The following is a 911,262-nucleotide window of genomic DNA, read 5'->3' on the forward strand; positions in this document are numbered from 1 at the left end:
TGGTGTACACATCCGAGGGAATTTCCTGGTCTGCAGGTTGAAAAGACTGTGGAAAAAAGCATAGTATCTGGGCTGGAATGCACCATCTCTTGTGGCACAGTCCCTGAAGGCTTCCCTTGGCTAGGGGCGGGAGTTCCCTGACCCCTTGTGCTTCCGGGGTGTGGCAACACCTCACCCTGCTTTGGCTCCCTCTCCATTGGCTGTACCCAAAGTCTAACCAGTCCGAGATGAGCTGGATACCTCAGTTGGAATGCAGAAATCCCTTGCCTTCTGCATTGATCTTCTGGGAGCTGGAGAATGGAGCTTTTCCTATTCGACCATCTTGCCAGCCACAATAATTTCATTTTTTATGGCTGCATAATATTCCAGGGTGTATATGTACCACATTTTCTTTATCTAATCTACCATTGAAGGATACACAGGTTAACTCCATGCCCTTGCTATTGTGAATAGTGCTGTGATGAACATATGAGTGCATGTGTCTTTTTGGTAGAATGATTTATTTTCTTTTGTATATATACATGGTAAAGGGATTGCTGGGGTGAATGGTAGTTCTGTTTTAAGTCCTTTGAGAAATCTCCAAACTGCTTTCCACAGTGGCTGAACTAATTTAAGTTCCAACAAACAGTGTAAAAGCATCCTCTTTTTTTCTGCAGCCTCACTAACATCTTTCGTTCTTAGACTTTTTAATAATAGCCATTCTGATTGGAATGAGATGGTATCTTATTGTGGTTTTGATATGCATTTCCCTGATGAGCAGTGATGTTGAGCATTTTCTTCATATGTTTGTTGACTGCTTGTATGTGTTTTTTGAGAGGTGTGTGTTTATTTCTTTTCCTTACTTTTTAATGGGGTTATTTTTCTTTATCTTGTGTATTTAACTTTCTTATAGATTATGGATATTTGACCTTTGACAAGTGCATGGTTTGTGAGTATTGTATCCCATTTTGTAGGTTGTCTGTTTACTCTGTTGGTAGTCTGTTTGGCTATGCAGAAGCTCTTTGGTTTATTATGTCCCATTGGTCAATTTTTGGTTTTGCTACAATTGCTTTGGAGAGCTTGGTTATGAGCTTTCCTAAGGCTGATATCCAGAATGGTGTTTCCTAGTTTTTTTTTTTCCCCCTAGGATTCTTATAGTTTGATGCATTACATTTAAACCTTTAATCAAGTTTGAGTTAATTTTTGTATATGGTAAAAAGTAGGGTCCCAGTTTCATTATTCTGCATATGGCTACCCAGCTATCCCAGCATCATTTATTGAGTGCATTGTTCTTTCTCCATTAATTATTTTTGTTGACTTTGTCAAAGATCAGAAGGATATAGATGTGAAGTTTTATTATGTGTTCTCTATTCTGTTCATTGGTCTATGTGACAGTGCCATGATGTTTTGCTTACTGTGTAATTGTAGTATAATTTGAAGTTGGGTAATATGATGCCCCCTGTTTTTTTCTTTTTGCTTAGGATCACTTTGGCTATATGGGCTCTTGTTTGGTGCCATATGAATTTTAAAATAGTTATTTTCTAGTTCTGTGAAAAATGACATTGGTAGTTTGATAGAAATAGCATTAAACATATAGACTGCTTTGGGCAATATGACCATTATAATAATATTGAATCTTCCAATCCATGAGCATGGAATATTTTCCATTTGTGATATCTATCATTTCATTCAGCAGTATTTTGCAGTTCTCCTTGTAAAGATCTTTCACCTCCTCAGTTAAATATATTCCTAGGTATTTTATTTTATTTTATTTTTGGTTGCTATTATAAATAGAATTGATTCTTGATTTGGTTCTCAGCTGAAATGTTTTTGGTGTATAGAAATGCTATTGAATTTTGTATATTGATCGTGTATCCTGAAACTTTAGTGAAGTCATTTATCAAGTCTAGGAGTTTTTTGGAGGAGTCTTTAGGGTTTTCTAGGTGTAAGATATCACCAGTGAACAGAGATAATTTGATTTCTTCTTTTCCTATTTGGATGCCTTTTATTTTTTTCTTTTTCCTGATTGCTCTGGCTAGAACTTCAATACTACGTTGAATAGGAGTGGTGACAGTGAACATCCTTGTCCTGTTCCAGTTCTCAAGAATAATGCTTCTAGCTTTTGCCAATTCAGTATGATGTTGGCTGTGGTTTTGTTGTAGATTGCTCTTATTATTTTGACATGTGTTCCTTCAATTCCTAATTTGTTGAGAGTTTTTATAATGAGGTGATGTTAGATTTTATCAAAATCTTTTTCTGCATTTATTGAGATGATCATATGGTTTTTGTCTTAAATTCTGTTTCTGTGGGGAATCACATTTATTGATTTGCATATGTTGAACCAATCTTGCATTCCAAGAATGAAGCCTCCTTGATTGAGATGAATTAACTTTTTAAAGTGTTGCTGAATTTGGTTTGCTTGTATTTTGTTAGAGATGTTTGCATCTATTTTCATTATCCCTATATTGGGCTGTAGTTTTGTTTTCTCATTGTGTCTTTGCAAGGTTTGGGTCTCAGGTTGTGCTGGCTTAATGGAATGAGTTAGAGAGGGTCCATCCTCCTTGATTTTTTTTTTTTTTTTTTTTTTGAGACGGAGTCTCGCTCTGTCGCCCAGGCTGGAGTGCAGTGGCACGATCTCGGCTCGCTGCAAGCTCTGCTTCTCGGGTTCACGCCATTCTCCTGCCTCAGCCTCCTAAGCAGCTGGTACTACAGGCACCCGCCACCGTGCCCGGCTAATTTTTTTTGTATTTTTAATAGAGACGGGGTTTCACTGTGGTCTCGATCTCCTGACCTTGTGATCCGCCCGCCTCGGCCTCCCAAAGTGCTGGGATTACAGGCGTGAGCCACCGCGCCCGGCGATTTTTTTTTTTTTTTAAGAATAGTTTCAGTAGGATTTGTACAAGCTGTTCCTTGTATATCTGGTAGAATTAAGCTGTGAATATATCTGGTGCAGGACTTCTTTTTTTGGTTGGTAGATTTTTTTATTACTGATTCAATTTTAGAATTCAATATTGGCCTTTTTGGTGTTTCAGTCTCTTTCTCAGTCAATCTTGGGAGGTTGTGTGTTTTCAGGAATTTATCTGTTTACTCTAGGTTTTCTAGTTTTTGTGTATAGAGGTATTCATAGTAATCTCAGGGTCTTTTGTATTCCTATGAGATTGGTTGTAATGTCACTTTTGTCACTTCTGATTGTGCTTAATTTGGCTCGTCTCTCTTTTTTTCTTTGTTAATCTAGCTAGTGGTCTATTGATCTCCTTTATTCTTTCAAACAACCCACTTTTGGTTTTGTTGATTTTTTTGAATGGAATTTTGTATCTTAATTTCATTCAGTTTTGCTCTGATTTTAGTTATTTCCTTTCTTCTGCTAATATTAGAGTTTGTTCTCATTTTTCTAGCTCCTCTAGGTATGATGTTAGATCATTAATTTGAGATCTTTCCATGAGGTAGGCTTTGGGATATAAACTTTCCTCTTTCTTCCTGTGAGTTTTTAATATATTAAAATAAAAAAAAACTTTCCTCCTAACACTGCTTTTACTGCATACTTTTGGTATGTTATGTCTCTGTTTTCATTTATTTCAAAGAATTTTTTGATTTGTTTCTTAATTTCATTGCTTACCCAAAAGTCATCCAGGAGCAAGTTGTAATTGCGTGGAATTCAGAAGTCTTCTTGCTATTGATTTCTATTTTATTACACTGTGGTCCAAGAATATGGTTGGTATGATTTATATTTTTTTGAATTTATTGAGAGTTGCTTTTTGGCTGAACATGTGGTTGATCTTATAGTATGTTCCATGTGCAAATATGAAGAATGTATATTCTGTGGTTCATGGGTGGAGTGTTCTTTAGATGTCTATTAGGTCCAATTGGTCAAGAGTCAAATTTAAGTCCAGAATTTCTTTTTTAGTTTTCTTCCTTGAAAATTGTGGTTTTGAAGTCCCCCACTATTATGTGTACCTGTCTACATCTTTTTATAAACCTGTAAGTACTTTTTAGATGAATCTGTGTGCTCCAATAGTGGGTACGTATATATTTAGGAAAGGAAAATCTTATTTAATTGTACCCTTTATCGCTATGTAATGCCTTTAAAAAGAAGATATTAAAGAACTTAATAAATATGGCTAAAAACAAGACAGAGAACCAAGGATCATAAATAATGCATATATAATTTACCAAATAAAAATAATGTGGCCAAAGTCATCACAAATGAAGCCAAAAGACAAATAATGGGCCAAAGAGCAATAATAGAAATCATAAATCAAGGGTTATATTCCCAATATAAATTGATTCCCATAAATTGTAGCATGGTCAAGTGCTCTTCTGCACTATACAGTTAGTATATGCAAGTGCTTGGAAGGTTTTTGAGTTTCTGTTTAATTAGCTCAACTTGGTGGGTCTCGACCTGGACACATAAAGTAGACTAACTTCCTGTCTAGAAAAAATACCAGTCAGGCTGGTATATTTTTCACAAAAAATGAACAATTTGAATCCATATTTCTGCCATCTACAGAGTGTGTTTTAAACCTCCACTAACATCACAGACTATATACTATAAAAACACAGTTAGGAAAAGCAATCGTGTGCTGACTACAGTGCTGTCTTGCATAAAGTTCTCCTAAGCCATTTGATATTTAAGAAATAATTCTTTACACGTATTTATGGTCATCAGGGACTAGTATTTCTAGGCCATCATATCTTATCCTAATACTCATCCTAGTATCCTTCTGTATTTTGCTCTGTCTTCATTGAGAAGGTTTATAATAGAATCTTGCATTTGAGTAACATTTTCATGCCATTTACAAAACTGTAATTAATTAAATGACAAAATTTTACAATGTTAGTCAGATTTTCTATTATAGTCAGGAGATGCATTAATTCCTATTGAAATTTATTCCCAGCAATAGGGTGTTTTTGCTGATTTGTTCTTCTTTTTAAAAAATTATTCTTTCCAGAAAATTTAAAATCAAACATAGACTTTTAACCCAGCAATTAACTTCTTTCAGAAATCTTATAACAGCGAATCTCACCTTTTTTCAGTTGTTCATGATCTAATATGATTTGGATATGTGTCCCCACCAAATCTCATGTCAAATTGTAATCCCCAGTGTTGGAGGTGGGGCCTGGTGGGAGGTGATTGGATCATGGAGGCAAGTTCTTATGAGTGGATTAGCAGTATCCCCCCAGTGCTCTCCTCGTGATAGTAAGCGTGTGAGTTATAATGAGATCTCATTGTTTTTAAGTGCGTAGTACCTCCTCCCTCTTCTTCCTGCTCTGGCCATGTGAAGTGCTCAATCCCCCTTTGCCTTCCACTATGATTGTAAGTTTCCTGAGGCCTCCCTAGAAGTGAAGCTCATGCTTCCATGCTTTCTGTACAGCCTGCAGAATTGTGAGCCAATTAAATCTTTTTTCTTTACAAATGACCCAGTCTCAGGTATTTCTTTATAGCAGTGTGAGAATGAACTCATACATGGTTTTAGTTTGTATTTTGTATTGCTATAACAGAATACCACAGACTGGGTCATTTATAAAGAAAAAACAGTTATTTCCCACAGTTCCAGAGGCTGGGGAGTCCAAGATCAAGGGAATGCATGTGATAAGGGCTTTCTTGCTACATCATCCCATGGTAGAATGATCAAAAGAGCATGTATGTGCTATGTGTGCACTCATGTGCATATGTTCAGGCAAGACAGAGAAAGGTGGGGTGAGGGAAAGGGGGGGGGGGAGGAAGGGGAAAGAAAGATGGGGAGGGAGAGAAGAGGGCCAAACTCATATTTTTAGTAATATCCACTCCTTAGATAACTCACCCAGTTTTGAAGTAACAACATTAACCCATTTATGAGGGCAAAGCCCTCATGACCTCATTACCTCTTACAGGTCTCACCTCTCAACACTGTTGCATTGGTGATTGAGTTTCCAACACATGAGCTTTGGGAGACACATTAAAATCATAACAAGTCATTCTTTGTTGAATTTTTAAAGACAGGAATACTTTCACAAAGTTTTAAATTTCTAAAGTCATGCAAATCATTTTGGAAGCAGAATATACAAATCCATCACTTTATATGCAATGAAACTGAAGTTCAGAAATACTAATTAGCTGGTCCAATCTCATGCTGATTTATAGTTAAACCAAGGATAGAGACACGGTCTCTTGACCGGTATAGAACTTATCCCACTTTACTTTCTTTATTGCCAAATATTTGTGAGATATTAATTCTTTAAAATTAGGCAGATTGCAGATTCTAAGGTTTGACCACAAATCCCAGGCTCCAAGTGGGTCTTTGGAATTAATCTTTTTTTTTTTGGGGGGGGGGGGGGACAGAGTCTTGCTCTGTTGCCCAGGCTGGAGTGTAGTGGCATGATCTAGGCTCACTGCAGTCTCCGCCTCCTGGTTCAAGCATTTCTCCTGCCTCAGCTTCCTGAGTAGCTGGGACTACAGGCATGTGCCACCATGCCCGGCTAATTTTTTGCATTTTTAGTAGAGATGGGGTTTCACCATGTTGGCCAGGATTGTCTTGATCTCCTGACCTCATGATTTGCCCACCTCGGCCTCCCAAAGTGCTGAGATTACAGGCGTGAGCCACCATGCCCAGCCCCAAATTAATTCATTTTTAAAGGCGGTTCTTCATAGTGGTTTTGGACATGAATATATTAGAAGAAAGTAGAAATATATGTAAACACCTAATTACATTTTTACTAAATAATAATCTGATTCTGTATACGTGTGACTTTGAAAAACCTAAATGTGATATATGCTTATAAATTACACAGTATTTCTTCCAAGATAGCTCATCAATCCTACTTTGTAAATATTGCTAACCAGGAAAAATACAAGTTGATATGGAACCAGATATATGAATTTCAGCTATTTTCTTTGTGGTCTCTTCAACTTCATGTCTCATTTGACTTGCAGCCTAAGAATTTGTGAATGTGTTGGTGTTCTCCAGATTTTTGTAACAGTGGATTTGAACAACCAATTTCGTATGGAATTGAAGCTATAATTTCTTTTTCAATGTTACAACATACCATGTTATCTATCCCCTGATATCTGGTTTACGAGTCTCCCAAGGGCTCTTTGCAGGTATATGCAGCATCACAGTATTTGCCAAGTAAAAATAGTATTTCAGTTCCAAAGCTTGCACGAAAGGAAGCCCTGTGTATCTGTGACTGCCAAACTGGCTCAGCAATTTCTTCCTGATACTTTCTACTGCAGATGAAGAATATGAACAGGTGAACTGTTACCTTTCCCTAGAGTCAAAAGGGCTTTCCCACTGAAGTCCATTGCCAGTCATGCCAAATTGAACATTCTTGAAAAAACAGAGGCCAAAATCGTGGGGGCATCGTTTTCCTCATATTGATCTCATTGAAGTTAATGGAAATGATATGCAGAATTGGGTGACAATGGTGGTGGCAAAGCACTGTTAGGTTTGTAGTATATCACTATCACCACCATGACCAAATGCTTCCTAGAGCCTCCCACACGTCTGGATGGCACCAAGGTAGTTGTAATAGGTTTATAGTGCTTAGTTTCAAACTGTTTTTCAGGGTTACAATGACAATACGTCATGAGTTTGTGGCAAGGGGAGCGGGTACCCCTCCACACCAACTCCCCTACGAAAGCAGCATAGGTGGTTGCTTTTTGGCTACAAGACAAGTATGAAATGTGATAATAAAGTCCTGCCTTTTTATTTGCTCACTATTCCAAAAGGTAGAATCTATCTCTGCTTCTGTTCAATATTTCAAAATTTAGAACATTTATATGTGAAGATATGTAGTTAATACATCTGGAAAAATAGTTAACCACTAAAAATCACTAGAGATAGGAATTGACAGGCAAAATTGCAGAATTAGGCAAAGATCAGTAAGAAAAAAAAAAAAGTAATCCTGACTCTAGGTAGGCAGGTCGTATTTGGAAAGTCTCAGAGCAATATTAGGCAGGTTTACGTAGGTCAAGGCAATGACTGTCCAAATAAGACAATGCTATCCTCATCACGAGCACTGATTCTGTGACATAGATACTCCAAGTATTATCGTCGAAAGGGAAGCCAGAACGATAGCCAAGAGATAGAGTTAGATGAAAGGTGGCAGTCTACGTAAGACTTAGGAAAGTCAAGAGGGTTTTCAGAAGACCTGAATCAGCCGGTGTATCAGACACAAGAGAAGCTTAGTCATAAAACATTACCCTCTGGGTAATGTTTTTTGAGATAGAGTCTTGCTCTGTTCCCCAGGCAGGAGTACAGTGGTATGATCTCGGCTCACTGCAACCTCTGCCTCCCGGGTTAAAGTATTCTTTTGCCTCAGCCTCTCGAGTAGCTGGGATTACAGGTGCGCACCACCACACTCGGCTAATTTTTGTATTTTTAGTAGAGATGGGTTTTCACTATATCAGCTGGGCTGGTCTCGAACTCCTGACCTTACGATCCACCCCCCTCAGCCTCCCAAAGTGCTGGGATTACAGGCATGAGCCACTGCACCCAGCCCTAAGAAACGTCTTTCACTCTTCTAGCGAGATTGTTCATGAATCTAAGTCTAGATTTCTAGGGAAGGAGACTTAAGCAGTTACTATAACGCTACACCTTGTTCCTTCACAACACTTTGAAAGAAGTTCAGTTTATCACATGGAGATACCAGATTCTCTATAAACTTTATTAGGTGATCTCTCTTTATCATTCATTATGAAAAATTTCAAATAAAAACAGTGCAGAGAACATTATAAAGAACTAATCACCCAATTTCAAAAATTACCAACATACAACCAATTTTGTTCCAACAATATTCCTTATACTTCCTTCCCACTACAGATACTGAAGCAAATCTCAGATGGCATATTATTTCATCTGTTAAAATTCAGATAGTCCTTTTTGTGAAAAATAAGGACTATTTTTAACATCATTATACCTCTCACATTAACAATTATTTCTTAATGTCACCAACTATCCACTTAGTATCTAAATTTCTCGATCATCTCATAAATGTCTGTTTACAGTTATCATTAAAAATAATTAATTAACATATTAAATGTATTTACAGGGTACAAGTGCAAGTTCTTTACATGGGTATATTGTGTAGTGGTGAAGTCTGGGCCTTTACTGTACCCAGCACTTAAATAGTGAACATTGCATCCGATAGGTACTTTTTCAATCCTTACCCGCTTCCTACCCTCATACCTTTTGTGGTCTCCAGTGTCTTTAATTCCACTTTGTACGCCCGTTGTTTAGCTGCTACTTATAAGTGAGAACACGCAGTATTTCACTTTCTGTTTCTAAGTTAATTCACAGAGAATAGTGGCCTCTAGTTCCATCAATTGGTATCATTTTAAATCAGGTCCCAAACAAGATCCACATTGCTTGGTGTGCTTTTTTTTTTTTTTTTTTTTTTTTAAATACACTTGAAGAGCACATTACAACTTTTTACTAACAGTTCTTCCTTCTTGTTTATTTTTTCCCTTGCCATTTACTTGTTGAAGAAAACAGGTCACTTGTTTTTAGAATTTCCCACATCCTGATTTTAGCTGCTTGCATTCCTGGAGGTGTCATTTAGCATGTTTCTCTCATCCTCCGGATTTTCTGTAAAGGAGTAGTTAGAGCTAGAGGTTTGATCAGATTCTCATTTGCTTTTGGTAAGAACATTTCATTAGTGTTGCTCTGTACTTCTTATTGAATCACATCAGAAGGCTCATAATGTCTGGTTGTTCTTTTTGTGATGTTAAGATTGATCACTGGGTTCAGATGATGTCAGCTGATCCATCCATCACAACTTTCCCATCAGTCCTTCAGTTAATGACTTTAGTAGACATTAATGATTATCTAGATGGATTATTTCATTAGGGTTGTGAAAGGGTTATCATTTAATTCTATCATACCATTTGTATTTCTTAGCTAGAATTTATCCATAAAGAAGAACTGTCTTTTCTGGACTATTTAGATAATCTGGGAAGCAGTTTGTAGAGACAATGTAAGGTAACGATTTAATGTTTTTCACTTTCACCTCTTTGTCATTTTGAGGCAATTATTAAGCCCTTACTCTAATGTGTCACAAGAAGGCATACACAAACCAGTGGAAAAATCAGAGCTCTAGATGCAAAACTAAGGGACCTAATCTTGCCATTGCATGGTATGTAGCAGCAAGCTTGTACGTGTGACATATCTGACACATGCAATTCTCTGGTGTAAAGAAACATCTTTAATGATATGTCTTATTTCTATAAAAATTTAATTCTCTAATTCATATAATTTCTGACATTGTCAGAAACTGTATCTGCTGCCTTTAATCATACATACATACTTTCTTAGTTCTATAAATATATTTGTAATCCCACTTGCTGTTCATTATTTTTACTGTAAGCTTCCATTATTCATTATAGAAAAAATTCATTGAATATCTGGCTCCATTTTATGTAGACTCACTATTGTGTGTCCTTTATCTTGCTTTCCACCTTAACCAATCTAGTAAAACTGATTTTTTTAAGTCAACCACTTATTTCTGGCAAAAAACCTATATATTTACCTACTATTTTTTTTCACTTTGATTCTGCTTATTAGTTATGAAAATTTAGGCAACTCATCTTACTCCTCTATCCTTAGTTCCTTCATTACTAAAATTGGGATCAAGAAACCCTTCTCCAGGGACATTCTGAAGACTAACAAAGGTAAACTAGGTGAAATCAAGAGTCATGGAGCCATTCTTACATTCATTTATCCTGTTCAGTAGTCACTGAGCTCTTTTTGGTGGTAGCTTCTAAGCTAAGTCCCAAGAATATGTAAAGTGAAACAGACATGGGCTTTGCTTTCAGAATGCTTCAGTCTGATGGTGAGTATCCACATTAAAATTATAATTGCACCTAATCCATAGGTGTTCCACAAATGATCGCTGCATTTGACTTCAGCAATTTGACTGTTCTATTGTTGATTTATTTCTTATTTCTACCCACTTATTAGAAATTAATGTTTAGTTCTGGCTCACTAATGTTTTCACTATATAGGTGTCATGGTTTTCTTTACTGGGTTTGAAAGAACATATGACGCTGAGTTTCACTGTAGAACTTCCTAAGTATAAGTATTTAAGTAAAAAATGCTGAGAAGCAGATAATTTTCATTTTGTTCATTCACTCATCCATTTATCAACTGTTCAATGCAACTAGAATAAGCAAGATGATTTCAGAGAAGATAGCAATGCTCAGATCAACTTGTTTTATAAGGCAACAAAGATAAGTTAATCAGAATTAGACAATGCCTCTTGTGTGTTTGACTAGCTATTATTGCCTGCAAATTGCATCAAATATTTTAAAGATTTGAGATGAAAGATTTGGATCAATATGTCTGATTTAATAAAACCACTTATAACCCGAGACAGATTGACCATACTTAAAAGAAGTAGGTCTAGACCTGTGAGATAAAGAAATGACTAGGGAATGTCATCTACCAGAACTGAACTCATATGTGCTTGTCTTTGGCTTTATAAGGAAAGTTGTGTACCTTTTATCTCATTTTCCCACCCTCACCCATATTTCTTAACTGCCAAACACATCTTTGGCTACTTGTTTTGTGCATTTGATACCATATTCTTTGTGTTGACTCTGAGTTAGTCTACAACCTATAGTCTAAAATAGCTAAGTGTGTGTGTGTGTGTGTGTGTGTGTGTGTTTTATGACAGCCATTGAGATGATTCAGAAATCTAACTTCTGTTCAGGTGTGTAAGTTGGATTGGTGTCATATTTTTAATTCCTAGCTTTATTACTTTTTTGCTGGTGATTAAAGGAGAATATATCAGCTCGTTGATATTTTGCCTCTCTTACTCTTTTTTAATAGTTTGATCACAACTTATTTTCTCTGAATTGTTTCTAACTTTCCCATAACATTTCTCTTAACTTTTAGTTCCCAAGAGTGAAGGTATGGTTGAACATATTCTTTTTCTAAATTATTTTTCCACTCTTCTGTAAGAGGATTATACTTCCTGACTCCATTGATACCAGATTTGGTCAAATGACTTGCTAGGTCGATGAAATGTGAGTGGAAGTAACTTGGACTACTTTCTGATAGAAGCTTTAAGAACCATCATGTAGTTCTTTCATTATTCTCCTTCCTCTGCCATGTGATCAAAATAAAGGCTGCTGCTTCAGTTTGGGTACCAGGATGAAAAAGACTTTCAGTGTGAATTAGTGTGAATTGAGGATGACACATGCATTAATGAGAAATAATAAATAAAAATAGAAGGCTCAGATTTGGGGGTCATTTGTTATAGCAATGTATTAGTTGACTAATACAAAGGAACATGCTAGTTTCATTACTATTAAGCAGCAGTGGGGCTGTGTATGATGGCTCACACCTGTAATCCCAGCACTTTGGCAAGCCAAAGCAGGAGGATTGCTTGAGGCCAGTTCAAGATCAACCTGGGCAACATCGTAAGATCCCATCTCTAAAAAAATTTTTAAAAATTAGCCAGGCAACCAGCCTGTAGTCCCAGCTACTTGAGGGGCTGAGGTGCGAAGATTGCCAGAGCCCAGGAGGTCAACGCTTCAGTGAGCCATCATCATGCCACTGCATTTCAGCCTGGTTGACAAAACGAGACTCTGTCTCAAAGAAAAAAGAAAAAAAAGGCGATGGGATGGACTGTTAGCATAAGAAAGAGAAAAGAGCATGTATTTTGGAATGAGATAGATCTGGGTTTGATCAAGCTTTAAATTCCACTAGTTGTGAATACTTTGGCTAGTTATTAAACTATCTATACCTCACTTTTTTCATCTGTGAAATAGGGGATAAGCCTACAATGAACTTACTAAGCTTGCTGTGAAGATTAAATGAGATCATTGCATTAATGTAATTCTTATTGTTGTAACCAACAGTCAAATGCAAAACTATATAATTGAAAATTTATGGAAGTTTACTTCTTACCTAAACTACAAAACAGATGCTCTTAATTGTCAGGTACATTTATTCCAAACAGTGAGTCAGAGACCCAAGCCTCTTCTTTCCGTCTTGTGGCTCTGCTGTCTGCAGTATGTGGCTTCCAAGGTTGCCTGTGGGATATATTCATTCCAGTCATCCGGAAGGGCAAAGGAACATGAAAGATGCTGAAAGGGAGGTTTATCATGGGTGAGGCATAGAAGTGGTACACATTACTTTGCTCACAGTACTGGATTCTGATTAGAATCCAGTTACATGGTCATACTCGAGTCAATGTTGGCTGAAAACATAGCCTAGGTATGTGCTTAATAAGAAGAGGAAATGGTTGGTGAACAGTTAGTAGTCTCTGCCATAGTGATATTTATAAAGGGCATAGACTACTAACTAGAACCTGGCAGATACTTAATAAATATTCTTTTCTGTTTGTGTCTCTAAGTTCCTTCAAACCTTATGTAAATATCAAAAGTGTTTATTTGCTGGGATCAGACAAATGACATTTAAAATGGAATATATACATTTTGAAGCCATAAAAAAGTATATCTTTTAGCTCAGGGGTCTTCCTTGATATTCACATAGCACTTGCTTAGTGCAAAGGTCTTGGCTCATTGGTAATCAAAACTAGAGCTCCTAGAGGCATTCAATGAATGTTTGTTGAATGCCTACCTGAATAAATATACCTCTCTCTATTTTAATAAAATACCACGACTGAGCCGGGGGAACTAAACTGGCTTCCTAGAGACTATTGCCTTGCTATCTAAGAATCGGTATTTAACTTTTACTTACTATGGGAAATGGTTGTATTTATAACCCAAACTTAAATTAAAATTTTAACTAAGTGTAAGCTAAAATTTTCCAGTTAATTTCATTGTTATTGAGTAATTTCTTTGGATTTATACTTTGATGAGGCTGGATACATGTGAAAACTATTGATAATTTCTGCTTGTTGAAATCAGGATTGTGAGAGTTCCTGAAAATTTATAAAGATAAGTCTGAATCTTAGTTTTTCTTATTCTCTTAGGCAACTCACACTACACATATGGGCCTCGACTATTTAATCAATAAAACAAGATGAGGATAAAGGCTAGGTTATATACTCATAGTGAATTTTAAATGGGATAAAGTATGTAAAACAATGAATACATTTTCTGGCATGTAGTAAATACTCAGTAAATTGTAATTTTTCTATTAATGTTAATAGCAATGATGATAGTAATAGCATCATAATGCTAATAATGGAAAAATGATAAACTATTACCAGGGAAGGGCATATTTTTCTCAGAGGCACAGTGTAGATGTGCAATAGGATAGTTAACCATCTTTGCCTCCCTAGAAAAACACAGAACGAGGTTGGAATATGCTTCCCGTCATGACAAGGGCAAGGTTTTGTTCTCACCTGAGTGTTTTGACACCGCATAATTTGATAGTAAACATTATGTCACATGTTTGGCGTGTACGCCTTCATATTTTTGAAAAGCCACTAGAGGGTGCTATTTTGCTAGAAAAATACAAGTACTTCCTTACAGTAGCATTTTCAGTCTGCAGCCGCGACGTCTGATGTTAGGGACTAGAACTGAGATCTCTGCTGTGAGTATCCGGATACAATTTATTCATGTTTTTTGCTTATGTAGGAAGTAAATAGGAATAGCTTAGGTAAGCTACAAAAGTTGATTCAAATAAAATCCTAGTCCTTTATTTCAGTAAAGGTTCATACCCATTCTATTAGGAAAAAATTGTCAATATTTCTTACTAAACAAAATTGTGAGTGTATATGACTTTCTTATGAGAGGTAAGCTGGCTTTAACATGTGTGCTGTTTTTTTTTGCTAGACTTCTGTTGTTTTAAGTTTGGTATAAGGATTTTATTCTGTCTTTGGCAGTTTTTAGTTATAAGGGTTAGTGAAAACGAAGATCATTTTGTATGATTTTGCCCTCTGAAAAATAATGTTTCAGTGATTCAAAGGTCACAAATATATTCAGGTGGCTGAGGTGCAGATAAACTAAGCATGTGCCCTTCCTTTTTGTTACTCTGAGTGTAAAGTGAATGTTATGTTGGTGAGGTTGTATTAAGTGTCAACCTTAATTATGAATAACAGCCTTTAGTCTATAGCTCATATTGAATGGCAAGTGCATCTTTGTGGAGACAATTATCTAAGGAGGAAACATAGTCAGCATGGGTTGAGTCAAAATATTTCTGCAAATTAACCCTTGTCTTTTCAGCCGATCATGAGGTAATTAGATGGAAGAAGATTGTCAGTAGTTGAGTGAGAAGAAGAAATATATGGGAGACAAAAAGAATCCTAGTTGTGTAATAGATGTGAATTATACAAAACCTGGATGTTCTCATTTTTGATCCCTGATAAAAGAGTTAGCTTCCTGAGAGATTTTTGTCCTACTATATATTACTTCAAAATATAAGAGTTGAGGAAAGGGGTTTCTGATTTGTCTTGCCTTAGTGAAAGGAACACTAAAAAGTTTCAGACAAAATTATCTGAAAGAGTCTAGCTCCTCAAGTCTTTTGAGTTCCCCATAGCCTAGGTAACTAATCAACAGTCTGGGTTGTACTTGATGATTAAACAAGAATTTGGTCATTGGGGTGGTGCATGGGGTGTGTGTGGGTGTGTGTCTGTGTGTGTATTTCACACACGTATGTCTAATTACAACTTGAAGAAGTCATGTTAGAGAGGATCTTTTTATTCTCTGTCTTAGCCTACTTTAATTTTCAGTATTAATTCAGCATTTATAGCTTGTTTGTGTGATTATCTTTAGGAGCAGTTTTGTAAGTTAGGTAGTTATTGGTGGTGGGAGAAGGGGAGGGGTCAGTATATTCTGATTATTTTTCACTGTTGGTATGTTTTTCAATTCCATACTTTAAATCTTGTACAGATAATTTGAGACTAGCAACATTTAAGTGGCTCTAAAACACACACAAAATTTCCATCTATCTTTTTTCATTAATGTAGATCATGTCTTTTTATTTAACTCCACTTTGGGATATAAATAAAATTAAATGGGGTTATATCTTTGTCCATGTTGGGGAATACCTTTCCTGGCACAGGACAGTTGGCTAAATAGTCCATATAGTATATTAGAAGGGGAATTGTCAAGTCTGGACTGAATTTTTACTGAGAAAATACCTCTATTTAGTTTGCCGGCTGTATAAAACATAGATTACAGAAAATAATATTGAATTGGAAGGTGAGGGGCAGTTAGTATTCTGGTTCTGATCTGTTCCTAAGTTGTTGGCTAATGGCTTTATCTTGGGTAAACCATAGATATGGTTTATCCAAGCTTTAGCTTTTTATTTGTTTTTATTTTATAGGAAAGAATAGTGTCTCTTTTGTTCATATCAGAGGATTTTTGAGTGACATACAAAAAAAAAATTCCCTAAATTATAAAGACCAACAGAACTGTTGCCATGGTCTGTGTCAATGTGGTCATGAAAAGGGACTTTATAAGATTAATTAAATACTATTGGGGAAATACCCCACACCAGCACTCTGACTTCTAATTCTACACATTGCTGCCTTACAAATGACCATACTGCATGTTTCAGCCTGACAAGAGATGCTGAATGTGTGATGATGGGGGAGAAAGGAAGAGGTAGCTCATCTTCCAATGTTGTGTACAGATTGTCACTGCCAACACCCTACAGCTGTGCTTTTGCTTTTGATTTCTTCATACCTTTTATATGACTCAATTCCTGCTTTAAGGCACATTGTATTCTAGGCTTCTTAAGCTCAGATGCTCAAATAATTCCATGGGGTCCACTTTATAAACTTAAAACAACAGTGGATGTGAAATTGGAAATACTGAACTAGGAACTGTTCTTTTTGGCTCATATTTTCTCATTTGATAACTTGAGGGAAGCAATGTTTTTCAGTAGCTCCTTTTGGTATAGCTCCATGGCTCTCAAACCTTGGATCTCGGCTTTCTTTTATTACCTCGCTGGACTGAATATTGTTAGGAAGTTCTCTCCTTTTGTCTTGTACACCCTTAAACAAGCCTAATCAATGACAGCCTTGGTTTCCCTATCTAAGCTTATCTCTCTCTCTCTCTCTTTTTCTCTCACACACACACACCACACACACATGCACAGACTCCAACATTATCTGTGCGTATGAGGCAAGATAGATGGAGATTAGAGAGATCAAAATATCCCTTTACTCCTTATGACTGATAAAAAACCAATATTGGAGAATGTGCCTTATGGATGTGGCAATAATGGGCATCCTAATAACAAACTGCAGGCTCAGCCAGAGTAAATTTGGAATCTCCTGGGTGAGAGTCTGCCCCTGCTATAGCTAAAGGCTAGGTGGAAAATGTATACACTCTTAGCGCAGCTGGTTCCCTCAGAAATGTGGAGGGAAAAGGGCTGAGCTATGCCTGCTTAATTCCTCTCCCAAACTCATCAATTAAGTAACTGACTCCACTTTTCTAGGATGAGAAACCTTGGGAAAACCCCATTACAGAACACTGAGAATAAACAAAGAACTATCCCTACCCCCAGCCCCTAAAATATTCTCCAGGTGCTTGTTTTCTTATATTATGGAGCCTAATCATCAGGTCTGTGGAAAGCAGATTGTTGCTATTATCTTAAAGGGAAAATCCGCAGTCTATTAACACCTTCACTCTACCGTCATGAGGCTATTGTCCTACCACTGATACCTGACTTTTGGTGGCTCTGTCTGGGACCACTGGTGATAGAGACAACATTTTCTCTTGGAAATATCCAAAAAGGTCAGTCTATACTAGAGCTGAAACTTCTCTCTCCTTTCTCTTCTCAACCCAAATGATATCCAGCTACATTGTCCAAGCTTATTAGACATTTTGCAATGATATTAAATGACTACATGAAGCCATCGCAATAATAGCATGCCAGAACTAGATGTCCTAAACTGTTATATAAATCTCTTCTCATTATTAAATTCTTCAACAGAAATAAAAGAGCAAAATTAAACTCTTAAATTGTATAGTTCAAATGAATAAAAAAACCAGACATAAATTTATTTCACTTTTGTCATTTCAAAAAAATTAGTGAATAAAACATCGCTTTCACTTTCTTATTCTGATCAGTGTCAGCAGAGAATTCTTGGTGGCTGGGGAGGATGAGTTTCCTTCAGCAGCTGCAGCTTGGATTATTTCTCACAGAATGGGTGTAGTTCTTTCACAGCTTCAGAAGTTGCATGAATTCAATGCCAAATTTCTGATGTGCCTCATTATTTTGAAGGGGGTTTACAAGATTATTATGACACTGGCCTCGCTCACATCAGATTGAGAAAAACAACGAATCTCTAGCTTCTGGAACAGTTTTCCCAGGGAAACTGGGGTATTTAGTGTTGCCAAAGATTATAAAAGATTTAATGAGATCTGGGAATAGGATAGACAGTCTTGATTTTGGTTAAATCAGGATGCCACTCTATGCCAGTTTTTTAGACTTAATGATTGGAGAACTTGCATTCAACTGCCAAATTCTCTGGCACTAGAGAATTACCAGATCTTGAAGAAAAATCCATCTATGCAAATGGTCTCTGCTACAAAAGGATATTTGAGACATGCTGGGTAAGCTTAGGAATTCGCAAGAGCTTCTACATTCTTATTTAGCCATGTGTTTCAGGCATCTCGATGGTGGTGTGGTGTGGATTCTGTCTAGTAACATGTTATCCACTTTCTCCTCTGCCATGATGGTGGATCCGCTGGTCTTGTTATAAAATTGGTTAGCCCTCGGAACGCTTCCTCCTACTCATAACCAGTCCAGCTGGAGAGGCACCCTCAGTACATTTTTGAACTCAAAGTGTTTTTGATAATTTTTGAAATTTGAAGCCTCAGGGAGGTTTAGTGAGAATGGGTATCTCCATGTGTTCTTCAACACAGTTGGTCTGGCACAAAATATGTAAAGGTAGGACCTCACACACTTGTGCTCTGAAGCACTCATAGAACTTAGATGCCTGTGCACTTTGAAGACAATGCCTACATAGGTGGTTTAGAAATATAGAAACATCAACAAAAACTGCTTCACCTCTTGTCACACACAGTGGGCAGTTCAAGGTCATGATGTAGCAGCCAGCTTCCACAAGTCTTTGTGGCCCATGTGGCTTTATTTAAAGCCTGGGAAGCCTTGCTTGTGGAAAAACAGCTTCTCCCTGTATAAAAATAGCCACACACTGGTGAACAAGCCACCATAAGCTACAGCTTCCCGACAAATTCAAAATCCTCTAGTGACCCATCCTTTTAAAGCTCCAGGTTTAAAGCTGCTGCTTAGGCTGCACTGATTATATGCACAACACACAGCTGTGAAAACCAGTTATATGGTGCAATATAAGCCCTTGCAAACCACCAAGGTCAACAATAGACACGGCTTGATCTCTTCCAGTCCCTCAAGATTCAATTTTATTTTTATTACCCAAATTGCAATCCATATCTACCTTTTAAATGTTCCTGACTCAAGACATCATATTCTAAACACTGTCTTGAATTCAACTTTCCAATTGTAGGTAAAGGCAGAGGCAGAGTCTGCCCTCTAAAACATGAGGCTTGGGATAACACAGCTGAAAGTCTGTTCTCTGTAGTTAGCTGGATCACAAGGGTGGGCAGCAGAAGGAGCTGGGATACTTGTTTCCAGTTCTTTTCTGAAATTCACCTGTCAGGTAACTCACTCCATCTTTGTGCACAAGATGTTGGACGTATTTAGGACAAACCCCTCTTTGCAGAAAGCAGAAGAGTGAAGTTCTAGTCCCCCTCAGCACGACTTGATTTGATTTTTCCCCTGTGGTCTCCTTTGACAGACTGCCTTGAAACCAGTGTTTCTTTCCAGAATAAAAACCAAACAAACACAAAGGACTTGTGTGTTCTAAGTAATTGAGAAGCTCACCAGTTGAATGGTTCGACTGATGCTTCATCAATTTTAATTCTGCTGCAGAGGGTTTCCCCAGGTGCTTTACATATGTTAGCTGTAACTGATCTCTTCAAGCACTCAATGTAACACTTTTCTGGAAATGCTGGGTTAAGTCTTGCTTTCCAAAAGTAAGCTGGAAAGATTTCAAATAACATGGATGGAGAAAAAATTGAATAAACAGGAAAATGATTCACAGTGTGCATTGATACAGGGAGATGTAATTACATTAAATTAAATGAGGTAATAGTTGTGAAAGCACTTGGCAAACTTGTAAAATGCCATATGAAGGTAAAGTTTTAGCTGTTACATTCTGCACAAATGGATTGCAATTTGAAGTCCACAGCTCCTATTATAAGGATTTTGGTAGGAAGGTTAAAACCTGGTTCTACTCTTTCTTAAAGAAGGAGAAGCCTTGAAATGGTAAATGATCTTTCTAAGACTTATGATCTATAGTCACCAACATAAGGAATGTCTAAGTGGGACCAGAAGTCAGTATGTTTCTCTTAATGATCAGTGTCAGAAGTTCGTGAGTTCTTAGATTAATGTGAAATGCAAGCCACCAGGGCATAAGACACTGACAAAGTTGAAAACTGGACCATAAAAAAATGTTAACCACATCAACTCAGAATATAAAAAGAAGAGGTATGTATATTTTGGAACTAAAGAAGAGTTAATAATTTATTCTTATACTATGAAAAATGAAAAATAGAATTTTTGCCTATACTTTGAAAAAATTATTTGATCAATAATAGCTTCTCAGAAATGATAAAATAATATTATTTTATTTTATCTTTTCTGAGATGGAGTCTCGCTGTGTTGCCCAGGCTGGAGTGCAATGGCATGATCTCTGCTCACTGCAACCTCTGCCTCCTGGGCTCAAGCAATTCTCCTGCCTCAGCCTCCTGAACAGCTTGGATTACAGGCACCCACCACCACGCCTGGCAAATTTTTGTACTTTTAGTAGAGATGGGGTTTCACCATGTTGGCCAGGCTGGTCTCGAACTCCTGGCCTCAGGTGATCTGCTCATCTCGGCCTCCCACAGTGCTGGATTATAGGCATGAGCCACCATGCCCAGCCTAAAATAATATTAAAAAGCCCCACTCTGTCTCTGTCCTTCTATATATATTTAGTGTACATAAATATTATTCTGAGTATTAATCAACAACTTTTTTTTTCCCATTTGGTTTAAATGGTTAGTTAAGGGATGCATTTTCTTAAGTCTTAATGAAATACCCCCATAAGTAAAATGAAAATTTTCCCTTGGGACTTACAGTATACAGTAAGTTTGACTATAGTGCAGAATTTGAAATTATTCCAACACAATTGATATATTAAGGGGCATTTTAAGCATGACATAAATTTTGCCTTTGCTTTGGCACAATTTTGTTTGTGAGAGACTGCAGTTAACTGTAGCCAGTTGAACCCAGCTGCAAAGGAATTTAGAAAACACACACATGCACACATCTCACATATTAACATCTACCCCTTACCTCATTTCACTACATGTATTATGAGCCATGCCCACCCACATCTGGTGTTAGAACTTGCAGATCCACTTCAGATAACCTTCCTTCTGCCATTTCATAATAACACATAAGCTGCAACCCTTCTTCAAACTTCAGGTCTTTTTCAAGGTAAAGCACCATATTTATTGTAGTATTTGTGTATTTCATAACCATTTCATGTGTATAAAACTGGGATGCCATTTTATTAGTTTTCTATTTTTTTAATGTGTAACTGATGTTTCTGATTTTAACCCCATTTTCTCACGAACCATGTTTTTTTTGTGCAACTTGGCATAGCATGGTAATTTTAAGGAATGCAGATACTGTATTACAGCGGAACTGACTGGATTTTAAATTCAGATTTCCCTTTTTATTTATATTTTGAAGCAACAAGTAAATACAATTCTCTATTTTCCATTTCCATTCCCCCATCATTTTTGAATAGCACTGTTAGCTTACCTGCAAGATCCTTACAAGGTGCCTCCTGGCCAGTTTCTGTTGACAGAAAGCCTCTCTGGATTTGCATGAACTGTGAGTGATTTCTTGAAGATCTGTACTTTTGAGGCTGAGTACAAACCTGCAGGAGTCCTTCTTTAGGCTCCGAGACATTAATTGATGGCACTCATGCATCCTTGTTTTCACATGTTCTGAACAGGAGAGGAAGTTAAGCAGTCAGACACTTTCATACATGATATTTAATAAATATGTATATAAGATATACTTAAGAAAAATTTTCCTGAGGATTTATTTTTATAAAACATTTTTATTTGTGCATCTGTCTCAGGCCAGGTGAGTAATATCACATATAGGGTAATAGGCCTTTTACTCTGATCTTTATTGCTGAATTTGTCTTTAGAAACCCCTTATCATATTTATTATGTGCCCTATCCTATGCTCAGCCATAGTGCATAAAACATAAGTTGTACAACAAAATGCTCAATGATGTGAGAGAAATATACTTTCTCATGAAAGCTGAGAAAGGATATTAATGTTTATTAACTTCCTCCTGTGTGCTAGGAAGTTGGTTACCTTGTTCATTGATAACATATTCAGTCTGTTCATTCAATCTTCACACTGTCCCTTATTTTTATTTTGCTCATTTTAACAGATGAAGAAACTGAAGCTGATAGAATGTCATTATCTACCCCAATTTCAAGTGGTAGAACATGTGTCAATTTGGGTTATTGGATAAGTAAATACAAAGATGGGATTAGATTTGCAAGATATTTGTCAGGGGAATGGCTGTGAAAGATAAAGGAGAAGGAAGAAGGAGGGTCCTTGTACCACATTAGGGATCTGACACTTGGGAAAAGAGGAAGAAGGAAGGAGCAGTTGTCAGGAAGAGCCTCAGATTGAAGGCAGTTCTGACAAATCTCCACCAGGCTGGTGTTTTGGGAATCCCCAAGCTTGTTAGAGGAATCCTGCACTGTGTAGAAATGGTCTAATTCTGATACCCCTCCCATGCCCAGTCATTGGTTGGGAGCAGCACAATGAAAGCATAGACGATGTGAGCTCCAAGGTGGATCCAAAAGTGTGGACAGCAGTAGGCTGCCAATCAGCTGTGATCTTGTGAGCAGACCCTCTTAAAGGGAGATGTGAGTAGTGCACCATTACGGCTACTGCAGTTATAATTCAATCCAAGATCTCTCTAAGTCCAAGTTCTTCTCTACATGGGTAATGTACAGGGTTGGTGTGAGGGATGGTTTTCCACTAATCAAAATAAATCCCTTGATTACCTCTAAATAGCATAACCTAAGTAAAATTTGTGGATTTGCTATGCAGGCACCAGCTTGCTTCATCTAAATTCCTTCTAAAGAGAAATTTTGTAGCTGCCATTTGAGAGCAAAGACAGAGAAGCAATTTTCTAAAGCAATGGTCCTTAACACAGTAGAGTCATGGTGAGGAGCTAGTTAAAATGTCATATGGCAAGTCTGTACCTTGGATCAATGGAATAAAAATCTCTGTGGGGAGAACCTAGGCATCAGTACTTTTTAAACGTTCACAGGTGATTTCAATACACATCCCAAGTTGAGAGTTGCTGTTGTAAAGGATATTTGTCTGAAATGAAAGTGGAGATATCTTTGAACATTATTCTATGTGTCCAGTATCTCCATCAGTCCCACTCATGCTCACCCCAGAAAGTTACTTAATTAGCTGAGGTGTGTTGCCAGAAGTCACCTTAAAGAAAACTTTAACATGTTATCTTTAAGATGTGGAAATCCTACAAGGTTTTTTAAAACCCGATTTATATTTCCATTCACATTTGTGTTTTCAGTGCACCTTAACTTGAATACATCTTCATGTTTTTTTAATAAAACAAAAAATAATGGTATACATTTTCACAAGGAAGGAGTCCATTTTCTGCGTACAGTCAGCAATGTGGCTTTTAGAAGTGTCCAGAAACACAGGGAATTCTGGATTTAGAGATAGAGAGACACCCTTCTATCTTCATGTGGGAAGAAACATTGCCACATGTTTCTAAAAATGAAAGGAAAATGGTTAAGAAGAGAGAGTATGGACTGAACTATGTCGAGATTGTGTTTTGTTTATAATCACATTTTCACTTTAATATTTATAAAAGTAAGACATATTTATTGTAAATCTTTGGGAAAAGAGACAATGGAGGCAGATGAAAATGATATATTTATTGTTAATATTAGTTATTTATTCAGAAATTCAAACTGGTCAATTTATTTGCCTTCAGTGTGCCTTAAATGTGTTAGATTAAGATGGATTTAGCAAAGAATATCCGTTGGTACTTGATGTCCATTGTAGTATTAATTTTTCTCTGTTATCAAGAAACAACAGCAACAAAAACATTTTAAGATATCTACTCACTTGCAGTGGTGGACCGAGAATGGAGGTCGAATGATGGAAACTACCAGAAAAAGGAAATAAAAGATTGCATGGTCTGCAGAATAAAAACAATAAAACAAACTGAAAATTGATTTAAAAATTATCGCCATGCACTATCTGTAAATGAAGTCAATGATAAAATATTCCTCCCTGAAAAAAAAATGTTTTACTGGTCTAAATTCTAAACTTCAAATGATCACATTTTAAACCTCTCCTTTAATAACAATTATATTCTGCATTATATTCTGCTTACAATATTCCCATTTATACTGTTGGCCTCTGATATACATGAAATCATCTATACATCTTGCTTTCCAAGTTTGTTTGTAAAGATTTGGCATCCTTCTAACTTGCTTAAGGCATGATTTGTTTCTAACCCCTCTGAAAACACACATCCCTGAATTTAAACAATAGATTTAAAAAAATAGTGGCACAGCAAGTATAAAGATAACAACTTGAACTTGAGTGATTTCAGTCTTGTCATTCTATCTGAAGATTGGGAGTTTTTGTGTTTACAGCATAAACGTGAAACAGTGCAGAATGTGAGGTGTAATATTTTTGTAAGTGCAAATTTTACTTCTTACATGAAATATTTTATTGAATTTAAATAATATTTTTTAAATTAAAATTTTATTTTATATTTGTTAATTCCTTTAAAACTAAAAACTAATCAAGTACATAAAACACTGCATCAATATGACTTAAGAGGTTTAGATGTTTCACTTTTATTAAAATTCACATTTAGAGGACCTTGGCATAATTATGTAATACATACAATTTAATTGAAAAAAAATTACTGTCTTTGTATCTTTTCTGGCTATTACTTGTCCCATTTCATGATTTTTACTGAAAATAATTTTGTTGTATAAAGTAGGAGATTGTTGAAAACAATCTGATCTCTGTGCCAAATACTCCAGGTGTGCTACTTCTCAACCGCTTTAGCAAAGAGCTTGGAGTCATTGTAATGGGCCCTGACAGCATGGCTGTATTTCCCTTTTTTCCCTTTCCTCCCTCTTCCTTTGCTTGCTTTTTGCATCCAGTCTCCAAGGGCAGGAAATGTCTCCTAGAAAGCGCGAAGAAATTAGTAAGATTGAATTGTCTAATGCGAAAAGGAAGTATGCATATTCTACTGAGAAGTGTAGTTTTATTTGGGTTGTCAAAAGGGGATTGGTCAGATTACATGGTCACTATATGTTATGAATTATGTTCAGCAGAAATGTTTAAACATTTAATAGTGCTTTCATTGGTCAGCAAAGCGGGCACTTCCTTTTTGAAGATGCACAGTGGAAGGTGAAAGAGAAAATTAGGTGTCTATAGATTTAGGGTATTAAAACATAGAAGTGCAAGAAGTATTAGTTTGGAGGAGGCATTTCACACCTGTACTCCTGCTTTCAAAGAGAATGACATCAAAGCACTCTCAGAGAGATATGAAGGCAGAACATATAAATGAAAAGAACTGGTGTTCTGAGTTCTCATTTCGTTTCTGTACTAAACAATTGCATGAATAGGGCAAAGCACTGACCATCTAGATAAAAAGGAGGGACTGGGTAATAGGGTCTATACAAGCTACCTTTTAAACTGCTTTTAATGGTATCCAAAAGATTTATTGAGTTAGAAATGCATTATTAAAAAATATCCATTTTCCCTTTGTGCTTTTGTCAACAAGAAATAATTCCTGAAATCATATTGATTTTTCACTTAAATAAACTAAAAGAGAATATAATCAAGTAAAACATATGATTTTAGGACCTATGACACATTCAAAATAGAAATAATTAGTATGGTTAAAATGATCAGTATTATAATAATCTCACGTTTTAATTTATTGAATTTTATTAAGCTACTTTTCAAACATACAAAAAGTTAAAAAGACTTTTAACATCATTTTCTCAGTAATTTATAGAACATGTACAGAAAAAAAATCAGAAAAAATATGGAAGACTAAAACAGCATCATCAACAATTGACCTAATTGACATGTATAGAATGTCAGGGCCATTAAGGGCAAAATACACATTTGTCTAAAGAACTTTCACCAATACAGACCATATGTTGGGCCATAAAACAAGTCCTGATACTTTTCTTTTTTTCTTCTTTTTTTAACTTTTAAGTTCAGGTGTACAAGGTCAGGTTTGTTACATAGGTAAACATGTGTCATGGGGGTTTGCTGTACTGATTATTTCATCACCCAGGTGTTAAACCTAGTACCCATTAGTTTTCCTGATCCTCTCCCTCCTCCCATCCTCCACTCTCATTAGGCCCCAGTTTCTGTTGTTTCCCTCTATGTGCCCATGTGTTCCCGTCATTAACCTCACAATTACAAGTTAGAATATATAGTATTTCCTTTTCTGTTCCTGCATTAGTTTGCTAAGAATAATGGCTTCCAATTCCATCTATGTCCCTGCAAAAGAAATGAGCTTCTTCTTTTTTATGGCTGCATAGCATTCCATGCTGTATGTGTACCACATTTTCTTTATCCAGTCTTCTATTGATGGGTATTTAGGTTGATTCCATGTCTTTACTATTGTGAATAGTGCTGCAGTGAACATGTATGTGCATGGGTCTTGATAATAGAATGATTTATATTCCTTTGGGTATATACCCAGGAATGGGATTGCTGGGTCGAATAGCATTTCTGTCTTTTGGTCTTGGAGGAATTGCCACACTGTCTTCCACAATAATTGAACTAATTTACACTCCCATTAACAGTGTATAAGTGTTCCATTTTCTCCAAAATCTCACCAGTATCTGTTATTTTCTGAAGGTCAAAAAGAGTATTACAACTGGGTATGATGGTAAACCCATATAGTCTCCAATACTCGTGAGGCTTAGATGGGAGGATCCCTTGAGCCCAGAAATTCAAGGTTGAAGTAAGCCATAATGGCACCTGTGGCTGGCCACTGCACTCCCGTCTGGGCGACATAGCAAGATCCTGCCTTAAACAAAATAGAAGAATTTAACAAATGCCCATGTACCCAACACTCAGTGCTATGTAATTATATATTTGTTTGTCATTTTTGGCTCAGTACTTTTTTTTTTAATACTTCAAGTTGTGGGGTACATGTGTACAACGTGCAGGTTTGTTACATAGGTATACATGTGCCATGTTGGTTTGCTACACTCATCAACTTGTAATTTACATTAGGTATTTCTCCTAACCCTATCCCTCCCCTAGTCCCCCACCCCTAGACAGGCCCCAGTATGTGATGTTCCCCTCCCTGTGTCCATGTGTTCTCATTGTTCAACTCCCACGTATGAGTGAGAACATGTGGTGTTTGGTTTTCTCTTCTTGTTTTACTTTGCTGAGAATGATGGTTTCCAGTTTCATCCATGTCCCTGCAAAGGAAATGAACTCATCCTTTTTTATGGCTGCACAGCATTCCATGGTGTATATGTGCCACATTTTCTTTATCTAGTCTCTCACTGATGGGCATTTGGGTTGGTTTCAAGACTTTGCTGTTGTGAACAGTGCTGCGATAAACGTACATGTGCATGTGTCTTTATAGTAGAGTGATTTATAATCCTTTGGGTATATACCCAGTAATGGGATTGCTGGGTCAAACGGTATTTCTGGTTCTAGATCCTTGAGGGATTACCACCTGTCTTCCACAATGGTTGAACTATTTACACTCCCAACAACAGTGTAAAAGCGTTCCTATTTTTCCACATCCTCTCCAGCATCTGTTGTTTCTTGACTTTTTAATGACCACCATTCTAACTGGCGTGAGATGGTATCTCATTGTGGTTTTGATTTGCATTTCTCTAATGACCAGTGATGATGAGCATTTTTTCATAAGTTTGTTGGCTGCATAAATTTCTTCTTTTGGTAAGTGTCTGTTTATATCCTTCACCCATTTTTTGATGGGGTTATTTGTTTTTTTTCTTGTAAATTTAAGTTCTTTGTGGGTATTAGCCCTTTGTCAGATGGGTAGATTGCAAAAATTTTCTCCCATTCTGTAGGTTGCCTGTTCAATCTGATGATAATTTCTTTTTGCTGTGCAGAAGCTCTCTAGTTTAATGAGATCCCATTTGTCAATTTTGGCTTTTGTTGCTATTGCTTTTGGTGTTTTAGTCATGAAGTCTTTGCCAATGCCTATGTCCTGAATGGTGTTGCCTAGGTTTTCCTCTAGGGTTTTTATGGTTTTAGGTCTTACGTTTAAGTCCTTAATCTACCTTGAGTTAATTTTTGTATGAGGTGTAAGGAAGGGATCCAGTTTCAGCTTTCTGTATATGCCTAGCCAGTTTTCCCAACACCATTTATTAAATAAGAATCCTTTCCCCATTGCTTGTTTTTGTCAGGTTTGTCAAAGACCACATGGCTGTAGATGTGTGGTGTTATTTCTGAGGCCTCTGTTCTGTTCCATTGGTCTATATATATGTTTTGGTACCAGTACCATGCTGTTTTGGTTAATGTACCTTGTAGTATAGTTTGAAGTCAGGTAGTGTGATGCCTCCATCTTTGTTCTTTTTGCTGAGGTTTATCTTGGCTATGCAGGCTCTTTTGGTTCCATATGAAGTTTAAAGTAGTTTTTTTCAATTCTGTGAAGAAAGTCAGTGGTGGCTTGATGGGGATAGCATTGAATGTATAAATTACTTTGGGCAGTATGACCATTTTAATGATACTGATTCTTCCTATCTATGAGCATGGAATGTTCTTCCATTTGTTTGTGTCCCCTTTTATTTCATTGAGCAGTAGTTTGTAGTTCTCCTGAAGAGGTCCTTTACATCCCTTGTAAGTTGAATTCCTAGGTATTTTATTCTCTTTGTAGCAATTGTGAATGGGGGTTCACTCATGATTTGGCTCTCTGTTTGTCAGTTCTTGGTGAATAGGAATGCTTGTGATTTTTGCACACTGATTTTGTATCCTGAGACTTTGCTGAAGTTGCTTACCAGCTTAAGGAGATTTTGGTCTGAGACAATGGAGTTTTCTAAATATACAATAATGTCATCTGCAAACAGACAATTTGACTTCCTCTTTTCCTGACTGAATACCTTTTATTTCTTTCTCTTGCCTGATTGCCCTGTCCAGAACTTCCAATACTATGTTGAAAAGGAGTGGAGAGAGAGGGCATCCTTGTCTTGTGCCAGTTTTCAAAGGGAATGCTTCCAGTTTTTGCCCATTTAGTATGATATTAGCTGCAGGTTTGTCATAAATAGCTCTTATTATTTTGAGATCTATTTCATCAATATCTAGTTTATTGAGAGTTTTTAGCATGAAGGGCTGATTAATTGTGTTGAAGGCCTTTTCTGCATCTATTGGGATAATCAATAAATGTGGTTTTTCTCATTGGTTCTTTTTATGTGATGGACTATGTTTATTGACTTGCATATGTTGAACCAGCCTTGCATCCCAGGGATGAAACTGGCTTTATCATGGTGGATAAGTTTTTTTTGTGCTGCTGAATTTGGTTTGGCAGTATTTTCTTGAGGATTTTTGCATAGATGTTCATCCAGGATATTGACCTAAAATTCTCTCTCTCTCTCTCTTTTTTTTTTTTTTGTTTCTGCCAGGGTTTGGTATCAGGATGATGCTGGCCTCTGGGTTAAAGTAGAGTCCCTCTTTTTCTATTGATTGGAATAGTTTCAGAAGGAATGGTACCAGCTCCTCTTTGTACCTCTGGTAGAATTTGCCTGTGAATCCATCTGGTCCTGGGCTTTCTTTTTTTGGTTGACAGATTATTGATTACTACCTCAATTTCAGAACCTGTTATTGGTCTATTCAGAGATTTGATTTCGTCCTGCTTTAGTCTTGGTAGAGTGGACGTGTCAAGGAATTTATCATTTCTTCTACATTTTCTAGTTTATTTGTGTAGAGGTGTTTGTAGTATTCTTTGATGGTAGTTTGTATTTCTATGGGATCAGTGGTGATATCCCCTTTATCATTTTTATTGTATCTATTTGATTCTTCTCTCTTTTCTTCTGTTAGTCTGGCTAGTGGTCTATCTATTTTGTTGACCTTTTCAAAAAACCAGCTTCTGGATTCATTGATTTTTTGAAAGGTTTTTTGTGTCTCTACCTTCTTCAGTTCTGCTCTGATCTTAATTGTTTCTTGCCTTCTTCCAGCTTTTGAATGTGTTTGCTCTTGCTTCTCTAGTTCTTTTAATTGTGATGTTAGGGTGTCGATTTTAGATCTTTCCTGCTTTCTCTAGTGGGCATTTAGTGCTACAAATTTCCCTCTACACACTGCTTTAAATGTGTCCCAGAGATTCTGGTACATTGTGTCTTTGTTCTCATTGATTTCAAAGAACATCTTTATTTCTGTCTTCCTTTCGTATGTACCCAGTAGTCATTCAGGAGCAGGTTGTTCAGTTTCCATGTAGTTGTGTGGTTTTGAGTGAGTTTCTTAATCCAGAGTTCTAATTTGATTGCACTGTGGTCTGAGAGACAGTTTGTTATAATTTCTGTTCTTTTCCATTTGCAGAGGAGTGTTTTACTTCCAATTATGTGGTCAATTTTAGAATAAGTGTGATGTGGTGCTGAGAAGAATGTATATTCTGTTGATTTGGGGTGGAGAGTTCTGTAGATGTCTATTATTAGGTCCACTTGCTCCGGAGATGAATTTAAGTCCTGTATATCCTTGTTAATTTTCTGTCTCATTGATCTAATATTGATGGTGTGGTGTTAAAGTCTCCCACTACTATTGTGTAGGAGTCAAAGTCTCTTCGTAGGTCTCTTAGAACTTGCTTTATGAATCTGAGTGCTCCGTATTAGGTTCAAATATATTTAGGATAGTTAGCTCTTCTTGTTGTGTTGATCCCTTTACCATTATGTAATGCCCTTCTTTGTCTCTTTTGACCTTTGTTGGTTTAAAGTCTGTTTTATCAGAGACTAGGACTGCAACCCCTGCTTTTTTTGACTTTCCATTTGCTTCGTAAATCTTCCTCCATCCCTTTATTTTGAGCATATGTGTCTGCACATGAGATGGGTCTCCTGAATACAGCACACCAATGGGTCTTGACTCTTTATCAGATTTGCTAGTCTGTGTATTTTAATTGTGGTATTTTGCCCATTTACATTTAAGGTTAATATTGTTATGTGTGAATTTGATCCTGTCATTATGATACTAGCTGGTTATTTTGCCCGTTAGTTGATGCAGTTTCTTCATAATGTCAATAGTCTTTACAATTTGGCAGGTGGAATCTAGAAAGGCAGTTGGCCTTGCTGAGCTGTGGTGGGCTCTGCCCAGTTTGAACTTCCCAGTGGCTCTGTTTACACTGTGATCATAAAACTGCCTACTCAAGCCTCAGCAATGACAGATGCCCCTCCCCCCACTAAGCTTTAGCATCCCAGGTCAATCTCAGACTGCCGCGCAAGCAGCGAGCATTTCAAGCCAATGGATCTTAGCTTGCTGGGTTCCGTGGGTGTGGGACCCACTGAGCCAAGCACCAGAGGGAATCTCCTGGTCTGCCAGTTGTGAAGACTGGGAGAAAAGTGCAGTATCTGGGCAGGAGTGTACCGTTCCTCCTGGTACAGTCTCTCACAGCTTCCCTTGGCTAGGAAAGGGAAATCCCCTGATACCTTGCACTTCCTTGGTGAGGTGATGCCCTGCCCTGCTTCAGCTCACCCTCCATGGGCTGCACCCACCGTCCAACCAGTCCCAATGAGATGAACCAGGTACCTCAGTTGGAAATGCAGAAATCACCCACCTTCTGCGTTGATCTCGCTGGGAGCTGCAGATTGGAGCTGTTCCTGTTCGGCCTCAGTACTTTTGTTGAAATAAATAATAGTGGTCACTGTTGAATCCTTGCTTACTTCTTCCTCATCCTGTTTCCTTCTTCCTTTCTCTTTCTTTCCTTAGGTGTAAATACCATCTTGCATTGCATTTTATGATTCTCATTTTCACGTATGTTGGAGGCCACTGATTTTGGAGCCTAGCCAAGTAGACTATGGCTTTAGCTGTGCTTAGTACTTTGCATTTTGTCTTCATAGAAATAATATCAGACTCCTTTGGGAAGCCAACAACTTCACACATGTGCAAATGCATAGTGCTCACTGTGTCCTCCCTCACTTCCTGCCTCTAGGCTTCTTGTTGAAGACAGGGAGGTAATTCTGTGGTCTCAAGCAGGCGCAATCCAAAGTGTGTGAGAGGAGTGGGTAGTGGAAGAGGAAAAGACGTGTGTGGTAAAGCTTCAACCAATGGGAGATGGGAACCTGCAAAATTTTTTTTTCTTTCCTCCATGGATAGAGAAGTCATTCAGATAGCTTCTCAGATAACAGTCTTATGATCAATCAGTCATACTTAATACCATGTAGTCCTTCTTCTTCTCTGTTTCATTACTCTTTTCCCTTATTTGTATTCCATTAGTATGCCTCATAGAATAAGATAATAGCCTTAATCATAAATGGGAGGCCAGATTAAAACAGAGATGTTAATCTTGTTCCAGCTCTGTCCTTTTGGCTTTATCTTTCTACCTTTTATCAATCATTGCTATGTGTTTGGAGCAGAGGGTGGTATAGCTTACTTTTCCATCTTGACTAGGAGTCATTGATTCCATCTTTGCAACTATTTTATTGCTGAAAGCATCAACATTACTTTTGTATTCACCAAGAAATCTTTAGCATCAGTTATTTATATATTTCATATTACTTGTAAAACAATACAAACTCTTATCAGAAAGCCTGATATAGAAGAGGAATATGATGAATATTAGTTTCTTTGCTGTACTTTTTTAAAAAATGTAGTTCCTAAAGTCTCAGTACTTGAATAAACTTTTCTAAGCTTTGTGCTTATTTACGTCACTATAGATAACTCATATTGGATACCTGCCCCCAACCTCCAGCCCTTTATCTGTTTTTCTTCCAAGATGTGAATGTGAGGGCACGAATTGTATCTTATTTATTTTTGCAAATAGGACAGTGCTAGGCTCAGTTGACTCCCAGTTAATGAATGTGGAATATATTTAACATTTGGTGTGTAGATAGATAAACAGGCTTAAATGTTTTAGATATTTATAAGCAATTCTCTTGGTTTCTTCTCTGAATGTAGAACACTCTGAGTCCATGGTTAGCAGTTCACTGTTGTGATGGAATGTGTGATTCCTGCTGTTAAGTGTGGCTGTTCAAGCAATTGTACTCACCTATGTGATAGTTTGTCTGGAAAACGGAAAGCTCCATAAATAGCATACTTCCAGTAATTCAAGATGTAATTTATAATAAGGACTCTCTAATATCATGAGAAAAGTGTCTCATTAGCAATAAAAGCTATTAATGCCACTCTTGTTCATGAAGGATTGCAACAGCATCCCTCATTAGACTAGAAAGGGCAAGAGTGATGCAATCAATGCTGCGGATTAAGAGTTGTTGAATGTTCACACGGATGTTGGGGGTGAGAAAAAAAGCTTCAATCCAAAATGACTCCAAGGTTTGGAGTTTGGATAGTATGAGAAGATGATTATGTCATTTTATGAGACAGGGAAATAGGAGAAAGGAAGGATGTGTAAGAGAAGTAGATGAGATTTGTTTTTACTGACTTTAATATAAAGATTACTTATTCATTCTGGAAATAATTCATTCAATTTATATTGAACACCTATTATTACTAGACATTGAGGTAAGCTGTAAGCACACAAATGGCATTCTCCATCAGACATTCTTTTAAAGAACTCACATCATCAAATTTTCAGGCAACTCAAATGCAAGTGAAATCATGATTGTATTAGACAAAATAATATAAATTAAAAATGTGCATTGAAAAAGCAATAATAATACAAAATTAAATGAATGAAACGTAACGAAAATAAATATGTGTAAAAAAAAGCTTGATGTCTGTTGATAGTATGCCATGACTGCCTCTCTCCACAACACATCAAATATGTTCTTAAGCAATAGTAATACAAACATACAATGAAACAGGAAATGTAGAATACGTTTGTCAAATAAATAAATGCATAAATGATAACCCATTGAAAACTTTTCATATCACATCTAGTCTATTGTGGTCAACTTCAGGTGCTATGTTTTTAGCACTAAGTCAACCATAGCGTCATTCTATGTTATGTGAAGAAGCATTAGAGGACTTAGTCACATTTAGGAGAAGAGTCACTTTGAAGTATTTAGCCTCACTGCCCATTGGCAATGTCAAAACTGAGGCCGTTTTAGCAGAAATACTATGGAGGAAGATTTGTCACAATACAAGATATAATAGTTCAATAACCAAAGTTATCCTGTGTGAATGAGATCTGTTCACACAAAGGCTGGATGAAAGGAAGTAGCAGAAAGAGCTCCTGTTAAAAGGCAGTGGACTTTATCACTTGCATAAGTTTTGCAGCTATTAATATTCTAGTAGCCAATCATTACTTCACTCTAAATCTAAAGAGAAAAAAAGGAACAAACGGTTCAATATTTTTTACCAACTTAAAGACTGAATAGGAGAAAGGAGATCCATAAAATGACTTTGTGCTTCAATGCTCTAGGTTTCTTTTTAATCAGTTGTGTTGCAGGGTGACATTCTCATAGAAGAGGAAAATAAAGAATATATTAATTTACAAGACTAGCTGAAGAAAAGGTTATTATGGTTGCATACAGATAAAAAGGTCACATTTAAAGAATCTTCTATCCTAGGATATTTAAAAAGCAGAATTCCCTTAGTAAGAGTCTGTTAGGAAAGTACATTTTAACTGTTTGTAGTTCAGCTGGACTTGAAAAACTAAATAAATATTAGTGGGTGTCACTGATTTTTGCAAATGTTCACAATCAGTCATTCATTTATTCATCAAAGACCAGGAAATAAGGAATAAAAACAAAGTATTTTTTATGAAATAAATTGTAGTAGGAGAGACAGTAAGTAGACAGATGATTCAAATGCAATGTGATAAGTGACACATTTGAAGCAGTGGTAGCCCTAAGTAAGAATGATCTATTCTGCATGCGTGGGTTTTAGGATTTATATGATTGCTCTTGAAGAATGAGATTCAGATGAAGCAGGGAGAGAAGGATATTTAAGTATAAGGGAGCAGTATGTGTAAATGGACAAAGATACAATATACTAAAATCTAAGTGTTATCAGAGCTCTGTATGTAATTCAATATAACAACAACATCACCCAACAGTTATTTCCTGTTTATTTATGATGTCCAAGGAACCTTCTAAGCATGTTGTATGTATTAACTAATCTAATCTTCGCAGCAATCTGGAGCAGTCTGGTTCCAAAGTCTTTACCTTTAACTTTCATGTTACATACTTTCTTGAAGAGATGGCTTCATGTACATGCTAATTATCCTTATCTGATCACTGTACAATGTATGTATTGAAATATCCCTATAGACTCCATAAATTTGTACAATTATTATGTATCGATTAAAAAATATTTTTTTTAAAAAAAAATATGCTTGCAAGAATTAAGAAAAAAGAAATGACTTGAGAGGTTTTGCAGAATGGGAGATTAAATACCTTTAAACTGAGCAAAAGTGGAACCCTGGGGTGTACCTGAATATTTACATCCTGCTGCTGGAAAGGAAAGTTGTTATAAATACTTTCAAAAGCAGTTTGCTATTACCTTGTGAAACTGAAGAGCTTAAACCTTGGTTTAGACACAGCTGTATTCCGGGATCTAATCCCCAGAGAAGGTCTTGCACATGTGCTCCAGGAGACAAGTAGAAGGGCAGCATGTTTGTAATAGCACACACAAAAAGCAAAAATGTTAATCACGGAAGATCAACAGTAACAGTGGAATAGGTAAAAACGTTATACTATATGTGCATAATGGAACACTAAAACAGCAAAAACGAATGAGCTACAGTGATTACATAGGTCTCAGGAAGGTTACACTGAGCAAAAAAAGTAAACTGCAGAATACCTAAAGAACATATGTAAAGAATATGCTAAAATTAGACAACATATTGCTTAGAGATACAAACATGTGACAAATGATAAAAATAATGGAATATGCTTCTTAAAAATTTCTAATTGTGTTTCTTCTGGAGGGAGGACAGGGGAATGAAATATGGTAGGAATGTATAGGTAGATGTCATAGTAATGTTTGATTCACTGTGTTATTTGTATGTTTTTTTGTGTCTACTCATAAATTACCACATTTCATGAATTTTTAAGACAGTATTTTATTTTTAATATTTCTGAAATTGAGATGCATCTTACTAAATAGATAATTATACTATAAAGCATAATAATGTTTTTCTTCCTTGTTTACAGAAAGTAATGCAGTGCCTCATAATCAAGGGCTTCTCAGTTCAGTAAAATACAGTAAGGAAAACTAGTTTACAAAAGAATACTCTTGGAGTAATTCTGATAATGCCCTTGAAATTATGTAGAGAATATATAGAGAAATGGTGGGATATGAGATCAGTGTGGTGGATGGGGCCAGCTCACTGAGGAGGTTGTATGCCACTGCTGAGGTTATGCATCCTATAAGAAATAGGAAGCTATTGAAGAGTTTTATGTAAGAAAATAACATGATAGATTTATATGACTTTATGAAGAAAAATAATACAATATATTTCTATGACTTTTTAGAACTTACTTATGATATTGTTCTGAATTATTTTCATTCAATGCTTTCATTTTTATTTCTAAGCAATAAATATCATTTTTTAAAAAACAACAGTCAACTTGAGTGACAATGAATGCAATATTGGTTTTTAAAATAATATGAATCCCACATTGGACTCTTATGTCATCTAACAGAAAACAGGCACTCCCAGGACTTTGGGAGGCTGAGGCAGGTGGATCACATGAAGTCAGGAGTTTGAGACCAGCCTGACCAACATGGTGAAACCCCGTCTCTACTAAAAATGCAAAAGCTGGTTGGGTGTGGTTGTGGGCACCTGTAATCCCAGCTACTCAGGAGGCTGAGGCAGGAGAATTGCTTGAACCTGGGAGGTGAATGTTGCAGTGAGCCACAATCACACTACTGCACTCTAGCCTGGGTGACAGAGTGAAACTCCATCTCAAAATAAATAAATAAATAAAAATAAGGAAAGAAAAGAAAAAGAAAAATAAAACAGGCACCCCCACTACACTCTGAGATGGTTAGAGGAGGCCTTGTGAAGAAGCTTTACCATCACTCATTGGTAATGAGGCCACCTCCACCACAGTGTCAGGATAGACCATGTGGGGAGCTAAAACTCCCACCATATCCAGCAGCAATAAGGAGCCCTCCCTCCCCTAACCCTTGGTGTCAATGAAAGTCCAGTCGGCAATCTAGGCTTCTACTTTCACCTGCCAGTGACAAGGCAGTGCCCCTCCCACCTGATTGGTGTCATAGAAAGCTAGTTGAAAAATAAGGGGTTAAATAAAATCCAGAAGTTCATAATGTAGTATAAAAATATTCAAGTTTCAATTAAAAAGTATGCATGACACTAAGAACCAAGAAAATTTCAAACTGAATGAAATAAGGTAGCCAATATATACTACCACTGAGATGACAGAGATATTAGAATTATCTGATAGAGTTACTATGATAATATTTCAACAAGCAAATACAAACACATACAGGACAAATTTTCAAAAAGTCAACAGTAAACCTCAGCAAAGAAATAGACGATATAAAGAATGAAATGAAAATTTTTGAATGAAAAATACAACTAAAATAAAAAGTTCAGGGGCTGGGTGCGGTGGCTCAAGCCTGTAATCCCAGTACTTTGGGAGGCCGAGACGGGCGGATCACGAGGTCAGGAGATCGAGACCATCCTGGCTAACACAGTGAAACCCCGTCTCTACTAAAAATACAAGAAAATTAGCCGGGCGAGGTAGCGGGCGCCTGTAGTCCCAGCTACTCGGGAGGCTGAGGCAGGAGAATGGCGTGAACCCGTGGGGGCGGAGCTTGCAGTGAGCCGAGATCGTGCCACTGCACTCCAGCCTGGGGCACAGAGCAAGACTCCGTCTCAAAAAAAAAAAGAAAGTTCAACATCAGAGTGGAAGGAACAGAGGAAAGAATCAATGAACCGGAAGACAGAACAACAGAAATTACCTAATCTGAACAATAGAGAGAAGATAGGCAAAAACCAACCAACCAACTCAACAAACAAAAACCAAAGCTTCAGGGATCTGTGGTACTCTAACAACAGTGTTACCATGCATGTTTTCAGAGTCCTAGGGGGAGGGGTAGAAAGAAAGTGAGAGAGTACTTGAAGAAGTAATGGCTGAAACTTCCCAAATTTGGCAAAAGACATCAACCTACACATTCAAGAAGCTGAATCAATCTCAAATAGGATAAAGTCAAAGAAATCCACTTCAAAACACATCATAATTAAACTTCTGAAAACTTAAGACAAAGAAAAATCTTGAACATAGCCCAAGTAAAATTATATCTTAACTACAGGGAAGAAAAGAATTCAAATAACAGTGGATTTCTCATCATAAACCATGGAGGCCAAAGGGAAGTAACACATTTTTCCAATGGTGAAAGAAAGGAAATTTCAACCCAGACTCTTATACCCAGAAAAAAAAGAATCCTTTGGAATGAGGGGGAACTCAGGACATTCTTCAGTGGAAAAAAAACCTAAGAGAATTAATCACCAGCTGACCTACCCCAAAACAATGGCTTAAAGAAGTCTTTTAAACAAATAATAAAAAAAGAATCATGGAAGATCAGAAAAGAATAAAGAAAAGAATATAGTAAAAATTGAAAAGTACAATAAGAGCCTTTCCTTTTCCTCTCGAGTTTTTAAAGTTATTTATTTTTTGAAATGGGGCCTCACAATGGTGGCCAGGATGGAGCACAGTAGGAGGTTCATAGCTTCCTGCAGCCTCAACTCCTGGACTCAATTGATCCTTCTGCCTCAGTCTTCCAAGTAGCTGGGACTACAAGTGTATCACTATACCCAGCAAAGGGTTTTCTGAATTATGTTTTATGTTTGAAACAAAATTTATAATTGTCTGATGTAATTCTAAATGTATGTAGAGGAAATACTTAAATAATTAAACACGATAAATAAAGAGATGTAAGCAAAGAGAGACAGTTTTGAAGAGATGCAAGCAAAGAGAGACAGTTTACTTGAAGTGGTAATATAACACCAGTAGACTGTGATAGATTGTGCATAAGTAATGTGACACCTAGAGTGGCCACTAAAAAAGCTGTACAAAAAGATATATACATGAATACTATGGATAAATCAAAATAGAATTCTAAAATAATGTTCAAATAGCCAACAGGACACTAGGAAAAATATAACAGAAATGGAAAGCAGAATAGTCAACAAAAAATAAAATAATAGACTTAATGTCTAATATACCAATAATCATTTTAAAGGTAAATGATCTAAATATACCAATTAAAGAGTAGAGATTAGTAGAATAAATTAAAAACATGACTATGCTATATGCTTTCAACAAAAACTCACTTTAATGATATAGAGAGGTTGAAAGTAAAATGATGGAAAAAAGTATATCATGAAAACAATCAAAGGAAAGAAAGAGTGGCTACATTAATATTAGTTAAAGAAAACTTCAGAGCAAAAAAATTAGCAAAACCAGAGAGTGACACCATGTTATGATAAAAGGGTTAATCCACCAAAAGACATAGCAATCCCAAATGTAAACGTACCAAAACAACAGAACGGAAAAAAACAAAACTAGGTGGAGCAAAAACTGACAGAACTGAAAAGAGAAATAGAAAATTTTATTATCATAATTGGCAACTTCAAGATCCCTCTCTCAGTAATTGATAGAGATATCTATACAGAAAATCATAGTTCAACGCCATTAACTAATTCAACACCATTAACTAATAGGATCTCATCGATATTCATAAAGCATTGAATTCAACTATAGTAGAATATATACATTATTTTCAAGTGCCCACAGAACATATACCAAGATAGACCATATCCTGGGTTATAAAACAAACTTTAACTAAATTTAAAATAATTGAAGCCACGTAGAATGTGTTACCTAACCTCAATGAAACAAACTATAAATCAATCACAGAAAGATAATAGAAAAGTTTCCAAACACTTGAAAACTTAACAACACACTTCTTAATAATCTATGGGTCAAAGAGGAATCTCAAGGAAATTTAAAAATACATTAAACTAAATGGAAAGGTAAATATAACATATCAAAATTTATGCGACACAGCTAAAGCAGTGCTGAAAGGGAAATGGATATAGAAGTGGGAAAAGTCTCAAAGCAGTAGTTTAAAGTTTTATCTCAAGAATCTAGATAAAGAAGAGAGAAATAAGCCCAAAGAAAGCAGAAGAAAAAAAAAATGAAATAGAAATCCTTAAAATTAAAACCAGAAAACTAGTAGGAAAATCAATTAAAATAAGAGCTAATTCAATAAAATAGATAAATATCTGGGAAGACTGACAAAAAGAGAAAGGCAACACATGTTAGCAATGTCAGGAATGGACAGGAGAGGGAAATCCAGGTTTTGATTGTTCCTTATAATGAAGTCAGGGACGTAAGAGAATATCAAGGCACTGTAGCTCACAGTGTGGGCACTTAGATATATGGGGCTCTGAAGACACAGACAGATTGGCCAAAGCTAAGGAAGTGTGACAAGGATAACTTGAATTCGAGGGCAAACTTCAAAGTCCTTAGGTGAACAGCAATGCTATGGAGTGATTTATTATTTGTAAGAATATAGCTCATTTCCATGAACTTGATTTACATTGCACACAGAGAAGACTTCTAGCTTCTCAAGAACTTAGAAGTCTTGTTGGTGTGTAATGGATATTTAAGGTCATTTACTTTGTCTTGATTGTCAAAATATTTTGGCATCTATATAACTACTTTCACATTATCTGTTTTTAGACCTCCACTGTGAAAACTCTGGGCATATGGATTAATTATGCCATTTTATTTTTTGTATTTCTGATGCTTTGACATCTGAGACCTTGCTGACCCTAAAGAGACTGCCCCTCCCAGGACCAGAAAATTCCTGGAAACGATAAACAGCTTGCCTAGGAGTGTGTTTTTCATATGTAAACCAATCCACAGCCCATACTTCAATCACTACCTTTACTAAGCTCTCACACTCTGGAACACTATCCATGTGCATGGCCTAATTACTTCAAGGCTAGGTACCCAGACAACTAGAGATAGCACTTATGCCCCAGAGCCCGCTGAAATTGTTCAAACTAGGCAATAGTAAGCCCACTTAACCTGCATTGTCTGTTTCTTATTGTGGAAAACACAATGGAATCTCCTTGCCTGTTTTTTCCTTGCTCCTCTCCGCCTCCTCACTGACCCTGGTGCTTCCCCATATGGCTCCTTCCCTCCTCTGGGAACTGTGAGTAACAAACTATATTTTCAATGGCAATTCTTTCCTGGTCTGCTGGCCTCATCATACCTAAATAATGAAAAAACCCTATATTGTAAAATAATATCCCAACAGGATATTGCAGAGTGGGACATACGTATGCTATGGGTCTTGGGACTTGCTTTTATGATGGATGTTGTATTTACTTCTTTGCATATATAATTCTGTTCAATCAAAGATAGGCAGAATGTTTAGCAAGTGTTAGCTGTGCTGGTCTTCTCAGAGCTGAACTAGAAAGCCTTTATTTATGGCTTTTATGACATTTAATGGTGACTGCATAAAAATCACTCACATTATGAAGTTTAACAGTAACATTTTTCAATGCCTTATCTTATTTAAACCACACAATGCTATTGTAATTCTTATTTTATAGCTGAGGAAATTGAAGCCCGGGGAGCTTGTGAATTGCTCAAGTTCACGGCTTCCAAGTTTCAGAAATGTGACTATTCCTAAATCAGTGCTTTCTATAGTCTAAATTATATTGTTGTATTCATAATAGGAGTAATGATTGTCAATAAGAAATAGTGCAAAAGAAGCCTATGGAGGCCTAAAATTCAGAATAAATTTCAGAAACATAATATCATGGCCTCAGTTTTAAGATTCATTTATCTAATTTACCTAAGGTTCTTTTTGTTTGACTACTTTGCCCTCTTTCTTTTGCTATTTACCCAAAAGATCCATATTGTTTTTAATTCAGCTTTTTATTTTGATATAATTAAAGATTCACCTGAATTCTTAAGAAATAATACAGAGAGTCCACGTACCCTTTGTGCAGTTTCCCCCAATGGTAACATCTTGCAAAAGTATAGTACATTATTGCAAATGTGATATGGACAATAATGCAGTTAAGATACAGAACATTTTCTTTTTAAAAAAATTATATTGCACTTTTATTCATTATTGCCAAAAATGGGAAGAAACATAGGTAACTAATAATGAGTGAACAAACAAGCTGTGAAACATCCACATATTAGAATATTATTCAGGAATAGAAATAAATGAGCTGTCAAGCAATGAAAATACATGGAGAAACTTTAAATGCATATTGCTATGTGTAAAAAGCCAGTGAAAAGATTAATGGTTGTCCAGGGCTGGAGGAGAGGGGAGGCATAAATAGGTGGATCACAGCGGGAGATACAGGACATTTTCACTACCACAGGATCCCTCATGTTGCCTTTTTATATCCATACCCACATCCTTCTAGCCCCTACTGTCTCCTTAACCACTAGCAACTACTAATCTGTTTTCCATTATTTCTGTAACATATATTTTTTGCCATTTCAAGAATGTTATATAAATGAAAACGTGTAGCATACAACCTTTTGGAATTTTTTCCCACTCAGCGTAATTCTCTGGAGATTCATTCAGGCTGCTGTGCTCACTGGTAGTTTGTTTCTTTTTATTGCTGAGCAGTATCCCATAGTACGAATGTACCACAGTTTGTTTAAAAATTCACTCACTAAAGGACATATGAGTTGTCTGGTGTTTGGTTATCACAAAGTTGCTAAAGACATTCATATACATGTTTTGTGTAAACATAAACTTTAATTTTTTCTAGAATAAATGCCCAGGAGTGCAATTGATGGGTTGTATTTTTGTTGCTTGTTTGTATAACAGGCTGCCAAACTGTTTTCTAGAGTGGCTGTATCATTTTACATGTCCACCAGCAACATACAGGTGATTCAATTTCTCCATATTCCACCAGCGTTTGATATTGTTACTGGCATTTATCCTAATTCTTTTGAGAGACATATAGTGATATTTACTGTAATTTTAATCTGCATTTTCTTAATGGCTAGTGATGTTGGATGTCTTTTCATGTTCTTGCTGGCCATTGGTATATCCTCTAAATTAAAATGTTTTGTCAGGTCTTTTGTCTATTTTCTAGATTTTTGTTTCTGTTGAGTTTTGTGAGTTTTTTAAAGCATATTGTAGATACTAGTCTTTTATCAAATATGTGGCTTGCAATTTTTTCCCCAGTCTATAACTTGTCTCTTCTTCGTCTTCACATAGGCTGTCATAGAACAAAAGTTTTTAATTTTGATGAAGACTAATTTATCAATTTTCCCTTTTATGGATCGTGCTTTCGGTGTTTAAAACTCTGCCTGGCTGAGATTCAAAGAGTTTGTCCTATGCTTTTTCTAGAAGTTTTATATTTTATATTTCAGTTCATGATGCATCTTGAGAGAATTTTTGTATGAAGTGTGAGACTTGGGTAAAGTTTTATTTGTTTTCTTTTGTCTAGAGACATCCAAATGCTGTAGAACCACTTGTTAAAATGGCAGTCTGTCCTCCATTGAATTGTCTTTGTACCATTATCATAAATCAACCGGGCATCTACTTCTGGGTCTCTGTTTGTTGACCCTCAGACCTCTTCCAATTGTTTCTTATGTTCACAACTCTGTAATTAAATTAATATCTTACAGATAGTCATGGCTATAAAGATAAATATAAACTATTATAAATGAAAATATCTACATTTGGAAAAAATAGGTAATTTATTTCTTATGCATTGTTTAATGCTCCTCTTGCCAAGTCCCAGGTAAAATGCCTTTCAGGGTCAGGGAGATCCTGCAAATCCTTGTATAATACAGAACACCACTTCTGTAATAAACTCTGAATGTTAATCGTGTGGCTGTTAGACTCTTTCTAGAGCGGCCTCTGATGGGTTGGAACAGTTAATCCTCATGAGCTGTAAATCAGGTGACCTCTAAGGAAAAGGAGAGGAGATAGTAGAGATATTTCACTTCCCATCTAAAATTAGGAGGCCTGAAATTTCCCTGGCAAACTCAACACACATCTTCAGTGGGGGTGCTATCTGAAGTATGTTCAGTGGAGGTGAAAAAATAATATTCTATTTGTAAGGGCATTCTGGAGACCCACTTTCAACTTAGAACTTCTTTCTCTCATTCCCAAAGAATGACTCTTGTCTTCCTACAATTAAAAAACAGTTAATATTTTTTGAGCAAGTTTTGTTGAAATCACCTCTTTTCAAATGTTTTTCTTCAGAGGGGCCAAGCCATTTCATAAACAGGCAAAACAGAAAACATGTTTGGGCTGGATTGACAAATGATATTATAAAAATTCCCATAGGAGTAATTTTAATCTTTGAGATCTACCAATTAAATTACCTACACCTTTTATCCAAAGACTTCATGCCCTGACTTTTAATGTTTGCTAGTGCATTAGAGAACATAACCAGAGATTTCTTGGCTGTTTTCTCTTGGGGTAAATGCTGCACAGAATGACAGGATCATGTGGATTAACTCTGTCTCTCTCTTTCCCTCTCTTGTGCTCTCTCGATAGATAGACACACAGATAGATGGTGCTGTCATTTGTGCCTAAGTTCCTTTCACTTGTCAACCTTACAAGAAGAAAAATATGACTGCTGCCTTATTTCAGGAGAAAGAAATCTAACAATGTAACCTGTTTTATGTCTTTTAATAAAAAGCAATACATTTGGGTTGCAAAGGAGACCTTCAAAAATAACATAACGTTACCCTTCGTATTTTATCAGTAATTCATTATCTCATTCTTTCTTTGTAAGCTTAGAAGCTTTAACTTCTTGGTCTTGTTCATCTTAGATATTAGTGTTCTTGCTTTAGCTATTGCAGTTTGAGAGGGTGACTCAGCCACAGGTTCTCTTAGAGCTGACAGACACTAATAACTAAATCAAATGGTATTGACTTTATGTCCTCAGTGTGCATAATTAAGATCACTCCTCTTACTTGCTGGTGTTGCAAATACAGAGCATTGGCTAAAGGTGAGTCCAACTGAGGATGCATGAATAAGTGCACAGCTTTGTCAGCACTGCCAGAAAAAAAGAAACAACTGAAGGTACATATTTTTGTTGTTGTTGTTACAGTTTTTCAGCTTTTATTTTAGGTACAGCGGGTACTTGTGCAGGTTTGTTACATGGGCATATTACATCCAGGTAGTGAGCATAATATCCACTAGGTAGTTTTCAACCCAGGACCCCTCTCTCTTTCCCTTCACAATGTCTATTGTTTCCATGTTTCTGTCTATATATGCTCAATGTTTAGCTACCACTTGCAAGTAAAAACATGTAGTATGGTAATTGGTTTCCTGTTCCTTCATTAATTCTTTTAGATTATGGCCTCCAGCCGCATTCATGTTGCTGCAAAGGATATGAATTCATTCTTTTTTGTAGCTATGTATTATTCCATAGGGTATATGTACCACACTTTGTCCAATCCACCATCGCTGGGCATCTGGGTTGATTCCATGTCTTTGCTATTGTGAATAGCATGGCAATGACCATATGAGTGCATGTGTCTTTTTGGTATTATAATCTATTTTCCTTTGGATGTATACCCAGTAATGGGATTGCTGGGTCTGCTGGGTCAAATGGTAGCTCCATTTTCAATTCTTTGAAAAATCCCCAAACTGCTTTCCACAGTGACTGAACTAGTTTACATTCCCACCAATAGTGTATAAGCATTTGAAGATGCATATTTAATAGCCATATGGGTTGGTAGTGTCACTTATCTCATTAAAAAAATATTTTCTTCTGTGTTCTCCAAATCAATGTTTAGTTTTTTTCTCAGTTACATAGTACAGAAAGATAAATGTGCCATTGGATAGTGTGAGTATATATAGTACTAAATTAACATTTGAGGGTATAAGGATATTTCTAATAAAAGCAAGTGAAAAACCATTAATTCTTAATGATGGAGTTATTTCAGTTTTGAATTTCTTATATTTACAAGGCTAATTTTTTTGTTCAGTTTGGATTTGACTGAAGGGTGTTTGAGTTTTTAAGAATTCAACATGAGTAAGTCAATATAATGATTTATTTGACTCTTACATAGCAGTCTTTAATAAAAAACAAACAAACCCCACAAACTTTTATTGAGTGCCTGCTTGGAGTTAAAAACAGAACCGTGCTTATTGGTGTTGGGGGGACAAGGTTGTGTGTTACAGCAGCCCTCCCCTGATAGCTAAATGCAGGAAATGCAAAATTGGGGGGGGGGGGTTGGTTTTGTCTATGGCTTCTCTCTTCCAGTGTTACTGCTCAGTTATCTGGATGCTAGGTCACTTGGCATGCCTAAACTCTAGGTTGCATCAATCCCTGCACCTGGCATTATCAAAAGTTATCTGTTGCATGGTCTCTCACCAGGGTGTTTTTCCCCATTATCCAAACTGGTAGCCAGCTATTCTGATCAAAAGAGATGTGTACAAAAGTCTCCCTATCCTTCTCCTGTATGTGTGTGTGTGTGTATATATGATATACACATATATATGTGTGTGTATATATGATATACACATATATGTGTGTGTGTATATATATCCTGTATATCTCATATATATGTATTTTTAAAGTCACCTTTGGAGAGCAAAACATAAACCCAAGGGAGTCATGACAGCCTAGGAATTTCAAGTGTTATGAAAGCAGTAAGTATAGATTAGTGATCCTATATGGCTTTCCTGACATCATACTGTGTGCATATCTACCTGCATTTTCCTAAGGTTCAGTCTACATATGGCAAATGAACATATTGGTGCCACTTGATGGTCATTGCAAAAATTAAGTTCGCAAACTTGAAATTAAAAAATAACAAGTGTTAAATCTATTACATATAAATATGTAAGTGGTAAATCTGTTATGTAAAAAATAACAAGTGTTTATTACATATTTATTTCATTCTTCTTTTTGGCAGTTCTAATATAAGTGAGATAAATCATAGTACAAGTAGAAATGCATGTATGATAAATTATGCTTTATAATTAGACCCTTGTTTTGTGTAATATTCATTAGTACACTGGCAATTTTTATTTTAATTATTTAAAAATTTAGAATAATTCAGTGATTATTGCTACATGTTCCTGACTTTTGAACACCTATTCATTTATTAACTTAGATTTCTTGAATCCTTTTTGTGTTACAGGCTCTAAGTTAATATAAGGGGCATGGAGATTTTTATGAAGAGAAAAACAAACGGATCATTTAGGACTTACAAGTGGTTAACTAGTCATTATACGAATCATACTCTATTTATTAGTGAAATGAAAGAAGAGAAAAATAAAGCACACACACAAGCACTAACAGAACAAACATTAGCAAAAATTTAACCTAGAGTATATCAGCTATCCAAACTCCAAATCACAATGGATCCTTGGGCAGATGCCCACCTTTGCTGTGCTGCTGCTTCATTTACACTATCACCTTATGCATCTTTAATAAAAAGGTTTCCTCATAGAGCTCACCCCATTGATCACCAGCCCTGCAAGGCAGATGGCAAAATTGCATTTAACCACACTCTGGAAGGTGCCCCACCCTGATATTTTTTGGTATCAAGTCAGTGGTTTCATGTTATTACTAAGACAGCATGGTGTGCCTCTTAACTCCAACAAGGTGTTAGCCCAGTTTTAATTATGTTCCCCATTTAGAAAGTAGATTTTGATGTTTTATCCTGCAATATTGCGAAGGATTTCAACTTAATGAATGCTTGTAACTGCAATACCTTCCTTGTTTTCTGTGTAATGTTGTATATGATGTGTCTCCAAGGAGTCCAAGTGTTTAAATGAGTCATGTTTGCTTTCTTTTCTGATTAACATTAAAATTAAAGACTGAAAATATGAATGTCCAGACAAATACATTATCCAATTTAGAATAAAATTAGGCTAAGAAATATAAAAACTATTACTAATCTACCACCTTTTCACCATTATCCTGTAGTTACCAATAGCTCTTTTTTTTTTCTAAAACTTGTTTTTTTTGTTCTGATAATGCTATTCCAGTGATTCTTTACTTATGGTCATAGACACGAACAAAGCTATGTTCCAGAGCAAATTGTTTCAGTTCCTCTCACCATCAATAAACAGTATTAAGTTATCTATAGTCATTTTAAAGTTGACCTGTGTGTTATTGGTTACTGCATAGCATTGGTCATAAATAGGTTCCCCTTGGACTATAAGCTGTTTTATTTTGTCAACTCAGTGTTTTTGTTTTTATTTTTTATTAAATGTGTGTGCTTTCAAGTGAACATGCACTTTTCAGTTTTGCTAAAAACTCCAACAATCACTTTTTACATGTAGCTTATTCACTTTTATTTTTATTTTATTATTTCAATAGTTTTTGGGGAACAGGCAGTGTTTGATTACATGGATAAGTTCTTTAGTGAATTCTGAGATTTTGGTGCACCCATCACCTGAACAGTGTACACTGTACTCAATGTGTAGTCTTTTCTCCTTCACTTCCCCTCACCCCCCGAGCCCCCAGAGTCCATTATATCATTCTCACGTCTTTGTGTCCTCATAGCTTAACTCCCACTTATAAGCAAGACAATAACAATGTTTGGTTTTCCATTCCTCAGTTACTTCACTTAGATAATGGTTTCCAACTCCATCCAGGTTGCTGCGAATGCCATTATCTCATTCCCTTTTATGTGTAGCCTGTTCATTTTAAATGCCTATACCTGGCTGGCATTCATCACATTGGCTAAGTGCTTATAAGAAAAAGGATAAACAGTAAAAATTAAAGAGTCAGAAAAGGTAAACATTATTTTTTAATATAGCTTATGGGATGAATTCACAGTAAAAACAACTGAGAGGAATAAGAAGTGGTCCCCTATTCTTTGTGAAAAGTTCTGGGCCTTCGCAATTGATAGTAGGAACATTGATTAACAAAACTGTAAATATTTGAATATGAGGCTAGAGGATCAGCATCAAGGTTGAAAGATGGTAAGGTTATTGTATATTCAGACAGCTAGGAGTCTTTTGGAGGAGTTAAAAGCCAAGCATGGTGAATATGAGATTGATGAGATTATTACTTTAAATTACAGCTAGTTCCATAGGTTCAAGGCCTGTTTGAATCTGCACAACATCAAAGTGAAGACAGAGGCTGCAAGTGCTGATAATGTAATTTCTTAGAAGAAGGGTAGTTCACTCAATGAAGATGAAATTAACCTATTTTTGGGAAAGTATGTCACAAGAATGTACATAATAATGTGGCAAATAGTATGCAAGGTGTTAAAGCTTTGAAGGACAAAGTCAAACTTCCACTGGATAAGGATTGTAAATTTAAGCCTCTTTTATGTCAAACAGCTTTTCACCTTCAGATTATTTCACAGTTTGCAGAGTTTATATGTAGGTGGATAGAAGAATTGAAAATGTATCCATTGCCCTAGCTCTGGTGATATTATAAATCATGGCAAAAATAATCATTTATTACTTCAATCCTAACAATACTGCAGTTACATTTTTGATGTGTGTTAAAAATATATTTTCATTAAAAATTGTGGTTAAATATACATACATAAAATTACCATCTTTTTTTTTTTTTTTTTTTTTTTTTTTTTTTTTTTTGAGACGGAGTCTCGCTCTGTCGCCCAGGCTGGAGTGCAGTGGCGTGATCTCGGCTCACTGCAAGCTCCGCCTCCTGGGTTCACGCCATTCTCCTGCCTCAGCCTCCCGAGTAGCTGGGACTACAGGCGCCCACAACCGTGCCCGGCTAATTTTTTTTTGTATTTTTAGTAGAGACGGGGTTTCACCGTGGTCTTGATCTCCTGACCTTGTGATCCGCCTGCCTCGGCCTCCCAAAGTGCTGGGATTACAGGCGTGAGCCACCGCGCCCGGCCAAAATTACCATCTTAACCATGTGAAAGCATATGGCTCTGTAGCATTCAGTACATTCATGTTATTGTGCAACCATTATCCCCATTCATCTTCAGAACTTTTTCATCTTCCCCAACTGAAACTACCTCTATGCACTAAGTTCCTATTGCTTCTTTCCCTAGCCCCTGGCAACCACCATTCTACTTTCCATCTCTATAAATTTGACTACTTTAGGTGCCTCATATGAGTAGAATAATATAATATTTGTTCTTTTATGAATGGCTTATTTCACTTAGCATGATGTTTTCAAAGTTCTTCCATGTTGTAGCATGAGTCAGAATTTCCTTCATTTTTAACTTGAATAATATTTCATTATATGTATATCCCATATTTTACTTATCCATTCATCTGTTGATGGTTGATGGATAGTTGGTTTGTTTCCACTTTTTGGCTATTATAAATACATAATGCTGCCATGAACATGGGTATACAAGTATCTGTTCAAGTCCCTGCTTTAATTCTTTTGAGTATATTCTCAGATGTGGAATTGCAGGGTCATGTGGTAATTCCATTTTTAATTCATTGAGGAGCAACCATATCATTGTCCATAGTTGCTGCACCATTAACATTGCTACCAGCAATACACAAGGGTTCCAATTTCTGCACATCCTCCCCAAGTTATTGTCTTCTTTTTGATAATAGCTATTCTAATTAATGTGAAGTGAGATCTCATTATGTTTTTGACATACATTTCCTTAATGATTAATGATGTTGAACATATTTTCATGTGTTTATTGGCCCTTTGTATATCTTCTTTGGATAAATGTCTGTTCAAGTCTTTTGCCCATTTTAAAATCAGGTTGTTTTTTTATTGTTGAGTTGGAGTTCTTTATATATATTCTGGATGTTGATCCCTTATCAGATATATAATTTGCAAATATTTTTCTACCATTTGGTGGACTGTCATTTCACTCTATTGATGGTGTCCCTTGATGCACAAAAGGTTTTAATTTTGATGAAGTTTATTCATTTATTGTTTCACTTGTTGCCTATGCTTTTGGTGTCTCTTAGGAAATCATTGCCAAACACAATGATGTGAAGATTTTTCTCTGATTTTTCTTCTACTAGTTTTATAGTTTTCATTCTTACATTTAGTTTTTAATTTGTTTTGAGTTAATTTTGTAAATGGTTGAAGGAAAAGGTCCAGCTTCATTTTTTTGCGTATGGATATCCATTTCCAACATCATTTGCTGAATGTTTTTCAATTTTAAAGAAAAATTATCATGTATAGTATGCTTTTTGGTCTATAACTAATGCTTGCTTATATTTGATAATTTAAGTTTAATGTTAAAAAGATTAGCACATACGCTCCAGCAATATCTGGATAAACACACACACACAAAATAAACATAAAATCACAAGAGTTGAGTTTGCATGAGATATCACTTGGCTTCTTGGGGAAAAATATAGCAAATAAGACATTACTGGACATATAGCCATCATCAAATTTTAGAGAAAGACTTTCCTAACATTTTAAGGAGTTGAGAAACCTCTTGAAGTCAGAGAAAAGCAAAGATAAGTGTCCTGTTTTAGCATTATACTTTAATTTCTACTGTGTATTTTTGAGATTGTAATAATAAAAAATTGTTTAATCAATCACAATGTTTTCAAAATAAAATGGTTGTAGGCCACAGATTTCTAGAATTTAATACCATAACTCTATTTACCAACAACTCTGATGCACATATTTTATGATTAGATATATCATTTGTTTGAAATAAATATATGATAATTTTACCTTTGACAGTTTTTCTTTAATAACTTTACATGTACTTTTAGATACTTTTAATTAAAATTTTATGACAATGTAACTTATCAACAAATGTTGATAGATTGGATATTCTATAAATATATGAATATAAACTTCTTTCAGTAAGGAATCTCAGATGACATCTAAGGGTTAGCTTATAATATTTTTCATAATATATAAATCATTGTACATTTTTCCCTATCTTTCTTTTCTTGCCTCATAGCTTCTATTTCTATCTTTTACAGATTGTTATGTTTAGCTTTGGGGTATACATTCCTCCATTGCTTTGGCTGACTCCCTCAAAAAGCTTTATTTTCTTTTGTGGTTTGTAGTCTTTGTGAGTTAGTCTTCAGGAGAAGCTGTTTTTCTTTGCAGTCAAAGAATATTCTGCACCATGGATGTCTACCCTTAATTGTTTTGATTTTTGTCTCTGCGGAAGCCTCAACTGCATTATAAAATTTACCTTGCATCTTATCTCACTAGATGCTTAAAATTTAATTTCTTCAAGAAGACTTCATCATCTCCTCTATTCTTGGCTTGTAGATGACCAACTTCTCTTGGTATCTTCAAATGGCCTTCCCTCGGTGTCTGTCTGCATTCTAATTTCCTCTTCTTCTAAGAACACCAATCACGCTGGAATAGGGTCTACCCTAATGACTTCATTTTAACTAAACCACCTCTTTCAAGACCCTATCTCCAAACACAGTCACATTCTGAGTTATGGGGCATTAGCACTTCTGCATACAAATTTTGGGAGGACACAATTCAGCCCATAATGGGTACCAACCAGTTATTCAAGCCAGAACTCTGGGCATTGTGTTTTACTTTACTTTACTTAATTTACTCTCTCATTTCAAGTAGTCACCATTGACTCTACTTCCTAAGTATCTCAAATTTATCCATTTCTGTGAATCTTCACTGCTACTTTTCAACTTCGGCCATCATCATTTTTACCTCTAGATAATAGTAATAACCTTACTGGTTTATTTCTCTCCAGTATTGCACTCCTTTACTTTTTCTTCCACATGACAGAGTAATTTTTAAAAATATAATTCTTATGATTATGTCTTTATCTATCCCTGCTGAAAACCACTCAAAAGTCTAAAATCCTTTTCATTGTTTAGGAAGCTTTGATCTAAATGGCATCTGCTTTTCTCTTCAGTCCCATTTTTTTGTTTTATGCTTTTTGCCAAGACCAGCTCAGTTGGGGAGACCCTAACCCAGCTGTGCTAGAGGAATTAAACACACACACACACAGAAATATAAAGGTGTGAAGTGGGAAATCAGGGATCTCACAGCCTTCATAGCTGAGAGCCCTGAACAGAGATTTACCCATATATTTATTAACAGCAAACCAGTCATTAGCATTGTTTCTATAGATATTAAATTAACCAAAAGTATCCCTTATGGGAAAGGAAGGGATGGGCCAAATTAAATGAATAGGTTGGGCTAGTTAACTGCAGCAGGAACACGCCCTTAAGACATAAATCACTCATGCTATTGTCTGTGTCTTAAGAATGCCTTTAAGCAGTTTTCTGCCCTGTGGGGGCCAGGTGTTCCTTGCCCTCATTCCCTTAAACCCACAACCTTCCAGCTTGGGTGTTAGGGCCATTATGAACATGTCACAGTGCTGTAGAGATTTTGTTTATGGCCAGTCTTGGGGCCAGTTTATGGCCAGATTTTAGGGGGCTTGCACCCAACATGTCTCCCTTCTTTGATTTTCAAAGAGATAAAAGCAAGGGCAGCTTTGTCATTTCTTGCAGGAGTAGGGATCCGCATCTGCAGACTATACAAAGACAAACAATATAGATTAAAAGCACAATCATCATTGAAATTACAGAGCTTCCAAGTGTTTTATCCATTTTAATGGGTTACTACCTGCTAATTTGTCTGCAGCTCCTTTAAGCTCTCCAGTTCCTGGCAGTAAGGTCAGATGTGCCTGAGATGCTTTAAATATTTGTTCTTTCAATTTTGCTATATCCAAAAACAAGTTTGCAGAGTGTTCTTCTAGATGCTTTTTATTCTTTCCCAAATTTTGATCTTTTTAAGAGCATTTAATAGTTTCCACAAATCCTTATGGTTAGCTCCTAGAGCAGGCCATATCATTTGAGGGTGAGGTGCCTCTATACTGCCATGGTTCCAGATAATAGGAACTTTTGCTGTACTTCTTATCATTTCTACCATCTGACCATTTTGTTCAGATCGTCTGAACATAGTGTGATCATGGCACGCAGACTGAGAGGTGCAATTCAAGCTACATATCCCCTTAGGTGACCAATAATAATGATTCCATAGGAATCGTGCAGCACCTCTGCCTGTTCTGCAAAGCAATCTTCCTAAACAAGTACGTTCATTTTTTCTAACTGGGTCCAATCCTGTTTACAAATAGGTTTTTAAGGGCAGTATGCCACAATTATAGAAGCAGATTTATTACGGTAAATACTTGAGATCAGAAAGCATGTGTAACTATGTCATAGAGTGATTGCATCCAGGCAATATTACCAGCCCTTATTGAAGGAATACTCATGGCAGTGGTGATAATAGCTATCATAGCTACCATTAAATTATCATCGTGACTGGTTATCTCGCTTTCCTCAGGTTTTCTTCCGCCATATGTGACAGCTTCTTGATTTGTCCCCAGGTGGGTGGCTGTGTTTGATGGGTGTTGCTCGTGACAGTTGGGGTCCTCCTCAGCATCAGTCTCAACATGGCTGCAACTGAGGGATCCTCTGGATCCTCTCGGAGTCTCTTCCTCAGCATCTGGCTCACAATAAGGTTTTAGGTGTCTTGATGGTATCCAAATCAGCTGTTGATTTTGGCCTGGAGAAACACAAGCATAACCTCTACCCCAAGTTATTATTTTACCTATTTCCCAACTTTTTGTTATTTGTTATCTCCACCAAATCAGTTGTTCTGTTTCTGTCTTTGCAGCTGGTTTCTGTAGATGCTATTCAGCTGCTGATAACATCTGGCCTTTGGGCAGGCTCAAAAAGTTTAAAGTCAATAATGCTAGGTTCTGTTGCATCCGTGGGGTTCCATCATTTTCTCGCTTTCTGTTTTTGCAACTGCTGTTTTAGGGTGAGATTCATTCTTTCCACTATGGCTTGTCCTTGAGAATTGTATGGGATACCAGTAATGTGTTTAATATTTCACATAGACAAAAATGTAGCTAGAGTTTGGCTAGTATAGCCTGGAGCATTATCTGTTTTAATAGAAGCTGGAATGCTCATCACCACGAAACACTGCAAAAGGTGATGTTTAACACAGGCAGAAGACTCTTCTGTTTGGCATGTAGCCCAGACAATGTGAGAAAAGGTGTCCACACATACATGTACATAAGCTAGTCTCCCAAACGAGGGAACATGTGTGACATCCATTTGCCAAATAGAGTTAGGTTCCAGTCCTCGAGGATTAACTCCTCCTGTAAAAGATGAGGAATGTACCATTTGGCAAGTTGGGCATCGCTGGATAATAGCTTTCAGTTCTTTCCAGGTAATGCTGTATCTGCGTTTGAGACCAGAGGCATTAACATGGGTCAACTTGTGTAAGTGTCTAGCATTAGATATTGCAGTAGCAACTAGGCGATCAGCTATTTGAGTCCCTTCAGTCAAAGGTCCTGGAAGAGGTGTATGAGCCCTAATGTGAGTGATGTTAAAAGGGTGCATTTTATTCCTAACTGCTGTTTGCAATTGGGTATATAAAGTCATCAGTTGTTCATCTGTATGAAATCGTAACTGAGCATTTTCAATTAACTGTGTGGAATGAACCACATATGAAGAATCAGAAATCACACTAACAGGCATATTAAAAGCAGCAAATACCTCAATTACAGTTGCAAGCTCTGCTTTTTGAGCTGAAGTATAGGGCGTCTGAAAAACTTTACTTTTTGAACCAGAATAAGAAGCTTTACTGTTACTAGACCTATCTGTAAAAACATTGTCAGCACCTTCAATTGGTTTAAATTTAGTTATTTTAGGGAGAATCCAATTAGTTAATTTCAAAAACTGAAACAGCTTCATTTCAGGAAAGCGGTTATAAAGAATACCCACAAAGTCAGCTAAATGGGCTTGCCATGTAAGACTATTTATAAAAGCTTGCTGTATTTGTGCCTTTGTGAGAGGGACAATAATTTTTCCAGGATCATATCCATGTAAGTTAACAATCCGAGTTCTCCCAGTCCCTCTCATAGTAGTGATTTGATCTAAATAAGGAGTTAGAGTCTGTGAATTAGTACGTGAAAGAAAAAGCCACTGTACTAAGTCCTGTTCTTGGACAACACCACCAGTAGGTGAATGCTGAGTTGAAAACATTAGCAAATCTAGAGTCTTCTCTGGATCTATTCTATTTATCTGAGCTTTGTGGATTTGCTTCTCGATCAGTTGTAACTCTGCCTCTGCCTCCTTTGTTAATTGCTGAGGGCTAGTGAGACTAGGATTTCCTCTAAGGATAGAAAACAGATTACTCATGGCATAGGTAGGAATGCCTAGAGCAGGTCATATCCAATTAATATCCCCTAGTAATTTTTGAAAAATCATTTAATGTTTTTAATTTATCCCTACATATGGTTACTTTCTGTGGCACAGTGGTAGTGTCATTTACTAAGGTCCCCAAGCAAGAGTAAGGAGTAGTAGTCTGAATTTTGTCAGGAGCTATAGTTAAACCAGCATGAGAAATCGAATCTTGCAAGTGATCATAATATTGGAGTAATATTTCTCAAGTTGGGGCAGCACAAAGTATATCATCCATATAATGAATAATGTAACACTGTGAAAATTTTTTACGAGTACGTTCCATTGCTTGCACCACATAAGTCTGGCAAATTGTTGGGCTGTTTGACATGCCCTGTGGCAACACTTTCCAATGATAATGCTTAGCAGGCTGCAGGTTGTTTACTGCAGGAATTGTAAATGCAAACGATTCACAGTCTTGCTCAGCTAAAGGGGTAGTAAAGAAACAGTCTTTTAAATCTATGACCATTAAAGGCCAATTTTTTGGAATTCTAGCATGAGGAGGCAATCCTGGCTGTAATGCTCCCATAGGTTATATAACTGAATTGATGCCTCTTAAGTCAGTTAACATTCTCCGTTTACCTGATTTTTCCTTAATTACAAAAACTGGAGAATTCCAAGTGGAAAATGTTGGAACTATGTGCCCATTTTCTAATTGTAGCAACATTTTCTAATTAGAGCAAGTAATTTCTCTAAAGCCTCTAGTTTCTCTTTACTTAGTGGCCATTGTTCATCCAAATTGGCTTATCTGTTAACCATTTTAAAGGTATAGGTTCTGGAGGCTTAACAATGGTTCCATCAAAAATTGTTTTCTAATCTTTGGCAGGAACTTTGTTTTTCCACTTGTTCAGGAAATAGAACTTGTTGTAATAAATCTCTTCCCCATAAATTTATAGGTACAGAAGTTATAACCAGTTGAATAGTCCCAGGTTGTCTGTCGGGCCCCTCACAATGCAAAATATAACTACTTTGATATACTTCAGTGGCTTTACCAACTCCAACCACATTAAATTGAGCAGGTTGAACTGGCCACATGGATGGCCAGTGCTGTAGAGAAATGATTGAAATGTCTGCTCCTGTATCTACCAAACCTTTAAATTTCTTTCCCTGAATAGTTATTTCACAGGTAGGACATTTATCAGTAATTTGATTTACCCAATAAGCCGCTTTGCCTTGTTTATTTGTGCTTCCCAATCCTCCTGTTCGTTTAATTTCACTTTTTCCCATTCCCACATACAGCACAATCAGGAGCTGAGCTATGCGCTCTCCTGGCTCTGCTTTCCAGGGAACAGAAGTAGATATAACAATTTGCATTTCCCCATTGTAATCTGAATCAATGAGCCCTGTATGTATTTGTACGCCTTTTAAACTTACACTAGACCCTCCTGAAAGTAATCCTATTGTCCCTGCTGGCAAGGGTCCACAGACTCCTGTTGGGAACTTTTGCGGGGTTCCCTGGGCAGAAGGCTCACAGCTTTTTTGCAGCATAAAGCTACTGCGGCACTACCGGCTGTGGTAGAGGACAGACATTGTATGGGGGTGAGGGAATGGCCTGAGCTGGAACTGCCCTGGTTTAGGACGGGGCCCAGGACGGGACCCTCATGGCGTTTCCTGAAATCGGGTTCCCTTCTTTATTAAACTTAGAGTGACACTGGCTAGTCCAGTGTTTTCCTTTTTTACATTTTGGACATATTTCAGGGTCAACAGTTTTCTTTTTTCCCCTATCTGGTGGCCTGACTCACTGATTTTTTCTACATTCATTTTTAGTATGACCATGCTTTCCACAGTTAAAACAAGCTACAGGAACTGGAGTATTTCCTTTATCCACTCTCAGTCCTGTCTTTGCCTATGCTAACAAAGTAGCTTTATGCAGATTATCTCCTGTTATGCCCAGACTGTTTATTCCCCGAAGAAGACCACCAGAGTCCAGAGTCAAAGCTAAGCAGCAAGGATCTTTATTACAGGTTCGAACCTGGAACTCTCCCTCGCTCGTGAAACGAGACGGGCAGGAGAGCTCCCCCACTCAGCTCCGAACAATGTTATATAGTCTAAGAAAAGTGGGCATAGAGTTATTATACAAATCAGATATATGATTGGCTAGTGTTTGAACAAGGCGATTTGGCTAACTATGATTGGTTCCTGCCATTTCTGATATTTTGGTTCAAACTTTGAGGCGGGAGAGCAGGTTTATGGCAGCAAGAGTTTATCTTACTTAAACATGTCTTGTGACCTTGCCTCAGAACTTACAAAATCTCTGGTATGTGCAAAACAAAATCTCTGGTACGTGCAGAAAACCAGGTACTCACAGAACTTACGAAATCTCTGGTATGTGCAAAGATTAGAGAGCAGAACAAGGGTGTAGCGGGTGGGGGGCGGGTACACATCTATCTTTGTGTCCTTTCATTTCTCCCTTCTCATAAGTAACTGGATGTCCAATCTTGGATTTCCAGAGTCTTATAATATAGCCTCACTTTCTGGGTGCAGGAGAGGCTGGTGATGGCTACGGAGGACCATTAGTTGGATGGTATCAAACCTTTCTCTGACAAATTGTAAAATTTTATTTACCACACAGGGGCCTATAGTGAATAGAAGTAGTAAAGACATTAGGGGGCCTAAAAGGGGTGCCAGAAGGGAAAACATTGAAGAGCTCCACCAATTGTTAGCGGCTGTAGTGAATTGTTGCTTTTTCATTTCTAAGCTTAGTTCGTGTAGGCGTTGGACTCTTTCCTCAACTAACCCTGACTCATTTATATAGAAACAGCATTCTTCTTTGAGGAACATACAGGTACCTCTTTTCTCAGCCGTGAGTAAGTCTAAGGCTCTGCGGTTTTGAAGGGTGACCTGTGCTAGGGAGGTGAGCTGCCGCTGAAGGGAGGCTAGGGAATAGGCGGAGTCTTCCATAGCAACAGAGAATTGTTGTAACAGCTTGTCGTTTTCTATCATGGAGTGTTGTAGGGCCCCACCTGCTAACCCCGCTGCGACGACAGAGGTGGTTAAGGATATTCCGGCAATTAGTGGTAGAAAAACTGCTCGTCTATGTCGCGCAGTTTTAGTTGGGGTGGTCCCTGCCCAGCCTATGAACTCTGCCGGGGTTAGCAGTGTCAGTCGGGGAACTAGGGTAACAGGGATACACAACTGTCCGTCAGAGATGCTTTTGGACAGAGTTTTTAACAGAGTCATATTACACCAGAAGAACACACCAGGGGGAGCATATATGGGACTATTAGGGTATGTAGCCGATTGGTTACAGAGGCTGTTGCTAAATGCCGAATAACAATAGGGGTATTTCTCTTGGTATGGGTCACGGTACAGGGCTACATCGGGTATTGTGACTATCAATGAGTTAAAACCTGTATAGTTTGTGGGAGGGGAGGATAGAGGAACAGCCATTAATGGTGGTCTTCCTAGGGTTGCACACATAAAGCAAGAGGACAGGTCGCCTAAACCAGTGAGGTTGGCGAATGCTAGCCCTTCCCGTAATAGAGTTAGCCAGGAGAAGGGCTGCAAGTCTTGTGATAGCTTGGTTTCTTGCCTGTGGATTTGTGTGTGGATTAAGGGTTGAATCTGGACTAGACTTCTCCACAGATATAAATGGCTACTGGGCCAGGTACTAGTTGATGAGTAATATACTCCCCCATGTTGTGGGGTTGTCCACCGAGAGTCCCATGGGTCTCTAATTATCCAAGTGTAAGTGACGGGAGACTCAGTTTTGTAAAAATACCACCCTTGTCGTTCTCTCCAGTATCGGACAGAGTGCGTCTTACAGTAGCTATATGGGCAACCTGCACTCTGGTGCCACCAATAATTTTTACGATTATATTCAGTTTGATCATATTCAAAACAGATCATGGGTATTGCTGGTTGGGCAATCTGGAACCTAGTGAAATTGAGGTAAACTATAGTATTACACCCTGAGGGGGGGCAGTCTGCGCTAGCTAGCAGTTTACCCGCTTGGGGGGTTTCCCTGGGGTGAGTTTTGTTCTCATAGAGCCAGAACCTCCAGACATAGGGATTAGACGGCGCAGCAGTGAGGAGAGTCAGATGCATAAGGCATAAAAGCATAGGTAAGCTAGACATGGTTACGGCTATGGGGATGACGGAGCAGGGTTAGCTTTAAGGGATTGTTCTTAGCTTTGTCTACAGTCCATGTAACCGGTGCTCCAGACGGCTCGAGAAGGTCGGATGTTGGGTCCACTGGTTTGACATGTGTGTAGTGGATCCACGAAGTGATGCCTTCTACTTTGAGAGCGGTGGGAGTAGTCAGGAGTACTTGCAGTGGTCCTTTCCACCTGGGTTGAAGAGTTTCTTGCCGGTGGCGCTTGACTAGGACCCAGTCTCCCGGCTGGAACGGATGAGGCATCGGCGGAGGTCCTGCCTCGTACAGTTCTCGTAGTCTGGGCCAAATTTCCTGGTGAATTTTCTGTAAGGCTTGTAAGGAGAACAGGAGCTCAGAGACATTTTCAGTTTCAGGTTTGAGTAAGTCATCTTTTAGACTGGGGACCAGGGGTGGGGGTCTGCCATACATGATTTCATATGGTGTGAGGCCTAGTCTGTAAGGGGTATTTCGGGCCCGGAACAGAGCGTAGGGGAGAAGTACTACCCAATTAGCGCCAGTCTCCATGGTCAATTTAGTTAAGGTCTCCTTCAGAGTCCGATTCATCCTTTCTACCTGTCCTGAGCTTTGGGGCCTATAAGCACAATGTAATTTCCAATTTGCCCCCAGAATGGAAGCCAAATCCTGACTTACCTTAGCAACGAAGGCTGGTCCATTGTCTGACCCTATTTGGATGGGAAAGCCATACCTGGGGAGGATTTCTTCCAAAATTTTCTTTGCTACAACCTGAGCAGTTTCTCTCTTAGTTGGGAACGCTTCTGTCCATCCTGAAAAAGTATCTACAAAGACAAGTAAGTACTGATACCCATATTTTCCAGGCTTTATCTCAGTAAAGTCTATTTCCCAATAGATACCAGGCCTAGTTCCTCTACACCTAATTCCTGCGGTGGTCTGGGTTTGGGGGCAAGCGTTGTTTAGTTGGCAGGCTTTGCAATTTGTTGTGACATCGCTGGCCAGTTCAGCTATGCGCCTGATTCTAAACGGCGTGCCTGATTAAGTCCATCATTCGCCGGGCACCCAGGTGGGTTGTCCGGTGGATGTGTTCCAACACCTGCCGTCCTAATTTTTCTGGTAGGATGGTTTGGTCATTTATATCAGTCCACCACCCATTTTTAACCTGTTTTAGGGGAAGCGTGTTCATCCATTCGCGATCCTGTTCGGTATAGTCGGGAAAACATGGCAAATTTCGCGGGCCAGTATCGGGGAGCTGGAGCGCGAGGAGCTGACTGGGAGCTTTTGCTATGCTCCTTGCGGTTTGGTCGGCTAAGAAGTTGCCTCGAGCAATTGGCGTAGTTGGTTTCTGATGCCCAGGGCAATGTACGATAGCCAATTTCTTTGGTTTCCACAAAGCAGTTAATAGAGCTAGGATCTCTTGCTTGTTTTTTATTTCTTTGCCTTCGGCTGTTAATAGTCCCCTTTCTCTGTAGATGGCCCCACGTATGTGCGCAGTAGCGAAAGCATAGCGGCTATCCGTGTATACTGTTAGTTTTTTCTCTGCCCCTAGGGTGAGGGCCTGTGTAAGGGCTATCAGTTCGGCTCTTTGGGCCGATGTCCCTGGAGGCAAGGGTTCCGCCCAGATTACCTCAGTCTCTGACGTTACAGCCGCTCCTGCATACTGCTGGCCTTGGTGGACATAGCTGCTGCCATCAGTGAACCAGGTGAGTTCTGTGTCGGGGAGCGGACGATCTTGCAGGTCCTCCCGCACCCCATGAACCTGAGCCAGTATCTCAGTGCACTCATGGGACGGGGCGTCCAAGTCTGGATTTGGCAGCAGTGAAGCAGGGTTTAAAGAGGTTGGGGGCAGAAAAGTTATTCTGAGGGGGTTTAACAGCAGTCCTTGATAGTGGGTGAGCCGGGCGTTACTCATCCATCGGTCTGGCGGCTGCCAGAGGACGCCTTCAATGGCATGCGGGGTTATAACGCGCAACTTTTGCCCCATGATAAGTTTATCAGCGTCTTGGACCATTAGGGCGGTCGCCGCGATTATCCGGAGGCAGGGTGGCCAGCCAGCAGCCACTGAATCTAATTTTTTTGACAAATAGGCAACTGGCCTCTGCCAGGGGCCTAGGTACTGTGTTAACACGGCTTTTGCAACACCCTTACTTTCATCCACGTATAAGTGGAAGGGCTTGGAGACATCAGGGAGCCCCAGCGCGGGAGCTGATAACAAGGCAGTTTTGATTTGCTGAAAGGCCAGCTCAGCCTCTTCCGTCCAATTGAAGGGCTGCCGTTCCTTTGTTGCCTGGTATAGGGGCTTGGCTAACTCAGCAAATCCGGGTATCCATAACCTACAGAACCCTGCCGACCCCAGGAATTCTCTCACTTGCCGTGTTGACTGGGGTCTAGGGATGCGTAGGACTGTTTCCTTTCGGGCTTTGGTTAGCCAGCGTTGCCCCCCTTTTAATAGGTACCCCAGATAAGTTACCTCCGACTTGCAGATCTGAGCCTTTGTTGCTGAGGCTCGGTAGCCTAGCTCCCCCAGAGTCTTCAGGAGGTCCTCAGTCCCTTGAACACAAGTTTCCGGGGACCTGGCCGCTATTAAGAGATCATCAACATATTGCAAAAGAGTTATTTCAGGGTGTTGCCCCTGGTACTCACCCAGATCTTCATGAAGGGCTTCATCGAACAGGGTTGGCGAGTTCTTGAACCCTTGTGGCAGTCTGGTCCATGTTAGCTGACCGTTGATGCCCCTCTCAGGATCCGTCCATTGAAATGCAAAGAGTTCTTGACTTTTGGGAGCCAGAGGAAGGCTGAAGAAAGCGTCTTTTAGATCAAGAACGGTATACCACTGTTTTTTGGGATGTAAGGCACTCAGAAGGGTGTATGGATTGGGCACAGTGGGATGTATGTCCATGACCCTTTTATTAACTTCTCTTAAATCCTGTACTGGCCTGTAGTCCGTACTGTTGGGTTTACGAACAGGTAACAGTGGAGTATTCCAGGATGAGTGGCAAGCCCGTAGGACTCCCTGGTCTAGGAGTCGGCGGATATGGGGCATAATTCCTTCTCTTGCCTCCAGGGGCATAGGATATTGCCGAACCTGAACCGGGTCCGTCCCTGGCTTAACTTCCACAAATATGGCAGGTCGATGTTTAGCTAGCCCCAAGCCCCCAGTTTCTGCCCATGCTTCAGGGAAACGCTGGAGCCAAGAGTCAATTCCCTGATCGGGGGGCTTTTGCTCTTGATGGAGTCGGTACTCATCTTCTAAGGTGACAGTCAGGATAGATATTGGCCTGTTTTGGGAATCAGTTATCTTGGGCCCTTCTGGCTCAAAGTGGATTTGGGTCCCCATCTTTGTTAGCAAGTCCCTCCCTAGTAGAGGGCAGGGGCTCTCTGGGATGACTAGGAAGGAATGGGAGACTTTTCCCGTTCCTAAGTCTACAGTCCTCTGGGTTGTCCAGGGGTATTTTTTGATGCCTGTGGCACCATGCACCCAGGATGTTTTCTTAGACATTTTTCCAATTGGTTTGGTTAGGACTGAGCGTTCCACCCCAGTATCGACCAAGAAGCGAACTGGGGACCCCTCCACTTGCAAAGTTGCCCTGGGTTCGGGGAGGGGGTCCGAACCCCGTCCTCCCTAGTCAGAGTCCTGGGTAACGAGTATGGAGGTAGGGTTAGCTGGTCTCCGTTTCTTTGGGCAGTCTTTAATCCAGTGGCCACGTTCCTTGCAATAAGCACACTGATCTTTTTCTAATCCTTGCCTAGGGCCTTGCTTTTTCTGCTTTCTGTTTTGGCCATTTCCTGCCTGGGGGAAAGCTGCTACTAAGACTTTGGTCATTTCTTTGGTTGCCTTGAACTGTTTTTCTTCTGGAGTATCCCTATTATTATAAACTCGCTGGGCCATCTGAAGGAGGTCCTGAATCTGCTTTCCCTCTAAACCTTCTAATTTCTGGAGTTTTCTTTTAATATCTGGTGTTGCCTGGTTTACAAAGGACATTACTACCGCTGCCTGATTTTCTGGTGCTTCCGGGTCCATAGGGGTAAACTGTCTGAAGGCTTCCATTAATCTCTCTAAATACACAGGGGGGCTTTCTGTCTTACCTTGTAACACAGAATATACTTTAGCCAAATTGGTGGGCTTGCGAGCTACAGCCCGGAGACCCGCCATTAGAGTCTGGCGATAAATGAGCAGTCGTCCCCTACCTTCTGCCGTGTTGTAGTCCCATCTGGGCCGGGTCAAAGGGAAAGCCGCATTAATGAGGTCAGGATTTGCAGTTGGCTGGCCGTCATCTCCTGGAACCAGTTTTCTGGCCTCAACTTGGATTCTTTCCCGCTCCTCCGTTGTGAACAGGATTCGGAGGAGCTGTTGACAGTCATCCCAGGTCGGCTGGTGAGTAAACATGACACTGTCTAACAACGAGGTTAGATCTTTGGGATTATCTGAGAACCGAGCATTTTGGGACTTCCAATTGTATAAATCACTGGTGGAAAAAGGCCAATACATGAGACGGGAGAGCCCGGTATCATCGAGCGATCCTATTTCTCTGAGAGGCAGGGCTACAGTGGAGTCAGGGAGTCGGGAAGCTTGGTCCCGCTGTACGCGGCCTCGTGTTCGGCCGGCCGGCCCCCCCAGGTTACTTTTGCTCTCGGCTGCTTCCGCTTCTCGGTTTCCCTCTACGGAAGCACCACTCTGGGGGACTGGGTCCTGCGGGATAAGGTGCGGATATGGTGGGGGAAATGTGGGTTCTAATGTTAGGGGGTCCTGGCTGTCCGGCAGCACAGGGGCCGAGGGAGCAGATGGAGTCTTTTGTCTTGTAGGTCGCGTTACTAGGACTTTGCAGGGCTCAGGGATGAATGGAGTTATCCAGGGTGCTGGGTTTTCCACAAGATCCTGCCACACTAGAATATAAGGAATTTGATCAGGATGTCCTGACTGCCCTGGCAGGAAAATCTTAGTTTTTACCTTAGTAATAATAGAGAGACAGAAAGTTTCTTCGGAGGGCCACCCTACGCTGAAAGAGGGCCACTCCGAACGGCAGAAAGTAACTAGCTTTCCCTTCTTTAGTTCTACGCTTAAGTTACACCCCCGAGCCTTCACAACCTTAAAATTGGTAACAAGGAGTGAGAGCGGCGTGCTCTGGTTGTTGCCCATCTTTGGACTGCTCCTACAAAGAGAAGGTGGGACGAAAATGAGTGTGAAGCAGAGGGGAGTATCCGACAGGTCCAGTCCTGGAAGGGGAAGAAAAGGTTTTATGTTTCGTTTTGGGCTTACACTTAACACTTAACAATAATGGACAGACAGTAATAACGATGAGCATTCGCGAGCGCGTGTCGGACTTCCGACCTGAGTCAGACGGGGCAACCAAGGATGGAGGCCCCCAGATGGGCACTGGGGAACGTCTCCCACCAGTCCCGAGTGGCTGTCTTCTAGCGCGTCCGCCAAGACCGTGCCACTTACAGAACAGACCAATACAGATTACAGATTATGGATTTTGCGAAATTTCAGGGAGACAGACAGAGACAAAGACAGAGACAGTGACAAAGCCGGCTTACCTACAGATTAAGATCCGTTGACTTGGGGGTCTGGTGGGCTTGGGGGAAATCCCGGACGAGCCCCCATTTGTTATGCCCAGACTGTTTATTCCCCGAAGAAGACCGCCAGAGTCCAGAGTCAAAGCTAAGCAGCAAGGATCTTTATTACAGGTTCGAACCTGGAACTCTCCCTCGCTCGTGAAACGAGATGGGCAGGAGAGCTCCCCCACTCAGCTCCGAACAATGTTATATAGTCTAAGAAAAGTGGGCATAGAGTTATTATACAAATCAGATATATGATTGGCTAGTGTTTGAACAAGGCGATTTGGCTAACTATGATTGGTTCCTGCCATTTCTGATATTTTGGTTCAAACTTTGAGGTGGGAGAGTAGGTTTATGGCAGCAAGAGTTTATCTTACTTAAACATGTCTGTGACCTTGCCTCAGAACTTACAAAATCTCTGGTATGTGCAAAACAAAATCTCTGGTACGTGCAGAAAACCAGGTACTCACAGAACTTACGAAATCTCTGGTATGTGCAAAGATTAGAGAGCAGAACAAGGGTGTAGCGGGTGGGGGGCGGGTACACATCTATCTTTGTGTCCTTTCACTCCAATACCATCACAGGCCTTGATATAATCAACTAAATGTGCTTTCCGTCTGATAGGTCGCAGAGCAGCCTGGCAATTGGGATTGGCATTGTTGAAAGCTAATAACTGCAACGCTATATCCTGAGCAGCCGAATCTGCAATCATCTTTTTAAGAGACTCCTGTAGCCAAGCTATAAAATCAACATATGGTTCTCTGGGTCCCTGTTTTATAGCACTAAAGGAAGGGTATTGTTCCCCACCTGAAGTGATTTTTTCCCAAGTTCTAATGCACACTCTTCTAAGCTGTTCTATGGCATCATCCTGCATGACCAGTTGTGCATCTAAACCAGCCCAGCTGCCAACCCCCAAAAGTTGGTCTACAGTTATATTAATTTGAGGTTGGCCCTGGGCATTGCAGGCAGCCTGAATGGAAGCTTCATCTGCCCACCAAGTTTTAAATTGTAAGAACTGAGTAGGAGTTAGACAAGCTCAAGTAAGAGTGTCCCAGTCAGTAGGAATCATCCAGCTGGAAACAGTAATATTCTTTAACTGTCCCATTACAAAAGGAGAACCTGGTCCATACTGACTTATTGCTTATTTTAATTCTTTGAGTAATTTAAAAGGAAAAGGCTTAAAAGTAGCTATAATATTTCCCTCTTGATCTGGGGGGTGTATTCTAACAGGGAACTGCCAAGCCTCTAAATCACCCTCTAGTCTAGCTTGCTGAATTCCTGCCTGAATAGAACTAAGAGCCATTGCTCAAGGCGCTGCTCGAACAGTCACTGGGGCAACTACTTTTCACACAGTGTCTTCTGGAAGAGAAAGATCTCGGGAGTGATTTTCTTCAAACTAATAATGAGGGGGTGTAGAAGTGTAGGGATGAACCTCTCCTTCCTATGCCACTTTAGCTTTAGCTGGCAAATAAATGTACTCTGTAACCTCTTCAGTTACTTCGTTATACTCTTGTTCCTCCTCGTCATTAGTGTGAAAACGTTCCAAGGAGGAACGAACCAGACCCCATGCCTATCCCATTGTTACCCTGATGTTCTGAGCTCCCCTTCTTACTCACCACAGCGATTGCTTTAAGAGTACTTGGGTGTCCTCCAGCTAGTTTTCCATTCCAATCATCACTCTGGTGACCCTTTGACCTGGATTTGAGCCCCCATGAATGGACACCACTTACTGAGACCAGCTTGGTCGCGGAGACCCTAACCCAGCAGCGATAGAGGAATTAAGGACACACTCACAGAAATATAGAGATGTGAAGTGGGAAATCAGGGATCTTACAGCCTTCAGAGCTGAGAGCCCCAAACAGAGATTTACTCACATATTTATTAACAGCAAACCAGTCATTAGCATTGTTTCTATAGATATTAAATTAACTAAAAGTATCCCTTATGAGAAAGGAAGGGATGGGCCAAATTAAATGAATAGGTTGGGCTAGTTAACTGCAGCAGGAACATGCCCTTAAGACATAAATCGTTCATGCTATTGTCTGTGTCTTAAGAATGCCTTTAAGCAGTTTTCTGCCCTGTGGGGGCCAGGTGTTCCTTGCCCTCAATCCCTTAAACCCACAACCTTCCAGCTTGGGTGTTAGGGCCATTATGAACATGTCACAGTGCTGTAGAGATTTTGTTTATGGCCAGTCTTGGGGCCAGTTTATGGCCAGATTTTGGGGGGCTTGCTCCCAACAGCTTTTATTAAACCATTTTCAGTTCTCTGTTCAGTGCATATTTTCTTTCTCTAGCCTCTGGCCATTTGCATCTTGTTCTTTATATTTGAATTGTTCTTCTCCCTCCCTTTCTCCTTATTGATGATAATTCCTTATTCTTTAGGTTTTGGCATAAAAGTTATTTCTACCAGTAAAAATTCCATCATTCTTTAAGTTAGTGGCCCCTTCAAGTTTCCCACCACCATGTCAAATTATGTGCCAAATTACAATTGCCTGTTTATTGGTGGCATAACCCTCGATTCTGTAAGCTCCATTAAAGGAACGATTATTTGTATATAGTTTACAGTTGTGTCACTAGTACCTAACTCATAGTAGGCTTAACAAATGTTGACACTTGGCATATTCCATATCGTTATTTCAAAATAGCAGATCAAATGGTACCTTGTTTTCCTAACCATGCTGTTTAACAGTTCATCCTTGCTTTCCCTTCCTTGCTTTACTTTTTACAGAAGTATCACTATCACCACATATACATATATGTATTTTTAAATTTACTAATTGATTGCTTGATTATCTCTCTGCCCCTCTCTAAATGTAGAGATTATACTCTAGACTAGGCATAGATTAGAACTGAAGGATCTACTTATATTTTTGCATGTCTGATAATTGGAATAATTTTACACAAACTAGCTTCAGCTTTATAGGTTGGTGTCTTTCATAGGACATTTCATATCACTATACCATCTCTAACCCTACACTTTAGTGTCATAATGCTAAGTGAAGTGGCATGATGAGTGATGGTAGCGTTTGTGGATACCATTCCTGCAATGGGATAGCCAGCAATAACTCACTCATACGTAGACATGGCTGTGAAGCTTATACATATATCCCATGAAAACTAAACAAAATTTACCTCTGAATTTTTTTCTTAACCTTATTCTCTTAAACAGTCCATGACCACTCCAGTGTCACCTGACATCACAGGAAATATGATGGGTAAGTTATAATAGAAAGAGAAAGTCTCCTTAACTAATTGTGGTTACAAATTTTTACTTTTTCAAATTTTACAAAACTTATAACCACATGAATACATTGCTGGGGGTCTTAGAAGGGTGTGTTAAAGTGAGGATTTTTGAAGCTTAGTTTCATTCATTTTAAGGTACATCTCTGGCTGAAGGCAAAGCTTCCCTAGCTAATGTGGGGATGTGGGTGAGATTGGGGTCTGGGGCCAGGCCTAGAGAAATTGACTAATTTTTATATTCTCATTCCTGGGAAAACCCTAAGAAACATCTGAGCTATCTGTGAGCACATATGAAAACAACTACCCAATATCATCTTACTTTAGAGTATCCTTTCTTTTGATATATAACTTAAGAACTAAATTTGCAATAAGGAGCATTCACTTTTCAAATATGGAGAGGAAGCACAATTCCTTTTTGTAGAAAAGCTCTTTCATGTTTTTAAGACTAGTTCTGTCATTTATTATGAAAAGAATAATTCAAACCTCTGACTTGCAAAATCATATCCAAACAAAGCAGTAAAGACTTTTTTTGTTATTATTATTATACTTTGTGTTCTAGGGTACATGTGTACAATGTGCAGGTTTGTTACATATGTATACATGTGTCATGTTGGTGTGCTGCACCCATTAACTTGTCATTTACATTAGGTATATCTCCTAATGCTATCCCTCTCCCCTCCCCCACCTCACAACAGTCCCCGGTGCGTTCCCCTTCCTGTGTCCAAGTGTTCTCATTGTTCATTTCCCACCTATGAGTGAGAACATGTGGTGTTTGGTTTTCTGTTCTTGCAATAGTTTGCTGAGAATGATGGTTTCCAGCAGCATCCATGTCCCTACAAAGGACACAAACTCATCTTTTTTTTTTATGGCTGCATAGTATTCCATGGTGTATATGTGCCACATTTTCTTAATCCAGTCTGTCATTGATGGACATTTGGGTTGGTTCCAAGTCTTTGCTATTGTGAATAGTGCCGCCATAAGCATACTTGTGCATGTGCCTTTATAGCAGCATGATTTATAATCCTTTCGGTATATCCCCAGTAATGGGATGGCTGGGTCAAATCGTATTTCTAGTTCTAGATCCTTGAGGAACCACACTGTCTTCCACAATGGTTGAACTAGTTTACAGTCCCACTAACAGTGTAAAAGTGTTCATATTTCTCCACATCCTCTCTAGCATCTGTTGTTTCCTGACTTTTTAATTGCCATTCTAACTGGTGTGAGATGGTATCTCATTGTGGTTTTGATTTGCATTTCCCTGATGGCTAGTGATGATGAGCATTTTTTCATGTGTCTGTTGGCTACATAAATGTCTTCTTCTGAGAAGTGTCTGTTCATATGCTTTACCCACTTTTTGATGGGGTTGTTTGTTTTTTTCTTGTAAATTTGTTTGAGTCCTTTGTAGGTTCTGGATATTAGCCCTTTGTCAGATGAGTAGATTGCAAAAATGTTCTCCCATTCTGTAGGTTGCCTGTTCACTCTGATGGTATTTTCTTTTGCTGTGAGGAAGCTTTTTAGTTTAATTAGATCCCATTTGTCAATTTTGGCTTTTGTTGCCATTGCTTTTGGTGTTTTAGACAAGAAGTCCTTGCCCATGCCTATTTCCTGAATGGTATTGCCTAGGTTTTCTTCTACGGTTTTTATAGTTTTAGGTCTAACATTTAAGTCTCTAATCCATCTTGAATTAATTTTTGTATAAAGAGTAAGGAAGGGATCCAATTTCAGCTTTCTACTTATGGCTAGCCAGTTTTCCCAGCACCATTTATTAAACAGGGAATGCTTTCCCCATTTCTTGTTTTTGTCAGGTTTTTCAAAGATCAGATGGTTGTAGATGCGTGGTATTACCTCTGAGGGCTCTGTTCTGTTCCATTGGTCTATATCTCTGTTTTGGTACCAATACCATGCTGTTTTGGTTACTGTAGCTTTGTAGTATAGTTTGAAGTCAGGTAGCATGATGCCTCCAGCTTTGTTCTTTTGACTTAGGATTGTCTTGGCAATGAGGGGTCTTTTTTGGTTCCATATGAACTTTAAAGTAATTTTTCCAATTCTGTGAAGAAAGTAATTGGTAGCTTAATGGGGATGGCATTGAATCTATAAATTACCTTGGACAGTATGGCCATTTTCATGATATGGATTCTTCCTATCCATGAGCATGGAATGATCTTCCATTTGGTTGTGTCCTCTTTTATTTCACTGAGCAGTGGTTTGTGGTTCTCCTTGAAGAAGTCCTTCATATCCCTTGTAAGTTGGATTCCTAGGTATTTTATTCTCTTTGAACCTATTGTGAATGGGAGTTCATTTATGATTTGGCTCTCTGTCTGTTTTTGGTGTATAAGAATGATTGTGATTTTTGCACATCAATTTTGTATCCAGAGACTTTGCTGAAGTTGCTTATCAGCTTGACAAAATTTTGGGCTGAGACAATGGGGTTTTCTAAATATACAATCATGACATCTGCAAACAGAGACAATTTAACTTCTTATTTTCCTAATTGAATAGCCTTTATTTTTTTCTCTTGCCTGATTGCCCTGGCCAGAACTTCCAACACTATGTTGAATAGGAGTGGTGAGAGAGGGCATCCCTGTCTTGTGCCAGTTTTCAAGGGGAATGCTTCAAAATTTTGTCCATTCAGTATGATATTGGCTGTGGGTTTGTCATAAATAGCTCTTATTATTTTGACATATGTTCCATCAGTACCAAATTTGTTGAGAATTTTTAGCATGAAGGGCTGTTGAATTTTGTCAAAGGCCTTTTCTGCATCTATTGAGATAATCATGTGGTTTTTGTCTTTGATTCTGTTTATATGCTGGATTATATTTATTGATTTGCATATGCTGAACTTGCCTTGCACTCCAGGGATGAAGCCCACTTGATCAAGGTGGATAAGCTTTTTGATATGCTGCTGGATTCAGTTTGCCAGTATTTTATTGAAGATTATTGCATCAATGTTCATCAGGGATATTGGTCTAAAATTCTCTTTTTTTGTTGTATCTCTGCCAGACTTTGGTATCAGGATGATGTTGGCCTCGTAAAATGAGTTAGGGAGATTCCCTCTTTTTCTGTTGGTTGGAATAGTTTCAGAAGGAATGGTACCAGCTCCTCCTTGTACCTCTGGTAGAATTCATCTGTAAATCCATCTGGTCCTGGACTTTTTTGGTTGGTAGGCTGTTAATTATTGCCTCAATTTCAGATCCTGCTATTGGTCTATTCAGGGATTCAACTTCTTCCTGGTTTAGTCTTAGGAGAGTGCATGTGTCCAGGAAATTATCCATTTCTTCTAGATTTTCTAGTTTATTTGCATAGAGGTGTTTATAGTATTCTCTGATGGCAGTTTGTATTTCTGTGGGGTCAGTGGTGATATCCCCTTTATCATTTTTTTATTGTGTCTGTTTGATTCTTCTCTCTTTTCTTCTTTATTAGTCTTGCTAGCGGGTAAAGATCCTCTTTTGAAAGGGAAATGATTAATCCAGTACAGAGTACAGCTGTGAAGGCAGTGAGTGGTAGGTGAGTCAAGCCATGATTACAGGTGTATTACCCCTGGCTGCTGAGCCATCAAACCAAAGATTAGGTTGCACAATATAAATGGCTGCCCATATGAACACAAATTTGGTCATCGGTGCATGAAAACTTCCAGTTGTATCCAAGAAATATTATCCAAGAAGGGATGATTTCATGACTCTCCATGCATGCTGTAGGCTCCTTAGCATGGAAGCTCTTTTCAGACTCAGTGTTATGCAGCCTTTTGCTATAACCTCATAGGCATGCAGAGAAAGGATTTAGAATGCAGCCATCATTCAAGAATGAAGGTACTTTTGTAACCAGACTGTGGCAGGTGGTATGTAGTTTAATCCATGGAATGGAAGTCCCCACTTTTCTTTCCCCTAAATGGAATCTATAGTCTAATATTTGTCAAGGTTCATATAGATAATGACAAAACACAAATACATGGTTAATTTATAGACCGAAAAACGGTGAACGTTCTCCTTAGTACCAGGATATAGGAAACCCAATAATGTAATTCCAAGAACTTAGCAATTTAGATGGTCTTCTGAGGATTAAACTAGCTAATCTAAACACAATAGATATAATCATCTGTAAGAGCAAATATGTGGCCAAGAGTAAGAGAACAACTAAAACACCAATAAAGGTGAACTGAACACAGTAATTTGCAGAAGAAGAGACTGCAATGGGATTGCAATTGAGAGGAAGAAACCTCCAATGTTTTCATGTTCAGTATGGAGGAAGGCTGTAGGGAGAACATGAGACAGTGATGAATCTCAAATACACAAATGTAGGATAGTCAAAAGAGCCAATGGTGATAGTGCCCACCTTTCACCTTTGGATTTTAAACCATCTCAAATTAAGTTTTGTGTGTAGTGTGAGATTGGGCTGTGGTTCTCTATTCTGAAAGTTGCTACTATAAATCTTCCAAATATGTACTTTAAAAAAAAATTTTGGTTCGTCTATGTTCTGTGCATTCTTACTCACATTTTTAGAATCAACTTGTCAATTTTATGAACAAATCATTCTAGGGATTTTGACTGTAATTATCTTGAAACTGTATTTGTGGAAATTAACATTAAAAAATTTTGAGTTTCCTATTGCATGAACATAGTATATTTCCCCATTTCTTTAGGTCTTCTTTAATTCCTTTGTGTAGCTTCAATACAGAGGTGTTATACACTTTTAAAAATTAAATGTGTCCCTAAGTAGTTCATGTTTTGAGATGCTATTGTAAATAAGATTTTCAAAGATAACATTTTTATTTTTCAATTGTTCATTGCTAATTTGTGGAAATGCAATTAAGTTTCATTTATTGACTTTTTTGTCCTAGATTCTTAATAACTGATCTGTTAGTTTTAATACCTGTTTTTTGTTTTGTTTTTGTTTTTTGTTTTTGCAGATTCATTAGTAGTGTCTCAGTAAATGGTTATGCTGTCTTTGCATAAAGAAAGTTTTAATTTCTTTTTTTCAAGGCTGTATGCCTTTTTTTCTTCCCTATTCTTTATTGTGTTGATTTTTCTTCCCTATTCTTTATGCAATACAATGTTGAATGAGGAGAAAGTGAGTATCTTTACCTTGTTACTGATCTTAGGGTGAAGGCAATCAATCTTTTGTCATTAAAAATGATGTTGAGTTGTTTTTTGGTAGATGCCCTTTTTCAAGTGAGGGAGTTTCCTGCTTCTCCTAGTTTCCTAACAGTTTTTACTATGAAGAATTGTTGGATTTCTCAAATGCTCTTTCTGCATCTATTAGGTGACCATATGTGTTTTCTCATATATTGTGTTCATGTGATGAATTAAATTGATTGGACCTGGGGTCTGTCATTTGTGTGTGTGTGTGGGGGGGTGTGTGTTTGAATACAAATTTACAAATTCAATTACTTTAAAAATAAGGTTTTATTTCAGTCTTTTATTTCTATTTTTCTTAGTTTTTATAATTTGTGTCTTTCAAGGAATTTGTGTATTTTGCTTAAGTCATTAAATTTATTTGTATCCTCTCTGTTCCTGATCATTCTAGCTAGAACTTTATCAATTTTATTAGTCTTTGTAAATTCTATTTTATTGATTTTCTGTATTGTTTGATTATTGCCTATTTATTCAACTTGTACTCTAATCTTTATATTTCCATACTTCTACTTATTTTAAATTTCTTTTTCTAGCTTTTTAAGGTGAATTCTTATAATATTATTTTGAGATTCTTCTTCTTACTAAGATCTAAAGACTACTTTATCTGTATCTCATACATATTTATAATATATGTTTTATTATTTAGCTCAAAACATTGAAAAATTTAGTTTTTCTTGACCTATTAATTATTAAGAAGTAGGTTGCTAATTTTTCAATATTTGTATATTTTCTATATATCTGTATATTTTCCAATTTAGTTTCATTTTCAATAGAAAATATTAGTTGTATAATTTTATTTTACTTTTGTTGTTCAATTAACTATGTTTTATTTTTTTAAAAAATTATTTTTAATTTTCGTGGGTACATAGTAGGTGTCTACATTCAGAGGGTACATGAAATGTTTTGATACAGGCATGCAATGTAAAATAATCACATCATGGTAAATGGAGTATCCTTTGCCTTGAGCATTCATCCTTTGTGTTACAAACAATCCAATTACATTCTTTTAGTTATTTTTAAATGTACAATTAATTTACTAGTGACTGTAGTCACCTTGTTTTGCTACCAAATAGTAGGCCTTATTCATTCTCTTTTTTTGAACTTTTAACCATCCCCACCTCTTCCCCAGCCTCCTACTACCCTTCACAGCTGCTTGTAACCATCATTTTACTCTTAATGTCCATGAGTTCAATTGTTTCAGTTTTAGATCTCACAAATAAATGAGAACATGCAATGTTTATCTTTATGCCCCTCACTTATTTCACTTAATATAATGATCTCCAGTTCCATCCATGTTGTTGAAAATAACAATCTCCTTCATTTTGATAGTTGTATAGTACTCAATTGTATGTAAGAACCACATTTTCTCTACCCATTCATCTGTTGTTGGACATTTAGATTGCTTCCAACTCTTGACTATTGTGAACAGTGCTGCAACAAACATGGAAGTGCAGATGTCTCTTCAATAGACTGATTTTCTTTCTTTGGGGGTTATACCCAGCAGTGGGATTGCTGGATTGTATGCTGGTTCTATTTTTAGATTTTTGGGGAAACTTCAAACTGTTCTCCATAGTGGGTATGCTAATGTTCATTGTCACCAGTGCACGAGGGTTTCTTCTTCTCCACATGCTCACCAGCGTTTATTATTGCCTGTCTTTTGGATATAGCCCATTTTAACTGAGGTGAGATGATATCTCATTGTAGTTTTGATTTGTATTTATCTGACGACCAATGATGTTGAGCACCGTTTCATATACCTGTTTCCCATTTGTGTGTCTTCTTTTGAGAAATGTCTATTCAAATCTTTTGCCCATTTTTAAACTGGAAGAATAGAATTTTTTCCTATAAAGTTGTTTGAGCTTCTTATATATTCTGGTTATTAATCCTTTGTCAGGTGGGTATTTTGCAAGTATTTTCTTCCATTCAGTGGGTTGTCTCTTCACTTTGTTGATTGTATTCTTTGCTGTATAGAAGCTTTTTAACGTGATGTGATCCCATTTGTCCATTTTCATTTTAGTTGTCTATGCTTATGGGGTATTGCTCAAGAAATTTTTGTCCAGACTAATGTCCTGGAGATTTTCCCCAATGTTTTTGTTAAGTAGTCTAATAGTTTGTGGTCTTAGGTTTAAGTCTTTAGTCTATTTTGATGTGATTTTTGTACATGGCAAGAGATGGGGCCTAGTTTCATTCTTCTGCATGTGGATATCCAGTTTTCTCATTACCAGTTACTGAAGAGACTCTCTTTTTCCCAGTGGATGTGCTTGGCACCTTTGTAAAAAATGAGTTGAGGTAGCTGTGTGGGTTTGTTTCTCAGATTTCTAATCTGTTCCATTGGTCTATGTGTCTGTTTTTGTGCCAGTAAAGGTACTGCTTTGTTTACTATAGTTCTGTAGTATAATTTGAAGTCAGGTAATGTGATTCCTCCAGTTTTGTTATTTTTGCTTAGGATAGCTTTGGCTATTCTGGGTCTTTTGTGGTTCCAAATGAATTTCAGGATTTTTTTTTCCGAATTCTATGAAGAATGTCGATGGTATTTTTACAGGGATTGAATTGAATCTGTATATTGCTTAGAGGAATATGGATATTTTAACAATATTATTATTTTCAGTCCATGAACATGGAAGATTTTACTAGCTTTTTGTGTCCTCTTCAATTTCTTTCATCAGTGTTTTATGGTTATAATTATAGAGCTTTTTCACTTCTTTTATTAATAATAGGCATTTAACTTTATTTGAGGCTAGTATTAATCCATTTTCTCATTGCTATAAAGAAGTACCTGAGACTGGGTAACTTATGAAGAAAAAATATTTAATTGACTCACAGTTTTGCATGGCTGGGGGGCCTCAGGAAACTTACAATCATGGCAGAAGGGGAAGAGAAAGCAAGACACATCTTACATGATGGCAGGAGGGGTGGGAACTACCATACGCTTTTAAACCATCAGATCTCATGAGAACTCACTCTATACCACCAGATCAGCCTGAAGGAAACTGCCTCCCATAATACAATCACCTCCCACCAGGTCCCTCCCTTGACATATGGAGATTAAAATTTGAGAGAGATTTGGGTGGGAACACATAGTTAAACCATATCAAGGCTTTTATAAATTGGATTTTTTTTTAATTTCTTTTTTCAGAATGTTCACTGTTGGCACGTAGAAATGCTGCTGATATTTGCAGGTTGATTTTTTATCCTGCAAGTTTACAGAATTTGTTTATCAGTTCTAATATTTTTTCGTGGAATCTTTGTTTTTCAAATATAATATTATATCTTCTGCAAACAAGGATAATTTGACTTCTTTCATTCCAAATCGTATGTCCTTTAATTATTTTCTCTTGTGTGATAGCTCTAGCTAGGGCTTCCAGTACTATGTTGAAAAACAGTGGTTAAAGTTGGCATCCTTGTCATATTCCAGATGATTAAAGTGTGCAGCCTTGTGATGTTCCAGATCTTAGGGGAAAGACTTTCAGGTTTTCCCCATTTGGTATACTAGCTGTTAGTCTGTCATATATGGCTTTCATTATATTGAGCTTTATTCCTTCTAGCCAGTCTTTTGAGGTTTTTTTTTTTTTTTTTTTTTTTTTTAATCATGATGGGCTGTTGAATTTTATCAAATGCTTTTTCAGCATCAATTTAAATGATCACATGATTTTTAGTCTTCATTCCGTTGATATGTATTACACTGATTGATATGCCTATGTTGAACCATCCTTGCATCTCTGGGATAAATCCCACTTGGTCATGGTAAATAATCTTACTAATGTATTATTAAATTTGGTTTGCTAGTATTTTGTTGAGGATTTTTGCATCAATATTCATCAGAGATATTGGGTTTTTTTAATGTATCTTTGTCTAGTTTGGGTATCAGGGTAATACTAGCCTCATGGAATGAGTTTAGAAGAAATCCCTTCTTCTTTGTTTTTTTGGAATAGTTTGAGTAGGCTTGGCATTAGTTCTTCAGATGCTTGGTAGACTTCAGCAGTGAAGCCATTGGGTCACAGGTTTTCCATTGCTGGGAAACTTTTTATTATGGCTTTGATCTTGCTACTTGTTATTGGTCTGTTCAGGTTTTAGATTTCTTCCTGGTTCAATTTTAGTAGGTTGTTTGAGTCTATGCATTTGTCCATTTCTTCTAGATTTTCCGAATTATTGGTGTATACTTGTTCATGGTAGCCACTAATGTTCTTTTGAATATCTGGAGTATCGGTTATAATATCTTTTCTTTCATTTCTGATTTTATTTGAATCTCTTCTCTTTATTTCTTACTGTAGCTAAAGGATTGTCAATTTTATCGTTTCCAAAAGAACCCATTTTTTATTTCAATGGTATTTTGTATTGTTTTCTTCTTTTCAATTTCATTTATTCCTGCTCTGATCTTTATTGTTTCTTTTCCAATTTTGGGTTTGGTTTGCTTTTGCTTTTTTGGTTCTTTAAGAGGCATCATTAGATTATTTGAAGTTTTTTCTTTTTGTAGTTGTAGGTGCTTATAGTTATAAACTGCTCTCTCACTACTGCTTTTGCTGTATCCCCTAGATTTGGTATGTTGTGTTTCCATTATCATTTGCTTCAAGGAAGTTTTCAATTTCCATCCCAGTTTCTTTATCAGCCAAATGGTCATTCGGGAACATCATGTTTAATTTCCATGTATTCGTATAATTTCCAAAATTCCTCTTGTTACTAATTTCTACTTTTATTCCATTGTGGTCAGAGAAAATACTTCATATTATTTCAATTTTTAAAAATCTCTTAAGGTATGTTTTGTGACCTGACATATGGTTTGTCCTGAGATTGAGGCATCTTTTGAGGGGAATGTGTATTCTGTAGCTGATGGTTGAAATATTCTGTAAATATCTATTAGATCCATCTTGTCTACAGGACAGATTAAATGTGTTGTTTCTTTGTTGGTTTTCTGTCTGAAAAATTTATCCAATGCTGAAAGTTGGGGGTGTTGAAGTCTCCAGCTATTATTGTACTGGAACCTATCTCTCTCCTTTAACTCTAATATTTGCCCTATATATCTGTGTGCTCCAGAGTTGGGTGCATACATAATTAAAATAGTTATATGCACTTGCTGAATTGACTTGTTTATCATTATATAGTGACTTTCTTTGTCTCTTTTTTTTCTTTATTTTTATTATTATTTTTTTATACTTTAAGTTCTAGGGTACATGGCACAATGTGCAGGTTTCTTACATAGGCATACATGTGCCATGTTGGTTTGCTGCACATATTAACTCATCATTTACACTGGATATTTCTCCTAATGCTATCCCTCCCCCAACCTCCAACCCCATGACAGACCCCAGTGTGTGACGTTCTCTGCCCTGTGTCCAAGTGTTCTCATTGTTCAATTTCCACCTATGAGTGAGAACATACAGTGTGTGGTTTTCTGTCCTTGTGACAGTTTGCTCAGAATGATGGTTTCCAGCTTCATCCATGTCCCTGCAAAGGACATGAACTCATCCTTTTTTGTGGCTGCATAGTATTCCATGGTGGATATGTGCCACATTTTCTTAATCCAGTCTATCACTGATGGACATTTGGGTTAGTTCCAAGTCTTTGCTATTGGGGGTTAGTGCTGCAATAAACATACATGTGAATGTGTCTTTATAGTAGAATGATTTATAATCATTTGGGTATAAACCCAGTAATGGGATGGCTGGGTCAAATGGTATTTCTAGTTCTAGATTCTTGAGGAATTGCCACACTGTCTTCCACAATGGTTGAACTAATTTACACTCCCACCAACAGTGTAAAAGTGTTCCTATTTCTCCACATCCTCTGCAGCATCTGTTGTTTCCTGACTTTTTAATGATTGTTATTCTAACTGGCATGAGATGGTATCTCATTGTGGTTTTGATTTGCATTTCTCTGATGACCAGTAATGATGAGCATTTTTTCATAAGTTTGTTGGCTGCATAAATATTTTCTTTTGATAAATGTCTGTTTATATCCTTCACCCATTTTTTGATGGGGTTATTTGTTTTTTCTTGTAAATTTGTTTAAGTTCTTTGTAGATTCTGGATGTTAGCCCTTTGTCAGATAGGTAGATTGCAAAAATTTTCTCCCATTCTGTAGGTTGCCTGTTCACTCTGATGGTAGTTTCTTTTGCTGTACAGAAGCTCTTTAGTTTAATTAGATCCCATTTGTCTATTTTAGCTTTTGTTGCTATTGCTTTTGGTGTTTTAGTCATGAAGTCTTTGCCAATGCCTATGTCCTGGATGGTGTTGCCTAGGTTTTCTTCTAGGGTTTTTATGATGTCAGGTCTAACATTTAAGTCTTTAATCCATCTTGAATTTGTTTTTGTATAAGATGTTAGGGGCCAGGTGTGGTGGCTCACGCCTGTAATCGCAGCACTTTGGGAGGCTGAGACAGGCGGATCACAAGGTCAGGAGATTGAGACCATCCTGGCTAACATGGTGAAACTCCATCTCTACTAAAAATACAAAAAAATTAGCTGGGCAAGGTAGCCGGCGCCTGTAGTCCCAGCTACTTGGGAGGCTGAGGCAGGAGAATGGCGTGAACCCAGGAGGCGGAGCTTGCAGTGAGCTGAGATCGCGCCACTGCACTCCAGCCTGGGTGACAGAGCAAAGACTCCATCTCAAAAAAAAAAAAAAAAAAAAAAAAAAAAAGATGTAAGGAAGGGATCCAGTTTCAGTTTTCTACATATGGCTAGCCAGTTTACCCAGCACCATTTATTAGATAGGGAATCCTTTCCCCATTTCTTGTTTTTGTCAGGTTTGTCAAAGATCAGATGGCGGTAGATATGTGGTGTTATTTCTGAGGTTTCTATTCTTTTCCATTGGTCTATATATCTGTTTGGTACCAGTACCATGCTGTTTTGGTTACTGTAGTCTTGTAGTATAGTTTGAAGTCAGGTAGTGTGATGCGTCCAGCTTTGTTCTTTTTGCTTAGGATAGTCTTGGCAATACAGGCTCTTTTTTCATTTCATATGAACTTTAAAGTAGTTTTTTCCAATTCTGTGAAGAAAGATATTGGTAGCTTAGTGGGGATGGCATTGAATCTATAAATTACCTTGGGCAGTATGGCCATTTTCACGATATTGATTCTTTCTATCCATAAGCATGGAATGTTCTTCCATTTATTTGTGTCCTCTTTTATTTCATTGAGCAGTGGTTTGTATTTCTCCTTGAAGAGGTCCTTTGCATCCCTTGTAAATCAGATTCCTAGGTATTTTATCCTCTTTGTAGTAATTGTGAATGGGAGTTCACTCATGATTTGGCTCTCTATTTGTCTGTTATTGGTATATAGGAATGACTGTGATTTTTGCACCTTGATTTTGTATCCTGAGACTTTGCTGAAGTTGCTTATCAGCTTAAGGAGATTTTGGGCTGAGATGATGGGGTTTTCTAAATATACAATCATGTCATTTGCCAACAGGGGCAATTTGACTCCCTCTTTTCCTAACTGATTATCCTTTATTTCTTTCTCTTGCCTGATTGCCCTGGCCAGATCTTCCAACACTATGTTGAATAGGAGTGGTGAGAGAGGGCATCTTTGCCTTGTGCTGGTTTTCAAAGGGAATGCTTCCAGTTTTTGCTCATTCAATATGATATTGGCTGTGGGTTTGTCATAAATAGCTCTTATTACTTTGAGATACATTCCATCTATACCGAGCTTATTGAGAGTTTTTAGCATGAAGGGCTGTTGAGTTTTGTCAAAGGCCTTTTCTGCATCTATTGAGATATTCATGTGGTTTTTGTCTTTGGTTCTGTTTATGTGATCTATTACATTTATTCATTTGCATATGTTGCACCAGTTTTGCATCCCAGGGATGAAGCCAACTTGATCATGGTGGATAAGCTTTTTGATGTGCTGCTGGATTTGGTTTGCCAGTATTTTATTGAGGATTTTTGCATCAATGTTCATCAGGAGTATTGGTCTAAAATTCTCAATTCTCTGTTTGCTTTGTGTTTGCCAGGCTTTGGTATCAGGATGATGCTAGCCTCATAAAATGAGTTAGGGTGGAGTCCCTCTTTTTCTGTTGATTGGAATAGTTCCAGAAGGAATAATGGCTACTCCTGTTTGTACCTCTGGTAGAATTTGGCTGTGATTCCATCTGCTCCTGGACTTTTTTCGGTTCGTAGACTATTAATTATTGCCTCAGTTTCAGAGCCGTTATTGGTCTATTCAGATATTCCACTTCTTTCTGGTTTAGTCTTGGGAGGCTGTATGTGCCCAGGAACTCATCCATTTTTTCTAGATTTTCTAGTTTATTTGTGTAGAAGTGTTTATAGTATTCTCTGATGGTAGTATTTCTGTGGGATCGATGGTGATATCCCCTTTATTTTTTATTGCATCCATTTGATTCTTCTCTCTTTTCTTCTTTATTTGTTTTGCTAGCAATCTACCAATTTTGTTTATCTTTTCAAGAATCCAGCTCCTGGATTCATCAAATTTTTTTTTAATGGTTTTTGTGTCTCCATCACCTTCAGTTCTGCTCTGATCTTAATTATTTATTGCCTTCTGCTAGCTTTTGAATTTGTTTGCTCTTGCTTCTCTAGTTCTTTTAATTGTGATGTTAGGGTGTTGATTTTAGATCTTTCCTACTTTCTCTTGTGGGCATTTAGTGCTATAAATTTCTCTCTACATACTGCTTTAAATGTGTCCCAGAGATTCTGGTATGTTATATCTGTGTTCTCACTGGTTTCAAAAAACATCTTTGTTTCTGTCTTCATTTCATTTTTTACCTAGTAGTCATTCAGGAGCAGTTTGTTCATGTAGTTTCAAGTAGTTGTGTGGTTTCAATCCTCATTCCAGAGTTCTAATTTGATTGCACTGTGGTCTGATAGACAGTTTTTTGTGATTTCTCTTCTTTTGCATTTGCTGAGGAGTACTTTACTTTCAAGTATGTTGTCAGTTTTGGAATAAGTGTGATGTGGTGCTGAGAACAATGTATTTTCTGTTGATTTGGGGTAGAAAGTTCTGTACATGTTGATTAGTTCTGCTTGGTGCAGAGCTGAGTTCAAGTACTGGATATTCTTGTTAACTTTCTGTCTCATTGATCTGTCTAATATTGGTAATGGGGTTTTAAAATCTCCCACTATTGTTGTGTGGGAGTCTAAGTCTCTTTGTGGTCTCTAAGGACTTGCCTTATGCATCTCGGTGCTCCTGTCTTTGATGCATATATGTTTAAGATAGTTAGCTCTTCTTGTTGAATTGATCCCTTACCATTATGTAATGGCCTTCTTGGTCTCTTTTGATCTTTGTTGGTTTACAGTCTGTTTTATCAGAGACTACAATTGCAACCCCTGCTTCTTTTTGCTTTCCATTTGCTTGGTAGATATTCCTCCATCCCTTTATTTAGAGCCTATGTGTGTCTTTGTACATAAGATTGGTCTCCTGAGTACATACAGCACACTGATGGGTCTTGACTCTATCCAATTTTCTAGTCTGTGTCTTTTAATTGTGGCATTTTGCCCATTTACATTTAAGGTTAGCATTGTTATGTGTGATTTTGATCCTGTCATTATGATGTTAGCTGATTATTTTTCCCATTAGTTGATGCAGTTTCTTCATAGCATCAATGGGCTTTACAATTTGGCATGTTTTTGCAGTGGCTGGTAGTGGTTGTTTTTTTCCAAGTTTACTGCTTCCTTCAGGAGCTCTTGTAAGGAAGGCCTGGTGGTGACAAAATCTCTCAGCATTTCCTTGTCTTTAAAGGATTTTATTTCTCCTTTACTTATGAAGCTTAGTTGGGCTGGATATGAAATTCTAGGTTGAAAATTCTTTTCTTCAAAAATGTTGAATATTGGCCCCCACTCTCTTCTGGCTTGTAGAGTTTCTGCTGAGAGATCTGCTGTTAGTCTGATGGGTTTCCCTTTGTGGGTAACTTGACATTTCTCTCTCACTGCCGTTTACATTTTTTCCTTCATTTCAACCTTGGTGAATCTGACATTTGTGTGTCTTGGGGTTGCTCTTCTCAAGGAGCATCTTTGTGGTGTTCTCTGTATTTCCTGAATTTGAGTGTTGGCTTCCTTGCTAGATTGGGGATGTTCTTCTGGATTATATCCTGAAGGGTGTTTTCCAACTTGGTTTCATTCTTCCCATCACTTTCAGATACACCAGTCAAATGTAGATTTGGTCTTTTCACATAGTCCCATATTTCTTGCATGCTTTGTTCATTACTTTTTACTCTTTTTTGTTTAAACTTCTCTTCTCACTATATTTCATTAATTTAACCTTCATATTTCATTAATTTGATCTTCAATCCCTGATACCATTTCTTCCACTTGATCGAATTGGCTACTGAAGCTTGTGCAGGCACCATGTAGTTCTCGTGCCATGGTTCTCAGCTCCATTGGGTCACTTAAGGTCTTCTCTACACTGTTTATTCTAGTTAATCTTTCATCTATTGTTTTTCAAGATTTTTAGCTTCCTTGCAATGGGTTCATTCATCTTCCTTTAGCTCAGAGTAGTTTGTTATTACCGACCTTCTGAAGCCTACTTCTGTCAACTCATCAAAGTCATTCTCCATTCAGTTTTGTTCTGTTGCTGGCAACAGCTGTGATCCTTTTGTGGATAAGAGGCACTCTGGTTTTTAGAATTTTCAGCTTTTCTGCTCTGGTTTCTCCCTTTCTTTGTGGTTTTATCCACCTTTGGTCTTTGATGTTGGTGACCTACAGATGGGGTTTTGGTGTGGATGTCCTTTTTGTTGATGCTATTCCTTTCTGTTTGTTAGTTTTCATTCTAACAGTCAGGTTCCTCAGGTCTGTTGGAGTTTGCTGGAGGTCCACTTCAGACCCTGTTTGCCTGGGTATCACCATCAGAGGCCCCAGAACGCACATATTGCAAAACAGCAAATATTGCTGCCTGATCTTTCCTCTGGAAGCTTTGTCCCAGAGGGCACCCACTTGTATGAAGTGTCAGTTGGCCCCTACTGGGAGGTGTCTACCCGTTAGGCTATGTGGGGATCAGGGACCCACTTCAGGAGGCAGTCTATCTGTTCTCAGAGCTCAAACACCATGCTGGGAGAACCACTGCTCTCTTCAGAGCTGTCAGACAGGGACATTTAAGTCTGCAGAAGTTTTCTGCTGCCTTTTTTTTTAGCTATGCCCTACCCCCAGTGGTGGTGCCTATAGAGGCAGCAAGCCTTGTGGTGCTGAGGTGGGCTCCAGTCAGTTCCAGCTTTCTGGCCGCTTTGTTTACCTACTCAAGCCTCAGCAATGGCATACACCTTTCCCCCTGCCAGGCTGCTGCAGCACTGATCGATCTCAGACTGCTGTACTAGCAGTGAGCAAGTCTCCGTGGGCGTGGGACCTCCCAAGCCAGGAGCAGGATATAATCTCCTGGTGTGCCATTTGCTAAGACTGTTGGAAAAGCGCAGTATTTTGAGCAGGAGTGTCCCATTTTCCCAGGTATGATCTGTCATGGCTTCCATTGGCTAGGAAATGGAAATCTCCTGAACCCTTTGTTTCCCAGGTGAGGCAATGCCTCACCCTGCTTTGGTTCACCCTCTGTGGGCTGCACCCACTGTTCAACCAGTCCCAATGAGATGAACTGGGTACCTCAGTTGGAAATGCAGAAATCACCCATCTTCTGTGTCAATCATGCTGGGAGCTGCAGATCAGAGCTGTTCCTATTTGGACATCTTGGAGTTGCCACACCCTTTGTCTCTTCTCAAAGCTTTTGTCTTGAAACCTATTTTGCCTGGTGTCAGTATAGCTACTACTACTCTCTTTTCGTTTCCATTGGCATGGAATATCATTTTCCATCCCTTTATATTCAGTCTCTCTGCCTCTTTATAGGTGAAGTATGTTTCTTGTAGGCAAGAGATCATTGGGTCTAGTTTTTCAATCCATTCAGCCACTCTATATCTTTTAATTAGGAATTTATTCTATTCAATGTTATTATCGACAAGTAAGGACTTACTCCTGCCATTTTCTTATTTGTTTTCTGGTCGTTTTGTGGTTCCTTCCTTCCTTCCTTCCTTCCTTCCTTCCTTCCTTCCTTCCTTCCTTCCTTCCTTCCTTCCATCCTCCCTCCCTCCCTCCCTCCCTCCCTCCCTCCCCCGCTCCTTTCTTTCCTCTCCTTTTCTGTCTGCCTGTCTTTCCTACCTGTCTTCCTTTAGAAAAGGTGAATTTCTCTCATGACATGATTTAGTTTCTTCCTCTTTATTTTTTGTGTATCCATTTTGTTTTTTGTTTTGAGGTGACCATGAGGCTTGCAAATATGGTCATACAACTCATTATTTTTACCTGACAACAACTTAACACTCCACAAACAAGCAAGAAAGCAAAAAGAAAACTAATAAAAACTCTATGCCTTAACTTCATCCCTCCACTTTGTAACTTTTTGTTTTTTATATTTATATCTTATTTTACTGTATATGTTTTGAAAAGTTGTTGTAGTTATGTTTAATTGGTTCATCATTTAGGATTCTACTTAGGATAAGAGTAGGTTACAGCTTACAAAATTTTGTATTATTCCATGTACTTACTATTACCAAAAAGGTTTGTACTTTCAAGTGATTGCTTATGGCTCACTAACATCCTATTCTTTGTGATTGAAGTACTTCCTTTAGCATTTCTTGTAAGATAGGTCTGGTGTTGATGACATCCTTCAGCTTTTGTTTGTCTGAAAAAGTCTTTATTTCTCTTTACCGTGTGAAGGATATTTTCACAGGATATGCTATTCTATGGTAAAAGTTATTTTCTTCTGGCACTTTAAGTATGTCATGTCACTGTCTCCTGGTCTGTAAGGTTGCCACTGAAATGTCTGCTGCCAAACATACTGAAGCTCCATTGTATGTTATTTGTTTCTCTTGCTGCTTTTAGGATCCATTCTTTATCCTTGAATTTTGGGCATTTGATTATTAAATGCCTTGAGATAGTCTTCTTTGGGTTAAATCTGCTTGGTGTTCTATAACTTTATTGTATTTGGATATTGATATCTTTTCCTAGGTTTAGGAAGTTCTCTGATATTATCCCTTTGAATAAACTTTCTAACTCTGTCTCTTTCTCTACTTCCTCTTTAAAGTCAATAACTCTTAGGTTTGTCCTTTTGAGGCTATTTTCTAGAGTCTGTGGGTGTGCTTTATTGTTTATTATTATTTTTTCTTTTGTCTCTGCTATGTATTTTCAAGTAGCCTGTCTTCAAGCTCACAGATTCTTTCTTCTGCTTGATCAATTCTGCTATTAAGAGTCTCTGATGCATTGTTCAGTATGCCAATTACATTTTTTAGATCCAGAATTTTTGCATGATTCTTTTTAATTGTTTCAGTCTCTTTATTAAATTTATCTGGAAGAATTCTGAACTCCTTCTCTTTGTCATCTTGAATTTCTTTGAGTTTCTTCAACACAGCTATTTTGAATTAACTGTCTGAAAGGTCACATGTCTTTGTTTCTCCAGAATTAGAGAATCCTGGTGGCTTACTTAGTTCATTTGGTGATGCCATGTTTTCCTAGATGGTGTTGATGCTAGTAGATGTTCTTTGGTGTCTGGGAATTGAAAACTTATGTAGTTATTGTAGTCTTCACTATCTGGACTTGTTTGTGCCCAACTTGCTTGGAAAGGCTTTAAAGATATTTGAAAGGACTTGGGTGTTAGATCTAAGCTGTATCTGTTGTAAGGGGCACTCAAAGCCCAGCAATGCTGTGGTTCTTGCATACTCATAAAGGTACTGTTTTGATGATCTTTGACAAGATCCTGGAGAATTCTCTAGATTGCCAGGCAGGGACTCTTGTTCTCTTCCCTTAGTTTCTACCAGACAAATGGAATCTCTCTCTATTCTGAGCCACCTAAATCTGAGGGTGAAGTGATGTAAGCACCTTTGTGGCTACCACACTGTGACTGCCCTGGGTCAGACCTGAAGCCAGCACAGCACTGGATCTCATCCAATTCCTGCTGTAACAACTCCCTGGCTACTGCCTATGTTTACTGAAGGTCTAAGGGCTCTGTAATCAGCAGTTGACAAAACCAGTTAGGTCTCCATTCTTCTCTTCAAGGTAGTGAGTTCCTCTGGGCCCAGTTGGTTCTAGAGGTGCTGTCCAGGAGTTGGGGACTAGGGTCAAAACTTTAGAATTCCACCTCGTATTATATTGTACTGTGGCTGAGGTGGCAATGAAACCACAAAACAGTTCTTTCTCCTCTTCCCTCCCCTTTCCAAAGGCAGAGAAGCCACACCCTGTATCCACCCACCACCACAGGCCATAGGGAGTTCTGCCAGTCTACTGCCAATGCTCACTTAATGCTCACAGATTCTTAAGTCAGCTTGTGGTACATGTTGACTGGCCTGGAGCTCACCCTTCAGGACCGTGGACACCCCTCTCAGGCCCTGGGCAGGTCCAGAGATGCTGTCCAAGAGTCAAGTCCTTGAATCAGGGATCCCAAGAGCCCACTTGGTGCTCTACCTCTCTGTGGCTCTACTGCTTCCTAAGGTACAAGACAAAGTTCCCTTTATTTTTTCTCTGCTTTTCTCAAGCAGAAGGAGTGTTGTTCCATAGCCACTATAGCTATTAATGTGCTGAATCTCACTAGCAAGTCTTGAGGCTCACCCAAGGCCCTCAACATAGTACTTGGGTATCACTGCTGGTTATTCAGGGCCCAAGGGCTCTTCACTTAGCAGGTGGTGAATACTGTCAGGATTGGATCCTTCCCTCAAGACAGTGTGTCCCTTATGACTGAGGGTGTGTCTAGAAATGTAACGTGGAATCTAGGGTCTGGAATGGAGGCCTAATGATTCTGACCAGTGCCCCATCCTGCTGCTGCAAAACTGGTATCCAAGATGTGAGACACATCTTGAGTCCTCCCCTATTCTTCCCTCTGGGAAGAAGTGGAAGGAAGGAGCCTCTTTTGGACCTGCAAGCTCTGCAGCTTGGGGTTAGGGGAGGGGTGATTGGTGTTTTGGTAGGTTGAGTGCCTCCTCTGCCTTCCCAGTCCACTGTTTCTGGGCCCGGTTCAGCATTAGGACTCACCTAAGTATTGCAGTCCTTATGGCATAGACTGCTTTTCACATCTACTTAGAGCACCAGAACACTGTAGCCTGTGGTGTTGTGGTTTGTAGGAAGTCAAGTTTGTACTGCTGGGATCAGTGAGTCCCCTTTGGCTAGGGCTGGTTTAAATGCTCTCTCCATTGGCAGGTATCTACTAAATTTGGTCTAGTTTTCCTTTCTGTTTTAGTAGGACAGCAGTGAGTTCAATGCCTCACATTTGCTGTGCTCTTCCTCCCCCAGCACCCAGAGATACTCTTTGCACCATGTGGCAGTGGCCAGGAGTGGCAGAGAAGTGGTGTTGATGATTCAAGACTGTTTTTTTCTGTTTCTTCACTGCCTCTTTCAGTGGTATGTAGTTAAATCCAGGTACTATGAGGGCTCACCTAATTTTTGTTTTTTTATGAAATTGTTTTCTCTGTGTAGATAGTTGTTTAATTGGTGTCCTTGTAGGTGGATGATCAGTTCAGCTTTCTATTCTGCCATCTTGCTGTGCCTCCTTCCTGTTCAATTATATTTGTATAATTTTAAACCTTGGAAATCAATTACTGGGAGAATAGTGTTAAAAATTGTAAATTTGGATTTATTTATTTCTCCCCTTAAGTCTATCAATTTTGTGTGTGTTTGTGTGTGTTTAAGCTGAAACTCTATTTTTGTGTATTTTAAAACTCTTTTTATAGTGACAATATTTAGGATCACTATGTTTTCTTAATTGATGCTGTTGTCATTATAAATGTTCTTATAACTGGTAATATTTCTTAGAATCACTGTGTTTTCTTAATTGATGATGTTGTCATTATAAATATTCTTATAATGTCATATTTCTTATATTAAAATCTACTTTAGCTGACATTAATGTAGCTTATGATTATTATGTGCATTTAAAAAAAAATTTAAGAGACATAGTTTCATTTTATCACTCAAATTCTCAGGTAGGAGTATAGTAGTGTGATCATAGCTCACTGTAACCCAGAACTCCTGCACTCATGTGATCCTCCCACCTCAGCCTCTCAAGTAGCTCAGACTACAGATGTACACCACCACACCTACCTAATTAAAAAAAAATTATACAGATGGGGTCTCGCTATATTGCCAAGGCTGGTCTCAAACTCCTGGCCTCAAGTGTTCTTCCTGCTTTGGCCTTCCAAAGCTCTGGGATTATAAGCATAAGCCACTATATCCATCTGATACCATTATTTTTTTTTAAATTAATTAATTTTTAAATTTTAGACAGAGCCTTTCTCTGTCACTCAGGCTGGAGTGCAATGGTGCGATCTCTGCTCACTGCAACCTCTGCCTCCCAGGCTGAAGCAATTCTCCTGCCTTGACCTCCCAAGTAACTGGGACTACAGGCGCATGCCACCACAGCCAGCTAATTTTTGCATTTTTAGTAGAGAGGTTGTTTCACCGTGTTAACCAGGATGGTCTTGATCTCCTGACCTCATGATCCACCTGCCTCAGCCTCCCAGAGTGCTGGGATTACAGGCAGGAGCCACTGTTCAGGGCCATTACTTTTTAATTCCTATATTTTTATATGTAAAAATCATCTCTTATAAACAGCATGTAGTTGTATTTTTGTTTTTCAGTCTGATATTTAAGTTAGTTGTTTTGCCATTTTTATTTGATGTAATTATTGTTACGGTTGGGTTTAAGTCCATTACCTTAATATATCTTTTCCATTTGTTCCATCTGTTCTTTGCTTATTTTTCCATTTTTAAGGACTTTTTTGACTAATAAAGTAGGTTTATTATTCCATTTTATGTTCTTTTAAAAAGTCTTTACTTCTTTGTTGTTTATTATTTGGTTGCTTTAGGGATTACAATATCTATTTTTAAGTTGTTACAATTTTATACTTCTTTATGTGAAATGTACTAAAACTTCAATGATAAATTTCCATTTACCCCTTTCATCTTTTGTGGTTGTTCCCATGCATTTTCCTTCTATAAACCTCTTAATGTATTATTATTTTGACTTAAACTGTAATTACTTGTCTTTTAGAGAAAACACAAAGTCTGCAATAAGTCATTCACATCTATCCTCAATTTTCACTTACAGTGATCTTCATTCCCTTGTGTACTTGTTTTCATCTGGTGTCAATTTTTTTTTCAACCTAAAGAACTTCAATATATTTTCAAGTGAAGTTCTACTGGTGATTAATTAATTTAGATTTTTTTCTGACAATGTCTATTTTATCTTCATTTGTGAAGGATGCTTTTGTGGAATACAAACTTCCAAGTTGACTTATCTTCTTTCAGCATGTCGAAGCTGTCATTTAATTGTTTTCTGACTTGCATTTCTTCTGATAAGAAGTCATCAATAATTCTTATTGTTGCTCTTATGTATGTAATGTCCATTTTTTCCTCTGGTTGCTTTTAACAGTTTTGTCTTTTCCATGGTTTTCAGAAACTGACTCTGGTGTGGTTAGGTATGGTTTCCTCTGTATTTATCTTTCTTGATATTTTTTATGTTTCTACTTATATTTTTAGTAGATTTGGAAAATGTTTACCATTGTATTATTACTATGTTGTTTTGTCCTATTTCCTTTTTCTGAGACTAAAATTGCCTGTATATCAATTTACTTGATGTTTTCCCACAGATTGCTGAGTCTCTGTTTAATTTTTAATTTTTTTTTATTTTTGTATTTCCCACTTCTTTGCATCTAGAATGTTAACTGAGCTCAAAGTACCTTGCTAGGTACTCTCTTGCAGGCTTCACAGAGTTTCTTCCCACCTATTCATATATTAAAACACAATTGAAGACTCTACAGGACTATGCCTTTGCCTGTATCTCCTTCTCCCAGCTGCAACCTACTCTTAACTGTTTCTTTTCAAATATTATTTTATTTAATATTATTTAATTTTGTTTTGAGGATAAGGAAGAGATGGAATAAGGAGTATCAGAAGAATTTTATATATACATGAAGAAACAAAGGAGTCATTAAATACCTAGGACTCTTCAGGAAACATTGAAGTAAAAAATAATGATATTTGACTCTGTTTTTGATAATAACTTTTTGTTATATAAACTTAATTCTTACAAAAAAAAGTGAAATTTGCTAATAATACTGAAATTCACTCAGCATATGCTGCTATAGCTATAGTGGTTGTTAACTTTGAAAACTTCAATACATGATAGTACATAGCTGCTGTTTCCAAGCCCTCTGAGTCCTATTTTTCCTCAAGGCTGGCTCAGCCTTTCACCCTAGGGCTCTCTACACCTACCAATAATCTAACAATTTAAGGGTTAAGATTTGGCTTAGTAGAGGAACTAGTGGGACCTATTCCAGTAAAAATTCCTATTTCACAATAGAGTTGGTTTCTTATGCCATACTTAAGCAATAGTAACATGACAAAATTTTATTTTATTAGTGGTTAAATATTTCTAATATCATCCCTACTTATATGCATATTGTGATTAAACTTCTTAGGTTGTCTCAGTTTGTTTTCTGTTGCTATAACTGAGTGTGAAAGACAGGGTAATTTATAAAGAATAAGAGTTTATATAGCTCATCGCTCAGGAGGCTAGGAAGTCCAAGAATATGACACTGGTATCTTGTGAGGGCCTTCTTACTGTGTCATAACATGGCAGTGGACATCACATGGCAAGAGGGAAGTGGTGTGCATGTCTAATTAGGTCTCTCTTCTTATAAAACTATCAGTCCCATTATAGAGGCCTCAACCTAGTGACATTCTTTAATCCTAGTTATTTCCCAAATACCCCACCTCCAAATACCATCAACATACAAATTTTGGGATTAAGTTTCCAATGCATGAAATTTGAAGGACACATTCAAACTATAGCATAACTTCACAGGATGGTGTTAAACTCACTTCCTTACAGTTGATGCAATTTGATGAATGCATACAATAACTTTAATGCAGATATTTGTTAAGGAATATTGCCTTGATTTTACTCCTACTTAATGCTTTTTCAAGTTCAGAATAGCCATCATCTTAGCTTCAAGTTTACCTAAGTGATATGCAATCCATATATTTTTCATTTTCGACACTAGAGTTTTCCCCTGAATTAAGCCAAATAGTTAAAGGTGTGTATTTTAGAGTGAATTGTCTTATCTCCTTCTTGAATTGCCTTTATTAAATTGGAGTTGGTAGTATATGATTAGCCTTCACTGAAAGATATTTTAAGAAATAACATTCCAAATATAATTGCTATGGTGATAGGTTTCTCATTAAAATTCAGGGGAAAATTCATCCCAGAACTTAGGAGTGGTAGATAGTTTTGCTTCTTGACAGTTATTGATTTGTTTTCATGTAATGGAAACTGGGTATTGAATAACTTACTGTGTTTTTCATACTGGACTGATCATTAATATTATAGCCAAATTTGTTTCTCACTTTTAAGATATCTTCATTCTATGTTTGTTACTTTCTAATTATTAAATCTCATATAATATATTTTTATAAACTTCTCTGATCATGTCTTGATACAAATGAGGTGCTCAATAATCATTTATACAATTTGAGTGCAAATATGTAAGTAAAATATATTAGTGGAATACAATAAGATTTTCATTAAACACTTTAGGTTCATGAAGCTGTAACGTAACAGCTAGATTGCAAGAATGGGAGACTTCTATACCTCTGTGAAGTTTCTTTGTTAACAGAGGCCTATATATTGCATGCTGTTGATTCAAAGATGCACATTTACCCCCACATTATATCATGAAAAATATAGATACATTTTGCAATTGACAGTGTCTTACATTAAAGGGAATATAGTGTTTATATGTGTTTGTGGATGGTAAGAAAAAAGGGAGAGGTTGCCTTCATTTTCTCTTTATAAAGTAAGTGAAGCCTTGCCTTTTTTTAATTATGTATCTCTATCATCATCCCTCTTCATTCATCCTCTTTTTGTTTGGCAAGCCTTAAGTACTTTTCAATTTTTATTTTTATTTTTATTTTACTTTAAGTTCTGGGATATATGTGCAGAATGTGCAGGTTTGTTACATAGGTATACATCTGCCATTGTGGTTTGCTACACCTATCAGCCCATCATCTACGTTTTAAGCCCAAATGCATTATGTATTTGTTCTAATGCTCTCCCTCCCCTTGCTCCCTACCCCCTGACAGACCCCAGTGTGTGATGCTTCCCTCCCTGTGTCCGTGTGTTCTCATTGTTCAACTCCCACTTATGAGTGAGAACATGTGGTGTTTGGTTTTCTGTTCTCATCTTACTTTGCTGAAAATGATGGTTTCCAGCTTCATCCATGTCCCTGAAAAGCACATCAGCTCATTCTTTTTTTATGGTTGCATAGTATTCCATGTTATATATGCACCACATTTTCTTTATCCAGTCTATCATTGATGGGCATTTGGGTTGGTGCCAAGTCTTTGCTATTGTGAATAGTGCTGCAATAAACTTGCGTGTGCATGTGTCTTTATAGTAGAATGATTTCTAATCCTTTGGGTATCTACCCAGTAATGAGATTGCTGGGTCAAATGGTATTTCTGGTTCTAGATCCTTGAGGAATTGCCACACTGTCTTTTGATTGACTTTTTAATGATCACCATTCTAACTGATATAAGATGATACCTCATTGTGGTTTTGATTTACATTTTTCTAATAAACAGTGAAGAGCTTTTCTTCATATGTTTGTACGTAAATGTTTTCTTTTGAAAAGTGTCTGTTCATATTCCTTGCCCACTTTTTGATGGGGTTGTTTGGTTTTTTCTTGAAAATTTGTTTAAGTTCCTTATAGATTCTGCATATTAGCCCTTTGTCAGATGGATAGACTACAAAAATTTTCTCCCATTCTGTAGGTTGCCTGTTCACTCTGATGATAGTTCCTTTTGCCGTGGAGAAGCTCTTTAGTTTAATTAGATCCATTTGTCAATTTTGGCTTTTGTTGCAATTGCTTTTGGTGTTTTAGTCATGAAGTCTTTGCCAATGCCTATGTCCTGAGTGGTATTGCCTAGGTTTTTATGTTTGTGGTTTTTTTTGTGGTTTTTTTTTTTTTTTTTTTTTTTTTTTTTTTTTTTTTTTTTATGGTTCTAGGGTTTTTATGGTTCCAGGTTTTAAATTTATGTCTTTAATCCAACTTGAGTTAATTTCTGTATAAAGTGTAAGAAAGGTGTCCAGTTTCTTTTTTCTGCACATGGCTAGCTAGTTTTCCCAACGTCATTTATTAAATAGGAAATCCTTTCCCCATTATTTGTTTTTGTCAGGTTTGTTAAAAATCAGATGGTTGTAGATGTGTGGTGTTATTTCTGAGGCCTCTATTCTGTTCCACTGGTCTATACATCTGTTTTGGTACCAGTACCGTACCATTTTGGTTACTGTAGGCTTGTAGTGTAGTTTGAAGTCAGGTAGCCTGGTGCCTCCAACTTTGTTCTTTTTGGTTAGAATGGTCTTGGCTATACAGGCTCTTTTTTGGTGCCATATAAAATTTAAATTAGTTTTTTTTAGTTCCTTGAAGAAAGTCAATGGTAGCTTAACAGGACTAGCATTGAATCTATAAATCATTGATTTTGTATCCTGAGACTTTGTCCAAGTTGCTTATAAGCTTAAAGAGTTTTTGGGCTGGGATGATGGGGTTTTCTAAATATACAATCATGTCATCTGTAAACAGAGACAATTTGACTTCCTCTCTTCCTATTTGAATACCTTTTATTTCTTTTGCCAGTTTTCAAAGGGAATGCTTTGAGCTTTTTCTCATTCAATGTGATATTGGCTATGGGTTTGTCATAAATAACTTATGATTTTGAGATATCTTCCAACAATACTGAGTGTTTTGAGAATTTTTAGCATGAAGGGGTGTTCAAATTTTTGGGGGGACTTTTCTGCATCTATTGAGATAATCATGTGGTTTTGGTCTTTGGTTCTGTTTACATTAGTTTAAAGTCTACTTTGTTGGAAACTAGGATTGAAACCCCTGCTTTTTCCACTTCCCATTTTCTTGTTAAATATTCCTTCATCCCTTTATTTTGAGCCTATGTGTGTCTTTGCACGTGAGATGGTCTCCTGAATACAGCACATTGATGGATCTTGACTCTTTATCCAATTTGCCACTCTGTGTCTTTTAATTGGGGCATTTAGTCCATTTGCATATAAGGTTAATATTATGTATAAATTTGATCATGTCATCATGATGCTAGCTGGCTATTTTGCATATTAATTGATGCAGTTTCTTCATAGTGTCATTGGTCTTTATATTTTGATGTAATTTTGCAGTGGCTGGTACCAGTTTTTTCATTCCATATTTAGTGCTTTCAGGAGCTCTTGTAGGGCAGGCCTGGTGGTAACAAAATCCCTCAGCATTTGCTTGTCTGGAAATGATCTTATTTCTTCTTCACTTATGAAGCTTAGTTTGGCTGGATATGAAATTCTGGGTTGAAAATCCTTTTCATTAAGACTTTTGAATATTGGTCCCCACTCTCTTCTGGCTTGTAGGGTTTCGGCAGAGAGATCTGCTGTTAGTCCCTCAAGCTTCCCTTTGTAGTTAGCCTGCATTTTCTCTCTGTCAGCCCTTAACATTTTTTCCATTGTTGCAACGTTGGAGAATCTGAAGATTATGTGTCTTGGGGTTGCTCTTCTCAAGGAGTATCTTTGTGGTGTTCTCTGTATTTCCTGAATTTGAATGTTGGCCTGTATTGCTAGGTTGGCTAAATTCTCCAGATAATATCCTGAAATGTGTTTTCTTTTTTTTTTTTTTTATTTTTTTATTATTTATTTATTTATTTATTTATTTAATTTATTTATTATTATTATACTTTAAGTTGTAGGGTACATGTGCATAACATGCAGGTTTGTTACATATGTATACTTGTGCCATGTTGGTGTGCTGCACCCATCAACTCGTCATTTTCTAAATTGGGTCCATTCTCTCCATCACTTTCAGGTATTCTAATCAATCATGGGTTTGGTTTTTTCACATAGTCTCACATTTCTTGGAGGCTGTGTTCATTCCTTTTCATTCTTTTTTTCTCTCTTGTCTTCATGCCTGATTTCATTAAGTTGATCTTCAGTCTCTGATATTCTTTCTTCTGCTTGGTTGATTTGGCTATTGATACTGGTGTATGCTTCATGAAGTTCTTATGCTGTGTTTCTCAGCTCCATCAAGTCATTTATGTTCTTCTCTAAACTGGTTATTCTAGTTAGTTCTTGTAACGTTCCATCAATGTTCTTATCTTCCTTGAATTGAGTTAGAACATGTTCCTTTAGCTCAGAGGAGTTTGTTATTACCCATGTGCTGAAGCCTACTTCTGACAATTTGTCAAACTCATTCTCCATCCAGTTTTGTGTCCTTTCTGGAGAGGAGTTGCGATTATTTGGAAGATAAGATGCATTCTGGTTTTTGGAATTTTCAGCATTTTTGCACTGTTTTTTCCTCATCTTAGTGGATTTATCTGCCTTTGATCTTTGAGGCTGCTGGCCTCTGGATGAGGTTTTTGTGTGGGGGTCCTTTTTGTTGATGTCGATGTTATTGCTTTCAGTTTGTTAGTTGTTCTTCTAACAGTCATATCCCTCTTCTGCAGGTCTGCTGCAGTTTGCTGGTGGTCCATTCCAGACCCTATTTGCCAGGGTATCACCAGTGGAGGCTGCAGAACAGCAAAGATCACTGCCTGTTCCTTCCTCCGGAAGCTTTGTCTCAGAGGGGCACCAGCCTGATGCCTGCCAGAGCTCTCCTTTATGAGGTGTCTGTCAACCCCTGCTGGAAGGTGTCTCCCGGTCAGGAGGCATAGGGGTCAGGGACCCACTTGAGGAGGCAGTCTGTCCCTTAGCAGAGCTTGAGTGCTGTGCTGGGAGAATCCTCTTTTGAGGATCTGCTGCTCTCTTCAGAGCTGGCAGGCAGGAACGTTTAAGTCTGCTGAAGCTGCTCCCACAGTTTCCCCTTCCCCCAGGTGGTCTGTCCCAGCAAGATGAGAGTTTTATCCATAAGCTCTTGACTGGACTGCTGCCTTTCTTTCAGAGATATCCTGCTGAGTGAGGAGGAATCTAGAGAGGCAGTCTGGGCACAGCCGCTTTGCTGTGCTGTGGTACATTCCACCCAGTCTGAATTTCCTGGCCTCCTTAGCACTGTCAGGGGAAATTAGCCTACTCAAGCCTCACTAATGACAGGCAACCCTTCCCCCACCAAACTTGATCATCCCAGGTCGACCTCAGACTGCTGTGCTGGCAGCAAGAATTTCAAGCCAATGGTTCTTAGCTTGCTGAGCTCCATGGGAGTGGGACTCAATGAGCAAGACTACTTCATTCCCTGGCTTCAGCCTCCTTTCCAGGTGAGTGAATGGTTGTCTCACTGGGGTTCTAGGTACCACTGGAATATGAAAAAAAACAAACAAAACAAACAAACAAACAAAAACAAAAACTACTGCTTCTAGCTTGGGGTCTGCCCAAACAACTGCCCAGTTTTGTGCTTGAAACCCAGGGCCCTGGTGGAGTCAGCACATGAGGGAATCTCCTGATCTGGGGATTGCAAAAACTGTAGGAAAAGTGTAGTATCTGGGCTGGATAGCACAGTCCCTCTTGGCTTCCCTTGGTTGCGGGGACAGAGATCCCCAGCTCCTTGCACTTCCCAGGTCAGGCGATGCCCACGCTGCTTCTGCTCACCCTCTGTGGGCTGTACCCACTGCCTAACCAGTCCCAATGAGATGAACTGGGTACCACAGTTGGAAATGCAGAAATACCCCACCTTCTGCATTGGTCTCGCTGGGAGCTGCAGACCACACTGTTCCTATTCAGCCATCTTGCCAGATCTCTGTGCTTTTCAATTTTGAGTGCAGGTATCACCTACTCCAGGAGCTCTTCCTCAGCTCAGCTTGGGGTATTTTTTTTTTTTTTAATTTTTTGAAAATGAAAACCTACTTTTAAAAAAATACTTTAACTTCTGGGATACATGTGCAGCAATGTGCAGGTTTGTTACACAGGTATACATGTGCCATGGTAGTTTGCTGCACTCATCAACCCATCATCTACATTAGTTATTTCTCCTTACGCTATCCTTTCCCTAGCCCTCAACCCCCCAACAGGCCCTGGTGTGTCATGTTCCCCTCCCTGTGTCCACATGTTCTCATTATTCAACTCACAGTTATAAGTGAGAACATGTGGTGTTTGGTTTTCTGTTCTCATGCTAGTTTGCTGAAAATGGTTTCAGCTTCATCTGTGTCCCTGCAAAGGATGTGACCTCATCCTTTTTTTATGGCTGCATTGTATTCCGTGATATATATGTGCCACACTTTCTTTATCTAGTCCATAATTGATGGGCATTTGGGTTGCTTCTGAGTCTTTGCCATTGTGAATAGTGCTGCAATAAACATACATGTGTCTGTGTCTTTATAGTAGAATGATTTATAATCCCTTGGGTATATACTCAGTAATGGGAATCCTGGGTAAAATGGTATTTCTAGTTCTAGACCCTTGAGGAATCACCAGACTGTCTTCCACAATGGTTGAACTAATTTACACCACCACCTACAGTGTAAAATCATTCCTATTTCTCCACATCCTCTCCAGCATCTGTTGTTTCCTGACTTTTTGATGATCTATTCTACCTGGTGTGAGGTGGTATCTCATTCTAACTGGTGTGAGACGGTATGTCATTTTTAATGCTTTTAAGCATCCACTGATTCCCTCGTTGCACTTACAAAACTATTTTGTAATTATTTGAGTGTTAGAAAAGCAGTATAGCAGAATGAATAAGTACTTAGCTTCTGTAGGTAGATACCTTTGATTTAATTTTACTATTTCCAACTATTAAGCAAGTTTGTATCACAGTTTGTTCACCTGCAAAGTGGGGTTATCATGGTAATCTATCTCATGGGATTATTGCAAAAATTGAGTTAACACATTCAAAAAGTGTTTGGAATGCTGTTTCTTTCCCTCCTCTCCTTTTTATCCTTCTTTATTTCTCCTTGTTATTCTTTTTCTGCTGCTTCTTTTTCTCTGGTTATTATTTTGTCTTTCACACTGGAATGTAAGGGCTGGAAATGAGAAGTAAGTTTAGTGTAAGTCTTTTGTTCTCTTTCCCTGGAACCTAAAAGTGTGATTGATTCAAGGATGTCTTTATAAGTTCATGTATAAATGAACTTCTGTATTAGGTATGAATTTTGGGTGACATACCACTCATGCAATGACATGTGTGTTCATATTTTGCATAGTGTGAAACTGAAAACTATGTTTGTGAAAATGCCTTATGAAATTGAACTAATGTAATTACCAGTACATCTTTTCAGATGATGAAAAAAATTTTAATGAAAATGATTCAGTTATTTAATAAATATTAATTGGATGCCAGCTCCATGTCACATATCCCAGATACTTGGAAATGCAAAGATATAAAGCAACTTGACCTAAATAAACTAATCATTTGGTGTAAAGAAGTGCTATAATGATTCTACACCTAGAAAATTCTAAGTCTCTTCCCCAAAAGTCCTAGATTTGATAACTTCATAAAAGTATCAGTATACAAAATCAATGTACAAAGATATATGGCATTTCTGCACACCAACAGTGTCCAAGCTGAGAGTCAAATCAATAATGCAAGCCCATGCATAATAGCCATGAAAAGATTAAAGAATAAAATACCTAGGGACATGGCTAACCAGAGAGATGAAAGATCTCTACAATGAGAATAACAAAATGCTGCTGAAAGAAATCAGAAATGACACAACCAAATGGAAAAACACTCTATGCTCCAGGATAGGATGAATCAATATTGTTAAAATGGTTGTACTGCCCAAAGCAATTTATAGATTCAATATTGTTCCTATGAAACTACCAATGACATTTTTTCCACAGTTAGAAAAAATTATTTTAAAATTCATGTGGAACCACAAAAGAACTAAAATAACCAAGGCAATCCTAAGCAGAAAGAGCAAAGCAAGAAGCATCACATTGACTTCAAACTGTACTACAAGGCTACAGTAACCAAAACAGCATGGTAGTGGTACAAAAAAAAGACACATAGAACAGTAGAAAAGAAGAGAAATGCCAGAAATAATGTCACACACCTATCACCACCTGATCTTCAGCAAAGTCAACAAAAACAAGCAGTATTTTTGGGAAAGTATGCCCTATTAGAAACGTTTTCCTGGGATGACTGGCTAACCATATGCAAAATATTAAAACTGGACCCCTTCCTTACACCATATACAAAAATTAACTCAAGATGGATGAAAGACTTAAACATAAAAGCCAAAACTATAAAAACCCTGGAAGACAACCTAGACAATACCATCCTGGATATAGGCATGGGAAACTATTTCATGACAAGGATGCCAGAAACAATTGGAACAAAAGCATAAATTGATGAGTGGGATAAAATTAAACTAAGGAGCTTATGCATATCAAAAGAAGCTATCACTAGAGTAAACAGACAACCTACAGAATGGGAAAAAGAATTTGCAAGCTATGCATCTGACAAAGCTCTAGTATCTAGAATCTAAAAGGAAATTAAACAAATTTACAAACAAGAAACCACCCATAAAAAAGTGGGCAAAGGACATGAACAGTTTTCTATAGAACATATTCATGTGGCCAATAAGTGTTTGACAAAAAGCTTAATTTCACTGACCATTAGAGAAATGCTAATCAAAACCAAATGAAATGCCAACTCATACCAGTCAAAATAGATATTATTTTAATTTAATTTTATAGTTCTGGGATACATGTGCAAGATGTGCAGGTTTATTACATAGGTAAATGTGTGCCATGGTGGTTTGCTGCACTGCCAACCCATCATGCTGGTATTAAACCCAGCATGCATTAGCTATTTATTCTGATTCTCTCCCTCCCTCCACCCTCCATGACAAGCCCCAGTGTTTGTTGTTCCCATTCCTGTGTCCATGTGTTCTCATTGTTCAGCTCCCCCTTATAAATGAGAACATGCAGTATATGGTTTTCTTTTCCTGTGTTAGTTTGCTGAAGATAATGGCTTCCCGCTCCATCCAAGACCCTGCAAAGGAAACAATTTCATTTCTTTTTATGACTGCATAGTATTCCATGTTGTATATGTACAACATTTTCTTTATCCTGTCTATCATTGATGGGTATTTGGGTTGATTCCATGTCTCTGCTGATGTGAATGGTGCTGCAATGAACATATGCATGCATGTATCTTTAAAACAGAATGATTTATTTTCCTTTGGGTATATACCCCGTAATGGGATTGCTGGCTTAAATGGTATTTCTGGTCCGAGGTTCTTGAGGAATTGCCACACTGTCTTCCATAATGGTTGAACTAATTTACATTCCCACCAATAGTGTAAAAGCATTCTTATTTCTCCATAGCCTCACCAGCATCTGTTGTTTCTTGACTTTTTAATAATTGCTATTCTGACTGGCATGAGATACTATCTCATTGTGGTCTTGATTTGCATTTCTCTAATGATCAGCGATGTTGAGCTTTTTTTCATATGTTTATTGGTCACATAAGTGTCTTCTTTTGAGGAGTATCTGTTCATGTTCTTTGCCCACTTTTTGATAGGTTTGTTTGTCTTCTTGCAAATTTGTTTAAGTTCTTTGTAGATTCTGGATATTAGACCTTTGTCAGATGGATAGATTATAAAATTTTTCTCTCATTCTGTATGTTGTCTGTTCACTCTGATGTTAGTTTTCTTTTCTGTGCAGAAGCTCTTTAGTTTAATTAAATTACGTGTAAATTTTTGCTTTTCTTGCAATTGATTTTGACATTTTAATCATGAAAATTTTGCCTCTGCCTATGTCCTGAATGGTATTGCCTAGATTTTCTTCTAGAGTTTTTATAGTTTTAGATTTTACATTTAAGTTTTTTATAGAACCCCAGCAAGATACTTCATGAGAAGATCAATCCCAAGGCATATAATCATCAGACTCCTCAAGGTCAAAATGAAGGAAAAAATGTTAAGGGCAGCCAGAGAGAAAGGCCAGGTCACCTAAAAAGGGAAGCCCATCAGAATAACAGCAGACCTCTCAGCAGAAGCTTTACAAGGCAGAGAGATTGGGGACCAATCCTCAGCATTCTTAACAATTTTCCAGCCCAGAATCTCATATCCAGCCACACTAAATTTCATAAGTGAAGGAGAAATAAAATCCTTTTCAGACAAGAAAATGCTGAGGGAATTTGTTACCACCAGGCCTGCCTTGCAAGAGCTCCTGAAGGAAGCACTAAATATGGAAAGGAAAAACCATTAAAAGCCACTAAAAACACACACTGAAGTCCACAGACCAATGACACTATGAGACAACTACATCAACAAGTCTGCAAAATAACCAGCTAGCATCATGATGACAGGATCAAATTCACACATAACAGTATTAACCTTAAATGTAAATGGGCTAAATTCCCCAATTAAAAGACACACAATTACAAGCTAGATAAAAAGAAAAGACCCATTGAGGTACTATATTCAAGAGATCCATCTATGTGTGTCACATGCAAAGACACACATAGGCTCAAAATAAAGAGATGGAGGAAAATTTATCAAGCAATTGGAAAGCAGAAAAAAGTGGTAGTTTCAATCCTACTTTCTGACAAAACAGAATTTAAACCAACAAAGATAAAAAAAGACAAAGAAGGGTATTGTATAGTGGTAAAGGGTTGAATTCAACAAAAAGGGCTAACTATCCTAAATATATGTGCACCCAGTACAGGAGCATCCAGATTTATAAAACAAGTTTTTAGAAATCTACAAAGAAACTTAAACTTCAGCTCAATAATAGTGGGGCACTTTAACACCCCACTGTCAACATTAGACAGATCATCAAGAGAGAAAATTAACAAAGATATGCAGAACTTGAACTTGGCTCTGGATCAAGTGGACCTGATAGATATCTACAGGACTCTCCACCCCCAAACAATAGCATATACATTCTTTTCAGCACTGCATGGCACTTACTGTAAAATTGATCACATTATTGGAAGTAAAACACTTCTCAGCAAATGCAGAAGAACTGAAATCATAACAGTCTCTCAGACCACCACACAATCGAATTAGAACTCAAGACTAAGAAAGAAACTCACTCAAAACCACACAACTACATGAAAATTGAACAACCTGCCCTGAATGACTCCTTTGTAAGTACTGAAATTCAACGAGAAATCAAGAAGTTCTTTGAAACCAATAAGAACAAAGAGAAAATGTACCAGAATCTCTGGAACACAGCTAAAGCCGTGTTAAGAAGGAAATGTATAGCACTAAATGCCCATATCAAAAAGCTAGAAAGATATCAAATTGAGATCCTAACATCAAAACTAAAAGAACTAGAGGGCCAAGGGCAAACAAACCCCAAAACTATCAGAAGACAAGAAATAATGAAGATCAGAATGGAATGATGGAGATAGAAACACAAAGACCCTTCAAAAAATCAATGAATTGAGAAGCTGTTTTTTAAAAATATATTAATAAAACACATAAATCACTAGCTAGACTAATATAGAGGAAAAGAGAGAAGAATCAAATAGACACAATAAAAAATGATAAAGGGGATATCACCACCGATCCCACAGAAATACAAACTACCATCAGAGAATACTATAAACACTTCTATGCAAATAAACTAGAAACACCAGAAGAAAATGGATAAATCCCTGAACACAGAAGGGCTTTTATGAAAAGTAAAAAGATAATAGATGTTGGCTAGGTTGTGGAGAAAAGGAAATACTTATACCCTGTTAATGGGAGTGAAAATTAGTTCAACCATTGTGGAAAGCAGTATGTGATTCCTCAAAGAGTTAAAAACAGAAGTATCATTCAACCCAGCAATTCCATTACTGGGTACATACTCAGAGGAATCTAGATTGTTCTAAAATAAAGCCACATGCCTTGTAGAATTCTGCCGTGAATCTATCTGGTCCTGGACTTCTTTGTGTTGATAATTTTAAAATTACCATTTCAGTCTTGCTGCTTGTTCTTGGTTTGTTGAGCATGTCTAATAATTCCTGATTTATCTAAGAGGGTTATATATTTCCAGGAATTTGTCCATCTCTTCTAGGTTTTCTAGTTTATGTGCATAAAGGTGTTCATAGAAGCATTGAAAGATCTTTTGTATTTCTATGGTGTCAGTTGGTAATATCTCCCATTTCGTTTCTTATTGAGCTTATTTGAATTTTCTCTCTTGTTTTCTTCATTAACCTTGCTAGTGGTCTATCAATTTGATTTATCTTTTCAAAGAACCAGTTTTTGTTTCATTTATATTTTGTATTTTTGTTTCAATTTCATTTAGTTCTGCTCTTATCTTGGTTATTTCCTTTCTTCTGCTGGGTTTTGCTTTGTTTTCTTCTTGTTTCTCTAGTTCCTTGAGGTGTGATCTTAGATTGTCTGTTTGTGCTCTTTCAGCCTCTTTTTTTCCTTTTTTTTTTTTTGAGATGAAGTTTCACTCTCATTGCCCGGGCTGGAGTGCAATGGCATGATCTTGGCTCACTGCAACATTTTCCTCCACAGTTCAAGCAATTCTCCTGCCTCAGCCTCTCAAGTAGCTGGGATTACAGGCATGCACCACCATGCCCAGCTAATTTTGTAGTTTTAGTAGAGACTGGGTTTCACCATGTTGGTCTGGCTTGTCTCAAACTCCTGACCTCTGGTGAACTGCCTGCCTTGGCCTCCCAAAGTGCTGGGTGACAGGCATGAACCACCACACCTGGCCTCAGACTTTTTGATATAAGTGTTTAGGGCTATAAACTTTCCTCTTAACACCATATTTACTGTATCCCAAAAGTTTTGATAGGTTGTGTCACTATTGTCATTCAGTCTGAAACATTTTTTAATTTCCATCTTGATTTCGTTTTTGACCTAATAATCATTCAGGAACAAGTTATTTAATTTCCATATATTTGCATGGTTTGAAGGTTCCTTTTGGAGTTAATTTCCAGTTTTATTCCACTGTGGTCTGAGAGAGTGCTTGATAGAATTTCAATTTTCTTAAATTCATTGAGTCTCCTTTTGTGGCCTGTGGTATGGTCTATCTTGGAGAAAGTTCCATGCACTGATCTGTGGTTGTTGGGTAGAATGTCCTGTAAATATCTGTTAAGCCTGTTTGTTCCAGGGTATAGTTTAAATCCATTGTTTATTTGTTGACTTTGTATCTGGATGACCTGTCTATTGCTGCCAGTGGTGTATTGAAGTTCCCCACTATTATCGTGTTGCTGTCTAGCTCATTTCTTAGGTCTATTAGTAATTGTTTTATAAATTTTGGACTTACAGTGTTAACTGCATATATGTTTAGTATTGTGATATTCTCCTGTTGGACAAGGCCCTTTATCATAATATTGTGTCCCTCTTTGTCTTTTTTAACTGCTGTTGCTTTAAAGTTTGTTTTGTCTGAGATAAAAATAGCTACTCCTACTCATTTGATGTCCATTCGCATTGAATGTCTTTTTCCATTCCTTTACCTTAAGTTTATGTGAGTCCTCCTGTGTTAAGTGAGTCTCTTGAAGGCAGTAGATGGTTGACGAATTCTTATCCATTCTACAATTCTGTATATTTCAAGTGGAGCATTTAGGCCATTTACATTAAACGTTAGTATTTAGATGTGTGTTACCATTCCATTCATTGCCCTATTTGTTGCCTGTATACCTTGTCTTTTTTAAAACATTGTATTTTTGTGTTATAGGTTCTGTGAGATTTATGCTTTAAAAGTGTTCTGTTTTGATGTGTTTTTAGGATTTGTTTCAAGATTTAGAGCTCTTTTTAGTAATTCTTGTAGTGCTGGCTTGGCAGTGGTGAATTCTGTCAGCATTTGTCTGAAAAAGACTGTATCTTTTCTTCATTTTGCTGATAAACTATTCTTGGCTGATAATTGCTTTGTTTAAGGAAGTTGAAGATAGGGCCCCAATTCCTTCTAGCTTGTAGGGTTTCTGTTGAGAAATCTGCTGCTGTTGGCATGGATGTGGTGAACAGGGATCCCTTCTACACTGCTATTGGGAATGTAAACTAGTACAACCACTATGGAAAACAGTGTGGAGATTTCTTAAAGAACTAAAAGTAGAACTGCCATTTGACCCACCAATCCCACTACTGGGTATTTACCCAGAGGAAAATAAGTCATTATACAAAAAACATACTTGTACACGCATGTTTATAGCAGCACAATTCACAATCGCAAAAACGTGGAACCAACCCAATTGCCCATCAATCAACAAGTGGATAAAGAAACATACACACACACACACACACACACACACACACACACACACACATATATATACATGTAATTGAATACTACTTAGCCATGAAAAGGAATGAAATAACAGCATTTGCAGTGACCTGGGATGATATTGGAGACTATTATTCTAAGTGAAGTAACTCAGGAATGAAAAACCAAACATCGTATGTTCTCATTTGTAAGTGGGAGCTAAGGTATGAAGACGCAAAGACAAAAGAATGACACAATGGACTTTAGGGACTCAGGTGGAAAGGGTGGGAAGGGTGTGAGGGATGAAAGACTACAAACTGGGTGCAGTGTATATTGCTTGGAGGGTGGGTGCACCAAAATCTCAGAAATCACCACCAAAGAACTTACTCATGTAACCAAACACCACCGGATCCTCAATAACTTATGGAAATAAAAAAAATAAAAAAGAAATAAAGACACACATGTATGTTCATCACAGCACTATTCATAATAGCAAATACATGAAATCAACCTAAATGCCCATCAATGGTAGACTGGATAAAGAAAATGTGGTACATATACACCATGAAATACTATACAGCCATACAAAAGAATGAGATCATGTTCTTTGCAGCAACATAGATGGATCTGGATGCCATTATCCTAAGCAAACTGACACAAGAACAGAAAAACAAATACACAGAAATACACATTCTCATTTGTAATTAGGAGCTAAACATTGAGTACATATGGACACAAAGGAGGGAACAGCAGAACTGGGGCCTACTTGGGAGTGAAGAATTAGTGGAGTATGAGGATTTAAAAACTACCTATAGTATATACTTTGTTTATTTCTTGGGTGACAAGATAATCTGTACACCAAACGCCCGTGACAATGTGCCTATAACAAACCTGCACATGTACTCCTGCACCTAAAATAAAGACAGAAAAAAAAGTCATACCATATATATTTTTTATACTGGACATTTGATTTGGTAGAAAATTTCCCTTAAATTTAGTAATTTGTGATAGTGTGTAAAGAAATAATAAGGTTTATTGTTCCATAATTTTATTTTAGTTCTTGGTTTTCTTACTTTCCACTTATTTTTCTATCATTATACCTGAGTATGTTACTTTCTTTCAAAAAATTGTTTAAATAACCCATTTTCTTGCTTATTCTGATACACTAAAAAAAATGGAATTGAGTTTCTTTCTTTAGCTTGTCTGAACACCATACATGCTGTTGGACGATTCTTTGAAAAGTCTCTTACATTGCTTGCTTTCTTTTACTAAGCTATTTTTATCGTACTTAGAACCACTAAAAGGTGATACACTGAAATTTGGGCCCTTAGTCTACAGTGTTTCCCCAGGTAGCTTTTTTTTACACAATTTTCCAGTATATGAAAGTAGTTTATTAAAACAAACCCAGTTTTCCTGGGTTTATGTGGTGCTGGTAAAACAGCAGTAGCTATGATTCTTTTTTTTTCTAAAGAAAGTAAACCTGTTACTTTTGTGATAGAAAATGTTTTCTTCAGAGATATTCTTATACAGTTTTCTTATTTTCCTTTCATGATAATTTTATTTTTAATATTTAATTATTCCCCATGCTTTAATGCCTACTCTCAAGTTTTAGATGACGTGATTGTGATTTCTCCTATAATATACATCTCAATAGATAATGCCTCCAAAATGTCATGAGTGCTATGTAATTGGCCGGGCGCGGTGGCTCACGCCTGTAATCCCAGCACTTTGGGAGGCCGAGGCGGGCGGATCACAAGGTCAGGAGATCGAGACCATGGTGAAACCCCGTCTCTACTAAAAATACAAAAAATTAGCCAGGCGCGGTTGTGGGCGCCTGTAGTCCCAGCTACTCAGGAGGCTGAGGCAGGAGAATGGCGTGAACCCGGGAGGCGGAGCTTGCAGTGAGCCGAGATTGCGCCACTGCACTCCAGCCTGGGTGACAGAGCGAGACTCCGTCTCAAAAAAAAAAAAAAAAAAAAAAAAAAAAAAAAAAAAAATCTATAATCCTAGGGCAAGATTCTGCTTCTGGACATAGTTATCAAAGCTATTATCCTTTATAGTCTTGCCAGTTTTGCTACTTTCCGTTTATTTATCCATCTGGCATTATACTCCAAAACCTTTACTATTTGTGAATCTTTGGCAATATTCACACCCAATTGTTATGACTCACTAGAAATATTTGCCAGACTTCTCAGCATTTGAAAGAGATTTTCATATGTTATTTCATTTTAACCAGAACAGTTGGCACAAATGCTTCTTTTTACTGAAATTTTGAAAATAGATGCCAGATTAGAAGTGATTGTTTAAATCATTTACACATGCACCCTTTTGTTCTAAACACTCAGATTGTGACATCTTTCATGGCTGCTTTTAAAAGTATGGATGTGAAACTTAGACAATGTGAATTTTCTGGATGAGGCATTAGAATTAATCAAAAGTTATTCCAGTTTTGTAAAAAGATTGCAAATGTTCACTCTTTTTAGGTAAATTATATTTGTTAGTATACCTTAGACAATATTTCATAGCTTTAAACATTATTTTTCTCATTTGTAATTATTTGTATCTGAGATTTTTTCTTTAGTGCTATTAGTAATTATTTTTAGTTCATTGTCATCTATCCTCTTAATACATTTTTAAGTGTACAATGCATTTTTGTTGACTAATGGTACAATGTTCTACAGCAGGTCTCTAGAGCATATTCAAGCTACTTAGCTGAAACTTTGTGCCTGTTGATTAGTTATCAATTTCCCACTATCCTAGCTCCTGACAGGTACCATTTCACTCTGATTCTATGATTTGACTATTTTAAATATCTAATGTCAGTAGAATCATGCAGCATTTTTTTCTGTGTCTGGATTATTTCCCTTAGCATAATGTCCTAAAGTTCATTCATTTGATGCATATTGCAGAATTTCCTTCTTTTTCTTAAGGCTGAATAGTATTCCATTGTTTGTATGTACCACATTTTCTTTATCCATTCATATGTTGATGGACATTTGTTTCCATATCTTAGTTATTGTGAATACTTCTCCAACAAACATGCGAGTGCTAATATGTTATTGGAATACTGATTTGAATAATTTTGCATGAATATCCAGTTATGGAATCATTCAATCTTGTGGAAATCCCATTGTTAATATTTTGAGGAACTTCCACACTGTTTTCCACAATGGTTGCACCATTTTATATTCCCAACAAAAATATGCAAGAGTGGCAATTTCTCCATATCCTCATAGATGTCTTTTGTTTGGTTGTTTTTATAATAGCCATCATGACACGTTTGATGTTGGAGGTAGAAAGATTGAGGGTTGTGATCAAAGCAGTATATCTCTGGAGGCTATATGAGTAAGCAGCAATCTGTTTGTTATAAATGCAGAATGTTGGCAGACTGAAACTGCGTCTGCCACCCAGAAGGAATGCTGAGCGCAGTCTTACCCCAGGCACACGTGTTTACCCAATAAAAATGAAGGGCTGAAGAAGCTCAGGGAAGTGGCTACCTTTGCTCACTAGCACCAGGGACCTCTTTTCTTGTTCCCCAGTTCCCCTTCCTTTAAAATAGTTTCTTTTGTTTTTTGTTATCATTTCTACCTTTGTCCCTTCATTCAGTCTCGTAACGACAGTCTCAAGTAGTGACAGTAGTAATTGATGCAGTGCTGGCCTCAAGTAGTAATTGTGGCAGTCAGCCACAAGTGGCACCCAACGTGGGGTATACAGAGACATCAGGGACAAACAGAGACCTGAAGAGACCTGAAGGGACCTTAAGGGAGCTGAGGAGGCCTGGAGGGACAAATAGAGATAAGTAGGGATAAATATAAATAGAGAGAAATAGAGACAAATAGAGACAGGTAGGGAAAGACAGGGACTTGCAGGAAACTTGTAGGCACTATCAGGGACCATAGGGACAGAAAGGGATAGATAAAGATTAGCAGAGACTAACAAAGACTAGCAAAGGCTAGCAGAAACTTGCAGGAACTTGCAGGGACAGATGGGGTCTTATCGGGACTTGAACAAGGAAGTTCTGCTGGAACAACAACCAAAAAAACCTAAAGCCAGAAAAAACTAAAACCAACCAGGCAAATGAGAAACCCTGTTGCAAGTCTGCTGGCAGCAATATAAGGTCAGTGCTCTAAGAAGGTACTGGTCAGTGCTCTAGAAGTGTAAAGAATGGAAAGTTTTAGAATCAGGGCAACATGAGGAAGAATTTGGCTATTTCTTTTCTCTTTTTTATTTGGAGTTTGGTACATACTATCTTTTTGTTATTATTTCAGAGTTTGAGAGAATTTTTTTCCCCACCTATGGAACCTATTGAAAGTGGTGAATAGGAGACGGAGGTTGAAAAATTGCTTGTGCCATCTTCTTTTGTCCCTACAGAAAGACTAATTTTAGCTTTGGCTTTCATGGATTGTAAACGTGCACTGGCACCTGTGAGATGTGCAGAGGACTTGGGAGATTTTCTCAGAGCTGTGGAGGGCTCCACCCAATTCAAGCTTCCTGAGAGCTTTGTTTATCTACTTAAGCCTCAGCAATGGTGGGCACCCCTCCCCTAGCCTCTCTGCCACCTTGCAGTTAGATCTCAGACTGCAGTGCTAGCAATGAGGGAGGCTCCATGGGTGTGGGACCCTCTGGGCCAGGTGTGGGATGTAATCTCCTGTGGTGCCGTTTGCTAAGACCCTTGGTAAAACGCAGTATTAGGGTGGGAGTTACCCAATTTTCCAGGTGTTGTGTGTCTCAATTTCCTTTGGCTAGGAAAAGGAATTCTCTTCCCCCTTGCACTTCCCAGGTGAGGCAATGCCTCACCCTGCTTCAGCTCTCACTGGTCAGGCTGCACCCACAGACCAACACCAACAGTCCAACATGCCCCAGTGAGATGAACCGGTACCTCAGTTGAAAATGCAGAAATCACCCATCTTCTGTGTCACTCATGCTGGGAGCTGGAGGTTGGAGCTGTTCCTATTCGGCCATCTTGGGTGGACCCCTGTTTTTCAATTTTTTACATTATTTATTTCTGCTTAAACAGTTTTTAAATTTTCTTCCTTCTGCTAACTTTTGGCTTAGCTTTTCTTTTTTCTACATCCCTGAAGAGGGTATTTAGGCAGTTTACTTGAGATATTTCCTGTTTTTAAAATGTAAATATTTATTATAATAAACTTCCATCAGTACTTTCTATGGCCTGAATGTTTGTGTCCCTCAAAGTTTATGCATTGAAACCTAATTTCTAGTGTGATGGTATTAGGAAGTAGGACATTTGGAAGATGATTAGATCATGAAAGTGAAGACCTCATGAATGGGATTAGTGTTCTTATAAAGGCTGAAGAAATCAAAATTCTTTCCTTCCTTAACATAAAGCCATAAGAAGATGGTGCCATCTAAGTAGTTTAATAGTTTGAGGTCTCAGACTTAAGTTTTAAATCTACATTGATTTGATTTTTGTGTATGGAAAAAGACAGGGGTCTAGCTTCATTCTTCTGCATATGGATATCCAGTTTTCCCAACACTGGTTACTAGAGAGACTCTCTTCATAGATGCTTTGCATCTTTGTCAAAAATGAGTTCACTGTAAGTGTGTGGATTTGTTTTTGGGTTCTCTAACCTGTTCAATTGGTCTATGTATCTGTTTTTATGCTAATACCATGCTGTTGTGTTTACTATAGTTCTGCAGTATAATTTAAAGTCAGGTAATGTGATTTCTCCAGTTTTGTTCTTTTTGCTTAAGACAGCTTTTGCCATTCTGGGTTTTTCATGGTTCCACAGAAAGCTTAGGATTGTTTCTTCTATTTCTGTGAAGAATGTCATTGGTATTTTGATAGTGAGTGCAGTGCATCTGTAGATTGCTTCAGATAGTGATATAGTTTTGATGTTTGTCTCTGCCTAAATCGTATGCTAAATTATAATTCTCAATGTTAGAGATAAGGCCAAGTAGGAGGTGTTTGGATTATGGAGCCAGATCCCTCATGGCTTGGTGTTGTCCTCCTGACAGTGAGTTCTCTTGAGATCTGGTTGTTGTATAGTGTGGCGCCTCCCTCCCCACTCTCTCTCTTGCTCCTTCTTTCTCTATGTGAAGTTCTTGCTCCTGTTTTATCTTGTGCCATGTGTAAAATCTCCCAGAGGCTTCCTTAGAAGCTGAGCAAATGTTGACATCATGCTTCATGTACAGCCTACAGAACTGTGAGCCAATTAAACCTCTTTCCTTTATAAATTACCCAGTCTCAGAAATTTATTCATAGCAATGCAAGAATGTCCTAATAAAGAAAATAGGTACCAAGGGGTAGGACATTGCTATAAAGATACCTGAAAATGTGGAAGCAACTTTGGAATTGGGTCATGAGCACAGATAGGAAGAATTTGGAGGGCCTAGAAGACAGGGAAATGAGGGAAAGTTCGGAATTTCTTAGAGACTGGTTAAATGGTTGTGATCAACATGCTGATTGTGATATGGACAGTGAAGGCCAGACTGTTAAGGTCTCAGATGCAAGTGAAGAACTTATTGGAAACTGGAGCAAAGATTACTTGTGTTATGCCTCACCAAAGAACTTGGCTGCATTCTGTTTATGCCCTAGGGATCCATGAAAATTTGAGCTTGAGAGTGATGACTTATGGTATTTGGTGGAAGAAATTTTAAAGCAGCAAAGAATTCAAGATGTGGCCTGGTTACTTCTAATATTCTGGGCTCAGATGTAGAAGCAAATAAATTACTAAAAGTTGGAATATACAAGGGAGGCAGAACATAAAAGTTCAGAAAATTTGCAACCTGGCCATGTTTCAAAGACAGAAAAAGATTTTTCAGGAGAGAAATTCAAGCAGGCTGAGGAGGAACAACTAGCTAGAGATGTTTGCATAATTAAAAGGAAACCAAGTGCTAATATCCAAGACAATGGGGAAAGGGTCTCAAAAGCATTTCAGAGGCTTCCACAGCAGCCCCTACCACCACAGGCCCAGAGGAGTAGGAGAAAAGAATGGTTTTCTAGGTCAGGACCAGGGCCACACTGCTCTGTGTAGTCTTGGGACACTGCTCCCTGTATCCCACATGCCACAATTTCAGCTGTGGCTCCAAGGGTTCTAGTTACACTTAGACTGCCACTCTAGAGGGCCAAAGCCATACATCATGGCAGTTTCCACGTGATGTTAAGCCTGCAGGTGCACAGAGTGCAAGAGTGGTGGAGGATTGGTAACTTGTGACTAGATTTCAGAGGATGTACGGAAAAGCCTGGGTGTTCAGGCAAAAGCCTACTGCTTGGACGGAGCCCTCAAAAATAACCTCTATTAAGGGAGTGCAGAGGAGAAATGTGAGGTTGGAGCCCCTGCAAAGAATCTTCACTGGGACACTGTGTAGTGGAGTTGTGAGAAGGGGGCCACCATCATCCAGACCCCAGAATGGTAGGTTCACCACCAGATTGTACCCTCAGTGTGGAAAACCTGCAGGCACTCAACAAACTGTGAGAGCATATATTGGGGCTGAACCCTCCAAAGCCACTGAGGCAACACTGCCCAAGGTCTTGGGAGCCCATTTCTTGCATTAGTGTGCCCTGGATATGGGATATGTAGTCAAAGGAGATTATTCTGGAGCTTTAAATTTTAAAGACAGCCCTGCTGAGTTTTGAACTTGGATAAATCCTTTGGGCTAACTTCTCCATTTTGGAATGAGAATGCTTATAACCCCATTGCATCTTAGAATAAATAACTTGTTTTGACTTTACAGGATCACAGATAGGAGACATGTCTCAGATGAGTGTTTAGACTTGGACCTGGGACTTTTGAGTTAATGCTGGAATGATTTAAGACTTTAGGTGACAGTTGGGAAAGTATAATTGTATTTTGCAATGTGAGAAGAACATAAGATTGGTGGGTTAGCAGGGACAGAGTGATGTAACTTAGATATATGTTCCTGACCAAATCTCATGTTGAATTATAATACCCAATGCTGGAGGTGGAGCCTGGTAGGAGGTGTTTTGTTCATGAGGGTGGATCCCTCATGGCTTGGTGCTGTCCTTGTGATAGTGAGTTCTCTTGGAACCTGGTTGTTTGAAAGTGTGGTACCTCCCCCTCTCTTGCTCCTGATTTTGCCACCTGAAATGCCTGCTCCTGCTTCACCTTCTGCCATAAGTAGAAGTTCCCTGAGGCTCCCCAGAAGCCAAGTAATGTCAGTGCTATGTTTCCTCTAAAGCCTGCATAACCATGAGCCAATTAAAACTCTTTTCCTTATAAATCACCCCATCTCAAAGATTTATACCAATACAAGAATGACATCATGCAGGTAGTATGGACATTTTAACAATATGGTTATTGAATCCATGAACATGAAATATCTTTCCATATTTTTTGTGTTTTCTTAAACTTCTTTCATTAGTGTTTTATAATCTTAATTATAGAGATCTTTTACTTCTGTAATTAATTCCTAGGTATTTAATTTTATTTGTGACTTTCGTAAATGAAATTACTTTTAAAATTTCTTTTTCAGAAGTTCACTGTTGGAATATAGAAATGTTACCGATTTTTGTATGTTGATTTTGTATACTGCAAGTTTACTGAATTTTTTTTCAGTGCTAATACTTTTTTAATTGAATCTTTAGGTTTATTCAAATAGAAGATCATATCATCTTCAAACAAAAATAATTTCACTTTTCCAGTTTTGAATCCCTTTGTTTCTTTCTCTTTTCTAATTGCTCTAGCTTAGACTTCCAATACTATGTTGAGTAACAGTGATGAACACGGGCATCCTTGTGTTCTAGATCTTAGGGGAAAGGCTTTCAGTTTTTCCCCATTCTGTATAATATTAGTTATGAATCTATCATACATGGCTTTCATTATGTTGAGGTATGTTCCTCCTATACTCAATTTGTTGAGGGCTTTTATCTTTATAGGATATTGAACTTTATCAAATGCTTTTTCAGCATCAATTGAAATGACTCTATGGTTTTTGTCCTTAATTCTGTTGATATGATGTATTACATTGATTGATTTGTATATATTGAAACATTATTGCATCCCAGGGATAAATTCCTCTTGGTCATGATGAATGATCTCAATTTATTATTAAATTAAATTTGCTAGTATTTTGTTATTTTTGCTTCAATATTTATTACAGATATTAGCCTGTAATTTTTTTTCCATGTATCTTTATTTGGTTTTGGTATCAGGGTAATACTGGTCTTATAGAATGAGTTTGGAAGTATTTTCTTCTCTATTTTTTTGAAATAATTTGAGTAGTATTGGTATTAGTTCTTTAAATCTTTAGTAGAATTTAGCAGTGAAACCATCAGGTACCAGGCTTTTCTTCACTGGGGGATTTTTAATTTATTAATATTATGACTTTGATATTGTTACTTATTGTTGGCCTGTTCAGGTTCTGGATTTCTTCATGGCTCCATCTTGGTAAATTGTATGTGTTTAGGAATTTATCCATTTCCTTTATATTTTCTGATTTATTGACAAATAGTTTCTTATGGAAACCATTAATAATCCTTTGAATTTCTGCAGTATTTGTTATAATGTTTTCTTTTTCATCTCTGATTTTACTTATTTGAATCTTCTCCCTTTTTTTCTTTATTACTCTGGCTAAAGGCTTGTCAATTTTATTTATGTTTTCAAAAAGTCAATTTTTTTCATTAATCTTTTGTATTGTATTATGTGTTTCAATTTCATGTATTTCTGCCCTGATCTTTATTATTTGTTTCTTCTATTCATTTTGAATTTGGTTTGCTCTTGCTTTTTTGGTACTTTAAGATGCATCATTAGGTTGTTCATTTGAAGTTTTAATTTTTTTTGATGTAGGCCTTATAGCTATATACTTCCCTCTTAGTGCTGCTTTCACTGTATCCCATAGCTTTTGGTATGTTGTGTTGCTATTATCATTTGTTTCAATAAATTTTTCTTTTTTTTTTTTTCTTAGTTTCTTCCTTGGCTCACTGGTCATTCTGAACTGTATTGTTTAATTTACACTTATTTCTGTACTTCCAAAATTCCTCATGTTACTGATTTCTAGTTCTAGTCCATTGTGGTCAGATAAGATGGTTCATATTATTTTATTTTTGGGGAATGTTTTTAAGACTCGATATGTGACCTATCATACATTCATATACTCTTGCGAATGATCCATGTGCTGAGGAGAAGAATACATATTCTGCAGCCATTAGATGAAGTGTTCTGTAAATATCTGTTGGGACCAAATGTTTCATAGTGCAGATTAATCTGACATTTATTTGCTGATTTTATGTATGAGATATCTGTCCAGTGATGAAAGTGGGGTATTGAAGTTTCCAGCTATTATTCTCTCTCTATCTCTCTCTTTGGCTCTAATAATATTTGCTTTATATATCTGCATGCCCTAGTGTTGGGTGCATATATATTTAAAATTGTTATGTCCTTGTACTAAACTGACTCCTTTATCATTATATAGTGACCTTGTTTTTGTCTCAGTTTTTGTCTTGAAATCTACTTTGTCTGGTAGAAGTATAGCTATTCCTGCTCTTTTATGGTTTTCATTGGAATACAATATCTTCAGCCATTTCTTTATATTCAGTCTATGTGTGTCTTTATTGGTGAAGTATATTTCTTATGGCAAACATATCATTGGGTCTTTTTTTTAATATCCAATCACTCTATGTCTTTTGATTGGTGATTAGATAACTTAGTCCATTTATGTTCAGTGTTATTGATAAGTAGGGACTTACTCTTGCTGTTTTTCTTGTTTTCTGGTTATTTTGTGGTCTTCTTTTTTTTCCTTTCTGTCCTCCTTTTGGTGAAGGTAATTTTCTCTGGTAGTGTGATTTAATTCTTGCATTTCATTTTTTTTGTGTGTATCCATTGTATGTTTTTTTGATTTGAGGTTACCATAAGGCTTGTAAATACTATCTTATAACCCATTGTTTTAAACTGATGACAACTGAACAGTTTTTGCATAAACAAAGAAACAAAGAATCATGCAAAAAGAAAATAATAACTCTACACTTTATTTGCTAATCTTTTAGCTTTTTCTCTTTATATCTTATTGTACTGTCTATGCCTTCAGTTGTAGTTATTACTTTTGATTCATCATTATTTAGTCTTTCTACTTAACATGAATTGTTCACACAACATGATTACACTACCATAATATTTGTTTTTCTGTGTGCTTACTTTTACCAGTGAATTTTGTACCTTTACATAATTTCTTCTTGCTCATTAACATCCCTTTCTTTCAGATTGAGTAACTCCTTTTAGCATTTCTTGTAGCACAGGTCTGGTTCTATAAGAACTAAGTCTAGACTTGTCCTGTTGATAAAATCTTTCAACTTTTATTTTTCTGAAAAGGTTTTCATTTCTTCTTCATGCTTGAAGAAATTTTTGCTTGGCTATACTATTCTAGGGTAGGGTTTCTTTTTCCCAGCGCTTCATATATGTCATGTCAGTCTCCCTGGCCTGTAAGTTTTCCACTGAAATGTGTGCTGCCCGTTGTATTGAAGCTTTCCATTGTATGTGGTTTCTTTTCTTATACTGTTTTTATAATCATTTCTTTATCCTTGACATTTGGGAGTTTGATTATTAAATGTCTTGAGGTAGTCTTCTTTGGGTTAAATCTGCTTGGAGTTCTATACTTTTCTTGTATTTGGACTTTGATATCTTTATCTAGGTTTGGGAAGTTCTTTGATATTATCTCTTTAAACTTTCTACCTCTGTCTCTTTCTCTGCCTCCTCTTTAAGGCTAACAACTCTTAGATTTACCCTTTTGAGGTTGTTTTGTGGATTCTGTAGGTGTGCTTCGTTTTTAAAATTTTTTCTTTTTTCTCCTCTGATTGTGTATTTTCAAATAGCATGTCTTCAAGCTCAATAATTCTTGCTTTTGCTTGATCAGTTCTACTAGTAAGAGACCCTGACACATTCTTTAATATGTTAATTGCATTTTTCAACTCTAGAATTTGTTTGATTCCTTTTAATTACATCAATCTCTTTGTTAAATTTATCTGATGGGATTCCAAATTTCTTCTCTGTGTTATCTTGAATTTTTTTTGGTTTCCTTAACAAAATTATTTTGAATTATCTGTCTGAAAGGTCACCTATTTCTATCTTTCCAGGATTTTTCCCTGGTAATTTATTATTCAATGAGGTCATGTTTTCCTGGATAACACTGATGCTTGTAGATGTTCATCCATGTCCAGGCATTGAAGAGTTAGTTACTTACTGTAGTCTTTGTAGTCTGGACTTGTTTGTACCTGTCCTTCCTGACAAGGCTTTCAATTTGTTTGAAGGGACTTCAGTCCCAAGCTTAATACAGCTGTGGTTTTTTTAGACTTATAGAGATAATGCCATGGTGGTCTTGAATAAGATCCAGAAGGATTCTCGAAATTATCAGGCAGAGACTCTTGTTCTTTTCCCTTACTTTCTCCCACATGAATAGAATCTCTCTGTGCTGAGCCACCAGGAACTGGTGATGGTGATGCAGGCATCCCTGGGGCCACCATCACTGGGATTGTGCTGGATCAGACCTGAAGTCAGCATAGCACTGGCTGTCACCCAAGACCCAATGTAACCACTACCATGTATGTTTACTCAATGCCCTAGGCCTGTATGATCAACTAGTAGCTAAGCCATCCAGATTTCTGATCTTTCCTTCAGGAAGATTAGTTCTTCTAGGTCCTGGGAGGATCCAGAGATACAAACAGGATGTATACAGGGTATACACAGAGAAACAAACAGGAGTCTCTCACCATAGCCACTGTAGCTGGGAATATGCTGGGTTACACCTGAAGTCAGCAAGTTTCAGAGTTCAAGGTACACAGCATACTCCCTGGGTATGCTGATTATTAAGGGTCCATTGCTGGTTATTCAAGGCCCAAGGTCTCTTTAGTAGGCAGATGATGAATTATGCCAGGATTGGGTCCTGCCTTTCAAGACAGTGGGTTCCCTTTTGGTGCAGGGTGTCTATAAACATCATCCATGAGCTGGAGCCTGGAACTGGGGTCTCACAATTCTGCATGGTGCCCTATCATATGGTGGTGGAGCTGGTATCCAAGACACAAGACACTGTCCTCTTGACTCTTGCTTTCCTCTCCTTAAGCAGAAGGAAGAAATCACATTCATTGTTGCAAGCTGCATGGCCTGGCCCTCCTCTGGCTGTGAGACCAGCTAAGCATGAGGAATTGCAGTCCTTTCATCCTAGACTGCCTTTGAAATTTACTCAGATCCTGAGAGCGCTTCGATTCAGGATCTAAGTAAGGATGCTGATACTTTCTGAGAAACTCAAGTTCTGACTGCTGGAATGGATGATTACCCTCTGGCTAGATCTGGTCCAAATGTTCCTTCCAAGAGTGCATGCTGGGTGAGCCCAGCACAGCTTTGCTCTACAGCGTGACAAGGGAGCACTGAGTTAAAATGTTAACTCCCCTGGTCACTGCACTCTCCCTTTCCCAAGTGCTTAGACTCTTTGCATTGCATGGCTGCTGCTGAGGAATGGCAGAGGGGTGCCTCTGGCAATTTAAGAATATCTCCTACCCTCTTCAATGCCCCTTTCAGCAATATGAAGTTAAAACCAGGTACTGTGATTGCTCACCTCATTTGGGGTTCTTGTGACTATGTTTTTCGGTGTGCAGATACTTGTTAAAATTTGGTGTTCCTGTTGGGTGGGTGAAAGGTTTAGGCTTTTCCTCTAACACCCTGCTCTGCCCTCTCAACTTTTATTTTACATTCAGAGGGAATATTGGCAGGTTTGTTACATGGGTATATTGTGTGCTGCTGAAATTCAGGGTACAGATCTCTTCACAAAGGTAGTGAGGATAGAGCCCAATAGGTAGTTTTTCAACCCACAACCCTCTCCTTACTCCACACTTTTACAGTTACACATTGTTTATTGTTCCCATATCTACGTACATGTGTGCTTCATATTTAGCTCCCATTTATAAGTAAGAACATGTGGTATTTGGTTTCCTGTTCTGATGCTAATACGCTTAGGATAAAGGACTACAGCTGCAAAATACATTATTTCATCCTTTTTTATGACTGCATAGTATTTCCATATGCATATGCAACACATTTTGTTTTTTAAAATCACTGTTGATGGGCACCTGGGTTGATTTCATGTCTTTGGTTATTGTAAATAATGCTATGATGAACATGCAAGTGATGAGTCTTTTTTGGTAGAGTGATTTATTTCCTTTTGTGTATGTACCCAGTACTGAGATTGCTGGTTCTAATGGTAGATCTGTTTCATGTTTTAGGAGAAATCTCCAAGTTGTTTTCCAAGTGGCTGAAGTAATTTACATTGCCACTAATGGTACATGTGTTCCTTTTTCCCTGCAGCCTCACCAGCTCTGTTATATTTTGACTCTTTAATAGTAGCCAATCTGACTAGTGTGGGATGGCATGTCATTGTGGTTTTGATTTGCCTTTCTCTAATAATTAGTGATGTTGAGCTTTTCTCATGTTTATTGCTCACTTATATGTTTTCATTTTAGAGGTAAAGTCTTTTCACATACTTCATCCATTTTTAATGGGATTACTTTTTTTTTTTTTGGTAGATTTAAGATCTTTATTGAGTTTAAATATGAGACCTTTCTCAGATGTATAGTTTGTGAACATTTTCTCCCATTCTGTAAGTTATCTGTTTATTCTGTTGATAGTTTCTTTTGTTAGGCAGAAACTTTTTAGTTTAATTAGGTCCCACATATCAGTTTTCATTTTTGTTGCAATCGCTTTCGAGGAATTGGTCAGTCATAAATTCTTTCCCAAGTCCAATGTCTAGAATGGTGTTTGCTAGGTTTCTTTTAGGATTCATATAGTTTGACATCTTTCATTTAAATCTTTAACTCATCTTGAGTTAATTTTTATGTACAGTAAAAGGCAGAGTCCAGTTTCATTCTGCATATAGCTGTCCAGTTATCCCAACAGCATTTATTAAATACTGAGTCCTTTTCTCATTGTATTTTGTTGACTTTCTTGAAGATCAAATGGCTGGAGATGTACAGCTTTTTTTCTAAGTTCTCTGTCTTGTTCCGCTAGTCTATGTGCCTGCTTTTTCTTTTCTTTTAACTTTTTTACCCATAACTTGCTGTTTTGATTACTGTAGGCTTATAGCATAGTTTGAAGTTGGGCAATGTGATGCTGCCAGCTATATTCTTTTTGCTTATGATTGCTTTGGCTATTTGAGCTCTTTTTTGTTCCCTATGAACTTTTTTTCTAGTTTTTCTTTTTTCTAGTTTTTCAAATCCTGTGAAGAGTGACATTGTAGTTTGACAGGCATTTATATATGAATTTCTTTTGGCAGTAAGACCATTTAAATAATATTGATTCTTCCAATCCATGAGCATATAGTGTTTGTTATTTGTTTGTGTCTCCTCTGATATCCTTCATCAACAGTTTTTCTCTTAGAGATTTTTCACCTCCTTGTTGAGATATATTCCTACGTATTTCATTTTACTTGTGGCAATTATAAATGGGATTATTTTCTTGATTTACTCTCAGTCTATACATTATTGATATATATAAATTATACTGACTTTTGTACATTGATTTTGTATCCTGAAACTTTGCTATAGTCATTTATCAGTTCTAGGAGCCTTTCACAGAGTCTTTTGAGCCTTTCACAGAATCATACCATGAGCAAAGATAAATAAATTTACTTCTTTTCCTACTTGAATGCCTTTTATTTTCCTCTTTCTTGATTGTTTTGGCTAGGACTTCCAGTACTATGTTGAATAGGAGAGGTGAGAGAGGGCATCCTTGTCTTGTTCCATTTCTCAAGGCGAATGCTTCCAGTTTTTGTCTTTTCAGTCTGATGTTGGCTGTGGATTTGTCGTAGATGTCCTGTTATTATTTTGAGGCATGCTACTTTGGTGTCTAGTTTGTTAAGAGTTTTTTTACATAAAGGAATGATGGATTTTATCGAATGCTTTTTCTGTACCTGTTGGAATCATATGCATTTTGCTTTTAATTCCATTTAGGTGGTGAATCACATTTACTGATTTGCACATGTTGAACCAGGCCTGCAACCCAGGAATACAACATACTTGATTGTGGTGAATTAATTTTATTAATATATTGCTTGATTTGATTTGCTAGTATTTTATTGAGGATTTTCACATCCATGTTCTTCAGGGATATTGATCTAAAGCTTTCTTTTTGCATTCTTTCTCATTCAGGTTTTGTTATCAAGCTGATATTGGCTTCATAGAATGGGTTAGGAAGAAGCCCATTCTCTTTAGTATTTTGTAATAGTTTCAGTGGGATTGATATCAGATTTTCTTTGTACATCTGGTAGAATTTGGCTATGAATCCACACAGTCTAGGGGTTTTCTTTTTGATTGTTAGGCTTTTTATTACTGACTCAATTTCAGAACTCCATATTTGTCTATTCAGAGTTTCAATCTCTTCCTGATCCGATCTTGGGAGATCATGTGTTTCAAGGAATTTATCAATTTTCTCTAGATTTTCTAATTTGTGCACATAGCTCTTCATAGCAGTGTCTGAGAATCTTTTTTTTTTCCCCTATAGGATCAGCTGTAATGCCCTCTTTGTCATTTCTGCTCTTCTTTTTTCTTTGTTAATCTAGCTAGCACTCTACCAATCTTGTTCATTCTTCTGGAAAAAAAAAAAAAAAAAAAAAAAAAAACAACCTCGATTTCATTGATCTTTTGTATGGATTTTTGCATCTCAATTTCACTCAGTTTTTCTCCAATTTCACTGCTTTTTTTCTTCTGCTGGCATTGTGGTAGTTTATTTTTGTTTTTCTACTTCCTTTAGGTGGTAAGTTAGATCATTAATTCGATACCTTTATAATTTCTTAATGAAGGTGTTTCTGTAATCTCAAGTGAGATTGGATAAGCTTTTGTGGACTATGTCATCAAATGTATTTTTCAAGTTGCTTATTCTCTCTTGTCACTCAGAATGCCAATGAGTCATAGATTTAGTCTCTTAACATAATCCCATATTTGTTGGAGCTTTTGTTTATTTTTTAAAATTATTTTTTCTTAATTTTTGTTTGATTGAGTTGATTGAAAGACCTGGTCTTCAAGCTCTGAGATTCTATTCTTAGCTTGGTCTATTCTACAGTTAATACTTCAGATTGTGTTATGGAATTGTTATAATGGATTTTTCAACAGTAGGAGTTTAGTTTGCTTCCTTCTCAACATGGCTATTTGATCTTTCAACTCTTGGATCGTGTTACTGGATTCCTTGGATTTTGTTTCAACTTTCTCTTGTATCTTAATGAACTTCTTTGTCATTAAGGTTATGATCTCTGTCGTTTCAGACTGGTTGGGAACCTGTATTAGTCCATTTTTATGCTGCTGATAAAGACATACCTGAGACTGGGTAATTTATAAAGAAAAAGATGTTTAATGGATTCACAGTTACACGTGACTGGGGAGGCCTCACAATCATGATGGAAGGCAAGAAGCACATCTCACATGGTGGCAGACAAAAGAGAATGAGTACAAGGGCAACTGTTTTTCTTCATAAAACCATCAGATCTCATGAAGCTTATTCAGTACCATGAGAACAGTATGGGGGAAACCACCCCCATGATTAAATTATCTCCCACCTGGTCCCTCCCACAACATGTGGGAATTATGGGAGCTACAATTCAAGATGAGATTTGGGTAGGGACACAACCAAACCATACCAGAACCGTTGCTGAGAGCTAGTGGTATTGCTTGGAGCAGGGGACAGTCTGGATTTTTGAATTGCCAGAGATCTTGTGCTGATTCTTTCTCATCTGGGAGGGTTGGTGTTGGTGTTCTTTAACTGTGGTATAAGTTAAAGGAACACCAACTTCACTATAGTGATATCAGTTGGATTTTTAAAAATGTTTTTAGAGGGCCAAGGCTCTGTGCAGGAGTTTTATTTGTAGCTGAATTCTTGCCCTTGGTTTCATAGGGCGATATATTAGCATAATTTGGTGTTGCAATTTGGGCTGTGATCTAATAGATGATGCTAAAGAGTAACTGCTGGAAGATAGACTTGCTTAGCCATGTGATTCCTATGTATTTCCTCATTTTTGCAGCCATATTCTGTGGTGTTGGGGGAGGAGAGGTGACCCTCTCACCAGGTCTACTCCTGGGCCTTGGGGAACCCCCTCCAATCATTGGCACTGTACTTGCTTTTGTTTTATTAGGTGTTTCAGGCCATGGGGCTTACTTTTGTAGAGGCCATACAGGGAGACAGTTCACACCATTTCTGGACTGGCCCTGCAGAAAGAGGCATGTCCTACTCCTGTGCCAGCTCACAGAACTACGTGTCTCATCCCTCTCAGTGTTCTGAGGGTGTTGGCTCCCCCCACCCCAATTAAATGCCAACCACAAATTTTAGCTTGGCACTCCCAAGCTGCACAGTGCAGCCTGGGGTGCTGGGAATGTCCTGTGGCTTCATCCCCTGGACACTGAGGGTTGGGTTTAGGTGCACTGGAAAATCTGAAGTGCTCACAGGACAACATAAATGTACTTTGTGGAGCAAAACACCTAGCTTGGACAGCAGTGACTGTGTTGGGACCACACTCTTCTGGGGTAACCAGGCATGGGCCCTGGGAGAATCTGATAGGCAGGAGGGCAAGCAGAACAGATGTGGCCCAGTCCCAAAGGGAAGCTGGCTCTACTTCCAACTGGCCCAGCAGTCACCTGGGGCTACAGCTTCTCAGAGGGAGATAAGGAGTCCTGGGAAGTGAGTGGCTATGGCCAAGCTCTGCTGGAGATGCCCCACACATGAAAGCCCCAAGTTCTGTGCTGGCTGAAGCCCTGTCTCTGTCTGTCTGGACAGGTTTGTCTGTCAGGTCAAATGTCCATGAGGGACCTGGAGTCTCCTGTAGCTAGGATCCCAGAGGTCCATGGTGAAAGTGGGAAGTCCCACAGTCCCTTTACTCACCCCTTCCTCAAGAGCTGTTTGAGGCTGGGAACTAAACCTAGCATTTGGGTACTCTACACAGTTCCCTCACTCTTCAATCTCAGTGTATGTATCACATCTGCATCCACTCTTGATATTTTCTCTGAAGATCTGTTCAAATTATGTTGGTTTACTTGAAATTTTGGTCTTTTTCAGTGGAAGTGCCACTTCCTTAGCTGCATGTAGTTACCCATCTCCATTAGATTCCCCAGGTATTTTCTAATTTTCTTTTAATTACTTTTAGACTCAGTGCTTTTTCAACAGTGTGTTGTTTTCTCAGTTTCCACATTGTATTGTCCATTCTTGCATTGCTATAAAAAATACCTGAAACTGGATAACTTATAAAGAAAAGAGGTTTAACTGGCTGACACTTCCACAGGCTGTACAGGAAGCATGGCTGGGGGGGCCTCAGGAAACTTTCAATCATGGCAGAAGATGAATGGGAAGCAGGCACTTCTTCCATGGCTGGATCAGGAGAAAGAGTGAATGGGGAGTGCTACACACTTTTAAACAACCAGATATAATGAGAACTCACTATCATGACAACAGCAAGGGGGAAATCTTTCCCCAAGATCCAATCACCTCTCACCAGGCCCCTCCTCCAACACTACAGATTACAATTTAACATTAGATTTGGGCAGGACACAAATCCAAACCATATCATTCCATCTCTGGCCCCTCTTAAATCTCATGTCCCTCTCACATTGTAAATATAATCATCCTTTCTCAATAGTCTCCCAAATCTTATCTAATTTCAGCATTACCTCTAGGGTCCACAGTGCAAAGTCTCATCTGAGACAATGCAAGTCCCTTACACTTATGAGACTATAAAATTTTTTAAAAGTTAGCTACTTCCAAGATACAACGAGAGTACAGGCATTTGGAAAACACATCCATTCCAAAAGGGAGAAATCAGCCAAAAGAAAGGGACTTCAAGCCCTGTGCAAGTCCAAAACCCAGCAGGGCAGTCATTCAGTCTTAAAGCTCCAAAGTAATCTCCTTTGACTCCATGTCGCACATTGAGGCCACACTAATGCAAGGGGTGGGCTCCCAAGGCCTTGGGAAACTCCACTCCTGTGGTTCTGCAAGGTTCAGCTTCCATGGCTGCTCTCACAGGCTGGCTTTGAGTGTCTGAATCTTTTCTAGGTGGATGGTGCAAGTTATTGGTGGATCTACCATTCTGGGATTTAGAGGATGGTGGCCCTCTTTTTACAGCTGCACTAGGCTGGGACCCAGTGGGACTCTGTGTGGAGCTATACCCCACATTTCCCCTGCACACTGCCCTAGTGGAGGTTCTCCATGAGGGCTCCTCCCTCCTCCAGACTTCTTCCTGGACATCCAGGTGTTTCCATACATCCTCTGAAACCTATGCAGAGCTCCCAAGCCTCAAATCTTGCCCTTTATGCACCTGTGGAGATTTAAAATCATTTGGAGGCTGCCAAGGCTTATAGCATGGACCCTCTGGAGCAGCGGCCTAAGATTTGGGCCTGTTTTAGCCATGGGTGGAGCTGGAGTGGCTGGAACTCTGGCAGCAGTGTCCTGAGGTTGCAAAAGGTAGCAGGGCCCTGGGCCTAGCCCACAAATTCATTCTTTCCTACTAGGCTTCTGAGCCTGTGATGGATGGCGCTGCTGGAAAAGTCTCTGAAATGTCTTTGATGCATTTTCCCTATTGTTTTTTATATTAACATTTGGCTTCTCTTTAGTTAGGCAAATTTCTTCAACAGGTTTGAATTCTTCCCCTGAAAATGGATTTTTCTTTTCTGTCACATGGCCAGGATTCAAATTTTCCAAACTTTTATGCCCTGCTTCCATTTTAAATATAAGTTTCAGTTTTAGACCTTTTTTTTGGGGGGGGGGTTCATGAATATGAGAAGATGAGATTTGGGTGGGTACACAGCCAAATATATCCCACATATTTTGTGAATTCTCCAGTTTTCTTTTTGCCGTTGGTTTCTACTTTGACTATTTTGGTCAATAAACATATTGAAATAATTTCTTTCATCTTAAATCTGTTAAATATTTGTTTTGTGACCTAATGTGTGATCTATTCTGGAGAAAGTTCTGTATGTGCTGAAAAAGAATGTGTATTCTGCTGTTGTTGAATAGATTGTTCTGTATATCTATTAGGTTAGTCTATCAGTGATTTTGAAGTCATCTGTTTCCTTTTGGATCTTCAATGAGAAATCAAAAGTGGGTTATCAAGGACTTCTACTGTTATGTATTGCTGTCAGTTCCTTTTTTCTGGTATGTCCATATTTGCTTTATATATTTAGATGCTTCTATGTTGAGTGATTGTATATTTATAATTATTATATCTCTCTGATAGATTGACTTTTTGATCTTTGTATAATGACTTGTCTATGATGAGTTTGACTTAAAACCAATATTGTTTGATATAAGTATACCTATCCATGTTCTCTTTTAGTTACTATTTGCATGGAATATCTTTTCCTATGCCTTCACTTTCAAACTATGTGTGTCTTTAAATCTATAGTGAATTTTCTATAGATAGCATATAGTTGGGTCTTTATTTTTTTTATCCATTCAGGCACTCTATATGTTTTAATTGGAAAATTTAATCCATTTACATTTAAGGTACAGCAGTCTCTACTTATCTGCAGCTTAACATTCCGTGGTATCAGTTATCTGATATAGAGAACAATAAAATATTTTGAGAGAGAGAGATCTCATTAGTATAACTTTTATCACAGTATTTTAATAATTGTTCTATTTTATTGTTAATCTGTTACTGTGCCTAATTTATAAATTAAACTTCATCATAGGTATATATGCATAAAAATGTATTATGTTAAGGATTTTGTACTATTCATGGCTTCAGGCATCTACTGGGGGTCTTGGAACATATTTTCCATTGATAAAGTGATACTACTTTTATTATTAATGAAGCAGCATTTATTATTACAATGTTGTTGTTTTCTTTTAGTTTTGTATTTATTTTGTCTTTTTCTCCCACACTGTGCTTCTTTTTGTTTTATTGATGATTTGTATTGATATACTTTGATTTCTTTCTCTTTTTCTTTTGTGTAACTTCTGTGGTTTTTGTTCTATGTGGTTACTCTCTGATATTATTTTGTACTGCTGTAGCAAAATACCACAGACTGGGTAATTTATAATTAAGAGAAGTTAGTTTCTCACAGTTCTGGAGGCTGAAAAGTCCAGGATAAAGACACTGACATTTATGTCTGGTGAGGGCCTTTTTGCTGAGTCCTCATGTGGTGGAAGGTGGACAGATGAGAAAGGATGAATGTTGTGTTCTCACATGGCAGAAGAGTAAAAGAGAATTGATACGTTTTGATATTTGCACCTGTCCAGATTTCATGTTGAATTGTAATCTCCAATGCTGGAGGTAGCACCTGGTGGGAAGTGTTTGGGTCATAGGGGTGGATCACTCGTGGTTTGGTGCAGTCTTTGTGACAGTGAGTGAGTTCTCATGAGATCTGGTCATTTAAAAGTGTGTGTACCTACCACCGCCCGTAATCCCTTTCCCTCTCTCACTCCTATTCTTGCCATGAGATGTGCAAGCTCCCGTTTCAGCCTCCACTGTGAGTAAAAGTTCCCTGAGGCCTCCCCAGAACCTGAGTAATGTTGATGCTATGCTTCCTGTACAGCCTGCGGAACCATGAACCAATTAACCCCCTTTTCTTTATAAATTACATAGTCTTGGGTATTTCTTTACAGCAATGCAAGAACAGCCTGATACAAGAGTAAATTCACTCTTGCAAGCCCCTTTTATAATGGCATTACTCCATTCATGACAGTGGAGCACTCATGACCTAAACACCTCTCAAAAGGTGCCAGCTTTCAACACCACCAGACTGAAGATTAAGTTTCTAACACACGAATTTGGGGGACACAACCAGACCATAGTGGGAAACTAAGGAGTAATGACGTAAAATGTAAAAGTCTATTTTAAGCTTCTAACAACTTAAATTCTATCATATCCAAAGACTACACTTTACCTTTTCTTCCCCAACTTTGTTAGTTTCTTGAATTTACACACCCTATGCATATTGTTTGTCTTTTAATATATATTTTAGTTATAGCTATTTTTCACTTTTGTCTTTTAACATAATCCCATGGTGTCCTTTCCTTTTCAACTAAAAATCTCTCATTAGCATTTCTTTTAGGGCAGGTCTTGTGGTGATGATTCCATCAGGTTTTGTTTGACAGGGAAGGTTGTTATCTCTCCTGCATCTTTGAAACTCAGTTTTGCCAGATATAGTATTTTTAAAATAGAAAACCATATATATGTATATATATATGTTCTATATAGATTTTAGGGTACAATTTTTTTTGTTATATGGATGAATTGCATGATGGTGGAGTCTGATATTTAAATGCACTCATCACCCAGGTTGTATACATTATACCCAAAATGTAGTTTTATATCTCTCCCCTCAATCCCACACCTCTCTTTCTGAGTTACCAACGTCCATTATACCACTCTGTATGCCTTTGAATTCTCATAGCATAGCTCTCACTTATAAATGAGAACTTATGGTATTTAGTGTTCCATTCCTGAGTTACTTTACTTAGAATAATGGACCCCAGCTCCATCCAAGTTGCTGCAAAAATCATTATTTCCTTCTCTTTTTTTTCTGGCTGGATAGTATTCCATAGTGTATAAAATACCACATTTTCTTTATGTATTCATTAGTTAATGGGCACTTAGGCTGGTTCCACATCTTGACAACTGTGAATTGTGCTACAATAAACATATGCATGCTGGTAGCTTTTTGATACAATAACTATTTATTTCTTTAAGTAGATAACCAGTAGTGGGATTGCTGGATTGAATGGCATATCTACTTTTAGCTTTTTAAGAAATTTCCATACTGTTTTCCATAGAAGTTGTACTAATTTACATTCCGACTGGCAGTGTGTCAGGGTTTCCTTTTTCCACAACCACACAAGCATCTATTGTTTTTTGACTCTTTATTAATAATAAAGGCCACCGTGACTGGGGTAAGTTGGCATCTCACTGTAGTTATAATTTGGCATTTCCGTGATGATTAGTGATGTTGAGCATTTTGTCATATATTTGTTGGTCATCTGTATATCTTCTTTTGAGAAGTGTACATTCATATCGTTTGCCCACTTTTTGATGGGATTATTTATTGGCTTCTTTTGTTGATTTGTTTTTGTAGATTCTGGATATTAGTCCATTGTTAGATGCATCATTCCCAAATATTTTCTCCTATTTTGTGGGCTATTTACTTTGCTGATTATTTCTTTTGCCGTGCAGAAGGTTTTTAGTTTAATTATGTCTCATTAATTTGTTTTGTTGCTGTTGCAGTTACTTTTGGTATCTTAGTTATAAATTCTTTGCCTTGGGCAATGTCCAATAGTTTTTCTCAGGTTTCTTGTAGAATCTTTATGATGTCAGTTTTAAATTTAAGTCTTTGATCCATCTTGAGTTTATTTTTGCATACGGTTAGAGACAGGGATCCAGTTTCATTCTTCTACAAATGGCTATACAGTTTTCCCAGAATGATTTATTAAATAGGGTGTCCTTTCCCCAATTTATGTTTTTGTATGCTTAGTCGAAGATCATTTGACTATATTTGGCTTTATTTCTGGGTTCTTTATTCTGTTCCATTTGTATACACATCACTTTTATACCAGTACCATGCTTTTGTAGTTACTATTGCCTTGTAGTATATAATTATATAATTTGAAATTGGGCAATGTGATGTCTCCAAATTTGTTCTTTTTGATTAGGATTGTTTTGGCTATGCAGACTATATTCTTCATTTATATGAATTTTAGGATTTGTTTTCTAATTCTGTGAAAAATGATGTTATTTAGGATTTTTTTTTTCTAATTCTGTAAAAAATGATGTGAAACAGGAGCTTGCACATCTCATGGCAAGAACAGGAGTGAGAGAGAGAAAGGGGTCGCGGGTGGTGGTCGGTACACACACTTTTAAATGACCAGATCTCATGAGAACTCACTCACTGTCACAAAGACTGCACCAAACCATGAGTGATCCACCCCTATAACCCAAACACTTCCCACCAGGCCATACCTCCAGCATTGGAGATTAGGTTCTTTTTGATTAGGATTGTTTTGGCTATTTGGACTATTTTCTTCATTTTATATGAATTTTAGGATCTTTTTTTCTAATTCTGTGAAAAATGATGTTATTTTGATAGGAATTGCATTGAATCTGTAGATTGCTTTGAGAAGTATCATCATTTTCACAATATTGATTTTTCCAATCCTTGAATATGGGATGTATTTCCATAGTTTGTGTCACCTATGATTTCTTCCAGCAGTGTTTTGTAGTTCTGCTTGTGGATATCTTTCACCTCCTTAAGTATGTTCCTAAGTGTTTTATCTTTTTTGCAGCTATTGCAAAACATTGAGTTCTTTATTTTATTCTCAGCTTGGTCATTGTTGGTGTGTAGCACTGCTACTGACTTGTGTACATTAATTTTGTAACCCGAGAATTTACTGAATTAACTTATCATATCTAGGAGCCTTTTGGAGAAATCTTTAGGTTATTCTAAATATATGATAATATCTTCAGCAGAGAAAGTTTGACTTTCTCTTTTCCAATTTGTATGCACCTTATTTCTTTCTCTTGCCTGATTGCTCTGGCACTTTCAGTGCTATGTTGAATAGCAGTGGTGAAAGTGGGCATCCTCGTCTTATTCCAGTTATTAGGGGGAATGCTTTCCAACTTTTTCCCATTCAGTATGATGTTGGCTGTAGGTTTGTCATATATGGCTTTTATTATTTTGAGGTACATTCTTTGTATGCCTAGTTTGTTGAGAGTTTTTATCTCAAAGGGATGCTGGATTTTATCAAATGCTTTTCTGCATCTATTGAGATGATCATATGGGTTTTGTTTTTAATTCTGTTTATGTGGTGAATCACATTTATTGACTTGCCTTTGTTGAACCATCCCTGCGTAACTGGGATGAAACCCACTTGATCATGGTGAATTATCTTTTTGATGTGCTGCTGGATTTGGTTAGCTAGTATTTTGTTGAGAATTTTTGCATCTATGTTCTTCAGGGATATTGGTCTGTAGTTTGTTGTTGTTGTTGTTTGTTTGTTTGTTTTTCCTTATATCCTTTCATGGATTTGGTATCAGGGTAATACTGGCTTCATAGAACGAGATAGGGTGGATTCTTTGTCTTTTCAAATAGTTTCAGTAGGATTGGTAACAATTCTTCTTTGAAGCCCTCGTAGAATTTAACTGTGAATCTCTCTGGCCCTGGACTTTTTTGTGCTGGCAATGTTTAAATTATTGATTCAATCTCGCTGCTTGTTATTGGTCTGTTCAGAATTTTTATTTCTTCCTGATTCAAGCTAGGAGGCTGTATGTTTCCAGGAACTTATCCATTTCCCCTAGATTTTCTAGTTTGTATGCATAGAGGTGTTCATAGTAGTATCTAATGATCTTTTGCCTTTCTGTGGTTAGATTTGATTTTTAGAACAGGCTTTGGTTCATGGCAAAATTAAACAAAATGTACAAAGATTTATCATGTACCCCCTGCTCCCAAACATACATAACTTCCCCCCATTATTAACATATCCCCCCTAAAAGGTACATTTGTTATGATTTGAATCTACATTGACTCACATTATCACCTAAAGTTCACAGTTAAGGGTTCACTCATGGTGTTGTACATCCTATACTGAATAATGTGTTCTGGTTGATAGTTTTCTTTTTCCCTAGCACTTTGAATATCATTTCACTCCCTTCTAGCCTGCAAGGTTTCTGCTAAAAATGTTTTGAGGGTCTTATAGGGTTCTCTTGCATGTGACAAATCACTTTTTTCTTGCTGTTCTCAAAATTATCTTTTGACTTTTGTCAACTTGATTATAATTTGTCTCTGTGTGGATTTCTTTGGGTATATATTATTTATTGCCTTTTAGGCTTATTGGACCTGATATTTATTTTCTTCCCTAGATTTGGAAAGTTTTTACTTTTTTTTTTTTTTTTTTTTGACAGAGTCTCACTGTGTTGCCATTCTGGAGTGCAGTGGCACAATCTCGGCTCACTGCAACCTCTGCCTCCTGGGTTCAAGTGATTCTCCTGCCTCAGACTCCTGAGTAGCTGGGACTACAGGCACATGCCACCACACCTGGCTAATTTTTGTATTTTTGCTAGAGACGGGGTTTCACCATGTTGGCCAGGATGGTCTCGATCTCTTGACCATGTGATCCACCCACCTTTGCCTCCCAAAGTGCTGGGATTAGCCATTTTTTAAATGGGCATTCAGGTCTTCTCTCTCTCTTCTCCTTCTGACTTCCATAATGCATATATTGGTCAGCATCTTCTAAAAGGAATTATGTACATGAAATTTGTTTCCTGAAAATTAGTTCTATTGATTAAAAATAGCTAAGAAGATATTTACATAAAAGATGAATATATAGAAGGAAGATCTGTGACTAATAAATTTTTTTCAGATGTAAGAATACCTATACATGATTACCTTTTATTGTTTTTCTGGGGGAATGGTGAGCAAAGCATTATTACTCTAATTATATAAAGGGAACTTATAATTTAACAAGGAGTAGTCTTTTAGTAGTATAAAAATGAGAAATATATTAACAAGGAATTCGTGCACACATGTACACACAAACACAAAAAAAATACAATTTGAAAACAGAGGTAAAAAATGTTTAATCTCAATAGTAATCAAATAAACCCCAAATAAACAATAAAATATAATTGTGTATCAAAAAGTTGGCAAAGATTTAAAATAATATGAAGCTTTGCCATGGTTTTAGAAAATGGATATTTTTATACATTGTTAGTGGAACAGTGATTATATTATTTCGTGGACTCAATTTGGCATTATGCCTTAAAAGCCTTAATATATTTCTAACACCCTATAAACCTGAAATTTATTTATAGAAGTTTATTTTACTCGACCAGAAAAACTCACATATATGTGTATATATGTACATATACATGTTAATCACATATTGTCATTAACAGTGTACATTCAAAATAATATAAATATCTATCAATAAGATATAAAATATATTTATTATGTTACCAACTAACTGCTTCTTCCTTGGCTTTTCCTATTTAAGTTTGGGGGGATTTGCTCAGGTAAAAATGTGAAGTTATTCTTACTCCTTCTCCTTTTCTTGTCCTCCACATGTGGAAAATTCCAAGTCTATATCTTGATATCCCAGGCTGAGATCCTTTCTTTAGTAATGTACTTTAGGGAGACATTGTAGTTTAGTAAAAGAACTCTAAATTTTGTATTATCTGACTTCACTGATTACTAGCTCTCAGTAATTGAGCAATCTACTTGACTACTTTAGACCTCCCTTTTTAAATGTGTAAAATGGAGATGTTACGTATATCCTACCCACTTTGCAGAGTTGCTTTCTGGCTGAAACAAGGTAATGAACAGGAAAGTGCTTTCTATTTTTCTGTACATGTGTCTTCACTTACTCTTGCTTCTGACTACACTCACTGAAAGCCAGAGCAGGAAGCCATGTGTTGGGGGAAGTCAGGGACCCCGAATGGAAGGACCGGCTGAAGCCATGGCAGAAGAACATAAACTGTGAAGATTTCATGGACATTTATTAGTTCCCCAAATTAATACTTTTATAATTTCTTACGCCTGTCTTTACTGCAATCTCGGAACATAAATTGTGAATATTTCATGGACACTTATCACTTCCCCAGTCAATACTCTTGTGATTTCCTATGCCTGTCTTTACTTTAATCTCTTAATCCTGTCATCTTCATAAGCTGAGGAGGATGCATGCCACCTCAGGACCCTGTGATGATTGCATCAACTGCACAAATTGTAGAGGATGTGTGTTTGAACAATATGAAATCTGGACACCTTGAAAAAAGAACAGGATAACAGCATTGTTCAGGGAAAAAGGGAGATAACCTTACACTCTGACTGCCGGTGAGTCAGGCAGAACAGATCCATATTTCTCTTCTTTCAAAAGCAAATAGGAGAAATATTGCTGAATTCTTTTTCTCAGCAAGGAACATCACTGAGAAAGAGAATGCACCCCTGAGGGTAGGCCTCTAAAATGGCTGCTTCGGGGGTGGCTGTCTTTTACGGTCAAAGACAAAGGGATGAAATAAGCCCCAGTCTCCTGTAGCATTCCCAGGCTTATTAGGATGAGGAAATTCCCACCTAATAAATTTTGATCAGACTGGTTGTCTGCTTTCAAACCCTGCCTCCTGATAAGATGTTATCAATGACAACGTGTGCCTGAAACTTCATTAGCAACTTTAATTTTACTCCATCCTGTGGTCCTGTGATCTCGTCCTGCCTCCATTTGCTGTGTGATATTTTATTACCTTGTGAAGCATATTTTATTACCTTGTGATCTCTGTGACCCACACCCTATTTGTACACTCACTCCCCTTTTGAGAATTGCTAATAAAAACTTGCTGGTTTTATGGCTCAAGGAGCATCACAGAACCTGCCGACATGTGATGTGTCTCCTGGACACACAGCTTTAAAATTTCTCTCTTTTGTACTCTTTCCCTTTATTTCTCAGACCAGCTGATGCTTAGGGAAATAGAAAAGAACCTATGTTGAATATCAGAGGTGAATTTCCCCTGATAGCCATGAGCAGTACTGGGTGGTCTGTGCCACCATGAATTGCCTTGAGCCTTCTGTATTCTGTCAGGAATTGAGATTCACTTCCATGGTGGAGGAATTTTACAAGGGAAAGGGAGAAAAGATAAAATATAGAGAATAAACAAAGGACATAATGCATAACCTTATTTAAAATGCTAAAATGTCTAAAGTCATTAAAGGGGTTAATAGCATCAGAAAAGTTAAAATAAGGAACATATATGACTGCATGTGTGTGCACAAATGGTGAGAGTCAGACATTGGCTCAGAGAGAAGAAATACAGAGCAGAGAGGCTGGATATAAATAACTTCATTTCAGATGCTCAACTATTATACTATAAAGAGTTCTCTTTTCAGGATTGCAGAATTTTCCAAATACTAAGTTTGTATTTTGGGTGATAGCCTTATTCCTTGAAAGTAGCATCAGAGAAACTTTTCTATAAGGAATAAAAACAAGAAAGAAGAAGCTGTATTTAATACACTTATTGACTTTCTGAAATAGTTAAAATAATACTCAGATTGTTTTCATTGCTTGTATTTACTTCATGTTGTAATATTTGAATTTGAACACATTTTGAGCCATCAGCTAAGACCTGCTCTTTAATGGCAATTGCAAGACATGTGGCCCTCTTTCTTTCTATTGGTGTATGCTATCTAGATAAAGTTTCCTTTGAGAAGTTTGGGAGTTTTTTTTTTTTTTTTTTTTATGTTAACAGAATCTTCATTATCTTGTGAAACATTACATGCTATCATTAACTATCTACATTTTTCAAATTCGAAAGATATGGTCCAATGTGGTCAAGTGAATGAGTTAAGTAAATTTATGTAGCAAGAAAATCAATATATGAAAAAATTAAACTTCAGATGTATTGAATATACTGTGGTATTTGTCCAACTGGGTTTCCCTTAAGTCCATATTCCCATTTCACTAAGCTCAGCTAAAATGGAAGCTAGAAGTAAAAACACAATGTTGTTGTATAAATGTAGTTGTCACCCTGGCCTAACAAGTTTGATTAGCTCCATTAACAGGAATGCTCTGCAGGGTTCTTTAAATCAAAAACATAAAAAACCTGGATTTTCAACAAACTCTTAGTCCTAGCTGAGCCTGATAGCCAATTTGGAAATTGATTGTCGCAAGTAATTGGATTTACTCAGGCTACTATATCAGTGTCATATCTGAACTCTGCTTCTTTCTCTTCAGCTATGTGTAACAGACTTCCACTGCCTACTTCATTCTGTCTCAGTGGAATAATCTGAGTTTCCATTGACAGAACCATTTGGCAATGTGAAGTCATTAAAAGGCACTGAAAATAGCTAGTGGGATTCCTTTTTATTTTTGTTATTAGCTGTATTAATGAAAAGTTCACAAAGAAAAGAGGGAATAAAATATTTCTGCTCATAGTTAGTGCCATATTCTGATTCTGATATTGCTTATATTCTTTAAAAGTCAATGCTTTATGGGTTAATGCTCTTATTATAAAAGTCAAAAAGAACCAGATTGAATTAGTAGAAGCAGCATTGTCTATGTGTCCTTCTGAGGAAAATAGATTCCTGAGATTTTACAGGTCATAATCTCAGATTTATAAGTGATTTTTAAGAATCACCTTATCATAAAACTTCTCTTTGATTTATAAAGTAATGCGATCCTTTCAAAGATTCAATTAGAGATATTTTCTTGGTCTTTCAGCATTTAGATTTCTCATCACATTACTGGCAGTAAGAATAATAATAGAGGTTCCATAGGATTTCTGAATGGACAAAATTAAATGAATACATGTGAATCACCTCAATATTTTAAAAAAGTTTGCCCATTTATCACTGTCCCTTTTCCCCTGACATTGAACCAGTTCCCCATTGATAACAAAGCATCTTTTATACCATAAATCTATGTTAATTTAAATTCTCAAAGCAGTCTTTATTGAACAGTGCTGTCAAAGACTTCTGAATAGTCCAAATAAATTCTATAGATTCTCCTATTTTATGAATAATGCTTATTTATTTATTAATTCACTTGTTTGTTTCTCTCTCTCTTCTTCCTTCCTTCTTTCATTCCTTCCAAGAATAATGGCAGATTAGTTAGACATGAGTATCCATTCTAAAAGCTTTATATGTCTTCCAAGTTCAATTGTTCCTGCTTTAAGTATTCATATTCACTAATATACTTCTTTATGATAGACACCATCAAATTGCCAGATAGGAGGACTTGTCTTATTTTAAGAAAACAGTTAGGCAAAATACAGTGAACTTGGCCCTATGCTATTCATGCTGAATGTAATAATCCAGAGGAGAGAAATAGAGTTGCTTATTGCTTTCCCTCAGTATTTTGTGTATTCTGAATATATCTGCTATTAAAACACAGATCTTTACTAATTTCTACCAGCTTGCTAAGTACCACAATCTCATCATGAGTCTGTGTGGCAGCAGTTTTATGAAGGTTCTTTGGCTTCTGTGACTTAGCTGATGATGTTTCCTTACCATTAATGTCCTTATTCTTTCTCTCTTTCTATTGACCTCCTTCCTGATTTTAGAGGTGCAAGACAAATCTCTGCTCCTCCCAAGAACATTTCTGCCCACACAAGACTCAGGGAGTCTGCCTTTCCTCTGAATCCGTCTGGCACTCACTATAACTATGCCCCTTCTTTACCAAGTGTCATTTACAGCCTTGCACTGTTCATGTCCTTCTCACAGTTTGAATTCATCATCTTCCATGCCAAATCATCCTTTGTCAAGGTTCCTATTATGGTGAGTGTCTTCATCATCTAAACAGGTGTTCAATCACAAATAGGGTCATTATCTGTGACTCTCCCTTCATACTTACCAACTACCTCCTTAACATGCAAATATGAAGTCCTGTACCATCTTAATATCTCTTTCTTCTACCTCTTCATGGCATATTCAACTCCTGAGCTTAGGGGATGATCATCTTCTTCCTGGATTACTGCTAGCTTTCTACAACTGGTCAGACTTGAAAATTGCTCACACTTAATCCATTCTCCCTCATGCAGTCAGAATGCATGCTAAAATGCAAATGTAACCTTTTCATGTTCCTGCTCAAAACTTTTCAATAGTTCTGAAATGCTTTTAAAATGAGGCAAAATTTTCCAGCAAGGCATACAAAATCCTTTATGATCTAGCCACTACTTAGCTATTCAGCTTTGTATATGGGAACTCTCCAGTTTATACCTTAAGCTCCTGGCACACTGAGCTGAACATACATATTGCCCATGTTAGTGAATGTACAATGGAAATTTTCTTGTTGTCTTAGAATTTCTGCTAAAGTTTGAAGGTGGTGATCAGTACTTACAACTTCTAAAGATAGCTGATAAACATTTCTAAAGACATTTCTAATAGCAAAATGGGTTTGTAACTATCATTTTCCATAATCCACCTCCAGCCTAGACAACAGAAAATTAGAAATTAAAAAAAAAAAAACAAAAAAAAACCGGTTGATTGGAAATTAGGAGAATTGCTAGTGGTAAACGATGCTATGGCATTTCCCCTCTCTCTGTGGAAATCAGAGGGACCACATCCTCTTCCCCAAGTCATGTGAGGAGTCATCAGGAGTATTCATCATAGAGATCAGAGGTGTCTAAAAGAGGGAAACCCCAAATCTTAAAACCTTGCTGGTTGTTCAGTGTACTATGGAGTTGCTGGCTTGGGCTCTGGAATGTACTGAAGCAGAGAATTGGATTCCTAGGGAAAAGATCCTTTGGGGACTAGAAACATAAGTGAACACAGAGCCTGGCAATTTTTATCCCCCATTGAATTTGAATGGCAGTAGGCTGATGGAAGTACTAATAAGAAGGCAACAAGGCAATAGTGGATAGAAGCAGCATTGTTAGGGCAAGGTTGTGAGAATTTCCTATGGGCCAAGTGGATGGTGTGGAGGAGGGAACTAACTCCCGCAGAGGTGAGGGGGATCCAGTTGTATTCTCTCTATGAGAGTGTACATTCAGGGACAGGAGCTTGATGGGGTTTGCCAAATATTGGAGGCAGAGGAGGGAATTGTCTTCTTGAAACAAATACACTGCAGACATCTCTGGAGCAATCAGGGAGGTCTCTAAAGAATTCCCTAGTATTTCATGAAACAACAAGCATTTGAACATTCTCCATAAAGAGCATGCTGTCCAGCTGGAGTCAGCCAAGAGAGAACCACAAACATACTGGACAAATAAGACCTCTGTCCCCTGTCTTCTGAATCCTCTTCTCTTTATTCCCTACCTTGGGGAAGCTTGGAAGGATGGGGAAAAGATAGAATAGGAGAAATGAGAAAACCAACCAAGCTCCCTACCTACTGCAGGTCTGGGAGTCATGAGCTGGGGAGAAGAGGGAGATTGCAAATGAGGTGTGATTAATTCAGTTCTTCAATGAACTTTTATTGAGCATTTCTTTTACACCTGAAACAGTTTGAGACCAGATTAGACTAAATTTTGATTAGACTAAAATTTTGATTTGTGTGGCCTGTAATTTTTAATATCTGAAATTGGAACTATTTTTATAGCTGAAAATGACTGAAAAGTGATGGGTTTTGCCCATTATGGCAATAAGGGGCTAGGGGCAGAGAAGATCCAGAGAAGCATGTTAAACTCTGTGATGGGAGAAAAATAATGTTGCCTGTGTATATCCCATCAAATGCCACTCATTCAACAAGCCAGTTATACTCTAAATGTACCTTGTCCTCTCTAGTCTTCCTGCTTTATACATGACTTTCCCTGCCTGGGTATTCCACACACTATCTGTACCTAGAGTTTCTTGGTGAGCTCAATAAATTTTTACCATGCGTCATTACATGGGAGCATTTCCTTACTCTCATATGACTGATCAGTTCCTTTCCTATGAATTCTAAGGCCCTTCCTTTTCAAAATACTGTTTATTTCCTTCTAAATTGTAGGTTCCTTGAGTGCAGAAAATTCCTCTTATAAACCTTTCTGTCTGTAGTGTCTAGTATATATCCATGCATCATGGATACCCAGCACATAATTAAATGTAAGTAAGCAGATTAAGGGATGAGACCATGCTTTACACTTTGCATTGTTTTCTGTGGTGACTGAGTAACGTGTCATACTTAGGAATAAGTCTGTAAATGTCAGTGTTGTAGATCTAACCACTAGTTAGTGGTCCAGCTTTATATATTTATATAAACAGTGCTGCTGATGTGTGTTTTAGCTCCCTATAGGCACCAGATAGCTCACTATAGGCACCAGATACTTGATCATATAAGACAGAGTCCCAGTCCCTATAACTACTGGTGAGTTTCTTTATCTCTAAACTTTATGAAGATGACAAAAGGATTTTTTGAGAATGAGGGAACTTATACTCTGGAATAAAAACTATATGATTTTCTATAAACATATTTTATGTCTAAATGTACGAGGGCTTTGAATCCTATACTTAGATATTTCTCAATAACAACAGTATATACCCAAGTTAACAGTTTCCTTACTGGTCTGTCCTCTTCCTTGATTTGTGCTGATGTTCACTTGTGTGCCTTCTGGGAATTACTGTCCTGCAGATTCTATACCGTAGGACAGTGATGCCAGAAGTTATTATATCACTTAGGAATAGGTATAGCCAAATATTACAGAAAACTTAAAATCATAGTTACTTAAATATAAAAACTGATGTTTATTTTTTTTCTATTGCAAAAGAAATCCAGAGACAGAATAGTGCAAAGTGAATTTGGTAGCTCCATAGTCATCAGGGAGTCGGGCTTTTTCTCAGATTTAGCTTCTGCATCCCAGCATATGCTGCCATCTTCAAGGTCACCTCATAGTCTTAGGAGGTTATTGATCTTCCAGCTATCATGTCCAAGTCACAGACCACAGGAAGAAAAAAGGAAGGACAACAGTGACTTATAAAGAGGTATATAGCTTCAATCAGCCTTCCCAAGAGTCCCACCAAGTGTTTCTGCTTACATTTCATTGGCCACAATTTACCCACTTAGCAACTGTCTGCTCTAACAGAGGCTAGGAAATGCTGTCTTTTAGTTATAATTGGAGCTTATTGTTTACAAAAATGAAGATCAGTGGCAACTAGAGAATATAATCTCTGCCATGGCTGCGTTCTTGTACTATTTATCACTTTGTCTCTTATTTTACTCCATATTTCCCTTCAACACAAAATCTTTACATATTCATTTTTCACAAAATGCCACACTTCACTCCAATCTGCTCTGAAAATCCTGGCTGCCTGCTGTGTTTGTTCACAAATAAATCACTTTTGTATGTTTGCATGGCCTTGCTGCTCTCCATCTAACTTAAATGCTCAGTCCTGCATCTGCACTCTCACAGCCAGGAGCGTTCTCCCTGGAGGGCTGAGACCATGGGCAGGATTTTATTTTGTTCCTTCCAGTTAAAGTAGTCACTTTTGGGGGGTCAGAATATAAGCTGAAAATCAGGTCTGGCTTTGTGGCATTTTGATACTTCCTGGCCAAATGATGGGTGGGTAGAGGGTCTCACTTGTGCTCCGAGGTGTTACGCAGCTGGTACTCATTGGTATCAAGTGCTCTCCCTTGCTGCTTCTGTTTCCTAGGTGGGCCACCTTCTTCTTTGCTGATCTCTTCCTGGGACTTCCAGACACAGAGCCCTCAGTAGGAGCTGCTGCTTCCAAGAAGGTACATTGAGAAAGGCAAGTGCTTCATGTTCTACATGAATATCATATAATGCTCTATGAGGCTTTATGCAAAGATTTGGGTAACTATGGAATTACAGTGTAGATGGTGGAAGACGTAAATTATATGAAAAACAGTACTTTTCCATGGTCAAGAGAGAACCATTTGAGATGCTCCGTCTTTCAGAGGGTGTCCTTCTTTGTTGCTCCTGCACATTGGGTTCTTTCTATGTGATAGCTACTTTTATTCTGTAGCCATAGGAACTCGTTTTACATGAAAAACTATTTCCATCCTGATTCTGCCAGTAGTTTAGTTCTCCAGGTTTGCATTACTAGAAGGATAACACTCAAGAGAGTTAGTTCATAGTCACTTATGATATTCCAATTTCCAAAGAAGGATCTAGAGTAGATATTCCACATTTCTCTTATTTTTCCTATAGGTTATTGGAGTACAGATGGTATTTGGGTACATGAGTAAGTTCTTTAGTGGTGGTTTCTGAGATTTTGGTGCACCCTCACTTAAGCAGTGTACACTATACCTAGTGTATAGTATTTTAATCCTCACCCCACTCCCACCCTTCTCCCCAAGTCCCCAAAGTCCACTGCATCATTCTTATGCCTTTGCATCCTCATAGCTTAACTCCCATATATCAGTGACAACATATGTTTGGTTTTCCATTCCTGAGTTACTTCACTTAGAATAATAGTCTGCAGTCTCATTCAGGTTGCTTCAAATGCCGTTAATTCAGTCCTCCCTATGGCTGAGTAGTATTCCATTGTATACATATGTACCCCAGTTTCTTTATCCACTTGTTGATTAATGGCGTTTGGGTTGGTTCCATGATTTTGCAGTTGTGAATTATGCTGTTATAAACGTGCGTGTGAAAGTATCTTTTTTGTATAATGACTTCTTTTCCTCTGGGTAGATATCTAGTAGTGGGATGGCTGGCTCAAATGGTAGTTCTAATTTAGTTATTTGAAAACTGTTTTCCATAGTAGCTTTACTAGTTTACATTCCCATCAGCTGTGTAAAAATGTTCCCTGATCACTTCATCCATGCCAACATCTGTTTTTTGATTATTTGATTATGGCCATTCTTGCAGGAGTAAGGTGGTATTGCATTGTGGTTTTGATTTGCATTTCCCTGATCATTAGTGATGCAGAACATTTTTCATAAGTTTGTTGGCCATTTGTATATCTTTTTTGGAAAATTGTCTATTCATGTCCTTAGCCCGCTTTTTGATGGGACTGTTTGTTTTTTTCTTACTAATTTGTTTGAGTACATTGTAGATTCTAGATACTAGTCCTTTGTCAGATGTATAGATTGCGAACATCTTTTCTCACTCTGTGGGTTGTCTGTTTACTGTTCCTTTTGCCATATAAAAGCTCTTTGGTTTAATTAAGTTCAGCTATTTAGCTTGTTTTTATTACATTTGCGTTTGGGTTCTTGATCATGAAATCCTTGCCTAAGCCAATGTCTAGAAGGGTTTTTCCAATGCTATCTTCTAGAATTTTTATAGTTTCAGGTTTTAGATTTAAGTCCTTCATCCATTTTGAGTTGATTTTTGCATAAGGTGAGAGATGAGGATACAGTTTTATTCTCCTACGTATGGATAGCCAATTATCCCAGCATCATTTATTGAAAGGGGTGTCCTTTCCCCACTTTGTTTTTGTTTGCCTTCTCCAATGTCAGTTGGCTGTATTTGGGTTTATTTCTGGGTTCTCTATTCTGTCCTATTCATCTGTGTGCCTATTTTTATACCAGCACCATGCTGTTTTGGTGACTATGGCCTTATATTATAGTTTGAACTCAGGTAGTGTGATGCCTCTAGATATTTTCTCTTTGCTTAGTCTTGCTTTGGCTATGCCATGTATTTTTTGGTTCCATATGAATTTTATCTTTTTTTTTTCTAATTCTGTGAAGAATAATGGTGGTATTTTGATGGGGATTGCATTGAAATTGTAGATTGCTTTTGGCAGTATGGTCATTTTCATAGTATTTGTTGTACCCATCCATGGGCATGGGATGTTTTTCCATTTATTTGTGTCACCTAGATTTTATTTCAGCAGTAGTTTGTAGTTTTCCTTGTAGAGGTCTTTCACCTCATTGGTTAGGTATGTTCCTAAGTGTGTGTGTGTATGTGTGTATATGTGTGTGTGTGTGTTTTATGCTATTGTAAAAGGGGTTGATTTTTTATTTGATTCTCTGCTTGTTTGCTGTTGGTGTATAGAAGACCTACTGATTTCTATACATTAATCTTGTGTCAGGAAACTTTGCTGAATTCTGTTATCAGTTCTAGGAGCTTTCTAGAGGAGTCTTGAAGATTTTTGAGGTAAACAATCATATCGCCAGTAAACAGTGACAGTTTGTTCTTTGAAACCTATGAGAACAAAGATATATTGTACCAGAATCTTTGGGACACAGCTAAAGTAATGTTTAAAGGAAAATTTACAGCACTAAATGCTCACAGGAAAAAGCAGGAGATATCTAAAATGGACACCCTAACATCAAAATTAAAAGAACTAGAGAAACAAGAGCAAAAAAATTCAAAAGCTAGCAGAAGACAAGAAATAACTAAGATTAGAGGACAACTGAAGAAGACAGAGACACAAAAAACCCTTCAAAAAAAATCAATGAATCGGGAACTGGTTTTTTGAAAATATTAACAAAATAGATAGATCACTAGCCAGACTAATGAAGAAGAAAAGAGAGAAGAATCATATAGACACAATAAAAATGATAAAGGGATATCCCCACTGATCCCACAGAAATACAAACTACCATCAGAAAATACTATAAACACCTCTACACAAATACACTAGAAACTCTAGAAGAAATGGATAAATTTCTAGACACATACACCCTCCCAAGACTAAAAAAGGAAGAAGTCGAATCCTTGAATAGACTAATAACAAGTTCTGAAATTGAGGCAGTAATTAATAGCCTACAAACCAAAAAAAAGCCCAGGATCAGAGAGATTCAGTCAAATTCTACCAGAGGTACAAAGAGGAGCTGGTACCATTTCTTCTGAAACTATTCCAAACAATAGAAAAAGAGGAACTCCTCCCTAACTCATTTTATGAGGCCAGCATCATTCTGATACCAAAACCTGGCAGAGACACAACATAAAAAGAAAATTTCAGGCCAATATCCCTAATGAACATCGATGCAAAAATCCTCAACAAAATACTGGCAAACCGACTCCAGTGGCACATCATAAAGCTTATCCACCACGATCAAGTTGCCTTCATACCTGGGATGCAAGGCTAGTTCAACATGCACAAATCAATAAACATAATCCATCACGTAAACAGAACCAATGACAAAAACCAATGATTATCTCCAAATAGATACAGAAAAGCCCTTCAATAAAATTCAACACCCCTTCATGCTAAAAACTCTCAATAGACTAGGTATTGATGCAACGTATCTCAAAATAAGAAGAGCTATTTATGACGAACCCACAGCCAGTATCATACTGAATGGGCAAAAGCTGGAAGTGTTCCCTTTGAAAACTGGCACAAGACAAGGATGTCCTCTCTCACCACTCCTATTCAACATAGTATTGACTTCCTCTTTATCAATTTGGATGCCTTTTTTTCTTTCTCTTGTCTGATTACTCTGGCTAGGATTTCCAGTACTATGTTGAAGAGGAGTGATGATAGTAGGTTTCCTTTTCTTGTTCTAGTCCTCAGAGGGAATGCTTTCAACTTTTCCCCTTTCGGTATTTTGTTGGCTGTGGGTTTATCATAGATGGCTTTTATTACATTGAGGTATGTCCCTTGTATGCCGATTTTGCTGAGAGTTTTAAACATAAAGCAACAGTAGATTTTGTCAAATGCTTTTTCTGCATCTATTGAGATGATCATGAGATTTTTGTTTTTAATTCTCTTTATATGGTGTATCATGTTTATTGACTTGCATATGTTAAACCATCCCTGCATCCCTGGTGTGAAACTTGCTTGATCTTGGTGGATTATCTTTTGATATGCTGTTGGATTCAGTTAGCTATTATTTTGTTAGGGATTTTAGTGTCTGTGTTCATCAGGGATATTGGTCTGTAGTTTCCTTTTTTGGTAATGTCCTTTCCGGTTTTGGTATTAGGTTGATGCTGGCTTCATAGAATGAATTAAGAGGGTTCCCTCTTTATCTTGTGGAATAGTGTCAAAAGAATTGGTACCAATCTTTTTTGAATATCTGGTAGAATTCTGCTGTGAATCCATCTGGTCCTGGACTTTTTTTGGTTGGTAATTTTATTAACATTTCAGTCTCCCTGCTTGTTATTGGTCTGCTCAAGGTATCTAATTTTTCCTGATTTAAGCTAGGGCGGTTGTATTTTTCCAGGAATTTATCCATCTCTTTTAGGATTCCTAGTTTATGTGCATAAAGATTTTCACAGTAGCCTTGAATGATCTTTTTTATTTCAGTGATGTCAGTTGTAGTATCTTACGTTTCATGTCATAATGAGGTTATTTGGAATTTCTCTCTTCTTGGTTAATTTTGCTAATGGTGACTCATGCCTGTAATCCCAGCAGTTTGGAAGGACAGGGCAGGTAGATCATGAGGTCAGGAGATCTAGACCATTCTGGCCAACATGGTGAAACTCCATCTCTACTAAAAACACAAAAATTAGCTGGGCATGTGTGCTACTCAGGAGTCTGAGGCAGGAGATTGCTTGAACCCGGGAGGCAGAGACTGCAGTGAGCCGAGATCGCATCACTGCACTCCAGACTGGGTGACAGAGTGAGACTCTGTATCAAAAAAAAAAAAAAAAAAAAAAAAAGTGTATTCTACGGTTGTTGGATGAAATGTGCTGTGTACATCTGCTAAGTCATACACTGTTGGTAGGAATGTAAATTAGAACAACAGTCTGTATATGGAAACTGAAGCTGTTGGTGCCAATAGAAAACAAGACCTTTGGGAAATCTTGACATTTATGAGATGTGTGGAAGATAAACTCATGTAAGTCATTGAAAACAAATGGTCTTTAGCACATATTTTTGTCGTTCACACTATCTTTGAACACTTATTGCATAAATGGCAAGCTCTTAATGGTTTATTTCAATTTTTAAATTGTGGTAAAATACACATGACATGAAATTTACCATCCTAGCCACTTTTAGCTGTACGGTTTAGTGGTATTAAATACATTCATAATGTTTTGCAACCATCACCATCATCCATCTCCATAATTCTCCCTTCTTTTTGTCTTGTCAAACTGAAACCCTATGCCCATTAAGCAAAAAGTTCCTGTTTCACCTCCCCTGAAGCCCCTGGCAAGCACCATTTTACTTTTTGTTTCTCTGATTTTGTTTCTCTGATTAGGTACTATTGTAAGTACCTAAAATAAGTGGAGACATATAGTATTTGTCTTTTTGTGATTGGCTTATTTAGCATAATATCCTCAAGTTTCATCCATGTTGTAGCATATTGTAGAATTTTCTTTCTTTTAAAAGCTGAATAATATTCCATTGTGTGTGTGTGTGTGTGTGTGTGTGTCCATCTATATATCATATTTTGCTTATCCATCATCTGTTAATGGACACTTTGGGGTTGCTTTTACATTTTAGGTATTGTGAATACTGCTATGAACATGGGCAAGACTCTGCTTTTAATTCTTTAGGATGTATACATAAAAGTGGAATTGCTGTATCATATGGTAATTCTGTTTTTAATTTTTTGAGGGACCATCATATTGTTTTCTATGCTATTTTCCCATGGTTGTACCATTTTACACACAATGATTCCAGTTTCTTCACATCCTTGCCAACACTTGTTATTTTCTATCTTTTTGATAGTAGTCATTCTAATGGGAATGAGGTGATTACCTCATTGTGGTTTTGATTTGCATCTCCTAAACGATTAGTAATGTTGAACACCTTTTCAAGTACTTATTGGCCATTCATGTATCTTCTTTGAATAAATGACTATTTAACTCCTTTGTTTATTTATAAATTGTTTGTTTTTATGTTGAGTATTAGGAGTTCTTTATATACTCTGGAGACCAACTGTTTGTCGGCTATGATTTGCAAGTATTTTCTCTCATTCTGTGGGTTATCTTTTTACTTTTTTGATAATAAACTTTGATGCACAAGTTTAAAACATTTTGAATGAAGTTTAATTTATCTAGTTTTGTTTGTTTTGTTGCCTGTGTCCTTTTTGTTACATCTAAGAAATATTTGCTAAATCCAGAGTTGTGAAGCTTTTGCCCTATGTTTTTTCCCTAAGAGTTTTATTGTTTTAAGTCTTGCATTTAGGTGTTTAATCCATTTGGGGTTAATTTTTGTGCAAGGTATTTGGTAAGAGTTCAACTTATACTCTTCCATATTAAAAAAGTATACTTCAAATCTCGCTATTTAACACTTGTTCTTCAATAGACAAGACAAGCTATCTTCTTGATAAAGCAAAAATATGAATTTATGTGTTTAGCTCAAATAGCCCACTCTCTCTGCCTTTCACCAGCTCCTTTTACTTTACAAATCTATCCTCAGCTGTCAGCCAAACCTCTGTTACTTGGCTTGTAAATCCCTCTTATGATTATTCTTTATGTCCTTAAAGATGTGCGATCTGCTTGCAATTTTTACTTTCTTATAAGTGGGAAATTTTTATAATCTTTACAAATGGAGTCATATTGGGCATAATCTAGATCCCTTCCAAATATTGTGTAGATCTAGCTATCTAGTTTGTTTTATGTTTTTTGGTTGTTGTCGCTCACATTTATAAATAAGTTTGTAAAAATTTCTAGTCATTTCTCTTAGCAAAATGACAAGAAGGAATCATTAGCTATATACAGCTAAAATAGATTGTCTTAATAGGAAATATCCAAGAAAGGAGCCAATTAAAGTAATAATCATGTCTTTGGACAAGACAATTGAGAGAAGATATACAGGAGGTGGAAATGGTTCAGTGCCAGAAAAAGCTCAAGGCTAGTAAGCGGAAAGTGGCACTTACTTTTGCTCCTAAATTTAATTCCATTGGATACTCCTGTGCAGAATTGTCCAGTAAACTGTCAGCCACGAACTTCATGCCTTCTCTCTCGCCGTGTTTTGTTTGCTTTTTTAAATGATTAGCAGATGGAATGTTCAATTCACTGTAGAGCTAATATTACAGAAAACAATTGTCCAAAAAGTAGAGGACTCCCTTGAGCCCTAATAAGAAAGAAAAGATAAATAGCCAGGCTGCACACACATCCCAAGTTCTTTGGAATTGTGTTTATTAACAGAAACTGAAATATACAGAAGCAGTACCAAGAGTGTGTACCTCTGTTCCTCTTACATTTTAGGGCAACACATAGAGATCTGGCAACACCGGACATCCACTTCCATTAGAGGGAGCCTGGCTGTGTGGTTAGAAAGTTGCCAGCTTGGGGAAAATCAGATCCTGTGCTGGCTTAATCAAGGGCACAGTAAAGGATCAGTAGGTAGATCTTTGGCCCTGGTCCTGTTTTGCCACCTCAGCACCAGGTTAGGAGAGCGCCAGTCATTCCATAGGCCTGGTCAGGGGTGGCAACTCTGTGCATTGATGATTCATTGGTCTGATCCACCACCTCAGCATTCTATTGGGATGGATTGTCTTTAGCACTCAGTTCCAGTTATTTCTTTGTTGCTCTACAATTTTCTCTCTGAGCAGCCGACCTGTAAAATCAGGCTATGTATATCAATCAGCAACTTTTTTGGAGGGACAAATTAACTCTTCTCTTTATGACTCCTCTTACAATTTCTGTAAGTACTCAAGCAATTGTACAGCAGGGACTGAGAGAAAAGAATTCATGGAACATTGCAGTCCCTTCCTTGGGGTACGGAGGGTCATAGTAGGACTGCTTTACAACACAAGAGAGACTTGATTTTCAAGTAAATTTCATGCTGGTTTAAAGGATGCTTCTTTAATAAAGTGTTTGCATTTTTCACTTTGTAGCAGTAGCTCTTCAAGAGCCCCAGCTCTTAGTAAACCCATTTGCCTAGCACGTTAAAGTTTACATAGCTAAAATTAACAGGTGCTTACTAAGCTCTAGGCACACAACGGGGGCACTGCCATTGTGTTTTTGTTACAGATAAGAAATGAAGTCTCTGAAAAATTAGCTTAATCAAGGTAACGTTGCTAATAAAGTGGTTGAACTGCAATTCAAGGCCTGGTAGATATACCTGGACCTCAAGCTTGCTAAAACCATAGATTGTGAAAATACAAAGCCTCGCACCTAGAATTATGCTCATTTTCAGGAGACTTACATTGCAATGGCTTTTTAGCTCCTTCTGAATTCTTATAATATGTTATCGTATGTTGACCCAGATATGAAATTCACGTCTCTTTAATTTTACTCCAAATCATCCATAGAAAGCATGGATTTATTGAGGGCTGCACAGCAGAGTCTGAGGAGAAGTTTACGATACTGTGACACAGATGACTTAATTCTCAAAATAGGTGCTACCCATTTGAAAATATCCACCGTTTGCTTTGCCACTGATAACTTCTACCCATCTCAGCCTTTCTTGCCTTATTGGCCTCTCCTTTCTTCTCTTCCTTTCTCTCCTTTCTGTAACTCCCTTTAAGGAGCAGGGAAGCAAGCAAGAAAAACAACAAAACAACTTACCTTCTTTTTTATATTTTTTAAACCGAGCAACTTTTCTTTCTCTGAAGCTTTAGTGTCAGTCAAAGCCAAGACCCTCAATAGCTCACCTTGTATCTCAAGTACTTATGAGTGTATTCACCCACTTCCTTTCTTCCTCAAAAAGCAGTCACACGATGAGATGAATTCAAACATTCTTATGTCCATGATCAGTAGATGGAATACTCAATTAACCATAGAGTTTGAGAACTCATGCCCTACACCAAACCTCTCCTCTGCATGGACAGTGACCTTGTTCTGTCCCATCTAAAAGCCTTTCAGGATGGAAAATTCAGGAGGGAAATGAGGAAGAAACTGGGAAAGAGAAGAGAAGGGGAATGTATATAGAAGGGGTCTGTTTTTTATTCTTCATGTTTTGGGGGCTTGCTTTGCATGTGAACTTCTGAAATGCAAATTAAAGGTTTATTTTTTCTTAAAAATACCTGTCTTCTTTCACTACCTGTTAAACTCCTTCTCTCCACTTGTTTTTCTTTTACCTTAATTCAGATAATGACCTCAAAAACACAAAGAACAAAAATATTTGTGAAAGGAGGGGATTTGGGGATAGGAGAGCAGGAAATCTTTCCTTTAACCATCCTGTATGCTACAACTGATAGGACTATAAAATAAAAGTTTTCTTACATCTTTTTTGAGAGTAGAGGAGAATGAGTTGAAATGTCTAGTGCTCATATGTTGCCAATCTTTCTCTAAAGAAAAATAATTGTTTTAAGTACTAGAAAAAAAGGGTTCAGATTATTCTGTAAATCAAGGGCATTGTTTTGTAGGGCTGTACAGTCCCTTTCTTACTACTCATTAACTATTGTGGACCATGATCTGAGACTGTTAATGTCTGCAGATAAATTTGGTGTTATTGTAAGTTTATCCATGTTCACTTCTCACATTCAATTTATTTGTCAGTTTAGAAATGGGCTAATTTTGGTTTGATTTGGGCCCATTTCCTTTACAATGTGTTATTGTTGATACGCTAAAAATCTTTTTGAATGCCCTGTATCAGCAAATTCTGTTATTAAACCTAATTAGGTAATGAAGAATTTGTAATTCATCAAATACGTTAAGTAATCATTACAATACAGAAAACACAGATAACTGATTATCCCAGAAATATAGTTTTTGAAAACTAAATTTCAACTTAGTTTCTTTTTTTTTCCTCCTCCCCCCACCCTGCTCTCCCCCCACCCACCAAGATGGAGTTTTGCTCTGTCACCAGGCTGGAGTGCAGTGGCATGATCTCAGCTCACTGCAACCTCCAACTCCCGGGTTCAAGTGATTCTCCTGCCTCAGCCTCCTGAGTAACTGGGACTACAGGCACGCACCACTACATCCAGCTAATTTTTGTATATTTAGTAGAAATGGGGTTTCACCATGTTGGCAGAATGGTCTCGATCTCTTGACCTCATGATCCGCCTGCCTCGGCCTCCCAAAGTGCTGGGCTTATAGGTGTGAGCCACTGTGCCCCGCCCTTAGTTTCCATAATAACAAATTGAGTGCTTACTATTATATCTACTATAGATCCTTAAGAGATAGTAAAATGTATCAACATTTCCCTTGCCCACAAGTCACTTATAGTGATGAGGGAAGCACAGAGTTTATCTCACCTGCATGCACACTCTTGCACAAAGATACTCTTACAGCATTGAGTCGTAAGACTTGAATGGTTTTGAGGGGAGATGATTTTGATCTGGGAAGATGAGTAGGGCTTGTTAGCAGAGATAACAAAATAGGTATAGTGGGTAGAGTGGTACAGTATAGAGGTGAGCAATTGAGGAGTATGCTTCAAAAATGGCTAGTAGTCAAGTATGGCTGGAGTATAATTATGCCAGGCTGGTAGAGGGAGATAGGCAGGAAAGGTAAACCAAGGCCTAATTGCAAGGTAATGAGGCTTTGAATACAATGCTAAATAGCTGGCACTTTATTCGGAAAGCCAATTTTTCACTGAATGCTGCTATTTGGTAGACCTTGACAATTTTCTCCAAAACATTATGGACAAACAAGTTTGGGAAATGTTGCATATTTCCTCCTCCCAGGCATTCATAGGACACAGTGGTACATTAAAGGGTAAAAAAGTCCTGCGGTAAAGACCCATTTTGTCATGTTTAACATGGTGTTTCTCAAATGTACTTAACCACAGAATCTTTGCTTCCAGAACTTTTATCAACATGTCAAGGGAAACTTGTGCTTCATAGAACATAGTGTGGGAAAAACTTCAGCCATTGCTGTAGGCAATGGATTAAAATAAAAAACATTTAAGTGAGTCAGTGGCATGATCAGATCTATACTTTAGGAAAGAAAAATATGTAAACTTTCTTTGATTCAGATTATTAATATATTTTGAGATGTTATAGCACATCGGAACCATCAAGAACAAAATTTTGTTTTGGATATATGCAGAAGTATGGATCACTAAATATTTCTGATTAATAGTATGAAGGATCATAGAATCAGTATCCCAATAAATGGGACTTCTCTGGAGGAGCTCACCCTATTCATGAGAAAATTAAATGCCTACCTATCACTGCCAAGTTGGTTTCTTTTTTAAGCTGACAATCAAATTTTCTGACATACTCATTAACCATAGACAACGGCACAACAGAATTTGCTTAAAGAAATGCAAACAGATCTCATTGTCCTTAAGAGAGAAGGTAACACAGAATAAAGAGGACATTCTGGCAGTTTTAAACAGATTTTCTTTTTCTGTACAGGACGATGTCTTTTTCTAGTGAATTGTACTGAAGTTTCTTTTTTGCATAAATCTTACTTTTGTAGTATATATTGTTTAGTTCTGGTCAAGATGGGGACATTCCTTAAAGTCTCATTTGAAACACATACAAATCTTGTTTTTTTGTTGTTTGGTTTAGAATGACTTCTATAAAATGTCGGATCAGGATATTATGATATCTAGTATTCTAATAATTACTACTTTAAAAATAAGGGCACTTCTATTGAGTAGCCCTCTATTTCAGTAAGTATTAAGAATTGTACATGATATTGGTAAAAAATGATGAACTAAAATTTAGCAATTACATATAGCAAGATCCTGAAATAACATGGTTATAACGTAATCATTTCCTAATTTCCAGTACTTACATTTTGAGGGATCCATTGTGCCTTTTTACATGTTCTTTTGAGAAGGCTCTTTCCTTTATTCTTCCCATGGCTGGCTTTTTCCCCTTCCTCAAATATTTAAGAGCAGATAATCCACTTTGCTTGGGTGAGAATACTCACGAGCTGAATCCTCAAGGATAAGTAGGAATGTATCAAGGGTCAAAGGCGGGAAGGAGCAAAATGTCCTATGCTCAGAATGTCTTGTGTGTAGACAGGTGAGTTAAATATTAAATCAAGGAGGTAGGCAAGCATCAATCAGGGAGGATTTTGTATGTGATTCTATAGTGTTGGGAACAATAGGCTGCGGAAAGTGATTTGAATTTTACAAAGATTACTCTGATAGCAGTATGGAAGATTGCCGATGGGGGAGGGTGGGGTGAGACTAAAAGCAGGGGAAATTGTTAGTATGTTACACTAATGTTATGAACAAGAGATTATAGGAAACTACAGCATAACAATAAAAGTGGAGAAAGTGGGATGGGGTGGCAGACAATATATATACAAATAATTTCACTCAGATAAATTTACAGGATGAATATGGGTATTAGTGGGAGAGAGTGGTAGACCAAAGAGATTATTTTCTAGTGTTATTGCTGATGTTATTTGTATTTTTGATATTATTCAAGAATGTAGTGACTGACTAGTCTATGATGCCATCACTCAAAGGAAGAAATGCAGAATGACTGAATTTTAGGGGAAGAATTTTCAACAGAGAGATGTAGTAAAACAATTTGAGCTTGAGGTGCTGTGAAAAATTGAGCAAGTGATGCTCAAAACATAGTCTTCCAATGCCTAGGGTCTCCAAAATCCTTTCAAGGGGTTTGTGAGGCCAAAAGCATATTTATAATAATAAGGCATTATTGTCTTTTAACTGTGTTTATATTTGCACTAACAGTGGAAAAGCCATGGTGAGTAAAATTGCTCATGCCATAGCATGAATAAGGTCATAGCATGAATAAGGTGGCAAATGATGTGACTAGTTATTATTGTAGTCTTTACTGCTGTGCACTTACAGTTTAAAAATGCCCAGTTTCACTAAGCATGTATTTGATGAAGCAATAAAAATCATGAATTTCATTAAATTTTCACCCTTTAATGCATATCTTTTCATATTCCATTCGGTGATATAGGAAGTATGAGCACTGAGTTACGTATTTGTCTGGAGGAGAATCCCTTGTGTTTGAGTTACAAGCTTAATTGGCTACTTTTTTTTCATAGAGTATCATTTTTACATGAAAACTATTGTTATTCAGAATTGGGCTTTCGGCAGTTATATTGTTGAAAACCAATGAAGTGAGCTGACACATTGAGGAAACAAATATTTTCTGCTAATTGTAAAATTTCAGTTTTCAAGCATAAATTAGAATTTTTAAAAGCTTATATCTACCACCATGAGCTTGATGGCTTTTCAGTAATTGGAGGCTTTTCTGATGAGATTGGTGGTAATATTAAAAATATAGTTAGAATTATCATATCATAAAATGTGTTAACATTTAGAAGATCTGTATAACAAAGTGAACCTATATTTTTAAATGATCGATCTATAAATTTACAAAATCAGATAAGATAGACCAATGGATTTTCAATTCACTGGTTATTTCATTAGCTCTGTCAAGTCTACTTATGACCTATCAGTGGAATTCTTTATCTCTGATATTGTGTTTAAAATATTCCAACATTTCCATTTGATTTTTTTCTTAGTTTCCATATTTCTGATAAATTTTATGTATTTATGCATGCTTTTTACCTTTTTATTTGATCCTTTAGCATATTGATTGCAGTTACTTTATAGTCCTTGTCTGATAGTTGCAATATCTGGGACATCAGACTTTGGGCTTCTTGTTTTACCTCTTTAAAATTATAGTAAAATATGCATTATGAAATCCACATTCTTAACACATTTTTATAGTATGCAGTACAGTATTAATTAAAAGTACAATGTTGGACAGCAAATCTCTAGAACTTTTTATCTTGCATGACTAAAACTTCATACCCATTGAACAGCAACTTCCATTTTTCCCTCCCCTAGACACTTGCAAACACCATTCTACTCTCAGTTTCTATGAATTTAACTTCTTCAGATAACTCATAAGTGGAGTTATGCAGTATTTGTCCTTCTGACACTGTCTTATCCCACTTCTCATAATTTCCCCAAGGTTTACCCATGTCGTAACATATAATGAGATTTTCTTCTTTTCATGGGCAAACAAAATTGTATCTATATGCCACATTTTCTTTATCCTTTAACATCATTGGACATTTAGGATGGTTCTACTTCTTGGCTACTGTGAATAATGCTGCAATAAACATAGGAGTGCACAAGTTCAAGTTCCTGATTTCAATTCTTTTGGATAAATACTCAGAAGTGGCATTGCTGGATCATGTGGTAAATCTATTTTGAATTTTGAGAAACCTCCATACTGTTTTTCATGGTGGCTCTACCATTTTGTTTGCACTAAGAATGCACAGGGGTTCCAATTTCTTAACATCCTCACGAACTCTTGTCATTTTTCATTTTTTTTATATTGGCCATTCTAACATAGATGATATCTCATTGTGGTGATTTGCATTTCCCTGGCGATTAGTGATGTTGATCACTTTTTAATGTACCTGTAGGCCATTTAAATGTCTTTTTCTGAGAAATGTCTATTCCTTTGTCTATTTTAAAAATCAAGTTACATTTTTTTTGCTGTTAAGTTGTAAAAAATTCTTTATATAATGTGGATATTAATCCCTTATCAGATATATGGTTTGCAAATATTTTCTTCCAATCCATAGGTTACCTTTTCACTCTGTTGATTATTTCTTTTGCTATGTAAAAGCTTTTCAGTTTGGTGTGATCCACTTGTCAAGTGATTTTGTATGTGCTTTTGGTATATATCTAAGATGTCATTGCCAAGAGCAATGTCATAAAGCATTTTCTGTTTTTATTCTTGGAGTTTGCCAGTTTTGAGTCTTATGTTTAAATCTTTAATCCATTTTGACCTGATTTTTTAATGTATGGTGTAAGGTGAGGGTCCAATTTCATTCTTTTGGATATCCAGTTTTTCCAACACCATTTTTTGAAGATACCATTCTATCCCTATTGTGTATTCTTTCCATCTTTGTTGTAGATGAATTGACTGCACATAGCTGGCTTTGTTTCTGACCTCTTTATTTTGTTTTATTGGCCTGTATATCTGACTTTATGCCAGTATGATACCATACTGTTTTGATTACTATAGTTTTACAATATGTTTTAAAATCAGTGTGTAATGCCTCTGATTTTGATCTTTTTCTCTAAAATGGTTTTGGCTTATAGGGGTTCTTTGTGTTTCAAAATAAAATTTAAGTTTGTTTTGCTATTTCTGTAAAAAATGCCATTGGGATTTTGATAGTGATTGCATTGAATATGTGGATTGCTTTGGATAGTGCAGACATTTTAACAATATGTCTTCAAATTCATAAGCACTAGATATATTTCCATGTACTTGCACCTTAATTTTTTTCTTTTAAAAAATATTTTATTGAAACATAAAATTTTACATATTTATAGAGTACATGAAAGTATTTTTGACAGGCATACAGTGTGTATTTATCAACTTAGGGTACTTAGGATCAAATTTTCATTGTTTACTGTCTGTTTTGTAGCTATTTTGGTTTTTCTCTCTTGGTATCTTCCTTTGTATTTCCTTGATTTTTTTCATGCTTTGGTTCCTTTCTTATTTTCTTTGTGTTTATCATGGGACTTACATGAAACATACATACTTTGACAGTGTTTTTCTTTCTTTCTTTCTTTCTTTGAAATGAAGTCTCGCTCTGTTGCCAGGCTGGAGTGCAGTGGCATGATCTCGGCTCACTGCAACTTCCACCTCTCTGGTTCAAATGATTCTCCTGCCTCACCCTCCTGAATAGCTGGGAGTACAGGTGTGCGTCACCACGCCTAGCTAATTTTTGTATTTTTAGTAGAGATGGGGTTTCACCATGTTGGCCAGGATGGTCTTGATTTCTTGACCTTGTGATCCATCCGGCCTCACAAAGTGCTGGGATTACAGGCGTGAGCCACCGCACCCTGCTGACAGTATTTTTCTTTCAGAACTTTGAAAATATCATTTCACTCCTTGCCTGCAAGGTTTCTGCAGAGAAATCTGCTGATAGTCTTACAAAGCTTCCCTTGTTCACGTTGAGTTGCTTTTATGTTGTTGCTTTCACAATTCTTTTTCTCTTTAACTTTTGACCAGTTGATTATAATATGTCTCAGTGTGGACTTCTTTAGGTCCATCTTATTTGGGATTCATTGGGCTTCTTGAACATGGATGTCCATTTCTTTCCCAGAGTTGGGGAATTTGGGGTCATTATTTATTTAAATAAACTTTCTGCCCTTTTTTCTTACACTCTCATAATGCATATAGTAGTCTGTTTGGCTCTCTCATGAGTCTCTTAGCTTTTCTTTACAAATTTAAATTATTTTTTTCTCTTTACTCCTCTGACTGGATAATTTCAAGTGACGTGTCTTTGAATTTGCTATATCTTCTGCTTGGTCAAGTCTACTGTTGAACTAACTCCTTTAGCAAATTTTCAGTTTACTTATTGCATTCTTCAGCTCTAAAATTTCTGTTTTGTTCTTTTTACATTTTCTATCTCTTTGTTGAAATTCTCATTTTACTCATGCATTTTTTTTTCTGAGCTCATTGAGCATCTTTATGACAGTTATTTCTAGTGTTTTGTCAGGTAGTTCTTATTTCTTATTATGTTTCTTCAGGGTCAGTTTCTGGAGATTTATTTTCTTCTTTTGGGACATTTTCCCTGTGTGTTTTTTCCCCTATAACTTTGTAATGGTAATTATGCATATGAAAACAAGAGCCACCTTTCCCAGACTTTATGGACTTGTTTCATATAGGAAAAGAACTTTACCAATTACCCTGGCAAGAGATTCTGAGGCCTCTCAAACGTTTTCTATGTAGATGTCCTCCCTGGACTTGTGTGGAGATTCCTAATTGGAAAATTTTTCCAGTTCCTTTTTTGTAAAGTTCAGAATCACTTTTTTCCTTTGGCATTTGTCTGTTGTACCATGGTTCCTCTGAGGTAGCAGTGTGCTGCCTAGTTCTTTTCTGCTTTCAATGACACTGAGCATCTAGACAATGTCAGGTCCTATCCTTGTCTCAAGACAGCTGTGACAGAAACCAGTTCCTCAGTCAGCCCTCTGAAAAACTGCAATGTTGGATGCATGTTCTACCTTACTTTTTCTCCTCGAGAGAGAGACCACTGACATTTATTGGCCTCCTCCTTTGGAGTAACAGCAAAGCACCCATCTCTCTTTTGTTCTCAGAGGCCTTCTGCATTTGGAGCAGGTTCCCCAACCTTTTTTGGCACCAGGGACTAGTTTCATAGAAGATAATTTTTTCCACAGATTGAAGAGGGAATGGTGGGCCGTGCCACCTAGATACCTCACATGCGCAGTTCACAATAGGGTTCATGCTTCTCTGAGAATCTAATGCTGTGGCTGATCTGACAGGAGATGGAGCTCAGGCAGTAACGCTCAGTTGCCCACTGCTCACCTGCTGCTGGGCAACCGGATTCCTAATAGGCCACGGACCAGTAGCAGTCCATGGCCAGTCCATGGCCTGGGAGTTTAGAGTATTCTGGGTCCTCTTATTGCTCCATGACAGGTGAGACAGAAGCCAGTCTCTTGGGCAGTCCTCCAGAGAAGTCAGAATGTTGTATTCACAGTCCAGCTTTCTCTTTCTGTCTCCAGGGAGAAGATGAGAAATGAGAATTTCCTCCCAATAATGTGGTGCTGTGGGGCGGGGAGGTTCTACGTTGTCAGGATGTCACACATTTTCCTGCTGGTTTTGATGTGGCTACTAAATAGTTTCATACACCTGCAATGCAGGAGCCTTTAAACTTCTGGATTCCTCACAAAAGAATTGGTCGTGTATGGTTGCTGAACCAGTGTCTTCAAGGGAAAAAGAAGGGTCTGGGGCTTTCTATTCACCACCTTGCTGATGCAACTTCATGTCTCTTTTTTTCCCCTTGTGTTTTGGTGTCTTAATATTATTTTTTATTAAATGTTTGGCGTTATGTATAGAACAGTAGAGACTGAAATAAGTAGTATAGACAGAGATAAATAAATGACATGTGCCTGGAAATATGCATGTCATTTTGACCCAAGACTCTCAACATAAGGGTTGAATCAATTTATTTAGGAGTCGAGCTGGATTAGTGTTTGTCATTACCATTGTTATCTTCATAGCACCACAGGCTTTGAATTTCTGTAGTACCAGGTTGCTTTTCTTTTCAGCTTAGTGTGGAAGCTAGGGTGCTAATGGATTTTTCTCAGTATTTGTGCTTCACCTTCAGTTTTTAGACATCCCTGCGTATCTGTACCACAGGAGGTTTCTCTCCATGCTCTTACTGGTTACACAATAGTAGACTTGTGGTGGTTATGATGAAGTTTCTGTTTTCCTAGTTCAGCTTCAGTCTTATAGAGGGTTTGCATACCTGAATCTTAGAGGTAGAGCTTTCTCAGCATTTGTGCCCCTCCTGTCTGTGACAACTAGCCACAGTCTTGGATCTGTGGTTCATATTGGCTAGGAGATTCCTCCCTGGACTCCAGCAGTGGCAGACCTCCACCTGGTATCCATATAGATTCCTGGAACCAGGAGGATTTCTGCCCTTCACCAGCAGAAAGGGCTTTTCTTTTTACTTTTCATCCAGATGCAATGAGTTGTTAACTGTGCTCTGGAGCTTACATGATTGCTGCCCTATCTCCAGCTTAAGGCTTTAAAAAGCTTAGAAAAGAAGGGTCCAAGGACACAAGAAGGAACTTACATTTTCTCCCAGCAACGTCTGACCATACCCTACAGTCTTGCATCATTGAGGCTGATTGTTTTTCATCCCCTGCCTTGCTTCATGTTTTCTTGTAAGCACCCAGAGGAAAAGTCCAAGGAAGAGGGCTTACAAGTGAGGGCAAAGTTCCCAGGTGTTTCATACTGACATGCTAAACCACACTTAACTTTTAATAATTAAATAGTTGATTTCTTCCAATCCGTGTGTTTAGTGGCCACCTCTTCTTCCCATCCTGTGCCACAGATAAGACACTTTGTGTATTCTGCCTCGGACGGACTAGTCTTTACTTGGAATTCAGCTTACTTGGCTGTCTTGTGAGACTAGCTATCTAATAGAATCAAAAAAGTTACCATTTGTAGTTTATCTGACCTTTTCTCATTATTAAGTTGAGAGTAACTTTCTCTCAAGTTTTCTACATTCTGAGATGAATAAATTTTAATGTAACAGATTGTGAAATGTTATTGATATGATTTCAGATGTCACATTGCAGTTTACCTTTATAAATTTACCCTCGTTTAATTTTGATATAGTATTGAAGAATATTAATTATATGAAATGGCTGTTCAAATACTTCTCCCTTTTCCAACCACTTATCTGTGTGAGGTTGAATTTTCTAAACGTATTTCAATCAAAACAACATATTACAACAAATTGAATTAAGAAGATATGGTAATCCATTTGTCTTCTATTAAGAAAATTTGCAAAAAAATAAAGCAATACAATTCTTCTCACTGTTTTTATTCTGGAAAATACAGTTTTAAAAAATAAAAACATGTTATTTATGCTAGTATACAATAGATTCATTATTATTTTTGAATGATTTAATCTTGCTAAATATAATAAAATTAATATTTTAAGATAATTTTTTTAAAAAATTCTTCATTTTAATTCTCTATTATGAGAAATATGTACAGATACAATGCACATAAACAACAGCTCTTTGGGATTCTCAGTAATTCTTAAGAGTAAAAATAATTCCTGGGATGAAAATATTTAAGAACTACTGAGATAGATATGAGGCAGAGATATTGCTTAGAAGTCAATAACATGTGATTTGTAGAGAAGACTGTGGATATGGATAATATCCAGAGAAAGGTTATAGAATGAAAACAAAAGAGAACCAAAACTAGGCCCTTGAAAACTCCAATACTATGGCAGAGTGGAGAAAGAGAAACAAAGAATACCAGGAAGAATAATCAGGAGAATACAGTGTCATAGTGGTAAAAGGAGTAAAGTGGGAGAAGAAAGGGATGGATTAATTGTGTCTGTAAATGCCTTAGTGAGGGAAATATCCTTTGGATCCCCATTGTGACATATTTAGGGGATGGTGATGTCATAGGTAATAACTCCTTCCAACATCCTTTAAGCTATTGAATTCCTTCCCTTACACTAAACAATGAAGTTCTCACATCTTAGCTTCGTTTAATGTAGACCAGTGTTGAATCTATGTTTAGATGAACTAAGTGACCTGTAAGAAAACACTTTTTAGCCAATTGAATTAACACATTGAATCTAGATTTTTTATTCAGAGTACCCAGATCAATATATCTGTGTTCCCCAAACTCTGACATTTTAATGCACTAGATCCCAGGCAGTAAGACTTCATATTTTAAACATGCATGCCATGAGCTGGTTTTGTTTTTTTTTTTTCCACTGGCAATGAGATGATTTCTGTCTTTTAATCTAATTAGTTTACAGAATCAATTCCAGATCCTGTCTTTTGAGGCTTTGTTTTCCTAATATTAAATGCAAAAGCTATTCTCCCTAGCCCATGTTTGAAAGATTTTAGTATGTGTTAGTTTTAGGATAAGGAACTTGAGGCTGATACAGCTGTTGGAAGAGCTGGAGGAGCAAAGTCTGGGGAAGCTGCCACTGACAATCTTAGCATGAAGCATGGAAGTGAGTACTTCTCAAGATCTTACCAGGGACCTGCTCACAGCATCTGACTGAACCTGCCCCTGGAGAAGAACGACTTGTCCTTTCTTAAGTCTCAGTGAATGACAGATCTAATGGGGAACATGGAGGGAAGGGTGTTCTGGGAAATGCGGTTTCTAGCTTTCCCTCTGAAATGCAGAGAAAATTTTAGAAAAGAGTGGTGGTAATGTTGAGTTGGCCATAAATAGTTCAGCGCAGGGCCTGAAATACTGAGTCACAATGGGAGACCTAGTAAGGTTGGGAGCCTGAGAAGATGCACTGGGGTCAATAGTTAAGAGATTGAAAGCAAGCAAAAATACTTGGGGAATATTAGAGCCTAAAGGCATGGCTACACATTAAGGTTCAAGCCAAGCAGAAGGTAAAACAAGTAATTATTGGCCAGGCAGGCCCTCCATGATATATTCTAGAGCTATCTTTCCATTGTTAGCTTCCTGATCTACCCCAAACACTGTGTTCAGATTTTCTTTTGTTCTTCCTAATGAGAAGCTTGTGTTTCCTGTGTTCTCTTCTGCCTGGGATGCTTTCCTTCCTCTTGTCGCATGGTAACCTCCATCTTACTGTTCTTAGATCTTAGCTCAGAAGACTTCTCCTCAGAGAGATATTCGTATACTACTGTATCTGAAGTGTTTCTATACCCAATCACAGTGCCTCAATTATTTCCTCCAGAGTTTTTAGCATGATGTATAAAGCCTTCTTTGCACTATTTGTTTAAATGAGTTTCTAATTAAACCTAAAACAAAAAAAAACCTTTAAGAAAGAAATTCATTAGGGTCATTTTTTGTTAGCAGGCCATTAGGAAAGCTATTTTAGTCCTGTGACTTTTCACTATCCAGCAAATCACGATATCTGGTGGCTGTTGTTCTCCTTATTAAACACAGATATCCATATAGATAAGCATAATCTTCCCTTTAACCAGACTTTTCCTTTCCTTCATTCATCCCTTATTGTGTTCTTAGTATTGAGCTTCAGTTAATTGCCATAATGTCTGCTATACTCAGGCATTATGGCAATGACTATGTGGTCAAAGTTCTTAAATTGCTAATTTGATTATTTGCTCGTCTCACAAATATTTACATATATCTACTAACTCTCTAAATTTTCCAGCACCCAGGTATCAATGGTATTGGATTGGCATGGCAATAAGATAATAGCTGCCATCTTCCTTTTATACCTCTGCCTATTAGACAACATTGGTAAGATTATAGCTATGATATAATACTTCATTTTATTTACATCCCATTTTATGAAAACAGGCACAAATAAAAACAAAGGAAACTCTTAACCTTTAAATAGAAATCATTTCCTATTTATCATTATATATTATACTGCTTAGGTTGGTGGGAATTTGGTTTACAACATTGTTAATGATGAAGGCAGAACTTTCATCTATGTTATAGTCCAGGAGTATAATGAGCTTTTATTATATGTATTTACTTTTAGAGACATTCAGTACATGATAAAGCTGATTCATGGAATACAAATTCTTCTTTTATAGAGACTAAATTCCTTTTTTTCCTTATTAGGTGGCGCTCTATAGATTATTTGCAGAATTGTGGTGTGTGTGTGTTTATGTGTATGTTTATGTTTATGTGCATGCACGCAGTATGATTTGAAAATCTCAATCTTGTTAGCTACCAACTCTCCTTTATTTTATTTTGCTTACCATCTCCATTTCTTCATCTAATCAGTCACCAAGCTCTACACATTCTGCTTTGCTAAGTCTCCCAGACAAATATTTCACATTTGCACCTCTAAAGTATTAACTCAAGCCTTCCCTAATGATGTATTTCTTGGATGATTGCAGTAGGTTTCAAACTTTCTTCCTTAATTTGTTTCTTTTCTTGGATTTGTGTCTGAACTCACTCCTTACCAGATGGGTAACCTGGGGTGAGTTACATAGTCTCTCTGAGATTGAGTTTGCACTTTGCAAAATGGGCACAATCATATGAGTTATTTATACTTGTTGTGAAGATTAAATTAGTTAATGTATGTAAACACTTAGCATATATTAACAGCATGGGGGAACCACCCCCATGATCCAATCACCTCCCAACAGGTCCCTCCCTTAAGACATGGAGTTTACAATTTGAAATGAGATTTGCGTGGGGACACAGAGCCAAACCGTATCAACGGTGTTTTATTTTAAAATATTAACTAATACCTAAGTATCACTAGACATTGAAGAAATAGAAACCATACAACAGGAAATGACCAAGATAAAGAAAAATAGAAAGCTGAAACCAGGAAGAAGAACAAGTAACACAGGGAGCCGAGTTCTCAAAAAGTAGAAGAGGAAGAAAATGTTCCCTATAAAATGATCACTTCATCTCTTTCCACTTTCTCAAAGTGACCCTGCTGGAGTCAATAAAACTCCTCATTGCTCCTCAAATATGCTCTATGTTTACCTGTTACCATTTCCCCTTCTGCTTGTGAAATCCAACTCAGGCTTTAAGGTCCAGCTCAAATGCCCCCTAAACTTACAGCATTCACTGATGCTATTAATTGGAAGTAAATTTTCCCATCTCTGCACACTCCCAGAGGCATTCCTTGTCTTTGCCCTAGCCTATCCTTATCTTCGCTATTTCAAATGTCCCCTAAGTCATCAGCATACTCTCTTCTCCCAGAAAATTAGATGGTAACAGAGGGGTGCATTTAGAGCCTTCATCTTGAGATCCAGCAGACTGAATAAATAGATACCTTCTTTGGTTTAAGAGTAAAGAGGCTATACACTTCTAAGACATCATTCTTGCCTCACCTACCATACCAGACGTAGCAGCCAGTCAGCCTGTTGTCTAAAGATTTTTCTTTCCATGTTCAGTTTCACACAATACTTCACCTTTGTATCAAATAGTCTTTCAGCAGCTACTTAGGTTGCTTTCCATTCTCAGTCCTTAAACGATGCTGTATTTCTTCTTTGTTCCTGTTACTCCTATTTTGACCGAAATATGGGGTTGGTAATTAATTACCTATAGTAATGGTACCTTCTATTGCACTTTTTTGACTTTATAACAGAATTTCCATCTAAGAAAATAATGTGCTTAACGCTGAGCATATAGGTGAATCTTTAATACTGTTAGTGCCTTTTTCTTGCCTTTGAGCTGTGTAATTTTGTCCCAAGAGCTTACCTTTCTTCTGATTTCATGAATTCCTCTTTATTAGGACTAGCCTTTTTCTGTCTCTAGGTCTCATTCACTCCCATTATTCCCACCCACCCAGGAAATCTACACCAAACTTTGATAATAACAAATCTTCATACATAGCCTTTTTCATGTACCTGATATTCACCACATGCAGTCCCTATTTATGGGTAGGAATGACTTTTATTTTATAACTTCTATTTATTATAAACTTTTTGAGGATAGGAACAGTATATTAATCACCTTCACACCCTCCATGCCTTCCCTAGTGCTTTGCAAATAATAGGTGTTAAATAAATGTCTAAAGAATGAGTAGAATTGATTAGGATTATGGCTTGGATTTGAAGATATTCACTTTGTACAATATGGAATTGTGTAATATGTTGCTATTCTTTCCTTTGCTTTTTTCCCAGTTAAACACTTGGTTTTGAGCAACAGCTTTTCAATATAGATACACAGACTTTCAGAGCTGAGAGAGATTTCTCTGTGCCTCATCTTTCAAGCACCGGATAGAAAAAAAATCTGTGCCTGGAATGGTCAATTCATTTCTGCACCTTACATGCTCAGACTGAGGCAGGTGGTGACAAGCTGCCCTGGAAAGTTCACTGGGGCTATAAGACATTACGTAAGGAAAATATCAGGCAAGTTAAAGTCCTCTTCAAAGCCCGCAGACCCATGCCTAATGCAGATATTGCTTGTCCTTGCTGCTCCTCTAGTCAAGCTGTATGTGCTCAGTTTGGTAACACTGAGTACTTCTCTGAAGGGGCTGACATTGTCAATTTATCAGTTTTCAGAATAAAAATGTTTGAAGTTTATGCTGATTTTGCCTAGTTTTTCATCTCAGTCGTGCTATCTGTACCAACAATAATAAAAACTAGTAAAGTGACTTACTGTTTTCATGCTGGCAAGGAAACAATTTTTTGATACTGCTTTCAGCTTAAAACAAAATTATGGACTAGTGTGCATGCGTTTTTCTCTTAATTTGGTTTTGTATTTTTTTTTTCTAAAGATCTTTTACTTTCTGTGTGTGTGTGTTTGTGTGTGTGTGTGTGTGTGTGTGTGTGTGTGTGTATGTGTGTGAAATCTTTACCTTTCTAAAGATTTTTGAGGATTTAGGGTTTGTAAGTATTTTGAATAGTTCCGTAACATACAAGTTAAGAATTGCATTCTTGGCCAGAAGCAGTGGCTCATACCTGTAATCCAAGCACTTTAGGAGGCTAAGGCATGTGGATCACCTGAGGTCAGGAGTTTGAGACTACCCTGGCCAATATGGTGAAACGCCGTCTCTACTAAAAATACAAAAAATTAGCCAGGCATGGTGGGGGGTGCCTGTGTTCCTAGCTACTTGGGAGACTGAGGCAGGAGAATTTCTTGAACCCAGTGGGCAGAGGTTGCGATTGCAGTTGCAGTGAGCCGTGATCATGCTATTACACTCCAGCCTGGGTGACAAAGTGACATTCCATCTCAAAAAATAAAAATAAAAAAAAAAGAATTGCATTCTTGACAGATATGAATTAGTAGGAAACTAGGTCATGTTTCTTTGAATTTATAATTAAAATCCTTTGTGTACTTGTATGTGCATGTACCAGTTTAAATCTGTGGGCCCTGTGTATATACCCAAGGAAAGGGGAACCTGTAAAAGAGAAAGAATAGGCATATTTGGAATCATAACAATGTAAATATTTAAGTGAATAGAAGGCTTTTAAACCAAAGTGTTACATTATATCATATATTTTAGTTTAACATAGTACGAGCTTGAGAGGAAAAGACAGAGGTTATATAAAAAAAAGACTGCTCTCCAAAGAGATTGAGTGATCTGCCTGGGCACAGCCAGAGCTCTAAGTATTGAAATTGCTGTCACAAGAGTAAAATATTTTCTATTTTCACCTTTTAGGGGAATCCTAGTCAATATGTCTGCTCCCAAATCTTAAAACCTAGTATGAATTATCTAGCTGACATGTCAGCTTACAAAGTAGTGAGTGCAGTTAACTTTCATTAGGTGAGAGTGATGTTTGGGAAAAATAAATTTGCAGGAAAGCAGAAGAGACCTATGTTATCTACATATATTAATCAATATGGTTGTATTAGTCTGTTTTCACACTACTATAAAAACTACCTGAGACTGGGTAATTTATAAAGAAAAGGTCTAGGTAGAGCACGGTGGCTCACACCTGTAATCCCAGCACTTTGGGAGGCAAGGAGGGCGGATCACAAGGTCAGGAGTTTGAGACCAGTAGTTCGAGACCAGTCTGGTCAATATGGTGAAACCCTGTCTCTACTAAAAATACAAAAATTAGCCAGGCGTGGTGGTGGGCGCCTGTAGTCCCAGCTACTCAGGAGGCTGAGGCAGGAGAATTGCTTGAACCCGGGAGGTGGAGGTTGCAGTGAGCTGAGATCACACCACTGCACTCCAGCCTGGGAGACAAAGTGAGACTCTGTCTCTGCCCGCACCCCTCCAAAAAAAAAAAAAAAAGATTTAATTGGCTCACAGTTCTGTATGGCTGAAGAGGCCTCAAGAAGCTTACAATCATGGTGGAAGGTGAAGGGAAAGCAAGGCATGTCTTACTTGGCAGCAGGAGAGAGCGAGCAAGCAAGGGGGAAATGCCACACTTTAAAACCATCAGCTCTCAATGAGAACTCACTATCATGAGAACAGCATGGGGGAAACCACCCCCCATGATCCAATTACCTCCCACCAGGTCCCTCCCTCAACACATGGAGATTACAATTTGAGATGACATTTGTGTGGGGACAGAGCCAAAACATATCAATGGTGTTTTATTTTAAAATATGAACCATACCTAGGTATCGCTAGATATTTAAGAAATACAACACAAAGGGCAATGACCAAGATAAGGAAAAGTAGAAAGCTGAAACCAGGAAGAAGCACAAATAACACAGGGAGTTGAAAACCAACCAACCAAAGACAAAGCTACTTCTTGAATTATAATTTATATCTTTAGAGATGTTTGTGATGCTGACATACCGATAAAGCCAAAACAATTTTATAAAAAAGGATTAGAGACTAACAAAAATAGTGACTATGAAAAATCAATAGAAATTTTCGAAAATAAAATCAAGGTATTTTTCAGGAGATAAAGAAAAGATAGAAAATATAATAACAGGTTCCAGAGACAATAAGTATTAATCTGGGAAGTTTAACATGAATCTAAAAAGAGGAAACAGTAGAAGAGAAGAAATAAGAAATACAAGAATATTTGTTAAATTTGAGGAAAGACACATCTTTTCAGATCGAAAGTGTCTACCGAGGTCAATAAGATTGAATATATTTTAAAAACACAGATATATTTCTGTGACATTTCTCAACAAGAAGGATAAATAAAAATTAAAACTTCCAGGCATAAAAGCAAGTATGTACTAAAAATAATAACCAGATTAACATCAGATCTTTTTTATCAATGATATAATATGCTGAAAGTTCTGATGGATTGATTTTGCTTCTAAAATTCAATACAGAGCCAAAAATCAAAGATAAGAGGATAATAAAAATGTTCCATGATGTAACAAATTCAGAAATTCTTTCTACTTTTAACTTTTCCTCAGGTACGGGCAGGAAGAAATTCAGTGTTATTCCAGGAGCAGGAAAAAAAAAAAAAAAAGAATTCTAAGAAAAGGGAAGAGTATGTAGGTAGTACCAGGAAACAAAGGAATTACTCTAGTATAATAAAAAGAAATCTCAGGATGACAGATGTATAGGCAATTTTAGAGTACAATCAGTCCAATTTAGAACAGGAAATCAGAAGCTTCCTTTAAGAATACCTTTCAAGGCTATGCATAGGGGCTCATGCCTGTAATCCCAGCACTCTAGGAGGCCAAGGAGGGCAGATTGGTTGAGTCCAGGAGTTCGATATCAGCCTAGGTAACATAGCAAAACTCCATCTCTACTAAAAATACAGAAAATTAGCTGGGCATGGTGGCATGAACCTGTAGTCCCATCTACTCAGGAGGCTGAGGTGGGAGGATGGCTTGAGCCTGGGAACTAGAGGCTGCAGTGAGCCAAGATGGCAACACTGCACTCCAGCCTGAGCTACCAGAATGAGACCCAGTCTCCAAAACAAACAAACAAACAAACAAACAAACCAAACCACCTTTCAGAAACTAGAATATAATATGCCCAATAGATAATGTGATTACAAAACTGGAAGTTCTTAATAATATAGTGACTTTCTTACAGGTGAAGAGTAAATAGAAATTCTATTTAAAGAAACAAATATATAAGAAACTCATGGCCAAAATACATAACAAATAAAAATTGTGGATGATTTGGGCACTTCAAGAAGTAAAAAGAAAAAGAATCCATTTAATCTTGATGCGTATAATGTCCTAATAGCAGTAGGGGCTTAGTGAATGTTATCTTTTCTATAGGTCTATCCAATTAATTAGTTTTATAATTAAGAGTAATTATATAATTATAATGATGTAAATGCTGTTTCTTGGTTTCAAATTTTACAAGTGAAGCACTGAAATTTTAATTATACTTCCAGAATAAGATGTAAATGTTGTAAACCTTGACCATGTAATTGATGATATAGCTGATGTGTCAGGAGGTACAGAGAAAGGATTATTGTAGTGGTGCATAGTAGGATGTTAACAAAAAGTAGCTAATATTGAAAGAGCAAGAAAAAATTGAAGTATGCAACTTTATAGGGTTAATTACTCAAAGAACTAAAAGTTAAAAATGTAATCAATATACCTAAGTAGTGAGAGGAAAGGGAGGAACACAGGAGCTATATATGGGAATTGATTCTTTCTTAGTAGGGTCAATAGTTATCGTTACTGGTACATAGAAAAAGTAAATGGATAAAGTTGATAAACTAAGTGCGACGGTTAATTTTTTGTGTTGACTTGACTAGGCCATGCGATGTCCAAATACTTGGTCAAACATTATTCTGGGTGTTTCTGTGAGGGTGTCACTGGATGACATTAACATGTACATCTGTAGGCTGAGGAAAGCGGGTTGCTCTCCCTAATGTATCTAGGCATTATCCAATCAGTTAAAAGTCTAAATAGAACAAAAAGATTCACACTCCTCTGAGTAAAAGAGAATTCCTTCTACCCGATTGCTTTTGATTGGGACATTATCTTTTTTCTGCTTTGGACTCACTGAAACACTGGATAGTACTGGGTTTCGAGGGTACTGGCCTTAGACTGGAACTACACCATCAGCACTTCTGGGGCCCCAGCTTGCCAACTCTGCACATCTTGGGACTTGTCCGCCTTCATAATTGTATGAGCCAGTTCCCTGCAATAAATCTCTTTATATATATAGCCGATTGGCTCTTTCTCTGGGGAAGCCTGCTCAATACACCAAAGAATTTAGTTATAAACATATCCTTTAGAATTATGGTGATATCCGCAGAAGATGTAAAAACCAACATAACTTCTAAAGAATGAGACTCAGAGAAAAGGATTTGGGTGAAAAGACTTGATTTTTGTGCTATTATATTTCGTTATAAATATGTATTAGATTATAAAAATATTAAAATACAAACCTAAAGAAATATCTTTTAAATTATGAATTATATTTTATTCCTAGCTTTCTTGAAATGTTTTCTTTCAAAGTCTTAAAAAATATATCACATATATTGTGAAAGTGATAAAAACTTACAATTCAAAGTAGTAAACTTCAATTTATAAGGCATGTCATAATTAGATCTTATAACAAGCCTGGACAAGTAAGCATCTTTAAAGGTGTTAATTGTTCATTTATCACACCAAATTGACTATTCTGTAGTTGGAGACTGAGTTTGATTAAGTTACTTATGTTATTAAATTACATGGTATGAAAGTGCTATAAAGCAATGGCTATGTAGGGCTGGAAGTTGCAAGATAGTTGAACCTAAGGCAATATGCTTTCAGACTTTTTGCTGTGTCATGAACTGCTATGAGTCATATTTAGCACAGTACTATAACAGATTTGAATAAAAGGCTCAGTATAAAACTATCTGGAAAAATATGAGTTAGCAATATATGAGTAAGCATCAGACTAGGTGCATGAATGGAAACTGAAAACCCATAAAAATGAGCAGTGGACTGTTGACATACATATTTCTGATGTGATACGTCTGTGATCAAGTCCAGAATGATTGTGTTTGACCTCCCAGAGATCATGGAAAAGCTGGGAGAACTAAATTCCTTGTGAATCTAGAAGTCTTTGAGCAATGGATTGCTGTTACTACCTGCCTCAAGCTATAATATCTAGTGGACAGACACAGTTATACAAATTGCAAATAATGTGGGGACTTCTCACTCACTTTAGGCACTCATGAACCACACAATGGATTTCAGTAAAAACAAACCAATGAACGAAACCTCAGGGGAATCTCAGTGCCATTTCAGCCTTAGGAAATTGAATTTATAAGCCATATATATGATTAGATCCTGTAACAAGCCTGAGCAAGAAAATTCCTCTGAAACAGTTAACTGTTCATCCTTCCAAAGTAAATGGACTATTCTGCAGTTGGAGACTGGTTTTGAATAAGTTGCTTCTCCTATTAAATCACATTGAATGCAAGTGCTATAAAGTGATGTTTATATGGGACTGGGAAAGGTGTGAAAATTGCTATAACAGTGAGAGAATACCTGTTAGAAATGTCCCACATAGACCTTAGTACTTGCTGTTTAGGAACATGCCAAGTTACACATGAAAGATATTTTTTATGACCTTACCTTATATGCTGGACTCTGCCTGCCCTAAGCTTGCATCATCTCACCTTCCATCTCTCATGCATATAATCCATTTAGGACAAAGCAGACACCATCCAGTTTTCTTGCATCCAGCCACCATTCTATTAGCCATAATCCCAGAGAGTCAAGTGTTAGCAAACCCCAGGTGAGTTCAAAAACATTTTCCAGATGTTATTAAATCCCTTATAGCAAAAGACCATAAGATTTAGGGTAAAAAGACTATTACATGATAAACAGTTTAATTCAACAAGATTTAACTATCCTATATATACATGCATCCAACATTGTAGTACACAGATTCATAAAACAAATACTTCTAGACCTACAAACAAACTTAGACAGCCAGACTAGATAATAACAGTGGGAGTCTTCAACATCCCATTGACAGGGTGAGACAGATTATTGAGAAAGAAAACTGACAAATTCTGAACTTAAATTCAACATATTGGAACTAATAGACATATACAGAATACTCCATCAACCACAGAATATACATTCTTATCTGCACATGGAACATACTCTAAGATCAACCACATGCTTGGCCACAAAGTAATCTCAATAAGTTTAAAAATTGAAATCATACCAATCACATGCTTGGACCACAGTAGAACAAAAATAGAAATCAATGCAAAGAAGATCTCTCAAATCAATACAAGTACATGGAAATTAAACAACTTGCTTCTGAATGACTTTTGAGTAAACAATGAAATTAAGGCAGAAATAAAAAATCTTTGAAATAAATGAAAAAAGGAACACAACATACCAAAATCTCTAGAATGCAGCAAAAAGAGTGTTAGAAGGAAAATTTATATTGCTAAATGCCTATTTCAAAAAGTTAGAAAGATCTTAAATTAATGATCTAACACCACACATAAGAACAAACAAATTCCAAAGCTAGCAGAAGAAAATAAGTAACTAAAATCACAGCAGAGCTGAAAGAAATTGAGACCCGAAAATCCATACAAAGAATTAATGAAACCAAATTTTGTTCTTGGAAAGGATGAACAAGATTGATGGACCACTAGCTAGATTAACAAGGAAAAAAAGAAGATCCAAATAAACACAACTAGAAACAAGAAAAGTGACACTACAACTGATCCCACAGAAATAAAATAGATCCTCAGAGACTATAACGAATACCACTGTGCACATAAACTAGAAAATCTAGAGGAAATAGATAAATTCCTAGAAACACACAACCTTTCAAGATTGAATCAGGAAGAAATTGAGACCCTGAACAGACTAATATTGAGTTCCTAAATTGAATCAGTTATAAAAAACCTACCAACCAAAAAAAGTCCTGGATCAGATGCATTCAAAGCCAAATTCTACCAGACATACAAAGAAGAGCTAGTACTGATTCTACTGAAACAATGCCAAAAAATTGAGGAGGAAGGACTCCTCCTTAACTCACTCTACAAATCAAGCATCACTCTGATACTAAAACCTGGTTAAGACACAAAAAAAGAAAACTGCAGGCCCATGGGAAAAAAAAATGCAGGCCAATATTCCTGATCAATATAGACACAAACATTCTCAACAAAATACTAGCAAAGTGAATCCAGCAATGCTTCAAAAGTTAATTCACCATTATCATGATTATCAAATAGGCTTCATTCCTGAAATGCAAGTTTGGCTCCTCATGTACAAATCAGTAATTGTGATTCACCACATAAGCAGAATTCAATAAAAAAACACAATAATCTCAATAGATGTGGATAAAGCTTTTGGTAAAATCCCACATCTCTTCATGATAAAAACCTCAATAAACTAGGAGTAGAAGAAATATGTTTCCAAATAATAACCATCTATGACAAACCCACAGCCACCATTATAGTGAACGGGCAAAACCTGGAAGTGTTCCCATTTAAAAAGGGAACAAAACAAGGATGCCTACTCTCACCACTTCTGTTTAACATAGTACTGAAAGTTCTAGCCAGAGCAAGGCAAGAAAAAGAAATAAAAAGACATCCAAATAGGAAAAGAATTCAAACTCTCATCACTGATGGTGTAATTATGTCCCTAGAAAACCTAAGATTCCACCAAATGGCTCCTAACACTGATAAATGACTTCAGTAAAGTTTCAGGACACAAAACCAATGTACAAAATTCAGTATAATTTCTATATACCAATAATGTTCAAACTGAGGGCCAAATCAAGAATGCAATCCCATTTACAATAGCTGCAAAAAAAAAAATCTAGGATTACATCTAACCAAGGAAGGGAAAGATCTTTGCAAACAGAACTACAAAACACTGCAGAAAGAAATCAAAGATGACACAAACAAATGGAAAAGCATTCCATGCTCATGGAGTGGAGGAATCAATATTATTAAAATGGCCATACTATCTAAAACCATTTATAGATTCAATGCCATTCCTATCAAACTACCAACATAATTTTTCACAGAATTAGAAAAATATATTCTAAAATTTGTGTGGGACCAATAGAGTCCAAATAGCCAAAGCAATCCTAAGCAAAAAGAACAAAGCTGGAGGCATTACATTTTTCAACTTCAAACTATACTATAAGAATATAGTAACCAAAACAGCATGGTATTGGTACAAAAACAGATACATAGACCAATGGGACAGAATAGAGAACCCAGAAATAAAGCCACACACCCACAGCAATCTAATCATCAACAAAACTGACAATAATCAAGGAGAAAGGACTCCCTTTTCAATAAATCGTGCTGGAAAAACTGGTTAGCCATATGCAAAAGGAGGAAATTGGACCTCTACCTTTCATCATATACAAAATTAACATGAATTAAAGATTTAAATATAAGGCTTCAAACTTACAGGAATGCTAGAAGAAAACCTAGGAAAAACGTTCTGGACATCAACCTTGGGTAAGAATTTATGACAAATTCCTCAAAAGCAATTGCAACAGAAACAGAAATTGACAAGTAGAACCTAACTAAACTAAGGAACTTCTGCACAGCAAAAGGAGCTATCATCAGTGTAAACAGACAATCTATCAAATGGGGCAAAATATTCACAAACTATGCATCCAAAAGAGGTCTAATACCAAGAATCTATAAGAAACCCAAACAATTCAACAAGCAATAAACAAACAACTTCATTTGAAAATGGGCAAAAGACATGAACAGACATGTCTCAAAAGAAGATATACAAGTGGCCAACAATATAAAAACATGCTTAACTTCATTAATCATCAGAGGGATGCAAATCAAAAGACACAATGAGATACCACTCATACCAGTCAAAATGGCCAAAATGGCTATTACTAAAAAATAAATAAATAAATAAAAAAGATACTGATGAGGCTGCAGAGAAAATGAATATTTACACTGTTGGTGGGAATGTAAATGAGTTCAGCCACTGTAGAAAACAATTTGGAGATTTCTCAAATAAATCAGAAGTACCATTTGTCCCAGCAATTCCATTTCTGGGTACATGTCCAAAGAAAATAAATTGTTCTTTCCAAGGGACAAATGCACTTGTATGTGCATCACAGCACTGTTCATGATAACAAAGACACGGAATTAACCTAGGTGTCTATCAATAGTGGATTGGATAAAGGAAAATGGTACATATACACTATGGAATAGTATGTAGCCATGAAAAAGAATGAAATACTGTCCTTTGCAGCAACATAGTTACAGTTGAATGCCATTATCTTAAGCAAATTAATGCCGGAACAGAAAAGTAAATACTGCATGTTCTCACTGATAAGTGAAAGCTAAGCTTTGGGTACTGCTGGTCATAAAGATGGCCACAATAGACACCAGGGACTACTAGAGGCAGAGGGGAAGGAGGGGGCCAAGAATTGGAAAAACTATTGGATACTATGCCCCCTACCTGGGCGGAAGTTAATTCATGAGATTTAAGGAAAGAAGCCATCACTATAGCATAAAAGTGCAAGGTGAGTGAGCAAGTGTTGCTGTAGAAGCTGCAGCAAATTCTCTAGAGGATTGATTTAAGATAATTGGTGAAGGTGGCTACACCAAACAGATTTTCAATATAGACAAAACAACCTTTCGTTGGAAGAAGATGCCTTCTAGTACTTTTATTGATAGACAGGAAAAGTCAACACCTGCCTTCAAAGTTTCAAAGGAGAGGCTGAATCTCTCATTAGGGGTTAATGCACCCAGTAAATTTAAGTTGCAAACCAATGCTCATTTATCATTTTGAATTCTCATGCCCTTAAGAATTATGCCAAATTTACTCTGCCCATGCTCTATATATGAAACAAAAAAGCCTAAATTATAGCATTTCTGTTTATAGCATGGTTTACTGAATATTTTAAGCCCACTGTTGAGACCTGCTCAGAAAAAATTTCTTTCTAAATATTACTGCTCATTGACAATTCACCTGGTCACTCAAAACCTCCCATGAAGATGTACAGGAGATAAATTTCTTTTTCATGCATGCTAACACAACATACATTCTTTATTCCATGGATCTAAGAGTAATTTTGACTTTCAAGTCTTAATTTTTAATATGTACCTTTTGTAATGTCATAGCTGCCATAGATAGTGATTCCTCTGATTGATGTGGGCAAAGTAAATTAAAAGCCTTCTGGAAAGGGTTCCTATTTTAGATACCACTAAGAACATCCATGATTAATAGGAAGAGGTCAAAGTGTCATTAACAGAAGATTGGTTGATTTCAACCTTCATGGATGACTTTGATGGGCTTCAAAACTTCAGTGGAAGAAGTAACAACAGATATGGCAAAAAGACCAAGTGAATTAGAATCAGAACTAGAATTAGAAGTGCAGCCTGAAGATGTGACTCAATTGTTACAATCTCATGATAAAACTTGAACAGATGAGAAGTTACTTTTTATAAATAAGCAAAGAAGTGGTTTTTGATGGAATAGACTCCTAATGAAGATGTTGTCAATATTGCTGAAATAACAAATAATTTAGAATATTTTATAAAATCATGTCATTAACATTGTTGAAATAATAAGAATTTAGAATATTTTATAAATTTAGTCAATAAAGCAGTGGCAGGATTTGAGGGGACTGACTTTAGATTTGAAGGAAGGTCTATAGTGGGTAAAATGCTTTCAAACAGCATCGCATGCTACAGAGAAATCTGCTGTGAAAGAGTCAGTTGATGTGACAAACTTCACTGTTGTCTCATTTTAAGAAATTGCCATAGACACCCCAACTTTCGACAATCATCACCCTGATCAATCAGTATCCATCAACATGAGGCAATACCCTACACCAGCAAAAGGATTGTGACTTGCTGAAGGATCAGGTGATTGCTAGCATTTTTAATCAATAAAGTATTTTTAATTAAGGTATGGACATTGTTTTAGACATAATGCTATTGCACAGTGAATAGACTATAGTATAGTGTAAATATAGCTTTTATTGCACTGGGAAACCAAAAAACTTGTGACTCACTTTACAGTGATATTTGCTTTATCGTGATGGTCTGGAACTGAACCTGCAATATCTATAATCTATGCCTGCATCACTATTTTTTCCATATGGCTTTCACATGTTAGAAAAAACAGAATATTTAAGAAATGAGAGTCAGTAGTGTGAAAGTTTTATAAGTGGATCTGTTTGAGAAACCAAGGTATATATTTTTTTTTTTTTGATACTACAGTAGTTCTCCAGCAGACCCCCCAGCCACCTCCTCTTTTATTAACGATGTCTTCTCATCTAGGCTGAAGACATCTGTGACTCTCATGCTAACTCTAGGTGCCCAACTTCTCTGATACACTCTGAATTTTTCTCTTACCCACCAAATAAGTCTCTTTTCCTTTCTTCATCTTTTTAACCTTCTTTACTGGCATGCCATAGCCTGTCTTACTTTATTCATGGCAAGGGTACCCAGGCCTGAAATAAAAAATATTTCATTGACATCAGCTAATTATGTAATTCGTAGTAATTGTGCAATTCCTGGCAATCTATTAGTACCTACCTCTAAAACAGTGATTCCCAAACTTGAGTCCTGGAGTTACATGTAACCACAAAAGTAGCATTGTTCATTAAATAGCTATCTGTAATTCAGAGTCTTCCTCCGAAAGAGCACACTTTTCTATTATAAGATTGTACAGACTAACTAAGGCATAATTTGGTTTTGGCTGCAGATATGTTAATTTTTGGGGTAACAGAAATTATCTCAGATAATTTATGGTGGATCAGAAACTTCCACTGTATGTATTTTGGGGATATAAATTTATTACATATTAACATTTAATCAATTATGTTTTTGCATAATATAATTAGGAGAATGCATTAATTATTACATGGTACAATTTGGTTTGGTACACACTATGTTTTAAAACATGGAGTTTGATATGAAGGGAATAGTAAAAAGTAAAAATGTAGTTAAATATTAAATAACAGTTTTCAAATATTGTAGAGACTGAAACGGAGCATACTGACAGATCTGTGGGATCTCTCAGCCTTATTTTAACCAAAGTAACTCCAAATGTGTCACTTTTACATGCAAAGGGAATGCATAGTGTTTGGAAACATAGAAATATATTTTTTTTACATATTTCTGATATTCTTGGGGACATTGTATTCATCTATGTTTCCAGACTTTGTCAACACCTGTGGTATAATGCTTCTGCATAAGCATTGACTAAACAGAGTACAATCTTCCCTTGGTATTCATTGGGGATGGTTCCAGGAACCCCCTAGAATACCAAAATCCACAGATGCTCAAGTCTCTTACAAAACATAGGGTAACATAGGGTAGTATTTGCATATAAGCTATATACATCGTCCTGTGTACTTAAAAATCTCTAGATTACTTATACTACCTAATACAATGTAAGTGCTATGTTAAAAAGTTGTTGGTTTGTATTGTTTTTTAATTTATATTTTTAATTGTTGTATTTTTTGTTTTTTTCCTGAATATATTTTAGAATGTGTGCTTGGTTGAGTTCACATATGTGCAACCTGCAGATAGGGAGGGCCGACTGTACTTAGAAGTTATAAAACATTGGAAACCACTTATTTGTCTTTGGCTCCCAGAAGCAAGATCGGTGTCTTTGGGTGTGGGCTTTACTCCTACATGTTCTTTACCTAAATGCTCATGGGCAGATGGTCTTGTGATGTCTCAATATCACTATGGTCAATTCCAGTTCAAAACTATAAGTGGATTTAAAGAAAAAGTGAAATGGTAAAAGTGATTTATTATTTTGAAGAAAAGCTGTCTTTTCACAGAAGCCTGCTTTAGACAAAACAGAATCAGAGTTCATCAGATATTGATTGAGGAAACTAATCCCACTTGTTGAGAGCCAAACAATTACAGAGAGAATGTTCTGCCTCCACTTTATTCTAGAATAGGAGCTGAAATGTGAAAATGTAAAATAATTCCTTCTCTTCAAGGAACTTCTTGTATCTTTGTACAGTCTTGATGCCCTTGCTAAGATACTTCTATTTTTCTTCTTTTTCATTAACTAAGGGAGATGGCCTATTAATGTAAAACAAATATTTTGAAAAAATAATCACATTTCTTTATATAATATAAACACTGGAGAAACAATGTCACAGCTGAGTCTCCTTATATACCTGTTTTCTTTAATCAGGGCTCTTTGAAACAGTGGCTGTTTAATTAAACTTAACTCTAAGCTTATTTTAAAAATAGGAAATACTGCTTAAAAAGGAAGTACTAATGAAAACAAAAAGCCTCAAAATAACTGAACTGTAATTCCAAAGTACATAATCATTAACTATATATCACCTAGCAATATTTAAAAGTATTCTTTATTTCCTGTGTGAAAATAAAAATGTTGGTAGTCTTACATTTTTGTTTGTAAACTTTTTATTTTATTGATTTTGTATTTACAGAGAAGTTGCAAAGACAGTTCAGAGAGTTCCATATACCCTTCTCCCAGTTGCCTCTGATGTTAATATATTACATAACTATGCTTCATTTGTCAAGATTAAGAGGTTAATATCATTATATAAATATTACTATGAACTAAACTGCAGTATTTCTTTGGATCACCACAATTTTACCACTAATGTCCTTTTTATTTTCCAGAATCTATCCAAAGATACTACACTGCAGTTAGTAGCTATGTTGCCTTAGTCTCCTCTTGTCTGTGACAGTTTTGTAATATTGTTTTTCATGACATTGACAGTTTTGCAGAATATTCAAGTGACCCTTGTTATCTTTGTTTTATGTAAACAAAGCTCATTGTAATTTATGATTCCTGGCTCATAACTCCCTTGGCCCTTTTTACAGCATTTTGTTATGATGTTGGGGTCCTTAGAGCTCAGAAACAGACCTTAGAAAACAGAATTTCTCTGACCATCTCCTGCCTTCTTCTCACAGGCTCCTTTTTCTTCCCAAGGAAGGACTCTAATGTTTCCCCATCTTTCCAAAAAGAAATTCTCTGACCTCTTTTGTCTGGTCATTATATAGTCATAAGACCGCCATTTCAGAAAGGGTCCTGCCGCATATTCTAAAGGGAGAAATGCTGCACAGAGAAGCCAAGAAAAATCTGAACAGATGGACCTTGCTGGGTTTGAATCATACTCCTTTGTGCAATAACATTTCTACACTGCTGTCAATCATACCTATCCAATGAAGCCTTCATAAAAGGCCCAAGAGGGTTCAGAGAGCTTATGGATAGGTGAACATGTGGAGTTATTGGAGAGTGGTGAGTCCAGAGAGGGCATGGAAGTGCCATGCTCCTTCCCCCATGCCTCACCCTATGCATGATTTCATTTGTTTCCTTTGTAATATCCTTTATAATAAACCAGTAAATGTATTTCTCTGAGTGCTGTGAGCTGCTCTAGCAAGTTCTGTGAGTTCTCCAAGGAGGAGATCATAGGAATCCTGATTTACAGCCTGTCAGTCAGAAGCACAGGCAAAATAACCTTGAGGTTACAATTGGCACCAGAAGTATGGGAGCAGTCTTAGAGATTGGACCTTCAACTTATGGAATTTGATGCTACATCCAGGTCGAGATGAATGAAAGGACACCCAGGTGGTGTCAGCCACAGAATTGCTTGCTTGGTGTGTGGGGTCATTTAGTCACAGAGGTCTTCTGTGTTGATCGTCATAGTGTGAGAGTAGAGGTAAAATTTCCCTCCCTTACTCAGAGCACAGTATCTAACTGAATAGTTAAGATTCTGTAATGTTCTCTAGATGATGTTCTAAACTACAGATGTCAATTAATTCAGGCAAAAAGATTTCACACCCAAACAAAAGCAACTTAGTGGAGGATCTAAAGTGAGTATAAGGTGACCCATGAAATGCTGGGATACAAGTCAGAAGTTTTGTGTTTCATTGCTAAAAAGAAATGAGTTAATCTTGAGTATTCCTTGAGATACACTAAAATTTATCTCTTGTTACAAGAAAACTTGTCACCAGTTAACTAATTTAGAGATAAGAAGTGATGGGGAAGCACGTAGATCTTTAAGAATCTCTAATGAAATTTATGTATAATATTTTGTTGGTCTACAAGAATTTTATTTATCAGATATACAAATACTTTTTTGGTGTTTTTAATTTTCAAGCACTTCTTTCTCCTTTTGTAGACATAAGTTCCTTTGTACTAACTAAGATCAATGTAGTTTTGTTTTGGGGTTTTGTTTGTTTGGCTTTTTTTTTTTGATGTAAAAATACCAACAGTTGTGGCCATTATTTTATTCCCAGCTATGCACATTTTTAAAATTCTAAGAATGCTTATTTTCACAACTGTACAAAGAGTGGGAGACTGTCTTATGCTTAAGGTTATAAACCAAAGGAAATGTAATTCATAGAGAAAAAAAGCAGTCTCCTGAAACAAATAAAAATGATTTGACAATTGTTAAATTCCAGCCCCCCAAAATAGTAAATAAAAAAAAACTGTAGAATGCTGTCAAAAGGAAATTGAAGAGATAAATTCCTGTTACTAATCAAAGGTAGTTGCTAATCAGTTTGAAATCATTCAGATATCTGCTGAGGCCTTAGGTGACTCCAGACAGCATAGCATTAAGGGAACATGTGGTAATATTCATGCATAGAACTGGTGTGTTTTTATGAATGGCTTCAACAAACTCTTTTGTGCATGGCCTATAGTTGGCATATTATATTTCAATACAGACTTTAACATTTTTCTTTTTATTTCCTCAGTTAAAATGTCATTTGTTCACCAGAAATTGCTAAACTTCGCTTGTCAGGATAGGCCAGTCATCATGGACCACAAATGACATGCCAGACCGGAGCTTTAGCCAGTGACTCTTTCTTTCAAGAGGAAGTATTTAATAAAACATTGAGGATACCTAAGGTTTTAAGACTATCACTCTTTCATAAATTATAGTATCCAAAAGTATGACATTTTTTATGAAATCGAGCAGCGAGCAATTAGTTTCCTTCCCCATCCCCACGCAGTGAGAGATGGACAACAGTATAATAAACATGAAAACCAGCCATTGATTAAGACACACTGTATTGATGATAACGTGGCATTTTCCCTTGGCAAAGGCACTATCGATTTCCTTAATGGTATCAAGGATTGGGTAAAATAAATATCTGGGTCAAAGTCAGTCAATAGGTCATAATTTGTTCACATGCAATCCAGAGCAAGATTCAATTCAATTTACCATTAATCAGGAAACAAGAGTGTAATGATGTTGCATATACTAAAGATGAGTAAACTCATGTTTCATTTTTTCTTAATAATTGTCCTACAATGGGTAAATATACTTTATATTTTCATAAAAAGATTAATAAAAAGAAACTTAGGAAATCGTGTCTTCAAATACAGTTATTTCAATGCCTTCAAGTCATTTTGTTTTCAATTCATTGAGTGCACATGTTCAATAACTTTGATTTTCTCCTTGTTCAAGTTTACTATTAAGGAGGGTTATTCACTCTTCTCTATGCATTCTTCATCCATTTTTTAGGTCAGGTTTTTATATTTACCCAGTGAATATCCATTTAAAAATTTTAACTTAATACCCACTATTATATCCTGAGATTTGGAGAGATGTAGATAGAGCAGGATTTAGTACTACTTAATCTACTCACTGAAGTTGGACAAGCACTGGGGTAGTTGATAACCTACAAAGATCACTGACTAGGAGATCAATTTGGCAAGATATGGGAATGTCCAAGGTTTTCAGGCATTTCTGGTTACAATCCAATTGGCAGCAAGGGAATTACATGAAGTAGTGTATTGTAACAACAGGATCCAGTTCAATCACAGAGAATTTTGTGGAAAGGGAGCTATGCTTACACTGAAGATGAGCTTAGTAGATGGTTATTTCTGGAATGTCTTTACCTGGATGTACCAGCCCCAGTAAGGGCAATTGATTCTATAATTGATTCTGTAAGGGGGAATCACGTGATCCACATGGGAAGAGAAAAATGGGTGTGAAGGCTAGGAACCACTTCGAGTTTGGCTGCTATTGAGGAACATCAAGAATTTCTTCAATTCAGTTATTTGTATATCATAGACAGCTTCCATGTTATTATATACAAAGAATAAATAATAATGTTTTTCTATTTCGCAACTCATCATCCAGTGTTATTTAAGAAGAACCAAAGCCTCCTTTCTTGTTTCTTTTTGAACAGTTTTCATCTCAGTGCCAGCAAATTCTGTGTGGTATTTTTGCATATGCTCACTTCTTTTCATGTATCCCCCTCATAAATGAATTTTCTGGGCTTATTTTTACTATAAAGGCAGACTCAGCTTTCTCAATACACAGTGAGAGTAAAGTACTCTATTCTATGCAGCTGACCCTTATTCCAAATATTTCATAATCACTGTATAACAGTTACTTCAATTAATTCTCACATCATTCTGATGGCTATTATAATAAAGTATGTGTGCAAGTTATTTAAATATTAATAAAGAAAACCACAGTATCAAAAGAGAAGTTTCCAATTAATTTATTTTAATGCATGTCAGCTTTTCTGGATTTTTCTCTTTTTATCACATTACATGGGAAGAATAATAGGAAAAGGCAGTTTCTCAAAAATGAAGTAGTCAAACTGGCACAATAATATTCAAAATTATCTAGAGTAATAGTGAGAGCAAATAGCTTCTACTGGTTGTAATTTACAAATTCCAATGCTTTAATGTTAACAGCCATAAACTGTATATGGGATGAAGCCTTGTGAGGCCTTGAGGTTTGGAAAACATGTCATTCTTGCATTAATGTTCCCACTGACACTCTTAATGCTAAATTTAACTTCTTAATGTATTAATGTATTTTCCTATTATACAATTTCCTATTTAAAAATTTGTGTGGTTTATTCTCTGTGTGTGTGTGTGCTTAAAGCTAATATAATTTGGATAAATCACCCCAAAATAAAATTTACCTGCCTAGTCTTCAGAATGAGTAATGTCAGGGATTTATTGACGTAGCTGCAGCCAAGGGGCCAAGATAGAAGGGTTTGTGAGGAAAGACATGAAATCTAGTGTTGGTGAATTTTAGCTGACCATATTCTTTACTGAAGGCTGTTCTCCAGGTTGCTTTCTAAGGCAAGGGCTGACTATCCACGTACTCCTTACTTTCACAGCTGCTCTGGTACACTCTGTCTCTTGTCATTTTTCTTCTTTTAAGTCTGATTACACAGTGATAATGTTTAATATAATAATATCATTACTTAATGATAATAGTCTGCTACCCATGCCTTTCTTTCTCTTTCTACAAAAGTACACCAAAGATGATTTTTTTTACTTCTAATAAATTTTGGGAAACAAAGAATAAAAAATAGTTTAGATTGGAAGTTTTACATGTTTCATAAACTTTAAAATTTCTATAGATTATGATATTGTTTTTTCTGATTTGGTATTCATTAGAGTTAGGGTTTGTGCCTTCTACTTACACTCTTTTCAGGGAATAGCTTAGTAACTGCCCACATTCTTTCTGATTTTGCCTTAATTGGAGGCAATATCTTTGCTAGACCAAAAAATCTTTCTTCTGTCAGCCACACCTCAAACAAGGTGATAATACAATCAAGCTTTAAGGGCCAAATAAATTGGTGTTATTTTTACTTAAGTGAATGGTTTTCATTTCTGAGGCCTTGTGAAGTGATGAGTCTACTTAACTCATTGAAATATTCCTGTGGGAAATTGGTAGTATAATGACTGTGGTGAATCGCTCTTCTCTGTATCCATGCACCTTGGCATTGTGACCCTGCTGCCCCTCTACTCAAGAGGTAAGATTTACTTCTACACCTGTTGTAACTGGGGAGGCCTTGTGACTTGCTTTTACTAATAGAATGTGGTAGAAATGACATAGTTTAAATACTTAGAACTTAAGAGGTCTTGTGGCACCTATTCTTAACTTATTGGAGCCTTGAAACCACCATTCTGTGAGAAACCCAGCCAAGTCTATTGGAGGATGAGAAGCCAAATAGAAGAGAACTAGTTGATAGTGCGCACCAACTGCCAGACATGTTTAAGTTGAGCCGTCAGATGACTGTAGGTACATGAGTGATCCCAAGTAAGACTGAAAAAATTGCTCAAATTGACAACTTATAGCGCTGTGAGAATTAATATATCATTATTTTAAACTACTAAGTTTTGGAGTGTTTTTTACATAGCAGTAGATAACCGAAACAATGCCAAAGTAAAGAACTGTCAAGAGGAATGGCCCTCACCTGCAGAAAGCCCAAGACTGAGATGTAATGAAATTACTACTCCATAATTGTAAAATTTGTCTCATGTTTCCTTAAAAATTTATATAAAAGTCAGGAAACAACAGATGCTGGAGAAGATGTGGAGAAATAGGAATGCTTTTAAACTGTTGGTGGGAGCATAAATTAGTTCAACCATTATGGAAGACAGTGTGGCGATTCCTCAATGATCTAGAACCAGAAATACCATTTGACCCAGCAACTCCATTACTGAGTATATACCCAAAGGATTATAAAGCATTCTACTCTAAAGACACATTCACATGTATATTTATTGCAGCAGTGTTCACAATAGCAAAGACTTGGAACCAACCCAAATGCCCATCAATGATACTGGATAAAGAAAATCCAGCACATATACACCACGGAATACTACGCATCCATAAAAAAGGAAGAGTTCATGTCCTTTGCAGGGACATGGATGAACCTGGAAACCATCATTCTCAGCAAGCTAACACAGGAACAGAAAACCGAACATGAGAACACATGGACACAGGGAGTAAAACATCACACACCAGGGCCTGTCAGGGGGTGGGGGCCGGGGAGGGATAGCAGTAGGAAAAATACCTAATGTAGGTGACGGGTTGATGGGTACAGCAAACCACCATGGCACACGTATGTAACAAACCTGCACATTCTTCACATGTATCCCAGAAATTAAAGTATAATTAAAAAATTAAAAAATTAAAAAACAAAAAAATTGTGTGTGTATATATATGTATACATATATATACATATGTATACAATTGTGTGTATACATATGTATACATATATATACATATATATACACACACACATATATATATACATATTTTTTTTCTGAGATGGAGTCTCGCTGTGTCACCCAGGCTAGGGTGCAGTAGCGTGATCTCTGCTCACTGCAAGCTCTGCCTCCTGGCTTCACATCATTCTGCCTCAGCCTCTGGAGTAGCTGGGACTAGAGGCACCCGCCACCATGCTTGGCTAATTTTTTGCATTTTTTAGTAGAGACAGGGTTTCACCATGTTAGCCAGGATGGTCTTGATCTCCTGATCTCGTGACCTGCCCGCCTTGGCCTCCCAAACTGCTAGGATTACAGGCATGAGCCACCACTCCCAGCCATAAAAAATTGTATAATTTTTATATGCATATGTTATTCCATCAGGTATTTATTTTTATAATCCAAATATATTTGCTATTTTGTATTCTGCTGAATGCTATTTCTATGTTTGTTTTGATCAGAAATACATTTTCTTACCATTAAATGCTCAAGCAAGATGTGTTTTATTTATCCTGTGGAAGCACAACCTCTGGCATATCACTCTGTACCCCAACTTGAATAGTAGTTTTTCTAACACATAGTTATTGAAATGTAAAGTGTTGAAAAATAAGGCAGTTTTAATTGTCCATCCCTTGTAGTTTTGCCTGAATGCTGTTTCTTTCATCATTTGTCATGAGCTCTTCTGCAGTTTCTCCTCTGTATCCTTGAAGAAGAATAAAAGTCATAGTTATCTGATTATAAGCAGTATTCATAAGAGACCCAAGTGAGAGCCTCTGGACTTGGTTTTGGTCAGTTCTCTACAGACCTAAGGTTTTGTTTTTTGTTGAGAAAAATGTGATCTGTTCATTTTTTTGTTGTTGTTGCTAGAAAAAAATTAGTGGTTGCCTGGCAACCAGTTGCCCATCAGCTTCCTAAAGCAGGAGAAGTTGCTAGGTAAATCATTTTACTTTTTTTTTTTTTTTTTTTTTTCCCAGAAAAGACTGTACTTAACAGATTCTAGTGTCTGAAAAATTATCCTGGAAGCATCAGAAAGACAAAGAAAATAAGGAAATGACCTGATGTAACATTAAGTCAGTTTTGCTATAGTTCTGCTATTAAAATATGGGAATACTTCCATGTATTTCCATACATAGCTATTGGAAAATAGTCACTTCTTTGATCCAGATAGGTGTTTTCTGTCCCCAGCTATCTTATTTTCTCCCCTTGCCTCACCCATACCCTCTACATACAAAAGGCTAAAATCTGGAATTGCAGGTCTCTCCTCTAAGACTCTGCTTCAGCAATTCTGATTGTTAAACATCTTTAGTCTGACCCCTGGAAATGACTATGACTTATAGCTCGATTTAGTTTTCATCAAAGTAATTGGGAGAATGGATAAAACAAAGTATAAAATAATAAAAAGGGCATGAGAGTATGAATAAAAGGGCTTGTTGTGTTATAACTTTATGACTCACTAGCTCAGGGACATTGATCTTGTCCATCATGTCCACATCTGGATCATGAAGGAATTGAATTGTATAATCTCTAGAGCCATGGTCAGTGCTAAGTTTTAAAATAATTTTAGGTAATGATTTCCATCTTTCAAGTTAAATTACATCTTAACTTAGAAAACATATACTATTTAGATAACATATAACTTAAAATGCAATGCCCATAGGTGATAGAAAAGACAACAAAATAAGCAGAAGGACCCTGCTAGCAAAGGCTAACTATAAACCTTTGAGATAAAATGGCAAAACTGGGCAGTAAGATAGAAATGAGAGTGTTACTTGTTGTAGATTGTTTAAATATTTTAGGCATGCAACTCTCAGGTGATTTTATAATTGGATTTATTAAGAACTTATAAAATTATAAACTTTATCAATAAGAGTTTAATCTGGGACTAGCATAGTAAATGGCTCTCTTCCAGAAGAGTAGCATATTGTATTCAATGGTTTTCACATCCTGATGAGCTTTAGAAACAAAAGAGTGTATCTTGCTCACTATAAATGTTTCTGTTTACATAAAGTAATAATTTACATAAGTCTCAATTTACATAAAGTAATAATGCTTAAATAAAGTTATATTTAAAAAGACAGGCTGGACATTAGCAAAAATGATAAACTAGGAAGCTCTATGTTTCCCCCATGGAAGCGTCAAGAAATACCCAGAAATTGGTTGATTCAATCTTAGAGGAGCTTGAGAAAATAGTCAAAAGTTCATAGCAACCAAATATATGTCCAGTGAAGAAAAAGCTGCCTTCAAAGTAGAATGAGATTTTGTGGAGTTTTTATTTTCACTTGCTCCATCTTCTCCTCAGTCCAGTGTGGTCTTGGTCTGAAGGAGGCAGCAGCCCAGCTCCCAGTTTTCTGCCTAGAATTGGAGGGAGCAGAGAAGATCTTATCTGCAACCTTTTCATCTTCCTGGGGACTTCCTGAAAGACTGGTGACTCTCTTCTTAACTCAGATCTCAATGGAGAAAAGCAGCAGCAATACTTGTTAAACTGCAGAAATACTACAGACTTACCAATGCCTGGGATAAGAGATTATAGGTGGAGATCATCCAGAACCCTGAGAAGAATCTAGGGTGAAGTTCTTTGGGAAATCAAGACAGTCAAAAGCAGCCATAGTGTGGGAAGTTGAGAAACTATATGTGACCCAAGATAAGAATGCATGGTCAGAAAAGACCTGAGAAAAATTTAGTCTTTCACCTGAGACTGATACCTAAGCTCAGAGCAAGACTAGCTGATAAATGAAGGACTTCCCTGGTATAGAGGCAGTCTGCCAAATCAGAGAAAGGTGGCTGTTTTTTCAAATGCCCTATTTTAAAAAACCATAAGGCATAAGGAAAAACAGAAAAACAGCCCACTCCAAGGAGCAAAATAAATAGGCAGAAACTGTCCCTAAGGAAGATATTGGACTTACTAGACAAAGACTTTAAAACATGTATCTTAAATATGCTCAAAGATGTAAAGGAAAACATGGACAAAAAAAATAGAAAATTCTGAAGCTGAAAAATAGAGCTTTATTTAAAAATTCACTAGAGGAATTCAACAGCAGATTTGAGCAGGGGAAAAAGAATCAGTGAACTTGAAAACAGCAATTGAAATCATCGAGTCTGAAAATGAATTTTTTTAAAATGGAAAACAGTGAATGGAGCTTGGACACCATCAAAACTGACTAATGTATCTATTGTAGGAGTCACAGAATTAGAAGAGAGAAAGGAAAGAGATATTATTTGAAAAGATAATGGATGAAAACTTCCCAAATATTACAAAAACATGGATGTACAAATTTAAGAAGCTCAAAGCACTCCAAATAAGATAAATCCCAAAGGACCCAAACTGAAACACCTTATAATCAAACTATCAAAAGTCAAATATTTCAATTCTTTTATGATGAATCACTTTTATTGATTTGCATACTTGTATCCCAGGAATAAAGCCTACTTGGTTGTGATGAATTCACTCTTTGATGTGCTGCTGGTTTTGGTTTGCTAGTATTTTGTTGAGAATTTTTGCATGTATGTTCATCAGGTAGATGGGCCTGTAGTTTTCTGTTTTCATTGTGTCTTTGCCAGATTTTAGTATCCGAGTGATGCTGGCTTCATGGAATGAGATAGGGAGGAGTCCTTCCTCCTTGATTTTTTGGAAGAGTTTCAGTAGAAGGGGTACCAGCTCTTCTTTGTACGTCAGGTAGAATCTGGCTGTGAATTCGTCTAGTCCAGGGCTTTTATTTGTTGCCTGGTTATTTTTATTACTGACTCAATTTCAGAACTCATTATTGGTCTGCTCAGGATCTCAGTTTCTTTCTGATTCAATCTTGGAAGCTATAAAGTCATTTGGTCATCTCAATAGATGCAGAAAAATCTTTTCATAAAATCCAGTATCCTTTCATGGTAAAAATCCTCAACAAACTAGGCACTGAAGAAATATATCTCAAAATAATAACAGTCATCTATAACAAACGCATAGCCAGAATTATACTGAATAGGCAAAAGCTGGAAGCATTCACTTTGAGAATTAAAACAAGACAAAGTTGCCCACTTTCACCACTACTTTTCAAAACAGTACTGGAAGCCCTAGCCAAAGCAATCGGGCATTCAAACAGGAAAAGATATAAGAGGCATTCAAATAGGAAAAGAAGAAGTAAAACTGTCTTCATTGATGATATGATTCTATACTTAGAAAACCTTAAAGCCTCCATTAAAAAGGTTCCTAGAATTGATAAATGACTTAAGGAAAGTTTCAGGACACAAAAGTAATGTATAAAAATAGTAGCATTTCTATACACCAATAGCATTCAATCCGAGAGCCAAATAAAGAGAGCAGTCCCATTTACAATAGCCACAAAAATAAAATACCTAGAAATACGTTTAACCAAGGAAGTGCAAGATCTCTACAAAGAGAAAACAAAACACTGCTATCAGAAATTATAGATGACACAAACAAATGGAATTCCATGCTTATGAAACAGAGGAATCAGTATTGATAAAATGGCCATACTGCCTAAAACCATCTACAGATTCAATGCTATTTCTATTAAACCACCAAAATCATTTTTCACGGAATTAGAAAATTATATTCTAAAATTCATATGGAACCAAATCAGAGCCTGAATAGCAAAAGCAATCCTAAACATAAAGAACAAAGCTGGAAGCATTATATTGCCCAACTTTGCACTATACTACAAGGCCACAGTAACCAAAGCAGCATAGTACTGGTACAAAAACAGACACATAGAACAATGGAACAGAAAGGAGAACCCAGAAATTAAATTCCACACCTACAACCAACTGATCTTTGACAAACTCAACCAATAAAGCAATGAAGAGAGACTCTCTATTTAATAAATGGTGCTGGGATAACCAGCTTAGCCATATGCAAAAGTTAACTCAGAATGGATTTAAGGTTTAAATGTAAGACTTCAAAATATAAGAATTCTGGAAGAAAACCTAGGAAACACCATTCTGGACATCAGCCTTGAAACAAATTTATTATGAATTCTTCCAAAGCAATTGCAACAAAAACAAAAATTGACAAGTGAGACCAAATTAAGCTGAGGAGCTTCTGCACAGCAAAAGAAACTGTCAACAGAGTAAACAGACAGCCTACAGAATTGGAGAAAATATTCACAAGCTATGCATTTGACACAGGTGTACTATCCAGAATCTATAAGGAACATACATAACTCAACAGCAAAAATAACTCCATTAAAAATGGGCAAATGACATGCATACTTCTCAAAGGAAGAAATACAAGTAGCCAAAAAAAAAAAAAAAAAAAAAAAAAAACGAGAAAATGTTCATTATCACTAATAAAAAATGCAAATCAAAACCACAATGAGACATTATCTCACACCAGTCAGAATGGCTATTATTAAAATGTTAAGAAAAAGATATTGGTGAGGCTGCAGAGAAAAAGGAATATTTATACACTGCTGGTGGGAATGTAAATTAGTTCAGCCACTGTGGAATGTAGTTTGGAGATTTCTCAAATAACTAAAAATAGAACTACCATTTCACCCAGCAATCCCATTACTGGGTATATACCCAAAGGAAAATAAATCATTCTACCAAAGAGAAACATACACTCATATGTTCAGTGCAGCACTATTCATAACAGCAAAGACACAGAATCAACCTAGGTGCCTATCAATGGTGAATTAGATAAAGAAAATGTAGTACATACACACCATGTAATACTATGAGCCATAAAAAAGAATAAAATAATGTCCTTTGCAGCAAAATGGGTTCAGCCAGAGACCACTATCCTAAGTGAATTAATGCAGAAATAGAAAACTAAATACTCTATATAGCTACTTATAATGGGAAGCTAAGCAATGGTTACACATGGACATAAAGAGGGGAAAATAGATACTGGGGACCACTAGGAAAGCAGGAAGGGAAGGCGAAAAGAGCTGATAAACTACATATTGGGTACTACCTGGATGATGGGATTAGTCATATCCCAAAGCTCCATATCACATAATATTCATATGTAAGAAATATGTGCATCTATGCCTTGAATTTAAAATAATAGTGGCAATTTTTAAAAAGTCAAAGATTAAGAGAAAATTTTGAAAGTAGCAAGAGAGAAGTGTCATCAATTTTAAGGAATGCTCCATAAATTACAGTTTGAGCCTCCAAAATTCTTAGTTCAAAGTCTGAAATGCTCCCAAATCAGAAACTTTTTATTGCCATTTTGCTCAAAGGAAATGCTAATTGGAGCAATTTGGATTTGGGATTTTAAAATTTTGGATACTTAACCAGGAAGTGTAATGCAAATATTCCAAAATAAAACATCAAAAATCTGAAACACTTCTCGTTTTAAACATTTTAGATAAGGGATATTCAACTTGCATCCATGAATTTCTCAGCAGAAACGTCGCAAACCAGTAGGGTGCATTGTATATTTAAAATGCTAAAAGAATAACTACCTATCAACTGAGAATTCTGTATCTGGCAAAAATGACCTTCAGAAATGAAGAAGAAATTAAGACATCCCAAGATCAAAGCTGAGGGAAATCATTGCCACTAGAGATACAAGAAACACTAAAGAGTCCTTCAGATTGGTGGAATTTATTTTATTTTATTTTGTATGTATATAAAATTAACTATTACACATATTTAACTGATTTATTTATTTAACTGATTCAATACTCTTTCTTATTATTGGTCTGTTCAGATTTTCTACTTCTTCATGATTCAGTCTTGATAGGTTGTATGTATCTAGGAATTCACCAATTTCTGCTAGGTTAACCAATTGCTTGGCATGTAATTTTCCATAATAACCTCTTGTGATCCTTTGTATTTTTGTGATATCAATTACAATGTCTCCTATTTCATTTCCAATTTTATTTATTTGAGTCTATTCTCTTTTTTCCAGTTAATTTAGCTAAAGGTTTATCTATTTTGTTTATCTTTTTAAAAAACCAACTTAGTCTCACTGAGAGAGTCTTTCAGGTTGAAATTAAAGGATGTTATTAACTTGAAACCATACAAAGATATAAAGATCTCTAGTTAGGATGAATACACAGACCATATAAAAAACAGTTTTATTGTAATTTTGATTTATAATTCTACTTTTCATTTTCTACAGAATTCAAAAGACAAATGCATAAAAATAATTTTAAATCTGTTACTGTGCATCCAATACGTAAAGAAGTAATTTATGATATCAGTAATCTGGAGTGATGGCAACAGAGCTGTATAGGGGTAGAGTTTTTGTATGCCATTGAAGTTAAATTAGTATCAATTCAAATCATATTGTTTTAACTTTAGGGTGTTGTAGGTAGTGTGCTTGGTAATCACAAAGAAAATATATATAATATATACATAAAAGGCAATGAGTGAAGAATAAAAACTTGTCATGATTCCATGTATATGAGAAATCTAGAATAGTCAAATTTATCAAGACAGAAGGTAGAACAGTGGTGATCAGAGCCTGGGAGGAAAAGGCAACAGAATATTATTGTTTAATAGGTTCAGAGTTTCAATTTGGGATGACAAAGTTCTGGAGATGGATCGTGGTGAATGTAGCACAGCAATGTGAATGTACTTTAGCGCCACTGAATTGTGCACTCAAAATGGTTAAGATAGTAAATTTTATGTTATTTAAATTTTACCACAACTTAAATAACAAAAACAGGCAAAAGACATGTAATTATGAAGAATATAAATTAAGAGCCATTATTTCTAGGACATATATCATAAATGCCACTGAGTTGAATATTTTGCATATATATGACTCATTTACTCAATTCGGTAACTTCATCAAAGTAAACAGATAAGCAAATCAACGCTCAGAAAGTAAAATATTTTGCCTAAAAAAGAATACAAGGCAGTGAAAAAGACAGAATTTAAATTTTCATTGGTCTGAGTAAAAACTCATTTCCTCTAATTTCATAGAAAAGAGAAAGAAATTAAAGGGAGTATTCAGGAAAGTTATAATAAAATATGAAGTTAATATTTATTGGAATATGTATAGAAACAAAGTAACATCCTGTCATTAGAAATTCTGTGTTTTTATATGGAATAATTATTATGAAATATTCTAGTTTGTTTTCAAAAGTAAGAAAAATTATTTTAAAAATTGACTTTAGTGAAGACAACTCTAATTCACTATTTGATTTTTAGGGAATTAATCTCCTTTTTACTCTGGCAGAAGATCTTAGATATTCACCCAAATACATGTTCTCTTCTTCCTGAGTTCACAGCTAGAGGATACTTTCCAGCCTCTTTGTGATTATGAGTTGTCATGTAACTGAGTTCTGGCTACTGGATTGTGAAAAGTAATATGTATTCACCTGGCTTTTAAAATCATTCCACCAATACCCTCCATCTCTTTTCCATTCTGTTGTCAAAAATAAAGATGACATCCTATGTGACCTTGGAAGCTGCCAAGATGGTGGAGCTGTGTCACAATACGTTCTTAAAACGATGAAGAATAAGAATGTCCTATTTTCTTGTTCACTTATCTAATATTGTTCATGATCAAGAAATACACTTCTATTGTATTCGAGTCAGTATAAATGCGTGGTCTTTTCTGAATAGGAGTTAGCCTACTCTAACTTATAAAGTTATTATAATACCAGTAATAATTACTAGCTTGCTACCCATTATTAGGTTATATTCTGTCTTCTACTTATAATCAGTTAGAATGTGAAGGGTTGGGACATCAGCAAGATGGCAGAATAGGCACTTCCAGCATTCATCCCGCTTTGGAAACATCAGCTTGAATAACTATCTATGCCTGAAAATACCTTCACAAAAGCTAAGAAATTTAAGTGAGAGATTAAAGTACCTGAGTGGAGCACAGAAATAAGAAAAGACACTTTACAGAGCATGGAAGGAACGATTTCACCTTAGCCACATTACCCTTTCCCCACACCTGTGCAGCACAGCAGGGAGAGAAAACCCCTTTGTATGGGATAAGGAGAGTGAAACGAGTACCCAGCTTTGCCATTGACCCAAGCACCAGGTCAGTCTTAGTGATCCCTCACACCAGATCAGCCTCCATGGCCCCAAGCTCCACATTATCACCTGTGTACTCAGGTTCTGACCTTGCCTCAGACCCAGGCTAGACTTGCCGTAGTGCTAGGCTGACTCCCATGGATTTAAGCTATAGGTAACAACAAAGTTGAAAAACACTGTAAACCAGATGGATCTAAAAGACATACACAGAACATTCCATCCAACAGCAGAATACACATTCTTCTCAAGCAACATGGAACATTCTTCAGGATCAATCACATGTAACATCACAAAACAAGTCTTAATACTTTAAAGAAGATCAAAATCATATAAAGTATCTGTTTCAGCCACAATCGGGTGAAACTAAAAATCAGTAACAGCAAGCAACCACAACCAAACTGAAAAACAAACAGTAACCCAAAACACCCCACAGACACACTGAAAATAAGCACCACAATCTGAAAAAGCATTGAGTTACAAAGGAGATCAAAATGGAATTTGAAAAGTATCTAGAGACAAATGAAAATGAAAACACAACATACCAAAAGTTAGGAGATGCAGCAAAAGCAGCACAAAGCAGGACATTTATAGTGATAAATCCCTACATTACAAAAGAAGATCTCAAACAACTTAATGTTATACCTCAAGGAACTAGAAAAAGTACAAAAGCCCAAAGCTAGCAGAAGGAAGGACATAATAAATGTCAGAGCAGGAATAAATGAAAAAGACACAAAGCAATAGAAAAAATCAACAAAATTATGAGTCAGTACTTGAAAAGATAAAATAAACAAACCCGTAACTACACTAAGTAAAAAAAGAGAAAATTCTCAAGTAAATAAAATCAGAAATAAAAGGGGAGACCTTACAACAGATGCCTCAGAAATAAAAAAGGATCATAAGGGACTATTAATCTTTCTAATAGTGTTGGGAAAACTGGGTATTTGCCTGCAAAAACTTAAAATTGGAACCTTATACACAAAAACAAACTTAAATGGATTAAAGACTTGAATATAAGACATGAAACTGTAAAACTTCTAGAAGAAAAAATAGAGAACATCTCCCTGATATTGGCCTTGGCAATAATTTTTTGAATGTTGCACCTAAAGGCCAGGCAACAAAAGTAAAAACAAACAAGCGAGACTACACCAAAGTAAAAAGCTTTAGCACAGCAAAGGAAACAATGAACAAAATGAAAAGACAACCTATAGATTAACAGAAAATATTTGCCAACCATATGTCTACATTATAAATATTCAAATATATAAGGAACTCATAGCTCAATAACACAAAACAAATAACCTAATTAAAAATATAAAGACACATGCACATGCATGCTTATTGCAACACTGTTTACAATAGCAAAGACTTGGAACCAGCCCGAATGCCCATCACTAATAGACTGGATAAAGAAAATGTGGCACATATACACCATGGAATAGTATGCAGCCATGAAAAGGATGAGCTCATGTCCTTTGCAGGGACATGGGTTAAGCTGGAAACCATCATTCTTAGCAAACTAACACAGAAATAGAAAACCAAACACTGCATGTTCTCACTCATAAGTGGGAGTTGAACAATGAGAACACATGGACACAGGGAGGGGAACATCACACACAGGGGCCTGTCAGGGGGTGGGAGTCTAGGGGAGGGATAGCGGTAGGAGAAATACCGAATGCAGATGACGGGTTGATGGGTGCAGCAAACCACCATGGCACATGTATACCTATGTAACAAACCTGCATGTTCTGCACGTGTATCCCAGAACTTAAAGTATAATTTTAAAAATAGGCAAAACACCTGAGTAGACTTTTTTTTTTTTCCAAGGAAGACACATAAGTGATCAACAGGTAATATAAAAAGGTTCTCAACAGTCATTAGGAAGATGCAAATCAAAACCACAATAAGATATCATATTATACCTGTTAGGATGGCTGTTATCAAAAAGAGGTAAGAAGTGTTGATGAGAGTGTGAGAAAAGGGAACCTTTGCTCTCTGTTGGTGGGAATGTGAATTGGTACAACCAGAAAATGTCATGGATATTTCTTTAAAAATTAAGAATAGAACTACTATATGACCCAGCAAATCTTCTGCCGGGTATACACCCAAAGGGAATGATATCAGAACCTTGTAGAGATATCTACACTCCCATAGTCATTGCAGCATTATTTACAGTAATGAAGATGTGGAAACAACCTAAGAATCTATGATGGATTAATGAGCAAAGAATTGTGATCTCTCTCTCTCTCTTTCTCTCTCTCTCTCTCTCTCTCTCTCTGCTACAGATACACACACACACACAGAAATATTTAGACTTAAAAAAGGAGATATTGTTATTTATAACAACATAGATAAACCTGGAAGACATTATGCTAAGTGAAATAAGGCAGAAACAGAGAGAAATATGCCATGTGATCTCACTTATATGTGGACTATATATTTCAAACCTGTAGAAACAGAGAGTAGATCAGTGGTTACCAGAAATGGGTAGGGGAGGAAATGGGAAGTGGGTAAAAGAGTACTGAAGTTATGTAGGAAATGTTAAGTCCAGAGATCTAACATCCAGTATGAGGACTATAATAATATGATATTATACAGTTGACCCTTGGACAACCCAGGTTTGAACTGTGCAGGTCCACTTATACATGGACTTTTTTCAAGCAAACACAGATTGAAAATTCAATTATTTGTGGGATGTGAAACATGCATACACCAAGGGGAAACTGTATAACGAAAATTTGCTAAGAGAGTAGATTTTATGTGCTTATATCACACAAAAAGAATGGGTAACTATGGAAGGTAATTGATGGTTTAGCTTGCTTAACTATAGTAATCATTTAACTGTGTAATATGTGTACCAAAATAGCATGTTGTACACCATATATATATTTTAATGTTAGAAAACAAACTAACCACAATGAGCTATTACCTCATACTTGTTAGGCTGGTTACTATCAGAGATAAAAGTTAAGTGTTGGCAAGGATGTAGAGAAAAGGGAACCTTTGTATACTGTTGATGGGAATGTAAATTGGCACAGCTATTATAGAAAACAGTATAGAAATTCATGAAAAATTAGAACTAGAACTACCATATGATCTAGCAATTCCACTTTTGAGTATTCAGTAACATGTCACATAACAATGAGACTATGTTCTGAGAAACGTGTCATTGGTGATTTTGTCATCATGTGAACATAATAAAGTGAACTCACACAAATCTAGGTGGTATAGCTTACTACACATCTAGGCTATATGGTATAGCCTACTGCTTCTAGGCTGCAAACCCACAAAGCATGTACTTAATACTATAGGCAATAGTAACACATTGGTTAGCATTTGTGTATCTAAGCACACCTAAACATAGATACAATAAAAATATGGTATAAAAGATTTTTTAAAAATGGGGGCTGGGGACAGTGGCTCATACTTGTAGTACCAGTGCTTTGGGAGTCCAAGCTGGGAAAATCCTGAGGCAAGGAGTTCGAGACAACCTGGGCAATGGCAAGGTCCCAGCTCTACAAAACAAAACAAAAAATAAACAGAAAACCAAAACATAGCCAGGTGTGGTGGCACAGACCTGTAAGTCCCAGCTACTTGGGAGGCTGAGGTAGGTGAGTCACTTGAGCCCAGAAGTTTGAAGCCACAGTGAGCTATACTCATGCCACTGGCATTGCACTCCGGCCTGGGTGACAACGACTCTGTCTCTAAAATACATGAGAATACCTGAACTACAACTGTATGCCTTAATATGGATGGCTCTCACAGACATAATGTTAAGTAAGAGAAGCGAGACCCAAAACAATAGATACAGGTATCATATGTATGATTCCATATGTATGAAACACAAAAAGACACAAACAAATTCATGTTGTTAGAAGTCAGGAAGAGTGGCTTAGGGGTTAGGATAGTGACTGGCAGACTTCTGGATGCTGGTAGCACTCTGTTGATCCTGGTTACACATGTGTTCATTTTGTGAAAATTCACAGAGCTGGCACTTAAGCACATTTTTCTGTCTGTATACTAAACTTCAATAAAAATTTAAAAAGTTTAAAAATAAAAAATGTACACTTGTATAGGGCACTTACCATGAATGGAGTTTTCAGGACTGGAAGTTGCTGAGGGTGAGTCAGTGAGTGATGGTTCAATGTGAAGGCCTAGGACATTACTATATATTACTATAGACTATATAAACACTGTACACTTAAGTTACACTAAATTTATAACAAAATATTCTCCTTCAATAATAAATCAACCTTAGCTTAATGTAACTTTATCACTTTATAAACTTTTAAGTTCATTTAAAACTTCTTGACTTTCATAACAACACTTAGCTTAAAACACAAACACATTGTACTGTTGTACAAAAATATTCTTTATATCCTTATTCTATAAACATTTTTAATTTTTTGTTTACATTTTTTCTTTTTAAACTTTTGTCAAAAACTAGGAGACAAGTTCACACACTATCCCAGGCCTACACGGTGTCAGGATCATCAATATCACTGCCTTTCACCTCCACGTTTTGTCCCAGTGGAAGGTCTTCAGGGACAATAACTCACATGAGCTTTGTCTCCTATAAAACAATGCCTTCTTCTTCAATATGTCCTGAAGGACCTGCCTGAGGCTGCTGCACAGGTAACTAAAAAAAAATAAGTGGGGGTATACTGTAAAATAGCAATAAAAAGTATAGTAAAGAAATAAACCAATAGTTTAGCCATTTATTATCAAGACTTATGTACCATACATAATTGTATGTGCTATATTTTATATGACTGTCAGTGCAGTATGCTGTTTACACCAGTATCACCATAAACATGTGAGTAATGCATTGCACTGTAACATGACAATGGCTATGACATTAGGTGATAGGAATTTTTTACTCCATTATATTATAGGACCACTGTCATATATGTTGTGCATCACTGATTGAAACATCCTGTTGTGGTGCATGACTATATAACCAAAGGAAATGAAATCAGTATTTCCAACAGATATTTGCTCTCAAATGTTCATGCAGCGTTATTCACAATAGCCAAGACACAGAAACAACCCAAAGGTTGATCGATAGATGAATAGGTAGAGAAACTGTGACACACACACACACAGTGGAATACTATTTGGCCTTAAGAAAGGGAAAAATCCAGTCGTTAATGACAACATGACTAAACACAGAGGACATTATGCTAATTGAAATATTCTAGACAGAGGAAGACAAATACTGCATGATCTTATTTATATATAGGATCTAAAAACTTCGAATCCACAGATGCAGAGAGTAGAATGGTGTTTGCCAGGGACTAGGGTACAGAAAAAATTGGGAAATATGTCAATTTTACAATGAACACATTTGTCAAAACATCACATTGTACACCTTAAATATTGCTATGGTCTGAATGTTTGTGTCCCTTCCAAAATTCATGTGTTGAAACCGAGTCACCAATGTAATGTTATTCAGAGGTGTGTCTTTGGAAGCTGATTAGGAGTTAGTTTCCTTGTAAAAGATGTTTCAAAGGGCTGGTTTGCCCTCCCACTGCATGAAGACACATCTAGAAGGTGCTATGCATGAATCAGAAAATGGGTCCTCACCAGACACAGTCCTCTGGTGTCTTGATCTTGGGTTTCTTAGCCTCCAGAGCTGTGAAAATAGATTTCTGTTGTTTGTAGGCCACCCAGTCTATGGTACTTTGTTATAGCAGCCCAAACATACATATAAAGTTTTTGTCAGTTATACCTTAATAAAGCTGGCAAATAAAAGAACATCCTTCATTGGAATCTAAACATTAAAAATTAAATCTTTGATTAAAAAAAGAATAACAAGGTTTGGATATGATTGTCAGTGGAGACAATAAAATTACGTTTTTTTTTTTTTTTGTATGAAGGTGATATAAAGGAAGATGAAAATGATAAAGGTAAACAAAAGACTAATATATAAAAGTCCATGAGATTGAATTTTTATTTATCTCGAATGTAACCACTAGTAGGTCAACTGTGTTTTATTTAACTATTTATCTAGTTCTTAACACCATTCTTTGGATTCAGTGGTCTTTAATAAATGTTTGAATGACTGAATGACAGAATAAACGAAAGAACCAGTTAACTTTTCATGGGACCTTGAACCAAGGGTTTAATCTAGTGTTACCACAGGTTCTTTGTTTTAAAAGTTACCGAAACACCTCAAAATGGTGGTGATTATAGTGAGAAAATATTATTCAAGTCCCTTTTTGAAAGCATTTTGTATACAGCTAAAAACCTTCTAAAGAAACACATTTAGAAATAGTAAATTGTATGTAATTATATTCATACTTTTAAATTATAATGTTATGTCCATCTGTCATCCTAATTCTGTATAAATATTTGATCTTGTCTTACACTATCTTTTTTATAAGCTTGAATATTTCTTGTTGAAGAGATTAATGTGTTTTTCTTTACGATGACTTTAATATCTTTGTCTATCTAATAATTTGTAGTTGAATAGTTTAGATTATGTGTATCAATATACTTTGCATAAAAATTACAAATCAAGGTTGGTAAACAGTGAAACATCTAGTTTTACACAATGTTTATGGATAATAAAGTGAAACTGATTTACTTGTGTATGTTAAGTTCAGAAAGCATCTATCAAAATGTCATACTAGTTGTATTTCTGAATAGATATTTGGTTTTTTAGCGTTACTCAATTCTCTCATTGAAAGTTTTCACTGGATGCTGACAGATGCCTCATTTGCTGATCTATCACAAAGCAAAGAACGCTAGGATTATGAGATGATGAATTTCCTCCATTGTTTCATTGCTTTTCACTGAAAATAAATATTAGAAGTAAAAACCTATTACTTTGTGAAATTTTAAGAGTTATACCCTTTTAAAGAAATTATTATCTAAGGCAATAATGTGTGTATATATATGTGTGTGTATATATACATATATGTGTGTATATATGTGTGTGTATATATACATATATATGGCACAATGTGATGTTTCAACACATGTAAACTTGTGGAATAATTAAATCAAGTGAATTTGTATAACCGTCACCTCAAACATTTATCATTTTTTATGGAAAGAATATTTAAAATCTTCTTTTTGCTATTTTGAAGTATAGCAAAATTTATTATTATTATTAACTATAGTCATGTGCAATTAAACAACAGAACTTATTCCTCCTATCTGACTGAAACTTGGCTATTGACCAACATCTCTTCTTTCTCTGTCCACCTCTCCACCTTCAGCCTCTGATAACCACCATCCTACTTTCTACTTCTGAGTTTGATGTTTTTAGATTCCACATTTAAGTGAGATCATATGGTATTTTTCTGTTTGTGCCTCGTTTATTTCATTTAACGTAATGTCCTCTAGGTTCATCCTTGTAGCCACAAATGACAGAATTTCTTGTTTGATGGAGGATGAATAGTATTGCATTGTAAATGTACACATTTTTAGAGTCCATTCATCCACCGATTAACACTTGGATTGTTTCTATATCTTGGCTATTGTGAATAATGTTGCAATGAACATGGGAGTGCAGATATCTCTTTAACATACTGAAATTAGTTCCTTTCAGTGTATACCCAGTAGTGAGGTTTCTGGATCATATAATAGCTCTATTTTTAGTTTTTTGAGGCAACTCCATACTTTTTTCCAAAATGGCTATACTAATTCACAATACCACCAACAGTGTGTGTTCCCTTTTCTCTACATCCTTGCCAACACTTGTTATCTTTCTTCTTTTTCATAAGAGTGTAACAGGTGTAAGATAGTATCTCACTGTGGTCGGTCTTTTTATTTTTGATACCTTTGTGTCTTTATATTTACAGTGGTTTTGTATTTTTCATCACAGTAGTTTTCATCTCTAGAAGTTTGATTGAGTGGATTTTTATATCTTCCATGTCCCCAATTAATAAGTCAGTTCTTTCTCTAGTTTCTTGAACATATGGAATGCAGTTATAACAATCGTTTTGTTGTTCTCATCTACTGATCCTATCATGTTTGTAATTTTTAGGTCAATTTCAACTGACTTTTTTGAGAATTATGGATGAAATTTACTACTGTACATGCTTGTTAATTTTTTATTGGATACCATACATTGCAAATTTTACCTTTTTGGGTGCTGGATATATCTGTATTTATAAAAGTATCATTGAGGTTTACTGTGGAACACAGTTTTGGTTACTTGCAAACAGTTTGGTTCTTTTGAGTCTTACTCTTAAGCTTTCTTAGGTAGACTTAGAGCCATACTTATTCTAGGATTAATGTTCCCTAGCCTTAGGTAGATTCCTCATGTTCATGCTCCAATCAATACTTAGCTGATGATGTGAGGGGCACTCTCCTCAGACCTTAGTATCCCCCGTCTTTTGGCAGCTCTGTCCTCTCTTCTCCTCTCTGTGACCACTAACTGCCTTGGTCTGCCTGGATTCCTACCATTATCTTACCTGTAAGTCTCCCTGGTGTAAGTTCTCCCTCCCTGAATCATAGCCTATGAAACTCTCTTTAGGCACTAACCTGGGGCAATTGTAGGGCTCACTTTGTTCCCTGTCTCTTAGGAATCATTGTTTTTCACATATGTATCTAGAACTACCATATCATATACTTTGTCTATTTAAAGCTTTTTCAGAAAGGATGGTAAATCCATTCTCTGCTAATCTATTTCTTTTCCTAGAAAAGGAAGTTTCTTCTGATATTAGCAAAAATACTAGAATCATGTAATTTTGAGTAAAACATGTTGAAGAGGCCAAATATTTTAAAAGAGCTCAAATTTGGAGAGAGAAAACCCAAGGATTGGGGATCTGGGCTTTGTTGTCCCTGAAACCTTTGGCAAATATGCTCATGGGACAATGAGAGCATAAAAAAGAGGTATCTCATTCAACCTAATTAGAAACTGACCTTTCAAAGTGACCTTAATGAAACATAAATCTGTTCATGCTATTTCTCTGTTTAAACCTCTTAAATGTCTCCCCATTATAAGTAAACATAGACATGAGAGCGTGGAGAACGAGGAGGGATTCTTATTTATAATACGTGACTGAGAACAGGCTGGTTATACGTGTGGTAGTCACTGTGGAAGGGCTTGGAGGATGATAGGAAATAAGCAGGAGATATTTGTGAGCGATATATCATAGGACTTGTCTAAAATTCCCAAATCACAAATACTTACAAAGTAATTAATTCAAAGATGGCTATATGAAAACAAAATAGCTACGTTTGAGAGCTCAGCAGTCAGAAGATCTGCCACAGTTTCAAACAAATTAAATTTGTGATTTATACAAATTACAAATCAGTGTATGGTAGACCTTCAGGGTAACTCTCCAATAGCTCAGAATAAGACAGTAAATTTACAAATGTCTCTATTCTATTATTTATTTAACAGAAAGATGAGTGTTAAGATCAAGTTCTAGAAGGATGACTAGGCTAACTTCTGAACAACTCTTACCTGAGATCATTGGACCCTTCCAATCACTTGAACTTCATGAGACTGATTATGAACTTACTTTTAAATTAGAAAAGTTTAAGCAGTAGACTATTTTTTTAATTGATGCATAATATTTGTACGTATTAATGGGGTACATGTGAGTATTTGCTACATGCATAGAATGTGTAATGATCAAGTCAGGGTATTTAGGATATTCATCACGTTGAGCACTGATCATTTCTTTGTGTTGGGAACAATTCCAATACTCTCCTCTAGCTATTTTGAAATGTAAAATATACTGTTGTTAGCTATAGTCATTCCACTCCACTATCAAACATGAGAACTTATTTCTTCTAATTGTATGTTTGTTCCCATTTACCTACCTCTTTATCATCCTTCTTCCCCCAACACTTTCCAGCCTCCAGTAATTGTCATTCTACTCTCTCTCAGCATGAAAACAAAACAAGTTTTGAGCTCCCACTTATGAGTAAGAACACAGAATTTGTGTCTTTCTTTGCCTGGCTTATTTCACTTACCACAACTTGAATTTCATCCATGTTGCTACAAATTACAATATTTTATTCATTTTTATTGCCTAATAGTATTCCATTGTGTATATATGCCACATTTTCTTTATCCATTCATCCACTGATGGACACTTAGGTTGATTCCATATCTTGGCTATTGTGAATAGCACTAATAAGCATGGATGTGAAGGACTCCCTTTCCCATACTGATTTCCTTTCCTTTGGATAAACAGCCAGTAGTGGGATTACTGGATATTATGGTAATCCTATTTTTAGTTTTTTGAGAAATGCCATGCTGTTTTTAATAATGGCTGGACTAATTTACATTCCCACCAACAGGGTTCTCTTTTTTGCACAGTTTTGCCAGCATGCTATTTTCTGTCTTTTTGATAATAGCCATTCTAACTGGGGTAAGATTCTATCTCTTGTGGTTTTGACTGCTGGGGTGATCAGTGGGGCTGGGATCCCCAAATAGGGGGCAGGAATTGGGGGACACAATTTGGGCTCTGGTGGGGGCCTGATACCATGCAGTAAGAGTCTGTCTTCAGGACCCTACGATGTTGTGCAAGGGTGCAGGCTGTGGTGAGGGGGCTGAGGCAATACCTAGGCTCCTGGGTGGGGGTGGCTAAAGGAGAGAACCTGTCCTCAGGGTACATGCAACTGTGTGCTTGCTCTGCTGCTAAGGACGGCATAGGGTTGCTGTCAGTGATAGCAGCCCGAGGCAGGTGGCTCTCAGACTCTGCAAAAAGCATGCTTTATCTCCCGTTGTCTCAGAGACAGCCTGGAAGGTGTGCAGCACTGCCTATTCTCTTGCATGTTGGACTGTGGGCTGGAGTGGGAATCCGACTGTACTGCTGGGTGCTACTGGCATCATTGAAGCCTTCCATGTGTATACAGGAGGACTTCAGTGGGGTCTCCAGGGACGTGGATATGAAGGGGCTGTGGACCCCAAGGCATTATGAAGTCTTGAAAGGGCCAGGCTTTCAAAATGGCATCATACTGCAGCTGCTTGGGTCTTTGGGGTGGGGAGTGGAACTCAATGTGAACTCTCTCTCAAGAATAATGCCTTCACTCGGATTCTGGGCAGCTGTCTATACTAGTCTTAGGGTGCATAATGATCCAGGGGCTCTCCTGTGACTGGGGTTGCAGGAATTTGTGATGGGAATGTGGACTGCTGGGGATCCCTCTTAACACTTTCTCCACATTGAGGGCCTCTCTGGGCTCCCAGACAATCCTAATCAGGCTGAGTGCCTCTCTTTCTTCTTTTTCAGTTCCGTAAGTGTTTCCTGTCACTTCTCTGCTGAATACCAGTGTTCTCTCCTAGAGGCTTTGTTCTAAGTGTGATTATTTACTAGCTCTTTGGTTCTTGTTTGTGTAGGAGATGTGTGCCCCGTGCCTTTAGTCAGCCATCTGGAAGCCTCCTCCCAAAGGACTATTAATGGTTATAGATTATTTGCTTCTTGCAGAACATTGCACCAGGTGCTATAGGGCATTACAAAGAAGACAGAACCGTGGTCTTTTTTCAGCATTCTTTTCTATGGTCATGACTCGTAGACAGAATTTAGTGAAAAGGTTAATTTTTCACCATATGCCTAACCTTTTTTATAAAAAATTTATTTGCAGCATATTCTTTGACTCAGGCCAATGTAAACAAATAATTTTTATAGTGCTTTAGGCTATTAATATGAAAACATATTTGGCATTTAGAGTAATATTAGATTCTATGGTAAAGTTTGTCTCTATAAGGTGACAAATAGTGAATACTTGCATGTTGAAAATAAATATGCAAAGTTGACATGACAAACATGCTCAGAATATGCATTTTAAAATGTGATGAGGCAACTGCAGGATCGGTTTGTTCATCTTATTGTTGAAAAGCAAATTGACATTTCATGGGTATGATTTGTAGGTCAAAGGGAATCTACCAATATTGGGAGTTGGGAACGTCCCATATAAACGTATCTTTTTTTGAGACTAAAATTTGTTACTAAGTGCAAATGGTGATTTCTCAGAGATGTGGGAAAATGTCAAACTTTACTAACATGATTCTTCATCTAATAAACACAATGTCTATGCCTCTGAGATGTTAAAACCCTTATACTGATTTAGTGTTTAATGAAGGCTGATGCTCTGAGTCTAAAATGCCTCTAGAATATAAAATATAATAAGCATATAAAGCCCAAGTTACCGAATATAAAAAACACTTAGTCAAAGTGGGTCTGTGTTTTAATATAGGAACTTTTCATATTTAAGGAAAGAACATTGTTTTAAATTAGGAATGCCAATTGATGTATTTTTTGAATTCTTTTGGAGAATATTCTTGTGCTTTTTACCACGTGTCCAATTCTCTTCTCTTGTGGTTTACATTTCAATAGCCTCTTCATTCTTAATCTGGCAGCTGCTAGGTTCCTGTTAATGAGTTCATTTGGATGCATATTCCTTTTTTAGTTAACATACTCCAAGCTTTACTCTCTGTGAAGTAAATCTTCTAATTTTGCTAACCTATATTGGTTGTTGGTGGTTGCTGATACCACTTCTTAAAATATGCCAACTGACAATTTTGGATTAATAAAAATTGATTTGCATGTGGGGACTTTTTCAGTCATTGTTCTAGCAGCTCATATTTACAATTTTAAGATGGTGAGGGAATAATCTGTTGGGTTTCAGAAAAACTGTGCTTCATTGTAAGGCTTCCTTGTTAATATCAACAAGGCAGATTTTCAAATAGTTCATTAGCATCTCATCCAGAAGGCAGTTCTTTATTTAGGCAGCACCCTGCAAATGTCTGCTTAAATAGCTCTTTCCTTGCATCCAGGCTTAGCTAACTCCTACTCACGAAAGGACTCAGTTCAGGTACTATCTTGACCCTAGAGATTTCCTCACACTTATTCTCAGGGGCTCCTATACCACTCTCTAGTGTCTTCCTCTATACAACATGTTACCCTCTACTGTAATTATCTGTCTGACAGTTTTAACCTCTAGGAAGTGGATTCTCTGTGGACAATGTTATGTCTTTCTAGTCTAGGGTCCCTAAAACTTGGTACTGGTACAAATAAATAAATAAAAGTTTGTTGAATGAAGAATGACATGATTCTATAATTTTATAAGATTGTTAATATGCTTATTTCTTTTCAATATCTATAAATTGTATTTTGATTATTGAGTGTGTTTTAGCAGAGTTCATTGCCAGAAAACCTTTATAAAATGTTTTTTCTGGCTTCTGGTTAATCAATTATGGTCTTTATTTCACTACAATATGAAAATCTCTGAATGTTCAGAGTGCTACTTCTCAGCATTAATTCTGTAAAATTATTTCTGTAAGGTTTCAGTGTGTTCAAATCATCTTGAATGGTTTTCTGGGTCATAGAAGCTTTATCAAATAGAAATGATAACTTATAACTTAAGAGGTGCATTTTTAAACATAAAATTACATTATATAGATAGTATGGAACAGCTATTCCAAGTTATTGAATGCAAAACTCTAGATCTCATAATGGCCCATTAAATCAAACTAATTTGGTAAACCTGAACATTAGCAGAAAGGGAAGTGTCAATGCCTTCATTTCTAAAACTACTGGCTAAGATAAGTGCTGCTTATAACTCTGAAGGGCAAGGTAAGAACAGTAGTTGGTTACCTACTGTCTACCAGCACCTCACATATATCATTTTATTTAAACCTTACAATAAGTCCATTTTTATGAACTACTGTCTCAATTTTATGGGTGAAAAAATTAAGCATCATAGATATTATATTTCTTGTTCAATGTTACAGACTTAATCAGTAATAAAGACTGGATTTGAAATCAGATATGTCAGAATAATTGGTAATAGATTTGGTATAATAATGGCTCTCAGGACTTTAGCCATTGACCATTTTAATTTGTATGCTAAGGGTCTTTTTGATGACCGTGTAGATAAAGTTAATATATTGCTATTAAAGAGAGTTTACAGATACCATAAAGATTATAACTTTGTTACATATAAAATTTGATGTGTACAGGTTTGTAAAGAATAATTTAGACATATATCTTTCACGTTCTTTCCCTTTCTTTTTTAAAAACAAGATGACTAACTTAAACACAGGTACTGCTTTTCCTGTGGTGCTTGCACTAGGGTAAACTAAGAGTCTAATTAAGTAGTTTCTTTTTTTTTCTCCACTAGAATTTATCAGGAGATATACAAAAATGTTTATACCATTCTTCCTTTGGTATAGCTAAATAATTGAAAGTAAGAGGTATCTAATCTGATAATGGATGTCTGCTGACATTTTGGAGGCTTTTAAAAAGAGGATGAAAAGTTACTAAATTACTAAATGACAAAGGAAAGTATCTTTCAATGACAGTCCTGAAGATTGCTAACAGTGCACATTTTGTTTCATTACGGAAAGCAGTTAACATTAACGCTGTATACGATAAATATTTTAAAAAGATGCCAAGTGAATGTAAATTAGCCACAACTATATAAAAATAAATATATTTCTCAAGTTACAGATGAAAAAACCAATATATTGGATCAACCCATGTTTCTACAATCTATTATGGCCTGTGGACAATGGGGGTTTGGGGGGTAGAGGATTGTCACAGGGTTGTCAGCCACCATTCTGCAATGATCATTGCAAGTAATGCACCAGTTTATTATGTCAAATAGAATAGGTGGACACAGTAGCATATATATATATATCTGTGTATGTATATGTGTGTGTGTATATATATCTGTGTGTGCATGTGTGTATCACTATATATGTCTATATAATTACTATATATTTGTCTATATATAGATTATATATTGCTATACACCTATATATAGACATAGATAGTGATGTCTATCTATCTACATATAATTATTTTGATCTGAAGAGAGGAGCCCTACTAGCAGATTCATTCCTGAAGATTGACCTGGGACAAGCATTTCAGTGATAGAGTTGTGCTGCATCTTAAAATTTTTATTTAGTTTTCTCATAAAAATGTAACTTCTGCACATGACAACAACTTCCAAGAATATACAAAAAAAAATGCCAAAAAATAAATCTTTCTTTCCTCTTCATTCCTCACCTCTTAGTTCTATTCCTTAAAAGTAACACCATTACAATTTTTAGTCTCCTCCTGTTACGTATTTATTTTAAACTGGGGAATTTCCTGAATGCTCTGTAATGTATATTTCCCTGTGGAACACATTAAGTGCATTTTCTTTTTCTATCCTACACCTTTGGAATATATTTGGAATAAAAATTAAAGTTGCCAAGCAATTCTGTCATCACATGCTTAATATGATGTGTAAATTATTGGCATCTTTGCCCTCTGTGGCCCCGGCTGCTGAGAACTCCCATAATAGCAGCAGGATGAATGACAGGCCAGAACCAGTAGCTTGTGTTTAATTTTTAGTGAGCTAATATGAGAAAAATGAATAAATCTTTGTACTTAATGAAGACCCGGTATGCTTAACCGAGCATTATTTTACCTGTCTAACTGCCAGGTGATTCAAAAAGTAAATTTTACATATTTGTGTGTCTCCTTATATTGTTGTCATATATGTAAAATGATTAAGGGTCTCTCTCTTGTAAATGTAGAAAAATTCTCGTACTTAGGTTCCCTATGAAACATAAGTCTGTCTCTACCCTGCCTTTCTTTCTTTCTTTCTTTCTTTTTTTTTTTGAGACGGAGTCTCGCTCCGTCGCCCAGGCTGGAGCGCAGTGGCCGGATCTCAGCTAACTGCAAGCTCCGCCTCCTGTCTACCCTGCCTTTCTAAGCCATCATGATCAGGTTGTATATTTTAACAAGAATGGTGTTTGACCTGCTATAAATTCTTATTTTTAAAAATAGCTTTATTGCGGTACAATTGACATGTCATAAACTACACATATGTAAAGTGCATCATTTGTTACATGTTGGCGTAGGTATACACTGGGATACCATCAACACAATCAATATAATGAACATATGTGTTACCCACCAAAGGTTTCTTCATGCCCCTTTGTCATGCCTGCCTCCTCCCCTGCCCGGCTTGTACCCAACCACTAATCTGTTTTCCTTCACTGTAAATTAGTTGGCATTTTCTGAAATTTTATGTAAGTGGAATCATATAGAGTGTACTCTTTTCTCTTCCGGCGTCTTTCACTCGGCATAGTTATTCTGAGATTCATTCACGTTGTTGCATGTATCGGTAGTTCATATCTTTTTATTGCTGAGTAGTAGTCCAATATTTAAATGCACTAAAATTTGCTTATTCATTCACTTGTTTAGGGATATTTGAGTCAGCTCCAGTTTGGGGCTCATACAAATAAAGCTTTTTTGAAAATTTTGTGTTCAAGTCTTTGTATGGATGTCAGCTTTTATTTTTTGGGGGGAGTAAATACCAAGGAAAAGGAAGGGTGAGTCATATGGTAGATGTGTATTTAATTTTTTAAGAGATTGCAAAACTGTTTCCCAAAGTGATTGTAACATTTTACATTCCCACCAACAGGGTATGAGGATTCTAGTTGCATTTCGTCTTGCTAACCTTTGATATGTCCAATGTTTTTAATTTTAATTATTGTAAAAGGTGTGTGGTGGTACTTTATTTTATTTTTTTCATTTTTATTCATTGTCATAATTTTCAATAGTTTTTGGGGGTACAGGTGGCTTTTGGTTACATGGATATGTTCTTTAGTGGTTATTTTCTGCGATTTTAGTGCACCTGTCACCCGAACGGTGAACACTGTACCCAATACGTAGTCTTTTGTCTCTCGCTCCCTCCCAGCCTTTCCCCCATAGTCCCCAACATCCATTATTATCTTTCTTATGCATGTGTGTGCTCAAAGTTTAGCTCCCACTTACACATGAGAACGTATGATATTTGGTTTTCCATTTCTGAATTACTTCACTTAGAATAATGGCCTGTAGCTCCATTTATGTTGCTGCAAAAGACATTATTTCATCCCTTTTTATGGCTGAGTAGTATTCTATGTTGTATATATACCACATTTTCTTTATCCACTCACTGGTCAATGGGCACTTAGGTTAGTTCCATCTTTTTGCAGTTGCTCATTGTGGTGCTATAAACATATGTGTGCATGTATCTATTTCCTCATAATGACTTATTTTCCTTTTGGGAGATACCCAGTGGTGGGATTACTGGATCACACGGTAGTTCTACTTTTAATTCTTTAAGGAATCTCCATACTGTTTTCCTTAGTGGTTGTACTAACTTATATTCCCACCAGCAGTGTCAAAGCATTCCATTCCCTTTTCACAACATCCATGCCAACATCTGTTGTTTTCTTGACTTTTTCATTATGGCCATTCTTTCAGGAGTAAGGTGGTATCTCATTACGGTTTTAATTTGCATTTCCCGGATGATGAGTTGAACATTTTTTGTATGTTTGATGGCTGTTTGCATATCTTCTTTTGAGAAATCTCTATTGAAGTCATTTTCTCACTTTTTTTTAAATTTATTTTTTATTATTATTATACTTTAAGTTCTAGGGTACATGTGCATAACGTGCAGGTTTGTTACATATGTATACTTGTGCCATGTTGCTGTGCTGCACCCATCAACTCGTCAGCACCCATCAACTCGTCATTTACATCAGGTATAACTCCCAGTGCAATCCCTCCCCCCTCCCCCCTCCCCATGATAGGCCCCGGTGTGTGATGTTCCCCTTCCCGAGTCCAAGTGATCTCGTTCAGTTCCCACCTATGAGTGAGAACATGCGGTGTTTGGTTTTCTGTTCTTGTGATAGTTTGCTAAGAATGATGGTTTCCAGCTGCATCCATGTCCCTACAAAGGACACAAACTCATCCTTTTTTATGGCTGCATAGTATTCCATGGTGTATATGTGCCACATTTTCTTAATCCAGTCTGTCACTGATGGACATTTGGGTTGATTCCAAGTCTTTGCTATTGTGAATAGTGCCGCAATAAACATACGTGTGCATGTGTCTTTATAGCAGCATGATTTATAATCCTTTGGGTATATACCCAGTAATGGGATGGCTGGGTCATATGGTACATCTAGTTCTAGATCCTTGAGGAATCGCCATACTGTTTTCCATAATGGTTGAACTAGTTTACAATCCCACCAACAGTGTAAAAGTGTTCCTATTTCTCCACATCCTCTCCAGCACCTGTTGTTTCCTGACTTTTTAATGATTGCTATTCTAACTGGTGTGAGATGGTATCTCATTGTGGTTTTGATTTGCATTTCTCTGATGGCCAGTGATGATGAGCATTTTTTCATGTGTCTGTTGGCAGTATGAATGTCTTCTTTTGAGAAATGTCTGTTCATATCCTTTGCCCATTTTTTGATGGGGTTGTTTGTTTTTTTCTTGTAAATTTGTTTGAGTTCTTTGTAGGTTCTGGATATTAGCCCTTTTACCATAAAAACCCTAGAGGAAAACCTAGGTAGTACCATTCAGGACATAGGCATGGGCAAAGACTTCATATCTAAAACACCAAAAGTAATGGCAGCAAAAGCCAAAATTGACAAATGGGATCTAATTAAACTAAAGAGCTTCTGCACAGCAAAAGAAACTACCATCAGAGTGAACAGGCAACCTAGAGAATGGGAGAAAATTTTTGCAATCTACTCATTTTCCCACTTTTGATGGGATTATTTGTTTTTTTCTTGCTGATGAGTTCCTTGTAGATGCTGCATTCTAACCCTTTGTCTGATGCATAGAAAGTGAATATTTTCTCTCACTCTGTGGGTTGTCTGCTTACACTACCGATTATTTTATTTGCTGTGAAAATGCTTTTTAGTTAAATTAGGTCCTGTTTATTTATTTTTCTTTTTGTGAATATGGTTGTGGGGTCTTAGCCATGAATTATTTGCCTAAGCCAATATCCAGAAGAGCCTTTCTGATGTTATCATGTAGGATTTGTATGGTTTCATGTCTTAGGTATAAGTCTTTGATTCATCTTGAGTTGATTTTTGCATGAGATGAGAGATGAAGATCCAGTTTTATTATTCTACATGTGGCTTTCCAGTTATCCCAGAACCATTTATTGAATAGGGTGTTTTTCCCCACTTTATGTTTTTGTATGCTTTGTCAAATATCTGTTGGCTATAAGTATTTAGCATTAATTCTGAGTTCTATATTCTATTCCATTTATCCATATGCCTATTTTTATACCAGTAGCAAGCTGTTTTGGTAACTATAGCCTTGGAGTATAATTTGAAGTCAGATAGAGTGATGTCTCCATATCTGTTGTTTTTGCTTAGCATTATTTTGGCTATGCAAGCTCTTTTTAGTTTCCATATGAGTTTTAGGATTGTTTTTTCTAGTTCTGTGAAGAATGATGGTGGCATTTTGATGGAAATTGCATTGAATTTTTAGATCGCATTTGGCAGAATGGTCATTTTCACATATTGATTCTTTCTAAGCATGGGCATGAGATGTGTTGTTTGTGTCCTCTGTGATTTCTTTCAGCAGTCCTTGTAGAGATTTTTCATCTCATTGGGTAAATGCATTCCTAAGTTTTTTGTTTGTTTGTTTTGGTTTTTTTGTTGTTGTTGTTTTTTGCAGCTGTTGTAAAAGGGATTGAATTATTTATTGATTCTCAATTTGGTTGTTGTTGGTGTATAGCAGTGCTATTAATTTGTGAACATTGATTTTTGCATCCTGAAACTAATGAATTAGTTTATCAAATCTAGGCGCTTTTTTGATGACTCTTTAGGGTTTTCTAGGTATATAATCATATCATTTATGAACAGTGACAGTTTGACTCCCTCTTTTCCAGTTTGGATGTGCTTTATTTCTTTCTCTTGTCTGATTTCTCTGATTAAGGCTTCCAGTACTACATTGAATACAAGTGGTGAAAGTGGGCATCCTTGTCATGTTCTAGTTCTCATGAGTAATGCTTTCAATTTTCCCCCATTTGGCATGATGTTGGCTGTGGGTTAGTCATATATAGCTATTATTACTTTGAAGTAAGTCCATTCTATGCTTATTTTGTTGAGGGTTTTACATCATAAAGAGATCCTGCATTTTATCAAATGCTTTTTATGTGTCTATTGAGATGATCTTATGGTTGGTTTTAATTCTGTTTATGTGATGTATCACATTTATTGACTTGCATATATTAAACTATCTCTTCATCCCTGGGATGAAACCTGTTTGATCACAATGTATTATCTTTTTAGTTTGCTGTTGAATTTGGTTAGCTAATATTTTCTTAGGATTTTTGCATTTATGTTCATCAGGGATATTGATCTGCAGTTTTCTTTTTCTGTTATGTCCATTCTTTGTTTTGGTATTGGGGTAATATTGGCTTCATATAATGATTTAGGGAGGATTTCCTCTTTCTCAATCTTTTGGAATAATTTCAGTAGGATTGGTATCAATTCCTCTTCTTCTTCTTCTTCTTCTTTTTTTTTTTTTTTTTTTTTTTTTGATACAGAATTTCACTCTTGTTGTCCAGGCTGGAGTGCAATGGCACCATCTCGGTTCACTGCAACCTCCGCCTCCTGGGTTCAAGCGATTCTCTTGCTTCAGCCTCCCAAGTAGCTGGGATTACAGGCATGCACCACCACACCCAGCTAATTTTTTGTATTTTTAGTAGAGACAGGGTTTCTCCATGTTGGTCAGGCTGGTCTCGAACTCCCAACCTCAGGTGATTGGCCTGCCTTGGCCTCCCAAAGTGCTGAGATTACAGGCATGAACCACCATACCCAGCCAGTACCAATTATTCTTTGAATGTCTGATAGAATTCAGCTGTGAATCCATATGATTGGCAATTTTGCTGACAAGTTTTAAATATGGATTTGATCTCACTGCTTGTCATTGGTCTGTTCAGAGTTTCTATTTCTTTCTAATTTAATCTAGGAGGATTGTATATTTCCAGGAACTTATCCATGTCCTCTACATTTTCTAGTTTGTGCATGTAGAGATATTCATAGTAGCTTTGAATGATCTTTAGTATCTCTGTGGTGTCAGTTGTAATGTCTCAAGTGTCATTTCTAATTGAGCTTATATTGATCTACTTTTCTTGGCTAATCTCATTAATCATCTATCAATTTTGTTTATTCTTTCAAAGAACCAACTTTTTGTTTCATTTATCTTTTGTATATATGTATCAATTTCAGTTAGTTTTGCTCTGATCTTTGTTATTTCTTTTCTTCTGCTGGGTTTAGATTTGGTTTGTTCTTGTTTTTCTAGTTCATTGAGGTGAAATTAGATAGTCAATCTGTGAGTTTTCAGATTTTTCGATGTAGACATTTAACACTATTAACTCTCCTCTTAGCACTGCTTTTGCTGTAGTCCAGAGATTTTAATAAGTTGTGTCACTGTTATTCATTCCAAAGAATTTTCTAATTTCCATCTTGGTTTCATTGTTAACTCAAATATATAAGAGGAGATTATTTAATTTCCATGTATTTGTATAGTTTTAAGGATTTCTTTTGGAGTTGATTTCTGGTTTTATTCCACTGTCCGGGAAGATACTTGATAGGATTTTGACTTTCTTAAATTTATTGAGACTTGTTTTGTGGCCTATTATATAAACTATCTTGCAGAATGTTTCATGTACTGATGAGAAGAATGTATATTCTATTGTTGTTGGGTAAAACATTCTGTAAATACCTGTTAATCCCATTTGTTCTAAGGTATAGTTTAAGTCCGTTGTTTCCTTGTTGATATTCTGTCGTGATGATCTGTCTAGTGCTATCAGTGGAGTATTGAAGAACCCCACTATTATTGTGTTGCCATCTATCACATTTCTCAGGTTTAGTAGTAATTGTTTAATAAACCTTGGATCTCCAGTGTTAGTTGCATATAAACTTAGGATAGACTAGTCTTTTTGTCATAATACAATGTCCTTCTTTGTCTTTTTTTACTATGGTTGCTTTAAAGTCTCTTTTGTTTAATATAAGAATAGCTATTCCTGCTTGCTTTTGATTTTCATTTGCATGGAGTATCTTTTTTCACCCCTTTATCTTGAGTTTATTTCAGTCCTTAGTGTTAAGTGTGTCTCCTGAAGACAGCAGATATTGGTTGGTGGTTTTTATTCATTCTGCCATTTTGCATCTTTTAAGTGAAGCTTTTAGGTCATTTACATTCTACATTAATGTTGAAATGTGAGGTACCATTCTAGTTATCTTAATAGTTGTTACTTAGATACTCTGATGTTATTTTCATTGTAATATTGTTTTAAAGGACCTGTGAGATTTATGCTTTAAGGAGCTTCTATTTTGGTGTATTTTACTAGATTTGGAGCTTTTGTTTCAAGATTTTAGAACTCCTTTTAGCATTTCTTATAGTGCTGGTTTGATAGTGGCAAATTCCCTCAGCATTTGTTTGTCCGAAAAAGAATTTATCTTTCCTTCATTTATAAAACTTAGTTTTGCTGGATACAAAATTCTTGCCTGATAATTATTTTATCTGAGGAGGCTAAAGATAGGACCCAAATTCCTTCTTGTCTGTAATGTTTCTGCTGAGAAATCTGCTATTAGTCTGATAGGTTTTCCTATATAGGTTATCTGATGCTTTTGTCTTACATCTCTTAAAATTTTTTCCTTCATGTTGACTTTGGATAGCCTGATGACCATCTGCCTTAGTGATTATCTTTTTGCATTGAATTTCCCAGGCATTCTTTGAACTTGTATTTGGATATGTAGATCTCTAGCAAGGCCAGGGAAGTTTTCTTCAATTATTTCCACAAATATGTTTTCCAAACTTTTAGACGACTCTTCTCCCTCAGGAACACCAATTACTCTTAGGTTTGACCGTCTTACATAATCTTATATTTCTTGGAGACTCTGTTCATTTCTTTTGATTCTCTCTTTCTTTATCTTTGTCTCATTTGGTTAATTCAAAAGCCTTGTGTTTGACTTCCAAAATTCTTTCTTCTACTTATTCTAGTTTATTGCTGAAACTTTCTGTTGCATTTTGTATTTCCCTAAGTGTGTCTTTTATTTCCAAAAGATCTGATTGGTTTTTCTCTATGATATCTCTCCAGAAAATTTTTCATTCATACTCTGGATTGCTTTTTAAATTTCTTTATGTTGGTGTATTAGTCCATTTTCATGCTGCTGATAAAGACATATGTGAGATGGGGAGAAAAATATGTTTAATGGACTCACAGTTGCACGTGGCTGGGGAAGCCTCACAATAATAGTGAAAGGTATTTCTTACATGGAGGTGGTAAGAAAGAATGAGACAGAAACAAAAGCAGATCAGATCTTGTGAGACTTATTGACTACCATGAGAACAGTATGGGGGAAACCGTCCCCATGATTTAATTATCTCTCACTGAGTCCCACCCACAACACATGGGAATTATGGGAGTACAATTCAAGAGAAGATTTGGGTGTGGACACAGCCAAACCATATTATTCTGCCCCTGCCCCCATCCCCACAAATATCATGTCCTCACATTTCAAAACAAATCATGCCTCTCAACAGTCCCCCAAAGTCTTAATTCATTTCAGCATTCACTCAAAAGTCCACAGTCCACAGTCTCATCTGAGACAAGGCAAGTCCCTTCTGCCTATGAGCCTGTAAAATCAAAAGCAAGTTAGTTACTTCCTAGATACAATGGAGGTACAGGCATTGGATAAATATACCCATTCCAAATGGGAGAAATTGGCCAAAACAGAGTGAAAGGCCCCATGCAAGTCCAAAATCCAGCAAGGCAGTCAAATCTTAAAGCTCCAAAATGATCTCCTTTGGCGGCATGTCTCACATCCAGGTCATGCTGATGCAAATGGTAGGCTCCCACGGCCTTGGGCAGATCGTCCCTGTGACTTTGCAGAGTATACCCCCCTCCTGGCTTTCATGGATGGCATTGTCTGCAGCTTTTCCAGGTGCACATTGCAAGGTGTCAGTGGATCTACCATTCTGGGGTCTGGAGAACAGTGACCTTCTTCTCACAACTCCACTCAGCAGTGGCCCAGTAACGACTCTCTGTGGAGGCTCCAACACCACATTTCCCTTCTGCACTACCCTAGCAGAGGTTCTCCTTAAGGATCACACCCCTGCAGCAAAATTCTACCTGGGCATTCAGGCATTTCCATACATCCTCTGAAATCTAGGTGGAGGTTCCCAAACCTCAATTCTTGACTTCCATGCACCCAAAGGCTCAGCACCACATGGAAGCTGGGCCTTGCACCTTCTGAAACTACAGCCTGAGCTATACCTTGGCTCCTTTTAGCCATGGATAGAGCAGCTGGGAAGCAGGGCACCAAGTCCTTAGGCTGCTCACAGAATGGGGACCCTGGGCCTGGCCCACAAAATAATATTTTCCTCCTAGGCCTCTGGGCCTGTGATGGGAGGGGCTGCTGCAAAGGTCTCTGACATACCCTGGAGACATTTTCCCCATTGGCTTGGCAATTAGCATTTGGCTTGTGACTTATGCAAATTTCTGCAGGTGGCTTAAATTTCTCTTCAGAAAAAGTAGGCTTTTCTTTTCTATTGCATCATTGGGCTGAAAATTTTCTGAACTTTTGTGTTCTATTTCCCTTTTAAAACTGAATGCTTTTAACAACACCGAAGTCACCTCTTGAATGCCTTGTTGCTTAGAAATTTCTTCCACCAGATACCTTAAATCATCTTTCTCACAGTCAAAGTTCCACAAATCTCTAGGGCAGGGACAAAATGCTGCCAGTCTCTTTGCTAAAACATAGCAAAAGTCACCTTTGCTACAGTTCCCAACAAGTTTCTCATCTTCATCTGAGACCACCTTAGCCTGGACCTTATTTTTCATTTCACTATCAGCATTTTTGTCAAAGCCATTCAACAATTCTCTAGGAAGTTCCAAACTTTCTCACATTTTCCTTTCTTCTTCTGAGTCCTCCAAACTGTTCCAACCTCCACATATTACCCAGTTCCACAGTGGTGTCCACATTTTTGAGTATCTTTACAGCAGTGACTCACTCTACTAGTACCAATTTACTGTATTAGTCCATTTTCACACTGCTGATAAAGACATATTTGAGACTGGATAATTTATAAAAAGTAAAGAAAAGAGGTTTAATGGACTTACAGTCCCATGTGGCTGGGGAGGCCTCAGAATCATGGAAGAAGATAAAGCATGTCTTACATGGTGGTGGGCAAGAGAGAATTAGAGACCCAAGCAAAAGGGGAAACCTCTTTTAAAACCAGCAGGTCTCATGAGACTTATTCGGTTCCGGGAGAAAAGTATGGGGGAACTGCCCCTGTGATTCAATTATGTCCTACTGGTTTCCTTCCAAAACACATAGGAATTATGGGAGCTACAATTCAAGATGAGATTTGGGTGGGGACACAGTGAAACCGTATCATTCTGCAAAGCCCAATTCATTGTTTATCTTATTGGATGCGTTTTTCATCCTAGACATGATAGCTTTCGTCATTACAAGTTTGATTTGCATGTTTTTTATATGTCTTATGTAGTTAGATTTTATGAATGAGAAAACTAAGGCACACAGAGGACATGAAACTTGCCTAATATTTCAGAGCTATTAAGAAGTGAATGCCAGAATACAAATCTAGGTAACCCAGCCCCAGAGATTGCACTTTTAATTACTACTTGTCCCCTTCTCTTTAAGGCCATGTTATTATTTCATACTATTCTTTTCCAAAACATTTAGAACAATGCTTGACACATAAAAAGGTTATAACAATTGTTAATTACAGAATTGAATGCTGGCAAGCTGCGAAACTTTATCAAAATTGAAAATTCAATTCAGATGACAATTCTTTTTAAAATTTCCCTGATCTTTCCACAATTTGTCTTAAAAATTCTCCTAATCTCTTATCAGTAACACAAGGTAAAGTTCCTTCCTATGCATTTTTATCCATCTTTTTCTTAATTCTATAACAGCATTACAAAATTGTACAGCTGTATGTGTCTTTGAATGTTGAATTCAAATTAAATTGGATGATGGCTCAAATAGTCAATAAAGTTTTAGGGCACAGACGACCTGGTACATGGTCAAAGGATGAGGTGTTTCTGGTTGCCAACAAAGAAAAAACTCACTAGATGCCACCTGAAAGGACACATAACATGATTTTTAACCATAGGCAATGTGCCATGGATAGAAACTGGGCAATCTTCAAGGGCTACATTAGCACCCATGAGACTAGCAGAGTTGTTGTGTGTAGTGACAAACCTCAGGGAGTGGCGTTCATATTGTAATTTATTTGAATAGTAACTTCCCAGAATTGTGGAGTCCACAGCCCTCACAATGATAGGCAGCTACCCAGTGAGTCTATCAGACGTATTGTAGAATAGGGTGATCTAAATTGAACCTGAGCTGGAGGCAAGGTGGCTGGAGGCAAGGAGGTTGATACGACTCCTCCCAGCAGAACCCCTGGAGATCTGGTTACCCCATGTTAAGCTCTACATATCTTTCATCCCTGCCAACCCCAACTGCTTCCTCCCTTCCTGTTCAGTCAAGTTTCCCTCTTTGAAACCTAGGGAATTTATATTCTGTCTTGAAGGCAGGAAATTTAACTCTAACTCATTGGATTTCTTTTCCCTGAGTTTCCTCACAGGCTAGGCTTTTGAAAGCATTTACATACTCTACAGCAATAAATCTTCCTTGAAGCTTGTATGTTACAAGATCATATTATTACACAAATGGAGGGGAGAGTTAGAAACACTAGAAAAGGAAGAAAACATCCATTACTATTTCAAATACATTAGTCTCCCAACTAGACTATGAGCTCCTTAATGGTAAAGAACGTGTTTTTATAAACAGAAGAAATGCATTTGAATACGATTCAGATTTGCTCAAGCTAAATTGTCAATTCTTTGTAGTTCTCATTTACGCTACCACCCCAGAGGAAATTGTGTTTTACTATTGTATTCTGCACAATTTTATCCTGAAAATGTGTTGTGTGCTTGACAGATAATTCACATCTGTGTTCCAGAGATTGTTTATTGTTGTTTATTTTATAAGATTACTATTTGTCTCCCTAATTTTAGGAACTGTTGTATTGATTTTCTCCTTTAACCCTGATTATAGCTTATAGCTATACTGAGTCCCACCAGAATTCATAGCTCTGAATTCTGAGAAGTGGGTAAAAGAGCCTTGCTCTTTACTATTAAATTGTCACACTTTTCTTGTGATAAAATTATCTGTTGCATATTTTCAGAGGTGTCTAGACAATTATATTTAAAATTCTACTGGAGAAGATTTAATGAAAATATTTATTTTACATTGTATGCTTGAATTTAGTTTGTATCTGAAATATAATTGAATGCAAATAATGTGTAAATTAAAATATGTAAAATTATAATTAGCAGCCATCATCTGCTGGCAATAGACACAAAGCAACACTTTAAAAAAATCTCATTTGAGCTTAGTATTTTCAGTAATTAGAACTGTGGATTCACATTCTAGAGTTTCAGTTGTATTACTTCATTTTGTGATTTGAGAGAACATTTCAATTCTGTTTTTTCTCTTTAAAATGAGAGAATTGGGTCAGCTGTAGGGGGTTGCTACTTTTCATAAATGTAAATTAAAGAAAAATTATTTGGCTAAAAAATAAAACAAATTTTATTAATTGTGTATTTTATCAGGAAATGAAATATTTGTGAGTATATGTAAGATTTCTTTTATTTCTCTTTTAATAAAGAGTTTCCTTTTTAAATTTAATTTCAGAGTATATAATAAAGTATTATCATAATGAAATTTTGAGACTGAATAAAATTAGTTTCTGAAATTGGTACATTTTGCCTCCCTACTAGTCTTCTAAACCACTTAATTGAAAATGTGGTTTAGGGCCTCTTAATGTATTCCTTAAAACAAGATTTTTTCCACTGCAAATGGAAAAAAATAAACAAAGTTTTAAATCTAAAAATATTATTCCCCAGGCCCATTGTGTTGGAATGTATGATTTTCATCAGCTACTTTTCTCTTGGGAGTAGCCTTAGAAATGGTTTCTATTTTATTTAGAAAACAGCTTTCACACACACTGCCACCTGCTGATCTTTTTCTCTTGTATCTCACAGTAAGCCAATCATTTTTCACATTCTTGCCCAGCAATTTTAATCAATTTCTTATTCTCTAACAGCTAGACCTAATGAGCAGAGCAGCAAAACTATTGATCAACAAATGTTTTCTAAGGACTGGACATCAGTCAATAGAATTTGGCCCTCTCCAGGCCTCCTTCCTGATATTAAATTGTGAGTCGGAAAGACCAAATGTGGTCTGTGAATTCCAGAATGTACATCTACACTTTACTATCTCTAGGATTCCTTTGAGCTTGAAAACATCTTTTTTTCTCCATGGGATGTCAAAAGCAGAGTTTTTGCTGTTATTGTTTAGTTTTTAGATGTAGGTCATTTATTTCCACTAGAATCTTCTGAAGCCCATTCATGGGGATCATCTGACCCTGAAATTTACTGTTACTGAATACCATGTTGTTGATTCTGAAAAATTTGGTGGAATTTTTGAGAAAGTTGAGATATGATATTTTGGAGTATCTAGAAGTCTGTTGACTGTTTTGATAGTCCTGACTAGTCCTAGAAATAGTATATCAAGCAAGTATCCCCATTGTAATTAAATTTGGAGACCGAAGTTGAGCTAGAACTATACAGACTATAGTCTATATAGAACTATATAGACTAGCTTCCTTAGAAGTTAGTCCTCGGTTTATAGAAGGTATAAACTTCAGAGAACTCATATAGAAAAATACAACAAAAATAAACATGTATACTCTTTATACCATAAGTGTCATAACTGTAATAAAACTGCAAGCCAAAATTTTCTAATAGCAATTTTCTAATAATTTCTAATTATTAATACAAACAATAATAGTATCTGTATAACAGTGGACAGTCTTATACAGATTTAGCAATATTTAGAAATACTGATGCAGGATTTTTTCTCCTTAGTTCAGCTAGGTCCAAGTTCTTATCTCATGACCAGGAATAATCAGTCATGTGAAGCACAGAAAGTGGGTGGAGTAGGATTTATTAAGCAAATGGAAAACTCTCAGCAAAGAGAGAGGTCCTGAAAAGCAGTTTGCTGGTTGCCCCCTTCACAGTTCAATAGCCAGGCTTAAGGCATGAATTCCTGGTGAGTCCACCAACCTTTCCAGTGCACATGTGCCCCTTAGACTGAGTCACTCTATATTGATTTATTCCCCTTACTGCGCATGTGTTAAGGAATAGAATTTTCCACTGTGGGCACATGCAGGCAAGCCCCCTGTGCAAGTTCTCTTATCTGCACAAAACATCTGGTGTAAGCACTTATAGCTGGGTCAGATATTCTCCAGGGACCCTTCCCTTACTGTCTGCCTTAAAGCAAGCTGGCTAATCCCTTTAATTCCCCCCTCAGAAGTAGAGACCCCAACTGCTGTTGGGGAAAGTGGACAATGACCACTCTTAACTCCTTCCTGCTGACAGTGGGCACTGTTTTAGGAATGCAGCTATGCTTACCACCAACACCAGGGCACTGTTTTAGGAAAGTAGCAGTTAGGGCTCCTCCTGAGGTCGGTTTCAGTGTCTCCAGAAGGATGGCATGTCTATGTATGTTCCCATTTGCATCACCATTTGAAGTTTAAGTGAGAAGAAACAATTTGGCTTATTAGAAGACATATGTCAAAACAAAACAAGGGGATAAGAACAGCTCAAAAATCCCAAGACTGTGAACACACCCAGATAACTGGTGGCTATAGTTATGCCTGTTAACATTTGGGTGCATGGGTTTTGACTTTGGTTAGCCCCCTTGGCCTTCTTTTCCCAAACAAAGAAACCTCTGGGTTATGGGCCCACACTCACTCTCATTACCTCGCAGGATTTGCAGGATAATTGGTCAGTATTAAAATATTGATCCAGATTTTCACATTACCCAACCCTTTTGTTTCTTCCGAGTTGCAGCCAGAGGTTGCTGGTTGATTCACAGGAATAAGCAGGGATAGTCTAAAATGTAGGCAAAAAATTAAAAACAACTAATGAGATTATAATTGAATAAGTATGTGATATGTTTTGAAACATAATTTTCCCCTCTCCAGTCATCTTTTTTGTCAAATACAAATCATGATGGGACTGAGTCATTTGCAAAATAAGCTTTAGTCTTATATTGGCCTGATTATTTTCATAAAGTGAGGCAAAGATAATTATTGTTTTACATAAGCTTTTAAATTGGCATTGATAGAAATCTGTTCCACAAGAAATCCCAGATAAGACATTTTGAATCTGAGCCCAGCCACAGGTTTGTATCTTCAAATACCCATGAGTTTGATAAATTCCTCTTTTCTTGAGGTCCCAAAAACAAGGGGCTCCTGGGCCTGTTAGAAAGTGACATTCTTTACTCACCACAGGTTAGGAACCCCGTACAGGAACTCTGTAGACACGGTATGAGGCCAATTTTATCAAGGGACTTTTATTGGCTCTGCATGTCAAGCTTGATTCCTTGAAGGGAGGCACATTCTTCCAGTGAAAGCCTTGCTAAAACAATGAGTTTCTCCAACTGTGTCTTGTTGCAAAAGAAAATGGATTCTTATTGCACTGATACAAATAATTGTATTGACATAAGCTAAGAATACTCACAAATAATTTCCAAATTCTGGAGAAGCCAGGCAGAGAGAAACAAATATGCTCCAAATCTTGTTCACAGTATATGACTTAAGTATTAGACTATAAATAACTTAAAATAAATTTCCTTAACTTTGAAAGAAAAAGGATCAGCAACATTTTGAGGAAAAAGTTAAAAAGATTACTTCAGTTTTCTATTAGTTCAGACCATTCCATTAACTCTTGTTCTGCTTGATATTCATGAACATTTCAGCTCTTCATGATTCCTGTACATTGCCCTCTATTCCAATGTCATGATCTTCAAAAATATCAGAAACCTGCATTTAAGAGTACCTGTCAAAGTCCATAGCTGATTATAAATCATCTTCTGAAAAAGATCAAAGGAAGACAATTATCTGTGAATGACAGAATATTCAGGGTAGTCACAGCCAAAAACATGATTATTTCTGTGGTTTACAATAACTTAACATAACCTTAATTATAATTGGTAGTGTATACTGAGACATTAGAGTTTTAGAAATTCCATATAATTTTAGAGATTAAACATTATTTTGACAATCTCATGTAAATAAACATGTCAGATAATCCTGTTTATCTCTCTTTTGGACACTCCAGGGACCCTCTGTAGCATCCAAAAGCCAGGGATCAGAAAAGACAATTTTTGAAGCTGAAGTTTGATTTGGGGAAGCCTATTAAACAGGTTAAAAATTCTAAACACTTGATATTATGAAATAGAATTCCAGATTACTAAAAGCTATTTATTTGGCCAAAATGATGACTCGAAAACTTTAAAATAAGGTAAAAACCTTTACTAATTAAGAGAGAAGGCTTAGCTTTCCAAACAATCTGTCTTTAACATTACATGAAACTCCTGTTCAAGAGAGAGAAAATCCAATTTCAACCTTGGATTAGTCTACTATTAAGGTCAACCGCATTTTTTTTTTTTTTTTTTTTTTTTTTTCAGGAAAGCTGAGGCAGGAGAATCACTTGAACCTGGGAGGTGGAGGTTGCAGTAAGCCAAGATCGTGCCTGCAACTCCAGCCCAGGCAACATAACAAGACTGTCTCAAACAAAAAATTTTAAATGAAACTTTATGGATAATTCTATCCAATTATAACCAGTTTGACCATGAAGTGAGATTCTTAGAAACATTATATAACCCTTTATAAATTTCTGTTAAAGAGCAGATCAGTATCTTAAAAAACACCTTGCTGCACTTATATTTCAATGCTGAGTTTACAGAAAAACTAATACCCTTTTGAATTTAGTTATTATGTTCACACACAGTTTCTTTTGCAAGATTAAGTTTTGCAAACCTTCCACCACTTGTTTAAGTCTTTGGCTTTATCTTATTTAATTTAAAAGAATCTTTTAACCCTCTAAGCTAGGCAAAAATCCACATTTACATGTCCTCTTGTAATCTTTTACCAAAATACAGATTTTACTTTCCTTACACACTTTGCATGTAAATCTATTTTCAGTAGTCTCAATTACATGTTATAATGGCAACCCTTAGCAATTTTTAATTTTAGTGTAAAACCTGGTAAGTTATTTTAATTATGCACTAGATTCAGGTAAGGTCCAACTCTTTCCAGCATATTTAAGGGTGTGGTTAATTCTATATGTCCCCAGACCTTACCAAATTGTAAAGCAGGCAGGTCAAATAGTTCTCAAAAGCCAAAGAAGCAGTTTATAACCTTGAAACATTTAGCAAACCTAGTATGTGACCCACATAATTTAGACGACATATTTACATTGTGAAAATATTTGTATTTTCCCAATTATCTTTAAAACTGTTTTTATTTTTCAAAGATCAAAGTCACGTGAACTAAAAGGCTTTACAGCTTTTATTTTTCCTTCAAAAATATTTGATCTAAGTACTTTTTTTAGGCCAATAAATTAGAGATCCTTTAAAAATAACCATCACATGTATAACATATATGATTACACAGGCAGACATAAGAAGATCCAATAGTTGTAAGATTATTTATTTGCCAATCTCCTAATTGGATTATTAGCTTCAGGGTGGGGCCCTTCAAGAAGCAGGGTTGGGTAAGCAGGCCGTTTCCAGGGCCCTACAAACAAACATAGTTGGAAGACAAAAGCAGATTTTGAGAGGGATCTATCCAATTTTAATTCCTGGGGTTCCATCAAGGAAACAAATTTTTTCCCGAAGTGGGGTCTGTGGCACCTTCTCTGTTCCAAGGAGTCCCAGGCTATCAGATGTTATCTTAAGGCCTCTCATGCACGTATTAAGAGTGGCAAGACAAAATGAAGAAAAGTAATTCTGTTGACTGGGGAAAAAAAAAAAAAAAAACCTTTTCCAGAAAAACAAGATCCAAGAAGAGAACAATATAAAGACCTTTTAAATATATGTATAGCTTAGACACCAAGTTTTAATTAGGTTGAGTGCTGTTTAAGAAAATCCTTTCAAATTCATTGTTATTCAACCTTAGCCATGCCACATGGCCAATATTTCTGGCTTTTGAGCTTTATCAAAAGTAACCTCACAGGTGAAACCAACAAGTCTCAGCTAAGTCTATGACTTAACAGCAAGTGTACAAGGTACTTTCAAAGAGGTGGTAAGCAGCTTTTCCAAAATCCAGAATCTTTAAAGGTAGTTCAGAGGAAGGAAGATTTAAGAAAGGAAGCTATAAGTTGTTCATGCAGGGGAAGAGAATCAGCAAATGACAAAAGTAACACAGATATTAACCAAAAAGTACTCATTCTGTAAGCCAGAATTGAACCCAGGTCACCATTGTAAAATGGTAGAGACCAAAACAAAGTACTGCCATGTTGTTACAGGTTATGCTCCCAAAGATGTAAAACAAGATGGAGACCTGCAGCAAAGTTTGTTACTGACCAGTTTGCTGGGCTGGCTTGAATAGAGGGCTTATTAGTTTCTAGGGATACATTCTATCCTAAGGTACTCCTCTTTCTGATAGAAAGATAGAGAAAGACAAATTCTTAGCACAAGTATAATAGATTCACCACAGCTTAAGACTAGCCTCATAAATCCTTTATTTCATTAATTAAAATTTTACAAAGGATATAAACAGTGATTATATTATTCATTCAACTGATTTGCACAGGGAGAGGGAGACCAGAAGTCTGACTGGTAAGAACTTTTACACTTTTGCTGGCATGTCAGGCTTCTGCATTCCCTTCCCCTGAGTTCAATTTTAAGCCAAGTAGTTTAAGGTTTAAAGAAATTAACTTTTCCCAATATGGGTATGCAACTGAGGAGGAGTGTCCTGTGGTGCAGAGACACAATTAATCATCTGCAGAAGGAAAACGAGGAGAAAAAAGGTGTTTTATCCAAAGGAGTCCAAGGGGTTCATGAGGTATTTGAGAAAAATACAAACTGAAGGTGATTGGTTACCCATCTAGAAAGAGGGGAACATGGAATCCCTAGTTCCTTTATCTTCCTAGCAAATACCCAGAGTATGTGAGGGAGAGAACAAGAGGCGTCCCCCTTCTTTCTTCCATTTTATATCCCCAAGTCCTGGTGAACACAGTAGGGTGCTTCCCATGGATGCCAACACAGCTTTCACCCATGTTAACAGTGAGGCCTAAGGGATTGGAATTATCCATATTTGCCCATGCAGTGCCTCTTCCCTGCTGTCAGTAACCTTTGAGTTCCTAGATCTTGTCTATGCCATGGATGCAAGTATAACCTTCATCCACGAAATGGGAGGACCTCACCAGTAGGAATTAGTCATGCTCACCTGCTTTGTGCCCCCATCTTCTGTTATTGCCTGCCTCTGCATCCCTTAGATCCAGTTTTCCCTCCTACAGTTTCAACCCAAAGCCTGGAATTGAGTTTGGGACAAAAGGGTGCCTTAGGGGGTAGACAAATTAATTTAGATTATGTCACAGATGGCTTTCACCAAATTTGCAGCCAGCAGCCCATGGGGTCACTCCTCCATTGCTTTCCTATAATAAGCAGAGTGTTAAAGTAGGAAAAACAAAACAAAACAAAACAAAACAAAAATCTCTCTCATAGAAAAGCTCCCTGTATTCACAGGGCTATGTGCTAACTCCTGGTATAGTGGAGAAAAGAGGAAAACAAAACAAAACAAAACAAAACAGAAAAACAGCTTAAGTGTGGGGAAGATGCCTGGGGGGAAAAAGCCTCTTGCTTTATGCAAATGGGATCCTCCAACAGGTAGAGAAACTCTTAATTGTTTTATTCTCTTCTTGGCTCGGCCAGGGAAGGAAAGCCTCTGTGGGCACATGGTGGGAGGGGATGGTGAGCAGGAAAAACTGGCCAGCTGGCTGCATGGAGCCTTTGGCCCCCAAGACAACCCTGGGGATGAGTAGTGGCTGTGTCTCATTCCTGCCCCATGTGGTCATTGGATGCAGCATATGCATGTGGCAGAGATGGCCATGCACCCCACCTGGGGGGTGGGGAGCCACTGCTCACCTGTCTGTCCTGCATGCATACCCATGGATGTTGGGGTGTGGGTGGGGGATGCCTTTAGGAACAGACGGAAATCACATTTTTCTGAATTGCATATCTGGTGACTGGGCCAAATGCTCATTCTACCTAGTAATATCTCTGCAGTTTGCAGCAACACTTTTAACATTATGAAAGAAGAGATAGGGCCGTTTTCAACCATGAAGAAAGGGAGGAAAAATTCATAGAAAAGTCTGAGGGCCTTGGCCAGCTTCAGAAAAAAGGTTGAGGATGAAAAGGCTCAGGGACGAAAGTGAAAGGTTTGGGGTCTGTATTTACTCACCCTCCAGGTATCTCCATATGGGCCACCAAAATAATGCAGGATTTCTACTCCTTAGTTAAGCTAGGTCCAAGTTCTTATCTCATGACCAGAAAGAATTAGGCATGCAGACCCCAGAGAATGGGTGGAGTAGAATTTATTAAGTGAAAGGAAAACTCAGCAAAGGGAGGGGAACTGAAAAGCAGGTTACCAGTTGTCCCCTTTATAATTCAATACCCAGGCTTACGGTGTGAGTTCCTGGTGGCTCCACCCCATCCTTCAAGTGTGCACATGGGTCCTTAGACTGAGCTACTCCATATGGATACATTTCTCTTCCTGCGCACGTGTTAAGGAACTGAATTTTCCACTTGGGGCATGTTTAGTCAAGCCCTTTGTGCAAGTTCTCTTATCTGCATAAAACACCTGGTATAAGTACTTTTGAGGTGGGTTGAAAGTTCTCCAGGGGCCCTTCCTTTACTGTTTGCCTAAAGCACGCTGGCTAACTCCTTTCAATACTGTTATTAATGCTGAATTCAATGTATTATTAACTGACTGGGTGCTATAAGCTAAAAATTATTTATTGGTAGTAAATGAAGTTCACATTGACATAATATATCATAATCTTACCTCTGCTTGAGGCTGATGTGGTAGAGTCATGCCATGTATTCCTCAAATCTCATTTCATTTCTTTCTTGGGCACATAGACAAATTGTATTTCTTAGCATTCCTTGCATTGGGAAGCATGAGCATATGATTGAGTTCTGACCAATGGAATGCAGGCAAAAATAAAATATGCCACCTACAGGCCTGAAACTTAAAAAGCTCTCTTGCCAGTTTTTATACTCTTCTTTCCCCATTCCCATAGCTCTTGAAGGGAGATTCAGTGGAAGACTTCAAGGCCACAGGGAATGGTGACCTTGGGAAAAAACCAAAAAACCAAAAAAACAAAAAAAAAAACTGTTTCCCTGAGTAACTGCATGGAGTAGAGCCCTGTCACACACCCCCAGTCCTCTGGCAAGCTGCTTATGAAGTGAATAAAAAATTAATCTGCATTTTATTAAGCCAAGAAGATTTTAGAACTGTTATTTATAGTAGTTAGGTTACCTTCAGTAATACAGTTTGTTCATAAATTTATCATTCTTCCTAAATATTATGCCTACCATTCAGAGATCAACTGTGGGCTTTGAATTCTAGGCTTAGCAAAAAAATGACAATTTGGTTTTACCTTATTAGCCAATTATAGGATTTATTGTAGAAGGCTGAAGGGTTAACCTTAGCAGATTTTTGCCAGGCTATCTTTAATTTCAGAGGGTAAAGGAGATCAAATCCATTAGTGTCCTTTATCAGGGACAAAGGAAAGAAAAATAGTGTTGTAACTGTCACATATTGGCAATCCCTGGATGGGACAATTAAACCTCTTGAAGGCATTGATAAGACAGAACTGTGAGATAAGGCAGAACTGTGAGATAAGGCAGAACTGTGAGATAAGCCCTAGGATGCGGTCAAAGTTACTTTTCTTACAGTAATAATACAATTTACTATCACAACTGTATAATTACAAAGTAAATTCTAAATTTTAAGATCCAGAACTTGTTTTTGTTGAATGAATAAATGAATAAATAGAGATTCCCAGTGTTTGCCTGCTAAGAAAACCTTCTTTTAAAATTAGTAGTTTCCCTGGTGATCTAGTGGTTACGATTCAGTGCTCTCTCATAAAATAAGTAGTAAAGAAAGATTACAAATTTACACATGGGTGTCAGCTTCATGATTATTTTTTGTGCTATCCATTGTTAGATTTTGAGCTCCATGAGGACAGAAATCTTTGTCTGTTTTGGTCCCACCCGTATTCCCAGCACCTAGAAGAATGCCTGATACGTTGGAGGGACTTAATTAAATATTTGTTGATCAACAAATACAGTTTAAATTCACTTTATTCTGACTTTGATTTGTTTCTGGAAGCAAAGATCTTTCTATGGTGTGTTTATAGTTGACAGTACTTCCACGCTCAATACCACAGGTTTTGTAGGTAGGTTGTTTGTTTAATCAGCTAATTTATTCATATCAGAGAAAGATATCATTCTTAATGTGGAATGAACCCTAGAATCAAATTATACAGACCACCATTTGTGCTTCTTTATCTCTGAAGCATTTAGTTCTGTAAGCAAAAAAAAAAAAGACAATTTTGTATAATGGCATTACACAAAAGCATCACTGACCCTTCCTGGAAACATTTGCTTCTGAATTAAATAAATGATGTATACATAAATATAAACATACACACTATTAGTAAAGGATGTGGTTGTCCTTTGCTGTTATTCCATAGTTTTAAAAAAATTCTAAGCAGACATAAATCATGAAATTTTTTTCACACTGAAGAAAGCTCAATGCTAAAATCATCTGCAGGCCTGGCTTGATGGGTATGTACAATTGCCCTAGCCTTGGTTCATGTTCTTAAAAAATCTCAATAATTTTTGTTCAATGGACCTCATGTTTTCAGTTTGCACTGCACTTGCAAATTAGGTAGCCGGTGCTGATCCTGTAGCACCTTCTAAAATAAACCTTACAGATAAGCAGGGCATTTCCTGTCACAGAACAGTTGCCCAATAACAAAAACAGATTTTTGAGTGAATAAATTGATAAATAAGAATGTTTTAATAGCATATCATAAAAACACAAACACTTGTATCTAACACTCAAGCAGAAGAGGCTCTTATTCAAATTAAGAAGTGGAGGCAGAAAGAGTGAGGGGTGAGAAAAGGGCACTCAAAAGTTCTTTTCTTTCCAAATCCTTAACAGCACAAAGTTGACCATAAGTTCATTGCCTATGAAGCCAAGTAAAAGAAAATAAACTCTTACTTGTAAAAGCAAATCAATATCTTTTAACTTTTGCTATTGTTAATGAATAGCTGCAATATACTCAAACACATTCAAGAGTTTATAAGACATTCCATTGAAAATCATTTTCTCTTATCAAATTTAGACAGGTTCTTTTAATTTGAATGAACACTACTTCTCTTGTGTAAAAAGTATATTATAAATTGTAATACTGTTATTTGAGGCTTTTATAGAATCTTATTTTCTGTGAAGCTTAACATTGGAAAAATATCATCTTCTTAACCTGCCTGATATTTGGCAACATATTGGCAGAAAATAAACTTGAAACTCAGGAAGGCTGGCATTAGATCAATAACAGGAATGAAAAGAAATCTCAGTCCAACCTCAGAAATTTAGATCTACCACGTAGATGTGTTGTTTTCAGCACAATATCATACTTGTTTTGTGCAAATTATAGTCATACAAAATAAGCTAAAAGTTGGCATATCATCATCAAACAGCTTTTGCACAGCTACTGAGAATAGCACCGATTGAAGTGTCATAGATTTGCTTAGCTTGGGATGTAATCTATTTGATGTCTATCCAGCCATGTTGAGAGACTAATAGTTCTGCAATTGCCTGCCTTTACCTCTGCATTCCTGACCATCTGCTGAGAGGAGTCAGGTAATGGATTTGGTCACATTTCAGGTCTATTATTTCTGCCTGGAATAGAAGTATTTTCTACAAAAGCAATAATGTCTGCATGTGTTTAGACATTAAGGTTAGATTTCATATTTAACTTCTTAGCAATTTGACTAAGGCCAAGAATCTGATGACTTTTCATACTAAAAGTATCTGATTACTGTGGGTAGATGCTAATTTATGAATTGTATTTTCACTAGAGAGATATCATTTCTTTTGGAAGAAATAAATGATCTCTTCAATCTCTGACTTGATGACTAATCTAATAGAAAGTTCCCAGTCCACTCTGCTACTGCCTTGATATTCTACTCTCAGAAAGTGACACTTTCAGATTAAGTTGAAATATTGGCTTGATGGCTGACAATTGCTACTAATTTCCATTTTAATGGAAAAAATTAACTAAAATAAGATATTCAATTTTGAAACTATATTTCCTTGGAAAAGGTTTGTCTCACTTGTTACAAATTAGAAGTTATTTGGCTGTCTGCTGTGCCTATACATTTTCTCTCTGAATGTTTTAAACAAAATTAATGAAATAAGAATGCTAAGTTTCTGATTTGTAATATACTTTAACAGAGTAATTAAACATAGATTTTTAATATGAGGTTTTTACTATTGTAAGAAATAAAAAAATCTCTTACACATCCAATTATCTTAAAATATTAATACACTTTTAATGTTTTATTTTTAAAAATACCTATATGTAGTTTTCCTCTTATTTCTTATTTATTATGCTATAGATTAATATTAAATATTACTTCAAATATGGAAGAGCAGTAAAAATAACTTTATTCTTACTTGAGTCTATTTTTATTGCTCTATAAATATATTTATTAATGGCATTTTTCTCTTCAGCAATTATAGAAGAATGTAACTTTTATCATGAACCCTGTATCAGAAACATAACAGAAAACAAATAGGACTTAGAATCCGAAAAGAAGGGCAATATGATGTTATATGAGATTCTGGAGAACTCCTACATTGAACTGAATATTCAGGCGCTCATCATGTAATGATGCAATAACATGTCCTTCATGGGAACAAAGGGTAGTAAAAATAATATAGGACAATTATTCTTAAGCAAGGTCACCCAACATAACTCTTCCTTTCCCCATAATCTGCTTGCAAATATATGCTAAAGGATAACAAATAATAAGTAAAACCTTCTATGAAACTCCTTTTTTTAAGGAATCACACTAGTTTACTCTTTTGATAAGCATATTTCTCTAATTTATTTAGGGAGACATTATGTCCTTTGTCTGCAAAAACAATTAAAAAGAAACATATAATGTTCTAATTGGATTTTACTACAATAATAAATATAATTCATGGCCAGGCATGGTGATTGAGGCCTGTAATCCCAGCACTTTGGGAGGCTGAGGCAGGCAGATCACAAGGTCAGGAGATCAAGACCATTCTGGCCAACATGGTGAAACCCCATCTCTACTAAAAATACAAAAATTAGCTGGGAGTGGTGGCACTTGCCTGTAATCCCAGCTACTCAGGCGGCTGAGGAGGGAGAATCTCTTGAACCTGGGAGGCAGAGGTTGCAGTGAGCCAATATCCTACTACGGCACTCCAGCCTGGGGACAGAGCCAGACTCTGTTTCTCTCTCTCTCTCTCTCTCTATGTAATATGTACATATATGTAATATGTATATACACGTATATATGTAATATGTATATATACACACATATTTTCATTAAATTCATTTTCACCGAAGCCCTAAAATTGCAGACCAGGGAAAAATCTAAAGACTAGATGTGTTCTTTTGTTTCCAAGAAGGAACTCTGGATTAAAAATTCCCCGGAGTAGCTCAGTTATAGTCAGGAAATCCCTTTCTTCTCATCCTGTCCTCAACCACCATGCTAGAAACATTAGCTTCAGGGTCCAGAGCCACTTGCTTCACTGAATATTTAAACATTTGGGCCAAAAGTTTTAAAAAGTGTGTATAATAACCAAATATTGCTTGAACTTTACACTTCATAGGAAATCAGCATATGTGACCACTTCACAAGTTCTATTTCTTGATTTACCTAAAATTTTTATTTTATGGCCGGTTACGGTGGCTCACGCCTGTAATCCCAGCACTTTGGGAAGCCAAGGCAGGTGGATCACGGGGTCAGGAGATCGAGACCATCCTGGCTAACAAGGTGAAACCTGTTTCTACTAAAAATACAAAAAATTACCCGGGCGTGGTGGTGGGCGCCTGTAGTCCCAGCTACTCGGAAGGCAGAGGCAGGAGAATGGCGTGAACCCAGGAGGGGGAGCTCGCAGTGAGCCAAGATCGCACCACTGCACTCCAGCCTGGGCGACAGAGTAAGACTCCGTCTCAAAAAAAAAATATATATATATATATATAAAATGTGTATATATATATATAATTAATTTGCAAAATAAAATATGGAATCTTCCCTTCCCTTTGTACCTAGGAGGAGATGACATGGAGGTTGAGGATATGGGGTGGTGAGAGACGTTGAGGAACCTGTGGAGGCAAGGGCCCAGAGGAGGAAGTTGTGTAGAGATGGAGAGCTGTCATAACTCAGTGATACAACCCATACTACAGCACTCAGCAATGCAGTCTTTGACCAAATGTAATTCCCTCCATAAAATGTGAGATTTTACTGGGGTTTTTGGAGGAGGCATTCAGAGCACAGCACCCTTCTTTTCCACCTGGATTCTTATAAAGTAGTTGGGAGATAAATAAAAAGTGGCAAATGGGGGGAAAATATTTTTTTTGTTTGTTTTCTACTAATAGGGGCCACACTGAGCATGTGGTTTTAGGTTTGGTAGCCAAATAAATTTGGTAATTCTGAAGCCCAGAATGGATTCGATTCCTTGGCCCAGTGAAAGAAGGACGGGACCATGGCAAACAAAGACCCAGAGGAGGGGTAGAAGTCATGGAGCTCAGGAGCAGCTTGCTCCCCAGATCAAGAAGAAATGATGCTCGCCATACATATTCTAGTTTATTCTCCCCAAATTTACTAATCACATCTCTACCTCTCACGGGACTATGTAAAGGGTGGAGAGAGGCTAGGCCTATGCTGAAGAATGATTCTTCCTCATGTCCACTCCAAGTGGGAAAACATTATTCCCCTCTAAAATTGATTTACAGGAAGCAGGAGCCAGGTCATAATGAACTTTCTATAATGTAGCAGAATTTAGATTGTAAAGGAAAGGCAATGGGTACTCATTAAATAATTTTTTTAAGAATAGAGGTAGGAGAAACAGATTTAACTTTCAGAAAATTTATTCTGGAATGGTATGCTGTAGAGGATCAGTGGGAATGGGACTTGGGGAAGAGAACAGAGAATTAAAAACAAGAGGGTCATTTAGAAGATTCCCCTCATCTTAGCTAGGATTGTGAGAATACCAATTAAGATAATTGCTAAAGGATTAAGAAAAGTATTCTGATTTGGGCATGTGCAGTGTAACTATAGGATCGTGGCAATCATCAAAAATCAACTCACACAATTCACGGATTTTCTGTAACCTGTGCACTGAGTCTTTTGCTGTAAATATAGATTGATATTAAAGTGTGACTATTACTAGGGTAGCTTCAGTTTCCTGAATAGAAATAGATAAAGATAAAAAATTATGCAGTGTGCTTCAGAGTATTGTATAAATTAGTAACAGAAAGGGACATAATAAAACACACTGATGTTGGAAATATTTTAATCCTTGACAGTTACAGAGGATTGACACTTGAGTTGCCTGTGTTGTCACATCTTCCATCTGATGTGATTCTTAGGGTGACCTTTTTGAGTATAGACCCCATAGTTTAATTAATGCTTGTGATCACGACACCTGTCAGCAGACATTGATGAGACCCTCATAATGGACACACTAAATACATGCAAATTATTTCTTATTTGCAGAAAAAGCATTTCAAATGTCATATCTATCATTAAAACAGGTAGTTAGAGATTAAGACAAGATAGTCAGGTCCATTACTATTTATTTCCTAATACACAACTATAATTTTCATAAAAACAATCTATGTAAAAACTACAAAATACAGAAAAGAATGAAAACATAGAGAAGAAAATATAAAGAATTAAAAAAAAAAACATGCTTACATTTCACAACAAAGGAATTACCAAAATTTGATAACATTTCAAACATCGTTCTATTCTTGTGTACAGATAGGTTTTAAAGGTATTTTTTTGAAAAATAAAGGCATTAGAATATACACTCAATTTATAAGCATTAAATTTAGTTTTAATCCCATTTAACAGAAGTAAAATTCTCTGAAATTTAAAGTAATTGCTGAATTACCTGAAGCAAAAGACTTCAGATAAATGTTTTTCTAAAACAAGAGAAAGTGCTTACATTTTAATATGTCTCCCTAAAGCTAAATAAATGCATGAAGCTTAGAGCACTCTTTATTTATTTGTTCATTTACATTTAAATACGGGTTTCTACATTAGACTGTGCTATAAATGTGAATGAATTAATTGGCAGGTTCACAGTTTTGTCTACTTCCTTGCTTGGGATTATATGTATCCTGCCTTTTCTGCCAATCCCTTCTAATTTTTTAAATCCTTGTAGTTTTGCAACTTTTTCTAAATATATCTTAAAATTGTTCATTTTTTGTCAAATTTGTGTATCAAATATTCCAGGGATCTATTCTAACTTTGATAATTGTCTACTTTTTTATTGTTTGTACATGGTGATCAATTTCAATCTTTCAGTTCCATGTTTTTTCCATATTTTTTCTTCTATATTTTTGAATTTTTCCCCATTCCATTTGTTTTGCTGTCTGCACTATGAACATCAATTATATATGAGATAACTCTTTTGCATATCTATCATTTTCTCAATAATTATTTTGTGTGACATTTTTATGCCTAGTTTTTTTTTTGTCCATAGTTTCTTCTATTTCTTTCTGAGCTCTTTCAGCTTGATATTTCATTTTAAAAGATATATTATGCTGTTTGAATTATTATTCATAATAATAGTGAATGATTTGTCTAAACTCTTCATTTCTGTATGAGTTTTTTTTCCTCTCTCTCACAGTCATTTTTGAAGTCTTATGCTTAAGCCCTACAATGATTCCTTTCTGTTTCTTTCTCATTTTTGATGAGACCAGTTATCTGCTGCAAAATAATGAAAAGACGTGTGGAGGAAGCGGGTACTGAAGGGACTCATGCATTTAGACATGAGACTTTTGTGTTGTTCTTTTGACTAAAAAGAAGAATTTGGGAGCAGATTGCTACTGCAGGCTCCAGGAGACAGCTGAAAAACTGTGAGTGCCTAAAGTGTGAAAGGGAGGTCATCTACCCCTAAAGACACACCCTCATCTACCCCTGAACACACACCCTCACAAGATCCAGATCTCAGGAGATGGATTTGACTTTACTTGGACCTGAGATAAATTTAGAGAGCCGGGCAAAATATAGAGGTAGAGGAAGCAGCGAGAAGGACCTTGTGGGTACTCTAGACCTCCAGGGAAGCCATTTCTTACTTTATCTCACAGGAGTCCTTGGGGAGGGCTGCCAATGGAATTGGGAAAAGAATAAATGCAAAGTTTCCTGGACAGAACCTGGGGGAGGAGGTGAACCGGGAGTGTAGACATGAGCACAAAAGCCATGGCAGGCAGAGAGGTACAAAACCTGAAAGTACTGCTTGCCTTCTCAATGAGGAGGCTTGTAGCCTGGGGCAAGTTCTCAGCCCTGCTCACCTGCTGCCTGGAAATAAACTTGGTGCTGTTGGGGGCACACGCTGGGGTGAGACCGGCCTTTTGGGCTGCATGGGAGCTGGGTGAGGCCTGTAACTGCCAGCTTTCCCTCCACAGATTCTTAGTGGTTCTTGCTATATTGTACCACCTTTCCAGCAGCCCACTCTCACCTTTTCATTCCAGAAAGAAAAGGAAAATGTAGGATTGAGTATCTACTAATAGTGTGATAAAAAGGAAAAGTGGGATTTAGTGAGTATCTAGTCTGGGGTGGCAGATGTTCTGGGACATTTGCAAGCCACATGCAAAGATATTTTTCAGAGACATTCAGGCACTGGATCCATTTTCTATGCCAGTTAGCATTGCTAGTTCTGAGGTAGGTTCATGATGCAGGGGAATCTGATATACTTAAACAATTCCTTAAATAGAAGCATATAGATTATTCATGTTCATAATGAGATGTAAGCTTAAGTAGAAAAGAGCAGGCAAGTAGCAAGAATTCAGCATCTCTCCCAATCTTAGCAAGATCCTAACTGTACAGGAATGAAATAAGTATATAGAATCCAGGACAAGAGAAAAACTTTGTTTAAAATACTCTGCCTATTTCTGCTCTAGAAAGAGAGAGAGAGAAAAACGTGTGTATGTGTGGTGGGTGTGCGTGCATGCGTGTTGGTCTCTCCTTGTCGATTCATAACCCAACCTGCTTCACTGCACATAACACCTATTTAGCTATAAACTGACTGATGTTTTTGTTGGCAAGTCTCCATGTTTTGTGTCCATTCTGCAAAACTTATAGGAAATATGATTTTACCATGTGTGGATTAACATATAGGTATTCAGAATGCAGGTAGATTCTTATTTCCGGAAGAAAACTTGACTATATTATCCAATTAATTATGACATGAATTCAATCAATTCATTAATTCAACATGTGCAGAATTCCTTACCTCCACTTTATCCTGAGGGCTAGGATGAAGTAAAGCAAACACTGGAATAGCTGAGTTCAGATTTCTGTCACCTGACAGGGTATGACAAGAGCTACATGACTAAATTACCCTGTGTCTAAATCCCATATACACTGTGCAATTTAAACAGAAAATAGCCAACAGAACAAAATAACCATATTCACAGATGATAAGAAAATGTAATGTCTGCAACACAAAGTCTCTAGTACATGTAGTCATTTTAACTACTATACTCATGAGAAATAGCATATTGTATTTTGGGTTTAAAACAGAGCTTGTGAAAAGGGTACGTGTTACATTTATTTAAATCTGTGGCAGTAGAGTAAAGTACTCTTGGTTTTGTGGTTACTTTTATAAGCATTTCTATAAAATGACCCTTTCTGAATTTTTAACATAACAGGGATTGAAAGGGTGTGATACAAGGTAATAATGGAGAGGGAAAACTCTGTATGGAACAAAATCTGCTGTAAGGGGAACTTGCTGAATCAAAAGAGATGAAAGGTAATTATGAACAGAAAGGAACTAGAGTTAGATTACATTGTTAAGCTATGCACCAGATACTGAACTCAGTGCCTTCTAAGTTATTTCATTTAACCCTACAAAATGCTGTAATTTGGGTATTATTATCCACATTTTCACAGAAGAGGAAATGGATTCAAAGAGTAGAGGTCACTTGTCCAAGTTCACACAGTAAGTGGCAGACAAGTTTTGAACTCATATTTTTACAATAGTATGCTTTTTACAATGTATTTTTACAAGTATGCTTTTTACAATGCATACTTGACTTAGTCTAACATATTGGGAATTTGAGGGCCATTCCTGCTATCCGTGAATTTCCTTTTATCCTCTCCATTGCTTCAAATTGTTTCATGATGCATCTAAAGAACCACACCCTTGATGAACATTTCTTTGATGTTCCCAGGCTCCAGTTCCCTGTTCCTTTTATGAATTCCTGCAGCAATCATTTACTCCATCACTTACACATCCTACATCATATGGTACCTGATTGACTAGTCAACATTTATACATGATTTATCTTCTTGATAAAATTATGCACCTGAGAGCAGAAACCATATCTTAAAAATCTTTGGGTTCCTCATTGTATAGGAGGGCAAAATCAATTTCTTCTTACCTACCAACTTGATTGCTGCCCAGCTTGCCATTTTGACAAACTAGTAAAGCCTGTTTCTTGTCTGAGTGAAAAACAACCCTTTGAGTGGTTAGCCATGGTACTGTGAGTGCCAACGTGGGATGAGAAGAACATAGGACAGAGGAGCAGCAGAAAATAAGAGCACTCTCACATGCATTGACTGAGTTATGCATGCATGTATTGCCATAGTATTTCAAACAGTACTTGGTATATTTTAGGTTTATATCTTTAATGAAACTAATGCAGATAAAGATAAATAATTTGTCTAAAGTTTACAATAAAATCATAAGCCATTAATTGATTTCTTTTGATTCAGATTAAACATGCAGAGGACATTAAGCTTTTTTCATTTTGTCCCAACAAACTCCTGTCCTCAAATAATCTCTGTGTTTTCCTCTCTAGTGGGTAACGGGAAAAATTAATTAGCTGTCTAGTCCAGATTAAAGCTTAGTCCAATCTATATAGGGTTCATTTTCTCTTGATAAAAATGTTCAGTGTCTCTAACATTTTCCTGTTCCCTCTAACTTCTTTAAGGAGTTTGCATGAATAGAGAAGTGCAGAGTGTGTGGCACAGATTTCCTTGTGGGCGTGGCTATCCTCATGCCATTGGTGGAAATAACTTCATGCTAATCCTCAGATATGTGCAACCTGTTGTCCACTATTCTACAAAACAATGGCTTTTGTGGACCTGCTCACTGTAAGCTCTACTGACCTCCTTTGCTGCAGTTTAGAGCCAGTGATTCATGATTCAGGCTTTTGGTTCTAGAGGCACTCATAGGAAGTATCAGCCATCTCTTTGCTACCAGTTCAGCCTGCTTTCAGCTCTTGCTGGCTACAGACTCCTGAGACTGAGTCCTCTTCCACCTGGCCCCTCATTGACATGCCTGCTTCCACATGTGCTGTTGGGATCCGCTTGCCCTTTGCAATGTCTCCTGACTTTTAGCTCAGAAAATGTAAATTTCAAGGTATTCGTCTGAGCAGTGGTCCCCTACCAACGTTAATGTGGGTAGTCTTCTCCCAAAGACCCAAACAAATACTACATGCAGAGCCCTATCCTTAGCAACCCCCCTAAATTCATGCCTCAGCAAGTTTAACCCTGACCAAAGCCCCAAAAGGAAATGGGAACACAGGTATCTACATATTCTGGTATTTTTTTCTCTCTCTACGCTTCTTCATGCAAATCCTAGGGCTAGCCTTTTGGGGGAGAAGGCCTGTCTTAGAAGGGGTCTCTTCTTTACACTGTTGGGGAAAACTATATACAGAGTCCTTAAAAACTAGCTTTACTATGCTAAGGAAGGGAATAAGGGAATATCAACAGCCCTCTTTCAGGGCTATGGTAAGATCTGTAAGACTAATGTATGACACAATTTTCTTTTCATGTCAGATGCTGAATATTAACTGTGTCTTTCTCTTTGTATTCTATACTGTGAGCTCCTAATATAGTCACAGGCAATGTTTACTTTTTGGGAACTAGTGCAAATGTCTTATACTCAAAAAGGCAAAAGGGAAAAGCACAGTAATAGTTTTCAAACTGTATACCTATTATACATCAATGCCAGGAATATACAAAATTATTTGTGATTGGTATACTCTGTTGATTAGAGGCCAAAGTCAACAGTCTGATACCCTAAGGGGCCAGTTTGTTTCAGTAATTTGTGTTTACAGGCTAAACTCTAACTTCAAGCAATTGTTCTATAATTGCTTGTTATAGTTATAAAAGGAAATAGACAAAATGATATGGGTGAGTAATACAAATTTTCATCATGATTCAAAATCATGATTCTGTAATACATGCCCTCATGGTGTTCATCATCAGTGTTATCTTTGTAATATTTGATGGAACCAAATTAAATGCTGAAATTCTGAGCCAATAAAATAAAATGGCAATATTCATTTTTTATGGCATACTGGCCTTAGTTATCCTCTCCATTGCTAACTTAAGCCTACTGCTAAAATTATATAAAATTTTGCTGCATATATTCAAATAAATTAGGAGTTTTTTTTCTGGTTTTAATTCATGTACTATTTTTGAGGATGGAAAAAAACTGTGGTTAAATAAGCCCAATTAGATTTTTTTAATGAGCCAAAAGTACTTTCACCACTTTGTAAATAATATTTGAATTGTTAGAAAAACAAATAGGTAGCTCTTAAGGGATCCTAGTCATGTTCCTAAGTCTTGTCATTCGATCAACATGGTTTCGGATTCAGTGACTATCCAATTGATGAATGAATGTTTATTTATGGCTTCTTTCAAATAAGATGGCACATGTTGCCCCTCAATTAGAAAAAACACCCAGTGCTTTATTCATTCATGCAGTGTTTTATTCACTCTATCCAAAGAGTGCAGGATCAGACACTGTGCCTAACTCAATTGGTTTTAAACAACAACAAAAAGTAGGGCACTACCTCTGACTATAATAAAGAACTTGCCCTCTCACAGTAAAAAAAAAAAAAAAAAAAAAAAGAAAACAAAAAACCCAGAGGGACAAAATATATTTTAAAATTATGATCAGATATTAGACAACAGGTGACACAGGACACTGATCCATACAGAAAGGGAAACAAGTAAAGTGGTTCCTACAATCTTCCCAACTTTCTACTCAAGGCGCTATGCAGGCCATGGTGCAGGGAGGGGACCCAAAACAGAGCATGAATGTCTTGCTGAGTTAAGAAAACAAAGATCTGAGTGCAGTGAAGCTAGGTGGCTGGGTTGAAGGGCAAAGTTCTAGAAAAAAAAAAAAAAAAAGCATTTGAGAGAAAAAGGTATAGGAATACACATAGGGGCCTTCTTCACTCTTTTGCTTAATGCAAATTCACAATATATAGGGTAGAACTCCACAAGCCTGGGCAAATCAACTGGGAGCTGAAATCTGAACAAGAGTTCGCATGGGGCTAGGAGACATTTGAGTTTTGAGTAGCCAAAAAGCAGAGTCTTCACTGGACACCCGAGCATTCAGCTGAAACTCCAGAAGGGATGTGCCATAAGAGTAGATCTTAACTAGGCATACATTAAAGGCTACTCTAAATCCCAAAGCCAGAATTAATACAGTAATAAAATCTTCACTATTTGGATAACGGTACAATAGAAGTCCAATTCCCACCAGTATGCAATATACCCAAGTAACATGTACATGTACCCCCTGAATCCAAAATAAAATAAAAAGAATTAATAAATAGCAATACCCAAACCAGACAATATAAAGATGAAAATTTCAGATTATGTCTTATAATCATAGATTATTTTAAAAATATATGCAATTTTTAAAATATATGCAAATAAAACTGTAATAATAAAAAGAATAAAATCATGACTAAGAGGTTAATTCCAGAAATGTAAAGTTAGGTTAGCATTGGTAAATCAATTGTTGTAATTCAATATATTAGCATGAAAAAAATATACATTGTAAAACAGGCAAACATGAATGACCAATAAGCGTCCGAAAATATGATCAATATGATTTACTATCAGAGAAATGCAAATTAAAAGCCCAATAAATTATCACTATATATTAGAAAGACAAGCATTAAAAATATTGATAACTGCAAATATCACGAAGACTATAGAACAACTGGAAGCCTCACAAATTGCTGAAAGTATAAAATGGTACAACTTCTTTAGAAAACAATTCATAGTTTCTCAAAAAAAAATTAAACACTTACCAGAACCAGATGATTTAGCAATTTCACTTCTATATTTTCACCCAGGAAAAATGAAACCATGTGTGTACACAGAAGTATACATGCACATACACAGTGGCTTTATTTAAAAGACAAAATTTGAAATAACCCAAGTACCCAAAAGTAGGTAAATGGGTAAACGAATTCTAGTATATCCGTAAAGTGAAATACTAGCTAACACTAAATAGGGACAAACTATTGTCATATGACATAGATGAATCTCAGAAACATTATGCTGAGTGAAAAAGCTACACAGGAAAAAGTATGAATTCTATGATTCCATTGAAAAGGAATTCTATAAAAATTTAATCCAATGTATAGTGATTATTTCTTAGTGGTTGCCGAGAGCCGAAGATAGGAGTGTGATTGAAAAGAAACATGAAAGAATGCTTTAGGGTGATACAAATGTTCTCTAAATTGATTTTCGTGGTGGTTACACAAATACATACATTTTAAACTGACCCAACTATGAACTTAAAATGAGTGCATTTTATTGTGCATGTAATTATGCCTTGAAAAATTTGATAAAAAAGGAGGAAAAAAAGGAATTCACTAATTACCTTTCCTGTTGCATTTTTCTAACTCATATTCTACATCCAAATCATGAGACAGTTACTCAACCTTCAATATGACACCCTGATAGTCTATAATTAATGGATGTCTACACATGGCACTATTATCCCAAAAAGGTAGTTTCTTTAAATCTTTGCTCTATAAACTCTAGCTATTCAGGTGACATCTTCTAAAAGGGTCACCATCTTCCAGATTGCTTTGGAACTGCTTTAAAATGATGACATAGGGATCATCAAATGAAAGAGGCAGATCAGAAAAGATCTAAGACTTAGCTATGTGCTCTGTTGCACAGCAATGGAGAAAAAATTACTTAGGATACAATCAAGGACAGTGATTTGCCATAAGTAAAATTCAGAAAAATGGAGACAGAATGAAAACATAACAAGTCTAATTCCCTACTCTTGAAATCAACGAAAACATAACTGCATCTTGGCAAAGAAGTCTGTGGGATTCATATTGATCATGGATTGCTAGAACCAAATGATGCAAGCAGAAGTCTCAGGTTTTTAGTACAACAGTCAGTAGGAAGGAGATGAATCATCATGTTTCTTGGGTTACAATTTTAAAAGATTTGACAAAGGTAGATAAATAGTACTTTCTCTTTTAAGAGGGGAATAAAACCCAAATGTTTTAAAGTTTAAAAAAGTAGATCATTTCCTTTGAATGTATCTGAACTTTTTCACTCAATATTAGTCTTTAAGTCAGAAAACTAGCAAAATCATTTTTCTTAGTATTGAGAAGAGGAAAAAAGTAAGTATTTGAAAAAATGGGTAAAAATCAACTCAAGTGATCTTTTTAAAAGGCAGTCTACAAAAATACCCTATAATTCTTTCTGGCAATTTAAATATGAAAAATACAAACATGGGTACCTTTAATGGCTGAGATACATTATAGGGAAAATACCAATTAATTCTCTACATCTAGAGTTTTTTTCCTAAAACATAAATTCTTATGTGATAAAAAACAAACAAACAAAACTTCTGTGGCATTCCCACTGCCTAAAGACGTTTCAAATTCCTTGGTATAGCAAAACATGTCCATTTGTACTCTTACCCCGTCCTACCTTACCAGACACAATTTCCATTACACCCCTAGACTCTCCTGCCCTAAAATCTAAACCAATCTTTATTTCACAAATAGACAGTACTTTTTGTTTCCCCTATTGTTTGTACATATCCTTCCCTCTGTTCTTGACAAATGTCACTCTGTCAGGCCCAGCCCAACTGCGTCTCCGCTGTAACACCTGGATTTGGTCATCTGTGTTTTCACAAGACCTAGTATATATAGCTCGTTTACAGTATGTATCTCAACACACTTTTTTTTTTTTTTTTGAGGTGGAGTTTTGCTGTGTCACCCAGGCTGGAATGCAGTGGTGCGATCTCAGCTCACTGCAACCTCTGCCTCCCAAGTTCAAGCAATTCTCCTGCCTCAGCCTCCTGAGTTGCTGGGATTACAGGTGCATGCCAAGACGGACAGCTAGTTTTTGTATTTTTGGTAAAGACAGGGTTTTGCCGTGTTGGTCAGGCTGGTCTTGAACTTGCCTTGGCCTCCCAAAGTGCTGGGATTAGGCATGAGCCACCATGCCCGGCACACAACACACTATTAATTTTGTATGCCAGTCTCCTTGATTGCACTAGAAGATATTTTTTTCCAGGGCCAGAGCTATATTCTATTAATTCTTGTTAGCTTGTTTCTTAGTTATTACATTTCCCATTCCTTGTAGGATCATTGTGAATAGTAGAAACACAATAAATGTCTACTGAATTGGTCTTCAGATTGTATTTGCTTTGTTTTGCGTGTTGGTAAAAATCTTTTGGTTTTGTTTCTTTTTCTTTTTTCTTTCTGATATCACTTATTCTTCTTGAGAGTAGGGTTATAATAAAATATGCTTGATTCCTGGTGGAGTTATTTAGAGCTTCTGAGGAGAAAAAAAATTCTTTATTTGCGAAGTAGTAATAGAGAAGGTTAGATCATTACTGCTGTTGGAAAACTTCTCAAAGTACATGAACTTCTGAGAGACGGTCAATACAATTTAACACATATTATGTAAAAAATGCTAAGTGCACAAGGTATCCAATAGCTTTTCATTATGCTTCAGACTTGCTATACCAACTTCCCCCCGGATTCTATCTATATCTTTTTGAAAGATTATATTGATATTTTTATTGTTGATCAAAATAATTATAAATTCCAAAACTCTGAAGTGGAAATCACTACTCTAGAAATTCAAGACAGGATTTTATTTCAGAACTTCTTAAATCTACTTTTCACACTGTTATTGGATTGATTAGGATTCATTTTCTGAGATTAGTTCTCTATAAACCAAATAAGTCAATTTAGTTACTTAATTTAGCCATATAATCAGTTAAAAAATAATCAAATTAGATATTATCACTGTAAAATATCCTTGTCCCCAAACATACTCACTAGACATTAAATTATTCTTTAAGTTTCAAGTACATAATTGATGCCTCTAGGCCAAACTGAAAGCATCAGCACAGTACATGAAATCCTTCTGTGTCAGTTTCTTCCTACCAGTAATGATGAGACCTGGAGAGGAACTTTGTCCCAGAGGATGTAACTTAGTGATAAAGAGCAAAGTTGTAATACAAAAGTCACACCTGGCAATTTATATCCACAGCTAGAGAAAAAGTCTTTCCAACAGCACATGGAAGCCGCAGGTCATCACACTCAAGGCTGAGATTCTCGTGATTCTCTTTTATTTTAACAAATGCCTATATGGTACTAAATATGGGAAATACTCCAAGTGATTTACAAATATTAATTCATCTACTTCTCATACCAAAACCTGAGAGAGAGAGAGAGATTATTATTAGTTTTATTTTATTGATGGATGCAAGGCTAAGTTAGTTGCCCAAAGATTTGCAGCTAGTAAGTGACTGAACTAGGATTGGAATGAGAGCAGTCTAGCTCCATGGTCCTTGGTCCTAGTCTCTTTTCAACACTACCGTCCCATGGTTCCCAGAATTCTGGGAGCAAGTTTGAGGTATCTTGAGGACTTTTTCCACACTTCCCATGCGTGAGAAGAATTCAGTACCACTAAGACTGTATATCCAAGAGTTGGTGAGGAAGTCCCACTGTTGATGCTGCGAGGTTGCTAAATCATCATGCAAGTATCTCTATTTAAGTTAGAGCACATATTCGGCCCTACTCATTTCTGGTATATAAGAGTAACTTGTAAGATTACAGTGATAATTACAATCCCATGAAATTGACTCAAATACAATTGACTCTTTAAATTCCATTTCTAAGAATGTAGATGTGTCTTTTCTTAGTAAATTCTTAATCATTTTAAATTCACAGGTGTTTGAGCTATCACTGACCTCTATTTCTGACTTCAAATGACCTTTTACCTATTGAATATTAACACATACATTATTTAAAAACGATCTCTGTGCCTTACATGTATTATTTAATTTCCAAGAGTAGTTAGGAGATAAAATGTTCCTTAACTGCCACCTGTCCTAAAAATCAGCATGGGTTGCAGCCTTAAGCAGTTCACACATGTCTGAAATATGTAAATAGGTTTAATACAATAGAAGTGAAGCTCTGAGTGGATGAGAGAGGACTTGAGCTCTGTTTAATGGGGCTGGTCTTCACAAATGTAATCAGGAGTTTTTGTCTGAGTCTGGAAACTGAACTGTCCATATCTATAGGGAGACTTGTGAAGACACATGCCTTGCAACTTGTCTCTAACTTGGGTATTCAGACATTTCTAAAAATAGGTAAGCTCAATTTAGGTGATAATTTGCTGCTGTTAGTCTTTAAATTCCAAAAAAGGACTTCAGTGATCCAGTAAGTCTCTCAGATCTGGGGTGGGGGATTTAGGGTTTGGGTTCTGGGGGTCATCAGAAAGCGCAGGGCCTTCAGGAGAAAGCTTATTCCTGACTCCTGTAACTTCACCTTGTCTCAGAAATCGGTGGAAACACATGCGTATCCGTCCATTTTCACACTGCTGTAACAAAATACCTGAGACTGGGTAAGTTATAAAGATAAGAGGTTTAATTGACCTTAGCTCCACACGCTATACAGCAGGGGTCCCCAACCACTGGGTTGTGGACCAGTACTGGTCCATGACCTGTTAGGAACCAGGGCACACAGCAGGAGGAGAGTTGTGGCAGATGAGGGAGCATTACCACCTGAGCTCTGCCTCCTCTTAGATCAGTGGTGGCATTAGATTCTCATAGAAGCGTGAACCCTATCATGAAAGGCACATGCTAGAGATCTAGGTTGTGCACTCTTTATGACACCATCCCTCCCACCTCCCCGCCACCTTCCTGGCATCCATCAAAAACATTTCCTCCAGGAAACTAGTCTCTGGTGCCTAAAAGGTTGGGGACTGCTGCTGTATAGGAAGCATGGCTGGGGAGGTCTCAGGAAACTTACAATCATGACAGAAGGCAAAGGAGAAATACGCACACCTTCACATGGCCTGAGACAGAGGAATACAGAGAGAGGGGAGTTGCTACACACTTTTAAACAACTAGATCTTGCCATAACTCACTCACTCACTATCATGAGAACAGCACCAAAGGGGAAATCTGCCCTCATGATCCAATCACCTCCCCTCAGGCCCCACCATTAACATTACGGATTACAATTTGACATGAGATTTGGGTGGGGACACAGATCCAAACCATGTCAACATGTAAATACATCTATGTTCTCTCAATTATTAAGAAGGGCTAAAAAGGAAGATTTGACTGAGGCCTAAAAATTATTTCCAACAATAATTATCTAAAATGGTATTACTTGTTGCCATGGCTCAGATATGGTTTATTTGGCCCCACCAAGTCTCAGGTTGAAATTTGATGCCCAGTGTTGGAGGTGGGCCTAATGGGAAGTTTTCGTGGAGATGGATCCATCATTAGTGGTTTGGTGCCATCCTCACAGTAAGGAATGAGTTCCTCCTCTATTAGTACATGCAAGAGTTCCTCCGAGACCTGGTTGTTAAAGAGAGTGTGGCACTTTACCCTGATCTCTCTTACTTCCACTCTCACCATGTGATCTTTGCACACACCAGCTCCCCTTCTTGCCTTCCACCATGAGTGGAAGCAGCCTGAGTTCTTCACCAGAAGCAGATGCTGATGCCATACTTCTTGTACAGCCTGTAGAACCATAAGCCAAATAAACCACTTTTCTTTATAAATTACCCAGACTTAGGTATTCCTTTACAGAAACATAAAAATGAACAAAGAGAATTGTCTAATAGCGTGAAGTGCTAAAAATGCATATAAATATAAATATACATGACAAATTGTATTGATGTGTGTGCATGGTATTAGAGTAAGCATTTTGGAAAAAAATGCGAATGGGAAACATTATATACTCTTAGGGAAAATGATGGTTATTCTCAAATAGAGGAAATACTATTATTGAGAGAAGAATTAGACCTAAGAGTGGAAATTAAGGAGAAATAAATCTCGTCGCTGTAAAGAACCTTCTAAAATATTGAACATAATTCCCTTATCTATACTTTTTCTCTGAGAAGTTTTCATCATTTCTATAACAGTTTTTCTTTTTATGATACATCTAATTAACCTTCTTGTTATTTCCTAATGCTTGAACATCCTGGAAACTAACTTGGCAATAAAAAAAAGATGTTTCAATTTCTATAGTTAATACAAATGTATTGTAAATATGTAAGAACTGTTTCTGGTTAAAACAAATGTCTGATTAATTTTTTGGTGGTTTGTAAAATGGGTGTTCACTGAATTATTTAATTATTCTTTTTCTGAGAAAGTATAAAACAGCATATATCACAGGTGTTTAATAGGTTTTCATGATAAATAATGAAATAATGATGCCCTTCATTTCTTGTCTGCTACCATCAATGTAGGATTTTTATAAAATAAACAAAAACTATTCCTGCAATTGGTCCACTGAGAAAAGAAGCAAGAACGTCATATCTGTCAACAGCTAACTTTTCTTACCATTTTAGTATAATTGTGATACAATACACAAAATACACAAAAATGCATTATTACAGAAAACTAAACAGAAGTGGAAGTATTACCAAATTAGAGAAAACTTTTTAAAATAGCAAACAACATTCTTGATCTTCTCTCCAGCCCACTTGGGATACAGAAATCTCTTCTATGACATAGAAAAATGGGAAAACATCAGTGTGAAACACTGATTCGTGTTTTTCTTTTGTTTCTTAAGATGAAGTCTTGCTCTGTCACACAGGCTGGAATGCAGTGGTGCAATCATGGCTCACCGCAACCTCAACCTCCTAGGTCCAAGTGATCCTTCTGCCTCAGCCTCCCAAATACCTGGGACTACAGGCACGCACCACCAGGATCACGCCAGGCATTTTTTTTTTTTAAGAGACAAGATCTTGCTGTGTTGCCTGGCATGGTGTCGAACTCTTGGGGTTAAGTGATCTCCCCAACCGGGCCTTCCAAAGTGTTGAGATTACAGGGGTAAATTTTTTTTTTTTTTTTTTTTTTTAGGTGGAATTGTGTGGTTCTCTCCAAGTTAATATGTAAAAAGGACCATGAAGAAGACACACTGACAGTTCATGCATCTCAGTATGAGCCCCCAGGCCCTTGAGACTTGATCCAATCAAGCTCAGTGGGCACATTCTCTGTGACCCGAAAGATTAAGAACAGCCTTCAAGCATACCTGTCCTCACCTCATTTCTGTCCACACAAGATGCATTAGTGAGCATCAAAATTTTGTTTGCCATCAAACTTCCTATAGACTCTGAAAAGAATACCCCATTTGAAAGAGCAATATGTCAGGCTGCCATGCCGTGGTGCAGTTACTTGCATGTAATGAAACAGAGAACTTGATTATTTCAGTGGCATACTATTCACTGCTGCTCTTACCATGTTAACCATGAGTAAGTAGTTAGGTGAGGCACATGTAACAGCATTTAGGCCAATATTCCCTACATTTATTGAACATAAGCCATTTTTGACTCTCAGCACATGCTTTAACACAACTACTGTTCCATGAACAAAATTTTGACAAACTGTTTAGTCATTAAAGAAACACACACTTAAATCCACATATCTGCACACTCACATGCACACATACACACACACACACCCCTCTCCAAATAGTATGAATAAACTACCTGATATGTGGGAGTCTAATGACATTTTAGGGACACATAAATCTTTCAAATAACAAATGCTAAATCATAAGGACAAGTGAGAACATTAGAATAAATATATGTCAAGTCCGCATAATAAATATTTGTCAGAATGGTATAAAATATTTATACTCCTTGAACTAGTAAGAGATCTTTCTTAAGAAAAAAAAAAGTAAAATTCTAGCAAATATTTATGCCCCCCAACTTTTTATTGCAGTGTTATTTATAATACGAAAGTAGAGGCAACATAAATATCCAACAATAAAGAAATCAAATAAATTATGCTATATCCATTTATTCACATTGTAACTCAATGATTTAAAATTATGTTTTCTATGAACATATAATATGTAAAGATGTTTATGATATAATGTTTAGCAAAGAAAAAAAAAGCCAACAGAATCAAGAATTGCACAGGCAGAATAATCTCTTATACACATAGAAAAACGCTAAAAAGGCCAGGCATGGTTGCTCACACCTGTAATCCCAGCACTTTGGTAGGCCGAGACAGGTGGATGACCTGAGGTCAGGAGTTCAAGATCATCCTGTCCAACATGTTGAAACCCCGTCTCTACTAAAAATACAAAAATTAGCCAGGTATAGTGGTGGGTGCCTGTAATCCCAGCTACTCAGGTGGCTGAGATAGGAGAATCACTTGAATCCGGGAGGCGGAGGTTGCAGTGAGCAGAGATTGCATCATTGCACTCCAGCCTGGGTGACAAAAGCAAGACTACAACTCAAAAAAAAAAAAAAAAAAAAAGAAAAAAGCTGAAAAGAAATATACCAAAATGTTGAAGTGTTTCTGAGAGTGAAATAATGGATGAATGTTATTTTCTTCCTTATATACTCTGGTATTTACAAAATTTTCCCTAACCCTAACACTATATTGCTGGCAAGTGTATTAACACATATTGCTTTTATTAGGAGGAAACAAATGCAAATTTATCTTCCTTACAAAGCTGTCAGTAACAGTTTCCTGGAGAAGTCACTCTAGGCTTTTTATCCCATAACATACTACTTTTCTAATGACACTTTTCCAAAATTTAGTTGATAATTGTGGAAATGTAACAAAAGGAAGTTAAACAGAGGAACGTGACATCCCAAAGCACTTTTCTTTTCAAAGGCATTTTGATTGTCATGGCAACTCTATGGCACTGGACCATTCAGGAGGAGGAACTTTCACTCTAGAGCAGTGAAAGGCAAACAGGTCTTTCCCTCTTAGGATCTCTGGCTTCCTCTCACCCCCTTCAATATGTCAATCAAGTTCAGACAAACTTGATAAAACTGAAGCTAAGGCAGGCCATTATTAGTTTGTCTTCCCAGCCTGGGAAAGTTAGCCTCTCTGACAATTAAGAGCAATGTGGGTTGCTAGGCACTGAAGGTATCAGATGTGTGACTGCATTAACTCCAAGTTACATGTAGCTAGAAATCAAACTCTGGAATGCAGGAGGACTCATTGGAAGTGAAATCACTTTTCGCTCTGACTCTATGCAACAATTTGGATAAATATGCATTTATACATATTAGAACAATTTGGAAATATTTTGAGACATCCTCCAACTGCCGCTATTTCTTCTATCCAACCTTGCCATGAACTGTAATACTATTGTGTGATTGTGTGCATATGTTGAAATTAAGAGTTAAGAGCAACTTATGCTGGTTTACCAATTCCAAAAAAAAGTTTATTTAAACAACTATTTTAGGGTCTACTATGTGGACAACACTGCATAGAAGCAAGGAGACAGTAAAAAGACATATGAACCATGGTTCACATTCACACGGTGGGATAGATAACCAAATTTTTCTTTTTATTATTATTATTGTTATTTATTCAATAGGTTTTTGGAGAACTATTGGTGGTGTTTGGTTACATGAGTAAGTTCTTTACTGATGATTTCTGAGATTTTGGTACACCCATCACTCAAGCAGTGTACACTGTACCAGATGTGTAGTCTTTTAACCCTCACTCCCTGCCGCCACCATTTCTCCCCAGTCCCCAAATTCCTTTGTGTCATTCTCATGCCTTTGTGTCCTCATAGTTTAGCCCCCACTTATGAGTGAGGACATACAATGTTTGATTTTCTATTCCTGAGTTATTTCAGTTAGAATGATGGTTTTCAAATTTGTCTAGCATGCTGTGATTGCCATTATTTCCTTCCTTTTTATGGCTGAGTAGTACTCTATGATACGCATATACCACATTATCTTCATCCATTCATGAATTGGTAGGCATTTGAGCTGGTTCCATATTTTTGCAATTGCAAATTGTGCTGCTATAAACATACATGTGAAAGTATCTTTTTTGTATAATTCTTTTCCTTTGGGTAGATACCTAGTAGTGGAATTGCTGGATCAAATTGTAGATCATTTTTAGTTTTTTAAGGAATCTCCACACTGTTTTCCATAGTGGTACTAGTTTTCATTCCTGCCAGCAGTGTAAAAGTGTTCCCTTTTCACCGCATCCATGCCAACATCTATTATTTTTTGATTCCTTGATTATGGCCACTCTTGGAGGAGGAAGGTGGTATCACATTGTGGTTTTCATTTGCATTTCCCTGATCATTAGTGATGTTGAGCATTTTTTCATGTGTTTGTTGGCCATTTGTATATCTTCTTTTGAGAAATGTCTATTTATGTCCTTAGCTCACTTTTTTATGGCATGATTTGTTTTTTTTGTTTTTTTTTTCTTTTTTTTTTTTCTTGCTGATTTGTTTGAGTTGCTTGTAGATTCTGGATGTTAGTCCTTTGTCAGATGTATCGATTGCAAAGATTTTCTCCCACTCTGTGGGTTGTCTATTTACTCTGCTGATTATTTCTTTTGCTGTGCAGAAGATTTTTCATTTAATTAAGTTCTGTCGATTTACCTTTGTTTCTGTTGTGCGTGTTTGTGGGTTCTTGGTCATGAAGTCTTTGCCTAAGCCAATCTCTAGAAGGTTTTTTCCAATGTTATCTTCTAGAATTGTTATGGTTTCAGGCCTTAGATTTAAGTCCTTGATCCATCTTGAGTTGATTTTTGTATAAGGTGAGAGATGAGGATCCAGTTACCTTCTCCTACATGTGGGTTGCCAGTTATCCCAGCACTATTTGTTGAATAGGGTGTCCTTTCCCTACTTTACGTTTTGGTTTGCTTTGTTGAAGATCAGTTGGCTGTAAGTATTTGGCTTTATTTCTGTGTTCTCTATTCTGTTTCATCGGTCTATGTGCCAATTTTTATGCCAACACCATGCTGTTTTGGTGACTGTGGTCTTATAGTGTAACTTGAAGTTGGGTAATGTGATGCCTCCAGATTAATTATTTTTGCTTAGCATTGCTTTGGCTATGTGAGCTGTTTTTTGGTTCCACATGAACTTTAGGATTGCTTTTTTCTCCTTCTGTGAATAATGATAGTGGTATTTTTATGGGAATTGCAGTGAATTTGTAGATTGCTTTTGGCAGTATGGTCATTTTCACAATGCTGATCCTACTCATCCATGAGCATGGGATTTGTTTCCATTTGTTTGTGTCATCTATGATTTCTTTCAGCAGTGTTTTCTAATTTTCCTTGTAGAGGTCCTTCACCTCCTTGGTTAGGTATATTTTCAAGTTTTCTGTGTGGTTTTTTTTTTTTTTTTTTTTTTTTGCAGCTATTGAAAAAGGGGTTGAGTTCTTGATTTGATTCTCAACTTGGTCGCTGTTAATGTATAGCAGAGCAACTAATTTGTGTACATTAATTTTGTATCCTGAAACTTTGCTGAATTCATGTATAAATTCTAGGAACTTTTTGATGAGTTTCAAGGGTTTTCTAGGTATACAATCATATCATCAGCAAACAGTGACAGTTTGACTTCCTTTTTGTCAATCTGGAGGCCATTTTTTCTCATCTGATTGCTCTGGGTAGGACTTCCAGTTCTATGTTGAATAGATATGATGAGAGTGGACATCCTTGTCTTGTCCCATTTCTCAGGGGGAATGCTTTCAACTTTCACCATTCCATATAATGTTGGCTGTGGGTTTGTCATAAATGACTCAATTACCTTCAGGTATGTCCCTTCTATGCCAATTTTGCTGAGGGTTTTAATCATAAAGTGTTGCTGGATTTTGTCAAATGCTTTTTCTGCATCTATTGAGATGATCATATGATTTTTGTTTTTAATTCTTTTTTATGTGGTGTGTCAAATTCATTGACTTGCCTATGTTAAACCATCCCTATAACTCTGGTATGAAACCTACTCAATCATGGTGGATTATCTTTTTGATATGTTGTTGGATTCGGTTAACTAGTATTTTGTTAAGAAATTTTGAATACATGCTTATCAGGGATATTAGTCTGTAGTTTTCTTTTTTGGTTATTTCCTTTCCTGGTTTTAATATTAGGTTGATATGGGCTTCATAGAATGATTTAGGGAGGACTCTCTCTTTCTCTATCTTGTGGAATAGTGTCAATAGGATTGGTACCAAATCGTCTTTGAATGTCTGATAGAATTCAGCTGTGAATCCATCTGGTCCTGGCTGAGCTTTTTGTTGTTGTTGTTGTTGTTGTTGTTGTTTGTTTTTGCCTGTCAATGTTTTCTTTTTTTCTTTCTTTTTCTTTTTCTTTTTTTTTCTTTTCTTTTCTTTTTTTTTTTTTTTTTTTTTTTTTTGTGTGTGTGTGTGTGTGTGTGTGTGTGTGTGCAGCTGCAAGATAGAGTGAAAACAGAGTTCCAATAAAATGGGAGGGGATCCAAAGGGGGTTGCTGTTTCCAGCTTGAATGCCTGGGTTTATATCCCAGTCATTGTCCCTCCCCCTGTGCTCTCAGATGATAGATGATTGGCTATTTCTTTACCTCCTGTTTTTGCCTAATTAGAATTTTAGTGAGCTCTCTTTACTACCTAATTGGTCGGGTGTGAGCAAAGTTGCAAGCCCTGTGTTTAAAGGAGGATGCAGTGACCTGCCCAGCTAGGCTTAGGGATTCTTAGTTGGCCTAGGAAACCCAGCCAGTCCTGTCTCTCAGTCCCCGCCTCTCAATAGGAAAACCCAAGTGCTGCTGGGAAGGTTGGCCGACGACTGCTCTAACTGCTTCCTGCTGAATTGGGATGTAGTAGGGGTTGTGCAGTTGCGATTTCCTCAGGAGGGGTGCCTTCAATGTCATCAACATTGGAGCATGGACTAGCATGCCAGTCCAGGGGTCCACAGTAGATCTTAGTCATGGACTGCATGGACTGCATTTGAAGAACGGTTTGTACGTTTACAGCTTCAATTCTGGAAGAGACAAACTCAACAAGGAGGTTAAAGATACAGGGATTGAAATGTATGGCCTGCAGTGCAGGGGATTATTTCTTTAGCACACTTCACAGGCTCTATCTGTTTGATAGTTTTGAAAAGGACTGGTCCAATAAATAATAATTTGGTCATCTGATGGGTGCTATCAATGCCTAATTGAAAGGTTTGGTAAAAGGTTTTAAGTAATTTCCATTGGTTAGCTGCAGGCAAAAGTATTTTTCCTTCTTTGGTGGCTAGCCATCCTGAGGGAAGGAAACTATGTCTTCATGAGGTTCCCCATTCTATTTCTCCTGCTGAGCACTGAGCTTGGTTTCCTGGAGGGGATTACCCCATACTAGGGGTCCTTCTATAAGCATTTCTAATGGATGGTCCTGCCTTGCAGCTCTTTTGGCTTCAATATCCGCTTGGCAGTTCTCTTCTCTTTCCCTTTCATTTCCTTTCTGTTGACCCTGGCAGTATAAGACTGCCACATCTTTAGGTTTCTGTACAGCCAATAATAATCTCCTAATGGCTTCCTGATGTTTGATACGTGTTCCCTTAGAAGTTAGGAATTCCCTTTCTCTCCATATTGCTGCGTGGGCATGGAGGACGAGGTAAGCATACTTAGAGTCTATATATATATTTACCCTTTTTCCTTCTCCTACTTCTAGTGCCCGAGTGAAGGCTATTAGTTCTGTCAGCTGAGCACTAGTTCCTGGAGTGAGGGGAAAACTTTCAAGTATTCCATTATCACTGACCACTGCATAGTCCACTTTTCGAAGTCCTTTTTCTACAAAGGAACTTCCATCAGTATACAAGTCAGGATCAGTCAAGGAAACCTCTAGAAGGTCCCCTTGAGTGGAGTAGGTTTGAGCAATCACCTGTTGACAGTTATGTTCTATCTTTTCTTTGCTGTCTGGAAGAAATGTGGCTGAGTTAAGAGTTGCACAAGTGCACGGTCACAGCACTGGCTCTTCAAGTAATAGAGACTGATATTTAAGCAAATGATTGTCTGAGAACCACAAGTTTCCTTTAGCAGTGAGCATGCCGTTTACATCACGAGATGTCCACACAGTAAGATCTCTTCCCTGTATTATTTTAACTGCTTCAGATACTAAGACTGCTACTGCTGCCACTATCCATAAACAATGAGGCCAGCCGTTTGCCACTACATCAGTTTCCTTATGCAGGTATACCACAGGTTGCAAACTGGTCCCTCAGACCTGTGTAAGTACTCCTAGAGCTATTCCTGTTTTTTCTGTGACATATAAAGAAAAGTCTTGCCCCACTGGCAAGCTTAACACTGGGGCTTGAGTGAGGGCCTTCTTTAGGGCCTGGAAAGCCGCTTCTGCTTCAAATGTACATCTTACTAAATTGGCATTGGCTTTCTGAGTTTCCTTAATTAGTGTATATAATGGCCTGACTATTTTGCCATACCTGGGAATCCATATTTGGCAGAAGCCTGCTATGCCAAGGAAAACCCTTCATTGTTCTAGGGTTTCTAAGTTTTGCTCTGGGCCTAAGGCGGACTTTTGAAGTTTTTTTCTAATGTCTGCAGCTGACTGATAAACTTATCCTTTAAGATTAGCTGGCCTTCAATAGAGTCAGGTGACAGAGAGGTATGTCTCCTCAGTGCCTCCCTTAGTCTCTCCAGAAAGGCAGTAGGATTTTCTTCTTTTCCTTTTGTTATAGTGGACATCATTTAGTAATTTATAGGTTTCTTCCTAGTTTTCCTTAGTCCTTCTAGCATGTATGTTGTAAATGCCTGGGGCACCAATCTCCATTATTCTGATTCTTCATCCCAGTGAGGGTCTACACTGGGAACTGCCTGCTGGCCTGTGGGGAATTATTCTCTTTACTTTATTGTCATCCTATCATTGACCTGACTGAGATACGAGAGATCGCCAAACTCTCGGGCTGCAGTTATGGTGGCACTTCTCTCATTTGGGGTTAGTGTCTGATCTAGCAGTAACACTATATCTCTCCATGTCAGATCAAAGGATTATCTTAACCCTTGTAAAGCATCAATATAGCCATCAGGCTTATCTGAGAATTTACCTAGGTCTATTTTAATTTGCTTCAAGTCTGACAGGGAAAAAGGTACATACACTCTGACTGGGCTGAATTCTCCAGAATACATCTTAGGGGCATTTTTGCCTTGGGGGGAATGTTTCCCATCTCTTTGGAGGTCCCTTCATGGTCGCCAAAATGTTATCAGGGGGTCCTTGTTCTTAGAGCTCCCAAGAGGGTGGTGGGCTGCTTCTAAGGTGGTGGCAAGCCTCTTGTTCTCTGACCTGGGGTTCTTGGCCTCACAGATTCCAAGCAATGGAATCTTGGGCTATGCGGTGAGTGTTATAGCTCTATTCAGCTTGATTAGGATGAACCCTGGGCACTTAGCCTGTGCAGGAAGAATGGCAAGCCTCTAGCCCAATTGGGAGCGGCAATGGGCACTGCCTCGCTGGATCAGAAGTGCAGCAGATACCCTGTGGGATCCAGAGGTGTGGAAGTCAGCGGCGTGTCTGCGATGGTGGCAAACAGCAGTGGTAGACAGCAAGCGAAAGCTCAGTTCAAGTCATAACAAACACGGACCAGAAAAGTGTGCAGTTGCAAGATTTAATAGAGAGAAAACAGAGCTCCCATAAAATGGGAGGGGACCCAAAGGGGGTTGCCCTTTGCTGGCAATTTTTTCAATTACCATTTCAATATCATTGTGTGTTGTTGGTCTGTTAGGAGTTTCTATTTCTTCCTGATTTAATCTGGGAAGTTTGTATATTTCCAGGAATTTATCCATCTCCTCTAGGCTTTCTAGTTTATGCATGTAAGGGTATTCATAGTAGCTTTGAATAATCTTTTGTATTTCTGTGGTATCAGTTGTCGCATCTCCCATTTCTTTTCCAATTGAGCTTATTTGGATCTCTCTTCTTGTCTCACTAATGTTCTATCAATTTTATTTATCTTTTCAAACAACCAGATTTTCATTTCATTTATTATTTGTATTTTTGTTGTTGTTTCAATTTCATTTAGTTCTGCTTTGATCTTGGTTATTTCCTTTCTTTTGCTGGGTTAGGGTTTGGTTAGGGTTCTCATTTCTCTAGTTCCTTGAGGTGCGACCTTAGATTTTCTATTTGTGCTCTTTCGGGATTTTTGACATAGGCATTTAAGGCTATAAATTTTCCTCTTAGCATCACCTTTGCTGTATCCCAGAGGTTTTGACAGGCTGTGTCACTATTATCATTCAGTTCAAATAATTTTTAAATTTCCATCTTGATGTCACTCTTGGCTCAATGATTATTCAGGAGCAGCATATTTAATTTCCACATATTTGCATGGTCTTCAGGTTTCCTTTTGGAGTTGATTTCAGATTTTATTCCACTGTGGTCTGAAAGAATACTTGATATAATTTTGATTTATTTAAATTTATCAAGACTTATTTTGTGACCTATTGTATGGTCTGTCTTGGAAAATGTTGCATGTGCTGAAGAATAGAATGTATATTCTGCAGTTGTTGGGTAGAATGTTCTATAAATATCTGATAAGTCCATTTGTTCTAGGGTATAGTTTAAGTCTATTGTTTCTTTGTTGACTTTGTCTTGACCTGTCTAGTGCTGTCAGTGGCATATTAAAGTCCCCCACTATTACTGTGTTGCATCTATCTCATTCCTTAGGTCTAGTAGTAATTGTTTCATTAATTTGGGACCTCCAGTGATAGGTAGCTATATCTTTAGAATTGTGATATTTTCCTGTTGGAATAGTCTTTTTATCATTATATAATATTTCTTTTTGTCTTTTTTAACCACTGTTAAAGTTTGTTTTGTCTAAAATAGGAATAGCCACTCCTGCTTGCTTTTGGTGTCCATTTTCATGGAATATCTTTTTTCACCCCTTTACCTTAGGTTTATCTGAGTTCTTATGTGTTAGGTGAATCTCTTGAGGACAGCAGATGTTTGGTGAATTATTATCCATTCTGCCATTCTGCATCTTTTAAATTGAGTATTTAGGCCATTTAATAATTCAATATTAGTATTGAGTTGTGGGGTGCAATTCTATTCATTGTGCTGTTTGTTGCCTGAATACCTTGTTTTTGTTTTCATTGTGTTATTTTTTTATAGGTCCTGTGAGATTTACACTTTAAGAAGGTTCTGTTTTGTGTATTTTGAAGATTTGTTTCCAGATTTAGAGCTCCTTTTAGTGGTCCCTGCAGTGCTGTCTTGGTAGTGGCAAATTCAGCATTTGTTTGTTTGAAAAAGTATTTGTTTGTTCCTTCACTTGTGAGGCTTAGTTTCACTGAATACAAAATTCTTAGCTGATAATTATTTTCTTTAAGGAGGATAATGATAGGACCCCAATCCCTTCTAACCTGTAGGGTTTCTGCTGATAAATCTGCTGTTAATCTGATAGGTTTCCCTCTTTATAGGTTACCTGATGCTTTTGCCTCACAGCTCTTAAGAGTCTGTCCTTCATCTTGATTTTGATAACCTAATGACTATGTGCCTAGGCAATGATCTTTCCACAATGAGTTTTTCAGGTGTTCTTTGAGCTGCTTTTATTTGGATATCTAGATCTCCAGCAAGGCCATGGACGTCTTCCTCGATTATTCCCTCAAATATGTTTTCGAAATTTTTAGATTTATCTTCTTCCCCAGGAACATCAATTGTTCTTAGGTTGGTTGTTTAAAATAACCCCAAACTTCTTGGAGACTTTGTTCATTTTTTAAAATTATTTTTTCTTTGTCTTTGTTGGAGCGGGGTAATTTGAAAGCCTTGTCTTTGAGCTCTAAAGTTCTTTCTTCTACTTGTTTGATTCTGTTCTGAGAATTTCCAGTGTATTTTGCATTTATCTAAGTGTGTCCTTCAACACAATTTCCAGAAGTTGTGTTTGTTTTTTTTATTTATGCTATCTATTTCTCTGGAGATTTTTCCATCCATAACCTGTAACATTTTTAAATTTCTTTAAGTTGGTATTCACCTTTCTCTGGTGCCTCCGTAAGTAGCTTAATCATTCATCTTCTGAATTCTTTTTCTGGCAATTCAGAGACTTCTTCTTGGTTTGGATCCATTGTTGGTGTGCTTGTGCTATCTTTGGGGGTGTTAAAGAATTTTGTTTTGTCATATTACCAGAATTGTTTTTCTGATTCTTTCTCATTTGGGCAGACTGTGTCAGAGGGAAGATCTGGGATTCAAGAGCTGATGTTTAGATGTTTTGGTCCCATGAGGTGCTCCCTTGATGTGCTGCCTTCCCCATTCCCATCAGGGATGGGGCTTCCTGAGAGCCACACTGCTGTAATTGTTATTTCTCTTCTGGATCTAGCCACCCAGCAAAGCTTCCGGGTTTCAGGCTGGTACTGTGGAGTGTCTGCAAAGAGTCCTGTGATGTGATCCGTCTTCAATTGTCTCGGCCATGGGTCACAGTACCTGCTCTGGTGGAGGTAGCAGGGGAGTGAAGTGGACTCTACGAGGGTCCTTGGTTGTATCTTTGTTTAGTGTACTTGTTTTGTGTTTGTCGGTCTCCAGCCGGGAGATGGCACTTTCAAGACATCACCAGCTATGGTATTAGGGAGGATACGAGCTTGCCCTAGGGTCCCCTGGGTAAGTATTAGAGTTTCTTAGGAGACAGACAGGGTCACAGAACTCCCAAGAGATTATGTCCTTTGTCTTAACATTAATTGACAAACCACAAATAGTTAGGGTTCTGGTGGTTTAAGGTAAAATTGGAAAATATTGGTCTCTCGAATTTATGGGTACACAATTTTAGGGGTTTATGAAATCCCAAATTCAGGAAATTATTGCCCCGTAGTATACTATGACAAATGAATAAAAAGATCCAACAACATTTTAACTCATGTCTTACAGTAGCTTAAAGGCAACTGGGCAAATCTAGAATCAGCAGTTTCTCTCTCCTCTTAGTACAGAGCAAGCAAGATATTCTTTAAGTATTAAGATTTTTAATACTGGCCAGCAACGGTCACTGTGAGCTAGAGAATATGACGGAATGCAAATTAGATAACAGGTTAGACTTTGTTTATGTAAAAATCAAGATAGGCCGTGGCTAACTCTATTTTCAGAAATTGTTTAGAAAGTTTACCTAGGGGATGTGAATGCTGGAGAGAGTTTTACAACAGTAATTAAGTGGTAGACTCAGATGCTATCTCTGACATGATTGGCTCATCAATCAACATGCATAGCATTTACTCAGAATTCTATCAGCTTTTATATTGGTTTTGATTTGCTTACTTCACTACGCATCCTCTGGTGTGTGACTCTTCCTTGTTATTTCCCAAGTGTGACAAACCTGGACATGCCCACTGGACATGACTGCCAGATAATCTATGATTTTCTATTTGGCACAGGCTGTGATTCTGAACTCTAGAGTCTCAAGTGAAAGTTACTTAACTTTTTTTTTCTCAAAGGCTATCATACACGTCCAGACAACAATCACTTATTGCCTAGTTTCAAGGCCTTTACAAATAATGCAATTCAAGACTTGAGATATCATTTATCAAAATATTGCTTAGTTAAGTCTCCTGAGCTGGGGGCTTTAATAATGATGTCATTGGCCCCAGTGACAACCCTAGAAAAAATACCCACGAGAGCTGTCTCTTAAGCAATTATTTGGCTTGATATTTTCTGTTCTTTAATGACTGATATCAGGTGGAACTTTTAGAGAGCTGGAGGTTTATGAAGCACAGTGGCTACATCTCAACGAATATAGCAACAAGAATGATAACTATGGACTATTGTATTTGCTAGTCACTAAATGCATTATATATTTTATTTCATGTAAACCTTATAAAGACACTATGAAGTAGCTGCTATTGTTACTATGATGTCTGTTTTACTTAACCTCTCTTATGCCTCAGGTTCCACTGGAGCAGATTTGTGATTGGTGGCCATTACATTTCTCAGCTACAATAAAACAAAACGTAAAAATGTTGTATATTATTTACATGTTGTTTCAATTGTTTTGCCTCTACTTAACTTCATTCATTACCTACTAATAGATATTACACTAAATGTAGACTTTATTCAGAGGTTTTGTGAAGGACCTAACCTAATAAGAAAAAAACAGAAAACTTGGAGAAACAAGACTTTTGTAATGCAGAAACAAGTTACTCAATAGGCATATGTGTAGTTCTTCCATTATATAATAATCATCATCATTCCATGGTTTTGATGACCACATGGAGAATTTTCTCCACAGAATAAACATCTTGTTATTCATTAAAGACTTCTTCCATCCTCTTACATTTCAGTTCCATCACTTTTCTTTTAAATGAAATTTTATTACTTGGTATTGGATTAAAAAGAGTATTTCCTCCAAATTTTATACAATTTTTCCTAATTTAAGTCCTAAAATGTATTAAAATGTAATAACACTTTATTGAAAATTTTTACTAAATTTCAACAAAATCATTAAAACCTGGAAAAGAAAAATGCTTCTGCTGTTAAAGCTCCTGCTGCTTCTCTTATTTTAAAAATTCAGACATCGTTTTCTCTAGATGGTATTTAGTTGAAGAGTGGATTTTGGAGTCCAGCTACTTTCATTTTACCTTGATTCACTTCTATTGGCTTCCAGAACACAGTGCCTTATGACCCAGGATTCTTCTTCCCCTTGATTTTGGGAAAGTGGCTTTCTTAATATATAATTATTAGATTTTTTTATTGACCACTAAAGATTGATGAATGCTATAGGTAAATTTAACCCAAATTGATTTTTAAAAAAGCAAGTTTAATTTTCTTGCTTCAAATAAGCTTTGTTTAACTTCAGTATTAGAAGAATTTTTAAAGTACAGGCATATCTTGAAGATACTGCAGGTTCAGTTCTAGACCACAGAAATAAAGTGAATATTACAATAAAACCAGTCTAACAAATTTTTTCGTTTCTTGATGCACACAAAAGCTATGTTTACATTGTGCTATAGTCTAGTAAGTGTGCAATAGCATTATGTCTAAATAATGTTCATACCTTAATTTAAAAATACTTTATTGATAAAAATGCTAACAATCATCTGAGCCTTCAGTGAGTCATAATCTTTTTACTGGTGGAGGGGCTTCCTACAATGTTAGTGGCCGTTGACTGAGCAGGGTGGTGGTTGCTCAATGTTGGAGTGGCTGTGGCAATTTCTAACAATAAAATAACAATAATACGTGTCACACTGGTTTGACTCTTACACAAAAGATATCATGGAGGCATGAGTTGCTGTTTTACTCACATTGAAACTTCTTTCAAAATTAGTCGGTCTTCTCAAACTCTTGTGGCTACTTCATTTATCAACCATGCTTATGTAATATTCTAAATCCTTTGTTGACATTTCAGCAATGTTTGTAGCATCTTTACGAGCAGTAGATTCCATCTCAAGAAACCACTCTTTGCTCATCCGAAGAAGCAACTTCTCATCCATTCAAGCTTTGTGAGCTTGTGACAATTTGCCACATCTTCAGGCTTTATTTCCATTTCTAGTTTTCTTGCTATTTCCACCACATCTGTGGTGACTTCCTACACTGAATCTTTAAACCCTCAAAGTTATCCATTAGGGTTGGAATTGATTCTTTCCAATTTCCTGTTAATGCTGATATTTTGACCTCCTCCCATGATTCATGAATGTTTAATGGCATCTCAAATGGTAAATATTTTTTAGAAGGTTTTCAATTTACTTTGGCCACATTCACGAGAAGAATCACTATCTATGGCATCTATAACTTTAAAAATGTGTTTCTTAAATAGTAAGGCTTGAAAGTCAAAATTACTCCTTGATCCCTGGGCTACAGATTGGATATTGTGTTAGCAGGCATGAAAATAGCATCAATATTCTTGTACCTTTCCATCAGAGATTATGGGATGCAGGGTGCATTTTCCATGAGCAGTCATATTTTGAAAGCATTCTTTCTTTTGAGCAGTAGATCTCAACACTGGGCTTAAAATATTCAGAAAATCATATTGTAAACAGACATGCTGTCATCCAGACTTATTGTTGCATTTCTAGAGCATAGGCAGAGTATATTTAGCTAATTCTTAAGGGTACTTGAATTTTCAGAATGGTAAATGAGCATTGGCTTCAATTTGAAGTCACCGGCTGCATTATCCAGTCCTTTGAAACCAGACACAGACTTTTCTCTAGTTATGATAGTTCTAGATGGCATCTTCCATTAGAAGGCTGTTTCATCTACATTGAAAATCTGTCGTGCAATGTAGCTACCTTCATCAATGATTGCATGATATCTTTTGGATAACTCAGCCACAGCTTATTGATCAGCATTTGTTGCTTCATCTTGCAATTTTATGTTCGGAGATGGCTTGTTTCTTTAAACCTCAGAAAACAACCTTTCTAGCTTTCAACTTTTCTTCTGCAGTTTCCTCGCCTCTCTCAGGTATCACAGAATTGAAAAGAATTAGGTCCTCATTGCGAATTAGGCTTTGATTTAAGAGAATATTGTGGCTAGTTTGATCTTCCATTCAGGCCACCAAAGCTTTCTCCCTATCTGCAATAAAGCTGTTTCACTCTTTTGTCATTCCTGTGAAATGAAGGAATTTAATTTCCTTCAAGAATTTTTAATTTCCTTCAATAACTTTTTCTTTGTATTCTCAGCTTGGCTAAATGGCACAAGATGCCTAGTTTTCAGCCTGTTGTGGCTTTGGATGTGACTTCTTCACTAAGCTGAATCATTTTCTAGTTTTTGATTTAAAGTGAGAGACGTGAGATTTTTTTCTTTCATTAAAACAGAGAAGATTGTGAAGCAGCATTGTTCATCTGGGGTAATTCAGAGGTTCATTGCCTCATGCCAAGGAAATCAAGGACGTGAATACATGTGGAGTGAGGTTAAGAGTGGAGGTTTAATTGGCCAAAGAGAGAGAAAAGAGAATAGCTGTCTCCCCTGCAGAGAGAGAGGGGCTCCGGAGTGGGTGTTCCAGTTTTGTGGTGAAGTGCACCAGGTTTTATAGACTGACTTGAGGAAGTGCTGTCTGATTTACATAGGGCCGAAAGGTTGGTTGGGCCAAGTGTGACGTTTACATAGCGTGCGAAGAAGCTGGCTACTCCACCCTTATCTTATTATGCAAATGGATTTTCTTCTTGGCTAGTGCCACGTTATCTGCTCCTTACTGCACAGGTGGTTGGCAACAAAAAGGGAAGATGGAGCCGTGATGTTGAACATGCCTAGCCCGTAGGTAGCCTTTTCTGATTGGCACAGCTGCCAGCATTCACCCGTGCAAGCTTCCAGCTTGCTTATCTATGTCTGCAGCATGCTTTTACAGGCTACTCTTTGTTAGAAAAGAAATAATTTTGGGGCTGCTTTTCATTAAAAGGAAAACCTTACGGAGGACTTCCTTATCCTCACTATATGCCTAAATAATTTCTTTTTAACTCCGAAATCAAGTGCAGGATTATTAATAGGCCTACTATCAATATTGTTGTGTCTCAGGCAATAAGCAGGACTGAGGAGAGGAGAGAGTCAGAGGAATACCTGGTTGGTTAAGCAGTCAGAAGACAACATCATGGATTAAGTTCGCTGTCTTATATGGATGTGGTGTCTGGCACCCAAAACAATTACAATAGTAACATCAATGATCTCTGATCACAGATCACCGTAAGGGGTGTAATAATAATGAAAAAGTTTGAACTATTGTGAGACTTCCCAAAATGTGACAAAGACATGAAGTGAGTGCACGCTGTTGGAAAAATGGTGCCAACAGGCTTATTTAATGCACAATTGCCAGAAACCTTCTGTTTGTAAAACAACACGCTATCTATGAATCACAATAAAGTGAGGCACAATAAAATGAGGTGTGACTGCAGTTAGGTGCTGGGTAAGTTATAACACTCCATTTCCTGCAACTTTATTCTGCCTAAATAGCAAAACATTTTAATTATAGGCCTATAATTACCACCTTCTCCCTAGGGTAAACATTCCTGCCCAATTGCAAGAGAATAATCACTTTCAGCAGCTGAGTAGGCACAATGAACCAAAAGTGCTAATTCTACTTCAAAAGATGAACAATTTATTTCACTTTCATTAACAGTAACAGAGTCAAGAAACATAAGTTTCATTACACTAATTCAATAAGACTAGAGAATTGCTTAATATTATGCCATTTAATTGGTATGACTTGTCCCAGAACATAGTTCTCATTTAAGTCTTCATTTCAATCTGTCATATCTCTTCTTTCATCTCTTCTGGCAGTACTTGAAACCAAGTTAATTCTTCTAACTTGAACTATTGTACAAACAAAACTATTAACTCATTTAAGAAAAAATCATCCAGCAACAAAAGTTCCCTTATCCTGTAGTTGTCTGAAAAAAATGTCCATCCAGGGGCTATATATCCAAGCTCCTCTTGCATCTCTGTGGGTTTTAAGAGATTGGTTCTAATCAATGGAACCTGAGGAAGAATGAAATCTGCCACTTTCCCATTTTGATGGCTTGATGCATATGAGCACAACCAATATACCACTACCTTGAAAATCAGGTGTTGAAGATGGCAGAGACATGAGATTAAAAGAGTTTGAGTTCTGAACCAATGCTTCACAGAGAAAAATAAATCAGGAAAATACATTTTGGGTTTTGCGTGAGGGAGAAGGAAACTTCTGTTGTTTTAACATTTTAACTTTTAAAGTGAATTTTTATCTTTAGTTAGCTCCTACATTTGGATTGTGCTTTAGCTGAGATATCCAATTTAACATCCATAGTTACGGAGACCTCCCCAATGTTCTGACACACATACACATGGAAAAAATATTTACAGAGAAATGACTGTACCAGGCACTGAGGATATATGGAAAAGAAATACTTTTTGAACTCAATGACAATGGACTGCCTTGTTCTCCAAATATCTTCGTCATGGTAAATTTCTCTTTTCCTGGCTTTTCATTCTTTTTTCTTTTCTGTCAACAGCAAATGTCTTCCAAGGCTCTGCCTTCTCATTCTCTAGAATGAATCTTTTTACTAAACTATTAACTGCTGTGAACAACTTCTTTATTATTATTATCATTATTATTATTATTATTATTATACTTTAAGTTCTAGGGTACATGTGCATAACGTGCAGGTTTGTTACATAAGTATACTTGTGCCATGTTGATGTGCTGCACCCATCAACTCGTCAGCACCCATCAACTCATCATTTACATCAGGTATAACTCCCAATGCAATCCCTCCCCACTCCCCCTTCCCCATGATAGGCCCCGGTGTGTGATGTTCTCCTTCCTGAGTCCAAGTGATCTCATTGTTCAGTTCCCACCTATGAGTGAGAACATGCGGTGTTTGATTTTCTGTTCTTGTGATAGTTTGCTAAGAATGATTGTTTCCAGCTGCATCCATGTCCCTACAAAGGACACAAACTCATCCTTTTTTATGGCTGCATAGTATTCCATGGTGTATATGTGCCACATTTTCTTAATCCAGTCTGTCACTGATGGACATTTGGGTTGATTCCAAGTCTTTGCTATTGTGAATAGTGCCGCAATAAACATACGTGTGCATGTGTCTTTATAGCAGCATGATTTATAATCCTTTGGGTATATACCCAGTAATGGGATGGCTGGGTCATATGGTACATCTAGTTCTAGATCCTTGAGGAATCGCCATACTGTTTTCCATAATGGTTGAACTAGTTTACAATCCCACCAACAGTGTAAAAGTGTTCCTATTTCTCCACATCCTCTCCAGCACCTGGTGTTCCCTGACTTTTTAATGATCGCCATTCTAACTGGTGGGAGATGGTATCTCATTGTGGTTTTGATTTGCATTTCTCTGATGGCCAGTGATGATGAGCATTTTTTCATGTGTCTGTTGGCTGTATGAATGTCTTCTTTTGAGAAATGTCTGTTCATATCCTTTGCCCACTTTTTGATGGGGTTGTTTGTTTTTTTCTTGTAAATTTGTTTGAGTTCTTTGTAGGTTCTGGATATTAGCCCTTTGTCAGATGAGTAGATTGCAAAAATGTTCTCCCATTCTGTAGGTTGCCTGTTCACTCTGATGGTAGTTTCTTTTGCTGTGCAGAAGCTCTTTAGTTTAATGAGATCCCATTTGTCAATTTTGGCTTTTGCTGCCGTTGCTTTTGGTGTTTTAGACATGAAGTCTTTGCCCATGCCTATGTCCTGAATGGTATTACCTAGGTTTTCTTCTAGGGTTTTTATGGTATTAGGTCTAACATTTAAGTCTCTAATCCATCTTGAATTAATTTTCGTATAAGGAGTAAGGAAAGGATCCAGTTTCAGCTTTCTACTTATGGCTAGCCAATTTTCCCAGCACCATTTATTAAATAGGGAATCCTTTCCCCATTTCTTGTTTCTCTCAGGTTTGTCAAAGATCAGATGGCTGTAGATGTGTGGTATTATTTCTGAGGACTCTGTTCTGTTCCATTGGTCTATATCTCTGTTTTGGTACCAGTACCATGCTGTTTTGGTTACTGTAGCCTTGTAGTATAGTTTGAAGTCAGGTAGCGTGATGCCTCCAGCTTTGTTCTTTTGACTTAGGATTGTCTTGGCAATGCGGGCTCTTTTTTGGTTCCATATGAACTTTAAAGCAGTTTTTTCCAATTCTGTGAAGAAACTCATTGGTAGCTTGATGGGGATGGCATTGAATCTATAAATAACCTTGGGCAGTATGGCCATTTTCACGATATTGATTCTTCCTATCCATGAGCATGGTATGATCTTCCATTTGTTTGTGTCCTCTTTTATTTCACTGAGCAGTGGTTTGTAGTTCTCCTTGAAGAGGTCCTTTACATCCCTTGTAAGTTGGATTCCTAGGTATTTTATTCTCTTTGAAGCAATTGTGAATGGAAATTCTTTCATGACTTGGCTCTCTGTTTGTCTGTTACTGGTGTATACGAATGCTTGTGATTATTGCACATTAATTTTGTATCCTGAGACTTTGCTGAAGTTGCTTATCAGCTTAAGGAGATTTTTGGGCTGAGACAATGGGGTTTTCTAAATATACAATCATGTCATCTGCAAAGAGGGACAATTGGACTTCTTCTTTTCCTAACTGAATACCCTTGATTTCTTTCTCTTGCCTGATTGCCCTAGCCAGAACTTCCAACACTATGTTGAATAGGAGTGGTGAGAGAGGGCATCCCTGTCTTGTGCCAGTTTTCAAAGGGAATTTTTCCAGTTTTTGCCCATTCAGTATGATATTGGCTGTGGGTTTGTCATAAATAGCTCTTATTATTTTGAGGTACGTTCCATCAATACCGAATTTATTGAGCATTTTTAGCATGAAGGGCTGTTGAATTTTTTCAAAAGCCTTTTCTGCATCTATTGAGATAATCGTGTGGTTCTTGTCTTTGGTTCTGTTTATATGCTGGATTACGTTTATTGATTTGCGAATGTTGAACCAGCCTTGCATCCCAGGGATGAAGCCCACTTGATCATGGTGGATAAGCTTTTTGATGTGCTGCTGAATCCGGTTTGCCAGTACTTTATTGAGGATTTTTGCATCGATGTTCATCAGGGATATTGGTCTAAAATTCTCTTTTTTTTGTTGTGTCTCTGCCAGGCTTTGGTATCAGGATGATGTTGGCCTCATAAAATGAGTTAGGGAGGATTCCCTCTTTTTCTATTGATTGGAATAGTTTCAGAAGGAATGGTACCAGCTCCTCCTTGTACCTCTGGTAGAATTCAGCTGTGAATCCATCTGGTCCTGGACTTTTTTTGGTTGATAGGCTATTAATTATTGCCTCAATTTCAGAGCCTGCTATTGGTCTATTCAGGGATTCAACTTCTTCCTGGTTTAGTCTTGGAAGATTGTAAGTGTCCAGGAAATTATCCATTTCTTCTAGATTTTCTAGTTTATTTGCGTAGAGATGTTTATAGTATTCTCTGATGGTAGTTTGTATTTCTGTGGGGTCGGTGGTGATATCCCCTTTATCATTTTTTATTGCGTCTATTTGATTCTTCTCTCTTTTCTTCTTTATTAGTCTTGCTAGCAGTCTGTCAATTTTATTGATCTTTTCAAAAAACCACCTCCTGGATTCATTGATTTTTTTGGAGGGTTTTTTGTGTCTCTATCTCCTTCAGTTCTGCTCTGATCTTAGTTATTTCTTGCCTTCTGCTAGCTTTTGAATGTGTTTGCTCTTGCTTCTCTAGTCCTTTTAATTGTGATGTTAGAGTGTCAATTTTAGATCTTTCCTGCTTTCTCTTGTGGGCATTTAGTGCTATAAATTTCCCTCTACACACTGCTTTAAATGTGTCCCAGAGATTCTGGTATGTTGTATCTTTGTTCTCATTGGTTTCAAAGAACATCTTTATTTCTGCCTTCATTTCGTTATGTACCCAGTAGTCATTCAGGAGCAGGTTGTTCAGTTTCCATGTGAACAGCTTCTAAATCCATTTTTCTGTTCAGGACCTCTTAACTCTGTTCTAATTTTTCATTCCAGTTATTTACAGGACATCTTCACTTGAATGCCCACCATCATTAGCTTAGAGGCAGTATAGAATTATGAGTAATCACATAACAAATAGAAGTTGAAATTATGATTAAAGTTAAATTTTCTACAGTGCAACAACTATTAATTGAACAACCACTAAACTAATTTTCTTATTTCCATCAATTTTTTTTTTTTTCCTGAAAGGAAAGGCAGTGAATCTTAGTTGAAATGAACTTGTGTGCTTGTTTCACATAAATAAGGTAACAATGAACTCCTACATACCCTAAGAAGAGTTGCAGATACAGCAGTTTGAAGGCTTATAACCTTCATCTTTTATTTTGACATGAAAACTTCAAACACATTTTCACCAAGGAGACCTTTATAAAGTGTTTGCTGACCTAAATCTCTTTCCAAGTTTTTAATAGAACAAGGGCACAAGAGGCAAATATCTAAGCTTGAAAACAAGCATGTCGTACTTGTTGGAGGAGCTGATGACCTAGTTATCAGGAGTTCTATTTGTATGTGGGTTCCAGAAGATTGAGAAGATTGTGTGAAAGAGAAGGACTGGACACACAGAAACCTGACAGCTATTGCCTCCACTGTCCCTGTGCTAAGTTTCCTAAGTGATCAGATAGTAGGAGCCACCCCTTAAGTTGTGTAGCGGTGTCAGGACTACATTGATAGAAAACAGTCAAGTCACTCAAGTTTTGCGGGAATTCTAATTAGGAATCAATGAAGAGAGATAATTTTAGGTATAGCAATGAAGTATCACTCAAATTAATCTCTTGCTCAGACCCAGGGAATCAGTACCCAGATTCACACAGAGAGGCAAGGTGAGGCAAACTAAAAGAGTTCAATGAAAGTGGTATATAACTACAGGCATATTAGAAAAAGAGAGCACAGGCTTCCAGGTTTTATGGTTTTGTATATTGCATCCTCCAGCAAGTTGTTCTTTGGGGCATAGCAGAGGAGAAACTGGGAATATAGCAATGTCGATGTAACTGGAAGGCATATATGGATAGGAGATTTGGCAGCAAATTGAGAAGTAGGGGGTGGTGTTTAGGACAGGCTTAAAATGAGTTCTTCCAGAGTCTGTCTTCTGAGAAATTTTCTAGCTGCCTTTATAATGCTTGCCTGCCTTCCTTCCTTCCTTCCTTCCTTCCTTCCTTCCTTCCTTCCTTCCTTCCTTCCTTCCTTCATTCCTTCCTTCTTTCCTTGTAGGTGCCAGGCACTGTAGTAGGTATTAGCATTGCCTTTCAGGGACTTACAGTGTATTATGGAATTCAGAAATATAAATCACAAATTATAGAACAGCATGGAAAGTGTTATGACAAGTGTATTCATAGTCTGTCATGTAAATCCAGAGGCAAGGGATCTACCATGGATGGAGAAGTCTAGCAAAACTTCTTTGTAAGTAGGGACTATATTGACTCCTAAGGCCAAGAAGATTAGATGAAAATTGGGTGTTCAAGAGCTATCCAGGCAAATATGCCAAATAAGTCTAATAATGACTAGAGTTGGAATGCCATGAATTAATAAAATATCTGTTTTTCTGTCACTGGAAAAAGACAACTGCTGCAGAATTTGATTCATATTTCACTAATCACAAAACTATGGTCTTGCTAGTGCTTAAGAAAATGGATATGAAGTAGAGAAGTTAAATCCTTAGATTTGTCCAGAGCTGGGGTTTTTCACAGGCATTAACAATGGAAAGAGAATACATATAGAGAGACAGAGGGACAATGATAAAATCAGAGGATTTAGACTAAATAGAGAAGGAACAAAATCAGAATCCTGTGAATTTATGATTTATTTTTACTACTTCCCTTCATCTAATAGAAAAAACAAGCCTTTTTTTTTCACTAAACATCAATTAAGTGATGATTATGTGTCAGAATAAGAGTTAGGACGTGAGGACACCAAAATGAATAAGAAATTGTTCCTTCCTCAAAAGGTACAATTTAGTGAAAGGAGAGTTTAAAAAATTATTAAACTTTAATTTCTGGGATACATGTGCAGAATGTGCAGGTTTGTTACATAGGTATACACGTGCCATGGTGGTTTGCTGCACCCATCAACCCGTCATCTACGTTAGTTATTTCAAGGAGACATATATTTAAGCTGGAAGTCAGGAAGCTGGCACTCACCTCTCTTGGTTCTGATGAGGACACAAATTTCGTGACTGGGCTAGGGGAAGGGAAGACCGCAGGGGCGGAGACTGGCTAGGTAGAGCTCCTACCCTATGCTTTAACCTTTTAACTAGCTTCCCATTTGCTCACCTTCCCAACACTGTGATAGATTTTGTTAACTGTGTTTGACCGATTAATCTGTTAACTTGCTTCTTTTAATTGAGAGTTCAATATAAAAAAAATTATTTTTGAGAAACTTTAGATTTATGGAAAAATTACAAAGATAGTAAACAGAGGTTTCATAAACCCTTGACCCAAATTTCCCGATGTTAACATTGGACATAACCATGGCACATTTGTCAAAATGAAGACAATAATGTTGGTACAATATAGACTTTATTTGGATTCATCAGTTTTGCCACTAATGTCATTTTCTGTCCCAAGATCGAGGCAGGACGCCACTTTACATTAGTGGTCATGTCTCCTTAGTCTCCTCAAAGTGTGTTAGTTTCTTAGTCTCATCTTATTTTTCTTGCCCTTGACAGCTTGGTAAGAGTTGTAGGTGTGTTTCCATCATAATTTATGATTATCCATGCCTTTTTTCCCTGTTATTATCTTGGTATTGTAGAGGAAAGTGGGGGAAAGCTTCCTTTTTATCCTTTGAAGGCTTGCTGAAAGTGACCTGACAAAAGGCAGATTAATAAGAGAAAAAGGCATACAAAATTTATTTAATGTGCAGAGGGTGAGAATTCATAGCACTGTGATTACCAACAACTTAATGGGATACAGATGCTTATTTACCCTGCACAGGGAATGAGGGAGATGGGGAACATTGGCAATTCTTTAGAGGGGTAATAAATGGTTATTAAGTAGAATAAATGGACTTAGAAGACAGAAAATAACTTGTAAGTGTTTCTCTTTGGAATCTGAATGATCCTGAGAGTCAGGCATTATCTTGTGAGAAAGTCCATTGAGGTGTGGTTGCATTCTTCAGTCTTCTTTCCTGTGAGAGACAATGAGATTTCAGGGAGGCAATAGAATGCAATTTTCTCTTTGGCTGGTCCAGTCTTAAGATAAATAAGGAGACTATCGGAGATAAGCCTCTTTCAGCATTTGCTGACCTTCACAGGCCATTAATTTTAAATTATCAGCATACCATGGTGTCTTGGGGTGAAATTCCCTGGGCTCCTTCAGTATAAGTTATAAGTAGGTTCAGTGTACATAACAGAAACTCCCTAATAACAGTTAACGGAAACATGCATAAAGGGTTAGCAGTTGTGAACTGATATGATTCTGTAGTTTTCAGAAACCCAGGCTTTTACTTTGGGTTTGCCTTTTCACCTTTAACACTGGCTTCTAACCCTCAAGGTCGCTGATTGTCTAAATTGCTTTTGGAGCCATAAGAAACAGGAAGGAGGAAGTAGCTACCTGTCCTGTCTTTTCCTGTCTTAAAGGGCTTTCCTGGAACTCCTACCTAACATGATTATAGCTCATTGGCCAGGACCAGGTCACATGGTCACATTGACTACAAGGGATACTGGGAAATACTATCTTTCAGCTGAGTTTCTAGCCACCCCAAACAAAATTGGGATTGTTTTTCTAAGGAAGTAGGGAAGGGACATTGCATGGGAAGTGAACAGAATATGTGTCATGCAGATAAGAGTAAGTAAGGAGATAACTAAATGATTTGGTCAATGTCTGCATGAAGAAACAAACAAACAAAAAACAGCTATTTGGGAGCCCTGTTTAAGAAGGGGGATATTTACAGACTATTGTGATTCTGGGGGCTGAGAAAGACACTATTCTTGTTTTTATACCCCTAGAGCCTTTGATTGAACTCAAAAGCTCCTGTCTGCTTTTGTTTTCATTCAGAGTAGTAAATACCTTTGTTTCCCTTTATGAATAAGAGAATAGGGTGAGGGGCAAAAGAAATAGAAATTTTCTATCTATCTAAGTTTTTAAGATGTCAAGGATTTTCCTGACATTAGGAGAAACTTCCACCCTGTATGGCAAACACCTGTCAATGATGGCACTAGCAGGGAGGACCAGGGTGAATAAAATTCTAAGATTTGCAATGCTGGTTGTTAGGGTTACTTTCTCCAGCAGAACTACAGGGAATTAGAGAGAAGCTGAAGTTGCTTTTAAAAATGAGCTTCTTTGTCAGGTGGTTGCTAAGGCCTTGTCTCATTAAAGAAGAGGAAATAAGTGCCTTATGGGAGTTCCCATTTTCTTGTTGTTGACAAGAAAGAAACATACAGCCTTTCAGTGACAAATAAAAAGCTTTTCCTATTTAGGAGATTTTGACTAATTGTCCTTTAGGATAAAAGTGAGAACAGAAAGACCAATTTCTTAGAAAGAAATAAAGGCATCTGTGTTTAGGAATTAGTTTTTCAGTGTAACTGGTTGGTTTTGGCCACTGAGCTCATGAGATATAAACATGAGATGGTTTATTTTCTCCAAAATTGTTAAGAACAGTGTTCTACCAGAACCTTTTCCTCTGGGTGGCAGCCTCCCCAATGGCATCTTATTCTAACTACCATTTTCAGTTACATTTAACTATTAAAACAATCTTATCCTTGCTTTGAAATGTAATCCTGTTTATTTAAAATTGATATTTTATGTTTAATTTAAAATGCTTTCTAGCTTGAGCACAGGTGGACTTATGGTTCTAGTATCTTGCAGTGGAGGGGCCCTCTTATTCCCTATATACGAAATCTTTAGTTCGGGGGCAGGGAAGAGATAGAAGAAGATAATTTCTTATAAGACTGTGTATGTTGAGTTGACTGTCGGTGATAAGGTTTCTATCCCATTTTTCTCTGCTAACGATTTGTTAGTTCTTCCATTAGTTCCGGTTGGGGGGTTTCACCCCTAATAATTCTCTCTATGCTAAATCCTTTCATTCAGCTCCACTTTATTCCAGTCAGTTCATCACACAGCCTCTAGCTGCAGGACTCCCAATGCCCAGCAGGTGACCCATATGTAGGGTGACTGTACCTGAATTTGACTTTGCCAAGGAGACCACTGGGTCCATGGTGTCATCCATGCCAAATGGTGGTAGTGTTGACATTCCCCTGGAATCCCCATTTCTCACTTCCTCTCCTTGCTCATCGTTTGACTATGTCCCAGTAGCACTGCTAATCTAAATTATGCCTTTAGATATCAGGAAAGTCCTTGAGGGATATACCACTGTGCCAGGTCTCAAACCTTGACTTTGGAGTGAAGGTTTTATTTCAGTCCTTGTTTGCAACCTCAGCTAGATGCTCCTGTGCATGACAGTCAGTCCTGAGTTTTGGTGCTCAGCCTGCTAGCCCAGTGGCTCAAGCTCAGCACTCTGAGATTCAAGATGATTCCTCTCACAGACAACGTACATTGGGTGATGACTGCGTATCAACAACCTTATAGTAAGGGATGTTGAATTTCTTGCGCCTGATGAGAGGAAAAGGCTGAAAGGAAGACTGGTGCTTCAAAAACTTTTTGTTATGCCTAAAGGCAATCTCCTCAGATCCTCATATGCTGTAAGTGGTAAACGTCTCCAAGCCAGTTGGCTTCCTTGGCTACTGAGAGCAGGGGAGTCATGTAACTTCTTTGAAGTTGTTTCCAGTTTAATGGTTCTCAACTGGGGGAAGTTTTGTCCCCCAGAGGACATTTGGCAATGTCTGGAGACATTTATGGTTGTCACAACTGACAGGGGTGCTACTGCCATCTACTGGGTAGACAGAGATGCTGCTAAACATCCTACAGTACATAGGACAGCCCCCACAAAGCAAAGAATTATGCAGCCCAAAATGTCAATGGTGCTGAGGTTGAGAAATTCTGCCCCAGAGTACTAACCACATTGGTCCTCACATTGCTAGGAGTTACAAAATGACCTTACGCCAATCTCTCACATCAAGGGACCAAGAGAGTTAATATTGCTCTTGACAAATCTTTGCCTCAATTTCTCCTACCACATGTAATGAAAGTAACTGTTGTGCTAACTTCATAGTACGGTGGTGAGAATAAAAGGTGATAATATATATGAATATGCTTTGAAAACATTTCAAAAAGCCATGAAACTCATCATTTCTGCCGTGTTGAGAGCTTTCTAGAGGACTAGAAAAGCATTCTACCTGACTATGGCTGAATTACTCTCTGCTTTATCCCCTTGCTTAACTGTAGCATCAAACAATCCATCAAACAGTACAAATATGTCACTTGTCTAAACACGTGATAAGTTACGTAAATGCAAGAATTTCCTTGAAGTGATTGTCTTTGGTATTTATTTTTTCAAACATTCTATTACTTCCCTTGGCATCACTTTTTTGGTCCTTGTTAACATATTATATACAGCCATGAAAAAAAGTTAATCTAAACTCGAGCTAGTTTATGAACTAGTAGCACCATTCAAAATGCCATCATTTAAGTATGATCAAGAGTCTGAATGGGAGCTACATAATTTTGAACTTGATATAAATAAAATATACAAATTGACCTTGAGCATGCACAATTAATAGTCATTTAATCCAAACACATGTTAAAGAGAATTAAACATTATAGAAAAATCTATGTGTACATATAAATGTTTTCATAGTTTTCTCCACCAAAGCAGCACAGAATGCAATGCGAATGGGGCTCAGTGTAAATTTATTGTCAGTAGTTGGCCACTTACCAAAACCTTGTGTTACCTTTCTGTAGTGATTTTTTAGAAATCCAACTGCAAAATTTCATCTTAAGAATTTAGAAGGATCAACTAGAAAATACTAGTAAAATCATGCATCAAAAATAATGTATTTCAGATACAGAAGAGTATAATGGATGAAAGGCTTTTATTTTGCTTCTTTTGAAACACTGTTTAAAAGGGGCATACCAGAACTCTTCACAATAACGAAGACATGGAATCAACCTAGATGCCCATCAACAGTGGATTGGAAAAAGAAAATGTGGTACATATACACCATGGAATACTACACAGCATAAAAAAAGAATAAAATCATTTCCCTTGCAGCAACATGGGTACAGCTGGAAGCCATTATTCTAAATGAACTAATGCAGAAGCAGAGAACTAAATACCACATGACCTCACTTATAAGGAGCTAAACATTGTGTACTTATGGACATAAGGATGACAACAATAGACACTGGGGACTACTAGAGTGGGGAGGGAGGATTGAAGAAATAACTGTTGAATACTCTGCTAGGTACCTGGGTGATGGGATCTGTTGTACTCTCAAGCTCAGCATCACACAATATACCATGGTTAAGAAGCCTGTACATGTGCTCCCTGAACCTAAAGTGAAAGTTGAAATTTAAAAAATAAAATAAAAAAGGAAAAGGGGTATACTTGTCTGGATTGTGTTAGGGTGTCATATACGGCTATATTTTGGCTGAGACATGCTAGTTCTGGAGAAAGATGTAGCATGAATGAAAGAAGATTCCCCACCTCCCACTTGAGGACTTCATTATCACACAGGACATGATCACACAGAAATTACACATCTGGAATTATCTGTGTTTCTCTGGAATTCTAGAAGGGATTCTTAAGCATACACCATTTCGCTCTCTCTCTCTGTTTCTCTCTCTCTCTCTGTTTCTCTCTCTCTCTCTCTCATGCTTAAATACATCATTTCCTTTATTCTTAATGCTCTGTTATTTCATCTTCCTTGTGCTAAGCTCTCTACATTGTGCTTTACCATCCACACATTTGCTGAGTCTTGTTGCATAGAAACAAGGAGTACAAATGCCTGATACCACTATTCTTGGCTTTTCCAGGGAAAGAAGAGCCAGCATTGCATGGCATATCTGGGGTACAGATGAGTGTAAGGGATGAAAATTTAATAAGGGTAAATATTCTGTGACTTATTCACCCACATTTATGTTTCTGCTCTTCTGACAGCTCTTTTAGTAAAATAAATAACTTTTTTACACTCCTTCAAAATACTGCAGTTTGAATGGAGTGGGGTGTGATGGGGAAGAGGAGGCAATACACTGACTTGTAAATTTGTAAATTGTGACTTGAGCTCTTCTTCCTCCAGTGCACAGAATGCATGTTTCATCAATCAAAGTGAAGATATCCTTAATGGGCAAGTAATCAATCAAGCATTTTTGATCGCTAGGTTTGCTTTCTGGCAGTAGTGTAGTGGTGAAATGGTGTAGCAGAGCATTCCTAAACAATCACCAGAATTTAAACTGCTATTGAATCCAGATTGACAGATAGCATTATTGATGAAATTTAAGGACTCCTGCTCACCACAGCAGCTGACACGGCTTTGGCATGTGACTGCATTGTTGTGGATGATGCCCTGCTCACTTCTGGCCGTCACTGGGTGTTAAATAATACCAGACCCATCAAGTGCTTCTTATTTTTTACCCAGGGACATTTATAATTCTCTGCTTCATGTACTTTCTAATTCTTCATGCTCAATGGTGGGAATGAAAATTAATTACTCTGGGAATGTGAATGTTACTTTGACAAATCATTCCTATTCTGCTAAATAACGTTTGCATCAGTGAAACCAGGGCATCCCTGCACTCTGTTCTATTGTCCTGTTCCCCTACTTCTCCCTCTTATGCCCTAATATCTTTTTTGAAATGCCAAAAATGAAAAAGGGTAATTACCTTTTAATTTAAGTCTGGGATTTAGATGTGATTTACTTGAAACCCTTCCTAAGTATGGCATTTAAGTCTACTTGAAATCCCAATTTTCTATCTCTGTAGCTCAGCCAAAGATGTTGCTTTGATTTCTGATCTGCACATTCCTGGGAGTATGAGGTCTCACTTGTCTGAAAAAGAGAGATGTATGTTCATTTGAAGTTTCGGTTGACTTATAGTTCTTTTTTGACCTTTGCTACTAATAGCTGGCAGAGAATAAAACCAGACATGTCAATCACTGTCCAGATTTTATAAACTATTGGCTGCTTCTTGAAGGATTGTGATGCCTATTTCATTGGTCTGTTGTACCATAGGAAAGGATTTATAGTGTCCAATAAATGAAAAACCATGGCTAGCTAGCATCATCTAGATCTGTTGGTAATAAAGTCATTGCGATTAATTACTATCCATTAGCTAGAAATGAGAAGAAATCACACCAAGGAGAGACTCAAAGCATTTCAATCATTAGAATTATTTTGGCATTATCATATTTAATGCTCTGTAAAGAGGTTAGTTAACTAGTTTTTCTGATTTTTTAAAATTAAGCTGAACTCTTCTTCTTAATGATTTTTTCAAATTTTAAAACTTCCAGAGGAAGACTCTGCAACTTACTGCTCCTGAAACACAAGATGAACCCCTTTACCTTTGACCTCCACCCATCATATCCTGAAGATTGCTAGCTCTTCGCATACTGCCATTCTCCCTAGCACAATTCCTGCCATAGGTATTGGTGACCTCCACTCTGGACTCTCAGTTTCTTGAACTTCTCTCCTCCAATACACTTGTCCTACATTCTGCCTTAGGCACTCATTCTATTGTCTGTACCCTAGATCAGCAGTTCTCAAGAAGTAGTCCAATGTATCCTAGGTCTCCAAGATACTTTCAGGGGTCGAGGGGTAAAACCATTTTTATACTACTACCAATATGTTACTTACCTTTTTATTTTTATCGTCTCACATATGAACAGTGTTTTCCAGAGGTTACATGACCTGTATTGCCAGAACAGACTGACTACAGAAGCAGGTAGGATAATCCAGTTATCTTCTATTCAGCTACACGTCAAAGAGATATGCGAAAACATGAAAAAGTACCACTCCTCTCACTAATTTTTTTTTCGTTTAGAAAGACATTGTTATCTTTCTTAAAATTGCTGTGTTACTATTTAATGGATTTATTATTTTAATGAATAAATATTTTTAACATTCTCAGTTTTGATTTCTAATGCAGTAAGTATCAACAGATATAATCTACATTAAAAAGATGTTTGCAATAATCTTTAAGACTGTAAAAGGGTCCAGAAACAAAAAGTTGGTAACTGGTGCCATTTACCAAATTTCTTAAATTGTCTGGAAAGATGAAACCTTCTTTTAATATTGTTTTTGTTGCTTTGTAATTTTTAATTCATCATAGATTGATGCCTTTGGAAAGTGAAATAAAAATAAGCTAGTAATAAAAATGTAGATCTAAAGAAATGCCAGCTCACTTATCAGATGCTTGGGTATCATGGCATTGTCAAATTGTTCTAAAGTTTTGTACTTGTTTAGTCCCCATTTTTGCAGTTATCTCATCATGCGCCATTTTGAGCTTCGCAGACTGACTCTGTTTCATCATTGTACTTTGGGTAACACTGCTCTAGACCTTGTCATTGTCAGTGTTGGCCACTCTCCCATCAAAGCAACATACCGTGCTCTGACCACAACCTCCTGTCTTTTCAGTTCACTCCCTCTGGTATCTCAATTCCAAAAATCCTTCTGTTCTCACCAAGACCTTCAATCTGTTTCTCCAACATCTTTTGACTTTTCCTCAGTGCCCTCAGTTTCTTATTTCTCTCTTAAATTTCACAAGCACTTTTCAAATCTCAACTCTCAAATCTCAATTCTAGAATCTCAAATCTCAACTCTCAAATGTCTTGCCCATTTCTCACTTTCTTATAATCACAGCCCTGGTTAAATCCAACTCTACACTCATACCATGTCTGCCTTCATGCAGATGAATGTAGCTAGGAAAAAAATATCCACGGTCATTCCAATATGGCTTAGTTATACTCATGACAATAACTTCAAATGGGCCCTTAGTTCTGCCTATAGTGGGCAACGTTGTCTGGTGGTTATACTGTGATACCAAATAATCCCCAAAGTCTCAGTAGCAAATGCAATAAAGGTTTGTTTCTTATTTACTTTATGTGTGCTCTGTGGGTCAGCTTCAACTCTTTACTCTGGGACTTGGACTAACGGAGCAGCTTCTTCTGGGGGTTGTTGCTATTCTTATGGAAAGGAAATGAAGAGACAGCAGAACGACAGATATTTCTTAAATCTTGTCTTCCAGTGTAGTATATTCCTCTTCCACTTCTATTTCATTGACTAAAAAGTCACTTTATCAAGTCTAACATCAATAGAATGGGAAACTTAATCTTCTTACAGCGACAAGCATGGTAAAGAGAAACCTCTAGGATGGGGCAGTGAATATTTTCATGTTAGCACAACCTAACACCCAGTCCAATACTACAATTTCTCACCCAATCGCTCTTCCATTCTTACAAGTGTGTAATGCTTTCTCCACTCCCCTAAACCTCATTCACCTCCTCTCTCATCCTTACCACTGTCGATGATGTTGCTTTAAATTCATGGAAAACATCAAAACAATCAAAAGAGAAAAGTCACATGCTCCCACCTACCCACCTACCTGCATTTGCGACCACATATGCTACCTTCCCTTAGATTCACTTTCCATATTCCTGCTTAGGGCTTCATTTGTCTCTGAAGTTATATTGTCTCTCCCCTCCTTGAAGTAATTGCCGCAGCACCTCTTTTCTCACTTCTACATTGTCAGTTTCTGTCTTGTACTAAATAATTCCCATCAGTATGCCAAAATGTTATGTTTCCAATATAAGCAAAAAACCTTTCCTGACCTCATTCCACCTCATACTTCTCTACTTATATTTCTCGTTTTTGAAAAAGCTATTGATGCATTCTATCGCTAAGTTCTCTCTTCCCATTCTCTCCCCAAACCACTCCCCTTATGAATGCTTCAATGGCCTCTATGTTGTTAAGGACAGTAGTTGATTCTCAGCCATCATATTCCTTGACCTTGTATTCCATATCAGCAGCATGGAAATAATTTCTCCACTTGCCATGCAGGATACTATTCTATCCTGGTCTTTCTTCGACCTCTCTGACTATTTCTTCTCAATCTTTGTGTGGTTTCCTCCCCATTTCTCTAACTCCTTCATGTTGGAATACTGGAAGAAAGAGTAACGGGCTTCCTTTTCTCTGTCTGTATTCTCTTCCTTGGTAAGCTCAGCTAGTCTTGACTTCAAGGAAATCTTACTTTTGCCATCTCTCAAGTTTATAACTTAAGCTTAGGCCCCTCCTGTGAACTACATACTGATAGATCCAATGCCTATTTTATACCCTCAATTGGATTTCTGTTTGGCATTTCTGACCCAATATGTTCTAAAATAATCTCAAACCTCTCTAAAACCTTCTCTTCTCATAGTCTTCCCCATCTCAGTAAGTTGGAATTCTATTTGTCCATGTTTCCAAATAAAAAACCTTGTGACTAGTATTGATTATCTTATTTCTTCCCCTCTGAATATCTGATCATCAGCACATTTAGGTAGCTATACCTTCAACACAAATAGAATAGTTGACTGCTTCCCACGAAATCCACTCTTACCACCAAAGTCCAAGTCACCATCTTCTTTCTTGTGGATCATTGCAATAGCCTCCTACTTAGTCTTCCTGTATGTGAAACTGCCCCATTCCATCTGTTTTCAGTAAAGTAACAAAAATGTCTTCCCATTTTCATAGTGAAAGCGAAGTTACTGCAATAACTATAAGTGGAAGGATGATATATTTATTTTCTATACTTGGACACTTTTGGTGGTAAAAGGAGAACGGATAACATTTATCCTGAAATAATAGTCATAAAGCAGGATTTTCCTGGGAAAAGTGGGAAGGTATAGTAACCCATCAATAGGTTTCTACAGTAACTGTCCCTTATTTTTTCCTCTACCTTATTTACTTCTATATTTCCACTTTTACTTGAGTATCTTATTTATTGTCTATCTCTCATACTAGAAGATTCATGAAGATAACTTTTTTTCTGTCTTTACACCACATATAGTGCCTAGAATGTGCTCAATAAATATTTGAATAAGTGATTTAGAGACATACTTCTAATAATTCAATTCAACAATTATTTACTATTTTTCAAGGCACATGTTTCATCAAGACCAAAAATAAGACATGCTTATGAGTTCCTCAAGGAATATGTAGACTAGTCAGGGGATATTTTGCCATTTTCCAATACAAAACTTTTACCAAGACATTTAAAAATTAAAAGTGTAGTTCTATCCATTCAAAAGAACTTATTGCACATCAGACATTGGAATGGTTATAAGATACAGGAGGTAACAAAGCACACATGGTCTCAATCCTGTGGAGTTTTAGACACTCATGGGAGAAGTAGACAGGTAAAAACATCAATACTGTACAGCATGCAACACCCCTGGAGTGGTCAAATGTTATAAGGCTGGGGTACTCAATGTGCCTCACTTGAAGTGGGAGATATCTCTGTATAGGTAGTTAGAGAATATTTACTGAGTCTTCACTGCAGCAGCCATTGGTCTGTGTGTTTTATCTATATTAGGTAATGAAATCCTTATATAATATCTATAAGGTAGGCACAATTATTATGTCCATTTTATAGAACTAAGCCACAGAAGTGTTAACAAAGTGGGCCAATTTATACAATTAGTAATGCATAGAGCTTGAATCTGAGCCATGGCAGGGCTGACCTCAGATCCTTTGCATATGACTATTAAGCTGTATTGGCTCATGAGAAGGTTTGTCTGAGACAATCCTAGTTTACACATGTCGCCCCAAAAAATCTATTATTGTAACCTACGTTTACTCTGTCAAATGTCTCAGTTTGGATAAAAACCCATATGGCTCCCCTTCTTATAGGTCATGCAGCAGTAGATGGTTGAGGATGTGTAGTCTGCACACTTGATGGTTGAGGATGTGTAGTCTGCACACTTTCTGACCACCATTCATGTCGTATTCTAGAGAGGGTCCTTGTAGAGCAAATTTGCCTTCCCACCTGTAACTTGCCTTGTTTAGAATTAAATCATTTTAGTTTATATTAAGTATCGAAAATCAAAACTGAATATACAGTCTGTGCACACAAGATTTATGTTTTGTGCATATGTGTGTGTTTGTGTGTGCGTACATGCACATGTGTCTTTGGAGGAGCTCAAAGTGAGTAAGGAGCCAGGTAAATATGAGAGATGAACATCATCTTCATGATGTAGATGCTGCTGTAGCAACAAGAGATACCATCAGTTAGCTGTCCATAAGATAGATCTGTGATCTCTAAATCTGGAGATTGCATACCCTGTCTGAAAAACATTGAGCATGGGCCACCAATATTTTCAAGTAAAAAATATGCATTTGAAAACATACACAGAATTAAAAATGAAAATGGATGTGTTGAAAATTAAATATAATTATTAGAAACTACTTTTTATTTGTAGTTTATTAATGGAATGATTATAGAGAACCCTTTCTTCTCACTAGTGTAATAATTTAATGTAAGCAAGGTGATGGAATAGCTCATTATTTTCAAACTCTTGGATTACAGTTTTTCATGTAGAGATTTGAGGATCACGTTCACCGTATTTGGATACTTGTTTGTACTTTCTGTCACAGGTTAAAGAGATACTTCACAAAGATAACTGGATGCAAATAGAAGGAAGGCAGTGTTAGTTGTACTTACCAAATTGTGACTTTCATTTTCATTTCAGGTGCTAATCATGTAAATGTTTTAATTAAAGTTCAGCTAGTATGTTCTCTGATATTCATTATTAAATTTTCTTTTTAAATGATCATAAAAAAGAAACTTTATTCCTACATTTTCAAATGACTTAGAAGATATTGTATTTTTATATATTTAATAGATGAGTCCAAAACCTACTGCAACCCTTTGTTTGAAAGATTTATAAACAGGTTGGAAAATTCTTTTTACAAGTTTATTTTTTAAGTAAGTTTTTAACATTAGAATGGTTTTGGATTTACAGAAATGTTGTACAGATACTACAGAGAGTTCCCAATTAGCCCATATCATTTCTCCTATTGATCACATCTTACACTAATATGGACATTTCCGACACAGCTAACAAACCGATACATATTAACTATAGTCCATACTTCTTTCAGATTCCCCTAATTTTTTTGCCACCTGTCTCATTTTACACTATCCTGTTCCCAAATAGGACATTACATTTAATCCTCACGTCTTTATGGGCTCTATAGACTGTGACAGTTTCTCACACTTTCCTAACTTTTGATGCCTTTCAAGTATTTTATAGACTCTTCTCAATTTCTTTTTCTTTCTTTTTTTTTTTTTTTGTTTTGTTTTGTTTTGTTGTTTTTTTGAGAAGGAATCTGGCTCTGTCGCCCAGGCTGGAGTACAGTGGTACGATCTCTGCTCACTACAACCTAGGCCTCCCAGGTTCACACTATTCTCCTGCCTCAGCCTCCAGAGTAGCTGGGACTACAGGTGTCCGCCACCACACCCAGATGATTTTTTGTATTTTTAAGAGATGGGGTTTCACCGTGTTAGCCAGGATGGTCTCGATCTCCTGACCTTGTGATCCACCCACCTCGGCCTCCCAAAGTGCTGGGATTACAGACGTGAGACACCGCGCCCGGCCTCTTCTCAAGTTCTTAAAATGTACAGGTATGAGAGCTTTTATAGATGACCCAAACTACGTTGTATTGCTTTTTGTAACATGTATAAATATGGAAAGATTTCAAAGCAGTCATTTTTAACAGTTATCTTCTTAACACTTTAAAAATGCAGCTCATCTATTGTTCATTATTAAAACTTCACCTTTACATCACATGGACATATTTTGCATAGTTATTCCTTTTTAAAATTATTTGTTAGGTGGCATATTACCAAACGCCACATGTTCCAGGGAACAAGTCAGCAAATTTGAAACATATGTCTTCCTATAAAAGAAAAATGCACCACTCACCTTTAGTTCAACAAGTGTTTTAAAACTTTGACGCAGGATAACAGATGCATCCCTGGGTTGTGCAATAGATTCTCTTGCTCACTTCCCACATCATTACTGAGCTATTGTAAGGGCTCGATTTTATTTTAAAAATCTTCTTAAAAATGAATTACATCAATGACTTCCAGCAGTACTTTGCATACTCCTAGCTTTGATTTTGCTGCAATAGCTTGCCTGTGAACAATGAAGTGAATAGAGTGAAAGTGTGTCGGTAATTTTTTCTCAAAATGTTTTCTGTATTCCTGTGAAAATAGTTGCTCCATTAATGTAGTAATGTAAATTTTGTGGGGAAAAAACATTAAAAAATTACAGAATGTCAACAACGTATCTTGTATAATACATCTTTATTTCTGTGGTGCACAAAAAATAGCTTCAAAGTATTTTATTTTTGAAATGGAATCTAGCAGGTACTATATGGTGTAATATTAGAAATATCTCTACTTTCATATAACTTTATAGAAAATATCTGACAATGTGTAGATTATTGTCCCAAGTTCTGGTTTCTTCAAATTTTTAGCTCTCTGTTTACTGTTTACTCACAGGGTGGGCATATTCCGTCTCTATGTTGTATGTTTTTCAGCTAATTTTTACCAAGGAGGAAAAAATAAAAGTTTCATAGATAGTATGTGGCTTTTATAATTTTTCTCACAGTCAGGAACCTTCAAAAGGCGATTTTATGTCTGCCATGAAATTGAGCTAATTTTGTAAAATTAAAGTGACTTTGAAACATGGCTAAAACATTTATGGAGCAGTACCTTCATGTTCTGAGTGCTTGGTTTTAATATGTCTTACTAATTGTGATGACTTCATACTATCATTAAAAAAATCTCAAGGCACACTATATAAGATATATTATTAATGGTAGTAAATGTAAGTCCATATTTCAAATGAACTTCTTGATCATTTTAAACATTTTAGTCTACTTCTCATTAGGTATGATTATGTTATTATGGCAGTTTTCAGTGGCTGACACAGAGCTTATACAGAGCATGGGAGAAGGGTCAGCCTTTCCATTTCCCTATTCTCCTGGGCTTGTGCCATTGCTGTGTTTAATATGTGGGGTGTTTTGCCTTAAATTTTTTGATCCATTTGTCTATTCTGTGAAGACTAATTTGGTTAAAACTAAGTAATATGATCTATAAATCCACCTAACCATATACATGCCTACTGAAACATGTTTCAGCATTCTGGAAACAAGGTAATACTTTAGGGCCCTGCAGCAAGTTGAATGGCATTCCCCCTGCCCCCAAAGATATGTTCACCTGAACTTCAGATTGTGACCTTACTTAGAAAAGCTTATTTGTAGACGGAATTAAGATAAAGATCTTGAGATGAGATCATCATGGATTAGATGGGCCTTAAATCTAATGACAGATGTCTTATAAGAGACAGGAAAGAAGACAGAGAGACATAGGGAAGACGGCCATGGGAAGACAGAAGCAGAAATTCGGGTGATGTGTCCATAAGCCAAGGAACATCAAGAATGGCCAGTAGCCACCAGAAGCTGAAAGAGACAAAGGAAGAGTCTTCCTTGGAATCTTCAGAAGGAGTGTGGCCCTGCTGACATGTTGACTTTGGACTTCTAGCCTCCAGGACTGTGAAAGAATAAATTTCTGTGGTTGTAAGCCACCAAGTTTGTGATAATTTTTAATGACAGCCCTGGGAAACTAACACAGGCCCAATTGTCCCCTCTTTTGCCCTGTGACTCTTACTCTGCAACCTTCTCACTCTTCCCAGAGGGCACCTGAATACTGTAATACTGTACCTGACTGATGGCCACCTGACATGTGCTCTGAGCAAGGTAAGAGCTCCAACCTATGTATTAAATACCAATATCTAAATACATATTAAGAGAAGTCTTCATATTTTCCTCACACCCTAAGTGAGTGATCTTGCACAACACCTGGTGTGTAATCACCCCACTTTTAAAACCACCAGGGAGATACTGCTAAAATTTCAAGATGTATCTGTTTGAGCCTTTCCTCAAAAGTCCTATCAGATAACATACTAAGGCCACACAGCAGCAAGTTGTTGTTCTTTGAAGAGCTGAGAACAATAGGATGTGAGGAAAAACATGGGACCAAAACATGGTGTTTGCAGGATGTTGAGCAGGGGACATGGACCCTTAAGTTAAAATCATGGCCCAGGATATGGCCTATCCTGTGTATACAAATCACTAACATAGCTCTTCAGCGCTACACAATCTAATCTTAATCAATTTGAAAAAAATTTTTCTACTTCTTTTCAGATATAATTATGTCATTACTGCATTTTATTTTATTTTTATTTTTTTCAGAGACAGGATCTCACTCTATTTCCTGGGCCAGAATGCCATGGTGTCATCATAGCTCAGTCTCAAACTCCTAGCCTCAAGCAATCCTCCCACCTCAGCCTCACAAATAGTTGAGATTACAGGCATAAGTCACTGTACCCAGTTCATTATTGTTTTAAATGATTGCAATAGTATCGAGTGCTTATTGTAAGATACAAATGATAATAAAGAAGAATGTAAGACCTATGATACTATAACTTGGTATATTTTCCTTCTCTTCCCAATGTGTTTATTTTTAAACGGAGATCAGTGTTTGTGTGTGTGTGTGTATTTATTTATATCTATTTTCTGCTCTTGTTCATTTATTATTTTGTAGTGAGAATATTAACATGGTTGGAAACTATGTTATGGACTGATCAGTGTCCTACTAAAATTCATATGTTGAAGTCCTAACCCTCAGTACCTCAGAATGTGACCCTTTTTTTCAATAATAGGGTCCTTACAGAGGTCATTAGTTAACATGAGATTATACTAGTGTAGGGTGAGCCCCTAATGCAATATGACTGGTGTTCTTACAAAAAGATAAAATGTGGACACGGATATGCACACAGGGAGAATGCCACATAAAGATGAAGACAGAGGTCAGGACGATGCTTCTGCAAGCTAAGGAATTCCAAAGATTGTCAGGAAACCACCAGAAACTAGGGGAAAGGCTTGGTACAGATGCCTTATTCTCTTTTACAGCCTCAGGAGGAACCAACTCTGGCAACACTTCACTGTGATTTCAGGCCTCAGCATTCAGAGACAATAAAGTTTTATTTAAACTATCCAGTTTGTGGCACTCTTATGATAACTTTAGCAAACTAAGGCCTGTGATGTGGTGGTTGTATGTATGGATCATAGTGCCAGGAGGCCTGGGTTCAAATCTCAGCTCTACTCCAACAAACTGTGTCATTTTGGGCATATTAACCTTTCTGTGTCTCAGTTAACGTATATAAAGGGAAATGGCAATGGTTCAGACCTCGTAGCGTTGTTATAAGAATTGAGTCCATAGATGCAAAACACTGAAATAGTACCTGACAGCTAGTGACCATTAAGTTGTTCTTATTTATTATTCTACAAAAACATGATTGAATATGATATTTTGTATATGACCTTTAACTTGTTAATCATTCTCCATTTCTAAAAAATACTGTAAATATCACTGTGATGAACACAGTTGTAAACAGACATTTTTTCCATTAGACCAGATTCCTAGAAGTGCAATCTTAGGTCAAAGAGTATAGGTATTTTTAAATCTCAATATATGTTGAAAACTTCCTGCTTTCAACAGCTATATTTTAAAGGGATCTCCTCACTGTACCTTGACATCATTAGATACTACAATTAATTAACAACTTTTGCTTATTTCACAGAATTATCCAATGCATTTTTCTTTATTACTTACAATGGTAGTAAGACTGAACAAAATCTACTTTTTTTTAATGCTGACAGTCAAGTGACATGTATTCAAATGCTGAAAAAGAAATTTGGTTATCATGAGAAACACAACAGAGCTTGTCTTTAGAGAGGAGTCAAAGATCTTTGAAAGTATTTACTCCAACCTACTCCTTTCTCCTATGAGAGGCTGGATTTCATCAACTCTTTGCTAATAGAACTTACTTTTCTTTTCAGTTTAATCACTGGTAGCCTGCAGAGCTCCTTCTTACTGTAGATAAATTCCTAAGATGATCTACAAATATTTTGAAGTGACACATTTTCCATTCACGGAGCAACAAAGGCAGGTGATTAGTACAAACTTGCAGAGGCTGAAATAACATTGCAGTTAGTAGGTCTTTGGGATAGGCGATGTGCCAGGACTTCTCAGGTGAAAAGAGGCTAAGAAAAGAGGTGGGGAGAAATGGGCTGGTGTGTAGAGTCTGCCAGGAGCAAAAGCATATTAATCAGTGCTTCTATGAATAACAACCTTCTAATATAGTATCACGGCTTAAAATCAACCATCTCACAGACAGTTTGTCTCAAAGCAATGCTTTGTCCTCAGTGCTAGTTTGCTGAGTAAAATTTGTCTTGAAAGGTACTGACAGGCTCACGCCTGCAATCTCAGCACTTTGGGAGGCCGAGGCGGGCGGATCACGAGGTCAGGAGATCAAGACCATCCTGGCTAACATGGTGAAACCCGTCTCAACTAAAAATACAAAAAATTAGCCGGGCTTGGTGGCGGGCGCCTGTAGTCCCAGCTACTCGGGAGGCTGAGGCAGGAGAATGGCGTGAACCCGGGAGGCAGAGCTTGCAGTGAGCGGAGATCGTGCCCCTGCACTCCAGCCTGGGCGACAGAGCGAGACTCCGTCTCAAAAAAAAAAAAAAAAAAAAAAAAAAAGAGGTACTGACAATTCAGTGATAAAAGGAACTGTATTTTTTTCTACTCAGCAAACAATTAACTGAAATAAAAATTAAAGAAGTATCTTGTGAAGATTCTTGCCACCATGAGGGGCTCTTGAGATTTTCCAGGAGATTCATCCCCTCAGAACCCAGGGTTGCAATTCCTACCCCATGAGGATGACATGAGCACTATCTCTTTTTTGTCCTTTAGCTGACCACTTGCTACACCCTTTCACACCCCCAAGATTCCCCGAAATCCTCCCCTCTTCCGAATTATTTTAGCCCTTTTGGATGGAGACCTTTCCAAAGTGTCTCCAGAAAAGCTTCCTCTTGTCTGTGTATTCATTCACTTTCAGCCCCATGTTCAGCCAACATGCAGGTCACCCCCAGGACAGTACCCTCACCCTAGCTCACTCTAACATTCTCTTACACATACAAACACACACACACATGCTTCTCTCTCCCTCCTCTAACTTGGGCTGATCTAACTTTAGCATCTCATACTAGTCCTTAAGCTCTACAAACCCTAGAGTCATCTGTCAAGCTATCTGATGTGTTTCCTTAATGCACCTCTCAATTGGCTCAGGTACAGGGAAACACCCCCCCGTGGATGGAGGCGACTCCACAGCACTCTTCAAACTCCAAATGAATTTCAGCCTTTCTATAACTGGACATGAGTTATCTCTAATTCTTAACGAATAGGTTTTTACCATCTCTTAGCGCATACTTATAAGTTATGTAGCAGCTTTCTGAGGGATCTAGATATGGGTTTACTTTTACAGTGTTTCTCAGTCTTTGGAGCTGAAAGGAAATAAAGACAATCACATTTATTACTCTGTTAAAGCAAGAATTAAATTAAGGTATAGTAATATTTAATACATTGATAAAAATTCTAAATATATATAAACATATCTATATTTATTGAGGGTACATTCTCAAAAATGAGACTTTATCAAAAATTTTCAGCAACACACTGGTCTATAAAACCCTGTGGATATGTGTAAGACCAGATGTGAGAAGACTGTTATACTGAGTGGGCAGGATGTGTTGATGACCTACACAAGGGAGCAAAAATGCCTATGAAGAGGAAAGGACGACAAAATGTCCTGGACTTGGAGATCGATTAGATGCTGTTATGACTGGGTTGTATTCCCTGGCTCCAATTAATATGTTGAAGCCCTAACCTTTAGTACCTCATTGAGAAATACCTGTTTTGAGTACCTGTATTGAGAAATAGAGCCTTTAAAGAGGTAATGAAGTTAAAATGAGGCTGTTAGGGTGGGCACTGATCCCATGGGAGTAAGTTTTTCTAAGAAGAGAAGATTGGACCCCACAAGAGCCACTAAGGATGCATGTTGCATAGAGGAAAGGCCATGTGAGGACACAGTGAAAGGTGGCTACTTCCAAGCCAAGGAGAGTCAGTCCTCAGGAGAAATCAAGCCTGCTGACACCTTGATCTTGGACTTCCAGTCTCTAGAACTATGAGAAAATAAATTTCTGTTGGCTAAGCCTCCCAATATATGTTGTTTGTTATGAGGCCCTGGAGAAGGTGCTTGGACATTGATTAATATAAGAATTGTATAGTGGCATCATATGTATGTATGACAGTCTTGTTAGGGAAATTCTTGCCTTCCCTTTCTCTGCTTATTTGTCTTCTATATCATTCACTTATCAGTCAAAGTTCAAATAAACTAATCCACAGTTCTATACTGATGGAAGATAAGGTCAGAATGTATTAAACATAGTATTTCAGAGCAAGTGTCTTTGAATCAGAAAAACCTGTTTGGATCCCAGCTATGCCATTTTGGGCAAGTTCTGTAACCAGTCTTGCAGACTGACTAAAACCAACCTACGATTCTTTGGTTAATGCTAATATCTTCCATTATATTAATTAACACAAAACCCTGGTTTTGTTCAGAGATAAAGATAATTGAAGAATTTCAAGTATCAGCTTCTGAACTGTGAATTTTGATTAGTCTCTCAAAATGCTGACTACATTTGGCATTTGTTTTCCCAATTGAATACTTCAGATGTTACTAATTACTTTAAGGAATAAAATAAAAGTAAATATCAGATATTTGCAGCAAGTCCTTGAATAATGTTGTTTATTTCAACAGTATAACGTTGATGAGAAAAAAAAATAGATCTCCAGCCAGGGCCACTGTCTGTGTGGAGTTTCCACGTCCTCCCCATGTCTGCATGGGTTTTCTCTGAGTACTCTAGTTTCCCTCCCACCATACCCTCAGAGATAGACGTATTTGGTTAATTGCCATGTCTAAATGGTCCAGTCTGAGCAACTGTGTGTGTGTGTGTGTGTGTGTGTGTGTGTGTGTGTGTGTACACCCTGTAATGGGATGATGTGCTATCCAGGGTCAGTTCTCACCTTGTGCCCTAAGCTGCCAGGATAGGCTCTGGTCACCTGCAACCCTGCAATGGAATAAGCAGGTTGGAAATAAATGAATGAAGAGACATTACCGCCTAGTAAAAATTCGTAAAGTAGAGGATAATCTTACAGATGCACAACAATAAACAATGCAGTGTGAAAGCACTCAGGGACCTTCCATATTTGTTACTGTTTGGTTTTGAACTCATAGTGGAAGGAGGGACCCCTGATCATTTTCATTTTGCAAACACTTATTCCTTGATTAAACCCACCATCACCGATTCACCAAAAAATGAGTAAATAATTCTCTTATTCGTTTTCATTAATCTTTTATATGTAGATATAGTTCACATTTATTTCAATGTACAATGTTGGAAGTATGTTTAATCTTTATATAGAAGTTCACTGATGGTTTTGTGACCAGAAATATGCTGTACAAACTTAATTCTTGTTTATATCAATTAGCCTATGGTAAAATTGTTTTCATTATACATCATTTAGCTTAAAGTCTGTTTCCAAGAACCTATTGCCGTTAAGTGAGAACTTGCTGTATATCACAGTGTCTGTGCTGAAGAATTTTAAGATAAATGACAGATAATATAAAACTGTCTGAGTTCACTAGCCTGTTTTTAAAATGGAGTAATTTCAGCAAGGCCATATGCATAATGCAAAGATTAAGGTAAATCATGTCTGGAAAGCATTGAGCTCCATTTCTGGCCAACACTAGGAACTTAAAAGTAGTTATTTTCACTGCAACGTGACATGAATAAGATGGCTCAACAAAGAAAATAGCCTACAAAGAAAATAGCCTCCATTTTGCTGCCAAACCAAAAACTAGTAAATCTGATGTGGAAATTTTCTGATTGGTTGCAAACATTTTGGTGACCTACATATTATATCAATTAGGTGGCCATATAGAACTGTCATCTTGCTCTGGTTTTACCAGGGGTGAGGGCTTGCCACATAGATTCTTTATTGTTGAATCTTTAAATATTTTATTAATCAATGATTTGTATAGCTTTTGTTATAATTTATCTTTTTTAATTCAGGGAAGCAATTTTCAAGTTTCAGCTATTTCTGCTAAGAAGTATGTCTCTATCAAAAAATGTCAGACCAATACTTTTATAGATTCAATTTCGAATTGTGGACAAAGTGCATATGAGTGTTTTGTCACTTTTGTGCAGCAAAACTGAGAGTTAAGAGAGAATTTGACATTTGACACAGTCCTGTGTCCACTGGACCAAGAGAGACTGGTTCAGGGTGTTAAATTCCATTTTACCCCTGAGGGCATATACAGTATAATTTAGGATATTGTTTGAACTCTGAACATACATTTTCGATTTGTTAAATTGCTTCTTTTCTCCTTCATCATTAACATTTGTTGATGTCTTGCCATATAAAACTGAAAAATTGGAAGAAAATACAGTGTAGTATAGTAAATTCGAGAAGACCTGTGCCTACTATAAGATAGCAATTATTTAAATGTAAACTCAGAAAGTCATTCAAAATGTGAACATTTGGGCGGCGTGATAATCCTCTCAATCTTTGGAAACATTCTAAGTGGACTAAGTTGAAAGAAGGGAACTGATACTATTACAACTTGATCTATAAACAATGATTGATGTTTCTCTTTTCCAAAACTGTAATTTAAGCAGGAAAACATGTTGCCTTAGCCATTGCCATATCCTTCAGAAATAAGAACAGCTGTTTTGCCAACAGTGTGGATTTCTTTTTCTACAGTGTTAGTAGCATTTTCTTTTCTAATTTTGAAAAGACCAGCTGTTCCGTTGTTTTGGGACTATTCCCATATGTTCTGAATGGGAAAAAATAAACGAAGCCAAACCAAAGACTTTTGACTTCATAAAAGAGACAAAGCTTTTCAAGACTTTCTCAACCAGAAGGTTTATAATTAGAGTATTAACTTCCTGGGGACAATTTTTGCTTCTTTGTGTAACTTAAAGGACAAAATTTTTTACCCTTTCTTTCATAAGACTTTGTTTTGTACTTAGAATTAATAGTCCAACAAGCCAAAAATAATTCCCAATGGTTGGCTGAAAAGCTAATTTGAGAGCCACTATAAATGTATTAAAATATGAATTATATGAATTAGTACTCAAAATCAGAATCTTACAGCCCATCAGAGAAATATGTAAATCTGCTTTACAAATGACTAATTTCATATTTGTATTTAAGTTCACAGGCACCGCTTTGGAGACATCTGTCTTATGAATACTAATATCTAGTCTATCTAAAGGAGAACAAACAGAAACTTATTTCCTAAGAAAGCCCTCCTGAGACACTGCATGGCCTACAACTTGTGAATCAGCTGGGAGAGTCTGGCACATAAATCAACCATGATTTCTCACGCCTATAGTGACATCTTCCATTAACCTGTAGAGTCTCTCGAGGTTATTTGTGGCAAGAGAGAAGTTGTAACCCCTTTTTTTTCAGTCCTGGACCATTTACAAAGTAGGCTGGGAAATGGATCCATGTGGGTGAACATGTGTCAGAACTTTCCAGGAGTGCTGGGACTGCAGGTGACCTCCCCACTTGGGAACTGCACATGATTTGGATCTAATGTGTGTTTTTAAAAATTGGATGAATGCTTAACCTAAACTTAAGGAGGAAACTTAGCACAGAAAAAATAGGTGATTTAGATGTTTTTATCAAGACAGTAGAAATGAAGGACTTCTGGTTTCTAGTTCTGACTCATAGTGTCCTCTGAGCTGTCATTTTTAACCCACAATGTTTCTGCATCCCCTCTATCTTTTGCAGACTTTCAACCTTCAAGAGTCATACTTTAATTTATATTGTTTGTGTTGTAAAAATAAGAGGTATATGAAACACATGTAAAATACACACACATTCCTCTCCTTCTCTCCAATATTTATATATGCACAGAGGAATTTTATTCACCATTGCTTTGCTTTGACTGTGTGAGAATCAACATCCAAGTATAAAAGATCTGTTTATATAGTCAGATACATCACTTTAATCTGATTTAATTTGGGAAAACATATCTATTTGTAGACAGATATCTATTTATATTTATAGATAGATATCTATTTGTATCTATTTATAGATATCTGTTTTCTCTGGGTATGCTAGTTTCCTCCCACACCTTCAGAGGTGGGCATGTTTGGTTAATTGCGGTGTCTAAATGGTCCAGTCTGTGCAACTGTGAGTGTGTGTGAGTACACCATGTGATGGGATTAAATAATATAGTATAATGGTTAATGATATAATAATAAATAATAATGACATCAGATGACACAGAATACTATGTTACAGGTGCTAATGAATTGTAACATTTTATGTTGTCAGTAAACTTTCATAAGGGGTTTTTGTTTTGAGTTTTGCATAGATCAGGCGACTAGAGTCCAAACAGGTTATCTTGCTTAAGGTCACACAACTAATGAGAGAGAAGCTAGTATTGGAAGCCTGCTTTGCTTAACTTCAAATCCAAAGTCTTTATTATTTTCATTGCATTATGCTGCTTTCTTGGCTAGGACCTAGGCAAGATGGGGAGGCACAATGGGGAGGGATATAGCATTTTTATTTCAAAGATGGTTAAGTTTTCAGTACAATGATTTTTTTCTTCATTTGTACATTCATATCTTTTAAATCTCCCTCCCTTCTACCACAGGTGTCTAATTCCTTTATGCTACCACAGGTCCTGCCATGTATAAAGTTATTAGTTTGGTTTTTTTTTTTTTTAAGATGGAAACATTTATGACAATTTTATAAGAATATAGGGAATGGGCAAGGCTTATGCAAATCAGTGAAGCATAAGTTTCAGAATTTTCATTATTGCTTTAGGTTTTAGGGGAATTGGATATTTGCATGAAACACTCTAAATATTATCTCTTGACTAATTCCCTTCATACAAGGATGAATGTGAGGGCATGGGCTCACCTGGAAAGCTGAAGCTAAACTATCATTCCTCACCACACCCACAACCCACTACCCCAATATCAGGCTGAAGCTTTGCTGAATCTGATTTCAGTTCAAGTCCCAGAAAGTCCTATGCTTGTAAGTATTTATATAGAGTACAAAGCATTGGTTTTATTGCAAATGCTCCTAAAAAGGTGATGTGAGTCAGAAGAATAAAAGGATGGTAGCACTGTGAGAATTAAGTGTTCTGGATGCAATGAGACCATTCTTTGGATAAATATGACATTTACAGCTTGTGTTTCCTATTAGGCCTTCTCACAGCTAGGCTTTCTCATAGTTTTGCTCTTTTTAAAAAGCAAAGTTGAGGCTACTTTGCTTTTTAAACATACTTCATATTCTTAGATAACTGGTTTCAGAACATAATCCAGTCTTATGGACTATGTGTGTATGTGTGCATATGTGTTTGTGTGATACATGTATTTGTATATGCATGTGCGTATATATGTATATGTCTCAGGGATAGGGCTTTTCCTCAGCCTACCAGAAATGTTACAATGTATAAACAACCTGCATATTTTGTATGGGCTTTTACACCATTTAAGTAAAAATATTTTGGGTCTTTAAAAAAAATTTGAATTTATTTGAGAGTGAAAACTGGTAAAAAGTTGGAAATGGCCAACCGTGTCTCTTACACTAGACAGTGCCTATCATTAGCATGACTCCCAAATAAGTCATTATCTAAAGAAGTTCATATTATTAAAGGAAGTAGAAGTATATGTCAACAATTGTCAAGAGTTTGAGATTTTATTCTACTTACAACCTGACAAGTTATCTGCCACAGTTTTATGGATGCCCTAAGTTGTCTGGGGTTGCTATAACAAAATACCATAGACCAGGTGGCTTAAACAACAGAAATTTATTTATCACAGTTCTAAAGGCTGGGAAGTCCAAGATCACAGTACCAGTAGATTCAGTTCCTGGTGAGGGCCCACTTCTTAGTTTGCAGTTTGATGTCTCCTTGCTGTACCTTCACATAGTAGGGAGAGAAGGAGCTCTGGTCTCTTTGTCACCTTATATGGAAACTGTCTTAGTCAGTTTTGAGCTGCTATAACAGAATATCACAGATTGGGTAATTTATAATAAGCAGAAATTTATTGGCTCATGGTTCTGGAGACTGGGAAGTCTAAGGTTGAGGGATCAACAACTGGAGAGGGACTTCTTGCAGTCATCACATGGCAGAAGGACAGACAGAAAGAGTAAGAGATTGAATTCACAGCCTCAAGCCCTTTTATAATCAACATTAATTCATTAATGAGGGTGGATCTCTTATGACCTAAACACCTCCCGTTAGGCCCCATCTACCAATACTGTTGCATTGGAGGTGAACTTTCAAACACATGCTTTTTGGAGGACACATTCAAACTGTGAAAGGTGACTATCCTACCATGGCCGGGGGCACAAACATTCAGCCTATAGCATGTTGGTAGCATACACAAGTCTCTTGGGTTAGAGACAGAGCATAGTTTCATACTCAGTTTATTACACAGTTTATCACAGCCAAAATCTGTGACAGATAATTGACAAGTATGCCATTCCCTGAGTCTTAGTTCCCACAGGTAACATGAAGTGAGCCAGATGACACACCCACACACATAGGGGATTGAGTTACAAAAGAGGAATGCTGAATTTAGGGGCCAGGAATATTTTATAATGGGCAGTAAGCAAACATACCCTCTACTTTGGAGGAAAACTTTATCTCTATTTTCCAAGGCTGCTCACTATACAAAGATTCTTGAAAATATACTCTGTATCAAAAAGGAATAAGTGCCTATGCTTTTAAGACATGCAGCAATGCAAGAGACTGATGGAGAATTATACCTCAATAGTTCATTTTCCTATTTTCCATTTCTCAACATTTATTTTTTCCCTTTCCACACTATCTCTCTGCACTTATGACCAAAAGCAACTGAGAATAAAATGTTCACTCTGTTATTTTAAGTCTTAACGATAAATTTGGAACAGCTTTACAGCTGACATGATAATTTGTACAGGAATGGGCCATTAAGGCTGTCAAAAACAATAATCATGCAAAAAACAGTCTTCTGGAAAAAGTTCTCCATTAGAACCAAGGTTTGAAGATCAAAGAGCAAAACCTGACTTGGTTAAAGTCTGACAAAGGTAGTCAGGAACTAGAGAACTTAGGGCTCAATTCCAGGAGAACATATTCAGAGTCAAGAGAGGTAGCTGAGCATCTGTAAGTGTGGCAGCTGTAACTCTAAAGTAAGGAACTGGATTATACAAAAAACTGCTTAAGGATTGACATCCTGGATATTTTCTGCCTGGCATTTCCCTGAGATCCATTTTTCCTCCTTTTGGCCTCTCTATCTGCCCTGATAAGTCTATCACTATGAACTTCATTTCCCAAGAATTTCTTGCCAGCTGACTTCCACTGGGAGGCACCGGTAGTGATTGAATGTGGGAAGAGAGAAAGGTAGGGAATTTCTTTCCCATGTTTTATTTGGGCCATGTTTCTGGAAGTGACCCCATTTCTTCATAAGAGCAGCTCTAGTTCCTATTAGATAGCTCCTCCCCTACAGCTTCAGTTGTCATTAGATTCCAGGGTTTCAAGACTACAGTGGTAATGGCTTCCCACTGTTGCTAGTGTTCAGGTGCCTCAAAACCCCTTACCCTTCTAGCCCTTCCTACACCTCTATATGTTCCTTGAATCTTTCAAGTCTTCTGAATCTTTTGAGTTGTATTCTGTCTCTTGCTGGGATTCTGACTGATATAGGTAAAAAAGTACAGAACCCTAGTCTCAAAGGACCTAAGATAATAAATGGTTACCGAGTGATTAATATGTGTTATTTTAAACCTTATAGCAACCTGATGAGGTAGAAATGATTACTAGCTCCATTAGACAAGTAAGAAAACTGGGACACAGAAATCTAGCAAATAGGGGAGCAGGAACTTAACCCCAAACATTTGGACTTTAGAGCCTTCGCCTTTTCTGTGATTATATTCTAATAAATACTCCCTTGTAAGACAGAGGCTTAGTCATTGCAATCAGAGGAGGAGGCAGGCATCCTTTCAGGAAGAATAAGGCAAGAGAAAAATTATAACTTCTGGTGTTCAGGATGAGTGTTTTGGCTTAAGACTGGTCCTGCAAGTAGGCCTAGATTGAATCACTTTTGAGGTTAAGACTTCCTAGCTATGGGAATTAAGAAATATGTGGGCAAGGAGTCACGTGGTCTTTACAGTGTCTAGGTTTTAAGCTATAAAGTTGCTTTTTTTGTAAATGTATTTATTCAAGAATGCAAAAATTAACCATTGAATGCTGAGAGCATTTAGTACTATTTAAAACTACTTAGAGGGTCAACATATTTTGACAGTGAGTTGTACATTAGTAAAATGAACTGAATTGAGTCAAACAAAATGAGCAAAATAAATAGCGTGTACAGTTGGGAGGTTATCTGACTTTCAGATGTCTGGCATTATTAACTTTCTAAAACAACAACACAAAAATAAGAAAAAGGCTAATATTTCAAAACATTTAACACGGCCCATAATATATTTAATATCGTTTAGTGATTAAACAGAAAGCAGTATCTCACTGACTTATAATCACAGAACTCAGTTCTCATTGACATCAATGCCTTGAAGCCCTGGAAAAATAATACGGTAAACAGTGAAAAGGTTGATGAAAGAATATTTTGAAATATCTGTAGGCTAGTTCATTTCAGAAAGACAACTGGATAGTCTCATTGCAAATGCAACGTGGCCAGAAGACAGAAGAAAGTAATGAAATAGTTGTGAGAGACTGTGATGAGAAGTGACAGCCAGTAACAGAAATCCTCACTAGGGAGGAGGTGGAAGAAATACCAATGAGCTGAATCCAGCAGCCAGAGATCATCACTGTGTTGGCAGGATTACCTCAGCCTCCCTGACACTGCCCAGTGTCCTATTTAAGATGTTCCAACCAGCCCAGGATAGGAGCCTGTGGTTACTGGCAGCCTTGGCTCCCATCAAATCCTTCTATGTTACCTCCTTTAGGTAAAGGTAAAAAAAAATTCCACCTTGATTCTGCCCTTATAGTCCTAGAAGCTGCTCTGGGGGAAAAATAAAATTTAGAAAATGCTGCTCACCATTTCCTTCTCTTGTAGAGTCTCAGCAAGTATTTATATCCACCAAAGTATGAGATTCAAAAGTAAAAACATTTAATTTTGCTTAACCTAGTCTTTGAAGCTAATTTAACACTGGAGTCTTTTTATTTCGATCTCAAGAACAGTCTTTTGAAAATGCCGTCTCTGCAGAGCAGATACAGGCATATCAGGTAGTCATTTGGATTAATCAGAGTTGAGTGATATAAGGAGAGTTTAATAAAGGTGATATTTGTAAAAGTGTGGGCTAAACTTTAGTAAAAGAACAAGGGAGAGTGAGGTAGAGTCAGACCTCATTTTATTGTGGTTTATTTTATAGCACTTTGCAGATACTGCAGTTTTTGCAAATTAAAAGTTGTGGCAACCTTACGTTGAAGAGTAAGTCTATTGATGCCAAAATTCCAACAGTGTATTCTCACTTTGTGTCTCTGTAACTCTCATAATATTTCAAACTTTTTCATTATTATTACATCTGTTATGGTGATTCTTGATCAGTGATCTTTGATTTTACCATTGTAATTTGGGGAGGGAAGCCACAAACCACCTCCACAGAAGACAGCAAACTTAATCGCTAAAAGTTGTGTGTGTGCTGACTGCTCCACTGACTGACCATTCAACAGTCTCTCTCCTTCTCCTCAGGCCTTCTTATTCCCTCAGTACAGCAATATTGAAATTAGACCAACTAATAATCCTGAAATATTCTCTAAGTGTTCAAGTAGAAGGAAAATTTGCATGTCCCTCATATGAAATCAAAAGTTAGAAATGACTAAGTTTAGTGAGAAAGGCACGTCAAAAGCCAAGATAAGCCAAGAACTATGACTCTTGCATCAAACAGTCAATTTGGGAATCCAGAGAAAATGTTCTTGAAGGAAATTAAAAGTGTAACTCCAGTGAACACACGAATGATAACAAGTTGAAACAGCCTTATTGCTGATAGGAAGATAGTTTTAGTGATCTAAATGAAAGATCAAACCAGCCACAACATTTTCTTAAACCAAAGCCCAATCCAAGGCAAGGCCCTCTCTTCAATTCTATGAAGGCTGAGATCGGGGAGGAAGCTGCAGAAAAAAATCTGGACAATAGCAGAGATTGATTTATGGGGTTTAAGGAGAGAAGTTGTCTCCATAACATAAAAGTGCAAGGTGAAGCATAAAGTGTGTTGTAGAAGCTAAAACAAGTTATCCAGATCTAGCTACGATCATGGATGAAGGTGGTTATATAGACAACAGATTTTCAATGTAAATGAAACAGCTTTCTGTCAAAAGAATTTGCCATCTAGGACTTTCATAGCTAGAAAAGAGAAGTCAGCACTTTGCTTTGAAGCTTCAAAGAACCGGCTGACTCTCTTATTAGGGAAAAATGCAGCTGGTGACTTTAATTTGAAGCCAATGCTCATTTACCATTCCCAAATTCCCAGGGCCACTAAGAATTACACTAAATCTAATCTGTTCATTCTCTCTATATATAAAACAACCAAGTTAGAATGACAGCACATCTGTTTACAGCATGGCTTACTAAATATTGTAAGCCCACTGTTGAGACCTTCTGCTCAAAAAGAAAAATAATTTCTTTCAAAATATTGCTGCTCATTGACAATGCACCTGGTCACCTAAAAGTTCTAATGGATATATACAAGAAGATTGATGTTGTTTTCCTGCCTGCTAACACAGCATTCATCCCACAGCCCATGAATCAAGGAGTAATTTTGACTTTCAAGTCTTATTATATAAGAAATACATTTTTGTAGATTATAGCTGCCATACATGTGGTTCATCTGATAGATCTGGCCAAAAAAATCGAACATCTTTTGGAAAGGATTCACCATCCTAGATGCCATTAAAACAATTGCAATTCATGGCAGGGGGTCAAAATATCAATATTAACAGGAGATTGGAAGAAGTTTATTCTGACCCTCATGGATGACTTTGAAAGGTTCAATACTTCAGGGGAGGAAATATCTACAGATGTGGTATAAACAAGAAAAGGGCTAGAATTCAAATTGGAGACCGAAGATGTGACAGAATTATTGCAATCTTGTGATAAAACTTGAACAGATGAAGGGTTGCTTCTTACGGATGAGCAAAGAAAGATGAGATGAAATCTACTCCTGGTGAAGATGCTGGGAACATAGTTTAAGTGACAACAAAATATTTAGAATATTACATAAACTTAGTTGATAAGGCAGAGGCAAGGTTTAAGATAATTAATTTTGAAAGAAGTTCTGCTGTGGTTAAAATGCTATCAAACAGCATTGCATGATACAGAGAAATTTTTTGTAGAAGGAAGAGTCAATTAGCATGGCAAATGTCACTGTTGTCTTATACTTAAAAATAGCCAAAGCCACCCCTGCCTTCAGCAGCCACCATCCTGATCAATGAGCAGCCATCAACATTGAGACAAGATTTCACCAGCAAAAAGATTACAGCTCTCTGATGATTCACATGATCTTTAGTATTTTTTGGCAATAAAATATTTTTAATTAGGGTATGTACACTGCCTTTTTAGACATAATGCTATTGCACACTTAATAGACCACAGTACCATGTAAATATAAGTTTTATATGCACTAGGAAACCAAAAATTTTATGTGGTTTGCTTAATTGCAATATTCACTTAATTGAGGTGATCTGAAATGGAACCTGCAGTATCGCTGAGGTATGCTTATACCTGAGCAGTAATATCAGAGTCATTACTCCTCCAAGGCTATGACAACTGCAGTGAGAGAGGTGTATAAAGAGAGCTGGCTTCTGAAAAATGCAGCTCACCTGAGGTGACACAGCAGGGAGCAGAGAAGGAAGTAAGTGTATGATCTTACTCTTCTCCCTCCCTTTGGTCCTGCTGTTGCCTCCACTCTATTCCAGTGGCTGCCTTGCTGGAGAGCAGAGGAGGCAAGGTAACTCCCAATGCAATCTATGTAGGGCAGTGTCCCAGGGTGGTGAAGGGTGGAGAGTGGCTGTGAGGGGCAGAGAAGATATTCAACACAACATCCTATATTTTCAAGTCAAAACTTCCTATGTCAAAAGCAAACAATCTGTGGAAGTAGTGTTATATTTTAAAAGATGATCACAGAGATTGGTATGCTTTGGATATTTATCCCCTCCAAATCTCATGTTGAAATATAATTGCCAGTGTTAGAGGTGGGGCCTGGTGGGAGGTGACTGGACCGTGGTGGTGGATCCCTCATGAATGGTTTAGTGCCATCCCCTTGGTGATAAGTGAGTTCTTGTTCAGTTAGTTCATGGGAGATCTGGCTGTTTAAAAGTGTGTGGCACCTACCCTTTCACCCTTCTGCTCCCACTCTTGCAGTGTGAAATGCCTCCTTCTCTTTCTGCCATGATTGTAAGCTTCCTAAGTCCCTCACCAGAAGCAGATGCTGGCACCATGCTTGTACTATCTGCTGAACCGTGAGCCAAACAAACATTATTATTATTATTATTATTTTTAGAGATGGGGTCTTACTCTCTCACCTAGGCAGGAGCAGTGTGGCATGATTATGGCTAACTGCAGTCTCAAATTCCTGGGCTCAAGCAATCCTCCAGCCTCAGCCTCCCAAGTAGCTGGTATTGTAGGCCTGTGCCACCATGCCCAGCTAATTTTTTTCCTAGAGATGGGGGTCTCCCTTGTTGCTCAGGCTGGTCTTGAACTTGTGACCTCAAGCCATAAACCTCTTTCTTTATAAGTTACCTAAACTCAGATATGTCTTTATAGCAATTCAAGAACAATCGAACACAGAAATCTTCTCTGGACTCAAGGAACAGAGACATGTTGATGAATCAGTGTAATGTTATTCATACTTGCTGTGTAATACAACTCAGAAAGGACAGTTCCTGGCAGACCTTGAATCAAATAAAGCTGTTGACTAGCTTTGTTCATCCATGAAGTGAAATGAGTCTCATGCTGTGTTGCATATGAGATCAGAAAATGTTGCTATCCTTGACTCACTGCTTGCTGAAAAGTATGCAAAAGTCACTTGCCTGAACTTGCAGAGCAAATCATGGCACTAGAATATAAAAATACAATGAGTGTACTTGATGCTATAGGCAAATATTTTGATAAAACTAATGGATCTATTGAGATACATAATGCATAATTACAGTTTGTCTTTCGAGTTGTAAAGCACATGTTTCATCATTTCAGGGAAGCAGTGATTTAGAGTAGTTAAACACAAGAATTTAGAGTCAGAAAGACTTGTGTCAGTCCTAACTCTCCTACTTACATAGCAGCAATCACCTGTAAGTTCACCAATTTCTGCAAGCAGTGGTTCCTTTACCTTTAAAGTGGGCATTGTCACTTTGTTTAAATTACAACCTAGTGATAATAGGAGCTAGTGTTTTCCAAGTTCTTATTTTATGCTAGACACAGTGCTGAGGACTTTGTGTGCATTTTACCAATAATCTTCACAATAAACCTAGCAAAGTTGCAATTATACTTCTAATTTTCAAATGTAGATGTTGAGTCACATGCCCAGGTTTCACTATTAAAATGTGTAAGCCCTTGATGTGTTGCCTGGTAATGATAAGAGCTCAGAAAAATATTAGCTACTGAAATTGTTTGTTACTATTATTGTTAATATTACTTGTCAGCCTCTACCCTAGAAATCAGAAGTAGAAAAAGTGCCTTTGGAATTAAGCAAATGTGGTTAGCTTGATCTCATACATGTGAGAATATTATAGGCCCCCATTAAAATGGTAATTATTCTTTTTAAAATGTAATTGTTCTAAAATTTGGGAGATGTCATATATTTAGTTGTTTATGGTAATTTAATATATGAAGGGATAAGTTATCTATGTTTTTCTGATTTGTTCCCTAAATTTTATATCCTTAAAAGAGGAATATTTCAGTACTCACCTAGATTCCAGAGTAAAATAAACACTGTCAAAGTATTGACCTTTAAGATACAGGTTTTAAAGGTCTGCGAAAACACTGAAGATCATTTATTCATTTACTTAGCCATGCAGTTATTAAGCTACTGGTATGTTCTAGGTAGATCAGAGACTATGAAAACATATTACTGGTCATTGGTCTGTTATACAGAAACTCTATTTTAAGACTTACTGTGCTGCTGGCTCCTTTGTAGGTAAGCCCCTTAATAAAAAAGAGAACACACTGTTTATTCTAGAAGTTTCAGAATAGGTAAAAGTAAACTATGATGAAAAGCATGAAGAAATCTTCTGCAGTAGTTAAAATGTCCTGTGTCTGGATATAGGTGTGGGTAACACGCAGGACCTGCTACATAATCGGTAGGCCCATGCAAAATGAAAACATGGGACTGCCTGTTCAAAAGTTACTAAGAATTTCAAAGTGGCAATAGCAAAGCATTAAACCAAGAACAAGGTCCTACTACGCATGGGTCCCTTTGCAACTGCACAGGTCTTACATGCATGAAGCCAGGCGTGGTCACGTGGTGGCATTTGTTAAGTCAATGAACTAAATCCTTCAGATCCATATGTAAATTATATCTCAATATTAAAAAGTTAAAATAGAGTAAAATGAAATATAAAATTAAGTGGAAGATTGGGAGTTGAGGTCTAGTTCTCAAGTAAACCATTGGTGCAAATTATTTATTCTTTATCAAACATTAATTGAATGACCCCCGCAGACAGGGATATGTGTCTGAGGTATATATGTATGTTATGTTTATGGTCTAGTCATAGCTCTTACACTCAAGGAGCTTACAATTGGAGGAGGTTTCTCTTTAAGCCCTGGTTTAAAAAATACTTTTGGCCAGCAGTGGTGGCTCACACCTGAAAAAAGGTTGGGCACAGTAGCTCACGCCTGTAATCCCAGCACTTTGGGAGGCCAAGGTGGGAGGATCACCTGAGGTCATGAGTTTGAGACCAGCTTGGCCAACATGGTGAAATGCCATCTCTACTAAAAATACAAAAACTTAGCTGTGTGTTGAGGCACACGCCTGTAATCTCAGCTACTAGGGAGGCTGAGGCAGGAGAATCACTTGAACTGGGGAGGCAGAGGTTGTAGTAAGCTGAGATTGTGCCACTGCATGCCAGCCTGGGTGACAGAGTGAGACTCCATCTCAAAAAAATAAAAATAAAAATAAATAACCCTTTTATTTCTGCTTATATACTTGGTCTGTGCTTTGATCTACTCCTCTTTCTTGCTACTCCTCAGTCAGACCTCAGCCATCCTGATATTACCTTGTTCCTCCACCAAAGCAGCAATTGCTTGGTCAGCGTTTCTGGGTTTTCAGCATCTGGCTGCAGTCCCGTATCCAAGAGATTGGTGTCCTTGTTTTACTCAGTCTCATCTGGCCAGGAGTCTGCTGTTTCCTGCTGTCACCTGGAACCTCATCTCCCTGCTGAGATTTTAAAATCATTTAATACTTCTAATACCACATTAAAACTTAGGTTGCATTTTCAATAATATATTTTATGTCTACAATTCTGTTAAAAGTCAAATATTAAGGATGACGTGGGAAAACCCAGCTTGCTTATGTTTGTAAGGTATATCTTCTAGTAATGTCATTTGATGAAGAGGAATAACAACACATAGTCTTTATGACAATATACACCATCATAAATGAGATGTGGCTGAAATATGGGTGATAACATCTTCCTTTAATTAACACTGGAAGCCAAGATTTCACCACTATGCAATTCATCCATGTAACCAAAACCCACTTGTACCCCTAAAGCTAGTGAATAATAATAATAATAATAATAATAAATTGAACAAAAGGATAGTGAATTGAGGGTGACAAAGTGTCTACAAGAGGTACGTTTACTGCCAATGGCCATGGAAATGGATGCTGGCAATAACAGAGCGGGGAAGAGACAACCAGGAGTTCAGCCTGCCCTGGTGTCCTATGAATTCTCCATCACAGAGGGACCAACCAGAGGCTGAAGAGACAAACATTTTCTAAAAACAACATATAGAAAGTTTGACTTTTAAGTGGATGCTTGAAGTAAATAACTTTATCTTTTTCTCTAATCCAGAAGTTTAATTGGTTTATGATTTCTTGAGGAGCAAACCAATCATTTGGGGAAAAGTTATTTCATTCTTTTAATTCAACAACTGATTGTGCCTATGTATATATGTATATACACATAACCAAAGTTATTCGCCAGTTCTCAGTTACCTACAAGACAGCAGCCTTATTTTGAAATATACTACCTAATTTTCCATTTCCTCTTTCTGGACTCTCTTTTTCTATGAATACATTTTTACTAACTTTATGATATGTGGCCTTCAAGAAGATCATGGGCCCATTATTGAATTTGAACTAAGACAGTCAGCAAGTGTGAAAGTATTTGTTCAAAATGGATTCTTCCTCCATCATAGGCACTGTTTACATCAATTATCTATTTATCTTTTTTATATTCCTGTGCATATTGAACAATTCTTTCAAAAATACTCACATGATACTGTGTGAAAATAAAGTATTTATGGGATTACATACATATTCCACAGAAAGGGCAAAACATGATTCTGGAAATTATAATCTTGATTTCTTTCATTTTGTGTCATTTAGCTTCCCAGTCAAACTTTAGATTTTCAAAGAATTAGGTGGTGTCTTTTTAGCACTGTTTTTTTCCATAACAATGCTTACTGTCAAATGCCAAAAGTGCCTGAGGCAGTACTGAATTCAATACATTCTCATTAACTGAAGGACTAAGTCTGGAATTGATATTTTAAAGGAACTGAGAAATTAAATTCATTTTGAGGTTTACAAGGTAAATGTTTTAAGATTAATCAATGCTAATTTTGCTTAAATTTTTTGAAAGCACACAGAAAAGTTAATTGAGATAATTGATTATTTCCACCCCTCTTAAGTATAGAGAAAATTCCAACTCTTATTGAATAAACTATAAGCTATTGTGCTTTTTTTCACTCTCAGAAGAATTTGAGTTAGATAGATCAGGAGATATTTGTGAGCACCTAAGTCTAAATGGTGAATTTCTGTTCACCTTCCAATACCTTGCATAGTACAGTATACTTTATAAATGATTGATAAATATCACCTGCCTGATGGGCCACCCTGTTGTTACTGTTCCTAATAATTGTTTGTTCTGTGAATATGGTTTCTTTGCAATTACTCTGCTGACAAAGATAAACCATGAATGTTTAAAAGCCTTGTTTCAGAAATGGCTTTGTGATTTCTGTTTGGGATTGTTTAAAATAAAATTACTCCTTTTTAAATACAATACAAATATCTATAGGCCTCACCAGTTTGTAACAATGTCCATCAGTTGAATCCAAATTTCACTGGCTAAAGTTTTGTACTATATTATCAGGCATTCCAGCCCTACAAAGTTCTACCCAGATATATCTGAGATTCTTCAAGGATATTTTCCATGTACCCCTAAATGAGTCCTGCTTTTTGCTGCTGCCTCCGTTGTCACTGCTGGAGGCCTGCTATGGCTAGTCTCAGCAACAGAGACACACAACCCATTGATTTAGGATTCAGTAGCACCACTGTCCTTGCTTCTACTCCCAGGTCGAGGGATCTTCAGTCACTGATACCATCTAACTGAAGGTACACATTTACTGCTGTGGATGCTAGGCAGGGCTATAACCGTTACCTCTACTGAACAGGACCCACTGCCAGAGAAGGCAGCCAGCCTGATGGTTCAGGTCATCAGTGCTCTCATCCTACCCAATTCTTCTGCTACAAAGTGGGCATGGGAATGGCATTCCTCCTGTAGAATATGTTTGGTTATGGAGATCCTTTAGCAAGGTAACTTAGACTCCTAGGCGTTAAGTAGTGGGATAGCTCCTTTAGTTAGCAAAAATGGCCCCTTTCTCTTTCTGGTACGTCTAAACCAACCCAGAGGCTAGGTGGGAGAGATTACAGTATTAGTTGTGTATCTGAAACTACGTTTCCTTTCCAACTCTGTGTAAATTCTCCTCAACCTTCCTATATTTTTTCCTTGAGAATAAATCTCTCTCAAGCCCCTGCTGACTCTACTTGGAATTTGACTTCTATTAGTCAGTCTTTCCTGTGTCCTCAGTTTGCCAGATACATTTACATTTGATCACACTTCACACTTCAGAAGTTCCCTGGCATCTGTGTAAATCAATTACATATTGTGGGGGAGGGAAGTGTTTTGCAAAGGTGTCACATAACTAAACAATTCTACTCATAATTATGCACTACTGGGTTGACCTTTAGATGTGGAAAGATGTGAAAATGTGAGTGCATATACTCTTTGATTCTTAGAATTTCTGGGTGTACAGAGGTAACTGAAAAGTTCCCTCACATGATCCTGATACAATTTTCTGTGATGATAGATAGAATGGAAGTGAAGGGGAAGGGTGGTACCTCTTGCCGCATGCACACTGTGCCGAAAAAGCACTATCACTAAAAGAATGTCTTATAAATCTCAAGTTGCAAAATAATGTGCCTGATTTAATTGTTCTTGGAGATTAAAGTAGGTTCAGCAGTATTCTCAGAATAGATATGAGGAATTTGAAGAGTAAGAGGCTGGGAAACTCTGCTGATGGTTTCTCTAGGGTTTTAGTTTATCCTGGTTTTATTATGCTCTCTATTCCAGCTCCTCTAAACATCATGGTTTAATTAAATTATATACTTTCTGAGATAATGTCTCAGGTGGGCTTTTATACTTTTCTCATTCTATAGTTTGGCATGATGACTTTTTTACCTCATTAAAAAAACATTTTTTTCTCATTTTACACAAAATAGTTGTAGCTATGTAGTCAAGTTTTATCTTAGCTCTATTGGTCAGCGGAAAATACCAGAATCAGCTCATAAGAGAAGAAGAGGCCAGAAGAGGCCACAGGAGATTGGGCTGTGACCTTCTGGAAGCATAAACATTCTTTAGAATATGCTGATAATGGACACATCTGGTGCTTGACTCTGTAGCAAAGCAAAACAAATTTGGATTTGTTAGTATCATATGGTAATTTACAAGGTCAATAACAGGTGAGGTGAAATCACAGAATTAGAGAAACTTAGAGCTGAAAGATCTTCTAAATCAGTGACTTTCCAACTGTGTTGGCAAAATCTACAATAAGAAATACATTTTCATGACTCAGTATCTACATAGGTATATCTAGAACAAAAATATACACAAAATACATACAAAATAAAAATTTATAGTTATTATAAACAAGAATGTTCTCGTTCTCTATTTGATTCTTGAATCACTATATTAATTTCATATTCCACATAGGTTTGTAAATAAAAATTAGAAATATTATTGTATATCAACTTGACCAGCCTCTCATTTTATAGAGTAATTGGATACCCCTAGCAATTAAGTGAATTTTACAACCTCTATGGCGAGTCAGGTCTGTAAAACCCAGATCTTCTGGTTCTTCAGGCAATGGTCTCTCCTCGACACCGGTGTATAATCAGTGTTCTAGGGCGTTAGTTTTTAATGTTTCTGTTGGACAATACACTTTATAAGGATTCTAATTTTAATTATATAGTAGTTTTAAAATTAATGGATATTGAATTTTTATTATTTAGATAACGATACATGCAAAATCTTTGGTTGTCATTCATATTTGATATCCAGGTAAACAGGGACCAGGCAAAATCTCAATGTGGGGAATGAAAATAGGAACTACCACTAAGAACTAAAATTTTGAGTTTCTCATCCTCCATGGCAGTCAGATTTTCTTGATTCTCAGTCAGGCCATTCCACAATGAGTCAAGGCCCTGCATGACCTCTAGAAGAATTAACTAGGAAATAGCTTTTACGTGAGTAGCAAAAGGCTTCCTGCTGGAAAGGGGCTTTGAGTATTCTTTACTCCCAACTGGTCTCTTATTAGGAGTAAATGCCAATCAGATAACCTTTCTTGCTTAAATGCTACTCTGACATTCTCCCTGCCCTCAATGCGTCAATTGTCTAGTATGTAGCATATATTTCAAATTGCTTTCCCAGTGATGAGTATTGAGTTGTAATGAACTCATGTGGTCCCATTTCAACCCAGTAGCACACACTACAGAACCAACGATTGACCAGTTGTTCTGCAAAGTATTGTCATCAGACCATCTGCATCAGACACTTGGTATACATATTAGAAATTCAGAATCCTGAGCCCTGCTACAGATAAACCAAACTGGACTCTCAGAGATAAGTCTGGGAATTCACATCATTTACAAGCTTTTCTTTTGTGCCTACTAACTGATGTTGTAAGTTCCATGTGGGCAGGTGCCATATCTGTTTTACTCATTGCCATGATTTGAAGGTACATGTATACCTTGTTTTATTGCACTTCACTTTATTGCACTTCACAGATGTTGCATTGTTTTCTTTGCTTTTCTTTTCTTTTTCTTTCTTTTTTTTTTTTTTTTGTACAAACTGAAGGTTTGTAGCAACCCTGCATCAAGCAAGTCTTTTGGCGCTATTTTTTCATTTCATCAGCATGTGCTTACTTTGTGTCTCTGTGTCAGATGATCGTTAATATTGTTAGCAATAAAGTATTTTAAAATTAAGATATGTACATTGCTTTTTAGAAATAATGCTATTGCACACTTAATAGACTACAGTATAGTAAAAACTAACTTTTACATGCACCGGGAAATAAAAAAATTTTTGAGACTTATTTTATTGTCACATTCTCTTTATTGAGAATGAAGAGGCAGTCTGAACTGAACCTGCCATATCTCCAGTGCATGTCTGTATCTTCTCCAAAATTCAGGTGTTGCAACTTAAAGTCCAATGTGATTGTATTAAGAGGTAGAGCCTTTAAGGGGTGATTAAGTTATGAGGGTTCCTTCCCTTGAAACCAAGATGAAGGCCCTTATAAAAGGCTTTGCACAGTGTTGGGTTAGCTTGCCCTTTTGTTTCCCACCAAGTGAAGACACGGCATTCTGTCCCTCCAGAGGATGCAGCAATAAAGCACCATAATGGAAGCTGAGAGTGGCCCTCTTCAGACAACCAAACCCGCTAGCACCCTGATTGTGGACTTCTCAGCCTCCAGAACTGTGAGAAAATAAATCTCTGTTCTTAATAAATTATCCAATTTCAGGTATTTTGTTAGAGCAGCATAGACTAAGATACTAATTACCCCATCTCTAGTGACTAGCACACAGTAGATACTTAAGAATAATTTGTTGACCAAACACTCCACCTCCTACTTAATTATCTTTTTTTTTTTTTTTTTTTTTTTTTTTTTTTTTTTTTTTTTGAGACGGAGTCTCGCTCTGTCACCCAGGCTGGAGTGCAGTGGCCGGATCTCAGCTCACTGCAAGCTCCGCCTCCCGGGTTTACGCCATTCTCCGGCCTCAGCCTCCCGAGTAGCTGGGACTACAGGCGCCCGCCACCTCGCCCGGCTAGTTTTTTGTATTTCTTAATAGAGACGGGGTTTCACCGTGTTAGCCAGGATGGTCTCGATCTCCTGACCTCGTGATCCGCCCGTCTCGGCCTCCCAAAGTGCTGGGATTACAGGCTTGAGCCACCGCGCCCGGCCCTACTTAATTATCTTTAATGTCTGAGGCAATTGATCAACCAACACTTCTGAAAAACTTAGAATGTATGGGATCTGTCCTTCGATCTTAAGAGAGTCATTTAATACCTCTATGCCTAGATTTGCCTATCTGATAAAATGGAGAAGATACTACTACCTAACCCGTCTTTGATTATGAGACTGAAAGAGTTAATACATACAAAATGCTTAGAACAATGCCAAACAGTAAGAGCCTCATAGATGTAAGCCATGTAGTTTTTGGTATGTGTCAGACACATTCTTGGATGTTATCTGTTCTATTACCCTATTAGATTACTTTCATAGTTGAGAAAACTAGGTTAGTGACATTTTTAGTGACTTGTCCAAGTCACCAGTACTTGTAAATGTGAGGCTGGATTCAAACCAGGTATGTGAGGATGTGAGGCTGGATTCAAACCCAGGTATCAGAGGAGCAAGCAGCCCAGTGCCTTTTACAAGACATCACTGCTGTCTCTCTCCCTTTCTCTCTAGTTCCCTTGCTACGTTGTTTGTATGAAAAGAATTTTCTTGTTTCCTAAACATTGACAGAATGTTATCAGGACTTGTCTTCCTGTAGAACATAGGCCTACCTGTACCATTTATGAATTGCTATCTGATCATCGCTGCCATGGTATGCAATGAAAGAAAGAAAATTCATACTCATTCCTTTAAATCAGAGTTTCTCAATTGCAACAATATTGACATTTTGGGCTGGATAATTTTGTCATGGGGGCTGTCGTGTGCATGGCAGGACGTTTAACAGCATTCTTGCCCTCTGCTCACTGGATGCTATTAGCACCACCTGGCCTGTGTGACAACCAGACATGTCTCCAAATATTGCCAAATGTCTCTTGGGAAACAAAATCAGCCATGATTGAAATCCTGCTTTCACCAGTTCTACCTCATTCTGTCTCCCCCTTTTCAATCACCTCTACTTTGCTGTCTACTGTTGCCTCTTCTCTAGCTTCCCATTCAATCCCAGCACAGACAGAGGCTGTCCCTTTCAAAACAGATTTCTTCCTGGTGTCTGAATTGTACCACTAGAAGTTAAAGCATAGCTTTGAAAAGCCTGAAAACATGCAAATCTCTGGAAGAAATTACATGTAATCAATTATTATAATGATTTAATCTTATTGAATCACTTTTTTATGGAAAGTAGATGATCTGATAAACATGGGACATGATCATTTATATATATTTTTTTCCAACAGCACTTACTGCAATGTTTTATATATAGTACATACTTAAAAATAGTTATTGAATTAATGAATAGATTAATAAGTGGGTAGTTTAAAGAATTATAAGTGAAGACACTAAGAATAAACTGTTTTCAAAAAGAAGTGAAGGAAAGCATTGTTAAAAATAATTTTACTTTTTTAAACAAAAGACGACATCTGGATATGTTCAAATGAGTTAAAAATATATAAACCAGTAGAGAGGAAGATACTATAGATACAGAAAACAGTGATGTACTTGAAGGAGTCAGGTCCCAGAGAAAATATCAGAGTTGGATAAAGTTCCCAATCAGAAGAGTTACCTTTGCAAAGTTGTATTTTCGGTCCTTTTCCTCTTTTAGAACAAAAATTATCTGCATTTTGCAAATAAATGCAGATTCCAGAAGAAATGTCATGCATACCTTTCTCTATTTTATTTATGTATTTTAAGCTTGGAATGGCTTAAGTTTATTTATCCTCTTACACATGCCACTTGTAATTAAGGACTATTCAGCATCAGCCATCAACACCTACTATTTGTCTTAGATTTTTACCTGGAACTATTTTCAAAGGTTCTATTTGTAAATTACAGATTTCCCTTTAGAAAGGATACAACCTTAATTTGCAAAAATAGATTATGTGTAGTCTATAAAGCAAAATTCACTGGCTTGTGAATTTATGTTTTAGTTTTTAAATTCTGTTCATGAAAGTAAGTATATGTGGAATGGCTCCTGGTTTCTGTATTAGATGATGACATGTTGCATTGCAAACAAAAAAAAAAATAGCCCTTTGTTGGGTGGAAATCTGAAAATTTTGAAAGCAATTTATGCATTTGTCTGAGATCAGCTAAATTTAATCTGTTTGACAAGTTACAAATGACTTGTTTAATAGATCAACTGTATGAGATGAAATGCAAATTAGAAAATTATGAGTGCAGGGGTAAATCTTCTGTTCTTTGCCAATAAAAAAAAAATGGCTAAGCAGATTTTGATTTATACTTGCTGGACCAATTCAGGATGAGATTAATAATGCTAACAGCAAAAAAGGATAATCCTTTTTTGTTGCTGTTGTTTTTTAATTGATAAGGCATTGCTAGCGTGCAAGTGTAGCTTGAAAGTGGGTGCTGGGATGGTAGAAAAGGGAACCATTATTTTCCTACAGCTGCAGGATTGAAGGGGCTACAAAATATTAGTTTAGTGGCAAGGTGCAAACTGAATTGGAAGTGGCTACAGTGGCTGTGTCCACTCTTTTATGGAAGTACCTCAAGAATGCCACTCTGAAGTCTACTGCTGGCTACTTCCACCAATCCAGTCACATCTAATGGCTAGTTATTTGATCTGCAATGCATGGCTAATAATAGAATCTAATTTGTGGAATTTCTGCGAGTGTGACATAAGGTAACCCATGTAAAGACACAGTGCCTTAGAATAAGCACTTAGTAAATGTTAATTGTCATTATTTTTTCTTTTGATGATTAAAAGTAGAAAACAAGAAAAGTACAACCCATGCAATGGAAGGAAACTCAGAAATTATTTTTGGCTCTAAATTTATTTCAGAAAACCTGTCTTGATCAATCTCTGAGATTTAAAAATCAGCAAACAAATAAACAAAAAAATGAGTAGCAGCAACAACAGTGATTTAAAAGCTGAACGCTGAGACAGGGTACACCCCAACCACCTGCAAGCCAAGCTCTCTAATTGTAGGGGAATTTGTCTGCTGCAGGACTTCCTGTACTCCCAAAATGTATAGTTCTAGGTTTGTCACTAGCTCTGAATCTCATTTATACCATGATTCCATTCCTTATACTTCAGAGCACTCTAGACAGGAATGGTCCTGTGACTAGAAGATGACATGGACAATTGTCTCTGGGACTAGACACAGCAACATGTGGGAGTGGTGAGAGAAGAGGAGGCACTAGGGGTGCATTCTGGGTGACTTATTATTTGATTTTTATTAGGAGCAGGAGCAGAAATATACTGGACTTGCATTATGTTCAAAGCTGAGCAACATCATACTTATTTGTCAATAAATAGGTGTTGTCATTAGAATAATGGAAGAAAGCCACCATTCAGGGGCTGACAATTCTGTTAGCCATTGTGGGCAAAGACCGAGCTGTGTTTCCAGAATTCTACCTTCTGGTTCTGAGTCCAGGCACAAGCCGGGTGATATTGGGAAATTCACAATCTCTCTGGACCTCAGCTGCCTCATCTGTAAAATAAATGCTTCTGACTAGATGGTCACTAAGATTCCTTTAAAGCCATAATCTGATTATTTGAATGAAAATAATCAGTACACAGGCACATGTAGAGGTAGAGTAGAAATGGGAAAAAGAAAGAAAATGTGAGTATCTAAAAATAATGGAGGGTATGGAGATGACAGAGAGAAAAACAGAAAGCAAGCAAAGGCAGGAACAGATCAGCAACAGGAAAGAATATAAGATAAAACAGGCAAATGGTGGAAAGAGATGTGGTAAACAAGCACTATAGCTATTTTGTTGGTCAATAGAAGAATTGATTTAAGAAAAATCAAGATTCTTGTACCACAAAATATCTTTCTTTAAAGGCTGCACAAATCTGTTAGCAAACCAGATGCTTGCTGTTAGAGGACAAGTTAAGAAATTGAGAGAATTTCAGTAGGAAATGTGGACACCGAGGAACAGAGGGAGGTTTGGGGTAGAGGGAGTGATGCCAAAGAAATGGGCAAAGAAATTAATAGTGAGGGATGAGGCATTCCTCCTCTCCTGCACAGCTTGGCTTATCGAAGGCTCTGTAGGTCCAGGGGCCCTTCTGTGTCAAATGTTTCCTACCTCTGCTATACGCAGTTCCTGCTACACAGATGCTTCTTGACTTATGAGGGGGTTATGACTCAGCAAGCCTATCATAAGGTGAAAATATCATCAAGTCAAAAATGCATTTAATACATCTAACCTACTAAACATCATAGCTGAGCCTACTTTAAACATGCTCAAAACACTTACATTAGCCTGCCATTGGGCAAATCATCTAAGAGAAAGTCTATTTTATAATAAAGTGTCAAATATATCATGTAATTTATTGAATACTGTACTTGAAGTAAAAAACAGAATGGGTGTATCGTACTCACCATTACTGTGCACAGCTGAAGGTACTATCATAAAGTCAAACAAATGTTAAGTTGAACCATCATAAGTCGGGGACTGTCTGTATCTACACATGATGAAAAAAATGGAGGTTCTTTTCTCTGATATTTTTGACTCTGTGAATATAGCAAGTCTTCAAAATTTTGTTTATCCTAGTGGAGATCGGGATTCCTAGAAATCACTATCCAGGCATGCCATATTCAGATTTCAACTACAGTCTGCCTCAGCTGCTTTTAACTCAGGATTCTCAGGAAGAAAATGAAAGACACATATTTTGTATTTATGTCTGGATGTGCATCATAATGGATAAATCTGTTAATTAAGGGACTTTCAGTGAGGCAGGGTTTTATGGTTCCAAAAAAACTCTATGGAATATCCCGGCGGAAGTCTCTACATTATGCAACAACAGGAACTACAAAGAAACAAAGACAGTACCAAGTTCTCAGAAGGAATAAGACCAGTACTATTGAGCCAACGTTTATACAATATCAGAAATGATTGCCGAAAACCTTGCCTTCCTGTGAGGCGCAGGTGTCTGTGTTCCTGGACAGTTGCTGATGCTCATCATTCAAATGTACGAATTACAAACACCCTAACTTCTAGAATCTTAAGCAGTTTCTAGCATTTTTCATTTTTATTTTTATTTTTCTAATATATTCTAATACATTAGTTTTCATTAATCTATTGTGAAAATGTAGTCTTGCTTCAAATGGCATGCGTTAGAGAACTGGGCCACGTGTGAAGACCTGCAATGAGAATGACTATTCAGACATGGTTCAAGGTTACTTTCACATTCAATAACCACTAAACTGGACAACTGGTTAGGCAAAGGTTATCTAGCAGAGAAGATTACCAACGAGTGAACAGAATGCTCTGATACCTTCTACCTCCTCACAAAAGAGTATCCAGATTTCAGTGGTCAGTGCTGCTTGAATTAACGAGAGGTTTTCATTAGAAGGACTTCAGAACCTGGTTTTTAACACAGCACCATATCAGTACCCAAGGTCCTATCTGTACCATCTAAGCCTTAGATGCTTTGCTGTGCTACTGCTTCTATGTCTGTGATCTCTTTTTACTGATCACTTGTCAAAGTAAATTTCACCATGGTCTAGTGTATGGTAATAGGCCTTAAAGATAGTTTTGTGAATTTCTGTAATATGTAATGTTGGCTGACTGGATGATATCTTAACGGTCCAGCTGACAAAGATGATTGCTTTTATCAACTCAATAGAAACTCTTATAAAAGTCAAAGTTATAATTTTATATTATTTGTCAATCACCTGAAAGATAATTAAGACATATTCCCTTTGAATTATATACCTCATTATAAAGATAGAAATGACTAGCAGGCACAAATCCATGTTTGTAGATGCCACCTATTGTCAAAGTTCCTAGAAACTGGGGCATCAAGGCAGGAAATTCACCTCTACTCCCAAGTACTCTAGAAGATGTCATAGCCACAGCTACCAACAAACTATTCTGATAAATTATATTATTGTTCCCCAACTTCACTCTCACCCTGTACTTGGCAATACATTTACAGCCTTGTATTACTTCCCAGTAGAGTAGGTGGGGTATACATCCTGCCCCACTGACTTCAGATTTGGTGATAAGCCTTAGTTTGGCTTATGAAATGTTAGCAGATGTCGCATGAACTGAGGTTCCAAATGTGTGAGCATGGTTAGGTGTGGTTTCTTGTCCTTCTGCCATCTAGATGATAAGACTGTGCTTTTGGGAGCCACTAGATCCAAGACTAGAGGCATGCAGAGCTGACCTGAACCTGAACTTGACCCACAGCCTGAGGTAGACCTATCCTGGCCAACCTGCATACCACCGCCCGCCCCCCCCACCCCCGAGAGAGAAATAAACGTCTGTTGTTGTGAGCTACTGAGATTTGAGGATTGTGTATTAGATGGCATTATCATACCAGAACTTTGGCCAGTATATCAGAACAACATTTTCTTTTCTAAATTCAGTTTTCAATGAGGTTTATAAGTTCTTCAATCCTTCTAATGAATGGACATATCTAAAGAGATGTGGGGAGGTTACCTCTGCCACATGTCAATAAACATCAAGGCTTTCTATTACTTTTGCACCAGCCTAATAAAATGAGCTTTAGAAAGAAAGCAGAAAACCTATTTGGTTTGCTCCTTCTTTTCCCTCACACACACAATTTTTTTTAATGGCATACTCGGTCCCAAGGTAAGACCTGACATATTGATTTGGAAATACAGTTGGATACTGCCGCTTTAGACACCTAAGTACTAAGAATGCAGAAATGTGGAGTAATAGTTTAAATCCCTCTTCAGGGTGTAAAAAGGACAATTTGGAGAGTTTCATGCAATTTCTCATCCTGGAATATCTTGTTGTTTCTGTGTTGTCTGCATCTCTCCAGCAGACATTTCTTACAACCTTTTTCTTTTTTTCTTTTTTTTTTTTTTTTTCAGACAGAGTCTCACTCTGTCTCCAAGCAAGAGTGCAGTGGCGCCATCTCAGCTCACTGAAAGCTCCATATCCCGAGTTCAAGTGATTCTCCTGCCTCAGCCTCCTGAGTAGCTGGGAATACAGGCACGCCCAGCTAATTTTTGTATTTTTAGTAGAGATGGGGTTTCACCACGTTTGTCAGGATGGTCTTGATCTCTTGACTTCGTGATCCGCCCGCCTCGGCCTCCCAAAGTGCTGGGATTACGCGTGTGAGCCACCGCGCCCGACCGTTGCAATCATTTTAACTATGGACATTGACAATTCCTGCCACTGGCTGGCTCAGCTCAATCCAGGTCTTGGAACAGCCCTGGCAAATACAGGCAGTAGGTTAACTACCCCCTACCTATGCCAGAAGATGGAGCTATAGAGTTAGCCATGTTTCAATCAGTCAATCAGTTTATGCTTCTTGCCACACGGCTGTCTTCCCATAAGCACCTTTCCAGCTGGCCTAACTCAGCTGATCCAGTGATTAAACTGTGTGTGTGGCTGAGCCTTCTGGTTTCTATATAGGATTTGACTACTTACTTACCCTGACACTGATCAGTTTCACTGGAACTCTGCTATCCTCCCTTACTTTTCACATCCTCTCCCCTCAGGGAACCAGACTCTTCTTCATACCTACAGATAGATACGGTTCACTCTGTATAAATTTAGCATCCCAGAAAGGACCCCATCCACCTGACTCTCGGCATCATCCCAAGATTGTGCCCGTGCATACACTGAGGTTCCTTGCATTTCAGAGCGGATCTCATCACACCTACAGTGAGTCTGTTGGCCACACATTTGGATATCCTACACTGTCCTATAAGGGAATCAGTCATATTGTATTAGGACCCACCCTCATGACCCTATCTTAACATAATTACTTCTTTAAAGACTTTATCTCCAAATACAGCCACATTCTGAGATACTAGGGGTTAGGGCCTTAATACATGAATTTTAGGAGGGCAAAATTCAGCCCCCTAACATTCAATTTTTCTAAATCAAAATAATTTTTAGTTTTAGAATTTGACTGAATCAGATTTATTTTGAAGCATTTTAGTTGAACTTCAAATACTGGTCATGGGACATGCGATGCTGAGAAAGGAAAGGGACCCTAATAGTCTATATTTCCAGTGATGGATGTCATCTCTTGCTTACTTATTTTGAAGAATTTGCAGGAATGTTTCAATTGGATTCTCATTTCATAGCAATAAGTAGGTGAAAATCATCCAGTAAGTAGTAAACCATGTGTAGTATTTCTTGCTAGGTAATTCAGAAATGGATGAAGAGGAAAGAGTGTGGTGATAAATGAAGTGTGACTGAACACAGGTCTCTTAGCAACAGCATTATTTAAGAGGGAATCAATCAAAAATTGGCGCTCTCTTCAGTCTTCTGACTAATCTCCAGATTATGAATGTGAGTCTTCAGGCCATGAATTCCCTTCTTAAATACCTCACCCTCTAACCTATACATTTATTCCATCAACATCTATTTCTCCGTACTTTCTTAAAATCTCAACCTTTAATATTTTCTTACATGCCTTGCTTTCTTATTCCCTTTTCCAAATTCTAAGACTTTTTCTCTTCCCTAACTCCCCTTATCTATTTTTATACATGATTTATACAATAGACTTTGCTGCATTAAAAATCTTCTCAACGTTCAGTGACCTAAACCAAAATCATTCATTTAGGTCATGAATCTGTGGGTGGAGGTGAATTTAGGCTGGGTTCAGCCGAGCAGTTCTTTTGGTCTCAGATGGGTTCACTCACAAACATCTGGTGGTTGGGTAGGGAAACTACATCCTTATCCCTTTTGCCTCAACTCATTACCATCTGGCCTAGGTTCCACCCTCCACCAATTTCACAGAAACAGATCCTACTAAGAATGCAATGACCTGCTTAATTGCTAAAACCAATGGAGTATTTTCAGATCTAATTTTGTTTGACTGTGCATGAACATTTGAAAATAATGATGGCCACTATCTTCTTGACTTACTTTTTCCATCTTGACTTCCAAGAGTTATTTTCTTCTCTAATTTTATCTTTTTAGTTTCCCCTCACTTATTCTATCTTTTCTCATCTCTTAAATTCTACTACTTGCCAGGGTACCATGCTCAGAATTTGTCTCAATCTATCCTGTCTCCCCAAGCAGTTGTATTTATTCCCATGGTGCCAATTGCCTGCTCTATTTCAGAAGCAGAGATTTGAGAGTACAAAGCATAATGGAGGTTCTGTCATGAGGACTGATGGAAACACCATGCCTAAGATAGTTTACAGAACCATATTTTAAAAGGAAGGCAAGATGGAGAAGCTGAGGGAGGAAGTATGAAGGGGTCACTCTGAGAAAGAAAACCAAATGCAGATCTTGAACAAATGAGAATAGTGCATAGGATGAGAGAGGTCGGGATGAGAAGAGAGAGAATAGGCAAGCAGAAAAATGAGAGGGAGTGGAGACTCTAGCATGTGTGTGAATGACAGGGACAGGCATTGTTGCATACGGCGGGCACTTACAGAGTTGTTCTCTAGTGCAAGAAGGGTCAGTTTCACTTAAAAGGCAAGATATTTATTTGTGTAGAACAGAGTTATCAAGCATTAACTATAGTCCAGTCTCTGTTCTAGACACTTGGCATATGGCAGTAAAAAAGAGAAAAACAAACTCTGTGTTATTATATAGCTTACAATGGCTAGGAGGATGAGGACAGACCATAAACAACATGATGAAAAAGTGAAAATATGTTAAAGATAACTACTATGGAAAAAAATAGTAAGAAAAAAATAGTAAAGGAAATCAAGATTACAAGAATGTGTTAAAATTTAAAGGATGATCAGTATTGCCTTATTAAGAAGGCAATATTTTAACAGAGTGATATGAAACACAGGACAGAGGGAAGAAGCAGTACAAATGTGTTAAGCCTAAGGGCCTTAAGAGTTTAGAAGATAAGGCCGGGTGCAGTGGCTCACACCTGTAATCCCAGCACTTTGGGAGGCTGAGACGGGTGGATCAGGAGTTCAAGATCAGCCTGATCAACATGGTGAAACCCTGTCTCTACTAAAAATACAAAAAATTAGCCGGGCGTGGTGGTGCGTGCCTAATCCCAGCTACTCAGGAGGCTGAGTAGGAGGCTGACGCAGGAGAATTTCTTGGACCCGGGAGGCAGAGGTTGCAGTGGGCCGAGATCACGCCACTGCACTCCAGTCTGGGTGACAGTGCAAGACTCCATCTCAAAAAAAAAAAAAAAAAAAGAGTTTAGAAGACAAAACTGCAGACAGTATCACAGGAGCCAGAGCTCCCATGCATAGCACAGGAAAGCGTCTGAAACCCCCCATGTACTCCAAAAAGATACAAAGTAAGCTGACAGTGGGCAGGTGTACCAGGGCAGAGCTTGAGGTTGGAAACAAGAGACCACAGCAGTGCACACAAATCAGCCTGAGGCCTGGGCAAAGCTAGGGATGCAAACGCAGAGAGAATAGACTGTGACTACTGGTGCAGGTGAAGGCAAAGGCCAGCCAGCGCCCAGACAAGACCCTCCTTCACAGGGCCAGGATGACATGTAAGCCCTTTAGTAACTCATATTACCTTGAGGCAGTAAAGGGGAGGTGGACTGAATTTAATTATTCACCCCAGGAGACCAAAGTTTAAATGAAAGGGAAACAGTTATCTCAAATTGGAAACATTATGTTGGTTTGCATTTCCATTCCTGAACAGAAATAGCTCATAATCCAACTTAAATTTATTTTTAGACACATGAAAAATATACTTGGCATGTGAATAGTGTATAAATAAAGAGAGGGGAAACCAAGGGCTAATTGAAAAAAAAAAGTTATTTCAACTTTGAATGATTGAAGGCTACACATCAGCTTGTTAAAAATATAATATTCCTTCATCCATCTGCTATTTATTGAATATTTATTGGGTACCTCCAACATATAAACACTCTTAGATTCTAAGTGAATTGTGAAGCTTTGGAAGACCCTGTCTTCAAGGGGCCTATAATGTATATTATAAAAATTTTTGTTATTGGCAACCTATTAAATGGTCTTTGAAAATTTGAAGAAGGGCAGAGATAGATTTGAAGGTGAAAATTATTATTACTATTTTTGAACAGCTTTAGGCTTACAGAAAAAATTGAGTAAAAATTACAATTCCCATAACCCTCCTCAACAAACCCCCCATGTCTCCATTAGTAACATCTTGTATTGGCGCAGTACAGTTTTTAAAACTGATCAGCCAATATTAATACGTTATGATGAATTAAAGCCAAAAGGTTTGGGTTTGGACAAATTTATAATGACTCATTATCCAGTATTACTGTATCATAGAGAGTAGTATAGCTGCCCTAAAAATCCTCTGTTCTCTACCTATTTACCCTTCCTTTCCCCTAACGCCTGGCAACTGCTGATCTCTTTACTGTCTTTACCTTTTTCAAAATGTCATATAGTTGGGATCACACAGTATGTAGCCTTTCATTTTAGATTGGCTTTTTTCACTGAGCAATATGCCTTTAGGATTGCTTCATGGCTTTTTGTGACCTGATATCTCACTTCTTCTTATTCCTGAATAATATTCTAATATATGTATGTACCACAGTCTGTTTATCCATCAACCTGTTGAAAGACATATTGATTGATTTGACAATTATTTTTTAACTTAGTCTTTCTTCTGCTCTATAGCTGAATCTTACTGTTTTCTCATTTAAATTTGTTCATCCCATGTTCTAATTGGAAAATCACTGATATAATATTATATTAAAACTCATTTGATTGCAAGTGACAGAAACCCAAATTGAATTAATTTAAGCAAATTGCTTAATTTACTCCAAGGGTGCATGGAGTCTGAAGGCAGGAACAAGTCCCAGCCTTGGGAATAAGTGAAATTTACTCAGACATCGCATCTTGATTATGACAGTAGATTGCATATGTGTAGCTATTAATCATTTATCTACATATACAGTATAATGTATATATACACAAATGTATATAACAGATTCTTTTCAGATTGTCTTTTTTAACAATCTACTGCTTTAGGCAATGGGGAACAAAAAAACTGGTCTGATTTTCTCTTTTGGTACCAAATCCAGATTCCTTTGAAGACCCCCATAGACCCAGTCCTGGTGCCCTCCCTGGGCCAATGAACCATGCCATTGAAGCAGCATCAAGAGAAGATCACAGCCTGAGGCTGTGACCATGCAGGAGGGTTGGACGAGGTTGAGTGAATGGTACCTGGTATGTGGTCAGAAGAAAATAATGCATCAAAACAACTATGAAGTTTTGTAAAGCAGAATTCATATTTTAAACATAAATTGACTAGAACTAAACAAAATAACAATATGGGAAAAGAACAAAGATACAAATAGCAAAGCATTTTAAGGATTGCTTTATTTTTTGCTTTTCTAGATTTTACAAAATTTTGTTGCTATTTATTTTCATCAGGAAATAATATATTATAATTAGATTCATTCTTAGGCATTAGAATTGTTTCTATTGCAGAAAGTAACTTTACTCAATGCATTTTTGAGATCAATAATTCAGAGCACCATGCTTGCTCTTTTTTTTAGCTTGCTACTGAAAACAGAAGGGTAATTAAGATAATCTATTTTCTCTGAACAAATTTAACTCCCTCCAGTATAAACACCTGCCTTGGTTTTCTTGCACTTAGTTTATGAACTTGTCATTACAGTCATTTTGGGATGAATGAAGCACAATAACAATAACTTGATCATATGGCATCACAATTGATGAATAGCATTCGCTGGCTGATTGATTTAGCAGTTATGGGTAGAAGTATCAATGAAAAAGAGTACAAATATGTTGTGGTTTTGTGTTTCAATACTGAATGTAATTAGACAGGAAGCAATGATGTAACAGTAACTAGTCATTTGCCATTATTCATCTATCAATTCAACCAGCATTTGCAGAGTGTTCACTATGAACAATTGTCACTGTCTGTGAGTCTTTTACCAGTTTGAACTCTCTGAGGAATTGTCCCTCTCATGTGTCATTTCTATCTTTGTATACTCAGTATATAATACTGTACTGGCTTCTGAGTAAGGATATAATGAGCAAGCATCGAGTTGACTCAAATTGGGTTGTCTGGTTCTGGCAAATGGGGGGTAACTAAAAAGTTCTTGGGTTAAGTAACCTCTGCCTAATAGGGCAGGAATTATTGGCAGCAAATAAGCAACATATTACAGCAAGGTACTCCCTTTAACTGAGTTGCTACTATATGCTAAGTACTTTTATTTATAGCAATTTTGACCTCAACAACCCTGTGTGTGTGGAAGGGGGGACAGAAGAACCTTTTATTATTTTAGACTCAGAGGGTACATGTGCAGGTATTTTTTACATGTTTATATTGTGTAATATCGGGCTTTCGACTTCTGTTGAACTCATCACTTAAGCAGTAAATGTACTATTCAATAGGTAGTTTTTCAACTCTTGCCCCTCTCTCATTTTGGAATCCTAGTGTCTATTGTTTCCATCATTTATGCCAATATGTACTCATTGTTTATCTCCCACTTATAAGGGAGAACATGCAGTGTTTGATTTTCTGTTTCTACATTAATTCACTTAGGATAATGGTCTCCAGCTGCATCCATATTGCTGCAAAGAACATTTTATTCTTTTTTTTATAGCTGTGTAGTATCCCATGATGTATATGTACCACATTTTCTTTTTCCAGTCCAGTGTTGATGGATACTCAGGTTGATTCCATGACTTTGGTATTGTGAATAGTGATTCAATAAACATACAGGTATCTATTTGATAGAATGATTTCTTTTCCTTTGGGCAGATAGAAGTAAGATTGCTGGGTGAAATGATAGTTCTATTTTTAGTTCTTTGATACATCTTCATGCTGTTTTTTGTTTTTTGAGACAGGGTCTCACTTTGTCACCCAGGCTGGAATGCAGTGATGTGATCTCAACTCACTGCAACCTCTGCTTCCAGAGTTCAAGTGACTCTCTTGCCTCAGTCACCTGAGTAGCTGGGACTACAAGCACATACTACCACGCCTGGCTAATTTTTATATTTTTTGGTAGAGATGGGGTTACACCATGTTAGCCAGACAGGTCTTAAACTCCTGTCCTCAAGTGATCCACCCGCCTCAGCCTCCCAAAGTGCTGGGATTACAGGTATGAGTCATCATGCCTGGCCTTCATACTGTTTTTCCACAAGGATTGAACCAATTTACATTCCCATCAATGGTGTATTAGTGTTCCCTTTTCTCTGCATCCTCACCGACATCTATTATTTTTTGACTTTTTAAATTATAGGTATTCTGACTGGTGTGAGATGAGATGGTATCTCATTTTGGTTTTGATTTGCATTTCTCTGACTAGTGATGTTATTCATGTTCTTTGACCACGTTTTTTATTTATTTATTTATTTTTTGTTTTTTTTTAAAGACAAGGTCTCACTGTGCCACCCAAGCTGACTGCAGTAGCACAATCATAGCTTACTGCAGTCTCAACCTCCTGGGTTCAAGAAATCCTCCCACCTCAGCCTCCTGAGTAGCTGTGACTACAGGCATGCACCACCACACCCAGCTAATTTTTAATTGTTTTGTGGAGATGGAGTCTCACTATATTTCCCAGGCTGGTCTTGAACTTGTTGGCTCAAGCCATTCTCCTGCCTCAGTGTCCCAAAGTGCTGAGATTACAGGCATGAGCCACTGCACCAAGTCTGCAGGTTTTTGTTTTCTTTTCAACTTTCATTTTAGGTTCAGGGGTATGAGTACAGGTTTGTTATATAGGTAAATTTCATGTCATGGGGGTTTGGTGGACAGATTATTTCATCACCCAGGTAATAAGCATAGTACCTGACAGGTAGTTTTTCGGTCCTCACCCTCCTTCCACCCTCTACCCTCAAGTGGGCCCCATGTCTGTTTCCATTTTTGTGTCCATGTATACTCAATGTTTAGCTCCTGCTTGTAAGTGAGAACATGAGGTATTTGGTTTTCTGTTTCTGCATTAGTTCACTTAGGATGATTCTGCCCACTTTTTAATGGGGTTATTTGTGTTTTTCTTGTTAAGTTTGTCAGATGCATAGTTTGCAAATATTTTCTACCCTTCTCTAGGTTGTCTCTTTACCCTGGTGATTCTTTTGCTATGCAGAAGCTCTTTAATTAAGTCCCATTTGTCAATTTTTATTTTTGGCTGTTGCTTTCGAGGTTTTAGTCATAAATTATTTGCCTACACTAATGTCCAGAAGAGTTTTTCCTGGGTTTTCTTGTAGGATTTTAATAGTTTGAGGTCTTACATTTAAGTCTTCAATGTATCTTGAGTTTACTTTTGTATGTGCTGAGAGGTAGGGATCTAGTTTCATTCTTCTGCATATGGATAGGCAGTTTTCCCAGCACCATTTATTGAATAGGGTGCCCTTTCCCCATTGTTTATTTTTGTCAACTTTGTTGAAGATCAGTTGGTTGTAGGTGTGTGGCTTTATTTCTGAGTAAGACTAAGAACATTTTAAATAACTTGTACAATGGTGCTAGCTAATAAATGTCATAACTTGGATTCAAAACCATGCTCTTTAAGAATTTGTGTTTACATGCACATGTATATTTATTGTGGCACTATTCACAATAGCAAAGACTTGGAACCAACCCAAATGTCCATCAATGACAGACTGGATTAAGAAAATGTGTCACATATACACCATGGAATACTATGCAGCCATAAAAAAGGATGAGTTTGTGTCCTTTGTAGGGACATGGATGCAGCTGGAAACCACCATTCTCAGCAAACTATCATAAGAACAGAAAACCAAACACCACATGTTCTCACTCACTCATAGGTGGGAATTGAACAATGAGATCACTTGGACACAGGAAGGGGAATATCACACACCAGGGCCTGTTGTGGGGTTGGGGGGGGAGGGATAGCATTAGGAGATATACCTAATGTAAATGACGAGTTAATGGGTACAGCACACCAACTTGGCACATGTATACATACATAACAAACCTGCACGTTGTACACATGTACCCTAGAACATAAAGTATAATTTAAAAAAAAAGAAAAAAAGAATTTGTGTTTAAATTCATTACTGGCTCTTATGGTGAGCTTGGTTGGCTTATTTATGTTGTCTATATAAAGCAGCTCCCCTACCTTTGTATACTATCAGAAAAATAATACTATTGATTTTCAGTAATGCATTTGAATTATTTTTCTAGTTGGGATTATGAGACTCATTAAAATATTCATGCTATCTCATTTGTGACCAATTGTAGACATTTCAATGTCAGGGCCAAGGGTTCCTTAATTAGCAACTTCTTTCTCTGTGTGACACTAAATAGCTCTATAGGGGTGGGGCCAATGACCTTGGCATTGTTAATGCTATGCCTTAGTCAACAGAGGTTTAGTACACTATAAACTCATTATTTCCTACAGCATCTCTTTAATTTGTATAACCATTAGCTTCTAGATTTTAGTAATCCTTCCTACTAGGAATTAGATTCTGAAAACTCGCATGTCAAGAAAAGAAAGAGATATATTTTAATATTATACACAAATTAAATACTAAAGATACGTAGTTACTATATTTTTCTGTTGCCCAGGCTGGAGTGCAGTGGTGCGATCTTGGCTCACTGCAACGTTTGCCTCCCAGTCTTAAGTTATCCTCCCACCTCAGCCTCCTGAGTAGCTGGGACTGCAGGTGTGCACCACCAAGCCAGGTAATCTTTGTATTTTTTGTAGAGACAGGGTTCATCATGTTGGCCTTGAACTCCTGAGCTTGAGCCATCAACTTTCCTTGGCCTCCAAAAGTACTGGAGTTACAGGTGTGTACCGCATGTAAGGCGCCCAGCCCATATGCTATAGGAGTATGTGTACTCATATAGGAGTATGTGCACAAGAGTACGTGTACTCCTATAGAAGCATATTTAGTCAGCAAAACAGTAACATTTTTAGAAATGTGATTTTGCAGTTAAGAAGAAGGGCATTCTTAACACAAGAAGGGCTTCAGATCAGTTAATTCTACAGACAACAAGAACCTGAGGCATCTGTGACAGATCATGCAGGATTTTAAACATCCTCTTTTGTCAAAATATCTCTTTATCACTCAATAATGTGATCACTAACAGGACTTGCTGTAGTGAATAATCATTCCTTTTGTTCCTGCAATCACCATTATTCATTGACACACTATTTAGCAATGACAGATTTTTCTTAACAGAAAAGCCTGAAGCTAAATTTATCCCCAATCTATTGCCTCAAGTGTGTTGAAAATCAAAAGCTGAAATGAGGTGGTACGAGTTAAGAGAAAAAATGGGTATCCTTATAATTCAGCATCTTGGAAAATAAATATCTTCAGACATCAACCAATATCCCTTAAAATGACATTGACACAAAGCACCACTCAGTCTGCCAAATAAAAACCACATTTCTTGAATCCAGTATATAATTCATGATGTCAAGAGATTAAGTGTCATTTTCATTCTTGGAAAATTAAGATTACTTAGTATCTTAATTGTATCTGCTTTGGTAAACATTTTGAATTGTTGGATCTTTAACCTGACAGAGGCATTGCAATCCTAGTGTAATTACCAAACTGTATTGTGTAAATTCAAGTGCTGGGATGAGTCTGAAAAAAAATTTAATCTCCAGATTTTTATTAAAATTGGTATATCCATGTTAATGTTTGAGACAGTTTAAACATTTTCTAAAAGAGAATAGAAAAATTATTACAAGTTGAAGAATTTTTCTGAACCAAAATGAATGGAAATGAAGTTAAAGAAACAGCATCGTCCAAATAGCTGGAAATAAACTGTGGAAGTTTAATAAAGGGATACAACAACTCAATAAATACTCAATTTCCTTTACACTTATGTTTATATTCTTCTAGTCTTTAAAATGAAAAGTAAATACGTGAAGAGTTAGAAATGGCTAAATATATATTTCCCATATGTAAATACAACTGATTTTCATTTTAAAACAATCCTTTAATATATCCTCATATGATGCGTACATGTAAGAAGGACTCCATGTTTTATCACTTGGGGAATTTTTCAACAAAGAGACACTACAATCTTTGCCTCATCACTGTCTTGTACTAATGCCTTCTCAGTGCCCTTGATCATCATCTTTCTTCTCCCACCTTCCACCATGACTGTCCTTCAGTCCCCTTTCTAAGTGTTCCTGGCATCAGGGTTGAAATATTCTGTAGGCCAGGCTGAAAATTTGCTGAGGACATCCACTTAACTTTTCATAGATGGCAAGGTAGTGCCACCCTGAAGAGGGCTGAACATTAAGTAACTGCTCAAGAAATATTTGATTCCAATTACTGTTCCCTTACATAGGCATGGAAAGTCACTGCACACACTCACTAACCCTGTCTCCCAAATAAAAGCCAGATACCAGTGGGCAAGTGCCCATGTACTTTCTTAGATAATCCTGCAAACTGCAGCAAGTCAACATTGCTGTACATCCTCTGAGTGGGAGGAATCCAAAAATTTTTCATATGAAGCCTCAATTCATAAACATTTGTAATCTGAAGTATAAATATATTTATTGTTCATTCCTTCATTCAACAAGCACACATTGAATGTTTCAGGTACAATAACCAATGCTGGGATCATAAAGACAAGTCTTGAATAAAACATGTTTTCTTTCCATTAGGAGCCATCAGTCTAGGAAAATGTAAGACATTATCAAGGAAAGAAATCTCATATGTCACAGCCATTCTGGGATTAAATGCACCAAATTATTTATAGCCTTACTGTTAGGATTCTTTTGGGCTGTAGCTCCTTTACACGTGCTGATCTATGGGTCTTTGATTAATAAAAGCACTGAAGCAAAGGGAACCAGAGAGAATAACTTAAAGAGGAATTTCTAGGGAATATGCATTGTCGACAGACCCTTCTTTATCTGAGTCATTCACTTATTCAATAAATATTTTTTGAACACATTATGTGACAGACACTATTGAATTTACATAATCATGAACTAGATAGACATGGTTTCTCTCATGGGGAAGTCAAGCAAAATAACAAAAACAAAATTCCCAAACAAAAATCCAAAGAGTAAGCAAAATATCGTACATAAACCCCCAAATTATGGGGAAGAAACCAAATAAAGGGCCTATATAGTAGCTTGAAAGCAAAATGAGGGAAGGTGTTTTTGCCTATTTCGTTCACTGGGTATATCTACAGAAGCAAGAATGGTGTTTGATACATGGGAGCTACCCAATAAGGATTTATTGAATAAATCTGGCAAATAACAGGAAGAGGCTGTATTAGTAAGAAGGTCTACATCAGTTTCCTATTACTTCTGTAACAAATTGCTAGAAACTTAGAGGCTTAATTAAAAGAACACAAACTCATTATCTTAGAGTTCTATTGTCAGAATTACAAAATGGGTCTCACTGAGCTAGAATCAAGGTGCCAGCAGGACTGCCTGTCTTCTCGAGGCCCTAGTGAAGGAGTAAACCACATTTACTTGCCTTTTCCTGCTTCCAAGCAACCACATTTCTTGACTACTGTCTTAAAGGATGTGGAGTCCTTCTTATGCTGCCATCTCTCTTGTTCTCTCTTCCATAGTGGTTTCTTTCTCTTCCTCTGTTAAGGACTCTTGTGATTGTACTGGGAACACTGGTGGAACACAGGATACTCTCCTTATTGAAAGTAAGCTGATGAGCAATCCGAATCTCTCTGCAGCTGTAATTCTCCTTTGCCACTTAACCAAATACATTCTCAAGTTCTGGAGATGAGGATGTAGATACCTAAGGGAGGTTATTATTCTACCCACCTCAGTTTTCTCTCTGCATAGTGATGTTAAGAAGCTAAGATCTGAAAGGTGGAAGACGCCAGTCATGTAACGGGTGTGTGTGTGCACATGCGTTGCCATACATAAGTGTGCACATACACTAGTAGTGAGACAGTGGTCGGCACAACAGAGGGGAGACAGCCCTGTAATATAGGCCATGGGAAGGAATCTAGATTCTACTCTAGGTACACTTGGAAGCAACTGTTTGGGTTTTGCGTGTGTGTGCGCTTTGTTGTTTTATTTTGTTTTTGAGACAGGGTCCCTGTCACCCAGGCTGAAGTGCAGTGGTGCAATGACAGGATCACAGCTCACTGCAACCTGGAACTCCTGGACTGAAATAATCCTCAGACTCAGCCTCCTGAGTAGCTGGGATTACAGGCGTGCACTACCACACTCTGCTAATTATTGGTTTTTAGTTTTTGTTTGTTTGGTAGAGATGGGAGTTCACCATGTGGTCCAGGCTGTTCTTGAACTCCTGGGCTCAAGTGATCCACCTGCCTCGACCTCCCACACATCTGGGATTGCAGACTTCAGCCACCATGCCAGTTGGAAACTGGTTTTAAGCAAGAAAATGGTCTGATTTATATTTTAATAGGGTTACTCCCAGGAGAAGTTGGAGGAAAAGAGATTACATAAAAAACAAAACAAAACAAAACAAAAAACAGATTTTTCTTTAACTGCAGGGACATGTGATATAGGGTTTATGAGGGACGAGAGCTGGGAGCAAGTTACAGACATGGTAGGGCTAAATAATTTGTTTGGGTCAGTCTGGGTAAGAGGTGACAATATGCTAGCAGCCCTCACTCTGGGCACCTCCTTGGCCTTGGCGTCCACTCTGGCAGTGCTTGAGGAGCCCTTCAGCCCACCACTGCACTGTGGGAGCCCCTCTCTGGGCTGGTTGAGGCCGCAGCCAGCTCCTTCTGGTTGCAGGGAGGTGTGAAGTGAGAGGCGTGGGCGGGAACCAGGGCTGCGCCCGGCACTCGCCCAGCATTCACAGGCCAGCGCCAGCTCTGGTACGCAGGCGTGGGCACAGGCTCCGCAGGCCCACACTCAGAGCAGCCAGTTGGGAGCCACCGGCCCAGGGCAGTGAGGGGCTTAGCACCAGGGCCAGCAGCTGCCAAGGCTGCACTGGGTACCCCAGCACTGCTGGCCCACGTGCAGTGCGTTAGAATTCTCGCCAGGCCTCAGCTGCCTCCCCATAGGGCAGGGGTCGGGACCTACAGCTCACCATGCCCAAACCTGGACCCTTGGCGGTGGGCTCCTGCTGCAGCCCCAGCCTCCCCGACGAGCACCGCCCCCTGCTCCATGGTGCCCGGCCCCATCAACTGCCCAAGGGCTGAGGAGTGCAGGCACAGGGCAGGGGACTGGCGGGCAAATCCGCCTGCAGCACTGGAGTGGGATCCACTGTGTGAAGCCAGCTGGGCTCCTGAGTCTAGTGGGGATTTGGAGAACCTTTATGTTTAGCCAAGGGATTGTAAACGCACCAATCAGCACCCTGTGTCTAGCTCAGGGTTTGTAAATACACCAATCAGTACTCTGTATCTAGCTAACCTAGTGGGGACTTGGAGAACTTTCCTGTCTAGCACGCTGTGTCTAGCTAAAGGATTGTAAATGCACCAATCAGCACTCTGTGTCTAGCTCAGGGTTTGTAAATACACCAATCAGTACTCTGTCTCTAGCTCAAGGTTTGTAAATACACCAATCACTACTCTGTGTCTAGCTAATCTAGTGGGGACTTGGAGAACTTTTATATCTGGCTAGAGGATTGTAACTGCATCAATCAGCACCCTGTCAAAACGGACCAATCAGCTCTCTGTAAAATAGACCAATCAGCTCTCTTTAAAATGGACCAATCAGCAGGATGTGGGTGGGGAAAGATAAGGGACAAAAAGCAGGCTGTCAGAGACCAGCCAGCCGCAATCTGATGGGGTCCGCTTCGAGATTGTGAAAGTTTTATTTTTTTTGCTCTTTACAATAAGTTTTGCTGCTGCTCACTCGTTGGGTCAACGCTGGGTTTAAGAGCTGTGATACTCACCGCGACAGTCTGCAGCTTCATCTCGGAAGCCCGCGAGACCACGAACCCACTGGGAAGAAGGAACAACTCTGGACACTTTCAAGAGCTGTAACACTCACCGCGAAGATCTGCAGCATCATTTCTGCCAGTGAGACCACGAACCCACCAGAAGGAAGAAGCTCCAGCCACGTTTGAACGTCTGAAGGAACAAACTCCGGACACACCATCTGCAAGAACTGTAACACTTCACTGCGAGGGTCCGTGGCTTCATTCTTGAAGTCAGCGAGACCCAGAGCCCACCAGTTTCGAACACATGGGTATCATTTTCCCTGTTAAATCGTAGATCTTGTAAACACAGTTGAGGATTTGAAGTGGGGTGGGGAAAGGAAGAGCCCCATGTAAGGGGCAGTTGTTTCCTCCGTAAACACATTCTTCACAGGTGAATCCTTTCCAGGTTCCAGTCTGCAGGCAACTAAATACTGATAGCGGGACCTGGATCTGGGTCTGTTCTTGGGTTATAGATTGCAAAGCAGGTAAGTGAGGAATTAGGTCATGAGAGTGAAGATTCCAGGATCTGAGAAGCTGATAACGTTGTGGCCATTTAGAAGTAGCCATATTTCTCAAGTATATGATTTTTTGGAGTATGTGTTTCAAAGGAGGGTATGAGTCGGGAGAATTGAAATGAGAAAATGAGCCTTGAAGTTTCTATGTTAAGAACTGTTGTTTTTTTTTAAAGCACAGAAAGAGGGAACCACATTTTGTTTCATTTTATTCAGGAACATTATAAGAAAGGTTGGTGGGGGTGGCTTTTGTCATCACTTACTAATAATGACAGGGAGAAATCTTGGAGAACAGGGAGCAGTATCTCTGGTGTGTCCTGAGGTGTCTAGAGCAGCTCAGGCCGTGGGGTTGCTCAGTCGGTGCCAGAGCTCTAGGTGGCATCGGTATTTGTTTCATACATTTGAACTGTCATCATATTCATCCTGCATTGTTTATTAAAATGCCTGTAGGTAAAGCAGTTTATCAACGAGGGAGTACCTATGGTGCTCTGTGCTGTGTTGGCGATATTAAGGGATTACTCATCAGACTGAGGATAAAGAGAAGCCCCCAATATCTTTTGTTATTAAGATACCCAAACTTGTTCACCACTCCAGGTGTGAACTGGGACAGGTTACTTGGCAGAATCTCAGCCACAAACAGCTGCTCATTTGGATAATGATTAAAATTTATAAACCATGTGCCATTTTTTGTTACACATTTTGGTAAGTCATTTTTTGAATGTCTTACAAGTACATCCATTAGTAACAGATCAAAACTCTGAAAAGAACTTTTTATCTTAAAAGGAATATATTGTTTTGTATGTGTCAAAAGGAGATTAAGAATGTCTCTTGCACAGAGATATTAGGCATGGGATAACTAAAAGCAAAATATAAATAACAAAAATAAACACAAATAAGTGGAGGGATATGTCAGATGTTTGGTGTTGAGAGGTCCAAATAGCACACCAGTGTAAGAACCTGTAATTCTTCCCACTCTCTGAAGGTCTTTAAGTGCCACCACCAGTGGGACTCTGCTCTGTGTGACAGAGGAGTTAAGTGGTTCATTTTCCTGATGTCCTCCTAGCTTCTCTCCAGTCATTCATCGTTCTCAGAGGAAGATCAAAGGCAGAGAAATGCCGGGATTGTTTTAGGAGAGGGAACAAATCATTGGCCACAGCAGACAATGCACACAGCAGAGTTAGTTGGAATTTCTGTGGAAGGAACTGTTGAGAGCATGTATGTAGCACATGGTTAGGATCTGTAGATGGAGGGAAGAGAACTTTGGAGCAACTTGAACTTCTTTACACTGCCTAGGCCTATAGGGGATTAGAGAATGCAAGTAGAGAGAGAAGGACCAAATGTACCTTGGAATGTTTGGCTCAACTGACGATGGGCTGGAATTGGCAACAGATGAGCACATATTTTCTTTTTTACTTTCGTTGATCCATTTCCTTTTCTCTCAATATTTTTCTGTAATTTTTATTTTAAAATAAGCAGTACATTCCAATCTCAGTAATGCTTAGAGGCAAAGATAGAGACAATTTATTGTGGTTAAAAATAATGAACTTAATTGGGATTTTCATACAATTAAAGAAATAGAGAAATAATAGGTTAGTTGTGACTGCCAAGGAGGAAATTCTGCTTAGAAAAGTTTATGGGGGTAATAAAGACCTAAAAACAATAACATCCTTAGAATTCTCTCTCTCTAATCTTGCATGAAGGCAACTGATAGAATTATTTATTAAATCAACAGTATTTGAGTATCAGTCACTGGATTTGGTGCTATGTGTATAGTGAAAAAATGATACATGAGCCCACCTCTCACAGATGTCATTTCTTAACCTCAAGGAGAAGACTTGGCTCTGAAGTTTCATCTTACACAGAAGGGTTTCATTATGCCAACTTTGAGAACATATTGATTTTACTGACCCCAATAACTAATCATTCATGGTCTCACAATTATTATTAGAACTGGAAATGCCCTCATCCAGTGCAACTCAGAAACAATGTTAAATGAACATCCATGATTGTAGAGTAAATGTTCAATGCTTGCAGGTCATGGTAAAAAAGTATTTATGTAAATGTGCTATGAAACTGGTGTATTTTTTACTTAAGAGATGTTTTTATTTTAGAACTATGGTTCAAAGCTTTTTAAGAATCTACCATTTTTACAGAAAGAAAAATCTCTTTTTTCAGCATTTTATTGATAATTGAAACAATAACATCTTTCGATGTGTAAGAATACATTAAAGAAACAAAATAATAAGACTACTGGCAAGATTTATAATAATTATATAAGTATATGCTAACTGGAAAAATTTTATGGTCTTACAAGAAAATTAAATTATGTATTCATTAATGCATTCAATAACTCTGATAAAGTACTGGACTTATATACGAGGTAGTGAGAATCTACCAATGAAAAAACACAGTCCTTATCCTCAGGGAACTCACACACTAGTTGGAGTTAGATTTACAATGAAACAATTGCAGTATATAATACATGTCACAATAAATATTTCATGGGATTTTCAAAGAAAGGGTCCAGATCCCAATTGAAGAGAAGGCTTTCCAGAAGAGGTGATGATAGATCTAAAACTTTTAAGAATAAGCAAACATTTACCTGCTAAATAATTAGGGGAAGAAGCCTCAGAGCAGAGATCACAGATTTGGGAAAGAGAATGAAATACTGGGAAATCAAGAATAATGTGCTAAATAGACAGAAAAGTACTCTTAGAGAGAGTGGTGGCCATAAGTCTAGAGAGAGAGAGGGACTGAGAGGGAGGGGCTTTATGTAACATGGCAGAGTTTTGATTTAATACTGGAGAAAACGTTCAAGCAAGGTATTGAGGAAAACCAACTTTCAAGTCAAAATGATCTTTCTGGTGGCAGAAAGAATGAATTGGACAGATTGGGAGAGTGTAAATTAGTTTTCTATTGCTGCTGTAACAAACTTGTGGCTTAAAAAAACACAAATGTATTTTCTTTCAGTTCTTCAGGTCAGAGTCCTAAAATCAAAGTGTGGTCAGGATTACTTTCTGTCTGAAAGCTCTAGGGCAGAATTGAAATTGGTTCCTTGCTCCTTCCAGCTTCTAGATGCCAGCATTCCTTAACTTGTGGCCCCTTCTGCTATCCTCAAAGCCAGCAGGATGACATCTTCCAGTCACTCCCAATGTCTCTGACCCTTATGCTTGCTTCTTTTGAGGACCCACATGAATAATCCAGAATAAGGATTAAGATTCTTAATCACATCTGCAAAGTCCCTTTTTCCATTTCAGGTTCCAGAGATTAGGGCATGGACATCTTTAGGGGGACGATATTCTCTCCACTACAGAGTAGGAGGAGATAAATGAAATAGTGATATCATTTAGGATATCTCTAATCCAGGTTAGCAATTATAAGGACTTAAAGTCATGGCCAAGCAGTTTAACTCAGATATTTGTCTAAGAGAAGTAAAAACACATGTTCACAGAAAGACATGTACAAAAACACTCATAGCAGCTTTACTTATCATAGCTCCAAACTAAATCTAAGTGTCTGTCAGCAGGAGAATGGATAAATAACGGATGATATTTACATACAATGGAAAACCATCTAGCAATATAAAGGAATAAATTTCTAATACTCAGACCTCAAAAACATTATGCCAAATGAAACAAATCAAGAGAAATAAATACTATGTAGTTGCATTTGTTTGACGTTCTAGAATAGGTGAAACTAATCTATAGAGAGAAATATATGAACAGTGGTTGCCTCAGCATGAGGTCAAGGGTAAGATTACCCAGAAAGGGGCATGAGGGAACCTCATGGGATGATAGAAATCTTTCGATCTTGATTAGGTTAGAGATTACTCAGGGCGGCTGTGCATGGTGGCTCACACCTGTAATCCCAGCACTTTTGGAGGCCGAGGTGGGCGGATCATGAGGTCAAGAGATTGAGACCATCCTGGTCAACATGGTGAAACCCCATCTCTACTAAAAATATAAAAATTAGCTGGGGGTGGTGGTGTGTGTCTGTAATCCCAGCTATTCGGGAGGCTGAGGTAGGAGAATCACTTGAACTCAGGAGGCGGAGATTGCAGTGAGCAGAGATAGCACCACTGCACTCCAGCCTGGGCAACAGAGCGAGACTCCGTCTCAAAAAAAAAAAAAGATTACTCAGGTGTTCACATATATCACATTCATCAAACTATACCCTCAGGACCTGAGAATTTTATTATTTATGATTTATACATCAATTAAATGTAAAAATGTATTTTAAAAATAAGATCACAGCAATAAGGACAAAAAGGACAAGAAGGATCAAGAGGTATTTTGAATCTAAAGTTGACAATAATTTTTGAGCCATTGAATGCTAGTGGAAGAATAAAGGAGAAAAAGAGAAAGGGACAGGAAAATAGTAAAAATAAAAGGCATTTAAGAATTCATTTCTTATTTTTCTCTCTGTGCTTTAATTCACAGGATTAAATGTTAGTTATTAACCTCAGTTGAGAGTAGTGGCTGAGCTTAGATTTGTGGTGTAGAAGGTAGGACTGATAAGATTCAAGCTTATTGTTAAATGGAAAAAATATACATAATTAACACTAACTCTGCTGTTTTCCAGAACCAGTCTAGGAGGCAAATAAATTAAACAATTAGTGTGTTTATTTGGAACATGAACTGAAACTATTTCATGTACTTCCCAGGGCTTTTGCCTGCTGTGAACACCATCATGGGCATGAAAGCATTCAAAACCATTTGAAGAATATTCAATTCAGTAAAACAGCCAATTACTTGGAAACTACGTTATACCCAGTACCTTCACTTTAAAATAAATTGCTTTAGAGGATCTGAATAATTATTTTTGCCATATATATATTTTTTTTCTTTTTTTTTTTTTTTTTTTCTGAGACGTTGTCTCACTCTGTCACCCAGGCTGGAGTGCAGCAGCTGCGATCTTGGCTCACTACAAACTCCGCCTCCTGGGTTGACGCCATTCTCCCGCCTCAGCCTCCGGAGTAGCTGGGACTACAGGCGCCCGCCACCATGCCTGGCTAATTTTTTGTATTTTAGTAGAGATGGGGTTTCATCGTGTTGCCCAGGCTGGTCGCAAACTCCTGAGCTCAGGCAATCCACCCACCTCGGCCTCCCAAAGTGCTGGAATTACAGGAATGAGCCACCGCACTAGGCCAGAACTGTATTTCATATTAACAGACATCATCTGAATTTCTGTTATAATTCCATTGGTTGTCTAACTCCAACACTCATTCCTCTGCCCTCTCCTCTCCTCCGTTCAAGCTCCTTTTCTCCCCGTCTCTCTTTGTACGTGTTCTTAGCCGGTTCCCATGCTATCAATTCCCAGGTTTCTACCTACAGTCCAGACCCCTCCACCAAGCCTGAGACTTACATATCACATATTATCCAGAAACTTTAGCAATTCAGGAATTTGCAGGTTCTAGCTCAAGGAAACTATAACTGCTCCAATTATCAAGAGCCCAAGTTTCACAGGGAGAAAAGCTATACACACTGGGGCCAGTCAGGGTCGGGGAAGGGACAAGGGAGGGAGAGCCTCAGGATAAATAACTAATGTATGTGGAGTTTAATACCTTGGTGATGGGTTGATGGGTGCAGCAAACCACCATGGCACATGTTTACCTATGTAACAAACATACATGTCCTTCACATGTATCGCAGAACTTAGAAAAAGAGGGTGGGCGCCATGGCTCACACCTGTAATCCCAACACTTTGGGAGGCCCAGGCGGGTGGATCATCTGAGGTCGGGAGTTGGAGACCAGCCTGGTCAACATGGAGGAACCCCATCTCTACTAAAAATACAAAATTAGCCGAGTGTGGTGGCGGGTGCCTGTAATCCCAGCTACTTGGGAGGCTAAGACAAGAGAATCGCTTGAACCCGGGAGGCTGAGGTTGCGGCAAGCAGAGGCTGCGGCAAGCAGAGGCTGCGGCAAGCAGAGATCGCACCATTGCACTCCAGCCTGTGCAAAAAGAGTGAAACTCCGTCTCAAAAAAACAAACAAGCAAAAAAGAATCGAAGTTTGTCTTCAAATTAAACAGAAATTCATGCCATTCAGTGAAAATGTCTGGGGCTTCTATTTGTATAATGCACTCCTATTTCTCCCTATCTTTTCATACCTCCTCCAGTAATTTTTTTTGAGGAAAGCTGGAGTCAAAATTTCTAACAAAAAAAATTGTTCTTCCCTTCTGACCAATAGAGCCTAGCTTCGAGCCCCTGATTTCCTAGCTGCCTACGTTTTATAATCAGTGTAACTACCCAGTCTTTATTTATGACCTAAGTCATTTACTATTTTAATTAATGAAATTTTATGTGTATCTGCACCCTGAGGCAACTTCAAGCAAGGGGTATAATTTCTGAGCCTTTACAAAGTAAATTCATAAACAGAAAAGCCATTTTCAGCCAGGCTAATAAAAACACACTGATTTTAATTGACCATGAGCCATAGTGCAAGCTGAAGACCTTCATCATATCGACCTTGTGGAGTCTCTGGTGAAACAATTCAAACTAAGAGCCAAACAAAGTTTTATACAATTTTGTTGAATGTTGTAATTGAGTTCAGTCTTTTAAGCATGTGGAGACATGAATGTGGATTTATATGAAAGGAGTGAAACATATACCTTGTGTATCCGTAGAGTTCCTCTGGTGCTTCCATGAGGAACCATGATTCCTGCATTAGTATTTTCACAAAGCCATTTGTAACAGGAAGAACCATGGCTTCTGTGAATTTTTCATCATAAACTGGAAGAAACAGTTCATTTTTTGGTGTCAGCTTTAGAGCCAACGATTTTGAGAACTCAGAAAGGAAAATTCCTTTGTGTCATGTTTTGAACTTTTACTGCAGAGTCTGGTTAAAATGGGTAAAAATGTTGAGAAGTTTTTAATTTCTCCCTACTTTTCTAAAATTTAAATGACATTTAATGTTTTATTAATAAGAAGGCAGTTAAGTTGCCCAGAGGTTAAGATTTATTGTTTCAAATATAATGTCACATGACTGGAGGCCTTATTATGCTGAGAACAAGGTAAAGACCGAGAAATGAGATGTTATCACTCAAAAGTAAACTCTCCTTTGAACTTGCAAAGAATTTCTGTTGTTGGCCTTCAGTCACGTACATGGTATGGAACTGGCACATTTCTTCACCTCTGTTTTCTTCACCTGTAAAACGAAATTAATAATAACAATAGCACCTGCTTTATGGGGTTTTGGGGAAGATTAAATGAGATAAAACCAGTAAAATACTTGAAACTGAGTCTGACATGTGATAAGGGTCAAAAAAATGTTAGATTTATTCACATTTACAACTTCTCTTTAGTGTCCACTTTGAAACTAAAGATTCCTTAAAATAGTATATTGCTAAGGGATATTGGCTTAGTTTTTTTCCTTTTATTTTTACTTGACACAACCATTGTACATATTTATGGAATACAGAGTGTTATTTTGATACATATATACAATGTGTAATGATCAAATCAGGGTAATTAGCATACCCATCACCTCAAACATTTACCATTTCTTTGTGTTGTGAGCATTCAGAGTCCTCTCTTCTAGTTTTTGGAAGATATATAATAAATTCTATATCTGTAGCACTGTAGAGTGAATAGGGTTAATTTTCATACAATAAGTTTTAGGTGCAGCAAACTACCATGGCACATGTTCATACAATAAGTTATAGGAAAATTAACCATATTCACCCTACAGTGCTACAGAACACCAAAACTCATTCCACCTGCCTAGCTGTAGTTTTGTATTTGTTAACTAACCTCTCCTAATCCTCCCTTCTCTCTTAGCCTTCTCAGCCTATGTTACTTATCATTCTGTTCTCTACTTCTATGAACTCAAAATGTTTTTTAGCTCCCACATATACATGAGAACATGTGGTGTTTATCTTTCTGTGCCTGTCTTATTTCACTTAAGATACTTTCCTCTAGGCTCATCCATGTTGCCTCAAATGCAAGATTTCATTCTTTTTATGGCTGAGTCATATTCCATTGTGAATGTATACTGTATTTTCTTTTTCCGTTCAGCTATCGATGGATATTTGGGTTGATTTCATATGTGAACTATTGTGAATAGTGCTACAATAAACATAGGGGTAGGTATTCCTTTGATATACTTATTTTCTTTCCCTAGGATTAGTACCCAGTAGAGGAACTGATCATATGAATTGGTCATATGATAGCTGTATTTTTTAGTTTTTTGAGAAACCTCCATACTATTTTTTATAATGGGTGTACTAGTTTACATTCCTACCATGAGTGTATAAGAATCCCTTTTCCTCCATATCCTTGCCATCATTTGTTATTTATTATTTTTTTGTTAGTAGCCATTCTAATTTGAGATGTGATAATATCTCATTGTGGTTTTGATTTGCATTTCTCTGATTAGTGATATTGAGAATTTTTTCATAAGTTTCTTGGCCATTTGTATGTCGAAAAATGTCTATTCAGTTTCTTTGCCCACTTCTAATTGAATTATTTGAGATTTTTGCTATTGAATTGTTTGAGATCCTTGTATATTCTGGATATTAGTCCCTTGTAGGATGAATAGTTCGCAAATATTTTCTCCCATTCTATGGGTCATATCTTCACTCTGTTGATTGTTTCCTTTGTTGTGCAGAAGCTTTTTAGTTTAATGTAGTCCCATTTGTCTAGGCAAAGATTTATGGCTAAGATTTCAAAAGCACAGGCAACAGAAACAAAAAGAGACAACTGATTTTTGACAAAGGCACCAAAAACACATCTAGGAGTGTATCGGTCTGTTCTCACACTGCTGATAAAGACATACCTGAGACTGGGAAATTTACAAAAGAAAGTGATTTATTGGACTTACAGTTCCATGTGACGGGGGAGGTCTCACAATCATGGCGGAAGGTGAAAGGCATGTCTCACATGGTGGCAGACAAAAGAAGAGAGCTTGTGCAGGGAAAACTCTCATTTTTGAAATCATCAGATCTTGTGAGATTCATTCACTGTTACGAGAACAGCTCAGGAAAGAACAGGCCCTGTAATTCCATCGTCTCCCAGTGGATTCCTCCCATGACACGTAGGAATTGTGGGAGTTACAATTCAAGATGAGATTTGTTTGGGAACACAGCCAAACAATATCAGGGGGAAAGGACACCCTCTTCGATAAATGGTACTGGGAAAACCAGATATCCTTACGCAGAATGATGAAACTAGACCCCCTATCTCTTACCATATACAAAAATCCACTCAAAATGGATAAAAAACTTAAACACAAGACTCCAAACTATGAAACTACTAGAAGAAAACATCCTATCCAAGGTCTGCCATGCATCAAACAGGGTTATAGACCATGAGAATACAGCCTGAGTAAAGCCAATGAATCCTTGCCCCCATGGAGCTTACCTTCTAGTGAATGAGATAGATAATAAATAAGTTACTATCTCGCATAGTTTCACGTAATAAGTGCTATGAAGACAAATAAGGCAAAGTAAAGAAGCAGGCATGTACACTGATATCCTAAAATAATTATTTTGGCATTCTCCTGACTCTCAAGCCAATATACATACTGAACTTGATGATGTCAATTAAAAAGTTTTCTCATGTACTTGTAACCAGTGAAGGCATTAGCCCCCAAGAAGATATAGTCTTATAGCATTATAGCACCCAAAAACTTTTTAAGTTGCCTTAGACTGACATTTGCTGCAATTCTGAAGCACAGAAGTCATGAGGAACATGCAATCATATTCTTTAAGATACTGTTTTCCAAGTCCAACTGACGCAGAGAGCAAAAATGAGTTAGCATGGAGTTGGAGATTTTGATCCAGTCTTCCCACTATCCTTTCTATAAAGGTGAAAATGACTTTTAAGAAAGCTACTTAGCCAAAGCTCAAAGCAGGGCTGTTTGTCTGTATTTGGGAGGCCTTAGTTTACAAGAAAGTGGGAGTGACTGTGTTTGGCAAAGTAGTAGAGAGAGAAAGGTCATCTTTCATCTCGATTGTGAGGACATATCACTTGGAAGGCCATCTCGGTACTCCTTGCAGGATCCCATATCAATCTTTTGAATCACATGTGGACTGAGATCTCAATGTGCTACCCAGCTGAGAGAAGATGGAATGGCCTTAAAACCTAAAGCAAATCAACAGACAACTAAAAAACTGAGATGATTTCTGTAGCCATGTCCTTGACAGAATAGAAAGTGGAGCAAGAAAAACACTTTGAGTTGCAGTTTTCTTTATTTTTTTTTCTACCGTGTACTTTTGCATTGTTAAAGTAAAATTATTCTATAGCAAATCACATACAAGGAACTTCTTGTGTAATTATTAACATTTACTTTCTAAAACTGTCAAAATTCACAGATTCAGCATTGTGAGACCAGGCTCGCTTATTCTAACAAATGGAAGATGCCCCTCTTGACAGTCACAACGTGGCAACAATAAAATAAGGTTTAATTTTAATTGTGTTGCAGCATAAAAGAGAGAGAGAGGGTTAAACAATATATAGACTTGTAAATATTTTTCCAATTTTTTGACATCTTAAATAATTTTACAAATATATCAATTTAATTCACTAATACAAGTTTTGTTTTTTTTTTCAAAGAATATAGCTATAGTAATCCTCTCCCAGAAAGGAACATTTAAAAGGAGTTCCTTGAACGCATTGAATCTTTTTTTTCCTTGACAAGACCACTTTAGCTTGCAGAGTGGCATGATGAGTAGTGGTTATCAGCCTAGGTTGGTGCTATATTGTGGGTTTGAAACCATTCCACCCCTTAACAACAGTGAGACCATGGACAAATTTCTTAATGTCTCTGTGCTTCATTCTTTCCATATGCAAGATGGGGATAAAAATACCTACCTATAGGTTCTATAATAGAGTTGTTATAAAAATAATAAGAATTAGACAAAATATACCTAGAAAACTGATGAACAAGTTATTACTACAACTACTAATCATTATTATTAGCTTTATCAATCAAGTGGCATGACAGAGTGACCATTCTCCTGAAATCATAGGACTCAACAGTATAAAGAAAAGAAATCCAGGGACAAACATAAAGAAATCTAGTATATTATTAGCATTAATGAATAAAGACAATTTAGAGAAGAAATTTCATAAATCTTTGAGTGTTATTAAACATAAGGAATAATCACAAAGGGGCCAAAAGACCAATTAGGTTAGTATGTGACATTGGATGACTCTTTGGGAGAGACAAGCACACTTGTTTATTCCCAGCTTTCTCCTTGAGGTACAAGTAATTAACATATTTTGCACATACTGAATTCAGTACGTAAAAAAAACTTCTTGTGTTTGGCTTCAAATTGGCTTCTCCAATACCCTTAATCTTTATAATTTAGTAGCACTATTTAATTAATATTATTCCTTTGGAGACCTCCATTTTCTATTCTGTTTCTATTTCTAAATGTAGATGGAAATGTAGTTCTCTAAAGCCACATCTATTCAGATTCAAAGAGAAGGGGTTCAAAATTATTAAGTGAACACCTACTCTGATCAAGTTTGTTGCATGCACTTTACATAAATTAATTTTATTTAAGTATTACAATAACGCCTGGACATGCTTATTATTATTTTTGGAATACTGGAAAATTAAGTAGCTTACTCAAGATCACTCAAATAGAAGACGATGGTCATTCTGTTGATTGACCCAAGTTGGTTGACTGTAAATGCAGTGCAACTTTAATTCAACAACAATTGTATTAAAAAAGCATGGATTTTTAGACTCAGAAACTCTTAGTTTGTTACCTACTGTGTTTCTTTGGCAAGTTACTTAAACTTTCTATCTTTACTTTTATATTCTATTAACTAAAACAAAGACCAGCCACCTACTTTAAAGGATTGTTATGGGGATTAAATGAGACAATAAATAGAAAATGCTTTAGAAACAGACAGAGTTAGTTTCAAATCCCTACTTTACCACTTAGGAAATTGGCCAAGTTATCTAAACTCTGTACCTACGTGTCTTGATCTGCAAAACTGGATGAATTGTGCCTGCTTTGAAAGGTATAGAGACAATAATGTATGTTTCAAATCCAAACACTAGACCACAAGCACTTAACTATAGTGGTGATTAGTATATTTTAATAATCTAAAACATGTAATACATGTAATTCTAAGGGCCCAATCTACTCATAACTCTGTATACTTTTTGAAAATGAAAATTTGCAAATGTAGGCACATTTCTGAACAGATGACAAAAATTAAAGTCTAAACTTCTCCCTGTATTTTGTATATAAATTGTCATACTAGTTTTTTTCAAAGTCTAAAGACTAAAAACCATAATTTACATATAATACTTCAATTAAACCCAGCAAATGGAAAGGATGATCTACTGTATTTGATAAAAGCTACTCATGCATCTTTCTCTAAGTAGAAAATAGAATATGAAACAGAAATGCTGGTGTTAGATTATCAGTTGTCTTTCAAATCCATTTATTCTCCTTTCTTTCCTTATTAGAGAAGTTTTAGCTGGGTGGCTTGGCACAACCATGTGACAATGTGCCTGCCAATGGGATATGAGCAAAAGTGAGTGTGTCCCTTCAGGTCTTGTCCTTAAAGCATGGTACTTGTACTCCATCTAACTCTCTCACCTGTACCTCCAGGTTTTGGTGACCATCACACCACACTTGGAAGCTTTGTACTAAGGACAGCAGAATTGTCACTCCAGTCCGGGTTCTTGGAAAGCCTTTTGGAGTGATGCTGTTCCACATTCCTGGATCACATATACTATTGCATTGAAGAGACCTAAACATCTGTCATTTAAACTTTGGCATTGGAAATATCTTTGTTACAGCAGTTTAAACTTTATCCTAATATACACTTAAAGTCAAAATATGGGCAGTATAGGTTTGGCCAGCTATGCCTTTTTCTTTCTCTGAGAGGCGTGACTCCCATCAAAGAGAAACTTACAAAGAAGAAGAAATTATAATAGAAATAAAGCACAAACTTACTGAAGATAAGTTTAATTTACACTAACAAAGCTAAAATAAAGGCTTTTGTTGAATTCTTTAACAGTCTAAAATTTCTTCATGTGAACATGAAGATCTAAACATTGCTGTGAACAAGAAATGATACATGACTTTTCCATTACCAAAATGTGACTTTTATCTTAAATTATTTAGTCCAAGGTGGGTTTTAAGAGCATGATTCTGGTAATTTTCACTTCAGTGGCTGGGAGAACTTACAGGAAATGATTGAAGAAGTTACTTCCTTAAATGTTTTACAGATTTGAGACTTATCTTCTAAAAGATCGTGGCTATTTCAGCCTCTGGGAAAAAGTCTTTACTCAATAAGTGTTTTGAGAAAGAGTGAATAAGTGATGCAGTAGTGTTATCAACACAATAGTGACTACAGCATAGTCAGTGAATTCAATGAGGAGATAAAATTATACTTTCTACCCTAAAAAATATTTTTAAAAAATACTTTCCTTTTTTGCCATTCTTTTCCAAAATGATTCAAGAAATCTACTTCACAGTTTTTAAGACCAGTTGAGAACAATTTTGGGGCAAAATACATAATGAAATAAACAAATACATAGTCTAATATAACTCCGTGATCCCAAATAAGGATCCAAATCATGGGGACCTAGCAGTCTAATCAAAAACCACTGTGTGCCTTTCTGACTAAGTCAACTGTATGATACCTTCAATAGTGAGGGAGGTCACCAAGCAATAATATGCATATCCATAAGAGAAAGGAAACATGAAATATTAAGTTCTATTTCAAATCTGAAGTTTTTTTCAAAGAGCTACTCTAGAATTCCTCTTAAGAATCCATCACACAGGCAAATCTTTGAAGCAAATCTCTAATTTGATCAATTCATTGGCATGCAAATCATAATATTATCCAATCCTGCCTCCATATGGCCAGCTGCATCAAAAGCCACATGGCCCCAGCTCTGGGGATAGACTTGGAATCTGCAGTTCTCTGGTACAGTAAAGGAAATGCTGCCAAAACCAGAAAGTTGGGAATGGGAAATATCTGAGCCAAAGTGGGGGCTGCTTTCCCTCTTTGAGGCTACAGCAATTCACATTATGAGCTCACAGCATTATAAACCTAAGAAATGACTTCTAGATTTTGGTGGTTGCCAATGCAATGAACATCATGGTTATATTTCCTGGATGATTTTTTGTAGTGAGAACCTTGAGTTAGAACTGTTTCTCAGCATAATTGGTTTCCTTTATAATCCTGAAGAACCTGGTAGTAAGTATATCCTGAGAAGGAATCCACAGTCTTCACCACACTGCCAAGGAGCTCAAAGCATAAAAATATTTAACAAACTCTGATCTTAAGCACTGGGGACTAGTAGGTATTGGCTGAGGCTCAGCACTCCATTCGAGCATGTGCAAGATCAGAGAGGAATTCTACTTCTAGCAAGAAACCAGCCTTGCAAGAGGTAAATAAGACATTGAAGTGCAGTGTGCTCTTAGGCTTCAAGAGCTCAATTGAATACCTTCTTCTCTCTTTCTCTAACCAGCATATACATTCACTGTGGCTGATAGACCACACTTAATTATACACCTAGCTTTAAAACATTCTTTTTCAATGCTGTGTGCAGTTGCTTATGCCTGTAATCCCAGTACTTTGAGAGGCAGAGGCGGGTGGATCACCTGAGGTCAGGAGTTCGAGACCAGACTGGCCAACATGATGAAACCCCATCTCTACTAAAAGTACAAAAAATTATCTGGGCGTAGTAGTGAGTGCCTGTATTCCCAGCTACTCGGGAGGCTAAGGCAGGAGAATCGCTTGAACCTGGGAGGCAGAGGTTGCAGTGAGCCAAGATCAAGCCATTGCACTCCAGCCTGGGCAACAAGAGCAAAACTCTATATCAAAAAAAAAAAAAAAAACATTGATTTTCCACACTGATATTCTCACCATTGACTTCTCAGCGATCAGTGAAAATATCTCTATAAACTAAGCTTGATATAAATATATATATATAAGAAAGTATTATTTCACAGGAATAAAAGATCAAATTCTAATCTGTGACAATACGAATGAGATAAAATCTTTGTCAATTATTAGACATTCTTCCCTATTTTCCTGTTCTGAAAATTCAATGCTATTCTTGTGGGTTATATTGATGGGAACCCTTTTTAGGCTAAACAAACTCAACTACTGTGTTTTACAAACACTTAGGGAACAGCCAAACTTTGATTATCCTCTGCCAAAAACTTGGTCACTTCTAAACTCATTTATACTTGAAAAATAAATTTTCCTTACACATACTTAAATGGTTTATCCACCCCAAAACTGAAAACTCATTCAAAGCCAAATCTGTTTTATTTATTGATATATCTCAAAATATATGTGATATATTTTGTCTTCCGGTGGAATGCACAGTCCACATTCATATTTTTCCCTCTAAATACCAATTAAAATTCAGAACTTCTGGTGAAATGGAAGGAAGTCCAATGTGGCTGAGAAATTCTGGATTCAGATGTGGTTCTAGGACTCAGCAGCTGGAAAAATTGGCCATGTTACTTAATCTGGTGTTTCTCAACCTGGTGACAGATTAGAAACATCTAGAAGCTTTAAAACATGATTATACAGGACTCACCCTTCTCCTAGGCATGGTTTAAATAGTTTGGTATGGAATCTAGGCCCTTATAGCTCTTAAAAGCCTCTCTTGTAATGGTCAAGCAGGGTTGATAGAATCTGAGGCAGGGTTAATAACCCCTTCTGTGGGAGAAAAAAAAAATTGATTTTTTTGTGCCCTGGGGTCATTTTGAGAATCAGTGGAAATAATGCATTTTAACATTTAAAAATGTTAAAACACTATAAAGTTAATGATGATGAGGTAATATAACAGAAGACCAATAAGACCAAAAAACATTGCCTGATTTTCAGTTTCAGTTTACATAATGAGTAAAACCACTTTGAAATATTTAATGGGCAAAGGTTTATATTATCACTGTTATGGTTTTGTTACTTCATTGATTTGTCCAAGAAGTCTTGGCTTATTTATTATTTCTCACAGGATATGTGACAAAAATAATTTTTTAATATTGCTAATATAAAAGATTGTTTTATTATTTATTTAGACATGAAATGACTAGACAGAGCTTTATCCTAATTATGAAATTGGCATTTTTATTACCATGTAAATACTTTCTTTACTTGTGTATCTTAGATTTATTAAACAATTGGATAATCTTACTCAAGACTTACATGCTATTATTTTTGTTTTTGCTTTTCTTTTTCTTTTGAGATAGAGTCTTGTTCTGTAACCCAGGCTGGAGTGCAGTGGTGTGATCTCGGCTCACTGCAGATATTGCCTCCTGGCTTCAAGCGATTCTCCTGCCTCAGCCTCCTGAGTAGCTGGGATTACAGTTGCCTGCCACCATGCCTGGCTAATGTTTGTATTTTTAGTAGAGATGGGGTTTCACCATGTTGGCCAAACTGGTCTCAAACTCCTGACCTCAGGTGATCCTCCCACCTTGGCCTCCCAATGTGCTGGGATTTCAGGCATGAGCCACTGCACCCAGCCTGTTTTCACTTATTTTTAAGCAAGAACATGCATATCCTGTAGGTTACTGGCTCCCTATGATTGAGATGTCTTGGGTTGGATTCCCTAGAAGCAGAGCCTGAGATAGGGATTCAGATGTATGTGACTTATTGAAGGAGTGCTGCTAGGAGAAAGGGAGGAAGGAAAGTCAGCTTGGGCAGGGGAAGAAACTAAGCAAGGATGGAACCTCAGGAGAACTCCAGCTTTAATCTGGTCCCGCAGAAAGCGGGAGAGCACCGAATTTGTCCCACTTTGAGGCAAGGGGGCTGGGCTTTTGTACCCCTGTGACAGTCAGATTTGGGCTGAGGACAATCCTCTGGAAAAGAAGGATGGTTGTAGCCCAGCCGCCAGACACTGCAGCTGGAGAGTGGGTACACTGGTGGAGAAAGGGATCTGGGAGAAGCACTGATGGCATTTAATTTAGGGACTGTTGCCCCCTTTAAAATATTGTCCTCCTCATTTGCCATTCCATGTTAATAGTTTCATTCCTTTGGTTACAATAAAAATGAGCCACGCCATAGGTTGACAACTATCAAAGGAGATAAGACAGATTTTTATTGAGCACCTACTAGCGCGCAATATGCAGTCAGATGATGATGTGCTGATGTCCCATTATCATTCATCAGTATTTTCTCCTGTAATTCAAGAGGTACTTGAGTGAGAAGCATGTAGTAGTCTGAGAGAAAAAAAAAATGTAACATGGGTATTTCAAGAAAAGGAGTAATTTCGGAAGAGATAATATTATATACTTCTTGAGGACATGAAGCAAATGTTAAAAATTTTTGTGTATTCCCAGTGCAACATAAAAGCTATTCAGGAAATCTGTGGTAAACACATGAATTTGTAAATGGTACTGGAAAATAGAATGATTACAGAGAAGAACTGTAAACAGAATTTTATCTATTCACAATTTTTCCTAGAAGTCAAACCTGCTAAAAAAATTTAATAGTGGGGGCAGGGAACCAAAAGGCATGAATTATATTTAGACTTAATGAAACACAGAAGCTCCTATTAAATAAAAGAAACTCATATTACATGAGGACAATATATCTTTCAGGATAGCTTTCTTTTATTCAATGAAAGAGAGTCAGTGTTATCCTGAGGAATTTTTCTTGAAAGATGATTGATTTAATGCAATATTCTACAATTTACCAATCGTGTCAATATTCTTTGGATTCCTTCTCTGTTAACCAAAGTTAGAACTTTGTTGATTTGATAATCATAGTGGAAAACATTTGTTTATTTCCTTACATTCTTCCTAGGCAGAATGCCCATCAGATTTTCATCAGACTTGCAAACACACTCTTCTGGCATGGAACATGATTTCATTAAATTGTGCTGAAACTTTCTTCCAGGGTCACACAAAACAAACTGCAGGTGTGAGTCAGGGTGTACGGACTCTCTCCTCCACTGCGGCCTGCATCTTTCTAAACGCTCATCAGCTGCTACCTGATCAAAGGCCTTCAGAAAGCCCTCCTTTTCCCTGTCATCCACAACTCCCTTTAACAATAAAGAATGCTGGTCTGCACATGGGAATACTGGTATTTTGATCTTTTTTCATCCTCGAACCTTAGTACCAGAAATATCACACATTTGCAAGAATAAACACACCCACTTACTTCACTTCCTCATCTTTACTATATTGCAGCTGTCTGAAACCTGTGATTTTCTCCTATGGCTCACTCAACTATTTGAGGTTTGCACTATTTTCTAGTCAAAATGCTAGCATATGTGCAAATGCAAATGTTTTATTAAAATTTAGTAAGATGCCAAGCAGCTGAATACATCTTGAGCTCGGAAATACAGATATAAATATGCTGGCCTTCATCTAGGAATAAAGCACTGTGATAAGCCAGGGTTCTCCTTTATGGGTGACAGATTTGTAGTAGTCTGTTTCTAGTCCCTACATAGATGTTTTGGGGCTCTTAGGAGGATGCTAGAACAGCTTGGATTGATGAGGTCTCTAGTCATGGAAGAGTATAAAGCTATTTCACTTAAGTGTAGTGCTGTTACCTACTAGTTTTCTATTTTTACCTTTACTGTCCGAAGTGGGAGATGAATTTGACATGCCAAACACTACCCCATGTGGGATATCCAGAGTGAAACAAAGTCTTGTCTGAGCAACTGTAACTCCAGTACACTTTTAAACTCTATCCCTTTCTCCTTTTTTCTTTCTTTTTTTTGGGGGGGGGGGGTTGGGAGACAGGGTCTCACTCTGTCACCTAGACTGGAGTACAGTGGCATGATCTTGGCTCACAGCAACCTCTGCCTCCCAGGTTCAAGTGATTCTCCTGCCTGAGACTCCCTAGTAGCTGGGATTACAGGCATATGCCTCTACTGCCCAGCTAATTTTTGTATTTTTAGTTGAGACGGGGTTTCACCATGTTGACCAGGCTGGTCATGAACTCCTGACCTCAAATTATCCACCTGCCTTGGCTCCCAAAGTGCTTGGATTACAGGCGTGAGCCACGGCACCCAGCCAATTCTATACCTTTCTTTCTCACTAAAGAAGCAGATCACAATGAAAGACAAGGCAATTGGAAATCTTACAAAGAAGTATAATCTTGAATCCATTGTGATACTATTAATTTTAAAATGTTGCTTCTTTAATTGTTATAAGTACCACACGACCTGTGGTATATACTCTAATGCATCATAACTCGGCAGATGCTGAGACCAACACAACAGGCTACTTCTATGAAGTGGTCAATGGTTTACTGCTGATTCCTAATCACAGTCACAAGAGGTAATGGAGTATCAGTGAGGACATGACTAGAGAGCATCTGAACTAGTTCTACCTGTGCAGACATGAATAAATCTTTCCAAGTTTTACTTCAACACCATGAGACCAGATTCGAAGATTTTCTAAAAATCTCTGAACAGATCTTAAAATCATGAATCTTAAATATGCAATAATCAACTAGTTATTCCTTAGTGACCAAAACTCTCTTTTTCATAAAAATACAGGCCTAGAGAGGTAAGGTCAGTGGGGATTCACACAGTGTTACTTGGTGAACACACGTTCTATGTCCAGTGCCCAGTGAGGAACTTTGCTTGGATTATGTCTAATTCTTTTGACAATTGGGAAGGGTAAATGACAATCTCATTTTACAGATGAAGGAACAGGTTTTAAAAGGTTAAGTGACTTAACCAGGTTCTCACATCAAGCTAGACATTGAATCCATCTGTCAAAAAACATATATTTTCAAGTACATCCCAGGTCTTGGCAGACAGGCTCCTCCTCTTTTGAGCCTGAAAAATTCCATGAGTATCCTAAATGTCCAAAATAGGCTACCTTAAGAACATGACTTAAAATGATGTGATTAAAAATGATGTGAACCGTTCAACCATATTATTGAGTGGAAGGCAGATAATATAACAAGTTGTCCTATAAATGTACATTTGTAGATAAATAAATGCATCACAATGTTCACACTGGTTGAGTTTAGGAGGTGGGATATCAGGTGAATTCCATTTTTCTTCTTTTTCTTTTTGGGAATTTCTAGTATTCTACAAGAACAACCGTGACCTTGGGAAAGTTGCTTAACCATGTTGAGTCTCAGTTTGCTCATATTTAATATCAGAATAGTAATGGAGCCTACCTTGGTTGTTGTGAAGGTTATGTGACAAAAATCTCAATCTGGTGCCTGGTTTGTTTTATGCATTAAATGTCAGTCACTTGGAGAAGAGGGAACTTTGTTTTAAAATGAGCTCCATTTTCTCTTTAATTGCTATATAATATGTATTTACTTTAAAAGTCAATTAAATTTAAAATAATGTTTAAATTCTTTGAGAGATTACCATCTTTCTGGAAGATAATTGCAGTCCTTGGGAGGTACAGACTAACCAAAGCTGGACCATAGCCTACTTTTATTGAGGCCAAGGCTTTAAGTAGTGATGTATTTAATGCCATATAATTAATACATAAAAGTTCAGAAGCTCCAGCTGGAGGCTAAACTGTGTTGTTTACCCTGTGATTTAGGTTACGTCTCTGCATGTCCAGGAGACTAGTAAAGACTACATCTCATGCATCTATTTGCCTGAAGGACTGTAGATTCTTTTTGGAAACCCCTGGGGGAACACTATAAAGACACTCCAGTTTGAAAAAAAGGAAATGAGCAGGTTTACAGGACAGGGTTGATTTTGAGGTGTTTTTACTATGCTTTGGCAAAGCAACTACAGTGTCTCACTGATCATAATTCAAGGGGGTATAGTCCAGAGACAGCTTTAGAGAAGGCTATGCAAATTTAACAAGACTATAAGGACTTTCCCTGAAGCAACAGTGTTCATGGATCACTGAGTCTGTGGGTCTGCTGGTTCAAAATATTTTGGAGAAGAAAATATGCTTTCTTGTTAGGTAAATTTCAGAACCAGCTAATGTGACCCCTAAGATCAAGAAGATGCTGTTAGAATCTCAGAGAATGTGTTAGATCAGCAACCCCTTTCCCTGGCTAACCTACCTAAAAAACAGAGTGCGGCGCAAATCCTCTGCTCATGTTTTAAATTTTGTCAGTGTCTTTATAGGATGAGCCCTGACAGATAGTTGAATGACTGCCCTTTGGACGGTGAATGCAGACAGCTGAGCAAAGGGCCTGGGAATTTTGCAATACGGATCAGATGACATTCTTATAACTTAATTATCTTGAGTTCTCTAACATTCTTTTATCTGTCAACATTACCATATTAAAATTTTATCATGCCTGAAATGTTTATTACTGCAGTCAAAATCACTCCAAGTTGCATTTTTCCCCCTCTCAAATATATTGCTATTTCACTAGATGGTTGCTTTTATTTTATCATCCATCATGATAAAAGCTGGCATAACCTCCAGCTCAAATGTTTCCTACCAACAGATTAGTGTGTCTTACAGTGACACAACCACTCCATCGAATGCAATTCAGAGCCTCAGCAGGCTGGAAGCTGTGACTGCCAGCATACAGAAAGGAGAAATATAAATGGCTGTGATGCTCAAACAGTCAGTTGTCAGGGCCTTCCTGGTCCCAGTAAGAAAAGACATTTGCCATAAACATCACAGGGATGTATCATCCTTGTTTCATAAGCAAATTATGCACCTCCAGGTATGCCACTCTTTTACAATGGTCAGCATCTTTCAGAGGAGAGGTCCCAGTCTTCCTCTCCCTCCCTCATGTTCCTGGAAGGGCCTAATACCTTGAACATCTGCAGTGTGTCTCATTTTTATTCCTAAAGAGAGGAGATGTGTTAATAGCTATATAGAAAGAAAATTGTTTTCAGGAGGAGATGAGAACAGAGCAGGAAAACTGTAATGTCTTCCAGACCACACCAACTTTTTGTCATTCAGGCAATGAGAACAGACATTTAGGATTAATGAGACAAGAGAGCTTTTCTCCACCTGCCCCCTCCCCTCCCGCCCAAATTTATTATTCCCCTCTAGAGGCTGACTTCTTTTAATAACATGTCTTCATACTTGAATTCCCAAGCAAGAGACCCATCTTAATATTTTTAAAAGTGAGCTTTCTCTATCAATCGGCTTATCTCACAATTTCTGACATCTCTTCCATCTATGATAATTTTAGATTGCTTGAACTCTTTTTCTTCTCACGACTCTTTGTCCTCATTTGCAGCTATCTAAAATATCCTTCTTAATACCTAATACCTACATGAATTCTCCATTGTTGAAATGGGATTCTGAATCCACTTAGTTGTATAAATACCGTTCTACCTTCTTGACTGTCTGCAGAACCCAGTCATTTGAACCTGTTTACAAATCCCTTGTCTTCGTTTCTATTTTTTCTTGTCAAGTAAAGTTCCCTTTGTTTTACAAGTTTCAACTCTTTGCTGACTTTGGAGAGAAAATATGTGCCTATCATTCAGATCCAACCTGCATCATTCATGGTTGTGAAGTTATTCTGATTTCACTGAGTTAGTCTCACTTTACTCACCTTGTTATGTTCTCTTGCTGACATTTTAAGGGATATGGGGGTAGTTTTTTTCCTGGCTATTTTAAAGTTTTAAGTTCTTGCCTTCTACATGGGACCAAACCCTCATTCTTAAGAAGAGCCTTCTGTAATATTTTATGGTCACAGTAACTCACAAGGGTAGCTGATTCTACCACAGATCTTTGCTATTGCTAATAACTACACATCTTCATTTATCAGATACATATAGCTAGTCTGTCTTCCTCCACCTGAGAAAAAAAGAATCAGTGGGATCCCAAAGAATAACCTAACAACATGATCGTGCCACAGAATCTCCAGATACACAGTGTCTTCATCTTTCTATTTCTCCTTTGAAGTGGTTTTTGCCTTTTTTCCCTCTCATCCTTTGATTTTTTAAGACTTTTCTAAAATCTGTCCTTTTAGCAATCTTTTTTATTTTCTCCTTCCTTGATAATGTTATGTATATTTTTGGGGGCTATTTTTAGGATGTCTACATATATTTGGTGTCAGATGAAGAACTGTTTGACTGGAAATGTCAGTTGAAAGAATTAGCCAGGATTCTTCCGTAGAGAGACAGTATTATACTAGAACTCAGATGGGTTTTTGTTCTACACAAAACTGGCCTGCTCAACTCAAAGTTGAAGTGTATTGAGAAGTAACTTCGGGAAGGGCACAGTGGTTCATGCCTGTAATCCCAGCACTTTGGGAGGCTGAGAGGCAGGTGGATCACCTGAGGTCAGGAGTTTGTGACCAGCCTGGCCAACATGGTGAAACCCTGTCTCGACTAAAAATTATCTGGGCATGGTGGCAAGTGCCAGTAATCCCAACTACTCAGGAGGCTGAGGCAGGAGAATTGCTTGAACCTGGGACGTGGAGGTTGCAGTGAGCCAAGATCGTGCCATTGCACTCCGGCCTGGGCAACAAGAGTGAAACTCCTTCTCAAAAAAAAAAAAAAAAAGAAAGAAAGAAAGAAAAAGAAAAAAGAAGTAAGTTCATAGTGAAATTGGCTATCAGAAATAAAATCATGCACTGAAAAGGGTTTAGAACCAAAAGGAACCTGAGTAGTCTAATTCTGTAATTTTAGGATGAGGAAGCCAAAGTGCAAAGGGGATGCTTGTCCAGGCTTACAAAAAAACAGGCGTAACAGATTGAACATTGCCCTGTTAGGTTTAAATGACCCCTTGTTTATTCAGTATTCGTACGCTTAACATCAGATAATTTTCTGAATAGTTGGGGTTTATTTTTCCCTCGCTCGGTGCCCACTTTGTCCATTTTGAGGAAAGCTTTCTGACTTCCAGAAGGAATATACTGGATTTTTTTTTCCCTTTGATACCTATGTTTGTAATATTACAAACATAAATTGCTATCTGGTACAGTAATACTATTCAGCATAGATTTTATTTTTTAGGCACAGCAATAAAATAAGGCCCTGAGCTTATGTGCCTTTTGCTTTTTATCTTCCTTACTAGGATTTCTCAAACTTTCTCTAATCTGCTTATCCCTCCTTCCTTTCCCTTTTCTCACATAGCTTGCTACTTCTAATCTTCTGTAGGTGGAGAAATAGTCAGGTAAATATTACATGTTAAATCATATTTACTAAGGTTCTTAGTGAGTGATCAGGAATGTAAATATAAGCTTTCATGCTAGAGTCGCCCCTTTTCTGTTTATCTTTGAAGTCTGGGCAATGATCTTGAGATCTCCAAGACAGTAGAAAATAAGGCATTTATCTCACCTAAACCTGCCAAGAGAGCATTTATATTAACCTATAGTGGTTAAAGGGGTCTCCTATCCATGCATTTTGAATAAATCCCCAAACTATTAGTGATATGGACAGGAGGCATGGAAAGACTGGGTAGAAGAGGGCCATCCCCAGTGAGGCCCACACCCTGAAGCCTGGGACTGTGGCCCAAAGTGAGAACATATATTGCTATTTTCCTGCTCAAATGTTGCTTTTTGGCACCCCCACCCTACTCCCTACTCCCATACCCATAAAAACCCCAGGCTTCACTGGTAGAGGGGTGGCAGCGATGCAGAGCAGCTGAGTGGCAGAACAGAGCAGCAGAGGAGAGAAGAGAAGCAACTGGACATCAGAGAGAAGCAGCTTGACTTCAGAGGGACGGCTTGATGGCGGGACTTCGGAGAACAGTTTGGCTAGGGATGGACAAACTCCAGGGGGAGACCACCTCCCAACTCCATCTCCTTTCTAGCTCCCCATCCCACTGAGAGCCACTTTTACCACTCAATAAAATCCTCCACATTCATCACCCTTCCATTCATTCATGCAACCTAATTCTTCCTAGATGCTGGACAAGAACTTGGGTACCGAGAGGGCAGCTGCAAAAGATTGTTACCCTGACCCTCCACTGAGCTGTTAAGCATTTAAGCCATCCATGGACAGCAAAGCTAAAATAATACACTGTAACACATGCCCTCTGGGGCTCTGGGGGTCATGGGTACCCGCCCCCCTCAGATGCTGCCATGGAGCCACATGGAGTTCTACTCCTGACAGTGCCCAGAAGCACTCGTCTTGGCTCCTGCACCCACCCACCTGTGTGCTCCCCCTTCCATGAGGGGTTGAGAGCTCTGGCCTGAGTAAATGAGGCAACCCTTTTGCAAGTCCCACGAAGGGGTGAAGGGAACTATACCGTTTCATTAGTATTCCTGTAGGCCTGAGAGAAAACTGAAATCCCACTCTTTCAAACATATTTTCATTTATAATTTTGGAGTGCCTCCTATGTTCTGTTATTTTCCTCAGTCCAGTCAGCTGCTCCATTTAGAAAGGAATGGACAAAGTACACTCATTTGTGAGCCATTGGGTGAGGTGTGTTCATAACTCCTGCACCCTTGATTTAGGTGATAAACAAAGCACTTTCTCAGAGAGACTGGCTTCCGAGGCCTTCCCTTTGCTGAGCAGGTAAATGGAAATATTAGAGAATGGCTGACAGAACAGTAACACCACTGGGAAGATCTTTCTTGGTGAGTAATGAAGCACTATTCTTTCTCAATGTCAAGGTTCCCCAAGCAGGTTGAATCAGAGTGAATGCTTTCAATGATCCTTTTCACATCCTGGCTTTTCTCCTTAGAAATAAAAAGTTATATATATATATGTGTGTGTGTGTGTGTGTGTGTGTATACACATATATACTCTATATGTGTGTGTATATACACATATATAGAGTATATATGTGTGTATATACATATATACGTATATATAGACATATATATACACACAGTGATTGCTAAGCAAAGTCAAAAGGAGGAAGATGTGAGCCACAGTGGACTCAGAGGTGATGAAGTATTAGTGGCATTAGTTCCAAAAGTTCAAAATAGCAACAGCACAGACAGAGCCCTCCTGAATCTGTAAATTCCAACCATCACAGAGAACTGAGTTTAGGAAACACATATCTTTTCCCTCACATCTCTCTGACTCAGTATGTGCAAATATTCTCCTTCTCTGTTTACTCAGATATTAAAATGTTAATTTAAAAATGGAAGGTCACACTGGTTTTGATGTTAGTTTTTCTAAAGGAGAATCATGGTTTATAATATCATTCCTTCCTTACATTGCACCTTTTTTTGTTATTAATTGGCATCAAGTGCTATGAGGTTCAGTGATTATCAAAATTCCTCATTTTATTAATTGTGTGTAGTATTTTTATCTGCTTATTTTGCCATTAATGTAGAAGTAACTTGGTTCTGTTTTGTTTTAATGTGATCAGTTGCTATCTTTGATGCCTGAACAATCACCAGCTGGATTAAAATACTGCATTTAGACACTGCTCCACACAGGCAACTGAAAGCACAGCCCAAGCCTTACATGCTCATCAATATGACTGATAGTGAAGAGAGCAAGTTAATGTGATATTTTCAACATGCATCACTTATAAACAATAACTACTGTTTCATTAATTTAAAACATACAAACCAAAATTCTTTGCCATCCTATTTGGTGGACTGTTTTTGGTATTTCCACAGATTTTGTCTTAGAATGAGTGATCTTATCTGTATTAAACATTTTTAAATACATGCTATGATATCAAGTAATGATCTTTGAAGTTTTCAGACTATTTGGGTCCCTAGTCATGGCATAAAATTATAGCAGAGAATTTCAGAGCCATCTTTTTAGGAAAAACAAAAGGCTTAGGCTTTTTAAGACATTATGAATCTATGTTTTTGACATAGAAGCTAAAAGAATTGTATGCTTTGCAGACTTCCCCACTAGTTTGGGCTCATTGAGAGTAATGTTGGTATCAGGAGTAGGAGCAGAGACATAGTCAAAATAAAAATAAGTGGGGATCAGAAGGTGAACTAATAATTTTCTATCATTAGCTGGTGAAGTTCTTGGGGAACTTGTCAGGCCTAACCTACAGCTAGTCTTTAGGAAACTATGACCACCGTGGAAAATAGGAAAATGACTAAGTTGTTGTTTGAAAACATATTAGTCACTAACAACTTTGTATTTATAGTTAAGATTTCACAAATGAAATTACTTCACTCAGCCGTATGACATTGTTTACTCTCTATTGGCTTTTGGCTTTCTCCTTGCTTCTCATTATTCAACTTTGATCCTCTATCTTTGCCAAATTCCCAGTAGTCTGACTTGCTCCACTATTATCTCAACCCTGCCCCAGCTCTCCAGCGTGAGTCTGTGTTATTAGTTCACCCATTCCTGGCTTCCTCACCATCTGACTTCTTGGCCTAGACTCCTGAACTCTGAACCTTGTATTCTTCCAAATGGCCTCCTTCCCCAAGAGGGAAGATGGTCTTAATTCCTAGAGAGAAAGTAAATGTTTGACTCTGGTCTTTCCTTTCTGCTTTCTTTTCTTCTAAGGGTCACCAGCTGGAATACTTAGTGACTCACTCCTACCTGCATTTCTGTGCTGCTGTGTTTTGGTCAAACTGCCCGCTGCGGTATGCATTAACTCTTCAGATCCTACGTATTTCACACCAGTGTCATAAGAGTTCTACACCCCTCTCTTCCATGAACAAGCTCTGCTACACTCATGCATGATCTCAGTCAGCCAACAAATTCATGTTGGAAAGCCAGTTAAGCACTTATAGCTGTGTGGAAGGCATTTGGGGGCTCACAGGACAAATATTAATATATTGATGTTGCTGGATTCAAGGGTACTTACTTTATTCTTGTTGAGACAAAAGTTAAATTTGTGTGAATGGACTTTCCTTTTTGTAAATAAACACACCCTGCACCACTCCAGCACATGAATAGAGAAAAGTTTCCAGAAGAAGTTCTCACAAAGAGACTACAATTTTGTCAGACTCTGACATTTTCTTAAAGTTGTCTTCTTGTCTATTACTTCTACCACTTTATCCTATGTCATGTTTCATTTTCTCCAGGCCAAACATACAACAAAAATTCACTTCAGAACAGTACACATAGGTTTTTAATCTCAAAATGTGTTATTAAATAGTAGGTAAAATAAAACGTTAATGAACGATAACCACAACTCCTAGCATCTCACTGCCTAGTTTGTCAATGGCGGAATGGGAGAAAGGGCAGATAGGTTTTCAGGATATGTGCATGTCAAGGAGGTTGTAAGTAATGAATGACATTGGCTCAAGGCTAATTCTTGTTTTGCTTTTATAGGCCCTAGTGAGAAAACTAAAATTTTTCAATTCAAAGGACGCTAGCAAAAGGAAAAAAAAAAAAAAAAGACATAATCCAAGCTAAAATTCATTGTAGAGCCACCTTTACTAAATAATCTTCTTAGGCTGGAACTTGTGTGCAGCCACCTTTACTAGTCCCTTCTCCTCTGGCTTCCTACCTGCCTTTTGGCCATGTGGTAGTCCTTGCTGATTTCTAGCTTTCTGCAACCTATCAATGTGAACAACATTCTCCTTCAAAGTACAGACAACAACTGGTAAAATCAAGCCTTTTCCTACGTTAAGCCTTCCTAGCATATCTCAGGTACATAGGGAACTTCACTTCAAATTGCTCTTCAGAAGGTCTTGCCTAACTTTAGTTTTATATATAACTGATTTATATATAACAAGTATTAATTATTATAATACTTTATCACTTCCTGGATTAGGTTTCAGTCCTATCTCTCCAAAAACTTACCAAAAACATTTTTTTTGGATGAGTCTAGAATTCACCACAAAAATATGCAATATACAGTGTTAATGACTGTTTATTGAAGTCTGCAGATGCAGATAATGATGCTGGAATATTGTGAAAGGTAGTCTAGCCTTCATTGGCATCCCTTTTATTGGCTATTCACAAAATCAGCAGCTACTAAGGCATTTCTTTTATAGGCTGCTTGATCATTATCCCCATCCTAGTCAAAAAATATCTCTGCCATAATGGTCTTCTACCCTCAAGGACTCAATCTCTAGCAAGTGTTTCTAGGCTAACACTGAGAGTTTCTGAATAAAAGTTGCGGAGAAAACTGTCCCTTTCTCAGTTCATGGCAGGGACTAGACATCAGTTCTGCCTGCTTGCTCCTCACTCCTACAATTCACATACCCCTTGGTGGTTTACCCTTTCTTGGTCCTTTGACTGCATGCACCTAGCTGCCTAGTCAACTTGTAAGCATCTCCTGGGTGCTTTTTGTTTGCATGGACTTTGAGCTTCTTGCTGCTGCCTGCTGTTGGATGTTTACCTACCTGAATTTGGACTCACTAGCTACCCACATTTCTTGTCCACGTGGAGACTGCTTCCTGCTCTGAAAGCCCTAGTCCTTGATCTACTGTTACTCATGAGTGAAGAGAGTAACTTGCTTTTCAGGAGATTAAATGTCAGAATTGTTTGTATGCAATTACCGTATCCTCTCCAAGAGCATCCTTGTAAAATCCAGTCTCTTCTTAGTGTAGCTTCCTTGCTTCGGTTTTCTCTGTGGTACTTCAACAGGTTCATCATGTCAGTTTCAGACTTTATATGCCTATTTCAAAAATCTTGAAATGAGGTGTACTTTATTTTGGCATGAAAAGACTGATTGTCATTCAATAACTCACTATTGATTGGGTCATTATTGGTAATGAGGAGTAGTGCTTAAGGGTTTTCTGAAAAAACTGGAAATAAAGTACAGTGCAGTTGATATCCATGACAGCCAGGTCCCAATTTGGGAGAAGCTTGATGGCCATTTCTAAATCAATTTGGAGAAGTTGGAAGAGAATGTAGACTAGAGGAAAAAATACTGCAGTGGATATTAGACAGATACAGATCCCCATCCCAGAACTGTTGTTCACTCCCTAGGAAACTCTGGACATGTCATTTAATATGACATCTCTGAATTTCAGTTTCTTCTAAATTTCATACTATTAAGAATCAAGTGAAACTGTATATAAAGGGTGTAGCACAATACTTTGATCAAAGTAGGTCCTTAATAAATGCTAGTAACCCACGTCCTCTCCAATGAGATGCACCGTTCTTCACACTGCCATTGCTTTACACACAAATTTGATTACATTAGCCTCTTAAACAGTTCAGTATCTTGGAATGAAGTAAACTTCTTAGCATGGCTGCAATATCTGATTTTACCCACTAAGGTTCCTAAGATACGATGGTGTACATGTTCAGGAGAGTATTTCCTTCTACCCGCTACGTAGCTTTAGCTTTTCGGAAGAACACTTTTTGTCTTTTAGTGTTGTCTCTATTGCCTATTTACAAGTTTAGGGTTGAATGGAGGTTTTCCAGGTAGATGGTAGAATAAGGTCACATAATAACTGAGCAAAATCTTGAGCAGTTGGTCTATTCTTCTGCTGGACGGATAAAAGTTGGGGGCTGTAAAAAGAAGGCCATCACTAGATCTCAAAGGGAGGGCCCAAAAAGAATTCTCTGAACACACAGTGTACATTGTTTATTGGGATGGAGACTGCGCTATCAGTGTCCTCAGTTCCCATGCAGTTCCTGTGTGGGATGCTCCCTTAGTGCAGGCCTGGCCATCTCTAGATAATGACCTTGCCCAAGTCTGTGTGTTGCTCTAGTTCTCACCCCTTTCTCATTCTCTCTTGTACCACATCCCCTTTATCTGCTGTATTTCTCTGCATTGAGAAATTCTTTCCGGATCAGAATTAAAAGCTATCTCTAAATCACAAGTGATTGTTCCCCAGTCTATTGTCTATGTTTACTAGTCTTTTTTTTTTTTTCTTTGAGATGGAGTTTTGTCTTGTTGCCCAGGCTGGAGTGCAGTGGCATGATCTCGGCTCACTGCAACCTCCGCCTTCTGGTTTCAAGTGATTCTCCTGCCTCAGCCTCCTGAGTAGCTGGGATTACAGGCGACTGCCACCACACCTGGCTAATTTTTGTATTTTTAGCAGAGACAAGGTTTTACTATGTTGACCAGGCTGGTCTCAAACTCCTGACCTCGTTATCCACCCACTTCGGCCTCCCAAAGTGTTGGGATTACAGGCGTGAGCCACCGTGTCCGGCCCTATGTTTACTAGACTTTCTATTACCATTGATGGTACAATCTCCATCCTAGTAAACAATATATCCTGTCATTCAGAGTCATAGGTTTTCGAACGTATTTTTTGGTGGTAGTTGTTTCTTTTTTTCCCTGGACCACCCTCGACCTGATGCAAATGAACTCAAAGATTAAAGACACAGGAAGAATGGAACACGAGAAAAAAAGAATACATTGGTTAATATTTTGAGGACAATATTCCACCATGTAAGTATAATTCTATCACACGGAAATGTTCTAGGGCCTATCCACCATTTGAACAGTATCTGTATGTGAAAATATTGTTAGGAAGGTATGACCAGCTGCTGTAGGGAACCACCAGGGGAGACTGCTTCCCATCATCCTATTCATAACCACTAAGCAATTGAACCAAGGATTCCTCCAGCTATGAGCTAGGCAGCTGAGAATCTGGAGCCACCTAGGGCAGTGCACATCTTCAGATATCCTGCTCCATTCTGGGCTTGCTTCCTACCTTGTTTGCCTATTGTCTCTTGAGCTTTTCTTTGTATTTGGAACCACTAATAGCCCTTTCTTTTGAGCAAGGATTTATCTTCTTCCATGTTGACTGTGACTAAACAAAGTCTCTGCAGCTTTGGCTGTTATCTCCTGTCTCTGAAACTAGCCTATAGCTTCTTTTTAAGAAAAAAAAAAATTGGGACAGACAAGGGAAAATCACTTTTCAGGTCTAATTCTGAAATTTGCCACTATTTGGTCTCAGGAAAGAATCTGTGCTTCAGTCTTAAATCATTGGAACTCACTTCTGAAATTAGACACTTGAGTTGAGAATTACATTCCTCACACAAAGATTTAGGCACATAACAGACTCCACTGACATGTGCCCTCATTTAGGAGAGAATATACAGTCAGTTTATATCAGGAAAGTCATCCTAGGCATTCTGTCCCAGAAGCCAGAGCAGGCATTCTGATGTGGAGACAGGGAGCCTCTGAGGGAGGCACAAAAAGGAGGAGAGAAGATAGGACAAGGCCTATGTAAGAGGGAACTGCCATCCCTTTTCCTCTGTCCTCAGCAACCCTTGCCTAGCTCTACAAATTGTACCATGAGTTATTTCTAGACTGTTGCTAAAACAGGGAAGACTGGTGGGGAGAAGATAAAATGGAAGAGTAGAGGAATTCCAGGGATGGGATGGGAAATTCAATCACCATTTCATTAGTTAGGTTTTGCATGAGTCAGTTGTATATATATTAGGAACTACCTGGAAGATTGGACAACATTTTGCACTCTTGAATAAGAGAACTGATACCTGAGTGAATTTGCCAGCTTCCTAAAGAACATCTTCCTAATTTTTGGGTTTGAAATCTCTGTCTTTCTCAGCATTTTCCACAAGTGTTCATACTGACTGTGTTAACCACTTTGGTGTTTATGGGATCAATGCTATTTTGGTTCTATAATGTCTTTTCTGGAGCCTCATGAAGGTCAAGGTCCCAGAGAGCATTTAGAGAATGAATGAAATGGTTATTTTCTATAAGTTAAGGTAGCAAGACTTTGTGGAAAATTTCCTAGGATTGAATGGTTGGAATAATAAGAGCCCCTATTTATCGAGTATGTTCCATGTGTCAGGCACTGTGCTTGCTTCTCAGTTCACATGTAATAATTCATTCTATGTTCAAAATAATCCCATGAGGTAGCATCATGACACCAATAACTGCCAGCTGCAGAAGACATCTATGAAATGAATGGGGAGACAGTGGGCGACATCTGAAAAGAAAATCTCTGGTGGGAAGAATGCCAATTAAAAAGAACAAGCCTGAATTCATTATTAGAATACCTACAGAATACATGTAGAATAGGGTATATATACAAATATGCACATATGTGTGTGTGTGTATATATATATACACACATATATATATAGAGAGAGAGAGAGAGAGAGAGACAGACAGACAGACAGAGAGGTCGGGGGTGTTCAGCCAGCAAGTGAAAAATATAATTTGAAGAAACTGGTGCCAAACAACCAAAAAATAAGAACAAAAGACAAATCACCAGTGCACATCTCTAGATCTTATGGAATAGGTGGATCTGATTCCAATAGAAATTGGGAGTTTCTAGGAAGTTGATTAGCATTGATGACATTTTTGCAGTGTTTTATACCAGCGTCTTGGTCTCATCCTTTACAACTCCATTGAGTGGAGCAGATTCTGGTATGTGTAGTTTTCCAGGACTCATGAAATCATAATCTTAATAGTAATATCCAAATTGTGTTGTATATTGAACTATGAGATTTGAGCACTTCTGTTTTTAAACAACCCTCAGTATCTGCAAAGGATGTAAAATGCCTGGCAGTTTTATGAATGTATTATAAAGTACTTGAACCTCTGTGTTTATAATATGCAGACATCAATGTACACATTATTCATGCCATAGCCCTTGTGTGCTATGATATGAAGCTTGTGGTCAGGCAGGAGGGCAGTTGAAATCCTCTTGGAACATAAAATATTGAACGTTGCTAATGGGACGACTAATTGATTAAAAGGGAAATGTGTTGATTTTAATAATGTAATTTGCTGAGTATCACTATAGAAATTTTTAAAAGAAAGAAAAAGGTTTAAATCTCTAAATCTGTGCTAAAAGAGCCAAGGTTAGGATAAGGGTGTAACATAGCTTGTTAGCATTGTTAAAAATAATGATCAAGTTAATTAAAATTGAATTATAGCGGAACCATCTAAACAGACTCATGACAACCATTATAATGAGTTCTATTAAAGGTGGCAATAGTGATTAAACTATTTGGAAACAAACTCAACAATTTTTATAAGAAATCAATAGTGCACACTTCTCTCATGTCCCCATTAGTAAAACTGTAGTAGCAGAATATTTAGACTATGGACTCTAAAAATTGCTGTGACCCTGACTGCTCTGCAGAGAATTCTGTAATGTATTAGTGCTGTGTATGCTATCAGAGAAGAATTGTAGCCAACTGTAACCCACATCTGTCCTCCCTCCCTGCAGCACTCTTCCACCTTCGAAGCACAAGGGCAACACTGCAGGGGAGGGGAGGCCCTAAAGCAGAGGTTTCAGTCTTTTCCCACCTCTTGGGAACTCTTTTAATGTCAAAATATTTAAAAGTCCTTTCACATATAAGTAGTTGTATTTTTAGTATCCTATTGATGAATAAAAGATACATGACACAAAAACTGTGAATTCAGTAGTAATTTACATTTTATTACTTACAACTTCTACATACACACAAAGGGCAATTTTAGTGAGTTTTTGTTCAGACCTACAATGTTTTGGTTCTCAGACAAAGGCAGAGCTGCTCTGTTGTTCTTCCCTTTCCCTGTCACCCCAGGATAGGGCCATTGGTATAGGGAATTTGGAGGGGAAAAGCACAGGTCGCTTTCCACAAGGGCTGTCTCCTTGGGAATGTCTCCTTTGGAATGTCTACTTGGGCAAGTAGTTGAGAGACAGGAGAGTGGATTATTATGGTGTAGATGTCAACACATCTGACATCTACGTGCTGTTTCCATGAGAATGTTTTCTTATAACTTAATGCAAACTTTTATTTTATATTTGTATTTGCAATTGAAGTGCAGTAAAATTAAACGAAGAATGAAGCTTGATTTTGATTTTCTTCCCCTGTATTCTGAGTATTGAGGTTTTAGGTAATGAATAATTAAAAGGCATTTCCTATGGTAAATAAACATTTATTGAGCTCGGAAATGACCAATGATGTTAGTAAACATCATTCAATGTGGATCACATATTGATCTTTTGATTGTAGCCTTTTAAATAAAGAATTCATTTTTTATGTTAAAGTCTCATGACTGCTCAAAACCTATACAAAGTTCTGATAAACACCCATAAATTGACTTACTGAAGCACATTAGTAGTATAAGAAGTTATTACATAAATTTGTCATAGTTTCCTAGGTTGTTACAAAGCTATGTGTTCACAGACTATTAGTTTACATTTGAGAACAGTGTGCTTACCTTGCAAAAGTCAATTTTCAGTGGGGAATCCCTGTTAGTTATTAAATAAAAAATGCAATCATAGGCCACTAACCTACCTTGATGAAATGCAAATGCAAACTTTTACTATTAATGGGTTTATCTGTGTAGATTATATACAACGATAGTTCCTAGGAAATGTAACCAGTAAAAATCAACATGAGTATAACACAGTTTAATTAATAATATACTCACATTAACAATATTTAATTTTTGGCCTATTGGACTTTATGTTTAGAGATTATTTTAAATAACCTCTGAATATGATAATCTTTTAAAAGAAACTGAACGTAGACAAGATTAAATTTAGATAAGCATGTTAGTTCTACAGTTGGCATTTTTCATTATAAAGAACAACTGTATTATCACTGCATTTTTCTCTACATGTAAAAATTAACATAAATCCTTATTCTCAAAAATTTTAAATTAATAGATTCTTCATGTGCAAAATTTATTATTTAAATAGCCATTTGATTCTAAATATTTTTTAAAAATCCAATGGGGCACTCCTTATAAGGGGTTAATAAATCAATTTATACATTATAAGGAGCTTAACTATTTGATTTATAAAATTAATTTTATTAAGACCCAATGAAATTGAAGTGTTTACAACAGTCCCCCCCCCCAAAAAACAAAGGAGAAGTAGAAAAAAATAAACACAACTTCTGAATCACTTCTAAGCCTACAAATTATATTTCTATATATCTTGTCACCTTTTGGCTGAAATAAGTGTGGCAATATAAGCAATTAAAACTCAGTGTTAAAAGTGTTTTTTTGTTGTTGTTGTGTTAGGCTTCCTTAGTGGAATGCTTAATCCGGAAATTATTTTAAGGTTTGTAAACCGATTTTTGGAAGATTTGATACTATCATTAGATTTCTGTCTTTACTGATAAAGAGTGTTTTTTTTTTTTTTTTAATTGCACAGTTCAAAACCAGAGATTCTGTGCAAGGGATGCCAAGAAAAACTCACATGGAAAATTTTCATATTAAATATGCCATCGTCTTCTGGTTTTCATAGCAATGCGTTGATAACTGAAACAACAAATGAGCAAAAATGTAAAATATGTCAAAATATCTTCACATACTGTTTAAAGTCTTGGCTGGAGTCTGTCTAAAATAATGATATAACATTACCACATAAAAAGTAAGTCTTTTGTTTGCTGTGAAAATGATGCTAGTAACTTTCAGAGGCTAGATATTAGCCAAGAATAAATGTTCATATTGCAATATCATTTCTGCATTAACTTAGAGGAAAACAGAAAATTCACTTTAAATCATTTTTGTTCACTCATTCTAAATGATTGAATGTAAATTGCTTGAAAACACAAACAAATCTGAATTGACTTTGCATCTAGCACTGGGCCTCACATTTGGGAGGTATTACACACTTTTGTGTCTGTTTAAGGGAGGCATCCCTGTGTATGACAATCAGTTACTTTCTTGAATTTGCTCATTTCTCCCAATTTGCTTCTGCTTTATGATATTACCATTATTGGGCTTAACTACTTCCCCTATGTGCTTCTAATTCTTTGTGATAGTACTTGAGTATTGACAGCAGTTTAAAAACCTTAGACAGGAATATGGGAGAACTTTACATTAATAATGAATGTTTATGAACTGCTTATAAAGTCTAGGCTTTAGACTTTAAGCTCCGAGTCGCCAACTAGCAGGAATGATGGAAATCCCCATCCAATTAAGCTTTCTCTCACAGAGTACTGAGTAGCTTATGTCTTCTCCCTGGAAGTCATCACAGATCTCAGTGCTGCTGTCTGCTCCCTTACCTGGTGGCCCTCTCCTGCAGCAGGATTGAACCTGAAGGTACAGCTGGGATTGATCTTGCTGTATATGCTGACTTCTTCTGCAGATGCTGAGCACTGCCATGCCCCAACCCAGGTTAGAGAAGCTTTCTCTACATCGCTATTAAAATTATTTGGTTACCCAAAAGGTGGTCTCATTCTCTGTTCTTTGATTTTTCAATCCCTTTTCTTTCTTTCTTTTTTTTAAGAGACAAGGTCTCACTCTGTCACCCAGGCTGGAGTGCAGTAGTACAATCATAGCTCACTGCAGCCTCAAACTCTTGGCATTCCAGCGATCCTCCCACCTCAGTCTCCCAAGTAGTGGGGACTACAGCAACAAGCCACTACACTCAGCCACGGTTCCCTTTCTTGAATTTGGAATCATTTTCCCCCAGTTTGAGTCAGAGAACATTTGAATGGAATCATCTAATGTCCTATCCAAAATGATTATTTTTCTTTAAAATGCATCAGTGTCTTAGGCTGAAGTTCTGGTGTCTCCATTTCCAACTCTTGGGACTATTCCACATGATCATCATTTAGAAGCCTCTTTTACTCACCTGTCTATCCTTGAGTAAAGCACACAAGATTGAAGAAAGTTGTCCATTGAAGACATCAAGAAAAATTGCTCAGCATTTAGAAAGGCTACCATTTGCCCTCCCCAGCCTGAGCCCCAGTTGAGTCTCATCTTACAATCCAGCCTAAGCTCGCCATTCTTGCAAAGTAAGCCTTCACAAAGCTTGCTTGCTCTCATTTTCAAACACAAACTCGGGAAAAGAAAAGCAAAGAAAAGAAAAGAAAAGGAGAGGACAATAATTTTGTAGTCCTATTTTTGTCTGCTTAATAGCCCACATCTTGAACTTCCCTTTAATATTTATCTTCTTGGAATATCCTCCTAGTTTATTTTGAAAATCTTTCAAAAGTCCCATTTTTAAATTGATTTTCCAGGAAGTTTATGTTTGGTCATTTCTCAAATATTAAGGAACTAGTTATCCCCAACACTACTTCTTACATAATCAGCCTCAGCCTATCTTTACAATGTCTTAAAAAAACAAGCTTATAATTTCAAAAATTTTTTTAGTTTCACTTCAAGATCTTAGTTTTAAGATTTTGAATACTACACTCAGTATTGAGGGACTAACTTTCCAGTTATTGAATTATCTGAACCATTTACTATTCCACTTGCTGATACTCCCCTTGGCTTTTTGGCCAATTCACTGTCCATTAGCACCTCTCACAGACAGTGAGCACGAAGAAAAAAACAGTTAATTTTGCTATTGGTTGGCAACTTGAATAAAAGATCTGATAGTGTAGGACATTAAAATTAATACTTTAAGTGGTATTTAAAATTGGTCTGTAGGAGAACAACAATCTTCCTCCTCACAAAATAATGTAATAACAGTTATTTTCAAACACTTGGCCAATATAAGTGATATATGAAAGGGAAATTGTGCTGTCCCTATTTGCATAGGGAGATGCTGTTGTTGATACATCAGTGAAAAGAATCCAGACTTTGTACTTGAATAGCCTAAATTCAAATCTTTTCTCCATCGTTTATTAGCTTATGTGATTGTGAATAAGATATATACAATGTTTCTCTTTGTTCTCTCTTCTGCAAAGTGAAAATAAGGATAAATTTTTCATAGCTGCTACAATAAAGACTTCACATATGGGAAAGGCACATTAATAACTATAAGGAATATTCTTATTTTATCATTATCATTATTAATGTGTTTGGATTAGTTATATTGATTCATTTACACTCTCTTATCTAGTTTTTATGGAAGATAATTTAGTAAGCTGATGGTCCCGTCTGCACTCTATAACAATAAAACATTTTAGTCTTCTTGACAATCTAGTTGATTTTAGATGACTTAAAACAATGACCTCAGCTCCAATTTTCTAGTTAGCAATCCAAACGTTGATCAAATCTAACATTTGATCAACAATGGGATCAGTTATGCCTAGTATCTGAGTTCTCTAACAGTTTTAACAGCTTAGATTTGTATCTCGACTGTGTATTCTTTTATCAGTGGGGTAAGAACGTACAATGAGGTAAATGTTCTCTTTAAATTTCAAATTATCTGAGATGAGATAAAGCAGGCAATGCAGAGAGGGAAAGAACAGAATTGATGCAAAAAAGTCCATTATTTAAAGAGCTTGGGATATGATGAAAATAGGAAGAAATGAAGATTTCCTAGACAGATGATAAGATTTGGAATATACATGACAAAGCAATTAAAAACATGAATTATGAATGTAAAGAACTTATTGATAACTTGATTTCTATTATCCTGAGTATAAGGGAATAGGAAACCATTTTAAAAGTCACACATGTAACTTAGGAATACTATATAATGATTCCTGGGAGAAGAATGGTGTTATTTCAATGGCAGTATTTAATTTTCTAAAAAACTTAAAAGAGAAGATTCCAAAATGTGAATATTCTTGAAATCTACAAAATGGCATGTGTAGTCACAGTAAGCCCATTCTGTTGTTGCTCAGGTACAATTAGATTTCTAAATATTTTAAATGTCATTCAGTATTACACTAAGAGTTGAGCCCACAAGTGAACAGTTGCATGTCTGGAGAACTATTTCACTTTATGAGTATGCATATGTGATATTAAATGTTCCTGGTGTGTGTGTGTGTGTGTGTGTGTGTGTGTGTGTGTGCGCGTGCATGCACACACATATGCCTGTACTCATAAGCGAGTAGAGAAAGGATAGAGAATGTGTTGAGCTAAAATGTGAATGACTGCATATTAAAGGTTGTCTTAGAGAAATTGTGAGTCAACAAAGCACAAGGAAATTCTAGACTAGTAAAGGATTTAGAAATGACCAGAGTAGGTATAAAGCAGAAACTTTCTCTGGGAGCTGATTGGAGAAAATCTGCACATCATGGAAGGCAGAGATTAATTCTTTTTCTTTTTCTTTCTTTTGAGACCGAGTCTCATTCTGTCGCCTAGACTGGAGTGCAGTGGTGCAATCTCTGCCTCCCGGGTTCACGCCATTCTGTTGCCTCAGCCTCCCAAGCAGCTGGGACTACAGGTGCCCGCCACGACGCCTGGCTAATTTTTTGTATTTTTAGTAGACAGGGGGTTTCACCATGTTAGCCAGGATGGTCTCAACCTCTTGACCTTGTGATCCGCATGTCTCGGCCTCCCAAAGTGCTGGGATTACAGGCATGAGCCACCATGCCGAGCCGAGATTAATTCTTTAACAGAATCCAGTAAATTCCTGAATTTAGGTTTAAACAGCATAAAAAGAAGCATTTTGAGACTGGGAGCAGTGGCTCACGCCTGTAAGCCCAGCACTTTGGGAGACTGAGACAGGAGGACGCTTGAGCCCAGAAGTTTGAGACCAGCCTGGGTAACTTGTAGAGACTTCATCTCTACAAAATAAATAAAAAATTAGGGCCGGGCACGGTGGCTCACGCCTGTAATCCCAGCACTTTGGGAGGCCAAGGCCGGCGGATCACGAGGTCAGGAGACTGAGACCATCCTGGTTAACAAGGTGAAACCCCGTCTCTACTAAAAACACAAAAATTAGCTGGGCGAGGTGGCAGGCACCTGTAGTCCCAGCTACTCGAGAGACTGAGGCAGGAGAATGGCGTGAACCGGGGAGGCAGAGCCTGCAGTGAGCTGAGATCATGCCACTGCACTCCAGCCTGGGGGACAGAGCTAGACTCCGTCAAAAAAAAAAAAAAAAAAAAATTAAGTAGGCTTTGTGATGCATGCCTATGGTCCCAGCTACTCGGGAAGCTGAGTGGGGAGGATCCCTTGAGCCTGGGAGGTCGAGGCTGCATTGAATTGAGATGGAGCCATTGCACTTCAGCCCATGGGACACAGTGAGACACTGTCTCAAAAAGGAACATCTTGATTGGAAACCAAGGTTTGACTCTGGGCCCAGGCCAAAAGGATCTTGCTTTGGTTAATAATATGATCCAAATCGTTATACAAAATAGGCACATACACAGAGGTAAAAAACAATTGGACATACTGGACATATTCAAAATGTTATTACTTATCTCTAAGTAGGGAGATCATGGGCAATTTTAAATTTCTTCTTTTAAGATTCTCTGTAGCTTCCAAGTTTCATGAGTTGAGCTAATTAATTTCGTAATTAGACAAAAACCAATAGACAGTACTTTGAAAGTAAATTTAATCATTGATATTTTTGGAACCATCTACTTTGGGGGTCTGGTGGATGAGAGAGTGTGACCCAAAAATATGTGAATTCAAAGAAAGTGTGGTGATGGTTGATACCAGGCTCCTCTCAGGATCTGAATGGGCACATAATGTGCTTCATTTTTAAAGCTGTTGACTGTTAGAAGGCATGTGGTGGAATTATAGAGGCCATGGATGACCCATGGACACTGCAGATTTTTCTATCATGCTCTTTCTCTCCTTTGTTATCTTACTTACAGGCAGATTTAGCTGGATTGATCTTTCCCCGCCATTTTAACAACAGTAGTATATCTTTCCCTGAGTCATGTAATCCAAAGTGTTGGAGAGGGTAGGCACGAAGCTCCCTTAATCTCTTTCCACCTTACGTAGCTCAGACAAAGCTGGACTTTGTAGAAAAGAAACTTCTACCAGGAAATAAAATGAAAAAACAAGAACAGATGTTTAGAAACAGACATGCTTTAAAAGGCATAGCCTTCTATCTGAATCCTGAAATCAGATCTTGGCAAATCCCAGTACCCACACAAATTCTGCATTGTTGGTGAGAGCTTGTTGAAAATGTTAGGATTTTGGCAATTCTTGACTATTCAGTTTTGTTACTGTGTTTTTTGCCCTCTTAGGAATTTATGTTTTCTTAAAAGAAAACATAATTAAAAAGCTCCAGTATCTGATATTAATGGACAATTGGGTAATATGACAATGAATTACTCTATGCTAAGGTTTTCAAAGAATCTGACATGGAATCTGGTGAAAAACTTTGCAATTTTTAAGTTAGCGAAGTACATTAAAATACATTTTAATCCATACTCATTTAATAGTAACATTTGAGCCATATACTTTAAATATTAGACCAAGTAATTGTAGAAACACTGGCTAAGCTTTCCCTAACTAAATTCCATTGAAAGAATGGCTTGATAGAATCAGTGTCCAGGGGGCTTTGTCTGTGGAGAGGGTTTCTTTCCTTGACTCTGGCAATACCAACACTCAAACAACTTGTCCAAATGTAGTATGTCCATTATCTTCCTTCTCTCCTCCTCCGCTTTCATTTCTAGATCTCTGGAATCCCCCTGGTCCTAGAGTATTATACATCCTCCCTGTAAATACTGAAGTCCTTCAAACTCTGCCTGCCCTTATACTGACCTTTCATAGACTTTTTTCCTAAAGGTGTCTAGGACTTGAAGATCCTGGAAAGTTAGCCCTCACCCTTGAATCATTTCTGAGTTTTGTAGAGTTGGTTTGAGGCACACCTTTAACTCATAATTGAGGTTGACTGATAAAACTCAGCTTTAAGTAACCCTCTGGGCAAGTTCTGAGCAGGGACTCAGGGAGTTGAATGTCGGACACCACCTCCCTGGAGTCTGTATCAGTCACATCAGCATTCTCTGACTAGAATCAGGTTTCAAGGGTCTTGTTCAAGAGTTTACTCTCTCCTTTAAAGATGCTACAATACATATAAGGGACGTCCCCTGGTCCCAATTAATCTACAATAAGAGTCGAATAGTATAGTCAGAGGCCAGAGAACACCACGCAGTTTCTAGTTCAGGTTGTATTCCCTTGTAACAGACTCCTTGCTGAGGGGCTTCTAGAAAAGGAATGCAGTGGTCCATCTCTTTCTAAGTAGGAGGGGAAGAAGGCGTTTGTATTGGTGGATATAACTCCTTTCCTATCCTCTCAACTGTCTAATCCCCAAGTGACAATCATCCTCTCCTTCTGTTGTACTTTCTAGCTTAAGATAATCACATATATCACACACACCAATGAAGTACTATCAATTGGAAAGGGTGGAGACAGAACCAGAAGATGGGAAGGAAAAGGCCATGAACATAGCGAGTGTGTGTGTTAGAGGTGTGTCTTAATCTTTTGGACTAGAGACTACCCAGTAACCACCCTGAGTTCAGTTTTGTATTACTTTGAGACTAAATTGCTGTGGTAATATTTGTTAGATCCTGAAATAAGTTACTGATGTGACAGTTTCCTTGGTTTTTTTAAATGTCCCAATCTTGAATCATAATTATTGGCACTTGTCTTCCTGAGGTGTTTGAGTCCATCAAATGTGTGCAAATTGCATTTGTGTTAATGTTATCATTTTCCAGCTTTCATCTGAAACTGCCCCTCAGCATTCACCTGCCGGGGTGTTGCTAGAACATGTAAGGCCATGTGGGTTGATGAAGGTCAATTATTCCCACCAATTAGATAATAAGTTACATTACTTCTATCTTAGGAATTCCATACATACTTTTTAAATGAAATATGAAACACAATTTTTTCCCCACACAAATTAATTTGATTCATTAAAGGGCTGAGAATTCTCCCGCCAGAAAATCAAGTTTATAGTAGGACCTCAGCATGGGAAGGGGTAGATTGGTTTCTCCAAGAACTTGGAGAAAGAGGATAAAAAGGAAAAACATATCAGAGTCCACTCAGCTTTTTATTTTTGGTGTTTCTAAAACTGAACATGTGCTCTTCTTCTATATCCTTCTCTCACTGGAGCTCCCTAGTGAGAACACCCCCATTATGTGTCTTCAGGATATCTGGTGATGATTTCTAAAAGAGAGATTTTATTATTATTAGTAGTAGTAGTAATTGTTTGAGATGGGGTCTCACTCTGTCACCCAGGCTGGAGTGCAGTGGCACAATTATAGCTCATGGCAGCCTTGACCTCCTGGGCTCAAGAGATCTTCCCACTTCAGCCTTCCGAGTAGCTGGGACTACAGGCATGCGCTGCCACGCCGAACTTTTTTTTTTTTTTTTTAATTTTTTCGTAAAGACAGGAGTCTCATTATGTTGCCGATTTTGGTCTGAAACCCCTGGGCTCAAGTGATCCTCCTGCCTTGGCCTTCCAAAGTGCCACTGTAAGTGGCCTTCTAAAACAGAGATGTTTACAAAGCTTTTTGAAATAATTTTACTCAGCATGCCAGGTAACCACAACTGTAAGATCACAATTTGAAACAGACATTTTGGTGATGGTGGGAAGAGATGGCCTGCATCAAAACAATGTTTACTAGTTTGTCTTTTTGCCTCATATTGTGTAATTCCGAGAGTTCTTACACCACAGTAAGAAAGTAATTATACTTTGAACTTCTCTAAGGCTCTAACTAGAGGGCATCCATCTAAATGTGCATTTCCAGGAATACTGGTTTAATGGCCCAGGTAATTCTGATTGGAGAAATAAAATTTTAGCGAGACAGAGAGTTGGTAGAAGGAAGTAAAACCGGCGTGTGAGGTTTGGCCAATGAAATGCAGAGCTCCCTGAGGTCAGGAGACTTGTATTCACCAACCTTCTCGCGCCCACAGCCCCAGATCTGTGACCAACACATATCTATGATGCACTTGAAAGGAACGAGCAATGCCAGATGCGGAGGAACCAGGCAGGGAGCATTCTGTCGGTGGAGCCCGGCGGGGTAGCTCAGGCTCTCAGATAACCCAGGCGTTGGGAGGGCGGGGCTCCTGCCGGTCTCCCCTCTAGTGCGGCTCGAGTCCTGTGAAGCTACCAGTTGCCAAATGAAATCTGAAACCTCGGGCTGCATCTGAGGGTTGGCCCCACTCAGTTGTTCCAGCCTCTTGTACTGTATATTTACACATTCACACACAATCACCCTTTCTAACTTCTGGGACTCTTTGCGCAACTGCTAGGATTTCTCAAGTGCATGTGGCAACACAGCCCAGCTCCGGGTGGAAACCAGCAGGGCTCTGGAGGGGCTCGGAGACCAGGGGAGCTGTCAAGGCTGCGGCGGGGACCAGAAAGGAGCCTGGCGCGGGTGGCTGGGGGAATCCCCCCAACTTTCTACCGCAGGCGCAGCTCTCTCGGCAGTCAATTTCCTCCGAAACCCGCGCTGCGGAGCAGCCTAGTGCATGGGGTTCAACACTTCCCCTTGTTGTGGAAAGTAAAGGAGCCTCACTACCACCTTTTTTTCTTTGCATTTTCTTACTGCTGGTCCTGGGAGGCTTTTCCTTCGGAGCAGCAGCCAGTCCCGCGTCTGTCTTGAAGTCCCAGCAGGGTAGGTGATGCGGTCGTGAGGGAGTGCGCGGAGCCACCGCGGGAGGGACCGACGAGGCTGCCTGCGCCGGGGGAGGGGGCTGCTGGGGGTGGGGAGGGATAGCAGGAATCCCAAGCTGATGTAGCGTGCGTGTGTGTGTGTGTGTGTGCGTGTGTGTGTGTGTGCGCGCGCGCGCCGGGAGACAGCAAGCTGGTAGTATGTCCTGGCTTTAAAAATAGATGGAATTAATAAAAACCCTTTGCACAATTCAATTTCCTCTCGGTATCCATCCTCCCCTTCCCCCTGTTTGTTTCCTCTAGTATCTTATAGGAGTTCCCTATATAACAGGCACACAAAGATAGGTTTTAATATTAAACACATGTATTTGTAAAAATATTTATTTTATAAGTATAAAATATGTTTTAAAAATATAAATATATATTTTATATATTAGAAATATATATTATAAAATATATACATATATTTGTAAACACAAAGCGTTAGGGAATATTTGGTGAATTTCAAGCCACTCAAAATATTTTGTCTAAATTTTTTTAAAAGTAACATTTAATGATAAACATGTAATGTGTTCTCGTTTTTAGAAAATACTTAAGACTGCATTTCTTTTATAAGTACCCAAATAGAAGGGAGATAACGTTACTCTGAATTCCTTAGATAGGTTTTCAATATCAACCAGTAACAGGGAGCCCAGACTTCTTTGTAGACTGTATCTCGTTTAATTCATTTGAATTAAACATTAACTCCAAGTAATTTCTGTTTCCAGCACATTTTATGTTACTCTTTTTTTAACCTTACACAGCATCATTGTTTCAGCTCTTTCTAAAAAGAGGAAATAAATAAATCGTGCTGAGCATTTGGAATATAAAAGTTGTTAAGGCTTTGCTTATCCATAAATAAAACAATATGTGTTGCTATGTCTACTAAGTAAGACAAATTCATTGGAATCCAGGGATATTTGCAGTAGAGTTTAAGAGCTTTACTCAGTTACTGAGTAGAAGATGTACAGACAGATTAAATACAAACAATCTGTCCCCAGTTCCAATTAGAGCTCAAAACCAATCCTTCAGGGCAAAAATGGATGATGCTATTGAACTGGGCATTGTAAAACAAAACACACAGAATGAATATATTAGAAAAAGCCAGAAAACAACAATAAAGTCACATCAGACTTGTGAAGATCTCACTCCCCCTTTTAAATTTCTTAATACTTCCTCTTCTCTGGGCATATTTCAACTTCTAAGAGAGCTCAGTAATAAAACTTACCCTTTTATCTTCCCTGACTGCCTGACCTTCAGGTAGCAAGTCCAGAAATCTGTTCTCTCTAGAGTCATTACTGAGTGGTCACAGACTTCCCCTTTACATCTCGGAGGACAGAAATATTGACAAAACTCTGAAATAAATAACATCCTACCATTCACAGGAGGTATATTCTTGGTGGAAGACCTTTAAGTGGGAATAAGGTATAAACTGAGTTTTTCAGATCTGGAATTTAGTTTGAGGTATGTGGAAGGAATATAAAAGAGGTATGGTACTAGGAAAAATCTGTAATTCTTTCTGCATGTGGAGGGGCTGTTGAAACTCGGACCGTCCTTGGCTTTCAACTATATTGCTTGGTTTTATTACTTCATCTCAGGGGGTTTGGATTTGAGATGAGGGTGGTTTCTCTGTAGTAGTCTTCTGCGCCTTACATACCGTGAATCTGAACTATTTTGAAAATATAAGCCTGATAGTAAGTGGGAAAGAAGTTATCTAGAAGAAAATCCACTGCAGAACAAATGACAATGCACTCTTCCAGACTAGAGCATAGATTTAAGTGTAAAAGTGTTTTTGGCTGAAATCCCCAGGGAAATCCTTTCAGCTTTTGCTGGAGATAGTAATGGCCAAAGCTCTGAGAGCTTTCACGGATCATGGTTTTATTTACTGTGTGATCTTGGACTCTCCAGGGTGAAGGGTAGGGAGGGGCAGGAAGGGTGAGGAATGTGCAACAGGTGGTGATGAGTAGTCTGAGTCTGATTATTTTGCTGTCTTAGCCAAAGCCCTGTTGGTGTTTACCAACAGTTCCTTTAATATTTTCACTGTGACCTACTCGCCCATTGACGAGTGTTTTCTTTCTGGCTCGATAAGAGTCTGGGTTGGTTTCTCAGGGCTGAACGCAGGCGGTGCTACTGTACAGTTCAGGCCATGCATTTGTTTCCTGTTCTTAGTGTGTGCGGTGCTGTAGCACTGTCTTAGTTGCTTGTAGTTATTTTCTTGTGAATTTTCTGGCCAGGGTTCTTTTACATGAATTGAGCTATGTCATGCTGATTCCTTCTTTCTGCCATGTTTCAGTTTCTGGTACAAATGGGTGCTTTGGAAAAACAAGATGGGGAAGGCAGGTAGAGCCTCAGTCTGGAGCCCAGTAACAAGGGACAGCCACCCAACTGGTTACAATGTGGGTGTGGAGGAGGTTGGTAATAACAAGAGCCTGAGACATCCATTCTTCATTGATCACATTTTATAGAGGAAAAAGCAGAAGATATTTAAAATGGAACGATGCCTATTTGCTCTTAAAGCCATGGCTAAAGGACTAAGATCTCTCCCAGAAACAGAAAGATATTTAAAAATACAATTGTTAAATGGTCAGCTTAGCCATGAAGTTAATGTTCTTCATGCGAAGAGTGGGAGCCTCACATCGAGTCTCGCATTGGTAACCCGTCTGTCTTTGCTACACAAACTCAAACTTTACGAGGTTCTGATGGCTTCAGCAGCTAAGTACAAGCACATTTGGAAGTGGAGGGATTATTGTGATGAAGAATCAAAGAATATTCTGTTTTCAGTGGTTATTGTGTACATGTGTGCAAAAAAGCAGCATCTACACTCCATGGTGGCATTGCTACAATTAATCTTTACAAAGTCAGATCTAACTGTGTAAGTCTCTTTTCCTAAAACCTTTGTTGGATCCCAACGACTTACAATATTTAAACTCTCTAGTATAGCTTCTGAAAACTCTTCCAAGCGCTTTCTTTTTAGCTCCCCCTTCTGTATAAGGTCTCCTCAGTGTTCAGACTTCTGATCTCTGGTTCATGGATTCATTCTCCTGGAATGCCCTCTGCCTGAAAGTCCCTCTTGATTCTTGGTGGCTCACTTCCAGTGGAACTTCCTTTGGGAAAACTTACCCAATTCTATGAAGAATTAATCATTTCATCTTGTCTGCTTCTATAGCATTTTGAATATACTTTGAATAATTGTTGCAATAATTTTTTATGTATTTCCCTGTCCTCTCTCACAACTGCTGTGAGTTCCTCACTGGGTAAATTGGTGGTGGGGGAGCCACCCGAATCCAAGCCCCCAGCCCAGTATTTGAAACATAGTAGATATCTGTTAATGTTTCCCCAATAAATGGGCTAGTAAAGTCATAAATACATGAAATACTGGTATACTCCAACTTATGAAGATAGTTACATCCCAGAAGTCCATTTGAAAAATGTCTATTTGGTCTCAGAGTTCATTTTCCAAATATAACAATGCTACAAAACATAATTTACTTTTCAGACCAGCCCACACATGCCTATTTAATCTCTATAATGGATGAAATATTGTGCTTTTGCATATCTAAAGCAAAAGCAAAACAAACAAAAACTACTGTGAAATAATCTTTTTCTTTTAGAAATCACAAAATACACTTGAGTTTAAAGAAAACAGAAACAATTATAATAGATATACATTTTCCACAATTGTTTTTTATATTGTACTATAAAATCTGTAATCTATGAAATCCCAGTGGGAGGTCCTGAATTTGGCTGTGAGGACTAATAATGAAGTTAAATTCGGAGATCCTGCTTATGGAATGGGCAATAGTCTTAATTAATCAAACAAAATAGAAACACTAATTTTGGCTATTTAATAATTATCTGGAGTGCTAGTGCTTGAGGGAAATCAAGTTTAATTAAAGGAGAATGTGGAACTGGATGGAGAAGAGGAAATTTAGAGGGACACCATCTTTCATATTACTGTTTTCTTTATTATATTGATTTTCTTTTCATCTCATTTGAGCACTGAGGCAAATCCAAAGTTTCCTCCTGAAAAAAAATTGTCTTTGTCTGTAGCTATTTTTGCTGACTAATATGTAGAAAGGGACTTACACACTGTTTAGACTAAAATACATATGGGTTTATTTTATTTTCAGGGCAATGTTACCTTTGTCACGTGCATACCTGCCAGTTGGCACGTGGATAATACATATTTTGATCAAGAATTCATACGTGTGGTTCAGGGTATAGCCAGGGATTGAAAGCGCAAATTCTTCCTTATTCAGCATCTCCGAAAAGCCTGGAACTACCATCACTGATATTTAAGAGTAGTAGTCCAGTTGCTAATTGCTCTATGTTTTCTAAACTCTCTATGTATATCAAACTACATAACCAGAAATGTACTTACTATAATCACATTAAAATACTTGTTTGTTAAAATGTCAAAATGTCTTTATTATACTATGCTTTAATATGATACCCCCCATTTTTTTAACTACTGAGAGCCAATATAAAAGAGATGAGCTGAAATGGAAAGAAATATCTTGGCACCTTGTGTTATGCATTTCAAATTCTTTATATAAGGATTTCCATGATAAATTCCTTTTTGCATTGACTGCTGGGAATTTTTAAAAGTATATCTCTTCTGATTAACTACTGGGGTTTTTTCGTTAGAAAAAGGACAGGCTAAAAATTCACCATGCTTCTCATTTTGACTTGTCACCCAAAAAGCTCCAAACTAAATTTGATGCTCAATTGTACGCTAGTCAAAGTTTTCATATGACATGTTTCACATCATCTTAATGTAACTTTTAATACCCTTATGATACCCATAAGTGTACTAAGCTAATTAAGTTAAGTTAAATCCATGATGAAAATAGATTGAATAGTTACATCACTTTTTTTTTCTTGATGCAATTAAATATTTATAAATCTATATGGTATGGCTTTAGTGTTTTGGAACCAATCTTTTTTTTCTAAGTCATTTTTTGTAGTTCCTTGAAACATTCTCTGTAGTGCTTTTATACTCCCTGATAGATAAAATGACCTTTCTTCCAAATTCTACATTAAAAAAAAAAAAACTTAGAAAAAAAATCACGTTTTAGTAACTTTGAAAGTAGATACTAAGGTCAAACGTGAGTTCTTTTCAATATGTGTATCACAGATGTATAGAAGAATTCCCTTAGGGATATTGCTGAGAAATATAAGAGAAAACCTTTTGTTTTTTTTCTTACAAATTGAATCTATCAATAAATTGAGGCTGATGGAGCTGTAATTAGGGCTGTTTTCAAACCATCAAATTGAGCCTTCAAAAAACAAAGTAATTTTTCAAATATAACTTTCATTTTGTCTTGAGTTTTTTTTCTCTCTCTTTGAATCTAAGACTCTCATAGTAATAATCATCCTAAAGAATTAAATATTTCCTCTACGTACCAAGTATTTCATGAGATATTTTTGCATACATTACTTCTGATTCTAGTAGTAATTAGAATTAGTAATTCTAGATGTAATCTATGTTATATTTAATCTAGATTTTTTATTACTATTGTATGGGTTTGTTTAGGTTCAAAGAGGTAAATAAAGTTACCCAAGGTAATGTAGACTTGAACATCAAAACCACATCTGCATAAGTCCAAATCCCTTGCCATATTTACTATGTCCCCTTCCTCGCAGTGCTTTTCACTTTTGAATTTTAGAATAATAAACTGCATATTTCATGGGTTTCGTCACCCTGATCCCAATATGATGAACTGGCCTTGGAGCTCTCTAGTAATAGTTCTTTTAAGTTACTAGTTTCTTGATGACAGCCATATTTTTAATGAAATGGCTTACGGAAGTTTCCATTTATATTTTAGATAACATAATTCTAGTGCTGATGAGTTGGGACCTGTGGGATGGGTTACCACTACCAAGGTTGGCTAGTGAGAAAAGAGGCTCCATCTACCATAGGCTAGTAACTGAATCAATCTATAGTGATTAGCCTAACCAGACTATTTTCTGGTGAGAAGTGAACAGGAAAGGTGTGGTTCACAGAGATCCAGTAATCTATATCCATTACTTCATTCCATGAAATGCGGACATAGGTCCTGGGAGCACTGTGAGCAACAGGTGGAGGCAAAGAGGAGGCAAGTGGTCCCCAGTTTAAGAATAGAGGCCCAGCTTGGGACAGCTGAAATAAAACAAAAAGGGATGATTTCTGTGGGGAGATAGCAACTGAGAAAAGAAGAAAAGTTGGGTTAGTAGTGTTAGTACTTACTGGGCACACAGAAGTAAAATGAGCTACAGAGAATGGGATGTCAAAGTCAGTCTTTCTCAGAGAAGGGGCATTTATTAGAGGAATTATTGGAGTGCATCTCACTCCTGTTTAAGGAGATACCTAGAGAAGAGAATTCTATAGCTACCTTGAAGAGTCATCTTCAATTGTTTCATTTTGTTGGAAATATCAGGTTTAAAATTTTCTTATATGAGAAGCTTCCAGCAAGAAAAGATGATCCGGGGTAGTCAAAAGAGCCTGATGTTATCTTCTTGCAACCTAACTGTGTAAATCCAGGATTAGCCACACAAATACTACCTTCAGTGTCATTTTGGTTTTCACATCCCATTATGGTATGTCATTGTGAAATGGTCAAGTGAAATGTTGATGATTTTATATAACGTCATATATGGGTTATACAGCAGATCTCTGCTTTCTCACATTTCTAAATAATTTGTTGATTAGAGACTTCATTTGTTGGTGACAACTTATGCTTTCATTGTGGAATAACTTTGTGGTACCTATAAGGTTAGGTAAGGTTGGTGGGTTCCAAGGAGGAGCTGGGGTCTTTATGCCTGGAGACAGGTAGAAGCCATGGGAACTGCCTCATGAGGAGGTCTGAGAACCCCTGCACAACAGGTCAAGCTGCTGAGGGAGGATGAAAGGGGGAAGGGCAGAAGCAAGGTCACAGGATAACAAGTGCCAGAAGCCAAGAAATCAGGAGAAAAGGCAAATCCAGAGACAGTACCGGGAACTAAAAGCCAAGGGAAAGGGAAAGGAGACAATGTTTGATGTGGCAATTAAGAATGCCATTTCTATGTAAGAATAGATAACAATGATTGAAGCCTTACTATGTGCTAGTTTGGCCCTGTGCTTGTCCTAGGTTATCTCATTTAATCCTCACAGTTCCTACATGAGCCCTATGTCTCTTTTATAGATGGGAAAACCAAAACCTAGAGAGGCTTAGTAGCTCACCAAAAGTCACATACCCAGTACATGGTAGATCTGGGATTCAAATTAAAGTATCTTACTCCAAAAGAGCAACCTGTACTGTTATACTCTGCAATTAGACCTACATTCTAATCTGGCTCTGATATGCTTAAGCCCTGCAACCTTGGGGAGGTTGCATTCACCGATTTTAACTATAGTTTTCCTCTCCATATATATGGGCATTTAATGACACCTACTTCATAGTGTTAATATGAGTTCTTAATTTATGAAGTGAACAATGTATGAAAAGACTGGAGGGGTGTCTGGCACCTGATAAATATCAATACAAGTTAATAGTTATGATTAAATTCAGTGATTAACAGAGGGAATCATGAGCAGTATTTTCCAATTGTAGGTCTTAATCTAGCAGTGGTCATAAAATCAAATTACTGGATTATGACCAACATTTCTTTTTGAATGGAAAGGAATAGAATAAGACAGAATAGATGGAAAAAACTTAGTGTTCATTATATGTAGTAAAATTAGGCCAGGCACTGTGACTCACATCTATAATCCCAGCACTTTGGGAGGCTGAGGTGGGTGGATCACCTGAGGTCAACATGGTGAAACTCTGTCTCTAAGTACAAAAATTAGCCAGATGTGGTAGGGGGCACCTGTAATCCCAGCTACTCAGTAGTCTGAGGCAGGAGAATCGCTTGAACCCAGGAGGCAGAGGTTGCAGTGCGCCGAGATCGCACAACTGCACTCCAGCCTGGGCAACGAGGGTGAGACTCCATCTCAAAAATAAATAAATAAATAAATAAATAAAATAAAACATAAATAAATAAAAATTGTTTCATATGTTTTAATTTGTGTGTGTGTGTGTGTGTGTGTGCATTTCATACACTGGGTAGAAATGAAAAATGTGCTTCTGATTATTTATAACTGTCAAAAAATAAATATTTTTAAAAACCTTTAAGGGTGCAGTTCTCAAGTGTGGTACCGGGACCAGCAGCATCACTTCCACCTGTGAAATGCAAATTACCATGTCCCACCCAGGACCAGCCATTGCCTTAAATAAGGTCTCCAGGTGACTCTGATGTACACTAAAGCTTGAGGACCACTTATTATTGTGGCATTTGGAAATCATGAAAAAGCTAGATACTTAAGATACATCTAAATGCTTAAGAGTGATTAAAAGTACACATTGATATTGTATTGATTGAAGATCTTAACTGGCCACAGGATGCTGTCCAGTGTTTGTGTGACTTCGATTTTGTGTAGGTTTTTTCCCTATTTTCCTATGGCATCTACTCATAGTGCAGCTGGGTACGTCCCACAGACTTAGTTTATATGTAAAAGGATGCAGACTAGCTAGATTCTGTACCTTCTTCTAGAACTATACATTCTTTGTATGTTGCCCCGAGCCCAGGCAATCTAAAGTATATTCAATTTGAAATATTTTAATGATAATAGTTCAGATGCCTAAATGGCTGTACAGTTAGAAATTATTAAAAACTCATAAAAGCAACACTGGATATTTTATTAATTGACATATTTATTTTGAAAAGCACAGGCAGATGGGAAATTGGCAATGGAGTTAATGCAGTAATAACACTGATGACAAAAATTTGATAAAAATAGAAATATAAATTTGTACGCTGAGAATTTTTTTCCCTCAAAGAAAACAGTGAGTATATTTAAGGTATTTGATGATTGTACATCGTTATTTAAAAGGGCAAGCAGATTATATTTTACTCACCCGCCTTTGTTCGTTGTGTGTAATGTCATTTACTGTTTCTGTTTCTGTTTTTCTTTGAGACATGGTCTCAGTTGCTGTCCAGGCTGGAGTGCAGTGGTGCCATCTCTGCTCACTGCAACTTCTAACTCCTGGGTTCAAGTGATTCTTCTGCCTTAGCCTCCCAAGTAGCTGGGACTATAGGCGCACACGACCATGCCAGGCCGATTTTTGTATGTTTAGTGGAGATAGGGTTTCACCGTGTTGGCCAGGCTGGTCTCGAACTCCTGACCTCAAGTGATCTGCCTGCCTCAGCCTCCCAAAGTGCTAGGATTATAGACATGAGCCACCGGCCGTCATTTACTGTTGTATTTGGTTTATGGTTGGTAGACTGTATTTCCTTTAAGACTTAAAAGTATCCTATTTGAAAACACTGCATCCAGATTCGCTAGAAAAGACTTGAAGGTATTCTTTTTCATTTTTTTCCTTAAAAAAATATTGCCTTGGGGCCGGGCGCGGTGGCTCCTGCTTGTAAACCCAGCACTTTGGGAGTCTGAGGTGGGCGGATCACGAGGTCAGGATACTGAGATCATCCTGGCTAACACGGTGAAACCCCGTCTCTACTAAAAAAAAAAATACAAAAAATTAGCCCGGCGTAGTGGTGGGCGCCTGTAGTCCCAGCTACTCGGGAGGCTGAGGTAGGAGAATGACGTGAACCCGGGAGGCGGAGCTTGCAGAGAGCCCAGATCGCACTGCTGCACTCCAGCCTGGGCGACACAGTGAGACTCCGTCTCAAAAACAAAACAAACAAACAAACAAACAAACAAAATTGCCTTGGATATTTAAAAAGTAGGCTTTCAGTAGGTATATATATTAACTGTATGTTTCGAAAGGTTCTCCTTTATTTTTTGTTTAAATAAATGCTATGGTTGGAGAAAAGTGAGATGGACATTGAGAAAAGATTTAGGAAGATGTGGACTCTAATCCTACCTCTGGTATTAATTAGTGCCTAAGAACTTAGGCAAATCACTTACTTTTTCTAGACTTCAGTCTCCTTACCTGTAAAATAAGAGGGTTAGAGTAAATTCTTTCTAAGGTTGTTCCAACATTGAAAAGTTTATGCTGCCAAATGGCAGTGTGCTCCTTTTGAAGATTTTTTTTTTTTCTTTTTTGAGACAGTTTCACTTTGTCACCGTGTCTGGAGTGTAGTGGTGATCTCGGCTCACTGGAACTTCTGCCTCCTCTGTTCAAATGATTCTCTTGCCTCAGCCTCCTGAGTAGCTGGTATTACAAGCATGAGTCACCATGCCTGACTACTTTTATTTTTGCATTTTCAGTAGAGATGGGGTTTCACCATGTTGGCCGGGCTGGTCTCCAACTCCTCACCTCAAGTGCTCTGTTCACGTCGGCCTCCCAAAGTGCTGGGATTACAGGCTACCGCACCCGGTCATTTAGAATAATTTTGATAAGACTGTGGCTATGTGTATGCATTTGGCAGGACTCTGAAAAATGGGTATTTGATTTTATAGAGGAGTGAGGATCTGGAAGGGATATCTATAACCTGATAAAGTTTGGTGTGACCATTCCTTGACGGATTTCAGGTACCATTGGGCTAGTTTTCATCAGCTGTGGTTTTGGGGGAGATATGTGACACACTAACAAGGAGGAATTTGAAAATGTATGAGGGTGTTTTTTTTTTTATCATGACAATTACTAGATGAAACTACTGGCATTTAATACAAGGGTCAAGATACCAAATGTCCTGCAATATGTGTGTGATGGCCCGTCACTACAATGAATCTTTCTTCCTCAAATATAAAAGATCTCCCCATTGAGAAACTGGCTAATTAAGTTAAAAGATTGAGTTTTAACTTCATATTTTGTAAAATCATTTGGGAAATTGGAAATAAAATCATACTTTCTGCCGTTTCAGTAAAACAAATTCAAACAATATCTATTCTTAGATGACAACTGGTGTTTATGATGCATGAGAGAGAACAACCTCCAGCTTTCTGCACTATGTATTGACGACGCAGTAAGAAAAGCAGTGAAAAGCTTGGCTCTGTTAGTACAGTGAGCAAATATAACTTAAGGACATACTAGTAATAGTTCCTTTAAATTACTAGTTTCTTGATGACAACCATATTTTTAATGAAGTGGCTTATGGAAATTTCCATTCAATGTAACTAAACATTTCTTGAGTTCAAATAAATGCTATGACGAAAGCATTGCATGCACAGATTTCACTCCCTGTGATAAGAAATGCTACTAGATTAACGGTGCTATACAATATACTGAGTACTTCCTGTCCCTTCTCTTGAACTGCATTTGTACTGGCCTCCTCCTGCATTTGTACTGGCTTTGTAAATTCTGGGTCAGGCTAAGGATAAAGCTCCTTCAGCAGGAGTGACTCATCCAGGGCCTTGTCAAGAACCTTTGTAACGTTTTCAAATTTAAGGTGAACTTTGCTTTGGAAACAAATTACAGGATCATTTTCTTAAAATTCATTTCCCTCTTTCATCTTACTTCTTGCATTTGTGAAGTCCTTGGTTTGCTTGGTTGCTGTGTATATTTTTTAAACTACTGCTTCTATTCAGCTGTGAGATACTGTAGGTATGAAAGGTGTTGTATGGATAAAATTGTTGCCTAGCAAGCCAAAGCCACCTTGATATTTTCCACGAAAGAAACTCCTGCTCCCCGTGACATTTTTTGGTAAACCTGAGTCTTTCTGTTTTTTTTTTTTTTTTTTTTTTTTTTTGAGACGGAGTCTTGCTCTGTCCCCCAGGCTGGAGTGCAGTGGCGCCATCTCGGCTCACTGCAAGCTCCATCTCCCGGGTTCATGCCATTCTCCTGTCTCAGCCTCCCAAGTAGCTGGGACTATATGTGCCCACCACCACGCCCAGGTAATTTTTTGTATTTTTAGTAGAGACGGGGTTTCACCATATTACCCAGCATGGTCTCGATCTCCTGACCTCGTGATCCACCTTCCTCGGCCTCCCAAAGTGCTGGGATTGCAGGCCTGAGCCACCTCACCAGGCCGGTAAACCTGAGTCTTAACACCTCCACAGGAGAGGGGGAAAAGGGAGGTGTAATTTAAATGTATAACCTCACCTTTCCTGTACATTTGGTGAAAGTTTAGATTAGAGGAGAAGAATAAAATTACAGAAATATAAATAAAAACTCTTTTGGATAATCTTTCATGTTCATTATCTAGCTAGGCCTCCACAATAGTCCAATAACAAATTATAATTTATTCTAAATGAAATATAGCATTGTAGGTCCTCTTAGAATAAATTCATAGGACTTCAGAACAAAAGCCTACTTAGAAAACAGCTATTACCATCTCTCCTCCAATCTTTCCATTGGAAAATGAGTCCAAAGTGACTGAGGTGATTTGCCCCAGGACACATGGTGAGGAACAAGCAGACCAGTCTCTTGAATTTTGGCAACTGGCCTGTTTCTCAGGAACCTTTCTCACCTGGGATTTTCTGAGAGCATTGAACCTAAATGCTCTCCTAAGACATCTGATACATATAATGAATTGCCTCTTCTGCTTTGCAGCTAGAAGGGTACTAGTTAAGTACCAACTTTGGCAAAATTGAGAAAAGAGTCACTAGTATGATTTTCTGTGTTCCATTTCTGTGTTTAGATGAGAAATTTTGGCTGAAAAAAGAGAAAGAGAATGTGTAATTAACATCTTTAAAAGCATTTTTATGGAGCTTAGATTAACAACTAAAGGCAACTGAAAATTGTACCCTGTTGATATCAAGGTGTAACTTGTAACTTGTTTTTAGTTACATTTTAAAGCTAATTCGTTCTACATTCGTTGTAATAATATTAATTATGTTTGAACCCATTTAATGTAAATTGAATATTCTCCACACTGTAGATTTTCAATTAATTCAGCCTTCAAACCACATCAGAATTGTTCATTATTTTATGCTCTTCATGTGCCTGAAAAACAACAAAAAAGTAAGTTTGATGGTGTCTAACACTTCAGAGGTTTCATGCAGAAAGTAAAAATAAAAACAAAAAATAACGGGTTAATCTCTTTAAGCACTGCCTTGACCAGTCAAATAATCACTGAAGGTGAGTGAGAGAATGGATGAGGAGAGAAAAAGATGATTCAGCTCATGGTGACTGCTGTGCAAATGTGAGAAACAGGGAGAGTTGTTTCTGTGCAGGGCTTTTATTTTCTCTGTTTGCGGTCTCAGCCTTGACTGTTTAATTTGTGAAACATTCCAGGGAGTATCCTTAGCTTCTCTGACATGAGCATGAGACTAGGGCTTGACGACTCAGAAGGACTCCTTTCTAAAACAGGAGAGGTCAAATAGAGCAAGTTGGCCCTGCAGCTCATGGCTCAGCTGGGTGAGACAGACTCTTCATCTGGAGCAAGGTGAGCTCTTTGTGCATCTGAGCTGTGGGGTGCCAGAGGATGCTGCTCCACATACCTTTGCAGGAAGCTTTGAAAAATATAGGATGTGGTCTCAGAAACACTGGGTTACTTCTGTAGCTCGAAAGAAAGAATCCTAAATACTTAGATTTCCTTCCAACATTTGCTCATGGCTCAATGGTTTTCCTTCTGGGACTGTGCTTCTGATATATATTTCCAAGCAAGAATAGGACCCTAGTGGCTTGTGAGGGTTAGAACTTGTTTGTTTAGCAAATAACACTTGGACCAAATATAGAGCCATAATAATAGTGGCCTGTTTTTACTGCTGTTTTCTATTAGTTTGATGTAATGAAGATTTCCTTAATCTCTTAGAAATAGCCATTATGTAAAATAAAATTATATTGAACTATTTGATGGAAATGCCAAACAATTAGTGTATGACATCATTTACGAGCTGTATTATTAATGTGAAATGCTAGAATTATTCAGCAAGAGTAAATGACATGCAAAGGTCATATTGCCATGGGCCTGGAGAGGGCAGAAATGGGAGGGAGAGGGAGAATAAATATATATGTCATGTTAAGGTAGAATGTGATAAAATTACTGGTGATATTTTGTATTAGCCTGAGGTGTGCTGAATTACAGTTGGTGATGCTTTTTGTCAAGGTAGTCAGGGAACAGGCCTAGCGATTGTTTACAAGATTAGAGATTGATTCCTGATACCAATGTTGACCCATAAATTGTAGCTAGAACAATTAAAACTGTGTTTACAGTCTTGGAGGCAGTCAGCAGAGGCCTGTGGTTCATAGGAACCAGGTTATATTTTGCGTTAAATCTGAGCTTTGCTTTGAAATAAAGATATTAGATGTTTTTTCTTGAGTTGGTAGTTCTTTGCTTTTCAATTTCCTGGTATTCCATTGTTAAATTACAGACAATTCTCTTTAGAATTCATTCACACATGAACCAGTTTACCCCTGCTGAGAGACTGAATTTTATGCCATAATTGATTTTAATAAGAGGCAGGGAAGCATCATTATTGTCTGACCGTTAAGAGCTATAGTTAAACAGTCGAGTCATAGAACATTTGTTTGGGAGCTTTGGGGAAGGTTTTAATTAGCCCCAGCTCTTGTTAGAATGATGCATTTACCTCTTGCAGGTCTATGAATTTAGCACTTTTTGTTTGTGGTAAATTAGTGGCCACCAACTGGTATTTGATAGAATCAAAAAGATTTGTTTATTTTTCCCCAAAACAGAGCTTGTATGACCGGACATTATAAAAGCCTTGATATTTGTAGAATTTATTAATAAAAATTTTCCCCACAGGGACCACTCAATATAGTTCCCAAAATCTCAGATTTTTCTCATCTTCATATGTTTATTCCAACACAAATGCTTCTTTCTGCAAACTCCCATTTGCCTTTGCTTAATATAATAGATTTGTTTAGTTTTACACTCCTGTTAAGCAAGATCGAATCTTTTTTTCTACCTGCAATTGATATTTATAAGTGTTCATACAAAACTTGTTACTTTAGGTTGATCGATTATTTTATTATCTTTTTTTGTCCCCTTGGAAGTTATGACAAAATGGTGCATAATACCGAATGTCTTGTAATTCATCACATAAAAATAATGCTTGCTTAGACTCATTTTTAAGTTGATAACTTTTTCATAATTAATGATTGGTTTTAGTTCATAATTTTTTAGCTTATTGATGACTAAGTGGTACATTCTTCCATTTAAAGTAAGCCCTTAAGAAAATAATAGTTTTGTTCTCTCTCATTTCCTCTGCTAATTTTTGTGTTTAACTTTAAATACCAATTCAGAAATATGATTATAAAAATAAGTAACAGAAACTATTCCATTCTGGTATTAATTGCCAGTTACTGTTCTTGTACTTTTTCAGTTATTTTTATTAGTAAATCAGCTAGGCTCTATTTCAACTTAGACATTATCCAGAAATCACCTTGGGTCTGTTTAAAACACACACACACACACACACACTCACAAACACACACGGCTGTGTGGAAACCAGGCTGGAGGGAGCAATTATGCTGAGTAGGAGTCCCAAGAGGGGTTCTGTGTGCACTAGGTACTTCCTGGGGACTTGGAATGACGGTTTTTAATCTAGGTTGTTGCTCTGAATCTATACTTGTTTCTTAGTCCAAGGAAGGCTCTGGCCAGAGTACTGTCAACCAAGTGTCTTGTGACGAGAACCTCTAATGCCTCTGGGTGTCTGGAGTGCTATCTCATAGAATTAGCTTCAAGTTCCCTTAGAAGTTTCAGCTGCTTCATGTTCTGAATTCTAATGAATTTGAAACTATACTGAGCAGGTGACAGCTGTGAGTGAGGGACCACATCACCAGCTTATTTACTTTTATTCTAATTCAAAGTGATAGGTCCATTACTTTTTGAAGTTGAATGTCTTGTTTCTATTCTTTTTCTAACCACTGTTTTGTCTTTTCTCTTTCTTCCATTTTGGTTCTTTTTATTTCCTCTCTCTCTTCCTTGCCATTCTCTCCTCCCTCCCATATTTCCTCACTCTTCCCTCCTCTCTTCTTCCCTCCCTTCCTTCCTTCTTCTGTTCTTTGCCTTTTCTCTTTATTACCCTAGAACCTTGTCATATCAGTTTCCTTTAAGGACCAAACTTTCTTATGATCTTTTTCTTCCTCTATTCCTTCTTATTATTACTGGTCATGGTGTTTATTGGCCCTCATTCTTCTTCAGTTACACGTTTCTAGGATATGCTACACTGGTCAGTATCTTTGTTTCTTTTGGATTCCAAAGCCATGAACTAAATATTTCACTTTAATTGTTCAAAACTGCTTAACTGAACTGTTGTATAATTATTATTAGCTCCTCCTTTCTACTCCTATCCTCATAAAGCTTGAATAGAAATGTAAAACTAGATAAGCAGCTAGTTTGATAAATATTACTTTGATAATGGATTCAAAAAAGCCTATATTTAAAGAGTCAATCTGCTCTAACATTCAGTAACAGCGCCAGGTCCCTTAAAATATTTTTTTTTTAAGTGAGGATAATTGCCAAAGTAGGTAACATAGCTGAAAACATTTCATGATACAAATGATACTTATTGCTACTGAGATTTACTATCAAAGAGAGTCACTATTCAGTGTCACAGGACATTTCAAAATCCATATTTTATTTTTTAACTTTTTATTTCAAAATAATTTGAAACATAAAAAATTGCAAACTGTATTCCCATATAACCTTTTCTAAATGTTAGCATTTTAGAGTTATCAAACCAGAAAATTAACACTGATAAAATACTATTAACTAATCTATAGTTGTTATTCAAATTTCATCAGTTATCCCACCAATGTCCTTTTTCTAGAGCAAGAGACAAACAGAAATCATATACAACATTTACTTGTCATGTCTCTTAGTTTCCTCCAGTCTGGGTAGTCTTTTTGTGTCTTACGAGATCTTGACACTTTTGAAGTCTAGTGACCAGGTATTTTGGAGAATGTCTCTCACTTTGTGTTTTGGTAATAAAAGTCAGGTTGGGCGTTTTTGGCAAGAGTACCATAGAATTAGTATTATCCCCTTCTCAGTGCATCATATCAGGAAGCGCATGATGTCAATTTGTCTAAATACTACTGATATTAACTCCAATTCTTCATTCCAGGCTGGCCAGGTTTCTCTACTGTAAAGTTGCTAGTTTACTTTCTGTAACTAATAAGCATTATGTGGAGAGATGCTATGTAAATGACCAGTTTTTTCTATCATACTTCCAGCTATGAATTTTGTACTCATTGATCATTCTTGCTGAAACAGTTGTCACTATGGTGTTTGCCAAATAGCGATTTTCGATCTTCATCATTCCTTCTACCATTATTAGTTAAAATTCTTCTACAAGAAAGTTTTCCCTTACCCACCACTTACTTACCTTCAATTATTTATGTATATCAGTATGGACTCATGGGTATCTGTTTCGTTCTATGAGTTATACACCATTACAATTGATATTTATTTTGTTGCTCAAATTGTCCGCATTTGACCATTGGAAGCCCTTTAAGTTGGCTCCTGTGTCCTTCATATCACCATCATTTTTGAATATTCGTATTTTCTGGTACTACAAACAAGACGTTCATGCTCTTCTTGTACTCCATTTGATCCAGCCCATGAGTCAATGATTTTCTAAGGACACCAGATTTCTGTTATTAAAGAATGGAATTTAGAAACCAAAAATCTGGATTTACTTGTGCTCATTTGCAAAAGAATGTATCTCCTTTTTCCTACAGTCTATTTACTTATTTGCTTAAATCTTCCATACACATAAAGTACTTTTAGAATTGTTAATCCATACCTCTGTGAAAAATATTTACTAACAAAAGTACAATATTTAGCCTTAGAAGATAGAGTCAAAATGCTTTGTTTCCAAAGTTACTTTTCTTCTCTTCCTCATCATGAAAGAGTTTTATGCTTTCATCTACAAAGAAAACTATGATGAGTTCATGTTGACCTGAATATTTACATACTTAAGTGAGTCGTCTACAAATCAAGGTTGTATTTTTTAATAGACTGATTTTGATACTTGCTTTGTTATTGAGATGAAAATGAAGCTTCATATTTCTATCATGTTTTCTTTTTTTTCTTTATTTCTTCTAAAAAAAAGGCATGCATGTGCAGAACGTACAGGTTTGTTGCATAGGTATACATGTACCATGGTGATTTGCTGCACCTGCTGACCCATCCTCTAAATTCCCTCCCCTCACATCCCATACCCCAACAGTGTGTGTTGTTCCCCTCTCTGTGTCCATGTGTTCTCATTGTTCAACACCCACTTATAAGTGAGAACATACAGGGTTTGGTTTTCTGTTCCTGTGTTGTATGTAACATTATTATACATTTTTTTTTTTTTACTCTTTTAATATCTTTAATATTGGCCAAGGCAGGTGGATCACGAGGTAAAGAGATCCAGAGCATCCTGGCCAACATGTTGAAACCCTGTCTCTACTGAAAATACAAAAATCAGCTAGGCATGGTGGCGCCTGTAGTCTCAGCTACTTGGAGGCTGAGGCAGGAGAATCGCTTGAACCCAGGAGGTGGAGGTTGCAGTGAGCTGAGATCGCGCCATTGCACTCCAGCCTGGTCACAGAGCGGGACTCCGTCTCAAAAAAAAAAAAAAAAAAAAAAAAAAAAAAAAAAAAAAAAAGTCTTGTCATGTAGGAAGTAAAATAACAGAAAATAGCCTTCTTTCAAGTTTCTGTAACTGAGTAAAAGACAAAACTGCATGAAAAGTCTCAAGAAAAAGAGTGAACTGGCCGGGCGTGGTGGCTCATGCCTGTAATCCCAGCACTTTCGGAGGCCCAGGCGGGCAGATCACAATGTCAGGAGTTCCAGGCCAGTCTGGCCAACACAGTGAAACTCCGTCTCTACTAAAAATACAAAAAAAAATTAGCCCGGTGTGGTGGTATGCGCCTGTAATCCCAGCTCAAGAGGCTGAGGCAGGAGAATGGCATGAACCCGGGAGGAAGAGGTTTCAGTGAACCGAGGTCCAGCCCAGGGGCTAGTGTGAGACTCCATCTCAAAAACAAAACAAAACAAAACCAAAACCAAACAAACAACAAAGAGTGACCTGAGCCAAAAATGACCCTCCACTTTTACAAACCATTTTGTCTTCCTGAAAGACATGACCTATAAATGATCGAGTATGAACAGTATCTTTACACTTCTTTCTTTCCTTGATTTGTTTCCGGGTTTCAGGTAAGAGGTAAAGGGTCAGAAGGAAGACAGCGGCTAGTAGATGCTGAAAAGGAGAGCAGTAGGCCAAGTCAAGTAAGTACAGAAGTACAGCATTTTTTTTTTGTTTTTTTATTTTTTTCTAAGACGGAGTCTGGCTCTGACCCCCAGGCTGGAATGCAGTGGTGCGACCTCGGCTCACTGCAAGCTCCGCCTCCCGGGTTCACGCGATTCTCCTGTCTCAGCCTCTAGCTGGGACTACAGGCGGCCTCCACCACGCCCGGCTAATTTTTTTGTATTTTTAGTAGGGACGGGGTTTCACCGTGTGAGCCAGGATGAGTCTCAATCTCCTGACCTCGTGATCCGCCCGTCTTGGCCTCCCAAAGTGCTGGGATTACAGGCATGAGCCACTGGGCCTGGCCCACAAAAAAATTATTATTATTAATCAGAAATTACAGGATATAGGGGAGATTGGTTAATAGTAGTGTGTCTATTTTTAACAATGTATCAGAATGTAATACTCTATAGCATGGCAGGCGTTAAAAGCTTTTTCTGATGCCTAGATAGAAGTAGACAGAGGCATGAGAATGATTCAGTGCTCAGCTGTTTCTCCTTAGCTGTAATTTATGACTGACAGCATTATTTCTCTTGGATAGTGAAAGAAAATTTTAATCTTTTTATAGTACCACATATTGTATAGAATTTGTTTGTGTCTAATTTTGACTCTGTAGCTCCCCAAACCCTAGAGAACATGTGAAGTAGTTAGCCTACTCTTATCCTTGTCATGAGATTTTCATCTTTTATCTTAAATAGAATAGCGAACTCTTTCTTTCAGTGAAGGACTTTTCCTCTATTAGTCACACTTAGTGGTTACAAAGTTCTCTTTTCTTTTATACAAATGCCAACATTTTTGTAACTTCTTGGCTTATGAAGAGTGTGTGTTTAGAGTTACCAGGAACCATGAAAGGGAAGATACCATTGGTGTTTATTTACTGAGATTTAATAGGAGAGTCATTAATATGGCATTTTCACCCTTTTCCTGCCGAAATCTGGGAGAGCTTTTGGTTGCATATGCCTTTCAGGCTTAGCATTTGTAAAACAAGAACAGCTTGTGACTTTTACCATAGGACAGGGCTTTCAGCAGAAATAGGTCTATCACAATTACTGTGAATATGTGCACAGGAATCCTTGCTATGGTGGGAATGTTTATTTGTTTACTTTTCATAACCAACAGCAAACAACCCTTCTCTTGAAGAAGTATATTTCTCCTCTGGATTTTGAGAAAATTTTAACCTTTTGCATGATGTATATAGATCACCTTTTGACCACAAATATATGTCACATCACATTGGACAGGTTTCAAATCACAACCATGAAGTTCAACAACATACTGATAAAAATGGCCATGCAACAATGTGAAGATTAACATGTAGCAAGATCCAGGGTATATTAAGTTGTAATAATAAAAAAGGCACAGCCTTAGGTGCCCCATAGTTCATGGTTTGCACCACATTTTCACACAAGTTTTGTAGATGTCTAACTACAGACACTAGCACACATACTTTGGTGACAAGTAAAAAACCCTTTGGGAAATTAATATTACCCAAATGTGTTTTGGTGAAAGTCTATCCTTCCTGAGAAAAGTCCTGCCAACAAAATGTAGAGAAATGAGTATGAAATTTAGGAATGAACAAAAAAAGAAGTCATTTTGTGACATTTACAAGTGGACAAGGAAGGACGTCATTTTGGGCAAAGCGAACCCACATGCAAAACCGTGTTATGAGAATATTAGATATTTGGCAAATGTCCCAGAGTTTCATGTGAATTTGTACGCTGTTGATAAAGAGGAAGGAATGGAATCAGGAAATATGAAATGGTTAGAATGATTAAACTTGGTGACTAACAGAAGTAGTAAGGAAGAAAGGATTGGACATATCCTAACCAACGGAGCTTATTAGTCACAGATGTTGGTGAATAAATCCCACCATGCCCCATCTATTCCTGACAAGCGCAATCAAGGTACGAAATCATGTGCTTTGGTGAGACCTAGAGATAAGGTTTCATGTTTCAGTTCTGTCAAAATGCTCTGTGTAACACTGGGAAAACAACTGCTGTGAGCTTTAAATTCAGTATCTAGAAAACAATATTTATTTCTCAGAAATTTTGTAAAGATTAATTGTGAGAGAAGTCGCTTTGAAATAATTATGTAAATGCAAAATATGTTATCTTGTTGTCCACTGCTACTAATTGTTAACATTAAAAATGTATATCTGCAAAATCAGTTCTTCTATGTTAAATTAAGAAACTCAGCACCGGCCAGGCATAGTGGCTCCTGCCTGTAATCCCAGCACTTTGGGAGGCTGAGGTAGGTGGATCACCTGAGGTCAGGAGTTCAAGACCAGCCTGACCAACCTGGTAAAATCACCTTTGTACTAAAAATGCAAAACATGGTGGTACATGCCTGTAATCCTAGCTACATGGGAGAATGAGGCAGAAGAATTGCTTGAATCCGGGAGGCAGAGATTGCAGTGAACCAAGATCACGCCCATTACACTCCAGTCTAGGCGACAAGAGCAAAACTCAGTCTGGAAAAAAAAAAAAAAAAAGAAAAAGAAGTGCAACATCATGTCCCTAATTTTTTAGTTATACTGTTGCAACAGCCTTTGAACACATGGCAGTTTTGCCAGGTTTGGGTCTCCCTCAGTGTTCAATTTCCTTCTCCATCTTTTAAGTTTCTATTCTAAATAAAACAAGAGGTAATTATGGTTGAGTTCCCTTTTCTCTTAAGTTGGCGAATAAAAAGTGTAGAGTCCTTTATGCAAGTAAAATAAATGCACAGGCTAATAGTTTATTTTCTTTTCTTTGGTAACAAGAACAAGGAGATTTTTGTGAGGAAACAAAATACTTGTTTGCGAAGAATTTGTGATACTGTGTCAAAGGTGACTAATATCTTGAATCTCATCCAGACACCTACTACAGGGGAATTAAGGACACAGTAAAATAATGGCCATCTTTTATACCTGGGTTGGCTCCTAACATCAAATTGTGATGTGGCTTGTGGAGTAGTGGGCTGCGCTTGGCCACACTAGTTTTGTGTGTGCTTTCTTTGCTCCTTTAAGCCAACACTAGAGAGAAAGCAGACTGAATAGTTGTGTTGCTATCTTCTCTGTGACCTACTTACTTTGGTATTCTAAATTTTTCAATTATGTTAATGGAAAAGGAAGAGAGCCCTAGAAGAGAGTGACCTGTGCCCTGTTTGTGAGCTCAGCCTCATGCTGAACAGCCCTAACTCGCCACCCCAAATGGGGAAATCCATAAGCCTGTGTAGTTGTCTTAGCCACAAGGAAGTGAAGAGACCAAAGACAGTCTTTCTCTCCCAAAACCTAGAGAAGAATTAGAATTGTGGGGAATTGATCCCAGGAATCTACATTCTAACAGATTGCTCAAGTAAGCCTTCTCTACACTAAACTTCAAGAATATTTTTGAAAAATTTCACCATCTTTTATGATCCTTGTATTAGTAAATTAAATGTAGCCTTAATAATCAATAAGCACTTATCCACACTTATAAGAAAATGAAAGTTCCCTCTAAAAGCAAAGGAACAAATTAAGAACGTATTTTCAAATATCGTCATACATTTATTTTTTCTTTTATTTGCTTCAGACAAGTTAGAATTTCACTATATAAACTAGTGCCATCCATGAGATCAGAGAAGAAACCTTACAGTTAAGCTCCTCACACTTATTCCACAGCTTATTCTTATTTATAATGAGCTTGTTGTTGTTTGCTTAGTAGTTATTACTAAGGGGTTATTACTTTCATTAGACCTTGCTTAGAATGTCTTCAAACTTAAATTATATATATTGTTTTAGAGTGAGAACATATACCAACATTTGAAAGAATATATAAATATGTATTTGCTAATGGCAACATTGCTAAAATAAATGTATGACCTTCTAAGTGACTGGTCTAAAAAGGGCATTGATGATAGGTTTAGTTCATATTGGAATTTCAAGCCTCTAGTTTTGTAAACAATCTTCCTATTTGATTTCAATGTTAATGAAATTCTCCGCTTTAAAATCATTCAGAAGATAGCATATACTGTCACTAGCAAGCATTCACATGGCTTTAAGTGGGAGAGAAATACTAGACGAAAACTAGAAAGCCTTTATCGCCACTTCATTTCCTGTTTTCCACTTGTCTTTGGTGATGATTCAAGGTCTAAATATTTGAAGCTATGAAAAATTAAGAATATTCTCCAGAGGTTCAAATGAAGAGAGCTCCTACCTAGCCTGCAGCTTTGGTTGAGGCCAGGTTTGGCTCCTAGAATATTAGCTACTATGACTATCTTTCATTATCACCTCTTAGAGAAGGGAACCATTAAACAACGAAGAACAAACCAGAATAAGACAAAGAAACAGTTGGCTTAAAGATGACTGCTGAAGAAGAAATGTGTATAGAGATTCATCTAGGTCTATGCTGTTCCCTGTGGTAGCCACAGCTAATGATCATATGCATTGAGGTTAGTATGAATGAGGAACAGAGCTTTTAATTTAAGTTTCTAACTTTAATTTTAATGAATGTATATTTAAGTTTAATAATTGGTACTATTTTTAATTGTTGGAAAAAAAATTAAGCTTTTTTGGGGAACAACTCACCTCTGGAGATCTACTTTTTAAACTGTAAATTTTATGAAGCCTAATACCAATTAAGTATTTGTGATAAAATTTAGCATCCAAATTGAGATGTACTGGAAATGTAAAATACACACTAGATTTTTAAGACATAGTATAAAAAAATATATAAAATTTTCCCTAATATTTTAAAGTATGTTTACATGTTGAAATGATATATTTTGAGTGTGTTGGGTTTAAAATATGTTATTAAGATTAATTTCACCCATTTCTTTTTACTTTTTTAATGTAGATACTAGAAAATTTTAAATGTGGTTTCTATTATATTCCTGTGGGACAGTACTCATCCAGATGCTTATGAAAGCCCAGATTTCTATAGTGCTGGAAACCGAGAAGTCTGGTGTTCCCTGGTATTCATTTCAATGCCATGGCTCTACAAGGGAATAAATATGTATTAATCAGTGGTGAAATATATCCTTGGAAAATAATTTCAAAACTTTATTACTGAGAATACAGATTATTAACTAAATGGTAATAGTACTATCCTAATAAGTGCCAACTCATCAAAACAACTAGGGATATTCAGAGTGAGGACTGTATAAATGTTTATCAAAATGTTTTTCTTGTTCCAGATTTTCTTCTTATAACTTTTAAGGTAATTTATTTTAGTCAGGATTAACTAAGCAAAATATGTGGTTATAATTATATCACATGATGCATATAAATTAAGCAATAACTATGAATCATCTCAGATGTGGAATGTTCATGGCCTCAGAGTGGAATACGGGAACTCATAAGACTTTTTTATTATTATGATACTTTAAGTTCTAGGTATATGTGCACAACGTGCAGGTTTGTTACATAGGTATACATGTGCCATGGTGGTTTGCTGCACCCATCCACTCGTCATTTACATTAGGTATTTCTCCTAATGCTATCCCTCACCCAGCCTCCCACCCCCACAGGCCCTGGTGTGTGATGTTCCCCACCCTGTGTCCAAGTGTTCTCATTGTTCAGTTCCCACCTATTAGTGAGAACATGTGGCGTTTGGTTTTCTCTCCTTGTGATAGTTTGCTGAGAATGATGGTCTTCAGCTTCATCCATGTTGCTGCAAAGATATGAACTCATCCTTTTTTATGTCTGCATAGTATTCCATGGTGTGTATTTACGACATTTTCTTAATCCAGTCTATCACCGATGGGCATTTGAGTTGGTTCCAAGTCTTTGCTATTGTGAATAGTGCCGCAATAAACATATGTGTGCATGTGTCTTTATAGTAGCATGATTTATAATCCTTTGGATATATACCCAGTAATGGGATGGCTGGGTCAAATGGTATTGCTAGTTCTAGATCTTTGAGGAATCGCCACACTGTCTTCCACAATGGTTGAACTAATTTACACTCCCACCAACAGTGTAAATGCACTCATATTTCTCCACATACTCTGCAGCATCTGTTGTTTCCTGACTTTTTGATGATCACCATTCTAACTGGTGTGAGATGGTATTTCATTGTGGTTTTGATTTGCATTTCTGTGATGACCAGTGATGATGATCATTTTTTCATGTCTCTATTGCCTGCATAAATATCTTCTTTTGAGAAGTGTCTGTTCATATTCTTTGCCCACTTTTTGATGGGGTTGCTTGTTTTTTTCTTGTAAATTTGTTTAGGTTCTTTGTAGAATTTGGATGTTAGCCCTTTGTCAGATGGGTAGAGTGCAAAACTTTTCTCCCATTCTGTAGGTTGCCTGTTCACTCTGATGGTAGTTTCTTTTGCCATGCAGAAGCTCTTTGTTTAATTAGATCTCATTTGTCTATTTTGGCTTTTGTTGCTATTGCTTTTGGTGTTTTAGTCATGAAGTCTTTGCCCATGTCTATGTCCTGAATGATATTGCCTAGGGTTTTTTTTCGGTTTTAGGTCTAACATTTAAGTCTTTAATCCATCTTGAATTAATTTTTGTGTAAGGTGTAAGGAAAGGATCCAGTTTCAGCTTTCTACATATGGCTAGCCAGTTTTCCCAGCACCATTTATTAAATAGGGAATCCTTTCCCCATTTCTTGTTTTTGTCAGGTGTGTCAAAGATCAGATGGTTGTAGATGTATGGTGTTATTTCTGAGGCCTCTGTTCTGTTCTATTGGTCTATATATCTGTTTTGGTGCCAATACCATGTTATTTTGGTTACAGTAGCCTTGTAGCATAGTTTGAAGTCAGATAGTGTGATGCCTCCACCTTTGTTCTTTTTGCTTAAGATTGTCCTGGCAATGCGGGCTCTTTTTTGGTTCCATATGAACTTTAAGGTAGTTTTTTCCAGTTCTGTGAAGAAAGTCATTGGTAGCTTGATGGGGATGGCATTGAATCTATAAATTACCTTGGGCAGTATGCCCATTTTCATGATATTGATTCTTCCTATCCATGATCATGGAGTGTTCTTCCATTTGTTTGTGTCCTCTTTTATTTCTTTGGGCAGTGGTTTGTAATTCTCCTTGAAGAGGTCCTTCACATCCCTTGTAAGTTGGATTCCTAGGTATTTTATTCTCTTTGTAGTAATTGTGAATAGGAATTCACTCATGATTTGGCTCTCTGTTTGTCTGTTATTGGTGTATAGGAATGCTTGTGATTTTTACACATAGATTTTGTACCCTGAGACGTTGCTGAAGTTCCTTATCAGCTTAAGGAGATTTTGGGCTTAGAAGATGGGGTTTTCTAAACATAGAATCATGTCATCTGCATACAGGGACAATTTGACTTCCTCTTTTCCTAATTGAATACCCCTTATTTCTTTATCTTGCCTGATTTTCCTGATCAGAACTTCCAACACTGTGTTGAATTGGAGTGGTGAGAGAGGCCATCCTTGTCTTGTGCCGGTTTTCAAAGGGAATGCTTCAAATTTTTGCCCATTCAGTATGATATTGGCTTTGGGTTTGTCATAAATAGTTCTTATTATTTTGAGATACTTCTCATCAATACCTAATTTATTGAGAGTTTTAGCATGAAGTGCTGTTGAATTTTGTTGAAGGCCTTTTCTGTATCTATTGAGATAATCATGTGGTTTTTGTCATTGGTTCTGTTTATGTGATGGATTACGTTTATTGATTTGCATATGTTGAACCAGCCTTGCATCCCAGGGATGAAGCCGACTTGATTGTAGTGGATAAGCTTTTTGATGTTCTGCTGGATTCAGTTTGCCAGTTTTTTACTAAGGATTTTCGCATCAATGTTCATCAGGGATATTGGTCTAAAATTCTTTTGTTGTTGTGTCTTTGCCAGGCTTTGGTATCAGGATGATGTTGGCCTCATAAAATGAGTTAGGGAGGATTCCCTCTTTTTCTATTGATTGGAATAGTTTCAGAAGGAATGGTACCAGGTCCTCTTTGTACCTCTGGTAGAATTTGGCTATGAATCTGTCTGGTCCTGGACTTTTTTTGGTTGGTAGGCTATTAATTATTGCCTCAATTTCAGAGCCTGTTATTGGTCTATTCAGAGATTCAACTTCTTCCTGGTTTAGTCTTGGGAGGGTGTATATGTCCAGGAATTTATCAATTTCTTCTAGGTTTTCAAGTTTATTTGCATAGCGGTGTTTATAGTATTTTCTGATGGTAGTTTGTATTTCTGTGGGATCGGTGGTGATATGCCCTTTATCATTTTTTATTGCATCCATTTGATTCTTCTCTCTTTTCTTCTTTATTAGTCTTGCTAGTGGTCTATCAATTTTGTTGATCTTTTGAAAAACCAGCTCCTGAATTCATAGATTTTTTGAAGGGTTTTTTTTGTGTGTCTCTATCTCCTTCAGTTCTGCTCTGATCTTAGTTATTTCTTGCCTTCTGCCAACTTTTGAATTTGTTTGCTCTTGCCTCTCTAATTCTTTTAATTGTGATGTTAGCGTGTTGATTTTAGATCTTTCCTGCTTTCTCTTGTGAGCAGTTAGTGCTATAAATTTCCCTCTACACACTGCCTTAAATATGCCCCAGAGATTCTGGTACGTTGTGTCTTTGTTCTCATTGGTTTCAAAGAACATCTTTATTTCTGCTTTCATTTAGTTATTTACCCAGTAGCCATTCAGGATCAGGTTGTTCAGTTTCCACGTAGTTGTGCAGTTTTGAGTGAGTTTCTTAATCCTGAGTTATCTGATTGCACTGTGGTCTGAGAGACAGTTTCTTGTGATTTCTGTTCTTTTACATTTGCTGAGGAGTGCTTTACTTCCAATTATGTGGTCAGTTTTAGAATAAGTGCGATGTGGTGCTGAGAAGAATGTGTATTCTATTGATTTGGGGTGGAGAGTTCTGTAGATGTCTATTAGGTCTGCTTGGTACGGAGCTGAGTTCCAGTCCTGGATATCCTTGTTAACCTTCTGTCTCATTGCTCTAATATTGACAGTGGAGTGTTAAAGTCTCCCATTATTATTGTGTGGGAGTCTAAGTCTCTAAGGACTTGCTTTATGAATCTGGGTGCTCCTGTATTTGGTGCATATATATTTAGGATAGATAGCTCTTCTTGTTGAATTGACCGTTTACCATTATGTAATGGCCTTCTTGGTTTCTTTTGATCTTTGTTGGTTTAAAGTCTGTTTTATCAGAGACTAGGATTGCAACCCCTGTTTTTTTGTTTTGTTTTGTTTTTTTGTTTTTGGTTTCCATTTGCTTGGTAGATCTTCCTCCATCTCATTATTTTGAGCCTATGTGTGACACTGCATGTGAGATGGATCTTCTGAATACAGCACACGGATGGGTCTTGACTCTTTATCCTATTTACCTGTCAGTGTCTTTTAATTGGGGCATTCAGTCCATTTACATTTAAGGTGAATATTGTGATGTGTCTATCTGATCCTGTCATTATGATGTTAGCTGGTTATTTTGCCTGTTAATTGATGCGGTTTCTTCATAGCATTGATGGTCTTTACAATTTAGCATGTTTTTGCAGTGACTGGTACCAGTTGTTCCTTTCCATGTTTAGTGCTTCTTTCAGAAGCTCTTGTAAGGCAGGCCAGGTGGCGACAAAATCTCTCAGAATTTGCTTGTGTATAAAGGATTTTATTTCCCCTTCACTTATGAAGCTTAGTTTGGCTGGATATGAAATTCTGGGTTGAAAATTCTTTTCTTTAAGAATGTTGAATATCAGCCCCCACTCTCCTCTGGCTTGTAGGGTTTCTGCTGAGAGATCTGATGTTAGTCTGATGGGCTTCCCTTCATGAGTAACCAGACCTTTCTCTCTGGCCACCCTTAACATTTTTTCCTTCATTTCAACCTTGGTGAATCTGACGATTATGTTTCTTAGGGTCGCTCTTCTTGAGGAGTATCTTTGTGGTGGTCTCTGTATTTCCTGAATTTGAATGTTGGCCTGCCTTGCTAGGTTGGGGAAGTTCTCCTGGATAATATTCTGAAGAGTGTTTTGCAACTTGGTTCCATTCTCCCTTCACTTTCAGGTATGCCAATCAAATGTAGATGTGGTCTTTTCACACAGTCCCATATTTCTTGGAGGCCTTGTTTCTCTTTACTGTTTTTTCTCTAAACTTGTCTTCTCACTTTAGTTTATTAATTTGATCTTCAATCACTGATACACTTTCTTCCACTTGATCAAATTGGCTACTGAAGCTTGTGCATGCATCACAAAGTTCTCATGCCATGGTTTTCAGCTCCATCAGGTCATTTAAGGTCTTCTCTACACTGTATGTTCTCGTTAGCCCTTTGTCAGGCCTTCTTTCAAGGTTTTTAGCTTCTGCTTGTGATGGGTTAGAATATGCTCCTTTAGCTGAGAGAAGATTGTTATTACCGATCTTCTAAAGCCTAGTTCTGTTAACCCGTCAAAGTCATTCTCCATCCAACTTTGTTCCATTGCTGGCGAGGAGCTGCAATCCTTTGGAGGAGAAGAGGCACTCTGGTTTTTAGAATTTTCAGCTTTTTGCCCTGGTTTCTCCCTATCTTTGTGGTTTTATCTACCTTTGGTCTTAGATATTGGTACCTACAGATAAGGTTTTGGTGTAGATGTCCTTTTCATTGATGTTGATGCTATTCTGTTTGTTCATTTTCTGCCTAGCAGACAGGTCCCTCAGCTGCAGGTCTGTTGGAGTGTGCTGGAGGTCCACTCCAGACCCTGTTTGCCTGAGTATCACCAGTGGAGACTGCAGAACATCAAATATTGCATAAGAGCAAAGTTTTCCGCCTGATCCTTCCTCTGGAACTTTATCTCAGAGGGGCACCCACTTGTATGAGGTGTCAGTTGGCCCCTACTGGGAGGTGTCTCCCAGTTAGGATACACGAGGATCAGGGACCCACTGGGGGAGGCAGTCTGTCCGTTCTCAGAGCTCAAACGCCGTGCTGGAAGAACTACTGCTTTCTTCAGAGCTGTCAGACAGGGACATTTACGTCTGCAGAAGTTTCTGCTGCCTTTTGTTCAGCTATGCCCTGCCCACAAAGGTGGAGTCTATAGACACAGTATACCTTGCTGAGCTGTGGTGGGCTCCGCCCAGTTTGAGCTTCTGGCCACTTTTTTTACCTACTCAAGCCTCAGCAATGGCAGATGCTTCTCTTCCAACCAGGCTGCAGCCTTGCAGGTTGATCTCATACTGCTGTGCTAGCAATGAGCAAGGTTCCGTGGGTTTGGGACCCACCAAGCCAGGCACGGGAGAAGATCTTCTGGTCTGCCAGTTGTGAAGGCCATGGGAAAAGCACATTATTTGGGCAGAAGTGTCCCATTTTTCCAGGTATGGTCTGTCACGGCTTCCCTTGGCTAGGAAAGGGAAATCCTCCAACCCCTTGCACTTCCTGGGTGAGGCAATGCCCCACCCTGCTTCGGCTTGCCCTCTGTGGGCTGCACCCACTGTCCAACCAGTCCCAGTGAGATGAACCGGGTACCTTAGTTGGAAATGAAGAAATCACCCGTCTTCTGCATCAGTCATGCTGGGAGCTTCAGACTGGAGCTGTTCCTATTCAGCTGTCTTGGAATGGGATCCAAGCCTTTTTTTTTTTTTTTTTTTTTTTTTTAACCCATATGGAACTTAGAAATGTGATAAAATAGGTAAAACACACGGTTAGAAAACTGGATATATAAACAGCACATTTAATAAAAGACTAAATTTGGTAGATTCTAATTGTTCAGGAAATTAATGGAAAGCTAAATCAATATGAACTGAGATTTTAAAATGAAGCTGTACAGCAGAAGTGGGACTTGAGCTTGGATGGTTGAATTTGCATGAACTGAGGAAGAATGCTTCCAGAGATCTGCATATAGACACATTGGACCTTCTGTTGGATCACTGATCACTTTCCTCTATTTACTTGTCTTTTAAAAATATTTTATTATTTTATTTTATTTTTTTTAGAGACAGGGTTTTACTCTGTCACCGAAGCTGAAGTGCAGTGGTGTGATCATGGCTCACTGCAGTCTTAACATACTGGGCACAAGTGATCCTCCTGTCTCAGCCTCTTGAATAGCTAGAATTATAGGTGTGCACTATTATTTACCTTTTTATTTACTGGTACGTGGACTCTTTGAGGACAATGATTCTGTTTGTTTCATCTTATCCATCTCAAAGCTTTTGGTGCCTAGCTTATGGTAGCTATTTTGTGTGTATTTGTGAATGTCATCAGTGATAAGTGTCTGTGTAAATAACTGACAGCATTTCCATCAGCAGAAAGAGAATAAGCAATGAAATGGTGATGAGCATGAGTGTTATAAGTTGTGGGTAGCAAAAGACCCTCTATGGCTGGATAGTTCTGTTTTCTGACCTAAAAATAGTGAAAATGACTCCTCACTTCTTCACCAGGTTATGGAAGGTGTTTGCATGGTAAGTGAAAGGACTTGATAAAATATAAGGGACTATGTAAATCCAAGATTTCATTATTACCTGTAGGGACAGGTTCTTATTCATCTTTGTAATTATTGCCTTGAATAGAAGTGATATTCAATAAATAGTTATTTAATAAATAAATCAACAAATGAATGGGCATTTCCTACCCTTGTCACCTTCTTTGTTTTTCTCCCTGATAGACAGTCATTCTTATTAGAAAAGTATCTCAAATATTATTAGATAAACTTAGATGAGAAGCTTTGATGTCTTTTCTTATGAATAAAGTTGATGTGCATAAATCCATGGACATTTTTATATCTCTTTTGCATTTTCAGCACCATATTTTTTTTTCTAATTCTTAGGTAATTAACAGATTCAGATTTTTGAAGTTTCCAGATATATGACCTCAGGATTGAATTTTTCCTCTGGAGAGAAAACATATCTCAATTGAAATATACCTTACATTGCTCTTGTAGCTTTTCCAATGTAAAGCAGATAGAGAAAACATAAAAACATTTTCTGAAATACTGATTCAAAAATACACTAAGGAAATAATTTGGGGGAAATGAGGGCAAGATTTTTATTAGGGAAGATACTGCATTATTTTATGCTAATTTTCAACTTTTAAAAATACTAACTTTAACAAGGGAAGATACCACCTGAAAATAAAAATTTGCAGAATTGAGTGGGTTATTTTGAAAGTTACAGGAGTGATCTTCCGTTCCTAAATTATAGCTTTAAATGAAGGTTTCTCTGCCTGATGCCTAAGCATTTGACCTAAGGCAAAAAGACTGAGTTTTGTCATCTCCAGCCAAAAGAGAAACACAATACAGATCTTAAAGATAGAACTCCAGCACCCTGTCTCTAAGCTCTGATAAATCTTGTGTAATATTTTTCCCTTCCATTCCCATGCTATCGCCTTTCCCCACACTCTTGCCATTTGATGCCTGGACTATTGGTGTTTTGCACAAAGGTTTCACCTATTTGCATATCTTAATAAACCACAGCTTTCATCATCTTTCTCCCCTCTCCACGGATCTCCCCTCTCCACGGATCCCCTGTCCTCTTGCTGTGACTTGACAGCCAAACTGGCCGGGTCAGCCTGATTTCTCCATATGTTCTAACCCATAGTCCCAGTCTTCCTATTGTCCTCCCACATTCCAAGGTCTCTCTTATCTCTAGGCCTTTCCCTCTGTGACATTTCCTCCTCTCTCCCTGTGTGAGTCTTGCTTGTCGGGTCTGGTTCCTTCTGCCCTTCCATGAAGCCTTCCCTCAGTCCGTTTCTGCATAAACTATCACTGCATTGTCTGAAGTTTTAGAGAACTTTCTAGCTATGCAATAGCTTATAAAATTCTAATTTTTAGTATTATCTTTTATGCATGTGTCTTAACTGGAAATGTCTTAAGTGAATTTAAGAATTCTAAAATATAAGGAAAAGGGATGGCTAGATTATTAAAAAACACATTTGAAAATGTGTGTCATGTGTTACGAAAACAAAATTCTTAGTATATTAAATATATAAATATTTTTCTAGCACAGAAAGTTGAAATGATACCTAATGAACAGTTTCTCTCTACAGAACTCTTTCTTTATTCTTGTGTTTTGAAATGCTCATCTGCTATAACCTGGTAGCATGTTTATTTTTGTTTATTTTTATTTATTTATTTATTTATTTATTTATTTATTTATTTATTTGAGACAGAGTCTCACTCTGTTGCCCAGGCTGGAGTGCAGTGGTGCAATCTCGGCTCACTGCAAGCTCCACCTCCCGGGTTCACACCATTCTCCTGCCTCAGCCTCCTGAGTAGCTGGGACTCAGGCACCCACCACCACATTCGGCTGATTTTTTTGTATTTTTAGTAGAGACGGGGTTTCACTGTGTTAGCCAGGATGGGCTCGATCTCCTGACCTCATGATCTGCCCGCCTCTGCCTCCCAAAGTACTGGGATTACAGGCATGAGCCATCGCGCCCGGCCTATTCTTGAAGCACAATGAAGATCTGGTCTGGCATCTGTTCTTTTAATGCTCCTGACTTTCATTTTATTTATTTATGATGCTTTTCCTGGTTTGATTATATTAAAGAATGATTTTACTTTCTTTGAACCCAGAAGCTTTTCATGTGATGTTTAATTATGTTCACATTTATATTTATAATATGTAATATATACTTATAAGTGGAATATATTACATTTAAAATGCCCCTTTTGTATTATGGACTGCTGTGATTGTGTTTATTACTAGGAAGTCCTGCTCCTAATAAATACAATATTTGAACAGCACAAAAATAGAGTGGTGGCAAGATGCGCCTCCATATGGATGGCCCTTGATCTTTACTATCCAGAAATGTTTCTCAAAGATCAAGCCAAACCACATTTGGCTCTTGGCACTAAAGAACTTGGACTTTGATAGTGATCAAGTATTGCATGTGATGTGGCGGCTCTTAAAAGGGACTCTTCAAAATAAAGTGATGGTAATATACACTGCTCTTTTGTTTCAGAGTAAAGACTTTGCCAAGATGAGAAAAATAAAAAATGAGAGTTTTATAAGAGTATTTTCCTCCGTTGGGTTTTTGACCAGATACTTATCACTGTGAAAGTGCCATGGAATGTGCCTTATTTCATTCTGTGTCAGCTGGCACTAAGACCCTGAGGAAAATATTTGCTATGCATGCCAGTGAACAGAAAGACCAAATTTCCCACCTTCACACATATTCAGCATATTTTCTCTCCTAATGTACCCTTTTTCTTTGACTCCTTCTTTTCCCCCTCTCTCCCTCTCCTTTTCTCCCTCTCTCTACCCCTTTTCCTTCTTCCCTTCTTTTTCCTTCTCTCCCTCCCCTCTCCCCCTTACTCTTCCAACCCCTTTCCCTCTCTTGCCTTCCTTTTTATCTCTTTTCTTCTCCTTCTTCCCTCCCCTCTCTCTCCCTTGTCTCCCTGTCTTCCCCTCCCTCCCCTGTCCTTCCCAGGTTTTCCAGGAGCCTCCTCTTCTCTGTCCAGGCTCATTTTTTCCCCCACTGCTCTATGTACCCTGCTTTTCCTCTGTGGTCATTTATTTCCTTATCACCTTCATGGCAATAGGTCTTGAATACATTCCTCTTCCCCCTCCCCCTCCCTCCCCCTCCCCCTCCCTCCCCCTCCCTCCTTCTCTCCCTCCCTCCTCCCTCCTCCTCCTCCTCCTCCTCCTCCTCCTCCTCCTCCTCCTCCTCCTCCTCCTCCTCCTCCTCCTCCTCCTCCTCCTCCTCCTTCTTCTTCTTCTTCTTCTTCTTCTTCTTCTTCTTCTTCTTCTTCTTCTTCTTCTTCCTCTTCCTCTTCTCTCTCTCTCTCTCTCTCTTCCTCTGAGTCTCTATTCTCACTGCCATTTCTTTCTTTGGAAAGGAGAATCCATGACTCTGCTCTGATAAAATGCTGGCTGCATAGTAACGGTATATGATGTAAACTTGTCTTGTTTACCCACCCTAGTATTAGTCTGTTTCTTCTAAAGGAGTTCTTGTAGTATGGTAATTCAAATAAAGCCATCTGACAGCCACCCAGAAAATACAAAGAATCCTTTCTGAAGATGATAATTGCTTCAGAATAAATATTGGTTATTCCAGTAATTCAAAAGGATAGAATTAAGCTATTTTAGAAAACATTTTAAAATAATTACAAAAATTGTGCTTACCACAGCTGAGGCAGAAAATAAGAATTCTGATTTTTTAAAAATCTGTCTTCTGGAGATCTTTGTGTAAGTTGGAATCTAATAAAATTGAAAAATTATATATCTTCTATGTGTAATTAAATGTTTCTTTAATGATCTAGGAAAGACTTTCAACTGATGTGCCCTCCAAAGGCTTTGGAGTTAGGCACTACATTAGTTTTCTAGGGTTGCTGTATCAAAGTACCACAGACTGGGTGGTTTTAAACAAAAGAAATTCACTGTCTTTTTATTTTATTTTATTATTTTATTTTATTGAGATGGAATTTTGCTCTTGCTGCCCAGCTGGAGTGCAATGGCATGATCTCGGCTCACTGCAACCTCTTCCTCAGGGGATCAAGCAATTCTCCTGACTCAGCCTCCCAAGTAGCTCGGATTACAGGCATGTGCCACCATGCCTGGCTAATTTTTTTGTATTTTTAGTAGAGACGGAGTTTCTCAGCGTTGGTCAGGTTGGTCTCAGACTCCCGACCTCAGGTAATCCACCCACCTTAGTCTCCCAAAGTGCTGGGATTATAGGCGTGAGCCACCACACCCGGCCAAAATTCACTGTCTAATGGTTCTGGAGGTTAGATGTGCAGAATCAAAGTGTCAGGAGGGCCATGCTCCCTCTGAAGCCTGTAGGGGAATCCTTCCTTTCCTCTTCCTAGTTTCTGGTGGTTTGCTGGAAATCCTTGACTTGCAACTGTATAACTCTAATCTTCATCAGAACATGATGCTTTCCCTGTGCGTCTCTCTGCCATCACACAGCCTTCTGCTTACGAGGACATCAGTCATGTTGCATTAGAGGCCATTCTTCTCCCTTATGGCATCCTCTTAACTATGTTTGCCACAAACCTGTTTCCCAAATAAGGCCACATTCTGAGGTAGTGAGGGTGAGGACCTCACTGTATCTTTTTTCGAGGGCGTACAATTCAACCCATGCCCCATTCTGAGTTCAAGTCTCATTTCCTCCACGAAGTAACTATGTGACCTTTGTCAAATTACTTATCCCCACTGAGCCTCAACTGTAATGTAGGTAATTCTAGTTCTCACCTCATAATGCTGTGAGGATTAAATGAGGTAATGCGTAGGAAAATGCCTGGCACATAGTAAGCACAAGTATAGATTAGCCATTTGTTTAGTCATTATTATTTAGGTTGTTATTTTTATTGCCGCTCTAGTTAGACACCCTAGCTTAGTACCTGGCTTAGTGTAGTTGCACATTAGATATTAAATTTCAGTCACTCAGGGCTGTTATAATTTGTGCACTGTAGATGTTGAAAATGCTCTCAGAGAGTACTCAACTATGATTGAGGTTACTATATTTTATTAGAAGTTTACCAGCTGTATGCCAAGAAATACTGAATTTACCAGGCCTTTTGGGAAATTTAGGGGCTCCCTAGAATAACTCAGAGCTGTGAGTCATGGATAATAAGTGGAATTGATATTTATAGAGCCAGAATCCTGGTCAAATTTCTCCATAACTTGTCACAAAAATGTTTTCTAAGCTCATTTAATTTACATGTAACAAACACAAATTTAGGATACTTAGTATTATCTGATAATGACAAGGCATTCTTTGATACTTGAGAAATGGAGACACAGAAAGGTTAAATTATTTCCCATTGTTAAAAAGAAGTTCAAGTGAATTCCAGGCAAATTAAACTCAGTACTCCTACCAATTATTCACACCGCAGAGGACAGAGAACCCTAAAAGGATTTGAGTGTGTTCTCCAGAGTAGGTGTGTGGTCTCTTTTGACAAATGTGCTTGGCCATGGGAGACATGCCCTCTCCGTTAGATTAATTGACATTTGTTTGTGCCTCGAGAATCTCAGGTGCTCCATCTGTGGCACAACTGTCATTTCTTTGGCTAAACGCACAGAAGGATAGCAATAATAGCTGCTGGACATCCAATTATCCACAGAAATATCTCCATCAGGAGGCGACTCCAATGGGGAATTTACCATCTACTGCCAAAAGAGAGTTGGGAAAGAAGTTTGTTTGGTACAGTCACCTCAGCAGTGGCGGCCAGACCTTCAGTGGACACCTGGGGTGAGAAAGAAACAGAATCCAGAATTCCTGAGCCCCATTTCAGGCACTGGAGGAGACAGAAATCCTTTCGCTGTTGTTGCCATGTTTGTCCACATGGGGATTCCTGTTTCAGTGTCCTTTTTGGCACCTGGGAGCACTAGTACTCCATTACCTAACGGTTAACCATAATTTTTATCCCACTTAAAAAAAATGAGAAATTTAGGAAGAAATATTTTCTTTGTGTGTAATTTTCAGTTCTCCTGTGTCCTGCTGCCTAAACACTCTCCACTTAGAACGGTTGCCTTTTTTTTTTTTTTAATCTTCCTTGCTTTTTAAAAAATTTATTTATTTATTTATTTATTTATTTATTTATTTATTTATTTGAGGCGGAGTCTTGCTCTGTCCCCCAGGCGGGAGTGCAGTGGCGCGATCTCCGCTCACTGCAAGCTCCGCCCCCCGGGTTCACACCATTCTCCTGCCTGAGCCTCCCGAGTAGCTGGGGCTACAGGAGCCCACCACCACGCCGGGCTAATTTTTTGTATTTTTAGTAGAGACGGGGGTTTCACCATATTAGCCAGGATGGTCTCGATCTCCTGACCTCCTGATCCACCTGCCTCGGCCTCCCAAAGTGCTGGGATTACAGGCGTGAGCCACTGTGCCGGGCCGCTTCCTTGCATTTTTAAATGACCTGGTCTCTTGGTCAGGATTCTTTGACTACTAAAGACAGAAAACAAATTTGAAATAGTTTTAACACCAAGAGAAATTTATTAGCTCATATGAGCAAACTATGGGAAGGATTGGCAGGTAGTTTAATTGTCCATTGTATCTGATACTGCGAAAAGTTTTCTTATGTACTTCTTTGTAGTTTCTCTACGATTTCTTTTTCCCTTGTGATGAATTCTCTTCTCCACTCTTCAGATTGCCTGGTTCTGGTTTGCCTGTAGTTTTGTTTTTTGTCCCAGGGGTTTTATCTAAGTCACAGTTGCAGTATTTTCACTTGCTCTACTTGAGGACTGTCATGACAGGCATCCTAATGTGTGTATGTTGTCATTACCTGCAGTTTGTTCTCTTATGAAAAGTCTGCATTCCTATTTTCTGTCCCTGGAAATTATCTCCTCGTCAATCCTTTTGAAGGTCTTTGTGAAATGACCCCCTATAAAGATAATTCCTGAAACTTTTATTTTATGATGAAGCAAATTTTTCTTTTTTAGTGTAGCCTGGGGGCTACAACCCTAGGCTCCATCTTTCTATTCTAAGGATGATTCGTCTAAGGATGAATTAGATCTGAAGAACATTCTACATACTCTCTCAGAAGATCCCCAGTAGGATGGTGTCCCAGCTGCCCAGAGCAGTCCCCCTCTCCGTGAGCACCTTTCGTTGGCATTATTTCTTCCCTATCTGGCTTCACTGCACACCTTCTCTGTGGATCCTTGAATCATTTCTGCCAAAACTACTTTCACTTTCCTGTAATTATGTTTCCTTCTAGTACTTTTATGACCTTATTTATACACAGTGTATAATTTTTCCTTTTTGCGTGTTAATTATTTGTTACATATTGCTTACATTTTGTATATTTAATGAATAATCATATCCCCAGCAGTTCTATTATATATAATACATGTCCCACTGGAGAAAAGGCGCCACAGAGATTTATTCTCATGTCCTAACCACTTGCAGACCCAGTAGCTCTTTGAATCAGGAGTGGCAGAGTGAAAAGGTTTAGTAGTGGAGGGGAAGGGAGCCACCTTTGTTCTGACTTTCCAAGAAGCCCTTGATGAAGCTTATCTGAAGTTCCATCCAAGGATCTATTCATCATAAACTTCCACTTGTCCCACTTGCCCAACTGGGTCATGTGTTGCCTTTGCAATAATATATAGAAATTACTCTAAATTAAAAAAAAAAGTGATATTGTCTCTCTTGGTACAGAGGCTGCCAAGAGCATACCCTGAGACAAGGATTAAAGTGAAAGTAGTTTTGGCAGAAGGGATTCAAGGATCCATAGAGAAGACACACAGAAGCCAGATAGGGAAGGAATAACGCTGGTGAAAGGTGTTTACGGAGCGGGGGACTGCTCTGGGCAGCTGGGACACCGTCCTGCTGGGAATCTTCTGAGAGAGTAGGTAGATTATTCTTCAGATCTAATTCATCCTTAGGTGAATCATCCTTAGAATAAAAAGCTGGAGCCTGTGGCTGTAGCTCCCAGAAATTTCAGTCACCCTGCATGCATGGGCAAAGCATGTTTCTATAATCTGAGAATTCCTCCAAGCAGAGAAACATTTTTGTTTTCATTCTTTTGGATTTAACTTTATTTGCTGAATGATATGTCATTTACATGGGATAAAAGTAAAAACCGTATAAAAGGGGTATATGCAGAGAAGTCTCCCTTCTATCTATAACTTCTCCATCCTATACCCACTCTATGCAGGTAATCATTGTTTTCTTTTTTTGGCATGGGGGGAGGTTTGGGTTGTGCAAAATAAACAACACCCACTCTATACAGGTGATCATTGTTTTTGGGATAGAGTTTTGGTTGTACAACATAAACCAGGACATATATATATATATATATATATATTGCATTGTGTGATGTATCCTAGTTTTCTTCTGCCAGTCTCCTATGGATGGGCATTTATGCTACTTTCATATATTACTAGTACAAAATAATGGCAGAATTAATCATGAACATATGTTGTTGTATAATTTTAGAGGTGAATCTTTAAGGTAAAATATCAGAAGTGTCATTGCTTAGTCAAAGGATAAATGCATGTAGTTTCTGTCAATATTGACATATTCTTAACTCTAGGGTTATACAATATTGTACTTCCCCATCAATACATAACAGTGTTTCTGCTCAGCCCTGCCAATAGAGTATGCTGTCAAACTTGAACATTTTTGCCTATCTAATATGTGTACAGCAGGTCCTGGAATAACATCCTTTTTTACAAGGCTAATGAGAAAAAAAAAAAAAAAAAATCCCAGCCAGAGCCATTGTCTATGTGAGGTTTGTGTGCTCTTCCCAGGTCTACTGGTTTTCTCCAGATACTCTGGTTTCCTCCAGCACCCCAGGTATGTGCACATTAGGTGAATGGGCATGTTGACACGGTCCCAGTCTGAATGAGTGTGGGTGTGTGAGTGCGCCTGTGAAGGAAGGTCTCTTATCCAGGGCTAGTCCCTTCCTTGAGTGCTGAGCTGTCTGGATAAGCTCTGGCCACTTGCATCCCTGAACTAGAATAATTGAGTAAATAATTATCTCACTTGCTTTTATCAATATTTCTTAAATGTATGTCTAACTCATATTTGTTTCAATGTTTTTTGTGACCAGAAATATGCCATAGAAATTCAACTCTTATCTGTATCAATTAACCTACAGTAAAATTGGTTTTAGTGTATGTTGTTTCACTTAAAGTTGCAGTTTCTAAAAACTTATGGAAGATGATAAGTGAGGACTTCCTGTAGTCATGATGTTAATTTCTCTTATTCTGAGAATTTCATATTTTCTTATGTTTAAGGGCCAAGAAATTTGTATGTATTTTTTTTAAAAACTTCATATTTCATCTTTTTTTCTGTTGCGATTTTGTGGGATTTTTTTCCTTCATTTTATAAGAGCTTTTATGTATTAAAGTGTTAAAGATTTAATCTTATGTTTGGGACATATGTTGCAGGTATTTTCTTCGTCGTTAGCGATACAGGAGTTTCTGCCTCCCTGCCTCCAACTTTTAATTTTATGGTATGCAATTTGTTGGTCTTTCCTTGGATCTGGATTATAAGTCATAGTTGTAAGGGCTTTCCTGTAATTATGTCTCCTAGTAGTTTTATGATTTTATTAAATTTAGATATATAATTCATTTGTAGTTTACTCTGGTATGTAGTATGAGATATGGATCCACTTTTATGTTTTCCCAAATACCTTCCCGGTTTCCCCAACCTCAGCTTTCCATCTCTCCTTTTCCTTCAGTGAGTTGAGGCGACACTTTTGTCATGTAACAAGTTTCCACAGTACTTGGTCCATTTCTGGATTTTCTCTTTTGTTCTATTGGTCTATCTGCCTATACCTGTGTCAGTGGCTCACTGTTTTAAACATACAAATTTCACAGTACATTTAAATCTGTGTATAGGGCAGTGTTAGCTCATTCACTACCACAATTATATGTGAGTTAATAAAACATAATTCTCTTCACCTATCCCTTATTTTTAAACAAATAGCTCCCTCCATTTTAAACAAATAGCCCCCCCTTATTTTAAGGAAATAGAATTATCATATTTTTTCCAAACACTATAAAATTGTGGACATTTTTATGACTCCTTGCCAAAAATAGTGATTGCCAAATTGTTTTAAAAAATGGAGCAACTAATATAACAGTTTTCACAAAATTTAAAAATTTAAAATATTTTTAAAATTTAAATTTCAAAAATTATTAATAGCCAAAAAGCTAACCAGTTTACATTTCTTTAGTTGTTCAAAAGATTACATGTTTTCTTATATGCTTGTTAACTAGTTTCTTCTTTTATGACTTGCTTTTCATGTTGCCTTGACGTTTTAGTGTTTTCTTATTAATTTATATGAACGTGCATATAAAAATACCAATCCTCCATCAATCATGCTTACTGCAATGCTTACCCGGTGTATTAAATATTTAATGTTATTTGTACATTTTGTTGACAGGCTAATATTTTGACTTTTAGGTTGAAAAACTCTGACTCTGCTTTTATTATTTCATTAGGCGTTTCTAAAATTATTTCTCACTTAGAGGGTCGATACATAATTTTATGTGAATACATAATATTTCTTTAAAACATAAGAAGAATTCTAAATTACCTAGTGATCTAATGTAGGTTTGCAGCAGTAAATTAGAAGGCAGAGGGGGTGTCACAAGCAAGCACACTGACAGCTTTAAGAAGTGACATCTAGTGAAAGGACAAGAGACTTTCTAAAAATATCACATGGAAATCCTCAAAGTTACAGCAATCTAAGGCCATTGAAGTTAGGACAGACGAAACTCAAAGTTCTCAAAACTAATATCCATAAAGCAATTGCAGAGTTATTATGAAAATATTAAATGACAATCAGTATATCATGAGGCAGAAGCAAAATAATATGTAAGGTGTTTTTAGAGGCATTTCCAACTCAGATAATTAAATATGAAAACGAATTGGTGCTTAGAGGCATAAAATCCTTAGCTAACTAGGAAAATTGACTATGAAGAATGATTTGTTCCCAGGGGTTTTCTAGTTAGATGACATTTTATAAAAATTATTTATTTCTTTTTTAAAAAATTATTTATTTATATTTTCATGCGTTATTTGGGGTTCAGGTAGTATTTGTTTACATGAGTAAGGTCTTTAGTGGTGATTTGTGAGATTTTGGTGCACCCATCACCCAAGCAGTGTATACTGCACCATATTTGTAGTCTTTTATCCCCCATCCCCCTCCCAATCTTCCCCACCCCAAGTCTCCAAAGTTTATTGTATTATTCTTATGCCTTTGCATCCTCATAGCTTAGCTCCCACATATCAGTGAGAACATACGATGTTTGGTTTTCCATTCCTGAGTTACTTCACTTAGAATAATAGTCACCAATCTCATCCAGGTCACTGCAAATACTGTTAATTCATTCCTTTTCATGGCTGTGTAGTATTGCATCATCTATATTTACCACAGTTTCTTTATCCACTCATTGATTGATGGACATTTGGGTTGGTTCCACAATTTTGCTATTGTGAATTGTGCTGCTATAAACATGTGTGTGCAAGTATGTTTTTAGAATAATGACTTATTTTCCTCTGGGTAGATACCCAGTAGTGGGATTGCTGGATCAAATGGTAGTTCTACTTTTAGTTTATTAAGGAATTTCCACACTATTTTCCATAGCAGCGGCACTAGTTTACATTCCCACCAGCAGTGTAGACGTGTTCCCTGTTCACCACATCCACGCCAACATACAAATGGCTAACAAACATATGAAAAAAATGCTCAACATCACTAATGATCATGGAAATGCAAATCATATCCACAATGCGATACCACCTTACTCCTGCAAGAATAGCCATAATCAAAAAATCAAAAAACAGTAGATGTTATTTATTTTCTGTGGCTTCCTAGATTACAGTGACCTTGGGAATAATGATCATGTTTTATTCCTCAATTCCTCTTTGGTGCCACACATTAATAGATACTGAATATCATCCAGGTACCATTGCTTTATATATTTACTTTTTAACCCACTTGTTATACCACTATCTAAGTGAAGAAACTGAGGCTCACAGAGGTTAAACTCCTTCCCAAAGTTGATTTTGAACCCAGGACTACCTGGTTGTCTCCACATAGCTAATCTCCTCATGAGTCCTGAGTCTAGTGTCATGCGTAGACTCAGCTCATTGTTTACCAAGTAAGCCAGCAATTAAATAACCTATTATTAATTATTATTAATGAGAGCTTGAAAGTGGGGGAGATCACTTATGATTTTATTGGAAAGACAGGTTTTATACACATAAAATTAGATCTCAACAAAATTATAAAGTACACTATGTTAATTGATTTTCTCAGACCAACTGAGTTAGCCTTGAAGCCCTTACATAGCAGCAATTCGATTTTTCTAGAATCTGAAAATATTTGTTTCTGAAGGGAATAAAACTCGTGTCAGCTTGCTGTAGGATTAAGGCACCATGCCATGTGTTAAATGGTCCTCTAGTTCTCCCTCTACTGAAATCTTCACCGGGACTGGCTCCTTCTTAATCTTTTTCATTATAAAAGAGAAACATCAAAGAAAGCTCTTTGTCTTCAAGGCCATCCCTACTGTGGTGTGGATATCTCGTGTGTCCCTGCATCATTTTCCATATGCCATCTTGCAAAAATATTACTGTGCAGATGAGGTTTTCAAAGTCACTTTTGTACTTGTCTTATCCCTTATTCCTCTTACCTTTTGTTTTTACTTTAGTGACGATTTAAAAACATACTTACCTAGCAAAATGAAGCAATTTGTACACCTTTTAAAAAATAATTGATGAATTGTTGTTTCAGAAACATCCTTGGCTTCCTTTCTCATCATAAACCAGCTATACATGAAAAATAGTGTGTATAAAAGAGGTTTTAATGTCCATATATGGTGTGGGAAGGCATATAAGATTTATGCTGCTTTATGATGCAAAAGTGTAAAGGTTGTCGGGGAGTTTTCAAATGGCCCATACATCCAAGTGCCCAAGTGTTGGGGAGAGCTGCAGGTAAGTCGTGAGAGACACTGATGGACATCACAGACTACGATTCCATTTTCTCCATGGAACACAGAAAATGCCACAACTGAGGTATATTATCTAACTCTTCTGACTTCATCTAATGTAGGAGATCTCTTAAAGAAGATATTGGGCATATGACATGTTTCCTCTAAGATTACCAGTCCTGTCGTGTGGCCCTCAGTAATGCCTAATGTAGTACCAATAACTCAGTGCATATTCAATCAATAATAAATATTTACAAATGTGGGCAATGATGAGGGGAAGGAAGCTTCCTAACTATCTCTCTGCATTCTACCTTCTTACTTATGCTACAATAAGTCCTTGTATTTTCTTGTACCTGTAATTTATTGACCCTTAATTTGGCTGCCATCTATGCAGAGCACGGTTCTACCAGTGCTGATTCAGAGGATATTCACTTGAACATATACAGTGCATGATGCAGAGAGTCTTGAGGATGCTGACATGAATTAGCATTTATTGGACTTTGATGGGTGAATATGTGAAAAAGAGGATTTTCTACTAAAAAGAATGATTTGACCAATGAAGACAGAGAGGCACAGTATGGTGTACTGAAGAAACACTGAGGTAGATGAGAATCACTGAAATGGAGAGTATATTGGAGGAGTAAGAAAGAGATTGGGGGGGATGTGAGAGCAGAGAAGTTGACTGAAAAAGTCTATGCCAAATTTATAGTTTAGAAGTTATTTTGTATACATCAGGGATTCAACTAAAGTTTTCAGGCTGGGCAGTGACATGATCAGAGCTTTTTTTCAGCAGAGTAGCTCATGTAAGTCATAGGATGAATTGGAGGCACAAGCCTCATTCAATGATACCCAGTTAAATGGTCTTTTTCCCAAACCCTTTACTAATGGCCCCAATACACTGACTCTTGAAATAGCATGTTATTTCACTGATAAGCAACAATGCTATTATTCCATCTTCTGGGCGGATGCACTGCTCATCCATCCCCCATCCCAGCACTAACCTTGGAAGGCTTCTAATGTTGTTGAAAGGAGGCACTGAAAGTTACATAGTGACTAAGAGTGGAAATCAGGAGAATAGAAGGCAAGGTGCTGCCAGATGATCTTAAGAGCCACTTGAAAAAGTGGTATATATATTACACCATATCATCTATCCCCCTCCATTTTTATCGCCTCCATCCGGTCATTGCCACACTCATCCACTTCCACTGTAGTTCACATCTTTCTGTTCTAATTCCCAAGGCAGCCCAGACAGCCCTCCAACTAGAAACTTTGCAACAACACCTCACCATTGTCATCACAGCTAATCCCCAGCCTGCGTGCTGTGACATTTCCCACCTTTGAGTCACTTCTCTCCTTTTAGCATCCCTACATTCTGCTGAGTCTAGTGTAGTCTATTTAGTAAATCACAACTTACTTTGATGTTAATTTTAACTAGTTTTTATCTGTTTAAAATTCTGGTACAAGCATAGTACATATTCTTTCCGAGTCTCACAGTCTCATAGGAAACTTCACAGGAACTACCTTGCTAGAGATATTTCTACCCATTGAAGAGGCTAATATGGTTATTTATTGTTGACAATCAAGAGCACTAACCATAGTTAACGATAAGCAGGTATGTTAGAAAGAATTTCAGTGGAAAAGCTAAAGATCAAATTATTAAGATCTCATTCTTTAAATTTTTTAAAATGCTTGTTGCCTGTTTTGTAGAATTTCTGAGAAATTTTAAAAAACAGGAAGTAATATATATCGCAATGTGAAACAGTTTTGATTTTCAGTTGTTTCCATTTGGATTCTAGAAAAATAAAGCTTTTGGTAAATGTTCCATTAAAAATTCATTAAAACAAATAGAAAAATGCAAGACCATCTATTTTCCTGGTACTTGAGTGTAGGTAAGCCTGGAAAATAAAATAAAGATGTTTTATTGAACGTTGGTTTATTCAAGACCATTGTGAAGACAAATATACTTTAAATGAACACATTAATAAAATAAACAAATTCCACAAATTTAGTCTAGCCCAACCACACATCCCAAAGTTTTTTGTTTTGCTTTGTTTTTGATTTTTAACTTAGGTGATACTCAGCTGGTGAAACAGCGTACATAATTGCTACAAATAATTATTTTCATAACATACTCCCCACACATTGTACAATAAGTACTGGTGTTAGTAGTGGTTGTAGTAGCAGTAGCAGAAGTGAAAGCAATGGTGATGATAGATATAAGCAAAGTGTTGTTATTGCTAATTTTACTATCCAACCATCACCATTTGTTAGGCTTCTTATTTGGTCAGATATTTTGCTGGGTACCTATAAAGCATTATCTATAAATATCACAACTATCTAACTAGGTTGTTAGTCCTGTCCCAACTTTTCCAAAGTAGAGAGTGATGCTCAAAGAGTTTAAGTAATTTACCTCATGTTTTATATTTCATAACTGATAGAGCCAAGATTTGAACTCAGATATCTGACTGTAAAACTCCTGCCTGTTTTGCTATCACGTACTGCGATGTTATCCTGTCTCAGTTTATCCACATGATGTAAAGTAAGTGAACTGTACAATAACATGATTTCCCCCCACTTCAAGGCCTGCTTAGAGGTATGTAGAACTATAGTCCCTCACTTTGACTTTGTTTTTTTTGCCTTTTCCCCTGTTAATTCAAACAATTCCTTTTTGTCTGGTGTGTGTATGTAAATAGCTTGCTTATCACATGACCACATGCCAGACTGGCTGGTCATTCAGCTCTTTGGTGGCTGACACACTCCCAGGTGGCTCTGCCAGTCTTTGACGTGGTAGAGTGGTATCCCACAAATTCAGATAATGTTAGCTATTTGCTGCTGGGAACAAAAAACCCATACAGAAATGGAGACCACATTCTTTTGTCAGATAATAAGGAAGGCTTCCACTATTTAAGGATGCTTACTACATGTCTAGCACTTTCCCTTGTGTCACCTAATTTTATCATAACACTAAAATGAAAAGAATATGTTGTCACTTAAATTTTCTTTTGATGAGAACTGAAGTACTTCAGTAGTGTACATTACTCTTAGATTTCCTATTTTAAAGAGTAACTTGCAGTTATAGCTTGCAAACATCTATGACTCAGAGCACCTCCTTATTTCCATCTATTGGTAAGTCTCTTTTTTATTTTTTATTTTTTATTATTATTATACTTTAAGTTCTAGGGTACATGTGCATAACGTGCAGGTTTGTTACATATGTATACTTGTGCCATGTTGGTGTGCTGCACCCATCAACTCGTCAGCACCCATCAACTCGTCATTTATATCAGGTATAACTCCCAATGCAATCCCTCCCCCCTCCCCCCTCCCCATATAGGCCCCGGTGTGTGATGTCCCCCTTCCCGAGTCCAAGTGATCTCATTGTTCAGTTCCCACCTATGAGTGAGAACATGCGGTGTTTGGTTTTCTGTTCTTGTGATAGTTTGCTAAGAATGATGGTTTCCAGCTGCATCCATGTCCCTACAAAGGACACAAACTCATCCTTTTTTATGCCTGCATAGTATTCCATGGTGTATATGTGCCACATTTTCTTAATCCAGTCTGTCACTGATGGACATTTGGGTTGATTCCAAGTCTTTGCTATTGTGAATAGCGCCACAATAAACATACGTGTGCATGTGTCTTTATAGCAGCATAATTTATAATCCTTTGGGTATATACCCAGTAATGGGATGGCTGGGTCATATGGTACTTCTAGTTCTAGATCCTTGAGGAATCGCCATACTGTTTTCCATAATGGTTGAACTAGTTTACAATCCCACCAACAGTGTAAAAGTGTTCCTATTTCTCCACATCCTCTCCAGCACCTGGTGTTTCCTGACTTTTGAATGATAGCCATTCTAACTGGTGTGAGATGGTATCTCATTGTGGTTTTGATTTGCATTTCTCTGATGGCCAGTGATGATGAGCATTTTTTCATGTGTCTGTTGGCTGTATGAATGTCTTCTTTTGAGAAATGTCTGTTCATATCCTTTGCCCACTTTTTGATGAGGTTGTTTGTTTTTTTCTTGTAAATTTGTTTGAGTTCTTTGTAGGTTCTGGATATTAGCCCTTTGTCAGATGAGTAGATTGCAAAAATGTTCTCCCATTCTGTAGGTTGCCTGTTCACTCTGATGGTAGTTTCTTTTGCTGTGCAGAAGCTTTTTAGTTTAATGAGATCCCATTTGTGAATTTTGGCTTTTGCTGCCGTTGCTTTTGGTGTTTTAGACATGAAGTCTTTGCCCATGCCTATGTCCTGAATGGTACTACCTAGGTTTTCCTCTAGGGTTTTCATGGTATTAGGTCTAACATTTAAGTCTCTAATCCACTTTGAATTAATTTTCGTATAAGGAGTAAGGAAAGGATCCAGTTTCAGCTTTCTACTTATGGCTAGCCAATTTTCCCAGCACCATTTATTAAATAGGGAATCCTTTCCCCATTTCTTGTTTCTCTCAGGTTTGTCAAAGATCAGATGGCTGTAGATGTGTGGTATTATTTCTGAGGACTCTGCTCTGGTCCGTTGGTCTGTATCTCTGTTTTGGTACCAGTACCATGCTGTTTTGGTTACCGTAGCCTTGTAGTATAGTTTGAAGTCAGGTAGCGTGATGCCTCCAGCTTTGTTCTTTTGACTTATGATTGTCTTGGAGATGCAGGCTCTTTTTTGGTTCCATATGAACTTTAAAGCAGTTTTTTCCAATTCTGTGAAGAAACTCATTGGTAGCTTGATGGGGATGGCATTGAATCTATAAATAAACTTGGGCAAGTCTCAAAGAATGTAGATCAATTTTAGATAGAATTTGATCAAAGTATGATAAGGATAATGGCTCTGGAGAAGAGAAACATAAGCACTCGTTAAAGAAATATAAATGGTTATTATTTGTACAGTTGTCAGACAAATTAGCATAAATGAGACTTTTCCTAATGACTCTCAACTTTAGTTATTCCTTTGCTTTCTTTAAGTTTATAAGCAAATATGGCCCAAGACTACTTAGTGGAGTCACAAATTGCTCTGTAGACATTGCATGTTTACAGGAACATGTTAAATTTCTAAGTGTACACATCACCTATAATATGTAAATATAGTTAGCAACAGGGTCACTTAGCTTACAAATAAATGCCGTATAGACAAGTTGTAAGGAAGAAAGATTATTTTTCTACCTTGTGGAGGAAAGTTCCTTGGTAAAAATAAAAGACAAAATATTAAAAGAATAGATTCTATTGGCTTCTTTACAACAGAGTTAAAATTTTGTAGGAAACAGGCAAAAAACACATTTCTTGCTGACTCTAAAATCTTGACATGATTATACTGTGATGGGATTAATCCTTACATGAGTTGGTCATTTTCATATAGAGGTGGTGGTGCGCAGCCCAATTGTGTATCCATGGTGTACATTTGCATATCTAGATAGTGTTTGGGAGACTGAATAATTTTGCACCTATTGCTCACAGGCTCATTTGCAGATAGCAATATTCTCTACATGTAACAGAGTTTTCAGTGTGTGATTCACCTATGTCCGTATTACCTGGAGAATTCTGCTACAGAGTTCTGATACCCCTCCTCCAACCCCACCGTTCTGTACCACTGAGTCAGAACTTGGGCTAATTTTTTACCAAATTCTTCAGGTGTCCTTAAGCATTCAATATTTAATAACCATATTCTTGGTATAACTACTTTTTAAAATATTCCTTCTACTATTGATCTATAACTTATATGCACCGAGTACACATTATGTAAAATTTCTACCACTTAATTGTTAGGAATTGACTGAAATAAAGTTGATATCACAGAACTACAGAGATAATAATAGTAACAGTTATCACATATTAAACATGTGAATGTATGATGACCCATGGCCATTCAAGATCTCTGATTCTCACACAGCCCTGCATGATTGATGAGGTTATTCCCATTTTACATTTGGGGAGATAGGTTAGAGAGGATAAGTAACTTGCATAAAGCCACACAGCAAGAGATGCAGTTAGGATTTAAATCCAAATGTGTCTTAGTCCAAAGCCTATACCGGAATAACTCTGGCAGTGACCCTTAGTTAATTTGCAGCCCATGTTGAAAACAGGAGCAGAGGATGGGATCGATTTCATATCTCCCCTCTGTGTCCATCGGGTGCCTCTGTGCAGTGAGCAACCTGAATTACTTTAACTGGTGGCCTAGATGATGCTTTCAGTGTGCAAATTCTCAGGCTCTATAATATAGAACTAATATCTTATAAAAATATAAAACATATTAGACAGCAGACTAAAACCCAATAAATGGAAGAGGGATGAAGGGAGGGGAAAGCTAGGAGATGTCTTATGGATTTGCCCCAACATTATTGATTTGTTTTGACTACCTTTGGGTTCTTGTAAGATGGCTTTACACTCTTATTTTGTGATGGAGGATGCTTATATGATCTCTTAACCTTTTAGCTAGAGTCTAACATAGTTTAGTTGGGTTTCATCTACATCTATATTGTATCAACCATCTTATTAATATCCAAACTGTATCTTTGATACCAAATTGCAGTATTATTGATATGATATTCTAAACCTAATTGGGCTTTTCTGTATAGCTATATTTTTGCTAATAGTTTCACATGCCATGTGCTTATGTGTTGTCAGCATTTTTTTTTTTAACTGTAGCTCATGTTTGTGGCTCCTGCTATGCATTTACATCCTTTTCACACCTTTTCTAGCTCTACTTTTACAAATTTTTACTTTATTTGATTCAGAATTCCTTTTTGCATTCTTTAAGCTCTCCACTAGGACTCATCACTGAAAACTAGGAGAGTTTAAACCATCACATTTAAAAAAAAAAAAAGTTAGTTTATGCAGTTCTGATGAATTTTCTAAAAAAAAAAGTCAGCATAGGAAGACACTAATTTTTCAGACAAAAGCCATGGCTAAATCTTCAGAACATCATGCTATTTGAGGCAAGAACATTTTATAAATTAGCCTTGCAATTATTGAGCACTCACTGTGTGTCATCTACTGTACTAGATCTCTTGCATATTTGTAGCTCATTAAGTTTAATCACCACAGTCAATCTTTTGGAGACTGCATTCCAGAAGAAGAGATGATATGGCATGGCTGTCTCATTACATACCTGTCACAAATCCTAGAAAAGACCGTCCTAGTAAATATTTTATTACTAGTGTTTCAGCCATGGATGTTGCCTACAAAATGAGCCACAATGTAGAGTTCTTGAAGACTTGTAGTGAATGTTCTCCTCGTTGCTATTTTCTTAGAAGGTCACCTTTTACTTTGTTCTCACCCTTTATGTCAGAAACATAGAATTATATATCTTTAGAGGCTTGTACACCCCCAAGGGCCTGTTCTCAGAGCTGTATATTTTTTAATTCTGTTTTTCCATTTCGCTCCTTTAAAACTGAGATAATGGACCTAATAAATTCAGTTTTTCCAGATACCTGTATTAATAAACACTAACTTGACTGGACAGAGCATGAAATATGTTTTAAAGACTTATTTTTGTCCAGGCATGGTGACTCACACCTGTAATCCTAGGACTTTAGGAGGCCAAGGTGGGTGGATGACCTGAGCCCAGGTGTTTGAGACTAGCCTGAGCAACATGGTGAAACCCCATCTCTACAAAAATTATCTGGGCATGGTAGTGTGCACCTGTAGTCCCGGCTACTCAGGAGGCTGTGTGGCAGGAAGGCTTGACCCCAGGAGGTTGAGACTGCAGTAAGCTGTGTTTGTGTCTCTGTACTCAAGCCAGGGCGACAGAACAAGACCCTGTCAAAAAAAAAAAAAAAAAAAAAAGGAAGAAACAGATTTTTTTTTTTACACTTCAATAGAGCTTTCTTAAATTCAGATTATAAGATAAAAAGTAGTTGCTTGCAGAAAACTAAGTGATTTTAGTTGTTATATACTAATGGTATGGGGCCTATCTCAAAGCTGCTATTGAAGACCACGGGGTTTCTGCCTGTATTAAGGGAGAAGGACAGTTCATAGGATCATTTTCCCTACTTATATAATGATAAATAGTTGTTACTGTTGTTACTATTTATCGAACTAACTTTTATCCCATCTCTTTCTTGGATGTAGGATTCTGCTGGAGATTGCTTTAGTTTAAAGCCACTGAAATTCTGAAAGCAAATACATCTTCAATTATTGAATACCTGAGTATCAGTGATAAATTTATGAATATCTTATAGAGAATACATACATGAGGAAAACATTATATCATCTCCAAAAAGAAATAGCGTTCAGCTTTTTAATAATAGATGCATACATATAATGCAGTCCTATTGTGTTGTATTAATATTTTACTTTTAGGAATATTACACATGATCTGTACATTTGTTACGTAACTTATTTCTTATGAGCGCAAACAAAACCTTTTTTTTGATCTTAAAGTTTACTCACTGCTTTGTTTATCGTGGATCAGCAGTATCCTGCACACTTGATTCTCTCAGAACATGTGTAATAGGTCAGTGTAATGTGTATAGGCACTTTAAGCTCCAGAGAAAAGTGTGATGGAAATACCAAGTTACATTATTCTAGGGAAAGTTGAAGAGGGAATAGTTCAAGGGACAATGCTGTCTTTTCTGAGGCTGTATCTCATTAATATTGCATTATAATTTAGAATAAAATGTAATATTGCATTTCTTACATTCAGTATAACTCTAGTGTGTTTTCACGACCTCTTCATAAGCTTAATGCATGATTTTTATTTGATTATCAGACTGTTTTTGATGTCATTTATGTCAAACACATAGATAGAGTAGGGTATATGATGATAAATGGCATATTTTCTGTTTCAGAAGATAGTCACGCATATTAATAATTGAAAGGCAAAACTGAAAGTTTTGAGCCATATTATTTTTATATAAGAGTTACAGAAATTTAGATACAATGAGATCACTATCAACCTAGGGAAGCTATTCCTCTTACTGTCTCTCTATTCCCGTTCACTTAGCAACCTTATCTTGCTTGTGGAAATTTTTACCTGAGTGTGTTGAACTGTTTCACGCATCTCTTCTTTTATACCTTAGTTCTCTTCCTCTATATGTTCAAGGGAGGACAACTTAATGTTTTGTTTTTATTTTTGTTTTTTGTATACTCATTCTCATCCTGTTTCCCAAGCATCATTTTGAACATAGAAATACTGCCTCTCAAACCTGGCAAGTCTTGCTTTCCTTCTGTATTTTAAATGACTCTTGACGTTTCACCTCATGTGCAGAATCTCCTCATTTGATCCAAGAGGTAGGTATGGATTTTTCTGCCACTCAACATTGATAACAAACAATTAATTTCTTCCTCTGATTTCCTGAGACTTATATTCAATGTTTGATTAGTACATTTTATGTGTCAGGAACATAAGTGAATATGGAGTGAATTTTTCAAACACTGACAAAGGAGACAGGCATATAAACAATAGATTACAAAATGACATAGTGAGTGCTACCATAGCAGTGTTATGTTTGCGCTGCATTGTAAAGACAATGAATGGAACACCTAACACTGGGAGAGCTGAAGAGTAAGACTGAAATAAAAAGGGAAGAGAATCACTGAAAGAGAAGACCAATCCATACAAAGAGGCATGGAAAAAGATAGAGATTGGGTCAGATTGTAGCAGACACTGTGTTCCACACCATATCCGTTGGGTTTATACATGATAATAACACATTGTACTTAATACAGGGCTGCATAGAAGGCAAGAAAGAAATATTAGCTATGATTGCTAAAAATATTATTGCTTATTTTCAATCATAATAGCCCAATAAGAAATCAGGAGCCACTGGAGTTTTTTAAGAAGAAAAATTATGAGTAGGCATGTACAGAAAAAATATTTCTGATGTTAGCGTAGAATATGGATTGGAGGGAGAAAAATGGGGATGGAAGATCAGATGGCAATTGTAACAACAATATAGGAAAGATGTAATTCGGTTCTGAAGGCAGGTGTGAGAATTAACCTTTCTGTATCTCAGTTTCCTCATCTGTAAATATGGGGATTAGAATAGCATCTAATTTATTGGATTGACATGAGGATTAAGTGAGTTAATATTTCAAAGTTCTTATAACAGTTCCTTGCACTAATAAGCACTATGTGTTGTTAAGTTCAAACGGATTAATATTGCATGTCTGTCTTTTGCATATACATGAATCCTAGATTATTATAATTGGACATGAACTATCTCAATGTCATGTCCTCTTCATAGGCAGTAACAAAGAACTACTTGTTTCTGTTGATTATAATTATGATAATATTTCATTGATGCTTGTCTATTCAATACTATCAATGATAGAGGTCAGTATTGGTGTCTGAGACAAATATGTAATATTATCTTGACTAGTCTTGAGCTGATCATGTTTACTGGTAGCAAAATCCTTCTCATGTATATCCAGTAATAGCCATTGTGGTACATCAGAGTACAAATAATTTGAAGGTATGTGCACATATAGTAAAAACTAATTTTTTTGTTGTCATCAGGGATTCTATTGAACTTGAATTTGTTCCCAGAAAGAATCTATGACTATTCTAGGCTCACCAGTCATGAATCAAATTATAGCTTTTGACAAGTACTTTGTGATAATGTTGTGGCATGCTACTCCTCAGTCAGATTAAATAAAGCACCTGTTCTTTATAAATGAATTTTGCCAAATTTTGGACTATGAAAATACTGGCTTAACTTGGTCTAACATTCTAATTTTCAATGTAAGATTATTGCTGATTAAGAATAAAATATTGCTGAAACCTGTCGGAGAACCTACTGAAGTTCAACTGACCAGAAATTCTTTGCATCAGCCTTTCTTTGGCTTTTCAACACCATTTAGACATTCTGAATAAAAGTTTCTCAATCTCAGCATTACTGATATTTTTGGCAGATCATTCTTTGTTGTTGGAACCAAACTGTTGGGTATTGCAGGATGTTGAACAACATCCTTAGCCTCTACTCACTAGATGCCAGTAGAAACTCCCTTCCCAGTGTGACAACCAAAAATATCTTCAGATATTGCCAAATGTCCCCTGGGGAGTGGGAGGTATGACAAAATCACTCCTAATTGAACCATTATTCTAAATGGTGATTAACAGACCATAAAAATATGTCATGCTCCTGAGTTGTGTATCCCATTTGAATGGTCAGCAAAACCTGATGTGACACCTGGTTGACTATGAGCCCAATCCCTTTATTTCTGTATTCAACCATGTAAATATTGTGCTACTTTTTAAAAAATAATCTCTTTTCATTTTATTTCTTTTGAGAGTTGGTTAAGTCCATTCCTTTTATATTCATAATGTCAGATACTAGAGTGGCATTCAATTAATATTTATGAGATTTACGAATATATGGAAAAAATGGAGCTCACTCTCAGGTATATATATCTATGGTGAAAGTATTACTTTTCAATTCTTTTACAAAACAGTTGTGCTCTTAATTAAAAAAAAATTGAAGTCCCATATACTCCTCCAAACCTGGTCAACAAGTAAATATTTTCAAGCTACTTTTCATTTTTGTTTTAAAAATAGGAGACTAGTGGGTATAAAATAGTAAAAGAGCATTAGGTGAGAAACCTATGAGGTCACAAATGTATACTTCATTTTCCAGATGAATGAGAATCATGATAAACTGTTAATTCACCCACATAGAGTGGTACTACCTTATCATCAGAACTTCCCCTGTGTGGATATTTGTTCTTGACTGTTTCACTGCGATATTTAGCTATTGCAAGAGTATTTTCTTCACCTCTTTCACTGGTTCAAAGGGCTTCTTACTTTGGAGGTCTTCAAGAACAGCATGCCTCAGTGCTCTCTACTGTATGTTTTTAATACCCTCATTTTTCAAGACAAAGGTATTCAGAAAGCATTTGTAGACTGTTTTTCCAATAAACAAATAATTCACTGGGAAATATTATATTTATATATTTAATGCTTGCCTTTCTAATTGTTCCATATGTAATATTTCAGTGCCCAAGTGGATTATAAACTTTATAACCGGAAATTATGTCTCACATTTTTCAATATTCCTGAGTGCAAGAGTAGAGCCAGGAATCACTCAGCATATCCAGTTTTTTCTGTCTGAATAGTATTGTTTTATGCATTTAATTATTCAAGAATCCCTAGGAAATTCATTCTCAGAATAAAGACAGAGAGTAGGCACTTAACACATTTTGTCCAAAGAAATCACTAATAAGTATATAAATGTTAGGCTTTAGGTTTTTCATTTGCAGAATGTACAGGGACTGTTTTCCATAATCAAGGGACTATGAGGTTTGAAGAATTGCCGTTATGCAGTTTAGTACTATTAAGTAATTTTCTAGAAACACAAATGACATAAGCCAGATGGCTGATTTTCTGTTTTTGTGTGTGTGCATAAAATCATGTTTTCCTTTCTTATGGTATGTGTTAAGTGTAGCTATGGGACTTTGTCTGTCAGTTCTTTGAATCGGGCCCACTAGTCCAGCAATTGGCCTGACCTACAGGGTCGTGAATATCAGACCAAGAGAAAAGATAAAAATGAAGATTCAACAAAAGAAATGCACATCAACTTATGGGAGAGGACATTATTGTTGCCAAGATACATTGATGGTCTATTTTGTTCACTGCTCTGTCCTCAACACTTAGAACAGTGTCTGGAGTATAGGAAACCCTCCATGAATATTTATTTAATGAAGGAATAAGTGAGCGATATAGAAAAATGAGTTATCTAATCACAGGACTTTGACATATTGAGTGTGTGGAAGGGATGAGGAGTGTATTCCTACTCACAAATAACTTTCTAGGAACAACCTTATTTTCAGTTTCTCCAAACCATTCTGACTTACAGCTGATCATTGTAGGAAAACAAAAGCGTTTCAATACCTAGTGTTTTATTACTGGCCTTGCAACTTATTTTTGTTTTATTAAATCCTTAATACTGATATTTTAGTGATCTGTGCTTTAAATATAAAGTAACTATGCAGAGTTTATCACTTTGTATTTTCATTTAATTCCCATATTAATGGTTTATTTTTGCTCTCGCGGCAATCCTATTAAATGGGTTTTCACTTCCTCCCTTTGATAACTGAAGAAACAAAAGCTAAGTGAGCAAAAGTGTACAAGATGACTTATATAAGCTAAGAAAGACCAGCCCTGGGACTTCACCTCCAGGCTTCTTATTTCAAAGTCCATCATCTTTTCACAGCATATTATATCAATGATCAATTCCCATGGGTCTGTGTTTTATTTTTACATATTTATTACTGACTAATACCTAGTAGAGTCCTAAGCCTTACGGGGCTCCTCAGGGTAAACTGTCTATAGAGTACATTTGAAGGTAAGATAAAACTTATGAATAGTAGATAGTGATACAAACAAATATAAAGCAAAGCACAAATGTTTATCAAGTTTTAGCAACAACTCAGTCATGTGCAGTGACTGTGAAGATAATGAATGCTGTTGTTTTCAGGAACCAGTTTTAAAGTCGTAGTGTGACATAAACTGTGATCTAAAAATTCAGAAGTATGCAGTAGGACATTTCATTTGTTCCTGTTTTGTCTCTTTGTGATTGATGGTGTTTTACTTAGACTCCTGGTGGGAAAATAGAATCACTCTAGATGGCTTAAATGTAGTGACTTTAAGGAATGAATTCCTTATCAGGACAGAGAAAAGCAGAGAATGATCCTATGGGAGTGAGGGCTGTGGATGGCGAATGGAGAATAATTAACACAAATACTCATAGTGAGAATTGTATAATTAATTTCTGAACATTATTTTTAATCTCTGTAATTATGTCTCTGTCTATATAATGCTCTTCAGATAAGGAGTACATGGTACAATTGGAGATTAAAATAGGTATTGTACAGCCCTCATTCTTTTTCAACAATTTGACCATACAGAATTTAGTCTCCCCATGTAAGATTATATAATATTTGATACCAAGTATTATGTTTTGTGATCTTTGAAAGAGGAAACCACAAATGTTATGATCATACTGTGAACATTCGAGCAGTTATCATCTGACAATAGTTATTTTTACCAGTTTATTATTTACTATGCACATTCTGCCATTTCATGATCTTGCAGCATGAAATTTGTGACCATTCTAATCCTGTCACTGCTAGGAAGTCACAGCAAATCCTTAGTGTATAAACTGCTTTTATACTGTCCACTGCTTTTTGTCAGTGATGGAAAACTTCTGAGTTCCTTAGTTCATTCTATTCACTGATCAATGGCAGCTCTCAATAGGCAAAAGCCAACTCTGTCAACAAACTGTGCTGACTTGGGAGAAGAAACCTGTCCGCTAAGGCCATGGGGTGACACCTGGAACAAAGTCACCGTGAAGGACATGGCTGTTAGTTTTACTTTCAACATATGAGAGGTCATAAAAGCCTAAATAGAATGTTGTAGGGGACATTCTGAAATACAATATATAGTGGGAATATTTGGTGGAGAGTTTAAAAAGACAAGTGGCTACTCATTGTGTAGTCTGCAGGCTTATTGTGATAAACCTCAAGGGAAATGTTTCCAATCAATTGAAAAACCTCTGTATAAACTTTGGGACATCATCTTGAAGGAGGGGACAGTTTTAACTTTCTGCAATTGTTGTTAATTTTGTCCATAAAGAAATCTCCTAGTTTTCAAGCTAGATAAGTATACTTTAGTGAAATGCATCCAATATTTTTTAGACATTTGCCTTTTTATTATTTTTACTTTTGATCTTAAACTTACATTATTCTATCAGTCAAATTATATTGTCTTTATAGTCTGTTTTATTTGGTATGTATTCAGCAATCAAAGTATGGATGAAAATACTGTATAATGTGAACTCTCTCGTATTCCATGCCTTTGGGAATGTAGTTTAAAGTGTTTCATTAGCTTTAGAGGCTGAAGCATTCTGCATGCTTTATAGCATACAGTAAGGGGTGTTCTCCCTCACAACTTGGAATGTAACTTTGGATTATAGGGTACTCTTTATATAATCTGAAATATATCTTTCAGTCTCTGTGTCAGTTGCCAAACACAGAAAAAAAAAGATGCTACCACTAACATTTTTGTTATTGTGAATACGATTATTATACAATTATATATTTTTGTAATTGTCAAATTTGTATATATTCAAATGTAATAAGAACCCGACTAAATATATTAAAATATATTATGGTAATCACTAATTTAAAACTCCTAGAAAGATGCTAACAAAGTAGCCTATGTTAAGTCATTCTCTTCTAAAAAATGACTTATAGGAACATTATAAGTTTATCTTCTAAAAGATGACTTATAGGAACATTATAAGTTTATCCCCCAGGATAACATTGATCTTAGCTGAATCTGCACATGAGAGCTCAGTAGTTAGGGAATAAGAAATCCACAAGTCCTGGATGAGGAAATGAGTAGCGTAATGATCAGATGCCTATGGGCCCAGTCTAGAGAAACTGGTGAAGCAGCTACACTAGAAGGGAGGATATCACAGAGGAGATGCCTAAGTTTATATCTCTATCTGTATCTATTCCTCTCTATTATCAGCTATAAAAATGAGAAGTATTCCCAGTAAGGAAAGGCAAGTTTTCGGTAACTTGAAAAAGATCTCAAAGAAATAAAGAAAAGTGGAGGGGGGAGGGATTGCATTGGGAGTTATACCTGATGTAAATGACGAGTTGACGGGTGCAGCACACCAACATGGCACAAGTATACATATGTAACAAACCTGCACGTTATGCACATGTACCCTACAACTTAAAGTATAATAATAATAAATAAATTTTAAAGAAAAGAAAAGAAAAGAAACAACATTTCGTTTTAATGAAAAAAAAAAAAGAAATAAAGAAAAGTAAGGATTATTGAGTGCTGTCTGTTCCTTTGACATGTGATCCACTCTGTTCCTGCAAATCACATGACAATGAGCAAGTTTGGTTTTACTAACTGAAAGATTGTAAATAACTTCTGTACGACTTCAGGAGGAAGGTAGAAAGTGGCTGGGCTGGGATTCTCACAAGATCTCCCCTCTCACCGCCTCCTCCAGCAGAAGTAATGTGGTGGCAATAACCAATGGAGCCTGTGAGTGACAGGTTTGCCTGGCCACAGTGAGGCTGTTGGCCTGTTGGTTGGGGGAGAAGGTGGTTGGAGAAGATGAAGTGGGGTGGAAATAAGCGTGGGTTAAAATAAGGAAAAATTGATAGAGAGTCTTAGAACTCAGGAGCAGCTGAGTGAAATATGAAATAGGGTATAGCAAGCTAGTCCCCATATTGTCATATTGTCCTAATTCTTATCTGTGCATAATATTATTTGTTCAAAGCCTCTAGTTGCCTATTTCAGACAGACGCTTCATCATCAGGATATTCCTTATGACTTATCTAACCTAATGGAAGTCACTAACAGTGGGCTCAAGGCAGTCGGTGAAAGTGACTGAATGGGTGAATATGCTTGCTCTATCTCCAATTCAAAACACACCTGGCTAAGGTCCACTGGGCTTCTGTTGACCATATTTACAGTAAAAAAATTAACCTATAACCTTTCTAAAACTGTGTATTTAATTAAGTGGGCTTGAATGTCCCTCAAGATAAAGAGTTGAAGTATATGAAACATACATAGTCCAACTCAAACTCTAAATATGTTATTTCCTTGATTCAAATGTAAAAGTTCAGTTTTAGATACTGATAGATTTTCCAATGCACAAAGATGCATTTTTGTACCCCCACTTATTTCTTTATAGTTTTAATAGATAGTAAATAAATTACACCTTTTTGTTAAAGAAAAGAAAGTTTCTTAAAAAGCTGGAGTGAAAGTGGTCATTATGCCTGAAATTACTCCTCACTATTTCAAGCTAGACACAAAGTGTCCTACTTATATATTAAGACCATACATTCAATTGGATAATATACAACTACGAATTGAAATGTGGGAATCAGATATGTATGGTAAAAATTGAAGAATGTAGAAGCTGGCAGTTACGATATTATTGGCAGTACACAAATTAAAGTTATGAAGAGCTCAGGGAGGTCTAGAGATAGAAAAGGTACCCAGGTCATCCTATTTGACAATTCTGGTGATGAATAAAACAAAGGCACCCATAAAAACTCAGAAGAAGGGATGTGATTTGGTTATGGTGAATAATCATTTCCAAAGCAAATGTTGTCCCATCTGAATCACATAGCCCTTCCTATTGTCCATCAAATTCTTCTCAACCTTCTTTCTCTCTTCTGCACCCTAACAAAGAGACTAAGGTGGAGTTTACAGAAGCTTCTACAACATGGTTTTATTGTATATAGATGTGTATTATGCCTATGAATATGTCTCCCCCTTATGCAGTTTTAGAAACCGGCATTCCTAAGTTATGGCTTTATTTTCTTCACTGTTGATGTTTTTGGAAGAGTAAACTTGCTAGTTCATACTCATTAGTCACTATTTTTTCATTTCTCTTTCAATTCTCTGAAGCTCTTCTGAACGTCAAAAACACGAGGGCTCCATTTTAGTATCCCTAGTTGGTGATTGCCTGTGTCTTGTGACATTTATTGTGACAGGTATACCATGACTTAGTTTACATCACTGGTGTCTAATTTCCACCTGTGTTCCATTCATTCAACAAATTTGACAGCAGTATTTATTGACTGCCTTTTATGTGTTAGACGCTGTTGCAATTGAGTGATATAATCACAATCCTTACTCCAATACAAAAAAAAAAAAAAAAAAGGACGTACAAATTACTCTCAGAGAGCCTAGGATCGACTTACATGGCTAGACACTAATAAAGAACCACACAAATGAATATAAAACTATATTTGTGGCAAGTGCCACAAAAGAGAAGAATGTGGTGCTATGAGCACTAAACCCTTCTTCTCAGGGAGGTCAAAAACCACTTCTGTGGGGAAGGTAATGTTTCAGCCTTCTTTGCTTCTCAGTTATTTGATAAACTTGTGAATCACTTTATCACCTATAAATGATTTTCTTTTCAGATGACTATTGGAATAGCAAGTAATATATACTATTTTTACCATCTTTACCACTTGTCTTTGACTTTGTTTTCAAGTCTTTTCCAAAAAGCTTATACACTTTTTTATCATTCACTCAACCTCTAATTAATACATCTACCTAATTTTAATAAATGGCTGTTTGAGTGATTTAACTGGTAAAAGGTATAGAGGCTTTTGATCAGAATGGAAGCAGTGTTCAGATGCCAAAAATTACAGGGATTTTGCTAAATAAGTAATAGCATATATGACAAGCAGTATTTATAATAGATACATTTTATGAACTTAATTATACATCTTACAGGAAGATAGAGAAAAGTGAGGAAGAATTGCCTTTTGCTAAAACTCTCGATATAAAGCATTCTGCATGCTTTATAGCATACAGTAAGGGGTGTTCTCCCTCACAACTTGGAATGTAACTTTGGATTATAGGGCACTCTTTATATAATCTGAAATATATCTTTCAGTCTCTGTGTCAGTTGCCAAACACAGAAAAAAAAAAGATGCTACCACTAACATTTTTGTTATTGTGAATACGATTATTATACAATTATATATTTTTGTAATTGTCAAATTTGTATATATTCAAATGTAATAAGAACCGATAAGTTCTCATCAGGTAAGTTAGGTGATTTGAAGAATGGTAACTTTGTGTGTGAGAGTATTTATAGATATGTAGCAATAAAAGCATATCAACATTTTAGGTCATAGGTGATTTTATACAGTGCTTTATCAAAGACCAATATTCAAAGACACAACAATTTATTGCATTTCTACTGTGGACAGTATGGGAGACCTTGGTATTCCAAGCACATGTTGTGAGAAAAATCCTCATTATTTTTCTCAATTTATTCAAGAGAATATTAAATCAAAGAAAGAAAATCATCATTACTGAGGACTATACTATGTTAGATGCTCTACATTCTACTGGTGATTTTTTTCCATAGTCTCCTTATCATTCACATTTCAATCAATGGAAAAACACCTATTGAGCACCTGCTTTATGTTCAATTCTGGGCTGTACATGAGGGGATTATAAGACACAGTTCTTGACCTTGGGAAGTTTTCCATCTGGTTGGTAAGATAAGGCTTACACCTAAGACACAATTAGAGAAAAACACATTGACTATTGATGCAAGGTCTCTCCTCTTGTGATCAGCCATTTGTACTCCAACATTCTTTCTTTTCCTTTTTAAATTATTGACTGTAGTCCCAGGTGGAAGGTCTATATTTTGAGCAGTAGAAATGCAGGATTCTAGTATGATAGAATGTTAACAAAAACAATGCAGCTGTAAAAATCCGTATAAAGCTAGCAGATTCCTGTAGGGAAAAATAATTTCTTCTTGCTAAATTTTGAAAATGTTCTCTAGGGTAAGGTATGTTCTCATACCAAAAAAATAGTTTTGCTTATTTGAGTTTTAAATTTTTCTTTTGCCTGTTGGCATTTGAAATTATAGAAAACTTTCTTGAGGATTGGAATGAATTCCTGGTGTCACTAAGTAAGCTTTGCTACAAACTGCAATGCTATCTGCCAATTAGTGGCCAGCATATCACTAAGAGAAAATATTTTAATTATTGCAGATTGCCCCTAGAGACTGATTTACGTTTTGGGAATTCGAAAGCTTAAACTCAGTCATTCAAATGTATTCAGAGAAAGCCCAGATTTGGTGTGTACAAGTCACTGAACATACTCTCAACCTTTCACTTGTATTGTGGTGTCAGAGTTTTTCTGACTTTGATGGAAAGCTACTTCTTTAAAGGTACAGATATGTATACCTAGCCTGAAATATGCCTTGATAATTTAGGGAAGATGTACAGTTAGTGAACAAATTTAGCAATCCAAGAAAAAAAAACAATCATTGGTACCACTTTGGGAGAAAGGCACTTGTGCTTTACCCTGGTAATCATTAATAATTAGGGAAAGTTAACCAAATAACGTCTTCATAGGTTTCTCCTTTCTAGGATTTTGAGGTATGAAGTGAGATAAGAAATGGGGTAATTTGAACACTCAAATCTGAAATATTTGCTCAATAGTTTTATTATCAGGGCTCAAGAAAGGAAGCAGAAAATTATTACTTCCTTTGTGCAAATAAACCTGCCTATAAAAGACTCTTAAATGAACAATGTATTTTCAGTTTACCATAGTTATATGTAGATTATTTTTATTTTACTATTTTGACCTTATATTAGGTTAAATTATATGACATTGCAATTTTTGCATGTAAAACTCTATCATATAATGGCAATTTGGTGGGGTTCAACCTCATCAGTAAGCTGTGGGGGAAAGGCAACTATACTTACTATGATGTGCAATGGCCTCCAAGTGCCCCTCTGTAAGATACAGGATGGTTAGTAAAGCCCCATCCACTGAACTGTGTATTCTCTACTGGTATAATTGTGTCTCCACGCACCTATTTGATTTGTAATTGAACTACTACCTAAAAATATTTTGAACTCTCTTATGACTCATTGACTTTGAGAATTCTATCAAAAAAGAGTAAATATTTGATTTTATATTTGAGGGTATAAACATGTTATAGTTACCATGACAATAAAAAAGACTTTTGAGATCTTGGTATCAGTATAGAGATGTGTATACCTATTCAGTTATTGGAAATAATCAAACTCAACAAATTTTGATTTCTATCAGTCATTAGTAGCTTCTGAGCTTATAATAGAAAGTTGATTTTATTATACAATGATAAAGGACCAATATTGTAAATATTGGCACTCCAATTTACTTTATATTACTAATGACCTCTGGGTCCTGATGGATTTTGCAAAGAATTCTGTTTCCACTTTCCTGCTAATGTATATTTAATCAATACCGTCATTGAATTCATAGACAATTGTGGGAATGTGTAAATGGTAAATATATTATGGAATATGAGAGTTTTTTTTTACACAATGAGAAAGTCTCTACTCCCGAATATAGAGCTTTACACAGTCTCTAAGTTCTGAACCAAAACGATTTGGTTTATCTATATAGCAAAGCTACAAACACAAAGCTACAAGATGGTATTTTTGTAAGGAATTGAGATAAAATGGTTTCCTATATGTTCCATTTAGCAAATGAAAGAATTGCTTTCCTTCTTTCCAGGTCTTTATTAGAGAAATAAAAGGTAACATAAAGAAATGTATGAGTAAGGCAAATTTTTTAAACTTGCAATTTTTTTGTACTAAGCTGACAAATCATTTTACTGCTTAATTTAGATCCACTGTCTTACTTTTTCAAGTTAAGGGAATTCTTTAACTCACATTAAAATGTTGTTTGAAGAAATAAATGGCCACAACCTATAAAACAAATTAGAGAAATCATATCAAAGTACATACTAAGAAGAAAGTGTTTGAAATTCTGTTACTATAGAAAATAAACTTGTCAATTTTTCTCTTTAGGCTTTGCTAGGCTAAATTACCATCTAGTAGATACGAGATAGTTTTACCAAATGTAAATTGCTTAAGTGAAAGGAAAATTGAAAAAAGCCTTTGCAACTTTCACATCTGAAACACTTTTTCTGATGTCTTTATTCTGAAGATTAGAAAAGTATTATGTTTCTAAAGGAGTGACAGAACTAGGTTTATAATATGGTAATAATGACTTTTAAAATAACCTTACTTTCTAGCACTTTGGGAGGCTGAGGTGGGCGGATCACCTGAGGTCAGGAGTTTGCCACCAGCCTGCCAACATTGTGAGCCCGTCTCTACAAAAATTAGCTGGGTGTGTTGGCGGGCGCCAGTAGTCCCAGCGATTCGGGAGGATGAGGTAGGAGAATTGCTTTAACCTGGGAGGCAGAGGTTGCAGTGAGCGGAGATTGTGCCACTACACTCCAGCCTGGGCAATGGAGCAAGATTCTGTCTAAAAATAAATAAATAAATAAATAAAAATAAAAACAAACGTCCTTATTTTTACTAGCATGAATTTTTATTTTTAAACCACTCATCACATTATTAAAATTAATCTACATCAAAATAATTTAGAGTTTAGAGGATTTATTTTTAAAAATAAAAATTTGTTATGGCTCCTTGAAATATCATATCGATATTTATAAATAAACACCAACAAAAATTTTAAAAAGCTAATGTAATGGTATTTCAAATCAATATTAAGTAAGGAAGAATACCCAGAGGCCTATTTTAAATGTTGCCAATAATTCAGTGTGACAAATCTTTATGATGCACCTACTAAGAATACTCAGTTGGCTACTTCTCAGTAGTTAGCAAGATAGATGAATACAATAAAATCCTTGCCCTCGAGGTGATACCAGTCTAGAATTTATAAACAGCTATAAGCAGCATATGTTTCTATCAATTTTATTGGAGCATAGTTTACTACAACATATATATATGTAATTTACATACAATTTATACGTTTAAGTGTACAGTTTGATGCGTTTTGACAAATATACCCTTGTAACAATCACCTCGTACAAAATATAAAATATTTTCTTCATGCCAGAAATTTTCTTTGTATTTATAATCACATCTGGCTCCACGTAATAACTCTTCTGATTTTTTTCCCCACCATAGACTAGTGTTGCCTATTTCAGAATGCTATATGAATGAAAATATATAGTTATTAGCAAACAATTCTCCATGAGTCTTACAAAATTCTGCTTGTCTTGTGAGAAGAGGCACTGCTTTTGCTCAGAAGTATTTTTTTACAGGTGTTTGTATAGTAAACAGCCTTGGAAGCTAAAGATGTCTTACTCCTTACAAAAGGGAAGGTTTGTTACTGTGCAGTTTGCTAAAGGTAATGTGTCCCTCTGGGGCAAAGCTCAGGCAGGCTTAATATCTATTATAATAGATTTAGGTTCCCAAAACTGTAGCTTTTTCGCTTGTAACACAATCCAGTATTTGTGCAGGTGTGATATTTCGCCAATCCTATAGCTGTGAATAATAAAGTCCTCTGTTTTTGACCCAGGAGTCTTGTGTCTTGTGCCAGCATCCATGAACTTTAGTAGTTGCACATTGGATAAAATCCCAGATCCTTTACAATTCTTGGCAACAATATATATATTTTTTGTGCCTAGCTTCTTTAGCTTAACATAATGTTTTTGAAAATAATCTATATTGTTTCAAAAACTAGTAATTAGTTCCTTTTCATTGCTGAATTGTACCAATTGCATGATTATATCATAGTTTATTCATTCAATTCTTGATAGATATTTGGGTTGATAACAGGCTAGAAGTCAAGATCAGCACACTTCCTAAGTAGTAATTATATCATGTAATCACTGAAACAATAGAGATTCTTATAAAATGCCATTAAAAAGCAGAAGACAGAGTGATTAATTATGCAGAAGAAAACTTCACAGATGGGTTGACGTTTGAGTTAGAACTCAAACAATGAGCTTTTATTCTTCACAATAGTGTGGAAGGTCAGACCTAGTATACTATTAGAAATAAATTAGAATTTTACCCAGATTTCTAGAGTTAGAGTTTTATATATGTATTCCTATGCATAAGTATTTTAAAATATTGCTTCTCCTTCAAAAAGCTTAAGGGAGTTATGCTTTATTTGAAAGTAAAGAGGTGATCCTTCCATGAGCATCTTAAAACATTTAACTCGTTCTTCATCAGGTCATCAGCATGTGTCAGTCACCAGTGGCTCAATAAAATTTTGAGATGTTAGTGGGGTGCAGTCCACTCTCCCCATGCTTAATTTAATGAATAATTCATTAATTTAATTAATATGGCTTATGTATGCTTTCTTAATCTTGTGTAGAATATAAGTAAGAATATCTTTTTGAAATGCTGCTACTTTTATTGCTATACAACCTATAATTGCAGTAAGCGTACTTGTTTGTTATCTATAGCTTCAGAGTGAGTTTTTTGAATCTCTGGTCCACCTCGCAAGCAGAAAGCTGTCCTGCAGAGCGTGCGATGTCGGAATTCTCTTGCAGCTACTGCCTAGGGCATGCTCCCGTCTTTCTCCTCTCAGTCCCCTTGCCACAGGCCAGCCCTGTTTCTGATGACTCTGTTGGTGGTAGGAAATCTATTTCTGTGCAGTTTGACTAATCAGAATGCATGAATCTATGACTTTCATATGTATGCTTTTCAGATAAAATCTTTGAATAAAATGGTCTCCCTTAGGGACAGTCGTGCATAGAGCTAACTATATGTTCAATATTAAAGGGAGAAATAAAACAAAAGAAATAAAGTTGGTATAGCTGGGAAAGGGGAAATGATGATGGAATCTGGGTTATTTAGCATTCTGTGAATAAAACTAATACTAATCGATTTTATAGTATTACAAGATTCTGAATGGCTTCTGAATATTAAATCAAGCCTGAATTGTGTTTATGATAGTGTTAATAATATGATTATTTTTTCTAATTAGTTGGAAACTGGATACTTGTTTATGTTATGTAAGACGACATCTCTAGGCTTCATATTTGATTGATCTAAATGTTACATTCCATAGCCATGTTGGGAAGCAGAATTTTTTTCCTATAATCCTTAAAATATGTTTTATTTTTCTTTTCACTTGAAGGTTGTGATTTAAGTTAGTAGTAGTTAGTAGTAGTTTTAGTAGTAGTCGTGGTAGAAGTAGTAGTTAGTAGCAGTTCATAGTAGTTTCATCATTCATAGAAAGCTAAATAACCCAGATTCAATCATCATCCTCCTTGTCTCAACTATACCGACAGTTGATGACGTAATTTTTCCTGCTGCCACAGTCAAAACATTCCTTTACTCTACCCTCCTCATTCCCTCCATGCTAACCAGCTTTGTCCTCCTCCCACTGCGAGCCCTTTGCCTCTCATCTGAATGATGACTTCATTGTCTTCCCAGTTTCAGAGCCTGTAAGGGGCCCACCTGTCAGTACTACTGCCAGGCTGATACTTCTCAATATGTAAATTTTTGTAAATGACCATTAATTTAATGTCTCCATTTTATGTTTAAATTCTTGAAATTCTAAAGTATCACTATAAAAAGCAAATACTATTAGAGTATTTCCTCAATGATTCGTTACTTTTGTCTTAGACATTTTTGTAACTATGTTAAGCTGTAATCTATTAAATATTCAAGTGCCTACTTTCTGTTTAATTATTCCTTTATTCATTTCTTTACATTTTGGAAATCCTAGTTAGTATAAGGTACCGGACTGTATAAGCTGATGATCTAAATGTGAAGTGGTATTGTTCAATACGAACAAAAGGAAGGGAAAAACTTCAGCATCTAGATAAAAAAATGTGCATTCATATTCTTTCTCAGATACTTGCTGGGTTTATGCCTTGAGAAAGTTACTTTAGCCTCTTGGATCCTATATATAGCAGGGACATCAGCTCTAATTTTAAGGGTTTTTTCAGGAGTATTTGGAGTTTATGTGAAGCCATTTATATACACACATACATATATATATATATATGTAATTTTTTTGCAAGACAATGAGTCAGACATGTTAAAATATGATGGATTCCAGTTAGTTCTCACTATTGTTACGACTCCCTGCCTTTCATCTTAATCAGATAATTCTACTGGCATTTAAAAGCATCTTTTCTTAACAGTGGTTCAGCTTTTCTTTTTTTCCCCAGTCCAGGTCTCATGAAAGTTGAGCTTGGGATTTGCATGAGTAACTCACTAGCATCTAGGGAGGCCTGACTGCGCTACACAGGTGACTGTGGATTGTGTCACACAGACTGAATGAACACTCACTAGCCATGCTATCATGAAATTCTTAGGACTTATACCCTTGTACTTTCCCGACTAAAATGATCCAGGGCTCTACAGTTTATTTTTTAGTTTTTATTTTTTTTTCGAGATGGAGTTTTACTTGTTGCCCAGGCTGTAGTGCAATGGTGCAATCTCTGCTCACTGCAACCTCCGCCTCCTGGATTCAAGCAATTCACCTGCCTCAGCCTTCTAAGTAGCTGGGATTACAGGCACCCACGACCATGCCAGGCTAATTTTTGTATTTTTAGTAGACTTGGGATTTCGCCAAGTTGGCCAGGTTGGTCGCAAACTCCTGACCTCAGGTGATCCACCCGCCTTAGCCCCCGAAAGTGCTGGGATTACAGGTATGAGCCACTGTGCCCGGCCCAGTTTCCCTTTTTTAAAGGCAGAAGGCACTATGTCACCTTCACTGCTAATTTTCTCTTCATGAAGGACCTAGTGCATGAGCCTTATTCTTTCCCCTTGGGCTGAGACTATCAGGTATGCTGCAGCGGGGCTGTGCTTCATTTGCTGCTTCCTGCAAAGGATGAGCAAAAAACAGCTTCTGAGCTCTTTCACCTGACTGCTTCCAAGCTGCTGAAGGAGAAAGAGCGAAGTCAATGTGGCAGAAAGTTCACGTGGAAGGATGTGCCAAGTCTCAGCACTTTAAATGTAAAAACTCAAAATGAAATATATATGCATAAATATCAAGATGAGAAAATATTAGTGATAGATCTGGAACATGAGGCTAGGCGTATACAACATGTATATGATATGCATTAATATATGGGTCAAAATCCAGGTATCAAATTTTGGCAAAAACATAAATAGTTTTATAAGGAAGCCTACTTTTTCTCATGGAATTTTTGAATGTCTGGGGCTATTCTACACTAGAAATTACATTTTCATAATATTTGAGAGGCAATATGAAGTAGTAGTTAAGAATATAATCTCTGTAGCCATGCTACCTAGGTTCAGATGTCTGATTGTTTTAAAATGGCCACTTACTGGCAATAGCACTGTAGGCACCTTTTTGTGCCTTAGTTTCCCTGCCTATAACATGGAAAGAATAATAGTACATACTTCATAGGGTTACTATGATAGTTAAATGAGTTTACACACATGTATATGCATAAGCATATACACACATGTATTTACATATGCACACCACTTAGAACAGTGAGCGTATGGTAAATGCTATATTATTTATTAAATAAATAAAAATCGTGTTTCTAACTGAAAGCAAAGAGAACTACATATACAGATGCAGTGGTAGTTAATGTTTTCTAAACTGAGGCATGAAATTAAAAAGAAAAAGATAAGATGCTAAAATGGCATAGTAATTAAATAAAGAGAATTGAGAATAGAAAAACACTTCTACTCTACTTACTGCCCTTTTACCTCTATGAGTTTTAACTGTAACTGAACTAGAAAATCTGTCCTACTAATCATATTACCTGTAGAAGCACAATGCTGTTAAAAGATCATTTCTAAGAATTACAACATTTTAGAATTAAGAGAAATCTTAGATGTCAAATAGTTAATTCAGCCTCTTTATTTGGGGGCTCAAAGCACTAAGGCCAAGAAAATTCAGTGACTTTCTCAAGATCAAGTTAATTCCAAAGGCATGTTTGCTATCTTCTAGCATAGTACCCTTTCAATTATAATAGCACTACTTGAAACCTATTGGTGGTAGTCTAAAGAACATAATTTGCATCTCATTAGTATCTTCTTACAGGAAGCCATGTGTGTTGTTTGTTTTTACTTATTATTTTCACATACTTTTGCACTTATAAAAAAGTTAGAGGAATAGTACTAGGAACTTCTGAACACCTTTCAACTAGATATATCAATTATTTACATTCTTTTTCATATGCTTTATTATTCTATTAATATATCTCTATGTATTTATTTTTTTTCTGAAGTGTTTGAAAGTAATTTGGAAGCATCTCATCCCTTTACCCATAAATTCTTGAGTTTGTATTTCCAAAGAACAAGTACAATCGCTGTCATAACTGCAGTTATGAAATGATCAAAAAAAGAAAATTTTACATGAATGCAATATTATCTATTCCACAATTCATATTCAAATTTCATCTATTTGCCCTATATTGTCTCCTTTCTCTATTTGTTTTCTGGCTGAAGATCCAAGCCCAAATCAAGCATTGAGATTAGTTGTCCTGTCTCTTTAGTGTACTTTAGTGTACTGTACCTGGGACAGTTCCTCACCTTTCTTTGTCTTTCTTGACCTTGAGAGTTTTGAAAACACGGCTAGATATTTTGTATTATGTCCCTCAATTTTATTTGTGTGTTCATCCATAATTGGATTCAGAATATATGTTTTTGGCAAGAATACTACAGAAGTGATGTTGTGTTCTCAGCGCATGATTTCAGGAGGCACATGACAGTGTATTCAATACTGGCAATGTAATTTTTTTTTTCAGACAGAATCTCACTCTGTCACCTGGACTGGAGAGTAGTGGTGTGATCATGAGTCACTGCAGCCTCGACCTCCCAGGATCAGATGATTTTCATACCTCAGCCTCTTGAGTAGCTGAGACTACAGGCACGCACCACCATGCCCAGCTAAATTTTGTAATTTTGTGGAGTTGGGTTTTCGTCATGTTTCCCCAGGCTGGTCTCAAATACCTGAGCTCAAGCAACCTGCCCGCCTCAGCCTGCCAAAGTGCTGGGTTTACAGGCTTGAGCCACTGTGCCTGGCTGACAATGTAAACTTTGATTACTGTATCTGCCAGGTTTCTCCACAGTAAAACTATTGTTTCGCCCTTTCCAAATAATAATTAATTTGTAAGAAGAAACTTTGACACTATTTAAGTATCTTTTTTTTCCATCAAACTTCTACCTACTAGTTTTTGCATCCATCGTTAATTTGTAATTACATTAATTCCTTTCAAACTGAATAATTGACATTCTGCTGAAAGGAGCTTTCCCATGTCTCTGATTTATTTATTTGTTTATTTATGATATCAGTGGGATTCAGGTATTCTTGTTTTATTCTATGCCTATAATCCATTATATCCATAAATATTTAAATACTATTATTATTTATTCAGATGCTCAAATTTTCCCAGATTTATCCATTTAAAGCCACTTAATATTAGTTTTTGTGCCTTTTGATATCTCCCCATCATTGTTGAGGATTTCCTTACTTTCTGGCACATGTTATTCTAGGCTCATTGTGTATTTTCCTTGTCCACACCCTGGAATCAGCCTTTCGTCCACATAGCTTTGCTTCCATTGAGAAGTGAATGGCATTTAGAGTCAAGATCTGGACACTAGGTGTACTCATTGGTACTGATATGTTAATACTTCTAGGCCCTATCAGCAAGAAGCATTAGTGAATATATGTTGGTTTTTATTTCTATATCTATGTGTCTATCTATGAAAAACCATGAGTTCATACAGATACCTTTGATTCCAGTCTCAAACTACAGGATGCATTCTAGTGTCCCTGTTTTCTCATTTGTAACTCTTTTCCAAAAGTGAGAAACCTAGCTTCACATTCGTTATATTCAATATATGTGTCTGTTTGCTCAACTTGGAATACAAGAAAGCAATTTCAGAATTGCTAACCTATACCACAGCAAAAAAAGCAAATCTACTAACTAGCATTCAACTTTTTAACAGCTTTTTAGAATAAAATTTACTAGAGCAAAAGAATTCATGCACAGATCTCAAGTGCATAGTTCGTGAAATTAGACAAATGTCTAGACCCATGTTTCTCCTGTCTCATCAAGATGTAAAACATTTCCATCACCTTAGTCCCTTGTGCTGCTTTCCAGTCAGTATATATTCCTCAAGAGTAGCTAGTTTCCCGATTTCTATCACTATAGGCTAGTTTTGCCTCATCTAGAACTGCATATTAATGGAATCATGCAGTGACTCTTCTGTATCTGGCTTCTTTCACTCATTATAATGACTTGGATTTATGCATGTTGTTATATGTATATATCTTACAGTTTGTTTCTTTTGGTTGCTAAAAGAAACCAAGCCATGCTCTTTGTTTCTCTGTTCTACCTTGATAGGTAGCATTTGAGTTCCAGTTTGTGGCTAATATAAATAAAACTACAATGAATAGTTTCGTGTAAATCTTGAGAACAGGAGGATTTCATTTCTCTTGGTTAAACGTCTGAATTGGAATCACTAAGTCATAAGTACATGTATATTTAATTTTATAAGAACTTGCCAAACATTTTGTTAAAGTGCTTGCACCATTTACACTTTCACCAGCAATATATGAAAATTCTAGTTATTTCATCAACATTTGGTATTGTCAGTCTTTTTAAAATTTAACCATTCAAATGGGCATGTAATGATATCTGATTGTGTTTATAATGTGCATTTCTCTAATATCTAATGATGCTGGGACTTTTTCATGAGATTATTGGGCATTTCTGTATGTTCCTTTGTGAAGTGCCTATTTGAATCTTTTCTCATTCTCTTAATTAGATTGAGTTGTAGGAGTCATTTATATATTATGGATATAAGTTTTTTGACAGATATATGCTTTGCAAATATTTTCTGACAGTCTGTGGTTTGCCTATACACTGTTTTCCTTTTTAACTTTTATTTCAGGTTCATGTGGAAATGCGCAGGTGTGTTATATAGGTAAATTGTATGTTGCAGGAGTTTGGTGTACAGATTATTTCTCTACCCCAGGTAATAAGCACAGTGCTCGACAGGTGGTTTTTTAATTCTTATACTGCTCCCTCTCTCTACCCTCCAGTAGGCCCTGGCGTCTCTCGCTCCCTTCTTTGTGCCAATGTGTACTCAATGTTTAGCTCCCACGTATAAGTGAGAACATGTGGTATTTGGTTTTCTGTTCCTGTGTCAGTTCTCTTAGCATAATGGTCTCCAGCTCTATCTATGTTGTCGCAAAGGACATTATCTCATTTTTTATGGCTACATAGTATTCCATAGTACATATGTACCACATTTTCTCTATCCAGTCTAACATCGATTGGCACTTAGGCTGATTCCACATCTTTGCTATTGTGAATAATGCAGTGATGAACATACATATGCATGTGTTTTTATGGTAAAATGATTTATGTTCCTTTGGGTATATACTCAATAATGGATTGCTGCATTGAGTAGTAATTCTGCTTTGAGTTCTTTGAAAAATCACCAAACTGCTTTTCACAATGACTGAATTAATTTACATACCCACCATATATATGGTATAAGGGAAGGGTCCAGTTTCAATCTTCTGCATATGGCTAGCCAGTAATCCCAGCAGCATTTATTGAATAGGGAATTCTTTCCCCATTGCTTGTTTTTGTCAACTTTCTGGAAGATCAGATGGTTGCAGGTGTGTGGCATTATTTTTGGGCTCTCTATTCTGCTCCACTAGTCTATGTATCTGTTTTTGTAACAATATCATGCTGTTTGGTTACTGTAGGCTTGGAGTATAATGTAAAGCTGGGTAACATAATGCCTCCAGCTTTGTTCTTTTTGCTTAAGGTTGGATTGTCTTGGCTATTAAATCTCTTATTTGGTTCAACTTGAATTTTAAAAGTTTTTTTTCCTAGTTCTGTGACGAATGCCATTGGTAGTTTGATAGGAATAGCATTGAATCTGTAAATTGCTTTTGGCAGTATGTCCATTATTGGTTCCAATATTGATTCTGGGATTCTTCAATATGTCAATATTGGTACCAATATTGATTCTTCTTATCCCTGAGCATGGAATGTTTTTCCACTTATTTCTGTCATTTCTCATGTCTTTGAGTGGTGTTTTATAATTCTTGTTATGGAGATATTTCACCTTCCTTGTTAGCTGTATTTCTAGGTATTTTATTCTTTTTGTGGCTGTTGTAAATGGGATTGCAGTCTTGATTTGGCTCTCAGCTTAAATGTTGTTGTATAGGAATGCTACTGAATTTTGTACCCTGAAACTTTGCTGAAGTTGTTTATTAGATCAAGGAATTTTGGGGCTGATACAATGAGGTTTTCTAGGAATAGAATCATATCATCTGCAAACATCAATACTTTGATGTCCTCTCTTACTATCCAGATGCTTTTATTTCTTTCTCTTGCCTGATTTCTCTGACCAAGATTTCCATTACTGTGTTGAATAGGAGTGGTGAAAGAGGACATCCTTGTCTTATGCTGGCTTTCAAGGGGAATGCTTCTAGCTTTTGTCCATTCAGTATGATGTTTGTTGTGGGTTTGTCATAGATGGCCTTTATTTTTTTAAAGTATGTTTGTTCAATACCTAGTTTGTTGAGGGTTTTAACCTGAAGTGATGTTGAATTTTATCAAAAGCCTTTTCTGAATCTATTGAGATATATGTGGTTTTTGTTTTTAGTTATGCTTACATGATGGATCACATTTATTGATTTGCATACATTGAACCAAACTTGCATCCCAGGGATAAAGCCTACTTGATCATGGTAGATTAGCTGTTCAATGTGCTGCTGGATTCAGTTGGCTAGTATTCTGTTGAGGAATTTTGCATCTATGTTCATCAAGGATATCAGCCTGACATTTTCTTTGTTGTTGTTGTTGTTGTTGTACATCTCCCAGGTTTTGGTATCAGAATGATGCTGGCCTCATAGAGTGAGTTGCAGAGGAGTTCCTTCTCCTCAATTTTTTGGAATAGTTTCAATAGGAATGGTAACAGCTCTTCTTTATACATCTGGTAGAATTTGGCTGTGGTCCTGGGGTCTTTCTTAGCTGTAGCCTTTTTATTACTGATTCAATTTTGGAATTCATTATTGGTCTGTTCAGGGATTCAATTTCTTCCTAGTTCAATCTGGGGAGGTTGTATGTTTTCAGGAATTTGTCCATTTCTTGTAGGTTTTTAAGTTTGTGTGCACAGAATTTTGTATAGTAGTCTCTGAGGGTTTTTTTGTATTTCTGTGGTGCATTGGTCATGTCGCCTTTGTCATTTCTTATTGTGCTTATCTGAACCTTCTTTCTTTTATCCTTTATTATGCTCTCTAATGGTCTATCTTATTTATTATTTTAAAAAACTCATGGATTCATTGATCTTTATTTTTTGTATGTTTTTTTTTTTTTTCAGTCTTGATTTCCTTAAGTTCAGCTCCAATTTTGCTTATTTCATGTCTTCTGGTAGCTTTTGGGTTGGTTTGCTCTTGTTTCTCTAGTTCCCCTAGGTGATGATGTCAGGTTGTTAATTTGAGATCTTTCAGACTTTTCGATGTGGGCATTTAGCACTATAAACTTTCCTTTTAACACTGCTTTAGCTATTTCCTAGAAATTCTGGCATGTTGTATCTTTGTTCTCATTAGAGTCAAGGAATTTCATGATTTTTGCCTTAATTTCATTGATTAGCCAAAGGTCATTCAGGAGCAAGTTGTTGAAATTCCATGTAATTATATGGTTTTGAGTGATTTTCTTAGTATTGATTTATATTTTTATTGAGCTGTGATCCAAGAGAATGGTTGATATGATTTCAAATTTTTTGAATTTGTTGAGGATTGTTTTATGTTCAATTATGTGGTTGATTGTAGAGTATGTACCATGTTGTGATGAGAAGAATGTATATTCTGTTGTTTTTGAGTGGAGAGTTCTGTAGATTTCTGTAAGGTCCATTTGGTCAAGTGTTGAGTTCAAGTCCTGAATATTTTTGTTAATTTTGTGCCTCTGTCATCTGTCTAATACCATCAGTGGGGTATTGAAGTCTCCCATGATTATTGTGTAGAAATCTTACTCTCTTTGTAGGTCTCTAAGAACTTTCTCTGTGAGTCATGGTGCTCCTGTGTCAAGTGTATATATATTTAGAATAGTCAGGTCTTGTTGAATTGAATACTTTACTATTATGTCAGTCCCTTCTTTGTCTTTTTAAAAAATCTTTGTTGGTTTAAAGTCTGTTTTACTAAAATTAGGATAGCAACCATTGCTTTTTTCTGTTTTTCATTTGCTTGGTAGATTTTTCTCCATCCCTTTACTTTGAGCCTATGGATGTCACTGCATGTGAGATGAGTCTCTTGAAGACAGCATATAATTGGGTCTTGCTTCTTTATCCAGCTTGCTACTCTGTGCCTTTTAACTGCGGACATTGAGCCTATTTACATTCAACATTAATAATGATATTTGGAGATTCGATCCTGTCATGGTGATGGTGGATGGTTATTATGCAGACTTCTTTTTGTGGTTACCTTATATTCTCAATGGTCAGTTTACTTAAGTGTGTTTTTGTAGTGGTGCATAACATTCTTTCTTTTCCATATTTAGCACTCCTTACAGAACCTTTTGTAAGGCATGTCCAGGTGTAATGGATTCCATCACCATTTGCTAGTCTTCTCCTTTGCTTATAATGCTTATTTGGCTAAATATAAAATATTGGCTGCAAATTCTTTTCTTTAAAAATGCTGAATATAAGCCTTCAATCTATTCTGGTTTGTGGAGTTTCTGCTGAAAGGTTTGCTGTTAGTTTGATGGGTTTCACTTTTTCGGTCACTTATGCCTTCTCTCTAACTGCCTTTAACATTTTTTTCTTTCATTTTGACCTGGAAGACTCTGATGATTCTGTATCTTGAGGATGGTCTTCTGGTGTAATATCTCATAGAAATTCTCTGCATTTCCTGATTTTGAACATTGGCATCTCTAGCGAGGTTAGGGAAGTTTTCATGGATAATATCGTAAAGTATGTTTTCCAAATTGCCTGCTCTCTCCTCATAGCTTTCAAGGACACTAGTGAATTATATATTTGGTCTCTTTACATAATCCCATATTTCTCAGAGGTTTTGTTCATTCATTTTTATTCTTTATTTTTTATTTTTGTTTGAGTTAGTTTAGAAAACCAGTCTTTCAGCTCTGAGATTTTTCCTCAGCTTGATTTATTCTGCTGTTAATGCTTGTGATTGCATTATGAAATTATTGTAGTGTGTTTTTCGGCTCTATCAGATCAATTTGGTTCTTTCTTTCTTTCTTTTTTTTTTTTTTTTAGATGGAGTCTCACTCTGTCACCCAGGCTGGAGTGTTTGGAGTGCAGTGGTATGATCTTGGCTCACTACAACCTCTGTCTCCTGGGTTCATGCCATTCTCCTGCCTCAGCCTCCCAAGTAGCTGGGACTACAGGTGCCCATGCCCAGCTAATTTTTTTTTTTTTTTTGTATTTTTAGTAGAGAGAAGGGTTTCACTGTGTTAGCCAGTATGTTCTCAATCTCCTGACCTCGTGATCTGCCCACCTCGGCCTCCCAAAGTGCTGGGATTACAGGCGTGAGTCACCACACCTGGCCGGTTGTTTCTTATAATGGCCATTTTGTCTATCTGCTCCTGTATCATATTTTAATGTAATCCTTGGAGATTGGATTTTGACTTTCTCCTGAATCTTGATGCTCTTCATTCCTATCCATATTCTGATTTGTATTTCTGTCATTTCAGCCTTTTCATTCTGGTTAAGAATCCTTGCTGGAGAACTAGTGCAGTTGTTGAGGAAAGCAGACAGTCTGGCTTTTTGAGTTGCCAGAGTTCTTGTGCTGGTTCTTTCTCATCTGTGTGGGGTGATTCAATGCAGCTGCCACACCCCACCATGTGCTGTACTTTGAGTTCAGTCAGTTGACTTCTTTTCAGGATGTTTTCAGAGGGTTGAGGCTTTGTTCAGGAACTTTATTTGTGGCTGAGTTCTTGTCCTTGGTTTCACAGTGTGGGCAGGAGGTGGCATATATTAGCAAAGTATTTTTGTTGTTGAAGTTTGGGTTGTGATCGAGTAGATGGTGCTTAAGCATAATGGCCAGTAGGTAAGCTGTTGCTTAGCCATTTCACTCCTTTGTATTTCCTCATGACTGCAATATACTCCCTCTTAGTGCCTCTCAGTGCTGTAAGAGTGTAGGATCCTCTCCCACTCAAGTCTTGGCTGTAGCTCTTGGCTTGGCACTTCTTGGCTGCACACTGCAGCCCTGGGGTGATCTCAGGCTTTATGTTCCTTTGTAGCTGAGAGGCAGCAGAAGAAGGGACCTTGCCATGGGTAGAGACATGTGGAAGAGGGCCTTTCACTTGTCTCTCAGGGCTCCATCTCAGAAAAAAGCAGAGCCACTCCCAGTTGGGGTGGGGTAGCTGCACTATGGACTCAAACCAGGGGGTCCTGCCTGTTGATGAGCAGAGAGGCCAGGCAGCTCATGGGGGAAACTGACTGGCTTCTTCTTTTTAGGACAGCAGTGGCTTGCTGGAGGTGTGGTTAAATCACTCAGAGTCTTTGCTCCTTTTCCAATCTGAGGGCACTAAGGACAGTACCACTGCAGTGGCAGTGGCAGAGGGGCTTTTGGTTTCCTCTGGGAGCTTCATCTCAAGAGAAACACAGAGCCACTGCTACTGGGAATGTTCAGCTCATGGGTGGGGGTGACTGCAACTGCTGGCCCAAGCTTGGGGCCCCACTTGGTAAAGAGCGGGGGATTGAGGACTCACAGAAAAGAGAGCCTGAGCTCCTCTCTGTATAATAACTGTGGTGTGCTAGAAGTATGAGTGAAACCCTCAGGTTCTTTATTTCTTCCCCAGACTGAGGGCATCAGGTGCAGAGGGGCTGTTGGTTGCCTCTGGGATCACCTCCCCAGGGAAGCACAGAGCCATTAGCAATGGGAATGCTCAGCTGGGGGTGGAGGAACTGTTCAGTGCTCTTGAGCCAAGGACCCTGTCTGGTGAAGAGTGGGGTGTGGGAACTCGCTGGAGAGACTGGGCTCCTCTTCATATGAAGGCTGCAGCTTGCTGGAGGTTTCAGCATAGCAACCAGGCCCTTTGTTCCTTCCCCAGGCCAAGGAGAGTCAGGACAGTATCACTGCAATGCAATGTCATACATGCTGTGGGTTGTCTCTAGGATTTCCTCCTCAGAGAAATGCAGAGCCACCACTGACTAAAGTGTTCAGGTGGGGGCAGGTTAATCGTATTGGGGGCCCAGGTCAACAGGCACTGCCGAGTTAGAAGGGTAGGGTAGGTGGGGACCCATGTGGAAAACAGTCTGGCTGCTTTTCTGTAAGGTGGCTGCACTGTGCTGGGCATCTACATAGGTCCCCAACCACTACACTCCCTCCTGAGCCTGAGGGCAATATGAGCAAGGGCTGCAGGACAGAAAAAATGGTGCCCTGCCTCCCTGTAGGAGATCTATCCCCAGGAAAGTGCAGAGCTGCTACCATTCTGAGAGCCCAGGCGGGGGTCGCTGAAGTCCCAGGTTTGGAGGCCCTGCCCAGTGAGGAGTAGCAGAGGTGGAGACCTACATGGAACACAATCTTGTTCCTTTTCCATAATGCAGCTCTGCTGGAGGTCTGGGAGAGTCCCCAATCACTGCACACCCTCTGGAGCCTGAGAGCAGCAGGAGGGTGGGTTGTAGAGAAGCAAAAACGGCAGGCTACCTCTCCCTCTGGGAGCTGTGTCCCAGGGAAGTGCAGAGCTGCTCCCTGCCCAAGAACTCAGGTGGGGCTGGAGTGGCCTCACCAGCACCCTAGGCCAATGGGCCTCCTCTTGCAAGATGCAGTGGAGGCAAGGCTTGCAGTCCATCACTGCTCAGCTCTGTGGATTTGGTTCCTTTCCATCACTGCTCAGCTCTGTGGATTTGGTTCCTTTCCTGCAGGCAGGTGAGGGAGACTGGCCTTCCCCATTGCTGAACCTGCAGCCACTGGTGCCAGGGTGCCCGAGGATCCAAGGCTCCCAGGACTCCATGTGCACCTGAATGGGGCTGTGCCCAGACTCCCATGTAGCTCTCTGTGTTGGTCTGGATACCCCAGCAGGGGAGTTTGCTGGGATCTCCTGAGCAGAAGTGGCAGAAGTGTGGGTCCCTGAGGACTCTCACTTACTGTTTCCCCAGTGTGGTGACTCCCCTGGCTCTGTGCCACTCCAGGTGGGCAGTTTTCCTGTCTTACTCTTCTCTGTTTTCTCTGAGTCATACTGTTTCCTTGATGAATCCCAATGTGTTCACCTGGGATGTTGCGGTTGAAGAGCTAGTGTCCACCCATCACTCTTTATTCTCTCCGTGAGAGCAGTGCACACTGGCTGCTGCTAGTCAGCCATCTTGGTCTCCATGTAACAATATTTCTGTAATCATTTCCTAGCTGCCAGGTATCCTGGCATTTTCCCTGTGGATCTCCCAATTCCTCTGGTTGCAGAAGGCTACATTTTCTTAGTGACGTCTTTTGTTGAGCACACATTTTTTATCTTTAATGAAGTCTGCATTATAATTTTTTATGTTATTACTTTCTTTGTTCTTTCTAAGCAAATCACTCCCTTTCCTCAGGTTACAAATTTATTTGGGTTCTCTCTCCATTCCTTTCTCACATCAGCTCGTCTCTGCATAGCTTCATTTTACAAATGGCTTTGCTAAAAGGGAAGATGAATGCCGCCAACCTCAGATGCTCATCCTTTCAGTGTCTTCCCTATCCTAAGGGAAGACTCTATTTGGCACTGTCTGAGTCACATGTCCATTTCCTGGGCCAGTCACTGTTGCTAGGGAGCTCAGGTTCTATGAGTAACTAAGTTCAAGCCCATCTCTTTAGCAAAGGGATGGTGGCACCAACGAGAACAACATAGCATGAGGAAGAAGGGAGTCCTCAGAGACAGGCTTTTGGATACTTCAAATAACATATGTGCCACCAAACTTCTTAATTTAAATTTTTTTTTTATGTAGAAGATTTGTTTTTCTTTCTCTAAACTGCTGGTTAAATGTATTCAGGTACAGTAAAGTTAGATTTCTATTTAACATATCTAAAACTAAAGTGTGAAATAATCAGATATTTTGAAGTGCTAAAATATGTTCAAATTATATGTGAATAGCAGTACTTCATCAAAGATCACAGTTTAACACATCAAAGTCTACCATAATGTGAATGATGCTATTATTTTCACTTGACAAAAATTTTTCCCTACCTTCCTCAGATTCTAATAAAAAAAAAGTCGTATTGTCCATACCTCCATATAATAAACCACTGGGAGAGCAACTGTGGCTTAGTGATTAGGACAAGATTTATATACTTAGAAAGCCTAGTCATTTTGCTGTGCTTTAGAGCAAGCCTGATGATGTTCCACCCACAGGATTAATTGACAAAAATGAGTGGTCTTTATTGGAAATCATTAAGTACCTTGGGGCTTTCATTTGAAGGAGAAAATTGGAGAGTTCATTGAAGACAAATGACTATCTCCATCAAAGTTACCCACTTGTAAAGTATTTTCTTTGAAGTGTAGTTGAATAAAAAGCTGGCCCCACTGAGGAGCTTGAAATGATAATGCAATCGACAACATTTGATTCTCCTAGGTCAGACTCACTAAAGGAACCTGATATTAAAAGTAGTGTTTCAGGAAAGCTTTCATCTTAGCTTAAAAATTATGGGCATCAGGGAAAGTGCTGGAGGGGTCTATAAATTATAGGCACAGAGGTTATTTCCCCATAATGAGGAAAGGACCCAGCTGACTTTCTCAGTATCACACGGGCTATAGCTTTCCTCTCCCAGTTCTCTCTGCTATGTGCATAAAGCTCTCCTTCATGACTGCTCTTGCTCTCCCATACCTTAGGTGCTATAATCCCATTACTTTTCAGATTTAGGTGTGGAAAACCTCTTTTAAAAATTAATGAATGAGTTAATTTTAATTGACAAATAAACATTATATACATTGGTCATGTACAACATCATGTTTGGAAATACACATACATTCTGGAATGGCTAAATTGAACAAATTGACATAAACATTACCTCACATCCTTATTTTTTGTGATGAGAACATTTGAGATCTACTCTTAGCAATTTTCAAGAAAACAATACATTGTTATAGTCATGTTATACAATAGACCTTTTAAACATTTCCTCCTGTCTAATTGTCATTTTGTATATTTTGACCAACATCTTCACAACCCTTCTGGGCCTCCCCAATTTTTTTTTCTTTGTGACAGTTTTTCAAAACAAAATAATATTAATAAACTATGGGTGAGGGAGTAGAGTACACACAAAAGCTTAAAAATTGAGATGTTTATAACGTCATGTTTCTGATCCTATTTTGAAAGATCTAGTCACAGATTCAATTAATAAATATAAAATAAGAGACATCCAACTCCTTTTCATCTTTCCTGCTTCAGGCTTGTTTTCTTTGTTTCTCTGTGGCCATATGATGAAATGATAGTTGCCATCTTCAAGCTTTCCATTAAAATAAGTTGAATTTCTCATCGTTTCCTGTTTCAAATGTCATTGCTTTTGGAGGAGCACCGGAGTTTCTATTTGATATTTGAGGGATATCTTCAGTTCTTAGTTTGTTTACAGAATTGAATTAACAAAGAGTCTTTCTTACCTTTCCGTATATATGATTAATTGGTTGTGACTTCCTAGAGCGCTGGATTGAGATGGCATCTGGGGGTGAATATAGGTGATTAATTAATAATGTCTGCCTTGGGCTTGACAAGCAGCAGTTCTTTCTTAATCCCCATCAATAGTAAAGTATATCTTTTGATTTGATTTCTGTTTTTACTCAGGTTATCACCATGGGGAATTCCAATGGTTGTCTTTTTTATTTGTCCTTCAGATATCACTGTGGTGGTGAAGGGCAGTTCTAAGTATATATTAAAGTATTATACATATATTAAAATTAATATATATCTGATTTTTTCTCTAGTTGAATTAAAACCATCTTAAGAGGGAAAAGATTCTCTCTACAATGTATGAGGCATTCAATAGACCACAAAAACTAAATTCTTAGGAGAAAGTTCCTTTTTTATGGTTCATTTCAGTAAGTCATTTTGATTTCTTAGCAAATTAATATGGAAACATTGAAGCTTAAAATATAACATGTAGATTGATGTTCCTGATCAATCCCAACATACACATCATTTTTTGCTATTGTCTATTCTCTTGATGTCTGAACAATTTAATCAAACAACAGGATTTTGTAGTGTTTCTTCAGGAAAATAACTGCATACGTTCCCCCAGGTATGCCCTTCTGGTGACTATTTTTGACTTTGTATTTGTGGCTGTTTTGCTTCATTTAATTCCCATTGTTCTTTTCATGCTTATACTTTTCATTTTCAAGAAGAAATGTTTCTTTGTTTTTAACTCAAATCATGATTAAGACTAGCATCCAGTGAGACAAATGGCAATCCACTTGACTCAATTGTTTTTGGTGTTCAGTTTAGCTTTAAGCCACTAAATTTAAATGACAGAATTTGGCATGATGTCCTTACATTTGTGTCTAGTAATGGCAAATGTTTTATGATTTTTTTGTACAGTACTAGGAATTTTTGAGGGTTTTGGTGTCAATATTAATATAAACCCCGAAGACTGACTGAAACACAAAGATGGATTGAAGCATTCATTCATTTATTCATCAGTTTGCCATTTATTTAACAATTATTTGAGCATTCACTATATTCTGGTTCATCTGGTGGGTTCCAGGGAGTCTGTTGTGGTGTAGAACACTGAGAAGTAATAAAAACATGGTCTATATGTGATAAGGGTCATGTCCAGGATGGTATCATGCAAGGGGAACTTTCAGAGTGGAGTGGGGGTGGCACCAGGGAAGCCTTTGTGGAATACCTGAAGGATAAATAGAAGTTAACCATGATGTCCAGGCAGTGGGAAAACCACATGTGAAAGTGCTAAGCCCTTCCAGCTACTTTAAGAAATTCAATTGCTTCCCATAAACATATTTAGGTTCCTGGAATTTATATCAGTGCTAAAACAATCTCTATAACATCCTTTGTTATTTTGGACCTGGACGACTGATTCCCTTGTAGGCACCACATTTTGATTTATTCTTCAAGAAAAAGATGGTATGGTGGAGAGTGAGGGGACAGAAACTGAACTGAGAAAACTCATCTGTTTTCTTTAGTTAGCAGTTACTTTTTTCCCCCTTACTGTAAGTCACTAAGATCTAATTATTTAAATATTTTTCCGTTATGTACTTTTTGGTAAATGCATATGTTTGCAAAACCTTCTATATGTCCTTCTCTGTATCCTTGCTCTTGTATGAATCTTTAGCTATCTGGTATATTTTTAAACCATTTTGTAGTTTTATGCTTTTTGGTAGTTTTATGCCTTAGGAGGTGTTCATGCATTTGACACAGAACTGTGTATTTAATGGCCACTCTCTGCTACCTCTGCTCAATACACTGGTTAAAAGGCCTCCATCCTCAAGGTGCTCTTGTGCCAAAGGGGAGACAGAGAAATGACAAGGAAAACCGAATACAAAAGGAATTCTTGTGTGCTGTGGAAAAAATAAAATAAGGAAATATGATAGAATATGGCGAGGGATGAGGGATGCTTCTAGTAAGGGAGCCCGAGGGGGGCATCTATAATAAGGCAACGTTTGAACTGAGAATTGAATGGTGATAAATTAGCCATTCAAAGATGTGAGGGAAACATTCAAGGAAAGGTAGGCAGGGATTGTTTGGGGCTGTATAGGTTGTGACAAATAATTTGGATTTAACTCTGAGTGGAAATGTTTAATTATTAGATAGTTTTAGAATGGTGGTAACATGACTTGATTCGCTTTCTAAAGAAAATGGCAATGCTGTGGAAAGAATCCATCATATCAGTGTGCTAGGAATGAAATCAGTGTTTAGATTAAATAGAAGGCTATGATAGTAATCAAGGAAAGTGATATGATGGGTCTGGATTTGCACAGTGTCTTGTACACAGTAGGCACTCCATGAGTTCTAAAAGTATTGCTCGTTCTCAGTACACTTAGTTTTATGTGAATTTGTGTGCGTGTGTGTGTGTGCGTGTGTCTGTCTCTGTGTATGAACAAGATTTTATTCAAGGTTGAGCCACATAGCTATATAATTTTATGTCTGACACAGGGTAGAACATGGAGATTTAAACTTTTGTGATGGAAATGAAAATGTTCGTCCTTGACTCTTGCCCCTTCTCTCTACCACCGCCTGTGCTTCCATCTTCCACTTTCATTCCTCCCTTTTATACTTGTACTCCCTAATAGTATCCTTATACCACACTCTTACTTTCAGCCAACCATCCATAAACTAGGAGGTGGTACTGACAAATTCATCCTCATTGTGTTCTTGGCTTCCCCAGACCTGAGATGCAGAGTATCAGGAATGGCATGATGAGACAAGGAAAGTGGGCAGAAATTGAAGGCAACAATAGGCTTTGCCACATTTGGCAAGAAAGAAAGACACTAAGTTCAATGTTGAACTACTATTGTTACCATGGGTGAAGATAGGAAGAGAAGTGAGGGTGACAAAAGTTGAAGCATCTGCAGCTTGGAAGAGTCTAAGGCCAGATTTCCTACAGCAGAGCTCGAGGTGAGAATTACTGCTGAAGTAATTTATTATGGAGTGCTCTCAGGAGAAGGGAAGTGAGGGAAGCAGGATGGGGCAGGGGAATCAAGTTCAGTATAAACTGGCTTTGACCTAATCTCATGCAGAAGCTCTGGAGCACAGACTGAAACACAAAGTTAGTTCCCTATGAGGCAAGAAGACTGCCTTTGTTACTCCCTTTCTAGTTAGTCATTGGCTAAGGTTTCTGCTGACCAGCCAACGTGCAGACCCTATGGTGGAGTGGGTACAATGGCAGGTATCTTATTCTTCTCAGGCTTCCATAGCAAGATACCACAGACTGAGTGGCTTAAACAAGAGAAGTTTATTTCTAACAGTTCTGGAGGCAGGGAAGTCTAAGATCAAGGTGCTTGTAAGGTGGGTTTTGTTCTGAAGCCTCTTTTCTTGGCTTGTAGGTGACCACCATACTGCTGTGTGCTCATATGATCTCTTCTTTGTGTGGGTGCAGAAAAAGAGACCACAAATTCTCTGGTGTCTCTTCTTATAAGGGCACTAATCCCATTGGATCAGCACCCCATCCTCATGACCTCATCAAATCCTAATCACCTCCCAAGGGCCCTATATCCAAATACCATCACACTGAGTGTTGGGACTTCGACATACGAATTAGGAGGGCACAAAACATTCAGTCCATAACAACAAGAAAGAGGATTCTCTGTGGGGCACTAACTTCTGCTATAGGTAGTGAGGGTTAGGAGAGATGGCATTTATTGCATCCGGGGAAAATCTAAATGGAATTGGAAAATGGACAAAGGAGAGATTTGGTAGGATTCAACTTTCACATTCAACATTCACAGCTGAGCCAAAGTAGAGAGCTGAACACGTTAAATCAAGTAAGGGGTGACTGACTTACATGAAAAATATGCTTGCTACATCATTTTATCCTGAAATTATTTAAATATTTAGGATACTAAAAGAGTTCCAGCTTCTAAATCAGGTACACAGCTACAGTTATTGAGGAAATGTTCTGAGAAATAATAAAAATAAATCTATCACTTCACTGGTTGACTTTAATAATAGCACAATCAGGTTTTTTATTGAACACTGGATGGCAACACTCTTTTATGTACTTTGCTTCATCAAAGAATGTCAGATCTGCAGGCATATGCTTACATGGCTTCCAGAGCCATGGCACTGAGTATTTAAAAAATGAGAAAAGAGTATCAATAAATATTTTGTCTTTAAAGATTTTGTTCTCTAGAGCAGTGGTCTACAACCTTTTTAACACCAGGGACCAGTTTAATGGGGCGAAGGGGAGATGGTTTGGGGATGAAACTGTTCCACTTCAGATCATTAGACATTAGTTAGATTCTCATAAGGAGTGCACAACCTAGATCCCCTGCTGGGCAGCTCACAATAGGGTTTGAGCTCCTATGAGAATCTAATGCCACTGCTGATCTGACAGGAGATGAGGCTCAGGCAGTAATGCTCGCTTGCCTACAGCTCACCTCCTGTGTGGCCCAATTCCTTACCGGCCATGGACTGGTACTGGTCTGCAGCCCAGGGGGTTGGGGACTCCTGCTCTAGACAGAACATACATAGTATATATATATACCCACACCCACCATACACCCATACATACACACACCCATACACATATGTGCACTTTCATGTATGCCTGTAAACACATGCACATACCATCTAATTCCTTTTGTAAGTTTTTGTAGTGTGAACAGTTATGCATAGAAAGGGTGTGTCTAGTATGTAGACATATAGCTCAATACAATGTCCTGCCACTTGACAAACCAGCCTATTGGCAATACCTATAAAATAAACTATTTTGTTTAAAATAAGAAAAAGTAGAATTTAGGTAAATATTGGTTCTCTGTAGTTATATAATGCATACCATGGAATCACATCTTAAAAATGATTTATGTTCTAAAGTCAGTGCAAATGGTGACAATTGAGAGTGATCAAAATTTCTTCTTAAAGTCCCACAAATCTCTCATAAGTTGTAATATTTTACCAACATTGCCAGTTTTGTTTTGTTTTCTTCCCCCAGCAATAGGACAGATCACTGTGTCTTTGACTGATTGAGGGGACATGAGGTATGAAATCATGTGCACTCAAATTCTGAGAACACATTTATACAGTGAAATACCCCACCAGATGCCAAGGAAACTGATATTGATTGAAAGCATGGAGATGTATTTGTTCCCCTTCACCCTCGCCATGGGAGCATGCATTCATTGAGTGGATGCATTGTGGTGGAATTGCCTGTGTTTTTTAAGTTGCTCTCTCTCCCTTTTTCCTTTTCTCTAGCTCTCTCCTACTAGCTCATTCTCTCATGTTTGCTGAACATGTATAGTAAGGTATTGTAATCAAATACATTGCAACTCTGTGATATATGGCATCCTCTTTATTTACATCCTTGTTTATATGCATGCTTATATATTCTTTGTTGAAGTCACACAGCTACATATCTATGTGTGTACTGTTTGATTCTTAGAAGAGTTTGTTAGGAGCATGAGTTTCATCTCTGATTGCACCATGTTATACTGTTGTGTTCTTGGCCCATCTGGTTGCAAAAGAAAACCATACAAACAGATGTAGAAACCAGTTTCCTCCTCTGGAAAACAATTCAAAAGCTACAAGCCCATCAAATGCTGAGAACTGTCTAGCTATGGCATGGTACAGTAGCCATCATTAAGGTTTTTATCTTAAGATTGATACAGACACAGGTTAATTTCTCAGTTCTGTTTTTGTTTTAGCTTGGAATAACTGTTTATTTAGATGAGTACTTTGTTCATCATTATGTTGGTTTTCTAACCAAGGCGATAGTTCTATTTTGTAATCTCACATACCACCCAGCTACCATGGCCTGACTTCAGTGAAAGTATTTTCCCAGCAGAGATTCAGTGAAATCATTCTCTGAGAATTTGAGTGAATAAACTGTACTTAGTGTTAAACCACAATTGGTTATGCGTATTTCTTGCCAAAACTAAAAGGTATAAATTCTGAATGTTTTTTTTCATAAGGACAGTTTCAGGTTCTTTCAAGTGTAATGATTTTGACATTGTGTTTAAGAAGAATTTTCATGCTAATTGAAGTCTCCTATGTAAAAGGAAAAAGTCAAGTTCTTAACGTACACAGTTTTCTTTAAGGCATTAAATGCAATGAAAAAGAACCTTCTAGAATATTCTTTGTAGAGATTCTGTTGTGATTATTGCAGAGCTCCATCTGTAGATTCAACAGATTTATTGAGTACCAGGTAAGCACTATTAAAGGCATTGGGTATGCTTAGTAAGGAAAGCCATGTCCTTGACTTCATGAAGCATATGGTCTCCTGGCGGGGCAATAGACAATAAAGAACTAAATAAATAGCAATTTAGAGAAGTATCAGGGAGACAAAGGACACAGTTCAGTGACAGAGAATAAAAAGAGGTGACCTAATTCACAGGGTGATTAGTGAAGGTTTTTTGGAAGAGACAGATTTTAAGCCAAAACTTAGATAAAAAGGAGTTGAGCATGAAAACAGCTCAAGGCAGTTTTGTAGGCAGAAAGCAGCAAGGCATAAAGAAGCTTGGGTGTTTCCAGAACTGAAAGGAGATAAGAGTGGTTAAGTATGTATGTGTCTGGTATGGGGAGGGATGGGGAGAAGGTGGCATGAAATTAGGTTAGAGAGGTAAACAGGTGCCAGATGATTCAGAGCCTTATTGGCCATGGTAAGACTCTGGATTTTGAAATAAGTACAGTGGGAAGCCAACAGCATTTTCAAATGTTGAGAGTCCTTCTCTGATTTGAATTTTTAAAAGCTCACTTTGGCTGCGTTTTGGAGAATGAAATATGTGTGAGCATGTACCTGTGTGTTTGCGTTTATGGCTAAAAATGGAAGCAGTGAGACTCCTCGGAAGGCTATTAGAATCATCTCCTCAAAAGATAATAGTGGACTGCACCATAAGGTGGCAATAGAGATGAAGCCAAAAGGAAGGATTTGAACTATTTTTAGAGGCATTCTGAATTTACTGATTGATTTGATATCCAGGGTGAGGAAGAGTCAGGAGTCAAATGATTAGTTTTCTATATACTTATCTTTGAAACTGGGTGTACCATGGTGTCATTTACTAAGGTCAGGTTTGGGGGAAGATCACATTTCAGAGGGAGATCGTGTTCACTTTCAGACACTTAGCATGAAACCTATTGCAAAATTGATTACTTCATCAAACATTGATTGAGCTTCACTGCATGCCAGACATTCTACTGAGTAGTAAGGATATCTGATGTCCCTACACTTATGGAATTACAGAGATGATAGATTTCAGAGTGCTAGAAGAGACCATAGTTGGAAATAATCCAGTCCAGCATCCTCATTTTAAAGATGAAGTGTAGAATTTTAATCATTTTATTTTTCCAGAAATATTAAGACCTCTGTAAAAATTGTGGTTGTTTTAGTAAAACTTAATTTTCCTCATCCAACAATAGTTGTGGCATTTTTTTCCCTTAGGAGTATAAGTCTGTTTTCATTTCTGTTTTAATGAATTGTTATAATTAGTCTTCAGTTAGCATTAGTAAAGCACTTTCTGATGCATTCTGAAATCATAAAAGTATAGGCATTTTAGTCAGTTCAGTGGGCAATATAGTCATTGACTTCAGTCAGACTTATAAACAATATATGCAAAAGGAATCAGAAACCATGTTCTAGTGTACACACATTTCTCACTAAGGCATTAATGTACACAAAAGGGAAATTATCTACTTGTGTTTTTTATATTATCAATGGTAGGTTGCTAATAACCTTGAAGCATGTTAGAGGGAATTTTTCAAACTTAATAGAAAGCATGAATTTGAGAGGAAAGAAAAAAATACATAAGGGCCCTAAATAATTTGTTGTGCAATGAATTCTAGATTTGTGTGTGCATGTTTGTGGGGGGTGTGTGTGTGTGTGTGTTGGAATGTTTGTTTTAAGGTCCCATTTAACTTTATAAGTTAAGGTGTTTGGTCAAAGAATAAGTAGGCAGTGATGAAACAGCAAGTTGTGTAGATTTAAAGTTTAAATACCAGGAGATGAAAAAGATTATTTAGGGTGGTCTAACTAAGCATACTTACTATCTAAATTACAGCCTTAATTGTTCATTTAGAATGGAGTTCTTGGCTCGTCATAGTAGGTCAGATACTGTGAAGGAAAGGAGATGAAAGTTCCTGCCCTGCGGGCATAGCCAATTGGAAGCATCAGGTATGGTCCAGTCTGCACACACATGGGCACACACCTGAGGGGAGAATGTTTTCTCCAATAAGTGGTTATGGTCATGGAATGCCCCATAGGGCAAAGGAGGTGTCCAGATGTATTGTAGAGACAGGGGCCTGTTTTTTAAGAAAGGAAAAAAGTGCATATTGAATGAGACAGATAATAGTCAAGTGACTTCCTTGAAGTTTAAAAGTAGTTTAAGAGGTGAAGATTAAGGTAAGCATAGCGATAGATTGAAATATATGCCAATGAAAGAGGCAAATCTTCTGCAAAGATGGTTGAAGTTATTAAAATAGGTAATTAGAACGAAGGTTCTGCTTCATCCCTGCAACGGGAATGGCAGGACTAAATTGAGAGAACTTGAATCACAATAATGGAAGAATTGACCCTGAGACTTCAAGGAAGAAACATAAATGACCAAGGACTGACAATAGAAACTTCATGGAATTTATAAGTAGAATTGTATACATGCAAATTGATTAAAAAATTAGCGGTGAATATAAAGACCAGACATAAAGACAGCTTGTCTTCCAGAATCAATCAGAAATGATAAAACAGGGACTTTGTTTATATGCCTGGACAGGAATAATTTATGCTTTATCAGATAATCATTATATTTATAACCTCATCAGAGACACAAGAGATAGAGAGGGCTTCCCAATTCCTGAATAAATGTTTAGAAATAAACATTAGCAAGAATTTGGAAGAAGCTTTCAGGACAGGAAAATCTCTTTTAACCACTTGTGCCTGGCTCCCCTAGAATGTCCACCTTCTCTGTTTTTACTGGGGCAGTTTTAGCATCTCAGCTGTTGGTTAATATTTTTCCAATGAAGAACTCACTTTCTTGCTTATGTGTAGGTAGTATGGCCTTATACTACCTCACACATAATCTTAAAATATTCCTCATCATGTCACATACTGGAAGACACCACACCCTCCTGAAGCTTCAGAATGGCTGTAGGGGAAAGGAAAAAACTATAGGAAAAACTGGCAAAAGCAGGTACTTCGTTTTTTTTGTTTTGTTTTGTTTTTGGTTTCCTCTTAAAGTTTTTCAGCTGTACGAATCCCTGACCAGCCAAAGAAATTTTCGAGGGAATAATCTGGGAAACAGAGGGTAGAAACATCTTGAGATATGTTCCCTTATGTAAGACAAATGTTTTCCATTAAAGTTTTCTAAATAGTCTCTTGAAATGGGGACACACGTCAGGCTAGCTCTTGCCCAGGTAAACCTAAGCCTGCATTGGCCTGCCCTAGGCTGTGCCCAACAGACACAGAGGCCATAATCTTGAGAGTTATGTTTTAGTTTGTTTTTAGAAATTCCTTCTTCACACATTACCTCTAGAACTTTCTCATTTTTCAGTTCTTCTTAGGTTATTTTTAGAAATTCTTTCTTCACACATTACCTCTAGAACTTTCTCATTTTTCAGTTCTACTTAGGGACAAAGAGCACCACTCAGCTGCTGAATTCATTTAAGAAGGCAGGACGGCAAAACAAGCTCTCTGCATGTTTCCTCTGGGCATATTGTTGCCAGGTCTGTGGTTTGTGTCTAGAAATTTGACCAATGAGTTGAGGAACATTTTTCACCCCTTTTCCCACTGCTTTCCTCTTCCCTTTTCCTTCCCTTCACTTCTCTTGCTCTCTCTCTCTTTCTCTCCCTCTTTCTTTCTCTCTTTCCTTCTCTCTTTCTCTCTTTCTTTTCTTTTCTTTCTCTCCTCTCCCTCTCTTTCTTTTCTGTCTTCTCTCCTCTCCCTCTTCCTTTTTCTTTCTTTCTTTCTTTCTTTTTTTTTTTCCTGGAGAAGAGTGGTTTAAAAGGGAGTTGAATATAACAGAGCACCTCATTATTTTCCTTTCTTTCTGTTTGCTAACTAGGAAAGTCCATAAGCTTGATAATGGAGGAGAACAATGACGCCACGGAGAACCCCCAACAAGGCCAAGGGCGGCAGAATGCCATCAAGTGTGGGTGGCTGAGGAAGCAAGGAGGCTTTGTCAAGACTTGGCATACTCGCTGGTTTGTGCTCAAGGGGGATCAGCTCTACTATTTCAAAGATGAAGATGAAACCAAGCCCTTGGTGAGTAGGAGAAAATGTAAAGCATTAAGGGCCTAAGAAAGCCAAGAAATAGAGGGATTTGATGGAAACTGATTGGGACTGAGACCACCCAAAGTCCCCCAGTCTCCTTCAGTTCATTGTCATCTTTCACCCTTTTACCCATTGTTTGCTTTGAGTTGGAGATAATAAATTTGCTAATTCAGGCTAAGAGGCAAATTATACTTGTCTAATATTAATTTCAGTTTTTACCAGAGGAGAATGTCTCAGTTCCTCTGGCAAACTTAGTTCATGAGAAAATTTTAATAGACATCTGCTAAAAGATATATTGTAGCCAAAACATCTTTCTTTTTCTCAAGAGTAAATGGAAAGCACAGGTTTGAAGGAAGAACTGTAGGCACAACTTTCAGTAATTTCTGAGACATTTTCAGTATCAATTCTCAGAGGCTTCCCTGCATACTTTAACTTACATTAAATATGGATGTGGTGCTGAACCAAATGACATTGATACATTCAACCAGCATACATAATATACCCATTCCTCTGTGAATAGTCTCTCTGTTGCTCTGTAGTTCCTTAGTGGTTCTTTATTTGCTTATTTACTTATTTTCTCAACCAAAAGTCTCAAGACTGCAATGAGAGAGAAGAATCATCTTCACCTGCATTTCTGTAGTTGCAACAGTTTTCTCAGATTGATCATGGCTTATCAGTTGATGAGAGGATATGCAAACTAAGGCATCACTTCTGTGTGTTTTTCATCTACATCTATAGGATACATACATGAGAGAAGAATCATTTTAGATTCATTTATATAAACAACCCTAACAGTATGTTCTTGAGGCTATTTCCTCTTGTGTTAAAGTTAAGGAACTTAATTAGGAGTTTGAACCAGGTCTCTGCTTTAGTATTTTAAATTCCTAAGGCATTATAATTTCATGATGTTCTTATTCCTCTAATTGAATTCCCTAAAAATAGCAATAAAAATACATGCTGCAAACCTTGGTCATTTTTTTGAAATTGCTACTACTTTTTAGGCATTTACCAGAGCTGGACATCAGGCTAAAAGTTTACATATAATATCTTATGAAATATTTAAAATAATCCTATGAGGTAGGTATTATTAACCCTATTTATGCATGAACACCAAGGTTTATGTGTAATGCAGATTACCCAAAGTTAAACAAACAGTAGTTTAATAATTTGTCTCAAGTAAGTCTGAGTTCATATGGCTTTAGCCCAAGACATTATAAGTAAATTTAGAGGGTCCCATATTGGTTTCATGACAGTTATAGTACTTTCCGTATCTGTTATTTCATCTGTTATTGTAACCCAGTGGGGAATATGGGGACTATTTTTACAGAGGAGGAAACTGTGACTTAGAGATATGAAGTGATGTAATCAAGATCATATAATCATTCAAAGATCAGAAGCAAATTGATGGAGTCTTCTGTCTCCTATCTTACCCTCCATGGTTCTTTTCTAATTGCACCTTGTTTTATAATTATCTAATAATCAGATTAAGGTATTACCTTGAATATAAAATTATTTTTACCAAACTCAGAGAAAGGAATCAGGTTAATGTGAAAAGACAGAATTTAAGGGGTCCAATGTGGGGACTTCGTTATGGAGGAGCACAGTGAATACCGTCTGTGAGAAAATACATAGAGGGCCATATCCCAGGCAATATGATAATATCCTTTTTGAATAATTTAGGGCAGAATTCCTCAAACTAGAGTTCATGTGCACATTCTCTGACATTTGCACATTCTCAAATTTGAGAAACGTGGACCACAGGCTTGGATCCACTCTATCATGACTAGTTAGATTGATTAAAAAATTGGAAATATAACTTTTAAAATGTAAAAACTCCAGATTAATTCAAATGAAAATCTACTCAAAATGAAAATTACATTAATTCATAGTATTTCCAAGATAAATAATATTTTTATATTAGCATGTTACTAGTATTACTAGTATTTGTAGACTTACTGTAAATAAAATCAACAAAATAGACTTGTATTGACCAAAAAGTACTAATTCTTTTACAAACCAAACATAGACCATCACCATCCCCCCTAAAAAATGTTTTTAAATTTTTCATTCTATATATTATTTGTTAAAGATTTGTGATTAATAAAGAAGTTAAAATGTAGCATAAATAACTTTATTTTATTTATTTATTTATTTATTTTGAGACAGAGTCTCACTCTGTAGCCCAGGCTGGAGTGCGGTGGTGCGATCTCAGCTCACTGCAACCTCCGCCTCCCGAGTTCAAGTGATTCTCCTGTCTCAGGCCCCCAAGTAGCTGGGACTACATGAGTGTGCCACCATACTCAGCTAATTTTTTTGTATTTTTAGTAGAGACAGGGGTTTCACCATGTTGGCCATGCTGGTCTTGAAAGTGCTAAGATTACAGGCGTGAGTCACTGCGCCCAGCCTTGGGATAAATAACTTTGAATTATCTTTTTTAACTAACTTCCATACAATTCAAGCACTGATAATTTTAACATTGAGCTTTTTAATGTTTTGCCCTGATGTTTAAACACATGCATACAAATTCAGATTAAGAACTGACAATTTCTATATCAGAGGGAACTTTGTAATATGCAGACATTCTATGTTGTTCTATGAATGGGCTAATTTCTTCCCTTAAAATAGACCAAGTGAGGGTAGATGCCTGGTACATGGTAACTGTTAATAGCATATTTTTGAATGTGTTAATGAGTCAATGGAATGTATCTAGGGCCATGCAGCAGCAGGGCCAGGACTAAGGTACCGTGAGTAATATTGACTGTTTTCAACTCCATCTATCAAAGTCATACTATTTAAAACAACAAAGTTTAAGCCACATTAAATAAGCCCTGCAGTGATATATTGTAGAATATATTTAAAAGAATCAGAACATCTAAATGGAGAATAATTGAGCACCTTGAAAAATGTTGAAAGAGGAAAAAAATTTGTCTTAAAACCTGTCATTCTGTAGTTGTGGGTTTATGATTGCATATATGTGGTTGTGTGTATATCTGTGTGTAACAGCCAAAAGGACGTTATTAATGAGTGACAGATGAAGAACTAGGAGTCACTTTCTTGCTCCTAGATGCAGTGCTTCTTCTGCTTCATCCTTGCCTTCTCATTAGTCCTCAACTTTTCTTTACCTTTGCTTTTAGTCAGAGGTATTTCTTGTTTTTTTCTTTTCACTTCAATGCTTCCAACATAAGAATGCCCTTGGCCTTCACGTATTTTGATGAGGGCTATTTCAATAATATGGAGAAAATATCATGAGTAAAGTTTCAAAAATTCATCCTTTTAAACATTCCTAACCAGCTGGAAAGATTCAATAAACTTAACTTGCTTTTTGTTTTTTTTTTATTTTCTTAGAAGGCACTTTTTAAAAAATTAATTTATTATTATTATTATACTTTAAGTTCTAGGGTACATGTGCATAACGTGCAGGTTTGTTACATATGTATACTTGTGCCATGTTGCTGTGCTGCACCCATCAACTCGTCAGCACCCATCAACTCGTCATTTACATCAGGTATAACTCCCAATGCAATCCCTCCCCCGTCCCCCCTCCCCATGATAGGCTCCGGTGTGTGATGTTCCCCTTCCCGAGTCCAAGTGATCTCATTGTTCAGTTCCCACCTCTGAGTGAGAACACGCGGTGTTTGGTTTTCTGTTCTTGCGATAGTTTGCTGAGAATGATGGTTTCCAGCTGCATCCATGTCCCTACAAAGGACACAAACTCATCCTTTTTTATGTCTGCATAGTATTCCATGGTGTATATGTGCCAGATTTTCTTAATCCAGTCTGTCACTGATGGACATTTGGGTTGATTCCAAGTCTTTGCTATTGTGAATAGCGCCGCAATAAACATACGTATGCATGTGTCTTTATAGCAGCATGATTTATAATCCTTTGGGTATATACCCAGTAATGGGATGGCTGGGTCATATGGTACATCTAGTTCTAGATCCTTGCGGAATTGCCATACTGTTTTCCATATTAATTCAAGATGGATTAGAGACTTAAATGTTAGACCTAATACCATAAAAACCCTAGAGGAAAACCTAGGTAGTACCATTCAGGACATAGTCATGGGCAAAGACTTCATGTCTAAAACACCAAAAGCAATGGCAGCAAAAGCCAAAATTGACAAATGGGATCTCATTAAACTAAAGAGCTTCTGCACAGCAAAAGAAACTACCATCAGAGTGAACAGGCAACCTACAGAATGGGAGAAAATTTTTGCAATCTACTCATCAGACAAAGGGCTAATATCCAGAACCTACAAAGAACTCAAACAAATTTACCAGAAAAAAACAAACAACCCCATCAAAAAGTGGGCAAAGGATATGAACAGACACTTCTCAAAAGAAGACATTCATACAGCCAACAGACACATGAAAAAATGCTCATCATCACTGGCCATCAGAGAAATGCAAATCAAAACCACAATGAGATACCATCTCACACCAGTTAGAATGGCGATCATTCAAAAGTCAGGAGACAACAGGTGCTGGAGAGGATGTGGAGAAATAGGAACACTTTTACACTGTTGGTGGGATTGTAAACTAGTTCAACCATTATGGAAGGCACTTCTAAAATGAGAGTAAAAAACCCTTGAAATTTATGTCCTCCTTGTCCTTGGTTTAAGTTCTCAATTTATTATAATAAATTTTCACTGAGTTGTTTTACTCAATAAAAAGAGTCAAATCAAACTCCATCATTATCCTTATTATGAAAAACTGCTCATCTGTTGAGGGAAAGTAAAATTATAATCATAACAGACTACCCTGAAAATGCTGAATGCTATGAATACATGGGTACAATTAGTAGCAAGGAGTGAATGAGGACTGTCTAGAGGGCTTGGGAAAGGCTGCATAAGGCAAGAGGTGACCCTGACCTGGGATTTGAAGGTCGATGTGAGTTTTACAGGTAGATAAATTGGGGAAAGGAATTCAGAGCAGAGGAAAGACATGGAGTTGTAAAATAGGTATCTATAGCTAGCTCCATATTGCAAGGGTGAATATATGGCAAGAATGCAGTTAGAGAGAAACAGGGGACCCCGATGGAAAAGGGATTCCTTAGTAGGCAATGAGAAGCTATTTCCAGAGCACCTGTGATGCTCAAACTACACAACTATGTTAATCTCAGAAAGGAATCATGACAGTTGTTTCGTAATACATTGAAAACTTAAGTTAATAAATAAGAGTTTCTCAATTAGATTTTCCTTACATCTCTGTCTTCAATTTTTATTGCTATGAGAACACACGATATCTGATTTAGTGCATTATGTACTTAAATATTTGAACTTACTATGAATGTTTCATGTTCTTATTCAACTTGCACTTTGCCTTCCAAATATTCAACAACCTGCACAAATTTGAGAACTTAGAAAGTTTCACTGCCACTTTTCTTATATTTTCTTTTTGAGCAGAAGGCAAAGGTACCTCAAGGCTATCCTCTCTCTGAAGACGGCACCTGATTTGTAAACAGTGACTTTCTAGCACTTAGCCAACAGTACCTGGCAATATATGAGAGACTTACCTCATAATATAGCTATTTAATATTTAATATAAATCAAACTAAACATCCTCAGTATCTTGTAATTTTTTAATAGAAAAAAAGCAGCTTTAGTTCATCTAGGACAAAACTGTCTCCAGAATCCATTATCTACAAGTATTTGCACTTATATAGATTTTATTCAGAGCATATTTTAAAAATAAAGTTGATTTTGATTGTTTCTATAAAAACAGGAAGGTGATGCATGTAGGCCATTTTTGAAAGTACATTAATACATCTATAATTATTGTCACTCACAGGCCACTACTATAAACATTTTATAGTGCTGAATTTTTCTAGTTTTTAAAGTAATATCTTTTCTATTTTAATTTATCTTACAAATTTCATTATATTTACATGCAGAGGAAAAACTGTAAGATCATATTGTACAGAAGAATCTATAAAAAAGAATCTTCCCCCTACACCGCACACCCCCAAGGACTTTGGATATCTATTAGAAAGGGCTTAAAACACATGTGAACTGAATTCATGACAATGTCTGTTCTTGCATGCTTCATTAATCATGACAAATGACCATGGCCTTGTCAATACAATAACATGGGGGGAGCAGCCGAGTCAGAGATGAAGTATGATTATAGTTATCTTAAAAATAAGGAAATCGTGCAGGTTTTGTTAAGTGAATCCAGTGATAAATTTTCCTAATGACTTTTTTATTTGCCTATTAAATAGAAGTAAAATTCCTATTTTACTTCTATTATGTAGCATATTACTACTTAAATAAAAGCTAAGGCTCAAGCTTGGCCATCCTAGAGAAAGCCTCTGACATAGGCTTGTGCTAGAGTTTGACACTGCGGGCCATCGATTTTCAGAAGCCAGTCTGAAACTCCTGATAAAATGACTAAAATCCAAACAGGCACCAACCCAATTAATCTGGTCTAGACTTTCTACAACAGATATTGCTCCAATTATGTGAGGAAGGTTTTTTCTGTACATGATGAAGATGATACTATATTAGATCACAGTGGATTTTCTTAACTTAGAGAACAAAGTGATTTTGAGTGAATTATAACCTGAGGGTTGACCTCTAAATGTGCAAGGATTGACTGCTGATTTAAGAGTAAGCTCTCATTTTATATTTAATCAAACTCGTGTGTTAATGAAATCCAGAAATCTCTAAGACAATTGCTGTCCTGTTAACATTTATGAAGCCAAAGCCTCGATGAAGTATTTAAAATAATACTAGAAGCATTGAAACTTAGATATCATCCTCAAATCTAAAACTAACTTTCTGGGTAGCATCTGAGTCTTTTGGTGTTGAAAATGACACTAAGATGGTACAATGCATCATCATAAATTCTTAAGAACTCTTAGCACTTTCCTAGAAATTATTATATAAAGTTATAGAAAGTATTATTTATATAAAATATTATTTTATTCCACTGTTATTTAAAATTTTATTGCTTTCCTCCTCTACACAGCAATATAGGAATAACTCTTTTAAGAGTAAAGACATAGAATGCAGAATAAAATTATTCGAATTGAATCTTAGCTCGTATAGTTACTAATTTGGATACATTGGGCAAATGAATTAGCTGGTATAAGCTTCAATTTACTAATCTGTATATGAGATTATGATAGTAAATAACTCATTATATTATTTTGGGGATTAAATAAGACATTTTATGTATCTGATTTTGGAAAGCATTGGTACATGGTAAGCATGAAAGCAACATTAGTATTTTTATAAATTAGTATGAGAAAAATAGAATTTATTGTTTAAGATATTAATACTACTCATTCATTTGATTTATTTAAGTGAACACATATTTATAGATTTCTAATGTACCTACAGGTATTATTCTAGATTCTAGGAAATATATATATATATTTATATTTATAAAATGTATATATTTATAATATATAATAGGAAAACTGTATATTTATATAAATAGATCCCTCAAAATAAGGATTTAGAAAGAAGCAGCTCAGGTGAAAGTCCAAAATGATTCTAGGTAAGTAATGAAAGTTTACTTCAAACAACTATTTAGAAACCTAGGCTGCCAGTGATTTTGCAATTTTAACTTTTGGCTTCCAAATTCACCATGGGGATATAAAATAGAGTATTGCCTAAAAGGATCGAATGGACCAGGCATGGTAGTGGCCCTTGCCACTTCTGTTCACATTTGGTTAGATGGTACTGAGTCACATGAGCACATCTAACTGCAAAGGAGGCTGGACATGGCGCCTAGATTGATCCTGGGAGCAGAGGAGCGTGACAGTGAGAATTCTGCTATAAGTGACTAAAGTAATACCAGGCATTTGTGAAGAAGGAGTTACATTCCAGTGGATATTAGGCATAATTATAGTTATTATACAATGTAATAAGTATTTTAATAAAGATAAAATAGGGAACCATTGGAAGTCATAGGAGGAACCCCTACCACCACTTCAAAGTTCAGAGAGAACTTCTCAAAGGAATAATTTAACCTGAGAATTGAAGGATGGTATCTGTAGCTGCTGGCGTGGTATTTATGGCAAAGAAAAGGTGTAGGCCATGGCACTTTGGTAAATTGTTAGAAATCGATAATGGTCAAGTATTCCCATACCTAAGAAAGAGGACAAGAAGAGAGAGAGATTTGGAGAAGAAAGCAGAGGCAAGTTTGTTGCAAGTTTGTTAAGAGTCCAGGAAGCAGTGGTAAATATCTTAGATTTTATCTTGAGACCTTACATTTTCCCTGCCTTTATATGCCCATTTTTCTTGGTTTATTAGACTTAAAGCTAAACAGTTAAAATAGAACTCATTCTATATACAGTTCACTGTGAAGGAATCCAACATGCCTGCCTATCCAAAAAGGCCTTCCATGACAGTCCTGCAACTCCTATAATTGACTATTTTATATTATTATATAATCCCTGGAAAAATTATGAAAAGCAACTATGCTATAAATAAATACTTGACCTGCCATCATTCCATTAGCATGTAAGTAGGAATTACAGGAATACTTCTTAGGTTGCTTTTGACTGTAAGAGGAAGAACTAAGAAAATCTGTCGCTGCTGGAGAGGGCACCTGAGATGGAAAAACACAAAGGATATCTTGCACAAAAGGAGATTGATGGGCAGAGGGATCACAGCATGTGAGACCATTTTCATGCTCATAATTTTCTCCAGAATTAATTTGTCTGGTATAGGCACTTCCCTGGGAAGCAGTTGAGTTCACTTGTTTTTTGTGCAGTTTCTAGAATCAGATTGCCTGGGTTCAGTCTAGACTCACTGCTAGCTATAGGGCTTGGCTAAGTTCATAAAATTCATTATTCTCATTTGTAAAATATACATCATAAAATACCTATCTCAGAATAGTTGCTAACAATACATGAAATAATGTTTCTAGAACGCTTACACAGTACCTGGCCATATATAAAGCAGTTAATAAATAATAACTATTGATGTTACTATCATCATCATCATTTCTACCACCTTTGTCCATCAGGATATATTAACACAGCAGTTTAGAAACTAAGATCTATAATATATACTTTATTAATTGTATAATGAATGGAATAATAGATGATCAGCCCATGTAAGATTTACAAGGAGGTGCTTTTCATTGGTCATGCTAACTTCAGGGCAGAAAATAACTTGTTTTCACTTGTCACCTATGCTGTCAAACATTGAACTTACATGGAAAGATTTCAGAACAATACTATCCTTTGTAGTACGCCTTTTCTCTTTGTTTAAATTACTTTTTTGGGCTCCTTCAAAGTTTATCAAAATGGTTATGATGACAGCCAAGGAGACTTGAAGAATTCTCTTTGCAAAACCGGCTACCCCAGAGAGAGGCAGCACTGGTTTTCTGGTTTCTCAGCACCAGTTTGAAGGGACAACTACTGGAGTTGAATCCCTTCAGTTCTATTCTCACATTCACTCTTATTAACTGAAGGCTTTTCTATTTATGATGCAATTCAATATATGGAACCAGGTGGTCCGTATTCAGACTATCTCATGTACACAAACTCAGGAAAATTTCCATTATACCAATTAGAGAAGAAACTTTAGGGGAAAAAACCAAATGAGTAAACATATAATTTGAATATTTACATTTTTGGTGTTTACAGCAATGTGTTTTAAAAACCTATTTTTTTGCCCTTGATATATTAAATATTTCATAGCCATTTGTTACTTGTTCTCTTCAGGTTTTTTTTCTTTTATTTTTGCTGTTCAATTTTTGTGTCTTCTCTTCTTTAGCTTTATCTTGCCTAAATCCAGCTGCTTCTCATTTTTTAGAGCTATCACCATATGTTCATTCATTTGGTGACTATTTATCAGTTATAAACTCTGAATTACAATTTTAGAATGTTGAGATCGCTTTTTATGTACAAGGAAGCTACCAGGATACAAGATTTATTGTTCTCACTTTCTGAAATTTGGCTTTTCTTCTTTTAGCATAATGTTTTCCAGGTTCATTCATGTTGTAACATGCTATCAGTACTTTATTTCTTGTTTTGTTGAAAAAATATTCCATTGTATTAATATAACAGTTTTTTAATCCATTTGTCGGTTGATGGACATATGGGTTGTTTACACTTTTTAGTTATTATAAATAATGCTGCTCTGAATATTCATTTACAAGTGTTCGTGTAGCCATAGGTTTTCATTTCTCTTGAGTATACACCTAGGAGTGGAATGACTGGATCATATGGTAACTGTATGTTTAACCTTTTGAGGAACTATGTTGATGATTTTTATTCAATTTCAATCTAATTTAAAACTCAAGCCTCAAACTTGATTTAAATCTCATCTGTGTCCCTTCACACCCTGTGTGTGTGTTTATGTGTGTGTGTGAAAGACAGAGAGAGAGAGAGAGAGAGAGAGAGAGAGAGAGAGAGAGAGAGACTGAGGCAGAGAAACTGTGGGCTGGATAATCCTTCCTTGTCTTTGAAGTCTCTGTTACTGCGAACTGGTGAGAACAGGTGAACAAAGACAAACGAATCTCTGTCTAACAGCCCTTTGATGTTGGCGGACTACATGTCCATACTGGTTGCTTATGCGTTTCTGGCTAATTTGTTGCTGTTGATGACCATCTCGACTTCCCAGGTGCCTGATGTTGTCTTCACCTTTCAGCTCTCAGAATTGGCAGTACACCCCACAGCTTCTTGCTGAAGTCCCATCACCTGGGGACCCACTTTTCATTATTTCACATGAACTCACTGGAAATGCATACATGGTTGCCATGACAAATATGATGTTGCAGGCCCCTCCACATGGCCCCCAAATTTTCTTTGCTCTACACATTTTTTCCAATTCTTTTGTCTATTACTCAAGAATAAGTGCAAAGCAGCCTCAGCACGTAATAAACTGAGGGGCGAACTCCCAGTCTCTCCAGTCGCCAGTGACTGCTGGAGTTTTATCTTCCTTGACTCAAGGGTGTTATGGACTCCCCTTTCAGATGTTTTGCCTGTAGCAGGAAGCGGAGGACAGATAGTGTTTCTGGCCACAGTGATCGCGTCTAACTGGGTTTGATTCTGTTCTGTTGTTCTGTTGTCTCATAGAAGAGTAAGGCACTTAGTACCTCTTCATTTCAGTTTTTAGATTCCAGAAACCTGTCAGAGACAATAGAATAATTCCTATTTAACATCTCATTACAAAAACCTATGTTATACTCTTATATTTTTGAAACTACCTCTTATAAATCAAATGTACATACTTTTTATTCTCCCAGATAAGTGGAACTAATATTTTCTCATCAATGAATTATTCCACAATTGTAAAAATCCTTCCTGTTTCTGACTTATGATTATTAACTTGAAATAATATTCTATTCTGCTTATGAACCAGGTACCTTGCCATATACACAAATATGCTTTTAATATTTTAAAATATTAAAGTATTAAAATAGAGCATAAGCATTACATATATTTTAACTTATGATAAATTATTTCTCTTCTGACTTATTGTTTATGTTTGTGTCATGGTGATTAGAAAAGATTAGTAGAATCAATTCTATTTATTAGCAGAATCCTTAACTCATCTTTGTGAACCTGACTTTCTACTTAAACTTGTTTTTCTAGATATGGCATTACAGATGCTTACATAATATGTAATTCTTCACTCATGTTTAGAAATAAAATAGTACAGATAAACTTATTCTACTTTGTGGCCAATCTTGAGAACATTTAAGGTAAAGAATTGAATCTATGGGTAAGAGCTCACTGACTTAGATATGAATTGTAAATGCCATAGTACTGGCCTTGCTTGAAGGATGCGCTGATTATTTGAATAAACCAAAGTAGCTCTAACTTAACTGTTTTTTTTGTTTTTGTTTTTGTTTTTAACATTCATAACCTTCTCCAGGGGAGGGAGAAAACATTAGCAGTAAGATTCTAATACAACTTTTGGACAGCTTTTCAGTGCTAAATTTCTGTCTATTTTGAAACTTTTTCTAGTTTATTTTTAAATGCCAATATTTAATAGTTACATTTTCTCTAGATTTTAAAGGAGATTTTCTACCTGTCAATTTTTGTTTTATACATATATAAAATGCATGTGGTGGTAAATAAGCTAAAGGTACTTTTGGATTATGGACTTTATTCTTCTATTAATGAGTTACGTTACCTTGTATTAGTCCCTTCTTTCTGTACTTCCTCTATCAAATGAAGAGATGAGCTGATGGCTTCAGAGTTGCTATTCAATCCCAGGTTTCTAGAAGTTTTGTGTAGCCCCACAAAAGTTCCTGCTTTTAAAAAACTAAGTTATCATAATTCCTTCAATGAGCTAATACTTTGTTTCCCAAATCATTGAATTTGCCTATGAAATTTGCATTGCAATATCCAAAGATATTTTGGAAATGAGACAGTCTGCCTTTAGAGTATCCTACGGAAAAATGAGCAGTAATTCCATTTTCAGCCTGTGAGAAGATGTGTAAATACTCTGTTTTCTATCTTAGACTGAATTTTGAATATTGAAGTAATTATCTTGAAGCCAGTTTTAGTCATTACCACAAATAGTGACACTATGGCTTATCTAAAATATATAGTGTTTTCAAAAATGCCTCTTTAAGGAATCATCATTTTACATGCAATTTTGATAAATACAGTGTTTATTTAAAATGTTGTCTCTGTTTTTGATTCTTTAAACTGCTTGAGAATATTTTAAAGATATGGACAATCAGACTGTCCCCTTTGAAGCCCTTTCCATCCAAAATTATGAGATGCAAAACTCATGAGATAGAAAATTGACTGGATTTTTAAAACATTAGACTGTAGTTTACTGCTTGAAATTGTATCGTTAATTCATTTTTCAATGAATTATAGGTACAAAGGAATGCCTACAGAGACTGTAACACTCTTTATGTCAATATCCAAAAAGTTTACAATGGGATTGATTTAAATGTCAGCTACTTCAATCTTTCAACTCTTACTAATTATACATCTTAGTATTACTCAGGGAGAAAAACCTGCAAAACATTTATGGATCTCAGGTAATGGTCTGAACTGAAAAGTTTCAACATATTTTCACTAAGCTCTTTTAAAGTATATAATTTAATTTTATCTTAGAAATAATAATTTAAGAAGCATTATTTGTTATCTTTCCAAGTTTATATGTCTCTGATTATTTTATGTGGCTGGTTGGAAACTACTCTTTTGTTTCTGACCTGTTGTTTCCTTTAATATTCTGGATTGAGAAACAGGAGTTGTACAATGCTCCTCCGGGGCCTTACGTTATGTGGCATTCCACACAGTTGATACTCTTGTAACTTTCTTATTTTGATGCCTGTCTAAAAATTTGACATGTTCTGATTTTTTCTTGTAAAATGCATTAACAATACTACTGAACTCAGAAATTAAAACAACAACTAATTTTCCTGTTTTAGAGTGTAACTAACTCAAACTATTCCTCATTTTCAAATATTTTCTTAGAGTGACAATTAAAGATGGTTTAATGAAGATGCATTTTAATATGTAACCCTTCACTCTACTGTGGCTTTCCAGGAAGATGAAAAAGGGTAAATGTTTATTATGAACTGTTATGTCCTATGTGTTCAGTACTCTATTTATATTATTGTTCCTTTAATTCTCACAACACTTTATTCATTAGATGTTTTTTAATAGATCAAGAGCCTGAACTTCAGAAGGATTAAAAAAATCTGTATCCCAAGGCTAGCAATTGGCAAAACCAGGCATACAGTGAAAAATATATGTATAAGAAGAAGTCCAAGAAGGAAAAACATAAATGTTCTGTAGATATGGGCAGGATCCAAACTAGTGGCAAAATGTGTTTTTAGTAGATTTATTTATCAGAGAGAAAAAAGAAGGAATTTCATACCTACTTTAATAAATAAGAATACAGCTTGTCATATCCCTGCTGAGGAACCCTATCCTCTTTGAAATGATGACAATTTAGAGGCATCCTGGGGGTTCTAGTAGTTATGTTAATACCCCTTAAGCTTTGTTTAGAGGTCCTAGGAGAAGGGATATTGGCCTTCTATAGACCATGCTTGGCTGTTTAAGAAGTATACTGAAAGATTGTGTATGCAAGATGAATTGTAGAGCTAAAACTCATCTACTTATATCTAATCCTCATTTTTTTTTTGCAATAATACATGAAATAACCTCTTTTAGCTCTATAGGCATTTGCAGGTGGTTCCCACTTTTATTTATTTCACATTACACCACTCTGATCCATCAATGCCATGCAATATAAACCTGAGTTTTGTTTCTACCTGCCTTTATAAACTCATACAATGAAAAAGATTGGTTAACAAAAGCAGATGTATTCCTTCTGTTTTTGACACAAGACAAAAGTGATACAGAGCAGTGGCTGATGATTGTGACTAAATTATTGTACATAAAATGGAAATGGCTAATCAGCAAATGTGCCGTGGACTGTCTTCTTGGGCATGGGACAGAGAACTGAGAAGAGTGTGGCTATCAAACCTGCCTCTGCCACTCGCCACTCATTTTTGTGGATTCCTGTTGAATCCACCTCTGGTGTTTTAAGTCCTAGAGAGAAACCTGGAGGAATCTGTGGCAGAGGTACTCTTCTTAACTTTATTTCCATTTAAGGGTTATAACAAAACGGCTATGGGACTTGAACATCTGCTGATGTGATGATGTTGAAGAATACATTTTGGACATTTCTGACAAAGAATAAAATAAGTTTTATGATTTCATGGAATTGAGTAGATGGAAGATGTTCATTCTCACTTTCATTTCCCTTATTCCATCTCCAATAAAAGGAAAGTCTGCTTTGATAGGTTAGGCCTCAGAGCTTTTTCACTAGTCACTGTTCTACTGGTGGCTTACAGTAATGTATTAAAAGTCCAGTCTGGAGCATGCTGACACATTAGTCTCTTTTTCCTACCTTTGGTTCCCCAGGGACTACTATCCAGAAGGGAGAAGTGCCAATTATCTCTTTATCCTTTGCATCTAGTTGGTTAGTGGTCACATGTATAAAATACTTGATCCAGATCCCCATTGGAGCAACAATTTCTGACCCCTAGAATCCCTCTAATTTTCTAGTCTTTTTTCGTATATCAGCATCTCCCTTGATTTTAACTATTTTTCTCCATTCTCTCTCTCAGAAACTGATTGCAGGAGTATTTGCCCCACTCTGGGAAGATCAAGTGGATGCCTCTTGTTATCGCTCTTTCTTTTTTTCCCTCTCTCTTTCTTGTTCTTGCTCATATTCTTTTAGCCAATTACTGGGGTGAGGTATTACATCCCAGTGGAGTGGTAAGAATGGAGACTTGGATTTGGGATTTGGGTTGAAATAGAGTAAGAAAGATTCTGTATTCAAGACCACATACACTTACCACACATAGGGAAAAGGAATCTTTATTCACACTTAATTATCAGAGATCTATAAAGCAGCTTTGGCCCAAAGCCTGCATCAATAATAAAGTGTTTGGAAGCTTGTTTTACTACCTGTGAATACAGTTTCATGGTGACATGTGATTGGTTGAACAAGAGACTCAGATATTCAATCATAATACTATTTTGGTGTTAATGACAATCCCTATATCTCAAACAGAATGAAGCTTGAATATCTGCCATGTTACATCTATCATTTGATAGAAAAGGAAGCTGAGGGTCAGAGAAGACTATAATTTGTATAGAGGGATTCTTAGGCTTACCATTGAGAATTGGGCCGGACATGGCAGCTCACGCCCGTAATCCCAGCACTTTGGGAGGCTGAGGCGGGTGGATCACAAGGTCAGGAGTTTGACCAGCCTGGCCAATATGGTGAAACCCTGTCTGCACTAAAAGTACAAAAATTAGCTGGGCATGGTGGCACGTGCCTGTAGTCCCAGCTACTTGGGAGGCTGAGGCCCGAGAATTGCTTGAACCTGGGAGACGGGATGTTGCGGTGAACCAAGACTGTGCCACTGTACTCCAGCCTGGGCAATGGAGCGAGACTCCCTCTCAAAAAAAATAAAATAAATAAAAATAAAGTTGAGAATTGCTTAATTCACATAATACCTTAAAATTGCTTATATTTTTAGCAGAGTTTCAAATCTAGGTCTTCTGCTATAAGCACTAAAACTAAGGAATAGGCCACAATCCAATATGTCTTCTTTTCTCAAAATGGGAGATTGATGAATTCTTTATTGGAATTTTAAGAAGTACTCATAGAAATTTTTGTATCTATGTTACTATTATGTAGTCAAACAGTGCCTTGTGTTATTAATAGTCATGTTTAGTCTGTCTTTCTAATCACATTGACCCCAGATGGTATTCCTTAGTTGACCCAACACAACAGAGGTAAATTAATACAGAAAAATGTTACATTCTCATAAAGAGAAGGCCAAATGATGTCACCATACAGTACTGTCTGAACAAAAGTTCCCCAGTAGTTGGAGTAGAGATAAGTTGTGGCTTCAATTGCCCCTGTGCTGTAATAATTAGTAGTTCTTTAATGTTGTGTGTGATTATCCTTTTTAAAGAAAAAAAGCATCATCTAGCAGATCACATGAATATTGATTTTAACATGTAATGATGTTTAAATTTTATTAGCTTTTTAGTTTGTTCAGTATAGGCTTGTGAATTTGGGTTGGGGGGTTTATGTTGATATATTATTTATTACCATAAAAATACTTAACTTGACTTTTACAGCCAGTGAGTTTTTTTTCTTTAGAAGTATACACATTAGTCAAATTGACAAATGGTGATCTAATCATGCAGTATTTTCATAAATGAAATAAGTGCAGTTCCATCAATCCCTCGGACTTGATAGAATAGGACTCTTGGCTTCCTTTCCTCTTCATTCCTCCCATCCTTCTTTCCTTCTGCATTTATTCATGAATAGATTTATGCATGTAATATATGCCAGGTATGCTTGATCTAAAACAAGTCACTGCTCTTGTGAAGCTCGATTATAATGGTGGAGACAGCCATTTAACAAGTAAGGAAAGTAACCTACTATGAGGAAAATAGAGAGCTAGACAGATAATACTGGTGCAGTGGTGGTCATGATAGTAGGGCCTACTTAGAAAGGAAGGGAAGGTCACATTTAAATTTAGATCTGAAGAAGAAAGAAGACTGTCATGCAAACAGAAGAAGGAAGGATATGCTGGGCTGAGAGGATAACATGCAGAGGGAAAATAGGCCTGTGTGCTGGTAACTTCATCACCAAGGGATTTCTCAGTAATCCCTTCCTTTATCTTGAACACACTGTCAGCCTCACCAAGAGGCAGAGTTGCTTTTCTTGATCAGCCAGTCACTAAATGCTATGCATGCACATGATTGGGTTCTTCACAGAAGCCTCCTGTTGCTTTTTAATTGATGATGTTTTGTGCTTGCTAAGTGCCTCTTGCTGCCTTTTAATGTAATAGTTTTCATTTGTTGTTTTAAGAGAAAATAAAAGCATGTTTCATGCCTTTCTACCCTTCCATGATTCCCTTCTTCGTTCTCTGCCCAGCCTGAAGGATGGGGCTGGAAATTAGTGTCTTTCTCTTGTGAATTCTCAGAGTCCTGTAAATATCTGTTTGATAGCACTTTTCATGTAAGATTACTATTAACGCTCCCATCTTATTGTGACCCCTTGAGCCCAGGGACCCTTTCATTTAGGGCAGTGTCTGCACACAGTATGCACTCAGTTAATGTCTGTTGACTGAAGAAGTACCATAAATTCATTTTGGACGTGGGCATTTGATTCTTTAAAGTGCAATGATGATAAGAAATTCACTATGGAGAAGTATACATCAATTGACTTCTACTTTGGTTTCTGAGATAGTTTTAAATGAATAATTAAGAGCTTAAAATAAACTAAATTTTTATTTCATTTATAAGATTTCAACAATTTTAGTATTTTCTTATCAATACCAAGTTTCTAATGTGCATAGGAAGGAGTATGAAGACAGTTATTGTTGACGACTTTGTACCCTGAATACTAAACCACTCTTTCTGACCCATGAAGCTTCTAATTTAATGTTGAACTGATTTGAAATCGGGAAATATAAAAAGTTGGCTCCTCTCTAAAGGCCATCAGATAATATTCTCAGAGGTAAATTACCTGCAAGGTGAAACTTGTAGGTGATGACAACTTTGTAAAATAAATTGCATTGGGCCTCAGAGATGTGAGCATATAATGAATAGAGATCTGTAAACTTCACTACCTCCTTATAGTTTTGCAGAGTGAAGCTTCTGTGGGTATTTGCATGTAGGTGAATTATGTCTGATAACAAACAGAATTGTGACCTGGCCGATGTCAGAGTCCTAGCAGTGGATTTTAGTCCTAACTCTGCCACCTAAAGCCTGGCCAGTTAATGACTCTGGATCCTCATTTTCTCATCTTAAAACAATAGAAGATTGCATTGGATTGACACCTAATATTTCTTTTAGCTTGAACCTTTGAAAGTCCTTGAAATGTACATTTTATTCATATTTCATTCATTCTTTTAGCCTTTTAACAAAACAAAAACAAACAAAAAACACAGCATGCCAGAGGATAGGAGATGGTAGGACTGATCAACTTGACTAGGGACAGGAATTTTTATTTGTTACAATTAATATTTGAATAAGTTCTTTTTATCATGTAATCATGGTAGTGACCATTTTGGGACCATGCCTGAAAACTTACTACATGATGAGTCTGGTTCCTGCTATTATCTTCTACATCTCTGGCCAGAGATACATTTTTCATTTCCTTTGCTTCCCAATATCAAACTATCCTTTGAGTCCTGTCTTTTGAGACTAATAATTCCTCTTGGGATATAGCTAGAGACATCTCTTTGGCTGGAGCATCTACCATTAAGTCAAAATACTTTGATAAACATATGCAGTACATACTAATCCTATGTGTTAAAGAATGCTTTCAAAATAGATTCAAGAGTTTAAAAATGAAATATGGATCTTTATTTTACAAAATAATTCCTTTTTAATTATAAGTCTGGAAGTTAGATCTGGTATTTTTCAAAGCCATTGCTGCACATTGCAGATTTTCATACCATCCACATGTTTGTTTGACTAATTATTATGATGTGCATTCACGCTAATTCAGATTATCCCTCTTCTAGAAGAAAAGGAAATTTTTCTTAGAGCAACACTTAATGTGTAATCACAAGACAGTGAATTGGTAACACAAAGATGCTAATGTTTAGCAAATTATTGTTTAATGTAAATTAAATTTTAATTTGTTTGGAATGAGAAAACTTTCTTTCTTCCTTCCTTCCGTCCTTCCTTCTTACCTTCCTCCTACCTCCCTCCATCCCTCCCACCCTTTCTTCCTTCCTTCTTTCCTTCCCTTCCTTTCCTTTTTTTCTGCCTTTCTTCTTTCCTCTTTTTCTTATTTTATTTTATTTTACTTTTTGAGATGGAGTCTCGCTCTGTTGCCCAGGCTGGAATACAGTGGTGAGATCTCGGCTTATTGCAACATTTGCCTCCTGGGTTCAAACAATTCTCCTGCCCCAGCATCCCGAGTAGCTGGAACTACAAGTGCATGCCACCATGCTCAGTTAATTTTTGTATTTTTAGTAGAGACGGCGTTTCACCATGTTGGCCAGGCTGGTCTGGAACTCCTGACCTCAGGTGATCTACCCACCTCGACCTCCCAAAGTGCTGGGTTTGCAGGCGTGAGCCACCACGCCCAGCCCTTTCCTTCTTTTTCTAATTAAATAAACACTCATTGAGTAAATTTTGTCTGCCATGGTTTTCCTCCAAAAGAACATACTTTATAGTAAAACTAATTTTACTACTGGAAACTTCCTAAAACTTTCATCAAAATTATTATTGTACTTTTAAATGGACTGAAATATATGTTTATTTAAAATTTAACTTAAGAATCTTCACTTTTTAAAAGAAATTTGTCATGACTTTTAAAAATATGTACAGAAAAAAATAAAGAGTAGTCAAATATAAATGAAAACTATCAGTCTTAGTTTTCATATTTGCAAAATTAAAGGCTGGACAAAAATTATTTATAATGCCTTTCCCATGCAGCACTAACCTGTAAAATCTGCTGGGTTTTTTTATTTTTTATTTTCTTAGATGGAGTTTTACTCTTGTAGCCCAGGCTGGAGTGCGATGGCACAATTTCAGCTCACTGCAACCTCTGCCTCCCAGGTTCAAGCAATTCTCCTGCCTCAGGCACCCGAGTATCTGGGATTACAGGCATATGCCACCATGCCTGGCTAATTGTATTTTTAGTAGAGACGGGGCTTCACCACATTGGCCAGGCTGCTCTGGAACTTTTGATCTCAGGTGATCCACCCGCCTCAGCCTCCCAAAGTGCAGGGATTACAGGCGTGAGCCACTGTGCCTAACTAGATTTGCCTTTTTAACAGATTTTTTGCAGGGTTAGGGGATTGGTAATCACATATCTATCAATGCTCATCTACTTTCCACTTTTATCAAAAACACACATTTCTATCACATTTAGTTTGGAATTAGGGAGTGAGTCTGGGAAACAAGAAGAGCAAAGTGTAATACTGCAGTGCTCAGCTCTAATGTCAACGTACTCTTGTGTCAGACTTAGTCATTAGTTACAAGTCACAGTCATTGGTTACAAGTCACAAGTCATTAGTCACAAGTCACATAAATTCACAAGTCATTAGTTAAAATATTAGCTTGAGAAAGATTTACTTTTTATAAATTGCAGTGGCTCAAGATCATCCCTGTAATACTCACGTGCACTCTGACATTTTCTTCATTGCAAGGGAAAAGGAGGGAAGCGCATCTAGAGTTTTGGGAAGTGAGTATAAATCAAAACTATGTCAAAGGATTCTTGTGAGGATTAAATGAGCTGCTACATATGAAGCACTTAGCATGGTACCTGCCATACAGAAAATATGCTGTAAATGTTTGTTAATAGTATTACTATACCACAGCCAACCAACCACACTCCCCACACCACCAAAATAACAAATTGTTATTATTATTAGGCATACTACCAATTATGTGTATCATGGCAGAAGGGAAAGTACTTTTGAAAACCTCTGGCTCTATAATCTGACCCGTGACCTTGGGCTGGATTTGTCAGATGTGACTCCCACTGTTCCGTCCCTCTTAAAGCAGACTAGCCTATTTTGTCCTAGCACTCCTTCCCCACTGGTCTGACAAAGAACTTTGTTTTTTCTAACTTTTAATTTTTGTGGGTGCATAGTAGAAATATAGATTTATAGGGCATGAGCTATTTTGATACAAGTATACAATGTGTAATAATTATTACATCAGCGTAAATGGCGTATCCATCACCTCAAGAATTTAGCCGTCTTTGTGTTACAAACAATCTAATTATACTCTTTTAGTTATTTTAAAATTTACAGTTAACTGATTATTGACAATAGTCACCCTCTTGTTTTATCAAATACTATATACCTTATTCATTCTATCGGACTATATTTTTGGACACATTAACCATCTCCACTTGCCTGACTCCAACCCTCCCCAGCCTCTAGTAATCAGTAATTCTACTGTCTATCTCCATGAGTGCAATTGTTTTAATTTTTAACTCCCACACATAAGAGAGAACATGCAAGAAAAGTTTGTGTTTCCGTTCCTGGCTTATTTCACTTAACATAATGAACTCCAGTTCCATCCATGTTGCTCCAAATGAAAGGATGTCATTCTCTTTAAAGGCTGAATAGTACTCCATTGTGTACCACATTTTCTTTATCTATTCAACTGTTGATGGGCACTTAGGTTCCTTCCAGTTCTTGGCTATTGTGAACAGTGCAATAAACATGGGGGTGCAGATATCTCCTTGATATACTGTATACCTAGCAATGGGATTGATGGATCATATAGTGGCTTTATTTCTAGTTTTTTAGGAACCTCCAAACTCTTTTCCATAGTGGTTGTACTAATTTACACTCCCATCAACAGTGTATGAGGGTTCCTTTTGCTCCACATTCTCACCACCATTTGTTATTGCCTGTCTTTTGGATAAAAACCATTTTATCTGGTGAGATGATATCTCATTGCAGTTTTGATTTGTTCTTCTCTGAAGATTAGTGATGTTGAGCACATTTTCATATAACTGTCTGCCATTTGTATGTGTTTTTTCTTTTTTTTTTTTTTGAGACGGAGTCTCGCTCTGTCGCCCAGGCTGGAGTGCAGTTGCGCAATCTTGGGTCACTGTAAGCTCCGCCTCCCGGGCTCACGCCATTCTCCTGCCTCAGCCTGCGGAGTAGATGGGACTGCAGGCACCCGCCACCAAGCCCGGCTAATTTTTTGGTATTCATAGAGACGAGGTTTCACCATGTTAGCCAGGATGGTCTCAATTTCCTGACCTCGTGATCCACCTGCCTTGGCCTCCCAAAGTGCTGGGATTACAGGCGTGAGCCACAGCGCCCGGCCTGTATGTCTTCTTTTGGGAAATGTCTATTCAGAATTTTTTGGTCTGCATTTTAATTGGATTATTAGATTCTTCTCTATTGAGTTATTTGAGCTCCTTATATATTCTGGTTATTAATCCCTTGACAGATGAGTGGTTTGCAAATATTTCCCCCCATTCGGTGGGTTGTCTCTTCACTTTGTTGATTGTATTCTCTGCTGTGCAGAAGCCTTTTAACTTGATGTGACCCCGTTTGTCCATTGTTGTTTTGGTTGCCTATCCTTGTGGGATAGTAATCAAGAATTCCCTGCCCAGTCCAATGTCCCAGAGAGTTTCCCGAATACTTTTAGTAGTTTCATAGTTTGAGGTCTTAGACTTAAATCTTTAATCCATTTTGATTTGATTTGTATATGGCGAGATATGGGGGTCCAGTTTCATTATTTTGCATACGAATATCCAGTTTTCCCAGACGATTTATTGAAGAAACTGTCCTTTCTATAATGTATGTTCTTGACACCTTTGTCAAAAATGAGCTCACTGTTGATGTGTGGATTTATTTATGGGTTCTTTATTCTGTTACACTAGTCTATATGTCTGGTTTTATGCCAGTACTGTGCACTTTTAGTTACAATAGCTTTGTGGTATAATTTGAAGTCAGGTTATGCGATTCTTCCAGTTTTGTTCTTTGTGCTCAGAATAGCTTTGTCTATTCTGGATCTTTTGTGATTCTATATAAATTTGGGGATTGATTTTTCTGTTTCTGTGAAGAATGTCATTGGTATTTTGATAGGGATTGCATTTAATCTGTAGATTGCTTTGGGTAGTAAGGACATTTTAGCAATTTTGATTCTTCCATTCCATGAATATGGGATATCTTTCCTTTTTTTAATGTCCTCTTTCATTTCTTTCATCAGTCTTTTATAGTTTTTATTGTAGAAATCTTTCACTTTTTTGCTTAATTCATAGGTATTTTATTTATAACTATTGTAAATAGGCTCAGTTTATTGATTTATTTCTCTGATTTTTCACTATTGGTATACAGAAACAGTACTGATTTTTGTTTGTTGATTTTGTGTCCTGCGCCTTTACTGAATTTATTAGTTCTAATAGTTTTTTGGTGGAGTCTTTGTTTCTCCAAACATAAGAGCATATCATCTATAAACAAGGATAATTTGACTTCTTCTTTCCAATTTGGTCGCCCCTTATTTCTTTCTCTTGTCTGATTGCTATAGCTAGGACTTCCAGAACTTTGAAATCCTTCACAACATAGCACTCTATTTGACTACAAAAACTTGGTCAAAGTTAGAATGAGAGATGATACCTATCTGCCATCATAACATTATGTTCAATAGCCATTGAATTGCCTTCTAATTAGTATAAAAGGAAGGGAATCTTACTTTTCTGTCCATCTCTTTTGAATCGAAGAATAAAAACACTAAGAGTGCCTCAGAAAGCAATAGTGACTTATTCTTTGTACAGTATGTGGCACAAGGAGTCTTTTGTAGCCCCACAAAAATCCCCTACATTATTTTGCTAGCTCATTCACAATTGTCTTTAAATTTAAAAACAAAAATAAATAAAATATTGTTTAAAATTTATCTAACTACATATTAGGTGAAAAAGAGACTAGACAAAACTCAATTTTTTTTTTGTAACAGTCTTGCTCTTTTCCCTTCACCATATTGCTATTCTACATCCATGCTCACCCCAGCCTACTTTCCCTTTTCTCCCAGGCTTAGATGAATAATGTAACCTATGAATTGGACAGACTTTTCACAATGTGAGAACTTCCCTGTAATCCAATAACTCAGTATATATTGAACCAATAATCCAATCATGGCAAGAGAACAACCTCTTTCTCAGGTTAATGGAACATATCAGGCATTGGAAAATTCCTTTCCATGCAAAGACCCAATAGAAGTTCCCATCGGAAATGAATATCTCTTGGCAGACCAAGGGTACATTCTGTTTGTTTTTTGCACTCAGTTCATTTTGTTCCTAGAAAGTGATAACATAAAGCACTCAACTATAAACAAGTCAGGTGGTATTTATAGTTATCTGGTAGGCATGAGGCAAAGTGGCAAACTTCCTCTAAAGAACCAAGCCAAGCTTACCTATGTTGAAACTCATGGTTTAATTTCTCACTGAACCTCAGTGTGTAGCATTTGCTCATAAATGCAAAATATCCCTACTGAATTACAAAATCAGTTCCTTCTTTTCCTTTGAGAATTATGTTACAGACGTTAGAGAGCATAATGGAAAGATGCTGTTAGATAACCAAGATGGGTGAAGAAATACAAACAAGACTTATGAGAGAAGTATAAGATAAGAAGGGGGAAAATGAAAGTAAGCTTCCCAGGATGATTTCAGGGAGACTGACATAATGACCAAAAGATCCCAAAGGTAGGCGTAGCGTGTGAATTATATGAATTATATAAACTATATTCACTTCCCAAGGAGTCTGATAACTAATGTTAGGTATAGTTATTACCACATGACTGGCTCTATTTGATTGGTCTTACTACAGTAATTAGCAAAATGTTAGGGTTGACTTTGTAATGATGATCTAAAAGATAACATAAAAGGTCCCTTGGTCTGATTTATTGCTAAGAACTAACTCTGCTCCAATCTCCAGCTCCTCTCTGCATGCCAGTGCCTAGGATGTACGTAGTTACGTTCATCAGGGAGCTGATGGCATGTTTCTTAAAAGGAAATATTTTGCACATGAAAAAAATTTTTCTTACCTATCTATTATCGTCACTGGTAACCCAGCAAAGCTTTTTGGTATAAACATAATGGAATATGACAAGTAGAAACCAAATAATGCTTGGAAATGTGCTTTAGTTTTCTTTGAAGGAAATAGCAATGCCATTTTATGAGTCCAGTTTTATCTCAAGGATTTCTACATGCTTTGCTCTCTTTTATGCTTTGGGGAATGGAGCCAGAATTGTGCCAGCACTGAAGGTCAAACATGAAGTAGAGAGTGGGCAGCCAAAGAGATCAGCAGTCAAGGTCTGAGCTTTATAATATAGCTGTTGTTCAAAAACAACTCATGTGTGACATTTCCCAGTTTTTGCTTTGTGTGCCATAAAAAGTGTTGTTGTTCCAGTGATGTTTGTATAAATGCTGGATGAGGTAAGAGAAGAGAAAAGAGATGGAGCCTTCTCAGGGGTTCAAGGAATTCTTTTATGGTTTAGCTTGAGATGCCAGTGGTTATGAGAAGGCAGTTAAAATCCTGTATGTGTTTTCTTCCCATAATCTTAGTTGTCTCCCAGTTATAAGACCAGCTTTTCTGACACACAAAATGGCAAATCCAAGGGACTGAAATCCTGCATACCCTTCTGAAATACAAATGGAATAATATTTATATGTAAAACAGTTCAACATAATATCAATAATTTTCCTTAGGTGTTCTAAAAAAGAAGCTATTACATCATTTAATAACTAGATATTTTTACTACACAATTAGGAGTATGGGATCCAATTTCAAGTTTACCATTACTGTTTCTCAGTGGTATTCAAAATGCCCATATTTTGTTTCATTATTTAACTAGATATCATAATATTTGAAGTCCAAATATATTTTTAAATAAAATTACTTTAAAAACATATAAATCCATCATTTATTAAAAAAAAGAAGATATCCACATTAAGGGAACAATAAGTAACAGATTCATGCAGTGTACTCAGCCTGCCACTGAAAAATGCTGTTTCTTCAAAAGCAAACATTTCAGTTTTCATTATTGTCCTTAGTATTTCAACATATACTTTCTGTAGATATGTGTTACTTTCATGGATAAATTACATGTTAGAAATCAAGCTTAGAAAGTATTCTTTAACCAATCTTAAGACATAAGGTTTGATTTTATTGGTATGAATTGGTTGTCAGGAACATAAAAGATAAATTTATTGATTTTGCTTTCTTCATTTATAGGAAACTAAACAAAGTCTCCTCTTTTCCATCAAATATCACCCATACCTTTCCACTGTGTCTGAAGGCTGACAACTAAATGCTTATTTCGAGTTATGTGGTTACTTGAGAAAACCAGGTCCTTATTGGAGAAGAGCAAAGTGATGCCTAGAGGGATGGATGGGGAAGTGGGGTAGGAATTTCTGAAAAGGGCTAGGGGCAAGGTGCAAAAAAAGAACATTACCTCTCCCTCAAGTCTGTCTGTGTTTGGGACCTTTTTTTAAAATATATATATATTCTTTTATTATACTATATGTTCTAGAGTACCTTTATCCTCAGTCATATGGCTACTGAAAAGATCTTAGAATCTATTTTGCATAGAATCTCTTTGAAAATATAACATTTATACTCCTTTAGGGCAGCAACTATGTTTTTTTTTTTTTTTTGCTGAGTAGACACTGGTGTTTGGGAGACATTAAATAAATGTTTGCTTAATGAGAATGTTACATATTTAAATACGTGGTAATTTTATTATCGCCATTATCATAAATACCTTGATATTTCCATTTGGAATGGTTGCTTCAACAGGTTGAAAAGTGGAGAATCTTAAAGAGTATGTGAAATTAACTTTCAGAATACTCTGTCAGTTGAGCCTAGAGTAAGTCCGATGTAACAGATGTAATTAAACGAGCGAATTTCCCAGTTAAAATATCAGTGAAGATATCTGAAGACTTGCAAATCTGAAATGACAACATGCAATGGTAATGTTACAATTCAGATGACACATTTTCAAATGCACCTTTCAGCCTTCACTTTAACTTGGAGAATTATTTCAAACTATTCTAAGGGATGGATACGTTAAAGTTTAGTATATCATAAGAAGACTTATTATTCATTATGCAGCCACACTATAAAGCAAAAAAAATAGAAACATCATGACTTCTCAAAAGATGAACTTGATATCTTCTTTTGAATTTTAGAAACTCATTTAATTCTTTTTAAAAGAAGTAAAATTTTAGTTGTCTTCCCTTTAATTAATAAATAGATTCAAGGCCTGGAAATATGAAGAGTTCAAATAGTCCAAATATGTTGCTATTCTCATATTTTATGGTTACATCCCATTCTAATTACTCATTATATTTAGATATACCAGATTTATGATGATTAATTTACATTTCTCTTAACACCCTCTTTCATTTTATTTATGAAAACGAAGGCTCAAATGGGTAAATTTCTCTTCCCAAATCACAATAATGTTGTGTGGCAGAGCTGAAAGTGCGTGTGTGTTTGTGAACTTTTTACTCTTTCTTAGTAGCTGATCATTGCACGATGATTCCTTGAGAATTCTGGATCTTGAAATTATTATTTGAAAATAATAAAATGAATAGGATAAATAAAGGAATTGAATAGTAGTGTTGGATCTCATATAGTGTTAATGATGACCCAAAATAATAATCCTATTTGGTTATATGATCCTAGAACTTAATAGGAACTTGGATATTAATATTTGAAGGAATTTTAGAAATCACTGTTTTGTTTTTGTTTTTATTTTTTACAATATTCCTCAAGTCAAATAAGTAATAGCAGACTGAAAAAAACTATCTAACTCAAGTTGCCTAATAGAAATACAGTGCAAGTCATAACTTTGAGCCCTATATTAAATTTTCCAGGAGCCTAATTAAGAATAAAATAAATAGTTAAAATTAATTGTATTCATATATTTTACTTAATGGAATATATCTCAAATAATAATTTTAATATGTTATTAATATAAAACTATTAATAATATATTTTACATTTACTTTTTGTACTGACTTCAAAATCTATGTGTATTTTACACTTAAAGCACATTTGAATTCAACGAGCCACATTTCAAGTACTCAATAACCACTTGTGGCTAGTGGCTACCTCTTTGAACAACACAGGTCTAAATAGTTTGCTCTGATACAGCAGTGAGGGAGAGGAGGGGTTAGAAGGAGTTAATTAGCAGCTTACTGTGGAGAGATGCTTAGAAGAAGGAGTTGGCATGGGGTATTAAAACATGTGAAAGGCTGACACTTCATTGCATAAATGAGGACAGTGGGGTGCAGAGGTATTGAGCAGCCTGCCTAAGAGGCCAGAACTATAGAAGTGGCCGACCTGGAAACAGAGCTCAGTTCATCTTGTAATTTCAGTCCTTTTTCCGTTATACTATATGTCTTCTCTGGGATAATAAAAATCAGTAACTAATGTTAGGAAAATCGTCCTTCTACATAAAGGCTCCATAGAGTAGAAGCCTCTTTACTTTATAGGAATATTCATGATTATTGGAAGAAAAACCTCTATTTGATTTGTTTACCCAGGTGACTTCCTTTTGATAGATGTGTTATGTTAATAACCACACTTCGGTGTTGATGTAACAGCATGGCACCTCATGATTTTACTGAATGAAAACATTTCCCCTGAGAAATACACATGGATTACTATTAAACTAAATTGTTATTTTTTGGTATTACGTGTAACGCAAATTCTAAATATAAAATTTAAGTGTAAGTGAAAGTGACTCTACTATTTATAGTTAGTATTTCATAATATCTCCTTAATAAATTCTATAATTACAGAAATTATAGATGTTTTGCATATTGTGGACTGCAAAAGTAACTTTTTTTAAACAAAATAAGTTTATTTTATTTGTTCATTCACATAACCTGTGTTTAAACCTAAATGTATGCTAAATAACTTGTTTCATAACAAGAGTAAAATTAGGATAAGGTAGCATGCTTTCAGCCTCATAGAGCTAACATTTTATTTGGGAAAACCAGTAATAAATAACTAAAAATGAATAATATAGTTATAAACCATGTTAAGTGTTATAAAGAGAAATAAAATTATGTGCTGAAATCGACAATTAAAAGATGGGTTGGCAAATTTCCTCTAGGTAGAGAGATCCAGAGTGAGAGAAGGGAACAGTAGATGCAAAGACGCCGGGGTAGCAAAGAGCTTAGTGGGTTATGGGCACTGAAAGGAGGTCAGTTTGGCTGAAGCAGATTCACTGCAGTGGGAAGGGCTGGAGAAGAGTCTGTGGCTAGAGGCAGGGGCCAGGTAATTCAGATGCTTTTTAAGGATATGTTTCTTTTCCCAGCATGTAATGGAAAAACCTATTGAAGAGTTTTAAGAAAGGGAGTGACATGATCTGAGTTATGTTTAAATAATTCACTGTGCACATTGTGGAGAGAATGGATTTCAGTAGAGCATGAAAGGAGCAGGAATACTAGTTATGAAAGCCATTGTGTTCTCCACGTGAGGAGAGGGAGATGGGGCATTCACCTTTCAAAGAAAAAGATCTAGAAGACACAGCACATTCAAATTTTTCTATAGAATAAAGTTTGTATTAACATGCCTTAGAGAAATCATATATCTTCCATTGGAAGGCTAAAAGCCCACAAAATATTTTAGTTCACACATGGCAAAGTATTTTCATACTCCAGGAATTTCTGTGCTAAGCTACTCACTTGAAGAACTTGTGCTGCTTCTCTTTCATGATGTGGTTTTCATAAATATGCTTTTCATGCAAGGAATATGTAATATGCTACAGTTATTCAACTCTTATAGCAACTCCCACGAAGACAAAACAAAACAAAAAATTCCCAGGGCAATGTATTCAAATTGATGCATGCCTTGAAAAACCTTTTTAAGTTTTGCATTTTTCATTGAAAGAATGTAAAAATGCGTGCTCAAATTAGACTTTCTTTTCCAGAAAGCTCATTGGCAAGTGATGGCTAAAATGGATGAATATGATCTTAGAGTGGCTTTTACAGCACAAAAGAATATACTCATTTTTGTCAAAACACTGCAGTATTTTAATGACTTGTTACATATTTTTACTTTATTCATTTTTGATTAATTCTTCTTAACATTCTAAAGAGGCTTTTATTTCATTCTTTTGTTTCATTCACCAGTCTGTATTTTTAATTTATTGCATTGCTTTCCATTTGTCAACTGGAATGTAACTACCATGGAAGTGAAATTATAACTGTTCTGTGCAAGGTTGTAATCTTAGGAACTTAGAGGTCTTTCTGTGTAATAGGTGTTCAATAAATATTTGTTAAATAAGAAAATGAATGAATGAATGAATGAATGAACACTTGGAAATAACTGTGGTATTTGGAATACATCAAAAGCCGTGTAGTAGAGAACTATTTTCCTGGTATTATATGCAGCAACTTCTTCTTCTTCCCTTTAATTCACTTTATATTAAAATAGGGTTTTTCAACTCAGCACTATTGAAATTAGAGACTGGGCAATTATTTGCTGTTGGTGTGTCCTGTGCATTGTAGGGTGTCTGGCAGCATCCTTGGCTTCTACACAGTAGATGCTTGGCAACCCCCAAGTTGTAACAACCAAAAATCTCTCCAGATGTTGCCAAATTCTCCCAGTTGAGAACCACTGTATTAAATATTTTCACAGCATGCAATTAATGTTGTTAAAAATACCTAGATTCTGAGCTATTGTATACTGAATTTTGGCATTTTACTCTATGTAATGTTTCATTCGAATATTTTAAATTCATTAAATATATTATAGTATATTTTATCAAGTAGGTAAACATAAATGGAAATAACTTTTCCCTGTGATGATTTTTCCACTTGGAAAAGCTATTTCGAGCATTCGCAGGTCCTCCAAAATTATTTTCAATAAGACTCTCCTTTGCTAGACACAAAATATTAGCATATGAATCCAATTTCCTGCAATGGAAGCCTAGAAATTTCCTAGGAGGCAAAAGTGGTTCAACTGAAGTCATTATGCAGAACTATTACTTGCATAGGAAAAAGGAAAGAGAGCAGAGATTAGTTAACAACCCACAAAGGCCCAGTATTTTTCTAGGACTTAGGGAAGATGGCCAGAGACTTTCTGTGTGATAGAGCTTTTAGGGAGATGTTTACATTGCTATTTCAGAATTTTATCTTTTTTATTGATCAAAGGAAACCATACTATGTAGATAAAACTCTGCATGGAACATGAAAAAGAAAGCAGTATGTGAAGGGAAAAATTTGTCATATCTCACATAATTTCCCAAGCTAGATCTGATAATCAAAGCTAATGACCACTCAGATTGCAATTAATCTCAGCATTCTGATGAAAATGCAAAAATTTAACAGCAGATTTGGGTGGCAATTGAAAGAAGGTTATTTCAAAGCTCGTAGAGTGATTATTCACTCCTCCACCAACTATTTTGTTGTACCCAGACAAGTGTGCTGATTGGATAAATCAATAAAGCACAATTCTGTTTTTGGGAGGAAGCTGTAGAGATATCATTGGTGCTCCATAGACCCATTTTCACAATAAAAGTGCAATGATTTTGATATTCCCTCCTCTTCACCTATTGCAACACCACTTTTTAAACTCAGGTAATGCGTATATTAGTCTATATTCAAATTATTTTATTAATCTGATTCCAAATTAAGAGATTAAGAATGACAGGAAATAGAATAGTGATGGATACATAAGTCCAGAATTATGTAATGTATTGTCTCATACTTAATTCTCAGTGGTTTTAATTCAGCTGAGTTGGAGAATCAAACAGAGGCCTATCTCTTCTTGCTACGGCAATTTCTGAATGTTTTTCTCTTTGTGTCCTATTCTAAATTCCTCAGTTCTTGAAGAAAAGCGAGTTTGGATTTTAGAGAAAAATCTTGCAATGTGCATTTTAAAGTGACACTGAGAGATTTATTTTTGATTAATCATTATCACCTCACTGCATTAACTTGCTCTATTTTAATGTCTAATATGTTAGGGATTATTTTATATTTCAAGTTAATAAAAATGCACCCTCAGTAACATGAGCAAAGTGCTGCTTTTTCAAATGTACCAGCCAATTCATTTTGTTCCACCTTTTGGTACTGTGAGGAAATAAACTGCTCAATCATAGTAAGCAAATTAATATGTTTCATTTTTAGAAGAAAATAAGGTTAGATTTTTACATAATTAACATAGCCTTTCGTCCTCTATTAATTTGGGGGATAAGAAAATCTCATAATAAATTGTCTTTGGCAAAAGTTATTTATTTGAAGTGCTGACTATTTAGAAGCATATGGAGGCGGTTGACCACCTCGAAAATTCACCTGTAGTGGGACTGTTCTTCTTTTTCCTATCTGCTGCTGACAGTTGCAGCTTAGCTGTGACTCGCTTACCATCCTTGATACCTCCCTCCATATAAGAGCTTACTAACTTTATTATTTAATGACATTATAGGTAAAAAAAAAATGTTTGTTAGGTTTTTCAAAGCATCCTTATGAAGATAATTTAAATACTTAATGTCCTTATTTTTAATACATAGACATTAGGTGTGTTTTGGAATAAGGAAAGAAAACTAGTTAAGGCCTAATTTAACGGCATCAGAATGTTCCCAGGCTTCTCACTTCTCAGCTGACAGTCAAACTGAAACCAAAATTGTCATCAGTAATACAATGTAGGTGACATATATTAGAAAACTTGATGTAAATAGAGCAGAAGATTTATTTATTCATTCATTCTCTCATTTCATATTTCAGTTTCTCATATGTTTCTGGTACTGTGCTAAGTGCTAGTGATACATTTATGAGATTGCATTAATGGTTCATTAATGTGTCTGCACAGAGTCAGGTAATTAGGTTACTGAAGAATGATGGACTAGGCTCTGTGAATCAATTAAGCATTGATATGTTTTATCTTCAAAGTTTTTATTAGTTTTTATAAGTTTTTATTAGTACAGCAGCATATCTTATTATTTGACTAAGTTGCTGCCTGGTAATGAGCAAAAAGGATACTCATTCACCTTCCTCAGTATTTTGAGAATTGTTAAAAATGTGGTATGCGTGTTTGCAAGTCCTGGAAAGGTAGGTCAGTAATTATCATGTCTTTCGGGCAGAATGCAGTCTGTAGAACAAGATGTTGCCCTAGACTACAAAAACTGATGACGTCAAAACTGGACTGGAATTTGAGATTTCCTGTTTTTGAGTAACAGGCTTACATAACTCATTAGGCTTGAATGAAATGCTTTGAACTGTGGTGACTAGATGTTCCCCTCTGCATGTCGAAGTGAGAAGTGCCTCCTTGATCTATTGCTGATCCTGCCTGCTGTAGAAATCTCCAGCTGTCCAATATTTGGAAGAAAACTATGACTATATCTTTAAGAAAATCTAAATGAGACAAATCACTAAAGAATTATCCATGCTCAATAAACATATGAAAAATCCCTTTATTAAATAGTAAATAAACTTGAAATTACATGATTGAAATTAACCTTGGTAACCAGCCATAGGGCACTTGGTGAGATAAATTCTATTTGTTCACTGAAACACTAAACAGCAGTCATTAAAATGTTGTTCTACATGAATAACTAATAAGGAAAAATGTTCATGATGTCTGTAGTTTAAAAGGTATATGTATCATCTCACTTTAGAATTTTCATTTTTTTGAGATGGGGTCTCACTCTGTCACCCAGGCTGAAGTGCAGTGGCATGATCCCAGCTCACTGTAACCCCCACCTCCTGCGTTCAAGCTATTCTCCTGCCTCAACCTACCAAGTTGCTCGGATTACAGGTGTGCACCACCACACCCAGCTAATTTTTTGTATTTTTAGTAGAAACGGGGTTTCACCATGTTGGTCAGGCTGGTCTCGAACTCCTGATCTGCCCACCTTGGCCTCCCTAAGTGCTGGGATTACAGGCATGAGCCACAGCACCAGGCCTCACTTTAGGATTTTAATTGTATTTAGATCTATGGCTATGAACATTTACATATACCCACAAAGAACCAAAGCTTTACAGAGAATGTATTCACTCTAAAGTGTTAGCGGTGCTTAATTATGTATATTAGAATATAAGTAATTTTTCTTTTTTGTGTCTAGATTTTTTATGTTTTTTGTAATGAACACATTATTTTTGTCATAAAGTTACAGAAAATGAGAGATGACTTTTGTCCTTCAAATTGGAAAATTTAGTTTTAATCATAATATATTGACATAGCTTTAGGGAAATATATATAGTTAGAGTTTAATCTAATATACGTTTTCCAGATGGGAGGTCCACAGTGTACCTCAAAACTGGAGTGTCTGTTCTCTTTGACCTAGAAATTCCACAAAAGGGGATTTATTCTAAGGAAATAACCAGAGAAGGATACAAATATGTTCTTACATGATGTTAATATGATTTTGTTTATAAATAAATAGGAATAATAAAATATCTTCATATATGGGAATGATTAAATAGATTATCTTGCATTCATACAACAAGAGCTATTATGCAGTCCTTTAAACTTCTATAAGAATGCTCAATGAAAAGGAAAATGCTTACGAGTCATTGTTACATTTTTAAAAAAGCTGGTACTATACATTGTGTACAGTAAACTCTCACCTATTTAAAATATACACATGTGTATCGTGGAAATGAAAAGATATACAGGGGAATGTTTATAGATTTTTTTCTGTTCAATGAGATTACATATAGGAGATTTAAATTTTCTTCTGTATGTTTTTCTGTGCATTTCTAAATTTCTACAAAGAATATGTATTGTTTAGCAACAACAAAAAATACATCTCAGTCTGAAAAGGTTACAGGGAACAGTAGGGTTGGAGTTGTGTACAGTAATCAATGTTTATGGAGATTGCGATAAATTCCTGCAATAATTATACTTATTTATAGTAGCTGACCTTTTCTGATTCTCTTGGGAACCCCTCAGGAGCCATCTTCATCTCCCTTTTTCTCACTGGAGTTATTTCAAAGACTTTCCACAAGTGGAAAATCACAACATTTATGTCGTGGGTGGTATTCTCAGTTATTCAGATTCAGATGCAAAAAAATGTTTTGAGTACCTACTATGTGCCAAACACCTTACGAAATATCTTCAGTCTTTGGGGCATCAGACCTCAAAGGGGCACTCAGGATTTCCATAGATAAAGGATAAGATAGGCAGGGCACAGTGGCTCATGCCTGTAATCCCAGCACTTTGGAAGGCCAAGGTAGGTGGATCATGAGATAGAGACCATCCTGGCTAACACGGTGAAACCCTGTCTCTACTAAAAATACACAAAAAATTAGCCAGACGTGGTGGCAGGCGCCTGTAGTCCCAGCTACTTGGGAGGCTGAGGCAGGAGAATGCGTGAACCCAAGAGGAGGTGCTTGCAGTGAGCCGAGATCGGGCCACTGCACTGCGGCCTGGGCGACAGAGCGAGACTCCGCCTCAAAAAAAAAAAAAAAAAAAAAAAGGAAAAGAAAAAGTATAAGATAAAGATTTTTTAATATCAAAATATAGTCTAGAATCTACTACCAATTAGCTTTGTAACTTACTTGAACAAGTTACATTCTTCTGAGCCCTTTTCACTCATTTATTCAATATTTATTCATTCAGCAAATATTAGCTAAGTATGAACTGACAGGCACTATTCCAAGCCCCAGGGATAGACCAGTGAACAACACAAAGCCACTCTTCTCACTGTAGTGAAGTGAGACTGACATTATATAAAAACATAAATGTGTAATGTTCTAGATAGAGTTAAGTGCTATGGTGAAAACTTAAACCAGCAAGGGAATAAGAAGGGCTGGAGGGCAGGGAAGAAAATAATTGCTGTTTTATGAAGAATTGCCAGAGAAAGACTGATTAGACGACATTTAAGAAAAGACTTGAAGAGTATGAGAAACAATAATAATACAGACCTTACTTCCTTCATGGATTGCTAGAACTTTATGAAAGGGCTTTGCAAATGTGGAAGGATATCTGCAGTTCTCCAAAGTTTGATTTGTCTTTGTTGAGAGAGGGCCTGAGTTTACTTCTCTCCATCTAAAGACATTCACCCTTTGGAGATGGAGTAGGTGTTATCAATAGAAACGCATGGATGAGAATAACAGTCTGTCTCAGGGCCAGAATAGTCAGATGATTTCCATTCTGCCTAAATTGGATTAGTGAGATATAGAGATCAACATTCGCTATAGAGAGCTGTCTATTCTGCATCAAATGTCCTTTAAGTTTCTTTTATTTTAGCCACAAACATTTTCCAAAATACTAAGAATTGGCAAAAAGGAAAAAAAAAAAGAAAGAAAAGAAAAAGAAAGAAAACAAACCACAATCTTACATTTCGCTGGTATCAGGTCACAAGTTGTCACTAAAAAAATATCATGCAGGAATCATCTCCGTACCCCTTCTCTAATATCATTAATACATTTCATTCATTTGAATCTCTCCCAGATACTTCTCTGTGCATTTAGTTATATTTACATACATCACAGCTACCCTGGGGTGAATTTTAAATCATAAGGAAGGAAATGTTTCTGAAAACTGTCAAGCATTATTTTCGATACTTCCTCATTTAGCCCAGGTGTTAGAGCCATAGCTATGCTGTGCCAAGTTTCTCAGGGTTTAGCCCCTCGGTCTTGGGCTTTCCCTCAGGTGTTGATGGGGCTCAAGTGAGACAGAATATGAAAGTGCATGATGCTTGGTGCTGGCCGCAGACCAACCAAAATCTCTGGGCCTTGGTGTTTATACAGGTGTGCCTCTTACTGTCTGTCGGTCTGCAGTTATAAAATAGAAGCCACAAAATGTGCCAGAGGTAGGGGAAAGCTAAGGAGGAAATGAAAATTTCTAAACTCTTTAAAGATTTCTTCTATTTAAGACCCTTCTTTGTCTTTAACATAAATTCTAATATGTTGTTTATAATGAATGAGCAGAAAGTGGCTCGTTCAAGTGCATGCTCAAAAATATGCATTGAATTGAAAAAGGAAGGAAGAAAGGAGAGAAAAGAGGAAAAGAATAAAACAGGGAGACAAGGGACTGTTGTAATATATAAGACTTTCAGACATAAATAAGGTATACTAATATGGAATTTTTTAAGGATCTAATTACCTAATGCATCTCTATTTTTGTCAATAAAGACAACAAGTTGAATTTTTTAATTTTTTAAAAATTTTTTATTATACTTTAAGTTCTAGGATACATGTGTACAATGTGCAGGTTTGTTACATATGTATACATGTGCCATGTTGGTATGATGCACCCATTAACTCGTCATTTACGTCAGGTATTTCTCCTAATGCATCCCACCTCTCTCCTCCCACCCCATGACAGGCCCTGGTGTGTGATGTTCCCCACCCTGTGTCCAAGTGTTCTCATTGTTAATTCCTACCTATAAGTGAGAACATGCAGTGTTTGGTTTTCTGTCTTTGCCATAGTTTGCTCAGAATGATGGTGTCCAGCTTCAACCATGTCCCTACAAGGACATGAACTCATCCTTTTTTATGGCTGCATGGTATTCCATGGTGTATATGTGCCACATTTCTTAATCCAGTCTATCATTGATGGACATTTGGGTTGGTTCCAAGTCTTTGCTACTGTGAACAGTGCTGCAATAAATATACATGTGCATGTGTCTTCATAGCAGCATGATTTGTATTCAACAAGTTGAATGTTAACCATTAGGGCAACCAGCCAAACAGTTTCCATGCTGACCACTACTTCCTTGTGGTCCACTGACATTATAAATATAGCCTAGTCTCTGTGAGACTTTATTGTATTTATTACTTACATATAAACAAATGAACAATAGTGTTCATTTCTGTGGCCCTTTGCTTCATATAGTACCTGGTTGATAGTACTCAATGTTTTTTTTTTGTTTGGTTGGTTGTTTTTTTGTTTTGTTTTGTTTTGTTTTTTTGAGATGGAGACTCACTCTGTCACCAGTCCGGAGTACAGTGGCAGGATCTCTGCTCACTGCAACCTACACTTCCCTGCCTCCCTGGTTCAAGCAATTCCCCTGCCTCAGACTCCCGAGTAGCAGGGATTACAGGCACACACCACCATGCCCAGCTAATTTTTTTTGTATTTTTAGTAGAGACAGGCTTTCAGCTGGTCAGACTGGTCTTGAACTCCTGACCTCAGGCAATCTGCCCGCCTCAGCCTCCCAAAGTGTTGGGATTACAGGCATAAGCCACCGCCCCCAGCCAGTACTCAATGTTTTTAAATATGAATTTAAAACCGAATTTGAATTTAAAATAAAAATTAAACCTGAGGACTTTCTTTAGTTAGAGAGATGGCACAGGCTGCTTAGGTTTGAATCTCGGCCCTCTACCTACTCCCTGTATGACCTGTAACTTCTTAACCTTTTTGTGACTCTGATTCCTCATCTGTAAAACAAGAGTAAGAATATTACCTCTAGCAAAGGATGGTTGTGATGATTCAATACATTATGTTTCTAAAATGCTTAGCATCTAGTAAGTGTTAGGATAAATTTGCTATTATCTAATTAGGATTGAATAAATATACTCTGAAATGGGACCCCTATACAATTCTCTATTTTGCTAAACGTAAACTGAACAATAGAAGTAGAATATATTGGGTATTGCCATCAACTGAGTTTTGTCTTCATTGAGAAATTAGTGAACATCATTAGCCAGGAGGAGCAATAGTGCTGTTTCTGTTTTATTCTGGAATGTATGCCTCCATTACACTGTCCTCATCCAATTGATCCTCCTTTGTGTGCCCCCAGAATATTCTTGGATAGGAGTGTTACTTTGTTTCAGAAGTGAGTTTTTAATCACTTCTTTTGAAAATGTTTCAGTTTCACTATCAGTTGAGTATTTACTGATTTTTAAGACAATTTTATTTTCCTTTAATATGTTTTACATAATACATACAACATTTTTATTAATTAATCTGGAATGACTTCAGTTCTTTTCTAACACAAGGGCTTCTTTGTTTTTTGTGCCTTCTCTGCTGTTCCCATTATCACAATTGGGAAGACAACTCCATGCATTCCCTTCATGACTAAGTTAGATTTTTTTTATAGTTTTAGATCATTTTTAATTGACACACCATAATTGCACATATTAATGGGACACAGTGTGATGTTTTAATGGATATGTACATTGTATAATGATCAAATCAGCAGGGTAGCTTGCATATCCATCATGTCAAGCATTTATCATTTCTTTGTTGTAAAAATGTTCAAAATTCTCTCTCATAGTTACTTTGAAATATACAATGAAATACTTTGAAGACCTGAAAAAGAGATCCTTACTGCTTAGCATTATGGCACTTCCAGTTTAAATGCTATTAAACTGCACCTCATTAGCTTACCCTATTTTTAACTATTGTCCAACTGATATTTCTACATTATGTGATGATTGGGCTTAGACAATTTAATGAACTTGTTTATTTGTGTGAGGTCCCTGAGGGTGTAGACTAAGTCTGAGCCAACTTCTTATTGCTCAGGTCTAGCGGAGCGTTTGGCATTAGTATGTTGAAATGAAGAGGTAATGTAGAAATCCGTGGTATGAAGCACATATTCCTTAGAAAGCACCCTTATTGAGCCAGATGAATACATTTTAATGGATTTGATTCAGAATCACCAACAGAAATAGTCAAAATGCAAAGGGTCTGAAATGAGTGAAGCTGAGTTGAAAATATATCAGAAATTATCTCAAGGTGGTTTCTAGCCTCGTGGGGAAAAAGTGTCATACTTATTTCTGACTTGTGGTGATTTTTGCATCATGGTGAACAAGTGTTCCTAGTTTCAAAGGTCTTGTGTTTGCTAGTAACTCAAAAAGTTTCCATTCGTGTTCTCCAAGAGCCTTTTACTGCCTCTTCATTGTCTTTACAGGCCTCCTACAGTAGTGTCTCAATTTTGGTGGCTCTTACATTTTTGCTGGAAGAGTTAGGCTGCATTATGGTTAAAAGCATGAATCTTGAAGTAAGTTAGACCTGGATTTGTCCAGGCTCTTGGTGTGGTTTTCTACAGACATGAAAGAAATAAAGAAAAACTGCCTTTTGGTATCAATTTGTTCATCTAAAAATCATGAGCATAATAGAAGAGAGGATGTTTATTGTTAAAGAAAATTGGAAATAGAAAAACATGAATCCATTTTGAAAGAGAACCTGATTTCATGGTAAATAATAAAAAATAAGTTTAATTAGGATTTTTATCTTAAAAATATAGAGTTATACAAATAACTATTTCATCTGATATGAAAGAAGTTATAATTGCAAGTATGTGCTACTGCTACATGTGAAACTGGGAAGCATCTTGGAAGGGGATCTAATGTTATAGTTTAGTGGATGAGTGAATATTTTATATTATAAAAAAAAGCCTTTGCTTCCGAATGTGACCTTGTAAATGTTGGGAGTTGAACAATAAACTTCCAAATAAATAGACCAACCTGAAGTTATTGTGTGGATAAACTAATATGCATGGAACACCTTTGTCATAGTGTTGGATCAATGACAGGCACTGCATAATATTAAATCATGTATCTCCACTGGATCCCATGACAATTATCCACTTAAGAAAAATGACAGCTTTAAAAAAGTGTCTGAATTTTTTAGGGCTTTAGAAATTGTGTTTAGCACTTTCTGTTTTTAAAAAAATTTCAGCTTATGGAAAAGTTTGGATTTATTAGTCAACGCTACAAAAATCACTAACTCTTTAGCTGCACTGTCTGACAGCAGTCCCTGTCCCCACCACTTCCCCTCCATCCATGATCCTGATCCCTTCCTTTCATGAGGCAAATGATTCAGGTACATAAGCCTTTGTTAGAAAACATGGAGAAAGACTGGAAATTAAGATGATCCTTTGAATCTATGGCAAACGTCTGATGAAAATATGTACTGCTTACTTGTTGAAACTTGATGAATTAGGCAAGAAAAATCTGAGTACATCTTGCTTGTTTTTAAACTCTAACCTGTCTTTCTGTGGCAAACACATTGTTTCTTTCTTCATTCAGATATTTAATTATAACCCCCTACTTGACCTGTGCTTTTCTCCAGGTTCTGTATAGTACCGGTGGGTATGTTGTAACTGATTGCATACACTGGCAAGGAAGGAATCCTTTAAAAATAACTGGTGCAAATTATTAGGGTAATATTTCTTCTTTGGTGGTTAGTCAGGAAAATATGTGGATAAATTGGGTTCTCTTTCATTACATTACACACACACACACTTAAGACCAGTGTATAGCAAAAGCATCCAAGTAGCAAAATGCATAATTTCATATTTAAATATTATCTTATTCTTCACCCATGAATAACCAGTCTAAAGCTGTATACTAAAAGGAATGCTTTTTGTTTCCATTTAAAATTATTTTTAGTTTTTATTATGAAATGTTTCAAAAACTCAGAAGAATAAACCAATTTAGAAGATAGAGGATACCCATATACCCACCACTCACATTTAATGAATTAACATTTTGCCATATTTTTCATACAATATTTTTATAAAGAAATAAAATGTTACAGATACACAGATAATAGCTAAAGCCCTAAGCCCTATTGTTTCCATTCCTTTTGTTGTTGTTGTTGTTTTTGGCAATCTCACTGTGTTGTTGCCCAGGCTGCTGGTGCAGTGGTAGAATCATGACTCACTGCAGCCACAACCTCCTGGACTCAAGCAATTGGCCCATCTCAGCTTCCCGAGCAGCTGGGACCACAGATGCACTACCATGCCCAGCTAATTTTTGTATTTTTTGTAGAAGCAGGGTTTTGCCATGTTGCCCAGGCTGGTCTTGAACTCTGGGGCTCAGGCAATCTGCCCACCTCAACCTCCCAAAGTGCTGGGATTACATGTGTGAGCCACCGCTCTCAGTCTCCCTTCCTTTTTAAGTTACAGTTTACTATTCTGAAGTTGGTATGTGCAAATGTATAACTTTGCACAGATTTGCATATATGTATATCCATAAACAACTCAACACTAAGCTTATGCTTTAAAAGTTTAATAGATATCACAGTTTATGACTTCTTTTGTAGTTTGCTTTCATCATTCAGCATTATATTTTTGAATTTTATCCATGTTGATTAATTTAGGATGTAGTTCATTCATTTTAACTGCTATGTAATATTCCATTGCATGAAACCTGCCCTGTTATAAAGGAAAGTCTTAAATTTATTAAATGCCTCCTAGGTGTCAGACATTATTATATATATATACATGTGTACATCATATATATGCTTTGATTTTTGCCTGCAGGTTATCCATTAATTTGATGTTTTGCTGACTGGCAATGCTAAGAATGAGAAACAATTTTATTTTCCTGCACAGCAAAGCCCAACATTTCTGGGATCGTCATATGTCCTCTAAATTCTGTTTGCAGACCAGTCAGTTCTTTGCTGGGTTTGTCCATTTCTTGGGGAATCTTACCAAACACCTAGCAGAAACCTACTCATATTTTTAATATACTAGCCAGAAACTTGCTTGCCTGAGTTTAGAAGTTTATTAAGTGTATTTTCTATCTCCAGATTATCACAGGCAGCATTTTTTTTAACCATACGTATTGCTAATACATTAAATGGATATTCATTTTTCTAGCCTCCTAGAAAGGAGCTTCATGGTCACCACCTGATCCCAAAGCCAGTGATACATATATTAGGTTTTTGGCATAGTAGTACCTCAAGTCTCAGTACCAGTTCTCAGAACTAGTTATCCTCAGTGTTTTTCTTGTGAGAAATTGAGGAGATACCCATTTGGAGCAAAAGGGAATGAAGACAGAAAAGACAAATGAGCCAAGCTTAGAATAAGAAGTCTGAATTTTCATTTTCTTTTTATTGTGTTTTTAAGCATGCAATCCTTTTCTTTAGAAAACTTTATGGGCAAAAAATAATGATCAAATTGACACAAATTAGTACATGAAGAACTCTGTCATCACTGTTCATAAAATAGCCTCCAAGAAGAAAATAGAAATTAATCTTATGCCCCGAAATGTCTTCTTTATTCCACTGAAATAGAGTGATAGAAACTATGGAGATGGCATCTCATCTCTATCATTTACTAGTTGTATGACATTGGGCATCTGTGTAATTTCTCTGGGCTCAGTTTCTTTATTTGTACAATAGGGGAAATGATACCTACTTCTTGAACTTATTGTGAGAATTAAATTGTAATAAATATTTATATATATTTAGTGCTTAGTAGGGAAAGAAGTCAGAGATTGCATCTAGAGGAATTGTCTTGGGTATTCACGTGTACCTCCCATACAGAAAAGAACATAATTTCCCACTTATTATAATAGCTGCTTTAAGCTCTACATTTGTTGACTCTTAAAATTTTTTATGAATATTTGTTGTTAGAATTTAGAGTCTGAAAGAAAGCTATTGAAAAAATATTTTAATTATTGATCATATTTCCTATCGTTGATTAGGTTGGATCTAAATGGGTCTGGTGAACCCAGCCTAATGATTTTAGCCATCTTAATTAGTAATCAGTTGGAATTAATAAATGATTTATATAATGGCCCGGGGTGAATTTTCAATGCCTTAAAAATACTTAAATATCACATTAATTCCCTTTGATAATATCATGTATCAGGATATTAATCATCCTATATAACCCTGACATTATTAAAATTGCTCATAGATCCTGTGATTAAACTAGGCCATCAGAGTCACATGAATATTTATTCATAAATTGTCCTCCTTCCTCATCATTACGTTGTTTTTATTGAAATGTAATTTGACTTGGTTTCATGTGCCTTGTCACTGTATTTAATATAAATATAATGTCTGTGACATTACAGTTTTTCTCAAGATGACCCACAGAAGAAATTTCTCTTCAATTTCATTTTAAAAGGATGTGTTTTTCCTTTACATCAGGTGTATATTTGCTGTATAAATACAATAAATTTTCCAAACATTTATTTCTTGATTTGAGTTGAACACAGAAGATTTTGTGCATGCAATTTGTATACTAACTTCCTTCCATCTTCCTTTTTGTTTTTCTACCCTACTTTTCTTTCACCTAAGATTTATTATATATATTGTATTTATTTTACTTTGCTATATTCTTTATCTGTAAGTCATGTCTTAGTTTAAACCCTTCCTAAAACAACAAAAGATAAAATTAATTTTATCAGTGATTAAAGTCATTGAGAGAATTCACTGATATTCAGCTATAATGAATTTAATTTAATATTAAGCTTACCTGTGCAGAAATAAATAAGTCTCACCAGGCTACCATTTTGTAAGGGTTGCTGCTCACCTGGTTTATATGTCCTGTGTGCCAGAATGTTTTCCACAATTCTCAGTTGACTTGAGACATGTATAGTAGCTCATATATCTTTAAAATTACTGGATGTTGTTTATGGTAAGAAAAATATTAATTGAGAATATATAACCCTATGTTATATCATTAATTATGTTGTAATCAGGAAATTATTAAGCAAATATAAGCTCACAGACAGCAGACCGGTGGTTATACAGATTGTAGTATGATTTCTGAATCCTTCCCACAAGGGATAAGTGAAAATCTTAGTTTAAGAAACCTAGTTTTCAATCAACAAACATTTTTAACTCATGTAAACATGGGGGAAGTGGGTGTAAACTGCAAAAGCCTGTGGTCACTAGGGTATTGTTTATATTATTTATGCTGAAAAAATAATTAGTATTGAGTCTATTCCAAGACAGCATCTTTGGCTGGTTTTGAACAAAGGCCGGCTTGTTTGTGTATTTATATTTCTCTGATGCTGGAAGAGGGCATATTTTAATTATATGCCTCAAAGCAGATCAGACACTGGAGACCTTAGAGTTTTAATAAGCACAAGCTGCTACCTTTATGGGAAGAGAAACCTTTATGCCTTTTCCACATCATTGGTTTCTTCATTTCATTTCCAGCCTGAAAACCAAAGGCATAAAACTATATTAATCCAGCAGCTGAGAGGCATATTTGAAATAAAAGATTTGAAGTTATCTGAGCAATAGCTTTCCTGGAATTTCCAAGTAGTTAATATTGTGATGAGAATGACTGACAGGCAGTTAAGTCTACAAAGAATTTGTCAATTATAGCTTTACTAAAATTATTTTTTTTCAGTGTCTGACATTTGAAGGAAAACATTAATTTTAATAATTTATGATGATCTTACGACTCTCCTATTTATAATATTTTAGACACTTCTAGTATTTAAAGCCTTCCAATATTCTAATATTATCTTGTTTGCCTTCATTTTGTATAAACTATAAGGTCTAGAAAAATAGAGGTTACACAAGGTATTATTTGTATTTATGTGTATGTATATTTTTATTTGTTATTCCTAGTTTTACAAAGTCTCTCTCCTTCGCCTATTTGTATTTTTGCTTTATTTTATTTATTTTTATTTTTTTTGAGATGGAGTCTCACTCTGTCACTCAGGCTGCAGTGCAGTGGCACGATCTCAGCTGACTGGAACCTCTGCCTCCCAGGTTCAAACGATTCTTGTGCGTCAGCCTCCTGAGTAGCTGGGATTACAAGGGTGCACCACCACGCTTGACTAATTTTTGTATTTTTAGTAGAAATGGGGTTTCACCATGTTGGCCAGGCTGGTCTTGAACTCCTGACCTTGAGTGATCTGCCCACCTTGGCCTCCCAAAGTCCTGGGAGTACAGATGTGAGCCACCATGTCCAGCGGCTTCCTTTTAGAAACAGTTTTTTCTCTAAATCTCAGATTATAAGAAATAAACCTTTGCATTTACTTACATAACCAAAGAGTAGTAGGAAACATAACAGTTTTGTATCTATATATTTAATATAGATATATTAAATATACATACTTGTATAGCTTTGTGGTAAAAAAATATTTAAATGTTAAATATATCTATGATTCATAAATATGTATATGGATTGCAGATATGTTGAATATATCTATATATTTATATTTAAATACCTATATATTATATCTATATTATATACAGATATATTGATATACTTAACATTTTTAGGTGGAATTATAATGTTCAAAAGAGTGTACATTGAAATATGTCCTTCCTACTCCTGTTAGTCAGCCATCAGTTGCCCTCCCAGCAAAAATACCTGTTACTACTTACTTTTGTATCCTTCCAGAGATGTTCAATGCACACACAATCATGCACATATATTGTTTCTCTTTGTTATAAAGAAGCTACACACTATATATTTCATTCTTCAGTTTGTTTTTATTTCCAGTAAAAAATGTTTTTGAATTTGTATATAGTTATTGATGGCGACATGCAGTTATATACCAATTTAATTAGCCTCTATTCATGGGCATTTAGATTTCCAATCTTCTGTTACTCTTTGATTAGCCCCTATTGATGGGCATTTAGATTTCCAATATTCTGCTACTACAAATGATATTTATGCAAAATGTTGTACATATATAACATATCAGTGAGATAAATTCCTGAGAGTGGAAAATAAATTTTAATTATGGTAGATATTTGTAAATTGTTTCCTATGGAAATTTTATCAATTTACACTGCCACTGGCAATGTATAAGAGTATCTTTTTTGCTTCCAGTTTTATTGATGTATAGTTGACAAATAAAAATTGTATATATTATACTTAAGGTGTACAATGTGATCTTTTGATATCTGTATACACTGTGAAATGACTACCACTACATCCATCACCTCACATAGACTTTGTGTGTGTATATGTGGTGAGAACATTTAAGATCTCCTCTCTGCAAATTTCAAATGTGTAATACATTATTATTTACTATAGTATCCATGCTGTACATTAAATCTCCGGGACTTATTCATCCTGCCTTAGTGAAACTTTGTACCCATTGACCAACATCTCCCCATTTCCTGTGTCACCCAGCCCCTGGCAATCACCCTTCTATTCTCTACTTCTGTGACTTCAACGTCTTTGGATTTTTCACATATAGATGAGATCATGTAGTATTGTGTTACTGTTCCTAGAGTATTTCACTTAGGATCAGGTTCATTCATGTTGTGGCAAATTACATTATTTCTCTCTTTTTAAAGGCTGAGTAATATTGCATTGTATATATTTACTACATTTTCTTTATTCATTCATCTGTTGATGGTCACAAGTTGATTCCATATCCTGGCTATTGTGAATAATGCTGCAGTGAACATGAGAGTGCAGATATTTATTCGAGATTACTCATTTCATTTCCATTGGATATGTACCCCAAAGTGAGTTGCTGGATCATACAGTAGTTCTAATTTTTAGTTTTTTGAGGAACCACCATACTGTTTCCCATAATGGCTGTAATTTACATTTTCACCAACAGTGTGTAAGTGTTCCTTTTTCTTCACATCCTCGCCAACACTAGTAATTTTCTGTCTTTTTGATAAAAGCCATTCTAACCGGGGTGAGATGATATCTCATTGTGGCTTTAATTTGCATTTCCCTGATAATCAGTGATGTTGAGCACCTTTCATATATTTGTTGGCAATTTTGTTTGTCTTCCTATGTGAAATGTCTATTTGAGTTTTTACCCACTTTTAATGGAGTAATTTGTTTTCTTTCTGTGAGTTGTTTGAATTTTTATATGTTTTTGATATTAACACCTTATCAGTTATATAGTTTGCAAATATTTTCTCCCATTCTGTAGATTGTCTTGTTGATTGTTTCCTTTGCAGTGCAGAAGCTTTTTGATTTGATGTAATCACATTTGTCTATTTTAGCTTCCATTGCCTGTGCTTTTGGGATCATATCTAAAAAGTTTTTGTCAAATCAATGTCATGGAGCTTTTCCCCTATGTTTTCTTCTAGTAGTTTTACAGTTTCAGGTCTTCCATTTAAGCCTTTAATCATTTTGAGTTAATTTTTGTATATAGTGTAAGATGCGAGTATGATTAAATTCCTCTGCTTTCAGATATCTGCTTTTCCAAAAAACATTTATTTAAGAGACTGTCCTTTTCCCATTGTGTATGCTTGGCATCTTTGTCAAATACCAATTGACTATAAATGCATCCATTTATTTCTGGGCTCCCTATTTTGTTCCATTGGTCTATATGTCTGTTTTTATGCTGATACCATGCTGTTTTGATTGCTCTATATTTGTAGTTTATTTTGTGATTAGGTAGTATGCTACCTCTAGCTTCGTTCTTTTTGCTCAAGATTGCTTTGGCTATTTGGGGTCTTTCATTATTCCTTATAAATTTTAGGATTTTTTTTTCTATTTCTGTAAAAACATAGTCGTTGAAATTTTGATAGGAATTGCTTTGGCTCTGTGGATTGCTTTGGTAGTAAGGACATTTAATTCTGCCAATCCACACAGAATATCTTTCCATTTATTCGTGTCATCTTCAACTTATTTCATCAGTGTTTTATAGTTTTCAGGATACAGATATTTCACCTCCTTGATTAAATTTATTCCTAAGTATTTTTTATGCAATTGTAAATGGGATTGCTTCCTTGATTTCTTTTTTGTGGTAATTTATCGTTAGTGTATAGAAACACTATTGATTTTTGTAGGTTGATTTTGTATCCTGCAACTTACTAAATTCATTTATTAATTGCAATACCTAATTTGTTGAGAGTTTTTATTATCATGAAGTGATCTTAATTTTTTTCAAATGTCTTCTCTGCATCTATTGAAGTGATCATATAATTTTAATACTTCATTTTGTTAATGTGTGTATTACATTTATTGTTTTGCATATTTCAGACCATCCTTGCATGCCAGGTAGAAATTCCACTTGACCTGATGTATGATCTTTTTAATGTACTATTGAACTTCACTTAATAGTACTTTGTTTTGAATTTTTGCATCTATGTTCATCAGGAATATTGGATTTTTATTCTTTACGTGTATCCTTTTCTGGCTTTGTTATCAGGATAAATATGGCCTCATAATATGATTTTGGAAGTACTGTCTCCTCTTCAATTTTTTTGAAAGAGTTTCAGGATTGGTATTAGTTTGTCTTTAAACGTTTGATAGAATTTTGCAGTGAAGCCATCAGGTCCTGGGATTTTCTTTAATGGAAGACTCTTTTACTGATTCAGTCTCTTTACTCATTAATGATCTGTTCAGATTTTCTGTTTCTTCATGATTCAGTCTTGGTAGGTTCTATGTTTCTGGCAATTCATCCATTTCTTCTAGGTTATCCATTTTTTTTTATGTATAATTGTTCATAGTTGTCTTTTATGATCCTTTGTAGTTCTGTGGTTTCAGTTGTAATGTATTTTCTTTTATTTATACCTTTGAGTGTTTGCCCTTTTTTCTCAATCAAATCTTTCTAGCTGAAGATTTGTCAATTTTGCTGATTTTTCATTGATCTTTTCTACTTTTTTCTTATCTCTATTTCATTTATTTCTTTTTAATAACAGCCATTTTGACTGATGGGAGATGGTATCTCATTGTAGTTTTAATTAACATTTCTCTGATGATTAATAACACTGAGCATTTTTCATATGTTTTTCATATGTTTCTTGGTCACTTGTATGTTTTCTTTTGAGAAATGTCCACGTCTTTTGCCTACTTTTTAATGGAGTTATATTTTTCTTGTTGATTTATTTAAGTTTCTTATAGATTATGGATATTAGTCCTTTATCAGATGTGTAGTTTGCAAATATTTTCTCCCATTCTGTAGGTTATCTTTCTACTCTGTTGACAGTTTATTCTGCTGTGCAGGAGCTCTTTAGTTGAATTAGGTTCTAATTGTCAATTTTCATTTTTGTTGCATTTGCTTTTCAGGACTTAGTCATAAATTCTTTGCCTAGGCCAATGTCCAAAAGAGTTTTTCCTAGGTTTTCTTTAAGGATTTTTATAATTTAAGGTCTTATATTTTAGTCATTAATCAATCTTGAGTTAATTTTTGTATATTGTTAGATATAGGAGTCCAGTTTCATTTGTAGGTGGTTATTGCTCCTTGCTTAGAACTTTTTTTGCTGTATCCCGTAAATTTTGGTTTGTTGTTTCTCCTTTTTTGTCTTAAGATATTTTTAAATTTCCATTTTAATTTCTTCTTTGACTATTGATTTTTCAGGAGCATGTTGTTTAGTTTTTCTGTATCTGAATTTTCTGAAATTCCTCCTGTTATTGGTTTCTAATTTCATATTATCGCAGTTGGAAAACATACTTGATATGATTTCAGTCTTCTTAAATTTGTTGTCTCAATTTGTGGGCTAATGTATTCTATTATGGATAATGTTCCATGCATGCTTGAAAAAAAAATGTGTTGGTATTGGATGGAAGGAATACAGCTACTGTTGGATGAAATATTCTATATCTATCTGATAGGTTCATTTTATCTGTAGTGTTTTTCACATCCACTGTTTCCTTACTGATTTTCAGTCTGTATAATCTGCCCGTTATTGATAGTGGGGTACTGATATCCTCTGTGATTATTGAATGGCTGTCTATTTATCTCTTCAGTTCTCTTACCATTTGCTTTATTTATTTAGGTGCTCCAATGTTGGCTTTACATATATTTACAATTATTATGTAATAATTATAAATTATTGTCTTCCTTGTCTCTCTGACAGTTTTTGAGTTACATTCTCTCTTATCTAATGTAAGTATAGACACTTCTGCTCTCTTTTAATACATCTGCACGAAATATCTTTTCAGTCTTTAATTTTAATCTATATATGTCTTTAAAATAAAAGTGAGTTTCTTATAGGCAGAGTATGCTTGGATGTTGTTATTTTTCCGTTCAGTTATTCTGTGTATTTTGAATGGAGAATTTAATTCATTTATATTTGAATTTATTATTAATAGGTAATTTTAAAGTTTTTCCACTTTATAACTCCTTTGTTCCTTTCTTTCTTGCTGACTTCCTTTGTGATGTGATGATTCTTTTTGTAGTGGTACGTTTTGATTCCGTTGTCTTTATCTTTTGTGATACACTGCAGGTTTTTTCTTTGTGGTTACCACAAGGCTTACAAAGAACCTCTTATAATTATAACAGTCTATTGTTAGCTTATAACAAGGGAACTTCAACCACATACAAAAATCTTTATACTTTAATTTCTCCTCCCCTCATGTAGAATGTTATTGGTATCACAGTTTATATCTTTAATATATTGTGTATCCATTAACAAATTAGGTAGCTATACTTAATACTTTTGACTTTCAACATTTACACTAAAATCAAGTTATTTTCATACCATCTTTATAATAATAGAGTTCTGAATTTAACTGTATTCATAAATTCATAGTGAGTTTTATACTTACATATGTTTTCACATTGTTAGCATCATTTTGTTTCAACTTGAAGAACTTCCTTTAGCATTTCTTGTGAGACTGGTCTAGTAAAAATTAACTTCCATAGTTTTTATTTGTGTGGGAAATTATGTCTCTCCTTTGTTTCTGATGGACAGCCTTGACAAGTATCTTATTCTTGGTCAGCAGTTTTTTTTCTTTGAGCAGTTTGACCATATCATCCTATTCTTTCTTAGTCTGCAATGGTTCTGCTGAGAAATCATCTGATCAAGTTTCCTTGAATGTGATGAGTTACTTCTCTCTTGCTGCTTTCCAAATTCTATCTTTGTCTTTGACTTTTAAGAATTTGATTATAGTGTGTCTCAGTGAATATCTCTTTATATTTAATCTATTAGGTGTTGTTTGTACTTCATGTATCTGAATGTTAATCTACCTTGACAAATTTGGAGTTTTCTATCTATTTATTCAAATGAGCTTTCTCACCCTTTTTCTTCCTCTGATCCTTCTTTGATTCCCATAATGTATACTTTGGTTCCACTGATAGTGATTCGGAAGTCTCATAGGCTTTCTTCTCTCTTTTTTATTCTTTTCTCTTCTTTCTTTCTTTCTTTTTCTGCTGACTGAGTAATTTTAAATGGCCTGTTCTTGAGCTTGCTAGTTATTTATTCTTCTTGACTGAGTCTGCTGTTGAATATTTCTATAGAATTATTCAGTTCAGATATTGGAGTTTTCAGCCATAGAATATCTGTTTGGTCCTTCTTTGTGATTTCTGTTCTTTGTTGATGTTCTCATTTTGTTCATATGTTGTTTTCCTGGTATCATTTAGTTGTCTATTTTTTCTCCTGTAGCCCACTGAGGTTCTTTAAGACTATTTTTTGAATTCTTTATCAGACAACTTGTAGATTTCCATTTCTTTAGGGTTGGTGACTGTTGCTTCATTTTGTTCTTTTGATGCTGTCACATTTCTATGATTATTCATGATCCTTGTGGCTATTCATTGGTGTGTGCACATTTGAAGAAGTAGTACCTCCTGTAGTCTTTACAGATTGGCTTTAGCAGGATAAACCTTTACTAGTCAGCTCATCCAGAGATACTGAGCAGGCCAACTGTTGGGGTCTATGATGGGCTTGCAGCTGGAGTCTTCAAATGGGCTGGCATGGAGCCTAGGTCTGCAGAGGGATGCCTAGAGACTGTGTCCACAGGAGCCAATCAGAAAGCTAAGTTCATGGGTACCAATCATAAGAGTATCTTTTTTTAATACCCCATCTAACATTGTACAGTATCTAACTTTTTGATTTTTGGTAATCTGGTGCAAGAATAATTTAAAATATTTTATTTGCTTTTTCTATTATAGACAGAATTAAGTGTCTTTTTCTATGTTTCTATGCTGGGTTTCCTTTTCTAAAGAATGTTAGCCCATACTTTTTGATTTATAGGAGCTTTCGATATATTAAATAGTTAGTCTTTGTCTGTGACACATACTGCTAATGTTTTCCCCAGTTGTTCTTTAACACTGCTTATACTATTCGCTGCCATACACACGCATATATATACACACACATACAAGTGTATACACACACACATACACACACACATATAGAGAGAGAGAGAAAGAGAAAAAGATGTGTATGGTTCAGTTTATAGAGTTGAAATTGTCTGGGTTCTGCATCATACTTTGGAAGGTCTTCCATACTCTGAGATAATTAAAACACCTTGCTCTTAGTTTCTTTTAGTACGTTTGTTTTCTTTTTTCACTTTTGCTTTTGATCCATCATGCATTTATCTTGGTATAAAGCATGAGGTATAGATCCTTGTTATAGCTGCATGATGATATTTCTGATTAATATTTAGAATTAGCTTGTCCAGGTGGAAAAAAATCTATTACACATTTTATTGGAAATAAATTAAAATTCTAGATTAATTTAGTAGAAATTAATATCTTCATAGTTTAGGTATTCCAATCAAGAAATGATATATCTCAGACTCTTTTGGAATCTAGAAATAATGGTTTAATTTTTTTTTCAAATAGATCTTCCTCACTTTATTTTAAATTTACGGTGGGTATTCGTCAGTTTTGTTGCAATTCCATGGGGGAAGGGTCTTTTTTTCTTAATCATAAATTCAAAGTATTTGCTATCTAATTCTTTAGAGAAATTTTTGCCAACACCTACTCAGTGCTGTTGGTTGTTTATATATATAAACATATATAAATATGCTATTAATTTTTATAATTTTTTTTTACTCAGCTGCCTTAATATAGTCTCCTTTCATTTTTTACAAGTTTTCCATTGGTCCCCTTGAATATTAATGGTAATCAATCATATCTGCTCATAATTTTACCTTTCTAATGTAGTTAGTACTAGCTAACTGATGAAATATACACCAAATCTCAGTGGCTTACAAAAAAAAAGTTTTACTTTACAGTATAGTTAAATGCAATATGATAGGATGAGAGGCCTCTTCTCAAGGAAAAATTCAGGGACATAGGCTTCTTTTGTCTCCTATTTTCATCATCTTGGGACAGAGGTTGTCAAACTTTTTTCTGTATAGGACTAGATACTGAATATTTTTAAGCTTTGCCCAGCATAGTCTTTACTGCAACTACGAGCCATTGTAATTCAAAAGCAATCAAAAACAATATGCCAGTGAATAAGCATAGCTATCGATATGGTTTGGCTGTATCCACATCCCGATCCCGTCTTGGGTTGTATCTCCCATAATTCCCATTGTTGTGGGAGGACTTGGTGGGAGATAGTTGAATCATGGTGGCAGTTTCCCCCATACTGTTCTCATGGTAGTGAATAGGTCTCATGAGAGCTGATGGTTTTATGGGGAGAAAGCCCTTTCTCTTGGCTTTCACTCTCTCTTTGCCTGCCACCATCCATGTAAGATGTGACCTGCTCCTCTTTGCCTTCTACCGTGAGACTTCCCCAGCCACGTAGAACTTTAAGTCCAATTAATTCTCTTTGTTTTGTAAATTGCCCAGTATTGTGTATGTCTTTACAGCAGTGTGAAAACAGACTAATACAGCTATGTGCAATAAAACCTAATTTACAACAATAGGCAGTGGGCTGGCCTATGAGCCATAGTTTGCCAATTCTTGTTCTACGGCCTCAGCCTTCTCCACTCGATCCTCTGTATCCATATGGCATGTGTGGGAAAAAGGAACTAGGATAACTTTGAATATTTTTAATAGACAGACTTCAAATTAGTGTACCTCACTTCTGCTCTCATTCTACTTGTGGAACTCAGTTATATGGCCCTGCCTATTGGAAATTTTGTTTATATATGTGCTCAAGAAAAGTAAAAAATAGATATGGTCATCTAGCTAGTTTTTTGCTACACTTATGCTTGACAACCTTGAGATTATTTCTTTTGTAGAATTGTATTGGCTATCATTGCTAGAAAGTGTGAACCAATAAGGGTGATAGTGAACATTGTTCTATGGTTCCTGATGTTAATTACCTTCTAAAATTTGTTATTAATTTTGATGATTAATTTTAAGACTAAGATAGATGTATTTTATCTTGTTGTGGAAGAATTTGTATTCTTGTATTTTTATTCCAAAACTTATTTGTATTCCTATTATTTACCACAGGCTCTGTTTTGGTAAAGCTATAAGCTAAGAACAGTTTGTGTATTTTTAGACAGTTGTGAAAAAAAAAGAAGAATGTCGAACAAGGACTAAATGTGTCCCATAAGTTCAAAATATTTGCTATCTAAATATTTAGAGAAAATTTTTGACAACACCATCTCAGTGCCACACAAATTACAATCTATACACCAGCAGAATTAGTATTACTTAGAACTTCAACACTATTAACACTTTGGGTCACATAATTCTTTGTTGTGGGGGGGCTGTTGTGTGCATTGTAGGATGTTTAACAACATCTTTGGCCTCTGCAAATTAGATGCTATTAGCACTCTCCCACACAGAATGCAGTTGCTACAATAAAAAATGTCTCCAATCATTGACAAATGTCCCCTAATGGGCAACATTGCCACTTGTTGAGAACTACTGCTCTAGAAACTAGTTTGAAATACAAATTTATGGCCTCATCCCAGACCTATGAATCATAATTTCTGGAGTTGGGATCATTTGTCTGTATCTTAAGCTCTTTAGATGATTCTTATTTACACTAAAATTTGAAAACAACTGCTCCAGAATAATTTCGAGAACATTGGAATCATCTGTTCCTTGAAGGCTTAGTAGAATTCCCTGTATAACCAGAAGGTGCTCTGTCTAGGGTAGCATTCTGAAAACATTCTTTATGTTTTTATAAATTGAGTGGTTTAGATTTTCTATCTTTTCTGGTGGTATTTAATAAATTATATTATCTAGAGTATTAATCACTTAATTTAGGTATAGAAATGTATTTTTATAGAGAGAACTAAGTAACTTCTTGTGAATCTTTTCATTTTGACTTTAGCTAATGCTTTATTATTTTACTGCTGTTTTAATAGTGATTTCTAATAGTTTCATTTTTTCATTTTTCTAAATTTATTTATTCCATCTTATATTTTTATTAATTCCTCAATTTGGCTTTCCCTGGGTACTTGTGTTATTTTTAAAATGCTTATATGTATTTGTTAATTTTAACTTAGTGAGCTTAATGTAGCTATTTAAGGTTGTATTATCCTTCTAGTCTCTGTTCAGTATCTCCCATGAGTTATGCTGGGTAATGATTTTAATACTAATATTTTTCTATATTTTCTAAAATTTTAAGTTTTCATTTCATCCTTGAAACATGAATTTTTTAAAAAAGAAATTGGGAATCTGAAAATGCTGTGAGAGCATAGAGTAGCATGTTCAACACTGACAGTTTGTTTATGCTGGGATTTGTATACGGGGTAAGATTCATCCAGTTATAAGGCTGAATTATATTGGGAGGGACCAGAAATTCAGATAAGGTTGTATAACTCTATGTTGGAATAAGCTATTGATTGATGACTAAATAAATCTTTTTGTATATTAAACAAACAAACAAAAAGAAACCTGAATTTTTGAAGAGAAAGTTAATTTATATGTTTGATTTTTAACTTCCTATTCCTTGGCTCTTTTTAACTCATTTTCTTATAAATTTCTAGTTTTATCACATGGTTATCCAAAAATACTGTCCATGCTGATTCTACTCTTTTGAAATATATTTCGGTTTCATGTAGTTGATTTTTGAAGGTTTAAGTCTATATCTATCGTGAGTTCAGCATATAACTGAGTTCCATTTTATTTTCTCATTTGTTAGTTTAAAAAATATTTAATAGTTGAGTTTAGCCCATTTACAATATATTGATATGATTGATGTGAGAAGTCTTTCATGTTCTTTTATGTTATGCTTTAAGTTTATGTAGAATAGTTTCTTTCAATGTTTTGCTCTTTGCACTTGTGTTTCTTTTATTTTGTGTGTACTTTTTCTGATAAGATAAAAAAGTTTCACTTGAGTAGATATCTTTAAGCTGTAAATTTATATATAATTCTTAATTCTCTATGTTTTATAATATTTGTTTACTATTTAAAAGAGGCAATGATTATGTTAACATATTTATCTCACTACCTTTCTTTTTCCACACTCAATGTAGTTGATAACGTTATGTTTCTTAATATACACATCAATGTTGTTAAATAAATGGAAACTTCTCCAATTAGTCTTTGGATGATATAGTTTTTCAACTAGCTGTAAGAAAAAAGTAATTTCACATTTTAAAACCTTTCCAGCCTTTTCTCTTTATTTCAATGTCTATTTTATTAGCATTTTCAGAATGTATAACATTTATAAAAAATTATACAACCTTAATCCCCACATATGTTTTAGTTAAATAAATTCAATGTTCACTTCTTATTATTTTGCTATAGATTTCCTATTCTTTCCCCTGTTACAAAATTATTACTCAGTTTACTTTTTCAACTTGAGATCATAGCAATATTCCTTGGTTTTGCTTGTTCAAACAAAAGTGTCTATTGAACAACAGTTTGGGTGAGTGAAAAAATTTTGTGTCACATTTTATGCCTGAGGTCTTTGTCACCATGCATTCTGCTATCATCTAATGTTGAATATTGTGATAGAGAAAACTGAGGTCAGACTGATTTTTATCCTCTTAAAAATGATTTGATCTTTTTACCTAGGTATTCAAAATATTTTTCTTTACAAATACTCTAATGTAACTAGGATACATCTATGTGTGAAATAGTTCTGAGTGTATCTTTTGTATCCATAGATCCAATTCTTCCTTTATTTATGAAAAGTTTCCATGAACTTATATTTTAACATTTTGTTTGTTCCTTTGATTTCCATATTTATTATTTTACAGATCATTTAACTCTTTCTAATTTGTTTTTATCTGGTGTATTCATTTTTTTCTTCTACTCTTTTTCTGAACTTTATCACCTCATGATTCATCTATTTTTGTTTTCTTACCATTTGTTCTCTCATCTCTATATAGCCTCAAACCCATATAAAAACTTGGCTTACATTACTGTTTAAAATAATGAAAAAATATGTATTGATAGACAACTAGCAGCTTCTGCTGTAAGTAAAATCTGACCTTCTTTTTCTCATCCTAAGTTATGTGTCATGTAACTGGAGAACTGCGAACATGTGTTGCCCCAACTTTTCTTTTCTTTTATTGGTAAAAGAATAGAGAGAGATGCTTGGGGCAGTAGGCATTTTTTTTTTTTTTATTTTATTGGGGAAAGGCCTCAGAACTCCATTTCATTGGATTTTATATAATAACAAGAACCTAAGGTAGCTTAAACATAACTGTTAAAGGTAATATAAAAGAAAAACATCCCTGTAGACTCATTGTGTTTTCAGCCTTTTATATCATATATATATATATATATACAATGGTGATTTAGAATTTGATTTTCAGTTAAGAAGTGTGCAGTCTAGCTGCTGAGTCTGCATTAATTAATAGCAAATTAATGTCTAACGGCAGTGTCCAATAAAATGTTTGCCTCTCCAAGCTCCATTTCGCTTTGCAATTGCAATTATTGCTATATGTTTCTTCACACATAAAGGTGTCATTTATAGATTTATATATAAATTTTTTAAAATAACAGGAATCAAAATTATATTTTGTTTTCCCTAATGAGATAACAGATGTTCTAGGATGCTAATTACCCCAGGAACAGTATTATTTACTTAGACTATCAGGCTCATTGATTTTTTTTCCTTTTGGTTTCGTTCCAATGGATAACATTATTTTTTCTTTTATATGTATGCTTGGCTCAAGGGAAACATAATAACATTGTTGTCTAGCACCTACTGTTTTTAGCTTTTAGTGAAACCTGGCTATTAAAATGCTTAGTGTATATGTACTTATAGTGTTACTAGACTGTCCACATGAAAATCTTGGCACCGCTCATATTAGCACTTCATCTGAATGGCTATGTTTTCCTTTGCTCTTCTCACTAGCTGGCATTTTTTTTTTTTTTTTTTTTTGGCTGTCTCTCTGACTCTCTTGCCCTCTTGATGTGTATCTTATGGGTTATTTGTCAATCTGATTGTCAATTACGCATGGGATGGCATGTGTTTTGTATGGCATTTTGCTTTCTTGAATTGTTTCAGAATGTTTAGAAAGTTACCCAGTACAAATGATTTTTGACAAATTAGCATATAGTCTGCTCTTTCCTCATCAAGTATTTATGTGGTATCTTCCATTAGTATAGATCTGTGCTGCCATGTATTTAAATTGGGCAATTTCTTTTAACTCTAGGCATCTGCAAGGTCCTAAAATTTTAATGAAGATTACTCCTTGAACTGACCTGTCAAATTTATTTTGCTATATGTAAAATACACAATTTCTTGCCAAGAAAGTTCTTCTAGCAGAGTGATATTTACAATCATTAAATATCTTACCTTTTTACCTTACACCCAGAAGGTGAGTGAGAAGCCCACCCACCAAGATCCAGGAAAATTAAAATTCATTTTGAGATTAAGACTTTAGCTTTTATTCACTTTTAATTAACTATTGTAAATTAATAGTTCAAAAGATGTACTTTTAGGATAAGTATAGCTCTTACGTGCTTCCTAAAATATTTCAGGAGCCTGATTTCTCCTCTCCAAAGTTTAGTTCTGGGTTTTGCAGATTGGCTCTGTAACCAGCTTCTTCTGAGAGTGGAACCCTGTGAGTCATATAATTTTCTTTTCCCAAGGAAATTTTTCTTTGATTTTTGTCATTGATAAGTCTTTAGTTGTGTCCACAGCCACGTTCTGCAGGAACACTCCCCCTTCAGGAGATATTGATTACTGTTTTCACAATTCTTCCTATGTAAATGACTTGACGTTACACTTGCAATTATGCAACTGATGTTTCGCATGTAGTAATTAGCAGTCTCATTCAACTAAAGGATAAAAAATCTCACAAATTATTTAGTCCCCTTTCAATCAATGAATATTACATATTGATGCATATAATATGCAAAAGTGAAATAAAAAGATAACTTGTCTCAGTATTAAAAGTTTTGCTTCGGCCGGGCGCGGTGGCTCAAGCTTGTAATCCCAGCACTTTGGGAGGCCGAGACGGGCGGAACACGAGGTCAGGAGATCGAGACCAACCTGGCTAACACAGTGAAACCCCGTCTCTACTAAAAAATACAAAAAAATAGCCGGGCGAGGTGGCGGGCGCCTGTAGTCCCAGCTACTCGGGAGGCTGAGGCAGGAGAATGGCGCAAACCCGGGAGGCGGAGCTTGCAGTGAGCTGAGATCCAGCCACTGCACTCCAGCCTGGGCGACAGAGCCAGACTCCGTCTCAAAAAAATAAATAAATAAATAAATAAAAAATAAAAGTTTTGCTTCCAGAATTTATGAGCTCTATATACTTAATATTCCATAGTTACTCAATTCAGTAAATTTGTTCTGCCTCCGTTATAGCTAATATTCCTTAATTACTCTATTTTTAATCTCAGCCTGGAGGAAAATTAAGATCATGATAATAACAAACATAGGAGTCCTCTGGCTCAGCTTTCTCTCAATTTTCAGGAACTTACACATTTTCAAATATATCCAAATCCTGGTGGCCATTTTCAGAAGATGTCTACTGTATATTGAATGAGTTATTCTCTTTTGCTCCCAAATAGTAACTGTCAGTTTCTTCCACTCTTGCATTCCTCTTTGCTTCCTCTCCGACATTTCATTCTTACAGGTGCACAAATAAAACACTGTTGTTCATTCTTGCATAAGCAAAAATATCACTTGTGATATCCAGCAGTGTTGGATTGGACCTCTGTTCCTAAGTTACTGCCATCTTTGATGAAACTACCACTGATGCCAGTTCATTTAAGTTTTATTCTTTTCCATTGCTGCCTTTGCCCTATGTCTCAGATTTCAATGCATGGACCAAAAGACCTTTCCAGTAATAAACTCTTGAGATGCTTATAATTATTACCACCCTTTGATGCTTTTCTACTTTCCTTAAAAAGAATATTCTCTTTTCCTATGATTAATTATTTCTCATTTCTCATTTTTTCCTTATCCTTCAAATAAACATATCCACACCTTATTCATCCTCAAGGCCTAGCCAGACATTCCTGAATTCTTAGATGTATACATCTTCAGATCAGGTGAGGAACCCCATCTGTACTTAGTTATAAAGGAACACGTCAAATCATCCTTGATTGTCAGCTATTTGTTTCTGCTACCAAGACCAATATATGATTTTTATTTCATAAAGATTTTTCATAGTGAGTATAAAAACTACTTTGTTATTAATGTCCTTCGGAATCACCAGTTCTTCCTCCCTTTCTGCATTCTGAGTTCAAAACTTTGTTGGGGAAAATGGAGAAACATGAAGACTTTACCAGCCAAAAAGCATGGTGCCAAACCATTGATGTGTACCTGCCATAGTTACCCATTTCTTTTTTAATCAGGAAAGACCTCACTAACACATTAATCCCCAACCTCTCCATTATCTGGTGATCTGGTTTGTGAATGAAGATGTTCAAAGGTGTTGATTGCTTTTTAGTTTTTGTTACAGGTCTCTCATTTGTTGCACCATACCAAGATTTCCAGACCAATGGCTTGTTCTTATTGTCTCTATTATTTATAGCTTACTTTCTCCTCATTTCACTGAGAAATGCCTTCAAATTCTGTCGAATTCCCTGAAATTCTATGAAGTCTATAGATTTTTCTTAACTTATTCTCCTGATATTTTTTGCATCTGAAAGAAACCAAAGTACTTAGTTAACTGCTACACTACAAGGTGAAGTGGCCTTTATTTCATATCCCAGAAAGAATCCAAAGCAGGTAGTTTGATTGTACAAAGGATTTTAATTTTGCTTTAAATCTTTTTTTTTTTAATTTTTTTTTTAAATCTTACCAACGGAGTTTCTAGGACCATATCTATTTTGTATCTTTTCATAGGTACCAATAATATAGCTGTTTAAGACAAGAGCTCTCTAAAAATTTTGTTTTAAACATAGCCAATTATTTACTCTATAAGTGAACTAACTCACATTATCAAAATTTCCCTATGCATTTCCTTTTAAGTAGGTTCCATAACTTTGTCTTGCCTTATTCTCCTTGATTTCCTGCATAATGTGATATGATTGACCTTCACTCTTCCTTCTTTAGACTCCACAATATTGCACTTTCCTTGTTTTTTTTTTTAATGCATCATCTCTCTTTATTGCCTTCTCAGATTTCTTTCCTATCTTTGAGTATTTCCCAAAGCGTTAGTTATTGACTTTACATTTCTTCTCTTCAGATGTTTTCTTACAGTAAATTAGTAATATAAGCTTCACTCACAGATAATATCTGAAGTCTCAACCTTATGGGTGTTCTAGTTGCAGTGTCCTCTGACACTTGAGTGTTCTACTGTTGGTTTGAATTCAAAGTGCCAAACCTCAAGTCATCATGTATCTTCTTGCTCAGCAGACATTAGTTATTTAAACTCTCTGTGTTTCAGCTTCCTCATCTGTAAAATGGAAACATTAATAGTACCTATCTCATAGACTTGTTGGGAATATTACACACACACACACATACACACACACACACACACTCTCAGTGCTAGCCATCACTGTTACTCCTTGACACTACGTTGCTAATTAAATTAGACTGTACTTATCCTCACCCTCTGAAAATGTGGTGGAAATACCACAATTTGGAATTATTATCAATCCAAATTCATCAGCCTTGTGACCCATTGCAAGTCTGAATTTCTCCACGAAATCTCACCTGACAAGTTCAAGGCCAATTAATTTCTCTTTTTTAATGCCAGTTTTTGCATTAGTCATGTACAGTAACTTGATACGTATTTTTCTCCAAACCAAACTGTAGGCTCTTAGTGGCATGAATTTGCACTCCTGCTGTCTTACCCTCAGTGTTTTGCTATCTATAGACATGATAAGCACTTAGTAGATAATTTTTCAAAGGAAGGAGTGAGCTTGTGTTCTTAGAATGTCCCCAAAGGTGTTGCATTCATGGATATATAATCATTTTCCTGCATAGATAGATGTGTAAGAAATATTAAATCTAGAGCCAAGTGCAACTGAATAAAATTAATTAAATACATGTGTGGCATAGATTGCCAGTGTTACCTAGAAGTACATGCATTTTTCATTTACTCTTAAGGGTGTAATTGTGAACTGATGCATACTCATAAGGTGTCTGAAACTGGGATAGGTTGCCCTGGATCATCTTCCTGGGTAGCGTAGCTATAACTAAAATCATAGTTCAGATCCACTAACAAAAAAGCTGACATGAGGCAAGGTTGTTAATGGTCCAAAGATTTTTCATATCAAATTTTTGGTCTCTATAATCCCAAATTTTGACAACAAATAAAGGGTGTAGTGGAGAACATGAAGAATAGGTGTTTTAAGTTTATTGACATATATTTAGGTATTCACTCAACTGCACTGTTTTTTGAACATATATGTACCTTCTAAGTATTACTCAATAATAGATTACAACATCTAAATGTATGTTATCAATAGCCATACATTGTAACCATTAACCACACGGGGCTAACTGAGCACTTGAAATGTGTCTGCATAGTCCAAATTTAGACATGTTGTATATTGGTAAAAGATACTTGATTTCAAAAACTTCATACAAAACAGGAATGTAAAAATCCCATTAATATTTTCAATACATAATGATGTTGAAATAAAAATGTTTTGAATCTATTAGATTAAATAAAATGTATTATTAAAATTAATTTCGCTTTTTTTACTCTTATTGATGCAGCTACTAGATAATTTTAAATTACATATTTGGCTCACATCAGTATTTCTCTTATATAGGCTAAATTAAATCAAAGAGATACTTGAGGTTTTTATTTTTAAAAGGAACAGGTATTAACACAGGAGATAATTGCGCAGAACTAGGCCTGTGGTTTGCATTCCTATTCCTAGGCTTTATTCAAAATCTACTTTCCCTTTGCCTTGTCTCCTGAGCAGAAGCTTCTGCTATGCCACAAACCATCTCAGTCATACCACATTCTCGTCCCAGTCTGTATCCTTAGTAATCAGCACCAGGGCAGGCCAGGAATGTGGCAAAGCCTTGTAATAACTTGTCTCATCTCCACCTCCATCTTACCTATCATGATGGTCTTGTATGTTCATGACTGTACCTCAGCCCTGATTTAAGAATTGCTGTGATGATTTTGCTAGAGAAATAATTTTGTGCTAGTCTTCAAATACTTTATTTAGATCCAAATACCACATTTAATGATACTTAATAGACTTGTACATGTTATATGATACAACTTTCTCTAAGTAAGATTCTGCCTGACTTAGTGGTTTTAGTTCAGCTGTTCCAATGAATTTAGAGACAAGCCTTTTGCAATTTAATATTCTTCTTGCTTAACACCTTTGGCATCACTTGAAAAACTAAAGGGATACATTCTTCCACTGACATGTGACTTCTCCAAAACTGTCCAATGGTTATGGGAAGAGAGATTCTAGGACTGATAGCAACTTATTTTAAACCTAAAGGAAACCCTCTTCCTGTCCATTGTAATAACAGGACTGTATATTCTTGCCTTTTTTCCTTTCCTCTCTAATAGTAACCTCAACTTTGATTTTGTGTGTGTGGATGTGTGTGGATGCCCACAGTATGTGGGGCAGCTTATCAGGCTGGATCAGTGAGAACGAAGAGTCTCCAGAAGCTTGTTTCAGTTTACACTTAATTAGCAGAGTATACTATCATGGGTAGATATGGGATATCCTCTGCCCATTTACTCTTTACTACTGAACACCCTCTTCTTCAAATAAAACTTCCAAGATAAATAATTCTCTTAAGGAGATACTAGTGAGCAAAACATACTGGAGAATTAAAGCCAAGAACCTAATGCTCTTGGTTTACTTCTTTAGGTATTAACTTAGTCACTGACATAATCTCCTCGTGCTAACTTTCAGAATCTTATTACCACTGTTTACAGAGGCCTTCTGTTATTTTGCATGGGCCTGGAGCTGACAAATGGAGGTCGAGTACATTTTAGATAGTTGCTGCTAATGTTTATCTAAAGAAATGTACATCTCTTTTATGATACAGTAGTGTGCATTTCTATTCTTGTTTCTTATTCCCCAAATTGTCCTCAGATTGCCCAAAAGAAGAGAATGTAGCCCATGGAATTGAGAATCAGATATGACCACTATTTCTTTAATCATACTCTTAGATATAACTTCTCACTCAGCAGCTTTGATACAGATTGACTACTAATAGTTCAGTGTTATTATCTACTTCAGTAATTTTTTGTATGATTATCTATTTCAATAAATTTTAGAATCTCAATGCATTTTTTTAGCCTCTGTTCATGTAGAAAGTGTTATCCTGAGTATTACATTTATAAAAATTCATCTAGGGGCTATTGAAGCAAAGGCACCCAGTCTAAATCTCAGGCAAAGAAAAGAGGAAGAATAGGATTTGGATCTCTTTGTACCCTGTCCAGTGTTCATTAAGCCTAAATAGATAACACATTCTCAAAGTTGGCTCTAAGATGTTTACATGTGGGAAAAAATAATTGCTGAATGTCCTTTGAATCAATGAATAATCAATAACATTAAAAAGATTCTATGATTTATTATTGTTTTACTTCTTTGCACAAAATAGTTATTTATTTAAAAGCAAGTCATATTAAATATCTGTATCTATTTATTGGAGGGAATAACTGGTAAAAAAAAAAAAAAAGGAGTGTGGAAAGTTTGCCTTTTTTTCATTAAGTACTCCTAAAATTATGAAAGATTTTCTAAGATTCAGCTTCTAGTACAGTTTTGTCACAGCTTCAAGGCAAAAGGTAAGACTAGGCTAATATGCCATGATGGGAGGTTAAAAGAAGTGAGAAATATTGTTCAGTCCTTTAATAAATAATACAATGGCAAATTCCTGTGTGTTATAAATAAAGCAATTCCTGTGTGTTAACCATGTCTTCTTATTGTCTGTATCCTGATGCTTTGACATTAAGGGCCTTGTGAATCTTGGAGCTATTGCCTCTTCCTCCTCTCTGAGTTAGCTAATCCCTGAAGACAGAAATGGACTGGCCCTGGAGCATGTTTTTCAAATACAAATAATCCATTCCAGAGCCCACACCCTCAGCAACCTCCTTTATCAGATGCTTATACTATGAGTCCATTAGCAACCTGCCTTATCACTCCAGGGCCAGGTACCAGACAACCATTAATAGGAGATCTCCAATGTCCTGTAACCCACTGAAAGTATTCAAACGAGCCAATTCTAAACCTACTTACCTTGTCCCTCTCATTTCTTCCTGTGAAAATCATAATAAAGACTTTCACCCACCTTTCCACCTGCTCTCTCCATCCCATTCCCTTTGCCTCCTCACCAACCCTGGTCTTCCCTATGTGGCCCCTTGTGGTGTGGCATGCCCCCCATTCTGGGATCTGTGGTATAACAATCTGTCTTTCCAATGGCAGTCATCATCTTATCTGTTGGCCTTGCCATACCTAAATAATACCTACATTTTAAAACATGCTACTTTAATATTTTAATATTGACTGTAAGAGTTTTCATGACACTTTAGAGTTTATTAAACAAACATATTATTGAAACTCTACCAGGTCTAAGAATACCCTAGGTTTCATATTGCTTTTCAAAATCAACAGGTCAGCCTTTGCCCTCAAAGGATTTATAATCTGGTTGTGACCATTTCTTCAACTGAATAAAAGGGTAACAACGATTTAATATGTAATTATCTCCTCTTGTTATACTCGCTACCTCTTTAAGTGCATTTGTGTCTTTGCATTTGCATAAATATAGTCAGGATTTGATTATTTGGCACAAACAAAAGCCACATAATAACTTATGTTTATTGAAGGATAATTCCAAAAATATTTATATTGATAAAATTATAAAACAATTTTTGGCACCTATACTTGGACACAAGATAAATCAGGAATGCAACACTCAAGCAAATACAGAATTCATTTGACAAATCCAAACTCAGAGAAATTTAATTAAGCTATTAATTAAAATCACTAAAAGAAATTTACTTAAGTTATTAAAGAAATAACTAAAATAACTGAATAAATTTCTTAAGTTATTAAAGAAATTTAATAACTTGCTCTGGAGGCATCTTCTTTTCTTGTCTCTACAGCATCTCACGCTATCACTCGGGCTAGAGTGCAGTAGAACAATAATAGCTCATTGTGGCCTCAAACTCCTGGTATCAAATGATCCTTCCGGCTCAGCCTTGTGCACAGTGGGACTCAGGTGTGCAACACCATTCTTGGCCTGAATGTTTCACTTTTTTCTACATCATTCTTTTGCATATGAATGCAAAAGATGAGCTATTTTAGCTTTACATTCTGTATTGGTTTGCTAAGGTTGCCATAACAAAGTACTACAGACAGGGTAGTTTAAACAGCAGAAATTAATTTCCTCCCAGTACTGAAGGTGAGAAATCTGAGATCAAGGTATTGTCAGGGTTGATGCTTTCTGAGAGCTGCAGGGGAAAATCTGTTCTACACCTCTTTCCTTGCCTTGTGCATGGCCGTCTTCTCTCTGGGTCTTCATAATGTTTTCCCTCTGAGTCTGTGTCCAGATTTCCTCTAGAATCACCCTGGGTTAGGGCCTACCCTAATGACTTTGCAATACCTTAATCCATTGGTTTCAAGGTGGGGTTCCCACAAATCTCTCTTTGGATTTGATTAATTTGCTAAACCATCTAGGGGAACTCAGGGAAGCATGTTTACTAGTTTATTAGAAAGGATATTAGAAAGGATACAGATAAAGACATACACAGGGTGAGCTATGGGGGAAGGGATATGAAGCTTCCACACCCTCCCTGGCACATTCAACCCTCCAGGAGCCTCCATGAGTTCAGCTATCCAGAAGCTATAGGAACCCCGTCCTCTTGGGCCTTTTATGGAGACTTCATTAGAGAGGCATGATTGATAACCATGTAGAAATTTGATTGGACAAAAAGGGTATGATGTAATACTAATAGACTGACTGGGAAAACCCAGCAAGGCCTGTCCATTGAGATTCTTCTTGACGTCTCTGGGCAGCCTTCCTTCATCATAGGTGTGGGGTAGGGCTCTTTCCTAAATGAGGGTCTTGTGACTTACAATCAGATAAGGCAGGCTGTAGAATTTCTTTACAGCCAGCTCCCAAGACAGAAAAACAGGGGAAGACTCCAGCCTCGGAAAGAAAAAGAGCAGGTTAAAGGAGGACAGGAGAAGTTTAGACAGGTTCTGTTTTCCAAGGCCTGTTTTTAAGGCCTAAAATGCCTCAACATCATAACAAGGGCTGTAGAATCATGGATGAAAACCAATAGGTAGATACATAAATATATATATTACAATCTCACACACCAGAATGTACATTTCCAGTCCATCTCTTACTCCTAGACTTCCAGACTTACTCAACTTCTTTCAAATGTCTACTGAGTGACTATTAGATGTCTCAAGCTCAGCATGCTCCAAACTTCCTCTCATCCCAAACCTGCTTGATCCATAGCCTTCCTCACCTTTTTAAATGCAGTTTCATCTTTCTTATTCAGACCAAAAACTTGAGAGTCACGCTTGAGTCTTCTTTCTCTCATATCTCACAATAGCTCACATTCATTTGATTAAAATGAAAACCTTGCAGGCTTCACTTTCAAAATATATCCAAAACTTTAACACTTCTTTTTTTTTTTCTTGTTTTTAATTTTTATTTTAAGTACTGGGATACATGTGCAGAACGTGCGGGTTTGTTACATAGGTATACATGTGCCATGGTGGTTTGCTGTACCCGTCATCTAGGTTTTAAGCCCCCCTACATTAGGTATGTGTCCTAATGCTTTTCATCCCCTTGCCCCCACCCCCCAACAGGCCCCAGGTGTGTGATGTTCCCCTCCCTGTGTGTTCTCATTGTTCAACTCCCACTTATGAGTGAGAACATGCGGTGTTTAGTTTTCTGTTCCAGTGTTAGTTTGCTGAGGATGATGGCTTCCAGCTTCATCCATGTCCCTGCAAAGGACATGAACTCATCCTTTTCTATGGCTACATAGTATTCCATGGTGTGTATGTGCCACATTTTCTTTATCCAGTCTATTACTGATGGGCATTTGGGTTGGTTCCAAGTCTTTGCTATTGTAAATAGTGCTGCAATAAACATACGTGCACATGTGTCTTTATAGTAGAATGATTTATAATCCTTTGGGTATATACGCAGTAATGAGATTGCTGGGTCAAACCCTTCTGCTGCTACCACCCTTGAGAGTGTCTGAGTCACTATCATTTCTTACCTAGATTACTTCAAAAGTCCTTCGCTCATCTCCCTGCTTCTGTTCTTGTCCCACAAAAGTCCATTTTTAACATAATGGACAGAATGTTTCTTGTAAAACTTAAGTCAGATCACGTCACTGCTTTGCTGAGAACCCTGCAATAGTCCCGTCATTCTCAGAACAGAAGCCGAAGAGTCCCTGCAGTGGCCTTCAAGGCACTTCACTTTCTGGCTCCACGTATCTCTCTGACTGTGACTCCTGTGTCTCCCTCCCTTGATGGCTCTCCTCAGCCGTGTATCAAAACCCTAGTCATAATCCCACTTGGGGACTTTGCAGTAGTTCTTATCTTCCTCAAATGCCTTTCCTCCAGGTGGCTCCAAGGTTAACTCTTTTTCCTTCATTTCGTTTTTGTGCACATGTCACTTTCTTAAGGAAAATGACATTTATTAGAATCTCACCACTAAAACTGCAAACTGGACTCTCCTCCATCTTCAAATATCCCTTAACCTGGTTCTACTTTTCTTTTTTATTTTCTGTTTTTTTTTTCTGTGTTTTGTTCATAGTACTTATCACCTTCTAGCATACTATAAAATTCACTTTTATTATGCACATTATTTACTATTTCTCCCACAGGGGGAATAAAATAAAACACTTTGGATGTGTTTTTTTTTTTTCCAGTCAGGGGAGTGCAAGTTTACAAGAAGAGAAATCTTTGTTTTATTCCCCAAAAGAGTATCTGTTTGATATTGGTTTTCAGCAAAAATTTCCTGAAGGAATAGACAAGTGAATGAATCAATCAGTGGGAACTCTCATTGTTATTTATAGGGGCATATGCAAAGTGTCACTGACAGCTGTGTGTTTGAGTCTCCCAAGTTAAGTCTAGGGAAGATTAGCCTGAAGTCTGATTTAATTACCTTTAATTGTGTTATTATTAAGTGTTTAGACTGGAAGACTGTCTAAGTGAAAGATGATGCCTTTGACTTCATTTTTGGTGAAGAGTTTAGTCTTTTAAAAGTCCATGCAATCATACAGTATGATTTTGAGCAAGGGCTCTGGAGCCATTGTTCTTAGGTCAAAAAGAGATCAATTTCTTACTAGTTATGTGAAGGGCAAGTGACTTAAACTTTGCTGTTTCAGTTGAAACTAAGAGTACTTAACGTTGAAACTAAGAGTGCTTACCCAACATATTGTGAAGAAGAAATGAGCAAAGAGCTTAGAATGGAGCTTGGCACATAAGAACTGCTGGATAATGATCAGATATTAGCATGATTAGTACCTTGGAGGGAGGTAGCTTTGTTTCATGAAAAGAACACCACATTGGTTTTAAGACTGAGATCTAAGTCTGTCTTTATTACTAATTAGTTGCATGGAATTGAGCAAGTCATTTAATGACTCTGCTTTTATTTGAAAGTAAAAGAGTATAATACTCTATTACATCTAAGACCTCTTCTTGCTCTAAAAGCCTATAATCCTCTTATAATGATGATGATTGCGTATTTCTTAAAGGGCTATTTATCAAATACATATGTAATTTCTATAGAAAATTTATTCTTTAGATAAGATAAAGACAACTAAACTGATAGAGTGCATCATGTTAATCTTTATTTGATATTAAAATAATTACTGAGATTACAAAGATAAGATGGAGCTTCAAGAAATACTAATTAATGATAATGACATGTACATGTGGAATCTCATAAACAGTGTAAGCTTTTAAATAATATATACAAATACTTATTCTTGCCATTTTGTAGTTTACTTTTCTGAACTGTTTCAAGAAACAGTGTAGTCATTTGTGTAGTATTCATTTTAGTTATATGACAATTATATATAGATGTTGCAAGATCTGGTAAAATCTCATTAAATTGTCATAGTTCAGTCTGACAGATATGTGCTTCTAAACTGTAGATGATGGCAAGAGAAATGAGTAACTCATTTTCTACACTTTTTGTCAAGACTGGGCTTCATGATTAGAGTCTGAACATGCTCTGTTACTTTAAAAAAAATGACTATTGGAAGCAAAAGAGTAGCCTAGATAATAAAATTACATTTCAACATTTTCTGTTGGATAAATTCTGGTTATAATCAGTGGACATCTGTTCATTTTTAAACTTTAGTGTTTGTTTACTTTGAGTTTGTAGCTTAAGATAAAAATTCCAGACAGTTTAATAACAAAGAATAAGTTTGTCATTTAAAACAAATGCCTTAATCAAAATTTCCATATAACAAAGTTATTTTCACGCTCTGATTATTGGCACATTTAATTCAAACACCATTTCACAGAGTAAATTTTCAGGATAAATTGGACTTCATCATGATGGTTTGGTAATAGAATTTGGTCCTAGATCTCTTTTCTTTTCTTCAGGCTCTGATTTTTTAAAAATCTTGATTGGATGCATTGCTTATATTATTGCTTTATAACTAAAAATGAGAGAATCTGCATGATAATCAAGAGGAACAGCAGAGAACAGTTTTTGGTTAGAAAGAAACTATACCATAGATAGAACAATATGAAGAGATATCTTATCTTTGTACTAGGTCATCCTCTCTGAACATGAATATAGTATTTGTGTAAGGTAAAATCAACTTTTTAAAATAAGGCACATATGCTGCATGGCACTGGGAAATGGACATCAAACCTGCGTGTCCATCTTGTGCCGAATGTCCTTGCTTAGTAAATTTCATTTTAACTGTGAAAAACAAGCACATATTGGAAGGAAAACTGACTTCCAAAAAGCATTTATCATAAAAAATGTTTTTCTATAGTGTGCATTTAGAGAACTTCCAGAAGAGACTGATAATCCAGGAGAGAGCTTATGAAGAATGTACATATATGATAGCTTTTAAATGGTTTTCCAATTACCAGCCTAATTCTATGGTGATTTCAAAATATACCATGAATCAATATCACAGAATAATGTCTTAATGTTTGATTGTTGATACAATATGTATCAAATCATAGATGTTAGTTCTATTTCATTATACAAATATTTTCAAAGACTGCCATTTAGTTTATGCAAAGTCATTAAGTGTAAAAAATGACATACTGCAATTATCTACCTTTTGTTGAAAATTTAACTACAAAATAACAAGAGCGTTTGTATATGTTATTTAAAAGCTTACATTGTGAGATACCATGCACATATGTCATTATCATTTATTGTTATTTCTTGAAGCTCCATATCATCTTTGTAGCCTCAACAATTATTTTAACATCAAATAAAGATTAAGAATGAATTATATTAACTAAGTCATCTCTAATTTACCTAGAAAATACATTTCCTATAAAAATTATGTATGCATTTGATAAATGACCCATTAAAGAAATATGCCGTCATCATCATTATAAAAGAATTACAGGCTTTTAGAGCAAAAAGAAGTGTTAAATGTAATGTGGTATTACTCTTTTGTCTTCAAATAAAATCAATTAATTAAATGACTTTCTCAATCCCGTTGCATCTAATTAGTTCAATTTCCCATTCTTTTTGATAATATAAATTTGGAAGAAGTCTATACTATTATTTTCTACATTAGTTCAACTTAGAGCCACAATCTATATTCCTTTTTAGTTCAAAAGTCATTTTTCAAAGATGCACTACCTTAGGATTACATTGTATTCATAGACTCTCATTGTATAAATTATATCCAGTTAACTATATTTATTTAACTAGTTTATGATTTTTAAATATCGTGACTTTTTAAAAACTCTAATTTATTTGCCTTCTACGTGTACTAGGTTAGTTTCTGCAAAAATATAAGGGAACCAAGTATTGTGATCTGGCCATAGTGCTGTTCAGAGGCTAGTTGGAAAATTGAGGGTGCTTGCTGTATTTTTGAAAGTGTACTCCTTAATATGTGATTTGATTTTAATTCAACCAACATTTGTTCAGAATATACTATTAGTAAAGCCTTGTATTCACATTTATGTGGTATGTAATCATGAAAAAGACATTGACTTTGCCATATAAATATTCATAACTTAGAAGAGGAGATATACATGAAAATCTGATAAGTCAAGCAACTAAGTTGAGAATGTAAGAATAGTAGAGATTAATTCTAACTAGAATTGAGGAATTGGGAAGAAATCATGTGATAGTATCATAAAAGCTAAGAGCTAAATTTGAAGGACATTTTCTAGTAGCTGAAATGGGGAGATATGCAATGTAGTTAGGCCCAAGGTTGGTTTGCATGGGAAGAAATTGAATTTGATTATAATTATTATTATTAGTAGTAGTCATCGTCATAGTTGTAGTCATAGTCATATTTTATGAAGGGTATTTACTTTGCATAATTCTATAATTAATTATTGAGATACATTTTGTGAAAACAAAGAGAAATCAATCATAGCAAAATAGCAAATTGGGAAAAATTGTCTAACATTCCTCTGCCTTTCCTTCTGGTGTTCTTTTGCTTGGTTTGGTGTCCTGAGACATTTGCCTGTGGTGATCTACCCCCATGGTCACCATGCTGTAGTAATAAGTGTGCGAGTTTGAAAATCAGATGACCTGGCCTGGAGTCCTAACTCTACCCCTAACAAGTGAGTGATGTGGAACAAGTTACTCTAACACTTACTTGTTGTATCATTATTTTCACATATAAAATCAATACGAAATTATACTCTCCTCAAAGAATAAATTACAATAATGAGTGTAGAATTGACTTTTCATCTTAACAATTCTACAGTAGTTAATCAGGAGGGTGCTGTCCCCTTTGGCAGTGGTGCTGGCATGATAATGAAGCACCGAGTATTCAAATGTCAAACATCAGTGGTCTTTGCTGGAACATCATCTTCTTAGTGAACATTATAAGACCAGTCTTTTAAAAATTGGAACCGTCTCCCTGTAACCATACCCTATGTCCATTTTTGCTTTATTTTTTCCTTGGAACTTATTACCATCTGGTGTACTAAACATTTTACTATTCATTTTGTGTCTGTTTTCCCTAACTAGGATGTAACCTTTATGTGGAAAGGTATTTTTTTCTAGAGTTATTGCTGTATCAGCATGCTTAGAAAAGTTGCCATAGTTTGGAAAATTTTTATTGAGGAAGTACACAAATGTGTCTAAGTAAGTCAGCTAATAAAGTTAGATAAATACAGTTCATGCTGACTTATTCACACCTGTTGTAGGAAATGTGTATGCCCTTACAGATTATCTGTAGAACCAAATCTTGACTCAATTATCTAAAGGTAGAAACTCCTGATCCTATGCCAGGTTGGAGCGGGGGCTAGGTAGTTTTCATCAGTTATATCTTATAGAAGTCCTGACAAGATGTCCTGAGATGAGGTACTTTTTTCTCTTTGCTACTCCAACATCTTACTGAATAATGCATATTATTCTTAGGTACTCAATTATAGCTACAACAATTAGTTTACTATATTTTGCACTGAGTTTGAGGTGCATATGTATATCATTACTTAAAACTAGTTTGAAAACAAATCAAAAGATTCACAGAGATAAAAAGAATTGTGATGCATGTTCATTGAGAATACAGATGATAGGGATACTTACATATAAATTATACACTGGCATTTTGAAAATAGATACATGAACTGCACCCCACCCAACACCCATGACAGAACAGACGACTCTAAAGCAATCGAGTCAAAGATGTAATATTGCCATTTATTATCATAAATCATAAACCAAATATGTCATAGAAGTAGAAACTGTTATTTCCTCTGAGTTTTTAATAGGAAGATTTAGGTCAGGAGATAGCTTTTGATTTATGTCAAATAAAATAAAAAATGTCTCCGTTTGTAAAATTCCTGCTCGTCTATTATCTTTTAATTGTTTCGTTTCAAAAATAGCTTTATTTTTCTTTCTGGAAATGTGATCACACTCCCTTGCCTACTGGAACTTAATTATTATGTCCTTGGGGAGCTTCCCAGTGTCGGCCATTCAATTTCCCTATATAAAGCACAGTACTCCTAGTTAAATATCCTAAAATAGAACATTTAAAAAATTTGCATTTAACAACATTGCCAAACAGAAATTAACCTTCCTGAAAGGAGTTTAGAACTATGTCACATATGTGCATTCAGAACTTTGGGTTAAATTGCATTTGTAAATATGTGTGTGTGTGTTTATATTCTGTTTCTGAGAGCAAAATGCTACAGATGGCTACAAATGAACTAAGTATTTGGCAGATATCTTGGAAAGGCCTTTCTGTTTGATGCACTTTAATTTCACAGTATTTACCAAACATTTAATCTGTGACTGGCACTCTGCATACAGAGCAATTCCCCAGCACAAAATGGCTTCAGTTCAGTAGCGATTCTCTGCTCTTGACTGTCATTTCGCATGTCTTAATCAGCATATTAAATCAGGCATTGTGTTTTTAAAGACACTATTCTATTTAATATTTGTTAACAGTCCTGTGGGGATTTTTATATCCATCTTAGTGCTGAGGAAACAATGTCGGAGTGTTCAATATTTAAATGAAATTCTCACAGCTATAAATGGCACAACCAGAACTGAAACCCAGGCATTCTTAACTATTCCCCTACACCACAGCCCCTTTCATTAACAGCTTGATATTCTTCTTTGCATTTAATGTATTATAAAGTATTTGTTTGCCACTGGATAAACAGATTGATTTAATTCCTCATTAGAAAGTCCTTGACTCATTTAATGGTCTGTCAGTATGTCCGATCCATAGAGTTGGCTGTTGGGACTTATTCTCAAAATTTGATGTCTTCTAACTGTGAAACTAGACCAGTCCAATAAAATCAAAACAAATTTCATGATGGAGTCTTCATCTTTCTTCATTCATTCACATTCACTGGAGAAGCAATAAAGTAACCGTGGACTATATCTTGGCACTGTGTGATGCCTTGCATATATTCAGTAGCTGCAACATTGTTATTTAATAATGTTCTTGTATTTTTTGATATGCATTTGGCTTCATATGACTTTAATTATTAGACACTATTTTCCTCTTTTTACAGGCAAGAAAATTATTGAGGCTTAGAGATATCAAGGTAGTCATAAGGTCATATGGGTAGCAATGGAGAAATAAGGACAAAAGCCTAGAGTTTCTGCATCCAAATCCTGAATTCCTTGCACTAGACCAACTCCCGTTTCTGACTTAAAGGAAGTACATTGTATTTTTCCAATATATAACGTACATTTAAGAAGTACATTCCATAAATGCTGTCCAGCAGTGATTTCAGAACTACCTAGCATGTATTCCTTTCAAAGGTAGTGCCATGAAAGATGTTACTACCAATGAAGCAAAAGTTATCATAGATTTTAGAAGTGAGAAGCCAGGTCTTAGGCAAAACTTTAGAAAAAAAGTCCAACGATTTTTACACAAAATTATCCAAAGACAAGATTATTGCCTGAAATGAGTTATTATCAACTATTTCATTCTTTCAATATTGAATGTGTATGTAACATTGTTGTAAACAGAAGACTGCTTGAGTTTGAGCCCTAGATTCATCACTAGCCTAATGAACTTGGCCAACAACGTCTCTGAGCTTCCAGTTTTTTTAAATCTGTAAAATGAGGATAACGAAAATACCTGTCTTATTGTCAATTTGTCTAATCATCATATCACTTAATGAGTTACTATGCATCAAAAACTTAGAACAGTTTCTGATTCCTGTAGTAAGCCCTATATAAACCCTTGCCATTATTATATTTGAATAATATAATAATTATTATTAATACTATGTAGAATGCATTATGCAAATATAAAAATGAATAAGCAGTAGTCCCTATACTCTATATATTTACAGGCTAGCTAAGGAGGTAAGCTATGTGTCAGAGAAGACTACAGGAAGGATATAGGATTCAAACTGAATATGAGTACTGAGAATATTAAGGGAACCTGTGAAAGTATTGATCCTGAAGGAGGTCATTTCTGCTAACAGACACACATACTCCTAGGAAAGCCTCTTTATTCAAGTGCAAATTGGGCATTAGCAATTAGTCTTGAAGCAATGAATTGCCTTTAAAAATCTGCAAAAGAAATATAAGGTCCCAGGATAACCTAGTTCTTTGGACTGAGTTTAGATTGGGTGGCTATGGACAACCTGAAGGATACGCGGAAGTTGGCCTTGAAGAAGGGTCTGCGTGGGAAAATGTACCGGGTGGAAGCAACAGCGTATGCAAAGGCCTGAGGTGAAAACAAGTTCAGTGACGTTGGAGCTTAGTGAACAAGACGGGGGAGAGGCAGGAGAGGAGAGCAGAGACAGGCCTGAGATCATGTAGGGGTTGTATGTCTCTGGAAGAAGTTTGGGTATGTTCTAAATGTAATGGAAATATATTAAAGAGTTTTAAGCAAATAAGTGGCTTGATGTTGTATAGCATAGATTTTGGAGTGTTGTAAGGAAAAGCTCAATAAGGAGACTAGTTCATCAGTCAAGGGATGGAAAATGTGAATAGATTTATGAATTATTTTTGTAGGAGGAATGGCAGGACCTACTGATGGTTTGGATTGGAGATGAGACATGAAGGACACACAGGAATTAGAGAAACTCCCAGGTTTTTCCCAAGTTTTTCCTTTGCTGTACCACCTGAATGGAAAATTCATTCCATATGAAATTCAGTTTACTTACTAATAATTATAAATATAATATTTAATAATTTTAAAAGTAATTTTTAAAAATTCCTAATAATTACTAATGTTTTATTATTAATACTCACTTCTAGTCTTTATCCAAACTGTGAACATAGTAACATGTTGAGTTTTTCCTCTTTTTGTCTAATAATAGGTCCTAAGTGCTCTTAAATTATTTGCATCTGTATAACTTTATAATCTGTTGACTGCCTGCATACATATTCCTTCAAGGTCATATATTTTATTAAATTAATGATTTCCTGTTATTAGACATGTCATTAAGATTAATGAAAAACTATCATTTACTAAAGTGAGTCTGATTTTATTTAAATGGTTTTTATCTTTCAAAATTAGATACAGTAAGAACAGATGGGCTTAGAATTATAAAAATTATTCAAAAAGTTTTGATAGTGAACAATTTAAAGTCTTTCTCAGAAAATTCATTTCTTAGCACAGCTTATATTTTGATAATTTTAAAATAGTGATGAAAATGATCTATTGTTTTGTTTGCCTACTTCAACACACATATTTTAGTGTTACAGCGAAGCATGACTTTATGCTGCATGCTTACAATACAAAATATTGATGCCAAATATTCATATTAGAGATTTTTAAAGTTCTCTACATTTATTTCAAGTTTAACAATAAGATAATGGGTGATTAGATGATTTTGACTTCTGTATTTTGTGATGCCATAAGTGAAGTGACACTTCAGCAAAAGTGATAATAATTTTCGTAAATAATATATTAGTGATTAGGAATATTTCTACTCTCTTATTGTCCCACAATGTTACATTACTGCCTCCGCCTATGAAATGGAGTACAATTCAGAAGATGAAATTCTCTTTGTTAATGAAATTTTCATGATAATTCAATCCATCATTAGAATATAAGTTCGGGCTTTCAAGATCATTAAGACTAGCATTGACAGTTTGTGTGTGACTTATGCCTAGAGTTCTGACCAAGACAAACATTTTTAAAAGGTTAGCAAAATTGACTTGTTCTCATATCTGCAGCATTTAATAATGATGAAAATTGAGAAATTTTAAGCTTTGTATTAAGAAGTGCCTAAATCGTCTACAGCCACTTCTTATAGACATGAGAGATAATTTTCCTTTCCTCTAATCAATGATATAATACAAGTGAAAGAGAGGAGTGGAAATAAGATGCACAAATTTTTGAGGGATGCAGAAACTGTGAATTAGGGGTTGGCAAGTTGGGGTGGTATGTGATGTGCTTCCATGACAGAGGCAATTGTTACACTAGCAGCCAGTCTGTCTAGGCTGGTTGAGTAAAGAAGAAACTTAAAAATCCAAATATTTATATGATTATTGTACAAAAGATTTTCTGAGTGTTTTGTTTGTTTGTTTTAGAGTTGGGCATAATGATTTTCTTTCTTACTACTTTTTGTTTCAGTGTTGACGTTCCTTGAATTTGTGTTTTTCTTCAACATGTTAAGAACTCTTGAGGCACATTTATATGTATTAGTAAATGTATGTTAATAAAATGCTTTTTTTCTTAAAAAAATTCATATTGATGAACCTGGACTTTCAAGACGCGGCTAAATTATGCCCAAAACAGGGAACAGTCAGATACAATTTTCAACCATAAATGATAATATACAATGAAAAATTACTATGATCTTGGGGATCTTCTATTACACAAAAACTGAATAAAACAAGAATGTATCATTGTTCTAGCTGGCAAGGTTATTTTGTATTTTCTGAATATGAATAATGTTAGAGTCATTGGAAAACTTTCTAGACTAATTTCTGGTAATTTGGTAAAAGGGCCTAAAGAAGTCTTTATTGTATTATGCAGTAGAGAAAAAGTGAACCATGATGAAAACAGCATAAGTAAATTGTAGATGCTCTAGATGTGCACTGTCCAGTATAGTAATCTTTTACCAAATGTGATTATGTTAATGTAAATTATTTAATTAATTTATTTATTTGCTTGAGAAGGAGGCTTACTTTGCCGCCCAGGCCGGGGTGCAGTGTCATGATCTCAGCTCTCTGCAATCTCCGCCTCCCAGATTCAAGTGGTTCTCCTTTCTCAGCCTCCCGAGTAACTGGGGTTAGAGGTGGCTGTCACTCTCCCCAGCTAATTTTTGTATTGTTTTGTATTTTTTGTTTGTTTGTTTTTTAGCAGAGAGGGGGTTTCACCATGTTGGCCAGACTGGTCTCTTAACTCCTTACCTCAAGTGACCCATCCATCTCAGCCTCCCAAAGTGCTGGAATTACAATTGTAAACTAATTTAAATTAAATTAAGAATTCAGTTCTCCAGTTACACTAGCCACGTTTCAGATGCTCAATATGCTGAATAGCCACATGTGCCCAGTGGCTAATATACTGGGCAGCACAAATTAAAGAATATTTCCATCATGGAAGAATGTTCTATTGAACTCTACTGCTCTAAATATACCATGTACATGGCCTCTCATTTCTTATTTTATTTATTTTTTATTATTATTACTATAGAGGTAGACATAGCATTTTTGGTACTAGAGTATGTTTCACAAAAATATACTAGTCATTTAAACACACTGTGTTAGTCTCCTATAACTGCCATTACAAAATGCTACAGACTGGGTGGCTTAAGCAACAGAAATTTATTTCCCATAGTTGTGGATGCTGGAAGTTGAAAATCAAGGTGCTGGCAGAGTTGAGTTCCTCTGAGGCCTCTCACCTTGGCTTGCAGATGGCTGCCTTCTCACTGTGTTCTCACCAGGCCTTTCCTCTTTGTGTACAGCCTGGCATCTCTTCTTCTAAGGACACAGTCCATTTGGATTTTGGCCCTACCCTTATGACCCTATGCAACCTTAAATGCCTCCTTAAAAGTTCTATCTGCAAATATAGTCACACTGGGAGTTAAGGTTTCAACATGAATTTTGGGGGCGAAATTTAGTTCATAACACATACTTTTTTATGAGTAGTTAGAAGAATCCTACAATGTAGATTTTATATCCTGTTTTACGTATGAGAAAGCCATGACCCCAGTGAAAAGATCAGTAGTTGTTAGAGATGAGATTCAAACCCAGGCCTCTCTCATGCTACATACCATGACCTTTCTTATACACAGACTTCTAATATACATGGATTCATGAATAAAAACAAATATTTTAATCTACATTTTGAAATTGAAAATCTGAAACTATTTGTGTCACTGATGGAAGCCTGTATCCTACAGAATGGAAGTGGGAAGATTGAGAAGCAATTGGCTACAGCTCCTTATCCTAGTTACTAACATTTTAAAAGTGAATGTTGTTATATAGTCAGATTTATAACATTCATATTATATAACATGATATAAATGTGTACATGTGTATGTGTGTACTTTGTATGCTTCTTAGAAATAGGAACAGGACTGGCAGACACAAGTTTTGGATATTAGAAAAATTTACATACACTATAACTCATACAAAGTAAGTAGTGAATAAATTGAATATATACAGAATTAGCTACAGTTTTATAAGACATTCTGTTTTTAATTGTTTTCCTCCCTTATAGTGGCATAAAAGAATTTGTAAATTAAAATTCCTTTTCTTAGAAATTTTTAAATATTAGATGTTTTTCACTAATGATGAAATATAGCTTATTTGGGTATCTTTTTAAACCTTATTTGGATATCTAACATTTTTTGCTACAGCACAGTATTCCAACTGGATTAGTTAGTCACATTGCAAGAGCCAATTACATTTGAGCATAGGACGATAAATGCCCTCAAAATTACATAACTGTTTTACATGATATTTACCCTGGAATCTGATAAACATTTAACTAGATGTATTATGCAATCATATTAATTTAGTACTATTATTGAATAATGTTCTTTAGGGACTTGCTACTGAAAAATAATTTTATACAAAAAGAACTGAATAGGAATTTTAATTCTTATTCATTTAATATTTGGTTTAATAGCTGCCAGAGAAAATACTTATGTAAAACTCTCAATCATGGACATCAGAGCTTTAAAATGGAAGTTTGGGGCCAGGCACAGTGGCTCATGCCTGTAACCCCAGCACTTTGGGAAGCCAAAGCTGGTGGATCACTTGAGGCCAGGAGTTCAAGACCAGACTGGCCAACATGGTGAAACTCCGTCTCTACTAAAAATACAAAAATTAACCAGTGTGATGGCACATGCCTGCTACTCAGAAGGCTGAGATGGGAGAATAGCTTGAACCTGAAATGCAGAGGTTGCACTGAGTCGAAGTTGCAGCACTACACTCTAGCCTGGGTGACAGAGTGAGACTCCATGTATATATATATTATTGACTCCGTGTGTGTATATATATTTATATAATATTATATTATATATAATATATTATATAATATATTATATTTATTTTTATAATATATTATATAATATATATTTATATATTATATATTATATAATATATATTATATATTTATATAAATAAATATATATTTATATATTATATAATATATAATATAATATTTATATATTTATTTTTATATAATATATAATATATATAACATATTATATATTATATGTATTATATGTGTTATGTTATATTTATATATTATATATATTTATTATATATATGAAGTTTGGTTAGACTGTGCCTTGAAAGAGTAAGTATATTGTACACTTGAATAAAATATGTAAAGTTTTCTATGAGAATAAAATAAAGCAGTTTCATTCAGCAACTGATAAGTCACCTTTTTATTGGGTTGCTTCCAATAGAATTAATATGCTGTTTCCTTAACTGACAAATAAATTAAAGTTGCAAATTGCAACTTTAAAATTTGCCTACAGCTATTGCAACTTGCATGGCCACTTATCATGCTATATTCTTGGATCAAAGTATATTTTGTAAATTATTTACTTTTAGTAACAGAAGGTGGTAGCCATAAACACAGAACTATTTAGTTTTCTTTAGAGACAATTCTGAAATGTATTTAAAAACACTGGCTTCTATAAAATGAAAAGATAAAACAATTTGTGGAACCACTGAATTTGAAATTAAAATTTGACAATGCAAATAACATTTTATGAAAGTGAGATTCGTATTTTACCAACATTAAGCTGAAATGTTTCAGCTTAAAAGTATTTTGACACATGTAAGAGCAGAAAGACAAAGTAATGTAATTTTAATTCTAATATGATAGACAGGACTTTAGAATCAATTAGTGTATCTTATATGAGTGATTTAATAAAGCTTTGTTTGTTTGGTTTTTGAGACAGAGTCTCACTCTGTCACCAGACTGGAGTACAGTGGCGCAATCTTGGCTTACTGCAAACTCCGCCTCCTGAGTTCAAGTGATTCTCCTGCCTCAGTCTCCCAAGTAGCTGGGATTACAAGTGTGCACCACCATGACCAGCTAATTTTTATATTTTTTGGTAGAGACAGGGTTTTACCATGTTGGCCAGGATGGTCTCAATCTCCTGACCTCGTGATCCGCCCGCCTCGGCCTCTCAAAGTGCTAGGGTTACAGGAGTGAGCCACCACGCGGGGCCAATAAAGCTTATTTAAGTACTCAGCTTTAAAAAAAAAATGCAAGCATGATAATAATGATTTTTGGCCATTTTTAACCATGGCTAACATGGGTCACACTGTAGTGGCTTTACTAACAGTGTTGTTTAACAAACTTTGCTCCTTTCAGAGTTCCTTGAAACTATTCTTGGCTGGGGTATAAGCTGCCTTAAAAAAAAGTTTACAGCAAATTATGTAGAATAGTGAAAAATAGAGTCAAAATCAAAAAGTAAATAAATTATAAAAATGTAACATTGCAATGGTGTTTTGGAACAATTTTCTATTGACTAAAACAAGGAAATAATTTTTGTCTCCTTTTTTTTAATTCTCATTGTTTTCAAACATAAGAATTGATGGATTTTGTTTTCTGCTTAGCCTAATTATTTTATTTTTTCTGGGCTATAAATTTCTTCATCTCCCCAAACCTTAACTTTTGTGGCTGTACAATTGGGAGAAGAATTTCTTGGAACTTATTCAGAATTATGTTTTAATAATGTGCTATCTGCCAAGCACACTGAAACCTTTGGATGAAAGGTAATGTATTCTAAATGGTCTACTTTGTTCTTCTTTTAGTTTCATAAGATTTAAGAAGGATTTTTTTTTTTCAAATACAAGATAAAAATTTTCTTCCTCTTTTAACCCTTCTCAGAATTAGCTGAAATTAACCAAAAATCTTTAAAATCTAGCCAGCAATGACACTTTACTGTGTTTCTAAAGGAATAGAGAGGGAAAATGGTCAAAACAGAGTAGTTTCTAGAAAACTTTGGGTCAGCTTGCTGTCCCATGGAGACAGAGTATTAGGCAAATTAATAACTTTGTCCTTCATGCACTTTTGCAAGGGAATAAGATTTTCATTTGGTTGGCAAAGTGCAAACATCGCCGGGGTAGATGATAACTACAAAGTAAAAATTTTATGAAATGCCACAACTCCAATTATTATTATTATTTTGAGACAGAGTCTCGCTCTGTCAGCCAGGCTGGAGTGCAGCGGCACCATCTCAGCTCACTGCAAACTCTGCCTCCCGGGTTCAAGCGATTTTTTCACCTCAGCCTCCCGAAACCTGGGGCCACGGCTGCGTGCCACCATGCCTAGCTGATTTTTGCATTTTTAGTGGAAATGAAATTTCGCCATGTTGGCCAGCCTGGTCTCAAATTCCTGGCTTCAAGTGATCCGCCCACCTGGGCTTCCCAAAGTGCTGGGATTACAGGAGTCAGCCATTGTGCCCGGCCTCCAGTTATTTAATTATTCTTCATTTACAATTGCATTCTTATTGGTCAATTTGTTAAGCCTTTTTTTCAGTCTGACAAAAGAAGGAACAAACTCTTTTTCTCTCCATTAATGTTGAGTAAAATGTCTATGAACTACATTTGCAATAATTAGAAGAGCTAAAATCGTCACAGTTGGGACCCTGGGATCTGCCTCCCCACTTCCTTTTTTCTCTGTAATCAATGCAAAATTATTCAATTTAAAGGAACATGTAGCAGATAATTTTGGAAATTTATTACTTGAGACCCTGAGACAAACTTTTTTCATAAAAACCATTTAAAAGAGCTTCTCAGAATTTTTTTTAACCTTTTGCTAAAAAAATTGCTCTAGTACAATGTGCTGTTTTTAACCTTGTTGTTCGTGGAACGAAGTAGAAACATTTCCATAAATATTTGATCTCCAACTTCTTATACTGAAATTCTGCTCTGACTGTAGGATTAAATACACAGTAAGCACTCAATAAATACTTGCTTTGCATTCATCATCTGAATGTGAAAGTATCTTTTATGTGGGGCTGAATTAGGTCTAGCCAACATTTAGACTAATTTTACCATGACTGTCTTGATAGTAATTAATATTAGCATGTTTTCACACAGTGCAGTCATGAATATGGACCATGGGGAATTACTCAAGCCATTTTTTCTCACTTCTAGAGAAATTTATAATGTGTTGATAGTCTGTCTGGCTGGTGTGTTGGGAATAGTATGTACATGGCCAAAGGTGGGAGCAAGGAGACAGGCTAGGGGTCCTTGGAATAATCCAGGATTTGAATCAAGCAGCTTGGGTCTAGGTGAGAGCAGCAGAGATATAAGAAGTGCTTGTATTTTCAGTATGTTCTGAAGCAAAGCCAATAGGATTTGCAAAGAGATTTATGTGGGATGTGAGCGAGAGAGCCAAGTTTGTAGTAACTCTGAGACAGTGCCTCTTAACTGGAGGTGATTTTTCTCTCCCAGGAATATTTGACAATGTCTGGAGACAGTGTCTGGCTGTCACAGTTGGGGAAGATACCACAGATATCTCGTAGGTAGAAGCCGGGGTGCTGTTAAATATCCTATGAAGCATACAGTGCTGTTCTCTACAACAAAGAATTGTCTGATGTTGCTGAAGTCTGAACCAAGGTTTCTGGCCTGAACAGAGGAAAGAATGATGCTACCAGTAACAGAATGAGGATGCTGCTAGTGCAGTATAGTTTGCAAAAAGGAAACCAAGAGTTCTGTCGTTTTGAAGTGCCTATCAGATTTTTAAGGCCAATGTCAAATGTTACAATATCATAAAGTAAAAATAAGATTAAAGTTTATCTGTTGTTAAATTAATGTTTAAATAATTCCTTTAGAAATTAAATTTCTAAATTTAATTTCTAAAATGGAAATTGTATCTCAGAATATTCCTGTGTTATCTACAAGGCCTAACATAGGTTCTGGTATTTCAACATATAAAAAAATATGAATATAGCGGCCATATTAATGTTCTCCTCCCTAGTTCTATTACACTATTTGAAATGATGTAATTTTACTCTTAGAAATAGAAAATTATCTCCCTTCATTTTGATGAACACATTATATAATTAAAGTACACATAAGGGTTATAATTACTATGTTTCCTAATATATTATAGTTCTTTCATCTCTTCACTCATTCTGGTTTTTATGAAGAGCACATTTTCAGGGTAGAAGAATGACTCAGTAATGTGAAAAAGGGGAGATGATGTGAAGTCTTTCTTTTTTTCATTCCTCCCCTATTTTGGATCTAAGGATAGTACCACACACCTCCCCAAGAAGCATTTCTGGTAACTTAGAATATCCTTATGAAACTGTCTCTAAAAAGATAATAGGTTTCTTTCTATTAGTTCTCTGAAATAGCTTCCTTTAGTCTAGAGTGCTTGCAGCTGAACAAGCAGCTGCCAGGGCAGTAGGACTTGCTGCTAGAGGGAGTTGCCCTTATACTTCTGATCCAAGCTCGGGTGGGTTATGTGGAAAAAACGGAACGTGATTAACTTCACATCTGAAAGTCTTTTAACTTTGCAGTTGAGTGTCTTCAACTGAATTTCTTAATTAACTTTTAAGTTATGACTGTCTCTTATTCCCTCCTTACATACATTGAAGGAGCCAATCAGTAAATACCTAAGTCCTGCCTGCCAGCCATGAAGCAAGGAAAATGTACTTGCTAATGATTGAATTAATTCTCACACTTTAGTTAATATTGCTCAATATTTCTTGGATTTTATTTCCAAAATGACTTTCTTTTTTTCCTGAAATACTGTTTTAAAAGTAGCTTTAAATTGTATCCTCCATGTAAGTGTAACAAAACAGTCAGAGTAATTTATTCACAGCTACTTGTTTCAATAATGCAGATGTTCAGGGCTACAGTAGTCAAATAGTCAGACTCAGGGAAGGGAGAGGACTTGGCTGAATTAATTTAAAAGAAAATCTGGCTGGGTGCAGTGGATCACACCTGTAATCCCAGCACTTTGGGAGGCTGAGGTGGGTGAATCACAAGGTCAGGAGATCGAGACCATCCTGGACAACATGGTGAAACCCCATCTGTACTAAAAATACAGAAATTAGCTGGGCATAGTGGCACATGCCTGTAATCCCAGCTACTCGGGAGGCTGAGGCAGGAGAATCCCTTGACCCAGGGAGTTGGAGGTTGCAGTGAGCTGAGATAGTGCCACAGCACTCTAGCCTGGTGACAGAGCGAGACTGTCTCAAAAAAAAAAAAAAAAAAAAAAAAATCTGTAGATGGGGATTCTTTAGAGAACTGCTGGTAGACATAACCTTTTGTTATTTTTAGAGTTTCAATTTGTAGCCCATTTGGTATTTCGAGAGTTTCAGTTCATCTTCACTTATACCACTTTTGTTAAAACTTCAGAAACAGAAATAGCTATAGGCAAATGCTATGAAGCATGTGTCTTCCTTTTCTTGTTTCTTACTAAGATATCTAAATTCAGACATTTGACCAGAAACATTGCAAAGATGATTGATATGTGTTACAAACCTAGAAAAGTCATTAGGAACATACTCAGATTTTGCTATAAGCATGTTTTGTTATAAAAGTGATGTGGGTGATTTTCCTTCTGCAATTGAATGAAGTGAGTGGTTACTGTCAGAATATAAAATACAGATTGTGAATGGTTAATAATCAGCCAAGAAAAAAAAAAGTAGCGCAGTTAACTGAAATTACATAATTGGAGAATGAATCTGAGAAACTATGGAAGGAGCAGGGCAACCCAATTTCCAGCATTCTTTTGGTTTATCTTTTTCTCTGGGTTGTGAAAACAAAATACTTCATAGACTCAATTCTATTATAGCTTGTTTACTGTCAAGTCATCATATGGTCCTCAATTATTTTGTTACTCCAGGCTTGTAAATTTTCAAAAACTATAAGGTATGTGAAAGTTTGATTTAAGTTAACCAATGTATAGGTTCTGCCTAACTTTTTTGTTTATCCTCTGTTCTTCCCTAATGTTCATAAGTTGTTTTACTGAGCAGTTAGCTAAATGAATATTTGTGTTTTTCTGTATCCAATGTCATAAAGAATTAAAGGTTTCATGAAAGCCAAATAAAAATCTACTGGATAGAAGAGTTTCTTAAATTACCCACTGACTTGTCTGATTCTCTTGAGGTTTACAATTGTTTAATTGCTGTTTTTTTCTCATTGATGTCAAGAAACAAGGAAAAGGAAATACACTTAAATTGAGGGTAAAGAGTCTGGTGACAGCTAAAAATTATTTATGGAAAGGGTAAATAAACAAATACGATGTTTTGCTTAAGTGGTCGAGTAATATAAACCCTAAAAGTCTTGTAAATATAGAAAAGTTAGACATCTCAAGGCTTATTTAAATGCTATTTGAGATTATCTCTTGTTATCCCCTTCAGTTTAGTGGCACTTTTTGATAGCCTGAAAAACAAGAAACAGAAGAAGTCAGTGTATAATGAGTTCCTTATTAAACTACACTTGCCCTGACTTCTATTCAGTGTTTTAGTTGGTTTACTCTAATACTATGTTCATACAATTTCAGCAGACTTATAATTCGTAATTTTCTTTGTTGTCATGTTAAGGACAATTAAAGCAAAACAGAAAATACTAAACAGCTTTATTTCATTCATTCATCTATCTATTCAACAACTAGAAATTGAGAATTTACCGTGTGCAGGCACTTAGCTAGTTGCAGGGGCTACTAGGAGAATAAAATAAATTCTATCCACAAGGATCTGTTGGTAAAAATGAAAGAGAGGGAAGGGTGCTGATACACAATTAGAGTACATTTTCAAAGTGTTATATAAATACTGACAAGTATAGGTTACTATAGTAGCACAGAGAAGAGGCTAGTGGCATCTTAGTAGAAGAAGTAACCTTTACTCTGGGATCAAAAGATGAGAGGGAGTTAGGCAGAGAGGGAGAGAAGATGCGACTGTGTTTGAAAAGAGCCTGGGGTTTTTAACATCTTACTCTGAGTTTGAGAGGGGAAGCTTAGGAGATAAAGGGGTATGGAGGGGGTTCTTCATGATGGGCCTCATGATCCAATCCATGTTAAAGAGTTGGAACTTGACCCAGACAACAATGAGGGATCATGGAGGAGTTTTAAGTTGTAAACTAAAATGTTGGATATGTACTTTAGAGGGATTGCTCTGGCTCTAGCTTTGGAGAAAAGAAAGGAGATGGAAAGATAAGACTAAGGAAGGTCAGTTACAAACCTGGTGAAGTAACAAAGACAGGGGAGTCTGAACTAAGACAAATGTTGAAAGTGGGTAGATTTAGGTGCTAGGTTCAGTGATAGAATTTCTAATATTCTCATTTTGTGCCTTTGTGTGTGTGTATGTGTGACCCTCTGAGTTGCTATCTCATCACTAAGTGACAGAAATTGCTCTAGTATCTTTGGGGTCGCAGCTTTTAGCATAGTGACCACACTATTCATTGTTGGGTAGACAAAACTCAGAATGCTGAGCTCTCAGAATTCACCTTTTATACTGGTGTCCATGCAGAAATTGCCTCAAAATTCAATCTTCACTCCTGAGGCAAGTTGTCTAGAGAAACAACAAGATGTTATGTAATTGAGGAAGTTTGATACTTATTTGACTTTGTGCTACCCTACAAACCTGATTTAGGTTTCAGGGTCATACTTTCAACACACTGTGGCAACATACCTGGGCAAAAACTCATAACACACATTGTTTGATGAATGGAGGATAGCAGCAGCTCAATAGGCCCATTCTAATATTTCTGGTGCAGTCACAATTTACAATAGTCTAGACATCACATAAGGAAGAGGAAGTCTGGAAGCAAAGTACAGAGATAGTGTTTGATGGCAGGAAGTGCTGTTAAAAAGAAGAAATGGCCCATAAAGAGGTACATATGTTTGTATGTATGTAGGTGTGCACACACATATGTAGACACAAAAATATGCTTACATGTATATTAAAAATCTGAATTAAAAGGTAAAAGAGTAGACTGCATTGACCCTGTACTTTCAAATATATATGATATATATATTTATATATGATATATATATTTATATTTATATATGATATATATATTTATATATATATGTGAAGCATCAGAAGTTTTAATCTAATATTATAGTGTAATGAACTCTTCTATATATGATAATGATAGGAAAATAATTTAGTGAATAATTTAGTGAATCTTCTAAAAAGAAAAGTACAATAAAAGATGTAGGTATTTGCAGCAGTTCAGAAAAAATAAACCCAGCATATTGGTGACTAAATTATCCACTTGGGTAGGAACATGTGTCAACACCTCTATTGGGGTTTTAGTGCAGGTCCCCAGAGCACTGATCCTCAGAAGGAGACTAGAAAAGTGGGAGGAGGAGAGAAGGGGTGTGAACTATAGAAAGGAATTTTTGTTCAGTTGGGAAGGGGTGGCCGCAAACCTTATTTTACCCCAGGAATATTTTTTCCTACTTCAATAATATTTAACTCAGCCATTTTCCTGTCCAATAAACTGCCAAGCTTGTTTGGCTGCATAAATAAGCTGAACATGGACCACGGTGCCTGATGGTGCCAACAAAGACAGAAAAGGAGATTAGGATGTGAGAAAAATTCTCTTAGGTTGCCTACTTCATATCCTCTCAACCTTCAGGGTAGGATAGAGTGATACTGTTTGCCATTTATTTGACATAAGTTAGAATTACAGCTTGCCCATAGTGTTTGGAGCTGTGAAATCTTAATAAGTGCTATGTTAGCCAATTCAAATAAAGCCACTCTTGAATCACCAATACTGAAAACAGAGAAGAAAGGTCTAGGGCATTTCAATTAATACGTTCTCAATCTCCTACATAATTTATATTCTGAATCCAATCAACTGAACAGTTGAGAACTTGAGCTCACTTTTTTCTGTCCTCTATCTTCTCTTTGTGTCCCTTTTCTTGGAGAATGGTGTCACCACACCAGAAAGGAGGGAGGGGGTATAGTTTTAGTTCATTAATTATTTGTGACTGAATTACTATTATTTATCTCAAACTCTCTTGCCTTGCCTCTTGCCATCCTTTAACTTAGGACTACATTCGTTCTTGTTGGAAAGTTTGCATTGCCTTTAAGCCATTCCCTGTGCTTAGATCATTTGCAAAATTTTCTTCACATTATCCACAAAAGGATCAACTATTAGTCAAGCTGATCATGGGTTTCCCATGTTTAGAATACTTCAGTGGTCCCTATGAGCCTCAGGCAGTTCTTAAACAGGGACATGTACCATGAATGTTTAAGAAAATGTATATAAAAGTATCTACCCAAGACCTACCACATTGGAGTGTCTTGGATTGGGGTCTGAGTGTGTGTTTGAAAAAAGGATTCGTAGGTCATTCTAATGGTCACACTCAATTGAACACAACTGACCTACAAGCTAAAATCTAAATTACTTTGTATGACATATAAAACCCTATGTTATTGGGCCCCTTTCTTGAATATTCTTAGATGGCACCTTGTATTTTTGCTTCATCAATACTGAACTCTGTTTAGTTTGCAAAACATGATTTTTTTTAATGCTTCGGTGCCTTTGCACTTGCCTTCCCTCGATTCATCCACCTGCAGAAAGCCTAACTATCTTTCTAGCTTTGCTTTCTCTAAGCCTTTCTGCACTTCTTAGCAAGCATTATATGATATTTTTTTCCCTGTGTTTCCTCTATATTTTAACCATAGGTCCATTATAATAATTATCATATATTTGTTGGCATCTTTCCTCCTAAGAAATCAAATGGATATTTAGATTTTTATATTCCAGTGACTTGGGTCAAAGTATGTAGTGAAATAAATATTTGTCAAATGAAAATGCAAGTAAAGTAAAAGATGTGTGGATGAACAGAAGTGATTCAACAAAGCTTGTGGATGAGGAAGACAGGAGGTATATATAAAGAGATGTTTTAGCTGTAGACTTTTGTGTTGGAGCTATGAGCACAGGCCTTCCATTTATGTTAAGAATATGCTTCTTTTTCTTCTGGAACCTCCAAAAATACTTTTTATGTGCCCAGTATATTTATGTGATTGAGAGCAGAGCTTTCTGTAGAACTTTCCTTACACTGACTTCTGAAGCTAGGAAATTATAGTTGAAGGGTAGAATTGCCTATAAAAATGGATACCTCTTAATAATGCTTCTACTAAAAAGAAGAATGTGCTACAAATATACTATTGGACACATGCAGAACTATTCCTAAGAACAGGCACTGGGAAACCTCAAAGGCCCAGGGTCTGAAGTAAGTAGGTGCTTTTCTTTCCGTTTGCGGAGCTGAGTTCACAACCTTCAATACATTCCATCGTTTGGGGCCCCAAGGTTTTGAGTGAAATGTTAACCCAAGAAAAAAAAGAATGAGTTTAATGTGAACACAACACAGTTTTCTGTTCCTAAGGAGGAAACAGGCTCAGAGAACGTTCTGCTTACCAGGAATCATTCTGTTGAGTTTTATGTGTGTAAATGAATCAGAAACCATATGGATTAAATTTATCTTAAAAATACTTAGCCTTGTACATAAAGAAAAAAGAACATGAAGAGAAAATCTGAGTTGAGTTGGAATGAACTAGGGAGAGGCGATGTTTAATTAAGCCATGTTGTGGCCAGATGAGGCCCTTTCAATTCCTGCCTATAAACCACTCTTGTTTATGAATTACTTTTAATTTCTGCTTCCTTTTAGTCGAGATTTCCTTTCAGAGTGAGCAAGTAGTTTCTCAACTCTCAGACTTCCTAACTTTGTTTCAGTTAAGGCATAGCATACACACAGATGTCACAATGAAGACACCAGTAAGAATGATTATATTTCAGTATCCTGCTCTTACCATCCCTCCCATCCCACCATTGGTTGGAGTTGCACAGGCTGATCTTGGCAGTTGAGTTAAGGCAGAATCTTCCCATTACCGGCATGATTATTACTCTTTATCAGCAGGCAAAGCTTGGCTACTCATCTGTTTTAGCACAAACGAAAAAGAGAGGTATTCCTGGTTCCAGCTGGGCTCTGGTGGTACAGGAAGAAGCTGGTTGTGTGGATTTCTCCATGGTGGGGAAACATTTGATGCTAAGTATCAATCCGGATGAGGACTGGAGAAAAAACTTTATTTGAAAAAACTTGGAAAGGAGAAATGGGAAATGTTGAATTCTTGCATTCTCAAAGGCTAGCTGCCCTTCTTCTTATAATTAAATATCTCCCCTGCTGAGTGCTTATTTTCTTTATGTCTGTTAATTTGATGTTCTGCAACCATAGTGGTGTAATAGCACACTATCTTTAACAATACGTTGAATATATGCAACTCTTTCTCTGCGGGTGCTGGATTTCTTGTAGTTATTCAACTTAGTTCTCTTTTCTGAACTTGGAAGAATGTGATAGATGGCTTTGATAGATCGAGCTGGAGAGAAGGCTTTTCCTTAATAAGGTAAGCATGAGCTTGCACAAAGAAAATGTTCAGTCTATAGCAGCTGTGCTACCCTCTTGCCCTTCCTTTTGTTCAACTGCACTTCCCTTTAGTGGCTCGGATTCAAAGATTCTCTATTGCAGCTCTGCACTTGGGCTGTCCTTACTTGGGACAGCTCTTTATCTTCCTTTATAATTGTACAGAAAGCTTTCAAGGTGTCCCCACTCACCTACATGCAGGTTGCTTTTAAAAGGTGCACAGAGTTTATTGTATAATACTTAAATTTTGATACTCTTCCATACTCACTTGACTGAATTTTATGATATCTTTCAACCACTCCATGGTTTGGAAAATATGAAATCTCTGTGAACTCTCTTTTCTTTCTCTGATTCTCAGTCAGTGTTTCTCTCTGTCCTTTCCTTTATGCCTTCTGTTCTATTCTGTGCATGCAGTTTTCAAGATGTGAGTGAAAGAGAAAGCGAGAAGAAAAGAGTCTCAAATTTAGACCTGGAGAGCTAGAAAAGAGCTTGGAGATCATTTTAATACAGAATCACTCAAGGGAAAGTCATCCTCTCAATGCTTAGATCTCCCCACTGGTGAAATACTGGCGAGATCTAAGCATTGAGAGGATGACTTTCCTTTGAGTTATTCTGAAAGTTGATGGCTAAATTCTGGCTAGTGTACTTAATCACTTAAAGTTAGAGTCTTTTTTCTTATAACTGCCATATTTTTAGAACCCCAAAATCTGGTTCCTTTGTCTGGCAAAGCACTTTTTCTGAAACCTGTGAATTTCCCTACAAAGGTTTGTAAAATCCCATTTTCTTGCATAGCTTGTATTTAATGGAAATAATAACATTACAAGAAACCTGCACTGGTAGAAAATCTGGAATAATGTGCCATTAATAATGCACAGATTCTCATGATGTCTTACGCTAGCCTGGGCTCTCAACTTACCCAACAAGATAGTGGCATCTGGGACTAAACCCCAGGGTACTGGTTCAGGCAGTGGTTCCCAATCTTTAGCATTCATCAGAACCACCTGGAGGGCTGATTCAGTAGATCTGGGGTGGACCCAAGAATTTTCCTTTCCAACAGTTTTCCTGGATGCTGTTGATGCTGCAGGATCAGTGATCACACTTTAAGAACCACTGCCACAGCAGAAATAATGGTGTTTATTTCTCTCCTGCCAGCCTAGTTAAAAAGGAAAAATGTAGGCAAATTCAAGCAGTGTTGCTGAACAGTCCTCTTACTCTCAAACTCAGACTGTTTATCTTCCCTGTCAAAGATGCACTCATCTTTTAGGGAGATTATATGAATTGTTTTATTTTATTATCTACCCCAAAATAATACAAAATCTTTTTGATATATGGTGGAAACATCAATCTTTAAATCAATAAATCACCCTTTATACTTTCATAAATGCATGTATAACTTATCTAAGTCAATTTGCCTTTGCAGTTGCCACAGCATGCTTACCATCACATAGTTAGTAAGCAGAGAGATAGCAAGGATTAGAACTCAGTCATTTTGACTCCAAGTCCTATGTCCTTTGGATATAAGATTAATTGTGAAAATCAGTGAGTTAATGGCACCTTTCATTGTCATGTAAGGATGTGCCAATCTGTGTAATGTTGTTATGCAGGATATACCAGGATTAACCTTGTAAACCTTGAACTAATTATTCACATTTCATGACTCCTATAACATCTTGAATTGACCTGATGGATTTGCCTGAGGTAAGCTTTTTGTTACTATTTGTCTGAGAGTTCCTTATGGATTATGGGGACAAAAACAAAGCTCAAAATAGCCACAAACAAATGTACGTCTAGCCAATTAGAGTTGCACAGATCTCATCACAAGCATGGAACAGCTGTAACAATTTGTAATCAGAGGGTTCCACTGAAAACTTGTCATGGAGCTTATTCTTGAGCAGTATTTCGAAGAAAGATAACTGATCTGGTTTACAATATAGGAGGAGAGGACACCTCTGGTGAGGAAAACACAAGCAAGTAAAGATTGGTAAACATTGTCCTTTGGCAGGAGTGAAAACCTAAAGGCTGAATGTAGCAAAAAGGGGAGGCCAATTATGTAAATAAGAAGCCAGTTGAAAAAAACCAAGAGACATGTGTCCCTGAGATACTTAGCTAAGACAATACTGAACATAATCAGGGTTTCCCCCATGGAAGTCAGGCAAGAGTCCAAATAAGAAATGCACGATGTATCATCTGCCCTTTTTAGAGCTCTCTGAATGTTTTCTATGGGAAAGTATGCTTCCAAGGAGATTCAGCATGTATTCTGCAGCTGTGGGAAGTGGCATTAGCAGGACAGAATAAAAAGAAATCTAGTAGAATGGCAGAATGGTTAATGTGCATAAAGCCCTGGATACTCCAGTGGCCAAAAGAACCTGGAAAGTTCTGTGAGACACTGGATTTTAGGGTAACAATTTATGGATAACCTTCTAGCAAAAGATTTCCTGTAACATTTAAAGTTGGTGAGACCTGCCTTCCCAAGATGGTGGACACTGCCAGTAGAAAGTCCCAGCTCCTGGAAAAGTGATTACATTGAGTCTATGGAGTCATTCCAACCATGTAAGGTCACCACGGTGACTGAAGTGTGTGCACTTTGCTTTGCTTGACATTATGTTGAGCTTCAGTTGGCTTGTGGCTCATCTCATTTGACAAAGCAAAGCTGCCTTATTGTTTGAACATTCCTCTGATGTTTACATGATCCTATCCGCTCAAAGTCATCAAGCAGGATGATTCCAGCCAATGCTGTTCGTATGTAATTATGTTTGCTTTGAAATGCATATCTGACTCCTGCCCTGGACCTCAGCAACTGAAGTGACATCCTGTATACAGATACCCTATTTTATAGGGTCTCCCACTGTGAGGTAAAATTTCCCTGGAAGATACCAAAATTAAAATGGAGAAGAAATGAAAAGCATTTCCTAAGTTATAAATAATTGATAATGATGATAAAATTGATGGTAAATTTTCATTGCATAATTTGATTGATATGGCATTTATCATAGCAGCCTTGAACAGAATGCTCTTGTGAACAAGATAATTTATCTCACTGAGTCTGTTTCTGCACAAATATTTTAAAATGAAAGGCGTAATAAATCTGTCCATAGAATACACACACTGGGCTGCCAAACCTGCCACCTGTTTAAGCTTTTAATGAACAGTCCTGCTTGCAACAAAAAGCCATATCATATTAATGCTGACATTTTTCTTTGCTGCTGCTGTGCATATTCCACGGACTCAGATCATTTTGCAAAATCCTCTAAACGGGGCAAACTCTGATTTTTTTTCATTAGAATTTAACAACTGTTAAGCAAGCTCCCCCAAAAATTGTATTTACATCTGCAGCTCAGTTGGGGCTTGGGGTTTGGGTTTAGAGGTGGAGTTGGTAGTGTTGGGTAAGTGGAGGGTCCAAACTCTAATAAAGTGGGAAAAGAATGCTGGACAAGGAGTTAAGGAACCTAAATGTTTGTCTTGTTTCTCCTATTGTTACCATTGGTCTTTTTGCCTCCCAAGAACCTGTTGTAGGTATTCACAGTGCACATTTTAGGTCTGGAGTTGGGAAGAGCAAGGAAAAGAGTTATGAAAAGATCAGTGTAGTGCCTGAGGGGGCAAAGCAGTACCCATTCATCTTTTGAAAGACTTGCAGAGAAAAAGAGAGCAATGTTAGCTCATTCCCTAAATATACCGCACTTTAATTCTGTCAAAAGAAGTAGTTGTTTTGAAGTACAATAGCATGGTAAGGAAAGGATTCCCGTATTTCCTCTTCCAGTGTCATGAAAAGAAACAGGTGACAGCAGGACTTGAGAGGTTGCAGCACATGAAACAAGCAAGCAGAGCCACTGCCTTCCTGAGGCTACCAGAAGGGAGATTCCAGTCACACAGGGTGGAAGAACCCAACGGGGGCAGAGCAGAGCACTCACTTTGGTGGAAAACGATTTCGTACAGGCTTTTATACAAGAAGCATTACTCTTGAGCAACGTGGATATCCTCTGAATCAAGTAGCTTTGATTAAATAAAGGTCATTAGCAACAGACACACGTGCAAGCCATTGCTTTTCCTTTTGCTCTGCTCTTCTCTCTTTATCCTCCTCATAACATCTTAATGAGCTTTTAATTCTCCATTTATATGTTATGTATATGTACAGAAATTTATCTTGTGGTCCTGACCTTGGCAGGCAACCCACATTTTACGTGCACATTCATGGGTGGAAAGGATTCAAGTTTGGTAGCCAACCTAGTAAGGCATACAGCTGGTACCTCCCCGCTGTCCCTTAGAGTGACAGTCAGGGAACAATGGGCTTAATTAGCCTATTTCATATTCAGAATATATTTCCAGATAGCCTTTGGACCTGGCAGACCATCAAGGATATACTCATTCCTGCTGCTACTGCTGCTGTTAATGATGATGTGAGTTTTTAACCATGAACAGTTATGAGTCCTCTGATAACATTTCAGTGGTAAAATTCCTTTGATCTTTTCGTTTATTTTAATAGTGATTCTGTAAAAGGAATAAAGTCCAGGTTTGCTGGCCAAAAACAAGTGATGTCATGTGTATACATAGTCTGTTTAGGTCAGAGATACACTTAACATCAAATGTCAGAAAAATGAACACCAGCCAACTATTTGTTGGTATTAGGTATTAACTTTCCATCTTGTAGGCTCTTGTTTCTCACTAATTTTAATGTGCTAATTAATTTACTAGTTTATCAATTTTTAAAGGGCTGTTTCAGCCTGAACAACATTGCAAGACCCTATCTCTATAGAAAATTAGCCAGACATGGGGCCGTGTGCCTGTAGTCCCAGTTACTGGGAAAACTGAGGCAAGAACATTGCTTGAGCCCAGGAGTTGGAGGTTGTAGTGAGCTGTGATTGCACTACTGCACTCCAGCCTGGGCTACAGAGTGAGGCTCTGTCAAAAAAAAAGAAAAAAAAAATGTTTAAAGGGCTATTTCTGGCTGCCACGATCACTCATGCCTGAATTCCAACACTTTGGGAAGCTGACGCAGGAGGATAACATTAGACCAGGAATTCAGGACCGCTCTGGGCACCATAGCAAGACCCCCATCTCTACAAAAAGTAAAAAAATTAGCATAGCATAGTGGTGACCTGCCTGTAGTCCCAGCTACTCAGGAGGCTGAGACAGGAGGATCGTTTGAGCCCAGGAGTTTGAGGCTGCACTGAGCTATGATTGTGCCACTGCACTCCAGCCTAGGTGACAGATCAAGAATCTGTCCCTAAAACAAACAAACAAAAGGGCTATTTTCTTCTGAAAAACAGTATCAAAGTTCAACACAATCAAGAATTCTGGGTTCAATGCCCAAATTTGTTTTCATTTATAGTACTTTCAAAAAGAATTTAAAGAGATTACATAATGAAAGACACAAGCAAAACATTAAAACAAGAGCCAAATAATAAAGGCATTTGGAGAAGTACGATTAATACCAGGAAGCTTCTGATTGTTCAGACTGTAATTCTAGACTGTCAGGTTGAAAAAGTGAACTGTAAAGTCAGTATCAATGTATCAGACTACAAACAGTACAAAATAAAGTATAACTACATTTTTATATAGCTCATATTCATCTGAATTTCAAATTCCTATTCTGACTGACAATAAAAACATGACTCAAACAATTCTTAGTCATTTTTAGATTTACAATCAGTTGAAACAGGATCTTTCCTTTCTTGTCTTCAAAATGGACATTTCATTATAGGAAGTACAAGGCTATAGCATCCAGAGAGGGATCCGATCCATGCTGGCAATGTAGGGGCCAAGGGAAAATTTCCCTTTATCCTCTGAAGCTTTGCTAAAAGAAATCCACTGCAAAAGGCAGATTAACAGGAGAAAAGATACTCAAATTTATTGACAGGTTCAGGAGTCATACAAAATATAAGAACTCAAAGAAAGGCAAGATGGTTGACACTTCTATACCATCTTGAGGTTACAGAAAGAATAGGGGAGCTTAGAGCATGGCCAGACAAGTGATGGGAGAGGAAGAAGAGGAGAAACCTGGCTAGCAAAGGTGGTTTTGTGGTGTAGATGAAAGCTTGCAGGTAGCAGCCCTCAGAGAGAATAGATGGTGAATATTTCTCTCAGATCTTTAAAGGTTCAGACTCTCAGTTAATCTTTCCTAGACCTGGACAAGGGGGTCTTCAGAGAAAGCTTGTTTGCATCTTTTGTTTACTTCACTTTATTTCTCTACAGATGCAAATCTGCCCCACAAAAGACAGATTTGCAGGGCTACTTCTGTTTGGGCCCTCTGAACAGCCATCTCAAAATGTATCGAGGAAGTGTACTTTGGGGTGAAATATTTTGGTTTCCTTTGGCATCCACTGTGATGAACATCATTTCTTCAGAGAAGCCACCTCTGCATACTTGTATCTGTTAAGATGATGTCCCTAGTTTTACTGGTCTCTGGCCCTCAGTCCATTAATTTTTTGTCTTATGCACCCACACACCACACACTTTCTACTCACAGCTAATTCCAGTGTCCTCCTTTGAGGCACATGAAGATTTGACTGCTCTTCATCTTCCCTGGAATCCTATACTCTGCAGGTACTACACTATGTTGGGATGGAGTGGGAAATGCTGCCACTTGTCTTCGTGAAGTGTTAACCTGAGGAGACTAAGCTCAAGGGTGGCTGGATACAGGCATTTTCCTCTGAGAGTCTCGATAGTGTCTGTCTCTTGCTTCTCTCCTTTAATTCTCCTCACCCATTACAGTTCAAAATTACATTCTTTTGAAAAACCAATTGAAAGTGGAAATAAAGGGTAGATAAGAGGAAATATATTGGTTCTACCTAACTGGACTTTCTATCATATTTTTAGTCTGAAGCTTTTAGAGATTGCCATTAATTTGATTTTTTTCCTCTCTGCTTCTACCTCCCTTCGAGGAGATGAGAAGATTCTTCTAGAGCCAAAACGTAACATGGTCTTGAGACAATAGGGAAGCCCAAGAAAAGTGCATCATCAACACCACAGTTGATATCATCCAATCACAGTCATCTCTAATAGTATGAATCTGATTGGCATGAGAAGTACCAGGGAACTTTCTGGCCTCTGTGTAAATTGTCCCATTGATAGGAAACTACCAAATTCCAGAGGTTTACCTTTATATCCTTGAACAACTCTCATTTCAAAACAAAACTAAATTTAATTTAACTGAAACTGAAAAGTATAAGAAAGGTTTTTATAAAACCCTGCCTACCCAGTGCATAATCAACCTTTCATTGAATGCCATCCTGCTAAAGAAAACTGCAGATGTGAAAACAACTTGTAAAATTGAAACCACTTAATACTGAGAGCCAAAAAAAGTATCAAAGAAGTTTCACTTATCTTCTCTTATTTAAATTTTGATGATATTAAACTGTGAGATCACAGACCCAGGAGTTATATCTTCTTCATTCCAACTTATAGTATCCTTTTCATATTATGTACTCACATAGCACCTGTAGTGTGTGAGATAATGCTGTCTTTACATGTCTCAGAGTAAAATTGGTATTTAGAGGACTCAAGTGACTAATCCAGGGTCTCACAGGTATTAAGTGGCAGAAATGAAATAAAAAATGAAAATATTCTGAAAGCAAGCCCATGTACCTGGATGTCTTTGCATTATTCCCCATTTTAATGGATATAGCACTCCATATATCATGAGTTAAGACCTATATTTTGTGTATCACAGGCTTCCTGAAGCTTAACAGTCCCCTCTAACAAGAATGAAAAATCTCAGTGATGAGCCTTTTTTTTTAAATATTTTCCTGATTATTTCCTAAAGTGACGAATTTATAGAGAGAATTCTTAGAGCACATATGTTTAAAGGATAGTCCTGGCATCCAGAAGTGTGTCTTGAGGATACATCTGAGCGTTTATACTGTAGAATGTTCTCAAAATTCAACAGAGCCTTAAAACATAAAGAAAAACTCGCAGTATAATTTTAAGACTTGAAACTAAAATGGTGTTTTAACTCATCAAGTCTTGCTTTCTGAACATGTCTTTTCTCAATTTTTTTTGTGAGACAGTAGGATTAAATAAGAATTGTCTATTGCATTATAAGAAACCAACCAGCCCAGCTGACTCCAGCATGAGCAACTTGACAATCCTATGACTCAAGTCTAATTTGAGGTCCCAAATAAACAGAGATTTCTGGTTTTGTTTCAGATGCCAGTAATTTTTCTCCTTGTTCCTTCATCCAAGAAGCACCACGAGCCTAACCACACAATGAACAGCATTTGATACAATTAAACATGATGTAAGTTCAAGAAAGCCTTTGCTAACTCATGTGACATTCAACTCTCCACTTCCCTCCCAGGGCTCCTTCCTGTTTAGCACAGTGGAGCCAGTGCTGGCTGGTCAATAGGAGATAGCAGCTGCATTGAGTTCTCTGAATCCATCTGGAAATCACAAGATCACCCCAGGAGAGTACCCGATTTTTCTAGGAAAGAGGCCAAAATATTTATACGTATGCAACTTTATATATAATGATTCAGAATAATCTATGTATTCAGATCCTGCATGCGAAACACAACAGGTAACAATTCTTCATGGAGGATCCTCTACAGGATCTTCATGGAGAAAACTGACCTGGCTAAGTTGGAGAGAAGTCATACCTTTTACTTAGCTCTTCATGTCACTTTCAATTCAATAATCCAATGCCTTTTTGTAAAGGGTAGGGACAAATAAAATAAATATCACAGGCTAAAATGTATTGAGCACTTAGTATTTGGGTTCTATTCAAAATAATTTATATGGAGCATACATTTAATCCTTAAAATACTCCTAGAATGTAGATGCTACTATTATCCTCATTTTACAGGTGAAGAAACAAGGGCAAGGTTAAGACATTTGCCCAAGATCAGGACCTAGTTAGAGCATAATTTAAATCAGTCCATCTGACTCAAGTCTGGGCTCCTAAACACTGTGTTATATTCTCCGCTAATGGAGGATCCGTTTCTGGAAGCATTGACCGAGCTCAGCTGGACAGTGTCCTTTAAGTGTTAGTGTCAGTAATCCACTGTCATTGCATTAAAAGCGAAGATGTAAAGAAACCATAAGCCACAGATAGAACAGAATTCTTGATTATTTATATTGTGTGATTTTACAAGTATGCCAACAGAGTGCTCTAATTTGAAAATAGTATGCTACTTTGCTTTATTACCAGAAAACAATTAAAGAATCGTATTTGAATAAGAATAGCCAGTGGTTTGTGTTGTTTCAGACTTGTGCATTTTTACAAAGCAGGAACAGTCAGGCTTCCATGTAGCACTATAGAATTACCCAAGAGAAATCAAAGGCAGCCATCCTGACTCTTCCAGCTCCATGGCCTTCTCATATGGCCACATGCAGACCAAACAGCATTGTTCTGGGAGCCAGCAAGAAGAGAGATGATATGGAAATGCAGAATCATCAGTTTCGCCTCCAGAGAGATAATTCAAATAATTGCCTCCAAGGAATGCAAAAGATCATAAAGTTGAATAATCAAGAGCAAAATATTCTTGCCACTTTATGCTGTTCTTTGAACCTTGCTTGCAAAGCATATTGCAAGCTTCTCCTCTTGACAGACACTCAGAAGCAGACACTATGAAAACTGCATTAATTAGCTTAAGAGTATTGGACTCTCTGTAAAGGATACAATGTAGAGGGAACTTTCTTTGGAGAAGTAGAATTATTCCTGTGTCTCACTAAGGTAGCCAATATACCTCGTGTGTCTTCAATGTATTATGCACTTTCAAAGACACATAGTATGTCTTTCCTCATGAATCTCCCGTACCAAAAATTATCTTTCTTTTGACTTTGCCTGGTACATTATAAGAAATGAGGGAAAATTATAGATTTCCATACCTATACTGATCCTGAGATTAGGGTTCCAAGCATGAACTGAGGTAAACCTTCTATTCCTCACCTCCCTCAACTCTTACCTCCCTCAGTGTGTGTGTGCGTGTGTATGGCTGGGGTTGGGCGGAGGGGTATAGAAGGAAGCTGGTAAAAAAGTGGCAATGAGATTTAATAAGTATTGATAATAACAAAAACACAGCCGTTCTTATAAATATGAAAAACAGGGTTTGTTGAGGAGCGTGGTAGGGAAGGGGAATGTATTATTTCTATTATCAACCTTTCCATCTGTCAGCACAGGCTTACATAAATTTTCTCACACGTTGTAATGGTGTGGTATGATTAAATTCTATCCTAGCCCCTGAAGGGGAGCACAGCTATTGATACAGAGAAAACTGCTCTTAAAAGCCCCACTTTGTATATGGGTCTATAAACAGACCATAAACTTTGAATTGTTTGATTGCTCATTTAACTCTTAACTCACCTAGTTATTTAAAAAAGTATTTGAACTAATTTATGATAAAAACATGCCTTCCATTAGATTAGCTGCCCTTGATTATTTTAACGTATTTTGAGGTTGTAATACTTGGTGATTTTAAAACATATTAGATTTTTATTATTTATTTTATTGTGATAACAGACACATAACATGAGATCTACCCTCTTAAATTTAAAAATATATCATACATTGTTATACAGCAGATAAAGCTGTACAAAAACTTTCTTATCTTGCATGACTAAAACTTACACTCATTGAATAGCAACTTGCCATTCCTTCCCCAACCTCCAACCCCCGGCTTCTGGCAACTATCTCTCTACCTCTGCTTCTCTGAGTTTGACTATTTTTGATACTTCCTATTAGTGGAAATAATGCAGTGTTGTCCTCTGTGACTGGCTTGTTTAACTTAGCATAGTGTCCTCCAGGTTGATTTATATTGTAGTATCTAACAGAATTTCCTTTCAGGTTGAGTGATATTCCATTGTATATATATACTGCATTTTCTTAATTCTTATGTTGATGGACATTTAGGTTGTTTCTACCTCTTGGCTATTGTGAATAGCACTGCAATAAATATATTGCTTCAAGATTCTACTTTCAATTATTTGAGATAAGTACCCAGAAGTGGGATCATTGAATTGTACAGCAGTTCTGTTTTTAATCTTTCAAGGAAGCTACAAACTGTTTCCTATAATGGCTTCCATTTTACACTTCCACCAACAGTGCACAAGAGTTCCATTTTCTCCACATCTTTGCCAATACTTGTTATTTTCTGTTTTATAAATTACTATTTTTATAATGCTCATCCTAATGAATTATGAGGTGATATTTCATTGTGGTTTTGATTTCTATTTCTCTGATGATTAATGATGAAACATATTACATTTTAATTTTTTAATTTTGATTTCTTCCAGAGAAAAAATGCTATATGGTATAATATCTATACATTGCTGCTCCTGAGTCATTCATTCTTTGAAATAATAAATGGCCTGTGCTTAAAACTGAATAGCCCTCTCAGTCTGCTTCCTGTGATGTAGAAGGTTGAGAATTATAGGTCTCATTTCATTTTGTGCTGTCACCATCTGTTTCAGTCCAAGCTGATAATTTCTTTTAAAATTTTGTGGATCTCCAGTGTATCATATTATAAATCTACCCTATCAAACAAAAGCTACACCCATGTTTCTTTCAGAGAGAGGCTCTTCTGTACACTTGATTGAGAGTCAGGGTGCTATAGAACAATGCCCTTAAGCTTCTTGAAAGCCTTTTTATTTAGCTGTTAGTGTCTAATAAAGGCAAATCCTTAAGATTCTTAGTGCCTTTTCTAATTGTGAGAGAGAGACTGAGAGTCATGTCCTTGAGATTCTCACAAGCTCTACTGGGCATACCCTTAAAACTTTCTGAGGTCTCAATAAAGTGTCCTACAGTAACACTCTGTAGATGTTTACTGCTTAACCAGCAGTGTTTTGGATATGCTATTTGCCCAGAGGCAATTTTGTATTTTGTGATCTTTTGTTTTCTGGAGAAATTAGGAATAAGATAATGGTTTCATTATTAGATTCAGTAAGTCTTGCCTCCTTCATATTTTCTCTAAATTTTTCTTTATAGCAGTTTTTTAAGCTTATCTTTTTCTACCCAAACATTCTTATATTCAGATAAAAGAAACCAGTTGCTACTTTTTTAATGTTCTGCTAAAAATCTTAGCCAAATCCACCAGTTCATTAGGTATATTTTTCAACCTTATCACTCCTGCCTTGCTGCCAAACACTAATCATTGAGATTACCTTTCCTCTGGCCTCTAATTTCCTTGCAGTCTTTCATGCCCTCAACAGAAGGCTCCACAAAGTGCTTCTGGCTTCTGCCTACCTCCTGGTCCCAAAATCAATGCTATATATTTTAGGTTTTTGTTGCAATAGCAGGTACTGCTTTATGTTTCTTTTATGTATCGGTGCATAGCAAACTATCCCAAAACTCAGAGGCTTAAAACAACAACCATTGTATTACATTTCACAATTTTATAGGTCAGAAATTTGTACAAAGTTTGACAGGACAATTTCTCTACTCCAATTGGCAGTAGCTGAGGTAACAGGGTGGATTGGTAGTGGATTCACAGGAGAATGGGCTGGTCTTAGAGGATCCAAGAGAGCTTCAATCACATGTCTGGCACTTTGGTGCAGGCAGCTATGCTTGGTATTAATTGCTGTTTGGAGTACCTACATAAGGGTTCTCTAGCATGACTGTCTCAGGATAGTTGGTAGTTTTCCCTGGAGGATCAGCTCTCTCAGAGAAGGTCCCAAAAGACTGGCCTGGGCACAGAAATTGTCACAGATTCAAAGCAATCACAAAGCCTACTTATTTTTAAAGGTAAAGTCAAGTACCCAACTCTTAATGGAAAGAGTGTCAGAGAATTGGCACACATATTTAATATGTCACATGATACTATAAGGAAAAATAAGCCAATATGAAAATAAAGGAAATGGAGCAAGTATTTACTAGAGAAAATGGCACCTAGAGTTTAGAATGTAAAAGCTTATTTCCTTTATATACGTAGTGTGTGAAGTGAGTATCCTGTATTACAAAACATTCTCAAGAACTTTATTTGTATTCTTTCCAGGGTAAATCAATGACAAAGAGGTATTTAACAGGAAAACTAAGTCTCAGGTGACTTGTATTAATGAGACTTTTAATGAAATATTCCAAATTAAATTCTGGAGAGGTATATATAGTATTGAATAGGTTGTTCCAAAATGCTTGCAATAATATTTATGTCCTACAGGGCTGTGTGTGTAGTAGAGATGCTCTCTCTTTGTGAAGAAGGCCCTGCATATATTAAACACGTCCCTAAGTTCAAATGCTCATTGAAAAAGGAAAGTATAACTTGTGAAATACAAATACACCTGTGAAACATGAACACATTTATTCCTTAGCATTATTAATCAAAAGCCTTCATTAGAGGAAAAAAAGTACTTTTAAAAAATTGTAAGATCTTTAGCCACAATTATTACATTGTATTAGTAAATTAGTCTTCTCTGCTTTTAAGTTTGATCAATAACTATGGTCATTACAAATATTTTCAGAAAGGCTTTCATTAGAAACTGAGTAAAGGAGCCCTTGCCCAATGTGGTAATGTTACCATTAACTGCTTCGCATCCCTACCAGGTGTCGCCCCTTGTCAATATTGACATGGGATGGAGGGGGGAAGAAAACGTACCTGTATCAACTTCAAGAAAAATTGCCCAACCTCTAATTAGATAATGGTGATGATGATGATGATGATGATGATGATGATGATGATGATGATGGATGGATGGATAGACAGATAATTTTAATTAAAATTTTTGTTGAGGGAGAAATTAGAAGTTGTGAAGATGCTTAGTTTGGGAAACAGATAAGACTGAGGTGGTACTTGGTTTATTTATCTGTTTATTTATACATAGGGTTGAATTGTCTTTTTTACAATTTCAGCTTTTAGTTTAGATACAGGGGGTACATGTGCAAGTTTGCTCCACGGGTATATTACATGATGCTGGGGTTTGAGGCATGGATCCCATCACCCAGGTAATAACCATAGTACACAATAGGTAGTTGTTAAATCCGCAGCCCCTACTCTTTCCCCGCTTTAGTAGTTCACATTGTCCATTGTTCCCATGTATTTGTCCACCTGTGCTCAATATTTATAAGTGGGAATATGTGGTATTTATTTTTTCTCTTCCTGTATTAATTCACTCGGGATTTTGGACACCAGCTACATTCATATTGCTGCAAAGGAAATGATTTTGTTCTTTCTGGCTATGTTGTATTCTGTGGTGTATATGTACCATATATTCTTTATCCAATTCATCATTAATGGACACCTAGATTTATTCCATGTCTTTGTATTGTGAACAGCGATGAACATGCAATTGCATGTGAGTGTTGTTTTTTTTTTTTTTTTTTCTTTCTTTTTTCAGTAGAGTTATTTCTTTTCCTTTAGGTATATACCCAGTAATGGAACTCCTGGGTCAAATGGTAGTTCTATCTTTTTTTTTTTAAGACAGAGTTTTGCTCTTATTGCCCAGGCTGGAGTGCAGTGATACGATACCGGCTAACTGCAACCTCCACCTCCCAGGTTCCAGCAATTCTCCTGCTTCAGCCTCCCAAGTAGTTGGGATTACAGGTGCCTGACACCATGCCCAGCTAATTTTTTGTATTTTTAGTAGAGATGGGGTTTCACCATGTTGGCCAGGTTGGTCTTGAACTCCTGACTTCAGATGATCCGCCTGCCTCCGCCTCCCAAAGTGCTGGAATTACAGGCATGAGCCACTGTACCTGGCCAATAGTTCTATTTTAAGTTCTTTGAGAGATCTCCAAACTCCTTTCGACAGTAGTTGAAGTAATTTACATTTGCACCAACAATGTGTAAGTGTTCCCTTCTCTCCACAGCCTCGTGAGCGTCTGTTATTTTTTGACTTTTTAGTAATAGCCATTCTGACTGGTGTGAGATAACATCTTGTGGTTTTGATTTGCATTTCTCTGATGATTAGTGATAATGAGCATTTTTTCATGTTTGTTGGCCACTTATATGTCTTCTTTTAGAAGCTGCTTTTCACATTCTTTGCCCATTTTTTTTAAATGGGATTATTTGTTTTCTGTGTGTTGATTTGTTTGAGTTCCTTACAGATTCTGGATATTACTCCTTTGTCAGATGCATACTTTGTGACTATTTTCTCCCATTCAGTAAAGTGTCTGTTTACTCTGTTGATAGTTTCTTTTGGTGTGCAGAGGGTCTTTCATTTAATTAGATCCTACTTGTCAATTTTTGTTTCTGTTGTCATTGCTTTTGAGGACTTAGCCAAAAATTATTTGCTAAGGCCAAGGCTAATGTCAAGAAGAGTATTTTCTAGGTTTTCTTTTAGGATTTTTATAGATTGAGATCTTACATTTAAATCTTTAATCTATTTTGAGTTAATATTTTTTAGGTGAGAGGAAGGGGTCCAGTTTCAGTCTTCTACATATGGTTAGTCAGTTACTGAATAGTGTGTCCTTTCTCCATTGATTGTTTTTGTGACCTTGTTGAAGATCATGTTATTGTAGGTGTGCAGCTTTATTTCTGAGTGTTCTATGCTGTTCCATTGGTCTATGTGTCTGTTTTTGTACCAGAACCATGCTTTTTTGGTTACTGTAGCTTTACAGTACAGTTTGAAGTTGGGTAGTGTGATGCCTTTGGCTTTGTTACTTTTACTTAGGATTGCTTTGGCTATTTGGACTCTTTTTTGGTTCCATATAAATTTTAGAATAGATTTTTTCTAATTCTGTGAAAAATAACATTGGTAGTTTGATACGAAATGCACTGAATCTGTAGATCGCTTTGGTCAGTATGGCCATTGGAATGATAATGATGCTTCCAATCCATCACCATGGTTTATTTTTTCATTTATTCATGTCATATGTGATTTCATTTAGCAGTGTTTTGTAGTTCTCTTTGTAGAGATCTTTCACCTCCTTGGTTAGCTATATTACTAGGCATTTCATTTTATTTGTGGCTATGTAAATGGGATTGCATTCTTGATTTGACGCTCAGCCTGGATGTTATTGCTGGATAGAAATGCTAGTGATGTTTTTTTGTTTTTATTTTTTATTTTTTTTGAAACAGAGTCTTGCTCTGTCACCAGGCTGCAGTGCAGTGGTGCAATCTCAGCTCACTACAATCTCCACTTCCTGGGTTCAAGTGATTATTGGGCCTTAGCCTCCCAAGTATCTGGGACTACAGGTGCACACCACCACATCTGGCTACATTTTTGTATTTTTTTAGCAAAAACGAGGTTTTGCCATGTTGCCCAGGCTAGTCTCGAACTTCTGAGCTCAAGTGATTTGCCCTTCTCAGCCTCCGAAAGTGCCAGGATTACAGATGTGAGCCACCGTGCCCAACTGCTACTGATTTTAGTACATTGATGATGTATCCTGAAACTTTACTAAAGTCATTTATTAGTTCTAGGAGGCTTTTGTCAGAGTCTTTAAGGTTTATAGGTATAGAATCACACAGTCCACAAAGAGAGATAGTTTGACTTCATCTTTTCCTATCTGGATACCTTTTATTTCTTTCTTTTGCCTGAGTAGTCTGTTTAGGACTTATAGTACTATGTTGAATAGGAATGGTGAGAATGGTCATCTCTGTCTTGTTCCAGTTCTCAGGGGGAATGGTTCCAGCTTTTGTCCATTCAGTACAATGTTGACCATGAGTTTGTCATAAATAACTTTTACTATTTTGAGGTGTTCCTTCAGTGCCTAGTTTGTAGAGAGTTTTTATCATGAAGGGATGTTGTTGTTTTTTTTTTTTTTTTTGGAAGTTTTCTCTGTTTATTTAGATGATTATATGGTTTTAAAAATTCTGTTTATGTGGTAAATCACATTTATTGATTTGTTTATGTTGAACCAGTCTTTGTTGAGGATTTGTGCATTGATATTCATCAGAGATATGGCCTGAAATTTTCTTTTTTTATTGTGTCTGCCAGGTTTTGGTATTGGGCTGATTCCAGCTCATAGAATGAGTTAGGGAGGAATCCCTCCTCCTTGATATTTGTGAATAGTTTCAGTAGGATTGGTACTAGTTCTTTCTTGTATGCCTGGTAGAATTCAGCTGTGACTTCAGGGTCCAGGGCTTTTTGTGTATGTGTTGGTATATTTTTTATTACAGATTCAATTTCAGAACTTGATGTTGGTCTATTTGGGTTTCCATTTCTTCCTCATTCAACTTTGGAAGATTGTGTGTTTCCAGGAATTTATCCCTTTCATTTAGATATTCTAAAGTGTGCATAGATTGGCCCATAGTAGTCTTTGAGGATCCGTTTTATTTCTATAGAGTTAGTTGTAACGTCATCTTTGTCATTTCTAATTTTGTTTGGATGTTCTCCCCCCTACTTTTTTTTTTTTTCTCTCTCTCTTAATCTAGCTAGTGGTCTATCAATCTTGTTTTTTTCTTTCACAGAACCAACTCTTGGTTTCATTGATCTTTTGTATGGACTTTTGCATCTCAGTTTTGCTCAGTTCTTCTCTAATTTTAGTTATTTCTTTTCTTCTAATAGCTTTGGGATTGGATGTTCTTTTGTTGTTGTTATTCTGGTTCTTTTAGGTGCAAGGTAAGGTTGCTAATTTGAGATCTTTCTACCTTGCTGGTGAAGGTGTTTGGTGCCATAAATTGTCCTCTTAATGCAGTTTTCATTGCATCCCAGAGATTTTGGTAAGTTGCATCTCTATTTTCATTAGCTTCAAATAATTTTTTGGTTTATGCCTTAATTTTGATGTTCACCCAGGAGTTATTCAGGAGCAAGTTGTTTACTTTCCATGTAATTGTGTAGTTTTGAGATATCTTCTTGATTTTGATTTCTATATTTGTTGTACTGTAGCCTGAGAGTATGCTTGGTATGATTTTGATTTTTTAAAAATTGTGTTGAGACTTTCTTTATGACCAAGCATTTGATCAGTCGTAGAATATCTTCCATATGCAGATGAGAAGAATGTATATTCTATGGTTGTTGAGTGTAGTGTTCTGTAGATTTCTTATTAAGTCCAATTGGTAAAGTGCCAAGTTTAAGTCTAAAATGTCTTTGTTAGGTTGCTGCCACAATGATCTATCTAATGATATCAGTAGGGTGTCGAAGTCTCCCACTATTATTGTGTGACTGTCTATGTCTTTTCATAGGTCAAGAAGGATTTGTTTTATTAATCTTGGTGCTCCAATGTTGGGTGCAGATATATTTAAGATAGTTAAATCTTATTGGATTATACCCTTTATCATTATGCGATGCCCTTCTTTGTCCTTCTTAATTGTTATGGGTTTATAGTCTGTTTCATCTGATATAAGAATAGTGACCCTTGCTTTTTTTGTTTTCCATTGGCATGATACATCTTTCTCCATCCTTTTACTTTAAGTGTGTGGGTGTCATTACATATAGGGTGAATCTTTTGAAGACAGAAAATGGTTGGGTGCTATCTTTTTTATCCAGTTTGCCACTTTGTGCCTTTTAAGTGGGGCGTTTTGGCCATTTACTTTCAGGGTTAGTATTTATATGTAAAGTTTTGATCCTGTCATCATGTTCTTAGCTGGTTGATTGTACAGTTGTTGCATTATACTGTCTGCGGGCTATGTACTTAAGTGTGTTTGTGTGGTAGCAGGTGCTGTTCTATTGATTCCACATTTATCATTCTCTTAAGGACTTCTTGTAAGGCTAGTCTAGTTGAAATGAATTCCCTCAGGATTTGCTTGTCTGAAAAGGATTTAGTTCTGCTTCCCTTATGAAGCTTAGTTTGGTGGGATATAAATTCTTGGTTGAAATTTCTTTTCTTTAAGGATGCTGAAAATGGACCCCCAATCTCTTTTGGCTTGTAAAGTTTTTGATGAAGAGTCCATGGCTAGCCTGATAGGGTTCCCTCTATATCTGATCTGACCCTTCTTTCTACTGCCTTTAAGATTTTTTTATTTGACATTGAGCTTAGGGAATCTGATGACTGTGTGCCTTGGGAATGGTCATCTTGTATAGTATCTAGCCTGTGTTTTCTGAATTTCTTGAATTTGCAACCACTCTAACAAGATTAGGGAAATTTTTGTGCACTATATCCTCAAATATATTTTCCAAATTGCTTATTCTCTGTCCTTCTCTCTCAGGAATGCCAATGAGCCATAGATTTCCTCCTTTTATATAACTCCATATTTCTCAGAAGTTTTGTTCATTTAAAATTTTTTTTTTCTTTATTTTCGTCTGAGTTGATTCAAAGAACCAGTCTTCGGGCTCTGAGATTCTTTCTACAGGTTGATCTATTCTGCTGATAATATTTTGATTGTGTTATGAAATTCTTGTGAATTTTCAGCTCCAAAAGTTTAGTGTGGGTCTTTCTTAAAACAGCTATTTCATCTTGCAACTCTTGGATTATTTTACTGGATTTTTTGGATTGGTTTTCAACTTTCTTCTGAATGTCAGTATCTTCCTTACCATCCAGATTCTAAACTCTGTGTCTGTCATTTCAGTCATTTTACTCTTTCAGAATGGTTAAGAACTATTGCCAGAGAGCTAGTGGAATCATTTGGAAGTGAGGGGACACTCTTGCTTTTTGAATTGTCAGAGTTCTGGTGCTGATTCTTTCTCACCTGGGAGGGTTAGTGTTTCTTTAACTGTGGCAAGATTGAATGTAGTCAATTGTATTCATTTCTGGATATTTTCAGGTGGCCAACCCCTCTGCACAGGGTCTTTATTTGTGGCTGAATTCTTGCCCATTGTTTCACAGGGGAGTATATCAGCAAAGTATTTTTGGTGTTGTAGCTTGGGCTGTGATCCAGTAGATGGTAATTAAGAGTAATGGCCAGTAAATAGGCTCAAACTTGGCAGCTGGGCTGCTCCTTTTTACTTCCTCACATTTATAGCTCTGCTTTTCAGTGCCGGGGGTAGAGAAATGACCCCCATTTCCATGTCCACGCCTGGGCCTTGGGGGAGCACCCTTCAATCACTAGCACTGCATCAACATTTCTTTTGTTAGGTGTTCTGGGCTGCAGGGCTTCCCTGGGCAGAGGCTACAGCAAAGAAATAGGCCACATCCTTTCCCAACTGCCTGGTGAAGGAGTCATGCCTCACTCTCCTGCCATCCCACAGGCCCTCATGCCTCACCGCCTCAGTCTCTGAGACCGTGGGCTCCTCCCCTGCTCAAGTGTCAGCCACACATCTCAGCTGGGCAGTCTCAAGCTGCATGCTACAGCCTTGGGGCACAGGGACCTGCTGGTGGCTCCATCCTGTATACCCTGGGTTGGGCATCAGGTGTGCTGGGCCATAGTGCTCCCAGGAGTGCTGGTGTGCTGGGCCATCCTGCTCCCAGGCCACCAGAAACATATTCAGGTGGAGCAAAACACCAGCCTGGGCAACAACAGATGCTCCATGAACACACTCCTGTTGAGTAGCCAGGCAAGGGCCCTGGGATAGGCTGGCGAGCAGGAGGGACTGCAGAACAGATATGCCCTAGTCCCACAGGGAAGCTGGCCCCACTTTCTCCTGGCCTGGCATCTAGCTGGGGCTAGAGATTCTTAGAGAGAGATGGAAAGCCCAGGGGCCATGGATGCCTATGGCTGCCAGGTGCATCAAGGCCCCTGGCTCCATGCCTGCTGAAGCCCTGTCTCCGCCTACTCTCCAGGCAGATTTGCCTCCCAACTCAAATGTATATGGGGTGCTTGGGGTACCCTGTGGCTAGAATCCCAGAGGACCATGGTGAGAGTCATACAGTTCCTTCACCCACTCCTTCCCCAGGTGCCTTTCAGGCCCAGGAACTAGCCCTAGCATTTGAGCACCCCACGGATGGTTCACAGCTTCCTACCTCTTCAGCTTCAGTGTCCGCATTGCATCTCCATCTACTCCTAGCATTTTCTCTATGAAAATCTATTCAAATTATGTTGGTTTACTCAAAATTTTGGTCTTTCTGGTGGGAGCAGCACTTTTTTGTACATCTAGTCCACCATCTTGTCCCTCCTCTTCGACTCTTCTTTAATTTCAGAGAAACTACAGGATTGTTCAAGTGGGAAAGAACCACTGTGTGTTAAGGCAGGAGAAACTTGTAAATCAACCAGGTGGTGCTGGAAGAACACGGGATTAGGAATCAGTCTGCCAGTGGCATATATCAAAAACTTATTCATCAACCAAACATAAGCTCCAGTGGAGTAGGACCTTTATCTGTCTTATTCACCATGGTATGCCAGGCATCTAGAGCAGCACAATCACTTTTTGAATGAATGGATCAAATCTTTAGTATTGTTATTAACAATTATTAATAGTACTAGTAGCATTAATTTTTATAATCTCTAAACGACTAGAAAATGTTTCTATTGTTTGCAAACATGGTGGAAAAAAGGCTTCTCATCCTTGAAGACACTGTCCCTGACTTTCCCTCAGCCTCTCACTCTGTGTGTGTGTGTGTGTGTGTGTGTGTGTGTGTGTGTGTGTGTTTTACATAACAAATGTATACATGCATACATATATTTATTTATACATAACTGTGTTTTTTCAGGTTAAGTTTTGGCTACAAAGAAAGAGTGTGTTGGGCAAGTATATTAAAGAGTTTCCTTTCCTAATCATATAAATGGATCTTCATCTTGATATTGTTTTTTAGTTATGACTCTTGTCTTAAATAAAACTCCTCAAATAACAAGTCAGCCCCACATGTCATACCTGAGTTATCAGTTTCATACAAGATATTAATGGTAATAACTAAATGTAAGTGCAACTGTTAGCTCAGTTAGGACAACAACAATTAAAGTGGAGGTAAAATGATATGCATAGCACTCCAAGGCATATTTTAGGCAAAATCTTCAGGTTTTTATTTGGGATTTTAGTAGAAGAATTAAAATCCCCAGACTTCATCTCAACTGGAAGATCTTAATATGGTATATACATATTTTAGCTTATCTATTCTGAATTATTTCTGTGAAAAGTAAAGCAAAATAATGGTTTGGTTCCTGCATTTAGCCATCTCTACATAAAAAATTAAGTGATGCTGACTTAATTTTAGATAGCTTAACTTACAGGTATGTAAGTTCTCTGCTACTTTCTAAAAACCATGGTTCATATTCGCATAGATCATGGCATGTGCCCAATAAAGACAGGGTTTGCCTTCACCTAACATGTTTGTCTATTACACGGGTGTGGGGAAGGTTTAGCTAACTCCTGGTTCATTTAGCTCAGTGAAAGAGGTTAAAAATAAAAATATATTCCATCATAATAAGAATGCTCAATCATATCATAGATGGAAAAAAAATTCTTGTGTGGGGTCTCTTTGTAAACTAGCAACCTTCTATTTTGAGCTGACAACCCCATTGTCATAGCAAATGTGATTATCAATGAAGGATTTGTACTCAATTTGATTGTCACTGACCCTGAAATATTGAGATTAATATGTTAAAAGTCTGAAGTTAAATAAATCACACCTACATCACTTGCTGAATTATAACAGCAGGAAGTCAAATAAATTAGAGATGAATGTTTTCAAATTAACTACTATGAGTTAGTATTCATTAGAGTAAATTCATTTAATTTCCTCTTAATCAGTTGAATTTGAATAAAAGCAAATTAATTAGTGTAATATACTATGCAGTGTTTACTACTTCCTATCTCCCATCCTCAGTACGTATGGTACCCAACAGCAAATACAATTCCATAATTTATTTTCCTAAAGGAAATATATTGACAATGTTGCAAATAATTTAAGGCAGCCAGAGGTATGAGCAGATTCCTTTCATCTATGTTTAGCCATACACAGATAAATGAGAATATCGTATTTCGTAGATAGACTAACTTTTCCATGATTTTAATCTTTCAGAGTATATGAACTAGGTTGGGAGTGCTGGGTCTCATTTAGGATCCAACAGCTTTTATTTTTATTAAAAGTGAATTCTAAAATGTCCTATTTTTAAATTCCTAAAATTAAATACATATTGAATGTATTTATTTCTTCCTGCTTCATCATCAGCTTTTACTAGTGTTTTATTAGGATCCAACAGCTTTTATTTTTATTAAAAGTGAGTTGTAAAATGCCCTATTTTTAAATTCCTAAAAGTAAATACATATTGAATATATTTATTTCTTCCTGCTTCACCATCAGCTTTTATTAGTGTCTAACATTCAGATTGGTAACTTGAATAATGGGAAGAAAAGATATTTACACAATATTTTACCATCAGAATAAGGAAAAGGTAGATATTTATTTGGGAAATATACAATCCTATCTAGAATTCAATAAGCAGAATGATTTACCTGAGTCATTTCAGCTTCGTGGATTGTTTCCTTCCTTTTGTTAGTGTATTTCCATTTTCATTTTTAATGCCTGTAATGCTTTTGTATTATTTTAATATAAGTTGAATGCCCTGTTATACATCTTAAGTTTTACATCAAATGGCAATTTAGTTTGCTGAAGATGTCTCACTGACATAACATTCTTTCTACTTAACTCACAACGGGATTGTGCTTATTGTGAATAAAAGTACCCAACTAATCATGTTCATAGCTAAATCTGGGGCGGCACTTTCAACTGAGTAGAGGGAGAAGATGCCAGAGTTCCTTGCACTCTTATATGAAAGGACACCATGCAGAAATGGTGAGATAAATGGAACATTGATCAACTGGTTGAGGATGGCCCCATCTTTTCAGTGGAAAAAGAGGCATTGAAAGGGATGAATAATGACAGAAGCTTTTTTCCTAGTAGGATGCATATGGAGTGATAGTGGGATCTAATCGAGAGCAATAACATCGGAGGATAATGAATGTGCCACAGTTGAAACTATAAGAAAAATTCCCTTTTAGTTGTAGAAAATTGTTGGACCAATGGTCAGCTAGTGAGGAAAGGGTCTCATAGTTTTGTGTTGTTTTCCAATGCATTTAGTCAACTGGCATGCATTTATGCTGTCAACAAAATTATTTATGTTATTATATATAGAGAGAATTACTTTGTCCTTAGCACTGGACTACATTCTAAAGAAGTTATAAAGAATAATGTAATGCTGTTTTGATACACAAGGAGCTTATCTAGTTGTGCACAGAAAATATGTATGCATAAAACCAGTGAACATACTTAGAATAACATAACATACTGCTGGCAGTAAGCTCAGCTGTGTAGCAGATAGTGGATAGGGTAGTATAGTTCTATTAATGTGTTCTAGAAGAGAGGTTAACATACTAAATGAAATGGAAGTCAAGTGGGCTGTTTCTGAGAACAAGAGTGAAGAAGGTAGAGGCTGAACTTTTAGAAAATAGAACACACTGGGAATAAGAAAAGCACAGGAAATGGAAATGGATGTCCCTGTGTGAGGTGGAGGAGGGGAGACAAGCAGGAAAAAGAAGGCTGCCTTGACCAGAGGTGAAGGGAGGTGTCAGAGAACCATTAAAATTAAAGTTAGGGAAACCCAATTCAAAAAAGTTACAAAAACTTGATAGAAATACTGAGTCCATTTTCATTTTATGTTCATTGTTTTAATCTTGGAATATTTTCTTAGTCAAACATATACTATTATTTGTAAAGCAAGATTAAGCAATAAGTGTGTGTTTGAAGGGAGTGTGAGTGAGGAAGGGAGAAGTTGGAAGGAAGACTAGCCAGCAGTATCTACTTACACAAGCACTCACTAAAACTTTGTTAAGGCTTTGCCCATTGTGACAATTTATGACAAAATTAAATTAGTTCAGGTATACAGATATTTCACCATTGTTATCAGTTTGGAGCTTGGCTTCTTACCAGAGCAGCTTCATTTTTAGTCATTTGATGGACTGCTGGACCCATGGAAGATTGGGAGGGTTTCTGTGACTGTCTGCCTGGGGAGGAAAGAGTGGGAGCTGGGGGACTAAGTGTAAGTAAACTGTACAAATGTATCTATAGAATATAGAAAGTGGACAGACCCAGAAATTCTTCAGAGGGATCATTAACATGATCTTGTGGGATTCATTGAATGTTAAATGCCTCAACATTTGGGAGGTGCTATAAATTATATTTGAACATGGCACTTCTCTATATAACACCTTTCCTGGCTTTGTTCGCTCACATTTGTAATGTTTCAACACTTAACATTGTAATGGTCTCTGAGTGTGTTCCTGCTGCCTTAGCAAAAAATCATAGTCCAGGTGACTCAAACAACAGACTTTTATTTTCTCACAGTTCTGGAAGCTAAAAGTCTGAAACCAGGGTGCCAACATGGTTGGGTTCTGGTGAGGGCTTCTTCCTGGCTTCCACACAGCACGTTCATAGTTTGTCCTCCCATGACAAATAGAGACATAGCAAGGACACTCTTTGATACAGTTTGGATATTTGTCCTCACCCAAATCTCATGTTAAGTTGTAATCCCCAATGCTGGAGGTGGGGCTGGGCGGGAAGTGTTTGGGTCATGAGGGTAGGTTCCTCATGGCTGGTGCTGTCTTTGTGATAGCGAGTTCTCCTGTGATCTGGTCATTGAAATGTGTGTGGTACCACCACCCCCGACTTGCTCCTCCTTTTACCATGTGACATGCCTGTTCCCCTTTTGCCTTCTGCCATGATTGTAAGCTTCCTGAGGCCTCCACAGAAGCAGATGCTGGCATTATGCTCCCTGTATAGCCTGCAGAACCATGAGCCAATTGAACCTATTTTCTTAAAAATTACCCAGTCTCAAGTATTTCTTTATAGCACTGCAAGAATAAGGGCTGTAATCCCATCATGAAGGTCACACCCGTATGACCTTATCTAAAAGTACCTCCTAAAGACTCCATCTCCAATTACCATTACTTTGGGGATTACGACTTCAACATATGAATTCTGGGGAGACACAAATATTCAGCCTATAAGTGGATATTTTTGGTTGCATCCTTGTCCCATCTATTATTTGCTTTTTCCCTTTCAAACATGATCCTTTGATGAATATAGAGAAAGATTTGAATCAGAGACTACAGCAGTATATGTTATTTTATTATTGGCACCTCCTTGTTAATCTTCTTCCTAGATATGCAGAAGGAAATCAAACTGACAAGTGTCCATTAAAAATTTTCATTTTTCAAACTGGGCAGTGGCTCACGCCTGTAATCCCAACACTATGGGAGGCTGAGGTGGAAGGATCACTTGAGCCCAGGCGTTTGAGACCAGCCTGGTCGATGTAATGATATCCTGTCTCTACAAAAAATAATTTTTCAAAAAAGTTAGCCAGATGTGGTGGTGCATGCCTGTAGTCTCAGCTAGTTGGGAGGCTGATGTGGGAGCATCACTTGAACCTGGGAGGTCGAGGCTGCAGTAAGCTATGATCATGCCACTGCACTCCAGCCTAGGCAACAGAGCAAGACCCTGTCTCACTAATTTTTTTTTATTTACTTTTCAGAAAGATATCCTGACCACCCTATTTAATACTGTTAACCAACACCCTCCCCGCCCTGCTATAACTCCTGACTTCACTTCCTCTACTGTTTTTTCTTTTCCCAATAGTCATTATCATCTTCTAAGATAGTATATAATGTATTCATTTTGTGTATTGTTTATTGTCTGTCTCCCATTAAGTATACGATCCACTAGGACTGATATCTTTATTTCGTTCACTGATATATCCAAAGTACCTAGAATAGTGCCTGGTCCATAGTAGGCATTTAATATGTATTATTGAGTGAATAAAAGCACAGCTACAAAGTTATCTATAGGAAAATGTTACATTTATCCATTAAAAATTAATAATATTAAGGAAACACTATGTTAAACAAACTAAATTGAGATTTTAAAGCTCATACTTCGCAGTGATTTTTACTTTCCTGAGGAGATCACACAGTAGAGGTAATAAGTAACCAATACATCTGTTTTGAAGATAGAGCCAGGCAGGGCGTGGTGCCTCACACCTGTAATCCCAGCAGTTTGGGAGGCAGAGGTGGGTAGATCACCTGAGGTCAGGAGTTTGAGACTAGCCTGGCCAACCTAAAAATATAAAAATTAGCTGGGTGTAAGGATAGGTGCCTTACCTATCCAGCTACCGGGGAGGCTGAGGCAGGGAGAATTGCTTGAACCCAGGAGGCGTAAGTTGCAGTGAACCAAGATCATGCCACTGCACGCCTCCCTGGGGAAAAGAGTGAGATTCTGTCTCAAAAAAAAAAAGAAGGAGAAGGAGAAGGAAAAGGAGAAGGAGAAGGAGAAGGAGAAAGGAGGAAGGAAGAGAGAGGAAGGAAGAAGGAGGAAGGAAGAAGAAGCCAAAAGGAGTTGCTAATGCACCAGACATGGTGTAAAAGAGGAAGGTCAAAGGCAACTTCAAGATTTTTGGCTGCATACCCTGAAAGATATTTTTTTTTTGCCATCAATGGAGATGGGAAGGATTACAGGGGGAGCAGGCTGATGGTGGTAATGGTGGTTGGGAAGGTGGCGGTTAAAGAGCTTAGTTCTGTTTGTGTCCACTTAATGTTGTGTGTTAGATATCCAAGTAGAGAAAGAGCAGTATATATAAATAACAAATCAAGGTTAGAAGTCTGAGCTTGAAACGTAAACTTATACTGAGTCCACTAAAAAGACCCTTTTATTTTTAAGAGTTTGATGTAAAGTAGACATGGTGAATGTAAGATATCACTAGAGAAAAAAATGGAAAATCACTCTATTTTTTAAATGTATCTGGTATACTTTCCTTTTTATAATATCTTCCAGCAGGCAAAACAAAAATAAAATATTTCCCTTTGTTTGTTTCATGCTGTTGTATTTTTTAGGTAGACATAATTTGCAATATTTATTCCTTGAGAAATTTTTCTCCTTGGAAATTCATGAATTAAGATGATCTTGAATTGGAAGAAATATTTCATTATAAGAAATAAAATGAATAACTTTTGGGTATTTCATTAGTTTCTCTGTCATAATAATTACATGATTTTTAAAGAAAAGTTTTATAGAAAAGGAGATGCAATAGTGACCACTTGCTATTATCTCTCCCTCCATCAACTACTTGTATTTCTTCTTGCGTATGGCCACACTAGATTAAAACACATTTTATCTTCTTAATCGCACTATCTGTTTATTATATTCCTTGCCTCATAGCCTTTTGTTTTGTTTTAGTTTTTTATTTCAATAATTTTTGCATACAGGAGGGTTTTGGTTACATGGGTAAGTTCTTTAGTGGTGACTTCTGTGATTTTAGTGCACCCATCACCTGAACACTGTACACTGTGCCCAATATGTAGTCTTTTTTCCCTCACCCCTCTCCCATCTTTTCCCACCCTGAGTCCCCAATGTCATCTTGTTTTGTTTTCGTTGTCAATTTTGTTGTTTGCATCTTTTCAAAAAAAAACTATACCTTATGCATCTTAAGATGGCAATTGTTTCACAGTGATTGCATCCTACTGTAAAATAAATACATCAATCAATGAAGAATTTGGGACAGCTGTCACAAATACAAAAGCCTGTCCTGATATTTCATGTCTTATCTGGTCAGATTTTGGTTGATTGAAATTTTTTCTTTTTACAATTCAGAATTTCTTGGGTGGTCCTGACAGATGTTCAGGAACACAGTAAGCTCTTACATTAGCACAAAGTATAGAGTTAGTGACATGAAGATTCATATATAGATATGTGTGTACTATGTGTGTTTGTATAATACAATAGAGGCTCCAGCTTAATGGAAACATATGGTAAATGGATTTAATAAAAATTCTTTTTTGAATGCTGATTATCCAAACCATCTGCAATGTGGTCAGATCATACTTCCTTCATGTCTTGTTTGAGAGAACAAAATAACCAGAGATTTGGACTCAGTTCCTGAGTCTAAGGAAGACTGTCCAAAAGTCCATCAACCCATGGTACATATTTTTCTTCTGAAAGGTTGTTTCATCTCCCCTGCATTCCAGTCAGCCTGTGAATGTGTGTCTCTCTTTTTCCTTTCTCTCTAGTTATAAGATGTATGTATATAATATATACACCGACACATGTAATAAAGCTTCTCTCTTTATGACTCTAGCATATGTAAATATATAGACAAAGGAAGAGAAGTAACTTAAAAGGGGAAGTACATTCTATTATGTTTTGGTGAAAAGGCAGAACAAAACAGAGAAGTGAAACAAGTTTTCAAAAAATATCTACTTCTTCTGCCTAGAGAAACAGATGTACATTGTATTTATACAGATGCAACGTTCTTAAAATTAGAATAATGCATACCTTGAAATGATTGTTTTAGGTTATTAGCAGCATAGCAAACATATCAATTTAATTAATAATTAACATTTTTGACAGCTATTTTATAAAATTTATTTCTTAAATGTATTTTTGAAATCTTTTCATATACATTAACATATGTTCATATTTTGTAGTCTCTAAAGTATTATAAAATACACACTTGAAACAATAAAAAATTAGTCTCCAATTTGATAAACTTTTTTACACAAATTGTCAATAAGTTATTCAATGAAATACAAGAAACAAAAATATAAATGTTGTCTTCTGTTTCGCATTTGTTCACCCTGGGGTTTGTGAGTTTTGATGTCCTGTGATGAGGTTGTCTGCAGAATATATGACTAGATTGTCAAGATTTAAATGCATATTTAATTTACAGCATCATTTGTACTCAGTTTTGAATATTTCACTTCAGCTTTCATTATTGTGAAAATGTAGATGATGCTTAGTTTTACATGACTTTGGTTGTTGTATGTGTATATTGAAGCTCTAGTATCTACAGTCCCCCAGCTTCATTAACAACCTGCAAGTAAGCATAAACAGAAATTTTAACTTGTTATAAGTGACCCATGAAGAGGTCTGAGAAATACAAAATATACTCAGAACAGTGACAGGGAAGGCTCTTTGTGGCCAGCTATGATGGACAGAGGTGGGCAGAGGTGGAGGTCAGAAGTGAGACCACCACCGAGAAGCATGTGAAAGGAGAATTTACTTAGGGGAAAGAATAGAGAAGAGAAGCCCACTTATTGGGAGGGTGAAGGGGAAAAATGAATATAAAAGAAACTAAGGATCCTACCAAGATTATGACTGAAACAAGTGGGTCATTGTTAATAAAAATGAGACTATGAAAGAAGTAAATTTTATCCTTTAAGTCAGTGGAAATAGAATAATTACAAGTTGCCTGGTCACCAAGACCATAGACATATAAGAAATTCATTCACATGGTTTTATTCATTTATTAAACTTCTCATTCTACACATATTTTTAGTACGTGTCATGTGAGAGACACTACTGTTTTCTCTGCATTGAGTGTGGTAGATGTTCAGGGTAGGTGAGATGAGATGACAGATGGTCCTAGACACCCAGTAAGGATGAAGTACTGTTTTGCGTTGACTTGGCTGGCAGCAGTGGGCAACCCTCTTGTATGTTCTGAATGTTTGTAGTTAGTGTCCCCTACTACATTCACACATCGAAATACCCCCAAGATAATGATATGAGAAGGTGGGAACTTGGGGGAGTTGATGACATCATGAGGGTAGTGCCCTCAAGAATGAGATTTGTGTCCTTATAAAAGAGCCCCCAGAGAGATCCTTGCCCTTTCTCCCATGTGAGGTAACAGCAAAAAGACTGCCATCTAGAAAGCTGACCCTGACTAGACACCAAATCTGCTGGCACCTTGATATTGGACTTCTCAACCTCCAGAACTGTGAGAAAGACATTTATCTTTTTTACAAGTCATTCAGTCTGTGGTATGTTGTTATAGCAACCCAAACAGACTAAGGCACTTTCCGACACCCCAGAGCATCAACAACACTGCATTTTAAAAGTCAGGTTTATTGAGGTATAATTTACATACAGTTATGTAATCACTACCACAATCATGCTATAGGACTGTTTTGCTACCCCCCAAAAAAATCCCCTATGCCCCTTCATAGTCAACCCCTCCCCCACCCTCAGCCCCTGGTAATGACTGGTATATTTTCTGTCCCTGCAGTTTTATCTTTGCCAGAACGTTTATATTATGTAATCTATAACATGTAACCTTTGAGCCTGTCATCTTTCATTGAACATAATGCACCTGAAATTCTTTCATGCTGTTGTGCGTTACCAGTAGTTACTTTTCAATACAGAGCAGTAGTCAATTCAATTGTATGGATATATCACAGTTTTTTTGTCCAGTCACCTGCCGAAAAATATTTAGGTTGTACCCCATTTGTCAGATTTATTAGTAGATCCACTATGGACATTTGCATACACGTTTTTAATGCTGCACTTCAGTATATCTTCTTTCTACCGTTGTAGCTTCCAGCCTTTTAGTCAAAGAAACCATTTCTTCTTCAACTTCAGGTTTCTAAAAATGCTTAGGAGAATGTGTTGAAGTGTTAGCTTCAAACCCCTTATTTATGAGTTAAAATTTATTGACCATGATGAGAAAATTATTTTATAAGATGGTTTTGGAATGGAGGCCATCGAAAAATAAAAGAAAATATGGTAGTGATAGGAGAAGTTGGGCAGTATCTAAATGTAGCTTTTGCCAAAGGACCTTCACGAAGTACTGAATGTATTATCCATTTACAGTATATAAGCCAATGTGCTGTGACCTGTAGAGGGATTAAAAACTATGACACCCAGTTCTTGGTCTTCATTTATTTAAAAATATTTTGAACAACTTTAAGTAATATGTGGCATCATATGGCATATATTTCTCTTTGTTCATTACAAAGGAAACCCCGAGGACAAGATCTACATTTTGTTTTTGTTAACTTATATTTTGTTCTTTGTTTTTAAGTACTATATCCTCAATAACTTATCAGCAGATAGTAGGGCTTATTAAAGATTTTTGAATGTATTAGCAACCAGATAGAATTTTTTTTAAATGAAAAGTGAGAAAACATCATAAGGTACTTTGATTGACCAAGGGTCAATAAGTTTTAAAAGTTTGGAGTGGATAAATCTAAGTAGAATGGAATCACTTAGGAAAGTAGAAAAGATAAGAGTTTCCTTTAGATTTTGTTGCTTTTTGTGATTAATATACCTATTCTTCACATTTAAACCATAGTTCAGTTAATGTCAGACCAAATCAAATGTAAGACATACCATCATTTTAGGTGTTACTAAGAATAATAACACACTATAATTTGAATTATGATCTACTATTGTCTATAAGATGTATCCCAAATTAAAAAATATAAAATGAGAAAATACAAATTAAAAATTAATGAAATATGAGATTTTTACTAAGTTTAAGATATATTTAAAAATTCTTTGTAAAGTATTAAAATTTACACAAATGACAGATACTAAACTTTAAAATTTAATTTTTTGACTCAAACCAACAAGAAAATTTAAACAAGATGTACAAATATACATATAAAAATAAGACACATACATATTTAAGTTCAATAATTACTTGAATGAATATAGTATCACTTGCATGTGTGTAAATATTCCTGTGGAAAGTGACTAGACACTGACTGTGAGCAACAACAATGTCATCAGAACACCTGTAGAGTTAGCAAAATTTCAGAACCTTTTGATTGAATTCCATTGTGTAGATAGGGAAGGTTATAGTCCAACATTTTTAGAAATGAGCATTTTTTCGTGTGCTCACCACATGCAGGCATCGTGTTCAGCTATCAACGGTCATGAGTTAATTGCTAGTATTATTTATATTTTATAGATGAAGAGAATGAGGCACAGAGAGGGTCAGGAACTTGCTCAAAGTTTTACCTAACAAGGAAGAAAGTTTCTATGTGAAAAAAGACAGTTTGACTCCAGAATTCATGTTTTTATTCTCTCTTCTGTGGCTTCTCATGTTGGGCACTGTTTCAGAGCACCATGCTGTAACAGTTACAGTGACAAATAAGCATGGATTTAGATGGAATATCTGGGTCATGAGGGGTCTGGAGGTTAATTTTTCTTAACAGATGAATAAAATATCAAGAGGGGAAAGGAAGACAATGTAGGCATGGCAGGTGTCTTTAAAGATGTCAAGAACCAGAGGATATTCTCAGCCAATGGTTGCAGGGGAGAGGGCACAGATATCCACAAGAGCCAGATTTCAGCTGGGTATGAAGTAGAACTTCAAAAAGATCGAGGTGACCACTATGAAGAGATCTTCCTCCAGCTAGTTGAAGATAGAATTCAGGCATTGGTAGGAGGATGAACTGAGTAACTAAACTACTTTATGTGATGTGTAGATGTAAAATTGTTAGAGAAATTCTTTTTGAAATTCTTTTTTTTTTTTTTTTTGGATGGACTTCCAATCTGTTAAATACTACATCCATTCGATCACTGGATATGCCATATTTTAAAGTAATTTAATAAAAATATATTTTGCTTGATTATTAAATAAAAATGCTTAATATACTGTGAAAACTACTAGTTAAGAAGAACTGATAACATAAAATTTCAACTTGCTTACTAAAACTCATCTGTTGTAATAAGAAATTTTAATATAGAGTCCACTTTTATATCAACATTTTTCTATAACTAACCATCATTAATATAGTTTAAAAATCTAGTGAAACAGATTTCCACTAGACACAAAACACATTTCCCTGAAACACATGCTTTTCAAAAAGATGTTCTTTTTGTTTTTGTTTTTGTTTTGAGACGGAGTCTCACTCTGTCATCCAGACTGGAGTGCAGTGGTGTGATCTCAACTCACTACAAGCTCCGCCTCCTGGGTTCAAGCGGTTCTCCTGCCTCAGCCTCCTGAGTAGCTGGGGTTATATGCAGCGACCACCACGCCTGTCTAATTTTTGTATTTTTAGCAGAGTTGGGATTTCACCATGCTGGTCAGACTGGTCTCACACTCCTGACCTCGTGATCCGCCCGCCTCGGCCTCCCAAAGTGCTGGGATTACAGGCGTGAGCCACTGCACCCAGCCAAAAAGATGTATTTTTGAGATATATTAAATGAACACCTTATTTTATTTATAGGGGTTTTTGCTGTTGTTTTGAGACAGGGTCTTGCTCTGTCACCCAGCTAAAGTGCAGTGGTGTGATCATAGCTCACTGTAGCCTTGAACTCCTGGGTTAAAGTTATCCTCCTGCCTCAACCTCCTGAGTAACTAGAGCTATAGGAGCATATTACCAAGCCTGGTTAATTTTAAAAAATTTTTCGTAGAGACAGAGTCTTGCTATATTGCCCTTGCTGTTACCTCCTGGGGCCAAAAAATCCTCCCACCTTGCCCTCCCAAACTGATTGATAGGATTACAGGCATCAGCCACCATACCCAGCCTTTATAGTATTTTAAATTCAGATTTCTTTGCTAATATCACTGCTATACACTCATGCAAGGAAATATTTTTACCAGATTTTGTGGGTAAAGAGAATGCTGATATATAGATGATCTGTTTGTGCTTTTTTCCCCCCTCACCAGAGAAATGTTTGAACTCTTCCTTGTGCTTCTTGAATTAGTATTTTGTTTTGATGGAGATAAGAACCATTAACTTTTATTTTCACCACATCTAGCAAAATATTTCCAATAATATGCACCATTGATACTTTGGTGGTTATAATAATCATAAAATACAAGCTGATTTTAAATTCAGACTTTAGATCCTCAGAAACTTCTGGATAAACACATAGGTAATAACATGTAGGGATCCCTTATAGATTTTTTTATTTTTTGTTAGAAATAGAAATAGTTGAAAAGAGTTTCTGCCCTTTGGACATATGTGCAGGACCCAATATGTGCTATTTTCTTGAAAAAAGGAATGGACCACTAATGAACATTATTAACGTTGGACCGTTTATTGTCCTAGGCAAAAATTAGGTCACTGATGTCTCTGGCACAAGAATGAAAGTTGATTACCTCAACCTGGAATGAAAAGGAGACCAGCATGACTATTGCATCTTGAGTTCTGAGTATTCACAAAGCAGCTGGTTTAGGTCATAAATTACTTGTTAATTGTATATTTCTTTTTTAGAAAAGAAAGGAAATAATAGGCTTCTTATTTTCCAATCTCCACCTGCCTGTCATTGGTAGGTGGCATAATGATCTGAGAGAGCTGAGGAAATTGCTGTTCAGAACTTGGACTAGTTCTAGGTCAGAGGATTGCTGGTCTTCATTTCCTAATTTGCCAAAGAAAATCTACCTGCAAAATGAACCTGAAAACTCACAGACACATCAAATACTTTCTTGTTCAGGCCTTGTTTATTCTTCAGCATATATTACTGTGAGTAATATATGTATATTTGTGATCACTTTTCAATATGTATGGTAATATTAGACCATAAATATAAATAATAATAATAGATGTTTATGGAGTATGAAAACTCTGTTCTAGTAATTACCAAATTAGTTACCAAACACGACTTAAAAGAAAAATGATGTTAATATAATGGCTGTTATTTACTAATCCCTAACCATGTATCAGCACTATGCTATGCACTTCACATCTATTACTTTATTTAAACCTCAAAACAGCCCTCTGTGTTAGACTGGTTTTTTTTAAAGGTCCATTTACTAATGAGAAAACAGAGGTACAGATATTTATAACAATTTTCCCAAAGTCATATATTTAGGACATGGAAGTTGGAATTTAAAATGAATTTGTCAGAATCTCAAGTCTATCCTCTTATCCACTTTACTGTCTTCTCCTACTAAAAAATAACCCTGATGAATGCATATCTTACTCACCTTCCTGCTCTATTCCATCACTGTGCAATTCAGTTGGAAAGGACAGCTGATGTCAAGTCAGAGGGTGCATTCTGTTGGCATCCCCTTCCTGACAACCCCACCAAGGGGTTTTTTAGATCATATTTAAATTCTTCTGATAAAACAGAGCTCAAATCACCTAAGAAAGCAATTTTACCTTCATATCTATTATCATTTGACAGATTCTCCTGGGAGAATAAAAGAACAAAATAAAACTATATTTTCTCTTGAGTCTTACAGTTTACAAATTTCACATGCCTTATTTAATCTCCAAGTTATCCTCTATGTTCGTTTAAGTATGCATTGTTAAAATTATCCCTATTTTACACATACTGAAACTCTCCAAAAAATTAGGTGGCTTCATTTAATCAGCCATTCAGTAAACTTTTTTCTGTGCCTTCTATATTCCCAGTACCCTTTAAACTATTGAGGATAGATAAATACATATAATGTAGGTCTATTCTTGAGGTCTTTATAAAGCATGGCATTTTAGGGCTACATACCATTAGCACTATCCTTCTACCTTTCTTAGTAGTTGTCAGAACTCAGTCACATGATCTCACCTAATGCAAAGGTGCCTGGGAAGTAAAATTTTGCTGGTTGCCCAGGAGAGAAATGAAATGGTTATATGCATATAGTATCTCCTCTGCTTCACTTAAAATTTAATAATTATGAATATTATAACAGGTTACAAGATACAATATCATATTATTATCTCCACAGATAAAAATAATAATAATAAAATGTAACACCCATTCCTGATATTAAAATGAAAACAAAACAATTCTTAGTAAATTAGGAATAGAGAGGAACCCCTTGAAAATGTTAAAGAGCACAGTATCTTGTAAAAAAAACTTCCAGTCATCATTGTAACCAGTGATGACATATTAAAAGCATCCATTTTAATACTAGGGCTAAGTTAAGAACATTTACTATTATCACTTCAGTTTAACATTTTATTAATGACCCCTTGTCAGCACACAAATAAAGAAATCTCCTTCACCTGATATACAACTTCAGCAAAGTTTCAGGATACAAAATGTACAAAAATCACTACAATTCCTGTATACCAACAATCAAGCCACAAACCAAATCAGGAACACAGTCCCTTTCACAATTGCCCCTAAAAGAATAAAGTACCTAGGAATACAGCTAGCCAGGGAAGTGAAAGATCTCTACAAGGAGAACTACAAACCACTGCTCAGAAAAATCAGAGATGATACAAACAAATGGAAAAACATTCCATGCTCATTGATAGGAAGAACTAATATCATTAAAATGGCCATACTTCCCAAATCAATTTATAGATTCAAAGCTTTTTCTATCAAGTTACCAATGGCTTTCTTCTCCGAACTAGAAAAAAATATTTAAACATTTATATGGAACTAAAAAAAAACAGCCCAAATAGCCAAGGCAGTCCTAAGCAAAAAGAACAAAGCTGGAGGCGTCACACTATCCAACTTCAAATTATACTACCAAAATAGCACAGTACTGGTACAAAAACAGACAGATAGACCAATGGGACAGAATAGAACCCAGAAATAAGGTTGCACACGTACAACCATCTGATTTTCAACAAAGCTGACAAAAACAGGCAGTGGGGAAATAACTGGCTAGCCATATGCAGGAGATTGAAACTGGACCCTTTCCTTATAACATATACAAAAATCAACTCAAAATGGATCAAATGTAAAACCCCAAACTGTAAAAACCCTGGAAGACAACCTAGGCAATATCATTCTGGACATAAGAACAGGCAAATGTTTCATGACAAAGACACCAAAACCAACAAAAGCAAAAATTGACAAATGGGATCTAATTAAACTAAACAGTTTCTGCACAGCAAAAGAAACTATCAACAGAGTAAAGAGAAGACTTACAGAATGGGAGAAAAATTTGCAAACTATGCATCTGACAAAGGTCCAACATCTAGCATCTATAAGGAACTTCAAAAAATTTACAACAAAAAACAAGCCCCATTCGAATGTGGACAAAGGGCATGACCACTTTTCAAAGGAAGACACACATGCAGCAAAAAAGCATATGAAAAAAGAGTTCAACATCACTGATCATTAGAGAAATGCAAATCAAAATCACAGTGGGACACCGTCTCATACCAGTCAGAATTGCTGTTATTAAAACATCAAAAAATAACAGTTGCTGACGAGGTTGCTGAGAAAAAGGAATGCTTATACGCTCTTGGTGGGACAGAACTACCATTTGACCCAGCAATCCCATTACTGTGTATGTACCCAAAGGAAGATTAATCATTCTGTCATAAAGACAATATACGTGTATGTTCATTGAAACACTATTCACAATAGCAAAGACCTAAATACTCATGTAGATTAAATAAAGAACATGTGGTACACATATACCATGGAATGCTATGCAGCTATAAAAGAAGAACAAGATCATGTCCTTTAGCAGTACATGGATGGAGCTGGAGATCATTATCCTTAGAAAACTAATGCAGGAACAGAAAACCAAATATCAGATGTTCTCACTTATAAGTGGGAGCTAAATGATGAGAACACATGGACACATAGAGGGGAACAACAGACACTGAGGCCTATTGGAGGGTAGAGGGTGGAAGGAGGGAGAGGAGTGGGAAAAATAACTATTGGGTACTAGGCTTAGTACCTGGGTGACAAGATAATCTATATAACAAACCCCCATGACAAACCCAGACATGTACCCCTGAACTTAAAACTTTAAAAAAAAAAAAATCAACCATATAGAAAAAGTATTAACGTTTTTGTGAAATACATTTTTTCTCTGCATATTACTTTTATTTTTTATTTTAATCTATGAATAGATAAAATATTATCTTGGTTTAAAAATGAAAACTGTATTAAAAGTTTACATCAAATTGATTTTTTTAAAATCAAATTCAGAATGTCAAAAGCATCTGTGTGATTAAATTCTAAATTGCTTTCTTCCTGCTGAGACATTGTTCTCCCTATGAAACTTTCTAAATTTAAGATTCAAATATGTGGAAAATTATTAACCTGGCTATAAAACAATTTTACTTGGTGGTTAAAAAATTAGCAAGGTCATTGTACGCAGCATATCAGGTTATTCTGGTACTCCAGACTTAAAGATTGCATAGTTTCTTCCAAAGCTAATCCTAAGTCCTTTCCACTTCATTTTTTAAACACACAGATGGTTTATTAGTTAATTAAAACAAGATCTCAAATGAGGCTATTTTATCATCAATTTTCTGGTCCACAGATAATGGCGTATTGGGCCCTTCTCTTTAGAGTCCTAGAGTTTCCCATAGTAAATATGGTACAGCTATGACTAGTTTTCGCTCTTCACATTTCTGTTTCGTAATGAGACACAAACTTCGAAACCCTACCTATTCTTTTTCTTTTTGTCTATTGCCGTAGACTTTGCTTCAGACATGTGTCATTTACCACCCCCTGAAGAGTTCATATTTCTTTTCCTAGTTGAGAAATAATAAGAGTTGTAAAATGACATTTAGTAACTGAATTCAGTTTCTTACCACAGATATTCTGCCTTGGGGTTCCAAGGACATTAACGTGCCATTGGTTTAACAGTTTCCTCCTATTAAACAGAGGAGAGGGTGGCGTGAGAAAGGATTTTCTTTGGTTACCACCTCTCTGAATGCCTTGCACACTCTGAATTCTCCCCAAAACTGATTGGTTAATTAAAAGTTAGGACTATTTGCCAGTATTTAAGGATTTAGGGTAGACTCATTTAAAAACCCCAGCTGTTTACAGGCTCCTTTCTAGGTCATTGGAAGTGTTGTCGCCACCTCTTTTGTATTAGTTTCCCTTGGCTGTTGTAGCAGATTGTCACAAATTTGGTGGATTTAAACAAAAGACATTTATGGACTGTCTTCTGAGGGTTTGGGGGGAAATCTGTTCCTTTTCATTTCCAGCTTCTGGTGACTGTCAGCAATCCTTGGATTGTGGCTGTGTCATACCCATCTCCGCCTCCATGTTCATGTAGCCTCTCCTCTGTGTGTGAACCAAATCTCCCTGTTTCTCTTATAGGGACACTTTCTACTAGATTTAGGGCCCACCCAGACAATCCTGGATAATCTCTCTGTCATGCTCTTTAATCACATGTGCAAAGGCCCTCTTTTCTAATAAAGTAACATTTCCAGGTTTCAGGGATTAGGACCTGACATCTTTGGGTGGCCATTATTCAGTAAGTGATATATATTTACACAATTTCTAGGACTGCCTTCCACAGTCCTTACTGCAAGGCAGAAACCTAGGTTTAAGGTTCCCAAATGCCCTTGTGCAACCCTGCCATCTCCTGTCATTTTTATTTGCTTTTAAAATATATTTCTAGGCTGGGCATGGTGGCTTGCACCTGTAATCCCAGCACTTGAAGAGTCTGAGATGGGCAGATCGTTTGAGCTTAGGAGTTCGAGACCAGCCTGGACATCATGGCAAAACCCCATCTCCACAAAAAATAAAAAAATTAGCCAGGCATGGTGGCATGCACCTGGAGTCCCGGGAGTCCCAGCTCCTCAGGAGGCTAAGACGGGAAGTGGCTTGAGCCTGGGAGTCTGAAGTTGCAGTGAGCTGTGATTTCACCACTGTACTCCAGCCTGGATGACAGAGTCAGACCCTACCTCAAACAAGTAAGTTCATGAATTAATAAAAACATATTTCTATGTTTTTCTTAGTGCACAAGTAATATGTACTCATTATTTAAAAACAAAATTTAAATAGAAAAATTTAGCAAAATAAAAATCATCTATAACCTGACTATCCAAAAATAACCTATATTAACAGTTTCATTTTTTTCTAAGCATGTTGGCATTTTCAATGTCCTACATCTATGTTTGATGAATAAATGAATAAGTGAAGGAGTCATTAAATCACAGGACGTCTCCCTTCACAGATGATCTGGTTAAGGAAGTGGAGCTTGGACTCCTCAAGATCAATTGTGTCTCTGACTTTATCAGCTGCATGCTCCTCAACTTACTGGTGCTTTACCATTCCTTCTGTAAGATGACAATAGTTCTGGCACACAGTAAACCTCTGTAGATGTTACTTATTACAATTCAGGGTGGGAAAAGGCACTCCAAGTGGAGGAACTTGGAATGGAAATTGTTGGCGGGTAGTTTTGTGTCAACATTTGCATTAGTTTTTGTCTCAATTAAAATTTTTTGAAAATAACAAAGAGCACCTCAAGAAAGGTAGTGGGATGTTCCAGAGAATGTCTCTATTCTCCAATGAATCAAAACATGTTAAAAAACAGAAGTGACCCCAGGGTAGCTAGACTGGTGATGGCTATGCTCCCAAGAAGAATGGCCATGCAGGAAAACTCTATCTGAGAAGAAATTCATGTTCCTGTGTTCTGTCCAGTGTGGAGATTTACATGGGGTAAAGGATCCTTGCCTAAAAAAGAAAGGGTTAAATGTTTTAAAATGAGTTATATCAGGAACACTCAAAATACTACATATATTTTTCTCTATCAAAATTAATGCACTCCTGTTAGTCTCCTAGGATCTGAATACCTGTAATATTAAATAATATAATGAAAATGCTTTAAAATTAAATGAGCCCAGAATGATAATGCTTCTCAAGTGTAGATCTGCAGTTTACAATATAAAACAGCAAGATGAGACATCTGTATAAATAATTGGTTTCTATTTATTTGCTAATTATAAAATAGTCTCATACAATTATGTGTGTCATTTTTAATTTAAATAATGATTTGGAAATATTACATGTTTTCCTTGCTTTTGTGTTTTTATTAACTGAGAATATTGTACATTCTACAGTGTGTACACCTTTATTGGTAGTATGCTATAGTTTTCTATAAGGAAATTTATAACAATGCTTAGGTCAGTGTTCCCCCCAAAAAATTATGCATCAGAATTACTAGGGTAGATTCCAAAATGGTTACCAATTTGCAAGTCTTCCCATCTCTTTTCTTCCCTTGGCAGTACCCCAGGAATCTATGTAACTAATTTCAGAGGCTAAGAAGAAACTTGAGAACTATTTATAAAACTTCCCCAAACTGCTTTAATAGCAGTCATTGATTAGAAAGAGGAACATAAATTGGTTTAACAGCTAAAGGTAAATCCTTAAAGCAGTTTGCATTTATTCCATTACTTTTTATTCACACAAATATGTGTTAAGAATTTATCATGCCAGAGTCTGCCTGTTGTTCCCTGAGCTTTATTTTTCTCATTTATAAAAAGAGAAATACCTATGTTACAGAGTAATTTGGTGAATCAATGACATAAATTACCTGCAAAGTGTTTAGCAAAGTAATAGTCAAGAAATATCACTAATCATCCTTGTCAACATCAAATGCTATAGTATTTATTATTAGATTGCTAATTAGAGGTTTGTTTTACTAACCAGTCTAGCCTTGCAAACATGATAGTAAAAACTGACTTCAAAGTTTCTAGTTAGTTTATCTCTCTGTTTACTCACCTAGGTAATAATACCAGCAGATATATATTGAAACTTTACTACAATCATTTCATTATTTGGGGATTAGCAAAATATGGGCCCCAAATAGCTTAAAGGTCTGGTATATTAGATTTTTAAATATTAAAATAATAAATACTGTGTACCAAGCATTTTTCTACAAACTTCGCATGTATTAGCTAACAATGATGCCATGAAGTAGGATCTATTTTTATCCCGTTTTATGGATGAAGAACCTGAGGAAGGGCAAGAAATGTTTTGCCTGAAGTCGTGTGACTAAAAGGTGTTATGGGAACCTGAACCTAGGTAGTTTGACTCTAGAATAGATTTACTTAATCACAAAATTTATTGTTATCAGGAAATTATTATATAGTCAGAACAGTTATGGTTATAATTTAATATTTTTCATAAGTGTACAGTATCCTGTTTTCTTTTCATAACAGGGCCTTAATATGTAATACCTTTTTTTCAATTTTCTGCCTTCCCTGAGTAATTTTTGGATATAGGAGTGCAAAGACTTTATTGGCCTTTCTCGCCTTTATGTTCTCTGTGCCAGGGACAGGGCCTGGGACTTGCTACATGTTGTTTAATTAATGTTAATATTTATTTAATAAGTGAATGAAATTACTTGCTATAAAGAAAAAAATTGAACCAACATATTGTTTTAATAAAACCTGTTGAATAATATTTATTTCATCTTGATCTCACTTTCAAACCTCTGTCTAATCTTATTAAAAATAGACATATATTTTCAAGCTGAGATTTTTCTAGTTCATTGTGATGCTCATAGTCATTGTTTATGCTGGAAAAAAATCTCAAGATTGTGCTTATTAAACTAACAGAGCTATTGCACATGCGTGTTTTTTTCCAATCCAAATTCCAAAGAATAAGATCCCTGTGTCTATTTTCAACAGCATATAGCCTTACCCCAAACTTATGTGGTTTTGGCTTAGTGATCTGGTATTAACTAGATATGAGCTTTCTTTTTAATAGTAATTTTAGCTGACAGCAAACTACTAGTATGGTTATGAATTATGTCGCTTTTGCCAACTCTTAGCTGTCAAACTATAAAAGATTTTGTTTATCATATTTCATTTTAAAGTTGTAAAGTTTCGTTATAAAAGGAATATTTCTTATCAGGAATAAAAATATGTATAATTCCATTTTGAATGTGCTGGTTAATTATTGTCATGAAATTATTGCCATATGTGCTGAACTCTTATCAAAAAGGTTACATTTCCTTGTTGTACTTGAGCCTCTTCTCTCTGATCATCCAAAGTTTGCCATGAGGCATATTGAACATCAGCGATGACATGCCCTTACTTAGAAAACTCAAGACACTTGCACCCTGGTATATCAAAGCACCTTGATAGCTTTGTCCCAAAAGGGATAATTGAAGAGCGTGTGATTAAAAAAAAATTTTTTACCAAGTGTTGGAAAGGTTAATGAAAACCAATGGATGGGTAAAACACCCTGAGGTGAAAAACAGAGAGGAACCTCTGACCACTCTTAGCTCTACTGGAATTTGGGGAAGCCTGTGACTTTAAGATTTACCCCAATACAAGTAGGACCATGTTGCAACTAGCATGGAAGGAAACAGGTGAATAAATATCTTGACCTGTCTCTTTTGTGCTCTTCTGACATCCCGATGTAGCCTCTCTAACGCAACCTGAAGCCAGAGATCAGGAGAGCTTGGTTTATAGAATTTACGGAGATTAATCTCTTAGAGCATGGAATAGAGTGAGGAGTGGATAGAATATCTGGGGGAACAAACAGAGAATATCCATCATATCTACTAAGAGAGAATTTTAAAATATCACATGGTTTTGACTCAAGTGCATGGGCTGTATGGAGCTTAAATATTCCTAATTCCCATTTCTAACATGGGAAATATTCTTCTAGATACAGAGAAAAATTGAAGTCATCTTTTACTCTTCCTTCTTTGTTTCCTGCTTAAGCTATGGCTAGTTTCTATACATGTTTCTTAACAATATATAATAATGCATCTGTAATGCAAATGTATGCCATTTCTACTGCCAACACCTTTCCTGACCTTACCCCCTTATGTCAAATTAGTTGCTTTATGATAACAAACTTTTAAGAGTGTGGTATCATTAAATCTCCATCTGCTTTGCTCAAGAACCTACCCTGGCTCTCAGCTGCTACAGATATCAAGTGTAACATCCTCTGCCTAGGCTTAGAATTTCTACAACACATCCTCAGCACATGTAACCAACAATCTTCACTTCCTAATTATTCCTCCACATGGGTCTTTTGCTTATTCTAATGTACTCTGCACATATGGTTCTAATTTCTGCTTTGGTTGATGTTATTTCCTCTACTCTGAAAGATTACCCCTTGGCCACTAAATCTTAAAACCCTATCTTCCTCTTGAAACCATTTCCTTTATATACTGTTTCGTAACTAATCAGCCTGCCCTTATGACACTCTCTTCTTAAACTTTTATTATATTTACTTGATTTTCTAAATAGTGTCACACTCATTTGTTTTAAAATTATGTACTGTGTTATTCTTGTACTGAGAGTACTTGTATTTCTTTCACACACTTCACAGCACCTGAGATATTTAAAGAAATAATATCTGAGACATGGTAGTCTGTCAACATATTACTTTTTGAGTTAGATTGGGCACCTGAGTTGTACTTGTTTATTAGTTCGTTGCTTCTTTGGTTAATTTAGAGCAACTATGGAAGAATTGACCAACTCACACAAACAAGCAGTACATACTTTTTAATGGCTAATTTCTCTCTTAGGTATTTGCCCTAAAGGAATACATTAGGGAAAAGCTCAAAGACTTAGCTTCATGGATGTTCTTCGTGTTCTTTATAACATAAAATGTTCCTTATAAGACAAAAATTATAAACATATTACAGCAGTAGAGGACATAAAAGTATGTATACTCAAGCAAGTACTATAGAATTCAGCTTTTTAAAATGCTGTAGATGACTACATGTGGCATAATAACAATACATGACTTTTAAGTTTTGAAGCAGATAATAAATATCTTTTTATTTTGATTACTGTTTTGTGAAAATTGCTCTGTATGTTTATACACACATGCACAAATAAATAAAAGTATGGGAGAATTTATATGGTGTTAACATTGTTTATCTGTAGTGGGTAAATTAGACATTTTTGTTTGTTTACCTGTATTTTCAACACTGTAAACATTGCTAAACGCTTTGAAAATAACTATCACAATTAAGACATTTCCCTTAGTTATGGACTTTACAGAATGGACTCTATACAATGTGATCAAGTTAACAATTGCAGTTAAAGGACTTTATTTTATTTACTGAATGACTTAGTAAATTAACCACAGTAAATGTTTGTCAGTTACAGCATATCTTGCCCTAAACCTTGTCTGTTGATATTTAAACTACTATTTTTATGTTATAATTTGTTTGAAAAACTTGTCAAAATATAAAATTTATATAATGTCAAATAAGAAAATGTTAATAAAAATTTCAGCCAGAAGTAGCTGTTTCACATGTACAAAAAAGACAACAAAGTATAGCATCACTTGGAGTTTTTAAATTACCAAATGTGATAGCTTAAGATTTCATGGAGGTAGCATTTATGCCAGAGTGTTGCTTGAATTCAACTTATATGGCACAAGTACAATTCAAGATCTTAAGTAGAGCTTGAAGATATAGAATTAAACAGGAGCTATACATACACACACAAACACACATGTGGATAAAATGAATATTAGATGCTATGTTCTAAAACTGAGATAAATCACAAAATGAATTACTTTGCAAAGTCATTTCAGTAAGTAGAATAAATTCTTAATTGAAACAATTATTTTTACACATTATGTAGAAACCATATAGATTAAATTTATGTAATAAAAGGTCTTTATTAAATGAGTATCTTCAAAGTATTTAGCAATTTTTAAAAATTGCGTCAAAGATAGGGAAACAAAATGGGAAATGGGATCTATAGGCCAGAGAAAACTAGACATGATAAAAAAAAAAAAGCAGGAAAATGTACTTCCTAGAGAAGAACAAAGGGAATTCCTCCAACACCTCACCTTGTAAGGCATGGAGGGAGAGGGATCCTTTAACGTACAATTTCTTGGGTTTTGGTTGGAGAGTGCTATGCTTTATCAGTCTAAGCCCAGAAAGAGAGAACTATAATTTTCTGTGCCAAACCAAGTAGGTTGAAAATTGAGTAAAATACTACTTTAGCTAAACAGTACTATTTTTTGAGCTGGGAAAAATGGACAATATGATACAGTGGACAAGAGCATGGGCTTTTGAGTTCAGCACACTTAGTTTTTAACACTGGCTTCATTATGTTAACAGTTTCCATTCACTCAACAATACACATTTTTAGACATTAACTATATGCCAGGTAAAATGCTTAGCATTGGTAGTAAATTAGGGAGCAAAACACATATTATTTTTCCCTTACAGTTTAATGAGGGAGATGGACTTTAATCAATTCATCTTACAAATAACATAACTACATACAATGGTAAATCAGTCCAGGAAAAATTCAAGAATCCATGCAAGTATATTTTAAATGTACGCAATCTTTTTTTTTTCTTTTTTTCTTTTTTTTTTTTTTTTTTCCCGAGACGGAGTCTCGCTCTGTCACCCAAGCTGGAGTGCAGTGGCCGGATCTCAGCTCACTGCAAGCTCCACCTCCCGGGTTCACGCCATTCTCCTGCCTCAGCCTCCCGAGTAGCTGGGACTACAGACGCCCGCCACCTCGCCCGGCTAGTTTTTTGTATTTTTTTAGTAGAGACGGGTTTCACCATGTTAGCCAGGATGGTCTCAATCTCCTGACCTTGTGATCCGCCCGTCTCGGCCTCCCAAAGTGCTGGGATTACAGGCTTGAGCCACCGCGCCCGGCCGGCAATCTTAAAAATAGTATAAAATTACCAGGGAGAGAATGTTGTCCTAGGGTAGATGGGAGCATGCTGCCATTTATAGAAGGGTAGTTTCTGGATGATAGAAAGCCATAGAAAGCAAAAAAGTTTAAGAGCAGAAACATTAACTCAGAGAGGTGGGAGCCAGACCACCTCGACCTTTTTCCTAAAGCAAATGAAAGCCGTGGAAGATTTTTAAGCAGGAAAGTAGCAACATCAAAGTGGTTTTTTTTTTTTTTTTTTTTTTTTTTTCTGAGACGGAATCTCGCTCTGTCGCTCTGTCGCTCTGTCGCCCAGGCTGGAGGGCAGTGGCGAGATCTCGGCTCACTGCAAGCTCCGCCTCCCGGCTTCACGCCATTCTCCTGTGCCTCAGCCTCCAAAGTAGCTGGAGCTACACGCGCCTGCCAGCCACTACGCCAGGCTAATTTTTTGTATTTTTTAGTAGAGACGGGGTTTCACCGTGTTAGCCAGGATGGTCTCGGCCTCCCAAAGTGCTGGGATTACAGGCGTGAGCCACCGTGCCTGGCCAAAGTTTTATTTCTAAAAACACTCCAGGTGCAATAAGAAAAATAAAAATGGATTGAAAGATGTTAGAATATTGTGGAGAATTCAGTGAAGGGGCATTTGAAAAGTTCAAGACGAGAGATAATAGTTGCCTGAAATTAGAGAGTGGTAGTAGTAGAGATACATAGTAGAGATAATGATTTTTACATTTCTGGCTTTTGCAACTGAATAGAAGAGGGTGTCAGTCACTGAGCTGGGGGATACATAATGAGAGCCAGATTTACTTGCATTTTAATTTGACTAAGTTAAGTTTGAGATGACTTTGAAATACCCAAGTGGAAATGTCAAATAAGCTTTTGAATGTATCTGAAGCTCAAAGTGTCCTAGGTTAGAAATATTACTCTGATATTCATTGGCTTACAGTTGGTTATTGAAGTCATAGGCATGGATGAGATAGCCTGGAGAAAGAGAGTACTAGAGTCAGAAGAGAAGAAATTATTGGATAAATCTTTTTAAAAACTCTAATATTTAAAGGTCAATTAGAGTCAGCAAAAGAGATTCAGACAACAGAGAAATTAGGGAAAAACCTAGAGAAAACGAAGAAACGAGGAAAGAAGGTGCTTCAGGGAAAAAAGTGGTCAATAGTGATGAACACTACCGGAAAGTCAAGTCACTGAAAAGTGAACATTATCAAACATGTAGGTTGTGAGAGTCATGTAAGTGGAATGCTGGGTGCATCAACCAGGCTGCAGTGGATACAGTGAGGAAATAGATTCAGTATAGACAATAGGCAAAGAAAAAGAAATAGAATGATAGCAGGAAGTCAAAAGTAATTTTTTTAAATGGCACGGAATTTTAAATATATCTCAGCACTGAATGAAATGATCCACTAAAGAGAGAAATGTAAAGATAGAGAAAGGATAGCTGGGCGTGGTGGCTCATGCCTGTAATCTCAGCACTTTGGGAAGCCAAGGCGGGTGGATCACCTGAGGTCAGGAGTTCAAGACTAGCCTGGCCAACATGTTGAAACCCCGTCTCTACTAAAAATACAAAATTTAGCTGGGTGTGGTGGTGGGTGCCTGTAATCCCAGCTACTTAGGAGGCTGAGGCAGTGGAATTGCTTGAACCCAGGGGGCGGAGGTTGCAGTGAGCTGAGATTTCGCCATTACACTCCCACCTGGGTGACAAGAGCAAAACTCCATTTCAAAAAACAAACAAACAAAAAAAAAAGAGAGAGAGAGAGAGAGAAAAGAGAAGAGTGAAGAGATAAGAGAAGGCTTATCACAACTTTGTCTAAGTCTCCCTTGTTTTCACAGCTATAAAATGGGGAAAAGAATAACTACATCGTAAGATTATACTAACAATTAAATAATATGGTGTGGGTAGAATGCTTGGCAAAATTTCTGGCACACAGAATGTGTTTAATAAATTGGTACTTAAGATGAATCTAGCAGCTAACAGATATATTAGTCTTATACATATTAGATGCTCAACAAGTGTTCGTTAAATCTGGAGTGAATATTATTCTGGCACATAATTTTTGATTATTTGAAATATAAGAGTCTGATGCATCTTACTGTATTACTGGGTTATAGATACACCTTGGATATTCACTGATTATAATGATGATATATAATGTTTGCTATCCGATGATGTTGATGTGTTGAGTATTTGTGTTCACAGGGTGCTATTTTTCTGTCTGGAAATAAAGTTTTTGAGCATCCCTGCAATGAAGAGAACCCAGGGAAGTTCCTTTTTGAAGTAGTTCCAGGTAAGATATTTTCCTAGTCTGATTAAATTATTGTCATCCTGTGTTGGTAAAGGTGAAGATAGGTCAGACAGGTTTCTTTCTTTTTTGAATCATGACTGAGAACCTTAATTTGAGGTTTGGTTAGTGTTGACACAGATAATAACTGCAGGTTTATATACTAGTACAAATGAATGCACTCACACACACATACTCTGACCATGTAACTACTGGATTTTCCTTTGTCCATGAGACTCCATAGTTGACCACAAGTCATGACACAGTATTTGTTCAGGACTCTTGAAATGAATTTGATTTTATAGTGCTCTTGTGATATGAATTTTGACAAGGTGTTAGAGGTTGAATGCTTTGCCCAGCAGAGTCACTGACATATTTCCTCACAAAATTGCATCTTAAAGGAGATTTTGCTAAAAGCAAAGCAAAATAAAACAAAACAAAAACTCTTACTCCTTAATACTTGTAATACTGACCAAGTATTACAGTTCTGTACCTCAGCTTTGCTCCCAACCAGCCACTTCCACGTGTTTCGCTGGTAAAGCTGAAGACAGCTCTGCCAAGACATCAAATCCTGCAGTTAAACTTTTGAAACATCCGTTCGTTTTTCCTAGTCATCTGTATTCATTTCTCTTAGTGTATCTGATCTTCACTAAAATCTTTGACTCACCCAGCAGCAATTCCTCCAAGGCCGTGATACCTACCTTTTTTATCAGTTCTTCAACCTTTCCTTGTCCCTCAATGTAAGAAAAAGGGAGGTAGGAATCTGGTTTTTATAGTATTGGCTCCAGCTGACCCAGTTTATGTAATATTGATATTGATTTGATCATGGTCTAGGGTTGGTGGGAATTTATTTGGGTAAGTAATATGGAGTTCTTATCAATAATGCTACCACAAAGAAGTCAATAAAATGTCTTTTTCCCATATTTATAAATGCTGGGAATCTAAAATGGAAAGGCGTATTTTCCCCTCGATGAAAACAGCTGTAGCACTAAGTTCATCTGGCTCATGATGGAATCCATGACTAAATGTTAATTAATGCCGCTGAAGTGCAGAAAGGTTAGTCAGATGCAATGTGTTATTTGTTTCCCTCCAGGGAGAACATATTGTAAGAAACCTGAATCTTATTTGCCTTATTAAAATCCTTTTATTCTTACTTCTTAGTGGAATACCCTGTATAGAACCAGATTCCAGATGTTACAAAGTCTTTGAAGTATCAGTAGAGGAAATTTCTTTTCCGATTTATTCTCAGACAATAGCTCATGTTGGCTTTTAAATCAGCATGGTATTGAACTGATGGTTGACTCTTTATCTCCAGTAATGCTAGAGGTCTACTTTTCCATTCAGTCTGCTAGCTGCAAGGAGGTTTCATCTTTTGGTGAAGAACTTCTCAAGTAATATAGATGGATATTTTCAATACTGTTTTAGAGAGAGCCATGTCTTCAAGACCAGGAAGTAATGGATAAAACCTCTTCTCCAACATTGCTATTCTAAATCATCCATTTCACATGCAGTGCATATGACATAATGGCTTTTGAAGAACAAAGCCTAAGAAGTTTAAGACTGTGTAATATGGAATCTGAAGGTTGTCCTTTCAAAAAAATTATAGGAAATTCAAGCTTGCTTCTGTAATTATGGAGATAAATATAGTATGCAACTAGATCATTTGAAAAGATGCTTCCTGAATTATTAATACAGTATGTAATAGCTGCTAAATTAGGTTTTATAATTCTAAATCATCTTATGGAGTGTGAAGAGAAGTGTTCCAAATGTGTCTTTGAAGACAGAGCTGGAAACACAAAGCACTACATTGAGAATCCAGTGTCTGTGCCATTCATCCTGGTCACCGGGGCTTTATTGGTGTGCCTTTGACATCAGGATGGCGTTTCCAGGCAAACGCTTCTGTACTTCTGTGATAACATGGGATCTGCATCAGATTACTTTCATCAATATTTGCATTATTGGGGTTATTCAGGGGTAGCATAACAATTAATTTATCTTTGCAAATGGGAATGAGAAGATAATATTTTTCAGTTTTTCAGTTGTGTAATTGTTTAACATGAGAATTTGGGATGTTACAACAGAGTGTTTTTATTTGTCGGAATGCATAGGAGGCAGCAAGGATTGCAGAAATGTGGTTGGTAACGTGTATAGAACCCTCGGCAGGCTGTGGGCCTACCTGGCAGAAGATCCTCATAAAGCATATTTATTCTAGATTGGCTTTCTCTATAAAATTATTTCAATTGCCACTTCTGAAAATCTGTTATAAAGATGATGCTTACAAACCCAACAAGTGTCTGTCTTTATGGATAGCTAACTCAAGTCTAACTATTCTGAGTTTATCAGTGAGTAGGAGGAGATTACATGTTTTAACATATTTTAATCTCATCTGCCCGTAATGATTTCCAACAGAACTCACAAAAGTCTCTAGCAAGCTCTTTGCCATTATTCTAGCACTACATGCATACATACACATTTGTGTGTGTGTTACGAATATAGTTTATCCATATGTGCGCTGTATGTCTTGATAATTTTTCCATACGTATCTATATATATGTAGAAATTTTTATTTTGTTTTATTTTTGCTTTTGCTTTATACTGAAATATCCTATGAAACCAAGCAAAATCATATAAAAATAATAAAACACAAGAATTTTCAATAAAATTGAGTGTCTCAGGTCTTTGTGTATTACTTACTTATATTTGCTTACAAACTATATTTGTATGCATATTTTAGGCTTTTGTAAAACCCTATCTGAAAATAAATCCACTGTGTTTTAGGGTTGATTTCCTATAGATTCATTATCCTATGAAATGAATTATCTCTCTGAATAATGCCACGAGTTACAGATTTTTCGCTCCAAATTTGTCCTATTTCTCTACTTGTTATTCAAAGGGATATCAGCCAAATTGGCAAATTTGAAGTCTTCTCTGTCAGACATGCCAAATTTTAGACTGAAGTGAACTTCTATGGCCAAAGTCCAAACTTTTGGGAAATGTGGTTGAGAAGGAAAGATTGGCAAATCTTTAACGAACGGTTCTTGAAGAAAGAACTTGCAGTTGGTTTCTGCTTCTCTAAATGTGTTCTAGTTGAGTTTTCCTTGAAATGTTTTAAAAAAAAAGAGTAATTATTGGAATAATGATGTAATAGCTTTCTTAGGAGAGAAGTTTCTCAGAGAAAAAAATAAAATGACAAAGAAACAGACAAGAAATTGGCAAAATAAGACAAAGGAGGACTATATGTACCTCCATATATTTAGAAACCACATCTTTCTTGCTTGTTACTGTATACCGAACACCTGGGAATAGCATAATATAACACATGGTGCTAAACAAATATTTATTGAAGTGCATATATTTACCAGGCTTATGGAGAAATCTCAATCATATGAAACTGCCCCCACTCTGCTATGCTGAACTATTTCCTGTTGCATAAGACCTTTTCTCCCCTGTTGCAGCAAAGACCTCTTTGTCACTCTAGCGGCTAAAGTGGAGAGAAACTCCTTACATATTTCCTTTCCTACTTTTCTGCCTTCCTTTCTGATGATGAGACCTAGAGATGGATGGAAGAAGGTAGAGATCTTCCTACACAGTTGATATTGCTGACTGATCATTGACTGATCATTACAGACATTCCTCTCTAAAGGCTGAATCTTTCACAGGTGCATGTGTGGATTTTTCAGGGTCTCTGGAATTAGAAATCCACTTCACATGCTAGTATTCTCCCGGCATTGGGATTGTCCTGTTGGATGGGATACAGCAAAAGGGCTCAAAGGCCAGCTGCTTGCTTTGTGTTTATTCAGCAACTAGGAAACTCATGGACCCTGGCCTGCAATGTAAGGGAAATGCAGGCTGTTCCACTGTTGCTGCCTCCTTTGTCTTGTCATTTTCTCCAAGGGTTATCAGCTTCAGTGCCCAGCAAGGTCAGTGACTTGCCAAGCTTCAGAGGCCATCATGAGTCCTTGACTTAGAGAAGGAGTGGGTCACTGTTCTAACACACATCAAAATTTACCAGCAATACTCTTGTTCCGATAGTTGGGAGAATTCCTAGTCCTCCCCCTCAAAAAACAGTGTTGATTTTGAAAACTGCTTTCTCCAAGTAGCACTTCCTCATTTCTAGTTTCTCCTTCAAAGCAGTCAGGGTCATTCAGGTTCTCAGAAATGCAATGCTTTCTCTCAGTAAACCTGGCAGAGAAGTGGCTAGGCGCAATTTCCATTGGTCTTTTCAACTTAGAATGTGGGGTTTTAGCCTCTTTTGGGGAGCAGGGGGTGGGACTTAGCTGCAATTCCAGGATAATGGGGATAAAATGTTTTATTTACATCTATCTATAATCTTAGATTGGATTCCAGGAAACACACGCTGATGGAGAATGACATTAGATTGTCATGGGAAAGGTTCTGTGAAGATACTTTTTCTGCAAGGAAGTGAGGAAAGCAGGATGTGACAGGAGCACCTGCCCTGCAATGCCATAGCAACTGAGGTCTTAGCTGATCCAGTGGGGTCCCCTGAGACTGTGATCCCTCTCAAGATTTCTTCAAACTGAGGGGCTGGGGCTTTGTTTCCTGGTGCCAGCTAGTCATTGATTGGGAGCAGGGAGACAGATAAACTTGGGTGAAGCTGTTTCCTGCTCCATTGTATAACAATTCCCATGAGAATCTCTTTGTGCCTTCAGCAACCAACATACCAGTCTTTGGGATCTAGACAGAATACTACAGTGTCCATTATAATGTCTGTAGCCTTGTCAGTATCTAGACGTCTGAATTCCAGGGAATGTTCCAGGCTGTTCGCATATATCGCTTTATTTAATCCTTACTACAACTCAATAAGGCAGGTAATATCATTATCTTTATTCTACAAATGACAGATGTGAGGCACAGAGAAGTAATTTGATCCAGGTTAGAAAGCTAACACTAGGCTGGGTGCGGTGGCTCATGTCTATAATCCCAGAATTTTGGGAGGCTGAGGCGGGTGGATCACCTGAGCTCGAGACTTGGACACCAGCCTGACCAACATGGAGAAACCCCGTCTCTACTAAAAATACAAAATTAGCCAGGCGTGGTGGTGTGTGCCTGTAATCCCAGCTACTCAGGAGGCTGAGGCAGGAGAATCGCTTGAACCTGGCAGGCGGAGGTTGTTGTGAGCAGAGATCTTGCCATTGCACTCCACCCTGGGTGACAAGAGTAAGACTCCATCTCAATAAATAAAATAAAATAAAAAAGGTCTGGAGTCTGTTTTCTAAAATATGAGCATGTGAAGTTATTTTTTGAACTGGAATGGATACACTGGTATCTTTCTAGACTCATTCATTAAGAATGAGAATTTTGGCACTTGATAAGGTAGGCATTTTGGTTTTTTAGCAGCTATTTATAATACAATATATAATACAAATAGGCACTAGACAGAGATGCCCACTTACAGTTCTTTTGAAAGCATGTTCTAAGGCCACAACAATCCCACCATGAAAAAGTGGGGAGAAACAGACATTTTCCTGCAGTGATCTTCCTTATTATGAATAAAGGTAACAAAGGTGGATTCTACGGATGGAGTGCTCTCTTATAGACAACTGTTACGCTCTAGGATCCAATTCTCTTTCATTACCGAGCACACATTGCTGAAATTGTTCAGCTTCTGCAAAAACTCCCCTCATATACTGGCCAAGTTATCACTCACTGTCTAACAACCAACCAAGACACCTGATATTAATCATATGCTGGGACTCAGTCCACCGAGCAAGCAAAGATTCATCATGTCTTTCAAGGGCAATTGTCAATATTCCAGACCCTAAAAGGCCCATCTGACCCAGAGCCTAAAATCAATAATAACTAAAACTAGGAGGTATACTTTCCTCTGCCTTCCTCCAGGTAAAGAAAAGAAGAGGTGAACACAAAAGTAGCCACAACTGTACTAATTATTTCCAATACCCTCAGACAATTACATGTTACTTTTGTACATTTCAATTTTTAAAAACTTTCCATTCTAATTATTTTTCCAGAAGGATTTCTTAGGAGATAGGTGAAAAGTTAGAGGACATGGGTGCCTAAAGAATCTAATAAATGCATTGATCCTTTTGCAAAAAAAAAAAAAAAGGCACATACCTACCAAAACTGCACACACTTTTGAGGGCTTCAGAGATTCCCTAAAATGCAATCATTGACTGTAGGTTAAGAATAATCGTTTATACTGGGGACCAAATACTTTATTATCTCTATCTCTCTCACTCTTTATCTATCTCCATTTTAACTAATGTGTCTATGTTCCTATGCATTTATCTATGTATATGTATGCATAAACCATTATTTATAATTATCTGGTATACCAATCAGTTTTAGACTTTTACCTCTCTGATTCAGTTGTTCTTTCTCCTGTTTCTATGATTGTGTAACTCCACAGACCTATTTTGCACATTTGCAAAATAACTTTTCCTGGATGGAACATTTCATAGGTCTGGAGGCTGTAAAATTTTTAATTTAGTAAAACTTCAACCTACTTAGATGGTTACTGCAGCTGTGTTACATAATAGGCCAGCTGAGAAATAAATAGTTATGAGATAGATTCATGGATGTCTCTTTGAAAGAAAAAGTTTGGCCAATTTTTGAGTTTTTGGGATAATAATGTAACAACAGCAATAAAAGTTTACCATACATGTCTGCATTTGTGACTCCTTCTGGGTTGAATAAATAATGTCATTGGCTACGTTAAGTTGCTGTCATTTGAAAATGTAAGCCAATATTTGACATATACTTTATATGAAAATGTAGGAATATTTTAATTGTGTTGTAGCATAAAGTTTAGTCATTTTCTTGTTCACCAGTTAAATATGCTGCTTAGGCATTTAATGTTACAACACTCGCTTATCTTAACTTTTTTTCCTTTTTGTGTTCTGTAAGTTAAAATCCATGCAATTACATTTGTTACCCTAAAGCAGTTGTGACAATCTCTTTTTTTGTCTGCCTAAGTCTGTAGGCAGCCCTGAAGCTTGTATATTTTTTTTTTTGGCTTAGTTTTAATATGTGCAAATCATTTAGAGAATGTGAGTAGGAGTTGCTTATGGTATGAAAACATAATTCTATATACACAAGTAACTCTACATGAACTAAATAAAGGCATTGGTGAAAACAGCATGTATTAACTAACTACTATGTGTTCTTTTACTTAAAAAAAAGTTTTTGAGATTTTTGTTTCAAAATTCCCTTCCTACTTAAAATACATTACAATATACACTTGAAAGAAACTATTAACATGGTACAAAGAACCATGTTAAAAAATGATTTAAATGTTTTTAATCCTTTGAAATTCTGGCGAATGTCATTTCGACCAACAGACATTTGGGGCATTTAGGAACTGATGGACAGCGTGATCATATGATCCTCTCCTGTGAAGTGTCCCTATGAGGAGTGTTCTCTCACAGTGTTGTTAGATGTGTTGATCCAGTCACCATCACTATTTGCTAGACCAGGGGCCAGCAAGCCTTTTCTGGAAAGATCCAGAGAGTAAATATTTTAGGCTTTTGTGACCATAAGGTTTCCACTACAATTGTTCAACTCTGCCATGGTAACATGACCAAATGGATGTGGCTGTATGTCAATAAAGGTTATTTATGGACACTGAAATGTGAATTGTATATACTTCACAAATATCAGAAATATTATTCTTTTTTTTTCCAACCACTTAAAAATGTTAAAAATAAACAGTGAACCAGATTTGGCCAGTGGGCATAGTTTGCTGACCCCTGGACTAGATAAAAAAAGCAAACCTATGAAAAGGAAGCTGAAATACTGATATAAATCACTAATCCCCACTGGTGCCACCAGAGCCAGAATTAGAACTCTGAGACAGCCTGTCTCCCCAGGCCATGGCATTACCCATTGCCTCAAAATCATGATTCAGGAACTATTTGCCAATATTTTTATGTCGAAGTTCCATCTCTGAATAATATCTATTCTTTAAATCACGTTGAACTTTAAAAGTGTTAGTGACCAAACTGAAATATTCTCTTTTACACACTGTCTCAGTTCATTTGGGATTCTAGATTCTGACCAGAACTGAAATCTCTTATGTGACTTTACAAATACCATTAATAGGAGATGGGATTTGCCTAGCATGAAAAACATTTTGTTCAGTCCACACAAATTCAGGGAACTATTTACAAATATTCTGAGATGGAAGCAATTCTGGCAAGATCAAAAAAGCTTGAAGTGTCTTCTAAGTTTTCCTTTATATTGATGTACATTAGCTGTTTTGTTTTGTTTTGTTTTGTTTTTTGAGACAGGGTCTTACTCTGTCACCCAGGCTGGAGTGCAGTGGTGCAATCACGGCTCACTGCAGCCTCCACCTCTCCTGGGCTCAAGTGATCCACCTGCCTCAGCCTCCCGAGTAGTAGCTGGGACCACAAGTTCACATCACCATGCTCGGCTAATTTTTTTGTTTTTGTAGAGATGAGGTCTTACTATGTTGCCCAGGCTGGTCTCAAACTCCTGAGTACAAGCAGTCCTCCTGCCTCAGCCTCCCAAAGTGCTGGGATTATAGGCATGAGCCACCCCACCCAGCTTGCATTAGTATCTTAACCCTCTAAGTATCTCACAGAAAATAACAATACATTATTTGTGAGTAAAACAAACTTAAGCTTATCTTCTTAGAGGGGTAGTTTATTTCCTTACCACCCATTTATTAACATCTCCCGGCCCCAAACTCACCGGTTTTCTTTTACCATCAGTATAAGAAATGCTCCCATAATACTCATATTTAATGTTTACTGAAATATGTGTCAGGCCCTGTACTGATATATGTCAGGCATTATATACAATAACTCATGTAATATAACTGCACACACACACACACACACACACACACACACACACACACACACAGAGAGAGAGAGAGGGGCTGGGCATATATATATATATATATATATATATATGAATGTGAATATATATATGAATGTGAATATATATAGGTATATATAGGTAAAGATATACCTACCACAAATGGGATTATGAGAAAAAAATATATATATATATATAAATGTAAAACAGTCGTACAAATTCACATTTTTGACAAGTGCTAAAGCCAGGCTTCACACCCATCTGAGCCCACAAAACCACCACATGTTACAACTTTCTTATACCAATAAGAATATGGATAGGTTTATTATCTACCCCACACTGATGCCAAATATCTAAGAATTAAGAGAAATAAGGATGACAAGAAGAAATGGGGTTATGGGTTTAAGAGTCAGTATACTCGGCACTTCATTCCTCTCTCCTCCATACTCACAGTCCTTGCATCGTCTGTGTTCTCTTCCTTCCCTATTAGATTGGAAGCTCTTGAGAAGAGACACCATCTATCCCTACTGCCTAGCAGAGTGCTGTCATGTAGTATATGCTTAATGCATGTTTGTTGAATTAATGAATAAATGAGACTGCAGTTTTATCATCTATGGATTGATCACATTGGATTAGTCAAAATTAGAGTTGTCTAGGTCTGAGTTATTTAACTTGATTATTGACCTTTTACCCAGTGCCTCCTGAGACTAGATCTTAGAGAAGTTCATTAACTTCTCAGATTCTACACTATTTTAAAAGTAGACAACATTATAGCTAGATAGTAGGAAAAAATTCTAGTGTTCTATGCTACTGTAGGGTGACCATTGTTTGCAATAATGTATTATAGTGTCAAATAGCCAGATGGAGGATATTGGATGTTCCAAACACAAAGTAATGATAAATATTTGAGATGGTGGATATGCAAATTATCCTGATTAACCGCTATACATTATATATATTTTACAACATCAGTAACTACCCCATAAATATGTACAATTATTATGTGTCAATTTTTTAAATAAAAGAGAGTAGTACTCTCCTCATCCTTGAGTCCTTCATTAATACACCAATAGTGTCTTTCATTACTCTGAAAACAGAAACATTTATAAAGAAGTTGTTGCTGAAATAAATGTGATCTTTCCCATTGTTCTTTGTGACATGGCTTTAATTATGCATTCTCAGGCCATTTGTGTTCACCTGCTTCTTTTATCCAATAATTGAAAAGGGCTTTGCAATCTGATCATGCTATGAAAATAGCAAAGTACTAAACAAATGTTGGCTGCTGTTATTACAAAGAGTTTGTCCAGGCAGGTCTGTGGTAGGACTTCTTTGAGCCACAGAACGAGTGTGTTTGGGTGACTCGATGGCCACTGGAGAGAACAACCAATAGGTTAGGAATGATGTCAGAATGAGAAAGGGGAATCATACTTCATAGGAAAAGAAATAGATGAGGAAAAGGAAAATGAGTGTGCAGCAGAACAGCTGCTGATAATTAAGAGTGAGAGATAAGCTTGTAGCCAGCAGAGCAATGGCATATCACTGAGACCTGTGCCAACTCTCAGGGAACCAAGGAAGGTTTTTTCTTTTCTTTTTTAATAGAAAACTGAGATGAAGTGGTCCTGAATGTTTCAAAAGATAAAACCTCAAGGACCATCTGCAGGCCAATAATGCATCCCTGAGACTGTCAGGCTTCCTGGCTTTAAAATGGACCTTATCTTTATTTGCCTATTCATTTGTGGGTTCATTTAGGCCATGCTAATCAAATACTTATATTTCAAACATAGGATTAATAAGCAAAAATTCAAACTTTTTTTTTTTTTGAGACGGAGTTTCACTCTTGTTGCCCAGACTGGAGTGCAATGGCGTGATCTTGGCTCACCACAACCTCTGCCTCCCGGGTTCAAGTGATTCTCCTACCTCAACCTCCCGAGTAGCTGGGATTACAGGCATGTGCCACCATGCCTGGCTAATTTTGTATTTTTTTTTTTTTTAGTAGAGTATTTATTTTTCTCCATGTTGGTCAGGCTGGTCTCGAACTCCCAACCTCAGATGATGCACCCGCCTTGGCTGCCCAAAGTGCTGGAATTACAGGCATGAGCCACCGTGCCTAACCTCAAACTTCTATATTACATTCAAATTGCATCAACCAGCTATGATCTTATAGGCCTCACCAACTTTTTTTGTTTGTTTTTTTTTTTTTTGTTTGGTTGGTTTTCTGAGACAGAGTCTCGCTCTGTCGCCCAGGCTGGAGTGCAGTGGCACGATCACTGCTCACTTTAAGCTCCGTCTCCCGGGTTCATGCCATTCTCCTGCCTCAGCCTCCCAAGTAGCTGGGACTACAGGCGCCCGCCACGACACCCGGCTAATTTTTTATGTTCTTAGCAGACACAGGGTCTCACCATGTTAGCCAGGGTGGTCTCCATCTCCTGACCTTGTGATCCGCCCGCCTCATGATCCACCCGCCTCAGCCTCCCAAAGTGCTGTGATTACAGGCGTGAGCCGCCGTGCCCAGCCTAAGCCTCACCAACTTTGTAGGACAGTCCCTACACTGTTAATATGAAGGGGCAATGGTTTAAGGACTCTCTAGTCCCATATGGAAAGTTTCTCTATGAACTTCTGCTTCATCAGCACTGTTTTTAAAATAAAATTTTCTGTGCCTTTCACAAGAAAGGGGAGTGAGTAGAAAGAATCTTTAGAGTGTTTATTGGCTGTCTAGGGTTTCCACAACACGTACTACAGCTGGGTGACATGAGCAACAGCAATGTATTTTCTCAGAATTCTAGAGGCTAGAAGTTCAAGCTCAAGGTGTCAGCTGGGTTGGTTTCTTCTGAGGCCTCTCTCCTTGGATCATCTCTTTCTCCCTGTGTCTTCACACGGTCTTCCCTCAGTGCCCTTCTGTGTCCTAATTTCTTCTTCTTGTAAGGACATCAGTTATATAGGATTAGGGCCACCCTCATCAGCTCATTTTAAAGTAATTACCTCTTTAAAGACCCTGTCTCCAAATGGGGTCACATTCTGAGGTATTGGGGGTTCAGAGCTCCTTGTCTGTATTTTGAGGAAACACAAGTAAGCCCATATCAGAATAAAAAAGGAAACGAGACTTTACTGTTCTTCTAAAGGCTTCTCTATTTTAGGGGACAAACTTGCCCTCATGTTTCTGACTGACTGCTGGAGCTCCACCCTACTCCTCAAAGAAGCAGAAATCCAGACCTTGCTATATGTTCACCACACTATAATCCAGAACTCTACTTATTCCTTCCACAAATATTTAAAAAGCTGAGTGATTTAGCAACCAAAGCATTAACTAAAAACACAGGAAATAAAAATGAAGGCTGTCCAGGGAAAGAACAAATATTGTATATCTAGCTATTTTCCTGAAAATTGACCTTGGATTTAAAACTCTCCTTAATTTTACTCTTAGCGTTTTGTTGTTTTGCTTTTATCACTTTGCCCAAAGGATATAGATTAGACATCTAGCCTTAGTGCTGTTGTTATTGTCTTTATTTGTCTATTTTTTTTTTAAGTGAAGGCTAATTTTATTTGAGGACAAACTTCTCTCTAAAAGTGGTACACTAATGCTTTAAATACTACTGTCATGCGTCTAGACAGAGGCAGAAAGCCAAAGGCAGCACTTGATACATCTTACCCAGTTGTCCAAGCTTTCTGTAGTGAATTACCAACTTGTCATTTAGGACACACAGGAGCAAGGGGTGTCAAGACAGGCAATTAAGGCTTCTGGAAAACGATTAGTGCAGGGGCATGACATAATTCAGGGATTTTTTTTTTTTCAACAATCACATTGTCCTTCTCATGACTCATTATTTCTGATGTGTCACTTGCTTACCGGAATCACAGTGGAGATAATGACAGAACTGTGCTTAGGGGCTATTTGGCTCTAATCTCTGGGCTGTGATTTGTCATAATGGGTTCTTTGATTGAAAGACAAGTAACTCATTCCACTTCAGATATAATTGATGCAAATCAGTTATTATTTAAGTAGTTGGTTTGTTTTGCATTTTATTTTTGATCATCCTGTCTCCCACACATAGCCTTCCTTACCGCCAACTTAATTTAATGGATATTCCCCTAATTTCCTAATACCAAGTATACAAAATTACTACAGAGTAACTGCCCCCTTTCCTTCCTAAATCCAGTTTTTCATCTGTCTTTGAATTCCTTCCACTCCCACCTTTTCAGGAACCATAATCTATTGATTGTACTGTTTTTTATCTTGTTATATAACTTTGGCTCCTATAGTGTATTCTCATAGGATTACAGATGTGAGTACATTGATATTTTTATTTAAAAAGCAAATTAGTCTCATGCATACTAAAGTTTTAAAAATATGAACATACAATCATGCTATTAGTTCTCTGCATTAAAAAAATAATAATAATCTCTTAACCACACTTCTCCCATCACCCAGCACCTCATGTGTTTTGCTTCTTTTTGCAACAAAACTATACCACACTCATTCCAATTTCTATCTTTGTTCAAATCAACTTTTGTCCCCTCATTCCACCAGATTTTTTCTTACTAATGATATTGATGACAGCTGATTTTTCTTTATCCATTGATTTCATTTTAATCCTCATAATAATTGCCCAATCAGAATCATTTGACCCAGTTGATTACTCCTTTTTTCTGGGTACACATTCTTCATTTGGCTTTTAGGACACTAACTTTCCTACTTTCCATCCTACTCTATTATCCCTGTGTCTTAGTCACCATTACTTGTTTCTCTTCTTCTCCCTTACCTCATCATGGCAGAGGGCCCTTGGACTCAGTCTTGGTCCTCTTTGTCCTGGAGCATTGCCATATTCTATTAGCTTGTCTTCAGACTCTAGTCTTCCCCCACTCTATTCTCTCCCATTCACTGTAGCCAGAGTGATATTTTTAATAGACTTAATTTTTAGAGAAGTTTTAGGTTTATAAAGCATTACATTAAAAAGTACATAGAGCTCCCATATACAGTGATGTTTTTTAATATTCAAGTCTGATCAAGTCATCTCCTATTTAAAAAAAAAAAAATCTATCACAGTCTACGGGGCTATATCCTGTAACTACCCCTGATGTATTTTATTTTTCTCTCTTGCTCTCTGAACTCTACCATGTTGACTTTCTTTGAGTTTCTCAAATGTGCAGTGCATCACACTAGCCACAGAACCTTTATATATGCTGTTCCCTGTTTTTAGAATGGCTCCGCCTCATCATTCCAAGATTCATAAGATAACTACTACTCATCTCTCAAATGGTACGTCAATTGCTGCTTCTTTAGAAAAGAAACTTGATCCTCCCTTATATTCAAAGGATGTCTTAACCCACTTTGAAGGCCCGTGATCTGTACTTCTTGCCATTTTTCTTATATAAATAATGTCTGTCTCTCACTCAAGAAGGTAAGTTCCATGAGAGCTAGAACTTTGTTTTGCTCATCATCTTATGTCTAGTGTACAGCAAATTGCCTGACATGTCATAACCATTTATAAATATTTGTTGAACAAAAGAAGGAAGGAAGGAAGGAAGGAAGGAAGGAAGGAAGGAAGGAAGGAAGGAAGGAAGGAAGGCAGGCAGACACAGGAAGTTAGTGTAATGTAGAAATGGGTAGCTTCTGGGGTTACTAATCGGAAATCCTTGAGTGCTACACTGATTCTGTGATTCAATTCGGACTCAAAGTTTGGTTAAGTTAATCAAACATTTAGTAAGAATCAGCAATGAGCAAGATACTATGTGCCAAATTTTCATCATCAAGAAACTATTGTTTATCATTCCAATAAACATCCCGTAGAGGTGGAATTCCATTGAACACTCTAGGAAACGCTGATCAAGTCCATTTTAGAAGCAATCGAGCACTTACAAAACTAGTAAGTAGGTAGAGGAGAAGAGATTTTTGTTTCTGCTGTATCTCTTGGGCAATTCTCTAATTCTTGTGGCATCCACTTCCTCAACAGTTAAGTGAATGTTACACTGTGGAACTAACAGATGGGACAATGTATGTGAATGTCTGTAAACTAGTGTCACCCAAATGAGGATGGTGATCTGTGTAAATTAGTATAAACTATCCCACTAGTCTACCATCATATGTGTCTAACTTGTCCTAAACTCACCGTTCTTTAATGAAACCTCATTATTTCTAAAGTGTTCAAATTCAATGATATGTTTAGTAACATCTTCTCTGTCATCTTTCCCCTACTTGATGTGTGAAATTCAATTGATGTGAAGGTACTCAATGGAAAAAGAATGAGATGATCTGTGTGCTGGTGCAAAAATATGGTTTTGTTTGTTTGTTTGTTTGTTTGTTTGTTTGTTTGTTTGTTTTTTGCATGATGGTATAACCTTCCTTCTTTAAATGCTGGAAGTCCAGACCTGAGTCATAAGTGACCCCTTTCCCCAGTGCATATGAACTTGTGCCCAAATGAAAAATTCACTTATTCTGTTCAGCCCTTTGCTAACCTATAGACTCTAGTGGATTTCATTTCTGCTTCCTTTGACATGAATATCTCCTGTACTTCCTTGAAGCCAGCAGTGCCATTTCATTAGCAGCCTGAAACACAAAGCCTCAAAGCCATTACTATACTACTGATGTGATGACTCTTAATGGAACTAATTGTGCATGGGGAACTCTAGGCAGCAAACTGGTTGTGGGCTCAGTCTAATGGTCACTGACTTAATTACACAGAAGGAGCCAAGCACAATGGCTCAGTATGTTAATTGTGGCTGAAAATATCATCTCCATGCAAAGTGCAATATTGTCATGTTCTTGCTGCTCAAAATAATTGGGAGCAACAAGGAGATGATAATATTGCACTTTTTCAACTATTTGAACACTGGAGCTGTTACATGTACTCACTTTCATGGCATTTGCAAATTTGCTCTTTCTTTCAGGTCACTTATTGGAAAATACGAAAAGGATAGAATCCTAACACCAACCCATAATGTAAATAAATTGTATTGAAAGGGTCAATGTAAAGGGATTATAGTGAAAGGAAGGAAGCTGGCTCATACTTAGCAACATTCTACTTAGCTGTCTTTCCACTCTTCCATATTCTCTTTGATTATATTAGTATTACATTTTCTTGATTTTGTCAGTATAAGTAGGAATACCACTGTCATTTCTAGTGTGCTTGGTTTATGTAGGCTGGAGTACAGTGGTATGATCTCGGCTCACTGCAACCTCCACCTCCCAGGTTCAAGCGATTCTCATGCCTCAGCCTCCCAAGTAGCTGAGATTAAAGGTGCCTGCCACCATGCCTGGCTAATTTTTGTATTTCTAGTAGAGACAGAGTTTCACCATGTTGGCCAGGCTGGTCTCGAACTCCTGACCTCAGGTGATCCACCCACCTCGGCCTCCCAGAGTGCATCTATCTTTTTTATTATGGCCACCCTAGTGGATAGGAAGTGGTATCTCATTGTGGTTTATTTGCATTTCCTTAATGCTAATTAATATTGACTATCTTTTCATGTGCCTTTGACCATTTGCATATATCTGCTTTGGAGAAATGTCTTTTCAAAACCTAGTTTTCATTTGGGTTTTTTTTTTTCTATTATTATTATTGTTAGGTTGTAAGAGTTCTTTATATATTCTGGGTACAAACCTCTTGTCGGATATAAGACCTATGAATATTTTCTCCTATCCCATGAGTTGTTCTTTTACTTTACTGATGGTGTCCTTGAACCACGGAATTTTTTAATTTTGATAAAATCCAATGTATCTCTTTTGTCTTTGATCACCTTCTGTCATGTCTAAGCAGGCTTTGCCTACATCAAGGTCCTGAAGGGTTATCTCCATGTTTTCTTTTAAGAGTTTTATAATTTAGCTCTTACACTTATGTCTATTATTCACTTTGAATTAATTTTTTGTGTATGGTATAAGAAAGGAATCTAACTTCATTTTTTGCATGTAGATTGTCTAGTTTTTCCAGCACCATGTGTTGAACACAGTATTTTTTTTTCCCCATTGGATTGTCTTCGTATCATTTTCATTTTTAAAATTATGAGTTTTTCTCTCTCTGGTTGAGTCAGCTGCAGATGGCATAAGACCAGACATGTTTCTTAAAAAGTCTCATTCTTTAATTTTCAATAATTCTCTTGTCTGCCACCTGCTGTCTATTTTAGCCGGAGGGAGGATCCCCAAGTTCTAGCCTGAGAACATCATGGATTGCCTTTTGATGTTATTAAAACCTTGAAAATAAAAGAAGCATTTAGAGACCATGCCACACCTGACTCCTCTGTTGACTGATTTTCTTGCCATGGCCTTGCCCCTTTCCTAGCTTCAGGCCAGGACTGCTTGGGCTCCCCCACCCAGCTCTCTTCTTGCTTGCCTCCCTCTCCCCTGCCTCCCTGGTGCAGTAGGCTTTGTAATTTGAGTCTAGTCAGAACTCTTCTATGCATTTCCATCTTCAGGTTGTCAATATGCATTTAACTGACCGAAAAGCTTCGGACTTGCCATAAGTCAGGGCATTATCCTTGCATCCTCTCTGTTTCTCACACTTGACATCCAGTCATCAACCAGTTGTGCTGATTCTGCTTCCAAAATATATCTCTGCTCAGTTTTCTTCTATCTCCTGTTTCTTCATTCTCATGTATACCAAATCATCTTTCCGTCAGATTTCTGCACTTAATCCTTCTAGAGCCCATTTTCTTCCAAATTCCAGAAAGATCATTTTAAAATATGCTAACTGGTTGTGTAAAGCCTTCAAAAGCTTCCCATCACACTCTCCATATAGTGAAAACTCCAAGTTCAGTCTTATAGCCTACAGGATCCCATCCCCCATCGCCCTTTGCTCCCATGCTCCAGCCACACAGACTTGCCACACAGTTCACGAATGTCTGAAGATTTTTCAGATCGAAGGCCTTTCATGCATACTGGACCCCCTCCTTATAGACTACATGCCTTTGGGTTTTGTTTTGTTCGTTTGTTTGGCTATTATCATTCAAACCTCTATTTAAATGCTTTCTTCGCAGAGGCGAACTTCTATTGAAAGTACCTCCCCCGATCTGGGATATTCTTTTTGTTGTTGTTGTTGTGTTTTTTTCTTTTTTGGGGAGTGGGGGTTGTTTGTCTGTTTGTTTATTTTTGAGACAGAGTCTTCCTCTGTCACCCAGACTGGAGTGCTGGAGTCCAGTGATCTCGGCTCATTGCAACCTCCCCATCCTGGGTTCAGGCAATTCTCCTGCCTTAGCCTCCTGAGTAGCCTGGATTATAGGTGCCCACCACCATGCTTTGCTAATTTTTGTATTTTTGGTAGAGATGGGGTTTCACCATGTTGGCCAGGCTGCTCTCGAACTCCTGACCTCAAGTGATCTGCCTGCTTCCACCTCCCAAAGTGCTGGGATTATAGGGGGTGAGTCACCTCACCCAGCCGGTGTTCTTTATTAGTCATCTTTTTCATATCTATTACAGAGCTTTCTATTCTGAATTTAATAGTTTGTTTAGCTGCCTTTTACCTGTTTTATTTACCATTTATTTACTGTGTGCTTGCTTGTGGTTGGCACTCAATAAAAATGAATAAAATATGAGGACTATTATATTTCTTATCATCATTTCTCTTCTTGTCCTTCTTTCCTTCATGTGAGTGGAAGATGATGTCCTTCTTTGCATATTTTTGTAACACATGGCTTATTCTACCATGAAACAAGCTCCTAGAAGCTCCTCCTTGCCATCATCCTCACTTCAGAGAATATTTAACAATATATTGTTGTCTTATAGATGCATCTCAATAGTCCTACACTATCCCAGAAACACAGATTCCCTGTGCTTAAAAGAGTAGTAATGAAAGCTAACTTTTTTGAGTATTCATTCTGTTCATTATTATATTCTTTAATTTAACAGTGCTCGTATTATTTAATTTGATTTAACAATGCTATGAGTTAAGGACATTATTCTCTTCATTTTACAAAGAAATTGAAGCTTCAAGTTAAAGTAACTTGCCCTAGGTCACCGGCCAGTGAAATAGCAAACACAGGGTCCCTTTCACATAACCATTTAGCTGTTCTTTCAGAAAAATCTAAAAAAGCTCGACACTTAGAGGAGATTTTCCTCCCTTCAGCACCAGAGAGGTGGTTGTTTCCCATTAGGCACAAGAGAGAAGAAAAAGATAACAGAAAACAATATTAAGATCATCCTAGAGATGGGGCTAGAATGGCTTTTGCTGTTAGGAAAAGGATGGGAACATCCTATAGATGGTGCTATCTTATTAAATTACCCAGAAGTAAAGAAAAGGGAGGGTTTTTAAAAAAATAAATAAACAGGGTTTTTGTTTTCATTTTCAGAAATATCTCTGAATACAAATCATTTTACAGCAATATCATTATATGTGTTAAACTTCCAGCTCTGAGTATGACTTCTGCATTTTTATTTTTATTTTTAGATTCAGTTTTGTTCACTTGGGCATGTGTATGGCTTGGGGACAGGCAGGAATGCCAAAAAGCTGGTAGATGATGGCAACTGTGATGAGCAGAACTCACTGCCTCAGTTACCTGAATGTGGGCCATTTTCTTTCCCTGGAGTTGGAGGGAGGGCAACCATGTTGAAACTGGCTGAAAGGTGAGAGAGAAACTGAATTTGTTTCAGGGCCTAGTGAAATTTTAGTGCATAATTTTATAAAATCACAGCTCCATTCCATGAATATAGGAGAGAAAAAGATTATTAGGCAAATATTTGTTTTACAGACCCTGGTAATTTTTTTTCATGTTTCATGTTGTAGTTGCATGTTACTAGAGCATCTGACACTATTCTATGTGGTATGATTATGTAGTTCAAAGACCAAAACCAAATAAAAAGATCTACTCTTTAAAAACTCTCTTTTCCAGTGAGGATTTTATGGAAAAAGTGACAGTGATTAAAAGTCTATGTTCTATTTGCCAGAGTCGGGGAGGGAGTGGAAAGGCGGGCAGACTGGGATAGACCAGCCACAAAGGAGCTGGAACATTCACCCAGGCCAATTGCCATGTGACTTGTAGAAGGTCTGTGGGGAAGACACCATCTGCTGCTGTTTGGCAGGATTTGGCCACCGGGGCACAGAGTGAGCAATTGTCCTCAACCTCGGAGGCAGAGGCTGGCAGCTGGCCAAAAGTCTGCTTTCTCCCAGAAGAGATAGGCAGTCACTGGGCTGAGATATTGATGATGTCTCGCTCTTATCATGCAACCTGGAGAGCAGGAGAAAATGAGGGAGCACAGAAGAGAGGAGAAGGAGGAGGAAAATGAGCAAAGGAATACTAATTTATTCAGCCTGTCTATCCAGCTAAGCTTGAGCTTGATTTTGCTCACTACTTGAATGGAACATGCAACCTGAATTTCTGAATAACAAAATTAGCAAATTACTGTTTAAGTGTTTGAGAAAAAAAAGTGAAAAGTGTGTGCACTATATGTATAGATGTATAGACTGATATAGATATATATTGAATTGGTTAATCGAATGTCTGCATCAGATAAGAAGGTGTTAGGTCAATTTTCATAATAATACCATGAAAATAGGTTATTTGATTAAATCAAATTAACAGATGTGGAAACTGAGGTTTGTGACATGTTTCAATCCCTGATTTTTGTGACTCCAAAGTATGTGCTGTTATTTAATGTTTATGTGTTCTCTATTATGAATTATTTTCAAGTTTTTAAAATATCACTAGCTAGCCTGTACATTTCTTAGGAGGCGAAAACAATTGTCTTAAATTGTTATATTTTAGTGCCATTTTGCACATAGGTTATAAGCAACAGATAATTTCTGTAATCTTTAGCATATCGATTTAACTTGTTAAAATTTAGATATTTTGAAATTTCACACAGGACACCTAAATTATGTAAAATTGTATAAACCTCATGGTTTATAGGGGGCCTGGAGATGGAAGTTCTGAAACATTGTTGCCTTTATACAGAATTAGTGCATTATCAGGGATTCCAGATCTCAGTTAAAATTAGAGAATCTGAATCTCTAGGCAATGATAAATGTTTTTGAAATTCAGATTCACCAGAAAGAAATTGAAAGCAAAGGGAAGACAGTGTTGTCAAATTATCATATAATTCAGCTAAAAAAAAAACATCATGCACTGCCTTTAAGAAGATATTTAGGGGAATAAAAGAGGTCTGGGACCTTGGAGGTGAAACTGAGAGAAAGACAAAGGGACTTCAGATCAAGCATTTGAAAGAACCAGTGAGGGGACCAGATGTGGTGACTCACTCCTGTAATCCCAGCACTTTGGGGAGCCAAGGCGAGATCCCATCTCAAAAAAAAGAAAAAAAAAAAATGGCTGAGCATGTTAGTCCCAGATGCTTGGGAGGACAAGGCAGGAGGATCACTTGAACCCAGAAGGCTGAACCAGCAGTGAGCCATGATTGTACCACTGTACTCTAGCCTAGGTGACAGAGTGAGATCCTGTCTCAAAAACAAAACAAAAGAAAACAAACAGAAAAGAAAGAGTCGATGAAACAAAACCCACAGAGAAGAGAAGCAGAACTGTTGTACCGGAGGAACAGTTCTGAAATCTTTTTTTTTTTTTCTTTTGCGATAAGACACACAGACCAAATAAGACTGACTGCAAGTTAGCACAAGAGTGCAATGACTCTAATGTCATCCTGGCTCCCTCATTCAAGGAAACATGCCAAAACTTAAGTAAAAATAAACTTAAATCAACTTTAATTATAAATAAGCAAATCTTTTACAAATGACACTACTTTATCATTAATTAGCAACTATTAAGTTGTAGCATATAACACAGCAGTATGGTATCAAGACTGATAACTAACAGATTATTTAATTCCTAGCATCTTTTCAAGTTCTCAAATCCCAAGATTTGCCTATGGTTGCTACTAAGAGCTACGGAATTGTTGTTTGGTAGGTGATTTTCATCCTCCATATTAAAAACACACACACACACATTCTTTTTAAGGAATTCATCCATTTGTAGATGCATCTGTTTCCAGTGTGTTTGTTTTGATTATCACATATGAATTCAGCTTTGTCCAAATATTTGTAGAAAAACATGGAAGCCATTTTCTACTTGAAAAGTGCTTTTCATTTTGTAAGACCCCAGAGTACTTTACTTGTAATACCACAATTCAAACATATTTGGCATTAAGCTTCAGTCCTGGAGAGGCAAAGAGTCTGGCTTATGTTCCTTGGAATGGTTATTTGCTTGATTTTGAATTCCCTAGTCCCAGAATCTATGAATTTTTAGGATTCTGTTTTTAATCTCAGTCACATACTCACTCTACATGTGTGAGAAAGGTATAAGACCCAAGTCACAAAATAAGTGAATAGAATTTCCTAAATGAGAGCAAAAAATTAGTACTCTTGGAGCAGAAATTCAAGGAGAATGGGTCTTTAGCATATTGATATTGGTTGTTAAATGCTACCCCAGTATTTAAGGAGAGAGGAAAGACACGCGCGCGCGCACACACATACACACACACACACACAGAGAGAGAGAGGTTGAGCTAGGAAGCAGATGACTGAACTCTCTCCTAAACCCTCCATCCTCCACCCCTAACCCCTCTATCCTTCACCCTCCACATGTTAGAGGCAAACCAACAAGTTACTTGTAGCTATGACAATCCTGACTGACAGGACTCCAGAACAACTTGTAACAAAAGAGCCTTGAATCATCTTTCATATTGGTTTGGGATATTTTTCATTATGTATTGCTGCTTTTTCAAATGGTTCTTTAGTCTTTTAAAAATACATCTTTCCTCATGCATGCCATTTGTTTGTTAAGTCCTTATTTCAGAGAATTCTTAATAGGTTTTCCAGTCATTAGAGGGAATTAGCCAGGTGGTACAGAATATCATATGCCAGCCTCCATTACACAGCTAGACAAGTCTAAATGTGCCCTCCATTTTCAGAAGCCTTCTTTAATCCAGTCCCAATGCTCTCCACTATTAATTCCAAACAATTTTTAAATACGAGTGTGAGGTTAGAGAAAGGTGCTTTCATCCTTAAAGTGGTTGTCATTGTCAGATATCAGTAAATTTGTGCCCAGGAAAACGTGAAAAGGAGAGAAGCTTATAAATTTAACCAGTGGCTGGGCATGATGACTCATGCCTATAATCCCAGTACTTCAAGAGACCGAGGCAGAAGAATCACTTAAGACCAGGAATTTGAGACCAGCCTGGGCAAGATGACGAGAGACCCCAGTAACTACTATACACACACACACACACACACACACACACACTAGTTTTATATATACACATATATAATATGTATATATGTATATATAATATATAGTGGTATATATACATTTATGTGTATATAATACATAGTAGTATATATACATATATAATATAAAGTCATATATGTATATATACATATGTATATGTATTATATAGTAGTATATGTATTATATATACATATATACATATATGTGGATACATAATATATATTACTATATATACATATTTTATATATATATATTTTTATATATATATATATTTATATATATATATATATATAAGCTGGGCATGGTGCCGTGTGCCTGTGGTTCCCAGTTACTCAGGAGGCTGAGGCAAGAGAATCCCTTCAGTCCAGGAGTTCAAGGCTGCAATGAGCTGTGCTCACACAACTGTACTCCACCCTGGGTGACAGAGTGAGACCTTATCTCTAAAAAAAAAAAACCTAAAAAAGTACATCCCGTGTACCTGCTTTCTTATTACACAGTATGAAAGACATAAAAAGTGAATAAAACATAGCCCTTGAACTTGTGAATAATCTCATAATAATCTAATTGAATACAGAGTACCAAACTAAGTGTAATACATAGAAGAATGTTCTTCATGCTAAACAAAGTCCTGGAGAAGTTTGTTGGAGGGAAAATTTCTATCAGGTGGCAAGAATCTATATGTTTCCAAGTTCTGCAGTTTATTCTAATGCCTAGCCTGGCTCTGCAGTATGAGGCTAGGTACTATGATTCCAAAACCCAGTCCCTTCCCCTGTAGCCTGACAGTCCAGTTGGCTAAGAAAATAGGCATGTCAGCAATTGAACGCATTTACTGTTAAAGGCAATTTGATGTAAATTAAAGTCAAGTCAGGGGTAGGTTTTTATTTGTTTTGTTTTGTTCTCATATAATTCTGTAGATTTCCTAGGAGTGGTGAAGGAGGAGGTAGTGAACACAGTAATAGAGATACCTGCTTTTTTCACTGTGTACTTTTCCCAAGTGGGAAAGAAAGGGCAAGCTAGGGAATCAGGGCTAAATTCCTCCTCAGCGACATGATACCCAGTTTCCAGGAATGGATAGGCAGGATTGGGAATCTGCCTCCTTGTTAAGAATCATTTAGTGTTGCAAATATTAAAACTGTGCTATGCAGCCCTTTTTCTTCTGAGTATCTGACTGATTTTTCATGAGTTCTCATGCTCCTCATTTTCTATTTTTCTACAAACTTATCCATCCTGTAAGCCCAGCTCCTCTACCAGCAAACCTTAAAATAACCAATGCCAAAAATACTTAATTTCAAGAGAAGCATTTTTCTTATACTAGTTCTTGTATTTGTTATATTTCCTTTGTATAATTTCAATTTTTTTGTTTGTTTGTTTGTTTACATTCATGTCATACCCTAACCTCTATTGTGATTTCCTTGGAGGCAGGGGCTGTATTTTGTGCCTCCATGTGTCTTTTAACCACATGCCTGAACAGGAGAGGCACTCAGGTTGTTTGATTGGCTTGTTTTTTTGTTTTGTTTTGTTTTGTTTTGTTTTGTTTTGTTTAGATGGAATCTTGCACTATCGCCCAGGCTGTAGTGCAGCGGTGCAATCTCGGCTCACTGCAACCTTCACCTCCCAGGTTCGAGTGATTCTCCTTGCCTCAGCCTCCCAAGTAGCTGGGATTACAGGTGACTGCCACCATGCCTGGCTAATTATTTTTCTATTTTTAGTAGAGACGAGGTTTCACTATGTTGACTAGGCTGGGCTAGTACTCCTGACCTCATGATCTGCCCGTCTCGGCCTCCCAAAGCGCTGGGATTACAGGAGTGAGCCACCGCACCCAGCTTGATTGGCCTGTTTTAATGGGAAACCTTTTATATAGGACTTCAGGGACCTTATTTGTATATAACTAAACCATGACTGGGACATCATTGCCAGTTAGTACAAATGCTTATGAGAGTAGCTGCTTCTTTCCTTCTTTTAAAACCATTATAAACAATGCTAGAAACATTTTTTTTCTACTTTTAAGGAAATGCCTGGAGCAACATGAGCAAAGCTCACTTTTAAAATAAGCTCTTTCATTTTTTGCTTTTTAAATCTCCTATTATCAGTTTATGTTTCGCTTATGTTTTAAAATGTGATCATATTAAAATATCTTTAGAGTAGAAAGTATCTTGTATAGCTTTTGAAAAAAAAAATCCGTTTTAGAGAGGTAATTTTGTTAGATATCTTTTGTATTTTCTTTAGCAAAAAAAAGCACCAAACACAAATAAAAACAAAATAGAACCACCTACAATATGGCATTAAAATAGCTGAAAATTGAATATCTGTTATTTACCTTTAGATTCTGAAATAGAATAATTTGTAATTTTTAAAATATATTTTAAAGTCATTAAGGACAGAACCTAAATCATTAGGACAGAACGTTCTATAAAAATGGTGCTGTGAATAAGTAAAGAAGATTTGGAGGAGACAACGTTTTAAAATTTTGTGAGTGACTTTAAAAATAAGAGCGATAAACCAGGTATCCTTTAAAACCAATTAGACTTTTAATCTAGCAGCTTTTATCTATCTGTTCATGCCTAGGTTGTTTGGTGTGTGGACATAGTTTCTTAGTCTACAGATACAAAATACACTGCAATACTGCCCTCTACAGGTTCCCTGTAAGACAGGCACTTGTCTTCAAGTTTGCAAATGGCTAGTTTTAAATGAACCCTAATCTAGAAGAGGAAAGACTTCAAGTGCTTTTGGCTTTGATGTCTTTAACACCAGTGAGCAACCTGGGCCATCCCCTACCTCTATGCATGTTGACCACCTACTCCAAACAAATTACACAATCGTCCTTGTTTCTCCGAGCATATGGTATTAACGGCTCTTAAAAGATTTTTACTCTGCGGTCCAGTAGAAATCCATAACTCCCTTTCTCATACATATGCCATGCTGGGGTTAAGAAAATATTCTGATAGGCCAGAAAGATAGTTAAATAGACAAAATCTGGTGAATTTGTTCAAGATTGAAAGCAGCGACACTGCTTAATAGTCACATCTTTTATTTATAGTACAGAAAGTAATTGTAGATTAAACTCAGTTGTTCCTGCTAACAAAAACTTAAACTTAGAAACAATATATGATCCAGACAAAATTAATGGCCAAGTATTTGGATGTTTAAATAAAAGGGGAATATTTTTGAATTGTAGATGTATGAGAGAGACAGTAAGAACCTGATATATGCTGTAATATATGCAAGCTTTGAAAAAAGATTTACATAAAAATAAAAACGCCAAGATAAAAAAAAAATATGTTTTCTCTCCCACGTATGATTCAGAAAGACAGTATTTCCTGTGCATAAGAGCAAAATCAGAATGGGTTCAAGCCTCATTGTTGTTCCATACTGTGGAACTGTGGCAGGTACTCAAATAAAACTTGCCACAAAGCCTCAGGATCAGCCTGAACACTTTACTTGACAGTCTGTGACACAGTGTTTCCCTCCAGCTCTTGTCCTCATGTATCCTGGCACATGTGCATCATTGTCTCTCCTGGCACACCTGTCTCTCCTTCAACGTGGCAGAATACGGTCACCAACAGCTCTAAAGATGTTATACCTCTAGTCACACAGACATACTGGATGGCTTCTTCTTAGCTCTTATGCCAAATTTCTGGGAACAGGAATCCAGCCCAACATGAAATTGAGCATGAAGTGCTCTATTGTGACTAATCAGCTATGGTATCAGGATAGGGACTTGCAGAAGACACATAGATCTAATATGTCGTCTTTTTGTCTTTGCTGAAGATAGATTCTAGGAGTTCCTTCAACTCCTGCTCTACAAGCAGTCTCCAGTTTACTAAGCTTTACATTCAAATAGTTGCTTCTTAGTTGTTGATTGGAATTCAGAAAACATTTCCTGTGCCAACTATGTTATTCCATATTGTTATGTCCTTAGGAGAGTCTCACTCCATTGCGAACAAAAAAAAAAAAAATTAAAAAGCTAGACTACTATGTGTCTGAAAAATTATTACCAGTTGATATAGAAGTCATGTAAACCACCCACCAAAGATTTTTCAAGACTGCTCTATTCTCGATCTTGTCAGATTGTGAAACTAGGCATTCCTCTTTATTGTTTGAAAACTATAACCCCCATAAATACCGTTTTTGTTGTTGTTGTTGTTGTTTGTTTTGTTTTTTGAGATGGAGTTTCACTCTTGTTGCCCAGGCTGCAATGCAATGGTGCAATCTTGGCTCACTGCAACCACCCAGATTCAAGCGATTCTCCTCCCTCAGCCCCCCAAGTAGCTGGGATTACAGTTATCTGCCACTTTGCCTGGCTAGCTTTTTGTATTTTTAGTAGGGACAGGGTTTCCCCATGTTGGTCAGGCTGGTCTTGAACTCCTGACCTCAGGTGATTCACCCACCTCGGCCTCCCAAAGTGCTGGGATTACAGGTGTGAGCCACCATGCCCGGCCTCCACAAATACAGTTTTAACCATAGGTTGTAGTGTTAGTTTTAAAGAATAGTGAGTTCAGAACTTCCTCTCTGTGGTCTCAGCAGCAGCAGCAATCCTCTCTCTTAGTCATGCATCCATCCATGACTGCATGCAAACAGACATCCATCCACCTGCCCCTCACATACTGTACCTGGCACTGTTCTAGACTCTAGGGAAATACTATTAAACATGATGAAATGTCAACTCTTCTAGAATTTATTTTTTGGTAGGAGAAAATTTTAAAATAAGCAAATACATAAATAACTGTCAGTTAATGTGTAAGTGTCAGTTAGTGATAAGTGCTATGTTTTTCTTTGAGTAAAATAAACCAGGGGATTGTGATACGGAGTGATTTGGGAGTCTATTTGGATAGTGAGATCAGAGATTTCTAAACGCCTGTTCAGCAGCTATGGTTCTATAGCCAGGACAAGGGACTCCAGCAGGGAGCATTAGGAACCTGGGAGATTGGGAGGGTCAAGATGACTTATTATCTTGCCCCATGACAGATACTTCTTAATCCCAGAATGGCTTTATCTCACCCTTTTTCTAGAGCCAAGGGGATTAACATGGGTCTTTTCATTTCTTTTTTTTTTTTTTTTTTTTTTGAGACAGAGTCTCTCTCTGTGAACCAGGCTGGAGTGCAATGGCACAATCTCGGCTCACTGCAGCCTCCGCCTCCCATACTCAAGCAATTCTCTTGCCTCAGTCTCCCGAGTAGCTGGGATTACAGACACGCACCACCTCACCCAGCTAATGTTTGTATTTTTAGTAGAGACAGGGTTTCACCATGTTGCCCAAACTGGTCTTGAACTCCTGACCTCAGGTGATCCACCCACCTCAGCCTCCCAAAGGGCTGGGATTACAGATGTGAGCCACTAGGCCCAGCCCCTTTCATTCCTTTATATCTGTAGTCATTGTTTTTCCACTAAGAAATGTTCCTCTTCTCTGTTTCACTGTAGGGCAGAAGTCTCAGAGATCTCTCTTCTCTTCTACATAGTTTTGTTGTGGCTATCAGGGTGTTTTCTTTGCCTATCGTAATAATTTTTAAAATACTATACAAAGAGTAAAAAAAAAAAAAAATTAAATGCCACAAAAGAATACACATAAAAATGAGTTTTTCCTGAGTTATTGCCTTCAAATAATCAATCTCTCTGCCCAGATTTATAGACATATATGTGTGTACAAATTATTTATCTGCTTATTTATAAATCAATATGATTCATATATGTGCATTCACTTGTCAATTTATAGAATATATTGTTCTTGTTATGCATCTTGTTTTTCATTTAATTGATTTTAGATATCTTTTTACGTTGGCGAATATAATTTACTTATTCTTTTTAATAGCTGCATAGTATTCCATTTCATGGGTGCAAAATAATTAGATTTTTTAATCCAGCTCTTAATAGGCATTTAGGCATTATGCAGTCTTTGTTATTAGAAAAAACCCTGCAATATCTTATAAATGTATGTTGATATGCTAGCTGACTCAAATATTATGAGTGTGTATATTAAATTTATGTATTAGGATGACCATAAGAAATTCTGGGGTTTATAGGCCAAAATCAGTCAAAATTGGCAGTGTTATATGGTTTAACCTAAGATACATTGCCAAATTCCTTTCCAACGCTCTCAGCCCAATTTTGTTTATTGGTTTGTTTTTAATTTCTAACAGCTGTTGAAACAGACAAGTAAATATCTTGGATGCTAAGCTCTGCTGGATAAAATAAGAAAACAGTATGGATTGTAAGCACTACAAAAGCACAGTTTCCTGTTAACTAAATCCACATTTCCCTTCAGGATTATTCCCAGGAAACTGCCTTCCCAATCCCTCAAGTTTTGGTGAAAGCACCATTATAGGAATTAGGTAGTTGAATAGGGGAGAGGAAGAATATGGACCTGGACTCCCAGTGGGCTCTAGAATGACATTAGGTAAGTCATTTAATCTCTCCAGTTTGATTCAAATAATGAATACAGATACTACCTTAAAAAATACACGAGACAATGCCTATGGCACTGCCTAGCACAGTATTAAGCACTGAATTCTAGCTTGAATAAATCAAACTTCCCTCCCTCTCCCTTCCTCCCTTGCTGCTGTGCTCTGAATATTCAAACTATGGGGATGTGGCAAGAAAGAGTGTGCCACTCCTGGCCACATGCTTGTGTAGCCATACAAGCATTAGCATGCATCTGGAACCCATTTCTGCCCTGAAGATATAAGCATTGAGCCGTTTCAGTCATCCAACAGGTGCTCACTCTGCCTTACAGGTGAGTGTATGGAGAATGTCCTCAAAGTCTGGCATCTGGATAAGCCATAATTCAGGCCCATTTGGTGTGTGCAGTTACTGGGGAGCCCAGTGGATAAGAACAGCTTGTGTCAGTATTACCGTCTGCCACTTGCAAAACATTCTGTGCCCACTAGGAAGCATCACTTCCCTTTTTCAAACTCTTCACTCAGAACATGTCACCAGAGAGAATCCCCCAGCTCCATGAAGCACACATTCTTGCCTCAATGTTAGTTATCTTTGCGGAATGCCTTTGTGGTTATTTTCTCATTAAATTAAAACAAAAACAAAAACAAAATCTCAAATGCTGTTCCATATTCTGATGTGGGTCTTAGTAAATGTTAATCAATCAGTATTAAATATTAAGGCACAGCACTCTTTTTACAAATGAGAAAAGCGACAATGTGCTTACATGTTTTGGAATAGTGAAGGGAGCACCACAGGAGCTGGAAAGAGACAGGCCTGAGTTTAAAACCTGACATTGGTACTTAATACCATCATTTCTGTCAGCAAATTGCTTCACTTCACTGACCATCAGATTTCCTCTCTGTAAAATTGCGCTAATAACCCTCATTAAAAATGCTGGGTTGGATTTCTTGTGTGTTACAAGAGAAGATAGATGTAATGTGCCTAACACCTTGCTTGGCACAAAGGAGGTCCTAAATAAGCGTTAACTTTAATTTATGATTCTCTATATTGATCTGGCACTAGAGATACTTACTTCTGAATACTACCAGAATTTCATTATTGTAGAGGATTTGTATTGCCAGGGATAACGCAGTGAATATTTTTCACAGCACTGATTAAAATATTATTTTCAGGAGTAGGAACTGAACTTTTATTCAGTTATCTGGTTGATGTTTAATTTGGGAGAAGTTTTTCGATGGATATAAGAGGATGTGAGAGTGAAGAGATAAGGTATCTTCTGACACCTTCTTGTGACTGGTGTAAAAGAAAAGAAAGAATGTGTCTTTTTGAAGCTATTGTTATACTGATTAGAAAGCCCATTTGAGAATGAAAACTATAGATTTAAATTGTATGGAGATGTTCTAATGGTAGGAAGTTTGTAAGTTTATTTTTTTCCTTCCTTCTATTTTTCTTCTTTTTCTGGGTTATGGGCATAGTAGACTTGGTACCATTAGAAATGTCACTCCTTTCTTAGGAATTAAGCCTATACAGAGGAGGAAACTCAAATACATATATTTATAATTTTCAAACAGTTAGGTAGTCCTTCTTTAAGACTTTCATTTCGAAGCCTCATGTACACATCAAACTATAATAAGACCTGCCTTTACGTTGTTTGCTAAAAAGTCTCTCTCTTAACGTGAGGGTATCATCCTAGCCTTTGAACTAGCACATGTTTCACAGAGTAATATTTGGAAGTCAACATTTCAGTAGAGCAATTTATGCGCCCCACACATGAGTCTTTCTGCACTGGCTAATGGCTTCCTCAAATCCTTTTCTGTTAAATTGGTTTTGAAAGGAGGAATGCTCCCTTTTCTGGCCTCTTTGCAGATCAGCAATCATTCTTCTGTTTTGCAATAGTTTTTTTCTAGAACTGTGCTTATTAAGCAATGGCTTTCATTGAATTTTTTATTGATATATCATAATTGTGCATATTTTGGGGGTACATGGGATATTTCAATATCTATATATAATGTGTTATGATCAAATCAGGGAAATCAGGAGAACCATCATTTCCAACATTTATCTTTTCTTTGTATTAGAAACATTACAATTATTCTGTTCTGGCTATTTTGTAATATACAATAAATTGTTGTTAGCTATAATTTTTCTGTTGCCCACTATTGAATACTAGAACTTATTTTTTCTATCTAACTCTGTTTTTGTACCCCTTAACCAACTTCTCTTCATCCGCCTCTCCCTACTTTCCTTCCTGGCCTCTGGTAACTACCCAGCCTCTGGGAACCTCCTGATCCCTGGTAGAGATCCACTTCTTTGGCTTCCACATATGAGTGAAAACAAGTGATATTTGTCTTTCTGTGCCTGGCTCATTTGGCTTAACATAATGACCTCCAGTTCCATCCATGTTGCTGTAAATGACAGGATTTCATTCTTTTTTATGGCTGAATAATATTCCATTGTGTACAGATATCACCTTTTCTTTATGCATTGATTTGCTGTGACTCCATATCTTGGCTATTGAGAATAGTGCTGCAGTAAACATGGAAGTGCAGATGTTTTTTCAAAGTACCAAACTTTCAAGTAGTAACTCCCATTGACAATACACAGCAGATTTTTCTCATGCGTTGTCCTTACGAGAATAACTTTAGTGATGTTTAAGTTCTCAGAATCTTCTCTTGAAATGCACAGATTGAAACAGTCCTCAGAGAAGAGATAAAGATACACACGACAGACAACACAATTTTAAAGGTCCTACTTACAATTCTGGGAATTCATGGAGAATTCAATACTTCTTATTTGGGTAGACACAGAATTTTAAATTCCAGTGAGTGAGGAATGTCTAAGTTTGACTCTTGACAATTTATAAGGACCAGGAAGAGCAATTGGTAAAAGGTTTGAACGTCTGCCCAATACTACAAGCAGTCAGAAATACTGGAAAGGGCATGAACTTAGATCAGAAGAACTGAATTTAGTCCTGGCTGAAACTGTCATTATCATGCGACACTGAGCAAGTCCCTTAATTTTTTGGTTCCTCTGTTTACAAGTTTATAAAATAGGGATGATTATTTATTTACTGTCTACCTCCCCAGGTTGTTACAAAATCAGATTAGGGGAAGCATGTGAAAGATCTCTGTAGCTCTAAAGTGCTATTCAGACGCAAGGCCTCGGTATGGATTGCCTCTACAAGTTCTGCAAGCTTTCTGAGGATAAAGAGTGTGTCTGTGTCACAAACCCTGTATTAGGCCCTGAAAGAAATAAGTGAAGGAACCTGTTGCATAAATTTGGACAGAAAAATACTGGGAAGTGATTCTTCCATTTCAATTTTCTGTGAGGTTACTTGACATTTTTTCTTGGATCATAAAATGTAACTCTTTTTCCTTATTTACCATCCCAGTGTACTTATGGGGACAATTCTCCCTTCATGCTAACTAATTTGCCTACATGCTCTAGGTGAAGGTCTATTGTAGAGGAGAAGTCCATTCCTTATCTCAGTGAAATGTATTTCTAAGTGTGCATGAGGTTAGACACCAGAATTTAGACACCCCTACACTTGTAGAAAATAGATGGCAGGTAAGGAGGTGCTCATCTCCAGCACATGAGTGTCACAACACATCAAATAACAGTCACACACTGATTTCACAACCCCGAATTCTTCAATGACTGAAGAGCAAGTTTTCTTCCTTAATTTTATTGGAAAGTGAAAAAATTTCCTCAGCTGTTACCACTGCTTCAGCTACTGACCTAAGGATGGGGGGAATCTTATTCTATGCGAAGCTTCTATTTTATTTTTTATTGATTGATTTTTTTAGACAGAGTCTTGCTCTGTCGCCCGTGCTGGAATGCAATGGCACGATCTTGGCTCGCTGCAACCTCTACCTCCCAGCTTCAAGCGATTCTCCTGCCTGAGCCTCCCGAGTAGCTGGGATTACAGGTGTCCACCACTATGCCTGGCTAATTTTTGTATTTTTAGTAGAGACGGGGTTTCACTATGTTAGTCAGGCTGGTCTCGAACTCCCGACCTCAGGTGATCAGCCTGCCTGGGCCTCTCAAAGTGCTGTGATTACAGGCATGAGCCACCGCGCCCGGTCTGGGAAGTTTCTATTCTTTTATACCAATTGTGATTGGTAACATCAGGCTGAGCATTGTTCACGTCCCCCTTTAGCAAAAGATAAGCTTCTAAGAAATGCAACAATGTTTAAGATTACAATAGATGATACAATATATTGATTATCAATGTATTGTAATATATGTATCATTAATGATGTATCGATGTATGTATTGATATATCAATACATTGAGGATACATATATTACAATAGATTACAACAGATGATACAATACATTCATACCCATTTGATTGTTTCTTAATAGTTAATAGAGGAGCTGATTAAACTAAATGTTCCACACACATACAAAATAATTGCAAGTAAGTAAGCTGTTCTATATATTTAATCAAGAAAAATACATTTTTAGGAACTGGATGTTATGATCTATGCCTGACTTATCTTATAAAAATCAGAGCTTCAACATTTGACACCTGACTTCAAAATGCTGAAATTCCTGATCTCAAAACTTTTGATCATAATATACTTTTAGGGCATTAGTAACTAGTAGTCTCTTCTATTTATTACAAAAGGACTTTCAGAATCTAGTTCTTCATTTCCAAAAGGTATAATAATCAGAGTTTCATAGTAAAAAATGAGAAGCTTTAAAAATATAAGTCTGGATGCTAAGCAAGTTCATCTCTGTATCTTTTTTCTTCCAATGACTTGAAACATTTCAGTGACTTCAATGACTTTGAGTCTTGATACTGTTCAGAGAAAAATTCTCGTAAGTCACACCTAAGACAGTGTCAAACCTTTGCCATCATTTGTGTGTTGTTTGCCTCTCTGGCAAGGTGTTTTGGCTCCTGGAGTTTGGTGTGTTTTGCTGACCCCTGGGGCTCAGGAGCTGGTTTATTGATGTGCAGTATAACTCCAAAGCCCCCTGTTGACCAAGGGAATTTGAATTAAGACTAGGATAGTGGAAGCCCTTGGCTGGACTGGCTCTAATCCTACAGCAATAGTCAAAGAACAAATTTATCTCTGGGTATTATTGGAGACCCGAGTAATCTTAACTGTGTTTCAAAGCTGTTTTTTCATCTTTATTTTTGTTTTCTGACTAGAGTAGCACAGTTTCTGGTTTCTGAAGCCCAGTGTTTCTCTAGAGGCCAGATAATCTTTCTGAGGCTGGAGTAAGTCAATTGTAGCACATTTGGGCCAGGTCATCTCTGTCTTTGTCTTTACCAAAGTCTACTTTCATCCTGATTGGAACACTGAGGGATATACCAGACACTCACTAGAGGGCAGCAAGGGGTCAGTGCAACCAATTCTTTTTTTTTTTTTAATTATACTTCAAGTTCTAGGGTGCATGTGCGCAACGTGCAGGTTTGTTACATATGTATATGTGTGCCATGTTGGTTTGCTGCACCCATTAACTTGTCATTTACAATAGGTATTTTTCCTAATGCTATCCCTCCCCTCTCCCCCTCCCCCCACCCCACGACAAGCCCCAGTGTGTGATGTTTCCCGCCCTGTGTCCAAGTGTTCTCATTGTTCAATTCCCACCTATAAGTGAGAACATGCGGTGTTTGGTTTTCTCTCCTTGCGATAGTTTGCTCAGAATGATGGTTTCCAGATTCATCCATGTCCCTACAAAGGACATGAACTCATCCTTTTTTATGTCTGCATAGTATTCCATGGTGTATATGTGCCACATTTTCTTAATCCAGTCTATCATTGATGGACATTTGGGTTGGTTCCAAGTCTTTGCTATTGTGAATAGTGCCACAATAAACATACGTGTGCATGTGTCTTTATAGCAGCGTGATTTATAATCCTTTGGGTATATATCCAGTAATGGGATGGCTGGGTCAAATGGTATTTCTAGTTATAGATCCTTGAGGAATCGCCACACTGTCTTCCACAATGATTGAACTAGTTTACAGTCCCACCAACAGTGTAAAAGTGTTCCTATTTCTCCACATCCTCTCCAGCACCTGTTGTTTCCTAACTTTTTAATGATCACCATTCTAACTGGTATGAGATGGTATCTCATTGTGGTTTTGATTTGCATGTCTCTGATGGCCAGTGATGATGAGCATTTTTTCATGTGTCTGTTGGCTAATGCAACCAATTCTTTAGGAAATTTCTGTGCTATATTATGTGCTTTGAAAGATAAAGGAAAAAAAAAAAGCCTAATGGTTTTAAAAGTGTATTCCCTACTACTTCTGTTAAAAATACTATGGCATCAGTGATCTATGCATGTAAGTATGTGTGTTTCACCAAAACTGGAATAAAAGACAAATATAACCTCACTAGTACAATGAGAGGAGACTGTCAATGCTAAGGAATGTAACAGTTATCTTCCTGGAGATAGCCATGTACCTACAAGTGTAAGGGTCCTCAAAGGGAGCCTATCGTGTGTGCCCATGAGAGGAATCAAGCCACCTGTGAGTGGATGTTGAGAGAGAAGGCCTAAAGACCAGCAGTGAGAAATGAGGGCTAGTGATGCAACCTCTCTAGTAAGCAGGGGTGACTTGTAGACAATAGATGGCAGGTAAGGAGGTGCTCAACTCCAGCTCATGAGGAGTTGAAGTCCCCCAGCTCCTTATAGATTGCATGTTTGCAGGAAAGACTGTCACTCTCATTACCCTCTGATATTGTCTCCTAAGGAAATTTGGGCAAGGGGTTGTGAGCATGTTGCTTTGCGGTTTTATGCTATGAGAGATGAGCCTGGCACCTCATTGCACATGGCACATTGGAGGAAGGAAAGTGGGAAGATGGACAAGAGGAAGGACTTTGTAAGACATCACAAGGAGGAACAACTTGGTGGAAGGTGGCAAGGACAAGATGAAGACAAAAGGGAAGAGTGGTTCAAATATTCATGTGCCACACAGTGAGCATCAAAGGCATAGAGACCAAAGTCTTTGGAAGAGGAGAACATTAAGAACTGTTAAGGAAAATTATGTGTGAGTCACCCCAGGACCATTCCAAAGAAAAGAGAGGCTTAGCGTTCAGAAGTTGATATAGTTTTGCTGATGAGGTTTGAATAGGAAAACTATATTTTTATCCTTTTTATTGTTACCTTACTTCTTTGAATGTATCTCACAGGACAGCATGAACTGTACAATTTAGCTTGCAATTTACAGAAAAAAAATTGCACTTTAATTCCCAAATTTGACTATCAGATGTTCAATAAGGACAAATATAAAATACCATTGTAGAATCTTGCTTTTATTCCCAATACTGCTGGAAAAATATTAATCTCAATTTTAGTTTTTCCCTGTGTATCATCTGGGGACCCTTGCATTCGAATCACAAACAGTGAAATCATACAATAATAACTTTAGGAGAAAGAATTTAATAACGACCATAGGAGAAAGATATAACCAAATGTTAGAAGAACATAAAGAAGGGAGAAATTACTTTTTGCCAGAAGAAGCAGAAAAGACTTAATGGAGAAAATGGCACCTGAACCAGACCTCAAAATATAGATAGGACTTTTACCAACAAAGTTGTGAAAATATGTTAGCAAAAAGGAATGGAATAATTAATCAATACTACCTTGACTAGAGAAGGAGGACTGATGGCTGTAATACTGGCAAGGAGATTGAACTCAGATTATAAAAGGCTTTATGGAGAGTGTTAGGGGGGTTGAAATTTACTCAGCAATCACTTTGGTAGGTATCCACACCAAGTCGCATGATCAGAGTTGCACTTAAGGATAGTTTCTCTATCTATAGGACTGAGGCTGAGATTGGAGGCAAGGGTATGTTAGAAAGGAGGCGAAATTGTCCAGGTCTGGGGAAATTAAGCTATGTAAAAGGACAGTGGCAGTGGGAATGGAAAAAAGGGTGATACATGAAACAGACACGAAAGGGGGAACAAGTTGATTGTTAGCTTGAAACTATCAACAAGCTTTATCAATTCTTGGAATGAAACAGAAGTTCTCTCTTCAAAAAACCTTGTGTGTTGCAACCACTTAGGATGTGAACAAAGACAATTCATCTCCATTTTCAAGACTCAGTAGTCAACTCAGAGATAGAGACAAGAAGACTTAAAGATGAGAAGAAAACGTGTCTCATTAACTCACAGTTCCAAAATGTTACAGATAGCTGTGGGGTTTTGGTTTCATTTGGTAAAAATCAAACAAACTTTCTTCCTTATTTCTTCTGAAAAAAAAAAATCAGTTTTACTAAATGACATGTTAAAATGTTTAATTCCATTTATTCTTTAATTTAAACAACACAAAGTTATTTCAATGAGACATCTGATTTTAATCCCAAATAGTAAAAAACAAAACCTAAACATTGGCCTAACTGAAATGAACTCTAGTTTAACTGGTTCCGGATTACATTATTTTAATATTCCATAATACTGCTAAAATACTATTTAGTGTTCACTCTATGCTGATTAACCTGAGATCTATAGTAATATTTACATATCAAGGTTTTGAAAAAGTTTTATGACTGACCAAGTCATGACTTTTGGCTTTATACTCCTTAATTGTAAATGTTTCAACCATATGAAATGTCATCCTTTTTTACTGCAATGGAATTTTACATGCCACATTTAAGAAACAGAATTTTCTACATGAGTCTTTCTTGAACTGTAGCATTAAGTTTCCCATATGGCAACAGAAATGACATTTTATTTCTGCTATTTGAGTAATCTGCTTCCAAACAGGAAAAGTGGGGAATAGGACCAAAAAGTCTATGACACTTACCTTTGGAGCAGGACTTGAGCCAATTAAATCATTGCCATATGATGTTGTTTGGACTATAATTGCTATCATAATGAGATGCAGGAAGAACAGACGGCCTGAAGCCAAAAAACAGAAGACCTGGAGCCAAAAGGCCCGGAGCTTGGAAGAGTTCAAGTCCTATCACTTTAGCCCCGTTCTAACATATTGCATTCAGGAGACATTTGACTTGCCCCACGTAGTTAACAAATTGAACAGCCCAACTGTGTCTCATGTATGTTTTCTGCTTTCCAATCTTGACAGAGGCATATGTGTTATGTTCCAATGGTTCTCTGAAAACTATTTCTTAACTACCTGCCACGGCTGGTTTTCAGTCACATGTCAGCCCTACTAGAGCTTATCAATAATTTAAAACAAAAATATGGAAAACAGTAATGAGACCTCTGCAGTCATTGTATTGTCGGGCAGTAAAAATGAAGACATGATAATGAGGAAAACATTAGTCTGATTATTACAGGAGGGAGATGTTCTCAATCTTTTGTGGTGGTGTATCAGCCTCAATTACCTCCCCAGTAGTGCTTCAGATCACAAACAGCTTGGAGATAGCTGGAGTTCTTCCTAATTCGATTCTCTCTTGTTATTTCATGTTTTATCACAGTTAAAGAAATATGCACCCAAAATCTCATCAGTGCAGCCAAGATATTTCTAGAGATATTTCTCCAGGCCTTGTGATGTCTTCTCTTTAGTTTCACTATGGACTCAGTGGCTAAGAACGCTCTCCTCTCCCAGTCTCATCTCTTAGCATTCACTTGCATCCACCTAAAAGAGTCCACTGGAGTACATAGGAATCTTTACTGGTCTTTGGTTTATGTGAGTGAATTCTCCTGTTGGTTCCTCCAAGCTGGAAGGAGCGATCAAGAGAAGGGGAAAGATAAAACTGAATGGAAGTGGTTAAAGGGAAACCAATGAGAAATCCATTTGGAAATCTGACTAGATTGGTGAAGACTTTTTTATTTTAAGAGAAAATAATGTGATTCTGATGTGTGGGTTGAATGAAGAATGAATGCAGTATGAGAACAGGTTGGAGACTCAGATTAATCAAAAAGATGCCTAACATATATGTTATACGTTCTCTGGGAGATGTAATGAAGGTGAATTTCAGAAGCAGTGGATATCTCAAGGTACAGGCAGCTGAGGTGATGTCTTTTTACCTCAGCACTACAAAGGTTTTAACCTTCTGGATGCTGGATGTTCTTTTCCTGAGAAAAGCACAGCTTTCAGTGAACCAGCAAATGGTTTTAAGGTGTTTGCAGAGAGAAGGAAGACTGAGTCCATAGTAACGGCTATATTATGATCAACAGTGCTATTTTGTTTCTTCCCCAAAGTTCCTGTTTATGTCTCACAGCCTTTATATTGACTTTTTAAGAACTCAGCCAGTTGGCCAGTGGCCATGGTAAAATTGCACCACCAGCAAGTATAAATACATCCCAACAGAGGATACATCTTCAGTATTCTACTTAAACTCAGTTTTCCATTTGAAGTGTCATGTGGTTATGGGTGAATAGAGAACATTATTTAAGAAAGAATGATTTGTTCAAAATAGTGTCCAAATACTAACCTACATTACGGAGCAACCACCAGTATCATTAAGAAATTTCATTCGCTTTTATTTTTAAAAACCTGTAACATGATACATCATTTACTCTCTGAACATTTGGCTCATGTACAGAAAACCATAGGATACTTTTTCTTTGAGAATGAGAAGGAAAGAAAGGACAGCGATTGAAGGAGAATCCAGGCGAGGGAAAACACATCCCTGCTGCTAGCCTTCCCATTTGCTCCACCTACTCTGTACCAAACCTAGTTAACATAAACTAACAATTATTATAATTAACAAAACTGTGTTGTTTTACAGGTGACTGTGCTTAGCAATTTGTGTATTTTCACTGAATCATTCTTTAAAACAAATGTGTGAGAAAGTGATCTCTATCTGAAAAAATAGGAAATTGAGGGGAAACAGTGTTTAAAAACTTTGCCCAAGGTCACACAGGCCATGAGTGAATGAGCCGGGATTCTTCCAGGTCTGTCTGACTCCAAACCCCAAATTCTGGCCAGAAGCTCCTCCAATGGCTGACCCACCAGGAAATAATTTTCTATTACACTTATGTAAAGAATTCTCTCATGTGCCTAAAAGGAAGAGATTTACTCTATACAGTTGGTTTAACTAGAATAACTGTGAAGATCAACAAGCTTAGAAATGCTTTTTTCTTTCTTTTAACAAAAGAAAAACAAGACGACAGGATATAAAACAAAGAATCTATGATTTTGTTTTCAAATGCACATTTTAAATTTCGTGACATAATAGCTTAAGTCTTCTTTTGGACTATTGATTTTCCTATTATTATGAAATGTGACATGTGATGCTAAATTATACATATATACATACATATATATTTGAAAATCTACTTCCTTACAGATCTTACATTTTTAAAACGTAAAACATTTCTAAAAGCACCATTTTACCATGTTTTGCATCTCCCATACATTATATTAGTATTTTGGATATATACCCACTGCCAGATTCTTATATTTTATAGTTGCAGGAAGCTAATATTCCAAGTGGAGTAATTTGGTGTTGTTACTTAACTCTGAAAAAGCGTGAAATATAGCAATCATTTGTGATAAATCACTGACTTTCTGCTAAGGTGACTAGGCCATTATTTTCTTATATTAGGCAAAAAAACAAATGCAGCAATCCAGAATTGTATCCCATTTAATGTTATTTGCAAGAATGATTAACCAGGATGCCAGGGGCACTTACATGAACAGCTGTTTCTTATATTTTCCAAGTAATAAAACCTCTTAGTTTAGCATCTAATGGCATCTTCCATCTTGCAGGGAAGCCATTAGATCCACCCTGGTGCCACTGGAATAATTGAGGTTCCCTAGGGAGAGAACACCTACCAACAACAAGAGGCAAGGGATAGGGTAGATTGAGAATGAGACCTGGATTGGAAGTTCAGAATGAAACTACCAGCCAGTAAGAAAGTAGAGGGGCCCAGAGCCTTCAGAGGCAAAGGGAGGTGTCCAGAATTACTTATTCATTTATTTTTTGGTTTGTTTGTTTCTTTATTCATTTATTTCTTTATTTTGAAAGGTGAAAATCTTTCAAATACTTCTCCCAAAGTATTACTAATAATTCATGTATTTCTTTATTTTGAAGAGTGAACATGTTTCAAATACCTTACCAAAATAATAATGATGGAGTAACAGTCTTGAGTTTTCAGAAGTATATGATGTACTAATAAATACCATCTAAGCAATCACAAATGCATGCTTTCTTACCAGGCATACAAGAGCTAGAGTCCTTCACACTAAAGGCTTTTACAAAATGCAAAAGCAGCAATAAACAGAATTGATATTTACATTAACATTGTACATAAAATCCAAAAGTCAACATCCTATATTTTTAATATCAGTGTACATATCACACTTCATTTTTAATGTTAATTTTCCATCTCTCCCCAAAAATGTAAGATCTGTAAGGAAGTAGATTTTCAAATATATATGTATGTATATGTATATAATTTAGCATCACATGTCATGCTGAATACCCAGGAGTTTACTGACAACACTGAGAGTTTCTTGAAGAATTTATTGATGGTTTCTTTTTACCGCCAAAAAATCTCTAAGCCAAATTTTCTTTTCTCCAATTTTTCTTTAATTTTTACCTCTTCCTACTCAATTTCAAATTTATTATCATAAAGAGAGATGTTGAAGGGATCTGCTTATCTATCTACTGTAGTGTGAGGGCGCTTCTGTGGCAACATTTTACTGTTGTTCTTCGCTGCTCTCATCAATGCATTAAAAGGAAGGGGATTCTACACAGAAATACTTAAACAATCAATAAAACGCATTCCTAAGCAATAATGATGTGATGGAGTCACTGCAATTTGATTAGTGGCCTTTTCATTCTTCGTAGAGACAACCTTTACTGATATCATTAACCAGACGAAACACAGGTTTGATGCAGCTCTTTTAACCACTGAGCTTGGTATTGATTGAGAAGCAAGATCTGAGATTTTGTTAGTGTTGAGCTGTTTACAGAAACTGGAGGTCCATTCCTCCCCTTTTCTTCAGGCCCCAGAGTAATTGGTTTTTTTTTTTTACCAGCAGTGAATACAGAGGAGAAACCAAGGACATTTTCTGACTTTTGTTTCTATGAACAAAAGCTATTTGGGTGAGGGATCACTTTCTGAATGCTCACAAGGAGAGAGGCGTTCTATATTAATATTTTTGGTATGGCATAAGTAGATCTCCTCTTCTGTTATTGTAATTCTCAAAGATCTCTCATTATACAACTACTTATTAGCATTTGCACTTCAGAAAGTTTGTACTAATTCTGCCTGTGTTTATGTTTAAACAAACCAGTAATGCTTGTTCCTTGCCCCTTGAAAGGCATATGTTATCATAGAGAAGATCTAAAGATTTTTACCTTATCTAGACATTTTGGCCCAAATGGCTGATTAAGTTTGAGGTTTGTCTATATCTGCTTCCACACAATAGAAGAGGAACATTTGTTAGGCCTTTTAAGTGAATGATTTAGCATAAGAATCACACTTTACATTTTAATTCCTGAAACTAATGTTTAAATGAAAGTAAACTCTTCAACTGAATACACTATACATGCTAGAAAAAAAGCTGTGTTTGGTGAAAGGTAGCTATTGCATAAAACTGTATGTTTTAACTTAGTATGGTGAGCCTGACTTGAAAATAATTTTATGGTGTGGGAATTGGATTGTGTAATGAGTAGAATATTAGAGCACACCTGCGAGTGGCATTAAAATGTTTTTGTTTTAACTGATTCATAGACTAAGCTTAGAGCATGTAGGTGTGATCTATGGATTCAAGATAAATAATTAATGTTTACCCAATAAGCACTAAGAAAAATGAGTTGAAAGATTCACTAAGGTCCATGTAATAAAAAGATTTTGGGGACAATATGGAAAAATAATTAGGCATGAAAAGGGTTTATATATTTTCTTACATCTCTAAGCATCGTAGTAGTTTAAATAGAGAGTTGTCGGCATATACTACTCTTTACAAGCTTCTGGTATATTAAGAAATAATATAATTAGATAAAAAATTACTACTTACTTGAAGTTTCAGAGGGATAAAAGTAACAAAATAAGCATGGAAAGTAATGGCAATAGTAAGAATGGATATAAGTGTTTATCATGAAAATTGAAAATATACTCTCTAATTCTAGGTTTAAAAGACAGAGACCAGCTTTTCATACGAAAAGTACATTGATAAAAATCAGTGATAACCACCCTCTTTTAAAACACAAGATCTCACATACAACACAGTTCTTTGGTTATAAAAGCTGACAGCAGAGCAAAAATAAATTTACACTCAAATGCATAGTTGTTTTTTGCTTTGGGGTCTTGTTAGATTTTTTGTAAATTTTTTTTGCCAGCAGGAATTTATTTTATTTTCACCCTTATGAATTATGGGGTACAAATTTTGAAACTGTTTATCCATTGCACTTAATCATTAGTCAGATTTCTTGTACTTCACAATCTCTTTTCAGCCTAAAGTAACATCAACAAGGTGATACAAAATCAAAATATTTAGAGCCCAGGGAGGAAAAGTCATCAAAATCTTGTCCCTATTTCCTAATCCTGAATATTGTGATTGAACCATTCTTCTGTATATAAATAAAGGAAGTACAGATGGGGTACAGGGACTGGCAATCAATAAACTGACACACAGAAAAAGAAAACATACAGAAGGAAACAATCATAACAATATTAAAAGAAGAGTCGAGAATTTTCTGCACTTATATAGAGGTCTTGCAACTTAACACATGAAAATAATTCCTTGCTCTTCAGCTGCCATAGCACTTCTAGGTTTTTAAAATTGAACTACTCTTTTTCGGTTATTAGTGTCCAGATCTTTGCCATTCACTAGCAGCAACACTTGGGAACTTATTAAAAATTCAAATTCTTGGATCTCTACCCTGGAGCCAGAATCAGAATCTGCATGTTTAAGCAGATTCCCAGGTGATTCCTATGCATGTTAAAGACTAATATGACCCCGCATCTATTGGCAGAATATGCACTTGTTCCTTGGAGACTAAAGACAGTGAACAATGAAACAGCATGTAAAAAAACAGATGAAAAATCTTCTGAGGTGAAAGCATAAATAGGAGGAAATACAAAATTCCCCTTTTATGCCAAGTGCTTCCCACTTGAGAATAAATCACTAAGGTCATTTAACCACAAACTACACTGGGTTTACCTGCCTTTCACGGCTTCTCAAAGTCAAACAAACACTCTCACAATTTTAATGTTTAACAAATACAGTCATGCACTGCATAACAATGTTTTGGTTAACAACAAACTGCATATATGATACTCTTCCCATAAGATTATAATACCATATTTTTACTATGTCTTTTCAATATTTAGATATGTTTGGATACACAGTATTTACCATTGTGTTACAACTGCCTACAGTATTCAGCACAGTGCTATACAGGTTTGTAGCCTGGAAGTAATAGATTATACCACATAGCCCAGGTGTGTAGTAGGCAATACTATCTAAGTTTGTGTAAGTATACTCCGCAACATTCACACAACGTAAAGTTGCCTAATTGCATTTATCATAATGCATCCCCATTGTTAAGCAGTGTATGACCATAGTTGTAAATGATGTGTGTTTATTCTTCCTAGCTGAAGTCTTCAGGTAATAATATTTTAATGTTTTGATTATGAGTAAACTTAAATGTCTCTCCAGATTGCACTGCTGCCAACTGACCATTTTTATATAGATATGTCCTTTTTAGGTGTAGTTTGTTATGAATGTATTATGTCACCATCATACACATATATACACACAAGAGAGACATACATACACCTCACACATTCACATGTGAATGCTTCATCACCTTTATTATATACCCTAAAATTACAACATGCTTTATGGAATTGCTGTGGAAGAGGAAGAGGAGTTGTCTGTATGAGTCATAAACACTGGAAACTTGAACAGAGCATCCCAACAACAACAACAAAAGCAAACTGAGTACCTGGGAGGGATGAAAAATAAAAATGATACCTGTTCTCTGGCATATAGATTACCCCAAAGGGGAAAATGATTAAAGAGAAAAGAAACAATGTTTTAAATTTTCAGTAGCATATTTTAGTCATGGTAGAACAAAATATTTTCTAGCTGATGTTATCATGTGTCATGTATTATTGCAGCAAGAAAGGCTCTTAGCAAACTATGACATTCTTGGTCAGAGTTAAACTCTGTTACCCTTGTTTTTATCTGCCAAATGATCCGATGTGTGAACTGGGGAATAGAGTGCATGTTTGTATATATAATGCTACAATGCTTACACTATTAAATTCTGTTTATAGCTTGGCCTTTGGAAATGGCTGTTGGGGAAAGGAATTGCTCTAAACTTGAAAATCTTGAGGCATTCTGAAAGATAAACAGTGTTTTACCAAGGTGGGAAAGGTGTCAAAGAGACTTGCCCTTACAGTCTCAAAAAAATAGACTGTTTAGATGCGGCTGCTGTGTTAACCATGAGAAAAGAGAAATAAATTGGCATGACAATTTGCAAACAAGTTAGAGCAAAATGTTAGCAATAAAAATAAAATAATTAAAAAGAAAGATGAGAGCAAATGAAAACAGGATGGCACATATAGTTTGATTTTTTTTTATCCAAAATCTGAAGATTGGATTTAAAAAAATGAAAATCTAAAGTCATCCACAAGTACCCAATTGTATAAGGACTTAAGGAAACCATAAAATCAGTGTTTATGAGCTCAAAGAGTGATAATACAGCAGGAAAAGAATGCTTCTTCTGAGTTGAGCAGGCAAAGTAAAATCCGAAAAATGCCTTGTCAAATCTAAAATAATCAAGTATGATAGCTGGGTGCGGTGGCTCATGCCTGTAATTCCAGCACTTTGAAAAGCTGAGGCAGGCGGATTACCAGGTCAGGAGTTTGAGGCCAGCCGACCAACATAATGAAACCTGTCTCTACTAAAAATACAAAAATTAGCCGGGCGTGGTGGCGCACCCCTGTAATCCCAGCTACTCAGGAGGTTGAGGCAGGAGAATTGCTTGAACCCAGGAGGCAGAGATTGCAGTGAGCCGAGATTGTGCCACTGCACTCCAGCGTGGATGACAGAGTGAGACTCTAACTGAAAAAAAAAAAAAAAAAGTGATAGAAACAACTAAAGATTAGATCACCTGTGTAGGGGAGAAAAACTTCCTCCTCTATCCTTTTAGGGTCTCCTGCTGGACCTAAAAATTAAACTGACATCAAACATATTAACATCTCTTAGTCTCAGATAAGGTAAATTCAACAAAGATACTGGGATTAATAGACCCTACAAATGTTGATTGGAATGATGACAGAGACACTATAGAGTCTAATTTATGATGAAGGATGAGGATCTTTTTATTGCCAAATGGTCAAATAGTGATGATGAAAAATATAATATTCATATTAGAAATATTCATATTAGAAATAGTCATCCTGATGAAAAAACAGTGATTAAAAGACATTCAAAAAAGCGATGATTGAATACTTGATAAAAGGAGGAATGGATATGGGGAAGTCAATTCACATGTGGTTATTTCCTAGCAGTTTCTCCCAGCTTAATGAGATTAGGGTCATTGGTGTGATTCATCCATTCATTCAAATCAGTAAACATATATTAGGTACTCATTTTGCTGAGCATCTTGACTCTTAGTAATGTATCATTGCACTTGTTTTTCTTAACCTCCTGATAAGTTTTACAGTTAAATCTGAGGGTTTAAGGATGGAGATTTTTTTGATGGGAAGAGAAGACACATTTATTGTTTTGCTTGTTTCTTTGTTTTTAAATGTCAACAGGCCGGGTGTGGTGGCTCACGCCTGTAATCCCAGCACTTTAGGAGGCCAAGGCGGGTGGATCACCTGAGGTTGGGAGTTAGAGACCAGCGTGACCAACATGGAGAAACACCATCTCTGCTAAAAATACAAAATTAGCTGGGCGTGGTGGTGCACGCCTGTAATCCCAGCTACTTAGAAGGTTGAGGCAGGAGAATTGCTTGAACCCAGGAGGTGGAGGTTATGGTGAGTGGAGATCACACCATTGCACTCCAGCCTGGGCAACAAGAGCAACATTCCATCTCAAATAAATAAATAAATAAATAAATAATGTCAACAAATTTAATAAATATGGCAAGAATTGGAAAAAAGATAATATTTTCTTTCCAAAAACCCATTTGTGGATATACATATGTGTGTATAACTGTGTGTATATATATATATATGGATAGATATTGATAGCTTGATATCTCAATGGATACACAGTAAATTGTTAGTAGTGGTTAATCCTTTTTTTTCTTTCTTTCCTTTTTTCTTGTTTTTTAGACAGAGTCTCACTCTGTCACTGGGCTGGAGTTCAGTGGCGCTGATCTCAGCTCACTGCAACCTCTGCCTCCCGGGTTCAAGCGATTCTCCTGCCTCAGCCTCCTGAGTAGCTGGGATCACAGGCGCCCACCACTATGCCCAGCTAATTTTTTGTATTTTTAGTAGAGACGGGGTTTCATCATGTTTGCAAGGCTGGTCTTGAACTCCTGACCTCATGATTTGCCCACCTTGGCCCCCCAAAGTGGTGGGATTACAGGCATGAGCTACTGCGCCTGGCCAGTAGTGGTTAATCCTTAAGAATAGTATTGGTGAGGGTAGAGAAGGTAGGAACTTTAAATTTTACATATACTTATAACTTTAAATATACATATACTTATATATTGGGGTTGGCCAATACCCCAGCACTGATGGGCAATTAATTTTCCGAACCACATTTGTTTGTCTAGGAACTTGTCAAAGAATACAGACCAATGAAGGGCCTCCTCTATTCATTTCCAGCATTCTACCTTATAAATGTGGATTCACTCTTATTGTAAAAATGACAGTGTAGAGGAGCATCTTTACACTTCCGGGAGAAATCTTCTTCTGTATAAACTCAAGAATCTTAATCCTCAGTGTGTTTGGGAGCCCGGGTAAGCTTAATATTTAAAAATTATTCAGCACAGTGTGGTATCGCGTTTTATATCTAATGCTTTCTCCCCTAAGAAAATTCTAATAGTCCTCCTATTATTCACAAAATAAATGTCTCCCTACTTCCTAGGTTTGTTTTCTTGGGAGTCTTGGAAATCATTATTGTTGTTACCATTACAGTTGTTTTCTCAATAACTGCCTGTTTTAATTTCTTTAGAATACAACAGATATCCTCTCAATCCTCCAAGATAAATAAACCTTAAGCAAATTTAAAACATATGGGAGATAATTATCTCAGACAATAGTCAAATTTCACATCTGAAAGAACCTTAAGAATAATCTTACTAAATCCCCTTATTTTATATAGGAGAAAACAAAGTCTCCGTAAAGTGAAATGTTTTGGCCAAGGTCAAACAGCTACTTGCTGACAGAACCAAGTTTGGAGACCTAATTAATTTTTACTGATCTCTCCTGTCTGTACCTGGGAATGTTTGCTTTCCACACTGTGCCCGTCCTCCCATTGGCCTAACCCAGTAAGGAAACTTGCCATTTAAGAACGTGCTCACCTCAGAGGAATGTTGCAGGGGTGGGACAGGAGAGTAAACTGAGATTTGATTTAGTCGGATGCTCATTAATATTGACTTACTAATGGTTACATTGAACACAATGAAGAAATAAAGCCTGTGCTTATTTTTTAAATAATCAAAATAGCTTGGGGGCCCCCTATTTCATAGCCACGGTGTTTGCAAATATGTTCTTTTATATGGGAGAGTACACACTGTATATCTGTGTATTAGACTTCTTTAGAGAAACAAAACCAAAAGGAGACATATACATATATAGAAGGAGATTTCCTATGAGGGATTGGCTCACACTATTATGGTGGCTAAGACCTTCCATGAACTTCTGTAGGCTAAAAGCCCAGGAAACCTAGTGGTGTAGTTCCAGTCTAAGCCTAAAGGCCTGAGAACCAGAGGACCCAATGGTGTAAATTCCAGTCTGAGTCTGAGGGCCTGAGAACCAGTTGTACCAATGTCTGAGAGAAGGAGAAAATAAATAAATAAATTCTTCCTCTGCCTGTTGTTCATGTCCTCAGCAGACTGCATTATGCCCACTCAAACAGGTGAGGGCCATCTTCTTTACTCAGTCTCCTAAGTCGAAGGCTAATGACTTCCGGAAACACAGTCACAGACACAATCAGAAATAATGTTTTACCAGCTATCTGAGCATCACTAAACCCAGTCAAGTTTACACATAAAATTAACCATCACAGCCCATTATCTGTGAATGTCTTCTAAAAGAGAAGCCTCATCATTTTGCATTGTTCTATACCCTTTTTTTTTTTTTTTTTTTTTTTTTTTGAGATGGAGTCTCACTCTGTTGCCCGGGCTTGAGTACAGTGGCACAATCTCAACTCACTGCAACCTCTGCCTCCCGGGTTAAAGCGATTCTCCTGCCTCAGCCTCCCGAGTAGATGGGACTACGGGTGAGCAGCTAATTTTATATTTTTAGTAGAGACAGGGTTTCACTATGTTGACCAGGCTGGTCTTGAACTCCTGACCTCAAGTGATCCGCCCACCTCAGCCTCCCAAAATGCTGGGATTAGAGATGTGAGCCACTGTGCCTGGTTTTTCTATGCCATTTTTAAATAAAAATAAACTGTGGCACTAAAATAATAAAATATTACAAATAGTTTATTAATCTGGCCTTTATTATTGACTATTGAGCAATGTGTCCAAATTGTGTAAGAATCTCCTGACTCAGGAGCTAGTTGCTCTAAGACCTATGACTTCATTCTTGATACTATCATCATCTTTAGGTCAGTATTAATTCCAACTTCATAGGTAGGGTGACGTGTGTCCAGGTTTGCCTGTAAGAGTCTTGAATTTTATCTGCAATCTCATTGTCGTTAACAGCAGTGCCTCCTCTTACTCTTAGAGTTAAGGTTTAGACAGTAAGTATAGGGTCATCCATAGGGGGTATAAAATATGTTAGAGAAGGAATTTTCCTATTCCAACCTTAAAACAAATCTCAGCATTTTCTCTTGTTTGAGCTGTATCTGCCCCTTTCTGTATTCAATGTCTTAGTTTTACTTCCTGCCTTCCTAGATTCATTGAAACTCCATATTTGATTTGATGGAACTAGGGTATCTGCCAAATTGACTTTCATTCTGGTTTCCACTGGCTGTCCTAGTATAGTGTGTGAATAAGTCTTCCAGGCGTAAAGACAATTAGATTATCAAGAGGAAGTTGATGAAGGATTTGTACTTTGCAAAGTAGCTAAATATGTAGTTCCATAGAAACCATGCAAATACAATTGTTTATGTATAGAATCTCATATTTGGACATGCTGATGCCTAGGAAACCTAATTTTCTGCCCATGAAATTTACTAAGATATTGCCAAATTATACTCCAAACAATGTCTTTGAGTCTAGTCACCCAATGTCCAAGTTTTAAAAATGTCCGAAATGTATGCTGCCCTTACTGAGACAGGCAGTTTAGTGTAAAGTATACACGCCTCATAGACAGATGAATGTGATTTTAAATTGTGCAATCACTCTTTTCAGTTATATGCCTCAGTTTCCTCATCTGCAAATAGAGAGAATGTATGAAAAATGTCTTTTACATAATCAATTCTTATAAAATACTTGTTTCATCCAGTTCTAACATTAATATATTTTTCTGTAATTATTTTATGGAGATATTGGGAGTAAGTTTGCCTTCTAACATCTCTCTACCTGTAGTAATTTTAAAATAAACTTTAGGGCCATCTCTCTCTCTGTCCTTCCTGCCTAATTTCAGACTTCCACAGTGTATTACTTAGACATAGAAATGTCATAGTCCTTTAGACAACCTGTCCCTGAATTTTCTCTTCACTTAGCATTCTAAAACCACAATATCCCTTATTTAAAATCCTTCAATAGATACCCATTTCCTTGAGGATAAAAACCAAACTCCTAGGCCGGGCGTGATGGCTCACGCCTGTAATCCCAACACTTGGGAGGCTGAGGCCAGTGGACCACCTGAGATCAGGAGTTTGGGACCAGCCTGGCCAACATGGTGAAACCCCGTCTCTATGAAAAGTACAAAAATTAGCTGGGCGCGGTGGCAGGCACCTGTAATCCTAGCTACTCAGGAGGCTAAGGCAGGAGAATCGCTTGAAACCAGGAAGCAGAGGTTGCAGTGAGCCAGGATCACACCAGCTTGGACAACAAGTGAGACTCTGACTCAAGAAAAAAAAAAAAAAAAAAAAAAAAAGACAAACCCCTGAGCCTGACTTTTGCCTGTCTTCCTTTCTGCATACTTTATCTATCAGTCTTGGTTTTTCATTCCACATGCCAGCTCTATAGAACTACTTGAAGTGACCCAAGTGTACCCTATCTCCTGCCTGGAATGTTAATCCTCTCTTTCTTCATTCAAATTGTATTTTGGTTTTATCTCCTCAAGGCAGCCTTCCTTGGTTACTTCCTGTCTTAATTTCCTGCTGCTTCCAGGCTCCCCTGTGAAGCAGTGCTTACCTCCACAATAGTCTAAATGTCTCCCACCTCCAAAAACAAAGGTTTCTGAGGCAGGAGTTAGTTTTCTTTGTACCCAAGCATTTGGTACATTATATGGCTTCAACAAATATAGGCACGTCAATAAATTCAAGGAAGAAGAAAGGAATTTTTACTTTATTTTCCTGGGGAAATTTGTATTCTGAATAAGAAATGTTATCATCAATGAGATAACAAGAAATTATTACAAAAACTTCATAAGCTAGCACAAGGTCTTGTCCACAGAGGCAATTAATAAATATTTTAGCTTTGATCCATTGATGAAATAAATGCCATTTATATACATAGATTAATGTATAGTCAATACAATAGAAAAATATAGCACTTTTTGTTTTAATGACTTTAAATGGAATTATTTGCCTCTGAGTGACACCAATGCTCAGGCAAGAAATTCCCTCTCCCTGGTTGTCCCAGGAGGAGGGCTATCATGGCACTTAGGGAAAACTATTCTCTTCCTAACAAAGAATCACCCTCTCCCACTCTTGCCATCACATGACCACCTCTCTGATGTGGCCGTACTTGAAGTGTGGTGAGTCAGTCACATTATCCCACAACGTGTCTGAGCCCCAGGACCCAGAGAGGCTGACTCACTAGAATAGGTAATTAGTAAGCAGTAGGACATGAGACAGGAGAGGAAATCTAATTTACAGTTCACTGGAGGGCTCTGAAAGAGTGTGCAGCAGAGCTTAGATGGGAGATTAAATTATCTGTGAGCTCACCTCTCCAAAATTATTTGGTCTCCCTCCTTTTCATTTAGAAAACATATGTTGCAAGTGCAAAGATTTAGCCTTTGCTCCTGAAGAGTTGGCAGGTGAGGGCATCTTGTTAAAACCACCTGGAAAGGATAGAATTAGCTTTAGGCTATCTACTGTTTCAATAAGAGAAATTACCACAGAATTCAGGAAATGAAAGAGATTTCTGGAAGCTCTTAGGACCTCTAGTAAATGTAATCACATATCTAGTTAGGTACATATATCCACGGATGATATTTTGGCAAGTCAAGATATTAGCTGGCGTTTGTGTTAATACAATTCGAAAGGTTACAGGTATCTTATGTAGATACAACTATTTAGGACCCAGCTGGGGCTCTTTCCTCATTTCCTGTCATTCCTAGCTGCTGGAGCCAAGGGGAGATTTGCAGTGTTAAGTCAATTACAGAAGCCGATTAGATTTTGCCTTCATGTTTATGGACTTACATTAAATGTTTGTTGACAGAAAAATAGTAGCTCATGCAGAAAGTATAATTAATTCATTAAAGAAATGGTTATCAAATGCCTGTTTTATTCTAGATACTGTTCTGAACATTAAGAGTAATGTGGTTCAAAAACCTAAATCTTAGGTTTCTAATCCTATTTATATATCGTGATATCTTTCTGATCTGATAAAACTTACTCTAGAGGAGACATAGCAAACATAGTTCAACTGACTACTAAAATGGATAGTAAGTAAGGAAGAACAAAAGATCATTTCAGATATAGAAAGTGCTATGAAAGAAAATTAAAATGGGGAAATGGGATGGAGGGTATATGTGGTTGGGAGGATGCTTAACCAGAATGGTCAGGAAATCTTTTTTTCTGAGGAGGTGGCATTTGGTAGCATCATCCTGAATGATGAGAAGGAGATCATTCTGCGAAAATATAAGGGAGGAGCATCCCACACAGATGTGATAGCAGGTTAGGAAATTCAGTAGATGTATTAATCCATTTTTATGCTGCTGATAAAGACTTACCCAAGACTGGGTAAATTTATAAAGAAAAAGAGGTTTAATGGGCTCACAGTTCCATTGGCTGAGGAGGCCTCACAACCATGAGGGAAGGTTAAAGTCACATCTTACATGGCAGCAGGCAAGATAGAATGAGAACCAAGTGAAAGGGGTTTCCCCGTATAAAACCATCAGATCTCGTGAGACTTGTTCACTACCATGAGAACAGTATAGGGGAAACTGTCCCCATGATTCAATTATCTCCCACCAGGCCCCTCCCACAACACCTAGGAATTATGGGAGCTACAATTCAAGATGAGATTTGGTTGGGGACACAGCCAAACCATATCAGCAGGAAAGATTAACTGAAGCTAAATCATGTAGTACATAGGATGCCATGGTTAGGCATTTGTATTTATACTGAGGGCAATGGGAGATTGTGATAGGGCTGAAGCAGGGGAATTATGGGAAATCACTGGACAATGAAAAGCAAGAGAACAATGGAAAACCAATGGAAGGAATGAAGGAGAATAATCATGCGAAATTGTTCAACAGCAAAGCAGGGGAATGATGGGAAAGATGAGAAATCATGGGTACAAGGAGGGGAATGATGATTCTGATTCTCTGAGGAGAATGAACTGTGAGAGGTATACACATGTGCTGGAATTGGTTTAAGAGAGTTGATGCTTGAGATTTTTATGTGTGTCAGTTTCTGTTAAGAACTTCCATGCATGAAATCTGCCCCCAAGCATAGAATATTAGAATCTAGTAGCTGTTCATGTAGTCACTACTCTTCACTGCATCACCAAAGAACTCTCTGGGATTTCTTAGTAAAAGCCTTCTTCTAGTGTTACTATAAACCTGAAAACTGAGAGGAGGAGATCAAGAGTTAGAGAATTCCGACTGCCTTCCCTATGTTAATATAGCCTGCCCTGGAGTTCACCTCTGCTGGAAGTATTTCTCCCATCAGTGAAATTCAACACCACAGGGCAAATCTTCAAAATACAGTGACTATTCCCCACTAAACTACACTAGTATTCTGAAATTCAGAGCATTCCCAGAATAGGGCAACCTGGAGTGCGTCCAAGGACCCCAAATAGAGCAGAACACCAGTTTTAAAAATGGTTGCAAAAATGTTATGCCGTTTTAGATTGTATTGGATCACATATTGACAGCACATAATTCCCTTCCAATGGGTAGAGATGAGCCATGCCGTGAATTTCGAAGTAGCTTTGAAGGCCAATTTCCTATTGCTTTCACTGGTCACCAAAATTGCTAGTTCCTTCTTTGTTTAGCCTATTTTAGGAGACTTTGGTTCTTGAATTCAATACCCATAATCTATTGTCTATGGCTCAGCCCACTCCTGTTCTAAACAATCTGTTTGTCCGTGACTTCTCTTCACTCTTTCCTTCCTTCCTGCAGCCACTTAACCCTCTGAATCACCTTGACTCATTCCATGTAAAACTCTATGTCTCCTCAAGGCCTACTACCTTTCAAGGTCTTACTCATATTTCCTTCCTGTTCTTTCTAACGGACTAAAGGTAAAACCGTCAACATCAAAAGTAAAGCTTAAAAAGTAAGAGGAAAATATGGAATATTTTTAGCAAATGCAGGTAATATGTATCAATGTGTCCAACTCTTGTCACATTTGACATATTAATGTTGCTTAACCTTTGCATAGGGCCGAAATAGACATAATCAAAAGAGACTAAAAGGAAAATAGGATGCTGTCATTGTGTCAAAAACCATGAAGTATGGTTTTCCAAAATTTCTTTCTCAACATTTATGTTTTGAATATCAGTTGCTTATTTGTCAGCATTAGAAAAGTGCTATCATACCCATTATTTTCTCAACATTTTGGAAAATGTGTTCCAGAAAATCTAATTGTCATTTTAAATATTAATTACACTTTTATAATTATTTGGTCATAAGCATACTGCTTTCTGCCAAAGAACAGGGCAAGAGTAGATGCCTTAAAAGTAGATGAGAAATATTAAAACCAAACAGTGTATTTCTGAGTTAAAGAATGGGTGGCAATTTGAAAATAGGCCTTGAATGATCTGAGCATTTCTCATTGTGTCTTAGAATTACAAAGTATAAAGTAGATTTTGCTTTAAAACTTAAGGAGCCAGATCAAATGGAAAGATTAATAGTGGCCAGAGTGATTTCAATGTGGCCCACCTCATATTTTGGTTTACTTGACCTGGGCAGGATGTTTTAAGGTTAGAGCAACCCAATCGATAGGATATAAATAAATTGAGGACACGTGTTTGAAGTGTGAGAATGAATAAAGAAATCGTTAGAGAGAATTGACCTTACTTCCCATGCAAACCCTTTGATTTTATTTGAAAATTCCATACTTTTCTAAGGAAATTATTGCTTGTCTGTTACACTATTTCACGTGGGAGGGATGAGATAGATCTTACTTATATTTATATTCAATAAATATTTGTTAAATAAGTGAATGAATGAATACATTTCAAAAAGGTAATTTTAAAAATTATTATAATAAGCACATCACTCCTTCAGTTAGAGAAAAATAATTTATTCACCAATAAATAGGAAATACATGAAAGACATCAAAGAAAATCATTATGTTATTTCTCTGTTTTATTTAGCAAAATATACAATCAATAATAATCAAAACCAAATGTGTGTATTCAAAAAATCTTGACAGATTGAAAGTGGGGATTTGTGATAAAAGTAAATGTGTGTCTAGTTTAAGAGACATAGAGTAGTATCGCTGATACTAGGTAGAACACTTACTCTGCCACCTGTCACAGCACTATGCCTTACTAAAGCAGTACTCTGTAAGGACTAATAGATGTTAGCATCCCCTGAAACATGGCAACTCCTGAATTGTAAACATATTCTGGACAATCAGCAAAGAAAAAGATTATTTCCCAATATAAAAAGAAATTGGAGGTTATAGGGAAAGTGTCAATATTAAGGATTTTAAATCCAAAGGAAATGTTTTCTCTGAGATAGTTCTCACATCCTAATTGTGTTACTGCTCCCTGTCAATTCCTTTGCTTATTATACAAGGATATAGAGAAAAAGGTAAACCATTTCCCCTCAGGTATGTTAGTGTAGTGGAAAGAGCATTGAAGCAGGAGTTGTGAAACCTGGCTATCTGTTAACTGTGGCACTAACTAGGCATGTGAGTGACCTTATACAAATCATATTTTTCTCTAGGTTTCACTTCCCTTATCTACAAAATGAGGGCACTGGGCTAAATTATATTTAAGGCCCTGATGAGCTTTCTATGATTCCTGTTTCTTATTTTGTTTTGTTTTGTTTCTAAATGCTCAAATACTACATTATTTAAGGTATATTTCCTTGTAGGTTTTTTTTCCCCTCTCTGTCTCTTTCTTCAATATATGGGATGGGAGGATACTGACTAAGTCTGAGAAGGAGGAGAAAGAAAATTAGCTACAGGAAGAGTTTATATCCCCCTCTACAAGAAAACTTAAATATAGCTACCACTGCTTTGAAAGGAATGGTTTGTGTCCAAACAGCGTTTTCCAGACAAGCTCTGTACATTTTTGCCAAAAGAATTAACTTTAAACTGAAGGCAGTGGACAGTTAAACAAGAGTCGGCACTGGGAACAGCTGTGCGTAGATCAGACCAGTGACTTATAAGGTACTGTTTTTACTCATTTAAATCTTCAGGGTTCATTTGTTTTGGGGACAAGTATTCTGCGGTCATTTGACCTTTTTTTCCTCCCTCTTCACCTCTATTTTGAGAGAAAATATACTCTTGAAAATATTTTAGCTTTTTAAGTGTATTATTTTGTGACTGTTGATATTTGAAACTACTCGGATTTTGCTTTGTTTTGTTAGTGTTTTCAGGAACCAGATGATTGTTGGTGTTGTTTTATTTTAAAACTTAGTTTAGGTTTGTTTCTTTGTTGTATCTTGTCATGTGTGGTTTTTGTGTTTTATTGCTTGTGTTGGATAAAGAGGAATACACTTTAGCATTACAGAATGTACAGAATGTTCTTGACTGAGCAGGAGGGGGAGGTTAATGAATCTTCAGCTTGAAATATAGAACTAATATGGAGCCAATCAGACAAGAGAACCTGGGTAGGGCAGTCTAGTCACTTTAACTGATTCAGTCAAGGCTCACTAAACTCATCCAGCTTGGTAGATCTGACCTGGGAAACACAGTTATTTTGATGTGGGGTTTTTGCTTCCAGTTTGCTTCTATACATAGCTGTTAATTTTAATTCTTCTTTCTCTTTATTCATTTTTTTAAAAAAAATTCTAATAAGTCTACTTTTCTTTTTTTTAAATAAAGCTTATCTTAGTGTAAGCTCATTCACCTTAATGGAGCAACATTTCTAAGAAGAGTGGCATTTTCAAAAAGATTTCAAGTCACTGAGCCATGGAGGGGCTTCCAGAGCAGAAGGGGAATAGCCCAATGTGGCACAGAAGAAAATCCCTGTGTACCCTAGCATTCCAGGTGTCACTCTTTCCCCAAGGCCCTGGCTAGCTAGTATATAATATTTGCTGCTGGCCAATAAAACAACAATGGAGAACATTAAGGGGTTCAATATATGTGAATTTTCCATAAAGTGAAGTTTAAAAAGTAAACTTTTACCACTGAAAACTTGAAAAGCTTTTGAAAGAATTTAGCCACTTGTGGATCGTTCTCTTTCTGAGATCCACTATGTGTTTTAAGCTCTCTCTGGAGGGGACTAAATGCAATTTAATGTTGCCTTAATTTCTCAGTATTACTCATGGATACATATTATAGAATTTTTCTATAATGCAGTAATACATCGCATGGTGTATAAGGCTATTAACTCTTCGATCAAAAGGTCACATAATCACTGTTTTTTTTTTAATTCTTGTATTATTTTTATAGGACTTTTTTTTCCCTCCTGTGTCCACCTTCCATATGGAAGAGTGACTTCTTTACTTATTGGTGTAGACAGTTTGCATATCTCCAATAACTCCCTTCAACTTCAACCACCTCTTCATGATTATTATTTTGCACTGGGAGCAAGAACAGCAGAAAATAAACAAGTTTATAAAAAATTATGGATAGAATAAGAGGCAATAACTTTATCTGAGGGTGCAAGAGATTCTCTTTTGAGAAATGTGCATTTGCCAAAGGACATATACATGGTGACATCTATTTTGGGTGCTCAGGAGACATTTGGCTTGTGTCCAAGTTCTTAGTTGTGTTCTGTAGTAGAGGTTGCCATGGAAGTAGTTCTGGAATAAGTAATGTGTTACTGCATCTTATACAGAAAGTGCCGTTTGTTTTTCTTTTTATAAAGTTACCGGAGGTATGTGTCAAGGAATCGGTGACTAGACAAATCCCAAGGGGCATACCTAATATTAATCAAGCACTAAGTATTTTATTTTAGTCCGATTCACAATCACGCTGCTCACATGCACGCATAGCGGGAAAACAGCATAATAATGCTTGTAGGAAAGGGTTAGAGAAAAGGAAAAAAATATTCATCTTCTAGCTTATTCAATTCTTTTGTGTGGAGATTATGCTTAAGAAAAAAAATAAATAAGGCAAGATTTATTTTCTCAGTGATTTTTCTGATTTCTTGAACTGCATTCTAAATTACAAGTTCTTTTAAGCTGAAAAACACTACAAGGCAATTTTATAAACCATGTACAATGAATTAGTAGCACAATATATGACAATATGTGTTTTCTTCTAATATTTTTATATTGTGCATTTTAGAGCAAAACGAATCACTGGTTTTTCAATGCTCTTGAAAATGATAGTAGTCACTTTTATTAATCTCACTCTACAAAAGAAAAAAAAACTGGATATATTACACACATATATTAAGCTATAAGCTGAGTCCAGGGCAATTCTAAGTTTCAACTTTAATTGGATTCCTTGGCTAAATACTTGATCATTTAACTTTATTTGGAATCACATTGTGAAGAATTTTGTATTAGAAGCTCATTTTTGTTTAATTTTTTAAAAAATACAAGTTTCACCTAGTCACTGTAGAAATTTTTCCTAAGTGTTAAAGCATCAGATGGTGTATATGACAAACTTTTCTGTTTGAAATGATGAATTAGAGACTGCCTTTTGTCTGCAACAACAAATTTGGGATATGCATATGTTTGCTAACTTTGTCTAAAACAATTGTCTAGGCCAGACACAGTAACTCACGCCTCTAATCCCAGCACTTTGGGAGGCCTAGATAGATGGATCACTTGAGGTCAGGAGTTCGAGAGCAGCCTGGCCAACATGGTGAAACCACATCTCTACTAAAAAAAAAATAGAAAAATTAGCCAGGCATGGTGGTGCGTGACTACAATCCCAGCTACCTGGGAGGCTGAAGCAGGAGAATCACTGGAACCTGGGAGGCGGAGGTTGCAGTGAGCCGAGATCACGCCACTGCACTCCAATCTGGGCAACAGAGTGAGTCTCTGTCTCAAAAAATAAATAAATAAATAAATAAATAAAAAGAAAAGGAAGGAAGGAAGGAAGGAAAGAAAGAGAAAAGAAAAAAACAATTGTCTAGAAATTGTGCTTATTTTTGCTTCCTACCTTCAGTTAGGTGGTATGACTTATTTTAAAATGAAATGTTATTCCAATTGAAACACCACTCTTTTATATTGAAAATATACTATGTTAAGTCAGTTCAGTGAAGCTTTTCCTCACTTGACTGAGTCTTTCATTTTAATTGAAATTTAATTTTCATGCTCATACCTAAATAGGAAATTTGACATACTAGGGAATATGTATTTTAAATTTAGAACTTTAGTACCACAAGACCTAAATTTAAAATTCCTGAAATGTCAGTGTCATTATGAATACACGCTTAGGAAGACTTCAATTTAGAAAGATACTTTTTTAAACCTGGGAAAGGAAACAACCATTTAAATGAATTAATGCATGTTAGCATTCACTGGTAACACCTTATAAGGGTCCTTCTTAACACAACCTTATGAGAATTCTCCAGAAGTGTCAGAATTCAGCCCCTTTTAAATTATAATTCAGTGAACAAGATTTATGGTTCGCAAAGAGCTGTCAAGCTTAGTGCTGTAGGTTGTGGACAGGGAAGAGAAGGTATTGAGATTTCTGAAGTTGTTGAACAGAGAAAGAGATAAATGCTTTGTTCTTTGAAAAATCCACATTTAGTTCATTTTCAATTACAACCTCCCAGGGAAAAAAGATACTCAAACTGACTCAAGTATATTCCTATATATTGGCCTTTGTTTAAGATATTAAATTGGAGCTTCTGGACAGTTTCAGAGGTGGGATGAATCCAAGGTTCTTTTTGTGTTACTACATCTTAGTTATGCAATAAATGTTTGTTGAATGACTATTACTCTCAAACCTTAATTTAAAAGGACATTGACAAATAAAATGATGCTAAAACTGCTATGTTTTATTTCATATTTGATTATTGGAGTATTTATTACTTAGGGTACTGCTGAATCATGCTAAAACATGAACAGTTCATTAAGCAAAGCCATTCAATAAATTATGAAATTACTGTTAGTAAACAGTAATTTGGAACTGTAAATTTCCAGGAGAAAAAGCATCAGGCATCTACAGTCGATAATAATTCGGAAAGTGGAATTGGGGTACAAGAAGGTCTCAACTGTTATTCTATACACGACCCCCCTTTTCTTTGATTTTGTTTCTTTTGCTGTAAGTATTGTGGAAATTGTTTGTTTTATATCAATCAGAACACTTTGAAAAATAATTTTACTGTTGTATATTCTTCCATTCTATGGTTATTCTGTACATAATAGAACATGACTCCCATTGTTGGGGACCTACATTGCTTCAGTGTCTTCTGCGGTGAATAAAATTAGGATAAGCTTTCTTTTATGTATGAATTTGCTCATTTGATTATTTCAGAACTGAAATGACTTGGAAATTAGTGAGTCCTGATCACTTTTTTTTTTTTTTAAGAGTAAGAGAACTAAGTCCTGAAATATTACTCATCTAGAACCTTGGCTTCCAAGCTTTCAGTCTAATATTTGTATCTAGCCAGAAGTAATGACTGGTGACAAATACATAAAGGGGCAGGAAGCAAAAGCATAATTTCCTTCTGTCTGAGTAAGAGGTCAATCATGTACCCCATTCTCTGAAAATCCCCAGGGAATGGAAAGGTTCTCATACTAAAGAAAACAGTCATGATTCCATGCCAGATTTTATTCTCAAGGAGTGATAAACATATGATAGCTATGGGAACATTTTAAAATAGCTGTCATTTTGTTAATGAGTATTTGCTAAAGTATTTCCTGGGCCACTGGTGTTTATGGAACTTTTAAACAAAATATTTATGAAGATGGAACCAGGACTTGCTTCATAAATTATGTCCTTTTACTTGCACCTTTGCTTTTCCTCACTGCATAACGATGTTCAGGCCTCTGCTACACGAAACGAACAAACAAATCTTCAGCCTTTTCAACCATGCTCTTTCTTCCTGGTGCCAAGAAAAAATTATATTTTTTGTTTCTTCTCCCTCTAATTCGATTACCCTTTGCACTTTGGCATTATTTCTACCACAATATTGAAATGACCCTCTCAGAGGTTGCTCATGATGGCTGAATTAACAGTTAAATTCAACAGCTTTTTATCCCTGTCTTCACCTTCTGTTCTTTCTGCCATCTATGCTGTTTACCCTCATGCTCTTCTTGAAATAGTTCTGTCTTTTGATATCGGAGATCTTGTACTAGCCTATGGCTCTGCCCCTCTCCTACGCTTTTTTTTTTTCTTCCCTCTTGTTGGAGGGCTCCTGTTTTCTTCCCACCTTCTTGGTTTCAGTGTCTGTGTTTATTTTGTTTTCTCCCTTAGTCTTTCTTCCTTGGAAAATTTCATATAGGCCTATGGCTTCATCTTAAAGCCCATTGTAGATATCTGATCAGCAAGGCCTCTTTCACCCTTTGAAGTTATAACAAAGGTCCTCTTCCTCCAGATGCACAATGCTCGCATCAGGATCTTCAGTTTGGCAGCAAATTGAGCTGGATTTCAGCCCCTGCTCAGCCCGCACAACCTCAGGCAGTTGCCCTGCTGGTCAGGGCTTCCTATTTATTCAGTGCTGTCTATGGTATTCCAGTGATTCAAACTCCACGTCTTTCCCTCAGTCAAATCAGCCTTCCATCTTTCATCTCCTCCATCACTTTTTATACAACCAGGTGTCAATTCGAATTTTAGAAACCATTTTCTTGACATTTTTCCTTTGTATTTCCATGGCCACATTCTTGCTCAGAATTCCCTCTTGTGAGCCTACTGTCCCTGCCCCAATCCTTTTCTACTACAATCTATCCTCTATACATTTGGCAATTTGAAGATGATTATATATTTCTATCTATCTATCTATCTATCTATCTATCTATCTATCTATCTATCTTACTTTCCTATCTAGATATAGATACATAAATGTAGATAAATATATTTATACCCCCCCCCCGACTTTTCAATGAGTCCTTAGCAGATGGACAGGAGTAGAAGCTGTAAAGTTGAATTTCAGAATTTGAGGTCCAGCTTTGGTGCATTTACATGTGTCATCCTATGTGTTATTCAGTTTCAGGGTGTCAATAATGAATAACCTATGTCAAAACCTTCTATGTGCCGGCTACAGTGCTCTGAGCATTTCCCATATATTGTTCATTCAGCACTCAAAAGAAAACATTTTATTCTATTTATACTAGACATTATAAAAATGGAATCCAAATTATCTTAAAGAGACTGCTTTATTCTCTGAGTTCAATTTGGATTTCGAAGAAGTCTACAGTAAAGTTAAATTCAGATAATACCAATGGTCTTGGCCTGATTGCAAGTGGTGGTAAAACAAAGGTAAGTGAGTACTATATTTTATTTTGAGATAAAATCATCTCCCTGTTCTGTTTTTTGTTGTTGTTGTTTTGTTTTTTAAGAAAGGGCAGGAAGAAAAGTAAACTGAGGTTTTTTTTTCTTTTCAACAATTACAAACTACATAAGGCAAATAAACACTTTCCTTTGTTCAATGTTTATATGTGGTTTTCTTTATTTATTCTTAGTGTAACAAAACAAGCAACTGGAGTATCCAGAAACTTATCCCAGGTTTTTTGACACCAGGCTGCCTCATTTGCCAGAATACTGTCCTTTCTTTGAATTTAAGAATCCATCAGTGCCGTTGTCAAATTTAAGTGGAAATACTTCAAAGTAATGACTAAGGGTCTTCAGACATGTGCCAGGAATATTATTTTGCTATAACTGCTACCCTAGAGTCATAAATTAATTTTCCAGAGTGACACCTGCTTGTCACTTTGGGAAGATAAAGTGACCATCATTTCTTATACCCAGGATGGGTTTTTGGAAGGTTATTGTTAGTGTCTCTTCTAATGCTTCTCTCAGAGACCACTACTACCTTTATTTCTGTAAGAGGACTTAGGCTTGTTGTTAGCATCTATGGCTTATTTCATTTCTTTAGTTAACTCACTAATTACTTATAAATGGAAGTTGCATGAGTCATACAATTGGGAAGTTGGATGGGAACTTAATGATCTTCTAATTAACCCCCACATATTTCTCTAATGACCAAAACTGTCCAAACTAAGTTAAGTGACTTATCAATAATCAAACAGCAACTCTAGAATGTGTTTCCTCTGTAAGAACCTGCAGCCATACTGGCAACTTCTTGCAGTATTAATTCCATTGCAAAGTCTCAAACCTGCAGCAGAAATAAACCTGAGCCTTCTCTTCCTTTCTTCATCTTTGGCTGTCAGCAGGAATAACATCTTAGAAATCCATCCTCTTTCATTCATAGGAGCTGCGTTTTAGTAGGGGAAGCCTTCCATACAATGTTTTCTTGACTTTGAACTTCTGTAGCTCCTGAAATGGGAATTAGTGGCATACATAACAAATAAAATAATAAAATATTTATGAATCACCCCCAAAGCGCAGCTCCCTATGCTCCACAGTATTCTCTGAAGTAAAGCAAATCTTTGGGTCAGAGATATGCATTCCAAAAAGTGTTAACATGATATTATGGAAGTTTTATAATATGAAATACTGTATCTCTTATGAACACACACACACACACACACACACACACACACACACACACAGATATCGGGGGAAATTGTTTGGGACAACAAACCTGATTAGAGTAAATGTTGAAAGTTTCCCTTCTTCCTTTCCCTCAGGCTTGTCACCAACTCTGCCCACTTTCTCATATACATGGCTGGCTTCATCATTTCTGTACTTTCTCACCTTTGTGTGGTCTGCCACATGCAGGTGGTTTTTCAGCCCAGAGAAGTTTTCCTAGGTCTTGTCTTTCTGGAATCATTACTTCTGAATCACTTTCCTTTACTTCATCCCTCCTCTTTCAAAACTTTGCTGTGATTTTCAGCACTTCACATTTTGACTTCTTACTGACCAGTCCATTTAAGCTTACCTGGACTGTAAGCTATTTGAGGTCAGGGGCTTTGTCTTACGTATTTGTCTGAGCATGGTGTTTCACCCACAGATCCCAAGTTTTGGGGTCCAGTGTCGCTCTGGTCTTGTTACAAATGTACACATATCCTCTGTGAGGATGTGCTGACGGATTGCCCGGCCTGTCACAGTGGACATTTAATTAGATGACTGGAAAGTAAAAAGACATCAACAAGAGGATATGAGCTTGCTTTTCTTCCCTTTTGTTAAATTATTCCAGGGTTTTGCTCTCCATATATTTCATTTGTTATTTGCTCAGATTTCATAATAAAGCAGATGACCATTCAGGTGACTCATTCAACTTCGTTTATCTTATATTCTTCACCATTTGGTTGGAGTTTCAGCAGTTGCTTCACATGATAGGGACTTAGACTCAATGCTGACATTTGAGAGATATTTTGAGATGATAACTCGTGGTCTACCTCCTTGCATTTGGCTTTGCTCCAATCCCATTTATTTTGTGACAAATATTGCCTAAGAAAAGGGATAATTTTAAAAAAAAGTGTTTTGGATTTTTTGTTTGCAACAGCTTTTGAGTTTCAAAAATCTAACTCCATAAGTCCTCAGGGTTCAAATTTTAAATTATAATGACAACAACGAAATAAAACAGATTTATTTATCCTACCACTAAGAGCAAATAATGCAGATGTTAAAAATTCTCAAGGTAATGGAGCCAAAGGCAGAATCAGAGGAGATACAAAGAGACATCAGGTTCTGGAGTGGTGGCAGGATTCTAAGTGCTCTAAGTTCTGCCACTCCATGCTGGGTACTCCCTGAACTGAGTACATGGGGCACAGAACTGAAAATCCAGATTGCACTGGAAAAATCTAAGAGCAAAGGAACCTGTGGGTCACTTTCCATGTAAGGTGCATGAATCACATTTTAGTGCCCTGCATAGTGCCAGGTCATTTGAAAAGTATATCTAAGCAGATGTGTCCAAAACAGCCTCCCAGGTTAACCACATGCCCTAAATGCAGCCAAGAAGGGAAGAGAAGGAGTGGTGAGAGAGACAAATCCAGAGAAGCCTAAACCTAGCCACAGGGTCTGTGGACTTAAGCCTAGGAACAGACATGGATGAGGAAGCCAGCATATCAGATGCCTATGTGTGAGGAGGTGATAACCACAGACCATATTCCCCCTCATCCCCACCCAGGACGTGTAACTCTGTCTGTTCCTGACATCAAATGATACAGAGAAAGTAAGTTAATCAAAATTAAGTTTCAGCCACCTGGCAATATTAAAAAAACAAGGAAGTTATATCTTATACACCTGGTTTTATAGACTAACATCTATTCCTTCTACATAAATTATATTTTAAACTTAAACCAATTATTTTTAGCTATCTATTTTGCTATTAAAAATTTTGGTTGTTAATAATGGTTTATAATCTTATCAAAAGTGTAAAATATACTTTTTTCGTTGAAGCTGGAGGGATTTCAAAGCTTGAAATACAAAGTGTAGGATTTGACCTGGTTAGGTCTTGACCATAGAGGTGAGAGGATTAGGGAATAATAAAGTAATCTTACAGGAGAATCTCCACTTAGACAGCTTAATAAAACTTCAGATTTTAGTTTATATTTCATCCAAATTCTGGTCTCTAAGGATCACAAACTTTTATTATCTTTCCACTCCTTACCAGTGTTATCTTAAGTGACACAAAGCAAATGCAGAAATTTTCATAAATCACTCAAAGGATTGTTGCTTGGCTGAAAGTGCCTTATAAACTGAGCCCATACTGGTTATGACTGATCTTTACCCAAGTTCTTAAAGTACAGCTAAGATTCCCAGAAAGTAACACCTGTTCTAAGATATGGCTCCATAGAGATCAAGTACAAAAAGGAAAATGACTTCTGTTTCTCGAGGATATGGCGTAATAAGAAATACATACTTGGCCTTTGTTCCTTGCTCCTGGGACACAGCTTTCAAAACCCATGGAATCTCTAGAGTGATGAGAGTGCCTTTTGTGTGCTAATGACGTGACTTGTGGCTGGGGCCCCTAGATAGCTCCAGTGCAGGGTCTGGTCTCCAGAAACACCAAGGCGCAATTAGAAGGTTGGAACTTTTAGTCCCAACACTCAACCTCCAGAGAGGGGAGAGGGGCTGAAGGCTGAGTTACTTACCCCTGGTCAATAACTTCATTAATCATGCCTATGTAATGGAAATTCTATTTAAAAAGAAATAAAAGAGAGTATTTTGAAGAGTGTCTGTGTTGGTGAACACATCAAGATTCAAAGAGATATGGGCCCATAAATGGCATAGAAACTCTACAAAGAATCAAAGAAAAGGCAATACTAAACAGATCAGGCAGACTTTTTCTTTTTCTTTTTTTTTTTTTTTTAAAGAGGGTAATCAGTCAGCAGATTGGCTGAAATTCAGGGATAAAACTCTTCCTAAGAGTGAAATGGCAAGAAAGACGCAGGCTCATTGAGTATTGGTCATTAGATAGGAACAGAGACACCAAAAAAAGCAAAAATTCAACTTATAATAGAACCAACATCTGATGCTACAGATTATGAAGCAAAACCGAGTTGGCAGTCAGAGCCAAGTGGTAGTGCAGAAAAGTGTATTATAAGTATTGCAAACCTATACAGAATGTCAGGTATTCTCCAGGGCTATCCTGTTCTGGACTTTTAACATTCATGGTAAACTACCACAAGGTCTTAAAGGAATGGAGAATTTGGTGCCAACCATTCCAGTACATTCACTGTAGAAACTGTTGCTGGAGATTATGATTGCCTTCTCCCTGAGAGACAATGTTAAGGATATACTAGAATCTTCTTGAGAAGTCCTACTCATCAACCATCATCAGTATGATATTTTCTCTTCTAAGGCTATTGGATGTTTGCATCTCCTGGCTTTAAGATCTAAGTAAGAATGTTTCCTTAGTCATTGCCTAAGTTTCTGGACTGTCTTCCAATGCCCTGATTTTACATATCCTCTTCTCTTTTCTTCTCTCAATAAACCTGTGTACATTACAATTTTTTTATTAGATGCAGAAATCACTCAAATAAATTAAAATGCAAATTTCTAGGCCCCATGTCCAAAGTATCTGATTTAGCTAATCTGATATGGGGCCCCAGAATATGCATTTTAACAGAAACTCCAGGTGATTATGGCTCAGGTGGTCCATGGACCACACTTTGGAAAGCACTGCTTTAAGTCATCTAAATGCCTTGGGAAATTTGACAGTTTACTAGCCGTATTATACCTCTCGGACTGTCTCTTGTGTCCCATGTAGCACACAAGTCATTCTTTTTCACACCATATCTCTATTTCAAGCTCTGAAAATGGTTCCAATAGCTGTATCTTGCACCAAAACATTGAGAATTTTAGGTTCCAATTTATAATTCAAGATACAATCAATCTTGAAAACAATCATTTGGCTGTCTTTAGTTTTATTGTCTCTATGATTTTAAGGGAAACTTATTTTATTGAAATTTATAATCATTCTGAGATATGAAAATGGTTTCAATTTATACCTGAAATACAAGATTATATCCTTTTCCTCTTCCCAGAATGAAAAATCTCTCCTTCACATTTATTAGAGAACTGTTCTTTCAATCACAAGCATAAAGACAGACTCTTGGTAGGAGTTTAAAGGGACTATTTGGGATATTTACAGTGTCTCTTTAGAACTGGAAGCTGGACAACAAGTAGTCATCACATATGGGAAAGATTTACATTGCCTGAGTGGGCTCAAGTTTGATGTAGTATAAATGGTATTTTCAAATGCTCCGTTCTCCAGATTTTCCATGGCTACAGTATATGCTCTTGTCTCTACTGAGAAATATGCTAGCCTAGGGAATATGGAATAAGCATTCTTCCAGGCAGTGTAGTCATAGCCTTTTGTTTTCAGCCAAGTTTAGTATGACTGTTTCACATATGATTTTTCTCTTCATGAACTACATTGGAAAAAAATTAAAACCTGGTCTAAAAATAAATATATCAGGATTTTACCCATTAATCAGTAAACATTTGTTGTCATTAAGGTCTGTAAGAACTAAATAGTAGGCTTATGCAGCAGATTGAGAATCCAGTGCTGGTCAAAACCTGTTGTGTCCTTCCCCTTTTTAACCCAACAAAGAAATAAAGCATGATAGAAAGGAAAGAACTCCATTAAATGGTGTATAAGGGCAGCTGCCTGAAAAAGCAGGTGTGGTTAGAACTAAATGTCCATATTGTGGTGGGCATCTGTATAGGCCTTTTATATTTTTGTTTTTCAGAATGGATTTATCATCAATGTGTTCAGTGTTATAAATTCTGCTATAACATATTCAGATTGAGCAAGAAGGCATATTTAAGGGCAAAGATAAGAGGTACAAATGTAAAATATTGCTCTCTACTAAGTAATTAAGATTTGAAAAGTGACACCAGGAAATAAATTATATGTGTTAAAATACTGAGATAGTTATGAAAAGTGTTCACCAAATATTTCTACCTCTCTGCTCTCCAGGCACAAAAGAGAGTTATATCAATTATATCTCTTCCCTCCTTTAAAGTTAGTCACAGCCAGGTAATTTGCTTTGACCAATGAAAAATGAACAGAAGTGATATGACCCACTTCCATGTAGAAGTTTTAGGTGCCACGATTGGGGTCATCGTGTGCCCTTCCCATGGCTATGGGATCATGGAAGCACATATTGAGGTGCTTGAGTGACTATGATGAGCTAAGGACTCTGCTGACCCACATTGGACTAGTGTAAGTCAGAAATAATCTTTGTTATAGAACTACTTGTTAGTGCAGCATAATTTAGTCTATCTTGACTAGTACAAATGCAGATATGGAGGCAAAAATTTTCAAATGTTTTGATAGAAAATGGGTATTTCCCAGGTAAAGGTGGAGGTGGTCAGTAATGTCCAATTGTGCATTGGGTATCCTTTAATGGAGCTCAAGAGCCAGCCTAATGAAAAGAACCGTGATTTTTAGTTCAATTATGTGGTCAGGTGTGAGCTACAAGGAGGTAAAAATGATACTGAAACATTTGTGTAAAGAGCAGAAATATACAACAAAACTGTCAATGATGACATTTGAATATTGAAAATGGGAACAAATGGGATGGCAATTCTAATTTTTCCTAACACATCAGCCTTTTTTTTAAAATGAGCTTGAAGCAATTTTGTAATCAATAATACAAATACAGGAAAATACAACATCATACTCCAATAAAAATCTAAACCTTTGATAGTTTTAAAATCTGTATTTCAAATAAAACATGATTGTCAGGATTAAGAGAATTTGGAATATACTAGTTCTGAAGAAACATCCTAAAACCAAGGCCAAGGAAGAAAAATGGAGTATCCCATGTTACCAATATAAAAGCCAAGCCACACATGGTCTACTCATAGCACAGACTGCTTTAAAGAAACAATGGCTCAGTAAGAATAAATATTTTATTTAATCCAATGAAATTTCTTGGACTGTATTAGAGTATGTTACAATTCTGAATTTATTGCAATAGCTCTTAAAATTTTTTCATTTCTTGCGTTTGTCCCAGTAGCTTATCTGAACCCTCAAAAAAAAAAAAAAAAAAAAAAAAGTTTCCCTGAAATCCAGCCTATGGACTCTCCTTTTCCTTTCTTAAAAAAATTTTTTCTTACTTCAAGCAGTTTCTCTCCTTGATTGTCTCCGCTGTCTCTACACACATTTTCTCAGTTTGGCTTTATTTTCTCAGGAAATATCTGATCCCAAAGATCTGGTACAGTTCCTGTTTTAGAAATCTGAGGTCATCAAGTTGATTTATTGTAGTACAGTTTGAAGCTCTGTCAGATCTTATTGTCATGCACCACTGAAGAACATCAACAAATTGCACCCATCAACTAATACTTGGACTTGTCTTAACTCCCTGTCATTATTTAATTAAGCTCAAAGATGTCACTGTTTGCAGAGAACCCATTGTTTTTCAGTACTGAAGAAATTCTTGTTGAAATAGGGTAATATTTTTTCTGGCATCATAAATTGAAGACAATAAGATAAATAGAGAGTTGACAGATACAAGAGAAGCAAAGTTAGTTTCCAGTTATATAACACCAATAAATTTTTTAAATGAAATTTTGTGTTAGCAGGAGGCCATAAATGTTACAGCACACACCATTCGCTACCCTCTACTTGTAGAAACATGAAGTAGCACAGAATTTATTGGCTTTAGGTTTGTCTAAATAGTAAGCTTAATGCACATATTTGAGTCTGAAGTAACTCTAAAATGTATATTTCGAAAACCTCCAGGGATAATTCAAATTGCTCATTTACGACAAGCTTTGGTGATAAAGAATCCTTAAAGAAACAGAGTTAAGCACGTCTTTTGCCTCTAGATCTTAAAAGATTTTTTCTTAGAGATGTATGCTTTGATTTCTGGCCATGGTTTTGAAATAGTGGGGCTGTTAAGTTACTGATTTCCTAAAACATAGCCTGGAAGAAATGAAAACAGGGCTAGTAGAAATTTCAAACCTTATTTCCCACAGAATATTCAAAGGATAGGATAATCCTGCCTGTTTTAGTTCTATTTATGGCATCTGGCAAACTCTGTCATCACATTTTATTTTTAAACAAGCCTTAAAAGTTTTAAAATGATGACCCTCATTTTGTGTATACTCTTTTTTTAAATCTCAGATAAAATATGTGAGGGGATGAGATTAGACTATTTCCTGTCACAAAAATAGAATGTTCTTGTATGTACATAGAAAAGAAAATATGAGTAGTCCCTAAGTGTGTTTTCCTTCATACTTATCCACTGCTCATGACATACCACATGTTGCCAAAGACACACACACAAGAAGCAGTGCCTTCTTTTTGATAATTTGTGATTCATTGCAAGCATAATATAAGAAAAGGAAACAGCAAAATTCTGGGGATATAAATAGGACAATTTTTAAGAGAATTTACTGAGGCATCACCTGAGAAGTAAGTTTTGTGATTTATTTAAGAGTATGAAGCAATGACTAAGAAGAGTTGTCATATAACTTGCTGTTTTCTTTAGGGAACAGTATTTCTCATGCTCAGAGGAAATGGCTTAATCTAACAATCCAAATATATTAATATATCATAGAGAGGGGATAAAACTATACATTCTGGAACTTTGAGGGACAAAATCCTTTGTAATATATCTTTATTTTCAACAGAAGTGTCTGTTTTCTATTACCATTTCTGCTGTTTGTAAGAGTTGTTTCAGACAACCGAATGGGGGCTGTGTAAGGCCATTATAATGCAGTTTACATCTGCCTAGAGGATATCTGAATTCCATTGAAATACTAAAGTGATAGAGTGAAACAGAGATGTTATATGCCACTGAAGATTATTTTTCTAAAGTTTTCAGAACACTTTTTGTAATATTATAAAGCCAGTGACATGATCAATGAAGTGTAGAAAGGGAGAAAGAATAATCCCCAAATATAATTGTGTACAATGCTTTTTAAATATCCTTTCATCTTCAAAGTGTTACTGCATATTCTTTTTTCTTTTTTTCTTTTCTTTTTTTTTTTTTTTTTGAGACAGCGTCTTACCCTGTGCCCCACACTGGAGTGCAGTGGCATGATCTCGGCTCACTGCAACCTCCACTTCCTGGGTTCAAGAAATTCTCCTCCCTCAGCCTCCCAAGTGGCCAAGATTACAGGCATGCACCACCACACCTGGCTAATGTTTGTATTTTCAGTAGAGACGGGGTTTCGCCATGTTGGCCAGGCTGGTCTTGAACTCCTGACCTCGTGATCCACCCACCTCTGCCTCGCAAAGTGCTAGGATTACAGGTGACAGCCACTGCACCCAACCTGCAAATTCTTTTATTTAAACATTATCTTCAATATGTTTTACAAAATTTCAAGTATGTGACTTTTGAATGAGTAACACTGAGCCTGCACCCATGTAAGCACTCTCTTTTCATCTGCACTGGTTGGTGTGATATTGTTCTGCAACTGATGAAATAAAGATCCATGTACCTCTTGGGTTATCCCCCTTAAACAACAGTTTGAGAAGTATAGTGACTGGGGAAAAGGAACAATGTTATATCAGCCAGAGATCCTTTTCAGAGTTTGTAGATAATCTCCAGTGCCAAGGAAGTCCCTCCAGGAAAACGGAAGAATGTTACCCCTCATCACCATATTTCTTCCATTCCACATTACAGTATTTCCTGTTTCAACACTTTAGAAACTGGCATCTGTCTCAGAATTGATGCGTGCATGGATATAGAAATTTATACAAAGTTTATACATAGGAATTAATGTTATTCCAGAGGCAAGAAAATATAGTAATAATCTAATGGCCTTTTCTTCATCATTCTTTCTCTGTTGGCTCTATTTTCTATTCCCTTCCTTTTTCTCCCTCTGGAAGGCAATATGGTGTATTGGTTGTCAATTCCAGCATGTTAGAGTTGACACCCTGCTTGTATGGGTTTTTGTCAATTGTTCTTTAAGTTTTAAAATATGATTTATCTGACTTTAGTGTCAAATTCTACCTAGAATATTTCTTCTTATCATTTTAATTATTTGGAAATTTGTAGATAAGCGACAATTATCAAATACTCATATCCAAATTATGGGAGTCCTTCCTGTATTTTGGCAATTGGAATCTGGAACAAGACTACTTATTTGTATGTTATTTTCTCACTTGAAGAGTATCTTTGAGAGACCTTACAGATTTTGTTATTTTGTACTTTTAACATGAAGACACAATTTATGTCTCTTCCTCAAATAGGTGATATATTTTCAGTTAATGTAATATGGTATAAAAATAAGCTAAGAGCAAAGACAAAGTAATAAAAACACAAAGCCAAAACTAAAAGTAACTTGTGGTATTTCTTTGCTTAAGGACACACAGCTTATTGTACTTGCATCTTATTAATACATTAAATCTTCCCTCACTCATTCACACATGTTCATCTTGGATAGTCTCTGGATCAAATATAGGTACATTAACTGCTTAATGTTTACTTGATTACATTGATTCACCATCACAGAGTTCCCAGAATTCCCTGGAAGAAAGGCTGTTCCCTGGATATGGTAATGTATGCTGCATGAAACATGTCCCTCATAATATTAGGTTGGTGCACAAGTAATCACAGTTTTTGCCATTAAAAATAATAGTAAAAACCATGATTACTTTTGCACAAACCTATACATTCTTGTATCAAAGTTGTGAAATTTACCCAGTTTACTTTTATACCTACTACTACTACACACACACACGTATATATACAATTTAGAGCAAATTCTAAGTTATCATTATAATATTATTCCTAAGTAGCTGAGAAAAAGTTTGCTAGAATTTGAATTTGTGTTAACAGTGTTTGAATATCAAGTCTATCTTTAAAAAAATATACTTATGGGGCTTTCTAAAATAATTTTCTCTATATTAGCCTTCCTATTAATTTAATGCATCTCAGTTGTATCAGAACTTTTCTAGTTCTGGTTACAAAAACTCAACTCAAGCCAACATCAGCAAAAAAAAAATGGAATTTATTAGATCATAAAATTGAGAGGTCCAAGGGAAGCTCAGCCTTCAGGCATAGCGTATCAATCTGGGTCCAATCAGGAGACAGAAACCACATAGTAATTTGAACAGGGACAGTTTAATATAAAGAATGATCAACTATTACAGGGAATTAGAGTATGTAGGATTGGCTAATAAGAAGTAAAAAGAACTCTAAAGAATATAAGAATAGCAGATCTGAGGAGCAGCCACTACTCCTGTCGGGGGAATTGAGCACCCAAGGAAAAGCTTATACCCGAGGCTGAGGTCTAGAGCTCTTTGGAGACGTTATGGCCTTTACTCACTAGACATCACGGCGGTGCTGTGCCCATAGAATTTTCTGCAAGTCCTCCTTCATTTCATGGTTGAAATTAGCCCTCCAGAGTGCCAGAAAAATTCTTGGCGAGGTATCTCACTAGAGGAATTTGCTACGAAACTGCTTTGTGAGGAGGGACTGCAGAAGCTGGGCACTGAGAAAGATGTGTGCACTGGAGGGACTGGGTGCTAGAGAAGCTGCCTGTGCTGCAGGAGCCTGCAGAGCCAGCATACAGGCTCCAGGAAGCAAAATCCCATTTTCTTCTGCAGTGTCTCTCTATTGCCCTCTACTGATGATAGAGTTTAGCATGGTACCAGCTGGCAAAGGAAAACAATTTATTTATTTATTATTATTATTATTTATTTATTATTTTTTTTAGATGGAGTCTCGCTCTGTCTCCCAGGCTGGAGTGCAGTGGCGCGATCTCACCTCACTGCAAGCTCCGCCTCCCGGGTTTACGCCATTCTCCTGCCTCAGCCGCCCCAGTAGCTGGGACTACAGGCGTCTGCCACCACGCCCGGCTAGTTTTTTTTGTATTTTTAGTAGAGACGGGGTTTCACCATGTTAGCTAGGATAGTCTCCATCTCCTGACCTCGTGAGCCGCCCGCCTCGGCCTCCCAAAGTGCTGGGATTACAGGCGTGAGCCACCGCGCCCGCCTGACAAAGGAAAAATTTTTAAAGGAACCATATCCATTTTCACAGAGCAGGCAAAAGGATTAATTTATAGCTAAGGTGGTCAGATCTAAATATTCAAATGATGTTAGCAGGATTTGCTTTTTCTCCATTTCTCAGCATTGCTTTCTTCTGGGTAGTTTCATTCTAGGCTGGCTGCCTCCATATTATGGTATGAATAATTCAGCAGAACAAAGTTTCTCTTCTTGTCAATTGTCACAAAAATCCCACAAGTTAGTATGTTGACTCTAATTAGCCTGACTTGTGCCACATGGCATCCCCAAAGCCAGAAGGTGTGTTATTATTTTTGACCTCATTAGATATTAGATATTATGCTTTCCCAACCCTGCCTTCCTCAGAATGCCATTATCAGACTAAAGTAATTATTTCAGAGGGGAAGAGAGGGGGGCAAAACAACCTTGAATAAATAGAGGCACAATATCTGAAGAGCAAAACTGCAGAATTTATTGCATGCCTTAAATGCCTTACATCCTGTTGGGCTTTATTTTTAAAGTCATTTTTACAAAGTTCTAGATCATAAAGGGAAATTAAAGCCATCTAGCTTAGTCAAATCTCTTGAGTTTACTGCTAAAAAAAGAGATTCAATGTTTATGGTTTCAAACCTAGGATTTCTGAATCCAAAAGTTGCAAGATATAACTTTATTTTTGTTAATGATGAGGGGCCCCATCTACTTAACTAAACATATTCCCTCAGCAATAGTGGTACACCTGTGTCATCTGATATAACTCAACAATTTGGATGGAGCCCAAAGGCATTATGCTCAGTGAAAAGCATATCTCAAATGGCAACCTACAGCATGATTACATTTTATATAAAATTCTTAGAAATTGCAGAATTATAGTGATGGAGAACTGAGCTGTGAGTGCCAAGAATTGGGACTGGGGAAAGAGTGTGAATATAAAGGAGCAAGAAGGAGCTTTTTGGAGTGATCAAATAGTTGTGTATCCTGATTATCATAGTAGTTTCACATATCAATATGTATGACAAAATTCCACAGGACTGTACACCTCCCCACAATGCAAAAAACATGAGTGCATGTAAAAACTTGCAAAACTCCAATAATATCTGAGTTTAGTTAATAGTATTGTGCAAGTGTTAATTATGTAACACTGGTTTTGCTCACTTTACTATAGTTTCCAGAGATGTTATCTGTAGGGAAAGCTACAGAAGTTACAGAATAAATTTTTTTACTACTTTTGCAACTTCTAAATAAAGGTAAAATTATTTCAAAATAAAGTTGGCAAAAGTGATAGTTAAAAATCATAGCAAATTGAGGGTGGATTTCTGGTGAGAATCAGGAAACAAAGTTCTTTTTCATTTTTTGATTTTTTCATAGCAAACAAAAAAGTATCAATAATTAGCTTGGATATAGAAGAAATAAAATGGGTGCTTACACTATTCTAAAAATGAAAGATATTTTAATAATGTTAGGCTTTAAAAACAATGAAAACAATTACAAAAAATGCTTGCAAATAAAGAGGACAGAAAAGTGGAAAATTAGCTTGAACCACCCTATAGTACTGAATTAGAGTCAGAGATATTAACATGGAATAATTTTTAAAAATACATACTGAGAACTGTGTACATGAATTAGCATACATGCATATGTTTCATAGCTGTATACACTGAGAGAGGCTATAAAGTGTGAGGCCCCAGTAACAAAGAGCACACTTAATGCTCAGATTTTGGTTTCTAAACATCATCTTTCAAAAAACAATAACTAGAATGCCTTGGAGACTTCATTGATTCCAGGGTTGGTGCAGAGAATCTGGGACACCTTGTGTACCAGATTTTAAGGATTTGCTTAAAAAAAAAAAAAAAAAGTGGCATATTGAAAAAGCATACTAACCAACCTGAAAGAGCGTCTAATGGTCAAAGTGGGAATAATCTGAGCAAGGAAAGAAAGATAGTATTGGATTATAACCTGAGGACTATGATAAAATTCCATGAGTCTATACTAGTAGAAATAAGTTACTGAAAAATTGTAAATGAGGTAGAAGTGAAAATTCTTTCTTATAGAAAATTCCAATTCACAAATATCCAAATAATAAGGAATATATAAATCACTCTGAAAATAACAATTGCTACAGGAAAATCTATCTATGAATGCTAAAATTGGTGGGCATAATTTGAAGTAGAACCAGTAAATTTGCATAGCCTCCAAGTATCTCCTTTCAAATATGTAATAACTATAAAGAGAAAAATATAGCTTTTAATGCAGAATCCTGGTAGCATTACTTAGCCAAGTGATCACAGTTAATACTACCGGTAATATATTGACATCATGTGCCCCTTGAGTGACCCACTGAGAGGGCATATCCTCTCTGTGTCATCATTTCTAATAATGTGTAACCTCAATCTGATGATGAGAAAACATCGGACAAACTCAAATTCAGGGGCAGTCTACAAAATCACAGACTAGTCATCTTCAAAAATGTCAAAGTCATAAATGATAAAGAAAGACAGGAATTGTCACAGATTGGAGAAGACTAAAGAGACATAAAAACTAAATGCAACATGAGATCTTCAATTGGATCCAGGAACATGACAAGTAAAAAGCTGGTGAAAGCAGAGTAATCTCTGTAGTATAGTTATAATACTGTACCAAAATTAATTGCTTAATTTTGATAATTGTATCAAGGATATGTGAGATATTAACACAAGATAAAGCTGGGTGAAGAGTATACAGGAACTCTATTGTATTACCTTTGCAACTCTTCTCTAAGTCTAAAATTATTTCAGAATTTAAAAAGTTTAAAGAGAAAAAAGTTCCCCAGGTTATTGTGACAGTGAATTGGGCTTGAGAATCACTGTGTTGGTGATTGGTGACAGTTTCCTCCAGCTCTTTGCTCTTGTACCAGAGAGTAGAATTGCTCAGATAGAGCAAAGAAGAAAGTAGGTCCCAGGCTGAATGAAATAGGGCCCCAATGGTAAAATAACAACATCTTAAACCATTGCAGGACATAGGGTAGTAATTAAGAAGAAGAACAGGGGGAGGAAAAGGAGGAAGAAGAGGAGAGAGGGGGAAGAGAAGGAAGAGGAAGAAGAAAAGGGAGAGAAGGAAAGGAGAAAGAGAAAGAAGAAAAAAAAAGAGGAGGAGGAGGAAAATATGTTCAAAGAAACTGTTCTGAATAAAACTTAATTATTAGAATACAAATCTTATTTCATTAAGCAATATCAAAAGGCTGGAACAATTTCTGCTGCCCAGCTGAAACAGCCTACACTGAAACAATACTTATAACCATATGGCACTCCGTTAAATGTTGGAATTTTAAAAATGTTAATGTTTGCCTTATATATTATTCAATAACATTTTAGCACAGGTAGATTATTTCCTAGATATTCATAAGATAAATATATGCAGCTTGCATACTATTTCCAGTTGAAAATTCTCAATAAGAGAAAAAGATCATTCATATTAAGAAATCATTCAAACTAAAGTGTCCTTTTTAAGTTAAATACATAAAACCACAAAACTTTTTAAATTAAATACATAAAAACACAAGGCTTTGGTACAGCTCTAAGATGAACACAATGTATGCCTCAAATGTGAACTATGGATGGTTATGTCTCAGTTATTAATAGTCATTTTAAACTATCTATAGTTTTTTTTTCTTTTTTTTTTTTTTGTTCACGTATAGCAATTTTAAAGTGCATTAAAAATAACAGTGTAGGCCGGGCTCAGTGGTTCACGCCTGTAATCCCAGCATTTTGGGAGGCCGAGGCGGGCAGATCATGAGGTCAGGAGATCGAGACCACGGTGAAACCCCATCTCTACTAAAACTCCAAAAAAAAAAAAAAATTAGCTGGGCGTGGTAGTGGGCACCTGTAGTCCCAGCTACTCTGGAGGCTGAGGCAGGAGAATGGCATGAACCCAGGAGGCGGAACTTGCAGTGAGTTGAGATGGCGCCACTGCAATCCAGCCTGGGTGACAGCGAGACTCTGTCACAAAAAAACAAACAAGCAAACAAAAAAACAGTCTAATTAGGTGATAAATTTGCTAAACCTATATCGTACTCTTTATTCAGATCCACCTATTATAATGCCCACCAGATTAGTAGATGGGTCTGTGGCACACAAATAATGCTTTATGTTGGATGATTAGGAAATACTAAATGAAAAATATTCCTAACTGTATTTCAAGTGTGGTCGAAGTCTAAATTAGGTAAAAACCTGGGAAAAGTTATCAAGTCTTGCTGTACTTAAACATTATATAACATTTTTCATATAGTTGTAATATGATATAAGGCTTCTCTTCCATATGATAGGCCAGTTGCTCTGCTACAGGAATTTTCTTTCCAAGTAAAGGTTGAAATATGTATATTTACAGCGTCATCCCTTGGGCATATGTATAGATGGTGTCTTATGAGATTCCCTAAGTAAAATAGGAGTAACTGAAGTGGATTGCTGAGACTGTTACATTTCTCTGTCCTGTAGAAATCATATATAACTGTTCCCTATAGATCAAACCATGTGCTTGTGTGGGCAGCAGCTACTTATTCAAACAAAAGACTGCTTGTGTTCCCCCTTGGGAAGTGAGCCGGCCATCTCAGGCAGGCATTCCTTCCCTGGCAATATGTTATCCAGACATGGTGAGCCCATTATTAGTGCATCCATGTATTATAGGTATATATACATTATTCAAGCTCAAGAGAATGATGGAGAAGACCAGAGCTCTAGCACCATTTTTATTTGGGCTGGATTACTTTCATTAGTAAAATGTTATTTCTCCATGAAATTAAGATACATACAAAGCCAAATGCCATTTGAAAGATGACTTGGTGAACCTGGACTCTGAAGAATGCGCCGTGTATGTAATGAGTTTTTAGTAATTGAACTAAGCTATTTTATAATAAAGTGAACGTCACGGAAGATGGAAGTAAATAAAATTCATTAACTAGGGCCCCTTCATTGAAAATGTTTGGATAAGAATTAATAACACTGGCTTCTTGATTTCCCAATGTGACCACCAGTTGCTATGTAGAGCTAATCAAATTACTTAACCTCCCAAAATCTCGTATCCAACTCCAAAGGTTATTGTGATGATTAAGATAATATTTATAGGCCCCACCTATATAAAAATTTCTCAATGAAGATAGCACCCTCCATATTCACTGCCTACTTCTATTTTAATGCCAGAAAGAGTTTTGAGCTATGAAATGACTCATGTCTGCCTAACTGTGCTGCACTGAAAACAGAACACTTGTGAGTTCAACTTAAGAACTGGGCTCAAGAGCTGAACTAGTACATGTCCAGAGAAGGAGATAATTTATAATGATGGATAAAGAAAAATAAAACTTGCCGGACATGTTGGCTCACGCCTGTAATCCCAGCACTTTGGGAGGCCGAGGTGGGCGGATCACCTGAGGTCGGGAGTTCCATACCAGCCTGACCCACATGGAGAAACCCCCTCTCTCCTAAAAATACAAAATTAGCCAGATGTGATAGTGCATGCCTATAATCCCAGCTACTCGGGAGGCTGAGGCGGGAGAATCGCTGGAACCCACGAGGTGGAGGTTGTGGTGAGCCAAGACTACACCATTGCACTCCAGCCTGAGCAACAAGAGCGAAACTGTCTCAAAAAGAAACAAACAAACAAGAAACCAAAACTTTAGTTATATTGGAAAAGAATTGAGACTATCGGATTTAAAGTAGTTAATACCCAGTTTGAAAATAATTTGTATGGTAAGTCGATGTAGTTTCAGGCAACACATTGGAATAAAAAGGATAAAGGGGTCGTGAGTTAGATGGACTTGCTTTGCCATTTCCAACTCTTTAGCACAGCCTGAGGAAGTCATTTAATATCCATGAATTTCTGTTTTCACATTTGCTAAACAATAATAATTATAAAAATAATTGATGAAGCTAAAAACAAATGATATATTAAGGTATATAAATTGTCTGGCACACAGTAGGAGTTCAACATGTAGTCCTTAACACTATACTTTGTGAACTTCAGAATACCAAAATATTACATTGGGTCTGACTTTTGTGCCTTACTGAGGCCCATGTGGGAGCACAAAGACAGTCATAGTCACCTCCTATACCAATTGAGGTTTCAGTGTATTACAGTTTTCTGAATCTTAGAAAATATATTGCTGTGGAAGTGTGCTTAGTGCTAGTAATATTGTCCTTAACTAAATTAGAGTTTAATTCATGTGCTGTCTAAGAAGGATCCCTTCCAGGGCGTCTTCCCTATTACTGGAATGAAGAGGAAGAAGAGACAGCATAACACTTTCATGCCTACAGCTTGAGAACAATTTTTGTATCTTCATCATGATGCTCATTTTACTATTCCTTTCTTTACCTCTTCGTATTTGTAACTATTTCCTTCTGTTTTGTGGGCTTCAAGGTTAATTTGCCTCAAAATCTTTTAAAATATTGAGAATCTTTTGTTTCTAAAATTTATAGCCATAATATCCCTTGTGCCATTTGCCCAGGTTAATTAGTTAGGGGACAATTCACACCCTCTTTTCCGTGTGATTTACAGGGCAGTTCACACTTTTTTTCTGTGTGATCCCTACTGTGGGATTTACAGAATATGGCTTTGCAAACAGTGTGCCATGGATCTTTGCATATTTTTATTAGAGTCAGAGCCTCCTAATGGTTCTGAAATATGTTTCACTTCATTTCCAATCCCAGGAAGATTGGAATTTTTATATTTTTTTATAAATAGACAAATTCTTTTTTTTTCTTTCTTTTTTTTTTCCTCGAGATGGAGTCTTGCTCTGTCACCCAGGCTGGAGTTCATTGGCACAATCTTGGGTCACTGCACCCTCCACCTCCTGGGTTCAAGCGATACTCCTGCTTCAGCCTCCCGAGTAGCTGGGATTACAGGTGTGTGGCTAATCTTTTGTATTGACAAATTATTTAAATAGTATTTTATAGAATGGGATTTTAGATACAATTAGATTTAGGAAAATCTCCAAAATTTTGTACAACTCATTACAATAAGCATTATAATAAGCATTGTAATAAAAAAGGTTGGACCAACTAGAGGTCTAATTGTCATTTGACCCAATAACTTAGTGAATGATATTGTGATTCTTTGCAGCGGCTCTTCTTCATCTTTACAACAGGTACTGTACTTGTATCATCAGTAGTTGCAATAGTTACAATAAATATATACTAAAATATATACTATGTAAATTTAGATATAAAATGCTACATAAAACAAGATTTTTATGAATCATTAAAATATACATTATTAACTGAACGGAGGTCATTTTCTTCTCTTTAAGAGAGCTAGGTAATACTACCAAACAGTATATAAATGAACATGGCTTAAAGAAAATACAGTGGAGCAGGCAGCTCAGAAACATAAATCCAATTACTAAGTCAGATAAGAATTTTGTCATCATTTTACAGTATATCACAAACTGATGACTTTCTGAGAGACCTCAATCAATTAATTTTTAAAAGATGTTGCATTTGTACAGGGCTTTGCATTTTTCAAAATATTTTATTTTATTTGAATGTAAGCTTTCTATTCTAACCTTTTCCTGGGTTTTTCTCTTGAAGACATTAGTTCTACATTCAGAATGTACAGCATTCTGAAACTGTCAAAGAACAGACAATATTCCAGTATACACAAAACTTCCCATCTGCAATTTTTAGTTCAATGATCCATGGAGGTTTGGAGGTGGAATAAGGTAGCCACCATAGCTTTTGTTGTTTTTTGTGTTAATCAATGGCTTCTATTTCTTTTTCCTTTAATCTCTAGTTATATTAGGTACCATCTTAGTTGCAGATACATGCCGACAAAACAAGAACAAAGGTATGAGATAAAAGTTTATTTGAGCTACAAGTTTATAGCAGATACGAATGCAAGTTGATTAGGCAGCCTGTGGTGAGACTTGTAGGAAGAGTCTCATAAATATATATCATCTTGATACTTTCGTCTTTGAAACTGTGCTAGAGTGCCTTCATTACTGATTATTCGTTTCAAAGTTGATGACTTTGACCAATAATCTCGCTGTTTCCTGCCTCCCAACACCACCCCTTCCCCTTGCCTCCTTTCGAAAAGTACTAAAGGCAAAGGTGATATTTAGGTCCTCTAAGAGTCAGTGTGGGTGAAAATGAAATACTTCTTTAGAGCACAGTCAGGATGATTACCCAGATGCTTTGATAAATTTACCGACATCTGTTATAGAGTCATTTCTACTGCACAAATCTGCCATTAACAAATAGTAAGGACTTTAATTAACTGAACATACCAAGGAGTGATACTCTGATAAAATGGCACCATCTGGAAAGAAAGATGTAAAATTTTCTCCTCAGCTGTGTTGATTGGGAATTATATTAAAATGTCTTGATCACAAATGATTCCCCTGCTGTTGTAGGGTTCTTTATTAGTAGCACAGTAGCAAAGGCTTTATGGCTTGAAATACTTTGCTCAGGTGTGCCACAGCATTAAAATGTAAATTTTCTGAACTTCGGATTTTTTCCTTTGGCCTTTCTTTAATGCCCCATTAGTGCTCATTAACTTTTCCTGCTCCACAAAGAATGATGTTGATCAACTTTGAGCTTCAAGAAGAGGTCAGCCAGAACCTAGCAGTGCCTAAACCCTTGACTATTGTTCTTAACAAGCCTATTTGGAAAGTTAATGTAAATCAGGATCGTCTCTCTAGAACAATGCACATGTGTACGTAATCACAGAATTTTGGATACGATTTCAGGGCCTCCTAGACTCTCAGGAGGCATGCATCGCAGATTAAGTATCTCTTCTTCAGACATACTTGTTTGTCTCTCTCATACATACAGCACTACATTCCTTTTAGCAGCCTAACCCATTCAGCTGCTTCATTTGACCAGATTTTCAAAGTTTTTTAGGAAGCATGAACTTTGAGTTTAGAAAACTAAACTTGTTCCAATTTGGTTCAGTCTGATGGTTCCCAAGTGAGTATTTTTACCCCTGACCTCAAAGAGGGATAAATTAAATCAGTTGCAAGTCGTTAAGTCTTGGCTTCCACTGATCTAAGGTCTAAAAGAGAAGAAGGGATGCTTGAACTGGATTCTAAGGGGAGGTACATCTAGAGGACTCTATCACAGGCTTCTGAGCAAGGAAGCAACGCTTGCTACCATTTAAGTTCACAGAAGATTAGTTAGTATAACTAATTGTTGAAAATATGTATAATTGTTGAAAATATGCTGTTTGGCAATAATGCATGACCATCATGAATTACATAGCCTAAAATTACATATTCTACTTCTAAAGGCATTTGAGAGAAGGTTTTAGAAAACACTCTGCACATAATAGAAGAACATGACACCCTCCAGTGGGTAGCAATTGTTCCCTATGTCAGTCATATTTTTTTAATTGGGGGCTGGATTGGGAACTCAAGAGGAGAATGTTGCTATATAATCCACTGTGACCTGAAAAAAAAACATGCACAAAAATGGTAGGTAAGAAAGAAAGATTTTCACCAGCTCAATTGTTGAATAATTATTGTTTTCATAAGTTCACTTGGGTAATCTCTAGTTCCAATTTTCCATTTCTAAGATGAGAATACTAATGTAACTCAGAAATTAGGTAATTAAGAGAAAGCTTATGACTGCCCCAAAATATGTAGCTTTTGCTACATATGACTTTTTCCCAGATTTATTTACATCAGTCTGAATAAAGCCTTGCATTTTTCAAGTGGTAGAAAAAACATACGTAATACACTTTTTAACTTAACAAAATAACCATATCATGCTCTTCTAAAATAACTGTATTTACCTTTTTAACCAAATCAAGGCACTCAATGTCACAAAGATGTTTTCAGCTCACGCTAGGGTCTTCAAGTCAGAGAGCATTTGTAAAATTGTATATTTTTAACAGTATAATTTTTTATTTTTTATTGTTTTTTTAATTATGCTTTAAGTTCTGAGATACATGTGCGGAACATGCAGGTTTGTTATAGGTATACACTTGCCATGGTGGTTTGCTGCACCTATCAACCCGTCATCTACTTTAGGCATTTCTCCTAATGCTATCCCTCCCTAACCCCCCACCCCCAACAGGCCCTGGTGTGTGATGTTCCCCTCCCTGTGTCCATACGTTCTCATTGTTCGACTCCCACTTACGAGTGAGAACATGCGGTGTTTGATTTTCTGTTCTTGTGTTAGTTTGCTGAGAATGATGGTTTTAGTATAATTTTTATCCCACTCCTGATACAATGCCAAACAACCTATTGTTTTTCTAATTATCTTAAATCAAACTCTGAAATTCAAGTCACCAGGATGTTGAATAAATAAAGCTTCAATCATACCCATTATTGTCTTTCCTTGCCTTATTTGTCCACCCCTCCCTGGGACTAGGGTTGTATTAAAATTTCATGGAGAGGATTCTCAGATCTTCAACTCACACTGGCTGAAATGATTAATGTCCAAGCCACATACTGCTCTGATGACGGATGGTTTTGTTGCCTCCATGCCAAGATCACTAGGGTATTTGGGCCTACATCCAACCTTGGAGCCCAGAGGTGCAGGGGCTGACCTCAGAATTGTACCAAGCCACCATTCTCCACGTCCTGTAACCTCCCAGGGGTTCTTCAAGCACCACTATTCCAAGGTCCTGGCAAAGCTTCCATGACTTGCTAGTCTTGGAGAGTATGTTTTCTTACCCTGAGGCCAGCAACTTTGGTCTGTATCCCTCAAGGCACTTCTTTTTATTTTTGTCTCCCCCTCTCTCCCAAACAAATTCACCCTCCCTGAGCCTTTATAAACACAATGTTGAGATATCTTTCTTGAGAGTTTTTTTTCTTACTAACTCACTCTAATACATATTTTTATTTGCTTGCTCTGACAGTTTTACATAGTTGTCTGTTGCTTCTTGTAATGAAAGAGACCAGATGTTTCAGCATTCTCATTTTATTTTCCTCCCAATTTAAAAAAAAAAAAAAAAAAAAAAAAAAAAGCTTTTTATTTCATTGTGACCCTTTTGAGAAAATTCTGTAGCAGACATCAATATAAAGCAAAATTCTCAATGTTAAGTCCTAGGGGTTATAAGCAGGCATTTTCAGACATTGGCATTCTAACGTAGTATCTATCTAGACAGGTGTTAACTTTCAACTCTCAGCAGCATTGCTTTGTAAATTATCATCCTTTTAACTGCTCTAAACACTGTGCCACTTTAACTTTTTTTTTTTTTTTGGTTCATTGTAAATCCTTCATTTGTTTGCACCTTATTCTTTTCAATATTCCTTCACTTGCTTTAGGCACATGTGTTTTGAGTTTCTTCAGTTAAGAAATAATTATGCTATCAGTTGCCAGTGTTCCTTAGCCTGTCCCAGGAAGGAGTGGTCTGCAAGGTGGATTTCCAGACATTCTACAGTATTACCTCCACTCTGTCTCCTCTCTGTCTGTATTCTTAATATTGTAAGCCAAAAAACTATCAGAGAGAAGGAAGATCAAGAGAGGTTATCCAGAGTCTAGAATTAAAGAAAGTTGGTCCTGATGTTGCAGGTCCTTCTCAGTCCTGTCTTGAGATTTTTGATGGATTGCTTTCATTCCTGTTCTGCCATCTCAGTGTCTATATTGAAGTGATTGTCTGCTTTAATTATAAAAGAAAGTAACCCAAAAGGAATAGCAACTAAGTAAAACAGCATTAAAAAAAAAAAAACAAAAGCAACAACAAAAAAGTTTTCTTTGATGAGAGAAGGTGGGTAATTTAAAAGATTAATCTATCAGCAGAAAACAAGCTCTGTGTTACATATGAACTGGGGACTATGTCTTCCTAGAAGTTATAAAAAGGATCATTACAGAATTGTTTACACAATTCCTCCCACCTTTCATCCAATGTAAAGTAAGTAGCTGTCATAACCATTGCATAGAAAATCATTACTCACACCCTGTTAAAGTTTTAGGTAAACAAAGGGAGATACCAGCCTCAGGGTCAACTGGTCTAGGACAGAAGGGCTTTCTATGAATACAAACACAAACAAGATCAAAGACATTTTTTTCTCTAGTTATCACTATAAACATTGATTGACATATATCTAGCCACCATTGTCAACATTCTTAACATTTGGGGGTTTTATATTAGGTACTGAAAGGAGTTCAAGTTAAAAAGCAAGTGAATTCTTCCATTTAAATAGATGGAGAATATATTATGGTATAAAATTAAGAAAAGAAATATACATATCCGTCTGGTTATATAGAGATTCATATTTCAAGATGTTAATGGCAGAGTCAGTAAATGAATTATTCATGTGGTTAATCAAGTAAGTATTCAAATAAGAGAGAGAGAATTACCTTGTTCCATTCAGGCGTAGACACTTCCAAAATGTTATAATGTAACTGAATATATTAATGCCTATAAAAGTTTATTTGACATTCCTTAGCACCCACTCTTTTTTTCAGATATAGAACTTACTTCAGGACTTTCAATGCTTTGTTATAACATCCTTTATTGTTTTGTAAAATTTCTGGCTCACGGAGCATTCCAGTGAGGCAACCTCAGAAGATAAATAAGCCCCTCAATGTGGACATGATGAGGCTTTTCAGATTGGAGGAGCCATGCATGGTGGAAGGGCATTAGCCATGCAGGCTGAGGGGGAGATGTCTGGGACAGACTGCAAGAAGCAGGAAATATGTGTGCCTAATTAAGGAATTTCTCCTTCTGTCATTTCCCTATGTTCTACTGCTAGCATGGAAATATAAACTGGGATCTTCCAAAGGTGTATTTGAAAGCACATGGTCTTTGGAGTCAAATCCTGATTTGTAACTTGCCTGGCATGTAATGGAGGGCAAGTCACTTAAAATTTTTTGAGACTCAATTTCCTCATTTGTAACATATTATAAAATCATAAAATGGGATAAAATGAGAGTCTATCTTTCAAGACTGTTGAGAGGATAATAAAAATGTATTCAAAGTCCTCGGAATGTGACCAATGCTTAATAAATGCTAGATGTTACCAAGCTTTCTTTTTAAAAATTTCAGCCTTGCCTTTGATGTAAGTCAATTACCAACTTTGTTAGACAGTATCTTCATCTTTAATTTTCAGCTCAAAATAGCTATGTAACTTTGAGAAATGTCCTTAACCTTTATATGATTCTATTTTTTCACATGTGAAATAACAGGAATAATATCCTGAGTAAGGGTAGTGCTCTGCAAGGCCATGTTCTAATAGGATGCTGTCCATTTTGTCCTTGATCGCAATTAAAGCAAAGTACAGGCATATGCATCAACGTGCTTCGTAGTGCAGCATAGTGAAGTTGTCAGATGCGTGGATTCTGGGGCCAGACAACCTATACTACTACTCACAGTTCATCCACTTAACATGGCTGAATGATCTTGGGCAGGTCATTTAGCTGTTTTATGCCTCAGTTTCTTACTTTTCTAGACTTCCTTTATACCATTTAATTTTCCAGTGGCATTATACAGAAAATCTTTTGTCTTCAAATGTCTCATCTATTCTAGTGGTACTGTACTTCACATGTAATAAATAGTTTTAATAAAAACCTTAAATTGTTTTGCCACAACTTAGCTAAACATCAGCATTTTATCCTCTGAACCAAATCAAATATAAAAATGTTTCTTCAGTGTCACTTCATTTTGTAGAGCAAATTATTATAACACATGTTCACCAGAAATTTGGGACCTTGTCACAAATAATTTATTAATGTTATTAATTTTATTAAAACATAGACAATAGTATGAAGGCAACATGTCCATTAATCAAAACACCCTCAATATTTACCTGATAGTTTTACTTTTCATGAGTGAACCTGATGGCTCATGACCTGTAACGCCTATACAAACATTTCCACATTTATGAAAGGTTCGGAAGAGCTCTCTTGCAATGTTAAGGCTCAACTATAGTTAACAGAAAAAAATGTAATTCTATCAATATTTTTAACTTAATGACAAGATAGGGATTTGAACTACATGACTACTAGCACCTTTTCTAATGCCAAGAGCCAATGATTTCTGTGTGTCTCTTGAGAAGTTTATTTTTAAATGGCAGCATTTGAAATGACCTCTAGAGATGTAACTAATGTGAGTCTAAAGGTTTTGTCTTAAGATGTTGAATTGCTATAAAGTATTTTAAATACAAAGATTAAAATGATGCAAATTTTAAAGCTTCCCTTCTCTTTAGTAAATGTTTGCTCACTATTCCTCACCCTAGGTATGAGTTCACTCCAGAACTTGGATCCAGTTGCTAGTGAATATGGATGGAAAGAGAGTTCTAGTCTAGGGTAGTGAGCTGCATGACCCAGGAGAAACTTAACATGCAAGGAGAGCTCACAGTTACCTCCCACCTCCACTGCCGCTTACATTCATGATACTTCATCTCTATGATACAATTTCTAAGTAGGTTTCACCCTAAAGTTTTATTTTTTTATGACATTACTTAAATGTTTATCATTATATCCCACTGATAATGGAGCACAAATAGAAAAATTTTATAATGAAGATATAATCCCAACTCAGAGTAATTATTTACAGTTTGGAGAAAGTCTTCACATATTTTGTTATTATGTGAATAAGTTCACAATCATCAGGAAGATGCAGAGAAAAATCAAAACACATGTTACATCCAAAATTGATTTTAGCATCTTTTTAAAATAAGGTCATACTGCTCTTCTGTGCTTAATATATGTGTATAAAGAAATAAACGCTGGTGACATAATTAGTTTTTTCTACCTTTATAATAAATGTGTTTTTGGCTGGGCGTGATAGTTCAGGCCTGTAATCCCAGCAGGTTGGGAGGCAGAGGTGGGCGGATCACCTAAGGTCAGGAGTTTGAGACCAGCCTGACCCATATGGTGAAACCCCATCTCTACTAAAAATACAATAATTAGCTGGGCATGGTGGTGCATGCCTGTAGTCCTGGCTACTCGGGAGACTGAGACAGGAGAATTGCTTGAACTCGGGAGGCAGAGGTTGCAGTGAACCGAGATCTTGCCACTGCACTCTAGCCTGGGCAACAGAGTGAGACTCCATCTCAATAAATAAATAAATAAATAAATAAATAAATAAATAAATAAATAAAATGTGTTTTCTGATAATAAGTATTGGAGCTCCAAGTAAGTGAGAACCTGTCACTTTTCCAAAAATTATTTTCATATCTGTTTCATAGCATGATTACTGGATAATAACTAATTAAAATATTATTGCTTATAAGGTACATTTCAAACACAGGTTTATGGGGGTTTTAATAACTATGACAGTGATATCTTGAGCTTTTAAGATTATTTTTATACCATCCATTAATTTCCAAAGAGAGAAACTAATTCACACTCCATTCAGAATCTAGATTAAATCTAACCCAACATTTGAAACTCTAACCCAGAGTTTTTTCCCTTAAAAAAAAAAAAATCTCCTGTGTTAAGGAAACCACTCCCAGTCTTAACAATAAAACCCAGATTCCGCAGGTTGTCAATAATAGGAAAGTCCCACATGAGACTCATAGCTCCAATTCTCTTTCCCTGAGTTCCTTGAGAGTTCCTTTCAGGAGATATGTTTCCATTAGCTGTTTGTTTTCATCACCACAATTACTTCACAGGGTTTTTTGCTTTCATAATTGATCAATACAGCTTTCCTGATTATAGCCAATAGAACACCTGATACAAGGATGGATTCTTCAAAAGACCCAGGGAAAGCAAAGGATAACAACAAGGAACTGAATCATCTGGCCGTGAAATAACCACCTACTCTCCAGGGTCACCTGCCTCAATTACACCGTGGCCCCATTTCTTCCTCAGTGTGGTTGAGGACCTATCTTAGAACCTGTTACCTAGGAGACTCTTCTAACACTTTCACATCCCCCAAAGCTTAGACATATGTCTGTGAGCCAGAACACAGTTTCATTTTGCATCCCTTGAGAGCCTTCTTCTGAGTTTATTTTCTTTTTCAAGGAGGTATCTTATTCCAGGATGAAGGAAGTACCTCGTTCCAAGATGAATTAGGAGCATGACTATTTCTGATCACTGCATGACAATCAGAAATAGTCTTACTCTTTATGAAGACCACAACAGAGTAGTAACTACCTTAGTACACCTCAGTGCACCCAGCAGTCACATCGGAGGTATGCACAGGAACAACAGGGAAGCAGTTCATTTGAATTTCTCCATAAACTGATTTACTTTGATTATATAAACCAATGGAGCTATAATAGTGGGGGGTGGAGGGAAAAGGCCTAACTACCTGAGTAGGAATCATGAGACAAAACTTCGTAATAAAATAAAACAATAACCAAATGGAGAATCTTGTTGTGTTTTCTAGGCCTGACTCAGATGGTCAACATCTATGCGAATTTGGATAAGGGACATTTTGTCTGATGGTGACAGTGTCCTCAGTTGTAAAATTCCTACAGTCTTTTTCATATCTATGAGTTACAGTATAATTCTTCAAAGTGAAAACTGCCTAAATAATTATAAGTCCTACTTGATGGGGATCTCACATATCCCTTTTTTGTTACTTATGAAAAAATAATTTTATTTGAGTTTTATATTTTCTTCCCCCCACTGACAGCTTTATTGAGCTATAATTGACAAAGAAAGATTGTCTAGATTTATGGCATAAAACCTGATGTTTTGATATTGTAGATATTGTGAAATGATTACCACACTCAAGCTAATTAACATATCCATCAACTTAGTTTTATATATATATTTGTAGTAAGAAAATGTATTAGTCCATTTTCACGCTGCTGATAAAGACATACCTGAGACTGGGCAATTTACAAAAGAAAAAGCTTTACTGACAGTTTCACATGGCTGGAGAGGCCTCACAATTATAGCAGAAGGCAAAAGGCATGTCTCAAATGGCAGTGGCAAGAGAGAGAGTGTGAGCTAAGTGAAACAGGTTTCCCCTTATCAAACTATCAGATATCGTGAGACTTATTCACTACCATGAGAACAGCATGGGGGAAACCACCCCCATGTTCTAACCATCTCCCACCAGGTTCCTCCCACAACATGCGGGAATTATGGAAATACAATTCAAGATGAGATTTGGACACAGAGCCAAACCATATCATTCCACCCCTGAACCCTCCCGAATCTCATGTCCTCATATTTCAAAACCAATCATGCCTTTCCAAAATTCCCCCAAAGTCTTAACTCATTTCAGCATTAACTCAAGAGTCCACAGTCCAAAGTCTCATCTGAGACAAGGCAAGTGTCTTCCACCTATAAGCCTGTAAAATCAAAAGCAAGTTAGTTACTTCCTAGATACAATGCGGGTACAGTAATTGGGTAAATACAGCCGATCCAAGTGGAAGGAATTGGCCGAAACAAAGGGACTAGAGACCCCATGCAAGTCCAAAATCCAGCAGGGCAGTCAAATCTTAAAGTTCCAAAATGATCTCCTTTGACTTCATGTCTTATATCCAGGGCATGCTGATATAAGAGGCAGGATCCCAGGGTCTTAGGCAGCTCCACCCATATGGCTTTGCAGGGTACAGCCTCCTTTCCGGCTGCTTTCACAAGCTGGTGTTGAGTGTCTATGGCTTTTCCAGGCGAATGGTGCAAGCTGTTGGTGGATCTACCATTCTGGGGTCTGGAAGCCAGTGGCCCTCTTCTCATAGCTCCACTAGGTGGTACCCCAGTAGCGACTCTGTGTGGGGGCTCCAACCCCACATTTCCCTTCCATACTGCCCTAGCAAAGGTTCTCCATGAGAGCCCTGCCCCTGCAACAAACTTCTGCCTGGGCATCCAGGCATTTCCATACATCTTCTGAAATCTAGGAAGAGGTTCCCAAACCCCAGTTCTTGACTTCTGTGCACTCGCAAGCTCAACACCACGTGGAAACTGCTAAGGCTTGAGGCTTGTACCCTCTGAGGCCATGGCCCGAGCTATACTTTGGCCCCTTTCAGCCATAGCTAGAGCAGCTGGGACCAAGGGTACCAAGTTCCTGGGCTGCACACAGCACAGGGACCCTGGACCCAGCCCACAAATCTATTTTCTCCCAGGCCTCCAGGACTGTGATGGGAGGGGCTGCCATGAAGACCTCTAACATAACCTGGAGACATTTTCCCCATTTTGGGGGGAAATAACATTTGGCTTCTCATTACCTATGCGAATTTCTGCATCTTGAATTTCTCCTCAGAAAATTAGTTTTTCTTTTCTATCACATAGTCAGGCTGTAAATCTTCTGAACTTTTATGCTCTACTTTCCTTAAAAAACTGAATGCCTTTAACAGCACCCAAGTCACATCTTGAATGCTTTGCTGCTTAGAAATTTATTCTGCCAAATACCCTAAATCATCTCTCTCGAGTTCAAACTTCCACAAATCTCTAGGGCAGGGGCAAAATGCCACCAGTCTCTTTGCTAAAGCATAACAAGAATCACCTTTGCTCCAGCTCCCAACAAGTTCCTCATCTTCATCTGAGACCACCTCAACCTGGACCTCATTTTCCATATGACTATCAGGCTTTTGGCTAAAGCCGTTCAACAAATCTCTAGGAAGTTCAAAACTTTCCCACATTTTCCTGTCTTCTTCTGAGCCCTCCAAACTGTTCCAACCTCTGCCTGTTACCCAGTTCCAAAGTCGCTTCCACATTTTCGGGTATCTTTTCAGCCATACCCCACTCTACTGTTACAACTTACTGTATTAGTCTATTTTCCCACTGCTGATAAAGACATACCTGAGACTAGACAATTTACAAAAGAAAGAGGTTTATTGGACTTACAGTTTCACGTGGCTGGGGAGGCCTCACAATCACGGTGGAAGGTAGAAGGCATGTCTCACATAGCGGCAGCAAGAGCGAATGAGAGCCAAGTAAAACAGGTTTCCCTTATTAAACCATCAGATCTTGTGAGACTTATTCACTACCACGGGAACAGCATGGAGGAAACCACCACCACAATCCAACTATCTCCACCAGGTTCCTCCCACAATACATGGGAATTATGGGAGTACAATTCAAGATGAGATTTAGGTGGAGACACAGAGCCAAACCATATCAGAACATTTAAGATCTACTTTCGTAGCACATTTCAAGTACACAATAGAGTGTTTTCAGTATAGTCATCAAGCTGTACATTAGGTCTCCAGAACATATTCATCCTGCCTAACTGAAACTTTGTGCTCTTTGACCGACATCTCACAATGTCTGCTGCTCCCCAGCTCCTGGCAACCACCATTCTATTCTCTGTTTCTATGAGTTTGATTCCACATATAATTGAGATCATGCAGTATCTTCCTTTCTGTGCCTGGCTTATTTTACTTAGCATAATGTCCCCAAGTTTTATTCATGTTTTCACATATGACAAAATTTCCTTCTTTTTTAAGGCTAATTTTTCAACGTTATATATACAATAAAGTTTCCTCAAGAAAGAAAACTTTTTTTGATGTTTTACCTAGTTTCTATTCCTTTGGGATCTTTTTCTTTCAAAATTAAAGCAAATAATTACAATTGTATGGTCATTTGGTATACATATATGTATAACACATTTTCTGTATCCATCAGTAGACACTGAGGTTGATTTTATATCTTGGCTATTGTAAATAATGCTGCAATAAATATGGGAGTGTGCATTTCCATTCCAGACACTGATTTCATTTAATTGGATATATACCGGAAGCAAGATTGCTGGGTCAAATGGTAATTCTATTTTTAATTTTTTAAAAACTTCCATACTGTTTTCTGTCATGGCTGCGCCAATTTACATTCCAACCCATGGTACAAAGGGTTATTTTTCTCAGCATCCTCCCTAACACTTGTTATTTTTTGTCTTTTTGATATTAGCCATTCTAATAGGTGTGAAGTAACAGATAACTCATTGTGGTTTTGATTTACATTTCTTTGATGATTAGTGATGTTGACTATCTTTTCAGATATCTGTTGGCCATTTGTATATCTTCCTTTGAGAAGTGCCTATTCAAGTAGTCCTTTTGTCCATTTTTAAAATTGGGTCATTTGTTTTCTCTTTATTAAGTTGAGTCCCTTATATATTTTGTTCATTAACTCCTTATCAAATGTTTGCAAATTTTTCTCCCGTTCTGTAGATTGTCTCTTCAGTCTGTTGATTGTTTCCTTTGCTACAGGGAAACTTTTTAATTTGACGTAATTCCATTTATCTATTTTGTTTTTGTCAGCTGTGCTTTCTAAGGAGTGATATCCAAAAAAAATTATTGCCTAGACCAATGCCAAAATGCTTTTTTCATGTATTTTCTTCTAGTAGTTTTACAGTTTATGTTTAAGTCTATAATCCATTTCAAGTAGTTTTTGTGTATGATGTGAGTTAAGGGTCCAATTTCATTTTTCTGCATATGGATATCCATATTTTTGTGTCCATCATATCCTTAAATGAGAAGTAAGTACTGGGTGCAAATTAGGAGAAGACATCATACAATTTGTGAAACCTTACTGAATTATGTATTTGATAAATAATAAAAAGTGGAACTTTTCCCACATAATTCATTTTATTAGGACAAAGAGTTTGACATCTGATTGCATTATGAAAATTAAGTGTAAAAAGTACAGTGAAAGTAATCCTTTCTATGTAAAGACTTTTACTGGGGTATTTAATACAAAATGTTGGTCTTGTATCCCAGATCCTGTGGTCTAGGTTAGGATCTGTCCCAGTTGTCACTGCTTTGTTTTGATGAAATTCTTAAAGTTAGCATAATCTGTATCTGGTATTCCAACCATCTTAACTTTTAAAATACAAGTCCCTATCACTATTTATATTTGATCTAATAAAATGTTATAATATTGGCCACTTACTAGAAGATACTGATATCACGATAGAGTGATATTGAGTTTTCCCAAGTCTTATTTCATAAACCAAGGCCTTTTTTAAAATAAAGATTATTTAATTTAGAATAAAGCTTGGCACATGGAAAATATGCAAATGGTTTAAATGACATTATATCAAGAAGTTTCAACTTTGGCATAAATATGTATGGCAGAGAAGAACAAAAAAGGAATGACACAAAATAATCAAGTAGAATGAATGCAGAAATACAATAATCTCTCTAATAATACAGATAAGGAAACCCCCAGGTGAGTTCACACTGGCTTCACCTGGTTCCACAAAGACCAGTTTATAGACCAGAGGTTCTCTAGGACTGAGCCCTATCTGGGACTCCTGCCCACAGGCAAGGGTTGAAATCAACTCCTCAGAGGCCTGTCCACCCGCACCACAGAACATACTTAAAATTGTCTCTCTAGCTCATGCAAAACCATCACACAAGCTAATATTAAAAATACTTATACCCACTCAGTCACTGGTCTATAATTAGTGTTTTTTATTCAGAAATGTGGTGAAGAAGGCAAAGCATTTGACTTCTGAGGTCAAATAGATTCTCTTCATTCTCTTGACCATTTTAGCGTAATTTGAGACCACGTAAATTAAGAAAGAAATGTTCACTACCACAGCAGAGAGTGATTGATTGATCAGCAAAAGGGCTTCAATTAGGTGTCACCTGGTCCTTTTAAATGTGTCCCTCTGCTTCTGATATTGTTGACCACAACAGTCAGGACTTTAGTGAGAAGTTGAAAACTTGTTTTAGATAATATGTATTTTCACTGGAGAGAACAAGGGCTCCACTTTCAAATTTATTCTCTACACTGGGTTCTCTTCCTTCCCAGTGAAATAATCCTCTTTTATTATCTATATCCAGTTAACATTTATTGATTCCCTGTTGTGAGTAGATATGTCTGTTGCATCTGCTATTGCCTGTGACCACTTCCCCATTCTTTTTTTTTTTTTTTTTTTTTTTTTTTTTTTGAGACGGAGTCTTGCTCTGTCGCCCAGGCTGGAGTGCAGTGGCCGGATCTCAACTCACTGCAAGCTCCGCCTCCCGGGTTCACGCCATTCTCTTGCCTCAGCCTCCCGAATAGCTGGGACTACAGGCGCCCGCCCCTTTTAGTAGAGACGGAGTTTCACCGTGTTAGCCAGGATGGTCTCGATCTCCTGACCTCGTGATCCGCCCGTCTTGGCCTCCCAAAGTGCTGGTATTACAGGCTTGAGCCACCGCGCCCGGCCTACACTTCTTCATTCTTTGTCTTTGCTTCTCTCCCAAGATGTTACAGCGACAGTCTTCACAACAGATTGCCATTATATTGTTTTGTTCTGTTTTAAACAGAAATGTCATGGGGCTTATGGAGGGAGGTACTTTTCAAAAGATACAACTTTTTTGAGAGCCATAGGTTAGCCAGTTTGAAAAGTTGTGCAGCAGCAAAAGCTGTATGGAAACGCCTACAAATTAAATTTTTACACATCCTTCCTCTATCCTTTGGTTTACGAATAAATATTGGCATATGCTGATGGCCATATGCCTTTATATTGTGTTATTACTTAGAATTGCCTGGCAGTAAAACTCATGGAGTTCATTTAAAAATCAGTGTAATGCCAAATTTATAAAATTTAGTGCAGACTGTCATATAATGACAACTCTTTAGATTCTCAGTTTACATGTCATTTCCACATCCAATATCTGATTGCAATCTCATTTGACAGTTAAGAAAATAGAAACAGAGAGAGGAAAGTGATTTACCCAAGGTTGCTCAGTTGGGGAAATGGCTGGATCTGGCTGACTCACATTCCAGTAATTTTTCCACCTTTGTTGCTGATTCTTGGTGGTAGTTAGGTTTTCCTTGCTTTTCTAATTCTCTTTGTTGAAATGTGCAATGGTAGTAAAAAGAAAAATGAGTAAAGAAAAAATGTATTTAATACAAATTTATTAACATACCGTAAGAAAGCTCTTCTATACTGCAGATTTATATTTTTGAAAAATAGACTGGCCAGGCGTGGTGGCTCATGCCTGTAATCCCAGCACTTTGAGAGGCCAAGGCGGGCAGATCATCTGAGGTCAGGAGTTCGAGACCAGCCTGGCCAACATGGTGAAACCCCATCTCTACTTAAAATACAAAAAATTAGCTGGGCATAGTGGCACGCACCTGTAATCCAAGCTACTCAGGAGGCTGAGGCAGGAGAATCGCTTAAACCCAGGAGGCGGAGGTTTCAGTGAGCTGAGATCGTGCCAGACTGGGGGACAAGAGCAAGACTTTGTCTTAAAAAAAAAAATAAAAGAAAGAAAAGTAAAAGAAAAATAGACTAGCTTTTTTGTTTGTTTTGTTTTGTTTTGTTTTTTGAGGCGGAGTGTCACTCTGACCCCAGGCCGGAGTGCAATGGCATGATCTCGGCTCACTGCAACCTCTGCCTCCCAGGTTCAAGTGATTCTTCTGCCTCAGCCTCCCAAGTAGTTGGGATTACAGGCACCTGCCACCACACCCAGCTGATTTTTGTATTTTTAGTAGAGACGGGGTTTCACCATGTTGGCCAGTATGGTCTCGATCTCCTGACCTCATGATCTGCCCGCCTCGGCCTCCCAAGTGCTGGGATTATAGGCATGAGCCGCTGCACCCGGCCCAAAATAGACTAGCTTTCTTATTTTTTACACAATATGTTTTATTATAGACTTTTATAACTAAAATTCTGCCTTGTGTTTGAATATTATTTTTTAGCATAACCTTTAAACATAAAGAAAATTCTACATAAGAAAGCAAGTTTACATGTGATTACAAACTTTTCACTGTTTTAATGTATTCTGTGTTTTCTAGTTTAAATAATATGGAAATTATGTGGGCATATTGAGCAGTAAGTATTAAAATAACAACTTTAAAATTACTCTTAAAACTATAGCATGTAGGCCAAGTATAGTGGCTCACACCTGCAATCCCGGAACTTTGGGAGGCTGAGGCAGGTGGATCACCTGATGCCAAGAGTTCGAGACCAGCCTGGCCAACATGGTGAAACCTAATCTCTACTAAAAAATACAAAAATTTCCTAGACATGGTGGCAGGTGCCTGTAATCACAGCTACTTGAGAGCCTGAGGCAGAAGAATTGCTTGAACCCGGGAGGCGGAGGTTGCAGTGAGCTGAGATCATGCCATTGCACTCCAGCCTGGCTGACAGAGTGAAACTCTGTCTCAAATAAATAAATAAATAAATAAAAAGTAAATATAGCATGTAAAATATGAATAATAGAGAATCCAGAAAAAATGTCACACACCTACAACCATCTAATCTTTGACACAGTCAACAAAAACAAGCAATGGGGAAAGGACTCTCTATCAATAAATGGTAATGGGATAACTGGCTAGCCATATGCAGGGATTGAAACTGAACTCCTTCCTTACGCTATATACAAAAATCAACTCAAAATGGATTAAAGACTTAAATTTTAAACCTAAAACTATACCATCCCTGAAACACAAGCTAGGAAATACCATTCTGGATATAGGATCTCACCAAGATTTCATGACAAAGATGCCAAAGCAATTGCAACAAAACCCAAAAATTGCCCAATGGAATCTAATTAAACTAAAGGACTTCTGCATGGGAAAATAAACTGTCACCAGAGTAAACAGACCACCTGCAGAATGGGTAAAAATATTTGCAAACTATACATTCAAAAAGAGTTGAATATCCAGAATCTGTATGAAACTCAAACAAATCAACAAGTAAAAAACAGCAACAACATTAAAAAGTGGGCAAACACATGAACAGACATTTTTCAAAAGAAGACATATACATGGCCAATAAGTATATGAAAAAAATGCTCAATATCACTACTCATTAGAGAAATGCAAATCAAATCTACAATGAGATACTATCTCACACCAGTCAGAATGGCTACTACTAAAAAGTAAAAAAATAACAGATGTTGGCAAGGTTGTGGAGAAAAGCGAACTCTGATACACTGCTGATGGGGAATGTAGATTAGTTCAGCCATCGATACGGTTTGGATCTATGTCCAGACCAAGTGTTTGGTCAAATTGTAATCCCCAGTGTTTCAGGCGGGGCCTGGTGGGAAGTGATTGGATCATGTGGGCAGATTTTCCTCTTGCTGCTGTTCTTGTGATAGTGAGTGAGTTCTTGTGAGATCTAGTCATTCTAAAGTGTGAGGCACCTTCTCACCCCTCTATCTTGCTTTTGCTGTGACCATGTAAGACATGGCTGCTTCCCCTTAGCCTTCCAACATGACTTTTTCATTTGGCATTTTTTCAAAGAACTCAAAAGTAGAATTGCCATTAGCCCTGGCAATTCCATTATTGGGTATGTACCCAAAGGAATATAAATTGTTCTATTATAAAGATACATGCATGCATATGTTCATCACAGCACCATTCACAATAGCATAGATATGGAATCAACCTAAATGCCTATCAGCAGTAGACTGGAGAAAATGTGATACATATATGCTGTGGAATACTATGCAATTGTGAAAAAGAGCAGGATCACATCCTTTGCAGCAACATGGATGGAGCTGGAGGCCATTATCCTTAGCAAACTAAGACAGGACAGAAAACCAAATACCACATGCTCTCACTTATAAGTGAGAGCTAAACATTGAGTACATATGGACACAAAGAAGGGAACAACAGGCACTAGGCCCTACTTGAGGATGAAAGGAGGGAGCAGGGTGAGGATGTAACTAACTACTAGGTTTTATACTTATTACTTAGATGGTGAAATAATCTGTACACCAAGCCCCATGAGATGTGATTTACCTATACAACAAATGCATATGTACCCCTGAATCTAAAGTAAAAGTTAAAATATACGTATTTGCTCAATAATAATAATTTTAAAAGAAACTGAAATACAGTGACACTGAGGAGTTTGGCCAACACTCACCACGATGAATTGTTCTTCAACTTTTGAGAGACAAAGAAGAATAGACTTTTTGATCTACTGATTCATTTTTCTAGAAATTTGTTCTAAAAGATCTTAAAAAAGAAATCTGTAGAAAACTTTGTAGTAGCATAAAAGTATAATTTTACTAACAAAACTGGAAACAAATATGTGCTTTCAAATAAAGTTTAAGTAAGCAGTATCATATTAATTCAAAAAATATTATGCAAGCATTGAAAATAACAATATATAAATATTTTATTTTACAGTTTACCTACTGTTTTATATCTCATTTAAAGATTGGAGATATAAGTATAAATGCTTATAAAATATTCTAAGTGAAATAATAAATCAAAAATTTATAGTAAAAATGCTTATAAAATATTCTAAGTAAAATAATCAAAAATGTATATATGTACTATGACTACAACCACATAAAGCTCTACACATGAAAAATATTGGAATAGACATATGTATACATTTATATTTGTATGCAGATAAATAGGCATACTGTACAGGTGATGAACCTGTAGATATAATTTTCTTTAATATTAAGATCTTTTTTTCTTTTCTTTTTTTTTTTGGAAACGGAGTTTCTCTCTTGTTACCCAGGCTGGAGTGCAATGGTGCAATCTCGGCTCACCGCAACCTCCGCCTCCCAGGTTCAAGCAAGTTTCCCGCCTCAGTCTCCCGTGTAGCTGGATTACAGGCATGCAGTACCACGCCCAGCTAATTTTGTATTGTTAGTAGAGACGGGGTTTTGCCATGTTGAGGCAGGTCTCAAACTCCTGACCTCAGGTAATCTGCCTGCCTCGGCCTTCCAGAGTGCTGGGATTACAGGCATGAGCCACCCTGCCCAGCCAATAGTAAGATCTTTAAGTTTAAATAGAAACTTGTTTTCATAGTAAATTCCTAAATTTTGAACAGATATGATCATTACCTTGAGTAGATTAAAGTTGAAAAAGTTGTCTTTTTAATGATAAAATATAATCCATAAAACAAATATTTTACTCTTATTATTATGATTATTCTGAGATAGGGTCTTGCTCTGTTTCCCAGGCTGGAGTGCAGTGGCATAGTCATAGCTCACTGCAGCCTCAAACTCCTGGGCTCAAGTGATCCCCCTGCCTCAGTCTTTTGGGTAGCCTCTAGACTGCAAGCACATGGCATCATGCCTGTTTAATTTTTTAAAAATATTTTGTAGAAAAAATATCTCACTATATTACCCATGCCCATGCCAGTCTTGAACTATTGGCCTCAAATGATCCTCCTGCTTTATCGTCTTAAAGTGATGGGATTACATGCATGAGTCACCATGCCCAGCCTATTATTTTTATATGAAGGCATAAATTATTAATTTTTAATTACTTTTTAAATCAACCAAGATGAGATTTAGAATAATATCAGATCATTACATAAAAATATAATTTAAGTGTATTCAAACTTTATTCAACTTCCAAAAGTAACTTGAATGATAACACTATTCCAGTTAAAGAGTAGGAATAATGCAAACCTATGCATTATTTTGGTTACAGGCCAAACCGAAGATAAAACATATGTAAAAGTATTTACTGTTTTTCTTAAGAGAGTTTATTGGTGATTGTTGTTTTGAAAAATATTACGTGTTTATATTTTTGAGCCTCTAGCTCAATAGTATCTGAGGAGCATAGTGAACTTCCAATTTCATTTCTGTTGACTTTCTAGTTAAAGAATAAATCTCTTTCCTTTGAAACATAGCCTTGTTCAGTGGATGGAGCATTTTCTCCATATATGCATGTTAGGAAAATTTGCTTCAATTTAAAAAGGAAACACATAGCTATGACTTAAGTATTAAAAAGTGAAATGTTCAATTAATGTGGATTTGGTCTTTCTGTTTTTACAGTCCCTCAAATGTTATTTCAACAAACCAACAAATAAGTAGCAGATAAATGAATTTTAGGCGGAATCCAAATATTCTGACTCGGCTTAAGACTTCTGTACTGAAGACTCTGTTCCCAAGATTTACATTGAGGACCCAAGTCTGCCATTTAATTAACAGGCTGATGTTTGTTTATTTTTTGTAATGCTGAATTATTTACCAGCTGTCTCCTGGTTATGTCAGAAAGATGTAAAGAATGAAAACAAAAATACAAATAAGACACAGGTAACATCAGCCATGTAATCTCTCCCCATGCACCCTGCTCACCTCCAAACCAATCTATGTTATTATTACAGAGGAGATCTCTCTGAAATATGCGTTCATGCAATATAATATTTTAGAAGACAATACATTTTCTTGATCATACATGTGTTGTTAGTTCACCATTTCCTTTTAAGAAATAAGCAGTTACCCCCAGACAATGATTATACGTTCATGAATGTATGTCATGCTGTTTATATTTACACCATATCTATTCTCTTTATATTTGAATTTATATGCACTTGCTCCTGCACACACATACACATACCTGCCATATTCCCTGTATCACTTTTTTATATTTTAAAAATCAGTGAAGTCCAAAGTACACTATATTTTCTTTATATTATAGTACAGCAGCATCTAGAATTTTGTTATGTGTACCCATGAATATTTTTAATGCCGATGATGAGAGTAATGGTAATAACATGTCTGAAAACTGAAATTTTTTTCACTTGCAGTGATTATAAGCATGACAAATTAACTTTGTCAAAAAAATTCAAAAATATTTTTATTATGAACTAGAGAGTTACTATTTTCTCTTTTCTCTTTCTTTCTTTCTTTCTTTTTTCTCTTTCTTTCCCCTTCCTTCCTTCCTTCCTTCCTTCCTTCCTTCCTTCCTTCCTTCCTTCCTTCCTTCCTTCTTTCACTACATTGTAGTAATGGTCATTGAAGAACATTTAGAAAATGCTAAAAGATCAGGAAGAAAATAAAACTGCTGTAATTTCACTACCTAGAGATAAAAAATATTAACATTGTAGTGCATATTTTCAGATTTTTCTATATATTGAATATTTATTACAAAATTCAGATCACATTGTACCCACTATTTTCTAATATGCCTTACTCAGTAATGTATCATAAAATATCTTATGAAAATCCTAGCACAGTCCTCTAATTTCAGTGTGATTGCATCATGACATATGGATATACATTTAGTCTTTTAAGAACTAGGGGCATTGACACTAATGCTTTTGAAGGTTTTTCCCTCAAGGATTCAGTTGGTGGAAACAGGAGCACCCATGTTCCCATGTGTCCCAGGCTTACTGAAGGAACCTCACATGCAGTGTTTTGATGGAACAGCAGCTGACACTGTTATTACTCATCTCAGGCAGCTGGGTGACTGATGGCCTTTGCTGGCCATGAGCCACCTGACTAAAATGGTTTATACTTTAGGTGTGTGTGTTTGGGGAGGGGGTACAATTATAGTACAAGGCTGTATTTTTACAAAGATTTCAAATATGTTCAATGACCTTGTTTGTACATCTTAAAGCTTTAAGGGCCCAGGAATTCCTTCTCCAGAGTTCACAAAGGGATAATCTTCAGGTTCCTCCCTCCCTTCCTTCCTTCCTTCCTTCCTTCCTTCCTTCCTTCCTTCCTTCCTTCCTTCCTTCCTTCCTTCCTTCCTTCCCTGCCTCCCTCCCTCCCTCTCTCCCCTCCCTACTCCCCTCCCCTCCCTCCCTCCCTCCCCTCCCCTCCCCTCCCCTCCCCTCCTCTCCCCTCCCCTCCCCTTCCCTTCCCTTCTCTTCCCTTCCCTTCCCTTCCCTTCCCTTTCGTTCTTCTTTTTCTTTTTCTGAAACCACTTGAATGTATTTAGGAAATTTTGAATGAAAGCAAGACATTGGTTCTTTATATTTTAAGATAGAAAAGGCATTAAGAAGTACATCTTTCCCATCTAGAAAAATATTACCATCGAGCAAAAAAACACAATTATATTTAGAAATACAGCAAATTATACTGCTCAGAAAGTGTTTAATTTCATGGTTTTAACTCTATACCTGTGCCACATTTTCTAGAATAGGTTAAAAGGTCTCACACAGATTATCTTTAAACATCCACATAAGATGGCATAAGATGGTTGCTAAAAGCTTTCACATTTTGGATTACTTTCATTTTTATGCCTAAATGACTTTCAGTGTTTCGACAGTATTTGCTCTTCACAGCTTATAAGTATTATCATTTGGAGTTGTTTCTAAGGCCTAAATAAAAAAGCCAAATGGAAGGGAGTGGCAGGGGAAATGTGTTAGAAAAATACTTGTCTTCATTAGTAGACACAACTAGAAACAACCCCATCTAATTCATCCATGAACCCAGTTCTACCCTAAGTGGAAAGACTACAAGGATTTCAGGCCAGACCTTCATGAGTATCTGTGTGAAATGAAACACTGCCTCTAGGAAACACCAGGCAGGTAGCATGAACCAAATAGAAAACCAAAACATCTTATTTATACTCCTCACTGATTGCAAATGTTGACCGATTCTTCTGGATGCTTTCTTCTTCATACTTATAAACTTCAGTGCAAGTATATTTTCCATATATGATTCTAAGATCGGGATCTTAAAATCCAAGAGAAAAAAAAGATGGAGGTTCAGAGACAAAGGGAGGAAGCAATGTGCTCTTATTTTCTGCCGTGTTAATTACACTAGGGCAATACTAGCAGTAGTGTTTGAGTAACTAAATACCCAGCCAGGTTGGTGGCTCATGCCTGTAATCCCAGCACTTTGGGAAGCCAAGATGGTTGGATCACCTCAGGTCAGGAGTTCAAGACCAGTCTTGGCAACATGGAGAAACCCTGTCTCTACTAAAAATATAAAAATTAGCCAGGTGTGGTGGCATGTTCCTGTAATCCCAGCTAATAGGGAGGCTAAGGTAAGAGAATAGCTTGAACCTGGGAGGCGGAGGTTACAGTGAGCCAAGATCATGCCACTGCACTCCAGCCTGGGCAACAGAGCAAGATTTCGTCTCAGAAAAAAAAAAAAAAAAAAAAAAAAAAGAAAGAAAAATAAAGAAAAGAAATAACTTAGTGGGACAGTATAATAATTTGAAGAAAGTGCCTAAAACTCTGTTTCCACTTTTATTGTTTTTCAATTGAGATATCTGAATAATTGAAAACTGACTTCAGATACGATTTAAACATTTCTCTTACAGCTGGGAATGACACTTACTTAAAGGGTAGAACAGAGACACGTACATGTAGCCCTGCAGTTCAGACTCTGCCTCTAGCTTTCCAATAAAATTGGTTGAAAGAACCTGCCAATTGATTAACATCCTCAAACCCAGGAGACTGAAAATTATGGCTACTATACTATATTCCACACTACAGTTGAAAAAAAGTCTTCTGCGACATCGAAGTTCAAGAGATTGCCTTGTTTCCTTAAGAGCATTGTTAAAGGTCTGATAATTTAAGAAAATTAAGATAAAATAATGCATTATGTGTATGTTAGAAAAACCAGAGTAATAGTCTACTATACAGAAAGACTTCTGAACTTGCTTCTTCAATTGAAAAACAAGCAGGACCCAAGTTAAAAAATAAGTATTGGCACTAGTAATAAAAATTGATTTTTCCTTTCTGCATCCTGCAATGAATTCATTGTTAAAAAAAAATCAAAACTCATTTTTTAAAAAATCTCTGGACTCTTTGTAAAAGTTAACTTGCCTAGTCTTTTCTGAGTGACTTGTATTCTTGCCTTCTCTATTATCACTGTATAAAAACCACACTTTCTTTCCTTTCTTTTTCTGAGAAAGCTGTAAGCTAACTAATTTACTCAGACTATGGAACTCTAGACCACGCAGATCTTGATCGTAATTCTAACTTCACCACTGACCTTTAACAATGTACAGGCTAATTATGATTATCTGTAAAATAAGAATAACAGGTATCTCCTAGGATTATTATGAGAACTGAGATAATATACCTAAAGTTCCCAGCTCCTAGCCCTGTGTATCTCATAAGACAGGTGGCCACATTTTTAGTTCCTTTCCTGTTCTCCACCTGTCTCCCTCCCCTGATCCCCGCCCCCCTCCACAACTTAACCTCTAAAAAATGCATACGTAATTGTAGGGAAATTAGCATGTATGCCCAGATGCATTTGTTACTGAATTAACTCAGCAGTGAACTTGGCATTCCATAGCTAACCTTTCCCCTTCATTAATCCTCTTCTCCAGCCCCCTCAGACACAGGAGTACAACAGGACGCCAGGCGAACTATGTAACCAACCATGCATGTGAGCATTTTCTACCAGACTTTCGACTAGTCTTGTTCTGCCTCAAACACTAGACGGGGCTCATGCTGCTCACAATTAACTGACTCTGGCCATGTGGTGGTTGCCCTCAAGATCTACCACAAAGAGAACAGCAGTTCAATAAAATCTCGAACTCTATTTATAGGCCACTTGAAACAAGCAGTTTCCTTGAAGCCCAAGAAGCCCTCCTTGAGAATGCAGCAAGTAATTTACTAGCCCCAGTACTCACTGGGGAAATAAGAGGGCCGAAATGCAGCAAGTGCATTTTTTTTTTTTTTTGAGATGGAGTCTCGCAAGTGCATTTTCTCAAGTACTGCACATATAGAAAGCATTTTGTCCTACACTCTGTCCCATTTTACCCTCATATTACCAACCAAGGAAGTAGACAAAACAGGCACTGGTAACAAATCCCTGTTTTATAGATTACAAAACTGATGCCTAGGAGGTTAAATTGCTAATGAACAGTGGTGATTGGACAAGGAGGCTAAAAAAAAGTCTAAAGGGTGAGAATAATCTCTTGCTCATGCAATCAATCTACAATTCAGTAAGTCATTATTTACCTATTAAAAATATATACAACTAAGAAGAAATGTTTCGTAAGGCACTTGCAAGATTAAAAATTGTTCCCTCTCCACTTCTAAGAAAATCAAAATATGAGAAATAAAAACTTAGAGAGACTCTACAGGGAAACATTTATTAACATGTTTGCTTCTATTTATAATATATACATTCAGAGTGATTATATTTTTGGCAAGAAATGCCTTCTTAAAGACCCTCAAAATTATAATGTGCGTAATCGAGGCTAATTTTGAAAAAGATGATAGGAATTTTTATGAGAAATTTAAATTGATTCTGTCAGTCAGCTCTGAAATAAATATATCTTTACTATTTTTTTTTAATATGGGAGTTTGCATAATTCCAGTATGTATGCAAAACACAAGACTTTTTAATATGAGTTTATGGGCCAGAAATCATTTTGCTCTTAGAATTAATTTGATTTCGGCAAATACTCTGATTTTCTAACATACTTCTTTAAGCCCTGTTACCTGGAAACCTGAAAAAAATAAACAACTTTTTGGCTTGAGAGGGATGTCTGGGCAATTAGAATAGCTACACGGAAGTCTGCACGTGTGTGTGTGTGTGTGTGTGTGTGTGTGTGTGTGTGTGTGTGTGTGTGTGTGTGTGTTTAGAGAGAGAGAGAGAGAGATTATTGCTTAAACAATGCCCCTAGGTTGGTTGCTTGGCTTGGTGCCATTTGGGATTCTCAGATTTTATTGTCCCAGCTCTGATTTACAGAGTTCAGAATCTCGAAAGGCAAGGCGTCTGGAGTTTAGGGTCTTTCCACGACAGCCCCTCCTCTTCCCTGTACACTCCTTTTGCTTGTGGTCACCTTGTGGTGACCTTTCAGGACTCAGCGTTTTTACCTGAGCTCAGTAGCTGGGGAGCCCACTAGTGCTGGGGAGCAAGCCGTGGTTTCCATTCCTGGGTGATGGAGTCATGGGAGAAACTGCAGTGAGCAAGCACAGTAGGACCTGAGTTGGGCTCGGATGTGCTTTAAGCGGCTCAGGACAGAGCAGCTGCTCTGTCTCCCAGCTTGCAAGTGCAGCCTGCATTTGTCACTGACCACTGAAGTGTATGTTTGTGCAAGGTGAGAGCTGGGTGCTTTGTTCTTAATTTGGAGACAAATTGCCAGGTATTGTTGTTGATTGTGTTTAATAATTTGGGGATATTTATATCACCACCAATTCAGGACCTAGACTGTGTGCGGTTTTATTTATACCCTTGTTTTCCGTCATGATCCATTCAGCTCTCCACCGTGTCTACATTGTGGCAACAGACTGGATATAGTGCTGTTCTTCCACGCTGAAATGTGATCATTATAGTGCAGTGTTTCTTGGATTCTTTCTTTAATCGCTGCTGCCACATGATGTATCTGTTCATATACAGAATTCCAGTGCTAATTTGAAGGCATATAAAAACTGCTTCCGATAAAAATCTAAATTGCTATATTTGTTTAGTGCTTGCTGTGGTGTATTCTTTGCTTTACCCATTTTAGTGGTTGAAACTTTGAGAGAGTAGAGTGCCTTAGGATTTGATCTGATGACAAAAGCAGTGGGAGTTTTCTGTGTAATTGCTTGTCAAAATGAAAACTTCTACTTGGCCATTTGTGTGTGTCTGCGTATGTTATTTTATTTATTTTTTTTTAAAAAAGAGCCAAAAGAAAACCAAATAATATGTGCTATCTTTTGATGTACTTACAATTAACTTAATCAACCTATACAGCTTTTGTTATCAGCATATTTGAATTTTGTAGCCTTACAGGACAATACAACTGCTATGTGAGCTTGTAAAAGTACATGGGAACACAGAGTATTACTCACTATGAGTCTGTTACAATAGGAATTAAAATCATGCTCTTGGGTTAACAGACCTTAATGGTGGGTCAGTTTTGTATGTTGGCTACTTAAGTGAACCCATAAACTATATAAAGGAGATACTTTTTAAATATCTAAATAAATATACAGGAGGTTTATATTCCTGAGACTCATATTTGAGAAAAGGGGGAAGTATAGGAATTTGGTACTGCGTAAGTAGAAGAAGAAAAAGAATATCAGATTTTAAAATGAAAAAGAAGACAATACATTAAAATGAGGAATAATTATGAGGGAATACCAAAAAATTACTCTAACTGCTCAAATTTTTATGTCTAATGAAAGAACAATAGCATACTTAAAAAATTTAGAGTCAGCAGAAATGAAGCCAAGAACAAGAATTCTTAATAAAACATGTCAACCTGTGGAATGTACTTGTCAGTTTTAATTAATTTGAATTCTGTTGCTGAGATTAATAAAATGAGAAGGAAAAAAGGAAATTTAAAATTTTTATTTAAAATTTATCTCTATTTTGATAGACTTTAAAAACTAATGAAGTAAAATAAATTTTATTAAAAGGCAATGAACATTAAAATTATTCAAAACAATTAACAAAGAACATATAATATCAAAATTATCTGTCCCACTTTTAAAGTATGTCAGTTTTGAAAGAAGATTCTAATACTGTAAACTAGATCGTCACCTGTTCCTACATGCATGTGGAATGCCAAGTTCCTGAGACACTCTCTTCATGGTTTCTTGCTTTCAGACTCTATATAAGAGCACTGTGGTATGCTGAGCAGAAACACCTGACTCTAACACTGTAATGCTTTCTATGCGAGTTAAGAAAAAGTTTCATTTCACAGATGTGGAACTTGTGGTGTACAAAGAATTAATGATTGGTGTTTCTATATGGGAACCTGTACTATGTTGGCTTTTCATGATCTAAAATTTGGCTGCTTCTTGAAAAGAGTTTAACATGACTGTCACCATGACTGAAAAGATGTACAGGAAGGCCTCATATAACTGTTTTATCAACACAAGAGTATTCATCCCTCTATGAGGACTACAGTCTTCTATGTTCAAATGTGGCATCCATGTGAACCCATGGTCAGCTTCTATGTTGAAATGCTGGAAAATTAGTCACCTATTTGATGAATAATAATCAGTGTATACAACCAAGAAAAGCCTTTAATAGTGTCTGTGTTTATTCTTTAGATAACTAGCTTACCTCAACATGCAAAGAGGTTTAAAAAGGTTTAGAGATTATAGGTATTGACCTCAGAGCACATGCCAGTCTGTTCAAACACATTTACTTCTATGCAATTAAGTTCTCCTAGATAAGGGGAAAGATTACCCTTTATTTATATATTTGATAAATATCTCTAATTTTCTAAAATGTTTAAACTCCCTAACACACTGTGTCCTTACTTTCTTCCTTTTTTCAGCTTTACACTTTTATTCTAGAATTTAAACTCACTAAGTTCTTCATTTGATGAACCTTCTTTCTTTTGACCTACACTCAATTTCTACACCTTGGACAAGGAAGCAGTTTTGATGTATACTTTGGGACTAGGGAAAATCCTACCTCTCTTGAAATTAAGAGGTTACTGCCCAGTGTCTGAGCAGAAAATGGGAGGGTGAGTGGGAAAGAATGAGATTAGTGGCTACCAGGCAGCAAGAACCACTGTGTCCATTGTGCCTAGCATTTCTGCTATTCATACTTTTTTAATCCATCTAGTCTGTTGCTAGGCTTGGGAACCTATGTCAACAATGTTTATACATGCCGACATAGTTACACTTCTACAAAGGCCTTTGGTAAACTGACACTAAATATGACTTTTAGCATATGGGAGTTGCTTACAGCATTATCTGTCATTTGTATGTCTCTTTACCTTAGCCACTAAGTTCTGTTTTGCCTACTAACTCTTCCCAAAGCAGTATAGATTCAGATAATATAATGGGCACTCACACAACTTTTAACTACTATTACTTCTAGATTCCTTAAATTAGGCCTTGGTTGTTTAGAGAGAAGAAACCTGGAGAGCAGGGTATGTGATGTGATGATTCCTCTGGTAGATTAGTCCTCTGAGACCACAGTGTTCTGACAGTCACTGGGCTCCGCAGTGGACCGCTGGCTGTAAGGACTTGGCAGATGGAGTAGGAGCAGATGGCAGCAGGTGATTCTCTGTTGGAAACAAGGAATATAAACATTTTCTGCAAGTCTGCTCAAGAGCCCTGCCTCATTTATCTTGAATGCAGTGTGTCTTCTAAGGAAATAGAATGAATACAGCCTGGTTGCTGGAATAGGACCGTCTGTCATTCTTGGCCCCTGCCACAGGAGGTACCCACTAAAGTCATTATATTGATACATATATAATTCCTGCTATTTAAACATTTAAGTTATTTCTATTATACTAGGGAAGGCCTCAAATCAGATTCTAATGTCTACCTATGTTCCCCTCAATAGCCACCTATCACCATAAATAATAAATAATTTTTTAAAACACCGATGACCAATACAATGTAAACTCTTTACACATTAAAAGCCCCAAAATTCTTATCAATATGTAATTCAAATAATCTGTAAGACAAAGTAATTACAACTTCTAAATATTTCTAATGGGCAAGGAACCATCAGTAGAAAGTTATTGCAAAGTTTCCTATTTATAGGCATATTTGCCCTTAAGGGAATTTTCAAGAACACTACTCCAATATACTAAAATCAATAAAAAGAGAGACTTTTACATTTTAATATTTTTAAAGATCAGCATGCTTTAAATATTTTTATGATAAAGTGTAAAACCAACTGGAGTGTGTTCCTTCTCCAACTCTTATTGTTGTACAATGGGCTTTCATTTGACTGACAACTTATCAGAACACACTAATGTGTTCAGAGGGATTATTTTGTGGCCATAGAGAAATGTCTCCACCTGGTGCAGTGGCTCACACCTGTAACCCCAGCATTTTCGGAGGCCAGGGTGGGAGGATCACTTGAGCCCAGGAGTTCAAGACCAGGCTAGCCAACATAGTAAAACTCAGTCTCTACTAAAAATACAAAAATTAGCGGGACATGGTGGCATGTGCCTGTAGTCCTGGGTACTCGGGAGGCTGAGGTGTGATAATCACCTGAGTCTGGGAAGTCAAGGCTGCAGTGAGCTGACATCACACCCCTGCAGTCCAGCTTGGGCAACAGAGTGAGACTCTATCTAAAAATAATAAATAAATAAATAAATAAACGGTCTCCTTTTCCTGCTAAGTCTGTGTAAGAACTGTATTTTTAAACATAGGTTTCATTATTATTCAGGAATGGTGAGGCCCATAGATTAGGAGGCGATTGTTATTGAAAAGATAGTTTGTCACTCTCAAGCTCCCAAGGAGAGAGGGGCAGACCACATGCAGGGGCCATACAAGGAAGCACCAGGGTCAGTCAGGGGCAGAGGGAGCCAAAGGAAAACAGCAGTGACAGCCTTTTGTGTTTTCCATGGGCAGGAACAAATAAGGCACGGTGAGTAGGCTCGGGATTGGCTAGTTTTTATAATTTTGGTGGCCTCAGCGGTGTAGGGGTTGTCTCTAGTTGTCTAATACCTGACCCTGGAGTGATTCGAGCAGAAGGATAGTGGCCCAGAGCATGAGAGCCTGATAGAGGAGGTGTTGAGGTATGGGCTCTGGATTCGTTGGTTTGCATGTGAAAACGTACTGCCAGGTGAGTCTTTTACTATTACAGGCATTGGGTAGCCCTGGAAGGGGCAGTCTCTTCAGGCCCACAAGGCCTCAGATGACAAATCATCAGAAATACAAAAATAAAAAGGCACGATTAATGCAGATTAACACACCAAACAGGTATAGACTTAGTATCATTTTGCCCTGTGCGGTGTTCAGTGGGTTAGTCCATTGTGGACAACCCTCTCTTAACACCAAATGTACCCCACTAACTTAGGCAGAACTTTAAAACGGTGGGGGAAGGATGAATGAGTCAATAAGAAGTAGATACAGCCATTTAGAAAAAAAAGTGCCACCAAAATAAATTCTACAATGGTAGAAGGTGTAGGTGTAAAGTATGAAATTATCAGCATACTAGAAGGCTTTGGTGTGCTTACATGCACAGGAGAGGTGCTATCACTACCATGCCACTGAGTTGTCCTGGGCAGGGGTGGAAATAGTGTCCTGCTGCTTGAGGGGTACCTGGGCATGGCAGCAGTCGTGGCACTTACCATAGCAGAATAGAGACGTCCCAGGCGGGCCTTTCTCGTACCATCTACCCCAGTGTTCTCTGTGTGTTTCAGGCTCCCAGGCTTCAGAGAGGAAGGAAAGCAAAGAAGGTATAAATGTAAATCACTAATTTATTTTATAATTCCAAATTGATGCCTGTGCTTTATGCTGGGGCCAGATGAGTGTTAGGAAAATATTGTAGACTGATTTCTTGTTCTTAACTGTCCTGATTCCTAAATCTGACACTTGATCAGACCTCAAAGTGCCATCGCTCTCTCTGGTATCTGCAGATTCCTTATCTGTGACTTCCATTGGTGTGACAGTGGAATGACACACTGTCAGCTATGTGCTGGCCCTTTGAAGTTGCTATCGGAATACACTGAAATGATTCAAAAAACTATCTATCAAGAGGTATGTGCTTGGCGGGGAGGAGACGGCTTCAGTTGGAAAGGTTTTTCTTTAGGTCTATAGATTCTTTTTTCTATTTTACTTCCTGTTCCTCTAGTTAATTTCTTTATCCTGCAATTCCTCCCCTCCCCTGACCTCCTGTACTGTTTCACACCATCCTCTGACCTGGGTCGGGGGAGGGGGGCGACACTTGTGTCATTCACGCTAAGTTTCTCAGACTGGCAGGCTGTTTAGAGGAATGTGCAGTGTTCTAGCAACAGATTAAGGCAAATCCACAGAACTTCAAAAGCCTGAAGGCATTGAAAAAGTGCAAAGGACTACCCAGTTATATTTGAAATTTCTGCCTTTCAGATTTGTATTAGCTAAGAAACCCAGAAAAGTTTTTCAACTGTTAAAATGTAGTATTAATAGAAACTTGGAAAGTACAATCGGTTTTCTAAACCAGTCATGAACAATCTAGTCAAGGTGCTGAGAATGAAGGCCAAATATGTCTTTCAAGTAAGGTATTTATAAGCTCACTAGAAGCCACACAAAAGTGATTTTAACTGTCAGATATATCTTACATTAGTTAAAAATGCAGGCACTGGGATCAGTTAGATCTGCTTTGAAATCCATGAGCAAGTTGGGAAGGTTATTTAACTTTTGTAACCCTCAGTTCTCACATATGTAATATTAGCATAAATCACATATTATGAAGTTTAACTGAGAAAATATGTATGGATGGATTTGTCTACGGTAGAAGAAATAATCAAAAAGCTACTCTGTGAATGGAAATATTTTAGCAAATAGGACTATCATGATTTGGTGGAGGAGTGAATTTTTTTTCTAGATCAAGAGGTAGAAAAAGTTAGGGGAAACTTATCGGCGAAAATAAAAAGAACTAATGGGAGATACAATAGGATAAATTTGATCATCACAGAATGAAGATCTCATTATCATTGTGACCTTCTTCCATGGGACCTAACACAATCTGTTCCTCATAGCAGGTCCTTTTTTATGTTAAATAAATGAATGGATAAAAGAAAGAAAGAGACACTAAGAGTAGTCATGAAGGAAAATAAGGAATTGCATAAAATAATATTTAAAAACACCTCCAAGACGTCCTAGCTCAAGTACACTGTGTTGGTCAGATATATCTATAATACTTCACCCATCTCGCCACTTGCCCCTGAAAGTGGGACAGAAAACTAACAAGAATAGTTCTATTGATTACCCCATGTATTTGGGGTAACATCCCATAAGGAGGATAGAGTGAGAAGCCAGTGTTCTTTGGACACACCAAGGAATGACACACCTGTCAAAGCAGAGAATATCTGTGATGTCCGTGTGGTTTCTGGTAGAAGTCAAAGGGCGAACAGAGAGCCCAAACTGAAAAGATCATTAATCTTAAAGAAATGCCAAGATGGGATGAGGGCCTCAATCTACAGTTGCTTTTACTATTTGGGAAGGGACAAATATTTATAGTCCTTTGCTCTATAGAATGTCTTGTTTCCCCAAGTCTTGCCCGTTAAATGCCAATAACTCCTCCATTTATGCGAAAACCCAAACACTCCTGCACTTTTCAAATACCTCCAAGGGAGTGGTTCCCAAGCAAAAAATACTGAGAGTATAAAAAGTAGATTGAAGCATATTTAGAAGTGTAATGACTAAGTATCAAAATAGAAAAACTTCACTCCTTGGCTTTCATGGATCTCATAAGCATATATTTTACTCTTTTGAAGTTGAAGCAAATACCTTGTTAGTAGCTTGTCATTTTTCTACGAAGTGTGTTTGAATCATGTTTGCTGTGGATCTGATTTGTAGAGACCCATCACTTAGCTAGTGAATGAGATTAGCATACCTCATTCTTGCCTACGCCCTTTCAAATAAATTTATGTGGGTTTGTTTTTCTCTTCTTGTATTCATTGCAAACCTAATAACTCTCACAAGGTGATTTTTTTTTAAAAAAGAAAGGTTTGTTTCATTGTGGAAAAATGGTTCTAAAAAGGAAAGCAATTTTTAGGACTGCTAATGAGGTGTGAAGGATGTGAAACGATAGAGTGTGATAGTGATTTGTATTTGTTTTTTGTTGTTGTTGTTGTTTTGTTTTTTGAGATGGAGTCTTGCTCTGTTGCCCAGGCTGGAGTGCAGTAGCACGATCTCGGCACACTGCAACCTCCGCCTTCCAGATTCAAACGATTCTCCTGCCTCAGTCTCTCCAGCAGCTGGGATTACAGGCGCACGCCACCACACCCGGCTAATTTTTGTAGTGTTAGTAGAAACAGGGTTTCACCATGTTGGCCAGGCTGATCTGGAACTCCTGGTCTCAAGTGATCCGGCCGCCTTGGCTTCCCAAGTGCTGGGATTACAGGCATGAGCCACCACACCTGGCAGATCCTGATCTGTAGATCAGAGCAGTTTGGGATAAATTATGGAATTCAGACTTGGCAGTGTTGGCAATCTATGACAGCATGTCATTATTGACACCTGAAATGACAGTAGGAGCAATGCAGGCTTTGGTCCTCAGAAACATGACCTCCATCTTTTGTTGTTACCTTATCTGTGTAAGCGATGTTGTGTTCACAGTCCTCGGGTTGTGTTAAGTTTTTTGGTACACCAAACATTTCTGTCTGTGTCAGAGAGTAGGAGAATGAAGTTTCAGGGAAATGTCCTTGATAACAGTACCTGTATTACTTTCCCAAAACTGCTGTAACAAAGTTTCACAAATGGGTGATTTAAACAACAAAAATTTCCTATCTCACAGTTCTGGAAGGCATAAGTCTAAGATCAAGGTGTTAGCAAGTTGATGCTGCCTCTGAAGCAACTAGAGAAGGGTCTGTTCTTGGTCTCTCTCCTAGCTTCTGATAGACTTGGGCATTTCTTAGCTTTTAGATGGCTGTCTTCCTACGTTTCTCAACATCCCCTTCCCTCTGTGCATATCTATCACTGCGTCCAAATTTCCCCTTTTTATGAGGGCACTAGTCATATTGGATTAGGGACTACCTTGTTGACCTGTAAAGAGTCTATTTCCAAATATGACCACATTCTGAGATACTGGGAGTAAGGGCTTCAACATATCTTTCCTGAGGAACATAATTCAACCCCTAGCATTGGCTCAGAAGAAATACTAGTAATGGAAGAACCCAAGAAAATTCAGAGTCCAGGACTGGCCTCAGTATTATATTGCCTCCATGCTATTCGAAGTGTGGTCAGTGACTAGCAGCATCAGTATCCTGTCTGCGCTGGTAGGAAATGCAGAGTCTCAAGCCTCTCCTAGACCTCCCGCATCAGAGTCTTTATTTTAACCTAGATCCCCAGATGTTTTGTTTGTACATTAAAGTTTCAGAAGAGCTGTTCCAACTCAGAAAGTAGAAGCCCAATTCTCAAATGCCAAAAAGGGGGGGGGGGGAAATGACTGTGTTGATGTGCAGGGACTCCCTAAATATGTGCACATAGCAAGTATGGGTCATCATTCTAGCCCAGCTGTGACATATTTATTCCTAAAGGTAATATTTATCTCTGCAAGTTTTAAGAGTTAAGTGTCGATGACTATTTATTCCCTTGCTATAGAGCATCCCTTAGGAGTGAACTCAGAAGATCATCATGCAGAGATAGCTCAAATTCTTTTTTCCTACACTTGCTTTGCTTCTGTAAGTTGTTTCTTTTCTGCCAGCCTGCTCTATAATTTGAGTCAGCCTAGCTAGCTGGATCATACAATCTAATTCTGAAATAAGGCCTATCAAGGAATAACACTTTCCCCAGTAATGGGGAAAAGGTACTTGAATTTCTAATATCATTATTTAAGTGATTGAAAATGTGAACTCTTGCTTCACTGACTTCTGCCTCTCCTGCCCCAAGGTCTTTGCACGTCCCTAAAAATGTAATTCAGGTGGAAGTTGTGGTTGTGGAGTCTATGTTACATGAAGACAAATGGAAAGAGAAAAAACAAAAAACAAACAAAAAAAAAACAAGCAGCGGAATTAAACTTTGTCCTGGAGTCATCTTGCGCAAATGCTTATAATAGCAAGGGAACAAATGCAGCTTCCCTAGAGGACTCTGAGGTCGCAGTTCTCATGGGGGTGGTGACTTGAAATGACAAGTGGTTATTCACAGAAGTAAAATATGTTCAGGAGGAGCCCGCTCCCCTCAACTCCAGAGTGTCAGCAAGCACACCATATGGACTGTATTCCAATCCCAATAAAACTGCCATGCTGCGGGTAATGTTGCAGGGAAATTTCCCTACGTGGGAATGAATCTTTGTAACTGAAAATTAGAGAACTTTAACGTTTTTATCATCTTCTCTCAAGACCTATAGTTTAGGTTCCTAGATAAGTATTATATTTCTGCTCTGCTGGCTTTATCTATATGCTAAGTAGTAACACAAGACCAAACCTTGAAAATGTCCTCCCAGCATCATTTAACTGACTTGATCATCCTTTCTGCTAACATTCTTTATTGGCTTCAAATAATGTCTGGAAAAAATAGTGAACGTGTGTTATTACTAAGTGCAAGCCACTCTCCTAAGTGTCTACATTACTTATACACTTTTAATTCTCACAACAATGCTATAAGCAACAGATGGGAAATTGTACGGATGAGGAAGTTGAGACACAGGTTAAATCGTGACATCGACTAGTGGCAGGGTCAGAATTCAAATCTGATTCCACAGCCTGTGAACGTGACTACTGTGGATACTGCCTCTCAAGAGAGACATGTAATCATTCTGAATATATCTTTAAAAGGCCAAAATAACTACTGCAAAATGTGCTTTTAAAATCTTTTTTATTGCATAGCCAATTATTATTACAGATTTGCGTCCCTCCCCACTTTTGTTGCTGAAACTGTATCCTTCCTTAAATGACACATTTTAGGGACATTTTCTTCAAGATATAAACAAAATACAATTATTTTCACACCTTCCCTCCCCCACTAAGTCCATCCCTCCCTCCCCCAAGCTAACTTTGCCAAACACCTGCTCTGTTCTTCATTTGCATGCAGGGTCCACCTTGGAGCTTTTCTGCTCCTCCTCTCCTTGTTTCTTCCTCCAACTGCACTGAGCCCCTCATCTTGATTTGCTGTCATTATGCTGATCAATATTAGTTCTAACAAAAAATCATAGCTCAGTTGCCACAACCTGAGCATTGTTCATGGCATTTTCATGAGCAACGAATTACCTTAGATGACATCTAATAAATGTTTGACACCTGCTTAATTCCAAAGGGAAGGGGAAACACAACAATTACAATGAACTAAAAATGGTGGCTATTCTCATTACTTTTGGCAATGGTAATAAAACAGAGAAGACTCAATAATAATAACTGTATAAATTATTTTAAACATTAAAACGTAATTTGTAAGTACATATGGCTTAACATAGTCCTTGCTCCAAAGTACCTTTCTGACAGAAGGTGTATATGCTGAGTATATGCTCATTTAAATTTGGATTTCAGAGGATAGAGACTTTCTAGTGCTCCTTATTCTCATCTTTGTTAACAGTGATCATCCAGAGTTGAATTCTTAATAATAGTGTTTATGTTCACATAGAACTTCTTTATCAGTTCAGATAAAGCTTTCAACCTGACTATGTCTGGTCATAATTCTAACTTTTCTTTTTTCTTTTTTTGAGATGGCGTCTTGCTCTGTTGCCAGGTTGGAGCGCAGTGGCATGATCTCGGCTCACTGCAACCTCCGCCTCCTGGGTTCAAGTGATTCTCCTGCCTCAGCCTCCTGAGTAGCTGGGACTCCAGGCACGCGTCACCACGCCCAGCTAATTTTTGTATTTGTATTAGAGACGGCTTTTCACCATGTTGGCCAGGATGGTCTCCATCTCCTGACCTCGTGATCCACCTGCCTCAGCCTCCCAAAGTGCTGGGTTACAGGAATTCTAGTATTTTTTAAGAATAAAATCATTTCACTCTGATGACCAAGCAAATGAAACACAAGTGCTTTTAACTGGAGTTAACTTAGAAACTACCAAGTGTCTTTTTTCTTGTTGTTGAGACAGAGTTTCACTCTGTAACCCAGGCTGGAGTGCAGTGGTGCAACCTTGGCTCACTGCAACCTCTGCCTCCCGGGTTCAAGCGATTCTCCTGCCTCAGCCTCCTGAGTCACTGGGATTACAGGCATGTGCCACGACACTTGGCTATTTTTTGTTTTTGTTTTTGTTTTTTTGTATTTTTTTGTATTTTCAGTAGAGACAGGGTTTCACTATATTAGTCAGGCTGGTCTCGAACTCCTGACCTCATGATCCGCCCGCCTCGGCCTCCCAAAGTGCCGGGATTACAGGCGTGAGCCACCACACCTGGCCCTAAGTTCGTTTTTTAAGAAACGCAGTGGTCTATATTTGGTTGAAGACAATGGAACAAAACAAAACATAACAAAACATGTGACAGAATAAGCTTAAGTAAATTTTGATTTAAAAATTAATTAAGAAAACTTGTGCCAAGTTCACAATTACTTTAGGGGCATAAGGAATCATTTTTCCTGGACTGCATTTTACATCCTGCCTTTAAGCCCCGGGCTAGTCTAAATAACAGCTATGAAGAAGAGATAAGCTTCAGAGCGTACACTGCGCCCAGGAGCCACAGAAGGTCTGATGAACCGTGTGGTCTTGTGAGCCCAGCATTTTGGCTGGCCTGTCCCACTCTACACGTGCCATATCTCCTTCCATATTAATTGTTTTGTATAATTTGTCTCTCCCTCATAACTGCTGTGGATCAGGGTTTTGTTTAGTTAGCAGGATTGGTTCTCATAGCTTTGGTTCTGTATTTTAAAGGGAAGCCCGTGAAGTGTGAATACTTTTAGAGATAAAGACTCTACCTGTGATGGATCAACATTGTTGAAATACAGCTTCTACAAATCAAAATTTAATTAATTTTATTTAGTATTGTGACACAGCTTGTTGGTAATCAACCTTAAGCTGTCTTAAAGTTGCCACCTGATCAACAGGAGATCATCTATGGATAAAGGGTACAAGCGGATAGAGATGTATCAATTATGCAATTAGACAGCTCTTACTAATTTATCAAACATGAAACTGCTGATCATTTTAGGTATCTTATTTGAATTTAGTCTCTTCTTTTTGGATTTGGTCACTAAAGTGTTATAAACACCATATAAATGGAAACATTGAAGTAGGCACCATAATACCTATTAGAGAAACTATAGAGAATGTTATTTTGTTTTACTTACCTCAGTTCCATTTTAGACCTACCTATTATTATTTTTTAAATGGAATCCAGAAAAACTGCTCAGTAGGCTATTTCCATTTAGTTGCATTTGTACTTTTTCAGAATCTCTTTTTATATTTATATTTTGTTTACTTATTGGGCATTTTGCTTTCAGGTCATATTGTGAAGTGAGAAAGCTTACATTCATTATTCTCATTCAAGTGTAGAGCTCAAGAATACTGATTGCAAATTATATAAAATGTGTTAAGCGGAACTTTCTTTACTATCCAGAGCCAGCAGAGCACAGTACTGAAGAGCCCAGATTCAGTATCTAAGCTGTGTTGATTGTAGTTCCAACTCCATTCTAAATTTATCTTAGATAAGTCATCTAATCTTTTCAATTTCCTTATCTATGAAATGGGAATTATAGAACTTAACTTATAGTGTAATAGTGAGAATTACTTAGAATAGTTTCTGGCTTAAATAAGCCCAATATGTGTATTAGAGATTACTGTTATCATTATATTTTACTATAGCAGTAGTTTTACTTATTTGTTTATTTATTTTCATTTGTTTTTAGTGGAATCTTTCTTCAAATGATATTGTACAAAGATGTCCAATATTCATAAAGCAGATAAAATCCAATTTTGCTTGGTTGAAATAATGGTGAGAATTGCTGTTTCCAGCCTCACCCAAGTGCACCTGTGTATAAAACACATTCATGGAGCACATTTTGTTTGGCAGAGTTATACAGACCTAGGCATCAACAGGATGTTCTTTGGTGGTCTACAAAATTCATCAGAGAAGTTTAGATTCAGCAAGTAGTTTTGAAAATTAAATAATAACAATAATAAATAATATAGTTTACACTATGTACCAGCCACTGTTCTAAGCATTCACGCACAAGCCCTACTTGACCCTTTCCCCTTTGGTAAAAGGGACCAAAAAGAGAAGAAATGTGCCTCTCAAATGGTTGAATATCTTAGGTGTAATTAAGAAGGTATTGCCTGTTGAATTTGTATCCTATATGTACTGGACTTGAGTGATATAAAAGGGGATAAATATTTCCCTATCAAGAGGAAATTTCAGGGTTCTATTTTGAAATACAGCATAGCTAATACAATCCAGGTGTTCAGTAATGTATTCTTTGCCCCCTCAGCTGAATGGGAAGTAGTAGACGGGAGTTTAAGGCCTTTATTCACTTTACATGCAAATCCTACTCTCTGTCTCAATCATTTCTATGAGTTTGGAGTGCAGGCACAGGAGTCAAAACACTGGATTCAAATCCTAACTCTGCCACTTTCTGCCTGGGTGATTCTGGACCAGTTTACTTCACCTTTGTTTCTTAGTGGTCCCATCTACAGATTGGAGGGAGCAGTATTATGTGTATCATAGTACCGTGGTCAGAACTAAACAGTGTAAAACATTTTTATTGTTGTTATTACAAGACAATAAATGAAGTCTTCCAGGTCCATGAAATATACAAAACATTACAGAAGTGCCACTTTACCTCAATCTGGACTCATAAAATGAGGAGCAATGAAGAAAACAACTTAATTATTCCATGGTCATGAATTCAGCTTATTGAGAGAACTGGCAGGGCACATTAGACACACGTCAGCTGTGGCAAAAATTAGTCAACATTGTTTGTAGAAAGCCTGTGATGTCTGCATTACCAGCTGTCTGGAAAAAGGAGAACATAACTTCCTTTTTTCTGCTTAATGTGGTCTGCCAGCCAGCTGGCACTAGGGGAAGAGGAAGGGAGCTCTTGTTTATTTAACGTCTACTGTGGGCCAAATGCATCTTGTAAGTTGTCTCATTTGATCCTCCCACTTTGATGGTGGGGTGGTATCAATAACCCTGATTAACACATGGGAGATTGAGACAGCGAGGTCAATTAACCCAGCCAAGAACCTACCAGTAGTAAACGAGATTCTGACTCGAAGGTCAGTCAGGCCATGCTATTTACTCCTATTGATAATGCTACAGATACTCTCCAATGACCAGTTGGAGTTAGCAGTAAAAAACTAAATATTTCATAAGTTATTTTACATATTATTTTGTAGAAAATGCAAGCTTCATTTCAATTTTCATGATTGCTTTTATATTTTTAAAGGATTAGATTGATGGTACAGTAATATTTTCTATTTAGGTTAATACTACCATTAAAATGCCACATTGTTAGACAGTTCTCTTATTGTTTCTGTATGTCCCATAACGTAAAAATAGATTAACAGAATGGAAAACTGGATCATGAGTCAGGAGGTCTGCATTCTAGCTCTAAGTTCTTTCATTATCTGTGATTTACAGGTAAGGAAAAATTAAGCAGCTGGTAAGTGGCAGAGCTACTATCCAAACTCAAGATACAAATAGCAGGAGAGGTAAAGGCAACTCATAATAAGAATAATTTGATAAATTCATGATTTTGGACTTCAAATTTTTAATAATTAAGTAATTTACATAATGTATCACAAATATAAATTTGTATAAATGCATGAGTAGACGTTTTATAGAAAGTTTGCTTATCCAAATGTTGATTGTCAGGAATCAACATATTTTGTGGGTGATTTTCTTAATTAATACAGGGAAAAATTTCTTTAAAATGTTTTACCATTGGGAAAAATATAATTTCATCAAACTAAAGAGTACTATGATAGTTAAGCCACCTATTTATTTACAGAAAAATAAACAAAAATTAGAAAACCTGTTGGAAATTTAAGCCATAGACTATGTAATGTAATATTTAAAACCATTGACTATGTTGTTCTTTCCACAATATATTATAGATGTTGACATTGATACAAAATATATGTTGAACTATATGCGGTTTTCTTTACAGCTAAATGTATAAAATTTTATCACTGAGTTATATTTCATTAAGTGCAGAGTAATTAAGTAGAATGTGTTACACAAAAAACCCTAAAACATAATTGATAACATATTTTTTAAAGTTTTAATTGCTTATGAAAATGTAACAATTGATTCTAATTTAGTTCCCTCATGTAAAGATTGAATGAGATAACATAAATCAAATGTAAACACCTCCCTGAAATACATTATTCAATGTCTTTATTAGTATTGTTAATAAATTGTTATTATACATCATGATATGCTAGGGAAGTTTTATAAAATAGATTTAGGAATTAAAGAGGAAGAAAACATAATGAGCTAACACTGACACAAGAGAGTAAAGAGATATATACTCTCCAGTAGGATCCATTAGCGGAGGGCCAGGTTCCTGGCTGAACTGTTTGTTATAGCATCTCTAGCACACAGCTCTGTAGCCCACATATTGTAAGGATTAATAAATATTTAATGAGCGAATACATAAACTTTTCCCCTAAACAAAACTGTTAATTTAGGCCACTTTGTGATGATGTTCTGAGATTACAGAATTAAATAAAAACATCTTTAGTCTTCTATTCCACAGAGTTAGCAGTTGTTAGTAACAATTCACACATACATACAAACACACGCATACACACAACATAAACCCGGTGTCTTAGGAACTTAAAAAATGGTCAAGATTTGTATCTGTATTTACCTGGAGGAGTAGATAATGAATACTTTGCACCTTTTCTAATAATGATTTGGATGTGTCCCATATAAATTGCAATGGGAGTTGAACTTTGTTTTAAATAATTTGCTTGGTGATCAAAGTCAAGCAAATTTGTATTGGTATAATGAAATTATTGCTGTATCTCATAATTCTCTTGTTGTTATTGCTGTTTTAGTTCATTTTGTTGTCCAATTATAATATATGGAAATGATGATAGCCATGGTGAATCTTAGGGGAGATAGGGCTATTGTAGATGTAGGTGTGTGGGGGATGATGAATTGGACATTGGAATAGGGTTGGAACCAATGGCCAATTTATCTCTGTAAATGTCATGTTGCATGGCACCAGTTTAACAGAAAGATATCATTGACTGAGAGATTGGAAAATACTAGTCTGTTATCACTTCTACCTGCATTTTTTAATACTTTATAGGATTTGTCACTCCAATTTTAACCTTGAAGCAGTAGAGAAGTACACATTACCATGGACAATATGTTTTTTCTTTCTTTTGCAAGTCAAAAGTATTGAATTGTGTCTGGACAATAAAGGAAGCTATTTTAATCTTCCTGGAAATTTATCTTTCTTACTCATGATAATTTTCAGTCATAATTATGATTTTACCCAATCTGTGTAAAAATTTTATCATACATACAATAATTTTATTATACACACAAATTTGAAAAACAACTTTGTGGTATGTCTTTACTTACAACAGTCATAGAGGTTGTTGCTATTGTTCTATTTTAAAGATTGGAAAATTGAGGCCAATGGAGATTAAGCCACTTGTTCAAAGTTACATAGCTAGTAAGTTCCAGTGTCCCATCCTAACTGAAGTCTTACTCCCAAACTATAGGTACATTAATGTATCTATTAATATAAATCATTAGTGTATATTTGTTAATATAAGTTAGAATTTACATACACTATGTGTATTTGCCTTCCCAGAATTTTTCCCTGCCTTTTATATTCCCTCGTCTTTCCCTTTTTGCTTACACACACTTAAGACATAGCAGTGCCCCTAATCACTACCTATCTGAAAGAGGCAGAAGTAATCGACACAACTGTGTAAGAGAAGTTAATAATATATTCTGATTATGGATTGGAAACTCCTGTCTATGTTAATAGAGCTAAAAATAAAGTAAAATAATCATAGCTACCATTGGTGGGTATTGGGAGGATTACACTAGAATGCATTTTTTAATCTAAATAGAAAAAATTTCAAAGATACTAGGAAAGCTTATTTAGCTGCTAAGAGGATGTTTAAATTCAAAAATATAATTTTTTTCTTTTTCTTTTTTTTTTCTTTTTTTTTTTTTTTTTTTTGAGACAGAGTTTTGCTCTGTTGCCCAGGCTGGAGTGCAATGGCACGATCTCGGCTCACTGCAACTTCCACCTCCCAGGTTTAAATGATTCTCCTGCCTCAGCCTCCCAAGTAGCTGGGATTACAGGAGCCCACCACCAAACCTGACTAATATTTGTGTTTTTATTAGAGATGGGGTTTCACCATGTTGGCCAGGCTGGTCTTAGACTCCTGACCTCAGGTGATCCCCCTGCCTCGGCCTCCCAAAGTGCTAGGATTACAGGAGTGATCCACTGCACCTGGCCTCAAAAATATAATTTAAAAAAATCTTTCCACTTATGATTTTGTTTTCATGGGTTATTACTTACATGTCTAAAAGCCACACACATAAAAACGTTGTCTTCCCACAATCACTTTGTCTCCACCCCAATCTGCTTTCTATGAGGTAAGGGACTTGGAAACAGTGGTCTACTTTCATACTTCAGGGGTTTTTTTATTATTATTATTGACACTTTTTGTTGAGAGATATTACTTTAATATCTTACCTATTGCTATTGCAGTAAAATAAGTCAAACATTACAGCATAAATCACCTACTATCAATCATTAGGATTAGGGAAGTGTTTTTCTGAAGTCAACACTTTAAATATCTGTTGGAAAAAACTATAAAACAATTAATTCTCACTTAATGGTGATGGGGTCATTCTCAGACATTGCATGGTGGTTATTAACCAACTTTCATTTTACCTTTTTATCTTGGATAAAGATAACTTGTCAGGATTCCAATACTGTTTTCATCAGTATGCCATGAATATCTGAGAAAAATTGATTTCTAGCCTTTTAACTGGGAAAAAAGCAATAAGGAAACAGATTTACACAGTTTGTTTTCTGACTTATAGTTAAATAGTATGTTACCCTTCTGTTATGGGACCACCTTTAGACTTATTCATTACTTATGTGTCAGGGTGAGATATCAGAGAAAAATTTACAATAATGTTACTGCCATCTTGTAACTCAACTCATACAAAGACTAGAATATAATTCAGCCAAAATAATCTGAATTGATATGTTCTGCTGAGAGATCTTGAGTGCCAACTGGTTCTATAAACAAAAGGGGGCAGTGTGAGGGTATAGACCTTTATGAACTATGTTGGGAATTTCTGGACATTAGATTTCTCCTAAAACTTTCTGGAATACATGCACAAATTCAAATCAGTAAATTTTTATAATAATACTTCAATATCTAGATTCTACCATTCACTTGATGATCTGCAATGAATTTCTAATAAGAAGATTTAAAGTGTCACTTGGTTTTTTTAACTACTAGAAATTTTGCTTGATTCATTTTTTTTCATTCATTTAACAAATATTTGTTGATTTGCATTGTGTGATAATACTATTCTGAGTTGTAGGAATACAGCAGTGTATTAAACTGATAAAATCCGTGCCCTCAATAATCTTACATGCTAGACACAGAAGATATTTAAGAATGGTATAATGTATGTATTAATGATGCTTAATAAAGTAAATATAAAGTATGCCACGCAGTGAGGATCATAAAGATAGCTATAGCAGAATAAAGGACGTAAAAAAGAATGGGTGGAGGAAGGTGCTCTTTTATGCAAACAGTCAAACTTCTTGGAGGTGAATTTTCAGCAAAAGAGCAAAGGCCTAAGGAAGGCTGCTGTGTAATGAGCTTTCCAGGCAGAAGACACTGCAAATATCAAGGTTTAGATGTGGGACTATACCTGTCCTATTTGAGGAACTGCAAGGTGATCAGTTTGGCTAGAACTGTGGGGAGCAGGTCAGGTCAAAGATTAGGGCACATATATAGTCATCACTGGCCAAATAAATGATTATCTGCCCACAGCATTAGAGATTAGAGATTAGGATGTGGTGGTATTTGGAGGGTAACACTGCCCTCCAAATATAATCACCCATCCCTAAGTTGTGAGTTGAGTTTAATGCATGCCAGTGCTGCAGAAGAACAATGCTCATTTTTCAGATGAAGAAAATCCATAAAAAGAAAATGCATTAAAAAAAAGGAATCTAGGCATGTACTGTGCAGGATTACACAGTTAATAAATAGGAGAGATAGTCATCTAATCTGTTTTCTAGAACTTTTCTCCCCCTTTCACCACACCATCTAAGAAAGTCATTAGTAGCTTGATGGGGATGGCATTGGCCAAATTGTATATTTACATGCATGACTTTAAATGAATAGTATTTTCTTTATTATACTTTAAGTTCTAGGGTACATGTGCACAACATGCAGATTTGTTACATATGCATACATGTGTCATGTTGATGTGCTGCATGCATTAACTCCTCATTTACATTAGGTAAATCTCCTAATGCTATCCCTCCCCCCTACCCCCACCCCACGACAGGCCTCAGTATGTGATGTTCCCCTTCCTGTGTTCAAGTGTTCTCATTGTTCAATTCCCACCTGTGAGTGAGAACATGCGGTGTTTGGTTTTCTGTCCTTGTGATAGTTTGCTAAGAGTGATGGTTTCCAGCTGCATCCATGTTCCTACAAAGGACATGAACTCATCCTTTTTTATGGCTGCATAGTATTCCATGGTGTATATGTACCACATTTCTCAATTCAGTCTATCACTGATGGACATTTGGGTTGGTTCCAAGTCTTTGCTATTGTGAATAGTGCCGCAGTAAACATACGTGTGTGTGTGTGTGTCTTTATAGCAGCATGATTTATAATCCTTTGGGTATATACCCAGTAATGTGATGACTGGGTCAAATGGGATTTCTAGTTCTAGATCCTTGAGGAATTGCCACACTGTCTTCCACAATGGTTGAACTAGTTTACACTCCCACCAACAGTGTAAAAGTATTCCTATGTCTCCACATCCTCTCCAGCACCTGTTGTTTTCTGACTTTTTAATGATCGCCATTCTAACTGGTATGAAATGCTACCTCATTGTGGTTTTGATTTGCATTTCTCTAATGGCCAGTGATGATGAGCATTTTTTCATGTGTCTGTTGGCTGCATAAATGTTTTCTTTGGAGAAGTATCTGTTCATATCCTTTGCCCACTTTTTGATGGGGTTGTTTTTCTTGTAAATTTGTTTAATTTCTTTGTAGATTCTGGATATTAACCCTTTGTCAGATGGGTAGATTTTCTTCCATCCTGTAGGCTGCCTGTTCACTCTGATGGCAGTTTCTTTTGCCGTGTAGAAGCTCTTTAGTTTAATTAGATCCAATTTGTCTATTTTGAGTTTTGCTGCCATTGCTTTTGGTGTTTTAGTCATGAAGTGCTTGCCATGCCTATGTCCTGAATGGTGTTGCCTAGGTTTTTTTCTAGGGTTTTTATGGTCTTAGGTATAACATTTAAGTCTGTAATCCATCTTGAATTAATTTTTGTATAAGGTGTAAGGAAGGGATCCAGATTCAGCTTTCTACATAATGGCTAGCCAGTTTGCACAGCACCATTTATTAAATAGGGAATCCTTTCCCCATTTCTTGTTTTTGTCAGGTTTGTCAAAGATCAGATGGTTGTAGACGTGTGGTGTTATTTTTGAGGCCTCTGTTCTGTTCCATTGGTCTATATATCTGTTTTGGTACCAGTACCATGCTGTTTTGGTTACTGTGGCCTTGTAGTATAGTTTGAAGTCAGGTAGCATGATGACTCCAGCTTTGTTCTTTTTGCTTAGGACTGTCTTGGCAATGTGGGCTCTTTTTTTGATTCCATATGAACTTTAAAGTAGTTTTTTTCCAATTCTGTGAAGAAAGTCATTGGTAGCTTGATGGGGATGGCATTGGCTTTATAAATTACCTTGGGGCATTATGGCCATTTTCACAATAATGATTCCTCCTATCCATGAGCATGGAATGTTCTTCCATTTGTTTGTGTCCTCTCTTATTTCATTGAACAGTGTGAAGATGTCCTTCACATCCCTTGTAAGTTGGATTCCTAGGTATTTTATTCTCTTTGTAGCAATTGTGAATGGGGTTCACTCATGATTTGACTCTCTGTTTGTCTGTTATTGGTATATAGGAATGCTTGTGATTTTTGCATATTGATTTTATATCCTGAGACTTTGCTGAAGTTGCTTATCAGCTTAAGATTTTGTGCTGAGATGATGGGGTTTTCTAAATATACAATCATATTATCTGCAAACAGAGACAATTTGGCTTCCTCTTTTACTAATTGAATACCCTTTATTTCTTTCTCTTGCCTGATTGCCCTGGCCAGAACTTCCAACACTATGTTGAATTGGAACGGTGAGAGAGGGCATCCCTGTCTTGTGCCAGTTTTCAAAGGGAATGCTTCCAGTTTTTTCCCATTCAGTATGATATTGGCTGTGGGTTTGTCATAAATACCTCTTATTATTTTGAGATACGTTCCATCAATACCTAGTTTATTGAGAGTTTTTAGCATGAAGTGCTGTTGAATTTTATTGAAGGCTTTTTCTGCAGCTATTGAGATAATCATATGTTTTTTTCTTTGGTTCTGTTTATGTGATGGATTACATTTATTGATTTGCATATGTTGAACCAGCCTTGCATCCCAGGGGTGAAGCCAACTTGATCTTGGTGGATAAACTTTTTGATGTGCTGCTGGATTCAGTTTTCTAGTATTTTATTGAGGATTTTTTCATTGATGTTCATCAGGGATATTGATCTAAAATTCTCTTTTTTTCCTGTTTCTCTGCCAGCCTTTGGTATCAGGATGATGCTGGCCTCATAAAATGAGTTAGGGAGGATTCTCTCTTTTTTATTGATTGGAATAGTTTCAGAAGGAATGGTACCAGCTTCTGTTTGTACCGCTGGTAGAATTCGGCTGTGAATCCATCTGTCCTGGACCTTTTTTGGTTGGTAGGCTATTAATTTCAGAACCTGTTATTCGTCTCTTCAGGGATTCAACTTCTTCCTGGTTTAGACTTGGGAGGGTGTATTTGTCCAGGAATTTATCCATTTCTTCTAGATTTTCTACTTTATTTGCATAGAGGTGTTTATAATATTCTCTGATAGTAGTTTATATTTCTGTGGGATCACTGATGTTATCCCCTTTATCATTTTTCATTGCATTTATTTGATTCTTCTCTCTTTTCTTCTTTATTAGTCTTGCTAGCAGTCTATCAATTTTGTTGATATTTTCAAAAAACCAGCTCCTGGATTCATTGATTTCCAAAGGGTTTTTTGTGTGTCTGTCTCCTTCAGTTCTGCTCTGGTCTTAGTTGTTTCTTGCTTTCTGCTAACTTTTGAATGTGTTTGCTCTTGCTTCTCTAGTTCTTTTAATTGCGATGTTAGGGTGTAAATTTTAGATCTTTCCTGCTTTCTCTTGTGGGCATTTAGTGCTATAAATTTCCCTCTACACACTGCTTTAAATGTGTCCCAGAGATCCTGGTATGTTGTGTCTTTGCTCTCATTGGTTTCAAAGAACATCTTTATTTCCGCCTTCATTTCGTTATTTACCCAGTGGTCATTCATGAGCAGGTTGTTTAGTTTCCATATATTTGTGCAGTTTTTAGTGAGTTTCTTAATCTGAGTTCTGGTTTGATTGCACTGTGGTCTGAGAAACAGTTTGTTGTGATTTCTGTTCTTTTACATTTGCTGAGGAGTGCTTTACTTCCAACTATGTGGTCAATTTTGGAAGAAGTACAATGTGGTGCTGAGAAGAATGTATATTCTGTTGATTTGGGGTGGAGAGTTCTGTAGACATCTATTAGGTCTGCTTGGTGCAGAGCCAAGTTCAAATCCTGGATATCCTTGTTAACCTTCCATCTCGTTGATCTGTCTAATATTGACAGTGGGGTGTTAAAGTATCCCATTAATATTGTGTGGGAGTATAAGTCTCTTTGTAGGTCTCTAAGGACTTGCTTTATGAATCTGGGTGCTCCTGTATTGGTGAGTATATATTTAGGATAATTAGCACTTCTTGTTGAACTGATCCCTTTACCATTGTGTAATGGCCTTCTTTGTCTCTTTTGATCTTTTTGGTGTAAAGTCTGTTTTATCAGAGACTACGATGGCAACCCCTGCTGTTTTTGCTTTCCATTTGCTTGGTAGATCTTCCTCCATCCCTTTATTTTGAGCCTCTGTGTGTCTTTGCACATGAGATCGGTCTCCTGAATACAGCACACGATGGGTCTCGACTCTTTTTCCAATTTGTCAGTCTGTGTCTTTTAATTGGGGCATTTAGCCCATTTACATTTAAGGTTAATATTGTTATGTGTGAATTTAATCCTGTCATTATGATGTTAGCTGGTTGTTTTCCCTGTTACTTGATGCCATTTCTTCCTAGCATCAATGGTGTTTACAATTTGGCATGTTTTTGCTGGTACCAGTTGTTGCTTTCCATGTTTAGTGCTTCCTTCAGGAGCTCTTGTAAGGCAGGCCTGGTGGTGACAAAATCTCTCAGCATTTGCTTGTCTGTAAAGGATTTTCTTCCTCCTTCAATTATGAAGCTTAGTTTGGCCAGATATGAAATTCTGGGTTGAAAAATCTTTTCTTTGAGAATGTTGAATATTGGCCCTCACTCCCTTCTGACTTATAGAGTTTCTGCTGAGAGATCTGCTCTTAGTCTGATGGGCTTCCCTTTGTGGGTATCCTGACCTTTCTCTCTGACTGCCCTCAACATTTTTTCCTTCATTTCAATCTTGGTGAATCTGAAAATTATGCGTCTTGGGCTTGCTTTTCTCTAGGAGTATCTTCGTAGTGTTCTCTATATTTCCTCAATGTGAATGTTGGCCTGCCTTGCTAGGTTGGGGAAGTTCTCCTGGATAATATCCTGAAGAGTGTTTCCCAGCTTGGTTCCATTCTCCCTGTCACTTTCAGGTACACCAATCTGATGTAAATTTGGTATTTTCACATATTCCCATATTTCTTGGATGCTTTGTTCATTTCATTTCACTCTTTTTCTCTAAACTTCTCTTCTTGCTCATTTCATTAATTTGATCTTCAATCCTTGATACCCTTTCTTCCACTTGATTGAATCAGTTACTGAAGATTGTGCATGCATCACGTAGTTCTTGTGTCATGGTTTTCAGCTCCTTCAGGTCATTTAAGGTCTTCTCTACACTGTTTATTCTAGTTAGCCATTTGTCTAATCTTTTTTCAAGGTTTTTAGCTTCCTTGCAATGGGTTCCAACATCCTCCTTTAGCTCAGAGAAGTTTGTTACTACAACCTCTGAAGCCTACTTCTGTCAACTCATCAAAGTCATTCTCCATCCAGCCTTGTTCCCTTGCTGGCGAGTAGCTGTGATCCTTTGGAGGAGAAGAGGTGCTCTGGTTTTTAGAATTTTCAGCTTTTCTGCTCTGGTTTCTTCCCATCTTTGTGGTTTTATCTACCTTTGGTCTTTGATGCTGGTGACCTACAGATGGGTTTTTGGTGTGGATGTCCTTTTGGTTGATGTTGATGCTATTCTTTTCTGTTTGTTAGTTTTCCTTCTAACAGTCAGGTCCCTCAGCTGCAGGTCTGTTGGAGTTTGCTAGAGGTCCACTCCAGCCCGTTTGCCTGGGTATCACCAGTGGAGGCTGCAGAACAGCAAATATTGCTGCCTGATCCTTCCCCTGGAAGCGTTGTCCCAGAGGGGCACCCAGCTGCATGAGGTGTCAGTCGGCCCCTACTGGGAGGTGCCTCCCTGTTAGTCTACACGGGGGTCAGGGACCCACTTGAGGAGACAGTCTATCTGTTCTCAGAGCTCAAACACCATGCTGGGAGAACCACTGCTCTCTTCAGAACTGTCAGACAGGGATATTTAAGTCGGCAGAAGTTTCTGCTGCCTTTTGTTCAGCTATGCCCTACCCCCAAAGATGGAGTCTACAGAGGTAGGCAGGCCTGGTTGACCCGAGGTGGGCTCCACCCAATTCGAGCTTCCCGGCTGCTTTGTTTACCTACTCAAGCCTCAGCAATGGTGGACGCCCCTCCCCCAGGCAAACTGCTGCTTCACAGTTCAATCTCAGATTGCTGCACTAGCAATGAGCAAGATTCTGTGGGTGTGGGGCCCACTGAGCCAGGCACATGATATAATCTCCTGGTGTGCCATTTGCTAAGACCATTGGAAAAGCACAATATTTTGGTGGCAATGTCCTGATTTTCTGGGGTAGATTCTGTCATGGCTTCCCTTGGCTAAGAAAGGGAAATCTTCTCACCCCTTGCTCTTCCCAGGTGAGGTGATGCCCTGCCCTGCTTTAGCTCACCTTCTCTGGGCTGCAGCCACTGTCCAACCAGTCCCAATGAGATGAACCAGGTACTTTAGTTGGAAATGCAGACATCACCCACCTTGGGCATCTATCAGGCTGGGAGTTGCAGACTGGAGCTCTTCCTATTCGGCCATCTTGGAACAGACCCAGATGAATAGTATTAAAAGAAAAACCTGGCCATGCATAGTGACTCACACCTCTAATCCCAGCACTTCGGGAATCCGAGGTGGGCAGATCACAAGGTCAAGAGATTGAGATCATCCTGGCCAACATGGTGAAACCTCATCTCTACTAAAAGTACAACACTTAGCTGGGCATTGTGGCACACACCTGTAATGCCAGCTACTCGGGAAGCTGAGGCAGGAGAATCACTTGAACCTGGGAGGCGGAGGTTGCAGTGAACCGAGATTACACCACTGCACTCCAGCCTGGCAACAGAGCCAGAATCTGTCAAAAACAAAAAACAAACAAACAAACAAACAAAAAACACAATTAGCCAGGTGTGGTGGTGCATGCCTGAAATCTCAGCTACTCAGGAAGCTGAGGCAGGAGAATCACCTGAATCTGGGAGGCTGAGGTGGAAATGAGCCAAGACCACACCATTGCACTCCAGCATGGGTGAAAAGAGTGAGACTCCGTCTCAAAAAGAAAAAAAAAAAAAGGGAAACTTGCAACTTTGACTGCTACAGAAATTCTATTCATATAACATAAATCTCAGAGGCGATATATAATAATCAGCTTTTTAAATAGTTGAAAAATAGCATTTTGAACTTATGAAATTTAAATATGAGAAAATTAATTTCCTTCAGTGAACTGAAGACTTATAGACAATATTTAGGTTCAAGAGCCTTTTCAGATAATGGTGCAATTTTATTTTTCGCCATAGTAAAGTCACTGAAATAAAATGATAATGAGTAACATCCTAAGACTAGCATATTGTCAATTTGTTTTGTGAAAATGTATTTCTTCCTTTTAAACTACTTGACATTTCCTACCTACTTTATTTGTAAATTGAAACTGATATTAAACATTATCTCCAAATCTCAAAACTCCTTTCGGAAAGTTCCAAAATTTTATAAACCCATCCCTTTCTTGCTCTTTTCATTTTTCTCTTTTTCTTTAATGCGGAAAGCCCAGAAGACTCCTAACTTGGTGACCGTGTTTCTTACATCAGGCTATGTCTAAAATGGAACTGGGGTTCATTTGGAGCCAGGGAGTGAGCTCAGACATCTTGTGTGCCCTTAATCCCTGGAATACTGCCACTTCAAATGGTATTTTCAGGGATGACTTCACATTATAGGAAATAGATACTCAACCATGCTTGTCATTTGTCCCAGCACCTAACAGACAGAATTTCCAAAGGAAAGCAACAACAAAAATACTTGATAACTCTAAAATTCTGAAGTTGTCCAAAGAATAAGGGGCTATTTACAGGACTTTGATGCTCTTCAAGGTCCTAACTTTATGTTAACTTGCTTTTGTTATTATAGAAGTACCAGGTGACCAGGAGTCATCTACTTTGTTTGACCTGCAATTTCATGCTACCACCATCGCTCTTGAAGATTGCAGTTAATAATGTAGTATCAGTAGAGAGTATTCAATTTTGAAAAACAGTTTTCTATGCATTATTTCAGCTAATAGTCACAATAAGCTTGTGAGTTGGTATTATATTAATGGCCCAATATGCTTAGACACTGTGTATACATGAGAAAGTCAGAGACCCTGAGCAAAAGGCAAAACTAAATCTTCAAACTCTATATCCAAGGTTTTCATCTCTAAACCGTATAAAGCCTAAATCAGAAAAGTTGGAACTAAACGAAAGTGGGATACATAGGAAAAAGTGGAGAGTGAAAGTGATCAAATACAGAACCAGAATGTCTAGTCTTAATTTCACAGAAAGTCTGTACATAAAGACTCTGATGGCTGGGTGTGGTGGCTCACCCCTGTAATCCCAGCACTTTGGAAGGCCGAGGTGGGTGGATCACCTGAGGTCAGGAGTTTGGGACCAGCCTGACCAACATGGTGAAACTCTGTCTCTACTAAAATACAAAAATTATCTGGGCGTGGTGGCAGGCGTCTGTAATCCCAGCTACTTGGGAGGCTGAGGCAGGAGAATGGCTTAAACCCAGGAGGTGGAGGTTGCAGTGATCTGAGATCACACCATTCCATTCCAGCCCTGGCAACAAGAGCAAAAAAAAAAAAAAAAAAAAAAAGTGACACTCCCATGTTTTCATTCTGTTTAGAAAAGCAGGATGCTGAGAAGTCCTTCATACTCTCATCTGGCTTTAGAGAGCTGACCACTGGATATGATACATTATGCCCCATATAAAATCAATTGTAATTGATTTTTAATAATTTTAATTGATGGAATTTGAACTATTATGACTAAAACTACTGTGAACATTCATGTACAGGATGAGTAATTTTCTAAGTATAGGTTTAATTTTAAAAGAAATGGGCTAGCTGTTTTTCAAATTATTTGTACCATTTTAAATTCCCACCAGCATGTTTAAGATTTCCAGTTGCTTCATATTCTTGCCGTCATTTGATATTATCAACCTTTCTTTTAATTTTAGCTGTTCTAGTGGGTGCATGGTGCTATTTCATTGTAGTTTGAATTCGCATTTCTCTGATGACTAATGATCTTGGGTATCTATTTATGTACTTTTGGGCCATTCACCCATATCATCTGCTTGAAAAATTGTATGTACAGAATGATCTCATTTTATTAAAACATTATGTATATAAACATATAGATCTGAAAGGACATACACTAACAACATTTGATATTTTCTGTTAGTTTTTTAGTTTTTCTTGTCACCATTTTCTTACTTTTTACAATGAACATATTATATTTTTTTAATAATAAAGGAATTTTTAAAAGGAAATTACTTTTTATTTTTGGAGACAGAGTCTCTCTCTGTTGTCCAGGCTGGAGTTCAATGGCATGACCTGGGCTCACTGCAACCTCCACCTCCCGGGTTCAAGCGATTCTCCCATCTCAGCCTTCCAAGTAGCTGAGATTATAGGCATGCACCGTCACACCCAGCTAATTTTTGTATTTTTAGTAGGGATAGAGTTTCACCATGTTGGTAAGGCTAGTCTCGAGCACCTGACCTCATGTGATCTACTCACCTTGGCCTCCTAAAGTGCTAGGATTACAGGCATGAGCTGCTGTGCCCAGCTGGAAATTACTTAAAATAAGAAGGGAAAGGACCCTTCTAGTTTTTCTATTCAAAACCTGTCCTTAGTGGTAAGTTCTCTTAACATTTTAGTATATTTTACTATGACTACTTTTAGTAACACATATTTCAACAAAAATATGACCTTATACTGTTTTTGGCAACTGGCTTTTTTTTTTTTTATACTTAACATCTCATAAATATCTCATGAATGTAGATACATCAAAATGTATTTATTGTTGCCTCATTAATGGATACATAGATTGTTTCCATTTTTGTTGTTGCTGCCACCATAAGCAATTATTCAATAATAATTCTGGAATATACTCCTTCAAGAAATCAATATTCAATAAGAATTTGTTATGCATTTGTACCTGGCTGTGTTCCAGACATTGAGGATACAGGATTCACCAAAGCAAAGTCTCTGATCTTCTGAGCAGGGTAATGAACCAAACTATTGGCAAGAACAAAATTCCTTAGTGTTTCAAGATGGTAAGGAAAGCAGAACAAAGGTTCTTTCATAAATATTTATTCACACTTTATAAACTACAAGAGAAAAACCTTGTCATGCATACAAAAGTAAATACGTAATGTAGTAAATAAAATTCCTAGATAAAGAGTATCCACATATGCTGCTTTCTGAAAATATAAGAAAGCATCACATACATACCATCGTTCACTGATAGTTAATTAAGAAAGTGTGGGTTATCAATTCAAATTATCATCAAGATCAATTATTATGTATATGTTTTGGTCTCCCCCAACCAATTTATTTTTCCTCATAATGCTTTTATTTCCATTTGGAAATTATCTTTATGCAGTTTTGGTGGTCGGGAAATTCCTACTACATGGGGGTAGGGATATTTTAGGTTACACTTTTTCTTAAAGAAGCAAAAGCCAGTAGATCCTTACTCCCTCAGACTGATAGAGACAGAAAATAGGCACGCGAATTTATTTTCACGAATTTTATACTCTCTTCGGTTGTAATATGTACAATATTAAGAGAAATAGTTGGAAGCTACACAACTCAACTGGTTGCAGAGGGGGCAATAGATGCAGGTTAGTGAGCATGGTAGACTGCTTACCATGCCTCTGGATTCCTGCTTTTTATGTTTATCTAATATTTTTTCTGGCCCTCTGAAGCTGAAGGTTTCTATTAATTCTGAGTCCATGATGTATTCTAATAATTCTTCTTTTACCTAAGTTTTCCATTTTTTAACCCCTTTTGCTTGTAATTAAGTACTTTAAGTGGAACAAATATTTCTTTTAAACTTTTCTTTAATACCTACCACAAAATAAGTTCTTCATCACCATAAGAGTTGTGAGAAAAAAATATAGAATAAATAGAACGGACATAGGCCTTCCTTCAATTAGTTGTTCATTCACGTAACACTCAAGAAATGTTTATTTAATGCCAGTTGTATATGAAGCACTCCACTAAGCTTAGAGGTGTGAGGGAAACAACTCTGACATTTGTGAAACAAACAAAGCAAGAGGGAACATTAGCTGATGCTCAGAGCCCCTGACCACATGGTAGATGCTAATGAACACGCAGTGTTTTATTTGGTTGGCATTCTGTCACTATTCGTTTAAATCATTTTGTTGTACATAGTAATGTTTTCCATCAGTTCATTTTTAGAATTTCTCACTTTTTCAATAATAAGATACTAGTAAATGGTGCCCAGAGGTAATGTGATGTATTTGCTCCTTCCCCCCATTCACAGCAATAGCATTTGCCTGAAAATGAGTAAATGCTTTGTGCAACTAAGTTGCATCCTGCACATGGTATTCAATAAATTAAAACATAATGCTCTATGCAAATATTAAAGAAAACATTATCTGATATGTTATGGCATTAAATAAAGCATTTAATGCTGGCAAGTTCGCTTTGCCTCTGTGGACAAGATGATTCTCAGAAGCAATGTCATGTAAGATATGAAATTAACCAAGTTGAGAGGAAAAGGAAAGGGAATGGATGCATTCCAGACAGAGGAAAGTGATCTGTACAAACAAAAGTGATAATGTGTCTGGAGGATCTAGGAGGACCTGAAAGATTTTATTTTACCTGGAGAGATTGAAAAGGTATATCTGGTAGTAATAAAAATAAAAATAAATGAATCTTGAGAGGTACACAGATTCCAGTAATTGAAGCATCTTTCACATCAACTTCAGTAGTATGGTACTCAGAAAAAAAAAAAAAAAAAAAGCCTGACCCTCAGGTACATATAAGCAATCCATATAATCTGTATGATGCACATCCTCCTGCTATTATCTGCTTTTGGGTCTTAGGCAAAGGCCTTTCCCACTTTCACACGTTGCTACAGGTTGTCGATAGTCATTAAAACATGGTTTGACCTGGGAAAAGGCCACTGGGGAAAAAATGTGGAGGATGGAGGTTTGACACCCACTTCAGTGCACTCACACATATACACACATACACACATACATAGCCACATGCATACACACAGACACACACACAGACACACACACAAAAGACGTGCTTGGGCTGTATGCCCTCCTTGAGAACAGCTTGGTTTCATTCACTACAGAATCAGTTTCTCAGTCATAAGCTAACAAGACTTAGACATTTTTTTAGATGTCCTTTAGGAATTATTTCATAACTTCTTGATATCAGAACCTTAATAAATTTACTTAAATAATGTTCACTTATGGAGCAAAGATAGAAAATGGTAATAGAGTAATTTCAGCAGATAAAAATAAAGTCCCAAATGAATATCAACATATTTTAGTAATAAGCAGGAATCTTTTAAATATACAATGAACTTTGCAGACAGCTGTTGAAATATTCTCTATAACTAAGCCGCATATTTCTTCTCTTCATTATTTTAATGTGATATATAGGTCTGAGTGTCTCTATAAGCCCATGCTAATAGCTAGTGTTTTTGTGACAAGTGAAGTTTTAGGGTCCTCAATACTGTCAGATATTTAGGTACATGGACTATTTTTATTAATTTATTCTTCCAGCTGGCTGTAGTCTGGAATTTTAACTTCCAGTTTCATTTAGGAGCTGAAGCCTACTAATGAGACAGCCTTTGCAGCAGGTGGGAAGAGACAGAAACAAATGACAGCCTTTCCTTTTGAGCACCCCTAGTTATCTTTTAGTCTCCAGGGTAGTGCTTGTTCTTTACCACTATTTCACAATGGCTAACCCAGGCTTTAGAGCTTACAATTTAAAAAAAAATTCAAGCATTTTTCCGATATTAACAGAGCAAAGCTTTCTGATAAGGATTGTGCCCTAAGCAGCCTTAATATTTAATGCTGGTATCATACTGACCTGAGGATGAACAATAAATTATAAAAACATGCAGAAGCTCATGACCAATGAATCAGAACAATTGATTTTCTTTTTAAACATGAGCTTGCCATGGGAAGCATTTTAATATGGCAGAAACAGGGCCAGGAAGCTTATATTTAGAATCAATTAGGCATGGAAGATGAATTACAGGGTAAGGTACTATTTATGGAGAATGTAAAAAGCAAATGTGTAGAGAGATGGGGGAATCAGGGTGACTTGTTGAAATATGGTGCCCCATGAGGGCTCATTCATATATGAGTCAGAGAAAACAAGGAAGATGCCAAGAAGGAACTGCAGTTTACAAAGATAGTCTCTCCAAAGACCAAATGCTAAATACATATGATATTTCTGTGACCTCTCTTCATTACGGTTTAATATTAAACCTATCAGCCCCTTTAGGATCCATATGGCAGAATCACCAGCCTAGTAGTCTGGAAGGACAAGAGGCTTTTATCGCATGTGTCTTTGTGAAACCCAAGGCTAACTTAGAATAGATGACTTCACTTTGAATGAAGCATCAATTACTAAAGGAAAGTAGGCATTAAAAATAACTGAAATTCCTGAGGATAGGACGACCATGAAGTGATGAATGATTAGGAGTGAATTTAATAGTGTACCCTAGGTGCAATACAAAATAATTTGTCCATTACCAGGAGAATGAAGGTGCATTAGGGAAGGCAATTGCTGTCATCCATCTTATCTATTCATTAGTTATTAAAATGATTCATCATAGTCACTTTTCCTACTCATCATATTTTGTGAGCAGGTTGTTTATTAATATTATTTAATATTTTCTTACTGATATTTTGAATAAAATGCTTTGGGAGGAATGCATTATGTTTAATACTGGCTTTCTCAGATCATTTAAACCAGTATTTAATATCTATCTTCTCCTTTTAGATTTTCTTGGTTCCTTATAAGAACATAGATGATTATTCTGTGTGCACGCGCACACACACACTCTCAAACATAATCCTCCCACTTCACTAGATTAAATGGTTTCCTTTTATACATGGTAAAACCAGGACACAAAAAGGAAAGAATTGCCTATAGCCAGATACTGTTTCAAAAACACATGAACAAAAATGCCAAAATTAAACATAAAACAACTACCAACCTGCCTTGTCATTCAGCTAGCTCTGGCTGGTGATTATATTTTTCCTATCACTGGTTTAGTTTGTGTACTTTTACAATATTTACATTCTGGTGATCATCCTCTTCCATTATACCATGAGGCGGAACAGTGAAAGATTAAATACTGTGCTGTGTGAGCTGCCTAAGATATGTTATTGTGCATGTTTCCTTAGTCAAAGCGTACATTTTGTAGATGTTAATCTTATCCTTCATCATTTCCTATTGCTATGCTGGAACTTCTTTGGCACAGCAATCATCAGTTTTGCCCTAATGTCCTCCACTATTGCTTTGTAAATTAGTACCTGTCATTCCAGAGGAAACAAAGCATGAAGCAAGACATACGTGTTGTGCACTGCTTAGGCATGTTGCCAATGTATACAGTTAAGGAGGAAAAGAGGTATAAATGACATTTACCTAATTATTCACCCTTATTTCTTTCCTTGCCATCTCAGGCACCAAATATTTTTGATGTTTTCTTTTGATAATGTTACTTTATTCTTTTTTTTCCTCTATACTCTGTGACCACGATCTCAGCCCAAACATTCATCCATTCACACCATGATTACTGAAGCAATGTCTGAAAGATCCACACGTAAGCCTAGGGTTTTCCCTACTTCCAAACATTATACATGCGCAGTCACAGTTGTTTTAACAATATATTTCTTAAACACAACACCTCCCACTGCACATCTTTACTCAGTTGCCCTTGATAGTTCCCCAAACTTAAATCAACAAAATCGTAAGCTTGAATATAGAAGTTCTCTGAATCTGGCCCTTATTTCTTTCATGTTTTTTCTTTAAGTTGCAGCCAAGTTTAGTATTCATTATTCCACAATTAGGTCAGCCCATCATTCTAAGTACCTTGGGTGCCTTTCCCCCTCTCGCATTCTCTAAGTCCTCCTTCTCCTTGAACACTCAGAGTTTCAGCTCTTCCATTAGGGCTGATTAAATAAAAACTTCAACCAAATTAAATTTAAAGGATTTTAATTAAGCAATGAATGATTTGTGAATCGGCAGTCCCAGAATCACAGCAGATTCACAGAGACTCCAGCACAACCACATGGTGGAAGAAGATTTATAGGCAAAAAAAAAAAAAAAAAAAAAAAGGTAAATGACGTACAGAAATTGGCAGTGAGGTACAGAAGCAGCTGGGTTGGTTACAGGTTGGCGTTTGCCTTATTTGAACACACTTTGAACACTTAGCACTCTTTCAGTGATTGAAGTATGGCCGCTGGGATTGGCTAAGACTCAGTTATTGTTATAGGCACATACTCCTAAATTAGGTTTCCAAGCTTGTCTGACCATTAAGCTGTGTTACAATTCATCCACAAGGACTCAAATATGGAAGTATGGAGTCCTTCTCAGGCCATATTTAGTTTGCTTTAACAGGGCTCACCCCCTGTTCTGAATTCCTGCCCCAGCCTTCTCCCTTGATATGCAGATTCAAATATCCAACTCATGGTCAGCATCTCAAACTTGGCCTATCCAAAAGGCAACTCTGTGTGCACTCCCTCCCACTACCAGTTCCTTTTGCTTTCTTCCCTGTCTCAGTAAATGGCAACATCATCCAGTATTTGATGGAATCTCATATTTTCCTCATTTCTCACATTCAGTTCATTCATAAGTCTTGTGAGTGCTACTCCCCAAATATATTTCACTTCTTTCTACTTTTCTTTATGTTTATTGCTATTACCGTGGCACAAACCACTAGCACTAGTATTGCAACAGTCTCCTGAAATGTCTCTCTCTCATTCAGACAGATTCTCCACAAATCTGCCGTTAAAACAGGCAACTAAATAAGCAAACATAAATCAGATCCTGTTCCTCCACTGCTTGGAGCTGTCTGCACTCCTCATGATGGCATATAGAGGTAGCATGATGACATCTATCTCTAATCTCATCTTGGGCCACTCTCCCTGTGACATATCATTCTAGCCACATTGGCCTTCTGGTGATTCCTACACTACAAAACCATGAGAATTTTTTTTTTTTTTTTTAACTTAGGCACCTTCACTCAGAGCTACATCTCCTTTCCACAGGCCTATTTTTCTTGGCAGGCTAGCTCCTTTACTTTCAGGTACCAGTTTAAAACTCAGAGAAGCCTTTGTTAACCACCCTAAATAATGCAGGCTACCACACCATTATTTTCTATCACAGAACCCGATTTATTTCCTTCATAGCACTTACCACAATCTCTAATTATACGGTCATTTAATTACTTGATATTATAATCTTTTTAAAAAAATCATGTCACGATCACTAGAATGTCAGCTCAGTGAAGTCAAAGTCAAGGTCTACTTGTTTATCTTTGTATTTCCAGCACTTAGCATTCTGCCTGGCAGTCAGAGCTGCTCAGTGAGGGTTAAATTAACGGGTTGTACTTTTTGGGCACAGGTTATCTTCTCTTAGGGTGATTACTTTTCATTGTTTGGAGTTTGTCTTACATTATTTCCCAATGCCTAGAAAAGTACCCTACATATACTTCGACAACAGTAACTTTTTTATAGTGTTAATTAAAGGAGAACCTTGAATTGTCAAATTGAGTGTATTCAGTGAGCTCGTGAAGTGGTATAAACCCGGCGTTTGTTGTCACACGCCAGGAAAATTTAGAACTTTGACACACACGAGGAGTTTAGGAGTGGAGTTTTAATAGGTAGAAGAGAAAGAGAAACAGCTTCCTCGGTAGAGGAGGGTGTCTCTAAGTGGAAAAAGACCGGCTGGTGGCAAATGCCCCGAGTTTTACCGTCCAGTTTGAGGAAGTGTGTCTGATTTACATAGGATTCATAGATCGGTTCAATCAGGCATGACATTTACATAGAGAGGAGGAAAAGACTGGTCGCCCCATCTTAATCTTCTTATGCAAATAGACTTTCCAGTTGATTGGAGCCATCTTGTCTGCTCCTTACCATACACATGACTGGCAGAGAAGGGGAGATGGAGCTGCCATTTTGAAAATGTCTAGTCCTTAGATCCTGCCGGCATTCACCGGTGGAAGCTCCCAGCTCTCAGGCTGCTCTTTGTTAGAAAATGATTTAGGGCTGCTTTTCATTAAAAAGAAAAGACTCACCAAGGACTCCCATGCCCTTGCTATCTGCCTAAGGAATTCCTTCTTAACTCCTATATCACTTGGGGGCTTGGGGGTACATTTCTTAGGAAACGGCTTATGATTTTTTCAATAATAATCTGAATGGTGGTCAGAAACTTTGAATAAAATTTTAGTATAGCCCTGCCAAAGAAAACAGTATCAGTGATGTTAAGAGGATTGAATTAACTGTGTAAAATTTGGTACAGATTTATCTTGAATTCCGCATCTTCTAAGAGATCCAGAATTACTCTCCTTTTGTTTGGCAAAGGTATCTGTGTATGAAAAGACCTGATGCCAAAGTTATGATAGACAAGCAATTATCTGACGTTGCAGGAAAGTCAGATTTTTTTTTTTATTTTTATTTTTTTTAATGAATAGACAGAATATAAGCTTAGGGAGTGGGTGAGGCAGGAAATGTAAATGATAGGACGGGAAGCAAGGATGCATGTTCAGACCCACTTCCATGAGCCAGGCCCATCTGCAATGAATAAGAGCAGTAAGTAGTATATACAGAAATACAGACCAGTTAGGGAGAGGGAATTTATGCAGTTTTTGTATTTGTTTGATTTTTCTTTTTTATATGTTAGAGAAATAGAGGAGCTGTGGCTGAGGCTTTTCACTAAAATGTCTTAAAAATAAATAAATTATAATACCATCTTCAGAATGTGAATACATTTGAAATGAATAAACTCTGTCATTGTGAGAGAATAAGTTCCGTGTGTCTCATCCATCTCCCTTCTTCATGTGGTGTCATGGCCCTGTAAGCAAAAGGACCTAATTATCATCCAACACTCTTTAGGAGGCCCTTGCAGATTTCCTGTGACTTAGATGTAGAAATGACTTGATGGAGTTTCCTCATTCCTCTTGGAGAACATTTTCTTCTGTTGTCTTTTTCGTTGGATGTGTTTCAGAAAAATACCTATTTATCTCTTTGCAATATTGTTCTGCTTCATTTTATAAATAAAAAATACTTTTTTAGCTACTTCTTGATTTTCTAGGTTAATGATGATTGTGGCCAAATTAAATCCTAAAATTTTGTGAGTTGGCAGATGAGGTAAAAATCAATTGTTCTTGGCTGGCTAATTCCTTTTCTTTCAGGTCGTAGTTTAAAACTCAGAGAAACCTTTGTTAACCACCCTAAATAATGCAGGCTACCATGCCATTATTTTCTATCACAGAACCCTATTTATTATTAATAATAAATAATAATAAATAATTTAGTAGTATAAACAAATAAATAATTTAAATAAATAATAAACAATAAATAATTTTATTATTTATAAATCAAGAATAATAAATAATTATTGTAAAATAATTATATAAATAAATAATTTTAATAAAAATAAAATCACACACTATAATTACGGAATGTATATTTTATTTATGTTTTTCAGAATTGCAATAAAGTATAATTTATTTTGGAAGTAAGTATGGTATATTGAAATCAAGCTGTATAAATACGAAGAATTATTCATTTCAATTAAGGATTATTTATATTAATAAAGACTTACAGTTGGATTCTTTTATAGAAGGCCTCTGTAATATGTTCAAGTATGACATCATTTTTTTAAAGTTAGCTGAATTCTTTATTACTTATATTTATCTACAACTTATTCCCTGTATAGTTCTAAAGATTTTAGGCAATTTATATTGAAAAACAAGATGAAAGAAAAAACAAAAGACAGTTAAAAAGAGCAGAAGAATGAATTTAGTTGCTGGAAATACCTATCTTGCAAACTGCTTAATGCTTTCTGAGAATATTAATATTTTTTCCCACTCAATGAATGAGATTGTCTGAGATTCTCACAACAATCCCTTATTGGCTCTATTTAATGGTTCACACTACATTAATCAGATGCAATATTGATTTGATAAATAAATACATATTTTACATTTCAGTATACGGTGTTGTAGTAGAGACAGAAAATGTAACTGAGGCACAAAGTTGTTTTATCACTTGTCTAAACATATTCAACCTCTCAGTGACAAAGACAGAGCTACTTTCTTCAGAAACCTAGAATAACTTCTCATGAATCAGAAGTTCATCTCTAACCGATGGCAGGTTGTGTCTGGAGACTTCTGACTTAAAAAGGAAAAAGAAAAACCTTAAAGGGGCATTTCGTTGGCTTACCCTGCCTGCTGACAAGCAATCTCTTCATGAGTTTTTGGCTTTTTTTTGTTTTGTTTTGTTTTTTGTTTCCCCCACATGAACAAGCTCACCTTTCATTCTTACACATTTAGAAAGACTCCTTGCAGAGATCTTTTGCTGCTGGTTTTCAAGTCTATTTTCAAGAGAATAAAAGATTAGCAGATTTGAATGTTGTTTTTATGCTCAAACCAAGAGGTTGAGAAATTCCAGTACTTGCTGAGCTGTTCTGTTCACCTCTCCTGATGCACTGCTCACCACTCATCCTTTTCTCTGCTCTGGTAGGCAGATCTGTGAGGATCACACCCACACTTCCCTTGCACTTTTGGTGGAATTGGCCATGGAGACCTAACTAAGGCATCAGATAGAGGAAAGAGAATTACGTTATAGTGCCTGTTCCCAAGACTCCCTCACTATGGTTGGAGGAAAAGGAAATCAATTCTAGTTGGCCGCATCCTGGAGGATGGTGTGACTTCATAGTGACAAACCTGGGGTATTACCCTGGTGGTTTCTTTACTGCCTGCCCATGCTTTTGTGGAAAGTCTTTTCATCAAACCCCTCATGAATTATCACAGATTAATTTGCTAGGGTTCTAATATATACACAGCATATGAGTGGTTCTGTATGTACTCTATATGAATTTTAGTCAGAAAAATGTCCTTAAATCTGGACTCTTCAGCATACTAGACAGGAGTGTTTGAACAAATCACTTCACCTTTATTTTTAAAATGGAATCCAGAGCACTTGATTCAGAGGACTAACCAGGAGGATTAAATGAAATGATTTATGTTTATGTAAAGCACCTGGCACTTAGCAGCAATTTTAATATTTTTTAAATGTTAATGCTGATTGAAGAGCCGTGTTTTCTTCTAAATGTCATAGCTATTTATATGTTGTATGTAATCTTTAACATGTGGAAGTGTAATATGGATCTTACTGTCATGGATTCTAGTGAATTTACACTCAAAGTCAGAATTAAGAGAACATCATATTTATTCTCATTAGCCAAATAACTAATGCTGAAAATATTTGAGTTTACAGTCAGCCAGGGATCAGAGATGGTGACAAAACTCTAGTTAGTCTGGCAAAAAGCAATAATAAACATATGATTTAATTTTTTTCTTTTTATTTTTAGCTGGGACATCCTCTTTTTCTCAAAATAGCACACATTGTTTGGCTTGCTTCATAAATTAGTCAGTGATTCTTTTTTGAGAGGAAAAAAGTAGAAATATAATAGTACCCAGAAATATCAGCTCCCCTTCTTTTTTAGAATCCTATTTTTATACCCACCTCTCAATTCTGAGTGCTATTAACAGACAATAATAATCTAGATGATAAAAATTCCATATTTAATTTCTTTATAGGACTTTTAGATCATCTAGATTATTTTTGCCTGATAATTATATATATAAAATGAGTATATAATTATATGGATAGCTGTGTATACATTTATACATAACATATATATAAAAACATATATAATATGTGTGTGTGTGTTTATATATACATGAAACAAAAAATATCGGAGACAGGTCTCAATCAATTTAGAAGTTTGGTTTTCCAAGGTGAAGGATCATGACCTGTGACACAGCCTCAGGAGGTCCTGTGAACATGTGCTCAAAGTCATTGGGTTACAGCTTGATTTTATACACTTTAGGGAAACAAAATACATCAATCAATACCTGTGGGGTATACATTAGTTCAGCCTGGAGAGGCAGAACATCTGGAAGCAGGGGCTTCCAGATCATAGGTGGATTCATATATTTTTCTAATTGACAGTCAGTTGAAAGAGTTAAGTCTAAAGACCTGAAATCAATAGAAACGAGTGTCTGGGTTAAGGTAAGGGTTGTGGAAGCCAGTGTTTGTATTACGTAGATGAAGTCTCGTAGGTGGCCCCGCTAAAAGTCAATAGATGGCAGATGTTTTCTATTCAGACCTTTAAAAGCTGCTACACTCTCTGCTTGTTTCTTCAGAATCAGGAAAAGATCTGGCAAGGGAAGAGGATTCTCTACAGAATGCAAATTTCCCCACAAGAGACAGCTTTGCAGGGCCATTTCTCCCAGTAGATGAAGCTGGAACACTTTGAGTAACAAAACAAAGTATTGGTCTATACTCTGAACTATAAAATAAATATTTATGAGTGGATATTATACCCTAAATACAATGTGGTATCCCAGATGGGATCCTGGAGCAGAAAAGGATTAGGTGAAACTAAGAAAGTCTGAGGAAAGTCCATCGAGTATGGACTTTAGTTAATAATAATAACGTTCATGTAATACTCATGTAATGTGTTAATAGGGAAAACAGGGTGTAGTGATCTAGGCACTCTCTACACTATCTTTGCAATTTTTCTATAAACCTAAAATTATTCTAAAATAAAAGTTTAAAAAGAAAATCAACCATAATCCCCTCACTTTAAAAGATGTTGTACCTACTCATTTCTAGTCGTCTTTCAAATGTTGCCAGGGTACCTTCTCTTTTTTCTTTTTGATTAATTAATTTGTATTTTTCATTGATCTATCGTAGTTGCGTATATTTTGTATATGACAAATCTATCATACTTGTATATATTTTTATATGATATATCTATCATACTTGTATATCTTTTGATCCATGTACAACTATGAGAAACACCCCTGTTTCAATACCAACTACTTCCTGCTGCCTAAAAATAATCCCTTGCCAATGCAATTGGCCCCTCCCAATCTCTTCTTTCTTCAGGTGTATCAGTATTACATTTGTCAGCAAATAAGAGAACACTTGCCCATAATGTTGAAAATAATTGAGGGTTTCTATTTCTGATGTAACAAGAAGCGCAGAGGTAGATTAACAGTGCTTCAGTATTCTAAGATTTTCCTAGTCTTTCCCCCTTGAACAACGAAGGGCTGCTGCAGCTTCAGAGCAGGGAAAGAGGACAAAAGGGAGCAAGTCACATCTTTCTGCTTTTCACTACCCCCATGTAGCGGTTGGCCTGTGTCTGATTGTTGAGAATCTTGCAAAGTGGCAGCAAAGAGGCCCTGCCTTTCCAGTTTATAGAAGAGCGCCAGGAGGAAGTGGGAGGTTGGGAATGGTTGTTGATGCATCCAGCCCTCTGTGTCTGTCACTCTAAGAATATCATACTCCTATGCAATTTTTATCATTCTTGGCAGGGGACTCTGATTGTTGGAGACTTGAATTAGCTCTGACTCTTAGGCATTGTTAAAAGCTGATGCTTCCCGCATTTGACTGGTGTCTTCTATGATCATCTAACTCTCTCTAAATTACCACGACCCTGTTTGGAGGGGCTGGGAGAGAGAGGAACCATTAAGCTGGACAATTCACTGAAAGTTTCACTATTTTGACACCTACCTAATAAACAGAATAAGGGAGCACTTTTTTTTTTTTCCCACACCAAATTGGAGCAAAGGAATAGCTTTCATTTTCCCATGAATTTCCTGAATCATTTTGTTTTTCTTTTATAGATTAACAAAATCACCTTGTTAAAGGCACTGATTGTATTGAACATGTGTGTTAACTCTGTTTTCTGAAGCAAAGTTGAGGCATAGATCAGAGAAACAGGAAAATTGCATTAAAATTCCACGGCACCCTGTTTAATTAGAATTCTTCAGAACAGCCCTGGAGGTCAGCTTATTATACATATGGCTTGAAGGTGAGGAGCTTGGGCTATGCATCCACACTGCCTCAAATTGAATCCCTACCCTACCAGTACTGTGACTTTGTGCCTTTGACTAGTGTCTCAACATTTCTGTGTCTTAATTTTATCATCTGTAAAATAGTGTATGGATTAATTGAGTTAATGCATGTAAAGCTTTTTTAAAAAGTGTCTGACACATAGAAATCACTTAATAAATTTGAACTATTATTATCATTAGCAGTTATGTCATATCACAGGAGAACAATAAAAGTGCTCTATTTATATTATCATATACTATATATACTTGACATTTTTTCTCTTTTCCTAACTTTAAATGTTGCCAACCAATTGTGTCTAGAAATATGAAAACACTTCCTGTCCTATTGGTAATTCTTTTCACATGTACATGTCTATACTTTCTTTCAAAGACGAAATGTAAGTAGCAGAACTCATTCATTAGATATGGCTGTAAAGCAGATGAACCTCAATTGTTAATTTTGCTTTCCAGGAAGAAATGTAAGCTCAGTGTACTCTGCTGACCTTTCATCATTTATCTGCGAAAGCTCTGATTTGTGTACCTGGCTGTGTATGACAGCTTTATGGTACATGTTGTCTCAACACTTATGAGTTAACCTTTTCAACATTCAATTCCATTAGTTAGTGGAGGCCTTTCTTTTCTACTAACTCATCTATTTAGGGGTAATATGAACATATGAGTGCTTGGAGATGCAGGTATTTTTTTATATGGGGACAGTTTTCTATAGGTCTTACCTAGTGTTCTGAGTATAATATATAAAACCCACTTTTGCTGTATAATAATATTTAATTATTGAATGAGGGTTGTAGGTTCCTTTCCTTTGATTTTAGGTGTGTACAGAGGAAAAAATGTTCAGAAATATCAAGAAGGGGAGGTTGGGATAGGCAAGGAAAGAATAATACCTCCTTTGTTTTACAAGTGGCAATGTACTCCGTTTAATGTTTACTGTTTCATGAGTTTACTTCAAGTTTCCTTGTACCGAATGTTACCTCTAAATGGTACAATTGTTTTTCTGTTTGCTGACCAGGGTGATGTTGAAATAAGAGGAGGAATTATCAAATAGATATGAGATTAGACTTGGTATTTCCATTTATTCTGTCTTTTGAATAAAGGTCTCTTAATTCCTGGTAGGGAGAAAGGGTATTGATTTTCTCATCTGTTCTAAGGAATGTGTATAACTCTATTATACAGTCTCAGGGTTTTAACCCCTACAATTGTTTTACATTACTCCCTAGGGGTAGAGGGCTTTAGGTTTTGAAGGACCTAAAGTTCATGTAATTTAGGAGTCTTATTTAGGAGAAATAATACAAAATTATGAATAAAAAATCAACTACTGCTTTAGAATAAAGAAGAATTTCACAACAAATTAATAATTTATGAAAGCTGGCAAATACAAACATCAAAAAGATGCAGAAATATAACAGTTTGTTATTTATGAAAAGCCCAATACACCTTCTTTTCTACCTTAGTTGATTGCATACTTGTTGATCAACTCTTTGACAACTGTTTTGTAATATCACTTTCTACGGAAAGAATGAAAAGGTAAATCAACCTTTCCTTAAACTACATACACATATTCCACTAAACCTAAGCTAAATGTATACCTAATACAACTTCCCCTTATTTGGATACCAAAATGCCACAGCCACTCCTGCTTACCTGACCCAAGGGAAAGTGTGATGGTTGGTAAATTGGAATGGAAAGAGGGTTCTTAATAAACTGTGGCCTAAATGTATGACCACATGAGCATGTTGACGTAGCCCCTGCAGAGCACATTGATGTAGCCCCTGCAGAACCTTGGAAGAGGCCCATGCAACTGAGGGGCCTTGAAGCTTAAGCTCCATTTGTTTCATAATTAATTCTCCTCTCCGGGACAAAGCAGTGATGCACATTGACCCATCCTCCCACCAACAAAGAAACATAAATTATATTATCTATGGGTTATATTATCTCTCAAAGACCTCTAGTTATTGGATGACATTAATATGCTAAGATAAGGATAAGAAGAAATGATTTTCATAAAAAAAATAACTATTGCCAATATTTTAAAACACTTATTTGCCTTTAAACTAGAGGTTTAACCAAGATCTAGTGTGCACCATATATTAAGTCCCATTTATCATTGTACCCACGGTAAGAACTATAAAAATATTTGTGAATTATTTACTCAAAATTTCAAACAGGCTGAATGCATGTTTGTTTTCATCTAGCAAGTTATATTTTGATTACAGCCTAGTGACCTTGGACTTACAAAACTCTTTATCTTTCACAAATGCATTTGAATTTCATTAAGTCTTATATCTTATATCTACATTAGAGAGACCAAATCAATCAATGCATTGATATAGAAATAGAAATCACTGAGTCTTAAAACACTTTTTTTTTTTTTTTTGATTGAGACAAAGTCTCACTCTATCTCTCAGGCTGGAGTGCAGTCGCATGATCTTGGCTCACTGCACCCTCTGCCTCCCGGGTTCAAGAGATTCTTGTGCCTCAGCCTCCCGAGTAGCTGGGATTACAGGCACCCACCACCACGCCCAGCTAATTTTTGTATTTTAGTAGAGATGGAGTTTCACCATGTTGGCCAGGCGGGTCTCAAACTCCTGACCTCAGGTGATCCATCCACCTTGGCCTCCCAAAGTGCTGGGATTATAGGCGTAAGCCACTGCACTCAGCCTTGTTTTTTGTTGTTGTTGTTGTTGTTTTTGTTTGTTTGTTTGTTTTAGACAGGGTCTCACTCTGTCACAAAGCTTGGAGTACAGTTATGCAATCTCAGCTCACTGCAACCTCTGCCTCCCAGGTTCAAGCAATTCTTATGCCTCAGCCACGCAAATAGCTGGGATTACAAGCATACACCACCATGCCCAGCTAACTTTTGTATTTTTTTGTAGAGATGGAGTCTCACCATGTTGCCCAGGCTGGTCTCGAACTCCTGAGCTCAAAGCAATCCACCTGCCTCAGCCTCCCGAAGTGCTGAGATTACAGGCGTGAACCAGTGCACCCAGCAAAACATTTGTTCAACTAAAATGAATCCATTGCAATTGAACTATAAAGAAAAGAATAAATCATTAATGGTTTGTTTTGATTGGGAAAGCATCATTAGCCATAAGATTGCTGACACTCTAGACTTTGAAGAATCCTGTCACTGGCATCAGTGTTAGCTACAAAAAGGCTGCGGTGTGTGATTGTTAGCTATCCTCAACAGAAAGCCTACTCCTTACTGGCAGCATGAGGGAGTCTAGAATATGGACTTGCAAGTTAGAGCAAATTTCTAATTCTGGCCCAGCTACTTGCTAACTGTGTTCATGTTGGGTGAATAAAGCAACTTTTTCTAGCTTTAGCTTCCTCTCTGTAAATGGGAATATGTACCTTGTAGGATAGCTGTAATGATAATTCAGAGAAATAAAGTACCTGACTCTCCTTCTGACACATTATGGTCACTTGATAAATGTTAATTTTCTTAATTTTTTTTCTTGCTTTTCTCCCTATTTCCTTTCCAAGTGAGCACACATCTTTAGTCATAAATCAATTTTTGTCATTCAGCAAATACTGGAAATTATCTACTGTGTACCAGGACTCTTGCCCAGTGCAGAGGATTTGCAAGGCTGAATAAGACATGGTGCTCCATAGCAGGAGCTCATACAGTAGTAGAGGCAGAACCATCTAGCTAGAGCATAATGTGACAAATATTGCCGTGGGGTGTTCAGAATGTTCAGAATGGTCAACCCCATTTTTGTCTGCTGCATGACCGAGGTCTGTCTAGCTTTTCTTTCCAAGCATCCCATTTCAGGAGACATCATTTCATGCATTTCTATTTCAGTATACCCATCTTATGTTTCTCTTATGTGACCTGTTGAGAGTTCCTCACTTTAATTCACCACACTGAAGCTGATGTCTGCTTCTATTCTCTGCTCTCCACTCAGGATAATAGAGATCAGAGCAGTGGCTTCAAAACATTTTTGATTGTGCTCCCTCTGTATGAATAAAATAAAATTTGACCATGCAGTTAATTGTAAATATATTTGCTTACCTACTTTTACTAATGTATTTTTCATCATAAAACATGCAGAAAAACATAATTTTTAAGATTGGATGATTAAATTAGGCAATTCTGCTGTTACACTATATATGGATTCCTTTAAAAAAAAAATCTATATCTTACAAAGTGGCCTAATAAAAATATTGAGGCTTAGGTTTTCCCATAGAATAAATTAAAAATCACCCAAAACCTAGAGCAGTTTAAAAACAGAACACAAACAAGAATGATAACAATCCGTACAAATATTGGAAGCACAGTGAAATCTTAGTGGGCGTTGTCACCTAGCGTAACCATCAGTCAGTCCTTTGCAGCTTTGAAACTTGGGCTCATACCTTCCCTTTTGAGATGGAGGTCTCAAAGAGTACTTGCTTCTAATTGATACCATTTTCATCAAAAGTAAGAGAATCTTATTCCAGATGTAGACTTCCGCATTAATCCATTGTTTTAAATGAGAGGGGGCGTGTCTTCGCAGTTTCTAGAACTGCACTTGCAGCTTAATCTGTTGAAAAGCTTAGCAGTTCTTAAAATTCCTTAATAAACCACTACTGGAAAAAGGTACATCTGTAGATTTTCAGGTTCATTCTTAAGGTTTTCAAACATTATTAAGGCTTTCTCTTTAATTGTGAGAAAGCTCATCCCTGATTGCTTCAAAACGTTAGTACTCTGGGGAAAGTCATGTGAATAATTGCTGTGTCATACTGATATCATTCCCCTGTTTAACGATTACTAGATGAGGAAGTTTGTGCTTAAGAAACATGTAGCAGAAGATATTGTGTTTTTAAAAAATTGTATTTGTGAATAATAGATAAATCCTTAAGAGGTTATATAAATTTTACATAATTTATATATAAAAATATACATATATATATTTTTTTGGTTGGGGGGAACAGAATACAGAATATTGCTCTCTCGCCCAGGCTGCAGTGCGATGGTGAAATCTCAGCTCAGTGCAACCTCTGCATCCCGGGTTCAAGCGATTCTCCTGCCTCAGCCTCCCAAGTAGCTGGGACTACAGGCTTGCGCCACCATGCCCAGCTAATTTTTGTATTTTTAGTAGAGATGGGGTTTCACTATGTTGGCCAGGCTGGTCTCAAACTTCTGATCTCAGGTGATCCACCGGCCTCAGCCTCCCAAAGTGCTGGGATTACAGGCTTGAGCCACTGCACTCAGCTGGAATAGATATATTTAATACATGGCATTATTTTACAAAATCTTTTATAAAACTGATTATTTTAGTGACCATTAAAATGGAGATAAGTTATCTCACAAAGGCAGAATATACATGCTGTACAATGGACACACACTCGGGGCAATGTCTATCAACAAAACCAGCCCCTATCCATATATGTTTCAAATAAGTTTGTTACATTTTTAGTTTTGGTTTAAGTCTTGTCAGACCTGATTAGAATGTTTATCTTGTAATTTATCTAATGAGATTGGCTTGTGCTTGAATTGTCAGCATTGTCTTAATCTTTAGTTTGTTGGAAAGAAACTTGAAGCCATCTGTCCATATTGTGAGGGCTAGTTTCTTAAAATTGAATGCTATAACCCATTACTGAGTCAGCTGCCCACAAACTACAATATATCCAATAAGCTCAAAGTTCAAATACAGCTGTACGATCTCTGCTCCCAATCCCTTTACCTTATGAAACTCTTCCTCTTCCCTCATGGGTCTCTGTCCTCAGTAAGCAAGGCTTGACCATCTGACATATGCACTAAGTTTAGGTGCCAGGGTCAATCACATTTTAAACATCAATAATATTAGATATCTTTCTCCTGTAAGAATAATATAAAATCAGGCTATAATATTTTCTTCCAGCACCCAGTGACTCTTAGGCTCTCTGGTGGGCACATGGAGACCATGGGCTCTAAATGTGACGGAGCACATGTAACATCAGTGGTGCTGACCATTAACCAGCGTGTAAGGTGTCCCAAGTAATGCTCTTGTTTTACCGCTCTAAATAAGCATAGTTGATAGAAGTTCTTTGGCACTACCTTAAAAAGTAGCTGCACGTTTGCAGGTGGTCTGACCATACCATTATTCACTGAACTTTCTTTTTTATTTATTAAAAAAAATATATACAGACTGAAACTGACCTGTTTTTGATATTGACATACTTTTTAAACTACTACATTATCATTAGGTTCAGTTTCCAAGTAAATTGTCAGTTATAGATATTATATATTCCAGTTAGAGAGCCATCTCTATCTCTATGTATCTATCTAACTATCATCTATCTTTTTGTTTTCTTATAGCTGTGTTACAAAATGGGGTAGCTCTTTAAAAATGTTTTTAGTCTTTTGTAGTCCATTAGCCTGAGGTAGTTTTTTGTTGTTTTGTTCGATTTTCATTTGCATTGTGTATATTTTATTCAATGCAGGGTAGTATAGAAAAGCAAAAATGAATAATGGGTATAGTTATTTATTTTGAAACATTACATTGAAATAACAATTTAAGAATGTAATAGCACAAGACTAGATGCAGCAGCTCATGCCTGTAATCCCAGTACTTTGGGTGACCCAGGCAAGTGGATTGTTTGGGCCCAGGAGTTTGAGACCAGCCTGGGCAACATTGCAAAACCCCATCTCTACAAAAACTACAAAAATTAGCTGAGTGCAGTGGCACACACTTGTGGTCCCAGCTACTTAGGAGGCCGAGGTGGGAGAATCTTTTGAGCCCAGGAATTCAAGACTGCAGTGAGCCATAATCACACCTAGCCTGGGCAACAGTGCAAGGCACGCTCTTAATTAAAAAACAATGAAAAAGAAGAATATAATAGAACTTTTCAGCCTATCTAAAATATAATGAATTTAAGGACAGGCAAACTATTCTAAAAGTTTTGTGTTTAATAAAGACCTATACTAGTGTTTTATAAACTGTTTAAGAAAACTTACTAAACTTGTCCAGTCATTCAGAGTTTAATTCATTTATGTTTACTACTTAAAAAAAACTGGGTCCATGATTGCAAAACAAGATAATATACAAAATATACAGTGCCGGGAATTGATAATTACATTATTAAATATCAACTTAGTCCATACCTCAGGGTTCTGTATTCTTTAGTTGATATTAAAATGGTTTAAGAAGTAGATCGACTTTTTGTAGTCACTTAAAATGGAACATCAAATAGTTTCATAATGAAAGATAGAATACCTTTATCTTCATAATATCTAACTGAATTATTCCTGAATCTAATAAGTCTATTTCAAGTGATTGCAACTACTAAAACAAGCTGATTTTGTTTCTTTTAATGTTTAATTATGCACAGATAGGTAGAAAAACAGAGAGATAGATTAGATAGATTAGATGATAGATGATGATGATAGATATGTATATGTGTTTTTGATTATGTAAATTTTTTTAAAGATCATTTTGAATTATTGTGAGTTGAGAGTGGAATATAATGCAAGGGAATGGTATGAATACTCCTTAATAAAGATTTCAGTAAGGCTATGTATCCAATTGTTTTCAGGAATGTAGTCACTGCAGTAGTGCAGTTCACATTTGTGTACACTATGGAATGTCTAGCCAGCCAATTTTTTAATGTTACAAGTAATATCAATTGTTATTGTTTCCATCATCTTTTAAGATAGAGAAGAAAAATTCTTTGTTAAGACCCCTGTTGATAAACAATAATAAGTTAGCATTAATTAATAGATGAAAGTCGTCCAAGCTCAAATAACATTTTCTGCCAATCTTGAAGTGACATTGAATTATATATATATATATAAAATATTCTACATTCATAGCTTTTATATCATATATTGGAATAAGATACACAGACCTTGACATTTCTGATGTTGTATAATCCATTTGTTTCTATATAAAAGTCCCCAAAGTATTTGTTATCATAGAGGATCTTGCTATTCTTGAAGCTCCTCCAGTTATGTCCGTTAAGAGATTAATAGGACAGCAATTTTTAAGTTTGTTTCCTGTCTGCAGTATAACATTTATCTTACATTATGATCATTTTCTCCACAACCTTGAATTTTTCTCTTTTGGCCAAGCTTTGTGATTTAAGATATCACCTTAGTGAAAGCTTTGAAGGAACTGTATAAAAAGTGGAATGAAAAATTGACACGGCAGTCAGTCTCCACTGAGCAATTCAACCAAGTACACTGCCAAACGTTTCAATGACTGTGGAAATACTACAAAGGATGGCTGCTGAAGAGGGGAGTTGAAATTTTGTTTTGAGAATGAACATTAAGAAATAGAAAACTTCTATGTATTTCACAGGAACATACTATATGAATTAATCCAGAAAGTGTTTTATTTGGCTTTTTTGCCTGAAATTTCACTATCATGATCTTGTCGTATGCAGTTTTAGTCAGCAAAATTGTTACATTATATGAATAATGGACATCACTCTGGTGATTTTTTTGCATTAAATACAAGGTGAGGCAGTTTATTTCTACACGACACATTAAATATCTTTATATGTCCTGGAGATTTACTATGATCACCATCTAACTGCCCTATGTAAATGTAACAAATGATAATGACTTAGAAAAACTGTTACTTTACAGATCATATTAAATGAATTATGCTTTTTTATCTTGTGAATCTGAATCATGCAAAATAAAATATTTTCAAATATGAATATTAATTATGATTATAATAACAATTTTTAAAATGAGATAAAATAGTATTTGTGCTAAGGACATTAACCAAAATTGCAGAAGATCATAAATCATTAAATAATTTGTTAGGACATCAAGTTTATGCACTAGTCCTCCCTTCTCTGTGGTGGATACCTTTTAAACCCCGAGAAACTGCATTTAATACCAGGCCCTACATATCAGTGGTCCTCAAACTTTTTGGCACCAGGGACCAGTGCCTTGAATGGAAGACGGTTTTTTCATAGACTGGGGGGAGAGGCAGGGGAGGGATGCAGAACAGTTTCCAAGGCATTAGATTCTCATAAGGAGCAGGCAACCTGGATTCCTCCCATGCGCAGTTCACAGTAGGGTTTGCACTCCTATGAGAATCTAATACTGCGGTAATGCTCACTGGCCTGCTGTGCAGCCTGGTTCCTAACAGGCACGGATCAGTATCAGGATGTTGGATGAGGACCCCCTGCTATATATATACTGTTTTTTCCTATACATACATACCTATGATAGAGTTTGATTTCTAAATTAGGCACAATAGCAGGTTAACAACAAATGATAATAAAATAGAACAATTATAACAAAATACTGTAATAAAAGTTATGTGAATGTGCCTCTCTTTTAAAATATCTCACTGTACTGTATTCACTCTTAGGATGTAAGATGATACAATGCCTACATGATAAGATGAAGTGAGGTGAATGGCACAGGCATTACAAGATAGCTTTAGGCTACTGTTGACCTTCTATATTCCTGAGTCTGTGTAATCATCCCTTACTTGCAGTAAGCCTCTGGGTGTCACTTGTTTCAGGGGATCCCTTGCTGGTATCTTCCTATGGGCTCAAAGCTTTCTGGTTGCAGTCTTCCACCCACACATTCAATGGCTTTTCTGCCTTAACTAAGCATTTATCATGAATGCATAACTTTTTGATGTGGCCTTAACCTTTGCAGTTTGAGGTACAACAGCAAAACTAGCACAAACTTCCTTTTCCTTCTTCACAAATTCACAGGTGGAAGACTCATTCCTACTGCAGATGTTAGCAACCTCTGCATACCTTATTTTTTCTTTCCTTACTAAGTCGTGAATGTTCACGTATCCACCTAAAGATTTATGGCTTCTTTTTGGCATATCCGAATTGCCAGCATCACTACTCTTTCAGTTTAGGGCCATTATTAAGTAAAATAAGGGTTACTTGAACACAGGCACTGTGATACCAAAACAATCTATCTGCTAACAAAGATGCCTACTAAGTGACTGACAGGCAGGTAGTGTATACAGCATGGATACACTGGGCAAAAGGATGAGTCGCACCCTGGGTGGAATGGAGCAAGACAGCAGGATTTCATCATGCTACTTAGAACCATGGCAATTTAAAACTGATGAATTATTTACCTGTGGAATTTTTCATTTAATATTTGTATATCATGGTGGATAAAGGGGGACTACTGTATGTGTGTAATTTAATTTATTTTATAATCATTAACATTGCCAAGATGTATATTCATTATTTTTTTAAAAAATACAGTTGAGGAAGAATAGATTGTACAGGGTTCCTTTAAAAAAAATTTAACAATTTTTTTAAATTTATTTTTTTTTAAATTTTAAATTTCTTTTTAAAAAAGAAATTTCTTTTAAAATTTCTTTTTTAAAAATTTTTTTAATTTTTTTTTAATTTCTTTAAAAAAATATTTAATCTAATCTGGAGTAAATTTTCTTTCATCTCCTCAAGTCCACATCATTTCACAGATGGTGATTTCAAAGAATTGTAAATTTGGTCAGTTCTAACTATGCAAGTTAGCGATGCTTGTCATGCTTTCAAATTGTGAAGCATGTTTCTGGTATCTGGGGAAACCAACCCACAGAACTGGATGTCCTAAGCACGCTGAGATTCTCTGCACCTCCAGATTCCAGTTTTCTACTGGAAACACTCCCCTCAGATTTGTGACAAAGATAATACACGTAGGAACCAACGTTTGCTGCAGCTCCTGTTCCCTTTGGTCCCTGCTCTAGTGGATTTTACATTTTAGTGAAGAGAACAGAAAATTAATTAATATTTAATGACAGTGCTATGAATAAAATAAATTGGATATTATTTATAGGGAATAATAAACATGGGCAATGGCTTCTAGTAACTCATCCAATAATGTTACCTATGTTTATTGAATTTTTATATTCCATAGTCATATTGATCTTTAGTAAAGGAAAATGCCCAAAGCAACATTTTATATGTTGAAATTTGGAATTTGATGGGAGAAATAAAAATCAGAAGATTCAATTTCAGGGATTGTATTCAATGAAGTTCTTAGTTAAGAGTTCTTACTAGATTGTCTTTCCAATTTTGCGGGGGGGAGTTGGGGGGCGGTGCGTTAAAATAAAGAATCCAGAGGCTTCAGAACTAGATATATTTGAGTTCCAAATCTGTGTCTATTATATGTTAGGTATGTGAACTTGGGGAAAACATTAAGTTTGTTGATTCTCAGTTTCCTCTTCTTTAAAATTTGCAAATATTATCAGTATCGTATGGTTATGATGAGAATTAGATGATGTAACCTATGCAAAATTTTTGTCTCTAGTGGGCACTTAATCAATGGTATTTTTCTTCCTTTTTCCATTCTATGACTCTGGAACGGAAAAAGTTCATTCTAGAACCCTCCTGATAATTAAGATTATATCATCAGAAATTAGGAAATCTGACTTCCGGTTCTGCTATTAGCCTGTTCCAGGAACTTGGTCAGTTCATTAAACCCTTTTTATTCCCTAGTTTTTGATTTACAAAATGAGGAGCATGGACACAATAAGCTTTGTGGTTCCTCTATATTCTATTTTGTATTCCAGCTGACCGACAGCTTAGAGAGTCCATCAAGGTCCATGGTCCATGTGGCCAAGAGATTCAAGAAGTTTTAGCAAAAGTTTTCAAAGGAGAATAGGGAGGTTCTCATAGGGGGCTAGAATGCAACAACAGAGAATATAAAGGGACAATGCTGGCATCGATGTATAACTATCTAAACCCCAGTGACTGGACTGAGATTTTAGAGTAAAACTAGAGTCTCTAGCAAGAACCAAACAGGAAATGAAGCAGAATTTGCCCAGAGCCAATTAGAGATGATAGTGTTGGGAGAGACACAACTTGGGACTGCTTAGTACTCAATTTACTACACTGGAGCTACCATCTGGGAAAGGAAGAAAGAACTTGCTGGACTGACCCAGACTGTTGAGGACATTGAGGATATTTAAATGGTCCCTATCCTGTGTTTCAGTGGCCTGCATCAAGCAAATCAGCAGGGATGCTTCTGGGGAACAATGGGATTTGAAAACAAGGCAGGGAGGGGAACTGTCACCTCTCCTCTTCCAAGCTTACCAGCAAGTAGGAGGGCTGGCAGAAGTTTGCATATAATGAAGAATTTGGAAAGGATCACTAGAAATTTGCAAGAAGAGGGACTTCAAAAGATGGAAGGGACACCTGGTTGAAGGGCTTGTGATCAGGGTTTGTAGAGATAGGGAGAATGTTAATAGGTTTTTGTGGTTTTTAACCATGGCTGAATATTTGAATCAACTGTATCACCTGGGTTGCTTATAAAATATTTTATGGAATGGTTCCTCTCCTTTCTTGATGATTCTGGTATGCAACCTAGGCTGAAAATGCACTGTGATAAGAGACTGTTCCAACTAGTAGGAATGCCAGGAGGAAAGACCCAAAGGGAATGAACAGACTTATTCAGGGACCAGACAGTCATCCAGTTCTGCGTGTGCAGGGGGTAGGGTACATGTGCTGGGAGGTTACATTGGGGGAAGGAAAATAATACATCATTACATAAACAAAGAGGGCCAATGGCAAAGCCTTGACAAACTAGCTAAACTAGGAGAAAATGAAAAACCCAAGACAGTATAGGGTCTAGGAGCCGAGGATGGTGAGAGTTTCTGGAGAAATGATATGGTTACATAATGAAATATCCAAACACACAGACAGATGTTAGCAGAACGTAACACAAATTAAGAAGCCAGACAAACCATATTTTTTCCTTCATTTGGGTCTTACATGATTACCAAGCAGAGTATAGCTGCTTGTTCTACTTTCCTTGCGTGTTGACCTATAGTTTTTCATGCATGCTTAAGGAAAAGCACACTAGTCCTCGACTTCTTTATAAAGTAGAGATTTAAACCGAGAACAACAACAACAAAATCATCCACTTAAAACTCCCAGAGTGTTTTGAGGGCAAGTGTATGAAAACTCTCTGTGTAGAATCTGGTCTCACAAAAAGGAAAAAGCTCTTAAATTTTGTGCAGGAATATGTAAGTTAAATTGTAATTGATGATAACACAAAACTTAATACCCGTTTCATTAAATTAACACTCTCAACTGCTCCAATCATTAGTTGGTGAATTGGCAATTCCAGTTTATTTTATATAACTTTTTTTTTTCAAAGAATTTTGGCTCAGAAGTTCTCCAACAAATCTATTTTAGGCACTGTGTGATCTTAGAATATTCCAGTCCGCTTAAACAAGATGCTGAAAAGTTAATGAGGGGAAGAAACTTTTGCCTACTTTGACTTTAAAGACCAATGGGACAGTAAACCACTTCAAAGCCTGTCTTTTAATCTTCTCATTGTTGAGCCCTTTGTTGTGAGGGGACAAGGGGGTGTGATTTTTATCCCTGTAATCAGTTTCTGTCAAGACTAGCTTTCTAAACATTTGTTAAGGGGGAGTTACAGAGGTATTATGTGTGGTCACTGGTCTCTCACTCTTAGCTGATGAAGGAAGAGGTGAGTGTGAAGACAACAAGCCTCCATTCTGGGTTAGCTTTCCTCTGGGGGTCTATAAACTAATCTCCATGCAACCCCTATCCCACTTCCTACAAACACTCCTATAATAAAGGAAGATTGAATTGGAAACTATCAAGTTGTGGAATGTTTGACTTTCTTCTAGAAAATATGGAAGGTAAATTCATTGATTATTTTTCTCCTAGAAATATTTGGCAGCTTTGATAAAGAAATCTTGGGGTTGGATTTGAGAGTTTTGAGTACAGAAATTGTTGCTTCAAGTAAAATTGTTATTTTAAAGTTTTATTATTTCAGTTTACTGTCTGATCTGCCTCACCCACAAATTATAGGTATAAACATAATCTCTAAAATGTGCCACCTTTTACACAGTTATATATGGTAAAAATGGGTTTGGAAAATTTTTAATGATGTAGGTGCTTTATGTCTGTCAAGAAATACAAAGAAACTGCAAGAGTGGTCTGAAGTTACCATGTAGAAGCAAATATGGAAAAAAGTACTTTTCTTATTGAAGGCATACATCCTTTCTTCAGCATTTAGATTTATTCATTATTAGCTAATGTATTTTAGGAGGGCATTTTAGGATTTAGTTTCTTTATTGGTATATATTAGATTCATTATGCTTCCTTTGTGTGAAGTTTAATATTTATATATGTGGTCTTGATTATAGTATTTTGAGTGCTATAAAACTCCCCTAGGCTTTTAGTTTAGAATCCACATAGACAGCCTAATTTAGGCTTATATTTGCTTCTGGAAACTTGGTGTCTATTATAGGTTTTAAAATATATGTTTTTAATTGTGCTTTTCAACTAAAAGCCAGTTTTACAAATTCTAATTCATAGTACATTATCTATAGAAACTCATGAATACCTTTTAGCTGTTACCTGGTTTGGGGGTTTTATTAACTATCTCAGATAATAAAATTAGGTATTTTTAGAATCTTCAGGGTCATCTTTTTGAAAGGTTATAAGTGTTTCTGAAAGTTAAAAATTTGAAGTATAACAAAACCATTCTTGGATCATAGACTATATGTCTTAGACTTACAATAATAATACCATGAACTTTTAATACCTATTTATATATTTTAAAATTATTTCTAGGAAATTGGGGAAATAATAGTTCTTGGAGTTCCATGTATTTCCAAATATTTGATAATGGCTCATGTTAAATGACATGGAAAACTAAAATGGTATGTTGTTATGGCTAGTAGAATGGTCATTTCTCTTAATATCTGAACTTTTTAATTTAATTGTTTAAAGCTAGAGTTAGATGTGGTAGATTATGTTGGTTGATACTTTATTTATTATCTTTTATAACTATGGAGCCAAAATTTTGGATTAGTTATGCACTGTCTAGAATAGGAATCCCACATAGAGAAATTTGAAATGCAGTGTCATCATCAATGTCCTTGTTGCACCTGTTCAATAAAGATAAATATTAATTAAAGCCACAACATTACTATTCTAATGCTATAAAGAATTTTGAAACATCTCATGAAATTTCAAAACACCTTGAGGGGAATTTATCTTTAATTTGGAAATGATTGAACTCAGAAGTAATTCATTATCTGAGGGCCCAAGATAATCTTTAACAAACCATGTGTTTAGCAAAAGTTTAATGATTGTCAACGACCATTATCTGACAACATAATTTATTTACTGTAATGTGATAAACTTCACAGGACAATTATATAATCATACAACAATGTTACCATGTGAAATACAAAATGTGGGTTGAGTTACTTACTTGATTTAAGTGCAACAGTGAGCTGCCTCATGGGTAGAGCATACTTTTCTTTTTCAGTTATTGCCCTGCCTCCAGATTAACATTCTCATGTCATGTAAAGGTGAGCACTTAATAGATGAACAATTAGTACACCAGAAGGTGGTCCTGAAAGTACTAAGCCGTATCATCATAGACCAGGCTTGTGTGTTGCTTATGGAATCACTGCTAAAATAAACACTTGAGTTGAGGCCACCCAAACTTATTGAGAGAAAGGGAATGATAGCCATTTAGTGTTTATTGTCTAAATGGCACTTAAAAACTGACACATATTCCTAGAGCTTTGAAAGTATTAACTGAATAGTTTTTTTTGCTTTCAAATAAGTGAATACATTAAACAATGAAATGATGTCATAAAGCATCCAAAATACTGATGCTAGATCATATCCATTTCCCCCCTAAGATTTTCAAATAGTTTAAATTAACCCCTATACTCACACTGATATGAAAATAATAGCTCATTTATGTTTTGATATAAGACAATGTTTAAACAAGGATGACTCACATGGGCAATATATTTATTCTATGAGTAGAATTTATTGTTGATCATTATAGAGACAAGAACAGATTTTATTATATATAAGCTGTTCAATTTTTCTCTTGCCTTGATCTCATTATCACTCAGATAATGATCGCATTGACTAGCTTTGGTACCATTTTTAAGAGATTTACCTAAATAGTTATGATATGGCAAATGTAATTTTTGAAATAACAAGAACATACACTGGTACCAATATTCAAGAAATATTTGTATCATCTATATGTATGAAAAGAACTAGAAGAAGACAAAAGAGTAAAAACTGATTTATTTACCATCATGATGATTATATAATAATTGTTTTTCATTAATATTGCCAAAGGTTTATGTAAGACATCATAATTTTAAAAGGAATCCTCTAACATTTAATTAAAAGATTCTTTGCTTATTAGAGTATTAAAATTTATAATCTAAAGCCCTCAAAAATTTCTTCTGATCCAAGGTTAATTAATTATATTTAAAATATGTCTATTGAGAATTATTAATCAAAGGAGAGGTATGCCAAATTTTGATAAAGTTTAATGACATCAAATGAAAATCTATCCTTAAAATAGTGCGTAAAAGAGCAAGAGACTGAGACAGAGATGCAACAAATATCTTCCTGCTCTATGGATTGGGAGACTGTCTCCAGAAACACCAGGACATAACAATATAACCTATGCCTATATGCTTACAGTTGTAAACATTTTACAACATTAAAACATTTAAAACATTACTTTAAGAACTTTTTGAAAAAGATGCTAAATTATCATAACATAACAATGTTTCTCCATGGAAGTTTCTCCTTTTACCTCTGTCATTACCTTGGTTATTTCAAGTTCCTAAAGCTGATGCTTCAGTGAATTTTGATCTGAAATACTAAAGAATCTAAAGATGCTCTGTTCTTATGTACTTATGTCATGTATCTATGACAAGTGGGTCATAGGTAAGATACCTTTATTAAAATATTTTTGTAATTGTTTACCTTTTTTCCCTAATTGGCTATATTTTATCAAAAAGAATAGAAAATGAAATATTTCTTACCACTTATGTTGTTGACAAATATCGAAGCTGGCATTTTCTGAAGAGAGAACATCCGGGGTCATAGATAAATCAGTGTTTTCCCTGGATTGCCTATGACCAGGAAAAATAAATCAATCTTACCTATGACCTCAGAAATTCAAATGAGGCCTCATTTGAATTTCTTTGTCATGTTTTGGTAACTCTCGATTTAAGAAAATTCTATCTGTGCTGGGCACGCTGGCTTATGCTTGTAAGCACTTTGGGAGGCCAAGGTGGGTGGATCAGGAGGTCAGGAGTTTGAGATCAGCCTGGCCAACATGGGGAAACCCCATTTCTACTAAATATACAAAAATTTAGCCAGACGTGGTGACACATACCTGTAATCCAGCTACTTGGGAGGCTGAGACAGGGGAATCGCTTGAACCTGGGAGGCAGAGGTTGCAGTGAGCCGAGATCACACCACTGCACTCTAACCTGGGTGACAGAGCAAGACTTTGTCTCAAGAAAAAAAAAAAAAAGGAAAGAAAGAAAATTCTATCTGTAAAAGAATGATGTTTATAAGCTTCAGATGCATTTTTATAGCATTGAGTTCATTGCTCTGAGCAGTAATTATTACATTAGTCAAAAAAGTTTAAACTTTTTTTTTTTTAATACTGAGGTATCTTTTTTATTTACACCATTTCAGACACCAAATTGTTTTTCTTTTGTAAAAAACAAAATTTAGTTTTAAGTTCAGGGTTACATGTGCAGGTTTGTTACATAGGTAAACGTCTGTCATGGGGGGTTGTTGTACAGATTACTTCAACAGCCAGTTATTAACCCTAATACCCATTACTTTTTTTTCCAGATCCTCTCCCACCTCCCACCCTCCACCCTCTGATAGGCACCAGTGTGTTGTTCCCCTTTATGTGTGCATGTGTTCTCATTATTTAGCTCCCACTTATGAATAAGAACATATGGTATTTGGTTTTCTGTTCTTGTGTTACTTTGCTAAGGATAATGGCCTCCGGCTCCATTCATGTCCCTGCAAAGGACATGATCTTGTTCATTTTTATGGCTGCATAGTATTCCATAGTGTATATGTATTACATTTTCTTTATCTAGTCTATTATTTGATGGGCATTTAGCTTGATTCCATGTCTTCGCTATTCTGAATACTGTTGCAGTAAACATACACATGCATGTGTCTTTATAAAAGAATGATTTAAACTTATTGGGTATTTGTTTCAAGAGAATGAATATCCCACACCATTCACCTAAGAAAATGCCAGATTTTAAATTAAACTAAGTGTAAATTCTATATGGACATGGGTTAAGTATAACAGAGCTTAGCTTCCCATTCCTGCTGAGAAAATGTTTACATTGGTAGTATCCTGAAAGATGGAGAGAGAGGCAGAATTCCTTATTTACTACATGTGTCACCTGTTAGTAAATGCAGATAAATTATAAATTTATAAGCTATCCTAATAAGTGAAATTGTAATTAATATTTACAGATTAAATAACGTATTTAGGGAGCAGTCTCAATAAACATGAGCTGTTATTATTTCCTTTTTAATGTAAGACCTCATGGAATTAAAGCAGAAATAAAACACCTTTTATTCCATAGTCTATGAGGCTTAGTTTCATATAATAGTATACAAGGCGATTCTATATTTGAAATGTCAGAAAACTTTCATATTCGTACATCTTTTTTCCACGACTATTTAGCTGCTTGTTTACTAATGTGTACAGAGCAAAATGGATGGAATGCCAGGGGAGAACTCCAACTATCTCACTGGTTAAAGTACCAAACATTAATTCTCCTGAAATTCACACAGCAACTGAAATGGTCTCTTCTATAAATAATGCCCTGCTTCCTGGTATTTCTATCATTTACAGCTGATAGTAGCAAGACCAACCATAGCACATTATTTCTTAATCCCCCCTAAATGCCTTATCTATACATAAATCCTCTGAGTCCTGGCAGAATCTTTTATTGACCCTCCAAGACTTTTATTGCCATCTCTTTCTTTTTTTATTGCCTCTTTTTCCTCCTCCTCCTTCTATACCTAAATCCATGATCTGAAAAAGGAGTTACAATTTTTGTTTTTTAGTAAATGATGTATATATAGTTTCCTTCCCATCATGCTGTCAGAGTTGTGGGAAAGCAAAGATTCCCTGTTATGAAAAGTCAACCTAAGAAAATGAATCACTGAACTGATGAAAGGTCGGTTGAGGACAATCAGCGCCTTTCCTCTTAGCTATCAGTTAACAATGACACCTAATCCTCAGCATTTACTGAGTGAAGAATACAGATCGTTAACTATTTTATTGCTAATACTTTCATCCCTGTAGACTTCCGGGCCCCTGACTTTCTGTTCACTCTTCTCTTTATCTTTCTCTTCTTCCTTTCATCTTGGTCATCACACAAACCCTTAGTGAGTTCCTATTGTGGCAGAAAATTTGGTAGTGGCTCAGGATACAAGGATGACTGCATCATTTTAAGAAACTAACAGCCTGGTAGGAGAGATAGATAAGCAAAGAATCATAATACTCTGTGAATATGGGTGGTGATAGAAGCGTGAACAAACATAACCACAAAGTGAAAAATCAATTCAGCCTGGCTGGTATCTTGAGGAAAACACCACAGAAAGTGAAAATCTCAACCTCAGTCTTAAAGTTTGAATAGAAATTTTACAAGGAAATAAAGAGGTGCAGGAGGGAACATGTAAGCAAAAGCATGTTCAGGCAATGGCAGTTAGAATAATCTATCTAGAAAATCAGGGTGAGAAGATGAGGTTGGCTTTGATAATGGGACCGGAAATGTGTTCGAAGCTAGACTGTTAAGGGCTTTGCACACCACTGCAACTGGGGACCTTATCCTCTCTGAGAATGAATTGTTATCAAGGATTTTTAAGCAGAAGAGTTAGTAAATTTAATCTATGACAGTAGCACATAAAATCCATTAAGATGGGGATCTTGTTTCATTCACTTCGAAAGCCCTACAACAGAGTAGGCACCAATAAGTATTGGTTTAACAAGTGTCTGTAAGTCTAGGGATCGCCTAAAACCAATGTAACAGTGAAACTGCTGATGGACCATATCAGAGACAGGGTAACCATGAAAAAGCGACAGTAGTGATCAGGGTGAAAGATAACGATAACCTGAAGCAGGCAGTGGAAGTCAGCATGGTAGAGATGTAAACTGGACAGAGATTTTGGAAGTATTGCTAATGTGACTAAATGACTGAGTAGGTCTAGGACCTAAGGGGGATGTTATGCTGCAGTGGGACGAGAGTGACTTTCAAACAAGATTTCAGGAAGGCGAGAGAAAAATGCAGGTTTGTGGGTCAAAATGGTGATCCTTATTTGGGAATATTCTGTGTTTAAAGTTAATATAGTACATCTGGATGGCAAAAGAGAGAAGAGAGGGAGATGTCAAATTAGAAACCTTCACACCAGGGTTAATGACCAAGCTTACAGGAGCAAATGAGATTCCTCAGAAAGAGGCTCACACAAGAGGGTCACTATTTATAGGGAAGGTAGAAGACATACCAAAAGGATAGGATGAGGAAAAAACAGCCAGAGAAGCAGAAGTAAGGATGGATCCAAGCAAAAGGTGTATAGTCCACTCTCTCTTGTCCTCTATAGCTTAATTCTTCTGTTGCTGTTGTTCTTTGAAGGCACAAGATCATCCATATCAGACATGATTGATAGTGAACATTTTATTTTCCTTTATCAACTCTAAGCAGAGTTGAATCACTAAGGAATTTAATAACAGCTGATGAGCAAACCCTACATTATTCGTTAAAATATTTAGCAGGATGAGGATGCAAAGGCATAAAAATGATATAATGGACTTTGGGAGCCGGGTGTGGTGGCTCATGCCTCTAATCCCAGCATTTTGGGAGACCAAGGTGGGTGGATCACTTTGAGCTCAGGACTTAGAGGCCAGCCGGGGTGATGTGGCGAAAGCCTGTCTCTATTAAAAATACCACAATTAGCCGGGCGTGGTGCCGCATGCCTGTAGTCCCAGTTACTCAGGAGGCTGAGGCAGGAGAATATCTTGCACCCGGGAGGCAGAGGTTGCAGTGAGCAGAGATCATGCCACTGTACTCCAGCCTGGGCAACAGAGTGAGACTCCCTCTCAAAAAACAAACAAACAAACAAACAGGACTTTGGGGACTCAAGAGGGAAGATCGGGAGGGAATAAGAGGTAAGGACTATGTAATGCGTACAGTGTACACTGCTCGGGTGATTGGTACACTAAAATCTCAGACATCAGCAGTGAAGAACTTATCCATGTAATCAGAAACCACCGATACCCCCAAAAAACTATTAAAATAAAAATAATATATTTAGCATGCAGAAGAAACAGAATTGCTAAAGGAATAAAAATAAAGGACATAGTTTACTTACTACTTCCAGCTTCTCTAGCTCACCATGGGAAGTTTTAAACTGAAGAGTTTAGAACCAGAACTGGCCGAGTCTATGGAAACTTATCTACGCTATGGCCAGTTATTCACATTAAAGTCATTTATCCCAAAGTAGATCACCTGGGCTTCAGCTAGCAGGACACTCATGGAAGAAACTCATAAAGGAACATGGAATTCATTCTATGCACTCTGAGCAGCTAGATTTCTCATCTTTTGTGCTTGTTTTCCTGAGGGAAAAAATATATATCTTTTTTGGAGAAAGTTTCTATTTTTTTGCAACTATTGATGTTTCATGGTCTACATTAACAATGTTTTAGGGCAAAATTCATATTTCTTATTTTGAATATCCTGACAAAAATTCAGTCTGACTTTTTTCTGTGCCCTTTTTGAAATTAGAGGTGATTCTAGGCACAAATGTCTAGTGTATGGATGAAGGGTGTTTTGTGAGGATTTTACAGTACTTACACATAGAAGACTATGGAGCAAAAAGCCAGCTTCAGTGCTATTAGTGGTAGACAGTTTACATGTTATTTCTCAGTGTTTTGTTTCTAGGCTGCCTACCTGATAATATGGAAATGTAATGCCAGATCTCAAAACCTGTCTGAAAGATTTATAGGTCATTTCTCTGTTTCAGAGGTTGTTTATAGATCTCACTGTCTGTAGTGATCAATTACGTTAACTCCATGGTAGAAGGCACTTCACCATAAAGTTAATGGCTTCAGTGACTAAATGCATAAGAATAATTACTTTATTGAAACAAAAACACAAGAACAGAAAGAACCACCAGTCCTAAGTAAACAGATATTTGTTGATATCAAGAATTGCTAATCAAACAGAAAATTTGGTGGAATATTTAAACTCAATTTCTATGTTTTAATGAAAGGATGCAGTTGCAACAGAAGTAGATGATGTAGTTTAACTTTTTGATTTTAGGAAGCCAACATTATTTTGCAATCTATCCAGTTAATATTACTTTTATGTTTACTATTAGTTTTTAAGTAGCTCCGTATTACTATATTATCTTAAAAGATATGTCTTCTTCCTCAGTCTTGAAGAAACTGCCATTTATTTCTCCTGAGGCCATATCCTACCAACAAAACAATACTTCTCTTGTTTTAACCCTTTCCTCTAATCCCATGCTGGGAATCCTAACCTCCTTAAGTCTCTTCTTATAGTGTCGTTGTAGAATTTCTTTGTAGAAGTGGTTAATGTGTAGAATATACTGTATTTAGAAGAGGGTGCTGGAATCTTCTTCTTGAAGTTTCACTTGCATAGCAAGCACTGTACATTTATTTAATTGCTCATTTATTTGGGAGAGATAGAGCTAAATCTATAACCAAGACACTTAGCCCTTTTACTGCTTCCCTTTTCTACTGATGCTCAGAGGCCATAGCAGTGTTTCATGCTTGCATTTCAATTGTCCCCTCAGCTCCCAATATTGCAATAGTCATTCCTTCTGTTTTGGGAGCCTCTGTTGAATGTCCCATAAAAGTGATATTCTGTCTCATTTCTCTATTTGAATACAGATTCGTTTGGCTTGCTGCTCAAGACGTTCTGTTATTTTCATAACCTATCATGCTCCCATAGTAGAGCAAATATTTACACCCCGTGAGCACTGGCTATGAAGTGTCAGTCTCTGAACTCTCAAAATTTTACAGGGAGTTTAGTTTAAAAATCTCTTTTAGACTTCATCCTGTCTTTATTGCAACTTTTTCACCTTGGGCATTGCATGTGCACCATACTGAGAACTTTATGAGTGAAAGGTACTGCCCACTACGACCACATGGGCCTCCTTTGTTTGTCAGCAGTTAGCCATTCCCATGAACAGACTTGAATGTCCCACTGTCTCTTCCCATGGGATGAGTTATTGGAAGGCTATGAAGGGATGCATCAGATCATTCCCAGCCTGGCCCTGCTCTCTGCCTCAATGTTGGTGTGAACACTGATCTGTTGTCAAGCGGAAGCACCAACTACCTCAAGGAAATATTAAATCAAAAGATAAATGTGAAGGAAAAATCACTCCACAGTCTGCACACAAATAGATTTTGTTTTGCTTGTTCACTTGTTTATCTACTTTAAAAAATATATGAATGTACTGAATTTCCTTCACTCATGTGTGATCCCAACAGATTATCTGGTTCAGTCACCTGTTGATAGGAAAATGTTAAGGCATTATTTATTATTGTTATTATTATTATTACTACTAATTTCTAAAAAGGAAGCAACTGACTTTCTGATACAAGTCATAATTTAGAAGTATTCAGATATCTAAAGAAACGGAGACAAAAAGTTCACAGAGAATTAAAAGGGCTATGAAGCCAGCTGAACACTGAAGCCAGCAGTTTTACAGTTCTGTCTCCCCGTGGCTCTCATGTTGCTGCCCCTTCTTACTCTTTTATTTCTTTCTCCCCACCTTGTTCTTTCTCATTTGTCTTCCTTTTTCTTTATTTATGACATTTTCCCATTGCTTATTGCATCTTCCCAGGTATTTCCAATTTTCCTTCTTTTATTTTTCAGTGGATGGGCAGTCAAATTTTAGCATTATCGGATAAGGGAGGGAAGGAAGGAAGCAAGCAAGGGGGGACACAAAGTGGTGGGTGTGTGCACACAAACGTGTGACTGTGTCCATTGTGAGTTGAGTGGGAGGTAAGGATGGAGCTGGGATACATGTTTCCTGTATAGAAATTTACCTGTAAAAATTTTTTTTTTTTTTTTGGTTAGGATATTTTTGTGGGGAGGGGAGACTTTGAAAGGTCACTAAATGAAACTGTCTCCAAAAGTACTAAATTGCTACTAGCTCCTTTGGCATGCCTTCTTATTAACTATTATTACTTTATTATTATTATTAAGCCAACTCTTACAATTCTTGTTGGAAAAACAGCCAATAGAAAAGAGAACCATCTCCATCTCACACATGGAGAAGGTAAGCTGAAAGGCGTTTCAGCAACTTCCTTGTGGAATGTGACTGCTAGACAACAGTGTTTTCTTCCTCTCCCTTAGCATAGATCACTAGCAGCTCCATGCCTAAACTAGGGTACATACAGGCTCTTAGACACATATTTATATCCATACTCTTCATTGATTAAAGAGCAAGATGACTGTCTCAGGCTGAAACTGATGAGATGCCTTAGTCTAGGATACATTTATTTTAAGATCAAAACAGGCATTTGATAAATCATTTAAAAAGAAGGATGTCAGGCTGTGAGCATGAATAAAGACTGATGCACTTTCAAACAGCATTTAAGCGGGATAGTTGAATAGCTGGCAGCACTGGGATCTTGTTGGTTTGCCATTCCTCTTAAGAAAATAAAAACATCCCCAAATCAGTTAGTGATTCCAATACGAGTTATTGGGATTTAATATCGGCATACATTATTATTATTATTATTATTATTATTATTATTATTAGAGAAGGAGTTTCGCTCTTGTTGCCCAGGTTGGACTGCAGTGGCATGGTCCCAGCTCACTGCAACCTCTGCCTCCCGGGTTAAAGCAATTCTCCTGCCTCAGTCTCCCAAGTAGCTGGGATTACAGGTGTCCACCACCATGCCTGGCTAATTTTTATATGTTTAGTAGAGATTCACCATGTTGGCCAGACTGGTCTCGAACTCCTGACCTCAGGTGATCCGCCCGCCTCGGTCTCCCAAAGTGCTGGGATTACAGGCCCAGCCTGTGTATACATTTTTTAATGACTAAAGATATAACTATGTCAAATTTTGCACTTAAAAAAATTAATCAGATGCCTTTTCTGGGAATTTTTAAAGCACAAGCTAATGAGTAATGTCTTCAAAGTAAAAACTATTTTAGTTTTGGGAAATCTGTATTTTGTGAAGAAAAAATATTTGAGGGGAATAAAAGGATCTACATTACATAGATAGCTTGAAATGCATTTAAAGAAGGCAAATTTTAAAAGAACAAAACTCTATGGGCAACCAAAATAGAAATTTAGCTCCCTTGCAAACAAGGTCAGTTAATTAGTAAATGACTTTGTGCTACAAACAATGTTCAGTAGTGCCTTTTAGATCCTAGTGTTGCTTTACCCACACATTTCCAGAGGTCACTAATTCTTTTCTTTAGTTTCATATGAATATTTTCATTACTTAGAAACAGAATCACCAAGGAAAAATAAGGTAGATACATTATTTTTAATAGGCAATGGGTGTTAAGATAGAATTCAGTGATAATGAAGTGAGACTGATATAATGCAGCAAAAATTACAAGCTCTGGAGGCAAAATATACTTTGAGATATCATCTGGTCAACTCCCAAGTAATATTAAATGTAAACCAAACAGTAAATTTGTAAGTGTAGCTTCTTTCCAGTGCCGTTCAAAACCCCCAAACAACCTTGAACTTCAGTATCTCCATCAGTATTATATAATAGCATTTAAAAGTAATTCAGGATGAGCCCAGTGGCTCACCTCTGTTATCCCAACACTTTGGGAAGCAGAGGCAGGGGATGACTTGAGCCTAAGAGTTTAAAACCAGCCTGGGCAATGTGGGGAGAGACCTTGTCTCAATAAAAAATGAAAAGTAATTCATATTCATTAAGATAATATAAAATGTGATGAATCTCAGATAATAAAGCTATTCACAGAATAAGATTATATGGAGTAATATCTACTATGTTCTACAACATTAAGATGACTAATATAACAAAGAAACCAGAGGAACAAAAATAATTTGTATATTATGCTGTCAACCTGTGGTGCAAAGTAAAATTGAAGTAATCAGAAAGTATAATAATGTATCTATAACAGATATCTGACTATGTCTACCTGCTAATCTATATATTTGCATATTAATATTATCAGTATCAATGTTATCAATTATCAATATTATTATTCTATCAGTATATGTTCTCCCCATCACTATTCAGGGTGAATCTGATAGTGTCAGTGTTGGCCAATCATTTCAGCTGACAGCTTGTGAAGGGATGGAGTATGTGGCAAGCACAAATAGTATGTATGTATTTACAGGAAAAACTAAATAAGGTATAGAATTTAAAGTTGTCTTATCCTATAGGTCATTTTTAATACCTATACTTTTTTTTAATAACTATACTTTTCTCAGATAGAAGAGCATTCTTTTTTCTTTCTTTCTTTCTTTCTTTTTTTTTTTTTTTTTTTTTTGAGATGGAGTTGTGCTCTTGTTGCCCAGGCTGGAGTGCAACGGCACGACCTTGGCCCACTGCAACCTCTGCCTCCCGGGTACAAGTGATTCTCCTTCCTCTGCCTCCTAAGTAACTGGGATTACAGGCACATGCCACCATGCCCAGCTAATTTTTTTGTATTTTTAGTAGAGACGAGGTTTCATCATGTTGGCCAGGCTGGTCTCGAACTCCTGACTTCTGGTGATCCACCTGCCTCAGCCTCCCAAAGTACAGAGATTACAGGGGTGAGCCACTACCCCCAGCCAGGAAGAGCATTCTTTGCACCACAAGGGCAAGGGATTCTCCTGGAAATCAGAAATGTTGAAACTGGGCTTCCAGGGCTGGTGGTTTTGCATTGAACAAAATCAATCTTCCAAGTTCCACTCATGTTTGAACTCCACACTGTTGACTGTCCTCTTGCAATAGCAGAAAAGGATGTGTTCTTTTAGAAGGATAAACTGGTATGACGTCATGACCACACAACTGAAGCTGTCTTATTCACCATATCCAGACTGGCATATGTTCAATTTACTGGTCCACTTAAAAATTTTAGTTAAAGTGAGAAACTGTGAAGTGATACATACATAATATAGATATTTTATATCAATTTGAAACATTTAATTATGTATGCACTGGCCAATTTTGATGTGAGACCAAGCTCTTTTCTTTAAGTAGGGATTGAATGATTGGTGTTCTCTTCACTTCACTCATTCTTTCTATTCTGTTTGGTACTAGAAATATATTAGAAAATAATAAGAAAAACAAATGATTTACCCAATCTGAGTTGCAGACTAATCAGAGACCTGCCTTATTTTAACTTGCTGTCACTCCCTTCTATTAAAGGAGAAGTAGCAAGAAAGTTATGGTGATTTGTTTCTTGTTAGGATTCATTATGAAAGCCCAAGGGAGAAAACCAACAACAACAACAACAACAAAAAAAAAAACTCTGACAAAACCATAAGAAATGTCATCTCTCACATTCCAATTACCTACCACTTAGTAGACCAGTAGGACATTTGATGTTGGGTGTTCAGAATTTTACATGGTATTTTAGAATCTTAAATATAACAACATATTGAAAACTTGAGTAGGATCAATAATATATGTTAGGCTATAGTTTGCCTTCTTGGGAGGTACATTTTATTTACTCAGAACTTGAGATCATACATGGGAAGTTGCTAAGTGACATAACTTACCAATTGCTTCACCCTCTTTATTGTAATACTTCCCCTCCAAGAATGTTCAACTTGCAGTCTGTTGGCAATCTATCTGCCGCTTTTTTTTTTTTTTTTTTTTTTTTACTTTAAGTTCTGGGATACATGTGCTGAATGTGCAGGTTTGTTGCATAGATATATATGTGTCATGGCGGTTTGCTGCACCTATCAACCCATCATCAAGTTTTTAAGCCCCGTATGCATTAGGTATTTGCTCTAATGCTCTCCCTCCCCTTGTGCCCCACCCCCCAACAGGCCCTGGTGTGTGATGTTCCCCTTCCTGTGTCAATGTGTTCTCATTGTTCAACTCCCACTTATGAGTGAGAACATGCGGTGTTTGGTTTTCTGTTCCTGTGTGAGTTTGCTGAGAATGATGGTTTCCAGCTTCATCCATATCCCTGCAAAGGACATGAACTCATTCTTTTTTTATGGCTGCATATCTTCCACACTTTAAATAGTATTTGGGTGATAGTGACTGAACCCTTTTCTTCAGGGCAAATTTAATATGTCCCACCACCATTGTGGTAGATACCCCTGAAGATGTTTAAAATCTCTGTAAAGATCAGATAGGGCACAGGGTTAACAACTATAGCCTAAAGATCTGTGGCATTTAAAGATTGTATTTTCTTTCCCGAGAAGTTTGTTCCCAAATGGTCGTATTGAGTGGATCCAGTGCCTTTACACTTCTCCATTCCATTGCAAATTGATACAACACCATAGTTCCCTGTTTCAAATAACCTTCCAGCTTTTAAGTGACCACTCATATTTAAGGTTGGCTGAGAGAAGAAAATAAAACCTCCATGGTCTGGTAATCATGGCCTGTCATTTGTGACATGTTCCCCTTGGGCTGGATCACACATCTGTTTTTTGCTTTTTGTATTTTGTTTTTTTGAACTGGAGTCTCACTCTGTTGCCCAGGCTGGAGTGCAATGGTGTGATAGCTCACTGCAACCTCCGCCTCCCGGGTTCAAGTGACTCCCAAGTAGCTGGGATTACAGGTGCCCACCACCACGCTCGGCTAATTTTTGTATTTTTATTAGGGATGAGTTTTCACCATGTTGGCCAGGCTGGTCTCGAACTCCTGACCTCAGGTGATCCGCCTACCTTGGCCTCCCAAAGTGCTGGGATTACAGGCATGAGCCACTGTGCCCAGCCACAAGATGTGACCAGAGTTTTGAAATTCAGTGAAAACTTGTAAGTTACTAGTTGAAGTTAACCTCAGGTTTGGTGAAGGTATTAACTATTCTGTTCTGTATCCTGATTTGCTTTTTGTATTTTTCTCCAACAAACAGATTATTTTCATGTATGTTTTAAGAATAATCAACTGAGAATGGAATTGGAAAATATTTCTGCTTCTGAATTATTGTCTAGATCAAAAGCACCATGTTGAGTTTTTTCTTAAATGAGAAATTTTATACACTTCTGTAGCCCATATTAGGAAGGGAACGAGGTCAAAGAATTTTTCTACTTAACTGAACACTTTGATCTTTGGTCAAAAATATCTAAAATCTAAAAACATTTTCTGATAAATGCTAGACCTGGGGCAACACTAAGATCACTGGTTCATGTTAGATTTGATTTTACTGCAGCTTAGCTATTGCACTCTAAAGCTGAGCTTTTAGTTTTTTTGTTTGTATTAAAAATCTTATAGCTTATTCACCCAAGAGCTCTTACATTATTATATGGCAGTTGTATTTTGATATGTTTTTCCCAGAATCTAATGACACTAATGGTTTAGTTTAAAATCTATAAAAATTATACTAAATTAACCATATAAAAATATACTTCACATTTCCATTAGCAGCGTAAAGCTGCTACAATGTACAACTCTAAAACTGTTTACAGTTTAAAGCATTCTTTATACAAAAAAAAAAAAACCAAGGATATTTAAAACACTAAAATTACCTTAGAGCTTTAAAAAATATATAATTTTCTAGGCTGTGTCCTTAGAGATTCTGATTCACTTGATCTGAATTGGACCCAGGCACCCCAATTGTTTAAAATCTTCCCTCAGATAATTTTTATGTGCACTGCAGACATCAGTGTCATATGGTGACTGGCATGAAAATCAACATTTCCCAAAGTATATTCCATAAAGCACAAGTTTCTTAAGATGATTTGCAAAGAAAAGTTTCATACGGAAATATATAAGGGAGTCTCTGTATATTGTCCTTTCTTGAGTTTTAACATTTCTAAATATGAAGACTTTGGGAAGTCCTGCAGAGAGGGGGAAAAAAAAAGAAACTGTTTATCTTGTGTCAACCTATGGTTTTTCACATGTATTTCATTCTGGATGATTTTTGATCAGGCGCAATCTCTAGTTAGGCCATGAAGCCTATTTTTCCAAGAATGTTGTATTAGGCCATTCTTGCATTGCTGGAAGAAATACCTGAGACTGGATAATTTATAAGAAAAGAGGTTTAATTGGCTCATGATCCTGCAGGCTATACAGAAAGCATAGCAGCATCTGCTTCTAAGGAGGCCTCAGGGAGCTTTTACTCATGGCAGAAAGTGAACCAGGAGCAGGCAGTTTACATGGTGAAAGCAGGAGTGAGGGGGTGGGGCGATGGAGTGGAAGGTGCAACACACTTTTAAATAACTACATTTTTTTTTTGAGAACTCACTATCATGGTAACAGCACCAAGTTGTCAGATATCTGCCCCCATTATTGAAACACTTCCCACGCAGGTCCCACCTCCAACATTGGGGATTGCAATTCAGGATGTGATCTCGGCAGAGACAAATATACAAACTATATCAAAAGTCTTTGAGAAATGTTACTAAATGAAATTTGACAAGATTTAAAGTGTTACTCACATTACTACCAATTTTTAATGCAATATGCCTTTGAGAATGTGCAACATTCAAAACTGAAAATTATTTTTTGGTGAATAATAATTTGTATTACCTGTGAATGAAATATTTGTATTACCTAATATGGTATCCAGAAATGAAATACCAAGGATTTACCAATTTTTTTTGTTTTTTTATTGGATGAAATAATTAGAAAGAAAGCGAAAATATGCAAAACAAATGATTTGTTACAGTTACTTAAGTGGCAATTTATATGAAGCTAAACTACTAAAAGTGCTCTTGTTCAGGCATTATTAAATATCTGCTGAATTAAAATTTGCAAGTAAATGCATTTTGTTGGTGAATGATCTTTGTCATATCACAAAACCCGAAAACAGACTGGTATAAAAAACAAATTACAAATGCGATTGTTGCCTTTAATTGTAGAATGAAACCTAACGTCATGCTCAGGGGACAAAAGACTTTACAAGATTGGTTACTTGGTATTTAATTTAATTTAATATGCTCAAAGCAATTTGAATTACATTTAATTTGCTTTTTTCTTCCATTACAAAAAAAAAAAAAACTAGAGAAGTCTGGATATAGAGGTACAGATAGGGTCAAAATCTAAGAAAGGATGCCTTTCCACTGTATTGGAAATGTTATTTTTCTAAAGGCAAAGTATTATTTGTTTTACATTACTGAAAAGAGGAGAAAGAAGGGTGCGAGGTGATTTACTAACCAGCATTTTTTCAGGTCATATGGGCCAGCCACTAAGCTAGGCATATTATATACATTATCCCATTTAAGCACAAGAGATTGTTTTCAAATCTTCTTATACTTTCAGAAAAGACAATCTGTTTTTTGACATGAAAAAATTGTGATAATAAACTCTTACATACTATGTCAATGTTCACACCATATACTCACTTCCCCATGTTTCTTACTTCATTCATCCTTTCTTCTCTTGTTCCTATTTTTCCTTCCTTTTTGGAAAACAGCACTGTGCAATTTGCTCAGTAAGTTTCCCTGAAAATGTCTGCAAGTGAATGAAGAACCATGCTTCCACAAGCTCTGTGTGGAAAGAGAATTTCCTTGCATTTGTTTTCCATTGAGCATCAGTCTTCTCCCTAAGCTTCTGTTGCACATTAATTTATTGTTGCACCTTACTCCTAAATGCATATGAAGAGCACTTTACCTTAAATGATAATAAATTGCATAGTAGGACTGTCAGAAGCAGTCAGTTTCTCCCACCCCCATATTTAATGATGCAAGGCAAAAAAAAGCCTTACATGCTTGGTTTCAAGTATGTGGATGATCTCAAATTGTGCACTTGGGTTACTTTTCATAGTTGTTTCACCTTGGTTTGTTCGTGGCACTGTCACCTGGGTACAAATTAGAACACTGGACATCTGCCAAGAAGGAGCTGAAATAAAACCATCAGCTCATTTTTTCTTGGCACCAAGGTCACTGCTAAGCTGTATTTAACCTGGAGCTGGAGGCTAACAACATTGTTTAGTGAAGGAGCAGTAGAATGCAGGTGTCTTATAATAAAGAGAGAATATGCAGACATTTATTAAAAGTTTTCACTCTTCTCATGGAAAAGAGTAAAAACCTATGATAAATATTTCAGAATTATGGCAACCACTGTAGCATACAAAGTACACATTGTAGGTTTTTCCAGCATAATTAAACCCACCACTCACATTAGGAAGCTGCTTATAACACTCTGTTGTTCCTTATAGTCAAATAAACGGGGTCACCCATGTCATATGGCTGGAGATGGTGTGCTTACTTGGCGGAAATGGGGTTGAAAAAGAAGGTACTAGTTAGGGTTGATAATATTCAAATGAAAAAGGCCAGGATCAGTCATGGTGATACTGGAGCTTAAAGCAAAAGAAAAAATCAGTGATAGTGATTCCATCTTAATTCTGATATTTTGCTCATTATGAATTTTCTGTGATAACTTGTTTTTAACATTATAAAAATATTATTTATCTTGATTACCGAGTATTTTGGTGCTATTGAATTTTGTACTATCCTAGCTTTAGCTTTACAAGCTAACATAAACTAAGAACAAAAGATGCCTGAAAATTATAGTGAAACAAAAATCACTATATTGACCCATATTTCACATAAATAAATAATAGATCTCCAAATTTCATCATTACTAGCTTTTAAGATTTTTTTAAATAATCATAAGATTTGGCAATGTAGTTATTAGCATCATGGAAGTCAGTAATAGGTTGACTTATGAACAAAATTACATGAAGAGAGGGATGAAAGACAAAAAGAAGAGATCTTTTTATATTTAAACAGGAGCTCATATCTTAGGCAGATTCCTCTCACTTGTTAGTTCACTCTATTTGTAAATCAGGGAGACATTTTCATTATTTCTATTTTAAAGAAGGGAAAAAGTTTAAATTCTGGCAGAAGGGAAGACATTAGTAAAAATGGAGACTGACTATGGAAGGAACTAATTGATTCATTTCATCTTCGTTAGAAGCAAAATGAAGGGAAAAATAATCTGATTTACATGAAATCTTGCTTGTTCAGACATCTAGCTATGAAATAAGGACTCAGCCTCAGCTGAACTCTGAGCTCCCATATCAGAGTTTCAAATGCTGTTTCCCCCTTTGTAGTTGTTAATATGTTCCTAGTGTTAGTATGTTTTTAGGTTCCAAGAAAAGGGAAAGCCCTCCTGTGGTCACCTTACCATTTGGCTTTCCTGTAACTGCCAACTTAAGAATAAATAGCCAAACATATCTAGTTCATTTTATTTAAAATTTTATATTTATTAAAATGTTCAAATATATTTTTCTCATCTGAATCACTTTACAAAACCTAAGGAGACATATCCACAGGAAAAGACGTATTGTCTTGACATTTATCAGGGATTATGCACTTCATCCTCTTTTTGAAATTGATTTCTTGAATGACTTCAACATGACACATTTTCTCTTTTGGGTTAGCTCCTCTGCAAATGAATTGTTGGCTGATACATAATTACCAGCAAAGGTGCACACATGTGTGAGCATCTGTGTGTATGTGTGTACATATGTGCTTATATGTGTATGTGTGTATGTGTAAGTGTTGTACTTACCCAGAATGACCTTGCTTATATTGGGATTAGAAATTGGAGATTTATATGCTTGTTTATTCCCTCATTAGACAGTAGATTACTTATGGATAAGAATTGTGTCTTAATTACCATTGTATCCATGGCTGTTCATTAGTTGGGTGCCTGCCAATATAGTGTTGTTTAAGATGAACTGATCCCAAAAATGATGCCTTGCTGCTACTCTCCCTGTATTGCGGATCCTCTAACAGTGGAGAGTTACTTGCAAGCAGTGAGCCTGGAAAAAGGTGGCAATATACAAGAAGAGCAAAATAAGAATCGGAAAAAGGGGCAAAAGAGAATTCTTTTGGCAACCCTCTCAGAGCTTGGACGTAAGCTGGAGGAAGTTCAGAGCAGGTGGAAACCAACTCAACTTGAAAAAGCTACACTGCAGAAGAGACACTTGAGCTAGGTCTTCAAGCACATAATCCTCACATGTGCTCATATTCCTCTCCCCATCTACACCACCATCTCGACTTTGGGACTATTTATCAAAACACTTTTCAAATTCCCCTGCTTTCAAAACATCCTCCCTGATAACATAAGTCAATATTTATTTTCTGTTTTCTTAGCAGATGATACTTCTTACCTCTGTATCATAAATAATTACACCTGACTCTGCTCAGTTCATGTCTTCCTTGTCATCTTCCTCATTTCATGGTTTGTCTCCTTAATAAGATCACAGGGTCCTGATGGATAGAAAATATATATTCTTTCTGTACTCATCACAGTGCCTTGGCAGTCTTGAAAGTATATAAAATTTAAGAAGGTGTAGCATTAAACTAGTTGTAAGTTATTATGTTTTTCCTTTGCACTGAAGTTGCTAGATATTTAGGCTTCTAGGAAAGAGGAGAATGTTGTAATTAAAAAGGTACATTTATGTCATTTATGCAAATTTAACTGTATCAGAGTCCCAACTGAAAAAGATGACACACTCAACAAAGGGGGCTTCTCTCCAAAGGGATTACGTACTAAAGTGTAATAATAATGGTTCTAATAATAGTGAAGGAGTTTTTCCAGTCTAAGAGACAATGGTAGAACTCTGAATAAGAGTTCCCTGTAGAAAAGTCTTCTGAAGAGTAGTGAGTTTTGGTCAAAATACAGAGCCAGCCGCAGACAATCCCAGAGCAAGGGAGTCAGGGAAGTAAATACAGATAGTATCAAGAACTGTTTACCTAACAAAAAGCTTTCTCAGATATAAAAGAAAGAGAGAGAGAGAGAGAGGAAGAAAGAAAGAAAGAGAGGAAGAAAGAGAGGAAGAAAGAAAGAAAGAAAGAAAGAAAGAAAGAAAGAAAGAAAGAAAGAAAGAGAGAGAGAGAGAGAGAGAGAGAGAGAAAGAAAGAAAGAAAGAAAGAAAGAAAGAAAGAAAGAAAGAAAGAAAGAAAGAAAGAAAGAAAGAAAGAGAGAGAGAAAGAGAGAGAGAAAGAGAGAAAGAGAGAAAGAAAGAAAGAAGAAAGAAAGAAAGAAAGAAAGAAAGAAAGAAAGAAAGAAAGAAAGAAAGAAAGAAAGAAAGAAAGGAAAGAAAGAGAAAGAAAGAGAAAGAAAGAAAGAAAGAAAGAAAGAAAGAAAGAAAGAAAGAAAGAAAGAAAGAAAGAAAGAAAGAAAGAAAGCCAGCCTTAATGGAAACAAATTAGTTTTAATGCTCAGGATGTTGTAAACCATCAAGGGTCATCCCTACCTGAGTTTCAATATGCTTTAGGTCTAGCTAGTGGACATGTTAAAGAATAATAAGTAATGAATGGAGCCAAATAATTCCAATTCACTAATCATTTAGCCAAGAAATATCTTGGGTTTTACTTAATTCAGCTTAACTGACTATACTTCCAGGTCTGATTTTGAAGTTAAAGGTTTAAATCTTGCTTCCTTGAGGTATTCTGAGTGGACTTAGGGTTTTTCATTATCTAAAATACTGAATCTGCTAACTTTGAGGTGTTTGCAGAGTGTACCATAGAGAAACACAGTGACCTTGATTTAAAATTGCTTTCAACTACAAACTTCAGTAAATAACTGGATTTATATGGGTTTTCTTTTCTTTTTTTTTTTTAATTTGTGGTGTGTGTATCTATGTGTGTAAACACGTTCCTCCCCATCAGATAAGATTAAGAAAGATTGCACATATCTATTCCCTCTTTGGTGGCTTTTCTTACATTATATTTAACCAAATATTCTATCACGTCTTACTGGGTAATAAGAATCTTATCCAAGGAATGTTGCCTTTAGTTTAGCAATATGCCTGTCGAATTGTCAATCCGTATTCGGAGTTTAGCCAAATTTAGGTTGGTAATTACATATGAATCAAAGAAGATGCCTCCAAACAGCGACTGGTTTACCGACTTCTAATACTGCTACATAAATCCATGGGTGTTCATTAAGTGTTAATTAATGATTGAATGCTAGGTTGAATTGACTTGTGGATTCTGACTTATTACTCTTTAATTTAAAATTATGAAATGCACAGCATCAATCTATCAGCAGGAAAGATCAAATTTTAATTTAGCGAGGGTGTCTAGAAAATTGTAGAGCTATAAGAATTCAGATAATTAGTTATTTGTACTAGATATGAAAGATCATGTTACAGGATCCTTGGGGTGTCGCTTTTCTGGCCTGAAACCTCTGGCTGGTGGCACCTTTGCCTGAGTTGCTCAGGCCCGCTGGGCTTTTTCCTCCTACTTGGCCTGGCAGGCTGCACTCAGCTGACTGGCCTGGATCCCACGCCTGCCAAGGGAGAGTCAGACATGGAGTGTGTGAGTGAGCGTGGGGTCCGGCCACTGCACGCTCACTCATGGTCAGACACACTGGCTGCTGCAGCGGGACCAGCAGCTCCAGCTGCCGGCACAGGTACTGGCTCTCAGCAAGGCTGCAGCTGGACCAGGTGCATGCAAGCAACTTCTCTGGCTGGCACCGGCGAACGCAGTGGTGCCCAGAAGCTTGAAAACACCAGGCACCACAGGACCCCAAAAAGGCAGTCACAGCAGTGGCCTGGGGAGCTCCCAAGTCAGAGCTCCCCGAGGGACCACAGTTCGTTTCTCCTCTTTGCCTGCAACGTGGAAAGCTAAGGGGTATGTTTCAGCCCTGTGTTGTAGCTCTTTTAGCTCTGCCATTCAGCAGGTTCCAAGTTCTTGTCCTGCGACCAAGAACTCAGACAAGTGGAGGGCGAGCAAAATGAAGAGGAGCTTTGTTGAGCAACAGAGCAGCTCACAATAGACGCACAGCAGGTAGCTCCTTTCCACAGTCAGGGTGTCCCAACGAGTGTTCAGCTCCTAGCAGAGAGGAGAACCTGGAGTGGGAAGCTCCTCTCTGCAGACAGGTCGTCCCGTCATGTCGGCAGTTCTCAGAAGAGCGGAGTCCCTGGAGTGTGTTGCTCCTCTCTGCAGCTGTTCGCACTACAACTCCTGCTATCAGCAGAGAGAGGAGCTCCTCTCTGCAGGCAGGTCATCCCATCATCTGCTCAGCTCTGACTGAGCCCAGGGGTTTCATGGGCCTCAGAGGGTTGGAAGTGTACGCAACTGGTCCATGAGCTGCCATGAGCAGCCCAGAAAAGGCTTCACAAGTTCCCACTCCTGTCCCTCGGTGAGACTGGCAACCTGGCCCCCAGCCTTCCGGTCATCCCTGGCTTGAAGGTGGGGCCTCACCCAGGACCCGCCCCCTTCGGTCCAGGAATCTGTCTGCCTCCCGCTGCCTTTCATGGTACCCTGCTCCACCCTGACTTTGCTCTGAGATCAGAGTGGACACAGGCAGCAGGGAGAAGCCAGGCAGCGGGGGCAGGCATTTCCGAGCCTGTGAGGGCAGGAGGGCCTTCCCGGGTCCTCAAGAGTGCAGCAATGCCTGTGTCTGCAGCTGCAGTTTGGATGGCTGCAGCTGCACCCAGGAGAGCGGGGCTCCTGCCTGCTCCACGGAGCAAGAGGCCTGAGTCTGCAGCCTGGTTTGGGTGGCTGCGGTGAAACCTGGGGAGCTCCCGCCCTAACTCGAATGGGGTGGGGCTTCCACTTGTCCCAGGCTTCACTTGTCCCTGGCTCCTGCCGGCTTGTGCAGCTCTGGCAGCGCCTCCCTGCTACAACACACATGATGGCAGTGGCAGGCTGTCTGGAGCGGCCACTGCCAGCAATAATACATAACCAAAAAAAAAAAAAAAAAAAAAAAAAAAATTAAAACAATGAAAAAGTCCTGGCAATATTTTCTAGACGCTTCAGCTTGCCTTTCTCTTTAATTTTAAAGTTTTCATTTCTAATCAGTTTTCTCAATTTTATGTAAAAAATGGGCGACTTTTAAAAGTTTTACCGTATTTATTGATAAGTGGATATTTATGAGAACATTGAAGACCTTGTGCCTTATTTTGCTAAGGACAGTCACCATTTTTTAAGGTTTGGGAACTCATTGCCGACTATTTTGAGAGGTGGAAACGAGTTGCTGAAATGGTTTAAGATTTTTCAGCTTCGTGATGATTCTCTAAATTATTCTCATTTGTTGTCATTTTTAAACATAAGACTACAACAGTACGGTTTTAGCCACCCGCAAATGATTATTGGGAGTCACAGTTTTAAGGAGGAAATTCATATTTTTATCCACTTAATATTACCTACAATTAGTATACAAGCATTTGTATTAAGAAGCAGATACAGGTTAACATTCTTTATAGGAACTTCTGTGTCTACAGTCAGTTTGGAAATAACCTGTGGCTTTCTGGCCTCCACTCCTTTTGTAGGGTCTTAAAATACTTGTAATTGGAATGGGTGAGACCCATCAGAATTAAGTGAGACCCCCTAATTCTAGACATAGATTTAAGAATTAACAGGGTGAACATTATTTTCAATATATGTTAAAAGAAGAGTTTACTTGATGAAATCATAGTTGATTTGAAATATGTTTATATCAAATGAGTTAAGAAAATATCCCCAAGTATCCTTAGGTGTGGAAGTGATAATGGTCCTGAAATACTAATATTTTTCTCCATACTAGGTATTTGAAACATTATACAAATGTTGTGTGTTCTATGAAGCAGCATGCCTTTATCTGAATGGCGGAGTTTGAATTCCAGTCCCATAAGACAAATTTCACATCCTGCTCTCCCACATGTATACACTGGAGCTCACAAAATCCAGAAAATTCAGACATAAACTGTGGGAAACAAAGCACAATGGACAGTTAAGCTGTTTTGATTACAAGCCAATTGTAATTGCTTAAGATAAAAAAATTTAAGCCCAAATCAGAGTTTTTCTTATTTTTACACTACTGCAATAATCACTAGTTGTCATTCATTGGGTGGAATAATTTAGTTTTGTGCTATCTATCATAGTTTTTTATTTGAAAATATCAGTTCTTTTGTGTATACCCAAACACATTCTCTAAAATTGCTGCTATGTAAAATTGGGTAATTAGCATCCATAGCAATTAACACTAAGAGACACTGTATGAAGAAAGTTGTTCCAGATAAATAAAGTTGCCAATGATCTCTTATTCAGTAAATATTGAAACTTGTTTAAAAATAAAAATAGTAAAATTTAACTTTGAAAATGATTTGAGTTTAACCACCTTCCTTCCTTATTTTGCCCCCAGGTAGAGTTGTAAAGAAACCTGCTCAATGCTATGTTACTTTCTTTCAATGATTCTTTTCTAGATGTTTTCTGTGTTTTTAAAGTAACATACTTTGGGGTGAAATCAATTATATGGATTGTTAAACCTTATTAAAGATCCTGAGAAGAGTGAGAATTTTTTTGCATAGCTTTAAAAAAACTATGGATGAATCTTTAAACCTCATCTCTCCTAAATTATCAGTTTTTCCCTCTCCAATGAGTAATTCCCATGAACATATAAACATTCTTTAATATTTCTCATTTTAAACCTCCTTGTACCACAACTCACCCATCCAGCCATTGCTGCCCCTATTTCTCTACTCCTTAATACATTAAAATGCCTGAAAGATTTGTTTGGACTGGCCCTTTCTGTTTGTTTCCCTCCATAATCTTATGAACACATTCCAGGCAGAATTTCATTTGTGCTGATCTGGTAGATTGAAACAGCTCTTGCAAGGTTGTTCAAAAAACTTCCTCATTCCCTAATCCAGTTATCTACATGTTGCCTAATCTAATGACCTCCATTTTCCCTAATCTAGTAGTCTATATTCACACACTTTTCATCTTATTTACTTCTCAATAGCATTTGACTTGTTGATTGTCATTTTCATTTAGCCTCTCTTGTTTCCTTTTTTAGCTTACTAAATTTTCTTCAACATAGCTACAGTATTATCTGGGGACCTCATTAGGTCCCTGTCTTTAAATATCATCTCATTGGTGACTTCCAAATGTATGCCTTTGGTCTAGACCTCTCCCCTAAACTCCTGACTTTGTTTTATTCACTGCTGTATCCTCAGAACTAGAATAGTGACTGGCATAACAACAGGTGTTCAATAAATGTATTGAATAAATGAATGAATGCTCTGCTTTACCTCCTAGGTTTCTTGTAAAAACCAAGTGAATCAAAGGATATAAAAGTAATTTGTAAACTGTAGATCACCCAGCAACTGTCATCTGATATTATGAGTCTTGCAGATTTGTAATATTAATAAACAATAAAATGAGTAAGATCTGAGGGAATTTTAAAAATGGATTTGAACATTTTAATCCAGATTTCAAAAGTGGCATGTCTCTCTGAATTCAATGTCCTATTTAACTCATCAAACTCTGGGCATCAGGGAAAGAGGTATAATTAATCTGTATTCCAATGCAAAGAGAAATACCTTAATGTTTGCTTTGATATAAGTATGGTATCTTTAATGCATGAGGCTCAGTAATTTGCCAGACTCAGTTATCTCAACTTGAATGACATGTCCTTGCAGAACTAGTTGCAGGGTTAATCATTTACAATGCAAATAGGCAATTAGATAAATTATATGATCCATAGCTTTAAAGCTTAGTACTTTCTGGCTGAGTGGCTGTCACTGAAAGAATAAGACATGAATACAAGCTAATAAGATGAGTGTGGCTGAAATACATGAATTCAAAAATTTATAGCCTCTACCTGCTATAGCGAATTATCTTACAAGAGTAGTGGTTCTTAATCTTTCTGATGCATCAGAATCACCCAGCAGGTGATTAAAAGCACAGATTGCAGGAGCCCATTGACAGTTTTGTTCAGTTAGTGTGGAATGAGGTCCAAGAATTCCCATTTCTAACAAGTTTCCAGGTACTGCCAAGGTTATTTGCTGTCATCTTAGACATACGGACTGAAGTTTTCATCACAGTTTGAGTAACCCTGCAATAGAGGGTTTATCACCATGTTTACAGGGAGTATAAAGTTCAATATAATTTCACATTTATTCCTCTATATGAAGAATCTTTGTCCCTTTATCAACATAATTGAGACCTTCTTGTTTTTAACTTTCATGACCATTAGGAATTCCTGTACTTCTCACCAATTTTCCTCAGTATTCAAGTCAGCCATACTGTTAGGGGACATCCGGACAGAATATGCCTTTAGTTTTAGGTTCATTTGTAAGTCAACAAACTCCCTGTCTTGCTCCTAAAGAAGTGGTATTCCATTTGCTACATGTTGTGGATTATTGCATCAGGGTTTGCTTTCTCTTGTAATTCTAGTCTGTATCAGCATTGGTGGAGTAACACTGATCTGAATATAAATACCATCTCTCATAGCAGCCTTCCTCCTATGTCAATCAGATACTTTGAATTCACGCATCTCCCAACCTATACTAAACTAAATTAGAAGAGGACATAAATTCTAGATACTTTGGCTCTGCCAAGAAAATGTTCTACCTTTATTTCTTGGAAGATTCTATCAGAAGAATGTAATTACATGCTGTGAAGGAAGTAACTAGATTCTGAACCTCTGACAAAAGTGAAAGTCAGAATATACTGTTGGACTTAAATTGAGATCCTGTTAACTTCCCAGTGCAATCTGGGAAACAATTATTCAAAACATAATAAATTATATCATTCTTTGACATGCTCAGCACAAATAGCACACTTTCAAAGGAGTAAGTCCAAGAAATGTGAAAGATAGTGAAATATAAACTTAGCCTATTTGAGATTTTAAGTTTCATGAATCACTGAAAAATAAATGTACCACAATTATACTTTTTTTAAAACATGACCAAAATAAAAGTCAATATTTACTTGAAAGAGAAATCAGTCATCACTTTCTTATTTATTTAGTTATTTACACTTTAAGTTCTGGGATACATGTGCAGAACGTGCAGGTTTGTTACAAAGGTAAACACATGCCATGGTGGTGTGCTGCACCCATTAACCTGTCATCTACATTAGGTATTTCTCCTAATGCTATCCCTCCTCTAACCCCTCATGCCCCAACAGTCCCCAGTGTGTGATGTTCCCCTCCCTGTATTCATGTTCTCATTGTTCAACTTCCACTTATGAGTGAGAACATGTGGTGTTTGATTTTCTATTCCTTTGTTAGTTTGCTGAGAATGATGTTCCAGCTTCATCTAGGTCCCTGCAAAGCACATGAACTCATCCTTTTTATGGGTGCATAGTATTCCATGGTGTATATGTGCCACATTTTCTTAATCTAGTCTATCATTGATGGGCATTTGGGTTGGTTCCAAGTCTTTCCTATTGTGAATAGTACTGCAATAAACATACATGTGCATGTGTCTTTATAGTAAAATGATTTATAATCCTTTGGGTATATACCCAGTAATGGGGTTGCTGGGTCAAATGGCATTTCTGGTTCTAGATCCTGGAGGAATTGCCACATTGTCTTCCACAATGGTTGAACTAATTTACACTCCCACCAACAGTGTAAAATTATTCCTATTTCTCTACATCCTCTCCAGCATCTGTTGTTTCCTGACTTTTAATGATCGCCATTCTAACTGGTGTGAGATGATATCTCATTGCGGTTTTGATTTGCATTTCTCTAATGACCAGTGATGATGATCGTTTTTCATATGTTTGTTGGCTGCATAAATGTCTTCTTTTGAGTAGTGTCTGTTCATGTCCTTTGCTCACTTTTTGATAGTTTTTTTTTTTTTTCTTGTAAGTTTATTTACGTTCCTTGTAGTTTCTAGATATTAGCCCTTCATCAGATGGATAGATTGCAAAAATTGTCTCCCATTCTGTAGGCTGCCTGTTCACTCTGATGATAGGTTCTTCTGCTGTGCAGAAACTCTTTAGTTTAATTAGATCCCATTTGTCAATTTTTGCATTTGTTGCCATTGCTTTTGTTGTTTTATTCAGGAAGCCTACCTATATACTGAATGATATTGCCTAGGTTTTCTTCCAGGGTTTTTATGGTTTTAGGTCTTATGTTTAAGTCTTTAATCCATCTTGAGTTAATTTTTGTATAAGGTGTAAGAAAGGGGTCTGGTTTCAGTTTTCTGCATATGGCTAACCAGTTTTACCAACACAATTTATTAAATAGGGAATCCTTTGCCCATTGCTTGTTTTTGTCAGGTTTGCCAAAGATCAGATGGTTGTAGATGTGAGGCATTATTTCTGAGGCCTCTGTTTTGTTCCATTGGTCTATACATCTGTTTGGTACCAGTACCATGCTGTTTTGGTTGCTGTAGCCTTGTAGTATAGTTTGAAGTCAGGTAGTGTGATGTTTCCAGCTTTGTTCTTTTTTCTTAGGATTGTCTTGGCTATATGAGCTCTTTTTTGGGTCCATATGAAATTCAAAGTAGTTTTTTTCTAATTCTGTGCAAAAAGTCAATAGTAGCTTGATGGGGATAGCATTGAGTCTGTAAATTACTTTGGAAAGTGTGGCCATTTTCACGATACCGATGCTTCCTATCCATGAGCATGGAATGTTTTTTCCATTTGTTGTTTCCTCTCTTAATTCCTTGAGCAGTGGTTTGTAGTTCTCCTTGAAGAGGTCCTTCACATCCCTTGTAAGTTGGATTCTTAGGTATTTTATTCTCTTTGTAGAAATTGTGAATGGGAGTTCACCCATGATTTGGCTCTCTGTTTGTTTATTATTGATGTATAGGAATGCTTGTGATTTTTTTTTACATTGATTTTGCATCCTGAGACTTTGCTGAAGTTGCTTATCAGCTTAAAGAGATTTTGGGCTGAGGCAATCAGGTTTTCTAAATATACAATCATGTCATCTGCAAACAGAGGTAATTTGACTTCCTCTTTTCCTATTTGAATGCCCTTTATTTCTTTCTCTGCCTTTTGCCTGATTACCCTAGCCAGAACTTCCAATACTATGTTGAATAGAAGTGGTGAGAGAGGGCATCCTTGTCTTGTGCTGGTTTTCAAAGGGAATGCTTCCAGCTTTTTCCCATTCAGTATGATATTGGCTGTGCGCTTGTCATAAATAGCTCTTATTATTTTGAGCTATGTTCCATCAATACCTAGTGTATTGAGAGTTTTTAGCATGAAGGGGTGTTGAATTTTATTGAAGGCCTTTTCTGCATCCATTGAGATAATCATGTGGTTTTTGTCATTGATTCTGTTTATGTGATGGGTTATGTTTATTGATTTGCATATGTTGAACCAGCCTTGCATCCCAGGGATGAAGCCAACTTGATTGTGGTGGATAAGCTTTTTGATGTGCTACTGGATTCAGTTTGCCAGTATTTTGTTGAGGATTTTCACATCAATGTTCATCAGGGATATTGGCCTGAAATTTTGTGTATGTGGATGTGTGTGTCTCTGCTAGGTTTTGGTAACAAGATGATGCTTGTCTCATAAAAAGTTAGGGAGGAGTCCCTCTTTTTCTGTTGTTTGGAATAGTTGCAGAAGGAAGGGTACCAGCTCCTCTTTGTACCTGTGGTATAATTTGACTGTGAGTCTGTCTGGTCCTGGGCTTTTTTTTGGTTGGTAGGCTATTAATTACTACCTCAATTTCAAAACTTGTTATTGATCTATTCAGGGATTTGACTTCTTTCTGGCTTAGTCTTGGGAGGGTGTATGTGTCCATACAAATGAATGTTTATTCATTTCTTCCAGATTTTCTAGTTTATTGCATAAAGGTGTTTATAGTATTCTCTGATGGTAGTTTGTATTTCTATGGGGTCAGTGGTGATATCCCCTTTATCATTTTTTATTGTGTCTATTTGATTCTTCTTTCTTTTCTTCTTTGTTAGTCTGGGAGCAGTCTATCTATTTTGTTGATCTTTTCAAAGAAACAACTCCTGGATTCATTGATTTTTTGAAGGGTTTTTCATGTTTCTATCTTGTTCCGTTCTGCTCTGATCTTAGTTATCTCCCGTCTTTTGCTGGCTTTTGAATTTGTTTGCCCTTTCTTCTCTCGTTCTTTTCATTGTGATGTTAGGATGTTGATTTTAGATGATTCCCACTTTCTCCTGTGGGCATTTGGTGTTATAAATTTCCCTCTAAACACTACTTTATCTATGTCCCAGAGATTCTGGTATATTTTGTCTTTGTTCTCATTGGTTTGAAAGAACTTATTTATTTCTGCCTTAATTTTATTATGTACTCAGTAGCCTTTCAGGAGCAAGTTGTTCAGTTTCCATGTAGTTGTGTGGTTTTGAGTGAGTTTCTTAATCCCGAATTCTAATTTGATTGCACTGTGTTCTGGGAGACTGTTATGATTTATGTTCTTTTGCACTTGCTGAGGAGTGTTTGACTTCCAATTATGTGGTTGATTTTAAAATAAGTGTGATGTGGTGCTGAGAAGAATGTATATTCTGTTTATTTGGAGTGGAGAGTTCTGTAGATGTGTATTAGGTCCGCTTGGTCCAGAGCTGAGTTCAAGTCCTGAATATCCTTGTTAATTTTCTGTCTCGTTGATCTGTCTAATATTCACAGTGGGGTGTTAACGTCTCCCACTATTATTGTGTGGCAGTCTAAGTCTCTTTGTAGGTCTCTGAAAACTTGCTTTATGAATCTAGGTGCTCCTGTATTGAATGCATATATATTTATGATAGTTAGCTCTTCTTGTTGCATTGATCCCTTTACCATTATGTAATGCCCTGCTTTGTCTTTTTTGATCTTTGTTGGTTTAAAGTCTGTTTAATTTGAGACTAGGATTGCAACTACTTCCTTTTGCTTTCCACTTGCTTGTTAAATATTCCTCCATCCCTTTATTTTGAGCTTATGTGTATCTTTGCACATGAGATGGGTCTCCTGAATACAACACACCAATGGGTCTTGACTCTATCCAATTTGCCAGTCTGTGTCTTTTAATTGTGGCATTTAGCCTGTTTAGATTTAAGTTTAATATTGTTATGTGTGAATTTGATCCTGCCATTATGATGCTAGCTGGTTATTTTGCCCATCAATTGATGCGGTTTCTTCATAGAGTCAATGGTCTTTACAATTTGGTATGTTTTTGCAGTGGCTGGTACCAGTTTTTCCTTTCCATAGTTAGTGCTTCCTTCAGAAGCTCTTGTAATGTAGGCCTGGTGGTGACAAAATCTCTCAGCATTTGCTTGTCTGTAAAGGATTTTATTTCTCCTTCACTTATGAAGCGATTCTCTTGCCTTGGCCTCCCAAAGTTCTGGAATTACAGGCATGAGCCACCATGGCTGGCTCAATACTTTTGTGTGTGTGTGTATGTGTGTGTGTGTGAGACTGAGTCTCACTCTGTCACCTCGGCTGGAGTGCAGTGGCATGATCTCGGCTCACTGCAACCTCCACCTTCTGGGTTCAAGTGATTCTCATGATGCCTCAGCCTCCTGAGTAGCTGGGATTACAGGCATGTGCCAACACATCCGGCTAATTTTTATATTTTCAGTAGAGACAGGGTTTCACCATGTTGTTCAGGCTGGTCTCAAACTTATAACCCCAAATGATCCACCCACCTTGGCCTCCCAAAGTGCTGGGATTACAGGCATAAACCACCATGCCCAGCCCTGAGCCACTGTGCCCAGCACTATACTTTTTATATGCATGTATTTGTGTTTTCAGTTTGAGCAAGGCAGAATTTTTACTTACTGTTCCCATTTTAGACATTTTCACAGTAAAGTTTGAGGAAAGGCAAGTCAGTAGTAATTTGTAGAATGTAGAATTTTTAAGTCAATTCTTTATATATCTATAACCAAAGAGACAGACTCTCAACAAATCATTTTTGCAAGGCAGAATTTTTACTTACTGTTCCCATTTTAGACATTTTCACAGTAAAGTTTGAGGAAAGGCAAGTCAGTAGTAATTTGTAGAATGTAGAATTTTTAAGTCAATTCTTTATATATCTATAACCAAAGAGACAGACTCTCAACAAATCATTTCCAAATTTAATTTTTAGAAACTTATTATAATTAATAAATACCAATCAATTTATAATTGGTTAATAAGTATTCATTTATAGCTACTTTGAACTTAAACATAAACTAGCTGCGTATTATAGAATAATTTCTTCTTACAAACAGATTATGACCTAGTAGGGGATATAAGAAATATGTAAAACAGTATTATAGTATGTACTGAGGAAATCAAAATGTAGAATTAATTTTATAACAATTGAAGATAACATTTAGTAATGTGTTTGTTGTGTGGTACCGACTACAAATGAAATGATAATTACTGTCACTGGGACCTTAATTAATTCTGATTTTTTGATTTACAGATTTTTAAATATTCAAATATATTATTGTAGACAAATACATTTTGTCAACTTTTCCATTGACAAAATGCGTTGAAATTTTACCATGCTGATATTTTTGAAATTACCCTTGGGGAAGAAATACGTGTAAAAAAAATCACTTAACAAATCATACCAAAACTCTTCAATTTTCAGGTAGTAAAATCTCTATATATGAAAAAGTTAAATACAATATTGAATGTGAGGACAATTTGTTCTCCAGCTTTATTTTGTGAATTGTGTGCTATTTTATGATTTTTGTTGTTATTTATTAAGAAGTGGCAGTATCCATAGATGCCCGTAATTTGTTGCTTGTGCTCCACATAACTCTGCTTGTTTTTCAAGTATCGATCACCATAAAAGGGAAGAAATATTTTTTCTCTCAGTAATTTCCCACTGATATACTTCAGAATTTACTTTTATTCTTGCAATTTATCACTAGAGTTCCACTACGAATAAAGTCCCAGACTAAGTTTGGGGAAAGTAATACTTAATACTTAAAAAAAATAAATAAGATCTTATAGCTGTATGATTGAAAATTATTAACTCTATTTAGAAGATTAAAATATTTTTCTATAGTCTATAATAAAATGGATAGCACAATAGTCTAGTTTGCAACTGATTTGCAGCTGGGAATGAGGAAACAGTTCACCCTTGAAGTTATAAGAGCATTTTTTTATATTGATTTCTTTACCCTACCTTTTAATTTTTGATTATGCATTTCTTAGTCTATTAAATTCATTAAGCTTTTCTTAATCTAACTTTAATTTTTATAAAAGTTGATCATGTCAAGCATCTATTTAAGAGGACCTATTTTATTTTTAAGAAAGAAAAATTTATGTCAAATCCAAATATATAGAATATCTCAATAAAATGTACAAATACCTTCAATTAGATATAAACAAGTAAAATTGAATGATGTGGTCAACTTAGTTAACAAAATCATAAATGCTTGATGTGTTAACAGCAACACTAAAGCATTGCTACCAACAAGAGTTAACATCTAAAAGTTGTATACTACTTTCTGACATGTGTTCTTTAAAATGTGAACAAATCTAGTGTCATTTAAAGTAGTATTATTTAAAAGATTACAACTGCATAAGATACTTATGTCCATGCAGAAATGAAGAAAGTAGAATGTATGCTGGTTAACATAATATGAATATAATGTGATATAATACACACACATATTACATATGGATTGAAGACTGGGAAACTCTCACCATTCCAGTGATAATTAGATCTCAACATTGCTTTTTAAAATTTCACCTCTTGAAAGAATTTTTTATTCGAAATGGTTAAACGGATCATTAAGTCTCATAAAGGGCTAAGGAAGAGAGTGAATCTTGAGCCACATGATTGAAAGTCAAAATTCCGAGTTTATTCATTTATCAAATCATATCTTTGGTAGGTTATTTTTAAGCCCCTTCACTTGCAAGGTAGTGCCAGGCTCTTAGAACCGAGGGGTTATGCATTAGAACAGATGGCACTTTCAGTTAGAAATCACCTATTTTTAGTACAGAGTATGTAGTTCATATCTATAGAAATTATATCTATATAATTGTTTAGTCACACCTTTAGTAATAAGTCTATATTTACACGAAGAATCATACAAAATGTTTTTCTAAATCATGCCCCACCCCTTGCTATTAAAATGAGGAATGAAGATCTAGATCCATAGATGAAATTCACAGATGGGATTTTGTATCTGTGATTGGCAGTCTAAATGAGATTCAGCGTCAGACATGCAGCACCATTGGCAGAGATAAAGCATCAAATGAAAAGTCAGGGGATAATGGCCAGTTGTGCATATCATTATTTTTCTTCTGCTTTCAGGTAGATACACACTGTAGCGGGTGCCACTCACTCTAATTACTAGGCCTGGAGTGACACACCAGGATATTGCTCTGTGAATTGCTAAGCATCCTTCAGGCAAAGACAATAATTACAATATTCTGATTTCAAAATGATAATATTTTGGGCTCAATACTGTGATATAAGAGGATCAGAATACAAAATTAATTTTTAGAACTGCACTATGCCAAATGAAGCATCTTTTTATTGTGCCATTTAGTTACTTCTACCACTTATATGTCATACAGCCAAGTATATGCATATTAATGTACGGTATATTTACATGTGCAGTATGTAATTTTAATGTGTATTGGTGTGCATATGTGTATCAAGAAAAATAACGCTTTTAGACTATCCCCGTTACTATTGACTAATTGTTCTCACTTATTAGATGTAATATCTCTGGGATCGATTTATTTACTTTTTGCATAGGTAAGGGTGAGAGATAATTAAATGACATAAATTTAATATTTACAACGTTTCTACTTTTGCCTAACATAGTGCTAGTATTTTTATGTACTTTATTTTGTTGAATTCTCACAAAAATTGACTAAGTATGTGTAATGATTTATAAAGCATAATCAAGATGACTGAGTTTCAGACTCCTTCCTTATACCATACACAAAAATCAACTCCAGAGGGATTAAAGACTTAAATGTAAAACTCAAAACTGTGAAAACCCTCGAAGACAACCTAGGCAATACCATTCAGGACATAGGCACAGGTGAAGATTTCATGATGAAAATGCCAAAAGCAATTGCAAGGAAAGCAAATATTGACAAATGGGATCTAATTAAACCAAAGAGCTTCTGCACAGCAAAGGAAACTACCAACAGAGTGAACAGACAGCCTACAGAATGGGAAAAAATTTTTGCATGCATCTGACAAAGTTCCAATATCCAGCATCTATGAGGAAATTAAACGATTCACAAGAAAAACACAACCCCATTAAAAAGTGGTCAAAGGACATGAACAGACACTTTTCAAAAGAAGACATAAATGTGGCAAACAATCATATGAAAAAAAGCTCAAAACCACTGATCATTAGAGAAATGCAAATCAAAACCATAGTAAGATGCCTTCCCACACCAGTCAGAATGGCTATTATTAAAAATTCAAAAATAATAATAACAAATGCTGGCAAGGTTGTGGAGAAACAGGAACACTTATACACTGTTGGTGGGCGTATAAATTAGTTCAACCACATCAAAGACAGTGTGTTGATTCCTCAAAGACCTAAAGACAGAAATACCATCTGACTGAGCAATCCCAATACTGGGTGTATACCCAAAGCAATATAAAGCAGTCTATTATGAAGATACATGCACACATATGTCCATTTCAACATTATTCACAATAGTGAAGACACGGAATCAACCCAAATGTCCATCAAATGACAGACTGGATAAAGAAAATGTGTTACATATACACCACGAAACACTATATAGCCATTAAAAAAAGAACAAGATCATGTTCTTTGCAGGGACATGAATGGAGCCGGAGGCTATTATCCTTAGCAAACTACCACAGGAACAGAAAACCAAACACTGTGTGATCTCACTTATAAGTGGGAGCTTAATAATGAGAACACATGGGCAAATAGAGGGGAACACCACACACTGACTGGGGCCTGTCAGAGGGTGGAGGGTGGAAGGATGGAGAAAATCAGGAAAAATAATGGGTACTAGGCTTAATACCTGGATGATGAAATAATCTCTACAACAAATCCCCATGACACAAGTTTATCTGTGTAACAAACCTGAACATGTATCCCTGAACTTAAAATCAAAATGTTTTTTAAAAAAAAGATCACTGAGTTTCCAGAAGTTAAATAACTCCCTGGAAGTCAAACAGCTAATATAAGATAAAACTGTGATTCTAGGTGGGTTTTCTTTGCCTTCTAAATCTATGATTTTTCAGATACAAGTTGTTTAAAGCAGGGGACCCCAACCCCTGGGCCACACAGCAAGAGGTGAGCCAAGGGCAAGTGAGCGTTACCGCCTGAGTTACCCCTCCTGTCAGATCAGTGGCAGCGTTAGATTCTCATAGGAGCAAACCCTATTATGAACTGCTCCTGAGAGGGATCTAGGCTGCCCGCCCCTTATGAGAATCGAACTAACACCTGATGATCTAAGGTGGAGCAGTTTCATTCCGAAACCATCCCCACCACCAGCCCATTTGTGGAAACAATGTCTTCCGCAAAACCGGGTCCCTGGTGCCAAAAAGGTTGGGGATCGCTGATGATCGACCTAGAGTGGAACTAGACATGTAAAAGAATCACGGTTTCCCTAGTAGTGAGATGTTTGCTATAATATGAAGAGGCTAGTTTTGTTTATTCAAAAGATTTGTCAACATTAGGAAACCTATTTGATATATTTTTTGAGCCCTTCCTCTGTTCCCATTTAGTTGTATTAAAATGTAATGCACCAATACTGGCTGTTCAACTGGTTGGCTTAAAATTACCACACTTCTCTGACTTTTCACCTGTTTCAAAAATTTATATCAATGCTAGAATAGTTGTCCTTCTCAACCTACAGCATTCATATAGAATTTAGAGGTCACAAACTCTAATGCCTGTAACTTTCAGAACTATGTGTGAACCATATTGAGTGTGAAATAACAGAGAGTGTGGTGCCTGTTGTAAACTGGAGCCTGCAAGTTCCTTGTGAAAGGATTTAGATCCACTTACAAACAAACAACATCTTAACCAAAAAAAACACTCAGATATGAATTAATTCAACCCAAGGGATCAAGTATACAACACTGCATGAAAATTAAATGTTGATAGATATTTGAGTACCTTAGAAGTTAGTATATTAACATATTATCAGGATCCCGTTAAATACTATTCTATTTCTTTAATTATTCCTTCTGTGAGCACCACTATTTTCAAAGACAGTGAAGGGGTGCAGGCTCTGATACTTGTCTTCAGAAATACTCCTTTAAACATAAAAGGTATAACGAAACCATGCCTCAAGACCTGTTTCAAGGTCAAATATGGTTATCCCTGTTTTGTAAGTGGGAAAATTAACTCACTGGGGAAACTTAAATGCGCTATAAAAGACTTCTAAGAAATTCAATTACATGCTTTGGAAGTCTAGCACTTCAAAGTTGTATTAGAGATTATAAAGGTTTTAAAGTTCATGAGTTGTTCTTTGGGGAAAAATACTACAGAAACCATCAAGGTTTTGCAGAGGCACTGCCAGAGTTTCCTAAAGCTCACCCTCAGGTGCGAGAGCCATCGGGGGTGTTGATCTGGCCTTTGTGTCTGTCCAGGCATGTCTTCTTCCCTGCCTCCTCTTCGTTTGCCTTCCTGAAGTTGTGATCTCAGGGGATGAGGTTCCTCTTCCAGAACAGAGGCATAAAGAAGAACCTCTGGGTCAAAGTTGTTGCATGTGGCTCTTTACTCTTTCCTGTAACTTCCATATCCAATCACGATGTCCTGGTGGCCTCTGTGTGTGTGCACTATGCAGAGCTCAGACTGTTTCATGCTTGCTTCAAATGAAAGGCCAAGCTCTGTGGACCACTTTTCCGTCTTCTCTGTCTTTCATTTTGTTTTTGCTATTTCTCCCTGTTCACCAGCTTCGAGTGAATAGATTGGATTATGAACTGATGCAGACCTATGGGTTGTTGCTAGGACAAAAAAAACCCAGGCTTTGTTTAGAAAATGACATTTGTTCTCCAGCTTTCTCCTGAAAACATAAGAGTCTCTCCTTTTTAAAATTTTTCTTTCCACTCAGAAACCATGGTAAATATTTCAATTCATTGGGTAGAACTTAGTACGGGCTGTCTTAGGCACAGTCTTTGTTTCAGGGGTTCCTCTGTAGGCTGATGATGAGGAATCTCTGGATGCAACCTCAGCTGCATGTGTTACTGTGTTTTCACAGGAGGCGATCGAGATCGGATGACAGCAAATCATGAGAGCTACCTCCTCATGGCAAGCACCCAGAATGATATGGAAGACTGGGTGAAGTCCATCCGCCGAGTCATATGGGGACCTTTTGGAGGAGGTGAGTGTACTTTAAAATCATGGAAAAATAGAAAGGTAGACCAAACCTGTTCATCCCTTTCCCCCAGCGAATGCTACTATTAGCTCCTGTATTCAAGGGGGTGAATGTTAAAATAAATTGTAAATTGATCAACATTATTTTTAGACAAAAATCCTGCAGGTTTAATTTAGATCATGTATCATTAATGACGAACCTTCTTCTGTGAATATGTTAAATGATAAAAAAAAAATTTTAGTGGTTTTTTTTTTAGTTTTGCATTTTCCCATGTTACCAACAATACACAGTTATGGGACTCACACTGTAAAACTAGATTAGTTAAGAACAGCTAGACATGAAGTGAGAAATTTATGACTAGTGGTTCTGGAAGATATCCCAGCCCCCAAATGCTCAATAGTATCAAAGAGGAATGCCACAACTTTTGATAATAATCTGATGATTATTCGAGTAAAAACATGCTTCAGATCAGTTAAGTGTTTGTAAATTTGAAAGTAAGTTTTTAAAAGGTTTGAGTTAACATCGGATTGAGAATGCACCATGTCAAGAATGAGCTAAAAAGATGCTATGAATAGAATTAAACAAAGGAAGAAAAGATTAAAGATGTGATCTTGGTATGCCAAAAAATAGAAAATAGAATCATATAAACAGAAAACTTATCTAATGCAAATGAGCAAATGGACCAAAAAAAAGCACAAAATTATTTATCTACAACCACAGTATATTTCCAAGAACATAATGCCTAATTTTTATACGGTGATATAGTTAAAAATAAATTGTATTAGGTCAAATTTACACTTTATAAACAATTACCATTCTCATATTTATTTTCCATTCTTGTGTATATTGTCAGCACCCTGAATTGAGACAGTGATTTTTTTATCTCTAAACATATCAGATGTTTCTTTGACTGACTGACCATTTTATATTTTAAAATAACTTCAGAAGTTTAGTTTTAAAAGTTGGTAAGTTAAAGTTAAAATAGTAAAGATTCATTGAAAACATGATTTTTACTAGATTAATGGCACGTGTTTGTAAAGTGTCTATGTTTTTTTTTTCTGCATGCTAATACAGCATTTTTATTAAAAAAAAGTTGCACTTGTAATAATTTCTTTTTTTTTAATTTATTTATTATTATTATACTTTAAGTTGTAGGGTACATGTGCATAACGTGCAGGTTTGTTACATATGTATACTTGTGCCATGTTGCTGTGCTGCACCCATCAACTCGTCATTTACATCAGGTATAACTCCCAGTGCAATCCCTCCCCCCTCCCCCCTCCCCATGATAGGCCCCGGTGTGTGATGTTCCCCTTCCTGAGTCCGTGTGATCTCATTGTTCAGTTCCCACCTATGAGTGAGAACATGCGGTGTTTGGTTTTCTGTTCTTGTGATAATTTGCTAAGAATGATGGATTCCAGCTGCATCCAAGTCCCTACAAAGGACTCAAACTCATCCTTTCTAATGGCTGCATAGTATTCCATGGTGTAGATGTGCCACATTTTCTTAATCCAGTCTGTCACTGATGGACATTTGGGTTGATTCCAAGTCTTTGCTATTGTGAATAGTGCTGCAATAAACATACGTGTGTATGTGTCTTTATAGCAGCATAATTTATAATCCTTTGGGTATATACCCAGTAATGGGATGGCTGGGTCATATGGTACATCTAGTTCTAGATCCTTGAGGAATCGCCATACTGTTTTCCATAATGGTTGAACTAGTTTACAATCCCACCAACAGTGTAAAAGTGTTCCTATTTCTCCACATCCTCTCCAGCACCTGTTGTTTCCTGACTTTTTAATGATTGCCATTCTAACTGGTGTGAGATGGTATCTCATTGTGGTTTTGATTTGCATTTCTCTGATGGCCAGTGATGATGAGCATTTTTTCATGTGTCTGTTGGCTGTATGAATGTCTTCTTTTGAGCAATGTCTGTTCATATCCTTTGCCCACTTTTTGATGGGGTTGTTTGTTTTTTTCTTGTAAATTTGTTGGAGTTCTTTGTAGGTTCTGGATATTAGCCCTTTGTCAGATGAGTAGATTGCAAAAATTTTCTCCCATTCTGTAGGTTGCCTGTTCACTCTGATGGTAGTTTCTTTTGCTGTGCAGAAGCTCTTTAGTTTAATGAGATCCCATTTGTCAATTTTGGCTTTTGCTGCCATTGCTTTTGGTGTTTTAGACATGAAGTCTTTGGCCATGCCTATGTCCTGAATGGTACTACCTAGGTTTTCCTCTAGGATTTTTATGGTATTAGGTCTAACATTTAAGTCTCTAATCCATCTTGAATTAATTTTCATATAAGGAGTAAGGAAAGGATCCAGTTTCAGCTTTCTACTTATGGCTAGCCAATTTTCCCAGCACCATTTATTAAATAGGGAATCCTTTCCCCATTTCTTGTTTCTCTCAGGTTTGTCAAAGATCAGATGGCTGTAGATGTGTGGTATTATTTCTGAGGACTCTGTTCTGTTCCATTGGTCTATATCTCTGTTTTGGTACCAGTACCATGCTGTTTTGGTTACTGTAGCCTTGTAGTATAGTTTGAAGTCAGGTAGCGTGATGCCTCCAGCTTTGTTCTTTTGACTTAGGATTGTCTTGGAGATGTGGGCTCTTTTTTGGTTCCATATGAACTTTAAAGCAGTTTTTTCGAATTCTGTGAAGAAACTCATTGGTAGCTTGATGGGGATGGCATTGAATCTATAAATTACCTTGGGCAGTATGGCCATTTTCACGATATTGATTCTTCCTATCCATGAGCATGGTATGTTCTTCCATTTGTTTATGTCCTCTTTTATTTCACTGAGCAGTGGTTTGTAGTTCTCCTTGAAGAGGTCCTTTACATCCCTTGTAAGTTGGATTCCTAGGTATTTTATTCTCTTTGAAGCAATTGTGAATGGAAGTTCATTCCTGATTTGGCTCTCTGTTTGTCTGTTACTGGTGTATAAGAATGCTTGTGATTTTTGCACATTAATTTTGTATCCTGAGACTTTGCTGAAGTTGCTTATCAGCTTAAGGAGATTTTGGGCTGAGACAATGGGGTTTTCTAAATATACAATCATGTCATCTGCAAACAGGGACAATTTGACTTCTTCTTTTCCTAACTGAATACCCTTGATTTCTTTCTCTTGCCTGATTGCCCTAGCCAGAACTTCCAACACTATGTTGAATAGGAGTGGTGAGAGAGGGCATCCCTGTCTTGTGCCAGTTTTCAAAGGGAATTTTTCCAGTTTTTGCCTATTCAGTATGATATTGGCTGTGGGTTTGTCATAAATAGCTCTTATTATTTTGAGGTACGTTCCATCAATACCGAATTTATTGAGCGTTTTTAGCATGAAGGGCTGTTGAATTTTGTCAAAAGCCTTTTCTGCATCTATTGAGATAATCATGTGGTTCTTGTCTTTGGTTCTGTTTATATGCTGGATTACGTTTATTGATTTGCGAATGTTGAACCAGCCTTGCATCCCAGGGATGAAGCCCACTTGATCATGGTGGATAAGCTTTTTGATGTGTTGCTGAATCCGGTTTGCCAGTATTTTATTGAGGATTTTTGCATCGATGTTCATCAGGGATATTGGTCTAAAATTCTCTTTTTTTGTTGTGTCTCTGCCAGGCTTTGGTATCAGGATGATGTTGGCCTCATAAAATGAGTTAGGGAGGATTCCCTCTTTTTCTATTGATTGGAATAGTTTCAGAAGGAATGGTACCAACTCCTCCTTGTACCTCTGGTAGAATTCAGCTGTGAATCCATCTGGTCCTGGACTTTTTTTGGTTGGTAGGCTATTAATTATTGCCTCAATTTCAGAGCCTGCTATTGGTCTATTCAGGGATTCAACTTCTTCCTGGTTTAGTCTTGGAAGATTGTAAGTGTCCAGGAAATTATCCATTTCTTCTAGATTTTCCAGTTTATTTGCGTAGAGGTGTTTATAGTATTCTCTGATGGTAGTTTGTATTTCTGTGGGGTCGGTGGTGATATCCCCTTTATCATTTTTTATTGCGTCGATTTGATTCTTCTCTCTTTTCTTCTTTATTAGTCTGGCTAGTGGTCTGTCAATTTTGTTGATCTTTTCAAAAAACCAACTCCTGGATTCATTGATTTTTTGGAGGGTTTTTTGTGTCTCTATCTCCTTCAGTTCTGCTCTGATCTTAGTTATTTCTAGCCTTCTGCTAGCTTTCGAATGTGTTTGCTCTTGCTTCTCTAGTTCTTTTAATTGCGATGTTAGAGTGTCAATTTTAGATCTTTCCTGCTTTCTCTTGTGGGCATTTAGTGCTATAAATTTCCCTCTACACACTGCTTTAAATGTGTCCCAGAGATTCTGGTATGTTGTATCTTTGTTCTCATTGGTTTCAAAGAACATCTTTATTTCTGCCTTCATTTCGTTATGTACCCAGTAGTCATTCAGGAGCAGGTTGTTCAGTTTCCATGTAGTTGAGCGGTTTTGATTGAGTTTCTTAGTCCTGAGTTCTAGTTTGATTGCACTGTGGTCTGAGAGACAGTTTGTTATAATTTCTGTTCTTGTACATTTGCTGAGGAGTGCTTTACTTCCAATTACATGGTCAATTTTGGAGTAAGTACGATGTGGTGCTGAGAAGAATGTATATTCTGTTGATTTGGGGTGGAGAGTTCTATAGATGTCTATTAGGTCTGCTTGCTGCAGAGATGAGTTCAATTCCTGGATATCCTTGTTAACTTTCTGTCTCGTTGATCTGTCTAATGTTGACAGTGGAGTGTTGAAGTCTCCCATTATTATTGTATGGGAGTCTAAGTCTCTTTGTAAGTCTCTAAGGACTTGCTTTATGAATCTGGGTGCTCCTGTATTGGGTGCATATATATTTAGGATAGTTAGCTCTTCCTGTTGAATTGATCCCTTTACCATTATGTAATGGCCTTCTTTGTCTCTTTTGATCTTTGATGGTTTAAAGTCTGTTTTATCAGAGACTAGTATTGCAACCCCCGCTTTTTTTTGTTCTCCATTTGCTTGGTAAATCTTCCTCCATCCCTTTATTTTGAGCCTATGTATGTCTCTGCGTGTGAGATGGGTCTCCTGAATACAGCAGACTGATGGGTCTTGACTCTTTATCCAGTTTGCCAGTCTGTGTCTTTTAATTGGAGCATTTAGTCCATTTACATTTAAGGTTAATATTGTTATGTGTGAACTTGATCCTGCCATTATGATATTAACTGGTTATTTTGCTCGTTAGTTGATGCAGTTTCTTCCTAGCCTCGATGGTCTTTACATTTTGGCATGTTTTTGCAATGGCTGGTACCAGTTGTTCCTTTCCATGTTTAGTGCTTCCTTCAGGGTCTCTTGTAAGGCAGGCCTAGTGGTGACAAAATCTCTAAGCATTTGCTTATCTGTAAAGGATTTTATTTCTCCTTCACTTATGAAACTTAGTTTGGCTGGATATGAAATTCTGGGTTTAAAATTATTTTCTTTAAGAATGTTGAATATTGGCCCCCACTCTCTTCTGGCTTGTAGAGTTTCTGCTGAGAGATCTGCTGTTAGTCTGATGGGCTTCCCTTTGTGGGTAACCCGACCTTTCTCTCTGGCTGCCCTTAACATTTTTTCCTTCATTTCAACTTTGGTGAATCTGGCAATTATGTGTCTTGGAGTTGCTCTTCTCGAGGAGTATCTTTGTGGCGTTCTCTGTATTTCCTGGATTTGAATGTTGGCCTGGCCTACTAGGTTGGGGAAGTTCTCCTGGATGATATCCTGAAGAGTGTTTTCCAACTTGGTTCCATTTTCCCCCTCACTTTCAGGCACCCCAATCAGACGTAGATTTGGTCTTTTTACATAATCCCATACTTCTTGCAGGCTTTGTTCATTTCTTTTTCTTCTTTTTTCTTTTGGTTTCTCTTCTCGCTTCATTTCATTCATTTGATCCTCAATCGCTGATACTCTTTCTTCCAGTTGATCGAGTCGGTTACTGAAGCTTGTGCATTTGTCATGTATTTCTCGTGTCATGGTTTTCATCTCTTTCATTTCGTTTAGGACCTTCTCTGCATTAATTACTCTAGCCATCAATTCTTCCACTTTTTTTTCAATATTTTTAGTTTCTTTGCGCTGGGTACGTAATTCCTCCTTTAGCTCTGAGAAATTTGATGGACTGAAGCCTTCTTCTCTCATCTCGTCAAAGTCATTCTCCGTCCAGCTTTGATCCGTTGCTGGCGATGAGCTGCGCTCCTTTGCCGGGGGAGATGCGCTCTTATTTTTTGAATTTCCAGCTTTTCTGCCCTGCTTTTTCCCCATCTTTGTGGTTTTATCTGCCTCTGGTCTTTGATGATGGTGATGTACTGATGGGGTTTTGTTGTAGGTGTCCTTCCTGTTTGATAGTTTTCCTTCTAACAGTCAGGACCCTCAGCTGTAGGTCTGTTGGAGATTGCTTGAGGTCCACTCCAGACCCTGTTTGCCTGGGTATCAGCAGCAGAGGCTGCAGAAGATAGAATATTTCTGAACAGCGAGTGTACCTGTCTGGATTCTTGCTTTGGAAGCTTCCTCTCAGGGGTGTACTCCACCCTGTGAGGTGTGGGGTGTCAGACTGCCCCTAGTGGGGGATATCTCCCAGTTAGGCTACTCAGGGGTCAGGGACCCACTTGAGCAGGGAGTCTGTCCCTTCTCAGATCTCAACCTCCGTATTGGGAGATCCACTGGTCTCTTCAAAGCTGTCAGACAGAGTCGTTTGCGTCTGCAGAAGTGTCTGCTGCGTTTGTTTAGTTTACTGTGCCCTGTCCCCAGAGGTGGAGTCTACAGAGACAGGCAGGTTTCCTTGAGCTGCTGTGAGCTCCACCCAGTTCGAGCTTCCCAGCAGCTTTGTTTACCTACTTAAGCCTCAGCAATGGCGGGCGCCCCTCCCCCAGCCTCGCTGCTGCCTTGCCGGTAGATCACAGACTGCTGTGCTAGCAATGAGGGAGGCTCCGTGGGTGTGGGACCCTCCCGGCCAGGTGTGGGATATGATCTCCTGGTGTGCCTGTTTGCTTAAAGCGCAGTATTGGGGTGGGAGTTACCCGATTTTCCAGGTGTTGTGTGTCTCAGTTCCCCTGGCTAGGAAAAGGGACTCCCTTCCCCCTTGCGCTTCCCAGGTGAGGCAATGCCTCGCCCTGCTTCAGCTCTCGCTGGTCGGGCTGCAGCAGCTGACCAGCACCTATCGTCCGGCACTCCCCAGTGAGATGAACCCAGTACCTCAGTTGAAAATGCAGAAATCACCGGTCTTCTGTGTCGCTCGCGCTGGGAGTTGGAGACTGGAGCTGCTCCTATTCGTCCATCTTGCTCCGCCCCCCCCAAGTGTCTATGTTTTAACAGTGTCTTCTGTTAGGGAAAGGGAAGGTTCCTAACCAGGATGACCATTCATTCCAATTTCCTTAGTAAGAGCGGTTTACAACTTTTGTCCCAGGCTAATTACTGATCTTGCTACCTTTCACTCCCACGGTGTTCAAGTTTGGATGACAACACATATGGTTACCTTATTCATAACCCAAAATGGCTAGCAAGTCACTATGTAAAATACTTGAAAACACCAGCTGAATCCCCACTCCAGTACCTTAGCAGAGGATTCCTCATAGTTATGCAGTAAGGAGTTCCCCTTTATCCATGGTTTCAGTTGCCACTGGTCAACTGCAGTCTGAAAATATTAAATGGAAAATTCCAGAAATAAACAATTCATAAGATTTAAGTCACACGTTGTTTTTAGTAGCATGATGCAATCTCATGCTGTCCTTCCCAGGATGTGAATTGTCCAATTGTTCAGTACATTCACGCTGCACACACTACCTGCTGCCCATTAGTAGCCATCTCAGTGATCAGATCGACTGTCACAGTATCACAGTGCTTGTGTTCAAGAAAACTTTGTTTTACCTAATAACTGACCCAAAGTGCAAGAGTAGCTAATATTGGCAATTTGGATATGCCTGCCTGCCTGCCTTTCTTCCTTCCTTCCTTCCTTTCTTCCTTCCTTCCTTTCCTCCCTCCCTCCCGTCTTCCTTCTTTCCTTCCTTCCTTCCTTCCTTCTTTCCTCCTCCTTCCCTTCTTACCTCCCTTCCTTCCTTGTTTATTTTTATATTGGGTTTCTGTTCAATTGTTTTTGAGGCAATTTTTATGAAAGTGTCTAGTCCAGAATCTGAGATCTGAGAAGAGTGATAATTCATTAATAGTGATTTTGTTTTTCTTTTTTTTTTTTTTTTTTTTTTGTTTTTGAGACGAAGTCTCCTTCTGTTGCCCATGCTGGAGTGCAATGGCACAATCTCAGTTCACTGCAACCTCTGCCTCCCTGGTTCCAGTGATTTTCCTGCCTCAGCCTCCCCAGTAGCTGATATTACAGTCGCCTGCCACCACACCCAGCTAATTTTTTTGTATTTTTAGTGGCGATGGGGTTTCACCATGTTGACCAGGCTGGTCTCAACCTCCTGACCTTAGGTGACGCACCCGCCTCAGCCTCCCAGAGTGCTGGGATTACAGGTGTGAGCCATCGCGCCCAGCCCAATAGTTCTTGTAGCTCTGATTGCTTAGCTACTGATTGTTAGCTCTGATTGTTAGCTACTACTAAAATCAGATCTTTCCCGTATATTTCTGCCTCCTAATGAAAAGAGTTGATTCAGAGACCCAGCAAGGCAATAAGAATACTATTTGTTAATAATCCTTACGATGAACAATTGGCATGTAGGCAGACAGAGGTTAATTAAGAGGTAACGTGTTCTTGCTTAGCCACAGACCAAGTGCACAATCTTGGATGTGTAGTTTTACTTCCCTTACCTTTGGTTTTACTCACTTGTGAAATAAGAAAATTAGAAGAAAAAAATGCTTTCACTTCCCAGCTCCAAAATCCTGTGATTACAGGAGTTCTTTGTAGATCAGTGCTCAGGTCAGCGGATTTTTCTGTTGGCTGAAGTGCTTGAAGGGCAGCACTGTTTCTCTTGGTGGTGCTGAATTACACTTTGTGATTCTTTATTTTCTTAGCAGTGTGCTGTGACACAGAAGGTAAAATACCATTTGAACAACAGGGCAGAACTAAATAATAATAATCCTTTCAATGACAAAAGATTACCTACATGGTCATGCTAGTCAGAGTAATGATGTTTTTAATGGAAGAACCTTTTTAACACTCCTCATGGTCTTGTAAAGCTTCTGTCGCATGTCTGGGAAGGAACACAGTGGCCTTGGGGGTCAGCTGGGGTTAAGGCACTAACATCCAAATCAGTTCATGGAACAGCCAGGTGGATGAATGATTAACCCAGCAAGTAAATTGTTCAGTGAGTAGGACTGAGAGGCTTGGTGGACATGGGGGCTGGGGTGCAGAAGGTATGTGCAAGAGCATGGACGAATGTTGAAAACAGAATTGGTTTGCAAACTATGCCTGGAGAAATATATATGTGTGTGTAAATACACCCACACAAATACGTGTTGATGTGTTTGCAGCTTTACCCACAGACTCTTTGCCACTGGACTTTAAATACTTTTCTGTTTTAGGGACATACACATACACATGCATAAATACGTTTTCAGGGTATGCATGTTAAATCAGTGCTCACAAATGAATTCACTTACAAATGATTTGGAAAAAAAAGTAAAACTTGTATGGGAAGAGAATAAATGCAGGTATGAAGGGGCAAAAAGTTTACCCCCTGGGGGTTGGTTTGGTGCCCTGTGATTTCTGGAGGGGCTGAGCCAGCCAGCTGTAAAAGTGTTACACAAGACAAGAGCTGGGAAGTCAACACAAAGTCAAAAGAAAAAGAAAGGGGTTCACACCGCAGCGTGGCATTCTCCCTCCTCCCCTCATCCTGTTGTGACTGCACCTGCTGCATGTGACCGGCGGGCACTGGAAGCAGCCGCAGCCACACAGCCTTGGTGAGGAGCCACCGCAGCCCTGCCAGCTCCCTCCCAGCTCTCATTGAGAAAAGGGGAGACGGAGCAGGAGGAGGGGGAGGAGACGCTCCCTGCAAAGCTGCCTCCCCCTGCAGATCCAAGGAGCCTCTTGGAATGGGCACTCGACTGTTCTGACGTGGTGATTCCCTCAGGAGTTTGAAGACAGAAAGGAAAGGGGAGAAGCCTGCAGAGAGCATCAAAGGATGAGGGGTGCTATAAAAGGAGCAGGGGAGTCCTTTGAAAGAAATCTATCATGCACTGAAATGCTTTCTGGAGAAGGTGCCATTATTTTCCTCCCCTCTTGCTCAGATGAAAGGAGCCAGCAAGGACAGTCCTGAAATTTTCCTCAGGGGCCTTTTTGTCATTGTTCCTCTTTCCTCTTGCACAGGGCTATTTGCTGACCTTTCCAGAGGAATCTCAGTCCAGCTGAGAAGACAGTTCTTAATAAAAACAAAAAAATACAAAAACCAATTCCTGCTGTTTGAATGAGAATGGTAGCTTGCTTGCTGCAGTTCTTTTCCTGTGACATTTTGGAATGTCTGCAGAAACTTAAAAAAAAAAAAAAAAAACCCTTAAAAACTCCCTGGATTAGGCAAGAGAAAAGGAAGTATTTTTGTTAAAAAGGAATAAATGAGAGGTGGTAATTTATCCCTAAGCCAGGACCTGGATGATCAAAACCTTCAAGTTTTAGGAATCAGCACTTCAAAAATAACAAATAAACAAGCATGAGGAGTGACTGTGGGGTTTCGCTCAGAGGCAGGTTTTAAAGGAAGCCAAAACCGGGTTCAGAACTTCGGGCCTGTATGATGCCTGAAGACCGGAATTCTGGGGGGTGCCCCGCTGGTGCCTTAGCCTCAACTCCTTTCATCCCTAAAACTACGTACAGAAGAATCAAACGGTGTTTTAGTTTTCGGAAAGGTAGGTAGATGATATGATCATGTCCTTTTTATAAATACAAATAATATTCATATTCTCTTAGGTTTTAAGGTCTGTTTATGCTCAGATAAAATGGGAGTTTGGAAACCAAGAGCTTAGGACTGTACAAGAGTGATTTGTGTGTGTGTCCTTGCTTGTCTATACTTATTTTCTGAGGTTCATTTAAATCTGTGTATTATTGTCTGTGAATAGGTGGGGTAGGTGGGGCTTAAAGAATAGTGATCCTATGGGGATCACCTTGACTGACAGGGTCCTAAGCAAGCTGGGCTGACCGTCCTCAGAGGAGGGACCAGAGTGATCTTGGGACCTTCCTACACCCGAATCAAGCAACCACGTTCTGACCCCTCAAAACAGAGCCCTCGCAAATCCCTGTGCTGTGTTCCCGTCACCTTGGTTTTGATTCTGGCTGCCTGTGCTTGCCTCACCTCCCCTGTTGAGAAAAATTTGATAATAGAATTATCCGGTTTTGATTCTGGCTGCCTGTGCTTGCCTCACCTCCTCTGTTGAGAAAAATTTGATAATCGAATTATCCGGGCTGACCCATTTTCAAGAGGCTTTCAACCATATTGATGAATATTTGCTGGGAATAGGAGTCACCCTGACTTTTCAAATATATTGCAAGGCGGCACTGGGAGAGGGCAAAGATAAGAACTATCAGGAACAGGGGTAGGAACATAGAACAACTTACGATCAATAAAAGAAACGAAGACATTTCTGAATTGACTTATTTTAGGGGAGTTAGAGAATATAAAATAGGTAAAATAAAATGTTTTCAGGAAAGGCTTATGGATCAAAATATTTAAAAACATCTTTTTGCTTTAAGATGAGGATAATTAAGTGGAATGGCTGTTTAAATAGAAACTAAGTAATTATAATGTTAATGACATGTACAGTAAGCTAATAATTTAGTGAGGCCCTGAATTGAATGACATCTAAGGTTGTTTTTCTCCCTCACACCCTTTTTTTGATTTGCCACTCATTAGTTAATCTTCCCTACTTAGTAACTAACAAAAAGTAAAACAAAAATAAGAAAAATCAAAATTACAAAATATGGTGGAAACTTTTTTTTTTAAGGAAACTATTGTTCCTGCAGAGTGTTTTCCTTTGCGTACCTAAGACATGGCAACAATCACTGTCATATATTATCAGCAAGGAATTCAGGTGTTAATTTACATTCCTATCTCATCCTCAAAGATAATTAAATGAGAGATGCATGTCTCATATTTTTATAGGTCTACAGGGATTTTCTTAATACCATAGGATTGCATCATTGATAGAGAAATTAACAATGACAGAAATGTTTAAAGGCTCAGGGACTAATTGCTTAAAAGATAGTTTCCTCTTCTAGTTCCCCAGCCCATCAGGAACTAAACTGGTTCTATCCAAACACAACTCTTCGGGGTTACTGCTGTTCATTTGTAACATGAGATATTTGGAGGATTATTAATGTATCTTTAAATGACTTTTTTTTTTTTTTTTTGGCCTTTGCCACCTTTCCGTCTCCCATAGAATCCGTGTGAACACACTGCTGTTCCCGATGCCTTCCTCCCTTTCTCCTTAAATACCAAGCGGGGAAGGCAGTGCCTGGGAACAACATTCCCATGGACTGGCAAATGGCCAACACCGAGTAGGGCACAGCTTCCATGTATCCTCTCCTGGGGGGCTATTTTTAAAGGCTGTCCTTTTCTCTGCAAAGCCTTAGCAGTTTGGGGAATGTCCAGCATTTGAACCAGGATGAAGAGTTTTTTTATTTACAAAGCTGTATTCTGCTTTCTGTCGAAAGGAGAAAGGAGAGGAGGTGCAGGAAGCATTCAGCGGTTTTACGCTTCCTTTCCATTCTCTGGAGCCCGCTGCATTCCAGGCTCTCTCTGTTCAAGGGCTGCGTGCCCACAGTTCTGCAGTGGGGCCCTGGGAGCACAGGCGCTCAGCTGCTGCAGCCCCAGCCCGCCGCCACCTTGCTCTGCTGCACTCATCACTCAGGGCAGCAGCAGCGTGACGCACAGGGGTTTTACATCTTTATTGAAGGTCTGACCTTGAAAAGAATGAACTCGTCTCTCAATTCTGGGTTCCTAAAACCATGCCACCTTGAGAAGAGTGTGTTCTTTTGTGCTTTCTTTAATTTCCTGGGTACTCAAGTGTTTCAAGAAGTGGCCTGGGTTTCTGCGTTCCTCTCCCAAACCTGTCCGAGAGAATCAGTTTAAGTCATTTTAAGGAACACAACAAGGAGAATGTTTGAAGCCAGGAAAAATGCCCAGAGGTTAAAAAAAAAAAAAAAAAAAAAAAATATTGACGTGGCTACTTTTCCTGATCCACATGTAAAACATGTTTTGTTTTGTTTTTTCTTTTTTCTTTTTTTTTTTTTTTTTTTTTTTTTTTACTGTTGTCAAAAGTAGGCCAACAGCAGAGGAGACATGCTGCATTTCTAGCGGTTTTAGAAATGCTGTCAGGATAAAGTGTGGAGTTGAGTAAAAGTTTCCAGAGGCCTGGTTACATTAGAGCTTGCATGTTGTACAAGCTGAAACTCACCTCTCAGAGCACCTTTCTCTTCCAGACCTCTTCTGTTCTTTGCTACCCTTTCATCTCTCACTCTTTCGGTACTAATTAAGGTCACTGAAAATGATTTCCCAGTGGTTTGAAAAATCCAGGAACCAAGAAACATCTATTAGGCAGGAAAGTGGGGATTGTGGTGCTTTGAATTTATGTTCCGTTGAGATAAAGATTATAAGTGAATTTTTTACCCTGTTGATTTTGAAACTACAGTTTTTCTTTCCCTCTATAACAAGACTATTGGCAGTATAACCAATCCTTTGATTACCTGGGAATGTATAACACCAGGGTCTGAGCACTTGGGTCTAGTCATAAGAGGCTAGATTCCTTGATTGTTGTGATCCCAGGATGCTAAATTAGATTTTTAAAGTCCGACTCTATCTTGATTTTTTCATGAACTGCTCCTTTCTTGGAGATAAGTGATCATCAGGTCCTCAGTGGCTTTTCCTACACAGCAAACGCTTGGTGATCATGTACCATTTTTTCTTCTTTACGTCCTTCCAGCTCCGTTTCCATTTCCATCACCTTCACTCTTTGTGCCTTTATTGCTCCATGTATACAACTTACTTTAACCTAGTGGCTTTTCAAGACAGCATTCATCCTCACCTCTGTGCACCCCCAGCACTCTTCACAAATTCCTACAACACACAGGCCATCTTGTGAAGCATTTCCCTATCTGTATTTCTAGAACCGTGCTGTCAAGCAACTTTCCACAGCTCAAAAGATTTTTATGATCCCCTATTGCTCACAGGAGGAAATCCTATTTCAAGTAACTATAAAGGCCCTCCGACAAATTCTAATAATCCCCTGGAGTATAAGCCCCCTAATTCCCCAGACTGTTTCATCCTTTCTCCTAAACACATGTCCTACACCACTTCTTCATGTTTCTTCACTTTGTTTCCTCCGCTGTGATGCTTTCTTCCCCATTGTCTGTCCCAACTTTATGCTCTCTTCAAGGCATCACTGGATCTAATTTCTTCAGCAAGCTTTCTCTGTTTAACAATTATATGCTCCTAACTCTATAGCTCTTATGTTTTATTTTATTTGTATTTATTTGTTTGTTTGTTTTGAGATGGAGTCTCATTCTGTCATCAAGGCTGGAGTGCAGAGGTGCAGTCTCAGTTCACTGCAACCTTCACCTCCTGGATTCAAGTGATTCTCCTAGATCAGCCTCCTGAGTAGCTGGGATTACAGGCACCCACCACCATACCCAGCTAATTTTTGTATTTTTAGTAGAGATGGGATTTCATCACATTGGCCAGATTGGTCTCAAACTCCTGACCTCAAGTAATCCTCCCACCTTGGCCTCCCAAAGTGCTGGGATTATAGGCGCAAGCCACTGCACCCAGCCTACAGCTCTTATATTTTACATATGCTGATTATTGGCCACTGTATCCTCATAGCCACTTTGAGGTGCTTTATACACATTTGTAGTATACACACATGCACACACACACATATTTATTCCCAAAGTGGAGAATGGCAATAGATCTGTTCAATCAGGGATTCAAGATTGATTATAAACCAGTGAAGTACAGTGTTACTATCTATCTATTCCCACGAGTCCATAGGCAATAGAATGTCTTTACAGTGGTGGTGGACAAGACCAACATCCTCTTTAAAATGTATTGTATGTTATATATGTTATAATCACATTTATGAAAATGGATTTGTCCAACAAAATACCACTATCCAAATCTATATAATTTTAAAACATGTATAAAGGACTAGCTCATTAATTCATATATCGATGTTTTATGGAGCCTCTACCAAGTGGTGCTGGGAATGAGAAGGTAAACAAACAGGTTGTCTCAAATCTATGAATTCACAGACTCCTTGGGAATAACAAAACATAAATAATTACTTTGTGATAAGCAATACACCAAATTAGCTATTAAGTTGGAGGTGCCCCTGAACAAAAGGCTGACCACAGGCTCCTGTGGAAACCCAGTGATTCACATAAACTAAAGGAAATCAGGTTTGGTCTTTGAAAGTTACAAAAAGACATTTTCTCCTATGTGATACTAAGATAATGGTGAGAATGCCTTGGAAAAATTATGTTTGAATTAAATTAATATAACATAGTGAAAAATGAAAGACTTTTAGAATCATATGGAGCTGTGTTTGTATCCCAAATCTGCCACTTTCTAGATGTGTGACCTCAGACAGGTCACCTACCATCTTCAAGTCTGTTTCCCTGTTTGTAGAAAAGGGACCCCCTTGTAGGATGTCTGTGAATGCCAAATAAAGAAATACATGCGGCCGGGCGCGGTGGCTCAAGCCTGTAATCCCAGCACTTTGGGAGGCCGAGACGGGCGGATCACGAGGTCAGGAGATCAAGACCATCCTGGCTAACACGGTGAAACCCCCTCTCTACTAAAAAATACAAAAAACTAGCCAGGCGAGGTGGCCGGCGCCTGTAGTCCCAGCTACTCAGGAGGCTGAGGCAGGAGAATGGCGTGAACCCGGGAGGTGGAGCTTGCAGTGAGCCGAGATCCGGCCACTGCACTCCAGTCTGGGCGACAGAGCGAGACTCCGCCTCAAAAAAAAAAAAAAAAAAAAAAAGAAAGAAAGAAAGAAAGAAAGAAAGAAAGAAAGAAAGAAAGAAAGAAAGAAAGAAAGAAAGAAAGAAAGAAAGAAAGAAAGAAATACATGCAACTTGCCTGACTTGGAACCTAGTATCTAGAATTACTCCACTGGTCAAAGACCTAGTCCACTGGGTCGCTATGTACACCTTCTAACACTTTCTTAATCTTTCCTGGCCTTTATTATTTTCCTTCCTTCCCCTCTCTGACCTTGAAAAGGGTAAAGGTTCTACCAACATTCACTGGTTATGATAGACCTTGAGCTCCTTGGAGTAAAGGCTTTCTATCTATATAATATTTTGTGGCTACTTAGAAAGTTGGTGACAGAGTGAAGTAAGCTTTGCCTGTCTTTCTTAGTTCTGTACTAAAATAGATGTATTTTACTTTGATTTGCCCATTTACTATGGGTGAATATTCATTTTAATGGAAAATTCTTGCCATCCTGGTGATACCAGGATTTATCCTGCTAGCAGAGTTGCAGTAAGCAGAGGATAAGTCAAGGCAAATTCCCATTGTGGCTGAGTATGTGATCTATAGACAAGAAAGGATAAGGAACCCAAAATTAATGGCACAACTCAAGAATTATCAATGAGTTTCATTTGACATTGAAATTATTCATTTATTTTCTATTATTGGGGAGGTAAAGTGTTTTGTTTCCATGCATGCATTTATTCCATAAATGTTTATGGGGCATCTGTTCCAGGGACATAAACAAAAGGCCTTGACTATGGTAAAATAGAATTAAAGCTTTGGAGTCCTTTACACCTGGGACCAATCCCAGTGTGGTCCTTGTGTCTGTGGCACCTTGCCTAAACCTCTCCGAAGCTCACAGGATAGATATACAGTATGTAACTGCTTTCTTATACTTAATAATAATAAATGTAAAACAATTATTTCATTATAATAAATGTAAAAGTAAACTCCTCTTTTTACTAGTCCAGCACAGGTTAGGCATCTAAATAAATAATTTCCATGCAAAATGTTAAGGAATAAAGAAACATATCAAGCTTTGTGTCTAGGGTAGGGGATGAGGCAATGGAATGTCAGTAAAGACTTGACACAGGAGATGTATGAGTTGACTCTTACAGGATAAGGTTTCCTACGCTGACTTACAAAGGCAGGACCTACCTTCTAGAAGGAGGCATGAAGACATGACAAGCAATACATAGTTCAGCATAGTTTGAGAGCGTATTATTTGTGAGGAAGCAAAAGAAATGAGAGTGGAGATGTCACAGTGCCTGGCACACAGTGGATATCACCTAAACATTGTTGACTGAATGGAAGATGAAGAGGCTGAGATCAGCTTGTGGGGACTTTATTTCATAAAAAGGAATGTGGTTGCAAAGACAGGCTGGTGGACACCATTGGAAGAGGTGAAGCAGAAGAGTGGCATGATCCAATTGAAATATTATGAAGTCCACCATGGCAGCACTTGGCTGGCTTGGGAACTCTGCTCTTCAAAAAATCATAGGAGAAATACTGAATATCTAACCTAATGCAGTGGTAAGGACCTTGGAGGCGATCAGCATGGTGATTAAATGAGTAGCTTGAAGGAAAGAGGAATGTAGGTGGATTCTCAGATGGCACTTCAATGTTTTAGGGGAATAGCTTGTATGTACTGATAACCAAAATTAGGATTAAAGGACACAGAACAGGTTTTTAAAAAGAGATGACTTATTCAGCTTTAGAAATTTTGAGTTTGAAAATGTTTGAGCTATCCCTATTGAGAGTTCTACTGGGCACCCAGAAATCCAATGCTGGAAATTATAGCAATAGCCCAAATTGAGATACAAACCTGAAAATAATTAATATGTAGTGAAATTAAGTGGAGTCTAGTAGAGTAACTGTATCGGGTTAAGTAAAAACGGAGCTGAGGACAGAACCCAGATAACTATTAAAGAGTGTAGTAGTTAGCATATTCAAGAAAGAGACTGAGAAGGGCATTGAGAGGCAAAAATCATGTAACATGTGAAGTGTCAGGAAGAAGAAGGAGACTGACGGTTTTAAAGGGAGTGAGACAAGAAGTAATACAAAGAACAAATTTGGCTGTCAATGATTTGGCAATTAGGAAGTTATTGGTGACCGTGGAAAAAGCCATTTTATTGTTATAACTGGGTCAGATATCAAATTGCAAAAGTTAGAAAGTGGATAGAAATGATGAAAAGGAGACAGAGTCACATACTTCACTGGGAATTGAGGAGCAAAGAGAATATGTAGTTACAGGGCACAGAGTCGAAGAATGTTTAGATTCATCTTTGCTTATTTATTTTCAGGAAGAATGAAATATGAATGTATTTATAGCATCACAGTCACTTCACAGGCAGCCTCTAGCTATTGGCTCTATAAATTACATGTAAAGGGGGACCCTCTCAAACCCTGAAGGCTGTGGCGGTTTCTCTCTTGCTTGTTCCACTGGAAACAACCACCTACCAGTATAATAAATTCACCTGTGTGATTTACTTTCTCAATCCAGTGAAAAGTCACATCCTGGGTGATGTTTTATGACATATCAATGTACTTTCACATGGAGGAGAGGTAGGCATGATATTCATCACCGCCCACAAATACTGGAGACGGTTTTGTCAGAGTGTGTGAAAACTTGCTGGGAGTTTAAGTGGACATAGCTGGAACTGTTCGCGTGACCCACATCCCAGGGAGTATTGTTAATAATCTACTAGTCACTGTGTCCTTTCTTCATGCTGTTAGCTGGGGGTAGCACATGACCTTTGTGCTTTTGTGTTAATTTTAAAATTTGAAGTTTCACTGCTCCCTCAAGAAAATTTTTAAATAAATCTGTTTTTTTTTAAATGATTTTTTCCCATCAATAGCTTTCCTCCCAAGGAACATTCTTATGCAGAAGGGCAACCTACATCTACCATTTTAAGCCAGAAATATTTGGCACACTCTATTTCCAGTGCTACAGAATGGGGAGTATACGTCTATTAAAATTCTTTACTCATTCTTTGCAAGACCAGTTCTACAGCAGAAAACTCATTTTCCGACAGGAATTTTAAACCATATATACATGTTGTCTACATGCTTTAAAACTTTTTTACATATTATACTGCTATATTAAAGGCATCAGCTTTTTAAAAAGGAAATTGCTTTGGGGGACAGCATGCTCATTGAAGCTCCAGAGTATTTTCCTTCTCTTTTTTTTCCTGACCTCCCCCAACTCCCAATTTACATTTTCTCAGCACAAATCATTGATCCTAATGTGATGGGAGGAATTGAGGTCAGAAAGCTAATAAATGGCAGGTGTCTTCCTCCATTGCTGTTTTCAGCCATTGTGCATACTACACAGTATTGTGTAATAGACACTGAGTGGCTCTGATATCCCACTGCCTCAAACAAGCCTTAGCTCCACCATTTACTGCTGTGTGACATTTGGCAAGTTACTTGACCTTTCTGTGCTTCAAGCTCCTCCTCCTTAAAGTGCAAGGAATGGTGGTGCCTGCCTCACAAGGTGTTATGAATTTTAAATGAGAGAAATGCAGGTAAACTGCTTGTAACGTGCCTGGCATATGTAAGTACAGCTTAGCTATTATCACTTTTTAAAAGCACAAAAAAAGGTACATGGTTTTACTCGGTTGTAGAATGTACTAATATTTTTAATTACTAGAAAATGAGGACTCACGATTGTGATTAAATACATAGGAAAAGGACTGATATTCAGGAATGAGCAAAGATTTTAAAGCTAAATAAATCTGAATGTGGACTTCCATTCTGCCACTTGGTGCTCTGTAACTAACCTTAGACAGATTGTTTCATCTCTCTGAGCCCAAATTTTCCGAGTGAAAAAGAGAGAATGATAGTTACCTTACATGTTTCTTATAAAGATGAGAGAATATTGTGAGGGACTCAGAGTATAATAAATACTTAATGAATTTAAGTTTCTTGCTATAGTTTTAAATTCTTATTTTATTATAAAGGCAAACCTGCATGCACAAGAAAGTAAAAAGGAAACCAAATACACGTCTAAAGCAAAACACCCCTTTCTTTATTGCTTCCTTGAGTTGTTGGGAAAAGAAAAAAAATCCTGAAAGCTTTGAGAAAAGAATGTTTGACTGTTTTTCATTACTGTATAAACCCGAATTTTGGAAGTTTTGTTCATGTTTGTAGCACACAGAGTCATTGAATTGCAACATCTTTAGTATATTTTCTGTTGGATTTGGAGAGAACCCTTAGGTAATATATTTATCAATCGAAAGCAAAAATCCAAAGTAAAAAAAAAAAAATCACACATACATAAAATTTATTTCCAAATGTCAACATATTATTTTCTTAAATGATCTGTAAGTCTTCTAAAAGGCTATTTACTTAATTTTGGCAGGATATAGTTCAAACAGTAGAGGCAAATAAGCATGACGTTTGTTTTCAAAGTTCTCCACAGGAAGGGTCTATATTCTCCAACATAGCCAATTTGTAAACCTTATTATTAAAACACTAGAATATCTCCAAAAATTGTTATTACCATTGAATGGATTAGAATTTTGTTTTGCTGAAGGAATAGAAAACTGGCTTAAACGCACATCAGCTTGCTTTTCTCACATTAAAAGCTATCTGGACAAAGGTGCGGCCAGTATTGGATCAGTAGTTCAATAAATTCAGCCTCAGCATATCTGTTAATCTTTTAGCCTTTCCCTTGTGATTGTTGCCTAATGGACAAAAGATGACTATAACAAGAGCCTGTATCATGCCCAAGTTGAAGACAGGCAAAAGGAATGATTGACAATTACAAATGCTTTTCCTTTTCATCAAGAAGAGCAAGTCTTCCTAAAGGCTACAAGAAGACTTATTGACCAGGACTGTGGCACGTGACCACCCCTCTGCAAGGGAGTGGAAGAAGTATTTAATTGTCCAGCTTCTATAATGGAAATGTCAAGGGAGAAGGGGATGTCAGTGTCTGTTGGAGTTGGTGAATAATGTTTGATACACGATTATCAAGGAACTATTTGTTCTAAAGTCTACAAACCAAGCTAACTAGACCTGTTGTCTGCTCTAATCTTTACTGCCCTTAGAAAACACTATTTCTAATTCTGCTTTATATGCTTGAATATTGACATTAGGTTACTCAACATTATTTCGTAAATGGAATATATGTATTTCATTAGTGCTAAATTTTATACTAGTTGTAGAATAGTTGTGTTTCCTGTTATCGTTTCTACCTGAGCTAAGAATATTTTCTTTGGTAACAATTCTTTATTGCTTGAAATGTGACAGTTTTGCACTAATGAATCCATAAAGACATTATGTTACAGGTGGGGGGGCAAAGCATCTGTTGGTATGATCTAATCCTTAACCTAATGGCTGTTAAATAGTTCCCCACACATTCTGAAGTCTTACCTAATTTCAACATGCACCACTTACTTTTCTTCCCCTTTTATGAAACTGCTTAGACCATTACAATAATTTCATGACATTCATTCCATCTGGGAACATTGGAGTCACATTTGCTTTGGCTGTCTTCCCCCCCTTTCTCATAGGTTGATAATTTTTACCAAGCTACTACCTAATATTAATATATTTCAAAAATATAATCTCTTAATTAGTGAAGTCCTGAGGATGAAATAGTGACTGTTTTTGGCTCAGGTGTATACACCAAGGAATGTATGGTTTGTAGGTATTGCAAAATCATTAATAAATCTAACTAAAACTTGGCCTGCTTTTTACTGCCACCATGTACTGCCAATTCTAAACAATGTACTTGATAAAATTCCCTACCTGTTAGGGCAAGTCACTATGAGCCCACCTCTCCACTTTTAGTATGCTCTGCTTTGTAAATTTCAATTTTTCACTTTCAAATAAGTTAATAGTTTAAGACATGCAAACAGTGTCTGAAATATTTTGTATGGGAGAAAATTCAGGGTTTCTTTTCCTGGTTTTATCACCTTGATTACAGTCATGGCATCACAACTTGAGTAAAAACAAAAGGGGAAAAAAGAAATAGGATTTAAGTGTAAATTGGACATAAATATAAAACTGTAATAAAGGTAGAATTTGACTATTTTCTGCAGCATATTTCTGCTTTTAAGCTATTGAATACCATTTCTTTCCTAAAAGGAAAAAAAAAAAAATGAAAACCCCAAACTCAAGTTACATTTATTACAGTTTTTCTTATTTCAAAATGGATATCTCAAACTCTGTATTTCTGTTTTGGTTTGGGGCTAAACATAGAATACAAGAAAGGGGCAGCACAAGGTAAATTCATACCATTTGAGGAATTGTATATAATGAATTTGATTGTATAATAATGTGAAATACTGAATGTTAAGTGCTTGCTAGCATTCCAATCTTTGTTTTTCTGTTATATTGAATTAAAACAACAACAACAACAAAGTGGGAAGAGATAAATTTTTCAAGTTCACTGTAATCCTTTACTTTTTTAGGCATTTTTGGACAGAAACTGGAGGATACTGTTCGTTATGAGAAGAGATACGGAAACCGTCTGGCTCCGATGTTGGTGGAGCAGTGCGTGGACTTTATCCGACAAAGGGGGCTGAAAGAAGAGGGTCTCTTTCGACTGCCAGGCCAGGCTAATCTTGTTAAGGAGCTCCAAGATGCCTTTGACTGTGGGGAGAAGCCATCATTTGACAGGTAGAGTCACAATTTTACTAACCATCTTCACTGAGAAGTTCAGACTGAATTGACAGGATGCAGTGAGCTGAGGAGGCATAACCTTGATTGATGTGTGTCGACAGTTTGCAACATAGATTATTTGCCTGCAGGAGTTTGCATTGTTTCTATTAAATTACAAAGTCAAAAATTTGGCACCTTAGATATCTTTCTCTTCCATACTTTCCATCTTAAAACATTCTTTTTTGTTCTTTTTCTTTGGTACTAAAGTAAAACTGTATTAAACTTTTGCACTGGAAAAAGTGAACTTATAAAATAGAATTCTTCTCGTTTAATTTTTTTAAATTCTTTCCATTAAGGAACAATAAAAGTATTATGAGTAGAGATTGAAATATTTGCAATGTAATTTAAAATGAGTATTTCAATAATAACAAAAACATTATATTTTTAAATATATAACTCTACTTTAATCTAGAATAGTTTTACAGGGAAACAAGGAGAAGTACAGCATGGTGAAAATAAAAGAATAATGGCAGCCCAGAAAAGAAAATATAAAGCATTTCTAACTCCACAAATTAAGAGTTAATCCTGGCTAATATTTTGTGAATTATCTTCTTCTCTTTACTTTTTAAACGCTTAGTAGAAAAAGTAAAATTCCATCATAATATTATCAACATTATATACCAAAAATGTTTCCATATTAATAGCTGAAAAATACCCATTTATTCTAATATATTTTAACTTAACATTTTATCATTAACAAATTCTGTGTCTTTTTAAATATCTAATATTTCACTCTACAGGTATATTATTCACAACTATTTCAATATTGTTGGACATTTACATTATGACATTTTCATTATTATAAGTACTATTGTAGTGGATATACATTTCCATAAATACTTTCTATTTTTGAATTACTTAGGATAAATTCTCAGCATTGGAATTTTTGGATAAGAGTAATCCTGATACTTGAAAATTAAAAATATCCTACTGTCTTAGTCCATTCAGGCTGTCATAACAAAATATCATAAACGGAGTGGTTTATAAACAAAATTTATTTCTGAAAATTCTGGATTCTGAAAATTCACAGTCAAGGCACTGGCAAATCCGTGTCTGATGAGAACTTGATATCAGTTCATAGATGGTACCTTTTCACTGTGCCCTCAGATGGTGGAAAGTACAGGGCAGCTCTCTCTGGGGCCTCTTTTTTTAAATTTTATTAGACTTTAAGTTCTGGGATACACTTGCAGAACATGCAGGTTTGTTACATAGGTATACACGTGCTGTGGTGTTTGCTGCACCCATCAACCTGTCATCTACACTGGGTATTTCTCCTAATGTTATCCCTCCCTTTGCCCCTGCACCCCCCAACAGGCCCTGGTGTGTGATGTTCCCCTCCCTGTGTCCATGTGTTCTCATTGCACAATCCCACTTATGAGTGAGAACATGCAGTGTTTGGTTTTCTGTTCCTGTGTTAGTTTGCTGAGAATGACGGTTTCCAGCTTCATCCATGTCGCTGCAAAGGACATGGACTCATCCTTTTTTGTGGCTGCATAGTATTCCATGGTGTACATGTGCCACATTTTCTTAATCCAGTCTATCATTGATGGGCATTTGGGTTAGTTCCAAGTCTATGCAATTGTGAACAATGCTGCAATAAACATACGTGTGCATGTCTTTATAGGAGAATGATTTATAATGCTTTAGGTATATACCCAGTAATGGGATTGCTGGGTCAAATAGTATTTCTGGTTCTAGATCTTTGAGGAATCATCACACGGTCTTCCACAATGGTTGAACTAATTTACATACCCACCAACAGTGTAAAAGTGTTCCTATTTCTCTGCATCCTCTCCAGCACCTGTTGTTTCCTGACTTTTTAATGATCGTCATTCTAACTGGCATGAGATGGTATCTCCTTGTGGTTTTGATTTGCATTTCTTTAATGACCAGTGATGATGAGCTTTTTTTCATAAGTTTGTTGGCCACATAAATGTCTTCTTTTGAGAAGTGTCTGTTCATTTCCTTCACCCACTTTTTGATGGGATTGTTTGTATTTTTCTTGTAAATTTGTTTAAGTTCCTTGTAGATTCTGGATATTAGCCCTTTGTGAGATGGATAGATTGCAAAAATTTTCCCCCATTCTGTAGGTTGCCTGTTCACTCTGATGATAGTTTCTTTTGCTGTGCAGAAGCTCTTTAGTTTAATTAGATCCCATTTGGCAAATTTGGGTTTTGTTGCCATTGCTCTGGTGTTTTAGTCATGAAGTCTTTGTCTGAGGCCTCTTTTTAAAAAAATGTCTAAACACAAATTCAATGAGTTGTAGATATAAACCGAACTTGTGACTGTGGGTAATAACAAAGCACAGTTTAGTTATAATTATGAAAATCATGAAATCAGAATGCAAAAGAAAGCCTTTATAAAGATGAACTTTATGAACGATGACATGAATATCATCATTAAAGATGGCTTAGTTTTCTTTTTTTCTTTTTTTTCTTTCTTTCTTTTTTTTTTTTTTTTTTTTTTTGAGATGGAGTTTCACTCTTGTTGCCCAGGCTAGAGTGCAATGGCACAATCTTGGCTCACCACAACCTCCACCTCCTGGATTCAAGCAATTCTCCTGCAATTCTCCTGCCTCAGCCTCCTGAGTAACTGGGATTACAGGCATGTGCCAACATGCCTGGCTAATTTTGTATTTTTAGTAGAGACGGGGTTTCTCCATGTTGGTCAGGCTGGTCTTGAACTGCGGAGCTCAGGTGATCCACCCCACTCAGCCTCCCAAAGTGCTGGGATTACAGGCCTGAGCCACCGTGCCTGACCTTTTTCTTTTTTTGAAACAGAGTCTTGCTCTGTCGCCACACACTGGAGTGCAATAGCATGATCTCAGCTCACTGCAACCTCCACCTCACTGGTTCAAGCCATTCTCCTGCCTCAGCCTCCCGAGTAGCTGGGATTATAGGCATGTGCCACCATGCCTGGCCATTTTTTGTATTTTTTTTTTGTTGAGATGGGGTTTCACCATGTTGGCCAGGCTGGTCTCAAGGCCTAGGTTTCTATATGTCTCAAGGTCTGCTTTGTATTTAGAATAAATAGTGCAACGAGTGTAAATAACAAACAAAAGCATTACATATGAAAAGGGCTGGGCACAGTGGCTCGTGCCTGTAATCCCAGCATTTGGGGAGGCTGTGGTGGGAGGATCACGAGGTCAGGAGTTCGAAACCAGCCTGGCCAACATGGTGAAACCTTGTCTCTACTAAAAATACCAAAATTAGTCAGGCGTGATAGCAGGCGCCTGTAATCCCAGCTTCTCAGGAAGCTGAGGCAGGAGAATCTCTTGAACCTGGGAGCCAGAGGTTGCAGTGAGCCGAAATCAGGCCACTGCACTCCAGCCTGGGCAACAGGGCAAGACTCCATCTAAAAAAAAAAAAAAAAAAAAATTATAGATGAAAAGAAACATTTTTAAAATTACTGGAGACCTTAATATTTAAAATAAACTTATAATTTGTCCTTTTCCTTTATAAAGTAAAAAATAATTTACTATTCTGTGTTAGTCTGTTTTCATGCTGCTGACAAAGACATACCTGAGACTGGGTAATTTATATAGGATAAAGGTTTAATTAATAACGTACAGTTCCACGTGGCTGGGGAGGCCTCACAATCATGGCAGAAGGCAAGGAGGATCAAGTCGCATCTTATGTGGACGTTGGCAGGCAAAAAGAGGAGCTTATGCAAGGAAAACTCTTGTTTTTAAAACCATCAGATCTTGTGAGACTCATTCACTATCATGAGAACAGCCTGGGAAAGACCTGCCCCATGATTCAATCACCTCCCACCAGGGTCCTCCCATGACACGTGGGAATTGTGGGAATTACAATTCAAGATGAGATCTGAGACACAGCCAAACCATATCATATTCCTTCATTTTTGAGGTTTTATTTTTATTTATTTATTTTATTTTATTTTTATTATTATAAATATATGTCTTCTGTTTTACTTTTTTCAATTTTTATTTTAGAATTGCATGCAGGTTTGTTACAAAGGTATACTGTATGATGCTGAGGTTTGGAGCATGAATGAATCCGTAACCCAAGTAGTGAGCATAGTATGCCAATAGGTAGTTTATTTCAACCCTTAGTGCCCTCTCTCCTACTCCTCTCTTGTATTCCCCAGTATCTGTTGTTCCCATTTTTATGTCCATGTTTACCCAATGTTTAGTTCCCACTTATAAGGGAGAACATGGGGTATTTGGTTTCTGTTTCTTCATTAGTTCACTTAGTTTAATGGTTTCCAGCTGCATCTATGTTGCAGCAGAAGACATTATTTCATTCTTTTTGATGGCTGCATAGTATTCCATGGTATATATGTACCACTTTTGCTTTATCCAGTCCACCATTGATGGGCACTTGGGTTGATTTCGTGTCTTTACTATTGTGAATAGCACTGAAAGGAACACATAGGTGTATGTGTCTTTTTGGTAAAATAATTTATTTTCCTTTGGATATGTACCTACTAGTGGGACTGCTGGGTTGAATAGTAAGTTCAGCTATTACTTCCTTGAGAAATCTCCAAATCGCTCTCCACAGTGGCTGAACTGATTTACATTCCCATTAACTGATTAAGTGTTCCCTTTTCTCCTTGGACTCACCAACATCTGTTTTTTGTTTTTTGTTTTTGGCTTTTTAACAAAAGCTGATTACTGTGAGATGATATTTCATTGTGGTTTTGATTTATATTTCTCTGATTGGTGATGATGAGCATTTTTTCATATGTTAGTTGGCATCTTGTATGTCTTCTTTTAAGAAGTGTCTGTTCATGTCCTTTGCCCCTTTTTTTAATGGTTTATTTGGTTTTTGTTTTTTGGTATTTTTGTTGTTTTGTTTTGTTTTTGTTTATTTTGCTTGTTGATTTGTTTAAGTTCCTTATAGATTCTGGATATTAGACCTTTGACAGATGCACAGTTTGTGAATATTTTATCCCTTTCTGTAGGTTGTCTACTCCCTTGATAGTTTCTTTTGCTGTGTAGAAGTTCTCTAGTTTAATTAGGTCTCATTTGTCAATTATTTTTGTTGCAATTGCTTTTGAAGACTTGGCCATACATTTTTTGCCAAGGTCTGGGACATCTTTTATAAGAGCATTAATCCTATTCATGAAGGCAGAGCCTTGATCACCTCCCAAAGGCTCTACCTCCTAATATAATCACAGTGGTGATCAAGTGTCAACATATGAATTTGGGGAAACACAAGCATTCAGACCATAGTACATGCTAAGTGTTGTTTCTCTGTGAAAGTGTAGAATTAGTACACGGATAGACACATGGTGAGTATACAAACTGTTGTAGTCTTTGTAAAGCAATTTGATAATATATTTCAGGAGCATTCATGCAGGCAATTCCAATCCCAGAAAAAGATGAGATATGTAGAGCAAACGTAAGTGCAAAGTTGTTTATTACAAATAGTGTAGCAATAAAAACTGAACACCAATTTATTATCTCCCTGTGAGTGTGGTTATCAAATAATGGTGCATTCATATAAGAAAATATTACACAGTTTTAACATTTTAGGACAATTGCAATTACATAATGATAAATGGAAAAATAAAACAGGATCAATTAATTGATTAAAGCCCTGTCTTTTACAAAGAGTATTACAAATAGTTTACAAGGATTCATAAATTTACTGTGAGAGAAAAAATATAGGTGGAGGTACAGAAATGAATTCAGAACAAGGATCACAGAACAAATTTCAAGACTGTAAATACACTTTTTGCTGAGGAGCCACATCTCTTATTCTATACTTTAAAAAGAAAATCGGATCAGTAGTTATATAGGTCAGTCCCATCCACAGCATATAAACAATGACTTATGCAGGAGAAATGTTCATTTTTAGTGCCAAAATTAGCAAGAAATATGTCAGTAGGATCTCATAATAGAATATTGTGTAATGGGATAAGCAACATCCTCTACAAAGAACTTCATGAGACAATAATGAGTTTCAGTGCCCTCTTTTAATATTTATATATGGCTAATTATATGACATTGACATTATTGCAAAACATATTTATTAAAATTGTTTTTCCATGGGCATTTATAATTTGGTTCTTATAGCAGATTTTTTGCTAATGTAGGGGAATTGAGGAATATTTTCTATATTTTAGGATACTTGTAAGAACAGATGTGCCCCGTGAGCAGTTATCTCCAAATCAAGTTCTTGATAACCATTGGCTGACAATAAAAAATATCGTCCAAAGTTTATAAAATGTGACCCTACTTATCCCTTTATAAAATGTATGCATTTTTGCATAAAACACACCAATGTATAAACAGACTGAAGAAATCATTAAAAAAGATTTCTATTGCCAAAAGACTCTATGAGGTGCTGGGTCTTTCAGAAGTCTTAACAGGAGTGTTATACTCACACCCATCATTTGACTTTTTCCTTTAAGCTATGTTTTCCTGTCAGCACCCTTGATTTCCTATGGCCATTTCCTACATTGAGACTCTTTGACCAGTTAGAGATACTGTCTGTCTTAGGGCTGACGGAGTTTCTCAAAATTCTACAAAATGAAACAGTTTCTTTTTTAGGTCACGTTGCTCTTGCACTTACCTTAACATATGCACAAATAAAAGAAGCCAATTAATACATTCAGCATTTGGCCTGAAAACCTCCTTAGCCAGGGCCACAAGTTCACCAGGAATGTTCTCTATGTTCCAAGTTACTGCAGTCGATAGTCTTGTTAATTTTTCCAGCACTGTTTAATAAGCATTTACCTTTCTCTAGCCTCCAACAGCAATTATTTTCACTGTTCGCCAAGCTCTTAGTAATAGTTTCCTCACTGGCTGTGCAGACTCTGCCTGGTTCCAGTGCCAATACCCAAACCATATTTTAGGTTTTTGTTGCAGCAGCACCCAATTTCTAGTACCAATGACTGTTTGAGGTATCTATTGCTTCATACCAAACCAATCCAAATGTTTTTAGTTTAAAACAACTTTTTCAGATTCTGCACGTGGGCAATGCTCGGCAGAAAGGCTCTGTCTCTGTTCCACTTGGTATTGGATGCTGCAATTTAGGGCAGCTACCGTATCCTAGAGAGCTTTACTGACAAAACAGGTGCCTAAGTTGGGTTGGGTAGAATAGCCGATGGCTGATTGAGTCTCTTGCTTTCTCTTCTCAGTCTTGTATCCTTCAGGGCTCCTCCCTATAGCTGATGGTTGAAACTCTTTACACTGTGGCTCAGGACTGAAAGATAGTAAGGGTGGAAGCTACAAGACCTTTAAGGGGTAGGCCCAGAACTGATGCAATGTCACATCCACTGCATACGCTTCGTCAATGGCAAATCACGAGACCAAATCAGCTTAAAAAGGAGAGAAAGCTGACTCTACTTCTTGATAGAAATAATGTTATGGATATATAAGGATGAGAGAAATTATCAACAGTCACCTTTGTGAACAATCTACCTTATTCATTCTTTCGACAAATAATTTAGGAATGTTAACTATGTCTTAGACACTGTTCTAGATGAAAGAGACAAGGTGCATTCTCTTCTGGGGTTTGCATTATGAGTCATAGGCAGATAAACAATAAACAGCAAATATATAAATAATTTTGAAAAGTAATGAGGGTGACATGCTAATATGCTAGTGAGTAAAGTGGTGGAGATACCCCGTCTCCTTCCTGAGGACCTAACATTTGAGCTGGGACTTGAATGACAAGAGGCCTGTTTACCTACCCTATGGTGGAGGTATAACAGGCATGTTGCAGGTAGAGGAAAAGCAAGTGCGAAGTCCTAGAGACAGGAACAGCTTAGCTTGCTTGAAGAACATAAAGAAGGCCATTGGTGGGCCAGACGTAGTGGCTTATGCCTGTAATCCCAGCACTTTGGGAGGCCGAAGTGGGAGGATCCCTTAAGGCTAGGAGTTCCAGACCTGACTGGACAATAAAGTGAGACTGTCTCTACAATAAAAAATCAAATTAAAAAATTAGCTGTCTGTGGTGGTGCACACCAGTAATTCTAGCAACTTAGGAGGCTGAGGCAGGAGGATCACTTGAGCCCAGGAGTTTGAGGCTGCAATGAGTTATGATCATACTGCTGGCACTTTAGCCTGGATGGCAGAGCAAGACCCTGTCTCTAAAAAATTTTTTTAAAAATTAAATATAAAAGAAAGGAGGTCACTATGACAGGAATGCAGTGAGTGATGATGAATAGTGTCCACAGAGGTTGATTCTGTATGGCCTGGCAGATTATAATAATTTCTTTTTCTTTTACTTTTTCTTTTCTTTTTTTAAAAAAATTTTTAATTTTTAAATTTTTTTAATTTTAATTTTTATTTTTTTGACAGTGTCTCCCTCTATCACCCAGAATGAAGTGCAGTGGCACAATCTCAGCTCACTGCAACCTCTGTCTCCTGGGTTCAAGCGATTCTCCTGCCTCAGCCTCCCAAGTGACTGAGATTACAGGTGCATGCCACCACACCTGGCTAATTTTTTATTTGTTTTAGTAGAGACAGGGATTCTCCATGTTGGCTAGGCTGGTCTCAAACTCCTGACCTCAGGTGATCCACCCGCCTCAGCCTCCCAAAGTGTTGGGATTACAGGCGTGAACCACCACACCTGGCCTATAACAAGAAATTTAGTTCTTATTCTAAGTGAAATGGAAATCTGTTAAAATATTTTTAGCAAGTAAATGAAATAATTTTATTTACATGTTAAAAAGGTCACTCTGGCAACTGAAATATCCTTTTGATAAACTGTCAAGCTTGAATCCCTTTGTCTCCAGTGGCAGATATGCAAATTCCTGGATTCTGGTGATTAGAAGAAGGAGTTCCCAGATCCATGAATGGTGAGGTAATAAGAAGAGAGTAACATATTTGTGGCAAAATGTAATTGTGAGCTACATGGGGAGGGGAAAGAAAATCCATAATTTCCAAGAGGATGGTGAGGTTATTTTCAGAAACTTGTCCAAGCAGAATGTTCTGCCCCTATGTGGCTTTATAAAGTTAATTGGCTGCTTGATATTTCACATGGTCAAGTCCTAGCTCAGCTTTAGTCATTGGGATGTGGAGACAAACTGCCAGGGAACGTTCTTTAGTTCAAGTTTATCTCACCCGGGTTCTTTAATCCTTCCCCTATTGTTTTCGATGTTTTGTACCTATCCGCCCTCTTCTGAAGAGCATCTGTGTTCTTAAATATGCCTGTGGTTTTGAAGCTATGGATTTGTCTGGGGTCCATAGCCTCAAAATGATAAAAATACAGACTGTGCATAATGTTTTGAATAGACATTAAGTTGTAAATACAGAAATGTTTCCTTGTGAAACATTTTAAAGAGTAAGAATGAATGAATATTTTCCCTGTTTATTCTAATAATGCTTATTTCTCACCAAAGAGTCAATAGGATTCAGGTTTTGTCTCTATTTGTTAAAATATATTTATTAAAACCTAGAAAGAAGTTCCCACGGGTATTCTGCAAAGATAATCTCTAGTCACTGACATTGTATGTCTAATGGTAAGTGCTGAAATTTAATTTTTAAAGTGAACTTTAAAAATAACGTTTTAAAATATCATAAAGTTATTAAGTTTAATTTGAATATTATTTAATTTAATACCATAAAGTTATTAAGTTTAATCTGAATGTTATTAAAGTTATATTTTGATTATAACATTTTATGTACAATTTAGAATATGGAAGAATACAAGAAGGAAATGCGAATATTTTAAAATTCAACACTCCATAGATCTCTTACTATACATAGCAGATAAATAAATAGATAAGCAGAGATTTAGATGTGTCAAAATTCAACTATGTATAAAAGGTATTGGAATCATACACCTTTTACATCTTTTCTCCTTCACATTAAATCATGGACATTTTCCCATGTCATTAAGTAGTTTTCACTGTGTGTGATCTTAAGGACTATATAATGTGTGATCTTAAGGACCATATAATAATTCATCGTATCAGTGCATTGATTTCTTTAATTCTGGCCCTTTTGTTTTCAATGTTTTGCACATATCTGTCCTCAGCTAAAGAGCATATATTCATACATCTGCCTATGCATTGGAAGCTATGGATCTATTTGGGATTTGGAAGATAATGTTTCACCTTTGAATGGGAAGAAAACACTTTGTCCTGTGTGAGGGAAAAAAAGAAAAGATGGTGTGAGAAAAAGACATTTGAAATTCATATGCTGTGGGAATTTACAGTAGTTGTGAGTGCATGGATGAGCCTTTATTAAGCCATGGACTTTCTGCTCTTCTTTAATTATATTGTATGCTCTTTTTTCCAGTTCTGAAGTTCAAGTTTGAGACTTTGATATAGGCATGACTCATTGTTCCTACAGTTAGGACATATTCCCACATACTCCTTGGGCAGTGAATTTTGTGAGAAAGGGCATTCTCATTGACCTGAAAGAAGTTGTATTCTTTCAATTCCTGTCAACTGTAAAAGCAAACAAACAAAAGAAAACAGATATCATAGTTTCCAACCATTCTTGTCTTTATTCTTTCTATTTAGGAAGGGTAACAAATTAAAACATAACTTTTTATATTAAACTTCCAAGTTTTGAGGGGACAAAAATGAAATCTAGAATGTGTAAAATCAAATTAGATACTGAATGTTATTTTGTTACCAAAGTCCTCCAGATGGTATCAGCTGTTCAAGAAGACACATTTTGGAAGCGTTGGGAAGGTAGGGTCAAGAATGGCAGTGTGGTCACCATCCTAGCATTAACTGCTGGGCAACAGAATAACTATGCTCTTACAACACAGTGTTCAGGAGCAAGGACAGAGGCTTCACGAAGCCAGGAATTTTATACATTCTGTCCAAGAATCCTGAAAACAACTGCTGTCGGAGGTACCCCAGCTGCCCACCCACGTACTGAGTTCACACTTCCCTTGTCCCTCCTTCTCCTATTCTCCCCTTTCACTTATTTTTCAAACTTCTTTTGGTGACTAAATAAACTGCAAGTCCACAGAGATAAAATGAAAAAATAAAAGCCTAAAATTTAGGAGACAGAAAAGCCAGACATACTTTAATTTAATCCTCTGGGAAGGAATTTAGGTCTGGGGATTACTGAACTGAGTTATGAAAAAGTGAACTTGAAAGTGGGGAGCACTACAGACATAGTAGAGATTCTCCAGTATTAGTATGTGTAAGAATGACTTTGAGAAATATCTTAAGATTCAGATGCCCAGACCCCACTTTGCTCTCATTCTGATTTAAATGGTTGGAGAATGCCTAGGAATCTGCATTGTAAATAAATCCACAGGTGATATATTTTTTTTTATTCTGCCTGTGCTGCCCAGGGGCAGGAACCATGTCCTCCTAGTCATGGACTTATCCTCTGCACCCAGTACAGAGGCTGGCAGAGAGCAGGCACTAGGTCAGGGCAGAGGGAGACTCATAGGCACTAGTGCAATTATTATAAGCATAAAGATGTTGAAATGAGGAGAGTGTCCAATGTGAAGGGGGGAATGAGATCTGGATTCCAAGGGAAGACAGGAGTATGTGTGGTAAGGAGAAGGAAATAAGCCCGTTCCTCAGGGCAAAAAGCTGGGGCCAGTGAAGCGACAGAGATCACTCTGACTGAGAGTTGGTTACAGAGATCAGAGGAAAGGAAGAGGAGACAGTGGAGGGCTGTGAAATCTGGTCTGTCCAGTCTAGACTCTTGTTTTTGACAGAGCATATGTGCACTTTGCGATCAGAGATTGGGAAACCCATTTGACCACCACTGTATTAAAACAAATGAGCAGCCCCAAATATATCAAGAAAAAAAGATGTTTTGTTTGGGGCAGAAAAATCCATCATCTGCCTCGGCAAATTAAAACACAGGAGGTAGTTAGTAGATAAAATGTTCATTCTTTAAGGAAGAATAATAACTTTAACAATAATAACCTACCTTGTGCTGGATACTATCCTGATTATTTCATTTAATCCTCAACTTCCTGAAGGTTCTATCTAAGATTACTCTGTTTATTCCCTTCAAAGCATTTGATCGCCTTTAGTAGTTATCTTGTTCGTTTCTTTACTGCTTATCATCTGCCTTGCCCATGGCAATTTAAACTCCTTGAGGGCAGGATCCTTACCTGTCCTGATGCTACACCCCTCTCTGAGCACAACACCAGGCGTATAGTATGCACCAAATATTTATCAAGAGAATATCCTAATACCTACATGTTTTACAAATGAAGATCTTTGCTCATGCTCGCTTCTGCAACACATATACTAAAATTGGAAGATCCTTGCTCATTTTAATTTGTTCTACCCTAGTATTTAAAATGTTTGAGTGTTTGTGCTGAGGCAGTGCTACACATTCTCATGGCTTTGCTGCTGCTGTTCCAGTAGTAGAAGGGCTGCTCTCAGCCCAGAGCCCAGATCTCTTTCTAAACAGCAGAACCTGCCCCTTTTCTGTTTTAAAATCCAAGTCCCTATACATGACTATTTGAATAATCCCATGCTCCCTTCGCCCACCCCGCCACCCTCTGCATGTGCACCTTTCTCTTTGGGAGAGCTTAACAAATTCACCCAACTCCCCTTCCTTGTGGAGTTTTCCATGATCTCTGTAATATTTTCCTTGGATTGCCATAAAAAAGCATTGCAAACTGGGTAGCTGAAAACAACAACAACAACAACAACAACAACAACAAAAAAAAAACCAGTAACTTATCTCATATTTCTGGAAGCTGAAAATCCAAATCAAGATGTCAGCAGAGCCATGCTCTCTCTGAAGGATTTAGGGAAGTATCTGTTTCATGCCTTTCTCTTAACTTCTGATATTTGCCAACAACCCTTGTTGTTCCTTAGCTTGTAGCTACATAACTCCGACCTCTGTCCCCATTTCCACATGGCATTCGTCTCCCCAGGTAATTCTTATATGCACGGTCCTAAAACCATAACTTGGGAAATACCAGCTGGACTATCAGCTGCAGGAGTGTATAGTAAAGGATATTGATCATTAGAATTGATGTAACTCTGTTTGTTATATATGAAATGGGAAAAGGGTAGCAGCAGAATCAACATCACACCATTACTGGGAGCAACATATAAGTTCTGACAGAGCTAAGCAAGCCATACGCTATTGTGAGATAAACTATTTTCTGGGGTATAGAGTTGATGTGTAAAATACATGATTTCCTTCCTGCTGAATAGGGCCTGAAGTTTCAAGACAGCCTGAAAGGTACACTCCTCCCTTTTTACACTTTAATCCATGCAAAAACTCAATCTCTGAAGGTTTCAGTAGCAAACTGTACAGTTATAGAGCATCAATATCATAGTGTAAATAAAAGATCTAAGGGCAGGGCTTAATGGAAGACAGTGGAGAAAGCAAGTGGTAGCTTGAGGGCATGTGAACCAGTAAAAGGGAGGAATTTACATTCTTAAAGAGTTGGAAAAGCAAAGAACTGACTCCCAGGAATTTGCCTACGGCAAGCCCTGTGTGTGTAGATGGTGAACAAGCTACCTATTTTCAGCACACTAAATGATTTTCTGAAGTCAAGGAGAGGGGCTAGCCCCTAAAGTCCTGAATAGCTGTTTACTTATAGTAATTCTTAATGTTCCTATTTTTTAGTATTTCTCAAACTTCTCTCATTCACATACTACCCTCTTTACCGTGGTAGCGGGGAGGTGGGGACAGGATCCTTGCTCCCAGAGTTCCCAAGATGGTGGTGGACCAATTCCAAGATGGCGGCAAGCCTTGTGTTCTTTGACCTGGGGTTCTTGGCCTCACCGATTCCAAAGAATGGAATCTTGGGCCCTGCGGTGAGTGTTATAGCTCTATTAGAAGCTGTGGGTCACGGAAGAGAACCGTGGAATCCAGTGACTAGTGTTCAGCTTAATTAGGAGGAACCGGGGCACTTAGCCAATGCAGGAACAAGGGCAAGCCTTAGCGCGACTGGGAGCAGCAATGGGCGCGTGGACTGGATCAGCAGCACAGTGGACACCCTAGCGGGATGGAAGTCAGCGGTGGGTCTGCGACCCCGGCAAACAGCAGTGGTGGATGGTGAGCGAAAGCTCAGCTCCAGCGGTAACAAATGGGGACCAGAAGAAAGTGCAGTTGCAAGATTTAATAGAGTGAAAGCAGAGCTCCCATACAAAGGGAAGGGACCCAAACAGGGTAGCCATTGCTGACTCCAATGCCCGGGGTTATATCCCTATCATTGTCCCTCCCCCTGTGCTCTCAGGCGATAGATGATTGGCTATTTCTTTACCTCCTGTTTTTGCCTAATTAGCATTTTAGTGAGCTCTCTTTACTACCTGATTGGTCAGGTGTGAGCTAAGTTGCAAGCCCGGTGTTTAAAGGTGGATGCGGTCACCTTCCCAGCTAGGCTTAGGGATTCTTAGTCAGCCTAGGAAATTCAGCTAGTCCTGTCTCTCACCCTCATGCTTTTAGCCATTTCCGTATAATGCCTGTGCTAGGTTGATTGATATTTTTCTTTAAATGTATTCCAGTTTTCTTTATCAGTTTTGTGGTAAAAGGGAATTTATATATTATTGTTCTTTGAAAACCAGCACTACTTGCATAAACACAAGGTCAATGTAACATAACCACAATGACAACAAGAACATGTTATTAAATGTCCCTGGATATGGCTGCTTTCTCTAGATGCTGACCCTAAGGCCCTCTGTTGATTTGATGAAAATGGAGATTGGCATGTGCTGGTACCATTTTAACATGCCTCTTTTTCCCAAACGATGCTTCCTCTTTGATGTCATCAGGAGAATTGAAAGAGAGTGAAGAAAGAATTGGTGTTTCTGCTAAGTTATTTCATGTCAATATCCTGTTTCTGTGGCACCTTGCATTACTTGGAATAACCCACACTTTGGGAAATATAGTCAGGTCACCTTTGCTAACACTGGGAGGCCTCTTTCCTTTAAATGCTTGGCTTCTTCTCTAATTTGAACAAAGAGTAACTCACAAGAGTTCCATGAAACTGCTTTATAAACACACCAAGGTCTGAAAAATAACAGGCTTTAAGGAAAAATATCTCATATGTGAGAAATACCTCCATGAATGGGTATTAACTAAATATTTTATGTGGGACAGGGTGTAAACTAAAAATCTGTCATGTTGCATCGTGTTTTACTCTGTGATATATCTAAAAAGCCCATGCATCTAGAATTGGGAGTATGAGCCTTGCTTTCCTTTCAATTTATCTTTGCAGAATTTCGGCTCACTTCCACTGAAACCCAATGGGTTATAAATAAAAGTGCCCAATTAACCAAGAAGTTTTCCAGCATTTGGCATATCTATCAGTTGGTGTTTGTCTACTTATTTGCAAGAACGTAGTGTAGAAGTTGAAAGTTCAGGCTTCCGTGACAGAAAGATGTGGGACTAAATCTGCCACTTACTACCCATGTTAATGAAACAAAACTGGTTACCTAACTTCTCAAAACTAATTTCGTCATATAAAATAGAAACCATAATGTCTAATCTCACAGGGTTGTTGTATTCATTCACTTAAAAATAAAACAAAACGGAACAAAAATACCTGGAATATGTAAGTGAAATTGCACAGGCCCTGGCATGCTATAGGCACTTTTTATTGTCATTTTAAGTATGATGATGGGGATAATGAAGGCATATGGTTTTAAAATATTTGATTTTCTGATTCTTTTGATAATTCATGTTAAGGAAATGGTTACAAAGTCTCTAAGGAATTAATAGTAATGTTCTGGGAATATCAGTTTAGGGTTGAGATAAACATCTGTGCTATCATGGGAACACACATTTACATACCCAAGAGGACATCACTGTGGATATTCATTGAAAACTGTGTTCATAAAGTAAAACACATAGAACTAGAAGATGAACTCAAAGAAGGTAGAGGATTTTGTGAACCTTAATTATCTTTTTTATCTCTAATGTCTGATATAATGTAGGCATTCGAAAATAGAATAATGTCTGATATAATGTGGGCATTCAATAAATATTCAAAGAATAAGTCAATACTAGGAGTATATTTTGAATGTCATTGTTGAATGAAAAAATGCCCGTATTTCTGCTATCTCAGGAAGTAGAAAACTCAAGTGCTTGTTTCTATAGATTACAATTTAGGAAGCTTGAAAATTATCATGCTGAAAAATAATTTCTAAACTTCTGTTGGAATTTAACTTTTGTCAAGTAAGGTAAAATGCCTGCCTGGATCAGTGTACAAAGTCATAGTCCCATTTATGAATGGGTTCAAAATTTCATAAAAAACCACAGTTCTAAGTCAGGACCAGTACCTTTATTTGTTTTCTGCTCCTGCAATGTTGTCGTGAATATCGATGCACTATACTTCCAAAGTAAACTAGATTTTGATTTATAACAAAGCAATAACAACAAAAACCAAACCAGAATAAAACAAAAAAACCTTGCCTCTTCTCAATTAAATTTGTTTCATCACTCTTTCTTTCCTCACTCTGACCCCTCTTACAAAGTAGTCCAAACAGAAAACACTAATGTAAGAAACATCTGACGTGTAGTGACAAAGGATCCCTTCTAGCAAAGCTCACGACTGCGTTTTAATGTGAGAGCCACAGGAAAGACATAACTGGATTCTTTTAAAGCTTTTTATGTGTTCCCCTCAATTTATACATACATATGTATAGGTATGGTATCGTCCAGTCCAATACACTAAGAATACTTCCATGTTGGAATAAAAGATTGTTGAAGTATTCAGAGAAGGGACAAGTTTTGTGTGAACTTGAATGATTTTGGCAATAACTTGTTGACAACTGGATATACCAGAAAATCTTTTTAATTTCCCTGTTACAATATGAGTTAGAGATTCAGCTGTATAAAAACTAGGCCTCTAGTTACTCATCTCTTGCATGAAGCACAAGGATTTGTTTACTTTATTTATTTTTATTGGAAGAAAATATGTTTTCTAGAAAAGAATATGTATGTTTTTCATTGTTTATCCCTGAATTAGATAATCATAATTTTCTTGTAGTGAATATGGCAGGAAATGAGTGACATGCAATAAGGTCATTGTTGGGGACACATTAATACATTACTTTCTAGCCTTCATTAGCTGGAAAATTATTTGCGATGTTTGGCTATATTTTATTTTTTATTTTAAAATGGAAATATTAAAGTATATATAATATGGCTTTTAAATGCTGTTAGAGAATATACACACACACACGCACACATGCGCGCACACACACACACACATTTAAGCATAAATGTACCCCTCAGCATGAAAACACCAATAATGCTTCTCTTGGGAAGTCCTTGGTTACATAATCTAAAGTCTCTCCAATTATAAGAAAAATTGTTGAATGTATTATGAAGATTACATTTCCTTTGTTTCTTCTGAAACTCCATCTGCAGAGCTTAGTGAAGGGAAAAAGATGTAGGCAGGCAAAATACAATGGCGAAGTAACTAAATACAGCCAAAACTTCTCTATTTTTGCTATGCCAAGTTCATTAACGTTTTTCCAAAACTTTTAAGACCATATGAAACTGAAATTACAACCCATCGCACTTCAAGTCCTAGGTTCAACTGAAGCAAGAAAGTGCTGTGTGATGAAGTCTCAGGCATATATTAATACATTTACTAATAATGAAAAGACAGGAAATTGGAACAGCCATGTAAACTCTCAATGAAAAAATACTATGAAGGGTTTGTGTATCAGGAATCAAAGGTTAGGAAAATAGTGTACCCCAGCTTAGCAAAAAATCAAAACTCATTATCTATAGAATCTAATTAGATTACTGCATCATTATAGTGCACCTAGAGATTGTGCATTATTTCATTAACTTCTTTATATTTCTGAGTCATTCCTGGGAGAAATGTGAGGTGAGCAAGAAGTTCACCTCTCTCAAACTAGTCGTGTAACCTATTGTATGGTGGATAGTATAGTATATAGTATAGGTGCTATTTGTTAAGTATAACATTAAAATTTCTACAAACGTGTTTTCTTGTTGTATCTCTTACAGTGAGTAGGTTATATCCACCTGAAAATAGGCCACCTGACTTGGCAATATCTACCAATCTTTTAAATCATTCTTGCATTCCCTAGTATATATGTTATACTTTGTGAATTTAGAAAGTCATGTTCCACAGAGCAGTCAGAGAAGAAGTTAATGTGTGGATACTACTTCATTATGACTCCCAATCTAAATCTAGAATACCTGTGTTTATTAAAAGTCTTAAGCAAACTAATTACTTTGTCCACTGGTAACTACAGATACTCTGTAGGACCTCAAGGCTTTAGCTTTCTCCTGGGACAAATATAGACAAATGCAATGAAGATCCACTGACACTGAGAAGAGAACAACATCCCACAGGAGATTTGATTGATTTTCTTCATACCATAAAACTGTTTGGATATGTTTACAATAATTCTACAATGAACAAAATATATATGTATCTGTATGTATGTACATTTATGTGTGTAATATGTGTATGTACACACATTTACAATAGAATCTCTGTAGTTTGCAAACAAACTATCATAACTTTATCATTGTTTATTTCAAATGTCAATACTTGTTCTAAATAATTATATAGATCATTGATACGACTAGGATCTTAGTTTAATAGAAAAGTCTTTGTGGGCTCGTTGACTTTAGATTTAATCGCTTTGGGAGAAAATTAATGAGTTACTTTGTAATTTTGAGAAATATTAGTGTCATTGCAGTATGAGATGTATTGTGTGCATTTGAATGTTACTTCTAAGCTAAATTTGGATATAAGATTGAATCTTGGGTCTAAAATCAGTAAAGCTAGAGGGACATATTGAGTCATCTTAATAGCTGTGTTGATTTATTTTATAACTGACAGCATTTAAGGTTTTAATTAGGTTTTGTGCTTGTTGCAGCTGAATGCATATGTTGTACAAAGTAGCCTGTTTAAAAGAGTTTCATACTGATGTAATTATTATTTTAAGGAAACTTTTCTGAATGTTCTACATCAAGCCTTGTAAGTGTCTCAATCCTGCTAACTTTTCTTTTTTGGTTAAAACACCTTGGTACTGTAATAGAAAATGTCAGAATTTATTTTTATTCTTTAGTCTAAATTTTTAATTTACATAGGCACATTAGAATATGTCTAATTCTAAAGTGAATTGATTCTCTCAAACATTAATTCAAACTAAATGACAACAACTCTAATGACTACTTTATAAAATAAGTGTGTGTTTTTTGTGGCATACATATTTGTTTATTTATGCTTAAACAATTGCCCTTTGCATTCAAATCATATTCAAAAGCTATACAACAATTCATTTTGTTTGTTATTTATATTTAGTACTGATGTTTACCACTTACATGTGTTTTTTAAAGGAGTTAGAGGTAGGAGGACAGTCTTGATATCGGGAAAACCAGTTAATATGGTGTTGTGTTAGTGGAGGTGAGTAATACAAACTAGAACTTAAGCAGTGTCAGTAAGAATGCCAAAGAAGGCATGGATTCATAAGCTATTATGTCAGAATATATATGAACCAGGCATTTGTATTTTTTTTTTAACTTCCCAGGTAATTCCAACATACTGTTCAGTCAGAGAATCACCAATTGCTGTCAGATTTAGGTCTTGGGAACAGTCAAATTCAGTTTGACTTCTAGGTTTCTTGCTCGTTTGTGTAAATGGTGATGCCATTCATTGTGGAAAAAAAAAATCCTAAAGAGGAACAATTTTACACAAGGGGAGATTTTTCTGTTGTTGCCAGTCAATTTTGTTCACGTGAAGTTCAAATATGTATGAAACATCTAAGAATTCAGTGGAAAGGTCTGATACAGAGATAGATATTATGTAGTCATGTAGCAAAGTGATAGTGGAACTCATGGATTAATCCAAAGAGTGTGCAGGTCATCCAGGAAAACACCACCACTTAGAGGCCAGCAGAGGAAGAGCTAACTAATAAGGAATGGTGGTCAGAGAAGAGGCAAGGAGGTGGAAGGGAAAGGCAAGTAAGGTGTCAAAGAAACATTGAAATAGAGACTTACTCATGGGAAATATTAGTCAGAAATAGAAAATGAATAAATATCCATAATTTTTTTCAGTTAGGGAGTTAGCTACTTTCTTTTTGAGGAGTCTATTGTTTAGAAGCACCAAACTCAGATTGCTCAAAGTAATCTCTGTCTTACAGCTATACTACAAGGTGTTTTATATTTATTTGTTTTTTATTATCTTATATATGTAAAGAGAGTGACTTGTGTACACGTGTGTGTGTGTGTGTACTCACATGCACGTGTTTGCACATATGGGATCTTGGAGTGAATGTACATTAAACAGTCAAATATTATTTTTACATGATAATCTAGCATTGAAAGGGAGAAGTCTCTACACACATGCCTCTATACACAGTAGTAATTCTAGAGGGAGGAAAGAAAAGATCGATGTGACAGTTTGGTAAAGCTGGGCACTATATTAGTTTGTTTTCATGCTGCTGATAAAGACATACCTGAGACTGCGCAATTTATGAAAGAAAGAGGTTTCATGGAGAACTCACAGTTCCATATGGCTGGGGAAGCCTCACAATCATGGCAGAAGGCAAGGAGGAGCAAGTCACATCTTACGTGGATGGCAGCAGGCAAAGAGAGAGCTTGTGCAGGCAGACTCCCCATTTTTAAAACCGTCAGATCTCATGAGACCCATTCACTATCATGAGAACAGCACAGGAAAGACCCACCCCATGATTTGATCATCTCCCACTGAGTCCCTCCCACAACATGCGGGAATTATGAGAGCTACAAGATGAGATTTGGGTGGGGACACAGGGCCAAACCATATCAGGCACTATGTCCCCACCAACATTCTTTCCACCACGTCTTCCACTGGGGAATACTGGAGAGACAAATACGTAACTAGTAGGCTCCCACGGATGCTAGAAGTGTCCAGATTTAAACTGGTGACCATTACACATTGGAACTGCCTCCTTTCGTTGGAGTTTTCCACTCCAAATCCATGTTCTGTATCAGTGTTCCTCAATATTGGCTGCATAAGAGAATAAAATATCAATGCCAAAGCTTTAACCCAGATCAACTATACCAGAATGTATAAAACCTAGTCAACAATTATTAGAAAACGTTTTCAGTTAATTCCAGTGTGCAGCCAAGGTTGTGAATCTTTGTGTTCTGTATCACATTGGTTTATCTGACAGTATTTCTATAAATTTACATTAACTGAAAGCATGTTTCTGTTTTTGCAATAACATTTCATTACCTAGTACTCTGACAGTACCATCAACAGTTTTATAGACAAGCTCACGAAAAGTAGACTTGGGGGTTGTTTTAGTCAATTTAAACTGTCGTAATAAAATACTGTAGACTGGTAGCTTAAACAACAGAAACTTCTTATTTCACAGTTCCAGAAATTGGAAATCTAAGATCAGGGTGTTAATATGCTTGTGCTCTGGTGAAGGCTGTCTTCTTGGCTTGCAGATAACTGTCTTCTGACTGGATTCTTGGACAAGGGGAGAGAGAAAGAGCAAGCTCTTTAGTGTCTCATTTTATAAAAGCCCTAATCCCATCAGGCCAAGGCCCCACCCTCATGAACTCATCAAACCCTAATTACCTCTCAGAGCTGTAACTCCAAGTGCCATTGCATTAGAAGTTAGGGCTTCGATGTACAAAGAGGATAGGTGGATATTCAGCCCATAGCAGGTATCATGCAGTTCTCTGCCATCAGCAGCTTTAAACCAGGAGAATTCTACTGGGACAAGCACTAGTTCAATGTAGTCCAGCACTTAGCCTGGAGGTGAAACAGTCCTTTGGTTTTGTATATAATTCAGTGGTGACATTTATGTAGCTGTGCAATAAGCCATGACAGGTTTAACCAGATTCTAGTTTCACTGCTGAAAAGTGCATCAGTTTTGACAGATACATAAAAAAATAAGTTTGAACAGAACCAGACTTTTTAAAGAGATGTTGAATTTAGTCTGGAGCTGCTTAGTATCTTTGGAATTGCTTTTCTGTGTCTTGGTGAACTCAGCAGGCAAAGCAGAGTATTGCTTAAGCAAGACCATTTGGTGGTAGCATTCATGTTGGAAGTACTGCCAAATGCTTTCAGTCTCATGGATGTTCTCCCTGGAGGCTGATGGATATGACATTATTATTTTTTAATTCTAAGCGAATTTTAGATCATCCCATTGTGCTTGTTGCAGATAAGTTCACAATATCTTTAATAACTTCCTGTGTAGGTGCATTGCAAATTCATTCTATTCAGTTAAACCAAGGAATTATACTGTATTCTCTGCATAGTATTCAGAGTGAAAAATTCCCATTTCTAATTTTGAGACTTAAATGTTACAAGATTTTGTCTATGTAATATTATACTTGTAATTATGGTGGCATTTGGATTTATCAGTGTGTGTAAGTATGTTTATGAGGAAAGGAGGAATGGGGATGGATGATGAGCAAGGAGGGATTCTTGTCAGACTCCTTTATCCTTGTTCAGATTAATAAGAGGCCTATATTGCACCTAGATGCTAAGCAGGACAGATAATTTCCAGGAAATATAAAGAACTTTCTTCAGATCACATACTTGGCAGGAACTCAGCAGTTAGAATATACAGAAGTGTTATGAAGTAGAGAAAAATGAGGCATGGTATGGAAAAGTGAGAAATATAAACTCAAAGGAAGAAAAAAGGGTCTATGTTGTTCATTTATTTTTCACCTACCATGTAGCATGAGGCTGTGCACATCACAGGTGTTCAGAAACTGTTTGGTGAGTAAATGAGTGATCCCAGAAGGATCGAAGTAGACCGATGAGAATACAAAATTAGGTCAATCATAGGAAGCCTCATGGAATTCTCCCTTTAAGTTTGTAAAAAAAAGCAATAACCAGGAGGAAACAGGATTCAGACATAAAGTCCAAGTACAATATAAGATGCGAACCAAACCTATATGTTGCTCAATTAAGGGACATATGCTACAAAGCTCCTCCTGGTCTGATAGCTCTTTCACTCAGATCTTTGGGCCTATCTTGTACTGCCTTTTTCCTACCTCTGGATATAACGTGCTTGATTACATATCTTACCTTCTGAAAAGGCTCTACTACCAGCTGAGTGAAAGGGACTTGAGTCTGTATAATGACTTTATATTAGCAAATAGTTTTGAACTTCTACCGTTAAAAGACAGAATTACAACAAATCTAGTTTTGCAGATCTTCATTGACTTATTTTGTGGTTCTAGAATCTAGCAGCAGTTTGGGACAAAATGGTTTGGAATGTTCCACCCTACCACATGTGCAGGTTATATTTACAGGACGAGAAAAAGAAGTAACCTACGGAAAACAGAAGCGAGGTACAGAGACAGCCCCATTACATGGTTTACATCTCATACATGGTTTGAACAGCTGCCTGTGATTGACTGAAACTCAGCTGTTTGTTCCTCATTAGGTTTTCACTTTGTTTCTGGTACTGAGTTAGGTTGCAATTAGGAACCTGTAGGGAGGACTCCTTGGGCGAATTTCAGTTTTATTTCACATACCAGAGAGCATGACTCTAAAGCACCTCGTATCTCAGTGATTAGCCAAAAATAATTTTTGTCTGTGCAGTTTCCTGTTGAAGTACCCCAAATGGGGTTAATAGCAGAACCTACTCATTGGCCTTCAGTGAGGCCTGATATGTGCAGATGTGTTGTTGTTATTAGGTGAAACATTTTTATTATCCATTGTACATAGACCTTTGCCACAATGCAGTCACTTCACTTCACTTTGGTGAAGACTGAGGGGTATTTCTCTGAGATAAAGATGACACTTTCTTTTAGGTACATTGGGCAATTAGTAAATAATATTGATATCTAATTAATTGGTTGCACATATTGAAGTAGATATTAATTTGGCAAAGTAGGGGATTTTCAATAGGAGATAGAAGGCTAGAGAGTGAGATTGACAGGGTTGCTATTTTGTAGACTGAACATACAAAGATATTTTTCCCGAGAAACACCAGACTTCCCCATTGTAATGGGTAGCCTACTGACAATTAGGGCATGTGACTGAGAACCTCTTGAGGTGAATCAGAACTGGAAAAATATGTTAGATTCTGTCCAGAAATGATTATTTTCTTCAGTGAGAAAGGACAAAGCAAAAATGAAAACTAGAAAAATGCTGAGGTCTCTATTTCTACAGGGAAGCCTAAGTTTAATCAAGCCAAAAAAAGAGAGTCATCAATTTTTAAATTTTAGCCTTTAAGCAAAAGTTAATAAACTTTGTTAATAAATATATATATAATTGTTCATTTTTTCTTCATTTCTATATAATTAGCTGTGTTCATATATACTATAATGTTAGAAAGCTCCTGTAATGTATCACTTCTGGGAAGAAATAAAATAATCATCCCATTCCACCTTTTACCATGATTCATGTCTCAAATACTTCTATTCTTGGAACATTACTGCAGCTTTGGCGCTAAGAAAATTGCTGGTAGAGGAAGAATGATTCTATGGCCCTTCATCCTTCACAATTTTTACACCATCCCATTGTCTAACTTTGCAATATCGCCATCTAGTGTTCAAAGGTTCTCAATACCATAGTTTATAAAATGCTTCACTTCATTAAAAGCAAAACAGTAGAGTAAGTGCTAAGGAATTTCCCTTAAAAACAGTGTGTTTGGGAACAGTCAATGTAATAAATAGATCATCAATGAAACTTTAAAGCAGATTTCTTGTTAAATATGTTTCTTGTTAATCATTATTGTCTCATTTATAGTATTTATTTATAACTATTTGATACCTTCTGTTTATATAGTCATGAAATTGTATATAACATACTCTGTATATTGAAAAATATACTTATTTATTTTATATTTTATTTTTATATTCTTCTATATTTGTACTACCTGTAACTAACAAAATTGTCATTGACTCTGAAGGCAAACAAATCTGAGTCATGACAGTAGATTGGGTTAGAGTGGAATCAAAAGGAAATAGTTTATTGGAATATTTGACTGCTATGCCTATCCTGCCCCAGGCTGCGTTTTTTTTTACTACTAATGACTGTCCCTTCGAGGGGTAGATATAGCAAGAAAAACACAGAAGGCTTTGATGCACATGAAATACAGTGGCTTGTCAGAAAACAAACAAAAATACTATTGTCTTCCTTGTCTTACCATTGAGACTATTTTAGGTATGTCTTTTTAAAATGATTTTTTTGGAATTTAGTTTTAGGAATTAATGAGTTGATTGCAGTTTTCAAGATGTCCTGGAAACATGATTTCTATTTTCATTACAAGGTTTTAAGATAACCTCTTCTGCAGTGTTTATCAGTTCAGAATTTTAGAAAGAAAAATATATATTTATTTAATTATCAAGAAGATACAATTAACTAGTTAAAACAAGCCCTTTCAGATAACCTCCATCATTTTAACATCTATAAAACAGTTGACAATATGCCTGTTCTGAGAGACTCCAATGTCAAAATGGAAAACCTCAGCCCTTACCCTGAAGGAGGCGAAGTCCTATGGTCCATGAGGTTGCTGCCTACTGCACAGACCTTACCTGTTTCCATTCTGGGCTCTGACCTTCTTAGCCTTTGTCAATTCTTCAAGGACAGGAGACTTCCTCCCACTTTAGGCTGTTTTTCTCCCTTGCTTTGATCAGAAATGCCTTCTTCTGTCCTTAGACACCCTTCAGATCTTGGCTCAAACATCATTTTCTCAGAGAAGCCCTCGAAATCCTGTCTTGTTATTAGATGGTATGCAATAATTTTCCATATTTCTACTCACCTTATTTTGTAATCACATACTTGCCTTATTATCAGCTTAATATCTGCTGTCTTGACTAGACTACAAGTCGTGAGCAGGCTGGAATAATACCTTTTTTATTTAAACCCTTGGGGTCCTAGGCCTTGTGTTTTCTATAATGTCCATTAGGAGTAGATGTGCAGTAAATAGCTGATGAAATCAACCCATGGGATTTCACGGGTTTGAAACTGAGAACTGAGAAGCCCATTGTCTCAGCTCATATAATTTCGTAAAGTGGGCTCTGCTTCCATGCTGCCACTGGGATAAGAGAATATTCACTGAGGCAGGAAACCCCACTGCCTGCATCCCAGCTCCTCAGAGCACACCTCTCTGGGGACATGTCACTTCCTGCAGCACAGCTTGGGAGTGAGGTAAAAAATTCCCTGGATTGTTCGCTACCACTCTTCCCGGTTCACAGGAATCAACTCTCCTTTCACACTTTTGCTTATTCTCCCCGGAGATACAAAAAACAAAACGACTTCGCCCACACAAATAAAAACTCTATTCTTCCTGTCTTTGCTATCATCCATCTTCATGGATTAACAGGAAATATAAGATACAGAAGACAAAATATAAATTAATATTTTAGTAAGTTATTTAGTAAGTTATCTTGCCACTCACACTCAGCAGAGGATACAAATAAATTATTCAAGTTATGTAAAGGACATTAAGTTTTTATTGTTTATTTTCATAGCATTTCTCTTCTTTTCTAGAACACTCTAAGGATTCCCAGCTATCTTAGAATATTAGACAAACAATTATGCTTAGAATCAATCATTTTCAAAATGAGCTCTGTTAAAAATGTATAGCATGTCACACTAAGCTTCGAGTATCTATAGGCAAACACCAACACTTTCTCAAAAATGAGTTCAACATTTTGAGAGATGAGTGGGAATTTAGTAATTCATTTTTATATTGAATACACACATATACTCATCTATAGATTTGGTATTTTTTGTAAATTTTATTACAATATATTTTATTTCAGATCTAATATATTCTCATTGTTTTCTTAAGTTAACACCTTTGCTCACTATCAAATACACACAAAGAAAAATGCTTGAATGTTCAAACCACAGAGGATTCTTTAATTTTTTTTTATTTTTATGGGTACGTAGTCGGTGTGTATATTTATGGGGTACATGAGATATTGTGATACAGGCCTATAATGTGTAATAATCACATCAGGGTAAATGGGCTATGTATCATCTCAAACATTCATCATATCTTTCTGTTATAAGCATTCTAATTATACTGTTTTAGTTATTTTTAAATGTACAATAAATTATTGTTGACTGCAGTCACCCTGTTTTGCTATCAAATACTAGATCTTATACATTCTACCTTGCTATATTTTGTACCCATTAACCATCCCCACTCCCACCCCACCCACCCACACACACATACACTTATCCCTCCCAGCCTCTGGTAACCATCATTCCACCTTTACACTGAGGATTCTGTAGATCTTTCTAGGCCTTCTTCTCCCCACCTAATACACATCACATAAATGAGTGCTCTCTGAAAACTGGGTTGATTCATTCCATTGCCAACTTGGATGGAATTCTAACTCTTGGACTCTTGAAAAAAATAAATAGAATGGTATGAAGTTTACTCCAAAGAATATCTTCACACTTCTATCTCCACAGCAACACAGATGTACACACGGTGGCATCACTTCTTAAGCTGTACCTCCGAGAACTTCCAGAACCAGTTATTCCTTATGCGAAGTATGAAGATTTTTTGTCATGTGCCAAACTGCTCAGCAAGGAAGAGGAAGTGGTAGGTTGATGCATTTATTTCCAAATAAGCTTTCGTTTGGAATTTTTATGTGTGTTCTTAGTCTTAAATCTGTAAATTTCCATTGCCCTATCCCAGTGTTATTCTCCACTATCCTTTGCATTGACCTCACACACACTGAGACTTTCCAAATACAGCTCAAGTACCATTTCTGATCCCCTCTCTGATCAAAAAAAGAAATATAGCTGAATAAATTAAATCAGCACGGCATGCCACTTTATTTCCCTAAATGGTAAATGCAATGCTATGTCAGGCCACACATCACACACAAAAAAGTGACTGCTGTGTCTCATAATCTTTTAATTGTGTGAACACAAACCACTTCAAACAGTGGCTTGTATACAAAAAATCCTACCTACTGTTTCTTTAAACGGATTGGTAAGGTATAATTTTTATGCTATACAATTGCCCATTTAAAATGTATAATTCAGTGTTTTTTAGTATATTCTCAGAGTTGTGCAACTCTGAGATATTATGTTATCACCAAAATCTAATTTCAGAATATTTGCAATATTTTTATTGCCTCAAAATAAACCTCATACCCTCCCTTAATTCTGCTTTTTCCCCAGTTCTTGGCAACTACTAATCTATTTTCTGTCCCTAAAGATTTGCCTATTCTGGACATTCCTTATAAATGGAGTCATTCAATGTTTGTATGTGTGTGTGTGTGTGTGTGTGTGTGTGTGTGCACGATTGGCTTCTTTCACTGTTTTCAAAGTTTACTCATTTTGTGCCACTTATCAGTATATCATTCATTTTAATTCTAAACAATGTTCCATTATTCATCCATTCATTGGACAGACCTGTGGGTGTTTTTTTTTGTTGTTTGTTTTTTTCATTATTTGGCTATTATGAATAATGTTGTTGTGAACATCCATGTACAAAGTTTGGCATGGACCTATGTTTTTATTTCTCTTAAGTGTATGCCTAGAAGGTAGAATTATTGGGCCATATGTAGCTCTGTGTTTTTCAAAAGGCCTCCAACATTTTACATTCCCATCAGCAATGAGTGCAGATTCTGATTTCTTCAAATCTTTGCCATCGCTTGTTACCTGTCTTTTTTATCCTAGCCATCCTAACATGAGTAAAGTCGTCTCATCGAAGGTTGAATGACATTTCCCTGATGGCTAATGATGCTGAACATCTTTTCATGTACTTATTGGATATTAGTATATTTTCTTTGGAGAAATATCTATTCCGATTATTTCCCCATTTTCAATTGGGTTATTTGCCTTATTATTAATAGTATTGAGTTGTAAGAGTTTATATAGTTTAGATATATGTCCCTTATAAATATGATTTTTAAGTATTTTCTCACATTCTGTGCATTGTCTCTTCATTTTATTGATGGTGTCCTTTGAAACACAAAAGTTGTACATTTTGATGAAGTCAAATTTATCTATTTTTAATCATTTGTGGTTTTGTGTCATATCTAAGAAGACTTTGCTTAATACAAGGTCACAAAGAGTTACTCCTGTATTTTCTTCTAAGAATTCTATAGCCTCAGCTTTTACATTTAGAACTATGATTCACTTTGAGTTCATTTTTGTTTTTGGTGTGAGGAAAGGAACAAACTTAATTCTTCTTCGTGTGGATATACAATTGTCCCACCACCATTTGTAAAACACTATTCTTTACCCCATTAGATTTTTTTTGGCACTCATGTCAAAAACTGCTGCCTATATATATATATAGAGAGAGAGAGAGATGGAGTCTCACTCTGTCACCCAGGCTGGAGTGCAGTGGCGCGATCTCAGCTCACTGCAAGCTCTGCCTCCTGGGTTCGCCATTCTCCTGCCTCAGCCTCCCAAGTAGCTGGGACTATAGGTGCCCGCCACAACTCCCAGCTAAATTTTTTTTTTTTTTTTTTTTTTTTTGTATTTTTAGTAGAGATGGGGTTTCACCGTGTTAGCCAGCATGGTCTTGATGTCCTGACCTCATGATCGGCCCACCTCAGCCTCTCAAAGTGCTGGGATTACAGGCGTGAGCCACCGCACCCGGCCTAACTGCTGCCTGTTTTTATAAATGCAGTTTTATTCCATTTGTTAAATAATATTGTCTGTGGCTGCTTTTGCACTACAACAGAAGAGTTGAGTGGTTGCAAACAGAGACCATTTGTCCCATAAAGCCTCAAATATTTACTATCTGGACCTTTATGGGCAGAAGAAGAAAGTAAATTACATTATCCATTGGCTTTTCTGGTATCATTTACATTTTAGGGGAAGTCATACAATGAGAAGAACCATATAAATTAGTCCCTTGTGAAATTTCCAGAAAGATCTCGTTTTTCAATTATCCTCCCTCCCCAAATGATGTATCCTAAACCTGACCAGCTCTGAAAGACTTTCGTCAGTAGATGTGTTTATCTATGATCTACACATGCTAAAACTGGGAAGGATGCTCACTACATAGTTTACTTTTCTTCAAATAATATTATTAATAAATGAGCTTATCTTCTCTTTTCAGTCAATTGCGAACAAATGTTAAAAATGATAAATAGCTTTACTTGAATCTGTTTCTCCACAAATAGTACTTATGGAGATATTTTAAATGCTGGTACATATTTGAAAACATTTCTAAAATATTCACTGTGATAGTGGTAAGTGCTCGGGACAAGATCTTTCACTGATAACATATGAAACTAATTTTTTAAAAAAATTATATGGCCATTTCCACTTGCTTTAATTCTAAGGTGAACATGTAGAAAGATAACATTTATTTTCTTCTTTGTACTCAGGGTGTTAAGGAATTAGCAAAGCAGGTGAAGAGTTTGCCAGTGGTAAATTACAACCTCCTCAAGTATATTTGCAGGTAAGAACTGTCCTAACGACGAATGTAAACAACACAAGACATATTTAGCCTGATATTAATTTGTGTTTGACAATGAATAAAATCACTCAACTACTTTGAGCCCTAGTGTTGGCCTCTGTAAAATTAAAAGGTTGGACAAGGTGATCTCAAAGGCTTCTTTGAGCATTAAATTGCTTGATTTTGAAATTTAATGTTTCTGAAGTTTCTCTTGCCTCTACACACTAAAGATTTGTTGTTCTGAACATCAATCAAGTTGTTTGTACTGTTTCAGGAGTGGCGTTGTTTAGGAAAAGAAGCATGCCACCTTGGCATGAGAAAGATCTGCATGGGAGCCAAGATTGTGCCATTGACTAGTTGCCTGTCTTTATGCAATTCTCTTATTCTTTCTGAGTCTCAGGGTCCTAATAGGTAAAATGGTAATTAAAACATGTATTTCACATAGTTGTTTTAAAAATTGAATTATAGTTTAAGTGATTAATATATAGTAAGCATTCAATAAATGTTATTTTCTTTCTACTTCTTTCCCATCTCAGGTTTCATCAAAAAGACGTTTGTAACTGAATTCTGTTAGAAAAGTAATTGTGCCTGAAAAATGTACCTCTCAATGTATAACTCAAGGCCTCAAATGGGATATGCCATGTATGTGCCCCTGTTTAAGGAACCAAATATGCAAAATTGAAACAGTATAAATTTAAATAGAGAGTGATGATTGGCACAAGTCACTGCAGGGTGTCTTACATGGTAGCTTCCCAGTCCATTTTAAAATAAAATTCAAAGTTTTAATTGAGTGCAGTGCAGCATTTATGTATGTGTTTGGTGTTATGATTAGGTAAGTGTTCAAGGGACTAGGAACTATGAAGTCTAAGACTAATATCAGACATTTTGGTGTTAATTGTCAATGTAACTGAGTAGAAATTCCAAATCCTCCCACAATAAGTTCCTCTAGTGATGGTTATACTTAGAAGCAAACAGGACCTTGGGTTCCAGAATTTGAAATAGCAGGAAATTATGCCACTGATAGCTTAGATGTATTAATATGGAAGCTTATAATCCAAAGATTTTGAACTAATTCAAGTTATTCTAGTGGGTGAGACAGAGATTACATTCTCCTTAAGTAAAAGGGATGAAAAAGTTTATTTGGAACCATATTGTAAGTCTTTATCTCCACAATAGAAATGCCTAACCTTGCTTGAAAGATTTAAGCAGATTTTTAATTTCAGGTATTTTAAATAAGAAATGCTAGTTTGACTTTTAGCCTTCAGTGTTACTGTAGTTTAGGCTGTATCACAGTAGTGAATGTGTGGAAATAGGCACCTTTTTAAAAAGTGTTGATATAGTAGTTAAGGGTATGGCCTCTGGTGTCACATCCTCTGGTGGGTTCAAATCTTAGCTTTCCCCCTTACTAACTCTGTCTTTGGAGAAGATTCCCCCCTCTGGTACCACATGACTCTCATCTGTAAAACAGAGACAGTAATGGTACCTACCTCAGAGAGATGCTTTGAGAATTTAATATATTAGCACCATGACTGACACATACTAGTACTATATAAATATGTTATTTTAATTGTTCATTATTTCCTCTTTATCTCATCAGTACAATTAGCAAGCCATGAAATTATAGAAACTCTTGTATAAATGAAGAGGAGGTGAGGAATGAAGAAATGCTGAAAGATTATGAAAACAATCTCTCCTACTATTTCATGCCTCTTACTTTTTAGCACCTAATAAATAGAAACAGTTTGCATTTGCAATGTTTTATATAATTAGAACTGTGTTTTAATTTCTACTGTATTTTGTTTCTCTCTCTCTCTCTCTTTTTGTTCCCGAGACAGAGTTTCACTCTTGCCCCCCAGGCTGGAGTGCAATGGTGCAATCTTGGCTCACTGCAACCTGCACCTCCCAAATTCAAGCGATTCTCCTGCTTCAGCCTCTCAAGTAGCTGGGATTACAGGCGCCCGCCACTGTGCCGAGCTAGATTTTTTATTTTTTTTAATTAGAAATGGGGTTTCACCATGTGTTGGCCAGGCTGGTCTCGAACTCCTGACCTCAAGTGATCCACCTGCCTTGGCCTCCCAAAGTGCTGGGATTACAGGTGTGAGCCACCATGCCCGGCCTGTATTTTATCTCATTTCTTAATATACTATAATTTTGAAGCTCACAAATTACTCCACAAAGAGGGTTAATTCCTCTTCTCTAAAATAAGGCATCCTACCAGCTGATCTTATCTACAGTCCTCTAATTGAATATAGATACAAATTATTACTTTATTAAGGGATTAGAAGGGAATCAACATTGTTGACTCTCAAGTCCCTGTTAGTATTGTTCAAACACACCTGTTCCTTTGATTGACAGAGGAAATCAAAGCAGGCCAGGCCAAGACAGATAGTTGATATGATACATAAAGTTTGATCCTTCTTAATTTGCAATATGTTTGAGTGAGAGATGTGTGAACATCCAAATAATTCTGTCTCCATAGTCATCTTTGAACATACTTTAGTTTGTAAATTTTCTAATGATTGATTTTTCTTCCACTGGCAAATTTGATCCCATTGTGTTTCGATCATATGCTTATACGCCATAGGTTCTTGGATGAAGTACAGTCCTACTCGGGAGTTAACAAAATGAGTGTGCAGAACTTGGCAACTGTCTTTGGTCCTAACATCCTGCGCCCCAAAGTGGAAGATCCTTTGACTATCATGGAGGGTAAGTAAATGATTGTCTTACACCCTCATCAAAAGAAGCAGCAATTATCTCTTCATTGGCCAGAATCTACTCCCCTCTGAGCAAACCAAGGTAATAAATGAATACATGGCAACTCCATTTATTAACTGAAGTTCTTTAAACATAAAATCTTCCTTTGAAGAGTCAGGTATTTTTTGTTTGTGTTTACTAAACATAAAATGTATTAAATGCCTCTTCATTAGCCTTACAAGAATAAATGAAACCTTCATAAATCATACATAAAGTATTCAAGAACTGAAAAATACTACCTCACTTTGTGAGTTCAATACAATTTTCAGAAAATTCAAAAAGTTATTATTTTCAGTTAATATACATTTTTCTTAATTTTGATTTTATTTGACTGACTTAAAGAGGGAAAAATGTTTTTTTATAAGACAATGCTGCTTGTCTATTTGTAGGTTAAAACATGAAGGAATTTTTGTTATTCAAATTACAAAGTGTCTCAATTATTTTCAACAATGAACTGCGCTTTGTTTTTTTCTAGCAGGCCTAGGTGCTCTGTGTCATTAATAGCACCATTGTTTGCTGCAAACTGGACTAATTTATGATTTCAGAACTTAATAGGAAAAAGGGAAAGGGAAACAATAATTATTTTTAGATTCACTCTGGGTTTATTTAGTCTAGAATAAAATGTCCCCCTCAGTTGCCTGGATTTTACTACCTGATACTGTTCCTTTCCTTAAAATTTCAATGTTTTCATTTCTTTCGATCTTGTGTGTGAGAAAAAAAGCTTTTGCATGTCTGCCTAACATCAGTTTAATTTCCTTTGTTAAACACCAAGGGCAATATAAGTTGAACATCAGATTTTTGGCAATGAGATAGTTCAGAAAACTTAATTTCTACCTGAAGAGTCTAGCAGACATTAGAAAATATGAAATCTGAAGCTGCAAGAAGCTTGGAGATACATTGGTCCATTGTTTTTTGAAATCTTTATTATAAATTAAAATACATGCAATACATAAAACCACCACCACACACACACCCGCACACACACACAAACATACTCACATACTCACATCTTAATGAATTATATAAAACAAGTACTCTAGAAATAGCTATCTAGTTAAAAAAATAGAACTTTTCCTGGCATCCCCAAAACTCTTCCTGTGTCCTGACCCAATCCCAGCGTCTGTCATCCTAATATCCAGACTTTTATAGCAATTTCTGTGTGTTTCTTTGTAGTTTTATCACCCAAATGGACTTCCCAGATATTACATTTAAGTTTCCTATTCCTTTACTTGATAGCTTTTAAGAATTTTTTAATATACAGCATCCCCTATAACTTGCCATTTGAAAAATCATGTTATTTCACTTGTAGAGTTTCCCATAGTCTGGATTTGTTGATTCATGGATTTGTTGATTCATGGTGCAGTGTAATATATTAATAGTTCTCTGCTCTCTGCATTTTCTACAAGTTAGGACCTGGATAAAATCCATGTTTTATCTTCTTGGCATGACCTTTGATTGTGTTGTGCCCTTTAATCGGGAGACACATAATGTCACTTTATCTCTCTTTTTGTGAACTTAACAAAATTCCTAAAACTATTAATTCGCTGGAAGCTGAAATGCTGATATTGTAATTATGTGTTTTTTTCAACTCATTACTGTGGTAAAACACACGTAACATAAAATGTATCATCTTAACCATTTCAAGTTCACAGTTCAGCAACATTCAGTACCTTTACATTGTCTTGCAACCATCAACACGATCTGTCTCCAGAGCTGTTTTTATGTTACAAAACTGAAATTCCCTACCCATTAAACAAGAACTCCCCTTTCTCTCTCCCCCAGGCCCTGGCAACTACCCTTCTGCTTTCAGTTTCTATGAATTTGTCTACTCTGGGTACCTCATATACTTGTTATCATAGTGTATTTGTCTTGTTTTGACTGGTTTATTTCACTTAGCATAATGTCCTCAAGGTTCACCCATATGGCAGTATTTTAATTTTTAAGTTAATAATTGGAACACTTTTAGAAAATTTCTTCTCATCTACTACTTAGGAACCCAATGGTAACTTTAAAAGGCAAGATAAATACTGCTTGAGTCTTTCCCTTTACTTACCAGTTTTTAAAGCACATGAACAGATTTTTTAACTCCTTTAAAAGTGAGTGTTATTTTCTTTGTCTTCCCAGTATACATATTATTGTGAATATTTTTAAAATATCATTATAAGGTCATGTATTAAAATCAATTTGCTTGGTCAATACATTGTAATTACTGTCCTTCATTGAATCTCAAATTTTCCCATCTTTGGCCAGTGGAAGCATCTTCAAGTTGTCTTCTTAGTTCTTTTGACATGGCCTTCCTAGTTTGGGGTGGTAGCTATTTTTCTTTTTAGTATGACAGGATTTCTTAGGCTCATATATTTTATACCTCAAACCTGGAATCAGTCAATTTCCAAAAAACTCCTGACTTCTTTTAGTGGGGAAATGATATTTCAAGGCAAACTAGATGCTTAGTGCCAGTGGTGCTCGTTGCTACTGGCTTGGTCATTGTTTCTAGACATTTTAGTTGGCAGAGCTAGTAGATATGAATGCACACTACACAAGTACATATTACATGCATAATAAACATATATACATATTTACCTATTAAAGAAATAGTGCCTCACAAGTTCACATTAGTTACAATTCAAAATTGTAACTACAGGGTTTTTATTTATTCATTTCTCTTTACAGTTTTATTCCCTTTCTTCCAAGGAATCTTGGTTTGCAAAGACACCGAGGATAACAGAATTAGAACATCTCATAATTAATAATTTGCTCTATAACTCATCACACACAGTAGTCTCAGAATAACAATACCAACACCAGTGACGTTACTGCAAAATTCTTTACATGTGCTCTTTTAATCCTCCTTTTATTCTTTTAATATTTATACTATATGCTGTTAGAATATATACCCATTATACACTATACCCTCTCCATTTTAGTCCTCATTTAATCTTTGGTGATATGTATATAAATCTATCCACTTAATGTTCACTACTGGTCCTTGTATTGATGTCTTTCCAGCCTAGAGATTCTCAAAATGTAGTACTCAGATAACTAGGGGCCCCAGAGATGCATTCAGGAGGTCCATGGGCTCAAATATATTTTCATAATAATATGAAGATGCTGTTGCCCTTTCACTGTGTTGACATTTGCACAAGTGGTGCTAAAGCAGTGACGGCTACAGCAGCTGACACTTTAGTATGAATCAAGGCAGTGCCACCAAACCCCATTAGCACCATATTCTTCATCACCACGCATTTACAGTACGGAATAAAATGCCAATTTTACTTAAGAATGTTCTTGCTGAACAGTAAAAACTATTAATTGCATTAAATAATCAACCTTAAGAACACATTTCTTTAATATTAGGGTGGAGAGACGGCTGTCTGTACAAAGCACTTCTGCATACTGCTTCTAAAAGTAACAGAATGATCAGCTCAAGGGGAAGCATTTGTGTGATATTTGAGCAGCACTAACTGCTTTTTCTTGGAACTCCATTTTTATTTGAAAGAACAACTGACAAACTACAAGTTATTCAGACTAGAGCATTTAGCAGACACATTCTCAAAAATGAACTAAACATTTCACTTCAAGAAATACAGCTGTCAGTGTGTTGCCATTGACAAAATTTAAACTTGCATGTGAAAAATTTGCATTTAAAACCTTGAGCTTGACAGCTTCCTAAATTCCTAAGCACTTTTCTAGTGAGATTAGTGTTGATATTAACAAATACATCTTGGATACTATAGAAATACGTGTGTAAGAATTTGGAGGATTAGCGTAACTCAGTGAATTTTCCAAATGGCATGTTGTCACAACGCCGTGCGTGTGAAGGATCCATTCAGGTTAACTTTTCTGACTTCACAGAGCTCAATCTCTTTTTTCACATCTTATTAAAAAATATGGCATCTTGCTTCCTGAGATATCCTGGCTTTATTGCCTTCTTGATTTTTGTTGCTCTTTCTTCCTGTTCTTTCATTTCTGTTGTCCTAGTCCTTCTCAATTTTCACCTCTCTCCTAGCAGTATCCCCTCCTTGCAAAATGCTGTCTGCAAGGGAGTCCTGGCTGGTCAGTGTGGAGAGATCTTAGGGGCTGGATGTCTGACTCCTTCAGACCTTGCCACTGGCCACCTCTATTGGACTAGGTACAATCCCTCCCAATTTTAGCCTCTCTTCTTAAATTAACTCTTTGCATTTTCCAGTGAATATCTATGTGGCGCTTTGGGGATATTGTATTTCCAGGCCCATCAGAGTCCCCATTGCTCCTCTCTCCTTCCCTCTACAGAGACACTGACATCATGCAGGCCTTGTGGAAATGAGGATTTGTCTCCACCAACATATATTTGGGGATTTGGGGAGATACCCTGTCAGCTAGTGTTTTGGAAATGTTGCCCATGAGTTTTGGCTTTGCTATCCAGTTGCTCTGTTTTTATTTGAGGATTTCAGGAGCTCCAATACTGTGCTACCATCATCTTCCTAGAAGTCAGTGTTTTTGTTGTTGTTATTCTTTAAACTCTTGTTGCGTATCTTGTTATTTGAGGAGAAATCTTTTAAAAATTGCGTAGTGCCTCCTTTGTGGGTAAGAAACCTGATACCCAATGAGAAAAGTAAATTCTCTAAATACACCAATAATTGTGTAAGGGATAGGTGCACAAGTAGACAAATAAGTTTGTTTGTTTCTTTTTCTTTAAGTACAGGAAAAAATGGAGAAGCAAAATAATCCCATCTGTTATCATAATTTGTTGGGGGTCACGGGGAGGTCTCCATTCCCTGGGAGTGTAGTTGTTTCATTTTACCCAGGATCAATCAGGCCCCAGAAGAAACCAGCTCACAGCAACCAAACTTTCAGGAGACCTCACTGAGCACATAAACCACCTAGCCACATCCTGGCCCAGTCTTCAGCATGAGTCAGTATTTAAAGAAAAAGTGTTCTTGCATCCAAAAATAATTAAAAACAAGTTAGATGTTTATTGTGTCTCTAGAGAAAATACTAAATCTGACTGCATTCTTAATGCATAGAAAGTTGTTTTTTGGTGTTTTTTTTTTTAACTTTTTTAAAATTCTATTTTAAGTTCTGGGGTACATGTGCAGGATGTGCAGGTTTGTTACATAGGTATGTGTGCCATGGTGATTTGTGAGCCTGTCAACCCATCACCTAGGTATTAAACCCAGCATCCATTAACTATATTTCCTGATGCTTTCCCTCCCCACCTTCCCCCAACAAACACCAGTGTGTGTTGTTCCCCTTCGTATGTCCATATGTTCACATTGTTCAGCTCCCACTTGTGAGTGAGAACATGTGGTGGTTGGTTTTCTGTTCCTGCATTAGTTTGCTGAGTATAATGGCTTCCAGCTCCATCCATGTCCCTGCAAAGGACATGATCTTGTTTCTTCTTATGGCATGGCTGCAAAATATTCCATGGTGTATATGTACCACATTTTCTTTATACAGTCTGTCATTGATGGACATTTGGGTTGATTCCATGTCTTTGCTTTTGTGAATAGTGCTGCAATGAACATATGTGTGCATGTATCTTTATAACAGAATTATTTATATTCCTTTGAGTATATACCCAGTAAGGGGATTGCTGGGTCAAATGGTATTTCTGGTTCTAGATCTTTGAGGAATCACCACACGGTCTTCCACAATGGTTGAACTAATTTACATTCCCACCAACAGCATAAAAGTGTTCCTATTTCTCTGCATCCTTGCCAGCATCTATTGTTTCTTGACTTTTTAATAAACACCATTCTGACTGACATGAGATGGCATCTCATTGGAACTTAAACAAATTTACAAGAAAAAAACCAAAACCAACCCCATTAAAAGTGGGCAAAAAGACATGAACAGACACTTCTCAAAAGAAGACATTTATGCAGCCAACAAACTTACTTCAAAAAACTCATCATCACTGATCATTAGAGAAATGCAAATCAAAACTACAATAAGAAAGTTGTTTTAAAGTACTCTGTTATTGTCTGCCCTGCTCTCAAAACTCTCCCAAATCCATTCCATGCAGTGTCTCTCAAAACTCTCCCAAATCCACCCATGCAAGGTCTCTTGTCTTCCTCTGCCCTTCCTCATTCTCTGAATCTACTCATTTTCTTACTTCCACAAATAAGTTTCTCCTGTTTTCTTATTCATTCTCCTGATTTATATAAAATTAGACTTGGATGCCATATCTGAGGGTAGAATTAACTTTTCACAATAATAATCTTTTAAAATATATTTTAATTAATCATTCAATAAATATTCATTAAGCAACTACTTTATGCAATACTCACCAGTAAGCCTGGGAATGCAAAGATGAATAAGGAAAAGTTTTGCCCTACAGGAACTTATAGCCTTGCCTAGTTGCAGATTTGAACCGCTAAACATTCAAGTATAGTATGAAAAATGTTATATACAGGATATGTCAAAGGGCTATGAGATCAAAAAGTAGGGAATTATGGTATTTTTCTTAGAGGTCAGGGGAACCATCACAGATGGGACATTTAAACAGTTATTCCACCAGAAAAAGATATAAAGATTGGTAAGAGAGTGAGTATCTTAGTCCACTGGGGTCACTGTAACAGAACACCATAGACTGGGTAGCTTGTAAAGAACAGAAATGTATTACTCACAGTTCTGAAGTCTGGGAAGTCCAAGATTGAGGCGCCAGCAGATAGGTATCTGGTGAGAACCCATTTCCTGGTTCACATACAGCTGTTTACTTGCTGTGTCCTCACATAGCTGAAGGGGTGGAGGAACTCTCTGAGAGCTCTTTTAGGCGGGTACTAATCTTATTTATGAGGGCTCCTCACCCCCGTGACCTAGTTATCTCCCAAAGGCCTTACCTCCTAATATCATCACACTGGGGGTTAGGATTTCAAAATATGAATTTGGTTGGGGACACAAACATTCAGTGTTTAGGAGTAAGAAAGATCACAGTGCATCCAAGTGAAAAATTTGGTAAGGTCAATGATATCAGGGCATATAGGGAAGACTGGTGAAAGAATGGCTGGAAAGACTTTTCACAATATTTTCAAGGCCTTATAGACCATTCTGCATTCAGGAATCTTTGATAACTATTGAGCAAGAGCATGTTGAGATTGGATTTTTTGTTTTAGAAAAGCAATTCCTTTCTATTTTCAAGATGTAGTCTAGCTCTGTCACTCAGGCTGGAGTGCAGTGGCACGATCTCAGACACTGCAACCTCCACCTCCCAGGTTCATGCGATCCTCCTGCCTTAGCCTCCTGAGTAGCCAGGTTTACAGGCACCCACCACCACACCTGTTTAATTTTTGTATTTTTAGTAAAGATGAGGTTTCACCATGTTGGCCAGGCTGTTCTCAAACTCCTGACCTCAGGTGATCCACCCACCTTGGCCTCCCAAAATGCTGGGATTAGAGGCATGAACCACCATGCCCAGCCAGAATAGTAACTCTTATACCCAAAGGAATATAAACATCCTATTATAAAGACACATGTATGTGTATGTTCATTGCAGCACTATTCACAATAGCAAGGATGTGGAATCAACCTAAATGCCCATCAATGATAGACTGGGTAAAGAAAATGTGGGACATGTACACCATGGAATACTGTGTAGCCATACAAATAAACAAGAGCATGTCCTTTGCAGGGACATGGATGGAGCTGGAGGCCATTATCCTCAGCAAATTAACATAGGAACAGAAAACCAAATACCTCATGTTCTCACTTATAGGTGGGTGCTAAAGGATGAGAACACATGGACAGAGGAAGGGGAACAACACACACTGGGGCCTATTGGAGGGCGGATGATGGGAAGAGGGAGAGGATCAGGAGAAATAACTGACGGGTACTAGGCTTAATACCTGGGCAATGAAATAATCTGTGCAACAAACCCTCATGACACAAGTTTACTTGTGTAACAAACCTGCACTTATACCCCGAATTAAAATAAAAGTTTTAAAAAGGAAAAGTAACTCTGGTAGCTCTGGGGATTGGCTGAAGAAGAGAGGTAGTGATCAGACTGCAGACAGGCATTATCTCTCACAGGCTCTGACTTCTGAGATCAAATTTGTATTTGTGCTCATGCCTCCTAGTCATTTGCTGTGCATTTTATACATGCACAATTACAATTCAACCAAATATGCTCTACAGCTGAAGTAACCCCTGAGATACAATAGGTGTTTGCAGCATTAGCCTGATCTGAGTGAGTGTGATCCAAATGAGATGGTTTTATCTCCCAAAAGTGCTTTTATTCTTCTTTCAACAGTAGGCCGGAGTAAAAACTGCACAGGTTGGAAAATGAACCTTACATATTTACTAACCCATAATAGTTATTTCTATTTTCTTTTCTTATTTTGCTAGATGTTTAAGTGAATGAAGCTCATTATTCTTGGCTATTAACATACTATTTGCAGTCAACTGACATGAATTCTATTGAAAAACATGGAGACTGCTTTATTTTTAAAAATACTCTCTTTTAAAATTATCTTTTACTTGAAAAATTCTCTATACATTCCTTGCCATTACTCTCCTTCTTGCTACCATTCAAATATTGATGTAGCCGTTAATGATATCCTTGCTATATAAGCATATCCATATCTATATAACAGATACGTGCTTTCAAGGAAACCTTTAGAATGTTTTTTCACCAGTATTTAAAACTACTGACAAATAATATTGCATTCTGCTTCTTGTCTCGATGAAGGAATAGAGATTGTTCAAATTAAACAACTAGAAAACCAGAAAACTGTATGAAGCAGCAGTTTTTAGACACTGAACAATGGGCAATACATGCCTATGATTCATAAGAGAAGGAAAACCAATGAGCGGAACCCAGTTATTGCCTCAGATTACTACTGGGAGGCAGTTTTCACATTGTATCACAGGAAAGAAAAATGCACACAAAGTCCAGGTATTGCTGAGCTGAAGAGAGTAAGATCAGACAATGAGAGGCCCAAGGGAGCTAGAATTTGGGGGAGTAGAAAACAGAGAAGAGAGAACTAGACATAGAGCATCCAGAAATCTACGGAGGGTAGATGAGAACTGATTTATGTTTGCATGAGAGGACACTACAGAAGACTTGAGGGAATTTGCCAGAGATCCATAGTCTGAACAATTTCTGGGCCTCAAAGTAGGCTTGAAATAATTTGTCTTTCCCACAGAAAGAGTGCAAAGTCCTGATAATGAGGCATTGTGTAGAATTCTCATAAAGGTATTACCTTAGTGGTAAGACTTAAATTATGGATTAGACCTCACAAATTTTAAAGCAACTTTTAAATGATCCAATGGGTGCACAGGGAGGAAGGGAAGGATGAATACCAGGAGCATAAGGAATTTTTAGGACAGTGAAACTATTCGGTATGATGCTGGAATGACGGGTACATGACGTTATGTATTTGTCAAAACTCATAGAACATACAACACAAAAAGTGATCCCTAATGTAAACTATGAATTTTAGTTAATGATAATGTATCAATATGGGCTCATCAAGTGTATCAAATATACCACATTAATGCTAGATGTTAATAAAAGGGGAAACTGTGTTTTAAAAGGTGGTGGAGAGGAGGTATATAGGAACCCTCTGTACTTTCTTCTCAATTTTTCTGTGCACCTAAAACTGCTCTAAAAATTAAAGCCCATTAACATATAATAAATATGATTCAGCTGATCCCCAGATGCTTCACTCTGTGCCAGAACGAAGTCCAACACATCTAGAATATATATTTTTTTTCAAAATTCAGTCACCAACCGTATAAAGCCCTCAGTGTTTTCTATACAATTAAAAACTACAAGGCATGCAAAGAGTCATAAAAATATGAGCTGTAACCAGGACATAAAATAGCTAATAGAAAAAGACCCAAATGTGATTGAGTCATTTCTGATAGCAGACAAGGATATTATTATATTCTGTAAATATGTTCAAGAAGGTAAAGCAAAATGTAACATGACAAAGAGATAAATCAAATATATTTTTAAAGTTCAAGTAGAATTTCTAAGGATGAAAATTATTACTTAAGTGAATATTACACTTGAGATTAATAGCAAGTTAGGAGAAAACTTACAAAGAATAAATTCATAGTTATAAAAACTTTGTCTTTATAAGAGAAACTATCACGAAGCACAGAGGAAAAATACTCATTTTTTTCACAGAATTGATGAAAATTACAAACACAAAGAACACAGAAGCTCAGAATTAATGTAAAGGGAGCCACACAAAAGCACATCCTAAACTGCTGAGAACCACTTTAAGAGAAAAGCTTAGGAGCAGACTGAGGAACTGAGGACACATTACACACAGAAGAACAAAGAGAAATGTTGCGGAAGATTTCTTGTTAGAAATTATATAACTAAAAGACATGGATCAAAACCTTTAAAGTACTGAAAAAAATCTATTAACCTAGATTTCTATGTCCAGTGGATATATTTAAATATTTTTCAAATATAAAAAGGAGCTAAGGGCATTTTGAGAGAAAGAAAATAAATCTGTGAGTAAATTCATCACTGACGGTCTTGCACTATAAGAAATGTTAAATGGTTGTTGTGGCAGAAGGAATATGAATCCAGATAGACACATATGCACACAGATGAATGAAGAGTATTACACAGGAATAATATGTGAGTTAATATAAAATAATATTTTTCCTATTATTAATCTCATTAAAAGATAACCTATTGCATAAAGCAAAACGAAGATAATGTAATGTGGGACACATAATATATACAGAAGTGAAATGTATGATAATGACAGAATAAAACACAGAAAATGGAAGCAAACAGATGAAAGTGGACTAGTGTAAGGCTTTTAATCTGTACGCAAAGTGTTGCAATATTATTTAAAGGTAGACCATAATAAATTAAATATGAATATTATAAACATAGAACAACCACTAAAAATAAAATGAAGTATTAGCTTATAAGCCAACAATAAAGATAAAATGGAATGTTATATAATAATTAACATTTTTTTAAAGTACTTGAAAAAAATAAAAGAGGAGCGATTATCAGATGCAACAAGTAGAAAAAAATACCATGAAGACAGAATTAAACCCAACCATATCAATAATTACATTAAATCTTAATGCCTTATATATTCCAGTCTAAAGGCAGAGAAAAATAAAAATTCAACACCCAACTCTATACTGTATACACATCATTTAAAATATAAATATACAGGTATGTTTAAAAACTAAATGAAAAGAAAAAATTGTACCAAGTTTGTGTGATGCAAATAAAGTAGTGCTTAGAGGAAAATTCATAAAATTATGGACTTATGTCAGAAAGAATAAAGACCTAAAATTAATTATCTAAGTTTCCTTTTCAGGGAGCTGCAAAAAGAAGAGCTAATTTAAACCAGAGAAAACAGAGGCAAGGAGTAATAAAGATAAGAACAAAAATCAATAAAATAGAGAACAAAAACAATCTAGAAAACCAGTGAAACCAAGAGCTGGTTTGTTAAAAAGATCATTAAAATTGGTAAACTGCTCATCGTACTGATCAGAAAAGAAAAAACAAAGTTACATTACCTATATCAGGTTTAACAGAAGTGACCTACCAAAGATCTTACAGATGTTAAAATAACCATAAGGGACTATTATGAACAACTTTTTGCCAAGAAATTTGTCAATGGAGGTGAAATGTTCAAGTTCCTTAAAAGATACAAACCAAAGCTCACTCAAGATTAGAAAGAAGGAAAGAAACTGAGACTAGTAAAGCAATTGAATTTGTAATTAAAAACATTCCCACAAAAACAAAAACACCTCTAACTTAAATTTACTGGTGAATTCTAACAAACGTATAAAGAAGAAATTATGTTAATTGTGTACAGACTTTTTCAGAAAAAAAGAGGTAGAGGGAATTCTTGCCAGCTACTTTTATGAGGCCAATGTTGCTCTGATATCAAAACAGATAAAGACATTACAAGAAAAGAGAAATACAGAATAATATCCCTCATGAATATAGACATATGAATCCTAAACAAAACCTTACTGGATTGACTTCACCATATAAAAAGGATAATAAATCAGCACCAGTGGGATTTATCCCAGGAAGATAGGTTGGTTAGCCATATAAAATCAATCAATGTAATTCACTGTATTAATACACCACTTTAAGATACAAAAAAAACATCGTGGATGCAGATAAAAAAATTTTAAAGTTTCTCAAATTAACAAAGGTTATCTCAGAAAAATGTAGTTAAAATACCATAGTTAATGATAAAAGACCAAGTACTTTTCCTCTAAGATCAGGTTTAAGGTAAGTTTACCTTATCACACCACTTCCATTGTACTGGAAATCTTAGCCAGTAATAATAAATAAAAGGTATAAAATTGGAAAGGAATATGTAAAACAGTCAACATGAACAGTCAACATGAACTTCTATGTAGAAAATTCTATGTAATTGTCAAATAAAACTAATATAACTAATATGCAAATATGTAAAGATCACATAATGCAAAGTCAATTTATAAAACTTTATTTCTATATACTACATTGGACAAGTAGAAATTGAAATAAAAATTATTATTTAGAACAACACTCATAAATTTAAAATATTTAGGCAGAAATTTAAGAAAGCATGTATAAGACACACTCTGAAAACTACTAAACATTAACAAACAAATAAGAACTACATAAATGGGGAAATATACCCTGCTCATGTATTAGAATACTCAGTATTATTAAGCTATTAATTTTTCCAAAATTGACCTATAGTTTCAATATAATTGTCACAAAAATATTCCACCAGAATTTTTATTTGTAGAGATTGACAATCTGATTATAAGTTTTACAGAGAAGTAAAAGCTATCTAGAATAGCCCAAACAATTTGAAAGGAAATAACAGAGTTGAATATACACAACTTGATTTCAAGACTTAGTATAAAGCCACACATAATTAAAAGTATGGTATTGATATAAAGATGGACACACAGATCAATGAAATAGAACAGATAGTCCAGAAATATGTGTAGTCATTTGATTTTTGATCAATATACCATGGTATTTCAATGGAAAGGGGATGGTCATTTCCCCAAATGATGCTGGAACAATTTCATAGCCCTAAAAAATATAAATAAATTACCTCAATCCTTACCTCACATCACACACAAAAAACTTGTAATGGATCACAGACCCTAATGTAGGAGTTAAAAGTATAAGATATATAGAAGAAAATATTTTTAAAGACATCTTATGACCTTGTGCTAGTCAACACTTAGGACACAAAAGGCTCTAACTATAAAATTATTTTTTTAAAAAATTATTTAGTAAGTTGGACTTTGTCAACATTGACACTTTTCAAAAAGTCAAGCCTTTTTGGAAGTGGGGACTACATTTGCAGGTTGCATATCTGATAAATAACTTGTTTTAAGGATATGTAAAGAACTCATGCAAAACAAGACAGTCAACTCAATGAAAAAAAATGGCAAAAGATTTGAAATATACACATCATCAAAGAAGATACACAAATAGCAAATAATACACAGAAGGATGCTCAGCGTCTTTAGTCATTAGAAAAACTAAAATGTAAACCATAATAAGATGTCTCTACACATTTCTTACCAAGTGTAAAGTTAAGACTGAAAATATACCAAGTTTGGCTGGTAGAAATACAAAATGTTAGAGCCAATTCACAAAAGAATTAGGTAGGTTCTTATTAACTTAAATATGCAGTAACCATAAAACCCAGCAGAGTCATGTGCTAAACGTTTACCCAAGGAAAAAGAAAACATATGTTCACCCAAGACTTGGAGTCAAATGTTCATGTCGACTTTACTCATATTAGCCCCAAACTGAAAACAGGCCAATTCTCCATCAACTAGTGAATAGATAAATTGTGGCACATCTACAGCAAGTAATACTATTTGACAATAAAAAAAACGAACTGCTACATGTAACAACACAAATAAATGTCATAATTATTATACTAAGTGGAAAATACCTAGATATGAAAGTCTACATACTGTATTATTCCATTTATATGAAATTGTAAAAAAGGCAAAACTATAGAGACAGAAAGCGTATAAAGGATGCTATGAGCCAGAGTTAGGAGGAGGGAACTGACTCCAAAGAGGCTTAAGTGTCATTTTTCTATATCATGATTAGGTGGTATTTTCAGGAGTATATACATTTGTCAAAAATCATCAGGTATCTTACAGATATCTTCAAACATGCAAAATGACACATGTACAAAGTTATTCATTGCAAAAAATACAAATTGAAACTATATTGCACAGAATACTGTCATTTGCATGTATTTTTGCATTTATATATTATATTTAAAGTCCCTAGGTTTTTAAAAGAAAAATGAAATTTTTAGCCAATGCTTATGATGGAAAGTGCCAATTATGTGGTATTTAGAGTCAACCTGGATAAAATTATATGGTTCAGGGAAGAATTGCTGGATCGTATAGCACCGTGGAACTCCAGAATCTGCTTGGACTCTTCAGAATGGGCTGGTGATTATAACCACTCTGACCTCATTGTCTGGGCTTCATGTTCCTCACTGGTATTCTAAGAAGAAAATGACAGCAAATCAAAAGGAAAAAATGATAGTGTGTTTAGTGGTACACATATCATCATTACTACCGTGTTACTCTGTCCTGAACGGCTATAAAAATTCTAAGAAAGTCCCTTTACAAGGGGCTATGGCCATTTATTGTCCCAGAGACTAGATGGAATCAAAGCTTCCCAAGATACAAAAGAGACTTCTAAATATCTAGGGACCTGACACTCATACTCCATAATTGTGGCAAGTACACTTTGACATGGCTGTTCACTGACTCATCATGGACGCCTTACGGATGTTGCTCTTCAATTAATTACATGCGCCCACAGAGTTCATAGCTATGACGGGAAGCAGTGATACTTCAAATGTTAACATTCCAATGATAGGAAAAAGGCCCATTTTCCCAAAATACTAGACAGGGTCATATATAATGGAAACTGCAAACTTCTAAAAGTGTGTCTGCATATGGGCAAATAGTAAAATAGCATTGAATACACAATGTCTTCAAGCACAGTACACAAGTTTGACAGTGTTATTCTAACTGCTCTAAAATCCTTTTTATCAGATCCATGGCTAACATGCATGGAAAATATGATGACAAATTCGGAGATTACTAAAAGAGAAAAGAAGGCTGTGTAATACAGCGAATTGTTACTTTCAGTCTTTTTTCACAATTCTGTAATGATTGATGGTAATTCAATAGATATTTATCTTTATCTAGTTTTATCTTTAAAACTATCCCAAGTTTACTTATTACTGCTACAGTTTTAAATTGCAGCAGCTGAAATATACTAGGACAAATGCATAATTTGGAATAAGACTAAATATTACATTCCACCCTAATCACATCGTCTCTGTGCCCTGAGCAAATAGCTTAACCTCTCTGACCCTCAATTTTCTCATCTGAAAAAAAAAAAAAAAATGAATCCTATCTTTCGGACTTCCAAGAAATTTAATTTGGAAGATATAAGGGAAATATTTGCATCTACTACAGTTTTCTCAAACTGTAATGCACCCAGGAATCACCTCAGGATTCTGATTCAGAAGCTCTGCATTGGGTGCTGAAATTTTCAAGCTTCCAGATGATCCCAGCGCTACTATTCTATTATTGCTGATGTTATCTGGAAGCTGGTTTATAATGCAAAATCTCATGTTCCACCCTATGCCTACTGAATTTCAATCTTCCTTGTAACAGGATCTCCAGGTAATTTTTATGAACTTCAAAATCTGAATAACATTGATGTAGCAGTAGATCTTGCTTATTGCTGATATGCAGTCTAAAATATTAATAAGTTTTTAATAATTGCAGGAAAAGTGTGTAGAATATAAATGAATACAATATGATTTTTCCTATTCAAAATCTGATTTTGAATTATATTTCCCAAGTGTCACCAGAAGCTAAAAAGTGGTCTTGCCCCAGGTCAGGTTTCTACTCCCTGACAACCTCTCAATTAGCTGCTGTTTTAATGAAATTCTGCATTGTCAAAAGCCTTTTTTCATCATTTTCTTCACCAAATCTCAAGTTTTAAGTATTTTATATAGAAACTATATTTACTAACTAAAATCCAGCCCTGCTCTGCCCATTCCAGTGGCTGCCAGATGGCTGGTTTTCTTTGTGATTGTGGGCTGTTGGTTTTCAAGGAGAGGAGGATAAGATTAGAGCAAGTTAAAATGCCACAGACCTTGCTGCTCTTACTGACATTCCGCCATTTTTCTTAAGTAAACACTCTCCAGATTGCATCAAGCCATTAGTTAATTTACAGGATTCCAAAATAGTTGATTCTGGAAATTTTTGCTAGTTGCTTATATGGTGAAGAGGATTTTTGGAGGTCTTCACTACACCATTCTGGCTGATGTCACTTAAAATGCCCTAAAGCTTTTGAATGGCAAACAAACGTCTTATGGATTTCATTATCTTGATACATTAGAGAAACCATGCATCCACCCTGATTGTATCGGGTTCCATTTACAGATACCACTAAAGTATCTTGATAGTTTGAGGCAATTATTAGTTGAGAGGTCACAGTGACCTCCTCTTAAGAAATATTTCTCAGAATTAAATGTCAAATTTGTAATAAATATTGTATTACGATTAAGAGCCCAGGTTTTTAATGATTAACTGTGGGATCAAGCCCTGGGTCTGGTCCTTAACATGTAACCTTAATCAAGTTACTGAACCTTTATAATACAGTGATAATAACAATATATATGTATAGATTTGTTTCAAAATTCAATTAAATTACAAGAGCAAAGTGCTTGACACAGTTCATGGCACAGAGTAAATGCTCAAGTTCTTTTAGCTTCTATTGCTGTTATCATAGTTAAAAATATGGTTTGGTACTGCTGAATTTTCACTTGAACATGTTTCTTTAAGAGTAACATTGAAATAGAAATAAATAAAAACTGTCTCACTCATGCTACTTTATGTTCTATGCAATTCTAGGCACCGTGGTGGTCCAGCAGTTGATGTCAATGATGATTAGCAAACATGATTGCCTCTTTCCCAAAGATGCAGAACTACAAAGCAAACCCCAAGATGGAGTGAGCAACAACAACAATGAAATTCAAAAGAAAGCCACCACGGGGCAGTTACAGAACAAGGAGAACAATAACACCAAGAACAGCCCTGGTAGGCAGTGCTCCTGGGACAAGTCTGAGTCTCCCCAGAGAAGCAGCATGGACAATGGATCCCCCACAGCTCTATCAGGCAGCAAAACCAACAGCCCAAGGAACAGCGTTCACAAGCTAGATGTGTCTAGAAGCCCCCCTCTCATGGTCAAAAAGAACCCAGCCTTTAATAAGGGTAGTGGGATAGTTACCAATGGGTCCTTCAGCAGCAGTAATGCAGAAGGTCTTGAGAAAGCGCAAACCACCCCCAATGGAAGCCTACAGTCTAGAAGGACCTCTTCACTGAAGGGATCTGGTACCAAAATGGGCACGCACAGTGTACAGAATGGAACGGTGCGCATGGGCATTTTGAACAGCGACACACATGGGAACCCTGCAAATGGACGAAACATGAGCTGGCTGCCAAATGGCTATGTGACCCTGAGGGATAACAAGCAGAAAGAACAAGCTGGAGAGTCAGGCCAGCACAACAGACTGTCCACCTACGATAACGTCCATCAACAGTTCTCCATGATGAACCTTGATGACAAGCAGAGCATCGACAGCGCCACCTGGTCCACTTCCTCCTGTGAAATCTCCCTCCCTGAGAACTCCAACTCCTGTCGCTCTTCCACCACCACCTGTCCAGAGCAAGACTTTTATGGGGGGAACTTTGAGGACCCTGTTTTGGATGGGCCCCCACAGGAAGACCTTTCCCACCCCAGGGACTATGAAAGCAAAAGTGACCATAGGAGTGTGGGAGGTCGAAGTAGTCGTGCCACCAGCAGCAGTGACAACAGTGAGACATTTGTTGGTAACAGCAGCAGCAACCACAGTGCACTGCACAGTTTAGTTTCCAGCCTGAAACAGGAAATGACCAAACAGAAGATAGAGTATGAGTCCAGGATAAAGAGGTGAGGAAAATCTGGAGGTCGTAACTACCAGAGAGGGTTCAGTAGCCTCCTACTGTGGGATGGGATCACACTGAGGGTGACATATGCTGGCTCCAAAGTCAAACAAACCCAAGTTCACTCCACCATTTATGAGCTTTGTGACTTTGTGCAAGTTAGCTTCATCTCTGTGAGCTTTGATTCCCTAATGTAAACAATTTAAATACTAGTAGTATCTACCTCAAAAGCACATAAGAAGTGACTGAATATTTTCCTGGTACAGAATAGGCTCAAAAATGTCATCTTTGATTATTATTAAATAGATAGATTTGCATTAGAGGGTTGGAAGGAGAGGGGCTGTGAGGAGATGGACAGAGCGTTAGGAGGCTGTTAGTTTTCACTAACAAGAGAAGGATGAAACTAGGGTAAAAATAAAAGTAGAAGTAAATAAACCTCCATGTTTATTCTTTCAATCATTGAATGTTGAGAGAGTGACTTCTATCTGCCAGTCTATGTTCCAGACCCTGAGGATTCAGATGAGCTCAGAGAGGCCATAAGAGCCAGGTGACAGAGGATTGACAGGCTCATTTTCAGCCTTTGACTTTTACTCTGAGATAGAAATCCATGGAGATTTTTGAGAAGAGGGGTGACGTGAAGTGTGTTCACATGAACAAGGAAGACTGAGCCTAAATGAGGAAGAAAAACTATGATTTATAAAGAGGCAATTATGCTAAAACCTAATTATATCAATGTGCATCTTCTCATAAAGTGATCAAAGTAGGAGTAGCTATTCTAGCAGTCTTAGTCCCAGTTTCAGGCTGTGTGATTTGGGCAACCCTTCCTCCATGGTGTGCTAGGATCCTCAGTCAGTTGTTATGGTGGCTTTAATTTACCTTAGCATGTTTCCTATTCATTTATCAGTTATCAGACAAAAAGATAACATACTTTCAGAAGCTATGGCAAAATAAATACTAAAAAATAGTACTTATAAATGAGATTGAAAAATTACTTCCATGGAAAGTATTCTTTTGGTAAATTTCACCGAGTGGAGTTCTGGTTTGAATTTTTCTATACAATGCAGAGTGACAGGAGATTTAAATAAAAATATAGGGTCATCATCTTAAAGGGTTACTATTCTTTCTGAATGTAGTTTTTGGAACCACTATGTATTGGAATTCTGAATTACTGCTAATCCATGATGATAAATTAGCATTTCACACTGGGAAGCTTATATTTTGAGGCAAGGGGTCACACCTTAAATGTAGGAGAAAAAGAAAAAAGTTATCATTATGAATTTGCTGATGGATACATTCATTTCTGAGGATGTTGCCGATGCATATTTGTTCTGAGATCTATGGTATATTTCAGAAATTTTGATAAGCTGATAGAACTTCCCAATAGAGGTCATCTCAATGGGCCATTTCACTGTCACATTCTTACCCTCGTGACAGGTCAAGGGAGAGGTCTGCAGTAGGGTAGGGTGGGGGACCGCTCGTGGCCTAGCCATGAAATTATAGAAAGTTAACTGTTCTGGCTAAATTTTGATCATTTCTGTTTAGAGTTATTCATTTTTCTTTAAATTCCTTTGTAACTTTACCCCACAAGCATTGAAGGTGGATGGATGGATAGATAGGTAGGTAGATGGATAGACAGATGATAGATGATTGATAATATTTTACTTTGTTTAATTATCAATGAGATATATGTTAAATTCCTTTATAGCTTTACCCCACAGGTATTAAGGGTGGATGGATGGATGGATAGATGGATAGATAGTAGGTAAATAAATAGGAGGTAGGTAGACAGATAGATAATATTTTAATTATCAATCAATGAGATATATGGTTTTTAGTTTTGAAAGATGTGTTCTTTTTCCCTCTCCAAATTGGTTTCTTTTTCTTTCTTTTCTTTTCTTTCTTTCTTTTTTCTTTTTTTTTTTTTTTCTTTTTTATTTTATTTATTTATTTAGAGACAGAGTCTCACTCTGTAGCCCAGGCTGGAGAGTGCTATGATGCAGTCTTGGCTCACTGCAACCTCTGCCTCCCAGGTTGAAGTGATTCTCCTGACTCAGCCTCCTGAGTAGCTAGGATTACAGATGTGTGCCACCATGCCTGGCTAATTTTTTTTTTTTTCCTTGTGGAGACGGGGGTTACACCATGTTGGCTGGGCTTGTCTTGAGCTCTTGACCTCAAATGATCCACCCACCTCAGCCTCCCAAAGGGCTGGGATTACAGGCGTGAACCACTGTACTCAGCCAATTTCTAACTTAATTTTCTTAGAAAATATTGTATTGTGATCAGAGACGTTCATCTGAATGATATTAATCATTTGGTCTATTAAACTATTCCCTTATTACTGGATTGGGATTCTATATATGACCAAGAGCTCAAGTCTGTTAATCAGGCTATTCAAAGCTTCTACATTTCTCCTCATTTTTATCAGCTAGATCTATAATTTTTGAGAAAGATATTTAAAAATTTCTTAGCAGTATTCTGAGTTTATCAGTTTCTTTTTATAACTTCGTCATATTTTATATTGAACAATTTGAGACTACTACTAGGTGCAGGGAAGTTTAGAGTTATTCATAGCTCCCTGAAGAATTGATCCTTTTATCATTCATTAGTGCTTATTTTTCATTATAATAATGCTTTTTACCTTAAAGTCCGTTTTTTTCTGATATTAATATTGTCATACCATCTTCCTTTGATTAGTAACTTCCTGATATGTCTTTTCCCTTATTTAACTTTCAAACTTTGTTTCATCACTTGATCTAACAACTTACATCTTTACAATTCTGGAATTTTTTTTCATCATCTTTTTGTCTATTTCATCTCGCCACCTTCTCAATTTTCTCTTTCCAGAACCCTTATTAAGATATGTTTGACCTTGTTAATCTGTCCTCCTTCTTTGTTAACTTCTTTTTCCCCATATTAAATTTCTATAATTATCATTGTTGAGGCATTCTAGGTAACTTTTCTCAGACCTGGTTTGTAGCTTACTAATACTCTGATGTGCTAATTCCATTCTGATACTTCCCCAGGCCCATGATTAGAGATTTTGTAGTCTCTTCTTCATAAAAACAGTTGATGTTCCAAGCTCTCAGTTAAATTACTTGTAGTTTTCTGCCTGCCTAATACTGGAGGCCTCATCTTCTGTCCTCATGTGAAAAAGGATATCCTAGCCCCAAGCTCTGTGGCCTCTATCCAAGACTAATAGCCCTCGTGTGCTTCTACTTGTTGCTCTATATTTCAGTTTCTTCCTTGGTTCTGATACCTGGAGCCGCTCTTTTATTTTAACCTTGATTATGTATTTTTAAAATATATTTCTTAAAAATTTTCCAGCACTTTTAAATGTTTACATTGGGAGGAATTTCTTCTGTATTCAACTTAGTCCTTTTCATTCCTGGAAGTTTCACACAAGCACCTGATACATGCAAACGTGTCAATATATTGTTTTGTAACGGTTGTCTTTCTCAGTATTTCAACTTCAAGTTCTTCCAACATTTTGGCTCTAAAATAGCTTTGGAAAGCAAAGAGAATACATTGTAGAATAATTCTGAGTGGCAACCAGCATAGTACCAAATTTTCAGGTAAAAATATGGTCATATGTTTAAAATAGCCTTCTAAATGATATAAGATTGCAAAATATGAAGTTTATATTTTTAAAATTCTAGTTGCTTACAAAGAGAAGGAAGATTAATTTTTAAATGTTCTTATTTGGGTGAAATATGAACACGTGGGGATCAAATTTTTCAAAGTAGAAATATAATTGAGATTTTAATTTTAAAATTGTTATTAAAATAATCAGATTTCTGAGAGCTACACGTGCATTAATCTTTCAAATTTCGCTGGCTTGGTAAATTTGAATGAGTCCCACAGGACTTTTGCTCAGAACAGGAGAAATTAAAAAGTCAGCCATGACCAAAATACACCTCTTTTGAATAATGTATGTGTAAGATTTGGATCCTAGTGGTTATGGAGAAAACAGTCTCTGTTTTTAAAGACGTTACTGTGAATTCTACAATTATCCAAAAGCTATTAATACAGCTGTACAAAACAACTATCAATTTATACAGATATAAAATACCTATGTCCTAAGCTATATTAATAACTTGGGAAGCAGTGAGAATTGGGGATAGCAAGGAATGGGCTTTATTTTTACAAAATATAAGATGCAGTGCTTATTCAACAGGTGTGATCTTTACCTCTCGTATCAATGTAAGCTCACTACTCTGGGTACTCTTTTACAAGATGGGACTCTATATGCTTCCAAAAACCCCATTCTTAGCGGTGAACTTAACCAACAATGACATTTTCCTGTCACTATTTTTCCTTTTATAGAAAGCAAATGTTATGGCCCCCTGTTTTGTTTTGTTTTGTTTTGTTTTTTCAACTTTATCAGACTTCCCCGCTGCATTTAGTATAGTCAAGTTTACAATTTAACGTCCAGGAAGCTTTCTGTCTCTTCTCTCCAGCATGTGTCACTCGTTTCTCTGTGCTGGCATTCACTTATTTTCTATTAAATGACAGCTGCTTACAAGAGAGGCCTTGGGACTAATTACTAAACTGACAGTAAATCGTCTTAGCAAATAGTAAAATAATAAAACAAAATTACATCTTTTAAATCATTGAAAGGGCTTTATTCCAATTTCCTAAGCATCATAGACTTTAGAAAATATTTGTATGCCTCTTGCATTTCAAGTGAATAAAATCACTTTATCTCTTACTCTTGCCTCCCCGCCCGCCCCCCTCCCACCCCCACCCCCACCCCCACATCCTCTGTAGCTTAGAACAGCGAAACTTGACTTTGGAAACAGAAATGATGAGCCTCCATGATGAACTGGATCAGGAGAGGAAAAAGTTCACAATGATAGAAATAAAAATGCGAAATGCCGAGCGAGCAAAAGAAGATGCTGAGAAAAGAAATGACATGCTACAGAAAGAAATGGAGCAGTTTTTTTCCACATTTGGAGAACTGACAGTGGAACCCAGGAGAACCGAGAGAGGAAACACAATATGGATCCAGTGAGCCTGCTTTCGCCTGCCGTCTCCAATGGCTCTGGCAAGGACTCCAGGGATTCTGGTGGGATATGACTTAGAACCAGGTGGCTGGTCACCTGGATGTACAGAAGTCTAACTGGTGAAGGAATATCATTTACAGACATTAACCATCGATATCTGCAATGTGTACCAAAGTTATGTCATGCCCCATAATGCTACTGTCAAGTGTTACAACTGGATATGTGTATATAGAGTAGTTTTTCAAAAGTCAACTAAAAATGAGAAGCATATTTCAAGAATTATTTTATTGCAAGTCTTGTATTTAAAATGTTAAATCAATATGTTGTTGCAATTTAGCTTGCTTTCAAGCTTCACCCCTTGCACTTAACATAAGCTATTTTTGGCATTGTGTTATCATCAGCTTATTTTATAGATCAATATTTTTATTTCCCTTTTTGCTGAGGAAATGAAGATAAGCAAAAATATAAATATATATATATATATAAATATATGAGTTATTAAAATCAGAAGAATACTTCGTGGCTGTGCTGTTTGTGCCAATAGACTTTGTCATGACCAAAAAGAGAAATGTAAATACTTTTATAAAATACAGTCGAATCACCAGGAACCTTTGAGCTGCTTTTAACATTCTTCCCCTGGCATCACTCAGTTTTGCCTTTGCCAGACGATTTGACATAGGAACTTTGAGACTCCATGAGAAAGTCCCTTTCTGAGGCCCACTGTCTACCTTGCCAGATCCTTGGTGTGTATCACCAATGCAGGATGCTCCTTAGAGAAGAAAAAAATGGTAAAGAATGGCATTTAACCATTCAGGCTTTGAATTACTCTGTCATTCTGGACTAAATCTCTTTAACTGCTGGATAGCTGTAGAGGAATTCTTCCTGCTACTTAGGAATTGGGAAACAATGCTTGCTAAACCATGCCCATGTGAGCACCTGTCTCCCACTCAAACCTCTCCCACCTCCCAACAATGGCACTTTAGAATACCAGCAGTGAAATGGTATTACTGTTTCCCTCTGAGTGAAACTGCTAGAGTATGTGTCATGTAGTGACATTTTTTTCTCACTCAGGCTATTGCCATCTGGGATTCTCTCCCTACTACAGTTGGCAAAGTTGGTTTGCAGCAAGAAGCTGGTGGGAGGGGGCCAGGGTGCAGGAGGAGAAGAAGAAAAGTTTGTAAGGAACAAACTGTTTTGCTTCTAATTTTGACAGTATCAGTGTTTCCTGTTGAAAATATACAATAATTTTAAAAGATGAATGCCTAAAGTTCCAATTTTGGCAAATATGGGAACCTCAGCAATGCTAATTTTCTAGAAAAACCCAGGGCTCTTTGGAGCTAGAGTTTTGGGAGAACAGTTCTTCACAATAAGATAATGGTTTTGAGAAGCCAGGCAAATAATCTTTCTCATAGTAGAACAGAAAGTTACAAAAGTCAAAATAAGAAATAAAGACTGCATACTCGAGTTTATGGGGTTTGCGTTGTTTGAAGGTTGAATGCTTGCATGTGCTTATTTATTTTCAAGAGGGAAAGTGGTCTGTACTGTTGTCATCCTTGCCACTGTCTTGCTTTTATTTTTACCCTCCCACTGAGCAAGTGTCTGTGGTCCTATGGTATCAACCAGTACCTTTATAGCAATAACTTCTTTAATTCCCTTTTCTCTGTCTTTCAATTATTTAACCAGTTACTTCCACCTGGAAACACGATAGGAAATTCAAACTCAAAATGTGAAAATTGATCTTAATAACTCTCCCTTCATATCTTTTCACCTATTTCCAGTCCTTATCATAGTTGATAAAAACCTCAGACTCATCCAGAAAGCTTTATGATGTACTAGTAAAACACAAAGATATTCATTCAAACTGCTTGGATTCCAATGGTCTACAATTTGCCTGCTGTTACTACTGAACCTTCCATGCATAACTTATTTTTCCTCTGTGCAATTGGAATAATAAAAATAATACTCCCATAGAGTTGTTATGTGGTCTTAATGAGATAGCTTGGGTTAGGCTGAGCACAGCTGCTAGTAAAATACAAAAAGGACTCCATAAATGTTAACTCATATTTTTTCCTTTTCTTTCTTTTTTTTTTTTTTTTTTTTTTGAGACAGTCTCACTCTCTCATTCTATCACCCAGTCTTGAGTGCAGTGGTGTGATCATGGTTCACTGCAGCCTTGACCTCCCTAGGCTCAGGTGATCCTCCCACCTCATCCTCCCAAGTAGCTGGAACTACGGGCATATGCCACCATGCCCAGCTAATTTTTGTATTTTTTTGTAGAGACAGGGTTTCACCATATTGCCCAGGCTGGTCTCAAATGCCTGGGCTGAAGCTATCTGCCCCACTCAGCCTCCCAAAAGTTATGCAGGATGCATGGCAATGACGGGTCACTTAATTTGTCTGGGACTACAAGCGTGAGCCACCGCGCCCAGCCAACTCATATTTTTCTTTTTTACCTCATTCTTCACTCATAAATTTGCTCACCAGCTAGTCTGTTCCACTCATCTTTGCTTTTTTAATCTGCTCTCTTTAACCACTTTTCCCTTACCTTTTGATGAAGGCATCCTACCCAGCGCCTTTTGTTCCAGCATCTCTCCTGGACTTTTGTCCTTTGCAGGTTACCTTTTTGAAATTATTCGTTTGACCAAAGCTTGATCTTGCTAATTACATATGATGACTGTCACTTGCCCAGGACAAAGCCCTTCACATAGTGTAAAAGGCCCTACCTCCAGTTTCATTCTTGTCTCCTACCACTTCACACCGCACCTGCCATACCATTTCATGCCTCTAGAACTTTCCACTTGCTATTGCTCTGTCCTTCTTGATGCCTTCCTTCTAGCTGGCACACTCCAAACATCCTTTAAGAGCCAAATCAATGTCAGTTTCCTCATGAAGCTTCCCAGAATCTCAAAGCAGTGTTAGTTGCTTTTTGTGCCCCAATTTGCATATATATCTTTCAGTCTTTCCCACATTGGATTATTTTCTTCACCAAATAATAAACAATTTAGGAGGGTGAGTGGTGAAGTGGAAATAGCAGAAAATTGAGAGCCATTCAAACCTAGATCTGCCTCTCAACATGCCTTATGCAAGATACGTGGCAATACCATGTAACTTGACTTGTCTGATCTCATCTACAAGCTGGAGATAATAACGCCAACAAAGTAGGGATGTTGCCGTGGTTAATGGTGGTATGTAATGTGCTTATCCCAGTGCCTGTCACTTTGCTCCATTGATAACTCCATTGATAACTCCATTGATAAATGGAGCTTCGTAAGAGGCCAGGATTGTATCTTCTTGCTCTTAAATCCCTTCATGCCTTATGCCAAAGAGACTGCCAGCACAGTGAGTTTCCAGTAATTTTTGGGAATGCAATGCACACAAACACACACATATGTTATGTGGCCTGTAATATTTGAGGGATGATATTGTCAATTTTAATTGTCAATTTCAGTGATGATGGCACTAATCAATGGATACCACGAGCAGCATGTTCATCTGGATTTCCATTAGTTAAACAAAAAGCCTAGACAATATTAATTGTAATTAACATAAGAATAAATTGGAAATCAATAAGGATACAAAGTAGTTAGGTAATATCAAGATTTCATTTGCTGCAGCCTGTATGTGCCTCTTAAAACTATTTAGGTAATTAAAATGAATCTTAAGTTATAAACTCAGGATAAAGGATTTGCTTGCAGATGTGGAGCCTACTGTGTTAGCATCGCTATTCAAACTAGATGTCTGGGTATCCTTTGGAGAACATTTAAGACAGAATTACCTATGATGTCAGTTCCACTGAAACATGATTTTATATGTAACATTATGAAATGACTAAAAACTCCAAGTAGAGTTTAAGTAATTATTCCCATTGATTCTCAAGCTGGGATGTCCTTCAAAAAATCATTCCCAGGCTGGGTAGTTTATATTATTGATATAATTACAACATCTTGAGGATTCAGGAGAGCATTAAAGAATGTGATGCTTTCCACAAACCCCAGTGTTCCTTACACTGCAGAGCTGCACTCTGATTAGAGTACCACATGCATGAGTTTTGGGATCTAAGACCAGGGTTCAAACCCCGCTCTGCCACCTCATAGCTTTATGAACTTAAGTTATGTAATATATATAAGCCTAAATTTTTTTTTTTTCTGGAAGTAGGGTTAATAGTTCCTCCCTTATCATATTTTTATGAGGAATGTAGTACAGTAGATGAAGGGATTAGCAGAGTGCCTGGGACATGGTAAATGCTCACTAAATAGAAACTATCAGCCCTCAAATTATTTCTATTGAAAGAGTGTTTCAGCTTCTAAGGAACATAGCAAGGCTCTGGCCTCAGGGATTTGACCAGCAGTAAAAGTATCATGGTCACCAGCACAGGATATAATTATATCTTGGTCTCAGAGACTCTTAAGTTCATCTGTTCCCAGATAATCTACCAGGGATTGATGGCAAGGAAAGTAACCCAAACCACTCTTTCTTTCTGAGATGGTGCAATTACATCCATGATCTGAAAATCATGTCTAAACAACTACGTATAACTGTCCTTCATCAACTCTATGCATGTCTACACTGAAGATAATGTTGGGTGTTAAAGGTGTCGGATAAAATACAATGAATGTTTCTAAGGGCTATGATGACTAAACTGAGCGCTATGGACTAGGTCCTCCTGGGTACATAAATTTAGTTATTGTCACGTTATATGATGTGCTATAGAAGAAACTAAAGAGACCATAAAGGTGAAGCTGAGGAGAGCACTGCAGAGCCATGACTTTGGTGTGAGTCCTGAAAGACGAGTAGGAAGTCATGAGACAGAGCTGCAGTTTCGGTAAGGGGCCTTCCTAGCCTATGGAACAGCATGGCAAATATGCCTTCACGGCAGACCCTAGGGAGTCTTTTCAATAAAATAAGCATGACCTACCCAGTTCATGCCATCAAGATGGCATTGTGCATAACACTTTAGCAGCACACCATGAGACCTGAAAACACTTAGTACCCACGTGGCTTCTACTCTCTTATTCAAAGAAAGCATCCAGAGCTGGAAACATTTTGCCTTGTTTGAACTCACAAACTACAGGAAAGGAGTGCTGGAACTGTGGGTCCCAAAGGTCTGTTTCATTATTCTCTTAGTAGTCTTCTTAACTGCACAAGTGGGGAATGAGTTGCAAGTTAGAACTGCCCAGCTTAAGGGCCTCTTGCTCTGAAGTGACTTGGAGAACTAACAGTTCCCCAGGCAGCTAAAATCTACTGAAACTACTGTAGATCTTTGAGTAAAAAGTTTAGCTGATGAAAAGTGTGGTTTTTAAAGCACCATTTGTGGCTCAGGTCCAGGGCTGAATGATACTCTTTATTTATGAACTTCTGTATAGCTGCTGTCTGTATGGCCTCTTGAGGGATAAGCCACAGTGAGGCAGCCTTTTCTTAAGTAGAAAGTAAGGGCAACAGGAGAACACTGAATTGTTAAGGGGCAAACCAAACTGGCATCATTTTCTTTGAGCAAAACTGTCTCTTACCTCTGTGGGAGGCCCTGATCATCCCACCCGTTCTTGTGAATAGAGGACGTCCATCCCAGCGCTCTCTTCTCCACACTCCCATTCCCTGTTCCCTGCCCCCTCATGATTCACTAGATTAATTATGCACCACACTGAAGTGATCCCCAGGGTCATGCCATCTTGCTCTCATCGCTGGTTACCTGTTGCCAAAATAGTCCAAGTTCCCATGCCATTTTTCCTTCATCTATTTGCTTCTCCCCATATTGCCCAGTGTATTCTCTCATTTGCTTCTATCTCCAATGCGTTCCCCCTGCCTAAGACTTTTCCATTATCCCCTCTAGATCTTACAGCTGTCATCACCTATGTCCTCTTCTCTGAATAATGGTTGCCTCCTGAAGACGCCACTTTCCCTGCAGACCTCTCTCTCAAGCCCAGCTGTTTTCCTCTCCTGCAACCTGCATATTATTGGCCTGAAGGGGAAACAGACCTTGCTTTGCTATTTGCAGCTACTTTCAGACCTTTGATCCTTCTTCCTCTCTAATGACCTTCTTACAAGCACATCTCTCCTTATCATTGACTGAATATTCTAGCACCTAACCCATTCACCCTCCCCACTCATACTCCATTCACCATCTTGGCCATTCAGCTCCTTGATGACTTTTGAAAATCTTGTTCTGCCACTGCCTGAACGTCAGCCACCACACTCATGGTTATACCACGTACTGTGTCATGACTAATTGCGGGCATCGCCAACAGTTCCATTTCAAGCATGCCACGCTGTGGTCATCTCTTCTTCTCTCTCTAGTCACTACCCTTACTTAGCACCATCACTCCAACTTGGTAAGTTTTCACTGACTGTCATCCCCCATTTCATTACTCTCCTCCTTGACCGGCTTAGCTTCTGTGGTTCCTTGTCATGATTATTCTCTTGCCCCCATGCCCAAATCCCATTATCTACTCACCCAGCACTGTGCTACTCATTTGAGAATTAAAAATAAACAAAATGCAACTCTATAAAACTAAAACTAGTCTTTTCTTACTCTTAACCTGTGCCTAAAAGAACTAAACATGACTGTAGGACAAAAGACCACCATGTTGACCTGTGTTCCTTTGTATTTATATAACTATGGCTCACATGGTTTTCATTACTGTCCAGTAACTTATTTTCACAGTTTCCAAGATCAATTTCACACTTCTCAAACTTCCATAAACTCTTCTCTTCATTCTCAACTGACAATCTTACTTCTATCTTTACTGAGACAAAAAAACCACAAGAGTACGTACTTATGCCCATCACATCACCATATTCCCAAAATACCTGCCTCTGTGCACACCACCTCACCTCCTGCTACAATTACTGTGCAGGACCAGTGCCTCTGCCCATGTACTGGAGCCCATCCCTCCAGCCTTTGCAAGCATGTTACTCTATCAAATAAATACCCCTTTCTCTTTTGCATTATCAATTTTGCTATTTCTGTCTTGGCCCCACCAACACTATTACCCATGCTATATTAGCTTTTAAAAAATTATCTCAATCTCACATTTATCTCCAACTTTTACATCATTCTTCTGCTGCACTTTGTTAAAAAAAATATTCTGAATTTTCTGTATCCATTTCTACTTCTTCACTTCACATGTCCTCTTGAACTCACTCGAGTTACTCTTTTCTTGCTCAATACTGCATAGAAACTCCTCTCATTGGGGTCATCAATGACCTTCAAACAGATTTAGTCCAACTGTGAATCTTCAGTTCCCATTTTACTCAGCTTCTCAGTAACACTCCTCTCCTGCCCATTCCCTCACTTTTGAAACACCTTCTTTACTTGGTTTCCAGGACAGCACACTC

At 36.9% G+C, this 911,262-nt stretch overlaps 2 protein-coding genes and 2 long non-coding RNA genes across 12 annotated transcripts; 2 read left to right on the forward strand and 2 right to left on the reverse strand.

Moving 5' to 3' along the window:
• Window positions 1-61,333: 61,333 nt before the first annotated feature.
• Window positions 61,334-91,545, reverse strand: LOC141410262 (uncharacterized). Its single transcript, XM_074039141.1, has 3 exons — window positions 91,421-91,545; window positions 64,501-65,063; window positions 61,334-62,892 (listed from the first exon to the last, which is right to left on the reverse strand). Exons 1-3 carry the CDS (start codon window positions 91,543-91,545, stop codon window positions 61,334-61,336), a joined length of 2,247 nt encoding a protein of 748 aa, XP_073895242.1.
• Window positions 91,546-292,534: 200,989 nt separating this feature from the next.
• Window positions 292,535-293,665, forward strand: LOC135970800 (uncharacterized). The gene is made up of 2 exons (XR_010586648.1): window positions 292,535-292,937; window positions 293,433-293,665. It is a non-coding gene; the product is annotated as an uncharacterized lncRNA (long non-coding RNA).
• A 91,540-nt stretch (window positions 293,666-385,205) lies between these two features.
• Window positions 385,206-905,898, forward strand: ARHGAP24 (Rho GTPase activating protein 24). Of its 9 annotated transcripts, XM_074040041.1 has the most exons (11): window positions 385,206-385,529; window positions 479,750-479,949; window positions 581,020-581,110; window positions 621,731-621,818; window positions 825,307-825,429; window positions 847,735-847,942; window positions 875,236-875,368; window positions 878,124-878,197; window positions 880,779-880,900; window positions 897,857-898,934; window positions 903,695-904,499. In XM_074040041.1, exons 5-11 carry the CDS (start codon window positions 825,324-825,326, stop codon window positions 903,936-903,938), a joined length of 1,965 nt encoding a protein of 654 aa, XP_073896142.1. In that variant the 5' UTR covers window positions 385,206-385,529; window positions 479,750-479,949; window positions 581,020-581,110; window positions 621,731-621,818; window positions 825,307-825,323; the 3' UTR covers window positions 903,939-904,499. The 9 variants fall into 9 exon arrangements, with proteins under 9 accessions (XP_073896142.1, XP_005555391.3, XP_065400627.1 ...); XM_005555334.4 differs by lacking the exon at window positions 581,020-581,110 and having other exon boundaries at window positions 903,695-905,898; XM_065544555.2 differs by lacking the exons at window positions 385,206-385,529; window positions 581,020-581,110 and adding an exon at window positions 479,305-479,411.
• On the reverse strand, window positions 506,718-516,320 carry LOC141410316 (uncharacterized). The gene is made up of 2 exons (XR_012434936.1): window positions 516,217-516,320; window positions 506,718-506,869 (listed from the first exon to the last, which is right to left on the reverse strand). It is a non-coding gene; the product is annotated as an uncharacterized lncRNA (long non-coding RNA).
• Window positions 905,899-911,262: the final 5,364 nt, after the last annotated feature.

Source organism: Macaca fascicularis, chromosome 5 (genome assembly GCF_037993035.2).
Source record: "Macaca fascicularis isolate 582-1 chromosome 5, T2T-MFA8v1.1".
Classification (NCBI taxonomy): domain Eukaryota; kingdom Metazoa; phylum Chordata; class Mammalia; order Primates; family Cercopithecidae; genus Macaca; species Macaca fascicularis.

Coding starts and splice junctions, on each gene's coding strand:
- LOC141410262 (XM_074039141.1), bottom strand. CDS start 91,545: ATGGACATTACATACATAAGAGCAACAATAAGAATTATTGATGACTTC. Junction 65,064..91,420: donor GAAGATAAGTCAACTTGGAA/GTTTGTATTCCA, acceptor GCTGCCGGACAG/CCAGGACCCCCTAACATTAG. Junction 62,893..64,500: donor GGACTACAACACGGCAGAAG/GTAGGGGACGAC, acceptor ATCTCTTAATAG/CGGCCAGGTCCCCGGAAACT.
- ARHGAP24 (XM_065544555.2), top strand. CDS start 479,384: ATGTTTCCTCTGGGCATATTGTTGCCAG. Junction 825,430..847,734: donor ATGGGGACCTTTTGGAGGAG/GTGAGTGTACTT, acceptor TTACTTTTTTAG/GCATTTTTGGACAGAAACTG. Junction 847,943..875,235: donor GAGAAGCCATCATTTGACAG/GTAGAGTCACAA, acceptor CTATCTCCACAG/CAACACAGATGTACACACGG.